The 1153433-nt window shown below is 44.0% G+C and overlaps 1 long non-coding RNA gene across 1 annotated transcript; it reads right to left on the bottom strand.

Moving 5' to 3' along the window:
* Nucleotides 1-708566: 708566 nt before the first annotated feature.
* On the bottom strand, nucleotides 708567-709077 carry LOC144824995 (uncharacterized). The gene is made up of 3 exons (XR_013609230.1): nucleotides 708990-709077; nucleotides 708760-708893; nucleotides 708567-708652 (listed from the first exon to the last, which is right to left on the bottom strand). It is a non-coding gene; the product is annotated as an uncharacterized LOC144824995 (long non-coding RNA).
* Nucleotides 709078-1153433: the final 444356 nt, after the last annotated feature.

Genomic DNA, 1153433 nt, shown 5'->3' with positions numbered 1-1153433 from the left:
TACAGCAAAACAATATTCTTAAGAATAATGCATATTAAAAGCCCAAAAAAACAATTCATGTATACGCAAAAAACTCTAAATCTCTGAAGGCATAATTATTCATCCTGTATACTCTGTATAGAAACACCAACGTTTAAAAAATGAACAACATTTGCAACAACAAATTTACCTGACAGCATCTGGAGAAATAAAATAGGGCTGGGCGAACTGGTTTAAAGCTGCTTCCTTTAAATCAAGGAATTATAAAAGATCTCCTGGGTTCCTTATAATTTTCACAGATCATCATTATGAGAAGGTGGCTTGGTATATGCTGTCCACTAATTAAAGTGGGCACCTTGTACCAATCCACAGAACCCTTTTGATGTATGAGGTCAAAGAAAACCTTTAGAAAGCTATCCTAGTGGTAGCTGTGAAGAGCAGCCTTCAGGCTTAATCTTGAAGGAATATAAAGCAGCTTGTTTTACCAGAATATCACCTCCTGAATGACTAAATGAAGGAGAACCACACAGTAGTTATATAAAAATATGTATTTATTAATAAAACACTCTCTACAATCCTCTACACGAGGATAGAACACAAAGCACACAATACCAGATCAATAGAACAGTTGTAAGTAGCACAATACATAGCACGCTCCGGGGGGGGAGGAGAAAGAACTATATACTTAAATAGTGGTATAACAATCACGACTTGCCTAGACAGAGTACCTAGTGCACGTAGAGTTGCTGGGACCCCAAGGAACCACCCAAGGCGATGACACAGGGGACCCACAGAGGAAGGGCGCAGTGAGGAAACATAACCATGTGCTCTGTACAACTCTGTGGGAAAGGTGCAGTTGCAAAGTTAAAGTTTAAGGACCCTTCTAGGAGGACTTTGAGCAAACCCTTTGGAACTTAAGAGGTGGGAGAGTCACCCCACCCATGGAAACCATAGTACTAGAGTTACCTATCCCAGGGAAGCCGGGTGCATAGGTCCGAAGTGGTATCGGAAACCTCTGTCGTGCTCTATAGAAGCTGGTGAAGAAGTACTGCTGCCTTGAAGGTGAAAAGGGTCCGGTGGAAACCAAGCCTAGATTCTGGAAGGAAGGAACCTGAAAGCAGTGGGGATAGAGTCTGGGTCACTTCACAGTGACCAGGGACTCGGTAGACGAATGCCCACCGATGCTTCAGGTGCGAAGAAGGGAGGCTTGACTCTGCAGCCACGAAGACCAGGAGAAATTGAGGATGACCAGAAGCCAGAGGTGAGCTATCCCACAAAGGATGTTGAGTGCTGAGGGGTTGTGTACGACGGGAGTCCAACAAGCCTTGGCAACAGCAACCCATGCAGGATGGTCAAACAAGTAACAGCGTGGACCAGCAAGGTCCAGGGGTCTCACCAAGCAACTGGGAGTCTAGCAAGTTTTCAGAGTACCAGCACACTGAGCAATCAGTGTGAGGAGGCCGGAATTCTTTGGTGCAAATACTGCTCAGGGACAGGACCACAGAGAGTCCAATGCACAAGCTCAGGAATTGCCAACAAGCATATGCACTTGCAAATAGATGCGGTGCACAGGGGCTTGGGTTATGCAGCCCCCACAAGGGATACTGGTCTCAAACTCGGTGAGAAGTCAGATTTTCCAGCAAAGTCCAAGGTATCCAGATGGTCGAAGGTAAGTTGTTTCTTCTTGTATAATCTTGTCCACGTAAAATCTAAAGTCTTTCAGCCAAGTAAGCCCTTTTGTAACCACAGGAGAGGATTGGACAGATTCAGGGGACCCTCTTAGGGGAGGGGCAGGACAGAGAGGTTGCTACACCATTGTCCTTTGTCCGGTATCGCACCAGAGCAGGAGCCCAAGGCTCCCAGAACTGGTTTGAGCTGGACTATGTGGAGGGACACCAAATTGGTAAATTACTGAATTCTTAAATACCGATTTGGTAAATTACCGAATCCTTAATGTAGGAAGCACTCAAGCGAGTGCTTTTCACTTGTAAGGATTTGTTATTTACCACCAACTACAAGTTGGTGGTAAATAACGAAAACCGTTAAAAAAACAATTTTGTGCTTTTCTAACAGTGCCATGTGGCAGACATACATGCCCTTAGGGCATGTATGTGTGCCACATGTGCACCCATGCACTATTCAGGGGTGCAACAGGGTGTCAATGTGACACCCTGCCACCCTTGTAGGTCTTCCCCCTCTTACCGATTCGGTAATTCCCATTCATTCCTATGGGCCTCCAGGCCCATAGGAATGAATGGGGAATATCGAATCGGTAAATACCAAATCAGTATTTACCGATTCTGTAAAAATAACCAAATGAATACCTACATACCATTTGGCCTTCTAAAATACCGAATCGGAAAAAATTCGGTATTTTAGAATCGGTAAATAGTATTTACCTACATCTGGCCCTTAGTCCCTAACTTCTCATGCCCACAGTAAGTTGCACACAGTAAGTTGATGTGCTTGGTGAAACACAGAGTACACGCCTTAGGAATTTGTTTTCCTCTACCTGGAGCTCATTAACTGGAAGATACCTCGAAATGTCACACTCATACATTACTTTGGATATACACTTAGCCTCATAGATTTTAACTAAGGTTTTAAAGGGTCTACTGCCAAGCCTGGAAGCGCAGCTGAAAATAGCGCCTATAGAGTTCCTAAGCTCCTGCTTCATGGCCTAAACTAGGGGTTTCCAATTTGATTTAGAATAAAGCAATACCCCCAAATAGGGAACAATTCCAAACTTTTGCTAAAGAAATGCTGGTCTAAAGTAAAGGTGTTAGTTCCTGTTGACTTAGACCACACCACCATAAAGTAAAATTTAGAGAGGTTGACAGAAAGATCTAAGTCTCTCATAAACTTATCAAAGTTGTTGGACAAGGTTTGCAGGCCATTGGCCATTCTCACTATCAAAACAGTATCATAAGAGCATAGCAGGACTGGTAAAGAATGAGAGCCAATAGAAGAACAATCTGCGCTGGAGGCAACTAAGGCCTCTTCCAGCCCAATAATGTAAAGATAAAACAAAAACAGCGAGGATACACCTCTTTCGTACCCCATGGCCCGCTTTAAAACTATCCGTGCATGCTGTATTGTTTGAACATCTAACTGTAGCTGTTGTGGAGTGGAGTTGTAGTGGAGAAGTGTGGCTCAGGGGTTAGAGGCAGCAGACCCGGAAGCTGAGATCGGTCCTGGACCAGGGTTCAATTCCCCGCCTCGGCGGGTCTTGGGCTAAAAATTCCACGGACTTGATAATTCTCGCCCCGGTGCCTCCTCGACTCTCGGGTGCACACTCTGCGACTCTGGGCAATAGCTTGCTTAATCTCCACAACGGCCCCTCGCGGTGGGATGCCTGACTTTCACCTTGTGGATACCCTGATATCTCACAGGGGAATACCAGGACGGGTTCCCTAAGCAAGCGCCGGGACACCCACTGCGGGTAGCTGTGCGCTATATAAGCTCAACTACATTTACATTTACATTTACATTTGTTTCAGCATGGCGATCACATAAAAAATAAACTATATTGAAATCCAATCCTATAATCAAAAGGATCTTCCACAACTTGACATGATTAACCAGATCCGAAAGCAGCCGTGTGGTCTAAGAAGGCATGATGTAATGTTTCAGGAAAGGGCAATAGCGTGTTTATTAATCACCATATAAAGTGTCAAACACTGATCTGTATTAGATTTACCAAACTGAAAGACATATTAGGAATCAGAAATAACATTATTATTGTCAGGCCAACTTCTCTTTCTATTGAATAACACCCACCCCAGGACCTTAACAACCCTTTTTAAAAATGTGCACTATGACTGATGACGATCAGGATGGAGGAGGAACTTCCCTTACAGCTGCATTCAAAATCAGAGTAAACAGTGGTACCCACATTTCCAGGTATAGAACAAATACATTAGGCTTTATGCCATCAGGGCCTGGGGCTTATGCCTAGTGAGACTCTTAATTCCCTCTGTGGTTTCTTCCAGTGCAAAAACAAGGCTTGATTTCTCCTGCTCTGCCGGACCCACCTCTTCCATTACCACCTGGCCTATACTGTTTTGAATACCTTCAAAGTCAGTCATCCAGCCCTGGGGGAGGATGTGGTGACATAAAATTAGAGCATTCTTGAAGGCATAACAGGGCTGGTTAATGATAAGTAGGGCTCCCGGTTTTATGGTATTTATTTTTTTGCCATTTCCATCTGTATTTATCCATATTTATTTTCTGGGCATTTTATCTGTATTTATCCTAATTTATTTTTCCACAAGTAAAAGACTACACTGCAGTTAGTATTTTTCCACATATACGTAAATTGACAATGCACACATGCACTTGTTTGTTATTGGTCAACACAATACATTCAGCTGATAACTTTGCCATTCGCAGAATGTCCCAAATACGCCTAAAAGTGCTATCAAAAGCCATTTGTCTCAGAGCCTTGCAGTTTCTGAATCAGCACAGAGTTCTACAACCTCTCCCACACTGAACACCATACTGCCCCACTGAGAGAAACTAACACTGCCTTCATCTACAACCCAATTGTGCTGCGCTATAAACACCTGGAAGCAACTCAATTCAAATTATGCAATAGACAAGAGTAATATGCTGCCGGAAAAAGCATGTCTGTATGTGCCCAGCACTACTTTCTAAACTGCATGTTATCATTTTTGAATTGGGAAAAACTAATATAATTTCAAGGCCCACAATGCAGATATTGGAGCAGGAGGGTAGCAGGCTGAGTTCACGCGGTGACAGCTCTGCACTACGTTCCAGAGCTGGGGCATTGGGGGTGCACCAAAAACGTAAGCAAAAAACCTCCCCCCTTGGATAGAGGGAAGCTAGCCGGTCACGAAAGGCAATAAGTCAATGAGAGGTGCGAACAGGGCTGATTTTACTTTCTCTCCGATTTAAGTCTGTACAGACGTGTCAAGTTGAATTGTTAAAAGTGTGATTGATGCTGTATCACACAAGAATGGAGACGGGAGGGGGGGATCTAGCACCAGGCCTGACTGGAGCAAGCCCTAATTCATTGTTCACATTCAAACATTCTTAAATATACAGCGAATGGAAAGGCCTGTTATCATTAAAATATATAATCCTGCTGTGATTTAAAATAAGGCGATACAAAAGGGGATGATGGATGGAGCGTTTGAACAAATCAAACACTCACCCCCAGTCAACTGATCTGGGTTTAATCCATCACCATTCTTTAGTTCACTCAGCCACCCCAGTTCAGACATGGCTATATGCAATTCAGTCTGACCCTGTGCCTTATGGGAACAGTCCAGCCCGAACTGCCAAGCCATGTCTTCCCTGGACCGGAAACAAGCATCCTGGGACCGGTTTCGGATTCATAATCCTCATCAGCCAGGCTATCTTGAATCCAGTGGCCAAGTGAACAAGGGACTCACGTCTGAGTATACCCTGCCACACTTAGGGCGAACAAAGCGATACAAAAGGGGATGATGGATGGAGCGTTTGAACAAATCAAACACTCACCCCCAGTCAACTGATCTGGGTTTAATCCATCACCATTCTTTAGTTCACTCAGCCACCCCAGTTCAGACATGGCTATATGCAAATCAGTCTGACCCTGTGCCTTATGGGAACAGTCCAGCCCGAACTGCCAAGCCATGTCTTCCCTGGACCGGAAACAAGCATCCTGGGACCGGTTTCGGATTCATAATCCTCATCAGCCAGGCTATCTTGAATCCAGTGGCCAAGTGAACAAGGGACTCACGTCTGAGTATACCCTGCCACACTTAGGGCGAACAAAGCGATACAAAAGGGGATGATGGATGGAGCGTTTGAACAAATCAAACACTCACCCCCAGTCAACTGATCTGGGTTTAATCCATCACCATTCTTTAGTTCACTCAGCCACCCCAGTTCAGACATGGCTATATGCAAATCAGTCTGACCCTGTGCCTTATGGGAACAGTCCAGCCCGAACTGCCAAGCCATGTCTTCCCTGGACCGGAAACAAGCATCCTGGGACCGGTTTCGGATTCATAATCCTCATCAGCCAGGCTATCTTGAATCCAGTGGCCAAGTGAACAAGGGACTCACGTCTGAGTATACCCTGCCACACTTAGGGCGAACAAAGCGATACAAAAGGGGATGATGGATGGAGCGTTTGAACAAATCAAACACTCACCCCCAGTCAACTGATCTGGGTTTAATCCATCACCATTCTTTAGTTCACTCAGCCACCCCAGTTCAGACATGGCTATATGCAAATCAGTCTGACCCTGTGCCTTATGGGAACAGTCCAGCCCGAACTGCCAAGCCATGTCTTCCCTGGACCGGAAACAAGCATCCTGGGACCGGTTTCGGATTCATAATCCTCATCAGCCAGGCTATCTTGAATCCAGTGGCCAAGTGAACAAGGGACTCACGTCTGAGTATACCCTGCCACACTTAGGGCGAACAAAGCGATACAAAAGGGGATGATGGATGGAGCGTTTGAACAAATCAAACACTCACCCCCAGTCAACTGATCTGGGTTTAATCCATCACCATTCTTTAGTTCACTCAGCCACCCCAGTTCAGACATGGCTATATGCAAATCAGTCTGACCCTGTGCCTTATGGGAACAGTCCAGCCCGAACTGCCAAGCCATGTCTTCCCTGGACCGGATTTAAAATAAGTCACGCTATTGGGCATCATAGTTTAGGACTGAGCCTTTTCTAACATTGAAATCTATACTATTTCACTACTCTCCCCTTACATACATTGTATTGAAGGCATTGACAAAAATACAGTTAGTGGGTGTTTGTTAATGCTTTATTTATTTGGACTGCACAAAAGTTGTTATAGTAAAATGCACATGATGTGCCCTAGTTCATGCTGATAATTTTACAAACAGCCCGCGCCCCGATGCACTCAGCAATTTTCCGAAGGCTTTTGGCCTTTGGGGGTTTGGGGGGGGTGCGGCTCTGAATCTGCTCCGCTCCTCACTGACTCTTCCCACACAGAAACTGGATGCGACTTTCTTTGTTAAAAACACCTGAGTACTTCACTGGTCTTTAAAAGACCATTCACTTTTAACGAGGCCTTGTTGTTTCTTGAATGGCTTTTTCTCACCCCATAAATAGCGATAACACCAATCCAGAAGCGATACCTACTCTTTGAGCAATCACCATACCTGTTTTTCAACTCTCTGCTGGAGCAGGAGCAGCGCCACAAAATGTGCTAGTATTTTCCCGTTTTTACATATAAATTCAGACAAAGGAAAACTTGTTTTCCATCTGTATTTACATGTAAAAATCTATTTAAACGGAAAACCGGGAGCCCTAATGATAAGCCAGAAGGCTTAGCAATTCTTTACAGAACAAGCTTGTACGAACTCCTCCCATGCCTTTTCCCTTATGCTCCCTTTACTTTTCTTTAACTCCTCCTCATAAATACGCTGGCAAATGGCAACTTGTACCCTATGTGTAGGGGTTGCAATAAGCACGCTTTTTCTATTACGCAAGGCCCATGGGCAAATTGAGTCAAACCATTTTGGGGCGATAAAGGAGGGTTTTGTACTTGGCATGTAGAGAAGTCCAGCAAAGTGGTTTGCAATAGTGCTAAAGGCTGATAAAATCATATGGTCAGAGGTAGAAGGATAAAGGCAAGTTTCTAATTTTTTATCACAGCAAAAGAATAGGGAATTAATTCCTTCCCTGCTAGGCTCCCCCCATGGTAAGCCTTTTTTTGGCTATTTCGGTTAGTTTATGCTTCTGCCCAATAGCTTTTCGTCTACATAAGTTATCCACACCAAATTTGCATCGTTCGTTTCCAACATCCTGGGGATTCTAAAGCTATAGGTTTGTGGATTCCGTTGAAGGGAACCAAGAAAATAGCCAAAATTCAGTGAAAAAGGGGTTTTCGGAAAAATGGAAAATAAAGTGCTGCAGAAGAATGCATCTGTTTTATTTAGCAAGGGGTCACGTGTGGATCCTTCAAGGATTTTCTATAGAAAGTGACAGTTGAAATTAACAAAATATTGACATTGAGTTGGAAAAAATACCAGCCATCTGTGTCTACTTTTCATCTGGAACTTCTTTAACAATGGCATATTTTCAAAAGCAAAAAGTCAGAGTTCCTTCTCCTGGATTCACTATTTATCAAATCTTTAATTAGTCATGGGGTCTTCCCTAGAGAAGCAAGGGGGTTTGTAGTGTTACAGTAGTTACCAAATTTACACTTCAATGAAAATGGTGCCCACAAGTATCAGCAAAAACATGAAACAATAATGTTGTTGTATAAAAATATTGATCAATTATTTATTTAAAAAACATAATGCAAACAATTTATAATAAATCACAACATGTACAAAATTACAAATTTATTCTAGGTTTTTACAAACGCAAAAAACATTCATCATTTTAAAACAATTATTATTAAAACATCATACTGTCAATTATGCAATGGTTTTTGTTAAAAATTACTGGGACATAGGAACGAAAAAGTGTCGACGCAGCGTTTCGGTGCCTCTTTATTTTGCACCTTCTTCAAGGACTCGTTCACGATTCAGTTATTCTACTCTGAAAACATACAGTAATACATAATGTTAGGCCCATATTTTCGTACATTTGCACATAGATATTTAATAACATTTCTAGACTTAGCTGATATTTGGTAACTATGAACATCAATACAAGTACCCTGCGGTTTCTTAGCATTCATTTTGTTAACAGAATGCCAAGGATGGAATACATCCCTTGTGTTATGGGGGGTCTAATTGTTATTATTTAGACACCTAGTGTTCTACTCCTTACAGGTTCTCACTTTCAGGGTAGATATATCGCCTTGTTGGGTTCTTTGATTTTTTTAAATTTCAAACTGAACCCTTTAACTTACCCAGGTGCGAACATCCTGGTGATCTTTCTTGTATTTCAGATTGAACACGTTTCTTCTTGTGCTCGCTGTCTTTCCTTATCACTTATTTCTAAGGAAAATTGTATCGTAGGACATGATCGATAACTGTGCTTGATTTTTACTTTAACTGTTGTTTTTGCACTATAATGAACTTATTCCAAAAAATGTTTACCTTGTGCAAGTGTCTTTGGTTGAGCGTCACTTGTTTTGGTAAAGATTGGGGACACGCTTCAGTCCTGTTAAGAGGTTATGTTCTGGTTATACCACTGGTTATCTAGTGTATTAGCTCTAACATTCAACATATTTTTGCAACTAAAACAGCATGTTACTGGCTGTCTAGAGTCTCTATTTAGTCTAAATTTAACGTGACATTTCTTACCGGTCCGCTTTACTCTTGGTCTTTTGAGAGTGATGGAGGACGCCTCTGGGAGCTACCTTCTGATAATTTCATCCACCATTAACTCTGTGAAATACATTTTATTATATTTATTACTCTAATGTCCTAACTTCTGTCACTCAATTCTACTTTACAAGGGAAATTTATTACCTGTATGGTTAGAATGAATACATCTTAAGTTTATTTCTTTCTCCTTATAGCTTTTTCTTTGTGGGGCTTTTTTATCACATTAGCGGTCCACTCTATCAGAGAGAATCAGAAAATACTCACATTTAGTCAAGCATTATCTTGCTATACTTTACTCTTAAGTTAACTTTAACTGTTATAAATTATTTTAGCTTAGTTCAACTCTTAGGGAGTACCTAAGTATAGCCATGTTGTTGGTAGTCAGAGGGGTCCTTTCTCATTTGCTCACCTGTCAAGGATAGCTGAACTGCACGGCGTCCTCCACCTTCCTGTGCTCGTTTGGAATGAATGATTGCTGTTCTAAACCCTCATTTTTATACTACATCTTGTTGGGTAATTACTTGCACCTGTGGTTAATCATTCCATCTGTTGCATTCGATGGATGTTTTTGGTTGGGCACAACGGTCGCCATCTTTTAGTGCCTTTTTTACTTAATATATTTGTTACTGTTCCATGTGATTATGGGTTTCTCTATTCTTTTAGGTATCTATGAATGGGTTTCTTGTTGTCTTATATCAATTCCGTGTATTTACGGCATTAGACCATTTAAAACGGAGCGTTCTTACGGACTTTTTTGAATTGTCTCTATTCGGTGTTAATTTTTGTATAATACTCGCGTATTTTTGCTTTTTATAGTACCCGCGTATTTTTGTTTTTTTGTTGTACCAGTGCTCACTTTTTTACTCAAAACACCTCTAATGCGCTCACGTTATTCGCCGGTGCCAGGATGTACAACCGAGCTCGGTTCTTAGTATGGTGATCTCGGTCACATAACGTAGCCGCCATCTTGTAATGTGCAATCTATTACCCTCATCACATCTCTTATTACCTATGCTTTGAAGGAAAAAGTTGTTCTGGGTGTTTTTATTTTAGTCTTTTTGTTGGCATACTATTATCCCAGTTTCAAAAGCAAAATTCCATCACCTCTGCTGGACGCTTCTTGTTTTGGGGATATCTAGGACTAGTAGGTTTAACAAGAACCCGAGGAACTCAGAGCCAATACCTGTTGTGCACCTCGCAGTGTTTTTTCATTGTAGAAGGTACACAACATTCATTTGGTAAAATGTAAAGAGGAAAAAATAGGTATAAAGGAAATCCTATGTATTTCCAAAATGGGCACAAGATATGATATTTAGAAAGAATGGTTATTTGATAATCTCTGAATTTGTGGGTACCCGGACTAGCATGCGAATTAGAGGGCATTTCTCAAAATGACTTTTTTTTACACATTTTCCTTCATTTGGTAGGAGCAAATCTAGAAAACAAATTGGTGATAACACTTGTTCTAATATTCTGCATTTCCCTAACTTTCTCTATAAAAATGGTATCTCACTTGTGTGGGTAGGCCTAGTGTCTGTGACAGGAAAAGGCCCAAACCCCAAGGTGGACACATCACATTTTTCCACTGAAAACTGACCCTTTTTCAGCAATGTGCTTAGTTGTGGATGTTAGGCCCTAACTCAGCCAGCACCTAAGGAAACTTAGCAAACCTGCAAATTCTTGAAAACTAGACACAAAGTGGAATCCAGGATGGGGTGACTTGTATGTCTCTCGCCAGGTTCTGTTACCAAGAATCCTTGCAAACCCCAAAATTTGTCTAAAAAACGCATTTTCCTCATATTTCTGTGATGGAATGTTCTGAAATCTCTGGGGAGCCACAAACATCTACCCACCTGGCATTTCCCCATGGCTCCTTATAAAAATGGTACCTCGCATCACATTTTTCTACAGAAAGCTGATCCTTTTTAGCAATCTGCTTAGTTGTGTATTTTTGGGCCCCAGCTCAATTGGAACCTAGGAAAGCCTAGCAACCTGTGCCTCTCACCAGGTTCTGTTAACCAGATTCCTTTGTAAACTACAAAATATGTTTTAAAAAAGCACATTTCCTTACAATTGTGTGATGAAAAGTTTTGGAATCACAAACTTTCTTCCACCCAGCATTTCCCCAAGTCTTCCGATAACAATAGTACCTCACTTGTGTGGTTAGGCCTAGTGCCCGTAGAAGGAAATGGCCCAAAACATGACATAGACACATCACATTTTTCCACTGAAAACTGACCTTCTTTTGCAATATGCCTAGCTGTGGAATATGGGTCCTGGCTCAGCGGGCATCTAGGAAAACCTAGCAAACATGTACATTTTTTAAGACTAGACACATAGTGGCATCTAGCATGGGCTGAGCCTGGATCCCACAAAGGTGTTTTACCCAGAATCCCTTGCAAACCTCAAACTTTGAGTTAAAAAAACACATTTTCCTCACAGTTCTTCTCAGGAAAGTTCTGGAATCTGCGAGGAGCCACAAACTTCCATCTACCCTGCATTCCTCCGTGTGTGGGCAGGCCTAGTGCGGGCGAGAGGGAACATCCTAAAACCTATTGTGGAGACCTCAAAGTGATCTATCACAAAACAACCTAGTTTTGCAAGGGGGTAACCTGAGTTTTTTGTCTGAGCTTGGCAGTGGTCTAGGAAACCTACCTGACCTAGACATTTCTGAAAACTGGACATCCTGGGAAGTCCAGGGAGGTATCACTTGCAGGGATCCCTCAACATTTTCCTACCCAGAATCCCCTGCAAATCTCACATTTAGCTAAAAAGGCACATTTTCCTCACATTTCTGTTTGGGATCACCGACCAGCTCAATTTTTTTACCAACCAGCAACTTCCTCTGTATACCGATACAACTGCTCATTCACTTCTGCTTCAGCTAAGTTATTGTTATTTTCCTCACATTTCTGTGTGGGAGAACCATGCTGGCACAAATGTCCTTCACCCAGAGTTCCCCTCGGTGTCCTGATAAAAATTATACCTCGCTTGTGTGGGTGGGCCAAGTGCCTGCGGAAGGGAAGGGACAAAAATGTGTAGAGATATAGGAGGCACTAAAGCATGCTCATAAGTGCAGTTGTTTTAGACGTCTTTAGGCTGACTCTGCTTTGGGCACCCACACAAGTGAGTTGTTCCACAAGAGGCACACACATACTGGTGTGATTTGGCACGAGGGTGAGTGAAACTTTCAAAATATATATTTTATTAACAAGAAATTTCACAATAATGAAATACACTGTTAATAATTAAAAGGTCAAAAAATGGAACCAATGACACATAGCTTGTGAGTCGTAAAGCCGCAACAAGGCACCAACAGTTTTAAAGGCCCTTGACATACCTTTTATATGTAGCACATTCACACACACCATCAGCCACGCGCCCAACACATTTTAACACTCACATCAGCAGACAATGTAAGGACAATGTTCACCATGGCAGAAAAAAACTGAAAAGACAGATATTACTTTACAACTGTCTATTCCACAAGAACACACATACTGGTTGGATTTGGCACAAGGGTAAGTGAAGGTTCACAACATAAAATGTTATTAACAAGAGATTTCACAGATATTAAATGCACAGTTATTGTTTGAAAGGTCAAAAAACTGAAACAATGACTCACAGCTCATGATCTTTAATGTTGCGACAAGCACCAACTGCTATACGGGCCATTCACACACCTTTCATATAAGACACACACAAGACCATTCACACTGCCAGCCATGGACCCAGCACATTACAATACATCACATCCACAGAAATTGCAATTCAAGGACTCATCACTTTCATATGCCCACATGACTCACACAGCAATCACACTGTCTGGTGGCTGATGGAGTGTGTGTACTGGCGTTCGGCTAGCAGTGCATGTAGGGACCGGCAACAAGTCACTACTCATACACTGCTGGCTAAATTCCCACTAACACACAGAGCCAACTTTGTACACAACACATTAAGCCTTAAGAACAGCAGTGTAAGGTTCCAACTTTTGATCTACTCTGTCTACACCACCCATGTGTTTATTACAGTCTAAAGTGCACCAAACAGTCACAGGTGAAGTACTTTCATCATGGATGGTAGTCAACATGTAGACATCTTGCCTTTCAGAAGATTTCACAGCTAGAAGTTAATCACTATGCAAGGCACTGCACTGTCCCTTCTCAATTTTTTTTTAACAACAAGCTCTTTTGGGTAACCTTTACTGTTAGAGTGGATTGTACCACAAGCAACAGTGTCCACTTTGAACAATTCCCTGAACAAATGAAAACCAGTATAGAAGCTATCTATGTATAGATGGTGACCTTTGTTAAGACGTTCTCTACCAAGTTCCCATACAATGTTCTCCCTAATGCGGAAAGTGGAAGGATAACCAGGCAGTGATCAATACTGGAATCCCTACCAGTATACACCCTGAAATTATAGACATATCCAGTACTACTCTCAGACAGCATAAACACCCTAATTCCATAACATGCCCTCTTGCTAGGAATGTACTGCCTAAAATCCAAACGGCCATTGAACAGGACCAAATACTCATACACATCTATTTCTATCCATGGAACATAGATCTCTGAAAACCAACATGCAACGTGATCAAAGACAGGCCGAATCTTAAAGCGACAGTCACAATCAGGGTGACTCCGAAACATTATCAACAAAATGCAGCATCCAAAGATGAAGCAAATACTGATCGCCTTTGTGGAGAAGTGTGGCTCACTGGTTAGAAGCGGCAGACCCTGAAGCAGAGGTCGGCCCGGGACCAGGGTTCAATTCCCGACGCAGCAGGGTCTTGGGTCAATGTCCGCGGACTCGATAATTCTCGCCTAGGTGCCTACGCTAACCATGGGTCCCACTCTGCAACTCTGGGCAATAGCTTGCTTAATCTCCACAACGGCCCTAGCAGCGCCGGGGATGCCTGGCTTCACCTTGGGGGTGCCCTCTCACAGGGAAAGCCAGGACGGGTTCCCCAGCGGTATACAGTGCCAGGACGCCACGTAACGAGGTAACAGTGCGCTTTACAAGTATACATACATTACATTACATTACACTACATTACATTACATCGCAGAACATATATTTGTTGCAATTAAGGACTTGTAGACCAATACATAGACAACTACAGCTTGCTTATTAAGCCCATCAGAAAAGTTTAACCAAAGAACTTTTTCATCTAATCAAGATTTGTGAGAGTCCACAGGTAGCTCTAGAGTCGGGCTTAAGTCTGGCATTGTTGTCCCTCAAATACTGTTCAGCATACAAATTTGTCTGGTCAACAATCTCACAATAAAAATACATTGACCATAAATAACTGAAAGAAATTTATTGGCACAATATTTTCATTATTCACTCTACACCCTGGAACACCAATAAAGGCAGGTAATACTGGCTGCATCATGTTTGGGATAACCCAGAGTTCAACGATTCCAGTGGGAAGTCTTTTAGCCCCAGGCTGCAATTCAGATGCCTCTTTCTACACTATCGGCACATCAGTGTCCTCCTCTAAAAGAGACCCTTCCTCCACGCTGAGAGTGGCTTCATCATCAAATAAAACTACTGGTAATCTAAAAGGAAAATTCAATCAATAAAAAGCACACAAAGACCTATTTATTGAAAAACAATATCACTCACTTGCTAGAGACAGTTAGACTCACCAGCACCTACTCTGCACTAACATAGCAAGCACCTAAAATGTCCCCCCTAGAAAGGAAGAACAAGACCGCAACAGAGTGAGGAAACCTCCACACAGCCCATGGTCCATCAACGCATGCTGCACTTTACCCCTGGTCCCTGGAGGGGCTTTGAAAATCTCGGTGGCGGTCCTGCAGCATGGGAGACCGCAACAAAGTGAGGAAACCTCCACACTGCCCCTGGTCCATCAACGCACGCTGCACTTTAGCCCTGGTCCCTGGAGAGGCTTTGAAAATCTCAGCGGCGGTCCCACAGCACGGGAGACTGCAACAGAGTGAGGAAACCTCCACACTGCCCCTGCTCCATCAACGCACATTGCACTTTAGCCCTGGTCCCTGGAGGGGCTTTGAAAATCTCAGCGGCGGTCCCGCATCGTGGGAGACCGCAACAGAGTGAGGAAACCTCCACACTGCCCCTGGTCCAACAACGCACTCTGCACTTTAGCCCTGGTCCCTGGAGGGGTTTTGAAAATATCTGCAGCGATCCCGCAGCATGAACGGCGCGCGTGGAGTGTGCCTGGGCTCGGCCCGGGCAAAGACCGACACAGAGGCCAGGCTGGGCCACAGCTCTTTCATCCACGCACTAAGGTACTGTGACCCGGAGATAACCTTGACAGGGAAGAAATTTGAAAAGGATTTTGTAGATATTGGGTATTGACTCTGATTTGAGTTTGACTTTGATCTGACGTCACTTATCTGTAAGGAATTTCACGTGGGGTATAAAGCGCTCTGAGAAGTATTGATAACAGATATTTCTATCCCTCGTTTTAGCTAAAGTTTTGGCTCCATATCTTATCCTTGGTATATGTGATTTTGTTGTGATATATGCAGTATGGGGAAGAGAAAAATGACTAGCATTCAGAACAAACAGCTAGCTAAATCAGGGGAGCATTGTCGTCAGTCCCCACTTAATTATTTAACAGGAGCTCTAGGTACAATAGAATGGCAGATTACGACAGTCGTAGAGGCTTTAAAACCCGGAGCGGATAAGGGTGTTTTAGTGGAAGTTCGCTCTAATCAACTTGAGGCTCAGAGAAGTATATCAAGCATAAATGGCTGCGTGGTGAACATTTCATTTGTCAGGTAGCGAGCAGGAGGACGATATACAACAAGAACCACTGTATAAGCGCGCTAGGAAGCCTGATAACTGCCCTAGTACTTCTGAGAAACCAGGCCCTTTAATTGAGAGGTCATCCCCCAAAGGCCGCACAAGAGCCCCTAAAAGGGTAAAGTGCACACCAGCAAATAAAACTGAAAACTGGGAAAAATCTTTAATTAGCTCTAACATGCGCACACATTGTGAGGTTGGAAAGTTAAAAGTAAAACTGGATGCTCTGGATACGCTGATCAGAGAGAGCCTAAGCAGCATGGAGGCAACTTTAGCTAAATGTCTGTACAAACTCCAGCCCCTAGTGCTTGAGGGTATGCATTTGCCTGCCCAAAAGAGCAATTACGACCACCAAAATAATAGCATCAAGTCAAACAACACAGGTTCTGCCATAGTTACCCATAACATGTTAAGACATGTGCCCTCTAATATAACTCTACAAACTTCTCTTGCTAACATTGAGGTTCACCCACCCACTATCTTACAAGCTGTGACCATGCCCACATCCATTCCATACTCAATAAATCCTAATCGTGCACATGTGAATCAGAGGACACAACACACAACTTACTTAAACTCACCGCCAACTGCTACACTCTATGTAGTGGTGTTAGTCAATGTTCCCACACTCGCAGGCGAGATGGTAGAATCCTGTGAGAATTGAAGGAACAAGTCCTTACAGTGGCTCAGCTCCAGGACGGGTCTAACTGAGAAACTATTTGATGAGTTTAAGATGGCAAAGAGAGTGGGATGGTTAGTCAGAGGGACAAAAAGACTTCCAGGGGACTGTGTAGTGCTGTCATTTAAAACCCATACTTAGTGAGATTGATACTGAGCAGAATTGGAGATAATCCCATGGGTGGTTCATACATTAGTGTTGTTCCTTTAGGCTATTTTTATCAACCCATCAACCTATACATAGCAAGAATGCCAGGACTAACTGGGAAAATCATACTCTGTTTAGAGGAGACAGTTTAATATTCCCACTCAAAACTGCTTCGATAGACTTAACAATCTCGAAGCGGTGGGTTGACGGAGTTTAGAGGACCCCACCCAAGCTGTAAAAGTCAGTGGCTTGGATGTTTCTTGTAATATGGGCCCATCAATAACCAGACCCAGTGTCACAACAGTTAAACTACTAGCCAAAGTAATACAGGAAATTACTGAGGCACTTAACACTGCAACCCAGATAAGGAGGCTGTCCTGACACAAACATCCATGTCCCACACTGGACTTATAACCTCACAGGCAGAGGGAGACGGGGTGGGACTGATTGTAAAGCCAGGAATGTTAATTGCCAGATTATATTTTAGAATGTGGCTGGTTTAAAATCAAAAGTGATCAACAAAGTATGGATGGGTTATGTGTATAATTATGAGATATTTAGTCTGCAAGAAACGTGGGTGGAGGAGCCAATGCCGTATGAGTGGATTTAAAACATTTCATACCCCAGCAGTAAGATCGATCCATGGCAGAGAAAAAGGGGGTCTTTGCACCTATATTTCCAACCATCTAAAAATGAGGAAAGTTGATCTAGTTGCTAGCAATCAATACTATCAAATCATTAGCATACATATAGATCAGGTATCCTGTGTGACAATATTGAATTTTTATAACAATGCCTCTTCGGAAATGCTGGAGGAAATATTGAGAAACTTAAACAGAGATGTGAATAATTTGCAAACTTACCCAACTAAAGATGTTTTTGTTATATAGGGTGGGGATTTAAATTGTTCTCTATGTCAAAATGGTGATAAGGAGGTTTGTGGAATAACTTATGAAGAAGACACCAGTTTCCCACACTTCTCGCGCACTATGTATGGAGATCTCCTGAATGACATCATGTTTTCATGTGATATGGGGTTTGCTACCAACTTATGCTCACCCATGGTCCCATTTAGCCCGAATTTTAATGGACGAGGTATCTTCTCAACAATAGATTTAATTCTGATATCTAGCAGATATTCCCCCTGTGTTAAGAATTCTATTACCCACGACATTGCCTTAAGCGATCATTTCCCATTAAGCATCGATGTCATGGTGTATAATCAAGATTTTAATACAAAGGGTAAATCTACGCAGTTCCCGAAGAATACTACTTTGAGTAGGCAAAATGGGTACGCGCTGAAGTGGGCGAAACTGGATCCGGAGGAATTTGTTACTAAACTATTGACGAGGTGTAAAAATATGTTTTATGCTTGCCTTGACGAAAATTCTTCTCATTCAGTAATCATGGAGAACTTCTTAGCAATTTCAAATCTAATTAAAGAAACTGTGGGTAAATGCAAAAAGGAATGATAATCATAGTGAAGAGTGGTTTGAAATCAAATGCACTAAGGCTTACACTAAACTTAAATATGCATTAAAGCCCAGAGTGAAGGATCAGGACCGTATCAGGGAAGCCAGAAGAAATTACAAGAGGACATCAAATGCAAGGAGGAATAAGCTAAAAGAGGAAGCCTGGAATACCCTAAATGAGGCATCAATTGACCAAGACTCTGCTACATATTGAAAGGCGGTTAATGCTCCTTTTTTTGTATTACTTAAAGCTTTACACTAAGCAAATACTAGATGATCAGGGAACCTTGGAGTCTGAGGTTTACTTTGAGTCTTCCCCCACTTTCCCAAAAATTATACTGGATTTTACTCTGAGAGAGGTAAACGTGGCCATAATTGCTAGCTTGTGTGGTAAGGACCCAGGACCGGATGGTATCCCGGTTGACCTGTTTAAAAACTAATATGGCACTCTGGGGACCACTTTTAAAGCAACTTTTTAATGCATGCTGCTCCAGGGGGGTTTTATCGTCTTGGTATGAATCTACAATTGTCCCCATTTTTAAAAAGGTCGATAGGGCGAATCCAGTAGGTTATCGCCCATTTTCATTACTAGATTCCACAGATTAGATCATAGGGTGTGTGATTTTAGATAGATTACAGACGTGTGCGGAGGAACATTCATTTCTAAGTAATTTACAATACGGCTTTCATATGGGCCTGGGCACAACTGACCAGGGTCTAAACCTACATATCCTTTTAGACAAATACACTAAAGCGGAAAGGGAAAGGCTGTTTTTAACTTTTGTTGACTTAACGTCAGCATTTGACTGTGCCGTCCACAAAAAGCTCTGGGTAATTTTAGAGGGGCTGGTGGTAGACTATTCTATAATTTCCTTTCTAAGGCAGCTCTTTTCAGGGGCAAGGGCCCGTTTCGGACAGGGTGGAGATTGTGCCAAGTATTTCAGAGTATCAAGAGGAGTGAGGCAAGGCTGCGTCCTTGCCCTATTCCTATTCGCGCTATAAATAAATGACCTTGAATGCATCTTGATCAAGGAGTGCAGGGACTTACCACTAGCAGCAGCTCGCCCTATCCCTGCACTCCTTTACGCAGATGATGCGGTCCTGATGGCCCGTACGCCCCTCGGTCTCCAAAGGGTAGTAACTTTCTTTACAAATTTTATGACTAATTTGGGTCTCACAATTAACTGCTCAAAAACGTTCTCTATGAACTGTGGGATTGTGTCAAATAAAAAGAAAAATACAATTTTTATTAACACTAAGGCATTGGAGAATACTAACACTTTTTCCTATTTATGGAGTTTATTCGACCAATCAGGTTCTTGGAGCAGGGCAATCAAAGCCAGAAGGTTTGATTGGGGGCAATCATCTAGAAAACAAATGATCCACTGGGATGGATATCGATCGGAGGAATATACACTTCCTGGTGGAGTTTTTCAAGGCTCGGCCTTATCACCTTCACTCTTTAACATTTTTGTAGCCCCTCTGGCTAGATTAATAAAGAGTTGTGGCTTCACGCTGGTGTTATACGCTGATGACACTCAGCTTATAGTCTCTGTAACCTAGTCAGCGGATGCTATGGCAGCTGATTTTTGTAATTGCACCTCGACTTTGATGACCTGGATGAGTTCTAACCTTTTTAAGTTGACACTGAGAAAACTGAGGTCTTGGAGTTTGGTCAGAAAGCTTCAATTTGGAATCAGCTTTGGTGGCCTATTACAGCCGGCACCTCTCCCGTGCCGGTTACCAAGACTAGGAATCTCGGATTTATGTTCGATAAAAATCTCACATGGGACTTGCAGATTAATCAAGTCTCCTCTGCATGCTTTTTTATGTTAAGGAGCTAGAGAACGATTCTTTCTTACATCCCCTTCTCTTTAAGAAAAACAGAGGTCGTAGCCACCATCTTGTCTAGAATCAATTATTGTAACACCTTCTATTTGGGAGCAGGTGCTGCCCAATTTTCTAAACTTCAATCCATTCAGAATGAGGCAGCTAGAATTCTGCTTGGGTTACCTAAACATCATCCTACATCGAAAGCTATAAAACAGCTTCACTGACTTCCAGTACGATGACGTATAGATTTTAAGACGCTTTGTCTGGTGCACAAAGCCTTGTTTGGTGGTGGGGCTGAGGATGTGCAATCCTTGTTCTCACATTACCTCCCCCTGCGGCCTCTAAGGTCAGCCACTCTTGGCCTAGTACAACTGCCCAAGATAAAAAGAGTAAGATGTGGAGGAAAACGGTTTTCCTTCCTAGCATCCAAACTCTGGAACACACTACCTGTGCATTTGAGAAGGTTACCTAATAGATCGGCTTTTAGGAACGAAATGAAAACATGGCTTTTTCCCCAACCCTAATACGTCAGTTGTTATGTCTCAGTCATCTCATCCCAGCGCCAAGATCCCTCGGCAGTAGTGCGCTTTACAAATACCGTCAGTCTGTTATTCAATAAATCACTGATGGCATTAACAAATGTTAGCAGGAAACTAGGTAGACGTTCTCCTGGGGAATTGTTACGAATATACAGGGCAAAATGTGTAGCGATTGCCACTTATGGAGCAGGTTTCTGGGGATACGCTAATGTTAAATCACTTCAGATAGCAGAAAATATCTTTCTCAGGTATCTTTTGGCAGTAGCGGACAGTACGTCAAAATTTATCTGTCATACAGAACTGGGCCTCCGATACCTTGAGGATGTGATTAAGATACATCCTGTTCTCCTGTGGCACAGGGTTTGGACCACTGATGAGTCCGCCTTTATCCACCACATTTTAAACGATGCACTGGGAACTGATGGGGTCAAACATATAAGTTGGCTGGAATATGTTAAACCATTCCTAATTCAAATTGGCCATGCAGAATATTACAATAACCCCTTCACTATGTGGGAGGTACCCAGGAAGGATCTTAAAAATAGATGCATGCTATTTCTGAGTGAATCGAGAATCATGAGCGAAATGGGCAAGACCACGGTCATAGCAACCATCTTACTTTGACTTCTGTAAACATACAACCATGTATCTTGTTAATTACTAGAGTCTCCAACAGATTTCTGCTAACGAGTTTTAGATTGAACATAGTACATATATCTTTACGTTTCCCTGAAGTAAACGATTGGTCGAGAATACTTTGTAACGGCTAGGCCTGGGCGGTAAATTCCGTTCCGTTCGTGGAATTTGGGTAATTTCGCATTTTCAGAGAATGCAAAATTTCCCAAAATTCTGCGTTTCGCGACTTTGCAAAAGTTTTTGCTTGTTCGTGTTCCCAAATGCGTGTTTGCAAGATATTTCCCCTTGAGCACGCAAGCAGCGATTACGAACAGTAAAAAAGCATTGCGAACATGCAATTCCGCGTGGCGTTGCAATATATGGATAATGTGCTCACTATTGCCCCTGTTATTGCTTTTAAAAAAAAATTTAAATCCTGTACATCAATTGTGATATGATTTTTATATGTTTTTAGCCTTTACGTATTACTTCTATTATATTTGTGGATCCTTTGTGTGATTCATAAACTGTGCTTTTATGGTTATCTTTTTCATAGTAACCGAATAAAGTTCTTTGATGATGATGAAAGAAGAACAAAAGAAAATTACACACAAAACAACACAATACACATTGGGCACAAATCCAAGGAGAATTCCACACAAAATAAAACAGAAGCAAAATATGCTGCTATTATTACAGCATTTACAAAATTGACATTCATGCAGGGAAATGACACTCATTTACCATAAACAGGACAAAACGGTGTTCTTACCAAATACATGCAGCTACGCAAACTGCAAATCTGCCAGTACCAAAATTGCAAGCAGGAGTCACAGCACAGGAAATAAAATACTTTGCACTAGAATAAAAAGGAGAAATAAACATCACAATCACAAATGAAGACAAGAAATAAAGTAGTTAACATTTTAAAACCCAATGTCTGCCAATTGTCACCTAAATGCCAGCCACACATATCACCAGCCAGAAAAATCCCCATTTCAAACACACCATTAGCCAAATGGCAGTGCACACACACCATCTGCCCAGTGCTAGTCCACTCAAAGTGCCAGCCACACACACCACCAGCCAAATGTCAGTCCACACATACCGCCATCTGGGCACCAACCCAAGCACACCATCAGGCAAGCACCAGTCCACACACACTGTCAACCAAGCACCAGTCTACACACACTGACAAACAAGCACCAGTCCATGCACAACACCAGCCAAACACCAGTCCGTGCACACCGCCAGCCAAGCACCAGTCCGAGCACACTGCCAGCCAAGCGCCATTCCACACACACTGCCAGCAAAGCACCAGTCTACACACACCACCAGCCAAGCGCTGGTGTCTAGTGACTGTCTGCTTCTCGTGGGGGCAGATGGGCCTAAAAAGAAGGCTGACCTACCCCCAGGGGGAGCAGAAAATGTCTGAAATAGTGTCCTAATAAGGGGAGGGATCCTTGCACAAGGGGCCACTCCCTGACATATAAATGTAAACATGCCTAGAGTCTAGTGACTGTGTGCCCCTCGTTGGGTCAGATGAGCCTAAAAAGATTGACAATCTGCCCCCAGGGGGAGCAGAAAATGTCCAAAACAGTATCCCAATGAAGGGGAGTGTCCCTCGCCCAAGGGTCCGCTATACAAAATATAACTGTACAAATTCCTGGTGTTTAGTGGCTGTCTGCCCCCATAGGGGCAGATGGGCCAAAAAATATGGATGATCTGCCCTCAGGTGGAAGGGGGGGCAGAAAATGGGCAAAACATTTTCACAGTAAAGGGGAGTGACCCTTGACCAATGGGGCACTCCCCAACATATAAAACATGCAATTCCTCATATCTATTGGGCTTTCGCCCCCCCCCCCTGATTCGAGATCGGCAAAAAACAGTTGATTTCTCCTCTGGGGGTTCGAAATTACTAACAAAAAGTATCCCCCAAAGGGAAGCTCCTTTGCCCAAGGAGGAATCATAAAGATAAAATATGTCCTGTATTCTAGTGGATTTCTGCCCCCCTGGGGTGCAACCAGTCCACACACACTGCCAACCAAGCACCAGTCTACACACACTGACAAACAAGCACCAGTCCATGCACAGCACACTGCCAGCCAAGCGCCATTCCACACACACTGCCAGCAAAGCACCAGTCTACACACACCACCAGCCAAGCGCTGGTGTCTAGTGACTGTCTGCTTCTCGTGGGGGCAGATGGGTCTAGAAAGAAGGCTGACCTACCCCCAGGGGGAGCAGAAAATGTCTGAAATAGTGTCCTAATAAGGGGAGGGATCCTTGCACAAGGGGCCACTCCCTGACATATAAATGTAAAAATCCCTAGAGTCTAGTGACTGTGTGCCCCTCGTTGGGTCAGAAGAGCCTAAAAAGATTGACAATCTGCCCCCAGGGGGAGCAGAAAATGTCCAAAACAGTATCCCAATGAAGGGGAGTGTCCCTCGCCCAAGGGTCCGCTATACAAAATATAACTGTACAAATTCCTGGTGTTTAGTGGCTGTCTGCCCCCGTAGGGGCAGATGGGCCAAAAAATATGGATGATCTGCCCCCAGGGGGAAGGGGGGGGGGCAGAAAATGGGCAAAACATTTTCACAGTAAAGGGGAGTGACCCTTGACCAATGGGGCACTCCCCAACATATAAAACATGCAATTCCTCATATCTATTGGGCTTTCGCCCCCCCCCCTGATTCGAGATCGGCAAAAAACAGTTGATTTCTCCTCTGGGGGTTCGAAATTACTAACAAAAAGTATCCCCCAAAGGGAAGCTCCTTTGCCCAAGGAGGAATCATAAAGATAAAATATGTCCTGTATTCTAGTGGATTTCTGCCCCCTGGGGTGCAATCAGTCTACAAACTGGATGTATCAACTCCTGGAGGGCCAAAAAAAACATGCCCCTAATGGAGCGACCTTTGCCTAAGGGGTCGTTCCCCCTACAACAGAAAACCCTGGTGGTCTAGTGTTGTGGATTCCTGCTCCACGATCATGGCTCCATGTGCAATTGTGGAGCAGGAATCCACACTATACCAGCACAAGGTGAAAGGAAAAACTCTTTCCTTTCCCCTGTGCCTGCTTTTCCAACCACCAAACCCCCCCTGTCGCCCAGGAGAAAGACTCACCCAAAATGCATCCTACTTCTGGACGCGCTGGAAGCAAATGGCTTCCTGCTCATCCCTGCTGCACTTGAGGACTTCAGCGTGCCAAGCGTGCGCCAACATCATCAGATCACCGAGGAGGGTTTGGGGGTGGCAGCAGAAGCCCTTCCTCTGCCTGTAGTTGGGGGCCCATGGGGGAGCACCAGAGTTCCCCCTTTGGGGGTTATAAGATGTATTGGTTCCATCCTCAGCACACAAGCATTGTGCCAGAAGATGAAACCGTTCCGTCGTTAGCACCCAAGCGGTTAACAAAATGTTCTGGGTCCAACATTGCTTATCTTCGTTTTCTGCACCGACTATGTGTCTGAGCAGCAAGATGGCACCTTAAAGAGCTCCTTGCAGAGGAAATTAACGTATTGTGGTCACTAAAAGGTTGACAGGAGATACTAAAATGAAAAATCTTAGGATATAACAAAGCGGAAACAAAAATATAATCAAACAGCCCCTCCCTATATACGTTAGAACAGAACTCTCGGCATGCGATTCTGTCAGCTGATCCATTGTAAATACAAGATTACAATCAAATAACATCGTCATAAAATTGGTCCCCTCCTTGGTATGTTCCAGGTATAACCCTAATGCCAACAAATACATTTGAGAGGCGCTCGAAATCTGAGATGAAATTTCACATAAATGTGTATCTCCAACATCACATAGATGTGTATTAAAATCCCCAGCAACAATAAAATTAATCTGCCCCTCCAGGGATTGACTAATGAATGCATGGGAAGAATGGTGAGCTCACTGACCCCATTTCCATAGAAAGAGGAGTACAACAAGGGTGCGTGTTGGCTCCGACCCTCTTCTCCCTATTTATTAACGACTTAGTGGAAACCCTGACCGCTGGGAGGGATATAGATGCTCCTAGGTTAACGAACCTCAAGGTCCCAGCTTTGATGTTCGCTGATGATACACTCTTACTATCTAAGTCCCCTATGGGAATGCAGAGTGCACTAGATAGTAAGAACAGGGGTTTAGAGATAAACACACAACAAAAAAAGATATGTCTTTTAACGTAAGAAATACCACACAACCAAACCCCCAGCTAGATGGGAAATTACTAGAGAAATTCACAATTTTTGAATACCTGGGGTTAACACTCACTGAGAAGATGGAGTGGAACTCACAAATAGAGAAGGCCAGCCTTAAGCTAGCATAGATAACGGGGGGTTGGCCAAAATGCTCAGGAAGTATACCCATAAAACGGTTGGGCCGGTGATGGAAATCTACAAAGCACAAATAAGGGGGGCAACCCTGTATGGGGCAGAAATCTGTGGCCATTGGCCAATCGACCCCCTATATAAGAATGAAAATTCATCTGTTAGGCAACTCTTAGGCCTCCCGACAAGTACTCCGCTTACGCCACTTCATATGGACTTGGGGTTTGGTCCAATTGCAGAGGAAACTGACCGTAGACCCTTACTCCATTGGCAATGCCAATGGAGTACCCCAGAATTAGAAGCTTTTAGAGCCAAGTGCTGAGCCTACAAGGAGCTAGCAAAATCCCATGGTTGGCGTATGTTAAAATTCCTTAGAAGCTATGGGGATGGGTGGTCTATGGGCTAATGATGAAGGAAGCAGTATGTTAATATCCAGGAAGATCCTGTTACAGATCTTTAGGGATTATAAAATTAATCAGTAAAAGAGGAATCCCGCAACTGGTACAATGACTGCATCCTTCCTAGAGAATAAATATCAATATAGCCTAGAACCTGTTCTCAATGTCATCCAGCCCCCCTTGCGAAGAAGCTGTACCTACAATTCAGGCACAGAGCACTGCTGATTCGCTCCTTTACAAATAACTGGGGGAGGGGGGCACTGCAACTCAGGGTTGTCCAGCTTGAAACCACATCTCGGAGACATTTCAACATGTACTGTATTTTTTGCCTGGCATACAAGAAGGCTAGATGCCGATGGCTGGAACAGATATGTAGAAACTTTGGAACAAACCATTGTGCGGAAGCCTATAGAATTTTAAAATATGATACTAGTATGCCCATTGTGTATTCTGTCTCCTGATACGTATGCTCTATGTGGTGTGCGTGCCGAGCTATTTTAAAATCAGGCTCTGCCTAATTGGATCTCTCCTCTATCTTTCTGTGACCTTATATTGGTATCAAACCCACCTTTTTTAAACCTCAAATGTTGCTAATCTTGATTTTAATGCATTTATTGCATTTTACAATGTTAAAATGGAATTCTTTGATATTGCAAATGGATTTTACCCTTGGAATCTATATGTGAGAATTGTGGCGTATTTTTTTTTACCTATGCTTTTATGGTCATATTGGCCGAAATAAAGAATTCTTGATTGATTGATTGATGCTAGATGTAACATGTGACCATGTTTTCATGTTGTAAAAGTTAACAAGTAGACTAAAAAAGAACCACCAAGTGTAATCTTATGGGCTTGTTTGGTAGGAACCCCAGGATGTAAATAAACAATCTGCTCATTAATCTCAAGTGACATAAAAATGATAATTCCAACTTGGTTGCAAAGAATGAATAGTTGGGTTAAAAAATGTTTTTATAGCTCTCTAAATGATAGGTGTTCGTGGTCTCCTGTGTCATTTGTACACCAGTCAAATGAAAGCCTTTAACATACCTAATCCTATTTTGCACCCGTAGATTTGAAGGAGAGCCCTGCCATATTTCAGCTTATCAACAAAATATCATTACTAGTAACGTTAGAAGATTCACTATAAGGATAGACACAATGACTAGCTGGGCTCAGGTAGGCTATGACTAAGGTGAGTACTGCTGCTGGAAATTCCAGTCAATCAAAGAAATCCAACTGGCTCAAAGGGGCAAACCTATTTTGGGTCACCAATTGGATAAGAAGAGGTTGCATGCGCAACAACCCGACTTCTGGGGTTCAACCAAGGACAAGGGTGTGGGGCACTGAGTCAGGTCAGTAGAAAAAGACCAAGGGTGGTACCTGAATGTTAGGAGATGATGCACTGCTATAGGAACTTGTAACCGCAAGTTCTAGCTCTACCAGTTGAAATTAATGACTATACAATAACCCCTCATTGACTTTATATCCTTACCTCGACATCTAATCCTCCTGACCATACTAATACAATTTAAAAATAGCTGGAAAGGAATTCAGATTTAACCCCAACCAATGGGTCACTTTGTTTACAATTGATTATATGGTTCTGGAATATTACCAGTTAAAGGGGGACATTGCCAGAATTACGACATAAGGGGTTGCTTCTGGGGAGATGTCAAATATGGGGCCATTAGATGAACTATACTGTCGGACCAGCTTATTTGGGGCTTGATTAAACCTGGGGCCAGAGAGTCCTATCTCAGAAGGCTGTCTGCTACTAACTCCACTTATTGAAAATCCCAACTAGCCATCAAGGGCTCTCATGTGCGTAGGCAACCTTCATTGGTTTTTGGGATTAGCCTTACTGCTAAGCATGGATACACACAGCCTGTCCTGGGTGATTGCAACTATCGATGGACAGAATGCTAATGTTGTCAGGGGTAATTGCACATCAGGTTGTGAGGAGGCAACCCTTCAACCCAAGACAGTTTTCTCAATGTTTTTGCAGCGCGATTCAAGGGGACATAATAACACCCTAATACATATAAGTTCTTAGCTTTGAATCAAAAATGTCCATATGTATCTATATTTTATTGTCAATGAAGTCCTCAATAAACTTGCTAACAAAGTTGTCCTTTTGTTGAGAGGATGGTAATGGGCTCCAGCTAGGTCCATCCCTCCTTGTTACCTCCATTTCTTTAATGGAGGGAGATGATATTCCACTTGATTTGATCCATTAACAAACAAAAGTGATCTTTCTTCACCTGATGTTTCCGCTGCACTGTGAACCTGGACTTGGGTGCAAACTGCATTTATAGTGGGCCGGTCTCGACTTGACAAGGGCCCCTCTGGGGCCACAGCCTCAGAGTCTCCCCCCGCAGTGAGCCAACTCATCCTCCACATGGGTAATTTCCTTCTCCAAAGCACCCACAGATGATGATGAAAATAAGAGCACCCTTGATTTCTCCTGGAGGTGTTTGAAAGCAGCCAGTGCAAGAGTGTGGCCATTGGCCTTGCATTTCCACATATATATGGCTCTGTTGAGGGAGGGAAAAATAGCCCAACACTTTTTCACAAAGTTATCTTGGAGGAAACCCGGCTGCCAATGTACAGACACACTGGGTAACAGCACCCCAATTCCTCAGGCAGACTAGTAGTGCAAACAGCCATGGAAAGAAGAAAAAGGGTCATTAACACAGTGCCACTTCACCTTATTCCTTCGGGGATGCAGAATGCCACACAGAATGTAAAATGACCAAGATCCAAGAGGGGGCCCTGGCCCGGTCTCTTCCGGCTGCTGACAGACTCAGACAACCCAACCCTTAGCTCATGCCACAGGATGTCAGGAAGCACTTTCTAGTGCTAGCACTGGGAACCAGTTGCGTCCTTGTCCCTCTTCTAGGGCAGCACTGGTAGCTGGGACCTGTAGTCTCCTCATTCAGCAGCAGCCAGCAAAACAGTAAAGTATCCAGCACGGCAGGATGTCAGAAAGCGATTTATAGTGATAGCGGCGGGAACCAGTGGTGTATTTTCTCCTCTTCAAAGACCGCAGAGGTGGTTGGGACATGGAGCCCCCTCATGCAGCAGCAGCCAGGAAAACAGTATAGCATCCGGCACCACGGGATGTCAGGAAGCTCTTTGTAGCGCTAGCGGAGGGAACCAGTGGTATCCTTGCCCCTCTTCTATTGCAGCTGGGACCTGGAGTCTCCTTTCAGCAGTAGCCAGGCAAACAGTAAAGGATCCCTCACCGTGAGATGTCAGGAAGCTCTTTAAAGCAGTAGAAGCAGGAACCGGTGGTGTTCCCACCCCTCGTCTAGGGCAGCAATGGTGGCTAGGACCTTGAGTACCCTGGTGCAGCAGCAGACAGGCAAACAGTAATGTTTTGCTAAAGTTTATGGGAAAAACTAGCTCCTAAAAGATCTAACTTTTTCAACCTTTCAAGGCCCATCTTGGAGCTTCAAGACCCAAGAGGAGCTTCACCAGGCCCTGCATTCTGACTGACTGCCCCCTCTGCACTATCTGGAACCACAGCCCTGTGGATGTACCTTGCTTCAAAAGGATTAAAGAGTGGACTCCCTGTAAGCTACAAGTTAGCAGATCTTGAAAAGGAATTTTATCTTAGGGATTAAGGCAACGACGTTTGCACCACTATTTAAGTACCACAACTAAGTCCAACGTGAAGGTGCTAGAACCAGGAATGTAATCCCTATACAAACCCAACAAGGAAGATAGGGAAACCCTACTCCCTTGACAAACTAGACTTTAGAAAAATGGACAGCACCCTTCAAAATTAAATACACAGTTTTTTGATGAACGATGTCTCAGTATTTGTTAAGACACATATGACATTATCATGCTTGTTTTCCCAATGAATATATACACAAAAGACTTTAGATCTTCAATTTTCTTTCTTTTATTCAGTTTTTCATTTTCTTTTAAAATGATCGCTGATAGCCAAAAAGCCAACGCGTTTCGTCCGTCACCGGACTTCTTCAGGGCTGAATAAACGTATAGTATTCAAATTCATAAATGCTGCATAGTTTCGCGTCAAATAAAGGTCATAAAAATGTCAAAAGAGAGTCCTTTCTTATATATGGAGTTGTGATAGTTCAAAGTGACGTCATAATAAGATGTAGCAACGATTTTTGAATTGGCCAAGGTAAGCCAACAAACCGCAACGACGAACGTAGCAACAGGTTCTCTGGTTCAGAAGTTTAAAACTACATTCAGGCTGCAGCAGCTGGACTGGGACTACTTAAGTGGGTGGCACAATAGGTGATGCAGGGCCAGTAGTAGCATTTTAATTTACAGGCCTTGGGTACATGGTATGCCAATTAACTAGGGACTTATAGGTAAATTAAATATGCCAATTAGGTGTAAACCAATTTTACCATGCTTTAGGGAGTGAGCATAAGCACTTTAGCCTAGGTTAGGAGTGCTACATTTCACACACTTATCAGGCTAGGAAAAATAAATTCAGCAAAATAGGAGGGTCAAGGCAAAACATTCTGGGAAAGAGCACTTAAGGCTTACAGATCTAAGAGTAGTGCATTTCAGCAGTTTTTTCATCTAGCTCACTCTATAAGCAATTTCAGGTGTGAGTTTAATCTCTAGTAACAGTCTCTGGTATTGAGAATCCACTTTCTGGCTTTCTTTTCAACTACACTTAGCTGATTGATATTCTTTGAAGCATGCAAGTTGGCAAGGGGTAGTAAAGAAAGGATGTTTTAATTTGTTAACCATGGGAGGACTTCCCATTCTTAATTGTTTAAGGAATTGAATGTTGGCCAGCTCTGGGATTTGTCTAAATCTCTCCAAACATTTAAGGCCAAAGTCAAGGCTTGCATGAGTCAGCTCTCACAAACCTCTAGCTAGAGCGCCTTTAAGAGCCACCGAGGAGCTAAATTTAATAATCATTGAGCCCATATAGGCCTACTTCAAATGTATTTATTTTTCCCTCTTTCCCTTTGGGTTAGGGAGAGATTCTTGAGATTTCTCCTGTTACACGTAGTTGAGCTCTGGGACTCTTGGAATGTTAACAAGGGGTGTGCATTGGTGTGCCAATACCGCCATTGGGGTTTTGATTCACTAATGCGTGTGTACAGCAGCATTTTCCTCCTTGCATCTTCAAGGGTCTTGGCCTTATACCGAGCATGGGGTGGGACTACATTCCCCAGACTCTCTCGTGGCTAGGTGGGCCAGACTCACATTGCACTAGAAGTACTCCAGTGATCCCGCTGCACAGGTGTGTACAGCAGCGTTTCCCTGCTTACACATCTTTAAGGAACTTGGCCTCATACCGAGCCTGGAGTGGGACTACATCCTCCGGTCTCTCTGGCAGCAAGGTGGGCCAGACTTGCATCATGCTAAAAGCGCTCCAGTGATCCCATCTGCACTGGTGTTTACAGCAGTGTTTTCCTGCAAGCATCCTTAACGGACCTGGCCTCATACCTAGCCTGGTGTGGGACTACGTCTCCCAGACTCTCTTGTGGCAAGGCGGGCCGGTATCTGATTGCACTAAAAGTTCTTCAGTGATCCAGCTGCATGGGTGTTTACAACAGCGTTTACCTGCTCACACATCTTCAAGGGACTTGGCCTCATACAGAGCCTTGCGGCCTTGTTTCCAGTCCAGGGAGGACCTGGCTTGGAAATTCGGGCTGGACTGTTCCCATGAGGCACAGGGTCAAGACTGATTTGCAAATGGCTGAGTCTGAACTGGGGTGGCGAAGTGAGCTAAAGAACGATGATGGATTCGACACAGATCTGTGACTGGGGGTGAGTGTCTGAAAAGTTTCAGCACTCCGTCCATCATCTCTTTGTGTTTGCTTTGTTTGCCCTGAGTTGGCAGGGTATGCCCAGAAGTGAGTCCCTTGCTCACTTTGCCACTGGATTCAAGCTAGCTTGGCTGATGAGGGGTGTTACAAGGGAAGACCTGGCTTGGCAATTTGGGCTGGACTGTTCCAATGAGGCATAGGGTCAAGAATGATTGCATATAGCTGGGTATGAACTGGGGTGGCGAAGTGAGCTAAAGAACAATGACATATTCATCTGTGAGTGGGGGTGAGTATCTGCAAATAATTTCAGCACTCTGTCCATCATCTCCTTGTGTTTCTGTGGGACTACACCCTCCAGACTCTCAAGGTGGGCTGGACTCACATCATGCTAAAAGGGCTCCAGTGGTCCCACTGCACCGGTGTGTACAGCAGTGTTTCCCTGCAAGCCAATTTAATGGACTTGGGGTGGGACTACATCCCTCAGACTCTTTAAAGGCATGGCGGGCTGCACTCACGTTGTGGTAAAAGCACTCCAGTGGTCCCACTGCACAGGAAGCATACAGGACGGGACTGTGCATGCATGAGGGATGCACCCGGCTGTGTGCTCGGGTGAAGACCGGGCCAAGACTGACCCATCTTAGTCCATCTTACCCATTGCTGCATGCTAGAAGATTTGCCCAACCCCCCACAAGGTACTGTGTGTCCAATCATCCCTTCCTCCTACTGTTGCCATTTTGTGGAAAATAAAGGCTATTCCTATCACCATTACGGGTCCTAAATTACAAACACATGCAACAATTGACAGCTTTTTGGTGAGGACTGTGGACCTTGTTTCAAATTAGATAAAATTGGCTGAGGGATGGTTTTCTCTTATGACAGAGGACCTTAAAACGCCCCAATTGTCCATGACTATGCTGCCTAGACCCTACCTTTCGATAAACGATACCACCATTGTCCTCCCAGCCCACCCTGTTATCTGTAGGGGACAGTTATAGTGATAATGGCTCTGCTGGTGCTGACCTAGTAGATGGGGCAGACCTGGTCAATGGCACCACAATCTCTGCCTGTTCATCTGATCGGGCTGGCGACGAAACGTAGGAAAAGAATGCAGAAACCAGAATTGTCTAATTCTAAGCTGACCCCAAAGACGCAAAGGCAGACTGTATCAGCATGCCTGCCACTCCCGGTTGTTGATCTTTGGGATATCATAAGTGAGCTCATCAGTGAACGTCTGGATGATAAATTATGTCTGGTCTGAGACCGGCTTGCTGTCATTGAGACTAGCCTAGGAAAATTGGCAAAATCTGAAGAGGAAGAAGATTCAGCAACACACAGCTGCTGGTGTATACCCCTAGTCGAGCCATTTAATATCGGACTTACAATCACCAGCTATCAACAGGGAAATAGGGGAAAGTGGTGATGTCGCTTCGAGAGTAGCTCCTTATCCGATCAACCAGGGAGGCGAGTCTTGGGCTGCCTTGAAACACCCTAAAAACTGCTCTGATAGAAATAGTTCAAGATCGGATTTCCTTCCCGTGATTGACCCTCCCCCCACTTTCTGTCCCTAAGCAATCATTTTAGTCAATGTACCCTGTTTGCCTGCTGCCTCCTCCAAATCAACACGGGCTCTTAAAAATAAAGTGATTTATTGGTTGATCTATATGGTGAGCTGGCCGAGGGATCTTCTTAATTAGATTTTACTTGTGCGTCAAGCATGTGGTATTAGGCCCAGGAGAAACAATACCACTGTGACACTATAATCATAAATGTTCGCAACCCCATGGTCATTGGCAATCTCCTGGCAGAAGTAAGAGCTGGCATTGTAAAATCAAGCCCTATAGAGATCCTGCCATTGGGTTCCTTTCACAACCACCTAGTACTAGTCGCACCAAAGAGCAACTGGGTACATGCTCTTAATCAAACCCTTAATAAACCCAAACCCAATTTCTAGCATCTTCTCAAAAACAGGTGTATGGCCCTTTCTGGCCCAGAAGACAATGATTGACTTCAGGCACGGGAGAAGGATTGTGTTGCTGTCACAATAGACCTTGGGGTCAATATCCATCTGTCCCCTATCACCTCAGGTGGGCAAGGCATACATTTTTATCCTGGAACATTGGGGGGGATCTGCCAGAAACTACATAAAGAGGACCAGTTGACATTCGTTCTAAATTTTGATAGAATATGTTGATAGGACCTTAGGCCTTTCAATCTATTGCTATAAATGGGTATACGTCTTATTATTTTGATGCAACCCCGTCACCTGATGGAAGAAAATAGGGGGGTTTGGCTATCTTTGTGTCATGCACCAAAAAGAAACCGAAGGTTAAAGTTCTAACATCTAGCCTATGTTATCAAATTCTAAATCTCCAACTGACAACATTGTTTAATATGGTTCAAATACATTCTTACCATTTTTTTTTGGGGTCACTCCGTAGGTATCATTCAAGAGCTGAGAAAGTCACTCTCAAAATGTGTGCATTCACAGAAAAATCACACCTCATTTTCATGGACAGGCGATTTAGATATTAATAAATGTAACCAAAGTGGGAACCACATATGATGGTTTTCTAATGACCAAGGAGCTGACGCTACCCATTTTGTACATTCGACTTATGGGGTGTCTTTAAACCAATTAGTGTTAACATACAATTTTACCTTTTCCTTGGATGTTCAGGGTCAGGAAAATGTAAACCCTCCCACTTTTACAGGTGGGGTAAGGGAAGCACAATAGATTGTGTTCTCTCATCAACGGATTTAGCACAGGATTTTGTGTGTCACGAGGTGTCCACTTCCTCACAGTGATCACAACCCTATTATTTTACGTTTTTAATTTCCCTTCACATCAGCCCAGACTAATCCTGCTATCAGTAACTCCGCAAGCGAAGGGGTTCCATTAAAGTGAGGTTCCATTGACTCGAATAAGTTCTTTAGCAAGCTGGTTACTGAAGGTTCTAATGACATTTCCTGCTGTCTCTTTCTAGACGCTGACCCTAACAAAATCTTGGACAGCTTTATAGGAATTTGTGGATTTATTTCACATGTCCTTTATACAAATAAGCCACTACAATGGCGTTCCATACATTCATGGTTCAGCCCCAACTGCACTGCAGTCCTTGAAGTCCTAAAAAGGCCACTAATACGACACTGCGTAAGATAGCTGAAATTAGGAAATCAGGAAATACTTATAAATGAGCCATTCAGAAAAGAAAGCAAGAAATCAGATGTAAGGCATGAGAGGACCTGAAAAAAGTGTTTCTTTTTGAAGAGAGTAGACTTTTTGGGGAAATAAAAAATCAGCCCTTTTTTTCAGACAGACCAACCAGCAATATTGATAGCCATATCCCAGAGCAGGAATGGTTTGGTCACTTTTCCCTTAAGTTTTAATCCAAACAATGAGGGGAGGGCGCACCCTAAGGACAGTAGAGTAAATCCCCATCCCATTAATGAGTGCTGGTTATTTGAACTCATAGACTTAGCGTCTGTTATTGAAGCGATTCTGAGTGCCGCTAGTGGGAAGATGTCAGGCTTTGATGGGGTTCCAATAGATCTGTTTAAAAGATAAAATAGATTTTTGGGCCCCGTTAGTTACAAATGTTTTGAGAGTAGTAGGGGTGATATCATTGATTCTTGGAGAGAAGCTATCATAGTCCAAATTTACAAAAAAGGTGAGCAGAATCGATCCACATGTTACCGCCCAATGTCAATAATAGATTCCATAGCAAAGATGTTAGGGCAAGTCATCTTGGGTAAATTGGAGAACTGGGCAGGGGCCAATTCCTTTTTTTCATCAGTTCATTATCGCTTCTGACCTGATTTAGAGACTGTGGAGCAATTTCTCAGTCTATCCCTGATCTTGGGGCAATACATCAAAGCCAGGAGAGGTGCCTTGCATAGGCTTTAATGGACCTCTCCTGTCCTTTCGACTTAGTAGATCGGGTGAAGCTTTGGAAACTGAAGGAGCAGGTGGGTGTTTATTCCCTTTTGTTGGACCTTGTCAGGCACTTGCTTTGAGATACAACTACAAGGGTTCATTACACATGGTATGGGGATTGTGCACACCCAATAAAGGTGCCAAGAGAGGTTATATGTGATTAATCAAAGAGGACTAGCTTAAGTTGACCAAAGTGTTGCAGTACTCTAATTAGTTCTGTCACGGGCACCTTGTTGGTGTATTCATGAAGCCCTCACCCACCAACCTAGTTGGTGGCATGCTTCATCATCGGGCCCACCCAGTGACACCTAGTATGTCCCGGGTGTGCTACGACGCCTGATTACAGCGGAGCTGGTATATTGCTGAGAGTGCAGTGAATGAGGTTGAGTGAGTTGTGATTTAAAACGGCTTGGTGGTGGTCCCAGTACCCGAGGGTAAATTAAATTTTAATACCTGGGCCGTCACCAGCGGTTAAAAGTAAGGCTACAGGACGCGTGAGGGTGGCGAGTTACTGCCCCCTGCGTCCTTCAGATGGTCGACATGTTTCAGCCAGTGCCTTACAGTATTCTGGCTTTCCTCAGGACCGTTTTTTAAAAGGTGTGGTGAAATAAAACAGACTTAGTGTTGTGGTACAGACTATGTGATACACTCACTAAGGCGTTTTTCTATATGTGAGAGGGAGATTCACTTCTCATGCATACCTGTACAAACAAACATTAAGGACAAGGACAAAACATTTACAGAGAGAGTCAGTAGTCAATTTAGACATATGGTCAACAATGCTTTGGTGGCCGGATCTATAGTGCAAGGTGAGAGCACTATAGTCGGCTAGGTGTGATGGTACTGGTGGTGCCATCAGAGTGAAAATACGCGACTAATTAGGAGCGTGGTGTGGCTAAAACGCGAAAATCACACTGTAAGGAGTTGACTTAGTGTGGCAGGGCGCAAGAAAATTGTTCTTACGCTTTGGGTTATTAGCCAAGGCTTCCTGGAGGGAAGCGGTAAGGGGATGACCCTATGGGAGAAAAAAAGATAGGCTGCAGGGGTTAGAGACCTGTGAGGAAAGAAGCGCTTACCCAGTTTGTTGTTTGGAGGCTTGTCAGGTTTGTCATACTCACAGTCTATCTGGTCAGTGCCTGCCTTGTACCTGTTGTCTCACCGTCGTCCTCCGGTAGACTGAGCCTGTCGACGTGTGGGCTTTTTATACTATGGTTAACAAGGTAATGATGAGCACCTGTGGGAATAGTCAGGGTGGAAAGACTACCCCTTTGTGTTGTTGCTGCTCATGCTCGTGGTTTGCACACTAGTCTCTCGTGCATGCTCAGTATTATAGCGAGATTGCTATGTTACTGCTCATGCTCATGATTTGCACACTAGTCTCTTGCACATGCTCAGTATGATTGCGTGATTATAATGTTACTGCTCATGCTCATGATTTGCACACTAGTCTTTTGCGCATGCTTAGTATGATAGCGCGATTACAATCTGTGTGATAAAGTAATTAAGGTACATGTAGCAACAATTTAGCAGGTAATATATGCCGCCGTTGGTACGGGGAAAGGGGCAACACCCGTGTTAGGTGTGGCGTGGTCTATCTGCGCAGGCCCGAAGGGATCAGTGTTGGCCACGTATGCGCTAATGTTGGGGAGATATGCCTGTGGGACGCGCCGCTTCCCAGAGTGGTTCGGCCAGTTAATCACTGCATAATGCGCATGCGCTGCTGGGCGCTGCGCGCTAAAGTTGACATGGCAATATTAAGGGGGTTTAAGCATGTGCCCATGATTATGGCAGCCTAGTGGTGCACAAAAGGGGGAGCATGATCTATGTCTATGTACAGAGGGACTATGGCACGGGGGACTGACCACTGTACAAAGGCGAGGTAACTGTGACTAGTGTAGGTCTAGGGTGTGACTGAGTTCCACGGTATGGCGTCGTTGAGGCCATTGGTTTGGGTGGATAGGCGATATATCCAACGTTGTTCCTTGCTGAGTAATTTCTTCTCATAATCCACTGCCAGTTCCGGTAGTTGTTCGATGATGGTCCAGGTCAAGTCATTGGGGGTGTGTCCCTGGGTGATGAAATGACTGGTCAGTTTGCTAATGTTCTTCTTGCACCTGATTGTGCTCCTGTGTTCTGTGACTCTAGTCCTTATTTTGCGGGCGGTCATACCGATGTATCGGAGGCCGCAGCTGCAGGTAAGTAGGTAGATCACGTTACATGAATTACAGTTTGTGTGGCTGCGTTGAGTCCACACTTTGGGGCCGATTAGGATGGCGGACGGACTTGCGTCCGTCCGCCACCCCTGAGTAGGAGGGACCGTCCGCATGGGCAGTGGTGGTTCCTCCATGGCAATTAGGATGTGACCGCCACCCTGGCGGTCACATCCTGTATGTTTTACATTGCGGTGGGTGCAGCTTGAAGCAGCACCCGCCGCAATGTAAAAAACAAAAGCTGTGCATTTGCATGCACAAAGCGGCAGGCACCGCGCGGTGCCTGCCGCTTCGTGCACGCAAAGGCAGGGGGGTACCATAGGTACCCCCCATGTGCACCCCCCACGCAACCTTCACCCAGGGGGCCCGCAACGGGCCCCCAAAGTGATTGTCCGTATGCTTTTCCACGGCGGAAAAGCCGCCGCGGAAAAGCATTACTTTCCCTACATCCTAATATGGCTGGCGGTGTCTGATAGGCACCGCCAGCCATGTTAGTGCTTTTCCGCCGTGGTCGCCTTCCGACCGCGGCGGAAAAGCGGCGGACACATTGTGAGACCCACCAGCCATCCTGATTTGGCGGTGGGTCTTTCAGGCCTCCTCGGCGGATTTCCCGCATACTCCGGGCCGGCGGTGGCTCCCGCCGGCCCGGAGTATGCGGAAAATCCGCCATCATAATGACCCCCTTTGTCTGGTTCTAGTATCAATGTTTTCGTATGGCTGGTAAGGTGGCACACGCTACAGTCATTGCATGGATAATTTCCATAAATTTTAGGTAGGCCCCACGCATTCAGGATAGTGTTGGGTTCTCTATTGGTCAGGGGTCTGGGGCGGGTGCTCACGAGTTGGTCTTTCAGGTTGTTGCACATTTTGTAGTCAAACCTAGGGGTTTCCCATTGTCGTTGTCCAGAGTTTAGGATTTTCCAGTTTCTGCGTATGAGCTTCGCCACCTCATTGGAGGCTGTGTTGAATGTGGTGACAAGCCAAGAGAGGTTAGGCAGGGCTCTATATTAGCACACTTTTTGTTTTTATTTTACATTAACTCCCTAGACATCTTTCTAGTGTCCTGTAGTAAAGATGTTCCCAGAATTGGACCCCATGCAGTCTCAGTCCTGCTTTATGTGGATGATGCCGCTCTTTTAGCATTAACAGCAAATTGCCTTCAGAAGCTTTTAAATGGTTTTAATGATTTTATGTCAGAAACAAATCTTAAGGTAAACCAGCAAAAATCATTTATAATGACTGGTGGCCCCAAATGTACAAAGTCCAAATATTTTTATATTGCGGGGACACTGATTGAAAAACTTCCTTCTTTTAATTACATGGGTATCCTGTTGGACACTAATGGGACATGGGACAGTTTAATTAACCAAATAATGCAAAAGATGGAGGCATTTAGTAAAAAGATTTATTGATTTTCTAAAAGACTAGGCCAAAAGCCAATTGAGGAGATGGTCCAGCTCTACAAGAACAAGTGCCTTTCAGTTGGCACATATATAGCAGGAGTGTAGGCCCACACTGCCCCAGGCAAACTACGGGTAGCTGAAATCAATTTTTGCAGGCTTTTAGCCATTCCCAAAATTACTTTGAGCTTCACCTCATACCTGGAATTGGGTATGGGTTTTTTGGAGCTTCAAGTTGGTATGGCCCCTCTATTATTGTGGCTGAAGTTATGGAGCAGTCCAAAGGCAGGGTTTCAGGGCTGGTGCTGGAGGAGTGACTAAACCCAGATAACATGTTCACCAATTCATGGCTGATATATGTTAAAAATACTTTTTATAGCCTGTGAAATAGTCACCTCTATGATTTGCCTGAAAGTATTGGTACACAAACTAAAGAATTGGTTAAACAAAGCTTTGAATCACATAGAGTAGAAATTAGAATCAAGATATACCTTAATATAGGTTCAATTATTAATTACATGCAAATTCTTACATCTTCAGGCATTGAACCTTATTTAACCTGGATTACTAACACGGAGCACAGATTTTATCTGACCAAGTTGAGTTTGAACGAGCCCATTTTTTAGTGGACTTTCCTGTAGGAGATACCTAGTTTGCCTCTTTTCACGCTGCCCTTGTGAGGTTGATTCTGCCCAACCCGCTGTTCACTGTATACTTTTTTACACCTTGTATTGCACCAAGAGCATTTTTTACGCCCAATTCTTTTGAATAAGCACTTTACCTCTCATAAAGAAGAGCTGATTCATCTGCAAACTATAGCTTGAGCTGAAATTTGCTCTGCCGTACTTAGTTATCTTATTGCTGCTATGAAATGCATCCTAATTGTATTATACGAAGATTTTTGTTTTAATTATCATTATTTATTTACATTTTTATTGTATCATGGCTACGACTGTCGTGAAATGTAGTGTATATTTTAAACTTTTATGGCCATTTCAACTTGGCCGAATAAAGAAACTTTCGGTTTTTGTAGTCACTAATGCACTTGATCTGCAAATGCCCGGTATTTTTTGCTCCTACGAGAAGATGGGCATGTCTTTATTTCTGGAGTATGATATTTGCAACCGTTGTGACACCTGTCTTGGGAATTAATCCTTCTTGACATGTTGAGGATTTATGAGGTGCAAAACAGCTATGGAAATTATATTGTGACATTAATGTACTATTTGATGGGTTTATTGATGGCAAAGTCATACAATCGACTTTTATTTTCTTCTTTGCCAGGAAGACTCCCCGGACTGGTTTTGATGAAGATATTTTGGGATACATTGTTCTTTATGAATTTTAAATTAATATGCTCCTTTTGCAAAATTTGAAGTGTTTAGATTAATTTCTTCAGCCCTTTTATTTTACAAGACAAAGATTTTTGGACATAGTTTGTTATAAATCTGCATACATTCATATATTTCGTAATTTTGTGTTTCATTTCTCAATACACTAAAGGTTCATTTCATATTGTCAAGGGTTTAATTAACTGACAATAAATGATTGCTTAACTTAGAAAGAGATCAATATTATTTGTCAGTGTAATTAGAACCAATATCTAACAGTTCATTAATTACTGCTCCGCTTCTAAAGTACTCCTTAAGCTGCCCCATCTATTATCAAATCTCTTCTTTTGCCTATTTACATTGTGAAGTAATTCTTCTAGTGCTGTAGTGTTTTTAAATTAAAAAAATACTCTTCCTTTGTAGGGCAATATTTGGATCTCTGTTTTATCCTAGCCGCTAGTGAACCAAAATTAAAAATCAAAACCATATTATCCCCTTTGAAAACTCCCAATTGCTTGCAAACATCGCAATACAAGGGTCTGGATTTAATATATGACCTTCCTTTCTTCTAGTTCAGCTGTTTAAATACGGCATCCCAGAATCCACCAATTGTGTTAAAATCTCAGAGCATGTTTTTAATGGCCTGTTCCACTGAGGCATCTTGTACATACTGGAGAGTTTGTTAGAGAGTATGTATTTATTCGGTCTGAGGTTAAGCGTATTTCGTCGAATGTCATGGACTCTTCTTGACCTCAAAGTGGATCAATTTCCCTAATACCTTTTTCTTCTTCTAGTATTCGTTTTGAAAATTCCTCTATGACTAGAATGTTCGCATTACTACATAGAAAGGGTTCATCTTTCTGATTATATGTCTTGGCACTTCTTAGCCACAGTGAAGAGCTCCTGTGTAATTCTCCATCTTTGCGAAATGTGTTCTTTTATAGCTTTTGTGAATATGGACTTTTCATGCAAAACCAAGAACCACATATTTGCCTGTCCCTGCCATTGAAAGAGCAACATTATACAGTATTTTCCCCTGAAACGTTTGTACAAATGCTAGAAAACGCTGCCAAAGGAGCATAATTATTTGTTAGCAGCTCTTCATGATTTGTAACCCCCATACAAGTGATGAGATCATCCCATTATTGTTTTGTTTCCCTTTTTTTAAAGTGGCATTTATATAGCCTTGACAGGTAAGATGTCATCAGGTGTTGAACTCCTTCCTTAACTCGGACAACAAATCATAAATATATTCAACTGATGAAGACATTTGTATCTCTGGGTATTTTAAGACATGTGTGGTTACCAGATTGCAGAATTCTATCAGCAAGTGTACAGGGCTATAATTTACCAGCAATGCTTCTGGCTTAGTAAAGTTAATCGTCAACCATGATAATTTATGGTGTCAAAAATGACTTAATATTCTTCTCTTATGGTGGTAAGAAGAGGGCAATATCATCAGCGTATAGTCTTATTTTCATAGTTTTGGGAATTATGGGTTATTTTGTCTGAATCTTTTGCACTGATATAGCAAAATAATGGCTCTATAAAAAGGGCAAATAGCAAAGAAAACAATGGTAATCCCTCTCAAGTGCCCCTTTCTAAGGGAATTTGTCCTACCAGTTCCCCATTTAGTGTGAGTTCCGCCACAGACATATGATGCAAGGATCACATCATCCTTGTCAACTGGGAAGGAAAATTAAGAGACAGAAGAACCTGTTCCCGGGAATCTCCGTGCACCAGGTCGAATGCCTTTTCAGCATCTAACCACCAACCTACAAGAAAGGCTGGGAGGCCAATCGCTAAGTCAATTATCTCACAAAAAAGACGAGTATTTGAAGAAAATAGTCTCCCTGGGATGAATCCCAGTTGGTTGGAGATGCAATGGCTAATACCATACTGGCCAATATAATCAGCATTTAATAAAGTTATGGGTCTATAAGATCCAAACATATCTGGGTTCTTCCTTGGTTTTTAAAAAGGTAACCAAGTTTCTATTCATGAACAGCTGCTCATGCAAATGATTGCCTGGTTTCCTACTCCCAAGAATGTCTGTTTCGCACCTGATGGTATTTCTTTGCAATATGTGCCTCTTGCATGAAATGATTCTACCTTTAACTGCTCCAGGAAGCTCATTATCATATTTTTGTTTTCTACGTTGCATTTATAGTCAATATTTTCCGCTTGATCCCCTTAAAGACTCAGGGGTATATTACCAACAACTAGCGATAATTTTTGTCTCTAACTTGTTTAGAGACAAAAATTATCGCCGCACATCGGCGATTTTTATCGCAGATAAACGGCCGCAATGCATGAATATCGCTGAAAAGTCAGCGATATTCATGCATTATCGAGCAAATGCTCTTAGCCATGTTATCCACCTCCCATTGGATAACATGGTGAAGAACTGCTCAGGGCAGGTGTTAGCTTTTGGAGATATTCGCGCTTAGCGCGAATATCTCCAAAAGTTGGTAATAGGAGATAGCGATGTTAGCGACTGTTTCCAGTCGCTAACATCTTGGCACGCCCACTTTGCATGTCATTAGTGATAAATATCACTGACATGCAAAGCGGGGCCCAAGATGGTCGCTATCTCCTATTAGCTGTCACTAACTGGTGTTAGCGACAGCTTGGTAATAGGGAGATAATTTTATCTCCGCTTTCTTGGCTTTTAAAGCCAAAAAAGCGGAGATAAACCCCTTGATAATATACCCCTCAGTCTTTTTCTTCAACTTTATTTCCCTTCTTCTAGTTCCCACTGTAGCTCTCCCCAACTCACCCATTCATCCACTCCATCATCACCAACCTTCCCTTTCTCTTCCTTCTACCCCTCCATCCACCTCACTCCTATGCTCTTGTGCTAATCACAGCTTCTGGGGTTGCTTGACATTGTATCTTTCCCTTCAGCCCTTGGAATGCAAATATGCTTTCGTTAATGAATGCTCAAGGTGTGGGTTAGCTGGACCTCCTTCAGAACAAATCCTTTTTGTATTACTACTTGCATCTGACCGCCTTGCTGATCAAAGAGTAGGAGTAGCATCATCCTTGCACCAAATGCCAGTGGAGATTATGGAATAACTGCGATTCACCATACACTCTCCATTGGTTCCAACTAATCCCTTATAGTCATTCTAAAGTTCACCTGTGCCTGGAATCTTGATCTGGCCATCTTATTTTATTCAAATTGTCTGACTTTGCTGTATCCCATGCATTTAAGATCATTCTCCACCTTTATTGAAGTCTCTATTTGCAATGTTGTACCACTTGGCCTGTGTCCTAGCCACTTTGAGCTCTAGGACTAAGCTTCTTATTTTTTACCCCTTTGGGCAGTTTTAAAGAATAATTTAGGATGGATGTATGTCATTGCCACGCATGCTTTTACAACGCATGCCTTTACCACGCAACTTTCACAATGCAAGTCGTTACAACGACTTGCGTTGGGGGGTGCTGGATAGTGAATAGTTTAATTTACTATTCCAACTCCAGTCCCCGTGCATAGGTGGGAAGGTTTTGGATAGTAAATTAACTATTCCCTATTTTAGAGCGCCCCCCAGCGCAAGTCGTTGTAACGACTTGCGTTGTAAAAGTTGCGTGGTAAAGGTACTGCGTTGTAAAAGTTGCGTTGTAAACGCTGTTCCCCATTTAGGATAGCTCCTGCAGGGGGCCCATGCAGGGACATTGAAGAATCTTTCTTCCCTACCACTTCCCAAGATCATTTGTTTTGAAAGTATATGATTATCATTTTAGGAATGCCCTTTGTTTAGGTTCAATAAATATAACTCTGTGTACTCTTGCCCTTAAGAAGTCTGGAATATGCATGCCACCATCTACAATTTGTGTTTCTTTAATTAATTTCGGAAGAACTCTTCTATGGAGAATGTTTCCATCTACTCATTCAAAAGACCCTCGAAACGTCAGGTTTAACCTCAAGCCGTTTTTTCAAGTCTTCCATTCTGTGCTGCCGTTTTCTCAAAGCCACTTCTGTTGCCCTTTTTCTTAATGAACAAGCTCTTCCTCCTTCTACAACTCTTTCCTCTACTTCTGCTTTTTACTAAAAGAATTGTATTAACAGCAATTAGACGTGCCTTAATCTCAGTCAGCTCTCTTTGAAAATGGTCCTACGATACTTTTTCTTACTTATTAAAGTATATAATGTGTTATTTTCTAGTCAACTAATAGAGCTCTTGTTTTCACCAGCTTCTCTATCTTCTTTGTCCAGCTTGCATTTTCATCTATTTCATTCTCTTCTAGTAAATGTTCTGAGCTCTCGAATTCAACGCTCACAATGTTGCTTAAATCATAATTGAGAGAAGATAATTCACTTCCTTCATTTCTAGTTGTACTTCTTACTTCATTGTCTACCTCTCCCCTCATCTTAGATGTTGATTCCTCTTTGCTAGACTAAAATATACAAAAAGGGATGGATGGAATGCTTAACTTAATCTCAACCACTGGTAATTTCTTGGAGCCATATCCCAGTCCATTGATATTCTGCAGACCTTGCCACCTCATTTTGGACCCAGCAATGTACAAATCAATATTGACCAGTCCAGCCCAAACTGCTGGGCCAGGTCCTCCCTAAACCAGAATACAAGCATCCCAGGATAGTTTTTGCCCTAGTTAGGGCTCATTAGCCAGGTATTTCAGTTCCTTTGACACAGTATGCACATGACCTACTTCTTGGCATACCCATCACACATAAGTATACAAAAAGTGATGCATGTGCTGCTTGAATTAATCTTACCCACTGATAATTAGTCAGGCCACATCACAGTCTATCGTTATTTTGCACACCATGACACCATAGTTTGGACACAGCCATATGCAAATGAGCCCTTGCTAAAGGCTGATATCCTCAAGTTTTTTGTTAGTGGAGCAAACTGATTCAGTAAGGGCAGGACAAAGATTATTTGTGGGCTTCTCAAATTTTGTCTTTTAGGATCAAGCACAATTGTGACATAATCATGTGCCCCCTGAACTTTTTTTCAGTCTATTCCCTGCTTCTATTTTTTACCATGTTTTTGACCTTGGCCACTATCATACTGGGATAAAAAGTGAGCTATTCCAATTTGTATTATTGTCTTTAATCTCTTCTGGTCTTCTCATCTCGAAGATTAGAGGAACCAGGCTGCCAGGTTTTTGCTTCCTTCTTGCCTAGATGTTTGCCTTCCCATCTTGTAGGTTTCCTGTTCTCTCTACATCTCTGCAGTGTCATTTATTCCGAATCCTGAATTTTCAAATCTAGGCCTGATTATCCAAACCTTAATTTCAAGTGATACTGTATCTGCCAGTTTCAGGGGTATAACATTCTGGTTTCTGTTTTCCTCCTGATTTATTCTTGAAAATATTTCTTCTGGCGGTAAGTTCTCTACCAATCTAGATGGAGGCGCTAAGCCAGCTATTAGACACTAGGGGTGGGAAATTTGCACAATTTGTTTCATGTTGTTACATGAGATTTTGGGGAAATTACTCAAAAAATATACTCACCATTTAGTGCTATATTGTAGTGAGAAGTGCATCCGTGCATTAATTTTTGACACAAGGAAGCACTTTGTGTTAAAAAAATAGCATTAAATACATAATTGCCATGAACAACAGACACCTGCATTCTGGTTCTTTGCTTTGTTCCTGCACTCCTGCATTATATTTATGTGGTAAATGGTGGTGTAATTACTTGACTGGTGTTATGGAGTAAATTTGGGAAATTCACATACCAAGCGCAACATGAACTTCCCAAATTTTACACAAAATACTCTGGAGTAATTACAATTTTATCTAGACTGTTAGATTTGGGGGTCCCTAGTTGGCACAGGTAGGTGCTTGTGACAAATAGGGACCCTCTCCTCTAGTTAGGATAAGGGGATTACACTCCTAAAATAACCCCTGCTCACCCCCTTGGTAGCTTGGCACGAGCAGCAGGGCTTTACTTCAGAGGCGTTGTAAGTTAAGCAGTTGTGACCACACACAGTAACCCAGTGACAACACTACAAATGGACACCACACAGGTTTTATATAAAAAATAAGTAGACTTTATATAGAGTTACCACAAGACCATAAACAACAAAAATACACACTATGATTACTTTAAGATGGTAGATTTAAGCTTAGTTCAGTTCAGTTCTTAGATGCGACACTGCGTCAATGTACCTTAGGTTGCGTTGCGCTTTCACGACAAGCAATGTCGCAGCGATGGGAAATGCGGCAAAGTTCAGATACAAAGAAATAAAGACGTGAAGATCTTCCAGATGAGGCACGCTTCTGGAGGATGCGAGAAGTCCTCGGTTCGATGCGTGGACTGCAGCGGCGACACCCCTACGATGCGATGAAAACAGCTCCAGTGGCGACGCTCTTCTCTCACGATGTGTGAAGCTTCCGCTCGCTGCGACAACTACAGCGGCGACATCCAAGATGCGACGGCAGCAGCTCCGACGGCGACGCGCTTCTCCTAGATGCGAGGTGCTCTTGGTCAATGCAGTGCAATGCGACAGTTGCAGCGGCAACACCCTCCTTCGGAGTTGGCACAGAGGCGGAAACATGCTCCGACCTCGTTGCGAGATTCTTCTCCTGATGGGGTGCAGTGCGACTACCACATCGGCCACAACCTCCTTCGGAGTTGTGATGGCAGCAGCAGCAACGGCGATACGCTTCCGCTTCGTTGCGGAACGCATCTCTCCGATGCGGTGCAGTGCAACAGTTCCAGCGGCGACACCCTCCTTCGGAGTTGTGACGGCAGACCCAGCGAATGCGACACGCTTCTTCACGTTGAGTCGCGCTTCCAGCTCCTTGCGTCATGCAGTCCCTCAGAAGGCCCAAAACAGCAGCAGGCACTTCCAAAAGAACTCTGGGAGCTGGGGGGTGAAGTCTGTTGTCCCTGGGACTTCAGCAGGACGCAAGCTCTTTTCCAAACCCTTGGAGTTCCTTCACAAGTTGAAAGCAAAGTATACAAAGTTCCTTTCTCCTTCCTTTGGCAGTAGGGCAACCACTGCAGGCCACTCCCCCAAGCAGCACTTCAGCTTGGGAATAGTCTCTCCTCAGTTTCTTCAGGTTCCTCTCCTCAATAAAGATTTCTTCTTGTAGTCCAAAAGTGATCTAATTTCATGGGATCAGGTCCAAATATTTATACCCCAAAATCCTTTGTTGTCTGAGGGGAGAGGGGCCTTTGCCCAGTCCAATACCAGTTAAGTACTCTGTTTACCAGACTTCTCCTTTCCTTTCACAGTGCAGGGCATGCACATCAGACGCCCCACAGGAGGTGGAGCCAGCATTGTGGAAGGCAAGTACAGCCCTGGAGCACTTTGTTGACAGGATCCTTCTCTTCTTTCAATGTGCAGGGCAGAGACATCAGCAGCTCCCCAGGGGGTGGAACCAGCATTGTGGAAGGTAGGCACAGCCCTATTCAAGTTTCAAGTGCAACTCCTCCCTCCCATCTCAATGCAGATCTCTCTATTCACCACTGGGTGGCTCAGCCTGTCTCCTGGAATTCCCCAGCCCTGTCACTCAAAAAAACACTCATAGGAATACACAACCTAGCACTGGCAGGTTTGAATGGTTAGACAAGCAAAAACCTACTTTCTAAAAGTGGTATTTGTAAACACAGAATAATAAAATAAGCTTGACTAAAAGATGTATTTTATTACGCTGATTTCAGGCATACTAAGCTCTAATCTCTATCATGTTCTCTGGGACAGTTAAGATTATAAACATGTAATAAGCTAACAGCCCATTCTGGCCTATGGAGAACAGTTAGCCTTGCAATAGTGAAAAACGAAAATGGCTGTAATTCATTATTAGGACATGTGACACACATCAGGGCTTGCCCTACCTTATACTTACAATGCACCCTGCCCTTGGGCCTACCATAGGGGTGACTGATATGAAGAAAAGGGAAGGTTTAGGGACTGGCAAGTGGGTGCACTTGCCCAGCCAGCATGACAGTACAAGCGTGCACGCAGGCTCTGTAATGGCAGACCTTAGACACATTTTACAAGGCTGCTTCTGTGGGTGGCACAACCAGTGCTGCAGGTTCACCAGCAGCATTTGGATTTACACTCCCTGGGCATACTCGGTGCACTAGACTAGGGTCTGACAAGTAAACCAAATAGCCAAACATGGAACCACTGATTAATACATCAATTTACAGTAGGGAGCACTTGCACTGTGGCACTGAATAGCAGTGGCACAGTGCCCAAAGCATACAACACCAGCAAAAATACATGAGGCAACAGCAAAAAATGGAAGAGAGATCCACACCAATGGTGCCAGGTCTAACACAGACCTATTAGACACTATCTAAAAAGGGATTACATTGCACCATTCCCCTGGTTTACAGTAGTCAGAGAGGGCCCTTCCTGTGAGGGTGGTGCTTCATGCCCATTCTTGAACGGAATCTTTTATTGTAAAAGTAAACAATTTAGCCAAGTATTTCCTACACATCACCTCACCAGGAATTCCTGTTGAGATCTTGCCGACAAACAGATTCTAGGCGTTTGGCAAGAGCTCATGCCATCGCACAAATTCACACACACATATCACCTAACACAACCTATATACCACATAATACAACATAATCATACATGCATTTATGAATAGTGGCTCCCAATGGCTACTGTAGTATATCTGCCATGGAGGCAGTGATTTAACAGAGCTGTCCACCAGCGTTGGTGTCAGCCCATTGCAATTTGTGTATTTGAACATGCTAAAAATAGCGCCCTTTCTCTCTCACACACACACACCCACACACAAACACACCCACACACAGGGCCCATACATTGTCCTTTCATCAACAGAGTAATTTACTAATATAAGATGTTGTTCTTGTTATACACACCTTGCTTACCTTGCACACAGTAAGACCTGCCTTCATGTCCTTGCACACAGTGTAAACTAGAAAATGTTGTCAGAAGCGTTCAGCTTGACAGAGCTTCCATTTAAGTGTCTTTTTACGCAGCCCAGCTTTTTTTTGGGGAGTTTTATATAGCGTGAACTCGACCCAAAGGTATTGGAGCGCTTTACATTAGCACCAGTTACGTTACACAAGGACACATTAATTTTTTGGTTAGGCACGGGGAGATTAGGTGATTTGCCCAGAATCCCAGGATGTGGAGTCGACCCGAGGCTCGAACCTTGATTTCTCAGCTACAAGGTCAGCAGTCTAGCCGTCAGACCATATCCTCTCCCCTCTCCCCTTAAGCCCATGCCCCAGCTTCTCCCCACTGACTCCAGATTGGAGCACAATGGTGAGGTAGGGACAAGAAGGGAGACACACCGTTGTGCTGCTGCAGCAGAGGAAAGGTACTGTATTGCCGCGATGCAACTCCAACATCAGCTTACAGTGCAACAGCATGAAAAGTATTTTTTTCTCTCACTTTTGGTAGCCATTCATTTGTGGTACAGCCACCATTTTAGCAGCTCTCTGGCTGTAAACTTCAGACTCTCCCATAGCTTTCACTTGTCTGGTTCCTACCCCACTCACAATGGCATGGACGAAAAGATGCTTTCTATCCCACTATATGGCAGGCTAGTAAATGCCAGGTGAGAGGCCAGATTTACTCATCAGCAACTCACTGCTCTGCCATGCTTTGCAGTAATGCTTAATATACTGGACAAGCATTAGAGCAGATTGTCAATCTAAAGAAAAAAGCTTGACCACCCATGTCCCATCTGCTTCCCCAGAGCCCTGGAGTCTTCTACTCTTACCCAGGCTTTTTTAAAATAGAAAACACATGGTCCACTCTGTAATCTCAGAAGCAGCTGAAGAAGTTCAGCAAGTCCATTCGAACAACAAATCCTCTTTGCACTCCACTGTACATTCCTGGTCCTGCTCTTTAAACTGCTGCCTAACAATAGATGTCCACTCCCCGCTAATTTAGCAGGGGCTTCCTACCTATTGAGTATCTGCTCTTCTCCTTGTGGAATTATTATTGTTGTGTCAAAATCTCTTTAATCGGTCTTGGGCTAAAAGCTGTGTTCCTCCTGCCTGGAGCTCTGTCACATAGCAACAGCACACAATCACTCGCACCTGGAAAAATGTTGATTCAATAAACAGGTCATTTCTTCCAGCCTGCACAGGAAAGTTAGATAGCTCAGCGGTATTGTCTAACGTTACCATGAACCACAGGCAACTCAATAGCAGGGGAAGAAATCTACACTGCAGAGCTCTCTTGGCAGGTATGTCAGATCTAAACGCTGTCAGGACGACCGATGAAAGAGATTCTGATACAAAAGTAAGTGGGAATCAAGGTTTGCATGGCCAATGGGGGTAATAAGAAGAACCAGGACCTCCTCTTAAATCACCTTCCTGAGAACCCTGGAGAGGATTAGAGGAAATATGCATATCAAATCTTTTGGGCAACAAAATGAGACGGCATCCTGCATCCACATCTTCTGAGAAGAACCCAGAGAGCAAGATTCTGGGAAGCAAAACCTCTGGATGATCTTCTGGAAGATTACAGGAGTTATACTTATTAAGAAAGATAAAGGAAACAATCTGCTTAGCTGGTCTGCAAGCCTACTATCTCTTCCTGGAAGATGAATCACTTCCAGGGAAAGGAGATTGGACTACATCCAGTTCCACATCTCCTGATACAGAACCAACAAGGGCTGAATCCTTGTACCACCCTGGTGATTTATATATACCTTGGCTACTTGGTCGTCCCTTTATCCTCTGCCCATTTCTGAATGAAAGCAACAAAGGCTTGGAGAGCCCTAAAAATGGTTACTGGTTCTCTCAAATTTGAGGGATTCTTCCTTTCCTCTTGAGTCCATAGAACTTGGACTTAGTGGCTGAGGTTGATTGGAATTAGCCACCAACTCAAGTCCATTCTTATAGACTGAATCACTGGTATGATCTTTTTGTAGTTCTGTGACCAAGAGTTCCAGTGGTCTAGAAGGTACTAAACCAGGAGAAACAAGATGGGACATGGGGTTGGTAGCAGGACAGGAGGTCATCATTCCCTGAACTCTGAGCCATTACCATGGCATTGCAGATTTCTTCATCAAAAGATTGCTCATTCGCTGAGCCGACTTCTATTTCATCTGATTAGGAATGTTCACCTCGGCTTCTTGAGTCTGAAAGACTTCTCGAAATTATTAGAGAGTTTGAGGTGGCACCAGCAGGGATGTCTTGAAGTTCCGAAGAACCGGTGATCTTGGCGAACACTACATACTCTCTATTCATAAAGTTGTGTTTTTGAAGGGAAAATGCTTTAATTAGTATGTCATCAAGGTATTGAAAAATATATATATCCTGATTATGTAAAGGCCAATTAAAGGGACCAAATATTTTGTAAATTCCTATTGTGCTTTGGAAAGTACAAAAGGTAGCACTCTTAATTTGTAGTGTCTTCCCAATACACATACGTGCAAATATGTTTGAAGATGTTCTTGAATTGGGACATGACAATATGCATCTAGTAAATCTAATGAAACCTGAGAAATTAGGGGAAAAAATCAATTACAAAATTACCATCTTGAAAGGCCTACATTGAACAGTCCATTTAGTTTCTTGAAAATAAGGAAGGGCCTGTAGTGTCCTGAAGGTATCTTTACAACAAAGATTATTGAGTAGCACAGTTTGCCTCAATCCATGTTATGAATGGGTGCTATAACTTTCTATCAGACAGCTCCTAGATCCCTTGGAGGTAAGCCTTTCTTTTCCGAAGATTATTAGGGAGGGAAGTTTCTATGAAAAACAATCTTTTGGATTTTCTAGATATACTATTTCCCATCCTTCTTTGACAATGTCTAACACTCAAGCATCTGAGTTTGATACTCTCGGTCTTTTGAAAAACAGAAGAAGCATGCTATCCACTGTTCTGGGGTAGTCATGATTTTTGAGCATTTGATTGTGATGTTCCTGCTGGATGAGACCAGGATTTTTCAGAGGTAGGGGCATGCCTGCCACACCACCTCTCTGGAAGCAAAACCATGTTTGTTTGGAAATCAGCAACCTCTACCTGAACGCCAAGCAGGATACATCAATTTTCTATCTTCGGCTGACTTTTTGGTTAAAAGACTCTAGCTGTGTGCCAAATAATTTAACTCCAGTTAAAGGAATATGGCTCAGTATAACCTTCTGAGCCACATCAACCCCCCAGGATCACATACAGATGTACCTCCTCACAGAGATAGCGAAAGATGAAGCACTAAGGAAATCAAAGGAAATGTCAAGTCAAGAACCTAACTAGCTGCTCTGTAGATGAAAAGTGCAATCAGAATTCTCCCGGCTTTTGTCCGCCAATGCCTGAAAATTCCTTAACAAAGACTGAAATGTATATTATACATAGAACAAAGTTCTCATGGCAAAATAAGATGCTGTAAAAACAATCTTTAAATTGCTGCATCCACATTTTTATCAACAACATTGGGCGCTCCCTGAAAATCTGGAACCATGAGAAGAAAGTCATGTCATCAGATAGTCCACTTTTACTGAATAAGGATATACTTCCTGAAAGTCGTCTAAAGTATTTCTTTTGCAAAGAAAACGGTTTTTCTGTCTTTCCACTCAGTAGTTAATATATTTTCGATAAAAAGATGGAGAGGTAAAGATTCTGTTTCTTTTGGATTATATTGTACAAACAAAACCTCCTCAGCTGCAGACGGTGGCTAAGGAAAACACAAAGTCTGTCTGATATGTGTAAGGAACTTCACAAAGTCAGACCTCTGCATATAATAAACTATTGTTTTAGACTCATCCCACAAGATATGGACACTTTAACAGCCTCCCTCACTTTTATTTCTTGAAAGAGCAAGCACCAAACATTAAATATGGAACAATACACTAAACTGAAAACAGCCTGGCTTAGCATAGCTGCTCCACTTATTACAATGGTTGGGATGGATGTGCTGATATTGTTTCAAGCACACCTTCTCATCATGTAGATAACTTATCATGCAGTTCAAACCAATAAATATAAGGAGAATTTTCTAGCTTAAACTTCAGCCGCATTCTCCCACCAGTAAACCTGCATCAAAGCAGAGGATGTGCTTGCTCTGCACACCTGCATCCTCCCACTATCAAGAACCAGAAACAAGAAGGAAAATGCGCTGGCCCAGCTCAGTCGCATTCTCCTGCTACCAACACATGCATTAAAAAACAAGCATTGGCATCGCCAATAGGTCTCGTCTGTGGGACCTTATAAGTGTTTAGCATGCAGCACATTATCTATTACATTACATTAGTTTTTAAAGACATCAAAGTTTGTGGTAAATTATCAATGATATACTGTGGAACAGTTGGGTACAAACTTGCAGTTATTGAGTGCATTTAAAGGAAATGGATTAGGGAAGCCAAAATGAAAATTCAATGCAATGCCCTAATATGATGCCCTTCAAGGGTTTCCTTTATGTTGGGCCATATGAGCAAAAGTATGACAATTAACAAAACAGACCAAAATAGCTCGCGCATTTTTAAAGGCACCTCTCCAACTGTAGTGCACAGTTGTGTAACGTCATCAACAGCATTTTATTACTTGCAGTTCATAAGTTACAACCCTAATATAGCATCAAAAGGTTGTATGCCAACTGTATGGTATAGGTTGGCATGTTTTGTTTTGCCCCAGTCTTTCATTTTCCTAATTTTGTTAAACGGGGTTAATTTTTGGGTAGAAATGCATTCTTATTAGTTAAGCTAACCACTGCTGTAAGTTTGGAATTCTGACGTTGTGCTTCTGAAGAACAAATACTCTTCAAATATACTGTCTACCAGTAGTGGTGACATGTGACTCATACTCCTTGTAATCCTCATAAACTTATGTAACATTTTCTATGGACTTATTTACACATGTGTCAATCATTGGCTCTGTATACTGTGTATGTGATGTAGAGTGCTCTAACACTCTACACTGGCATGAACAGCTCTAAAAAACAAATTGAATGCATGCGAGAGAGACTATGGAGAGATGAGGGCACTGGTGGAGCATGAAAGTGAGGGAATTAATGGTGAAGGAAGGGGGCAACAAAGATTATTTCACTAAGTGCCACCATTTCTAAAGACAGCCCTGCCTCCTTCGCACACACAACCCGATCTCATCTTCAATCAGGGAAGCTTGCAACTATTTTAATGAGCTAAATTAGGGTATCGATGTGTTACAGGCTTCATAGCTAATGGTTATTTATAGTACGGTTGGCTAACAAGGCGCAAGAAAACTGAACACGCACATTCATTCTCTGTCTATTTATCCATATATATATATATTCACTGAAAAAAACATAAGTTTCACACATGTTATAGTTAGCTGGACATTTCACTCATACAAAACCATTGAAATTCCCCCGTTATAGTTAGTTCAGCTAACTATAACTCGTGCGCCCCCAATGCACTGCTGATGACGTCACATATTACATTACTCATGACATGGTCAGTGACCACCCCCTGACCAAGACTATAGGCTCAGAATGTTTCTACCCTGCCCCCTTTCCTTATTTCTCAACTTTCTTTTACTGTTTTCTTGTGACTCTGCTCTCCTGAAAAACAACATGACTGCCAACACTTCCTGGTTTGGAGTATTGCCAGCCAATCAGCATGCAGTTGCTGTTCGTAATTGTAGGTATTTACATACGCGTACGCCGTGATTTTTCTTTAAAAAAAAATAAAATAAAAAATAGAGCCTAAACATCCATGTACAACCCCCTGAGCAAGCCTAGAGGGTCAACATTTCTCTACCCTACCTTCTTCCCTTAGTTCTCAACTTTGTTTTACTGTTTTCTTGTGACTCGGTTCTAGCGACGCACAAGATGGCCGCCAACACTTCCTGGTTTCGAGTGTTGACAGACAGTTCACAACCAATCAGCATGCAGCTCGCGCTCGTAATTGAACAGATTTCAGTACGCGTGCTGAACTCCGACTCTAGATATCGCTATGATTTTACTTGCAATTTTCTCAGAAACTACTGAACGGATTTACACCATGTAACAAAAAGCACAATCTGCGAACTGAACTCTACCTCTCTGCCAAATTTTGTGTAATTCCGTTCAGCCGTTCGGGTTGTAGCCATGGCAAAAGGTCCCTATGGAAAACTGCATGGGAAAAACACGTTTTGGAATCGAGCAGGCCATTTTCTTGGAGAAATTCACGAAGATTCTTCCACCGGCCCCAAAGTTATTCCAAATAGAATGTTGTGGATTTCCTATGGAAACTAGGTCCTAACTAAAACTACCTACTTGCGCCAGTAGGATATATATATATATATATATATTCACTGAAAAAACCATAGGTTATAAACCATATATAGTTAGGAATTAGCATTTACAAAACCTTGAAAATTCACTGCAAAAACCATAGGTTATACACCATATATAGTTAGGAATTAGCATTTTTAAAACCTTATTTTACTCACACAAAACCATTGAAATTCCATATATAGTTAGTTGCACTAACTATATATCGCGCACCCGCAATCCACTGCTGATGATGTCACATATTACATCATTCATGACATGGTCAGTGACATCACTGATGACATCACTGATGACATCTCAAATGACATCACTGATGACTCCACTGATGACATCTCATTTGACATCAATGACCACATCACTGATGATATCATTCATGTGACAATACAATGCATCTCCTCACATTTTAATATAACCTCTGTTTCACCCAGTGTTAAATACAGAGTATAATTTTTGAAACCATTGACACACCAATACTAGTTACTACATACGCCCTCACTGATTCCTACGTCTACACACACATTCACTCATTCACCCATACAATCATTCATACATACAATCACTCATCTTTACAACACTATCATATGCACTCATACACCTATACAGACACTCACACTCTGCCACTCATCCATGGAGTTACTCACACACCTAGTCAGTCCTGTAAAGAATCAATCACACTTCCATTTTCTTGTCTATACAGTTAAACATAGAGCACCTTACATTTTCAAACATATACTAACACATACTTACCTTGTTATACAATCATTGATATAAGTACACATTGATCTGCACAGAGTCACACACCTCCCAGCCAGCCACACACACACTCAGTCTCCCATACAAATACTTGGACAATCAATCAATAACCCATATAGTTACTCATATAGCTACTGATCAACACATGCAGCAGTTTACAGAACAACAGACATAATGATGCACAAATTAAGACAGTTTAGTCACTAACCCATGCACTCAGTGAGATACATTTAATCACTCACTCATACAGTCAGTCATGCACCTACTAAATCCTTCGTCCAGACACTTATACATCCACTCATTCTTCAATATGTAAGACATATTTAAACTTTACAGAAACATAAAATCACTGGATGTTGTTATCAGTGATGTCATCAGTGATGTCATTTGAGATGTCATCAGTGATGTCATCAGTGATGTCACTGACCATGTCATGAATGATGTAATATGTGACATCATCAGCAGTGGATTGCGGGTGCGCGATATATAGTTAGTGCAACTAACTATATATGGAATTTCAATGGTTTTGTGTGAGTAAAATAAGGTTTTAAAAATGCTAATTCCTAACTATATATGGTGTATAACCTATGGTTTTTTTCAGTGAATTTTCAAGGTTTTGTAAATGCTAATTCCTAACTATATATGGTTTATATCCTATGGTTTTTTCAGTGAATTTCAATGGTTTTTTAATAGCAAATATCTATAGCTGTAAAATGTATTCTTATTTAAATCCAAAAATATATTTTATATGTTTATTAATAATTTTTTTTAAATTTTTTTTTTGTTTCGCTCCCGGTCCGCGGACCGGGAAGCTTCCCGTTAGCTCAATTTGATGCCGCGACCCGGTCCGTGAACCGGTAAAAAATCAACATAGTGACGGTATCGCGTTGCCGCGTAATGCGTCTTATGACGTACTGCGTTAGCGCACCCGGAAGTGCCCCGGGGCGCGGACCGAGGCGCGAAACGCAGCTCACCGGAAGCGATCCGCGGCGCGTCGCGAAAACGCGACGTATCGTGTTGCCGCGTAATGCGTCTTGTGACGTACCGCGTTAGCGCACCCGGAAGTGTCCCGGGGCGCGGACCGGGGCGCGAAGCTTAGCGACCCGGAAGCTAACCGGGGCGCGTTCCGCAGCGCGTAACATGAGCGTGAGAGGTCATGTGACTTGTTAATAAAACTTTTCATTGGTTCATTTCACTTTTGGTTTCATAATGATGTAAGGCTAGGTCAGGTGACCTAAAAATAACACTTTTCATTGGTTGAGAAGTATTGTTTTTCCCAAATGATGAAAACCCCTCCTTCTTTCCTCACTCTGACTTTCATCATTGTGAGAGGAAGACCTATTTTGCTTGTTGGAAAATGGCTTCATTGGTAGCTTCAGCTGGTGGACCCCCACCACCACCTCCACCTCCTCATGGGAAGAGAGGACCACCTCCCCAGGTCATTACCAACACTGAGGAGGAAGATGAAGAAATGGATGAGGAGGGAGAAGAACCACAGTTCTTAGAAGAGGTGCCCCGGGTTTCCAGAAAGAAAGCCAGTTTCATCTGGCAGTTTTATTCGATCCCTCGTGGCCAAAAAAAAGTCAATGCGAGGTATGTCACCTGCCGCATATGCAAAGAACAATTGTCCAGAGGGACGGACAAAAAATATAGCTATGGAAATCACACAATGCACAGGCACATGACAAGGAAGCATCCACTAAATTACAGCCGGGCGGAAATAAGGGATATGCAGGACAATCCAAGACCAACTCCTGTGGCCAGACCAACAATACCGATTTCTCTAACACCAGAAGAGGCACGGGAAACTGTGCCAAATATTCAAGAAAATTTTGGGCACATGATTCACTTATGTATGCACTGTCGTGCATTATTAGCTTGTGGCAACATGAGCATCAATGCACTCAACCTGGCGTATGAACACCATGATTGCCCTAACCGCCCCCAGTAATTTTTATTTGCTCCTGTTGAGCCCTTTCAACGCCTGTTTTTTGTTGTTTCCCCCCCCCCAAAAAACCCAAAAAAATATAAAATCGTTCAAAAAATACAAAAAAAACAAAAAATGTTCAAAAAATAAAAAAAAAATATAAAACAACAAAAATATTAAAAAAAAGTTCTTTTCAGAACTACCTTCCCTTTCAAAAAAAATTGCTAGAATGTTTAGCACTCTGACAAGCTCTATTTCTTTTGGTTCGCTCCCGGGTTAGCTTCCCGGTACGCGGACCGGGAGCTAACCAAAAAAAAAAAAAAAAAAAAAAAGTGTAAGTATAAGGAAAGTAAACAGAGAGTGATGTTAAAAGAAAGACAGCTATAGGGAGTAAAGAAGAGATACTGTTTAATAGATCTATTTACCGAAGAAAAGACAGAAGAGGGTATAATTGTGAAAAACAAAATAGATAACGAAGTGAAAGAAAAAAAAAGAGAGTATAACATTAACAAAGAAGAGTTTCTTGGAGAATGTGAGTGAATGTTCAAAATAAGATTAAAACATGAGGAATAACAGACAGAAAAAATAGAAAACAGAAAACAAAAATAACAGAAAAAGATTAATTGAAACAGCAAAGAAATGTAAGTAACATAGAGCCATATCATCAACATAGGCAATAAAAGTTTTGCAGCTTTTATTGGCAGAAATGTGTCGCTAAAGCTGCTTTTGTGGCAGAAAACTGCCGCTAAAACCACTTTTGCACCAGTTTTCTGCCAATAAAAAGAGCAATAATTTTATTGGCTGTGTTCATAATATTCCCCTTAGTGTGCTTCAACTACACAGAGAAAGCATTATGAACAAGTAGTGATAGAGTGATCAGTCAAAGACACTAAGAGTAATAGAGACGGAGTGAGTGAACAAGAGTGAGGAACTATGAGAAGAGAGGGACTGAGAAAAAGAGTGGAAGGAGTTGAGTAAGTAGGTAATAGAGAAAGGAATGAGGGAAGTAGCAAAGGCAGGAAACTGAGGGTTAAAGAAATGAACCAGTGGAACTAATAGTAGTTAAATGTGATAGAAATGTAACGAAAAGAGTACAAAATATTTACCTTATAATTGTCGTTAAATTACTCACTTTTTGTTTTTATACTTTCAATCTGTGAAAGAGAGAACAAACATTTGAAAAATATTAAAACATGTATTTAAAAATTAGAAAAGACAAGGGAAAAGATTGAAGGACAAACAGTTTTTCAACAACTTTGACACTTACAGAAGCTTCTGCTTCTCCAGGCCCCCTACACAGTCCTAAAGATATACATTTTAAACTAACAGTATCTTGATGCAGATGAAGTGAGGCCTATCTTAAAACATGGTGCATCTTTTGCATTGCTGTTGTTTCAGAAAAGTGTCGCAAGACACTAAAATTTTAAATAATTGCTTCAGGATGCCAATAAGATGTCTACTATCCAGAGGTTTGTTTGAGGTGAGGCCTACTCAGGGTTGCAGATGAGATTTACACTTGTTGAAGAGTACAGAGGAGATAATACATGTGAAGGTCTACCAATGAAGTGAGTCATGTCCACTGCACTCTTCAACAAAGTCCAAACCTCCTATGTTTCCCTGGACAGACCTAAACTTGATCTGCACAATGTGATTCGTAATGATAGGAAACACAGGTGATGTAATTGAAATACGTGCAATTTATTTTGCTCATTTCACAATCACATCACTTGTGTTTCCTTTGCTTAGGTATCTCATTGTGCAGATGTAGTCTAGCATATGAAAGAATACGCAGAAGTGCAGCACTGCATGCAACAACTTTGACACTTACAGAAGCCTCACCTTCTCCATGCCTCCTACACAGTTCTACATATACATCATAAATGCAAACAGTACAGAATTAATTATAAATGTTAAATGGTTTATTTTTGCTGTTCTCAGAATGTATCAAAATTCACTAAAAACAGTGACTTGAAGGTATTCATCATATAACAGCGGGGAAAAAAAAACACAATCAAAATGATTGTGTTTAAAAAACCCATACAACATAAGAAATCAAAATTCAGAACTCCTTAAAGTTAACTTACTTTCCATGACGTCCAAGGATGTCCTATGAACAGCTTACACTCTTTTGTGCTGTTATTACTTTCAGCCCGCCACTTTCTGAAAGAAAATCTCCATCGTTTTTAAAAACACGTTACATGCAATAAATGACTTCTTGCTCTCTACCACAAGTTTCCACAAGGCCAAATCTGGTCAGAGCCATTTATAACTCTTGGATTTCTTGTAAGCCAATCCCGTCATTTGGCATTTCCGCAACTTTCAGAATTAAAATGTTGAAGATCATTTTCACAATCCTGGAATAGTAATATCTTCCCCTTCTTGCTCAGTCATGTTCTACATTTCCTATGACACTGATACTGCTTACTATGAAGCAGACTTACACTACCTCTATGACTACTACAATTATTTAATTCTCTACATCACTTTTAATCACAAAGCAATGTAAAACAGTAGACAGCATTGCAGACTTACATTCCCTCTACTCCATGTTTTGATTGGCTGCTTCAATTAGCTTATAAAAAGAAACAGTTTTTCTGAACTCATTCAAAGTGCACGTATTTCTCCATGACGTCCAGTCCTATGGTTAGAAGTTATGTCTCTGAACTACACTTATCCTCAAGGCCAAATTGTGTAGGAGCCATTAGAACTTCTTGAAATTCCACAGAGCACATCCCGAGATTATTTCCCTAAAATTTTGGTTTTAAAAACACCAGGTAAGAGTTTTTAAGGTCATACGGCAATTTTTTTTTGAAAATTAAAACAGAATCATTGCAGAATGACCAGCCATTTCTAGACTTTAAATAAGCTGTGTAATGTCCTGATGTTATTGAAGGGCCGTCATGATATATAATTGCTGCAGTTACAAAAGTCCTTCCTGATATTGACAACTGGGAAGCTACAAAATTTTTAATTAAAGTTGTCAATTTTGTTCCATCAGGCCTACATCGTTGGAACATTAAAATGACATACTGGCCATATGTTCGTATAAATAATGTGGACATCATTTCAGATTTACATTGGCTACACTCCATGTTGTGATCAGCTGCTTTTACTAGCTTATTAAAGGAGACTGATTTACTGTCTGGCAAAGTTAAATATATAAATCTTTCTGAGTCTACACTAGTAGTACTTGATACCATACAGTTCTCGCAGTCATGCTGCCATTGATAAGAAAGCCCAAACAGCTGATCTACATCTACACCTTCAGCATGTAATACATCAAGCATATACATTAAAAACTCCTGACAATCTTGCTGAATATTTTGAGAGAATTGTGTTTGGCCTGAACATCTGTCTAACAGATTTCGAATTTCAGACACACTTTCTATGTTTCTTCTATCAGTGCTACATTTCTCTAACACAGAATTTAACAAACTGCAAAATCTTTGATCAGAATTGACCACAATCTCTTCTTTTACATTTTCTAGAGAAAACAAAACATTAACCACTACATTAGCATAGCAGTTGACACCAGAACTGTTTTCAAATTGAAAACCAACAACATCTTCAACAGAATCCTTTTTGTTTCTGCTTGTAATTTTAGGTTCATCGACTTTTCGTCTTTTTGCTACAACCGCCCCAGTATTGGTCACATTTCTTCGTTTCCGGCCTACCACACGTTTCTCAAACAAAGGATACTGAGGCAAATGTGGCGCATACTCTCTTCTTAACCTATTGTATTCCTTAACACAATCTAGATCAGCACAAATGTTTGTGACATCACACTCAATCAAGTACAATCCCGATAAAGTTCTAACTCGTGACAATGCCACATATGCCATACCCTCCTTGAACACAGAACTGCCAATATTCACCAATGCACTGTCTACACTTAAACCTTGCGATTTATGGATTGTCACCGCATATGCCAAGCAAACAGGAAACTGCTTACGGCGAACATATAAGTCTTTTACAAGCAAAAATCTAGCAGAGCAACGACCAATTAGCTGTACTTCCTCAATGCCATCAAATTTAATTTTTAAAAATTCAATTCCATCTCTATTTCTGTATTTTACAAAATCAACAACATTACCCATTGATCCATTTACCAGACCTCTTTCAACATGTAAATTCCTTCTTAAAATTATACGGCAGTTCAAGCACACATTCAGAGTCTTTTCAAAACCTGCAGTTTTAGATATACTCTTCTCTAATGAATCCAATTTTGTTTTCAGATTCTCAGACAAAATAATTGTTGATCCCATATGCTCTACTCTGTCAATAGCTTCCAGTTTCACAATCTCTTGCTTTTCTAAATGCAACATTTTGTTGTTGAATTTGGCACATTCTGCAAGAGTTGGCATCAAACATATTCCAGATTTCTTATCAGTAATTTTCTGAAAAATATTCTCAGGCACAACATCTTGTTCTGGATATAAATTTGACAGTAATCGTGCATGTAAAGCTTCTTTCCCATGCTCGGTCACTTTTCCAATTCTAACATCTTGTAGAATAGTCTTGTAAACTTCATCCTTCGCCTGACGCATATTTTCATGCAGTTCAGCATAATTGAAGTTTAACCATATATTGACGTTGCCAATGCTGCCTAGGCACTTCCTGGTATCTTCATGCGTGAGCATTTTGAACACAGGTTGCCCTTTCACTGGTGTCAGCTGCAGAAGATCTCCGAAAACAATGATGTGTTTGCCACCAAATAACACATCATACTCTGTTTTGAGAACTTCTTGCATTCTCAAATGCACAAAGGCAAGCATGACATTGGAAACCATGCTTACTTCGTCAATGATAAGAAGTTTCATTTTCCTCAAGATTCTTGAAACTTCAAAACAAGCATCTCCAGATAGCTTGTGATATTGTAATTTGTTGTCATGCTCCACTGGCAGCATCAGTAAACGATGTAAAGTAATCCCTTTAATGTTATGTGCTGCCAGTCCAGTTGGAGCGGTGACAACACAAGACAGCGATGACTCTGTCCTTTCCTGCAAATAGCATGAAATTGCTTTAATGAGGAAACTTTTTCCAGTTCCCGCTTCTCCACTCACGTACAGTCGGACAGGCTTCAACGACGTACATGAGCACTCTTTCTTGTCATGACTTAATCCATGATCAATTTGCATGGTAACTTCGTCATATATTTTCCTCTGCTCAACGTTGAGTTGTCTTTCCAACTCTTCTAAGTTAACCGCATCCTCCTGAGCATGTGCCATGGCTCTTTCCACTTCATTCATGGCAGTGGCAGCTTCATTTTCGATAACAGGTCCTCCTAGTGGATCCTGACTCAATGAAGCAGAACTCTGACTGTCCTGAGAACTGTCTCTGGCAATCTCGGCTGCAATCGTTGCTTCCTGCTCAATTTCCGCATTCAACATTTCTACATATTTGGGAAAAGCAGGACATTCTATGGTCTCCTTGGCGGCATTGAAAGAGTCTTCGTAACAGAGGAAATCTCCAAGCAGTTCCTCTTCTGCACGCCAAGGCTTGAAAAGTTGCAAAAGTGCTAAATAGAAAAACTCCTTTTTTTCAGGAGATTCGCCACTCAATTTTCGATGGTTTACCAAGTGGCATTTTCTTTGCTTGACCAGACGTCCCTCACTTCCTATTACAGCATACACTCCTTTCTCAGTATCTTCTTTGATGTTCCTCTTGAATATGTAATTTTGAAGAACCTCATACAGACAAACATTGTCGAGGTGACTGCTTCTATTTGGATAATATGTATCCAACATGTTGGTCTTCAAAATGTCGGTACTGTTTGGCTCCTTTTCCGCCAAATACTCAATTTCCCGCACAGGTTTCAGAACTCGATTACGCGTTGCAGCAAGACCAAGACTCGCCCAAACGATACTCCTGGACTTGGCATAGAGACTTGCTGAAGACAACCGGTCAGAGCATTCTTAAGCTCCAATTTCTCGATGCGACAACATCTTCAGACTGAAACTGTACAACTTCTTGCTGAGGCTCTTTTCATGGGAAATGTCCTCCCACATATCCTTCAATTCTGTCTTCTCTTTTTTGGTGATGTAAGACATCACATACCGAGCCACAGCCATACAGTTATCAGCCACAAACTGTATATCAATGTTAGCATTCCACATGGACAAAATCACCGGGTTGTAGTCGTTGATGTACTTGGACTCTTCGTTCCTCTTCAAATTGTATGTGTTTTTAGGTGATTTCTTCATGACATTATGTCGCAGCGAAGACATCAAACTGTTTACTCTTCCTTTAGAAATCACCGGTCGTGGAAAACCGAAACGACATTTGGTGTAGAACTTGTCCTTGTTTCGGAATTTACGACGGCAGTACTTTCCACATCGATGGCTTTGGAAACGCAGAACTTTTTCTCTTAGGCTTTTCTTCTCCTTTGCGTTTGGAACAGCACACGTAGAATACTGTTGGATGAAACTCATCACTGAGTCTTCTGGATCCGTTCCAAATTTAGGTGCATCCTTGATACACAGCAACATATGTATATGAGGAGCACCTCTTGCTTGGTACTCCTTTCTCCAGAAGAAATCCAACACCTCTCCAAGAGGTGGATTCTTCTTATTCATGATGAAAGACATCATAGCTTCAAATCTATGATTGAAGTACCTACATACATTGACTGGATCCAAAGAGCACAGTTCTCCGGGTGTCTTGAATTCGATGTTATCTACGTTAGCATTTGCCTCTCGTAGAAATTCAAGTAAGTCTTCCCAGCCATACTCGGCACAGCTCAGAGTGAGGAACCATGTGGGAGTACCTAAGTTCCTCAGCATACATTTTAAATCACCATGACGACGGTACCAGTACTCATTAGTACCACGCTGACACGCCATGAGATTAATCAGGTGAGAATCCAAAATACTGTCTTGGACATTGACTTTATCCATAAAGTCACTTGCCGAGATGTTTTGCATGTGTATACCACTTTTCAAGATGTGGTTCACTGCATATGACAGTCCAGACAGATCGCTTTCAAACAGGAGATGAAACAAATAGGGAATGCATTGTCGAAACCTAGCATCTCCTGCATACAATCGCAAAGTCCGGTATTCAGAAGCAGGAATTTGATGAGGTCGCTCATCATATCTTCCTCCCTGACCTGTTGGAAAAAGCTGTGGGAAACACCGAGCTTCCAAACTTTCCTCCCAAACACTAATGGGACTCCCTTTGGCTTGTTTCATTTGAAACAACTCAATAGCATTCCCCATGACTTCCTTGGAATGCAAAGGATGAACACTATAATGTTCATATATTTCTTCACTAGTAGAGGGTTCTACTTTCTCAATTTGACCAGCACACAAATCGCTATCCTCTTCCTCACTTACTTCCTCTTCTGCAACATATACATTCTTATAGTATTTATTATTTTTTTTCAAATACAATGTTGCCTTTTTAACTTTCCTAACATCTACTAAATCTTGCCATATTTTCTTATTCTTTGTCGGAACCCCATTAACTAAGATAACCAGAGGTTCCTCTTCCACTTTTTCTACTCCAAGTGTGTTAATGTTTTTCTTCAAATCTAGAGGCAAATAAACAACTCTTCCCTTTAATCCTCTCTGTAAATCTGATGGAGGCAATTTCCCTGTCTTTGGCTCCATTCTTACAATAGCCTGAAAGGGATGGATACTTTGAATCAAAATAGATTCATAAGTATTTAAATCCTTCAATTCAGAAGGAATCTCAACCAATTCCAGATTATTATGAACTGCTCTAGCAGGCATCTGGTTTTGATTTAATTTGCAACAACAATAAGTACACACACGTTGATCAAATCCCAAATCAAAACAATTTTCTACCATCAAGTATGTTGCAAAATCCTTCCATTCACTATTATTTTCCCTTTCACTTTTTGCATATAAATCCACTAACTTAGTCTGATTCTTATAATAAGTGCGTCGACAACACACACAAGTGAAATTAGGCCTCTCACTTGATTTCACCTGAAACATCGCAATTTCCCTCTGGAAATTATCTGTACTGGAAACCTGTACACTATCTTCCACATTACCCTCTTCTTCTGGGTCAATTTCAACATTCTCCTCTTTACTTCCAAAGTAACAAAACTCAATTTCTTCACATATGTTCTTCACATCTATTTCAGAACCATGCAAAAGAGCAGCGCATAATTGTTTAAGCATAATTGCTGGACTCTTAGCATAATACAACATTCTAACTAATTTCCTCACTTTATTATGATGCACTGCTAGCATCCTGAAATGATGAAAAACACTCTGGCATACTCTCCTGGAAAGACAAGCCAGTGAATGACCATGCAAACCTGTCACTTCTCTCACTCTGCAAGGATCTAATTCTTGCAACAACTTCATTTTCTGCTTCAAACTTTTCTTATTAAATGACCGTACAAAATCACAAAGCAAATTGATGGAATCCTGTCGCACACTGCAAATACTACTACACTTCCAGGTGTACACAGGACCCTTAGCACGTCTTCCTAAAACCTCATTACCTAACACCTCTTCTGCCTCTGTTGTCACAAGTTTTTCTTTTTCAACTGGACAACCATCTTTCACTTCATAAGCACGACCACTGGTGTCAACTGCATGCACCAAATCATTATCCTGGAAATAACTCTCCTCATTAAAAAATGCCTCACAGCTTGAACTATGCATCCATTCTCCAGAAAAAACTTCACAAAAATTACTACGATTAACTATTCTCTTCCATCTACTATTTCTTTTGAAATCATAAATTGCCTTGTTTAGCTTCCTAATTCTATTGATTATCAAAATAAATAACTTACGTTTAATTTCAAATGCCTGATCAATAACTTTCTCAACTTTTTTTTTTCTCTTATAAAAAACCAGTTTCTGTTGACCTTTCTTAATATTTTTTAACAAATTGCCAATTATCCTGTTGCGGAACATTCGTTTACGAATGTCCCTAAACTGTTCTTTCCTTCTACTATCATGCACAGAGTTATCTCTTGCTCTAGCAGTAACATTTTTGATTGGCCTTTCCTTTCCATTTGATTTGCTTATCTTTTTATGGACTGAAACATTTTCTGTAGTAATATTTTTTTTACTACACATATTTCTTATGAAATATTTTGTGCTCTTACCCGGTGCTTTCTTCGTGACTTGACAAATCTTTTTGTTAGAGGACTGCTGCTTATTTTGTTTCACCTGCTGTCTTTGACGTTTTGCAGCCTTTCTCTGTCTTTCTATTGTTGGCATGGTGAAATCTTGAAATGATCTGCAGTTGAATCTGTGGTAAAATATAATAAAAAATGTTATTAACCACTATTACCAAACAGTAAATCAATAACAATGATCAAAAACTTAACACACTACTTGACATTTTAAATAGAAGATTTTTTAGTCCTTGGCAAATTTACAATACAGAAATAGCAGAAAAGAAATGACATTTATATTTATGTTACCTGTGCTATTTTATATGTGAATCTGATCTAATTTTATGAGCATATTTTAATATTTTATTGAAGACACTACACATAACCTGTTTTTGAAGGTGTCTTTATTTTTAAATTAAACGGTTTACATTTTTACTTTTTATTAATTATACATTTTAAAAATAAATGTTTATATTTCCATAGGCTCAAGCAGGTCAGCTTCCCACCCTATGTCATATAATTCGGACACATCTGCATCCTCATCACGCTCTTCTTCATCCTCAGGATTTAAATCATCCAATGGATCAACATCCACTGATGTTTCAATTACAAGTTCAATGATGAGGTCAAAATCAACTGATTGCAGATTGTCACTCATGTTGATGTTGTCTTTATCTTTAAAGAAAGATAACAACAATGAGATGTTGCAGAGTAAGAGACAAATCTCAGAGATTATAATAGTAAAATTGTTTAACAAGAGTAATATTTTGCAGCTATTATTTAGCCATGTCCAGCAATGCTGATCAGGTGAAGACTATGTCTAATTTTTCAGTGAACAGGACTCATCTCTTCTTAACCTTGGATAAGCCTCACCGACTCTGTGTGTCCTGCACATACTTAAATGTAAAGGGGCAGATTTATGTTAAATGGCACATCCCCAGGCATGCACCAGTTAACGTGCACCGCTGCTCTGCCACCCATGGTGTGCCGTATTTACAATCAGATAGGAGAAAACTGCGTCAAAACCCTGCGCCTGCTTTAAGCAGGCATAGGTCTTGATGCAACATTGTGGAGATGGGGCACCCCTGAGCCTTGCTTGAGCTGCATCGCACTTGCGATACAACTCCAGCAATCACTACCTTTACATCACAGATACATCACGCATCTGTGCCATTTTTGCCCCATGATGCCCCGCATTGTAAATGCAGCACACCATGGGTGGCGGAACAGCGGCACAGGATGACTGACACATCCCTGGTGATGCACCAGTCATCATAAATCTATCCCTAATCTTCTTATCTTGTTACAGATGAACCGCCATATGTACCATCAAACTATTTTGCATTTCCTAAATAGCGAATTTTAAGGAATAAATAGCAATTCTTTACCATTCCTAATTTGCAATGAGCAAATTGCTAATTGCAAGTTACCCATTCATTTCCATGGGCTAGGAGCCTCATAGGAATGAAGGTTTAATTTGCGATTAGCAATTTGCTCATCACAAATTAGGAATTTTTCCAAGGGTGCAGGGGTGTCTCAAGAACACCCTGCTGCACCCCTTGGAAAAGAAATTTGGGGGCATATGGCGCACATACATGCCCTAAGGGCATGTATGGGCGTCATATGGCACCTTTTGTTTTTTGGAAAAAAAGCTTTTTGAAAAGAATTCACAAATTACCACCAACTAGAAGTTGGTGGTAGTTTCCAAATCCTTAATGTCATTTTTTTACATATTTTTTGTTTGATACATTGCATTTAAGTAATCGCAAAATTTGCAAATCCTTCAGTGCAATCGCAAAATAAGGAATAGCAAATTTTGCTATTCCTTATTTTGCATCAAACTTGTTTGATATATACCATTTGTCTAATTAGCATTCGCAAAGGCCGAAATTCGCAGAATTTTGATCTTTGTGAATGCTAATTAGCTTGATACATATGGCCCCAAGTGAGGCCTGTCTTGCAACATGGTGCATCTTTTGCATCACTGCTGCATCGGTTTCATGTGGTACGTTTTTTTTACACCATGACATATCTGCCTAAAAGCATCAATTTGTAATTTTGTCGCCTCATAGCAAATCTTTTGCACCGCCGCTGCATCATAAAAGTGACGCACAGTGGCGCAAAAGAGGCATACACCTATCATAAATCTGTCCCTAGCATTTTAAATGATTAATTCATGATGACGATAAGGTGTGGCCTATCCAGAGGTTTGTTTAAGGTGAGGCCTACTCAGGATTGCAGATTAAAGTTACGCTTGATGAAGAATACAGAAGAGATAATACATGTAAAGGCCTACCAATGAAGTAACTGATTTGCACTTTATTTCGCCAGTCATCATAAATGTATCCCTAAGCTTCTTATCTTGTTACAGATGAACCACCATATGTACCATCAAACTATTTTGCATTTCCTAAATAGCGAATTTTAAGGAATAAATAGCAATTCTTTACCATTCCTAATTTGCAATGAGCAATTTGCTAATTGCAAATTACCCATTCATTTCCATGGGCTAGGAGGCTCATAGGAATGAAGGTGCAATTTGCGATTAGCAATTAGCTCATCACAAAATAGGAATTTTTCCAAGGGTGCAGGGGTGTCTCAAGAACACCCTGCTGCACCCCCTGAAAAAGAAATTTGGGGGCATATGGCGCACATACATGCCCTAAGGGCATGTATGGGCGTCATATGGCACCTTTTGTTTTTTGGAAAAAAACCTTTTTGAAAAGAATTCACAAATTACCACCAACTAGAAGTTGGTGGTAGTTTCCAAATCCTTAATGTCATTTTTTTACATATTTTTTGTTTGATACATTGCATTTAAGAAATCGCAAAATTTGCAAATCCTTCAGTGCAATCGCAAAATAAGGAATAGCAAATTTTGAATTAAGGACATTTTAAGTCATTTCCACATGTGCAGTGTTTTCAAATTATGATTTGAAAATCGTTTTTGGGGAAAAGTAATGGTTTGCAAATTTATGACAAGGACATAATGGTGTATGCTTCTCTATAAGGCATTTCAGTGTCTCTGATGTCATTTTTCCCATATTACATTATAAGACCTTTCCCCATGGAGCACATTCCTTGTAAATATGCTCCCACCTGTGCATGGTGAATTTAGATTTTGACTGTTTGAGTCACATAGCCATGTTAAAAGTGACCCAAAAAAATTGCAAACGCTTTAAAAAAACACATTCATGTGTCTTAAGGACATTTTAAGTCATTTCCCCATGGACAGTGTTTTGTAAGTGGCGCAAAAGAGGCATACACCTATCATAAATATGTCCCTAGCATTTTAAATGATTAATTCAGGATGACGATAAGATGTGGCCTATCCAGAGGTTTGTTTAAGGTGAGGCCTACTCAGGATTGCAGATTAAAGTTACGCTTGATGAAGAATACAGAGGACATAATACATGTAAAGCTCTACCAATGAAGTAAGTGATGTCCACTTCATTGCGCCAGTCATCATAAATCTATCCCTAAGCTTCTTATCTTGTTAGACATCAACCGCCATATGTATCATATAACTATTTTGCATTTCCAAAATAGCGAATTTTAAGGAATAAATAGCGATTCTTTACCATTCCAAATTTGCGATGAGCAAATTGCTAATTGCAAATTACCCATTCATTTCCATGCGCCAGGATGCCCATATGAAAGAAGGTGCAATTTGCAATTAGCAATTAGCTCATCGCAAATTAGGAATTTTTCCAAAGGTGTAGGGGTGTCTCAATAACACCCTGCCGCACCCCTGAAAAAGAAATTTGGGGGCATATGGCGCACATAAATTTTAACAACATTCCTTTACCTCAAAAACGATTTTCAATTCATAATTTGAAAACACTGCCCACAGGGAAATTACTTAAAATGTCCTTAAGACACATGAAAGTGTTTTTTTATTGCCTTTCCAGCATGGTTGGGTCACTTTTAACATGGCTATGTAACACAGACATTTAAAATCTAAATTTGCCATGCACAGGTGGGAGCATATTTACAAGCAATTTGCGCCACAGAGAAAGGTCTTACATTAAAATGGGAAAAATAACATCAGGGACAGTCAATTGCCTTATAAAGAAGCATACACCATTATGTCCTTGTCATAAATTTAAAAACAATTCCTTTTCCCCAAAAACGATTTTCAAATCATAATTTCAAAACACTGCACATGGGAAAATTACTTAAAATGTCCTTAAGACACATAAAAGCGTTTTTTAATTGCCTTTGCAGCATGTTTGTATCACTTTTAACATGGCTATGTAACACAAACATTAAAAATCTAAATTTTCCTTGCACAGGTGGGAGCATATTTACAAGCAATTTGCGCCACATAATTCATAATTTTCTCCTTAAAGCACACTATTCTCTATCTAAATTAAAGAAATATTTTCTCACCTTAGCAAATACTTTGAGTTTGAAAACAGTCTCAGAAACACACCAATTTGTCTTCAGCAGAGCAAAAGGTATGCACTCCAGAGTCTGCAGCTATCAAAAGCACAGAAATGCTGTAATTCTTCACACATATCTCTCATGTCACCCAATCAAAACTCTTCCCTCACTTTTTTTCAAATGAAAACCCTTCCCCCCTCTGCCATTTCATGCCTTTTCTGCATAGCAACCACCTCTTGGAAGACTTCTGGTGTTTGCAAGTTCACACAACAATGTTGCAATTGAACTCTGAACTCTCAGTGCACCTGCATATCCAGTGCATTCTTTCATTTAATGATTTTTTATTGACCATTCAAAATACATCTTTCAAATAACTCATCCGTGCACCCTAACTTTCTGTTTTCAGCAATCAAAATCCACCAATCACTGTTACTGCTTCATGAACACAGAAACTCCACAGTTTTTTTCATTTTAAACTCTCATTTTTTCAACTGCCATTTCATTGCCACACTTCATCTGACTGCAGGAGAACCTTCTCTCACCATGTTTTCTGTCTGGATTGTTGGACATAGTTATATTCACTGGGCTCAAAGGTACACTGAAAACAGGAATTTACCTAACCTCAATTTACAAGATGTGGAAATTAAGTGGTTTGGCCACAGAGGATTAAAATGTCACCAATTGATACTATTGGTGAAAACCTTTATGCATTTGCCCAAACCTGACCTGTTAATTGTGCACTGTGGAGGTAATGACTTGGGCACTTTGACTGGTGTAGGTCTGGAAATGCTTTTAAAGGACACCTTTGAGCAATTAATGGCACTTTTTCCTCAGACTGCCTTGGTATATTCAAATATATGCCAAAGACAGAAATGGAGGTGGTCAAACCAATTTTGTCCACAAATTGAGAAGTCGAGGAAGCATGTAAACAAATCTGTTTCAGCTTACATGAGAGACCATGGAATGGGCTCCCTGTACAACAATAACTTGCGTTACTACATGCAAGATATCTACAGAGGAGATGGAGTTCACTTCTCAGATGAGGGCAACAGAATTTTCACTCTGAATTTAAGAATGTGCATTGGTACCTACTTATAAGTACCTAAATGTACCATAAACCCAAAAGCTCTTCTCAGAGCTACCCTACATCTGATCACTCACAATTATTATTTTTCTCTAACATTTTTCACTAATTTTCAACAAAGTACGCTCCCTGGGGCGCTACCCGGTACGCGAACCGGGAGATAACCTCGCGAATTTTTTTTTAAAAAGGTTTTTTTTTCGCACATATGGGCCTCCTCAGCCACCCTCACAAAACCTAGGGGGTCAAGATAAATCTACCGTGCCCCCTTCTACCCATTCTGAACATTATTTGCCCTCCATCTTGTATCTTAATTCGACCGAAACACAAAATGGTGGACTCCCGTTACGCTTAAGGTTCGCGAACCGGGGCGCTCAACGGTTTGCGTACCGGGTCGCTCCCTGGGAAGCGCACCATCAAAAAAGGTGGGAAAGTAGTTCACAGAAAAGCCACTGGAGACAATTTCACCAAATATAGACTAGCTCATACTACATACCAATCCCTACCATTTTCACAAATTTGATTGGAATTCCATTTAGCCATTTAGCCTGTAGACCTCTCTAAATACGGTGAGGTAAATTACTTCACAAAACACATCTGAAGTGTTGGAATTGACAACCAATTAAAATGTTACTTTCATTTTCTACTTTTTTTACCTGACATTTGATTGGTTATATACCTGAATATATATAAAGGAAGAGAAGAAAACACAGCCATTTTGACTACTACTTCTTGGTGTACATTTCAATAGGATTTTCACTAATTCCTTCAACTTCTATCTAAAGGTAAGTTTTTATTTTTAAAACTGAAGTATATTGTGCACTATAAGTTAATATGGTAAACTTTTTCTGATAGTTATATACTATCCCTCTGTAGTAGTTATAGATTTAGATAGACTTCTCTGTTATAGTTATGGATGGAGTTAGGCTTCTCTTGTATAATTATGAATTTACTTACGTTAAATCACATACACTTTTTTATATTCCTACTTCCACTCTGATACTATACACTGCCCAAAATTAATCCCAACAGTGCCCTATCTCTACTAATATATATTTTTTTAATCTAAATTTCAGGCAAAATGGAAGGCGAACAGAAAGTTGAATTTCAAATTGTCCTGCAAGAGAGCAGCCAAGAAATGATGAAAATGATATTGAATTTTTCGATGAAACTTTAGACAAAGAACTACTGCAATGTGTACAAGCAGTAGATAACCTCCTTGAAAATGAGGACATTTTACACCCTCAGAGACTACAATGTATATTCAATGATAATTATGAAATTTCTGACAATGAAATGTTAGAAAGTTTAATAAATTATGAAACACAATCACAATAAAAAAAAATGCTTAAAAAATAAAGAAAATAAAAAATAATCAACAAAAACAACAATCAATTAACATACAGCATTTGAAAAGTCTATCATTCATTTTTCATTGCAGTACGCTGCCCAGAACGCTTCCCGGTTCGCGGGGGGGTTTCGTCAAGCGGGGGCCGAGAAAAAAGGGGGGTCCCAAAACGTGTTTTTAACATTGAGTTTTCCATAGGGCGGTTGGACTCACTTTTAGCTTGAACGGCTAAATGGATTTCTATGAAACTTGGCAAAATTGTAGAGACTGTTTGCCCGATGTGCCTTTGCTAGGTCTCAAGATATGTGCTCCAGTGGATTTTGAGAAATTAACGTTCAAAAAAATATATATATCTGTGACAGCGTCCCGGTTAGCGTCCCGGTTCGCGTACCAGACGCGTAACAGAACTTCGCGAGGAGAAGCGGATTGGCTCTCCGGTGACTCTCAACATTCTAAACAGTCCAGAGCGGCCGCCATCTTGTCTCTCTGTAGGATCGAGAGACAAGAGGTGGAAATAAACGAAGGGGGAAATGAATGAAAGGGGCAAGGTAGACCCCTCCTGACCCCCTAGGATTGATGTGGGGGCTATTAAAGGGCCCCGCGGGGGAAAAAATTAAATACATTTTTTTTCGATTTTTCGCGGTGGAAGCGCTACCCAGTACGCGAACCGGGTAGCTCACCGGTAGCATAACGGGAGTCCGCCATCTTGTGTTTCAGACGAATTTAGTCACAAGATGGAGGATAAACAATGTTGGGAATGGGTATAAGGGGGCACGGGAGACATATCCTGACCCCCTAGGTTTTCTGAGGGTGGCTGAGGAGGCCCATATATGTAAAAAAAAAACATGTTTTTTTTCAAATTTTCGCACGGTTAGCGCCCGGTCCGCGCACCGGGTAGCGTTCCGGAAAGCGTAACAAGGGGAAAACCAAGGGAAATAGTAAAATAATATTTTAGAGTGCTTTGAGGTAGGGTAGCTCTGAATAGAGCTGTTGTGTTGTGTGGGTGATGTAAGTACCAACATGTAGGTACCAATGAAGAGTCTAAAATTCAATGTACACCGTCTCCTCTGTAGATATTTTGTATGTTCTAATATGGGTTATTTAAATGTAAATGTGTGGAAAAGCACTTCATGCTTTAAAGCAATTGTATTTTTGAACTGATTGTTCTTTCCTCTTAGTCCTCCTCTTTGGGTTTTTTTTCCCCACACTCTTCTTCAGCATGATAGTTGATAAATTCGTTCCCTCAAAAAATTTATATACATAAAAAAATTATATTAAATACATATAAAATATATTTTTCCTTTAAAAGAAGAATACATTTTACAGCTTTTGATATTTGCTATTAAAAAAACATTGAAATTCACTGAAAAAACCATAGGTTATAGACCAAATATAGTTAGGAATTAGCATTTACAAAACCTTTAAAATTCACTGAAAAAACCATAGGTTATAGACCATATATAGTTAGGAATTAGCATTTACAAAACCTTATTTTACTCACACAAAACCATTGAAATTCGCATATATAGTTAGTTGCACTAACTATATATCGCGCACCCGCAATCCACTGCTGATAATGTCACATATTACATCATTCATGACATGGTCAGTGACATCACTGATGACATCACTGATGACATCTCAAATGACATCACTGATGACATCACTGATGACAACATCCAGTGACTGTATGTTTCTGTAAAGTTAAAATATGTCTTACATATTGAAGAATGAGTGGATGTATAAGTGTCTGGATGAAGGATTTAGTAGGTGCATGACTGACTGTATGAGTGAGTGATTAAATGTGTCTCACTGAGTGCATGGGTTAGTGACTAAACTGTCTTAATTTGTGCATCATTATGTCTGTTGTTCTGTAAACTGCTGCATGTGTTGATCAGTAGCTATATGAGTAACTATATGGGTTATTGATTGGTTGCCCAAGTATTTGTATGGGAGACTGAGTGTGTGTGTGGGTGGCTGGGAGGTGTATGACTCTGTGCATAGATGTGTGAGCAGTTGATTCACTAGATGTATTGGTTCAAAAGTGCATGTGGAAACAGCTGTATGGGCGGTTGACTGTGTGCATGAGTGTATTGGTGAGTGAATGGATATCTCAGTGCTACATGTCAAAGTAAGTACATATGTACAACACAGTACATGTGAGAGTTGACATATATAAATAACTGTGCATAAGAGCCAGTGAATGTGTGAGTGGCTGTATGGATCATTGTGAACTTGTTTCAGGGATTGTATAAGAGAGTAAATATGTGTTAGTATATGTTTGAATAAGTAAGGTGTGTATAACTGTATAGTTGAGGAAATGGAGGTGTGATTGATTCTTTGCATGACTGACTAGGTGTGTGAGTAACTCCATGGATGAGTGACAGTCTGTGAGTGTCTGTTTACACTGAGTGTATCTAAGGTTATATTAGAGTCTGAAGAGGTTCATCGTATTATCACATGAATGATGTCATCAGTGATGTGATCAGTAATGTCAAATGAGATGTCATCAGTGATGTCATCAGTGATGTCATTTGAGATGTCATCACTGATGTCATCAGTGATGTCATTTGAGATGTCATCAGTGATGTCATCAGTGATGTCATTTGAGATGTCTGTATATATATAGTAGTATATATATATATATTACCTACTGGCGGTCGCCAGTAGGTATATATAGTTAGGATTTTTTCCCTATGGGATTTTTGAAAATTCTATGTCTAATAACTTTGGCGTTTGTGGACGGAATTGGCTGAAATTTTCTGGAAAATGGAACATTTTGTTTCTGAGCAGCCCCTGGAAATTTGGGGGGGGTTCGTCCAGGGGGGGTCGAGAAAAAAGGGGGGTCCCAAAACGTGTTTTTAACATTGAGTTTTCCATAGGGCGGTTGGCCTCACTTTTAGCCTGAACGGCTGAATGGATTTGCACGAAACTTGGCAAAATTGTAGGGACTGGTAGCCCGATGTGCCTTTTGTAGGTCTCAATATATGTGCTCCAGTGGATTTTGAGAAATTAACGTTTAAAAAAAGATATATATCTGTAACAGCGGACCGGGCAGCGCCCCGGTTCGCGGACCTTACGCGTACCGGAACTTCGCGTAGCGAAGCTGATTGGTTCTCCGGTGTCTGTCAACATTCTAAACAGTCCGGAGCGGCCGCCATCTTGTCTCTCGGTAGGATTGAGAGACAAGAGGAGGCCAAAACAAAGGGGGAAATAACCTTAAGGGGGCATACTAGATCCTCCCTGACCCCCTAGGTTTAATGTGGAGGTTTTTTTTTGTTTTTTTGCGTGGGTAGCGCCCGGTCCGCGAACCGGGAAGCGTTCTGGGCAGCGTACTGCAATGAAAAATGAATGATAGACTTTTCAAATACTGTATGTTAATTGATTGTTGGTTTTGTTGATTTTTTTTTTTTGTTTTTTTTTCAAGCAATTATTTATTATTGTGATTGTGTTTCAAAATTTAATAACATTTCTAACATTTCACTGTCTGAAATGTCGTCATTTTCATTGAACATAGCTTGTAATCTATGAGGGTGTAAAATGTCCTCATTTTGAAGGAGGTCATCCACTGCTTGCACACATTGCAGTAGTTCTTGGTCCCAAGTTTCATCCATAAATTCTATATAATTTGGATCAATTAATTCTTGGCTGCTCTGTTGCAGGACAATTTGAAATGAAACTTTCTGTTCGCCTTCCATGTTGCCTGAAATTTGGATACAAAAAAAATATATATTAGTAGAGATAGGGCACTGTTGGGATTAATTTTAGATAGGCATTTTTTAACAGAGAATTTATCTTTGGGCAGTGTATAGTATCAGAGTGGAAGTAGGAATATAAAAAAGTGTATGTGATTTAATGTAAGTAAATTCATAATTATAAAAGAGAAGCCTAACTCCATCCATAACTATAACAGAGAAGTCTATCTAAATCTATAACTACTACAGAGGGATAGTATATAACTATCAGAAAAAGTTTACCATATTAACTGATAGTGCACAATATAGTTCAGTTTTTAAAATAACAACTTACCTTTAGAAAGAAGTTGAAGTGATTAGTGAAAATCCAATTGAAATGTACACCAGGAAGTAGTAGTCAAAATGGCTGTGTTTCATTCTCTTCTTTTATATATATTCAGGTACATAACCAATCAAATGTCAGGTAAAAAAAGTAGAAAATGAAAGTAACATTTTAATTGGTTGTCAATTCCAACACTTCAGATGTGTTTTGAGAAGTAATTTACCTCAGGGTATTTAGAGAGGTCTACAGGCTAAATGGCTAAATGGAATTCCAATCAAATTTGTGAAAATGGTAGGGATTGGTATGTAGTATGAGCTAATCTATATTTGGTGAAATTGTCTCCAGTGGCTTTTCTGTAAACTACTTTCCCACCTTTTTTAATGGTGCGCTTCCCAGGGAGCGACCCGGTACGCGAACCGTTGAGCGCCCCGGTTCGCGAACCTTAAGCGTTACGGGAGTCCACCATTTTGTGTTTCGGTCGAATTAAGATACAAAATGGAGGGCAAATAATGTTCAGAATGGGTAGAAGGGGGCACGGTAGATTTATCTTGACCCCCTAGGTTTTGTGAGGGTGGCTGAGGAGGCTTATATGTGCGAAAAAAGAAACATTTTTTTAAAAAATTTCGCGAGGTTAGCTCCCGGTTCGCGTACCGGGTAGCGCCCCGGGGAGCGTACTTTGTTGAAAATTAGTGAAAAAAGTTAGAGTAAAATAATAATTGTGAGTGATCAGATGTAGGGTAGCTCTGAGAAGAGCTTTTCGGTTTATGGTACATTTAGGTACTTATAAGTAGGTACCAATGCACAGTCTTAAATTCAGAGTGAAAATTCTGTTGCCCTCATCTGAGAAGTGAACTCCATCTCCTCTGTAGATATCTTGCATGTAGTAACGCAAGTTATTGTTGTACATGGAGCCCATTCCATGGTCTCTCATGTAAGCTGAAACAGATTTGTTTACATGCTTCCTCGACTTCTCAATTTGTGGACAAAATTGGTTTGACCACCTCCATTTCTGTCTTTGGCATATATTTGAATATACCAAGGCAGTCTGAGGAAAAAGTGCCATTAATTGCTCAAAGGTGTCCTTTAAAAGCATTTCCAGACCTACCCCAGTCAAAGTGCCCAAATCATTACCTCCACAGTGCACAATTAACAGGTCAGGTTTGGGCAAATGCATAAAGGTTTTCACCAATGGTATCAATTGGTGACATTTTAATCCTCTGTGGCCAAACCACTTAATTTCCACATCTTGTAAATTGAGGTTAGGTAATTTCCTGTTTTCAACGTACCTTTGAGCCCAGTGAATATAACTATGTCCAACAATCTAGACAGAAAACATGGTGAGAGAAGGTTCTCCTGCAGTCAGATGAAGTGTGGCAATGAAATGGCAGTTGAAAAAATGAGAGTTTAAAATGAAAAAAACTGTGGAGTTTCTGTGTTCATGAAGCAGTAACAGTGATTGGTGGATTTTGATTGCTGAAAACAGAAAGTTAGGGTGCATGGATGAGTTATTTGAAAGATGTATTTTGAATGGTCAATAAAAAATCATTAAATGAAAGAATGCACTGGATATGCAGGTGCACTGAGAGTTCAGAGTTCAATTGCAACATTGTTGTGTGAACTTGCAAACACCAGACGTCTTCCAAGAGGTGGTTGCCATGCAGAAAAGGCATGAAATGGCAGAGGGGGGAAGGGTTTTCATTTGAAAAAAAGTGAGGGAAGAGTTTTGATTGGGTGACATGAGAGATATGTGTGAAGAATTACAGCATTTCTGTGCTTTTGATAGCTGCAGACTCTGGAGTGCATACCTTTTGCTCTGCTGAAGACAAATTGGTGTGTTTCTGAGACTGTTTTCAAACTCAAAGTATTTGCTAAGGTGAGAAAATATTTCTTTAATTTAGATAGAGAATAGTGTGCTTTAAGGAGAAAATTATGAATTATGTGGCGCAAATTGCTTGTAAATATGCTCCCACCTGTGCATGGAAAATTTAGATTTTGAATGTTTGTGTTACATAGCCATGTTAAAAGTGATACAAACATGCTGCAAAGGCAATCAAAAAACGCTTTTATGTGTCTTAAGGACATTTTAAGTAATTTTCCCATGTGCAGTGTTTTGAAATTATGATTTGAAAATCGTTTTTGGGGAAAAGGAATTGTTTTTAAATTTATGACAAGGACATAATGGTGTATGCTTCTTTATAAGGCAATTGACTGTCCCTGATGTTATTTTTCCCATTTTAATGTAAGACCTTTCTCTGTGGCGCAAATTGCTTGTAAATATGCTCCCACCTGTGCATGGCAAATTTAGATTTTAAATGTTTGTGTTACATAGCCATGTTAAAAGTAACCCAACCATGCTGGAAAGGCAATCAAAAAACACTTTCATGTGTCTTAAGGACATTTTAAGTAATTTCCCTGTGGGCAGTGTTTTCAAATTATGAATTGAAAATCGTTTTTGAGGTAAAGGAATGTTGTTAAAATTTATGTGCGCCATATGCCCCCAAATTTCTTTTTCAGGGGTGCAGCAGGGTGTTCTTGAGACACCCCTGCACCTTTGGAAAAATTCCTAATTTGCGATGAGCTAATTGCTAATCGCAAATTGCACCTTCATTCATATGGGTATCCTGGCCCATGGAAATGAATGGGTAATTTGCAATTAGCAATTTGCTCATCGCAAATTTGGAATGGTAAAGAATCGCTATTTATTCCTTAAAATTCGCTATTTAGGAAATGCAAAATAGTTTGATGGTACATATGGCGGTTGATGTCTAACAAGATAAGAAGCTTAGGGATACATTTATGATGACTGGCGCAATGAAGTTGACATTACTTACTTCATTGGTAGAGCTTTACATGTATTATGTCCTCTGTATTCTTCATCAAGCGTAACTTTAATCTGCAATCCTGAGTAGGCCTCACCTTAAACAAACCTCTGGATAGGCCACACCTTATCGTCATCATGAATTAATCATTTAAAATGCTAGGGACAGATTTATGATAGGTGTATGCCTCTTTTGCGCCACTTACAAAACACTGTCCACGGGGAAATGACTTAAAATGTCCTTAAGACACATGAATGTGTTTTTTTAAAGCGTTTGCAATTTTTTTGGGTCACTTTTAACATGGCTATGTGACTCAAACAGTCAAAATCTAAATTCACCATGCACAGGTGGGAGCATATTTACAAGGAATGTGCTCCATGGGGAAAGGTCTTATAATGTAATATGGGAAAAATGACATCAGAGACAGTGAAATGCCTTATAGAGAAGCATACACCATTATGTCCTTGTCATAATTTTGCAAACCATTCCTTTTCCCCAAAAACGATTTTCAAATCATAATTTGAAAACACTGCACATGTGAAAATGACTTAAAATGTCCTTAATTCAAAATTTGCTATTCTTTATTTTGCGATTGCACTGAAGGATTTGCAAATTTTGCGATTCCTTAAATGCAATGTATCAAACAAAAAATATGTAAAAAATAACATTAAGGATTTGGAAACTACCACCAACTTCTAGTTTGTGGTAATTTCCGAATTCTTTTCAAAAAGCATTTTTTTCCAAAAAACAAAAGGTGCCATATGACGCCAATACATGTCCTTAGGGCATGTATGTGCGCCATATGCCCCCAAATTTCTTTTTCAGGGGTGCAGCAGGGTGTTCTTGAGATACCCCTGCACCCTTGAAAAAATTCCTAATTTGCGATGAGCTAATTGCTAATCGCAAATTGCACCTTCATTCCTATGAGCCTCCTAGCCCATGGAAATGAATGGGTAATTTGCAATTAGCAATTTGCTCATTGCAAATTAGGAATGGTAAAGAATTGCTATTTATTCCTTAAAATTCGCTATTTAGGAAATGTAAAATAGTTTGATGGTACATATGGTGGTTCATCTGTAACAAGATAAGAAGCTTAGGGATACATTTATGATGACTGGCGAAATAAAGTGCACATCACTTACTTCATTGGTAGGCCTTTACATGTATTATCTCCTCTGTATTCTTCATCAAGCGTAACTTTAATCTGCAATCCTGAGTAGGCCTCACCTTAAACAAACCTCTGGATAGGCCACACCTTATCGTCATCATGAATTAATCATTTAAAATGCTAGGGACAGATTTATGATAGGTGTATGCCTCTTTTGCGCCACTTACAAAACACTGTCCACGGGGAAATGACTTAAAATGTCCTTAAGACACATGAATGTGTTTTTTTAAAGCGTTTGCAATTTTTTTGGGTCACTTTTAACATGGCTATGTGACTCAAACAGTCAAAATCTAAATTCACCATGCACAGGTGGGAGCATATTTACAAGGAATGTGCTCCATGGGGAAAGGTCTTATAATGTAATATGGGAAAAATGACATCAGAGACAGTGAAATGCCTTATAGAGAAGCATACACCATTATGTCCTTGTCATAATTTTGCAAACCATTCCTTTTCCCCAAAAACGATTTTCAAATCATAATTTGAAAACACTGCACATGTGGAAATGACTTAAAATGTCCTTAATTCAAAATTTGCTATTCTTTATTTTGCGATTGCACTGAAGGATTTGCAAATTTTGCGATTCCTTAAATGCAATGTATCAAACAAAAAATATGTAAAAAATAACATTAAGGATTTGGAAACTACCACCAACTTCTAGTTTGTGGTAATTTCCGAATTCTTTTCAAAAAGCATTTTTTTCCAAAAAACAAAAGGTGCCATATGACGCCAATACATGTCCTTAGGGCATGTATGTGCGCCATATGCCCCCAAATTTCTTTTTCAGGGGTGCAGCAGGGTGTTCTTGAGATACCCCTGCACCCTTGAAAAAATTCCTAATTTGTGATGAGCTAATTGCTAATCGCAAATTGCACCTTCATTCCTATGAGCCTCCTACCCCATGGAAATGAATGGGTAATTTGCAATTAGCAATTTGATCATTGCAAATTAGGAATGGTAAAGAATTGCTATTTATTCCTTAAAATTCGCTATTTAGGAAATGCAAAATAGTTTGATGGTACATATGGTGGTTCATCTGTAACAAGATAAGAAGCTTAGGGATACATTTATGATGACTGGCGAAATAAAGTGGACATAACTTACTTCATTGGTAGGCCTTTACATGTATTATCTCCTCTGTATTCTTCATCAAGCGTAACTTTAATCTGCAATCCTGAGTAGGCCTCACCTTAAACAAACCTCTGGATAGGCTACACCTTATCGTCATCCTGGATTAATCATTTAAAATGCTAGGGACAGATTTATGATAGGTGTATGCCTCTTTTGCGCCACTGTGCGTCACTTTTATGATGCAGCGGCGGTGCAAAAGATTTGCTATGAGGCGACAAAATTACAAATTGATGCATTTAGGCAGATATGTCATGGTGTAAAAAAAACGTACCACATGAAACCGATGCAGCAGTGATGCAAAAGATGCACCATGTTGCAAGACAGGCCTCACTTGGGGCCATATGTATCAAGCTAATTAGCATTCGCAAAGATCAAAATTCTGCGAATTTCGGCCTTTGCGAATGCTAATTAGACAAATGGTATGTATCAAACAAGTTTGATGCAAAATAAGGAATAGCAAAATTTGCTATTCCTTATTTTGCGATTGCACTGAAGGATTTGCAAATTTTGCGATTACTTAAATGCAATGTATCAAACAAAAAATATGTAAAAAATGACATTAAGGATTTGGAAACTACCACCAACTTCTAGTTGGTGGTAATTTGCAAATTCTTTTCAAAAAGCATTTTTTTTTTTAAAACAAAAGGTGCCATATGACGCCAATACATGCCCTTAGGGCATGTATGTGCGCCATATGCCCCCAAATTTCTTTTTCAGGGGTGCAGCAGGGTGTTCTTGAGACACCCCTGCACCCTTGGAAAAATTCCTAATTTGCGATGAGCTAATTGCTAATCGCAAATTGTACCTTCATTCCTATGAGCCTCCTAGCCCATGGAAATGAATGGGTAATTTGCAATTAGCAATTTGCTCATTGCAAATTAGGATTGGTAAAGAATTGCTATTTATTCCTTAAAATTCGCTATTTAGGAAATGCAAAATAGTTTGATGGTACATATGGCGGTTCATCTGTAACAAGATAAGAAGCTTAGGGATAGATTTATGATGACTGGCGCATCACCAGGGATGTGCCAGTCATCCTGCGCTGCTGTTCCGCCACCCATGGTGTGCTGCATTTACAATGCGGGGCATCATGGGGCAAAAATGGCACAGATGCGTGACGTATCTGTGCTGTAAAGGTAGTGATTGCTGGAGTTGTATCGCAAGTGCGATGCAGCTCAAGCAAGGCTCAGGGGTGCCCCATCTCCACAATGTTGCGTCAAGACCTATGCCTGCTTAAAGCAGGTGCAGGGTTTTGACGCAGCTTTCTCCTATCTGATTGTAAATACGGCACACCATGGGTGGCAGAGCAGCGGTGCACGTTAACTGGTGCATGCCTGGGGATGTGCCATTTAACATAAATCTGCCCCTTTACATTTAAGTATGTGCAGGGGACACAGAGTTGGTGAGGCTTATCCAAGGTTAAGAAGAGATGAGTCCTGTTCACTGAAAAATTAGACATAGGCTTCACCTGCTCAGCATCGCTGGACATGGCTAAATAATAGCTGCAAAATGTTACTCTTGTTAAACAATTTTACTATTATAATCTCTGAGATTTGTCTCTTACTCTGCAACATCTCATTGTTGTTATCTTTCTTTAAAGATAAAGACAACATCAACATGAGCGACAATCTGCAATCAGTTGATTTTGACCTCATCATTGAACTTGTAATTGAAACATCAGTGGATGTTGATCCCTTGGATGATTTAAATCCTGAGGATGAAGAAGAGCGTGATGAGGATGCAGATTTGTCCGAATTATATGACATAGGGTGGGAAGCTGATCTGCTTGAGCCTATGGAACTATAAACATTTATTTTTAAAATTTATAATAAATAAAAAGTAAAAGTGTAAACCGTTTAATTTAAAAATAAAGACACCTTCAAAAACAGGTTATGTGTAGTGTCTTCAATAAAATATTAAAATATGCTCATAAAATTAGATCAGATTCACATATAAAATAGCACAGGTAACATGAATATAAATTCCATTTCTTTTCTGCTATTTCTGTATTGTAAATTTGCCAAGGACTAGAAAATCTTCTATTTAAAATGTCAAGTAGTGTGTTAAGTTTTTGATCACTGTTATTGATTTACTGTTTGGTAATAGTGGTTAATAACATTTTTTAATATATTTTACCACAGATTCAACTGCAGATCATTTCAACATTTCACCATGCCAACGAAAGAAAGAGAGAGAAAGGCTGCAAAACGTCAAAGACAGCAGGTGAATCAAAAGAAGCAGCAGTCCTCTAACAAAAAGATTTGTCAAGTCACGAAGAAAGCACCGGGTAAGAGTACAAAAACATTCATAAGAAATAGGTGTAGTAAAAAAAATATTACTACAGAAAATGTTTCAGTCCATAAAAAGAGAAGCAATTCAAATGGAAAGGAAAGGCCAATCAAAAATGTTACTGCTAGAGCAAGAGATAACTCTGTGCATGATAGTAGAAGGAAACAACAGTTTAGGGACATTCGTAAACGAATGTTCCGCAACAGGATAATTGGCAATTTGTTAAAAAATATTAAGAAAGGTCAACAGAAAGTGGTTTTTTATAAGAGAAAAAAAAAAGTTGAGAAAGTTATTGATCAGGCATTTGAAATTAAACGTAAGTTATTTATTTTGATAATCAATAGAATTAGGAAGCTAAACAAGGCAATTTATGATTTCAAAAGAAATAGTAGATGGAAGAGAATAGTTAATCGTAGTAATTTTTGTGAAGTTTTTTCTGGAGAATGGATTCATAGTTCAAGCTGTGAGGCATTTTTTAATGAGGAGAGTTATTTCCAGGATAATTATTTGGTGCATGCAGTTGACACCAGTGGTCGTGCTTATGAAGTGAAAGATGGTTGTCCAGTTGAAAAAGAAAAACTTGTGACAACAGAGGCAGAAGAGGTGTTAGGTAATGAGGTTTTAGGAAGACGTGCTAAGGGTCCTGTGTACACCTGGAAGTGTAGTAGTATTTGTAGTGTGCGACAGGATTCCATCAATTTGCTTTGTGATTTTGTACGGTCATTTAATAAGAAAAGTTTGAAGCAGAAAATAAGGTTGTTGCAAGAATTAGATCCTTGCAGAGTGAGAGAAGTGACAGGTTTGCATGGTCATTCACTGGCTTGTCTTTCCAGGAGAGTATGCCAGAGTGTTTTTCATCATTTCAGGATGCTAGCAGTGCATCATAATAAAGTGAGGAAATTAGTTAGAATGTTGTATTATGCTAAGAGTCCAGCAATTATGCTTAAACAATTATGCGCTGCTCTTTTGCATGGTTCTGAAATAGATGTGAAGAATATATGTGAAGAAATTGAGTTTTGTTACTTTGGAAGTAAAGAGGAGAATGTTGAAATTGACCAAGAAGAAGCGGGTAATGTGGAAGATAGTGTACAGGTTTCCAGTACAGATAATTTCCAGAGGGAAATTGTCACATTTCAGGTCAAATCAAGTGAGAGGCCAAATTTCACTTGTGTGTGTTGTCGACGCACTTATTATAAGAATCAGACTAAGTTAGTGGATTTATATGCAAAAAGTGAAAGGGAAAATAATAGTGAATGGAAGGATTTTGCAACATACTTGATGGTAGAAAATTGTTTTGATTTGGGATTGGATCAACGTGTGTGTACTTATTGTTGTTGCAAATTAAATCAAAAACAGATGCCTGCTAGAGCAGTTCATAATAATCTGGAATTGGTTGAGATTCCTTCTGAATTGAAGGATTTAAATACTTATGAATCTATTTTGATTCAAAGTATCCATCCCTTTCAGGCTATTGTAAGAATGGAGCCAAAGACAGGGAAATTGCCTCCATCAGATTTACAGAGAGGATTAAAGGGAAGAGTTGTTTATTTGCCTCTAGATTTGAAGAAAAACATTAACACAATTGGAGTAGAAAAAGTGGAAGAGGAACCTCTGGTTATCTTAGTTAATGGGGTTCCGACAAAGAATAAGAAAATATGGCAAGATTTAGTAGATGTTAGGAAAGTTAAAAAGGCAACATTGTATTTGAAAAAAAATAATAAATACTATAAGAATGTATATGTTGCAGAAGAGGAAGTAAGTGAGGAAGAGGATAGCGATTTGTGTGCTGGTCAAATTGAGAAAGTAGAACCCTCTACTAGTGAAGAAATATATGAACATTATAGTGTTCATCCTTTGCATTCCAAGGAAGTCATGGGGAATGCTATTGAGTTGTTTCAAATGAAACAAGCCAAAGGGAGTCCCATTAGTGTTTGGGAGGAAAGTTTGGAAGCTCGGTGTTTCCCACAGCTTTTTCCAACAGGTCAGGGAGGAAGATATGATGAGCGACCTCATCAAATTCCTGCTTCTGAATACCGGACTTTGCGATTGTATGCAGGAGATGCTAGGTTTCGACAATGCATTCCTTATTTGTTTCATCTCCTGTTTGAAAGCGATCTGTCTGGACTGTCATATGCAGTGAACCACATCTTGAAAAGTGGTATACACATGCAAAACATCTCGGCAAGTGACTTTATGGATAAAGTCAATGTCCAAGACAGTATTTTGGATTCTCACCTGATTAATCTCATGGCGTGTCAGCGTGGTACTAATGAGTACTGGTACCGTCGTCATGGTGATTTAAAATGTATGCTGAGGAACTTAGGTACTCCCACATGGTTCCTCACTCTGAGCTGTGCCGAGTATGGCTGGGAAGACTTACTTGAATTTCTACGAGAGGCAAATGCTAACGTAGATAACATCGAATTCAAGACACCCGGAGAACTGTGCTCTTTGGATCCAGTCAATGTATGTAGGTACTTCAATCATAGATTTGAAGCTATGATGTCTTTCATCATGAATAAGAAGAATCCACCTCTTGGAGAGGTGTTGGATTTCTTCTGGAGAAAGGAGTACCAAGCAAGAGGTGCTCCTCATATACATATGTTGCTGTGGATCAAGGATGCACCTAAATTTGGAAAGGATCCAGAAGACTCAGTGATGAGTTTCATCCAACAGTATTCTACGTGTGCTGTTCCAAACGCAAAGGAGAAGAAAAGCCTAAGAGAAAAAGTTCTGCGTTTCCAAAGCCATCGATGTGGAAAGTACTGCCGTCGTAAATTCCGAAACAAGGACAAGTTCTACACCAAATGTCGTTTCGGCTTTCCACGACCGGTGATTTCTAAAGGAAGAGTAAACAGTTTGATGTCTTCGCTGCGACATAATGTCATGAAGAAATCACCTAAAAACACATACAATTTGAAGAGGAACGAAGAGTCCAAGTACATCAACGACTACAACCCGGTGATTTTGTCCATGTGGAATGCTAACATGGATATACAGTTTGTGGCTGATAACTGTATGGCTGTGGCTCGGTATGTGACGTCTTACATCACCAAAAAAGAGAAGACAGAATTGAAGGATATGTGGGAGGACATTTCCCATGAAAAGAGCCTCAGCAAGAAGTTGTACAGTTTCAGTCTGAAGATGTTGTCGCATCGAGAAATTGGAGCTAACGAATGCTCTGACCGGTTGTCTTCAGCAAGTCTCTATGCCAAGTCCAGGAGTATCATTTGGGCGAGTCTTGGTCTTGCTGCAACGCGTAATCGAGTTCTGAAACCTGTGCGGGAAATTGAGTATTTGGCGGAAAAGGAGCCAAACAGTACCGACATTTTGAAGACCAACATGTTGGATACATATTATCCAAATAGAAGCAGTCACCTCGACGATGTTTGTCTGTATGAGGTTCTTCAAAATTACATATTCAAGAGGAACATCAAAGAAGATACTGAGAAAGGAGTGTATGCTGTAATAGGAAGTGAGGGATGTCTGGTCAAGCAAAGAAAATGCCACTTGGTAAACCATCGAAAATTGAGTGGCGAATCTCCTGAAAAAAAGGAGTTTTTCTATTTAGCACTTTTGTAACTTTTCAAGCCTTGGCGTGCAGAAGAGGAACTGCTTGGAGATTTCCTCTGTTACGAAGACTCTTTCAATGCCGCCAAGGAGACCATAGAATGTCCTGCTTTTCCCAAATATGTAGAAATGTTGAATGCGGAAATTGAGCAGGAAGCAACGATTGCAGCCGAGATTGCCAGAGACAGTTCTCAGGACAGTCAGAGTTCTGCTTCATTGAGTCAGGATCCACTAGGAGGACCTGTTATCGAAAATGAAGCTGCCACTGCCATGAATGAAGTGGAAAGAGCCATGGCACATGCTCAGGAGGATGCGGTTAACTTAGAAGAGTTGGAAAGACAACTCAACGTTGAGCAGAGGAAAATATATGACGAATTTACCATGCAAATTGATCATGGATTAAGTCATGACAAGAAAGAGTGCTCATGTACGTCGATGAAGCCTGTCCGACTGTACGTGAGTGGAGAAGCGGGAACTGGAAAAAGTTTCCTCATTAAAGCAATTTCATGCTATTTGCAGGAAAGGACAGAGTCATCGCTGTCTTGTGTTGTCACCGCTCCAACTGGACTGGCAGCACATAACATTAAAGGGATTACTTTACATCGTTTACTGATGCTGCCAGTGGAGCATGACAACAAATTACAATATCACAAGCTATCTGGAGATGCTTGTTTTGAAGTTTCAAGAATCTTGAGGAAAATGAAACTTCTTATCATTGACGAAGTAAGCATGGTTTCCAATGTCATGCTTGCCTTTGTGCATTTGAGAATGCAAGAAGTTCTCAAAACAGAGTATGATGTGTTATTTGGTGGCAAACACATCATTGTTTTCGGAGATCTTTTGCAGCTGACACCAGTGAAAGGGCAACCTGTGTTCAAAATGCTCACGCATGAAGATACCAGGAAGTGCCTAGGCAGCATTGGCAACGTCAATATATGGTTAAACTTCAATTATGCTGAACTGCATGAAAATATGCGTCAGGCGAAGGATGAAGTTTACAAGACTATTCTACAAGATGTTAGAATTGGAAAAGTGACCGAGCATGGGAAAGAAGCTTTACATGCACGATTACTGTCAAATTTATATCCAGAACAAGATGTTGTGCCTGAGAATATTTTTCAGAAAATTACTGATAAGAAATCTGGAATATGTTTGATGCCAACTCTTGCAGAATGTGCCAAATTCAACAACAAAATGTTGCATTTAGAAAAGCAAGAGATTGTGAAACTGGAAGCTATTGACAGAGTAGAGCATATGGGATCAACAATTATTTTGTCTGAGAATCTGAAAACAAAATTGGATTCATTAGAGAAGAGTATATCTAAAACTGCAGGTTTTGAAAAGACTCTGAATGTGTGCTTGAACTGCCGTATAATTTTAAGAAGGAATTTACATGTTGAAAGAGGTCTGGTAAATGGATCAATGGGTAATGTTGTTGATTTTGTAAAATACAGAAATAGAGATGGAATTGAATTTTTAAAAATTAAATTTGATGGCATTGAGGAAGTACAGCTAATTGGTCGTTGCTCTGCTAGATTTTTGCTTGTAAAAGACTTATATGTTCGCCGTAAGCAGTTTCCTGTTTGCTTGGCATATGCGGTGACAATCCATAAATCGCAAGGTTTAAGTGTAGACTGTGCATTGGTGAATATTGGCAGTTCTGTGTTCAAGGAGGGTATGGCATATGTGGCATTGTCACGAGTTAGAACTTTATCGGTTTTGTACTTGATTGAGTGTGATGTCACAAACATTTGTGCGGATCTAGATTGTGTTAAGGAATACAATAGGTTAAGAAGAGAGTATGCACCACATTTGCCTCAGTATCCTTTGTTTGAGAAACGTGTGGTAGGCCGGAAACGAAGAAATGTGACCAATACTGGGGAGGTTGTAGCAAAAAGACGAAAAGTCGATGAACCTAAAATTACAAGCAGAAACAAAAAGGATTCTGTTGAAGATGTTGTTGGTTTTCAATTTGAAAACAGTTCTGGTGTCAACTGCTATGCTAATGTAGTGGTTAATGTTTTGTTTTCTCTAGAAAATGTAAAAGAAGAGATTGTGGTCAATTCTGATCAAAGATTTTGCAGTTTGTTAAATTCTGTGTTAGAGAAATGTAGCACTGATAGAACAAACATAGAAAGTGTGTCTGAAATTCGAAATCTGTTAGACAGATGTTCAGGCCAAACACAATTCTCTCAAAATATTCAGCAAGATTGTCAGGAGTTTTTAATGTATATGCTTGATGTATTGCATGCTGAAGGTGTAGATGTAGATCAGCTGTTTGGGCTTTCTTATCAATGGCAGCATGACTGCGAGAACTGTATGGTATCAAGTACTACTAGTGTAGACTCAGAAAGATTTATATATTTAACTTTGCCAGACAGTAAATCAGTCTCCTTTAATAAGCTAGTAAAAGCAGCTGATCACAACATGGAGTGTAGCCAATGTAAATCTGAAATGATGTCCACATTATTTATACGAACATATGGCCAGTATGTCATTTTAATGTTCCAACGATGTAGGCCTGATGGAACAAAATTGACAACTTTAATTAAAAATTTTGTAGCTTTGCAGTTGTCAATATCAGGAAGGACTTTTGTAACTGCAGCAATTATATATCATGACGGCCCTTCAATAACATCAGGACATTACACAGCTTATTTAAAGTCTAGAAATGGCTGGTCATTCTGCAACGATTCTGTTTTAATTTTCAAAAAAAAATTGCCGTATGACCTTAAAAACTCTTACCTGGTGTTTTTAAAACCAAAATTTTAGGGAAATAATCTCGGGCTGTGCTCTGTGGAATTTCAAGAAGTTCTAATGGCTCCTACACAATTTGGCCTTGAGGATAAGTGTAGTTCAGAGACATAACTTCTAACCATAAGACTGGATGTCATGGAGAAATAAGTGCACTTTGAATGAGTTCAGAAAAACTATTTCTTTTTATAAGCTAATTGAAACAGCCAATCAAAACATAGAGTAGAGGGAATGTAAGTCTGCAATGCTGTCTACTGTTTTACATTGCTTTGTGATTGAAAGTGATGTAGAGAATTGAATAATTGTAGTAGTCATAGAGTTAGTGTAAGTCTGCTTCATAGTAAGCAGTATCAGTGTCATAGGAAATGTAGAACATGACTGAGCAAGAAGGGGAAGATATTACTATTCCTGGATTGTGAAAATGATCTTCAACATTTTAATTCTGAAAGTTGCAGAAATGCCAAATGACGGGATTGGCTTACAAGAAATCCAAGAGTTATAAATGGCTCTGACAAGATTTGGCCTTGTGGAAACTTGTGGTAGAGAGCAAGAAGTCATTTATTGCATGTAACATGTTTTTAAAAACGATTGAGATTTTCTTTCAGAAAGTGGCGGGCTGAAAGTAATAACAGCACAACAGAGTGTAAGCTGTTCATAGGACATCCTTTGACGTCATGGAAAGTAAGTTAACTTTAAGGAGTTCTGAATTCTGATTTGTTATGTTGTATGGGTTTTTTAAACACAATCATTTTGATTGTGTTTTTTTTTCCCCGCTGTTATATGATGAATACCTTCAAGTCACTGTTTTTAGTGAATTTTGATACATTCTGAGAACAGCAAAAATAAACCATTTAACATGTATAATTAATTCTGTACTGTTTGCATTTATGATGTATATGTAGAACTGTGTAGGAGGCATGGAGAAGGTGAGGCTTCTGTAAGTGTCAAAGTTGTTGCATGCAGTGCTGCGCTTCTGCGTATTCTTTTATATGCTAGACTACATCTGCACAATGAGATACCTAAGCAAAGGAAACACAAGTGATGTGATTGTGAAATGAGCAAAATAAATTGCACGTATTTCATTTACATCACCTGTGTTTCCTATCATTACGAATCACATTGTGCAGATCAAGTTTAGGTCTGTCCAGGGAAACATAGAAGGTTTGGACTTTGTTCAAGAGTGCAGTGGACATGACTCACTTCATTGGTAGACCTTCACATATATTATGTCCTCTATTCTCTTCAACAACTCGAAATTTCATCTGCAACCCTGAGTAGGCCTCACCTCAAACAAACCTCTGGATAGGAGACATCTTATTGGCATCCTGAAGCAATTATTTAAAATTTTAGTGTCTTGCGACACTTTTCTGAGACAACAGCTATGCAAAAGATGCACCATGTTTTAAGATAGGCCTCACTTCATCTGCATCAAGATACTGTTAGTTTAAAATGTATATCTTTAGGACTGTGTAGGGGGCCTGGAGAAGCAGAAGCTTCTGTAAGTGTCAAAGTTGTTGAAAAACTGTTTGTCCTTCAATCTTTTCCCTTGTCTTTTGTAATTTTTAAATACATGTTTTAATATTTTTCAAATGTTTGTTCTCTCTTTCACAGATTGAAAGTATAAAAACAAAAAGTGAGTAATTTAACGACAATTATAAGGTACATGTTTTGTACTCTTTTCGTTACATTTCTATCACATTCACCTACTATTAGTTCCACAGCTTCATTTCTTTAACCCTCAGTTTCCTGCCTTTGCTACTTCCCTCATTCCTTTCTCTATTACCTACTTACTCAACTCCTTCCACTCTTTTTGTCAGTCCCTCTCTTCTCATAGTTCCTCACTCTTGTTCACTCACTCCGTCTCTATTACTCTTAGTGTCTTTGACTGATCACTGTATCACTATTTGTTCATAATGCTTTCTCTGTGTAGTTGAAGCACACTAAGGGGCATATTATGAACACAGCCAATAAAATTATTGCTCTTTTTATTGGCAGAAAACTGGTGCAAAAGTGGTTTTAGCGGCAGTTTTCTGCCGCAAAAGCAGCTTTAGCGACACATTTCTGCCAATAAAAGCTGCAAAACTTTTATTGCCTATGTTGATGATATGGCTCTATGTTACTTACATTTCTTTGCTGTTTCAATTAATCTTTTTCTGTTATTTTTTGTTTTTTGTTTTCTATTTTTTCTCTCTGTTATTCCTCATGTTTTAATCTTATTTTGAACATTCACTCACATTCTCCAAGAAACTCTTCTTTGTTAATGTTATACTCTCTTTTTTTTTCTTTCACTTCGTTATCTATTTTGTTTTTCACAATTATACCCTCTTCTGTCTTTTCTTCGGTAAATAGATCTATTAAACAGTATCTCTTCTTTACTCCCTATAGCTGTCTTTCTTTTAACATCACTCTCTGTTTACTTTCCTTATACTTACTCTTTTTTAAAAAAAAAAAAATTTTTGGTTAGCTCCCGGTCCGCGTACCGGGAAGCTAACCGGGAAGCGAACCAAAAGAAATAGAGCTTGCCAGAGTGCTAAACATTCTAGCAATTTTTTTTGAAAGGGAAGGTAGTTCTGAAAAGAACTTTTTTTTAAATATTTTTGTTGTTTTATATTTTTTTTTTATTTTTTGAACATTTTTTGTTTTTTTTGTATTTTTTGAACGATTTAATATTTTTTTTGGTTTTTTTTGGGGGTGGGAAACAACAAAAAACAGGCATTGAAAAGGGCTCAACAGGAGCAAAATAAAAATTACTGGGGGCGGTTAGGGCAATTATGATGTTTATAAGCCAGGTTGATAGCATTTATGCTCATATTGCCACATGCTAACAACGCACGACAGTGCATACAAGTGTGTATCATGTGGCCAAAATTTTCTTGTATGTTTGGCACAGTTTCCCGTGCCTCTGCTGGTGTCAATGAAATTGATATTCTTGATCTGGCCACAGGAGTTGATCTTGGATTTTCCTGCAAATCCCGTATTTCCGCCCGGCTATAATTGAGTGGATGCTTCCTGGTCATGTGCCTGTGCATAGTATGGTTCCCATAACTATATTTCTTATCCGTCCCTCTGGATAATTGTTCTTTGCAGATGAGGCAGGTGACATACCTCGCATTCACTTTTTTTTGGCCAGGAGGGATCGAATAAAACTGCCAGATGAAACTGGCTTTCTTATGGGAAACCCGGGGCACCTCTTCTAAGAACTGTGGTTCTTCTCCCTCCTCTTCCTCCATTTCTTCCTCTTCCTCCTCAGTGTTGGTCATGACCTGGGGAGGTGGTCCTCTCTTCCCATGAGGAGGTGGAGGTGGTGGTGGTGGTGCACCAGCTGAAGCAACTACTGAAGCCATTTCTGATATAGTAATAAAGGTCTTCCTCTCACAATGATGAAAGTCAGAGTGAGGAAAGAAGGAGGGGTTTTCATCATTTGGGAAAAACAATACTTCTCAACCAATGAAAAGTGTTATTTTTAGGTCACCTGACCTAGCCTTACATCATTATGAAACCAAAAGTGAAATGAACCAATGAAAAGTTTTATTAACAAGTCACATGACCTCTCACGCTCATGTTACGCGCTGCGGAACGCGCCCCGGTTAGCTTCCGGGTCGCTGCGCTTCGCGCCTCGGTCCGCGCCCCGGGGCACTTCCGGGTGTGCTAACGCGGTACGTCACAAGACGCATTACGCGGCAACGCGATACATCGCGCTTTCGCGACGCGCCGCGGATCGCTTTCGGGGAGCTGCGTTTCGCGCCTCGGTCCGCGCCCCGGGGCACTTCCGGGTGCGCTAACGCAGTACGTCATAAGACGCATTACGCGGCAACGCGATACCGTCACTATGTTGATTTCTTACCGGTTCGCGGACCGGGTCGCGGCATCAATTTGAGCTAACGGAAAGCTTTCCGGTTCGCGGACCGGGAGCGAAACAAAAAAAATATTTTAAAAAAATTATTAATAAACATATAAAATATGTTTTTGGATTTAAAGAAGAATACATTTTACAGCTATAGATATTAGCTTTTAAAAAACCAATGAAATTCACTGAAAAAACCATAGGTTATAGACCATATATAGTTAGGAATTAGCATTTACAAAACCTTGAAAATTCACTGAAAAAACCATAGGTTATACACCATATATAGTTAGGAATTAGCATTTAAAAAACCTTATTTTACTCACACAAAACCAATGAAATTCCATATATAGTTAGTTGCACTAACTATATATCGCGCACCCGCAATCCACTGCTGATCATGTCACATATTACATCATTCATGACATGGTCAGTGACATCACTGATGACATCACTGATGACATCTCAAATGACATCACTGATGACATCACTGATGACATCTCAAATGACATCACTGATGACATCACTGATGACATCTCATTTGACATTACTGATCACATCACTGATGACATCATTCATGTGATAATACGATGAACCTCTTCAGACTCTAATATAACCTTAGATACACTCAGTGTAAACAGACACTCACAGACTGTCACTCATCCATGGAGTTACTTACACACCTAGTCAGTCATGCAAAGAATCAATCACACCTCCATTTTCATAACTATACAGTTATACACACCTTACTTATTCAAACATATACTAAAACATATTTACTCACTTATACAATCCTGGATACAAGTGCACAATGATCCATACAGCCACTCACACATTCACTGGCTCTTATGCACAGTTATTTATATATGTCAACTCTCACATGTACTGTATTTTACATATGTACTTACTTTGACATGTAGCACTGAGATATCTATTCACTCACCAATACAGTCATGCACACAGTCAACCGTCCATACAGCTGTTTCCACATGCACTTTTGAACCCATACATCTATGCACAGAGTCATACACCTCCCAGCCACCCACACACACACTCAGTCTCCCATACAAATGCTTGGGCAACCAATCAATAACCCATATAGTTACTCATATAGCTACTGATCAACACATGCAGCAGTTTACAGAACAACAGACATAATGATGCACAAATTAAGACAGTTTAGTCACTAAACCATGCACTCAGTGAGACACATTTAACCACTCACTCATACAGTCAGTCATGCACCTACTAAATCCTTCATCCAGACACTTATACATCTACTCATTCTTAAATATGTAAGACATATTTTAACTTTACAGAAAAATACAGTCACTGGATGTTGTCATCAGTGATGTCATCAGTGATGTCATTTGAGATGTCATCAGTGATGTCATCAGTGATTTCATTTGAGATGTCATCAGTGATGTCATCAGTGATGTCACTGACCATGTCATGAATGATGTAATATGTGACATGATCAGCAGTGGATTGCGGGTGCGCGATATATAGTTAGTACAACTAACTATATATGGAATTTCATTGGTTTTGTGTGAGTAAAATAAGGTTTTTTCAATGCTAATTCCTAACTATATATGGTGTATAACCTATGGTTTTTTCAGTGAATTTTCAAGGTTTTGTAAATGCTAATTCTTAACTATATATGGTCTATAACCTATGGTTTTTTCAGTGAATATATATATATATATATATATATATATATATATATATATATATATATATATGGCTGGGAGGTGTATGACTCTGTGCATAGATGTGTGAGCAGTTGATTCACTATTATATATATATATATATATATATATAATACCTCCCAGCCATATATATATATATATATATAAATATATATATATATATATATACTACCTACTGGCAGTCGCCAGTAGGTAGTTATAGTTAGGATCGTTTTTATTGGAAATCCGCAACATTCTATTGGGAATAACTCTGGCGCCGAATGAGGGATCTGCCTGTAATTTTCCTTAATTTTGCCTCGCTGCGCTCCGCTCCTTCCCAGAAAGTTTCGAGGGGGATCCGTCAAGCGGAACCGAGATAAAAGGGGAGTCCCAAAACGTGTTTTCCCCATGTTAATTTCCATAGGGCGGTTGGACTCACTTTTAGCCCAAACGGCTGAATGGATTTCCACCAAACTTGTCAAAATTGTAGGGACTGGTACCCCGATGTGCCTTTGCTATGTCTCAAGATATATGCTCCAGTGGTTTTTACGAAAATTAACTTTGAAAAAATATATATTGGGCTACATTGGGCTATATATATGTCAGAGCCCAAATGTAGCCCAATGTAGCCCAAAGATGGCCACCAGAGACCAAAAAAACCAAATGTAGCCCAAATATCAGCCAGATGTATCCCAACTATAGCCCAATGACAGAATGTCCCAGAGTGTTCTAAAGAACAACTAGAACGCTAACAGTCTTACTTATGACAAAAGTATGGCACACCTGAAGTCACCTTGATTGGAATAAAGTGGTAACACTTAATACATTTAATTTGAAAAGGAACAAAATGAGGGGTTTCATTTTGCCATAGAAATTTTATATATATATATATGATGACATATGTTTTTAATATGGTTTTAACTGTTTTTGTCATTCTGTTTAATTTACAGGAGGAAAAGGAAGGGGCCTTTTACAACTCACTTTTATAAAGATGCACGGCTTCCTACCCTTTTTCTTCATAAGAATAGACCTGCGGAAAATCACAGGACATGAAGTTAAGGGATATAATTTTGTACACTTTAAAATCCTTTTTTTCTCCTTTTTTTCACACAATTATGGTTATTGTGAAAGAATATATTGTACAAGATATGTTAAAATCACAAAATCATCACAATTTTGGTAAAGCGGTAAATTCTATGGGTGTATTTCTACATTGGTAACATAGTATAAGAGGCAGATGGTATTACCTATCACGTAAGGATATACAGTATTACTCTTACCAGCGAGCCTAAATTTATTAATGTATCATAGGGCACTAGTTCGAATAAAAGGAATATTGGTTTCTTTCAACAGAACAGAAGGTGGAGTTGTAGCGCTAGGAAGCAGACTATGCCACAACTGCGCGAACTTAATGGATCAAATGTGGTCAAAATAAGTAATTGGAGCATTTTTGGTTATTACATTGCATGATTAAAATGTATGAAATATGGACACTTGTCGATTTAGGAACTATTATGTATATAGTTTTCAAAACAAATAATGCTATACTCGCGCAAACCAGAGACAATGATTGTAACAATAATTACAAGTATCAATTTGTTACTGCACTATGCGGCCGACAAGTAATAAATACGGACACTGGTCGATATGGGCATGAAGTTCCAGATATGGTACATAATATTTGGAACATAATAAGTCATTCAGTTAAATGTATGAAATGGTATAACATTAGAACTGGCAAATTGCGCAAGGAATACTCCACTACAAGATGGCTGCCACGGTTTTGAGTTTACATCAAATGATTGTTAATGCCTCGTTTATGTCTATGTTTACTCACTCACTTTGAAACTTTATTTATGCATGTAGTGGTAGACACAAAAAAGTATCGTGTGATCAAAAGACCGGTGGGTCTCGAAACGCGTAGCGACTACTGAAAATAAAACTTGGTGTTTTTCTACCCTCTATCTGAGTGCGCATCAAATCCTTTCGCAAAGGAATCTGGTAATAATATATATATATATTCACTGAAAAAACCATAGGTTTCACACCAGTTATAGTTAGGAATTAGCATTTAAAAAACCTATTAAATTCACTGAAAAAAACCATAGGTTTCACACCAGTTATAGTTCGGTGGAAATTTTACTCGCATAAAACCATTGAAATTCCCACGTTATAGTTAGTTGGACTCACTATGACTTGCGCGTGCAATGCACTGCTGATGATGTCACATATTACATCACTCATGACATGGTCAGTGACATCACTCATGACATCACTGATGACATCACTGATGACATCATCCAGTGAATGTGTATCTTTCTGAAAAATAAATATTTTTTATATATGTATATCTAAAGGTTGATGGAAGAATAAATGGGTAAATAAATGTCTAAATGGATGTTTTTTTTTAGTAAAATTGATTGGTTAACTGACTTATTAAATGTATCTTAGTGAATACATACATTAGCGAGTAATGTTTAAATATTTAAATATCTGTATCTGTGTCTCACTTTGTGTATAAGTGGCTGCATGGGTTGGTGAGTAGCTACATGAGTGTGTATATGGGTTATTAGTTGGTTTTTTGAGTATCGGTATCAGTGTCTGTATGGTTCGGTGGGGGATATTACTTAGAGCACAGATGCATGAATGAGTGACTCACTATTTGTATGTATTTTGAAGACAACATGTGTGCAAGACTGTATGGGTGGATGATTGTGTGTATGGGTGGGTTAGTGAGTATGTGTTTTTATATTTGATTGTTTAAGAAAGTAAATATGTTTCCGTTTCTGTAGAAGTATGTGTAGTGGTGTGTATATAGCAGTATAATCAAGTAAATGTTTTTTTGATAGTTTATTTGCATGTGTGAATTTGTGTGTGAGTAACTATATGGATGAGTATTAGTGTGTAACAGGATGTATAGGTGTATGAGTACATATGATGAGTAAGTACATGCATGAGTGACTATATAGAACTGTTGGTGAATGAGTGGATGTGTATGTAGATGTTGGAATTACCTAATAAGTTGTTGTAATTGGTATTGGTTTCTCCTTTTTTAAGAAAATGTTAGTTTCTATTTTTGAATGTGTGTGTCAAAGGTTATTTTATGCTGATAGGAGGTCTGCCACTTTGTCACAAGGATGTTGTCATCAGTGATGTCATTTGAGATGTCATCAGTGAGGTCATGAGTGATGTCACTGACCATGTCATGAGTGATGTAATATATGACGTCATCAGCAGTGCATTGCACGCGCAAGTTATAGTGAGTCCAACTAATTATAACGTGGGAATTTCAATGGTTTTATGCGAGTAAAATTTCCACCTAACTATAACTGTTGTGAAACCTATGGTTTTTTCAGTGAATTTAATTATATATATGTATATATATATATATATATATATATATATTCACTGAAAAAACCATAGGTTATAGACCATATATAGTTAGGAATTAGCATTTACAAAACCTTGAAAATTCACTGAAAAAACCATAGGTTATAGACCATATATAGTTAGGAATTAGCATTTACAAAACCTTATTTTACTCACACAAAACCATTGAAATTCGCATATATAGTTAGTTGTACTAACTATATATCGCGCACCCGCAATCCACTGCTGATCATGTCACATATTACATCATTCATGACATGGTCAGTGACATCACTGATGACATCACTGATGACGTCTCAAATGACATCACTGATGACATCACTGATGACATCTCAAATGACATCACTGATGACATCACTGATAACATTACTGAGCACATCACTGATGACATTATTCATGTGATAATACGATGAACCTCTTCAGACTCTAATATAACCTTAGATACACTCAGTGTAAACAGACACTCACAGACTGTCACTCATCCATGGAGTTACTCATACACCTACTCAGTCATGCAAAGAATCAATCACACCTCCATTTTCTCAACTATACAGTTATACACACCTTACTTATTCAAACAGATACTAACACATATTTACTCTCTTATACAATCCCTCATACAATTTCAGAATGATCCATACAGCCAGTCACACATTCACTGGTTCTTATGCACATTTATTTATATATGTCAACTCTCACATGTACTGTGTTTTACATATGTACTTACTTTGACATGTAGCACTGAGATATCCATTCACTCACCAATACACTCATGCACACAGTCAACCGCCCATACAGCTGTTTCCACATGCACTTTTGAACCCATACATCTAGTGAATCAACTGCTCACACATCTATGCACAGAGTCATACACCTCCCAGCCACCCACACACACACTCAGTCTCCCATACAAATACTTGGGCAACCAATCAATAACCCATATAGTTACTCATATAGCTACTGATCAACACATGCAGCAGTTTACAGAACAACAGACATAATGATGCACAAATTAAGACAGTTTAGCCACTAACCCATGCACTCAGTGAGACACATTTAATCACTCACTCATACAGTCAGTCATGCACCTACTAAATCCTTCATCCAGACACTTATACATCCACTCATTCTTCAATATGTAAGACATATTTTAACTTTACAGAAACATACAGTCACTGGATGTTGTCATCAGTGATGTCATCAGTTATGTCATTTGAGATGTCATCAGTGATGTCATCAGTGATGTCACTGACCATGTCATGAATGATGTAATATGTGACATGATCAGCATTGGATTGCGGGTGCGCGATATATAGTTAGTACAACTAACTATATATGCGAATTTCAATGGTTTTGTGTGAGTAAAATAAGGTTTTGTAAATGCTAATTCCTAACTATATATGGTCTATAACCTATGGTTTTTTCAGTGAATTTTCAAGGTTTTGTAAATGCTAATTCCTAACTATATATGGTCTATTACCTATGGTTTTTTCAGTGAATTTCAATGGTTTTTAAATAGCAAATATCAAAAGCTTTAAAATGTATTCTTCTTTAAATCGAAAAATATATTTTATATGTTTTAATATAATTTTTTTATGTATATATATTTTTTTGTTTTTTTTTTGTTTCGCTACCGGTCCGCGCACCGGGTAGCTTCCCGTTAGCTTAATTTGGTGCCACGACCCGGTCCGCGAACCGGTAAACGTTCTGTTTGCGCAACTGCCGCGTTAGAAAACAACATCGTGACGCGTCGCGTAAGCGCGACGTATCGCGTTGCCGCGTAATGAGTCTTATGACGCGCCGCGTTTGCGCACCCGGAAGTGCTCTGGAGCGCGAACCGAGGCGCGAAGCGCAGCTCCCCGGAAGCGATCCGGGATGCGGCGCGGAGCGCGTAACGTAAGCGTAACAGGTCATGTGACTTGTTAATAAAACTTTCTATTGGTTCATTTCACTTTTGGTTTCCTAATGATGTAAGGGTAGGTCATGTGACCTAAAAATAACACTTTTCATTGGTTTAGAAAACATTTTTTTCCCAAATGATGAAAGCCCCCACCTTCTTTCCTCACTCTGACTTTCATCTTTGTGAGAGGAAGACCTGTTTTTGCTTATTAAAATAATGGCATCTGTAGTAGCTGCAGCTGGTGGACCCCCACCACCACCACAACCACCTAGGAAGGAAGGACCACCTCCACAGTTCCTTCCCAACCCAGAGGAGGAAGAGGAAGAAGAAGAGGAAGTAGAGAGGAGGCAGTTCTTACGTGAAGAGCCCCGGAAATCCCACCACAAAGACAGTTTTATTTGGCAGTTTTATTCTTTTCCTCGAGGCCAAAAAAAAGTGAATGCCCGACATGTGACATGCCTCATTTGTAAAGATGTTTTATCTAGAGGTACAGACAAAAAGTATAGTTATGGTAACTATACTATGCACCGTCATATGCAGAGGTGGCATCCACTGAATTACAGCGTTGCAGAGATGCGTCACCTCCAAGACAACCCACCAACTCCTGTGGCCAGTACATCGGCACAGGTAACTCTGTCGCGACCAGAGGCGAGGGAAACGGTCCCAAACATCCAACGGAATTTTGTGCACATGAAGATAGTGTGCCTTTATTGTGGTGACCTACTCTCATGTGCAAATATGAGTATCAATTTGATAAACAGAGCATTTGAAAACCACAAGTGCTCAAAACGCCTCAACAAATAAAAAATGTTTTTGCTCCTGTTGAGCCCTTTCTAATGCCTGTTTTTCGTTGTTCCCCCTGAAAAAAAACAAAAAAAATTTTAAATCGTTCAAAAAATACAAAAAAAGTAAAAAAATGTTCAGAAAAATAATAAACAAAATATAAAACAACAAAAATAATTTTAAAAAAAGTTCTTTTCAGAACTACCTCCCCTTTATAAAAAATTGCTAGAATGTTTAGCACTCTGGCAACCTCTATTTCTTTTGATTCGCTTCCCGGTTCGCGCGCCGGTACGCAAACCGAAAGCAAACCAGAAAAAAAAATAAATAAATAAGAAGAGTAAGTATAAGGGAAGGAAACAGAGAGTAATTTTAAAAGAAAGACAGCTAGAGGGAGTAACACAGAGATACTGTTTAATAGATCTATTTACCGAAGAAAAGATGGAAGAGGGTATAATTGTGAAAAACAAAATAGATAAGAAAGTGAAAGAAAAAAAAGAGAGTAGAAGAATAATAAACAAGAGTTTCTTAGAGAATGTGAGTGAATGTTCAAAATAAGAAGAAAAATAGTAAAGGATGTGGAATAAGAGGTAGGGATAGAACCGGACTAAAAGAACAATCCTGAGGGAAAGTGTTAAGAAAACAGTGAGCAAAAGTAAATAGGAATAAAACAAGATGTATGATAGTGACTAAGGTTAAAACATGTGGAATAACAGAGAGAAAAAACTGAAAGCAGAAAAGAAGAAGTGACAGAAAAGGAATGATTGAAACAGCAAAGAAATGTAAATACCATAGGGGTATATTATCAACACAGGCGATAAAATTATCGCTGCTTTTATCGGCAGAAAACTGCAGCTAAAGCCGCTTTTGCGGCAGAAAACTGCCGGTAAAGCTGCTTTTGCGGCAGTTTTCTGCCGATAAAAGCAGCGATAATTTTATCGCCTGTGTTGATAATATGCCCCTTAGTGTGCTTGAACTACAGGGAGAAAGCATAATGAACAAGTAGTGAAAGAGTGATCAGTCAGAGACAGTGAGAGTAATAGAGACGGAGTGAGTGAACAGGAGTGAGGAACTATGAGAACAGAGGAACTGAGAAAAGGAGTGGAAGGAGTAGAGTAAGTAAGTAATAGAGAAAGGAATGAGGGAAGTAGCAAAGGCAGGAAAATGAGGGTTAAAGAAATGAAGCAGTGGAACTAATAGAAGTTAAATGTGATAGAAATGTAACGAAAAGAGTACAAAACATTTACCTTATAATTGTCGTTAACTTAGTCACTTGTTATTTTTATACTTTCAATCTGTGAAAGAAAGAACAAACATTTGAAAAATATTAAAACATGTATTTAAAAATTAGAAAAGACAAGGGAAAAGATTGACAATCATCCAATTTTACAAAGAAATAAAGTTAGAGATAAACATGCAGAAAAAAAGAGAAAGAAACGGTGATAGACAGTCAGATACAAAAAGAAATTGAAATAGAGTAAATTACTAAGAGAAAAAAAAAGAAGATACTTTCAGTGACAGAAAAGAAGGATAGAAGAGAAAACTAAATTGAAGTTGTGTAAGCTACTAAAAGAAATTGAGTAAGGTAAACTATATAAGGAAAGGGTGAATAAGGAAAATAGAGTGAGGGAGAGAGGAGACAGAGGAAGTGAAGGAAAGAGTGTAAGATACAGACTGAGTGAGGCATCTACACAATGTGATTCATAATGTTAGGAAACACAGGTAATGTAATTGAAAAACGTTCAATTTTTTTTGCTCATTCCACAATCACATCACCTGTGTTTCCTTTGCTTAGCTATCTCATTGTGCAGATGTAGTCTAGCATATGAAAGACTACACAGAAGGTGAGCACTGTATGCAACAACTTTGACACTTACAGAAGCCTCTGCTTCTCCATGCCCCCTACACAGTCCTAAATATATACATTTTAAACTGACGGTATCTTGTTGCAGATGAAGTGAGGCCTATCTTGCAACATGGTGCATCTTTTGTACTGCTGCTGTGTCACAAAAGTGACGCAACGGCGGCGCAAAAGAGGCGCACGGCCATCATAAAACTGCCCCTAACATTTTAAATGATTGTTTCAGGATGCCGATAAGGTGTGGCCTATCCAGAGATTTGTTTGAGGTGAGGCCTACTCAGAGTTACAGATTAAATTTAGGCTTGTTGAAGAGTACAGAGGAGATAATACATGTGCAGGCCTACCAACAAAGTGAGTCATGTCCACTGCACTCTTGAACAAAGGCCAGACCTCCTCTGTCTCCCTGGACAGGCCTAAACCTCATCTGCACAATGTGATTCGTAATGTTAGGAAACACAGGTGATATAATTGAAAAACGTGCAAATATTTTTGCTCATTTAACAATCACATCACCTGTATTTCCTCAGCTTAGGTATCTCATTGTACAGATGTAGTCTAGCATATCCAAGAGTACGCAGAAGGTGAGGACTGTATGCAACAGAGCAATGTAAATGTAAATGTAGTTGAGCTTATATAGCGCACAGCTACCCGCAGTGGGTTTCCCGGCGCTTGCTTAGGGAACCCTTCCTGGTATTCCCCTGTGAGATAACAGGGTATCCACAAGGTGAAAGTCAGGCATCCCGCCGCGAGGGGCCATTGTGGAGATTAAGCAAGCTATTGCCCAGAGTCGCAGAGTGTGAACCCGTGAGTCGAGGAGGCACCGGGGCGAGAATTATCGAGTCCGTGGAATTTTTTTAGCCCAAGACCCCGCCGAGGCGGGGAATTGAACCCTGGTCCAGGACCGATCTCAGCTTCCGGGTGTGCTGCCTCTAACCCCTGAGCCACACTTCTACGTACATTACTCACCTCCCTTGACACTTACAGAAGCCTCAGTTTCTCCATGCCTCCTACACAGTTCTAAATGTATATCATAAATACAAAAAGTACAGAATTAATTATACATGTTAAATGGTTTATTTTTGCTGTTCTCAGAATATATCAAATTTCACTAAAAACAGTGACTTGAAGGTATTCATCATATAACAGTGGGGAAAAAAAAACACAATCAAAATGATTGTGTTTAAAAAACCCATATAACATAACCAATCAGAAATCAGAACTCCTCAAAAGTAACTTACTTTCCATGACGTCGAAGGATGTCCTATGAACAGCTTATACTCTGTTGTGCTGTTATTATTTTCAGCCCGCCACTTTCTGAAAGAAAAACTCAAGCTTTTTGACAAATATGTTACATACAATAAATGACTTCTCGCTCTCTACCGCACTTCTCCTCAAGGCCAAATCATGTAAGAGCCATTTATAACTCTTGGAATTCTTTTAAGCAAATCCCGTCATTTTCTTTTTCCGCAACTTTCAGAAAGAAAACGTTCAAGATCACTTTCACAATCCTGTACTAGTAATATCTCACCCTTCTTGCTCACTCATGTTCCACATTTCCTATGACACTGATACTGCTTACTATGAAGCAGACTTACACTACCTCTATGACTACTCCAATTATTTAATTCTCTACATCACTTTTAATCACAAAGCAATTTAAAACAGTACATAAAATTATATCAACTCCTAAAATCATTATAGGCCAGTTACCTACCCTAAATTCTTTCTTCTGAAAACAGAAAGTAAGAATATTTTTAAGTCAAAAGGCAACATTGTTTAATAGACAAATGTGAATCATTTCCGAAACATCAGCTTTTTTTTACATTTTCAATAAGCTGTGTAATAAGCAGATGTTGTCAAAGGACCATCATGTCATATAATAGCTGCAGTTAGAAATGTTCTTCCTAAAATCAACAACTGTGTAGCCACAACATTTGTAATTAAAGTTGAAAACTTATTTTCATCAGGTTTATATAGTTGGAATTTTAAAATGACATTATAACCAAAAGTTTGTTCAAAAAATGTGTACACCATTGCAGACTTACATTACCTCTACTCCATGTTTTGATTGGCTGCTGAATTAGCTTATTAAAAAAAACAGTTTTTCTGAACTCATTCAAAGTGCAGTTATTTTTCTATGACGTCAAGTGTTATGGTATGAACACCGTTTGCTTTGGGGAATACTCTGTTGTCCTTTAACTAATCCGTGCCCACCACTTTCTGTAAGAAAACCTTCTTTTTTTTCAGGAACTACTTAAAACTCAAAAATAACTGTTTACTCTGTACTACACTTATCCTCAAGGCCAAATAGTGTAGGAGCCATTAGAACCTCTTTAAATTCCTCACAGCAAATCCCGAGATTCTTTCCCTAAAATTTTGGTTGTAAAAACACCAGGTAAGAATTTTTAAGGTCAAAAGGCAATTTTTTTTTTAAAGTTAAAACAGAATCATTGCAGAATGACCAGCCGTTTCTAGACTTCAAATAAGCTGTGAAATGTCCTGATGTTGTTGAAGGACCGTCATGATATATAATTGCTGCAGTTACAAAAGTCCTTCCTGATATTGACAACTGCGAAGTCACAAAACTTTTAATTAAAGTTGTCAATTTTGTTCCATCAGGCCTACATCGTTGGAACATTAAAATGACATACTGGCCATATGTTCGTATAAATAATGTTGACAACATTGCAGACTTAGATTGGCTACACTCCATGTTGTGATCAGCTGCTTTTACTAGCTTATTAAAGGACACTGATTTACTGTCTGGCAAAGTTAAATATATAAATCTTTCTGAGTCTACACTAGTAGTACTTGATAATCTACAGTTCTCGCAGTCATGCTGCCATTGATAAGAAAGGCCAAACAGATGATCTACATCTACACCTTCATCTTGCAATACATCAAGCATATACATTAAAAACTCCTGACAATCTTGCTGAATATTTTGAGAGAATTGCGTTTGACCTGAACATTTGTCTAACAGATTTCGAATTTCAGACACACTTTCTATTTTTATTCTATCAGTGGCACATTTCTCTAACACCGAATTCAACAAACTGCAAAATCTTTGATCCGAATTGACCACAATCTCTTCTTTTAAAGTTTCTAGAGAAAAGACAACATTAACCACTACATTAGCATAGCAGTTGACACCAGAACTATTTTCAAATTGAAAACCAACAACATCTTCAACAGAATCCATTTTTTTTCTGCTTATAATTTTGGGTTCATCGACTTTTTGTCTTTTTGCTACAACCTCCCTACTATTGGTCAAATTTCTTCGTTTCCGGCCTACCACACGTTTCTCAAACAAAGGATATTGAGGCAAATGTGGCGCATACTCTCTTCTTAACCTATTGTATTCCTTAATACAATCTAGATACGCACAAATGTTTGTGACATCACACTCAATCAAGTACAATCCCGATAAAGTTCTGACTCGTGACAATGCCACATATGCCATACCTTCCTTGAACACAGAACTGCCAATATTCACCAATGCACTGTCTACACTTAAACCTTGCGATTTATGGATTGCCACCGCATATGCTAAGCAAACAGGAAACTGCTTACGGCGAACATATAAGTCTTTTACAAGCAAAAACCTAGCAGAGCAACGACCAATTAGCTGTACTTCCTCAATGCCATCAAATTTAATTTTTAAAAATTTAATTCCATCTCTATTTCTGTATTTCACAAAATCAACAACATTACCCATTGATCCATTTACCAGACCTCTTTCAACATGTAAATTCCTTCTTAAAATTATACGGCAATTTAAGCACACATTCAGAGTCTTTTCAAAACCAGCAGTTTTAGATATAGTCTTCTCTAATGAATCCAATTTTGATTTCAAATTCTCAGACAAAATAATTGTTGCTCCCATATGCTCTATTCTGTCAATAGCTTCCAGTTTCACAATCTCTTGGTTTTCTAAATTCAACATTTTATTGTTGAAGATGGCACATTCTGCAAGAGTTGGCATCAAACATATTCCAGATTTCTTCTCAGTAATTTTCCGAAAAATATTCTCAGGCACATCGTCTTCTTCTGGATACAAATTTGACAGTAATCGTGCATGTAAAGCTTCTTTCCCATGCTCGGTCACTTTTCCGATTCTAACATCTTGTAGAATATTCTTATAATCTTCATCCTTCGCTTGACGCATATTTTCACGCAGTTCAGCATAATTGAAGTTTAACCATATATTGACGTTGCCAATGCTCCCTAGGCACTTCCTGGTATCTTCATGCATGAGCATTTTGAACACAGGTTGTCCTTTCACTGGTGTCAGCTGCAGAAGATCACCAAAAACAATGATGTGTTTGCCACCAAATAACACATCATACTCTGTTTTGAGAACTTCTTGCATTCTCAAATGCACAAAGGCAAGCATGACATTGGAAACCATGCTTACTTCGTCAATGATAAGAAGTTTCATTTTCCTCAAGACTCTTGAAACTTCACAACAAGCATCTCCAGATAACTTGTGGTATTGTAATTTGTTATCATGCTCCACTGGCAGCATCAGTAGACGATGCAAAGTAATACCTTTAATGGTATGTGCTGCCAGTCCAGTTGGAGCGGTGACAACACAAGACAGCGATGACTCAGTATTTTTCTGCAAATAATATGAAATTGCTTTAATGAAGAAACTTTTTCCAGTTCCCGCTTCTCCACTCACGTACAGTCGGACAGGCTTCAACAACGTACATGAGCACTCTTTCTTCTCATGACTTAATCCATGATCAATTTGGTGTGTAACTTCGTCATATATTTTCCTCTGCTCAACGTTGAGTTGTCTTTCCAAGTCTTCTAAGTTAACTGCATCCTCCTGAGCATGTGCCATGGCTCTTTCCACTTCAATCATGGCAGTGGCAGCTTCATTTTCGATAACTGGTCCTCCTAGTGGATCCTGACTCAATGAAACAGAACTCTGACTGTCCTGAGAACTGTCTTTAGCAATCTCGGCTGCAATCGTTGCTTCCTGCTCGATTTCCGCATTCAACATTTCTAGATATTTGGGAAAAACAGGACATTCTATGGTCTCCTTGGCGGCATTGAAAGAGTCTTCGTAACAGAGGAAATCTCCAAGCAGTTCCTCTTCTGCACGCCAAGGCTTGAAAAGTTGCAAAAGTGCTAAATAGAAAAACTCTTTTTTTTCCAGGAGATTCGCCACTCAATTTTCGATGGTTTACCAAGTGGCATTTTCTTTGCTTGACCAGACATCCCTCACTTCCAATTACAGCATACACTCCTTTATCGATATCTTCTTTGATGTTCCTCTTGAATATGTAATTTTGTAGAACCTCATACAGACAAACATTCTCGAGGTGACTGCTTCTATTTGGATAATATGTATCCAACATGTTGGTCTTCAAAATATCTGTACTGTTTGGCTTCTTTTCCGCCAAATACTCAATTTCCCGTACAGGTTTCAGAACTCGATTGCGTGTTGCAGCAAGACCAAGACTCGCCCAAATGATACTCCTAGATTTGGCATAGAAACTTGCTGAAGACAACCGGTCAGAACATTCGTAAGCTCCGATTTCTCGATGCGACAACATCTTCAGACTGAAACTGTACAACTTCATACTGAGGCTCTTTTCATGGGAAATGTCCTCCCACATATCCTTCAATTCTGTCTTTTCTTTTTTGGTGATGTAAGATGTCACATACCGAGCCACAGCCATACAGTTATCAGCCACAAACTGTATATCCATGTTAGCATTCCACATGGACAAAATCACTGGGTTGTAGTCGTTGATGTACTTGGACTCTTCGTTCCTTTTCAAATTGTATGTATTTTTGGGTGATTTCCTCGTCACATTATGTCGCAGCGAAGACATCAAACTGTTCACTCTTCCTTTACAAATCACCGGTCGTGGAAAGGCGAAACGACATTTTGTGTAGAACTTGTCCTTGTTTCTGAATTTACGACGACAGTACTTTCCACAACGATGGCTTTGGAAGCGTAAAACTTGTTCTCTTAGGCTTTTGTCTTCCTTTGTGTTTGGAACAGCACATGTAGAATACTGTTCTATGAAACTCGTCACTAAGTCATCCGGATCTGTTCCAAATTTGGGTGCATCTTTGATCCATAGCAGCATATGTATATGAGGAGAAACTCTTGCTTGGTACTCCTTTCTCCAGAAGAAATCCAACACCTCTCCAAGAGGTGGATTCTTCTTGTTCATGATGAAAGACATCATAGCTTCAAATCTATGATTGAAGTATCTGCATACATTCACTGTATCCAAAGAGCACAGTTCTCCAGGTGTCTTGAATTCGATATTTTCAATGTTTCCATTTGCCTCTCGTAGAAATTCAAGTAAGTCTTCCCAGCCATACTCAGCACAGCTGAGAGTGAGGAACCATGTGGGAGTTCCTAAGTTCCTCAGCATACATTTTAAATCACCATGACGACGGTACCAGTACTCATTAGTACCACGCTGACACGCCATGAGATTAATCAGGTGAGAATCCAAAATACTGTCTTGCACATCGACTTTATCTATAAAGTCCCTTGCCGAGATATTTTGCATCTGTACACCACTTTTCAAAATGTGGTTCACTGCATATGACAGTCCAGACAGATCACTTTCAAACAGTAGATGAAACAAATAGGGAATGCATTGACGAAACCTAGGATCTTCTGCATACAATCGTAAAGTCCGGTATTCAGAAGCAGGAATTTGATGAGGTCGCTCATCATATCTTCCTCCTTGACCTGTTGGAAATAGCTGTGGGAAACACCCAGCTTCCAAACTTTCCTCCCAAACACTAATGGGACTCCCTTTGGCTTGTTTCATTTGAAACAACTCAATAGCATTCCCCATGACTTCCTTGGAATGCAAAGGATGAACACTATAATGTTCATATATTTCTTCATTTTTAGAGGCTTCTACTTTCTCAATTTGTCCAGCACACAAATCGCTGTCCTCTTCTTCACTTACTTCCTCTTCTGCAACCCATACATTCTTGTAGTACTCATTGTTTTTCTTCAAATACAATGTTGCCTTTTTGACTTTCCTAACATCCACTAAATCTTGCCAGATTTTCTTACTCTTTGTCGGAAGCCCATTAACTAGGATAACCAGAGGTTCCTCTTCCACTTTCTCTACTCCAATTGTATTAATGTTTTTCTTGAAATCTAGAGGCAAATAAACAACTCTTCCCTTTAATCCTCTCTGTAAATCTGATGGAGGCAATTTCCCTGTCTTTGGCTCCATTCGTACAATAGCCTGAAAGGGATGGACACTTTGAATCAAAATAGATTCATAAGTATTTAAATCCTTCAATTCAGAAGGAATCTCAACCAATTCCAGATTATTATGAACCGCTCTAGCAGGCATCTGGTTTTGATTTAATTTGTTACAACAATAAGTACACACACGTTGATCCGATCCCAAATCAAAACAATTTTCTACCATCAAGTATGTTGCGAAATCCTTCCATTCACTATTATTTTCCCTTTCACTTTTTGCATTTAAATCCACTAACTTAGTCTGATTCTTATAATAAGTGCGTCGACAACACACACAAGTGAAATTAGGCCTCTCACTTGATTTCACCTGAAACGTGGCAATTTCCTTCTGAAAATTGTCTGTACTGGAAACCTGTACACTCTCTTCCACATTACCTTCTTCTTCTGGGTCAATTTCAACATTCTTCTCTTTACTTGCAAAGTAACAAAACTCAATTTCTTCACAAATATTCTTCACATCTACTTCAGAACCATGCAAAAGAGCAGTGCATAATTGTTTAAGCATAATTGCTGGACTCTTAGCATAATACGACATTCTAACTAATTTCCTCACTTTATTATGATGCACTGCTAGCATCCTGAAATGATGAAAAACACTCTGGCATACTCTCCTGGAAAGACAAGTCAGTGAATGACCATGCAAACCTGTCACTTCTCTCACTCTGCAAGGATCTAATTCTTGCAACAACTTCATTTTCTGTTTTAAAGTTTTCTTATTAAATGTCCGTACAAAATCACAAAGCAAATTGATGGAATCCTGTCGCACACTGCAAATACTACTACACTTCCAGGTGTACACTGGTCCCTTAGGACGTCTTCCTAAAACCTCATTACCTAAAACCTCTTCTGCCAATGTTGACACAAGTTTTTCTATTTCAACCGGACAACCATCTTTCACTTCATATGCTCGACCACTGGTGTGAACTGCATGCACCAAATCATTATCCTGGAAATAACTCTCCTCATTAAAAAATGCCTCACAACTTGAACTATGCATCCATTCTCCTGAAAAAAACTTCACAAAAATTACTACGACTAACTGTTCTCTTCCATCTACTATTTGTTTTGAAATCATAAATTACCTTGTTTAGTTTCCTAATTCTATTGATTATCAAAATAAATAACTTTCGCTTAATTTCGAATGCCTGATCAATAATTTTCTCAATGTTTCTCTTTCTCTTATAAAAAGCCACTTTCTGTTGACGTTTCTTAAATTTTTTTAACAAATTTCCAATTATCCTGTTGCGAAACATTCGTCTACGAATGTCCCTAAACTGATTTTTCCTTCTACTACCATGCACAGAGTTATCTCCTGCTCTAGCAGTAACATTTTTGATTGGCCTTTCCTTTCCGTTTAAATTGGCTCTCTTTTTCTGGACTAAAACATGTTCTGTACTGATATTTTTTTTTCTGCAAATGTTTCTTATGAATGATTTCGTTGTCTTACCCGGAGGTTTCTTGGTGACTTGACGACTTTTTATTGTAGAGGACTGCTGCAAGCATGTAGTAAGCTGCTGTCTTTGACGTTTTGTAGCCTTTCGGCTTCTTTGCTTCGATGGCATACTGTAGTTTTGAAATGATCTGCAGTTGAATCTGTGGTAAAATATAATAAAAAATGTTATTAACCACTATTACCAAACAGTAAATCAATAACAGTGGTCAAAAAATTAACACACTACTTGTCAATTCTACATACAATAATTTTTAGTGCATTGGCAAATTTAGTACTCACAAATAGTAGCAAAGAAATAGAATGCTTCTACATTTGACCTTTGCTCTTTTATATGTGAATCTGAACTAATTTTATCAGCATGTTTCACTATTTTATTAAAGACACTTCACACAAGCTGTTTTTGAAGTTGTGTTTAATTTTAAATGAAACGGTTAACATGGTTACTTTTCATTTCCAGTAACTTTTAAAAATAAATGTTTATAGTTCCATAGGCTCGAGCAGGTCAGCTTCCCACCCTATGTCATACAATTCTGACAAATCGGCATCCTCATCATGTTCTTCATCATCCTCAGGATTTAAATCATCCAAGGGATCTACTTCCACTGATGTTTCAATGACAATTTCAATGATAATATCGAGATCAACAGTTTGCTCATTATCACTCATGCTTGATGTTGTCGTTATCTTTAAAAAAAGAGAACAACAATGAGATGTTGCAGAGTAAGAGACAAATCTCAGAGACTATAATAGTAAAATTGTTTAACAAGAGTAACATTTTGCAGATATTATTTAACCATGTCCAGCGATGCTGAGGAGGTGAGGCCTATGTCCAAGTTTTCAGTGAACAGGACTCATCTCTTCTTAACCTTGGATAAGCCTCAACAAATCTGTGTCCCCTGCTCATACTTAAATGTAAAGGGGCAGATTTATGTTAACTGGCACATCCCCAGGGATGCAAAAGTTAACGTGCGCCGCTGCTCTGCCACCCATGATGTGCCGCATTTACAATGCGGTGCACCATTGAGAAAAACAGCACAGATGCGTCACGCATCTGTGCCACAAAAGCGGCGCATTGCAGGAATCACGTCATAAGCGCGACATGTCTACTGCAATGCACAGGGGCAAGCCACACATTGCATGGTGCGTCACTCCTTATGCCTGTTTCAAACAGGTGTAAGGATTTGATTCAGCAATGCCATAAAGCTGACTCAGTGAAATCTTGTAAATTTCACTGTGTTAGTTTTACAGGGCTTTCATGCAAGTGAATGCCCACCCTGCTACAAAACGCCCACATGAAACCTGACGCAGGTTTCATGTGGCACAGGACTTTACAGCGTGACACATCTGCCTAGATGCATCAAGTTGTAAATATGTCACAACATAGCACATCTTTTGCGCCGCTGTGCATCACAAAAGTGATGCACAGCGGCGCAAAAGAGGCGCACGGCCATCATAAATCTGCCCCTAACATTTTAAATGATTGATTCAGGATGCCAATAAGGTGTGGCCTATCCAGAGGTTTGTTTGAGGTGGGGCCTACTCAGCGTTACAGATGAAATTTAGGCTTGTTGAAGAGTACAGAGGAGATAGTACATGTGCAGGCCTACCAATTAAGTGAGTCATGTCCACTGCACTCTTGAACAAAGGCCAGACCTCCTCTGTGTCCCTGGACAGGCCTAAACCTCATCTGCACAATGTGATTCGTAATGTTAGGAAACACAGGTGATGTAATTGAAAAACGTGCAAATATTTACGCTCAATTCACAATCACATCACCTGTGTTTCCTCAGCTTAGGTATCTCATTGTGCAGATGTAGTCTAGCATATCCAAGAGTACGCAGAAGATGAGGACTGTATGCAATAGAGCAATGTACATCACTCACAATAAAGCATTTATTTTTTTTAAAAAACGATTTTCTGGTCATAATTTGAAAACACAACACAGCTCCTATGTAGAAGCACACCCTGTCAGTACTTAAATTTGCCAAGCACACATGGCGGAGTATTTACAAAGACTTTGCAGCACGGGGAAATGTCTTAAATTAAAATGGGGAAAATAACATCAAAGTGACTCAAAGGCCTTGTAAATATGCCTCAAGCAGCCTATGAAACTCTAGCAGTACATATCAAGAAACTTAATTGATTTCAAAAAACGTTTTTAAACACTTCAAGTAAATCACTTATTTACCCACATTCATGGGGAATTGACTTAAAATGCCCTAACACACATGAAAGCGTATTTTTAAAGCCCTTCCACCACTTTTGCGTCACTTTTAACATGGCTATGTAACTCAACGAAACAAAGTCTAAATTTGCCAAGCACACATGGCGGCGTATTTACAAAGACTTTGCAGCACGGGGAAATGTCTTAAATTAAAATGGGGAAAATAACATCAAAGTGAATCAAAGGCCTTGTAAATATGCCTCAAGCAGCCTATGAAACTCTAGCAGTACATATCAAGAAACCTAATTGATTTTAAAAAACTTTTTAAACACATCAAAAAAACAAATTATTTTCCCACATTCATGAGGAAGTGACTTAAAATGCCCTAACACACATGAATATTTACAACAAGGAGTGGTGAGGGACAGAGTCTCTGAATTAAGCAGAATACTCTCACCCAGTCAAAAGATCAGGGCTAGATCCAACACCGTTTTTTAGCTCATTGCACCATCCCAGTTTCAGAACCTGGCTGTATGAAAATTAGTCTGTTCCCGTCCCAGTGCATGATGGGAACAGGGCAAACCAAACTACAAAAGCCAATTCTTACACTGGGAAGGAAACAAGCTTCCGGGGACCGTTTTCTGGCATTACAGCCGTCTTCGGCCCGGCTTGCTTGAATCCTGATGGTGCAATGAGCAAGGGACTCATGTCTGAGTATACCCTTCCACGCTTAGGGTGGACAAAAATATTTACAACAAGGGGTGGTGAGGGACAGAGTCTCTGAATTAAGCAGAATACTCTCACCCAGTAAAAAGATCAGGGCTAGATCCAACACCGTTTTTTAGCTCATTGCACCATCCCAGTTTCAGAACCTGGCTGTATGCAAATTAGTCTGTTCCCGTCCCAGTGCATTATGGGAACAGGGCAAACCAAACTACAAAATGCCAATTCTTACACTGGGAAGGAAACAAGCTTCCGGGGACCGGTTTCTGGCATTACAGCCGTCTTCGGCCCGGCTTGCTTGAATCCTGATGGTGCAATGAGCAAGGGACTCATGTCTGAGTATACCCTTCCACGCTTAGGGTGGACAAAAATATTTACAACAAGGGGTGGTGAGGGACAGAGTCTCTGAATTAAGCAGAATACTCTCACCCAGTCAAAAGATCAGGACTAGATCCAACACCGTTTTTTAGCTCATTGCACCATCCCAGTTTCAGAACCTGGCTGTATGCAAATTAGTCTGTTCCCGTCCCAGTGCATGATGGGAACAGGGCAAACCAAACTACAAAAGCCAATTCTTACACTGGGAAGGAAACAAGCTTCCGGGGACCGGTTTCTGGCATTACAGCCGTCTTCGGCCCGGCTTGCTTGAATCCTGATGGTGCAATGAGCAAGGGACTCATGTCTGAGTATACCCTTCCACGCTTAGGGTGGACAAAAATATTTACAACAAGGGGTGGTGAGGGACAGAGTCTCTGAATTAAGCAGAATACTCTCACCCAGTCAAAAGATCAGGGCTAGATCCAACACCGTTTTTTAGCTCATTGCACCATCCCAGTTTCAGAACCTGGCTGTATGCAAATTAGTCTGTTCCCGTCCCAGTGCATGATGGGAACAGGGCAAACCAAACTACAAAAGCCAATTCTTACACTGGGAAGGAAACAAGCTTCCGGGGACCGGTTTCTGGCATTACAGCCTTGCTCATTGCACCATCAGGATTCAAGCAAGCCGGGCCGAAGACGCCTGAAATGGCAGAAACCGGTCCCCGGAAGCTTGTTTCCTTCCCAGTGTAAGAATTGGCTTTTGTAGTCTGGTCTGCCCTGTTCCCATGATGCACTGGGCCAGGGACAGACTAATTTGCATACAGCCAGGTTCTGAAACTGGGATGGTGCAATGAGCTAAAAACGGTGTTGGATCTAACCCTGATCTCTTGACTGGGTGAGAGTACTCTGCTTAATTCAGAGACTCTGTCCATCACCACCCCTTGTTGTAAATAATTTTGTCCACCCTAAGCGTGGAAGGGTATACTCAGATGTGAGTCCCTTGCTCATTGCACCATCAGGATTCAAGCAAGCCGGGCCGAAGACGCCTGAAATGGCAGAAACCGGTCCCCGGAAGCTTGTTTCCTTCCCAGTGTAAGAATTGGCTTTTGTAGTCTGGTCTGCCCTGTTCCCATGATGCACTGGGCCAGGGACAGACTAATTTGCATACAGCCAGGTTCTGAAACTGGGATGGTGCAATGAGCTAAAAAACGGTGTTGGATCTAACCCTGATCTCTTGACTGGGTGAGAGTACTCTGCTTAATTCAGAGACTCTGTCCATCACCACCCCTTGTTGTAAATAATTTTGTCCACCCTAAGCGTGGAAGGGTATACTCAGATGTGAGTCCCTTGCTCATTGCACCATCAGGATTCAAGCAAGCCGGGCCGAAGACGCCTGAAATGGCAGAAACCGGTCCCCGGAAGCTTGTTTCCTTCCCAGTGTAAGAATTGGCTTTTGTAGTCTGGTCTGCCCTATTCCCATGATGCACTGGGCCAGGGACAGGGACAGACTAATTTGCATACAGCCAGGTTCTGAAACTGGGATGGTGCAATGAGCTAAAAAACGGTGTTGGATCTAACCCTGATCTCTTGACTGGGTGAGAGTACTCTGCTTAATTCAGAGACTCTGTCCATCACCACCCCTTGTTGTAAATAATTTTGTCTACCCTAAGCGTGGAAGGGTATACTCAGATGTGAGTCCCTTGCTCATTGCACCATCAGGATTCAAGCAAGCCGGGCCGAAGATGCCTGAAATGGCAGAAACCGGTCCCCGGAAGCTTGTTTCCTTCCCAGTGTAAGAATTGGCTTTTGTAGTCTGGTCTGCCCTGTTCCCATGATGCACTGGGCCAGGGACAGACTAATTTGCATACAGCCAGGTTCTGAAACTGGGATGGTGCAATGAGCTAAAAAACGGTGTTGGATCTAACCCTGATCTCTTGACTGGGTGAGAGTACTCTGCTTAATTCAGAGACTCTGTCCATCACCACCCCTTGTTGTAAATAATTTTGTCCACCCTAAGCGTGGAAGGGTATACTCAGATGTGAGTCCCTTGCTCATTGCACCATCAGGATTCAAGCAAGCCGGGCCGAAGACGCCTGAAATGGCAGAAACCGGTCCCCGGAAGCTTGTTTCCTTCCCAGTGTAAGAATTGGCTTTTGTAGTCTGGTCTGCCCTGTTCCCATGATGCACTGGGCCAGGGACAGACTAATTTGCATACAGCCAGGTTCTGAAACTGGGATGGTGCAATGAGCTAAAAAATGGTGTTGGATCTAACCCTGATCTCTTGACTGGGTGAGAGTACTCTGCTTAATTCAGAGACTCTGTCCATCACCACCCCTTGTTGTAAATAATTTTGTCCACCCTAAGCGTGGAAGGGTATACTCAGATGTGAGTCCCTTGCTCATTGCACCATCAGGATTCAAGCAAGCCGGGCCGAAGACGCCTGAAATGGCAGAAACCGGTCCCCGGAAGCTTGTTTCCTTCCCAGTGTAAGAATTGGCTTTTGTAGTCTGGTCTGCCCTGTTCCCATGATGCACTGGGCCAGGGACAGACTAATTTGCATACAGCCAGGTTCTGAAACTGGGATGGTGCAATGAGCTAAAAAACGGTGTTGGATCTAACCCTGATCTCTTGACTGGGTGAGAGTACTCTGCTTAATTCAGAGACTCTGTCCATCACCACCCCTTGTTGTAAATAATTTTGTCCACCCTGAGCGTGGAAGGGTATACTCAGATGTGAGTCCCTTGCTCATTGCACCATCAGGATTCAAGCAAGCCGGCCCGAAGACGCCTGAAATGGCAGGAACCGGTCCCCGGAAGCTTGTTTCCTTCCCAGTGTAAGATTTGGCTTTTGTAGTCTGGTCTGCCCTGTTCCCATGATGCACTGGGCCAGGGACAGACTAATTTGCATACAGCCAGGTTCTGAAACTGGGATGGTGCAATGAGCTAAAAAACGGTGTTGGATCTAACCCTGATCTCTTGACTGGGTGAGAGTACTCTGCTTAATTCAGAGACTCTGTCCATCACCACCCCTTGTTGTAAATAATTTTGTCCACCCTAAGCGTGGAAGGGTATACTCAGATGTGAGTCCCTTGCTCATTGCACCATCAGGATTCAAGCAAGCCGGGCCGAAGACGCCTGAAATGGCAGAAACCGGTCCCCGGAAGCTTGTTTCCTTCCCAGTGTAAGAATTGGCTTTTGTAGTCTGGTCTGCCCTGTTCCCATGATGCACTGGGCCAGGGACAGACTAATTTGCATACAGCCAGGTTCTGAAACTGGGATGGTGCAATGAGCTAAAAAACGGTGTTGGATCTAACCCTGATCTCTTGACTGGGTGAGAGTACTCTGCTTAATTCAGAGACTCTGTCCATCACCACCCCTTGTTGTAAATAATTTTGTCCACCCTAAGCACGGAAGGGTATACTCAGATGTGAGTCCCTTGCTCATTGCACCATCAGGATTCAAGCAAGCCGGGCCGAAGACGCCTGAAATGGCAGAAACCGGTCCCCGGAAGCTTGTTTCCTTCCCAGTGTAAGAATTGGCTTTCGTAGTCTGGTCTGCCCTGTTCCCATGATGCACTGGGCCAGGGACAGACTAATTTGCATACAGCCAGGTTCTGAAACTGGGATGGTGCAATGAGCTAAAAAACGGGGTTGGATCTAACCCTGATCTCTTGACTGGGTGAGAGTACTCTGCTTAATTCAGAGACTCTGTCCATCACCACCCCTTGTTGTAAATAATTTTGTCCACCCTAAGCGTGGAAGGGTATACTCAGATGTGAGTCCCTTGCTCATTGCACCATCAGGATTCAAGCAAGCCGGGCCGAAGACGCCTGAAATGGCAGAAACCGGTCCCCGGAAGCTTGTTTCCTTCCCAGTGTAAGAATTGGCTTTTGTAGTCTGGTCTGCCCTGTTCCCATGATGCACTGGGCCAGGGACAGTCTAATTTGCATACAGCCAGGTTCTGAAACTGGGATGGTGCAATGAGCTAAAAAACGGTGTTGGATCTAACCCTGATCTCTTGACTGGGTGAGAGTACTCTGCTTAATTCAGAGACTCTGTCCATCACCACCCCTTGTTGTAAATAATTTTGTCCACCCTAAGCGTGGAAGGGTATACTCAGATGTGAGTCCCTTGCTCATTGCACCATCAGGATTCAAGCAAGCCGGGCCGAAGACGCCTGAAATGGCAGAAACCGGTCCCCGGAAGCTTGTTTCCTTCCCAGTGTAAGAATTGGCTTTTGTAGTCTGGTCTGCCCTGTTCCCATGATGCACTGGGCCAGGGACAGACTAATTTGCATACAGCCAGGTTCTGAAACTGGGTTGGTGCAATGAGCTAAAAAACGGTGTTGGATCTAACCCTGATCTCTTGACTGGGTGAGAGTACTCTGCTTAATTCAGAGACTCTGTCCATCACCACCCCTTGTTGTAAATAATTTTGTCCACCCTAAGCGTGGAAGGGTATACTCAGATGTGAGTCCCTTGCTCATTGCACCATCAGGATTCAAGCAAGCCGGGCCGAAGATGCCTGAAATGGCAGAAACCGGTCCCCGGAAGCTTGTTTCCTTCCCAGTGTAAGAATTGGCTTTTGTAGTCTGGTCTGCCCTGTTCCCATGATGCACTGGGCCGGGGACAGACTAATTTGCATACAGCCAGGTTCTGAAACTGGGATGGTGCAATGAGCTAAAAAACGGTGTTGGATCTAACCCTGATCTCTTGACTGGGTGAGAGTACTCTGCTTAATTCAGAGACTCTGTCCATCACCACCCCTTGTTGTAAATAATTTTGTCCACCCTAAGCGTGGAAGGGTATACTCAGATGTGAGTCCCTTGCTCATTGCACCATCAGGATTCAAGCAAGCCGGGCCGAAGACGCCTGAAATGGCAGAAACCGGTCCCCGGAAGCTTGTTTCCTTCCCAGTGTAAGAATTGGCTTTTGTAGTCTGGTCTGCCCTGTTCCCATGATGCACTGGGCCGGGAACAGACTAATTTGCATACAGCCAGGTTCTGAAACTGGGATGGTGCAATGAGCTAAAAAACGGTGTTGGATCTAACCCTGATCTCTTGACTGGGTGAGAGTACTCTGCTTAATTCAGAGACTCTGTCCATCACCACCCCTTGTTGTAAATAATTGTGTCCACCCTAAGCACGGAAGGGTATACTCAGATGTGAGTCCCTTGCTCATTGCACCATCAGGATTCAAGCAAGCCGGGCCGAAGACGCCTGAAATGGCAGAAACCGGTCCCCGGAAGCTTGTTTCCTTCCCAGTGTAAGAATTGGCTTTCGTACTCTGGTCTGCCCTGTTCCCATGATGCACTGGGCCAGGGACAGACTAATTTGCATACAGCCAGGTTCTGAAACTGGGATGGTGCAATGAGCTAAAAAACGGTGTTGGATCTAACCCTGATCTCTTGACTGGGTGAGAGTACTCTGCTTAATTCAGAGACTCTGTCCATCACCACCCCTTGTTGTAAATAATTTTGTCCACCCTAAGCGTGGAAGGGTATACTCAGATGTGAGTCCCTTGCTCATTGCACCATCAGGATTCAAGCAAGCCGGGCCGAAGACGCCTGAAATGGCAGAAACCGGTCCCCGGAAGCTTGTTTCCTTCCCAGTGTAAGAATTGGCTTTTGTAGTCTGGTCTGCCCTGTTCCCATGATGCACTGGGCCAGGGACAGTCTAATTTGCATACAGCCAGGTTCTGAAACTGGGATGGTGCAATGAGCTAAAAAACGGTTTTGGATCTAACCCTGATCTCTTGACTGGGTGAGAGTACTCTGCTTAATTCAGAGACTCTGTCCATCACCACCCCTTGTTGTAAATAATTTTGTCCACCCTAAGCGTGGAAGGGTATACTCAGATGTGAGTCCCTTGCTCATTGCACCATCAGGATTCAAGCAAGCCGGGCCGAAGACGCCTGAAATGGCAGAAACCGGTCCCCGGAAGCTTGTTTCCTTCCCAGTGTAAGAATTGGCTTTTGTAGTCTGGTCTGCCCTGTTCCCATGATGCACTGGGCCAGGGACAGACTAATTTGCATACAGCCAGGTTCTGAAACTGGGTTGGTGCAATGAGCTAAAAAACGGTGTTGGATCTAACCCTGATCTCTTGACTGGGTGAGAGTACTCTGCTTAATTCAGAGACTCTGTCCATCACCACCCCTTGCTGTAAATAATTTTGTCCACCCTAAGCGTGGAAGGGTATACTCAGATGTGAGTCCCTTGCTCATTGCACCATCAGGATTCAAGCAAGCCGGGCCGAAGACGCCTGAAATGGCAGAAACCGGTCCCCGGAAGCTTGTTTCCTTCCCAGTGTAAGAATTGGCTTTTGTAGTCTGGTCTGCCCTGTTCCCATGATGCACTGGGCCAGGGACAGACTAATTTGCATACAGCCAGGTTCTGAAACTGGGATGGTGCAATGAGCTAAAAAACGGTGTTGGATCTAACCCTGATCTCTTGACTGGGTGAGAGTACTCTGCTTAATTCAGAGACTCTGTCCATCACCACCCCTTGTTGTAAATAATTTTGTCCACCCTAAGCGTGGAAGGGTATACTCAGATGTGAGTCCCTTGCTCATTGCACCATCAGGATTCAAGCAAGCCGGGCCGAAGACGCCTGAAATGGCAGAAACCGGTCCCCGGAAGCTTGTTTCCTTCCCAGTGTAAGAATTGGCTTTTGTAGTCTGGTCTGCCCTGTTCCCATGATGCACTGGGCCAGGGACAGACTAATTTGCATACAGCCAGGTTCTGAAACTGGGATGGTGCAATGAGCTAAAAAACGGTGTTGGATCTAACCCTGATCTCTTGACTGGGTGAGAGTACTCTGCTTAATTCAGAGACTCTGTCCATCACCACCCCTTGTTGTAAATAATTTTGTCCACCCTAAGCACGGAAGGGTATACTCAGATGTGAGTCCCTTGCTCATTGCACCATCAGGATTCAAGCAAGCCGGGCCGAAGACGCCTGAAATGGCAGAAACCGGTCCCCGGAAGCTTGTTTCCTTCCCAGTGTAAGAATTGGCTTTTGTAGTCTGGTCTGCCCTGTTCCCATGATGCACTGGGCCAGGGACAGACTAATTTGCATACAGCCAGGTTCTGAAACTGGGATGGTGCAATGAGCTAAAAAACGGTGTTGGATCTAACCCTGATCTCTTGACTGGGTGAGAGTACTCTGCTTAATTCAGAGACTCTGTCCATCACCACCCCTTGTTGTAAATAATTTTGTCCACCCTAAGCGTGGAAGGGTATACTCAGATGTGAGTCCCTTGCTCATTGCACCATCAGGATTCAAGCAAGCCGGGCCGAAGACGCCTGAAAGGGCAGAAACCGGTCCCCGGAAGCTTGTTTCCTTCCCAGTGTAAGAATTGGCTTTTGTAGTCTGGTCTGCCCTGTTCCCATGATGCACTGGGCCAGGGACAGACTAATTTGCATACAGCCAGGTTCTGAAACTGGGATGGTGCAATGAGCTAAAAAACGGTGTTGGATCTAACCCTGATCTCTTGACTGGGTGAGAGTACTCTGCTTAATTCAGAGACTCTGTCCATCACCACCCCTTGTTGTAAATAATTTTGTCCACCCTAAGCGTGGAAGGGTATACTCAGATGTGAGTCCCTTGCTCATTGCACCATCAGGATTCAAGCAAGCCGGGCCGAAGACGCCTGAAATGGCAGAAACCGGTCCCCGGAAGCTTGTTTCCTTCCCAGTGTAAGAATTGGCTTTTGTAGTCTGGTCTGCCCTGTTCCCATGATGCACTGGGCCAGGGACAGACTAATTTGCATACAGCCAGGTTCTGAAACTGGGATGGTGCAATGAGCTAAAAAACGGTGTTGGATCTAACCCTGATCTCTTGACTGGGTGAGAGTACTCTGCTTAATTCAGAGACTCTGTCCATCACCACCCCTTGTTGTAAATAATTTTGTCCACCCTAAGCGTGGAAGGGTATACTCAGATGTGAGTCCCTTGCTCATTGCACCATCAGGATTCAAGCAAGCCGGGCCGAAGACGCCTGAAATGGCAGAAACCGGTCCCCGGAAGCTTGTTTCCTTCCCAGTGTAAGAATTGGCTTTCGTAGTCTGGTCTGCCCTGTTCCCATGATGCACTGGGCCAGGGACAGACTAATTTGCATACAGCCAGGTTCTGAAACTGGGATGGTGCAATGAGCTAAAAAACGGTGTTGGATCTAACCCTGATCTCTTGACTGGGTGAGAGTACTCTGCTTAATTCAGAGACTCTGTCCATCACCACCCCTTGTTGTAAATAATTTTGTCCACCCTAAGCGTGGAAGGGTATACTCAGATGTGAGTCCCTTGCTCATTGCACCATCAGGATTCAAGCAAGCCGGGCCGAAGACGCCTGAAATGGCAGAAACCGGTCCCCGGAAGCTTGTTTCCTTCCCAGTGTAAGAATTGGCTTTTGTAGTCTGGTCTGCCCTGTTCCCATGATGCACTGGGCCAGGGACAGACTAATTTGCATACAGCCAGGTTCTGAAACTGGGATGGTGCAATGAGCTAAAAAACGGTGTTGGATCTAACCCTGATCTCTTGACTGGGTGAGAGTACTCTGCTTAATTCAGAGACTCTGTCCATCACCACCCCTTGTTGTAAATAATTTTGTCCACCCTAAGCGTGGAAGGGTATACTCAGATGTGAGTCCCTTGCTCATTGCACCATCAGGATTCAAGCAAGCCGGGCCGAAGACGCCTGAAATGGCAGAAACCGGTCCCCGGAAGCTTGTTTCCTTCCCAGTGTAAGAATTGGCTTTTGTAGTCTGGTCTGCCCTGTTCCCATAATGCACTGGGCCAGGGACAGACTAATTTGCATACAGCCAGGTTCTGAAACTGGGATGGTGCAATGGGCTAAAAAACGGTGTTGGATCTAACCCTGATCTCTTGACTGGGTGAGAGTACTCTGCTTAATTCAGAGACTCTGTCCATCACCACCCCTTGTTGTAAATAATTTTGTCCACCCTAAGCGTGGAAGGGTATACTCAGATGTGAGTCCCTTGCTCATTGCACCATCAGGATTCAAGCAAGCCGGGCCGAAGACGCCTGAAATGGCAGAAACCGGTCCCCGGAAGCTTGTTTCCTTCCCAGTGTAAGAATTGGCTTTTGTAGTCTGGTCTGCCCTGTTCCCATGATGCACTGGGCCAGGGACAGACTAATTTGCATACAGCCAGGTTCTGAAACTGGGATGGTGCAATGAGCTAAAAAACGGTGTTGGATCTAACCCTGATCTCTTGACTGGGTGAGAGTACTCTGCTTAATTCAGAGACTCTGTCCATCAACACCCCTTGTTCTAAATAATTTTGTCCACCCTAAGCGTGGAAGGGTATACTCAGATGTGAGTCCCTTGCTCATTGCACCATCAGGATTCAAGCAAGCCGGGCCGAAGACGCCTGAAATGGCAGAAACCGGTCCCCGGAAGCTTGTTTCCTTCCCAGTGTAAGAATTGGCTTTTGTAGTCTGGTCTGCCCTGTTCCCATGATGCACTGGGCCAGGGACAGACTAATTTGCATACAGCCAGGTTCTGAAACTGGGATGGTGCAATGAGCTAAAAAACGGTGTTGGATCTAACCCTGATCTCTTGACTGGGTGAGAGTACTCTGCTTAATTCAGAGACTCTGTCCATCACCACCCCTTGTTGTAAATAATTTTGTCCACCCTAAGCGTGGAAGGGTATACTCAGATGTGAGTCCCTTGCTCATTGCACCATCAGGATTCAAGCAAGCCGGGCCGAAGACGCCTGAAATGGCAGAAACCGGTCCCCGGAAGCTTGTTTCCTTCCCAGTGTAAGAATTGGCTTTTGTAGTCTGGTCTGCCCTGTTCCCATGATGCACTGGGCCAGGGACAGACTAATTTGCATACAGCCAGGTTCTGAAACTGGGATGGTGCAATGAGCTAAAAAACGGTGTTGGATCTAACCCTGATCTCTTGACTGGGTGAGAGTACTCTGCTTAATTCAGAGACTCTGTCCATCACCACCCCTTGTTGTAAATAATTTTGTCCACCCTAAGCGTGGAAGGGTATACTCAGATGTGAGTCCCTTGCTCATTGCACCATCAGGATTCAAGCAAGCCGGGCCAAAGACGCCTGAAATGGCAGAAACCGGTCCCCGGAAGCTTGTTTCCTTCCCAGTGTAAGAATTGGCTTTTGTAGTCTGGTCTGCCCTGTTCCCATGATGCACTGGGCCAGGGACAGACTAATTTGCATACAGCCAGGTTCTGAAACTGGGATGGTGCAATGAGCTAAAAAACGGTGTTGGATCTAACCCTGATCTCTTGACTGGGTGAGAGTACTCTGCTTAATTCAGAGACTCTGTCCATCACCACCCCTTGTTGTAAATAATTTTGTCCACCCTAAGCGTGGAAGGGTATACTCAGATGTGAGTCCCTTGCTCATTGCACCATCAGGATTCAAGCAAGCCGTGCCGAAGACGCCTGAAATGGCAGAAACCGGTCCCCGGAAGCTTGTTTCCTTCCCAGTGTAAGAATTGGCTTTTGTAGTCTGGTCTGCCCTGTTCCCATGATGCACTGGGCCAGGGACAGACTAATTTGCATACAGCCAGGTTCTGAAACTGGGATGGTGCAATGAGCTAAAAAACGGTGTTGGATCTAACCCTGATCTCTTGACTGGGTGAGAGTACTCTGCTTAATTCAGAGACTCTGTCCATCACCACCCCTTGTTGTAAATAATTTTGTCCACCCTAAGCGTGGAAGGGTATACTCAGATGTGAGTCCCTTGCTCATTGCACCATCAGGATTCAAGCAAGCCGGGCCGAAGACGCCTGAAATGGCAGAAACCGGTCCCCGGAAGCTTGTTTCCTTCCCAGTGTAAGAATTGGCTTTTGTAGTCTGGTCTGCCCTGTTCCCATGATGCACTGGGCCAGGGACAGACTAATTTGCATACAGCCAGGTTCTGAAACTGGGATGGTGCAATGAGCTAAAAAACGGTGTTGGATCTAACCCTGATCTCTTGACTGGGTGAGAGTACTCTGCTTAATTCAGAGACTCTGTCCATCACCACCCCTTGTTGTAAATAATTTTGTCCACCCTAAGCGTGGAAGGGTATACTCAGATGTGAGTCCCTTGCTCATTGCACCATCAGGATTCAAGCAAGCCGGGCCGAAGACGCCTGAAATGGCAGAAACCGGTCCCCGGAAGCTTGTTTCCTTCCCAGTGTAAGAATTGGCTTTTGTAGTCTGGTCTGCCCTGTTCCCATGATGCACTGGGCCAGGGACAGACTAATTTGCATACAGCCAGGTTCTGAAACTGGGATGGTGCAATGAGCTAAAAAACGGTGTTGGATCTAACCCTGATCTCTTGACTGGGTGAGAGTACTCTGCTTAATTCAGAGACTCTGTCCATCACCACCCCTTGTTGTAAATAATTTTGTCCACCCTAAGCGTGGAAGGGTATACTCAGATGTGAGTCCCTTGCTCATTGCACCATCAGGATTCAAGCAAGCCGGGCCGAAGACGCCTGAAATGGCAGAAACCGGTCCCCGGAAGCTTGTTTCCTTCCCAGTGTAAGAATTGGCTTTTGTAGTCTGGTCTGCCCTGTTCCCATGATGCACTGGGCCAGGGACAGACTAATTTGCATACAGCCAGGTTCTGAAACTGGGATGGTGCAATGAGCTAAAAAACGGTGTTGGATCTAACCCTGATCTCTTGACTGGGTGAGAGTACTCTGCTTAATTCAGAGACTCTGTCCATCACCACCCCTTGTTGTAAATAATTTTGTCCACCCTAAGCGTGGAAGGGTATACTCAGATGTGAGTCCCTTGCTCATTGCACCATCAGGATTCAAGCAAGCCGGGCCAAAGACGCCTGAAATGGCAGAAACCGGTCCCCGGAAGCTTGTTTCCTTCCCAGTGTAAGAATTGGCTTTTGTAGTCTGGTCTGCCCTGTTCCCATGATGCACTGGGCCAGGGACAGACTAATTTGCATACAGCCAGGTTCTGAAACTGGGATGGTGCAATGAGCTAAAAAACGGTGTTGGATCTAACCCTGATCTCTTGACTGGGTGAGAGTACTCTGCTTAATTCAGAGACTCTGTCCATCACCACCCCTTGTTGTAAATAATTTTGTCCACCCTAAGCGTGGAAGGGTATACTCAGATGTGAGTCCCTTGCTCATTGCACCATCAGGATTCAAGCAAGCCGGGCCGAAGACGCCTGAAATGGCAGAAACCGGTCCCCGGAAGCTTGTTTCCTTCCCAGTGTAAGAATTGGCTTTTGTAGTCTGGTCTGCCCTGTTCCCATGATGCACTGGGCCAGGGACAGACTAATTTGCATACAGCCAGGTTCTGAAACTGGGATGGTGCAATGAGCTAAAAAACGGTGTTGGATCTAACCCTGATCTCTTGACTGGGTGAGAGTACTCTGCTTAATTCAGAGACTCTGTCCATCACCACCCCTTGTTGTAAATAATTTTGTCCACCCTAAGCGTGGAAGGGTATACTCAGATGTGAGTCCCTTGCTCATTGCACCATCAGGATTCAAGCAAGCCGGGCCGAAGACGCCTGAAATGGCAGAAACCGGTCCCCGGAAGCTTGTTTCCTTCCCAGTGTAAGAATTGGCTTTTGTAGTCTGGTCTGCCCTGTTCCCATGATGCACTGGGCCAGGGACAGACTAATTTGCATACAGCCAGGTTCTGAAACTGGGATGGTGCAATGAGCTAAAAAACGGTGTTGGATCTAACCCTGATCTCTTGACTGGGTGAGAGTACTCTGCTTAATTCAGAGACTCTGTCCATCAACACCCCTTGTTGTAAATAATTTTGTCCACCCTAAGCGTGGAAGGGTATACTCAGATGTGAGTCCCTTGCTCATTGCACCATCAGGATTCAAGCAAGCCGGGCCGAAGACGCCTGAAATGGCAGAAACCGGTCCCCGGAAGCTTGTTTCCTTCCCAGTGTAAGAATTGGCTTTTGTAGTCTGGTCTGCCCTGTTCCCATGATGCACTGGGCCAGGGACAGACTAATTTGCATACAGCCAGGTTCTGAAACTGGGATGGTGCAATGAGCTAAAAAACGGTGTTGGATCTAACCCTGATCTCTTGACTGGGTGAGAGTACTCTGCTTAATTCAGAGACTCTGTCCATCACCACCCCTTGTTGTAAATAATTTTGTCCACCCTAAGCGTGGAAGGGTATACTCAGATGTGAGTCCCTTGCTCATTGCACCATCAGGATTCAAGCAAGCCGGGCCGAAGACGCCTGAAATGGCAGAAACCGGTCCCCGGAAGCTTGTTTCCTTCCCAGTGTAAGAATTGGCTTTTGTAGTCTGGTCTGCCCTGTTCCCATGATGCACTGGGCCAGGGACAGACTAATTTGCATACAGCCAGGTTCTGAAACTGGGATGGTGCAATGAGCTAAAAAACGGTGTTGGATCTAACCCTGATCTCTTGACTGGGTGAGAGTACTCTGCTTAATTCAGAGACTCTGTCCATCACCACCCCTTGTTGTAAATAATTTTGTCCACCCTAAGCGTGGAAGGGTATACTCAGATGTGAGTCCCTTGCTCATTGCACCATCAGGATTCAAGCAAGCCGGGCCGAAGACGCCTGAAATGGCAGAAACCAGTCCCCGGAAGCTTGTTTCCTTCCCAGTGTAAGAATTGGCTTTTGTAGTCTGGTCTGCCCTGTTCCCATGATGCACTGGGCCAGGGACAGACTAATTTGCATACAGCCAGGTTCTGAAACTGGGATGGTGCAATGAGCTAAAAAACGGTGTTGGATCTAACCCTGATCTCTTGACTGGGTGAGAGTACTCTGCTTAATTCAGAGACTCTGTCCATCACCACCCCTTGTTGTAAATAATTTTGTCCACCCTAAGCGTGGAAGGGTATACTCAGATGTGAGTCCCTTGCTCATTGCACCATCAGGATTCAAGCAAGCCGGGCCGAAGACGCCTGAAATGGCAGAAACCGGTCCCCGGAAGCTTGTTTCCTTCCCAGTGTAAGAATTGGCTTTTGTAGTCTGGCCTGCCCTGTTCCCATGATGCACTGGGCCAGGGACAGACTAATTTGCATACAGCCAGGTTCTGAAACTGGGATGGTGCAATGAGCTAAAAAACGGTGTTGGATCTAACCCTGATCTCTTGACTGGGTGAGAGTACTCTGCTTAATTCAGAGACTCTGTCCATCACCACCCCTTGTTGTAAATAATTTTGTCCACCCTAAGCGTGGAAGGGTATACTCAGATGTGAGTCCCTTGCTCATTGCACCATCAGGATTCAAGCAAGCCGTGCCGAAGACGCCTGAAATGGCAGAAACCGGTCCCCGGAAGCTTGTTTCCTTCCCAGTGTAAGAATTGGCTTTTGTAGTCTGGTCTGCCCTGTTCCCATGATGCACTGGGCCAGGGACAGACTAATTTGCATACAGCCAGATTCTGAAACTGGGATGGTGCAATGAGCTAAAAAACGGTGTTGGATCTAACCCTGATCTCTTGACTGGGTGAGAGTACTCTGCTTAATTCAGAGACTCTGTCCATCACCACCCCTTGTTGTAAATAATTTTGTCCACCCTAAGCGTGGAAGGGTATACTCAGATGTGAGTCCCTTGCTCATTGCACCATCAGGATTCAAGCAAGCCGGGCCGAAGACGCCTGAAATGGCAGAAACCGGTCCCCGGAAGCTTGTTTCCTTCCCAGTGTAAGAATTGGCTTTTGTAGTCTGGTCTGCCCTGTTCCCATGATGCACTGGGCCAGGGACAGACTAATTTGCATACAGCCAGGTTCTGAAACTGGGATGGTGCAATGAGCTAAAAAACGGTGTTGGATCTAACCCTGATCTCTTGACTGGGTGAGAGTACTCTGCTTAATTCAGAGACTCTGTCCATCAACACCCCTTGTTCTAAATAATTTTGTCCACCCTAAGCGTGGAAGGGTATACTCAGATGTGAGTCCCTTGCTCATTGCACCATCGGGATTCAAGCAAGCTGGGCCGAAGACGCCTGAAATGGCAGAAACCGGTCCCCGGAAGCTTGTTTCCTTCCCAGTGTAAGAATTGGCTTTTGTAGTCTGGTCTGCCCTGTTCCCATGATGCACTGGGCCAGGGACAGACTAATTTGCATACAGCCAGGTTCTGAAACTGGGATGGTGCAATGAGCTAAAAAACGGTGTTGGATCTAACCCTGATCTCTTGACTGGGTGAGAGTACTCTGCTTAATTCAGAGACTCTGTCCATCACCACCCCTTGTTGTAAATAATTTTGTCCACCCTAAGCGTGGAAGGGTATACTCAGATGTGAGTCCCTTGCTCATTGCACCATCAGGATTCAAGCAAGCCGGGCCGAAGACGCCTGAAATGGCAGAAACCGGTCCCCGGAAGCTTGTTTCCTTCCCAGTGTAAGAATTGGCTTTTGTAGTCTGGTCTGCCCTGTTCCCATGATGCACTGGGCCAGGGACAGACTAATTTGCATACAGCCAGGTTCTGAAACTGGGATGGTGCAATGAGCTAAAAAACGGTGTTGGATCTAACCCTGATCTCTTGACTGGGTGAGAGTACTCTGCTTAATTCAGAGACTCTGTCCATCACCACCCCTTGTTGTAAATAATTTTGTCCACCCTAAGCGTGGAAGGGTATACTCAGATGTGAGTCCCTTGCTCATTGCACCATCAGGATTCAAGCAAGCCGGGCCGAAGACGCCTGAAATGGCAGAAACCGGTCCCCGGAAGCTTGTTTCCTTCCCAGTGTAAGAATTGGCTTTTGTAGTCTGGTCTGCCCTGTTCCCATGATGCACTGGGCCAGGGACAGACTAATTTGCATACAGCCAGGTTCTGAAACTGGGATGGTGCAATGAGCTAAAAAACGGTGTTGGATCTAACCCTGATCTCTTGACTGGGTGAGAGTACTCTGCTTAATTCAGAGACTCTGTCCATCACCACCCCTTGTTGTAAATAATTTTGTCCACCCTAAGCGTGGAAGGGTATACTCAGATGTGAGTCCCTTGCTCATTGCACCATCAGGATTCAAGCAAGCCGGGCCAAAGACGCCTGAAATGGCAGAAACCGGTCCCCGGAAGCTTGTTTCCTTCCCAGTGTAAGAATTGGCTTTTGTAGTCTGGTCTGCCCTGTTCCCATGATGCACTGGGCCAGGGACAGACTAATTTGCATACAGCCAGGTTCTGAAACTGGGATGGTGCAATGAGCTAAAAAACGGTGTTGGATCTAACCCTGATCTCTTGACTGGGTGAGAGTACTCTGCTTAATTCAGAGACTCTGTCCATCACCACCCCTTGTTGTAAATAATTTTGTCCACCCTAAGCGTGGAAGGGTATACTCAGATGTGAGTCCCTTGCTCATTGCACCATCAGGATTCAAGCAAGCCGGGCCGAAGACGCCTGAAATGGCAGAAACCGGTCCCCGGAAGCTTGTTTCCTTCCCAGTGTAAGAATTGGCTTTTGTAGTCTGGTCTGCCCTGTTCCCATGATGCACTGGGCCAGGGACAGATTAATTTGCATACAGCCAGGTTCTGAAACTGGGATGGTGCAATGAGCTAAAAAACGGTGTTGGATCTAACCCTGATCTCTTGACTGGGTGAGAGTACTCTGCTTAATTCAGAGACTCTGTCCATCACCACCCCTTGTTGTAAATAATTTTGTCCACCCTAAGCGTGGAAGGGTATACTCAGATGTGAGTCCCTTGCTCATTGCACCATCAGGATTCAAGCAAGCCGGGCCGAAGACGCCTGAAATGGCAGAAACCGGTCCCCGGAAGCTTGTTTCCTTCCCAGTGTAAGAATTGGCTTTTGTAGTCTGGTCTGCCCTGTTCCCATGATGCACTGGGCCAGGGACAGACTAATTTGCATACAGCCAGGTTCTGAAACTGGGATGGTGCAATGAGCTAAAAAACGGTGTTGGATCTAACCCTGATCTCTTGACTGGGTGAGAGTACTCTGCTTAATTCAGAGACTCTGTCCATCAACACCCCTTGTTGTAAATAATTTTGTCCACCCTAAGCGTGGAAGGGTATACTCAGATGTGAGTCCCTTGCTCATTGCACCATCAGGATTCAAGCAAGCCGGGCCGAAGACGCCTGAAATGGCAGAAACCGGTCCCCGGAAGCTTGTTTCCTTCCCAGTGTAAGAATTGGCTTTTGTAGTCTGGTCTGCCCTGTTCCCATGATGCACTGGGCCAGGGACAGACTAATTTGCATACAGCCAGGTTCTGAAACTGGGATGGTGCAATGAGCTAAAAAACGGTGTTGGATCTAACCCTGATCTCTTGACTGGGTGAGAGTACTCTGCTTAATTCAGAGACTCTGTCCATCACCACCCCTTGTTGTAAATAATTTTGTCCACCCTAAGCGTGGAAGGGTATACTCAGATGTGAGTCCCTTGCTCATTGCACCATCAGGATTCAAGCAAGCCGGGCCGAAGACGCCTGAAATGGCAGAAACCGGTCCCCGGAAGCTTGTTTCCTTCCCAGTGTAAGAATTGGCTTTTGTAGTCTGGTCTGCCCTGTTCCCATGATGCACTGGGCCAGGGACAGACTAATTTGCATACAGCCAGGTTCTGAAACTGGGATGGTGCAATGAGCTAAAAAACGGTGTTGGATCTAACCCTGATCTCTTGACTGGGTGAGAGTACTCTGCTTAATTCAGAGACTCTGTCCATCACCACCCCTTGTTGTAAATAATTTTGTCCACCCTAAGCGTGGAAGGGTATACTCAGATGTGAGTCCCTTGCTCATTGCACCATCAGGATTCAAGCAAGCCGGGCCGAAGACGCCTGAAATGGCAGAAACCGGTCCCCGGAAGCTTGTTTCCTTCCCAGTGTAAGAATTGGCTTTTGTAGTCTGGTCTGCCCTGTTCCCATGATGCACTGGGCCAGGGACAGACTAATTTGCATACAGCCAGGTTCTGAAACTGGGATGGTGCAATGAGCTAAAAAACGGTGTTGGATCTAACCCTGATCTCTTGACTGGGTGAGAGTACTCTGCTTAATTCAGAGACTCTGTCCATCACCACCCCTTGTTGTAAATAATTTTGTCCACCCTAAGCGTGGAAGGGTATACTCAGATGTGAGTCCCTTGCTCATTGCACCATCAGGATTCAAGCAAGCCGGGCCAAAGACGCCTGAAATGGCAGAAACCGGTCCCTGGAAGCTTGTTTCCTTCCCAGTGTAAGAATTGGCTTTTGTAGTCTGGTCTGCCCTGTTCCCATGATGCACTGGGCCAGGGACAGACTAATTTGCATACAGCCAGGTTCTGAAACTGGGATGGTGCAATGAGCTAAAAAACGGTGTTGGATCTAACCCTGATCTCTTGACTGGGTGAGAGTACTCTGCTTAATTCAGAGACTCTGTCCATCACCACCCCTTGTTGTAAATAATTTTGTCCACCCTAAGCGTGGAAGGGTATACTCAGATGTGAGTCCCTTGCTCATTGCACCATCAGGATTCAAGCAAGCCGGGCCGAAGACGCCTGAAATGGCAGAAACCGGTCCCCGGAAGCTTGTTTCCTTCCCAGTGTAAGAATTGGCTTTTGTAGTCTGGTCTGCCCTGTTCCCATGATGCACTGGGCCAGGGACAGACTAATTTGCATACAGCCAGGTTCTGAAACTGGGATGGTGCAATGAGCTAAAAAACGGTGTTGGATCTAACCCTGATCTCTTGACTGGGTGAGAGTACTCTGCTTAATTCAGAGACTCTGTCCATCACCACCCCTTCTTGTAAATAATTTTGTCCACCCTAAGCGTGGAAGGGTATACTCAGATGTGAGTCCCTTGCTCATTGCACCATCAGGATTCAAGCAAGCCGGGCCGAAGACGCCTGAAATGGCAGAAACCGGTCCCCGGAAGCTTGTTTCCTTCCCAGTGTAAGAATTGGCTTTTGTAGTCTGGTCTGCCCTGTTCCCATGATGCACTGGGCCAGGGACAGACTAATTTGCATACAGCCAGGTTCTGAAACTGGGATGGTGCAATGAGCTAAAAAACGGTGTTGGATCTAACCCTGATCTCTTGACTGGGTGAGAGTACTCTGCTTAATTCAGAGACTCTGTCCATCACCACCCCTTGTTGTAAATAATTTTGTCCACCCTAAGCGTGGAAGGGTATACTCAGATGTGAGTCCCTTGCTCATTGCACCATCAGGATTCAAGCAAGCCGGGCCGAAGACGCCTGAAATGGCAGAAACCGGTCCCCGGAAGCTTGTTTCCTTCCCAGTGTAAGAATTGGCTTTTGTAGTCTGGCCTGCCCTGTTCCCATGATGCACTGGGCCAGGGACAGACTAATTTGCATACAGCAAGGTTCTGAAACTGGGATGGTGCAATGAGCTAAAAAACGGTGTTGGATCTAACCCTGATCTCTTGACTGGGTGAGAGTACTCTGCTTAATTCAGAGACTCTGTCCATCACCACCCCTTGTTGTAAATAATTTGTCCACCCTAAGCGTGGAAGGGTATACTCAGATGTGAGTCCCTTGCTCATTGCACCATCAGGATTCAAGCAAGCAGGGCCGAAGACGCCTGAAATGGCAGAAACCGGTCCCCGGAAGCTTGTTTCCTTCCCAGTGTAAGAATTGGCTTTTGTAGTCTGGCCTGCCCTGTTCCCATGATGCACTGGGCCAGGGACAGACTAATTTGCATACAGCCAGGTTCTGAAACTGGGATGGTGCAATGAGCTAAAAAACGGTGTTGGATCTAACCCTGATCTCTTGACTGGGTGAGAGTACTCTGCTTAATTCAGAGACTCTGTCCATCACCACCCCTTGTTGTAAATAATTTTGTCCACCCTAAGCGTGGAAGGGTATACTCAGATGTGAGTCCCTTGCTCATTGCACCATCAGGATTCAAGCAAGCCGGGCCGAAGACGCCTGAAATGGCAGAAACCGGTCCCCGGAAGCTTGTTTCCTTCCCAGTGTAAGAATTGGCTTTTGTAGTCTGGTCTGCCCTGTTCCCATGATGCACTGGGCCAGGGACAGACTAATTTGCATACAGCCAGGTTCTGAAACTGGGATGGTGCAATGAGCTAAAAAACGGTGTTGGATCTAACCCTGATCTCTTGACTGGGTGAGAGTACTCTGCTTAATTCAGAGACTCTGTCCATCACCACCCCTTGTTGTAAATAATTTTGTCCACCCTAAGCGTGGAAGGGTATACTCAGATGTGAGTCCCTTGCTCATTGCACCATCAGGATTCAAGCAAGCCGGGCCGAAGACGCCTGAAATGGCAGAAACCGGTCCCCGGAAGCTTGCTTCCTTCCCAGTGTAAGAATTGGCTTTTGTAGTCTGGTCTGCCCTGTTCCCATGATGCACTGGGCCAGGGACAGACTAATTTGCATACAGCCAGGTTCTGACACTGGGATGGTGCAATGAGCTAAAAAACGGTGTTGGATCTAACCCTGATCTCTTGACTGGGTGAGAGTACTCTGCTTAATTCAGAGACTCTGTCCATCACCACCCCTTGTTGTAACTAACACACATGAAAGCGTATTTTTAAGGCCCTTCCACCACTTTTGCGTCACTTTTAACATGGCTATGTAACTCAAAGAAACAAAGTCTAAATTTGCTAAGCACACATGGCGGCGTATTTACAAAGACTTTGCAGCACGGGGAAATATCTTAAATTAAAATGGGGAAAATAACATCAAAGTGACTCAAAGGCCTTGTAAATATGCCTCAAGCAGCCTATGAAACTCTAGCAGTACATATCAAGAAACCTAATTGATTTCAAAAAACGTTTTTAGACACTTCAAGTAAATCACTTATTTACCCACATTCATGGGGAAGTGACTTAAAATGCCCTAACACACATGAAAGCGTATTTTTAAAGCCCTTCCACCACTTTTGCGTCACTTTTAACATGGCTATGTAACTCAAAGAAACTAAATCTATTTGTAAAACACTTGACACAAAGCAACATTTTAAATACAAAACTTTCTTCATAAATTTATCCCTAATGCATAATATTCTCTATCTAAATTAAACTAATCTTTTCTTACCTTAGCAAATACTTTTTGAGTTTCAAAACAGTCTCAGACACACACCAATTTTTCTTTAGCAGAGCAAAGGGTATGCACTCCAGAGGCTGCAACCATCAATGGCACAGAAATGCTGTAATTCATAACACATATCTCTCATGTCACCCAATCAAAACTCTTCCCTCACTTTTTTCAAATCAACACCCTTCCCCCCTCTGCCCTTTCTGCCTTTTTTCCATAACAACCACCTCCTGAAAGACCTATCATGTTTACAAGTTCACACAACAATGTTTCAATTGAACTCTGAACTCTCAGTACACCCGCGTATCCAGTGCAATCTTTCATAAAATGATTTTTTCTTGACCATTCAAATTACATCTTTCAAAGAACTCATCCATGCACCCTAACTTTCTGTTTTCAGCAATCAAAATCCACCAATCACTGCTACTGAATCATTAGCACAGAAACTCCACACTTTTTTTCATTACATACTCCTACTATTTCAACTGCCATTTCATTCCCACACTTCATCTGACTGCAGCAGAACCTCCTCTCACCATGTTTTCTGTCTGGATTGTTGGACATAGTTACATCCACTGGGCTCAAAGATATGCTGATAACAGAAATGTACACAACCTCAATTTACAAAATGTGGAAATCAACTGGATTAGTCACAGAGGATTAAGATGTCACCAATTGATACCATTGGTGAAAACCTTTTTGCATTTGCCAAACCCTGACCAGTTAATTGTGCACTGTGGAGGAAATGACTTGGGTACTTTGACTGGGGTAGGTCTGGAAATGCTTTTAAAGGACACCTTTGAGCAATTGATGGCACTTTTTCCTCAAACTGCCTTGGTATATTCAAATATATGCCAAAGACAGAAATGGAAGTGGTCCAACCAATTTTGTCCACAAATTGAAAAATCGAGGAAGCATGTAAATAGGTCTGTTTCAGCTTACATGAGAGACCATGGAATGGGCTCCATCTACAACAATAACTTGCGTTACTACATGCAAGATATCTACAGAGGAGATGGAGTTCACTTCTCAGATGAGGGGAACAGAGTTTTCATCCTGAATTTAAGACTATGTATTGGTACCTACTTATAAGTACCTAAATCTACCACATACCCAAAAGATCTTCTCAGAGCTAGCCGAACTATGATCACTGTAAACAAATTTTAAATGTAACTTTTTTTTTACTAATTTTCACGATTTACGCTTTCCGGAGCGCTACCCGGTACGCGCACCGGACGCGAACTGCGCAAAAATTTAAAAAAAATATGTTTTTTTTCACACATATGGGCCTCCTCAGCCCCCCTCAGAAAACCTAGGGGGTCAGGACACGTCTACTGTGCCCCCTTCTACCTATTCTGAACATTATTTGCCCTCCATCTTGTATCTCAATTCTACCGAAACACAAAATGGAGGACTCCCGTAACGCTGCCGGTTCGCGTACCGGGGCGCGCACCGGGAAGCGCTCCCTTAAAAAAGGTGGGACAGTAATTCACAGAAAAACCACTGGAGACACTTTCACCAAATATAGATTAGCTCATACTACATACCAATCCCTACCATTTTCACAAATTTGATTGGAAATCCATTTAGCCATTTAGCCCTGAGGTAAATTACTTCACAAAACACATCTGAAGTGTTGGAATTGACAACCAATTAAAATGTTACTTTCATTTTCCACTTTTTTTACCTGACATTTGATTGGTTATGTACCTGAATATATATAAAGAAAGAGAGAGAAACACAGCCATTTTGACTACTACTTCCTGAAGTACATTGCAAGAGCATTTTCACTGACAACTTAAACTTGTTTTTAAAAGTTAAGATGTTATTTTGAAAACTGAAGTATATTGTGCACTTTAAGTTAATATGGAAAAAAAATTCTGATAGTTATATACTATCCCTCTGTAATAGTTATAGATTTAGATAGACTTCTCTGTTATAGTTATGGATGGATTTAGGCTTGTCTTGTATAATTATGAATTTACTAAGGTTTCATCAGATACACATTTTTATATTTCTACTACCAGTCTGATACCATACACTGCCCAAAGATAAATTCACTGTTAAATTTATCACAACAGTGCCCTATCTCTACTGATATATATATATTTTTTATGCAAATTTCAGGCAAAATGGAAGGAGAACAAAAAGTGTCATTTGAAATTGTCCTTGAAGAGACCAATCAAGAAAACATTGAACCAAATGACATTGAATTCATGGATGAATCACAGGACCATGAACTACTACAATGTGTACAATCTGTAGATTTCCTCCTTCAAAATGAGGACATTTCAGACACTCAAATGTTGCAAGTTATGTTCGCTGAAAATGACGACATTTCGGACAGTCAAATGTTAGACGTTCTATTAAATTTTGAAAAACAATCACAAAAATAAAAAAAATAAAAAAAAACAACAAAACGAACAATCAATAAACATACAATATTTGAAAAGTCTATCATTCTTTTTTCCTCATAGTACGCTCCCCGGACCGCTTCCCGGTGCGCGTACCGGGCGCGCCCCACGCAAAAAAAAAACGAAAAAAATGTATTATTTTTTTGCCCCGCAGGGCCCTTTTAAAGCCTCCACATCAAACCTAGGGGGTCAGGGAGGATCTACTATGCCCCCTTATGGTCATTTCCCCCTTTGTTTTGGCCTCCTCTTGTCTCTCGATCCTACCGAGAGACAAGATGGCGGCCGCTCCGGACTGTTTAGAATGTTGACAGACACCGGAGAGCCAATCAGCTTCGCTTCGCGAAGTTCCGTTACGCGTCAGGTACGCAGACCGGGGCGCTAACCGGGGCGCGCTTACAGATATATATATTTTTTGAACGTTAATTTCTCAAAATCCACTGGAGCACATATATTGAGACCTAGCAAAGGCACATCGGGCAAACCATATCTACAATTTTGCCAAGTTTTGTGGAAATCCATTCAGCCGTTCGAGCTAAAAGTGAGTCCAAACGCCCTATGGAAAAATGAATGGGAAAAATGCATTTTGGGACCCCCCTTTTTTCCCGGCCCCCCCTTGACGAAACCCCCCCACATTTTCAGGGGCTGCTCGGAAACAAAATGTGCCATTTTCCTGAAAATTTCAGCCAATTCCGTCATCAAACGCCAAAGTTATTCGACATAGAATTTTCAAAAATCCCATAGAGAAAAAATCCTAACTATATATACCTACTGGCGACCGCCAGTAGGTTATATATATATATATATATATGTGTGTGTGTGTATGTATTTACTTAGACGTACATACTGTCTGGCCATTGTGTTTTTTTTGCTTTTGTCTAGCAGTGATCTTACACTGACACTTACAAACCACACACTCTGGGTTAGTATATTATCCACATCACCGGATATCCTTAATGATATTATAGGAATCTGCCTTTCGAGATAAGTTATACTTGGATGGGAGAATGTAAACCATGTCAAAAGGGAATCCGAGCAGGCGTGAAAGTGCAGCTTCATTTTTCCCCATTTGAAAGTAACAGGATTATTAAGTGGTGTTTCTAAGCCGCATCGTCTGCCAATCTCTTGGCGCCGTAGAGGAGTAAACATATTCAGAAGCAACCACGGGCCCACGTATTCATGAGAGGGTTCTGTACACCCGTGTAGCTAGGGGGGGCAAGGGGGGCAGTCCGCCCATGGTGCAGTATTTTTGGGGCGGCGGCGTTGCGAGTGCGTTTATAATTTATGTGGGACACTTTCACTGACACTACTGTAAATTACAGTAGTGTAAGTGTCCAAGAATAAATTATAAACGCCACCGCAGCAAAGGGCCACCAGTGTCGCACCCGCGGCCCATTTCAAATGCGCGGGACATTTAATCCTTTAATCCCGGAGCAGTGAGCACCAAAGAAGACGTCATCACTAACCAGCCCGGTTTCGGTTTCTTTTGCAGCTCATCGTCGTCATCGCTGTTTTCATCAGGGCCCGCGCGCTTCCTGATTACTCACTGCGTGCAGGGTAATTGACCTCCTAGGCTGCAAGGCAGGACATTCAGGAGGTAGGCGGCAGGTTTGATTTTCCTCGCTGGCAGACTTGCGTTGGACAACACTTTGAGGTAGGAGGCAGGTTGTAGTTCTAAAATCGGAGTCGGCTCGTGTATATCGGCCCACACATGCTCGCATTCACCTGCCCAGAATTTCGCATCATGTTGGCCCCAGCGGGGCACACTCAACCGCCCCTCGTTTGTTAATTTATTTATTTACTATTTTGTTTATGCGTTTTTATATAGCGCGGACTTTACCCGAAGGCATCAGTGCGCTTCACAATAGGAACAGTAATGATACATGAGGATATACAAGTGAACAAATTACAAAAGCAAACGTTAAGTTACATGAGGTAAACGTGACAATTGTGAGCAAACAAAATACATGAGGTAGCAAACAGTGCATTACAGGAGGAAAAAGTGATATGTGTGCAGGTTACAAAAGTGTACAAATTACAAGTAGAGGTATAATACTGCAATAAATGGCAGACACTCCAGCACAAGAACAAACGTTACATGAGGCAATGGTGGCATTTGTGCAAGTATCTAACGCAAACAATATGTAAGAGGTAGCAAACAGTGTGTTACAAGAGAAAAGTGGCGTGTGCATGTTACAAAAGAGTACAAACACAGGTAAAAGGGTAATATTGCAATAAAAGGCAAACACTCCAACCACAAGAACACACTAGGAAGGCACCTCCATAGTCATGGAGAATAGAATTTTCAGTAATGGAAGGTCTTCCTTCAGATAATAGAGAAGGCGTGAATTAATTTTTGAGGTGTCTTTGGATGATTCATTGACTCACTTTGTTGGAGGCTCGCGGATTACGCCGGGCGGTCATTCTGGGGTCTTGTTCCTGAAATACGTGCCTTCGTGCATCTAAGAAAAGGTGTTGAGAAAAAATGTATTGCTTTCGGACCATCATTCATTCTCATTCTGTCCCGCCTGGTTATGTTGCACCCTGAGCGTTTGAATTAGCACTTGCATATTACGAAAACTCAGAAGCCTCTTGGAAAAATCGAGTTGTATTCCGTGCTTAAGCAGGAGTCATCTTTATACAACACCAAACGGTGAATAATTATGCATGGGGCATTTGTTGTCAATGAAAGGGTGCATGTACTACCAAAGTATTTTCATCATTTATATTTTGAATTGAGATTGTGAGGGTTCTGCATCATCATGTTTAAGGTAATAATTTATTGTTTATTTAGGCAGCAATCACTGCGTTTTGGACTGTTTACAGTTTTTATTATCTCTTTCCCTTTGCATTGTGCACGGTAATATAATGTATTTCCATGTGGTGTAGAACTTTAAAATAAATACACTTATTTTATTAGTTTAAATATTTATGTTTTTATTGTTTTACTGATATCCGCACCAAGAAAATTGCTTCTTGCAAAGCCGCTCAAAAATAGTCAATTGCTTGGACTTCCTGTGATGACATTTCCTGTGATTTGACGTGGATGCAAATTAGAAGGGGCCTTCTGCCCGGGGTCCCTAAATACCTAGAGCTGGCTTTCCTCAAACACATCGCAGACAGCCAGAAGTGAAACATGTACTGCACAATTTGTAGCATTACCATCTTGCTTTATTGACAGAGAAAAAAAGAACTAGACAGCAGTAGTACTGGCTTTTCACCCAAATACAGTTGCAGAAGCACAAATGTACAAAGAAAAGCCCACTTTTGGGATCTCCACTGTATAAAATGTAGGTCTGATGTAACCTTCCAGGTGAGTAATACTTATTGTTGGCGTTCCTGGCGCTATTATGTTGAGCCAACCTCTAGAGTATGAAAGGCCTGGAGGCAGCTGTCCTAGTCGTGCTGGAATAGGCTTTTACCATGTCCTATTCTTGGTTTCTTTGAGGTGTAATTCCTTTCAGGATAGTAGGTGGCGTTTGTTGTTTGGAGACAGAGGTTCAGTTAGTACTGCAGTCATAGCCTTTTGCCATGTCATATTCTTTGTTTCTTTCAGGTGTGACTCCCATCTAGTTGGCAGGCGGTGTATGTGTCCTGTTGTTTTGTCCACAAAAGGCTGATGAGGGCATAGTGTGAAGTCTTTAGTTCCTTGTGTCTTAGTGTTTCATCTCTGGGCAGGAGAATCCCAGGATTTAAATAAGGGAGTGAAACCACAAATCAGTGTTGCAGGACTTTTCACTGAACCTAGGCAACAGAAATAACGCAGGGTGTAGCCTTGGACCGTGTCATGTATGTGCATGTAACTTGCATTATCGAGGTAACTATTAGCGGCGATACTACATGTCTCTTGGACCTCTTTCAAGTGCTCGTCATCCTTTCTCCCCCCTCCCCCCAGGGCGGCAATCTGAGGGATAGCCCCGGGCGCCACAAGCTCTAGCTACGCCCCTGGTTCTGTACTTCGGCACAGGGCAGCCACACAAAACGAATATGAGCAGACAGACATGAGAGGGATACAGAGACCCTACACATTGTACATACTATTTACACTGGAGACTCAGGAGGGATAGGGCTAGTGACTGCATGCCTTCCAGCGCCAGCCCTCCATTGGAGGCACAAGGTCACGAACGGCATCAATGTGCCAGACTTGGGGAGGTATTTCTTGTGTACAGCAGCATTTCGAAGCTGTGGAAGGCACTTCACACATGAGATGCCTTCCAATATTTACACCTGGAGGCGGGAGAGAACGGACCTCTGCACATTGCCTAGGGGTAAAATGCACAGCATACCAACACTTCTGTTGAGCCAGCGCAATTTTTATGCACTCTCAGGCCAGGTGCACGTAGAGGCTGCATGCAGCACTAAGTTTTTGCTTTACGCTGCAAACGGATGTGCCATCTGCACTGCAGTGAACATGCTAACTGTTTGCTGCGCAGAGCGCCTACTTCACCCATTGAGGCGCGTGCTACACTAATATTCATGATGCCAGGAATAGTCTGTGCGCCTCAGTGCACACAGCAGTGTCCACCTCTGCAATCACTTTCGCAGTGTCCCATTCTTAAAAGGAAGAGGGTGGCAATGCCATGGAATGTGGCACAGTCTGAAGGGGCGTCAAACAGACAGTACATGCATCGGCTCGTTTGGCTGCTATCTCCTATGGTACCTCCTGCCCTCTTCCATTAGTAATTGAAGTGACCCACGTGTACTTTGCGACTGCTGGGGTGGCCAATAGCTTGGGTTCCTTCTCTCCTGAAGTACCTAGCAAACAGTGTCCCTCTTTTGCATTCCAAAGGAGAGACAAAGGTGCAACTAGTGCTTCCATGCTGTACTGAAAGCCACTGCGGCAGCGTGTGCACACTCTGCTCAGGGCCTCTTCCACCCTCAGGTCATTAGTCTGAGACTGGCACAGACAACATGAAATCACTTTCCATAGCATACAAGCTCCAGAATTGTTGGAGAGCCCGTGACTTACGGTTTTAATACGGACTGCCCGTCTCCCATCATTTGCAAAAGGTGTGATCCTGGGCAAATCATTTATTTGCACATTTCGAAGTTCTTTTTAGGTCTGGCGTAATCCAAGATCATTTGCTTTTAATGAATTTATTTGCATAATATACTTCCTCGTAGGGGCTTTCAGCTAGCCCTCGTTTTCCAGTGACCTGTTGTTGGATTATTCAAAATTTCCATCCACCCACTACAGCAGACAGCATGAAACAGTAGTTCATCCCAATTCAGCCATTGGCGTTTGCAAAATTTTGAAAAAAGATGGACAAATGGTGCATTTTCAAGCAAATTAGAGAAAGCAGGAAGGTTAATAAAGCAATTGTGAAAGTGCAGTTATTACATTAATAAAGAGATGTCAATGTCATATATTAACATAGGTAGTTGCTTATTCAGTATAATCACAGAACTTCATAACAGACTTCGAGATAACAATGCTGAGTACCATTCATACATTGCACATTTACCATCAAAATGCTCTTTTTTTTTAGTTAGCCCCAAGTGAGCCCAACCGATATAAGTCAATATCAGGGGGAGAGGGTTCTTCCTCTGAGAAGTTTTTGAAAGAAAAAAAAAGGGCAAATAGTGCATTTTAAGCTAATTTAGACCAAAAAAAATGAAAAAGCAATAAGAATCTGTACCACACGTAGGGTGCATAACAACTGAGTTGCCTCTGTGTTAATGGCATTATGTTAAGGGCGGAGGCTGAACACTTCTAATAAAGTACACCTGAACCCCAGTAAGCAGTCTAGGGACATAGCGGTGACTAAACCTAACTTGTATTTTTATTTGTCACCAATCTAACATAAAATAAAAACATACGTGGGCAGTGTAAGGCACAATACCCGCCATTAAAGCTTTAATGTGAAAACACACTTCCTTCTGTAATAGCTAAGACATACACAGGGACAGTCCTATCCTGCCTCGGCATTGTAGCTTTTATTGACAAAAGGACACTAGATGGAATGCATAATCTCCCAAATACATTCCATAACTATTTCTCACAACGAAACATCGATCACATGCATCAGTGTACAATGTTGTTGCTCTATAAAATAGAAAGCCAACTGTTGAAAAACTGCTGAAACAAATATTTAAAAATCATAACAAAGCCCAACAGTGCATCACTGCTGCATAATCAGTAGAATTTCCTGTAAATTGGACAATCACCCGAGGTCAGCTCTGTACCCCCAGAAACGTCAAAGTTCAAGATCATATAGCTGTATTGCAAGGTATGGGAGATTGCATGCACTTTACCTGCTGCAGACAATGTTTGTGGTGGTACCAGAGAAATAAACAGTAAAAGCAGCCTTCCAGACCATAAAACAGGAGCACAAACATAAAAAAACCTGCCTACTCTTTCCATTATTAAACGTTTCCTCACTGTGTTAGTGATGAGGTCACTCGGCCTCAAGAGTCTGCTGAGAGAAGGGTACCCACTTCACCTCTACTCTCGCCTTCTGTCAGCAGAATCTGTTGCGCAAATTGCACTGCATTTTACGCTACTAAATTAAAGGCATCAAATGGCGTGCCAGCCACCTAGCTTAGGCGGCAAGGAGCCTTTGATGCGATTTCTAACACTTGCAATAATGTGACACTAAGTAGGTATTCTGGGTTTGCAGACCTTTTTACAGCACTAAAAAGTGAAATAACGTGCTCTCTCTGACGTACTTTGGGTGCTCTTGGACACCAATCTATAAATAGGAGCAGATCGGCTTAGTTTAGCACACATGTATCCATGTCAGAAAGTTGTGGCGGAACCTGCCATTGAGCAGCACTGATGCTTGGTCCTGAATCCGAAAGTGGACACAGCTTTAATTTGAAGAACCCGGGGTGCTTTCTGCCCTCTTGCTTTCCCTGCTCTGCCAGTGGTTCTCTAATTACCCATCTGCCTCCTTCTACCCCTCTCTGAATCTGCCTTCTGACTCTCCCCTCTCTGCCCTTCTGCCGTCTTACTCTGCCCTCTCAGCCTGCGGTTCTCTTACTGCCTCTCCTTCTCTGCTCTCCTACTCCCCCGCTCCGCCTGTACTCTGACTGCCCCTCTGTCTATGCCCTGCTCCTCTGTTTCTGCCCTGCTCCACGCTCTTTCTCTCACAGCTCTGACTGCCCCTCTGTCTTTGCCCTTCTCTGCCTTCTTACACTCAGAGCTCTGTCTCTGGCCTGACTGCCCCTCTCCCTCCTCCTGCTACTCTGCCCCACTGTTCTCGCTGCCTCCCAGGCTTGCCCCCCTCTTACTCTACCCTCTCTACCTGCGGTTCTGTTTCTGCCTCTTTCTCAGCCTGCTGTTCTTTCACTGCCCCTCTTTCTCTGCCCTTCTCTGCCCTCCTACTCTGCCTGTCCTCTGACTGCCCCTGTCACTGCCATTCTCAGCGCTCTTTCTCTCGCCACTCTGACTGCCCCTCTGTCTCTGCCCTCTTACAGTCAGAGCTCTGTATCTGACCCAACTGCCCCTCTCCTACCTCCTGCCACTCTCTGCCCCACTGTTCTCCCTGCCTCCCAGGCTCTCCCTCCTCTTACTCTCCCCTCTCTGCCTGCGGTTCTTTTACTGACTCTCTTTCTCTGCCCTCCTACTCTCCCCGCTCTGACTGTCCTCTTTCTGCCCCTCTGTCTCTGCCCTGCTCCTCTGTCCCTGCCCTACACTCTTTCTCTCGCCGCTCTAACTGCCTCAGTCACTGCCCTGCTCTACGCTCTCTCTCGCCGCTCTGACTGCCCCTCAAAAACCCCAAACACAAAGATGCAACCAACAAAAACCGAGCCTGGCGAGAAAAACACACAGGCAGTCGGTAAAGCACCAAGAAACAAAATGTGGCAAACTAAGTCACTTTACAATTAAAGGGTGTCAAGTTTTAAATTAAAATGTACACATCGGCAGATAGCAGTACAACAACTACATCAGTTGTGCAACTATGGGTAAAATGACGCACGCAGTTGCTAATTAAAACTTTTTAGTAAAATACAAAAGCACACACACTTTCCACTTACTGATCTAATCGGTTTCAGGGACAGTCAGATGGAGCCATAAAATATAAATCTGTCACCTCGTGAGACAGGGTGCACCATCTGGACTCTGCAAGCAGTGAGGCAGCCACAAGTCCCAGACAACTGCAGTGGACACCTACACACAACCTTGCCTCCAGGCCTCCACCGTGACCAGGGGTCTGCTGCTGGCTGCCAAACAATCCATCACTTTGTAGTGCACACGTGTGATGCACCTACAATTTATCACCGGAAACAGAAAACTCGAGTCTGCGCAGTGTGTCTTCAGGAATCCTGTGGACACACTGCGCAAAATCAGATCTACACTTCCCGCCTGCCTGGAGCCTCTAACCCACCCCTTGCCAACTCATCACAGGGTGGGACCAACCCCCCTGTGACGAGTTGGAAATGGGTGGGGTAGCCATGCACTTCACTCCTGATTGACGTGAAGCCCTGGGCACTACAGGGTTTAAGCCTGAAGCGCCCGGGGCTATCTTTACCCCCACGTCATCAGGGGGTGGAGACTGAGGCTTTGGGCTATGTGTTTGCCGAGCTGATGACCTCACAGACCTCAGGTCGGTGAGCTCTTCAGCCCGGCAAACAGTTTGCCCAACGTCACTCAGCATTACTTATAGCCAGTGGCGGTTTCTTGTACAGTGCGTCGGGACTCCGCCCCCTTTACTTTTATCTCGATTACATTCTCTACAATAAAAACAGCGTTTGCTGGTTCACATTCTCCCCAAAAATCACCGTTTGCTGTTTGGTATTGGAAAATGCAGGCTGCTGCACTCACCTAAATTCGCTCGTATGCAAATGCATCTTTGTTTTCTCTGTTGGGGGCGGCTGTAAGTAATGCTGAGTGAAGTTGGGCAAACTGTTTGCCGGGCTGAAGAGCTCACCGACCTGAGGTCTGTGAGGTCATCAGCTCGGCAAACACATAGCCCAAAGCCTCAGTCTCCACCCCCTGATGACGTGGGGGTAAAGATAGCCCCGGGCCCTTCAGGCTTAAGCCCTGTAGTGCCCAGGGCTTCACGTCAATCAGGAGTGAAGTGCATGGCTACCCCACCCATTTCCAACTCATCACAGGGGGGTTGGTCCCACCCTGTGACGAGTTGGCAAGGGGTGGGGTAGAGGCTCCAGGCAGGCGGGAAGTGTAGATTTGATTTTGCGCAGTGTGTCCACAGGATTCCTGAAGACACACTGCGCAGACTCGAGTTTTCTGTTTCCGGTGCTAAATTGTAGGTGCGTCACACGTGTGCACTACAAAGTAATGGATTGTTTGGCAGCCAGCAGCAGACCCCTGGTCACAGTGGCGGCCTGGATGCAAGGTTGTGTGCAGGTGTCCACTGCAGTTGTCTGGGACTCGGGGCTGCCTCACTGCTTGCAGAGTCCAGATGGTGCACCCTGTCTCACGAGGTGACGGATTTATATTTTATTACTCCATCTGACTGTCCCTGAAACCGATTAGATCAGTAAGTGGCAAGTGTGTGTGCTTTTGTATTTTACTAAAAAGTTTTAATTAGCAACTGCGTGCGTCATTTTACCCATAGTTGCACTACTGATGTAGTTGTTGTACTGCTATCTGCCGATGTGTACATTTTAATTTAAAACTTGACACCCTTTAATTGTAAAGTGACTTAGTTTGCCATATTTTATTTCTTGGTGCTTTACCGACTGCCTGTGTGTTTTTCTCGCCAGGCTCGGTTTTTGTTGGTTGCATCTTTGTGTTTGGGGTTTTTGAGGGGCAGTCAGAGCGGCGAGAGAGAGCGTAGAGCAGGGCAGGGACAGAGGAGCAGGGCAGACACAGAGGGGCAGTCAGAGGACAGGAAGAGCAGGGAGAGTAGAAGGGCTGAGAAAGAGGCAGAAACAGAACCGCAGGTAGAGAGGGTAGAGTAAGAGGGGGGCGTGCCTGGGAGGCAGAGAGAGCAGTGGGGCAGAGTAGCAGGAGGAGGGAGAGGGGCAGTCAGGCCAGAGACAGAGCTCTGAGTGTAGGAGGGCAGAGACAGAGGGGCAGTCAGAGCGGCAAGAGAAAGAGCGCTGAGCATGGCAGTGACTGAGGCAGTTAGAGTGGCGAGAGAAAGAGTGTAGGGCAGGGACAGAGGAGCAGGGCAGAGACAGAGGGGCAGAAAGAGGACAGGCAGAGCGGGGAGAGTAGGAGGGCAGAGAAAGAGAAGCAGTAAAAGAACCGCAGGCAGAGAGGGGAGAGTAAGAGGAGGGAGAGCCTGGGAGGCTGGGAGAACAGTGGGGCAGAGAGTGGCAGGAGGTAGGAGAGGGGCAGTTGGGTCAGATACAGAGCTCTGACTGTAAGAGGGCAGAGACAGAGGGGCAGTCAGAGTGGCGAGAGAAAGAGCGCTGAGCATGGCAGTGACAGAGGGGCAGTCAGAGGACAGGCAGAGTAGGAGGGCAGAGAAGGGCAGAGAAAGAGGGGCAGCGAAAGAACAGCAGGCAGTGAGATGAGAGTAAGAGGGGGGAGAGCTGAGAAAGAGGCAGAAACAGAACTGCAGGTAGAGAGGGTAGAGTAAGAGGGGGGCAAGCCTGGGAGGCAGAGAGAGCAGTGGGGCAGAGTAGTAGGAGGAGGGAGAGTGGCAGTCAGGCCAGAGACAGAGCTCTGAGTGTAAGAAGGCAGAGAAGGGCAAAGACAGAGGGGCAGTCAGAGCTGCAAGAGAAAGAGCGTGGAGCAGGGCAGGGACAGAGGAGCAGGGCATAGACAGAGGGGCAGTCAGAGTACAGGCGGAGCGGGGGAGTAGGAGAGCAGAGAAGGAGAGGCAGTAAGAGAACCGCAGGCTGAGAGGGCAGAGTAAGATGGCAGAAGGGCAGAGAGGGGAGAGTCAGAAGGCAGAGTCAGAGAGGGGTAGAAGGAGGCAGATGGGTAATTACAGAACCACTGGCAGAGCAGGGAAAGTAAGAGGGCAGAAAGCACCCCGGGTTCTTCAAATTAAAGCTGTGTCCACTTTCGGATTCAGGACCAAGCATCAGTGCTGCTCAATGGCAGGTTCCGCCACAACTTTCTGACATGGATATATGTGTGCCAAACTAAGCCGATCTGCTCCTATTTATAGATTGGTGTCCAAGAGCACCCAAAGTACGTCAGAGAGAGCACGTTATTTCACATTTTAGTGCTGTAAAGAGGTCTGCAAACCCAGAATACCTACTTAGTGTCACATTATTGCAAGTGTTAGAAACCACATCAAAGGCTCCTTGCCGCCTAAGCTAGGTGGCTGGCACGCCATTTGATGCCTTTAATTTAGTAGCGTAAAATGCAGTGCAATTTGCGCAACAGATTCTGCTGACAGAAGGCGAGAGTAGAGGTGAAGTGGGAACCCTTCTCTCAGCAGACTCTTGAGGCTGAGTGACCTCATCACTAACACAGTGAGGAAACGTTTAATAATGGAAAGAGTAGGCAGGTTTTTTTATGTTTGTGCTCCTGTTTTATGGTCTGGAAGGCTGCTTTTACTGTTTATTTCTCTGGTACTACAACAAACATTGTCTGCAGCAGGTAAAGTGCATGCAATCTCCCATACCTTGCAATACACCTATATGATCTTGAACTTTGACGTTTCTGGGGGTACAGAGCTGACCTCGGGTGATTGTCCAATTTACAGGATATTCTACTGATTATGCAGCAGTGATGCACTGTTGTGCTTTGTTATGATTTTTAAATATTTGTTTCAGCAGTTTTTCAACAGTTGGCTTTCTATTTTATAGAGCAACAACATTGTACACTGATGCATGTGATTGATGTTTCGTTGTGAGAAATAGTTATGGAATGTATTTGGGAGATTATGTATTCCATCTAGTGTCCTTTTGTCAATAAAAGCTACAATGCCGAGGCAGGATAGGACTGTCCCTGTGTATGTCTTAGCTATTACAGAAGGAAGTGTGTTCTCACATTAAAGCTTTCTTGGTGGGTATTGTGCCTTACACTGCCCACATATGTTTTTATTTTATGTTAGATTGGTGACAAATAAAAATACAAGTCAGGTTTAGTCACCGCTATGTCCCTAGACTGCTTACTGGGGTTCAGGTGTACTTTATTAGAAGTGTTCAGCCTCCGCCCTTAACATAATGCCATTAACACAGAGGCAACTCAGTTGTTGTGCACCCTACGTGTGGTCTAGATTCTTATTGCTTTTTCATTTTTTTGGGTCTAAATTAGCTTAAAATGCACTATTTGCCCTTTTTTTTTCTTTCAAAAACTTCTCAGAGGAAGAACCCTCTCCCCCTGATATTGACTTATATCGGTTGGGCTCACTTGGGGCTAACTAAAAAAAAAAGAGCATTTTGATGGCAAATATGCAATGTATGAATGGTACTCAGCATTGTTATCTCGAAGTCTGTTATGAAGTTCTGTGATTATACTGAATAAGCAACTACCTATGTTATTATATGACATTGACATCTCTTTATTAATGTAATAACTGCACTTTCACAATTGCTTTATTAACCTTCCTGCTTTCTCAAATTTGCTTGAAAATGCACCATTTGTCCATCTTTTTTCAAAATTTTCTCGGGGGGTTTACCCCCCCGAACCCTCTTTAGGGGGTTCAGGCTTGCTCGCTACGCTCGCTCGCTACGGTGCCATATGATTATCATTGTAAGCCCACCACTTTCAAATGTCACCAGCCACCACTGCTTATAGCCGCCCCCAACAGAGAAAACAAAGATGCATTGGCATACGAGCGAATTTAGGTGAGTGCAGCAGCCTGCATTTTCTAATACCAAACAGCAAACGGTGTTTTTTGGGGAGAATGTGAACCAGCAAACGCTGTTTTTATTGAGGAGAATGTGATCGAGATAAAAGTAAAGGGGGCGGAGCCCCGACGCCCTGTACAAGAAACCGCCACTGCTACTGTGTCATGTGAGTAACAGCATTCTTCCCTTTAATAAGGTGCACATTTTCACACAAAGGGGCCCATCTTACCATACCTATCATGCCATACATATCACACATGACATGCCATACCTAAAACACCGCTATCTCTGCAGTGCATAAATCGTGAACCTGTTCTGAATTGGCAGTTTTGTGAAAACCCTAGATGTCCCAATGGGACATCCAATTAAAAAAAGCACCTGGGTACCAATTGCCAGTTTGGAAGGGCACGAACATGGTAATGCGATTGATTCTTTAAGCGAGCATTGGCAAAGCCAAACAGTCTGGTTTGGCAAGCTGGTGTGATGGTTTAATCATTTCTTTTTTTTATCGTAAACATATGCCACCAATATAAAAAGCCAAAAGAGTATATGCCGTCATGTAAATGTGGCCACTTGATACTTGTATTAAAAATTGTATAAAAAAATAAAAAACTGACTGGGTGTGAGTGTTTGATTGGTTCAGATGCTCAGTCCATCACCACCCCTTTTGTACCGCTTTGGCTGCCATAAGTGTGGCAGGGTATGCTCAGACGTGAGTCCCTTGTTCACTTTGCCACTGGATTCAAGCAAGCCGGGCTAAAGACGGCTGTAATGCCAGAAATCGGTCCTCGGAAGCTTGTTTCCGGTCCAGGGAAGGCATGGCTTGGCAGTTCGGGCTGGACTGTTCCCATGAGGCACAGGGTCAGACTGATTTGCATATAGCCATGTCTGAACTGGGGTGGCAGAGTGGGCTAAAGAACGGTGATGGATCAAACCCAGATCTTTTGACTGGGTGTGAGTGTTTGATTGGTTCAGATGCTCCGTCCATCACCACCCCCTTTTGTACCGCTTTGGCCGCCATAAGTGTGGCAGGGTATGCTCAGACGTGAGTCCCTTGCTCACTTTGCCACTGGATTCAAGCAAGCTGGGCTGAAGACGGCTGTAATGCCAGAAACTGGTCCTCAGAAGCTTGTTTCCGGTCCAGGGAAGGCATGGCTTGGCAGTTCGGGCTGGACTGTTCCCATGAGGCACAGGGTCAGACTGATTTGCATATAGCCATGTCTCAACTGGGGTGGCAGAGTGGGCTAAAGAATGGTGATGGATCAAACCCAGATCTTTTGACTGGGTGTGAGTGTTTGATTCGTTCAGATGCTCCGTCCATCAACACCCCCTTTTGTACCGTTTGGCTGCTATCTGCTGTGGTACCTCCTGCCCTCTTCCATCAGTAATTGAAGGGACCCATGTGTTGCTTTGCGACTGCTGGGGTGGCCAAGCCCTCTTCCATCAGTAATTGAAGTGACCCATGTGTTGCTTTGCGACTGCTGGGGTGGCCAATAGCTTGGGTTCCTTCTCTCGTGAAGTACCTAGCACACAGTATCCCTCTTTTGCATACCAAAGGAGAGGCAAAGGTGCAACTAGTGCTTCCATGCTGTACTGAAAGCCACCGCGGCAGCGTGTGCACACGCTGCTCAGGGCCTCTTCCACCCTCAGGTCATTAGTCTGAGACTGGCACAGACAACATGAAATCACTTTCCATAGCATACAAGGTCCAGAATTGTTGGAGAGCCCGTGACTCACGGTTTTAATACGGACTGCCCGTCTCCCATCATTTGCAAAAGGTATGATCCTGGGCAAATCATTTATTTGCACATTTCGAAACTCTTTTTAGTTTAGGCGTAATCCAAGATAATTTGCTTTTACTGAATGTATTTGCATAATATACTTCCTCGTAGGGGCTTTCAGCTAGCCCTCGTTTTCCATGACCTGTTATTGTATTATTCAAAATGTCCATCCACCCACTACAGCAGACAGCATGAAACAGTAGTTCATCCCAATTCAGCCATTGGCGTTTGCAAATGGCTGAATAGGGATGAACTACTGTGTCATGTGAGCAACAGCATTCTTCCCTTTCATAAGGTGCACATTTTCACACAAAGGGGCCCATCTTACCACACCTATCATGCCATACATATCACACATAACATGCCATACCTAAAATACCGCTATCTCTGCAGTGCATAAATCGTGAGCCTGTTCTGAATTAGCAGTGTTGTGAAAACCCTAGATGTCCCAATGGGACATCCAATTAAAAAAAGCACCTGGGTACCAATTGCCACTTCGTAAAGGCATGAACATGGTAATGCGATTGATTCTTTAAGCGAGCATTGGCAAAGCCAAACAGTCTGGTTTGGCAAGCTGGTGTGATGGTTAATCATTTCTTTTTTTATCGTAAACATATGCCACCAATATAAAAAGCCAAAAGAGTATATGCCGCCATGTAAATGTGGCCACTTGATACTTGTATTAAAAATTGTATAAAAAAATTAAAAAACATTTTCAGATGCTGCTGTTTTACTAGTGATAATAATTTTTCAGTTGCATCATGCATTTTATTTAAAAAACATTCTGAAGGAAACAGGATAAATTATGACCTAACCAAACTCTCAAGTCGCAGCCAACTTCAATGCCACAATGTCACTTAAATACTTTATACCAGGCACCTTATAATGGAGTGCGGGACAATTAATGAACTGGTATCTAAAGTAGTATTTAAAGTTAACATAGATAATAAATACAATAAAAAAGCACCATTCGAACCAGCTTTACTCCTGAAAAGAAAGCATCTATGTTTAGGCAGATATGACTGATGTGCAAATGTGTTATGCAGGGACTCAAAGTAAAGGGAGCCATTCTGAAGAGTGGACTGATCACTTGCACTATGCAATGCTGCAGAAGGTGTTACCAAAACCTGAATGACAATTTCATGGACCAATGGGTGAAGCCCACCGACCAAGAGCCACCCTTCGTTTCAATATTGTATATGATCATTTTGGAAAAACAATAGTCTAGCAAGACAGCTAAAACCGTCTCAAAGGCCAGATCTAAAACGCAAGAACTATAGGCTTTGCCAATGCTTGTTTTCTCAGTGACTTTGGGCCAGAAACTATTGATTTTATTAAGAATGCTTATAATGGTTGGTCTTCCTCATTCTCATTTGCTGTCATAATAATCCGTCAGGATTTTTCGAAGCTCACTACCTGTTCGTTTGCTGCCCCTTCAGCTCTTAGCAACTGTTGTCTCTCACAGCTCAAAGAATGAGGTTTTTGGGGTAAAAGCACACTCAGAAACTTCCAAGAAAGCCTGGTTAAAATGGTAAGTTATACTGGGCAGAGAAGAAATTCCCAACAGGAGATGTAAGCTATGCAGATAAAGGCCAGGTGGTTCTTACTACTGGATCACGCTGACAGCTGCTAGTGGACAGAGTCAAGTCATGCTAAGCTCGCCTTGAAGTAGAGTTTACTCATCAGACTTACCGGTGTGTGAAATCCGCCAAATTTTCTTTTGCCTAATTACGTGAAATTTTTGAAACATTATACAAAAAAACAATTTGGCATTTAGCACTATATTGTAGTTTTAAATGTTTCTTTGTCTCCTAAACAAGAAAACATGTTGCTCAATTTTTTTTTTTAAACGTCACAAACAGCCACTCACATTTTGTTTGCTCACACCATTCCTTTGCTCCTGAATAGGATGTTTACCCAAACGGACTTGAAATTACACAATTATGCCTTTTCAAGAATTTCACTTAACAAGGATAACATGAAATGCTGGAAATTATACAAGAATATACTGGCATAACAAAAATTCAACCCGTGTCTTAGGAGTCACCAGGAACACCCGGCTGCCTTAAGAGTGGCATCAGCTCACGGACACAGATAGGCTGAATCAGGCAGCTGGTAACGAATGAGCATCTCTGTGTTTGCATCACTGTAACCCACTCGCTGACCAATAGTCAGCTAACAAAGGCTGAAAACATATGAGTAAGATGTACCCGGAAGTTGGGACGTGCAGCAAAGTACTGTTGCCAGAGTATTTGCACTGTTTGAAGTCCCATAGCCAATGAACAACTGACAAGGACTTCTCTCGCTGTTCCGAGGTCATCAAAGTATGTCAGCTCTAATTGAGTATGTTTCCACCTACCTGACTAGTTGTGAGCATCTGGGCGCCGAAAGCGCTGGCTCTGCTGCTCATAATTACAAGGCAACAGACGTTCATTAAGAAGTTACTTTCATCCTACGCATGAGTCAACTTCTTTCCAGAGTTTTACAAATTGATCAGCAAAATTTGATTCTGCACAAAGTGCTAACTAACTAAAGTAAATTTCATAACAAATGATACAAGAAGCATTAGCGCTTGTTATTAACGCCCCGTACAAATACAACATGTTTACACTCTTATTAACTTTGTCATCCTTCGATACAATTTCTTCTAAGTATGGAAAAGATCAGTACAAGATTCAGGGTGAGAAAGGTTTTAAACTAAGTTAGGTTCGACAACAAGATTTTTCCAATTCATCATGGAAATCCCAACGGGCAATTTCAGTTGTACAATTCATTGAGGCAGATTTACAAGCCCCTTGCGCCACTTTTTAGCGTCAATTTCCCATGTTAGAAATGACGCAAAAGGTTCGCATTGCGTTTTTGTTCAGCTGTTGTTAATGTGCACCAAAATAAAATAGGTGACTATTGCGCTTGCATCTGCACGGGAATATTACCGTAACGTAACTGTCTGAAATAAAACTTGCTACTTTGAATATGCAGTGCTTCCACTCATGAACAAGTAGAATATTGTTCCAGTATTGTTCTCGAGAAACATAATAATAAACAAAAATAAAATAGTAAGCATTGCGAATAAAACCATCTACAAACTCCATACGGCATGAGCGGTGCCTACTGTAGTGTCCTGCCAGGACACAGTCTAGTTGTTCTCCAGTGTAACCCTACACTGAACACCCACCCACCACAGACGTCACTGGGTCAGGTGACGCTGTTAATAAAAGACCTCGAGCGCACGTGCTCGTGGCCAGAGTTACTATCCCTAAGCTGGTGTCCGTGTCACACTCATTTCATCATGCGGGCCTAGGGCCCCAACCCCTACACTGGTGACTAGGCGGTAACGCTAGCCACGCATGCCGCGGCTGAATACCATCAAGGAAAAAGGAAAGGGGAGCTACCAGCAGTGAAGGAACACCCCCCTAAAGAAAGAGCCGGCCGCCGAGAGGCCCACGGGGGGTGTGACGAGCCCCGGGGCCAGAGAAGGAAAAGAGGTGATCGGGAGCCGACCCCGCACCTAGTGAGACAATCGTGAGCTGCCCCCCTTCGCTAGGGGATGAGAGAGACAAGTGGACCGGCCAGAGCCCACCTGTACCGGCCACAATTGAGTCTGTGCCCACGTGGATCGACCGGAGCCCACCCGCGTCGACCGTGACTGCCCCGACAGTGAGGCGACCTCCGCGGAGTCCACCCGCGTGCAGGAGGTGATCATCAGCCGAGCCGGAGGTGACCCCGGGCAATGTGAAATGCCTGGGAGGGGGCCACGCTAGCCTGAAGCGACCCCCTGTGACTGTATGATAAGCGGTGCCCACCCGCATGAACGTGGCGCCCCGTCGAGCGGCCCACAATTAACTATACATGGAAGCAGCACCAGCGGAGCCCACCCGGGGCCTGCATGCAGCGTCCCCCGCTGCGGGTGTGAAGTGCGGCGGCGGGGTGAGTGAATTTGATAGGGGAGCTCCCCCAGCATGTGAATAGCTGCCGGGCGCCGAATAAGTGAAGCGGAGCCCACCCGCGATTGCCCCGCAGCGAAGCGCTAGAGGTCCCGACAGTGAAGGGACGTGTAAGGAGCACCGGGGAAGTGGAAAACAAAAGCGGAGCCTACCCACTACAAGCAGTAATGTTGCCTCACCCGCTGTAGAGCACCAACACCCCACCCCCGCGAAGCGTGTGGCCGCCGCGGTGGGTGAAAAAGAGTGAAAACCCAGCGCCCGGCTCGCTGCCGGTAAAAGCAGCGTCAAGCCCTGCGCAGCATAACCGTAAATTCACGGGAAGGGAAACCAACAAGCCGTGACCGTTTTGTGAGGCCCGCAGCGTGTGGTGAGCTGCCGGGCCCTGAACAAAAGAAAGCAGAGCCCTAACACAAGTGCCTAAAGTGGAGCCCACAATCCAGGAGAGTAATTACCCTTCTGACATGATCAGCGGTAACAAGCAAAGGGAGGAGAAAGAGAGTACTTGGGGCTAAAAGTTGGGCTCCTATACGAGAATGGATGTTGGGTGGGATAGACGGGCTAGACAGTGGTTAAAAAAAAAAAGACGAGCTTGTCCTAATTTGTCTGTTTGTGCTTATTTATTGATCTCTGTCCTGTATTTTGATTGTTCCTAATTTTTCTCTTTGGATGCTCCATTTCATTTTTTTCATTCTTTGTCACAACAACTAGTATGTATCCATCAGAATTCTGTGATCTTCTTCTCTGTTTCAAATTTTTTCTTTTTTCTTTGTTTTCTCTTGCACAAATATTGTGTCATGGTCATTCCGATTTGATTGATATGTACAGTGCTCAATGTGCTTGGGGAAAAAAACTATAAATATATATATAAAAAAAAGTTATTCATCGATGTCACCCCACAAACATTTCCACATGTTGTTTTTCTTCCTTCCATTTAACAAACACTTTACCAATTTCAATTAGAGTTGTGTTTATTTAAATTCCTCTTCTCAATGTATTTCACACAATATACAAGTGTACAGCCCTTCTTGTTCCCTGTTAGCCAGGTGATCCACTGCCTTCAATTTGAAAGTTCTTGGATAGTTGCGCAGGACTAATCCACAGGCTTCAGAATATCCCTGAACCTTGTACCATCTCAAGAGGTTTTGTGCACATAAGTGTTCACATAGAGTAGGCCACAAAGAAGAAGACATATACTCCTGCTGTGGCAACATCTCTTGAACCTAGCAAGACATTTTGGCACAAGAAACTCTCTGTGAGGCCCCCATAGGAGAACAAGAACTGATCAGAGCATGGGGCCTAACAAGGTAAGTCTTAGCACAAAAAGGAGAGGAAAGGAAATCGGAATAGAGGACTAAACATGCACCTGTTTTGTTTTGGGTTGAGTTGCAAAATATACCTTCATGCTGAGGATAATGCAGCTCAAAAAAGAAGAAAACCATCACATCTAAGTCTCTCCTGCAGGAGATGAAACAATGGCAGGACAAGAGCTTTAGAGAGAGGTACCTACAGGAATGAACGGAAATGGGGAACACTACAAGAAAAAAGACAGAACCAGAGGAACCTCCCATGTCAAAGATTAGCACACAAGAAAAGTACCCTTCAAGAGGCTACAGACCAGATGTTGCCTACCAATGAAAATGGATTAGTTGAGAGGTAAAGGTGCGAAAGTACAGAGAAGTAAAATTAGATTGTACACTATGACAGGCATCTAGCAAAAAGCTATGATAGAATGTTTACAAAGGAGGTTGAAGAAGTATTAAGAGGCTCCAAATCTCAACTCATGTACCAGTGACCTTGACACCTATCAAGTAGCAAGTTCCAAAAATATCTAATATCTGTCTATCATGCGGATATCTAAAGAATATTCATGGAAATAGATTTAAATGACATGGTAGTAACAGATTTTGAGAAACACCTTCTGAACTCCAAGAGAATCCATTGAATAGAGGAAGAAGGCAAAGACAATCCTTTACTAGTTCTAGGATTTTTGGAAAACATGCCTGGGAAGGCCGGGCTGAAAAACTACAGTTTGCTCTTGCAGGAAAACCTTCTTGTTAAGAGGACAACCCCTGGGAGGAGTTAGAAGGGATAAAGGTATGATAATTAAACTGAGACAACTAATGAAATAAGGAGTCCATAGCCCTTGGCAATGCACAAACTGTGGGAACTATTAGTTCACAATGGACACAAAGGGATCTGGATCAAGGAGACCCTGGAGGTAAACAATGATCTGAAATATCTTAGGGTTGAGCATCCAGTTGCTCCAGTACTTGAAATGTTGGGAATTCCAATCTTCATTTGTAATGGATAAACCTAAGAGTTACTCTGTAATGATCACCAAGTTGTTGTGGAGACATACTCCTGGAGATGCAGGAAGAGATCCAGAAATTTCAAGGTTGTTCACCCAAGCTCGTTGACATACCTGACTATGCATATATTTTCCAGTTGAAGCAGGATGTAGCAGTGCATTTTCTATATAGTCAAAACCTTGTTGGCAAGTGAGCCAATAAAAAGCTCCAGACCATTAATGTAGAGACAGAGCTTCGCCAAAAACCACCGACGTCTCATGGGTATTGTGAGAAGTTGGCCTGATGTATGATGTCTCCAATTCTGGGGGCACCTTATATCAGTCCAAACAATCCCTTATGGTGGTGGTTGTAAGTCAACCTTAACGACAAGCTATCCTAGAGGTAGCATAGACTAAGCAGCCTAAAGGCTTAACTCAACAGGACATGTGAAGCCAGCTGTTTTACCATATGCAATCCTGTAATATCAAATGAAAGGACACCACACAAGTTATATATTATAAAAATATGTGTATTTATTCTCAGAATAATCCCCTGTACTCTTTATGAGTATAGAATCACAAGCGTTTAAACAAAAGCACAGTATAACATATGAAAGTTGCACAGTTATGGATGAGGCCGGTGGCCACTCAAACCATATATCAAAAAAGTGGTATAAGTATCACTAATCGATCAGGGGTAAGGCCTGGGGCCTTTGGAATCGCTGGGACTACACTGGACTAACAGCAGTTAGGACGGGAGTAGCCCGCGGGATTCGGGCGCAGTGCCATAAGCACACGCATGCACCAATGCAAAGTCAATGGTGCGTAAAAGTTATCGAGTTACAGTTTTAAGAGTCTTCTGACTGGACTAGAAGGACAAAACTTTAGACTTAGACACTAGAGGTGTAAAACACTACAGGAGCACCGGCGTTGAAGAGTTACCTCACCCACAGGAAGCGGGTGCACAGGTGCAAAGATGTGTCGGGTTTCGTCACGAAGATCTATGGTGCCTGGAGATGAAGATGCTGCAGGCGTCCAGAAGAGAAGTGTACGGTGTGATCCAAGGGTGGATCGAAGATGTAGAGTACCTGAAAGCAGAGGGGATAGAGTCTGGGTCACTAGCCAGTGACCAGGAAGGAACCAGGAAGAAACCAGGCAATGTCGGGCGCAATCAGGTAGTTGTCGTGAAGCTTGTCTCCGCTGCCACGTGGTCTCTGGGGCACCGAGGATGTCCTGGAGTGAATCACGAGCTGTCCCACAAAGGCTCCCGCTGTCAGCGGTGTCGGCTTCCGGATCAGAGTCAACATGCCTTGGCAAAGGCAACCCACGCAGGATTCAAAGATTGCTTCTTACTCGGACCAGCAATGTCTGAGCGGGTGCTCCTTTTCAGGGGAGCGAGGGCCAGTCTGAAGCAACCAGACTAGCAGAGCAAATTTAAAGGTTCGTCGGTACTGGGGCCACTAGCCAACGGGCAAGCGACCGGACCAACGCGTCAAGCAGGAAAATGCAAAAGAGCCCCACGCAGCACTCGATGAGTGTGGAGGGGTGAGCTTCAATGCAAAAGCTGCTCGGGCTGGAGCTTCTCAAACTCCAATGCACAGCTTTGAGGGAGCCTCGGATGCTGCACGGTCAGCGCTTTGTAGTTTTTCCAAGATGGCCGGCCCCACGCTTCAGGTCACCTCCACGGGTCTCAGCTCTGCAGGGACTGTGGATCGGGCTGTTAGAAGGCAGGCACACTGGGTCTTGTTGATCTCTGTCGCTCGAGTTCTGGCGGGAACTGCAACAAAGCAAACGTCGAGGTGCTGGATGGTGCCTGTTTGCACAGGGTGGTCACTCCTTGACCACAAGGGAGATTCTTCAGACTTCCACGTCGAGTGGGATGTCAAAGGGTCCAGAGTTTTGTTTCATAAGTTTCAGTGAGGATAATCTGATGTGCATCTGCACAGCTCCTACTTTTATTCCAAATCAAGGGGCTGGATTACCTGCTAGGTCCCTCCTATGGGTGGGACCCAGGAAGGGGGTGGTTACACCCCTTTCCCTTTGTCCAGTTTCGCACCAGAGCTGGGGCTGGAGTGCCCCAGAACCGGTTTGACTGGATTTAGCATGGGACACCTTGTGTTCCCCAGGCAGTGTCTAGTTTCTTTCAACCCTCCCTGCTCCAATCCACTATCTCCTGTCTGGGGTGGTGTAACACCCCCCTGTGAATGGAAACCCTTTGTCCAGGCCTCCCCAGCCAAGTTTCGGTCAGCAGCAGGAGGTCAGACTTGTGTCGGGGCAGCAGCATCCATTTTGTGATGCTGAGGCTCTGGTTAGGATTTACCGCGTTTAAAGTGAAGTAACATGTCTTCTCCCTCTAGAAGGGTGGAATGCTACCCCCGTCGCCAGAACTGGCGAGGGGGTAGTATTCCAAAGTGTATGACACCAAACACGACATGTTTTTATAAAGCCAAACCAAAGTTAGTATTAACCGCGAGGATTATAATGCACTTAAGAGTATATGGTATGGCAGTATCACTGGAACAGCAGTAAGGAAATGGTTCCGAACACTGCAGACAGGCTCAGCTCATGCTAGAGCACCATCTCACATAAACCCAAGCACTCTGACTCCAGGATTGTAAAGGCCTGCCTTAGGAGTGACTTATAGGTGCATATGTGTCCAGATATAGGTTTAGACATAGGTATACTATATCTAAGCAAGGGGTGAGTACACCACCTTGCCCCAGCTGTGTGAACAGCCAGTTGTGTCGATTTAAGTACCAGCCAGGGGTGGCAAAAGATATGCTGCAGCCCCTGGTGGCCTTGGATGCACCTATGCCCTGGGCACCTATAGTGCACTGTACAGGGGCTGATAAGGTGTCCAGTACCAAATTGGTGATGTACCTATAGTACATGGAGTCCATTTAAAGAGAGAGCAGATAGCCTGAGGCCCTGATTAGCAGGATCCCAGGCCAACTAAGTCAAAAACCAGCTAAACACAAGGATAAAATATGGGGTAACCATAGTCAGGTATCCACCTTCCTACAGGTATGTCATTCAGGTTAACACAACCGCGTGATCTGTTGCATCTTTTTCATTGACCATTTGTAGAGTTGTGACAAAATGCCCTAGCCTTATGGGCCCCATATTCAACAACCATCAAAGAAAAGGAACTCTTTGTTCATGAAGATGAAATCTTAGTAAAAGAAACCCTCCTTCAGTTATGTGGATTTCCAACTGAGGATTACTGGAGTGGGCTGCAAAAATAGTCTCAATGGGGAAGACCAAAAGACTGGTACAATGAGTTAGTCTTGTCAGTGCGAAGGAATAAGGAGAGAGGCTGACCTCATTTTATCTGATCATAACTAGCTTTTCAAGAAGAAGCTTCAGAGTACACTACCCCAAGCAGTGTTTTATAGCTGGAGGGTTACAAGCCGATGTCTCTAAAGTGACCAAGTCCATAAAGAAATGACACAACCAGATCCCAGTGGGACGAAAAAGAGACAGGAGAGTGACACAGTAGGAGGATGTCATCTTTGGTATATGAGGAAGTGGATTCTACTGGATCAAAGAAGAGCCAACAGAGCTCAGATTTGTATTTGAGTTGCATTCACAGTTTGCATTTGCCCATCTCCACTTACTCTGTTAGGGTTTTCTCAACATTCCCTCTTCCAGTGCCTGAGCTTGTTGCATTAATGACAAGCAGGTGATGTCTACAACGTCCCAATTTCTACCCCTGAATTTGGATCATACGGAACACCTCAAGCTCTTCCTTGTGGAATACCAACTCCACCTTGCACCATTCAAACTCAATTCTGGCAACAAACAGCTTGCATCCCACCAACATTTCCTACATTTGTCTAATTTTGAAACCCTTTCAGAGTCATCTTCGTCTGTGCAAACACATATTGCTCTTTGAGCCTTTTCTCTTATTCATCACTACAGAACCTAGCACATCTTATAATCTGATCTAAAGTTTTAGTCTGGGCACTAACCAAGATTGAATTGTGACACAAAACTTTCCATATCCCTCTTTTGGGATTTTCTTGTCAACAGTGCTGTTGAAACACCTGTAATAATTGTTTATAATAAGCTTAAACTGACTTTTTAGCTTCCTGGGTTGTTCTATTGGTTTTGAACCAATCAATGTCCCTTGCTGGAGCCTTTTACTTCAAGAAATAAATCACCTCATTATACTTTGTCATCATCGTAGGTGAGGGTGCATATATACATGGATCCTATGGGGGATTTGCACGCAACCGTTACATAGCAATCTTAAATTCACCCCATAGATCACTCAATACCACAATGTCAAAGAAAGTATTCATCTTTCCAAAAAACCTTCACAATTTTCACAAAACTGTCAACATATACGAACTATTAAGCAGGTTTCTCTATCAGTTTAGGGAAGTTGTTTGTGTATGTCGCAAGACCACCTCAACTCCATGGCATATGAACATACCTTCCACCCGGTATCTCCCTCTCAGGGAAAGTTAAAGCCTCATTCCCATCATGGTTGAGGTTTACCATTACATCAGTTTACCATTTACCTGGAGTGTCGGGTTGTTTCTTTTTCTTTCCCTGCTTTTTCTACCATTTCCTCTCTAATCTGTCAGTCACTCCACTTTCGAATGCATTTAACCTGTTCAACAATGTGTAGCTTCAATCCTGAAGATCGCATAGTGACAATTGCCCCATCATGTAAGTGTCCTCTGAAACTTGTTTGTAAAGGAATACTCTGAGAGAGGTCTATGTTGTCTTTTTCTGCCAATTCTGTTAATTTCTCATGTGTAGTAGCTGCACGCCTCGTCATTTCTTAATGTTGGTATATAGGTTAATTTTCCTGATACTGATTCAAATGTGCAATGCAATCAGGCTTTAGATCTGCCTACAGTACAGAGACCGCTCTGGTGGAGATGTCGGAGGCTATCAGAGAGTGTCTGGATGGGAGCGGCAGGGCTGCCCTCATCCTGCTTGACCTCTCTGCCGCCTTCGACACGGTACTCCCCCAGAGACTCCTGGACAGACTGTCGGCAGTAGGCATCTCGGGCCCGGCTTGGCAATGGATAGCATCCTTTCTGAACTCTCGCTCACAGCAGGTGTGCATGGCCTCGTGCTCCTCGTCGGTCAGGGATTTGGGGACGGGGGTTCCTCAGGGCTCGACCCTTAGCCCCCTCCTCTTTAATATCTACCTGACGCCGCTTGTCCAGCTGGCGGAGGAGCTGGGAGCCAAGGTGATTGCGTATGCTGACGACACTCAGCTTCTGTTCACCTGGAAGGATGATGTCCTGGACACTGACAGGGCCCAACTGTGCCTTGCTGAGGTGTTCCATTGGCTGGCCAAGGCTTCCCTCAAATGTAATGAGGATAAGTCAGAGATCCTTCTCTATGGCCACTTCCCAGTGGACTTCAGGAGCCGTGTGTGGCCTCCAGGATTCCCCTGCCCAGCGCCCACATTGGATCCTGCAAAAAATCTGGGCATCTGGTTTAGTGAGGATCTCAGTTTTTCGGACCACATTAAAAAGCTTACGGGCACCTGTTTTGGGACCCTCAAAATGCTTAGAAAATGTCTCCCTCTGCTCCCTAGGGCAGCAAAAGAAATGGTTACCAGAGCCATGATTGTGTCAAGATTAGATTACGCGAATGCATTGTTTGTTGGGCTTTCAGCCTTTCTTTTGCAGAAGCTTCAAATTATTCAAAACGCTGCAGCTAGGCTCCTTTTTAACGCCCCTACGCGTTCCAGTGCACGTTCGTATCTGCGGGAATTGCATTGGCTTCCGGTGGCCCAGAGGGTGCAGTTCAAGGCGCTGACGCTAGCACACAGAGCACTGCATGGATTGGGCCATGTCTATCTTCGCAAACGCTTTGCATTCTATGTGCCTTATCGGCATCTGCGCTCAGCGGTGCTACGCAGAATGCTTCCCCAAGGCTCGACCGGGAGGAAAATCCATCTCGGTCAAAGCAGCGGAAGCCTTGAACCTACTGCCTGTGGGTCTTCAACATGTTTCGGTGTTCCAGACCTTCAAGATGCAGCTCAAAACACACCTGTTCAGCTCAGAGCTCTAAGCTCCTGTTCTCTCATCTGCTCTCTCATCTCCGTCGTGCCAGGACACTCTAGAGTAACAGTGCGCGTTACAAAAACCCTTATAACATAACATAACAATGTCGAAACACCCCTCATAATTTCTTCCAATTCCACCTTCAGTTTCAGTATATCTAGGGTCTGGCCCTTCCTTTTCTTGTGGATGGTGTGTCTCTGCTTCTCCCGTTCCCCTATTCTCAGGAGTTTCCTCAGACCATGTGAGCAATATGTCATTATCGAATGGTCCCATTTCCCCTTGAGCAAGTCAAGTCATAAGAACTATTTTCCTCCCTTCTCTTAAAGTCTGAACATTTTGTGGTGGAGTCCAGGTAACCATCATCATATATAACTTTATTTCAACCACAAGGACCGTAAAAAGTATAAGTCCCTGTAAAAGATAAAAGACCAACATTAAAAGAGCACAGGGCTGCCATATAATACAGTTTGGGAAAATGCAAAATTCATACAATGCATTTTAACCGTTTGATCCATAGTGCAAGCCAGTATTTGGCCAGCCAAAAACTATTACCCTATATGTATCGATAGATAAAGTTCTCAGTACCTCAAGATAACGCCCCGGGCCAATTAGTTTACACAAAGGGATAATCTGCTTGGCCCTCAGAGTTTTATAGTGGGGACAAAAAAATGACAAGTGAACTATAGATTCCGAGCTGGCTTCACAAGATGGACAAAGATCGTCAGAGGAAACATTTTGCCGCCACTTGCTACAGAACATTTGGTGGGTAAAGTCTTGTATTGAAATTGTAAAAACAATTGGCATCCCAAAGCGGGGACAATTTCATCAATAGTTTCCTCACGACTAGGAGCAGATTTAAATTTTATAAGATCCTGAGTCAAAGTACCCACCACATTGGCCATCTGCTTCTCCATTATTGTTTCCCAATAAATCGCTTTTACCCTGATCTTTGATAATAGAGACAGCCTTTCAGGATTAGACCAATACGCCTCCATCCCTAGCCTCCTAAGTAAATCTCTCAAGGAGCTAAATATTTCAAAATGTCAATAGTCACTGCTCGGTAAGGGGCTAGCTCTTCAACAGACCACAAGCTGTGCCAACACATTCATATTTGTAATCTAACTTATGGGCCAGTTGTCTTTGGGTGAAGTCCAGATAAAATGGGGTCAGCGGGGTACTGGGAGGTAAGTTTAAAATAGATCTTAAAAAACTATTTTTCATAATGGTGAGACAATTTGTTCCCACTACCCCAAAGTTCAGCCCCATAGAGTGCCCCCCTCCCCCAGAGCTCTAGTGTTGTAAATCTCTAGTGCTGGGGCCACTTTCCTGGACATCATACTTTTATGAATTTTGCTTATGTGAGCAGTCTGCTGGATTAGCAACAGTTTTACTTTGTCAATATGGGTGCCCAGTTTTAGTTGGATGTTAGGTGGATTCCCAGATAGTCAAAAACAGATACTTGCTATAGGATACTTCTTCCTACATACTGTGAGAAGGTGGGTTGGTATATGCTGTCCGCTAATTCAAGTGGCCACCTTGTACCAGGCCACAGGACCCTTATGATGTATGAGGTCAAAGATAACCTTTAGAAAGCTATCCTAGGGGTAGCTGTGGAGAGCAGCCTTCAGGCTTAATCTTGAAGGAATGTAAAGCAGCTTATTTTTCCAGAATATCACCTCCTGAATGACTAAATGAAAGGAGAACAACAAAGTAGTTATATAAGAATATGTATTTATTAATATAACTATTTCTACTAACCTCTACATGAGATTAGAACAAAGAGCACACAATACTGTAACGATAGAACATTCGTAAGTAGCAAAATACACCACGTGCTCAAGGGGAAGGCCGAACCATATACTAAAAAAATGGTATAACAATCATGACTTCAATAGACACAGTACCTAGAGCACGTAGAATCGCTGGCACCCCAAGGAACCACCCAGAGGAGTGACACAGGGAGCCCACGGTTGCAGTGAGGAAACACAAATGTGTGCTCAGTACAACTCTCTGGGAAAGTTGTGGTTGGAAAGTTAGAGTTTAAAGACACTTCTACGAGGACTTCAACCAAACCCTTTGGAACATAGGAGGTTCTAAAGCCAACCCACCAGTGAGTACCGAAGTACCCTTGTTACCTATTCCAGAAGAGCCGGGTGCATAGGGGTCAATTGGTGTCGGAAACCTTAGTCGTTTTTAATGGAGAGCTGCAAAGAAGTACTGCTGCCAGGAGGGCGAAGAGTGTCCAGTCGAATCCAAGCCTAGATTTGAGGTGAGAGGAACCTGAAAGCAGAGGAGACAGAGTCCGGGTCAGGGCAAGTGATGAGGGACTTGGCAGTCGAATACCCACCGACGTCGGGTGCTTCAGGTACGAAGAATGGATTTTTGACTCTGCAGCCACAGGGACCAGGAGATGTCCAGGATGACCAGGATCCGGACGGAAACTGTCCCACAAAGGATGTTGAGTGCTGAGGGCTTGATGTCTGGCTGGAGTACCAACAAGCCTTGGCAAATGCAACCCACGTGGTCAGAAGAAATAGGTTACGGTGTGGACCAGCAAGGTCCAGGGGACTTTCAAGCAATGGAAAGTCATGGCACATCTGGCACAACCAGGTAAGATCAAGAACAAACAAGGTGGCCCTCAGCAGGACCCACAGGTCAACGGACCAGGGATCGCATGGAGACCGCAAACAAGTTTACAAAGCACCAGCCCTTAGAGCACTTGGTGAGTGGAGGCAAGATATCTTCAGTGCAAACACTGCTCCGGGTCAGGACTACATGGAGTCCAATGCACAGGCTCAGGGATCACCAAAAAGCATATGCACTTACAAATGTATGCATTGCTCAGGGGTTCGGGTTGCACGGCCCCCACGAAGGATACTGGTCTCAGAATCACTGAGAGCTCAGATCTACCTCACGGACCTTCGGGAATCTCCCTCCTATGTTGCTGAAATCTTTGGAGTCCTCATGAGTTCTGGAGAAGCAAATCGGTCAGATGCATTTAGGTGCTTGCTGCCGCAGGGGAGTAAGTCCTTTACTCCAAGGGAGATTATTCAGTCATGCGAATCGATGTGCAGTCAGTGGAAGTATTTGGTTTCTTCATAGCAGAATCTTTTCCAGGTAAAATCTAAAGTCTTGAAGTCAGGTAACCCACGTTATACCCATGGGAAGGGGTTGAATGGATTCTGTGGACCCTCCTAGGGGAGGGTCAGGACAGAGGGGTGGCAACACCCATGTCCATTGTCCAGTTTTGCACCAGAGCAGGAGCCAATGGCTTCCAGAACTGGTTTGAGCTGTACTATGCACGGGGACACCAAATGTGCCGCCAGTGCAGACTTTCTGCCACTCACTGAGTGCACCCACCCAGCCTCAATTCACTAAATCTTGTCTGGGAGGTGGTTGCACCTCCCTGTGAAAGCATGCCTATTGTCATGCTTTCCTCTGCTCGAGCTTGGCTCAGCACCAGGAGAGCAGAAATGTGTCTGTGGCTGCCAGCATCCTTTTTGTGCTGCTCAGGTCGAGAAAGCTGGTACGGGATAGGCAGGTGACCCACAGTAGTGGTTCTAGAATGGTGGAATCATACCTCCCACACCAGTTACTGGTGATTCCAAGGTGTTTGACACCAAACACGACATGTTTGTAAGCAGCCATTTTAAAGTTAGCATTTACTGCAAGGTTATAATGCACTTAAACATATATGTCTGGCTGCAACAGAGACAACCCCGGAGAATGGACTCCGAAGGCTGCAGAGGGGCTCTGCTCATGCAGGGGCACCTTCTCACATAAAACCCAGCACCCTGCCTTAAGGATTGATAAGGCCTACCATAGGGGTGACTGACTTTTAGTGTTTTTAAGTGTAGAGATTTAGATAGACATAGTGAACCTATATTTCAGTAAGTGGTAAAAGCACCATCTTACACAGTCTGAGGTTGTAGGCCTGTAGTGTCATTTTGAATGGCCTCTCCTGGCTGCAGCCCATGGGAGTCCTCTGGGGTACCTATGCCCTGGGTACATGGTGTACCATATACTAGGGATTGATAAGGATACTTCAGTATCAAGTCTGAGGTGTACCTAAAGTACATATATAACCAATTTGGGGAGAAAGCAGATAAACTGGGGTCCTGATTATCAGGATCCCAGTCAGACTAGTCAAAAAACGGGCCATGTAGTCAGATCCTACCTTCCTACACATACATACACCTTTTGGATGGTTTACAGTCCCTTTACAAAAAATCATGTATTTTGTTTTGGCCTCGTTTAATACCAGGCCCTGGTCATTTCAGAACAATGTAAAATCACTCAATAGTTGTTGAAGGGCTTGAGGGGATTTGGAGATTAGTAGGGTATCGTCAGCAAAGAGGAGTGCAGGTACTCTTCCCTCACATACTTTTGGGGCATCACACCCATCCTTATCTAGAAAGTCTACCATCCCGTTGATGAAGAGTTAAAAGAGGATGGGTGCTAGAAAACATCCCTGTCTTACTCCTTGTTGATTTGAAAATTTCTCTGTAAGTTGGTTATTCTCCCCCCACCTGACTTGGGCTGTATTTGATGAGTGCAGATGAATAAAAATTTCTAAAGATTACCGGGTAGGCCCATCTCGTTCACTACTCTCCATAGTTTGGCTCAGGGTGCCAAGTCAAAAGCAGTCCGTAAGTCAACAAAGGCCACATATAACTTCCCCTCTTTAATGGCAACTGCCTTCCAGTAGATACACAGGATACGAAAAACCTGTTCCAATGTGCTAACATTAGCATGGAAACCTACCTGGTAGTCGCTCAAGATGAAAGACTCTAAGATCCAATCCTGGATCTTGGCCAATATCTGCTTCCAGTAAATTTTCTACAGGGAGTTAATGAGACTAATGGGTCTGTAGCTGGCCGGGTTAGCTCTATCACCCTTCTTATAGATGGGAATCATTTTTACTATCTTCCACGAAGGAGGAATGTTCATGTCTGATGTAATGGTGTTGGTTAGAAATTGAAATAGAGGTCCTGAACAGTTGGATCCTCTCTGTGCCGGATGTTCGGGATTCGATCAGGGCCAGGGGCTCTACCTGGAATACAGGAGCGGATCACTACTTGGGTTTCTTCCAAAGTGAACACCAAGTCTTCGACTGCTCCAGATGGGGTTTCCCCCCTCCTTTTATTGGGGTCCTCTACCTCCATGTTACCTATTGCATAAAGACGCCCAAAATGGGAGACCCATTCCGCCCTCTGTACTGTATACTCCAATACAATCTTTCTACTGTTAAGCCAGTCACTGCTTTTTTCCAGAAGGTCTTAGAATCTGCCTGTCAGTACCCTATGTAGGGAGGACCATAGGGAGCTTTCCCATTCCTTCTTAGCTGACTCTACTGCTTGCCTGTACCTTACCATGCATGCCAAAATATCGGGGTGCAATTTAGATTTTACTGCCTGTACAAGCTCCCCTTTTGTTTTCCTACCGTCCTGTTTTTACCAAGCTACCTGTGGATCACACCTTAGTTAATTCTTTTCTTCTTCCAATTTCGACTCCTTACGCGGTTTACCCAACAAGTCCTTAATCTAATTAAAGAGGAATTTGTGGTGAATGCCTAGTTTCATGGCTACTTCACCTTTAGGATTTTTGGCCAGCTCTTCCACTTCCATGCAAACTTTGCCTTTGACTACTTACAGAACCCCTGGGTGTTCCTCCACCCAGTCCCATCTGATTATTCTCTGGTTGTTCATGACGGATAAATTGCCCACATCAGACCTGCCCCTAAGATCTGGTTTATATTCACCCTGATTTATAAAGTAAAGGGTTAGGACATTAGGGTTACTGTCTGATCTTTTGGCCACTGACATGTCATGAACTAGTGGCCAAAGTCTATGGGCTACTCAGCAATAATCGATTATGCTGGGATAACCGGGTCTGTTAAATGTTAAATGACCATTTGGGTTGGATTTCTTTCTCCCATTGGTGGCTCTCAGATCATGTTGCAGTGTAAGGGCCAATACCTGACCTCCTCTCTTTGACCATCTAACTGGGGGGAGATTTAGCTGTGGTATTTTCCAGATACTATACCACTCCTCAGTCAAATCTAAAGGAGTGAGGGTGAATGGTTCGAAAGTGCAATTAAATTCCCCGTCTACCAGTACTGGAACATTGTCTGAGAAGTCAGACAGGGCGTAGTCTAAAGTGTGAATTGTGTTAGTTTCCTCGACACCCCGTTAAACTCTGTTATAAACATTAAAGATCCTAATTTTCCAGCCACTAAAGAGTGTCATATCTACTGCTAAATTATCTTGGGAATCTACGTGGGATGGCTTAACTTTAGGTCCAAGAGTGGTTTTAACCCAAATTGCTAAACCTCCTGAGGGTCTTCCCGTTTCTTTCCTTGTTCAATTAATACCATATGCAGAGAACCCCCATCTATGTGGAGTGAGCAAGCTCCAGGTTTCTTGGAATAGGATTACATCATGTAGGTCCACAAAGTTACACCAATCAGGTTCTGCTAGCAGTTTAGAAATCCCTGCCACATTCTAGACCAGACCCTTAAGAGTCAGGGCAAGCTTTGGTATCGCTATAATCAGTGCTATGAGCAATAATGTCCCCCCTTCCTCAGTTTCAAATGGATTGACAGTCCCTTCCCCCTTAAGCCTATGATAGGTGGCTCACAATTAACCTCGGTATTGGTGGCCAGCCCAGGTCGGGAGGAAACCTCCGGCGGTACTTGGTCACATTTGGCCCAAGGGAAGATACATTTTCGTCTTGGGCCAATAATCCTCCTAACTGTAGTCATCCCTGTCTCTCTGCACCACCTGAATTAGTTGGGGTGCCCCATTGCGAGGCAGGCCTGTGTAGCTCTGTCTGCCCATACCGGTAGTCTGTATCTGGTGATAATGGAGGTATTAGTGATGGGGATGGTACGAGAGTCAATTGACATTAAACCATCCACCTGGGCCATGTAAAAGAAGCTAACTTTGACAGTCCAGGTAATATTCTGTGAGCTTTGCAACATCTGGATAAGCCCTGTCATGGCTACTCCACCTACAGCTCCTGGAATAGCTGGATCCTGGGTAATGATAACTGGTGTGGATACAGCAGGGATTGCTAATGTCTGTACTTAAATACCTACTTACATTGGTGCAGAAACTGTCACAATAAAAGCTGAAACACCTTGAGCAATTACAGAAGTAGCTTCTTCAAAAGGTACAGTTGCAGTCGAATGAATGTAAGTGGTCCCCAAATCTGAACTACATTTGAGATAACAGGGGCTGTGACTACCGTAAAACTAGATATTAAAAAAACGATCTGAATCTGATGATAAAGCAACATAAAGCATGGACGTGGGGACAACAGAGCATCCAAAGTATCATCCCCAGAATCATATTGATATCAGTTTTCCTGGCAGTAAAATCTTCATTTCCCTGCTTTCGATTCTTTTTTGGCTTGTCCGACGTCAATGCAGGATACATTTTAGCTCCCTCAACTACATATTTCCTCCACCTATGCTGTTCTTCATCCTATTTAGTATCAGCATAACTATGTAATGCTCACTTTACTCTATTCTGATATCTTTCCTTCTCTTTAGTATGAGCTGCATGTTGCCCAGCATTTAATGCTTCATATTGTGCAGGTCTAGGGGGTGGTTTCATATCATATAATATTCTCCTTAAACTTTCAACAACCTTTAAATCAAATGTGCCATACTGTGGAAATGTCATGTTAAATAATTTTTTTAAGTGTTTGAATACCGAAGGGTGTCTTGGCAAGGGCCGTATTAGCAGTGCAGAGGAACCTTAGAATTAATAAAGACCCTAGAGAGAGTTAAACAGCCACTTTTTCAAGGCTTTCCTAAAGGCTAAGAGATTGGGTGAAGTTTTGATATGCATTGGAATTCAATGATTTTATTTCTCCCAACAAAAAGCTTCTATTTCCCAAGGCAAAACGTTTGAACCTAGGGACTACTACAAATTTGACTGATGCAGACTGTAAGTTCCTACTTGGAGAGTACAATTTAAAACAGTTTTTTAAAATGTCTGGGCCTAAGTCATCAAGTGCTTTATAAGCGATACAGAGTGCTTTAAAAATAATTCTCTGTCTAATGGGCAGCCAGTGAAGTTTTTCTGATTGAATTAGACACAGAGTGGTATTTTGGAACCTTCAGCAGGAGTCGAGCTATCGAATTTTACAAAGTTTGAAGTTCAACAGGTATTGATTTGCGTTGAGATAAAGACCATTACAGTAGTCAATCTTTGATAGTACAAGTGATGTAACTAGCATTTTTCTGAAGATTAGGTGGAATGTAGGTAGTATCTTCATTATTGTTCTGAGGGTGAAGAAGGCAGAAGAGGTAACAGAATTAACTTGGTCAGTGTAGGTCAGATTGTCATTGATTAAAACACGCAGGATATGTGTTTTCCTAACTTGTGTAGGGAGTGAGCCCTGTTTTGCGGCCACCACATAGGGGTCCAGAAGGAAGGCTGGACACCGAAAAGCAGAACTTCAGTCTTTCCAGAGTTTACCTTTAGACAGTTTTTATTGATCCATATTATGAATACATGCATGCATGCATGGCCCCTATGCCAGTGTCTTCGCTGGCCAGGGAGACTACATTTTGTGTATCATCTGCGTAGGATGTAAGGGAAAAGTCTGAAGGATTTTTTCAGATCAGCTATGTATGTAACTAGGTAGGTGGCATACACATTGAAAAGGGTAGGGCTGAGAGAGTACCCCTGAGGGACCACGTCAGGTAGGGAGAAAGGCTGTGAAACAAATTTGCCAGTGGAACAGACTGCTCTCTGCCAAGAAAGAAGATGTTCAACAGATCCAAGCTGATCCCTGATTTTAATGCTCCCTCCTTTTCAGTGATCTTGAGCTATTGACAAAGACATACATGTACGAAGCCCATCGCTTGTTGCCATAAAATGACCTGGCATACCTTCAAGTAGAGCTTCCTCACCATCATAGACAGACTCGCACATCTTCCCTCATTAAATCTCCAAGGGCGCTGAATTATTTAATGACTACAACAATTCAACAATGAAATTAGCAAATTTATTCAATTATTTTTCAATGTTTTTTTTTCAAATCACAATTCAATACAGATCAATATTTGCACCCAGCCTGAGCACAATCGTTTCTTTCATAGACCTATCACAACGCAACACCTGATGACTCACCAGCCAATCCCAGCACAACACTTCGCACCAGTTCACCTATCCCAGTGTGGTGCTCTCTGACGCAAATCTCACTCCTTGCAGCAGTTCACCCTCTATTACAATTCTTTTGTAGCCTAAAGTCCACAACTTTAATCAAACACAATAAACAAATATTCCTTGTCTGCTTCACTAAATAATTTGATGAGGTTCATTTACACAAGTGTTGGCCAGAAATTAAATCTAGACTAACGGAAATCATCCTGACTGATCTAGGTTCGTCCTTGTGCAATAGATTCTACGAACACTAATTTCTATTAGTACAATCATAATTGGCAATGGTCTCTATCTTAGTTGTGCGGTCGATGGTACTTCATGAAATGACACCACAAAACCTCGGCAGACAAGTAATGCCAAAATATATATTATTTGTCCTGGAATCATAGACTACACCAAGTCTAATAACAATTGCTCAGATTCAAACAATTAAATCATAGATATTACCAGGACGTAAGACATATAACTTCAACCCAATAAGGTAAGTTCAACTTAGACAATTGCAAATCACAACCCCATTGATACTCACACTTCCACCCCTGCAAACGTTTTCGAAACTGCCAAACTCCTTCAGTCTTCAAGGTTGGGCTATGCACTTTAGAGACATGGGCAATTCAAAATGTGGGCAGTTTAATTCATTTGTCTCCTTTTCGCTTGTGACATCAACTATCACTCTGATACCATTTGCAGGAGCTGAGATTCTTGTATCTCATTAGAATATAATCATTAAATAACCCCATCCATTGGTCATATTGACCTTTGTTAGTGGACAAGGAGAGATCATAGGAAGCAATTATTTACATCAACACCATGAACAGTGAAGTCAAATTGAGGTTTTACAAGAACTGATAAAGAGATGATTTTGCGTGTGTTTAAAGGATTTTATTAATAAATTAATTCAAGTCAAATTATTAATTTAGTAAATATTACATTTGGTCACCAGTGATACAAATTTAAATAATCAATGAGTTGATATTTCAAGACAAGATAAAATACCACTTTATAAAAAAAACGACTAATAAAATAGAGAAATAGTATCAAGTGTGTTCTGTAAAGGAAACTCCCTAATCTAAATTAATGAGGTTTTTTTTAGAAATAAAGAGTAATTATCTTCAAAAAGCAAGGTAAGATGTCCGTTTCAGAAACTCAAATGAAGGGCACTGATGGGAGAATAAGAATGCATAGGCATGAAGTCTTAGCATGAAGCAATGGTAATCTCAGCACAAAGACAGAAGACATCCCTAAGTGCTACTTCCTAAGTTCCACAGCAAGCTCTTGCACCTAATGTCTGGATGAGAAAGGGAAGCGCTCTGAAAGAAGGAGACTCTTTAATTCAAGGAACACACACTAATATATGTGTACAAAACATCAATAGCAACAAATCTTAGGTTCCCTGTACCCGTCAACCAATCAGTCTACAGCAATCATTGGGAGCAGGTAAACTCCCTAGTTTCTCACATCTTCACAATGACCTATGGGATCATGCCCTTGGTTTGTTATTTTGAAAAAATTTTTTGGCTCAGACAGTTCTTACCACGATTCCTGCCATCTCCTCTCCTCCTGGTGAGAACCTCACTGTCAGGTGTCTAACAAAGGGCTGTTCACTAGCTAACAGAAGTCTTCTGGAAAACTATGGCATCTGCAATAGAAAGAGAAAAAATGTCTCATGCAAAACAGCAGTTTAAATGTTAAAACAGGTCTCTTATTCCTAACATGCAAAGTGGGCCTTTCATATACATCAGTAGATAGACTAACTTAAGTCAGTACATTGTGGTAATTCATATGTGTTGTTTATGCCTAAGAGTGATCCATTACTACAACTTTTGCATTATTTGTGCTTTTGTTATTCCACATTGAATTCAACACTTTTTAGTTAAATGCTTTGAGTTTGCAAAATGAGTATATTGGCTCCACCAATGGAAAAGAAGCACAGAAGATATCCTGCACCACATATCTTTAGGAACAACTTCATGCTTAAAGACGTCCTGAAAAGGCAAGTTAGTTGTCATGTGCACCCTCTACGTGACCGAGCGTGTTGTTATACATGACAACAATATAGCCTATTAAATCAAACACAAGGGACATTTTTGTACAACACACACTCTGAAGCCCTGTATTACAAAGTGCTCTCATATGTGACAATGAAGAATAAAGAGACAAGGTGACATGAAAAATTTCCTACGATCACACTTTTTTTTCAAGCAGGGAAGCCATGATTGATTCCAGGTTTCACATTGTGTAATTCAGTCACTAGATGGATAATCATTTCCCTGTTCTCATTTTACACCTCAAGTTAATTCTTTGTCGTTAATTCATGGTTAGTGCATGAGGTGAGATCATGGGTGGTAGACAGAAGCAAAGCCATATCGAGACTTGGCTCCTTTAGGTCTCAAAGATCCAAGAAAATGTTGGGTTGAACCAGACATCTGTGTCAAGGTTGGATTGAGCCTTCAGTGGCTTGGGTACCTCTGTCACATATTGAAAATGTATGGGACGAAGGCACAGAAAGGACATTTTATGACCATAACCGAAGAATTTGGTGAAGCAGGACTATCAACACCACCGTAGAGGTCCATAACTTTCTCACTACACTACATTTTAGTGAGTGGTGTATGGGACTGGGTGTCCTCTCTCCATAGCTAAAAACACATCATTGTTCAGTTAAAGTCTTATGTTTTTATGACAAATTTGTTGTCAGTGTGTCATTAGACTTAGGTTCTTCCAATCGCTATTAGAAAAAAGGAACATGAAAATATGTTAAAAAAAGTGATGCCCAATGCAACCAATTACATAAAGTTAGGCCAGGATTATTAAAGATCAAATCTTTGACTTCTATAATTTCCATCTTTTTCATTAAACAGGCAGTGAGTGGTTCTAATGGTGAGACTAAGTGAGTGCCCCCATCTAAGAAATGGCTAGATTTTTAATATAGTTCACATCTAACATATTTTGGCCAAGTGGTAAAGACAGGAATACATGTCAAATCTGCTGGAGTCATGATTAAAACATTGAAATGGTACCCTGTTTATCAGTGGATGCTGGGTGTTTGTGCTTGCCCTACTCAGTGAATTGCACACCTGGCTGAGGAGCCATTGTCAAGGATTTGTTTATAGCACACAGTACTTAAACTGAGGCCATTTCTAAGCATTCCTAATGTTTACAGATAATATGCAAAAGGTATAAGGAAATTGTGAGGTATAAGATTCCAATTCATTAATTAATTTACTTCCTTGTATATGTGACTTACAAAAGTTAGAAATAGCAATTAGAGAAGGCTAAATACAGGGTGAGTTAGAGGGAAAGCAACTCAAATACAATTTAAAAGAGTATTGGTAAATCTATGTCTCTGCTATAGCAAGATCCTTCATTGAAAAGGCAGCTTGGAATTAAACCCTCAAAATAACAAAAAAATTGTCAGTCCACACCATGTGCAGACGTTGCTCTCTCTAGACCCAACTTACACACGCCTCCTCAACTCTTAAGGCACACAGTTTCACTACAGATCATACATTTTGGCTCCTGGGAAGATGTTTGTCAGTACCCATATTCTATGGGGGATCCGGTAAAAGGTGTGGTAAAAACGTAAACAGTTAAGGATCTATATAGGGGTCAGGGAGCAGACAATTCTGACTATAGAGCAGTGACAGAACATCAATCAATGAGTATTGTGGCTCAGTTTCTCAAGGGAATGCCAAAACAACAATGAGAGAAAGATACACAGTCAGGAATGTTGAAATTATTCAGTTCTAAAGGATTTAACATTGGTAAACCTAGTAGGCATGCAATGTGACTCTCAAGGTTTTAGGCAGGAGCAACAGATTGAGGGACCACCAATAAAGGAAGACAATGAGGAGTCTGATCACTTTCAATAGCAAAAGGATGTCACCATTAGCATCATCTCTCATTAGCGGGGTCTCAGTGCATAGGTGATTATCATCAGTTCTACCAACATCAGCATCATTAGCTCTACAATATTGACCTTGGCAGGTGTATTCTAAGGTATCCTTTCAGATTTAATGCAATGACCTCTGAAGAAGAACTGTGGCAGGAATGAGGTCTCTCCAGACCCTCAGGAAAGTGCCATGTAGGTGCTTCTTTTAGCAGGTATACTCAGTAAAGTAAAATTCGGGGACACATACCTCTACATGGGAGGCAAAGAGGCCAGCCATGGCATCTGTGTGGGAGTGCCACCAGACAGGGATTCATTTGTAAAAGTTAGTGCAAATGCAGACTATGGAGGAATTAGCATTGGCAAACTCTTAACAGAGGCAAGTGAGGGTAGGGTCACACATTGTGCCCTAAACCTAGGATTCAACCCTGCTAGCAAGCTCAACATGTGCAATGCATAAATTAGCCAATTGATGGAGCTAAGAACAATGGGACAATATTACTCCCTTAACACAGGAAACAACAGTGTTGTTAAGTAGCTGGAGTGGAGTTTAAGACTCTAGCACACCAGTCTATTGTAAATAACAAGCTTGTTAAACAGCTTCAATTTGTTTTTATATCCCTCTTTTCCCCTTTTGTTTTTGAAGTGAAAAGGTGAAGAGTTGAGATTAGTGAAGAGGAACTAAATGATATTTCCAGTAAGAGCCAGAGATAGAAAGAAATCCTTAGGATAAGAGCAGGGAAAAGTATCATCTGTTTGGAAAAACTGAAGCAAGGTGCAAAGGCATTGGGCAACATAGTATAGGATAGCGGAGGAAAATAGAATGAGGGAGTGGAAAAGACCAAATAAGGAAGAGGTCAGCTAAATAGAAGAAGAGTATCAAAGAGGCAGTTACTGAGGTATGGATCCTCTAGTAAGTTTGCTCTCTCACTTTTGAGCAACATTAGTACTGTGGGCTATCCACAAAATCAGAATGTAAAGTTACCAAGTGCAGACATACATGTCTACGCCCCTTGAAAAAGGGGCTGGAGCCAAATTTAGGAGTGTAAAGTACAGTCGTAAGTTCAGCACCACAGATGTCTCACCACCTCCTGCAAAACCTACCCCTCCACCGAACACCTGCACTTCCAGATCCAGACAACCCCCAAAGCCACACTCCGAGGAGAACTCATCTACAGACCCCCTGGCCCCCAAACACCCTTCACCACCACAATCACCGACTTAATCGCACCCCATGCCATCCCCTCAAAATACTGCATACTCATTGGAGACCTGAACTTCCACTTCGACAACCCAAGCGGTCCCAACTCCACTATCCTTTGTGATAACCTTGCCAGCATTGGACTTAGACAACTTGTCAACACACCGACCCACAGAGCAGGACACACCCTCGACCCCATTCTCGTGACAGGAAAAAGAGTCCAATTTAGCCACACAACGCCGCTGCCATGGACTGAGTACCACTGCGTACACTTCGCATCAACAAACCCAAGGCACCCAAACCAGCCCCACGCCCACCACGAAGGAACTAGAGCAAGGTTATTGACGAGCAACTTAACTCCACCCTCACCCGAGACAACCCCACCTGGGCACCCGATGCAAATGATGCAAACGACGCAGCCAGAGAACTCCACACATGGATCTCCAGCTGAGCAGACAAGCTCGCCTCGCTATGCAACCAAGACAGACAACGCCTCAGGAAAGCCACCTGGTTCACCACTGCTCTCCAAGAAGCCAGACGCACCTGCAGACACCTGGAGGAGAACTGAAAAAACACCAAGACAACCGAAAATCACACCACCTTTAAGGACGCCATGATGGACTACCACAACCAGATCAGAGCCACCAAGAGGAACTTCAAAATCCTGGCCAACTTCACCAATTCCAAGGAACTTTTCAGTATCATTCAAGAATTCACCAACCCATGCAGCGAAGCCACAGACATCACCCCATCCCAAGACCTCTGCGACAAGCTAGTAACCTATTTCCACCTCAAGATCAAAAACCTCTACGACAAATTCATCGACCATCCACCAGGTGCCAGAGACGGCCCCCTGCCCCCCAAAAACACCAGCCAGCCAACCATCTCCAACTGGACACCGATCACGGCCGAAGACATCACCTTGACGATAAAAAGCATACACGTGGGGTCCCCCATGGACACCTGCCCCTCTCATATCTACCACAGAGCCGCGGCTACCATCGTACCTGAACTACAACGCACCATCAACACCACCTACAAAAGAGGCACCTTCCTAGATTACTGGACACTCAAGTCAGACCCCTGCTCAAGAAGCCCAGAGCTAAACCCACTGACCTCAAGAACTATCGGCCCATCTCACTCCTCCCCATCACAGCCAAAATTGCAGAGAAAACAGTCAACAGGAAACTGACACAATTCATTGAAGAGAACACCGTTCTCCACCAGTCCTAATCCGGATTCCGAAGCACAGAGACTGCCCTACTCATCACCACAGACGACATCCACACCCTCCTGGACCAAGGCCACTCCGCAGCTCTCATCCTACTCGACCTGTCAGCGGACTTCAACACCATCTCCCACCGCACACTAGTCGCCAGACTACACGACTCAGGCATACAAGTAACAACCCTGGACTGGATCCGATCATTCCACCCCAGAAGAAGCCAAAGGATCAGATTTCCACCCTTCCTCTCCGACTCCACAAAAAAATCACCTGTGGAGTCCCACAGGGTTCATCACCGAGCCCCACCCTCTTCAACATCTACATGGCCCACCTCACAGCCATCACCCAAAAACATGGCCTCAACATCGCATCCTATGCCAACGACATCCAGCTCATCCTCTCCCTCACCAAAGACGCCACCACTGGCAAACTCAAATTCCAGAAAGGAATGCAAGAATTCGCCATCTGGATGACCAACAGCTGCCTGAAGCTCAACGCTGAGAAGACAGAAGTCCTCTTCCTTGGTACCACCCCTTCTGCATGGAACGGCACCTGGTGGATGACCGCCCTCGGAAGCCCACCTACCCCCTCAGACCACACCCAGAATCTCAGCATCATACTCGACTCATCACTCACCATGAACCGACAGATCAACGCCGTCACCTCCAGCTGCTTCAACACCCTCTGCATCCTCCGCAAGACCTTCAAGTGGATCCCCCCTGAGTCAAGGAAGACAGTCACCCACGCACTCATTACCAGCAGACTGGACTATGGAAACACACTCTGCGCCGGCATCAGTCCCTACTCTGCAAACTCCACACAATACAGAACTCCACCGCCAGACTTGTCCTTGGCATCCCCCAACACGAACACAGCAGACAGCAACTACGAAGTCCCCCCTGGCTCCCTGTGGAGCAAAGAGCTGGTTTCAAAATCCTCACTCATGCCTACAAATGCCTACACAACAATGGACCCAAATACCTCAACCACAGAATCAACTTCCACATACCCAAAAGAAACCTCTGATCTTCCAACCTCACACTTGCCAAAACCCCACACATCCACTGAGCCAGAGGAGGCGGAAGATCCTTGCAGCCAAGACCTGGAATGAGCTACCGGCAGATATCAGATGCGCCCCTTCCCTGAACACCTTCAGGAAGACCCTCAAGACCTGGCTCTTCGGCTAAACAGATCCGCGGACCCCCCTCAGCGCCTTGAGACCCTCATGGCTGAGTAGCGTGCTTAAAATTCCCTGATTGATTGATTGATTGACATGGCCAACCACTCGTACGGCAACACCCTATAGAAAAAACACAGAGGTAAGGACTTAAAAACCCATAGGAAATAATGTTAAATTAAATTATGCAAAATAGTTAAAAATAAAAAAATTAATTTAATGCTAAAAAAATATAAAAAGAATAAATATTTTAAATGTTATATAAATATATTTTAATAACTTTTTTAATTTAAACATTAATGTTACTTTATTATTATAACATACTTACTTTATTTTAATTAATTCTATGCTTCACGTTTGATTTTTTTTACTCTAAGTGACAATTTTTTACTTAAACTTCAAAATATTATTTCAATAGAATTAAAATGTAGTTATTGGCGTTATAGTATTTTATTTTTGTGTTCTGCTTTTAAAATAAATGTATAAAATTACTTTAAATTAATATTTACCATAAGATTGTTTTAATCGGTTAATTTTTCAAATATAATTTTAAACATTCCCTATACTTTATGGAAACTTTAAAGAACTTAAAAGTTAACAGGTAGTTTGCAGTCTTTTTGCTTTTTTGATTAGATATTTGTGTCATATTAGAGTGCGTTTGGCTATTGCTTCACTTCTATGTTTAGGAAGATTGTATTTCCAAGGTAAATTGTGTTTATTAAATCTTTACATTAAGGGAAGGAAGATTGAGAGACTGCTTGATGAAAGGATTACTGAAAGAAAAAATGGATGGAGAGTGGATGGATTGATGCAGAGATGGATGCAAAGATGGTTGGATTGAGAGAAGATAAGGTATGGATGGAAAGAAGATAAGGGATATAGATTGGATAGAAAGAATGAATTTAGAGACTGGAGAGAAAGGTGAATGGATGGAGATATGGATGAACTGAGGATAAGGTTGATAGATGCAGGGATTTAAAGAAATAAGAAACAGGAGACAGCTAATTACAAGACAGAAAGATGGGTGGGAGAGGGATAGATGAATGAAAGAAGTATAGCAAGAATGAAGGATGAATAGATGGGGAAATGGATGCCGAGAAGAATGAATGGATGGAGAGACTGAACTCATTTGAAGAAAGAAGGCTGGAAAGCTGGCTGCATGGCTGCATGGCTGAGGAGAAGGAGGGGCAGAATAATGATGGGAACGATGGACAAAGATAGTGAACAAAGACAGAAAGAAGGATGGGGAGAAGAACAAAAGGAAGTATAGATGGATGAAAGGAGGGTAGCGAGAATGAAGGATGAACAGAAGAATGGATAGCAAAAAGGACTGAGCTAAAGGTGGAGAAAAAATCCGTAAAGAAAGATAGAAATAAGCATCAAAAGAAGAAGGGAAGGAAAGAAGAAAAAAACTTAAAGAAGAATGGGGGCAAGAAGGAATTTTTTCAATTTGGGACCCCATGTCTTTAAAAAAACGGGAGGGGGCACAGCCCTCCTCCCTCAGCCTTTAATGGCCCTGGGAACCCCATCCCCTGGAGCTGGCTCACTTATTTTTGTCCCAGGGAGCCCACACTAGGCACACAGTGGACTACCTGACTTCACATGCGCAAGTAGGGAAACATGGTTTTGCTCCCGTGTGGCGGGAACATTAATAAATCTCCCGCCAAACGATTGCAACCATTAAGGGGCCGAGTCCGATTCGGTAAACTAATCTGTACGACCGAATCGAATCCGTAGCCCTTTCCGTATGACTCGTCCAATTACTGTCCGAATCCCGTAGTACGATTCATAGGAAAAATATACGACCGAACTGTACAAATAGCAAGGGAAAATTCGTACGACACGTACCCTCAAAGTGAACCGTATGAATCGTAAACATGCTGTACGTCCCAACAAGTACGATCCAGACTGGGGAATCAGAATGCGATTCGTACGGAAAACGTCGCATAAGAGTGAGCCACACAATCAAATACGAGACAAACCCACACTGAACGACGCGCACACGAACCCCGTAAATCAGCACAATGAGGGTGAAAACGAATCGTACCGCGGAGAACATCGCATATGACCGAGTCGGACACACAAATCAACAGAAGCAAATACAACTAAACGAGCCGTACTGAACCACGTGGACACTGTAAAACAGCACAAGGAGGGTGAAAACGACTCGCACAACACCACAAAGCACGTCTCCAGTGTGCAAACCATGGAAATGAATGTCCTGGGCAGATACAAACAGGCAAACAGAGGGGCTAACTCAGAACCACCCCTTATAACACACCCACCAAAAATTCAAACTAAGCCCCACCCACAAATGGACCAATAAAACCATGATCCTTTGCAACAGACTCAATTTGCAACAGACACTGCCAACACACCACCAACTGCACACATCCACCTTCACACATACCCCATTCACATTCAGACACCCACACCAACATCCATACACACCATCACCCCACACCATGTCCACGCAGAAGAATCCAAAGTTTACAAAGGAGGAGATGGAGACCCTTGTCAACGAAGTCATCAGAGTCGAGCCACAGCTGTTTGGCACATTGGTCAGACAGACCAGCATAGCTGAGAAAACCCACCTGTCGGGGAGGATAGTCAATAGGGTGAATGCTGTTGCACCCATCAGACACACAAGGAAGGAGTGCCAGGCCAGGTGGTACGATCTGCGGAGGATGATCAAGCGCAAAATGGATGAAGACTACGCACAAAGCCAGCACACTGGAGGTGGCGGTCCCCGCAGACCAATACAGTGGGAGGAGAAGGTGATGGCCTTGCTTCCACCGGTGGGAGTACATGGAACTGAAGGAGTAGTAGAGCCTGGTGAATACACAAACAACTCATGTAACATGGGGGTAATGGCATCCTCACCCACACCCCAAGTACACTCCCAAGTACAAAAAATGCCCGCACCAACCCCCAAGCGCCCACCAAGAACTACAGCCAAAAACAACGCTAATGCCACTGACATGTGTATGCCCCATTGAGAAAGCAAGGCCATGCTATGTCCCATGCTACAGGAAGCACAGACCCAAGAATGGACGTCCGGTATGCTGGGAGGGTGGGTGTCACAACATCCATAGTGGGACTCCAAATCAGACCCAATTGCCCTCATCCCATATGGCCCAGTTACACACCCATGCACCCTGCTCAATGCACAGGGAGTGGGAAAGTACTGACAAGATAGCTGACACTGGGCCCTGGCGTAGGCAGGACAAGGCCCTCCTGTGACCAGTGCAAATACAAACACAAGGACAACAAGGTCTGATATCTTGGACAGGAACTTACACCCGCTGTCATGGCAGCATGCTCCATGGGGAGACAGCTACATCACGAGGGAGGCCCAGTGCCAACACAGACTCCAACTACCAGCACGGCCTGTTACACACACCCCTTACACAAACATACCCTCCTGGGACAGGTAATGGAGTGCCCCACTCTCACAATGGCCATGTAACACAACAAGACCAATACAGATCTGCTGAAGCATCTATGCCAAAAATCCACGGCGCTGATTTACAAGCCCCTTGTGCCCCTTTTACGTCACCGTTGCATCACTTTTGTGACGCAGCGGCGGCACAAAAGTGGCACCATGGTGCAGGGTATTTACAAGGTGACACATCTGGGAGATGCATCACATTGTGCAGATAGGGCCCAACAGAGCATTTCTGGAGCTGCGTTGCACTTGCGGCGCAACTCCAGCAATGTGCCACTTTTACGGCACAGATGCGTGACGCATCTGTGCCGTTTTTTCCCCATGGTGCACCGCATTGTAAATGAGGCGCATCCATGCTGGCGGAGCTGTGGTGCACAATAACTGGCGCATCCCTGCTGATATGCAGGGATGTGCCAGTTATTGTAAATATGCCCCCACATCTCAATGACTCAGGAGCACATATCAATCTGACCCGACAACATACCCATCTACAAGCGAACATTGAGGACAATGCAAAGCACAGACAACTACCTGGTGGAACAGTGCCAACTACAATGTGTATGAAACATGGATGTTGCATCAAATGGCATTAACATTGTCTATCTCTCACACCCACAGGGCAATGTGCACAATCTACCCCCAACAATGGGGGAGATGATTCACAGTCCCAGGCTCCGCAGGACCCTGCTCCCACCATCAGCGACCCCTCTCACCACTCCACGGATGACCCTGACCACCCTGGATCCTCTGCTGGCCAAACCCCTGCAGCACCTGGATCCGGAACATTTGTGCAAACCACCACCACCTTTCCTACCACATCCCAGCAGACATCTAGGAGCCATGCCCACAGGGAACAATTGAGCCAATCTGACAATGAGGGACAAGGTCCGCCGGGCAACCAGGAGGTGGCAGACAACACCACCACTGCCATCCCTCAGGGTTCCCGTCGTCCCGATGTTCCCACAACAGCAGGTCTGGCTCGTGTGGGCAGGGGTGGTGGGAGTAGTGGCAGGTGGAGGCAAGAACCTGACCAGCCAGCTGCAGGGCCCGGTATGTCTGAACTACGCAACATCCTAGAGGCATACCGGTGGGACACCAGGCAGAACAGCCAGCTAGTAGTGACCCTCACAAACATCCAAAAGCAGCAGGTCCAGCAACACGCCAGTCAACAACAACGCCAAGGACAGATGGAGGCAATACTGGCTAAGCTCCTGGCGGTACAAAGGGACATGAGCAATTCACTCCGTTGGATCGCAGACAACATGGAGCACCCTACCTGTGTCACCAGGCAACACACTTCTAGGCGAAGACCGCCACCAGGCACAGGGAGGGAGGAGGAGGAATGGTCCAACGGAGCATCCCATGCATCGTCAAGTCCTGCATATGAGGGTCCACTAAGGAAGGTGGGTCTTCCACGGAAAAAACCATGAGAGGCAGCGGGCCATGCACATCTCCCAGGTCACCTGGTCTGGCACCTGGACTTTGTGTGCAACAGCATCACCTCATTGACTGTCATACTCTGCCACATGGACTTGCTGGTTGCAGTCTGAACAATGATGCCAAGCACTGTGGTCTGGACTCTGGTGACTCCAACTTCAAAGCATCACATCTCCCTCTGTGAACTTTGGATTCTCTGGATTATTGTAAAGCAACTATCACCTACTCACAAATCACGCACCTGAAAGAGAAATAAAGAAAATAATCACAAGGTAAATTGATGTTGCAGTCATTTAGCATGAGCCAACAACATACGTGTGGGGATATGTCAAAGTATGCCTGAGTGTGGAACAAACTCAAGCCATCCATACACTGGGATCTGAGTCTGTTCGAGGACACACATAGGTCACAATGTATCTTCATACATGGAGCACAATACTCACCCGTGATGGTCTCAAGCTGCTGAGGGAAGGTGAAATACTGCTCGGACAGACAGGTTTGGAAGAGTACCATGAAGGCGTAGAGGTCATGGGTCATGTGGAAGTGCCCGGGGAGGGAGTCCCATGTCTGTTTGTTGAGGTGGGAGAACTATCTCCTGCATGCAGTTGTTCTGTTGATGTTGTGAATGGTGGCCAGGGCAAGGTTGGCTGGATGGAGTTGGGGCAACGGGGTATTGGATGATAGACGTCCAAGGTCTTTTTTGGGTCAGGGGTTGTGGACTGCCTCCTGAGTGTGGGTGAGGAGTCTGAAGGTGATCCTGCAGTTGACAGTGAGCCATTGTAGGTATCCCAGGTGGATTGTGATGTGGCTGTGGCAGGGGATGTTGATGATGAGGTGTGCAGATGCACCCTGGATGTGTGCAAGTCCTCCTGGAGTTTGGCTGTTGTTCCTGCATAGAGGACGTTGCTGTAGTTGACCCGGCTGGTGTCGTGGACCTGGGTGACTGTCTTCTATATGTAAAAACAGGATTTTTCCCTTAGGGTTATTTGTATACCATTAAACACAACCTACATTCAGATCATTCACCCATTTAGTCTTTGAAATCACACCTCAATTAGTTGTGAAACACTTGCAAAGGAAAATTATATACCACATTAATTATATCAAAAACAGACTGTTTATTACAAAGCTAAAAAACATTCTACTGAATGTAAAATAAATACAAATATATATAAAAAAAACTTTTGTTTAAAAAACATAAGAATTCATACAATTACATAGGAGAAAGAGCAAACAAAGACAATCAACTCTGTCTTATAGTAGTTAATCTAGAATCCTTTGGTACAACGTTGGGTAGAGTTTTATTCCCTATACCCTCACTGATGTTGACCACTCCATATTTAACTTGTATCAGAGCATCGACGCGTTTCGGTGGTATTAAATGATGACAACCACCTTCTTCAGGACAATACAAATTAACTTCTCCTCATTGTCAGCATCACCTAATGCAAAGATAAAACATTCTTTTATCCAATGAAAAGGCACAACTTGTCAAAAAACACTCTCATTTACATTCTAGGAAATTCCTAGTAGCATATTAAACAGAAGTTATGATATTCTAGCAGTATTGGCCCAGCTTGGCCTCAATAAGTACATGTCCTATGCAGAGAAAATATTCATTTATCTAATGGATATGTCTGTTCTATTGAAAAGCTCCCACTCGTACTCTATGGCATTCTAGTTAATATTAAGAGGAAAATGCTAAGTGTATTTTGACAGATCAACCCTCATTGACATATCCTTTTCAAAGCTCAACAAAGTTCCTTCTTTTATCCATCTGCAACATGAGTTTCAATCAACCCTCATTGATATATATTCTTATAAAAATGAACCTTAATTGCACCCAATATCATTGTGTTTTCTACATTCCTTCACAAAACTCAACAGAGTTCCTTCTTTTATCCCTCTACAGCATGTGTTAAAACAATCCCTTGAAACCCTTCTTTTTACATTTGCAATTGTTTCACATCCATGTCGTAGCATTCGACTACACTCATATCCACATTCTCACCACTCATATTTAAATAAACCGTTCTTATTATATATTATTTAAATACTCGTTTTAATTTTTCGAAGACAAGGTTAACCTGTAAGTTGTAAAACATTCTATGTATTAATTATGAATGGGCTTCTTAATATACACACAGCCATTCAGTCATATATCAAATCTCATTAATGACTCTTTAATACCTACTTGACTTCTGATTCGTGTAGGGAACTATTTGTCGCCTTAATATAGTTCACTGGATTATGACAATTAAAATCTGGATATCCCCTATTGATACAAAGTGGTCACCATTAGCATCCGATGTCTATAATTCTATGCAATTTTTATATTTATTGCAGTATATAGGTTCTGAGTACCTGATAGTACGATGTCTATATGCATCTATGTATGCCGCCCAGTCGACCTTATCGCGTGTCTGTTGTTGTGCGCACCCCTTGTTCTAGGAAAGTGGCTGACACAAAAAACATTATTATTATATTATTTAAAGTTAATCATTCTACGTTCCATATGCGAGAACTGTTGCGTTGTTAAAGCACTGACTACAACAACTATACCATGACATCTAAAACTCTGAATAACTGCAGAAGCAGCAATGTAGTGTATCTACTCCGCTGTCCATACGGACTGACATATGTGGGAGAGACGAGTCGAGAATTAAGAGTACGCCTCCTTGAACATAGGTCGGCTTTGAAAACTGCCAAAATAAATGCACCTTTGGTAGACCATTTTGTTAAATTTAATCACAAACATACGGAATTTACATGGTTCATCATTGAAAAGATTACATGTTCCAAAGGAGGAGGAAATGTAGAAATGAAGAGAAAAAATAAAGAGCAGTGGTATATTTCCACTCTTGATACAGTTAATAAGGGGCTAAACAGCATGGAGGATTGGATGAGAATTGTAGTATGAGGAAACACTGTACACGGTACAGGGATCTCTGCAGTCTGGTTCTTGACAGAAAAAATACTAGGCGCCCTAAATCACCCACTGCCCGTAGGATTATGGAATTATTTGGTCTAGAAGGTTTTTTTCATGAAGCGTGAAGGATGACAGTTTAAAATCGAAATCTTCACGTGATCGGGCCTTAATTAAATTAATATAAACACCTTCTAAAGAGGCTAGCAAGATCTAATGGTGTAATATTTTGTTGAGTCAAAATATTATTGAGATCTTGGTGACGATTATTCCTTGATAGAGAAGGTTATTTTGAATATTCAATGTAGGAAGAGTGTAGGAAAAGCGCATTAGAATCAGTTGAAACTTTTAATATAGGGATTTACATATTCTACTGATATACACACACTCCTATTGGTGCGAGTACATAATAACATTAAAGATTTGTATGGTAATCACCAAACCGTTTTTTTTAAATAAAGTTTTGTTGATACTTCCTCGCAAATAGAGGCGGTCACCGAAACAGTGCGTCATGAAATGACGAGTTTAAAAATGGCCACAGAAGCGGGTTTGGTCCTTTTACCATTTTGCAGCTGCGACAAAACAGACGAGTTGTAGAGAAAACCCAGCGGGGAAGCGTGTCGTCGGAATTAAAAGGTAGGCATAGAAATCGCAGTTCAAACTAGAAAGGGTTACCGTGACAATATTAGGACTGTTTTGAGTGAAGGTTGAGTTAATAATACGCACGCTTAGATTGTGAAAGGGATATGACTGTAAACATGCCATAGTGGCAATAACAATGTAATACAGGTATGCTGAGGAAGTTAGTAAAACTAGGGGCCGGTAAATACCGCCACGCTTATGATGTGGTATAATTAGGATTAGACACAAAATGGAGAGAGAGGATGTATAGAGAAAACTTCTTTTGCAGCGCGAAGAAGAGGCTGAAACCTATTGAAAGTGAATTTAAAAATCTTTCACTTTATCTCTCTTCATTGCGGTTTTGCAGCCACGAGCAGCCAATAGCCGGGGTTGAGAATTGAATATCCACATATCGGCCTTTAAATTCAGGTGAGAATGCCTATGCATACATGTAGTATATAGAAAGTAGAATGATTAACTTTAAATAATATAATAATAATGTTTTTATGTCATCCACTTTCCTAGAACAAGGGGTGCGCACAACAACAGACACACGATAAGGTCGACTGGGCGGCATACATAGATGCATATAGACATCGTACTATCAGGTATTCAGAACCTATATACTGCAATGAATATAAAAATTGCATAGAATTATAGATATCAGATGCTAATGGTGACCACTTTCTATCAATAGGGGATATCCAGATTTTAATTTTCATAATCGAGTGAACTATATTAAGGCGACAAATAGTTCCCTACACGAATAAGAAGTCAAGTAGGTATTAAAGAGTCATTAATGAGATTTGATAAATGACTGAATGACTGAGTGTATGTTAAGAAGCCTATTCATAATTAATACATAGAATGTTTTACAACTACAGTGTAACATTGGCCTCGAAAAATTAAAACGAGTGAACACTTGAAAAAGGATCCTCACCCATGTGCAAGTGCACAGGTGAGTTGCCATTATTTAAATAATGTATAATAAGAACGGTTTGTTTAAATAAGTGTGGTGAGAATGTGGAAATGAGTGTAGTCGAATGCTATGACACGGATGTGAAACTATTGCAAATGTAAAATGAAGGGGTTCCAGGGATTGTTTTAACTCATGCTGTAGAGGGATAAAAGAATGAACTCGGTTGAGTTTTGTGAAGGAATGTAGAAAACACAATGATATTGGGTGCAATTAAGCTTCATTTTTATAAGAATATATATCAATGAGGGTTGATTTAAACTCATGTTGCAGATGTATAAAAGAAGAAACTTTGTTGAGCTTTGAAAAGGATATGTCAATGAGGGTTGATTGAGGCCGGATCTGTCAAAATACACTTTGCATTTTCCTTTTAATATTAACTAAAATGCCATAGAGTACAAGTGGGAGCTTTTCAATAGAACAGACATATCCATTAGATAAATGAATGATTTCTCTGCTAAGGACATGTACTTATGGAGGCCAAGATGGGCCAATACTGCTAGAATATCATAACTTCCATTTAATATGCTACTAGGAATTTCCTAGAATGTAAATGAGAGTGTTTTTTGACAAGTTGTGCCTTTTCATTGGATAAAAGAATGTTTTATCTCTGCAGTAGGTGATGCTGACAAGGAGAAGTTAATTTGTATTGTCCTGAAGAAGGTGGTTGTAATCATTTAATACCACCGAAACGCGTCGACGCTCTGATCCAAGCTAAATTTGGAGTGGTCAGCATCAGTTAGCACCAACTTAATTTTCCATGTACATTAATGACGTGGCTAAAATATTGATTGATTCCAATGTCGCCGCCCCTATTCTTGAAGGAGCCAAAGTCCCTATTTTAATGTTTGCTGACGATTGTCTGATAATATCAAAAACCCAGAGCGGGCTGCAAAGGGCCTTGTTGATCGTTGAAAACTTTTGCACTGCTCGTGGTTTGGAAGTGAATGTTTTAAAATCAAAGTTTATGTCTTTTAATGAACCTAAATCTTTTAAGGGTACTGTAAGCATGAATGAGCTACCTCTTGAGAAGGTTCAAGCTTTTAGCTACCTGGGAGTCTGCATGCAACATGACCTATCTTGGAAAAAGCAGGTTGAACTGGCCACACTTAAACATCGACAGCTCGCAGGAGCATTGAGTACAGAACACTCAAGGTCCCTTACTAAGCCTATAGCCCCGGTATTAACAGTATATAATGGTAAAGTAGTTAGTATATGGAGTTGAAATATGGGGGTTTGAGAACTTAAGGGGATTGTCAGTTTCTGAAAACCGTTTTCTCAGGAACCTAATTAAACTACCCCAGAGCACCCCCATGAGCCCGTTATTTTATGACTTGGGATTGTGCCCAATAGCACTCATTGCGTCCTTGCGCCCAGTTTTATACTGGAGGCGGATATGGACTAAGCCCGAACTGGAAATATATACCAGGGGGTTGTTGGACGTAATTAGGTGTGATACTTTCCACAAGATTAAATGGCTAGTTAGCATTCGGGGTGTATTAAGGGATCTAGGCCTTGGGGAATTGTGGGAAGACCCAGTAAATGCTGGGTTTCCTCCCAAGAAGGCCCTAAAAGATCTGTACTGGAAGTTTGTAGCCTCTAAAACTTCTAGGAACATTGCCTCTCTTTCCTTGACCGGCATGTTTCTGGACTTTAAAGATGGGCCCCACCTTGAAGTATTTTGGGATGTTATCACAAACCTTTAGATCGCAAACTTTACTTCCAAATGAGAATGGGGAACTTGCCAGTAAGAGCGTTTTCCAACAGATGGACTAGTGGGGAAAGGTTGCTTGTCCGGCGTGCCCGGCCCCAATTGAAACTATTAACCACTTACTGTTTGAATGCCCTGTGTACGCAGCTCCTCGTCGAATCTGTCTACGCCCTATGTGCAGATAACTGGGTACTAGGAGCGGGTTGGTTGCTGTTAGAATTATTCGTACTTGTATCAACCAGCCAGTGTACATAGCTGTGGCCAAATTTTTAGGTTGGGCATGGACAATTAGAAGTAGACTGATGGCAGAATAATCCTCTCATTGGGGTGTTAAAAGTTTCTGGCTATCCAACATGTGTAACAGTCCCCTCAATGGTTGTATTATCAATTAATTTTATTAATCTGTATTTTTAATAATATTTATTACTTTTTATTGATGTATTCTATATGTATTATATGCTTTTATGACAATCGTCGAATAAAGCTTGTTTGACCACCCTACCCAACGTTGTACCAAAGGATTCTAGACTAACTACTATAAGACAGAGTTGATCTATCTGAGGATCATTTGCTGCATGCGGAGGGTGTTGCAGCATGAGTTAGAGATGGTGTTGAGTAGCATGGTTATTTTAATCGAGGAGTGTACGATGAACACCAGCTTGCGTGCATGGTCACTGGGTGCTGGTGCGGTGCTCAGGCCGGTGGGACATAAGGAGTTGTCCCAGTCTTAAGGGGACAATCCTCAGATGATGACCTCAGTCTTGTCCAAGTCCAGCCTCAGGTGGCTGATGTTCATCCATTCGTCAACGGACCTCATGCCTTCTTCAAGGTTGGATCTGGCAGTGGATGGGTCTGTGGCGAGGGTGAGGAGCAGCTGGGTGTCAATGGCATAGTAGATGACGATGAGGTTTTGTGTGCATGTGAGGGTAGAGAGGGGTGTCATGGAGACATTGAATATCATCACGCTGAGAGATGAGCCCTGGAGCATGGGCCAGGTGACCCCCGTGTAGTACGTGCTGAAGGGGGAGGCGGACTCCCTGGCCCTTGCTGGTGAGGTACTTGGTGATTTAATCCTGGGCCCTCCTCTGGATCCCAGTGTTGGAGATGTGTGATCTGACAGTGTGGTAGCACATGGTGTAGAATGCCATTGAGACGTCGAGGGGGGGTGAGGGTGGTAGTCTCACCATTGTTGAGCAGGGTCCAAGATGTTGGTGGTGGTGGCCATGAGGGCAGTTGCAGTGGTGTGAATACTGTGGAAGATGGACTGGGGCGTGCTGCCTGGAGGTGTTTGCTTGGATGAAGTTGGTCAGTTGTTCATTGACTGTCTTCTTGATGACATTTTCCGGGTAGGGAAGCAGGGTGATGTTCCAGGAGATCCTGCTGTACTGCCTTCGTTATTTAAGAAGGGCCTAAGTCTCTACATGCCTCCAGCTCACATGAAATGTGGCGTACCCAAAGGAGACATTCATGACATGCCGGAGGTGGGTTTCAAGGATGGGGTATGCTGTGATTGAGATGTTGTGTGGGAAGGGTCCTGCCGAAGTGGATGGTGTACATGTTCTGGGTGGTGACTTTGCTGCTGACGGGAGTCCAGAACCTGAGGGGGGTATGTCCCGAGGATAATAGCGCTGTCTGCTTCTGAGTGCCTAGGCTGTCGTGTATCTCCACGAGCTTGCAGTGGTATAATGTTGCGAGGGATTCGCTTGGCCTTGCAAGGGTGGGATGTCTTTTGGATGGAGAGCTGGGGTTAGATAGTTCACTCACGATGCAGATTAGCTCCTTGATGTCGTGTGTGTTGGTGCCTAGGCCCTATCTGAAGCATGTCCTCTTGTCCGTGCTGATGATATGGGGATGTCTGTGTGTGGCGGTTTCCAGGGCTGAAAGGTAACTGATGGTTGTTTGTGTCACAAGGTTTGCACACGAGTCCGGCTAGATTTGTATGAGTCCAGTAGGTCTGCCTTGTCCCAGGTGGCTTAACTGTTGTTGTGCTTCACATGAAAGTCCGTAAATGTGGCAAGATTGTTGGATCAGTCGCTGATCCAGTGTGTGAGGTTGCAGGGTGTGGCGGTGGTGTTGGTGGGAGTGTCCTGGGCGAGGGTGCCACACAGCTCGTCTGTGGTGACTTAGATCAAGCATCTTTGGAGGATCTGTAGCGGGGTAAGGGGCAGTGTGTTGCTTGTCGGAGAAGTAGATGCAAATGTTGATGTACCAATGAGGAAGGTGGTGTGGTTGTCCTCCAGCCAGAAGTTGCTGTCCCCCAGCCACATGTAGTCTGTGGAGGTGAGGGCGTGCGTGCTGATGTAGTTGTTGATGGCTTAGCGGAATTGTGGATGTAGGCCTGGAGATCAGTAGATGAGTGTTAGTCTGAGGGTGTTCAGGGGGTTGGTGTGAAACCTGAAGTGCAGGTGCTTGACAATGCTGAGTGTGTCCTTGGTGTTGTTTGTGACTCTGAGGGTGAACTTGTGAATGAATTGCAATTCATCCGCCTGGATTGTTGGTGCGGTCCCTGCGGATGATATTATATCGGTCTGTGATGGCAATGTTGAAGTTGTGTGCTGAGGATGCGCTCAACCAGGTTACTGTAATGAAGGCGATGTGTGGGGCTGTTGTGTTGAGGAGGTAACAGAGCCCAATGGCGTGCTGGTGGACGGAGCGGGTGTGGAGAAGAAGGCACATGACCTGGATGTTCTGACATGGTATGGTAGGCGGGGCAGCGCGGTGTAGGCAGTTGGAGTTTCACACCCAGCATGCGAAGCTGTCGTGTGTGCGCTTAGGGGTTGCCTGATAGCAGGTGATTGATTGTCCGGTGTTTATTGCTTGGAGGGTGGCTGTAGCATGAGTCTGTTATGTTACGTGGGTCATGCAAGGACCAGAGGGTCTTGCACTGTGCACGTTGCAGGCGCTGACGGGCGCTAACGTTCCTGCCTTTGCCACGGCGTTGGTGCAACAGTGGCACAGACAAGCTGCTGCCTGCATGAAGAATAGGTGGAGGGAGGGAGGAGCATCTGGGAGGCATGTTGGTTACAGAATCAGGGCACTCAGTGGGGCGGTGCTGCAGGGGAGGCAGCAGCAGGAATGCGTGAACAACTGACGGCCGAAGGGGTGAGAAACTAGGCAAAAACTAGCACACAAAGACAAGGAGGTTAGAAAGGCACAGTGTAACAGAAGTATGGAAAGGAAGGAGTGTCGGGTTACTCATGGATCACTCAAAGAAAATGGATGAACAATCACCAAAAATGACGGGCACAGGATCAGGCTCCAAAAGGCCAAGCTGCGCCCAGGACAGACAGCGTCATCAGGCGTTGCCTGCCTGTTGCGGGTAGCAACCTGCACAAATATATACACAACCAAGTACTTCATGCACAATAGGGATCATTAGCCATGAAGAACTGCATGCATGTTGCCAAAGTACACATACACTCATATGCACAATCTTTGACAATTATGCCATAGATGACGCATGCAAAGTGGCAAGAGACCTGCGGTGACAAAGATGAGGCACATTGTATTGTGGTGAACACATTTACTACACAAACGGATCAAGTATGTGTTGAGGCCATGCTGCATGAGCCAATGTCCATGGCCAGTGCCATTGCTCTGCGAAAAATAACGGTCATGTAATGAGTCTACCTGTACTGCTGGTGATCCAATGTGCACATGACTGCCTGTGACTGTTAGGGCCTTGAATCCTCGGAAACGTGCGATGCTCAAAGGGGTTCATCTCCCGATAGCCCCTTGGTCTGAGTAGAAATAACAGACTCAAAAGGGTGATCAGGCGAGGGAAGGAAAGGAAGGGAACAGCAGGGAGGGAGATCTGAAACAAAGGTAAACAATCATAAGCATTCAACACTTCTTGTCACTGAATTACAGAATACCTCAGGACCTATACTGTAACAGTAATACCTGTAAAGGAAAACAACAGCCACTGTATCCTAGTTGGGATCACAGTAATGAAAGTGCTACTGGATCTAAGGATAGAACAAGGACATAAGTACACACTTAGAAAGAAGGCTGTTCTATACGTTTCCATGTATTTATCCAGCAGTTAGCAACATGCCCAAAAAAGTTATTAGAGCCACGTAACAGGGGAATTGGAGCTTAATTCAGGACGAGCTCTACAAGCCCCTAATGTGAAAACAAACATGAACAATCCACATGAATTCATAGCACATGGAAAGGTGATTAAACACCATAACACCAAAGATAATGTAGTACGAGTTGCAAAAGAAATGGCCAATGTTACGATCCTGTTCCAAGGAATGTGCAACTAGCACAGGGATCACAGAAGAAACATAAAAGGTAGCAGAGTATTGCAGCAATATGAAGGGGGTATAAAGCTCTGCAGGTTGCTTTAACGCAATTAAATCCTTGCGGTAATCCAGAAATTCACAGTGTATAAATAAAGTCCAATAAACAGTAATTCAAATGCGCTGCTGCGCGTCTCACACAAAGCGGACAATCCGTAGTTCCCCCAGGGAATCAGTGAGGGTCAAGAAGCTAAAATTACCCAGCCCCTGCAAGAGCCTTAAGAAGCTTGTCCAACGAGGGAGGGAATTAGGTAAACACAAGGAAGCCCCGCAAGAGCCAGTCATAGGCTCGTCCAACTGGGCTGCGAAATGCCCAACAGAACAAGCTGCTGGGCCGGAATTCAAAAGAGAGTAATGAGGAGCGATGGTGCAAAAGCACCCCTACCGTGACCAGGATATGCAGAACGCCACAAGAGAATCCTGGACTTAATGGCACCCGACTGGTGCCACGGAAGCGTTTACATTCGCTTCTGCGCAACGTCGTGACGTCATCAGCGTCACGCTCTTGGCTTCTTGGGAAATGTAATTTCTCGTCCACTTACCGAGAAGGCTTGCACCGCAGTGTTTTCCACAGGCCCTGAGGAGGCCACGTGACTGTGACATGACATAGTGGCACAAAGGAAAATGCATCCATATGAACAGACTCACAGGACAGTTGACAGAATATGTGGGACATACGCTGGCCCCCACCTTCACAACATGGATGTTGTAAATCCAAATGACGTTGCACACAAGATTAAGGGGATGAGCCAAATACATCCTGCTGCACACAGAGAGGCTGCAACTCCCCATAGAGCCTGTTGTTGTGATGTCCCACACAATGTCAACCCATGGCATCCGCAATGTGTCAGGGGCAAGGTTTACACACATTGATGTCTTCACCAGACTCCACACTCCACTACAGATGACTGTCAAGAAGGGTGACTGTCATGTCATGGGAGTGATGCTACATGTTATTTTATCCATGGTGGGGAGACATGTATGCATGGTACTACAGCAGAAACAGTTCCCACACATTCCCAAACCATACCAACACCAAAAAGCCTGTTTGGATTCGCATGGAACGCTGATTCTGCCCACGTTGCAATCATCATGAGGAATAGCAGGAGGACAAAGATGACACGAGCAGACAACAGGCACAGCAACCTAAGAATGACAGACACACAAGTGGTCACCGGAAAAATGTTTTGCAGCAGACATGGGCAGTTACGAAACATGAACAATGTAGACACATGCAAATTTCAAAGAAAGTAATTGCGCATTACTGTGTGGCATGACATCAGCACTCGAGTGACACATCAGAACACACATCAAAGTCACTTTGCATTCAGTCAGCTGGACACACACATTGCAACACATGCCACTCAATGCTACAAGCTTGCTCACTCATACCCAGTGAATCACAATTATGAGAAGAAGTTGCGTATGAGCTGACTCAGGATATCATCCTCCTCCTCCTCATCACTTGCATCATGACCAAGCCCTTGATCCTCAACGGGTGGATGTTCCTGCTCCTCAGGATCAAGGATGAGTGGCATTGCCTTCTCAACTGCCATGTTGTGCAGCATGCAGCACACGATGAAGATCTTACAGACCTTGTCTGGTGCATATGGGAGGGATGGCGGATCCCTTATCGAGACACTAGAATTGGCTAAGCGTCCTCTCAATCACTCGCCTGGTCTGCGCGTGTGCATTATTGTACCGGTGATCTGCAGCTGTTCTTGGGTTGCGGAGAGGTGTCATTAGCCATGGCATGTTGGGATATCCCGAGTCCCCTACATGGAAACATCATGTAAATAAGGGGGTCAGGAGATGCCGTACGAGCAAAAGATACTGAAACACACAGGACAAACAGAGTTTACCTACCAACAAGACATACCCGCTCGTTGCGCAGCCGCAGCATCATTTGTGGCACCCTGCTATGCCTCATGATGAATGCATCGTGTGCCGATCCTGGAAAACGTGCATAAATGTGGGAAATCAGCATGTTAGTAAGATACACTACAACTGCATTTATTGAACGGTAATGTTTACGGTTGCCGTAAGCCTGCTCCTGTGCCTGTGCCTGTGGTGGCACCATAGCCACATGTCTCCCATCAATGGATCCAATGACATGTGGCATCCCTCCCAAGCCATAGAAATCACCCTTGACATCTGTCAACTCTTCAGGAGTAAGAAATTTGATTAATTCATCAAGGTGCTCCAACATGGCTGCCAAAACATCACGCAGGACACGACTGAACATCGTCTGTGACATCCCACCAACATCAGCTATGGTTAATTGAAACATACCTGTAGCAAAAAAATGTAGGGCTGCTATCACCTTAATCTTGGGGGTCAGTGCAGTAGGATATCTGTGTTGCGATTGGAGATGTGGTGCCAGCTTGTTCGTCAAGTCCGCAATCAACTTTTGAGTGAATCTGTAACGTCGGATGCAGGCACCTTCCCTCTTGTTAGCCAAGTTCGAGAATGGCCTTGGTAAAAGCGGTGCCCTGCAGGACATTTTTGGGTATAAAGAAGATTTACAGTCAGCCAACATCAATGGCAATGAACATAGAACATACAAAACTGCTACTAGACATCAGGTCACTATGGAGTCTGGCGTGTGCAATACATCCAGGACACATATGCCAGCTTGCTGGCACTCCTACGAAAAGCCAGATAACCTGTTGATAGACAAATCAACATGACATACCCTGAAATGAGCTGGTGGGCTGGTCTGAGTGGACAGCCAGAGATATCACCAGAGTGACACATGTCACTATACCTGCAGTGGAAGGATGTCAACCCATCCAGACAGCTGACTGCAAGGCACACGCATAGGTCATATGGAATGTCAAATGTACATATCAAACACATTGCGATTAAGGGGTACACGTGACAACAAAACAACACAGCCATTGACACGACGCAGACATGTATGCCTGAGGAAATATGATGTCTGATGCACACAGACCCACCAGCCGTTGGAATCCACTTGTGGCATGTTGTGCGTAGATGTGACAGCATTCCCATCTCAACACAGACCCATGTTAGATGCACCAACAGCAGATGCAGTTTACAGAACACAAACAGCAAGCTCAGTAGAACACATGACACACACCTGACATAGTCACATAGGGTCATGCTGAGCGTGACATGTCAGTTGACAAAGTGCCCCTCTCCCTGGCATCAGGAGACAGGTGCCGGTAGTGATGACTGTGCCATCCCAGTGTTGCTGTGCATGACAAAATCAGACTACTGATACACATATGACAAGTGTCAAGGTGATGTGTGCCACATAGTGCCCCATCACACATGACATGTGTCCACAGGTCATCACACATCGATTGTGCAACAAGATTAGATGACCTGTGCTATATCACTGGCTGCCACACCTAGGGCGTGCACATGAAAGTGTGCAATGACAAGTACTTGATAGAGATCCTTGGGTGACTCGTACACCTGCATTCATGGCGTGTGTGCACCTCGTATCATTATTGTAATGGTGCCATATGCAAACATGTGAAACGTACCGTACCCCTCATTCATGGTGTGTGTGTGCCTCGTATCATTATAGTAATGGTGCCATACGTGAGAGTGTGAAACGCACGGTACCCAACATTCACGGCATGTGTGCGCCTCATATCACTATTGTGATGGAGCCATACGCGAGCCTGTGTAACGCACAGTGCCCCGGAAATCATGGTGTGTGTGCACCTCGTATTACTATTTCAATGGTGCTATACGCGAGCGTGTGAAGCGCACCGTACAAGTACACTTCCGTTGTTGCGGTACGCAGGGGTTGCTGGACACGCCCCCCAAGTAACCGGACATTGGTGGTGATGAATGTCATACAGATTATGGGTTTGGACTTTGGTATGGGTGATGTTTACCGCCCCTCATGCCCCCAATTGCCCCTGGTTGTTGTTCTCACTGTATACGCCATCAGCGGTTTCTGTGCACCAGGTCGTAGGCGTACAGGACTGGGATGACACGGGTGGTGGGGTTCATGGTGTGTACGTCACGTACCGGGGATGCGGTTCGGGTAGGACTCTGCATTTCCGGTCGTTTTGAGCTCCCATAGAAAACGAGTCATACGGAGTGTCGCAGAGACAAATCGTACTTGCCGGGTTGGAAACTGCTGCTTAATTACATACGGACATAGCCTACTGCGTGTTCCAGATACAAATCGCACGTATTTTTTAGTCGTACGGTTTTTACTATGATTCGTACGGAGTTCTGCTTTGGATCCGAATCGTACTTCATCGTACATACGGGGACGTTGACGGGTACGATTCGTAAGGGAAATATGCCTCATATGGCTATTTGTAAAGGGGTTTTACCAAATCGGAATCGGCCCCTAAGTCTGTTCCCAGCAGGTGGGAGCTTTAAAAATGCTCCCATTAGCTGGGAGCAGACTTGTGGTCTATTTTCCTGCACACACTGATGTGGGCAGGGAAACAGAACAAATATTGAGGCCGCACGCCCGGAGGGAGCATACACAAATCAGCTCCTCTTTCTGGGTGGCAGCAATCTCTGTCCCTGCATTATGCGTGGAGCTGGATGGGCCACGGGCCTTGGGGCTCCCCTGCATCCCCTAATAAATGGGAATTGGGTGTCCTGGCGTGGCACTAGGGCACCCACCCCTGGCCCGGGGCCCAAGAAGGCCCTGGGATGGGGACTGCAATGGTCACCTCCCCTTTTAAAATAAGTGCAGCATCGGGATGGAATTGGGGAGTGGCACCATGTGCCCCCCTCCCATTTGTACATCAATTGTGCCCTGGGGGATGGGATCCCCTGGGTTTGAGATGGCTCAGGGAGGGGGCTGCATTTCCCCCTTCACTTTTTCATTATATTTGGCCCTGAGGCATTAAGTCCCCCGGGACTAATAAGCCTAGGGAAGGGGGCCACACAGACTCCTCCCTTTTTTGATGGGTTTGGCCTCGGGGATGGAGTCCTCGGGGACTAGAAGGTTCAGGTTATATTTCACCACAGGGGTGGGGTCCTAATAAGGGTGGGGGATGGGTGCTACATGGCCAGCTTGCCCTTGTTTATTGTATTTGGCCAAAAAAATCAGGTCCCCAGGCCTATTAAGGCTTGTCGTAGGGCTGCATACCCCTCCCCTTAGATTTGGGCCCCTGCGAAGGGACTCCCGAGACAGAGAAGGCTCAGGGAAAGGATTATGTGCCCCCTCCATTTTCTTAATTATATTTGCCTCATGGTGAGTTGCCGGGGACCAATAAGGCTCAGGGATTGGGAGACCACACTGCCTCACTCCCCTTTTTTATTGTATTTGGCCCTGGGGGATTGGGTTTCCAGGGCCCATCAAGGCATGGGAAGAGTGCTACATGCCCTCCTTCCCTGCTTAATTGTATTTGACCCTTGAGTATGTGGTTACGGTGTATTTCAAAGCATGGGGGGAGGGGCCATGTGGCCTTTTTATTGGAATTGGCCCTGGGGAAGGGGTCCCCTGGGCAAATTAAGTGTTGAGGATGGGGGCTGCCTGCCTCTCCCATTAATTTATATGTTTTGGCCCATGGGGATAAGGCAACACTATTCTCTGCAAACCAAAGGCTGCACAGAGCCTGGCCTGTCACCAGGCCCTGCGGCCAACCCCCGGCCGCACATGGCTGAAGGTCGTGAGCGGTGGGGGTAGGTTTTACGAATGGTAATAAAATATCACCTTACGTAAAAAAAAAATTAAAAAATCACTAAAAGTAACAAAGATTAATGTAACATTATAGTTAGATAAATATGTCAGTGACAACATGAATGTTTTGGATTTAAAAAATTCACAGAAATTCACCAGTTATAGTTATCATAGCTAACTAGAACTAGTGTCCCCACCATGCACTGCTTATGACCTCACCATTTACACTACTCATGCCATGTTCTATGACATCATTTATATTGTACTGAGAAAATGATGCACATAACACAAACTTGCTACACCTAAGGGATGTGTATGGGTGATGGCATTACTGATGCTTCATAATATTCTGAGTTATTTTGAATTTACTTTCAGACCTCTGATGCAATACTCTTTTATAGAGTAATGTGTACAAAAGAAGCTTTGAGTATGGCATCAGTGATGTCATCAATTATGTTTTTGAGATGTCCTCAGTGATGTCATGAATGATGTCATAGAACATGTCATAAGTAATGTCATATGTGAGGTCATAATCAGTGCATGGAGGGGCACAAGTTACAGTTAGCTCTGCTAATTATAACTAGTGCATTTCTGTGTTTTTTTAGTTCAAAGTAATAATATTGCTTTTTGTCACTAACATACTCACATTTGGGGCAGTTATGATTAGAAATTAAATTGCAAAATCGCTGACATTTCCAAGTAATGGTTAGTACCACAATCTCTAAATTGCATAGCGGAAACAGAAGTTACACCTCAAATGCAGTGGTCAATGAGTGTTGGCTACCAGTGGTGAGCTAACTGTGGGGTCTAGCTGCAAGACATAGCCTGCAGTCAACCCATGGTGCACACGACTGAAAACTGTGTGTGAGGGGTTTATGTACCTGCCATAGGTGTTGTGTACGACTTGCTCAAAACCCCATTTGACATGGTGGACAATGAAAATCATGACCCGTGTTTTGAGTGTTAGTAACTATAACTGTTGAATGTCAATGTTTTTTCACATTTTTTTTTACCTAAACCCATAATTCAGTTTTGACTGTAGTTTTTCAAATGACTATCTATCTATGTTTCTACTTATCTATCTATCTATCTCTCTATCTATCTATCCATCTATCTATCTATTTATCTATCTATCTATCTATCTATCTATCTATCTATCTTTCTATCTATCTTTCTATCTATTTATCTATCTGACTAATTTTCAACATTTGTAAAGAACGTTCTCATTAACATTGAGGTATTTTGGAACAAATAGTTCTTGTCTTGTGATGATGGGATGCCCCAGGTGAAGGCAGCACTACGTCAGTACTTTGAACTTCGTTGGTAAACATATACATTAAATTTGGTCTCGGAGACATGAGATTAACAACGACTGAAAACTAAGGGCCTGATTTAGAGTTTGGCGAATGAGTTTCTCCATCACAAACTTGATGGATATCCTGTCTGCCTTAATGCAACTGCATTATGTCCTATGGCACTTGTAATAAAGCGGACGTCATATCTGCCACATTTCTGATGGAATACGCCTCCACCAAACTCTAAATCCTGCTCCAATTAACATCTTGTTTGAGTTTTTGATCTATTTTTATCAGATATTTAGGTAATATACTCAGTTTCAGATTAATTGGAATTCTAATTTATATTGCAGTCTGATTCTTAAGTATTATTTCAGCTATCGCTTCCTGTCACTAACTTTGACAATCAAGCAGCTTCATCTGTAGCTTTCCAATCATTAGGGTGGATGTAATGGCACCATCTTATTGTCAGACATGCGACTCTGGTACATATACAACGAACACACCAGATCTCCATGTGTGAAATATTTTGTATCTGTTCTTTAGGCTACTGTAACAATGGTAACAGTTATAAACAAATTGTTTTAGTTAGCATTAGCACTTAATGCAATGAGCCATTCATATGCACACTCCCTTTCTGCATACAGATCGTATTCTCAGCCTCTGCTGACTTTTACCACTGACAGCAATGAATCGAGTCTTCCTGGACTCCTTGGTTATGAGGGTCTCAATCTTGGGTGGGAGTCAAGGGGAGCACAGAAGACAAGGTTAGTTCTGCCACGGGTTCCTGGCTGAAGATCTTTTGAAACTATCAAGGTGGGAAGGACGCATAAACTGTGCGGTGTCACTCACAAGAAAATGAACTTTTTGGAAAACATTGTTAATACCGTATAATACAAATTAGCAACAAGTCTTTAGCAAACTTGTATTTCGAAGTTATGCTTTTAATGTTAATGTAACTAAATGCGTTATGAGGAAGCAGGTAATCTAGAACCATATTTCACAGCACTAATTCTCTGACAGATAAAGAGTGAGGGTAATGGAGGAAATTGATAGTATTGTAAGATTACAGTAACTATTATTTATGCGGAAAGTAATTGAAGTGTGAAAACACAAATTGAAAATATAGAAAAGTGATCCTGGGGGGGGTAAAGAAGTTAAAACTGATAAGATAACCTAAAGATGATAGACAAAATGGATATAAAATGCAAAAATATAAAGAAATATAAAGAAATAGCCACTTTTTCTTTTAAAATAAGCACAACCATGACATCTGTTAACCCAATGTTTTCCAAAAATACAGCATGACTGATAACATTAGGATAAGAGAATAACAAGCTTGCAAATTTGTAACAAGCGAATCTAATTTTTAGGAAAGACAAGAAGGCTACCAATATCTCTTTAATGATTGAACTCTTTAATGATTCCTCACAGACCAATTTTGAAAGATCATAGAGAACAATAAAGAGTGAACAAAGTCTACATCATCATAAACGGTGTGTTACGGTTACTTCGCAAGCTGTACACTGGGAGCCATTATATTATGGATGTTTCATCAGGAGTCAGGAGTTCGAGTGAATGTATGTATATATATATATATAGCGACCAAACCACAATAAAGAAATTTAAGGAAGATTTAAAAACCAGACTACTCGAGCACGAAGAGGACATTAAACTCAGGAAGCAAAGAAAGCTGCACCGTGATTGCATAGACTACGGAACTGGCCGCATACTGACCTACAGCAAAAAATATGATCACATTTGTGAACATTCAAATGCCAGAATCTAAACTACAACACAAAAAGAACACACAGGTGACTGTTGCACCACCTACAGTTGCAAGTGACTCGGGCACAGATACCTCTGTGAAGACTACAAGCACATCTTCAGAAGTGGAGGTTATCACGAAGCGTGCCATTTTTTTAGACGAGTTCCGGGTGCTGAAGAGGGGGCGGCAATCAGGAAGAGTATCACCCCCACCGGCACCTCCCCAGAGGGGAAGAGGGAATTGAGGAAGAGTAAGAGGCCGAGGAAGAGGAGGGCGCAGCGAACAGCGAAGAAATAGACAGAAACAAAGACACAAGAAGAGAAAAAGAAACAGAGCCAATGGTAACCAGACGATGGGGCTACAGGAAACGAAAACAACAATGAATGAAACAGAAATGGAAAATAAAACTATTGTTAATTCACCTAGCCGCCAACTCTCATTCCTAGAAAAGAAAACCCTGTGCCCAGGCTTATCCTTTTGCCCTATGGAAATTTTCAACTACTCTGAAACTCGTATTGACATGTTTAAATTTGTCAGGGAACTTAAATTAACAAAATGGCGCACATTGAAAAACAGCAAATAAGGTCAGGATACCACAATGAGCGAAACCCTCAGCCAGCCCACCATTACAGTAGGAGATGCAAACATTTTGAAAACCATGCAGGATCTAGCATCAAACACTGGAACTACCGAGAATGTAGGCACAAATGATAACATGGAAATTTGGGATATGACTACGGACAGAGCTGCCAACACCAGGTTCAGACCTAAATCAGTATTTTACCCCATCCATCCACATGACAATTTAAATACATTCCAAGAGGTGGTCACAAACTCATTGCTAGAATGCAAACACCAACAGCCCAAAAGAAGGTCTAAGGGATTAAATCTTACCTTGAAGCAAAAAAAAATCATATCGTCCCTTGCAGTTGATAAAAACATAATAATCCACCCTGCTGACAAAGGGGGGAATGTTGTGTTACAGGACAAAGAAATGTACATCAAAGAAGCTATGAGACATCTCAACAATGAGTCATTCTATTGTAAATGCAACACTAAGACATATAATGATAGCATTGTAAATACTTGGAGTACACTATCTGAGTGGAAACAACAGGAATAATCTCATGGGAGGAATATCTTTTTCTCAAAAGAGATCATCCCAAACTCCCCATAATATACTTCCTCCCCAAAGTACATACAAACCCACAGGCACCGCCTTGGAGGCCTATTGTATCGTCCATTGGGAGTGTTTTTGAAAACATTTCTAAATATGTCGATCATTTTTTGCAGGAATATGTATTGCGACTCCTGTCCTATGTTAAAGACAACAAAGACTTTCTATGCAAAATTGAAAATATTGTATGGGGAGAAGAGAACATGTTCTTAACACTAGATGTGTGTTCACTTTAAGCCATTAATAAACAAGGAATAAAAACTTGCACCAACTACCTAGAAGGGAAAGACATAATGTACCTTGAACTCACGAAAATGTTAACTGTTATGATTGACCTGTATAAACAAACAACAGGTACTTCTATGGGGACAAGCTTCGCGCCGAGCTTCGCGAACGTTTTCCTGTGTCTGTGGGAGGAAGAAATACAAGAAGATGCTAAGTATGATGCCTTCTTCAGAAGGGTGGTCAGATGGTTATGTTACATAGACAACCTCTTTATAGTATGGCAGGGCAGCAAACAAGAAGCTGAAGAGTATGTCAAATTGTTGAATGATAACAACTACAACATAGTGTTAACTCAAAACATGAGTATGGATAAAATAGAATTTCTGGATGTTAAGGTAAGAGCTACTTACATACCAAACTTTTCAAGAAGGAAACAGCAGGTAATAGCATCCTTCATGCTCTCAGCAGCCACCCGGATACGCTTAAATGGAGTATTCCTTATGGCGAGCTGCTGAGAGCAAGAAGGAATTGCAGTGATACCAGTGGATATCAAAAAGAAGAAAGGACCCTAATACAAAGATTCAGGGAAAGGGGCTTTCCATAATGGGTCCTCAATGGAGCAGTATCTAAAATGGAGGCAATAACAAAAGAGAACATTTTGGAAGTCAAACCCAGGGAGAACACCAATGAATCCTCCTACACAAGAGTAGTGCTACCTTATAACAGGGACTCTCAAAAAATACAGAAGATACTTAATGACAATTGGAAGATTCTCAAAAGTGATTCAGTCATAGGTCCCCAAATTAGTGATAGACCTAAAATCACATATCGAAAGAGTAGAAGCCTCAGAGATATAGGGGCAGATTTTTTGAGGCCCTTGCGCCTCCTTGCGCCGCAATTGCGTCACTTAATGTGACGCAACGGCGGCGCAAACAATGCGCCCTATTTACAACGTGACGCATCTAGGAGATGCGTCACGTTGGAAAGCCCTGCGTCATAAGGAGGCGTTCCTGCGCAGGGGGGGGCGTTCCTGCGCAGGAACGCCTCCTAAAAGTGGCTGAGTGAAATCTATGAGATTTCACTCAGTCACTTTCTACGTCAATTCCTTACGCCTGCTTGAAGCAGGCATAAGGGTGACGCACAATGCATTGAAAAGGTGGCCCCTGTGCCTTGCAGGAGTCATGTCGCACTTGCGACATGACTCCTGCAATGCGCCGCCCGTACGCCGAGAGATGCGTCACGCATCTTCACTGCCTTGCACCATGGTGCGCCGCATTGTAAATGTGGCGCACCATGGGTGGCGGAGCAGTGGCGCACAGTGGCGCACATTAACTGGCGCATCCCTGGGGATGCGCCAGTTGACATAAATCTGCCCCTAAGTCATGAAGAGTGACATAGCTGAACGCATTGACCGTAGCCGACACAACCTGAAAGGGTTCTATCCGTGTGGCCACTGCAAAGCATGCCGAAATAGAAGGATGGTCCAAGAATTCAGCATTCCCTACACGAGGCAGAAGAAAGAAATAACTCAGGGCCAGATGTAGGAAGGCAAATACCGGTCGGTAACGGACGATTTCGGCCGTTACTGACCGGTATTTGGTTTGTGAGATGTAGGGGGCCCAAATTTTAACGATTCTGTAAATTTACCAATTCGGTAAATTTACAGATTCGGTAAAATACTGAATCGGTAAATTTACCGAATCGGTAAATCTAGATGTAGGTGGCACTTAAAATAGTGCCACAGGCCCTTAAAAGTTCGTTATTTACCATAAAATACTATTTCATGGTAACTAACGAATTCCTGTGTACATGCACATCTGTGCATGTACACCTGTGTCATGTGGCACACATACATGGCACACAAGCCAGAATCAGGGGTGCAACAGGGTGTCAAAGTGACACCCTGTCCCCCTTGTCAATTCAGTAATTTTACCGAATCGGTATTTACCGATTCAGTAATTGACATTGATTCCTATGGGCCTTAGGGCCCATAGGAATCAATGGTAATTATCGAATCGGTAAATACCAATTCGGTAAATACCGAATCCTACAGATTCTGTATTTTTTACCGATTTTTTACCTACATTGGATTTACCGAATCATAAATACCGAATCGGTAAAATTCGGTATTTATGAATCGGTAAATCCAATTTACCTACATCTAGCCCTCAGTTTCTTACTTGTAGTACACCATACGTCATTTACATCTTGGACTGCCCCTGCAATAAGAGATGTGTGGGGAGCACAACCCTGATGGCAAAAAAGAGGGTTATGGAACACCTTAGAGCCATTACCAATAAAGATCATCAATACACCGTGGCACATCATTTTGCTGAATTTCACCTCTCCAACAGCAGTTTGCTGGGATATTGTACCATAGAACAGGTGTGAGTGGGCCATAGTGGAGGCAATAGAGATCTGGCCCTCAGGAAGAAGAAATCAGAATGGATCCTAGACCTCGAAACTAAGCAGCCTAAGGGACATAACCAGGATGAGGAGTTGGCAATTGATAGAAGTATGACTAAACACAAGTGTCCCTTAACTGTGCTGTATTCCATGGTGTTTGTGTAATGTACTGTAACTGCAAAATGTATGTTTTTAATCCTGAAACAGGGTACATGTGTGCTCTAATTTTAAACTAACTCTCTTTTCTCTTTTCTCTGTTCTTTCAAATGAGGGAAGGAAGGGGCCCACTATAGAATCACGAGAACATCACGGGCCACCTACCCTTTTCTTTAACACCAAATGGAGAGCACCCAGGAAGAAATAGATAAGAGATTCTCAATTCTTCTTTCACAATATTTCACTTTATTTACACTTGTTTTGTAGTTTTGCCAAATACCCAGCTTAGGGGCATGATTCAAGTACGCTGTTACTACAAGAGACTCTCGTACTGCTTAGTATTCTATGCCACTTGGCGCAAGTATTGGAAGGACAAGTAAGTACGCAATCGTGACACTTCTAGGTTTGTGTCAGAAACTGGCCAACTGTGTACCAAATAGTATAATATGCCACTTGGCGGTTAGCCTGTGAAAAGTAGCCATATGTTCAGTGTGTCTGATAATTAGCATGCTTTATATTGGTTGTGGCATTTGGCCTGTGATATGACTTTGAGAGAGCATTATGCTATTATACACATAGCCCAGCGCAATGGTGATTGCATCACTAATCGCACACTGCTAGATTTACATTGTACTCGGGCATATAAGTTGAGCAATCTTGCATTTTAATTTCAGTTCGGCACTAAGGGACACATGATCGCACTATTATTTTCCTTGTGGTCCTTTCTCGTGTTCGGTAATTTCTGTATGAATAATTCATACGTATGAACTATACAAGTGTATACAACTTTTGCAACCTTTGTATGCTCAAATAATTTGCTGTAGGATAATAATGCAACAATAGACATTTAAATATGGCGACCAAATGCAACTCTGGTAACAGCTTGAATAGAAGTCCTCTTTCTATGCTGAGTAATGGCGAATATGTAATGCACCTTGTCACAAGCGCCCAATGTGTGAGCAAGAGAGTTTTGTCTCCTTCGAAATACGTAACGTTGGAATAAAGACCTGCTGACTGGAAACTTAAAACTGAGACCGCGCGGTCATTTGTAATCATTGCTGATAGATATATATATATATATATATATATATATATATACACTGAAAAAACCATAGGTTTCACACACGTTATAGTTAAAAATTGGCATTTAAAAAACCTTAGAAATTGACTGAAAAACCATAGATTTCACACATGTTATAGTTAGCTGGACATTTCACTCATACAAAACCATTGAAATTCCCCTGTTATAGTTAACTATAACTCCCGCGCCCGCAATGCACTGCTAATGACGTCACATATTACATGACTCATGACATGGTCAGTGACATCACTCATGACATCACTGATGACATCTCAAATGACATCACTGATGACATCACTGATGACATCATCCAGTGAATGTGTGCCTTTCTGAAAAATAAATATGTTTTATATATGTATATCTAAAGGTCGATGGAAGAATAAATGTGTAAATAAGTGTCTAAATGGATGTTTTTTTGTAAAAAATTCATGTATAACTGACTTATTAAGTGTATCTTAGTGAATACATGTATTAGCGAGTAATGTTTACATTTGTAAATATCTGTATCAGTGTCTCACTTTGTGTATAAGTGGCTGCATGGGTTGGTGACTAGCTATATGAGTGTCGATATGGGTTATTAGTTGGTTTTTAGAGTATCAGTATGAGTGTCAGTAAGGTTTGGTGGTGGGTATTACTTACCGCATAGATGCATGAATGGGCGACTCACTGTTTGCATGTGTTTTGAAGACAGAATGTGTGCAGGACTGTATGGGTGAATGAGTGTGTGTATGGGTGTGTTAGTGAGTGAATCACTGTCTCAATAGTATCTTTATGAGTAACTACATATGTTTTAAACTAGTATATGTGAGTATTGATGCATATAAGTGATGTATATAAGTGAGTGTATGTGAGAGTGAGAGATTGTAAGAGTTCCTGTATAAATAAGTATGTGTTTCTATAAGTGATTGTTTAAGAGAGTAAGTATGTGTACGATTCTGAAGTGTAGTAGTGGGTGTGTAGCTGTATATGCAAGTAAATGGATGTTTGATAGTTTATTTGCATATGGTAGTTTGTGTGTGAGTAACTCTATAGATGAGTGTCGGTGTGTAACAGGATGTATAGGTGTAGGAGTACATATGATGAGTGAGTACATGTATGAGTACCTATATAGAACTGTTAGTGAATGACTGGATGTGTATGTAGATTTTAGAATTACTGAATAGGTTGTTCTAACTGGAATTGGTATTTCCATTTTTTTTAAACATTTTTATTTTCTATTTTTGAATGTGTGCATCAAGGGTTATATTACGCTATTACGCTGAGAGGAGGTCTGTCAATCTTTCACAAGGATGATGTCATCAGTGATGTCATTTGAGATGTTATCAGTGATGTCATGAGTGATGTCACTGACCATGTCATGAGTGATGTAATATGTGATGTCATCAGCAGTGAATTGTGGGCACGCAAGTTATAGTTAACTATAGCGGGGGAATTTCAATGGTTTTGTATGAGTGAAATGTCCAGCTAATTATAACATGTGTGAAACCTAGGGTTTTTCAGTGAAATTCTAAGGTTTTTTAAATGCTAATTTTTAACTATAACGTGTGTGAAACCTATGGTTTTTTCAGTGAATTTCTAAGGTTTTTTAAATGCTAATTTTTAACTATAACGCTGGTGAAACCTATGGTTTTTTAAGTGAATTTCTAAGGGTTTTTAAATGCTAATTTTTAACTATAACGTGGCTGAAACCTATGGTTTTTTCAGTGAATTTCAAAGGTTTTGTAAATGATAATTTTTAAATGTATTAATTGTTATATTTTTTCATACTGGTTTACTACATTACTTTAAATATTTATTTTTAGATATTTTATTTTTTTATTTACATTATATATTGAAAATTGAAAAATAAATGTTTCTAAAAATATTGAAATTGTAATATATATATCTTTTTAATATTTTTTTAATTTATATATATTTTATATAGCAGGCAATGATATCCTATGGAAGAAGATTCAAGTTACTGGTAAGTACAGTTAAATTTACTTTTCAGGAACAGTAGTGAGCTGAAAGATGCAGCATTGAGGTCTCTCCTGAAAACAGGTGGGTAAATCGGAATTCGTAGTTCGGCTGATTTTTGAGGAATTCTTTCAAGTTCCAAAACTCCACACTTAGAAAATTTTTCAAGTGAAACATGTCAATGTTACCCTATGGAAGGAAATTCAAGTTACTGTAACTACGATTATAATTACTTTTCAGGATCAGTAGTGGGCTAAAAGATGCAGCACTGAGGTCTCTCCTGATAAGAGGTAAGTAAATCGCAATTCGTAGTTCGACTGATTTTAGAAGGATTTTTTGAAGTTCCAAAATTTCACACTTAGAAGAATTTCCATGTGAAACCAGTCAATGTTTGCCTATGGAAGGAAATTCAAGTTACTGTAAGTGTGGGTAAATTTATTTTTCAGGGTTGGTCCTGGGCTCAAAGATGCAGCACTGACGTCTCTCGTGATAACAGGTGAGTAAATTGGAAATCGTACTTCGGTTGATTTTAGAGGAATATTTTGCTCAATAGTGAAGGAAGGGGACAGGGCCTGAGGACACTTGTGTGCAAACACGCCTGGTGGCGCGTTTTAGGTTGGGGAATATATTCCTCTTTAATCCTGAGGTCATCTGTGAGCCAACTAGCCCATCAGGTACCTCCAGTTTGCGCCAGGGAGCTGCGTTGCAGAGAGGTGTTCAGAGGCCACGCCCCTTTTTACATCTCTCTGCAACTCAGAACCCTGGTGCTTTTTCAGAGGGGGAACTAATTCCCCTTGCATACTGGGGGTCCCTGGGGGCCAACTAGCCCACTAGCAACCTCCAGTATGCGCCAGGGGGCTCCATTGCAGAGAGGTGTAAAAAGGGGCGTGGCCTCATTACATGTCTCTGCAAGGGAGCCCCCTGGCCCATACTGGAAGCTCCTGGTGGGCTAGTTGGCCCCCAGGGACCCCCAGTATGTGAGGGGAATTACTTCCCCCTCTGCAAACGCACCAGGGGGCGCGTTAGCAGAGAGGTGCAGGGAGGGGGCATGGCCTCCTCCCGATCCCGTTTTAAAAACTAAAAAAAAACTTTTAAGAAGTGGGGCTGTGTAGCCCCCCTTCATTTTCTTTTTTTTTGGCCCTGGGGACCCCATCCCCCAGGGCCTGCTTCCAATTTTTTTTATTTATTTTTTTTAATCGGGAAGGGGCCGCGTGGCCCCCCTCCCGTGGCCTATTTCAGCCCCAGGGACCCCATCCCCGGGGCATGGCCAACTTTATTTTTTGTGGAGGGGGCTGCATAGCCCCCCTCCTATGCCCCTCTTAAGGCCCCGGGGACCCCATCCCCTGGGACCGGCCTTTTTAAAAAAAAAAATTGGGAGGAGGGGGGCCACTTCTGGCCCCGGGGACCCATCCCCTGGGGCCTGGCCTTCCTCGGTGGGGGCCGTGGGGGTGTCCCCAAGCCCCCACGGTCCCTGCCGGCTCCCCGCATCCTTTTCTGTATGGAGAACAGCTAACATGCTGCTCCCCATACAGAAAAGCAATCGGCTTTGATTTTTGAAAGAGAGAGCAGGTTTCCTGCTCTCTCTTTCAAAAATCAAAGCAGTTTGCTGTGGTAGGGTGGGAGCCGCGAAGTTCCCGCCCTACCACAACAAACAGCAGTTTCCCGAGGGTGGGAACCCCGGGACACTGCAGCAGCCAGCCCTGGGGGGTGGTGGTCCCCAGGGCCATCAAGGGCTCCAGGAGGGGGGCAACGCGGCCCTCCTCCCAACATCTACGAAGCACCGGGGGTGGTGGTCCCCGGGGCTGCGGGGTCCATCACGAACCCCCCTATTTTGCATATTAGTGCCCCGGGGAGGTGGCGGTCCCCGGGGCATGTGGGGGCCCCTCACACAGGTTTAATAAAATTTTAAAAGCGAAGCCCCGGGGAGCCGTGAGCCCCTCCGCATACTTAAAAAGAAAGCCCCAGGGTTGGCGGTCCCCGGGGCTCGGAGGGCCTCACAGGCCCCCCATCACTAATATTAAAGCCCCGGGGGGTGGCGGTCCCTGGGGCTGCGGGTGGCCATGAGCCCCCCCCCCCCCCGCATACTTAGAAAAAAAAGCCCCGGGGGTGGCGGTCCCCGGGGCTGTGGGGGGGCTTTATGCCCCCCCCGCTATCACAATTACTTTTTTAATCATTTTGTCCCCGGAATTTGGTCCCCCCGGGGGCTAATTTTTTAAAAAGCAGACCATTTTTTTTGCGCGGAGTTCGCGTACGTACGCGGACCCCGCGTTTTTAAATTATTATTTTGGGGGGGGCCTTGGGGTTCCTTGTGGGACTCCCTGAGCAGGCCTAGGGGGTCAGGGTGGTTCTACCCTGCCCCCTTTTTGCATTTTCCACGATTGTTTCTCTGCTTTCTTGTGCCTCGGTTCTACCGAGGCACAAGATGGCTGCCAACACTTCCTGGTTTGGAGAGTTGACAGCCAATTAGCATTCAGCTCGTGCTCAGGAAGGTACAGAGTACAGTAAGCTTACAATAAGCTTACAGTAAGCTCCTATAGATATACTTATGATTTTACTTATGATTTTCTCAGGAACTACTGAACGGATTTACACCATTTAACAAAAAGCGTGATCTGCGAACAGAACTCTACCATTTTGCCAAATTTGGTGTAATTCCGTTCAGCCGTTCGGGCTGTAGCCCTGGCTAAAGGTCCTATGGAACATTGCATGGGGAAAACATGTTTTGGGACCCCCTTTTTTCTCAGCCCCCGCTTCACGAATCACCCCCAAACTTTCAGGGAAGGAGCAGAGCGGAGCAGGGCATTTTCTAGGAGAAATCCGTGAAGATTCGTCCACCGGCGTCAAAGTTATTCCAAATAGAATGTTGCGGATTTCCTATGGAAACTAGATTTTAACTATAACTACCTACTGGCGACCGCCAGTAGGTAACATACAATATAGTTAAGGACCTTTATATATAGCTGCAAACACCTATATACATATATTATTACAGATAAGTGTCCAATTTTCAGTAGTGGGCTAAATTAATTTAATTTTTTGTGATTAAATGTATGAAAACTAATGTTTAAAGTAGATTGCAATATGATATTGGAATAGTAATTATGATTACATTTTAATATTTAAAGTATTTAATATAATATAGTGGAATATGGTTTTAAGTTTTTCTTAAGTATTTTTATGGTTTAGAGGTGAGCTGTTTTAAGAAAATACTTTGTGATTTTTGGGGGGTTGCATAGTTGAGTTTTTTGGGGTAGTAAGGAGCCTTAAGAGCTCAGTAATAGGTGGTATTTAGGGGCTGTACTGGATTTTAGAGTTCATGGATAGGTAGTATTTAGGGGTAGCAAGGGGGTTTAGGGGTTCAGAGTTGGGTGGAGAAGTGTGGCTCACTGGTTAGAGGAGGCAGACCTGGAAGCAGAGGTCAGCCCGGGACCAGGGTTCAATACCCAGCTCGGCGGGGTCTTGAGTCCTAAAATGTCCATGGACTCGACAATTCTCGCTCAGGTGCCTACTCGATTCACGGGTTCACACTCTGCGACTCAGGGCAATAGCTTGCTTAATCTCCACAACAGCCCCTCGCAGTGGGATGCCTGGCTTTCACCTTGCGGATACCCTGCCGGGGTTATCTCACAGGGGAATACCAGGACGGGTTCCCTAAGCAAGCGCTTAGAAACCGCTTGGTGATTTGCGCTATATAAATTCCTGTACATTTACATTTGGGTAGGCTTAAGGGGAAGTAATGAGTTTTTAGGGTTCTGGGATGGGTAGTGGTTACGAAGAGAAAGGTGTTTTTTTATATTTCAGGGATAGGTAGTGTTAAGGGAGAGTACATTTTTTTTAGGTTTCAGAGATGAGAAGTATCATAGGCACAATGTAGCTTGGCTCTCATGCAGAAATATTCGAGATAAAATTGCAAACAAGTCTGGCTTCTTCTAAGTGAATGAAAGGTTTCTCCATGCAGATACCTAAAGAGAACGGTTCTTCCTGGGCAAGTCAAAGTGTGTTTCATTTTAACTTTTTTTTTAAATAGGCTCATTTAAAATAGCATTACCTTTATTCAGGGAACTAAAAAAAGTCGGCAAGGGCAGTTCAGATAGCAATTGCACTATCAACAATACTACATTTTAGTATGCCTTTAAATACATTTATGGAATAAAGACTGAGAAACAATATTGCGAGATAATAAATATCATTTTTTAATATCACTAAACATCAAAAATACTTTTTTGATGTATCCTCTACCTCAAGGGTAATTGAATGATAGATTGCAATGAATAACTAGCTTTGCAAAGGCAATACGTCTTGCCTGTTTAATAAAAAGTGTACTTATGTCCATGTGGTAACTGGATCGGGATGAACACAGCTTGCATTATATGGGCATCACACTCCATTTTAGAAACTGTCAATTCAAGTGCACCAGCCGCATCACTTAGGTGCAGTTAATAAGTACAAGGGCCACGTGTGCAAACTAGTGAGACTGGCCAGATCTAGGCCTTGTAGCTGTTACAAGTTGGATGTGCCATTTTCATATACTGAAGTACAGTTTATTACTCTTAACTACACATCTGCTTAGGTGAATGATATAGTAGCAGTCTGGACTCGATATTGTTACAGGTCAATATTCCCACAACGGTATTATGACCTCCACCCTTAAATGAAGTATAAAAACAGCTGAATGCATCTTTTTGGATGAGCCTTTTAATCAATTTCTGGCATCCTGCCTCTGGCTAATGAACCATATGATATATATGCAACAGAACGAGCAGTTGAACTATGTAGACATTAACTTACTTCTTCTGGGAATTTTGTTGTAAATAATACTGCTTGCTCCAAAAGTTCAAAGGTTGTGCTCGGCGACGCATTTTCCTTTTTGTTTTATTTTGGAGCCTATTGACCTTTTCTCCTCTTTATCTTCCTTTTCTAAAACCTGATAGCAGCAAGTTACTGGATTCACACGAGTCTGCCAGTCTGGGGAGCATTCAGAGCTCTTGCTGTACATTAGCCTCTCGCTTTCCAATCCATTAACCCAGCATTGGCTGCCTGCTGGGAGCGTTTTGTTTTCTGTTGTATAAATACCGGATCACTGGCGAGGCTCTTAGGAGGTGTGCCGTGGACTAGCTGACGCGCAGACGCTGCGTCTCTGCTATATCTGTGCGCTCAAACCTTTTTAAATCAGATCCATTTCATCAATATATTGTATATAACGAAATAGGCTGGATCACTTTTGCATTAATGAACACTACTTTCATTATTCTTAAAAGTGCAGTTAAAACCCTGTCAGATAAGTTAATGCAATAATTTTATAACTGTTTCCTTTCCCTTCCCTTTTTATTTTTCATTGAGTAATTGTAATGTTGTTACCTACTGCAATCCATTTTATACTTTTGTATCTCAATATTATGTTTAGGTATTTTCGCTCAATAGTATTTTTCTGTATTGTCTTTATGTTTTGCTTAATATGAAAACTCAAAATCTTTCAACACAAAAAAAACCCTGTCAGATGAAATTTAAAAATCGAACTCTGTGCTCAGGTATGACTGTATTCACACCAGAGAAATCCTGCCTCAGCCTATGTCACTCTCCTTACACAAGTTCAAGACATTTTGTCCTGTCTCTCAAGCTTAATGGCCCGACTGGACATTGGAAGCATTCACAAAGTCTTTTCTATGCTTAGATGTGGCTTACTCTTGTAGTATTCCACAGTAGCGGCTGGTGACATTTGTAAGTGGTAGGGCGTAAAAGTAGCGGGCGGCGCACTATGGCGACTGAGCGTAACGTATCAAGGGGGGTTTGAGAAAATTTTGATAAAAGAGCGGGCAAATGGTGCATTTTCAAGGATATTTCAGACAGCAAGAATGTTAATAAAGTAATTGGGAAAGTGTAGCAATTACATTAATAAAGTTTTTTTTACATATATATATATATATGAAGCTCCACTGTCACAAAAAACAGAAGGATCAGCACTCTTGTTAGGTCAAACCCAGTCTAGGATTTTATTGCGCAATTCAATATAAACAGACGCGTTTCAGCCGTAGCTTTTATTCACTGATCCTATGATTACACCTTAACTCCAGTGTAAGGAGTCGGTCAGGAGACCTAAGCAAGTGCAGTTGGCCGGAGGGAGCCTAGGGTCACAACAACGGATGTAACACTCTGCAATATGATTATAGGTGAGATGAGGACAAAAAAAAAAAACTAAATCCTCCATCCAGATATTTATATATCCACTGATTCTTCAATGCAGATTGGTGTATACATATATATAATACATATTTAAATAACGAGAAAAACCACGTTCACTGGATGATGTCATCAGTGATGTCATCAGTGATGTCATTTGAGATGTCAGCAGTGATGTCATCAGTGATGTCCCTGACCATGTCATGAATGATGTAATATGTGACATCATCACCAGTGGATTGCGGGCGCAAGAGTTACAGTTACTACAACTAACTATAACGGAGGATTTTTAATGGTTTAATATGAGCGAAATGTCCAGCTAACTATAACACCCCTGAAACCTATGGTTTTTTCAGTGAATTTCTAAGGTTTTTTAAATGATAATTCCTAACTATAACCTGCCTAAAACCTATGATTTTTTCAGTGAATTTCAAAGGTTTTTTTTAAATGACAATTCCTAATTATAACATTGACCACTTCCCAATATCTTCAACAATAAACCAAATCTGCAATACTACTTAAAAAACAGGCAATAGTTCCACTTACCACTAACAAATCAACATCAACATTTAACTAGTGTAAGGACGTCGACTATGTACTGTGTGAATTACATCCAAATCACAACCATATTTAAAGTACCATATGTGATAGAGGTACTAATTAAACACTTCTGACACCCAACAAAATCACAATACCCAGAGCCACCACCACTACAACTACCCCTCCTGACCCCTCCCCCTCTACTACCTCAGAGACAGCGCAAAATAGGACAATGGACCTTCCCAAAATAATATATGTCCTCAACAGCACACTAGCTCAATGTTCAGAGATGTGGCAACCAAGTAAAGAACTCGCACATCAACAATGATGTACAGAATGCCAAGACTACCGGTGAAATGCTATGCACAACTCACTACACAAACCCAAAACTTTTCCGTGTATAGATATACCATTGATACGTGTAGTGTACTGCATAGTGGACGCAACCATATTATCTCAGACACTGGGGAATATTTTGGTTATGTAGCTGTGTACCCCCACCCTTTGGAGCAGAAGCAGAGTGGGCTGGTCCAACCTATGCAACGTCAGCGTAAGACTATAAATAATTAGGCTACGCCTTGGGCATGGTTCACTTCTGCAAGTGAAGAGACTCCACCACAGCGAATGTCCTCACGCTGCCACGTGACTGCCGCCATGCGCACGTGCCTCCTCGATACAGGCCGATTGCGAACTCAGTGCCACAGGACCGCAGACTTATGTCTGTATCGACTACTGCTTTCGATCTCCACTGCAGACAGCATTGTTCACAACCTAAATTCAGATTTGGATCTACACTTCGGACAGCATTGAAGTTAGCCTTGATTTATGTAAGGCAGAGACAATTGTACTCTATGTCCTTAGACTTTGTTAAAATAAGTGACAAAAATTCTTCGTCGATATCTGTGCTGATTAGTGCCTTCGAGCTACAGTGCAGGCAGCAGGGTTCGGAAATTGAATTCAGCTTTGGATCTACACTACGGACAGCATTGAAGTGAGTCTTGATTTATGTAAGGCAAAGACAATTATACTCTATGTTCTCTGACTTTGTTAAAATAAGTGACAAAAATTCTTCGTCAATATCTGTGCTGACTACTGCCTTCGATCTAAAGTGCAGTCAGTAGAGTTCACAACTTGATACCAGTTGCGGATATGCACAACAGACAACATTGACTTCAGTCTTGATTTATTTAAGGCAGAGATAATTGTACTATGTCGTCAGATTTTGTTAAAGTGTGTGACAAAAAAAGCATTCTTTGATGTCTGAATCAACTACTGCCTTCCATCTACGCTGTGACCAGCAGGGTTCACAACTTGAATTCAGCTTTACATCTACACTACGGACAGCATTGAAGTTAGCCTTGATTTCTGTAAGGCAGAGGCAATTTTGTTAAATGATGCAACAAAAAACATTCCTCAATGTCTGTACTGAGTACTGCTTTCAAATGTACACAGCGATCAACAGAGTTCACCACTTGATACCAGGAGCGCATCAGCACTACAGACAATATTAAATTCATTCTCAATTTATTTAAGGCAGAGACAATTGCACTGTGTCCTCAGATTTTGTTAAAGTATGTGACAAAAAAAGCATTCCTTGATGTCTGTGTCAACTACTGCCTTCGATCTACACTGCGACCAGCAGGGTTCACAACTTGGTACCAGTGGCGCATCAGCTCTACAGACAATATTAAATTTATTCTCGATTTATTTAAGGCAGAAACACTTGTACTGTGTCCTCACATTTTGTTAACTGTGACAAAAAAGCATTCATCGATGTTTGTGTCGAGTAGTGCCTTCGCTCTACACTGCGGACAGCACGGTTCACAAATTGAATTCAACTTTGCATCTATACTACGGACAGTAGGGAATTCACCCTTGATTTATTTAATGCAGAGACAATTGTACTGTATGTGTTCAGCTTTTGTTAAAATAAGAAACCAAAATCATTTGTCCATATCTGTGTTCAGGACTGCCTTCGATCTATAGTTTTTGACTGCAGGGTTCACAACTTCAATTCAGCTTTGAATCTTTACTAAGGACAGCATGAAATTGAGTCTTTATTTATTTAAGGTAGAGATAATTGTACTTTATGTCCTCAGATTTTGTTAAAGGATACGAAAAAAAGAATTTCTCGATGTCAGTGATGACTACTGCCTTCAATCTACATTGTGAGGGTTCACGATTCAGGTAGAATAGCGATTGTACATGACACATTCCAGTAGACAACAGACATTAAACTACTGCAACCCCCCAAACCACGAACCATCGCAGTGTGCGCACACCCTGAGTTATTTCGGTACCACTGACTTACAGCACCACAAGTCATCTCCCCGTAGCCTTATTAAGACAGAATTCCCTAGGAAAAAAACATTGCTCCCAGTGCAGCCTCCCTGAACTACGCATTATCACAGGATACGTACAAGCTCAGCGCCAAAGATAGTACTAACTCAGTGCACCTTAAATCATCGCAAAGAAGAGTGAACAGTTTTATGTTACGGTGGGACATACTGTCCCTTTTAAATGCCCCTGAAACATACATATTTTAATAATGTATTCTATAAATGTTCTATCTTTCACTTCAATCATGATTACAGATGATACACTCCACCCTAAGATCTACACAGCGGCAACAGGGTTTACAACTTCAATACAGCTATACAAATACACTATTGACAGTAGGGTGATCAGCCTTGATTTACTTATTGCAGAGACAATTATACTGTATGTATTTAAATTTTGTTTAAATAAGTGAAAAAAGCATCCTTCTATAAATGTGCTGAGTAGTGGCTTTGCTGTACACTGCGGACAGTAGTATTCACAACTTGAATTCAGCATTCTATCTACACTACAGACAGTAGGGAATTTAACCTTCATTTATTTAAGGCACAGACAAAAAATGCTCCTGTGGCACTGCTAGTATGCGCAAACACCTTTAATCCCAGCATCCTGTGAACTATGTTTACAAAGAATGTAGAACACAGCGCCAAAATGTACCTACACCACCGGCAACACCAAGTACCTCTGGGGCATCCCCTTAAACATCGCCACCAGACATACGTCCCCATTTTGAGAACGTTAGAAAGTTAGAATGCACTGCGTGAAATGCAATTGTTTAATTTGTTATGGGGAGCAATCAGTAGACCTCGTTTGCAGAACAACTGATAACCATCGATGGTAGTTTTTTTTTTACCACCTCAAAGTACCTGCAATCCAGCATGCAACATTCAATGCTTTGAGTGCAGCCCGTTCAGACCACGTATCATCGCAGGGTGAGCACACGCTAAACACCAGATGTACCACTAACTCAGTACACCATAAACAATTGCCTGATGCTTTATTAAGGCAAAATTCAGTAGTCAAAAACATTACCCCCAGTGCGGCCTGTCCGGACCATGCATCATCGCAGGTGACGTACACGCTCAGTCCCAAAGGTCCTACTAACTCAGTGCACCATAATTCATCACCACATGGCCATATTCAGGCAGAATTCAACTGACTCTTCATTCATTATTTGCAGAGTGCAGTACCAAACTAAATAAAATGTCTATGAAACCCTATACAATATCCCTTAGTAGCCTTCCTTCAAAAACTTTTTTTATATCAGTTCTAGGTTTAGTTGAAAAACAAAATTCACGCTGCAAGTGCAAAGGCACACTCAATGTCAGTCTACACTGCGGACAGCACAAGTCACTATAATGTCCCTGAAACATACACATTTTGACAATGTATTCCACACGTCTCATCTTTTATTTCAATCATGATTACAGATTATGCAGTCCAGTAGACAACACACTGACTACCAGACGTACCACTAACTCAGTGCACCATAAATAATCGCCACATGGCCTTATTAAGGTAAAATTCAGTAGCCAAAACAAATTGTTAGCAGTGCGGTCTGCCTGAACCACACATCATCCAGGTTCCACACAAACCTTAGTGCACCACAACTCATGAACCCTTTCTGATAGAATCTTCTGTGTATTATTTTACATGTACTGCTCCTACCTTTTTACAGCAGAAGTCTTAAACCATTTACGTTTGAATATCTACGTATGATATCATGATTATTATTCTACTTATTACCCACAGCAACATAATAAAATGGAGTTGAGCAAACGTGCCCATATACACTTCAACTATCTATTTGTGCCTTCGATCTACATTGTGAGGGCTCATGATTCAGGTAGAATGGCGATTGTACATGACGCATTCCAGTAGACAAGAGACATTATACCACTGCAACCCCCTCAAACCACAAATCATTGGAGGGTGCGCACACGCTGAGCTTTTTCAGTACCACTAACTCGCTGCATCACAAGTCATCTCCCCGTAGCCTTATTAAGGCAGAATTCACTAGGCAAAAACATTGCTCCCAGTGCATCCCACTGCACTACGCATTATCGCAGGATATGTAGAAGCTCAGCGCCAAAGATACTACTAACTCAGTGCTCCATAAATCATCGCAAAGAAGAGTGAACAGGTTTATGTCACAGTGAGACATACTGTCCCTTTTAAATGGAATTCATGCAGAATGCAATCTTCAAAACACATTACTCCAATTACTGTGCCCCCGACCATGCATCATCGAAGGATACTTACACGCTAAGCGCCAAAGTTACTAGTAACTCAGTGCACAAAAAATCATTGTCACATTGCGTTACTGAGACTGAATTCACAAGACAAAAAACATTACTATAAGTACAGCCTACTCAGATCACGCATCATTGCAGGCTCCACAGAACCTTGTTGTTTCAGGTACCACTAACTCAGTGCAGACCAAACTAAGTATAACACCTATCAAATCTATAAAATATCCCTTTAGTATGCTTCCTTCAAAAATTTCTTTTATATCACTTATAGAATTAGTTGAATAATAAAGTTCACGCTGCAAGTGCAAAAACACACTTAGGGGCCGATTCCAATTCAGTAAAATCCCTAACAAAAAGCTGTAAAGAGCATATTCGTATGAATCGCATGTGGAACACACAGTGCGCGACGTCCGTACCGATGGAAGCAGAATTTTCCAACTCAGCAAATACGATTTGTCTCGTCAACACTCCGTATGAATCTTTTTCTACGGGAGCTCAAAACGTCTGGAAAAGCAGATTTCGACTCGAACCACGTATGAAACGGACCCCCCCCGGGTATGGTGCGTACACCCCATGATTGCAGGGGTACGGTGCGTACACCCCATGATTTCAGGGGCAGAGTGCGTACACCCTATGATTGCAGGGGTACGTGATTGTGTGGCTCTCCGTACGAATCGTTCATACGCGATGTTTTCCGTACGAATCACGTTTTCATTCCCCGTTCCGGATTATACTTGTCAAGTCGTACAGCATGTTTACAATACATACGGTTCACTGTGAGGGTCTGTGTCATACGGATTTTCCCTTGCTTTGCGAACCTCGTACGGTTCGCAACGATTCAGTAAATATTTTTCAAATTAATCGTACTACGTGATTCGGACGGATTGTACGAGTCGTACGGAAAGGGCCTACGGATTCGATTCGGTCGTACGATTGGTTTACTGAATTGGAATCGGCCCCTTAATGTCAGTCTACACTGCGGACAGCACAGGTCACAATTTGAACTTTAATGTCCCTGAAACGTACATATTTCAACAATGTATTCTATACATGTTCTATCTTTCATTCAAATCATGATTACAGATGATGCAGTCCACCCTAAGATCTACACTGCGGCCAGCAGGGTTTACAACTTAAATTCAGCTTTGCATCCACACTATAGACAGTAGGGAATTCAGCCTTGATTTACTTCATGCAGAGACAATTATACTGTACGTATTCAGATTTTGTTAAAATAAGTGAAAAAAAGCATTCTCCTATAACTGTGCTGACTAGTGGCTTTGATGTACACTGCGGACAGTAGGGTTCACAACTTGAATTCAGCTTTGTATCTACACTACAGACAGTAGGGAATTTAGCCTTGATTTATTTAAGGCACAGACAAAAAATACACTTGTGGCACTGCTAGTATGCACAAGCATCTTTAATCCCTGCATCCTGTGAACTATGTTCATAAAGAATGTAGAACCCAGCGCCAAAATGTACCTCCACCACCGGCAATACCAAGTACCTCTGGGGCATCACCTTCAACATTGTCACCAGACATACGTCGCCATTTTGAGAAAGTTAGAATGCAGTGCGTGAAATGCAATCGTTTAATTTGTTATGGTAAGCAATTAGTAGACTTACTTTGCAGAGCAATTGATAACCGTCGATGGTAATTTTTTTTTTCCCCCTCAAAGTTCATGCTGTCCAGTATGCAACAGTCAATGTATGGAGTACAGACCGCTCGAACCACGCATCATCGCAGAGTGAGCACACGCTGAGCACCAGACGTACTACTAACTCAGTGCACCATAAATAATCACCACATGGCCTTATTAAGACAAAATTAAGTTGCCAAAAGACATTTTTACCAGTGCGGTCTGCATGAACCACGCATCGTCACAGGCTCCACATAAACCAATCCTACCTTAGTGCACCACAACTCATGAACCCTTTACGATAGAATCTTCTGTGTATTATTTCACATATAGTGCTCCTACCTTTGTACAGCAGAAGTCATAAATGGTTTTTGATTGAATATCTGTGTATGATATCATGATTCCTATTCTACTTGTTACCAACAGCAAAGTAATAAAATGGAGCCGAGCAAACGTGCCCGTACCCACTTCAACTATCCATCTGTGTCTGTGTAATTATTATGTTTGTAAAAAAAGGGCGAAAGTTCCTTTCTAAGTGTTAGAATTCTAGATTGACACTAGAGTATATTTAGGCTTATACAAACAACAGTTACCACCAAGTAGTATTACTAACCAAAACTAACAATGGATGTATCAAAATATAGTTTTTATTTTGATTTCTTAAAAAGCAGATACTTTCATATAGTTGCATTCACAATACATTAAAATCCATACAACAAAAGTATAATCACATAAAATCATGAAAGACTATTTTAAGAAAAAAACATTTTATACGAATACATTCAAATTCTTGTAAAAACCACAATTTTCAAGGTACACAAAAACAATAAAATACTACAGTTTAAAAAAAAGCTTGTCGACGCGTTTCGGTGATTTGTCCTTTGGAACACCTTCTTCAGGACTATTTTAAAACATCTTCTTATCTAGAATAGATACATAACAGTTGTTAGTTTTCAAACTATCAGGGGGATTATACTTATAACTGTTGCGAAAGCCCTTGAATTTCTTACATTGAAGTGTGGTCTATTTATGCATAGTCTCATCAAATCCGGGAGTTGTGATGGTTTTTAGTTACTCCTTCTCCCATATATTACATCAGGGAATCTATATATAAAGGAGACATGTTTTTAGAAATTCATGCGTGATTGTAGAGACTACACCTGTTTATCCCATGTACCTGGTGTAAGGATTAAATTATCCACCTACTTTTATTTCATCAGGAAGCCATTTAACACATTGGCCTTACTCAATCCAGTCTCTAGCAGGATTTTCTTCGTTTATTGGTTCTCATGCGGCGTGGGTCTACGCACTTCGTGGATCAATCTGAGTGCAAACAACCCCTTTTTTCAAATTTGAGGCGATCCCCTCCGCCTAGACAAATAACATATGTATTATTTAGTTCATCCCGTTCCTTTATATGTACTTTTAAAGCGGGTTGTAACCAGGATTAGCATCTTATTCCTGTGCTAACTAAAATTATATATATACACTTCGCTCAGTATTTTATAGTTAGAGCGGAGTTTGATTCTATGCATTTTTAAGACGACTTGCATCCAAGTTTGCATCTATTTTCATGCTTTCTACAGACAGTTTGTATATGTGTTTAGCTCGATATTCTATCATTTGAGCGAAATTTGAGAATGAGGCAACCCTCCGTTTAAGAGACTCTTTTCTCTTTTAAACTACGTATGTGGCTTTAAACTAGTACCCATGACATTAAACTGGCTTTTAACGTGGACCCCTATCTTACACAACAGGTGCTAAGTGCAGTTCTACCCCTCTTATGTTTGTAAAATGCTGCTCCTGCGCCCTACCACATTATATTGTGATATTAATACAACCATCTTACCTCTGACAGTAAGTGTTGGCTATTCCTCCTTTTTTTTGTTTGTTTTTTTAGCATATTTATATAGCGCAAAATCTACCCAAAACTTTATCAGCTGTTTACATGAGCACCGTATTTACAAAACATTTTCAGGCAGATGTAGATTACATCATTACTCTACAATAACAGGATGTGGACACAACTCAGAGCCTCGTACACTGATTTCCAGCACCACGTTCAACAGTATACCTAAATGACCACATATTATATATATTATCTGCCTTTCATGTGTCGAAAACTGCAACTTAAACCTTTAACAGCCCTGTATTACTACAGCTACAACACTCCACTGAATGTACAACAAACATTCATAATCGCAGAAATGCGTCATGTCCACCATCTTTTATGTATGCAACTATGGATGAATATAAAGTCAGTGATACCCTGTACCTTCCATGTTGGCCATGTTTGCGTTTAAGACCCGGGTGACGTCTGCACTACAAGACGGACACCCGAATCACTTGATTTTTCATATAGATCACGATGGAACCACGCCCATAGCTCCGGAATCATGGTTCAGAGCCTCACGCAGCACTGGCATTCGTCAGACCAGCCCACTCCGCTTACGCTTCTAGTAAAAAACAAAAATGCAACATTGCCCAGATTTCCATTTTACTGATTTCTTAGTTCCAGGTCTAGTTGCCAAAACGGCACACACATACACTCCCTCATAGCTGGTATACACCCACACCTCACCCATCCAGCACATGCGTCACTACTCACGTGACCCTACCAATAAAAAAGACGGGGCGCACATGCTCTACTCCATTTTAGAGTTGCTCCCATCGCAAGTGCTGTAATGGTCCACCCTAGTGCTTTGTACCGAGTACAAGGGGATACCACTACGTGCGTGGCCTCTTTGGTCACTGAGTTAGTGGTACCGGAAGGACTGAGTGGGTGAGGAACCTGCGATGATGATAGGAGCATGAGTATGTCGTTACCCATACCGATATCAAGACTCAGCACCATATGTCAGATGTCTTAGAGGCAGAGCGGGACTGCATGTTGTAGAAGTTGTCCTGTCTACAAAAAGGTGAGCAATAAGGCCTAGGTGCGCATCGGAGGGAGTCGATGGGGTGCAGCAGACTGGATACAAAAAAGCGACGTAGCGATTTAGGCTTATACAGTCCTATATACCGTATCTTATTGCATGTATATATATATTTTTTACCAATAGCAGAATGTTTTTATAATCGGTTAAACGTCCAGGATATAAACTATACAAATAGTTGTTTTTAAATGCGAGAGGTAAGGTGTGTGAAAGGGCGATGTTATTCAACTCCACATTAAGAAAGTAACAAATACCAATCATAACATCTTTCTTTTACTATCTTTTATATGTAGAGCTTCAGGGTGCATTATGTCCCGGCATGTGTGAAAGACACACCAGTGACAGAAAGGGGAGCTCCATATATTCTTTTCAGTCACTCTCTCACTTCTTCTCTCCTTTGATAAAGAAATTACACACAACATTTGTGTTTCACAAATTGGCGTCATCCCCCCAAAAACACCTACAAAGCTCTATGTTCGTGGATTCTGTGATGATGCGTGGCCATCGTAACAACGTCTGAGAAGGCTGCTTCGTCACGTGGTGCACCCTCTTTGAATCACGCCAATGGCACAAGGTGAGCAAATAAGCTTGTTTCCAAAACAACGACAAGTCATCCGTGGACTGAGCGAGTGGGTAGTGTGCAGCAGATTCACTGCGTAGGAATGTACAATTACCTCCGAAAAGTGAGGATAGGTTACAACAGTCTGAGGGGCAGATCTACAAGCCCCTTGTGCTACTTTTGTGTCACTTTTAACATGGGAAAAGTGGCACATTGAGCTTGTAAATCTGCATCTGCCTTCCCTTAAAAAACACTCACCTCCGAACTTCGCGAGTCAATAGGGTGCAACAGTCTAAGTACGTAATATTTAGAACTCACTGCTATGCAGTGGAAGTGCATGGGATATACTACTTTGAAAGAAAAACAGCGCACAGACGCCTCCTTACAGTAGAAGTTGATGAAATACATTATCCTGAGTGTACAAATAAAGAAAGCAAAAATATACTTGTGCAGTTGCACGTACTATGCTATTACTAACTATATATATTATCTTTCAGATCACTAAACTGGAGGGTGCACTATGAACCAGCACGTGCTTGGATACACAACGAAGGCCAAAGGTGAGCTACGAAGATTTTCTCCAGTATTAATTGCTTCATCTATAACTTTCTCTCTCTCACAGTTTTAATGTCGTTTTTTCTCTCTTTCTCTCTCTTACTCTCTCTCACATCGTTTCTCTTTCTCTTTTAAAGTTATGGACACTGCTGTCCACTCTGCCGTGTAGAACCAAAGGTGAGTTCAAGTAGTGATCTCTGTTGGTCAAAGTGTTTACACAAGGTAAGCAGAGCTGCCTAAATATACAATGCCCCCGATTAAATGCGTTAGAAATAAAAGGGCTTATTTAGAAGCCCCTTGCAAAACTTTTGCGTCACTTTTAACATCGGAAAAGTAACGCAAAAGTGGTGCAAGGGACTTGTAAATGAGTCCCAAAGAATATTGTCCTGCATAATGATTTGATCTCTCACCTAATTCTGTCTCATCTCTGAATTATTTTAAAGACCTGTTGATCCATACTGTAAATCTGACGCAGTAGTCACTTCCGTACAGACACCTCTTGAACGCAAGCCTATAAGAGAAGTGGAATGTATCAGGCACACTGCAGACGTGCAAATCAAAAAATATCGCCAAAAATTACCTTACCTTGTAATGTTTGACCTCATTTAGTCACATGAATCTAATTTTGAACACTTATTTTTATTTTTGTTTTGCAGATTACCTACCCTTCTTCTATTGGAGTTCATATCACATTTTGTTTACTATATTGTTATGTTAAAGTTATGTTTCTAGTTATTTATTATATTGTTATCTTAAACTTACGTTTCTAGTTTTTTATTGTTGTTGTAATAAAAGTTAATGAAAAAAAGTATATATGTCTTCTTTTTCTGACAACGTTTACTATTATTTAGTGTGATAATCATATAGTTATAAAACATTTAAAAATAGAAATGATATTTATAACTAGTAGTATAATATTGAGGCTAACTCTTTACCAGCTCTTTACCAGAGTCTACAGCTACAACTAACAGAAAACATTTAAAACCCCAGCACAGTAACTGTTTCGATTAGCAACATTGTGTGGTGAACTTCTAACCTCTGTGCTCACTTAAGTGTTCTATGAACTGTTACTATGGTAACAGGCAGTAAGCAGTTGGGGGTAGGGTTGAAAGGTACTGGCCCTCCGCTTGGAGCCCTCAAGGACCCTGAACCGCCACGCTCCAGGGCCGGTTCATACAGTGTCCTGGGGTGCCTACCCCAGGGACACTGCTGTTTGCTATGAAAGGGCGGGAGTCTCGTGGCTCCCGCCCCTCCTATAGCCAACTTGGTTTGGATTTTGAAAGACAAAGCAGTGAAATCTGTTCTCATTTTCAAAATCCAAACCAGATTGCTTTTCCACATGCAAGTTAACATCTCCCCATGTGGAAAAAATAATGCCGGCTCCCAAAGGACGCGGGGAGCTGGTGGGACCATGGGGGCATTGTGGCTCCCCCACGGTCCCCAACATTTTTTATAAGACCCAGGGGATAGGGTCTCTGGGGATATTAGAAATTACTGATAGGGGCTACTTTTTTTACTGTAAAATTAGAAGTCGCGCACCCAGCGAGGCACTCGGTGCAGACCCCAGGTGTGCACGCGCTGAATGCACAACTCATAATCTGTAGGGTGCGCGACTCCAGCTCCTTTGGTGCACAACTTCTACGCGTTTGGGAGCCGGCATTGCTTTTCCACATGGGGAGCTACTAACATGCAGCTCCCCATGTGAAAAAGCAATCTGATTTAGATTTTGAAAGAGAGAACAGATTTCCTTGCTATAGGAGGACGGGATGGACAACCGAGGACACTGCAGGAACTGGCCCTCCCACAATGCATAAAGCCCCGGGGAATGGTGGTCCCTGGGGCTTTGGAGACCTTGCAGCCCCCTCCAGTACTCCAGGAGGGGTGCCACACAGTCCCCCTCCCATAATACATAAAGCCCCAGGGTGTGTTGGTCCCTGCAGCTTTGGGCACCTTCGACCCTTCCCCCCACCATTATTTGTTAGCCCCGGGGGTGACGATCCCCAGGGCTGGAGGGCCCAGTGCCCCCCATAACATTTATTATTCTTGCCCCAGTATTTAGCCCCCCCCAGAGGCTAATTATAAAAAAAGCTCTGTTTTATTTTATTTCTTTTTTTTTACCGCTGAGTCCATGCCCCCTACATGCACCTGCTGGGTCTGTTTTAAAAAAAAAATTGTGGGCCCCCTAAGCAGGTCTAGAGGATCAGGATATTTCTACCCCGCCCCCATTATAGGTTTTGCACACTTGTTCCACTGACTTCTTCAGCCTTGCTTCTACCGAGGCACAAAATGGCTGCCAATAGTTCCTTGTTTCGAATGTTGACAACCACTTGACAGCCAATTAGCAATCAGCGTGTGATCAGAAGGGTGCACTTATGGTGTGCTCAGGGTGGGCGGATCCACCGCTGCCATAGATATATAAATGCTTATAACTGTAATTTTCTCAGGAACTACTGAACAGATTTAAGCACCATTTAAGCAAAAGGCACAAGTCTGAACTGAGGACTACATCTTTGCCAAATTTGGGGTAATTCCGTTCAGCAGTTCGGGCTGTAGTTGTGGCTAAAGGTCCAACGGGAAATTGCATTGGGAAAACGCGTTTTGGGACCCCCCTTTTTTCTCGGCCACCGCTTGACGAATCATCCCGAAACTTTCAGGATAGGAGCAGACCAGAGCTGGCCAAAAGTTTGGAAAATTTCCCAAAGACTCATCAATCGGCGCCAAAGTTATTTGGAATAGAATGTTGCGGATTTCCTATGGATAATAGGCCCTAACTATAACTACCTACTGGCGATCGCTGGTAGGTAATATATATATATATATATTTCCTGATGATGCTCCCTTTCTCGGACCAAAATATGAGGCGCACACAGGGTGTAACTTCATAGACTCCCGACAGACGCGTTTCGGCTACACGCCTTCGTCAATGAAGTTCGGGGAGGAAAATAATTAGTGCCATTTTATAACTTTAAACAATAAAGTTCTTTGCCATGAAAAAAAAAGGGGTTTGTGAGTAAAGCAATTCGATAGTGCAATGAAAAGAAAAGAGGGGCAAACATGTCAGTTCATTCACAGTTTCCACGGGGGCCATTTTGTAGTGTATATACAATCCCCCAAAAAAAGAAATATAAATATATACATATATATATATATTTTTCGCTCCACTTCCTTCACTTTTGTAAAAGAATCGACCGCACTCTGTGGTTCAGGCAATACGGATTTATTCCCGTATTAAGACAGAAACAGAATGCGTTTCGGCATCGCGCCTTTTTCCAACTGTTAATGCACAACATGTTTTTTGAATTTTTAACGTGGTGTGGTAAGGAGGCCGATCTTTTAAATGAATTACAGACGAAAATTTATAAAATGGTCTTCAATCTGCCAAAATCCACCTCAGCTTCACAAGTCAGGCTTGAATTTGGACTGCAAAACCAGAAGTTCCGGAGCATGAGCGGCTTCGTGAAACTCTGTTATAAACTTCGATCTGCAGACCCAGACACATTGGACTGGCTGAGCTGGGAGGAAATCAAAAAACGGGCAAACACCGCACACCCGAACACTTGGGGAAAGTACCTGAAACTATGTGTGGAAAAGCTGGAGTTGGAATCAGTCTGGAAATTAGGGACAGACAAAGCAAGCCTAAGCAAATTAGCCAATGCGGCAGCAAAAAGGAAATCCTTTCTGGAGGATAAAGAGACATTGGCAAAACGTCGGCATGGCTGGACCATCATGAACTCTTATACAAACTCAAAACCACTCGCTTACCTATCATCTCACTTCAGTGGCTATTTAAAAAAGGCTTTCATCGATTATCGGATGGGGATGCACTTTTCAAAAGACTTATTGCCGTCCTGGAAACCCTCCGACCAGAAGGAGCAATGTCGCCTCTGTGGGTATAAAACTGAAACCCTTGCCCACTTTCTTTGTGTTTGTCCTGCGCTGATAGGACAAAGACGACTGTTATTGAAACCTATTTTAACGCGCTAAACATACGCTCTTGTAGACATGTCGTTACAAGCTGGCTTGGAGGTTCCTCCATAATCTTGGCATGCCGCGGAGTTAAATTTTTGGCAGAAGTAATAAATCGCCTTGGCCAAATTGAAAGGGGGGATCACAAGGTTGGTGGGCTATCAGGAACTTTTTAACTCGATGAACTTTCATGTTTTGACCCTAATTTTAACAGCCGCAGAGAGTTTATAACTCTAGTATTTTTAATCAATTCTGTATTGTTATTTTATTATGCGAATTTTGTAATAATTGTAACCAATTATGCAAATAAAATTTTTGACTTTGCTCTACCACTTTCTAAATTTTATATACATAGCCATGATTGCAATCTATCAAAAATCATACTTGCAGCACAAGCAGTTTGGGCTGGAAGCAGGGTTATAACTGTGGTGAAAATTGCACTCCACAGAAATGTTGCCTACATGATTTTTTCCCAAGTGATAACTTCGTGGGCAAATAGCGCACACAAGAATGAGCCCTTCTGCGATCAGTGGAAGATATGCATGATGATGTGTGTTAGCCCCCAGTCTGAGGTCGGAATGACGGAATCGGGTGAAAATACGAGGCAGTGCACTTTACACAAAAAGCATTTTCTTTTAGCATAGCTTACGACAGACATTGCTGCCATATTCTAATTGGGCCTATAATACCCCATTAGTGTCAGTGCATACATTTCCACTATCTGTGAAGCACGCGACAACGTCCTCTCCATCTCTGAAAAAGTTAAGTGAGCATTTAAGCATGAACATGTCTTTGCAGCGGTATTAAGTTTTTACGTAAAACCTCTATTTGCGCGTCTATTTTGTTGTTTGGAGCAGAATCCCCTTTATAAGCATGTTATCTTTTATAGTCACTTTTAATTGGCCACTGAGCTTCAGCCGTAAAGCTGACCGTGCATATTGACAGCTATCTATAATTGCTATAATTATGTTTGAAGCTAGGAATAGAACATCACTATCTCTTTTGCCTTTGAAAACACCTTGGCAAGTGGCATCGAAAGACATTATGCAATCTCTGGGTCATACACCTAGGGCATTGCTTCTTTGGAGTTGATATTGTAATTGCAAAAATAACTGAATGGCTCATGCACACCCGCTGTAGGTAGCACTTCGAGACAAGATAACATCTATACACAATCAACTTTATTGCTTTTAGGAACTCAATCTGCCCGTTGTTAAAATAAGGTCACTTGTCCCTGTAAGGCTAAGTTAGAAAGCATATGCTGTGTGTCACTGATAATAAATAGGCTGCATATCGTTTACCATTTATTTTACTTTTTCCAATTTTATCCAAACTGCTAGACCCTCATTTACAAGAGGTCTGCGCCGCTGGAGCTTCACTTTTGAAGACCATCCGGTTGTACAGGCATCTCAATCATATCTAAGAGGCGACGCAAAGATACCCTGCATGGCTTTACATGGCCTTGTAAATATGGAGTAGGGCAAGACAACACAAAGCGCTACTTTACTCTACTTCAAGGAAGCATTCCATGGGAGTTGCTGTGGCTGTTCCCACGCACCACCAATAGGTTTTGACGCTGCCCCAGATTTACGAAATTGCATAAACCTGGGGCAGATTCAAAAACGTACACCTCCCAGAACAGGCGTAAGGAGTAATTCTCCTAATTTTTTCCTCTTTCTATGTGTGCCGCATTCTGCAGCATGCTAGAACAAGGGAAACGCCTCTTGTGATTGTTTTTGTGCAGCAAGGTGCCACTTCCTGCAGAAAATGAATCATGCCAACAACACAGACATCCTTGCACCATTATGCAAGGGTGCCTGCGTGGGTGCTCGGCTGCAAATTGTGCACAGGCGCTGGCTGAAAGACCATGAATGAACAGTATCTTGTAAATACGGAGCATTCCTGGCCTTGTGAATTGACATAGGGCGGCACAGCCAAATGACTCATGACCCTGCCCTACAACAATTATTTGTAAATGAGTCCCCTAGCTTTTTGTTTTGTTGCTTCTTCTCCTTGTCCACTTATTTTGCCTTTCTGCTTCATCCTATATCTTTATTATTGCTTAAATTAATGTTAAATCAAACAGGGAACAAGGAGGTCAATAGCACTTACACAAAATGGATGCCAGTGACCATAGAAATCAGTTCAAACCAACATATCTCATGCAGTTAAATCTACTTCCAGACCCTTGTCGTAAATCTTTGAATTGTGTACAACACAGTTGTTGGAAATTGGGTTTTTGGTTGTCAAAGTATGGACCCTGTACAAGCAGGAACCACCACTCTAGCCAGGGTAAGCTAGATATACACTAAAAGATTACTTGTGCTCACCCCCTAGTAGCATGGCACAGAGCAGAAGTCTTTTCTAGAGCGGCAATGTATAAAGGTTTGTGCAACACACACACACACAGTAATACAATGAACAACCCAAAAAAATACTCCACAGAGAGTTGAAAAAATGGATTATATTTTTATGAGTAAAACAAGACCACAACAACAAAAATCCAATAAGCAGAACCAGGCTTACACTTTTGATTAAATCAAATTATGGTGCTTAGAGTCAAAGTTGCGCTAGACCGGGGTAAATCCAAAGTTCAGGCCGACCTGAATGGAGGGCAGGCCGACTATGATGCTCAGGCAGGTCCCTCTGAAAAAGTACCTTGGATGGAGGAAGCATCTAAGTTGAAGGCTTGATGCAAGGAGCAGAGGAGGTGATGTAGGGCCTCAATCCTGAGGATGAAGGTGAGACATTGGTTCCGATTTGTGTAGTCGATGAAAGCTTTATCAACAAACCTGTTTACATTTCAAGCGATGCATCATCGATGAGCCATGCAGTCCATCAACATTGCACCACACAGCTCAGTCCCTGAAGGCAATATTGTCAAGATGCACAGTCCCTCGAAGCGGTGTTATTGAGTGGCAGCCATGTCACCATCGAAGGGTGATAAGTCAGTTAACGGATCAGCTCAAAGTCGTCGCCGTGCCACTTTTAATGTAACAGCACAGCAGAAATCACATTTCAATGGCCCAGGACTGGATGGTACCACATGGCAGGACAGGACGCACGGATGGCAGAGTCCAGGTGCTGTTGTAGGGTTGTAGGGTTGAAGGAAACCTTTGATGGCCCTGAGACTTCAGGACAGGAGGCAAACCTTTGGAGTCACTCTGGGTTCAAGTGAGATGGGTCCAGTCTTTGTTCTCAACAGGGCAGATATCAGAAAAGAGCAGGGAAACAAAAAAAGCATAATAGCGGTTCTTCCGGAGCAGCTGTCAAGTAGAGTGGCAATTCTCGTAGTACAGCAGTCTTTACTCCTGGCAGAGTTCTTCACAGGTCCAGTAGTGTTCTGTCATGGTAGGGTCACAGCCCCAGTTCTTGTACCCAGTTATGCCTTTGAAGTGGGGGTGACTTTAAAGCAGGAACTTTGAAGTGCACACAGCCCCTATCTTCCCAGTTCAGGCTCCAGGCTATCAGTAGGGGACAATCAGCCTTCTGTGTGAGAAACAGGACACTGCCTATTCAGGTGAGTCAGCTCCCTTCCTCTCTTCCTCCTCAGAAAGAGGTATCAGAATGCAGATGAATGCAGATGAGTTCTCTGTCACACCTACCATTCCTGTGTTTGTGACTGTCTGAAGGGAAGGCAGAAAGTGTAGCTGTCACCCACCCCAGACATGTATTGGAGACAGGCTGCAAGGTACACAAAGCAGTAAGAGCAGAGAAATGTCCACTTTCTAAAAGTCATAAAGAAACAATGGGGGAACTCTGTGTCCCTCAGAACCTGGGTAAGTATAAGTAAAGCTACAGTGGCTCTGTCGAAGAGAAAAACAATTACATTGCAAATGACGATGAATCTTGTTACCAATATTTTATACAACTCTGCTTAACTAATATGCCGGAGAGTATGAGTGGGCTGAATCTCAGCGCGCAACAAAGTGAATATTGGAACACAACAATACAACAAAAGAAGCTCCAAATTGCTTGCAGAAATTATTCTTTTTCTTTATTTTTCAAAACATATTAAAAATACATTTTTCAAGGGCTGGCAAGGTGAGGCATAACTATAAAGTGACAAGTGTTTCAAAGTGACAATAGGTGCCCAGTGCTGATGGTGCAGTGCAAATATACAATTTGGAGTTTTTTTGTTGTATTGTTGTGTTCCAATATTCACTTTGTTGCACGCTGTGATTCAGCCCACTTTTACTCTCGGGCATATTAGTTAAGCGGAGTGTTGTATAAAATATTGGTAATAAGATGCATCGTCATTTGCAATGTAAAAGTGGCATTTCTAAAATAGTAATGTTAAATCCAACTTTACCAGTAAAGAGGATTTATCATTACCATTTCAATGATATTAAAAATGATGCAGCTACTCCTTTCTAATCAGAAATCACAGCTTAAAAGTGTATTAAGGAATTTCCAATGCTAGCCTATGAGAGGAGCAGGCCCCACAGTACCAGTACCAGAACATGTGGAACTTAAAAGTACATGTCCTACCTTTTACTTAAACAGCATCTCGCCCTTAAGGCTACTTTGGGCCTACCATAGGGGTGACTTAGGTGTAATAAAATTGTCATTTAAGGCTTGGCAAGTGGTTTTAAATGCCAAGCCGAAAGGCCAGTAGCTGTACACACAGGCCTTGTAATGGCAGGCCTGAAGCAGGTTTGAAAGGCTACTTGCGTGGGTGGCAGAATAAGGGCTGCAGTCCCACTAGAGCAAAAAGAACAATTGATTGCCGAAATGCTGAAACAATGTCAAACATTCACCCCCAGTGCAGAGATCTGGGCCTAATTACCTTGTAATTTTTGCAAACCATGCCATTCCAGTTAAGACTCAACCATATCCAAATCAATCTTTACCCTGCTCCATATGGGAACAGTCCAGCCTGAACTGCCAGACCAGGTTCTCCCGGGACTGGAAACATGAATCCTGGGACTGGTTTCAGGATAAACCTTTCCTCAGCCAGGCTCGCTTGACTCCAGTGGCATGGTGACTACAGGATATACCATTCTCACTTAGAGCGACAAATGCAAAAAGAACAATTGATGGGTGGAATGCTTCAACAATGTCAAACATTCACCCCCCCGTACCGAGATCTTGTCCCATTTACATAATTTTTTTACACACCATGCCATTCCAATTTAGACCCATCCATAAAGAAACCAGTCTTGACCCTGCTCCTCATGGGAACAGTCCAGCCCGAACTGCCAGGCCAAGTCTTCCCAGGACCAGAAACAAGCATCCTGTGACCGATTTTAAGCATCACGGTACCTGTTTCAGGTTATCATCCCTCATCAGCCAGACTAGCTTGACACCAGTGGCTTGGTGAGCACAGGACCCATGTCTGGGCATACCCTTCCCACTTAGGGTGACAAATGCAAAAAGAACAATGCTGAAACAATAGCACACATTCACCCCCAGTATAGAGATATGGGCCAATTTCCATAGTTGTTTTGCACATCATTCTGTTCCAGTTTACACCCCGCAATATGCAAATCAGTCTTGACCCTGCTCCCCATGGGAACAGTCCAACCCACACAGCCAGGCCAAGTCTTCCCAGGGCCAGAAACAAGCATCCTGTGACCGGTTTTAAGGTATCACCCCTCATCAGACAAGGTAGCTTGACTCCAGTGGCATGGTGAGCAAGGGACCCACTTCTGGGAATACTCTTCCCACTTAGGGCAACAAATGCAACTGCAAATTCACCAGTAGCATTTATGTTACAGGCCCTCTGTATATGACATACCGCTTTAGAAGGGACTTACAAGTAAACTAAATAAGTCAATTGGGTATACACCAATCTCAATTGGGTATACACCAATGTCACCATGTTTACAGCACTTTACCTCTGTTAATCAGTGATAACGTGCTCCGAGTCCTAAAGCCAACAAAAACAAGGTCAGACAAATCGGAGGAGGAAAGCAAAACGTTTGGGATGCCCCTTCAGTGAGGGCCATTATCCAACACGAGGACAGAGAGGGTGCCAACTACATATATTAGCAAAGGATACATGAACTATGATCACTCAAAATTGTAGGCTTAGAAGCACAAGTGATGCACTGGTGAACAAAATCATTTGTTGAATTAAACCCATTGTACTGGATATGAGCCAATGGGCAGTTTGGCTGAATCATTCACATTCTCCTGTATATAGTCCTAATTGAAAGTGAAAGAGAGCCCAGAACCAAATTTATGAGAATATAAATGGTTTTGTATATTTGTTTTTATTGTATATGCTCCCTTTCACATAACACATTGCACCTTAACCTACATTGGTAGCGATATATTGTGTGCACAGAAGCCACCGTGGTCCTGAAGGAAGCCAGAGTTCCTCTTGGAGGCTTTCGAAACCGTTGGATCATGTTCACCCCAATATAAACATTTCTTCTCACCCCCAGTGTCCCATATTTCCTTTAATCTTACTACAGTGAGACTTATCTCATTCATTATAGTTACACATTTGTAATTTTAAACTTATGTAGGTCCCCACCGCTTCACACAATTACTGAGACCTTAGATATAGTGATTAATCAATTTCATTAAAGGAGCTTCGATCTAGGTGCCCACCAGGACCAGAAACATCAGTTTAAAGAGGATGCATACTACCTAGGCAGGTGATGGTCTCTTGTACTGTAAAAGTAAATCCACCTAGCCTTGACTTTTACAATGACTTTACCATTATTACTAAAATAGTGAAATTCAAGGGGTCTGAATTTCAATAATGAAGGTTTATCATAGTCTTTCATTGTTGCCTCTTGGGAGGGATACTGTGTGATATATCACAAAATGAGTAAGCCTCTCACTCCTTTAATGCTTGGGGGCAGGTAATGAAACTCCTGAGTGCAGCACTTTCTGAATATGAAATGTGCATCAGTTTGCATTACACTCATCATTAGCAGTGGCGGCTGCCTCGGAACGGAAGTGGTGAGTAGGTGGAAATGGATGCAAAAAAATAATAATAATAAACTTACCTTCGTAATCACAGCATGCCTCTCCTCCATCCTCCTCTCTCTACATTGGCAGCACAGGAAGAACCCAGGCTCCCAGACTCTCCCACCCAGGAATTCGAAGTCCAACACTTTCCCTACTGTTGTGTAGACTGGAGTTGGAATCACGGCCGGACTGGGAACCGCAACCGGCCCTGGCAAAGTGCTCGGGGGGTTGCAGGTGCCGCCGAGCTCTTTGCCGGGGCCGGTTTTCGACCGTTTTTGGTACAGGGCCGATTTTGCAAATATGCTGCAAAAACGGCCCTGTAACAAAAATGCCCCCCAGGGGCCCAAAACCGGCGCCCACCTGTGCAGCGCACCGGGGGATTTTCCGGTGCCGCTATTGCCAGTCCGGCCCTGGTTGGAATAGTAATTTATACCCAGTGCTTAATTTGTGCCGGAGCTTTCCGGTGCTTAGCACCGGCACTTAATTTACAGGGCCGGGTCCACACTCAAATTGGCGTCACAGCAAGGGTGACTGCGAAGATCACACTCTGCTATGCCTCAGACGGTGCATCGAAGTGCAAGGCAATAAGCAGGTAGCTAGATCACTTTTCCCTGGTCTGTGTTTCTCGGTGGTGTCCCCTCTGTGTAACTCTGTCCTATTTCTCAGAGGCTGCCGGAGCCCCCAGACTCGTGGTACCCAAATTTCGAGATAATTGCCCACTGAGAGGGGACGGGGCCCAGAAGGGCCCTAGGAACAGTGTTGTTGTGGCACGAGAATAAAGGAGGCCTGTCTCGTGGTCATGGGTAATCCTCCGTGCTCATTTGAATATCCTGCACTGAGTGCTAACGAGCTAATGCGCGATCAATGGGCCGAGGGGACACACCCACAAGACCCCTCTGCCCAGGACCCCAGAGCCCCGGCCCCAGCCCTTCAGAGTCACGTTTACAGGGCGGGGGCAGGGCACCCCTCTGCTCAGGACACACAAGCCCCCAGGCCACCAACCCTTCTCCTTCAGAGTCAAGTTTACAGTGCGGGGCTGCTCTCTGGCATCAGATCCTCTCCCCTCAGCTCCACTTACTTAAAATAATAAATACACGGGGCCAGGGGGGCATCCTGACATCTCAGCGGCGATTGATTGTAATGAAAGTTTCCATTGAGGAGGGATTGCCCGATTTACAGCCTGATCCGCAGGGGCTGATGAGCCCAGGAGGGGGGTGGGGGGGGCTGCGTTTGGTTGGTATTGCTTTCATTTATAGAATTGTTGTCAGGGGCAAGCAAGGGCGGAGGATTCACACTTCCAGTAGTACTTTCTCCTTGCGGGAGGGTCGGTGTCCGGACAATACTATTGAGGAGAATGCTGCTCTCTGTATGTGCCTAACGAAATGCATCAAATACGACGCTCTTTAAACTTGTGCAGTCTAACCTGCTTTCTGCTACTGTTCCCCGGATAGTGTCAGGTCCCAAATGGACACACTGTTGCAGAGGAGCCATGTCCGGTCCGCGCGCATTCTGTGGCAGGATGTTGTATTTCCTGTCTGAAAACCGGGCCCCCATGGCACCCAGGAAACCTCCTGCTGCATGGCCCAGAGTTAAAGGAGGAAGCCGGTCTTCACTTCTTCCTGACCTCGACATGTTCTTTTGCTGTGCCCTGTCCAGGCAGAGCCCAACTTGTGCTGAGTCTGGGTCATAGTGAGAGCAGGTGGCACAGATTGAGGCAAGATAGCACAGCTCGCCCTCAAACTCTGAAGAGGCAAGATAGTTCCACGGTGCCATGCCAGCAGCAGCTCCTCTCCGTGGATCATTCCAACAGCTATAAAGAGATTCGGGTAAGTCATATATATTAATTTATTAATCTGCTACTGATGACATTTGGTATGTTTGTTACTAGAATGGGGAGGGGGCTCCAGCACGGCATAACGCCTTGGAAAATGGGCACACTAACGTTTTCTCTCTGTGCTGTAAATGCAGTGCCATCGAAGGTGGAAATTTTCTCTAAACTAGCAGCTTTTATGATTTATTAGTGAAAAGTGTTAAATATCCGTGATTGACAGTGGCACAATGAAGCAGCAGCCTTTATTTTCCCAGTGCAAAGAGACTTGTTATGTCAGAGATGAGGCAGGCGATTAATGTTCCCGCTGGAGAGAGGTCAGAGTTTTATCTAGTGGCAGTTTCAGTTTTTACTTTAACCATGGAGTAGCCCAGGGGGTTAATATGCCTACTGGTACCGGCATATTGTATTGTATTTAACTGTATTGTATGTGGATAGCTCAGTGGGTTTCAGCTTTTGTCACAGAGATACCTTTGTTACATGTGGTTCATCCACAACTGAAGCTGAGTTTGTGGTGGAGGGTGCTGATTTTTTAGAAATTAAATAATCGCTTTAAAAGCACCTGCTGCAGAGTTCGAATTTCTTGTTGCTCAAATGAGTGTGATTTCTGATATTTGTCTATTTCCATTGAATTCATTGCATGATGGTCGCAAGAAAGTGCCACACATTTAGTCATTGAATGACTCATAAATCCACTGAATGTATGAAAATGTCACACATAAGCAATCTGAAACATTAGCAGCTAGACTCAAATGGGTGCAATTTCTGATATCTATATCATTCCCTTGTCTTCATTGCTTGATTTAGCTCACAAGAAAGGGTCACTCATAGTGGGACACACTGGTGCCTCAGACAGTGCTAGCCTCAAGGGGCAGAGTCACAGCGACATCACAGAGGCCACAGAGTACCACACTTGGGGCAGAGGGACAGAACTGGTGCCTCGCAGCCTCAGACAGTACCACCAGACCCAGGAGGCAGACGGCAGGCAGAGAGACATCACTGGGGGGTCGCAGAGAGTGCTAGACTCAGGGGTCAGAGAGGCATCATCGGCGAAGCCACAGTGTGTGCGAGGGCGGCTAAGGTGGCACAGAGGGGTCTTTGGTCACAGTCACAGACTGTAAGAGACTCCGGGGTCAGAGAGAGGTGGCGTAATTCGAGAGAACGCACCCCCTGCAGCGGTGTCTGTTCCCACTTCCCAGGCTCCTGTTGAAATAGTCATGGCGGCTGAGGCCAGCCCTTACCAGGCTGAGCCCAGTGGCCCAGCCGGTGGTACCTCAGGCAGCAGGCTAAAGGAAGAAGTGCTGGTACCGGCCCTGGGCAAAGAGGTTCATCTCAAACTTCCGGCAGCGAGCAGGAGGGTCCTCGAAGGGGTGCAGCAGGCTCCAGAGGGTCTGAAGGAGAAGAGAGGCAGAGAGAGGCTCTTAGTTGACAATGCTTCAACAAAAGAGGCAGCATAGGACTGTGGAGAGAGGTTCCTAGAACAGGGACAGCTCCCAGAGGGAGCTATACCCGGGTGTGTGGAAAGGTCACAGGTGTTCTGATAACAGCAGTGCTGTGGGAGGCGATAGGCTGGGACTATGGAAAGATGCTCCTATGCCAGGAATATTCAGGGCCGGGAGGGAAAGCCTGGGCTTGTGGAGAGAGCAGTACTGGGAAAGAGGTTCTTATTTTAGGAATCTTCAGCTCAGGGAGGTAGAGGCACAGGCTGGGGCTGTGGATGACTTGTGCAAATACTTCATTAGGTATGTTTAACTGCAGCTTCTCATGACATACAGTTAATTATTTGAGCCCAATGCATTCAGTGCAATTTACACCGCCTGGGTGCTGCTTCAGGACTTAGGAGTATTTCTGTGATATCTCTTTTAGTGAGTTTCTTGTGGCTGTAAAATCCCATTTAGAGCGCTGTATTATCAGAATGTCGTGCTTTCCTAACCCGCCTCCAGCTAGGTAATAATGTTTTTTTAAGACAGACTGCATGTGTGATTTGAGGCTGATGAAATATTGAGCGTCGGACACTAGCCTGGATGTTCCTAGAAGTAGAAGTAGTAGGGGAACCTGCTATCAAACCTTACTATGAGGAAGGCTCGTTTGCTGAAATTCATCTGTCTTTTTGCAGTGCCAGTTGAGGAAGTGGGTGGAGCTCATATAGAAAGTGGGTGGGGCCAATGAAGGAAGTGGGTGGAGCCGAAGAAAAGTAGGTGTGGCCTACGACAAAGATTTGAGCACCTGCACTTCATATTTTACAAATCAAGCACTGTTTATACCTCTCCAAAGTTCATCCCTTTTACCTGAGGCAAAGTGGTTCTACATAGTAAAAACTTGCATGGTACAGGAATGCAGTAATAAAGACGGGTCGCTGCTAAAACCACATTGTAAAGCCATGTGTCGTAAAACATCAGCTCCTCTGGTTTTCACGTGAAGCAAAATCGCAGCGAAAAAGGTTTAAAAAACCTCCTAAAAGCATCGAGTCAGTAATATACCAAATTCGGCCATTTGTGGATCAGGAACGGAAATTAACCTTTGTTCTTCGTTGCCTTTTAACTGACTGTTTGCAAAGAATTTCAAATAAGACAAATACATCCGAGAGAAACGATTCGTAAAGAGTTATACCTTTATGCAGGCAAGATAGTGCACTGGGTTTTGCGCTCACTGTTCAGATCTGTGTGTAACCTGGATTGTACCAGCCCTCATTCCTAATAAACCTCACTCAAACGTCTATCCTTGTGATGTCGAGGCAATGAGTGCCATAACATTTTAAATATTTTATACAGCCATCAAATGATAAAACTAGGTTATAAGATACCGAAAAATAAACATTATTTATTGTGAAGTGTCAAAACATATTGCTTTTCAATAACATTTTAAAGAGTACTCCGATGGAGCACCATCTAAAAAAAAATCCAAGCATCATCTACTGAAATTCCAAGTTGTTAAGTATTATATATATATATGTACATTTCTTGATATTTTTTGCACGGTAAAGAGAATAAATATATATTTTTATTGTAAGCATTAAAATCATCACAGAAGAGGAGGCTTGCTGGGGAAGTCAAAAGCAGCCCTGGGTGAGGGGCTTTCGGAAGCACGAGTGTAAGCCATGCAGTAACAGAAGCCTGGTCCAAGGGTACGTTGTAGGTTGCACACCCTGTATCATCAATTACACCAGCGGGTGACACATTTTATTTTCTGATGTCAAGCGAATAAAACTCATGACCACAAGGGCCCTATTTTTATAGCACGCTGCCTGTTATAGTCTAGTAAATGTGCAGTGATTTACATCCAGCTCTCTAATAATGGTGACAGTCAGTGCGCAGGATGAACCCGTGTGTTTTATGGCATTGATTTGTTTTTTGTTTATATTGAGGATTTATTTATGATGTAGCACTGCATGGTCGAATCAATATAAAAATGCAGGATGCAGTTCGCCTGGGTCATTCGCATGTCTTCGGCAGAAGGCGTGGATGAGAAAATAATAAGCAGAAGGAAAGAGACTGTGCGATTGCCAGACATTCGAGGTGCATGGAGAATCGTGTTCTTTGGAGCCACTAATGGAACCCTCGGTCGCCTTTACCAGGCAGGTCTCGAAGCGACCAAGGGTAGAAACTCTGGGTCTCACAGAATTTGACCTAAAAGGCACAACTCAGCCATATGAGCTTCCGTGCTGGCCTTTGCGGTCAATGCAAATGTCCTGACAGAGATGTGAACTACCAGGGAAAACCGCAAAAGATCTGCAACAATCTACTGGATATAACTCATTGAGACTCCTGCTGTGAGGTGTTAACCTCGTTTCACGCGGTAACACCGTCATGCACAATACATTTTTACCGTTCTCAGCATCAAATTCGGAATTCCTGGGCGCAGACTTGGGCCGGCTTTAGCACTGGTGCCCTCTGCGACAATGTTTGTTGGCGCCCCCCAGTGACCACCGCTGCCACAGATTCCCTCACTACCACCATTTAACAGTGCCCCTCAAGTCACCTTAACCAGTCTCAGATTAATTTAGTTTTATAGCCCCACTCATACGAGTGTGAGATGTCAGAGCACTTTACATCATACACACATTTAACAGAGACAATCACACGTGTAAATTAGTGTATAGGAAATATTACATAAGACAGAGGAGTACAAGATGTGGGAGTCACATGTCGTCCATACTGCTAGGCAGTATAGTCCTTGGTCTGGAAAAACACAAATTCAGATTTAAAAACATAACACCAATTGTTAGGGCTTTTCTTTAATAGCAATAATTATTTCTACCCAAATGAACCCTTCTTGCAAGATTAGGTTAGGGAAAGACTGGCAAAAAAACACGTAGGTCTAATATACAACTTGCAGTTTGCATGCAGCTCTTTGATGACAGTTGATACCTAATTTATCTACATTATGATTTTATCGTATAAACCTGCAAGTAACAAAAATATCTTTCTGACAAAAGCAGTAACCAATTGACCAAATAACATTATATGCACTTTGTGATCTGCATGGCACAGGTTCTTAACGGCAGCCAAATTAACCCTCTGGGCTACATTAGGAGAAGTCAAACTTTCACTAGACAATACTCCGTCTCTCGATACAAAAGGGGATGATGGACGGAGCGTTTGAGCAAATCAAACACTCCCCCCCAGTCAACTGATCTGGGTTTAATCCATCACCATTCTTTAGCTCACTCAGCCACCCCAGTTCAGACATGGCTATATGCAAATCAGTCTGACCCTGTGCCTCATGGGAATAGTCCAGCCCGAACTGCCAAGCCATGTCTTCCCTGGACCGGAAACAAGCATCCTGGGACCGGTTTCGGATTCATAATCCTCATCAGCCAAGCTATCTTGAATCCAGTGGCCAAGTGAGCAAGGGACTCACGTCTGAGCATACCCTGCCACACTTAGGGCGAACAAAGCGATACAAAAGGGGATGATGGACGGAGCGTTTGAGCAAATCAAACACTCACCCCCAGTCAACTGATCTGGGTTTAATCCATCACCATTCTTTAGCTCACTCAGCCACCCCAGTTCAGACATGGCTATATGCAAATCAGTCTGACCCTGTGCCTCATGGGAACAGTCCAGCCCGAACTGCCAAGCCATGTCTTCCCTGGACCGGAAACAAGCATCCTGGGACCGGTTTCGGATTCATAATCCTCATCAGCCAGGCTATCTTGAATCCAGTGGCCAAGTGAGCAAGGGAGTCACGTCTGAGCATACCCTGCCACACTTAGGGCGAACAAAGCGATACAAAAGGGGATGATGGACGGAGCGTTTGAGCAAATCAAACACTCACCCCCAGTCAACTGATCTGGGTTTAATCCATCACCATTCTTTAGGTCACTCAGCCACCCCAGTTCAGACATGGCTATATGCAAATCAGTCTGACCCTGTGCCTCATGGGAACAGTCCAGCCCGAACTGCCAAGCCATGTCTTCCCTGGACCGGAAACAAGCATCCTCGGACCGGTTTCGGATTCATAATCCTCATCAGCCAGGCTATCTTGAATCCAGTGGCCAAGTGAGCAAGGGACTCACGTCTGAGCATACCCTGCCACACTTAGGGCGAACAAAGCGATACAAAAGGGGATGATGGACGGAGCGTTTGAGCAAATCAAACACTCACCCCCAGTCAACTGATCTGGGTTTAATCCATCACCATTCTTTAGCTCACTCAGCCACCCCAGTTCAGACATGGCTATATGCAAATCAGTCTGACCCTGTGCCTCATGGGAACAGTCCAGCCCGAACTGCCAAGCCATGTCTTCCCTAGACCGGAAACAAGCATCCTGGGACCGGTTTCGGATTCATAATCTTCATCAGCCAGGCTATCTTGAATCCAGTGGCCAAGTGAGCAAGGGACTCACGTCTGAGCATACCCTGCCACACTTAGGGCGAACAAAGCGATACAAAAGGGGATGATGGACGGAGCGTTTGAGCAAATCAAACACTCACTAAAGTTCGGGCTGGACTGTTCCCATGAGGCACAGGGTCAGACTGATTTGCATATGGCCATGTCTGAACTGGGGTGGCGGAGTGAGCTAAAGAACGGTGATGGAATAAACCCAGATCAGTTGACTGGGGATTAGTGTTTGTATTGTCAACGCTCCGTCCATCACCACCTTTGGTTTTACTTTGTTCGCCCTAAGTTGGCAGGGTATGCTCAGACGTGAGTCCCTTGCTCACTTTGCCACTGGAGTCAAGCAAGCCCAGCTGAAGACGGCTGTACTGCCAGAAACCGGTCCTGGGAAGCTTGATTCCGGTCCAGGGAAGACATGGCTTGGTAGTTCGGGCTGGACTGTTCCCATGAGGCACAGGGTCAGACTGATTTGCATATGGCCATGTCTGAACTGGGGTGGCGGAGTGAGCTAAAGAACGGTGATGGAATAAACCCAGATCAGTTGACTGGGGATGAGTGTTTGTATTGTCAACGCTCCGTCCATCACCACCTTTGGTTTTTCAATACTCCGTCTCTCTCCAGGAAGAACACCAATCACCAGAGTTATTATGACATTTTTAAGGAAGTCTGAAAATTGCTGGAAGCAAGGAATGTGGCAGCAGGCGGTTTTCAAGCCATAATATATTTGCGCCCCCCCCACCCCATGTCAACGCCGGGTGCGGTGTCACCGATCGCACAGCCTAAGAGCCGGCCCTGGCGCAGACTCATACTCCCTCACACACACCTGGTAAATCAATGATTTAGTCTGAACCGTTTGTGGATCTGTCCTTTATATACAAATATTGCAAGCTCCAGAAACGGCACTTAATGTGCTGTCTCAGACTTGAACTTCTATGAGCATTTTTTTATTACTGTGAGGGGTATTACTGTAGCCAGTATTATGCCAACTTTTAATGAGCAAATTACTGTCCTCTAATTTTTTTAGATGACACAGTGGACCACATCACAAAACTCCCCAAAAGATTAATAATTAGATACTTAAATAGAGTAGAGATAAGACAGACATGGAAGCCTAAAAGGGCAAGACTCAGTGGAGGGCAAAGAAATGTGAATATGGTCACTGTTAGACCTGGCATTCTTGGCATTTTTTCCCTCCTAACCTTTTGCCTTCAACCCTCTTGTTTTGCTGACTTCTTTTTTTGATGGCTTTAGGACTGTGCTTGCTTAACCAATGCTAACCAGTACTAGAGTGCTTTTGCTCTCTCCTTCAAACAAGGTAGAATTGGCTTATACCTATATGACATATTCAATGTACTTGTAAGTCCCAAGGACAGTGGTAATACCTGCACATAGGGCTGTAAATTAAATGCTAGTAGTGGGCATGCATCACTAATTGTGCCAGGCAGTTAAGTAGCCCTTAAACATTTCTTAGGTCTTCCACTGCAACCTGTGTTTGCAGTCTTAAACTGCCATATCGACTTGGCAAAATAAAGCTTTTGCCAGGCCTGACCCTTCCTTTTTAACCACTTGGATGCTAAGGCCTATTCCATCGTTGCCATGTAATTTCCATTGAAATGAATGGCATTTCCATGACGAGCTGAGCTCGTCATGAGCGTCCAAGGGGTTAATACATATAAGTAACCTTGGGTTAGGCCCTGGACAGCTCAGAGGGCAGGGTGCTTTGTATTTAAAATGTTGGTCATGTACGTTTAAGCGTTACATGTCCTGATAGTAATGCTTCTCCAATAGAATAACATGGGGTTACTGTATTATATTTAATATGCTATGACTTCCAAATGGGAACATGTAACCAGTCCATGTTTGGTTTCTTTGGAATTATAATGAAAACTCGGCTCTTAGGGTAAAGACAAACTCTGGATTACAATTTTGAAAATGCCACTTTTAGAAAGTTGTCATTTACCTGCCTTAGCCATTTTGTGCCTACAACCCGTCTTTGGGTCACATAACTGAGTGTAGCTGACTGTTGGGCTTTTTGTATTCTTCTTAGACAGCCACACACAATAGAGAGCTTAGGCATGCATGGATGGGCCATCACTGGTAAGATGGGATGGCGGACCTAGGCGCAACCCCTACATACACTTGAATAGGCTGTGTCCGGCATCCACACAAAGGGCTGCATATCCACTGCAGTTAGTCTGGAGCCATGGCAGGGGATGCAGGAAACCGTAGCACTTCAAAGGGAAACCTGTAGAAGCTTCTTCCAGTTCAAAGGAGGCAGCTGGTATAAATGGTAGACCTCAGACACCAACTCTTCAGTACCCTTATGGGCCTTTAGAAGACTCTGCCAGTAAGAAGGACTGCTGCTGAAAGAACTGCTACATGCTGTGCTAACCTGCAGCCTCTTGTCTGGGTGAGAAGGACTGGACCTGCAACCTATATCCGTTTCACAAACTTTATTCGACAATTAAGTCATAAAAGTGTACATACATATATTTACACAAATGTTAATTAAAAAGTCATAAAAGATCCATACAATACATATTTAAAAAAGTATTAAACTAGAATAGACTATGCCGAATTACAGTTTAAAAAGAATAAAAACAAGTTCATCAACATACATTTATCCAGAGGAGTATTGCACAGAGGGTTAGCCCCAGTATACATGGGCAAATACAGCATAATCTTCACATAGTTACCGCTGTATATTTTGTGCGAATTACCCAAGCCCATTTCAAGAATTTAGCCACAGCGACAGCAATTCTAGGCGTTGGGTCTGTAGTTAAAATTCTCAAAGCCTCAGCATGTCTGTATAACCCAAGCAGTTTACATAATGGCTTAATCCACATCGTTCTGGGGGCCGTCTACAGGGGACAAAAAAAATAAAAGGTGACTTATTGACTCTTGGTCCTCCCCACAATTGGGACATCTGTCGTTTCCACTTTTATCTGCCCATTTAACCGTAAAGGATCTTACTGGGAGTGATCCTACCCTTAGCTGGAAATAGAGCTTGCGATCCTGTTGTTTGCCAATGATATCCCAGTATTGTTCCAGTTTAGGTTGGGCTTTAATGTCCATGAAACGACCAGTTAAATGAGCGGAGAGGCCCTCTGACCTTACTTCTGTGACCACCATCTCCCAATATTTTTCTTTAAGCAATTTTTTTGAAGGAAACTGAGCGTTTTCCGGGTCCTCCCATAAGTCACTCATTCCCAATTTGAGGAGTATCGACCTGATGTTCTTAAGCCAATGTATTCTTTGGCCCGTGTCTTTAGCCATTATTTCCCTTAAACCCTGGACATAATGCTGTAGTTCTTCTGTTGTCCATAGGCGGCGCCAGTAAAGGACTGGACGCAAAAGGGCAAGATCCTGGACCGCCTTTTTTCCGAGATCCCACATTAGCGGTATTAACGGGGTACTTATGGGAACGCTAGTAGCTTTTCAGAGGAATTCGTTTTCAGCTAGCGTTAGCTTTCTAAGGTCTTCGAAACCCCAGAGTTCGGCTCCATATAGAGCAGAACCTAAGACCTTCATCCCGTATACTTCCAATAAGGGGCTAATGGGCTTAGTTGTTGATGAGGCAAATTTTTTCAACAGGATGCCTGCCTGCTGGCGGAGTTTTAGGACCGCAATATCCAATTGGCTAGACCACCCCAGGTTTTTCTGAAGGGTAACCCCCAGGTAGGTGAAAGCATCTACCCGCTCCAGCGGGGAGCCATTCATATTGATCAGCCCTCTGAATGGTCTGTTTGACCCGCACGTTTTGCGGCCAGTCAGACCATATACTTAGTTTTTGTCGTGTTTATTTTTAGTCCCCTATTCAAACAGAAATCTTCAAACCGCTTCAGGGCTTGCTGGAGTCCACTCGGGGTCTTTGAGATGATGAGAGTGTCGTTCGCGAACATGAGGATCGGGACCCGCTCACCGGACATCGCAGGGGCGTCGGTCGGGACCAGGGAGGGGAAATCCGCAACCCCATTCACGAAGAGCGAGAATAAGGTGGGCGCCATAATGCAACCCTGCCTCACTCCACGCTCCACCCGAAAAGGCACAGTGACCTCCCCCTGGGAACCCCACCGTACCCAAGCGAAGGTATCCTCATGCAAGCGGACAATCAAACTCAACAATTCAGGTGCCATCCCCAGATCCGCTAAAACTTTCCATAGAGTATGACGAGGGACCAGGTCAAAGGCCGCTTTTAAGTCAACAAAGACGGCATACAAAGTGCCCTTTTCCAGGACCACGGTATGCCAATATAACATGATGAATCGGAAGACCTGGTCTATGGTACTTGTTTTTGGGCGGAAACCAGCCTGGAGGTGACTTAAAATATTGTCATTATCCATCCATGTCTGAATTCTGCCCAAAACCAGCCGTCCCATGATTTTTTGTAAGCAGTCAATTAGACTTATTGGTCTATAATTGGCCGCAAGTGACTTATCACCCTTTTTATACACCGGCACAATTTCTTCCCCTTTCCATGAGATGGGCACCTCCATCCCTTGGGCTATGGCGTTTGCCACATACAGGATGTAAAATCGCCAGCGCCCTCTGTTGTTTAGAAATAAATCTGCGGGGACACAATCCATGCCGGTAGCACGACCCTCAGTGACTTGGTCCAATACCCTATCGACATCCTTCAAGGAAAAAATAGGTTCCTTGTACACAATATGGAGATAGGCTCCATCGCTGTTACCAGTGGCACTGGCAGCATACTGGGGCTTGAAATAATCGACCCAAGAATTGCAATCAACATTATTATGAGGGCTCTCTTTATGTCCTCCCCTGTCCCATTTAAAGATTTCCCAAAATAGTTTGGGATTCTTTGCAGAGCACGCCACTCTCAGATCCTGCCTCAGGCCCTCTTCCCAGTCCCTTTTAGCAACAAGTTGCTTGAACCTGTAGTTCGCACGAGCCAGTCTAACTGCACCCATGTCTTTAGACTTTAAGGCTAGACCCAAATCCCTCCTAACTTGGCGACAGGAGCCATTATACCAGCTCTCTGGTTTTTTAGCTGCAGTTCTTCTTTTTCCTAAACCAGATTTACAGAAGTATGTCTTCAGTTTGTTAAAGAGCCTATTGTGTATCTCTAGTAAAAGGTAAGGAGGAGAACCGTTCATTATAACATCCTCCATATCCTTTAGGGCCCCTTCCAGGTCTCCCTCGATGGAACTAATTATTTCGTGATGCTCAGCGACTTGGCACCATTTAAGGTGTCGCTCATCATTTGCCATAGCTAAATCTGCGTAGCAATGCCCCTGATGGGCTTCCTCCCCTATGTGAATACCCAGGTTAAACTTTGCACTCAGAGGGTTGTGGTCGCTTTCAATACGTGACACAACTTCCATATCGAGGAGAGTTGACCACATCTTGAGAGGGACAAGTAAGTAGTCAATGTTGCTTGCCCTAGCGCCATTGTCAAAAGTTTCCTTCCCCATTTTATCTGAGAGTGTGCGCCCGTTGGCAGCTCTCAATTCATTTTCTAAGCAAAAGCCCTTATACTGAATAGCAGCCTCAGTCCATTTTTTATAGGTTTGGTACTGAGTTGGGGAACTCCCCATCTAGCGTCCTCCTCCTCTGTCAAATGGATATTGTCCAAGCCAAGGGGTTCAAAAGTGGTATTGAAGTCCCCAGCAATAAATGACATAATGTTGTTTGGGGAAGCCTGTAGTAATGTATAAAGTTTAGCTACAACTTCCGATTTCTTGCCACCTTGAAGCCCCCTAGCATAAACATTAAAAATGTTAATTTCTAAATCTGTGTGAAAACTAAATCTGACACCAATAATGTCATCACATACAGTGGGGAGCAACTGGGTTTTACATTTTAGGGACTGCTTGACCCATATAACTAAACCCCCCATAGGTCGCCCTTTAGTTTTTTTTACAGCAGGGACAAAAAAGTTCAGATAGCCAACTCTGAACATTGGTTCGACTGCCCAGACTTCTTGAAACAAACAAATGTCATAGTGGTCAATGAAGTCTGCCCAGTCCTGCGAATTACGTTTTGACACTAAACCTGCCACATTCAAGGAAACCAGAGATGTCTGGCTTAGTGGACCATCTGATAATATTGCCAAATTGTCCCGTACGGGTTGTCCCCCTAAGCCAGAATGCATTTTATGCTGTCTATTCAAGGACTGGTCTACCTCTAAAGCCTGAGGGATAATGTCAAATGTGGGGCGTTGGCCAGCCTCATCCCGCCCTTCATCTTTACTACACTGGATCGGGACAATCCCTTTCCCAGTCACCATCCCCTCTCTTCCAGCCCCTCCCCTACTACTCTGAATGGACTTTTGTTGTTCGTACTGTCAATCACAGTCCCCTGGCCCCGACAGGGTCTGAAATCTGTTGAACAGCAATTAGATACAGGCCCCTGAGAAAACATATCCCTCTCGAAGGAAACTGTAGTTGGGGGGCCATAGAAATAGGCTAAGGTTAGAGCTTGTATCCCATTGGACATATCATTATGGGGCCAATTGCAGATGAAGTTGACACACATCTGGTCTCTAAAATTAATTACAATACAGTCTCCTGCAACAGTCTTACATCCATTCCCTATCCAGTTAACTCTCCTAACACCCATAATATCAGCACGCATGTACACTGGCAATGGGCGGTGTTTATTTAGCCAGAAAATACATTTATGCTTTAGATCTTGGTATGATTCTCGTTTCCCACGAGCTAATGGGGGGACCCCAACCAAAACTACCACAAAAGGGGCTGATTGGGGAGGAAGGTCAATATAAGGTAGGGGAGGCTCGCTATGGGCTCTGGATGGGGCAGATGAAGGTGGCTGTTTATCCTCCCACTTAGCTCCATCGCCCAAAGATCTATCTTTGTTCAATGGGTTTGCTCCCACCCCTGTGTAATTAGGTACCGGGGGAGTATCTGCCCGTGACAGGGTGGTTTGTGGTATCTTACTAGCTTGATGTATTTTTCCCACTCCCGTCTGAGTGACTGGTTGTGAATTAACAGTTTGCTCTTTATCAACAGCCAACCCAGGCCTTGCAGTCTGGCTTGACCCGGTAACACTGTTAGAATTAGATGGACCATTGGCAACAGTAGATTTTGGCCTTAGAGTATGGGTGCCACGACTTGGTCCTGCCTGTTTCTGGGCCAATGTCAAGGAAAGTTCCAGGAACACAAGTCTATTTTCAATGGCGTCCAGCCGTTCATGCAATGGATGACACATTTTCTTAAAGGTAACTTCCAGTCTTTTCCAAAAAGAAGGACCCAACTCCATATGTGGATCCTCCCCCCTATGCTCCAAACAACTTCCCTGCCCACTTCTATCAACCCTGTCCAGTTGTACGGGGGTGGTTGGTGACATCACTACTGTGTCATCAGGTGGGGCATTACTTTTGCGAGATCTTGCTTTTTTCCCACCAGCATTGATTTGAGGACCAGGGCGTTTCCTTTTTGTTTGCTCCCTACCCTTTGGTTGAACCATGATGGCTTTCACTTGGCCAGCAGATCGAGTCTTGATTTTAGGAGATGGAGCTCTAACTATGTCGCTACTGGGCACTACTTCTTTTGGGGAATTGTCACTTATAATCATAATCTCTGCTGATTGAAGTGGAGAAGCAGTTACCACTCCTGAAGGGGGAAGTGAGCCCTGCGAGTTACTTTGTAAGTTGGTCGGTGATTTGGCATGTGCCAGGGAGCCCAATGAAGACCTTTTATCAAAGGGTGTGTCCAAGGATAGTCTTTGTTCAGTAAGTTCTATATCCTTGGCAAGTGCAGTTGATACCCTTATAAGGAAATTGTCAAGAGTTCCTAATAGTGAGCCACGAGTTGATTTCCTACAGTTAGGATCACCATCGTGTACAGTAGCCATCCTTTCTGTACCTTGTGTACTACTTGAAACGGTGTCAAATGATTTCCAATATGTCACTGACCTTGATTATGCCGTGGCAGGTGTCAGAGTGGTGACCCGTCCCGTCCTTGGCCGGTCTTGAACGGGCTTCGCCCGGCGCCGCCCGCGCGCGTCCCGCGACGCGGGGGAGGCGGCGGGTTTTAACAGCGCTTCCGGGCGTGGAAGTGGGCGTGTGCCGGTCCCCCAAGGTGTTCTGGGAACTGTAGTTCCCCTCCTGACAATGGCCGCTTGGAGTTGTAAGTTGCGGCGGCAGGAGGGAACAAGAGCGCCCGTGAAAACGCACTGGGTAGCGCGATGGCAGCAGCAGCAAAGGTAGGGTCCGCCAAGGGTCAGCCAAGCTCCAAATGCCAGAGAAATGATGTCCCCCACTCCACGGAGGCGGCGGGTTTTAACAGCACCTCCGGGCTTGGAAGTGGGCGTGTGCCGGTCCCCCATGGTGTTCTGGGAACTGTAATTCCCCTCCTGACAACGGCCGCTTGGAGTTGTAAGTTGCGGTGGCGGGAGGGAACAAGAGCGCCCGTGAAAATGCGCTGGGTAGCGCGATGGCAGCAGCAGCAAAGGTAGGGTCAGCCAAGCTCCAAATGCCCGTGAAATGATGTCCCCCGCTCCACCGAGGAGGCGGCTGGTTTTAACAGCGCCTCCGGGCGTGGAAGTGGGCGTGTGCCGGTCCCCCAAGGTGGTCTGGGAACTGTAGTTCCCCTCCTGACAATGGACGCTTGGAGGTTTAAGTTGCGGCGGCAGGAGGGAACAAGAGCGCCCGTGAAAACGCGCTGGGTAGCGCGATGGTAGCCGCAGCAAAGGTAGGGTCAGCCAAGGGTCAACCAAGCTCCAAATGCCCGTGAAATGATGTCCTACCTATATCCAGAACCACCAGAGTGACTCCCATGGATAGTCTCTTGTAACCATCACCTGAACTCTGCAACTGTGAGTTCTTCCCTGACTAGTGGTGCTTCACTAGTCTTGGACCCTTGGAAGTTCACCTGAAGGTGCTCTGCCAGCCCTTCTGTGTACCGAGCAGATCTGACCCATTACCATTACTGCCAAGATTCTCCCAGCGCAAGGACTTCGCATCGAACTTGCAGTCCATCTTGAAACAGCTGCTACGCAAAGAAGACCCTCACACCACAAATCTGTTAATACCACATATGGAAAGGTGCACTTGGGAAATCATTCTGATCCATAAAAGTTAAATGTGATGTTTTAAAAAATCTTTTCTATTATTCCTTCTTCACTTTAAATCCATAAAATCCATAAATGTAAAAAGAACTTCCAGCAATCGTATTTTGTTCAAAACATCTGTGGTCAGGCTTCATATACATCAAATTCAAAACAGTCACATCTACTATTGAAGTAATTGGGTAATGTGCCAATCCTTTGTGTGTGGAATTATAAAGAGTTCTTATCCCTCTTATGTACAGGTCATTTCATATCCAAACGTGTTTTCAAAATGTTGTCCATTAGTGTGGTCATAAGGGTAGATAGCCCAAAGCAGATACTTTGATCTCTTTAATTTCTTTCTTCTTTTAGCCAGCCACACATGTTTCTTTGTGTCGGGTGTACCCCACGACTTTTTCAGGGCTGTCTTCTCGTGAGAAGCTTGTCAGTTCAGTCCTTGATACCGGTTCCACTTTCATCCCGGATATCAACTGTACATCTTCTTTGTTCCCCGTTTCAGTAACAAAGATGGGGGAAGGATGTGAATGAATGAATGAAATTGTACTTGTATAGCGCATGGATACCCTGAGGCCTCCCAGTGCTGTTTGATAGAAAAGTAGAGGAAAGCAGAAGCCATGATGTTAAAGGAATGTCTTACAGAGGTGGGTTTTTAAGAGCTTCGGGAAGGCCAAGAGGTTGTTGTCTTTTCGTAAAGTGAGAGGAAGAGTGTTCCAGATCTTTGCAGCATTAAAAGAAAAGGAGCGTCCACCCATCTGGATCTTCACATTTTCCAGGCATAAGGAGCTGGATCGCAGGGTTCTGTGAGGAAAATAGGGGTTGACCAAGGAGTGGCTAATAGCCGGGCCAGTCTTCCGGATGGCTCTATGAACTAGGCACATAGCTTTAAACTGTATCCTAGCCGGAATAAGGAGCCAGTGGAGACTCCTCAATGCTGGTTTAGCAGATTGACACCCCGGAATCTGGAGAAGGAGGCGTCCTGCACAGTTCTGAGTTACTTGCAGTTTGTGAATGGTGAATTGAGGAGCACCGAGATATAGGGCGTTCCCATAATCAAGGCGAGAGAGAATAAGGACATGTACCATAATTCTTCTCGCCTGGAAGGGGAGAAGGGGAATGATTTTCTGCAACATTCTCATCAGTCCATAACACATGGCAGAAAGCTTGGTGGCCTGGTGGTTAAAATCAAGAGAACTGTCCATCCACATGCCAAGGCTTTTAATTTGTGCCTTTGGAAGTGGAGCAGGGCCGAGGCATACCGGACACGGGATGGAGGACAGAGGGTTGCCCAGGAACATAATCTCCATTTTGTCCACATTGAGCTTGAGGCAGGAGAGTTCCATCCACTCAGCCACCGCCTCTAGGCAACGACCTAGGCTGCTAGACGACCCCTCAGAGTGATTCAATGCTACCACTAACTGAGTGTTGTCTGCATGGGTGATGATCCTAATGCCGAATGGATGGACAATCTCCATCAGGGCACTCATGTAGATGTTAAAAAGCGTGGGGCTCAGGGCAGAGCCCTGAGGAACCCCACAGCTGAGAGGCAACCGGGAGGACACCACATCTGTTTCAAAGACTTGGAAGAAGCGGTAGGACTGGAACCAAGTCAGTGTCCTGCCTTACACTCCCATGCTTTTAAGTCGATGGGCTAAGATGTTATGGTTAACAGTGTCAAACGCGGCACTGAGATCCAGGAGGATGATGCCGCTGTTCCTCCTTGGTCAAGTAACCTTCTTGCCTCCTCCTCCTCGGTTACTACTAATATGGCCGTTTCCATCCCATGCTGAGGACGAAAGCCTGTTTGAGAGTCATGCAACAGCCCTTTGGATTCCAAATAGTCAACCAATATGGTGTTGATGTGCTTCTCAACCAGCTTACTCAGCCAAGGGAGGAAGGAAATTGGGCGATAGTTGGCCAGATTGGATTGGTCCAACTGGGTTTCCTCAGAAGGGCCCTAACCATCTCGCATTTCCAAGCTGTGGGTACCATATCGGAGGTGATGGAGGAATTCAGAGTATCAAGGATAACAGGGCGAATGGCATTAATGACTGAAGTGAGGTGTTGTGGGGGAGCAGGGTCCAATGGAGAGCCTGAGGTTATTCTTGTGATGATCGAATCCAGTAAAACCCCATCTAGAGGGGGAAATTGCTCTAACGAGCATTTGGAAATTACGTTAGAGCTACTTGTAGCGGTCACCATGGGCTCAGGTGTTGTGTTAGGAAAGGACATATAGATATTTTGGATCTTTTGGTGAAAAAAAGATTGCCAAAATATTACACCATGTAAGTGCTCCTTCCGTTACTAAAGGTTATTTGTGGTAGGGTGATAAGTGATTTAGCAATGCAAAAGATCTACTTGGGTGAGTTTGCAGCAGTACTTATTTTTTCTTCATAAAATGTGGTTTGGGCTATTTTGATTTCTCATTTATATAGCCTGATTGCTTTCCTGTATTCCATTTTTCTAGTCTCTGAGAAATGCTTTCTTCAACTTCTTTCCAGTCTCCGACATGATTGCTTTAAGTCCCTTATTTGGGGGAAAACCATGGGGGTTTTTTTCTGTCTGTTTTTCTTGTAAATCGGCTCCTTCGGGAGTACTAGGTCAAGGGAGATTTGGATCCAAGCATTGAAGTTACTACTGGCCAGATTAGGATTAGGATCTCTCAGCGGTTGTGTGTTATCAAGAACTATGGTCCAACAATTGGGGGAGAGCCTCGGCCACTTTCTTTCCAGAGTCGGTGCTGCCCTCTTGGGGGGGGGCAATAGCACAACAGTCTCCCAACTTAGGGGGATCAAAAAATGATCCTTCCAGGGTAGTGGGGTAGGAGTGCCTACAACAAGGTTGTGCAAATTGCTAAATACGTGGTCAAGAAGGTGACCCTTAACATGTGTGGAGGCAAATCCTTTTTGTTTGAGTTGGATCGCCAGGAGGCTAGATAATAGTTCACTGGCTACATGGTTGGAGGGGTCATCTAGATGAATATTAAAGTCACTGAGTACCATAAAATTGGCTGGAGCTAGTGCCATTTTGGCAACTAGGGTGGAGAGATTAGGGAGAAATTGCCCTAAGGCTCCCGGGGGGCGGTAGATCAGCAGACCGGAGAAGGTGCTCGTAGGCGAGAACTCTAGGGAGAAGGCCATGCTCTCGCAGTCTGATAGCGAGGTCAGTGTGATATGACAATTAAAACTGTCTTTGAATATATTAGCAAGGCCTCCGCCTCTTCCGGACATGTGGTCGACTCTAAGTATTGAGTAACCTTGGGGGAGGGTTTGAGTAATAGCAGGGTACGTTTCAATCTGGAGCCAGGTTTCTGGGGGTTAAAAACAAATTAGGACAAATTTTAAAAACAGTTGGCAAAGCGCTAGCATAGCAACACGGGCCGAGCAAGCGCTACCTTCTATCAGCTGCTCGTCAGCGCCCTCCGCCCTAAATAGTCAGGATCAAAGAAAAACTGGAGCGTCACCCTGCCAAGATGGCCGCCCAATAATGTCCCAACCAGGAAGTGATGAGCTCGATATCTCCCTCCACTCAACCAGCATAGGGATAGCTGTAGTGGACCGGGAAGTCGGCGAGCATAGAGCGACATGAAAAGGTGAGAGTCAATTTCAATGTGGCTTTAAAAACAAATTAGTGCACATTTTAAAAACAGTTGGCAAAGCGCTAGCGTAGCATCCCAGACCGAGCAAGCTCTACCTTCTATCAGCTGCTCGTCTGCACCCTCCCGCCTAAATAGTCAGGATCAAAGAAAAACTGGAGCGTCACCCTGCCAAGATGGCCACCCAATAATGTCCCAACCAGGAAGTGATGAGCTAGGTACCTCCTTCCACTCAACCAGCATAGGAGTAGCATTAATTGACCGGGGAGTCGGCGAGCATAGAGCAACACGAAAAGGTGAGAGTCAATTTAGTGCAAATTTGAAAAACAGTTGGCAAAGCACTAGCGTAGCAACACGGGCCGAGTCCAGCGGTAGTGGGCATCCATAAACTGCCTGCAGCAATTTATTGTTCTGTCAACATAAGCAGTCGAATGCTAGTTGAAAACCCTCTCTTTCCACAGTTGAGAAAATCACTTACCGCATGACAAAGGTAATAGACGAGGCACCTGGACTCTGTAACTGTGAGTTCTTCCCTGCTGAGTGGTGCCACACTAGTCGTGGACCCTTGGAAGTTGGCCTAAAGGTGCTCTGCCAGCCCTTGTGTGTATCAAGCAGATTCAACCCATTACCTTTACACCCAATATTCTCCCAGTGCAAGGACTTCGCATCGACTTTGCAGCAGATCTTGGAACAGTCGCTGCACGATGCACCCACAACGCAGACCCTCACATCACAAAACTGTTGTTCATGGTAGCTTCGATGACGACGCCCGTTCTCGCATCACAGCTCCTTGGAATCGATGCATCGACTTGGCTGCACAGTACAACCTCAACGCCAGACTTAACATTGCAAGCCCTCACTGATGACAGCCTCAATGATGACACAGAGCCTTGCATTGCAGCCTCCCAGCTTCTCTGAAGCAACGCCTCGCCGGCACAACGCATCCTCAACATGGGACCTATCAACTCTCTGCAACTAGAACTTAAGGTACACTTGTTCAGTGGGCCTAACTGAGACCCTGTAGTCGGCCCGCGCTCCATGGCAGTTAGCCTGAACTTGCGACTTTTTCCTGGTCTGGCGCAACCAGATATCCAATTTTGGAGCTTTCTGCCTTTTTTTGGCTATATTTTAACTTAAATATTTCAAATGCCGATATCCGCTTCTAGTGAGTGATTGATTGTGGTTTTGGTATTGTTTTATTTACTAAATTGTGCTCTGTTTTTTCAAATCGGTGTGGGATTCTCCTTCATTGGTTTTTACTCTATTACTTTTTGAAATGAGTGAATACTTTACTCATTGCTTCTAAGTTAAGCCTCACTGCTCTGTGCTACACTACCAGAGAGTTGAGCATAGGTTAATTTGGGGTATGTTTGTACCTCACACTGGCACAGTTTATGATAGCTGCTTGAGTAAGGTTTCCCCACTCTCAAACAGTAACCCAATATCTTACAGACGGTTTTAGAAGAGCAACAGAAAATATTCAATGCATTATCATAGGTTGCACATCATGGGTTGTAAAATTGAGATGCAGAGTCAAACAAAATGCACGGTAAAAAAAAGAATGAGTAACAATAATTTGCAGGCCCATATATTTATAGTTGACAGAATATCATTACAATAGGCAATTAGGGCCTGATGTATGAAATACTGGTCATAAAAAACTTGTAATCTGTAAATATTTATACAATTTGACCTATGTACATAAAGGTTGGTTGGTTATAAAATTCTGATTTGGAGTGGATCATTATGAATAATAATGAAGTAGGTTCCAATTTGCAACTCACACAGATTGGTGGCCATGACAGGGCTAGTGCCCTTCTAGGGTCAGCAGACCACCATGTCTGTGATCGCCTTTAAATGTAGTAAACATTTTTTTTTTAAATGCAACCCATGATCATCAAAGGAAATGGGGCAACGTATAAAATTAAATTCTTTTATTCCAGAATATGTTTAAGAGTTGAAAGTGCCACAAAAACGTTTTTTTTACATCCACAAAAAGGGAAGGCTCTCTAGGAGGCCCCTTCCTTTTGCAAATGACTTAACACCCCGATTCAGAAGCTAGTAATTTCTCAATGTTTTGCAAAGTAATTCCACTTTCAAAACATTGATATATCTGATACTGATTTGGTATTTGAAAAGGGATGACTACAACATGTCCCTTTCAAATAGTGAACCGGTATGGGGTTGCAATCCTTTTTTAGGAGTGGTTCAAACTCAGCATCAGAGTGTTTGTGAATGTATAATAGGTTCATGCATCTTCCATATGTTTTTGATTCTTCTTCCACAATGCGGCACAAAACTGTAAATATTGTAGGACCTTATTACCGGTGGGAGGGCAGAATTTTATCAAAGACCAAATTCCTGTCTTCACACTCATCAGAATTCCAAGACTGACTGTACATGTTTCCCTGATAAATTTAATCTCCTGGAATTTGCCATTGGATTAGATTGTTTTATCGTGGCAATGCCTCTCTTCTTGTGATGGCTGTCTCTCTCATAGATCTACTTAATTAGTGTCTTGTTACTTACCGGTAATCTTCATTACCCCGATTAGGGTCCTCTACATCCCAGTCCTTACTATGTGAGGCAGTTCATGCCTCCACCCAGCCAATCACGCTGCCAGTATTTCCATACTACATAAGCCCCGCCCACCTACCGCCATGTCTGTTATCAACAAGACTCCGACACAAACACAGCGGGAGGGAGGGAAGAGGACTGGGACTGGGAGGACCCTAATCGGGGTAATGAAGATTAACGGTAAGTAACAAGACATTACCCCCTCATGGGTCCTCCCCATCCCAGTCCTTACTATGTGAGGAACTCACAAGCAGAAAACCAATAAAAAAACACATGACACAAGGGATCCATGCAGAGTACAAACGTTTAATCAATAAAAGATCAATGAACAACAGCGTTCAAGACGTCGACAGTAAAACTGTCACCAGAGGCACGTAAAACATCAAGCCGATAATGTCGCACAAATGTGTGATGAGACTGCCAAGTGGTCGCCCTACACATTTCCTGGATAGAGACCCCCGCCGCCTCAGCCCAGGAAGCAGACACAGAACGCGTCGACCGACCCTGCACATGAGATGGAGCAGGCAAATCCAAAGACTTGTAAGATTGGCAGACTGCCAAATGCACCCACCGACTAATCGTGGAAGTGAAAACTTTCTTCCCTTTAACCTCATCCCCATAGGAGACAAACAGGGCAGGAGAACTCCGGAACCCTAGGGAACGTTGGAGGTAAATTTGGAGAGCCCTGGGAACATCCAAGGACGGGGGAACAAGGGAATCCCACTCAGCAGGCAAATCAGGAAGAATCACCTCCTGCTGCAAATGAAAACTCGAAGTAACCTTAGGCAGGAAAGCCGGATCAAGCCACAAAATGACCCGATCCGGTAGGAACCGCAAATAAGGAAACAAAATGAGCAAGGCACCCAACTCACCCAACCGGCGAACGGAGGTAATGGCCAACAAGAAAGCCACCTGGGCGGACAGCCGCAACAAATTCGCCTCCATCAGAGGTTCAAAAGGGGTCAACTGCAGACCACGCAAAACAGTAGGTAAATCCCAAGAAGGAACGAGAACAGGAGAAACCAGCTGACGAAGCCGAAAGCTCCAAATAAGCTGACCAACGAACGGGGAAACACCCTCCAAGGAGGCCCCAGTGCCCCAAAAAGCACGAACTGCCGCCCACTGAGCAGACAACGTGGAAGGGGCAAAGCCTTTCAAAAGACTATCTCGGAGAAATTCCAACACAGAAGTAGGAACCCCCAGTACAGGATCCACCCCATGAGAAGAACACCAAGAAACAAAAGAACCCCTATGACGACAATAGCACTTAAGAGTCGAAGGGCGGTGAGACAACTGGATGTCACGAGCCACCACAGACGAACAGCCCAAAGACTCCAACGTCAACCGCTCAAGAGCCAAGCCGTCAGCTGCAAACGACAAAGACAAGGCAGAGACAGGAGAGGAAACTGAAGAGGAGATGGATACAATGGAAGCCGGACAAACTGACCCTCCGCCAGCTGCAACAGGAGAGGAAACCAAAGGCGGCGAGGCCAGAAAGGAGCAATCAACAGGACTGACACCTTCTCCCCCTGAATCTTCTGCAGCACCCTCGGGAGGAGAGGAATGGGAGGGAATGCATTCAGAAGACCTGAAGGCCAGGGAATCGAAAGAGCCTCCACCGCCCAAGCCTGAGGACACAGTACCAACGAACAAAACCGAGGAAGGAGAGAGTTCAGAGTAGATGCAAAAAGATCGAACCATGGAGTCCCGAACCGAAGAGAAAGGGAGTGGAACAGAGGAAGAGAGAGATGGTACAGAACATAAGATGGAAGGTTGCGGCTCAGAGCGTCTGCATGAAAATTCAACTGTCCCGGAATGTACACCGTCCTCAAGGCCAACAGATGAGATTCCACTCAAGCACAAATCATGGAGGCCAACATGTTCAGAGACGTGCACCTGGTCCCCCCTGATGGTTCAGGTAACAACGAGCCACCTGATTGTCGGTACGAACCAAAAGATTTGTCCCAAAGAGATGAACCTGAAAGAACTGCATAGCCTCCCAGATGGCTGCCAACTCCCACCAGTTAAAGGAATGGGCGCCGTCCCCCCGAGATAACCGACCCTTGGCTTCCAAGGACCCCAAAATGGCCCCCCAACCCCAAAGACTGGCATCCATTGTCAACAAAAGGGGAGGAGGAAGACAAAACCGCACCCCTTCTCCAGATTGGGAGTGCAAAGCCACCAGTCCAAGTCCCGAACCAGAACAGGAGAGAGAGGAACCAGAGCCTTGTTATCTGCCCAGGAAGGGTCCCACCGAGTCAACAGATAAGTCACCAAGGGCTTAAGATGGAGGCGAGCCCAAGGAACCACAGCAGTGGTCGCAGCCCTCAAACCTTGGACCCGCAACCAAACAGGAGCCGGTGCAGAGGGATGACTCAACAGATCCTGCAACAGAGTCTGCAGGGAAAGGATCCGAACAGGCGGGAGAAACACCGCCCCCAGAGAGGTGTCGAACAGACCCCTGATGAAGTGAAGTCGCTGAACAGGATCCAGATGAGACTTGGCCAGATTCACCTAGAACCCCAGCTCCTTGAACGGGGACAACGTAGCCTCCACTGCCAGAAGAGCCTGAGGAAAATAGGAAGAAGAGACCCAAACAATCATCAATATAGGGAACCACGGAGAAACCCTGATGTTGCACACCCCCCACAGCAGGAGCAAATACCTTGGTAAAAGTACTGGGAGCAGTGAAGAGGCCGAACGGCAGAACCTGAAACTGGAAATGCCTCCCCTGGACAGCAAACCTCAGAAACCGCTGACTGGCAGGATGGACCGGAACGTGAAAATAAGCGTCCTCTAAGTCCAGGGCATCCAAAAAATCACCCTCCTGGATGAGGGGAATCACGAACTGTAACGTGACCATCCGAAAATGATCCAACTGCACCAATTTGTTCAGGGAATGGAGATTCAATATGAGGCGGAAGGAACCATCCTGCTTTGGATCTAGAAACAGATGGGAATAGAACTCCAGACCCACTTCCTCCACTGGAACCGGCACCACAGCCCCTTTCTGTAACAACATGGCGACGTCGGACAACATGGCAGATCGCCGCATGGGGTCTCTTGACAACGGGGTGACCACAAAACAATCCAGATGGGGAGGCTCCCGGAAGGGAATCGGTAACCCCACCTGATGACAGACAAGCCCCACTGGTCCGAAATCAGAGCTGACCAACGGTCCAGAAACAAACGGAGATGAGCCTCCACAGCGACATAGTCACTTCTGTCCTGCACCAGAGGGAGGCTGTTGCTGCTGCTGCTGTTGCTGAGGTCGGGATTTATATTGGAACGCAGCCCCCTGACCACGGGCCTGACCACGAAAAGGCTGAGATGACAAAACCCCTTGAAACCCCTGCTTCTGGAAGAAAAACCTTTTCTTAGGAGCAGGCTGAAAAGGCTTTAACAATGTATTTTCCTCCACAGAGAGCTGCACCATCATATTCAAAGCATCCCCAAAAAGACAGAGACCCTCAAAAGGCAGTTTATGGACCAAGGCCTTCTGTGCAGCCTCAAGATGCGAAGGTTTTGTCAACGGAGACCTCCTTCCAGCAACCGCCACCCCAGCAGCCGAGAAAAAAAGCCCACAAGGGATCAAAAGGGACATCCGAGAGGAATTGTGCCAAGACCTCCCTTTGTGCTAACAGAGGAGTAGGGTCCCCCTTATCCTGAAGACAGTCAAACAGTTTCTCGAAATCCTTAAGAAAGACCTGCGAAGCATAGGCAGCATAAGTGCTAGCACGCACTCCAAAGTGAGAAGTGGCGTAAGAACGCTTGAGAGCAGACGCCACCTTACGCTCCACCGGATCAGACAGGGAAGCCTCCTTCGAGGACAAAGAGGAAGAAGAGGCGAAAGCCATAGATGACCAAAGAGAATTAACTTTCGGAATCGCAGGAAACTGGAAATCAAAGTCCGCCAAACGATACTGCTTCCCCAGGAATCGCGGAAAACCCTGCTTATCCACTTCAAGCCACTCTTTTGTGAGGATATCCTTCATGACATCAAGGAAGGGGAGGTCATACACCAGAGAGGAACGATACTGTGCGTAAAATCCCTCCTCAGTCAGGGATTTAGGGTCAAACCCAAGCACCTCTCGAATCTGGACCAGCATGTCAGAAAAAACTTTGCCCTGGACGTACTTTCCCTTAGGGGAATTGTCCAAGTCTTCCTCATCATCCTTAGCCCGCTTTGCCGCAAGCTCCAGCAGCGCAGACTAGAACGCAGAATTAATTTAGTCCTGCAAATCAGCCCTAGAAGTCTGCAAGACGTCGTCCTCCTGCAGATCCTGAACATTATGCTGCTTGGAAACAGCCTTAGCCGGTCCAGGTGAAGAAGCTCCTTCAATCATGGTGAGAAAACCCAGAAGCAACCAAAAAGAAAATCACCACAAAGAAGGAAGTGCCCAGCAGCCTCCAATAAATACTGCCCTCAATCCCTGAGACTGGATTTACAAAGAAAAGGAGGACAGCCCTGAAGTCTCCACCCACAGCCACAGATCAAAAGAGAATGGCCGCGGGGCTGGACGCTGCGATAGTACAGCAGGGCCAGAACGACCCGAGGCCAGGACACCACCAACACTCCCCGCCCCAGCCCAGCACATGAGTGGGGAGAATACCTTACCCCAGAACAGGAGCGTGGCCAACCGGAAAACCGTAGCGACCGCGCTGTGCATCAAGAAAGAAACAGCACAATGCACATCAAAGAAATACAAGAAAAACTTGTGGAACCACCACCAAAGGAAACTGGATCCAGGGACCGGGAGCACCAGTGTCCAGACCGCCATTGGAACAGGAAAAAAACAGGCATAGCGGTAAGTGGGCGGGGCTTATGTAATATGGAAATACGGCGTTGTGATTGGCTGGGTGGGTCACATAGTAAGGACTGGGACAGGGAGGACTCATGAGGGGGTAATGGCTTTCCTCGCCCACTAAATAGTATTGCACATTGTTCTGCCCAAGGGAGATGACAAATATTTTAAAAATTATTACAAACTGATGTGACGTCCAAATCTAGTGTATGCCCCTAGATTTGGTCATCCCATCACTTTTTTTAGTTTGATAATAATTTAACTCTCTCATGGACAGAACAATCTGCAATGTTTATCTGGGGAATAAATAGTGGTTGTTTAAAAACTACCTTCCTTTCCACCCATAGGAGTCACCCTTGCTAGAAAATTACTATCAGATCAGAAACAAGAGTAATTAGTTAGCCTTTTCTAACTTACAGATGCAGCACATATGTAATCAGAATTTGATCCCTGAACTTTTATTTGCTAGCACCAGCAAAAATAGTTCAACTAAGCACCCCAGACCTTCCACACCCTGGAATAATGCTGAGGTATAATCCTGACGTAGATGTAGCCTAATATCACTACACTGCATCAGCACTGAAAAATATTAGAGTAAATCTGGAGAAAAGATTTTTATGCCACAGCAATCTGATACTTGCTGAGTTCACATGCTACAACGCCACAACGCTACAAGCAACAAGCACCGATGAGGGGCTGTGAAGTGCTTTCGGCTCCCGCCAGGCACAACCTTTTAACTGCCTCTGACCACTGCCTCTGATCACCTCTGTTATGAAAGAGTCGGATACATCTGGATAGAGCCAGGCATATTCACAGTTCACAGTTCTTGCTGGAAACAAGCATCAATTTTGCCTCTATTAAAAAAAACAAATCTGGATATTATGGACCCCAACAACTACCGCCCAATAGCGAGACGCCCCCTCCCAGCTAAAATCATAGAAAAGGTGATGAATGTCCAACTTAGCGTGTTCTTAATGGCCACCCAGGCGTTAGACCAATCTCAACACGGCTTCAGAGCCAGCCATAGCACTGAATCAGCGCTAATTAAAGCTATCGAGGAAATCAGAGCAGTAACCGATGCTGGTGGCAGAGCAGCGTTGGTCCTCTTGGACCTTTCTGCGGCCTTCGATACGGTCCACCATGTGGTATTGGTGGACCGTTTGAAGGCATGTGGGGTACAAGGGAAAGCACTTAACATCTTAAAAGCTTTCCTTACCAACAGAGTTCAGAGTGTGGCACTCAGTGAACACGATTCTAAACTTTTCGTTTTACCTTGTGGGGTGCCCCAGGGTTCGTCCCTGAGCCCCACTCTGTTCAATATATACGTTACCTCACTAGCCCCATTAATTCGAGCATTTGGCTTTGAACTTACCTCATATGTCGATGACACCCAGATAGTGGTGTCACTGTTACCGGGCAAAGAGGAAGGAGTAGCCAAAAAATGTCAGGATTGTATGTTGGCAGTGGGAAACTGGATGGCTGGTAACTGCCTTAAATTGAACTCAGCAAAAACGGAAGTTATAGTGTTTGTTTCAAACATTAACTTCTGGAGTCCTAACTGGTGGCCTGAAGGCATGGGCAATGTCTCTACCCCTGTGCCCAAGGTTAAGAACCTTGGGGTACTGATTGATGACCAGCTTACCTTTGGACCCCAGGTCAATGCGTTGTCTTCCTCCATCTTTTTTCTGCTCAAGACAAACAGTAAGATCCTCCCCTTCCTTCCAGAAAGTTGTAAGAAAACAGTTGTCACTATGCTGGTTCTATCGCGTCTGGACTACTGTAACAGCTTGTTTCTTAATGCACAACAGGGCATTTTGAACAAAATGCAGGTTCTGCAAAATGCCGCAGCACACCTTATTACTGGCATTCCTAAGTACGCCTCTGTTACCCAGGAGCTAGTTAAACTTCACTGGCTCCCGGTGCGAAAGCGGATCTCGGTTAAAGCTCATTGTTTGGTATTTAAGGCCTTGCGAGGTCTAGGTCCGCCTTTTCTCCAACAGTATTTTTGTTGGTATCATCCTGCAAGACACCTTAGATCCTCTGATGCAGGGCTGATTGCGGTATCTCGAATTAGGAAAGCACGGTGGGGGGGCAGAAGTTTTGTGGTGGGAGTAGCCAAGGCATGGAACGCCTTGCCCCTGGCCCTGAGAAAGGTCACGGATTTGTTGGCCTTTAGGAGAGGCCTTAAGACCTGGCTATTTACTCTCTGATCTCTACATGGCCTTGCTTTGGAGCATTACTTAGCGCCAGGACACCTACGGGTAACAGTGCGCAGTATACATTTAAAAAATAAATACATTTGGAGGCATCAGTGTGTGACAAGCTGCAGGTGATGTCCTACTCCTGGAGTCCTCTCCAAGTAGGTGCAGATGCAGATGGAGTTAGGCCAGCACAGCGTCCATCTAAGGGGGGCCCACACACCGTGCACCGCACACCATATTATTTCCCATCATATGAACCCGCGGCCACTCTCTGGGCCTCATTCGTTATCTCCGACTCTTTTCCAGAGGCCCCGGCTGAGCCTAGCTGCCTGGATGGGAACACTGGGGATAGAAGCAGAGTCAGTGCGACACATCCGAGTGAGGTGCTGCGAGGTGGAGCGGAGGAGGAGGAGGAAGCAGGACTGTTTTGACTGCCTTGACTGCTTGGACGCCAGATGCAAATTTTCCCAAGCACCCATTTGATCGGAGGACAGGAGGGGCAGAAACTATGCCCTGGTACCGGGTAACATCCGGGTCACTTCCAGAGGGGAGAGGAGCGGTAACCACAGGTGCTCGGGTGAGGTCAGCAGCTCTGATACTTAGTGTACTCTGGGGAATTGCAGTGTGCATATGAGCCTGCTACTAATTATTAGCAGCCATTCCACTACCTAGATTAAGGACTCAAAGGGCAAGCTAATGGATCTTTAAACCTTCTCTCTCTAATGCCACCAGGCACAAGACGATATGGCACAGGATTAAAAAAAAGTAAAAACATTGGTGCGTGCTCTTGCCCCCCCCCCACCTTGGGACTGGACTGCATCTTATATCAAAGGGAGGTGTGGCCAAGTGCTGCGACTAGAAAGGTAACTCCAGCACCAAATTAACTGCACTAGCCTCAAGAACATCGCAACTTTAATTTAAGCTCTAAAAGCACCTACCTGAGCCAGCGTTGCGTGACTAATCCCAAAGCCTGCTGCTTGTGCCCTCCTTCTTCCTATCCTCCTGGGGCTTCTTGGATGTGGGGAGGGCAGTGGCAGTGCTGGCACAGAGCTGTTGAATCGCTAACATTTACGTACAAGGGAGACCCAGGGAATACTGGCAACGAAAGACCCCTCAGAGCAAATGTTAAAAGGTGATTTATTCCACAGAATAGCTGGAACAGGGGAACTGGGGAAAGCACGGACTAGAATAGGAAGTGCCGCCATTATGGCGCCCGGATAATAGGAAGCAGGGGAGGCCGCCTCACCAATGACGAGGCACTCCCCCACGTCACATCCAATGAGGTCGGGAGGTTCCCCCCACTTGAACTGGAAGCACTTCAGTGCTTCCGGCTCAACGTCCATCTTACACCCAGGGAGTCTGGTCTGGTCCGGCTTGCCTTGGCGCTCCCCCTTATAAGGGGGAGGTGGGGAGCAGAACAGTCTTTTGTTCCTGCTCCCCGCACTAAGCGCGTCACCGGGCCGCCTGCTGGCCCCGTAACCTCTTTCTTGTGTGTTGCAGGTTGCCGTGGGGCGGCGTTGCCGTGGAGATTTTCGTGGGAGGACTTGAAGAGCAGCAAGAGTGAAGTGAGAGTGTCGGCAGGGGACCGAGGAGCATTGTGTTTCCTGCCTGTTTTTTGCCCCCCTCCGGACAGTGAGACCAGTCGGAGCGCGGTGGTTCCACGTGCAGCCCAGCGGGACCCAGCAGCGGACTGCGGTGCGACGGCGGTGCACCAGAGAGGTACCGTGGGTTGCGTGGCCCAGATTTAAGGTACCGGTGGCAATCGAGGGCAGTTAGTGCGGGCCCCAGGGGGGTGAGTGGCGTGTAGCCCAGTCTTAGAGCACGTGATTTGCGAGGCCCCAGGCTGTATCGCTCAATGTGTAATGTAAATACGAAGCTCTGGTAAAGCGCGCCAATACCTTCGGGTCCAGTTTGCGCTATATAGGGGGGGCGAATCAGGGTATTTTAGTGGCCAAAGCGCTAGTTGAAGAACTTCACACCCCATAATTCAGTGTGCTGCTGATTAGAACAAACAGATTTGTCAGGAGCCACAAGCCACACCGGGTCACAAGGTCTGATCCCAGGCACCTCCATGACCTTGTATGAACCAGCATAACGGCAGGGGCAGTTTTTAGCTATAGTTGTGTTCCACGCTCGCTGGCCCATTGAAAAGGGGGTTTGTTAGTCAAGTGTGGGGGCATTCCCCAGGGCATGTAAGGGCATTTCACCCTTAACAGTACCATTAGCATTCGCAGGTAGGCAGGGCAGGTACTACGCATGGAGTAGTCATTGTGACTTATATAAAGACTAGTGGGTTATACTGATGGTGCACTGGTACAAGCTAGCCAGCTAAAGCTGAAGCCATATTTTTTGTCCAAACAGTAGGGCACCGCGCAGCGAAACCATTGTTGTGTTTTTCCCCACAGTGTCAGTGCAAATACTTTGATGGATGTCACTCTGTATTGCCCAGAAAGGTGGCTGGCGGTCATTGGAAGGACTTACTCGGCAGCCCCGGCTAGCCAGCAGTTCATCGCTTCTGGGAGCCATAGAGTGTTTGAGCGGGCGGCTCACCTGAGCCTACTGGGTTAGCCAGTAGGTCGTGGCTCTGGTTGCGTGGCTGCGGAGGTTGACTGGAGGCTCCTACTGCTTGGAGATAAGAGGTGAGGCGGTCGTATGTTGGTGGTACACACGTGGTTTAGGTTGCGCACAGCCAGGCATATAAACAGGACACTCATTCGCCATGGCCCCTAAGGCGCGGCGGAATGAGAAGCGCTCACACATGGAGGTGATGCTGGAGACCTTAATGCAGCAAGTCCAGGCCATGGGGCAGACCCTAAACAAGCTGCAAGATAAGGTGGAGGGACCGGAGGTGCCAGAGGGAAGGCACCCATCGGCCTATTGTGCCACCAAGAAATTATTCACCGCCCCCACCAAAGTGGAACAGGCGCAGACCCAATGGTAAAGGGACTGGGGGGACTCCACAAGCACCTCCTGCACCAGCATTTACTCCAAGCAACGTGGTAGCCGCGAGCCCAGCAGAAGACCAATCTATCCCACCCATGCCCCCTCAGGGGGAAAGGCCCGTGGGGCTTCTAGAGGGCCAAGCTGTAGTTCCTGTGCCCCCACAAGGGGAGGGGGTGGGTGAAAACACACCAGCCCAGCCTGACATAGCAGCCAGCTTTGCGACAGTACTGCCATGGCTGGAGATGGTGGGGAACTGTTCCCATGCCGCGGGGGCAGCCTCGGGGGCGGGTGGGGCGATGCAATTGAGAGGGCAAGGAAATTGTTGGCTGAATTGAGTGCAGGAAGGCCAAAGGAGGCACCGGCAGTACCGGCAGGGAACGCGATGCCCGCGCCCACAATCCCGGTTCCTAGTGGCATAGTCGTCCTGATGGGGGCAACAACCCCAGACACAATACCAGGCTCCAGTGGCGAAGGTAATCCGGTACCAAGCAGCAACGTGAAGGACCCGGAGGCACACAAGAAGGCTGATGCGACAGCACCAGCAGGTACAAATGTGACTTTAGCGCCGCTGGGTTTGGGCGAGATGCGCTCGGGGAGGGAACGTTTAGGGCGGCATCTGTCTAAAGAGATTAAGGAGAAAATATGGAAGGGGGAATATGTCAACATGTTTTCCCTCCTGATTGCTGAGACAGTGAGGGAGGAGGCCAGGAAGAAAAAAGAATGGACACATCACAGGGAATGGGCTAACATTCTACTAAAATATAGGGTGGTAGAGAGCCTAGCGAATTGGATTCAGGGTTTTTCCACCTACATGGCTGACATGCTGGAACGTTTTCCAGAAGTGGGGTCCGAAATGGCATGCTATCAAAATAGGATCACCATCGCACACGCAACTAAGGGTAGCAACGGGTGGAAGGATTACGACAAAGATTTTAGGAGGGCGAAAGCTCAGGACCCAAAGTTGAGATGGGACCAGACTGACATGTTTATTCATTTGAAACATCTGGTGCAGGGCCCAACGGATAATGGGCGTAGACCGGTATCTGACAGTGGGCGGTTGCAGCCCTTTAAGGCAAGCCCCGCCTGTAACGCGGGAGGAGTACAGCCAAAACAGGGAACGGAAAAAAAGGAGTCTGTTTTGATTTTAACAAGCGATCTTGCAGTAGGGCACCCGGCACGTGTAAGTTCAAGCATGCCTGTGGTTACTGTGGAAATGCATCCCACCCCGAGTCCAAGTGCAACAAGAAATCCAGGGACAAAGGGGGCAAGAAACAAGATTAGAGAGGTTGGTAAGGCTAGATCCCCAGTTAATGTTAGCGCCATGATACCTTGGTTAGAACTTTACAATTGTTCCGAAACAGCCTTGACGATCAGGGATGGTTTTGTGGAGGGTTTCAGGATACCAGCCCAGGGTCACAGTGGGGTGAATTACTGTAGGAACCAGCTGTCCGTTAGGTCCAATATGAACATAGCAATGACAAAAATACAGAAGGAATTAAGCCTGGGGAGGGACCATTTGAGGACATCCCAATGGAGGATTTTGTATGCTCACCCCTAGGGGTGGTGCCTAAAAAGACGCCAGGCGAATTCAGATTGATTCACAACCTGTCTTCCCTGAACGATGCCATTGCATTCACACTGTGTAGTGTGAAATACACATCTTTTGACCAGGCAGTGGACATGCTCAGAACACTAGGTCATGGGGCTCTACTAGCAAAGTCCGACATTGAGTCTGCTTTCCTGCTACTGCCGGTTCATCCCTCCGATTTCCATCTGCTGGGTTTTCAGCTTCTGGGCAAGTACTACGTAGACAAGTGTATGCCAATGGGTTGCTCAATCTCTTGTGCATATTTTGAAAAATTCAGCTCCTTTCTGGAGTGGGCATTCAGGAGAGACTCGGGGCATCAGTGGGTGCTTCATTACCTGGATGACTTTCTTTTTCTGCGGGCACCAGGCACTGGGGAATGTGAGTCAGCCTTGGCAAAGTTTTGCACCCTCATGCAGAAGTTTGGGGTGCCCTTGGCCCCAGGTAAGACAGTGGGTCCAAGCACCACGATCGAATTCCTGGGTACTGAGCTGGATTCTGCAGGGGGTGTCTAGATTACCAAATGACAAGGTTAGGGACTTTGGGGCGTTGCTTTGAAACTCTGCCTTAACAAATAGAAGGTTACGCTACACCAGTTAGAGCAGTTGGTAGGGCAATTGAACTTTGCATTACGCATTATCCCAATGGCGCACCCTTTCTCCCGCATCATCGCGTATGCCATGTCGAGCCTCAGGGAAAAACATCATCACACCAGGCTGTCCAGCGAAGTCAGGCAGGATATGTGGATTTGGAAGGCATTCCTGCGTGATTTTATTGGCTGAGTGGTTTGGCCCGGCGCACCCGTGTCCAGCCTGGAACTGGGCCCGATGACCGATGCTGCAGGCAGTGAAGGCTTCAGGGCTATTTTGGGGTGCGACTGGGTGACGCAGCGTTGACCAGACTGGTGGAGAAGCTCTGGGCTCACCGGCAACATAAGCTTCCTCGAGCTTTTCCCAATTCTGGTGGCACTGTCTGTCTGGGCGGATGCACTGAGGAACCAATCAGTGATATTCTGGTCTGACAACAGGGTGGTAGTGGAATGCATAAACAACCAAACTGCGAAATGTGGTATGTTGCTGGGTCTTCTAAAGTAGATTGTGGTACAATGCATGAAGTTGAATGGCCTTTTCAGAGCCAAATATGTCCTGGGGATTCTGAAACATGCTGCTGACGCAGTGTCTCGTTTTAAAATGCAGGCATTCAGGTCGCACATTCCAGAGGCGGCGGTCCACCCGACACCTTTCCCAGAACAGCTTTGGCAACTTGGTGCCCCAGAGTATCGCACCTCGTGGCAGCAAGTCTAGCGCCAAGAACCAGGAGTGCCTACGATGGGGCGTTTGGTTCTTTTTGTCTTTTCTTAGGGAAACAGTGGTAGCGCAAGTGGCATGACCATGAATCAGTGGTGGCATATCTTGCTTTCATGTGGGAACAGGGGCGCACAGCTGCAGGGGCAAGGAGACATATCGCAGCCATATCATGTTTTGCTAAAATAAATGGAAAAGGAGATCCCACAAAGAACTTTGTGCTACGTCAGGCGTTAAAGGGATGGCAACGTTTGCAGGGAGGGCAGCCGGATGTCAGGAGACCCATAGGGTTGGAGACATTACGGATGCTAGTGGGGGCACTACCACAGGTTTGTGTTTCTCCAGGCAAGACAGTCCTGTTTCAAGCTGCATTCTGCCTGGAATTTTACGGCGCATTCAGGGTAAGCAAGCTGGTTGCAAAGAAGAAGAGGGATTGGTTAGGTGGCTTGCAGGCAGGCCACGTAACAGTAGGGAAGGATTCGGTGCTAATCTCCATCTTTAAGTCCAAAACGGATCAGGAAGGTGGGGGGACAGCGTAGTTTTACACAGGGCAGGGACCATGACATTGCTGCCTGGTCTACAGGTTGGAGGCCTTCATGGCCCTAAGGGCATAGGTCTCGGGAGGGCCTCTCTTGGTACATGGGGACGGGTTACCACTTACAGTATTCCAGTTCAAGAGAGTCATGCTTCTGGCATTGGAGAAGGCCGGGTTAGACACCGCGGATATCGGGACTCATTCCTTCAAGTAAAGAGGATCGGTAGGTGGTCCTCCAATTATTACAAGAGATATGTGCGGCTGCACATGCTCTGGCTCAGGTTGACTGTCATTGTTCTGAGCGCGATTTGCTGTGCCCCTTCTTCCTGTGACTCAGAAACATGGGGGGGGGGGGTCTTGCACAAAAAAATTGTAATTTTGTGCAGTTGTAGTAGTTCATGTGTTGCATGCCGCCGTGGCAATGCATTTACCTTGGTTCTCTTTGTTCTACGTTACTTGCAGATTCTTCATCCTGTGACTCAAGAGAGAGGCCTGCATCCATTGACACCCACAAACCAAAGGAGCGACCAGGAGAACGTGGGACAGCGCACTCCGGATGAACAGCGGAAGTGGTGACGCAAGTTCACTCTTCGCACCAAGAAAATCAAGAGATTTGGGTGGTAGGACATTCATATGTTTGCCGTTTGAAGAATTTCTTTACAGGATCTGTCAGGAATAGGGCCATTCAAAAGGGGCCATGGTTATCATTTTTTAGACAGGGCGGTTTGTGCATAGGTCAATTCAGGGAACTGGTGAACCACGCTTTGAAGTCAAGCAAGGGACCACTGGCAATCTGGATCCTGCACCTAGGGGGCAATGGCGGCAGGACTAGGTAGGAGGGTACTAGTGAAAGACCTGCTCACAGAGGAGGGTGGCTAGGGAAACAGTGTTCTCATTCGATAATAGCATGGTCCCACATGATCCCCAGGTTTCAGTGGAGGGGGGGTGAATCAATCAGAGCGTTGAATCACGTGGTAAAGTGGATCAACAACAAATTTGATAAGTTATTGAGGACCCACAGATTAAGGTTCATCGGACACCGGTACATCAGGGGGGAGCAGTTCTTCCTACAGGACGGGATGCACCTCCCGCATAAAGGGAATCAGGCATTTATGGAGGACATCCTAGCTTGGGTGGAGAGTATGAGGCGCGGTACGGGGTCTTTCTAGTGAGTGAGGGGGAGTCCAGATAGTCGGTCAACTATGCTGGCCGGTGGCGGTAAGGTCAACATTGGTAAGCCTAGTCTGCGGGCCTTAGCGGTCAGTACCATGTAACTCCAGGGGTAGTGACAGCTGATAGGTAGGCTGTCGGGGTGCGGGGGCTGGAGGACTCATCCTTCATGGTGGGCCTGGGGCCATCCCTGCACACACATGCGCATCAAGGTGCAGATATGCAGAAGTCGGCAGCCCACCTAAGGGAGTTCACGGCACAGGGCTTAGGGGGGCCCCGGGGGACAGTATCCATCCATCCGATAAGCTGTACCCCTGCCCAACCTTGCCCCGGGAGTAGTATTGGTAGTACCCTGGGACTGGGGGGGGAAGCTGCCAGACGTTGACTTTGCCGTAGGCTCTAGAGGGGACACGCAGAAAGTAAAGTCATGCATTGTTAGTTTTACAGTAGGAGTTCCTTCAGTATTAGACTGTGTTAAGGTTAGCCCTTGGAACAACATGTGACTATCAATGAAACTGTACTTTCTGCGTACATTTCTGTAATGAAAGTTTTTTAAATGTGTTTTTGTTAATTGTTAATAAATACGGCCCGGGGGCGGTTACAACCCCCCTAATCTAACAAACTTTACAACAATCTTGGTGGGGTTTCCAATCCTGTGTGAATGGGGGGAGGGAGGAGACATCCAGAACCCCAGAGTCTGTTGTTGGTAGAGGGGACCTAGGTAAGTACCAGACCATAATGAAATAACACACTGGTGCAGTTGCACACACCAAAGCCCATACAAGACAACAAACAGACAAAAGCAATGCTTTATCCTTGTAAAAAGGGACGGGGAAAACCCCAAGCATGCTAAAGCAATCAATTAAATAATTAACATATTTTGGCATCAGGCATCTCCTCTCAGGTCCACGTCACCACACCAGTCAATTGTAAGAACGGCATTAGAGGCTACCTGATATCGGTGATCAAGAGGGGTGAACCTCCACTTCTCAGGAACTCTTAAACTTAGATCAACCCCATGGTGACAAAAGAAACGTAGAGCCACACAAGTCCAATTATAATACTACATAGAAATATAGGGTCTTACTTAGCTAAGAGATAATATTAGCAGAGAAAGGGTCAACAAATACATCAGACATACTGCTCCCCACCACAATAAGGGGAAGAAGAAATCCAAAGGGGAACCTGCAGCAATGTCACCCTTAACTCAGGCTAAAGAGTGCCCAAAAACATAGGGTATACACTAGTGGGGTCAACATTAACAGAGATACAGGCCACCCTATCGTAACCTATACCTTCTGGCCAAATCAGACTGGCTGACAGCATAACAAAAAATCAAGCTAAAAGCATATCATGAGGGTCAGGGGCCCAAGACAGCCCAGATAGGCAATCAGTGCATAATTCAGGCATGCCTACCTTTGCACCATGGACCAGAAAGCTACAGGAGAGTTCAAGCCAGGGGAGGGATCAGGCCAACTTAGGGGCAGATTCAGAGGCCGATCAAGGCCCAACTCCCTTAAGAGATACTACAATTGAACATATTTCCCCTAACATGCCCCAAAACAGCAAGGTAAAAGATGTTCATTGGCCGGCTGGTGTTCAAGCTCATCTATGTCATGTTTTATAGATCAACAAAATTTTGGGTTAACAGTTGATGGGAAACATCAAATTGAGACCCGGAAATGCTATTTAAATAAGAACAGAGGGGGGCAAATAAATAACTATGGACCTGGTTTGTTAAAATACCCTGAGAGTTAAGAAAAGCCCTATATATCCAAAATAGGGAAAAGGTAGCACAGAGGCAGACCGATGCACACTAAGGGTGGGCATAGTTCGCGAAGTAGCGCTACGCGAAGCTATGCGAAGTGCACTTCGCACTACGCGAACTTCACGTAGCACTACGCGAGCTGCGTAGTAGCATGTTCGCACTGTGCAAGATGCGTTTTCAATGATTGCACAGTGCGGACAAGCATCCGGCACTGTGCAAGCATTGAAAACGGCATCTTGCACAGTGCGAGCTGTAGTTTTCTGCTGCTTGAGTAGATTATTACTCGAGCGGCAGCTTTCTCAACGCGAACAGGTAGTTTCTCATTGAGAGCGGTTGCGAGCATGCGCAACCACTCACAATGAGAAACCTGACCTCCTCGCGTTGAGAATATCGCTGGGATGTCATTTTGCTTGCTCGCGGTCGCGAACATGACGTTCAGGACCGCGAACAAGCAAAAAGTGACCGCTGCACTACACTACGCTGCACTACGCTAAAGCAGCAAAGTGATTTTGAAAACTGTCATTTTTCTCTGTGCTTGATCTAAAAAGCATTGAGTATACCTGCACTGAAGCGCTGACTTCTCACGCGCTAAAGCAGCAAATTGATTTTAAAAACTGTCATTTTCTCTGTGTTTGATCTAAAAAGCATTGAGCTTACCTGCACTGAAGCGCCGACTTGCACGCGCTAAAGCAACCCTCCCAAACCCCCCCTGACACAGCGACTTCCAGCGCTGACACAGGGGAAAACGCCCACACCGCCAGCGCGGGCCCAAGGCGGAGCCACGCCCACTGCGAGGCCACGCCCATAACACTCACTACAAATGTGCCGGCCATACCAGCGCAGCGGACGAGCGCAGCGGGAGCGCCGTTTGCGCACCGAAGGCGCGCCTAAGGCAAGCCCGTCTGCGCCCGTCTGCGCACGGCCGGGCCTAGGGCCAGAACCCCTGTCGAAGAAAACTGCCCCTAAGGTAACCTACTCACGTCGGGACCTCCTAAGTCTCAGACCCACCATCGCCTCCTCTTGTGAGTATGTTCACGATCTAGAGGGACCATTTATCAGCTGCACTGACTGCCACCCAGTCCTACTCAAACTCCCTATTCAACCCTACAAACCCTCAGCCCTCAAACTTGCTTCTCTGAACTGTCGTTCCCTCCCTAAACATGCGACGCTTATTAACCATCTTATAGAAGACCATGAGATCGACGTTCTATTTTTGACGGAAACGTGGCTTTCCCCACACTCGGCGTCAGACATGGTTCTAGCTACCCCTCCGGGCTTCCTCATTCAGTCCCTACCTCGCCCTTTAGGCAGAGGTGGTGGGGTCGCCATTATTCACCGGGACTATCTCCCCTGCAAATACAACGACGCGCAGGTTCCCGACTCTGAAAGCCTACAGTTCACAATTAAGTTAGACCCGACTAACTCTCTCACAGGCATCCTACTGTACCGCCCCCCGGTCACCCTGGTTCTTTTTCTAGTGCTCTCCTGGACACGGTAGCAACACAGGCCCACTCCATCACCAACTTCATGATACTAGGAGACCTGAACATTCATTTCGATGACCCTTTAGATACTGGGGCAGCCGACTTGATCACCGATCTGGCGGCTCCCGACCTCCACCTCCTAAACTCCGGAGCTACACACAACAAAGGTCACTTGCTGGACCCGGTGTTTACAAGCACCCCCACCATGCAATTCAGCGAGTCCCTCCCCCTCCCCTGGACGGACCACTTTTTAGTCTCTTTCCAACTATTAGGACCTTTCAGGAAATCTCAAAAACCTCCCACTTACACCAGGGACAGGGCCTGGTCCAAGCTCCCCACCGAAGACTGGGCCAGGACCCTAGAGTCAACTACCCCTGCCCATGCAGAAGACCCGGCTATCGCCGACAGTAAATTCAGAGAGTGGATTACTACCTCCCTGGATTCCGTACTCCCATTTAGAACCCGGGAGGACAAAAACGGGAAACCAGGTTCCGCCCCGTGGTATACCCCGGAACTTCGATTACTACGTAAAAAATGCAAGAAAGCCGAACGGCTATGGAGGAAAGACTGGCAGCACGCCAGCAAGGAAGCCTACCAGAACTCAGTTAGATTATACAAAGCCTCCATTAAGCGCTCTAAAGCCTCCCATTACGACACTCGGATAAGAGAATCTACCAACTTAGCTAGGGAATCCTTCCTAATCGTAAAAGAGCTACTGAAAGTACCAACCACTCCTTCCTCCAACGCCCCCCCTGTTGACCGAAGCAACGAATTAGCCACCTATTTTAATGACAAAATTGCCCGAATCTTAACATCCCTTCCCCCCCCTGTCCCTCTAGTCACACGGACAATGAATCACCCTCCAGCCAAGCAGGAAGCAGCATGCGCCCCCAACTAGCTACATTCAGGGCAGTAACCTGCAGCGAGGTAGATGCAACCTTGGCCAAAATGAAAAGCGGATCACCTCTGGATCCCGCACCAATTAGACTCCTCAAAACCGTAGCCCCTGTCATAGTTCCCACGATCACAGAGCTTATTAACAGCTCGCTTGCCCAAGGATCTGTCCCCGATAGCTGGAAGAGCGCAGTCGTGAAAGCACTCCTTAAAAAACCCCAGCTAGACCCAGCAGACATGGCAAACTACCGGCCAATCTCACTCCTCCCTGGCATCAGCAAGGTAGCCGAGAAATTGGTCAACGGACAATTGTCTCAGTTTCTCGAGGCAAATAACATCTTACGGCAATCCCAAACTGGGTTTCGCCCGGGTCATGGCACTGATACCGCCCTTCTGGCCGTTATCGAGGAGGCAAGGCGCATTTTGGATTCAGGAGGGTCAGTGGCAGTGATCCTCCTGGATCTTAGTGCAGCCTTCGACACAGTCAACCATCGTGTCCTCCTCCAACGGCTGGCGGCAGCAGGGCTCACCGGGATGGCGCTCAGGTGGATAGAGTCCTTCCTTGCCGGGCGCACATTCCAGGTATGGGACAGCAATCACCACTCGTCCACCCTCCCCCTCACGAGCGGGGTCCCCCAGGGATCATCTCTAAGCCCTACGCTTTTTAATGCTTATATGGCCCCCCTTGAAGACGTGGTGACACCCTTCGGCATCAAAATAGTGAGTTACGCGGATGACACACAGCTGGTCGTCTCCCTATCCCAACTAGACGACCACCCAGACAATTTGGCAAATTGCCTTACGAAAATCTATGGCTGGATGTGTGAATCATCACTCAAATTAAACGGGTCGAAGACCGAAGTGATGCTCATGGGAAAGCAATGGGTGACCATCCCCCCATCAGCCTGGCCAGACGTGTTCGGGGAAATTCCCACCCCGAAAAAAGAAATTAAGACCCTAGGAGTCTGGCTAGAACCCGAGCTCACAATGAAAACACAAGCGGCCAAAACTACAGGAACCTGTTTTGGGCTTATGCGCATCACCCGCAAGATTCTTCCCCTACTCCCGCCCACCTCCAGAAAACTCCTAGTCCAAGGGCTAATACTGTCACGGTTGGACTACAGTAACATGGTTTACCTGGGTGCCCCAGAGGCCACCTTGGCTAAAATACAACGAACACAGAACGCTGCAGCCCGACTACTCATGAACCTTCCCTCCAGAGTGTCAGCTAAACCTGCCATCAAAGCCCTGCACTGGCTCCCGGTGCGTCAAAGGGTGGAATTCAAAGCCATGTGCACGGCTTACAAACTGATTAATGGAGCTGGCCCTCCGATTCTCAGCGACCTGGTAACTCCTTATATAGCTCCCAGATCCCTGCGGTCCGAGAATGAACATCTAGCCAACATCCCCAAATTTAAAAAGATACGCACTGGAGGCCGACGCTTCTCTGTGAAAACTTCCACCGGATGGAACTCACTCCCCCGTACCCTCAAACTGGAACCCAGCTATCTTATTTTAAAAAAAATTGAAAACACTTCTATTTCCGAAATAACGTCCCCCCCTTTCTTTTTTTCTCCTCCATCTCATCTGGATATCAAAATCATTACAGCGCGGGGATGCCTTCGGGTCACCAGGCGCTCTACAAGTCGTTAAAATAAAATAAATAAATAAATAAATAAATACGCATGTTCGCACTGTGCTACGTGCAGCTCGCGTAGTGCGAAGTTGCGAAAACTTCGCAAACTCCGCGAGCGTAGCGTAGTGCTTTGCCCAGGGTTAATGCACACAAGGTGAGGAAATCCAGGGATCAGATTAAGTTTTGGCTATGGATGAATAAATGCTTCAAACCAAACTATCAGGTGACTGTTACAAACATTGCCCCTGTAGATTAGAACATTTACATTAAAAATCTTTATGTAGACTCCACAATGTCCCATAGTCAGCTTAGATCGGCAAAAAATAGCAATGATGGCCAAATAAAGAAACCAGCTCCTAATGGAATCAAACTTTTAACAACATCATCTCAAGTAGCATTAGCTAGTAAATCAGTGCGAACAGGTAACGCACCGGGCCCAAGTGGCATCCCTGTTGTGGTATGCAAGTGGGCGCCATCTTGATGGACCACAGTGATGGTGCCTCTAATCCAAGAATGCTAGGTGGGGGAACTATTCCTGAGACACGGAGGGGCTCACTCCCGGTGCCGATCCATAAAAAAGTTTACAATCGTGCTCATGGAATTGATTACATTACTAGACGTTGAAGGGGAGTGCTAAGCCAATATATCAAATCAAGATCCCAATTTGCAAGCTTGGACAGGAGAAAGAAAGTTGATCCCTCTGTCTAAAACTTGCTTCTAGAAGGGCTGTTATTTCTAGGGCAACCTTATCTGCATCTCCTATCTACTTGAAGCCACATTAGCGGACAAGGGAAGGACCCTGTATGCGGTGTACATTGACTTCCAGACCACTTTTGACAGTGTGTTACGGGCAAGACTTTGGGTGAAATTAAGTAACTTGGACATCCCATCAAAAAGCCTCTACTGGGACACCGGGGCTAAACTAAGAGTCATCACTGAATGGGGCAAAATTCTAATAACAAAGGCTTAAAACAATGTTGTACATTGGCACCGTTGCTATTTAATTTGTATTTGGCTGACCGCCCTGACCACATAGCACCGGAGAGGGCATCTCCACCTAAAGTGGCTGGGGTTAAAATTCAATCACCCCAATATGCAGATGACACAGTTGTTTTAGACCAAACACCAATTGGCCTCCAGAGACTTTTTGCAGTGCTAACAGATTAATGTAAGGACAACCCCCTGAAAGTAAACCCAAAACAAACAAAGGTGAAGATAATCTCCCATCAGCCAGCAAAAAGGGGTCATGGTTCATCGAGGGATAGTTCATAGAGGTGTAAACAACTTACAAATACCTTGGAATTTGGTTAGATCGCAGGGGCCATTTAGCAACACATGTCATGGTCCAACAGGGGGTAGCCAACTTGCTTGACGGGGCCTTTTGTAAAGTAAAGAAATCAATAAAAATTCCAGACCTATCTGCCCTCTTGAAGGTAATAGGATGTACATTTCTCTCCACCATGGCCTACGGAGCACTGATATTCAGATGGAGAATGGCCACCTGGATGAATAGAACACTGTCATCTTGCTATCGAATAGTATTTATACTTTCGTACTGTAACTCACATGCTCAAATTGCCAAGAGTTCAGGCTAACCTCTCAGCAATGGTTATTAAAAGCCAGGTTTGTAGCATACTGCCTGAAAGCCAAGCAGGCACAGGAGTGAACACAAAAAAATTTAAATCTGGAAAGTAATAAGTAACCCAGCAACAAACAGGCTCAAGTTTTTAACGCACGCCTTGGAGTCTTTAAAAGCATGCTCAATATGGACAAGCAGACTGCCTGTTCCTGTTGTGACCAAGCTGCTGATGGAGCAAATTAGGATAATACCAGCAGACCTAGATGCAGAAGGGGCGGAAAAATTGGAGCATGGTAGCTTGGCCTCAATGCTCTATAAGCCAGGCTTTCTGATATCCTACTTTTACCTGTCCCTTAACCTCACCATAAAAATCAATTAATGGGTCTGCACGTTGGTTTAGTCCAGCTGAAATCCTATTGGTATGGGCGGAGGAAATTGGAGGAGAAGGACAGGGGATGCTGACTCTTTGCCAATGGAGAGGAATCATTAACCCATGTGCTAACTATCTATGAGGAGCTGATTCTGTTAAGAAAGTATTGGCTTCTACCAATTTGGTGCATTTTGAATATCCATAGAGGTGTGTTTGAGAGGGAAACTGTACAATTTTCTGCTAGCTTTGTGAAGTTAATGGAGGCTGCCGTAGCACTGCTATCTGCTTGACAATCATAAGAGAATATGGGCCCCATTAGGATGTCTGGCGGATCGCCACCGCCCGCATGGCGGTGGCGATCCGCCCGACATCCTTCCCCGCCACCACCCATTTCCCCCCTGCCATATTACTATGGCAAGGGGGACTGCGGCGGACGGAAGGACATGTCGACCGGGCGGAAAAGGGTTCTATATGGTGGCGGTGTCTGTTAGACACCGCCATCCATAATAGGAAGGCAGCGGGAACATGCTTTTCCGTGGTGGCAAGGCATGCGGGAATCTCCTGCGCGGGGCCGTTGCTGGCAACAAGGGATTCTGTTAGGTGGGTGGGGGGAGCACATGGGGGTACCTATGGTACCCCCCTGCACTTCAATGTACAACGTGGTAGGTACCGCACGGTGCCTGCCATGTTGTGCATTGAAGTGCGTGACGTGCATTTTTAGCATTGAGGCGGGTGGTGCTTTCAGCACCATCCGCTGCAATGTTAAAAATGCGGGATGTGCCTGCCAGTGTGCCAGGTGCATCCTAATGTCCCCCACGGGACCGCCGCCCTTATGGCGGGCGGTCCCGTTTTATGTCGGGATGGCGGGCGACAAAGTCCGCCCGCCATCCTAATGGGCCCCTATGTTCGGTGCAGAACCCCTCATAGCTCATAATGCTCAATCAGTCACAGAAGAGATATCTGATTTATTGACTCCCCTCTGCTCTACATGCTTTCCAAAGCAGTGGGAGGGTGGGGGGGGACAGCACACCTATTAGCGTCTTCTCCTTAAAAAGGCTGATCTTAATATACCATCGTTTAAAAAAATAATTTTTAGTAATGAATTACTCATGTGTACTGCTATATTTTTACTGCAGATGTTTTTAACGTGAAGGACTTTTTGTAACAATTTTAATTGTGCAATGAATAAATACATTAATTAATCTGGATATAACAAAAAAACTGATCACTGAGATGTGTGCAGATTTGTTTAGAAATATTATTCAGGATGCTTCTAATTTCTCTTAGGCTATTTCTAAGAGAGTTGATTCCCTCACTAATCCTGTGTGCAAAGGGTATCAACTTCTCCAGTCACAGTCATTTTGTAATTCCATGTTGGAATTCTACCATGATAAAATTTACATAATGTAAGCCCATTTTGCTTTGGAGTTAACTTTTCTGTTCTTCCTAAATACATTGAACCGAATAGAAGCAGAACTTCTTTACTACAAACAATAAAGTTAGACTCTCCATTGCAAGCATCACCCTCATGAGTTTTTCTTTTAGCTCCAGATTCTCTGCCATTGTTAAAGTTTTTCTTTTGTGCAAATTTTGGGAGACAAATTACATGTGTGAATTTATGATTTTAACGATGGGGCTTGGAGACCCATAGGAATGAATGTGAAGACATTCACTATTAGCGATTCGGTCCTATAGCGGGAGCATTTTCAAGGGTGCGAGGGTGTCAAAAGGACACCCTGTTGCATCTCTGAAATGTGCATGTGTGCACATGTGGCGCACATACATGTCCTAAGGGCATGAATGTGTGCCACATGGGACTTAACAAAAAACAAAACAGTGATTTATTAAAGGAAATCGGTAATTACCACCAACTTGAAGTCACTAATAATTACTGATTTCTTAAGGCTCAAAAGCACTCTTTAATGTGCTTCCTACATTGCATTTAAGGAATCGCTATTACCGATTCCTTAAATGTAAGAGCAATAAGGAATCGGTATTTACTGATTCCTTATTTACCGATTCCTTACCTACATTAGGAATGGCTAAATACCGGTAGGTAACCCTGAAATTTACCGAATTTCGGCGTTACCGACCAGTATTTAGCCACCTACATCTGGCCCTTAATTTGGTGGGTTAGAATTGTGATTAATAATGTAATATAGTTATGTCACATTTTCATGCAAGACTCCATTTTAATAGAATGGATTACGTTCCTGGTGTTTTGCTCTTCTTACTCCTGCTCATTTCGCCCTCCCATTCAAAGACCTGCTGCAAGTTTTCTCTTCCCAATGATTCTGCGGAGCACAGGCTGCTATGACGTAAATGCTGATTGGCCTTATAAAGCATGTATTGTATTTAGCTTGGAGAAGAACACTATTCTATGAGCTGTTGTTTGAGAAATGTTTAGTATTGTATTGTACATCTCTGGATTGCAGTTGCTGAGGAGGCAAGCAAAAGATATATATATTTTTTTACCTTAAGTAATAGATTAGTGCTAAGAGTTTTAATGATTATGAAGTTGCTTTTGTTTTGCCAATGCAACCTAACCATGATCATGTCATGCTGACACTGGAGTTTTGCTGACTGTTTTTGCATAAAATGTGTATAAAAACCTCTAGTTCTGATGGCTTTTGGGAGACTTCTCATTTTCCTCCTGAGAATCTGTCAATTGTTTTTAGACTTTCTCCTCCTTCCTTAGAATGCTGTCAGTACTCTATGAGTTTGACTTAGAATCTGGAGATATTTAACTGCTTAAATCCGGATGTTTGCTGTAAGTTCATGATTCTGTGATCTGTATTTGAGCATTCATGGCAAACAATGTATTTTTCCTGATTGTTTATATTACCAAATCAGTAAAGAATCTTTAAACACTTATTTTCAATATCAAAACCCAGTTATTGAGTGGTTCTCCATTCCTATTTGAATTTTACTCTGCTAATTAGTGGGCTTAATGTTGGGTACAGTTTGGTCTCTGGCTGCTAGAACAACAAGAAAAATTGAACCAAATTGTCCGAGGTAAAATCAGGGTACATGAAATATTGGTTAATTATTGGGGTTCAGCTCCAACACAAATTTCTGATTCCCTTTACAAGCACAATTCCAGAACCTCAGCTTAAATTGCTCTGACTTAAAATCAGGCTATCATTGCTGCATTACTTAAAAAAATATCTGCTGATCCTTACATACTGAACAACTAACATCCTATCTCCCAATTGCTTGCAGCAATAAAAGTTTTACAGAAACACTAATGGTCAAATTTGCATTTTCTTGATAAATAGGAAAGCCCTGTATCCATCACAAACAGGTTAGATAACCTTAGTGTCCATGATAGACAGCGTTGGTTTGACGCTGGATGAGGTTGGCAAAGCAGTGCTTATTTTATTGGACCTTTCTTCTGCCTTTGATACCATCAGGCATTACATTTTAAAAATGAGTGTACATTTGTGTGGCATTCAAGATCACGCTTTGGACTGAATTCTATCATTTATTAAGAACAGGATCGAAGAGGAAAAAATATCACCCTTATGGTGTGATTTTAAACAAATAAGTCAAGTGATACCTCATGGGCTTAATGAGGATCTATGCTGTATCTTTTGTCTTAGTTACCGATTCCGATCACAGTTGGAAGGGCTCCAAATTGGATTTGGTGCCCTTGTTTCCGACTGACTCGTTCCTAATTCCGAACTACCAAGTACAATGCCTGGAAACCCTTAGCGCTGACTAAATTGTTTCTGGAAGGCATACAGAAAGATAGAGCCCTCCGGAGCTGAATCGCACTGCTCTAAGGAGTAGGTTTTTCAAGCAAGCAATTACAATGAACGATTTGGACAGCATTTACAATTCCTTTTGCCCGGATCAAAAAGGCTGCCGGAATTGGCCTTTGGGGCCCATAGCATGCCCCTCTTCACCCAGGCCCCTCTGATTCGTGCCCGTGTGGGTACCCATGGATCCCCCCTTTCAGACCATACACAGTGTGGCAGGCACCAAGGGGTGCCCGCCACAGGGTGCATAATGATCCCTAACCTCCTCTTTTGTCAATGGGAGCCTGTGTACTTGTTCATTACACAGGCTGCCATTGAGGAGCACAACTGAATCGTATCCGGATGCATTTAAATGAATGGTACTTGTTCAGTTGGACTCCCCTGACCCAAGTTGTTCGGAAAGCATTCTGGACATGAGTCGTTCAGTTTGCTTTCCTCACAAGATCAGAATCAGGACCTTAGTGTTTTGAAATCATCTTGATACAACTTGGTGGCCTAATAATAGACAATCCTTTTTCAGTGAGAACCCAGAATAATAAATTGACCTCTTCTTGTTTCTTTGTACAAATGTAGTGTAGTAAGTTGGTTTTTAGGATGTACTTCTGTTATGTTTGGATTATTGTAACACACTGTGCCAAAGCCTTCCCCAGGGGTTCAGCCACAAAACCACATCTATTGCAAAATTCAGCAGCTAGTTCCCTGCTAGGACTATATAGGTTTATGCTTATGCCTCTCATTTTTGAGGACCTGCATTGGCTTCTGCTCAGTAAAAATAGTACTTTCAAGGATCTATTCATTATCCTCTGGGAACTTTACTAATAAAGGCCCTTGAAATATACAAAAGAAATGTATCTCTTATCATCAAACACTATCTATTTTCCCTGAAGGGTAATGCTCCTTTTTTAAAGATCTACCGTATGTGGTTGCTCATTCTTTGTTGTCACTTCCAAACAATTGAAATCTACATTCCATTTAGCAAGAGGACTTTCAAAATCATCTGGTTTTTAGAAAAAGACATATAATTGACAGACTCATTATAGTTGATTACATACCTTCTTGATACCTAGTGGCAGGACACTTTTGTGGTAACTGTTGTTCTGTAAAAAAAAACCTTATATAACATAGCATAATTTACTGATGTATTAAATTCAATAAAAGTCAGTGAGGTAAAACACATGTAATTCCTAATTTTTCAGAGATACAGCATATATAAATCACTCTGCTGTGTTGGTGTTTATCAGGAGCAATACATTACTAATGCCCTTCCACCTCGTTTTTAGGCAAGACCGTAGTGAGGTGTTGACATGATCTGGAATGGTAAAGCTGGACAGCTAGAAGAATGTATTTTTCTCATAGACGGAATTGTTTGGTGGAATATGGCCAACAGGAAGTAAGACTATGTGGGATGCTTTTTTACAGAGTCATATATAAATAAGGGATTATGTAAGTAAGTATGCCAGAAATTGATCAGAAGAAAACTAAAGCACTGAGGGTATTACTGTGTTTAACGGAAGGGAATCAGAAAATTGGGTGAATGTGTATAAAATGATAGAGATTAACCTCAAAGCTTATGTTGAAAAAAATTATAAGTACATTAAGAGGATAAAATCATCCTCAATGCCCAGATAATAGGTTCCAATTGAAGGCATTTGGCCACATTGTGGTTTCTTAGCTAATTCTGTGAGTCTGAGGCACCATTGAGATTATGAGATATGCAGTAAGTCTGCATATCTGATGTCTACTGCAGGTCCTGAAAGAAGCCGAAATGTCAAGAAAAAACTCTGGGTATAAGTAGGGAATTACTGGGCTATCTGGTGTGATATTTCTGATTCACACTGTAATTCCTCCTTTGTAATGAAATTCAGTGTCACTCCTAATGAGGCCCTTCATTGAGACTGGCATGAGGAAATACTTAGAAGAGGAACAATTGGTAAGAAATTGTCTTAGAGTTTCAGGGGTTAAACCAGAGAAAGTCCTAATGTATTAAAGACAGGGAAAAGTTATAGTCTAGTAAAGAGAGGAAGACAGAGAGGGAGCAATGGGCTAGGGAATGAAAATCGATCAATCTGACTATTGATTAGTTTTATATTGTGCTTTATATCACACATAATTTTTTTATGTGCATTTTAAAACAAGATGACAAGCAGTAACATTTCTTAAGCAAAGATGCATTACACACAGATCTAGCAGAAAGCATTTGGGAAGTTACAGCGTATTCACCATATCAATGGTGCACCTCTTTCGGCGTCGTAGAGCATTGTACAATTCTAAAATGGAGTTCGTCATCAGCTCATTTATTCATCTAGTCATAACAAAACATATAATAGTCTACAGGCATGGTCATCCCGTGTACATTGTGATCAAAAGGTGCCCCATGCAGCCCAGTTCAGTACAGAGCGTTCAGCGCTGTTATGTGTTTGTGCTAGGTGTCATCTATTTCTGCAGAGCTCAACCAGCTCCCAAATGGATCCCATATGTCTCTAGGGCGCGAACGCACTGGCATTAGCTCCCAGTATTCTGCCAGCTTGGCCCTACAAGAGGCCACATCCCAAACCCATTTTGTTGCCCTCGGGGATGAGCAGCTCCCCAGTGAAGGGCCACCTGTCTCTTAGCCATCCTTAACAGTATGGCCGGCAGTTTCCTCAACTTCGGTGGTATGTCGGGGATGATTCCCAGTAACTCCACTAGTGGCATACAGGTCAAGGTTTGGCTCATTATATTTCCAACATAATGTAGGTCTTTGGACCAGAAATTGGCTTATGGCCTGCACTGCCATGCTATATGTAGAAATGATGCTGGGGACGCCCCACACCTCCAACAGCTATCATCCGAGCGCAGTCTCATGCGCCGCAATTGCGTGGGAGTTCTATATTGTCAGTAACGTACTTAAAATGTATGAGTCTGAGCCGGTAGTTGGGAGTCATCTGTTCCAATTGTCTACAGCTAAAGTTCCATTGCTCATCAGTTATGTGCTCACCCAGATCCACCGCCCACGCCGCGCAAGCTGTCAGAAGGGGAATTTGGTGATCTTTTTGGGTGGTAGCGTACAGTTATGTAATCAATTTGTGTCCAGATTCTACGGTTAGTACATTTTTAAGGACAGACAGCTGCGGGGAGGGGGGCGCTTCAGAAATGTTTCAAATTTTCCTTTACAAGCCGCACGCAGTTGATAATAGAGCAGCATACCTAGCGCTGATGGGGGTGTAGGTCTGCACATCTGTTGCAGTGTGAGAAAGGGATCCCCAGGGTGTAAGTCCTGTCCAGTCAGTATGTGGTGAGCCTGGGCAAGCGCCTGCGCCTTACTGCCCATTAATGGTGAGACTAGCATATTATCTGTCAAGGGCATTGAGGGAGCGTAGGGCACGTCTATGTTGGCGTGTTTGCAGAGGCCTCCCCAGGCTCATCGCAGCGCCTCCACGTATCCACTTCATTACGTGGGGACTTGAAGGGTTTATAGATGGCGGTGCGAAGCAGGAGAAGAGCAGCCCTGTCAAGTTTGTCAGCAACATAGGGGTTGAAATGGGGTGGGGTGTACCCAATAGTGCAAGAACTGAGCTTGCGTGCGGCATGTATAAAGGGTGAAGTCTGGGGCCGCTAGCCCACCCTGTGCCTGAGGCAGAATGAGTATCTCCCATGAAATGCTTGGTTATTTCCCCGCCCAGATCAGCTCAATCATTAAGGACTGGAGTTTTAAAAAAAATGTAATTGTGAGGGGGATAGGGATGTTTACAAATAAATATAGCAGTTTTGGCAGAACAATCATTTTGGCCTCCGCTATACGGCCTATGAGAGAAAAGGGGAGAGTCTTCCATCTACACACTCTGTCTTCCGCCCAATTCATCACCCGTCCATAATTTGTCGTCCACAGCACTTGCAAGTCATTGTTTTTCCAGATTCTCAGATATATTGTCGGCCCAGTCGCCCAGACTATGGGGTAATCCGTGTCAAAGGGCTGTGTCTCAGATGTCGGAGGGAGTATGACAGATTTGCTCCAGTTCACCTCTACCCCGATAGTCCCCCGTAGCGCACCACCTCACGTGTCATGGGTGAGAGGTTGTCTTTTGGATTCTCCATATACAGGGGATATCATCTGCATACATTGACACCGTGAGTGCCTACGTGGTGAACCCAATTCCTCTGTGAGTGTGGTGCTGCCTAATTCTGGCCGCAAAGGGCTCCGTGGCTATTGCGAATAATAATGGCGTCAAGGGGCATCCTTGCCTGGTGCCCCTTGTGATTGATATTGAACTAGAGAACAGACCATTCACCCGCAGGTGCGCTGTAGGCATGGTATAGAGCAACTGTATTTGTATAATAAACAACGGACTCATGCCCAGTCTGAGTAGAAGTGGGAAGAGAAACCCTATTCCAAGAAATAAACGCCTTAGTGGCGTCTAAACCGTGGCGATTGCAGGTACATGGGGAGTGAGGTAGTGGAGAAGCGCGAACAGTGTTCTCAGATGGTGAGATGTCGATCTATCCGGTATGAAACCGGACTGATCCGGTGTGACTAGCAGGGGCAGCAGTGGCTGGAGACAGACAGCCAGCAATTTCGCAAAAATCTTTGCATCTAGATTTATCTATGAAAATGGGCAATAAGAGTCGCACTCCGTGGGGTTTTTATCAGGTTTTAATATGGTGATAATTATAGCCTCACGCATTGAGCCAGGCAAAATGCCCAATTCCGTGGCTTCTTGGTAAGCCGCCAAGAGTTGAGGCGCCAGGAGGTCGGAGTACTCTTTGTAGAATTTTGCTGTTAGGCTGTCTGCCCCAGGTGCTTTGTCTGCTGGTAAGCCACCTATAACTTGGGGCACGTCTTCTACAGTAAAAGGGACATCCATGTATTCCCGGGGTACTCTGCTAAACCAAAGTAGTTCCACTGAGTTGAAATAGTCCTGCAGGACCTCGTTCGATGGATTGGATCGGGAAGTTTACAACTTTCCATAGAAGTCTTCCATTGTGGCAAGAATGTCAGGCGGGGAGTGCACTGTGGTGTCTTCCGGGGTTATCAGTTCAGTGATAAATGTGGACCCACTGGAGTTTCGGAGCATCTTTGCGAGGGTCTTCTCCAGTCTGTCTCCCTCCCATATTGACATGCCTGTGCATGTTTGTGCAGAAATTTGGTCTCTCGGTCCGCTTCCTCCTGAAACTTAGTCAGCATGGCGCAGATGTCAGCAAGAGTTGTGGTAGTGGGCAAATGAAAGTACTGTGCCTCCAGTGTCCATATCTCTGCTGCCAATCCACCCAAGCGTCCCCGAATGTCACGGGTTAATCCAGACTGTCGGGCTATGCAAAACCCCTCTACCACTACTTTGTATGCTTCTCTCAATGTTCCCCTTGTGTCTATCAAGCCAGTGTTGTGCCCGAAATTGTCATTTATTTGTGTTCTGAGGTTCTCCCTAAATGCTGTGTCTGAGAGTGCATTTGGAAGGAGCTGCCACACGAATGGCTGTATATAGTGTTGCGGTATCAAGAGAGTCAGCGTCACCGGGGAGTTATCTGATAGTGTGCTGGCTTGATGTGTTAAATCGGTACCCCATGCATGCAATTCTTAAGCCGCTAACCAGAAATCTAATCTGGACCACGCTTGGTGCTGCTGTGTTATGCATTGAGCCATTGGGTGGAGCGTGCGCTACGATTCAACCAAGTAATGGTCTTGTAGTATTCCCTGCAACACCGCAGCAGCCCGTGGATGATGTGTACGAGATACACCCTCTCTGTCTCTTGAGAGCGACAGAGCAATATTAAAGTAACCCCCCACAGTAGTGCCGCATTTCCCAATGATTTTACACCACCTACAAGGACACCATGATGGACTACCACAACCAGATCAGAGCCACCAAGAGGAACTTCATCCACAAAAAAATCCTGGCCAACTCCAAGGAACTTTTTAGTGTCATTCAAGATTTCACCAACCCACGCACCAAAGCCACAGACATCACCCCATCCCAAGACCTCTGCGACAAGCTTGGAATTTCCACCTCAAGATCAAAAACCTCTAAGACAACTTCATAGACCATCCACGAGGCGTCACAGATGGCCTCCTGCCACTCAGAAACAACAGTCAGCCCACCATCTCCAACTGGACACCAATCATAGCCGAAGACACCGCCTCGACCATGAAAAGCATCCACTCGGGGGCCCCTACGACCCCTGCCCCCTCACATCTACCACAGAGCCGCAGCCGCCATCGCACCCAAACTATAATTCACCATCAACACCACCTTCAAAACAGGTACCTTCCCAGATAACTGGAAGTGCGTAGAAGTCACAATGATGGTGGGTGCCCAAGGTCGGATATGTCCACCACTATACTCAGCTCCGCCACTGGTCTTCTCAACGTGGGTGGGGTTTAAGGCCCTCACCACTGTGCCACAGTTTCCAGTAAACTGCGATAGCACAGATTCTGCCCCCAGCCCCCCATCTTTGGGGGTGTATGATTTATAAAATTAAGCACATACGTGGTGTGCAAGTGCTGTGTCCAGGGGGTGCTGTTGCTGCAATAGCAGAAGGCCTTCTCTGCACAGCGTTACGCTTTCTAATGTGCCCGGACCATGTTGTCAGTAAGTCTCTCTCATTCGGTGACCCTTCAATCAGTGCTTAGTGTGGTGCCAGGTTGAAAATCCTTCCAAACGGGGCTCCGCTACTGCCAGATCTTTGATAACATCCTCTTTCCAACTATGGTGTATTTGCTGTGGCGCATACAGGTAATTCCTCACATTGTCCGCTGTTATGCTATCTCATGGGCATCAGTCGTTACCTCTGCCCGCTACTGCACTCGCACGTCGGCACTGCCTGGTCTCACACTGCCCCTCTTGTTCATAGTGGTGCCCTGTTAACGTTCCCCTCACACCTGCTTAGCTCACCTTCTCAGGAGGTCCGCTTCCCGGGCTCCTACTGTTCGTTCTTCGTTGTGGGCGTTTTCACTATTTAAGCCGTATCTTCCTCACTGCTGCCTCGCGGGGATTACAGGCCGTTGTTTAGTGCTGCCGCCACCTTCCTAGGCTCCTAAGCTTGTGTGGGTGGTTGAGGAGGGGTCACCCACCTTTCTGCTGCCGGCGCTTGTGCTCGTGCTTCACGCCGTGCCGCTACAGCTGACCCAATTATCGTCCGGGCGGTACCCCCAGCAGACCCGCACTCACTCAAATCCAATCTACAGGTGTCGTGCTCCGCCCCGGTACCCGTTTGATCTGCCGGGTGTTTTGCCAGATACGTCGGTGTGTGGAGTTCGCCCTGTGTTCAGCGGTGGATGTCAGCCCCGCCAGTCGCGGTGAGTGCAGTTGTATTACGCCTTTATGTAGCCTGTGCCATTTTGACTGTACCAGGCGGGGGCTCGCGTATCAGCTCCATCCCAGTGTTCTCTGGGAGACTTGGTTCCCCACAGCTTAAAGTTCAGCTGCCTCCTCCGTATCTAGCTCTGCATTGTTCAGGGTGCTTTTGGGCTTTGGATGGGTGGATGAGCCCCAGAGAATTTGCGGATATTATGCTCAGCCGGCAGAGCCACACTATCGAGTGGCCACCTTGTAGCTCGGCTCAGCCACGCCCCCCTCATATCACACATGTGTTGTTTGTAGCTTGTTATCTAGCTCCGAAAGATGGAAGGCTGAGTCTAACTGAGATTGTAACTCATCATCTTCAACTCAGTCAAAGGCAAAAGTTACTTCTATTAGCCATTTTGTCAGTTTTAGTTAATTTACGGGTCTCCTTGAAGTTTACTTCAGCAGCACATTATATATGCATCCAAGAGATATTTCTGGTTTACTGTGTAGTACAGTAATGTCCTACAACCCCTAGACTGCCAGCACTGAGATTGTTGCTGCCTTACATTCAGCTGTTTTGCTAAACATGTTTTCTAAAGCCTTAGGCATGGAGAAAAATACAAAGGAAATAGCATCAGGACTCAAAATGGATGCTAGCTGAGGTGCCACTTGATTCTTTGCAACATTCTAGTATGAATAGAAATCTTCCTGTCTGTGGCACGAGTAAATATGCAAAGATATAAATTAAAGGGACGCTTTAAAGGCAAGAGTGGGAAAATATAAAATAATGTAAGCTGGCTTAACAAACGTCGTTGATAGAGTGAGGATGTAATACATTAAGGTCATTTGAAATTTGCGTTCACATTTTTTTGCATATTTTGTTAAGCTTTCAAACATTTTGTTTACCTTGCAGTGGTAGTCACCTACTAAGTAATGCTGCTGTCAAAAAACAGAAGCCCTAGATACGTTTACTGTGGATATAGACACTTCTTACTTCAGCAGGTCATGGTTGAGCTGAGTGAGAGATGATTAGATAAAATATTTGTTGTAAACAATGGGTGGCTGTAATTTCGCAGTTTGATAGAGATAGCCCTAATAAAGGGTCTAAAAATGATTTTAAATAATATTATAGTTCAGATGTAAAATGTTCTGTAACAATTCTAAAACTGTAAAGCACTTTATATGCAATTTCAAACGTGATCTTATTTAATTATTTCTGGAAATAAAGGTTGAGCTTTACAAAGTGAGTGGAAGCCTTTCCTTTCTTCATATGATCAAAAATAATAAAATGATTAAAAAACAGGTAGACATGAAGATATTTCTAAAAATAAAAATTGTTATTGAACATTTACTAAATAAAACGATGGGCTTAATTAAGCAACTGTATAATTATGTAAAAACGCAATAATGAGCTTGCTAATTAGAACATACATCAAAGAATGTGAGTATTTGCAAAACTTAGAGAGGAAAACATAGTTTTTTTTTAACTTCCCGATCCCTCTAGGCAAATACTGTAATCAAGTAAACAAAGCCTGATAGCAGTAGCAACTGAATCAAAATTAGAGGGAACAAAAACATAAGGAACTAATTCATTCCCCTAATTGAGCAGCAAGTATCAGCCAGTCTGTGATAAACAACATGTGTGCCAAACACAGGAAATGCCCAATGGTGTAAGGCGTGAAGACATTTATTAACATTAACTGCAATAGTACAAAAGCACAACAAAGCAAACATATACAATAAAGTGGTCATCACATGAGGGCAAAATATGTCTCAAAACCCCAGCTGACATCATCAAACAAATGCATATTCTACAATGCCTACTATTGGTGATTGTTTGAGATGTGCAACTGGGAAAAGAGGACTCTTTTTTTCTCTGCACTGGATGGCCCCTCAAAACCAGTGCAAAACCAGTGCATAAGATGGGCATCTGGAAATATGCAGAAGTGAAGTACAATTTACGTGATAGGTTTGATTTAATTTAGCTGCAAATCATGCAGCAATTATGCCCTATCGTGTTCTATTAAAATCAGGTTTATGAACAGTACCCTACATTACATATTTGTTAGAAATATGTGCCCCTATACTAGGCATAAGGCATTAAGAAATTATATTGAGATACTGTCAACTTCTGCAAGAAAGAAGTACTAGTTTAGGGACTTGTTCATGCAGAACAAAATATGTTGCACAGGGGTTGCACCAAACATGGCACAGGATGTGTTATTTCACTAGAGCTGGTGCAGCAGTGGTTGCACTGAAGACAGTCAGTAGGTGTTTCTGCACCAGGAAAACAAATCTATAGGCTTTGCTGACTTGGTGGACTGACTACTATACTTTAAATGATACAGTGACTAAGAAGATGGATTTTCCAGGCAGAGCAGAGTGATAAAAGCCTCTGTATCTTGGCTGCAGAGAGTGTTCTACACATTCAGAAGTAGATGAAGAGAGTTGCACTGTGTTCTGCCCCAGCATTACACCAGGATGTATTTACTTTTTTTTCTAATGTCCTCTGTGGAACTGAAATCTAATCTACCTAAATATGTGAACAGACCAGCAATACTTTTTTTTAAATTATTTTTTATTAAACACGCTCATTGTAAATCTTAAGGCTGAAAGTGTTTACACTTACATCACCAATGTGCATTCACATATTCTATTACATCATGGTAGGATTAAACAATAGCAATATTTTGTGAATTATACAAAACTATTTCTTTCTTTGCTTCTCCTTGCAGGGGGTGTCTGGTATCCAGCGTATTCTTTCCCATTACCTGGAGAGTGAAACAGCATGCTGGGGAATTCGCAGCCCCGACATGCCTCTGTACATCCGCCATGGGGACCATATATTTTCCCACTTGTTATTGAGAAAACACTGTGGTATCTTGAACTGTGATGAACCTGTTTCACTGCAGTACAAAGTTTTGTTTATACCCAACTACACCTTGCGAGACGTGGCAGGGAAGGATTATGGGAGTTGCCTAAAAATGCTTTCACCTTCCAAGTAGATGAAAACAACCAAGAGTATGCAATATTAACTTTTAATGAACAAACAAAAAAAACACATAGAAGTACATGAGAAATTAAGATATCAAAACAGAGGTCGCATCTATGCCCAGCCAGGCAATGATATGTCCCTGTGAAATCTTCGAAATGTTATATTTCCAAATTGCCCAGAGATTGCACGTGCTTCTATGTTCAACCAATGAAACTGACTGTGGAGGATGCTGAAAGCGCCTTTGTTTGGTATTTCAAGAAGCCTCTTGGGGAAAACACATTTGGAGGACTAATGAAAAAATTCAGGAGAAAAGCAGGATTAAGTCAGATTTACACACACCATTGTCTGCGCACTACAGCTGTGCAATTGCTTGCAGATAATGGTCTTGAAGCTCGACAGATTATGGCAGTCACTCACTACAAAAGCGAAACCAGTGTACAGAGTTACAGGAAAGCTACATCTGAAGATCGAAATATATGGTCCACTCTACTAGCAAAGGCAGGTGACAATACCAAGAAAATATCTAAAAAATACATAAATGGGCCAGAAACTTGTGCAGAAATAGAAGCCAATCCTTATTTGAAGATACCAGGGAGCAAAGCAGATCACAATAAGAAAACAAATATTTCTCACACTATAACATCACATTTAATGGCAATGTACAATTTTTAATGAAATGAAAGCTTATCAATGAAAGCTTACTGTAACAAATTATTTTTGATGGTTGTCATGCTTTGCAAAGTTCCTTCTTTCCCAAAAGTATTAGTGTGCATGTTTAACTTCTAAATTTGAAACTTATTATTCCATGATTTAGTACTGTAATTGTAGCACAAAGTGATGTTAATGGTGTAAAAAATAATATTTTTTCACAAGGTTGCTTTTTATTCTCCCTATCTGTATTCAGTTTCAAACCAATGTACAAAGGCAAACCTCTTATGGGGATGCTGCCAACTGCTTTAAAAAACGGGGATATTATGGATAAAACAAACCAAGTCCTGTTTATCACATGAGAAATACTGTTTATAACATATGAGTGCGGCACCTGTGGCAGAAACTGTGTAACCAGAACTTTACATAACCTAGAGCAGCAGTGACAGTGACACGCTAAAGATGCAGAGGAAAAAAGAAAGACCCACGCCGCGCAGTCCTCAGTTCATACACAATATCATTCTATATTAAGATACATGCTCTGGCTTGACCGGTACAGATAGATGGAGTCATTGCTTTAGTAAATGCAGGGCCATAATCTTACTTGATAAAGTCAATATATATGAGGGTGTGTTGCAGGTCAAGCAGCTTTATAGCCAATGAAAACACTTTCTCATTTCAAAAATCTCACAACAATGCCTTCCACTGCACTCTCCTAAGGAGGGACAGTACAAGATGCAGAGGAAAAAAGAAAGACCCAGACCGCCCAGTCCACAGTTCATGCACAATATCATCCTAGTTGTCGTAAAAGGACAGCAAGGCCAAGCTTACCTCTCTTGCAGGGGTACCCCGTCTGTAAAGGAAGGAGCGTTGCAGCTGTTCTGTTGAGGGGATGAGGGAGCTGTTCTCCGGTCCAGGCCCCTCTCGCAAGAGAACGGGGAGTGCATGAGAGGCAAAGAAACCTGGGGGCCTCAGCAGCGCCCCTGAGCTCCAATCACAACTTCTCCTTCGACTAGCTCAGGGGAAAATGGTTCTCAGCCAATGACCACCTACGAACTGTGGAACCTTCCCGGCTTTCCTCCCGTAGGGAGGGTGATCACCCTGACGCAGGACCTGACACCGAAGCATGTCTACAGGGTAAGAATAGAAGGCAGGTCAGGTGCTCGTTCTGTCCGGGGTCCGTGTTTCTAGCTAGCCCCAGAGCACGGCAGCTCCCTAAACACATCCTGTATCAACCTGCCAGGTGCCAAGGATCATCTCAGTGTGCTAATATCACCTTCCCTTCTGCAGCTCAAGTGTACTGCACTTCACAAATGGGAAAGCCCCTCCTGCCTAAAACGTGTGTAAAACCGGTGCGCTTTCTAGCTTCCAAAGTGGAACAACATTGGGTGAGCTCTTCCTTTATTTACAAAATGTCCATGTTAGACCTGGCATCTTTGGCGTGGTTTCCCCCTATCTTTTTGCCTCTACCTCCTGTATTTTTGATGCTGGGCTGGATTTCGTTCTTGCTGGTTTAGATGCTTTGGGCACTTTGCCACTGCTGTTCAGTGTCAAAGTGCAAGTACTCCCAATGTAAATTGTTATTGTGATTGGTTATCCATGATTGGCATATTTGTGTCACCAAGAAGTACCTAGTAAAGTGCACTGAGTGTGCCAAGGCTGGTGATAACAAATGCTACTAGTGGGCATGCAGCACTGATTGTGCCACCTACATGAGTAGCCCTAAAATGGTGTCTCAGGTCTACCACCGCGGTGCCTGTGTGCAGTCTGTGAACTGCCATGTCCTCCTGGCCAGTGTCCCCACTGACCAGGCCTAACCCTTCCCTTTCCGTACACATTGGTCACCCCTATGGAAGGCCCAAGGTACTCCCTTGGGCAGGGTGCAGTGTATGTGAGAGGTAGAGCATGCACTTGTGCAGGTGACATGCTCTGGTAGTGAATTACAGCCATGTTCGTTTTTCACTATTGTAAGGCTATCTTGCCCCATAGGCTATCATGGGGAATGCTGGCTACAGTGGCTACCAGCATATATTCCCATAGGAGCAAGATAGGACATAAAAGTCTGGTATCCCTGAACTCAGAATTTAATACCACATCTTTTAGGAAAGGTTGTTTTTAAATCCTGTGTTTGAGAATAGCACTTTAAGAAAGTTGCTATTCTCTTGTCTGACCTTTCTGTGTGCCTTGGCCTGTTTGTGAATTGACTGTCTGGTTTGAGAGTGACAGAGGCTGGGAGCCCCCAGGAGGCTGGCTGAGTCCGCCCTAGGCTGAATGACTGCATCTGCATCTTGAGTGGTGGGAGGGCTTAGCACCTGGGCCTGAATAGGGCTGTGCCTGCCTTCCACAATGCTGGCTCCACCTCCTTCGGCTGACGACCCTGCCCCTCTCCCTGAAAGGAAAGGAGAGGCCAGGAAAACAAAGTGTTCAAGGAACATGCAGAACTGGTTCAGACCGGGTCAGAGCCCTCCTGCACAAAGGGATCAAAGGGATCAAAGACTTTTAGGGGTATAAGTACAGGACCCCTAACTACAGAAAATTAGATCATCCTTGAATCAAGAAGGAACCTCTGCCAAGGAGAAAGCTGAAACTGAAGAAGGAAGACTGTCCTGCTGTTGCTTTGATGGACTGACCTGCTGTTGCTTTGCTGCCAAGGAGAGGGGAAAGACTTTTCTTTTTGTGCTGTGTCCCCTTGCTTAAAGGAATCTCCAAGGGACTGAGAAGAGCTGGCTCCCTGTTAAGAAGTCCCAGGAACAAAAGGACTTCACCCCCAGCTTCTCTGAACTCTGCTGAGAGAGTTATGTCCTTCCTAGAGTGCTTGAGCCAGTTGTACCTGTGTTGGGGAGCTGGAAACCAAGCTTTTAAAGACTTTCTGCAAGTTTTGTCGCATCGCTTGCTTGCGGAGCGCATCCCCGTCAGTGCGAGGAAATTCCCACCGCTACGAAGGCCGAGATCGTCGCAGCGCCTGTTGCTGCTGCCAGAGTCGTCGCATCCTTCGTTTGCCGGACGCACCAGACCGGTGCGGGAAGATTACCATCGCTAATATCACTTTTTAGTGTTCAATAGTGACACGGATAATTATATCTGCACAAAACTAGGGTTGCTTTTGTCTCTCAAATTTTTTATTCTGATTAAAAACATTTGAATTCATTTATTCCATAACATTTTCATAAAAACATATCCTCAAAAAATGATTCTCTAATACATATAGTAATCCCTATAGTGGTTCCAACTCAAATTAATTAATACAGAATAATATTCACACATTAAAAAATTATAACATCATAACATCAAATATAAAAGGATGTATGACGTTACAACACATACTTTTACAACGCCTACCTTTACATCACAAGTTTTACAACGCATACCATTACAACGCATAGTGCTTTGGGGCGCTGGATAGTGAATAGTTTAATTTACTATTCCAACTCCAGTCCCCGTGGATAGTAGGGAAGGTGTTGGATAGTACATTAAACCTATTCCCTATCCTAGAGCGCCCCCCAGCGCAATGCGTTGTAATGGTTTGCGTTGTAAAAGTTGCGTCGTAAAGGCACTGCTTGGTAAAAGTTGCGTTGTAAAGGATGTTTCCCAATATAAAATGATGGAAGAAAAGTCCTTTGTCGAGGCGTTTCGGTGCTTTATGCTGTTTTAACACCTTCTTCAGGACACACTTTTACTTAAAAACAATGGTTCTTCAGTCTAAAAACAAATACATACAATTAATGTCATGTATTTGGATGAGAGCAAAGTGCATTTTATCCACTAATGTGCATGGTTACCCCCGTGTCACTATATCGTAATAGGGAGACAATCTTACTTTGAGTGTATTTTAAAATAAAATAAATGTTGTTTAAAATAGATGCATTTTGAAATAAATGTACTTTAAATGATTGTGGAAATAGAAAATTGTTACGTATAGGGTGTTCCATGCCTCTCGGAACACATTACACATGACAAATCTTGCCCACCCGGCGATTTTGTAGTTACTAAATGTAAACAAACTACTAAAATGGCGTCAAACAGTAGGGGAGGAGAAGCCCAAGTGACGAGCATGTGAATGCAATCGCGGTGAAAACAATCTTTCGTGGTCGGTCTCACGCTCGTGTAGTGGATTAACCATCATCAAACCATCAAATTATTAGATATGTCGAATTAGAGTAAATTTACTGTACTCTGGGGGCGGAGCTAGCCGCGAAGAGGAATGGCCGCTTGTTGAGCGAACTCCTCCGTGAGCCCGCTATTATTCATCCTGATCCTGCACTGCGGTGAAGCCACTGCGCCCAAAATAGCACACTGAAGGCATTCCGACACCCTGGCACCCCTCGACCGCAGTTTCCAGGGAGTTTTGTGATCTGCCCAGCTACATCGGAGATTTTGCGGCCCAGCGCGAATCGGCAGGGTGACGCACCGGACCACAGTGAGTTCCCGTGCCGGCACGCACAGCACGCAGCCCGGGCTTTCATAGCCCCGCCCACCGGAGTGCCTCGGAGAAAGCGGATCGGTCCGGGCATAGACACAAAGTACGTTCCCCACACGGCTGCCCGGGCTCCGAAGCTCATTGTACGTGATCATCTGCCAGGTACGAGATCTACGACCTCTGCCCCCGCGGTGCGGGAGCGCGGAGCTCAGGAGTAACCGGGCCGCGCAGCCGGCGGGACTCCCTCACGGCCCCACGGCGAACAGCATCGACCTGGACCGATCGCCTTGCTAGACCTGCACGTGCCCAGTGCTCCCTACAAGTTGACACGTAAACGTGTCGTGTTTACAGGTTGGGGTACAATAAAGCAGCTACATCCCCCTACCGCACTGCCAGCTTCCACCGGAGGCAGGGGGAGGGAAACTGCCGAGAGACGCAAGTGGCCTCGGTGGGCGTATAACGAAGTGTGAAAAGCCGATCGGGGCATCGACGGGGAGCTCATTGAACCTACCTCGTGATGGGCAAGCCAGAAAGGAACCAACCGAAGTTGACCTTCGAACATGCGAAGAAGCCTCCTGACCAAAATGGCGACGGTCCGCCACCATCCTCAACTGCCCGCCAACGCCGGGAGAGATGGCGCCCGACACCATACATTCAATGTTCCACACCATCCAAACGGCCCTGACGAATATTGATGGCAAAATCGACAACCTTGCACACAGAGTTGACCGCATGTCCGAGAGACTGGACAGCCACAAGGAACGACTTGACACAGCGGAGCGCAGGATATCAGACGTGGAAGATACAACAGCTCAATTCTCCACGAAGCAAGCCGGAGTGGAAAAACAGTTAGCTGCATTATCCGCCAAGGCTGAGGATTTGGAAGCCAGGTCCAGGAGGAGTAATATTCGCATAATGGGTGTTGCGGAAACGACCAACACAGGGCCGATGGAAAAGTACGTGGAAAAACTTTTGGTGACCCTGTTAGGCAGAGACACGTTTTCAGATGTATTCCTGATAGAACGGGCCCATAGATCGTTAGCCCAGAAGCCGCCGACGGGAGCCAGGCCGCGCCCCATCATCGCGAAAATATTAAACTATAGGGACCGCGACGCGGCCTTGCGAAAGGCGCGCGAACTGGGCCAGCTCCAACACGAAGGTATGGATATAGCGCTCTATCTTGATTTCACCCAAGCGGTTCAAGAAGAGAGGAAAAAATATGTGCAAATAAAGAAAAAACTTCGAGAGCTGCAAATCCCGTATGCGATGCTGTATCCGGCGAGACTGAAGATCACAGACGTAGGATCCGCAAAGATCTTCAATGACCCCAAGGCAGTGTCCAAATATCTGCAACAACGACGACCAAAGGGGGAGCGCAGGAGGTCCCCCAGAGACAGGCAACAGGAACCGGACTCTATGTCAGATGTTGAGTAATGGATTTACACACGGTGGCCACATCTGCCGCGTACAGCCATCACCCAACGAATAGGTTGTTACCCGGATGACACCATGAGAGCCAGGTACATGCACTTTCCCAAATCAATCATCGGACAATGCGCGCCAAGAAGCAGACGGCGCTTATGGTGACTCTGGGACGCTGCTCCTACTTCCGAATACACGAGATAAGTGGCATGCGGCGCACCTAGTACTAGCTGAACCAAGGAACTGTTGACACTTTTCTGCTATAGCCTGGGGTTATAAGCGCGAGACTATCTTCTATAATAATACATTAGGTTGAGGAGGGCATGGGGAACAGTGGCAAAGGCCGCAGTGTATTTACATTTCTATCAGTTGGGTCTCCCTACCTGGCGTTACTAGGGAAGGGGAACCACGGCCAGGCAGTTACCGCCCACCCGTGTGAACCACGATTGTTGTAGTTTTTCTGATTTCGAATGTTTATGGGGGGAGGGAGAACTTGTCTTTGTCCAGGGGGTTGCGACAAAGTGGGTGGGGAGGGGTTGGGGAGACAGCGTTAAAAATTCACCTAGCAAACTGTGACACCACTACTGTTAGCTTACATGCTCACACGGCATTGAATCCTGCCTTAGGCGCGCACTTCACCAGTCTTGTAAGGACTAGAATCGATGGCTGAGGCAAGTCAGACTAGGCCGCTATCGCTATTAACATGGAACGTTAGAGGCCTACAAAACCCACGCAAAATTCGCAACGTGATCGCCTACTTAGACAGACACCGGATAGACATTGCATGCCTACAGGAGACGCACATAGCACCCCGTAAAGACATTGGAGTGGGGAACAGATGGGCACAATATCGAATAGCGTCCTCCTATTCCAACTATGCCAGGGGGGTACTGATACTGGTGAAACGCAATATCCCGTTTACACTACATCACACGGACTCAGATGAACAGGGGCGGTACGCACTACTTAGAGGGGACTTTGGTGGCACCGACCTCACGATTGTCATGACTTATGGGCCTAATACTGATGATCCCGCTTTCTATGACAACATATGGATTAAAATCCGTGAAACTAACCCAAATGAGATTGTGTGGGGCGGAGATTTTAATACCTGCCTAGACCCACGGGTAGATAGATCCACTGGATCTGGCGCCCACGGTCGACGGGCTGCGCGCTCCCTCCTTGAGGGAATGGAAGACTGGTCCATGGTAGATGTATGGCGCATGCGACACCCGGGGAGGCGGGAGGGTACCTGCACCTCGGTTGCTCACTCCACTTGGTCCAGGCTTGATTACTGGCTGGTCACCCAGGCTGCCAGCACTTGGGTAAACCGAGTGGATCACTTACCTAAGACCCTGTCCGATCACTCTCCGGTACAGTTGCTACTAGACATTCCTACTCATACCCCACGACAATTCACCTGGCGGCTTAACCCCTCCGCTCTGACAGACCTCCCGTACCGTGAGGAACTGAGACAGGCCATAGACACATTCTTCCAAACCAATGAAGGCACTGTTGAGAGCTACAGGAACCTATGGGAGGCATTTAAGGTGACCATAAGAGGACACTGCATAGGTAAACATGCTGGGATACTAAAAGACATTAGACAACAGTTGCATATGATTGAGAGGGATATACAGGCCCTGGAGGCAGAATACGCTTCTACATTACACACTCCCCTATTAGCAGAAATTCGAACCAAACTGGACATATACAAAGAATACGCTGACACGGAGACAAAATACCTCTCTTCACGACACAGGGCCAGGGCATATGGTGAGGGAGGGCGCCCGGGCAGAACCCTGTCGCAAAAAATTAAACCGGCCATAAACAACTCGTTGATAACCCATATCAACACAGAACTAGGCACCCCAGTGTACGACACCCCCAACATCTTGGAACAATTCCGCAGGTTCTATTCTGAGCTCTACACCACTAAAACAACGCATTCCACCCCAGACGTACATGCATACCTGGATGACATTGGTCTGGCATGGTTATCAAATGCACATAGGGAATACCTGGGACACCACATCACCAAAGACGAATTCAAAGACGCCATAGACTCATTGCCTAACAACAAGGCGCCGGGGCTGGATGGGTTACCTGGAGAATTTTATAAGGAGTATAAAGACCTGCTGATCCCATATCTGGCTCAGATGATGAAGAATTGGCTTTTGTAGTCTGGTCTGCCCTGTTCCCATGATGCACTGGGCCAGGGACAGACTAATTTGCATACAGCCAGGTTCTGAAACTGGGATGGTGCAATGAGCTAAAAAACGGTGTTGGATCTAGCCCTGATCTCTTGACTGGGTGAGAGTACTCTGCTTAATTCAGAGACTCTGTCCATCACCACCCCTTGTTGTAAATAATTTTGTCCACCCTAAGCGTGGAAGGGTATACTCAGATGTGAGTCCCTTGCTCATTGCACCATCAGGATTCAAGCAAGCCGGGCCGAAGACGGCTGGAATGCCAGAAACCGGTCCCCGGAAGCTTGTTTCCTTCCCAGTGTAAGAATTGGCTTTTGTAGTCTGGTCTGCCCTGTTCCCATGATGCACTGGGCCAGGGACAGACTAATTTGCATACAGCCAGGTTCTGAAACTGGGATGGTGCAATGAGCTAAAAAACGGTGTTGGATCTAGCCCTGATCTCTTGACTGGGTGAGAGTACTCTGCTTAATTCAGAGACTCTGTCCATCACCACCCCTTGTTGTAAATAATTTTGTCCACCCTAAGCGTGGAAGGGTATACTCAGATGTGAGTCCCTTGCTCATTGCACCATCAGGATTCAAGCAAGCCGGGCCGAAGACGGCTGGAATGCCAGAAACCGGTCCCCGGAAGCTTGTTTCTTTCCCAGTGTAAGAATTGGCTTTTGTAGTCTGGTCTGCCCTGTTCCCATGATGCACTGGGCCAGGGACAGACTAATTTGCATACAGCCAGGTTCTGAAACTGGGATGGTGCAATGAGCTAAAAAACGGTGTTGGATCTAGCCCTGATCTCTTGACTGGGTGAGAGTACTCTGCTTAATTCAGAGACTCTGTCCATCACCACCCCTTGTTGTAAATAATTTTGTCCACCCTAAGCGTGGAAGGGTATACTCAGATGTGAGTCCCTTGCTCATTGCACCATCAGGATTCAAGCAAGCCGGGCCGAAGACGGCTGGAATGCCAGAAACCGGTCCCCGGAAGCTTGTTTCCTTCCCAGTGTAAGAATTGGCTTTTGTAGTCTGGTCTGCCCTGTTCCCATGATGCACTGGGCCAGGGACAGACTAATTTGCATACAGCCAGGTTCTGAAACTGGGATGGTGCAATGAGCTAAAAAACGGTGTTGGATCTAGCCCTGATCTCTTGACTGGGTGAGAGTACTCTGCTTAATTCAGAGACTCTGTCCATCACCACCCCTTGTTGTAAATAATTTTGTCCACCCTAAGCGTGGAAGGGTATACTCAGATGTGAGTCCCTTGCTCATTGCACCATCAGGATTCAAGCAAGCCGGGCCGAAGACGGCTGGAATGCCAGAAACCGGTCCCTGGAAGCTTGTTTCCTTCCCAGTGTAAGAATTGGCTTTTGTAGTCTGGTCTGCCCTGTTCCCATGATGCACTGGGCCAGGGACAGACTAATTTGCATACAGCCAGGTTCTGAAACTGGGATGGTGCAATGAGCTAAAAAACGGTGTTGGATCTAGCCCTGATCTCTTGACTGGGTGAGAGTACTCTGCTTAATTCAGAGACTCTGTCCATCACCACCCCTTGTTGTAAATAATTTTGTCCACCCTAAGCGTGGAAGGGTATACTCAGATGTGAGTCCCTTGCTCATTGCACCATCAGGATTCAAGCAAGCCGGGCCGAAGACGGCTGGAATGCCAGAAACCGGTCCCCGGAAGCTTGTTTCCTTCCCAGTGTAAGAATTGGCTTTTGTAGTCTGGTCTGCCCTGTTCCCATGATGCACTGGGCCAGGGACAGACTAATTTGCATACAGCCAGGTTCTGAAACTGGGATGGTGCAATGAGCTAAAAAACGGTGTTGGATCTAGCCCTGATCTCTTGACTGGGTGAGAGTACTCTGCTTAATTCAGAGACTCTGTCCATCACCACCCCTTGTTGTAAATAATTTTGTCCACCCTAAGCGTGGAAGGGTATACTCAGATGTGAGTCCCTTGCTCATTGCACCATCAGGATTCAAGCAAGCCGGGCCGAAGACGGCTGGAATGCCAGAAACCGGTCCCCGGAAGCTTGTTTCCTTCCCAGTGTAAGAATTGGCTTTTGTAGTCTGGTCTGCCCTGTTCCCATGATGCACTGGGCCAGGGACAGACTAATTTGCATACAGCCAGGTTCTGAAACTGGGATGGTGCAATGAGCTAAAAAACGGTGTTGGATCTAGCCCTGATCTCTTGACTGGGTGAGAGTACTCTGCTTAATTCAGAGACTCTGTCCATCACCACCCCTTGTTGTAAATAATTTTGTCCACCCTAAGCGTGGAAGGGTATACTCAGATGTGAGTCCCTTGCTCATTGCACCATCAGGATTCAAGCAAGCCGGGCCGAAGACGGCTGGAATGCCAGAAACCGGTCCCCGGAAGCTTGTTTCCTTCCCAGTGTAAGAATTGGCTTTTGTAGTCTGGTCTGCCCTGTTCCCATGATGCACTGGGCCAGGGACAGACTAATTTGCATACAGCCAGGTTCTGAAACTGGGATGGTGCAATGAGCTAAAAAACGGTGTTGGATCTAGCCCTGATCTCTTGACTGGGTGAGAGTACTCTGCTTAATTCAGAGACTCTGTCCATCACCACCCCTTGTTGTAAATAATTTTGTCCACCCTAAGCGTGGAAGGGTATACTCAGATGTGAGTCCCTTGCTCATTGCACCATCAGGATTCAAGCAAGCCGGGCCGAAGACGGCTGGAATGCCAGAAACCGGTCCCCGGAAGCTTGTTTCCTTCCCAGTGTAAGAATTGGCTTTTGTAGTCTGGTCTGCCCTGTTCCCATGATGCACTGGGCCAGGGACAGACTAATTTGCATACAGCCAGGTTCTGAAACTGGGATGGTGCAATGAGCTAAAAAACGGTGTTGGATCTAGCCCTGATCTCTTGACTGGGTGAGAGTACTCTGCTTAATTCAGAGACTCTGTCCATCACCACCCCTTGTTGTAAATAATTTTGTCCACCCTAAGCGTGGAAGGGTATACTCAGATGTGAGTCCCTTGCTCATTGCACCATCAGGATTCAAGCAATCCGGGCCGAAGACGGCTGGAATGCCAGAAACCGGTCCCCGGAAGCTTGTTTCCTTCCCAGTGTAAGAATTGGCTTTTGTAGTCTGGTCTGCCCTGTTCCCATGATGCACTGGGCCAGGGACAGACTAATTTGCATACAGCCAGGTTCTGAAACTGGGATGGTGCAATGAGCTAAAAAACGGTGTTGGATCTAGCCCTGATCTCTTGACTGGGTGAGAGTACTCTGCTTAATTCAGAGACTCTGTCCATCACCACCCCTTGTTGTAAATAACAGATGCTGGAAGAGGCGTATGAGGAGGGGACACTACCGCCGTCCCTACGTGAGGCACTCATAATAGCATTACCGAAGCCAGGCAAAGATCCCGCACATTGTGATTCGTACCGGCCCCTATCCCTCATAAACACAGATGTCAAAATACTGGCTAAGATCCTTGCCACCAGATTGCAGCCATTACTAAAAATGCTAATCCTACCGGACCAGGCGGGATTCATACCCACGCGCTCCACATCACAAAATATACGCACTATTTTTGCCATGTATCACAGCCTGAACCCCGAACTGCCAGCGGTGGCCGCGCTGCTAGACGCTGCGAAGGCTTTCGATTCAGTCGAATGGGACTTCATGATGACGGTCCTGACTAGAATGGGATTCCCGAGGGCGTTCCTGACATGGGTGGCCCTACTTTATGTTGAACCCAGAGCCAGAGTGCGGATTAATGGGCATACCTCGCAGACATTTGAAGTCAGCAGAGGAACGAGGCAGGGGTGCCCTTTGTCACCCGTCCTATTTGCGATGGTCCTAGAGCCACTCGCCTGTAAGATTAGACAGAACCACCCAGAAACGGCGCTCCAATTTAGCCTGCGACCTGTGAGCATATCGCTGTACGCTGACGATATGGTCCTGTACGTTCGACACCCCGACTCTAACCTCAATCCGCTGATCAGAGAATATGTCAAATTTGAACGTTACTCAGGCCTGTGCATCAACTGGAGCAAATCGATAGTGATCCCCCTGACCCCGGCGACCTTGGAACCCCATATGGATTATCCCTTACAGTGGAGCACTGACCCGGTAAAATACTTGGGGATCTGGATCCATCGTGACCCAGAGACAGTCATTAAAGAAAACTACGGGGTGGTGGTGAGCAAGTTGGAGGATCAGATTGAACGCTGGATCAAGCTGCCGCTGTCTATGGCGGACCGAATAGCCCTACAGAAAATGGTACTCTTGCCCCGCCTACTCTATCTTTTCTGGAACATACCGATATGGCTCACGGGGGCGTTTTTCCATAGATTGCGAGCTGCACAGCAGAGGCTTACATGGGCTGGTAAGCAGCCTAGAGTGAGCTGGCAAATTCTAACCCAGCCCTATCACCGGGGAGGCTTTGCTGCACCTGACCTACAGCTGTATTATTACTGTGCACAAGCACAGCATGCACACTACTGGACTCAGCCGCACTCACACATCCCACACATTGCAGTGGAAACGGATAGCGTCCTTCCACACACTCTGACTCAATACATAGCCGATCCCATAAGCTATTACTCACCTGACACCATACAACCTGTTAAGTGCACCTCCAGGGCACTGCATGCACTGGCCTCTAGGGCACAGCGACTGCCGGTATACGCGCCAGCGCTCCCCCTCGCACACCATCCTAGACTGTCAGTCACCATGGAACGAAAAATGAGGGAAACCCTGGGCGAGATGGGACTGACGAAAATGGGCAGCCTCTTCCCACACAACACGTTTATATCGAGTGGCGACCCCGCCCTATGTGCTCATCAGACACCGCTCAAACTTTTTGCTTACCACAGATTGCGGGCAGCGGTGAGAGACCTTTATAGCGAATTCCCGGCAGAACCCACTACACTACAGTCCCTTCAAAAATTGCTCAGCGCACCGACACGTGTGGCACTGGTCACTGCACTTTACACTGCATCCCAGAGCGAGCAACACATCGACTGCGATAAGGCCAGGGTTAGATGGGAGGAGGCCACGGGCTCAGAGCTTTCAGAAGGCGACTGGGACTACAGCTGCGCACAATTGCATCTGCTTACTCCCAACTGTAACCTCTGTCTCATACACTTCAGATACTTGCACCAAACTTACTATACCCCCGCGAAACTGTACAGGTTTGGCCTTAGGACTGATGATAAGTGTGGAAGATGCTCTGCCCTGGGGGCCGACTTCCTGCATACTGCATGGGCTTGTCCTGCGCTGGAGGGGTATTGGCGAGAAATGATGAATGCATTATCTCAAATGTTATCCGAACCGATTCCCAATTCGCCACTGAACTGTTTACTGGGAGTTTATAAGCTTAGACAATGTGGTAAGCGCAAGTTGCTGGCGGTGGCACTACTGTTAGCTAAACGACGAATATCCATCAAGTGGGGGAGTCGACGGCCACCCAGATTCAAAGACTGGTTAGCAGACATGGCACACTGTAAAGAGACACTTCATACTTATGAAGAAAATCTGCCCGTCGCTTTGAGACCCAAGGACTTTTGGCAGCCATTTGTGAACTACCTACTGACCCGGCCGACTGACCCCTCGGATGAGCAGGTGGGAGTAGCGTCTCCTTAATTCTGTTGGCGGCGAGCACACCTGTATTGGCGAAATGTGGCAACTGGTTGCACTACCCGAACATACTATACTCTGAGGGGTGGGATATCACCTGTGCGGGTCCTACGCAATAAGCCGAATGTGAGATGTGAACTGTACTTATATATCATTATCGTATAACATGTTGTGGTTGTAACTGATGCTTGGTGAACAAAAATAATTTACTGTACTCTTCGACAAAATTGCTGTACCCCCATATATAGATAATATAAAACTACCAAAATGGCAGAGAGGACCGGCGAGTTCAGCGCCAATAATGAAATGATTGAAGCTAATTATTTAATTAGGACAAAGTGATATTGCTATATAAACCCCAAGCAGGCGTCCTCTCTCATTCCATTGACGGGAGAGAGGACTTGTCGATCGCTCCGGGTTTACGGCTATGAGGTGAGCATCATGGGCAACGTGGAGGGGTCCGGGAGCTTCTGGCACACGCAAACGGAGGGGCATGTAGTTGCACGCAATTGATTAAGAGTATTGCTCTGCCGAATGCTATTAGTTTTTTGAGCAGCCTTAGTGTAGACGTGCGCCCCGCCAAATGTGGAATGTTGTTTTAGCCACAATTTCGGGCATACGCAAATGGAGGGGTATGCAGCTGCACGAGACTAACTCGGAGTTGTTCTACGTTGAACGCTATAAGTTTACCATGCGTTCTTACTAAACACGTGCACTTGATAAATGTTGAGTGCTGCTCAGGGGAATGCCACAAGCTGATTTTACGGTCTTAGTAATGACATGCGCCTAAAAATCGCTTGAGACATTATAAAGCTATGAAATAGAGGCTTTGCTATATATAAATATTGCCGGATATCTTTAAAGCGCACGTCCATAGTAAGCATGGTTCCACGATACTTATGTAGACATAGGGATAAATGTTAACCCTCCAAGTACACAATAACATAGAAACTTTAACAAAGTCTAATCATAATTTCAAAAATATGATGAGCACTGTTGGATAATAAGCGTTTAAAGTTAAAATGTAGACTGATTCCATTTCCTAAAATCAGGTAACCTTGCAAGAAGTAATATCCCTACAATTTTCATGGGTACAAAGTGAAGAAACCCTAAAGACGAGAAGAAAACCCGTCTTCGAGTATCATACAGGGACCCCATAAATGATTTTAAAGGTATGTTTGGAACCCGTTTGAGCCAACAACAGGGACGTATTAAGATTATAGGATACAGAGACAAATGAATATAATGTTCTCTTTTAGGTTAAATCCAAGCAAATAACTACAAGTAATCTGGCGCAGATTTAAAGTCGCAAGAATTGAATTAGACACAGGAGACATTATTCTCCCCATTTTAAGTAAGTGCAAAGTAAAATAGCTCACTTTTGGGGCCTGGAACTTTAACTTGGGCCATACAAATAACTAGTGTACCCTCTTTATTTAGAGAACTGAGGCTTGCTATCAACTGCATAGAGGATCCACTGTTAATCAATACTCAAGGGTGCGGAATCTTAAAGATATAAGATCAATGACAATACACTCAAAGTAAGATTGTCTCCCTATTACGATATAGTGACACGGGGGTAACCATGCACATTAGTGGATAAAATGCACTTTGCTCTCATCCAAATACATGATACTAATTGTATGTATTTGTTTTTAGAATGAAGAACCATTGTTTTTAAGTAAAAGTGTGTCCTGAAGAATGTGTTAAAACAGCATAAAGCACCGAAACGCGTCGACAAAGGACTTTTATTCCATCATTTTATATTTGATGTTATGATGTTATCATTTTTGAATGTGTGAATATTATTCTGTAATTTGAGTTGGAACCACTATAGGGATTACTATATGTATTAGAGAATCATTTTTTGAGGATATGTTTTTATGAAAATGTTATGGAATAAATGAATTCAATGTTTTTAATCAGAATAAAAAATTTGAGAGACAAAAGCAACCCTAGTTTCGCGCAGATATAATTATCCGTGTCACTATTGAACTCTAAAAAGTGATATTAGTGTGCAGGCCTTCTGGTCACAAATAGAAAGTGAGTAACACAGAAAGGAATTCTTTTTGATACTGTTTTGATACCCAGTCCTTTCTGGTATTCTGGGAAATTCTCTTTTTTGAAAGTAGATTACCATCGCTGCCAGTGTCATCACACAGCCTATCATCGCTGGGTGAGATCATCGCACCACTTGCTTGCGGACCGCATCACGTCGCTGCGAGTGTCGTCGCAGAGCCATCGCATCGAGGAGCTGCAAGAGGAAGATCACCGCTGGTCCACGCATCGTCACCCCGGAGATCGTCGCAGCTCCAAAGATCATCGCATTGTGCCTTTGCAAGCTTTTTCACTACCGAACCTCCGCACCGGAATCTATACAAGGTATTGCATCCCTCCCCATACAGACCGGATTTGTCACAACAGGCACGCTGCATCCAGCGGGGTTGTCGCATCGCCTCCCCAAGGTCTCAGGAGTGACGCATCGCTTGTTTTTAATGCACCAGCTTCTGTTTTGGAACTTTGTCACATTTAAAGGTACTGTTGGCTAAACGTGACGCAGCTGTGAACTTTTCACGCAACTGTGGATTATTTTATCACAACCTTAAAAACTCTTTTGCAACCATAATCTTGAACTGTGTATGTTGGATTTTTGTTGTTTTGGTCTGGTGTAGTTTAGATTAAATGCCTTTATTTTTCTAAACTGTTGTGGAGTCAGTCTGTGGCGTTTTCACTGTGTTACTGTGAGTGTTGGTACAAATACTTTACACATTGCCTTTGATAAGCCTTGACTGCTCGTGCCAAGCTACCAAGGGGGTTGCCAGGGGTTATCTAAAGAGTGTATCCTTCTTACCCTGACTAGAAGCAAGGGTCCCTATTTGGACAGTGGTACCTACCTCTGCCAACTAGAGACCCCCAGTTCTAACAGTCCACTTCATAATAATGGGCATGCGCAGAAAAAACACCAGTTCCCGTAACTGAAAACGGAAAACATCTTTCCTTTGCTTGGCATTCTTGACTTTGTTTATATGACTGCCCTGTCATCGTCACCCTAATTAGGTTGAGAGACAATCAGAAAGCAAGTGCAGACATTTTTAAATGTGTTCTTCAGGCAGTGGAGTCGGAGTGCGGTATTTAACATTGCCCGCCAGAAACAAAAGTAGGTTTATTTATTTTCCTGCACGCCAATGCTCTAATAGATCAGATCAGATAAGTCTTTATTTCCACATCATGTCATAAAAGACAAACATATTATTAAAAAATAGAAAAGAAACACATCAGCAATGCCTTAAAAATAGAATAAACACAACTAGTTCATTGACAATTATACATAGATGAAGGGGCCTTTCACAAAACCTACTGACTGGATCTGTCCTCTGGTTATTCCTTGTCTATAGTTCAAGTCAAAGGTAGCTTTATTCGACTTTACAAGGCAAGTCATATAAGCGTATTTAAGCATTTCAATTACAGACAAATATAAAATCAATTCATTACATAAAGGGCAATAAAAACAGAATGATTTAGCATAAAAACCGCACTGTAGTAAATACTAGAGGGTGAGAACTGTACAAAATAAACAGATGTTATAAAAAGCCAACACAGGCCTAAAATGCAAAACAATGCGATCAATAAGTTAAAAATACATCATGTACAGTTAGATACGGTATGCAGCTGCCGGTCCCTATTGCATCGACAATCTGAATCTAATTAAATATTTTAAAAACGTTGCTGCTACTAAAATAGTCAGATCATCTTGTAGCATATACAACTTAATCAGAGCAGGTCTACACTGCCTCAGGCCCCATGATTTTAAAAGGGGTAATAAATGTATTTTTCTTCCCCAGGTAAAGTATTTACAAAAGAAGATAAAATGCATATTGGACTGTACTGAAACGTCATTACATGGGCAATTAATTAAATTGCGAGTCCAATCATTTATATTCAGAAAAGTTGTCAATCTGAAAAAGCTGTCTGTTCTCATCCTAGATAACAGTGATCTAGTATAGCTCGAGTGATCTGGAGATAAATATTGGTGTAGGCCCTGTCCATGAAGCACCAGATGATGTTGTGTAATACTAGGTTTGCCTCTCTCGGACAGGTCACGTCTGTCTTCCAGTAGGGCCAGGCAGCTTCTCTTAAGAGACTTCTTAGATATTGATTCGCATAAAATAGGGGAATCAAATAATTCTGGATGACCTAGAGTGGTTAGAAAGTTTCTAACGTAGGACAACCATGTAATATTATTGGCCCCTTCTAATTTCATGCAGTCACCAATAATAAGTCTGTTAAAAACTGTGTCTTCTGAGGTCCATATCTTGTGCCACAACATAATTGGGCTAATTTTAATTAAATCAGATATATGGACCCTATCAAGCTCCCTATGACAGATGGTGCTAGAGGTTGACCTCGGAACAGCCAGGAGATATCGTAAAAAAGCATTTTCCTTTATCTGTATCTCTTGGGAGTTCGCCATCCCCCATATGCCAGCGCCATAGGTTGCTGTAGATACACATTTTGCAGCATAAATATCAAGTAGGGTTTGGACCGGTTTGCCACCCAGTTTGTTTGTAAATTGCTTCAATGCACGGAAGTCTCGGGAAAAAGCCAGGTTGCGGGTAGATATGGCAGACGTCCATGTACCCCTACAGTTAAACATAATGCCTAAATATGAAAATGATTTTGTTTGGCTAACCTTTGATTGATTTAAAAAAGTTTTGCATTGGATACTAGATTTCGACGAGCAGCACATGGTGAAGGTCTTTCCCACATTTATCTTTAGGCCTCTTAACCTCATAAAATTATAAAAACTGGACAGTGCTTTCTGTAGGCCTAACTGTGTTCTCACCATGATGACTGTATCGTCTGCATAAAGTAAAATTGGAACAGCACTACCATCTATTTGGGGGTAATCTACGTCAAGTTTCATTAGATGGTCAGCCACACCATTAATATATAAGTTAAAAAGGAGTGGCGCCAATATACAGCCTTGGCGCACCCCTTTTTTAATGGGGAATTTTGGCGTGCATTCCCCATTTCTCCCATATCGCACCCTCGCGCCTGCCCCCTATAAAGCTCCTTTAAAAAATCAAGAATGGTTTTGTCAATCCCCAGTTCAGTCAAAGTATTCCACAAGACATTGTGACTAAGGCAGTCGAAGGCTGAGCTTAGGTCGACAAATGTCATAAAAAGATCACCTTTCTCAGCTGCCATATATTTCCCTGTGATTAGTGCCAAATTGAGGCCTTGCTCAATGGTCCCCAACCCTTCTCTGAATCCATACTGAAACCTGGAAAGGATACCCGCATCCTTAGCCCAAGATTGCAGTCTATTCAGGATGATTCGGCCGGCTACTTTCATTATTGAATCTAACAGGGAAATCGGCCTGTAACATTTGGGGTCCTGACGGTTTCCCTTTTTGAAGATGGGCACTACGACTGCCTCCTGCCATGTGGTTGGGAAACCAATGGTGTTATAGCTATTGAAAACGTTGGTCAGTAGCGGTGCCCAAAGATCTATGTAAATGTAAATGTATTGCGACTTATATAGCGCACGTATCCCCCGAAGGCATCAAGGCGCTTGCCTTGGGAACCCGTCCTGGCTTTTCCCTGTGAGATAACCCCTATTGGGTATCCCCAGGGTGAAAGCCAGGCATCCCGCAGCGGTGGGCCGCCGTAGGGGAGATTAAGCAACTATTGCCCAGAGTTGCAGTGTGGGACCCCATGATTAGAATAGGCACCGAGGCGAGAATTATCGAGTCCGTGGACATTTTGGGCTCAGGACCCTGCCGCGTCGGGAATTGAACCCTGGTCCAGGGCCAGACATCTGCATCAGAGTCTGCCGCTCTAATCAGTGAGCCACACTCCTCCTATGTTATCTTTATATATATCAATAGGGTCCCCGTCTGGACCTGGGGCTTTAGATTTAGAGCTTTCCTGTAGTGCCAGCTCAACCTCTGCTAATGTAAAAACTATCTCTAGTGGGAAGGTATTTACAGGAGCGTCAACTAGTGGAGAGTCCTAATTGGATGAGTCCGCTGGAATAAAACATTTTCTAAACTGCCCAGGTCATCTTTCTTAAACAGATCTGTAAAATAATTGACCCAGACAGATTCTTCGATAGCGATCTCAATCGAGTCTGTTTCTCTATCATTAAAAAAAGGGGCGTTAACCTCTCTCAAGAACATAGTGTTATCTCTTAGTTCACAAGCCTTTCGCAAGGCCTCCCAAGCAGTTTCCTTAAGTTCCAATTTCCGTTTGTATAACCCAAGTTTATAGGCTGCCCTTGCCCCCCTGACCTCAATTTTGTCTCTTGGTACCCTCTTCAATACTTCCTTTAGATGTTGGTGTGCTTTGGTGCAACCAGAACTGAACCAGCCCGCTGTTCTATCCCTGTCACATTTCTTCCTCTTTCTAACTAGATTACTACTTATTTTAGATGTGATTTCCCCAAAAGCTGTTACAACCATTGAAGGATTGGGATTATCATCAAGGCATATCATAAAGGGATTGGGGTTGTCAGACACTAGATCATGCATAAACTTCTCAGGGTTGACTTTACACCACTTAATTACATAACCGTTAAACCTTGCCAGAGAAACGCCATGGCAGTATAGCACCTCTGCAAGGTCCATAGCTTGACTATCTCTGGGGCCCATATTAAAAGTAGCACTGATTGGATAGTGATCACTCGGTGCGATTTTTTCGGTGTTAAAAGACCGAATGCTGTGATGGTAATTGGTAGAGACCAGCATATAATCGATGAGGGAAACTAGGCCCCGGCCAATAAATGTAGGTTCAAAGTTTACCTGTGGATCATTTAGCTCGTTTGCAAATCCGAGGTTCAGGTCGTGCATCATAGTGTTTAGTAAATGACCAAAGGTAGAGTGTTCAAAATGCGTGCTAGGGTCACCCTTTAGATCAACTATGCCACATAACTCTGTCCCATTTTGGGTGCACAAATGACAATTGAAGTTGCCTGTTATAATGCAACATATGTCCGTTTGCTCTGTTTCCAGCCTCTTGTTAATAACTCCATTAAGTTCTTCTAAAACCAGCTTTTGCTCCTCTCTTGGGATGTTGTTGTATAAATTTATTAGGAGCAAACTATAAGACCCTATCCCCTTGATGTAAAAGGTTTGAAAAAATTGCCTATATTTGACTGGGCAACTTATAGTGTCCAAGTTTGTTACTGTCAAATTAGCCAGATTAGAGAAATGGGTGGAAAGGCCGCCAGAGCATCTTCCTCTGCCCGTCTTACGCGCCGGTATGGCGTATGTGCTAAAGCCCTCCAGGTGAGTCTCACCCTCATCCCAGGTCTCCTGTAGACAGATCACATCAAACTGGGCCACAAAGCTTAGGAATTCCTTCTGAACAATGGTCTATCAGGCCCCCCAGGAACTTCCCTGTCGTTCTGAAACTCCACTGGTTGAATAGGTTCAGTTTCTCCCTCGGCGGTGGTGGGGCCATCCGCCTTGGTCACTGGAGACCCTAGGCTAACTGGGGTTTTAATAATGGGCGGTTTATTAGGTGGGATTGAAGTTGCAGTTAGTCTATTCGTGGTCTCAGAAGATCGGTCGTTAGTAGATCTTATGTCTGATTGCGCAAATTTAACATCTAATTTTAATGGACCTGCGCTGACCTGCTCTATACATGATGATGGTCAATCGACCATTTCTAGGCAATTGTATCTGTTAGAGGTTGGTATACCCCCCCATCCTTCTCTAGGCACAGTGTCTCTCCTATTGTTGCCCAGCCAATCCGCCCAATCTCTTCTCCCCTGCCTGTTGCCTACTTGGTTCCAACCCCTGTCCCAGCTGCCCGCTTGGTTCCAGGACCAATCCGGGCCTTCGATATTGCGGGCTACTGGTGGATAGAAGAACGATAAACGTTTGGTGCATATTCCGTCCTCCTTGGCCAAGGAGCCCCATGAGCAGATATGATTAACAGCACGGGGATCCTCAAAATTGACTATGATACAGTCACCCATAATTTTTTTTAATTTGTGGCCAATCCAAGGAACCCTGCGCACCATGTTGATCCTGCTGACACAGTTTTGTGGCAATGGTCTGTTGATGTTCAGCCAATGCTGTACTTTATTTTTTAAAGACCAAGTGGGCTCCTCAGTGTTGTGACTCAACTCAGGAACCCCCGTCATAATGACCACAAATGGACTTGCTTCGGGAGGGAGGTTTATTGGGGGAGTTATGAACTGACTTCCCCACCCTTGACCCGTTCTCCTATATAAAGGGATCTCGAGGGTTGATTGCTTGGGGCAACAGTTTTAGGGACAGCTTTAGTAGGAATATTTTTAGGGGCCGGGGTTTTTTGCGGGTCAGGGACCTTATTGGTCGTATCTTGGGAGGGCTTCGGTTTTGGGTCTGTCAACCCGACAGATGTGTTTTAAATATCTTGCCCAGTCGTGGTAGTGGCAGTCTTATTTTTTGTGCCCCCTACAGTGGCAGCCCCTCGTCCCTTTGGGTTGTTTAAAGTTTTCAGGGTTGAAGTCACAGCTGCTAATTGTTTCTCAATAATAGCAAGGCTCATTTGAATTGGCTGCAATTGGATCGTAAAAAATTCTTCAATCCTGGCCAGTAATTGGTTACTGCCTTCGCCCATGATTTCAAAATCTGTGGTATTAACAATATCCTTGGGGTCCTCGATACTTGAGGGGGAGTTAGTTGTGTTATTTTCAGAGATCTGTTAATTCGGCAGTGTGTTAAATCCTGTTGACTTTGATATAAAGCTTCCCACCCCCTGTGTGTTGGACAGTGGTTTAGCTACTTTATTATGTTTTCTTTTCTTTAAATTACTCCGCTTAGGAATAGCACCCTCTCTTAATCCCCTTAGATGAGCCTGTACAGGATCCACCTGGGCCGGGCTCACAAAAATAACAGGCGTTGCATCAAGAGACTGACTTATCTGTGAGTCCAGCAACGATGGGGATGCCGACAAATTAACCAAGTTGGGCAAGCCGTGGATTTCTGCTCGTGTTTCTATTGCAGGGGCCCTCTCCTGTTGACGAATAGGAGTTTGTGCTTGAGCCTAAGGGCCTAGGGAGGACCGTATTGCATGGGCCAAGTCGAGTGAAACTCGATGTCTTGCTTGGTCCAAGTCGTGAGAAACACGTCGGTCCAGGAGCAATATGCCTTGGTCGATAGCTTCATTTGCCCTGGAAATGAACTGATCAATCGGGCCAGTAACCTGTGCCAGAATTAGTGCGGTTTTACTCCTGGTACCTCTGGGTGACATGATTCACAATATACAGTAGCCCTGTTAGTACAAACTGCACATAAATAAAATTGGTCCTGGAGAAGTAGTGTAGTGGTGACAGATAAAAGCACAGGTATGCAAAATGAAGAGGTAGACAAAGTACGTAGATATAAATGTAAATGTTAGGGAGGTGGCCCAGTCCAGTCTTACCCGGTCTTTAACGGGCTTAAACGGGCCCGCCCTTGGCCCAGGCTTCGCCCGGCGAGCCTGCGCGCGTAGACCCTCGACGCGGGTGCAAACGCAAGTTTATAGCGCCTCCAGGCGCCAAGTGTGACGTATTCGGCTCCGCATCAATGCCCCCTGGGAAGGCTAGTCCTTTGCTCGGCGGCCGCTAAGATCAACTGTGCGGCGGCGGGAGGACTAGCGCTGGTGCAGGAGTAAGGGGCCAACGAAGTTTGCAGGGCAGGAGCAGCCTCAGGTAGGGTCAGGAATCAGAATGCAGAACACCCCGCTCTGCGGGTGCAAACGCAAGTTTATAGCGCCTCCGGGCGCCAAGGGTGACGTATTCGGCTCCACAGCAATACCCCCTGGGAAGGCTAGTCCTCCGCTCGGCGGCCGCTAAGATCAACTGTGCGGCGGCGGGTGGACTCGCGCTGGTGCAGGATTAAGGGGCCAACGAAGTTTGCAGGGCAGGAGTAGCCTCAGGTAGGGTCAGGAATCAGAATGCAGAACACCCCGCTCTGCCAGTGCAAACGCACGTTTATAGCGCCTCGGGCCCAAGGGTGACGTATTCGGCTCCGCAGCAATGCCCCCTGGGAAGGCTAGTCCTCCGCTCGGCGGCCGCTAAGATCAACTGTGCGGCGGCGGGAGGACTAGCGCTGGTGCAGGAGTAAGGGGCCAACGAAGTTTGCAGGGCAGGAGCAGCCTCAGGTAGGGTCAGGAATCAGAATGCAGAACCTTTGCTTGGCATTCTTGACTTTGATTTTATGACTGCCCTGTCATCGTCACCCTAATTAGGTTGAGAGACAATCAGAAAGCAAGTGCAGACATTTTTAAATGTGTTCTTCAGGCAGTGGAGTCGGAGTGCGGTATTTAACATTGTCCGCCAGAAACAAAAGTAGGTTTATTTATTTTCCTGCACGCCAATGCTCTAATAGATCAGATCAGATAAGTCTTTATTTCGACATCATGTCATAAAAGACAAACATATTATTAAAAAATAGAAAAGAAACACATCAGCAATGCCTTAAAAATAGAATAAACACAACTAGTTCATTGACAATTATACATAGATGAAGGGGCCTTTCACAAAACCTACTGACTGGATCTGTTCTCTGGTTATTCCTTGTCTATAGTTAAAAAAAAGGGATTTGATGATTAAAATAATAAATATAACAAATTTTATCTAAAAGCCTTAAAAAAACAATTCATTTTTCATAATAAAAAGAAGACATTTAGACATTTGGGGCAACTCATGATTTTAGTTTGGTCCTTCGAATTGCCCACATTCAGTTAAGAAATTTAGACACAGCAATAATAAACTTTCAGAGCAGTCCGTTTTAAAAATCCTTAGGGCCTCTGTACTGGCCTAAGCCATCTATGTCGCGGCAGTTTATACACAGGGTATATAAACAGGATGTGAGCTAAACTTTCCGGTTGTGTGATGCAAAAGGGACACATAACACCCCTACCAGTGGTCCATTTACTTGTGAAGGTATTAATTGGCAGGGTACCCACCCTATACTGGTGGAACTGTTTCCGGTCCTCAGGGATTGCAATAAAATCCCAGTATGGTTCGTAAGCTGGTAAATGTTTGAGCTCAAGAAACTCCCTTTGTAGTGAAGGAGCAGTGCATTTTTGGAAATCTTGTGTTGTGATCATCGACCAGTATAGTTCCTTAAGAGTCTTGCGTGAGAGAAAATTGTTTTGTGCTGGATTATCCCATAACTCAGCCAAGCCCATGGCATTATAAATTGCCTTGGATTCACTGAACCATTTTATTCTATTAGCTGTGTCCATGTTCCTGACTTCGAGGAGTGCCTGAGCGTAGTGGGAGAGTTCTGGGGTAACCCAGATCCTCCGGCAGTATGCTATGGATTTGAAGCGCGCTACGTCATCTATTCTCTGACAGCCCAAGTCAAGATAGAGGGCAGGAGCGGGGTAGATGGAGGAAGCCTCACTATTCCTCTTACAAATTTATTTTGAGCATTTTCCAGATCAGAGATGTTACATGACCCCCATAGTTCGGCCCCATACAATATGGATGCTCGTATTTTTGTGTCATAGATTTTTAATGCCGGAGCTATGGGTTGGGTGGCCGAAGAGCGCAGTACTCTTAGAAGTAGTCCCGCCAACTGGACATGTCTGGTAGCTAGTTGGTTAATGTAGGGTTTCCATTCAAGCCTTGAGCCCAGTGTGATACCCAAGTATGGGTTTGCTCTAGCAACTCCCCATTCATTATTGCTCTTCCTTTCACATGCTTGTGCCTATGCATTATCATGAATTTGGTTTTAGACACATTGATGGTAAGGCCGTAATCACTACAGAAGGTCTCGAAACGCCCGACTGCTCTCTGAAGCCCTTGTTGGGTCTTGGATATTAAAAGGGTGTCATCTGCGAACATCAACAGGGGTATCGACACACCACAGAGCTTTGGAGCATCCGTTGGAAAATCCCCGTAGTAGTCGATAACCCTGTTGATGTACAGAGAAAACAATGTTGGGGCCAAGACACATCCTTGTCTTACACCTTTCAGGATTGGAAACCTGTCTGTTACCTGGCTTTGTTGACCCCACCGGACCTGGGCAAAGTTGTTTTCATGAAGTTTGATTAAAAACGCAAGCAATTCAGGTGGCATACCTTGTTCCTGATAGACTCGCCACATCTTAATTTGAGAAACCAAGTCAAAGGCCGATTTTAGATCGACAAATGCAGCGTATAGTGTGCCACCTCCAAGGACCACCCACCTCCAATAAATAGCGACAAATCTAAAAACCTGGTCCACCGTACTCGTATGTGAACGAAACCCAGCTTGTAGGGGTGATAAGGCATCAGCATCGTCTATCCAGTTCTGGATCCTAGGCAAGACTAGCCTGACAACCACCTTCTGAATGCAATCTATTAGGCTGATGGGCCTTTAGTTAGCGGGATCCGAGCGGTCACCTTTCTTAAAAATAGGAATTATTTCGGCTCCCTTCCAGGTATCTGGGATTGGGGAGCCTTTAGCAATTGCATTGGCAAGGGACATTATGTACTTTGCCCATACATCTTTTCCGTGAATAAAAAGATCCGCTGGTATGGTATCCAGTCCTGGCGCTCTGCCTTTCGGGACTGATTTTAAGACACACTCTACTTCTTTTAGACTAAATTGTAATGGGATGAGAGAAACATTAGCGAGGGAGATATTGGTAGTTATCCCCATGTCCGAGACCGGGCATGCAAATTGCTTCTTAAAATGCATCACCCATGTTTCAGAAGAAACATTGTTTTCTGGTTGGGCTCTGGGACAGCCCTTACCCCATTTTACCAAATCCCAAAAACCTACCATGTTTCTAGATTTACTGGCATCGTATAGTTCTTGCCAGTATTTTTCGTCCCAGGATTTTTCGCTTCCCGCTGGGCATATTTATACTTGGACCTTGCTTCTTGGATTGCATCCCTACTTTTCAATTTTACCGCTACAGCAAGTGATTTATAGGAATCCCTGCAGCTCTTATCATACCAGGAAGCTGCCTGCTTCTTTGCAGTGCTATGTCTAGGTCCCGTCACCTTCTTAGTAAAACAGTTTTTAAGATTATTAAAAAGTGTTAAATGAATTGGAACAACTTTGGACAGAAAATCAGGTTTAGATATACACTCCTGGAGCTCCATGGATGCCCTTCCGGCCAATTCCCCCATCACTAGGATGTGTTTGTGCTTCAATAGGCATTCGGACCATTTCACCCTCTGTGTGTCATTAGTCTGAAATATATCAATAGTTATTGGGCTGGAGTTTGCCTGCAATACTCCATACAGGTCCAGGGTTAAGCTTAAGGGGTTATGATCGCTCTCTCCTGTTTTTACAATAGACATGTCGTGGATTGATTTTCAGAACTCTAGGTTAACGAGTATGTAATCTATTCTGCTATTGCGCACCCCGTTATCAAAGGTTGGTTCTCCCTCTTTATCTGCCCTGGTCCTGCCATTTACTGCACGTAGCCCCTGCTCTAGGCATAGGGCTTTAAGCTGGAGTGCAGCCTCTGTCCAGCGCTTTATCGGGGGTATGATCAATTGCGGGATATCCCAAGTGCGATCTTCCTCCTTTGCTAAATTAATGTCATTATGATCCAAGGGCTCGAAACAACCATTAAAATCTCCCGCAATAAGCAGGTTTGCTTTGCCCTTATAATAATCCAGGTGTGATGCCAACTTGGAAACTACCTCTGACTGTTTACCTCCAGGTTTGCCCCTTGCATACACGTTAAAAACGTACAGGTCTCTAACGTTTGGGCACTGTAACCTTATAATAAGTATGTCATTACAACCAGAATCTATTTGGACGACCCTGAACCTGTCGTTCTGTTTGACCCATGTTGTCAAGCCTCCCATTGGTCTACCTCTTGTGGTCTGGATTGCGGGAATCGAAAAGTTTAAATATCACTGCCTAAACTGGGAGTCCACCTGCCAGGTTTACTGGAATAATATAACTGTATATAAGTCTATAAACGCTAGCCAGTCTAGGGACATTAATTTACTCTTTAGTCCTGCAATATTCCAGGAAACTATCGAGTGTGCTGACATATTGTTACGTGTACACCTGGTAGCCTGCAGGAATTTACCAGGGGGGGTATTGCCTAGCAACACTTTATTCCTTGTTGGAGCAACGAGTGCAGTGGGCTGATCATTGTAGCGTGAATCGGGCCTATAATCCCCACCCAGCTCTGGATCCTGCATATGGATAGATTGATCCTGCATGGGGAGAGAACTGTTATTGTCTCCCTTATCCCCTACACCTGCCCCCTGGGTAGCCAGTGGGGATTTTACCTGGGTTAGGGCATAGGGATTACTGGTCGGCCCTTTAACAAGTCAATCAACCCCTTCTAGGCCGGACAGCATGGAAAAGCCATTATATGTTGGTATATTAAAGCCACAGCCTGCTAAGTTTCTTGTGAATGTATTCCTGGGTCTTTGTGGGTTTGCCACCACAGATGGGGGGTAAAAATAGCTAAGATCGTACGTGGATATTTCCCTACCACCGCTTTCCAGGTACCAATCCCTCATGTGTGCAATGACCCTGCAATCCCTAACATTTATTATGATAACATCCCCTCCTTTGTCCTTGGGTCTTTGCCCCACCCAGCCCAGGCGTCTAACATGCAGGATCTCTCCATCTAGGTTGGGTGGTAGGGGTCGATTATTCCGGAGCCAGTAGACCACCTTATTTTTAAGTTCTCGATAGCCTTCCTTCGTCCCTGCTGCCAGTTCTGGGACCCCAGTGAGGACTATAACATATGGAACTGCTTCAGGTGGAAGATCTATACGTTGCGAGGCGCCATAAGCAGTCTTGGTTGAAAGGTAGTCCCTAGCCCCCTGTACAGGTTTAGGAACCGGTACGCTTGCAGAACCTCCCTCTTTTCCTTCTTTGACTCTTTTGCTTGTTTCCAGAGGAGCCGGATTAGTCGTTTGTGAGCTGCTAATGGTACTATCCTTGTGGGTTTATAATTTGGTAGTTTGACCCTCTCTCTGTGGCACTAGTAAGGTCGGATTTAGATTAGGAGCTGGGAAGTCATCGTGGAGTCGGTTAGTCTTTGTTATAATTGCCTCCTTTATGGACCCCAGTTGGTCACTCAGCCATTTTACTCTCTCCACTAGAGGTAGTAAGAGAGATTTCAGTAGGTTTTCCATGGCTCTAATTATATCTGGATGGGAGTTAGGGGGTATGGGTGGGCAATGAGGTGTTTTTTTCTTATCCTCTTTATTTGGATTTGAAGCCTTCTTAGGGCTCGGAGAGGTTTTAATAGCTTTAGCACGCCTACCCACTTGACAATTCCCCCTGTGCTTTCTTTTATTTGCCTGCCCTGGTCTTAATGAGTTATCCACCTTCTTAGTGGAGACGAATTTGGGATGGTTTATCCCCACAATGCTAATTAATATTGGGGATTCTGTATTGGAATAATCATTTTCAGACTCCCCGCTTGAGTCAGTCGGGGTGTACTTGTCTTGTAATTACAAAGGGATACCAATTTTTCCATTAAGAACCCTTTCTGTGCCTAATGATTATGGGGTGGTTACATATTGGATAGGACCCAGAGACGAATGCTTATTTTGCAGTAATTCAGAAGATAAGCATTTCTCAGTGATGGCAATTTCCCGTTCCAGTACATGAGCTGCCCTTGTTATGAACTGATTTAAGGTCCCTTGTACAGACCCTCCCACCAAGGATTTTCTACGTGCACTTGGGCGATGATTCATTTCCCTTGTAAGTGTTTTTACCACAATTTAATTAGAATCTAATGTGACATCAAAGACTGGATAAGATGTTAATTTTTATATAAGTCCACAAAATAGTTCAATAACCAAAAGTCAATGTCATTAGGTTAGGGTCTTACGTTTAGAACGCCACTATGTCAGGATCCGATGTCAGGGGGGTGGCCCAGCCCTGCCACCTCCTGCCCCGGACGGCCACAGATGGCCCGCCCTTTGCCCAGGCTTAGCCCGGCATCGCCCGCGCGCGTCCCGCGACACGGAGGGAGCACCGTTGTTTTAGCGCCTCCGGTCGCGGAAGTTGTCATAGGTGGGCGGGGACTACGCGCTAGGGATTATGGGGGCTGTAGTCCCCCCGCTCGGCGGCCGCAAAGATGACCATGTATGCAGCAGCGGGGGGGAGCAACAGCACAGTGTATCCAAGCGTTCAGGGCACAAAGCAAGTTCTGGGCAAGTGAGTCCGTGTAGCAGTCTCCAGGAGGATTCGGTAAGTGGCACCCGCTCTACCGAGGGAGCATCGTTGTTTTAGCGCCTCCGGGCGCGGAAGTTGTCATAGGTGAGCGGGGATGACCCGCTAGGGATTATGGGGGCAATAGTCCTCACTCGGCGGCCGCAAAGATGACCAGGTATGCGGCAGCGGGGGGGGAGCAACAGCACAGTGTATCCACGCGTTCAGGGCACAAAGCAAGTTCTAGGCAAGTGAGTCCGTGTAGCAGTCTCCAGGAGGATTCGGTAAGTGGCACCCGCTCCACCGAGGGAGCACCGTTGTTTTAGCGCCTCCAGGCACGGGAGTTGTCGTAGGTGGGCGGGGACGACCCGCTAGGGATTATGGGGGCTGTAGTCCCCCCGCTCGGCGGCCGCAAAGATGACCAGGTATGCCGCGGCGGGGGGGAGCAACAGCACAGTGTATCCACACGTTCAGGGCACAAAGCAAGTTCGGGGCAAGTGAGTCGGTGTAGCAGTCTCCAGGAGGATTCGGTAAGTGGCACCTGCTCTAATAGCCTTATGAGCGTAAGAGACCAAAACGTCGACTTTAAAACTTTTTTCTGAAAATAATTTATAAGAGGAAAAGTGTATACAATTGTGATATTGTAGGACCAACCAAGTGTTTGTGATATTCTCTTGTTACATTGTGTGTTTGAATTTGAAGTACCCTTTATGAACTTTGAAAGATAAAAGTCTCCTTTATATACACCCGTGTTTATATATCTTTTTTTGGATATCTGTTTGTTATGATTTAGTCGTTGTTCTTACCTCGTACAGAACTGAATATCATAGAGTTATATGCTGCATGAAATTTACATAAGAAAATAATTTAATTAGCAAGTTAATGGAAAACTCCTGCACTGAATAATAGACTGAAATTATATAACTAAGTATTGCAAACAAACCCCTTGAAGGCATCTTTACTCGTTCATCTGATTTTGCCCAGGTCCTCAAGGGTATATTGAGTTTCCCATTATTTTTTATTCTAATAGCCTTATAGCCCTCCATAGCAGGGATAAACCAGCTATTAAAGGCCCGCCCCCTTGTTAAAGGCCCTCACCTTCGGCTCAAGCCTTTAACGCTGGAGCAAGCCTTTAATAGCCGGTATAGCCCGCTATAAGCCTATATTAATAAATTGCTTGCTAGTGGGAGGTATAGATAAACATCAGTGCAGTCCCATGATACTGAGATGTAGCACATCAACCGGACTGGCGCTGAATGCAATTCGGCACTTCCATACTGAAGGAAAGGAAGAGCCACATTAAGGCTTCAACTAAGCATTATATGGCCGTCCCAGAATTGCCAGTTGATTTGCGTGCTACTTCAAGCTTTGTTCGCAGAGGGAAACTCTCTCTTGTGTGGTTCTTTTAGGGAACTATGAAGCACGCAGTGTTTGACAGAATGCATGGGAGTTCATTGAAATGGAAATTCTTTTATTTGGGTCCCATCAAATCAACTGGTAGGAGTTAGGGTGGCATACATCATTTTCTTCCCCGCCTTCGCCTACACCTATATCTGTGACCAAAACTCTTTTGGGGGGGGGGGGTCAAGATTCCACAATACCCACAGAAATATGGGCCTTTGAGGGGGCAGTGATCAAATAATTAGAAGAACTGAATCCTAGAAAAGACACCCAGCAGAATCTTACTGGAAGGAAAGAAATTGCCTTAGAATGCCCCAGTAAAAAGAATTATCTTGTCATCTATCCCGTGGAGAAAGAGGGAGCTATCATCTTCCAGTGGAAAGAAGAGTACAAGAAGACATGCTTCACCCTTTTACAAGATGTGAGGAACTATGAAATACACTAAACAGACCCCACCAGCCATCTACACGAAACTATTTTAACTTTAATGGAGGAAGCCAAGGAAAATGAAGGGAGAAGGAAAAGGAATTCCTAACAATTATTGTACCGCAGATGCCTCAATTCTAAACCACCCCCTATTCGCAAAGGAAGAGCCCACCCAGCTCCCCCAGGTAAGACCCATAGTTTCAGACAAAGGCTCCATTCTGGAGCCATTATCACAATACATGGATTGGTTCTTACAGACCCAGGTCATGAAAACAAGGTCCTACATTAAGAATATCAAGCACCTGCTAAACGTGCTTTAAGATGTGTAATATGACCCGACTACAGAAAGGATGCTGTACCTCAAAGTTGAGGCCCTCTATAAAAGTATCCCACAGAAATAGAGCTTGGGGTCATCTCTTGCTATCACAAGATTGGGAGTGGGCAGCTGCTGTCCAGTGAATCATGTGTTTGGCTTTATTAGAAATAACAGAGAATGTTTTCTCATATGAAGACCAGATCTACCTACAGTCCCATGGGACAACCGTGGGGAGTAATTTTGCGCCAAGCGTAGCCTGCCTCTATGTAGGGTGGTTCGAGGAGGAAAACATTTGAGTCATTAACCCATTCATCAACCAGATCCACTTTGGGCTCAATCCACTGATGATATTCAGGTCATTTGTCATAGAGATGGAACAACAATGGAACCGTTAATCACATGGCTCAACGGTAGGAATCTCTACTTAAGATTCTTTATAATGACCAACAGGTATACTTTGTCCTTTGCCGACATCACCATCACAGCCAAGAGTGGCAGATTTACCACCTTTCCTTGCACAAGGCCCACAGACCTAAACAGCCTCCTTCATTTCAATAGTGCTCAGCCCCAAGCACTCAGAGAAAACCTGCCAGTGGTGCAGTTTCTATGAATCAGGAGGAACTATTCTGATATACAAGACTTCAGGAAAGAAGGTGTGACCCTCACCAAAAAAGTCAAGGACAAAGACTACCCTTAGAAAATTATCAAAAGAGCACAGAAAAAGGCATGCAACAGCCCATGAGATTCCCTAATAGAAACTCACTCCAAACAGGACAGTGAAGTCATTCAAAAGAAACAAAAGTATCAAAGACAGACTTGTAGTAGTAACATATGGCAAAGAGCAACTGAACAACGGACAACACTTTGTGACCTCCGTCTAATGACAGGTCACTGCCCCTGCAGAATTTGTTTCATATGCCCCCTTACCAAATAGTAAACAACATTAGCCCTTGGCATCCCAGCACTATGGGAGTAGTGAACATACACTAATTGTAACATCAGTAATGTTTTGTACTTCATCACGTGTCCATGTGGCCTCTGTTATATCGGAATGACCACCAGAAGAAAAAAAAAATCTGAATTAAAGAACACAGGCGCATGATACTGTACAGAAGGGGATCTACCAAACTTACTACACATCTCTTGGGGAAAAAAGTCACCATCAAATATATAAGGTGGTCAATTATTGAGAAACTCACCTCACATACAGGGGTTAACAACAAACTCCTGGAAAAAGACCAAAGGTGGGTCAACAACCTGCAGACCAGTAAAGGAGGGCTAGATGATGAAACACATTGGAACCAACTGAGCCTCCGATAAGCCTTGGATGAACACTAAGAATAACCACATGGTATTACTCCTCGAAGTAGTATTTGTTTTTTTTTCAACGTGAGGTAATTGTCATAATTTTGGTACAATATTAGTTTGGTGTAATGCGCTCCTCCACATATAGTAGGGCTGAAATACCATTTGTAGATATTCTCCTCATCTCCTATGAGAGCATGCTCCTGATCTAAAAATAGCACATCCTAAAAAGATTATTGCTAGCACGATACCCATGCAAATTGACAAGGGGCCTCCTAGGCCCAATTTAACATAAATTGAAAATTGTATGTCATAGCTCCTGCATATACAACACCCCGTTTTTTTACAATGAGAGTTCATGATCACAAAGAAACCTTTTATCGAAGTATGAGTTTGTGGTACCAAAAGCTAAAATCTTTTTTAGCCATTAAAAAAATGCCAGGTGTAGACATTCTTTATATATCTTTAAAGAGCATTTTCTCCACTCTAATTTGGTATGCCTCTTGTGAGAAAACTTTTTTTGCCAGCATGATATCTGCAGAAATAGACACAGGGCCATTGGAGGACTACATTTCCCATAATCCTTAGGCTGGGCTACTGGTGCATATGCAATGGTGCATGCAATGGCCTTCTTGGACTACTACAACCACATGCCCTCTACGATAGTGTATACAATCTGTTCCACCATCACGGGCACACACATGGATGTCCAGGTCCATTAACCAAAAAACTTGCAGCACCAGCAGCAAATAAAGTCATTCACGAGCAACACCTGCGCTAACCCCGAGTGATAGATAGTCCTGTGGCCCCATTGGCCTATTCTCTGGCCCCAGGGGATATAATCCCTCTTCCTCTGAATTTCATGATCACAAGCCAGGCACAGCGCAAGCACAGTAGGTGTTGCGGACGGGTGGGACCTTTAACTAGGCCTGGGTGGAGTTTGCAGAGATCCGCAATGTGGAACTCCTGGAAGGGAAAATAAACTCAGCAGAGTTCGGCAATGTGGTGCACTGCAACGTAAACTTCCATTTGCAAGTGAGGAAACCTCTGCTGCAATACACGGAGCTCAGATTCCTGCACTCCTCAAACTCCATGAGCGGAGCGGAGCTCACTGCCAGGCCTACCATATAAATAAACTCAGGGTTTGGTGTCCACGCCTAGGCTCTTTAAGCATGTGGCCTTACATTTACCTCTTGATTTTGACTTTGTTACAAGAGTAACCATCATAGTATTGCTATGGATTGGAATTTGGATAAGCTTACACTTCAGCAACTTTTTTCTCCACCAATTTGTCCTCTATGGGGAACCCAGTATTTGACTACAGGGCCAATCCAGAGGGGTAGCATTTACATGATATTAGGGTAAGTGTGAAAAATGCACAGCATGCCACTATCTATGTACACATCCCAAGACCCTCAGTGTCCACAAATGTTTGTTTGTATGTACTCTTCAACACAGCTGCAAACCATGAGTATGTTTTGGTCAAGTCTAGTCGCAACACTGAAGAATATATGTTTGAGACAGTGAATCCACCATACTGAGGACGCAACGCTGATGTGAAGCATTGCATGTGCAAGATGATATGCTATACTCCAATGAGTGCGTCACCAGAATGTCTTGAGCAATAATCACAGCTTGTAGTATGAGAGTAGACACACACATGAGGGCGTTGAACGCATCACCTGTATAAATACAGACTTTTGCACTAATGCTTTATGCCATATATTTCCTGTTTTGCAGGTATCTTTGGGTAGGCATGCATTAACTGCCTTTGCATGCCCAAACTTAATATGCATGCCACATGAAATTTCTGAGGACATAATATACGCCACTGAGGGAGTACTTGAAAAACAAACCCACTGTGACGAATAATTGAGGTTAGAAATATGTTGGCGCTATAAGGGTTATATGGCCATAGTATCCTCAGTGCCCCTTGCATAGTTATTTTTAATATTTCCCTCTGTTAATAAAGGGATATCTTTGGAGTGGATAAGGATTTTTATTTAGTACCTGTATCCCTTTAGGTAGTAATCAGCAAAGACTCCCTGGAACACGGTCAAGCCCACCCTGACTTTTACGGGTCAGGGAGAACCCGATGATGAAGCTTGCAACTAATGAAGCGGGTGAGAGTTACTCATAAAATAAGATTAAAAAGATGAATTTCCCTTTTTCCAGCCTCCTAATGAGGTGTTGTATAGGCGTGGCAAGTAACAACTACCCTCTTGAAAACTGTCTCTTTTACACAAGAAAGGATCTCCCCACCTTCCTTGCCAAAGTTTTGAGAAGGTCAAGTTTGATAACGAAGTTTTTCTATAACCGCAGGTTTCTGCAGTTTTAGGCCCACATGCAACAAAGCAAACACCGGTCGCAAACTGGCAGATTCTCAGAATCTGCTCCTTTGCGACCGGTATTTTTGCATTTGGGATGCATCATCCCAAATGCAAAAATCGCATTTTAAGGAATCTCTAAATTGTGATTACTTAAATTGCAATTGCATTTAAGGAATCCCAAATTGAGATTCCTTAAATGCAATGCTTTAAAGAAAAAAAAATAGCGATTTCGCTAATAGCAAATTACCATGAAGTTGAACTTCATGGTGAAGTTGAACTTCATAGTAATTTGCACAAACTTTGAAAAATGCACTTTTGTGCATTTTTTAAAGATTCATGTTGCGCACACACATGCCCTTAGGGTATGTGTGTGTGCAACATATGAGCACAGATCAATTTCAGGGGTGCAACAGGGTGTCATTTTGACACCCATGCACCCTTGAAATTGCGTGAGCAATTTGTGAGTACCTACTGGTACTTGCAAATTGCTCATGCAATCTCCAATTCATTCTTATGGGCCTGGAGGCCCATAGAAATGAATGGGATGGCATTCCTTAATTGCGACTCACAATTTGCGAGTCGCAAGTAAGGAATGTGTAAGAATCGCTATTTTTATAGCGATTCCTACATGCATTGGCTTTTGCGATTCCTTAATTGCGATTCCATAATAATCGCAATTAAGGAATTGCAAAAGCCTACGTTGATGCATGTGCCAGTTTGTCTTCTTTTTTTGGCTGCTCCACACCCTTAGGAAATTATTTTTCTGCTGCTACTCTATTCTCGAAAGATGGCACGTGAATTTCCAGATTGGACCATGCTCATGTCCTTCAACTTGGATTGTCATAAGGTCTAATTAGACAGCTTCAGGTAGGTCAGAATGTCACTGCTCACAATTCTGAGGCTATCCCAGCATGTTTGAATTTCCTCCCATTTAGGATTCCTTCATTGGCTGGCAATTCAGAAGAGGATCCTTTTCAAATCTTTCGGGCCCCTTTATCTCTTTGAAGGATTTTTACCTTTTTGTCCATGCTGTGCTCTGCCAAGGATGGCCTGCCAGTAGTGCCTTGGATCAGGGATGGGGCAAAAAGTATATCAATGATATGTCCGTCAATTCAATTCAATTCAATTAAAAAAGTCTTAATTGCGATTATTCATCTTAAAAGACAGACAGTCAAGCAAGGAATAAAATTAACTACTGCCAGATATATACCTTAACAAGGCATGAGGCAAGCTTACAAATTTCTCAGTTGGGTTAAAAAAAGAAAAATAAATACCTATATATACATATTAAAAAAACAGATCCTAAAACTTGATTAAATATATCCTACGCACAAGACTTTATACACATCGTAAAAACACCTAAAAATACATAATTCCACATAATTCATTTGATAACCCAGGGGGAAATATCTAGGTTGTTAGGGCTCCCCATTTTTCATCCGTAGAACCCATGCCCACCTCAGGAACTTTGCTACTCCTATTATAGCGATCTCATTGGAGCCAGATTTCAACAGCCTCTTAGCAACCATCGCAGAGCCAGTTCCTAAGGACCGACATACGGGTTTTAGCCACAAGCTATGGGGTTTATTATACACCGGACAGACAAATAAAAGGTGATCAATGTCTTCAATGTGATCTGGGCAAAATCGGCACTTATCATCAAGTCCTGGTTGCCAGTGTCCCAACTCTGAATTGGTGATAAAGCTTGTGGTCTAATGGCTTTGGTATGAGGTCCCAATAACTTTCCAGACAAGGTTTGTCTTTTAGCTCTAGAAAGTCTCTGGACAGGGTTGGGCTAATAGCAGAGGAGAACTTCCTTATTTTAACTAACTCCCAATACGCTGCTCGTTAGGAGTCTTTGGAGGGAAATTCCGCCGATTCTGGGCTCTCCAAGAGTTCCCTCATCCCCATATCAATTAACAATAACTTTATACCAATCAGCCACGGGATTCTATGCATACGATTCAATCATCTAACTTCAGACAACGCCCTGGCAATGAGGTGGGGCTCTGGAGTAATCCAGAGACGCCTCCAGAAGGCCAATGGCCTATAACGGGCGATGTCCTCAATACTGTGGCAGCCTAGGTCAAACAGCAGTGGGATACGGGGGGAAGATTGGGGCAAGCCCACAACTGATCTCATGAATTTATTTTGGGCTGTGGACAGTTGGGTCAGGTTACAAAAACCCCAAATTTCAGCACCATATAGAATGGCGGGAATAATGTTAGTCGAGTAAATTTTGACCACTGGAGCTATGGGCTTAGTTTGTGATAGCCTGTGTTCCTTGATCAATGCTCCCGCTAATTGGATATGCTTCAGTGCGAGAATCTTAACTTGGGGATCCCAACTCAGCTTATCGCCAAAAGTGACACCTGGAAATGTAAAGACGTTAGTCTGCTCCAAAGGTTTCCCACCCATAAAAACACATGCTTTGACGGGCTTTGAACCATGGAGCACCATAAACTTAGTTTTTCCTACGTTAACCACAACCTCATGTTCGCGGCAAAACTCCTCAAAACGAGACAATGCTAACTGCAACCCCTGTCTCGTCTTGGATAATATCAGTGTGTCATCCACGAACATGAGCTGGGGCACCTTTTGGCCGGCGAGCATAGGCGCGTCCGTTGATTGGCCAACAAAGTACTGCACCACCCTGTTGATAAATAGGGAAAATAGGGTTGGTGCCAGTGCACACCCTTGCCGGACGCCCTTTCCTACCTCACATTTCTCTGTAACCTCGCCCGGTTTCCCCCAACGAACCTGAGCATACGTTGATTCGTGGAGTCTAACCAGGAGAGAGACTAACTCTTTGGGCATCCCCAGACACAAAAGGACCTCCCATAATTTTAGTCTTGGCACTAGGTGAAAGGCGGATTTTAAATCCACGAAGGCAGCAAAGAGCATTCCCCTGCCTAATAAGACCTCCTTCCAATATATTAAGACAAATTTAAAGGCCTGGTCCAATGTCCCCATGTGGCACCGAAACCCTGCCTGTAAAGGGGATAGAATGTCATTTTCAAGCATCCAGCCCTGGATCCTACCCAATATTACACGTGCAGTTATCTTTTGAATTGTGTCAATTTATCTGATGGGCCTTTAATTGGCCCGTGCGGAACGATTTGTCCTTCTAAATGTGTAAGTCCTCTTACCTCCAGTAATAGTTCAAATTTACTCGTTTTGACAATCAGTTACTTGGTTGTTTTTTCCTGATTCATGTCTGCATGCGCATTATTAAAATGCCCTTAAATTGCCTCTTGGTCTCCCATTGCCACCAATTGATCTACTAATTCTATTAAACCCTTCCAAAAACTCACCGTTTGCCGATGTAGGCCCATGGACAATTGTACAGTTCAAAATGAAGTTCTGAATGACCTAACCTTGTGTAAACAAAATGTCATCACCAGAGGGGCATAAATCCTACAATGGGCTGCTTGACCTTTTGCATAAATGAGGCCGCAACTCCTCCCCTAATTCCCCTTTCTTTGTTAGCATATAAAACCTCATAACTGTGTGCTATGGCAAGCTCAGAGACTAATACCTCTTTTAGCCAGGTTTCTGTGAAAACCCATCCCACTGATTCTCTTTCAATAATTAATTTGCTTCCAATTTACGTTTATCTAATGATTATACATATATAAGGGCACCAGTAAGAGTTTCTTATTTGTTGGTTAAAGTTGAGGGTGGATCTAGTGAGCAATGGGGGTACCACAGAAGAGGTTTGCTTCGGTTTGGGAGCGAGAAGACAGCAAGTGTTGTTCAAATGCTGATCAGATAGGATGTATCGCGTGCCTCAGGAAAAGGGATTTAGCCTGTTTTATTGTGTAGTGTAATCACATCTAGGAAGAACAGTGCTGGAGAGCAAGAAATTGGAGCTCTAGACCTGCAGAGACTCCATTGTCATGTGAGCAAAGGGGCAGGCTGTTGTCAATGGCTGGGCCTGGACTTGGTGAAGGTGGTGGTTGGATGATCTAGGCAATGGGGAGTGAGCTGGGGCAGCTGTTGCCTGCACTATGTGCATTTAGGGACATGTGGCTGAAGAAGAACCGCTTTAGTATCCATTCCAGTCAGATCGTCCCAGTCCAGCAGACAGCGTTGGAACTCAATAAAATATTAAAGAGGACGTTGAATGCACTCATAATGGATGTAGGAGGCCGGATATGATGTGGATGTAGTTGAGGCCTAGGAGAGTTTGGAGAGGGCAGGGAAGCTCGAGGTTAAAAACAGCCAGCAAATAGATGAATAGGGAAATATTCGGGTTTCACAATGCACTGGGTATGAGAGTGATCCCTCAAGTGACATTGTTTATAGATGATCAGACTTGTTTTGGTAGGATGGAATCACATGTCCCTTTTGGGGAAGAATTGACATCATCAGACATAGGATATGCATTGTAACACGTAAACATTTAGCCATTGAACCATGTGGTGATGGCACCATGCAAGCTCATGAAGGAGTTAATTATTCCCTCCTACCTAGCAAAGTCAACCATCCCCCATGACGGAAAGGTGCATAATTTGGACACTTTACGTCTGCTGGCTGGTTTATTAGATCGATGGTTATATAAAAATATTAATGTTGTCCCATGAAGCGAACAGAGAAAGAGCTCAGAGAGATTTGCATTGTATGTCAGTGTAATGTAGTGTCTGGCTAAAGCAATGAAGGAGTGATGGACACATGTTAATACAATATATGGGGAGACCGTGGGTCTCCAGTAAACAGTTTAGCCAAGACTTGCAGAATGTTAGGACCAGTTGTCAATGAAATTAAACGGGAAGTGGACCGAACGAGAATAAATAAGCCTATAGAGTTAGGGATGTTGACGGTACAATTGAGGGGTTATAAGAAAAAGGGTAGTGGGAGCTTTTGTGAGAAACTGGGGGGCATATTACCAAGCAATAGCGATAATTATCGCTATTGCTTGGTTAGAGACAAAAATTTACCGCTGAGCTGCGGCGATTTTTATCGCAAATAAACCTTGGTATTACCAAGGTTTATCGCAAATTCGATAAAAATCGGCCGCAATGCATGAATATCGCTGAAAAGTCAGCGATATTCATGCATTATCGAGCTAATGCTCTTAGCCATGTTATCCACCTCCCATTGGATAACATGGCTAAGAACTGCTCAGGGCAGGTGTTAGCTTTTGGAGATATTCGCGCTTAGCGCGAATATCTCCATAAGTTGGTAAAAGGAGATAGCAATGTTAGCGACTGTTTCCAGTCGCTAACATCTTGGCACGCCCACTTTGCATGACATTAGTGATAAATATCACTGACATGCAAAGCGGGGCCCAAGATGGTCGCTATCTCCTACTAGCTGTCGCTAACTGGTGTTAGTGACAGCTAGGTAATAGGGAGATAATTTTATCTCCGCTTTCTTGGCTTTTAAAGCCAAAAAAGCGGAGATAAACCCCCTTGATAATATGCCCCTGGGTATGTTAAATTATTCAAGGGTGGGGAGGTGGTTAGTGTTAGTTTATTTACAGGTTAGTTTCACGTAAGGGCATTTTATTTGTGAAGTTTGGCTGAACGTTAGAGTGTGTGAGCGCTCCTTAATTCAGAAATAAAACACATTTTTAAGCTCCAAACAACTCTGTGGTTTTTGGTCCATTCCTCATTATCCAGTATGTGGTGGTTGCAAACTGCGTTAAATAAGTTGAAATAGAAAACAATTTTCCGTCTAGCTGAGACGATCAGCGTTACTTCACATATTTGGGACGATACCTGTCAGGTTAGTTACATGAAAATCCAAACACCAGGGAATATTTCACTTGATCTGTTCACATAGTTAAACAAATTGCACCGATGCTAAAGATAGTACATTGTTATGCGTCAAATGCAGTGCTGCCAGAAACCGTTAGGATTCACAGAAAATCAGCATGTTCACAATACTGTGTGTATATGATTCATCTTTGTTTACAAAGGCATCAAATGACGATCCTTTGTGAAAACGTCTTTCAAAATTCCAAGACACCTCTACGTACCACGGGTCTAGTGTTAGAGAAAATGAACACTGCAGAGAGACTGCTTCTGGAATTACATTTTGACAGATCTGCTAGGTCTCACAGTGCATGGCTTTGACAATTATAGCAGACTTATTGTTAATGAGACAGAGACTTAATCTTCGTAAAATAAAATCAAAGTCGATGGATTAGGATCAAAAAATCCCAGACATTATTTGAATAAGACTGGGTTATAAACACAGTCACAATGTGAGACTGTTACACATCCATAAAAGAAAATGATTGTTACTATCATTTGGCGTTTTAGAGGCTCGTCGTTCCATACAGTAAATGAAAGTAATGGACCGGAATAAAAACTACGAGTAATAATCAGTGGATAAGATTAAATCAAGGCTTTCATTCATAAATTGATTTCTCCTACGAAAGACACCTTGTGAAAAATTGGGTTGTTGGCCGAATTTTGGGGGGGCGGGAGGAGGGGTGACCCCAATTCTTTCAACAGCCACAATCGTTGTCCAGGTGAACCAAAAAAATCACTAATGCGTAAAGCAGGAGCCCAGGGAGTGTCTCCAACCATATCTAGTGCCCTTCTGTCTGCATCTGCCTGGCTGAAGCTTTCGGAACACTCCCGCGTGCACAGAGTCACGGGCCAGTCATCAAATAATAACATGTTTCTCACATGCACAACTGTGAGAATGAGGGCATAACAAATCCAGAACACTTGAAACGCTAAGCAATAAAGTAAGGACTAATGCAATAATGTAGCACCATTACTTCCTCTCCCTCTTTTCAAATACAAAAAATGTAATAAAGATAAAAATCGCTGTATTTATAGGTACACAAATATTACGTGATGCCCTGCAAGCAGTAACAGTTTTATCAAGAGTAGTGTTTACATCCAATGCATCCTGTGTATTGAGTAGAATTCAGACAACTTTCTTGTTCAGCTACCACACCAGAAGACCCAACATGAGAGTGCAAGCCAGCAAACAGAGAGTCACTGTTTTTATCCTTAGATAACAAATGATTACCCAATAAATGGGAAAAGTCATCAAAATCATTACCAAGCAAATTTTTTGTAGTCAGAATCCTATTTGCCTGATCAGGAATAAGTTTAACTACACACTTCCTACTCCACCACCACTTTTACCCCCAAAGCAATTAACCTTTAGATGTTGTCAAGACCTGAACAGGTGGAAAAAGCAAGGAAGCTCCTTGTTGACCTTAATTGGGCTTTTGACCGTGACCCAATCACCAACTACAACATCTTGATCTTTCACTCTGTGTTTAGGATGGTTAGAAATGGGATGTCTGGTTGGCTAGGGCTTGCACCTAAGCCAAGCAGAAACCACCACTCTAGTCAGGGCAAGGGAGTTACACACTGATGATAACCCCTGCTCACCTCTTGGTAGCTTGGCACAAGCAGTCATGCTTATCCCAAAGGCAATGTGTAAAGCATTTGAGTCAACACACACACAGCAACAACATACTAGGCACACCACAAAAGGAACTCCATACAAGGTTATATCAAAAATAGCCTTTGTATTATCATAAAACACATTAGAACAGTAATCATACAATATACACTCTGCTACCTGGCACTAGGCAATATTTACATGGGATTATATACACATGACAGGGCCAACTGGACCACTGTCAGAACCATCAAAAAGTGAACATAGTAAATGTAGGACATATCATAAACTAGAACACAACCAGTAATTACTGGCAAACACTCTACTCAGCGTTATCCTGTAACACAAACCATATTATGCGCAGTATCACATTAGGCAAAAAATATATTCTGTGCCAGCCTCCTAAGCCTAAACATATTAGACCATAACCTCCTAAGCGTAACTCGCATTAGGGGCATAAACCACAGTAGAGAATAACCTCACAAGCATAAACCACAGTATGCTAATAACCTCATAACATAAACCACAGTAGAGGCATAAATTACGGTGCATAAAACACAGTACATGAATCACATTTCCTGTGCACCACATGAATCACATTAGGGCCTGCCGCCCTACAAACCCAACAGCCCCCCTGGCCAACTGGCCTTCTCAAAGGGGCTGAAATGCCGAAGGCAGCTGCCAATGCAGCAACATCAAAAGTGTGCAACTGCGCTGGGGCAGAGGAGTGCATCTCACTCCTGTCTCATTCAAAAATGCCCCCAAAGATATGTCATATATATATGGAAACAATTGGTCCTTGACACAGTTTATGAAGACAGAGACAATTAATGTAAGTGTTAATTATTCACACTAGGCAGTCAGATTTAATCTGAACAACAAAAGGAGATGTATTATTAATTAGTACTGCTATTCAATGCAAAAAACCCAACACAACAGTACCATAACAAATTATACTGCAGTTTATTTACATAGTAATAAAATTGGCAATAAGAAATTAGGAAAGGATTGGTGCTCAAGTGATGAAAAGGAAAGTTTTGAGTACAGAATTCAAATTAACTCAATGCAAAGAAGAAGAAAATCAATTTACATTGCACATATATTAAGCCTACCCATACAAAGTATATACACACTATTATACAAGGGGACTGGGAAGATGGTATAGGCTTAAAATTAAAAAGGGGGCATAATCGTCGACGTTTCGACCCTGGCGCAATACGGGAAATTCGCGACCTCTGCTACGGGTCTTCTTCAGGACAGGTGGGGGACTGGGGAAAGGGGAGCACCACGGAAGGAACGTGGCGGTGTCGCAAGGCCAGATCAGTTGGGCGGTACACCTATGCCAGATAAATTCAATTCAAGGTAAATGATGGTGAGTATATCAGTGGACAGACAGGCGATATGATTCGTACCTGGTGAGGTCAACCAGCAGAGAGGTGACCAATTATTGAGAGCGGTGAGGTCAACCAGCAGAGAGGTGACCAATTATTGAGAGCGGGGAAGTTTGGCTCTGAAGTAAGGAAACCTAGTATTCCTTAATAGGTCCCCGTATCTGTAATTCCAATCAAATTAGAGTTCTCAAGGGTTGTGGCTCGTAAACGCCGTATGAATCCGACAGGACCCGCGTCTCACATCCGGGTAGGACCACGATATGTCAGCCTAAACGGTGCAGCTGCCGCTAATTGCCATGCAGCTGGGATAAATTGTAGGCCTGGGCACTCTCTGTGCCTTCTGAGCAAATACGCCAAACGTTGCAGCTGCCCGCGCTGGGGCGGCGCAGCTGAAAATGAATGAAGGGGCCCTGCTCTACCGATCTGCCCCCATCGTTGCAGCTGCTCTCTAGCGAGCGGGGCAACTGTGAATCAGGTAAGGGGGCCCTGGCGCATCTGTGTCGCTTCAGCCCCACTGGGCCTCTTTAAATAAAAATGTCCCCACATCGTTGCAGTTGCCCACTGTCAAACGGGGCAACTGAAAAACCATGGGCACGGGCCCCTCTCGGCCTCCTAACAACCAATATGCTCATCGTTGGGGTGGCCCGCTCTTTTGCGGGACCGCCCTGACCACGCACCAACACAGTGCCTTGAAAGACACGGCAACACTGACGAACCCTCTTCTCACTGAGGCTTGGATCGGCCTCCTTCGGTCTAGGCGGCAGGCAACAGGGGAGCCCCCACTCCACTGGGTACTCCTCTAACCTTCTCTCTTCGCCCGGTCTCTGCGGCGCAGCAACACGCGAGGCTCCGTCTTTATCACAGGAACCCGGCCTGGATTCCTGCTCTGGCCACACTACGTAGCATTAATGAAGGCAGGTGAGCTCCCGCTGGACTTTACTCTTCGGTTCGCCAGTGTGGGATGGGCTCCCGCCTGGCTTTTCCTACACGCGAGGCTCCCACAGCTCACGGAAGCCCCAGTCAATTCCGGCGGCACGCACCAGGCCCCGCCCACAGTCAGGCGACTCTTGCCTGGCTTCCGGGCCGCACGATCACGGTGGCTGCGATTTCTTTTCTTCTTGGCGGCAATGAGGGGTAGGCTCCCTCATAATTTAAAATATAAAGCGCGGTGGGCTCCCGCTAAAGGTGATGAAAATGTGGGGTGGGCACCTGCAAATTATATAGCAAAAATGCGGGGTGAGCACCTGCCGATGTTTCAAAATGCGGGGTGGCCATCCGCTCCTTGTCATCACGCGCGAATCCCTAAGATGGGGATTCCCTCCTGAAGGGGCTGCAGCACAGTGCTGTGCAGCCCACGCTCTCCTCTCCTCTTGAAACTCAAAATAAAAGCGCTCCCAGGTGCTGGGTGCAAGAGTCCTGTATTTTTCAAGTCCCTAAGGCCCTGGTATGTAAAACTAAAAGCGCTGACAGGGCGCAAGAGTCTTCCAGGGGCCAGGGGCATAGCTGGGCCCAAGGAGGCCACCACACAGGGCGCTCCAGCAGGGACGCAAGCCCCATGGTGGTTCCTCCTAGGCCCCAGTAACAGCAATCCCCCAGCACATCAGGAACAGCACACCAGCACAGGACATTTTCATGGGGTCACTGCCCTTATACTTGTACTACACCATCTCTTTGTCTGCATTACAGGGCTTGGGGAACCAGGTGCAACTGGTTCAGGGGGGAATTGAAGCACTTTGTTTTCCAAGCTCCTTTTCCCCTTTGTCAGGTGGGGGCCATGTGTTCAGACACACCACAGGGGGCGGAGCCAGCATTTTACAGGCTGGGCACAGTCCTATTCAGGGTCAGGGGATTACTCCTCCCACTACTCCCAGCACAGATGTCCCATTCAGCCTAGTGCTGACTCATCCTGCCCCTCTTGGAGTCACACACACCTCCCAGCCCCTGTCACTCACAAGACAGACATGCAATTCACATCAGGCAGGCAGACACATAGCACACAGAAATGCCATCTTCTAAAAGTGGCATTTCCCAAATAGTCACAATAAATCTGCGCACACCATTGCGCAGCATTTATTATTCCAATTTCATACATAGCAGACTTGACCAGACTGCTCCTCCCATACCATGAATTACCACTTACACACACTGATCAGGGAATCTCCAGTGCATTATTATTGGAGGGCAGGCCAATCTCACCAATGTAACAAAGAGAGCGCACACACTTTACCCTGGACCACAGTGCTAAAGTGACCAAAGGCCTAAAACCACCAACACCAGGTCACAGAAAAGGCATAAAGTTTTAGGGTGAACTTGCAAAAAAGGGCCAAGTCCAACACAACCCCCTTCCAGCCAAAATGCAGGGTAGACCAATCACTCCCTTGATGGGCTTCCCTGCTTGGGGCGATAGAACCCGAACGTGCGCTCACAACTGCAGGGGCACCCTCCTGTTCTACGCCACTCTGAACCCATGTGGTTCCCTCTGAAAAAAATCTCTCAGGCTCAACTAGGCTACCCCACTGATACTCCCTAGTTGTCCAGGGCCAGGACCAGGCCCTAGGCCACCCAGATGTCACTGGTCCTTGCCAATCTACAAAGTGAGGGGCACTAACCCCTGGCACCTAATAGTCATTCTCCACCCTTCCTCTCAGTGTAATTTCAAACTGCCACTGATCCTCCAACCTAGGTTCCGCACCCTCAGGCTGACCACAGGTCACTGGTGAAGCTCTCTTCCCCCTACCTCTCCTTCTAGGGTTCCGCACTCTCCTTCTTGGAGAGGCACCCCCAAAACACAACTCTCCAACCAGCTGAAACTCCCTAACAGAAGGCCTGCTCACTAAGACCCTCGGAGACTCTTGTCTTCAGAAAAACAAAGCACACAGCACAGTTCCTCTTCAAGCAGGGAAAACAGAGCACACAGCAAAGTCCCTTAGTCCCCTTCCTCAGCAGAAACAGCAAACTGTAGGTCAGCCCCCAGACACACAGCAATGGCGGCACTTTTCCTAAGTCTATTCAGCTGTTCTCTTTGGCAGGGATTCCCCCTCGATCACAAAGTTTCCAAGTCTCCCAACCTGGGGTCTAAACCCTCAGGTTGCACCAGGGTCAGAGGCAAGGACGCCCTCCTTCTACACCCCCTTCCAGAGTTCTGCACCATCCCACCTTGGAGCGGTACCCCTGGAAGCCAAACCGGTCAAGACACTGATTACAGATGCCCTTCCCTCCAGGTCATGCTGCACCTGGCCTCCCAATCTTGGGGTTGAACCCTGCAGCTGAGCACTTTCCTGGAACGCCAGGACTTCAGGAGACTTACAGAGTATCCCCCTGAGGGTCACACCTAATTAATGTGTTGTTTGACAGTCTGCCTTGGGCAGATCTCTCGACACATGCCCATCTGGCAGTACTCGAAGATCCCCCAGGACAGAAGTGGTGTCGCCATGGTCACTTTTAGCAAACTCAGCTCTTCTGGCTTGTCCCTGACCCCCTGGTTCTCCCACAGGGGAACACATTCCCCTCTCACCCCTCACTCTCGACTTCTGCATGCTCCCAACAGGAGCAGCACCACCAGACACCAGAACCTCCGGAGCTCTGTTTACAGACACTCCACATTCTCTAGACACTAGGAGATCCTCCTCAAATGGCCTACAAGTACAGCCTAGGCCCCCAACCTGGTGCTCCCTTAGGGAGCCCTCCAGTCTCCGAGACTGGGTTTCGGGCACCTTGGGGCACACAGTCCCACACTCACTCCTTCTCCACTGATACCATACGTGAGCCCCTACATCCCTCCCACTAAACTGGGATGTAGTTGAGCTACACTGAACCTCTTCCGTCACACAGGACCGGAAGATACCCAAGCCACTACTTTTGGAATCACTCCCCAATGCCTCTTCAGACCCTCTAGCACACAGTCAGAGGTCTGCCTCCCGTGCAACTTCCCTGGGATCAGAGAACTCACACTCCAACAGGTGTTGGCGCAACCCCGGAAAACAATTACTGAACATGTGCTCTCTGACAAACAAATTGAACAGCCATTCAAAATAATTTGCCGTGCTAACCATCACCCATTCTTCCAGTGCATCACAACATTCAGTCACAAACCCCCCCAAGACTGATGAGACAGTTCCTTACTGCCCCTAAATCTCAACCAGTACCTCTCTTACTGGGAACCAGGTACCATACTCTGGGAACTGGGAATGGACTACCTGCACTGGACTCCATATTGCTGCCACCACTGGATACAACCCTACTGGTGAATCCAGACAACTCAAACTACACTCAGGGGATAACCTACCCTCCAGAGCTAGCTTTTTCTCCTTCGCACTTCCTTTCTTCCCTCCTATCCACCCACACCTCTGGGGACAGGGAAAGGAAAAGGCACTGGACCCAGCAAAGGACTACCTATCTATGGGATCCTCTTCACCTACTGGAATCCCCGCCCTGTCATTTTCTCTCTTCTTTGAAGTCAAAAAGAGGGGGCTCTGTAAACCAAGGGGATAGAGCTCCCAGTAACCATAACGTTAAAAAAGAGGTTCCCTTTGGTCAAGATCTATATAAAATAATTCATGCCTCAAATACAGCCACACTCATGTCCTCCAACAGGCGCTACTTTACAATCCACTCAAATAATTGTTTTATGTCAAAATATATATTTTAATCATTAAAACACTGTCCACATGTTTTGTTTACACAATAATAATTAATAAAAAAAAGCTGGAAAACACATAAGTCCCAAACACAATTCTTTGCAGAACACAATATCAAAATAGGGAGAATAGACACAGACAATCTACTTTGTCATGTAGGTGTTAATTTGCATCCACTATAGGCAGCAAAAGACAGGGGTCTAGATTCTCTGTCTCTAATTAACTGCTGAGTTATCCAAATTTAACAAAAAGCTGGGCATCAACGCGTTTCAGTGGCACATTCACAATAGGACCACCTTCTTCAGGACAAGACATTTTTTTCTCCTTGAAATAGCGTCTATAGCAGTCTTTAATCTGACCTAGTATGAGATAGAAACAAAAACAATAATTATCTTTTTAGTATGTTTCATAAGTGAAACTAATTCACATACACATGTTTCAACATTTTCAGTGTTCATGCATTATTATAAGTGAGAGGTACATAAAACGAACTCTATGTATAAGTGGTCCAATCATTCCATGTTTAAAGTCATAAACACTTCACACATCACATTTTGTACTCTCTTATACCACTCATAACCATGATCTTTTTACTCACCAGTGCCTCAGCACTCCAGTGGGAAGTTCTCCCAGTTTATGAGGACTATATAATACTGGTGAAAGGTTCTTCTGAAATTATCAAGAAACCTCATTAGAAAAATACGCTTTTTGATATTATATTCTTAATCTGGCAAGATGGCCAGGTGGGGTATCTTCTAGGGGTTATTACCTAGTTCTTGAAAGACAGTCCGGATCACAACATCCTCTTGGATTCACTGGTAGTCTAACTTTCTTACTCCCTGTATGGTAAAGGTAAACAATAACATGTATTAACTTTACTCCAACCTTTTTATGTACTAGAAGGACAATGTATTTTATTAAAACCTCACCTTCAAGTCTGACTCAATTATCAGCAGTTGAATGATAAGATTTAAAGCCGGAACATGTCTTGGTCTCAATCCCCCGAAAGTATTTTCTTAAAAAAAACGGAAACGTCCTGGTTTCTAAAATAGGCAAAACCATTTCCTATGGTCAATGCTCTGGTTGAAATAGTCTTATTGGAATTAAAATTGCAAGATTATAAGCAATTTGTCTCACCTTTTCGTTGTCAGCAGTGTGTGTGATATACAACAAAATTAGTAAACCTCTCACTACTTTCATGCTTGGGGGCAGGTAATGCAACTCCTGAGTGCATCACTTTCTGAATATGAAATGTGCATGATTTTGCATTAGACTCATCGTTAGCAGTGGCGGATGCCTCAGAACGTAAGTGGTGGGCGGGGGGTAATGGATACAAAATACTAAAAAAAATATAATAATATACTTACCTTCGCAACCACAGCACGCCTCTCCTCCATACTCCTCTCTCTACAATGGCAGCACAGGAAGCACCGCGGCTCCCAGACTCTCCCACCCAGGAATTTGAAGTCCAACACTTTCCTTACTGTTGTGTAGACTGCAGTTGGAATAGTATTTATACCTCTCCAAAGTCCATCGCTTTTCCCTGAGGCAGAGTGGTTCTGCATTGTAAAAACTGATCAATAATACCTCCCATTTACCATCACGCTACCTTTTAAAACCTATTGAGCGTTGGGAGAGGAGTTTGCTTTTTCTATTAAGGGCGGGTACAATGACATTTTGGCTCTGCTTTCTTCTGGGGTACAACTCTAATGTGGATCACTTGCCATGCCCCTGCAACAATCAATGTAATCAATCAATGTTGCATTTTTTATTTTTTTGCAATTATTATGAAAACTACACTAAATGGTTCTTGATCCCATTTTTAAGCCTATACCTTCGATTGATTACAAGGCAGCCTACATAAAACTTATTATTTTGGAGTAGGAATAATTAATCTTCCATGTAGGTTCTTTTTTTAAAGCTGCAGTGTGTGCTGGTAATTCCATGTGCAACCCTTAAGTTTATCTTGCTGACTTTAGAATTGTATTTTTTAACTTGGTAAAGATACAGTTGGCTGATTACTGTTTTTTACATAATATTTTTTAATGTGCATAGTAACTTTTGTTGGAAACAACTTTTTTATGGTGTGCGTCACTTCTAAACTTTCCCCTCTTTTAATTGAGCTATGTATTACTGTTAAATGCTGCTAATTATATTGTGCTTTTGTGGATACATGTTATTCAAATAAAGATCTTGATTGATTGATTGATTTGCCTCCTATTATGAAGGTCTTTATGCCCCAGTTAGCTCTAGATCCGCTCGAGACTGCTAAGGACTTACGATCCGACTTCTCACTCTAGACACTCACCGCAGAGGCGAGGGACATCCTAGAGGCAGACCTCACAGAAGAGGAATTATCGAATGCCCTTGGATCAATAAAGTTAGGGAAAGAGGTAGGCCCAAACGGACTACCAGTTGTGTTGTTTAAGGGCTTAACCACTAAAATTGTACAACCAATTCTCAAAATGTTTGTGGAAGCGAGGGACACTGGCTCACTGCCCAAAGTCCAGCCACGATTGTGGTAATACACAAGACGGGCAACCCTCCAGAAAGCTGCAGTTCATATAGGCCGGTCTCTCTACTGAATGTAGAGGCAGAGGCAGAGGTGTTGGCCAAGGCCCTAGCAAATAGATTAGTGGCTGTACCCGGCACAACCTACGGAGGTTATCTGGAGTCCTACACGTGACAAATGTCCTCCCACCCCAGCAGCCAGCCTTGATGGCACAAGATGCCTCAATGGCCTTTGATGGTATATAGTGGCCCTATCTGTTCACTGTGTTCTCCAGACTGGGCTTCGGTCCAAAATTCTGTGGCTGGGTGAAAATTGATTTACCAAGCTCCACTGGCCAGGGTGAGAGTCAATGGGACGGTGTCAAGACGTTTAGTATTGCATAGGGGAACAAAACAGGGTTGCCCCTTGTCACCTCTGCTATTTGCCCTGGCACTGGAGCCCTTGGCACACAGGATAAGAGCAGATCCAATGGTCTGGGGCATCTTGGCGCCGAGTGGTTGGGAGGAACGAATCTCCCTATACACTCACAAAATGATCTTATACATCTAAATGGCATATGTCTCCATAGCGAGGATACTAGACATTTTGGAACTTTTCGGGAGCTATTCCTCCTGTACCATAAATTGGAGCAAATCAGTCATGTTCACCATGTCGAGCCCTCCCCCGAGGCTTCGGGGGAAATACGCAGCCCAATATTTGAGTAAGGCTTTAAATATCTGGGCATCTTTGTAATGCAAACCGCCAGGTTATCCTGCAGCAAAACCTCTTCCCCAGTTGAACAAACTCCAAACCGACATAATACATTGGAAATCCCTGCCACTGTCCTTAATAGGCAGAACAGCCTTATGGAAGATGATGATGTGGTAACATATTCTGTATGTTTTGCAAAACTCTCCTTACACAATCTCAGAGACCTTTTTTAAACAGATAGCCCAGGAACTCTGAACTCTGCTGTGGTATGGAGGTGCATCCCATATCACCCTCAATAAACTACAGAGAGGGGTCTACGAGGGTGGACTGGCAATCCCGGATATTAAATTCTACTACTGGGCCTCACAACATTTAGTAATAAATGACTGGGTCTATGCAGATAGGGAGGAACCGGTCTATAGAATGGACAGAGAGGCGATGCCAAACTGGAGTTATAAACTTCTCTTATATACTTGTAGACTGCAATAAGACTGGCCATCACATACGGCAGTGATGGCAAAGTGCTAGAAAGAAGCAAAGAGGCTGGCATGCCCGGCTGACAGGCCTGACGACCCTATGACTCGGGAACCACTTGAAAGAGGTGACCACTGTGGAGGGCTTCTCGAGATGTCAGACCATAGGCATCGAACATCTGAGAAAAGTGTTGAGGGATGGAGTGCCCCTCCCTTTGGACGACTTGAGACAGGAGTATGGCCTGGCACTCACCCAAAATAGTCCACTATATGCAACTTATACATGCCCTAAAAGTATACATACAACAAGGTACCGTCCTCCCCAACTCCTCTCCTCTAGAAGATAGACAACTATTAGTTGACCCCATTCCTGACAGTATATCGAAAACTAATGAACAACACACCAGACCCACTAACCTCTCTTAGGGGTGCTTGGACTGACGAACTAGGAATATTGATTAGGAAGAATGGACCGAAACAATACAAAGTCCAAGGGACATAGCAATCCGTGCAAGATTCAGACTGATCCAGCTCGGAATCCTACACCCCTTCATACTACCCCTGCACATTGCTACACAAATGGGGAAAGATACAGACGCCTCAATGTGCAAGTGGCTGTCATCAAGAGGGATCCTTCTTTCATATCTTGTGGGAATGCCCAGTGATTGGCACATTTTGGAGAGGGGTGACGGCAGTGATGTCGAGAGGATTCGGTAAGGGGGTACCATGGACGCCAAGTGGCACCTGTTGATGATCATGGGAGACGAGAATGAGGAGAATATGAGACTGTTAATTAAATATTACTATGATCATTGGAAGGGGTAGTAATCTTTGGAATGTCTCAATCCTCCCGTTTTTCCCTTCACCACACTTTGCTCTACAGTCTTTTTATTAGACATGTGTGACCTTTTTCTCACATCTCTTAGCAATCTTGCATCTGTATACTTTATACCTCTTTGATTTCCTCCTGAAAGCTCTCTTTTCCTTCTCTATTAGCAATTGTTGTCTTTTTTCTCACATCTCCCTGACATCCTGCATTTGCATACTTCACGCCTCATCTGTTGCTGCTTGAGAGCTCTTTTTTTCACTGTCCAGCAGGCACCTCCTTCCATCTCCTTTAGTTTACCATCGCCACCACACACACAAAGCATCTACTCACCTGTAAGCACTGTGTTTTCTTTTACGTTCACCTTGTCAATATTCTGACATCTTTGTACCTCCTTCACACACTTTCCGATACAGTTTCACTAACAATTGAAACATGATCATTGCTCCGTGCTCTTCAGAGAGGCCAAGTATTTGAGAAGCCTGTATTCTCGACATATTTATGACTCTGACAGGTGCTGTGAGAAATTCGCACTGCCTTGAGCTTCAGAGCTCCGAATTGTGATCCACACCCACCTACAACCTGAAGTCACACAAACAATGAGAAGTAATACATTTCACAGTACACATTACACACGTTTAATTTGCCACAAGAAAAAAACTACAGAAACACAACATCCTGGAAAAAGCAAATTCTTTTACGGGTTGTAAGAAGAAGTAAAATACAAATAGGAGCTACATTGCTGACATTGATTACTTTAAATATTTAAACAGTCATTGATCAGGAGTCAATCAGTGTTTTCTGTTTATCAAGCTAAATAAGTGAATTTAGGATCCGATAGGGCCACGTTTCAATGTCAGCTTTTAGTATTGCTGTGTCTAAGACCCAGATAGACCAACCTTTCTAAATGTCATTCATCACTTTTTATATGGGGGAAGATGTTCCATATTGTTACTTTCAATAGGTAGAGTGGACAACTATAAAGAAAGATACAGTGTGTGGACTTTCAATCAGCTAAAAATGGATAAGGATATATGAAAATACTTCAATAAACCATTTTACCAAAAAGTACTTGGGTGATATCAACTCAAGATGTGGTTGGACTATACCGAGCACCTGTTGGTAGTTTGGAGTCCCAAGTGAGAATTATATCTCTAGTCTGTGACTGCACTGAACTCGTTGAATGCCGTCAGTTGACACCCTAAGCAAACTATGCAAACAGCACCTTGGATTTTTTTTAATGCCATTTTAATTTTTTTTTTATGTGATTGTTTTGCCCTAGAGTTTTGCGCTCCTCCTAGCCTGGAGCAATAGACGGCTTCCTTGATCACCTCTAAGGCTTGAGAGTCAAAGAAAATGAAGACAGCCTTCTGAATGAATTTAAATATGTCTCCACAGATTATTTGACTAGTCCACCCTGAATCATCTAATCAATTAGTTTGAATCTGAAGGCCTGATATATAGACTTTGTTGGTTATGCGAAAGTCTGAATTTTCTTCACCACAGGAATAGTACACTAAAGGAAATTCTAGTGTAGGGGTTCAATGAAGGAAGAAATTCTACTGGTGGATGACCAAAGGGAGGGAGGGAGGGAGGGGGGCAGGAAGGGAGGGAGTTAAAAAGAGAGAAAGCAGGAAAAGAAACAGCTAAGAAGGAATAAAATAAAGGTTTGCTCAATCTGAGATAGCATCTATGGTTTCCATAACAGGAGATTCTATCTGAAAGGAGTCTTCCATTACAAAGCATTCACTTGTTACTTTGCCCCGAGTCCGGCCTAGTGTTGCCTAGAAATGTGTAAAGAGAACAATTGATGGATTGAAAGATTGAAGGAACTTTCACCCCCAGTACAGAGATCTGGGCATGAATCCATTGTTGTTTTTCTGCTCACCATGCCATTCAAGTTTGGATCCAGCCGTATGCAAATTAGCCTTGACCCTGCTCCCCATGAGAACAATCCAGTCCGAACTGCCAGGCGAGGTCTTCTCTGGACTGGAAACAAGCATCCTAGGACCGGTTTTGTGGTTTCACCCCTCTTCAGCCAGGCTAGCTTGACTCTATGGCATGGTGAGTACGGGACCCACATCTGGGCATACCGTCCCACTCGGGGTCACAAATGATCCCAGGTTGCTTGTTTTCATTCCAGGGAAGACCTGGCCTGGCAGTTCGGGCTGGACTTTTATCATGAGGAGCAGGGTCAAGACTGATTTGCATATGGCTGGGTCCAAACTGGGGTGGCTTGGTGAGCAAAAAAACGATGGATTAACTTCAGATCTGTGACTGGAGGTGAATGTCTGCATTGTTCAGCATTCCGTCCATCATCAATTCTTTTTGCTTTTAGACAATGTCTGGCATTCTGTGGCAGCTAATGGTAAGCCTGGGTGTGATAAGTGCCTTGTATTTCATCATTTGCCCGTAAAACAGAATGCATTTCCAATTGTGATATTAATCATCCAACAAGGATTGTGTATTTTCCTTTGAACAATATTAATGCTGTTTGTTTAAATTGTAATTAAAAACCATCAAGCATTGCATTAAGCTGGATAACCTTGAAGTGTCCTAAAGCCAAGCAGCTGTTCAGCACTGATGAGATTTTAAAATCATGTGGTCAAGAGACGATCGCTACAGCACTACAGATATTAAGGTCGTGTAGCCTTTTCATTAAAGATCGGGCAAACCATTTACATAACATTCAAGCGAAAAAGGCTTATTGTCAATTCCATTTTTCCCAGAAGTATTACAGCAAAAGGTTTCATTTCCGTCATTAATGAATGAATTGTTCTCACTTGAACTAACCAAGCACATGAAGCTGGCATTGCACTCAGTCAGGTCTCAGCGAATCTAGCGATTAGATGGATGAGTGATTTTAGGAAGATTCTAATAACATTTTCAGTTTAGAATCTGTTTATGGCATTATCATTATTTGCATATCCAGTTATTGCAGCAGCTCTGCAAAGGTACTGCAAAATCACAGAAGATGTAAATATTCAACACTTTTAGCTGCCAAATCTTAGGCACAACTATTTGAAAACTTGACTGTGTAAATACAATGAAATAATCACATGCAAAAAAGTAGAAACATACATAAAGGATTATTATTTTTAAAAATAAGACAAAAAAAATAGATGACTGCGGTTCAGATTTGCAGCGAGAGAATCACAATTGACTTAAGGGACTCATTGCAAGAGAGTTGGGGTTGGGGGCTTTATAGCACTTTGTTGATACCATTATCCCAGTTGAGGTATTTGGTTGGAGAGGTAATTGCTTCCTATTCCATGTTTCTGTCCTGAGATTGGGGCATAAACATGCTGATTTTTTTTATCGTGCTTATAACTGTGGGACATATTTATCGTGGATTTGCGTCTCACCGCGCCACACAAGTGGGCACAAGGGCGATACAAAAACTAGAATGACATTTACCAAGCCGCTGTAAGGTCGCCTTGAATGGCCCTGCGTGGCTCGGTAAATATGGAGTAAAGCAAGGCAGCGCAAGTCACTGTCTTGTGTTACTCTCCCCAGGTAAGCCTTCCATGGGTGTTCTGATGCATCCACCCATAGGGCCTCATTTATGAGGCCTTGCGTGAGTTTTGCGCATCCGATGCGTCACTTTTTGTGACGCATCGGTGGTGCAAAACATGCCTCCTGATGCGCACTATTTACAAAGTGACGCATCTAAGCAGATGCGTCACTTTGTAAACCCCTCCGCTACAATATACCTGAATTGAATTTGAATTTAAAATATTTATAAAGCGCAGCGTTCACCTAGACGGTTTCTTGGCGCTGTGGAGGCAGAGTAAGCAGAAGAGGGACAGAGGATAGATTACTACAAAAATGCCTGATTGAACAAGAAGGTTTTTAGGCCTTTACGGAAAAGGGAGTAGTGTTTGGCCGACCGCAGATGATCGGGAAGGGAGTTCCAAAAGGTAGGTGCCAGGAATGAGAAGTTGGCCCCTCCCCATTTTTTCCGCTTGTAACGGGGTACCTGCAAAAGAGATTGAGAGGATGAGCGGAGCTCTCAGGCAGGGACGTATTCCTTTATCAGGCAGACAATAAAAGCAGGAGCTGAGCCCTGGCGGGCCTGGAAAACCATGCAACCAGTTTTAAAGAGGGAACGCTCCCTGACAGGCAGCCAGTGGAGCGCCTTCAATAACGGGGTGGAATGGTGGGATCGGTAGAGGCCGAACACAAGCCGGGCCGCCTGATTTTGCACCAGTTGGAGCTTTCTTAAACTGTAGGCTGGGATGCCGTTATATAGGGCATTTGCGTAGTCCAGCCGGGAGATCACTAAGGCAGACATGATCAGTTTAAGTGCCAGGGGGGAAAAAAATCGGGAAACAGTGCGAATAGTGCGAAGAGTGAGAAAACAAGAAGAAACAACAGAACTGATTTGTGAGTGTAGGGTAAGATGGTTATTCATTTTAATGCCTAAAGTCTTGACTGTAGGAGAGGGGGTGGGAGGGGGACCTAAAGAAGAGGGCCAGAAAAGAGAGTTCCAGGGACTGGAAGAGCCACCAGTGAGAACCAACTCGGTTTTATCGGGGTTCAGTTTCAAATGGTTGTGGCTCATCCAGTCCCTGATAAAAATCATAATAGACTGAAAATTAGAGAGAGAATGGGACGAAGGAGAAAGGTTAAAGATGAGCTGGAGGTCATCCGCATAATTATATACGGTGACCTCCATCTGCTGGAGAGCAAAGATTAGGGGATAGATGTAGAGGTTAAACAAGAGGGGAGAAAGAGAAGAACCTTGAGGGACACCACAAGTGATATTGAGTGGACTTGCCGTGAAATCCCCCAGCCGGACAGCCTGGGTGCGGTCCCTCAGGAAGGACGACAGCCAGACCAGGGCTGAGCCCCCGATTCCCGCCGCTCTGATACGTGAAAGAAAGATGGAATGGTCCACCGTATCAAAAGCGGCGGAGATATCAAGGAGCACAAGGGCCTGGTGTTTGTTTTGATCCATGCCCTCCCTGAGGTTGTCCAGGACCGACACCACAACAGACTCAGTGGAGTGCCTGGGTCGAAAACCCGCCTGACGAGACGCCAGGCCCCCAGTTGCTTCTACGTGGGCACCTAGTGCCGATGTAACATGGCGCTCAAGCACCTTGGCCAGAAAGGGCTGCAGGGAGATGGGGCGATAGGTGACTGGGGCAGACGAGTCTGCTCCAGGCTTCTTTAGAATGGGCACTATTGTGGCAGTTTTGAAAGCTGGGATCACAACCCCCTGCGCAAGGGAACTATTGAGAAGAGTGATCGGGGGCTGGGTGCAAACAGAGTAGATCTGTTGAAGAATGCGAGCTGGGCAAATATCTGCCGGAGAACCTGATTTTACCTTAGGAATTGTTTCCAAGAATGCTTCTTCAGTGAGAGTTGGGATTGAAAAAAGGCAGCACTGAACAATGGGCGGAAGTAGTGCAACATAAGTAGGAGGGGGGGTGGGATATTGGTCTTGATTTTAATAATTTTATACCTGCGTCAGGTATAATGTATGCAGAGGGGGCGTTCACCCGCAAAAAGCCTTGTAATAGTGACGCAGTGAAATCTATGAGATTTCACAGCGTCACTTTTAGGATGCTGTTGTGTCAAAATCTTGCGCCTGCCACACAGCAGGCGTAAGACTTACGCACGCCCTTTCACATGGGGCTTTCCCCATGTGAAAGGAAGCATTTCTGGAGTTGCGTCACTTTTGTGACACACTCCAGCAATGCGTCACTTTTGCGCCTACAGATACGTCAGAAATACTGAAGTATCTGTAACTGCTTGCGACATGATGCGTCATATTATAAATATGACGCATCAATCATGTCGCAGGGAGAGCGCAGTGAAAAGTGACGCATCGCTGTTTTCACGCAGCGATGCGTCACTTTTCATAAATGAGGCCCCATGGCTTTGGTCGCATTCCCATATTTATAATTAGTGGTAAACCTGGGAATATGTCAAACGGGGAGCGGCGTAACGGCAAGACATATGCTTATTTCTCCTCTTTTTTCCACTTTCTACTACACTTAGAAAGAGGAAAAAGCATCAGATTTATTGTGTTTGCAGGAAGGTGTCCCTTCCTGCACAAAAGCAATGCTGCCTGCATTGCATGCGGTGCAAGGGTTCCTGTAATGATGCTAGGCGACAGTTTATGCATTAGAGCAGGCAGAGAGCAGGAAAGCGCCCTATAATGTTAAATACAGAGCATTCCTTCACTCTTCCTTTCACGCAGCACAGTAAGGAGGCATGCTCGATTGTGTTGCATGAATATATCATAAATAAGCCCTTTCATGTTTTGTCTCTTTTTCTGGGATTATTATTGGTTATATTTCTAAAGGTTTTTCCTGGCGAAATACGTCTGAGGAAAACTAGTGTTAGAATTATTTGCACAGACTTATAATTCTGAACACTTTGAACATTCCTGTATGTGCAGGGATGAAAATTATCTTGTGACTGATAACCAGGCCCTTACATCATGATTAAGACCCTGCTTATAGGTTGTGCAGAATTTGGTGGGATAATTACCATACCCACCAAATCCCATTATCCTGGGGTGACGGATTTATTAGGAGGGGCAAATGATTCATTTTCGAGTTTTTAGCTTGGAAATGAGACCTAGCAAGACCCAATTAGTATTCAAGACTCTAAATACCATAGGGCTTATTTACAAGACCCTTGCGCCACTCGTACGTCACTTTTCCCGTTTTAAAAATGAAGCAAAAGTGGCGCAAGGGGCTTGTAAATAAGCCCCTACGTTTTGCTTTTTACAGGCGTTTTCCTCAATCAAAATGTGGCAAATACGACCTGGTCTCTTTCGAAATTCTTGTTTGCAGCATGATCGGAGTCTAACCCCCAACTAGTAATCAGGGCCCGTAGAAATGTAAAGAGCATGTCGAATTCGCCCCTTGGACCCAGATGACAAGTTCCATGCGATGGGATGGGTTTATTACTGCAGCCACCAGTTACCATTATTCCAGACTGAAATATGTGCTGGGCACAGTACAGAGTATTTCATAGAAATTTTTTAAAATATCAGTTGAATTGGTGTTTTCCACCAGTAAATTGAGGCAAGTTGGACCTGCTAAATTTTACTGGCATTACTGGATATGGGAATTCAGCCCCATTGGCATCAATGGGGCAAAAGATTAGTAAAGAAAGTCATTTCTGTCAACTTTTATGTTTCCATCAAAATGTGTGACAACCAGACCTCATTTATAGCATTAACTATTCACTTAGCAAATTGGCATCAAAAGTGCCATATATGTTTCTTATCTGAATTAATAAAAACCCAGGCCAACAAACGTTGGTTGTGCCTGTAGCCTACGGGCCTAATAAAGTGGATCACTACTATTAAAAATGCAAATTTCAAATTAAAGTTAAGATTTCTGAGCAGTGGTTCACTGACTCAAATGCCAGTCTGGCACCGTTCTCAATTTGAATGAAGATATGTTGAGGGAAATGAGACCAACAGGGTTCTGGGGAAGAAGATGACATGATAGGCCTATACATTCTAGAGCTCCAGAAGTCAGGTGTTTGTCATATTTTATAGTACTGTATTTGTATATAGCACATCATATTCCTGGCGGAACACTGTAGTTCTGCGTGGGCGAGAAGCTTGCTACTCCTCTGGATGTGTTTGCTTGAAAGAACGTGGACTTGTGTGTTAGTCTTTCTGAAGGCACTTTGGGGGAGATTTTCAAAACTTTTGCACTGGTTTAGCATCACAAAAGTGATGCAAACCAGCGCCATTTTTTTTCTGTGCTAGTATTGCGCTGGAAAACACCATCTAAGCAGCGCAAGGGGGCATTACGTGGGTGGTACATGTCCATTCCCATGCAACCACCCATGCCTTTTGGAGCAAAATCATGTTTACAAAGATTTGTAAACATGATTTTGCGCCAAAAGTTAACGCCCCTTCAAATGAGGCGCTAACAGGAGAAATGCTTTCATTTCTCTGTGCTTTTCTGACTTTCCATGCGTGCTGCACTGTGCAGCACGTATGCAAAGTAGGAAAAGCTTTGAATAATGCCTAGCATAGTATTTTGTACAGGAAGGGTATCCTTCCTGTACAAAACTTATGCTACACTCATGCACACATTCCTGCGCTGCGGCGCTAAGGTGTTTACATGGCACTCAGCAGCTGAAATCAGAGCTAGCACAAGGGAAAGGGGAGGAGAGAGCCATATCTCTAAAGATATGGCGCTCACCTGCTCCCGCCCTGTCGCGCAATGCAGAGCAGCCTCGTGGGAGGTTGCACTGCGTTGCATGACTTTTTTGTTTTAAATCTCACCCCTGGTGTTTAAACATTAAAGGTTTGGATATGTTTCTGGGGGCGATATACTAAGTGCAGCACAAACCTTTTGCTCGACATGTGTGTTTAGACTGTTAGCAGCTCCACATGAGGATGATTCAGGCTTTATGAAAGCATGACATCGGGGGGCGTGGCTTGGACGCCGGCCAAGATTGCAGCGTAGACCGGGAGCTCCGGCATCGTTCCTCGCCAACACCACTATTGGGACAGCTTACCTACGACTCCAGCTGAAATGAAACGTGTCCCGCGAACCGGAACGTGAGGAGAGCCTAGCGCCCTCATTATTTTCCGGTTTCGCGACCTTACTCGGCAGCTGTGAGAGAGTCCCGTTTTCGCGGTTGCGGCCGCCATTTTCTGCGCCGGCCGCGATTTATGGAGGCGGCCGGCTTATATGCCTATCAACTTACTTACCTCTTCCTCACTCTGCGGATGACTCTTGCTGCACGGAATACTACTGGTGAGCCCCTTTCAGCTGGGAATTAATCTCTGAGGCGCTGACTTTCTTGCGCATTTCTCACTGTGATTTTGGGCGCCATTTTGTGATTAACACAATTCACCTCATCGCCCTCCTGCTTCACTGCTTTGCTTTTCTACGTCACAGCTATGAATTGAACTAAGTTGAACTCTTGCAACGCTTTTTAACATCTGACTTCACCCTCTCGCTTGCCATGCATTGAGGTACTGTGTCAGGAAGTTCTCCTTCAAGGGTTGCTTCAGGGATTCAAGCGACGCTCATTCCGCTTTTTAATACGTTTTTTCTCATTCATGTTTCTTGCTTGGAGGACTGTCATTGTACTTTTTATGAGCTCTTGCGATGCTGGGTGTGGCTATGTTTATTCCAGCTGCTTTCCTTCCCCTACGCATGGTCATTATCAATTATTACATTTTATCTCATGGCACATTTGAGCTGCTCTCCCACTCTGACATGATCTTCTTCCTGGCCTAATACCTGCTATTGAGCTGCGTGTTTCTTCCTCCTCTGACCATGGCTTCGTGCTGAGACTTTTTATTACTGCTCTTCATGTGCTTTTCCTTATCAGGAGCTCTCCATACTTAATATTGACTTTTTGTCTTCACCTTCACTATTCTGGCTGCCTTACATGGGGAAGCTTTGCACTTTGAAACTCACCAATTTACCGAAGTTACCCGTTGGTTCTGACTCCGATTCACCTACCCAGGAAATGGAAGAGGGTAAATCTTCGAAGTCGGACTCTGCCCATGGGGCTATTCCTAAGGCTCAAAATGGAGGGAAGGTGCAATCTTCCTTGACCTCATCCAAACGTCTGAAGAAGGATCCGCCGTCTCCTGGGAGCAACGCTTCATCTTCCTCTATAGATCTTATCCTGGAAGAGTTGCGGGTCTTCAAGCCTTTTATGGAAGCAACCTCAAAAAATATGCAGGCCATGCAGGAAAAATGGTCATCTCTCGACTCACGTTTCACGCTCTTAGAGCAATCCTCGGATTCTTTCCATTCTGCTTCCTCCCGCATTCCTTCAATAGAAGCTGAGATTCTTCTACTCAGGCGTCAAACAGAGGATTTGGAAAATAGAAATCGAAGGAACAACCTACGCTTATATGGTCTTACGGAACTTACTGAGGGGTCCAACCCTACCATCTTCTTCCAATCTTTCCTTGCAAAGATCCTAGGCACTCCGGCCGTATCCCCCATTAACATCCAGCGAGCCTATCGTCTCGGTCCTAAGGTAGTTTCCAAACCTAGGGGTGTGATTATGCTGTTCTTGCAGTATACCGACCTCTTGCAGGTCCTTTCAGCCGCCAAGCTCAAAAAGCAGATTATTTGGGAAGGCCACCGCCTTTATCTCTCCCAGGATGTCTCCAAGGCCACCACAGATCGGAGGAAAACATTTTTAGACTTACGGCCGCAGTTAAGAGCCCTTGGTGCCAGGTATGGTCTCTTACATCCTTGTCTTTTCAAGGTCACCTATAAAGACAGAACAACCACGTACGAAGATCCTGCGGCCTTGCAAGCTTTCCTTCGTCAGCAGAGTCCAGATGTTATGGACACCTCCAAGCCTGGATGAGTGACTTTGCTGTTCATTGCCTTATTGATTTTACTACATTATAGTTCTGCTTTTCTTCTTTTACGTTGCTTGATCAGTTTTCCTTACCGTTTCTGTTAGAATGATTGTCTTATCACTCTATTGTTTTTTATACTTTATGCATTTTATCCCAGCTCGTGTTTTGTTGTAGACCCTTGTATTTTCCCTAATGTTTTCTCTCATTTCTTCAGATATGTCCCTTCTCATCTTCATCCTGATGTCTCCTACTGTTTTCTTATCTTACCCATTGGATTTATGGTAATAGAGGTTCGATGCCGGCTCTGGTTGTTGTCGTCGTCGTCTCCTGTTACCACCATCCCCATCCCTGTTCTGGATTTTCCGTTTCGTAAGTATGTCTTTCAGTTGTTCGTTTTGGACTTGTACTGTCTCTTTGTATATTTTTGTTTCTGTCCTCTTTCTCTCCCTCTCACTCTTGAACTCTCTCTTGCTTTTATCATGGTCTCTCCTTTTTTCTTCTTTTCTCCCTTCTTGGATTCAGTCTTGTCTTTGTAACAGTTTTTTCCTCTTTTTCCTTCCATCTTTCTCTCCTCTCCTCCTTTTCTCTCAGCTTTTTCTTTTTCTCAATATGTCTCCATCCTTCTTAATTTTTTCAATATATTTCTTATGTATCAATAAGCATGTTGCTGTTAGTTGTTTTTCTAAAATGTTTCGTTCCGTGTAACGACGTGGAACGTTAAGGGATTGAATAATCCCATTAAAAGACAAAGGGTACTTTCACATTTAGCACGACTTAAAACGGATGTTGCTCTCCTTCAGGAGACTCACCTCGCTGAAGCGGAGGCTCTAAAGCTCAAGCGTTGTTGGGTGGGTCATGTTATTTGCTCTCCTACGTCTACTGGAAAGAATGGTGTTGTAATTTTGTTGCATAAAAAGTTGAATGTTTCTTCCATTACTCATGAATGCGATATTAACGGTCGTTGGGTCATTGTTACATTACTCATAGACAATATTCCTCTCACCCTCTTTAATGTGTATGCCCCCACTGGGATTGACAGATCCTTTTGGCCCTCTATCTCCACCAAGCTATCCTCCCTTTCTGGAGATTATACACTTTTTGGTGGGGATTGTAATCAGGTTGTTGACCCCTTTCTTGACCGTCACTCAAAAGTTAGTTTTGTTCCCTCTAGAATGCATACCCAATTTGTAAACTCTTTTCAAAATAATGCTTTAGTAGATATTTGGAGATTGTGTAATCCAGATGTTAGAGAATACAGTTTTTTCTCCCCCCTCATCAATGCCAATCCCGCATTGATCATATTTTTCTTAGTAAATCCTTGTCACAACATGCTATCCGTTCTGAAATTGTCTGCATCCTTCTCTCCGACCATGCTCCTGTTTTTGTAGATCTTGACCTTCTCCCATTTTCTCTCCACTCTGGCAGATGGCGATTCAACAATGCACTGCTTTTAGAACCCACTTTTTGTACCGAATTTACTGCCTTTGCCAATGAATTTTTTCAATTAAATCACACTCATGACTCCCCTTTTGTTATGGTTTGGGATTCTTTTCAAGCAGCCTCTAGAGGTTTTATTATTAATTTTGTAGCTCGGCGGAAGAAGCTTCGTGAGGCCAACTCGGAGAAAATTCTGGCTAACATCAAAGCTTTAGAACTTACCTATTATGCCTCTAAATCTGAGTCCTCCCTTAAATCACTAATTGAAGCGAAAATCTCTTTTAACAAATTCACCACTGACGCTGCTTCTAATGTCTTGCTAAAATGCAACTCCAGATATTATGGAGGTAAGAACAAAATGGGGAAGCTTCTGGCCAACTATTTAAAGATTCGGAAGGAGCGTACAAAGATTCAATCCATTAAGACTTCTTCTGGAGAATCCACATTTAAGGATACGGACATTCTCACTGAGTTTGTCATGTTTTATGATACTCTTTATACTCCAGAACAGGTTCCGATGCCTGAAGATCTACTCTCTTACTTCCACTCTCTCACATCTCCTTCGGTTTCCCATGTTGATTTTCACTCTTTGGAACAGGACATTTCACTTTCTGAAATTTCTCACGCCGTTTCTAAACTTCGTCATGGTAAGTCTCCAGGTCCTGACGGATTTACTATAGAGTTTTACAGCCATTTTGCTTCTCTCCTTCTTCCTAAACTTTTACTCCTATTTCAGACTTTCCTAGGTGCAGGATCCTCTAGTGGTTCTTTTCAACAGGCTTTAATTTGTTTAATTCCCAAAGAGGACAAGGATCACTCCTTGTGCAAAAATTACAGGCCAATATCCTTGGTTAATACTGATTATAAAATCCTAGCAAAAATATTAGCATTGCGCATGGACCCTCTCTTACCGGATCTAATTGGCCCTGAACAGTCTGGTTTTGTCAAGGGACGTCTCTCCTCCGATAACTCAAGAGTCTTCCTTAATATACTTAGTAAGGCTTCTTCTTTGACTCTTCCTTTCGCAGCTATCTCTTTAGATGCTGAGAAAGCCTTCGATAGGATTGGGTGGGACTATATGTTTCAGGCTTTGCGGTGGATTGGCATCCCTTCTAAATTTATTTCTGTTATTTCTTTACTTTATTCCGATCCCCAAGCCTCTATTTTTGTTAATGGAATGTCCTCGGATTATTTCTCTTTACATAGGGGGGTTCGGCAGGGCTGCCCATTATCCCCTTTACTTTTTGTTTTAGCCTTAGAACCCTTCCTTACTAAAATCCGACTAGACAATAGTATCTCTGGTTTCCAATTCGGCTCCCAACAGGTCAAGCTCTCAGTTTATGCTGATGATATTTTATTTTATTGTTCTGATCCTATTACTTCTATTCCCTCCTTTCTTCAGCAAGTCTCTTCCTTCTCTGCAATTTCTGGTTACCGCTTGAACGCCGACAAATGTGAAATTTTGCCTCTGAACTCTCTTTTTCAGAAACATCTTTTTTCTCAAACAGGCTTCTCATGGCAACCATCTAAAATCAAGTACCTGGGGGTTTGGTTTGCTCCTCTTTTATCTGATACCCTTAAACTAAATTTCGATTATATTTACAAGAAAATGGACACAGCTATTACTCGTTGGCATCCACTCTTTTTATCTTGGTGGGGTCGACTCAACTCTATAAAGATGATGCTGTCCCCTCTTCTTCTTTATACTATCTCCATGCTTCCTTTACATATCCCTCTTTCTTTTTTCAAAAAAATTGATTCCTTACTACTGAAATTTCTATGGAACGGTAAACGTCCTCGCATAGCCCTTGCTTCCTTGCGAAAGGATAAAGCTCATTCTGGAGTACGTTTTCCTAATTTCAAAGAATATCACCGAGCCTTTTCTTTGAAACAATCAATTCGCTGGTTTTCATCCGACCTTCCTCATTATGCTCCTGTCTGGTTGAGTACGGAATCTTATTTTATCTTTCCATTTACCTTTCGCGAATTCCTATCCTTTACATCTTCCTTAGCTCGACTTCGCACACCGGTTATCTCGCACTCTCGTAATCTTCTTTTTCCATATTTGTCTTCTTCTGATCCCTCCCTCCTTTCCATTCACGAACAACCGATCTGGAACAATTCTCTTCTCAAAATCTGTAATCGTACTATTTTCTGGAAAGATTGACACTCTCGAGGAATATGTTGGATTTCTCATCTCATCTCTCAAGATACTTCTCTCTCCTTCCAGGAACTTCAATCCCTCTTCTCATTGCCTTCCTCGGCTAGGTCCCAATACAATGCCCTTTATCCAGTCTTGGTTTCCTATCTTCGTTCTTTGCCATCTTCCAAAGATGTTCCTCTAGACTGTAAACCTACTTCCCTATTATTAGATGCTTCCTCTTCTGCATCTGCTTTGTACAATTCTTTCCGTATTGTTAACGGCAGACTGAAGTCTCACATTGAAACTGCATGGGAATCGGATTTTTCTCAGAGTTGGCCTGTACTCTTTTGGGATAAGGTTTGGACTAAACTTCATAGGACCTCTAGAGCTGTGAATACCACCCAAACTTTATATTTCATTTATCACAGAACTTTATTCACCCCACTTGCTTTGTCCCGTTTTTCACCGGAAACTTCCTCCACCTGCTGGTCCTGCCCCTGCCCCTCTGCTGATCTCAAACATATGTTATTTGATTGCCCTCCTACTTCTCAGTTTTGGCAGTCAGTTTGGAAGCAAATACAAAACATTTTTAGATTCCAGGTTCCCTTCTCCCCTTCACAAGTTTTTCTTGGTTCCCTTTCACCGGAACTTCCTCTTTCTCCCAACTACTACCTTTTACTTGATCTCCTTATAGCTGTTGCTTTTCATATCATCACTTCCAATTGGAAACAAGCTGCAAATATTTCATACCAATCTTGGTGGAATGCGGTCTGTTTTCATCATCGTCTGGATACCAACTTTGTGTCTCCCATCTCCCTAGCCATCAAACGTGACCTGGTTTGGCTTCCATTGGTAACGTATCTTTCCCCCTCTGCTTCCGCACATCCCTCTCCAGATTCTACAACAGTTGAAGTATGTAAACCACCATGATTTCTTATTACTTGTTTTTTCTTAATATCTGATTGCTATAATTATTAAGTCTTATTACAATGTCTTTTACTCTAATTTACACTTATATGATATGTTCATTATTCCTCATGCTTGTTGTACCTACTTTTTATGAAATTGTTATTGTATTACTTATTTCACCCATCTACTTATTGTAATTCTTAACCCCCTTCTTTTTCCCCTCCCTCTTTATTTCCTTCAATAAATCAAACTTTAATAAAATGAAAGCAGGACATCAAGTGCAAAGACTGTAATTGCCTGGGCCCGTTATCAAGCACTGTCAATTGGGGAAGTAGAGGTTACACTGCAAAAGGCACATGAAGTGCAAATCAAGATTGTTGTAACTGCCATCTGTCACTCTGATCACCACGTCATTGAAGGTGTTATTGACAAGGTGACATTTCTTGTAATTTTGGGCCAAAAAATGATCAGATTTTTTTTTAAAGTGTTAGAGCAGTAGTATCTGAGGTTAAACAAGGCATTGCTACAAAGGAGGAAGACTGTTGTCAAGTCGGAATTAGGAGTAGTCCTGCCAAGTACCACACATCAGGCGTTAAACTAACGCAATTCAATGAGGTGGTCCGCATCATTGCCCTGATATAATGCCTGTGCCTGTGCACTGTGGCCCGAGTGGTGGCTGCTAGTGTTAGTGGCACAGGCAGGCAGCCTGTGCTGCTCAGCAGACCTCTTGGGGGGCTGGGCTCTGAGCTCCTCACTTGCTACAATGTAACCACTGGCATGATTCACAGCGCGGCATACTTTGGGCCTCATTTATGAGGTTTTGCCATAGGGAAGCGCAGCAGGCCTTCCTGCTGCGCTTCCATATGGCAAAAGAAAAGGTCAGGAATGTGCCGTATCTATAAGATACAGTGCATTCCTGTCCTTTTCCCCTGCGCCGGCGCACAATTAGCTGCCTGCGCCAACGCAGGCACCTTTGCACAATGGTGCAAGGGTGCCTGCGTTGCGGGGATGATTATTTTTGTACAGGAAGGGAAACCTTTCTGTCCCAAAAAATTTCACAAGAGGCTTTTCCTCTTTCTATGTATGCTGCTGAATGCAGCACACATAGAAAAAGGAAAAATGAGGAGAAATAAAGATATTTCTCCCTGTTGCGCCTCCCTTACACCTCCCTTGGGGAGGCGTAAGCTTTTGGCCCTGCTTCAGATTAACGATTTCTCGTAAATTTGGGGCAGTCTCAAAAGGCCATGGATGTTGCTGGGAACGCCCCCAGCAATACCCATTGCATGCCCCTTTAACGCAGAACACTGCGTTAAAAGGACTGATATACATCAGGCAGCATTAAGGCAAAAAAGTGGCTTAGTGCTGCATGATAAATATCACACAGGCTTCTGCGCCACGGAACGTCAAAAAAAGTGATGTTCCGATGGTGAAAGGGGCCTCATAAATGAAGCCCTTTCACTTTTGTTAGTCATGGTTTGAGGCTGCCACCAGTGACACGAGCAGGCAGCAGCTGAATCCAGAAATGGGCCCCTCCTGTAGATTAGCTCCGGTCTCTGCTGCCTTCGGTAATGAATCTCACGAACCTGCTGGCCCACCCAGTCCTACCACGGCCCAGGGCGACCGCATAGTCACCTAGGACACCCAGACAGACTTCGGAGGCCAGAGTGCTTCGTTCACCACCACCAGAGCACCGACCCCTGATTGTGCACTTAAGCTGGCTCGAGCAAGCCTGATGGGAACAGCTGGGCACCACAGAGAGAGGGAAGCCAGGCTCCGGAATAACATGAAATGCAGCTGCTCCCGAGCTGGCCGCCACTGAATTAATTTCAAGTAAGTGTGTTCATAACCCTGGATGTAGTGAGGGGCAAAAATAAGAGTTACTGGTAATCAGGTTGCAAATCTTTGGGTATATATTTGGACCGATGGTTCTCATTCGCTACGCATCATGAAGCAATTGAAAAGAAGGGAACTGCTTTACTGTTTGCTTTCTGCAGTATTCTAAATTGACTAAAAGGCCCATCGTTTGGCCCACTTCTTGCAGTTATCAAAGAAAACTACTACCCACTATTGCATATGGAAGTGTGGTTCATCACGGGGAAAGTGCGCCATTACTAGATAAAATACAAACACGGGTCTACAAAAGAGTATTCCATTTGCCATGTGATGCCTCGCCTGCCCAAGTATGCCTCGAGTCTGGATTACAACAAAAACAACTAGACAAAAGATATGAGACAATAAAATTCTGGTACAAAACATGACTGAATCGGGATCTAGATATCAACTCTGCACTCTGGGAAGCTCTGCAAAATGATCCAATGTCACACTACGCAAAGTATTTTAATTCTTCATTGAAAATAACTAAGATGGAGGATCTCTGACAACGGAAACTACCCTGGACATCTTTTCAGATGATTATGAAAAATGCGGTAAAAGCGCACACATTAATTGAAGATAAAGCAATTTTAAGCCGACGTGCGCATGCATGGATGGTCTTACAAGCATATACGAGGTCTGAGCCAGCCGCATTTCTGGCCCTCACCTCCCCGCCGCATCTGTAAACTAAGTATATGGAGCTGCGCATGGGAAAACTGCCGTCCAATGCTGATCAACCGATATGGAGAACCCCTGGCCGAAAAAATTGCGATCTATGTGGAGCAGCAGTACAGGACTTTATGCATTTGATATGCATCTGCCCGGAGTTAGGGCGCAGCCACCGGGATTTGCTCAAGAGGAAGTTTAATGAAAAAGGCATTCGTACCTGCGGATCGGCAATATTAACGAGTATGGATTCAAAGGACCCACAATTAATTTTTCAAATGATTACATTTTTAACCCATCTTAAGATATTGAAGGTTGCAAATATGTGCTTGGCTTGCCTTCCGATCTCCTCCAAGTTCCACGCACACACGAGTCATACCCTCACTTGATGCAACGCACAGATTTGCACATAGCAGCCAGTCACTGACACAACACCTTTCTCAGGCCGGATGATGTAACATGATTTATCTATGGTGGCCTAAACACTCACTTGACACTGTGTACCAATGCCAAAACACATGATCTATCTATCATCTTCCACATAATTGCCTACTCGTTCAAGGCTGAGGGCAGCGCGGGCTGTGAAGAGACTGGTAGCCTGACGTATATGTGTGGTACATGAATGCTAACTAAACTGAAGTTGAAGTGCATCAAAATACACTAACTATTGGAGCATGTGGATTGAAAACTGAGCAGAACATTTATTCTGTATATTAAATAATTCTTGCTGGGTAGTTGAATGGGCCATTCCTTTAAGAAACAGCTGTGTTAAAGTTGAGATAAAATTGTTTGTAAAATTATAAAACACTACAGTGCACTAGCTGCTGGCTATTCACGAGACATCTCTGCACCTTAGCCTGAGGCTTAATACATTTCTGTTGCTTTGCAGTAGTTTGAAGATTTTCTTGTTGCTCAAATTTAATTTGTTTCCCTCTCTTTATTGCTTGATTCTGCTCGCTAGAAAATGTCACTCATAGTTGTTGAATGTCACTCATAATAACACTGAAATTATGAAAATGTCACACATAGCAATCTGAAACCTTGGCAGCTATGTAATAGGTGGACTAAAAGGCCCATCATTCCTTCCTGGAGGTACCACTCCCACCCCCTTTCATCGCGCCATTTCTCCCGCTGTGCAGGCGGCACCAAAGCAAAGCCCTGGCCAAGGGCGGGCCCATCCGCAGCAGTCAGAGACAGGAAGAAACAGGATAGGCAGGGCCACTCCCCTTAACTCTACTAACCAAGATAGTTCTGCTACATCAAGACCAAAACATCTATATTTATTTGTGCTGCAGTGCAAAACAGGACCGCACTGAATTTTAATACGAAACTAAGGTATTCAATCAGCTTTCTTGTGAAAGCGCAGCAAATATTTACTGTGATTTTGGAGATTGTTAATACTCTCTTTTATTTTATTTTATTGAAACCTATATGTGGAGTCTTTTGGAACGAATGTCATGTAATTGCTTCCATTTTAGATTTGCTTGACTTTCTTAGAGGCCTCTTAATGTGTTGATTTTGACCTAAACAAAATGCAACAAATGATGGGTAAAAGGAAGGCAACGGAGAGTCTGCAGAGTGGCTTAAAAAATAAGAAAATTGTGAAACATGCTGAAGAAAACTGTACTTTTAGTTAAAATAAATGTCTTTGCTGATGAAATAGAGTCTATCTTACACGCGGTGAGAAATAATAAGCCCCTTACTGCCACACCTAACTTGATAAAAAAAGAATAATGGATATGGCAAACGAGCCATTATGGAAAATAGCACTAATACATCACAAGCTGTTAAAGTTATGCAGCCATCGAATGCTAGTTCAACTAGCTCCATCAAGAGAAACAAAGCATCTGTTGATACTAAGCATCTACATTGAACCCACAATAATTTGCCAAAATCGATATGCCCATTCTTGGCATCGTAGCCAAATGCAATTGACATTCTAAATGCAAGCATTGTTAATAGCAATAATTATAGTATGGCAACAACGTGACATTCACCCTTCACTATTTCCTACATTTTTCTACCCCGCCATGCCCAATAACTTTCAGAGTCGGAGCATGTTGTCCAGGGCGCAGCCTTTATTCACATCAAACCAAGTAATTCATCACAGACCAATAGGAGAAATTATCCTATTTTGGATATATACAATTATTCACAGCATCATGTTTTAACCACATCAACATGTCAAAGGCATTAAGTAAATCAGGCACAACATTACTTCAATTTCAGGTTCGGCCATACACTTTAGCGCCAACAACATGTCAACAGCAGTAAGAACATTAGGCACAACATTTCACCTGCACTTTAATTTAATTTAATTTAATTGTGGGTTTATATAGCGCTAGGAATCGACTCCCGGAGGAGTATCTCCACGCTTTGACCGCTGGGGAACCCGTCCTGGCTCACCCTGAGAGATGGTCCCTGATGGGTATCTCTAAGGTGCGACCAAGCATCCCCGGCGGTGAAGATGAGGCAAGCTGATGCCCAGAGTTGCCGAGTGTGGTTTCTGACTAGAGTAGGCACCGAGGCGAGAATTATCGAGTCCGCTGACCCTGGTCCACGACCCTGCCGCGTCGGGAATCGAACCCTGGTCCCGGGCCGTTCTCTGCTTACGGGTCTGCCGCCTCTAACCAGTGAGCCACACTTCTCCTTGGCCTTTCAATGGAGCTTGATCGACTCATCCCGCCAAGCTCTCCACTCAGCTGTGCACATTGCGCTGGCAGGCCCCAATGCGCGACAGCAAATAGTTGCATTACTTCAATTCCAGGGCACCGCATAACACACCGGTACAACGGGGTGCATGAACACAGGCAGCCTCCCCAAGGTTCTACTCAGTTCATACGTTGCGGGTTACGGCAGTAAAGTCCAGGACTACCGGCAGGTAGTCCTGCTTTTCTGCCTACCCTCTGCACACGTGGATCCTACCCCCTACTGGGGTCCATCCAGTTGCTGAACTTCCCTTGTTGTGCATACCCCTTTGTTGTTAACTGTCAGTGCTCCGCCACAGGGTGAGAAGCTACCCGGCGCACTCAGCTTCCCCCTTTGGCGCTGACAGTGCTCCCTAATAGCCACCAGTACAATGCGGTTACAGAGCTTATGTGCATTTCCTGAGAGATGCACCCCCCTCTGCAGAACTGGTCCCTTACATCTACCAGAGCAAGTGTGCCCATTTGTACCTGTTGCGGCACCCACCAGGATTTCATATTAATGAAATGGTTCAGCTCTACCGATGTTATTATTGCCTGAACAGGGACACCCTCAGCCCACACTGCTTGCGGTATTACTTCAGACCACATGTGTGCACCAGGCCTCCTGCAATAGATTCTTTCCCAATGAAATTAGCTCCTTCCTATCAGCATCAATGACTAAGGGACAGATGTGGAAATGGTGTTTGATTGTATAGCTTGTTTAAGCCAACCCAACGTAACCTGGAATGTTACAGACATTCATTTAATGGTCGTAAGGGAAATTAGGCAAGGCCAACCACTTGAACCTAGACTTGGCCATACCCTAGAACTTGGATTTTCTATTTTGCCTCCTACAGCCCAGCCTAGTTGCGTCCTTGTGCCAGCTGACCCTATGTACTACAAGAAATAGGTAAATTACATGACTAACCTGGGCCCCGTATAGCACTTTGGCCCCGGGGTACCTGCCCATAGGCACAATCCCGACCTTTGTACTCCACCCAAATTAATGGACGTGCTGCTTTGCTCTGCCACCAAATAATGCCTACCTTAACGTTTGCGTTCTGGGCTGGGCTCATTATTGGGGTGCTGTTGCCACCAGTGAAGTGCCAATGCGGGAGACAGAAACCCTAAATGCCAACTATTTGCCGTCAGTGTGGGCTTTATGTATGAAAGGAAGCCTGATCAGAAAACCACATCTTCCCCCTTGTCCAGGCTTTGGCACTCCAAAAGTGGGACTCTGGCCCTAAATCAAAGAATCACAGACCAATATAGAAACCATACTGTTGGGATATATAAAATTGTTCACAGCATTATGCTTTAGCCACATCAATCCGTGAAAGGCATTAAGTAAATCAGAAGCGAAATTACCCTTGAACTTCCGTTTTGGTCGTACACTTTAGTGGCAACAATGTGCCGAGGGCAGTAAGAAAATTAGGCACCACCTTATCCCTGCATTTGAGCTTGGCCTTACCATGGAAGTTGACCGACCCATCCCCCCAAGCTCTCCACTCAGCTGCGCACATTGTGCCGGCAGGCCCCAACGCGCTACAGAAAACAGTTGCATTACCTGAAATCCAGAACACCGCATACCGCACTGGCCCACCGGGGTGACTGAAATCGAGCTGCGCACATTGTGCCGGCAAGCCCCAATGCGTGACAGCAAACAGTTGCATTACTTCAAATCAGGGGCATCGCATAACGCACCGGCCCACTGGGGTGCCTGAACATAGGCAGTCTCCCCAAGGTTCTACTCAGTCCATATGTTGCGGGTTAGGGCTGTAAGGTCCAGGACCACCAGCTGGTCAGTCCTAGAATTGCACCTACCTTGGCCATAGAATAAAGCCATCATAACGTAAATGGATTCCCGGAATGCCACTCACCTGTGGATATGTCACTAGTACATTTCAACCCTTTATAGGGATTTGCTATTAAAAAGGAAAGAGAACGTTGCAGAAAAATGTTTGCCAATTTCAGCCCTATAAATCTGCACTGGTTTGTGGGATGGGTTTTTAAAAAGATGGCTCACCTTCCTAAGGCCCACTCCTTGTTAATTGTGTAGCCAGCATGAGTCCTCCAGAAGAACTGCTGCTGCGCAACCGAACACTGCATATTAATGCTTGACAATTTAGTAAAGCCACCCAATTATTGAAATATTACCCAGCAATCCCTATTGCCTGTGGAGTATGCCTGAAATAACTCATCACCCGTTGCTGGGATGTGGTCACCACCCGTTGCTGAGATGTGCTTTTCACACGCATTTGTTGCCAAGGGGCCGCATGTTAATTGTGTTGCACACCTTCAGTCCTCCCCCGGGAACTGCAGACACTAATGACCACTGACCCTTAAAAGAACAAAGATACACTGCATATAAATATTTGGCCATTAATCAACGCCCGAATAGGCAAATCCCAATAAATCTCTACACATTATTGAGATGACCATATAAAATGGGTTTCCTTTCCAAGGTCCACGATAAGTCCTTACTAAACTGCTGACAATTCCCCACATAACCTGTGTATTAATCTCCAAACAAAATGGCCCCTGTTATTGGGACGAGCTTTTAAAATTGCATCCCTTCCCCAAGGTCCCCCCCCTTGTTAATTGTATTGTACACCATAAGTCCTCACGAAAGACAAATGAGCTTTTAAAATGCATTTCGTTCACAAGGCCCCCTCCTTGTTAATTGTATTGTACACCATAAGTCCTCACAAAAGACTGCAAACAGTTAGAGGAAAAGAGAAACTATAAATATAAATATGTAGCAATCCAATAAAGCTACCTCAATATTGACTGAATTCTTAGCAATTCCCCACATGGCCTACGAATTATGTCACCAATAGATGTCTACACACTACTGGGATGAGCTTTCAAACTGAAGCACCTTCATGATAGTTGGAAAGGCAGGCTCCGTAGCGCCCCGCCAGGACATCATTTTTGGTGATAATGTGCTGAAACAGCTGTGCCAACCGTAAAACCATAGATTGCTAACTTTTTCAAAACCTCCCGCGATAAAGTACTGCACCGGGATTCCACCGTCCCCCCTGGAGTGATGATCTAGTCAGTGGCTACTCCTCCCACTAGAGGGTTGGACCCCTTGTCACCCTTTTGACGTGGCAGCACCTGGGTCAAACTGCACCGGTGCCGCTTGGGTGTGGCTTTGTGACATTTGGTGATACTTTGGTAAAACTGAGGTTCTGACTGTTTGCTTGCGACCAAAGTGCATTGTATCCTGTTAACTTATAACACCCATAGTGCTTTGGATACTGTTAACTTGTAACAAAAGAGGGCATCAGCAACTGGACTGACTCCCTGTAAAACTGGGATCTCCCAGTGCCCCTAACCCATTGCTAAACGCATTATAAGTAATTGTAACTAACGCAGGTCCTGAATTTTATCTTGGAATAAATGGCAGAAAGATACCTCAAAAATTGCTTACATGAATGGTCCAAACCAACTGCACCCCCTACCCGGTTTTGTTATTTGCAATAGCTAGGACTACTAACATTGGGCTGTCACTTGTATAGAGCTAAGAGTAGCCGTAGCGATGGGTGCAGATCCCGGCATTGACAATATCTGCTTTGATGAATGGAAATCATTGTATCACTCTCTCGAACATGAAGCTCACCACCCGGTCAACTCTTGGGTGAGAACAGCATCAACAAATCAGCATATCAACAAAGAATTTTTGTGCATTAGGGCTAAAAAAGAAAAGTTGGAAAAACATTTAAACTACCATCCCAACTGGCAAGGGGTCACTACCAGATCACCGCTGCCCATCTCTATTCCTGACACATAGCATGACTTGTATTTATGCCGTGCACTTCCTCCCATCAAGGGGGGCATCTAGGGGTTGATTAACTGATGTTAATTTCCCCCACTGAACGTAGCTTATTAGTGCTCCACCGCCCAGATGCAAAGCTAGAAATACCTACCAGGAATTAAACCCGTGACCATGAGGTTGAACACTGGCCTCTGCAATGGATGAGTTATTACCCCACATGGTCAACTGGCGGATGAGAACACCATAAAGATAACAACCAAAAAATGTTGTAGCTTATGGCTGTGACCGAAAAATTAGGAAAAGTTTTCAACCACCATCCCATCTGGCATGGGGATCACTACCAGGTCACCACCACCCCTCTATTACTCTGACACCTAGCATGACGTATTATCTGCACTGTGCACTTTCAACCCCAAATGGGCATATTGGCGCCGAATGACAGAAGCTTATTCCTCCAACTGAATGGTGTTTATTTGTGCACCTCCGCCAAGAGGAAAGGCTAAGTGTACCTCGCCGGGAGTTAAACCTGTGACCACGAGGAAGAACATCTAGAATCATTAAGCTCCTAACCGGATGCAGAAAGTCATACCTAGCATGAATTAGAGCCCACGTTCCCAGTTATATAATTTCCCAAAATATTAACGTGTACACCAACTGGGTGAACATGTTTGTTGCATGTATTTTAGGACATGTCAAATTGCATCTGTCCCAGACCATGAATACGTTTGTGGAGAATAAAGAACAAACCGTTGACATAACATGGTAAGCACACTGGAAACCACCCAAATCAGGAATGTTTAACTAATAAACAGCAAGTGACGCCCACACATCACCCAAATATTGTAAATAATTTTATTTTGATAGCGTTGTACATAGTGCGAACTAGACCTGAGACATCGGGTATCAGAGCACTTTACATGAGCACAGTTTGTTACCTGAAGACACATTCCTTTTTAGGTCTTGACTTCACAGCGCGCATGCGCTGAAAAGGCAAAAAGACCTTTTCCGATCGCTTAGGCTTTTCAACCAAGCACATGCACGCGTTCCATTGCCTTGAATGGTATCGCGTGCACGTCAGGAGATTCACTTGTGGGAGCGCGCGCCACCATCTGGCAGCAATTATCGCTCCGGCAAGTGAAGCGCACCCACCCCCCTCCTCTCCCCCCGCCTCGCGAGGCATGCGTCCATTGCTGACGATGATGATGAGGGAGATTTATAGAGCGCGACAAACCCCTAGGCCTGTCTAGGCGCTGCCTTTGGTAGGGGCCGAGCAGTGTGGACAGTGGGGTAGAATTACGCTGTAAACTACCACGTTTGCAGCAACAACATTGCAGCAACACACAGTTCATTCATTGTCATTTAAAGGCACATCATAAAACAGGCTTTTATTCATTGGTCAATGTATCTCGTATTAGATAGAAGTGCAGGTAGTTGGTCGAAGTGAGGTATCCGGGGCTTGCGATTTTGATGTTTCCCCCGCACTTATCTGAAAGGTGTTGAAAATTACGCTAAAGCAAACATTTTGAAGATGAATATTTGTATTATTTTCACACATTTCCTTTTGGGCTACGTAGTTCGGCGCCAAGTCAATGTCAAACATTCCTGGCTTTTCGGCTAAGTGTGTTTTGAATTATGGGATATGAAGGTTCCCCATTGTATGCGCACTTCGCCTACACATAAGCTGCAACATTTAAAGTTCTCATGGCTGAAATGCCAGGATTGTCTAACCATTGTTGGCACCACATTGGACGATTGGTAGCTATCAGCCCAAGTCAATTTGAATGGGTCCAAAAATGTTCATATTTATATATACATAAACGGCCACATGCATCATTGTAGGATTTTGCGATTCCTAAATTGCGAAAATTAAGGAATCGCAATTTAGGAATTGCAAAATCCTATGCATCAAGAAATCCTAAAAGTTTTTGGGATTTCTTAATTTTCGGTATTTGCGATTCCTTAATTGCGAATCGCAATTAAGGAATGGCATTACATTGATTCCTATGGGCCTAGAGGCCCATAGGAATCAATGCATTTTTGAATTTTTTTTTTTTTGCGAATCGCAATTTGTTGATGCATTTCAAGGGTGCTGAGGGGGGTCCAAAGGTCCCCCCCCCTGCACCCTTGAAATGTTTTTTTAAGGACAAGTTTCACACACACACATGTCCAGAGGACATGTGTGTGTTTAACATGACACTTTCAAAAATGCTTATTTGAGCATTTTTGAAAGTTTTCGCAAAATTAACACGAGGGTCAACCTCGTGTTAATTTGCACCTCCTATTTCAGAATTCGCAATTTTGAAAACAATCATGCATTGCATTTAAAGAATCGCACAAATGCGATTCCTTAAATGCAATCGCATTTTTAGGAAATGCAAAAAATTGCGTTTTAAAAAAAAAAGTTTCATGCATCCCAAAAAGTGATTTTGGAATCGCAAATGGCCGAATTTTCCGATTCGCACCGTTTGCGACTCCAAAATCGTTTGATGCATGTGGGGGACAGTCTTATAGATACGTTCATCAATCAAAACTGTATATTACTCCAAATCCCCCAAATAAAAGTTAACAGCAATGTACTGTAGGCACCCCATTATCACAATAATATACAGTACTTCCTTCTTTCTGCCAATGTCTGCCAAGGTGTGCCTGTTACCGCAACAGGCGAACGCGCTCCTCAAAATGCGACGTTCAACTCGCCCTGTTGCCTAACATCTAAGCGCACCTCAATATGCGGCAACCAAAATCAGTGGGTTGCCTAACGGTCCCCACTACATGCCTTGGGCTGGACGGCAAAACCTGCTCTACCAGCGGAGTTCACAAAGTTTTGTGCTTTGCGCTACGCCTTGAGTCCGGAGATCTGCAAAAACCCAGCCGACCGCCGTCGGAACAGAGTATTCCAGAACACTCATCTCACGCTGCATGGGCCGCAGTGTGGTACATCAGCGGCACAGGTCACCTCACTCCGCTTACCTCTCGTGCAGAACAGCCTTGTGTGTGCCTGCACTAAGCAGCTGACAATCACCTTAGGGGTGGCTTGGCTTTGTGTTTGGCAGTCTGCAGGCATTCATCTTCCACATGTCCCTCGTCAAGTAGATGTGGTTGGCGCCAGAGCAATCTTAACCCTTAAGAAGGAGGCCTGTAGGTGTTTGCTGTTCGGGGCGCTGGGGAAAGTTTGATCTCTGTTGCGCTGGTGAGGGAAAGGTTAAAGAGCCACTCACAACAGCCTTTTGATCCTTTATCATGTTAGAGCCAATGGGCCATACAGATTGTAACTGTGCAAAGCAGTGCTTTTAGAGGCCTGTCTTTGGGCAATGATTAAGTTGTGGTTAGAGATGTTACAAGGGAGTAAAACACTTGCAAGGGACCCGCCGGCTTGACCGTGATGGGTGATAATCGTGGAATGCAAATGGCCTTCTGCTGTGGATTCTACCTCGAGTGTGCAGGGCAGACAGGAGAACAGTACCTACGTCCTTTTATTTTCAGACTTATTAGACAGTATAGTAAATACATGCTCTCCCGTCGTATAGATCTGATTCAGTACAGATGGCAAAAAAGACTAAGTGGTGCATTGTGGGGGTGGTAGTTTTTCGTGGCAACAGCTATTTTGAAAGTTGAATTTAGCTTGCTAGTGTGTATTTTGGTTATCCCAGGGATGTTATAAACAAGGCAGGGGTAAGAGCAGCCTATCTGGACATTTGTTTATAGGAATTGAACGAACATTCAGAATTTAATAAGTTCAGATGGGCCAATGTGATTCCTGTAGTAGAAATAGCGACAGGAATTAACAAACTAGACATCTAGCATGTGGCAAAGAGACGTTTCGCAAGTTCTGCAATTCAGTCATTTTAATTAGCCCATTGCTGAACGTGTTGAAATGGAGTATTACATAAGATTCTATTGGAACCAGCCTTTGTTCGACGTCACATCACATCCCATTGGATCAGGTTGTATAGATGCCAGGGCTGTCCAATTAAAATCATCTTCTATGTGTAATATTTCAATGAAGTGATTAACGAGTGGTCCAGAAGTAGCCTTTTTTTAGCAGTCTTGACTTATTCTGTATGATCCTCTGCCTGATTTCCCGATGTCCACCACCACCACCACGTCCACTAACACATCCACCACATCCACCACCACAACATCCACCACAACCATGCCCACTGCCACCAAGTCCACCACCACGTCCACCGCATCCATGTCCACCACCACCACCATGTCCACCACCACCGCATCTACCACCACCACATCCACCACCACCACATCCACCACGTCCACCACCACCACATCCACCACCACCACATCCACCACCGCCACATCCACCACCATCACCATGTCCACCACCACATCCACCACCACCATGTCCACCACCACCACTTCCACCACCACATCCACCACCACGTCCACCACCATGTCCACCACCACCACCACATACACCATGTCCACCACCACCCCACCACCACCACCACATCCACCACGTCCACCACCATCACGTCCCCCACCACCACATCCACCACCACCACGTCTACCACCACCATGTCCACCACCACTTCCATCACCACCACGTCCACCACATCCCCCACCACATCCACCACCACCACCACATCCACCACCACCACCAAATCCACCACCATGTCCACCACCACATCAACCACCACCACATCCACCACCACGTCCACCACCATGTCCACCACCACCACATCCACCACCACCAAGTCCACAACCACCACATCCACCACCACCATGTCCACCACCACATCCACCACCACACCCACCACCATCACATCCTCCACCCCCACCACCACGTCCACCACCAACACATCCACCACCACGTCCACCACCACCACATCCACCACACCAACGGCCACCACCACCATGTCTACCACCACCACATCCATCACCACCACATCCACCACCACCATGTCCACCACCACGTCCACCACATCCACCACCACCACGTCCACCACCACCACCATATTCACCACCATCATGTCCACCACCACCATGACCACCATCACTTCCACCACCACATCCACCACCACCATGTCCACCACCACCTCCACCATGTCCACCTCCACCATGTCCACCACCACCATGTCCACCACCACCACATCCACCACCACCATGTCCACCACCACCACCACATCCACCACCACTGCATCCACCACCACGTCCACCACCACCACGTCCACCACCACCACCCATGACAGGTAAAGTGTCACTGGAGGGCAGGGGTAATAGGAGTGCCAACCCCACCTGTACATGCAACATTTAAGGATGCATTGGGTGCGGGAATAGGGGCTAGAAGTATTACACCAGACCCAAGATACATTTTAAAGATGCGCAATGTCACAGGGGCTCCTGTAAAAGCACTTGCAACATCTCTACCTCAGAGTAGCATACCTGCATGAGCCACTCACTCAAAACAATCATGGGCATAGCCAATAGGTTAATAGGTCTCGCCTTTGGGACCTTATAAGTGTTTAGCCATGCAACACTTGATGTTGTTGCACCAAGGATATTGTGCTGGATAACTAAACACTTATAAGGTTCCAAAGGCGAGACCTGTTGGCTATGCCAGTGCTTGGTTTTTTTTGTTAGGCACCGGAGATTAAGTGATTTGCCTAAATTCTCTGAATGTTGAGCATTGGTGCCTAGACTCGAACCCCGTTCCCCCGCTTCGAAGTAGACCACTCTAGCCGTAAGGCTACATCCTCTTCCCCACATTTGAAAGGAATATACAGATAACAGCTGATACATAAAGGCTTATTTTCCTGCAGTTATCGTGTAACTAAAGCCTACATATTTGAACCCTGCTAAGAAAATGTAGGTAAATAAAGTTCTTACTATCAAGAGCTCTAACACCTGGGGGCCTGTTGGTGCTTTAGAAATATACAAACACTAAAATCTGTGCCACAAGTGCAAACCACCGCTGTCAGTCATGGTTAGATCAGTGGGGTAGAGAGCATGTTTCAAAATACGAGAAATTTTCAAGTGATGCAAGCCATTCACAGGAGCCCACTGGACCCAGACTTGAACTCCGGGACTCGAGCGCAAGCCCACCTAGTCTGACAACGTTGAACCCAAAGCTCTAGTGAGCAATAATAACTACACACATTGGACCCGTACACACTGACCAAAAAATGTCAAACTCATTACCCTTAAAACTACGTTTTTGTTTATAGATAGCCCAAACTTGATCCGAAGGTATTGTAGCACTTTACAAGAGCACCAGTTCTCAAACTGGGAACATCTCAACAGAAATAGAAACTGTTTGCACTCGGAAGGCGAAAGATCTGGTCAGTGTTTTTAATGGAAATGCCCTTCCCCCACAAAACTTTTACCTTGCTATCTGTGAAAGGCCATGCACACTTGTGTGTGACAAGAGAAGCAGTGTATGCGTGCCGCACGGGCCCAGGGTGCCCAGCATGTGACAGTAAAGCAGGCAACAACAGCCTCTGGGTGCTGTGCAGCGCGTAAAATAAAAAGTGCTCAGTCGGTAAAGTGGGGCTCTGCCCTTGAGACCGTAGCAACCACCGTAGCGTCAGCGTTCTAGCTGATGCACGTCGCGTGATGACGCGACGCTCCCGGCGGCCATTTTGTAGTTGTGCGTGCATCCCGCGATAAAGGCGCGAGTGCCGGAGCCCGGACAGATCGGCTCGGCGCTCTCTGAGAGGGATATATATATTCAATAAAAACCCTTAATTGCATTGCTGTGTCATGTCGTTTGGGAACGTTAGCAGTAACATTACAATGGCGACGAGGGCGGAATAGAGAAAAAAAAAACCAGACCACACAAGAAACATCGAATACCGAACCCGGGAAAGTGCCACCACCAGACCAGCACGACGTGCCTGAAGGAGCCACAGCCACACAGCAAAAGGAGAAACCTCAGAGAGAGCGGCAGAGCCCACTACCCCACACAGGAGCCACCCTGGGCTAGAGAAGGACGAAAACGAAGGGCAGTGGGGTAAGACTATAAGGGGCACCCCGCAGCACAGCACACCCCAGAGACAGGAGCACTGGCGACCTCAGGGAAGAGTGTAGGGGTAGAGACGAAAAGTCCCCAACTGCAGCCCAAGAAGCAAGAGGAAGACGGCGCACCAGGCAGACCTAAGAGCCAAGGTGGGACCCCTCCCCCGGAAAAGCGCGGAACCATGTGCGCACAGGCATCGTCCGCAACGGCACCTGTACCATTCCTGCCCAAACCAGGTGAACCCCTCATGAGGTGGGAAGACTGGAGAGACTACATTGATAACTTTATTGAAGTACTAGAGGATGAAAATGAGGAGAAATTTACAAGTAAACGGAAGAAACGAATACTGTTACATAATCTAGGCCCGGAGGGGCTCAGAGTTTTCAAAAACCTAGTACCCAAACAACGAGCAAGTACTGATGATGACGTCTACGCCCACGCAATTGAAGAATTGAATGAACACTACAGGCCTGCAGTGTGTGTCTCAATCGACAGGTACAATTTTCAACAGAGAAAGCAGGAAGCCGGGGAATCGGTAGAAGAATATGTAGCGGCATTGAGGAAGCTGGCATCCACGTGTAGATATGACACGTTTCAAGACGAATTCATTAAGGATCAAATAGTGATGCACACCACGAGTAAGGCCGTGCAGGATAAGTTATGGGCGAGCGGGGATGCCACGATGAAAGAAGTCATGGTCATAGTTAAGAAAGCGGAATTAGCGCGGCGATGTGCGGAGGCGGCGAAGGAGACGTTGGCCAGGCCGATGGTGAACAGAATAGAAGAAGAGGAACCCCGTAGAGAAAGCAAGTACAAAGGGACCCCACAAAAAGGACCAAACAGGTGGCAGGGAAATTCAGGCCCACCTGGAAAAACATATGGGGAGCAGCAAGAAGGCCTGTTACCGATGCGGAAGTATGGCACACGAGGCATACGACAGAAAATGTCCGGCGTTTTGCGCCAAATGCTTGTTCTGCGGGATCGTAGGGCATTACGAGAAGGTGTGTCGCAGGAAGTCTACCAAGAGCATGGTAAGATATGTAGACCAGGGACAAGAGGACCCAGAGGAGAGCGTTCAAGAAGAGGAAGACACTGTACTGTGCATCTATGACCAAGTGATGTGTGTAGATACCAAGAGATCTACCAAGCCAGTGCTGGACATGACGATTGGCGGAGTGCCAATAAGCATAGTGGCAGATACAGGTTCGCCCTACACCATAGTCCAGAGGGCGGTGTGGAACGAGACATTTAAACCACATTTGGGCCCAGAGCTAGAGCGGTTGGACATAAGGCCCGTCACATGCAATGGAGGCCGCATACCCATGGTAGGGTTCAGGCCATTGAAGTTCGAATTCAGAGGACGCAGTGCCAACTGCAAGCTATACATATCAGAAAAAGGACCATCGGTTCTGGGTTGGTTGGACCAGGGAGACCTGGGCATCAAACTAGACCCGGGAGGAAAAGAGCAGATCCTGCTCACTGAACCCGAAGGATAGCCAGACCTGGACAGATGGAAGAGAGAGTACCACAAGGTGTTCGATGGCACAGTTGGGAAATTAGAGAAATTTGCGCACAGGATTGTACTCAAAGCAGGAGCGGAACCAGTATCCCACAAGGTGAGAAATGTACCCCTTGCCGTGAGAGAGGCGGTGCAGGAAGAACTGCAAGAGTTGGAGAAAAAGAGCATAATCGAACCGATCATGTGCGCCGAATGGTTGGCGCCACTAGTGGTAGTGATGAAACTCAATGGGAAGGTCAGACTATGTGTAGACCTACGCGAACTAAACAAAAACATCGTAGTGGAGAAGTTCCCCTTACCACGGATCGAAGAGATGTTAGCCAAAACAAGAGGAATAAAGTGGTACTCCACCATTGACTTAACATCTGCATACCATCAGATTGCGTTACACCCAGAGAGTAAGAGGTTGACGCCATTCATCACCCCCTTCGGATGTTACCAGTTCCATCGCATGCCGTTTGGACTGGCGGCAGCGGTGTTTCAAAAACTGATGCACCAACTATTCAAGAACATGGATGGCATCCAGTACTTTCAGGATGATATCCTGGTGATGGGGCGAGACAGGATAGATCACAACGCCAAACTAACCAAGGTGCTGAAGGTGCTGGAAGAAAAAGGCCTAACGGCAGAGTGGCAGAAGTGCCGCCTATGTATGGAATCAGTGACATACTTAGGACCTGAAATAGGAGTGCAAGGAATCACCCCTAAGACTGAAAATGTGAAAGCGAATTGTGACGCTCCACCCCCCACTAGCAAGGAAGATGTCAGGTCCTTTTTAGGCATGGCAGAATATTATAGTAAGTTTGTTCAGCATTTCGCAATGAAACACACCACATGAGACAATTGACGAGGGAAAAAACAACGTTCAGTTGGACGGAAGAAGCACAAAGGGAGTTCGAAAGCATAAAGATGGATGTAGTAGGAGCAGTGCCCATGCAAGGTTATGATCCCCAAGGGAGAACGGTACTCACAACGGATGCCAGTGACAAGGGGCTAGGCGCCGTGTTGATGCAGGACCGAGGACAAGGATTGGTGGAGACACTGAGCTTTGCATCTCGCACATTGAGTGACACGGAAAGAAAGTTCAGCGTCATAGAGAAAGAAATGTTAGCCGTGGTGTGGACGATGACAAGGTTCCGACAATTTCTATGGGGAACACGTTTCCAGTTGAAGACCGACCACAAACCATTGGTGAAAGTGCTCACCTCCAGTGGGCACGCCAGCGCCACCCCCAGGACGGCAAAAATGACTTTGAAACTGTTGGAATATAGATATGACGTGGAATATATTCCGGGCAGTCGGATTAAAGTGGCAAATTATTTGAGTAGGGCGGCAGCCATGGAAACGGAAGAAGAAGACAAAGACGGCGGAGAGGAAATGGTAGCCCTGATGGATGACCAGGAGAGGGTCATTAGCAACCAAGAGTGGAATGAGGCCTATAAGGAGGATCAGACTATACAGGAGGTGAAGGAGTACATAGTGAATGGCTGGCCGGAAAAGAAACACCTCAACGAGAATCTACGGAAATACTACGAGGTCAGAGAAGAGCTGTCCATGGACGATAAGGGCGTGTTTGTGTACAGGGGCAACAAGGTCATCCCCCCAGCAGGAGTAGTTCCAAGATTACTAGTGACACTCCATGAAGGACATTTGGGGATCGGGAAAACGAAATTGCTGACAAAACAAGGATACTGGTGGCCAAGCATGAATCTACAAGCTGAACGATATGTCAGGGAATGCATCCAGTGCCAAGCAGCTGACAAAACACTCAAGCCACTGAGACCGGCGCTGGGAAAATTTGATTCCCCAAAGAACCCGTGGGAAGAGTTGTCTATAGATATCCTGGGCCCGATTTTGGATGGACAAGGTACCAAGAAATATGTGTGCGTCCTCATAGACAGATACTCCAAGTGGCCAGAAGTAAAAGTAGCAGAAGTAATGGACACAGAGACAATTCTAAGATTTCTGGATGACACGTTCGTGAGAGAGGGCATTCCCAAGGTCATCCTAAGTGACAACGGCCCTCAGTTTACCTCGGAAAAGTGGACTAAATTCATGGAGAGAAATGGCATACTCTCCAAACACACATCTATATATCACCCGGCGGGTAACGGACTAGTGGAACGCTTTAATCGGGTGGTAATGGGATCTGTGCAAGCGGCGATAATGAGTGACAAGGACTGGGAGAAAGAAATATGGCAAATGATCTGGGCGTACAGAATCACCCCCACAGGAACAGGGTATAGCCCCTTCCACATTCTGAGGGGTCGCGACCCCTTCAGGAAGGACAACCGAGTGTGGAAGGAGAAAACCGTAACCAGTAAATGGTCTCTGGCAGTGGTGCAAGCGAACTTAGAGGGAGCACAAGCTGTCTATGCCAAATACTATAATTTGCGAAGGAATGTGAGAGACACTGGACTAGAAGAAGGTGAATGGGTGAGAGTCAAGTTGGCGGTAAAGCAAAGGAAGGGAGACAGCAAATACAGTAGACCCCTTCAGGTCAAGGAGGTATAGGACAGAGCTGCCCTGTTAAGTGATGGCAATGTGTGGTCCCAGGACCGCATGGCAAGATGCAACAAAGTGCTACAATGGAGTCAGGGTGAGCAGGAGATGAAAGGAGCAGCGGAGCCCCATGGAGGAAACAAAATATTCGAGTTGGAGATGGATACAGAGAATAGAGAGGGAACCGAGGAGCAAGGCCGCAGAGGTATCCCCCGTCTGGAGATGGAGTTGAATGTAGAAAGGTCGACGGGGAGCCAGACTGCACTGAACGATAGGGGATGTGATGAAGGGACTTGCGAGGGAGGAGCCACGACCACCCTGGTGAGACACACCCGCAGTGGGAGAACGGTGGTGAGACCGTGCAGGTTCCAGGACTATGATATGAGTGATGGATTGTAAGTTAATGTTGTTTTATTGGCAGGAAAAAGGGGAGATATGTAGCGTCAGCGTTCTAGCTGACGCACGTCGCGTGATGACGCGACGCTCCCGGCGGCCATTTTGTAGTTGTGCGTGCATCCCGCGATAAAGGCGCCAGTGCCGGAGCCCGGACAGATCGGCTCGGCGCTCTCTGAGAGGGATATATATATTCAATAAAAACCCTTAATTGCATTGCTGTGTCATGTCGTTTGGGAACGTTAGCAGTAACATTACAACCACCAATTCGCCATATCTGCAAATGTTTCAAACACGATGAGTGCCCTGTTTACAGGGCCACGCCCCATCAACCCTCCGGCGCTGCCTCACTCCCACACCCCTCCGGAGCTGCCCAATTTCCACGCGAAATCAAGGATCAAGGTGAGGCCGCCCCTCAAGCACAGGGCTCAACCAAATGCTTCTGACTTGTCTTCAACAACAGAATACCCCAGGGGCTCTGTCGCACACCCGTGTGGCCTCGCAGCAGCACCAAACGAAACGTATACACCTACCAGTAAGTGCCCTTAATTGTGCTCTGCCCAATTCTGCCCCGCAACTGCACCGATGCCCCCATCCGAACATGCATGCCCAGCCCAAGGTCCCGAGGCCCCCCATCTCACAATGGCCTCCGGATCCTGACATCACTGCCACGACCCCCCCAATACCCTCAATCGGGCAATTCGACCCTCACCATGGAACAAGAGCAAAGACGCGTCCCCAGGATGCCTCACACCACGAGCCGCATCCCTCTACCACAACACGCCCCCGGTCAATGCGTAAAAGTATGAATTCTAAACCAAACTCTAAAGCATAACCTGGAATTAACTAAACACTATGCCCAGGCCCCCTCCAACCTTCTGTGCCGTACTGCACATCACTGACCGGAATCCTCGTTTCCCGTTGACGACGCGCTTCAGCGCTTGCCCGAGGTCTTAGGCGACAAAGAGGCCGACTATTCTAGGCTGCAGCCTTATATAACTCTTCCTGTGCGCCCTGATGATGTCACGTCCCTCCTCACGTTACATCCCCTTCTTACCCAACCCGCAGGTGGGCTCAGTCACTTGGCGCAAATAAGGGCACCCCTCCCCAAGACACTGGGTGCCTGTTCAGGAAGAGAAGAAGAAGCAGTTAGGAGTACAGAATGACCAGGTGTATGTGCTACAGTCCCTCAGGGATGAGATAACACACTTGAAAAATATAGTTGTCTCCCTAAAAAAAAAAGTAGAAGAACCTGTATGTGGGGGCGTGAAGGATCAGTGGAGACACAATGGAAGAGGCAATAAGCATTATTAGAAGGACAGAAGGCAGAAGGTAGCCCCTTTACCAAAAAGTATGATTTATTAAGAGATGGCGATATTACAAGGGAGCCCTCGGTAGTATTCATTTTACAACAGACATAACTTGAAATCAAGCACCCACAGCTAAGTGTATTTTAGGTTCATCATCAGGCAAGATGAAGTGTAGGAATAGGCAGGTGTTCATGACTAAGGCACCAACATGACCTCTGTATGCAAGAGAAGATAAAGATTTCCATAAATAAATCAAGTAATTATTTGGAAAAGATATTTATTTCAATGTTGTTCAATAATAGAATAAATCAGATATTTGGCATGTAAACCATAATTCTTGCCCGAATGAGGCACGCAATTACAAAACACCTATCCATGCCAATGAGGAGCTAGAGGAGTTCTTGATATGCTTGGATCAGTGCTCTACCCCGACAAATGGCCATTGAAACTATAGGAGGGGGCAGACTGCAAGCCCCAGAGTCCTGAGTGGTTGCTGCAGGAAGCCCCCTGTGTTTTGCATACACCCAGAGGCAATCTACATAGCCCCGGGGTGGCTCCTGCAGTGCGGGAGCCATTGAAGCTGAAGGAGGGGGCGGACTGCAAGCCCCTGAGTCCTGAGCTGCTGTTGCTGGAAGCCGCTTGAGGCACCCAGAGGCGCTCTACATAACCTTCGTAGGTCTCCCGCAGCACGGGACATGCGCGACTCGCCCCAGGCGCATGCCCAGGCAAAGGCCGGGCCAAGAACGGGTCCACCTGCATTCGGCAGTGGCAGGAAAGAGGCGGGCGGGGCCACTCCCTTTACCTCACAACTCAATGAGCAGTTTGGAGGTTATTGGCCCTGTTGTGACACCCTATCCAGGATGAGGTCAAGATTGAGGTATTTTTTTTCTTGACTGCACCACAAGGGTGTCTTACTGACGTTCCTTCTTGGCTTTATTCTGTTGCCTCTTAGTCTTTGAAGTGGACCAAATGATGCTGAAGGGTGCTGCAATAAATGGCAGAAAGAAAGGCCCCCTCAATAAATCCCTGTACCACTAGGCTGCTCCCTGTGTGTCATCTGTGGAAGGTTTCCTCCATCGGGCTGTGGGGGCTGTGTCTCAAGAAATAGAACTTGTTGAGAGGAGGCTTTCGATGGACAGGGACACCCCATACACCGCCAACTTGGGCCTCCTGCCTGTAGCACTTTGGTGGGGCCTCCCCAGGCCAGGGATCCTATAGGGGGTTGTGAGGAATATTGCAGGGGGCCACCCCGGGGAACAGACAGACTCATAACTGTTACCATACCAGCTGTCAGTCTGAGGCGGAAGCACAAAAGGAAGGCCTGTGCATCTACCCAGCCACCTGCAGAGGCTCTGCCATTGGCCCCTTTCATTCCTAATTCATTTGGAGAGGAGATTGGCTCTTCAGGAATATTTTGATTAGGGACCTCGAGTTTCTGCTAAATAACAAGTTGGACCCCATTTTGTTGAGACTCTCCCACATTGAAGACAGGGTCTTGGAATTATTTTCTCTACTGTCTAAGGGAAGGGTTGGACATGTCAAGGAGCAGGATACACCATATGATCCATGGGGGTTAGGAAAACCAGTCCCTGGGAGGGGCCCTACGATAACGGATGAACCTGGCAGTGCTGCTTTAGGGTCTAAGTAGTACTAAAGCAGGGGGCTGGGAAGGCAATTGGCAGCTCTTGCAGTATTGATGTCCCCAACCTCCGGATGAACTAGGGGGAGATGGTACCCAGTGTTTCCCACTGTCCCTGGAGGTGTGCTAAATATCCCCCCAGAAGCAATAGCTTATGTCATGGTCTTGGGAAATGTTCCCCTGCTCTAGTCGCTATGGGGATTCGTATCAAGAATTCAAGAGCCAGGCAATGCACTGGAGTACCTCACACCTCTCTCGTAGAAGGGCACTTGCAGACTCTATTTTTAAGGTACGAAGAATAAGCTGGCTAGGCAAACACAGGAAACTGTGGCCGGGAGACTGCCTGGTGGTTAATTTCCATAATCCCTGGCTAGCTGGCAAATTACTTGCGCCTCCCCTGATTGACATTAGGTCCACTAGGAACAGTTACCCTGCTCCTGGGACTGGAGCCCTGTGATTGTCTGGACCAACCTGAATCTTCCCAGTCTCAAGGAATCCATGATATCGCCACATTGCTCCCTCTCAGCAACCAAAGGGTCTTATGTTACAGTCATGAAATATTGCAGGTCTTGCTTCTAAATTTGGTGACACTAGGTGGGTGTTTTATGTGAACCCCGTTCACATAATCTGTCTTCAAAAAACCTGGGCAATTGATAACAGTTTTTTTCTGGAGGGATACATAACCTATTTTGTACCTGAGGTACCATCAATGGCCGGGAGGGCCAAGGGAGGCTTAATTATGTTTGTTCAAATTTAGTTGAGTGGGCATATTTTAGACCTCAAATAGCAAGTCGTACATTGCAGGGTGTATGACTTTCACCGCACGGATATTCTCCAAGGTAATATAATTAATCTTTATATTGGAAAGGGAGGTCACTATGAGCCCTCCGGAGTCTTCCATCTGGATTGCGCCTTGAGCTCCACATCAGCGATGGGTGTTGGCCAACCGCAAATCGCCCTTGTTGGTGATTTTAATTGTCACTTGTGCATTCTTCCCCTAGAGGCTGGTGCCTCCAATGGTAGCTGTTGGCTGCATGAAGGTCCACATTTTGTTCACTCACAGGATGGGCGGGAGTTAAATGAGCTCTTAGATTCTTACAATCATGTTTTCACCATGGAACAATTGGTGAATTCCCTGAACCCAGTAATTTGTCCATCCTATAAAGGGAGGAGCAGTGGTTCACTTATTGATTTTATATTTGTTTCAGCACCAATATACTCTCTCATCTCTCATTTTAATATTATTTCCCACCCTTTCAGTGACCACAATTCATTATCCTTAACCCTGGATATTGCCATGGGGTTTAAAACCACAGTCAAGGGGTGCCCTCATGAGCTTGACCGCTGTTGACAAGGGTAGAAATATGAAATGGGCTCAGGTGGACCCTCAGTGTATACAAACTTCTCTTTTTTCTTTCTGTCTGCATGATTTTAACATCGGTTTGGATAGTGAGGGGGGTTATTGGAAGCTAAGGTATAGCCGGGGGGTTTGTAAACTTATGATGGTCACAACCACTAGTAGTTGGATGTCACAAACCCCAAAATGGTATGACAGGGAGTTTATGAGCACTCTGCGTCACTTGAAGGCAGCCTTCATGCAGCCCTTGAGGAATGGTCATTTGATTAGAGATGCAGGCAGGCTTAAAAGCTGTCTCAAAAGGTGTGCAGACATAACTCACTGGAGTCAGCCTTAGAGAAGCTTTGTCAAGCCTGTGAAACGAGGGATCGCTCCCTTTTCTGGAGCGTTGTAAAAAGGCCTTGTTTTTCTGAGGGCTCCGGACCAACTTTTAGGCCATCATATCCTGGACCATCAGTGGGTGGCTCCTTTTGAGGGCATTTATAACGAGGGGGCTGAAGGGGGAGATATAATGCTCTGGCACCTGTTAAAGCAGGCTGCTTAGTGGTTTTCACGTTAGACGAAAATCAACAAGGAATTCTTACCCTGTTCAGCAATAAGGCCCCGGGCCCAGACATTATACCGCCAGATCTGTTTAAAGTTAACATAGAGGTTTGGGCTCCTTTACTAATGCAGGTCCTGCATGAGGCTGCACACCGCCGTGATCGTCCCCTTATTTAGGAAGGGGGTTAAAGGGAATCCGCAATGCTATCGGCCAATTTCTCTACTGGATGCCACGGTCAAGGTCTTGGGGAGGGCAATTTTAAATAGGTTTTGTGACTGGGCAGAAGAAAATAACATTTTGAGAGATGTTCAGTATAGTTTTAAGGCAGAGAGGTCGACTACAGACCAATGCCTCAATCTCCATTTAATAATCAATAAATATACGGTGGCTTGGTTCGAATCTCTACATCTCGCATTTATGGATCTGGCGTCCGCTTTTGATCGAGTGAATCGAGCGAAATTGTGGGCTTTGCTCAACGAGATAGGGGTCGATGCCAGCATTGTGGCATTATTAGCTGATCTTCACTCATCGACCTCAGCCTCGGTGCAAGGATCAGTGTGCACCTGATCATTCTCAACCAGCTGTTGGGTTTACCAGGGGAGCATACTTGTATGTGAACTTGTTAGAGTCCCCGCTCTTTTCGGTGTCAACTTACTGCCCTAAGATCCGGAACAGATTTCTCCCATTCTTGCTCTATGTGGACGATGTAGACCTGATGGTCCGGTCCGCACAGGGGTTGGACTTATTGTTGGCCAAGTATGTGTCTTTTATTGGACTCCTGGACCACACTGTACATTTTTCGAAGTCCTATTTAATGATAATGGGCCCCAAATCTACAAGCAGTAAGACCTTCAAGGTATTCAATTTTACCTTGTGCAAAGTGAAGTCCTTCCCTTACCTAGGAGTTTTATTTGATGGTAATAACTGCTGAAATCCGCTGGCGGAGGCCAAAAGATCAGAGTCCATAAAAATCATGCGGGCGGTTTTTAGTTTCCCACATAGGCTTGGGTCCAGGGCACCAAGGGATCTTTAAAAAATGTATCAAGCAAAGTGTATCACTCAGCTGTGCTAGGTAGTGAGGTTTTGGGGTACGTTAAGATTGATTGGATTCATATTGCAGAGAAAAACTTTCTGTGCAAGTTGGTCCAGGTCCCCCAGTCCACCCTGGCATTTTCTGAGCATGCTGAGTTTGGGCTTGATTATTTTTAGGACCTAATCTCACTAAGCCCGCTCCTGTGTTGGATCAAGATCTAGAGTAGGGAGGAGCTGAAGCTAAGTCGATTGATTTTTTAGGACTATTTGTCATTGGACCCGTCAACGAGTGTACCTGGTTTGCTCAATTTAAGGCATCCTTTTTCTCCTTAGGGAGGTCTGACATTTTTACAAATCCAATTTCTCTCTCCGCCCATCAGTTGGGGTGTGTTAAAAGATTGGTCCTGGAACACTCCTGTTTTGCAAGAGAAAGCTTAGAGCTCCAAAAGCCAGAGGTTAGGGGCCATATGCTTCTCAAAAATGTACAGGGGATGGAGCCATATCTGAGCTTGGTTTGGTTACAGCATGACAGGTTTTTACTGGCCAGGTTCAGGTTTAATCAATTGCATCATTTTTTGGCTTCACCTTGTGGGTGGGAACGGTCTGTGGAAGGGGCGCCCTGTGACTGCGACAATGTGTCTCCACAGGATTTACTCCATTTTACATTGTATTGTTCCTACTTCAGTTGCAGAGGTAGCATTTTGTAATCCTATGCTGAAATCTTTGCACCTTCAGCAAGTCAGGCTCGCCTTATTGTACCTTCAGATGCTCCCCATGGAGCAGGTGACGTTTATTGTTTTAACTTTTTTTAAAGCTGTTTGGGTGTCTAGGAAAACAAGACACAAATAATTGTTTTATGCATTCCTTGATCTCAGGAGAAACATTATTGTCTGTTTTTATCATTATTTATTTGTGAATTGAATTCATTTTATTATTTTGAATCTGTATTCTTCTATTGTGATTTGATTTACTGCATAAAGATGTATTGAATTGAATGGCTCAGAGATTCAATTAAAATATTAATTCCCATACATGCAGCAATGTGTTCTGGGCATTACAGTGGATAGAAATGGGGGAAAGCCTAGCTGTACATCCATGCCAGAGGGTTGAAGATTAAATTACACAGGTTGACAAATAGAGACATATTTTTCATCCACAAGCAGGGTATCTTAATCATCTGCAGATATAATGGTTATTCCCCCTTGTACTACTCCCGTAAAGGTTGATCAAAGCGGGATATCTCAAAGACCTTTTGTAAACCAAATAGAACTGCTGAGAATTATTTGATTGTGTGTAACACTGTTTATTTGTCTAATTGTCAAAATTATACTGGACAACAACCTTAGATCAAGTTCCTATGTCGAAATGCGGCCAGATTATAAACCAAACTTAAAGATCCAGCTTGGGGGGGAATTTATAGATGGGTATCACCTGGGTTAACTGTACCAGTCCATAGGTCTGGGCATGTACATTTTAGTATTGTTAATTTCATCCCACTCCAACTTTTTTCTCCAATTATTTAACATATAGGATAGAAGTCTTTCAAAGAATGTTGAGTAACCCGCTATCTGTCTTCTTTACAGTTACTTGGGAAATAATTTAGACAACTGTCCACTAATGGTAGCTAGTGATTTTGATGGAACCTTTGAACCTCTCGGTATAATGAATATTATTAGGATGAAGAATGGGGCATCCCTCTATTAACTGCACCTCAAATTGTTTTAAAAACTCTGTTTTATATCTACAAATAGCAAAGTTCACATTGTCACATGGCCTGCGTGCTTATAATAGATGAACTCTTTCTGATAACGAAGCACAGCAGCACATACTTTCAAGAGGGAAAGGTCACTAGAAAAAGAGACTATATATACTGCTAGATCCACATTTGTAGTGCTATATCCATGACATGGAAGTTGTCCAAAGAGGGACAGTGGCCATAATGCTTTATCTTTGATACTCTAAGGATTCCCTCTCATCCTGTTGCCCTTAACTGAAAATGTACCTGAAATACCAATTCTTCACACTAACCATAGACTGAATTTTAAGTGGCCATATAATATGATGCGCCCTGACATACTTGCCAATATATATGCCATTTTATGACAAAACCGAAGGCTAAGATTATTGCAATCTACCTTTATTGCACCACCCACAGCAGCACATTTAAAGAACATAGAACAAAACTAAAGTTCTATGAATGTAACAAAGTGCCAGAATCTCCATCCATCTTCCTTCTTTTTTGCTGCTGGCCAAAGAGATAATTCTTGTGTGCAGTTATTCTGATGGTTAATTGATGGATTGTTTATAAAATTTAGAATTTAAGGTGTATGTTTGTGAATTTAAAAACATTTGGTATGAATGGGCTTTATTTAACTTTAAAGTTAATGTATGATCAGTTTTAAGTTAATAGTAGAGTGTTTGGATGTGCTAAATGATAGCATGTTTATATAAAAAAATATATATTTTAAATGTATATGTTATATAAGTAGTTGAGAATTCAGAAAAAAGCTCTAAGTAGGAGAGATTATGTGGATCAGCTCGAAATAAGTGGATAGCTGTATAACTTAAATGGATATTTACCGCGACGCACTGCTTGTGAACTAGTTTTAGGTGTGTAACTTTACAGTAGTATTATCTTTTGAAAATCAATGCCTTTGGGGGTATGGATTGTTTTAGTGATTGGTTCGGGGTTTAAAAAGTCGAATCGGGGGGTTAAGAAACAAGACAGACTTTTTTTATGTTTTAAAAAGAGTCTCACCGTTAGTCCAAGAACACAATGGGTATTCTCTCGTTACAATGCTTTGACAGCAGCCATGACGGGATCAGGCTGATTATACAGAGGTTCATTGGGCAGAGGTTCACGCCTACCTACCAACGTCATCGCTTTGACGCGTGCACAAGCGTAGTTGTCAGTTTCATGTCGGGAATGTGAAAGGAAAACATGCAGTTGTCATTTTTGGTGATAAATAGGTATTTAATGAGAACTGGAGTGAATTTAAAGGTTTATTGGAGTAAATTGGCCTAACGGCTAGGGTGGTCGATCCTTGGACCTGGGGAACTGGGTTTGAGTCTCGGTAATGACGCTAAACCTCCTTTGATTCTGGGCAAATCACTTAATCTCCCCGTGCCTAACAAAAATGAATGTGTGTCCTCATGTAACGTAACTGGTGCTATATAAAGCGCTCTGATACCCGGTTCGGTTTCAGGTCAAGTTCGTGCTATATAAAACTCTGCAAAAAAAAAATTAAGAAGATATTTTCAATTTGAAAATTTTAGGTTTCTTTTTAAGGCTTTGAATGGAAAATTTTAGGAAGAGTGTATTTGGATATACTTTGTTTTTTAAAAGATATTTAGTTTAGAATTTATATTTAATATTTGATATAATAGATAGCTAAGTAGTACTAATATCTTTAGGAGTGTCCTTTTGTGGAAAATAGTTAAGTAAAATGTCAGAAGAAAATGCAGATAGACAAGCTGAGATGGGTTTGGAGGAAAAAATTGGTAACTTATTAAATACATTTGCATCTGAATTGGATAAAAAGATGGAGAAGAAATTTGAGGATTGATTTAAAAATAAAGGAAATTCCTACCAAGTGGATTGTTTGGTCTGCTGGAGAGGTACCAGATCCTATGTTAAAAGAGGGAGGAAAAGTTAGTAGAAAAAGAAAGAATTTGGTACAGATGGTTCTAGGAACAAGAATTCAAGGTCAGCGTTTGCTGATGTGGGATTTCGTAAACAAAGGAAACATGGAAGTGTCGAGGACACACAAGGAGACCTTGGTAGAGGTCAGATGACTATTAGTAGAAGACATACTACTATTTTGTGCGAAGAGTCATCAGGTAGCGCAGAGATTGAGCTAAATTGATCTTTAGATTTTGATCCAGAGTTGGAGATTGTGGAAAATAAAAAGTCAGTTGAAGTCAAATCAGGTGATAAGGCAGATAGCCTTGGTGGGGTCATGGACCCTCTTGGTGAGTCAATGTTTGACCCAATGATGTCGAAACATCCTGAGTGGAGTGGAGTCCAGTTCCTCATGTTGCTAAAAATGTAGAGTTGTGATTGAGGAGGCAGATTCCTAAGGGTGTGAGAATGAGGCTTCGTTCTGAATGTCCTTGCCCTAATCTGGCAAAACAAATTGTCCTGACTCCTGATCTTGATGCAAAAATAATAGCATTTATTGCAAAAGGAGGAAGAAATCCAAAAAAGGGTTTTGACAAAGGTCTAAGAATGTGCCAAGATAGACTGTTGGACTTGACTGGCCCAATCACAAAGATTTTTGGCATGGGCGAGGAGGCTTATTTAGGAAAGAAAGATTTGGATGTAGAGGAATTAAGAGAATGGATTCAAAGAGCGGTCTGTTTGCTAGGAAATGCAAACACAGCAATTTCAGTAGAGAGGAGGAAGAGTATCCTTCTCAAGATAGATCTGAAATTAGCTGAACTAGCTAATAATGAAGGTGGCTTGGAAGCCAATGATATGTTGTTTGGAGAGGCATTCATAAAGGATATGTCTAAATATGTTGGGACATTTAGGTCTCTTCAAAAATCTCAAAGAGAGATTAAAAGGGTCTTTAACCGTCATGTTTTTGGTGGGGCCGGGCATAGTAGAGGTAGTTTCCCCGGCCGTGGACAACGCATTAAAAGGACCTCATTTTCAAGCGGATTCATTCCCTACCACTACCAGTCACAATCTGGTTATCCGGGAACTTCTATCCTGAAAAACAAAGAGGAAGCTCAAGAGGGAATAGAGGAACAAGAGGCTCAGGTAACACAAGGCCAAATTGTTACCCATGTATATCAGAATTGGTGTATGATAACTGGAGATCCGTGGGTTCTTCAGACAGTTTTGGGATATCACATAGATTTGGTAGAGGAACAAGTTCAGAAATGTTGTCCACCTATGATAAAATTCAATTTAAACAAACAAAATTAGTAGAAACAGAAGTCAGAGAATTGGAAAAGAATGGGGCAATTGTGGAAGAACTGGATGTTTGTGTGGGATTTGTAAGCAATATTTTCTGGTGGAAAAGAACAGGAAAGGTATGAGACTGGTAGAACTGGCATCATTGGCGTGAGTCTCCCCTCCATTTTGACGGATTGCCTCCTATGTTTTGATATGTTTTTGCTGGTTATCTGCTTTGGGCACTGTGCCACTGCTATTCAGTGCCACAGTGCAAGTGCTCCCTATGTTAAATCGATGTACTAATTGGAGATTCCATGATTCGCTTATTTGAATTATGTGTCAGCCCCAAGTACAGTGCACCATGTGTGCCCAGGGTTTGTAAATCAAATGCTGCTGGTGGGCTTGCAGCACTGGTTGTACCACCCACGGAAGCAGCTTGTAAAGTGTGTCTCAGGCCTACCATTGCAAGGCCTGTGTGCAGGCTAGTACTGCCATGTTGACTTAGCAAGTGCACCCACTTGCCAGTCCCTCAACCTTCCCTTTGCATCATATTACACGCCCCTATGTTAGGCCCTAGGGTAGTGTGCATTTTAAGTATAAGGTAGGATATGCTCTGATATGTGTATCATGTCCTAATAGCCCTTTTTGTTTTTCACTATAGTAAGGCTACCTGTTCTCCATAGGCTAGAATGGGCAGTTAGAGTATTACATTCTTATAATCCTAACTGACTCTGGGAACATGGTAGAAATTCGAATTTAATATGCGTGAAATCAGAATGATAAAATACATCAAGTTGGTTTTAATATTCTGTGTTTGAAAATACCAATTTTATAAAGTAGGTATTTTCTTGCCTAACTATCCAGGCCTGCTAGGTTGTGTATTCCTTGTCTGGGTTTGTGAGTGACAGGGCTGGGGGATTCCAGGAGACAGGCTGGGGCAGCCCAGTGGTGAATAGAGAGATCTGCATCTAGATGGGAGGGAGGAGGTGCACCTGGGACCTGAATAGGGCTTGGCCTTCCCTCTACAATGCTGGCTCCACTTCATGTGGCTTGTCTGATGTATCTGCCCTGCACTGTGAAAGGAGGGAAGGAATCTTGTCAACAAAGTGCTCCAGAGCTGTGCCTTCCCTCCACTGTGCTGGCTCCACCTCCTGTGGGACGCCTGATGTCTCTGCCCTGCACAGTGAAAGGAAGGAAGGAGTCATGTAAACAAAGTGCTCAGGAATTGGTTTGGACTAGGCAGAAGCCTCTCTGCATTTAGAGAACAAAGGATTTTGGGGTATAAATATTGGGAGCCAGTCCCAAGAACTTTAGAGCACTTCTGGAACAAGAAACCTTTTGCCAAGGAGAAGAACCAAGGAAGCTACAGGAGTTTGACTGCCCCTCTGCCAGTGTGCTGTTAGCTGGGCTGGACTGCAGTGGTTGCTTCATTGCCAAGGAAAGGAGAAGGAACTTTTTAAGGACTTTCATCATCTACGGAATATTCTACAAGGGCTTGAACTGTGCTTGCCTCCTGCTGAAGTCTCAGGGCCAAAAGACTTTATCTCCAGCTTGCCTCTGAACTTCCTTGCTGGGAAATCTCAACTCCAGACATTTGCGTGTCGCTGGGAGCTGGAAGCGTGACGCATCAAGAAGAAGCGTGTCGCCACCACAACTGAAATTGTCGCATCGCCAGAGAAGCGAGCCTTTGCCACATCTGCCTGGAAGCATGTGTTCATCGAAGCTGCCCGCTGTCGCATCATCTGAGAAGCGTGACGCCATCAAGAGAGTCGCCATCGCATCACGGAGAAGCGTGTTGCAGGGCCTGTCGCAGCTCCAAAGTACAGAGTCGTCGCAAGGCTGCCAGGGCTCCTACGCATCATCATTGCAGTGTCATCGTAACATCGCGTCAAGGGCGCCATCTTCTCGCATCGGAACTGAATCATTGCATCACATCAAGGCGCCATGTTGTGCACCGCAACGGGCCCGCAGGCCGAGAATCTATGCATCACCTCCGCACCGATAAGGATCACGATGCATCCTCTACTCTGCGCAAGCATTGAGGCACGACGCATCATTACCCCCGGAAATTCAAAGAGTTTTGTCTTTAGCTGTGATTTCCTTGAGAATGTTGGCAAAAGTGATAGGGACCTTTAAATTATCGTGCACTTCAAAGGTTGAAAAGCAGTCACTTAAGGCGTGGCTTGAGGCATTCAGAGGAGATTACACTTTCAGAGGATGCGAAGTTAGAACTTCATTGGTGGCTAAGAAATATGGAGGCTTGGAATGGGAGAACAATTTTCGGAGTAAATCTGGAATTGATTATGGAATCAGATGCAAGTTTAACTGGCTGGTTAGCACTTTGTGGTGCGACATCGATAGGTGGAATTTGGATTGTGGAAGAAAAGAAAATGCATATAAATTGCCTGGAATTGCTTGCAGGGTCTTTTGGAATGAAGAGCTTTACAAAGGAAAAGGCAAGGTGTTCAGTCCTATTGAGAATGGACAATGTCTCAGCAGTGAGATGTGTGAACAAATTAGGGGGCCCAAGATCAAAAGATCTGGCAGATGCAGCAAGAGTTTTTTGGGATTATTGTTTGAGTAAGAATATCTTGGTTCAGGCGGAACATGTTCCAGGTCTGAAGAATGTAGAAGCAGATTGATGCTCAATGAATTACAAGGATTCCAGCTACTGGAGTCTCCACAGGACAGTGTTTTTGAGGTTGATGGAAATTTGGGGTCCTTGTTATGTGGATCAGTTTGCGAACAGGGGGAATACTCTGTTGGTGAAATTTTTCAGTTGGTGTCCGGATTCGGATTCAGCTGGGATAGATGCTTTCAGGCAGGATTGAAGGGGACTTCATCCCTATGCTTTCCCTCTATTTGCTATGATCACAACGATAACCTTAATAGTCTGCAAGTGGAGGGAAACAGTGGTTTTGATAACACCCCTGTGGAAGTCTCAAGTCTGGTACCCAATCCTCTTAGAAATGCCAATAGACTTTCTCATTTTACTTCCAATGTTTCAACACATTTTGTTGGGCCCTTTGGGATAACATCACAAGTTGGTGTTGTCAGATCAGTTGAGACTGGTGGCATAGAGAATTTCAGGCAAGTCTGGGAAGTGTCTGGACTTTCGGATGAGGCTTCTAACCATATTAGAGAGTCCTGGGCTCCAGGAACCAGGAAAATCTATAGATTGCCATGGGAGAAATGGCTAAGTTGGTGTGTCGAGATAATTATCTAGCAACTTTGTTTGGTTCAGGTTTAGCTTATCGAACTATACATTTGCATAGATCAGCCATTGCTGGCGGTCTTGCACTGGTAAATGGAGTTTCTGTGGGTTAGAATGTTCTGAGGAAAAGAGAAGCGTGAGAGTTTCTAAACCTCCTGTGGACACATAATCTTCAGTTTGGTATGTATCAATAGTGTTATTGTATTTGGAAAATTTAGGAAACAACAGTAGGTTGGATTTGAGGATTTTAAGTGGAAAACTGACAATGTTGTTGTGTTTGTTGTCTTTTAGAAGGGTTTCAGATGTGAAAGCTTTAGGTTTCTGTGCTAGGATTTTTAATCCAGAAGGTGTTTGTTTTTATCTGTACAGAAGAACGAAAACAAATTCAGATACCATTTTCTATCCTTATTTTGATGAGCATGAATGTTTGTGTGTTGCGCGTTGTTTGAAGGAATATGAGAGGAGAACTTCTGGTATTCGCTCTTCTAATGAGAATCAGCTTTTAATATCCTATAGGAAAACACACAACGCTGTGTCTAGTTCAACTATAGCTAGATGGGTGAAATAAGTGATGAGGAATGCTGGAGTTGATGTGAGCAGGTTTGGTGCTCATTCAGTGAGAGGTGCCACTGCTTTGAAAGCTTTTTTGCTGGTTGGTGCTTTGCATGATATTTTGAGATGTGCTGATTGGCTTATGGCTTTGTTTTTTGGAATTTTTATTTTAAACCTGTGTGATTAATGCAGCTTCTTGTTTGTCAGAGAAGATTTGAACTTGCAATAATATTAGCCTCCGGTCTTGTCATAAAATGTAGATTTTCATAAGCTTTGATGGACAGAAAATTTGAATTTTATTAAAGACATGGAGGATAATATTATCCCACCCTTTTTTCCCTTCCTTTTTTTGGAAATTGGTGTTTGTTATTTCGCAGGTCCTGGTAAACAGTGAAACGGGAAGATGGATTCCTGTTAAGAGTGGATAATTTCGTCAGGATTATCATCTGTCGTTATTAAAATTTATGTTTTTTTTATGTTGCAGTGCACAAAAAAGAAGAAAGACAGATGAAGATTCTGGCACTTTGTTACATTCTTAGAACTTTAGTTATGCTCTATGTTCTTTAAAGGTGCTGCTGTGGGTGGCACAATAAAGGAAGATTGCAATAATATTAGCCTCCGTGTCTTTAATAAAATCCAGATGATTTTGTCCATCAAAGCTGATGAAAATCTGCATAATTGAAGATAGCTTGGAGCCTTATGCATATGTTGCAGATACTAAGGTCCGGAATATTGAAATTCACTCTATTCTACTCAAAACGCTGACAGAATTTTTTTATAAGGAGGTAAAGTTACAACCCTTTAGAAACACTTAAACACTGTGTTTCGAAGATTTTAGCAGGGAAGCTGGATCAAATCTCATACTTTCAGTTAAAAAATGATGACAGGTTAGCCATTCGGGAAAGCAGGAAGAAGTATACACTGATATAATCTGCTAGAAGAAGGATGTGGGAGGAAAATAGGCGGCATGACCTATTAAATGCTTTAAAGTGTAAAGGCAGTAGGCTGTTTTGGCACACACTTGCAATTGGTAGTTCCAAAACAATTAGGAGTGATGTATTCTTTATACAGCCACATGCATGGCATCAGTATTTTTCTGAAATATATAAATCTTATGAAGTTGAAGACAGGTGTTCAGCAATTTCCAGCACTGGTGATTTCACATGCTCTAAAGTACCAGTGCTTCCTATTAGCTTTTCTCCTGTTAAAACACAAAAAGCATTGAAATATTGAAGGCTAGAAAAACACCTGATTTGGACAAGATACCAGGACCTTTGTGTAAAGCAGAGCCAATTGTTTGGGGCTCCTGTGTGTATTTGTATTTTATGATGTAAATGCAGCTGGCACTGACATTCCTAAAGTGTGGAAGAGCAGAAATCATCCAGATCCAGGAAAAGTAATGAAGACAGCCTAGCAAGTTGTAGCCCAATAAGCCTGGTCGATAATCTACAAAAATGTTGCTAAACAAATATTAGATGAAGTGCAGGAGTGGATACAGGTGTGTTATATCTATCATACTCCCAAGTGGGGTTTACATATGAAACAGTACCATAGAGCAGGGTTGTTTCCTTTTTCCTGTTGCTTTTTAAAGTTGTATACCGAAACCATGGTCATCCCGATGTGGTATTTGTTGACTTAAGATCAGACTTTGACTTAGTTCCTTGAGATAAACTGTGGGAGATTCTTGGATCTATGGGTATGTCAACCAACGTCATCAGTATAATGATCAGACCACAGCTACGCTCTGGTAAGATGGGAGAGGAGAGTTGAACTAACAGACCCAATAAATATTGAAAGAAGTGTTTCAGGAATTCTGCACATACACAGAACTATGCGCATGAAAAAGGGACCTCGGTGTACAGCGGCTGAGCCTTCCTATCGCCTTTGTACCCAAAATCACAGAACTGACCAGCTATAGAGTCTAACTCGCTCTCCTACAACCACAAAGCTGCAAATGACTAGACAACCCAGAACACAACACTCCCGACTCTCTCAGGAATCGCAGGAGCAAGACGTACCCTTTTGCTCTCTCACTCGTACCTGTCCACAATAAGAATTGACAGAGTTACTGTTATAGTTTAAAATGTTTATTTTAACTATAGTGCACTATAATGCAGCATACAAGTTACTACCAGCAGCAAAATGCATAAACCTAAAACAGTTAGCATTGTAGGAAGTCCATAGATTATAAAGGGGGATGTCTTTGTATGCAGACAGTGGATAATGGACTATAAGGCCTAACCACCCTCCCCTTGGTAAGAAGACGTATTATTATATAAAAGAAGATCCCTGGGCTTTGTCAGCAGACCCCATACCTTAGTGCCTAGATGGTATTTCTACATCATAGGAACATCATAGCTCTTCTCCCTGGAAAGGTTCCTCTCCAAGTGTGTGTTAAAGCAACATGCACCCCCATAATATCAAAGCACGCAGTTCCAGCAGCTGCAGCTGTGTTGGCATGTATTATCTAGGTGCTAGGGACTGACCAGAACCGAATAACAAGGGGCACTGTTTATTGACCTTGCACACTGTGTTCAGACTAATCTCCAGGACCAGGCAGAGAATGCATAAAGCAGACGGTTCTCATGTGAAAGGCTCAAACAGTTTCTTGCAAAATAAAGTAATTTAGTAACGTGCGCAAAAGCAGCATCATGGCAGCAGAGTTCATGCTAACTTAGCAATGTCGACAATGACCAGCTATATGACACCCTCCCCTTGGCCAGGGCATAGCATATAGATAAAAGACCCAAACATAGTTCACAGGTAAGCAGAATCTAGAAGCGCTCAAAAAAATTGGATAATTTCCCCCCCAAATTTGTTATTAAAAAGGATGTTGTTTATTGTTTACGGAATTAATTTGGAGTTGGAAAATCCATCAAAGTACGTGAACCTAGGAATACAATTTCTTCCAAAAGGTCATCCCTATTGTTCGTAGCAAAAAGGCATGCCATCCAATCAAGTAGCTTGAAGGAACACAAGTGTTCCTCATAATCCGATGGCTCTAAGAGCAACTTGGGTGGTATTAAATGAAACTCCGTTGCAAGATGTTCTGTGCAGCCGCACAGATATTCCACTCAGCCAGCATTCCAAGTGCAGTTGAATCCGCCATACGGTCATCCTGAGAACAGGACTGGTCATGGGCGAGTAATGGACCCACTAACAGATCATAATCCAGGTCTGCATATGATGTATTGGAGAGGCATAAATCCAAGGCCTAATAGAAAGGGCACCGCTAGGAGTAGAATACAGGTTGTGCGCAAGTGAAGTAGGCAAAGCAAAAAGGTAGTCTATAATCCACACTGAGCATCACTAATGGCAAGCATCCAAAAAGTTGTTGCATTTGGTCACGGTACAGTTGCAATTAGCTGGGTCTGTGCATCACCAAATGATGGGCAGCCATTGCGTAACAGGAGCAGAAGAATCAGGAAGCCACCCGCCAGCACTATTATTAAGGGGACTCCTCCAAAGGTGCTGTGGATAAAGGCCGGTATTACTCCAAAGATAGTCTGAAAAGAAGTCACAATGCCGGATCCCACAAGTTAAAAAAATGAGCCAAGACTTCTGTGTCAGACGCATTATATATTTGATGTATTAGTTCCCCAAAATGAAGTGGGTGATTCGTGTTCAGCAGTGACTGAATCTCACTAGATGTTCTAGCCACCTGCAATTCAAAGATCTTTTGAGCCGAAGTGAGAGCCACTTCTTGTTAAAATATTAGCGCTTTGAGTCTTCTTAGTTTATTGAAATCTGGTTTCAAAGTTAGAATGGAAGACCAAATGGACAATCTACATTCCCATGCGGGGATGGAAAACACATTGCTACAACAAGTAACCTGTTGTGAAACTTTTACTATATACAGGATGCCTGCCTGTAAGCCACAACAGTTGTGGTTATTCAAAATAACATAACTGCCTGTGATCGGGTCGGGAAATGTCCAGAGAATTCCAAGATGGCACCCATGTTGGTCCCGACCAGAAGTGGAGATAGCGCTCCAGTACCAGCAAATGTGCATGGAAGAAAAGGCCCGGAAACAAGGCAAACTGGCGTGGAGGACGGGGCGAGTAAAAAGAAGAAAACGGAGGATGTAAGCGAGACAGAAGGCATACAAGAGTACAGAGAGGGAAAAGAAGAAGACCCCGGCGGGTCTGAGGAGGTCGAAACCCAGGCACCAGATGTGGCAGGAGATTGCAGCTCAAGGAGCAATGCTGATGAGTCCAGTCCTCTTCCAAGGGAAGCGGAGGCCACAGCTCCCCTCCCCATGGCCCAGGAGGGTCGTGGGTTCGTGTTACCCTGGAAAGAAGAGGATCCCGATAGTGTGACCATCAAGAGTCCCAGACATGACCACATTCTACGTCTAATTTACCTACTGGCCTGCACTGAAATCTTAGGCAACCGAGCCAACATTACTCTGCATTTGGACTGAGATTAATTTGACACTTAAGAAGTATTTTGTTGTATATTTGACTCTAACTCCTACCTCTCCACCATGAGAAAGACTGTGAACATTTATGAAAATAATAAATATCTAACCTTAAGTCCTGGATCATGTGTCATTAAGGAAGATAACCCCCCAGGATAACCCTTGAGTGAAGAAGGCTTGCAAGTGGTGTCAGAAGTGGGATCCGTGTCTGGTCAACATGACACAACCTATTACAATGGAGTCCATAATAACCCAACTGTAGGAGGGCCAACAACACTTACAGCTAATATTTGAGCAACACACTAAAATAACCCAGAAAGAACATGATGCCCTCCACTCAGCACTAAAAGACCAAGCCTCCCTCTTGACAACTAATCAACAAGTACAGGATACAACTATTCTACGATTAACTGATGCCATCTCAAGTCTTAATGTACCAGGAAGTGTGCTACAAAAGTTTCAAGAAGGTGATGACCCCTACTTCTTCTTTGTAAATTTTGAACAGTCCGCCACCACAGCTGCATGGCCACCAGAAAGGTGGGGGCAGTACATAGCCTCCTTTTTATCAGGTGAGCTTCAAGCCGCTTATCAGGCAGCTAATCCAGCAGGGACAACCGTTTATCTGGACATATAGTAAAGGCTATATCAGAGCTCTTAGGTTGTGACCAGGAATACTACCGCAGTCGCTTCTGAAAAGTGAAATGGTCTGCAGGGGACAATCCACAAGCTCTATATTACCGCATATGGGAACTGGGAAATTATTGGTTACAACCCGCCTCTTCTTCCATAGACGATATAACTGAGAAAATCTACTTGGAGCAATATCTGGAAGCTCTCCCCTCCAATACCAGAGTGTGGATCAAACAATATCCCAATCTCCCAGTCTCAGTGGCCGTCGATCTTGCTTGTGCCCATCATCGGTCTCCTGAATTCAAAGCCCAACCCCATTGTCCTCCTTTCCACCTCCCCAGACCTGGGAATAGGGCCCCTACTCCACTCACAGATCATACAATTCCACCATCATTAAAACAGCCTCCAGAGACACACCTTGGGAACAAGTTCACTACAGGGACCCCAGTGTTTCCACTACGCTGAGTGGGGACACATTGCCCGTCATTGTGCCAGACGTACGCCTCCCCAGGAACACATGGAAGTCAGGTACACTCATGGGCGAGTGTTCGTTGCAGGAGAGTCCCCAGAGAGATACATAAAGAGAATGAACTTCAATGGGAAGCCAGTCGTGGCCTGTCTAGATACTGGGTGTCACCACACGGTTGTTAGTAAGGAATTGGTACCTGATGCTCTACTCTTAGGGGGCAAGTTTGTACGGGTCACATGTGTACATGGTGAGGAGAAAATGTATCCACTAGCAGAAGTTTTGCTTGAGATTGACAGAGAACCACAATTGAGAAAAGTAGGGGTAGTACCTTCTCTTCCTTAAACTGTCCTGTTAGGCACCAACCTCTGTAGATTCCACGACTATCTTTCTTCTCTCACTTCCTCTTCCCCGACAATATGATGGTTAGAAAATGCCCCATTCACCAGAGAAAGCATTAGGGAATCCCCACCCAAAGCTCCGAAGTCTCAAAGGGAAAAAAGGGAGGCGAGAGCCCTATATGGTAGAGCTTATTATGTCTTGCCTACACCTGTCCTTCTCTCCCCAGACATACCGCAAACATGAAGCCGGAGTTTTCGAACAGCACAGAGAGACAATGGTACCCTACATCACGCTTAGAATCAAGTACGAATAGGACCACCCTAAAATTGTAGGACCCTTTTTTGCCTGTTATATAGAATTACTAGGGAGAATAATCACACTAAGGAACAGTTATTGGTCCCAAAAGCCTTCCCAGACCAAGTATTGGAAATAGCACACAGCCAGACAGGGGGTGGTCATTATGGAAAAGTACATACCCTGAAATACCTGTGAGACCATTTCTATTGGCCAGGGGTATATCAGGAGTAGCACTGTTTTGTGCTTCCTGGTTTAGATGTCAATTGGTCAATGCACTGGTCCTTCCCCGTGCCCCGTTGCAACCACTCCCCATTGTTGATGTTCTCTTTGGAGGGTGGGTATGGACCTTGTAGGCTTGTTACTTCCTTCAGGCCGAGGACACCAATATATTCTGGTATTGGTAGACTACGTTACACGCTATCCAGAAGCAATACCTTTAACCAGTATTACCACCACAACCGTAGCTCAAGCCATGGCTACTTTCATTTCTCGTGTTGGGTTTCCCCACGAAATATTAACTAATCAGGGCACCCCATTTGTGTCAAAACTTATGAAACAAGTATGTGACATCTTGGGGATCAAACAAATACGAACAGCAGTATATCACCCTCAGATGGATGGTCTAGTGGAACGGTATGATAAGACAGTAAAAACAATGCTCAGAAAGATCACAGACAAGGTAGGACAGTTGCCTTTAGTCTTATTTGCTATTCGTACACAAGAGCAGAAATCAACAGGATTCTCTCCATTTGAACTCTTGTTCGGAAGAAAACCCTAAACCCTCCTTGACATGGCAGTAGAACAGTGGGTAGAAGAGAATAAACCATTGTTACAGTATAGCTCCGGACTAAAAGAGAAACCTGCTACACTTTGGGAGGAGGTACATACTAATATGGAGAAGGCACAGGACTAACAGAAAAGGCATTGTGACCAAAAGACCAAACTAAGGGAATTCCAGATGGGAGATCATGTACTAATCCTTCTACTCACTACGGAAAAAAAATGATTGGCCATGTGGCAGGGTCCCTTTCGAGTACTGGAACAGGTCACTCCTGTCACATATCGTGTGGGCGTACCTCACAACCCCCAAACAGGTCAGGCTTGCCATGTGAATCTTTTGAAAGCTTGGGAGAGACCCTTACCTGTGTCCCTTTGCATAAAAACACCCATATATGAGGTAAACACAGATAAACCCCTGGAGATTTCCCTGACCACAGAATACCCCCCAGAAGTGAGGCTGTTCATTTCAGACAACAACTCACAATGAACAGAAACACCAACTACAAGGTTTCTGTGACTCTTTCCCTAGGGTAATCTCTGGGAATCCAGGATAACCCTTAAGTGAATAAGGCTTACACTGCCGTTAGAAAGCAATGTGAGAATGGGAATTATTACTGGGACAGGCGTCTCTCTACAAACAAGCCAGGTTAGGTGCAGACACATTACAAGCGCCATGCAACTTAACTTGTTGGAATCACAGTCCTCCCCTGTTAGGAAAACTTTCTAACCCTCCCGTTGACATCTGTAGGTGAAAGGTAGGGACCATAATTCATGAAGAAAGGCACTACCCAGAGGTTAAAAGCAGCCAATTGGGAAATGTTTCATGCAAGATTTAAATTGAAACAGCAAAAATGGCAGAAAGATAACGCCATGAATTAACCATTCAGCCGAATCGGTCTCCGCTACAGAAAATGGCAAGTATTCTAATTGTTCAATGTGTAAAAGCGTGTATGTAGCGTCTTTCATGGACATGAATCTATGTTTATCAGTTAGATTAAATGGTAAAAATAAAGCAGAAGCATTCAAACATTCTCATGGTACTTTTCCCATTTTGAGAGTCTGTAACGTCCATGCCAATTGAATCACAGATCGTAATTGATTTGGACCATGATATAACACAGATACATCACTTTGAACGATATCAATAACAGATGAAACAATATTATCTAAAGTATAAATGCGGGTAGACAGTGTATTTATGATATTGTCGACTATAGCAAGAACTTTCTCCAAATTTGCTTTGTCAATTTGGCGCAGACGGATTGCTGCCTCTATCTGCGCTAGTTTCCATAATTCAATATAAGCCTCATAAATGAATCTGTTTTACCTGGGAGTTTTAGAACCTAAGATAAAATCAGCCAAATTGATGTCACTCGACAAGAGAAACAGGTGTTGTTTCACTGACGACATGGTTAACACAATTTTCTCACCGAATATCTGGTGACTGAATGTGAATGTGGGTAACGGGGATCAGGTCTAGTTTGTGTGGAAACGGTCGCTGCATTATGAAAACCCAGTTGACAATCATTAGAATTGGTTTGCCACAACAACCATCCTGAGGGTTCAACATCATTTTGAAATAGTGCTTGTTTTATATCAATCGTATGATTGGTGCGTTTACGCCAATTATCATAATTAGCCAATAAAGGAATGGAGAGAATATTCAGATTTTTGCCAGTAGCCAAGCCAAAACAAGTAATTTGGTACACTATGTCATTTAAAAATATTATTTGAGTCGGAATTAAACATGCATGATGCAAAGTTTTTGTTTCCTGGACCTGCCAAGCTTTAGTCCCACAAATTGATTTCAAATCACTGCTATCTTTCCAGTGATCATAACCCTCTAATGCCAATTCAGTTCTAAATGAATTTGAATATATTAACTTTGTGTGTGTCAAAATAAATTTAGATTGAGACGGCAATTTTAATTTAAAGAAATAGGACTCTGGATTGGATGTGTTGTAACCAGTGAAATAGGGGAACTTTTTTCTAAGCGTTTTTTAACTTCCCTGTAAGGGAGTTGGACAAGGTTCTCACTGCGTGTAATTAAAAACAGGTCTTAACATTTTTGTTTTGTGCAAGATATGGTGGCCATAATGTTGATAACAGAATAAGTCAGCATAATTGGCAGAATTTAAATATAAATCTTCAGCATCAAATGCAGTGTAATACTTCAAATCAGAAAACAAAGAATGTACTGCTTGTACATCCCAATCATTGGAATGCATGTCCTTTGTTACCACATCTCCCAATGAAACACGAAAAACGTATGGTATCTTGAGGACTTCCGTCCGACGATGGTTCTTGAATGCAACTTTATCCTAAAAGATGCCATCAGCAACAGGTAATGTGGAAATTTTCACAAGGGCTTGATAACGTTCCATGATATGGGACGATGTATGGGGAGCCAGAATACCATCAACCATTTTCACAGCGGAGCATTCTGGCAAATAATGGCCATTGATGAGCAAGAAGAAAACTGCTGCAAACTCGATCGACATGAGGAAAATCAGTAAAAGCACCAAGAAATGAAAATACTGTTTTTTGTCAGTGGGGGTGTCACAGAGGAGGACGAAGAGGCAGAGTCATAAGAGAAGCTCGTGTGGTTCCCAAAATAAACGCTTGCTCCCATGTTCATTAACGGAGGCAGCGCAACATCAGCTTGAAGGAGTAAAGGACTATCTGGTACCTCAATGTGGGACTCCTCCACAGGACAAGCATACTCGACGTCTGCATTGGAAGAAGATGAAGGAACAACAGGAAAAAGGTCAATAGAAGTCTCCATCTCACCCTCAACAACACAGGCATTAATCGAAGAGGCTGAATGCATCAAATTCAGGGAAATAGTGTTACTTGAAACAATGGGAGTCACACTATTCAGAATCGGCCAGATGGTGTAGGTTGACATTGTCTATTGAAATATATCTGTTTCCCTTGCAACCAAGCGACGGTGGTAGTATCACTGTACGAGTACCCTTCAATTCAAGAGCCGCATCCAGTGCACGATAAGAGGGACCAAATTCTTTTTTGTTCTCCAGCTTTTCTCATACCATATCTCCAATCTTAAGAAGCCAGCCGGCGACCAGAATCAGCATTGCCGTGGTATTGGAAGAGGGTATATGTTCTATCGCATAGCTGTCTCTTGAAGGTCCTGTAACATACCAGAATGGTTATCTACGTCAAATGTTGCAGCTGCCGCCACACCGTCTAGACCATCAAGGTGTGGCACAAACATTTTAATGCCAAAGAGCATTTTGTATGGGGTCCACCCACCCAGAGATCTTCTTGGAAGAATATTAAGTGCTCGTTGAACTCCATATAAATGGGCCAGCCAGTTCCTGCCAGTTCATTCGCTCCACTATTGAATTGCCCTCGGGCCTGTATGGAGACAAAACCCCCCAAAGACTTCATTGCGTCCTTGTACGCCTTTGAGGCGAATGCTGGACCCTGGTCAGAATGGAAGGTGCCACAGGCAAATGTCTCGTCAAAGACACACAAACTTCTAATGACAGTTCGAGTGTCAGTGCTGCGTTGTGGCCAAACCCATAGGAATGTAGTGCATGAATTAACTGCAACAAAAATGTATTTATATGCAGTATCAGATGTCAAAGAACTGCAGTGATCCAGATAAATACATCCCAGTGGTTGATTTGAGATGTATAGCTCCGTGAGAGGTAGACTTGCAACTGTTAACGGTTTCATTTGTTGACAAATGTCACAAGAAGGCACATACTTATGTGTCCGTCTATATAGACCACGCCACCAATAGCGTTGCTGCAAAAGAGACACTGTCGCTGAAACTCCAGCATGTGCAGATGCCATGCCTTCGTGCGTGGCAATTATCAAAGGAAATCTACTGTCCTCGTTGGGAATTAGCCAATTCCCAATGGATGGAATGGAAGCAAAGGGAACTTGTTCCAGTGATAAATGATAAGAATATTTAGAAGGGAAACCTTCTAGGAGCGCCGACCCATCCCTTGTAGCTGCTATAGCTGCCAGAATGTCATTATCAATCACAGTCATGGACCTTGTAACTGTTGCAACTGAACACGTGGCAACTGCAGACTTGGCTGCTTCATCAGCTGAAGAATTACCAATAGCATGTGCTCCCACACGCTGATAGCCAAGTGCATGATAACATGTGTGAGCTGCAAGCTTTCTTTAAGAGCTGCCACTCAACCCCAAAGCGTCTTATGCATGATTGCGCTACCTTTAGAGTCTCAATAATCGTTTTGAGACCAAAAGAATTGATTGTCATTATAGGACTGTACACAATAGAAAGAATTGCACACTGTTAGAGAAGGTACATCTGGATCAGCAAATTCAAGAGCCAATACTAAAGCCCGCCGCTCAGCCAACTGAGCCGTGCAGTCACCAAGGGATTTTGTGTTGACTGAAGAAGACTTAAACACACTGTCAACCATAGAGCCCACCACAGTAGCACATGTGGCCGAGTAAGCATGCTTGGAACCAATGGCCGGCTGCGCAGATCCATCGGTATACACTACATATTTGTATTGGTCAATGGGAAGCAAAAATTGTGGCGCAGAATGAACTTGTTCATACTGTAAAATCTCCTGCGTCTGCAAGGATGGGTCAAAATTAAAATGACATCAGCAGATGTCAAAGAACTCGCCCACTGAGTGTGGGTGTAAGGCTTTAGAATTCGGTATGCTAACCTTTGCGACTGCCTCTAGAGTAGGCACAGGCGATATCATAAGAATGGGTTTTCCCCTGAGCCTAAGAGAGCTCCTTCAGGATCGCCATCTGTACTGCTCTAAGAATGTTCTCGATGGGGGAAAAACGCTTTTCTGCTGATGCGATTTGTAGGTAATGGGGCCATATCTCCCTAGTTGAATGTCAGGTAAGTGAAATCCACTGTACCAGGTACAATCGCATGAGTAAGTTAGGTGTATTGATTAAAGATATGAATCTTGTGAACACAAGATACATTCCAACCATGCACTCCTTTATAAATTTTCATCAATAATTCAAAAAATCTTTTTTCATAGTTCTGTATTTCATTTATTGGTAACGAAGATTTGTAATTGTAAGTATTTTCATGAATATTTTATTTCATATTCCATAATATTGTTTTGCCCAATGCATTTCAAGCATACAGCCCTTCTTCAGGGTGCTTCTTTTATATCTGTGAACAGTGTCATATGTCATTATTGGTACCATCATTTATAAGAAACAAAAAATATGTAACAACCATGTAAACATAATATCTATTGCGTATATATGACATTTCAATCACTGATGCGTGAATAGTGTATAAATGTACCTGGAAAAGTATATATAGTTCTGTTATATAGGCGGCTACACCTTATATCCCAAGTGAACCACAGGTTTGTGGAGCGGGTTTTAAGACCATTAGTATGAAAAAACGTACACTGACCTTGGATATTTTTACAGCGTTATCGATGTGCTGCAAAGTAAATATAAATAAAAATAAAAATAGATTCTAGAAGTCGGGTATGAACGGTAATACGCGGGTAAACATTCTGGGTCTGACCAAGTAAGTTGTGTTGGTAATTCTTTCCTCGCTACCGTTGGTGTTGGCGTGCAACGCTCTATGTTGCGGGACTCTATGGTTCCCAACTCTATAGTCCGGGTAGGCGATCACGTGGTTAGATGTGTGATAAACATAGAAAACGTCTCTCGGTGCTATACTAATGTATTCGCGCTAGTTTGAGGAAAAATAATGCGGACTGTGTGGTTTCACAGTGCGTGTCAAAAAAAGGCTATATGGATAAGGGTCAGGCAAAAAGTGCCGTGTGTGATTTGTTATGAACTCATTTGAGATATGTAACATGAATCATCGGGGCTCAAATTAATGGAAGTTAAACAACTTCTAATGATCAATGGTTACACAAAAAATTAATTAAATTGAAAGAATTGAGTAGATATTTCACGCAAATCAAGTATGTATATACATGCCAAAACTATATCGTAAACCTTCACAGGACAGTCTAATGAATCACCCTCCGGTGATGTATATGTCCTTGGAATGTATGTAAACTTGTACATAAATTTTCACAACGTATGATCAGAAATAAACGATTAGAAGTATAACTGATATCTGATTTATATCAATCATGATTCAAAAAGTACCAGAATTGATGTTTCTCTATGTATCATAAGTAGCAATGCAGATCCATCCTTTCGTTAAGTCCTTTCGGATAAATGGTGCATAGGTAGTTGATCCAAAAAACTTCTCTTCTTAGTAGGTGACTGTTGTTATCTCTACCTGGAAGTATCGCCACTTTTTCCAGAATGCAAAATTTCAGTTGACTTACATTGTGTTTTGCTTCATTGAAATGTACAGCTATCGGCGATTTTACATTTTTTTAAGCGGATATTGCTTTTATGTTCAATTATTCTTGTAAGCGCTGATTGAGAGCGCGATACATTGGAATCGTCAGACCTCTGAGGCGGAAGCCGGAGGTGTAATTTCGTTTGTTTTTAAACATTGTGTGAAACTGTGTTTAACTTTGCTTTTAAATCATTGCACCTACCCTGAGCTACTTGCAGATATCTCCCGCCAAGCAGGCACCCACAAACAGCGGATCCTAGCGCTGTTGATAGGGAAAACATCACACGGACGCCATCGCAGCTAACGCGAGGCCACGCCCACCCGCTAGGCCACGCCCACCTTCAAGCCTATGTAAACGCTGATTGAGAGCGCGATACATTGGAATCGTCAGACCTCTGAGGCGGAAGCCGGAGGTGTAATTTCGTTCGTTTTTAAAAATTGTGTGAAACTGTGTTTAACTTTGCTTTTAAATCATTGCACCTACCCTGAGCTACTTGCAGATATCTCCCGCCAAGCAGGCACCCACAAACAGCGGATCCTAGCGCTGTTGATAGGGAAAACATCACACGGACGCCATCACAGCTAACGCGAGGCTACGCCCACCCGCTAGGCCACGCCCACTTTCTCTTTCCATAAATGTGCGTCCCACGCAAGCGCAGCGGACGAGCGCAGCGGAAGCGCCGTTTGCACGCCGAAGGCGCGCCTAAGGCAAGCCCGTCTGCGCCCGTCCGCGGCCGGACGGGGCGCGGGGCCACGGACTCTGTCACCTTCAAGTCCCACGAGAGGCGGTATGATAGACAGGAATTGTTGGATCTCTGCCCTATTACTGCACTCCCCTGTAAACACTCTATGGAGGCTACATTGCTACACAGCTGCAATGTATGTCCCTTCACTCCTGATAATTGCCTCACTACTTCTAACACGAAAGGGCTGCTAAAAGCGGCATTATTGAATTGCAGATCCCTTAGGAAACATTGTACTCAAATCTATTATCTCCTTGAGGATGAGGAACTCAATATCTTGTTTCTCACTGAGACCTGGTTAGATGAGCATTCTGACCCTGTCATAATTGAGGCCCTGCCACCTGGATATTCCCTCTCCAGACTCGATAGGAAGGATGGTAGAGGTGGGGGTATCGCTATAGCAACTAGGGCACCTTTAGAATGCTCCCTATCTCCTCTCTCGATAGATCACAGTGAAGCAGGCTCCTTCACTATCTTAATAGGGCCGAAATACTCCCTCTCGGGTATCCTTGTATATCGACCCCCAGGAAGGCTTTATGACTTTACATCTAGCCTTATGGAGGCTACAACTCACTTTGCACTAAGAAAAACCAGATTGCTAGTGTTGGGAGACATGAATGTCCACTTTGACAACCCCCTTGATAATGAGGCCTCTGACATAAAGTCTGATTTGCTCTCCTTACAGCTAGAGCTAAAAAATCAGGACCCTACTCACCAACTAGGACATTTGCTGGACCCCATTTTTGGGAACTGGACTGGAGTACTCCCTCTGGCCCCTCTACCGATACCCTGGTCTGACCATTTCGTCATTCCGATGCAAATACAGATCGCTACTACCGAACTTAGCTCCGATACTGCTTATCGCTATCAATGTGAAAAATGGAAAAATTTCTCCCTTGACTCCTTTATTAAGAAACTTGATAACGCTGGACCTCCAGGAGGGTATGATTGTGAGACAGCCTATAATCAGCTACAAAAATGTATCACAACAGCTTTAGATAGCACTGCCCCGACTCGTACGCTGACAAACACCAAGAGGGCCAGTAAAGCTAATCCGTGGTTTACTCAAGAACTACGTCTAGCCAAATCCGCATGTAAAAAACTTGAGCGGACATGGCGTATCAATTTCTGTCCAAAAATTAAAACCCTTTACAAAAAAGCTCAAAAAAACTATTATAAAATGATCAGAGCCTCCAAAGCATCCCACTATAACAATCGCATTATGGAAGCAGAGAATTCCTCGAAAGAGCTTTTTAAGATCTTTAAAGATATCTCTGTAATTACTTCCAACAATACTTCCCATAATGATTCGGTGGACACTTGCAACAAGATCGCTAAGTATTTTGCTGGCAAAATCACTGACATTTAGGCCAACTTCTCGGGCAACATAAAACCAGGACACGACTTTGTTGAGAGTAAGGATTCCGCTCCCACAGATTTATGCCTACATAATTTCACGGTCCCTTCTCCGGAAACCTTTGTAAAAACCTGCCAAAGCATTAAATCTGGCTCCCCTCGGGATCCGGCTCCTCCCAAAATAATAGCTGCTAGTCTGGCTGTTTTGAAGCCCCACCTTAGATACGTGCTACAAATTTCCTTTTCTACAGCTTGTCTGCCTGAAGACTGGAAAAAAGCTATCGTACTCCCTATAAAGAAAAAGCCCAATGTGAGTCAGGACACCCTAGAGAATTTAAGACCTATATCTCTGCTACCTTACCTAGCCAAAGTCGCAGAGAAGACAGCCAATACTCAACTCATGGCCCATCTCGAATCTCAAAATGCTTTACATAGCTCTCAGTCTGGTTTTAGATCAGGCTACTCAACAGAGACTGCGCTCCTGAGAGCGACCGAAACTTTACGGGAAGGAGCAGATGAGGGTAAGACCATGGCACTCATTATGCTGGACCTCAGTGCCGCGTTTGACACTGTAGCACACTCCATCTTGCTACAGTGTCTTAACAAAGCTGGGGTCACCGGGAAAGCATTGGGTTGGCTGAAAGCTTTTCTAACCAACCGGAGCTTTCAGGTTCAGAGAGGCAACTTTCTCTCGGACAGCATAGCTTTAGAACAGGGGGTCCCTCAGGGCTCTGCCCTGAGTCCCACCCTGTTCAACCTGTATATGGCCCCGCTGGCAGGGGTAGTCCAATCGTACGGCGTAGAGCTAGTCTCTTACGCCGACGATACCCAACTGCTGATCTCCCTGTCCCAAGCCCCCTCCTTGGCTGCTGAAAATATTAAAACCTGTATGAGCGACCTTGCAGATTGGATGACCCAACATTGCCTCAAACTTAACGGCTCTAAAACTGAGGTGTTAATAATTGGAGGCAAGGATACTAGCTGGACCAAAGAATGGTGGCCATCCTGTCTGGGGTCTTTACCCACCCCTGGCAGAGAAGCTAAGAACCTAAGTGTCTGGGTGGATACCAAACTCTCTTTTGACAGCCATGTAAATAAAATTGTAGGGAAGTGCTTTGGGGTCATGAAAACTCTCAACCGTACCCTGGACCTCCTCCCCTTGGAGGCCAGGCGTACCATGACTCAGGCCCTAGTAACCTCTCGCATGGACTATGGCAATTTACTTCTTCTTGGTACTTCGGAAAAGAACGTCAGGTGATTGCAGGTGCTACAAAACTCAGCAGCACGGCTAGTATTGAGACTACCCAGAAGAGTTGCTTCTAAGCCGACCTTGGCAACCCTTCACTGGCTGCCTATTAGAAAGAGAATTCTTTTTAAAGCACTTCTTTTCTGCTATAGAATTATCTCTCATAAAGCACCGTCCTACTTGTCTGACCTAGCTGTTCCGTACGAGCCTAACAGAGCACTTCGCTCGATGGGAAAGGGCCTCCTCATGATCCCCCGTATAAAAAAATCTAGAATGGGAGGTCGGTCTTTCCGCTCCCTGGCAGCAATTAAATGGAACACCCTTCCCATCAATATTAGGCTAGCAAATAATGAAGCCACTTTCAGATAACTACTAAAAACGTATCTATTTGCCCTTTAGGCTCTTCCCCTCCTTTGATCTCTGACCTTTTTTTCCCTCAGCGCGGGCATACGCCGGGAGGCATCACCAGGCGCTTTATAAACCACTTTATTATTATTATTATTATTATTTTGATCTTTCTTTGCGTTTTTCTCACATATGAAAGGCCGCACGGGCACCTTAACATGTAAATTACATTGCTTGTGTCACATGTTCCTGTCACTCTTAGTTTGACCGGTGTGCCTTTCGTGGGGTGGTTGATTACGTTGTTTTTGATGATTGCTGAACAATTCCCGCAATTGTGACATGGTAGAGTTCCTCTGTATGAATTTTGTTCTTGATTTTTCGATTCTTTAACCAATTCTTTGAGGTTTTTGGTTCGTTCATATGCAAAAATTGGTTGTCGTTCAAATATACCTTTGAAATCTTCCTCCAAAGCTAGCATTGGCCAATGCATTTTGATTGATTTTTTAATTCTCGTGCTGCTTGTAGGAAATTTAGATACAAAAACTGATCTTTGATCTTCCTGTTTTTCTTTGGTTTTTAACAGATGTTCTCTTTGTAATTTATCAGCTCTTTCTGATGCAGAATCCAAGATGGATTGGGGATATTCTCTTTAATTGAATTTTTCCAAAGTTTCTTTTTTGTGTTTTTGGTATAGTTCATTGGTGGATGCGATACGTTTTATTCTCAAAAGTTGAGAAAAAGGCAGGTGTTGTTTCAATGGAGCTTCATGGAAACTTTTATAATGGAGTAGGTTGTTTCGATCCGTTGTTTTTGTAAAGACACTTGTTGTAATGATTCTGTCTTTATTAGTAAGTAGAACATCCAGAAATGATCCCTTTTCCTTATTGATGGTGAATGTAAATTGTATTCTTTCATTCACTTGATTTAATTGGTTTAGAGCGTTTGTGAGACTTTCTTGACTTCCATTCTATAATACAAAAATGTCATCAATGTATCTTTTATACAGTATTAAGTTCCTGGTCCATTCTTCATTGTTTAATATGTGATCCAGCTCATATTTATGCATGAATGTGTTCGCATAGGTCGGCGCAGCGCAATTGCCCATAGATGTTCCCGATGTTTGCACGAAATAGTCATTTCTCCATTTGAAATAGCTATGATATAGCGTGAAGTGCAGTAATTCCATAAGAAATACTTTTTGTTCTTCTGATTTATCTTCATACATTAGGAAACTACCCGCGTATTACCGTTCGTACCCGACTTCTAGAATCTATTTTTTATTTTTATTAATATTTACTTTGCAGCACATCGATAACGCTGTAAAAATATCCAAGGTCAGTGTATGTTTTTTCATACTAATGGTCTTAAAACCCGCTCCACAAACCTGTGGTTCACTTGGGATATAAGGTGATATAACCTATATACCAGAACTATATATACTTTTTCAGGTACATTTATACACTATTCACGCATCAGTGATTGAAATGTCATATATTCGCAATAGATATTATGTTTACATGGTTGTTACATATTTTTTGTTTCCTATAAATGATGGTACCAATAATGACATATAACACTGTTCATAGATATAAAAGAAGACCCCTGAAGAAGGGCTGTATGCTTGAAATGCATTGGACAAAACAATATTATGGAATATGAAATAAAATATTCATGAAAATACTTACAATTACAAATCTTCGTTACCAATAAATGAAATACAGAACTATGAAAAAAGATTTTTTGAATTATTGATGAAAATTTATAAAGGAGTGCATGGTTGGAATGTATCTTGTGTTCACAAGATTCATATCTTTAATCAATTGACGCATTAATCCTGACAGCCCAGCAGGATTACCACCTTATGCACCAACGAAACATATGAAGTCACAAAAACTATTAACCAAACATATAACTTGAGTGCGGAACCCAAACCAATTAATTTGTATCATAATTATTTTCTGAGCTGAGAGGTTCACGCACCCCCAGAAATGCAATTTGCTGAAATAGCTCATACAACTGATCAAAGAGCAGAAACATTAGTATTTACGGAAGATGATACCAGCCGCATATATTCTCTTATAGAAGAAGCAGAAGAAATATGTCCAGGTACAGGTACTAAAGAAACCAATATCAAACAACTTTTATACATATCAAAACGAATCGTAAATCAAAAACTTCACGCAAGTACCTTGATAAAATACCACAAGGCGCAAAGAATTCCTCGAGGACTAAGGATATCCCTTAAATCAACCTTATGTAAAAATAACGCAAGATTTACAGAACGCTGGCATGCCATACTGAACAAATGTTCACTAGATTTAATATTATTGATAATAGAGGAATTAGCTAAATTAATTGAGGATCTAGTAAAAGAAGTCAACCAAACCAAAGATGATCTGAACAAACTGGTAACTAAAGAGGAATGGGAACAAATATTGGCTGACACAAACAAAAAACTGGATGAATATTCAAAAGAAATCAATGATAGAAAACTCAGAAAATTTAAAAGGGATACCACGGATTACCGTTTAGGAGAAGTATATTCATGGGCAGAGATATATGCTAAAAGACGACAACAGAGGTCAAATACCCACAAATCTACAGATGAGACATCTTTGGACGACTCACAACAAAGACGTCCAACATGGGATAACAGGAGACCCAAACTAGGGAAATCTACAGAACAACCTAGTCAACAAACCAATAAAACAGTTGCAAGTACATCAGCAACCATCACACAAAAAAACACCGTCGCCTTTTTTAGTGACAGGCACTGAACCACAAGCAGAACCAGGAGGAGCAAACACACAACAAAACATCGAACCAGTCTCCAAAAATACGAGGAGTCAGAAAACCTCGTAATAAACATATCGAAATATCAAACCAGCAACTTAGAATTACGCACATTACAAAAAGGATCATCTTACGTTCCAACTTATCATTCAAACATCTTGGAAACCAAAGTATGTGTGTACAAATTTCTCAGATCATTAAGACTTCGACTTTTTTTAGTAGTGTTATTGAACCACCGGCAACAGTGAAAGACAGTAACGAGAACACCTTAATGGGACTAAGAACCAAGAGTAAATTCATAGCTCCAGTGAGCCATAAAGTTTTAGAAGCTTTTGAAAAGGTGGTCATGTCAGAAATTGAGGAAACATTCAAACTCCCAAGATCAAAACACTCTAATATGTCACAGAAAGAAAAACAAACCCTACAAAATTTGGCAAACAATCAATCCATTACTATAACACAAGCCGATAAGGGTGGAGCCCTAGTTATAATGGACACCAGCTTTTACAAACAAAATGTGGAATCACACGTTCAAGATAAAAACATGTATACACGCATGATATCAGATCCCACAAAAGAATTCACGAAAATTCTAACAGTTATCGTTCAAAAAGCAGTGGATCAAGGCACCATAGGACAAAAAGAAAAAGAGTACCTCATTAAAGACGATCCTACCATTCCCTACATATATATGACACCAAAAATGCACAAACATGCCACGTCACCTCCACTAAGACCTATTGTATCAACAATTGGATCAATACATGAACCGGTGGGAAAATATATAGACAAACATCTACAAAACATGGTACAAAGCAGCTCAACATATATCAAAGACACAACTCACTTTTTAAACATCTTGGAAGCTGAAAAAGTGAATTTTACGAGAAATATGACTATGGAAAGTATAGATGTAAAATCTCTTTATACTTCCATACCTCATGATTTAGGTATGGCAGCCGGGGAAAGTTTCCTAATGTATGAAGATAAATCAGAAGAACAAAAAGTATTTCTTATGGAATTACTGCACTTCACGCTATATCATAGCTATTTCAAATGGAAAGATGACTATTTCGTGCAAACATCGGGAACATCTATGGGCAATTGCGCTGCGCCGACCTACGCGAACACATTCATGCATAGATATGAGCTGGATCACATATTAAACAAGGAAGAATGGACCAGGAACTTAATACTGTATAAAAGATACATTGATGACATTTTTGTATTATGGAATGGAAGTCAAGAAAGTCTCATAAACGCTCTAAACCAATTAAATCAAGTGAATGTAAGAATACAATTTACATTCACCATCAATAAGGAAAAGTTATCATTTCTGGATGTTCTACTTACTAATAAAGACAGAATCATTAAAACAAGTGTATTTACAAAAGCAACGGATCGAAACAACCTACTCCATTATAAAAGTTTCCATCAAGCTCCATTGAAACAACACCTGCCTTTTTCTCAACTTTTGAGAATAAAACGAATCGCATCCACCAATGAACTATACCAAAAACACAAAAAAGACACTTTGAAAAAATTCAAAAAAAGAGGATATCCCCAATCCATCTTGGATTCTGCATCAGAAAGAGCTGATAAATTACAAAGAGAACATCTGTTAAAAACCAAAGAAAAACAGGAAGATCAAAGATCAGTTTTTGTATCTAAATTTTCTACAAGCAGCACGAGAATTAATCATATGCAATCATATGCAAAAATTGGTTGTCGTTCAAATATACCTTTGAAATCTTCCTCCAAAGCTAGCATTGGCCAATGCATTTTGATTGATTTTTTAATTCTCGTGCTGCTTGTAGAAAATTTAGATACAAAAACTGATCTTTGATCTTCCTGTTTTTCTTTGGTTTTTAACAGATGTTCTCTTTATAATTTATCATCTCTTTCTGATGCAGAATCCAAGATGGATTGGGGATATTCTCTTTAATTGAATTTTTCCAAAGTTTCTTTTTTGTGTTTTTGGTATAGTTCATTGGTGGATGCGATACGTTTTATTCTCAAAAGTTGAGAAAAAGGCAGGTGTTGTTTCAATGGAGCTTCATGGAAACTTTTATAATGGAGTAGGTTGTTTCGATCCGTTGTTTTTGTAAATACACTTGTTGTAATGATTCTGTCTTTATTAGTAAGTAGAACATCCAGAAATGATCCCTTTTCCTTATTGATGGTGAATGTAAATTGTATTCTTTCATTCACTTGATTTAATTGGTTTAGAGCGTTTGTGAGACTTTCTTGACTTCCATTCCATAATACAAAAATGTCATCAATGTATCTTTTATACAGTATTAAGTTCCTGGTCCATTCTTCATTGTTTAATATGTGATCCAGCTCATATTTATGCATGAATGTGTTCGCATAGGTCGGCGCAGCGCAATTGCCCATAGATGTTCCCGATGTTTGCACGAAATAGTCATTTCTCCATTTGAAATAGCTATGATATAGCGTGAAGTGCAGTAATTCCATAAGAAATACTTTTTGTTCTTCTGATTTATCTTCATACATTAGGAAACTACCCGCGTATTACCGTTCGTACCCGACTTCTAGAATCTATTTTTTATTTTTATTAATATTTACTTTGCAGCACATCGATAACGCTGTAAAAATATCCAAGGTCAGTGTATGTTTTTTCATACTAATGGTCTTAAAACCCGCTCCACAAACCTGTGGTTCACTTGGGATATAAGGTGATATAACCTATATACCAGAACTATATATACTTTTTCAGGTACATTTATACACTATTCACGCATCAGTGATTGAAATGTCATATATACGCAATAGATATTATGTTTACATGGTTGTTACATATTTTTTGTTTCCTATAAATGATGGTACCAATAATGACATATAACACTGTTCATAGATATAAAAGAAGACCCCTGAAGAAGGGCTGTATGCTTGAAATGCATTGGACAAAACAATATTATGGAATATGAAATAAAATATTCATGAAAATACTTACAATTACAAATCTTCGTTACCAATAAATGAAATACAGAACTATGAAAAAAGATTTTTTGAATTATTGATGAAAATTTATAAAGGAGTGCATGGTTGGAATGTATCTTGTGTTCACAAGATTCATATCTTTAATCAATTGACGCATTAATCCTGACAGCCCAGCAGGATTACCACCTTATGCACCAACGAAACATATGAAGTCACAAAAACTATTAACCAAACATATAACTTGAGTGCGGAACCCAAACCAATTAATTTGTATCATAATTATTTTCTGAGCTGAGAGGTTCACGCACCCCCAGAAATGCAATTTGCTGAAATAGCTCATACAACTGATCAAAGAGCAGAAACATTAGTATTTACGGAAGATGATACCAGCCGCATATATTCTCTTATAGAAGAAGCAGAAGAAATATGTCCAGGTACAGGTACTAAAGAAACCAATATCAAACAACTTTTATACATATCAAAACGAATCGTAAATCAAAAACTTCACGCAAGTACCTTGATAAAATACCACAAGGCGCAAAGAATTCCTCGAGGACTAAGGATATCCCTTAAATCAACCTTATGTAAAAATAACGCAAGATTTACAGAACGCTGGCATGCCATATTGAACAAATGTTCACTAGATTTAATATTATTGATAATAGAGGAATTAGCTAAATTAATTGAGGATCTAGTAAAAGAAGTCAACCAAACCAAAGATGATCTGAACAAACTGGTAACTAAAGAGGAATGGGAACAAATATTGGCTGACACAAACAAAAAACTGGATGAATATACAAAAGAAATCAATGATAGAAAACTCAGAAAATTTAAAAGGGATACCACGGATTACCGTTTAGGAGAAGTATATTCATGGGCAGAGATATATGCTAAAAGACGACAACAGAGGTCAAATACCGACAAATCTACAGATGAGACATCTTTGGACGACTCACAACAAAGACGTCCAACATGGGATAACAGGAGACCCAAACTAGGGAAATCTACAGAACAACCTAGTCAACAAACCAATAAAACAGTTGCAAGTACATCAGCAACCATCACACAAAAAAACACCGTCGCCTTTTTTAGTGACAGGCACTGAACCACAAGCAGAACCAGGAGGAGCAAACACACAACAAAACATCGAACCAGTCTCCAAAAATACGAGGAGTCAGAAAACCTCATAATAAACATATCGAAATATCAAACCAGCAACTTAGAATTACGCACATTACAAAAAGGATCATCTTACGTTCCAACTTATCATTCAAACATCTTGGAAACCAAAGTATGTGTGTACAAATTTCTCAGATCATTAAGACTTCGACATTTTTTTAGTAGTGTTATTGAACCACCGGCAACAGTGAAAGACAGTAACGAGAACACCTTAATGGGACTAAGAACCAAGAGTAAATTCATAGCTCCAGTGAGCCATAAAGTTTTAGAAGCTTTTGAAAAGGTGGTCATGTCAGAAATTGAGGAAACATTCAAACTCCCAAGATCAAAACACTCTAATATGTCACAGAAAGAAAAACAAACCCTACAAAATTTGGCAAACAATCAATCCATTACTATAACACAAGCCGATAAGGGTGGAGCCCTAGTTATAATGGACACCAGCTTTTACAAACAAAATGTGGAATCACACGTTCAAGATAAAAACATGTATACACGCATGATATCAGATCCCACAAAAGAATTCACGAAAATTCTAACAGTTATCGTTCAAAAAGCAGTGGATCAAGGCACCATAGGACAAAAAGAAAAAGAGTACCTCATTAAAGACGATCCTACCATTCCCTACATATATATGACACCAAAAATGCACAAACATGCCACGTCACCTCCACTAAGACCTATTGTATCAACAATTGGATCAATACATGAACCGGTGGGAAAATATATAGACAAACATCTACAAAACATGGTACAAAGCAGCTCAACATATATCAAAGACACAACTCACTTTTTAAACATCTTGGAAGCTGAAAAAGTGAATTTTACGAGAAATATGACTATGGAAAGTATAGATGTAAAATCTCTTTATACTTCCATACCTCATGATTTAGGTATGGCAGCCGGGGAAAGTTTCCTAATGTATGAAGATAAATCAGAAGAACAAAAAGTATTTCTTATGGAATTACTGCACTTCACGCTATATCATAGCTATTTCAAATGGAAAGATGACTATTTCGTGCAAACATCGGGAACATCTATGGGCAATTGCGCTGCGCCGACCTACGCGAACACATTCATGCATAGATATGAGCTGGATCACATATTAAACAAGGAAGAATGGACCAGGAACTTAATACTGTATAAAAGATACATTGATGACATTTTTGTATTATGGAAAGGAAGTCAAGAAAGTCTCATAAACGCTCTAAACCAATTAAATCAAGTGAATGAAAGAATACAATTTACATTCACCATCAATAAGGAAAAGTTATAATTTCTGGATGTTCTACTTACTAATAAAGACAGAATCATTAAAACAAGTGTATTTACAAAAGCAACGGATCGAAACAACCTACTCCATTATAAAAGTTTCCATCAAGCTCCATTGAAACAACACCTGCCTTTTTCTCAACTTTTGAGAATAAAACGAATCGCATCCACCAATGAACTATACCAAAAACACAAAAAAGACACTTTGAAAAAATTCAAAAAAAGAGGATATCCCCAATCCATCTTGGATTCTGCATCAGAAAGAGCTGATAAATTACAAAGAGAACATCTGTTAAAAACCAAAGAAAAACAGGAAGATCAAAGATCAGTTTTTGTATCTAAATTTTCTACAAGCAGCACGAGAATTAAAAATCAATCAAAATGCATTGGCCAATGCTAGCTTTGGAAGAGGATTTCAAAGGTATATTTGAACGACAACCAATTTTTGCATATGAACGAACCAAAAACCTCAAAGAATTGGTTAAAGAATCGAAAAATCAAGAACAAAATTCATACAGAGGAACTCTGCCATGTCACAATTGCGGGAATTGTTCAGCAATCATCAAAAACAACGTAATCAACCACCCCACGAAAGGCACACCGGTGAAACTAAGAGTGACAGGAACATGTAACACAAGCAATGTAATTTACATGTTAAGGTGCCCGTGCGGCCTTTCATATGTGGAAAAAACGCAAAGAAAGATCAAAACAAGAATAATTGAACATAAAAGCAATATCCGCTTAAAAAATGTAAAATCGACGATAGCTGTACATTTCAATGAAGCAAAACACAATGTAAGTCAACTGAAATTTTGCATTCTGGAAAAAGTGGCGATACTTCCAGGTAGAGATAACAACAGTCACCTACTAAGAAGAGAAGTTTTTTGGATCAACTACCTATGCACCCTTTATCCGAAAGGACTTAACGAAAGGATGGATCTGCATTGCTACTTATGATACATAGAGAAACATTAATTCTGGTACTTTTTGAATCATGATCGATATAAATCAGATATCAGTTATACTTCTAATCGTTTATTTCTGATCATACGTTGTGAAAATTTATGTACAAGTTTACATACATTCCAAGGACATATACATCACCGGGGGGTGATTCATTAGACTGTCCTGTGAAGGTTTACGATTTAGTTTCGGCATGTATATACATACTTGATTTGCGTGACATATCTACTCAATTCTGTCCATTTAATTAATTTTTTGTGTAACCATTGATCATTAGAAGTTGTTTAACTTCCAGTAATTTTAGCCCCGATGATTCATGTTATATATCTCAAATGAGTTCATAACAAATCACACACGGCACTTTTTGCCTGACCCTTACCCTTATAGCCTTTTTTTGACACGCACTGTGAAACCACACAGTCCGCATTATTTTTCGTCACACTAGCGCGAATACATTAGTATATCACCGAGAGACGTTTTCTATGTTTATCACACATCTAACCACGTGATCGCCTACCCGGACTATAGAGTTGGGAACCATAGAGTCCCGCAACATAGAGCGTTGCACGCCAACGCCAACGGTAGCTAGGAAAGAATTACCATAACAACTTACTTGGTAAGACCCAGAATGTTTACCCGCGTATTACCGTTCGTACCCGACTTCTAGAATCTATTTTTATTTGTATTTATATTTACTTTGCAGCACATCGATAACGCTGTAAAAATATCCAAGGTCAGTGTACGTTTTTTCCTACTAATGGTCTTAAAACCCGCTCCACAAACCTGTGGTTCACTTGGGATATAAGGTGTAGCCGCCTATATAACAGAACTATATATACTTTTCCAGGTACATTTATACACTATTCACGCATCAGTGATCGAAATGTCATATATACGCAATAGATATTATGTTTACATGGTTGTTACATATGTTTCTTATAAATGATGGTACCAATAATGACATATGACACTGTTCACAGATATAAAAGAAGCACCCTGAAGAAGGGCTGTATGCTTGAAATGCATTGGGCAAAACAATATTATGGAATATGAAATAAAATATTCATAAAAATACTTACAATTACAAATCTTCGTTACCAATAAATGAAATACAGAACTATGAAAAAAGATTTTTTGAATTATTGATGAAAATGTATAAAGGAGTGCATGGTTGGAATGTATCTTGTGTTCACAAGATTCATATCTTTAATCAATTGACGCATTAATCCTGACAGCCCAGCAGGATTACCACCTTATGCACCAACGAAACATATGAAGTCACAAAAACTATTAACCAAACATATAACTTGAGCGCGAAACCCAAACCAATTGATTTGTATCATACGTTAGGTGTATTGTCACAACGTTAACAACGAAGTTAGTCGTAAGCAGATCAGACTTCAAGAACTGAACGATATCTGTATGTTCCGGAAGCCAGCTGGAAGACGAAAAAGAGGGTTGTATCAATTCATATGGTGGTTTGATATGCTGAGCATAATCATAAATATATGTCCTCCCGTAATTAAAAAAAAACAGCAGAGGTTGTAAATTCTTAAGAGTGGAAGGAGGGCACAGTTTTCCAGAAAGTAGGGGACTAGCCCACTACCTTCATTGTTGAGTTCGTAACCCTAAGAAGAGAACTGCGAAATAGGCGAAGTGCGACTTAGCAAAATTAAGTTTGTACCCTAAGTCTGCTAAGGATAACATGATGCAGTCAACACGCGCCAGATGCCATATCAATTTGTCATCAGTCAAAAAATGTCGTCGACGTAAGAGAAAGCATCAGGATCTATGTTGTGTAAATGTGACACAACACATGCAGCAAATGCCCCAAGGCTATTCTTATAGCCCATGGACAATCTTGTAAATCTTTTCTGATTACAGACCGCAGTAAATGCGGTCCAGTCACGGCTCTCTGGAGCCAAATTGTGACTGTAAAATCCATTGGAAATGTCCAAAGTGGTTTTATACTTTTTACAGACAATATTGTTTATTAGAGCTGTGAGTGTTCTGTATGGCAAACGTACTAACATGAATGTTCAAATTCCTATAATCCAAAACTATGCGAATTGAACCGTCCGGTTTTGATATCGGAAAGAGAGGATTATTCTTTGATGAAACAGGATTCAATCACACCCTGATATTCCAACTGGGCCAAAGTGTCACTAACGGACGCTTTTGCCTCCCTTTTGGTCAGATATTGTGCCTCAGGCAGTGGCATGAATGCAAAGGGATTTCATGTGCCGGTGAATCTCTATCCCAGCCCACCTGATGGCATTACACAGACGGTGACAGGGCTAAAGCCTATTCCGAGGCATAAGCCTGTTTAGTCTCTTCAGAGACGTAATGCAAAAAACTCAGAAGTATCACGTCCTCACCTCGGGAAGCAGCTAAAACGAATGGAGGAGGCCAATCCACCTCAGCCAACAAAATGTCATAATTTGAGGTAAGGTTATCCCAAAATATACCCTTAATTGTACGTTGTATATCACCTTCATTTTGGAACACTATCTCATAAAGTCTATCAGGGGGTGCAGCTCGTGTATCAGCTCTTTCCACTGTAATGAATGTGTCAGTTGCTCTCGCCTCCAGACAAGGATGGAGAACCTCTTGTACTATTGTAACTGTGCTGTCAAGAAGGGTCACATCCCATCTCCAATCGAGGAGCAGGATTCTCACCATGAGAGGCATATTTTGCTGTTAAAGCAGGAACTTTTCTCTTTTGAAACGGGCAACGATATGGCAGTTGTTCCTCCAGTTTGGCCTTTACATCACACTGGCATGGCATTGTTCCGTGGTCTTGCCTTTTTTACGATCTTAACGCTCCCCTCCACCGGACTGTTGATCCAACAAGTCATGTAAGGAATGAGGAGAATGAGGATCAGCAACATGAAACCTCTCTGGCGTCTTAAGCTGAGAGCGGTCATGCAAACCACGCCTACGCTCGGAAGCATCAAGTGTCGGTGAACCAGCACTCAAACCCGACTTCTGTTGATGTGGTTGTTGTTGTTGTTTATTCTTGTTCCAATTCTTTTTAGGAAATAATGGATGCCCCTACTTTGTGGGAGGGGGCTTATACTACGGCTGAGTAAAAGGTTTATTCCCCAAATTATTAAACCCTAATGCTTTATACACCTTAGCGATCATCTTAGGCAATTTTCGTTGTTTATCAATGCCTGCTACTGCCTCTAGGGGCTGACTTACTTGCAAGCTAACCGCACCTCCTTTTAAATAGACTAGAATCATATCAGAGACAATATGGAATACCCCAACCAGTCTCATACCCAACTCCAGGGCGGCTTCCGCCCTGTGGTCCTCTTGAACCTGCTTAAGAACTATCAGAAGCACTGTCATGGAGGTGTGCCAAAGCAGAGAGAATATAGCAATGCAAACACCTTCCCCCAGGTGGGGCAATCAGCCAAATTGGGAACAAGACCCTTTGGTAAACTCATTGTAAGGATTCTATGCTTATCCAAAGGAGAAGTGTTGGGAAATACAGCTTCGAGGTGCTCAAATTGCTCAGCTAACCATAACGGCAATTCATCTCTATTTTGAGGACGCTTTCACATCACTGAATTAATCATGATTGGGCGAATTACCATTCCCCCATGTCCAGGTTGCTGAGGAGGGGCCCCAGCAGGAGCCACCTGGACAATGCGAGACAGTTATTGTATCACACTTCTGTGTATATGAACTAATGATTCATGCAATTGACGCAGCTCTGCGTGTGAAGCACCACGATAATTTGGGTGTGGTGTAAAACCCGCCAAAATGGGCCATGTGGCTCTGTCGACCGATTAAGGGCCTAAATGGAACAATTCTAACAGGCTAAGGTAGGGCGCCATTAAACCAGATGGTGTGCTCCCAAGCTGACAACGGAACTTCAAGCAACCAATAGGGTCTATAATCCCCGGGGAACCGCTGCATGTTCATATTCATGAAATAATTATCATTCCCATCCACTGCCTGGCGCTTAACCCAAGAATGAAACACCTTGAAGCAAAAAGCAGTGTTTGCTTCAACCACCAAGATAATGCTGCCCCCGTAGCCGGGACTCCATGTTGAGTCAAATGAGCAGTCAGTGCTGCTCGAATATGATCAGTGACTGCAATAGCCATTATCTATCAGAGAGGAAAAGAAGGAAAATGGTAGCGTAAACACTGGGTATCAAAGGCTAAAAATAAAACCTTTTTAAAATCCAAGCTTGAAAAGCCAATAATATCCAATATAGGAGGTTATTCCCTCACACCACAGACGTCTCTGGTAATTGGTGAGAGGGGTTTGTGGAGAAGAAAAGCGCTACTCAGTAGTCTCATGAATAAGTAACAGATCAAACATTGGTGGTGCCATGTTGCACGTATTCCGCACATACACAGACCCATGAGCAGGAATATGGGACCTCGGTGTATGGGGGCTAAGCCTTCCCACCACCTTAGTGCCCACAAATCCAGGGCTGACTAGCTATAGTGTCTCACTTGCTCTCATACTCACAAATGGAGAACCCAATGATTAGACACCCCAGAACACAACACTCCTTGATCTCTCAGGAATCGCAGTAACAAGACAAACCTTTTTGCTCACATTCTTGTACTTGTCCACAATAAGACCTGACAGAGACACGAAAATGGTTTAAAATATTTATTTTAACTAACATGCTATTCACTTCAAAGTTAGCATTGCAGCAAGGCCATATATCATAAAGGGAGATGTCATTTTATAAAGACAGTGGTTAAAGGACTATAAGGCCTAACCACCCTTCCCTTGGTAAGCAGAAGTATTATTATTTAATAGAAGATCTCTGGGCTTTGTCAGCTGACCCCATTCCTCGGCCATAGATCGTATTTCTACATCACAGGTGTGGGTTTCTCTTCTTCCTGGAAAGGTCCCTCTCCAAGTGTGTGTTACCTAAACATGCATCCTCATAATATCAAAGTACGATCCTCCAGCATAAACAGCTGCATTGGTATGTTTTGTATGCCTAAGTGCTAGGTCCTGACCAGAACAGAATAACAAGAGTCAGTGTTTATTGATCTTGCGCACAATGTTCAGACTAAACTCCAGGAACAGGCAGAGCAGGAGCACATGAGAGAGTTCTCATGTGAAAGACATAAACAAAGTAGTGCAAAAATAAAGACATGCAGTGTTGTGCGCAAAAGCAGCATCATGGCTGCTGGGCTCATGCTAACTTAAAGATGTCGACAATGACTCTAGCAACCACTTGACAGTTTCTAAGTAGCGCCGTACGAGGTGAGGAGGTGTCTGGCTCTATCTATTTTATATGTTTCTATAAGTTTGATTTTGCCATTAAATCTGTGTTGCTATTTTAACTATTTTGCTTTCACCAGTATCGCCACTTAAAAAGGGTAGCTGTCTTGATTGGCACGGAGTTGCTGGGCTTCGGCCGGTTTTGATTTGTCCCACATACTTTTTCTCCTGATCGGGGAGTACCTTTCAATCACACCCTTTACAAGGCAGGTATTTAGGGATGGTTGATGCGCAGACACGCTCACGACTGTTGTGTGTGTTTGGCAAAATATTTAGTTTTCTTGTAGTGCTGAATAGTGCAGGAAGGTGCCTGGCTCCCTCCATGTTATATGTTTTTATAAGCTTGGTTTTGCCTTTTAATTTGTGTTGTTATTTTAACTACTTATCCTTCTGCAATATCGCCACTTAAGAAGTCAACCCTTCTTGATTGGTGCAGGGTTGCTGGGCTTTGGTTTGTTTTGATATGTCCAACCCACTTTTTCTGCTGACCCGGGAGAACCTTTCACAGTGCTCAATTTGTGTTGGTGCTTTCCGGTGCTTAGCACCGGCACCTAATTATCACGCATTGCTGCACGTAATTGATTTGATAGTAATTTACTTTGCTACGGACTTGGCAGTGGCACAGGGTGTTAATGTTGAACTTGTGTTCAACTACTTCTCCTCGACAGACTCCGCAGTACTGTCTTCTGTTGCTCATCGACTTCTCGATGATCTCTAAGTTGTTTTGCAGTGGCACTGGCAGCCCTTTGTTCAGTGCTTCCGGCCCTGTGGGCGGGACAGTGAGCTGGCCTGATTTTAGTTCTCTGCAGGGGTTGGGGCTTTGCATGACAGCAGGCAGCGTGCACCGATTTTTTCAGATTGTAGACTGCGCACGCATTCGCCTCATTGCCACAGCCCAGCACGGCCACATCCTACCACAGAGTCAACGTGGTTCAATGGCCGTTCACTGTCTTCAATTAAGTTTGAGCGCGACCCGGCAGTTATTGCCGTTAAGCCTTGAGTAGTACTAGCAGCCAGTACTGGTAACAGCTGCACCAGGTGAGACAGGGCCTGGTAGTCCTAATCAGTTGAATTAATAAAACTGCGCAAGTGCGCACCAGCCTAAGGCAGTGCATAGAGTCCCGACGGGAGTGAGTAACTCAGTCCCACGTCCCACTCAATGTACTGGTCCCACTCCCAGAAAAGTGTGTTGCGGGTACGCCTGTGAGCCTCAGCCTGGCCTGCCCTTGCTGAGCCAGGATGAGACAGAGATTCATTCTCATGAATGAATCTCAAAATCTGACTATTCTGACTGATATGTTGTGGCGGCCGTTAGTTCGGTGTTGCCGGCCGGGGCTCAGGCTGGATTTTGTTCTACAAATCTGTGAGGGAGGGGGGTCACTCGTAAGTCTGAACAGGAATCCAGAGGAGGGGGCTCGAATTGGTTGCAGATGCTTCTGGAAGCGCACCATTTGCACTTTCTTGGTGCATCTGGCAGCATTCTAGGACCCCAAGCCTTTGGTAAAGAATTTCAGTCTCCAATCTGTCCCGGGCCCACAAGCGGCGGCTGCCCCATAGTCATACGTTTGGCTCAGGGTAAGTGTTGCTGGTTCACTTCATGCTCTGCATTTTCTGATTTTTTTCATCATGCATTCTTTTCCTACCTTTCAAATAATGTTAATCATGAAGTGGATTAAGAAATAGTTTAGTTATTGTTGCAGGCTTGTCTCACTCTGTTTCGTCTGCCCTGACAAAGTCATTTAGTTTTTTAGCACCAACATATTCATTGTATTTCGTATATCATAAAGGCAGTGATACCCTTTGCAATGGTGACTGTGCAATCCAAGCACTTTTCATTTTGACTGGTACACGTACACCCAAACGTTTATTCAGGCACATAGATTGTATGCTAACCTGGCGTGATATTCTTCCATGGGCATTGAAGTGAAAGCCAAAAATTGCATAGCAGAAAAAGAGGGGAACACATAATCTGATTTTCAAAATGGTGTAATTCCGGTGGCGATAATCTTCCGAAACTCAGGGGTCAAATCGATGGACATCAGAAGTCTTCAATCAAGTGGGTGTGGCATAGCACCTTCTAGAGGTGAGACAGACTGGGTTGGTAAATCGGGTGAGAGAGAGAGAGCTGATGGATGATCTATTTTTGGAGCCACTGATGTGTATAGACGCGATGATGGGGCTTCGTCATTTTTTACACGTAGATTGATAACTTATGGACAAGCATTTGTTGTGGTTTGCTGTCCTACTCGTCCACTAAGCTCCTCTTTTCCATTACACTGTTATTCGGAAGGGGGTATAGGTTGTTGATAATTGGAGGGACAGACCCGGTGAGGGGGGGGTATTGAGTCAACTGACGCACGGCCTTGAAGAACTTCAGGTTAATTCAGCACATCCGGCCACTTGGATGTAAAGTTCACTCCACCAGCTAGTATGCGCCGCCACCTTTATGTTCGGCATCTTCCTCTGGCTTCTGTATTGAAGATTGTACTGTTAATGCTTGCTTTTCAGGAGGTCACTGGCACATCAACGGTGTCATGGGTTAGCAAAAGGCTAACTTCAGTGGGGTCGGTTGGGCCTGTTACACTCCTTGGCCTATTTACCACCAGACCTACTACACTAATGATGATGGCACCCCAAGCCTCCCTCCTTTGGGCACTTAATTCCTTAAAAATGTTGGGCCCTGTACCCTCCCTGTCTTAGAAATCTGGCCCACCTTGCGTTAGTGTTTTTAAGGATGCCATTGACCCTAATGGAAGCAAACAAAATGGCTCCTGTATCCCTTCTTTGGTAGTAAAACAGCGGCAAGTGGCGTGCATTGGTGCCATCACAATACTGGCGTCCGGCCCCTCTGAAGTGAGGAGGTAGCTCTAATGTGTTTACTAGGCTTATGGATGTGGCGTGAGCCAATAAAGGAAGTGGGTGGAGCCACTGGAGGTTGTGGGCAGAGCCGGAGAAGTGGGTGTGTCCTCCCAATTTTTTTTTAACACCTACACTTCATATTTTACAAATTAAGCACTGACTTTCAATCATGCCCTTTAGAAGGGATGGTCGATGCACAGGCGTGCTGGTGCACCGAAGGCAAGTATGTCTGAAGCCATCCACCATAGGGTGACCAACCGTCCGTAAATTTCACGGACCGTCCGTAATTCGGACCTGACGTCCGTTGTCCGTCAGGATTCCTTTTACGGACGCCTTTTGTCAGTAATTTTGGCCAGCACAGGGGAGCAGCGCTGCTCCCCTGTGAGAGGCCTCTTCTCCCTGATGGCCGCCTCGCACTCCCCCTGGAGCACAAGAGCGGCTGCAACCCGCCCATTGTCATTCTGTGTGCGGCTTATTGCCACATACAGAATGACAATGGAGCAGTCTGGGCTGGTAAAGCATGTGGTGGCCTCCTCCTGCCTCGGTGTACAGCAGGGCATTCAGGCAGAAGAAATGTGCAAACACGCCAGTGCTGCTATGTGAGAAACCAGCTTGTTCAAAGAAGCTGGTGAAAGAAGTTGATAATAAAAAGGGGCTGGAGTTCTTTCAGTCTCATTATTTTAGAAACGTGCACATTCGATATTATATTCAACGAAGCCATGGTTGCTGGATTTTCATTTTATGCAACTAGCAACCCTTGCCAAAGTCAATTGTCCTGGCTTGTTGTTGGTGTAATGATACTTGCTGTATTATATACCTGGATGCAATGACAGAACCAACATAATACCAGTCGGGCGGAACACTATGCTAAGCAGAGATTTTTATCTTAGGTGTTTTAAGCCATGTCCTTAATTACATCAAACGCCCCCTTTAGAGAGCACCCCCCCCTTTTTCATCCTGCTTAAAGCCCTGGAAAAACACCATGTCACAGTCACCTGATGGCATGACACTGTGCATCATGCATGACTCATGACTTCCACTTTTTCAGACTGCCTATGTACAGGGGCATAGTGAACCGTCCCCCACCCCACCCCTTGCTTTAGGAACTACAGAAGGGGTGAAATTCTTGATGGGCCTCTTCTGTATGCAACTCTGCAGACAGAGGCTCAGCTCATAATTAATATGAAACGGTGAGTGAGTGAGCAAGTGAAGGGATGGGTGGATGGCTGGATGGAATGAAAGGATGAATAGAAGGATAATGCACGAAAGAATGGATGGATGAGTGAAAGGGTGGATGATTGCTGATTGAATGGGTGGATGGATGAGTGATAGGGTCACTGGATGGATTCATGTGTGGATGAGTAGAAGGATGGGTGGATGGATGGAAGGAAGGATGGCTAAGTGAAAGGGTTGATGGAGAGAGAAAGGGAGAATGAATGGATGACTGAAAAGGTGAATGGGTGGAAGCATGAGTGACTGGGTGGATGGATGAGTAAGTGAAAGGATGGCTGGATGGGTGAAAGGGTAAATGGCTGGATGGATGAGTGGATGGATGGGTGGGAGAGTGAATGGAGGAGTGTACGGATGAATAGGGTGAAAGGATGGATGGATGAGTGAAAGTGTCGATGGAGGGATGGATGAGTGAAATGATGGATATAAGGATACATGATAGATAGGTTTGCAAATGGATGAATATATTTGGATATAGATGGGATTACTTATATACTATTGCACGACCTCCTCTGATCTGCCTGTAAAACGTGCTTTTGTCCCAAAGTTTTGTCCTGGATTTTGATCCCCTGTCCTGAATTTTTGTCCTGAATTTTGACCCTTTGTCCTGAATTTTTACACTCACCGTCCTGAATTTGCACCCATGCCAGTTGGTCACCCTACTCTAGACAGTACTCGAGCATTGAGCTCCTCCAATTTGCTCCTGTAATAACAGAGGAGTGCCGCCATTTGATGGATGTTTCCAAGGCTCTCGCTGATTGTGGTGAATACAGTTTAGTTTAAAGGGACATCCTATAGGGCTCTGAATAGAAGGAGTAAGCGGGTTGACAGAACAACTGCATTGTTTGGCAAATAATTGCCGCCCACTGCTTAAACACAAAATGGAGATTTTTGACCTCCTCCTCCTCTCTGATCAGATACCTGACGTGTTATTTTTAACAGAAACTTGACTCTCCGATTCTTTAGCTCCTGATATTCTAGATGCTATTCCCATTATGTATGGGATAGTTAGTCCCAACTGTGCCTTCCAAAGAGTGGGCATAATCACAATTATCTTTAAACACTCTTTTGCAGTATTCACATATGGATATGTCTCGGTATTAAGATTGACAATGAGTTGTCAATGGCCAGTCAGATTTCCTCAGTAGTAGGGATGTGTACTGGTTTGATTAGACAGCTGCGCAAGTTGGCCCCTCTTCTCTCATTTTCCGTACTCCGTATGGTTGTCTCTGCTACTATCGTCTCGAGGCTGGATTACGGGAACGCCCTTTACCTGGGTCTGCCTAAAATCCTGACCAATAGACTGCAGGTGGTCCTGAATGACGCGGCGTGTCTGGTCTTCAGGCTACCTAGAAGAACCCATGCCTCTCCTCTACTGCTTGAGCTACATTGGCTCCCTATTGTGCGGAGGGTGGAGTTTAAGAGCTTGTGCACGGCCCACAAGGCTATTTATGGGCAAGCCCCTGCCTATATCAAAGAACGTTTGGAGGTCTACACCCCCAAACGAGTCTTGAGGTCTGCTGATTCCCAGCTACTGGTCTGCCCTTGATATAAGCTAAAAACCAAAGGAGGGAGATCTTTCTCGGTTCTGATTCCACTGATATGGAATAAATTACCAGAATCACTTCGGAGAGAAGCGAATCTCCTGCGTTTCAGGAAGCTGTTAAAAACTCTTTTATTTAGGGAGGCCTTCGGCCCATCCAAATAAGTTGCACTATTGGCCTTTTTTCTTCTTTGCCTTGCATACGTTCTTAATCACTGCTGTTGTTATCGGTCTTGAGCGCCTAGAGACCTGTAGGTGAGTTGGCGCTATAGAAACCTAAGTTAACAATAACAATAACAATATGTACATAGCCGCCTGCGAAGCAGTTTTTTTCACTCACACCTGGTCCTGTAACCTTATACTAGCTGTTTTTTAGGATATAACCCTCCCAGACTAGCCTTGAATATTATTTCAGCACTGGTGGATTTGTTATCGTCTTTTTCACTATGGCATAAACACCTATTAGTGCTATGCCAACTTACACTTTGATGACAAAGCTTGTAGTATGGTTAATTATCTGATTGAGGATTTAGAGATACTGCAATTGACACAGTTCGTTGTTGGCCCTATACAGCATACTTTGGAGTTTGGACACAATTTTCTCAAACTCGGCCTTAATCACTTTGAAAGACCCCATCCCGGTCATCTGGTTCAATCATATTTTTCATACCTTTCGGGGGCTTCTATCAAAGCCTGCTACTTTTTTTCCGGCATTTTATCTTTTTTAGTTCAAGAAAAGCTTTATTAATCATAAAAGGAGGTATCAATACATAATAAGGCAAAGGGATTAAGGGAAAGAAAAAAAAAGGGGGGGGGGGGAATAGGGAAACAAGGAAAAATAATCAGGATGTGCTTACAAGAAAACAGAAAACACAATATGTATCATGGGCAGTAAGAATAAAAATGAGGGGTACAATGGATATGCATCATAAACAAGTGCAAATAAGGACAAAGCAGATAATAATGCAGGGAAGATGTAGGAATGAAAGGGTATCAGGGGGGTTTGGAAATCTCCTGCTGAGCAGGTCGTGGGCAAGAATAACGGGTTACACAATTATCCAAATACATTTTATCTTTTGAACCTTGTAAATGAGGTAAATTTAGCACCTGAGGGTGTGCTGAATGAACTTTTACAATACGAACCTGTGGCAGGAGTAGACATGGCGGAGGTGAACTCTGATTTTGAGACTTGGATCACTGCATCCCTGGATAGAGTGGCACCTATTGTCCTGATTCGGGTGGCACATCACTACCAACTGAGGAGAGGTTTAGCAACAAGTTGGCACTTCTGAAGAAGTCTTATAACGCTAGGAGTGGATATGGCGAAAAGAGTACAGTGACAAAAGTAAGGCTAAGCATAAAGCGGTGCTTAAACACTATCATAAGCAGATAAGCAGGGCATTTCATGCTCAGAAACTTGAGGCCTCAACAAACTCTACAAGAGATCAGGAGATATTCTACCTGTAGTTGATTCTCTGTCCTCTGTGGAGTGCGCAGTGGTCTGCAATACACCTTCAATCAAAAGTTGCAATTAGATTACGCACTACTTTGTGGATAAAGTGTTCCAAAATCTATGACTTCTTTTTTGGAATTCAGAGAATTTCACTATTCTGAAACTTGGTTTGATGCTCCTCCCCTAGCGAATTGTCTTTTTGGTTTTAATGTTCCTTCTCCTGAGGATCTTAGGGATTTTTTGGGTTGAGTTATTTCAGGGTCCCCATTAGAACCTGCACCCTCTAAAATTGTAGGGCAATGAATGTAAGTCATCCTGTCCTATTTGAGCAATCTGATCTCCATATCCTTTAGTTTGGACCAAGTGCCTTTAAAATGGAAACATGCTATTGTTGTGCCCCTGTTGAAAAAAATCTCTTTAAATCTTTTGGAGCCGGAAAATTTAAGACTAATCTCGCTGCTGTCCTTTTTTGCTAAAGTGGCGGAAAGACTTGTAAATAGTAACTGGTTCTGAAGCCAAGAACCTGTTACACTCGTCTCAGTCAGGCTTCCGGGCATATCGTTCCACAGAGTTGTAACCTGGGCCGGGGAAGGCGAAGCTGGACCCCCTGGGGGGCCGGGGCAAATGCTGGCCCAGGGCGGGAAGCCCCGCCCTGCCCAATGTGCATAGCCCGCTTGAGGGGGGGGGACCAGGATTGATCGCCCCAGGGCAAGCTCTGACCCCTACCCCCAATCCGGGGGCGAGCTGACAAAGCGAGGGGGGGATAAATAGGGGGCAACAGGCCCGATGAAGCACAAACCCCCCCTCACAGTAGAGAAAAGGAATCCCACCCACCCACATCAAAAGAAGTGGGTGTCGCAGCTGTGAGAGTAGAGGTGAGGCAGAAGGAACACAAGAAAGGTTAAAAAAAGAGAGAATTACTAAAAAGTAGATGGAAGGTTCACACAGTGTCCTTGGGATGCCACATGGTAGGCGACTTACCGCCATAGAAATAGTAGATGTGATGCTCCCGCAGGACCCTTGGGATGCCTGATGGCAGGGGTACAGGGGGAGCCAAGGGCGGCTTACCGCCATAGAAAGAGAAGATGTGATGCTCCCGCAGGACTCTTGGGATGCGTCACGGCAAGGGTACCGAGGGAACAAAATGGAAGGACTCAGCCTCAGGATGGTTAGAGTAGATGCTCAAGCATGGTCCTTGGAATGCCACACGGCAGGGACCTCAGGAGCAGGGATGGCACACGGAAGGGTCCAGGGCAAAATGGACCGCACTTGCAGCCCGGGCAGGTCCAGTCGGACACCCAAATTGGTAGCAAGTTGAAGCCTTGACCTGTGAATCAGAGGCCCAGACAGGTGACCCCTCTCTTCCCTGAAAATTGAGGAGGCTGGGTCCACAGAGCAACAAAATGATTGCAAAGACAATATAAGATGTTAGCATGGCTGTTAAGAGAGCAATTGGATAACCATGATTTTGCAAATGTATAAATATGTTATGTTTAATAAACTGCGACCTCTTAAGGCACCAAAGCATGTTGTCAGTGGTGTGATTTGAGGGTCATTTTGAACGCAGTTTTGAAGCAAGGGAGGGAGGGACAATTCGACTCCTGGAAGGGTTTTGCTTTACTGTGGTTTCTGAATCACGTAGACATTGTGCAGATGGAGGACGGATGGTAGCATTAATAATGTTGGACTAGAGTGCAGCATTAAACACTGTGCCTCATAACCTTCTTTTAGATCTAATCGGGTAGTGCGGTGTCAGGGGCCGGCCTCCGAGGAGGCTGGCATCTTTTCTACAAGACTGCACCTTCCAAGTTGTACAAAAGCCTTTCTCCTTGGATCTGTTACTTCTGTTACAGGGGGTGCCTCCGAACTCCACGTCAATTCATACATTCACACATTAGCAGAGATCATCGAGTGACACAAAGTGACCATTGTGTCTTATACCGATGCTCAACTGATTGTCACTCTATCCCAGGAGGTTGGTGGTGTGCCTGCCCATTTTAGCTGTGTCTGGCAGAGGTGGCTATCTGGATGGCTAATAGTTGCCTCTGATTGAATGCTAAAAAAAAACGAGGTTCTCATTGTTGGTAAGTCCCCCTCCATCTGAACATCGGCCTTGTGGCCTGATGTATTAGGCTTGTCCAGCGCCTAAGAAAAAGGTTAAGAACCTGAGAGTCTGGCTAGTCTCTAAATTGTCTTTTGAGCACCAGATAGCCTGTGTTGCAGGAAAATGTTTTATTATTCTCAAAATGTTAAGCAAGATCATGGACCTTCTCTCTCTAACTCTTACGAAAACCATTGTGCAGGCATTGGTGGCGACGCAGTTAGATTACTGTAATATCCTCTATTTGGGGGCATAGAAGTGGAGACTGTAGAAAATTCAGAGGATTCAAAATGCAGTGGCATGCCTTGTTTTAAATCTACCTAGATGTGCACCTGCAGGTCCAGCTCTTTCCATCTTGCATTGGCTGCCACTCAGTGAGAGAACCTTGTTCAAACTTTGGGTTTCCGCCATAGAATTTTTTATGGCAAGGGCCCACAATACTTGGCATCATTGATGAAATGCAATCTGTCCGGTAGCAGTCTCAGGTCATCGGGTACCAATAGGCCGGTTCTTCCTTGGGTGAAGAGGGCTGATATGGGCAGTTGCTCTTTTGATTTGTTAGCAGCAAAGCTGTGGAATTAACTGCCTTTACAGCTGAGGATGGAGGCTTCGGAAAAGGCCTTTCATAAGAAGCTCAAAACATGGCTGATTCAATATACTATGGAACAAGGTCATGTTGGGTAGGTAGGGTGGTGGTAGTTCGGTCGGCTCTGTATCTATTTATAGGTGAGGATTGATGGGCTGTAGGTTTCTGGGTTTCCCTCCAGCACGGGGACACGCCCTTGTTGGTAACCATGCACTTTCTAAATCAGAAACAAAATCTTCATGTACTAACTTCGAACATAATAGGTATTCTCCTCTGGAGCCAAGAGGATTGGATAGAGACTTCAAATGGCCATGATTTAGACATGTTAAATCCTTATTCTATTCAATAAGGTTCGCTGAAATCTGGGTCAACCAGAATTCCATACCGAACCATCTTTTACCTTTAGTGAAGAACGGATATTGAGAGGTTGTTTTTGAAAAATTGTTTGGGGAGACAAATTCGGGAAGTTTGGCTTGGAAGTTCCTGGGCATTAAAATTGTTCCAGGAGTTCGAGTCTATACTAGATAGAATAGGGACACCAGAAATAAGATCTTTGTTTGTGAAACGTAGGGCAGGAATTCTTCCAGCCACCAATCATTTCTGACAATTGTCCATCTTGCAAGATTCATGCTGAAATGGAGGCTCACTCATGAAAGCGAGACATATGAAATGCTTCATATGAACTGAAATATGGCACATTTTGACTGTCTCCTAGTGGTTGTGCACTGTGTGCTGCCTAAAGCCTTTGTAGGCACCCTTGCACTATGGTGCAAGGGTGCCTGCATTAGAGGTAGGATTGTTTTTGTGCACAAAGGAACACCTTTCAGCACAAAAACAATTCTTAAAGGCATTTTCTTCTTTATAGTTATGTTGCTTAATGCAGCATGCATATGAAGAGGAGGTAACGAGGAGAAATAAAGATATTTCTCCTCCTTATGTATGCTTCAGGGAGCAGTAGCTTTATGATGAATTACCAGGTGTACTAGTGTTAGTAAATCTGGAAATGTGCCACAAGCCGTGGGTGGATGCATCGAATGCCCATGCTCCACCCATGGAATGCCTACTTAAAGCAGATTAACCCAAGGCAGAGCTATGCACTGCTTTACGTTGATTTTTGGGTAAAATCCTATGCACAGCCACACAAATCTGATTTGTGTGGATTTGTAAATCCCAAATAACATTTTGCACCGTGGCTTCTCCAAAAAAGTGTATTAGACAATTAAATTGCTAATTCCAAAATGGCCACCATTATTTTGACAATTTACCACTGTTTTGAAGTCCTATGTTGATGTTTATTCTGTATTTGTGGCACATCTACCTGGTATATGACACAGACTGTTTGTGAGTCTTTATACATGTGAGCAAGGCGTAACAGCCGAAACGCATTGTGCTAGAGTGGAATAAACTTTCTGAACTTAACGTGGATTGTGTCCTAAGAGTGCACTTACTTTGCAGAGTAGACAACTTTGATACAGGGAATTACTGGGTACTCCCCTGGTGTGTGCACCACCTCCCTTGGGTCCTGGTCTTGTAAAGGACTGTTGGTTGTTCAAATATATATATATATATATATATATATATATTCAAACAAGGCTCTGCAATGAAGAAGCACTCCACAACAGGTAGGTTCCAACACCGTACTTTATTCTCGCATATGATGGTGAAGTTTCATCCGTAATTTCATCCTTTTACCAAACGCGTTTCAGAGCTGTTTCTTCAGGGGTATGAAAGCTTCTGCAGCCATTACCAAGTCTCATGTGTGTCCCATGGCATTTAGCTTGCCTGCTTAGTAGCATGCATTGTGGGACTTGTATTCTTTGAATGACCCACTGTGGGTTTTGAAGCAGAGCTTCCCAATTTTAACTCCTTCGGCGCTGATGACGAGCTCAACTCGTCATCAGTTGTGTCGCACGCACGCTGATGACGAGCTGAGCTCGTCATCTAACGCGGCTTTTTTAAAAAAGCCACGTAGCGCGAAAATCACCGTAGCGAGCATGCGGTTAAAAAAGGTCGCAAAAAAAGGTCCTCGTGATTTATCTTGACCTCACTGTGATGGCAGAGCCCCCAGTGGGCCCCAGCATGAAAACTCCACCTTCATTAGTTTTCCAAACTGCTGCACTACCTCGCACTCAAAAGTCAATGTGCAGACAGACCCACTCTCCAGCGACTCCTTCCTCATTGACTGGGCGGTGCTCCTTCTACGACAAAGATGTTGTGCAGGTTTGATTCAAACAAGGCTCTGCAATGAAGAAGCACGCCACAACAGATAGGTTCCAACACCTTACTTTATTCTGGATTATGATGGTGAAGTTTCGTCCCTAATTTCATCCTTTTACCCAACGTGTTTCAGAGCTGTGCGCTCTTTCTTGAGGGGTGTGGAAGCTTCTGCAGCCATTAACAAGTCTCACGTGTTTCCCATGGCATCTAGTTTGCCTGCTTAGTAGCATGCACTGTGGGACTTGTATTCTTTGAATGACCCAGAGCGGGTTTTGCAGCATAGCTTCCCTATTTTAAAAAAGGTCACAGTGGTTTATCTTGACCTCACTGTGATATCAGAGCCCCCAGTGGGCCCCGGCATGAAAACTCCACCTTCATTAGTTTTCTGAACTGATGCGCTATCTTGCACTCGAAAGGTCACGTGCAGACATCCCCACTCTCCAGCGGCTCCTTCCTCATAGACTGGGTGGTGCTCCTTCCACGACGAAGCTGTCATGCAAACAAGGCTCTGCAATGAAGAAGCGCTACACAACAGGTAGGCTTCAACACCTTACTCTATTCTCGCATATGATGGTGAAGTTTCGTCCATAATTTCATCCTTTTACCCAATGCGTTTCAGAGCTGTGCGCTCTTTCTTCAAGGGTATAAAAGCTTCTGCAGCCATTAAAAAGTCTCACGTGTTTCCCATAGCATCTATTTTGCCTTCTTACTAGCATGCATTGTGGGACTTGTATTCTTTGAATGACCCACAGTGGGTTTTGCAGCATAGCTTCCCAATTTTATAAAAGGTGACAGTGATTTATCTTGACCTCACTGTGACGGCAGAGCCCCCAATGGGCCCGGCATGAAAACTCCACCTTCATTAGTTTTCTAAACTGCTGCGCTTGCTCGCACTCGAAAGTTCATGTGCAGACAGCCCCACTCTCCAGCAGCTCCTACCTCATTGACTGGGTGGTGATTCTTCCACAACTAAGCTGTTGTGCAATTTTGATTCAAATAAAGCTCTGCAATGAAGAGGCACTCCACAACAGGTAGGTTCCAACACCATACTTTATTCTTGCGTATGATGGTGAAGTTTTGCCCGTAATTTCATCCTTTAACTCAACGCGTTTCAGAGCTGTGCGCTCTTTCTTCAGGGGTATGAAAGCATCTGCAGCCATTAAGAAGTCTCACGTGTTTCCCATGGCATCTAGTTTGCCTGCTTAGTAGCATGCATTGTGGGACTTGTATTCTTTGAATGACCCACAATGGGTTTTGCAGCGTAGCTTCCCAATTTTAAAAAAGGTCACAGTGATTTATCTTGACCTCATTGTGATGGCAGAGCCCCCAGTGGGCCCCGGCATGAAAACTGCACCTTGATTAGTTTTCCGAACGCTATCTCGCACTCGAAAGTTCATGTGCAGACAGCCCCACTCTCCAGCGGCTCCTTCCTCAATGATTCAAACAAGTCTCTGCAACACATTGGGTAAAAGGATGAAATTACAGACGAAACTGCACCATCATACGCGAGAATAAAGTAAGGTGTTGGAACCTACCTGATGTGGAGTGCTTCTTCATTGCAGAGCCTTGTTTGAATCATAATATATATTTATATATATATATATATATTACCTACTGGCGGTCGCCAGTAGGTATATATAGTTAGGATTTTTTCTCTATGGGATTTTTGAAAATTCTATGTCTAATAACTTTGGCGTTTGTGGACGGAATTGGCTGAAATTTTCAGGAAAATGGAACATTTTGTTTCTGAGTAGCCCCTGAAAATTTGGGGGGGTTTCGTCAAGGGGGGGCCGAGAAAAAAGGGGGGTCCCAAAACGTGTTTTTAACATTGAGTTTTCCATAGGGCGGTTGGCCTCACTTTTAGCCCGAACGGCTGAATGGATTTGCACGAAACTTGGCAAAATTGTAGGGACTGGTAGCCCGATGTGCCTTTGCTAGGTCTCAATATATGTGCTCCAGTGGATTTTGAGAAATTAACGTTCAAAAAAAGATATATATCTGTAACAGCGGACCGGGCAGCGCTCCAGTTCGCGTACTTTTCGCGTTATGGAGCTTTGTGAAGCGAAGCTGATTGGTTCTCCGGCTTCTGTAAACATTCCAAACAGTCCGTAGCGGCCGCCATCTTGTCTCTCGGTAGGATCGAGAGACAAGAGGAGGCCAAAGCGAAGGGGAAAATGACCATAAGGGGGCATAGTAGATCCTCCCTGACCCCCTAGGTTTGATGTGGAGGTTTTAAAAGGGCCCCGCGGGGCAAAAAAATAAATAAATAATAATATTCGAACGGCTGAATGGATTTGCACGAAACTTGGCAAAATTGTAGGGACTGGTAGCCCGATGTGCCTTTGCTAGGTCTCAATATATGTGCTCCAGTGGATTTTGAGAAATTAACGTTCAAAAAAAGATATATATCTGTAACAGCGGAACGGGCAGCGCTCCAGTTCGCGTACTTTTCGCGTTACGGAGCTTTGTGAAGCGAAGCTGATTGGTTCTCCGGCGTCTGTAAACATTCCAAACAGTCCGTAGCGGCCGCCATCTTGTCTCTCGGTAGGATCGAGAGACAAGAGGAGGCCAAAGCGAAGGGGCAAATGACCATAAGGGGGCATAGTAGATCCTCCCTGACCCCATAGGTTTGATGTGGAGGCTTTAAAAGGGTGGGGTGCGCCCGGTTAGCGTAACGGGAAGCGGACTGGGGAGCGTACTACAAGGAATGAAGAATGATTGACTTTTAACTTATTGTATGTTTATAGACTTTTTTTAACTTTTTTTTCTGCTGAGTGACGTCTCGGCCTATCTTCACGGGATGCAGTCCCTACCATCTCGGCGTTTAAGCCCAGGGGGACCGGTAGTGTGGGAGAGATAACGGGCATATTATCAAGGGGGTTTATCTCCGCTTTTTTGGCTTTAAAAGCCAAGAAAGCGGAGATAAAATTATCTCCGTATTACCTAGCTGTCGCTAACACCAGTTAGCGACCGCTAGTAGGAGATAGCGACTATCTTGGGCCCCACTTTGCATGTCAGTGATATTTATCACTAATGACATGCAAAGTGGGCATGCCAAGATGTTAGCGACTGGAAACAGTCGCTAACATCGCTATCTCCTATTACCAACTTTTGGAGATATTCGCGCTAAGCGCGAATATCTCCAAAAAGTAACACCTGCCCTGAGCAGTTCTTAGCCATGTTATCCAATGGGAGGTGGATAACATGGCTAAGAGCATTAGCTCGGTAATGCATGAATATCGCTGACTTTTCAGCGATATTAATGCATTGCGGCCGTTTTTTATCGCATTTGCGATAAACCTTGATAATAGCAAGGTTTATCTGCGATAATTTCTGACGATGCTTAGCGGTAAAAAATTCGTTGCTAAGCATCGTTAGGGTAAATATCGCTTAACTTTGGTAATATGCCCCAACGTCTGTTAACGTTCGATTCGAAGGAAATCAGGAAGTGTTGAAAAACATTGTCTGCGCCATCTTGCCTTTTTTCAAATGCCACACTTTTGTCGTGCACGGCAGCCATTTTAGATGACTTGACCAGACCGACTCTCTGCACGCTGTCGATCCTTAGCATGGCTCCCCACCCTCGCAAGCATCTCCCCCAGGCACTGGTCACCCCCGCTCTCTGTCTTATGCATGGGCAATAAACCTCCCCCCATCTGCGCTGCTCTTCCCTGAGAATCACACCCTGTGCCCGCCCGACACCTCCCTTTCGCCCTATTCACTACCGCACCCTCTGACACTCCTCTTCCTCTGTGTCCGATTGTCCAGGCCGGTCCCAGGCTATCAGCTAGCCCTGCAGATGTAGTTTATGGCCCCAGCTGTAAAGAATCACCCCTCTTCAAAGGAGTTATAGTAGATCAAGGCCCACACCCGATGAGATCCGTCACACCACACGCGTTCCTACTATCTGAAAACCATCCTGTATTGTGATTGGGGAGGTGATGTCCAGTAAGTTGCCGCCCTCCGAATAACGGCGTGGGGCGCCCGGGGGGGGGGGGAGGCGGCGTGAACGGGCCTCCCCAGGTGGAGCCTCGTGTGCTGTAGTGGGGCGCCCCTTTACCGTTTCAGTTGCCATTCCGTCCGCTTTTGGTCCACTGTGTCAAAATCCGCAATTCAGGTGAGTTGCCGCCCTCCGAATAACGGCGTGGGGCGCCCCGGGGGGGGGGGAGGCGGCGTGAACGGGCCTCCCCAGGTGGAGCCTCGTCTGCTGTAGTGGGGCGCCCCTTTACCGTTTCAGTTGCCATTCCGTCCGCTTTTGGTCCACTGTGTCAAAATCCGCCATTCAGCTGAGTTGCGCCCACTCTTGCGGTGCAGCGATAGGCGGCTGTCACAGGACTCTCAAAATGGCGGCCGGCTCTTTCCTTTTTGGGCCTGGTCCACTGAAATGGCCCTGGGACACCTTGGAAATCGGACGCTTGTCTGCTAGGTCTTGGACCCCATTCTCGAAAGCGTCCCCTCCGCCTTGAGGATTCTACAAAAGCCTTGGGGGCCCCCGACTCCTGTAGGCTTCCGGTGGGGAGCGGCTGCCATGATTGCTCGCGGAATGACCACGACGGAGCCACGAGATGGTGGTGCTTTCATGCTGACGCCAGCTTCAGTCTGAAACATCCAGAAACAAGGTGGGGCTTTCATCGTTTGGGAAAAAAAATAGTTTTCATCCAATGAAAAGTGTTATTTTTAGGTCATATGATCAAGCCTTCCATCATTAGGAAACCAAAAGTAAAATGAACCAATGAAAAGTTTTATAAACAAGTCACATGACCTGTTATGCGGCATAGGGTATAAAAAGCGTAGAAAATCCGTTGGCACGTGAGGCGGCGTCAGTAGCGGACCGATGTGCGAATAGGCCGAAGGCAGCACAACCCGCCAAGATCCGGATGGCACAGAGGTGGTGTCCAGCAAGTTGTCGCACTGGTGTGGCCATCCTACAATGCTGAAAGTCGGCGTGGGGCGCCCCGTGAGGCGGCATCAGTAGCGGACCGATGTGCGAATAGGCCGAAGGCAGCACAACGCGCCAAGATCCGGATGGCACCGAGGTGGTGTCCAGCAAGTTGTCGCACTGGTGTGGCCATCCTACAATGCTGAAAGTCGGCGTGGGGCGCCCCGTTGGCCTGTGAGATGGCGGCAGTAGCGGACCGATGTGCGAATGGGGCCGAAGGCAGCGCAACAATATTTTCTGAATAGAAGACACCACAAGGCGGTGAGATGCCAAGATCCGGATGGCACCGAGGTGGTGTCCAGCAAGTTGTCGCACTGGTGTGGCCATCCTACAATCTGAAAGTCGGCGTGGGACGCCCCGTTGGCCTGTGAGATGGCGGCAGTAGTGGACCGATGTGCGAATGGGGCCAAAGGCAGCGCAACAATATTTTCTGAATAGAAGACACCACAAGGCGCTGAGATGCCAAGATCCGGATGGCACCGAGGTGGTGTCTAGTAAGTTGCACTGGTGTGGCCATCCTACAATGCTGAAAGTCGGCGTGGGGCGCCCCGTTGGCCTGTGAGATGGCGTCAGTAGCGGACCAATGTGCGAATGGGGCCAAAGGCAGCGCAACAATATTTTCTGAATAGAAGACACCACAAGGCGCTGAGATGCCAAGATCGGGATGGCACCGAGGTGGTGTCTAGTAAGTTGTCGCACTGGTGTGGCCATCCTACAATGCTGAAAGTCGGCGTGGGGCGCCCCGTTGGCCTGTGAGATGGCGTCAGTAGCGGATCGATGTGCGAATGGGGCCAAAGGCAGCGCAACAATATTTTTGGAATAGAAGACACCACAAGGCGCTGAGATTCGGTTAGCACCGAGGTGGTGTCTAGCAAGCTATGCAGCTGAGTTGCGTGCGCACTTGCGGCGAATAGGTCGAAGGCAGCACAACAATGTTTTCTGAATAGAAGACACCACAAGGCGCTGAGATTCGGTAGGCACCGAGGTGGTGTCTAGCAAGTTGCCGTACTGGTGTGGCCATCCTACAATCCTGCTCCGAATAACGGCGTGGGGTGCCCGAAGGGGGGGGAGGGAGGCGGCGTGAACGGGCCTTCCTAGGTGGAGGCTCGTCTGCTGTAGTGGGGCGCCCCTTTACCGTTTCAGTTGCCATTCAGCTGAGTTTCGGCCGCTCTTGATGCTACAGCGACAGGCGGCTGCAAGAGGACTCTCAAAATAGCGGCCTGTTCTTTGGATTTGGGCCTGGTCCACTAAAATGGCCCTGGGACACCTTAGAACTCGGACGCTCGAATTTTTTTTCCTTTCCTCTACATGCAAAAAAAGGTAAATGCCCGGTACGTTACACGCTTCATCTGCCACGATGTACTCTCCAGAGGAACCGAAAAAAAGTATAGTTATGGTAACTATACCATGCATCGTCATATGGAGAGGTGGCACCGATTAATTATAGTGCTGCATAAAAGAGAGATTTGGAGGAGAACCCCCGACCTGCCAGTACATTCATCAAAGAAGTGGCACTGACAGCATCAGAGGCAAGGGAAACGGTCCCAAATATTTAGAAGAACTTTGGAAAGATTAAAATGACATGTTTAGATTGTGGCAAATTAATTTCATGTGGACAGATGAGTGTTACTCTAATAAATACAGCATATGAACATCATCATAGTCGATGGTTGGATTTTGACTATATCCTGGACCTGCCCGTCCTCGCCCAAAATGGCGCCGGAATAAATGGGACTCGTAACTCCTTGTTGTGTACTGGTTGCACAACCTTGATATCACGAGATACGTATGCAGTTTTGAAGCACATGGCGGGCGGGGACGAGAATAGATTGAATATTTCGATATCCCTTTTGATATTAAGTTCTGATGTGTTATTGATTACTGTACTATTGAAAGTTCGAATTAACGTCACCCATGGTACTTGCCCGCAAATGTATATCTAGATAATTTTATTGTAAGTGGGCCTGTCGTATTTTAATTATAAAATGTACGTCCACCGATTCCGCAACTGTTAGACACTTTAGTTCTTGCAACCTAATGGCCCGCCCGTTACGTTCCTCTACAGTGTAAATGTCTACTCATCATATACGATTACAGTTTGCTCCATGGCCGGCCCACGTGGTTATAGGCCCGTATTTGTATAATGACATTTTCATAATAAAGGTGTTTAAAAGAAAACATGGTAGTAGTATATACATTGGTAAAGTTTTTAATAATAGTCACTGTTTTCGAATCAGTAAAAGGCAAGTGAAATAAAGCAGTCCAATTACATGAAGGGTAAAAGGTATAATACGCAGGAACGCAGTAAAGATAAATGGTCAAGGGCTGTTGTGTTTTCTACTCCTGCAACATAAAGTGATCGATAGGAATCTGATATTCAGGCGTATCGGCGACTAAGACAGCAGGCCGACCCTCTTTTGCTCAACGGCTCCGTCATGGGACGAAGAAACAACCTTTTTCTCGAAAAAGGAATATATTTTACTTGCAGGACAGTTGTAAATTTTCCGGGAAAGTACATTAGCCTGGAACATTATAACATATATTTAAGAAAAAATAATGTTCGAAAGCATCATTAGAATAAGAAAAGTAAAATGAACCAATGAAAAGTTTTATTAACAAGTCATATGACCTGTTATGCTTACGTTACGCGCTGCGCGTCGCGCCCCGGATCACTTCCGGATGCGCTAACGCGGCGCGTCATATGACGCATTACGCGACAACGCAGGTCTAGAATATAGTCAAAATGTCTCCACCAACCAGCGGTTGGAACACAACCCCTTTCAGCAGGCTAAATAGTTCTGTTAAATGACAACAGAAGGGACAGGCAACAAGAACAATCAGTCAAAGAGGGGAGGGCTAGTTCTTCTCTACCGGGTCACGTTGGGGCGCTACCGGAACTGATCGAATTGGTAGTCTACAGTGTTTCTGGATGTTTCAGACTGAAGCTGGCGTTAGCATGAGAGCACCACCATTTCGTAGCTCCGTCGTGGCCATTCGACGAGCAATAATGCTAGCCGCTCTCCACCAGAAGCCTGCGGGAGTCGGGGGCCCCCAACACTTTTGTAGAATCTTCAAGGCTGAGGGGACGCTTTCGAGAATGGAGCCCAATCTCTAGCAGACAAGCGTCCGAGTTCCAAGGTGTCGCAGGGCAATTTTAGTGGACCACGCCCAAATCTGAAGAGCCGGCCGCCATTTTGAGAGTACTGTGGCAGCCGGCTATCGCTGCACCGCAAGAGCGGGAGCAACTCAACTACATTGTGAGCGAGACGCTGTAGTCGAAAGAGCGGGCGGTAAACAGCTGAATAGCGGAAGAGGCACAGTGTAGGAAAAGCGGGCGGAATGGCAACTGAAATGGTAAAGGGGCGCCCCACTACAGCGTGTCTTTAGGTGAAACGGATTGTGGGACAAGGTCAAGAATGGAAGAGTTACCAAAAGGCAAAAAGTTCCGCTTGATCCCGGGAGCCGGCCACCTATGTCGGGGGCGATCTCAGGCTACACCAGGAGAACACGACTTGGGGAGGGAGCCGGAGCCAAGCGCCCCCTCCGAGTCCGCGCCATCACACCGTCCCTCGGGGGCCTCCGTCAAGCGGTTCAGGGTGGCACCGCATTACATTGTTCACAAATGCAGTCACGTCCTCAAACAGTCCCCACTTTACTTTGACAATAGTGAAGCTGAAGCAAGTGCAAATAGGCTTCAGACAGTGTTACAAGCACTCCTCAAAACTTTGAACCATCAGAGTGCATGAGTTTCATGCTCGATCGATTGAGCTAGCCGGATCGGGCAACAAAAAGTATAAAATAGTTATGTAAATAGTTGTTTAATAAAATGTTTTACCCTGTTACTTTGCTGGTGTGTTGTATATATTTGTAATATTTGCATAGAGTTTATCTTTTTTTTGGGCGGGGTGGGTGGCGGAGCCGAGGTGTATTGCAGCCATCATGGTGTGGAGTTCAGTTCATCTCAATAGTTTCGTGTTTGTCATGAGGGGTTGTTCCTAATGTTTCTATTTTAGCGAGGTCAAAAAGAGATCCCATTAGTGGCCTACTGATTTTGCTTGATTCCATTTGTTTTTTTACACGATTTTTCGCTATCTGCAAAGACTAAACAGAGTATTGCGACTCTGTGCTTGTTTGTAAATAGAGAATGAACCAAAGAGAACCAATTCTAAAACAGTAAATGCTTGGATAACAATCAATCAAATGGAGAGAGAAGCAGGCACGACGGATTACAACGGGGGCAAAGGCCTGCGTTAACTACCCTTCACTATCTGCAAAGAGAGAGTACTCCTAATAGAAATGAGGGGGAGGGGGGGGGCAGCATTCAAAGCAGATCAGTGTGCATAAACACGAAAATGTTTTTACTTACCACGTACTTGACATTCGACAGCTTATGATATTTGCTATTAAAAAAACATTGAAATTCACTGAAAAAACCATAGGTTAGAGACCATATATAGTTAGGAATTAGCATTTAAAAACCTTGAAAATTCACTGAAAAAACCAAAGGTTATAGACCATATATAGTTAGGGCTTAGCATTTAAAAAACCTTATTTTACTCACACAAAACCATTGAAATTCCATATATAGTTAGTTGCACTATCGCGCACCCGCAATCCACTGCTGATGATGTCACATATTACATCATTCATGACATGGTCAGTGACATCACTGATGACATCACTGATGACATCTCAAATGACATCACTGATGACATCACTGATGACATCTCAAATGACATCACTGATGACATCATCTAGTGTCTGTGTGTTTTTGTAAAGTTTAAATATGTTTTACATATTGAAGAATGAGTGGATGTATGGAAGACTGAGTGTGTGTGTGGCTGGCTGGGAGGTGTGTGACTGTGCATATCAATGTGTACTTGTATCAGTGATTGTATAAGAGAGTAAGTATGTGTTAGTATATGTGTGAAAAGTATGGTGTTCTGTGTTTAACTGTATAGATGAGGAAATCGAAGTGTGATTGATTCTTCACAGGACTGACTAGGTGTGTGAGTGCATATGATAGTGTTGTAATAATGAGTGACTGTATGTATGAGTGATTGTATGGGTGAATAAGTGAATGTGTGTGTAGACGTAGGAATCAGTGAGTGCGTATGTAGTAACTGGTATTGGTGTGTCATGATGTCATCAGTGATGTCATTTGAGATGTCATCAGTGATGTCATTTGAGATGTCATCAGTGATGTCATCAATGATGTCACTGAAGTATGGTGTTCTGTGTTTAACTGCATAGATGAGGAAATGGAAGTGTGATTGATTCTTTACAGGACTGACTAGGTGTGTGAGTAACTCCATGGATGAGTGGCAGTGTGTGAGTGTCTGCATAGGTGTATGAGTGCATATGATAGTGTTGTAATAATGAGTGACTGTATGTATGAGTGATTGTATGGGTGAATGTGTGTGTAGACGTAGGAATCAGTGAGTGCGTATGTAGTAACTGGTATTGGTGTGTCATGATGTCATCAGTGATGTCATTTGAGATGTCATCAGTGATGTCATCAGTGATGTCACTGACCATGTCATGAATGATGTAATATGTGACATCATCAGCAGTGGATTGCGGGTGCGCGATATATAGTTAGTGCAACTAACTATATATGGAATTTCAATGGTTTTGTGTGAGTAAAATAAGGTTTTTTAAATGCTAAGCCCTAACTATATATGGTCTATAACCTATGGTTTTTTTCAGTGTATATATATTACCTACTGGCGGTCGCCAGTAGGTATATATAGTTAGGATTTTTTCTCTATGGGTTTTTTGAAAATTCTATGTCTAATAACTTTGGCGTTTGTGGACGGAATCGGCTGAAATTTTCAGGAAAATGGCACATTTTGTTTCTGAGCAGCCCTTGAAAATTTGGGGGGGGTTCGTCCAGTGGGGGCCGAGAAAAAAGGGGGGTCCCAAAACGTGTTTTTAACATTGAGTTTTCCATAGGGCGGTTGGCCTCACTTTTAGCCCGAACGGCTGAATGGATTTGCACGAAACTTGGCAAAATTGTAGGGACTGGTAGCCCGATGTGCCTTTTGTAGGTCTCAATATATGTGCTCCAGTGGATTTTGAGAAATTAACGTTTAAAAAAAGATATATATCTGTAACAGCGGACCGGTTAGCGCTCTGGTTCGCGGACTTTTCGCGCAACGGAGCTTTGTGAAGCGAAGCTGATTGGTTCTCCGGCGTCTGTCAACATTCCAAACAGTCCGTAGCGGCCGCCATCTTGTCTCTCGGTAGGATCGAGAGACAAGAGGAGGTCAAAACAAAGGGGGAAATAACTATAAGGGGGCATAGTAGATCCTCGCTGACCCCCTAGGTTTGATGTGGAGGTTTTAAAAGGGCCCCGCGGGGCAAAAAAAAAACAAAATAATAATAATCGAACGGCTGAATGGATTTGCACGAAACTTGGCAAAATATTAGGGACTGGTAGCCCGATGTGCCTTTGCTAGGTCTCAATATATGTGCTCCAGTGGATTTTGAGAAATTAACGTTGAAAAAAAGATATATATCTGTAACAGCGCTCCGCTTCGCGTACTTTTCGCGTTACGGAGCTTTGCGAAGCTGATTGGTTCTCCGGCATCTGTCAACATTCCAAACAGTCCGTAGCGGCCGCCATCTTGTCCCTCGGTAGGATTGAGAGACAAGAGGAGGCCAAAGCGAAGGGGGAAATGACCATAAGGGGGCATAGTAGATCCTTCCTGACCTCTTAGGTTTGATGTACCATTTTGCCAAGTTTGGTGTAATTCCGTTCAGCCATTCAGGCTGTAGACGTATGTAAATGTCCTATGGAAAATTGCATGGGGAAAACACATTTGAAAGTGTTGAAATTTAGAACCAATTAAAATGTTACTTTGGTTTTGTATTTGTGTGTGATGAAAGTTAATTGGTTATGTATATATGTCAAATGAGAGGAAACCACAGCCATTTTGTGATACTACTGTCTGAGGTACATTTGTGAGGAATTTTTGGTGGTGAATTTCTGGTGTTTTGATTTACACAGTACTAACACTTCTGCTACTTTTAAAAAGGTGAGTTGTTAATTTGTAAGGGGAACTATGTTGTACACTTGAAGATAATTTGAAAAATGTTTTCTGTTATTTATTTGCAGTCCTTCTGTTATACTAAATACTTGATGAAGTTAGTTTTATATTATGTATTACTAAAAACGATAAATGAAAGTGATTATTTTTTTCTGCAATTTACAGCAAGCAATTTCAAAATAAAATGGCTCACAATGAAGATACCGTGGCAATTTCTTTTGAATTGTCCACTACATTGATTGAAATTGAGAGCACCAATAATGAAATATTGTCACAAGGAGGACATGACTTGTATGATTCCATTAGATTGATTGAAATGGACAGCACCAAGAATGAAATATTGTCACAAGGAGATGACTTGAATGATTCCACTACATTGATTGAAATTGAGAGCACCAATAATGAAATATTGTCACAAGGAGGAGATGGCTTGTATGATTCCATTAGATTGATTGAAATGGACAGCACCAATAATGAAATATTGTCACAAGGAGGAGATGACTTGAATGATTCCACTACATTGATTGAAATTGAGAGCACCAATAATGAAATATTGTCACGAGGAGATGACTTGAATGATTCCACTACATTGATTGAAATGGACAGCACCAATAATGAAATATTGTCAGAAGGAGGAGATGACTTGAATGATTTTTTTGATCAATCTCTTGATGGCGAATTTATCGAGTGTTTGGAGACCATAGAGTTACAAGAATCATCATTGCAGACTTTTAATGAGGAGATTCCAGATGAGATGATTGAAGAGGAAATTACTGATGAGGACATGTTACTAGTTGTTTCAAATTTAGAAAATTCTGAAGAATAAATTTATATTTAGAAATCAAAAATTGTTTGAGACATTATTTATTTTTATTTTTAATTTATGAGGTTGTAGCGAAGTGATTGTAGTATAAAATGAGACTTATAGTATAGAGTGCAACATTTTTATGTTACATGGTAAGTTTACTCATATTTACTTCCCTTCTGCCACTATATTATCTCCAATGTGTATTTGACATGTCTTCTTCATCTCCGGCCTCCTTTCTCTCAGTGTGTGTCTCCGATGCATCTTATCGCTGGTATTTTGTGTAATTACAGAAGAGAGTAAAATAAAATAGTTCGGAACGTGAAAAGGGGGCAAAGTAGAGTACTCCTCACCCCCTAGGCCTTTTTAGGCGGTCCCAAAAGGATCAGTTTCTGCTTTCCTGAGAGATTATGGTATGAGTTCCATATACCACAATAACTTGCATTACAACATGCAAGATATCTATCTCCTATTACCAACTTTTGGAGATATTCGCGCTAAGCGCGAATATCTCCAAAAAGTAACACCTGCCCTGAGCAGTTCTTAGCCATGTTATCCAATGGGAGGTGGATAACATGGCTAAGAGTATTAGCTCGGTAATGCATGAATATCGCTGAGTTTTTAGCGATATTCATGCATTGCGGCCGTTTATTATCGCATTTGCGATAAACCTTGATAATAGTAAGGTTTATCTTCGATAATTTCTGACGATGCTTAGTGGTAAAAAATTGGTTGGTAAGCATCGTTAGCGATAAATATCGCTTAACTTTGGTAATATGCCCCAACGTCTGTTAACGTTCGATTCGAAGGAAATGAGGAAGTGTTGAAAAACATTGTCTGCGCCATCTTGCCTTTTTTGAAATGCCACACTTTTGTCGTGCACGGCAGCCATTTTAGATGTCTTGACCAGACCCACTCTCTGCACGCTGTCGATTCGTAGCATGGCTCCTCACCCTCGTAAGCATCTCCCCCAGGCACTGGTCACCACCGCTCTCTGTCTTATGCATGGGCAATAAACCTTCCCCCATCTGCGCTGCTCTTCCCTGAGAATCACACTCTGTGCCCGCCCGACACCTCCCTTTCGCCCTATTCACTACCGCACCCTCTGACACTCCTCTTCCTCTGTGTCCGAATGTCCAGGCTGGTCCTAGGCTATCAGCTAGCCCTGCAGATGTAGTTTATGGCCCCAGCTGTAAAGAATCACCCCTCTTCAAAGGAGTTATAGTAGATCAAGGCCCACACCCGATGTGATCCGTCACAGCACACGCGTTCCTACTATCTGAAAACCATCCTGTATTGTGATTGGGGAGGGGACCGAGCCTGAAGCGGAAGATTCCAGGAATGACTCTTTGTACATCAAAGTTTTTACAATTATGTGTCACATTAAAAATATATAGCACTCCAACAAAGTAGTAGGAATATAAAACTTTAATAACATATAAATATATACAACAAAACAAAAACAGTAAAAACATTTAAACAACGAAGAGACCGTGGCAATTTCTTTTTAATTATCCAATAGATTTATTGAAATTGACAGCACCAATAATGAAATATTCTTGTCAGTAGCGGTCTGTTGTGCGAATAGTTCCAAGGCAGCAGAACGCGCTGAAATCTAGATGGCACGAAAGTGATGTCTAGTAAGTTGCCGCCCAGCAAAAAACGGCGTGGGGCGCCGCGGGGGTGAGTGAGTCCAGTAGGCACCACAGCTATTCTTACCGGCATTGCAGAATTACTGCTGGGGACAATGCCTGTGCTGTAGCAGGGTCACAGCAGAAACAAAAAGGATTCTGTTGAAGATGTTGTTGGTTTTCAATTTGAAAACAGTTCTGGTGTCAACTGCTATGCTAATGTAGTGGTTAATGTTTTGTTTTCTCTAGAAAATGTAAAAGAGGGGGAGGCAGTCCAAAGTTCCGTTAACAGGGCAAAGGAAAGGATCGGTGGTTTGAACTATCAGTCAAAAAGGGGAGGGGGTGCAATAATTTTTCCTACCGGGTCACACTGTGCTTTCACCGGAAGTGAGGTCTGCAGGATTGTAGTAATTCAAAGTGAGGCTGGCGCCAGCATGGGAGCGCCGACGTCCCGCGGATACAGTTTCGTCACTCCACGGGCGATCATGGCAGTCATTCCCCATCGGGGGTCGGAGACTCCCGCGGCTCCTCTAGAATCTTCAAGGTCGTGGAGGACTACGGTGGTGGAGTCAACCAGTGACCGGGCCATTTCTTTATGTTGGGCCCGCTCTTGCCAGGTCGACCGCCATTTTGAGAGTTCGGCAGCTACCGGCGATCGCGGGGTCACATGAGCGGACGGGCTCCACCCTGCCGGGCGAGACGTTGCAGCATGGCCACAGTGGAAGAACCGTTATCTAGGTCGTTCCGAAACTGTGCAGCACTGTAGTTGTTAGGATGCCACCGCCTGGAGCGCTGAGGGTGCAGCTGGGAAGCCTCCACCTGGTGAGGCGGGAGAGGCCTGTTCGCACCGTCTCTCCCTCCCAGTGCACCCCACGGCGTCTCGCTTGAGATTTGTTATGGCCGGACCAGGCGATGAGGACGAGGGGGGGGTCGGAGGCATGTGCAAGACATCCCCCTCCAGTGTTGTCGCAGCCATTATAAAAGAAAGAAGTGTCCCGTCCGTCTTCGGGCCGGGCTTCCGGTGGATGTCGGCCGGACGCCCCTGGCTCTGGCCCCATGAACGGGTTTCTTGGTTTATCGGCTGCAGCCGGATCCCGTCGGCCTCGGCCCCCCGACCGTTGGTGGTCGGACCGGAAGAGCATGTGGCGGGACTACCTGCAACTCTCAAGGGCCACCGCGGCCGGACTGGGAGAGAGAGGGGAGGGTCGAGGAGACATTCCCCCCCCCTGCAACTGTTCAGCGTTGTAAAGGCAATCCCCTGGCCGGGTCCCGCTGGCCTCGGCCTCTCCTCCGGCTACACCCTACGTTAGGATCTCCTGGCCGAGGCGTGGCAGCAGGACCTGCCTTATATGGGCTGCTCCCGGCTGGGCGTAGCCGGAACCCTGCCCCACCTTGGAAGTTTCCAGAGTGGGGGTGGATGTTCTACTGACTTGCATTTTCCCTAGTCTATCGATTTTTTTGGCGTGGCAGGCGGTGGGACAGCGAGGGGTGATTTGGTTTCTCTTACTGTTTTTCTGGTCTCTCACCACTGGCATATTTTAACGTTTTCTTGTTTCTAGGACATTAATAGGTTTTATCATTACGTTATGTTATCGTTTCTTTGTTCGTTGTTTAATAAAAGTTCATGTTCATCAGTGGCCTACTGATTTTCGTTTTCCTATTTTTTTCTTTCCAGGTTGTTTCATGGTAAAGTTTCTGTTAACAGGATACAGTGATCACTTCGTTATTATTGCATATGTGCTTTTCACTAGGGGTGCTCTCTGGTCGGGCCAGATGACGTATCTCTAGTAAATGGTCCGGGTGAAAAAGGTGCATCAATCAGTGGGGAGTAGATAGGCATGACAGATTACAACGGGGGAGAACGGTCCGCATTACGTACCCTTTCACTACTTGCAAAGATTTTCCTACGTTTATTTGCAAACAGGGAATACCTCCAAAAAGAACTAATTCCCAAACAGTCAATGTTCGGACAATCAATCAATCAATGAGGAATGAAATAGGTACGACGTGTTAAAGGCTTGCGTTACCTACCCTTCACTATCTGCAAAGGGAGATAGAATATTCCTATTCTTCCTCGTTTGCAGGTAGAGAAGATCGTTAAGAGAATTAACTTCGAACAATTCAATGCTCGATTGAAACAATCAACAAGGGGTACTGTGAACACAAATGAACGCCGCTTATATACATACGCATTGCTATTTTCAACAGGTTGTTCCTAATGTTTCTATTTTAGCGAGGTCAAAAGAGATCCCATTAGTGGCCTACTGACTTTGCTCGATTCCTTTTGTTTTTTTACACAATTTTTCGCTATCTGCAAAGACTAAACAGAGTATTGCGACTCTGTGCTTGTTTGTAAATAGAGAATGAACCAAAGAGAACAATCAATCAAATGGAGAGAGAAGCAGGCACGACGGATTACAAAGGGGGAAAGGGCTGCGTTAACTACCCTTCACTATCTGCAAAGAGAGAGTACTCCTAATAGAAATGAGGGGTGGGGGGCAGCAATCAAAGCAGATCAGTGTGCATAAACACGAAAAAAAAAATTCTTACCACGTACTTGACATTCGACAGCTTATGATATTTGCTATTAAAAAACCATTGAAATTCACTGAAAAAACCATAGGTTATAGACCATATATAGTTAGGAATTAGCATTTACAAAACCTTGAAAATTCACTGAAAAAACCATAGGTTATAGACCATATATAGTTAGGAATTAGCATTTAAAAAACCTTATTTTACTCACACAAAACCATTGAAATTCCATATATAGTTAGTTGCACTAACTATATATTGCGCACCCGCAATCCACTGCTGATGATGTCACATATTACATCATTCATGACATGGTCAGTGACATCACTGATGACATCACTGATGACATCTCAAATGACATCACTGATGACATCACTGATGACATCTCATTTGACATCAATGACCACATCACTGATGATATCATTCATGTGACAATACAATGCATCTCCTCACATTTTAATATAACCTCTGTTTCACCCAGTGTTAAAAACAGAGTATAATTTTTGAAACCATTGACACACCAATACTAGTTACTACATACGTACTCACTGATTCCTACGTCTACACACACATTCACTCATTCACCCATACAATCATTCATACATACAATCACTCATGTGTACAACACAATCATATGCACTCATACACCTATACAGACACTCACACTCTGCCACTCATCCATGGAGTTACTCACACACCTAGTCAGTCCTGTAAAGAATCAATCACACTTCCATTTTCTACTCTATACAGTTAAACATAGAGCACCTTACGTTTTCAACCATATACTAACACATACTTACTCTCTTATACAATCATTGATACAAGTACACATTGATCTGTACAGAGTCACACAGCTCCCATCCAGCCACACACACACTCAGTCTCCCATGCAAATACTTGGGCAATCAATCAATAACCCATATAGTTACTCATATAGCTACTGATCAACACATGCAGCAGTTTACAGAACAACAGACATAATGATGCACAAATTAAGACAGTTTAGTCACTAACCCATGCACTCAGTGAGACACATTTAATCACTCACTCATACATTCAGTCATGCACCTACTAAATCCTTCGTCCAGACACTTATACATCCACTCATTCTTCAATATGTAAGACATATTTTAACTTTACAGAAACATAGTCACTGGATGTTGTCATCAGTGATGTCATCAGTGATGTCATTTGAGATGTCATCAGTGATGTCATCAGTGATGTCACTGACCATGTCATGAATGATGTAATATGTGACATCATCAGCAGTGGATTGCGGGTGCGCAATATATAGTTAGTGCAACTAACTATATATGGAATTTCAATGGTTTTGTGTGAGTAAAATAAGGTTTTTTAAATGCTAATTCCTAACTATATATGGTCTATAACCTATGGTTTTTTCAGTGAATTTTCAAGGTTTTGTAAATGCTAATTCCTAACTATATATGGTCTATAACCTATGGTTTTTTCAGTGAATATATATATATATGTATATATATATATATATAATATATAATAACATGAATGTTGACACACAGTTTACAGAGTCAAAATTATAACTTTAGTATAGAGTCGCAAATAGGCACTCTATTGGAAATTGGCCTATGTCGACAGCAATGTATGACCTTAAGATGGCGCCGATATTCAGTAGTGAAATTCTAGCCCGTTTTCACTTGCAATGCGCTGGGAGATTTAAACTTGGCGCCTTCCAGTGTGATGTGAAGGATATATATATATATATATATATATATATATATATATATATATATATATATTCACTGAAAAAACCATAGGTTATAGACCATATATAGTTAGGAATTAGCATTTAAAAAACCTTATTTTACTCACACAAAACCATTGAAATTCCATATATAGTTAGTTGCACTAACTATATATCGCGCACCCGCAATCCACTGCTGATCATGTCACATATTACATCATTCATGACATGGTCAGTGACATCACTGATGACATCACTGATGACATCTCAAATGACATCACTTGAATGAGTGGATGTATAAGTGTCTGGATGAAGGATTTAGTAGGTGCGTGACTGACTGTATGAGTGAGTGATTAAATGTGTCTCACTGAATGCATGGGTTAGTGACTAAACTGTCTTAATTTGTGCATCATTATGTCTGTTGTTCTGTAAACTGCTGCATGTGTTGATCATTAGCTATACGAGAGGATATATGTGTTATTAATTGGTTGCCCAAGTATTTATATGGGAGATTGAGTTTGTGTGGGGGTGGCTGGAAGGTGTGTGACTCTATGCATAGATGTGTGAGCAGTTTATTCACTAGGTGTATGAGTTCAAGAGTGCATGTGGAAACAGCTACATAGGCAGTTGACTGTGTGCATGAGTGAATGGATATCTCAATGCTACATGTCATAGTAAGTACATATGTAAAACACAGTACATGTGAGAGTTGGCATATATAAATAACTGTGCATGAGAGCCACTGAATGAGTGAGTGGTTGTATCGATCATTGTGAACTTGTATCAGGGATTGTATAAGAGAGTAAATATGTGTTAGTATATGTTTCAATAAGTAAGGTGTGTTTAACTGTATAGTTGAAGAAATGGAGGTGAGATTGTTTCTTTGCATGACTGACTGGGTGTGTGAGTAACTCCATGGATGAGTGGCAGTGTGTGAGTGTCTGTATACACTGAGTGTATCTAAGGTTATATTAGAGTCTGAAGAGGTTTATCGTATTAGCACAAGAATGATGTCATTTGAGATGTCATCAGTGATGTCACTGACCATGTCATGAATGATGTAATATGTGACATGATCAGCAGTGGATTGCGGGTGCGCGATATATAGTTAGTGCAACTAACTATATATGGAATTTCAATGGTTTTGTGTGAGTAAAATAAGGTTTTTTAAATGCTAATTCCTAACTATATATGGTCTATAACCTATGTTTTTTTCAGTGAATTTTCAAGGTTTTGTAAATGCTAATTCCTAACTATATATGCTCTATAACCTATGGTTTTTTCAGTGAATTTCAATGGTTTTTTAATAGCAAATATCATAAGCTGTCGAATGTCAAGTACGTGGTAAGTAAAAACATTTTCGTGTTTATGCACACTGATCTGCTTTGAATGGTGCCCCCCCCCCCTCATTTCTATTAGGAGTACTCTCTCTTTGCAGATAGTGAAAGGTAGTTAACGCAGGCCTTTGCCCCGGTTGTAATCCGTCGTGCCTGCTTCTCTCTCCATTTGATTGATTGTTATCCAAGTATTTACTGTTTTAGAATTAGTTCTCTTTGGTTCATTCTCTATTTACAAACAAACACAGAGTCGCAATACTCTGTTTAGTCTTTGCAGATAACGAAAAATCGTGTAAAAAAAAAGAAAAGGAATCGAGTAAAATCAGTAGGCCACTAATGGGATCTCTTTTTGACCTCGCTAAAATAGAAACATTAGGAACAACCCCTCATGACAAATACAAAACTAGTGAGATGAACTGAACTCCACACAATGATGGCTGCAAAACAGCTCGGCTCACCACCCACCCCGCCCAAAATAACGATAAAGAGCGGCTGCCGTGATTGGTTGCGGAATGGCCACAACGGAGCTACGAAATGGTGGTGCTCTCATGCTAACCCCAGCTTCAGTCTGAAACATCCAGAAACACTGTAGACTACCCATTCGATCAGTTCCGGTAGCGCCCCAATGTAACCCGGTAGAGAAGAACTAGCCCTCCCCTCTTTGACTGATGGTTCTTGTTGCCTGTCCCTTCTGTTGTCATTTAACAGAACTATTTAGCCTGCTGAAAGGGGTTGTGTTTCGACCGCTGGTTGGTGGAGACATTTTGACTATATTCTGGACCTGCGTTGTCGCGTAATGCGTCATATGACGCGCCGCGTTAGCGCATCCGGAAGTCATCCGGGGCGCGCAGCGCGTAACGTAAGCATAACAAGTCATGTGACTTGTTAATAAAACTTTTCATTGGTTCATTTTACTTTTCTTATTCTAATGATGAAAGCCTTGGTCATATCACCTAAAAATTACGCTTTTAATTACTTCCGAACATAATTTTTTCTTAAATATATGTTATAATGTTCCAGGCTAATGTACTTTCCCGGAAATTTTACAACTGTTCTGCAAGTAAAATATATTCTTTTTTCGAGAAAAAGAGCGTTTCTTCGTCCCATGACGGAGCCGTTGAGCAAAAGAGGGTCGACCTGCTGTCTTAGTCGCCGATACGCCTGAATATGAGATTCTTATCGATCACTTTATGTTGCAGGAATAGAAAACACAACAGCCCTTGACCATTTATCTTTACTGCGTTCCTTCGTATTATACCTTTTACCCTTCATGTAATTGGTCTGCTTTATTTCACTTGCCTTTTAATGATTCTAAAACAGTGACTATTATTAAAAACTTTACCAATGTATATACTACTACCATGTTTTCTTTTAAAAACCTTTATTGTGAAAATTTCATTATACAAATACGAGCCTAAAACCACGTGGGCCTGCCACGGAGCAAACTGTAATCGTATATGATGAATAGACATTTACACTGTAGAGGAACGTAACGGGCGGGCCATTAGGTTGCAAGAACTAAGGTGTCTAACAGTTACGGAATCGGTGGACGTACATTTTATAATTAAAATACGACAGGGCCAGTTACAATAAAATTATCTAGATATACATTTGCGGGCAAGTACCATGGGTGACGTTAATTCGAATTTTCAACAGTACAGTAATCAATAACACATCAGAACTTAATATCAATAGGGATGTCGAAATATTCAATCAATTCTCGTCCCCGCCCGCCATGTGCTTCAAAACTGCATACGTATCTCGTGATTTCAAGGTTCTGCAACCAGTACACAACAAGGAGTTACGAGTCCCATTTATTCCGGCGCCATTTTGGGCGAGGACGGGCAGGTCCAGGATATAGTCAAAATGTCTCTACCAACCATCGACTATGATGATGTTCATATGCTGTATTTATTAGAGTAACACTCATCTGTCCACATGAAATTAATTTACCACAATCTAAACATGTCATTTTAATCTTTCCAAAGTTCTTCTAAATATTTGGGACCGTTTCCCTTGCCTCTGAAGCTCTCAGTGCCACTTCTTTGATGAATGTACTAGCAGGTCAGGGGTTCTCCTCCAAATCTCTCTTTTATGCAGCACTATAATTAATTGGTGCCACCTCTCCATATGACGATGCATGGTATAGTTACCACAACTATATTTTTTTTCGGTTCCTCTGGAGAGTTCATCGTGGCAGATGAAGCGTGTAACGTACCGGGCATTTACCTTTTTTTGCATGTACAGGAAAGGAAAAAAAAATCGAGCGTCCGAGTTCTAAGGTGTCCCAGGGCCATTTTAGTGGACCAGGCCCAAATCCAAAGAACAGGCCGCCATTTTGAGAGTCCTCTTGCAGCCGCCTGTCGCTGTAGCATCAAGAGCAGCCGAAACTCAGCTGAATGGCAACTGAAACGGTAAATGGGCGCCCCACTACATTTCAGCATTGTAGGATGACCACACCAGTACAGCAACTTGCTAGACATCACCTCGGTGCCATCCGGATCTCGGCGCCCCACTGCAGATGAAGTGCCTCTCAACTATGAAACCACCACGGTGACATCCGGATCTTGGCGCGTTGTGCTGCCTTCAGCCTATTCGCACATCGGTCCGCTACTGACGCCATCTCACAGGCTAATGGGGTGACCCACGCCGAGTTTCAGCATTGTAGGATGACCACACCAACTTGCTAGACATCACCTCGGTGCCATCCGAATCTTGGCATCTCAACGCCTAGTGGTATCTTCCATACAGAAAATATTGTTACGCTGCCTTTGGCCCCATTCGCACATCAGTCCGCAACTTAGACATCACCTCGGTGCCATCCGGATCTTGGCATCTCAGCGCCTTGTGGTGTCAGTCAGAAAATATTGTTGCGCTGCCTTTGGCCCCATTCGCACATCAGTCCGCTACTGACACCATCTCACAGGCCAATAGGGCGCCCCACGCCGACTTTTACCACTGTACGATGGCCACACCAGTGGCACAACTTGCTAGACATCACCTCGGTGCCATCCGAATCTTGGCATCTCAACGCCTAGTGGTATCTTCCATACAGAAAATCTTGTTACGCTACCTTTGGCCCCATTCGCACATCGGTCCGCAACTTAGACATCACCTCGGTGCCATCCGGATCTTGGCATCTCAGCGCCTTGTGGTGTCTTCTACTCCGAAAATATTGTAGAAAATATTGTTGCGCTGCCTTTGGCCCCATTCACACATCAGTCCGCTACTGACACCATCTCACAGGCCAACAGGGCGCCCCACGCCGACTTTTACCATTGTACGATGGCCACACCAGTGCCACAACTTGCTAGACACCACCTCGGTGCCATCCGGATCTTGGCATCTCAGCGCCTTGTGGTGTCTTCAAATCAGAAAATATTGTTGCGCTGCCTTTGGCCCCATTCGCACATCGGTCCGCTACTGACGCCATCTCACAGGCCAACGGGGCGCCCCACGCCGACTTTCAACATTGTAGGATGGCCACAGAATTGCGACAACTTACTAGACACCACCTCGGTGCCATCCGGATCTTGGCGCGTTCTGCTGCCTTCGGCCTATTCGCACATCGGTCCGCTACTGACGCAAACTCACAGGCCAACGGGGCGCCCCACGCCGACTTTCAGCATTGTAGGATGGCCACACCAGTGCGGCAACTTGCTACACACCACCTCGGTGCCATCCGGATCTTGGCATCTCAGCGCCTAGTGGTGTCTTCTATTCCGAAAATATTGTTGCGCTGCCTTCGGCCCCATTCACACATCGGTCCGCTACTGACGCCATCTCACAGGCCAACGGGGCGCCCCACGCCGACTTTCAGCATTGTAGGATGGCCACACCAGTGCGGCAACTTACTAGACACCACCTCGGTGCCATCCGGATCTTGGCGCGTTGTGCTGCCTTCGGTCTATTCGCACATCGGTCCGCTACTGACGCAAACTCACAGGCCAACGGGGCGCCCCACGCCGACTTTCAGCATTGTTGGATGGCCACACCAGTGCGGCAACTTACTAGACACCACCTCGGTGCCATCCGGATCTTGGCGCGTTGTGCTGCCTTCGGCCTATTCGCACATCGGTCCGCTACTGACGCCATCTCACAGGCCAACGGGGCGCCCCACGCCGACTTTCAGCATTGTTGGATGGCCACACCAGTGCCACAACTTGCTAGACACCACCTCGGTGCCATCCGGATCTTGGCGCGTTGTGCTGCCTTCGGCCTATTCGCACATCGGTCCGCTACTGACGCAAACTCACAGGCCAACGGGGCGCCCCACGCCGACTTTCAGCATTGTAGGATGGCCACACCACTGCTGCAACTTGCTGGACACCACCTCGGTGCCATCCGGATCTTGGCGCGTTGTATTGCCTTCGGCCTATTCGCACATCGGTCCGCTAATGACGCCGCCTCACGTGCCAACGTATTTTCTCCGCATTTTACACCCTATGCCGCATAACAGGTCATGTGACTTGTTTATAAAACTTTTCATTGGTTCATTTTACTTTTGGTTTCCTACTGATGGAAGGCTTGATCATGTGACCTAAAAACAACACTTTTCATTGGATGAAAACTTTTTTTTTTTCCAAACGATGAAAGCCCCACCTTGTTTCTGGATGTTTCAGACTGAAGCTGGCGTCAGCATGAGAGCACCACCATCTCGTAGCTCAGTCGTGGTCATTCCGCGAGCAATCATGGCAGCCGCTCCCCACCAGAAGCCTGCAGGAGTCGGAGCCCCCAAAACTTTTGATGAATTCTCAAGGCGGAGGGGACGCTTTCGAGAATGGGGTCCAAGACCTAGCAGACAAGCGTCCGATTTCCAAGGTGTCCCAGGGCCATTTCAGTGGACCAGGCCCAAAAAGGAAACAGCCTGCCGCCATTTTGAGAGTCCTGTGACAGCCGCCTATCGCTGCACCGCAAGAGTGGGCGCAACTCAGCTGAATTGCGGCTTTTGACACAGTGGACCAAAAACGGACGGAATGGCAACTGAAACGGTAAAGGGGCGCCCCACTACAACAGATGACACTCCACCTGGAGAGGCCCGTTCACGCCGCCTCCCCCGGAGCGCCCCACGCCGTTATTCGGAGCAGCATTGTACGATACCAAAACCAGTGCGGCAACTTACTGGACATCACCTTGGTGCCATCGTTCTGCTGCCTTGGAACTATTCGCGCAACAGTTTGCTACTGATGACCCACCCCCCGCAACGCCCCATGCCGTTATTTGCTGGGTGGCAACTTACTAGACATCACTTTCGTGTCATCTAGATTTCAACGTTCTGCTGCCTTGGAACTATTCGCACAACAGTTTGCTACTGATGACCCACCCCCCCGCGACGCCCCACGCCGGAAATCTGGACTTTGTGCTGCGTTGGGACTATTCGCACAGCCGACCGCTACTTCGTTGTTTTTCCCTAAAAATGTTTATATGTTATTACTATTTTTGTTTCCTTGTATATATTTATAAATTATTAAAGTTTTATAATCTTACTACTTTGTCGGAGTGCTATATATTTTTAATGTGACACATAATTGTAAAAACTTTGATGTACAAAGAGTCATCCCTGGAATCTTCCGCTTCGGGCTCGGTCCCCTCCCCAATCACAATACAGGATGGTTTTCAGATAATAGCAACGCTTCTGCTGTGACGGATCTCATCGAGTGTGGGCCTTGATCTACTATAACTCCTTTGAAGAGGGGTGATTCTTTACAGCTGTGGCCATAAACTACATCTGCAGGGCTAGCTGATACCCTAGGACCAGCCTGGACAATCGGACACAGAGGAAAAGGAGTGTCAGAGGGTGCGGTAGTGAATAGGGCGAAAGGGAGGTGTCGGGCGGGCACAGGGTGTGATTCTCAGGAAAGAGCAGCGCAGATGGGGGGAGGTTTATTACCCATGCATAAGACAGAGAGCGGGGGTGACCACTGCCTGGGGGAGATGCTTGCGAGGGTGGGGAGCCATGCTAAGGATCGACAGCGTGCACAGAGTGGGTCTGGTCAAGGCATCTAAAATGGCTGCCGTGCACGACAAAAGTGTGGCATTTCAAAAAAGACAAGATGGCGCAGACAATGTTTTTCAACACTTCCTGATTTCCTTCGAATCGAACGTTAACAGACGTTGGGGCATATTACCAAAGTTAAGCGATATTTATCCATAACGATGCTTAGCAACGATTTTTTTACCGTCAGAAATTATCGCAGATAAACCTTGCTATTATCAAGGTTTATCGGAAATACGATAAAAAACGACCGCAATGCATTAATATCGCTGAAAACTCAGCGATATTCATGCATTACCGAGCTAACGCTCTTAGCCATGTTATCCACCTCCCATTGGATAACATGGCTAAGAACTGCTCAGGGCAGGTGGTAGCTTTTGGAGATATTCGCGCTTATCTCGAATATTTCCAAAACTTGATAATAGGAGATAGCGATGTTAGCGACTGTTTCCAGTCGCTAACATCTTGGCATGCCCACTTTGCATGTCATTAGTGATAAATATCACTCACATGCAAAGTGGGGCCCAAGATGGTCGCTATCTTCTACTAGCCGTCGCTAACTGGTGTTAGCAACAGCTAGGTAATACACATATAATTTTATCTCCGCGAAGATATATATCTTGTTTTTCAACGTTAATTTCTCAAAATGCACTGAAGCACATATATTGAGACCTAGCAAAGACACATCGGGCTACCAGTCCCTACAATTTTGCCAAGTTTCGTGCAAATCCATTCAGCTGTTCGATCCTACCGAGAGACAAGATGGCGGCCGCTACGGACTGTTAGGAATGTTTACAGACACCGGAGAGCCAATCAGCTTCGCTTCGCAAAGCTCCGTAACGCGAAAAGTACACGAAGCGGTGCGCTGTTACAGATATATATCTTTTTTTGAACGTTAATTTCTCAAAATCCACTGGAGCACATATATTGAGATCTAGCAAAGGCACATCGGGCTACCAGTCCCTACAATTTTGCCAAGTTTCGTGCAAATCCATTCAGCTGTTCGATTATTATTATTTTTTTTTTTTTTTGCCCCGCGGGGCCCTTTTAAAACCTCCACATCAAACCTAGGGGGTCAGCGACAATGTACTATGCCCCCTTATGGTCATTTGCCCCTTCGCTTTGGCCTCCTCTTGCCTCTCGATCCTACCGAGAGACAAGATGGCGGCCGCTACGGACTGTTTGGAATGTTGACAGACGCCGGAGAACCAATCAGCTTCGCTTCACAAAGCTCCGTTGCGCGAAAAGTACGCGTCCTGGGGCGCTGCCCAGTCCGCTGTTACAGATATATATCTTTTTTTAAACGTTAATTTCTCAAAATCCACTGGAGCACATATATTGAGACCTACAAAAGGCACATCGGGCTACCAGTCCCTACAATTTTGCCAAGTTTCGTGCAAATCCATTCAGCCGTTCGGGCTAAAAGTGAGGCCAACCGCCCTATGGAAATTAACATGGGAAAAACGCGTTTTGGGACCCCCCTTTTTTCTCGGCCCCCCCTTGACGAACCCCCCCCAAATTTTCAAGGGCTGCTCAGAAACAAAATGTGCCATTTTCCTGAAAATTTCAGCCAATTCCGTCCACAAACGCCAAAGTTATTAGACATAGAATTTTCAAAAATCCCATAGAGAAAAAATCCTAACTATATATACCTACTGGCGACCGCCAGTAGGTAATATATATATATATATATATATATATATATATATATATATATATATATATATATATATGTGTGTGTGTGTATATATATGTATATATATGTGTATATATATATATATATATATATGCAGAAACTCCACAAACGCCATTTCCTGATCAACCCAGGACCGGCGAGGCAAAGTAGGAGACGGACCGCGTAATTTACAGGTTCTTCACTTTATTGCAGCTGATAAAAACAGGAGGGCAATACGCGTTTCGGGCTTCAAGAGCCCTTGTTCACATGCAAAGAACTAGTGCAGCTTTTTGAATTTTATAATGCTCAAGTGACTAGCTTAAACACCGCCCTTCCCATAGTCACATGACCATAGACATAGACAACATCTTCTATGAAGCAAAGTTATTCTTTGTGCAAATACGCAAAAAAATGTCCTGCATAGTTATACATATGTCAGTTAATTATTAACATATATCATTTATCATTACATTGATTGAATTATTTTTATACACAATGTATTAAAATGCAATTTTATAAAAAAATATACATATAAAAGAATGTGTATATAACAGGATAAATCCAAAAAAAGCCAAAAGAACGTTTTAAGTCCATAGTAAAATTTCAAGTGTTGTCAGGGCAGGTTAAATATAAAGTGCTGAACTAGATCAGTGTCTAACTGTGCAAAAAGTGCAAACATACGTGCTAGAGGGAATAACAATATATAGATTATAACAAGTACATGATAAAGTGACCTGTGTGAAAAATGTATAAATGCTTGAATTGACAATTGGGAATCCTCATAATTTTGTCATTTATAAAAAGCATCATTATAAAACATTTGATACAGGTAAATATTGCCTGGAATGAGTCAGCCCGCACAAGTGAGTAAAGTAACCTTTTTATTTCAAGGAGGAACGGCATTCAATTCACAGCAATAGTGCATCACATAAAATATGAGCCATGTGAAGCCCGTCGCGTTTCATGCCAGGACGCATTTCTTCAGGGGCAGGAGGCGTGGAACAAGATCATTAGCATCGCATTTCTGCAAATCACTATTTAAAGTTATTAAGTCCCCGCCCATGTGGGCGTTGCCACCACCGTGGCATTCTGGATCTTGTAGTGCTAACCTTCTTCCTCATGTGAGTTGCTTGTGCCAGATTCTCAAATCAACAATTGTTTGAATCCTAATGGGTAGTGAAGATCCTCTCTCGTTGCTCGTGAAACACAAGGATATTCTTCCTTGTGGTGCACCCGTCCCTTGTGCAATGGCGTCGATTTGGCGTCACTGCGGGGCTACATCTCGATGCAGCGAGGCTTGAATTACGGCTCAGGCTGCACCGCTATAGACCTATATGTACATGTATATATATATCCACAAAAGAAGAACTGCCCATTTGAGGAGCCTCGGAGGAAGGTAATGCTTTTAATGCACGGTATTAGCAGCTGCTAACTCTTGGCAGATTCAGCGCTTTGAAGTGTCGAGCACTGTGAGGTAACTGGCTGCGTTGCAGGGTTTGGACTATTAAAGCAGCACAGATACAATCAAAGTCATCTTTGCCTACATAGGTTATGTGATGGATTACTACAGTGTCAAGTGACGATACCCACTGGGGTTTTACAAAGTGGAACTACAGGCTCCAGCATGCCAAGCAGCACTCATTAAGGAGGCGGAGCCAGGCGAACTTATCAGGGCGTTCCATTTCAACATTTGTCGATTGCACTTCCTGAGCCTGTGAGCAAGAACTATCCAGTTCGAAACGCGTTGGGTTTTTATTTGAAAAGAGACTCTGTTTGCTGTACTGCGCTGCTAATACCGTGCATTAAAAGCATTACCTTCCTCCGAGGCTCCTCAAATGGGCAGTTCTTCTTTTGTGGATGTATATATTATATATATATATATATAAATATATATAAATACGTTTTTTATATCATTAACGTTGCCCACAATTCTGAGCAAAATTTGTGTGATTTTCTTTGGATCACTGACACAATATCGTGGTAAATAGTATATTTTTGACATGATATTTTTATCAGCGATACTATTTACCACAATATTGTGTCAGTGATCCAAAGAAAATCAGACACACTGCTCAGAATTGTGTGCAAATTTAATGATATTAAAAATGCCTTTTTATTGTCACAATTTGAGAAATCTTAAGAGATTCTTATTTAAAAGAATGCTTATTTGTTGTTGTAAGCCAAGGTTCAGCACTGCAACTGAAATATTTGTTTTAACATGAAACCAACAGACCCAGCAGTGTTACTCCAAATTATTTTGGCCTGCGCTTCTGTTCAATAATTAGCCTTGCGCCAATTCCCATGAGTGCGCATAGCTGTAATTAAAGGTTTCTAGTTGCGGGGCCCAGGAGTCCTTTTGGGTTGCTGCTTTGGCAATGGTTTCAAAACCTAGAGGATGTTTAATTGCCCATCTGCCGGCCTTCATTACCCTCGCTCTCATCAGGAGCTCTGTTAAAACGAACGACAGAAAGAAATAGCAAAATCGTGAGGGGCCATTGGCAGATTGCTCAACATAAACAATGTATCCCATCCTAAGGCACTTTAAATTACAGGTTGTTTTGCTCACACTATACCATATTTCTTTTGATATCTGCCCTCAGGTATATTGCTCGTATCAGTGCACACACTGACATTAAAAACCAAGTGTATCTTTAGAAATGCTACAATTACAGTGCATTCCAGACCACCTTTGCTGTCAGCTGTTCCAAAGCCACCTTTCCATCAAGCAATGTCATACTTTATCTCAACAAAACACTAAGCACTTCTACTTCACACGATTTGGCTTTCAACCAGCCGAGGCAGGCACATTTTAGCATTCTGTGTTAATGAGCTCTGGAACCTGATCCATGCCAAGGACAAATGAGCTCGGTGAATTATAGCAGTCTTTTGAAGCAATATAAATAAGCAAAATGAAGAAATGGGCAGAGGGTGGATGATGGAAATTTTCTTGAATGTCTAATTTCTGCCTGTCTGTGCTCTCTCTGGTCCTGTGTGCCGCTAGAAAAGCCTGTCTCGCCAGCTCATATTGGAGACCGTCCCTACAGCCTGTGCTTAATTTCAGAAATAGAACGTGCAGGCCCCAATATTTTTCTTAACTGCTCTTCGCAGGTCGTGCCGAATACCAAGGCGTCTTGATTCCATCTCATACCTCTTTCTTTCACCGCCCTACGGTGTATTTCTCTTTCTCTCCCACCCTTGAGAGTTCTTGTTCATCCTTGCTTTCTCCCTTTCTCGTTGCAGTACTAACATTCTCCTCCTCGTGTCTATATATCTCTTGCTCTGAATCAAGCAACAATATATAAACCCAAGTCCACACACAAAAAATGAGTGGCTGTGCTCACCACCCCGCCAAAAATAACTGTGGTAAAACGATCTGCATTTCCTTCCATAGTCATTTGTCAATTTCTATCAATGTGCATAATTTTTAAATCCCCATCACAGCATCATGGAAGGAGAGAGTCTCTTGCTATTGCCCAAACAGGATGGTCTCCAAGGTAACATAGGAATGTGTGAAGGATCATTAGGAATCATTGACATGCTGCAAGAGTCTGTTGTACAAGGCTGACTCTTTTCAATAAGTTAGAATGAGAACTTTTAACAATGTGGGCCTTATTTTTTATATTTGAAGTGGGAAATCTGTACCCCTAGGAAGACAACGTGGCGGCGTTTTTCCAGCTATTTAGAATCCACTAGTTTTTTTATATTCCAGAATAGTGAAAAAGGTTTTCTGTTCGAAAGCTTATGTGAGTTCCTATTTCTCATTTGAAAACGACTACGTGTATATTTTGGCATGAGAAAGTGTCAAATTAAGTGCCAATGCACTTGCCAATTTATTCTCTATAGGAAAAAATACTTTTTTGCCATGGATACAAAATCCACAACACCCCACGAATTTTCGACATTTTAATTTCTCATCCTAAACAGGATTTACTCCTTACCTTTCTTCACAGGAATAAATCTCTGACTTTCCCGGGTGGTAATGGATTTTGGCCCGGATTGTTAATCTTTACAAATGTGCAAGTTAGCTGGTGTTTGCAAACTCGCAGGGCATTCCTGCCTTCAGAACCACTCCTCAGCCTTGCTCGAATATATTGACCCACGAGCACATCTGTTTACAAATACAGGATTTTCACTCATACATAAGGATATTTGTATCTGTATATCTGACTTTGCTAAAATGAGGAAGTGCCTGAGTTGTCTTTAGGATATCATTTCTTTATTATGAGTACAGACATTTAGCAAACAAAGCGATACAGGAGATCCGTGTCAGGTAGGTCACCCAACTCGACTAAACACCCTTTCCCTCATCTCACAATTCCAACTTCCATTACATCACATATTCCAGTCTCACCATTCCATAAAATGACATCTACATTCTGCAGGCACTCTGAACTGACAGCCTCTGCATTCACATACTACCACATGCCTTTCCCCTTCACAAATAATAGTTTAAAAATACAAGTTAGAGACCTAATCTAACATCACCTTAACGATATATCCATCCGGGAACCGTAAATTCCCTCCGTATCTGTTTAATCGTAGGTATGCTACAGTTCTGTACCACATAGTTGGTACAATATTTTCATTTTTATATGAACTCCTTTTTTAAAATCTAATTTCCTAAATATTCTACCTCGGACTTTCCAAAATGACACTCGTCATGCTTTATAGTCAGCTGCCAGCAGCACCTTTCATAGGGCTGCTGCTACCGTCATTACATTAGTTGTGCTCAGTTTTATCCGTACCAAAGATGAATACGTTGGAAGACCTTCACTCCATTCCGCCACCCCCAGATCTCACGCACAATCTTTTGGAAAACAGCCTGTAGCACAGGCAAGCCCAGAAGGCGCGCTCTTGCACTGATGTGATACTGAGTATGGCGCAATGAATGTAATCTAGTGTTCGGACTCATCACAAAAACAATTTAATGATATGTGCTTTCGGTCACAGAAATAGTGGCCCAGGAGACAGTGGCAAGCTTCACTTCGTTGTGAGGCAAGGGTAAACTGTCAACCCAAATTGCTTCATTCAAGAAGCACAAATCAATACAGAGCCTAAACACTATAATCGAATCCAAACCAATTCGTCTCATCCCAACCCAATCCAATCTTGCTTATCAAATCAAATATGAAGAAGATTCTGTAGTCACAAGTCATAGATTCGCCTAACGATAGAGAGTTCTGTTGGATACACATTATGGCTACGGACAAGAGGTTAGCTTGATTGACCAGTTTGTCTAATTGTATTTGATAGTATCTCAGTATGTGAAGATCGAGAAGGGCTCAATTCACTTAGCCTTTTAAAGACTTAAACTCTGCGTTTGACTTTGTCGATCAGGAGAAACTTTGGTCCATGATGGCTTCAATGTGCCTAGACTGAGCCATTACTGCTTTCTTGTTAAAGTGTTGTATGGTCTCACTGGCGAGTGCACGGTGCCTTTTCTTCAAGGAGAGATGGTTGACAGATCTACGTTATAGGCTATTTTCTTTTAATACTATATGCAAACAATTTGTTAGGCATTCTGAGAACTGGTAAACATTTAATTACTGTCACAATATTGCGCAAAATCCACATCATTGTGCATTCCATACACACTCTACTCTGCCATCCTCTATGTTTCCACATTGCCACAAACACATATGCAAAAATAGCGTTCAGAATTTATCCCACTGCGTGTGTTTGTCATTCAAGCATTTTCTTCCTATTGATAGGCAGTACGTGACTATGAGACAAAGCAAACATCATCAGAGCACAACTATAACTTAAACCAATGTAATCTCTTAAGTATGGGCGCCGGCCACCAGCCAACACCTGCACTGCATCTCCAGTGCACCTGTCAGCCATTGACCAATGCTGGAGAGGGCTTTAAAGGTACCTCTGGTGCTCACACAATAGAGGTTACAGTGAAAAGCATTGTTTGGCAATTTTTGATCTTTGAGGATGAGACCCCACCCCAAAAAATTTCAAAACTTTCTTTCTATCCCCTGAGGGAGAACATGGGGGGTGGGGTTACCTCACATTCTGCCCCTGGGGGAGAAAGCCCACGACATACTAGGAAAAGGAATGTGCTAAAATAAGGGTGGACAGTCCCCATAGTAATAGACTAGCCCCCCCCCTTCCTCGCAGGCACTCAATTGTTCGTCCCCATGGGGGCAGATAGGAGGTCTCTACCCCACTATACCTATGGAGGTTTTTAAGTACAAAAAATGGACCCTCTGGGGAATTTGTGGGTTTTACACACCTATCTCCACCCCCGGGGAAGTGGGCAAAAAGGCCACTGGACACCAAGGAAAACATATCTTTCACATAAAAAGGAGTTGGGAAGGCTCTTACAGGCATCAGGCTAAGCCCATATGCCAAAAGTAACAAAACAGTCTTTCTGTCTCCTCAATGATGAATTTTAGGTGATTGCTGACAAATCTGTTCTCCAGGAGGGACAAAGAGCCGAATAGACAAGATTTTTTCATATGGCACATAAAAAAGGGGTATGGGCACTCCTGTCAGGCATTGAAGGAATTCCTCATACTGAAACAGCTGCAACAGTCCTTCTGCACCCCACTTGGCATCCCCTGTGGACAGAAAGTCCACTAGCGCTACGGAATCTAGGCCCAAAAAAGTGGGTTTGGGACAGCTCACCCAGATATCATGATGTGAATGGATGGATTCGTTTTTTTGCCCATGTAGGAGTAAGTTGGGAGTATTTTCCCACAATCTGCCCGCAGGTCACAGAAAGGCCACTGGAGACAAGGGAAAAGTGTGCCCAAAATAAAAAGGTGGATAAGGGCAGCTAACCAAGGTGTCACACAATACCCCTCACCACTAAGTGTACATTAGACTTTCTGTCCCCCCCTGGTGGGGACTGGGGTTGTTTACCCAAAATCTGCCACCAAGGGACAGAACAGCCACTAGAAACCAAGGATAGCAATATTGTACAAAACAAGCAAAGGACGGGTGAGGCCTAGACTGGCATCAAAACATACCCCGCCCCATAAGGGGCAGAACAGTCATTCTGCCTCCCGGGGCAGATTGAATGTTTTTCCCGATTGGGAAGGTTGCCCTAATCTATCCTCAAGGAAGGCTCAAAGCCATTGTACATAAGAGATTTTACATTTGGACAAAGTAGAGGGAGCATGGGCATTCCTTACTGTCATTGGGCTATACCCCCTCTCCATGCAGGGCATAGCAGTATTTTATGCCCGTCAGAAAAAAGAGAGGGGCTTTGGCCCACTTTGCCTCATAGGGAGGTCGAAGGCTTGCTGAATGGCAGGAATATTTTTGTATAAACTAATGAGGTGAAATATGGCTCATGCTGACATCAGGCCCCACCTGCATCCCCACAGGACTCATTCTTTCTGATCCCCTTGGGCTACTGCTTCCCCATCTGTATGGCCAAAGAGTGGAAATTTCAATTCTTTTGGGCATTGTTTTTACCTATGGGCCAAAAGAGTGGGGCTAAATTCCAATATCGTCTCACCTTCCATGCTGAATGGTTGCAATTTTTGGGCTCATATAATCCACCACTGGAGGAAATACACAAAATCCAGAAATTTCTGAAAACTAGACACCAAGTGAAAGTCCAGGGTGGTGTTTCACTCATGGGTCCATTAACGTTTTCTGATGCACATTGTGCTGCACACCTCAAACTTTGCCTAAAATCTTGCATTTTCATTGTATTTCTACGATTCGTTTTATTTCATATTCAACCTCACCATCTACAATCAGAGGCATTGGAGGGGTCTTGTGCATTAAAACAGGTTGGACCTTCTTTTGTAAGGAAATGTGAAAAACTGGATGGCTCTTGGTAGTTCCAGGGAGCGTTAAGTTTTCGACTTAGTTGGCCTGGGATCCTGCTAACCAGGGCCCCAGGCTATCTGCTCTCTCTTAAAATGGACTCCATGTACTATAGGTACATCACCAATTTGGTACTGGACACCTTATCATCCCCTATACAGTGCACTATAGGTGCCAAGGGCATAGGTGCATCCAAGGCCTACCAGGGGCTGCAGCATATCTTTTGCCACCCCTGGCTGGTACTTAAATCGACACAACTGGCTGTTCACACAGCTGGGGCAAGGTGGTGTAATCACCCCTTGCTTAGATATAGTATACCTGTATCTAAACCTATATCTAGGACACATATATACCTATCAGTCACTCCTATGGCAGGCCTTTACAATCCTGGAGGCAGAGTGCTTAGTTTTATGTGAGATGGTGCTCTAGCATGAGCTGAGCCTGTCTGCAGTGTTCGGAACCATTTCCTTACTGCTGTTCCAGTGATACTGCCATACCATATACTCTTAAGTGCATTATAATCCTCGCGGTTATTGCTAACTTTGGTTTGGCTTTATCAAAACATGTCGTGTTTGGTGTCATACACTTTGGAATACTACCCCCTCGCCAGTTCTGGCGACGGGGGTAGCATTCCACCCTTCTAGAGGGAGAAGAAGACATGTTACTTTACTGAAAACGCGGTTAATCCTAACCAGAGCCCCAGCTTCACAAAATGGATGCTGCTGCCACAGACACATGTCTGACCTCCTGCTGCTGACCGAAACTTGGCAGAGGACGCCTGGACAAAGAGTTTCCTGTCACAGGGAGGTGTAACACCACCCCAGGCAGGAGATAGTGGATTGTAGCAGGGAGGGTTGAATGAAACTAGACACTGCCTGGGGCACACAAGGTGTCACTGGGCAGATTCCAGACAAACCGGTTCTGGGGCACTCCAGCCCCAGTCTTGGCGGCAAACTGGACAAAGGAAAGGGGTGTAACCACCCCCTTCCTGGGTCCCACCCATAGGAGGGACCTAGCAGGTAATCCAGCCCCCAGATTTGGAATATAGGTGGGAGCAGTGCCAATGCACATCAGATTATCCTGACTGAAATTTATGAAACGAAACTCTGGACCCTTCGACATCCCACTCAACGTGGAAGGCTGAAGAATCTCCCTTGTGGTCAAGGAGTGACCACCCTGTGCAAACAGGCACCATCCAGCACCTCGACATTTGCTTTGTTGCAGTTCCTGCCGGAACTCGAGCAACAGAGACCAACAAGAACCAGCTTTCCTGCCTTCTAACAGCCCGATCCACAGTCCATGCAGAGCTGGGACCCGTGGAGGCGACCTGAAGCGTGGGAGCGGCCATCTTGAATAAACCACAAAGTGCTGACCGTGCAGCACCCGAGGATCCCTCGAAGCTGTGCATTAGAGTCTAAAAAGGTCCAGCCCCGAGCAGCTTGTGCACCGAAGCTCACCCCTCCAGACTCGACCAGTGCTGCGTGGGGCCCTTTTGAATTTTCCTGCTTGATGCGTTGGTCCGGTCGCTTGCCCCTTGGCTAGTGGCCCCACAACCGACGAACCTACAAATTTACAGAGCTTATCTGGTTGCTCTAGATTGGCACTAGGTCCCCTGAAAAGGAGCACCCGCTCAGACCTTGCTGGTCTGAGTGTTAAGCCTTCTTTGAATCCTGCATGGGTTGCCTTTGCCAAGGCTTGTTGACTCCAATTCGGAAGCCGACACCGTTGACAGCGAGAGCCTTTGTAGGACAGCTTGTGATCCACTCCAAGAAATCCTCGGTGACCCAGAATCCACGTGGCAGCGGAGACAAGGCACCTGACATCAACCTGACTGTGCCCGACATTGCCTGGTTCCTTCCTGGTTCCTTCCTGGTCACTGGCTAGTGACCTATACTCTGTCCCCTCTGCTTTCAGGTACCCTTCAACTTCGATCCACCCTTGGATCGCACCGGACACTTCTCTTCTGGACGCCTGCAGCATCTTCATCCTCAGGCACCATCGAACTGCGTGACGAAACCCGACACAGGTTGGCACCTGTGCACCCGCGTCCTGTGGGTGAGGTAACTTACTAGCGCCGGTGTTCCCACACTGGTACACACCTCTAGTGCCCAAGTCTAAAGTTTGGTAGTCCTAGTCCAGTCGGAAGACTCCTTTTGCAATAACATTGTAACTTTTACGCACCCTTGACTTTACATTGGTGCAAGCCTGTGCTTCCCGCACTGCACCCGAATCCTGCGGGCTACTCCCGTCCTAACTGCTGTTAGTCCAGTGTAGTCCCAGCGATTCACAAGGCCCTAGGCCTTACCCCAGATCGATTAGTGATTGTTATACCACTTTTTTGATATATGGTTTGAGTGGCCACCGGCCTCATCCAAAAACGTGCAACTTGTCTATGTTTAACTGTGCTTTTATTTAAACGCCTGTGCTTCATTGCTCATAAAGAGTAGTGGGGATTATTCTAAGAATAAATACATATATTTTGATAATATATAACTTGTGTGGTGTCCTTTCATTTGATATTACAGGATTGTATATGGTAAAACAGCTGGCTTCACATGTCCTTTGGAGTTAAGCCTTTAAGGCTGCTTAGTCCATGCTACCCCTAGGATAGCTTGTCTATAAGGTTGTCTTACAACCACCACCATAAGGGATTGTTTGGACTGATACAAGGTGCCCACAGAACTGTGGACATCATATACCAGGCCAACTTCTCACATTGGTGAGCAGCGGTATGGATTTGAGCTTGCTGTTGTTTTACCTTTGCAATCTTTTTATCAAATTGAAAGATCACATTAAGTACCATAGGTACATATAAATAAAAGCTTAGCATATTTAAGTTCTACTGAACTTAGTGATTGTAGGTAGAAGGGCTTAGCACACCCTGACTACAAATCACTAGTCAGAGACAGTAGATAAACACTAAGTGTAGGTAGGTGCATCACTTACACCACACTAGAGTCATGTCTGGCACAGGTGAACCTACAGGGTCTCTACCTGTGAAGGTTGACCTTCCACAGACAACCTCCAGCTATGAAAAATTCAGCTACAAAGACTTGAGTGCCTTGTGCACTGCAAGGAAGCTGAGAAAGGGTCACAACCCTACTATTCCCATCATGATAGCCATTCTAGAAAAGGATAACTTAGAGAGAGCTAAGGTAGTTCCCTCAGGATCAGGTGAAGGAGTAGATCCCCCAGAGACTGAGAACACCTCCCCAGAAGTAGAGAATGTGGAGGCAGACCCAGAATCTAATGGTGAAGATTCAGATGTGGATCATGGGGATAACCAGGTACCAGTGGGGAGGCTCAGCCAAGCCAACCTGGACCTACATGGAAATGGAGAGGGCCAGCACCTCCCCAGAGTACATAACAGGATTCTCCCAGGCAATAGGAGGGAGAGAAGCCCTTCCAGGGATTCTCAGATTTCTAGTGCCTCAAGGGAATCACAGAGAGGAATGACTTACCCTCAAAGAAGAGAGCATAAAGCCAGGATGAGAGCAGTGCATCTCCAGATAGAGAGAGAGGAATTAGCCCTGGCCAAAGCTAGACTTGCTCTTGCAAGAGAGCAAAGATTGAGTGGGGAGACTCCCACTGGTGGCAGCATTATCCCCAGGAATAAAGACAGGTCCTATGATCATAGAAACCTGAGTAAGATTGTGCCCCCCTACAAAGATGGGGATGATATCCACAAATGGATAACTGCTCTTGAGAGGGCCTGCATGGTACAGCATCAGTGGGCAGCAATCTTGTGGCTCTCCTTTTCTGAGAAAGGGAGAGATAAGCTCCTCACTGTTAGAGCTGAGGATGCTAAAAATTACACTGTTCTGAAGAGTGCTATTATTGATGGGTTTGGATTAAGCATGGGCGTAAAATCCGCTCCGATCGCGGATTTTTCGGATTTTTGGCAAATTCGCAATCCGCGAACTCTCGCGAATTTGTCGAAAATCCGTGAATCCGCTCGCGGCGGATTTTTTGCGCGGTTGCGGCGCGCGGCGTGGTGCACGGCGTTCACTTTCCGTCATTTAGCGTTTGCCGAGTTGTTTTTCTTTGCGAGTGACGCGCCATTTTGGATCTTGCTGCGTGATCCCGCGGGAGTTTGGCGCCCGCGAATACGTAATCGCGGCTTGCCACCTTGCACAGCACACCTCGCGAGAGTTCGCAATTGCGAACACGTAGTTGCGGCGGAAAGGAACAATCTCGCACTCGCGAAATAGAGCTTTTGCAATTCTGCACAAGAAAATCACCAGCAAACAGGATAAACCTTCAGAAAATTATGATTTTTATCAGAATCACTCCTCAGATTGACATTTGCATTCCCATCATGATAGCCATTCTTGAAAAGGATAACTTAGAGAGAGCTAAGGTAGTTCCCTCAGGATCAGGTGAAGGAGTAGATCCCCCAGAGACTGAGAACACCTCCCCAGAAGTAGAGAATGTGGAGGCAGACCCAGAATCTAATGGTGAAGATTCAGATGTGGATCATGGGGATAACCAGGTACCAGTGGGGAGGCTCAGCCAAGCCAACCTGGACCTACATGGAAATGGAGAGGGCCAGCACCTCCCCAGAGTACATAACAGGATTCTCCCAGGCAATAGGAGGGAGAGAAGCCCTTCCAGGGATTCTCAGATTTCTAGTGCCTCAAGGGAATCACAGAGAGGAATGACTTACCCTGAAAGAAGAGAGCATAACGCCAGGATGAGAGCAGTGCATCTCCAGATAGAGAGAGAGGAATTAGCCCTGGCCAAAGCTAGACTTGCTCTTGCAAGAGAGCAAAGATTGAGTGGGGAGACTCCCACTGGTGGCAGCATTATCCCCAGGAATAAAGACAGGTCCTATGATCATAGAAACCTGAGTAAGATTGTGCCCCCCTACAAAGATGGGGATGATATCCACAAATGGATAACTGCTCTTGAGAGGGCCTGCATGGTACAGCATCAGTGGGCAGCAATCTTGTGGCTCTCCTTTTCTGAGAAAGGGAGAGATAAGCTCCTCACTGTTAGAGCTGAGGATGCTAAAAATTACACTGTTCTGAAGAGTGCTCTTATTGATGGGTTTGGATTAAGCATGGGCGTAAAATCCGCTCCGATCGCGGATTTTTCGGATTTTTGGCAAATTCGCAATCCGCGAACTCTCGCGAATTTGTCGAAAATCCGTGAATCCGCTCGCGGCGGATTTTTTGCTTGGTTGCGGCGCGCGGCGTGGTGCACGGCGTTCACTTTCCGTCATTTAGCGTTTGCCGAGTTGTTTTTCTTTGCGAGTGACGCGCCATTTTGGATCTTGCTGCGTGATCCCGCGGGAGTTTGGCGCCCGCGAATACGTAATCGCGGCTTGCCACCTTGCACAGCACACCTCGCGAGAGTTCGCAATTGCGAACACGTAGTTGCGGCGGAAAGGAACAATCTCGCACTCGCGAAATAGAGCTTTTGCAATTCTGCACAAGAAAATCACCAGCAAACAGGATAAACCTTCAGAAAATTATGATTTTTATCAGAATCACTCCTCAGATTGACATTTGCATGGCCTTTTTTTTTGCAAGGAGTCCATTTTTGGGGGGGGGGGAGGAAGGAAGTGCCCCACAGTCTCCAACTTCCTGTTCCTGTCCAGCAGGCTCCTCCCAGTGCTTTGTCCATCTCCTGGTCACTTTCATTTGGATCTGGAGCTGGAAGGATTACTTTTTGTGGGTGCTGCTGGATATTTGGATTTGAGGCCTTTTTGACTGTCTTTGGATCACTTTTGGATTAGAAATCAACTTTCACAAGTAAGTTTGTTTGGGGCATTACAGTTGCTGCAAGTAAAATTTTGGAACTTTTTCAGAACATTAAATAAATTATATTGTGGGTAGCCACAGTATCCAGTAGGACCAGGGTTGGTTAGGGGTGCATGATACAACTGTTTTGTTGAATTTAAACACCATTGAGGCCATGGATGGGCTGGGATTGTGCTGATTTTTGTCGTTTTTTTGGGCCTGCTGGTGGGGCCCTTTGCCCAGGGGTGGTGAGTGTTGCATGGGCCTAGTCTTTCTGTGGGGTGTCTTCTTGAATTTAAACATAATTGAGGCCATGGATGGGCTGGGATTGTGCTTATTTTATTGTTTTTTGTCGTTTTTTGGGGGCTGCTGGTGTGGCCTTTTGCCCAGGGGTGGTGGTGCATGGACTGAGTGTGCCTGTGGTGTGGTCTCACTCTCTTTAATGTAAACATCATGGATGGCATTGGATTGTGGTGATTTCTGGCTGTTTTTCTGTTTTTTGGGGGTGTACTGTTGATGTGGACTGGCCATGTGGGTGGTGGTGGTGGCCATCTTGAGTGCTGGCTGGTACAGGCAACATGTGCTTGGGGTGTAAGGGGCCATTTTGAGGAGAGGCAGTGTCTGAGGCCTGCCCTTATTTTGCCTACTTTTCATCCTTTATGCCCAGGGGTAGTGAGTGTTGCATGGGCCTAGTGTTTCTGAGGGGTGTCTTCTTGAATTTAAACACCGTTGAGGCCATGGATGGGCTGGGATTGTGCTGATTTGATTGTTTTTTGTCGTTTTTTTGGGCCTGCTGGTGGGGCCCTTTGCCCAGGGGTGGTGAGTGTTGCATGGGCCTAGTCTTTCTGTGGGGTGTCTTCTTGAATTTAAACATAATTGAGGCCATGGATGGGCTGGGATTGTGCTTATTTTATTGTTTTTTGTCGTTTTCTGGGGGCTGCTGGTGTGGCCTTTTGCCCAGCGTGGTGGTGCATGGACTGAGTGTGCCTGTGGTGTGGTCTCACTCTCTTTAATGTAAACATCATGGATGGCATTGGATTGTGGTGATTTCTGGCTGTTTTTCTGTTTTTTGGGGGTGTACTGTTGATGTGGACTGGCCATGTGGGTGGTGGTGGTGGGCTGGCCATCTTGAGTGCTGGCTGGTACAGGCAACATGTGCTTGGGGTGTAAGGGGCCATTTTGAGGAGAGGCAGTGTCTGAGGCCTGCACTTATTTTGCCTACTTTTCATCCATTATGCCCAGGGGTAGTGAGTGTTGCATGGGCCTAGTGTTTCTGAGGGGTGTCTTCTTGAATGTAAACATAATTGAGGCCATGGATGGGCTGGGATTGTGCTTATTTTATTGTTTTTTGTCGTTTTTTGGGGGCTGCTGGTGTGGCCTTTTGCCCAGGGGTGGTGGTGCATGGACTGAGTGTGCCTGTGGTGTGGTCTGGTCTCACTCTCTTTAATGTAAACATCATGGATGGCATTGGATTGTGGTGATTTCTGGCTGTTTTTCTGTTTTTTGGGGGTGTACTGTTGATGTGGACTGGCCATGTGGGTGGTGGTGGTGGGCTGGCCATCTTGAGTGCTGGCTGGTACAGGCAACATGTGCTTGGGGTGTAAGGGGCCATTTTGAGGAGAGACAGTGTCTGAGGCCTGCCCTTATTTTGCCTACTTTTCATCCTTTATGCCCAGGGGTAGTGAGTGTTGCATGGGCCTAGTGTTTCTGAGGGGTGTCTTCTTGAATTTAAACACCATTGAGGCCATGGATGGGCTGGGATTGTGCTGATTTGATTGTTTTTTGTCGTTTTTTTGGGCCTGCTGGTGGGGCCCTTTGCCCAGGGGTGGTGAGTGTTGCATGGGCCTAGTCTTTCTGTGGGGTGTCTTCTTGAATTTAAACATAATTGAGGCCATGGATGGGCTGGGATTGTGCTTATTTTATTGTTTTTTGTCGTTTTTTGGGGGCTGCTGGTGTGGCCTTTTGCCCAGGGGTGGTGGTGCATGGACTGAGTGTGCCTGTGGTGTGGTCTCACTCTCTTTAATGTAAACATCATGGATGGCATTGGATTGTGGTGATTTCTGGCTGTTTTTCTGTTTTTTGGGGGTGTACTGTTGATGTGGACTGGCCATGTGGGTGGTGGTGGTGGGCTGGCCATCTTGAGTGCTGGCTGGTACAGGCAACATGTGCTTGGGGTGTAAGGGGCCATTTTGAGGAGAGGCAGTGTCTGAGGCCTGCACTTATTTTGCCTACTTTTCATCCATTATGCCCAGGGGTAGTGAGTGTTGCATGGGCCTAGTGTTTCTGAGGGGTGTCTTCTTGAATGTAAACATAATTGAGGCCATGGATGGGCTGGGATTGTGCTTATTTTATTGTTTTTTGTCGTTTTTTGGGGGCTGCTGGTGTGGCCTTTTGCCCAGGGGTGGTGGTGCATGGACTGAGTGTGCCTGTGGTGTGGTCTGGTCTCACTCTCTTTAATGTAAACATCATGGATGGCATTGGATTGTGGTGATTTCTGGCTGTTTTTCTGTTTTTTGGGGGTGTACTGTTGATGTGGACTGGCCATGTGGGTGGTGGTGGTGGCCATCTTGAGTGCTGGCTGGTACAGGCAACATGTGCTTGGGGTGTAAGGGGCCATTTTGAAGAGAGGCAGTGTCTGAGGCATTCACTTATTTTGCCTACTTTTCATCCATTATGCACAGGGGTAGTGAGTGTTGCATACTTGCATGTCCCTAGTCTTTCTGTGGGGTGTCTTCAATGTAAACATCATGGATGGCATGGGATTGTGCTCATTTTTCTGTGTTTTGTCCATTTTTTGGGGTGTATAACTGAACTGATGTTCCTCTGTCTTCCATTGCTTTTAGGTGCACAAGAAGACTCAAGAGAACCACCAGTGCCAGGAAGAAGTCCTGCAGCGGTGTGTGTGTGCAGCATAACGTCACGCGACGTCACGTCTGGACACAGAACCCTCTGCAACTCGTGAAACTGCTGCCTGCTGACCTGCTCTGAAGAAGATGGCCCCAAAAAAAGTAACCCGTAGCTCCTCTAGCAAGAAAGGTGCCAGTAAGGAGCAGAAGAAGCAAGTTACCAAGGACACTGGTGTGCCGCCCGCCCCTTTTTTTGGGAGTAAAAAAAAAAGTATGCCTGCAGCGGGATCTGCTGGGGACCAAGCTGGCAGCAGCACCCCCGCTCCATTGGGCTCAGTGCCACCACCACCACCACTCCAACTTAAGTCCAAGCCCTTGAGTGCTGCAGAGGCAGCCAGTATAGTTCTTCAATCACCATCGACCAGTGATGTTGGCTCATCGCAAGAAAGCAGCAGCAATGTCCCTCAATCAACACAGGTTGTTGTAGCTCATCTGACGAGTGTTGAACAACCACAGCCGCAACAACAATCACATGTGCAAGTACAAGCCCAAGTACATGTGGAAGGAGAGGCAGCGCAAGGAGATGCGCAAGCAGAGGTGCATGGAGGGTCACAAGTGGCCACAATAGTTGTTCCTCCCGAAGTAGGGGCACATCAGGAAATCGACAATCAAGGCGAGGTATCATTTGAGGAAGCCACTCCTCCTGATGATCCTTCATTGTCTTCCACACCCCTAGCAAGGAAGAGATCAAGGGTGGTGTCTACATCTTCTTCAAGCACACCTCCTTCTGATGATACGGATCAAACTTGGGAACCAGCACCACAGCCGTCTGAGAGTGAGGCACACCATGATCCGACAAAGGTAGTTAAGCGTAAAAGGAAGCTCGTCCAAAGTCTCAGAGTTATGGAGTGTGATGAGGCTCAACAAGAAGTGGCGGATACTGCTGCTGATGAAGACTCTGCCAACGACGACCCAGTCATCATAAAGGTCACTGCAACCCCAGCGGGCATGCAGCAAACAGACATTTTGACCCTAGCCCGAAGAGCTGCTGAGCGTGATGATGATGATGATGTTGTCGATGAGGAGGCAGTGGAAACACCACAATCATTGGAGTTAAGTAGTACACCAACTCGTTCCGCTTCCATATTTCTTTCTGGCAAGAAGAGACCTCCGTCAACCTCGACCTTAACTAGTGGCGGTGAAAGTGCAAAACGTACAAAAGTTGGGCAATCCAGATCCTCCAATTCATCTGGCATTAGCTTCATGACCACCACCACCAGTATCGCCGGCGCTGCCTCCTCCATGTCCTACAGACACTTCAAGTCCCCAGTTTGGGACTTCTTTACTGTTTGTCCAAAAAATCCAAAGTTTGCCATTTGTACCATTTGTAAGCAAGCAGTTAGTCGTGGTAAGCCAGGTACCAACTATGGTACCGGAGGCCAGAGAGGTCATCTTAGGAGACAGCACACTGTCAAATGGTTTGCGCACCTAGATGCGATCAAGAAAGGCCGAATTCAAGGAAACGTTGATGTTTCATCTGATGATGACGAGGAGGAAGAAGACGTGTCAAACACTTCCCTTACACCCAGTACCCCTGTCAGCAGCACACCCAATGTGAGGCACACTAAGAGTGTTGGAGCGACTGAGACACCAACGCACAAAAGTTCACCAGCGAGCAAAATTGGGTCAACGAAGTCATTATCAGCCCGTAAATGCTTGGTCCAGGGCAACATTAGAACAATGCTTACTTCAGACGTGCCATATGAACGCAACCACCCACTGACGCGTCTGTATAACACTAAGCTGGCTAAAATGCTAGCTGTGGACCTTCTCCCTTTTTCTTTTGTAGAAGCGGTAGGTTTTCTAGAATTAGTGGCAACGCTCTGCCCTAAAATGAAGGTTCCTAGCCGGTTCTATTTTGCCAGAGTTGCGGTTCCAGCACTACATGAAGATGTGCTGGAGGCGATTGGGGCAGCTTTGCAGAAGAGTGCTGTTCACACAATACATCTGACAACAGACATGTGGACCAGTGGCGCAGGCGCTGATTACATGTGCATCACTTCACACTGGGTCTCTTTTTCAGGTGTTAAAGCAAAGCTAAACGCAGGTGTTGACCCGGACCAAGTTTTTAAAGCTGCTCGGAAACATGCAACACTAGCCATGTTTGGCTTGGAGAAAAGTCACACAGCAGAAAACCTTTTGGAAGAGTTTAAAAAAAAGGTCTTGAAAATGCTATCCCCCCAAAAACGCATGATTGGTTATGTTTCCACGGATAATGGCGCCAATGTAGTTAAGGCCATGTTTCAGGGTGACTATTTTAGAGTGCCGTGTTTGGCGCACTGTATCAACCTGGTAGTTCAAAAATTCTTGAGTGATAAACACAGTCCAGCGTTCGAGGTAATGGCCACCTGCCGCAAAATGTGCAACCATTTCAGCCATTCTTTTAAGGCCCGGAAGCATCTGAGGAGACTGCTACTTGAACGTCAAATGCCAGTGAAAGCACTCATCCAGGAGGTGGCAACACGTTGGAACTCAACCTTCTACATGCTTGAGCGTCTGTATGAGCAGTATACGGTACTCAATCACTATTTCTTCACAGAGGGTACATCTCAGAAGGAGGACATGCAGTTGGGTGCGGCGCAATGGGACATAGTTAAAAGCCTGACAGACATGCTTCGTCCTTTTGAGTTCTTCACGCGTGCAGTCAGCCAGGAGGACTGTAATTTGGGAAAAGCTATCCCATTGTTGTGCATGCTGGAGCACCAACTGATGGCGGTGTCTTCTGAGTTTGAAAAAGATGGAAAAAAAAGACCATTTTATTTTGTCTGAGAAATTATTAGAGCGCCTACGTGGTGATGAACGTCTTAAAAACATCAAGTCAGAACAGCATTACATTTGTGCTACTATTCTGGATCCACGCTACAAAAAGGCACTGGCAGGCGAAGCATTCTTTCCTTTTGCTGATGCAGATGTTCAAAAGTACAAAAATTGGTTAGCCTTGTCAGCCAAGAGGTTTGAAAAAGAACGGCAGGTTATTGAAGGAGAAGACAGTACATCAGCATCAGCATCAGCAGGCCATCCCCAGTCACAAGAATCCACTTCTGCACCTGTGGCTGGGGCACAAGTGACCTCTCAGCCGTTAAAGGCAACTGGATCATCTGCACCACACACAACAGTATCAGTGGCTGTTGTAGAGGATTGGCTAAGTTTGCTTGGGTATGGTTCTCGAAAAAATGTCAAAGGCACAGCAAAAAGTAAGCAAAGTGGAGGAACCGTTGATGACCTTGAGTCGATGGTGCAGGACTATATGAATGACTCAACAGAGGTCTTTCTTAATGATGAGCCATTGCAGTATTGGCATGGCAAAAAACAATTGTGGCCACAGCTCTCCAACCTGGCTATAAACTATTTGTCTTGCCCACTCGCAAGTGTGTCTTCTGAACGTGTTTTCAGTGCTGCTGGTGGCATTGTAACTCCCAAACGGAGCCGCCTCTCGCCCAAAAATGTGGAGCGGCTGACAATGATCAAGATGAATCAGCACCTCATACCACCAGATTACAAAGTACGAGAAAGCACGCCGCATGAAGACGAGGAGGACGGCAACGTAGATGAGGGGATTTGTTCTCTGTTCGGTGGCACTGACCTCATCCTGCCTGAATTCGCAGAGTATGATGACGAAATCTTCTTCTTATTCCCTGACACCGAGCCCTGAAAATGAGACAATGAATCAAGAACTTTCTTTTTCGTCCTTATTCACTTTTATTCCTGTTTGTCTCTCTTTCTTTGGTTTGCACAGTTAATTTAATTCAAACTTTAATCACCTAATCCCAAAAACAAGACCATCAGCAGAACTGTCTTCACTTGTTTGCTTATTGATTTGAAGGTGCCGCAGTCTACATTCCTCAGGTTCACAAGTTCTGAAGAACATGCTCCTCTATCCTCCTCCTCCAGACTGCGATTTCCCTCAAAGCAGAGTGCTGGATTACGCCCAATGAAGAAAGACTCAGCACTTGTGGGGGTGTTGTACTTCTTTGCGGGTGAGTTGACGGATTTGGGCCCATTGCTGTGAAGCTCTAATAATGGACAAAAGTGTTTTGGACCAAATATGAGGTGGAAATTTCTTGCCGTTTTTGCTGACTTGCTTGCCTTTGGGGTGCTCTTTGGTGGGGTTCCGGGTGTTTGTGGGTGATTTTTGGTGTCTGGGAGCACTGCTGCAACAGTCTAATCTTGATTGCATTTGCTTTTCAGGAAATCCGTGGTGGAAAACAGGAGTTATGATGATTGATAATGATGACCTAGCTGCACAGCGCCGCGATTGGACCGAAGGCCGAGAGATATTGTAAGTATGAGATTTAGCTTTTTCGCTGTTTGGGGGTGTTGTCGGGTGGTTTTTTCCGGGTGGGTTGGCGGGTCTTGCCTGGGGCATTCCTGGGAAGGTCTAATACCGGATAGAAGTGTTTTGGACAAAATCCTTAAGGAACAGCCTTTTTTTTGCTATTTCTTCTGTCATCTTGCTCAATGTAGCGTTTTGGGGGGCTTCCTGCTGTTCGTGGGTGGGTTGCGGCCGGGGTCTCTGTCGAAGCACTGCTGCGACAATCTAATCTTGATTGCATTTGCTTTTCAGGAAATCCGTGGTGGAAAACAGGAGTTACGATGATTGATGATGATGACCTAGCTGCACAGCGCCGCGATTGGACCGAAGGCCAAGAGATATTGTAAGTATGAGATTTAGCTTTTTCGCTGTTTGGGGGTGTTGTCGGGTGGTTTTTTCCAGGTGGGTTGGCGGGTCTTGCCTGGGGCATTCCTGGGAAGGTCTAATACCGGATAGAAGTGTTTTGGACAAAATCCTTAAGGAACAGCCTTTTTTTTGCTATTTCTTCTGTCATCTTGCTCAATGTAGCGTTTTGGGGGGCTTCCTGCTGTTCGTGGGTGGGTTGCGGCCGGGGTCTCTGTCGAAGCACTGCTGCGACAATCTAATCTTGATTGCATTTGCTTTTCAGGAAATCCGTGGTGGAAAACAGGAGTTATGATGATTGATGATGATGACCTAGCTGCACAGCGCCGCGATTGGACCGAAGGCCGAGAGATATTGTAAGTATGAGATTTAGCTTTTTCGCTGTTTGGGGGTGTTGTCGGGTGTTTTTTTCCGCGTGGGTTGGCGGGTCTTGCCTGGGCATTCCTGGGAAGGTCTAATACCGGATAAAAGTGTTTTGGACAAAATCCTTAAGGAACAGCCTTTTTTTTTGCTATTTCTTCTGTCATCTTGCTCAATGTAGCGTTTTGGGGGGCTTCCTGCTGTTCGTGGGTGGGTTGCGGACGGGGTCTCTGTCGAAGCACTGCTGCGACAATCTAATCTTGATTGCATTTGCTTTTCAGGAAATCCGTGGTGGAAAACAGGAGTTATGATGATTGATGATGATGATGACCTAGCTGCACAGCGCCGCGTTTGGACCGAAGGCCGAGAGATATTGTAAGTATGAGATTTAGCTTTTTCGCTGTTTGGGGGTGTTGTCGGGTGTTTTTTTCCGGGTGGGTTGGCGGGTCTTGCCTGGGGCATTCCTGGGAAGGTCTAATACCGGATAGAAGTGTTTTGGACAAAATCCATAAGGAAACACCAGTTTTGGCACTTTTTGTAAGTTAGGGTTCGTTAGGGTTAGCCCTAGCAGCAGGATTGCATGTGTTTCGGGGGGTTCTATTGCAACGCAGTTCTGGTGTTGTAGAGCACTGTTGGAGCGATGCTGGCTATGGATACTTTTGCTTGCTTGCAAGTGGTTTGAATACAATGCACGGTCTGTATTTGGGCCTACTGTTACTTTCAAAGTACGTTTTGTAACCATTTTTCTGCTAGGCATCGTTTTTGGAGATCTGATTGGGGTTCTTCTACATTTTTGCGACTGGCTTTAGTAAGGGTCTTGGTGGGAGCATTGCTGGGAAGGTCAAATTTTGTTCTAAAACACAGTTTACAGTACACCTACCTTGAGGGGAAAGATCCGCTATAATATTTTGGCCATACTTATTTATCCTTAAAAAGGTGACTCAGACAGAGCACGCAATTTCAAAAATATTGTACTGTCTATTAGGGAAATCAAAGTGTCACTTTTTGAACCACACAGCGTACATACCTTTTATTTATTTATCAGTGGTATTGTAATAGCACTTCCTGTTTTCCGTTCAATAATTACAGGCCGGGTTTCAGTCAACATCCGCCAGGCAGGCAGTGGACAGGGTGTCTTCTGTCAGTGGTCACCAACATTGATGGACGAAGCGTCAGCTGGAATGGAGGAGTGCCGCCAATAAGAGGAATTGTTTGCTGCATGCAACTTACTTACCAAATTCAACAGGACAACTCCAACAACATACGCAATACAGATCCAGTATCCATTGTTTTATTCTATGAGTGTGACTGCATGTGCTTAGCTTTAGTTTGTAACCAAAGATTGTCTTTATCTTCAATTATTGTTTGTCCATGCTCTGCTTTTTTTTTCTTCTCTCAACAAAACCTACCCAAAAAGAAACCCCCATTCCCATCCATTTTACAAACCCTAACCCTCTTCCCCCGGGCTGTGTTGTTTTGCTTGATGTCTGACTAAAATGACATCAATAATTCCACACACTTGCTGGGGAGGATAAGGTCATAGCAAAAGGCTGGTGAAGGAATACGAGGATATCTTCTAGACTTACTCAGCTTCAGTACTATATCTTCTAGTAGTAGTAGCCAATGTCAAATAAATTCAACGCAAGTACTAGTTACTTATACTTGCAAGCAAATACTTTACCATTTGTTAGGCTACATTATGGCACTGTTCTAGTGTACTGTCACCTGCTATATTCTCGATCGTACCGTAACCGTTGTAATGCTACAGTAAGGACAAACAAGGTTTCGTTTTCTTTTTTTCCATAGGCATGCAACTGCCACTGTGTCACACCACTAGTACCACCGCAATGAGGAAATGTCACCCGCCCAGGATTGACAACGTTAATCCCCATTTCACGTGGAGCCAGCCCTGGGCCTAGCCCTAATTTCTAACACTAATTACAGGTAAGATAAGCGTTTGGTGGGAGGTAGTATAATGGAGTATTATTTCGGAGTAGACAAGAGATTGACGGTTGTACTACTAAAGTCCTACGACTGTTCAGGAAAACAAAGTTACTGTTACACCCCCGTCCCCCACCCACCAGACTGAAAAGCAGTAAAAAACAGGTATGGTCAGATAAAGTTTAAAAATGTATATTTATGTAGCCCTAACAAAATAATCTCCCTCAAGACCCACCCTAACCCCAACGATTGTCTTTGAAACGTCCCAAAACGATCCCAACTCCCAAATCCCACCCCCCAAAAGTCTATAAAAAAAGGGCAAGGGACACTCCACTACTGGAGGGTGCTGGTGCTGGTGCATTTTGCCGCATGGGCATCATACTCCTTGCGGAGGGTGGCAAGCTCGGAGCGGAGGCCCTTCACCAAGTTCTTATACTTCTGGACCTCCTGCTCCAGGTTGGACATTCGGACTCGTAGTTGGCGTTGGCGTTCCCTGCAGCTCCTGTGGGGGGCAGCTGGTTATTCTGTTGCTTGGCGGTGGCGGTTGGCTTTGTTAGCCCGGCTCCGTCCCGCTGGAGCACTGCGGGACCTGGAGGAGGATGCAGCGGTCCCAGCCGAGGATGTTGTTGTTTCACCGCTCGACTGCGTGTCCTCCTCCTCCTCCAGGGCCACCAGCCGCCGATATTCGGCGACAGTGGCCTCCAGCCTCCGTTGCCGGGCCATTCTAGCCTGCTCCCTCCGTGTTGTTGATTTGGAAGGAGCAACTATATGAAGAAAGAAAGACATAGTCTGTAACCAATGCTCCTTAGCATTAATAACACAAAGTGATTGAGCCGAAAGTTGGGTCACAGTACAAGTAGCAAATTGAAAGCACAGTACATAACTATTGAGGACAGTATCTATGTAACCTCCCACTCCTGCATCCTTGCTCTAACATTAGTGGTACTTTAATGAACAAATTCTACGACCACTATGGACTTCCATTACAGTCGACTATGACAGTACACCAGTCTTATTCTTCTTCTTCTCTCTTGTTTAGGAAAATTGGTACGTTATCTTAGGCAAGCCGGCAGAATGACATGGACAGCACAGTGAACTTGCACCCGAGAAAAAAAGTTGCACACCATGATGAGTGAGACAGACTTGCGTTACTGTACCGGTCCAGTACATGCAGGTGGTGAAGCTATTACTTTTCTATTACGGGTGGCACTGAGAATACTCTGTTACAAGGGCTACTGCTTAATTAATTTACCTTTCACCCTACAGTGCAAATGAGTACTAGAAAAGGACAATGAAGAAGCTAACTAATTTGATTATCTATCACTTCACATGGGACGTATTTGATGACATATGGGATGACTTTAGGTGCTTTGCTTAATATTGAGTGAACAGTGATACACCCACACATGAATGACGTACTACAAGCAAACTAAAGTTATTAAGAGAGGTACGGAGTGTCCACCGTAATAACCAGATATATGCTGTGATTGCAGACGCAATACAAAGTACTGCTACTATTCATGGTAGTATTGGACACATTTACAATTCCTTTTCCTTTCCTTCCCTGCACTGGAACGGACGTGCGGGTGCGGTGGTACATGCTCTTCAAGGTAACACTTAGTACATCTGGCGACCATCTACTCTCTCTAGATACACATGTGCTATCTAAGAGTCAGAGAATACCATGCTCCAGGCATCCATTCAGTCAAAGTATACGCACACATACAGTTTCTGTTTCACCCACCCAGGCTGCTGTCCTTCCACCCATCCTTGCTTCATCATTGACCCAGCCATGCACCATACCATATTCTTTCCTTCCAAGCCACCTCGGGGGCCAAGCAAACACATATCGTTCTTCTTTGCCAGCCATCATACAATTTCGTGTCCCACTTACTTACACCCTTCTTTCGCTTTTCGTTCATCCCATCCATCACGTTCGTCTAAGAACTTATTGGGATTCTTCTCACCAAAAACTTCACAGCTAAGTCGAAGTACATTTCGAGGAGGCTACTACCTGGTTGATTTGTAATACACCCGTGCAGAAAGCACACTATGCAGTCTTCAATCTCAATAAGTAAGGAATATATAGCTTACCTGTTTCCGCCACCACCGTTTGAACCCCCACAGGACCGTCCGCCGGCTCTTGCACCGCCTCCTCCCCAGAGTCCTCCGAGTCCTCGCCCAACACAGCCACCTCCGCGCTGGCCCCGTCACCAGATGTTACACCTACAAAGTACATTTAAGAATGTTAGAATACACCACTCACTACTATATAATATTTGGTCTAGGAGAAATGTTAAAAAAACTCAATACAATGTAATAATTTGTGACTGTCTACTCCAAAGTAAAAATGTCCCTTTTTCCAGGGAAGGCTGTTGTCTTGCTGCACTTTTATGCACAACTGATGAATGCTTGCTTTTTATTTTTAACACGCACCACTTTTTCCCCTAACAGACAGAAGCTTGACTCCTAAGAACACGACCAGGATCAAGTTCAAACCAGGTGAGAGCTCGGCTCGACCACAATAAATGTGTCAAATTAATCGTCAGCACTAACCACTTTTCCGTTTTCAGTTAAATAGTTTTATGACAAAGTAGATTTTAATAAATGTGTTTACTTTTAATAAAGCTTTTAAACTTAAATAGACTCTGTGGTTTTTGGTCCTCCAGACTAGAGTGGATGAGCTAAAGGTTTTGGAATTTTTGCAAGCATGAGTGCCTCTGACACTTCTTGACTGTGCTGTGACTCCGTACTCTCTTGTCCTGCGTACGATAATCTAGAGATCATTGGGGATCAATAATCGGTGACTACAGAGCTGAATGACTCTGCCACACTATCTAGTCAGTAAGGAGACAGTGCATAGAGCTATTGCTGAATAGAATGGGAGTCCAATGGAATTGCCAAATGTCCAATCTTAGTTAGCTACACAGACAGACTAATAAGAATAATCTAGTAATACCACAGGGAGTCATATTAGAGCCAGGATAAGAATTTATATCCAGTGTACAAGAAGATCAAAGACGATTTAGAAAAAATCGAATGAGGAACGCTAGGAAAAAATAGGTACTCTTTATTACAATTAAAACTTACTGGGGCCAGCAAAGGAGCCCTCGCCTGCCCGATCCTGGCCTGCATCCTGAGCACCCTCCTCCTCCTGTGTCCTCTTGCCCTTGGGGGGAGCTGGTGTACAACATGAAAGAAAGAAAGACCACAAAACATGGATGAGATTTGTCAACCAAATCAACCATTTCAAAAGAACAATAACAACATTTTTTGGAGAAATAGCAAATAGATAGACAACTATTCCACGGGATCTATCTCATGTGGTATACTACGTTATTCGTATTGCCTGATTTGCGGAACGTTGACTTAGAAAGTTCCTATGTAACTCAATAAACAGACTACTAAAGAGGTTTGCCTAGGCCTGGCACTGCAGGCAGCAGTCCGCAGCACGCGAAGTGACAGACAAAGTCCATCCTGCTTGCAGATCAGTGAATACTCAAACTATCAATCCACCCACCACCACCACTATTTCTTCTTATAGCCATGTGTCTAAAGGAAGGAGTGGACTTCAGTCTGTTGGGGCTGATTTAGAAGTCCCTTGCGGCTCATTTTCCTCCATTGTTGCGTGACTTTTGTGACGCTGCGGCAGAACAAAAGACTCGCCATGGTGTTGGTGCGGCGTATATATTAAAAAAAAAGAAATTATGGGCGATGCATCACGTTGTAAAGCCCTGCGCCATCAGGGGGCGTTCCGGCGCAAGGGAGGGCGTACCTGCGCTGGGACGAATCCTAAAAGTGGCTGAGGGAAATCTACAAGATGTCAATCAGTCACTTTTAAGACAATGATGCATGAGTCAAACCCTGCGCGCTTGAAGCCGACGTACGGCTTGATGCAGCATTGGGGAGATAGGGTACCCCAGAGCATTGCTGGAGCTGCGCCATCGTTGGCACGCAACTCCAGCAATGCGCCGCCTTTACGGCACAGATGCATAAGGCTTCTGTGACATTTTGGGCCAATGGGTGGTGATGGTGGCATGGCACACAATTACTGCCGCATCCCTGCTACTTTGCAGGGATGCGCCGTTAATTGAAAATATGACCCTTAGTGTCTAGCATTACGCAGTTCTTATCTTTACACTACACTCATACATAATTTCTCAGGCCAATGAAATGAACACAATGTACAAAACAAATAAGCATAGTAGCAAGCAAGGCTACTGAGAAGGAGAGCAGTGCACCTGAAATGCATAGAAGATTTTGAAATATAATTTACCTACAATGTAATCGGCAGCATTATTGCTCTTGGTAAAGAACAAAGATTTGCAAATAACAGAGCCGGATAAAACAGAGTAGTGATGAATAGCTACTACTACTCACCAAGCCCGGGGACCTCTACGCCGAGCGCGTCCAGCAAGTCCCGTTCCCGGTCCATGACATCGGTCCAGCGGTGGGTGGCCTGGTTATATGTGCGCCGGACCCCAGAGAGCTGAAACATGGCCCGGCACACCTTCTCCCACCGCTTCCGGCGCTCCCGGATGCCATAGCCAGTCGCGATCTTGCCGCCTCCCAGGATCGTCTTGGGGAGGCGGCGCTGGACGTGGAAGATGAGTGCCGCCACTTCCTCCGCGCTGAAGATCTCCCGCGGCACCACTTGCTCCCCCCTCAAACGCCCGCACGGGAGCCGGGCACGGGGTGCGGGACCCTTCCCCTTCTCAGGGTGCTTCCCGGCTCCCTTTACCATGGTCTGGGCAGAAATAAACTTAAATGATAAAGAAGAAATAGAATAGTGAAGAAGAAAAGAAAAGAGTTTAAAAAAGTAGTTTAAAAGTAACTAAAAGTAGCAGAAAACACAAAAATATACAGCTAGAAAAATAGAGGGATAGATAATAAGTAAAATAGATTAAATAAAATTCAAACAAGCAAAGGATGGCAGAGATTCAGAGAGGATACAGAAAGCATGCCCAGAACCATAGCAATGAATGAGAAACAAGATGGCCGCGCCCGTTCACAACCGCGTGGGTAACTTCGCGCGAGATTTTCCTCGCGAGCACGCGCGAAATTGTACTAGCGAGCAGCACAGTTTGCGAGATTACACATAGCGGCCGGAAACGGAATTACGTCACGCAAACAAGATGGCCGCGCCCGTGTACGACCGCTAGGGTAACTTGGCAAACGTATAGCTACAAGCGCCTCGCGAACACGCGCAAAAGCCCGCGAACATACACGTCGCAAAAAAAAAAAAGTGTATTCGCAAGCATTCGCGGCTCCCGAAATCGATCTCGCACGGATTCGCGCCCCAAAAAACGCGCGAAATTGCAGAAAAAACGGTTTTTGCTAAACTGAAAGCAATGAGCAGGTGCAAAAGTTCAAACTTAACATTTGTAACATTCACTGTAGTGCTTCCTGAGGGGCCCCTCCAGAGTTTGCAACTATTCTATGACCCTGCTATGACCCAAACAGCAGGCTCATAGAATAGCTACAAGTAGACCATAAAGGTCCTGTGAAATTTTTTTTCACTGCAACAGAAAGCAAATTACAGATAAGGAAGGAAGCAGGTGCCAGCCAGACTGGAACTTTCTAAATAACTGACACATTAATCAACCCCCAATTAATTCATGGCAGTTGAAGTAGGGGAGGTGTGCTTGCTTTTTTCACCCCCCATAAACTACAGTGATAAACAAACCTAATGGGTGGCAGTGAGGATGTACCAGAGGGTGGCATGGGTGTCCCAGAGGGTGGCAGTGGTGAAGCAGAGGGTGCTGTGAACCTGTGATGATAAACCAGACGTAGAAACAACATAGTCGCGGCCGTTGCGTGCCGAAAAGTAAGTTCGCAATTGCGAAATTGTCCCAAAATCGTCGCGAACGCGCGCCAACACAAAAAACGGGAAAATCCGCAAATCCGCTAGAGTTCGCGTATCTTCGCGGATTGCGAATCCGTAGATCCGCAATTTCGCGTACGCGAGATCCGCTAGATCCGCCCATGCTTAGTTTGGATTAACCAGTGAACAATACAGGTTGTTGTTCAGAGACACCCAAAAAGCTCAGATCAGGACTGGACTGATTTTGTAGATTGTGCTACTAAGGCTCTGGAAGGTTGGCTACATGGCAGCAAAGTACATGACTATACAGGATTGTATAATTTGATTATGAGGGAGCAGATCCTAAGTAATTGTCAGAACCATCTTTTACACCAGCACCTGGTGGACTCAGATCTGACCTCTCCACAAGAATTGGGTAAGAGGGCAGACAAATGGATCAGAACCAGGATTAGGCCTAAGAATCAGGGTAATGACCAAAAGAAGGATACTTCCAAGGCTCAAGAGAAGGGTGGGGATAAATCTAAAGACAAGTCTCCCACAGGGCCCCAAAACTCCAAGGGTGGGGGCGGGTCCCAGAACACTTCCTCTGACCAGAAGAAACCTTATTGCCATGTCTGTAAACAGCCTGGTCACTGAAAAACTGATAGCTGTTGTCCCAGGAATAACAATAAGGAAAACATACCTCCAAGTAAAGCTCCAACACCTCCTGTTACTGTCAGCAGTAATCCCCCAGGTGGTGGGAGCACCCCCAAAAATTTGGGTGGGTTTACTTTTGGAGCTCAGGTAGATTCTGGCCTAACCAGGTCCCCTAGTCCAGATACCCTTGTCTATGAGAATAGCATGGGGTTTGTCAACTTCACTGATTGCCCAAACACTTTGAGCAAGTATAGACAGGAGCCCATCATCTATGGTCAAAAAGTTGAGGCCTACAGAGACACAGGGGCTAGTATCACCATAATGACTGAGAATCTAGTCCCCTCAAGGCAACTTTTACCTGGTGCCACATATCAGGTGACAAACATTGATGGAGTTCAGAAAAATCATCCCATGGCAGTAGTACATCTCAGCTGGGGAGGTGTCACTGGCCCAAAGAGAGTGGCAGTGTCACCAAACTTGCCTGTAGATTGTCTACTTGGGAATGATTTAGAAATCTCAGCCTGGGCTTAGGTGGAACAAGAAACCCATTCTAAAATGGTAAATCTCCATGGAAAGGTTAGTGGGGCTGTAATGGCTACAGCCCCAATCCAAGATGTCCTTCCTGAAAAGGTTGGTAGGGCTGTGCAAGACTCAGCCCCATCTTCAGCAGAATCCCTTCCTGAAAAGGTTAGCAAAGCTGTTATGATAACAGCCCATACCCAAACTGAGTCCCTTCCTGAAAAGGTTGGTGGGGCTGTGATGGCCACAGCCCAAACTCAAACTGATGCATGTGTTGTGAAGCCTGAAACTATAGATCACTCCACACAAACAGAGAGCATGGAGGAGGAGGAGAAATCTCCCTCCCACTAGACATTAGGTAAGGATCAGCCTTCTCAGGGAACTGATCTTACCCCTTGTGAAGGAACTGCCCCAGAGGTAGTCAGGCCTAGCCTGACAGAGCCCCTGATGTCAGTGGACCCTTCCAAGGTGGGACCCAGTCTGGAGCAGGTAACCTGCCCCTCTCTACCCTGCCTCAGTCAGCCCAGGGCTACAGAGGTCAAGGAGGTCAGGGAGCCCCAAAGGGCCCCCTGTCAAATAAAGCACCCCATCAGCAGATTAGGGGCACCAAAGCTAGCAGCCCTAGCAAGGTGAACAAGTAAAAAACTCCTGAGGGATCCCCCTTACCACTAGTTGGACCTAAGGGCCCCAAACCTGACCTGTCCCTCCAGTAAGCCAACAGAAGGGACCCAGCCTCCAGCTGTAGGCAGCCAGAGGTTGACCCTGAGAGCACAGTGCAACTCAGTCAAGGAAAGAAAGGCACACATGGTGGAAGAGGATTGGAGGAAGCTGAGCCCTAATTTAGTGGAGCCTCACTTCAGTACTCCATCTCAACACCAGCCTTTAACTTTGCCAAAACACACCAAAGGTAGTGATTCCCTATGGTGGAGACCCTCTGATACCCCTAGGGTGAGGGATTGCTTAGTGGACCATGAGACAGGGGGTAACCATGCTAGTGCAGGTACTTCCTAATATGGCCACTTAGGCAATATAGGCTTACCTGGTCAAGGATAGCCTTATCTCCTTTCGTTTGGGGGGGGCTATGTAGGAAGGTGGATACCTGACTATGGTTACCCTAGATTTTTTGCCTTGTGTTTAGCTGGTTTTCGACTTAGTTGGCCTGGGATCCTGCTAACCAGGGCCCCAGGCTATCTGCTCTCTCTTAAAATGGACTCCATGTACTATAGGTACATCACCAATTTGGTACTGGACACCTTATCAGCCCCTATACAGTGCACTATAGGTGCCAAGGGCATAGGTGCATCCAAGGCCTACCAGGGGCTGCAGCATATCTTTTGCCACCCCTGGCTGGTACTTAAATCGACACAACTGGCTGTTCACACAGCTGGGGCAAGGTGGTGTAATCACCCCTTGCTTAGATATAGTATACCTGTATCTAAACCTATATCTAGGACACATATATACCTATCAGTCACTCCTATGGCAGGCCTTTACAATCCTGGAGGCAGAGTGCTTGGTTTTATGTGAGATGGTGCTCTAGCATGAGCTGAGCCTGTCTGCAGTGTTCGGAACCATTTCCTTACTGCTGTTCCAGTGATACTGCCATACCATATACTCTTAAGTGCATTATAATCCTCGCGGTTATTGCTAACTTTGGTTTGGCTTTATCAAAACATGTCGTGTTTGGTGTCATACACTTTGGAATACTACCCCCTCGCCAGTTCTGGCGACCGGGGTAGCATTCCACCCTTCTAGAGGGAGAAGACATGTTACTTTACTGAAAACGCGGTTAATCCTAACCAGAGCCCCAGCATCACAAAATGGATGCTGCTGCCACAGACACATGTCTGACCTCCTGCTGCTGACCGAAACTTGGCAGAGGACACCTGGACAAAGAGTTTCCTGTCACAGGGAGGTGTCACACCACCCCAGACAGGAGATAGTGGATTGTAGCAGGGAGGGTTGAATGAAACTAGACACTGCCTGGGGCACACAAGGTGTCACTGGGCAGATTCCAGACAAACCGGTTCTGGGGCACTCCAGCCCCAGTCTTGGCGGCAAACTGGACAAAGGAAAGGGGTGTAACCACCCCCTTCCTGGGTCCCACCCATAGGAGGGACCTAGCAGGTAATCCAGCCCCCAGATTTGGAATATAGGTGGGAGCAGTGCCAATGCACATCAGATTATCCTGACTGAAACTTATGAAATGAAACTCTGGACCCTTCGACATCCCACTCGACGTGGAAGACTGAAGAATCTCCCTTGTGGTCAAGGAGTGACCACCCTGTGCAAACAGGCACCATCCAGCACCTCAACATTTGCTTTGTTGCAGTTCCTGCCAGAACTTGAGCGACAGAGACCAACAAGAGCCAGCTTTCCTGCCTTCCAACAGCCCGATCCACAGTCCATGCAGAGCTGGGACCCGTGGAGGTGACCTGAAGCGTGGGAGCGGCCATCTTGAATAAACCACAAAGCGCTGACCGTGCAGCACCCAAGGATCCCTCGAAGCTGTGCATTGGAGTCTGAGAAGCTCCAGCTCCGAGCAGCTTGTGCACCGAAGCTCACCCCTCCACACTCGACCAGTGCTGCGTGGGGCCCTTTTGAATTTTCCTGCTTGACGCATTTGTCAGGTCGCTTGCCCCTTGGCTAGTGGCCCCAGAACCAACGAACCTATGAATTTACACAGCTGATCTGGTTGCTCCAGATTGGCACCAGCTCCCCTGAAAAGGAGCACCCGCTCAGACCTCGCTGGTCTGAGTGTTAAGCCTTCTTCGAATCCTGCTTGAGTTGCCTTTGCCAAGGCTTCTTGACTCCGATCTAGAAGCCGACACCACCGACAGAGAAAGTCTTTAGAGGATAGCTCGTGACCCACTCCAGGACATCCTCGGTGACCCAGAGTCAACGTGGCAGCGGAGACAAGGCACCTGACATCAACCTGACTGCGCCCGACATTGCCTGGTTCCTTCCTGGTTCCTTCTTTGTCACTGGCTAGTGACCCAGACTCTGTCCCCTCTGCTTTCAGGTACCCTTCAACTTCGATCCACCCTTGGATCGCACCGGACACTTCTCTTCTGGACTCCTGCAGCATCTTCATCCTCAGGCACCATCGAACTGCGTGACGAAACCCGACACAGGTTGGCACCTGTGCACCCAGCGTCCTGTGGGTGAGGTAACTTACTAGCGCTGGTGTTCCCACACTGGTACACACCTCTAGTGCCCAAGTCTAAAGTTTGGTAGTCCTAGTCCAGTCGGAAGACTCCTTTTGCAATAACATTGTAACTTTTACGCACCATTGACTTTACATTGGTGCAAGCCTGTGCTTCCCGCACTGCACCCGAATCCCGCGGGCTACTCCCGTCCTAACTGCTGTTAGTCCAGTATAGTCCCAGCGATTCACAAGGCCCTAGGCCTTACCCCAGATCGATTAGTGATTGTTATACCACTTTTTTGATATATGGTTTGAGTGGCCACCGGCCTCATCCAAAAACTTGCAACTTGTCTATGTTTAACTGTGCTTTTATTTAAACGCTTGTCCTTCATTGCTCATAAAGAGTAGTGGGGATTATTCTAAGAATAAATACATATATTTTGATAATATATAACTTGTGTGGTGTCCTTTCATTTGATATTACAGGATTGTATATGGTAAAACAGCTGGTTTCACGTGTCCTTTGGAGTTAAGCCTTTAAGGCTGCTTAGTCCATGCTACCCCTAGGATAGCTTGTCTATAAGGTTGACTTACAACCACCACCATAAGGGATTGTTTGGACTGATACAAGGTGCCCACAGAACTGTGGACATCATATACCAGGCCAACTTCTCACACTGGTGTATATACTGGTTCATGCGTGGCCACCAGAACGTTTGTTTAATGAGATCCACTGTCTTCTGTATTCCTTTATGACCAGCCATCGGGTCATCAAGGCACTCATACATAGCTCAGGTTTGAAGCTCTTTCATGTGCAAGTATAGTGTTTGCTCTAGATAGGGCAGTACATCTCAAATCTCTCTCTTGGGGTCTTCCTTTTCTTTTGTTCTGTCGGAAATTGATTTCCAACACGAAATCCACCAGTGCTGAGATTTCGGTTGAGCGGTTTGAAATTTGAGCTAGGGGGTCCTCTCTTCCCTTAGTCCTCGATAAAAGACTGCTGCCCTCTTGTTTTCCGGCCAATCCATCTCCACAACCAGCTTGTTGAATTGGGCTAAGTACGCCATCAACTCTCGATTCCCTTGTTTTTACTCCAGCAACTTGTTGTCTGTGGCTTGCAACGCCCTTCTTCTATCAAAAATGTGAAGAGTTCTTTTTTAAAGTACTCAAAGTGGTACAAAATGAGATAATCTTGGGTCACTAAAGGCATAGACCAGGAAGTGGCATCCCCGCTGAGGTAAGACAAGACAAATGCTACACAAGACTAAGCATCGGGGAAAATCATTGGGCGGCACATGAAATGGAGGGAACATTGTGTCAAAAAGATTTGGGCCTTTTGAGGGTCTCTGTTCAAATGTTCTGGAGAGGCTAAGGGTATCACAGGTGCTAGAGAGTGGATAACTTGGGCGGGAGCAAAGGATGAGGAACTTGTGTTTGATCTCAGAGTTTCAAAGGTTTGAGTTTTCGGACTAGCCCCAGAAGTGGACTCTCTCACCCAGCTATTTCTGTGGTTTCCCTTCTTGTACAGATTATTTCTTGTCTTAAAATTTTGTTCTCTTCTAGGACTGTGTCCAAATCTCTCTGAATTCTTCCCAATATTTCACCTAAGTTTTTTTTAATCAAATCCCTCAGCCATTCTGCTCAGGTGTAAGTACCAAGGTGGACACTTCACTCTGTCAGGAACGTTATCTCTCTGTGTTACGACCAGCATGGGAGCAGAAGGCATCTAGTTCCCAATGCCCCTCTCTGTATGTCCCTGATAGGCCTTCAATACCCTTCACAGGTAAGTACCAAGAGGGGAAAGGGGATTGGGATAAGAAGAAACTGCCAAAAAGGAGTTTTGTGTTCTGCCTTTTCTTCTGTTTTCGTTTTCTTCTTTAGTGGCTGTAACAAAAACAATTACTTAACATGTACTACTACTAGATTTTACAACTCTATATGCATTTATAATCATTACTTGTCTGTCTTAATGGAAACTCCTTTGTCTATTGCCTCTCTTCTATGACTTCTCTGATGTGTACTTCTATTATTTCATTTGATAACTTTTTTCGGTTGAAGACCATAAAAGTGCACATAAGATACATACAAGCACGAAATATTAAAACAATAAATTATCATCAGATCGTTAAAAAATAATTAAACTATAAGTTATCAAGAACAAGAGAATAGAAAATATCATAGTTGCCACATTTAGGTTAAAAAAGTTTGTCTTCTGCGCCACATACTAATTAAATAACGGGATACAGCAAACACAATAGGGGGATGAGTATCATAAGTCAGGATCCAACAAGCCTGAGTGAAATACAGAAGTTTGAGGTTCCTGCAAATTGGGACCAGCCAACGATTTCTAATTGCTGAATAAGCAGGGCAAAAAAACAGTACATGTGCTACATTTTCATTTTTATAATCACATGCAGTACAAGCTTCATTGTTAGACTTTAACCATTTACATGTAAATGACCTAATAGGTAGAGTGCCATGCCTTAACTGGAGATACAGCTTTCTAGCAAGCGGAGGTTCAATTACATCCATGAATTCCTCAAATTTAGATTCCCATTTGACTAAGAGGAACTCTGTCGTTAGCCTGCCCATAATTGCAGAGCTCTGTAATATTAGAGAGTTCTGCCTACGTATCTGAGTATGGAGTTCCCTTTTTGATATCTCAGGGCAATGAATCTCAGGTGTCTCCCACAGTTCCGGGAGACCTATCCGGATACTAACAGCTCTAATGTGCTGCAGCCAAGGGCTCTTTTTACATTTAAGGGAAGTCCAGACATCAGATAATTCTGCTCTGTAGGCGGCCAGTTCTGGGACTGACCAGAACCTCTTCCAGTACATAATTGGTCTTGCACTTGTGATCTCCTCTATTGGCTCAATCCCAAGGTCTAATCTAAGAGGAATAAATGGTGTGCTGACTGGTAATCCAACTAGATTCCTCATGAAGCCTTGTTCCACCCTTTTGAGGTTCAGTATCTGTTTATGTCCCCAAAGTTCAGCACCATATATTGCCGCAGTTCTAGCCTGTCGACAGTATATTTCCAAGGCCGGAGACACCGGCTTATAGACTGACCCCCTGAGAACTTTACTTATACCGCCCACTAACTGTGATAATTTGAGTGCCGACTTGGCAATCTGCGTGTTCCACTCAAAGCTCTCTGTCAGGGTAACACCCAAGTATACAAAGGTCTTAACCCTCTCGAGGGAAATACCGTTTAAGACCGGGTTTGGGCGTGTCCGCTTCGGGGGGTTGAAAATCATAAACTTCGTTTTTTCCAGATTGATTTCCAATCCCCTCGTCGCGCAGAACCCTACAAATCCGTCAAGTGTTCTTTGAATGCCCGATGATGTTTTAGACAACAACAGGGTGTCGTCTGCAGACATCAGAGCGGGCACTCTCCCTGTGGCCAATTTTGGGGCATCATTGTCCGCCACACCATTCAGATGATCCACAAGTCCATTAATGTAGAGACTGAATAGCGTGGGCGCCAGGAAGCACCCTTGGTGCACTCCTTTCTGGACAAAGAACTGATCCGTAAGGTCACCGTACCTTCCGCACCTGACCTGTGCATAGTTAATTGTATGGAGCCTAGATAGAATGGCCAATAAATAGGGCGGGAGTCCCAGGTCAGCCAACACCTTCCACAGTTTCGCACGGGGGACTAAGTCAAATGCTGCCCGCAGGTCCACAAAGACAAGGTAGAGGCTGCCACCCTCCACACTTGATGTTTTTCAGTACAGGACCTGCAGGCGAAATATTTGATCTAAGGTAGAGGTGCCAGACCTAAAGCCTGCCTGGAGTGTGGTTAGAATCCCGTTCTCATCTATCCACCCAAGGATCTTATCAAGAACGATCCTCCCCATTAGCTTTTGTGATGTATCTATTAAGCTAATGGGTCTATAATTTGATGGGGTAAGTGGGCAGCCCTTTTTAAAAATTGGCACAATCTCCGCTCCCAACCAGGTTGGGGGCAAATCAGCTCCCCGCAGGATCCCATTAAATAAAACGGCCAAATAAGGTGCCCAGATTTTGGGTTGTGTACGAAACAAATCCCCAGGCAATTTATTCAGACCGGGGGCCTTATTAGGGAGCAATTTTCCTATCGCTACCTCAACCTCTCTCAGTGAGATAATTTCAACCTGGGGGATACAGGACTCTCTTCCTACTGTCAATTGGTCCCGCCAACCGGAATTAGCCAGCGTCCCCACATATCGATGCTTAGTTTGGGGACCTTTAATAGGAACTGCGGTCGTCTTTTCACAATCTACCACCCCTGGGACACTATGGGTTTGTTGGAGTCCAGTGGTTTCATGGGTAAAGATGTCAATCTCAGGAATACCATAGAGTGCACCAAAGTGCTTTTCCCATATTGCCGAAGCAATGTTAGGGGCAGCACAGGGGTAAGCCCACTCAAGCCAGTTGCAACAATGGACCAAAATAATTTGGGATCCCTATCCCTTAATGCAGATCCAAGCTCCTCCCACATATTGGCCTCACACTCCTTCTTAGCGTCATTAATAGCCTTTTTGTACAGATAGCGTTGGACCCTAATAGCTCTAGTATCCTTAGTTTTTATAACTGACAGCAAGGCTTTTTTTCGGCAGGAGGCATGAAACCATGGATGCGTCTTAGTCCGGGGGAGATTTACCCTTTTCACAGGACATAGGGCGTCCCTTAGAATGGCAACCAACTGGTTATGTATATCAGTGGCCCTTCCCCTGGAACCAAGATTCCCCATTACTACAATAAATGGAATGACGATCTCATATAATTCAGCAAGTTTTGTTGGGGGGTTTTGGAGGTCTGGCCATTTTACCCTACGCCTACAGTTAGCTATTATTAGGGGTTGCGAATCACTTTTTTGGGAGGGCGGTGGATTTGTCAACCCGAAGCTCCCCGGTTTAAGGGACAACACTAAGGCATTGTGGTCGCTATCATGCCTTTCAAAGACCCTGCATTCCAGCAACCTATCCCAGTGCCTAGCTTCAATGAATATATAATCAATCACTGAAGTTTGATTCAATCTATTAAACGTCTCTCTCCCCGGCCTGTCTGGCTCCACCCTCCCATTACATGCTCTCAATGATGTAATTAACGCAAATGACTGTAATTGTAAGACGAGAGGGGTCCATGCCTTAACCTGAGAAATCAACGGGTCCGGGATGTGCCAAAACTGGTCAACTTCATCCTGGTCCCCCAAGTTCGAATCTACAAGAGGCTCAAAATGGCAATTGAAGTCTCCACCCAGAATTAGGACGGTGGAGGAATCTAACGACTGAATACAATTTAATAAAGTTTCAATTGCCTCGGACTCCAGACCCCGCCTAACTGGCCTTGAGTATACATTTATTAATGCTATGTTTTGCCTATTTTGCCGGGTAAGTAGTACGCACTGGGGTGCCGCTCACCAGTCGCTTCTATCTGCCACAAATCAAATATCACTTGAGTGGGATTATCAGCCTGGGAGCCCATGAGCTCGGCTGCTTGTACTTTTGGGAGACGCTGAGGGGAGAACCTGTGTGCCGACGCCGGGAGCGGGACTGCGAGGACCAGAGGTGCTTGAGCCTGGAGACCGCGCGCACCTGGTGCCTCTTCCCGCCCCCTCCTTCCCGAGTGCTTATCTCGACTCGCGGCCCCCGCTTCGCGGGTGCCGCTCACCAGTCGCTTCTATCTGCCACAAATCAAATATCACTTGAGTGGGATTATCAGCCTGGGAGCCCGTGAGCTCGGCTGCTTGAACTTTTGGGAGACGCTGAGGGGAGAACCTGTGTGCCGACGCCGGGAGCGGGACTGCGAGGACCAGAGGTGCTTGCGCCTGGAGACCGCGCGCACCTGGTGCCTCTTCCCGCCCCCTTCTCCTATTTCGGCCAGCCCCCTGACGCGAACGCGGGACGCGCGTGAAGACCGGGCAAAGAGCGGGCCCTCTGAGGCCCTCAGAGACCGAGTGAGGCCGGGCAGGGCCGCCTCCATTTCACTTGTGATTAGTGCTCCTTTTGGATCCACTCATGGCTGAGTCTTTGGCGCACCCTTCTGTTGATAAGGTAGGGAGTACTATTAATGGACCCCTTGATAACTATTTTACTAAACACGTAACTGATAGTGATAGGGAAAAAAGTCTAGCAGAACGTAGGGCTGAGCGTCGCCGTTCTGTTGAAAGCGTGAAGAACAAAGCCTCTGTCGACCTTCTCATGGAGACTTCCATCCTTACTATCAGTTGTACCCCATCTACTGACGACCCCCCTATTCTGGAAAGCTTTCCACTTCTCCTGAGAGACTGCACGCCAACACCCTTGAGTCAGGTATCCGAGTCAGTAAATCCTAGTAATCCTCCTATTCCCCTGTCCCCTGACGCAGTGTTATCTACTAGAACTACAGTTCAGGCCAAACATGTTCTAACCAAATCAAGGAAACATGTGGAGGTAACCATCCATCGCCCACCACCTGCTAAGAGAAGACGGAAGGGGGTGGATATGACAAAACCAAAGATCGACCACGCGGACTTTGGAAAACATTCCAAGCGAACAATCAGGACTGACCTGGCCCCAATGGCAATTGATGTCGACTCTCCTAAACCGGTTACTCCAAAATCTGGGGAGCAAGTACAACAACCAATTAGTGCAAATGGCACAAATGACATTCCTCCCGATCCCCCTCAAATCTCTGACCTAAAGCCTGCCTCTTTGGACAGCATGGAACATCTTATCAGGTCATTTATTCTACCGATTATAGAGAGGTTGAGGAGGGTTGAGAAAAAGCTTGAGGTGCTTGAAGCCCGGACCACAGGGGGTCTGTCAGGAGGTGCTCCTACACCATCACGTGGGGCAACCTCTTGTGAGCCGAGTACTTCTAAGGGCGCCCCCCAAGTTATACAAACTAAGAACCCTATACAACATAAAGTACCCACTACCAACGAGGCTCCTACTCCAGCTCCAAAGGTATCCAGCTCAACTCAGGCTGCTCTCACTAAAGCCCCCGTTGGGAATCCCCATCAGAATACAAGGGTTCCCTTCAGATCTACAAGACCGCCCCAGAGAGCCCAACAAACAGAACTGCCTCCGGAAGCGGCCCCATACGTGGTTGTCCTGACGGGAGTGCCCACCCTACCCAACAACAAGAGGGAGGGGTACTTCCAGCTCAAAAATAAAATCATGCACTGGCTAGCCCAGCACCGACCACTCACACACAACATCAATGGGGAGATTGTGTACGTAAGACGTCTGTCATGGTTGGATAGCAGGGTTAAGGACATCAATGGTGATCTTGTTGTCATTAACTTTAGGGACCCCTGTGCAGTTAATTACATTCTAAACTGGTCTCAGGGTGGGGGTAGTAATACTGTCACTCCTCGTCCCCTGACCTACTTTTATCCAAGATCTCCGCTGTTCCCTCAAACATACACTGGTGGACAGTTACCTATTCACAGTGTACTCCAACCGCCCTATAACCCTGCTTACCTGCCTCAATTTCCACAACTTTACCATGTTACTGACCCATTGGGGTGGAATACAATACCGGCTCGGCCAAGGAGTGACCCCAATAGTAGAATGGACTATTTGAGACCATTTACACCTCTAGAGATTACCAACAGGTTTGACGTCTTTTCGGGATTGGACACCTGTGATTGAAGCTTACAGCATGATCAGTACACAGGTGCCCAAATAAAACCACTGTCTACTGATGTCCAAGGTGGGAGAATTAATCCCAAGGATCCACCCAATGATCTGTCACCCTCTACTGTGCCCCCTCCTTCTATTCTCCCTCCGGTTTTGACTAGGAGTATCCCAAGTCTGTCTATTCTCTCCTGGAACGTAGCTGGACTTCAAAACAAGCTAGATAACCAGGATTGGGTGTCCTTTATTGACAGCCAAGAGGTTTGCATGTTCCAGGAGACATGGGCTCGGGAGGATAAAAGGCGTCTGGGTTACGCAAGCTTTACCATTCCAGCTAAATGGGAGGGGAGAGGACGACCGTCTGGGGGGCTCTGTATTTGGGTGGCATCGCATCTGGGCTGCATGGCTAGAGCCCTCAATACCAATTCATTGGATGTTCAGTGTGTATTATTAGAATGGCCAAACCACTCAAAACTTGCACTCATTAATGTCTATTCTAGACCGGTAGGACCTACAAAAACATCTCCCACATTTGAGGAACTTTCTGCATTCCTCCCACACCTCCCAAAGGGTGTTATGTCGTGGTAGGGGGTGACTTCAACTGCCAGTTTGAGTCGCTTACTCTGACAATGGAGGGAGCCCTTGGGGAAGAGGATGATCAGTGGGGTATTCCCCAACTGGTGGGCCCCCCAGCCAAATCATGGTCGCCGTTAGCGACTCAAATTTTGGCTTTTACCCTTAGCAATTCCTTGAGGGCCTGTAATGGTAGGAGTGGGAATGATATTCCCTCCAAACCGACCTTTAATAAGGTTGGTCATGAGTCACATCTGGATTACGTCTTAGTCCAGACCATGGACTGGAGCAGGGTCTTGACCTTTGACGTAGTGCCTAGAAGCGAGAGTGACCATAATGCTCTGATTCTATCTCTGGCTTTGCCATCCGAACTAAAGATTGATCAGTTGGATCAATCGATATTAAAGGATAACTTAATCCTAACAACTGATAGGCGCAGAGTCCGATGGTCTAAACTCTTAGACAATCCTGACCATATTCCGGAGCTCTACGAGGGACTACTCCCCACGCTAGAATCCGTGGAGACAATTATAAATCTTTTCCACTCTGAAGACCTTTTCAGGAAGCTGGGCAAACTCCATAAGGATTTGGTGGGAACCCTTGCGGATCTCCTGAATCCAGTGGTGAGGAAAGGGCCCAATAGGGTGCAAAGCCAGTCTTGGTACAATCCAGCTTGTAGGGAGGCAAAGGGCAAATTGATTGAGGCGCTGAAGCACCCAAGGGATCCTGGGATAATTAGGTCAAGGAGGGCCGGTCTAAAGCAAGCCATTCATAATGCAAAGGTGGCTTGGGACCACACAAATTGGGAATGTATGCTGTCCTCTCTTAAGACAAAAGACACCCGTAAATTTTGGCAAACTGTGAAAACAGGCTCATCAGTGCCGACCCAAGCAGTTGAGGCCAACATTGCGGCTGTGGTCTGGGAGGATCACTTTCGTTGCCTCTATGAAGAGGCGGTCCCGGGTCCGCCGGAGCACCATTTGTGCGTTCCGATGGAACATTCTATGCTGTTAGGTTTCCCAAATGTTTGTCACCCAAGTGTGGAAGAAGTTGACCCCTTGCAGTTCTCCTTGGGTGAGATTATTGCGGCAATAGCAAAACAACCATCCGGGAAAGCCCCGGGATTAGATAAAATTCCAGGTGACTTATTCAAACATCAACCCTCGATCTGGGCTCCATACTTGCTAATTATTTTTAATGCAATTCTTGCAGGCATGGCGGTCCCTAGTACTTGGCTGGGAGCAGAGATTGTCCCAATCTTCAAGAAGGGCTCTCCTCTGCTCCCAGCCAACTATAGGCCAATCAGCCTGATTGATGTCTCGCAAAAGCTTTTTGCGAGGCTGATTCTTGACCGCCTTCAGGACTGGATGACTGATCATTCAGTGTTGAGTACATTCCAGGCGGGTTTTAGGAGTAAGGTCTCGACCACGGATCAACTTTTTAGGCTAGCCCTTATTTTTTGGAAGACGGTGAGGCTGGAGGGGGGCACGCTATATACCGTCTTTGTTGACCTTAGAGCGGCATTCGATCTTGTTCCACGGCGCAAATTGTGGACGGTATTGGCCAAACTTGGGCTCCCCCAACCTCTTTTAGATATTATTATCCGTCTACATACTGAAAACTTTGCACAGGTAAGGTGTGGGAGAGCCGGCCGTCTCTCTAACAGATTCCCCGTTGACAGAGGGGTAAGGCAGGGCTGTGTCCTAGCGCCGACTCTGTTTTGCCTCTTTGTCAATGGGGTAATCAATTTTTTAAATAACATTAACAACACAGATGCTCCGCGGCTGGGTGGTACTAGGGTGCCCGCGATTATGTTTGCGGATGACACCTTATTGCTCTCAAAATCCCCTATGGGGATTCAACGAGTTTTGGTAGGGTTTGAGGCATTTTGTCAAGAACATGGACTTGAAATAAATGTCTCAAAAACTAAGTATATGATTTTTAACCCACCCAAAAAGACACGCCCTAATCCACTCATAGGTGCCAACCAACTAGAAAGAGTCTACACTTTTGAATATTTGGGTGTGACTATTAATGATAAATTCGATTGGGGTGACTATCAGGCCAAGTCACATCTTAGACTGGCTCAATTATCCGGGGGTATCATTAGGCTGGCAAATTCCAACTTATCAACCATTAGGCCGTTAGCCCCTCCACTGGAGATCTATAGACTCCAGGCTAGAGGAGCGATTCTCCATGGTAGCGAAATATGGGGATATGCTTGCAAAAAAGATCTAGTCACCCTAGAAAATAAATTTCTTAGGCAGCTATTAAAACTACCGACAAGCACTCCACTCCTGCCACTTAGGCTGGATCTGGGCCTAAAACCCCTGGACCAAGTGGTGGGTGTGAAACCTCTAACATTCTGGAGAAGGCTATGGACAACCCCGGAGCTAGCCAACTATAGGCAGGAACTCCAGGGAATTCTTGCACTACCGGACGCAGAAAACATCCTGTGGTTCAAATACATTAAAAGTGAATTTGATCGGTTGGGCCTTTCGTCCCTGTGGAACGATCCTTTAATTGCCTGCCAGAGCATGCCCCGCAAACATCTTGTGGCTACGTTCTATGCATGCAACCTGGCATCCCACATCCAGGGTACTCGACCAGACTCACTGTCAGATAAATTTCTTGTGGTAAAGGATTCTTACAAGTTCGAGCCAGTTTTGGATGATATTTTCCCAAATCTGGCCCGGAAGCTGTTCCTCCAATGGCGTTGTAGTACTCTGCCGTTAAGAGCATTTACCAGTAAATGGAAACAATCGAACCCAGAGAATTGCCCGGGCTGCAATTGTAGGCTCGAAGACGAACTCCATCTAGTCTTCTTTTGTCCCGCCTACTCTGCTGCTAGAAGATTCTGGGTAGTCCCCCTATGTAAGAATCTAGGGTTTCGAAGATGCTCCGAGGCTTTTCGAATCCTTAAAACCGATTTGTCTAAGGTAACTGTGTTTGTAATGGCGAAGTTTTTAGAGGCAGCCTGGCATACGAGACTACGCCTAATCGCTAGGACACCCTGATTCCTTGCCTGCTTGTGTCCCATTTGTTCTGTAAATCATGCAATTGTATGCAAGAGCTATTTTTACCATGTTGCCAACATTTTTTAGCTTAATTTCGCATTGACTGGTTGTATATTGTTAACATTTAGTATGAGTATGATTATGTACTGCTTCTTTCATGTATTGGATCTTGTATTTTATCGTTCCCAGGGGGCTGGAGGTATGATGGGTTTTTGTATCAATTTTATTGTATCTTTTATGGCAGAATTGCCGAAATAAAGATTATTGAAACGAGTACGCACTGAACGTCTGGTGAATTGATCGGATTTGTGTAGCTTGAGCTCCCAAGTGAGTGCCCACCCAGATTGACAGCCCTCCCGAGGGCCTTCCCCTGCCTCCCGTTGTTGCCAAAATATCAAAAGTAGCAAAGCCCGATACCGTACTTTCTTGTAATGCCCATGTTTTCTGTATCATGCAAATATCATGTAATGCCATAAAGTTGCCCCATTCGGGAATGGGCAATTTACTCTTCAATCCCGCCACATTCCAAGACAGAATCTTAATTTGTGCATCAGCTAAACCTAGCTTGATTGATGCACGGTCCAAAGGGCTGATAGACCCAGCAGTGAGATTGGAACTCACGTGCACCCTTTCCTCTATCTCACTATTTGGTGTATGTCTATTAGCCAATAGGGTGGTGACTAAAGGATGAGGTGCCTGGTCCAATACCAGGGTTTTTGCAGGGGAGCAGGGATTTACATATACGTTAATCTGTTCAGTTGAAGGCAAAAGACTAATAGAATCCTCCCTCTGTCAATCGCAATCATCGATGCCTGAGAGGGCATTGAATCTGTTCGTGACCTCCACCGATGTAAGCTGTCCAAATGTGTCCACCATCCTAGCTCTGTGGTGCCTAAGTGGTACAGTATCCCATCCAGAAAATCTTTCAAGGACCAAAGGGTTGGATGTGTCAATCGTGTTTCTATGAGCACGTATGTCATAAATGCCTGGCCTATAAAAGAACCCGAGAGACAGTATGCCAATGCCCTGTCTGCCCTGTAGTGAGCCACCCTGCGCTTCCCTCAATAACCTATCCACTGGCACCGGGCTATTGAAATTAATCACTATACAGTCACCTTCTCTACATTCACGTGTTTTACCAACCCACGCTACTCTTCGAGCCATAATTATGTGGTCTCCTGCTCCAAATCCTTCCCTAGTGTTTCGGCTCAACAAATGTGTAACCTTGTTTTTTAATTGATGAAACTCCTCTCTCTCCTCCAGTCGTAATGTGGGGACATTTCCCAGGACTATTACTAACGGAGAGTATTCAGGTGGTAAGTTTAGAATTGTTTGGATGCCTACTCCAATAGTTTGTTGGGCAGTGTGTTTTGGGCTTTGCAATTTTTCCCCTTCTGTAGATTTCTCCGGTAGCCTTGTTTTTCTGTCGCTGCCCTCTGTACCCTGTAGTTTCTCCCTAGGACTTCCTCTGCTATGCTCTCCCATCCCACGCTCCGATGGCAATGCATAGTAGCCTGTGTTTACAATATTAGGGTGTTTTAGGTTAACCGTGTTCTTTGCATTCTCATCCTGTCCCTCTGGCCTTTTGCTATTTAGTCTTTGCCCCCCGGCTTCATGCTGCTTAGGGCTGAATTTAGTAGTTGGGTGTTATCTACTGTAGCCTTTTGGAGGTTACTTAGGGTTTTATCAATTATCTTTAGCCTTTCAATAATAGGAAGAATTAGGGATTTTACTAGGTGCTCCACTTGCCCGATCAGCCCACCCTCTCCGGACTCCACTATGTGCATTCTTTTCGATGACTGATGTGGATTATTGTTACTAGTGAGGTGGGCACCCTTATTTTGTAGAGTGGCTATATCAAGTGTGGGATCAAGGCAATTAGGACCCTTTGATGTAGCTAATTTATCTCCTATTTTAGGGATCTTGGCCTGTTTGCCTTTATGCCCTCCACCACCCCGCTTTCTTTTCCCGGTTTGGTTCACACTCATCGGTGTTATATTAACAGTTGGGAGCTCATAGCTATCAAGGGGGTTCATATCACAATGTCCAATATCCTCCAAAATGGTGACACTGTCTCTTGTGCTATTCCCAGCTGTAACACCACTTAGTGTATCTGACCCGATACTAATGTCAGGCAAACCTAAATCACTAAGCCGCTGGCTCAGCCGGTTTTCGGGTGTAATGCTGTTCTGAATTGGGCCCAGAGACGACCGTTTGGAGTTGAAGAGTTCAGCAGAAAGCCGTTTTTCAGTAGATAGAATCTCTTGATCAAGAGCGTCAACAACCCTGGTGATATATTTGTCCATGGTTCCCACTAAACTTCCACAGTCTGCGGTAGGAATTGCTTTTGCCCCTTTTGCTTGTCGTGTTGACATGGTAATATCAGCCTACACCCCGAAGTCACAACAAGATATACAAAAAGTAACTTAATCCATCTGCTTACGCCTGTAGTGTATTATTATGACGCCGTGTGTGGGATACCTTGTAGTAGATGTTAGGGATATATCCCAGCCCAGCCTCTTCAGGCCTCTGAGGGCCACAGAGAGCCTGCACTTTGCCCGGGCTTAGCCCGGCGTCCCGTGAGGCGGGGCTGACGCTGTTTTTATGCGCCTCCTGGTGCGGTTTCCTGGAGAGCGGGCCGCATGGGGTGATGGTAACTGTAGTCACCTATCCTGCTCTCCACTCGGCGGCCGCACTCGTGTGATGTCAGAAACGAGTGAGGCAGCGGGAGGCAGGCAGGTAACTCCGGCGGCTTCCTAGCAGATGCAAAAGGATGCACGGCAAGCAGGAAATGGGCTGCTGGTCCAAATTCTATGGGCACAAGGATCGGCAAAGGTCCCCCGCTCAGCAGGGGCTGACGCTGTTTTTATGCGCCTCCTGGTGCGGTTTCCTGGAGCGCGGGCCGCATGGGGTGATGGTAACTGTAGTCACCTGTCCCGCTCTCCACTCGGCGGCCGCACTCGTGTGATGTCAGAAACGAGTGAGGCAGCGGGAGGCAGGCAGGTAACTCCGGCGGCTTCCGAGCAGACGCACAAGGCTGCACGGCAAGCAGGAAATGGGCTGCTGGTCCAAATTCTATGGGCACAAGGATCGGCAAAGGTCCCCCCACTTCTATTATGTTTGAAGTCTGATGTTGAGAAATATTTGCCAACGTAATGTCTTCTTATCTTACATAGGGAGAAGACCGAGCAAGCTCAGAAATGGAAACTCTTCACTCGAGAATACTGGTAAATGCCATGAATAACATTATTCTGCTATTTGAGACTAACTGTATCACTAGAGGGGCTGGGAAAAGTGAGTGAATAGATACATATTTATTTATAGAGGCTTTTATTTGAAAAGCTAAGCCATTGAATTTCTACTAGTAAGTATGTGGGAAAAACCAAGTTCTGAGGAAACTCTGGAAAGGAACTGTCCACAGGAATCCAAGAACTCGCAATGAGTGAGAAACTGAAATGCGGAAGTTTTCCTGCTAAACTGTTGTTAGTTATGAGCAGGGAACACTGTTCCTTGCTGAGCATGCGCCTACGATACTAAGAATTCCTCCCTGACATGCGCCTAAGGAAAACTGCTAATTCTATCGACATGCGCAATAACACTGTCCCTAGAGGAAAGAGGATTCAAGAACCGGAACCGGCGAAGCTAAAACGATGCCTGTCGCTTCTATCCTCGCTATTCTAACACGACGGAGGATGGCAGGTAAGCTTCCTTACTCAGAATATTTTCCTGTGACGAGCGCAGTGGAACGTTGGCGCACGCTTCACCTAACGGAAGAATCTCGAGGGAAAAAAGACTAGAACGCTAATTAGTGTGTAAGTTGGAGGCCATCTTGGAGTTCCAGCACCGCCAACTCACTCTCCAGTTGATTGTATTACCAGGCACAGAATTCAGGCTAGAGCTTCTTGTAAATAAGGTACAGGCCACTAAGGGTTCGTAAGGAGGAAACCTCCTGTGAACCCTGACAGTATGGTAGAGTTGACTGGGTGGCAGCTGAGATATGGCCCAAAATCCATTGCAAACCACCTACAACATGGATTCTGCTAGGTAAGGTATGATGCCTCTAGATCATGATTTGAAGGTGTATTGTGTTCCAGGCGCTAGGCTCAGATGCACAAGTGAGTTATTATTTTTATTAGCAGATATGAGGGACCAAGAATAGGAGAACATTTGTTATTAACAATTGGATTTCGCTGCATTTGTTTTCCAAATGTAAGCCAGTGTGCAAGAAAGAAGAAATTTTGCTAAATGGCCTTTGAGTCACATACTCGCCTGAGTGCCCATAAATTCAAAGATGTAAAAATAAGTACTGCTCCTACATCAGTATCTGGGGTACATTTCAGGTATACATAGGTTTGCTTCATACCTATTTTTCACTCTTTATATTTCACTATATGAATTGCTCTATTCTTGGTACACAAAGGAAAAAACATTTTAGGGTGCTGCTCTGTTGGCAATGGGAACCTTAGGTTCTTGGAGTACCTACTAACTCAATACATCTCCAGGACCAGAAGGGTCTAGTGGACGTATTGGTATAGTGCTTTTCTGAATCAGTCACCAGGAAGTAACAAGAAGTTACAGATGAAAACATTGCCACAAATGGCTGTTTTTTCCTACTCATTTTCAATATTGTTTTATTTCAACTGTTATTTTGTATGGGAAAACCTTGAGGGATTCACACATTGACCCCATGCCTAATTCAGAATTCAGAATTGGGTCTACTTTTCAGAAACACGCAGCTTTCTGAAACCACCCATTTCTTTCACACCTGTTTACATCACAAACTGATAGTAGATTGAAGGCACAATATTAGGAAAAATGTGCTGCATCTTTGAAAAATGCAAAAACTTTGGTTAACATTCTTTTCTGTTAATTAGGCTTTGCTTGTTACTGAACGCTGAGAAGAAGGTGATTTTAGCAAAGCACATCTTTTGTTTGTGCCATTATTAAGAAAAAACAGACGCTTGTGCAGCCTTTTCCCATTTTTCAAAACAAAATAAAATATAGCTATATTTTGGCTATTTTCAGGATCCCTTACAGGGGAATCCATGAACCCTGAGTACCGTTAGAATTCCATGATGCTTGGAAAACTTTTCACAAATTTGGATTGGATACCTTATGTGGAGAAAAGATATGGAGGTATAAGCCTTGAAGTACTCCGATTAGCCAAAAAAGGGCTCTGCACTTCAGTTGGGAAGCCTCTGTAGTTAAGTGGTTAAGAATGTGAGTTTGATTACTAGAAAGAGTCATTCTGAGTTAGCCCAGGACAATATCAGTGAGGCACATTTGACCTATCAAATTGTGCTACTTTTAACTACATGTCGCAGCACTTCATGTACAACAGGACACTCATCCCAAATAGGATTTTAAAAGTTCTTTTCAGCTCTAAACATGTTAAAAAGCTGATTACAATTTAATAAAGTGTATGGTCAAAATTATATAAAAGTCTGCACTAAAACGAAAAACATTGGAAAAACATATTTTTTATGATTGTCACAACTAGGTCTAATTGAGCCTTGACTCCATCTTGTTTCCTGTTGCAGCCATCATGCTTGCTTTCATTCTTCTGACACCGCGCATAGTCATTTCATTTCATTTGACAATCTTTATTGATCAATGTGTACGTCATGAAAGAATCATAAAACCAATAAAATCATCTAAAAGCATTCAGTATTAAAAACATATATATAAAAAAGATCATCACAATAAGACTGTTGTCATCAGCTGTATAGCGCGTTCACTATAAGTTAAAGTTAAAAAACAGGTCCTTGCTATTGTCAGTGACTGCAGAAATGCTAAAGTGGACTGACAGATTTTAATGTTGGCTTGTTTAAAAAAATGTTAAATGTACAAATTTCTCAGTGATACATAGGGGCCCATTAGGATGGCGGGTGGATTGCCCCTGCCAGGCTGGCGGTAGCCATCGCCAACCTGGCGGGGGCAATCCGCCCGCCATTTGTACCTGAATTTCCCCTGCCATATTAGTATGGCGGGGGGGAACTCGGCAGACGGAAATTCCGTCCCCCGCTTTTCTCCCTCGGTCGCCTTGCGGCCGGGGCGGAAAAGGATTAATATGATGGCGGTGTCTATTAGACACCGCCAGCCATATTATGATGGGCTTGGTGAGATGCCTTTCCGTGGCAGCGATGCCGCCATGGAATGGCATGCGGTCTTCACTCTGAGGTGGGGGGTGCACACGGGGGGTACCTGTGGTACCCCCCAGCATTTGCATACATGAAGCAGCAGGCACCGCACGGTGCCTGCCGCTTCGTGTATGCAAACGCATGCATGCATTTTTAACATTGTGGCGGGCGGTGCAGAGAGCACCACCATCGGGACCCCCGCCCTTAAAGCTGGCGGTTTCCCTTTCCCGATGGGATGGCGGGCGGACATAGTCCGCCCGTCATCCTAATGGGGGCCATAGTATTTACACAAAAACATAAAATGCAACATGCATTGTATTGAGCATCCATCACAAGGACACAAGGGTAACTTTGCAAATAGGTACCCTGCATAGGATAGGCCGCTAACGAATGAACATTATTCAATCTTAACCTCACTAACAGGAACCTATGATGCAAGTTGCTGACCTAGGTTAAATACGGCTCCATATCATTACTAGTGCAGATTTCAGCATATGCATATGGTTTTCTTCCTGGCCCTTTAAGCCGTCTTATAGAGAGTCCTGCAACTGCAGACCAGCTCCAGATTCCTTTGGCCTTCTTTGAGAGCTGCCAACAGCTGATTGTGAGCCTTAGTAAAGATGGCATCAAAGCATTGTCTTGCTTACCATTATTGTGTGTGTTTAGGAGCATTAGCATCTTATGTGTTCTTTTACTGCACAATATTGAGATCTGTTCAATAACTCAAACCCTCCTCTAGAATTGATATTTACACCTAAACATTTCAAGAAGTCAGGAAGTGTTGAGCCCAACAGAGCAGACAAAAATAAATAATTTTCCACCTTCATCCAGCTCATAATCACCCCTTTGTTCGTGGAGTACATCAGAGATAAGCAATTGGCCTTTAGCCACCTCTTGTCACAGAGTCACAGATTGATAAAGCTAAAAGCCTGCGATTACTGAGTGGAGATGCTGCTAAAGTATTGTCCACTACCCAACATCTCAAATTTACTGAGAATAAAATGAAGTCAACTATGCTGTTGGTACACCTCCCAATAAAAGTGGGAGAGATAACTAGGTCCACACTCACAGAATCAGAAGCAAATACTAAATTATATTTCATGAGCACCAAATTGAGTTCATCACCCAACGGGCTACGGGCAAAATGAGCAGAAGAATCTTCGGTATCTTCCACCAGCCCACAAGAGTTGGTTGAGGATAGTTGGCAATGCTTCATATTGAAATCCTCCCAAAACACAACCACATAGCTGTAATATCAGATTGATGGCAGTAGCAACTAAGGGAACAATCAGCACCTCTGTTAACATATTGCACAAGTATATACTAATATGTCATATGGCGTGCTCAATGTTAACATTGTGCCATCCACAGTGTCCCCCTGTGCAGAAAGGAAAATTCCTCCATGCACTTACACTAGAAAACCAAAAACAGACCACAGCACCAATAAAAGTACCAACTGACCAAAAAAAGTCAGTAATGTGTTTTAATTGCCCAAGTACATCATGACTCAAAATAATCCAAATGGCAAGAACATAAACGGCATATATTTATTTAAACAGGTTGACACATAGTTGTAGAACATGCCCAGCCGACACGTATTTCATCGATAAATGACTTTCTCAATTCTTAAAATTGAAGTGTTGTAGAGTCCAACAACACAAGCTATTTAATTAACAGTCTTAAATTTGGCAACGGTCTTAGGCTGTCTCTCCTGATCCGTATGAGTAAAGATCTTTAGAAATATCGGGAAATTGGGAAATCCACATAGGCACCGCCCCTTTTTTTTCTCTCTGCTTGCGCCTTCCCTGAAGTAATGGAAGTAACTGTAACAGTTTGATTACTGAAAGTAAGTTCAGAATTCCCCGTTGCTCTAATCAGTTCACAAGACGTCAACAAAAGCTCCTTGATAGATTGTCGGTACATTCCCCAATATTTTGGCTAGTAAAAAATGGAGTGCAAGGTTCCCGCTACGATGGACGTTTGAAAAGCCAGCGTCAAAAGTTCCTCGATAGATCTTTCTTGCTCTGACATCCGTGCTGTATGCCAAACTGGTTCCTGACGTATACAGAGAAAGTACAGCACCAAATTGAGTTTATTACCCAACGGGCAAAAGAGTACGTAAAAACTTGTTTTTAACTATCTGTATCCTCCATCATCTTGTGGCCCCAGATGACAGATCTATCCGTTGCGATGGCAAAGCACTTAGGCCTATAGATGTTAAGCATGGCTGAGATTGGTCTAGCCCCCAATCATTGTGCAAAACCACGAACAGCCGCCATAGACCTTGCCATCACGTTTTTCTTTGCTTGCTTTCTCTTGAGGGACCCACGAGCCCCTTTGTCAAAAACTACCCCCAAATAGGTAAAAGAAGCCATTCTGGATAACTCTTCACCTTCACAATAAAAAGTTTCTGACTTTTTTGACCCCTGATCCATAATCATTGGTTTAGCTATCTTAACTAGTAGGTCCAGTGATTTCATGAAGGCTCCAAAGGAATCCAAAAGCCTCTGAAGCCCTAGGAGAGAAGGAGAAGTGTGGCTCACTGGTTAGAGGAGGCAGACCTGGAAGCAGAGGTCAGCCCGGGACCAGGGTTCAATTCCCGGCTCGGCGGGGTCTTGAGTCCTAAAATGTCCATGGACTCGACAATTCTCGCTCCGGTGCCTACTCGATTCACGGGTTCACACTCTGCGACTCTGGGCAATAGCTTGCTTAATCTCCACAACGGCCCCTCGCGGCGGGATGCCTGGCTTTCACCTTGCTGATACCCTGCTCGGGTTATTTCACAGGGGAATACCAGGACGGGTTCCCTAAGCAAGCGCTTAGAAACCGCTTGGTGATTTGCGCTATATACATTCCTGTACATTTACATTTACCCCTGTGCAGGCCAGTATTACAGTGTCATCCTCATATAAAAGCACTGGACTTACCCTGTCCCCTACTCCCGGGATATCTAGAGAATCTAAAAACGTACCTAAATTATTTATTTATAAAGTAAAAGGCAGTGGCGCTAATATACAGCCCTGACGGACTCATCTTCCAGACCTAAAGTGCTTTGTGCAGTTCTCTTCTTGGTTGACTCTCACCCTAGCGATGAGATCCCTAAATAGGTCAGCCAAGAAGTGAAACAAGAGTTGATCTAATCCCATCTCCATCAAAATGGACCATAGCTTTGGTCTATTTACTAGATCAAAAGCAGAGGAGAGGTCCATAAAGGCCATATGTAGTGTCCCAGCTGTAGGTAATGTATACTTACCTACTAGTAAGTGTAAATTTAAACACTGATCCAGTGTACCCCTTCCTTGTCTAAAACCATATTGGAGGTTTGATAAAACACCATTCTCACCAGCCAGTCCATTAGTTTAGTTAAAATCACTCTCCCTAGTATTTTTACAGCAGTGTCAATTAAAGAAATCGACCTTTATCACTTTGGGTCACCTCTCTGTCCTATTTTGAAAACTGGGATGATAATAGAAGAAGACCACAATGAAGGGAAACCACGTTAACTTGACGCATTATAAATGGTTGCCAAAATCAGTCAGCCGGTACTCCGTCCGGGCCAGGGGCCTTATTACTGGTCATTTGCCTAATAGCCTGTTCTACTTCCTCCTCATTAAAAACCAGTTTCTGGGGGTTCCTAATGTATTCTGGGCTAGCAGATAGATCCAAAGTAACAGGGACCTCAAAAATAGATTCAAAGTGGGAGAGCTATTGTTCTTCTGTAATGTTAGATTCTAGGGGGATGTTCTCAATTCCAGAGAAGAAAGGTTTATTTACAATAGCCCAAAATCTAGAACCATCTCTTACAACTTCCACTGAGATTAGTTCATTCCATGCCTTCTCTTTAATTTAATTTTTCCGGGTCTTTCAAGAAGACTTATACAGATTTCTCAATGAGGCTATATGGACCTTATCTCAGGGGCTCTGTTTCAATGCAGTTACAACTTACGTGTGCTTTAGAGCAATTACTGTTGAACCTGCCCTCACTATGATTTGACTGACTCTCAATGGGCAAGGAGAGGTCCAAAACCACTTGTACATAGATGCCCTCAATGGCTATGAGTACCTCTGTCCCATCTTTAGATTTATCAAGACAGATGGTGAGCTGTTCGTCAACCTTCTCGCAAAAGTCCAGAAAAAAGAGATCTGGGATAACTTTAGCCCATTTTAGCTTCACTCCCTGCTCCAATGTTTTTAAACAGATATTAGCACTTTGCAAAGCCTGCTTATCCTTTATACCACAGCCCCTACCTAATACCAGAAGGACTGGTATGATCACTAAAATGGGACCATCTAGCATTATAAAATATTATATAAGGTTGTACAATGGGGGACATAAATATATAATCTATTATGGTGTCCCACCCATGAGCTTTAAAAGCAGGAATGCTCCACTCTATTACATTGGAACTAGGTTTTATGAGGTCCGCCAGCATATCCTTGTCTTTTTATCTCTGTCTACGGCCACATTGCTTCATAAATATTTGAGGTATAACACCAACCCTCTCCTGTGTAGGCTATTTATAGATAGTGTCAATAGTTCGGTGGAAAATGTGGGAATCTTAAAAATAGGCTGCACCCGAAAAACAAGCACCCCGAAATGTAGGCAGGCCATAATTCCAAAATCTGTATTTCATATGTTCTTGATAAATTGATTATTTGCAGTTTTCCAGTGTTTCTGAGCTGTTCCTGTGCCAAGCACTGTAAGTATCAATAAGGCTGAATGTATTATGGTGGATTTTGGTTTTGTTCAAGTGCATTGGGGGACTAGTTTGAGAGTGTTCAATAAGAATCAAACTGAGGGTGAGCTCTTTGGTTTTGAAATATTGGTTTGTATTTGCCGGTTATTAGACTTGGCATCTTTTGGCATATTTTCCCAGACCTTTTGCTTTCTGACCTCCCAGTTTTGACTCTTAAAGTGCAAATGCTCCAGTTGTAAATTGTTATTATGGATTGGTGTTTCCATGATTGGCTGATTTGATTTACTAGTCAGTCCCTAGTACAGTGCACAGTGTGTGCCAAGGGCCTGTATATCAAATGCTGATAGTGGCTTGGCAGTTCAGTCTGGACTGTTCCCATGAGGCACAGGGTCAAGACTGATTTGCATATGGCCATGGATGAACTGGGGTGGCTTGGTGAGCAAAATAACGATGGATTAAACCCAGGTCTGAGACCGGGGGTGAATGTTTTGCCATTGTGCAACATTCCGTCCATTATCTTGTGTGTTTTGCTAGTGGGCTTGCAGCACTGGTTGTACCACCCACACAAGCAGCCTGTAAATGAAACTCTGGTATGCCATTGCAGAGCCTGTGTGCAGTCTGGTACTGCCATGTCGACTTGGCAAGTGTACCCACTTGCCAGGCCCAAACGTATCTTTTCTCACTTACAAGTCACCCCTAAGGTAGGCCCAAGGTACCCCTGTGGGCAGGGTGAAGTGTATGTAAAAAGGTAGGACATGCCCTTGTGTGTGTGGCATGTCCTAATAGTGAATTACTGTCAATTTCGTTTTAAACTATTGCAAGGCTACCTGTTCCCATAGGACAGAATGGGGAGTTTGTTTATAACATCTTTTAAATATAACTGAACTCAGAATCTAAAGATGCATCTTTTATTAAAGGTGATTTAATTAAAGGTGATTTTTACATTCTGCGCTTGAAAATACCACTTTTAGAAAGTAGGTACTTTCTTGTTTAGCCATCCAGTGTGCCTCTGCTGGGTTTGTGGATTGACGGTCTGGCTTTGGGATGACAGGGGCTGGTAAGAAGAAGTGGCTACCAAGAGTCTAGAAGGGTCTGGGATAGGCTGAATAGACCTGGACTGCATTTAGAGAAGGGGAGGAGATTTCCTTTCACCTAAATGGGCCTGGTCTGCCTCTGACAATGCTGTCTCCACCTCCTGCGAGGAAGCTGCACCAGAAAGGACAGAACTGGCTGGGCACAGACAGTCTCTTCCCCCAGAGAACAAAGGATTTTGAGCTATAAAAAGTGGGGCCCAAACCCCTAAACTTTAGATCTCTTTTGGAACCAAGAAGACTGCCAAGAAAAAGAGCTGGGGAAGTTGTGAGGAGAGACTACGACTTTGCTGTGTGCTTTGCTCTGTTGGGCTACACTGGCAGCTTCTGCAACTTCCATTTTGTGATGTTCTCCAAGGGCTTGAGGTAGAGCTTGCCTCCTGTTCAAGAAGTCTCATTAACACCAAAGACTTCAAGTTCTTCAGCCATCAGCACTGGGGTGTGTGGGGCATATTATCAAGCAAGGCGTTAAAATTATCGCTGTTTTAGCGGCAGGAACTACAGCTAAAGTGGTGATAATGGGCTTGATAATATGCCGTGGAGAATTTCAATAGAAGCCCATGTTCACACTAGAACATGGGTTTCTATTGGAATTCACAAGGCCATATTATCAAGCCCATTATCGCCACTTTAGCGGCAGTTTTCTGCTGCTAAAACAGCGATAATTTTTAACACCCTGCTAGATAATATGCCCCTGTGTGTTTTGTGCTGCAACGGATGAAAAGCAAACCGACACCGCCAACGACGCCTCTACCGACTCCATGTCCTGAAGGCACCGCAGGGGGCACTGCCGCAATGCTGCACCGCAATCCTAGTCTCACCGATGATGCCACCTGACGCCGCCACCGAGCTGCTGCTTGCACCGTGACCTGTTGGCACCACACTCTGCACCTCCTTGCTTCATGGTGTTGCCTTTGTATCTCCAACACCGCCGCTCCACGCTGACATCGACACTGCTGTTTGCACCATGGTTTGAGGCACCGCTCGTAAGTTACATGACACACCGTTCTCATCGTACACCGCAGCCTTGGCCTACCGACACCAGTCCCATCATCTCCAGTTCGTCAGCCAACAACAGCACTTCAGCAACAATGAGGCCGCTGCTTACACTGTGACCTGCCAGCACCCTGCAAGCACTGCATCTCTTAGCACCTCAGCCCTGGTCTCACCGACGAAGCTGGATAACCCTCACCAAGTCGCTGCCTCCACCGTAACCTGAGGGCACTGCATGCCACATCACTGCACTTCGCACCGCAGCACCGATGCCTGCCGACGCCGGCGCTCCCGACTTCAAACGTGAGAAGTTTGATCTTCAACGCATGTGACTTCAAGGGCCCAAAGACTCCTGCACCGACCTCAGGAACTGACGCCTGTGGATGTCGTGCTTTCGGGGCTTATCGAGAGGTCACCCACACCCTACATTTCTAAACGTACTGTTTTGCGGGTCTTCCCAACACTGTAGCTGGCCCGCGACGCTGCAGTCAGCCAGAACTGTTTGGATTTGTTGTTCACGATGGTGTGATAGCCCAGATGGGGCTATTGACTTCAAGGAACTTTATTTTAAGTCTATTTTGATGACTGAAGATTTATAAGTACTGTACTGTGGATTTTTATCATTTCTGGTCTTGTCTTAAGTATATAAAAATATTGGATATTTTTCTAAACTGATGTGGTGTTCTTTTGTAGTGTCTTCACTGTATTACTGCTGGTTATGCGCAAATGCTTTACACACTGCCTCTAAGATAAGCCTTACTGCTTGTGCCAAAATACCAATGGGGTGTGCAGGGGCTATTTTAGGAGTGTAACTCCCTTATCATGACTAGAAGGAAGGGTCCCTACTTGGACAAAGGTGCAAACCCTTGCCAACTAGAGACCCCCATTTCTAACACTGGTCTTTAGATGGTTTTATTACTGTGTTTTTATTGATGTGACATCTTTGAGTTAGATTGTTAGTCCTTATTGTTGTAGTGTTATATTCAAATGTGTTGAAAATATTCAATTGTTAAGATAGGAGTAATGTTATTTTAGAAAACAGACTACTCTTAATCCAAGATCTCAAGATAATAATTTTGTTGAACTTGTCGGCGTAAAGGGTTTGTGCATTGTGAGGTATCGCACATGCAACAATTGAGGAATTTCTTCCTGATTACTAATTTTCAGTTGAATACATTTCAATTGAAATTAGTGATTGCTTATTTCTTTGTGCTTGGCAATAGATGGACCGATCAGGGTCAGGTGATGCGATCCAGACCTTGCCTTAGTGTAGTTGATAGGACCGAAAGGTACTAATTCGAATATGCCATCTTATCACACATGCAATTACAACATGGTTGTTGCAACGACTGAGTTGGAACAATGCATATAATTATTCCGCAAGTCAGAATAGCAACTTGTTCTAGATGGGGTGCTGGATGTTGGAGTAGTATAATTTACTATTCCAACTCCAGTCTGTGCAACAGTAGGGAAGGGGTTGGATTTTAAATCCAACACCCACCCCTCCACAAGTTGTTGTTCCGACTTGCGGAACACTGTCATTCTAACAAACGCGTTATAATTGTATGCGGTGTTCTGGATTAGTGGTAAATGATGTTTACCTATCAATTCTTTCCTGAATGAAATTGATTTACTCACTTTTCTTTATCATTAATGTAAAGCAGACAAGTATTGTTTATTTGTGAATATGCATTGCATTATTCAGGTGAATTGCACTGTGATTGGCTTGTTGCCACAGTCACGAATTGGTTGGTTGTCACTTCAAAGGCACATTAGGATTGGTGAAACATCACAGAGAGTCTTGCTTTCATTGGTCAGTTACTGTTGTATTCATGCTATGATTGATTGATCTTTGCCATAGCAGTGCAGTAATTGGTTAGCTGTTGATTGTTTATTTTTGGATGTGCGTTTTGGATCAGTTCAAGCAAAAACGCCTGCTACACTCAAGAAGTTAAAAGTTCCTAAGATTGAGGGAGAAAAGATTCCTCCGGAAGATTTTCTCACATATGAGATAATGTAGAACTTGGGTTTGCATATGTGCCTTTGGTCAGAAAATAGACATGAGTTTACATCTGTTGAGAACAACATGCAATTTCCTTTAGAGGGTACTTTCAATATGGGAAAGCATGAATAATCAAGACCAATTTTGTTTGCGAGGGACTCGCAGCCCAGAACTGTAAAGCTTGAGGCACTGAATGAATGAGATAGTGTTGCAAAGGAAAAGGAGCATTAAAGTATGAAGGATTAGTTGAAAAATGAAATGAGCCGTTGGCTGGAACCAAGACAGGGTAGGCAGAAAACAGCATGAAGAGAGGACACAATGCTGAGTGTGGATGTGTTTCTTGCAATTGTTAATGACACAGAAAGGAAAGCTAATGACAAACATGATGAAAACAAAAATAACAGAGAGAAGAGAACTAAGGAAAATAATGTAGATAAGGAGAATAATTTCGCAGATGATTTACTAAACTCCACACCTCCTCCATAAAAAATACCTAGACCACTCCATGATATGGGATCAGGAGAACACATTTCAAGTACATTTCCAGCATCTACTGCTCTACCTGAAAATGAAGCTGGTCTTGGTAGAATTATTATAGCTGATGCTGCTACAGCTGCTGATATAATTGTTCCTGGTAAAGTTACTACTGTGACGGTATTTAAACCAGTAAAACCACAAAGGAGAGACATTTATGTTCTCAGGTTGAAGACTGAATTTGGAGACATTTTGTAAGGTGCAATCCATGTAGGAAAACTGATATATTACATAGATTAATTGGGATTTCTGAGTGAAGAAGCATCTGAATGTGCTTGTTATGAATATGCAAGGTTTGAGGAATTGGCAAAAGAGCATGGAGTCAATTTATATAATTTTAAAAAACGGTATATAGGCTATATGATGGATCTGGATGATGACGTTGTGAATAAAATGGATGTTATTGCTATACACGCACACATTAGAGAATTAATAAATAGTATTAAGCTTTGGTCAAATTTGAAACGATTTAGAGAAAAATGGAACAAGAAAGGAGGTGCTAAACCAAAAAAGAAACAAGATGAGACAGAAAAAGAAGTAAAAGAGAGAACTGGTGAACCTATAATGGAATTGGTTGTAGTTGGATACCTATTCCAAGCAGCATTTGAAGGTGAATATGTGCATGTCCCTTGGCTTAAATTTGATCTCCTTGCATTTACAACCAATTTTCCAAAGCTTAGTGAGGAACCAGAAAACTGCTATAGGGATGTGAACAGATTAGTGACAATGACGAAGGTGCCTTGGTTTTATTTGAATATATTACATGAAACTGTGACCCTGAAAGATTCGTGGGCAGAATGTAAAGCGCTTTAGATTTGGCAATGAAAGAATCTTCAAGGGTGCTTCCACATAATATTCCAGCTGCTTTGGTCATGGATAAGTACAAGTGATTACTTATTTAAAGCAAAAAGTTCCAAAGAAAGGAAGGAATTTCTCAAATGGTTATGAGAGGTACTTAAGAGCCAAAAGAGTTACTTCACTGATTTTATGAGTGACTTATGCAGATATAAGTTGAGTGGAATCGAATATACCCCACATAAAAAACCAGGGGTATTGTGCCAGCTTTTATTTGGTGTTAGCAACAGGAGCATAGATCTCATCTTCAAAAAAAATCTTCTAGTTCAATTTGTGGTACACATCTCAGTGTGAATTCTGATATGCAAGGTGTTAATGCACATGGAAATAGTGTTCAGAATATGGAGATTACTCCTCGGGGTAGAGGTAGAGGTTTTTGTGAATGATTTCAATGGTAATATGAACTCTATTATGCTGAAGAATAATACCCCTTATTACATTGTCAGTGTCTTGTCCACTGAAAATAGGAATGCAGATCAAATCCAGATCGAACTCACAATTATTTTGTTCCCCAGATACAGCAGAGTACAAACCAGTTAGCACAGAGCGGACAACAACAGTCAATGGTCCTAACCCAATTCATTCATGTGCAGAACATGCAGAATCAAGGGTAATTCAATATGAAGGTGCCTTTAGATACAGTAAAGCAGCTGAATATGCAAAACAAAATATTATTATTTTAATTGATTATAGTTTTCCACAATTATCAAAACATTTGACTAATTCACAACGATGGAGCCTAAGGAGGAAGGAGAATGACATGATTGCTGCAGTCTTAGAGGTACACTAGAGAGGCCCAGATGTAGACAGTTAGCTGAATGAACACCTAGTATATTCTTTGATCAATACAGGTACTACCAACTCTACAGTTCATTCTATAAAAGTTCGAAACCTTCCACTCTCATAAAAATAAATCCAAGCTGCAGGAATAAGTAACAAACAGATGACTAGTCCGGTTTCAGCAAATCGCCCTGTAAAAGTTGAATCTTTAAATCAATCATGAGTTCATAATATGTGACATCATAGCTGCCAACTGGCCCGTTTTTGCTGTGACAATCCCGGCAAGTTAGAGACGGTCCTGGGTAATTCACTATCTGATGACAGTTCCGCCAATTGCACTTCAAGCCCTGCAAAGTGTCATGCAGGGAATTGCGATGGTAATTTCAAACCTTAGGCCAAAGTAACCGAGTTGGAAAAATTCTCCAATGCAGCTTAATGGGAGAATTTTTCGAACTCAGCTTTGCCCTTAAGTTTAAAATCCCTGTCTCAATTCCCTGTAATTCGCTCTTTATTGAGTAGACCCTTAATCTGCACTATGATAAGTAGGCTGAGTTAAATTATGCTAATTGTGTGGGTTGGGCAGAGTGGGTGGAGCTTTGGGGCAGTGAATGTATTACATTTTCAAGTAAGCATTCGATAGTAGTACTGCAAAGTGTCCCTGGATTTCTTTTCAAATGTTGGCAGCTATGTGACTCAAGTCTTGTAAACATGAGAGCCTCCATTGCAAGATTAACTATGTGATTTATTGCAGATGTTGTTGACTTTTATAAGATTTCCCCATTAAAATTAAATCAGAAAAAGTCTGAAGTTCATTTTTTCCTAGTTCTCACAATGGATGATTTGCCTCTTAATTTAATACGTACAGTGAAAGGTGAGTTATGGAATTTTACAGATAAAGAGTTTGGGCTGATTAGAAGTGCAGATACAGTGGAACTCCTAGTTAAACCAAATGCATGAAAAATTCTCCCTGAGCACTCAAACCAAATATATAAACCAATTGTCCTCAAAATCTATAATTATTCCAAAGAATTGTCCAATCGCAGGAAGTTAGAGACAATCAATGTATTGATCCAATCGTCAATTCCTTATAATCCAGATACTTTTATTTCATCCAATGTTCACTCCAAAGCGGCAGCCAACACGTGTTTCGTCATGCCATATGAGGTACAATGACTTTGTCAGGGCTGCAACCCAAACAAACAATAAATCAACATGCTGCTATTTGCATGAGAGTGATTCTATCATAAGTACACTTCACAATGGAACATATCTCATACATAGAAATAAAGAGTACAAGAATCCCATGCGAGAAATAGAAAAAGTATAGATCCAAATCCCAATTCACCGAGTACGTGAAAAGCATCAGTAACATAGAGCCTCCACCACTCATAGTTTCAAGATGCCTATTAAGATCAAAGGAAGTAAGAGATTAGAGTACTGTATACAAAAATTCACCTTTCTTATACCGTCTCAAAACATAAGTCTTCCTCAGCTTCTTCACAAAAAACGGTAAGTCCAAAAATCTAAAGATAGAGTCAAATTTCGTTCTATGCATATTACTAACCCCACATTCCCCTATTCTCTATCCCATATGCCAGAACTCCTTATAAACATCCAATGCCAGAAGTATATATGTACAATATAGTTGTAGTCCATTGCCGTGTAATCACAATCTTAATATCTTCTGTTAGTAAATCCTTTCAATATATATCTCTTTCCTATAATTGTAATTAAAAATAACATTTAAACTCCTGTCCCATATGAATTCATGCCACTATTCCACGTAAGCAGCCAATACCAAAAAAGCACATATCTACCATATAGTTGTAGTCCATCGCCGTGTAATCACAATCAAAAAATCTTCTGTTTATAAATCCTTTCAGTATGTATCCTCCCTATGATTATAATTAGAAATGACGTTTAAACTCCTGTCCCAAAAGAAGTCATATATAGACCTATAGCACATTCATCTCCTGACACTCACCCCCTGTTATCCAAAATTCACGAACTCTGTTATCTCCAGCTCCTCGTCCCCCGTTAGCAATGCACCCGAGTACAGGTACCTAAATGTAATGGGGCCAAATTAGCATTGTGTACATAAACACTGTCAACATAGCAGTGACATGTCCCCGTATATGGTGAAACATGCTATTCAAGTGAAGCTAGCCCAAACACTGCACTGAAATACCCCCGTATATACTATATCATGCATTAATATTTCGTTCCAGTAAAAGTAGTCCAAACGATTGAGGGTCAACTCGTACTTTCATAATAATTATAAGCAGACCTCCCCGTTACATAATTGGCAGTATCCTGTGTCTGAAAAACGCACACTTTTTATCTAGTGATTACCACATTTCTAATATCAAACATACATCTGAGTACATATTTCCGAATTGCCCCGGCGGAGTACACGATATACAACTCACCCAGGGTTAATACAGGAGCTCCTCAAAAACATATCCCAATCTTCGGTAGCCGGCGTCCTACGTCGGTGCCATATTGGAATTCCTATTTATATTATGGGCACATGTTAGCGTGTACTACTCTTCGGTAGCCGGCGTACTACGTCGGCGCCATGTTGTAATTCCTATTATTAACTTGCGCATATGAGCGCCATCTTTGAACGTTTAAGATTTAACAGTACGTCTACTGTTAAATCTCACATAGTACTGCTATTGAAAAAGTCATAATATTCACCTATTCTGCTAATATATATTGTGGTTACTGGAGATATAATGCCATAACCTCCTAATCTTCAGACGCCATCCAATTGCAGTCACGCTGTCTTAATAGTCCCATCATATCGGACAATAAATTCTCAACTGTGACATATAAGCAGCGATAAATAGTAAAGTACTAGCCATCACTGTATTTCCTATATCATCAGCACTCTATTTATATAAATTTTGTGTTCATGTTCATTAGTAACAATAAATGTACTAAGCAGTTACAACTACTCCAAAATTCGTTTACTATTATTCAAATTCACCAATCCCAATAATAAATCATCCACCGGCATTAATTCCTTTGCGCAAGCTCCTAGTATAATCTCCACGTCCATACCTCGTATAATACTCTTCGTACTGGTTGTACCCCCACCGTTCCATGAACCAAATATCAAAGTCTGAAAGTCTCATACGTCCGTATAAGACACTATTCTATTCTCATGGGAAGAGAGTAATATATCAGGATCACACATAGGGTGAGAAAGTTACCACTAAAATATCCACATAATGGCTTATTGGATGAGCACATTATCTAACTATAAATACACCGTTATTACACATTATGATTAGTAGTGAAGTGAGAAAATAGGAAAATATATAGAAAATAGAATAGAATAATGAATAATAAGCAGAGGTACTAAAGCATGTATTACAACAACTATTATCATACAATTGATTTCTCATTACCAATTCATCCTAAATAGATTACAAAAATTGCCATATGTTCTATCATCCTAGAGCCTAAAGCGATTTATATCACACAATTACTGTCATTATTGAGCAATAGTACAAAGGATCAAACCTGTCTCTAGTGTTGAAAATTCATACACAAAATAGACAAATCAAAATCAACTGAAACCACACAATTATCATATTATCATTCACTAAACTGTACGAGAGCACAAACTGTTATTATCTTCATAACCTTTCAGTCTTGTCCCAGAAAATATTGAAATTCATTATCAATATTCATACCACATTCTACTGCTTTCAATTTCATTAACTAAATGACCTCTTTCCTCCTGAGCTTCAATTGTCTGTTACCCCCTCTCGGGTCCTGCCTCATATGGTCTATACCATGAAATTGAAAAGTGTGCTTCTTACGGTCATCATGATTCTGGAACGCCTGAGCTGCAATAGGATATCTAGTATCCCCTTTTTTCCATGCTCTAAAGTGTTCCATTATTCTGTCCCATAATCTTTTGAACGTGCTACCCATGTATATCTGACCACAATAACATAATATTACAATTACTACATAAGTGGTATCGCAGTTAATAAATACATCAATTTCATATGTTCCTGTGTTATTGTAGCTAAATTTCTTAGTCCTATTCATAGCCCACCTACAGGAGCTGCATCGACCACATTTGTAAAAGCCCTTAATTCTATCATCTAGCCAAGTACCCTCTGCTCTATACGAGTAGCTAGGGCTGACAATATTGGCCAATGTTCTACCTTTCCTAAATGTCAGACTTGGTCTTATTCCTATAAAGGGTGATAAATATTTGTCAGCAGTCAGTAGGTGCCAGTGTTTATTCAAAATAGAATATAACTTAGACCTTTCATTGATGTAATGAGTAATAATCTGATCTTACTCCCATCCTGATTTTTTGTATCTGACACCTTTGGTGCCAATGTCTGTGCCCTCTTCAATCCTCGTGCTCTCTTCCTCGCTTTGTCTATACCCATCCGGTCATAACCCCTAACTTGGAATCTCCTTGTGATATCCTCCACATTCCAATCAAAGTCATTTTCATTCGAACAGTTCCGACTCACGCTCACCATCTCCCCAAAAGGTATCGTATTAATTTGAGTCTTCGGGTGACAGCTTTTTGCATGAAGAAATGCATTACAGCTCGTCTCTTTTCTGTACATTCTACTACACAACTTGTTACCACATACAAATAGCTCAATGTCCAGGAATGCTATTCTCTCTTGATCGTACTGCGTGGTAAACTTCAAATCCACATCATTATCATTCAAATAAATAAAAAACTCCCTACGTTTCTCCACTGGACCAGTACAGATCATCAGGCAGTCGTCTATGAAGCGACCCGAATAGTGGATGTATTCTATCCATCTTTATCCACGACGGCCCCAGATCCACTCCGCCTCAAACCACCCCATGAATAGGTTAGCAAAAGACGGAGCGACTCTGGAACCGATCGCTGTACCAAGGCATTGTTTATACCATTTATTATTGAACAGAAATACATTATTTTTCCAAACCAACTCTGTTATCTGTAAAATCATCATAGTGTGGTCAAATAGTTCTGCTGGTCTTTTGCTGCGAAATGTCTCAATCGCTTTTATGCCTAAATGGTGTTGTATATTCAAGTATAATGAGACAACATCCAAGGTTACTAAGTACATCCCAGGTTCCCATAATAAGTTGTTCATAATATTCAATACATGTTTAGTGTCTTGAATAAATGCTGGTAGGTTCTGCACATATGGTGTTAAGAAAGTATCTATATATTGTGAAAGCTTCTCAGTCGGTCCTCCAATGCCCAGAATTATGGGTCTTCCCGGAGGGTTCTCTCTATCCTTATGCACCTTTGGTAAGATGTACATACATGGGGCTCTAGGACATGTTATCAGTAAGTAATTATACTCATCCAAATCCAGAAGTGTCTGATCATACCACAATTTAAGTTGTGTATTAATTCTGTCTGTCAATTCGATAAGAGGGTTACATTGCAAGGTCTCCTAATCCATAGCGTTGTTAAGTTGTGACAGAACTTCAGCATTATATCCATAACATCAATGTGTCCCCCTTTGTCAGCCATACGTATTGTAACATCCTTATTACCAATTAATTCTCTCAGGGCTAGTCTTTCGCCCACCACAAGGTTATCTTTGCTCTTAAAAGATTTTGAGGCCCTGCTTCTATCAGTAAGTTTGTCCAAATCATAGTTGACAGATTTAAAGAAAGCATCAATTGTACTCCCTGTTGATAATTGTGGTGTCCACCTAGACTTTAATTTTAGGCCACAACTTTCACTCGCATACCTATTCACTTCAAGCTCTTCTAAAAGCCTAGATACTGTTACTGTGTCCTCCTCACTCTCTGTTAGAGACATAAGGATCTTAGTCGCATAAATTCCTTCAATCGTCAATTCACTGACATCCTTTATTTCTCCCATATGTTTAGCTTTCTCAGGTACATGTGCAAAATATTTTTTCAATTTCAAAAGTCTCACAAACTTATACACATCAATTTTTGTCATGTACCAATCTGGTGTCATAGTAGGGCAGAAACCTAACCCCTTCTTTAACAAAGAAATCATAGTTTCAGATAGATCTAGATGTGATAAGTTGATGATATCAATCTCATTATCTGGTACTTCATCAGTATTAATTAATTTGTCCATGACCTGGTCCTCTTTCCCTGTCTTCCTCCTTGCTGCACCCTTTCCTCTTGTCCCTCTCCTTGTCTTTTGATACCTCCTTCTCGGTTCCTGGTGCCCGTGTCCCGATTTCCAATTCTCAATCTTCGTACCTCCTCTAAAAAATTGTTCTCACTAGTAACTACAACCTGAATACCCTCCACATCCTCATTCTCACTACTTGAGAGGTTGTTTGAAGAAGCATCTGCATCGTTGGTAGAGGGGGCAATCACCTTGTTCCTTGTACCGCGATCCTGTCTGACCAGATGGTCGAAGCGCTTAGCAAAAGTAAAAACTCTACCTGATCTATAATCGTCCTCATCGCCCATCAGCTTTTGGCCTTTCTGCGCTTGATATCTGCCTGTAAGTGATTAAGAAATTCATCCAAAATCATATAATTCTTTACTGTCGCCTCTGGGAGATTCATTTCTTCAATCTCATCTTCCAATTCCTGTATTTCCACTAAGAGTTTGGTGATCTTCCTTTCCGCATTCTCTATTAGAATATTAATTAGGTTCCTTGAACTGCTAGTCAGTTCCTTCTCCTAGGTATCTAAAAGATCGGGTTTGAGGTCTTCATAGGTGGGCATAATCTTAGTCCACGCGGTATTCTATTAAGAGCTAGGTACTGTTTTAGTGTCACTGCCTCCCACCATTTATTTAATTCCATTCTCTTCAGGGATTCAAAATTTCTTAGACTTCATAAAATTAACGAGAACATTAATGGTATCCGTTCATCATTGAGTAGGTTGTAATTTGTTTTGCCATGAAAAATGTAACTTGATGGCTAACGCACCGTAATCGATGTTACATATGTTTCAATATTTGAATGATGATCTTGTTTAAAGCTTATTTGGGTACTACAATTGGTTTCTATTAATCCTAATCTTCAACTTTTCGCTTTCCTTCTTATGATTTTTTTTAAGCACTTTAAAAGGCGGTAGCTTAGATGTTGTGCTGTGACTGCATCACCCAGACTCTGATTGAGTCTGATTGCCTCCTTAATGGGGGGGGCCCTAATGGGGGGTTCAAGGGAAGAGGGGGGTTGTTACGGGTGGGCACGGGGGGTTACCAAGGGGGGTGAAAACTCAAAAGGAAAAAAAAGAACCAGAATTTTCAGTTAAAGACTTATCTAAGGGGATATCAAACACAACAGCAATCAAATTAGATATTTGTTTTATAATAAAGTTTTATATGCTTAAGGGAATCTTACAACCCTTTCCTATAAACAATGGGTAGACTAAGTGTTCAAACTTGGAATGTTGGAGGGCTTTTAACAGGGGATAAACGAAGACGCTTGGCTGAGCTGCTCAAATTAAACCCAGTAGATATACTTTGCCTTCAAGAAACCCATGTACCATGGATTAAGAAATCTTGGCTAAATCTGAATGGGTATAATCTACTGGTGGCCGCTACACAATCTTCAAATATAAGGGGGGTTGCAATACTAGCCAAAACGAATCTTGGGTTAGGGCTACGTCATCTTTCAGACCCTCATGGCAGGTGGGCTATTGTGAAACTTGCCTGTGGAATAACTATCTGTACCAGATATGGTTCAATCCAAGATGATCCCACAATCTTCGAGACATTAGAGATCGAATTAGCCACCTGGCAGGGCCTGTTAGTTTTCTGTGGTGATTTTAATATCTCACTAATACCATCATTGTCCAATATCTCCTCCAAAACAAAATATAAGGGCCGTAAACCCAGAGTATATTAAGCCGTTAGGAGGCTTATAGTTAATTTTGGACTAATTGATATTTGGCTACAAAACAACATATATGATCTAGGATTCACGTACTTTTCTCATCCTCATCAAAAACAAGTTCGAATCGACTATATGTTTGTTACTCGAGAGCTCGCATCACAAGCAATCATTAAAAAAATTCCAGGAATAATTTCAGACCACAATGCATTAATTCTTGAAATTACAGCCAACCCTCAATTTACTCAACAGCGGTCTTGGTCGTCTGATAGGAAACTACTGTCTAATAATGAATTTATATCCTACATTAAAAATTGGACTGAAGAGTTTTTTAATATAAATCGCTTCAGTGCTTCCAGAAATGTAGTATGGGACACATATCAATCCGCTTTAAGAGGAGAGATTTCTAGCTTTCAATATGCCGCACGGACCAAAATAAGAAATCATCATGAAGCAAAAGTATCCGAACTGGCCAAAGCTGAGTTAGAGCATACCTCCCTGATTGTACAGGGCAGAGATGCCAGCAATCAATGGCTTCAGGTAGCAGTTTTAAAAGCTGAACTTAACACTAATCTTAGCCAGAAAGCCGCTCAAACTTACAGAGCTCACAGAAAGAAAGCATATGAAAGCGGGGAAAAAATAGGTAAACAGTTGGCACTTCGAACCCGTCAAAAAAATGCATCAAATAATATTACTATAATTATAGATGGTGGACAGACTTATGTGCAATCTCCCGATATTATCCTTCAATTCCAGCGATATATTATCAAAAATTATACTCTGAAGAAATAATCAATTCTGAAGAAGATATTGATAATTTTCTGGCGGGTTTCCTTAATAATCCAACAGCCGCTAGTCTACTTGATGATATGACAAGAGAAGAACTTGAAGCCGAGATTACATTGGCTGAAGTAGAGTCTGCTCTTTCGCTGTTATCATCGGGTAAAGCAGCAGGCCCAGACAAACTGCCGATCGAAATTCATAAAATTCTTAGCAATCAATTAAGCACCCTGCTACTTGATTTATTTTTGAGGGATCAATACAACGGCATTCCCCCATGCTCTTGGTATGAGGCTAGTATTATAGTATTTCCTAAGAAGGGAACATCACCCGAGCAATTGACCTCTTATCGCCCAATATCTTTGATAAATTCGGGCTCCAAATTATATGCAAAAGTGATGGCTCTCAGACTCAGCGGGATCATTGGACAACTGGTTTCTCCGTGGCAGCATGGTTTCTTTCCGGGAAAAGGGACTACCGATCACACCCGTCGGACTATTGCCCTTTTTGACGCCATGTCTGTCACGGGGGGCCAGATGTCTATGATCCTGCTTGACGCTGAGAAAGCTTTTGATAGTGTTTCATGGAACTGTTTGTGGGTAGCTATGGCACGTCTTAATTTCGGCCCTAAATTTATTAAATCTATAAAATCCATGTATCAACATCCCAAAGCAAAACTTTTATTGCTAGGTTCAGAGTCTGGCTATATTAATATTGCAAGATGTACAAGACAGGGCTGTCCCTGCTAGCCCCTCCTCTTCGCTCTATACATTAATCCCTTAATTCTCACATTTTTAGAAAGTAACAATATTAAGCCAGTCCTCTGTAACCAATATGAAACAAAAGTATTAGCATACGCTGATGACATCGCGGTGTTAACATCTCACCCGACAGAGGCGATGCACGAAATTGAACGGCTGTCCTTGCAATTTGGCACCTTTTCGGGTTATTCTCTCAATAGAGGAAAGACCATTATATTATTCACCGACAACACCTTCTGTTTAGACCTAAGAAGAGCCAAAACTGCTACTTATCTTGGAGTGATTATTTCTACTAATACCAAGACCCTAGTTAAAAATAATTTTGATCCACTCATAGATAAGATTAAGACAGATTTGGATAGAGTAAATGGCTTATATCTCTCTATTATAGGCAGGGTGAATTATTTGAAAATGAATATATTGCCGAGATATCTATATCTTTTTCGAACTATTCCTTTATCTGTAGATCCTAAAATACTGATGTCGATTAACAAACTTATGTCTAAATTTGTCTGGCAACATGGGAAAATCAGACATTCACTTTCCTACTTATCCATGCCATTCAATTAGGGGTGGGCTTATGGCACCAAATATTACACTGTATCATTGGGCAGCTTTCCTGAAACATTTAAAACCCATGGTTTTAGAGCCATCTCTTGCTACTGGAATAGATACCACCCCAATCCCTTCAATATACGAGCTTGTACTTGGCCAAGAAGCCATTGGCCTCTTACTAAGAAAGACTGAAGCTAGCTAATATAAGCAAAATAAGGGTGAAATTTTAAAAAGTGCTTGGATAATCTGGAATAAGGTACTTAAGCATATGCAGATAGGCAAAATCACCCGGTATACACCTTTGCTCCAATCCACTATTACTTCTGGTCTTGACTTTGATTATACGGCAAAGAAATGGCAAAGATTCGGTATTAAAACAGTTAAAGATATCTGGTTAAATGGTTCACACACTGTTTTTCAAGATCTAAAAACCAAATTCGGTCTTTCTGAAGGGGACATTCTTAAATTTGCTCAGCTTCACGCTAAACTAAAAGCTAAAAATGATTCAATCAGTCTCCTAAAGATTGACTTAATAGAAGCATTTACTACTATAAAACCCAGGATAGGAACGTTCTATGATATACTTCTAACTAATATAAAGGATGATATTGAGCAAACAGAAACTAAATGGGCGCTGAAACTCAATAGCTCCCGATAAGACACAAGCTCATCCTCAGACCACAACCTGTGTGAGAACATTACAAGTTTATAGTTTAATTTATGTACCAGCTGTCTGTGTGAAAGATCTAGGTATAAGGGTACCAACGGGGTACTGGAAGGTAAGTCTACCAAAGATCTAAGGTAACAATTCTCAATTGTAGACAAGCAATTGGTGATACAAGTGCCCCACAGCTCAGCTCCGTAAAGTGCCACTCCTAGTACCTTGGTATTATAAATTTCCAGGGCCGGCGCAAGCTGTCTAGACAGTGTTTTCCTGTGTATTTTAGTGATGTTGGCAGTCTGATATATCAAATAAAAATAAAAAATATAACACACATGCTGCCTAAGATTCCCTACTAGAACATATACTAAAGCCCAACTGACTTTAAAAAACATGTACTTCCATATTTTTAAAGACATCAACTAAGCATATTATTCACCCAGATCCATCTAAAATCAAGCTTGACTCACAGTTTGATCTTCGGCACATGACCAGGATGTTACATGTAATCTACCATGTCTCTATCTGCATGCAATATGTGTGTTTCTGCTAATACTATCTCACTGACTCTACTGGCAAAAAACAGACCACATATATATATATAAGCAACACAGAACATTTCTTTTTCATTTCAAAGGCACACCCAGGACCTTGATTGCACAGCTTAGAGCCTATTTCTGAAGTAAGAGGCCTAACAGACATGCTGCCTAAGATTCCCTACTGGTACATATGGGAAAGCCTAAATTATTTTAAAAATATATGTATTTCCATATTTTAAAACACATCAACTAACCAAATTATTCACCCAGATCCATTTAAAATTAACCTTGACTGGCAGTATGATCTTAGGCACATGAGACACATGTCATGACACACACACAAAGAGAGAAATGATACACATAAAAAGAGAGATTATGCACGTGCAAATTGACATGAGACACAGACACAGAGTACCTTTTAAGCTAAGAGAGACAAACTGTTAGAAGGCACAGGTGACATTATTGAGAAATGTGAAAATGTAATTCCTTATTTCAAACAGACACTCAGTGTGAACCTTGACCAAAATTTAAAAGCCAGACATTTTTTCAGAAAACATTTTCCATAGTAAATCGTTTTTTACACAAAGCACAGTACATGTAATATAAATCAGGCTTATGTTGTAAACTAGTGTTTATATCGTTTTCTTATTGTAATTGCTTTGTAATATGTTTGTAGTGGTCTATAATATGTTATTTTTTCTTTACCATAGATTATAATCATCTATACATTGATCAAACAATATGCCATCAAAGGAAATACGTCAGAAAAAATATAAAAAAGATTTAAGGTCCAAGAAAAGAGAAATAGAAGACTCATCCAAAAAAAAATCTTCTGTGAAAAAAAATAATGCACCTGGTAAGCAAACTAAGAATTTTCTCAGGAAGTTATTGAAATGTAAAAAAAAAGATGATGTTTCAAACAAGAATAAGACACCTTTAATTAGAAAGAAGAAATTGTGCTCCTCAAAAAATGTTAGACCTGTAGAAGGAGATTATATTGTCTATAGCAATAGAAGGAGAAATCAATTTATTGAAATTCATAGACGAATGTTTTATAACAGAATAGTATTCAATTTATTAAAAAAAGGAAAGAGGTATCAAAAAAAGACCGCTTTTTTTCAAGAAAAAAAACATAGTAAAGATTGTGGATGAAGCATTTAAAGTCAAAAATAAGTTATATGGATTAGTAATGAATAGAATACGTACATTAGATAAGGTAATCAATGTGTTCAAATCAAAATGTAAGTGGAAAAGAATAATTAATCGGACTAATTTTTGTGATGTTTTTTCTGGAGAATGGAAGCATAGTTCAAGTTGTGAGCCATTTTTTAATGAAGAAAGTTACTTTCAGGATAATGATTTGGTGCATGCAGTTGACACCAGTGGTCGAGCATATGAGGTGAAGGACGGTTGTCCGGTTGAAAAAGAAAAGATTGTGCCTAGAAATACAGAAGAGGTGTTAGCTGGTGAAGTTTTAGGGAGATGTCCTAAGGCTCCAGTGTATACTTGGAATTGTAGAAGTATTTGTAGTGTGCGACAGGATTCAATTGATTTGTTTCGCAGTTTCTTACGGACATATACTAAGAAAAGTCTAAAACAAAAAAGGAAAATTTTGCAAGAGATAGATCCTTGTAGAATGAGAGAAAAAACAGGTTTGCAAGGGCATTCACTGGCTTGTCTTTCAAGAAAAGGATGTCAGAGTGTTTTTCACCATTTTAGGATGTTAGCAGTGCATCATAATAAAGTGAGGAAATTAGTGAGAAGGTTGTATTATGCAAAAAGTCCAGCACTTAAACTAAAACAGTTAAACAGTGCTCTTTTGCATGGGACTGAATTAGATGTGAAAAACATTTGTGAAGAAATTGAGTTTTGTTACTTTGGTGAAAAAGAGGACAGTGCACAAATTGATACAGTAATACAAGGTAATGTAGAAGAGAATGTAGAGATTTCAAGTACAGAAACATTTGAAAATGAAATTACAAAGTTTAAGGTGAATTCAAGTGAAAGGCCTAATTTTACTTGTGTATGTTGTCGATGAACTCATTATAAGCATCAGACTAGATTAGTTGATTTATATGTAAAAAGCGAAAAGGTAAATAATAATGAGTGGAAGGATTTTGCAACTTATTTGTTGGTAAAAAATTGTTTTGATTTGGGTTCTGATCAACGTATTTGTAAATATTGTTATAATAAATTGAATGAAAACAGAATGCCTGCTCGAGCTGTTCATAATAATCTGGAAGTGGTAGAAATTCCTTCTGAATTGATGGATTTAAATACCTATGAGTCTATTCTGATTCAATGTGTGTATCCTTTTCAGGCTATTGTTCGCATGGAGCCTAAGACAGGGAAATTGCCTCCTTCAGATTTACAGAGAGGATTAAAGGGAAGAGTTGTTTATTTGCCTCTAGATTTTAAGAAAAATATTGATACAATTGGTGTAGAAAAAGTAAAGGAGGAACCTCTGGTTATTCTAGTTAACCACATGCGTATGGGCGGAATTCCGCTCGCACGCTGAGATATGCGAAAGCGCATGTTACGTGACGAGCTGGGCTCGTCATCAGCGTAGCAGGAGGCTACCTCATGACGAGCCCAGCTCGTCATCAGCGTCGAAGGGGTTAATGGTGTTCTGACAAAGAATAAGAAAATGTGGCAAGAATTAGTGGATGTTAGGAAAGTCAAAAAGGCAACGTTGTTTCTGGTAAAAAATAATCAGTACTATAAAAATGTGTATGTGGGAGAAGAGGAAACAACTGTAGAAGAGGACAGTGATTTCTCAGCTGGGCAAATAGAAAAAGTTGATGTCTCTAGAAGTGAAGAAATTTATGAACATTATAGTGTTCATCCATTACATTCCAAAGAAGTAATGGGGAATGCTATTGACTTGTTTCAAATGAAAGAAGCAAAAGGAAGTCCCATTAGTGTATGGGAAGAAAGTTTGGAAGCTCGTTGTTTTCCACAGTTATTTCCAACAGGTGAAGGTGGACGATATGACGACCGACCTGTTCAAATTCCTGCATCTGAATACCGGACTTCAAGATTATATGCAGAAGATCCAAGGTTTCATCAATGCATTCCATATTTGTTCCATTTACTGTTTGAGAGTGACTTGTCTGGACTTTCTTATGCAGTGAACCATATACTGAAAAGTGGAGCACATCTACAAAATGTTTCGGCAAAGGACTTTATGGATAAAGTGAAACTGCAAGACAGTGTTTTGTAATCTCAGCTAATTAATTTCATGGCATGTCAGCGTGGTACTAACGAGTATTGGTACCGTCGTCATGGGGAATTGAAATGTATGCTAAGAAACTTAGGAACTCCTACATGGTTCCTCACTCTTAGCTGTGCTGAGTATGCTTGGGAAGACTTACTTGAATTTCTACGAGAGGCAAATAAAAACATTGAAAATATTGAATACAAGACACCTGGAGAACTGTGCTCTTTGGATCCAGTTAATGTATGCAGGTATTTCAATCATAGGTTTGAAGCTATGATGTCTTTTATTACAAACAAAAAAAATCCTCCGCTTGGAGAGGTGTTGGATTTCTTTTGGAGAAAGGAGTATCAAGCAAGAGGTGCTCCTCACATACATATGCTGCTATGGATTAAAGATGCACCAAAATTTGGAACAGATTCAGATGAGAAAGTGATGAGTTTCATTGAGCAGTATTCTACATGTGCTGTTCCGAAAAGTACAGAAGAAAACAATTTAAGACATCAAGTTTTACGCTTTCAAACCCATCGTTGTGGAAAATACTGTCGTTGAAAATACAAATCCAACGACAAGTTCTACACGAAATGTCATTTTGCATTTCCACGTCCAGTAACATCGAAAGGAAGAGTGAACAATTTTATGTCTTCTCTGCGACATACTGTGACAAGAAAATCACCTAAAAATACATACAACCTAAGAAGAAATGTGGAGTCCAAATACATAAATGACTACAAGTCAGTCATTTTGTCCATGTGGAATGCTAACATGGATATTCAATATGTGGCTGACAACTCTATTGCTGTGGCTCGATATGTGACGTCTTACATCACAAAATCTGAAAAGATGGAACTGAAGGAAATGTGGGAGGAAATTTCACATGAAAAGAGTCTAAGCAAGAAATTATACAGTTACAGTCTGAAGATGTTGTCACATCGAGAAATTGGAGCATATGAATGTTCTGATCGGTTATCATCAGCAAGTCTATATGCCAAATCTAGAACTATCATTTGGGTGAGTCTAGGTCTTGCTGCAACATGAAACCGAGTTTTGAAATCTGTACAAGAAATAGAGTATTTGGCGGAGAAAGAACCAGACAGTACAGATATTTTGAAGACAAACATGTTGGATACATACTATCCAAATAGAAGTACTCATCTTGAGAACCTTTGTCTCTATGAAGTTCTGCAAACCTATACTTTTAAAAGGAACGTCACAGAAGACATCAATAAAGGTTTATATGCTGTAATTGGATGTGAAGGCTGTCTGGTGAAACAAAGAAAAGGCCATTTGATTAATCATCGAAAATTGAGTTGTGAATCTCCAGACAAAAGGGAATTTTATTACTTAGCTCTTTTTCATCTCTTTAAGCCTTGGCGTACAGAAGAGGAACTACTTGGAGATTTTCTTACTTATAAAGATTCGTTCAATGCAACCAAGGATACCATAAAATGTCCTGTTTTTTCAAACTATCTGCAAATGTTGAACGAGGAAATACAACAAGAAGCTACAATTGCAGCAGAGATTGCTAGAGACAGTTCTCAAGATAGTCAGAGTTCTGCTTCATGGAGTCAGGATCCACTAGGAGGACCAATTATACAAAATGAAGCTGCCACTGCCATGGATGAAGTTGAAATAGCCATGGAACAATCTCAGGAGGATGGAGTTAACTTAGAAGATTTGGAAAAAGAACTAAACGTTGAGCAGAGACAAATATATGACCAAGTCACAGAACACATTGAGCATGGTTTATCTCATGAGAAAAAAAAAGTGCTCATGTATATCATTTATACATGTCCGACTGTACGTGAGTGGAGAAGCAGGAACTGAAAAAAGTTTCCTGAATAAGCAATTGCAGCATATTTGCAGAAAATGACGGAGTCATCGCTCTCTTGTGTTGTTACTGCTCCAACTGGGTTGGCAGCACACAACATTAAAGGGATTGCTTTACATCGCTTATTGATGCTGCTAGTAGAGCATGATAATAAATTACAATACCACAAACTATCTGGAGAAGCTTGTTGTGAGGTTTCAAGAGTCCTAAAGAAAATGAAACTTCTTATCATTGATGAAGTAAGCATGGTATCAAATGTAATGCTTGCTTTTGTGCATTTAAGAATGCAAGAAATTGTTAAAACAGACTATGATGTGTTATTTGGAGGCAAACACATCATTGTTTTTGGAGATCTACTGCAACTAACTCCAGTGAAAGGACAGTCAGTGTTTAAAATGCTTACGCATGAAGATACCAGGTAGTGCTTAGGAAGCATTGGGAATGTTAACATATGGTTAAATTTCAAATATGCAGAGCTGCTTCAAAATATGCGACAGGCAAAGGATGAAGATTATAAAAATATTCTACAAGATGTAAGAATTGGAAAACTAACTGAGCATGGCAAAGAAGCTTCACATGGACGATTAATTTCAAATTTGTTTCCAAATGAAAATATTCTCCCAGAGAATATTTTTATGAAAATTCCTGAAAACAAATCTGTCATATGCTTGATGCCAACTCTGCAAGAATGTTCAATCTTCAACAACAAAATGTTAAAGTTGGAAAATCAAGAGATTGTGAAACCGGAAGCTATTGATAAAATAGAACATGAAGGAGCAACTATTATTTTGTCAGAAAAGTTGAAATCAAAATTGGATTCTTTAGAGAAGACAATATCTAAAACTGCTTGTTTGGAAAAGACTATGTATGCATCTTTAAATTGTTGGGTAATTTTACGACGTAATTTACATGTGGAAAGAGGTTTAGTAAATGGAGCAATGGGTCATGTTGTGGATTATGTGAATTAGCGAAATATAGATGGAATTGAATTTATAAAAATTAAATTTGATTTTATTGAAGAAGTACAACAAATCAGTCGTTGTTCTGCCCGATTTTTGCTTGTGAAAGATTTATATGTCCACAGAAAACAGTTTCCTGTTTCTTTGGCATATGCAGTAACTATTCATAAATCTCAAGGTTTAAGTGTAGATAGTGCTTTGGTGAATATTGGAAGTTCTGTGTTCACGGAGGGTATGGCATATGTTGCTTTATCTCGAGTTAGAACTTTATCAGGATTGTACTTGATTGATTTTGATGACACAAAGATTAGTGCAGATCTAAATTGTGTAAAAGAATATAATTGGTGAGGAAGAGAGTATGCGCCAAATTTACCTCAATATCCTCTATTTGAAAAGCGTGTAGTAGGCCGAAAAAGAAGAAATTAGAAAAATTATAGTGAAGTTGTAGCAAAAAGAAAAAATGTAGATGAACCACTAATTGTAAGCAGAAAGGAAAATGATTCAGTTAAAGATGTTGTTGGATTTCAGTTTGAAAACAGTTCTGGTGTCAACTGCTATGCTAATGTAGTGGTTAATGTTGTTTTTTTTCTCCAAACTGTACAAGAGCAGATTGCTGAAAATCGAGATCAAAGATTTTGTTGTTTGTTGAATTCTGTGTTTGAGAAATGTAGCAGAGATAGAACAAAAATACAAAGTGTTTCTGAAATTCGAAATGTTTTAGACATATGTTCTGGTCTAAATCAATTTTCACAGAATATTCAGCAAGATTGTCAGGAATTTCTAATGTATATGCTTGTTGTATTGCAAGATGAAGGTGTAGATGTAGAAAATCTTTTTGGCCTTTCTTATAAATGGCAAACATGCCTGGGACAATTGCTCCTTTTCAAGTAGTACTACAATAGACACTGAAAGATTTATATATTTGACTTTACCAGACTGCAAATCAGTGTCTTTTAATAATCTAGTTAGAGAAGCAAATCAAAACATGGTCTGTACTCGATGTAAATCTGCGATGCTATCAACATTATTTATACAAAGTTATGGACAGTATGTAATTTTAATGTTCTAACGATGCAGACCTGATGGAACTAAATTGACAACTTGAATTAAAAATGTTGTGGCTTCTCAATTGTCAATTTCAGGAAGAACCTTTGCAACTGCAGCAATTATTTACCATGATGGTCCTTCTACAACATCAGGACATTACACAGCTTATTTAAAATGTCAAAAATGCTGGAGTAACTGTGATGACTGGAGTAACTGTGATGACACTTAATTGATTTTCAAACAACGTTTGCCTTCTGACTTACAAAATTCTTACCTAGTGTTCTTGCAACCGAAATTTTAGGGAAGGTAATTGGCCTATGAAGATTGGAGCAGTTAATAAAATTTAGTTTGATGTTCAAAATTACTTTCCGAGTGAGAGTGCTGAAGATAATAAAAAAATGTAGTTGTCATAAAGGTAGTATAAGTGTATCACGTAGTGTGTGATGTGAGTATTGTAGGAAATATTAATGAAAAGTAAGCGAGGAGTTGGAAATAAAACTATTGTTTCATAATGTAATAGATGTTAGAGCTTTTCTTTCAGAAACTCGGGTAAATGGGAGATTAAGAACACTCTTGAGTAATTTCCAAAGAAAAGGACTTTCCATATACGATTTGGCCTCGTGGAAAAGTACGTGGATCAAAAGTGACTTAAGATAAGTTTTTTCTAAATTTTACATTATTTATTGAAACGTTGTATGGGTTTTTTAAACACAATCATTTTTTTGCCCGCTGTCATATGATGAGTAGTATTGAAGTCACTGTTTTAAGTAAAATTCAATATATTCTGAGAACAGCAAAAATAAACCATATAACATGTTGTACAAATTATTTTGTATTTTGTATTATCAAATACATATTATGCTCCCCTTGTCTTATGCTCACTCACCTTTTTCCATTCTTTATCACTCCTCTTAAGTCACCCTCACTAGCCTTCTCTCACTCTCCCTGACCTCCCTTTCCTTATTCCACTTCCCTCACTTATCCTCATTCTCCATTTCTTCACTGCCCTTTCCCTCTCTCCCATCTGCCACTTTCCAGCTCTCAGTCACTCTACTTCACTCCCCTTCCCCTTCTTTTCTTTCTTTGCTTCCTGAATAATTCCCGTTGTCTCCCTAACCTTACTCCACGTCACTCACTCCTTCTTTCACTCCCTCTGTCGTCTCACATCCTCACTCCCCTTACCTCACTCCCTCTCTCTTAGCCTCACTCTCTCAGTCCCCTCACTCTCTCACTCCTCTTCTATGACGGTCACTCACTATAACTCACCCACACTCCCTTACTTACCTTTCTTTGCTCCCTTACTCAGTTCTTTTCTCTCACTCTTTCCTTCACTACCTCTATGTCCTCACTCCCTCAGTCCCCTTGTCTTATAATCACTCGTCTTTATCCACTCTCTATCACTCCTCTTTCCTCAACCTCACAGCCCTTCTTTCAGTCTACTTCACCCCCGTTCCCTTACTCCACTTCCCTCAGTTATTTTCATTCCTCATGTTTACTGCCCTTTCCCTAACTCCCCTCCCACACTCAACTTCTTTCAGTCTTCCTTCTTCACTTCCCTTCCCCTCTCTTTCTTTCATTTGCTCCCTCACTCATTCTTCTTCCTTTACTCACCTTACTCAAATTCTCTCACTCGTTAAGTCACTCCCTCTGTCCTCTCACTTCCTCAGTCCCCTTCCCTCAGTCCCTCTCTTTTAGCCTTACTTTCTCTGTCCCTTGAGTCTCTCCCTTCTCTTTTGTCTCGCTCACTCCCTATAACTCACCCACACTCTCTCACTTACCTTTCTTTGCTCTCTCACTCAGTCTCTTTCTGTCTCTCTTTCTTTCACTACCTCTATGTCCTCACTCCTTCACTCCCCTTGTCTCATGCTCACTTGCCTTTATCCTCCCTCTGTCTTCCCTCTTTCCTCAACCTCACTGCTCTTCACTCACCCTCCTTCACCCTTGTTCCCTTACTCTGGTTCCCTCAGTTCTCCTCATTCATCATCCTTAACTCCCCTTCCTCTTTCTCTCCTCAAGCACTCATCTTTTCCCAGTCCCTTTGCTTCACTTCTCTTCCCCTTCTTGCCTTCCTTTGCTCCCTCAGTCATTTCCCTTCCCTCACTCACCTAACTCCCCTTTATTCACTCTTTTTCTCACTCCCTCTATTCTCTCATATTCTCACTTGTCTTCCCTCACTCCCTCTCTGTTACCCTCATTTCCATTGTCCCCTCACTGTCTTACGACCCTACATTCACCCTCACTCACATTCCATCCCTCAATGTCATGAATCCGCCATCAATCACTCCTGCTTCCCTGTCACTCACTCCCCTTTCTTTACTCTCCTTTATTTCTTTAGTTTTCCCAATGCACATTCCTTTACAATCTTATTCACTTTCACTTCATTTCTCTCGCTTTCTCTTGTTCTCTGTCACTGAATGTATCCATGACATTTTCCTCTTAATAATTTGCTTTCCCTCTATTTCTTTTTCACTCTCTCTAGCTTTCACCATTCCTTTATTTTCCTTTCTGAGTCCTTCACTCCTACTTTATCTCTTACTACCCTTTTATGACTTTTAATCTCCTGCTTTCTCTCTTGTATTGTAAAATATATATTATAAATATTATAACTTACTTTTTTTTCTCTTCCACAGATATTAAATTTACTGAAAATATGTAAGTAAGTTTACATTACTTATAAGGTAAGTTTGACGTACAAAATTTAATTTTTAACACTCTTTTCCTTAACCTCACTACTGTTCTCTCACCCACCCACACCCCCGTTCCCTTACTGCGCTTACCTCACTTATTCTCAATCCCCATGTTTACTCCCCTTTATATCACTCCCCTCCCACACTCACCTTCTTTCAGACCTTCTCCTTCATTTCTCTTCCTTTCTCTTCCCTTCCTTCGCTCCTTCACTCTTTTCCCTTCCCTTATTCTCCTTACTCCACTTCACTAACTCCTTCTCTCACTCCCTCTGTCCTTTTACTTCTACACTCTCCTTCCCTCATTCTCTCTCTGTTAGCGTCATTCTCTCCATCCTCTTAGTTTCTCACTCCTCTTCTGTCACGCTCATTCCCTATAACTCAGCCACACTCCCACACTCACTTTCTTTCAGCTCTCCTGTTTTACTTCCCTTCCTCTCTCTTCCCTTCCTTTGCTCCTTCACTCTTTTCCCTTCCATTACTCTTCTTAGTCCACTTCACTAACTCCTTCTCTCACTCCCTCTGTTGTCTTACTTCCTCACTCCCCTTCCCTCACTCTCTCTCTTACCCCCATTCTCTCTGTCCTCTCAGTCCCTCACTCCTCTTCTGTCACGCTCACTCCCTATAACTCAGCCACACTCCCTCACTTATCTTTCTTTGCTCCCTCACTCAGTCCTTTACTGTCACTGTTTCCTTCAGTACCTCTATCCCCTCACTTCCTCACCCCCTTTGTCTTACCCTCACTAACTTTTATCCACCTTCTTACATCCCTCTTTACTCATGCTCTCTGCCGTTCTTTCACTCCCATTCTTTTAGTCTGGTTCCCTCACTACCCCTCATTCCCTATCTTTTTCTCCCTTTCCCTTTACTTTCATCCCCCACTCACCTTCTTTCAGTACCTTTGCTTCAGTCCTCTTCCCCTCTATTCCCTTCATTCGGTTACTCACTCATTCCACTTGCTTAACTCACCTTACTCTACTTCACTCACTCTTTCTCTCACTACCTCTGTCCTGTCACATCCTCATTCTCCTTCCTTCAATCCCTCTCTCTTAGCTTCACTACCTCCATCTGCTCACTCTCTCACTCCTCTTCCGTCACGCTTACTCCCTATAACTCACCCACACTTCCTCACTTACCTTTCTTTGTTATCTCAATCAGTTCCCTTTCCGTCTCTCTTTCTTTCACTACCTCTGTGTCCTCACTCCTTCACTCCCCTTGTCTCATGCTCACTTGCCTTTATCCTCCCCCTATCATCTTCCCTCTTTCCTCAACCTCACTGCTCTTCATTCACCCTCTCTCATCCTTGTTCCCTAACTCCGGTTCCCTCAGTTATTCTCATTCATCATCCTTAATTCCCCTTCCTCTTTCTCTCCTCAAGCACTCACCTTTTCCTAGTCTCTTTGCTTCACCTCTCTTCTCTTTCTTTCCTTCCTTTGCTCCCTCAGTCATTACCCTTCATTCACTCACCTAACTCCCCTTTACTCACTCATTTTCTCACTCCCTCTATTCTCTCATATTCTCACTTGTCTTCCCTCACTCCCTCTCTGTTACCCTCATTCCCATTGTCCCCTCACTGTCTTACGACCCTACATTCACCCTCACTCACATTCCATCCCTCAATGTCATGAATCCACCATCACTCACTCCTGTTTCCCTGTCACTCACTCTCCTTTCTTTACTTCCCTTTCTTTCTTTAGTTTTCCTAATGCACATTCCTTTAGTATCTTACTCACTTTCACTTTATTTCTCTGTCCTTCTCTTGTTCTCTGTCATTGAATGTATCCATCTCATTATCCTCTTAGTAATTTGCTCTCCCTCTATTTCTTTTTCACTCTCTCTGACCTTCACCATTTCTTTGTTTTCCTTTCTGAGTTCTTCTCTCCTACTTTATCTCTTACTACCCTTTTATGACTTTTAATCTTCTGCTTTCTCTCTTGTATTGTAAAATATATATTATAAATATTATAACTTACTTTTTTTCTCTTCCACAGATATTAAATTTACTAAAAATATGTAAGTAAGTTTACATTACTTATAAGGTAAGTTTGACGTACAAAATTTAGTTTCTCAACATTCTTTTCCTTAACCTCACTACTCTTCTCTCACCCACCCACCTACACCCCCGCTCCCTTACTGCGCTTCCCTCACTTATTCTCAATCACCATGTTTACTCCCATTTTCCTCAGTCCCCTCCCACACTCATCTTCTTTTAGACCTTTTCCTTCATTTCTCTTCCTTTCTCTTCCTTTCCTTCGCTCCTTCACTCTTTTCCCTTCCCTTACTCTCCTTACTCCACTTCACTAACTCCTTCTCTTACTCCCTTTGTCCTCTTACTTCTACACTCCCCTTCCCTAATTCTCTCTCTGTTAGCATCATTCTCTCCGTCCTCTTAGTCTCTCACTCCTCTTCTGTCACGCTCGCTCCCTATAACTCAGACACACTCCCTTATTCACTTTCTTTCAGCTCTCCTGTTTTACTTCCCTTCCTCTCTCTTCCCTTCCTTCGCTCCTTCACTGTTTTCCCTTCCCTTACTCTCCTTAATCCACTTCACTAACTCCTTCTCTTACTCCCTTTGTCCTCTTACTTCTACACTCCCCTTCCCTAATTCTCTCTCTGTTAGCATCATTCTCTCCGTCCTCTTAGTCTCTCACTCCTCTTCTGTCACGCTCACTCCCTATAACTCTGACACACTCCCTTATTCACTTTCTTTCAGCTCTCCTGTTTTACTTCCCTTCCTCTCTTCCCTTCCTTCGCTCCTTCACTGTTTTCCCTTCCCTTACTCTCCTTAATCCACTTCACTAACTCCTTCTCTTACTCCCTCTGTCCTCTTACTTCTATACTCCCCTTCTCCCATTCTCTCTCTGTTAGCCTTATTCTCTGCGTACTCTTAGTCTCTCACTCCTCTTCTGTCACGCTCACTCCCTAAAACTCAGCCACACTCCCACACTCACTTTCTTTCACCTCTCCTGTTTTACTTCCCTTCCTGTCTCTTCCCTTCCTTCGCTCCTTCACTCTTTTCCCTTCCCTTACTCTCCTTAATCCACTTCAATAACTCCTTCTCTTACTCCCTCTGTCCTCTTACTTCTACACTCCCCTTCTCTCATTCTCTCTCTGTTACCCTCATTCTCTGCGTCCTCTTAGTCTCTCACTCCGCTTCTGTCACGCTCATTCCCTAAAACTCAGCCACACTCCCACACTCACTTTCGTTCAGCTCTCCTGTTTTACTTCCCTTCCTGTCTCTTCCCTTCCTTCACTTCTTCAGTCTTTCACCCTCTGTTACTCTCCTTACTCACACTTCAAAAACTCCTTCTCTCAATCACTCTGTCCTTTTACTTACTCACTCAACTTCCGTCACTCTCTCTCTGTTACTCGCATTCTCTCCGTCCTCTTACACTCTCACTCCTCTTCTGTTACACTCACTCCCTATAACTCAGCCACACTCCCACACATATCTTTCTTTGCTCCCTCACTCAGTCCTCTTTTCTCACTCTTTCCTTCACTTCCTCTGTCTCCTCACTCCCTCACTCCCCTTGTCTCACGCTCACTTGCCTTTATCCACTCTCTATCATCCCTCTTTCCTCAACCTCACTGCTCTTCTCTTACCCTTCCTCACCCCGTTCCCTTACTCCGCTTTCTTCACTTATCCTCATTCCCCATGTTCACTCCCCTTCCACTCATTCACCTCCCACACTCACCTTCTTTCAATCCCCCTACTTCACTTCCCTTCCCCTCTTGTCCCTTTCTTAGCTCCCTCACTCATTTTCCTTTCCTCACTCACTGCACTCCACTTCACTCAGTCCTTTTGAATTTGTAAAGAATACAGCTCTTTTTGGAGAATTGGAGGTAGTTCTAAAAAGAACTGTTTTTTTTTCTTCTTTTTTAGGTTTTAGTTTTATTTTTTACTTTTTCCGAACGTTTTTAAATTTTTGGGGTTTTTTTTTTCTCAAGAAAAACAAAAAGAGGGAATGCCAAACTGCTCAACAGGAGCAAATAAAAGGGGCAAAATTAGGGCTGGGGAGGGCATCGATGGTCTTCTCTTTTGCGTACAATTAGCTTGATACTCTGCTCTCCGTATATAAGCAGTTCATCACACTGCTTACATTTGATGGTGATGTCAGAAAATACTGGTTGAATGTTCAGTATCAGCTCCAATTCCACTGTTCTTCCTCTCACCGAAGATGTTGGTCCTCCAGTGGATGTTGAGGCGCCATCTCTTGGGGGATTACGTGCCAGGTCTCTGACACTCTCCCGGGCATAGTTCTGGGGGTGCCTCCTTTGAACATGCCTGATCATTGTTGAGATGCCAAAACTATATTTCCTTCTAGGGTCACCCCGTGATAGAACTGTTTGGCAAATTTTGCACTCCACCTTTGGAGCATTAACCTTTTTCTCCCCTGGTGGAATAGAAAATAAAATTCCAGATAAAGTGCTCCTTCACCTTTGGCTGAGGAGTGTCCTCCTGGATGAACTCATCAGAGTCCTCACTGCTGCTAGGTGGTCTTGCAGCCATTCTTTCGAAAGTAATGAAGAGAAACAGGGAACAGTTCTTGCTCTCTCCACAGTGAAAGAGGTAGTGAAGGAAATGGGTGGGGTTTTCATTAATTGTAAAAAAAACTGTAAAGAACCAATTAAAAATGGTATTTTAAGGTCGCATGACTTGACGCGCTTACGCTGCGCGCACCGGAGCGCTTCCGGGGGCGCTTATGCGTCACAAACGTAGGCTCTTCCGGGGGCGCTTACGCGGCGCGCCTAAATGACATTTTGCTACCTTTTCGGAAATACGTTTAAAGTTAAAATACGGGTATTTAAAATCAAAAATATTACTTTTATAAGTATGCCACTAAATGTCTTGCATTATTTTTTACTTTAAATACAATTTTTTTTTCCCGCACGCGGGAATAGCGCTCTCGCTGCGCTCTCGGGTGAGCTTACGGGTGTGCGCACCCTGAGCGCTCCGAGACAAAATGATAAAAAAAACTACATGAAAAATACATTGAAAAATTTATTTTAGATAAAAAAACAAATAAATAATTAATAGTTATAAAAAACAGCTGCTAAAAAAAATTAATAATTCACTTTAAAAATCGGAGGTTACAAACTTGATATAGCAAGGAATTTGCTTTTAAAAAACCTTTGAAATTCACTAAAAAAAACATAGGTTTCACAATCATTATAGTTAAGAATTAGCATTTTAAAAACCTTTGAAATTCACTGTAATAACCATAGGTTTCACACCAGTTATAGTTAGCTGGACATTTAACTCATACAAAACCATTGATATTCCCACGTTATAGTTAGTTGGACTCACTATAACTCGCGCGCCCGCAATCCACTGCTGATGATGTCACATATTACATCATTCATGATATGGTCAGTGACATCACTGATGACATCACTGATGACATCTCAAATAACATCACTGATGACATCATTCATGTGATAATACGATGCACCTCCTCACACTCTAATCTAACCTTTGATACATCCAGTGTTAAATACAGACTACCATTCCAGAAACCATTGACACACCAATACCAGTTACTACATACGCACTCACTGATTCCTAAGTCTACACACACATCCACTCATTCACCCATACAATCACTCATACATACAGTCACTCATCAATACAACACTATCATATGCACTCATACACCTATACAAACACTCACACACTGCCACTCATCCATGGAGTTACTCACAAACCTTGTCAGTCATGCAAATAATCAATCACACTCCCATTTCCTCATCTATACAGTTATACACACATAACCTTACTTATTCAAACATATACTAACACATACTTACTCTCTTTTACAATCACTGATACAAGTACACATTGATCCATACAGTCACTTACGCAATCACAGGCTCTCATGTATAGTCATTGATATATGCCAACTCTCACATGCACCGTGTTTTAAATATGTACTTACTTGGACATGTAGCACTGAGATATCCATTCACTCACCAACACACCCATGCACACAGTCAACCGCCCATACAGCTGTTTCCACATGCACTCTTGAACCCATACACCAAGTGAATCAACTGCTCACACATCTATGCACAGAGTCACACACCTCCCAGCCACCCCCACACACACTCACCCTCACATACAAATACTTGGACAACCAATCAATAACCCATATAGCCACTCATATAGCTACTAATCAACACATGCAGCAGCTTACACAACAACAGACATAATGATGCACACATTCAGACAGTTTAGTCACTAACCCATGCATTCAGTAAGACACATTTAATCACTCACTCATACAGTTAGTCACGCACCTACTAAATCCTTCATCCAGACACTCATACATACACTCATTCTTCAATATGTAAAACATATTTAAACTTTACAGAAACATACAGACACTGGATGATGTCATCAGTGATGTCATCAGTGATGTCATTTGAGATGTCATCAGTGATGTCATTGGATATGTCATCAGTGATGTCATCAGTGATGTCACTGACCATGTCATGAATGATGTAATATGTGACATCATCAGCAGTGGATTGCGGGCGCGCGATTTATAGTGAGTCCAACTAACTATAAAGTGGGAATTTCAATGGTTTTGTATAAGTAAAATGTCCAGCTAACTATAACTGGTGTGAAACCTATGGTTTTTTTCAGTGAATTTCAAAGGTTTTTTAAATGCTCATTCCTAACTATAACGATTGTGAAACCTATGTTTTTTTTAGTGAATATATATATATATATATATATATATATATATTACCTACTGGCGGTCGCCAGTAGGTATATATAGTTAGGATTTTTTCTCTATGGGATTTTTGAAAACTCTATGTCTAATAACTTTGGCGTTTGTGGACGGAATTGGCTGAAATTTTCAGGAAAATGGCACATTTTGTTTCTGAGCAGCCCTTGAAAATTTGGGGGGGGTTCGTCAAGGGGGGGCCGAGAAAAAAGGGGGGTCCCAAAACGTGTTTTTAACATTGAGTTTTCCATAGGGCGGTTGGCCTCACTTTTAGCCCGAACGGCTGAATGGATTTGCACGAAACTTGGCAAAATTGTAGGGACTGGTAGCCCGATGTGCCTTTGCTAGGTCTCAATATATGTGCTCCAGTGGATTTTGAGAAATTAACGTTCAAAAAAAGATATATATCTGTAACAGCGGACCGGGCAGCGCTCCGGTTCGCGGACTTTTCGCGGTACGGAGCTTTGTGAAGCGAAGCTGATTGGTTCTCCGGCGTCTGTGAACATTCCAAACAGTCCGTAGCGGCCGCCATCTTGTCTCTCGGTAGGATCGAGAGACAAGAGGAGGCCAAAGCGAAGGGGCAAATGACCATAAGGGGGCATAGTAGATCCTCGCTGACCCCCTAGGTTTGATGTGGAGGTTTTAAAAGGGCCCCGCGGGGCAAAAAAAAAAAAAAATAATAATAATCGAACGGCTGAATGGATTTGCACGAAACTTGGTAAAATATTAGGGACTGGTAGCCCGATGTGCCTTTGCTAGGTCTCAATATATGTGCTCCAGTGGATTTTGAGAAATTAACGTTCAAAAAAAGATATATATCTGTAACAGCGCTCCGCTTCGCGTAACGGAGGTTTGCGAAGCTGATTGGTTCTCCGGCGTCTGTAAACATTGCAAACAGTCCGTAGCGGCCGCCATCTTGTCTCTCGGTAGGATCGAGAGACAAGAGGAGGCCAAAGCGAAGGGGCAAATGACCATAAGGGGGCATAGTAGATCCTCCTTGACCTCTTAGGTTTGATGTGGAGGTTTTAAAAGGGCCCCGCGGGGCAAAAAAAAAATAATAATAATAATCGAACGGCTGAAGGGATTTGCACGAAACTTGGCAAAATTGTAGGGACTGGTAGCTCGATGTGCCTTTGCTAGGTCTCAATATATGTGCTTCAGTGGATTTTGAGAAATTAACGTTCAAAAACAAGATATATATCTGTAACAGCGCTCCGCTTCGCGGAGATAAAATTATATCTGTATTACCTAGCTGTTGCTAACACCAGTTAGCGACGGCTAGTAGGAGATAGCGACCATCTTGGGCCCCACTTTGCATGTGAGTGATATTTATCACTAATGACATGCAAAGTGGGCATGCCAAGATGTTAGCGACTGGAAACAGTCGCTAACATCGCTATCTCCTATTATCAACTTTTGGAAATATTCGCGATAAGCGCGAATATCTCCAAAAGCTAGCACCTGCCCTGAGCAGTTCTTAGCCATGTTATCCAATGGGAGGTGGATAACATGGCTAAGAGCATTAGCTCGGTAATGCATGAATATCGCTGAGTTTTCAGCGATATTAATGCATTGCGGTCGTTTTTTATCGTATTTGCGATAAACCTTGATAATAGCAAGGTTTATCTGCGATAATTTCTGACGATGCTTAGCGGTAAAAAAATCGTTGCTAAGCATCGTTAGGGATAAATATCGCTTAACTTTGGTAATATGCCCCAACGTCTGTTAACATTCGATTCGAAGGAAATCAGGAAGTGTTGAAAAACATTGTCTGCGCCATCTTGTCTTTTTTCAAATGCCACACTTTTGTCGTGCACGGCAGTCATTTTAGATGCCTTGACCAGACCCACTCTGTGCACGCTGTCGATCCTTAGCATGGCTCCCCACCCTCGCAAGCATCTCCCCCAGGCAGTGGTCACCCCCGCTCTCTGTCTTATGCATGGGTAATAAATCTCCCCCCATCTGCGCTGCTCTTCCCTGAGAATCACACCCTGTGCCCGCCCGACACCTCCCTTTCGCCCTATTCACTACCGCACCCTCTGACACTCCTTTTCCTCTGTGTCCGATTGTCCAGGCCGGTCCTAGGGTATCAGCTAGCCCTGCAGATGTAGTTTATGGCCCCAGCTGTAAAGAATCACCCCTCTTCAAAGGAGTTATAGTAGATCAAGGCCCACACTCGATGAGATCCGTCACAGCAGACGCGTTCCTATTATCTGAAAACCATCCTGTATTGTGATTGGGGAGGGGACCGAGCCTGAAGCGGAAGATTCCAGGGATGACTCTTTGTACATCAAAGTTTTTACAATTATGTGTCACATTAAAAATATATAGCACTCCGACAAAGTAGTAAGATTATAAAACTTTAATAACTTATAAATATATACAAGAAAACAAAAACAGTAATAACATATAAACATGTTTAGGGAAAAACAACGAAGTAGCGGTCGGCTGTGCGAATAGTCCCAACGCAGCACAACGTCCAGATTTCTGGCGTGGGGCGTCGCGGGGGGTGGGTCATCAGTAGCAAACTGTTGTGCGAATAGTTCCAAGGCAGCAGAACGATGGCACCAAGGTGATGTCCAGTAAGTTGCCGCACTGGTTTTGGTATCCTACAATGCTGCTCCGAATAACGGCGTGGGGCGCCCCGGGGGAGGCGGCGTGAACGGGCCTCTCCAGGTGGAGTCTCATCTGTTGTAGTGGGGCGCCCCTTTACCGTTTCAGTTGCCATTCCGTCCGTTTTTGGTCCACTGTGTCAAAAGCCGCAATTCAGCTGAGTTGCGCCCACTCTTGCGGTGCAGCGATAGGCGGCTGTCACAGGACTCTCAAAATGGCGACAGGCTGTTTCCTTTTTGGGCCTGGTCCACTGAAATGGCCCTGGGACACCTTGGAAATCGGACGCTTGTCTGCTAGGTCTTGGACCCCATTCTCGAAAGCGTCCCCTCTGCCTTGAGGATTCATCAAAAGTTTTGGGGGCCCCCGACTCCTGTAGGCTTCTGGTGGGGAGCGGCTGCCATGATTGCTCGCGGAATGACCACGACGGAGCTACGAGATGGTGGTGCTCTCATGCTGACGCCAGCTTCAGTCTGAAACATCCAGAAACAAGGTGGGGCTTTCATCGTTTGGGAAAAAAAAAAGTTTTCATCCAATGAAAAGTGTTGTTTTTAGGTCATATGATCAAGCCTTCCATCATTAGGAAACCAAAAGTAAAATGAACCAATGAAAAGTTTTATAAACAAGTCACATGACCTGTTATGCGGCATAGGGTATAAAATGCGGAGAAAATACGTTGGCACGTGAGGCGGCGTCAGTAGCGGACCGATGTGCGAATAGGCCGAAGGCAACACAACGCGCCAAGATCCGGATGGCACCGAGGTGGTGTCCAGCAAGTTGCAGCACTGGTGTGGCCATCCTACAATGCTGAAAGTCGGCGTGGGGCGCCCCGTTGGCCTGTGAGTTTGCGTCAGTAGCGGACCGATGTGCGAATAGGCCGAAGGCAGCACAACGCGCCAAGATCCGGATGGCACCGAGGTGGTGTCTAGTAAGTTGCCGCACTGGTGTGGCCATCCTACAATGTTGAAAGTCGGCGTGGGGCGCCCCGTTGGCCTGTGAGATGGCGTCAGTAGCGGACCGATGTGCGAATGGGGCCAAAGGCAGCGCAACAATATTTTTGGAATAGAAGACACCACAAGGCGCTGAGATGCCAAGATCCGGATGGCACCGAGGTGGTGTCTAGCAAGTTGTGGCACTGGTGTGGCCATCCTACAATGGTAAAAGTCGGCGTGGGGCGCCCTGTTGGCCTGTGAGATGGTGTCAGTAGCGGACTGATGTGCGAATGGGGCCAAAGGCAGCGCAACAATATTTTCTGACTGACACCACAAGGCGCTGAGATGCCAAGATCCGGATGGCACCGAGGTGATGTCTAGCAAGTTGCTGTACTGGTGTGGCCATCCTACAATGGTAAAAGTCGGCGTGGGGCGCCCTGTTGGCCTGTGAGATGGTGTCAGTTGCGGACCGATGTGCGAATGGGGCCAAAGGCAGCGCAACAATATTTTCTGTATGGAAGATACCACTAGGCGTTGAGATGCCAAGATCCGGATGGCACCGAGGTGATGTCTAGCAAGTTGCTGTACTGGTGTGGTCATCCTACAATGCTGAAACTCGGCGTGGGGCGCCCCATTAGCCTGTGAGATGGCGTCAGTAGCGGACCGATGTGTGAATAGGCCGGAACCAGCACAAGGCGCCAAGATCCGGATGTCACCGTGGTGGTTTCATAGTTGAGAGGCACTTCATCTGCAGTGGGGCGCCGAGATCCGGATGGCACCGAGGTGATGTCTAGCAAGTTGCTGTACTGGTGTGGTCATCCTACAATGCTGAAACTCGGCGTGGGGCGCCCCATTAGCCTGTGAGATGGCGTCAGTAGCGGACCGATGTGCGAATAGGCCAAAGGCAGCACAACGCGCCAAGATCCGGATGTCACCGTGGTGGTTTCATAGTTGAGAGGCACTTCATCTGCAGTGGGGCGCCGAGATCCGGATGGCACCGAGGTGATGTCTAGCAAGTTGCTGTACTGGTGTGGTCATCCTACAATGCTGAAACTCGGCGTGGGGCGCCCCATTAGCCTGTGAGATGGCGTCAGTAGCGGACCGATGTGCGAATAGGCCGAAGGCAGCACAACGCGCCAAGATCCGGATGGCACCGAGGTGGTGTCTAGTAAGGTGCACTGGTGTGGCCATCCTACAATGTTGAAAGTCGGCGTGGGGCGCCCCGTTGGCCTGTGAGATGGCGTCAGTAGCGGACCGATGTGCGAATGGGGCCAAAGGCAGCGCAACAATGTTTTCTGAATAAAAGACACTACAAGGCGCTGAGATGCCAAGATCCGGATGGCACCGAGGTGGTGTCTAGCAAGTTGTGGCACTGGTGTGGCCATCCTACAATGGTAAAAGTCGGCGTGGGCCGCCCTGTTGGCCTGTGAGATGGTGTCAGTAGCGGACCGATGTGCGAATGGGGCCAAAGGCAGCGCAACAATATTTTCCGAATAGAAGACACCACTAGGCGTTGAGATGCCAAAATCCGGATGGCACCGAGGTGGTGTCTAGCAAGTTGCTGTACTGGTGTGGTCATCCTACAATGCTGAAACTCGGCGTGGGGCGCCCCATTAGCCTGTGAGATGGCGTCAGTAGCGGACCGATGTGCGAATGGGGCCAAAGGCAGCGCAACAATATTTTCTGAAGAGAAGACACCAAAAGGCGCTGAGATTCGGTTACCACCGAGGTGATGTCTAGCAAGTTGCCGCACTGGTGTGGCCATCCTACAATACTGCTCCGAATAACGGCGTGGGGTGCCCGAAGGGGGGGGGGGGGCGGCGTGAACGGGCCTTCCTAGGTGGAGGCTCGTCTGCTGTAGTGGGGCGCCCCTTTACCGTTTCAGTTGCCATTCAGCTGAGTTTTGGCCGCTCTTGATGCTACAGCGACAGGCGGCTGCAACAGGACTCTCAAAATGGCGGCCTGTTCTTTGGATTTGGGCCTGGTCCACTAAAATGGCCCTGGGACACCTTAGAACTCGGACGCTCGTTTTTTTTTTCCTTTCCTGTACATGCAAAAAAAGGTAAATGCCCGGTACGTTACACGCTTCATCTGCCACGATGAACTCTCCAGAGGAACCGAAAAAAAATATAGTTATGGTAACTATACCATGCATCGTCATATGGAGAGGTGGCACCAATTAATTATAGTGCTGCATAAAAGAGAGATTTGGAGGAGAACCCCTGACCTGCTAGTACATTCATCAAAGAAGTGGCACTGACAGCATCAGAGGCAAGGGAAACGGTCCCAAATATTTAGAAGAACTTTGGAAAGATTAAAATGACATTTTTAGATTGTGGCAAATTAATTTCATGTGGACAGATGAGTGTTACTCTAATAAATACAGCATATGAACATCATCATAGTCGATGGTTGGTAGAGACATTTTGACTATATCCTGGACCTGCCCGTCCTCGCCCAAAATGGCGCCGGAATAAATGGGACTCGTAACTCCTTGTTGTGTACTGGTTGCAGAACCTTGAAATCACGAGATACGTATGCAGTTTTGAAGCACATGGCGGGCGGGGACGAGAATTGATTGAATTTTTCGACATCCCTATTGATATTAAGTTCTGATGTGTTTTTGATTGCTGTACTATTGAAAGTTCGAATTAACGTCACCCATGGTACTTGCCCGCAAATGTATATCTAGATAATTTTATTGTAACTGGCCCTGTCGTATTTTAATTATAAAATGTACGTCCACCGATTCCGTAACTGTTAGACACCTTAGTTCTTGCAACCTAATGGCCCGCCCGTTACGTTCCTCTATAGTGTAAATGTCTACTCATCATATACGATTACAGTTTGCTCCGTGGCCGGCCCACGTGGTTATAGGCTCGTATTTGTATAATGAAATTTTCACAATAAAGGTTTTTAAAAGAAAACATGGTAGTAGTATATACATTGGTAAAGTTTTTAATAATAGTCACTGTTTTAGAATCATTAAAAGGCAAGTGAAATAAAGCAGACCAATTACATGAAGGGTAAAAGGTATAATACGAAGGAAGGCAGTAAAGATAAATGGTCAAGGGCTGTTGTGTTTTCTATTCCTGCAACATAAAGTGATCGATAAGAATCTCATATTCAGGCGTATCGGCGACTAAGACAGCAGGTCGACCCTCTTTTGCTCAACGGCTCCGTCATGGGACGAAGAAACGCTCTTTTTCTCGAAAAAAGAATATATTTTACTTGCAGGACAGTTGTAAATTTTCCGGGAAAGTACATTAGCCTGGAACATTATAACATATATTTAAGAAAAAATAATGTTCGGAAGTAATAAAAAGCGTAATTTTTAGGTCATATGACCAAGCCTTTCATCATTAGAATAAGAAAAGTAAAATGAACCAATGAAAAGTTTTATTAACAAGTCACATGACTTGTTATGCTTACGTTACGCGCTGCGCGCCCCGGATGACTTCCGGATGCGCTAACGCGGCGCGTCATATGACGCATTACGCGACAACGCAGGTCCAGAATATAGTCAAAATGTCTCCACCAACCAGCGGTCGGAACACAACCCCTTTCAGCAGGCTAAATAGTTCTGTTAAATGACAACAGAAGGGACAGGCAACAAGAACCATTAGTCAAAGAGGGGAGGGCTAGTTCTTCTCTACCGGGTTACATTGGGGCGCTACCGGAACTGATCGAATTGGTAGTCTACAGTGTTTCTGGATGTTTCAGACTGAAGCTGGGGTTAGCATGAGAGCAGCACCATTTCGTAGCTCCGTCGTGGCCATTCCGCAACCAATCATGGCAGCTGCTCTTTATCGTTATTTTGGGCGGGGTGGGTGGCGGAGTCGAGCTGTTTTGCAGCCATCATTGTGTGGAGTTCAGTTCATTTCACTAGTTTTGTATTTGTCATGAGGGGTTGTTCCTAATGTTTCTATTTTAGCGAGGTCAAAAAGAGATCCCATTAGTGGCCTACTGATTTTGCTCGATTCCTTTTCTTTTTTTTTTACACGATTTTTCATTATCTGCAAAGACTAAACAGAGTATTGCGACTCTGTGTTTGTTTGTAAATAGAGAATGAACCAAAGAGAACAAATTCTAAAACAGTAAATACTTGGATAACAATCAATCAAATGGAGAGAGAAGCAGGCACGACGTATTACAACGGGGGCAAAGGCCTGCGTTAACTACCCTTCACTATGTGCAAAGAGAGAGTACTCCTAATAGAAATGAGGGGGGGGCACCATTCAAAGCAGATCAGTGTGCATAAACACGAAAATGTTTTCACTTACCACGTACTTGACATTCGACAGCTTATGATATTTGCTATTAAAAAACCATTGAAATTCACTGAAAAAACCATAGGTTATAGACCATATATAGTTAGGAATTTGCATTTACAAAACCTTGAAAATTCATTGAAAAAACCATAGGTTATAGACCATATATAGTTAGGAATTAGCATTTAAAAAACCTTATTTTACTCACACAAAACCATTGAAATTCCATATATAGTTAGTTGCACTAACTATATATCGCGCACCCGCAATCCACTGCTGATGATGTCACATATTACATCATTCATGACATGGCCAGTGACATCACTGATGACATCACTGATGACATCTCAAATGACATCACTGATGATATCACTGATGACATCTCATTTGACATCAATGACCACATCACTGATGATATCATTCATGTGACAATACAATGCATCTCCTCACATTTTAATATAACCTCTGTTTCACCCAGTGTTAAATACAGAGTATAATTTTTGAAACCATTGACACACCAATACTAGTTACTACATACGTACTCACTGATTCCTACGTCTACACACACATTCACTCATTCACCCATACAATCATTCATACATACAATCACTCATCTTTACAACACTATCATATGCACTCATACACCTATACAGACACTCACACTCTGCCACTCATCCATGGAGTTACTCACACACCTAGTCAGTCCTGTAAAGAATCAATCACACTTCCATTTTCTTGTCTATACAGTTAAACATAGAGCACCTTACATTTTCAAACATATACTAACACATACTTACTTTCTTATACAATCATTGATACAAGTACACATTGATCTGCACAGAGTCACACACCTCCCAGCCAGCCACACACACACTCAGTCTCCCATACAAATACTTGGACAATCAATCAATAACCCATATAGTTAATCATATAGCTACTGATCAACACATGCAGCAGTTTACAGAACAACAGACATAATGATGCACAAATTAAGACAGTTTAGTCACTAACCCATGCACTCAGTGAGACATATTTAATCACTCACTCATACATTCAGTCATGCACCTACTAAATCCTTTGTCCAGACACTTATACTTCCACTCATTCTTCAATATGTAAGACACATTTTAACTTTACAGAAACATACAGTCACTGGATGTTGTCATCAGTGATGTCATCAGTGATGTCATTTGAGATGTCATCAGTGATGTCATCAGTGATGTCACTGACCATGTCATGAATGATGTAATATGTGACATCATCAGCAGTGGATTGCGGGTGCGCGATATATAGTTAGTGCAACTAACTATATATGGAATTTCAATGGTTTTGTGTGAGTAAAATAAGGTTTTTTAAATGCTAATTCCTAACTATATATGGTCTATAACCTATGGTTTTTTCAGTGAATATATATATATATGTATATATTACCTACTGGCGGTCGCCAGTAGGTATATATAGTTAGGATCGATTTCCATAGGGAAATCACAACATTCTATTGGGAATAACTTTGGCGCCGGTTGAGGAATCTGCCTCAATTTTTCAGCAACCTTGCCTCGCGGCTCTCCGCTCCTTCCCTGAAAGTTTGGGGGGCATTCGTCAAGCAGGGGCCGAGATAAAAGGGGGGTCCCAAAACGTGTTTTCCCCATGTTAATTACCATAGGGCGGTCTGTCGCACTTTTAGCTCGAACGGCTGAATGGATTTTCACCAAACTTAGCAAAATTGTAGGGATTGGTAGCCCGATGTGCCTTTGCTATGTCTCAAGATATGTGCTCCAGTGGATTTTGAGTAATTTAGGTGTAAAAAAATGTATATATCTGTAAGCGCTCCCCGGTACGCGTACCGGGGAGCGCTCCGGGCGCGCCACGCGACTTGCGCACGGGAAGCTGATTGGTTCTCGGGTGTCTGTAAACATTCGAAACAGTCAGCAGCGGCCGCCATCTTGTGTCTCGGTAGGATTGAGATACAAGAGGTGGCAAAAATCAAAGGGGGAAATGAGCAAAAGGGGGCAGGGTACACCCCCCTGACCCCCTAGGTTTGATGTGGGGGCCATAAAAGGGTCCCGTGGGACAAAAATTCTTTTTTTTTTTTTCCGATTTTCACGGGTGGAGCGCCCGGTACGCGCACCGGGGAGCGTACCAGGGAGCGTACTTAGGTGAAAAATAGTGAAAATAATAGTGTAAAATAATCATTTTGAGTGATTACATGTAGGGTAGCTCTGAAAAGAGCTTTTGGGATCTGTGGCTGTTTTAGGTACCTACAAGTGTGTCCCACACACACCCACATGCACACAACCCCACACTCACACACCCACACACTCCCCACACACACTTCACACATACACACTTCCACCCACAGTCAAACACCACACACCCCCACATCAACACCTTACACATCCACAGCTACACCCACATCCCACACACCCACACTCAAACACACACCTCACCCCCCTTCCACCACACACACACACACATGCACATACACACAAATATCTCACAGACACACCACACACATCGCACACACACATCTCCCCCAACACACACAGAGAGAACTCACAGACACATCCACACATCTCATACATACATACATATCCTAAACACATACCTCCCACACCCTCACACACCCCACACACCTCACACACCCACACTCCCACCTACACTCAAACACCCCACACACCCACACCCACACACACACCTTACATACCAATATCCCCACCCACATCCATATACCCCACACACCTATACACCTCCTCCCCCCTAGACACACATACACACCTCACAGACACCCCCCGCACATCCCCTACACACACCTCCCCCACCCCCACACATGGGGAAAACTCAGTGAAACACTAAAATATTAATTTAAAGTGCTTAGAGGTAGGGTATCTCTGAATAGAGTTGTTGTGTTGTGTGGGTGATTTAAGTACCAACATGTAGGTACCAATGCAGAGTCTTAAATTCAATGTACACCGTTTCCTCTGTAGATAATTTGCATGTTGTTCTAGAAGTTAGTGTGGTATGTATATGGAATCTATACCATAGTCTGTCAGGGAAGCAGAAACAACATGGAGGCAGGAGATGAAAAAGGGATGTCAAATACATATTGGAGATAATATAGTGGGAGAAAGGAAGTAACTATGAGCAAAATTACTATGTAACACAAATACGTTGCACAGTATACTATAAGTCTGACTTTATATTATAATCAATTTGGTAATAGTTTATGAATTACATATAATAATGAATAAAGTCTCGAACAATTTTTGATTATTAAATATACATTTATTTTTCTGATTCTTTTTCAAAATTTAATAAAACTTCTAACAATATATTGTCTGGAATGTCCTTATTTTCATTCTGTGATTCTATTGCTTCCACAAACTGAACTAATTCATGGTCCAGTGACTCATCCATAAAATCAAAGTCATCATTCTCATCAATAATTTCTTCAGGGTTGTTCTCCAGAACAATTTCGAAAGAAATATTCTGTTGTCCTTCCATTTTCTTGCTGTAAATTGCATAACAAATAAATATATCAGTAGAGATAGGGCACTGTTGGGTTTAAGTTCAGACAGGTAGTTTTGATTTTTTAACAGTGAAGTTATGTTTGGGCAGTGTATGGTATCAGGTTGGAAGTAGATATATAAAAAAGTGTATGTGATAAAGCCTAAGTAAATTCATGATTATACAAGACAAGCCTAACTCCATCCATAACTATAACAGAGAAGCCTATCTCAATCTATAACTATTACAGAGGGATAGTATATAACTATCAGAAAAGGTTTTCCAAATTACCTTAAAGTGCACAACATACTTCACTTTCCAAAATAACAACTTACCTTTGAGAAAGCAGTTGATGTTTTCAGTGAAAATCCTTTTCAAATGCACTTCAGGAAGTAGTAGTCAAAATGGCTGTGTTTCCCTCTCATTTTTCATTTATATTCATGTACATACCCAATCAAATGTCAGGAAAAAAAATAGAAAATGAAAGTAACATTTTAATTGGTTGTCAATTCTAACACTTCAGATGTGTTTTTGTTATGTAATTTACCTCCGGATATTTAGACAGGGCTACAGGTCAAATGGCTGAATGGAATTCCACCAAAATTGGGAAAATGGTAGGGACTGGTATGTAGTATTGCCTATTCTATATTTGGTGAAAGTGTCTCCAGTGGTTTTTATGTAAATTAACTTTTATTATTTTTTTGGGAGCGATTCCCGGTGCGCGCCCGGTACGCGTACCGGCAGCGGTACAGGAGTCCTCCATTTTGTGTTTCGGTAGATTTGAGTCAGAAAATGGCGGACAAACAACGTTGGGAATGGGTATAAGGGGGTCTTAGGAGGCCCATATAGGACAAAAAAAATTATATTTTTAAATTTTCGCGGGGGGAGCGCCCGGTACGCGCACCGGGAAACGTACCGGGGAGCGTACTATGGTGAAAAATAGTGAAAAAAGTTAGAAAAAGATAATCATTTGGAGTGATCAGAGATAGGGTAGCCCTGAAAAGGGCTTTTGGGTTTTGTGGCTGATTTAGGTACCTACAAGTAGGTACCAATGCACAGTCTTAAATTCAGGAGGAATATTCGATTCCCTTCATCTGAGAAGTGCACACCATCTTCTCTGTAAATATCTTGCATGTTGTAACGCAAGTTGTTGTTGTATATTGAACCCATTCCATAGTCTCTCATGTAAGCAGAAACAGATTAATTCACATGTTTCCGTGCTTTTTTATTTATTTATTTATTTATTTATTTATGGGATTTTTAGTGCGCAACTAATACCCTAAGGTGTCTAGGCGCAGCGAGATACTCTGGATTACAGAACAAATCAGAGCACGTTCTCATTGATTGAAAAGCCAAGTCTTCAGTAATTTGCGGAAGTTAATAAGAGTGGGAGCGGTTTTAATGTGCCAAGGAAGTGAGTTCCAGAGCACAGGAGTTGTTACCAAGAATCGTCTGTCACCCCAAGTAGCCGTTCTTGTGCGGGGGACAGTCAAAAGATAGCTAGCTGCTGATCTTAGGTTCTTTTTGGGGATGTACACCTGAAAAGCCTCTTTTAAAAACTTTGGTCCTGTCTGGTGAATGGCCTTATAGGCTATGCAAAGAGCTTTAAATTTGATCCTGCTCTCGACCCTTAACCAATGGAGATGGCGTATGGCTGCAGAAGTGGAATGTCGCCTAGGGATGTTAAGCAGGATCCGTGCTGCCATGTTTTGGACGGACTGAAGCTTGTTTAAGATATATTTGTGTGTACCAAGAAAGAGAGCATTTCCATAACATAATTTTGAAAATACTAAGGTGGTAACTAGCGTTTTTCTTGCAGATACTGGTAAATACGGCAAGAGTTTTTTTATTTTCTTCAGTACAAAGAAAGTAGCCGAAACCACCTTATTAACATGGCATCCAAAAGATAACCTATTATCAAAAATCACCCCCAGATTTCTGACTTTGGTGGCTGGCACCGGGCGGGGGCCCATCTGACTGGGCCACCATGTGTGAGACCATTCTGGGGAAATTGTGCCGAAGGTCATAACCTCAGTCTTCTCAGCATTAAGTTTCAGGCAGTTACCGTGCATACATGATTGTACATCCAGTAATCCCTCCTGAAACTTAGCTGCTACCACGGGACCATTCTTGTGCACCGCCAACACGAGCTGGGTATCATCGGCGTAGGTGGTTAAACGCAGCCCATGGGATTTAATGACCCTCGCTAAGGCCGAAACATAAATGTTGAAAAGTGTAGGACTTAACGAGGATCCTTGAGGGACCCCACAAGGCAATTCAGTAGTGGGCGAGTAATAATTGCCCAGCTTTACTGCCTGTCTACGGTTGGCTAAAAAGGAGGCTATAAGGTCTTTGGCCAGATGATTGATCCCAATGGTTGCGACACGGTCGACCAAGATGGTGTGGTCGACCGTGTCAAAGGCCGCCGACAGGTCCAATAGAATAAGAACTGCAGCTCCTCCTGAATCCATAATCTCTCTAATTTCGTCCGAGGCTTTTATTAGTGCTGTCTCAGTTCCGTGTTCCCTCCGGAACCCGAACTGAGTGTCATCTAAGAGTTTATGATGTTCAATAAACTCTGAGAGCTGTTTATTCATAATTGCCTCTATGATTTTGGACGTGAAGGGAAGGCAGGCAATAGGACAAAATTGTTTGCACCACTTCCATTTCTGCCTTTGGCATATATTGGAATATACCAAGGCAGTTTGTGGAAAAAGTGCCATCAATTGCTCAAAGGTGTCCTTTAAAAGCATTTCCAGACCTACACCAGTCAAAGTGCCCAAGTCATTTCCTTCACAGTGCAGAATTAACAGGTCAGGGTGTGGCAAATGCAAAAAGGTTTTCACCAATGGAATCAATTGGTGACATTTTAATCCTCTGTGGCTAATCCATTTTATGTTCACGTTTGATAAATCAAGGTTGTGTAAATTTCTGTTACTAGCATACCTTTGAGCCCAGTGGATATAACTATGTTCAATAATCCAGACAGAATACATGGTCAGAGGAGATTCTGGTGCAGTTAGATGAAGTGTGGAAAAGAAATGGCAGTTGGACTAATAGGAGTTTGCAAAAAAAACCTGTGGAGTTTCAGTGCTCTTGAATCACAAGCAATGATTGGTAGAATGAGATAGGTGAAAACTGAAAGTTAGGGTGCATGGTTGTGTTCTGTGTAAGAAGTAATTTGAATGGTTAAAAAAAAGTTATTTAAAGAAACCTTACACCAGATAAGCTGGTGTATTTGCAGGTCAAACATCCTTGCAGAGGTGATTTGCAACATTGTAGAATAAACTTTTAACCCTGGCAGCTCAGTGAGGAGGGAGTTGCTATGGTAACAGGTAGAAAGAGCTGATGGGGGGAAGGGTGTTGGTTTGAATATAGAGAGGGAAGAGTTTTAATTGGTTAACAAAAAGGGATATCTGTGTAGAATTAGAGGTTTTCTGTGCCTTTATGGTTTGCAGTGGTTGGAGAACATACCTTTTGCTCTGCTAAAGAAATATTGGTGTGTGTATCTGACACTGTTGTGAATGTCCTAAAGCATTTGTAAAGGTGAGTTATGATTCATTTAATATACATAGAGACTTGTATATTCTATGGAGAAGATTTGGAAGAAAATTGTGGTCTTTACATGTTGCTTTGTGTCATACTTTTTGATAATGCTTGGTAAAAAGTTTTTACTGCATAGAGTAATTGTATTTTGTAAAATTGTGAATTTTTAGTCGTGACATGGAATGCTTCTACGTAGGACTTGTGCTGTGTTTTGTAAATGTGATGTAAAAAACGATTTTGGGGGGAAAAATAGTTTTTAAAAGAAATAAAAAATGTGTGCATGTTTAATAGAAATACATTTGACTCTTTACAATGATGTTACCTGTGTTAACTCAGTGTAGGAAACATATTGAGTTTGTTTGCATAGAGGAATTGTAATTTGTAAAATTGTGAAGCTTCATGTGAAAGCTTTTGCCTTAGTCTTATCCCTGCTGTGAGGCAGATGGTTGTACATAGGATCTGTGCTGTGTTTCCTAAATGTGATGTCAAAAACGATTTTGGGGAAATGATTTTTTTTTACATATTTGAGTATATTGTGGCGCCGAGGTTTAAGACGTGACGCATCTAATTACATGTCTCACTTTTTAAATATGGTGCAAAAAGGTACATGTTTGGGCTTTCCTGGGGTGCGTAGTTAGTGAGGATTGTGTCTAAAAATGCAGTGGACTAGGCTTCATGAAGCATAAAAATAGTTTTTACATTTTTTAAAAGTAATAAAGAATGTGTGCATGTTTAATAGAAATACATTTGACTCTTTAGAATGATGTTAGCTGTGTTAACTCAGTGCAGGAAGCATATTGAGTTTGTTTGCATAGAGGAATTGTATTTTGTAAAATTGTGAAGCTTCATGTGTAAGATTTTGCCTCAGTCTTATCCCTGCTGTGAGGCAGATGGTTGTAAATATGATCTGTGCTGTGTTTCCTAAATGTGATGTCAAAAACGATTTTGGGGAAAATAAATGGATTTTACATTTTTGAGTATAATGTGGCGCAAAGGTTTAAAAAATGACGCATACATGCGTCACTTTTTAAATATGGGGAAAAAGGTACATGTTTGGGCTTTCCTGGGGAGCCTAGGTGGTGAGGATTGTATCTAAGTGTGCAGTGGACTAGGCTTCATGAAGCATATCCCTGTCTGCATTCTTAGACACAGTTGTCAATTTGACTCTTTACAATGATGTTAGCTGTGTTTTAAAACAGTGTAGGAAGCTTATTGAGTTTGTTTGCTTAGAGGAACTGTATTTTGTAAAATTGTGAAGCTCCATGAGAAACTGTTTGCCTCACTCTTATTCCTGTTGTGAGGCAGGTGCAAGATTTTGCCTCAGTCTTATCCCTGCTGTGAGGCAGATGATTGTAAATAGGATCTGTGCTGTGTTTCCTAAATGTAATGTCAAAAACGATTTTGGGGAAAATAAATGGTTTTAAAATTTTTGAATATAATGTGGCACAGAGGTTTAAAAAGTGACGCATCTACCTACATGTGTCATTTTTTAAATATGGGGCAAAAAAGGTACTTGTTTGGGCTTTCCTGTGGAGCATAGGTGTTGAGGCTTGTGTCTAAGAGTACAGTGGATTAGGCTTTATGAAGCCTATCTCTGCTGCATTCTTAGACAAAGGTGTTTTGAGACAAAATCTTGCACTTGTCTCGCAACAGGAATAAGAGTGAGGCAAACGCTTTCTCATGGAGCTTCACAATTTTACAAAATACAATTCCTCTATGTAAACAAACTCAATATGCTTCCTACACTGATTTAAAACACAGGTAACATCATTGTAAAGAGTCAAATTGACACCTGTCTCTAAGAATGCAGACAGGGATATGCTTCATGAAGCCTAGTCCACTGCACACTTAGATACAATCCTCATCACCTAGGCTCACCAGGAAAACCCAAACATGTACCTTTTTTCCCCATATTTAAAAAGTGACGCATGTATGCGTAATTTTTTAAACCTTTGTGCCACATTATACTCAAAAATGTAAAATACATTTATTTTCCCCAAAATCGTTTTTGATATCAAATTTAGGAAACACAGCACAGATCATATTTACAATCATCTGCCTCACAACAGGGATAAGACTGAGGCAAAATCTTGCACCTGCCTCACAACAGGAATAAGACTGAGGCAAACGCTTTCACATGGAGCTTCACAATTTTACAAAATACAATTCCTCTATGCAAACAAACTCAATATGATTCCTACACTGATTTAAAACACAGCTAACATCACTGTAAAGAGTCAAATTGACACCTCCGTCTAAGAATGCAGACAGGTATATGCTTCATGTAGCCTAGTCCACTGCACTCTTAGACACAAGCTTCACCAACTACGCTCCCCAGGAAAACCCAAACAAGTACCTTTTTGCTGCATATTTAAAAATTGATGCATGTAGGTAGATGCGTCACTTTTTAAACCTCTGCGCACATTATAATCAAAAATGTAAAAACCAATCATTTTCTCCAAAATCGTTTTTGACATCACATTTAGGAAACACAGCACAGATCCTATTTACAATCATCTGCCTCACAGTAGGGATAAGACTGAGGCAAAATCTTGCACCTGCCTCACAACAAGAATAAGACTGAGGCAAACGCTTTCTCATGGAGCTTCACAATTTTATAAAATACAATTTTATATAACTATATAACTCAATATTTTCTTAGGAAGCATGGGTGGTGAAGCCTGTGTATAAGAGTGCAGTGGATTAGGCTTTATGAAGCCTATCTCTGCTGCATTCTTAGACACAGGTGTTATGAGGCAAAATCTTGCACTTGTCTCACAACAGGAATAAGAGTGAGGCAAACGCTTTCTCATGGAGCTTCACAATTTTACAAAATACAATTCCTCTATGTAAACAAACTCAATATGCTTCCTACACTGATTTAAAACACAGGTAACATCATTGTAAAGAGTCAAATTGACACCTGTCTCTAAGAATGCAGACAGGGATATGCTTCATGAAGCCTAGTCCACTGCACACTTAGATACAATCCTCACCACCTAGGCTCACCAGGAAAACCCAAACATGTACCTTTTTTCCCCATATTTAAAAAGTGACGCATGTATGCGTCATTTTTTAAACCTTTGTGCCACATTATACTCAAAAATGTAAAATACATTTATTTTCCCCAAAATTGTTTTTGATATCAAATTTAGGAAACACAGCACAGATCATATTTACAATCATCTGCCTCATAACAGGGATAAGACTGAGGCAAAATCTTGCACCTGCCTCACAACAGGAATAAGACTGAGGCAAACGCTTTCACATGGAGCTTCACAATTTTACAAAATACAATTCCTCTATGCAAACAAACTCAATATGATTCCTACACTGATTTAAAACACAGCTAACATCACTGTAAAGAGTCAAATTGACACCTGTGTCTAAGAATGCAGACAGGTATATGCTTCATGAAGCCTAGTCCACTGCACTCTTAGACACAAGCTTCACCAACTACGCTCCCCAGGAAAACCCAAACAAGTACCTTTTTGCTGCATATTTAAAAATTGATGCATGTAGGTAGATGCGTCACTTTTTAAACCTCTGCGCCACATTATAATCAAAAATGTAAAAACCAATCATTTTCTCCAAAATCGTTTTTGACATCACATTTAGGAAACACAGCACAGATCCTATTTACAATCATCTGCCTCACAGCAGGGATAAGACTGAGGCAAAATCTTGCACCTGTCTCACAACAGGAATAAGACTGAGGCAAACGCTTTCTCATGGAGCTTCACAATTTTATAAAATACAATTTTATATAACTATATAACTCAATATTTTCTTGGGAAGCATAGGTGGTGAAGCCTGTGTATAAGAGTGCAGTGGAGTTAGACATAGGTCTGATCTTCTTTGTAGTTGTGGACAGAGCTGTCTTCCACTATATTTTTCAATACACTCCTCACCTTTTGTGCACCACTGGAGAATCCTCACCTGATCTGAAACCCTGTATTGATCGTTTGCTTTTTGTCATTGCTTTGTTGTTTGGTAATAGTGGTCTATAATGTGGTACTGTTTTTCTTTAACACAGATTTAAATCGTTATTTGAAGAAAAAGCTAAGATGCCCACAAAAGAAAGGACTAAGAAAGAACGCAACCGGGAAAAATAAAAAATAGCAACGGAATTACAGCATTCTTCCACAACAGATACTTCAAAAAACAGGAACAAAGCTCCTGGTAAGACAACTAAGTCTTTTTTACGCAACATATGTACATCCAGAAAAAATAATGGACACCATGTACAAAAAAAAAATGAGAGAGTAAAATTGAAAAGGAAGGAGAGAAATTCAAAGAATCCTAAAACTGGAGCAGGAGAGAATAATATGTATAGGAATAGAAGGCAGAATCAGTTTAGAGACATTCGTAGACGAATGTTTCGCAATAGGGTGGTTTTAAATTTGTTAAAAAACATTAGGAAAGGTAAACAGAGAGCTGCTTTTTATAAGAAAAAGAAAAGTGTAGAGAAGATTGTTGATCATGCTTTTGAAGTTAAGAAAAAATTATTTATTTTAATAATCAATAGAATTAGGACACTTAACAAGACAATTGATGTTTTCAAATCAAACAGTAGATGGAAAAGAGTAATTAATCGGACTAATTTTTGTAAAGTTTTTTCTGGAGAATGGATGCACAGTTCAAGTTGTGAGCCATTTTTTAATGAGGAGAGTTACTTCCAGGAGAATGATTTAGTGCATGCAGTTCACACCAGTGGTCAAGCGTATGAAGTGAAAGACGGATGTCCGATTGAAAAAGAGAAACTTGTGCCTAGAGAACCAGAAGAGGTGTTATCTGATGGAGTTTTAGGGAGACGTACTAAGGGTCCAGTGTACACTTGGAAGTGTAGTAGTATTTGTAGTGTGCGACAGGAATCAATTGATTTGTTTTGTAATTTCGTACGTACATATAGTAAGAAAAGTCTAAAGCAGAAAATGAAGTTGTTCCAAGACTTAGATCCTTGCAGAGTGAGAGGAATCACAGGTTTGCAAGGCCATTCACTGGCTTGTCTTTCTAGAAAAGTCTGTCAGAGTGTTTTTCATCATTTTAGGATGTTAGCAGTGCATCATACCAAAATGAGGAAATTAGTGAGAATGTTGTATTATGCAAAAAGTCCAGCACTTAAGCTTAAACAATTAAACAGTGCTCTTTTGCATGGAACAGAATTAGATGTGAAGAAGATTTGTGAAGAAATTGAGATTTGTTATTTTCGTGAGCAAGAGGACAGTGTAGAAATTGAGACAGCAATTCAAGGTAATGTGGAAGACAATGTACAGATTTTAAACACAGAAAAGTTTGAGAAGGAAATTACCAGGTTTAAGGTGAACTCAAGTGAAAGGCAGAATTTTACTTGTGTGTGTTGTCGACGGACTCATTATAAGATTCAGACTAGGTTAGTTGATTTATATGCAAAAAGTGAAAAGATGGATAATTATGAGTGGAAAGATTTAGCAACTTATTTGTGGGTGGAGAATTCTTTTGATTTGAGTTCTGATCAGCGTATTTGTAAATATTTTTATGACAAATTAAATCAAAATAGAATGCCTGCTAGAGCTGTTCATAATAATCTGGAGTTGATAGACATTCCCCGTGAATTGATAGATTTAAATACATATGAGTCTATTTTGATTCAATGTGTCCATCCTTTTCAGGCAATTGTTCACATGGAGCCTAAGATAGGGAAATTGCCTCCTACAGATTTGCAGAGAGGATTAAAGGGAAGAGTTGTTTATTTGCCCCTAGATTTGAAAAAAAATATTGATACAATTGGTATAGAAAAAGTAGAAGAGGAACCTTTAGTTATTCTAGTTAATGGGGTTCCAACAAAGAGTAAAAAAATCTGGCAAGGTTTAGTGGATGTTAGGAAAGTCAAAAAGGCAACGTTGTATTTAGTCAAAAACAATGAGTACTACAAAGATGTATGTGTTGCAGCAGAGGAAACAGCTGCAGATGAAGACACTGATTGTTCAGCTGGCCAAATTGAAAAAGTTGATGTGTCTAGAAGTGAAGAAATATATGAACATTATACTGCTCATCCTTTACTGTAAGATTATATGCTGACGATGCAAGGTTTCGTCAATGCATTCCCTATTTGTTTCATCTACTGTATGAAAGTGACTTGTCTGGGCTTTCCTATGCAGTAAACCATATTCTGAAAAGTGGAGCACATCTACAAAATGTTTCGGCGAGGGACTTTATGCAGAAAGTGAATCTTCAAGATAATATTTTAGAATCTCATCTAATCAATCTCATGGCATGTCAGCGTGGTACAAATGAGTATTGGTACCGTCGCCATGGGGAATTGAAATGTATGCTAAGAAACTTAGGAACTCCTACATGGTTCCTCACTCTTAGCTGTGCCGAGTATGCATGGGAGGACTTACTTCAATTTCTACGAGAGGCCAATGCTAATATACAAAATATAGAATTCAAAACACCTGGAGAACTGTGCTCTTTGGATCCAGTGAATGTATGCAGATATTTTAATCATAGATTTGAAGCTATGATGTCTTTTATTACCAACAAAAAAAATCCTTCCCTTGGAGAGGTTTTGGATTTCTTTTGGAGAAAGGAGTATCAAGCTAGAGGTGCTCCTCACATACATATGTTGTTGTGGATTAAAGATGCACCCAAATTTGGAACAGATTCGGATGACACAGTGATGAGTTTCATTGAAGAGTATTCAACACGTGCTGTTCCGAAAACTACAGAAGAAAACAGTTTAAGGCAACAAGTTTTACGCTTTCAATCCCATCATTTTGGAAAGTACTGTCGTCGAAAATTCAGAAACAAGGACAAGTTCTACACAAAATGTCGTTTCAGCTTTCCACGACCAGTGATTTCTAAAGGAAGAGTAAATAATTTGATGTCTTCTCTGCGACATACTGTGACGAGGAAATCACCAAAAAATACATACAATTTAAAAAGAGACGAAGAGTCTAAGTACATCAACGACTACAACCCAGTGATTTTGTCCATGTGGAATGCTAACATGGATATTCAATTCGTTGCTGACAACTCTATTGCTGTGGCTCGATATGTGACGTCTTACATCACAAAAAAAGAAAAGACAGAACTAAAGGAAATGTGGGAGGACATTTCACATGAAAAGAGTCTAAGCAAGAAATTATACAGTTACAGTCTGAAGATGTTGTCGCATCGAGAAATTGGAGCGTATGAATGTTCTGATCGATTGTCGTCAGCAAGTCTCTATGCCAAATCTAGAATCATCATTTGGGTGAGTCTAGGTCTTGCTGCAACACGAAATCGAGTTTTGAAATCTGTACAAGAGATAGAGTATTTGGCGGAGAAAGAACCAGAGAGTACAGATATTTTGAAGACAAACATGTTGGATACATACTATCCAAATAGAAGTCATCACCTTGAGAACGCTTGTCTCTATGAAGTTCTGCAGAGATATATTTATAAGAGGAACATCAGAGAAGATATCAATAATGGAATATATGGAGTCATTGGATGTGAAGGATGTCTAGTGAAACAGAAAAAAGGTCATTTGATAAATCATCGCAAATTGAGTTGTGATAATCCAGATAAAAGAGAATTTTATTACTTGCCTCTTTTGCAACTGTTTAAACCATGGCGTGAAGAAGAGGAACTTCTTGGAGATTTTCTCTGTTATGAAGACTCCTTTAATGCAACGAAGGATACCATAGAATGTCCTGTTTTTCCAAATTATCTGCAAATGTTGAATGAAGAAATAGAGCATGAAGCCACAATTGCTGCAGAGATTGCGAGAGACAGTTCTCAAGGCAGTCAGAGTTCTGCTTCATTGAGTCAGGATCCACTAGGAGGACCAATTATCCAAAATGAAGCTGCTACTGCCATGGATGAGGTGGAAAGAGTTATGGAACAAGGTCAAGATGATGAAGTTAACTTAGAAGATTTGATGAAATAACTAAACCTTGAGCAGAAACAGATATATGACGAAGTCACAGAACAGATTGATCATGGATTCAGTCATGAGAAAAAAGAATGCTCATGTACATCATTTAAGCCTGTCCAACTGTACGTGAGTGGAGAAGCGGGAACTGGAAAAAGTTTTCTGATTAAAGCCATTGCAACTTATCTGCAGAAAAGGACTGAATCACCGCTGTCTTGTGTTGTTACTGCTCCAACTGGGCTGGCAGCACATAACATTAAAGGGATTACTTTACATCATTTACTGATGCTGCCAGTGGAGCATGATAACAAATTGGAGTACCACAAGCTATCAGGAGATGCGTGTTACGAAGTATCGAGAGTCCTGAAGAAAATGAAACTTCTTATCATTGATGAAGTAAGCATGGTGTCAAATATCATGCTTGCTTTTGTGCATTTGAGAATGCAAGAAATTCTTAGAACAGACTATGATGTCTTATTTGGTGGAAAACATATTGTTTTTGGAGATCTTCTGCAGTTGACTCCAGTGAAAGGACAACCTGTGTTCAAAATGCTCACACATGAAGATACCAGGAAGTGCTTAGGGAGCATCGGAAACGTTAATATATGGTTAAACTTTAAATATGCAGAACTGCTTCAAAATATGCGGCAGGCAAATGATGAAGATTATAAAAATATTCTACAAGATGTAAGGATCGGAAAAATAAGTCAGCAAGGGAAAGAAGCTTTACATGCACGATTAATTTCAAATTTGTACCCAAATGAAAACATTCTTCCAGAGAACATATTTAAGAAAATTAACGAGAAGAAATCTGGCATATGTTTGTTGCCAACTCTGAAAGAATGTTCCATGTTCAACAACAAAATGTTACAGTTAGAAAATGAAGAGATAGTGAAACTGGAAGCTATTGATAAAATAGAGCATATGGGAGCAACAATTATTTTGTCTGAAAATTTGAAATCAAAATTGGATTCATTAGAAAAGACTATATCTAAAACTGCTGGTTTTGAAAAGACTCTGAATGTGTGTTTGAATTGTCGTGTCATTTTATGAAGGAATTTAAATGTTGAAAGAGGTCTAGTAAATGGAGCAATGGGTTATGTTGTTGGTTTTCTGAATTACAAAAATAGAGATGGAATTGAAATTTTAAAAATTAAATTTGATGACATTGATGAAATAAAACAAATTTGTCATTGTTCAGCTAGATTTTTGCTCGTGAAAGACTTATATGTTCGCCGAAAACAGTTTCCAATTTGTTTGGCATATGCGGTGACAATTCATAAGTCTCAAGGTTTAAGTGTAGATAGCGCTTTGGTGAACATTGGAAGTTCTGTGTTTAAAGAGGGTATGGCATATGTGGCATTATCACGAGTCAGAACTTTAGCAGGATTGTACTTGATTGAGTGTGATGAAACAAAGATTTGTGCAGATTTAGATTGTGTAAAAGAATACAATAGGTTAAGAAGAGAGTATGTTCCACATTTGCCTCAATATCCTCTGATTGAAAAACGTGTGGTAGGCCGAAAAAGAAGAAATGAGAGTAATTGCAGTGAGGTATCAGCAAAAAGACATAAAGTAGATAAAAGTGTAATTGTAAAGAGAAACAAAAAGGATTCTGTTGAAGATGTTGTTGGATGTCAATTTAAAAACAGTTCTGGTGTCAACTGCTATGCTAATGTAGTAGTTAATGTTGTTTTTTTTCTTCAAAATTTACAAAGACAGATTGTTGAAAATCGGGAACAAACATTGTGCTGTTTATTGAATTCTGTGTTAGAGAAATGTAGTAGTGATAGAGCTAAAATAGAAAGTGTTTCAGAAATTAGAAATCTTCTAGATATATGTTCAGGTCAAAATCAATTTTCACACAATATTCAGCAGGATTGTCAGGAATTTTTAATGTATATGTTTGATGTATTACAAGATGAAGGAGTAGATATAAAAAATCTATTTGGCCTTTCTTATCAATGGCAACATGACTGTGATAACTGTGCTTCATCAAGTACTACTAGAATAGACTCTGAAAGATTTATATATTTAACTTTACCAGACTGCAAATCAGTGTCTTTCAATAATCTAGTTAAAGCAGCGGATCACAATATGGTGTGTACTCAATGTAAGTCTGCAATGCTGTCCACATTATTTCTACAAAATTATGGTCACTGTGTTATTTTAATGTTCCAACGATGTAGACCTGATGGAACTAAATTGACAACTTCTATTAAAAATTTTGTGGCTTCTCAGTTATCGATATCAGGAAGAACCTTTGCAACTGTAGCTATTATTTTTCATGACGGTCCTTCTACAACATCAGGGCATTAGACATGCTATTTAAAAACTTCTAAAGGTTGGACCCAATGTAACGACAATAATTTGACTTTCAAACAACGTTTGCCTTTTGGCTTTATAAATTCATACCTAGTGTTTTTACAGCCAAAATTTAGGTAAAGGTAATTGGCCTATGAAGACGGGAGGAGTACTCATATATACTCATACATGTGACACTATTTGGCCAAATGGAAAGGTGCAAGAATGAGTAAAGAGTCATGACTGAAAAAAAGGAGTATATTAACATTTTGAAAATATTTCAGATGTTCTTGGAGCTTTTCTTGTAGAAAGTCGATGAAATGGATTTCTAAGTGAACAGCAAAATACTATGTAACGAGAAAAGGACCTCCATGATATACTATTTGGCCTCAAGGAAAAGTAAGTCAATCAAAGATTAGCGTACATTTGTCGTTTGTCAGTATGTAAGGTTTTTTTTAAAACACAATCTTTTAGATTGTGTTTTTTTTTCCCGCTGTCATATGATGAGTAATTTGAACTCACTGCTTTAAGTGAAATTCAATATATTCTGAGAACAGCAAAAATAAACTATGTAACATGTTGTAGAAATTATTCTATACTTTGGATTTTGTAAATTAAATTGTATTCCCATTCTCTGACATCCACTCTCCCTCGCTTATCTTTGTTTGCTTCTTACTTTTGACCTCTTCTCTCTATTTTTCGTTCACTACTTCTCTGTGCTTAGAGCCTCACTCTACTTGTGTTATTTTCACTTGTGTTTATCTACCTTCTATCATTTCTTTTACAACAACTTCACTGCTCCTCTCTCATCGTTCTTCATCTGATTTCTTTTACTCTGGTTCCGTTACTATCCATCATTTCCTTTCTTTCAATGTCCTTCTCTTTACTTTCATCACCAAATTATTTTCTCTCAGTACCACTGTTTTAGTCGTCTTCTCCTCTCTTTCCTTTTTTTTGCAGACTTACTTTTTTTCTTTTCTCACTCATTGTACTCCACCTCACTCAGTTTTTCTCTTAGTGTGTCTACGTTATAACTTCCTCAGTCCATTTCCTTCAATTGTTGTATATTATTCTGTCTCCCTTCATCCTTTCACTCTACGACTGTTCTTCTCCTACTCTCAGTTATCTTCTATTCCTCATTCTTCTGAATGCATCCTTAATTAGACTGTTTCTGTCTCAGTCATTATCTTTTTACTTACTTCTGTTTCCTGATTTAGTTTTGCTAACTCACATTGTTTTAGTATCTTTCTTACCCTCAGTTCTTTTCTCTGTACTTCTCTCTCTTTTTCTTAGTGAATCTATATGCCTTACTCTTTGTAATTTGCTCTCCTTCTATTTCTTTTTCCCTCTTTTTGTCCTTCTACCTTAGTTTATTTCCCTTTCTGTGTTCTTCACTCTCACTTTATTTCTAAATAGAGTGTTATGATGTTTTTAGCTCTTCATTTGTATCTTTTAATTTAAAATACATATTTTACTAATTATAACTTATTTTTTCTTCTCTCTTTCACAGATACCAACTGTAGTAAAAAAAATTAAAGTTGCATTTATTATATGGTAAGTATGACTAAAAAAATGTAGTTTGATATCACCCTTTGCTTTAAGATCACTACCATTTTCTCAATCTACCTCACTCCTGTGTTTTTACTCTGCTTCTTTCACTTATTCTTATTCTCCATGTTTACTCCCCTTTCCCTATTTACCCTCTCATATTCAACTTCTTTTGATCCCTATTCTTTACTTCACTTACCCTCTGTACACTTCCTTTGCTTCTTCACTCATTCTCTTTTTTTAATTATTTACCTTACTCCTACACATATAGCTCATCCCCCTCCCAACACATGCACACACCTGTAACATACACCCACATACACACCACACACACACCTCATACACACAAAAAAATCGCCCACAAACACTCTTCAAAAACACACACACATTCCATACACACACATACATCGAACACATATACACCCCACACTCATACACTTTTCATACATATTTCACACACCCTCATTTCTACCCACACCAAACCAGTCCACACAACCACACCCACAGACACACCTTACACACCCAAACTCCTACCTACACCCACTGACTCCCTGTAAGTCACACACATTGCATTACTTAACTTATTTTGCTGTTTTACTCAAGCCCATTCAGGTACTGTTTCCTTTACTCTCTATGTCCACTCTCTATGTCACTCACCATGTGTTATCCTAATTCAATATTTCTCCCTCTTTCACCCCTCTTTACTTATACTATGGGTAGCGCATTTCTCTGTCAATCCACATGTTTTAACTCTATTCGATGTTATCCATCTTATTTCAGACCTCTTTATTTATGCACACTACTTTTTTCTCTCTCTCCTTTACCAGTGTTATTTAAATCTGGTTCCGTTATTACCTTTTATTTGTACATCATTTTTTCTCTTTCCTTTTAGTCTTTACAGACACTCACATTCTTCATGTGCCTCTGCTTTAGTATTCTTCTTCTCTCTTTCTTTGTTTCACAGCCTTATATTTTTTACATTTTCTCTCTTACACTTTGTTATATCTTTTACACTGTTTTACTATGTATTACACAGTACATCTGTGTTGCTCTCTCTTGCTGTCTGTTTCTTAACATTACTCTCTCTTTCTCTTTCTCTTATGCTCTCCTTCTCTTGTTTTTTTTTCTTTTTCTTTGTGTTGCGCTAACGGGGCGCTCACCGGTGCGCGTACCGGGAAGCGCACCCATGAGAAAAATGAAGTGAAGAGTGCTAAAAATTTTAGTAATTTTTTTAAAATGGGAGGTACTTCTGAAAAGAACTTTTTTTAATATGTTTTTGTTGTTTTATATTTTTTTGTATTTTTCAGAAAATTTTTTTTTTGTATTTTTTGAACAATTTTATGTTTTTTTTTTTTTTTTTGGGGGGGAACAACGAAAAACAGGCATTAGAAAGGGTTCAACAGGAGCAAAAAAAAAATTATTTTTTGGGGCGTTTTGAGCACTTGTGGTTTTCAAATGCTCTGTTTATCAAATTGATACTCATATTTGCACATGAGAGTAGGTCACCACAATAAAGGCACACTATCTTCATGTGCACAAAATTCTGTTGGATGTTTGGGACCGTTTCCCTCGCCTCTGGTCCCGACAGAGTTACCTGTGCCGATGTACTGGCCACAGGAGTTGGTGGGTTGTCTTGGAGGTGACGCATCTCTGCAACGCTGTAATTCAGTGGATGCCACCTCTGCATATGACGGTGCATAGTATAGTTACCATAACTATACTTTTTGTCTGTACCTCTAGATAAAACATCTTTACAAATGAGGCATGTCACATGTCCGGCATTCACTTTTTTTTGGCCTCGAGGAAAAGAATAAAACTGCCAAATAAAACTGTCTTTGTGGTGGGATTTCCGGGGCTCTTCACGTAAGAACTGCCTCCGCTCTACTTCCTCCTCCTCTTCTTCTTCCTCTTCCTCCTCTGGGTTGGGAAGGAACTGTGGAGGTGGTCCTTCCTTCCTAGGTGGTTGTGGTGGTGGTGGGGGTCCACCAGCTGCAGCTACTACAGATGCCATTATTTTAATAAGCAAAAACAGGTCTTCCTCTCACAAAAATGAAAGTCAGAGTGAGGAAAGAAGGTGGGGGCTTTCATCATTTGGGAAAAAAAAAATTCTAAACCAATGAAAAGTGTTATTTTTAGGTCACATGACCTAGCCTTACATCATTCGGAAACCAAAAGTGAAATGAACCAATAGAAAGTTTTATTAACAAGTCACATGACCTTTTACGCTTACGTTACGCGCTCCGCGCCGCGCCCCGGATCGCTTCCGGGGAGCTGCGCTTCGCGCCTCGGTTCGCGCTCCGGAGCACCTCCGGGTGCGCTAACGCGGCGCGTCATAAGATGCATTACGTGGCAACGCGATACGTCGCGCTTAAGCGACGAGCCCCTGATCGCTTCCGGGGAGCTGCGCTTCGCGCCTCGGTTCGCGCTCCGGAGCACTTCCGGGTGCGCTAACGCAGCGCATCATAAGACGCATTATGCGGCAACGCGATACGTCGCGCTTACGCAACGCGTCTGTTGCGCTAACGGAACGTTTACCGGTTCGCGGACCGGGTCGCGGCACCAAATTGAGCTAACGGGAAGCTACCCGGTGCGCGGACCGGTAGCGAAACAAAAAAATATATATATATACATAAAAAAATTATATTAAATACATATAAAATATATTTTTCCTTTAAAAAAAGAATACATTTAACAGCTTTTAATATTTGCTATTAAAAAACCATTGAAATTCACTGAAAAAAACAGTCATTTGAGATGTCATCAGTGATGTCATCAGTGATGTCACTGACCATGTCATGAATGATGTAATATGTGACATCATCAGCAGTGGATTGCGGGTGCGCGAAATATATAGTTAGTGCAACTAACTATATATGCGAATTTCAATGGTTTTGTGTCAGTAAAATAAGGTTTTATAAATGCTAATTCCTAACTATATATGGTCTATAACCTATGGTTTTTTCAGTGAATTTTCAAGGTTTTGTAAATGCTAATTCCTAACTATATATGGTCTATAACCTATGTTTTTTTCAGTGAATATATATATATATATATATTTATATACTTTGCAAAATAATCTGCATATCAAAATTAAACCCTGTGATAAAGCAGGAGGCATAGTAGTAATGGACACAGCACAATATACAGAAAAGATTGACACCATGCTGCAAAAACCTGAAAACTATAGGAAGGCGAACATGAGAGCCCTAACTAGACTTAAAACAACAATAGAGACTACGGTACAAAAAGCATTTGTAGACGGTTTCTTGTGTCAGAAAGAAATGGATTTCCTTGTGAAAACAAACAATGTAACACCAGCACTTTATGGTGTTCCAAAAACACATAAAAACGCCTTTGACCCTCCTCTTAGACCCATAGTATCTTCGATAAATTCTTGCACTGAACCATTGTCACAATACATTGATATATTTCTTTGCCCTCTTACCACACAATATGCATCCTATATCAAAGATACAGGCCACTTGATAGCCACCCTAGAACATGCACCTTTTAATCATGAAACACAGATCCTAGTCACCCTTGATATTGAATCACTTCATACTAATATCCCCCAGGACCTAGCCATATAGGCGGTGGCAGCGCTCCTGGCTAGGACACCGGGGGACAGAGCAGGCACTTTTATTTTAGAGTGTCTGACCATAGTATTACTAAACAATTTCTTCGAATTCAATCATGAGTTATACCAACAAATCAAGGGTACCAGCATGGGGGCTCCCTGTGCCCCCAGCATAGCAGGCATCTTCATGGGGAGTTCGAACGTAAACATGTCTTTAATGAGGCATCCCCTTTGTCTGAAAATGTGGAAAAATGGCATCGATTTATAGATGACATATTTTTTATTTGAACCTGCTCAGAACCTGATCTTCAGGAATTTGTGACCTGGCTCAACTCAGCAGACACAAATTTGAATTTCACTTGCAATTTTTCATCTATCCAAGTGGAATTTCTAGATATATGGATCAAACGCATGGAAGGTCAGTTGGAAGTCAGTCTTTTCAGAAAGCCAACTGCTAAAAACACCATACTGGAACACAGTAGCTTTCATCCCCCCCTGTCAAAAAGACTTGATCCCCTTTGGGGAATTCCTACGAATTCGAAGGAACTGCACCCGCATGAAGGATTTCATGCAACACGCAGAACAGCTACAAAATCGGCTTGTCTTACGAGGATATCCCAAAAGACTCATAAGACAATCCCTCAAACGAGCAAAATATTACAACAGGGATGCTCTGATTAGCAACACCCCTAAGTGATCCAAGGATAAATTGGTCTGTGTAGTAGACCATTCCAGTATAAATTATAAGATCAGACAAGTACTGGACAAAAATTGGAAGATTCTTAACACCCATGAAGGAGAGGACCTCTTACAGAAACCTATGGTAGCCTTCATGAAAAACTCTAATCTCAGAGACACAGTGGTACATAGCAGATCTAAACCAACTGTACAGTCTAGACAAACAACTATAGACAGGCTACCACCGCCAAAGGGAAACCACAGATGTGGCAATTGCCATGCCTGTGAATTTGCCATTGTTACGCAGACATGGACATGTGGAGATAAATCAGGGGAAATCAAACATATGTCTAATTGCAGAAGCTCTAACGTTATCTATCTGATACTTTGCCCATGTGGGCTTGGATACATTGGGGAAACGTCAAGAGAGTTCCGTATTAGATTTTCGGAACACAAATCTGCAATTAAAACTTTTAAATCACAAGCACCCATGGTTAACCATTTCCAGGATCAGCAACACACGGAAAATGACATGAGGTGGGTCATCTTAGAACGTGTAAGAAACATACCAGGAAAAGATCCGCCGAAAGTCAGAAAACAAAGAGAAACATACTGGATCTGTTCCCTGGAAACTGTTCGCAGGGGACTTAATGAGGAAATAACATGGGTAGTGACCATCTAACTGTTTCCCTAGTGTTATGTACCCAGATGGAATGGGCACGGTAGTCTAAGTCTTTTCTGCACTTACTGCTATTGGATTGTCGACCCAGGTAAAACCCAGTGAGGGAGCCATTACTTAGTTTTCTGCTATGTACCCCCCATACTTACCCAGTATATGACAGCTGCTCTAGGGTATACTCTATCAAGTTGCTTGTATTACACATTAAGGATGATGATATGGTTCAGGCCACATATCCGATTTGACCACTTTACAAAAGGCTCAGTCCTTCATCTAACTTCTTCTGCTCCACGAATGTCTAGACTATTTTTAACTATGTTTATTCCTCTTAAATTTAGTCTACCTGGTCCAAAATTAGCTGTTTTCATTGTGCCTTTAAAATATAAAAATAAAACAAGTGGCTTTGTTTCCCTTTTCTAAAACCACTCTTGGCTTGGTTCTAGTCTTCATACTTTGGATCTTAAGGCTCAGGTCTTTTCACAAATTGCCCCGTTTTCATAGATAACATCACAGTTCTATTATGGCGCCCATTTGCCATATGTACTCGAGACGACTGCTGATTTTATATAGACATGCTGGTAATGCAAGTCTTTTTGATGTGCCCGTAGTAGCCTGTTCCAATATGGCTCCCAGTTGCCTGTGGCTCCTGCAAGACTAGCCTGACTCACACGTTGCTTGGGTATCGCTCCCGCGATATCTGTATTCGTAAACTTAGCCCACAATCACCAGCTACCCCGTCTGCATCCATTACACTACAGCTTTATTATGGCGCCTTTCTGCCAGATGTACTTGAGACGATTGCTTATCTCACATACACATGCTACTATTGCAAAGTCTGATCAGTGGACCCGAAGTAGCCTGTTACAATATGGCGCTCACTTGCCTGCAGCTCCCGCGAGACCAGCTTGACTCTCCCATTGTTTGGATATTGCTCTCGCGATATCTGCACATGTAAATTCAGCCAGCAATCACCAGTTACATTCTAGCCGCTCCAACTTCGTGGGAGATGACGATACTATGGCGATACATTAGAGCTTTTGTCAGGTAAGACCCCACACGCTCCGCTGCTGACTCAAGCAATTTTAGTTTAAGGAGGAGTTTTTGCTGGACGTTATCGTTTGAAGATTTATAGATACATTTAGCGGGAGGGAGCGCCGGGGAAACAGTTTTTGAAAGCTTTGCTAAAGGACCATTGAAACACCATCACCCTTTACAAGCGTCAACCACTTTTTCTCGGGGTTGAGAACCAGTTTCCTTACCTGTTTTGTCCCTCTATCTTAGTAGCCTCTAGACATTGTGTTCATCATGCACCTATAACATCTTATGAGTTTAGACACGAGGCAACGTGTGGTCATACTATAGATACCGACCGTAGCAGCGCGGTGTATGGTCTATATTTCCCATGTGGCTAGTATTGGAGATTATCTATTTTAAGGCACATCAGTATTTCTTCTGAAGAGTGTATTTTAGAGTTCATTTCTATCTGTTAGTGAGCACAGATATCTCACTTGCCTTTGCAGACTTATGCATCAAATTGAGCTGACCAAAATCGAGCTAAAAGAGAACCTTTGGACATACGCATAGGAGCACAATCAGTTTATCTACCTGAAACTGTATATAGGTAAGACCTCTATAAAATACCCATAGGTGGTTTTCCCCAGACTCTCTTCTATATCCTTGTAACATATTAAGCTATGACCTTCTTTACAGGCAATACTTGGAAGTCTACTGATGTATCTCTTTTCGGATTGTTAGTTTCAATTTTTGACGCCTATATCGACCTCAGAATAATTTGTCTACTCACCACCAGTAGTTTGATTTGTAAGTAGGCGCCCTAAGGAACATTATAATTCCATCACAGCACTCTCAATGATGTGGCTTTCTAACTGTTAACTTTGTTCCTTTTATTATAGATAGTGTCAATAAGGACGCCCTTTTTCTGACCTTAGAGCTACAAATTTCGTTTTCTGACATACCTCTTGGTACTAAAGACGTAGGTTCATTTTTGACTTTATATTCCTCCATTGGTGATGGTCTGACCACTTTTTGACAGTATCACTTATCTTGTTCTTTCACTTGGTGATGAACTTTTTTGCTGAGACCTTCGGCACTTTCTCACTTTCAGTATTGGACACTCCTCTCTTTTTTTTTAATTTTGCCTTCTTCATTTTTTGGAGTTATCCTTGGTCACATGGTCACTACTCTACTCTTAACAGACCCCCCAGGATATTGCGGCATGGATTAGCAAATTTAGCGGCACAAATATGGAAATTTAGCGGCACAAATATGGAAATTTAGCGGCATTTTTGCGGCACTTTATTTTCCTCATAATCATTCATTTTCAGCCTTAAATCGATGGAGACCGTTTTAGCAGCGTAATCCACTTTGAAATAGGCATGTTTAAAGTGTCTTCAGCTCATTGGAAGCACAGCTACAATCCTAACCTCATGAGAGGGGATCCTATTTCTCCCTGGGATGTTCTAGCACCCATGTAAGCACCCGTGCCATGTTAAATATTGCTCTACGCAGCACTGGCGTAATGAAAGCAGAGGGGGCCACCCTGCAAGGTACGTGGAAGGACCCCCTCTGAACTCAATCGGTAGCCCTCCAGCCAGAGTATTGTGCTGAGGGGGCCCCATAGAGATAACGGGGGCCCCACCGAACTGCGGGGCTGCTGGGCCCTGTGTTGCACCACTGCTACGCCGATCAGTGGTATGAGGTAGGTGTAAGCCCTTTCACAATACAGCCCACCTCAATGTGACTTACAGGTGCTGTGTGTGCAGTCTACATCCCAAACATGAGACTATTCCCACCACAACTCCTCTGCGAGAAACCCCCCCTCCCCAGGCTTATGGCACAGAGATCTTTTTGCTACCTGTAGTTCTTACCTTGTAATCTTTCTAATACAGCCTAATGCCTTGTAGTATGGGTGATAGGGGACTCTTACACCTTGTAACCCTTTTTTATAAGCAACGTCATACACATTTAATTCACAAGTGTATGATTTATTGTCTCTGTTTAATACGTGGGTGTGATGCAAAGCACTCTAACATTCTGCATTAGAAAGAACAGCGCAATAATAGAATTGCATAAAAAAATTATAAGTGCTTTTTAAATTGTTGTGTAATTAGTCATACAGATCCCCCTCATTTTGTGTACAGAGGTAACTAGTCCAGTACTACATATGACTTTACCCAAGAGCATAGGTTAGAAACCGGCAGCCTTACCTACCGAAACATAGTGGGCAGAAGCCACAAGAAAGTTTGGCTTGTTTCGGGCTTGATGGTCCAGGAGTACCGCAAACCGAGTCAAAGCCGGGCATAACCTTGGGTTTTCATTGGCTGTCACACTTCTAATACCCAGACAGAGTATTGTTTACTTCAGGGATGAAGAAAATAGGGCCCAGTATAATTATCAGAGAATGGGAAACGTGTTTTATATTACGATCACAGGCAGCCCAGAGACTCCTGGGTAAAGCTGAAGTATTTCAGTGTGTCTCCTTTAAAATTCCTAAATTGTCATCCAAGCCCCGGACCATAATGCAGGCAGATTCTGAATGGAGTGTGGGGCTGTGCCCGGGCACAAGTGCTGAACATCAGGAGTTGTGCCAGTTAGTCCCAGGGTGCCAGTGTGGGAGCGTAGCTCCAACGCTGCCCCTTCCTTCTCCATGAGACGAAGCTGTGGTGTTCTTAGCTCTGCTTTCTGTAACAATAAACCCTCTGAGAGGTGTCAATGGCAGACGTACTCACTCCACCTAGCAGGGGACCAGTGCTTTTCCATTGCATACATTGCAGTTTTAGGTACGGCAAAATACAATTGTTTGCACATGATCAGATGATTTGTGGTTTAGCACTGAAGGTGAAATTCGAGTGAAGGTTCAATGCCCAGCTACAATCCCACTTCGTCATCCGGCTGTAAATAAATCTTCATTATTATTTTGTTGTATTTCACGAATTCTCTCGGGGCAAGATAAACATATTGGCAGCCTTGTTTGCATTTTTAAAATCTCTTCATGAGCCAGTTGAAAAATGTTATACCACAAGAACGCCTGCACCCAAAGTAACCCGCTTTTCTCCTGTCCCCTTGGACATGGGTTTCCTTTATTTACTGCAGCACGAACCATGTAGCGTCTCCTGGAGCAAGAAACAGCCACAGCTCCTTCAAACTGAACCGGGACAGCGCCCTGGGAAAAATAAACATATTGGCGGCACCACAACAAAGGCTAAATATGTGAGGCCCTCACTTTCCTATCTTTGAGAGAGGCAGTGAAGCAGGGACAGAATATCTGAATGTTTGCAATGCTGGGGTGCAGTGAAGGTGGGGGCTCGGCAGAGGCAGCACCCACTCGGTGTGCGCAGTCATTTTCAAGACAAAATACGATGCAAATGCAGTTTTGCCAGCATTTCATGAAACAGAAGATGCGAAGTGTCTTTTGGTGAGAGGAATTAAAGGCGGAGTGTTAGGTACACATGGAATGTTGTGGCAGTACAGGGATACTAGGTGAGAATGTTGGTGACTTGCTTCACGAAGAAGAAAGAACCCTCTCTGTTCTTGAGGGAATCTTGATGTGTGCGTAGTCAAAAGAAGAAATGGCTATTGCTCAGCTTTCTCGGAGACATGCCTTTCCCTCTAAAGCACACGCAGCCACTCGCATAGATGCCGGAGGAGTAAGCTGGCAGCTATTACGGCTGTACGGGCCCACGTGATGACGTAGGCGCTTACAGCCAATAAGATGTCACCATCTTATTTGCTGCCTGCCGAAGACCTTTTTCGCGGCCAAAAAGGTCAAAATCGCCGTCATCGCGCCCTTCAGCTGATTTCGCGATTATTTTGCTAATCGCGAAATAGCGAAAAACTGGAGGGTCTGTCTTAAGCACATTAAATGCTTACAAAATTATTAAACATGCGTAATTGATATGTACAGCGCAGACCTTTTAACTTTGTATTATGTTATTTCAGATATCTAGAACCCCCACTTGTTTCTTTGGATTTTGTTGTCTTTTTCGGCCCTGAAGAAGGTGATAATACCATCTTTTCACCGAAACATACGTGGGCCAGCTACGCAAATCCTAATACAAGGAAACTTGTCAAAGAAAGGAATTTTTGGAAATTTAAAGGATGGACTGATGCCCCTTTCTTGTATATACCTTCAATAGGCCAAGCCATTATCAGTTCAGATGTGCTCTTTCTATGCTTTTTTCTTATGAAATTTCTGCACAGTATGTTTGAGAAGTTTGACTGGTGAGAAAGGTTGTATGAGAGTATGAATTTTATTTAACTTGTGTTATGACTCTTTTTTGTGTGGGGTTTATTAACTTATTGTTAATTTCTTGGCTAAAGAAACAATACAATGTGATTTCTCACTTGATTTTTGGAAAAAAATATTTTGTCTGTTGTACGATGATGTTAATAATTGATTGTTTTGTCTTCTGTCTGAAAACAATTTTTCATATACAAAAATAGTAATATAAAACCAAAAAAAATAAAAAGAATGTATTTGCATAAATAAAACAGAATACATATGAAAGGCACTGTATTCTCTTCCTTTGTATCTGTGCTGTACACTAAATGATTATCAGCAGAGCAGTTGCCTCACCCAAATCAAATAGGTTAGACAAGAGGTTGTTTCTATTTGCGGTTACGAGGAAGTCCCTTCATGGCGAGTCTGATCTCAGACTGGGTAATGGGCCCCGTGAGGCCTTTCTGGGCTGTCGTGAGTCTCAGGAATGTTAAGCTGGATAGAAACGACTCCATCTGTGTTTCTGTGCTGTGGTCTGGTGCACCATACAGTGTGGCGTAATATTGTCAAAAGGCAGTGTTGATATCTGCCTGGGTAGCGACATTAACACCGTTCACTGTTTTAACCTTGTGTATAATCACCACAGGTGGGGTATCGCGGATCAATCTGGTGAGCAAAGTCCCAGACTTATCTGCTTCATTCTGGGTTAGTCCTGAATATGCCTGGTAGTCATTGACCCGTAATGACTTTAAGAGCTCTGCATGCTTAATCCTTGCCTCCTGGAGCGGGCCCTTTTTGTCTTCGTTAGTTCCTGCATCTTGTTCCAGCCTGCCCATATTACTTTCCACATCTACTAGGGACTTTTGGATTTCCTGTCTGGCACATACAGTCGTACTAATTGCTTTCCCATGGATCATAGCTTTAAAAGCATACCATTCTATCAGTCTGTTTGTCGCCGTATTACTATTTTCTGCAAAATAATGCTCTATGGTGTCTAGGAGATCCCTGTGAAAAACCAAGTCTTCTAATAACTGCGGCCACAGACTCCACGTGGGAACCGGGGAGGGTACTCTTCCCCATGTAATAACTATTTCTAATGGGTTATGATCTGAAAAGGTTTTTGGCAGATATGTGGTTTGAGGCACTTGCATTGCTATCCTATTGCAGCAATATATCCTATCTATTCTTGTGTGCAGTACATGTACTGGGGAATAGAAAGAGTATTCTCTGTGTGTTGGGTGTCTCATTCTCCAAACATCACATAATTCCCATCACTCGCCCATCTGCCCAGCGCCTTGGTTTGTCTGAACACTCCTGCACCATGCAGAGGCGGATTTGACCTATCCAAAGACACATCCATCACTGCGTTACAATCTCCTCCTATAATCCATGGTAGTGAGTCCCACACTGCCAATGCACCGCTGTCAGGCGAAGTCTTCCTCAGGGTCTGTCGTGAAGTAATAAGGACCCACCTCTCGATACCTCCAATTCCGAATGTAATTATTACACAGAATCTTGGAGTGATCAAGCGGGGGGAAAAGGGAATTAGGAAGGGAACAGCTGGGAAGGAGATCTGAAAAGGAAAAGTTAAAAACAATACTTCTAAACTAAAGTTTGTCTATTGACCTTTAAACCCAGAACTGGGAATTCACTAAAACACAAGCCTCTATACTCACTCTCTAAGATACCCAAAGGCTTTTGTAATTCACAAACAAAACCCACATTCTTATTCACTTATCTTTTGTTGTGAATAGCGACAGATACTTCTCTAAAAGAAATAGCAGCACACCGTAGCAAATTAACTCCTTTACCAAAGGTTGAAGAGAACACTCAAAACATCACATAATTGTGTTTACATAAGCTTTAGAACATCATCTTTGCATAAAAGCTTCAATAATGAATTGCGTCAAAATATTCAATGATGAATAAAGTATCACACGCCGTTTTTAGCTCTGCGCGCTTCATTAAACATAACCTTAGCATTGCCAGCAATGAGGAGCATTTCTAGGAACAAAAGTAAAACATGAAAGGATTCGGTACTTCTGTTTATTCTAATAAACAAAGACTAATTAGCTTATAGTCTCTTTCTAAAATCGGGAATTTCTGCCTTAAGTAATTTGCGCCAAGGATAGAGAATTCTTATCCCCTACCTGTAGAGTACGACCTACTCTACTTTCTCCTAGGTCTCCTCGTCCACTCTGGACACTCAAAACGATCCTTCTGCACTGGAATCCTCAAAACGAAGGAAGCTGGAAGTAGACACGCCCCCAGGGATCCTCACCGAAAGCCTCCGGTGAATTCGTCTTCCAAAACCAAGATCTGTAAAGAAATGAATTGCGGAGCAAAGGAACCCACAGCTGCTTCCTGGAAAACGTCTAGAATAGTGAGCACAGAAGACAGGGCGCGGTCGCGTAAGTGAACGTGACCACGCCGCTCACGCATGCGACCAGGCAATGAAAGCTCACGCATTAGGCGGACGCTTTTCAAGTGCCAAACCTCACGCATTAGGCGGAACAGCATAAAACAGCATATTAAAGGAAGTAAAGGAAGGCAAACCTCACAGACAGCCTAGCGCGGGTGCACAACAGAAGCACAAGCAGGTTTAGAGCACATCAGCCACCAACGCCCTCCCAAGGGCGACTGATGCACTTTGCCACACAGACGCCCCCGTCTGCCGAGTGGGGCGGGCCCTAGACCGCAAGCCACCCGAGTCCTGACAGTATTCCCCCCTCCCAAGAGCGGTCTAGGGCCCGGCTTCAGAGGGTGAAGGAGGTGGAAACGGCGCAACAAACGAGGGGCATGTATGTTGTCAGCCGGCTCCCAGGAGTCATTCTCAGCACCGTACCCCTTCCAGGAGACAAGATACCACAACTTGGAGCCTCGACGTTTAGAATCCAAAATGCTCTGCACCTCATATTCCCAACTGCCATGAACTAAAATCGGTGCTGGCCGGGGAGCCAGGTTTTGATTAGCAGGCTTTAGAAGGGAAGTATGAAACACCGGATGAATACGCAGGGACCTGGGCAACAACAATTTGAATGTCACAGGATTCACCTGACGTAGGACTGGATAAGGACCAATGAACTTAGGTTGGAACATACTCTTGTGTTTAAAGTTCAAGTTCTTTGTTGACAGCCAAACCTTGTCTCCAGGGGCATACTTCGGACCTGAACGATGTCATTTATCATACTGTTCCTTATATTTTCCTTTGCTTTGTAATAAGCGATCCTGAACCTGGCGATGAATCGTCTGCATAAGCTGTACAGAGTCTCTAACTGCCGGGACACCACTCATATCATTGGGCAGAGTCAACGGAATGGTGTTGGGTACATAACCGTAAAGAGCCTCAAACGGAGAGAATCCCGTTGAAGAATGAGGCGAAGTATTGTATGCAAATTCAGCAATCCAGAGTAAATCCAACCAAGATCTCTTAGAGTCCGTAACATAACATCTCAAGTATTGCTTCAAAGTTTGGTTCAATCTTTCAGTCCGCCCATCAGTTTGAGGATGATAACTGGTGGACATATTGGAAGCAATTTGTAGATTTTTACACCATTGTTGCCAGAACTTGGAAGAGAATTGAGAACCACGGTCTGAAAGCAAGACTGAAGGCAAGCCATGCAAGCGCACCACATGTTGCAAAAACAGTTGAGCTAATTGTCCAGCAGAAGGTAATTGTTTACAAGCAATGAAATGTGCATATTTAGTTAAACTGTCCACAACTACTAAAATCACTGTATGCTGATTGATTGGTGGCAAATCAGTAATGAAATCCAATGAAATATGTTTCCATGGTTCTGTTGGTGTTGGTAGAACCTGCAAAAAACCTTTTGGTTTTGTGTGATCAGATTTAAATCTTGCGCAGACTTCACAATCATTAGCCATTTTAATTACATCCTTTTGCAGCGTTGGCCACCAAAACATCTTTTGAATTTTCTCCACAGTCTTTCTGGGGCCTGGATGTCCAGCCATAGGATGTGAATGTAACCAGTTGAACACAGTTTCTTGTAATTCCAAAGAGGACAGATATACTTGTTTTCCATGGAAAGGTATTCCTTCTTTGATAGTTTGATCAACTTTGGGATTCAACCATAGTTTCCACTGAGAAGGAGGAAAACTTTCATGAATATTCTCCAGGAATTGATCTGCTGAGAGTACACTGATTACCTTGCCTGGATCGATTATAGGTTGTGGTGTTCCTTCAAAGCGATGCAAAGAAGAGTCTTTTCTGGACAAGGCATCAGCTTTCTTATTGTCTTGACCTGGACGAAAAGTTACTATGAAATCATACTCGGCAAAGAACATCATCCACCTGAGTTGTCGCGGGGTTAACATCCTAGCTGAACTCATGAACTGTAGATTTCTATGATCAGTATAAACTGTCACAGTAAATTTCGCTCCCATTATGTAATGTCTCCATTCTTTGAAGGCTTCAAGTATAGCAAGTAGTTCTTTTTCAGCTATAACATAGTTTTGCTCTGCTGGATTTAATTTTCGAGACATGTAAGCAACTGGATGCATTTGACCAGTAGCGTGATGCCTTTGAGAGAGAATGGCTGCAATGGCTACATCAGACGCATCAGCTTCAACGATGAAAGGTTCTTCTACGTTGGGATGCATGAGAACAGGTGCTTCAGTAAAGGCCTTTTTTAACTTCTGGAACGCATTTTCAGCTTCTGAGGTCCATTCAAATTTCACCTTCTTCCTCAACAAACGTGTGATGGGGGCTACCACAGCAGAAAAGTGATCAATGAAGCGACGATAAAAATTCGCAAAGCCCAAGAAGCATTGTATGTCTCGAACTGATGTTGGAGTTGGCCATTCAGCAACTGCTTTAATCTTTCTATCAGTCATTTTCATTCCAGTTGGTGTGAGGAGAACTCCCAAAAATTCAACTTCTCTAACATGAAAATCACATTTAGATAGTTTGCAATACAAGTTGTGAGTCTGAAGAGTGCTCAAAACTTTTTTGACATGACCTTCATGTTCAGCTTCAGAATCGGAATAGATCAAAATATCGTCTATATAGACGATAACAAAAAGATCCAAAAATTCTTTTAAGGCATCATTCAGGAAAAACTGGAAAGCCGCTGGTGCATTGCACAGGCCGAAAGGCATTACCAAGTATTCAAACAATCCGTATCGAGTCTTGAAAGCAGTCTTCCATTCATCACCTTGTCTAATACGAACCAAATGATAGGCCCCTCTAAGGTCCAATTTAGTGTAAATTTCGGCCTTTTTAACTTGGTCCAACAAAACAGGGATGAGTGGTAATGGATATTTATTTTTGACAGTGATTTTATTCAATGCCCTATAGTCGATGCAGGTTCTTAATTCCCCATTTGCTTTTGGAATGAAGAACAACGGAGATGCTGCCGGGGACTTGGAAGGGCGGATGAAACCATTCTCTAAGTATTGATCAAGATACTGTCTTAAATGTTGGTTCTCTTTTTCTGACAAAGCGTAGATGCGACAATTTGGGACACTGGAACCTGGTACGAGATCAATTTGACAGTCATAGCTACGATGAGGAGGAAGGAGGGCTGCCTTAACTTCACTGAAAACCTCTGCGTATTCCTTGTACATCTTAGGTAAAAGTGTCTCTTTTTCTTCTGCTGTGGCCAATTGACTTAGAGTTGGTTTTGAAGTGTTTAAACAAGAAGAATGACAAAAATCAGATAGGAAGACCAGTTCTCTCTTCCGCCAATCTATAATTGGATTATGTAAACAAAGCCAAGGCATTCCAAGAATAAAACCATATTGAGGTGCTTGGATAACGTCAAATTGAAGCTCTTCCTTATGTAATTGTTGCTTAGCATCTTCACAGAACATAACGACTTTAGAAGTTTGCATGGTTACTGGCCCTCCAGCCAATATTTTCCCATCCACTGCTTGGACAATTTCTGGAGTCTCTTTTTGTTCACAGATGATTCCTAGGCGTTGGGCTGTTTCTAAATCCACAAAATTACCAGTAGCTCCAGAATCAACTAAAACTTCCATTTGGCATGTTTCACGAATTAACCTGATTTGCACTGCTAATCTAAAATGTGCTTTGTAGTTAGAGACACATGAGTTCACAGAAGGGAAGGCAATGGTTCCCAAGAGATCTCCCTTCAAACATCTTGGGCAAGCTAGTTTTCCGACTTTTGATCTGTTTTTTCCAGAGCTGCTGACTTACTAGGGTTAGGAAATTTTCCTTTAGGCTTAGTTAGACAGTCCTTCACGAAATGACCTTTTCGTCCACAATAAAGGCATTGTCCATTTTTACGTCGATTGTCCTTTTCTTCTTTTGACAAAGGTTGTCTTAAAGTCCCAATTTCCATTGGCTCAGAACTAGCTTCAGAGTTTGCGAAGTGAGGTCTGGATTTAGTTTCTGATCTCCAAGTAGGTTTGTCTATTCTTTTTTTATCAGATCTTCGTTCAGAGAGTCTGTGATCTAAACGCAGAGTTAGATTAATCAATTCAGAACACACAGTTGGTTGAGGGTCTATTTGCGCCAAAACATCTTTTAGATCATCTTTTAAACCCTGATAAAAAAGAGCAGCTCTTTTTTCCTCGGGCCAAGAAGTTTCGGCGATCAGTCTGTTGAAGTGTGACAAATAAGAAACAAGGTCCCTGTTTCCTTGTTTCAACTGAAGTAGTTCTCGATCTGCTGATAAAGTTACAGTTCGTCGATCGAAAACCTTTTCAAATTCTTCCACAAAGCGTTTCCAATTATACAACAAAGTGTCATCTTGTCTGACCAAAGGAACCGCCCAGTTTGCGGCATCCCCGGTCAAATAAGAAATTAAAAATGCAATTTTAGACTGAGGGGTTGGAAACGCAGCTGGTCTACAAGCAAAATGTAATTCAATCTGAGTCAAAAAGATTTGCACCTTAGAGGAATCCCCAGAAAAACGTTCAGGAGCTGCTAAAGGAATCTGAGGGGGCACAGTAACAGCTATGTTCGTAGTTGCCCTACTAGCACCCGTTTCCTGAACGTCATCAGGAAGAGGAGTACCCTGTAATTGGATATTGTCTACCTTTGCTGCTAACAAAGCAGTTGCATTCATGGTTTCTTTTAAGTCTGCCCGCATACGCATGATTGCTGACATAAGGTCATTGATGGTAGTCATTATGACCTCACGTACAGACCGGGAGGAAAATAATTCGTGGGCTCACTATTCTGTCAGGCGAAGTCTTCCTCAGGGTCTGTCGTGAAGTAATAAGGACTCACCTCTCGATACCTCCAATTCCGAATGTAATTATTACACAGAATCTTGGAGTGATCAAGCGGGGGGGAAAAGGGAATTAGGAAGAGAACAGCTGGGAAGGAGATCTGAAAAGGAAAAGTTAAAAACAATACTTCTAAACTAAAGTTTGTCTATTGACCTTTAAACCCAGAACTGGGAATTCACTAAAACACAAGCCTCTATACTCACTCTCTAAGATACCCAAAGGCTTTTGTAATTCACAAACAAAACCCACATTCTTATTCACTTATCTTTTGTTGTGAATAGCGACAGATACTTCTCTAAAAGAAATAGCAGCACACCTTAGCAAATTAACTCCTTTACCAAAGGTTGAAGAGAACACTCAAAACATCACATAATTGTGTTTACATAAGCTTTAGAACATCATCTTTGCATAAAAGCTTCAATAATGAATTGCGCCAAAATATTCAATGATGAATAAAGTATCACATGCCGTTTTTAGCTCTGCGCGCTTGATTAAACATAACCTTAGCATTGCCAGCAATGAGGAGCATTTCTAGGAACAAAAGTAAAACATGAAAGGATTCGGTACTTCTGTTTATTCTAATAAACAAAGACTAATTAGCTTATAGTCTCTTTCTAAAATCAGGAATTTCTGCCTTAAGTAATTTGCGCCAAGGATAGAGAATTCTTATCCCCTACCTGTAGAGTACGACCTACTCTACTTTCTCCTAGGTCTCCTCGTCCACTCTGGACACTCAAAACGATCCTTCTGCACTGGAATCCTCAAAACGAAGGAAGCTGGAAGTAGACACGCCCCCAGGGATCCTCACCGAAAGCCTCCGGTGAATTCGTCTTCCAAAACCAAGATCTGTAAAGAAATGAATTGCGGAGCAAAGGAACCCGCAGCTGCTTCCTGGAAAACGTCTAGAATAGTGAGCACAGAAGACAGGGCGCGGTCGCGTAAGTGAACGTGACCACGCCGCTCACGCATGCGACCAGGCAATGAAAGCTCACGCATTAGGCGGACGCTTTTCAAGTGCCAAACCTCACGCATTAGGCGGAACAGCATAAAACAGCATATTAAAGGAAGTAAAGGAAGGCAAACCTCACAGACAGCCTAGCGCGGGTGCACAACAGAAGCACAAGCAGGTTTAGAGCACATCAGCCACCAACGCCCTCCCAAGGGCGACTGATGCACTTTGCAACACAGACGCCCCCGTCTGCCGAGTGGGGCGGGCCCTAGACCGCAAGCCACCCGAGTCCTGACACCGCTCACCGTATCCCTGTACTTTTCGTGGTCAAAATCGGGAGTGTATATGTTGCCTAAGACTATCGGTTGGCCGTCCAGCGTACCTTTCACCAATATGTAACTCCCCAATTTGTCCGCTCTCTGTTCCAGAGCTATAAACGGTACTTCGTGCCTCACTCAAATTGTGGCTCCCCTCGCAAAACTGGAATAAGAAGTGGAGAAAATTTGAGGGCGTGGCTTGGCCGTGCTGGGAATGGACGCTTGAGCTCCGAGCTCCGTCACGGCCTTCCCGTTTATCCTGAAATACATCCCCTTGCTGGCCCTGCTGGCTGGGGCTTGACCACATCCCTGCCCACGAACTGTCAGGCTCCCCTTGGGGCAGCGGAGCTGTCCCAGCGGCAGCACAGGGACGCGCTGGACCCGAGCTCTCTGGCGCAGCGCAGGCCATTTTGTGCGGCCTGGGCGCTCGGCTGCACCCCCGGCCTCGGCTGAGTGGGTGGCCGACCTGAGGTGCGAGCTGCCCGGCCGCCGACCACCACGAGGGTCGGGTCGGGAACATCGCGACCGGAGCCCCAGCGGCGGAAGACGGGCTGCCCAGCGGGAGCGCTAGGGCATGGACAGCTAGCGGAGCCCATGTAAAGAGAGGCCAGGCCGACACAGGCGACAGCGGGGGCTTCTTGGACCCGAGCACGGGAGAAACCCAGTTCAACTCCGGGAGACGACGACCGGCGGAAGGTGCCTTGCTGACCCGGCCGCTTCCCCTGACTGACCTACGCGGACCTTTGGCGGCGAGAGCCCAGAGGGGGCGGCGCGGGGGGCCCCCCGAGGTGCTTGGAGCCTGGGGGACTCTGCTGGGCGCTATCGATGTGGGCGCTACTGCCCTGATGAGACCTCTGGCTGGGCAGTGTGGTCCAACCCCCCAGGAATGGTGCTGGCCTGGCGCGCAGTGGCGCTGACCCCCTCTGGCTGCGACTGGGACCCACCGCGTCAGGAGGGTACACGTATCACCAGCTAGCGGACTCCCCGCTGTGGGGTGTTGGACCCGGACCCCCTGCGCTGTAGCGAGCCCACCACGGAGGGTGACCCTAGGGCTGGGGGCCCACCGATGCATCTTGCACCCTCGGCGAAATAGTTTGAGGGGACGCCCTACGCCTGCGGCCGGCTACCGCCATGGGGAGACGCCTAAAGCCCTCGACGGATGTTGAGGAGGGAACGGCATGCAGCCAAGGATCTACAGTGGACGAAAGCTCGAAGCCGGGCCTACCACAGGATCAATTGGAACAGATTTTGCAGGCCATCGCCGACACCAGGGAAACATTGGGACAGGACATCGGACAGGTGTTCACGAGCCTGGGGCTCCTGCGGGCGGACCACGGCAAACTGGAGGACCGGGTCAAGCAAGCGGAGATTAGAGTGGACGCACTGGAACCAACGACCAGGGCGACTGAGGCTGCGCTGGGGGAGCTGCAGCACAGGGTGCACCTACTGGAGCAGAGGGCGGAGGATGCGGAGGGGCGCAACCGCCGCAACAATATACGCGTGGTTGGCTTGCCCGAAAAAATTGAAGGGGCGGACATGCTGGGCTATCTGGAGTCCTGGCTGCGCGACATGGTGGCTCCGGAGGGTCTGACCCTGTTCTACACTTTGGAGCGCGCTCACCGGGTACCGGCTCGGCCTCCGGCTGAGGGCCGGCCTCCACGACCAGTGGTGGCGCGCTTGCTGCACTACAAAGACCGTGACTTTATTCTACAGAGGGCGAGAGCGCTGGGGCCCTACCGGGTGGACAACGCTCAGGTCTCCATCTACCCGGATTACTCTTTTGAGGTACAGAGGCAGCGCTCCACCTTTCTAGCAGTCAAGAGAGCGCTACGAGAGGAGGGGGTCCGCTACTCTCTCTTATTTCCAGCCCGCCTGCGGATCATGATGGATGGTAAATCCTCCTTCTACAATTCCCCGGACGAAGTTTGGGACTGGCTGGAGCTATACAAGGCTGGTACGGATGGTCGTCCTGCATCTGGGGAGCAGCGGAGGATGGCGCAGAGGCCCAAGCGGACCAGGAGACCCAGGAGGCGACCACCGAAGGCTGGGACGCCTTCTGTCTCGCAGACCAAGCTGGAGCGCAAGGAGGCCCTTCGGGCGGTCTCTACTATTTCCAAGGCAGTGGCATCGACATCCGCAGTGGAGACGGGCTCCCAGGGGGGCTCTGAGGAAGCGGTGTCGGAGGAGTCAGGTGCTGGTGGTTCTGGGCCACCTCATGTCACGCCTGGGACTGCTGATGGCTTATTGGATGAATGATCCTCTGGACCCGCCGTGCTGGTATTGTATTTGCAGCCAGACCCCTGTTTGGGCTTGGGGCGGAGACATGTGGCTTGGGTGAGCGGAGAGATGTGTTGTTGCGGAGGGACTGCCTTCCGCCATTAGTGATCTCTACCTTTGCAGGGGTGGGGATGTGGGGCAACTGGGGCGCATTGGGGAGGGCCGGCCAGGTGGCATGAGTAGCTCGCGGCCTGCTGAGCGTAGCGACAGGCCCCCCCCCCTATCTCACACCTATTGTGGGACTCTGGTAGTTACCGGAGACAGTTATACTTGGGCTATTGACTGTTGGATGGGTCTCTGCTGTTTGGGGCCTATTCTGGGGATGGGTGGGACGCGGGATTGTTGGGTGGTTTTCCAGAGCTGGTTTTAGGGTGTTGTCAGTGTGCCTAGACTTTTACCTTTCGTCAGGACTGTACTTGTTGCTGTGAATGGGGACCCTACCTGAACTAAAGTGTGTGACTTGGAATGTGCGGGGACTGAACTCTATGCTGAAACGCCACAAGGTGCATGCTTATCTTGTTCGTAGGGGGATTCAAATAGCCTTTTTGCAGGAAACGCATATTGACCAGACAGAGGGACGGGCTTTACAGCGCAGATGGCGGGGACAGCTGTTCTACACGGTCTACTCAGCTTTTGCGAGGGGGGTTTTGATCTGGGTGCGGGCGGGGGTCCCCTTCCAACCATTGCAGACAATGCTCGACCCCGAAGGGAGGTTTGTAGCTGTACAGGGCCGCCTGGATGGGAGGGTCGTGACACTTTGCAGCATCTACACCCCAAATGTGAACCAACCTGCCTTTTTTGCACGACTTTCGGGGAAACTGGCGACAGTGCTAGCCAACACGGTCTTAATGGGGGGGGACTTTAATTCTGTACTTGATGTGGAGTTAGATAGGTCTCACCCACCTCTGGCGCAGGTGGCAGCGCACAGGCTAGCGAAGAGTAGGGGAGAATGGCAGAGTGGCTGGGGCCTGGTTGATGCATGGCGAACCCAACACCCGACAGAGAAGGATTTTTCATTCTATTCCCCCCCACACGCGCTTCATGTTCGCCTTGACAGCATTCTGTGCTCGCCGGATGTTCAAAGCTTGGTCCGCCACAGTGAATACTTGGCTAAAACAATTTCTGACCATAACCCTTGCCTGTTAGTGGTCCAATGGATGCGGCAACGCCAAGCTATACCGATGTGGCGGTTGAACCCGCTGGCATTGGAGGATGCGGCGTTTAAGGCCGAGGTAGGCAATGGGGTGGAAGGCTACTTTGATGCTAACGAGGGCACAGCTTCCAGTAGAGCATTGGAATGGGACGCCTTTAAGGCAGTGGTTTGGGGAGTCTGTATATCGGCTACCGCTGGAGTCCGCAGGACTCTCCTGCAGGACATTACGCAGAGCGAGGATCGTTTACGCGAGGAAGAGCGGCGTCACGACGTGACTCCTGAAGCTCGTGAAGCGGTTTCGGCGGCGCGGGAGGAAGTGGCGACGGCGACGGAGAAGCTGCGTTGCTTCGATTATAAAGAGTTCCTAGTTCGGGCTCATGCCGAACGCGACAAGGTGGGCTCACTTCTGGCCTGGCTGGCCGCTCCGGGGACCCGCGGCACCCCGATTGTGGCTCTGACCACTCCGGAGGGGAACGAGGTTTACACTCAGTCGGAGATCAATGGCCAATTTTTGACATACTACGCGCGCCTATATAGGAGCGATATGCCATGTGTGCCGGAGGAGCTGGATGGGTTTCTCCGGGCGGCGCGGCTTCCCCGGCTTAACCCTGAACACGTGGATCGCTTGGGCGGGGACATCTCTGAGGGAGAAATTCGAGTGGCCATTAAACAAATGGCTCGTCGCAAGACCCCTGGCACAGATGGGCTACCGATCGAATTTTATGCAGCCTACGTGGATATATTGATACCGCGATTGCTGACGGTTTACCGGGAGGCCTGGGAAACCAGGGTCCTGCCTGCAACTACTCGAGAGGCCTTGGTAATCCCCTTACTGAAGCGGGGCGACGATGCTACTTCACGCTCGGCCTACCGTCCACTGTCCATGCTTACGACGGACTATAAGATCCTGAGCAAGGTTCTTGCGACGCGGCTTCTGACCCACATGCGCGCTTTGGTGCATTCAGACCAAGCTGGCTTTATTCCCCAGCGCACCACCGCCACCTGTGTGCGTCGGCTGCTTCGGGTTATGGGGGGCAACGCTGCTGGTTTCCCGGGTGCCGCTGTCCTGTCAACCGACATTGAGAAAGCGTTTGACAGTGTTGAGTGGCCGTACCTACTTCGAGTGCTGGAGACCTTCGGATTGGGCGAGCGGTTTGTGAAGTGGACCGCCTTGCTTTATGCTGCGGCCACAGCCCGAGTCAAGACCGGGGCTACCATCTCAACCCCGTACAGAGTGGGGCGGGGGACCCGGCAGGGATGTTCCCTGTCCCCCCTACTATTTGCGCTGGCCATAGAGCCCCTAGCTGCTCACGCCCGTATGGGCCAAGCGTATGAGGGCCTTCAGCTGAGAGGCGACACCCACTACATATTCCTCTATGCCGACGATTGCCTACTGTTTTTGGCTGACACGGACGTTGCCTTGCGCGGAGCTAGGCGCCTGCTGTCGGATTTTGGCCGATTATCAGGACTGAGGGTCAATTGGGGGAAGTCCTGCCTCTTCCCGTTGGTGTCGGGGGCGGACGACTCCCAGCCGGAGGGTGAGCTGCGGTGGGAATATCATTGCCTCCCTTATCTAGGCACGCACATATACCGATCACCGTTGGACCTCCTGGAGGGTAACATTGAAAGAGCGATACGGAGCCTGCGTGGCTGCATGGGATTCTGGCGGACGCCCCGTTGTCGGTCGCGGGGCGAGTGGCGTTACTAAAGATGGTGGCGCTACCCCGTCTATTATATCTGTTTCGCACGCTGCCGGTCTGGATCCTGACATCGGTTTTCACCAGACTTCGCTCCTTAATTACCGGGTTCATTTGGGGAACGGGCAGGAGGCGAGTGGCGCTGGCCACGTTGATGCGCCCCAGATCGGACGGGGGACTGGCAGCCCCTGATTTTGAATGGTACTATTTGGCGGCACAGCTGCAGTGGCTTACCCAAGCAGTGGCTTTAGAGTTCGGAGGTCCAGAGGGGGCCACAGGCGGAATCCTTCCGAGATACCTCATCTCATTTATAATTCTGGGCCAGAAATTGGACCTTTCCCAGCTTACAGGGGAGGAGCGGACGATTCGAAACTGCTGGCTACGATGCCATAGGCGGTCCGGCGTCACTCGCCCATATGCCCCCGAGATCCCACTAGGGATGTGCACCGCCTTTCCGCATGGGGGAGATTGGTCTGCGCTGGCGACCTGGGAGGAACTTGGCCTGCAAATGCTCGGTGATTTGTACAAGGAGGGATCGCTGCTCTCGTTTCAAGAGCTGCACGACGCTTACAGCCTCCCGAGGGGGGACTATCTGTTGCACGCCTCGCTGGTGACCGGTATCCGGAGCCATTGGAAGAAGGGCCTTTCTGAGCCACTGACGTCTGAGTGCTGCCAATATGTGGTCATGGCGGCTGGCAATTACAAGGCCATCACCTGCCTCTATCGGAGACTGTCGACTGAAACATTGCAACCCCTGGACGGGCTGAGAGCCAAATGGGAAGGGGATATCGGGCGATCGATCCCTGAGTCGACGTGGCCGCAGCTTTTTCGGCGGGCATGGAAGGGCACTAGGAATGCCAGGTTCCAGCTGGTCCAGTTTTTCTCCCTTCACCGAGCTTACTTGACGCCAGCTACGATCTCGCAATATTTCGAGGGTGCATCTTCACTCTGCCCTAGATGTGGAGTGGAGGACGCGGATTTTGCCCACATGTTATGGTCTTGTGTGAAGCTCACTGATTACTGGGAGGCGGTGGTGGCCTGCCTGAATGCTGTCACGGATCGGCAACTTGAAGCGGATATGGGCGTTTGCTTACTGTTGTGGTTCCCTCACACCCCCTGCAATCGCATTACCAGCAAATTTTATGACTTGGGCCTGATACTGGCCAAACGGGAGATCACCATGCATTGGAAATCTAGCCGGGCCCCAGTTACTCGCGATGGAGGTCCACACTGGAGCGGTGGGCGAAGGCAGAGAGTGCATTGCGGCTACAACAGGCCAGGCGACTAGATAGTGACAGGGCATTAGAGACGGCCAGAGCATGGGAGGCCCTAGTGACCGTGCTACAATTGCCTGAGAGTGACCACAGTGAGGATGGCGAAATAGCGACACCATAGGATGGCTCTGCTGAGAGGTTCCCCATTCCCGGTGCAGTGCCCCACTGTAACAAGTAATGACGGAGATCCAGAGAGTTCAGGTTCCCCATTGATATGCACTGCCAACCTCCTCCCCACGACTGGTTCGGGGAGGTGACTGGCTGTTGATTATTAGCTAATGAGAGAGGAGACGCCGGCGCACTGACTAGGGGGGTGGGATCCAGGGAGGGAACGGTTTATGGGATTGTTATCATAAAAGGCATCTGGTCAAGAAAGGTACTGTTATCCTGTACTATCGGATATTACTGCATAAATTAATCATTGTATTGAAATGTTTTGACCTGATATGCCAATAAAAATTGTTTCTACAAAAGAAGTGGAGAAAATTTGACCCCTTCATTTCTTGTGGAGTTTCCCCTCCTCTCTGTCTACCATATGAGATTCTTGCAGATATACTATCTGCGCCTTGCGGTGCTGCAGCTGTGCGTGCACTCTGTGCCATTTCAGCAGTCCCTCCCCCTAAAAACCCCAATACTTAGTCTGGTCAACAAACTATACCGGACCATGTAACTTAACTGAACCAACAAGAACGTAATGGTCATAGAGAGCGCTTTTGCCATGTGGGGGGCATTGCTAACGCTCCGCATGGGATGTATCCTTCGTCACAGCAACACAGAGAAGCTACTACGGAATTCTGGGGCTAATCAGTATATTACCTCTCAAATCAAAATATACCAGTACTGCGAGTATCATGTTACAAAAAACACACTGTAGTTACAAAAGTAATACTTGCAAGGGTACAGTCAGCCATATAGGTCATTGATTAGTTGCGGGGTCACATAGGGAAAGAGGGCGACACTTCCTTCAGAGTCCGAATCGTGCGTTTCTTCGTTTTCTGAGGAGGACTTGGCTTCCGTTCTTGTGGCATGCGTGAAGGTGGCTGCTGCGATAATCGCCTGCGATTTGTTCTGTTGTATCTGCTGGGAGAAGATATATGCCTGTGCAGGAGTCCGGCACGATCTTCTGTTGTCATGCCTAGTGGATGTGTCAAAGCTGGTTCGACTCTTGGCAGTGAGTTGAGACGTAGATGTTGCGGCGTTTGTCAGTTCCATTACCTCCAGCCAGTCTTCCACATACCCCGGACTTTAAAAAAAATAGGATTTCTGGTCATGCAATATTTTCAACCGGGCCAGGAAGAGAAGCGCATATTTCAGATTTAGATCTCTAAGTTTCTTCTTAACCACCAAAAAGGAAGAACGCTGCCTCTATACCAGAACTGTATAGTCAGGATATAATGACATTTTTGCATTTTCGAAATTTATCGGAGGTGACTCCTGGACTTTTTTCAGGAGAATGTCTCTGTCATGAAAGTTCAGCAGTTTCACTATCAAGGGACATGGGGTAGCCCCCGGTTTAGGTCGTCCAGTAGGTATTCTATGCGCTCTCTCTAGACAGTATTGCGTGGAAAGTCCCTCATGCATTGTTTCCCTCGCTCCTTTATGGTAGGCCAATGATGTGTATGTTTCGCCTCGCTCTGCCCTCTGTATTCTCCACACGGTCTAGTAGGTTGGCAACCTGGTCCTGTAGCTGCTTTACATTGGTTTCACTCCGTGCCTGCCGTGGGGCTTTATCTTTCAGTGACGCAGCATTTTCCTTTACCTTATCCGCGAGCTTCGCGTGATCCGCCCAAAGTAAAGTAAGGCCAGTAGTGAGGGTCCCAATCTGCAGTTCTATCACCTTTCTGGAGTCCTGTACCTCCTGCAGTATAAGATCCAACTTGTCCACAGGTGCGGGTACAGCAGTAGGTGGTACACACCTAGACATGATTGTGATAGCCGTTTGTTTGGCAGTGTCGAGGACGGAGTCAGGGCCTCCCTGGTCCTGTTGTTTTGCCCTGTTATGCCCATCTTACAGGTCAGGCCAGTGAAATGCAGCATGTGCAAAGCCCACAATAGTCACCCAGTGCCTCGCCAGCGCTTCACCAGTGCAAGGACTTGGCAGTTACCTCTCCCCGCCTCTGTCAGCGTTGCAGCACGCTCTCCATATACAGTGTAGGGCTGACTGTCTTACTCCCTTGCACACCACAGCACTCCTACTGTCTCTCTAGGTAAGGCCTCCAGTGCAGCAGGGAAAGATAGCAGTGGAGCTGGAGCCCACCGTCTGTCCACCTCGGCAGCGCTTTGGTTGCAAATCCAGCAGTTTCTGCGTGAAGACGCTTGCAGCTGCACCTCCCCGCTCACCTTCTCAGTGTACAGTAATACTTGGTGTAAATGTACCTGGTGGCATTAGTCAGTAGTCCGCTTGCTGGGCGGCCTCTCCAAGAGTCACTGTGTCCCAGCTTCTCCCATCTCAGCGGCGCACGTGTAGGCTCCATGTCCACCACCACCTCCCGTCTCCTACTCCGCTGAGAGACAGGCCTCCGCTACTCAATTACATCGCTTCTTCGCCCGCTCTAGCCATCCCCGATTGCGCGTGTTCCCATCTGTGTTACCTTGGCAGCGCCTGTTGCCGCTCCTCACCTCTTTCACTCTGACGGTCCCAGCGGCAATCGGTGCAAGTGTATCAGGCAATCGTGGTCGGGAGGTCTGCTGGTCCTGCTGCCGCACTCAATCTTACAGCCTCCGCGTCTGTCTCACCTTCTCAGTGTTAGTCGTGGAGTATCAATAGCCTAATACCTCCCCTCGATGTCAGTGCTGTCCAGGATGTGCCACCACTGCTCGATCATAGCGCCTACTCAGCATTTACGTCCTTGGAAAGTAGGCCTCTGTGCATCCCTGGGTTCGCATGATCCCGGTTCTGGCTCCGCAAGCTCTTCCCCTCCTTGGCATGTCACTCACAGTTCCCACCGTGGCTCTCTCTCCCAGTGCATATCCTGACCTCAGGGTTATTCCTCTGCCACCGTAGCACGTATCGATTCCGGCCTGGATCTCGTATCCGCAAAGTTTCCCGGTGTCCTCATTCGGGGCCCACATGGGCTCCTCGCTCTCAGCTGCGCCGGCGGGTCCCAGGGGTGATATCTCCGCTGTCAATCTTCTCCCAGCAAGCGGCACCAAATCTTCATGCCCTCTTTATCTGAGCTCCCCCACACCAAAGCCTCCATCTTACAGTGGGAGACGGATACATTTCAGGATGCTTTGGCCCAGGTCCGGAGCTCGTCTAGAAGACGACTGCCATGTTGGGATACACTTCATCTAAGAAATGTTCATAACAAGCACTACTTTTAAACATGAGGAATTCGCTTGTTAATGATCCCATCACTTTTTCATTTAGCAAGCTATGTGCCATAAATGCCCAGTATGATGTTTTTAATACCTTTCTTGAAGTTTTAATTAATATTATCGGATCGTCCCAGAAATGTGCCAGACCAATCTTAATTAACCAGGTTCTGACATGTTTAAGCCAAGCAATACATTTACAACTATCCAAGTCCATTATTTTCTTTAGACCATTTTTATAATCTAACAACTCAGGGGTTGACCAGAGTCTGACCCAGAGCACTAGTGGTCTCAGGATCGCAAGGTGGTCAGTTTGTTTCATGTTTAGGTCTAAGATGAGCGGTATTAGTGGTGTCGTAAGGGGAACCCTTACCAAAGCTCTGTCAAATTTATTTTCACTAACGTTAAAAACTTTATCGCACATGGATCCCCATAGCTCAACTATATATATTGCTGCAGATTGTTTGACGGTGCTCTTTTACTTACTTATCTGCTCCCTCTTGCGGTCTATGCCCCGTTCCACCATGGCTGGTGCCGCTTGCGTGGAGGGCATTGATAGACCTGGCTCAGCCCCTTGAGGGTGACGCATTTCCGGCAGGGGCGGGTCCTGACCCCTTATTGCCGCCCTGCCTGCACCCCCGCGTAGTGGACGCGCCAGCTCTGTACGGCGCCAGCAAGCGGTGTGTAAATACTGTTCGTTGCTCTGAAATTTGATTTAAGACATTTGGAGTGTTCTTTTTTAAATACCTGTGTATATTTTAAACGGTGATCTTTTACTTACTTATCTGCTCCCTCTTGCGGTCTATGCCCCGTTCCACCACGGCTCGTGCCGCTTGTGTGGAGGGCGTTGATAGACTTGGCTCAGCCCCTTGAGGGTGACGCATTTCCGGCAGGGGCGGGTCCTGAGCCCTTATAGCCGCAATGCCTACACTACCGCGCAGCGGACGCGTGCGGCGGGTGAGCCGCGGGCGCGCCAAGGGCGCGCCCAAGGCAAGCCCGTCTGCGCCCGTCCGCGCCAGTCCGACGCCAGACGCCGGACTCCCTGAGTGTCGGACGGCCTGTTTGCTCCAGCACTCCCGCGAGGAGCTACTTGCCTTCCGATCTCTGGCCCCCTGCGCGGACCATTGCTGGCATGTTGACACTCCAGGTACTAGGTGCAAAAAATGCGGGTTCAAGGCTTCTGGGGCTGACCCTTTAACCCCAGAGTCACTTAACCCCGTGAACTTTAATGTACTTAGTCTGAACTGTAGGTCCCTGGTGAGGCACCAGGAGGATGTTTTTGAGTTGCTTCAGGAGAGGTCACCTGATTTACTCTTCCTCACGGAGACATGGCTTACTGATGACGCGACTGCTATCCCGGCCTTAGCCCTCCCATTGGGCTGCTCTATGTATACCCAGAATAGGCCCTACGATAGGGGAGGTGGGCTTGCGGTGATAGCAAAGTCTACTTTTCCTTGCACCCTTTCCCCAGTGACATTACCTGACTCTGAATGCACGCAGTTTAAAATTAGGATTTCAGACAATTTTACTTTTTCAGGGGTCCTTATTTACCGCCCCCCTGGTTCGTCTCGAGCCTTCCAGGAAGTTTTGCCCCAGATTATCTCCCCCTTGGCCCTGCAGGCTTCTAACTTTAGTATACTGGGTGACCTTAATCTTCATCTAGAGCGACTTGACTCCCAGGGCATCATCAACTTTCTTGGAGATCCGGAGGCCTGTCAACTCTCCCAATTGGTCGAAGGCCCTTCTCACTTAGCAGGCCACTTACTAGACCTGGTATTCTCTAATCTTGAGGGAATCAGAGTGCTTGCCCCCCTCCCTCTCGTCTGGACTGACCATTTTCTTATCCATATTTGCATTCGGGCCACGGCTGTGGCTCGCCAGCGCCCCTCCCCCCCCTCCGGAGATGCCCGTGGTACCAACTGGACGTCCCCAGCTTAGAGGTCCATCTTAAAACCTCCCGTCCGGCCTGGCCACATAATTTGGAGGTCGCAGATAGTGCCTTCAGGGACTGGGTCAACAGTTCCCTGGACCTCCAGATACCCAATAAAATGTGCCGGCCTAAACGTGTGCAATCTCACCCCTGGTATACCGAGACCCTAGCATCTGAAAAAAAGCATTGTAAGGTTCTTGAACGCATCTGGAGGCGCTCCTATGATTCCGCTGCAAAAAATAGCTATAGGTCAGCTACCAAAGCATACCACAAACTTATCAGGAAAACCAAGACAGCGTTCTACACTGACCTGATTCACTCCAGTCAAAATCCCTCTAAAACCACGTTTGCACTAATAAAATACATGACTAAAGCCCCTGTGGGCACTAGTAATCTTATTTCATCCAACTCACAATGCGAAGATCTGGCCCTCTTCTTTACTAATAAAATACAGGTGATTTACTCCTCGTTGGAAGCCAGGAAGTCTCCCCCCACCCCTAGCCCTGCGCTATACCGACCCGATGTTCCAGCCCCTCTCCAAAATCTTCCCCTTATTTCACATAAAGATTTGGGTCTCCTTGCCATAAAGGTTAAGTCCGGATCTCCTGACGATCCAGTCAAACCTGATATTTTTAGGCTCTGCAAGGACTCCATCCTTCACGAAGGACGTGAACTGATTAACAGATCATTGGGATCCTCCATTATCCCTAGGTCCTGGAAACACGCCAAAGTCGTCCCCCTGCTGAAGAAGCCCTCCCTTGATCCCTCCCGGCCTGAAAATTTTAGACCCATCTCCCTTTTACCGTATTTGGCAAAGGTGATAAAAGCGCATGTGAATGCTACCCTGACTAACTACCTGGAAAGTAATGGTATTTTGGATGAGTCACAAAATGGCTTCCGGGCTAGACATAGCATGGAGCCAGCTCTTGTGGCCGTCTCAGAACAACTGAGGGCCTCTCAGGATCTTGGTAACACCTCTGCCCTGATACTGCTGGATCTGAGTGCCGCGTTCGACACGGTCTCCCATGAGATACTGCTTAGGCGCCTCCGGGAGATCGGGGTCGAAGAGGGGACCCTGGTTTGGTTCATGTCATTTCTATCTGACCGTTCCTTCCAGATCCATGCCCCCCGTACTCTTACAGCAGGTTCCCTCTTGAGTGCGGCGTCCCTCAGGGCTCGGCGCTCAGCCCTACGTTGTTTAACGTGTACGTCCGCCCATTGGCCATACTGGCAAGGGAGCGTAGGATCAATATGATTTCCTACGCAGATGATACGCAACTTATCTTTACTTTCCCTAAGGGCACCATTCCTGACCATGCTAAATTCCAAGAATATGTCCTGGCCATCTCCAACTGGATGTCGAATAATTATCTTCAGCTTAACTTCTCCAAAACGGAGGTGCTCTGGCTGGGAGGCAACATACAGAAGTGGGACCATCGCTGGTGGCCCCCTGCGATGAGCCTCCCCCCTACTACGAAAGAGACTGTCAAAAACCTAGGAGTCTTAATGGATAACTCTTTGTCCTTTGAATCTCACGCCCAAAAAGTTGCAAGAACCTGCTTTGGACGCTTACGCAGTATTAAGCCCATCTTAGGCTTTTTTGAGCCGCCCACCCACCAAGTTATTGTTCAGTCCCTGGTTCTCTCTCACCTAGACTACTGCAACGGTCTTTTATTGGGTGCTAAGAAGGCAGTAATCAAGAGACTCCAGCGGGCCCTACCCAAGCACTGCCCTACCTCTCACCTGCTTCGTCGACTCCCCTGGCTGCCTGTGAAGTAAAGGATTGATTTCAAGATCCTTTGTCTCACCCACAAAATTCTTCACGGCCTTGGCCCTTGTATACTGCAGGATCTCTGTACCTCCTACGTCCCTACCTGGGCCTTATGCTCTGCTGATCTTCATCTTGCTCGCACTATCAGAGTACGTAAGAGCAGGATGGGGGGCCGATCTTTCAGGTCCCTTGCCTGTGGAATTCCATCCCTTTGGAGGCGCGCGCCATTTAAAATCATTGGCACTTCCGGAAATATATCAAAACCTGGTTGTTTGCCTCCATTCAGGAGGTCGATACTTAGGCTGCGTCCAGTAGCCACCCCCTTGCCTGCCCTCTGACTGCCGGTCCATCAGCGCTGGGACGCCCCGTTGCTGGGGCAGCCATGTGCTCTACAAGCATACTTAACTTAACTTAACTTAACTATTGTGCATTAAACTTAAAAACTTCTAGAGCTGGTAAAACCACTTTACTGTGACTATTACCATGTCTTTTCATAATTGGTAACATGTTTTGAGTTAAAGTTATTTTACTTTTTTCTATCTATGTTTTCCACGTCCCTGGTACCAACAATTATGTTATTACTACGGCCTCCTGGTTAACTTGACCAAGCCAACAGTTGTCCCACTATCTGACTTTTCTCATAGACACGATGCTGGGACATACATGTACTATTTATCCCCTCAAGAATTAATCTCTTAGCTCCTGCTAAGCTTTGGTTAAATGTTCCTCAGCTACCAAGCGCTGTCCCAAACCACTATTTCTCTGCATTAAAGCAGTATCAACTGCCTGTTGTGGTTCAGCTATACGTGCCCCGAGCTTTAAACTGTGAGGCCGTGAAAGCAACCATCTGCCCTCACATTGTGGCTTTAAAGGCCCCCAGACAGAGAAAAGTGCTGCGATGCCCTTATTCTCCTGAAAGAATACTTTACAATTATTTTTGTATTCTCCACCCATTGGGGATTTGAGAAGAGGAGCCAATCCATGTGCCACCTGGACTTCTTACTCCTTCTTGGCTCTATTACGATTTCAATTCTGAACAATGAATGATCTGAGTATGAATTAGCTTAAATTTCTGAGTTTAAACAATTAATATAACGAGAAATAAGAAAGAAATCCATACGAGAAGCTGACTGAAATCAATGTGAGTAGCAAGTAGACTGTGAAGTTTCTTGATGGACCCTACACCCTGGATCAATTAATTGATAATCCTGCTTCATAAAATCCAATACTTTTTTAGTATTAGGCTTCAATTGTTTTTTGTTCTATTGGAAGTATTTCTTTTCAAATCATGAATAAAGTTGAAATTCTCGCCTAAAATTATATTGCCCATTGCCCCTCTAACCAACTTGTTAATCTTCATAAAGGCTTTGGCATCATCTTGAATCGGGCGTAGTAGTTTACAAAGTTAAAAAAAGTCCCATTCACCCTAGCAATAACCCAGATCCACCTTCCTTGGGGGTCTCTCGAGACTTGAGAGATCTCACAAACAATCCCTTGCCCAAAATAAATGACTACCCCTTTATTGCCAGCCCAGCAGATGCAAAGTGAGGCCTTAGAATAATATGTGGGATACAAAGTTTTGGTGTTTTTGCTTTTCAATGGGTTTCCTAAAGAAAAGAAAAATTGAGGAGAAAGGGAAGTTAACCATTTTTTCCTTTTTTCATATTTTTATTTAATCTTAAAAAAGCATAAGATCATAAAAGAACATCAAATTTAATTTGTTAGAAATGGTTCAATAAAAGAAATGATCCCAAACAATATATCGCACCGAGTATTACATCCATACACACATCATCTTTGGCACCAAGTTAAAACAATTTATAAAAATAAAATTAAGTAGGCAATCCCGTCAGCTAGTTACAGGTCCAATTGTCTCCTTTCTTTCATGCATGCCATAAGGGGGACGCCAAAGAGAAGCAGACCAAAGAGTTTGGAAGTAATTTTAAAAAGTACAATGCTACAAGACAGGACCTAAAATGATGAGCTTTACAAATCGGAACAATAACATTCTGCCTTTCCTGACGATAGAACATGAAGATCACTTTGGGGTGAATGGCTATCACAAGGACACGCAGAAAGTTCTGAGTGTTTAAATTTCTTGCCAGGGTGACCTAACATCAATGGGATCAAGTTAAGACGGAATCTCAATAAAATAAATTTATAGTGTGGGATAGTAACCTCTGCCAGATAGAGATAACCTCCCTCGTGCACAAATGTAATTAAATTATACACGAGGGCTGACCTTGTTTGATAATTCCTTTGCCTCCTTTTATAGCGAGCCTGTGACATATAGGTGTTGATCAGTCTATGTCTCGTTATGGTCATACAGGTAGGTGGGTCCTTAAAACTTTGGTTCAAGCCAAAATCCTTCAATTCCTTCTCTATATATTGCAACCATCTAAGCCTGGTATAGTTCTCTGAATTTAAGATGTTACTTATAATATTCTGGATAAGTGTGACTGTGTCCCTCTACCAGATAGAGAACCAGAGGAGTAGTGGCGCTAGTTTCATAGCATCCAATATGTAGGGTTAGGCTAGTTCTTAGTGTAGGACGTAGTTGGAGTAGGACTGAGGGCTAGAGGTGAAAGATTTAAAAAATGTATTTTCTATGGCCTGGAGGGAGTCACTAGGTGCCATCCCCCATACCCCCACCCCATATAGGGTTGCAGCCTTAGTTTTGGCATGGTAAATCTTTTTCATAGAAATTAGTGGTTTTGCTCCCAATCTTTTTGAAAAAAGATTTTAATGCCATTAGGCTTCTACCCATGCCCATTGCTCTTCTTTCCACCAAACTAGGCTTCGATAGTTTTTTTGTTCTTTTGGAAGTATCCCTTTTCAAATCATGAATAAAGTTGAAATCCCCACCTAAAATTATAGGACCCACTGATCCTCTAACCAACTCATTAATCTTCATAAAGGCTTTGACAACATCTACTATTGGGGCGTATTGGCTTACAAAGTTATAAAAAAAAGTCCCATTCACCCCAGCAATTACCCAGATTCACCTTCCTTGGGGGTCTCTAGAGACTTGAGAGATCTCCCAATCAATCCCTTACCTAAAATAAATGGCTACCCCCTTATTGCCAGCCCAGCAGAGGCAAAATATGCCTTAGAATAATATTTGGGGATACAAAGATTTGGTGTGTTTGTTTTTAATGGGTTTCCTGAATAAATAAAATTTGAGGAGAAAGGAAAATTAACCATCAAATCAATCCCCATATTTGTGCTTGTTGGACACTTCATTTACATTTACCGAGACTATATGTGCTTTAAGAGCCATCTCACATCAAAGGTAAAAACAGTAAGCAGCATTTTGAACTTGAAGCTTCTACATGAAAACATTATTTTTTTAAATATATATATATTTTACTTTTTGTTCTTTTCGTCTCACGATTGCTTTTTCCTCTATAATCCTGCTCTTTTTTTATTATTGCTCCTAAGTGTACCCCCAGCCCCTATGCTCTCCCTCACTCTCCCTGCCCCTCACCAAACCCTCATGTTCCTCCTAAACCCTCACAATTGGGAAATTGCCCACCATAACCCTTGCCTCCCTCCCCTGGTTTACACCTGTCAACCAGTTGGTGGAGGCACTGGTGTTCTGTAGGATGGCCCAAACTATTTTTTGTTCACAACTTTTTTCCTGACCAGATCCCCGATCTTTGGGATCCAGCCAGTACTTGTCAGAACATGAGTTGAAGATGAGGTAGGAGTGTCTTCCCTTTCAATAACACACCATAGTCTCATTTGCTTTTATGTGACATTCTCTTTTTATTTGAAGGTAGGCATATTTGATGTGTAATGACAGTTTTGAAAACAGCCAACATGTGTTTTGCTCCCTCAGGCTGATATGCCTGAGGCTTTCTTAAGGCTGCATAAATCAAAACACAAAAGGACAATAAAATAGTTAAGAATTTGTATCCGTTGTTCCAGAATGACCATCACCAAAAGTGAAAGTGAAAGGGCACCCGATTCTCCTCGTGCAGTGAAGAGAGTAGAAATCTCCATCCATGATTCCAGAGATAACAGTGAGTGCAATCGATAATTTTCCATTTCCATTTTAACAGATGTATTCGACAAATTAGGTCATAAAAGCATTTACAAAAGTACAGATAAAATTGATTAGACAAAACAGTTGCCAAGGGAAAAACATATAAATTTGATAATTGGGTATAAAAAGAAAACTTTTAAAACATTTTTTACCTATATGTTTCTAAATATGATGCAGGCACTTGTTATGGCCATCTTTAAAGACTCGTAATCATATAACTAAATGATAGGGCATGCAAACCTAACCTTTAAAAATTTAGGTGGGGACACATATCATAAATCTTAATAGAAAGCACATACAAAAAGACATAATAAAAGCATTTAAAATATGTACAGTTCGCATCACCGTATTTTAGTTACATTTAACACGTTAGGATCCAACTTCTACGTTAAAAAAACAAATTTAGATCTGGACATTCAATTCTTACTGTTGGATACTGGACTGCTCAAAGGAAAATGACTGTTTTAGATCACACGATTATTTATCCTCACTTAGGCGTATTGAGTGGGCCCTTAGTACCCATGACCACCCTAGGAATTTTGCCGTGGCTATAGCAAGATTATTTCGACTTCGCAGGCCCATCTTGTGCTCAGGAACTTACACATTGGAAGCAGCCAAACACGACGCGGAGCAACATACCCAGCACAAACAAAAAGAAGATGAGCCAAAGATTTGTGCTAGATTTACACACCGGCAAGTTTCATCAGGCTGAGATGCCTGAGGCTTTCTCAAGGCTGCATAAATCAAAACACAAAAGAACAATAAAATAGTTAAGAATTTGTATCCGTTGTTCTAGAATGACCATCACCAAAAGTGAAAGTGAAAGGGTACCCAATTCTCCTTGTGCAGAGAAGAAAGTAGAAATCTCCATCCATGATTCCAATGGTAAAACATTAGTGCAATCGATAATTTTGTTTTTGAGTGACTCCCACTGGTGAAAAAGCATGGAAACCTCGAAAATCAGACTTAATTAATAAATAAATTGTAGTTGATAGAAAAAAATATGTTTATTGGACGTTTCCCACATAGTTATTTGGAGTAAACGGAATACTCACTGATCTGACAACTAATGCACACCATTTCTATTAATTTCAGTGAAGTATGAGACCAATTAATTTCTTTTTCTTAACTTCGGTAAATCTAAACGCTGTCTTCACCTTCAGTTCTAACTAATGATGCCCACTTTCTTCTTTCTGCCCGTTTCTGATCTCTATGTTGCCTCTTTCTGCTTGTTGCTCACCTTTGTTTTGCCTCTTTCTGCTTGTTGCTGACCTTTATTTTGCCTCTTTCTTCTTGTTGCTGACCTTTATTCTACCTCTTTCTGCCATGTGGACCCTCTCTCAATTTTATTTATTTAATAGGCTGTGGGGAGGTGATGGTTCATGGGGCCCAGAGGCTCCTCTCAGCCCCCCTCGGCCCACCTCAAATACTAGTTTATTGCCCTGGGTCCGAGCAGCCCCACTCCTTTTTAAAACTAAAGCCTTTGGCTGTTTGTGGTCATCAGGGCTCTAAGAGCCTTAGGAGAGTGGCCCTCTGCATCCCCTGTCTCGTCTTTTTTTTTAAACGTACGCAGGACCAGTTCACCCAGGGGCTCATTTTAAAAAACGAGCATGGGAGGATTTTTTTTCTCCAATTTTGCCACAAATCTGCAGATCCATTCCCAATTGTATTGCAAAATAGAAAACAATGTTTAAATCCCTGACAGGGTCCCTTTGGTACCCCACCACCACATCAAGGGACTCCAGGTATTCCTACCATGACCCCTTTCCCATATGTTTAAGTTTTTTTGTAGTTCTAGGCTGAAGCATTTGAAGCTTCCTGGTTTAAGTGCTGGCAGCCAATCAGATTACAGCATGAGGACTATAGGATCCATGGACAGGGTCCTTAGATTCACGAATTTGGAGTTTGGATTTTGGTTAATATCTCTACCACATTCGCAGGCCAAAGCTGCCACTCTTCCAGTGTCATTAATTGCGTTCCTGAGTACAAAAAAGACTGCACGGATCGTTGTGCTCCCTTGACGTACTACAGATACCCAGCTCTAGATTCACTACTCAGTGCTATCATTGTCTGTTGTTAGCTTCCCTCCCCTCATATTGGGTGCCAGGCTGGGTCCCATGTGAGTAATCCATTTTTCCTTCTCACTTCCTTGTGATTCACGCTTATCATGCTGCTGCACACTATTTGCTCAGGTCCTGATGAGACCTTTAATTGCCCAAAGGGTTGAAACGCTGTCCACAAAAATTAAAGTGAACCATTACCCAGTGCTTATTATTATATAAAGACCCTGTTTTCATTTTCTTATTGTTTAAAATGATCGACTTTACAACATTTTGGAAAACAAGTGTACATGTTACGAATATGTCACCAATATTTTAGGTTCCATGTTCACTGGGGACACTATGCACTATTTTTTTTGTTTTTTTTGTTTTGTATATTGTTTTATACATAAATAACAACCAGAAATATAGGCGTATATGATTTCTTCTCCTTTTGACATCAACCTAACCTATTTTATTGCAATTGTGCACTCAAACACTATCACAGATTGTTATATTATTCCTCAGGAACCATTGTTTCTGTTCATATACTTATTAAAGAGAGTGCCATGTACCTGTCCAAACAACATTAATGGTGATTTACGAGGTCAAAGATAATCTTAGAAAGCAATCGAAGTAGTAGTTGTAGACTGCAGCCATCAGACTTAGTCTTGAAGAAATGTTAAGCAGTTTGTTTTACCAGAATGCAACCTTATTGTATCTGTTAAAGGAAAGGAGAACCACACAGCAGTTATAAAAATATGTATTTATTATTATAACACACTATAAATACTTCACGATCAGATCAGATAAGCTTTATTCGATTTTTGTTTAAAAATCATAAAAGCATCAGCAATACATAAATAAAAACCGTAACATTTCATAGGCACAGTAAAAGATCATTACAGGATCATTAAAACAAGATTAAATAAATATAACAAATCAGCTAATCAATATGTAAAGATTTCGTTATCAATGAAACAACTATAAAACAATATACTTATCAGTTACATCCTACCCTGTCAGTTTAGCTCAAACTTTTGAGTGGCATCTTAATAGTGGAGTCTTAATAATACAATTTTTTGGACAAAAGTTCAGAAACCATTAAAGGCTAAAAAGTTGGTTCTATGTAACATGTGTGGAGCTCGGGTAGAAATCGTACAGATCCCAAATGCGAATGGTGCCATGTCTTACTTTGGGGGGGCAAAATCGTAAAAAGGGGACAACATTCCTGTTTTTGAATTTAATTAGTACCAGGTCCCCAGCGATATCTTTGGGCAGCGTGCCTAGCCATCCCACCCTCCTGACACTCAAAATACCACCATCTAACTCAGGTGGCAAAGGTCTATTATTTCGTAGCCAGAAAATGGCCTTATTTAGCAGGTCCTGCTGGGATTCGCGTGTTCCCTGGGTGAGGGCAGGGACCCCAGAGAGGACAGACACATATGGGGCAGCTTCAGGGGGCAGGTTGATACGTGGCATTCTTACCAGAGCGGGTCTAGCCACTGTATGAGTTTTTAATGCAGGTTCTAAGATTACTTTGGGGCCTGTTGGAGTAGGTGTACAGGGAGGCTGTATTTGAGTGACACCGTTCTTACAAGTACCAGACTTATACTTTTCGGGGGCGATGGGAGGGTTAGGGCAGACGGATGTGGCCATTGTATTATTTGGAGGAGGATACTTTCTGATAACTGTCTCAATGTTAATCAGCCTTTCCCCTAAATCATTGATTTTTTTGACCAAGGGAGAGATGACAGCTAACAACAGTTGCTCAATTTGAGCCAATAAAGTCAATTGGGGAGACAAGAGAGGGTCCTCTAATTTGTCCGTGGCCGGGTCCTCCATAAATGCTGTTGAGTTAGCGGGAAATAATATTGCGTTGGTGCACAGATTTTGTGTACTTGCATGGTTCCCATTGTCAATTTCGCTGTCGTGCTTCCCTCTAATGTTGAAACCCAGGGGCGCAGCATGTACTTGGTTGTAGTCTTTATTTACGGGAGGAGCAAGGACCCGTGGGGAGCCATTAGAATTTACACAAAATGTGCCCACAGTAGGGGAGGTTATAGCATCAGGGACGTACTTTGTGCCACACAGGGCGTTGAGCTCTTCCCAAATGGACATAATGTTTATGATAGTAATGAATACGCCAGAACGGTCAATACAAATGATGCAGCACAATACCTCCTCCTGTGATGAGATCAAGTGGGGTGGCCCGTCCCATCCTCCTCGTGCCTCTGAGGGCCTCAGAGGGCCCGCCCTTTGCCCGGGCTTAGCCCCGGGCGCCGACCCGCGCGCGATCCCGCGACGCGGGGCTCGCGCTGACCTTAAGCGCACCTCCGGGGCGGGACAGGATGCACGCCTTCCTAGGCGAAAGCGGTGCTGGGGGATGTAGTCCCCAGTCTGCTGTCTCGCCGCGGTGGTTAAGAAGCGGTAGGCAGCAGGGAAGTAGAGAGCCTGGTGAGTGTTGCAGCAATGCAGCGCTGGGGCTGCAGTGGTCGAAGAGCCCAAATGACGACCTCCCAGGTCAGTGTCAGCCCAAGTCCCCCGCTCCCCTGGGGCTCGCGCTGACCTTAAGCGCACCTCCGGGGGCGGGACAGGATGCACGCCTTCCTAGGCGCAAGCGGTGCTGGGGGATGTAGTCCCCGGTCTGCTGCCTCGCCGCGGTGGTTAAGAAGCGGTAGGCAGCAGGGAAGTAGAGAGCCTGGTGAGTGTTGCAGCAATGCAGCGCTGGGGCTGCAGTGGTCGAAGAGCCCAAATGACGACCTCCCAGGTCAGTGTCAGCCCAAGTCCCCCGCTTCCCCGGGGCTCGCGCTGACCTTAAGCGCACCTCCGGGGGCGGGACAGGATGCACACCTTCCTAGGCGCAAGCGGTGCTGGGGGATGTAGTCCCCGGTCTGCTGCCTCGCCGCGGTGGTTAGGAAGCGGTAGGCAGCAGGGAAGTAGAGAGCCTGGTGAGTGTTGCAGCAATGCAGCGCTGGGGCTGCAGTGGTCGAAGAGCCCAAATGACGACCTCCCAGGTCAGTGTCAGCCCAAGTCCCCCGCTCCCCCGGGGCTCGCGCTGACCTTAAGCGCACCTCCGGGGGCGGGACAGGATGCACGCCTTCCTAGGCGCAAGCGGTGCTGGGGGATGTAGTCCCCGGTCTGCTGCCTCGCTGCGGTGGTTAAGAAGCGGTAGGCAGCAGGGAAGTAGAGAGCCTGGTGAGTGTTGCAGCAATGCAGCGCTGGGGCTGCAGTGGTCGAAGAGCCCAAATGACGACCTCCCAGGTCAGTGTCAGCCCAAGTCCCTAACAGTCCTTCACAGTATCTGCTACATGTAGATAAACACAAAGCACACAATAGTGTAGTACACAAACAATTGTAAGTAGTACTAATACACAGTGGGCTCCAGGCGGAGACCAAACCATACACTAAAATAGTGGTATGGGAACCATGACTCGAGTCAAGACAGTGTCTAGAGGATATAGAATCGCTGGGACCTCAAGGAACCATCAAAGTTGAGTAAGTAGGGTACCCACGGAGGATGGGTGCAGTGTGGGAGCACGACCGCGTGTTCCGTACAATTCTATGGGAGAGTCGCAGTTGCAGTTTTAACGTTTAGGGACCCTTTTATTTTTTATTTTTTTGCAGAGTTTTATATAGCGCGAACTAGAACCGAACCAAATCAGTTATCAGAGCACTTTACATAGCACCAGTTACGTTACATGAGGACACACTTTCATTTTAGGCACGGGGAGATTAAGTGATTTGCCCAGAATCACAGGGGGTTTTTGGCGTCGTTACCGAGACTCGAACCCAGATCCCCAGGTCCGAGGTCGAGCGCCTTAGCCGTTAGGCCAACCCCTCTCCCCTACCGTTCTGAGTGGACTTTGAAGAAACCCTGTTGAACTTAGGAGGTTGGATAGCCACCCCACCCATGGATACTGTAGTACCAGAGTTACCTATCCCAGAGAAGCCAAGTGCATAAGTCTGAAGTGGCGTCGGAAACCACAGTCGAACTCTATGGGGGACTTCGAAGAAGAGCAACTGCTGGGAAGAAGAAAAGTGTCCTTTGGAATCCAAAGGTGAATTCTTAATGAAGAGTACCTGAAAGAAGAGGGGACAGAGTTTGGAACACTCAAGAGTGACCAGGGGCTCAGTAGATGAACGCCACCGATGTCCGGTGCTTCAGGTGCGAAGAGGGGATTCTTGACTTTGCAGCCACAGGGACCAAGAGTTGTTGTGGATGACCAGTAGCTGGATACAAGCTGTCCCACAAAGGATGTTGAGTGCTGATGGGTCGGTGTCTGGCTGGACCACCAACAAGCCTTGTTAGCAGCAGCCCACAAAGAAGGTCAAGAAAGGTTACGGTTCAAACCAGCAAGGTCCAGGAAACTCACCAATCACAGAGGCATCAAGGCAGGCATGGAGCAATCAGGGGAGCTCAAGAAAAACTGTGTTTACCCTCAAATGGACCCATAGGCTGGAGGCACAGGAGTCACAAGGGGACCTTGAGCAGTTTCACAAAGCAGCAGTCTCCAGTGCACTCGTTGTGAGGAGGATGGAGTTCTTTGGTGGAAATAGTGGCAGAGGTTGGGCCTACTCGGAGTCCAGTGTACTTGTTTCGAAAAACCAACAAGAATATGCTCTTTCAAAAGTGCACGGTAAACAAGGGGGACAGGTATTGCAGCCTCCACGAGGCAATGTGACCTCAAACTTGGTGGGAGGGCAGCTCCGGTTTCAAGAGACTTGGAAAACCACCTCCTGTGTTGCTGGAGCCTTTGGAGTCCGTAAGGAGCTCAGGAGCAGCAGACCAGTCAATTGCAATGAGATGCCTGCGGTTGCAGTGGAGTGACTCCTTCACTCCAAGGGAGATACCTTTAGTTGTCCTTAATGCTCCACAAGTCCTGCACAGAGTCTGTATAGTGCATGGGCACAGATGGTGCTTCAGACTGAGAGAGAGATGAAGTCAGGCCCAAACAAATTCCAGAGTGTCCAGACGGTCGCGGTTCAGTGGTTTCTTGTTCAGAATCTTGTCCACGTCAAATCTAGGGTGCTACAACCAGGTAAGCCCTTTTGTACCCACAGGAGAGGGTTGGACAGATTCAGGGGACCCTCCCAGGGGAGGGTGAGGACAGTGGAGAGGTTACTCCCATATTCTTTGTCCAGTTTCACACCAGAGCAGGAGCCAACGTCTCCTAGGACTGGTTTGTACTGGCCTATGCACAGCAACACCAAATGTGGCCCTCAGGCAGACGTTCGGTTGCTGGCAAGCACACCCACCCAGTGGCCACACCTCCCTGTGACAGGATGCCTATTGCTCTGCTTTCCCCTGCTCAAGCCTGGCTCAGCAGCAGGAGGGCAGAAATGTGTCTCTGGTTGGCAGTGTACAATTTTGGGCTGCCTGGGACTAGAAGGCTGGTACCGGGAACACCAGGGACCTCACAAAGCTTGTTTCTGAGGGGCGGAATCATACCTCCCACACTGTTTACCGGTGTGGGGGTATGATTCGATTACACAATGTTTGATACCAAACATGATAGGGTTACTTTAAACCGTTTTAGAGTTGGTGATCATGCGGTCGCATAATGCCACTCTAGATGTTGTAAATGGCTGATACACTGACAACCCAGAAGAATGGACTCTGTAGGCTTCAGGGGTGTCCTGCTCATACAGGGGCACCCTCTCACTTAGAACCAAGCACCCTGCCTTCAGGATTGTTAAGGCCTCCTATAGGGATGGTTTATAGGTTTTAAGTGCAGTGACCCTTAGATATAGGAAACCTATATCTAACGTAAGAGGTGCATGCACCATCTTACACAGGCTGCAATGGCTAGCTTGTAGTTCCATGTTGCTGACCTCTCATGGGTGGCTGAATATATGCTTCAGCCCATGGGAGAACTCTGGGTTACCTATGCCCTGGGTAGATAGGTACCATATACTAGGGATTGACAAGGATACCCCAGTATCCGATCTGGAGTATACTTAAGTACATGGCATAACAGTTTAAGGAGAAAGCAGATAGACTGAGGTCCGGATTAGCAGAATCCCAGTCAGGCTAGTCAAAAACCAGCTTAGCACCAGGCAAAAAGTGGGGGTACACATGCAGAAGGTACCTACCTTCCTACAACAAGCCTTAAGAATACATTGCAAAAATACAAGATCACTACTGGGTAGACAAATTGTGTTGCAAAAATTAACCTCAATATCATGAAACATGAAAATGCAGTGATAGCAATGCAGAATATAAGAAATAAAATCTGGTGATGATTATAAACTATGCAGTCTTCTTGTCTATTATCAAAGATAAAATCTAAATCCCCTAATCTAAGTCTGAACTAAAGCACTGATTGGGGAATATCAGATCCAGTAAGGTAGGAAAGTGTCAGCATAGTAGAACTTATGTAGAAGTCCTCCAAATTAAGGAGTATTGTATAGCATAAAGCCACACAACAGTGATATCACAAAGTGATACCCCACTGAGACTAAAAGGAATCTCACTAAAGCTGAAGTTTGATCATCACTTAAACCCCACAAAAGAATATTTGAGAATCCCATATCACATGTCTCAATATCTCCCCCTTCACATAATAAAACTTGGCAACTACTCTTGTAAGGTAAAGTGGGTAAGGTAATACGTTATTGTCCAGTTAATTAAAATCATTAAAAACCATCATCTATAAAAACAGTTTCCTATTTCGAAACAGACATGATAAATTACAATGATACTATGGTAAACAGTAATTAAAAACTGCTATTAAAATAATACAGTAAAAAAGTGTTAAAATGTGGGTAGAGAATAAGATTGGCCTAAGAACTGACTCAATTCTATTCTGCCGATAAAAACTTTGTGGAGGTGGCCCTCTATATAGGTTAGGCTAACTTGCATTCCCATTCTGTCTGGTTAATTATTAAAGCCTGTGATGCACCTAGGCCACATGAGATGATCCACCGCATAAATTTATGCTTGCTTAATCCAGCTCAAGAGAGAGTTACCATATGTACTACAAAGAGAGCGAATCAGTAGAGTAGGAAGAGAAGAAGAAAGAAATCCCAATAATGCCCTTGAAACAGCACAGACAATTGATTACATGAGGAAAGTTTCAGAGAGGCATCTAAGGCATAATAATTTGGATCTGAAACTCTGATCATTAACTGTTCAAAGTTTTTAAAGTTTATAGCAGTAAAGCTCAATGAACACCAAGATACCGACTAGTCCCTTGTTGTCATCCAGTTATTTTGTCATTGTCCCTCCTGCTTTTCCGCTACGGCGAGGCGGGACCTTCTTCATGAAGATTTTAGTGCTAGATTCAGGTCTAAAACCAGACCAATTTGACCTTTTTGTTAATGTATTTATTGTATTTATTTATTTATTTTAAAGGTTTTATATAGTGCTGGCTAGACCCGGAGGTATCATAGTGCTTTACATGAGCATTAGATCATAGTTACAGGTTACACAGTTATTAGAGCATGGCAACATAGTTACTTGTAAGGTCAAGATAAACAATAAGCACAAATACGTAAGGGGAAAAGCAAGCAAGGGGAAAGATTCAGGCGAGGGGGGAAGGAGCTGGGGAAGTAGACAGGTAATGAAGGTGTGAAAGAGGAAGGGAGGGTGAAGGACATCGCATGGAAAGAGGAGGGGAAGAGCGACCGGGACACAACACGGTAGACGAGTCAAAGCAAAACCCAAAGTCCAGTAAGCTGTGATCCCAGGGGAAGTGGTATCACTTCCCTATGTCTGTTGTGGGAGGCTCCCTTTACGCAGTGGACTCTCTCTCAGAGGGGTCTCTGAGACTCCAAGGCCTACATACTGGATCCTTCTCCAAAAAGGGGAGAGGGAGTGCTTTGGCAAGGGGTGCCATACTATACCTCAGCTGTGACTGGCTCCATTGGTGCAGCTGACTCTCTCCGCGGGTACGCTGAGACTCCAGAGTATAAATATTGGATCTTTCCCCAACAAGGGGATAAGGAGTGCTAGGCAGACTAGCAGGCAAGGTGAGAGATACAGGGGAGAGTGGATAGGCGCTAGGAGCTAGGGAGGTAGACAAAGGGAGAAAGAGTACTAAATGGGAAAGCATTTAAAGAACATAGGGGCAGGGGAGAATGGAGTAAGAAGGGTAAGGGGATAGGGTAAAGGGGTAGGAGGAAGACAGGACATAGAGACAAGGGGAGAATCTGCCCAAGGTCCGGCTGGGTAGGTGATGGGAGGGAGGGGGAGTCCACAACCCATCTTCGCTTTAGCAGTATGGTAGCTCCACAATGCATCAGCCAAATCGCTAGGTCTCCACAGTCTGGGGTAAGATCTGCAGGTTCCAAGTCCTGATGTGTATGCAGGTTAGGGGATAGGTTCATGGTCCGGCCAATGTCCAACTGTTGTCCCAGGGAAGTAAACCAACATGTAGGGGACCACTATGGAAGCCAGCTTGGGGTCAGGCAGGGGACTGTACTGTACACTGGTACACTGGTGGCCATCCTAAGGTTAGGCATCAGGCAATTAAAGTCAATATCCAGGACAGCGGCCACCAGAAAATAACAAATCCAGCGTGCACACACCATCACACGCACAGACATGCGCAAGCACACACCAATGTGAGCACACACTCTCATATGCGCACTGACTCACACAGACAAGCATATAGCCAGAAACATCCAAGAACACAAGCACACATTAAATCCCATGCTCTAATACAAAAACACCCAAATACATGCACACGCAAACACCATAACATGCACAGACATGCACAAGCACACACAAATGATAAAATGATTACATTAAGTAAAAACAAACTTAAGCTTAAAGTCTATAGACCTGATTTTAAGTCAGTGGTAATGAAAAGTCCTCAAATCTCTAGGGGAAGGGCAAACTTCAAAGGAGAACGTATGAGCAGGATTTCCGTAACAATATTGTTCGTATGATGAAGACAATGCAAAGGTTTTTAAATTACTATGCTGCCAGAGTAGACCCTGTGTTAAGACATTCCTGGGCTGTGAATTAACTGAGTTCCTTGCTTCAATGACTGATTGTCCAGCTGCTTCCTGCTGAGACGTTTGTTCCATCAGATTTTCACTTTAGGACGCCAGGGTTTGTCTTGTGATTTCTCAACCAACTGTTGCCGTGGGGGGAGGAGGCGACGTGTTCCCGCGTGGACTTTGTGCCTATTCCTCTGGTGGTTGCTGTTGGGCAAATCTTCAAATGGTGCCTTGTGCTTAGTCCCGCGCCGCCTCGAACGAAGAACGTTTCTTTTAAAAAGCCCCACCTCCTGATGCTTGCGGTGACCTCCATTCAACCTCGCCATGCAGAGATACATTGCTGCAACCACAGCTGACCAGTACCGGCCGGTTTGCCGTCGGACAACAAGCTTCCTCCTCCTTCTCCACTGCATGGGGGGGTGTGGGTCATCAAAGCACCTCTTGTCCACTTGCCTTCTGATACCGCTCTGCCGCAGCCTGCCCCTTTCAGGATTGTTCTGTGTTCTGGTCCTGCTCTGCCGCACTCTGCCCCTTTAAGAATTGTTCTGTGTCGGGGATGCTGGCTGAAGGTCTGCTGTGGGTCTTGGTTAACCAGGCATTCTTACACTTTATTCAAGTGAACTTCAACAGCTTCAAGTTATTTTACCAACCAGCAACTCAGTTGGACTACATCGCGGGAGAAGCATGCCAGGACTGCTTGCCTGCATGACCTTATCCGGTTTTTATTAAATAGTGGTCTCAAAAGGGTTCGGCGTCCTACTAATTGATCCTTGCAGATGGTAATAAGGTCTACAATATTTTCTTTGCCGTTACCACAGAGGGGGCACTTTGCTGGTGTTAGGGAGTACGGCCAGGGGGCTGAATGGTTTGCAGAGGGCAACAGTCCTAGGCGTGATTTTAAAAACTTCTCTTTTATCTTTTTAGTGAAGCTGGTCTGGAGATATGTTTGGGGTCCAAGTTTGGTGTAAGATTGAATGGTAAACCATCAGTGTGCACGCTCCGTCAGAGAGGCTTTGTCCTGCAAGAGCGATTCTTTCCTGACAATGTTATTTACTGCTATTTTAAAGCCCGCCATAGGCCCTTGGAGATCCCATAATTGAGACAGCCCCAACCGTTTAATTGCGTCCTCCAGGTAGAGTCTTGCAAGGGAGCTTTCTTTAGCTTGCAGTTCCTTCCACAGGAGAGTGTTTTTCCCTGCTTATTTTATACCAACTTTTTAAATGTACTCCTCCAGCTCTTCCTTTGCGAGCCCAAATTCTAGCCTATTCTGCGCAGCTGATGTGTACCCTTGCACGCCAAAAATCATGTGCAGTGCACTTGCTACTGTACATCTACCCTTTCAGCGTCCCTTCCTCTCATCACTACACTTCTGTAAGTGATAGATGAATCAATTTTGCCTGAATCACCTTCATTAGGGGGAGGAGGCTTGAGCCAGTGATCTTGTTTTTGAGATTTCTGAGAGATACCGCAGTCATTAATCATCTCTTTTTTATGGCCTGACATTGTGGCTTGAAGCTGCCCTTAGAATCTAAAACGAGCCCCAAGTATCTATATTCACTCACAACATCCAGCTTCCTTGAGTCCAGGAACCACATATTCAGTTCAGTTCATTTTGTCTTTATTTTGAATAAAATTCATAAAAGACAGCATGCATAATATAACATTAAAAACATCTTCAAATAAGCCCCCAAAATATAAAAAGAATGTGTCTCAATCGAAATACAGTCATTTCCTAATAATTAATTTAAAAGGGTTTTCAATTTCTTTGTACGAATCAGTCACACCCACCCCAAAAATTTGGCTACACAGATCACAGATATTTCAATGCGTTTATCACGTAGTTTCAACAGGGCTTCACGATTCCCCCCACAATTCAAGGTTTTGCAAATAGGTTTCAACCATTTCAGTCGAGGCGATCGATATGCTGGGCATGCGAAAAACAGGTGGCCGATACTTTCTACCTGGTCAGGACAAAAAAAACATTTATTACTTGCCTTCTTCGCCCACTTTGCAGTGAAGGAGTTGGTCGGCAAAGTTCCCACCCGAAACTGATGATACAGCTTACGGTCTAGGGTTTTGCAGATCAAGTCCCAATAAGGCTCAAGGGACGGTATTACCTTATGTATTAAAAAAAGTCCCGTTAAGCTATTGCCTGACGAAAGAGAGACCAATGCAGATTTCTTTGCAGCCCAGAACTGATCTTTAAATTCTTGTTTGGATGGGAACCTAGAGCATTCAGGATGTAACCATAATTCGCGGAGGCCCATTGAATACAAGATATGTTTAACTTCCCGGAGCCAAGGGATTTTATGGGCACCCCACAACAATTTAACCTCGCCCAGTTCATGAGCGAAAAGACTAAGCTCTGGGGTCGTCCAAAGGCGACGCCAGAGAGCTGCGAGACGATACTGCGCCATCTCATTCAGGGGTCTACAGCCTAGATCTAAAAGCAATAGTTTTATTGGTGATGATTGTGGAAGCCCCACCAGGTTCCGCAAAAACCTATTCTGTGCTGTGGTTAGTGCTGACAAGTCTTTATAACCCCATATGTCCGCTCCATACAGGGTAGCAGCATTGACCTTGGCCTCATAAATTTTAACCGCTGGTATAATGCGTTTGGTCAAGGTTTTTTTGTTGTTCCTGCAATAGACATCCTGTAAGGCGAACAAATTTAAGTTTTAAAACCTCAAACTGGGGGCTCCAAGTAAATTGATGATCAAGAGTCACGCCCAAATAAGTCATGACCTTGACCTGTTCATTTGGGGCACCATTTAATGTAACCAAACTTTTAATTGGTTTGTTTTTGTTAAAAACCATAAATTTGGTTTTGTCGACATTGATCTGTAGGTCATTGTTTATACAAAACTCAGCAAATCTATTCAGGGCTACCTGTAACCCGCTCCGAGTTTTAGAAAGGAGCAGGGTGTCGTCGGCGAATATTAACATGGGATATTTTGAACCCCCCAGGGTAGGTGCCTCTGTTTGCATATCACTAAAGAATGCAACCACCTGGTTGATAAACAGGAGAAACAGGGTAGGGGCCAACACGCAGCCCTGCCGGACCCCTCGTTGAACTGGGAAGCTGTTGGTCACCTGGCCCTGTTTCCCCCATCTTATCTGGGCGAAATTATCCTCATGTAGGCGTCTGACTAGCTCTAAAAGTTCAGGTGGAAGACCCATAAGTCTAAGGGCTTCCCATAATTTTGCCCTAGGGACCAGGTCGAAAGCCGACCTAAGATCAACGAAGGCGGCATAGATGACCCCACCGCCCAAGAAAACCACCTTCCAATACAGCATGGTGAGTCGGAACACCTGATCTAGGGTGCTGGTGCCTGATCTAAACCCTGCCTGCATGGGGGAGAGTATGTTATTCTGCTCAATCCACCCCTGTATTCTTGCCAGGGCCATTCTTGATACAACTTTTTGAATAGTGTTGATCAGGCTAATGGGGCGGTAATTTTTCGGTGATGACCGATCCCCTTTCTTATAAACTGGAAGTATCTCAGCACCTTTCCAGGATTGTGGTACCCTTGCCCCTGCTGCGATAGAGTTTGCTAGAGTTGTAATATATGGAACCCACAGATCAAGGTTCAATTTAAAAAGGTCCGCTGGTATGGCGTCCAAACCTGGGGCTTTACCAGACTGAATAGAGCCAAGGGCGTGTACAGTGTCTGAGGTGCTGAAAGTAAGCCTATCCCCAGACGATATTGGTGTTATCCCCACTATGGGCTCGATTCCCAGCTCCTGTTCAATATTTGTATCTTTAAATTGGGTGGAAAAAAATTCCACCCAATCCGTAACTGAGACATGGTTTACATGGGTTTGGGAATCCGAATCCCTGCCCCATCTAACTATCTCCCAGAATTTAACTTGGTTAGACGACTCAGGCTTTGAGAAGATCTAGCCAGTACGAATCGTCCCAGTCCCTCTTAGCATCCCAAAGGGTGTGTTTATAAAACTGCCTAGCTTTCCTAATGTCAGGGGTTATTCTGGTTTTAACAGCAGCTATTAATTTGCTGTGGGCTTCTCTGCAGATTTTATTATACCATCTTTTGTGTGGATTGGCTTTCTGATTTTTAGATGGCCTAGTGAGAAGTTTTTTGAGAGCCGTAAAACATTGCTCGTGGAGGTCAACAGTAATGGACTCTACCCCGCTATTGGAAGATAATGCGGTCATCCTATTTCTTGTATCTAGGACCAACTCCTCTATTTGACAGATAAGCCCAGAGTCAGATATGACCCTTGACCATTTGACCCGTCTTCTATTGTCACACAGGACTAGGTCTGAAGTTATACAAGCTGTTTCTGCTTGGGGGACACCTAATCCAGGAACCCTGAGCCCCAGGGAGAGAGGGTTATGATCACTCTCTGGCCTGGTCTCTATTGACATATCAATAACGTGTATCCAGGATTCTATATTGACCAATATATAGTCAATGCGACTTGCACTAATCCCATTGTCAAAGGTTGGTTTCCCTACCTTATCAGACGGACAACGGCCATTCACTGCCCGTAGCCCCCATTCCAGGCAGAGCCCCAGCCAGTGGAGGGCAGCCTCCGTTCCCCTAACACCCTTAGTTATAGCTAACGGGGGGATATTCCAGGCGGTGTCTTCATCAATCCCCACATCCTCAGCCAAACTCAGGATGGGTTCGAATGAGCAGTTCAGATCACCGGCTACTAAGACAAGATGATCAGTTTTGTACTCATTCAGGAGATGTTCCAGGTCATTAAGAATGGGTTGCTTCCTCCCACCCTGACAACCTCGGGCATAGATGTTAATTAAAACAATATCCTTACAATTGTCCTTACTCAGGGAAATACAAAGGAGGTCAGCATTCTCCACCAGAATTTCCTTAACGTTGAAGCCCAGGGAGCTTCTAATCCATATTGTGAGACCTCCCGAAGCCCTACCCCTGGGGCCCTGTGTGGCTGGTTTGTAATAATTTAGGAAGCCTACCCTAAATAGGGGATCGATTGACCAAGTTTCCTGGAAGACGACGATGTCATGTGTAGTAATGAAATCTACCCAATCGTCGTTATCCAGGCGACCCCTCAATCCTGCTATATTCCATGAGGCCATCTTGATTGCATTAACCGGGCTACTGATGATAATGGGCTCTAATTGTCCCTGAACCCATGACTCAGTCGAAGTGGGAGTAAAAACATGGTCCAGTGTTATTTTTGGGCCTAATTGTGGTATAGAACAATCCACACAGGATACTGGCAAGGTGTTCGGAGCAGTCGAAATTGGTTCCACTGACTGTATAGAGGCATTAATCCCCCCAAGTCAGTCAACCTCATCCAGACAACCAAACATATTAGTAGTAGAAACCCCTTGCCACCAGGTATTTTGATTTTGCCAGCCATTCCTACGTCCCCTCTGTCTAGATTTTTGGACTGTTGACCAAGGCCCCTCCATATCAAACTGTTGTCGAGGAGGATAGAAAAAGGTGAGGGGTCTAACAACAACAGAGGGGTCTTCTTCACAAGGGGCCCATGAACAAAGATGCTGTGCTGTATGGGGGTCAGCGAATGACACCACTATACAATCGCCAATAATGGATTTGCGCGTGGGCCCAACCCATGGTACTCTGCGCACCATTAGTACCCGACTTCTTTGGTGATTGGGGAGCTGTCTATTTATGTTAAGCCAATGTATGACCTTATTTTTTAGGGACCAATGATTCTCTTTAGTTTGGGGGTCGAGAGTAGGTACACCAGCTAGAACTATGACATAAGAACTAACCTCGGGTGGTAGGTCAATATACCCACCACGAAAGTTTGAACGGTTAGATTCATAAGTTGGTAATTTCTTATTTGCCAATTGATTAGACTGGTGTACGACAGCTTGTGACCTGGGTTTAGATGGAGCTACATTCTGGGGGGGGACAAGCTTGTGGCCTGGATTGAGATGGTGCTATATTCTGGGGGGGACAAGCGCTGGGGATAATAGGTTTTGAGGTGGTAGCAGCGATATCACCGACTTTGGTACGGGGTTTTGGTATAGGTTTAAGTCTTGGGGGTGTAGGGACCGGGGGTTCTGACTCCTGTACCTGAGGGGTAGGACCCTCACCCTGGGAAAACCTAGCTTCCATTTGTTTAAGGCTAAAGCTAGCCAATGTAACTATGGTCCTATCCATTTCTAGCAGGTGATTTTCCATTCGAGAAAGTCTAAGTTCCAGGGGGGTGAGTAACTGTTTTAGTGTGTCCCAGACAGTTTTAAGGAATTCCTCATCCCCCCTCTTATCTCCCTCCACCACACTCAACCCACTCTCTAATGACCCTTCCTTGCTCATATCTGGGAGAGTTACCACCGGGGGATCAAACGCGACACAGCTTAAATCATAGGCAGTCTCATTACCCAATGAAGCAGTGTTGGTTATGGCTATTTCTTCCCCTGCCCCGAATGTGCCCAAAGGTCGTCTACTATTAAAAAACTGAGATCTCGCAATTTTTGCCTTTTTGCGAGCATAAGTAGATCTAGCGTGGCATTTCTTCTTTTGTAAGGCAACTTTTTTATCATTTGCCGCAGTTTTGGACAGAGCAATTTTAAAGGGGGAGCTTATACCGGCCATAGAGGTCGGCGGTACCAGCTCCTCCATGGGCTTAAAAGGTGGTAATGTTGATTTTAAAGTAGACTCGGGTAACGATGTGGATGGGGGATGATGGATGTCTGCCGATGTTAGCAAGGGGCGAGGACCTGATGTACGCTCCGGGGTTAAAGCTAGGGCAAAGCTACCTAAAGATGATTTCTTGGAGGAAACTAAGTTAAGGGAGAGTTTTCGCGCAGCTTCTAATTCTAGGGAAACCCTATGTTGCATTTTACTGATTTCCACATCAATGGCCAAATTGGTCTTTGTGAGGAAGTCATCTAGGGTCCCATTGGATTTATTAAGGCCCTTAGCAGTTTTGCTGCGGCTACCCCGTGTACACATAATGGATATTTAACAAGATAATGTGACACAAGTAAAATTTATCACATTAGTCAACAACAATCAAGGAGAATGGCCCAGCCCAGACCTCTTAGTCCTCGAACGGCCTCAAACGGCCCGCTCTTTGCCCGGTCTTCGCCCCGGTCGCTCCCGCGCGCTTCCGCGCAGCGGATACTACGCCCAGTAATGTAGGGCCTGGACAGAGCAGGGGGCGTGGCCGGCAGGGAGAGCAGCCACAGGTGTAGAACGCAGGGACTCCTGGGCAATGGAGTCCCTGCTAGGCTGCTCACAGCCCTGCCGATACACAAGGGTGCCCCAAAATACACAGCACCCCTCCCAGCGCCTCACGGGGTCCTCAGGCGCAGCGGGTCCGGCAAGCTGTGGGATTGTTCCTCCAAAATCCTTCTGTGTCAGGCAGCAAAGAGAGCTTCCCAGCAGTGTTCAGTCAAATCCGGTAACAAGGTGTCCCACAGGATGGAGACAGCGAAGCACTTTTCTACGATAGTCAGGGGGCGTGGCCGGCAGGGAGAGCAGCCACAGGTGTAGAACGCAGGGACTCCTGGGCAATGGAGTCCCTGCTAGGCTGCTTGCAGCCCTGCCGATACACAAGGGTGCCCCAAGATACACAGCACCCCTCCCAGCGCCTCACAGGGTTCTCAGGCGCAGCGGGTCCGGCAAGCTGTGGGATTGTTCCTCCAAAATCCTTCTGTGTCAGGCAGCAAAGAGAGCTTCCCAGCAGTGTTCAGTCAAATCCGGTAACATATTCATTATTCTCATTTTATGAGAGCTGATACACATAACTTTAGATTGTTCTTGATTGATTCTGAGCTTATTTGTTATAGAGTATCGCAATGTGATGTCCAGCAGCCGCTGCCGGCCTCTTGGGGTCCGACTGATGAGCACCAGATCATTCGTATAGAATAAGTTGGACAGCTGGATGCTCCCTAACTTGGGTGCATGCGAATTACTCTTGTAACTCCTTTCCTTTGGTCTGCACATCAGAAGGTACATGGATTCCTCTCACCTCCCAGTTTCATACAAACAGTAGTCATCCCTTTGTTTGTTAAGGATCATTGTACTTGCCAAAAGTACTCCTCCCGAACCTCACACACAATGTGCCTTTCTCCATTCCAGAGCTCATACAACTGCACCTGCAGAGGAGAGAAAGACATTGCATCTAAAGAAAACATTCATGTTGAAGGTTAAACTGTAATAAATCTAAATGCTTAGGGCCTTCCCTTAAGTTAACATGGCAAACATCTCAATACATATTTAAATGCATGATTACAAATACATATATGGTTGCAATATAGTTGCAGAGTACTATTTAAACATATACATGAATATATAAGGGCTAACAATATTAATCAAACCACACAAATGCAGATACAATATGAGAACTACAGTTGATATCACTATAAAGAAAACATTAGTCCATACAATCAAATAAAAGTCAAGCTTACAAAGTAATTGCACTTTCTGTTTCTGTTCAAGTGCAGTACATTACATAATGGTATTAAGTCACACAAATACAAGAGGCCATGTCTAAATATTTGTGGCTTAGTTATACATAACACAGTGGAGCCAATATCACTCTGCTCCTCTATTACAACACTAATAATAGTAGCTCGGCCGATTAACGCGAACATAAGTCGCTCCTACTGCAGAAAACAGTGGCGCCCCTGCTCTAGGTCCACATTTTTTGGATACAACTTACATGTTTCAACAATCAAAGAATCCCATCTAAAAGCAAACTGCAAATTTCTTATGTAGGAGTGTGTTTATTTTCTTGTAACTCACAGGTTTACTATCGATCTTAGAGAAAATCTATCGCTTGTATATACCAAGTATTAAACTTACAAACACATGGCTTATAGAGATGAACGGACAGCAAAAATGTATGTGCCTTTCGTAGTCAGACCCGTTCGAGAAAGTCCGTATATTGCACTGACCCGGCATCCCATGGTAGCCAGGTTTCAGGAGAGGGGAGCTCTTGTGCTTTGAAAAGGCAGGGCACACATTTATCATGGACGAGAATAAACTTTCCCATTACAAAATAACGAAGGCTGACCTTTTTATCATAAGGTCACTGGATATTTGCTCCAAAGTTTTTTTTTTTTTTAAATGTGAGCAACACTTTGCGAAAAGCAATAAACGGTGGGACCAAAGAAAGATTCGAGAGAAAACAGCTTCGTTTTATATTGAACCTATAAAACCAAATGCACGTAATTGGGTTTGAAATAAGCCTTTCATTCGAAAGTAGTCCTTGGCCTTCAATAAAAAACTGTCGAATCCCTTTTAGCTGTACAGCAGGCAATCATTTAAACATGGATAACAGTTCTTGGAGTTTATATGTGAATCAATAGTCGGTATGCTGTGATTTAAACTAACACCTTCTGTGGCCTGCCATTTGATTTTCATATTCTCAAATGTCACGTTACAGTTTCTGCTTCAAAGAACTCTAAAAAGAAATATTTATTTGGGATTTTAATATATTGGCGAATAGCTGAGAGCATTGCAGTTTTTTCAAGACTTGTTGACATAAGGTACTTCATAATTTTCCTCAGTACAGTCCGCAGACACTGGCCACAGAACTGTGCGCCTTTATCAGGTGGCTGCAGTGCCTGCGGTCGACCTGTTATTAACCCTTTCCCGATACACGAATGATATTCTTAGAGGGTTTCCATCTCCCAGCAACAGATGTATGTATTTCTTAAAGATCCAACTGCTCAGCTTTCAAAGGTCAATTGTACCAATGGACCCCTATCTGTGCACCCTTTTATAGTTATCGATGGGTAGGTGTAAATACAGCTTTTTCTGTGTTTCTTTTCTAAATGACATCTGAGATTACTGGAGCAAATCATATATTTTCTATGATGCTACTACCATGCAGTGGAAAACTCCTTGTTATTGACAGCTACTCTTCTACTATGTTATGCTAATGACGCTTCTTACATGCCACAACATTAGTGGATGCAATCAGAGAGCGATGCAGGGGTAGAGGAGTAAAGAGGGAGTCACACACATGGAGGCAAATTACGACTACGCATAATGCAGTGCAGCACCCAAACCGGCTGCACGGGTTTCTTCAAAGGGAGAGTGCAGGACTGCACCATATGTACAAGGATTTGGAGCTGCTGCTCTCTTCACAAGTGCGCATAATCAGGCTTTCTAGATCCGCGCACTCATCTTTGCACCCTAGAGCAAAAGTGTCAGTGTGAGTCTAGCTTAAATATCGTACCAGAAGGATACCCTTCAAATACAAAAAACTATGCTTGGTCATACTTTTAACGTTTCCCTTTTTCTATGTGAGCCTACACTACAGCTTACATGCAAAGTTAGATAAGTTCGGAAAAAGAAAATAATTGTCCTTCTTTGAACATGCCATAAGGAGGTGTAATTGTTTTTAGCAAAGCTCCGTCTTCAAATGCTAGTAAAGGAAGCGTTGCATCAAAAACACATTGTTTGTTGCCTAGGAACGCCATGTACCATCCATGGGATGGCCAATTGATTCAAAGTAATGCAAAGCATTATCTTCAGTTAAGTTTCAAGTGCACTGGAATGTAAATAATACATCAACACTGCGCTGGTTTGCATCACTTTTGGTGCCTTTGCACCTGTCAAAGTGTTGATAAATGTGACTGCTAATATCCTTCCTCACCCACCCCTACTTGACACATACTCTCTCCCTATTTCCATTTATTTAAAAATACATATAACTGTTGTCCTACCACCCTTACGTTCTTCGGTTTCTCATCTCTCCTTCGTGTAATACATTTAAAAGTACATTACCAAGAGGCATGCCAAAGTTTCCTATCTGACCCTTTTGCAAACGCCGAGTGTGCTCACCGGCTGTTTGTCGGACCTTGGGCGTTCGCACATCACTCCCTGGATTAACAGCTAGCCGCACCCGCTCCGCGGGTGCCGCGTCGCCGCTAAAGACCTTGGGGTTGTTGGGAGCACTTCCTGCTCGCAGCCTAGGAGGATTTGTTCACCTCTGCCATTGCGGTCACCGGAGGATCTGGGGCAGAGCGCTAGTGGCGGCGCAGTATCAGGGACTCGCTCTACCAGGAGTCCCTGCTCTCCCAGCACACCTGACGCGTGATGTCCTGCTGCCCCGCCCACAAGCCGCTCTGAGTTCCTGATAAGCGGCAGTGTTCTGCGAAGAAGGTGGGACCCTTTTGCAAACGCCGAGTGTGCTCACCGGCTGTTTGTCGGACCTTGGGCGTTCGCACATCACTCCCTGGATTAACAGCTAGCCGCACCCGCTCCGCGGGTGCCGCGTCGCCGCTAAGGACCTTGGGGTTGTTGGGAGCACTTCCTGCTCGCAGCCTAGGAGGATTTCTTCACCTTTGCCATTGCGGTCACCGGAGGATCTGGGGCGGAGCGCTAGTGGCGGCGCAGTATCAGGGACTCGCTCTACCAGGAGTCCCTGCTCTCCCAGCACATCTGACGCGTGCTGTCCTGCTGCCCCACCCACAAGCCGCTTCACGGCGTTTAAAACGACGCCTCCTTCCGCTGTGCGGGAGCACGCGGGAGCACGCCGGGAGAAGCCCGGGACAAGGGCGGGGCCATCTGTGGCCATCAGGGGCCATAAGAGGCCGGGACGGGCCACCCCTCTTGGTCGCAGGGACAAGGTTCCTTCTGCTGTATTGACTATGGCTTCAGGTACGCGATCGACCAAATCACGTAAAGCTAAAGGGGATTCAGTGACAGGAACTATGGAACAATATATCACTCGGGCGTTATCTATTGTGGAAAAGGAGATTGCCATTACAGACCACAGACTATCTAGAAATTCATTAGGCTTACCAGAAAAACGCTCCTCTATGGGCAGCCTGGCTCTGGCCCCTTCTCCTGCCCACTCATCAATTCCTGTGCTCGTAGAAGAAGTACCACTTGATGACGAGATTGATGAGCGGGTTTCGAGGATCAGGGCTAGTCTTGATAGATTGTCACCCACTGCTGCTGTTAATGACATAACTCCACCACCTTTTCCTGCCCCCCTGGTTTTTTGTAGCATAGCGCCCTCAACCCCTAGCAATATTAATGGGGTTGGTGTAGACTCCGTGGCAAATATAGGGATTGCGGCCAGGGTTGGTTCTAATCTTGATACTAATCCTGACACCACTTCCCAGGACGTGGCAGTTTTTGGGAGATCCCCCTTCACAAATCCGTATAAAAGGAAACGTCCTCCTAGTCCTCGAAAGGGCAACACTTCCAAACCCTGTTGTAAATTCAGAAGGAAAGCTGTAGCCAAGGGGGGCTCTTGTAACACTGCTAATAAACTAGGGAAAGATCTTTTTAAATCTCAGGTGGCAAGGGGGAAGAGTTTTTGTGCCCAGGATTTCACCTTTGGTTCCTTACAGAACACAGTGTCTCAGACTCCTCTGGGTGATCCCTTACCTTTGAACAGTATTGAGTGTTTACTCAAATCACTGGTTTCACCTATTATGGATAAGATGGAGGGGCTCTCTAGACGGGTAGATTCCATAGAGCAAAATATGTTGGATGGCTTCTTTTCCATAAAATCACCGATTAAGCTCCATTCGAAACTCAGTGTAGAAGATAGGGCAGGAATGGAAGGAAGTGGCGCCACCCACAAGCCAGCAACCCCCACCCAAGCGCCCGTTGTAATCTTGGGCCGTCAAGATCATTCCCCTGGCTCCTTGCCTTTAATTCCTCCAGGTACTGGGAATCATGTGATTACAGCAGCTTTAATCCACTCGCACCCTCAGACTGCGAGCCCTCTTGTCCGATCTCCCGGGAAGGCTGTATCGGGCAATAATCTCTCAACTCCTCTCCCTCCGATTGTATCTAATAACCAGTCTATGTTACCCAGTCCTCTAGCAGTTCCCCTAGTAGTAGCTCCCTCTGTAGTTGCGCCTACGGCGATTCCTGCAGTCAGGCCCCTAGCCCAGACACAAGTACGGAAAAACAAGCAGGTTCCCCCAGCAAGCCTCCCTCCGGGGTGTCAGCCATTTGTTGTTGTCTTAACAGGGGTCCCAGTTCTCAAAACAGGGGAAAATGAGTCTTTTGAGAATCTAAAAAATAAAACTTCCTTCTGGCTCAGGCAAAATAGACCCCTCCCAGATTATATTGATGGGAGGATCATTAACGTCAGACGGGTGGGGTGGGTTGGAAATAGGCACAAAAATCTCAAGGATGACTGTGTATTGGTGAATTTTAGGGACCCCAGAGCTGCAGGGCTGATTAACAGGCAAGCTAACCATTATGATTCCAATGGCATACAGACAAGGGACTTGGGATATTTTTATCGTCCCTTGACAACTATGTGGCCAAATCAGCTACCTATAGAAGGGGGAAGAGGGGTGTGGCACCCACGACACGCAACTCTAGGCACTGACAGAATGGTAGGGAACCACCCTCAAACCTTTAGTCCATATGGGTCAGGATATTGACTTACCAATCCAGTCTCTTTGGATTCCTTCCCCCATTCTCCTGTTCTAGCACATAATTGTTGCGATCCTGTGGGACCAGCTACTGCTGCAGGGGCCAACGTGGGAGCCCCTAATAGCCCCTCGAGGCTTGGCTTGGATGAACAAAGTAATGAAGTACCCTTGAGCAGAGGCACAGGTATCCATGATCCACAAACCCCTGTCCTGAAAATAGTAAGCTGGAATATTGCGGGACTGAGCCGCAATCTTGATCTTCCCGACTGGATTTCTTTCATGGAAGCCTTTTCTATCTGTGCATTCCAAGAAACGTGGTCATTAACCCCTCAGTATAGAGTAGGCTCTACCTCTCACTTTATACCTGCAAGTATATCTGAATCAGGCAGAGGCCGGCCATCGGGCGGGCTACTGATCTGGGTAGATATTGCGCTGGGTCTCCAAATTAAGGTCCATTGTCCAAAATCCCCCGATCTACAGAGGCTTTCACTTAAGAGTTTAGGGAGTGGCATTAGCTTAGAACTCTTTAATATCTATACCAGAGGGGCCTCAGGTAGCGCCATTTCCCCTACATTGCTTGTCCTAGAGTCAGAGCTAAGGGATTGCCCTGCCAACTCTCCCATTCTTTTAAAGGGGGATTTCAACTGCACCTATGAGCCTCTGTCACGTGAGGATATCTTAGACCTCAGTGAGGAAGACTCTAGGAAAGGTATTCCCTCTCTTAACCTATCCCCCGTAAAAAGGTGGACACCAAGAGTAGTACAACTAAACGCCCTGACACTTGAATTTGGGTTGAGAGCCAGCAATGGGAGAACAACCTCAGATCCCAATGGGGCTCACACTTTCAACAGGGTGGGATCCACCTCAAGAATTGACTACATACTTCTCAGTCTAAATTTATGGGCCCATCTTGTTGACATGAAGGTTGCTGCAACAATTGACAGCGACCATAATCCCCTGTGCCTGTCCCTTACCCCCGTATGGAAATCTAGGGGATGTCCTGCGAGAGTGTTTACTTCTTCAGCCGTGAGGGAAACCAATGAGGTAATCCCTGCTAATTGCCTGAGGCGCCTAAAGTGGGATAGGGTAGCGCTTGATCCCCTTAAGATTATTAACATTGGAGAGATTATGTCAAATGCCATCTTAGAGCTTGGACATGGCACACTAAACCCAGGGGAAATTTCAACCCTATTCTGCAAAACCACTAGTCTAATAGGGGATTTGTTTACTGTAACTGGGAAAGTGAGACAGGCGAATGGGCAATCCCGTACAGCAAACAAAGAGGGCTGGTTTACACCGGCCTGTCGGGCGGCCAAAAAAGCTGTTATTATTGCGGTCAAACTTGGGGAAGGGGTTACTATAACCTTGAAGCGGAAACTATATAAAGCAGCGTTAATTAAGGCGCGTAGGGATTGGGAGGATGCTTTCTGGGCCAAGCTAAAAATAGCTAGCGGGGAAAAGAATGCCAGAGGCTTTTGGACCCTCATAAGGGAGAAATCGAGACCCACTGATTCCCTTATTACCTGTAATATTCCTGAAGAAGCCTGGTTTAGCCACTTCTCCAAGTTGTATAATGCAGAGGAAGGGCTTGAACCAGACACTGCAGGTAATGACTCCTCCCCTGACACAACCCTATGTGGCGAGACCCCTTTCACGCCCAGGGAAGTAGAAAGGGCTGTGACCAGTTTAGTCCCCTTTAAAGCCGCAGGCCTTGATGGCATACCGGGAGATTTGCTCCGGAAGAATCCTGCCGAATGGGGAATCCTAATCGCATCCCTGCTTAATGCCTCCGCTGAAGGTGCCCCCTTACCTGACTCCTGGATGGGCGCCGAGGTTGTCCCGATTTATAAAAAAGGTAGTCGAGAAGACCCTGCGAACTACCGGCCCATTAGTCTTATTGATTGCTCTCAAAAAGTGGCTGGAAAAGTCGTATTGGGCCGACTCCTGGACTGGATTGACGACAATAATATCTTGTCTGTCTACCAAGCTGGGTTTAGGGCAGGCACAGGAACAATCGAACAGTCACTGCGCCTATTGATGTTGTATTGGAAGGTGGTAGTGCTAGGGAAGGGAAGCTTGTACCTAGCCTTCATTGATCTGCGCACTGCGTTCGATTTAGTTCCACGCCAGCAACTCTGGAGGGTACTACAAGAGCTGGGTATGCCTCATTACCTTCTGTCCCTTATAGTCAGGCTTTCAAACAAATGGAGGATCCCCTAGTAACAAATGTCAGGGAGGGGGAGCTAAAGTTAACACAAGGAAGTCCCTATATTTAGAAGCAGCCTTAGATTGCTGAAGGAAATAATCCCAAGGGGTTTTCTTACAGAGAGTTAGACACGGGGCAAAAATAGCAGTGAGCCAATAGCAGTAAGCACTAAACAATAAACTGTAATGGAATGATAAGTATAAACAAAGAGATAAAAAATCAATTCAAGATTTATTTGGACCTCCCAAATGGGTTACAATCTTAAAAATAATTAAAAACAACTAAAACAGCCTTTACGTAAAAGGATTGCAATTACAAATTAAAATGAACAAACAATACAATAAGCAAAACAAGTCGACGCGGCGTTTCGGTGGCTTTCAATCTTTGCACCTTCATCAGGACAAACATATAATTTTCATAGAATCTATAAGTCAAACAACAAGAATTTAGTACCATGTCATCTCTTCCAATTTTAGCAATACAGTAGGCTTACTCTCTTTTACTTATTAAACAATATTACATCCCCTTAAAGCTATTTTTTCATTTATTAAGGTATCTATACGTTGCCTAAAATATTTTCTCCAACCCCACTCTTTCTTTTGATGAAAAAAGTTACATTATGTAACTATTGGTTATCAACAATCTGGTACCTGCATTGTGATTCCAGATTCAAGTCTGATAGGTATATTCAGTTTTTTTCAGTTTTTTTCTCTCTCAGCATGGACTGATTATTGATGATTTAGTCACGCTGGGAAGCTATAAAAAGTATAGATAAGTTGTTATAGCTCGAGGTCCCTCAGTAATTGGGAATTAATGATACTGGTGTCTGAATGGCTTTTAATACTCTGAGACAACCATTTACCTTTGAATACTGCCTCCACGTTTTCTCTTTGCACGGAGGAACAACCGTATATTACTAAAGTCTTAGAACGCTCGGTTTTTGTCGGGTGTCCTATTGAAAAAATACATGCCCGCCCTTAGTCATTGTTAGAGAATATGGGTCAGAAGTACAAGGAAAAAAGCGGTTCGTGGGGGCAGTTATCCACAATGTACTCACCAACTACAAGTATTTAACGTTGCCGCTGTGCTCTTTAAATTATGCACTTCCACTTTGTGGTGTTTTTGTCAAGTCAGCAGTGTCTGGGAAAACAAGATTTAATTCGACCAGATCAAAAAAAGGGGAATAATTTCGATTTTTACACATGTTGTTCTTCTCTGAATTCGTCATTGAGAACATTTCTTGGTTTTTTAGACCTTAGGTATTATCAACTAATTTATATATAATTTAATCCCTGATGTCGTCAAGGAGGGGATAGCCTACGACATACCCCATCTATCATTCATTCAATTATGAAATTGTATCCACATACTTTTTCCAAAGATTATTTCCCCACTTATCATTTTGCAAATATTTGTAGGTATTTGTTAGTCAAAGACAAGTGAGACAACGTGTTGATTACATTCAATTAGAAAAAAGCCCTCTGGGGGCTTAGCGTGTCACTATATTAACGCCTCTTTAAGACTATTGTGAGCGAGATCGTGGGGGCCCCGTTTAAGCACAGCTCTCTTACAGTCCATACCTCTTGTAACCTGGTCGGCCTCCCCGTTCCTCCGTGCGTCCGCCTTCGTCTTCATTCAAAGGGTAAACTAGACTCTCGGGCGCCTTGTTTTTATGCTGGCTCTCCTCAGTTTACCCCGGAAGTTCAAGCCGGCTTATTATTCTATGGTGTTTTTATCTTAATTAATGACTCTCAGACGGGCGGATAATATTGGATATCCGTTCCTATGTCTTTTCTTGTTCCCAGTATTATTCGAAAATGTATTTAGGAATCTTATTCACTTATCGTGTTTAATCCCTCCACCCGGAAGTGATTCACGGGGACTCTCGTCTTTGGAATAGTAATTACGATGTTGATGTCGAAATTAATTCACCCCGCACTATTATTAATTATTTGTTAGGATGTTCTATTCTTTCATTTCCTCTCCACTTTATTTAGAAAGTTGGCATTTCGATCAAACAAAATTAAAAAATATAGCGCGGCCATTTTGGATTGGGCGATTCAAAGCCGAAAAGCGAACTAACTTATCGCTTGGCTAGATTCAAGCATCGACGTTAGAGTAATAAATTCAATTTTGATGTCAGAAATACCCCATCTCGCTCTTTTATTAGTTATTTATTAGGATGCTCTATTTTACCACTTCCTCGCAACTTCATTGAAAATATCGGTGATACAATCAAAAAGTAGCGCGGCCATTTTAGATTGGTCTTCCCACGAAAGAAGGACTAGAGTATTGCATGGTTATAATAGAAGCGACCACCTAGGTTACACAATCATCTAAAAAATTGGAAAAATAATCATATTGTCAATATAATTCAAATTATTTATATTCCTTAACATTACCACAATAAAATCCGACTTTGATATATAAGAAACGGTACAAGGATGTGTTGTATCAGACATATACTTTCACAGTGGAGAAGGGAATATATATAAACCGAAAAAAGATTTTTATACATTGGTCATTGTTATAAGGCCATAGGAAGTATACATGACAACATTATGTTACAACTTATTATTATAGATTGAATGAATAATTACAATTCCGATGGAATTTCCCTTAGGGTTTTTTTCAATGCTTTCCCCTTAGTACTCGCTATCCATATATCATATTACATTGTTTTTCACATGAGTCACTTGATCCGTTCATAAACATTTTTACACAGCCATTTGCGTTCATCAGTAAGCGTTGGTGGAAAACAGTTTTCTGATTTGTGTCACATATCTATCACTTCTGGACTGAAATATGGGTCTCTAAGGTATTATAGAATGAGTCTCTCCCATTCTTCTCTATTATTTAGACCGGTTCTGAAAGAATTAAATAAGGACATGTAGAATTGTTCCCTTTTCTTTCTTTTGGTCGTGGTGTCACCACCTCTTATGTTTTGGGTGATTGCTTCCACTCCGCACCATTTTAAATCATTAATACTGTGATTATGTGCAAGCCAATGTTCCACTAAGGGAGCGGTTTGTTTCTTCGTGTGAGTTGCGGATTTGTGTTCCGTAATTCGTGTTCTAATCTCCCTGGCAGTCTCTCCAATATATACTTTGTCACACGGACATTTGACCATATAAATCATATTTTTGGTCCTGCAGTTCATAAAACTTTTCAATTTGTGATTTAAACCATTATGCGAGATAATGTTCCCTTTTATTTGTGATTCGCAATTGGAGCACATATTGCAAGCAAAATTGCCTGTTGGGAGAGGGGTTTTTTGGATTGTTAGAAAGGGTTCTGGTTTGATCTCTTTAAAGGTATGTACCAGACAATTCTTAATGGTCTTATTCCTGCGGAAACTAAACATTGGTTTAGCAATTTTTATACCTTGTTTGTCATTTAGAAGGGACCAATTGCGGTTGATGATGTTTTTTATTTTATTACTGGCCACACTGTAGTTCGTCACAAAAATTAGTTGGTCATTTTTTTCTGATGTCTGTCTATTTTTATCAAACAGCGCATCTCTGTTGTAATATCTTGCGCGTTTGTACGCTTTTTTGATTAAGCCCCTGGGGTATCCACGGTTCTTGAGTTTCTCTGATAGAGTATTAGCATGTTTTTCGCAATCTTTAATATTGCTGCAATTATGTCTTATTCTTAAAAATTGTCCAAAGGGAATATTATCTTTCTGACTCCTCGGATGATTGCTTTTGTAATGCAGTAGGGTATTTCTATCGGAAGGTTTCGTGTAAAGATCAACCCCTAGGACTTCGTTTTCTACTCTGATCTTAATATCGAGGAATTCAATAGTCTCTTTGTTGTAGTTTGAGGTGAATCTCAAGTTATGGTCACCTAGGTTTAGCCATGTAATAAATTGAATCAGCATCTCCTCCGTACCACTCCAAATGAAAAAAATGTCGTCGATATATCTCGACCAACATGTTATATTTTCACTGAAGGGTGCCATGTCATTGTATATGTGTTTCTCTTCGAATGCTGCCACGTAGAGGCATGCCAGGCTCGGCGCACATGTTACGCCCATGCTGGTCCCTTTGATTTGCTTGAATAGTTCATTCTTAAATATAAAAATTATTGTTTTTTAAAATAATTTCTGCACACTCTATAATGAATGTAGAATGGTCATTCAGGTCCTCATCACCTATTTTGAGTAGGCCCTCTAACATTTTGATGGTATCGTCTTGTGGAATATTTGTATATAGGGCCTCTATATCCAAAGTGACCAACCATTGGGTTGTGGGATTGTATGCTATGCCCTCTATTTTCTCGATCATATGGGTGGTATCTTTAATGTAGGCTTTCTGATTCTGGACAATGGGTTGAAGGAATCTATCTATATACTTACTTAGAGGTTCGGTTATAGAATTTATGCTGGATACTATGGGCCGCATTGGTGGATCTTTTATATTCTTATGTATCTTTGGGAGCCCATATAGGGCAGGAATAACCGGATTCTCATTTTTAAGGAATTTATATTCATCTATACAGATAACTTCATCTTCATCAAAGATACATAAGAATATAAAAGATCCACCAATGCGGCCCATAGTATCCAGCATAAATTCTATAACCGAACCTCTAAGTAAGTATATAGATAGATTCCTTCAACCCATTGTCCAGAATCAGAAAGCCTCCATTAAAGATACCACCCATATGATCGAGAAAATAGAGGGCATAGCATACAATCCCACAACCCAATGGTTGGTCACTTTGGATATAGAGGCCCTATATACAAATATTCCACAAGACGATACCATCAAAATGTTAGAGGGCCTACTCAAAATAGGTGATGAGGACCTGAATGACCATTCTACATTCATTATAGAGTGTGCAGAAATTATTTAAAAAAACAATATTTTTATATTTAAGAATGAACTATTCAAGCAAATCAAAGGGACCAGCATGGGCGCAACATGTGCGCCGAGCCTGGCATGCCTCTACGTGGCAGCATTCGAAGAGAAACACATATACAATGACATGGCACCCTTCAGTGAAAATATAACATGTTGGTCGAGATATATCGACGACGTTTTTTTCATTTGGAGTGGTACGGAGGAGATGCTGATTGAATTTATTACATGGCTAAACCTAGGTGACCATAACTTGAGATTCACCTCAAACTACAACAAAGAGACTATTGAATTCCTCGATATTAAGATCAGAGTAGAAAACGAAGTCCTAGGGGTTGATCTTTACACGAAACCTTCCGATAGAAATACCCTACTGCATTACAAAAGCAATCATCCGAGGAGTCAGAAAGATAATATTCCCTTTGGACAATTTTTAAGAATAAGACGTAATTGCAGCAATATTAAAGATTTCGAAAAACATGCTAATACTCTATCAGAGAAACTCAAGAACCGTGGATACCCCAGGGGCTTAATCAAAAAAGCGTACAAACGTGCAAGATATTACAACAGAGATGCGCTGTTTGATAAAAATAGACAGACATCAGAAAAAAATGACCAACTAATTTTTGTGACGAACTACAGTGTGGCCAGTAATAAAATAAAAAACATCATCAACCGCAATTGGTCCCTTCTAAATGACAAACAAGGTATAAAAATTGCTAAACCAATGTTTAGTTTCCGCAGGAATAAGACCATTAAGAATTGTCTGGTACATACCTTTAAAGAGATCAAACCAGAACCCTTTCTAACAATCCAAAAAACCCCTCTCCCAACAGGCAATTTTGCTTGCAATATGTGCTCCAATTGCGAATCACAAATAAAAGGGAACATTATCTCGCATAATGGTTTAAATCACAAATTGAAAAGTTTTATGAACTGCAGGACCAAAAATATGATTTATATGGTCAAATGTCCGTGTGACAAAGTATATATTGGAGAGACTGCCAAAGGAGATTAGAACACGAATTACGGAACACAAATCCGCAATTCGCACGAAGAAACAAACCGCTCCCTTAGTGGAACATTGGCTTGCACATAATCACAGTATTAATGATTTAAAATGGTGCGGAGTGGAAGCAATCACCCAAAACATAAGAGGTGGTGACACCACGACCAAAAGAAAGAAAAGGGAACAATTCTACATGTCCTTATTTAATTCTTTCAGAACCGGTCTAAATAATAGAGAAGAATGGGAGAGACTCATTCTATAATACCTTAGAGACCCATATTTCAGTCCAGAAGTGATAGATATGTGACACAAATCAGAAAACTGTTTTCCACCAACGCTTACTGATGAACGCAAATGGCTGTGTAAAAATGTTTATGAACGGATCAAGTGACTCATGTGAAAAACAATGTAATATGATATATGGATAGCGAGTACTAAGTGGAAAGCATTGAAAAAAACCCTAAGGGAAATTCCATCGGAATTGTAATTATTCATTCAATCTATAATAATAAGTTGTAACATAATGTTGTCATGTATACTTCCTATGGCCTTATAACAATGACCAATGTATAAAAATCTTTTTTCGGTTTATATATATTCCCTTCTCCACTGTGAAAGTATATGTCTGATACAACACATCCTTGTACCGTTTCTTATATATCAAAGTCGGATTTTATTGTGGTAATGTTAAGGAATATAAATAATTTGAATTATATTGACAATATGATTATGTTTCCAATTTTTTAGATGATTGTGTAACCTAGGTGGTCGCTTCTATTATAACCATGCAATACTCTAGTCCTTCTTTCGTGGGAAGACCAATCTAAAATGGCCGCGCTACTTTTTAAATGTATCACCGATATTTTCAATGAAGTTGCGAGGAAGTGGTAAAATAGAGCATCCTAATAAATAACTAATAAAAGAGCGAGATGGGGTATTTCTGACATCAAAATTGAATTTATTACTCTAACGTCGATGCTTGAATCTAGCCAAGCGATAAGTTAGTTCGCTTTTCGGCTTTGAATCGCCCAATCCAAAATGGCCGCGCTATATTTTTTAATTTTGTTTGATCGAAATGCCAACTTTCTAAATAAAGTGGAGAGGAAATGAAAGAATAGAACATCCTAACAAATAATTAATAATAGTGCGGGGTGAATTAATTTCGACATCAACATCGTATTTACTATTCCAAAGACGAGAGTCCCCGTGAATCACTTCCGGGTGGAGGGATTAAACACGATAAGTGAATAAGATTCCTAAATACATTTTCGAATAATACTGGGAACAAGAAAAGACATAGGAACGGATATCCAATATTATCCGCCCGTCTGAGAGTCATTAATTAAGATAAAAACACCATAGAATAATAAGCCGGCTTGAACTTCCGGGGTAAACTGAGGAGAGCCAGCATAAAAACAAGGCGCCCGAGAGTCTAGTTTACCCTTTGAATGAAGACGAAGGCGGACGCACGGAGGAACGGGGAGGCCGACCAGGATACAAGAGGTATGGACTGTAAGAGAGCTGTGCTTAAACGGGGCCCCCACGATCTCGCTCACAATAGTCTTAAAGAGGCGTTAATATAGTGACACGCTAAGCCCCCAGAGGGCTTTTTTCTAATTGAATGTAATCAACACGTTGTCTCTCTTGTCTTTGACTAACAAATACCTGCAAATATTTGCAAAATGATAAGTGGGGAAATAATCTTTGGAAAAAGTATGTGGATACAATTTCATAATTGAATGAATGATAGATGGGGTATGTCGTAGGCTATCCCCTCCTTGACGACATCAGGGATTAAATTATATATAAATTAGTTGATAATACCTAAGGTCTAAAAAACCAAGAAATGTTCTCAATGACGAATTCAGAGAAGAACAACATGTGTAAAAATCAAAATTATTCCCCTTTTTTTGATCTGGTCGAATTAAATCTTGTTTTCCCAGACACTGCTGACTTGACAAAAACACCACAAAGTGGAAGTGCATAATTTAAAGAGCACAGCGGCAACGTTAAATACTTGTAGTTGGTGAGTACATTGTGGATAACTGCCCCCACGAACCGCTTTTTTCCTTGTACTTCTGACCCATATTCTCTAACAATGACTAAGGGCGGGCATGTATTTTTTCAATAGGACACCCGACAAAAACCGAGCGTTCTAAGACTTTAGTAATATACGGTTGTTCCTCCGTGCAAAGAGAAAACGTGGAGGCAGTATTCAAAGGTAAATGGTTGTCTCAGAGTATTAAAAGCCATTCAGACACCAGTATCATTAATTCCCAATTACTGAGGGACCTCGAGCTATAACAACTTATCTATACTTTTTATAGCTTCCCAGCGTGACTAAATCATCAATAATCAGTCCATGCTGAGAGAGAAAAAAACTGAAAAAAACTGAATATACCTATCAGACTTGAATCTGGAATCACAATGCAGGTACCAGATTGTTGATAACCAATAGTTACATAATGTAACTTTTTTCATCAAAAGAAAGAGTGGGGTTGGAGAAAATATTTTAGGCAACGTATAGATACCTTAATAAATGAAAAAATAGCTTTAAGGGGATGTAATATTGTTTAATAAGTAAAAGAGAGTAAGCCTACTGTATTGCTAAAATTGGAAGAGATGACATGGTACTAAATTCTTGTTGTTTGACTTATAGATTCTATGAAAATTATATGTTTGTCCTGATGAAGGTGCAAAGATTGAAAGCCACCGAAACGCCGCGTCGACTTGTTTTGCTTATTGTATTGTTTGTTCATTTTAATTTGTAATTGCAATCCTTTTACGTAAAGGCTGTTTCAGTTGTTTTTAATTATTTTTAAGATTGTAACCCATTTGGGAGGTCCAAATAAATCTTGAATTGATTTTTTATCTCTTTGTTTATACTTATCATTCCATTACAGTTTATTGTTTAGTGCTTACTGCTATTGGCTCACTGCTATTTTTGCCCCGTGTCTAACTCTCTGTAAGAAAACCCCTTGGGATTATTTCCTTCAGCAATCTAAGGCTGCTTCTAAATATAGGGACTTCCTTGTGTTAACTTTAGCTCCCCCTCCCTGACATTTGTTACTAGGGGATCCTCCATTTGTTTGAAAACTTTCTACGCACAGCTTGTTAGCTGGGAGGGTTATCTACTCTACCATTATTGATATGGTCTAAAAGCGTTCCTAATTGATAATGGACGCATTTAAAACCTATGGTTTTTCAGAAGAGGAGTTTAACAAAATTGTAAACGGTACCTCAAAAAACTTTACATCAGTCACTAGTACTAATAACGATGATGACAAATGGCGGTAGCTCTGGAACAACAAAAAGAAACTGGTCCGTACCGAGCTGCACGCAGACTTTCTCATTGATTATCTAAAGAAAGGCATAATACCAAATGGCCTTCAAATTAAAAACGAACCAGGAGTTTTTATACGCCATCCTAAATTCATAGAGAACTGGACCCTGATTGCCAATAGGTGCAGCAGGGATTGGATGTTGCTTATAATTGAAACCGCCAATACCATCCTGATAGTAGAAAGAAAAGAAATAGATGATTTAGAAGCTAAATTAGATAGCAACGCATATGAGGATGCAAAGAAAAAACTAGAGGAAATCCAAAGGGATGTAACAGGGTATAGGGATTTTCTCTATGGGAAAAAATTGACTAAATTAAATAAAGACATTGCTAACTATAACACAGAGGTAGTTTACCCGTATACACAAAAAGATTTTTTCGATCGCCCTAGAGAGAATTTTCATAATAGGAACAACTGGCAACAACCACGCAGAACATATCCCAAAAAGAGAGTAGGATTCAGTGACTCCTCATATACGAGTACAGACTCGGATAATGACTCTAGAATGGAAAAGAATAAGGAGGGAGAAGCCAGCTCTACCCCAGCCCGGGAATCCTTGCCTTTTTTAGGACAACGGGGCCGGGGAAATTACCAACACCAACAGAGAGGGAATGGAAGAGGGAAATTCTACCCTCAACCTCAACAGCAGAGGAGATACTACACAAGGAGTCAACCCAAGTGGGACTAAACCAGAAAGCCGCTATTATAAATCTCTCAGACATCACTCTAACTACAGTTGAAAATACAGTTTTAGAAAAAGGATTAGGATTTGCCATCAATACCAATGTTGATAAGTATAATTTGGAAAGAGACCTGCAAGGGTTTTTTAGGAAAGTAAGACTGCACGAGTTTTTTAAAGATAAACCTCCAAGACAGGGCCCCAACAACAAATCTGGACTAAAACCAAAGTCAGATTGGACTCCTAATATAAGCATGGTAAACAAACAAGTAGATCTGTTCGAAAGAGCAGTGGAGAGCAATATCGCTGATCTACTAACTCACCCACTAAAAGGACCCAGTAACATGAACAGGGATGAAAGATTAGCCTTAAAAAACTTGGAAAATAATCAAGACCTGACCATCAAACCAGGTGATAAAGGAGGCAGCATAGTACTCATGCAAACTGAGAAATATAACAACAAAATGCTTCTCCTTTTAAACAATCCTGAACACTATTGCAAATCTAATAGGTCAGAGTGGAATGCATTGATCAATAGGGTAAATATCCTTCTTGACTATGCGAAGGAAGATGAAGTTATCTGTATAGATGAATATAAATTCCTTAAAAATGAGAATCCGGTTATTCCTGCCCTATATGGGCTCCCAAAGATACATAAGAATATAAAAGATCCACCAATGCGGCCCATAGTATCCAGCATAAATTCTATAACCGAACCTCTAAGTAAGTATATAGATAGATTCCTTCAACCCATTGTCCAGAATCAGAAAGCCTACATTAAAGATACCACCCATATGATCGAGAAAATAGAGGGCATAGCATACAATCCCACAACCCAATGGTTGGTCACTTTGGATATAGAGGCCCTATATACAAATATTCCACAAGACGATACCATCAAAATGTTAGAGGGCCTACTCAAAATAGGTGATGAGGACCTGAATGACCATTCTACATTCATTATAGAGTGTGCAGAAATTATTTTAAAAAACAATATTTTTATATTTAAGAATGAACTATTCAAGCAAATCAAAGGGACCAGCATGGGCGCAACATGTGCGCCGAGCCTGGCATGCCTCTACGTGGCAGCATTCGAAGAGAAACACATATACAATGACATGGCACCCTTCAGTGAAAATATAACATGTTGGTCGAGATATATCGACGAAGTTTTTTTCATTTGGAGTGGTACGGAGGAGATGCTGATTGAATTTATTACATGGCTAAACCTAGGTGACCATAACTTGAGATTCACCTCAAACTACAACAAAGAGACTATTGAATTCCTCGATATTAAGATCAGAGTAGAAAACGAAGTCCTAGGGGTTGATCTTTACACGAAACCTTCCGATAGAAATACCCTACTGCATTACAAAAGCAATCATCCGAGGAGTCAGAAAGATAATATTCCCTTTGGACAATTTTTAAGAAAAAGACGTAATTGCAGCAATATTAAAGATTTCGAAAAACATGCTAATACTCTATCAGAGAAACTCAAGAACCGTGGATACCCCAGGGGCTTAATCAAAAAAGCGTACAAACGCGCAAGATATTACAACAGAGATGCGCTGTTTGATAAAAATAGACAGACATCAGAAAAAAATGACCAACTAATTTTTGTGACGAACTACAGTGTGGCCAGTAATAAAATAAAAAACATCATCAACCGCAATTGGTCCCTTCTAAATGACAAACAAGGTATGAAAATTGCTAAACCAATGTTTAGTTTCCGCAGGAATAAGACCATTAAGAATTGTCTGGTACATACCTTTAAAGAGATCAAACCAGAACCCTTTCTAACAATCCAAAAAACCCCTCTCCCAACAGGCAATTTCGCTTGCAATATGTGCTCCAATTGCGAATCACAAATAAAAGGGAACATTATCTCGCATAATGGTTTAAATCACAAATTGAAAAGTTTTATGAACTGCAGGACCAAAAATATGATTTATATGGTCAAATGTCCGTGTGACAAAGTATAAATTGGAGAGACTGCCAGGGAGATTAGAACACGAATTACGGAACACAAATCCGCAATTCGCACGAAGAAACAAACCGCTCCCTTAGTGGAACATTGGCTTGCACATAATCACAGTATTAATGATTTAAAATGGTGCGGAGTGGAAGCAATCACCCAAAACATAAGAGGTGGTGACACCACGACCAAAAGAAAGAAAAGGGAACAATTCTACATGTCCTTATTTAATTCTTTCAGAACCGGTCTAAATAATAGAGAAGAATGGGAGAGACTCATTCTATAATACCTTAGAGACCCATATTTCAGTCCAGAAGTGATAGATATGTGACACAAATCAGAAAACTGTTTTCCACCAACGCTTACTGATGAACGCAAATGGCTGTGTAAAAATGTTTATGAACGGATCAAGTGACTCATGTGAAAAACAATGTAATATGATATATGGATAGCGAGTACTAAGTGGAAAGCATTGAAAAAAACCCTAAGGGAAATTCCATCGGAATTGTAATTATTCATTCAATCTATAATAATAAGTTGTAACATAATGTTGTCATGTATACTTCCTATGGCCTTATAACAATGACCAATGTATAAAAATCTTTTTTCGGTTTATATATATTCCCTTCTCCACTGTGAAAGTATATGTCTGATACAACACATCCTTGTACCGTTTCTTATATATCAAAGTCGGATTTTATTGTGGTAATGTTAAGGAATATAAATAATACGAATTATATTGACAATATGATTATGTTTCCAATTTTTTAGATGATTATGTAACCTAGGTGGTCGCTTCTATTATAACCATGCAATACTCTAGTCCTTCTTTCGTGGGAAGACCAATCTAAAATGGCCGCGCTACTTTTTGATTGTATCACCGATATTTTCAATGAAGTTGCGAGGAAGTGGTAAAATAGAGCATCCTAATAAATAACTAATAAAAGAGCGAGATGGGGTATTTCTGACATCAAAATTGAATTTATTACTCGAACGTCGATGCTTGAATCTAGCCAAGCGATAAGTTAGTTCGCTTTTCGGCTTTGAATCGCCCAATCCAAAATGGCCGCGCTATATTTTTTAATTTTGTTTGATCAAAATGCCAACTTTCTAAATAAAGTGGAGAGGAAATGAAAGATTAGAACATCCTAACAAATAATTAATAATAGTGCGGGGTGAATTAATTTCGACATCAACATCGTAATTACTATTCCAAAGACGAGAGTCCCCGTGAATCACTTCCCGGTGGAGGGATTAAACACGATAAGTGAATAAGATTCCTAAATACATTTTCGAATAATACTGGGAACAAGAAAAGACATAGGAACGGATATCCAATATTATCCGCCCGTCTGAGAGTCATTAATTAAGATAAAAACACCATAGAATAATAAGCCGGCTTGAACTTCCGGGGTAAACTGAGGAGAGCCAGCATAAAAACAAGGCGCCCGAGAGTCTAGTTTACCCTTTGAATGAAGACGAAGACGGACGCACGGAGGAACGGGGAGGCCGACCAGGATACAAGAGGTATGGACTGTAAGAGAGCTGTGCTTAAACGGGGCCCCCACGATCTCGCTCACAATAGTCTTAAAGAGGCGTTAATATAGTGACACGCTAAGCCCCCAGAGGGCTTTTTTCTAATTGAATGTAATCAACACGTTGTCTCACTTGTCTTTGACTAACAAATACCTGCAAATATTTGCAAAATGATAAGTGGGGAAATAATCTTTGGAAAAAGTATGTGGATACAATTTCATAATTGAATGAATGATAGATGGGGTATGTCGTAGGCTATCCCCTCCTTGACGACATCAGGGATTAAATTATATATAAATTAGTTGATAATACCTAAGGTCTAAAAAACCAAGAAATGTTCTCAATGACGAATTCAGAGAAGAACAACATGTGTAAAAATCGAAATTATTCCCCTTTTTTTGATCTGGTCGAATTAAATCTTGTTTTCCCAGACACTGCTGACTTGACAAAAACACCACAAAGTGGAAGTGCATAATTTAAAGAGCACAGCGGCAACGTTAAATACTTGTAGTTGGTGAGTACATTGTGGATAACTGCCCCCACGAACCGCTTTTTTCCTTGTACTTCTGACCCATATTCTCTAACAATGACTAAGGGCGGGCATGTATTTTTTCAATAGGACACCCGACAAAAACCGAGCGTTCTAAGACTTTAGTAATATACGGTGGTTCCTCCGTGCAAAGAGAAAACGTGGAGGCAGTATTCAAAGGTAAATGGTTGTCTCAGAGTATTAAAAGCCATTCAGACACCAGTATCATTAATTCCCAATTACTGAGGGACCTCGAGCTATAACAACTTATCTATACTTTTTATAGCTTCCCAGCGTGACTAAATCATCAATAATCAGTCCATGCTGAGAGAGAAAAAAACTGAAAAAAACTGAATATACCTATCAGACTTGAATCTGGAATCACAATGCAGGTACCAGATTGTTGATAACCAATAGTTACATAATGTAACTTTTTTCATCAAAAGAAAGAGTGGGGTTGGAGAAAATATTTTAGGCAACGTATAGATACCTTAATAAATGAAAAAATAGCTTTAAGGGGATGTAATATTGTTTAATAAGTAAAAGAGAGTAAGCCTACTGTATCGCTAAAATTGGAAGAGATGACATGGTACTAAATTCTTGTTGTTTGACTTATAGATTCTATGAAAATTATATGTTTGTCCTGATGAAGGTGCAAAGATTGAAAGCCACGAAACGCCGCGTCGACTTGTTTTGCCTATTGTATTGTTTGTTCATTTTAATTTGTAATTGCAATCCTTTTACGTAAAGGCTGTTTTAGTTGTTTTTAATTATTTTTAAGATTGTAACCCATTTGGGAGGTCCAAATAAATCTTGAATTGATTTTTTATCTCTTTGTTTATACTTATCATTCCATTACAGTTTATTGTTTAGTGCTTACTGCTATTGGCTCACTGCTATTTTTGCCCCATGTCTAACTCTCTGTAAGAAAACCCCTTGGGATTATTTCCTTCAGCAATCTAAGGCTGCTTCTAAATATAGGGACTTCCTTGTGTTAACTTTAGCTCCCCCTCCCTGACATTTGTTACTAGGGGATCCTCCATTTGTTTGAAAACTTTCTACGCACAGCTTGTTAGCTGGGAGGGTTATCTACTCTACCATTATTGATATGGTCTAAAAGCGTTCCTAATTGATAATGGACGCATTTAAAACCTATGGTTTTTCAGAAGAGGAGTTTAACAAAATTGTAAACGGTACCTCAAAAAACTTTACATCAGTCACTAGTACTAATAACGATGATGACAAATGGCGGGAGCTCTGGAACAACAAAAAGAAACTGGTCCGTACCGAGCTGCACGCAGACTTTCTCATTGATTATCTAAAGAAAGGCATAATACCAAATGGCCTTCAAATTAAAAACGAACCAGGAGTTTTTATTCGCCATCCTAAATTCATAGAGAACTGGACCCTGATTGCCAATAGGTGCAGCAGGGATTGGATGTTGCTTATAATTGAAACCGCCAATACCATCCTGATAGTAGAAAGAAAAGAAATAGATGATTTAGAAGCTAAATTAGATAGCAACGCATATGAGGATGCAAAGAAAAAACTAGAGGAAATCCAAAGGGATGTAACAGGGTATAGGGATTTTCTCTATGGGAAAAAATTGACTAAATTAAATAAAGACATCGCTAACTATAACACAGAGGTAGTTTACCCGTATACACAAAAAGATTTTTTCGATCGCCCTAGAGAGAATTTTCATAATAGGAACAACTGGCAACAACCACGCAGAACATATCCCAAAAAGAGAGTAGGATTCAGTGACTCCTCATATACGAGTACAGACTCGGGTAATGACTCTAGAATGGAAAAGAATAAGGAGGGAGAAGCCAGCTCTACCCCAGCCCGGGAATCCTTGCCTTTTTTAGGACAACGGGGCCGGGGAAATTACCAACACCAACAGAGAGGGAATGGAAGAGGGAAATTCTACCCTCAACCTCAACAGCAGAGGAGATACTACACAAGGAGTCAACCCAAGTGGGACTAAACCAGAAAGCCGCTATTATAAATCTCTCAGACATCACTCTAACTACAGTTGAAAATACAGTTTTAGAAAAAGGATTAGGATTTGCCATCAATACCAATGTTGATAAGTATAATTTGGAAAGAGACCTGCAAGGGTTTTTTAGGAAAGTAAGACTGCACAAGTTTTTTAAAGATAAACCTCCAAGACAGGGCCCCAACAACAAATCTGGACTAAAACCAAAGTCAGATTGGACTCCTAATATAAGCATGGTAAACAAACAAGTAGATCTGTTCGAAAGAGCAGTGGAGAGCAATATCGCTGATCTACTAACTCACCCACTAAAAGGACCCAGTAACATGAACAGGGATGAAAGATTAGCCTTAAAAAACTTGGAAAATAATCAAGACCTGACCATCAAACCAGGTGATAAAGGAGGCAGCATAGTACTCATGCAAACTGAGAAATATAACAACAAAATGCTTCTCCTTTTAAACAATCCTGAACACTATTGCAAATCTAATAGGTCAGAGTGGAATGCATTGATCAATAGGGTAAATATCCTTCTTGACTATGCGAAGGAAGATGAAGTTATCTGTATAGATGAATATAAATTCCTTAAAAATGAGAATCCGGTTATTCCTGCCCTATATGGGCTCCCAAAGATACATAAGAATATAAAAGATCCACCAATGCGGCCCATAGTATCCAGCATAAATTCTATAACCGAACCTCTAAGTAAGTATATAGATAGATTCCTTCAACCCATTGTCCAGAATCAGAAAGCCTACATTAAAGATACCACCCATATGATCGAGAAAATAGAGGGCATAGCATACAATCCCACAACCCAATGGTTGGTCACTTTGGATATAGAGGCCCTATATACAAATATTCCACAAGACGATACCATCAAAATGTTAGAGGGCCTACTCAAAATAGGTGATGAGGACCTGAATGACCATTCTACATTCATTATAGAGTGTGCAGAAATTATTTTAAAAAACAATATTTTTATATTTAAGAATGAACTATTCAAGCAAATCAAAGGGACCAGCATGGGCGCAACATGTGCGCCGAGCCTGGCATGCCTCTACGTGGCAGCATTCGAAGAGAAACACATATACAATGACATGGCACCCTTCAGTGAAAATATAACATGTTGGTCGAGATATATCGACGAAGTTTTTTTCATTTGGAGTGGTACGGAGGAGATGCTGATTGAATTTATTACATGGCTAAACCTAGGTGACCATAACTTGAGATTCACCTCAAACTACAACAAAGAGACTATTGAATTCCTCGATATTAAGATCAGAGTAGAAAACGAAGTCCTAGGGGTTGATCTTTACACGAAACCTTCCGATAGAAATACCCTACTGCATTACAAAAGCAATCATCCGAGGAGTCAGAAAGATAATATTCCCTTTGGACAATTTTTAAGAAAAAGACGTAATTGCAGCAATATTAAAGATTTCGAAAAACATGCTAATACTCTATCAGAGAAACTCAAGAACCGTGGATACCCCAGGGGCTTAATCAAAAAAGCGTACAAACGCGCAAGATATTACAACAGAGATGCGCTGTTTGATAAAAATAGACAGACATCAGAAAAAAATGACCAACTAATTTTTGTGACGAACTACAGTGTGGCCAGTAATAAAATAAAAAACATCATCAACCGCAATTGGTCCCTTCTAAATGACAAACAAGGTATGAAAATTGCTAAACCAATGTTTAGTTTCCGCAGGAATAAGACCATTAAGAATTGTCTGGTACATACCTTTAAAGAGATCAAACCAGAACCCTTTCTAACAATCCAAAAAACCCCTCTCCCAACAGGCAATTTCGCTTGCAATATGTGCTCCAATTGCGAATCACAAATAAAAGGGAACATTATCTCGCATAATGGTTTAAATCACAAATTGAAAAGTTTTATGAACTGCAGGACCAAAAATATGATTTATATGGTCAAATGTCCGTGTGACAAAGTATAAATTGGAGAGACTGCCAGGGAGATTAGAACACGAATTACGGAACACAAATCCGCAATTCGCACGAAGAAACAAACCGCTCCCTTAGTGGAACATTGGCTTGCACATAATCACAGTATTAATGATTTAAAATGGTGCGGAGTGGAAGCAATCACCCAAAACATAAGAGGTGGTGACACCACGACCAAAAGAAAGAAAAGGGAACAATTCTACATGTCCTTATTTAATTCTTTCAGAACCGGTCTAAATAATAGAGAAGAATGGGAGAGACTCATTCTATAATACCTTAGAGACCCATATTTCAGTCCAGAAGTGATAGATATGTGACACAAATCAGAAAACTGTTTTCCACCAACGCTTACTGATGAACGCAAATGGCTGTGTAAAAATGTTTATGAACGGATCAAGTGACTCATGTGAAAAACAATGTAATATGATATATGGATAGCGAGTACTAAGTGGAAAGCATTGAAAAAAACCCTAAGGGAAATTCCATCGGAATTGTAATTATTCATTCAATCTATAATAATAAGTTGTAACATAATGTTGTCATGTATACTTCCTATGGCCTTATAACAATGACCAATGTATAAAAATCTTTTTTCGGTTTATATATATTCCCTTCTCCACTGTGAAAGTATATGTCTGATACAACACATCCTTGTACCGTTTCTTATATATCAAAGTCGGATTTTATTGTGGTAATGTTAAGGAATATAAATAATACGAATTATATTGACAATATGATTATGTTTCCAATTTTTTAGATGATTATGTAACCTAGGTGGTCGCTTCTATTATAACCATGCAATACTCTAGTCCTTCTTTCGTGGGAAGACCAATCTAAAATGGCCGCGCTACTTTTTGATTGTATCACCGATATTTTCAATGAAGTTGCGAGGAAGTGGTAAAATAGAGCATCCTAATAAATAACTAATAAAAGAGCGAGATGGGGTATTTCTGACATCAAAATTGAATTTATTACTCGAACGTCGATGCTTGAATCTAGCCAAGCGATAAGTTAGTTCGCTTTTCGGCTTTGAATCGCCCAATCCAAAATGGCCGCGCTATATTTTTTAATTTTGTTTGATCAAAATGCCAACTTTCTAAATAAAGTGGAGAGGAAATGAAAGAATAGAACATCCTAACAAATAATTAATAATAGTGCGGGGTGAATTAATTTCGACATCAACATCGTAATTACTATTCCAAAGACGAGAGTCCCCGTGAATCACTTCCCGGTGGAGGGATTAAACACGATAAGTGAATAAGATTCCTAAATACATTTTCGAATAATACTGGGAACAAGAAAAGACATAGGAACGGATATCCAATATTATCCGCCCGTCTGAGAGTCATTAATTAAGATAAAAACACCATAGAATAATAAGCCGGCTTGAACTTCCGGGGTAAACTGAGGAGAGCCAGCATAAAAACAAGGCGCCCGAGAGTCTAGTTTACCCTTTGAATGAAGACGAAGACGGACGCACGGAGGAACGGGGAGGCCGACCAGGATACAAGAGGTATGGACTGTAAGAGAGCTGTGCTTAAACGGGGCCCCCACGATCTCGCTCACAATAGTCTTAAAGAGGCGTTAATATAGTGACACGCTAAGCCCCCAGAGGGCTTTTTTCTAATTGAATGTAATCAACACGTTGTCTCACTTGTCTTTGACTAACAAATACCTGCAAATATTTGCAAAATGATAAGTGGGGAAATAATCTTTGGAAAAAGTATGTGGATACAATTTCATAATTGAATGAATGATAGATGGGGTATGTCGTAGGCTATCCCCTCCTTGACGACATCAGGGATTAAATTATATATAAATTAGTTGATAATACCTAAGGTCTAAAAAACCAAGAAATGTTCTCAATGACGAATTCAGAGAAGAACAACATGTGTAAAAATCGAAATTATTCCCCTTTTTTTGATCTGGTCGAATTAAATCTTGTTTTCCCAGACACTGCTGACTTGACAAAAACACCACAAAGTGGAAGTGCATAATTTAAAGAGCACAGCGGCAACGTTAAATACTTGTAGTTGGTGAGTACATTGTGGATAACTGCCCCCACGAACCGCTTTTTTCCTTGTACTTCTGACCCATATTCTCTAACAATGACTAAGGGCGGGCATGTATTTTTTCAATAGGACACCCGACAAAAACCGAGCGTTCTAAGACTTTAGTAATATACGGTGGTTCCTCCGTGCAAAGAGAAAACGTGGAGGCAGTATTCAAAGGTAAATGGTTGTCTCAGAGTATTAAAAGCCATTCAGACACCAGTATCATTAATTCCCAATTACTGAGGGACCTCGAGCTATAACAACTTATCTATACTTTTTATAGCTTCCCAGCGTGACTAAATCATCAATAATCAGTCCATGCTGAGAGAGAAAAAAACTGAAAAAAACTGAATATACCTATCAGACTTGAATCTGGAATCACAATGCAGGTACCAGATTGTTGATAACCAATAGTTACATAATGTAACTTTTTTCATCAAAAGAAAGAGTGGGGTTGGAGAAAATATTTTAGGCAACGTATAGATACCTTAATAAATGAAAAAATAGCTTTAAGGGGATGTAATATTGTTTAATAAGTAAAAGAGAGTAAGCCTACTGTATCGCTAAAATTGGAAGAGATGACATGGTACTAAATTCTTGTTGTTTGACTTATAGATTCTATGAAAATTATATGTTTGTCCTGATGAAGGTGCAAAGATTGAAAGCCACCGAAACGCCGCGTCGACTTGTTTTGCCTATTGTATTGTTTGTTCATTTTAATTTGTAATTGCAATCCTTTTACGTAAAGGCTGTTTTAGTTGTTTTTAATTATTTTTAAGATTGTAACCCATTTGGGAGGTCCAAATAAATCTTGAATTGATTTTTTATCTCTTTGTTTATACTTATCATTCCATTACAGTTTATTGTTTAGTGCTTACTGCTATTGGCTCACTGCTATTTTTGCCCCATGTCTAACTCTCTGTAAGAAAACCCCTTGGGATTATTTCCTTCAGCAATCTAAGGCTGCTTCTAAATATAGGGACTTCCTTGTGTTAACTTTAGCTCCCCCTCCCTGACATTTGTTACTAGGGGATCCTCCATTTGTTTGAAAACTTTCTACGCACAGCTTGTTAGCTGGGAGGGTTATCTACTCTACCATTATTGATATGGTCTAAAAGCGTTCCTAATTGATAATGGACGCATTTAAAACCTATGGTTTTTCAGAAGAGGAGTTTAACAAAATTGTAAACGGTACCTCAAAAAACTTTACATCAGTCACTAGTACTAATAACGATGATGACAAATGGCGGGAGCTCTGGAACAACAAAAAGAAACTGGTCCGTACCGAGCTGCACGCAGACTTTCTCATTGATTATCTAAAGAAAGGCATAATACCAAATGGCCTTCAAATTAAAAACGAACCAGGAGTTTTTATTCGCCATCCTAAATTCATAGAGAACTGGACCCTGATTGCCAATAGGTGCAGCAGGGATTGGATGTTGCTTATAATTGAAACCGCCAATACCATCCTGATAGTAGAAAGAAAAGAAATAGATGATTTAGAAGCTAAATTAGATAGCAACGCATATGAGGATGCAAAGAAAAAACTAGAGGAAATCCAAAGGGATGTAACAGGGTATAGGGATTTTCTCTATGGGAAAAAATTGACTAAATTAAATAAAGACATCGCTAACTATAACACAGAGGTAGTTTACCCGTATACACAAAAAGATTTTTTCGATCGCCCTAGAGAGAATTTTCATAATAGGAACAACTGGCAACAACCACGCAGAACATATCCCAAAAAGAGAGTAGGATTCAGTGACTCCTCATATACGAGTACAGACTCGGATAATGACTCTAGAATGGAAAAGAATAAGGAGGGAGAAGCCAGCTCTACCCCAGCCCGGGAATCCTTGCCTTTTTTAGGACAACGGGGCCGGGGAAATTACCAACACCAACAGAGAGGGAATGGAAGAGGGAAATTCTACCCTCAACCTCAACAGCAGAGGAGATACTACACAAGGAGTCAACCCAAGTGGGACTAAACCAGAAAGCCGCTATTATAAATCTCTCAGACATCACTCTAACTACAGTTGAAAATACAGTTTTAGAAAAAGGATTAGGATTTGCCATCAATACCAATGTTGATAAGTATAATTTGGAAAGAGACCTGCAAGGGTTTTTTAGGAAAGTAAGACTGCACAAGTTTTTTAAAGATAAACCTCCAAGACAGGGCCCCAACAACAAATCTGGACTAAAACCAAAGTCAGATTGGACTCCTAATATAAGCATGGTAAACAAACAAGTAGATCTGTTCGAAAGAGCAGTGGAGAGCAATATCGCTGATCTACTAACTCACCCACTAAAAGGACCCAGTAACATGAACAGGGATGAAAGATTAGCCTTAAAAAACTTGGAAAATAATCAAGACCTGACCATCAAACCAGGTGATAAAGGAGGCAGCATAGTACTCATGCAAACTGAGAAATATAACAACAAAATGCTTCTCCTTTTAAACAATCCTGAACACTATTGCAAATCTAATAGGTCAGAGTGGAATGCATTGATCAATAGGGTAAATATCCTTCTTGACTATGCGAAGGAAGATGAAGTTATCTGTATAGATGAATATAAATTCCTTAAAAATGAGAATCCGGTTATTCCTGCCCTATATGGGCTCCCAAAGATACATAAGAATATAAAAGATCCACCAATGCGGCCCATAGTATCCAGCATAAATTCTATAACCGAACCTCTAAGTAAGTATATAGATAGATTCCTTCAACCCATTGTCCAGAATCAGAAAGCCTACATTAAAGATACCACCCATATGATCGAGAAAATAGAGGGCATAGCATACAATCCCACAACCCAATGGTTGGTCACTTTGGATATAGAGGCCCTATATACAAATATTCCACAAGACGATACCATCAAAATGTTAGAGGGCCTACTCAAAATAGGTGATGAGGACCTGAATGACCATTCTACATTCATTATAGAGTGTGCAGAAATTATTTTAAAAAACAATATTTTTATATTTAAGAATGAACTATTCAAGCAAATCAAAGGGACCAGCATGGGCGCAACATGTGCGCCGAGCCTGGCATGCCTCTAAGTGGCAGCATTCGAAGAGAAACACATATACAATGACATGGCACCCTTCAGTGAAAATATAACATGTTGGTCGAGATATATCGACAACGTTTTTTTCATTTGGAGTGGTACGGAGGAGATGCTGATTGAATTTATTACATGGCTAAACCTAGGTGACCATAACTTGAGATTCACCTCAAACTACAACAAAGAGACTATTGAATTCCTCGATATTAAGATCAGAGTAGAAAACGAAGTCCTAGGGGTTGATCTTTACACGAAACCTTCCGATAGAAATACCCTACTGCATTACAAAAGCAATCATCCGAGGAGTCAGAAAGATAATATTCCCTTTGGACAATTTTTAAGAATAAGACGTAATTGCAGCAATATTAAAGATTTCGAAAAACATGCTAATACTCTATCAGAGAAACTCAAGAACCGTGGATACCCCAGGGGCTTAATCAAAAAAGCGTACAAACGCGCAAGATATTACAACAGAGATGCGCTGTTTGATAAAAATAGACAGACATCAGAAAAAAATGACCAACTAATTTTTGTGACGAACTACAGTGTGGCCAGTAATAAAATAAAAAACATCATCAACCGCAATTGGTCCCTTCTAAATGACAAACAAGGTATAAAAATTGCTAAACCAATGTTTAGTTTCCGCAGGAATAAGACCATTAAGAATTGTCTGGTACATACCTTTAAAGAGATCAAACCAGAACCCTTTCTAACAATCCAAAAAACCCCTCTCCCAACAGGCAATTTTGCTTGCAATATGTGCTCCAATTGCGAATCACAAATAAAAGGGAACATTATCTCGCATAATGGTTTAAATCACAAATTGAAAAGTTTTATGAACTGCAGGACCAAAAATATGATTTATATGGTCCAATGTCCGTGTGACAAAGTATATATTGGAGAGACTGCCAGGGAGATTAGAACACGAATTACGGAACACAAATCCGCAATTCGCACGAAGAAACAAACCGCTCCCTTAGTGGAACATTGGCTTGCACATAATCACAGTATTAATGATTTAAAATGGTGCGGAGTGGAAGCAATCACCCAAAACATAAGAGGTGGTGACACCACGACCAAAAGAAAGAAAAGGGAACAATTCTACATGTCCTTATTTAATTCTTTCAGAACCGGTCTAAATAATAGAGAAGAATGGGAGAGACTCATTCTATAATACCTTAGAGACCCATATTTCAGTCCAGAAGTGATAGATATGTGACACAAATCAGAAAACTGTTTTCCACCAACGCTTACTGATGAACGCAAATGGCTGTGTAAAAATGTTTATGAACGGATCAAGTGACTCATGTGAAAAACAATGTAATATGATATATGGATAGCGAGTACTAAGTGGAAAGCATTGAAAAAAACCCTAAGGGAAATTCCATCGGAATTGTAATTATTCATTCAATCTATAATAATAAGTTGTAACATAATGTTGTCATGTATACTTCCTATGGCCTTATAACAATGACCAATGTATAAAAATCTTTTTTCGGTTTATATATATTCCCTTCTCCACTGTGAAAGTATATGTCTGATACAACACATCCTTGTACCGTTTCTTATATATCAAAGTCGGATTTTATTGTGGTAATGTTAAGGAATAGAAATAATTTGAATTATATTGACAATATGATTATGTTTCCAATTTTTTAGATGATTGTGTAACCTAGGTGGTCGCTTCTATTATAACCATGCAATACTCTAGTCCTTCTTTCGTGGGAAGACCAATCTAAAATGGCCGCGCTACTTTTTGATTGTATCACCGATATTTTCAATGAAGTTGCGAGGAAGTGGTAAAATAGAGCATCCTAATAAATAACTAATAAAAGAGCGAGATGGGGTATTTCTGACATCAAAATTGAATGTATTACTCTAACGTCGATGCTTGAATCTAGCCAAGCGATAAGTTAGTTCGCTTTTCGGCTTTGAATCGCCCAATCCAAAATGGCCGCGCTATATTTTTTAATTTTGTTTGATCGAAATGCCAACTTTCTAAATAAAGTGGAGAGGAAATGAAAGAATAGAACATCCTAACAAATAATTAATAATAGTGCGGGGTGAATTAATTTCGACATCAACATCGTAATTACTATTCCAAAGACGAGAGTCCCCGTGAATCACTTCCGGGTGGAGGGATTAAACACGATAAGTGAATAAGATTCCTAAATACATTTTCGAATAATACTGGGAACAAGAAAAGACATAGGAACGGATATCCAATATTATCCGCCCGTCTGAGAGTCATTAATTAAGATAAAAACACCATAGAATAATAAGCCGGCTTGAACTTCCGGGGTAAACTGAGGAGAGCCAGCATAAAAACAAGGCGCCCGAGAGTCTAGTTTACCCTTTGAATGAAGACGAAGGCGGACGCACGGAGGAACGGGGAGGCCGACCAGGATACAAGAGGTATGGACTGTAAGAGAGCTGTGCTTAAACGGGGCCCCCACGATCTCGCTCACAATAGTCTTAAAGAGGCGTTAATATAGTGACACGCTAAGCCCCCAAAGGGCTTTTTTCTAATTGAATGTAATCAACACGTTGTCTCACTTGTCTTTGACTAACAAATACCTGTAAATATTTGCAAAATGATAAGTGGGGAAATAATCTTTGGAAAAAGTATGTGGATACAATTTCATAATTGAATGAATGATAGATGGGGTATGTCGTAGGCTATCCCCTCCTTGACGACATCAGGGATTAAATTATATATAAATTAGTTGATAATACCTAAGGTCTAAAAAACCAAGAAATGTTCTCAATGACGAATTCAGAGAAGAACAACATGTGTAAAAATCGAAATTATTCCCCTTTTTTTGATCTGGTCGAATTAAATCTTGTTTTCCCAGACACTGCTGACTTGACAAAAACACCACAAAGTGGAAGTGCATAATTTAAAGAGCACAGCGGCAACGTTAAATACTTGTAGTTGGTGAGTACATTGTGGATAACTGCCCCCACGAACCGCTTTTTTCCTTGTACTTCTGACCCATATTCTCTAACAATGACTAAGGGCGGGCATGTATTTTTTCAATAGGACACCCGACAAAAACCGAGCGTTCTAAGACTTTAGTAATATACGGTGGTTCCTCCGTGCAAAGAGAAAACGTGGAGGCAGTATTCAAAGGTAAATGGTTGTCTCAGAGTATTAAAAGCCATTCAGACACCAGTATCATTAATTCCCAATTACTGAGGGACCTCGAGCTATAACAACTTATCTATACTTTTTATAGCTTCCCAGCGTGAATAAATCATCAATAATCAGTCCATGCTGAGAGAGAAAAAAACTGAAAAAAACTGAATATACCTATCAGACTTGAATCTGGAATCACAATGCAGGTACCAGATTGTTGATAACCAATAGTTACATAATGTAACTTTTTTCATCAAAAGAAAGAGTGGGGTTGGAGAAAATATTTTAGGCAACGTATAGATACCTTAATAAATGAAAAAATAGCTTTAAGGGGATGTAATATTGTTTAATAAGTAAAAGAGAGTAAGCCTACTGTATTGCTAAAATTGGAAGAGATGACATGGTACTAAATTCTTGTTGTTTGACTTATAGATTCTATGAAAATTATATGTTTGTCCTGATGAAGGTGCAAAGATTGAAAGCCACCGAAACGCCGCGTCGACTTGTTTTGCTTATTGTATTGTTTGTTCATTTTAATTTGTAATTGCAATCCTTTTACGTAAAGGCTGTTTCAGTTGTTTTTAATTATTTTTAAGATTGTAACCCATTTGGGAGGTCCAAATAAATCTTGAATTGATTTTTTATCTCTTTGTTTATACTTATCATTCCATTACAGTTTATTGTTTAGTGCTTACTGCTATTGGCTCACTGCTATTTTTGCCCCGTGTCTAACTCTCTGTAAGAAAACCCCTTGGGATTATTTCCTTCAGCAATCTAAGGCTGCTTCTAAATATAGGGACTTCCTTGTGTTAACTTTAGCTCCCCCTCCCTGACATTTGTTACTAGGGGATCCTCCATTTGTTTGAAAACTTTCTACGCACAGCTTGTTAGCTGGGAGGGTTATCTACTCTACCATTATTGATATGGTCTAAAAGCGTTCCTAATTGATAATGGACGCATTTAAAACCTATGGTTTTTCAGAAGAGGAGTTTAACAAAATTGTAAACGGTACCTCAAAAAACTTTACATCAGTCACTAGTACTAATAACGATGATGACAAATGGCGGGAGCTCTGGAACAACAAAAAGAAACTGGTCCGTACCGAGCTGCACGCAGACTTTCTCATTGATTATCTAAAGAAAGGCATAATACCAAATGGCCTTCAAATTAAAAACGAACCAGGAGTTTTTATACGCCATCCTAAATTCATAGAGAACTGGACCCTGATTGCCAATAGGTGCAGCAGGGATTGGATGTTGCTTATAATTGAAACCGCCAATACCATCCTGATAGTAGAAAGAAAAGAAATAGATGATTTAGAAGCTAAATTAGATAGCAACGCATATGAGGATGCAAAGAAAAAACTAGAGGAAATCCAAAGGGATGTAACAGGGTATAGGGATTTTCTCTATGGGAAAAAATTGACTAAATTAAATAAAGACATCGCTAACTATAACACAGAGGTAGTTTACCCGTATACACAAAAAGATTTTTTCGATCGCCCTAGAGAGAATTTTCATAATAGGAACAACTGGCAACAACCACGCAGAACATATCCCAAAAAGAGAGTAGGATTCAGTGACTCCTCATATACGAGTACAGACTCGGATAATGACTCTAGAATGGAAAAAAATAAGGAGGGAGAAGCCAGCTCTACCCCAGCCCGGGAATCCTTGCCTTTTTTAGGACAACGGGGCCGGGGAAATTACCAACACCAACAGAGAGGGAATGGAAGAGGGAAATTCTACCCTCAACCTCAACAGCAGAGGAGATACTACACAAGGAGTCAACCCAAGTGGGACTAAACCAGAAAGCCGCTATTATAAATCTCTCAGACATCACTCTAACTACAGTTGAAAATACAGTTTTAGAAAAAGGATTAGGATTTGCCATCAATACCAATGTTGATAAGTATAATTTGGAAAGAGACCTGCAAGGGTTTTTTAAGAAAGTAAGACTGCACAAGTTTTTTAAAGATAAACCTCCAAGACAGGGCCCCAACAACAAATCTGGACTAAAACCAAAGTCAGATTGGACTCCTAATATAAGCATGGTAAACAAACAAGTAGATCTGTTCGAAAGAGCAGTGGAGAGCAATATCGCTGATCTACTAACTCACCCACTAAAAGGACCCAGTAACATGAACAGGGATGAAAGATTAGCCTTAAAAAACTTGGAAAATAATCAAGACCTGACCATCAAACCAGGTGATAAAGGAGGCAGCATAGTACTCATGCAAACTGAGAAATATAACAACAAAATGCTTCTCCTTTTAAACAATCCTGAACACTATTGCAAATCTAATAGGTCAGAGTGGAATGCATTGATCAATAGGGTAAATATCCTTCTTGACTATGCGAAGGAAGATGAAGTTATCTGTATAGATGAATATAAATTCCTTAAAAATGAGAATCCGGTTATTCCTGCCCTATATGGGCTCCCAAAGATACATAAGAATATAAAAGATCCACCAATGCGGCCCATAGTATCCAGCATAAATTCTATAACCGAACCTCTAAGTAAGTATATAGATAGATTCCTTCAACCCATTGTCCAGAATCAGAAAGCCTACATTAAAGATACCACCCATATGATCGAGAAAATAGAGGGCATAGCATACAATCCCACAACCCAATGGTTGGTCACTTTGGATATAGAGGCCCTATATACAAATATTCCACAAGACGATACCATCAAAATGTTAGAGGGCCTACTCAAAATAGGTGATGAGGACCTGAATGACCATTCTACATTCATTATAGAGTGTGCAGAAATTATTTTAAAAAACAATATTTTTATATTTAAGAATGAACTATTCAAGCAAATCAAAGGGACCAGCATGGGCGCAACATGTGCGCCGAGCCTGGCATGCCTCTAAGTGGCAGCATTCGAAGAGAAACACATATACAATGACATGGCACCCTTCAGTGAAAATATAACATGTTGGTCGAGATATATCGACAACGTTTTTTTCATTTGGAGTGGTACGGAGGAGATGCTGATTGAATTTATTACATGGCTAAACCTAGGTGACCATAACTTGAGATTCACCTCAAACTACAACAAAGAGACTATTGAATTCCTCGATATTAAGATCAGAGTAGAAAACGAAGTCCTAGGGGTTGATCTTTACACGAAACCTTCCGATAGAAATACCCTACTGCATTACAAAAGCAATCATCCGAGGAGTCAGAAAGATAATATTCCCTTTGGACAATTTTTAAGAATAAGACGTAATTGCAGCAATATTAAAGATTTCGAAAAACATGCTAATACTCTATCAGAGAAACTCAAGAACCGTGGATACCCCAGGGGCTTAATCAAAAAAGCGTACAAACGCGCAAGATATTACAACAGAGATGCGCTGTTTGATAAAAATAGACAGACATCAGAAAAAAATGACCAACTAATTTTTGTGACGAACTACAGTGTGGCCAGTAATAAAATAAAAAACATCATCAACCGCAATTGGTCCCTTCTAAATGACAAACAAGGTATAAAAATTGCTAAACCAATGTTTAGTTTCCGCAGGAATAAGACCATTAAGAATTGTCTGGTACATACCTTTAAAGAGATCAAACCAGAACCCTTTCTAACAATCCAAAAAACCCCTCTCCCAACAGGCAATTTTGCTTGCAATATGTGCTCCAATTGCGAATCACAAATAAAAGGGAACATTATCTCGCATAATGGTTTAAATCACAAATTGAAAAGTTTTATGAACTGCAGGACCAAAAATATGATTTATATGGTCAAATGTCTGTGTGACAAAGTATATATTGGAGAGACTGCCAGGGAGATTAGAACACGAATTACGGAACACAAATCCGCAATTCGCACGAAGAAACAAACCGCTCCCTTAGTGGAACATTGGCTTGCACATAATCACAGTATTAATGATTTAAAATGGTGCGGAGTGGAAGCAATCACCCAAAACATAAGAGGTGGTGACACCACGACCAAAAGAAAGAAAAGGGAACAATTCTACATGTCCTTATTTAATTCTTTCAGAACCGGTCTAAATAATAGAGAAGAATGGGAGAGACTCATTCTATAATACCTTAGAGACCCATATTTCAGTCCAGAAGTGATAGATATGTGACACAAATCAGAAAACTGTTTTCCACCAACGCTTACTGATGAACGCAAATGGCTGTGTAAAAATGTTTATGAACGGATCAAGTGACTCATGTGAAAAACAATGTAATATGATATATGGATAGCGAGTACTAAGTGGAAAGCATTGAAAAAAACCCTAAGGGAAATTCCATCGGAATTGTAATTATTCATTCAATCTATAATAATAAGTTGTAACATAATGTTGTCATGTATACTTCCTATGGCCTTATAACAATGACCAATGTATAAAAATCTTTTTTCGGTTTATATATATTCCCTTCTCCACTGTGAAAGTATATGTCTGATACAACACATCCTTGTACCGTTTCTTATATATCAAAGTCGGATTTTATTGTGGTAATGTTAAGGAATATAAATAATTTGAATTATATTGACAATATGATTATGTTTCCAATTTTTTAGATGATTGTGTAACCTAGGTGGTCGCTTCTATTATAACCATGCAATACTCTAGTCCTTCTTTCGTGGGAAGACCAATCTAAAATGGCCGCGCTACTTTTTGATTGTATCACCGATATTTTCAATGAAGTTGCGAGGAAGTGGTAAAATAGAGCATCCTAATAAATAACTAATAAAAGAGCGAGATGGGGTATTTCTGACATCAAAATTGAATGTATTACTCTAACGTCGATGCTTGAATCTAGCCAAGCGATAAGTTAGTTCGCTTTTCGGCTTTGAATCGCCCAATCCAAAATGGCTGCGCTATATTTTTTAATTTTGTTTGATCGAAATGCCAACTTTCTAAATAAAGTGGAGAGGAAATGAAAGAATAGAACATTCTAACAAATATTTATTAATAGTGCGGGGTGAATTAATTTCGACATCAACATCGTAATTACTATTCCAAAGACGAGAGTCCCCGTGAATCACTTCCGGGTGGAGGGATTAAACACGATAAGTGAATAAGATTCCTAAATACATTTTCGAATAATACTGGGAACAAGAAAAGACATAGGAACGGATATCCAATATTATCCGCCCGTCTGAGAGTCATTAATTAAGATAAAAACACCATAGAATAATAAGCCGGCTTGAACTTCCGGGGTAAACTGAGGAGAGCCAGCATAAAAACAAGGCGCCCGAGAGTCTAGTTTACCCTTTGAATGAAGACGAAGGCAGACGCACGGAGGAACGGGGAGGCCGACCAGGATACAAGAGGTATGGACTGTAAGAGAGCTGTGCTTAAACGGGGCCCCCACGATCTCGCTCACAATAGTCTTAAAGAGGCGTTAATATAGTGACACGCTAAGCCCCCAGAGGGCTTTTTTCTAATTGAATGTAATCAACACGTTGTCTCACTTGTCTTTGACTAACAAATACCTGCAAATATTTGCAAAATGATAAGTGGGGAAATAATCTTTGGAAAAAGTATGTGGATACAATTTCATAATTGAATGAATGATAGATGGGGTATGTCGTAGGCTATCCCCTCCTTGACGACATCAGGGATTAAATTATATAGAAATTAGTTGATAATACCTAAGGTCTAAAAAACCAAGAAATGTTCTCAATGACGAATTCAGAGAAGAACAACATGTGTAAAAATCGAAATTATTCCCCTTTTTTTGATCTGGTCGAATTAAATCTTGTTTTCCCAGACACTGCTGACTTGACAAAAACACCACAAAGTGGAAGTGCATAATTTAAAGAGCACAGCGGCAACGTTAAATACTTGTAGTTGGTGAGTACATTGTGGATAACTGCCCCCACGAACCGCTTTTTTCCTTGTACTTCTGACCCATATTCTCTAACAATGACTAAGGGCGGGCATGTATTTTTTCAATAGGACACCCGACAAAAACCGAGCGTTCTAAGACTTTAGTAATATACGGTGGTTCCTCCGTGCAAAGAGAAAACGTGGAGGCAGTATTCAAAGGTAAATGGTTGTCTCAGAGTATTAAAAGCCATTCAGACACCAGTATCATTAATTCCCAATTACTGAGGGACCTCGAGCTATAACAACTTATCTATACTTTTTATAGCTTCCCAGCGTGACTAAATCATCAATAATCAGTCCATGCTGAGAGAGAAAAAAACTGAAAAAAACTGAATATACCTATCAGACTTGAATCTGGAATCACAATGCAGGTACCAGATTGTTGATAACCAATAGTTACATAATGTAACTTTTTTCATCAAAAGAAAGAGTGGGGTTGGAGAAAATATTTTAGGCAACGTATAGATACCTTAATAAATGAAAAAATAGCTTTAAGGGGATGTAATATTGTTTAATAAGTAAAAGAGAGTAAGCCTACTGTATCGCTAAAATTGGAAGAGATGACATGGTACTAAATTCTTGTTGTTTGACTTATAGATTCTATGAAAATTATATGTTTGTCCTGATGAAGGTGCAAAGATTGAAAGCCACCGAAACGCCGCGTCGACTTGTTTTGCTTATTGTATTGTTTGTTCATTTTAATTTGTAATTGCAATCCTTTTACGTAAAGGCTGTTTTAGTTGTTTTTAATTATTTTTAAGATTGTAACCCATTTGGGAGGTCCAAATAAATCTTGAATTGATTTTTTATCTCTTTGTTTATACTTATCATTCCATTACAGTTTATTGTTTAGTGCTTACTGCTATTGGCTCACTGCTATTTTTGCCCCGTGTCTAACTCTCTGTAAGAAAACCCCTTGGGATTATTTCCTTCAGCAATCTAAGGCTGCTTCTAAATATAGGGACGTCCTTGTGTTAACCTTATAGTCAGGCTCCATACGTCCAATTTTGCACAGGTGCGTTGGGGGACACAGGGCCAGAGGACCGGGCGTATTGAGGTTGGCAGAGGAGTCCGCCAGGACTGCGTACTTGCTCCCACTCTTTTCTCCCTCTATGTAAACGGGGTAGTTGACCATCTGCTGTCAGCTTATGCTGACGCTCCCCGTTTAGCTGGGCAGCTTGTACCCACCCTTCTATTCGCGGACGACACTCTGCTGATCTCAAAGTCACCCGCTGGTCTTCAGCGCTTGTTGTCCAGCTTCGAGCTTTTCTGTAATTTGAGGGGACTCAAAATAAACACTGATAAGACCAAATATCTTATCTTAAATCCCCCCAAAAAACTGGGTACACCACCATTGCTGGATAACGTCCCTCTGGAACGTACTAGGGAGTTTGACTACTTGGGGATCGTCTGGTCGACTCCATGAAGTGGGATAGCCATTTAAACAAAATGCTCCTTAATCATAAGAGAATCGCGGGAACATTGCTGAAAGAACAGAGGGCATCCTCAATGAAGCCTATAGGTACGGTCCTTGAGATTTATGCTGCAAGAGGGGTTAGCTCGGCGCTTTATGGTGCTGAACTTTGGGGAGCATTGAACATGAGTCAGCTCACCCTGTCGGAAAACAACTTCTTCAGAAATCTCATGAGCCTCCAGGCATCTGCCCCTACTATTCCGCTTCAATTGGACTTGGGTTGTCGTTCCATCGAGGATCAGGCAAAGCTTCGCCCCCTTCTTTTGTGGGCCCGCATCTGGAGGGTGAAGGCTCTCACCAGTTATGCAGAGGGACTACGGGAAATTCTGGACTCACCGAGTTGGGCCAAAGTCAGGTGGCTCAGAGACATTAAAGCTCTCCTTTTGAACCTAGGATTGGGCGAGGCATGGGAACAGAGCTCCGCCCCACCTAAGTCAACACTTAAGAAAATGTACTGGTCCTGGATCACTGAGAAAAGGAACAGCAAAACAAACTTGTGTAGAGCAACCAGATCCTTCTTGTTAATCAAGGATGCCCCACTACGCGAGATTTACCTGGACATTATTCTAATTCCCTGGGACAGAGCGTTATTTTTCAAATTTAGAACTGGTTCTTTGCCAACCAGGGAATTGACCTCCCGCTGGAAGCCGCCATACCAAACTGTTTCGTCTTGTCCTTTTTGCTCCACCAGGCCAGAATCCATTGGACATATGTTTTTCGAATGCCCCGCCTATAAATTGCCTCGTCGTAAATGGATCAAGCCAGTATGCTCGATACTGGGGACTAGGCGGTGTGCTGATGCACTAAGGATTCTTCAGACTGATACCTGTGTTTTAAATGTTAGTGCTGTAGCCAAGTTCCTAGGGTGGACTTGGCGCATAAGGTCAAAGTGGCTTAAGCAAATTGTTTAATTGGGTCTCGTTCCAGAGACTGTCTTAGTTAACTTATTACCCAACCGTTATGTAGCGTTTCTTTTAGATAAACATGCTCACGGGGGGGGTTTCTTAACTTCTTAACTTCTTAAATTTTAGCTTCCTATTACTCTAAACTGCGAGCTGTTTTAGATAAATGTTATTGCTTTTTTTTACTTTGTCTGCTTTTAAAGATATAACTATATCGAAATAAAGCTCCTTTGACTTGACTATCTGTCCCAGCAACTCTCCTTACCCAAAATATTTCAAACAAGCACTGGAAACATCAATAGGTCTGGTCTTTTAAAAAAAAATGCTTCTTGATTGGTGAGTTTGTGTCAGTCATGGATTATGAATAGGTGAATGTGAGAGCTAGTGAATGTCCAATAGATGGGAAAATACATGGATGGGTGCAAGAATGAACACCTCCATCGACTGGTTGTACCGCAGTAAAAAATGTGATCGATCAAGCACACTAGAATCAGATTAGGAACCGTGGTACCTACTTGGGGTTTCGAAGTCTTTACAATATTCAGTTCTTGGCTTTTCGTTAATGACAGATTCTGTACATGACTGGACGAGTGTGTATAGGAACCGATAGGCCCAGAAGCAAGCTCATTATAAAGGTGTTTAGAGGACAGAGGTAAAAAGTTAACAGCTAAAAGCTTCCAAATTATAAAACCATGAAAGCAAATTTGTGCAAACGCCACGACCTCCTCACCTCCGGGGTCCATGTAGCATGCAGGGAAGGGAAACCGTTGCCTACTCAAGCTGCAAAAGACACTGCCCACCTCCCACAGGCTCCTACCAAACCAAATAGTTTCTGTCTATGTTTGGTATCAATTTTAAAATTACACATCAAAAATACTGATGCAAAATAAATTATATGAATTATTAGCAGGCACCGGAAGCTGTCACGAAAATCCATCGGCAAATCGTTAGTATCCAGGCAATCCCAGCACTTCACAGAGGTGAATTAGTGAGGGACAGCCTCCTGGCAGCAATTATAGAGACATCCCCTGCACACCCCACCGGTTGTTACAGCAGGCAGCCCAACCCCTACCAACTATATATGGCATGTCCAGGCTAGGCTCCAGTGGGTGAGTGAGTGAGTGTGTGAGTGAGTGAGTAGTACTGTCTGCCTGTGAGGGCTTTTGGAAGAGGAACAACATACAGAAGGGATCATAAGAGAGGAAGTTAAAGGGACTCATATTGTACAGATCTCAAAAGTATGATCCTGCCAGATGGTTCTAAAGTGAGACCATGACCTGTGGGTCCTCGAAACGTCAGTTGCGACTGACAGGGTAAGACTACCTGGATGTGGCTCACCGTCACTTCTAACCCTATGTTGCTCAGTTATTTAAAAACCTTTGCACTCCTTTGAAATCAGTAACAGGTACCACGTTTGGAGTTCTGCTTTCTCAAGTTTATGAAACTCCATGACAGATTACTCCCTATCTTTGGGCATCAGGTTTCAGTCCCTGACTTTCAGACAACGAAGCAGTGCATTTTCACTATCGTAGCCTGTATTTGCTGCTGTGGACCAACAGGACTCTCCCACCTTAACCATTGTCACTTGAGAGCACAGGGCTGCGTTAGCTTAAATTTAACATAGCTTGCTAAGGCCCTTATTTTAAGTGGACCAGCGTTGAATGATATAGATATCACATACCACAGAAACCGATATCGAGTTATTGTAATTTTTTGAGCAAGATAATACTCACCTACTCTAACATTCGTCCAGTAAAATGTGGTTATAGCACGCAGATTATAGTGCTCATTGTACCAAAATAGGCAAGCCCCAGTTTTACCTAGACTTTTTGTCCCTAATACATTTCGACAGGGTTGACCTGTTGAAATTTACTTGGGGAACATTTCTGGGTGCGATGTTTGCCACCAAACTTGGAATTCTGGTATATGTAGTAGGAGGAGTCACTGCTGATTCTGGAAGGTAACTGCCCACTCATAATGAAAGCATCAGTTTCCTAGATATGTGAGTTAGAAACATGTGCACAAATGCAGGAAAGTCGTGTAGACTTTAGACCCTATTATCAATAATGTGTAATGCATTTGGCACAACATTAAGCAACTTTGCTGTTTCAACGAACTGCAATTAGGATTTGGCATTAAGAGTTACCCAATTTATGAGGAAAGCTTCCACAAACAAACTCCCCCAAAATGACCTCCTTGGTAGCTCACTAAGCTGATGCACTTCACACCTGGCAGCACAAAGGGCTGAGGCAGATCCAGAAATATTAAGATTAGACAGTTGAGAAAGAAGAGGGGGTGAAAATAAAGGCAATGAGTTAAAGATCTTCCCCAAGTCTTACAGAAAACGAAATACATACGCCACAAAGAGAATAGGCAGGATCATGCAAAATGGAAGCTTTTCTGATATTATCTTTTTCCTTCAAGCAGTCATAAGCCACAGCAGTTGGCCTAGCAGGCAGCAACATGTCATACAACACCATACAGTCTGCCCATGCCCAGCTCTTTGACACATGGGAAAGACAGGGCATTGCAGAGGAACAGTGAACAGAGTCAACAGAGGAAGTGTGGCAAGACTTGTCTTGGGTCAGCACTGGCCACCAAGAAGTCGAAAAACAACTTAAAGTCGTGCCTACGCCAAGATGACTACCACTAACTGGAACGTTATCCTTAAGAGATTGTTTCTGATGAGCGATGCTAGGATTTGATAAAGGGTCAGTTGGAGATCATGTGGATAGGGTGAAGAAATATATGGGACTGTCACTTCGTTTAACTGGAGACACGGATGAAATGTCATAGCATCCCAGTGCAGGAAGAAAATGCATCTAGTTCAAATAATTGGATGTTCTTAGATCCCGTCTGTGATGAAGAGAAAAAATCTCAGAGACTTAATATTGCAAGTGTAGAAGGAACTTCAAATAGAATCTGCTGAGGAAAGCCTGCAGCCCACGCTTTCTAATAGACTCACTGAGGGAATTTTAAACAGTTGTCTTGTTCTTCTGTCCTGCTAGGGGAGTCAGAACCAGCCAAGGGATTGGACAGGCTATTACAGGACGATTGCTCCAGAAGTATACTGTATTTTTGTCAATTCAACTTATTTTTATTATGATTTGGAATTCCATGGAATTCCACATAAAATACAGAATAAAAACAGCTTTTTCATACAAAGCAAAGAGATAAAAAACAATTTCACAATTACACCTATCGATACAATATAATTAGCCTCGTAAATCTGGTTTACTAAAAACATCAGTTGTTAAAATACAAAAATTAATACCTCATTTTCACTAAATTTCAACTGCGAGGGTAAGTAATCTAATACGTCACATTGAAGGGCAAAAGTATCATATCAATCGGTTTTTAGTCTAAAAATCATCGGTTATCAGCATTTTTGTCACTGTATGGGTGTTAAAAATTTGGCAGGGCTCGTTTCATGAGTGTGTCAGTTGCGTCACTCAGCGGTGCAACGCAGGCGTCAGCACGTATGTTTTATCGACAGTGATTTTGAATTTCCTGGCATGTTTCCACTGCTTCAAAGACGTCCAGCGGAGAATAAAGCATCAAGGTGGCTGCACACAAGTTATATATAGCAGCTATATAGGATGAATGCAATTGGCTTCTTTCAGTAAAGGAAGTATGACGAGAAAGTGAAGCAAGTTTACAGGGAGAAACAATATAACGGAGTAAAGAACAAGTGCACGGATCACTCAGTGTTAAGCACACATTGGGTGGAGAAAGACATTTTAAGGAAAAGTTCCCGTACCACTGAGTGTTAGGCACATCTAGAGAGCAGGGGAGAAATACATTTATTAACTGGAGAAGTTAGGTAACATTGAAGAAAAAATTGTTTGCCTAGACCTTTAGGACAGCCTCACCTGCTGGTCAACGTAACCTGGAAGAAACCTGTTGTATACAAGTTACATAACACTGCATTACTTGTGGAAGTTGGTTACCAAATTGGTGACAGGCATACTAGCACTGAGGGTAAACTAGTGAATATTCCTTTGGAAAATATAACTAATACTGGTTGATTAATCAGTCACATTGTAGTCAGAGTGAAAACGTAATTGTTTAGCTTTTTCTCTATTTAACTGTCATAAGGCGATTTGGTGTTGACATTACATTAATGTAAAGTGTAGAACAAAAAAAAGTTAAATACAATATAAAGCATAGGAGAAGTTGAAAGAAACCCATTGTAACAAGAGCGTATTTGCAAGCCAATACTGCAAAATGTCACATCAGCTCAATTTTTTCAAACTCCACCAGGAGAACCAGTGGTGAGACTGAGTCAATGAAAAAAGCGTTTTGCTAAGTAAGCAAGTGTGTGGACTGAATCTTAGTGTTGAACATAAACATGCATTGTTATTACATTGTTGGAGTTACGAGGGCAGGAGGGTTTTTCAACTGTACCAAATTTAAGTGATGAGGATGTAGGGTTTTTCAATGAAAGTGAAATAGCGATAAGGAAATTAGATTAACATTACTTGCCTTCTCGTAACTACGGTTTTAGAAAGATATTGTTTGGGTTTTTAGAGTACAAGTAAATGATGAGGCAGTGTAAGACGTTGTAACTCGCCACTGTAGAAGAGTGGCCTATAGGCGCGGCCGGTATAGGTAACACCCGTGGGCAAGTGTGGCGATATAGAGGCGTTGTGGAGTGGGGGGAAGTCGACACACGACGAGATAGGGAACATAAATAAATAAATAAATAAAACCACCTACCTTGCACTCACCGCATCGCAAAGTCAGTGAGGCTGCGAGCGCAAGGTAAGTGGTTTTATTTATTTTCATTTCCTATCCCGTGTATGTCGACTTAACCCATCCTCGCCCCACCCCACTGCCCACAGCTGTTATCAGTGTTGGCCGTGCCTTTGGGCTTTACATAATTTTTTGTTAAAATGAACCAGGGATAAGATCAGGGAAGAGTAATGGATGACAGGCGAACCACTTGTTCATGAGTTAACTATGGTGGCAAAATGTTGGAGAGCATGGTCAAGGGGTTTCAGATAATTAAGTACAACCAAAGAAGTGCAAACTATGTCAGAACTGAGTTGTGAGGAAAAGTTGTGTGTGATAAAAAAAAATTAACTGGGTAATAAAGGAAGTGGATTTAGATATGAATGATTTCATTGCGGAAATATAGGATGTAGAGCCAATGCTAAAGTGTGTTCTACAGTGAGTGCACTATAAAGTACTGCTCCTGGAACCATTGCGCTGATTGCAAGCACCAGCACTGCTTATTGCTGAGTGCTTTTATATTTGGACAGGCTGTGTCTTCCGCCTTTCTGACCCTTATTCCCACTTGTACCTTTTCTTTTTCGGCACCTGAGGCGGAAAGCCGGGTGCTTTCTCCTCGCTGTCTCTGTGCACTTTGTTTCCGGTCTTCCCCCGCCTGTGTTGGGTGGCAACAGCACTGTGGGAGGGGACCTGTCTTTTTCTTTCTTCCCCACCCCTGTCCGGCATACGAGGTGCCGCTGGGTACTGTGGGATTGGAGCAGCGGCCATCTTGGGAGGAGATCTTACACGCCGGTCGGCGGACCAGCGGTGCGGCTCTCCTTTCACTCCCCCTGAGCGACTATAAGTTCAGGGGCTCTTCACTCCGCGCAGCGGACGCGCTTTGCGGACGCGCCTATCCCGCGCCAAAGGAGCACCTAAGGTAAGCCCGTCAGCGTCCCGGATGCGGATGGGTGCGGACGTGGGTCTTCCTATTGTCGGTCTCTCCTCTTTCTTTACCACTATGCGCTCCTATACTTCTGTGGAGCTCCTTTCCCTTCGGGCGAGGTGGCTACGTGCCGCTGCATTTTTCCTGGTTGGCGGGCTTTGAGGAAAGGCTGCCCTGGTTGCGGATGGCGTTTGGTCGGCTCTCTTGTCGCATCCCCTGCGACCCTGCCAACTTACAATCCTTGCTCTCTTCTTAATACCAGATCTCTCAGCAGGCATTCTTTGGACATCCACAATCTGTTGACGGAGTCCAAGCCGCCCTGTCTTTTTTTAACTGAGACCTGGCTGGGAGAAAGTACTGGCCCTGACCTAGCGAATGCCATTCCTACTGACTATGTTATTATCAGAAAGGACAGGGCCTTAGGAAGAGGCGGCGGGATCGCTTTGGTAGTTGACAAGCGCTTCCCCTGCGCCACTCTCCCCACTGATAATATTTCGGGCTGTGAGTCTCTTGGCTTTACCCTCTCTCTATCCCCACGCCAAGCCTGTGCTGGGCTTTTAATTTATAGACCTCCGGGTCCCATAGGCCTTTTTTTCGAGGAACTGCAGGCTGTCCTCTCTGTACTTTGTTTAAAATTCAAACATTGCATTTTATTGGGTGATTTTAATTTACATATGGATGATGATAGTGATTTGGATGTTGTTAAGTTGTGGGACATTACAGCTCCTCTAGGGCTGTTACCGTATGTTTCTGTCACCACACACAACAAAGGCCACACTTTAGACCAAATTTTTTCTACAGCTGTGATCTGCGCATCCCCCCCCGATCCCTGTCCTACGGTCTGACCACTTTTAAATAAATTTTACTATTTCTCCTGTCATTACTACCTCCCCCAGACCGTTGGAAGACCCTAGAGGGACTGCTATGGCTTTTCACCGGGTCTCCCCTGAAATGCTGGCATCTGCACTCTCCATGCACCCTTGTCAACTGTCTGGTAGTTTAGAGGAAGATCTGGATCTGCTACATAGGTGGCTAGTGGATAGATTTGAGGAGTTAGCTCCCATGTCTATTCCTAGAAAATCCTGTAACCGCGCCTCTGCACCGTGGTTCACTCCTTTTCTTGGTGAGCTGCACCGAGAGTGTAAAAAAGCTGAAAGGGCCTGGCACGGCATGTATGATCCCAGTGACAAAAAGAAATATAGGGAACTCACGAAGCTCTATCACCGCCATATTATGGCTGGGAAAAAAGCTTATTATGACAAAAGAATTGAGGACGCGGCAAATAAGAGTAAAGAAATTTTCCGCATAGTAAAAGATTTTATCTCCCCTACCTAGATATTGCCATCCCACTCCCACACGGAAGCATGGGTCCATCAACTTGCAAACTTTTTCACCTCTAAAATTAAAGCTATTCAAGATACTTTTTCCCCTCTGAGTTCAGTATCTGTATCTGAGCACAGGCTCTCTCGGTTTCCATCCTTGGTAGTGGAAGGCCCCTCTCTTTCTGAGTTTCCCCCTCTGTCCCTCCCTGCCTCTCTTGAGCTTCTCACCCAGCTCAAGTCTGGCTCCCCGCAGGATCCCTGTCCCGCTAAATGCCTTGGAAAAGTAGCACCAGCCTTAAACTCCTTGTTTAACCCGGTGCTCACATGTCTTTAAGCACAGGGGTGGTTCCCCAGGCCTGGAAGCATGCCTTGATCCTGCCGTTTGTCAAGAAGCCCAATTTGGACCATCTAATCCATGCTAACTATAGGCTGATCTCCCTTCTCCCGGCTCTGGCAAAGGTGGTTGAGAAGCATGTTCACATCTCCCTCTCTGACTACATTGAGAGTAACGACATCCTTCACGATACTCAGTCGGGTTTTCGCACCAACATGAGTACGGAGACCGCTCTCCTTGAAGTTACTGATGCCATCCGGGAAGTTCTGGATTTAGGTGGAAAGGCCATATTAGTTATGCTGGATTTGTCGGCGGCCTTCGACACCGTTCCCCATGACGATCTCCTTTTAAGACTCTGGCAGATCGGATTGCGTGGAGTGGTGTTGAAGTGGTTCGAGTCATTCTTGGCCGGCCGCCGGCAAACGGTCTGGGCGCCACCTTTCACCGCCGACATGCCACCATTGGAGGTGGGGGTGCCTCAGGGCTCTATCTTGAGCCCCACCCTTTTTAATATCTACGTGGCCCCTCTGGCGGCAGTGGCGGAGTCGTTCGGTGCCCAGATCGTATCCTACGCTGATGACACCCAGCTCCTTTTCACCTGCACTAAGGGCTCTGACTTTGATGGTATGCGGATCAGGGACTGTCTGGCAGCGGGCTTTGACTGGTTTAAACAGCACAGTCTGAAATGTAATTCCGATAAATCGGAATTGCTTTTCTTTGGCTGCTCTCCTGATCCGAGATGGAAAGCCTGGTGGCCTCCTGACATGTACCCTCCGGCAGATGCCTCTTCCAAGGCGAAGAATCTTGGCTTCCAGATTGATGATGGCCTTTCCTTTGGGCCTCAGATTCGCGAGCTCACAGGGAAATGCTTTGGCATTTTAAAAATGCTAAGGAAATTCCTTCCGATCTTGTCCCTGGAGCACAGAAAGACCACAGTACAGGCTTTGATAGGCTCCCGCCTAGATTATGCGAATGTGCTCTATCTGGGATTGCCAAAATTTCTTCTTGCGCGCCTTCAGCTAGTGCAGCACTCCGCTGCAAGGGCCATTTTCGGCCTTCATCGAAGAGCGAGTGCATCGGAGCTGCTTAAAAGGCTTCACTGGCTCCCTGTCGCGAGACGGATTACTTTTAAGGCGCTGACTCTCGCCTTTAAGGCACTTCATCTTGCAGGGGCTAGATACATCAGAAGGCGTCTTGCCTTTTATCGGCCCTCCAGAACTCTGAGATCGGCTTCTTTGGCCATGGCTTCTGTTCCTCCCATCACACGGGCTAGAATTGGAGGCCGCTCTTTTCGATACTTGGCACCACGTTGCTGGAACTCCTTGCCCGTCTCCCTTAGGAAAATCAGCAATCTACTGGTTTTTAGAAAGGAACTGAAGACATGGCTTTTTACCCAGTAATTTTTTTTGCTGCTCTGCATCTGCCCTGGATTGTCTCTCCTTGGGGTCTTTGTCTAAGCGCCAGGACACTCTATGGAGTAGCCATGCGCTATAAAAGAGCCAAAATAACATAACATAACATAACATAAAGTGGGTTTGGTAATAAATTCATAATCTCAGATGATGTATAGGTAAAGACAAAAGAGGACTCATAAAGAGGTGAAGGAATTTCTTAATGAAGGTGGGTTACAACAAGTAAATACCAGAACATCTGATCCTCCTACAGAAGAGGTGCAAATTGATGGGTAACAATTAAAATTACATTTGATCCTTGCTCCCAATTAGCAGTGTTGTCTATGCAAACATATTAGAAGTGTTTTGGAAAAGACAATAAGCTCAGAAATGTGACATAAAACCAGGAGAACGTAATGGGCTAAAATATCAGGGTGTTTCAAAACGTGTTTGAGATTAAAGGAAGGTATGTTCTTGGAACTGTATATTTAGCACACAGAGGAGCTAACATGATTAGTTGGCCTCATCATGGTTTGCTGAGAGTACGTCTAAATCTAAATGCAGTTCTGCAGATGCAGATCCAGAAGCTTGCCATTTTTAATCTCAGGTCATATTTCCCCTCTGACCGCTTCTCTTCTTCTGTTCAAGCAAAGGGAGTGGATGATATCAATCCGGTGTGGCTCTCCCTACTAAACAAGTCTCTGTCTTTTAGACTGGTCCCTTCTAGTTGGAAACAGGCCAAGATCCAGCCTCTTCTCAACAAGAAAACAGCACAGTCTCCCATGTCTCAATAATCACAGACCTATCTACCTGCAGCCAGCAGGGTCTAAATTTATGGAAAAGTTTGCGAATCTGCCACTTTCTGACTACAATTCAACAGGCTCCTTCACCCCAATCAGTCAGACTTTAGACCAACATTTATTACAGAAACTGCACTTCTGGAAGTTTTCGAAGTGATTAAATGCACTTTAGTTGCAGGTAGAAAAGCAGTCCCGGTACTTCTTGACCTAGCTGCTGCTTTCGACATGGCCCGAACTCCACGCTGTTTCCCCATGACATTGGCATCAGAGGCATTTGAATGAAGTCACTGAAATCCTTTCTTTAAGACATATACCAAGATGTTTGGATGCCACCTATTTCATCGGGAAAGAGCAATGTCTCAGTGGGTGTGCCCGAAGGCTCGGCCCTTAGCCCAATCTTATTTAACATCTATATGACCCCTAACAGCATTGGACGACTCTTTTGGGAAAAGATAATCTCCTACACTGTTGACACTGAGCTTCGGTTTTCTTTTAAGAAAGGTTAGCCTATTGCACAAGAGCCATTAAACCCTGCCTGTCAGATGTATTCCAATGGATGAGTACCAATCAGCTAAAAATGCAATACTGAAAAGACAGAGGTTCTCAGCATTAGGCATACATTTACTTTCACCTTGCAAGTTCACTGACTGGATGGGGCCCCCTCCAAAACATCCAAGTGGAAGCAGTAAAAACTTGGGAGTCAAAATCAACAAGCAGCTGACTCTACAAAATCAAATTAAAGCAGTAGTGGGCACTTGCTTCGTTCTGATGCGTATGGCTTAAAGATTCCTGGAGATCCTCGCTTTTCTTGTATCTAAACTGGACTATGCAAATGCTCTTTATGCCCGTCTTCCATAATACCTGTTAAGGAAACATTAAAACTGTCCAGAACGCAGCGGCCTACCTGGTCATCAAGTTACCTAGACGAGCATGCATCTCTTCTCATTTGAAGAATCTACGCTGGCTCCCTATTAAAAAGAGGATGCGGTTCATTATCCTTGTGCTGATGCACAGAGCTCTGAACCACTCTGGACCTGAATACTTATCCTCCTGGATCCAGCACTATACTCCCCTCAGAAGTCAGTGCTCTTCCCGTGGCCATCTAGCTAAAGTTCCAATGGTAAGGTGAGCAAAACCTGGAGCCAGATCCTTCTTCCTCCTGGGCACCCAAGCCTGGAACAGCTTACCTGCCAAACTACATCAAATCGTAAGTGAGCAGTCTTTTACAAAAGAACTCAAGTATTGGGGCTCACTCTCTAATTCGACATCCAGTGCTTACATTCCACTCAGCGCCGGAACACTCTTCAGAGTAGCCGCATGCTCTAGAAATCCCAGCATTCATTCATTCAAGTAACAACATCTAAAAAAAGAGTTTGAGGAGTTAGTTGTTCAAACAGTACCTTGGCTGCTTAAGGCGTTACAAACAAAAAATCAGGTTAAATATGCATGCGGTGGCAGATTGTTCAAAAGTAAGATGCTTACCAATGAGTATTTAGGAAGTTGATAGGAGAGAGCTTAACAAGTTGTGTGAGATGGGAATAATAGAATATGTTGAAATGAGAGAATGTCTTGCTCCCATAGTAACAGCTATTAAATCTAATGGCTCATTTTTTACAGCCATTTTATATATAAATCGATAGGGGCAAACGGTTAAGGAGTGGCATATTCTTCTCTTGACTGCTCTACTTTGTCAATATTGATTTTCTCCCACGGGTAAGTGGGTACCTCACGGCACACCAGAGGCATTTCTCTTGCTTTCTATAAGAACAGAGTATTAGTTGTGTGTCTTGTGGGTTAAGTAAAAGAATGCTCAGAGGAAGTAATTCGAGAGGATAGCAGGTGTACTGAAGTGAATGATGATCGTTTGTATAAGGAAAATGTCTGAGAGAGAAGGAGCTCTAAAAGGGTTAAAGAACTCACGCCCCCTTTTATTGTTAAAGAGATAGAGTATATACCATCAGGATGAGGGAGTACTTTACAACTTGCATGATAAAAATGTTTCACTGTTAGTTTATCATTCTTTTTTATACTTGTATTACAGTCATTATGGATGTAGGTATTAAACTGTTGTATCATTTACAAGGAAAGTGTGGTATCTACCTTTCCCCACATATGTAAAGTGGAATATAAATGAAAAGGGATTATAGACTTTGGAAAAGGATCATTTGAAGATCATGTGGTCAAGTGGCAAAAATAAACTGGACTGTTTCTGACTTTCATTTGAAGGTATCATTTCATTACAAGCTGCCATGCAGACCCATGACATTGCGCAGTCAGCGGCTCCCCAACCAGTAGGGCACTAAAAGAGCAGTTGAGACAGGAAGCAGGAGTGATAGTGCAAACATGGATAGTCACACCGCGCCAGGACCTTCATGCTTGACCAACCATTTCTCAAACTTTTCTGATATTCTCCCCTCATTACCCACCCAGTAAGCGCTCCTCTGGAGGTTTCAGCGCACACAAGCATTTGTCGGTGTGTGACTCCATCATTTTATGGGGAGGGGTCATCCCTTCTTTATTTATTTTTGCTATTTATTTTTGTAATTATCTGGGCCATTATACACAGATATTAGATATGTGGGGGCAGATTTACTAGAAAGTGACGCACCTGTGGAGATGCGTCCCTTTCCCTGCACCACCAGGCAAAACCCTTGTGTCACCATGGATGCGCCGAATTTACAATACAGAGCACCATGGCGCAAGGATTGACATATGCGTCAGAAATTCTGACGCATCTGTTGACACAAAAGTAATGCACAGTTGGAGTTGCACATAGAAGTGACGCAACTCCAGCAATGCGTCACAACAGAGAGGTGTGCCATTTAATAAGCCTTGCGTCATTCCTGACACCTGGTCTGAGCAGGCGTAGGGATTTTGATGCAGCGAAGGCATTAAGTGATGCAGTAAAATGTTGTAAGTCTCACTGCGTCAGTTCTACATGGCTTTTTGCATGGGAACGCCCACCCTGCATACATGATTTATACCTGTTAGAAATGGGATTTCTGGTTGGCTAAGACGTGCGCCAAAGCCAGACAGAAACCACCACTCTAGTCAGGGCAAGGGAGTTACATGCTGAAGATAACCCCTGCTCACCCCCTTGGTAGCTTGGCACGAGCAGTCAGGCTTATCCCAGAAGCAATGTGTAAAGCATTTGCGCAATACACACACAGCAGCAACACACTAGGCACACCACAAAAGAAACTCTACACAAGGTTATATAAAAATTGCCTTTGTATTATCATAAACACATTAGAAACCTAATCACACATATACACCGTGCCATCTGACACTAGGCAATATTCACAGGGGTCTATATACAAGATAGGGCCAATCGGGCCACTGTCAGAACCAGCACAATGCAAGTAGTAAACATAAAACACAACCAGTAACTACTGGTAGAATAATGACCCCAGCATTATCACATTACGCATAAAACACATTAGGCCCCAAAACTCATTAGCATAAACACATTACGCAATAGGACCTCATAGCCTAAATACATTATGCAATAACATCCTAAGCATAAACATACTACGCAATAGGCCTTACTAGCATAAACACATTAGGCATAAATCAGGGTGCATAAATCACATTTGGCAACCATCAGCATATCCCCTTAGGCATAAAATACCTTATGCAGTAAGCATCACATCACAGTAGGCCCCACCTTAGAAACTGACCCCAGGCCAACTGGCCTTTTGCTGGGGCTTAAATGCCCTATGTCCAGATAGTCAGGGTTTGTATTGGGGCCTTCCACTGGCCCTTTTGCCACTTATTCGCTCCACACAAAGTGCGTACTGTGCTAGGGTTTGGGGTGCTTCTCACCCCCTCCTTGTCATCAACAAAAACAAAATGCCACTCAAAGTAAAAAGGCACCGGCACCACTGTGTCTCGTGAGCCCCCGTTACCTGGACTCTCCCGGTGCCACTCCGGGCACCGCAACTCTTTAGAAAAAACATTCAGCACTCACGGTGTTTTGGGGGGGGGCACTCAGGGGCTCTCATAGGGGAAGCAGCTGCCCACTGCCCCCCGGGGCAGCTGCTCATCATGTAGAAAAATGTGGACAAGCGGGCCCTGCCTCAGGGCTTTTTGAGCCCCTACTCACCGGGCCTCTCTCTCCTTTGTTAGCTGGCTCCTTGCACCCACGTGGTACCAGCGGGGGAAAGACTTGCTGCTGGCCACCCACATAGCGAGGTCTCTGGCGTCTCAGGCTCACTCCCTGGCATGGAGTTTTCCAGCGGTGGGCCTAGCCCACACAAACAGCTTAGGGGAAGTGCAGGGCTCTCCCTCGTCAGCACGGGAGCCCCATCCACCCTCTGGCAGTCTTTGCCTGTCTTCCTGGTGCTGGCTTCCCCCCCGCGACTCCCTCGTTGCTACGGCAACTTGCTGGGGGAGACGCACTCGACCTCAGAAACTGAGGCAACTTCTTCCGGCCTGTTTTCAGGCCCTGCCCGCAACCAGGCTTTCACTGCCTAACTTCTGCTGGCTCCCTGATAGCGATCAGCGTTTGAGCCCTTTTCTTGGGCTCGAGACAAAGCTTCCTGAACACCTGCCACACGCAGCACTTGGGGAAAAAGGAGGGGGGATGCCGACACACACACACACACAGGCTACTCCCCCTCCTCAAAAGACCACAATGCCTCTCCTGCACTCCGTGGGCCTCCCTCCAGCAGCGGGGTAGATTTCCCCAGTTTTGCAACATGAGCCCCTTCCAGGGGCTCCCATAGGCCAGCCGAGGGATCCTGTAGAGCATCCAGCCCGGGCCCAGGGCAAATAGCCCAATCCGAAGTGCCCCGCCTGTCTACCTCCTGCAGACTGGCCCGGGAGCAGGCAGCGGTCCTCTTTGTCTCTGGCAGACAAGCGCTTCGCCTGCACTGAGTTTTCTAAAGGGCAGGGGCACCAGCAAGATGCCAGCAGCACGCAGGGCAGATCTGGGACCAGGCAGGCCAGGTCACAGGGCCCTCCGGTAGGAGGAAAATCCCAAGTGGTGGTTCCTCCTGGTGCCCAGCAGCCCCCAAGTCAGCACCAAGCACAGCTAAACATTTTTCATGGGGTCACAGCCCCTACCTTTATACCACTTTTCCCCTTTGTCTGCAAAGTACAGGGCTTGGGGAAACCAGTTCCAACTGCTTCTGGAGCACTCTGTTTACCAGGCTCCTCTTCTCTATTGTTAGGTGGGGGCTCATCAACAGACACGCCACAGGGGGACAGAGCCAGCATTCACTAAGGCAGGCACCATTCTATCCAGGGACAGGGACTTCTCCTCCCATCACTCCAAATGCAGATGTCCCAATCAGCCTAACGCAGACTCACCCTGCCCCTCCTGGAGCCACACACCTCACCAACCCCTGTCACTTAAAAGCCATACATGCAATTCATATCAGGCAGGCAGACACAGAGCACCCAGATATTCCAACTTCTACCAGTGACATTTCTAAAATCATCATCATCATCATCAATAAACTTTATTTCGGTCAATATGACCTCAAAAGTACAGTCAAAATACATACAAGTAAATTTTAAAAATGAGGATTAAATGGATATCGATATATACATTAATATCATACAATAAAAATGCAGAAATTCACATGCCTATTTTAGTGTTCTATACCCTAGAATGGAGGACAACTAATCATATCTCATAGGGTTGTACTGAGCTGTAAACAAGAATTCATCTATGGAAGGTGCATAGCGCAGGTAATAAATAAATAAATAGATCTATTCTAAAAAATGTTCATAAGAAGATGACCACAATCTTATATTACAAATGTCGGCACGGTCCTCATGTTAAATTTTGTCCCTCAAAACAGATAAACGAAACCAGGAATTTAAGGGTACCAATGGATAACCATGGAAAGATGAACTACCCAACTTATTGAAAAATAGAGTAGTTAAGTTTCTATTGTGGGAGTTTCTATCACCTGTTGAGAAGATTTAAGAAAAAGCCTACGGATGCACCACATGGAAAATAAAAAGCCTGCAACTGAAAAGACAATAGGGGTGCTTGTATCATGCTGGAGAATTCTGAACGCCTCCATACAATGTCTAGTTCCAAGGTTCCTACAAATCTGCGCCAGCCAACGTTTCCTTGCTTTGTAGTAGCAAGGGCAGCTGTAGAACATGTTGAGTTCTGTCTCATCAGGGTTATCACAAGCCGGACAATTCGAGGCTTGGGAGCCCTTCCATTTATGAGTGAAACAGCGTAGTGGCAACACCCCATACCTATACTGAAGGTAATGTTTTCCAGCGGCAGCTGGTTTAATAACATCTAGGCCGGCTCAAATGAGAACCTGTCTTTAATCTCTAGGAGTGCTGAGGTTAACTTGCCTATTTGTGGACAGCTGTGAAGCTGGGCCAGTTTGTGCTCCTCAAAGTGGATCTTCAGTTGCTTTCTAGATACTGAGGAGCAGGCAAGCTCAGGGTCAACCCAGAATTCCCTTAGCCCCATGCTAATAAATGTACATTTGATGTAGGGTAGCCACGGCAAATTAACAGCTCCCTGGAGATTTATTACCTCTAAAAGTTCTTCTCTATAAGATGAACATTCTGGGGTTACCCACAAACGGCGCCAATACATTAAAGGTTTAAGATTCAGTACTTCTGATATTGCCATAAGCCCCAAGTCTAATCGAAGAGGAGTTAACGGAGTACTCTGTGGGAGATTCAACAAATGCCTTAAGAAGTTGTTCTCTACCTGTGGTAAGTTCTCGGGACCAGAATGGCCCCATAGTTCAGCCCCGTATAATACCCCTCCCCGGGCTTGCACCTTGTGGATTTCTATAACTGGGCTAATTGGTTTCAGAGTGGACTTATAGAAGACCTTCAGGATCCCACCTGATGATTGAGCCAGTTTTAGGGATGATTTTTTAATGTGTGTCTCCCAATCCATTTTGTCTGTAATGGTAATCCCCAGGTAAATAAAGGAAGAAACTCTTTCAAGGGGTTTGCCATATAGTAGAGGATTGGGACGTGTGCTCTTAGAACTATTAAATGCCATGAATTTGGTTTTCTGCAGGTTAATTTCTAACCCTCTTTCTCTGCAGAAAACTTCAAACTTATTAAGAATCCTCTGAAGCCCCATGGGTGTTTTGGATACTAGTAACGTATCATCGCCAAACATCATTGCCGGAATCACACGGGAGGCTAACTTGGGTGCATCTAGGTCTTTTTCAGCCAGGAGAGAATCTACTAGGCCATTGATATATAAATAAAAAGAGTGGTGGCAAGGAAACATCCCTGGCGAACACCGCGCTTAATCAGGATGGGAGCAGTAAGCTCTCCATCCTTGCCTAATTTCCTCATGAAGCCGTTTGATGAGATGGGTTAAATATTCGGGAACCCCAGCTCATGGAGGACTTTCCACAGTTTTTCTCCTGGGACCAGATCGAAAGCTGACCTCAGGTCCACGAATACTAGGAAGAGACTGCCGCCCTCCAGGCACACAGTTTTCCAGTGAACTAGAAATATTCCCCTGAGTGAGAATGATTAAAAGAGGCCAACAAGGGGTCAAGGAAAAACAATACCACAATACAAATATATATGAAGAATTCTTACAATTTATTGAAACATACAAATGTTAAAAGGAGAGTGGTCCCAAAGATTGGAGTCCACGCAGCAAAATTAAAACAATATTAAAACAATAAAAAGGGGTTTCAATTTCGGCCAGCAAGATTGAATCACAAAGACAGAAAAAACAGTAAGACATAAAATTTGTGCAATACTTATTGTATATTCGGACTCTATTGTATACACCTAAGCTATATGTACTGTGATACAATATATCAGCGAAGATGTCGAGATCCTGAATTATACTGTGTGTAGCGTCGACGCGTTTCGGTGGTTTTCCAAATTATTGTCCAGCTTTATCAAGACACCTTTTGGTTTCTGTCGTGGTGTAGGGGTCTATATAATTGCCCTAAAGGAGTGAACGTACAGTAAGGTTTGGTGAGTGCATAATCATAAACATTTATCATGCATAATACAATTAAATGCTTTACATTTAACTACTGTTGCAGAGCTATACATATGGATGATAAACTGTTGTAGTAGCTTCTATATGACCAGGTTTGCTACTCTCGATGGAACATTCTGAGCTGAAACATTTTAAGCTAAGAGAACAGGGTGCATACAATTTGAAAACTTTAAAAAAAATGCTCTTGCCGTATTTTGATCCGTAGATCTACCATCCTAATACATGCATGCATACATTTGCAAAGATCTACTTGGTTCACAATTCCTTACAGAGTGGCTATTCACACTTTTTGACCATCTGCTTTATTCTCAGATTCTTCTAGGGAATGGCCTGGTATTTAATTGTTTGTAGTTTCTTTAGACAGTTGTCTATAAGGGGGGGCTGTTTTACCTAAGCTAAAGAAATCTCTACCTCGATCTAGTTTGTTAGAAAGGTGGGAAGGAAGGTTTGTCACGGTTTTTGACAGATGAAGGTATATACCAGATTGACGAGTCTGAAATACTCAGGTCTATTATCTCAATTATATATAACCAAAAAGGGGCAAATACCTTGCAGTCTGTGTGTTCACGTAGTATTTCTATATTATTTAATTTTTGAAAGCCAATTCTATTGAGTTGTTTCTTTGGCTCATATGTCCAATTTCATACTCCTGTAAATCACAAATATGTGATAAGTTTTACACTGATATAAGTAGTGATTTTTAATCTCGTTTTTGTAAAAAGTTTTGTAGGTATTGTAGACAAAGGCTGGACATACCTGTAGGTAAAATGCCTAGGCATATGATAAGTTCAGAGTTGTTATGCCAAAAAACTGTATTGCTGGTCGTCTTTACATAGTTAAAATCCAGAGGCGCCTAAGTCTTGTCCTTTGCAGGATTAGATTCCGTTTCTCTAGACAAAGTGTATAAAGATCAAATGTGGGTAAGTTGGAGACAATGTTATTAGGGAATTGCTAGTCCGAGTGGCCATCAAATTGCATGCGCTTACCTAATGTTCCGCTAAGAACTGCTCGCTTCTCTGGGTATATTCAATGTTAAAATTATGGAACCAGAGGCATTAACATCATGTCCTCGTGTTATAGGGTTCTAAGAATCAGAGAGGGAGAGAAAAAGGGTCTGACGGTTAAAAAGTACCCTGTTTGGTTCAATCCCCGTTATAATCTATCATCCTATCCTAATGCTGGCGCTTACCTGTTGTTTTGCGATGGACTGCCTGCTTCTCTGGTTCTGCGGGAAATGCCCGGTGACAGAGAGCGCCGTCTTTTAATACTCCATCTCGCGTTTGATTCGTCCAAAAATTACCCAATCGGGTTGATCCTAGTCTAAGCCTCTAGATTAGCATACTAGGGCTTGAGTTGATGTGTCCCTATTGGTGAGTTTCTTTATGGTGTTATCCCATTGGCTTAGGACAAACTGTCAAGGAACTGGGTCATGTGACAGAGGGGTGGGTCATGTCTCGGAAAGAGAATGTGTATGTGGAGGTCCTAAAGGCCACCTGTTTCCTTCTCTGGTTGTTTTGTTCTTGCAGATGTTTCTGCATTCGCCGCGGATATGTTGACAGACTATGTGAGACTTACTTTATCTGTGTATGTTTGTGAAGTTATGGCCATACCGTTATATGTTTCTAGTTTGGAACCTATATAAGGGAGCTGGGGTCTAGAGATGGCGTAAGCCCGTACGTAATCTAGCTATGGAAATTCTACAGGGCGAGTGTCATAGTCTTAATCAGCTATCTTATAAAACTTTTAGATGGAATGAAATGAGTTTAGAATTTGATAATTCGTAAGAGGAAAGTAGCTTAGGTGATAGTATGGTGACTTGTGTTCTTATGGTATATTTCATGTTTACTTGGGGATGGACGCTGATACGTAGCATATTGGTATTTGATGGATGCTGAGAGCAGGTGACCAGGAATAAGATTCATGTAGGTGCTATTTTAGAGAGGGAATATCTCTAGATATATATATATATAAGGTGATTAACATGTAGAGTTATAGGGGCAGGGTGGCAATTATGGGCTTATTAACTCAGGCGATCTAGATACATTTTGTCCAATCCTCCCTGGTGTTTAAACCTTTGAGGATGGTATTCAAGAAACAGAAATACCACTGTTCCCTGGTTTTTCTCAATTTATCAGTGTCTCCGCCTCGTCTGGTAGTTCTTATCTTCTCTAGAACGAACCAGCGTAGATCATCACAAGTGTGATTCTCCTGTTTGAAGTGTTCTGTTAAGGGCGCACTGCTTTTGTTTGTGCGAATGGCAGATTTATGCTCTAGGACTCTGAGTCTAAGTTCCCTACTGGTTTCCCCCACGTAACCAAGGTTGCAGGGGCAGATCAGTAGGTACACCAAATTTTGGCTCCTGCAGTTGTTGAATGTCCTAGGGGTTAGGGTTTTGCCATTAAATTCCAGACTGCTGCCTGTAATGCAGTGCTGGCATATCGAACAGGTCCCACATTTGTGGTTGCCTGAGGCTATTGGCCCTGTCAAAGTTCGTTGGGTTTCAATTGGTGGTTTGTATGTGTGAACAAGGCTATTGCGTAGGGTTTTATTTCTGCGGTAAGAAAACAGAGGTTTGTTAAGTTGGGTTTCATGGTTGAAGTTAATGATGCGCCAGTTCCTGTTGACAATGTTCTTAATTTGATTACTCAGGTGTGAGAACTGGGTTACAAAGACTATCTTGTCTGGATCATTTTTCTTGTGTATTTTATTTTGATCGAGGAGACTGTCTCGGTCGTAAAATCTTGCCCGTTTGAGAGAGTTTTTTATTAATTTATGGGGATAGCCTCTTTCCTTGAGTTTTTTTGTTGTGTTCTCGGAGTGTCTATAGAAATCTTCGAGGTTCGAGCAGTTGCGTCTCAATCTAAGTTCTCGGGACCAGAATGGCCCCATAGTTCAGCCCCGTATAATACCCCTCCCCGGGCTTGCACCTTGTGGATTTCTATAACTGGGCTAATTGGTTTCAGAGTAGACTTATAGAAGACCTTCAGGATCCCACCTGATGATTGAGCCAGTTTTAGGGATGATTTTTTAATGTGTGTCTCCCAATCCATTTTGTCTGTAATGGTAATCCCCAGGTAAATAAAGGAAGAAACTCTTTCAAGGGGTTTGCCATATAGTAGAGGATTGGGACGTGTGCTCTTAGAACTATTAAATGCCATGAATTTGGTTTTCTGCAGGTTAATTTCTAACCCTCTTTCTCTGCAGAAAACTTCAAACTTATTAAGAATCCTCTGAAGCCCCATGGGTGTTTTGGATACTAGTAACGTATCATCGCCAAACATCATTGCCGGAATCACACGGGAGGCTAACTTGGGTGCATCTAGGTCTTTTTCAGCCAAGAGAGAATCTACTAGGCCATTGATATATAAATAAAAAGAGTGGTGGCAAGGACACATCCCTGGCGAACACCGCGCTTAATCAGGATGGGAGCAGTAAGCTCCCCATCCTTGCCTAATTTCCTCATGAAGCCGTTTGATGAGAAGGGTTAAATATTCGGGAACCCCAGCTCATGGAGGACTTTCCACAGTTTTTCTCCTGGGACCAGATCGAAAGCTGACCTCAGGTCCACGAATACTAGGAAGAGACTGCCGCCCTCCAGGCACACAGTTTTCCAGAACAGCAGCTGTAATCTGAGTACTTGATCCAAGGTGGATAGTTTTTCCCTGAATCCGGCCTGTAAGGGGGACAGGATCTTCTGTTCTTCCATCCAATTTTGTAGACTGAGCAGCAGGATGCGCGCAAAGATTTTTTGGGAAATATCAATCAGGCTGATTGGCCTGTAATTGGTTGACAAGAGTGGTGAGCCTTTTTTAAAGATTAGAATTATTTCTGCACCCAGCCAACTGGGGGGAATCCTCATACCCTGCAAAATAGCATTGAATAGAACCCAGAAGTACGGGCCCAGACAGCTGGCTCGCTGCGGAAAAGGTCCCCAGGGATCTTATCCAGGCCTAGAGCTTTGCCTGGGGCTATTTTCGCTAGGGCTCCCTTTATTTCATTTAGGCTTATATTAATACTGAAGCTACTGTCATACGGATAATCAATGGGGTCAGGGTGAAGGGGAGATTCACCCCCCGAATTACATCCTGCTGGTGGCGCACCAGGCAGCATGGCTTCCTTGGAGTAGAGGGATTCAAAGTGTTCCCGCCAAACCTCTTCATCCAAGTTCGGGTCTATCGATGTCCTGGGTCCAGAACTATCAGAATTGCCAATACCTCAGAAGGACCTCATATCCCGGTCCCCAAGACCAATTTTCAATGCATCCCACCTCTTCATTTCCCACTCCTTTTTTTGCTCCATAAAGAGCCACCTTGTATGCCTTCCTTGCTGTTATAATTTTCAGGCGATCCCTGTCCTTGATTGAAGCTACTAGCGTTCTTTTAGCCGTGCGACACCAGTCATTAAACCATGAGTGGGGCTTCCTGCCTAGGTGTTTTCTTTTTTTCTTTTTTGGGTAGAAGAAGGTCAGTGCAACTTCTCCTAATTGGTGTGTTTTTTTTCCACCTTTTCCATGTCAGGACCATCCCCATTCACGGCTATTGAATTTGCTGCCGCCAAAAGAACAGGGAATAACTCTTCATACAGGGTGCTTATTTTGTCTTGGGAGTGGCTGAAATGAGGCCATCTCACTCTTCTCCTACAACTGGAGAGAGCTAGTTTTGGATCGCTAGGTTCAACCACGGGGGAGCTTTCCCAAGATTAAATGGTTTGAGTTCCAGTACAAGTGTGTGGTGGTTGCTATCCAACCGTGGAGCAATTTTAAAATCAATCAGCCTGTCCCAGGATTTTGAGTCAATTATAATGTAAACTAGTAGAGAACCATGGTCTTTTTTATGGAAAGTATAACTATTGGAAGTATCGGACAGTGTTCTACCATTGCAGGCTCTTAACGAGTGCTTAAGAACAAGACAATTCATCTGGATCGCCAGGGGGGACCATTTTTTAACTGGAGGGCATCTTGTCTCCGGAATTGCCCAAAATTTGTCCTCATCAGTGAGGCTATCCGGTAGAATTCCCTCCAGAGGCTCAAAATGACAATTAAAGTCCCCTCCTAGTATCACCATGTGTTTAACAGCAATGGTGCCTAAAAATACAGTTAGTGCTTCCAGTGTGGCTGATTCTCTACCCAATACCATGGGTCTAGAATATATATTAATAAGGGCTACAGAAGTCTTAGATGGAAATTGGAGTGTTACACACAGAATGTCATTAAAACCTGTGTCGATCTGGTTAGCCTTACAGCCTAAATGGACTACTACCCAAGTGCTTAAACGACCAGACGGTCTCCCTTTGCCACTAGTTGATGCAAGTATGTTAAAAATAGCAAAGCCCTGCCTAGGAACCTCCGCTCTTGCCCATGTTTCTTGAAACATGCAGATCTCGAAGTGGCTGGTAAATGAGTCCCACTCCGGGTCATCTATCTTGTTCATCAGTCGAGCAATGTTCCATACTAGGACCCTTATTTTGTGGCAGGTAGGGGAATTCTGTTTCTGGGGGGCCAAAATGGGAAGGTGGAGAGGAGTTTTTAGTAATCCACTAGCAACCCCAGAGTTAGAGCCTCCTTGTGGGTAGTCCCTGGGATTGTCGATCGGCGGCGAGTCACCACATGGGTGGGTACAGCCAGGGGAGCTGCTCATGCTCCCGCCGAAGGAACCCCCCCATCAGGAGACCAGTCACCTTGACGACAACCTGTAGCTGACTTTCTGTTTGTGGGATAGAGGTTTGTGCCTTAGTTTTGGAGAAATTATATTTTAGTCAATCTACTCCATCAAGGCAGCTAAACCTATTGCCAGTAGGAATGTTAAAACTCGATTGCTTTTGCCAGTGTTGAAATGGGCGAGGAAACGCACCTTTAGAATGAACAGGTCTCCATTGCATCTCTTGGTGCCGTACAACATGAGGGGGCCAAGTGGGGGGATAAAAATAACCTAAGGGGAGTAGTAAGATTCCACCCTTTTCCCCCCATCCTCTCTAACTAAAACCCTTCGTGTCACCTGTGGATTTCTAAAATTGAATACTATGCAGTCGCCATGTATGTCCTTGTGCCGTCTTACAATCCAGCCCACCCTACGTTTTGATAAAATCTCGTCCACTTGCTCATAACTGAAAGCGGTATGATTTACAAGCCAAAGGACACATTTGTTTTTTTAACTCTTGGTGTGATTCAAAATGGCCCCTTTTGAGTTCAGGAGTGCCTGCAAGGATAAGGACATATGGGATTGATGCAGGGGGTAAGTTTATAACTGGGGGGGGGCAAGGTAAGTGGTATACTCCATGTTTTCTGGCACATCGCCGCCACCTGCTTGTTATTTGATTTTAATCCACCTGTTTTTTTCTCATTGTTGGCATGGGTGTTACTAGATTAGCGATGCCCCTAGTTGAGCTTACCCCACTACCTCCATTTGCCTCCAATACCAAACTATCCCCATTGGGCTTTGGGGGCAGGGCTTGCTCTATAGTGACTATATGCTGGGTAGCCCGTAAATTGCTAGTGGAGGGCTGAGAGTTAATCCCGGGTTCCAGGCCAGGTGCACTATCAATAGCCCCCCTTGTTCTGACCCAATCGTCAAAGATGGTAGCCAACCCCTCAATTCTGTCTTGAAGGGGTCTTAGTTCATCCTTAACAATTTCCCTCAGTTGAATCTGAAGGTCGACCACCAACTTTGTAACCCACGATGGCTGATCACCTGTGGGTTCTACACTTACATCAAGGGTTCTTCCCCCAGTGGTTCCATTGTCAGGGGTTCTAAGTATTGTTTTTTTCCTTCTTGTTATAGCTTTCGCCTTGGGATTAGATTTACATTTTCTTCCCTGCTGTTTTGGCGTAGTAGCCCTGGGTTGTTCTGGGCTAGTTGGTTCAATGAGCTGGGGCTGATCACTAGAAAGCTCGATCACTGAAACCTCTGAGTGTTGGAGGGGGCTGGGATCAGGGGATGCAATGTCTAGGTTTGGAGTCAGGGACAAGCGTCTCTCAGTCCTCTCTATTTCCGTTGCTACTACTCCCAAAGCTTTTTCCAGCATTCTGTCTATGGAGGTAGGTTTGCTGGACATTAGTTTGAGTGGTGCTAGCATCTGGTTCTTTACTACGCATGCCCGTTTCCCCATTATACAAAATTAGCCTCTCCTTGACAATATTAATTGGGATAAAACAGGGGAAGAATTTAAAAGCAATAACCTACTATTAAAAACAATAGGCTATACAAATAGCATGAATATCAGTAGAGCAAAACAAGTCATGCAAACAATATCCGAATTAAAACTATCCTGTGCACATTCAGTTCCTTCAAGTACTCTGTGCAAGATCAGTGAAAAAAAAAACTTAGAACTTCCGTCTAGGAAAAGGAGATAATGAAACCAGCTGATTATTAGACTGGACGCATAGACAACAGTACCTTCATTTCAGGGCCCAAGAAATAGATATTAGATTTCTGGCCCAGCCCAGCCTCTTCCAGGCTCTGATGGGCGCGGACGGGCCTGCCCTTGGCCAGGGCTTTGCCCGGGCAGCTCCTGGGCACGCCCGCGCGCGTCCCGAATTTGAGGGCCTCTGGCGTCCTCCAAGACCGTCACTGTCTCTGCGCCACGCAGAGCCCTCTGGGATATGGAGTACTTAAGCCTCGCTGTTGGCTTGTCAGCTCCGCTCGCCTTGGCGGTAATGGAACGATGGTCACAGGGATAGCAGGCTACCACTGGTCCCCCGACGGTAAGTACTGATGACCGTTCCCCTCACGGCTGGATTCAGCTGAGCAGCGTCCCTATTTCTAAAATAGTTATAATACATCTGCACACACAATTGCATAGCATTTATTATCACTATTCCAAACATACCAAACTTGACCATGCTGCGCCTCTCATATCAGGAGTTACCACTGAAACACTTATCAGGGAATCCACAATGCATTCCTATGGGAGAGCAGCCCCACAGTAGTGAGAAACCAAAATATCTGTTTGTCACTACCAGGACATGTCACACACTTAAGATACATGTCCTATATTTTACCTACAATGCACCCTGCCCATAGGGCTAGCTAGGGCCTACCTTAGGGGTGACTGACATGGAGTAAAAGGGGGGATCACAGACATGGTACACACTTAAAGTGCCACATCACAGCGCAGTAACCCTGTGCGCACAGGGTCTGCAATGGCAGAGGCCTTAGATAAATTTGAAAGGCTATTTTGGTGGGTGGTGCAATCAGCGCTGCACGCCCACCAGTAGCATTTAATTTACCAGTCCTGGGTATATGGGATTCCATTTTACAAGGGACTGACAGGTAAATTAAATAGGCCAAACAGGTGTAGACCAGTCTTACCATAGTTAACACAGAGAGCACACGCACTTTACACTGGACAGCAGTGCTAAAGTGCCCAGAGTCCTAAAACCGCCAACACCATGTCAGAAAAAAGGCTAAGAGAAAGGCAAAATGTTTAGGGATGACCCTGCAAAAAGGGCCAAATACAACAATACCTGAAGTAGGTATAATGTGACCCAGGGCCCTACAACGTGACGAATCCCCCTAAATGCGTCATGTTGTAAATGAGCCGCAAATTTTAAACCACCGCTGCATCACAAAAGTGACGCAATGGCAGAGCAAAAGTGACGCAAGGGGCTTGTAAATCGGCCCAGTGGTTTTTTCTCCTCTCTGGAATGGTGGTGTCTTCTGGTTCCATTGTAGTTCGTTCCAGTGTAAGAACTGCGATGACGAATGATACAGCACTTGGTAAGTTCCATTGGCTTCACAAGCTTGGAGCTCTTTCACCACAAGATTGCAGTCTGCCACCATTGAAGCCCATTTCATTTGGTGACAGTTCCATTTATATATTAAATTTTTTCTTGAACACACGATTCTTGACGGTGTCCGCAGGCATCAGGGTAAGCTCTGTACCCTTGATGTTTTTCACATTGCTGCTCAATGCGATGGGGGGGCAATGATTATCTTCACCTTTCGTTGTTCACATTCGGGGACAAGTACGACAAAGCTTCTCCCCTCACACTGATCTCAGACAGTGTTACATTTTTACAGGGTTGCATATTAACCCCTCACATGCCATTTTTAGCAGGAGTTTGTTATTCATGCCTCATTTTTCATATATTAATTCCTGCCCATTCATTACAGAGCCACTTTTATGAACCTTGCCTAGATGTCACCAGCAATCATGAAATCCTTGAAAAGTACACTTGTTTGTGAAGGTTCTTGCAATGAGTAGGTGAATCAACAGAAAGGCCTCATACTTAGTCAGCATTTTATCCATATATAATTGATAATTGTCTCTTTTAAGTGCATCCGACCTCTGTGGCGGATCCCTTCCACATTTTACTTACATACATCCACTTTAGGAGTACCGTACTTTAGGTAGCCTACAGTATCCACCAACCCCACTATTAAATAAATTCAATGTCATGTAATCCAAGTGATTTGTGGTTTCTCCTTCCCAGGTGCTTCCCAACTCTTTTTCTTCGTCCTGATGATGACCCACCTATGAATACATGCATGGGGTTGAAACGTTGACAAAATAATAGTGTACTGATTTTAATGTGATTTGGAGCCCGTCCCTCTGTCCCAGAGTGTGTATCAAACACCATTGTATCCATATCAGTCGCTATTCATGTATGTATACTTTGTAGCACTTTGACACCTTTCCACTCACCAATTTCACTTACTCTCTGCTGCTGTGTCATTGGGAGAACTACTTTATCTTCAAAAGCCTTTAATTGAAAAGGTTTATTATTTGTTCTTTTGACTATAATTAACTGAATAAAATTGTTCCTTCTTTCATAAAGAACCTTCACTGAATGGTGATATCATTACTGAGAAAGTTGAGGTTTACACTACTCCCTTAAGGGATCATTGTTTCCTTGCATTACTGTATTACCTTTGTCTCAGGGTTACTGGATTGCCCCTTGCTCTTTCAAACACCTAGTCCTACTTGCCCCATTATTTTCTGCCCTGAGCTTCAGTGAACGGCTGGGCAGGAATGTTCCTACTTTCCTCAAAAAGGCAGTGTAGTGTTCCCCACACAGATGGTGAATTTACTCCACCCTCCTGGAGGGTGGCTGTGGTACTACAAAAACTATGACACTACAATAGGTTTCAGTGATACCAGCTTGTAGAAAATGGGACTCTAGTTGGCAGAGGTATGCCCCCGGTCCAAATAGGGACCACGGGCCAGATGTAGGTCGGTCGGTAGCGGCCGAAAATCAGTATTTTCGGCCGTTACCGACCGGTAAGTAAGAATAGGTATGTAGGGGCATATTTTTACAGAATCGGTAAATTTACCGATTCGGTAAATTTACCGATTCTGTAAAATACCGAATCGGTATTTTTTACCGATTCGGTATATCCAAATGTAGGTGGCACTCCTGAGAGTGCCACAGGCCCTACAGATTCGGTATTTTACCACACAATCCAATTGTGTGGTAAAATACCGAATCCAGGTGTGCATGCACATGTGTGCATGCACACCCTAGCCATGTGACAGACAGACATGCCCTTAGGGCATGTCTGTGTGCCACATGGCTCACATGCCCGTCTTTGGGGTGCTAGAGGGTGTCAAAGTGACACCCCCTGCACCCTTGCAAAAATCGGTATTTACCGATTCTGTAATTACAGAATCGGTATTGCCCATTGATTCCTATAGGCTTCAAGGCCCTTAGGAATCAATGGGCAATACCGATTCGGTATTTACAGAATCGGTAAATACCGAATCTTAAAGATTCGGTATTTACAGATTCTGTAATACCTACATCTCCCCCTTCATATTTACCGACTCTTAAATACCGAATCGGTAAAATTCGGTATTTAAGAGTCTGTAAATATGAATTACCTACATCTGGCCCTAGAATCCTAGGTAAGCCAGATACAGACTAAAAGATAACCTGTGCTCACATTCTGGTAGCTTGGCTGATAGCAGTTAGGTTTATCTAAAGACGCAATGTACAAGGTATTTGTGCAACAGACACACTCACAGTAACCCAATGAAAACACCACAAAAAGACTCCACACAAGTTTGTAAAAATAGAGAATATTTACCTAAGTTAAGCAAGATCAAAACAACAAAAATCCAATACGGAGTCCGGAGTTATGAATTTTTAAAGAGTAAACCAAAAATAGTGCTTAGAAGTCAACAGCGATAAAAGGTTACTTGAGGTCGCACTAGACCGGGGTGAATCTATAGTACAGGCCAACCGCTATGGAAGGCAGGCTGGCTACAGGACTCAAACAGATTCTGCTGACAAAGACTTGGAAGGAGCAAAGCGAGTCCGATGCGTATATTCCGCTTCACGCAGTAGGGATCATACATCAAAATCGAGCCTTGCAGTCAGGACTTCAGATTGGCACAGGGTTGTTGCCCAGCAGGAATGTCTTTGGATCGGCACTGCATCAGTGTCAACAAGTACTTTGTCGGTTTCCATGGGCGCAATGAGTATGATGCGTCGGTTTTGAATAAACAGCTGCAGAGCCCACGTCTGAGGCCCTGGACTGGAGGGGCACCTCAGACAAAGACAGGACTCACAGGTGGCAGAGACCAGCAGCACCAGTAGAGTTGCAAGAAGTATTTTATGAACCTGAGACTTCAGTAAACAGAAGGCAAGCCAGCAAGCCCTTGGAGTCACACTGGGTTCAAGTGAGATGGGTTCAGTCCTTGTCCCTAGCAAGGCATAGTTCAGCATGCAGTAGGGACAGTTCAGCACAGCAGTGAAGCAGTTCTTTGAAACATTGAGTCAAGCAGAGTGGCAATTCCTGTAGCACAGCAGACCTTATTCCTGGCAGAGTTCTTCACAGGTTCAGTAGTGTACTGTTTTATTCTCTCCCATGTCTGATTCAGACTCAGGTGTAATGAGGTAAAATGTCATCACTCACAATGTCTGACCCTCCAAACACTGAATGACTGTCATGTGAGCTCACTGAAAGTGTGAAAGACATCAACTAAGAAAAGGCTGAAAGAGGGTGACCCATTGTCACATTCAGCATGTGAAGTGCTGTAAACAGCATTAAATTGTGAATTATAGTCCAATAAAGAAAAGGCTGAATGTGGCTGACCAAAACCTCTCCTCTTTACCTATTATGTTTGTAAATTCTTATTGCAAAGGCTCTGGCAGAGAGCTAAAGCTGTCTCTAGATTGGACCTCAAAAGTTCCTGGCATCCTATCATTCTGTATTCCTCCCTCTGCACTTCCCCATCCCCCGTTAGGGCTTTGATGACCAATGTTTATGAGAGAGCAGACACTACTGGTCACAGCTTTGGTAAAGATGTTGCAAAGGCATAGCATACACTGACCTTGGAGAGACAGTGAAATGATGATTGTCACTGGCATAACATCAACCTCAAATTCTCTGCCTCCCAGTCCAAATGAGGTTTGTGAGCGATAGAAAATGATGAGTGGGTAATGGAATGAAAGAAGGTTCACAACACATTTGCGCCAAATGTTAAATTGTCCATATCAATCAATCAAGGATTTGTGAAGCACCGTACTCATCCGTGAGGGTAGCAAGGCGCTTGGGGGTTGAGGAGGCGTGCAGCTCTGAATCAGCCGAAAAGACAGGTCTTGAGGTTCTTCCTGAAGGTGTGCAGATTTGGGATGTTGATGCAGCGATGTAGAAGAAGGTCTCTGCCACCTGCTCTGGCTCTGTGGATGTGCGGGGTTTGGACGTGGGTGAGGTCGGCGGAGCGGAGGTCTCTCTTGGGTTCATTGAAGGAGACTCTTTCGTTGAGGTATTGGGGTCTGGTGTTGTAGAGGGATTTGTAGGCATGAGTGAGTAGCTTGAAGGTTACTCTTTTCTCGACGGGGAGCCAGTGGGGGTCTCTAAGGTGCTGGGAGATGTGTTGATGTTTTGGGATGCCGAGGACGAGTCTGGCTGCGGTGTTCTGGATGGTCTGGAGTTTGTGGAGCAGGGATTTGTTGATTCTGGTGTAGAGGGCATTTCTGTAGTCCAGTCTACTTGTTATGAGTGTGTGGGTGACGGTCATTCTGGATTTGGGGGATCCACTTGAAGGTCTTGTGAAGAATGCGGAGGGTGTTGAAGCACATGGAGGAGACGGCATTGAACTGTCAGGTCTTTGTTCAAGTTCAAGTTCAAGTTCAAGCATTTGTTTAGCGCACTACTCACCCAGAGGGTCTCAAGGCGCTTGGGGAGGGGATCGTTATTTGTCGAATAGCCATGTTTTAAGTTCTTTTCTGAAGGCGATGTGGTTTTGAGTGAGGCGGAGGTGAGAGGGGAGTGAGTTCTAGGTCTTGGCAGCAAGGAATGAGAATGATCTGCCACCTAGGGTGGATCTTCGGATGCGCGGGACTGCGGCGAGGGCTTGATTGGACGATCTTAGTGTGCGGGTGGGTTTGTAGAATGACAGTCGAGTGTTGAGGCATTCGGGTCCTAGATTGTAGAGGGCTTTGTGTGCGTGGGTGAGAAGGCGGAAAGTAATTCTTTTGTTGACGGGAAGCCAGTGGAGGTCTTTTAAGTGTCCGGAGATGTGATCTTGGTGAGGGACGTCTAATATGAGTCTCGCTGATGCGTTTTGGATGCGTTGGAGTTTTTTCTGTAATTTTGTTGTGATTCCGGCATAGAGGGTGTTTCCATAATCCAGTCGACTCATGACCAGTGCGTGGGTGACAGTCTTTCTTGTCTCGAGGGGGATCCAGCGGAAAATCTTTTTGAGAATGCGAAGTACGTTGAAGCAGGAGGATGAGACTGCGTTGACTTGTCTGGACATCGAGAGAGAGGAGTCTAGGATGAAGCCAAGGTTACGTGCATGGTCTGTGGGTGTGGGTGCTGTGCCCAGAGCGGAAGGCCACCAAGAGTCGTCCCAGGCAGTGGGGGAAGATCCCAGGATGAGCACCTCCGTTTTGTCTGAGTTGAGCTTTAGGCGGCTATGATTCATCCATTCGGCTACATCTTTCATGCCTTCAAGAAGATTGGTTTTGGCGGTGTTGGGGTCTTTGGTGAGGGAAAGGATAAGCTGGGTGTCGTCGGCGTAAGAGATGATGTTGAGGTTGTGTTGACGCGCGATGGAAGCGAGTGGACTCATGTAAACGTTGAAAAGGGTGGGACTGAGTGAAGATCCTTGTGGTACGCCACAGATGACTTCGGTGGCTTCAGAGTTGAAAGGGGGAAGTCGGACTCTTTGTGTTCTCCCAGCGAGGAATGAGGTGATCCAGTTCAAGGCTTTTCCTTGTATTCCAATGTTGCTGAGGCGTTGTATAAGGGTACTGTGGCAGACTGTGTCGAAAGCGGCGGAGAGGTCGAGTAGAATGAGGGCCACTGTTTCACCGTTGTCCAGTAGAGTTCGGATGTCGTCAGTAGCTGCAATTAGGGCAGTTTCGGTGCTGTGTTTGGCTCGAAATCCGGATTGGGATAGGTCTAGGGAGTGTTGGATTCAAGGAAGGCGGCGAGCTGGCTGTTGACGGCTTTCTCGATGACTTTGGCCGGGAATGGGAGGAGGGAGATGGGCCGGTAGTTTTTAAGTTCAGAGGGGTCTGCTGTGGGTTTCTTCAGGAGGGCGCTGAGTTTGGCGTGTTTCCAGCTTTCTGGAAAGGTGGCAGAGTTGAATGAGCAGTTGATGACATCACGGAGATGGGGTGCGATGATGGAGTCTGCTTTGTTGAAGATGTGGTGGGGGCAGGGGTCAGTTGGCGAGCCAGAGTGGATTGAGTTCATTAGGCGGATGGTTTCTTCAGTGGTGATTGGGTTCCAGGCCATAGGATGTTAGTTGGCGGGGTTGGATCTGAGGGGGGTGGGGAGGGATGAACGCTGGGAGTGTTCTTAAAGCTGTTGTGGATGTCGGCAATTTTGTTGTAGAAGAAGGAGGATAACGCGTTGCAGAGGTCTTGGGAAGGAGTAATGTCATTGGATGCTGCGGTGGGGTTGGTGAATTCTTTAACGATGTTGAAGAGTTCCTTGCTGTTGTGAGAGTTGTTGTCGAGACGATCCTTGAATGCTGATTTCTTGGCGGATCGGATCAGTTGGTGGTGTATTCGGGTGGCTGCCTTAAGGGTGGCCATGTTGTCTCTGGTCGGGATTTTTCTCCATGTTTTCTCCAGGGTGCGGCATAGCTTCTTGGATTTTTTAAGGTCATCGTTGAACCAGGGAGCCTTTTTGTTGGTTGATTTGATCTGGTGTTTTTTCAAGGGTGCTAATTCGTCAACACTATGGGTGATCCATTGCTTGAGATTGGTGGCTGCTTGGTTTGGGTCCAATGAGAGGGTGGGAGGGTTTTGATTGAGTGATGTGAGGAGTTGGTCGGAGGTAATTTTATTCCAGTTTCTCCGAGGAATGGGTTGTGGGCGGTTGTGGTTTAGGGTGGTTTTGTAGCTGAAGTTAACACAGCTGTGGTCCGTCCAGTGGAGGGCTGTGGTGTGATTGAAGGAGATGTGCTTGCTGGAGGTGAAGATAGGGTCGAGCGTGTGTCCGGCTGCGTGGGTGGGGGCGTCAACGAGTTGTTTGAGTCCGAGATTGGCCAAGTTGTCCAAAAGGGAGGTGGTGTTGCTGTCGTGTTTGTTTTCAAAGGGGTTAGTTAAAGTCGCCTAAAAGAATGTAGTTATCGGAGGCGAGGGCATGTGGGCTGACGAAGTCCGTGATGTCATCGCTGAATTGAGTGCGGGTGCCTGGGGGACTCTAGATGAGGGTGCCTCTAAGTGTGGTCCTAGGGTCTGTGTGGATTTGAAAGTGGAGATGTTCTGCGGATGTAAGATTATCATCTGTGCTGGTCGTGACTTTGATGGTGTTCTTGTGGACGATGGCGATGCCTCCTCCTGTTTGGTTGGTGCGGTCTTTACGGATAATCTTGTAGCCGTCAGGTATGGCTATGGCGATGTCGGGTGCTGATGATGTGTTCATCCATGTTTCTGTAAGGAAGGCGATGTCAAGTGAAGCAGTGTCGAGTAGGTCCCAGAGTTCCGTAGCGTGTCTGTGGACCGAGGGGGTGTTGATCAGGATGCCCTTCAGGGGGTTAGCGTCGGGGCGGCGTGTGGCGGAGGAGGGTTTGGTGAGGGTCCTGGAGCAATTGAACTTGCAGGAGAGGCAGGTGAATGAACCATGGGTACGTCCTGGGGTGGCTAAGCAGCATTGTGGTGTGCGTCCGGGGTTGAGGGCGAGGAGAGACGCGGCATCATATGTGATTGTAATGGACTGGGTACGGCGGGGGCCAGGGGGTCTAGCGCTGGGCGCGGTCCAGGCGCGGATGGGCGTAGACGGGCTTACCTTTGGTGCACCTTCGGCGTGCGTCCGCTTCGCGTGACTGCTGCGCGACAGTTGCTTTGCCATATTTAGATAGTGGAGGGGGGGCGGGGCGAGGGAGGGTCAGCTGGGAGGCGGTAGCGGGGTGGAGCTGCGGGCTGGGACGTCACAACAACAACAAGATGGCTCGCAGAAATGAAACCTAACAGGACGAGGTTGGGGTGGGCAGAGGCGCAGGCACAGTCAGGCAGACAACAAGAATAAATCAGAGCGCCCAGCAAGTTATGTAAACAGCGCAGCGCTAAGGTCTGGCCAAGCTAATGTTCAAGTCACGCAAGCGAATTTCAAAGCACAATAATAATTTAAAAGCACAAGTGATGCAGAGCACAGGCTACGATACCAAGCAGGAAGCCCTGGGGATACCAAGCAGGAAGCCCTGGGAGTGTGGGGGAGCGACCGCTGCAGATGGAGGCAGGGCGGTCACAGCGCCGAGCCTGGAGATGGGAGCCTATACTCTATCGTGGGAGGGAGGGTCAGCTGGGAGGCGGTAGCGGGGTGGAGCTGCGGGCTGGGACGTCACAACAACAACAAGATGGCTCGCAGAAACGAAACCTAACAGGACGAGGTTGGGGTGGGCAGAGGCGCAGGCACAGTCAGGCAGACAACAAGAATAAATCAGAGCGCCCAGCAAGTTATGTAAACAGCGCAGCGCTAAGGTCTGGCCAAGCTAATGTTCAAGTCACGCAAGCAAATTTCAAAGCACAATAATAATATAAAAGCACAAGTGATGCAGAGCACAGGCTACGATACCAAGCAAGAAGCCCTGGGGATACCAAGCAGGAAGCCCTGGGAGCGTGGGGGAGCGACCGCTGCAGATGGAGGCAGGACGGAGGAGTCGAGTATGATGCCAAGGTTCTGGGTGTGGTACGTGGGAGTTGGGGGTTGCTCAAGGTGGTTGGCCACTAGGGTTTGTCCTATGCTGAGGGGATGGGTCCGTGGATGAGGACTTCTGTCTTCTCTGAGTTGAGCTTCAGACAGTTGCTGCTCATCCAGGATGCTTTTCTTTCATTCCTTCCTGATAACTGAGTCTGGTGGTGTGGGGATCCTTCGTGAGGGAGAGGATGAGCTGGGTGTCGTCAGTGTAGGAAACTATGCTGAGTCCATGCTGTCTGACAATGGTGGCGAGGGAGTTTATGTAGATGTTGAAGAGTGTGGGGCTGAGCGATGATCCTTGGGATATTCCACAGTTGATCTCTGTGGGTTTGGAGAGGAAAGGCAGGTGTCTGATTCTTTGGGTTCAGCCGTTGAGGAAAGAGCGGATCCAGTCTAGGGCGGTTCCCTCGACGTCGTCGAGTCTGGCGGTGAGAGTGCAGTCGGAGATGGTGTTGAAGGCTGCAGAGAGGTCTATTAGGATGAGGGCCACGGTGTGGCCCTGGTCAAGGAGATTTCAGATGTCATCTGTGGCGGTGAGGAGGGTGGCCTTGGTGATGTGGTTACTACGTACTCCAGATTGGGATGGATCAAGGATGCAGTTGTCTTCAATGAAGTTCGTTAGCTGGCTGTTCACGGTGTTCTCAGTGACTTTAGCTGTGAAGGGAAGGAGAGAGATGGGACTGTAGTTTCTGAGGTCCGTCAGGTCTGCAGAGGTCATCTTGAGGAGGGGCTTGACTTCTGCACATTTCCAGTCGTTGGGGTATAAGCCGGATTCAAAGATGGCGTTCATGGTGTGTCGTAGCTTGGGTGCTATGGCGGCGGTGGCTCTGTGGAAAATGTGCAGCGGGCAGGGGTCTGTGGAAGCTCCTGAGTGAATGCTCTTCAGGATCGTGGTGGTGTCTTCAGTACTGACCGGGGTTCAGGCAGAGATGGTAGGCTGGCGTTGCTGGAGGTAGGTGTAATTTTGGTGCCTGTTCATTAAATTTGTCATAGAGGGACTTGATTTTGAGATGGAAGCAGGAGCCAAGTTTTTTGCAGAGAGGTACTGGGAGGGAGTGACTTCTAAGGCTTCGCTGGGGGGTTTGGTGAATTCCTGAATGATGCTGAAGAGTTCCTTCGAATTGTTGACGTTGGTGAAGATTTTGTTCTGGATGAAGGTCCTTTTAGTGGATCTGATGCGTTGGTGGTATTCTGTCTTGGCGTTCTTTTAGGTGGTCTGATTTTCCAAGATTTTGCTATTTTCTATAATTTCTTGAGACATCTGCAGGTGCGTCTAGATTCTCGAAGGACAGTGTTGAAACAGGTGGCTTTCATGGGGAGCTGTCTGTCAGAGTTGCAGAGAGGGGAGAGCTTGTCTGACCAGTTGGTGATCCATTTGTGTAGTTTGTTGACTGCAGAGTTACGTTGGTTGTGGTGGGAGGGGGATCGTGGATGAGGGTGGAGTTGAGGTGCTCCTCTGTGACCTTGCTCCAGTTCCTTCGTGGAGGGCGTGGTGTAGGTTTGTGGGCAGTGGTTTATCAAAATAGAAGTGTACGCAGTGGTGGTCCATCCAGGGGGGTTCCTTGGTGAGGCTGAAGTGAATGTTGTGCCCTCCTGCAAAGATGGTGTCGAAGGTGTGTTCTGCTTTGTGGCTAGAGGTAGTGACCAGCTGTTTTAGTCTGAAGTTGGTGAGGTTGTCCAGGAGGGTGCTGGAGTTGGGGTCGCTGAGTTTGTCTAGGGGAACGTTGAGGTCTCCAGGCAGTATGTAGTCAATGGAGGCAATGGCGTGGGGTACAATGAGGTTGGTAATGGATGTGGTAAACATGGTTTGTGGTCCGGGAAGTCTCTGGGCAAGGGTGCCATGCAAGGTTGTTCTGGGGCTGGTCTGATTCTGGAAATGGAAGTGTTCTGTGGGGGACAAGGAGTATTTTGTTCTGGAGGTGGTGAGAAGGAGTGAGTTCTTGTGCACAATGGCGAGTCCTCCTGGGTGGTTGGGGCGGTCCATCCTCCAAATCTTGTATCTGTCAGGGATGGCAGTAAAGATGTCTGGGGCGGAGGTGGAGTTGGTCCAGGTTTCTGTGAAGAAGGCAACGTCTGGCGATAGGATGTTGAGGAGGTCCCAGATCTCTAATGCATGTCTGTGCAGGGAGCGTACATTCAGGAGGATGCACCTCAAGGGATCCGGTGCACTGGTGTCCGGTGGGAGGTCGGTGGCCGTGGGGGTGCGGAGGTTAGTGAAGGTTTATTGGCAGAGTTGGCAGGAGAACTGGCCATGGGTGGTGTTCGGCGTTGACAGCTGGCAGTTATTGTTCCTTCTAGGGTTGCGTGCTTGGAGGGCAGCTGAGTCGTAGCATTGGGTGATCAGAGAACCAGCGTCCCTGGTGCTGGTCAGGTCATGGACGGGTGCAGATGGGCTTGCCTTAGGCGCAGCGGCTGCTATTAATTAGGGAGCAGCGAAGGTAAACACAGCTGGGAGGCGGGAGCGGGAACCAGCAGGGGGGAGGGGCCATGGGGGAAGCAGCGTTGGGAAAAAATGGCACGACATAAGGGCAAAAAAAGCTACATGAAGGTACAGAAATAGAAAGAATATAGGGAGGAAAAGAATAAAAGGAAAAGAAAAATGAATAAGAAAAAACCCAGAAGAAAAACACATAACAGGCACAGTTAACAGAAAACCAGACATACAAACAAAGGCAGAAGACAGAGAAAGGCTGGCCGAACGGACCAGTTGAAGAGCAAGGCTCCCCCACTGGACCACCAGGGATGAGGTGCTGGCAGGAGCCTGTGGGTGGAGGAGGGCCTCGAACACCTACCTGGACAGAGAGGTCATGGGGGAGCGGCAGAGGTGCAACAAAGGAGCTGCGTGAGCGGAATGCAGAGTTCCCTGACCAGGAGGTCAGAGGTCTTGCTCAACTGCTCGCACAGTGGCCACCATTAAATAGAGAACAGGGGAGGGAAACGCAGCAAGGAGGTGGGATCGGGAACTGGCAGGGGGGCAGGTGCCATGGGGGAAGCAGCAGTGGGAAAAAACGGCATGGAGGACACAAGGGCAAAAAAGGACACAACAAGGTACAGAAATAGAAAGAATATAGGGAGGAAAAGAATAAAAGGAGAATAAAAACGAATAAGAAAAACAACAGATAACAGACACAGTTAACACAAAACCAGACATACAAACAAAGGCAGAAGACAGAGAAAGACTGGTCGAGTGGACAAGCAGAAGAGCAAGGCTCTCCCATTGGACCACCAGGGATGAGGTGCAGGCAGGAGCCTGAGGGTGGAGGAGGGGCTCGAACACCTACCTGGACAGAGAGGTGCTAGGGGCAGTAGCACAATGACAGAGCTGCGCAAGGGGAGTGCAGAATTTCCTGACCAGGAGGTCCGAGGTCTTGCTCAACTGCTCATGCAGCAGCTGCTATTAAATAGGAAACAGGGAGGGAAACGCAGCTGAGCAGCGAGAGCGAGAACCAGCAAGTCGGGGAGGGCTTGCGGGGGCAGCAGCAGCGGGTAAAAACGGCACGAAGGACACAAGGGCAAAAAAGGTCACAACCAGGCACATAAATTGAAAGAATATAGGGAGGAAAACAATAAAAGGAAAACAAAAACAAATAAGAAAAACAACAGATAATGGGTACAGTTGACACAAAACCAGGCAGAAAAACAAAGGCAGAAGACTGGCTGAGCGGACCAGAAGAAGAGCAAGGCTGTCCCACTGGACCACCAGGGATGAGGCGCAGGCAGGAGCCTACGGGTGGAGGAGGGCCTCGAGCACCTACCTGGACAGAGAGGTCGGAGGTCTTGCACCTTCTTTCCATGTCATTTAATGCAAATGTAAATAACCACAACATAAAAGTACATGACGATTATACGAAGTGTTTCAGTAAGGCTTGCATCTGCTATTTAGAGGAATTTATTAAATGGGTCATTAGAGCCTTTTGCTATAAACAAGATTCAATGAGGAAATCAAAAAATTGATAGACAGATTTATTTATTTAATTAAAGCCACTGGTTATTACTCTGGGCTGCAGTTCAGTCCAATACTTGTTTGCTCACCATAGACTTGGTCTGGCAATTTGGGTAAAAATGTTTTTATTGGATTAAGAACAAGGCCGTTTAGCAAATGCCTGGTGCCTGTCTGAGTTGTTATGGTGGGCAAACTAACTGGCTTGACTTGTGGGCCAGAATATTTATCAGTGGCTGAAATTAATTCTAGTGATCCAACCATCACTTTTTTGTGCTGTCATTAGATTGGACCATTTCCTGATGTGCCATAGGTGTGCAGACTGTGTATGGAAAAAGCCTTGCTTCATCTGTATTATTTATGAAACAATGGTAGATGTCAGAAAGTGTTTCTAGTTTCATCTCAGACATGTCACTGTGATTATTGCTTACTAGAGTGACCTGGTGCCATTTGTGTTGCAACGTTAATTTCTATGCTCATCAAGACATGAACAATTTCTCCGCATAACATTTAATGGGACCTTTTTTGGAAATATTCTCCATGAAGCCGTGGAAAATTAAATTCCTGTGCACATAACCTTCACTGGTGATGGGAAGGAAGCTTTCCCCACCCACACTGAATCCTAAAAACTGCCAGGCAATAATGTGTCATCTTCCAGCGCTTATTAAAAGGGATGCAGTGGATTCAGTGCTGTTAGAACACCAGGGGCCCTATAATGTAAAGTGTGCACTTTCCCTGTTTGTGCCCGGCACACATTAAAACAGGCTTGCCGGGCGCAAACACGGAAAGTGCGCCCTATTGCATGCAATGGGCTGCCCTAGGGGCAGCGCATTCAGGTGAAAAACGGAGCGGCTGCTTTAAAGCCACTCCGTGTTTGCACAGTGCAGGCGGCAACCAGCCTGCACTTTAAAGGGGATTGCAAGTCCCCTTCCAGGCCGCCTGCTGGGGGATGTCTGGGGGTTCCATAGGACACTTCTTCCCCCTCCAGAAGGCTGCTCTCAGCGGTCACACTGACAGTGTGCCATCTTTTAGGGGTCTCCTGAGAGCTTTTTTGCCTCAGCGCCTGCATCTGTAATACGGCACAGAGGCAAATCGATTCTTTTATTTGCATGGGGCATGCCACCATGCAAATGAGGGAATGCCCCCTGAAGATAGCATTGGCGCTTTATGTGCGTCAGCGCTATCAGTATTACAGAAGGGGCCCCTTCAGTAATACCAAAGTGCACCGGGGGTGTGCGAAGTGGGTGCAAATGCCTGTTGCGCCCCCGGGGCACCTTCTGTAATAGGGTCCCACAAATTCAGTTGGTGAAGATATGGTAATAACACACACAGTACTCCCTTACATTAACAGTACCCCATGATCCAATCACAGACTGTAGAGTCCTCAATGGCTGGCCGCTCAGTACTCTGGGGCTAGGAGTTCATGAACACTTGTCATTTTGAAATACTTACAAGTGTGGTATGAAGCATTTTAGAAAGGTATGCTGGCATCACATCCCAGTTGTTATATCACAGGTAAATCCATATACATATATATAATGTAATTGGACACTTGTAGAGTGCAACTGTCACTCCGAAAAAAGTCATGGCGCTACATGCAGGCAGGGAAAAGATTAAACTATTGATCTTGCACACATTGAGCGGCGTTTCCAGCATCTCCCTGTGTACAATAGCAAAACTGGCTCCAGTAGGAGGCAGGGAGCTGGCTGGGTTTGCGAGGCCTTGAGGCTCCCCCTGTGGTCCCATAGCACACTGGGTGTCCTAAATAGACTCCCGGGCGCCCAGGGAGACATGGCCAGGCCCCAGGGGGTAGGATACCCAGGGCTGAAATAGGCCCCTTCCCCATAAAGTTATGTCTGGGCCCTGTGAGATGGGGAGGGGGCCTGGATCCCCCTTCCCCTTTCAAATGTGGCCGTCCCTGGGAATGGGGTCCCTGGGGCCAGAATCAGCCTCGGAAGTGGGGCCATGTAGGCCCCCTCCCCATTGAAATTATGACGGTGCCCCTCACCCATTATAGAGGGAGAAAATAAACAAAATGAATTGAGAAAAGAGGCAGGAAGAAGAGCAGAAAAGGCAAACAGAGGGCAGAAAAATGAAGGGCAAAGGCAAAATAGAGAAAAGAAAAACGAGTATGAAAGGCAAAATAGAGCAGAAGAGGGCCAAACAGAAGGCTGAAATACTACCAGAAAAGGCAGAACAGGTGGCAGAAAAAGAAGCAGAAAAGGCAAAACAGAGCAGACGAGGGTGAAAAAGAGACCACTCAGACACTCACACATCCACTCACAGATGCACTCAGAGACTCACACACCCATTCACAGACCCAATGAGACACTCATACACTCACTTACAAACCCACTAAGAAACTTATGTACCCAATGACAGACCCACTCAAACACTCACTGCCAGACCCACTTAGAGAATCACACACCTTACTCACAGACCTACTCAGAGACTCACGCACCCACTCACGGACCAATCCAGAGGCTGCACCACTTCAAACACTTGCCTGACTGCGCATTCAGTCTGACTAACTTTTACTTACATGAGTGCTCGCTTCCACCCTAGCCATGCTATCTGCTGCCAAAGGAGTTGCCAACGGGCTGTCTGAGCTGCCTACCTGAGCTGTTCGAGCCCTTGTGAATGCCGCAGCTGCTATCGTGGCCATCAACCCAGCTGAGTTGCATGAGCCCCGCCTCTGCCTTGTCTCCCACTTCTGCGCTGTTCAGAGCATGAGCTCTTCAAGTCAGTTCAGCCCACGCCCAGGCCCCCAGATAGCCCGAAATGGTCACAGAAGCCTAGGATGCTCTAAGCAGCAGCAAGAGGTTAGAATGACATGCTGCAGGCACACAGTGGGTGACCAACAGAGGTCTGAGCTGGGGCTTGTGTTGTGCATTCTCAGAGTGATTAGAGAATGGCCAGTGTGTTGCCCAGCAAGCTCACTCTCCATCAGTGGCATCCACCAGGCACCCAAGACAACTTTTCAGTCCCAAGTTACAAGCACAAAGTCCCCAGCTGGATCGCTGGATTACATTAGCAGGGGCGAGTGAAGATCCCCATCGCCCCACCGACCCCTGCCGCTTTGCTGCTTGTTATTGTGCAGTGACTGCAGTGGTTGAGGACAGACAGGCTAGGGCATAAACTTAACCATTGCAGTGTGGAGGCAGCCAACATTAGGCTGGTGCGACATGCACGCAGGGGAGCGGCCAGCCTCAACCATTTCCCTTTGCAGAGTTATAACTTATAAACCCACAATCCACAAATAAATACATTTATGGACTTGGCCACTTGGCAAGTTACTGAAACCTATGAAAGATAGCGTACGTGTGCCCCTCCCCTAGTGTCCATCGGAAAACTCTTGCCAGGGGAGGTGAGGCAGTGCTACAGTGGCAGGTAATTACTCCTGAGCCATGAGCTCAAGGAAAGAGCCACCAAGAGCCCAAAGGTGCAGGAAGAACAAGAAGGGGGTGCAACATCCCTCTGTGGGCCTGAGAAGCCCTCGCCATCAGTCCTGGGGTTTAATTAACAATACTCTTTATCAACTACCCCATCACTAACACCTGTACTGGACCTTGGATCTATAAAAATCTAAAAATACAGAACAAGTCATTACTCCCCATTGTTTGTTGACTGCCCCTCAGGAAAATAGTGGAACAGTTGGCACAGCAGGACCTCATGTGGCAACTCTCTGGGACTTTTTTTTAAAAACCCACCAGTGCCGACAGGGCAGCTGATAGTACAATTGCACACAAAAAAGGGGAGAGGGTCAATAGTACATCTCCCACCCCGAACCCCCTAGATAATAGTTATACACACGTAGAGGGGTGGGGAGAAGTGAACACAAACAACCCCAACGAGTCCCACAAAACAAAAAATTAATTGTTTTGAAAAAACTGCCCTCACTCACACACCGAAGTGTGTGACATACTTCATCATCGGGTCTGCTTACAATACGTCCAGGTGTAGCCACACTCTGGACGGAGCATAGGGGGGGGTTTAAACGAAAAAGACCACAGAACGACAGTATGCGACCAAACAACATATATGTAACAAAAACACAAAAAACACAAATAGTGATCAGTGAATGTAACCAAGTGACTTGAGTGGGTGCGCAACACGTGCAGTTAAAGAGAATAGTGTTTAAAACTGGTTTTGGGATAACAAACAACAAATTTATTAATAGGTTCCACAACCAGGATTAAAAAGAAAGAAAGGATGGAAGCTGTTTCCAAGAGATAAGTTAAAGTTCTCAAAACAGCCCTCCTAATACCGCCTTTGCCAACATGTTTCGACCGACTTACTGTGCCAAGAAGGTCACCCCGGTCTTCTTCAAGGCATGTGTCGCCACCCGCCCCGCTGTCGGTCACACTGTAATTCGGTTGAAGTACCGATATGCTGATTACATATGATTCCAATTGAACCGATATGTTTGGAGGGGCTCCCAACAATCCAGGAAACATATACGAGTTTATTGCGTGTGTAAACTCGACATGGCGTCTCGCAGGTCGGTGTCCCAAGAACACAACTGTTCCGAAGAACCCTCCTCGTGTGTTAGCCTGCTATTTAATTCAATTCAATTCAAATATCTTTATTCGGAAATAAGTCATCCATAAAAGTGCATAACAAATACAATGGCAATGAATACAAAAGTAAGCAACCAAAATTCAGTATATCCAGCTCTACAACAATGCAAGTACATATTAAAAAAGACAAATATGTATAATTTAAAAATACAATCATTTAAAAATAGCGATAACTATGGGATGTGGGACAAAGACAAAAGATAAAATCAAGACAGATATATGTGCAAATAGCAAACGTGCAAGTTATTAAGCACTCGCTAATTGACTGCCTGGTGATTGTTCCCCTGTCCGAGGATTCAGCGCGACTGGAGTCGCTGACCACCTTGCCCTGCACAGCGGAACCGGCTGGGAGTTAGCCAAGACCTCGTGGCCGCAGAGGAGGGTGAGGCGCCGGCCCCGGGACTGCGAGGACCAGCATTCACCAACCCCAGCTGGTCCTCTTCCCGTGTGTAGCCGCGCCCCCTCCCAGTGCCGCGCCTCCAGCCGAGCCCCTTAACTTCTCGCGGCACCCGCTTCGCGGGTGCCACTCGCTAATTGACTGCCTGGTGATTGTTCCCCTGTCCGAGGATTCAGCGCGACTGGAGTCGCTGACCACCTTGCCCTGCACAGCGGAACCGGCTGGGAGTTAGCCAAGACCTCGTGGCCGCAGAGGAGGGTGAGGCGCCGGCCCCGGGACTGCGAGGACCAGCATTCACCAACCCCAGCTGGTCCTCTTCCCGTGTGTAGCCGCGCCCCCTCCCAGTGCCGCGCCTCCAGCCGAGCCCCTTAACTTCTCGCGGCACCCGCTTCGCGGGTGCCACTCGCAAATTGACTGCCTGGTGATTGTTCCCCTGTCCGAGGATTCAGCGCGACTGGAGTCGCTGACCACCTTGCCCTGCACAGCGGAACCGGCTGGGAGTTAGCCAAGACCTCGTGGCCGCAGAGGAGGGTGAGGCGCCGGCCCCGGGACTGCGAGGACCAGCATTCACCAACCCCAGCTGGTCCTCTTCCCGTGTGTAGCCGCGCCCCCTCCCAGTGCCGCGCCTCCAGCCGAGCCCCTTAACTTCTCGCGGCACCCGCTTCGCGGGTGCCACTCGCAAATTGACTGCCTGGTGATTGTTCCCCTGTCCGAGGATTCAGCGCGACTGGAGTCGCTGACCACCTTGCCCTGCACAGCGGAACCGGCTGGGAGTTAGCCAAGACCTCGTGGCCGCAGAGGAGGGTGAGGCGCCGGCCCCGGGACTGCGAGGACCAGCATTCACCAACCCCAGCTGGTCCTCTTCCCGTGTGTAGCCGCGCCCCCTCCCAGTGCCACGCCTCCAATCACAGCCGCACCTCATAAACAGACCCAGGACACGCGCCTCGCGGGACGCGCGCGGGTCGGAGTCCGGGGCGAAGACCGGGCAAAGAGCGGGCCGTTTGAGGCCGTTCGAGAACGTGAGAGCCCGGTCCGGGCCACCCCCCTAACTTCAACTCTTTGGTCGTCTCAATACAGGTACTACCTACTTTCTGTTGACTTTCCTGCTATTGATAGCTAACACAAAAGAGCTGCCAACGTTTACCTATTGGATAATGACCACAAAAATGAATACAAGATCTACTAAGCTGAAAAAACCCAACAAGAAAGATATAGGAGAAACATTACTGGGCCCTATGGATGACTTCTTAGCCAAAGCGAACACATTTATCGACCAAAGCATAAGCTTAATCGAGAGGAGGGTCTCAACGGAACTTGAAATCGCACGTCGATCCTCACTGGGATTATTGGCAACTGCAAAAACCCCAGAAATTCAGCCAGCATCTAGTCAAATTGTGGCAAATGCAAATAGACTTAGCCTTCCAAATAATGTTGATCTTTCAGCAACACAAATTTCAGTGATTTTTTCAGAAAGTGATCTGGAAAAAACTCCTGATATTTTTCCAGACCCCACGCCGGAAGAAACAGAACAAATGAAAGGGAGGCGGGAGGGAGCTATAAGGAAAAGGAACGTAAGAAAATCCCCTGAGCACATCGTAAATACCAAAGTAGTTATTCACCCAATTTTGGTCGATGACACAAACTTTCCAACACTATCACAGCACTCTGCTCCCCCAACAATTAATCCTGTCATAGTACATCATCTACCACACGATCTACAAGATTCACTAATTTCAGAATCCGGAACCCCACAGAAACCAGGTAGGGAGCGGGAACTAGCGAGACTAATGAAGGAGATAGCTTCTCTCCTAAATTCTTACATTCGCCCGCTAGAATCCAGACTCATTAACATTGAGAGTCAAGTAACGAAAATCTTAGGCTCTCTAAAATTTACTCCCCCACAATCTCACCCAAAACCACCCCAATGTGCCCCGATTACTCTTCCCGTAACAAAAAAATCAGTCACCCTACCTGCCGCACAGACTAAAACGCAATCTATAACAACCTCTTTAAAAGTAGTTACCCTCCCGGATGTACAAAAACCAACTCCCAAGTCATTGATTAGTTCTCTACAAACTAATTCCCAATTAACCCCAACAGTAACTACCCCAACCACAATTCTACCTGTCCCTAGTACCCCTGCTGTAACAAACACAAACACAAACCCCCCAAATAGTGCCCCAGGAAGGCCGATAGATCAAAGACCTACCTTAAATATGCCACCTGAGGCATCTCCATACGTGGTAGTCATGACAGGGGTACCAGAACTTACAGGTGAGGGAATAGAGCCCAACTGGTCTCTACAGAATAAGGTTCAGCATTGGTTGAATACAAATCGCCCTGCGCCGCCCCACTGGAACAGCAAAATAGCCTCAGTTTGTCGGACCCCGTGGGTAGGCTATAGGAAAAAAACCCTTCGAGGTGATTGCGTTGTAGTTACGTTTGAGGATCCCAGTATGGTGGAATACCCCTGCTCCCGGGAATTTAATATCACCCCGGGAGGGATTGCAACTAGATCACTGTCCTACTTCTACCCAAAAAGGTACAACAATCATAACCATACCCGCCACACTGATAACTTTTGGCGTAACCCGATCCCGCAACCGTGGGAGCTAGAGGCTGTAGGACCAAGGATATCATCGCATCACGGATATAACGATGATTCTTGGTGGTTAGCAAACCGAAATCCCCACCAGAGAGAAGCCCCTTGGCAGGTTGTGGGCCCACATAACAGATCCAGAATCTGGGAGCAGTGGGAGAGGCCACACTTTCAACCATTTGGGTCTACCCATAGAGATAACATCAACGGACAAAATTGGCGAGGTATCTCGACCACAAACAGGTTCAGTGGATTAGAAATGGTCGATTGACAAAAAATTGAAAGTCCGGAGGCCCCTCGAATAACCCCGGATTTGTGTACTTCCCCTCCCGCCCCCCCACAAATGGAAAAAATTGCCCCAGATAATACATCTACTCAGATTTCGATAGTTTTCTGGAATGTGGCGGGGCTTAGAAAGAAAATTGAGGATGGGTCTGTTGCCGGCTTCCTGAGGTACACACAAATTATATGCCTTCAGGAGACTTGGGCAAGGACCCCCCTCCATCTCGTAGGGTATAGGACATTTACATCTCCTGCCCTCCCTAGTACTTCAGGTAGACCCAAAGGGGGATTGGTAATCTACCTGGCAAATACAATTGCTGACTTAAAGATCTACAAGGCTGAGCTATTACCGAATTTTCAGATCATCACTATCACAATTGGCAAAAATTCTCCCATTACGCTAATTAATATATATAACAATCTAGAGGAAGATGCATTTTTAGCTGTTCTCTCACGAATTAAAGAAAAAATAGTCGAACACCGTTATCCCAAACAGAATAAAGTAAATTCCCATTTAATCTGGGGAGGAGATTATAACCTGCACCCTTGCGAAAACAATGCCAACTGTGGATTGGTAGACGAACACAATAATCCTTTGGTCCACTTCACACACTCAGTAGTGGGGCTCGCCATGAATAGAACACTCTCTGACCTGGACCTGCAAATTATAAACCCCACAGAAGAGCTTAACAACAGGCTGGAACCCACCTACAGAGGAAGGGGCCACGAAACCACTGTGGACTATGTAATTGTGTCAGAAGGATTGAAAGATCAAATCAATAGCATGTTAATCCTGGAAAACAATCTCAGCGATCATTCCGCACTAAGTTTAAAAATCCAAATAATTCGACAAAGGTCACCGATGGCAACTATAGCAAATATGCTAAACCAGAACAGGCTCCAACTGAGTAAAACAAACGGACTTACGATAAAATGGGAAAAAGTGGACCCTAACATTCTTACAAAGCGGCTAGTAACAACTACTTATAGCAATATCTTGATCTGTCTTGATCCAACCACAGAGCCTAAGCAAATCTTGGAAAACTTCAACCAAATAATAGAACAAGTTAATAAACTGCTAACCAACACACCCATACAAAATAAGAATACCTCTACAGGCTGGTTCAATCGAGATTGCACCAAAGCACAGACCAATTTGAGGAAAGCACTCAGAAATCCAACCAGAGATAAAATCACTATCCAAGCTCTTCGACGTGAGTACAACTCAGCTAGAAGCTTAAGGAAAAAAGATCTAAAACAATCCTTATGGAAAGCTCTGCATTTGAGTGCAGTCCAGAAAGACAGTCAGGCTTTCTGGAAAATAGTCAAAACTCCTCTGCTAGCAGATTCTAACGCGCCAAAAATTGATGTAGCTATTGATGAGGATACGTGGGTGAACCATTTCTCTAAAATCTTCAAACAACATTCTAACACCGAAGATCTTGAGCCCACTTTTAACCCAGTTATCTATCCCATTCAATTGGAGGTAGACCTGCAGGACTTTGAAATGGCGCTTTCCTCAAGCAAATCCGGAAAAGCACCCGGCCCCGATGGGGTTCCAGTTGATTTATTTAAGTATCTTCCTGAACTCTGGACACCGATAATTACAAGAGTTTGTATAGCAACATCGAAACTCGGCCTGCTAGATTCGTGGACCTCTTCCATCATGGTCCCAATCTATAAGAAGGGAGATCGACAAGACCCGAAGTGCTATCGCCCAATCTCCCTTCTCGACTCTTTGGGCAAACTAGTCGGCAGAGTTCTTCTCGGAAAGCTACAACAGTGGGTAGAAGACAAAAACATCCTTTCGCACTTACAGTTTGGCTTTAGGGAGGGCTTTGGAACCATCGAGCAGGCCCTAAACCTAAGCCTGCTAACGTCTAAGTACACCCATGCTAAATCTGGCGCCATTTACATGGTATATGTGGACTTGTCTTCCGCCTTCGATTGCGTCTCACACGCAAAGCTTTGGTCACTGCTGAGCACCATGGGGGTTGATCCCCCCCTTTTGGATTTTTTAAGGGAGCTCTACAGCAAAGCTACCGCGAGAGTGAGGTACGGGACAAGAGGAGAACTGACGGCACAATTCAGCGTAGAGCGAGGAGTGAGGCAAGGTTGTGTCCTTGCCCCCTTCCTCTTCTCACTTTATACCAACGGATTAGAAGAGGCTATGATGAGAGGGGGGAAGGACCTTCCAAGAGCAAAAGATCGCTTGATCCCAGCGCTACTCTACGCTGACGATGCAGTCATCTTAGCACGAACACCCATCGAACTGCAGAAATCTCTGTCTAAATATGCAGATTTCATGGGTGCCTTGGATTTGCACGTTAACATCAAAAAAACTTTTGTTATGGTAGTTGGTGGACCAAAAAAAGTATCCAAGTCCATCTTTCTGAATAAACAAAAAATCGGAAAAACCTCACAATACCCCTACCTAGGTGTAATGATAGATGACGCCCTGAATTGGAAAGCCGCAGTTGAGGCCAGGAGACACCTATTCAAACGTGCAATTATGGCACTGATTAAATTCTCTAACAAGCTTGGAAAAAGACCGCCAGCAGAACTATTACAGATATATGCTGCCAAATGTCAATCCATAGCATTATATGGTGCAGGGATCTGGGGTCACACTTCCATCGGCTCCATACAAAAAGAAGAAAATATTTTCTTAAGATTCCTTTTATCAACACCACGGGGCACTTCCATCTATGCCTCACATATGGAACTGGGAATCTCATATATCGAAGATCTAATTAAAATTCAACCATTAATGTTGTGGAGGCGAGTATGGCTGTCGGAAAAAAATAGTTTGACCAAAAGCATCTTACAGGACACCATGGGTTTGGACCATGCCAATAAAATAGTTTGGCTGTCTTATGTAAGACATTTTTTTACCGACTTAGGGTTACCACAATACTACCATGAACCAGAAAACCTAAAAAACATCTCCAAAAAAGATCTGAAGCAAACTGCGTTGAGCCACCTGGAATCCCTGAGACTGTCTGCATCAATTGCAAAAAAATCTGTGATGCACGCAATTATGACACAGCAGGCCCCAAAAATGCAGCTATATTTGACTCTAGAGATCACAACATACGAAAAGATGCTCCTCACCAGGTTCAGAATGAACCTTTTTTTCAGGCTAGTGACATTTCCGGAAAAAAAACAACTGGAATGCACAGATGGACTTGTGCCCATGTGATGGTCTTTCCTCACAGTCCACCATTCATACAATACTGTTCTGTAAGTTTTTCCATCCCCATCGAAAAATATGGCTTATCCCCCTATTAAAAAAATGGGGTTATAGACAATGCCGCCCAGCAATGTTGGCATTACAACATTTGGACTCTGAATCCACTGTGTATCACGTACTAAATTTTCTTAAATGTATTATAAGACACAGAAATAACCTTTAAAAACGTAGTGTCTATTCAAATTTTAGGTAAATCACTGATATTTTTTATCTTACATTTTTTTAAGAAACTGTATAAATATATTGTGTTCTTTCTTCTTCATGATTGTTTGTATTGCTATGTCATCTTTTATGGTTTTTGCAATGCTAAAAAAACCGAATAAAGATTATATTATTATTATAAGTTATTAAGCAATACAGAATGCAATGTGCAAATTTTATCAGTCAATGTGCAAAGTAGCTCACGAGCGAACGGCGGCTTTAAGGAAACAACTCACTCTAAATATTATTTCATCTGATCCTAACATTAATAGATTCCTCAACGCTATCTTAAAGTCCAACAGGTCATGTTTCCGACAGTTTGGCATTAAATAATGGACAAAACCACAGAAGAACATAAAGTGCATGAGACTTTGTTTCTTAATCGAGTTACACGGACAACTTAAGGTTTCCAAATGTTTGTTATAACCCAAAGGAAAGTTTAACAGATTTACGATGATCCCGTCCCGAAAACGGAACAGTAAACTCCTGTTCCATCTACCTAGATTTAAACATAGGTATTTCTGGGGCGGGCAGGGTAACGAGCAGGAGGCTCCAAATGGCCCATATACTTTGCAACTGTACACTTTTTAAAATCATTCATTTCTCGCTCTTCTCTGTAAATGTTATACAGAGCCCTTTGAATCAGAATCTTATGTGAGCGGTCTATAAGATTGGGAAAAGTAAACAAGTGTCCCTGCCCTACGCTTGTTAAACATTCATTCACGGCTTTCAACCATGGTATACAGTGTGCCCTGTCACATTTTAAACAATCTGAAATTATGTCACGTGTCAATGAGGCTGCAGGGTTCTGCCATATCTTTAGCCAAACAAGGGCCGGTCTTGATCTAACAAAGTCCTCTATAAAAGGGATATTTAATTCACTGTGGCATATATAATTTGAAGCACAAATGACTCCACCTAGCACCTTCCGGCAGAATCTATTTTCTTCTGTCTGGATATGGAGACAATTTGTATGTCCCCATACCTCTGTGCCATAGGTACCTGTTGGAATGCATTGGGTTTGATAGATCTTTAGTAAAGACGGGATCACATCAGCGTGATTAGGTTGGCGCAGAGAAATTATTGAGTTGATCGCTTTACCTAATTTATTCCTCGCGTAAGAGACATGTGGTTGCCAGGAACCAGTGTTAGAGAACAACAGCCCCAAGTATGGGAAAGTGCATGTGCTTTTTAAAACATTTTCCCCTGACATCATCTCAATAATTTTATACTTTTTTGGACCACAGGTCATAATAAGTGATTTTTTAAAATTTGTGGTTAAACCTAAATCAGCCATAAAATGAACAAAACCTGAAATTAAGATACGCAATGCCTTTGGAGTGCGGCCCATTAGGACTGCATCGTCCACGTAAAGAAGAGTAGGTATGGGAATGCCATTTACATGCGGAACATCTTTTGTTAGGGTACTCAGGGAACTGCTCAACTCATTAATGTATAGGAAAAAAAGCAGAGGGGCCAGAACACAACCCTGTCTGACCCCCCTGCCAATTAAAATATCATTAGAGACTTCGCCCGTGTGGTTAATACGCACACGGGCTCTTGGATCGCTATGAAGGTAAGATAAAAAGTAAACTAAATAATCATCTAAACCATAATTAAGTAAAATGGACCATAAACGGGAGCGATTTACAAAATCAAAAGCAGAACTTAAATCCATAAAACCAAAATATAGGGGGGACTTTTTAGCAATGGTATATTTAGCCATTATTAAATTCAAATTCAAACATTGTTCTACTGTACCCACGTTGCTTCGGAAACCTAACTGGCTTGGGTGTAAGATAGTACTTTCATCTGCCCAGGTTCTAATTCTTTTAAAAATAAGTCTACTTAAAACTTTCAGAGTATTATCAATTAATGATATTGGGCGGTAGCACCCAGGGTCCAGCCTATCACCTTTTTTAAAAATGGGTACGATGGTACTACTGGACCATGTTTCAGGGATAGATTCATGGGTTAAGTTGTTAAAAACATTACACAGCAACGGGGCCCAAAAGTCAATTTCACTTTTTAGTTGGTCGATAGAAAGGCCGTCAGGGCCAGGGGCTTTATTACCGGCACTAGCCTGCTATTAAGATCGCCGCGTGGATGATAGTACAGCCATTACCACAGGAAGAGAGAGGGTCTCTCTCACACATCCCAGCCCGGTGCACCCACATGAAAGGTCTCTTATGTCTACATTTCATGCTACAATACATCCATTTCTGCCAGTACGACCCTCTTAGGAAACCAAGGGTTTTAATGGCAGCCCAGAGGTCAAGGGTGTGACAGCTCAACTTACAACTTCCAAGAAAGAAGCAGAAATATAGGCAATATCTGTATCAATCCAACCAGCCTGCCAACAGTCCCCCATTTAAATGGATTTACCTGGACACAACCTTTCGCCAATAGTTATGTCAAGTGATAACTCACTTATCCTCTGGGATGCTGTTCCTTCACCTAAGGAACCCCCCAACAGGATGCGCTATGTTCCTACCATAGTGCCCTTCTGAACTCAGTTGTTATATTTTGACCTGATTCACCACAGGAAAAACGCACAGACTGAATTATTAGCCTACCTGTGGCTCAATGGATCCAGGCTTCTACAGGAAATATATTGCCACTTTCTCCTATGAAATCGTTTTGGTACAGAGCAGGAATATCGATGTATAAATATCGATATACATAAATATTGCTGCAAAAATATTGGGGGGAAGAAAAATAGACAACAAAAATATCTTTGACATGAATATCGATTGTCAGGTAAGTAATATCGATTACAAAAATATTGACGTGTTAAATATCGTTTACAAAAATATAGTTGTAAAAAATATCAAATTATTAATAATGTCATGTATTTTAGTGTTTTTATTGAGAATTGTTTGTTATTTTATTATATGTGTTAAAATGTTACTAGTTAATATTTTTTTTAATTTAATTTTGCTTTTTTAGTTCTGCAGCGGGTTGTGAGTTTATAGGGGAATACGGAGGGAAGTAATTTAATTATATAGATTTAATTTATTATTTAGAGTACTTTATATTTTTTTTAATTGCATTTTGCGGTTTTTGTTCCGTCGCGGGTTTTGGGTTTATAGGGGAATTTGGTGGGAAGTAGTTTAATTATATAAAATGTATTGAATAATTAATATGTATAATTGAGATGTTATAGTGTTGCATGTGCTAATTAATTATTTAATAAGTGTTTGATAATTAGTTGTCAACTAATTTCAATTAATCTATTAATAATTAGTTATGTTAATTGTTTAATTAATTTTAGGTGTGTGTTCTGGTGTTTTTAGTTGTAAATAGTGGGAAGGGTGGTAAGTAATTTATTTTTTATAGATTAATTATTAATTATTTGTTAATTATTTCGTAATTAGTAATTTTAATTGTGTAATTAATTTTAGGTGTGTGTTGTGGATATTAAAGTGTTAAATAATGTGTAATTAATGAATTTGTATTATCTTTGTTAATAATATATTTAAATTTAAATATTAATTATGTTAATATTGGAAATAAAATGTAATAACAATGTTGATGTTTTCGTTTTTATTGTTGTGGGATTCAGCACTTTCCCTATTGTTGCACTCACTGGAGTGGGAACAGTAACGTTTACCCCTCCTCTATCCGACACTTTAACCTACTGTTGCACTCACTGGAGTGGGAATAGTAATTTTTACCCCCTCTGCTATCCAGCGCTTTCCTTACTGTTGCACTCACCGGAGTGGGAATAGTAATTGTTACCCCTCCGCTATCCAACGCTTTCCCTACTGTTGCCCTCACTGCAGTGGGAATAGTAATATTTACCCCTTTGCTATCCAAAGTTTTTCCTACTGTTGCACTCACTGGAGTGGGAATAGTAATTTTTAACCCTCCGCTATCCAGCGCTGTCCCTACTGTTGCAATCACTGCAGTGGGAATAGTAATGTTTACCCCATTGCTATCCAATGCTTTCCCTACTGTTGCAGTTACTGGAGTCGGAATATTAATTTTTACCCCTTCGCTATCCAACGCTTTCACTGCTATTGTGTTTATTTTGTTATTAAATGCATGTTTTATTCTATTTTAAAATAGTATAATGAGTTAATTAAATATAGAATATTTTATTTTATTCCAAATATTTTTATGTGTATATTTTATTTTCATACAATGTAAAAAGTTTATAAATTAAATAAAGATAATAGGTAATAAAATGTATTTAAGTAAATATATGTATATGTACACATTTTTTGTGTGTTTATATTCATTAAATTAAGTTTATTTGTTATAATTGGTTAAAATATATATTACATTTAACTTATTTTGTTAATAATATTAATATTATTTAAGTAATTTCATTTAGGTTATGTCATTTTTTAAAGTCAATATTTTTTACTTCTATATTTTTCACATCAATATTTTTGTGTCGATATTAGTGTACCCACCTGTTAAAGTATAGGGAGTCGATCTTTTTGTAATCAATATTTTTACATCAATATTTGTGTCAACGATATTTTTTACATCAATATTTTAACATTGATCCATCATTTCATTTGGATGGCACAGAAAATCCCATACATGAACCTGGCAGCAAGGAACCACATGATCAATCTCTTCTTGAACTGTCCTTTCTTCACACAGAGCCCACCAGGAGCCCAGGCTTCTCATGACAAAATTGTTCTTGATATAACAAGAGAACTATTGTAGTGTAGTTCCTATCATCCCAATAGGCTCTGCGCATTGGAATAATATCTTCAATAGTATAGACGTAGGACAGAGGTTAACTAGGTCTTCTACTGTCGATATTAGACTTAAAGTTATGTGTGTGCCAACTAGCTCAGAGTTCACTAGAAACTTTCTCGAATAGACAAGGAGGAGCTTAACCTCCCTCGATAGACAAGAAGGGATTTAGTTTCTGACAACCATAGAACATGACAACTTTGCTCTCCCCTAATCAAGAGTGTATCTCTAGAGTCATGTGAAAACAAAAGACAACTTATTTTACTCAGTCAGTTCAGTGCATTCTTAGTTTCACCAGTTTGTAGAGAAAAGGAAGAGACGGGCGTGTTCAATAAAAAGATGTTATTTATTGATCAGTCTCTTTTCTCATACAAGAGAAATGAATCGCTATTATTGCAATACTTATTGTTAAGTAAAGTGCATACAGTAATAACAGAATTATAAAATAATACTGTAAAAGCATTGATATGGTTTCTTAGCCATATGATACTTAAAATGGATAAAATAGATACATACATATATACATTGACTAATCGTACTCAACTGGTGCTTCTAACTACGCCTACCCCAATGTACCTGACCTAAGCCTAATACGTGGCGGGAGTAGATAAGTAGCAGTTTAAGTTAAGTTTGTTTTGCCAAGGGTCTGCTTCAAGAATTCTCTACAAAGGATGATTCAGTTCAGTACCTGGGATTTAGAAGGCTGGAGGGCTGGTATCTCTATCTCAGGTCTTGATATTCCAGCTGCCTGCGAGGGCTGCTTGGAAGCGCCGGAGCTGGATTTCTCGGCAGGAGAAAAGGCAGCGTCTCTGTCTCAGCACGTCAGAAAGGAGGGGCAGCTTCTGTGGGCTTCGCTGTCAGCTGGGCTCCTCGGCAAGTCTCGCTGCTCCAATCTTGTCACCACCTCGTGTGTTTGCTTAAGGCAATGTCGGTATTATTTATACCTGAAAGGTGCCGGGATTGACGTAAGGATGGACATAAATACGTCAATAAGGATGTCATACGAACTGGTCGTTCGCACATTCTTTACTGAAGTTCTCGGCTAAATCAAAACAATGGCTGTGGGGATTTCCCAGGTCGTGGTAGGTTTGATTTGTTTTGAGAACACCGTATGCCTATTAGGGGGCTGGAGAAATAGTGCTTGCCTAATGAGATGGCATGCGCTATGGCCTAATCAGATAACGGGCTTCTGTGCCGTTGTGTGGCTAATCAGATAACAGGTTTCTGTGCAGTTGAATGGCTGCTAGTTAATTATTAACCAGACAAGGGTCAGAAATAGGGGGATCGATACAGTACCCATAGTAAATACACCACACCCACTCCACGTAATCTATGTCCATATTTACAAGTCTAGGCATAGTAAACAAAACTAGTAGTGCATGTGTATACCGAACCACCCCAAAATACAATCATTTGCATATTGAAATTTGGAAATGCGAAATACACGAAAAGATGAGTATAGTTACTATATGCACTTCAAGCAGTATAATAATGCTAAATCTAAACGCATATGTTGAAACCAGCATGAACGAAATGCGGAAATTACACATGAAATGGCTCTTAATACAGAAGAAAAGGTCGAGACCATCTCATCACAAAAATCATAAATACTTGTGAACATGCTAGAGGGTAGCTAATGTCTCTAGAGTAGCTAAATATAGAAATTTTGTTCTCTAAGAATAGTCTTACTTTAAGCAGAAGATAAGTGTCCCAAAAAAATCATAAATATTTTTGGAATGGAAGGGGAAAAAAATGTTGTCTCGCTCTCCGTAAAAACTGGTGAGAAAATTTCTTATTGCTTTATTATCAAAGTTGAAGGCCAAATTCAGGGTGTAGGGAACGCCGTGTGCTAGTTTGCTCAAAGTCATTCTTTCTGCTCTGGTGAAAACATCATATTGTTGAGACTTTCGAAAAAACTGGCAACTGCTTCTTGCGAGAGTTCCACTAACTCGGGAAAATTTTGTAACATGCATTCATGAGCATGATTACCTTCATTGATGTTTCGATCAGCATAGCTGACAGAAGGTCGTACCTGATCGATGCTGCTTTCATCTTGTACTTCACAACTCTTCAATCGTAGTGGTGAAGTCTCCACGAATGCCGTCATCAGGATTGGTAGCCGCTGGGGACAGCACAATGCATGAGCCGTTACCGGACCCAACAAAGTCTCTGCGTCCATTGGCATATCCGATTGTAGTGTCAGACAGGTGTCCAACACGCATTCTTCGCCGCATAGCAAGCACCTTAATACAGGCATAACACAACTTTGCCACATCGGTCTGAATGAAAGAAACCAAGTCATGTTCAAATCTCATAGCCGTGCTAGTCCAAGGACTTTAGTTATGCGGTCCCGGTAGCCAATAGCTCGGATTGTTTCTTCCATTATCGCTGGTGTCTTGTCTGTGACGTGGTTTGCCATAGCGAAGTAACAGGATCAAAAATAGGATGCCTGCCACGAGTGCCAAAAGGAGAGGAAGTCCGCCAAAGATGGAATGGACAAAATCAGGAAAAATACCCAGGATGGCTTTGAATGGGGTTAAAGCTCCCGAAAACACTGTCTTAAATACACTCGCGATTCCGCTTGTATCAGAAATATTTAAGATTTCGCTCAGTATTTCTGCGAAATGTATGGGGGAATTGGTTGATAACAGTGAATGAATCTCAGCAGTTGTCCTTGCAACTTGGAGATCATACGTTTCTTTTGATGACGTTAACATGGTTGGCGTCTGTAGGAGCACTGTCTTCATTCTGCTTAAAGTATCAATTTGAATAGAAGAAATCTTCAAACTGGGCCACAACCTTGCCTCCCTGTCTCGGGCATCGTTTGGGAACAATACTCGTTCACAGCACATGACCTTCGTAGTCACGGTTATGAGATAAGGTTTTCCGGGCAGCAGACTGCAACATCTGCGATCTACAATTAGAATGTAACTCCCGTTCGAGAGTCTCTTAAAGAATGGTTCTATTTGTGTTGCAGGTGTGCCTAGCTGGTGACATGAAAGGTTATTTGAGTTCCCTTCAAATGCTCCATGCAAACTAATACCCTGACACAGAAGTGTACCGCCTAGTGACCTTTCACAATTATTGCCACTAAGGAATACACTTTGTCCTTTATTACTAACACATGCGTGTGTATAGGGAAAGTTCCATGTTGACTTAATGTATCCTTTACCCAACTTTTCATACTGGCCTGCCTGTATATATTTTTGGCAGTATTGAAACTGGAAAGTTGTTATCAGAATATTTATTATCCCATGCATTATCCATTCAATGACAGGTCGTTCTGACATTGTCAATGGTAATCTCTCAAGTTTTTCAATGCTCAGAATTGTATAGGCAGCACCCTTCTGTGCCAAACTGATTTGTTTATCAGTAAGGTTAAAGATATTAAATAGTGACGTTGTGTTGATTAAACGCCAAGGCACATAGCCTGAACGCAGATTTTGTAACGTCCAGCCAAGTTGTACAATAGAACGCAATTGGGACTGACCGTGTTGTAACATCAGTAAGTCTTGCGATATTATATCGATTGCTGAAGATACAATACTGTCCAGTGAATATATTCTGGAGGACAGAGTCATTAACCCATTGTCCACAACAGAAAGTGATTTTTCCAAATTAATACGGTCAAATTCCCGTATTTTTTCTGCTGTCTCAATTTGAGTTACTTTCCAAACTTCATTGTAAGCTGCATATATAGAGGCCACTATGAAACGTTTTTGACGCTGTTTGCGTGGTCCCATAATAAAATCAAGCAAGTCAGCACCCTCTTGAAGTAAAGTTAGGTGTTGCTTAATTTCTGCCAGTGTGGATGTTTGTAGCCATTGAAGGCAGAGCTTGCCCACATTGTAAGTAGTTACTATCCCTGGATGTTGTCTTTGGGAATATCTAGGGTCTGGCCTGGTCAATTTGAACCCCTGTATTTTGTTCAGGAATCTGTCTTGACAGTTATTTGTGTCTGTGGGCCAGATCAACCATTGTTTCTAATCAGGATGTGTTCTGTTTTGGTTTAAAATATGGTTCACGTCTATCTCAACATCTATAGAGCTATTACTGTTCGTTGTTGGCTTTGGAATAGACGGTTTGTTTAAGTCTTTGATTTTGGCTAAGCCAAGACAGGTAGTTTGTTGAATGGTGTCATTCAAAAATATAATTTGTTCTGGGATCATGCAGGCTCTGAACAATGATTCTATACCTTGTACTTGCCAATCTTTTGTACCCGAAACAGTTTTTGTTTCAATGTTACTGTTCCAGAAATCAAAACCAAATGTATTCATTTGCTCAAAAAACGAATCTGAATATATCAATTTTGTGTTTGTAAGCATGGTCTTCATACCTGTCTTATTTGACAATTTGAAATAAAATGTTTCTGCTTTACTTGTGTTAAACCCTGAAAAGTATAAATATTTATCAAAAAAAGTTTTGGAACTACCCTTTGGTGGAGTAGCACAATGTTCCCATTGGTTATAATTTAAAACATTTCTAGGTTGTGCAGATTTATGGAGATAATGGTTACCATAGTGGTTATAGCAGAACATTTGATCATAATTAGAGGAACCCTGCAAATAATCATGTTCTGTAAATTTAGCAGACATTACTAGGTCAGACATCATATCATTAATACTTTCAAAGTCCCAATCATCAGCAAATGTGCTTGGTTTTACAAAGTCACTTAACGAGATCTTAAATTGGTGTGGATACTTCAGGATTTCAACTGGGCCATAGATTTCATAATCAGTATTTTCCCATGCTACACCGCCTGGTATAGGGTTGGCTGTGAAGTTCACTGAAGAAAGTTCTCTTTTCTTGACGTGTGAAGATGTGTGTGGTTTAAGGACCAAGTTGATTTTCTGGCTTGCTGTGTCCATTTTAGCATATTTTCCCTAAATGAAATGTCCCAAGCATAGTACCATGATGAGCCAAAGTATGAGGATAAATGCACCTAATGTCACCCAAATTTCAATCCATGGAGAAGTCAGATAGGTTCTCTTTAGTTGATGAAAAAGTTCCTTTGCTTTGTCTTTAAAAGTTTTTGTTGATGGCTGTACTTCTGGTTCGCTTTGTCCTTCTGAAGAATCATCGAAGTTGATGAAGTAGCCGGATGCTGTTCTGTCAATTGTTCCAATTGCTTCTGGATTACTTTTTGCTTTTGGCTTTTGCTTTGTTTCATTAGAAAACTCTGTAGTTACATCATCGTAGGTTGTTGTTTCTTGATGAAAAGCTTTGATTTGGGTTTTAAGAGGTTCAAGTTCCATTGCTCTGTTGCATAGTCCTTGTTGTTTCACTGTAGATTTTCCAAATGTGATCAGTCTTTCAGTTTGAACCTCTGTGGATGTAGCAAACTTTGGTGTTCTGCTACTTCTTGGGAGTCCACTTGGCCTACTATTTGTTATCGGCCACATGATTGTGGTTTAACCAGGTCGATGGATATGACTCGGTTCTCCTTTTTACCAGCAAGGGGCGGTAGCACTACTGATCTTGTCCCGTTGATAGACAAGACAGGAACTGCTATTCTGTAAGAAGGCCCAAATTCCTTCTTTACCGCGATCTTTTCTCTGACCAGATCCCCGACTTTTGGAATCCAGACAGGCCTTGCTGGGACAGGTGGTTTTTCTTCAGTGGTTGTTGGCTGCTGTTTCAACTTTATGTTGCTCAGGTCTTTTCTTGTTTCATTTAAGTCCTGTAAAATAGCCAAGCGATCTTTGATATCAAAGCATTTTTCTTTAACCACTGAAGTCTGACTATCTAAGTCCTGGATTAACATTCTAGTCCCAAACAATAGTTCATACGGACTGAGTCCTTTCAGAGAATTTCTTGGCAGGTTATTTAGACTACGTTGGACACTTATTAGATGTTTGACCCACCCAACTCCTGAACCTAATATCTTTGCTGTTATAGATTGCTTTATGCCTTGGTTTTTTCTTTACACCATCCCGTTTCCCTCAGGAAGGAAGTGAGAAGAGTCCCGCAATGCAATGTTCATTCTGGCCAGGCACCCCCCATAAGCTGTTTTAGAGCTAAAGTGAAGATTTTGGTCAGAACGTAACATGCTTCTAGCGTATATGCCATTATAGACTCGCAAATCTTTGTATAACAGTTCCGACGTCAGCCGAAAGTTGGGGTCTAAATTATAAGTGAAAATAGTCTTTATATGTTAATGTGACGCATTATTCATACTGGTTTTTATTTTGTAGATTTGATACATTCTGGAGTGAAACGCCATTGTATTAAACCGTTTCTCTCGCCACTGCGATCTCTATTGCAGTCTGGGCAGTTTTTTACAAAAATGTGATGATTCAGGCTCATGCCTGGCCACCAGTACACTGATTGTAATTCTTCCAGAGAATCTTTTAGCTTAAGGTGTCTGAGACCCTCACCCATATGTGGGTCTGCTATTAACAAGCCTCTCCTGTCCGTGTTTGGAATTACTCTATCCCCCACTCCAGGGATTCGAGCAAAAGGGACTGAGTTTGCATCGATTATGTATGTATAATTGAGTGGATAGTTGATCGGTAATGCTGAGCAGTCACCTTTTGATGACGTTTTTACTGCCAGCACAGTTTCACCGTCAATGTATTTTACTGCACGCTTTTTTGTAGCTACGGAAGCCGATTTAGTTGCTACCGCTGTGGCTGTCTCAGCCAATGAATTCCCTGCAACGTGAACACCATCACGCTGATGACTCAGTGAATGTATCACGTGAGTTTTTGGTAGTTCTTTCTGTAAAAGAACTACTTGTTCCCAAAGCACTTTTTGCTTTATTGTTGCACCTGTGTCATCTTTGTAACCGTTTTGAATCCATTTCTGTAAGTCGTTATTGTATGATCTGACGCAGTAATACGAATCGCACACAATAAGTGTCGGGAATTCGCGATCGGCATTATCTAGCGCCATTTTTAACGCTATTATTTCAGTTTGTTGTTCTGAATTATTTTCCACTGAGTGTGTTTTTGTAAGTAGAGGTCTTAATTTACCTCCGCGCCACACTTCTTTTACAATTTCGCATGTGGCGTTGTAAGCCCGCTCTCCTCAAACTGAGGGTTGAGCATGACCGTCTGTATATATTACACAGGCGTATTGTCGTAAAGGCAGAATGTCAATTGGCAGAGGGTATTCTCTCTCATATTCTAGATATTTTAATTCTTTCATTTCCGGGTCAAAATAGTATTTTACTTTGTCTGTAGCAACAGAATTTACCCATTGTATCCATTCTGGATTCAGTGCCGTTGTCGGTAAATTACATGGTGTTGTTAATGCCTCAAAAGCTGATTCTGCTGTTCTGACTGTAACCTGTCTACCGTCGGCTTGGTATTTTTCCTTTGCTACAGCTGTTTGAACCGCATGAACGATGTTTTCCTTAATGCTGAACCTTTTTTCAGCTTCTGTGTACAAATGTGATTTGTATGCAATTGGTACCTTCTCTCCCTCATTAGAGGTCAGGTATGTGAATCCGCATCTTCCTGGGATGACTCGAATCACAAGGTTGCGTGTGTTGTCACGTGTTTGTAATTTTGTTTTAACTAACATATCTGTTTGTAAAGATCTCAAAATTTCTGTGTGTTTTTGAGTCCAATTGATTCTTTTAAAATCTGGTTTTATAAGATCATAGAGAGGTTTAACTCTCTCTGCATAATTTATAATGTAAGTTCTTCCGAAATTTAGGAAACCTAGAATTCATTGTAAGTTTTTTAGTGTTCTAGGTGCTTGGATTACAGCACATTTCTCTAGGAAATTGTCAGCCAGGCTCTTGCCTTCACTTGATAGTTCATATCCTAAAAACAAGACAGTTAGATGGGCAATTCTTGATTTTTTAAAGTTGAATTTGTAACCCTCTGCTGCGAACCCAAGTATTATGGTGTTCACTCTCTTCAAGTGAGTATCCAAGTCATCATCTGTTAGATAGATGTCATCGACATAAGATAATGCCTCATCATCATATATTTGTAGTAACTCTGTTACTCTTGCTGAGAATAATCCTGGGCTATTCTTGAACCCCTGGGGCAAACGACAGAACATTTTTTGCGTGCCATTTATTGAGAACGCGGTCAAATATCTGCTTTCTGGTGCTATATTTTGACAGAAGAATCCATTAGAGATGTCTAATGTTGTTTTGTATTTTTTGCGCACTATGTTATTCATTAGTGCAGCACTATGCGAGTTTTGTACTGCAAAGGTTTTGCAACATGAGTTAAGGTGTCTGTAGTCCAAAACAAGACGATATGAATTGTCTGGTTTGGAGACAGGAAACAAAGGATTATTCATTTGTGAGGTGCAGGTTTCAATCACCCCCTGGTATTCAAGTTGATCTAGGATCTCTTTTACCCGTTTTTTAGCTTCTTGCTTAATTGGGTACTGCCTCTGAGCAGTAGGTTGTGATTTTAACTGGATTTTGTGAGGAGGAGAGTCCTCATCCCATCCCACATGGTTTTTATATAATGCAGGAGCTTGGGCTACTGCCCACTTTCTTGCAAGTGTATATTTTTTATGTATTGGAATATGATTTGAGAAGGCAGGCATAATTATTTCTTCGCCATGAGGGCACTCCCTGACAAACTCTGGTGGCCAGTCTCTTTCAGCTAGAAGGATATCATAGCCCTTGGAGAGATTATCCCAAAAGAGACCCCTTATTTTCCTAGTCTTATCCCCCTCTATACGCAATGTTATTTCATATATTTTATGAGGTTTGCTAACTCTGGTATCTGCAGTTTCCACCTGAATGTATTCATTCGTGTCCACTGTCTCCAGATGATTCATAAGGATCTTGCGAGCTATGCTCACTTCTGCTGCGCTGTCTAGCATTGTCTGAGCCCATTCTCCGTTTTTCAGCTGTGTCCTCAGTATTCTCGGCATGGTTGATTACTTTAATACTGGCTACCTTCTTTTTTGGAAACTGTAATTTTTTATTTTGATGAGCAGGTTCCTTGTCTTTGGACTTGACGTGCTCTTCCCTGTGTTCTGATCGTCCTCTTCTTTCCGATTTCTGCGAGGAATTCTGAAAAGATTGAGACGGACGTGTATCAATATCTTGATATCTATCAGGTTTCTTCAGATTATCCCTATTTCTAAGGTTGTATTTTTTCTCAGAGGGCTCCCTTTGGGGAGACTTGTGTCCTTGGTCCGGAGATCTTTCTCTCCGCCGAGGAGACCTTCCTCTGGACTGGAATCTTTTTTCTTCAGGAGTGGATTGTTTATTTCCATCCCAGCTCTTTTTTTGAGTGTTTAGATTATTCTTAATAAATATTTTTTCAGGTTTTTCAATAAGTTGGGGTTTCACCAGTTTTCCACCCAAACTATCTCTTCCTAGTTCTTCATAGGATTTTTCTATGATTCTGGCAATTTCAAATGGTTGGTCTGCTATATCTGTCTCTTTCAACCTCTGGCGGATCGCCACATTTGCTGCTTCTCCCTTTATATTGGCTAATAATATTGCCGAGACCTGCTTGAAGTCTTTTAGTAATTTCATACCAAGAGTTAAAGCAGGTTCTGGACCGTATTCATCTTGAATTTGTTTTAGCACATCTGGTATTACTGTTTTTGTGTAAATGGAAGCAAAGACTGTACCCCAAGTGTCACAGTCCTCCACATGTGGTGCGATTCCCATTGGAAGACAGATAGTCAGAATCCTGTGTTTCTCAACCGGGGTGGTATCTGGTAATACCGCCTCTATTTGAGTGATTTTTTGTGCTAACCAGAATGGAATTTGTTCCCGTTTTGCGGGTACTTTACCTAGACAGGGCTGTATGTTCTGTGGTGTAATTTTATTTGTGTTCCCCTGGTGAGGGATCAGCTGTGGAATTTTAATAGCTGGTTGGACTGTTGAAGTCCGCATTACATATTGGACTAATTGTCTGTGTATTTTAATTAGTTGTTTTAGCTGTGCTAAAAGATCTGGTGCAGACATTTCTTCAATGTCTGGATGTGGTGTGTATCCGGATAGGACCGGCCACGTTGCTCCTGGTCTACCTAGTGGACCGAGCCTGGTGATGTGATTGTTATGTTTTAGGGCGCCATTAAACCAGAGCAGGTGCTCTTGGTATTTGAGTGGTATTTCCACCTCCTCGAAAGGAGTGTACTCATTAGGAGGTTCCTCTATTTTGTAATAGTGGAAGTCCTTTGTTACAGCTTTTGCTGCTGGAAAGTTTATCCATGAATAGAATACCTCTGTCTGCCGATATTCGTGTGCCTCAATTACGAATATGACTGTACCACCTCTCGGTGTCAGCCCATTTTCTATAAGTTTTAAAGTTATAGATTTCCTTATGTTGACCGGGATGAGTATTGCATCCGGGTCAGTTTGCAGCAGAGTATTGTCAGCTGCTATGAGTTCAGCTGCTATTCTAGCTGTCTCCCTTTCTTCTTCATTTTCTGACATTCTACTGTCAAGAAGATTTTGTTTATTTGCAGATCAGGTTTCTATGGAATCAAAGATTAGATGCACAATATTTTGGAACAGTGTATCCATCAACGTTGAATAAACCAAGAACCATACATAGGAGTCTCCTCCTACTAAGTTTGGCGGATTTAACCTTTCACCCACTCCAGACGTCTTTGGAGTATTATGGGGAAAAAGGGGTCTGTGTGAAAAAGCACGACTGAGTTACTCTAATGTCTTACGTTAGATTTATCGCCTATCCAAACAGTTGGGCGCCATGTAGTGTAGTTCCTATCATCCCAATAAGCTCTGCGCATTGGAATAATATCTTCAATAGTATAGACGTAGGACAGAGGTTAACTAGGTCTTCTACTGTCGATATTAGACTTAAAGTTATGTGTGTGCCAGCTAGCTCAGAGTTCACTAGAAACTTTCTCGAATAGACAAGGAGGAGTTTAACCTCCCTGGATAGACAAGAAGGGATTTAGTTTCTGACAACCATAGAACATGACAACTTTGCTCTCCCCTAATCAAGAGTGTATCTCTAGAGTCGTGTGAAAACAAAAGACAACTTATTTTACTCAGTCAGTTCAGTGCATTCTTAGTTTCACCAGTTTGTAGAGAAAAGGAAGAAACGGGCGTGTTCAATAAAAAGATGTTATTTATTGATCAGTCTCTTGTCTCATACAAGAGAAATGAATCGCTATTATTGTAATACTTATTGTTAAGTAAAGTGCATACAGTAATAACAGAATTATAAAATAATACTGTAAAAGCATTGATATGGTTTCTTAGCCATATGATACTTAAAATGGATAAAATAGATACATACATATATACATTGACTAATCGTACTCAACTGGTGCTTCTAACTACGCCTACCCCAATGTACATGACCTAAGCCTAATACGTGGCGTGAGTAGATAAGTAGCAGTTTAAGTTACGTTTGCTTTGCCACGGGTCTGCTTCCAGAATTCTCTACAAAGGATGATTCAGTTCAGTACCTGGGAGTTTAGATGGCTGGAGGAGGGCTGGTATCTCTATCTCAGGTCTTGATATTCCAGCTGCCTGCGAGGGCTGCTTGGAAGCGCCGGAGCTGGATTTCTCGGCAGGAGAAAAGGCAGCGTCTCTCTCTCAGCGCGTCAGAAAGGAGGGGCAGCGTCTGTGGGCTTCGCTGTCAGCTGGGCTCCTCGGCAAGTCTCGCTGCTCCAATCTTGTCTCCACCTCGTGTGTTTGCTTAAGGCAATGTCGGTATTATTTATACCTGAAAGGTGCCGGGATTGACGTAAGGATGGACATAAATACGTCAATAAGGATGTCATACGAACTGGTCGTTCGCACATTCTTTACTGAAGTTCTCGGCTAAATCAAAACAATGGCTGTGGGGATTTCCCAGGTCGTGGTAGGTTTGATTTGTTTTGAGAACACCGTATGCCTATTAGGGGGCTGGAGAAATAGTGCTTGCCTAATGAGATGGCATGCGCTATGACCTAATCAGATAACGGGCTTCTGTGCAGTTGAATGGCTGCTAGTTAATTATTAACCAGACAAGGGTCAGAAATAGGGGGATCAATACAGTACCCATAGTAAATACACCACACTATTTAGAACAGTTTGGCCACCGCTCATAAAAACACTACAATTTACTGTTTCCATCTTAAACTATCATTAAGATAATTTGATGTGGGAGTTGATCTCCTGAACTCCCTACCTGTTTTTATCAAGGAACAGAGTAGAAAGGGGCAGAATCAATTACTCAAGTACCCCAGCACTAGCAAATAAGAAGCCACTGCTAGGACATCATGAGGCTGGGTGAAAAGAGTCAATCAATCAGTGTTTTTTTAGAGCATGGCTTGTGACCCTGGGGTGTCTCCAGGCGCTTCTCAGAGTCAGCTGAGCTCTTGTGATTTTGCCATCAAACAAATTAATTCCCTCAAAGCAGTCAATAGCAACCCAGTACAGACCCAGATGGAATCCCTCCAAGTAATGATAACAAGCAACAAGGGCCCCTTGATCGCCCAAATGGAGACCACACATACATTTGAGTACCCTGATCATGAACCACAGAAGGAGCGCCAGCAGGGAACTATACTGGAGTCGCCTTAGACGGACCATAACTCAGACCGGTCCTGTGGTCCCCACCAAGAAACAGCCATGCAAGGTTCAAACAACAGATTACTGTTTAGCCCGGAGTACCACTCGCAAGGCCAACCATGACATTTGAAATAGGGGGAACACCTTAAGGCTGCTGAAGACCATTACTGATCTGAGCAGCTTGGAATCAAGTGACATTACATCATTTGAGTTTCTCCCCCAAATGTTCTCACACCTCAGAACCCACATTATCAACATTCATTTTTATCAACCCTTGAGCAGTTAATATTACCCAGATCCGAGTTATTTAGTACATGGGGCCTCAAGATCAGCCCATTCAAAGAGATTGGTTATCCCACCGTATTGTCAAAATTAACAATTCCATTGAAGTAAGAAACGATATTTAATTTTAAAAAAGGTCCAGGGCTGTGTCACCACAAAGCACACCAAACAATGGGTGTCAACTACTGACCACACATAGATAGATTGGGACTGGCTGCCTGCAACTCTATTTAACAGAAGTGTCAATTGAATTAGTCCTCAAAATGACTATCTTCCAGCACCAAAATGCTTCCACTATCATTGGTGTTCTTGAAATATCAATTGTCTTACCCTGAAATATATATATACATGAAATGACCACTCCAGTCCCAGGAAGACCTATCATTAGCGCAAGAGGGGGACTTTTTGAAATAATATCTGAATATGTGGACTTTTATCTTCAAGATCTAGTTACCACTTTTCCTTCTTATATAAAAGACACTAATCATTTCTTAGAAATAATCAGTGGTATTACTTGGGCTGAAGATTACATGTTGGTCACTTTGAATATGTGTGCACTGTACACCAGTATAAAGCATGATGATGGTATTAATGCAGTTAAGTTTTTCTTGGAAGATAGACCCATAGAATTATACCAACATGAGAAAATGATTGTAGATATGATATCCTTTTGCCTCCACAATAACTATTTCTTATTCAATAAAGATATTTACCATTAAATCAGAGGAGTCGCTATGGGAGCCTGCTTCTCCCCCAGATACGCATGCTGGCATGGGATGTTTGGGATGAATGCATCATTTGTTGGATGCGTTTCAAAACAACATCTTTTTTGTTTGGAAAGGTACCAAAGAAATTCCCAATGCTTTTATTAAAACCTTAAATGCGAATGACCTAAACCTCCAGTTTACTGCCTCAGTTGACAAGATATCCATCGATTTTTTGGGATGTATGTGTTTTCATAGATAACAACCTTATAGAGACAAAATTATACTGGAAAGGTATGGCTGGGAACTCGACACTTCATGCGTCAAGTTTCCACCCGACACATTGGGGAATTCTTGCGATTACATAGAATTTGCAGCACTGAAGTAGCTTTCAAGAAATATATCAAGGAAAGCAGTCTCAGATTCCAAGCCAGGGGTTATAATGAGAAAACCATTAACCCAGCACTGAACAAAGCTAGAACCAAATCCCGAGAGGAATTACTTAGAGCCAAAGGGACTACATTCAACTATGATAGTGTGGCCAATTTGAGTTTAGAAGAGGCTGACACTGGAATGAGAGTTATAACCACCTTTAGCAGCCAACACAAAAAGCTCAGGGCCATAATTAACAAACATTGGCCGATTATACAAACTGACACAGTCTTAACTCAACTATTTCCTGCCCCTCCAACATTGACTTTTAGAAAATCTAAATCTATGCACAATGGTCTTGTAAAGTCCAGTCCTGAGTTGATTACTAGTACAGCTCAATTTAGTACTATGTGGTTAGCACCTCACAATGGATTTATTATATGTAATACATGCAGAGCGTGCAAGTTTGGAGTCAATACATCTCAATACACCACTGTCTATGACCTCAGCTCCAATAAACTACAGGCTAGATATAGCTGTTGCACTGAATATTCTGTCTACGTGTTGAGCTGCACTTGGGGGCTACAATACATGAGCAGCACAAAGCTACACGTTCATGTGCATATCTTGCAGTATCTCAGAGCCATCGTCAACTAAGACATGACTTATCCAGTGGCCAGACATTTTAAGGCTCTACATTAAAATAAATTAGATGATTTAAGATATATTGTCATAGCTGCAGTGCCGCCAATGAGAAGGGAAGGCAAAGGAGAAAAGGTTTTGAGACATTTGGAGACCAAATTTATACTTGAGCTGGATACTCGAACTCCAAATGGATTGAATAATGGGGACGAATGATATAACTTTTTAATGATTATTTATGAATATTTACAGCTATTTATGGATATTTATGGATTAATTATATGAATGTTTTTACTTTTATGGTCCTATCCAGTACATCCAATTCCAGTGTTTATCCATTTCGGTTTGGTCCCACACACAGATTTTTGAAAACTATGATATTGGTATTATGGCCATAAAGATATCCCTTGACTTGTTTTAATGTAATCTTAATGAATATATATATTTACCATCTGATTTTTGTCCACTATATAAGCTGAGATTCTAGTTCTGGTTGTGAGGGTTTTTAGTAACTCAGGAAAATCGGCGCTCTGCTGGTAAACGTGAGTATATATAATAACAAAGTGTTATAGTGACACCAGGAAAGGGGATAAGCCCTATAACCCCTCAGTTACATAGGGGAAAAATCATACACAGTTACAGAATTCAACAAGAACCTGGGCACACATGTAAGACAGTTGTACAATCGACATGTATTCATACGGGTCTAGTACGTTTGAAAACAATGGTCAACTATCCGTGTTGATAGAAAGTCATTCCGTCTTTATTCCATTTTCATTAAAGCAAAACCGAAACCAGCCAACACGTGCTTCATCGCATTTGGAAATCAATTCCGCGACTTCCTCAGGGCTTGGAAGGATACAAAAGGTGATGTAAAGGGTAGAAGGTATGTTGTACAATAAGAATGACATATTTTGGAAATAGTGACATCACACTTTTAAACGTGGAAACCCTAGTACCCATACTTTCTATGCCTGCTGATGAAAAGAAATCAGTGAAAGGTGAGCACAATATGTTCTTTGTGAAAGACTCCAAGTGAAGGATATGGTGCCCAACATTTTATATCCTATCCATGCAAATAGCATGTAGTGAACTGTCATAGATATAAGAATCCAATGTTGTCATTTTTATTTTTTTAGTACTGCTTACAGCTTAAGCAGCGACGTATTATGCCACGATATGCTGCATTGCTTTGTAGTAACTGACATTCGTTTACACGCTACTTATTATTATTGTTATTATCATTATTGTCATAATTATTATGAGACTCAGCATCAATTTATCACGTTGCGCCTATTACTGCTTACAGATCGAGCTTGTGGGGATCACACCTGGGCAGCACATTTCAAAGATACTTACCATCAGGGAAATTAAAATACAATTGAAATCATCACCAATGTTGCTACGAAAAATATCACTTCATAATTCAAGGTGGCAGAGGAGCACTTGGCTAAAGCAACAATTGTTAAGTTTGTCCTCTAGCGGCCTTTTCTCATTTTATATATTTTACGAAAACCCCGCCTGTAAGCCCTCCTATTTCTCTGAAGCAATTCAGGCTGCATCAATTTAATCATCAAATGCAAAGAAGATATGAGCGGTTTCTGTTTTGCTAGAGGCAGACCTACCACAATGCATTCTGAAATGAGGAGCATTCCTACTTTCCAGAGGCACAGCAACTTAAATGCATTTCACAAGCTCCGAGTGAGATTCTAAACACTCATTTTTGTAAAATGTACAATAACCTGAACTGAGTCCCGAAACGTGAAGGGATTGTGTGAGCCTTTCCAGCGATCAGAAGCCAATACTAAAGGAAAAGGAGACATGCGGGTCCTGCTTTTTATCAAAAAATGATTTGAGGTGAAGATGCCAGTGACATCGTTTCAAGGTGCCTTTTTACAAGATGTCCCTGTCCCTTTAGGCCTTCACAGGCCTGAGTGTGGTTGAGAAATGGAGGGTGATGATGTGGCAATGCCACGTCAGGAGGGCCGGGCAGGTCATTTATTCCACCTGCCATGTCCCCACTGAGCTGGGGCCCTTTGAGGGCAGATGGTGCCTCTGTCCTCTTTCACAAGCTTCTCGAAGTTGTTTGCAGCGGACACGGGGAGGAGGGAGGGAGCAGGAAGTGAGAGGAGTGGAAGAGAGCGAGAGAATGGACAGATGGAAAGAGAGAGATTGCACAAGGAGACAAAGGGTGTGATCATTTTTACCAGGACTGCTTTTGGTTCCCCAATCCCACTCTGGACATCATCTCCCCTCCTCTCTCAGTTCAACAATAGAATGTATTTGTGTGCCGCAATGGCTCTCAGAGCAAGGCATATGCTCATGGCACTCTCATTATGACAGGTCAGCTTGTTCTTGAATGGGGGGATGTGGAACCATAGAGGGAGGCGGCCTGGCTAACAGAATGTCTCATATTTTTATGTCTGGGTTAAAAAAAGCTTTAGCTGTATGCCAGAAATTCTGAAATAAGAAACAAATCTACATAGAGAAGGGGTTTGGGTCAGTCCCTTGAAGCCATGTCGTTATTGGAGTGTCATTCACATGCTGGATTAGCCTACAGCATACCTAGTATGGAGCATCAGCCCCGTTCAGCCATAAATAACTCTGTTGGCAGCCACATTGACATTTTGCATGAGCCGACAGGACAATAATTCTTAATGAGTTTCTCAAAGAGCAAGGATGTGCAAAAAGCTCATGCTTCTCAAATGCAAACATCTCTGAAAGTGATCCTCGAATGCAGAAAAATGTCGTCTCAAAGATAAAAAATAATTGTTTACCCCCTAATTTCAAAAAAATTTCAACCACCTTTTTACTTTCTAAATAGTGAAACCTTCCCGAATGTTCGAAGTATTTTAGTGTCGATTAAACATCTGAAGATAACAACGAAGAATTGTTTAATAACTATAGATGAGTAATAATAATAATAATAATAATAATAATAATAATAATAACGACTACTCTGGTCACCCATCAGCAATATTGTAAAAGTAATTTCTGCTCGGACTTGAACACGTGTCTTGCAAGTGTCACATATTTTCCTTCTGAAATGCACACTTCACAGACATAAATACATTCCGCTCTTTGATTCTCAGATACATGGGCAGAGTGTGAAAACTCTCCTATTTGCATGAGCTAAACAGGGATCAAAGGCCAGATGTACGAACAATTTTAGCGACCCGTATGCGCATGCCAAAATTGTCATGGCCATAGAACAACACAATTTTGCGAGTCGCAAATGTAGTGCGACTCGCAAAAATCGCTATTTGGAAGGGGCGTTCCCTTCCAAATAGCGAATCTCAAACCCATGTAGTAATGTTTTGCGACTGCTCATGCGGTCGCAGAACACTCGCAATTACCACCTAATTCACTACTTCAAGTAGGTTGTAATGCATTCGCAAATGGGAAGGAGTCCCCAGGGGACCCCTTCCGCTTTGCAAATGCATGCACAATTATTTTTTAAGGGTAGGCAGTGGTCCCAGGGACCACTGCCTCTCCTTAAAAAATTAAAAGAAAATGTTTTTTTAATTTTTTTATGCATCCCATTTTTCTTTAAGGAAAACAGGCTGCATTAAAAAATGCTTTATTTAAAAGCAGTCCCAGACATGGTGGTCTGCTGAGCCTAGCAGGCCACCATCCCTGGGACGGCCTGTTATTCCCAATGGGCTTGCAAATTACCAGAAGCTCATTAATATTAATAAGCCACACAATTTGCGACCCCATTGGGAATCGCAAACAGTGTTAAACACACTGTTGTACATTTGATTTTGCACCTCGCAACTTGCGACACGCAATTTGTCGCACATTGCGAGGCGCAAAATCAAATGGCCGTACATTTGGCCCCAATTGTGTTACCAATATTAAGAGAGTTTACAGGCCCTGCTCTATAACAGATAGCGACATCTCAGAATGTGTGCACTTCCGACAAATGAAGTTCATCACTTGTTCGTAAATGTTGTGGCTGTTTACTAAATGTACCTACAAAATGAGGGAGATAACTGCATTACTTGAGATGAAGTTTCAGTAAAAATTAATGCTTTGTCACATGGGCGCACCTCTCAAGGCTTTGTGTTAACATAAGCTGTAAACGTGCGTTCTTGGCTACTTGCAAGTCACAAGTGTAGTGTCCTGCGGGACATGTTCTAGTGTTCAGCCTTGTGCTCTACCCACAAATCACTCCCACCCATCACATGCGTCACCGGTCAAGCGACCTGGCTAACAAAAAGGGTCAGGCGCATGTGCCCGTGATCAGTTGCAGTACCATAGTCACTGTGCCTGTGTGCCTTATTTGCAAGTATGTGGGCCTAGCGCCAATTACATTACAATGGCAATGAGCAGGCCGATCCCCATGTGTGTTTTGGTAGGTACTTTGCTGTTCTTCAGGGGGGAAGTGTAACCCATTTGATGGCACCCCCTGCACCTGCTGCCAGCGCAACAGTGACTGATGCCTGTTATGGCGAGGTGAAGGCCATCAAGCATGTTCACTGGGTCCACCGGTAAGGCCCCTTATCTCTGCAGTCACTGTCTGCTGTAAACCAAAAGACCGACTGGCATGGAAAGAAGTGAATACCAAGAAAAGGGGTTTAAAGTGCCACCACCAACATAATGTGCCCGCATTGTTTGAAGCGTGCCGGTGCAGCTCCTGCACATCGGATCTTGTGTTGTGCCTGTCCATAGTGTGCTTGTCTGCTTCCCTGGCTCTACTAACATTTTGTCCTGGTGAAAAGAAGGAGGAGCGCCCCTCGAATAAGGAGAACTGAGCCCAGCATGCCACCCCGGCTTGGAGAACAAAGATATGAGAGACTGCTGCACCGCCACCTAAGCAACATAGTAAGCGCCATACATACGCCACCATACTACCAGTCAGGCGCGCAACACCCATTGGCCTCAAAGGGCTTCAGCCGACCCCCGTCGTGTGTGGCAGCCCAGGATGAGACACTTCCCGGACCCGCTCACAGCCGCACCCGAGCACTTCACAGGTCTTTAAAAGACCTTGTGCGTGTTAATGGGGCTTTGTTTTTGTTTCACCCCTTCTAAGAGCCCCTGCAGATCGACTCTGCCGATTGCCTAAGATTCAGCCCCCCCCCGAAATTTTTTCTTAGCCCCCCCAAAATGTGACTCTAGTTGCGCCTCTGCTACCAGTGCCCAGAACCTTTGCTGTACACAGCAGCTCCGATGGATGGTGTGACAGGGGCCCAGCTGGATCTGAACGTACTGTGCAGCAGCATGGAGCAGTTGCCATGGTCCCCGTAGTTGGAGAGAAAGCACCAACCTTTACCAGCGCAGCCCCTTAAAAAAAGGGTCCGGCCCGGGAGAGAACGAAGAGGCTTGCAGAGTAAACTTGCTGCTGTCTGCCCCATCACTAGTGCCAAACTGCCAGTGCCCAATGAACACGTGGCAAAAAGGAGACTGCCCAGTAATACTTAAGCTCACCTGGAAAGGAATCTCAGCAATGAGTCAGGAGGCTGCACCTGCCCTGCCCAGCCTGACCACCGAATCTACAGAGTATGGCTTGCACCACACCCACAGCACGAGAAAAACTGCTGTAGCCCCTTGGCTGATGTGGTCAACATTTAAAGCGGCAACACTCAATGACATCAACCAGGAGAAACGGCAGATGATAGACAAGCCACCCGGTCGCTCAGCATGATTAAGCAATAGCTTGCAGTGCCCCCACCTACCTCCACAGAATGCCCAAAGCAGCGAGGGTAGCCGCTTCTCTTTGCATGCAAGAGCTGCACAGCCCACAGTTCCAGGAGAGAGTGGCTGGACCTGAAAACAGAAGTGCTGCACTGTTGTCTAGTGTCCACTGGTGGTACTGCAGCTGAACCATGTAAGCACACTGCAAAGAAACAACCTGCAGTGTGAAACAGACTGCCAGGATTTTTAAAGTTACCGTGGTGGCACTACTTACAGGGGAAAGTTGTGGGAGGCAACCTTGACCCAAAATAGCTGCAAGGGAGACCGCGGCCGTGCTAGCACCATAAATGGCCTTGCATTTGCACCTCAATGCCAGTATGTCTCCAAGCTTCAGCAAAGCTGCCGTCTCATGAAAAGTAGCAGCAGCGCCCTTAGCAGTGGTGAGCAGTACCACTTACTGGCAGTTTGCGGAGCGCAAAACCCACAAAGCAAGCCCCATTTGAAGTGAAGTAGGCTGCAGATGACCCCCAGCCAAGAAAAGTAAAGACAAGATAGTGAACTTGGAGGCAGCCAAACCCACAGAATCAAAGCCTAAGAAAAGGCAGAGCGCCTGAATAAAAGTAAGAGCACTTCATAGGCCTAGTGGTTCAGCCCCAAACAGCAAGCTTTTTACCTCCTTGCTTTAGGTTTCGAAGTGACTCACGAGTGTCTCAAATGAAAGCTGCTGTAAATTACTCCCTTCCACCTACCTCAGACAAGTACCAATTTAAACTGTAAACTCTTAGATACTTGCCCTGTGCAATTCCTGTTTTCACACCTCCTCTGTTAACCAGCTCTGCCCAAAATGGCCTGGTTGTAACACTACCTCTGTAAACAGAATATCAATAAAATAATCCTTTACACTCTGCTATGTCAAATTATTATATCTATAATATACAAAGAGTGTCCACGGGTCAGTCAACAAAACAATTTCCTTAGAAAGACATAGACCAACCAAACAGGTGCAAAGGTCAGTCAGAAGGTCACCTTAAAGATAAGGATACCCATCAGTCACCATTAAATACCGCCCTAGTCATCGTCTGGGCTTCCTTTGTGACCTTTCCATCGTGAATCATAAAGGATGATATTTAGGACTAGATGGACACTTCTTACATCAAATTATGAGACACGGGTTCACTTCAAAAACGTTAGGTGATGGTGTCAAAAAGATGGGTAAAGAAAAAATTGCAGTGCGTGAAAAGAATGTGTAATAGTGAGTGATCTAAAATTGGGTAAGTGAGAGAAACATGAGTTTATTATTATTGCTCAATTGCCCAAGATTGAAACCAGTGCAAAGAATGGCAGTTTCAACAAATATCTGCCACTGTGGTACATGGTCAACATGTTTCAGCAGTACAACAGGACACTACTTATCCCCTACCTTTGTCAGGACCTATATAACTAGTTGTTACTGCAATAGAACAATTCAAATGTGAAATATATGTGAAAATAAAATCAATGAACCATTTCACTTGGACTCCTAGGTGTCTGGTCACTCCTCCTGTGTCAATTGTGTAGCCACTGTAGAATGCACAATGAATGTTGATTCCATGTCAAAAAAGGGAAAAGGACAAACATAAGAAAGAATTGGTGTCTCTTATGAAGACATCCTAATCTGGCATAATTACCATCTGCAGGTGTTGCATAAAAGTCAACAACAAGCAGTATCAGTATAATCGTACATATATGTAACATCTCCCGCTTACCTAATTCACAGGAGGGTACGGCCTCACCTCACCTGGCTGTGGCTCAGGGAGAAGAAGCACGCCTCTATAAAAGTAAAACGAAGGAAAAAGCATAACCATAGTCATGTAACCTACTTCTTACAATGAATCTGTGCATTTCAGAAAACTATATGCCATCCTTGGCAATGATTATGTACCTCGCAATTGAAACTCGGTGATCCTTATGTTGTAATAAAGGACCAGGTGCTCAGACGCACAGATATGTAGTTGATATATTTGTAAACAGTATATTGCACCAGTGGTAGATTAGAAGTACTATTGTGAGTCATAGTTCATTGTAATGGAGTATAGCCTCATCACACATGGTGCGCTACTACTTCGTAATGCCTTGATTACCAGTTTAACTGCAAATAGAGAGCAAACAAGTCTGGCAACTGACATCAACTTGCGAGACCTACACACCACAGGGTGTTCATACCCATGAGGCCAAAAACGGTGTAACGTATCTTTCCCCCATTCAAAGGTAGGTCGAAATGCGTCTGTGACCCTTTGTGTTTTAAGGACAAAGGCAATCTCAGCAATAATTCGGACCGTACCAAGCTCTTGGTAAACTATATGGCAATACCCCATCAATGCACACATGCACCATTACATTGAGTTACGCTTGAGCATATAAAGCAAACTACGCCAGCTCACCTTTCCGGCGGTACTCCCAGCAATATTCCGAACCGACTCGGGGAGGTGACTGGCGGCGTTGAAACGCCATCTTTATTTCCGTACGTTTCTGGGTGTAGCACGTGATGCAGCAATGCGATCACGTGATCACCAACGAATTACACGGGAGCCTAGGAAATTAAGTTTACAATATAGAATCCCGGCAGGGACTCATGATGGCTAGCGTCCTCTCTGGATATTTCAATATTGATCGATTTTATTAAAAACGATCTATTTTTAAGCTCTTCCTTTTATAATTGTAGCGGTCATGTTTATGGAGCTAGGGAAAATTTTGTGATTTCTTATGTCAATATAACTTTGTTAACAAGTGTTATAACGTATGAATAATGCTGGTACAATATCCTCTACAACCACCCTCATTATATGTGTTTGTCCACTATTAGAGCGCACAGCATACACTATTGATGTGCACAGCATTCCAAAATGATAATTTTTTCAGAGCCCGCATTAACGACAATGAAAGGAACTGGATACCTTATGCGAATTTGGTTATAGGCAATGGAGTATTGATCCACTGCTCACACAGTAACATTCATTCAGAGCAGTGCATCCACCTCTTTGATGCATAGTACTGACATACCTATAGCTGAACCCAAAAGCAGAAGGAGGTGATCATTATTAAAAGCCCGACTACGTCAAAACGAAGAACAACTTTATTGACAATGTGTATTCGCTGTGTGTAGGCCTGCTGTTATTACACTACGGCCCGATATATATTTGAAGGCACAGCATGTTAGCTCATCATGGTATCTCAACTAGAAATAACTGTCTTGCCTATATAGAAAGGGAACGATCAAGGAATTTATGAGTGGGGTCTTTAGAAACAAACATACCATTAAAAAATACCTCCCCTTGGTTGCAATACACATAGCAGAAGTAGTGTCTGTTAGAGTGTGAAACATAGATTTGTTTCTCTCTAAACTGTCTTATATTCTACCAACTGTAAACACAAAAGACCTCTACCTGTCTTTGTATAAATTCCTTGATCGTTCCCCTTCTATATCCACCGGGATACTATATTGTAAACTTCATTTCCCAGGCTCCCGTGTAATTTGTTGGCGATCACGTGATCGCTTTGCTGCATCACGTGCTACACCCAGAAACGTACGGAAATAAAGATGGCGTTTCAACGCCGCCAGTCACCTACCTGAGTCGGTTCGGAAGATTTCTGGGAGTACCGACAGAGCGGTGAGCTGGCGTAGTTTGCTTTATATGCTCGAGTGTAAATCAATGTAATGGTGCATGTGTGCATTGATGGCGGTATTGCCATATAGTTTACCAAGAGCTTGGTATGGTTCGAATTATTGCTGAGATTGCCTTTGTCCTTAAAACATCAGGGTCACAGATGCATTTCAACCTAGTTTTGAATGGAGGAAAGATACGTTACACCGTTTTTGGCCTATGGGTATGAACACCATGTGGTGTGTAGGTCTCGCAAGTTGGTGTCAATTGCCAGACTTAGTTTGCTCTCTATTTGCAGTTAAACTGGTAATCAAGGCATTACGAAGTAGTAGCGCGCCATGTATGATGAGGCTATACTCCATTACAATGAACTATGACTCACAATAGTACTTCTAATCTACCACTGGGGCAATATACTGTTTACAAATATATCAACTACATATCTGTGTGTCTGAGCACCTGGTCCTTTAATACAACATAAGGATCACTGAGTTTCAATTGCGAGGTACATAATTATTGCCAATGATGGCATATAGTTTTCTGAAATGCACAGATTCATTGTAAGAAGTAGGTTACATGACTATGGTTATGCTTTTTCCTTCTTTTTCCTTTTATAGAGCGTTGCTTTTTCTCCCTGAGCCGCAGCCAGGTGAGGTGGGGCCGTACCCTCCTGTGAATTAGGTAAGCGGGAGATGTTACATATATGTATGACTATACTGATACTGCTTGTTGTTGACTTTTATGCAACACCTGCAGATGGTAATTATGCCAGATTAGGATGTCTACATAAGAGACACCAATTCTTACTTATGTTTGTCCTTTTCCCTTTTTTTGACATGGAACCAACACTCATTGTGCATTCTACAGTAGCTACACAATCCACACACAGGAGGAGTGACCAGACACCTAGGAGTCCAGGTGGAATGATTCATTGATTTTATTTTCACATATATTTCACATTTGAATTGTTCTTTTGCAGTAGCAATTAGTTATATAGGTCCTGACGAAGGCAGAGGATAAGTAGTGTCCTTTTGTACTGCTGAAACTTGTTGACCACATAACTACAGTGGCAGATATTTGTTGAAACTGCCATTCTTTGCACTGTTTTAATCTTGGGCAATCGAGCGATAATAATAAACTCATGTTTCTCTCACTTACCCAACTTTAACTCACTCACTATTACACATTCTTTTCACGCACTGCAATTTGTTGTTTACCCATCCTTTTGACACCATCACACAACATCTTTGAAGTGATCCTCTGTCTCATAATTTGATGTAGGACGTGTCAATCTAGTCCTAAATATCATCCTTTATGATTCACGATGGAAATGTCACAAAGGAAACCCAGATGATGACTAGGGCGGTATCGAATGGTGACTGATGGGTATCCTTATCTTTAAGGTGACCTTCTGACTGATTTTTGCACCTGTTTGGTTCGTCTTTGTCTTTCTAATTTAATTGTTTTGTTGACAGACCCGTGGACACTCTTTGTATATTATTTTTACTATTGGAGGCCGTGTCCATGCTAGGTCTCTAAATATGCCCTTTGACCCTCCCTTATCAGTTTGTGTTTTTTAAATTATTTTATCTCCAATTGTAATTGTCTATTGTTTGCCGGGCTCTAGCTTTTAGGTGCACTATATTTTTTTTTTTAACTGAGAGCTAGAAAAAGCGGTTGTGTTTTTCTGCATTAGGGTGGGTGGCACCGGTGGTGTCTTTTCAGACTGTGTTAGCGCTTCAATGTCTGTTGAGAAAGACAAGTAACTTTACATTCTATGCCATTTTTTATAGGCCCGAAGTATATGCAGTAAGAAAATAACAGGGTGCAGAACAAAAACACAGGATAATCATAGTAGTTGCCCGATAGGTGCAACCATGAGTAGGGCTGCAAGAGAAAAAGAACATTGAGGTGTAGAGTGGCAGCAAGTGCAGTAGGAGTGTGGTGCAGATGGGGAGGAAAGGACGTGAGGAGAGAGAGCCTGCCACCAGTGCCAGCTGCTGCATGAGATGGCCTGATGCAGAGGGACGGGGGGCTGAGAGGAAAGCAAGCTAGAGTGGGAAGGGTAGTACTGAGAGAGAAGCTGGGAAGGCAAACCAGAAGGACAGCAGCCCCTGAAGTGAAGGACAAAATGATCAGAGGCACAGTGGTGTGGATGAGGGGCACAGAGAAATGTGGGGGCAGAAAGAAATGGAAAAATATAGGTAGGAAGGTATAAACAAGTGGAACCGCGCCCACAAAGAAATGTAGTGGGACCCAGGGTAGTTGGAGGATGAAAGTAGGTAGCTATCGTAAGTAGAAGCATATTGTGATGGTGGGTTACCATGACATTAATCTGAAATCTGTATCTTTTAACGATGAAAGGAAGTTTTGCACAGCTCTGGATGAAGTGCATGTGGAGCATCGCTATGTGCTTGATGTCTGTCCCCTCAAGGCCACAGTCGGCGCCTTTGCATGATGCCACCATCACATCACCTTTCCAGACGGTGCAAGTTCAAGTCCAGGTGAAGCAGACGGACAGCACAACGTGGAGTGTGAGCACTGCTGCCATGCCACTGCTGCTGCCAGTCAATACTTCTCTCTTCATGCCACTCGAGAGGTTGGTGAGAGAGACGGCCTTCAGCCATCTGTGCTGCCTCACGTGAACACCCAGGCATGACCACACTCCGAGTGTAAGCCAGTCCCGATGCTGATCCTGCTTTACAGCAGCGCCAGGATTGGCTGGGGCAGGTGGCCTCTCCGCTCATTTCTAAGACCAGGGGATGCAACTTTGAGTCACCCAAGCTCACAAATATCAAGGTGAATGCGCTTCTAGTGCACATGGTGGGCTTGCTGGAGAAAGGATGCGGTCCAACCTGACATGCGCACTTGGGCCCAATCTGCTAACTCTGATGATGATGAATGTGAAGCCCTACTCCCCTCATGCCCGGACTGACTTAGGACCAGCTTCAGCCGCTCCGTTCAGCTGAAGGCTAACTGCTGCAGGCAGATTAATATGATGCATATTTAGGGGGTGCAGGGGAGCAAAATATGAGTGGGGTAATGCCCCAGCACCCTAAGGGTGGTACTGCTGCTGCCCGCAAGTGTGGCTGCCATGTGCCTGAGTAGCAAGCAATAGATGCAAGAGAGGACCCACAGCACTCTTGAGACTGCAGCGAAAGAATGTTCGAAGTGAGCACCACACACTCCCTGTGGACTGCCTAGGGGGCTGAAGGGGAGATACTGTAAACCCCTTCTAAAAGGGTGCCGGAAGCCGAGAGCTGCCGCAGCTAAGAGAAACATCAAGTGGCCAAGTAACGTCCAGTGAAGACAATAAGACCGGAAGCAGGCAAGCCCCATAAAGGCACAAGGAGAATGTGTGCTGGGCACACAGCCGCCAGTGGCTGTTTGACGCAACCATAAGTGAGAAAAGGGCACCACCCACCCTCTGTGGTGAACGAACACGCCGAGCATCAGAAGAAGGTGCCTATGAAGAGGGCTGAGTGCGGAAGGCTGAACCAGAGAGTCTGACAGTACGGGCATGAACAAAAGCAATGCTGAATGCAGGAACAGAGTGACTACATCTCAACTGCAAAATCATAGCCCTGCAGTGGGCCAAAGACGGAAAAGAATGTCCTCCCCCACACTGGCTCAACACAGAGTCAACAATGGCCCAATACAGGCAAGAGGAGACTTACACACTCCAAGTGGCAGGCTGCAATCACAGCATGTGCACTGAAGACATGCACCATGTGGCCAGACGCCACATCACCCTGCAAGTAAGAGGAAGCATATCACATGAAGTGACCAACCCTGCCAAGCAAGCCTGAATGGAGACAGGAGCAAGCACCTCAATGGCTGGCAAATCTCACCATCCTTGCGAACACTGACAGGTTTAATTAGAGGTGGTGAATGGAGTGTTACATAACCCCTGTGTGTCAGGAACTACAATCACAAACAAGCCTGGCGCTGTTGAAGTCACACGCTAGCATGTGTCTGCCATCGGAACCACCAATAAAGCTGTTGGAGATTCCAACAGCGCTGCCGATTATTTTGGAAGTCATCAGCATCTGGGATCCTCGGCGGCTCAACTCGGTCGGGTACAGGTGCTCTTAGCACCAACGTTAAGTAGTGGGAGTTGTTCCAGATTGGAACCGCATTCCCGCATTTTCCTTTCATTGAGAGCCTCACTCCATCCTCCTCCCCGTTGGCGAACCTGCCGCGTGGCTGGCTCTTGTGGGGGAGAAGAAAACATGATTATTTGGCAGAAGCTGTAGATTCTGTATGCCGCTCTACGAAGAAAGAGTGTGAGAGCTTTATTCCCATCTCCTCCTTTGGTGAGTCCGAATCAGAGACACATGCGGAGGAGATAGTTTTGCATGACTGTTCCGACCTCCTCCATTGGCGAGACTGAAATAATCGGCTCATGCGGAGGGAGGTAGCTATTGTAACCTGGTGGCCATCCAGGAACTGAAGGGAGTGAAGGAAGTCCTGTGGCTCCTTTTTCTTTGTGATTCAATTGTTCTCAGTGTACAAATTGGGTTGTGTTCTCCACTGAAAATCGAGGAGGAATGTTTTCAAGTGGGTGACTGAAGTCACTGCTTCCTGGCTTCCTTTTTAAAATGTTTTGGATATACTATTGCGATATGACAATGAGAATATACACTGCAAAGAAGTAATGTGGTATTTGTTGATGTTCATTAACAGGGGGTCAGTAGAGTGTTACTGGATATATGGTTCACCTGTCCTCTGTGACTTCTCACCCATCTCACACGAGGGTGGGTGTGTTTATAGAACTGTTCTTTTCTTCAATACACGTTTTTTGCTACACCACTAAACTCTTAGATTACCTGTTATGCCTTTGTTCCCTTACAGTATATGCGTTGGAGACCTGATAACACTCCCTCATAGCCTCTGATACTGGATTGATTACTTTCCTTTACAGGTACCTTGATGTTTTCATAGTGTCTACCTCTCCAATTAATTACACAGTTGATGGTTTTGTCTGTTGCATCTCTGTACAGGGTATATTTACAGTTTTCTCTCTCACTCTCTCCTTCACCAGATCTCCTACCCTGCAGTCCCCTACCTTTCCTTCCCCCGCTTGATCACCTCAAGAGTCTGCGCTACAATAGCAATTCAGACCTGGGGTTGTCGAGAGGTGTACCCATCTGAGCATCGGCATGACCCTGAGGATAGGCCTAAACGGGACAATGGTTCAGCCTCGAGGCACGAGCACTATGCCCTCGAGTGAAGAAGACGGAAGATGGTGACCCTCTAACCAAGTAGTGGGGCACCAACAAGATCCCTTGAGGAGGGGATGGGAACTGCGAGAGGTCCACGATGAGGAGAAGCATGTCCTGTCAACTGGACAAACCTGCAACAGGTACGCAGCAACAAAAAACCCCACTACAAACGTGAAACTATATATGAGTAAGAACAATTGCCATAACGCTGTTGGGGCACTTACCTGCTGGTCGTCTTCCTGCTCCTGGGGCCCTGACGCTGTAGGTCTCGCCGCTGCCGCGTTTCTACACCTCGCGGCCGGTGGCGGCTGGAGACTACAGCTCCCAGAGGGCCGTGCGACCACTTCCGGCCACTTCCTGCTGCTGCGCGCCCGGAGGCGCTACTTAACCAGGACGCTCCCTCGGTGGAGCGGGGGAACAATTGCCATAACGCTGTTGGGGCACTTACCTGCTGGTCGTCTTCCTGCTCCTGGGGCCCTGACGCTGTAGGTCTCGCCGCTGCCGCGTTTCTACACCTCGCGGCCGGTGGCGGCTGGAGACTACAGCTCCCAGAGGGCCGTGCGACCACTTCCGGCCACTTCCTGCCGCTGCGCGCCCGGAGGCGCTACTTAACCAGGACGCTCCCTCCCCGTCGCGGGATGCGCGCGGGTGTCGCCGGGCTGAGCCCGGGCAGAGGGCGGGCCGTCTGTGGCCGTCCGGGGACGACCAGGGACGGGGCGGGCCACCCCCCTTATTTCTACTTGTGAGTACATCCAAGTAGTATATTGTGACTTACCATTCGAACATCTGATTTTATTCACTCATCGTGAACTGTCTTCGGATTTCCCACTCACTATGTCTATTCAATCCCCTTACCCGATAACTATCTGTTGAAGGTGGTTAACAGAATAAATACGGATAGGAGGAAATCGCTGGGGAAAAGCACTCCGGAAATCCCCCCTTTAATTGAGTCTTCGGACCTCAACGATGTGGATACTAATACTCCCAGTGAACATGCTACATTAATTGAGGTGGATGAGAACAGTACCATTGTAGATAGTACCGAGGTTTGTAGCAAATCTATTGAAGTGGGAGGTGATCTGTGTGATACTTGTGAGGGTACCCCTCTACATTCAATGAGGGCCACAAGATTAATGAGAGCTTGTAAGAAAACTGTACCTAAAAGGGGAAATTATCATTCAGGTAGAAAACATAAAAAGGATTTAACCCATAAGGATAACCCAGAGGATATAGGTTCACTAATTAAAGAAAGTTGTGTCACCATCGATCCTGACCAATTAGATTTACTGATGGGTTCTATCGATAAGAAATTTAAAATGATTATTGATCCACTGATTGCTAAAATAGAGGGCCTGTGCGGGGAAGTGCAAAGACTAAGGGATGTGGTTGATCATCAATCTGTCACCCTGGATAAAACGGTATCAACTTTTGAAGATATATCTACCCAGGATAAGGGGCAACCAGGAAATCTAATTAGCCCCCTGTTATAGTTAACAGTGGGAAACAACCATCTAAAGAACAACCTGTTCCAATTATCTCAGTGACAACTTCTGTTGCACAGGATAAGGGTAGACCGCCTCAGCAGCAGCAGAGAGCGGGGTCATCAAGTAAAGGACAGGTTAGTTCTAACCAGGTTGTTAGACCAACATTATCTTTAAATGGGGAGCAGTCTAGTCATGTGCCAGCTGCGTCAGCCATTAAAGCACAAGTGGCTGTCAATGGTGGAACAAGTAGGGTTCCAGCTAGAGCAAGTAAGCGCCCTGTGGACCTCCCACCTGAATGCGTACCATACGTTGTAGTTTTAACGAATGTCCCACCTATCACACAGGCCCCTTATACCCAAGAATCGGTAGATTCACTTAAAAATAAAGCTATCTCTTGGCTTAGTCGGCACTGTGGTTACCCAGTTGGCTACTCAGACCAGATCAGCTCCATTAGAAGAGTCAACTGGATAGGTAATACCAGGAAAACATGTGAGGGTGACTGCGTGATTATCAATTTTAAACATCCGCAACACGTTGCGACGGTCCTCTTGAGAGCGGCCTCGATCACGCAGTCAGAGACAGATGTTGTCGTAAGGCCACTGGGATATTTTTACAACCATTTAAACAGGTTGCATTCAGTAAACAGCTGGGAGGGATCTTCAAATAATAATAATTCTTACTCAACTGGAAATAGATTAGGGCAACATACCCCCTGTTTTGCCCCCCAGGATGGCCCATTTGTTACACCAATGCATATGACGAACGCAGTCCATGGCGGGAATAGATTTATAACACATGCGCCTAATTTTCCACCAGTAAGCGATAGTATAATGTCACCATTTAATGGGATGTTATACCAAGTCCCAACCCAGAACAGGTTTCAGTCACTGAGCTTCCTGGACCAAAACGATTGACATAAGGGTAAATTAGTCCAGGTGAGAGTGGATGCTGGAGAGTTAAAAATGCCCTCAACTGAAAACATTAATACTGTGAATAAGGATTGTATGTTTAATGGGGGGGAAGATGAACATGTAGAGCCTAACGTAGAGCATTTTATTGTAAATAATAACGTGTCCATATTTTCAGACGATATGCCCCTTGTCAGCCTAGAGAGGGGTAAGGCAAAGTGTCATATGGCTAGCTGGAACATTGCTGGTTTGACGGCCAAAGAAGATATGTTGGGTTGGAATGATTTTATTAGTTTATTTGACATTATCTGTCTACAGGAAACATGGTGTAGAGAATATAGAGGGAGTGATGGCTTTGTTTCCTATGAACTTCCCGCATTGGCCTCACCTCATGGAAGATCTAGAGGAGGTCTGCTAGTTCTGATTTCAGTGAAGTGGCCTGTACTAGTAAAAAAGTATGTAAAAGTGGGGGTTCATTCCCAAATCCTTTGGCTTGTACAAAATGACTGTAGAAATGTTCTGTTGATCAATTTCTACAATAATATATTTGACGGAACTAGGCACACGGTTGTTAATGACTTACACAAAGCAGTGTGTAATTTAGTAGAGAATTTTATTGGTGTTTATGAATATATTTTTGTGGGGGATTTTAATGTTTCAACTTGCCCCTTATCATCCCAGAATCTATGTGGCGCCTATAATCATTCAAGGGATGCAGAAGTTCATTTCCCCCATCATTTGTACGGGGAAACCCTGAATAACTTTTTGATAGATTATGACATGGTAATCATGGAAAACTTAAAAAATGATCTGGGAGAAAGCGTCCCAACTTTCAAAGGGAGGGGGGCTAATACAGTAATTGATTTTATATGCATGTCTACCTACCTAAACATATGTGCTCTGAAGTCAAGGTGGTTGATGTATTGTTGAGCGATCATAACTGCCTTACCATAGAAATTAAGATCTGGAATTCTACCACCACTCGCAATTCGGGTACAATTGTAAATATTGAACTGCATAGAACTAACGGAGTTAGGCTGAGGTGGAAGGGTGAGAAAGCCGAAGAAACATCTGATTCCATCATTAACAGCTGTATGATGGAAATTTCAGCTATTCTCGAACAAGGGGAGTCAGATGGTGCCAGTATCGACCACTTTGACAGAATTAATGTTACTATGAGTAAGAAGTTCACTAAAGAGGTGGGGCACGTAAACAGACAGAATATGGGATGGTTTGATCATGTTTGTTCTACTGTCCGGAGAGATCTTAAAGAAGCTTTAGCAGCTAAACCCAGAGACAAGTGTTTAGTGATCCAACTTAGGCAGGATTTTAAACAGGTCCTTAAACGCAGAAAGGCTGAGTTGCAGCAGGAAGCGTGGGACAATCTAAGCCAAGCAGCAGAACAAAGGAACTGCAACCTGTTCTGGTCTACTGTAAATAGTCCATTATTCAAAGACGAGAAGGTTCCAGTGCTCACATCTAATGTGAGCATAGACTCATGGATCCAACATTTCTCGACCATATTTGATTCTGGCAATAATATAAACCCCCTAGGAAATGGATGGCCTATAATTGCACTAGATATTACAGTAGAGGAAGTTATGGCCAGCATTACAGCTAGTAAAGGAGGGAAGGCCCAAGGACCCGATGGGGTTCCTATAGATGTATACAAGACAGCCCCGGAGATTTGGGGCCCCCTACTGGCAAAGATTTTTAATGCTGCAGTCTGCTCTAAAATACCACCTACTTGGGCAGAATCAATTATAATCCCTATCTATAAGAAGGGAGACCGGGGCGAAGCAAAAAATTATCGTCCAATATCCCTACTGGACTCATCAGTAAAAGTTATGAGTCGTGTTTTATTAGCCAGATTAGAAGAATGGGCGGAATCGAATGAGATTTTAACTAATAGCCAGTTTGGTTTCAGAAAGGGGCGTGGAACTATAGAGCAGTGCTTAAATTTAGAACTTCTGGTCGGGAAATATACACAGGCCAAGAGCGGGTCGTTGTATTTATGTTTCGCCGACTTAAGCAGTGCCTTTGATATGGTAGACCACGCCCTACTTTGGGCCAAATTGATCGACATGGGAGCCCCTAACAGTATAGTATATTTTCTAGCTCGCCTGTATGAAAAACTTAGCACTAGCGTCCGATATGGGCCCAATGGGGAATGCACAAGTAAATTTAGGATAGGGAGAGGAATCAGGCAGGGGTGTGTTTTAGAACCCCTACTGTTTACTCTCTTTATCAATGAGGTGGATGCTGTCCTACAAGCAGTTACGGCTGACGCCCCTAGAGTTAATAGCCTTAACATCCCTGTGCTACTCTATGCGGACGACGCCGTACTGTTGTCTAGGACACCCCTGGGTCTCCAACGATTGATGGACAGGTTTGTTCTGTTCATCAAAAATAGGAAATTGGTGATCAATAGATCTAAAACCTATGTGATGGAGTGCTCTGGCCGAGCTAAGTCAAAAACGAAAACAAACTCCCATTATTTTATAGAAGGTGAACAGGTTTTAAAAGTAGACAATTTCTGCTATTTGGGGATTAATTTCTCAAAAAATGGTAGCTGGGACATCGAACACAAAGCGGTTAAAACTAAGATGATTAGAAGTGCCAATGGGGTTTTCATATTCGCAAATAAATTGGGAAATAGACGCATAGCAGATATGCTAAAAATCTATCAATCTAAATGCCTATCTGCGGCCCTATATGGGGCAGGAGTTTGGGGTGTAACATCTGCCGGGTGCCTACAGATAGAGGAGAACAACTTCCTGAAAAGGCTCCTGTGTTTGCCCAAATCTACTTCTAACACCCTGGTTCACAAGGAAACGGGGTCCCATTTCTTAATTGATTTAATCATGCTAAGACCCTTATTATTGTGGCGATCTGTTTGGTTAAATGAAGGCACCTCACTAAACAGAGCTATCATTGAGGATTGCCTCACCTTGGACCAGTACATGAAGATCCCCTGGATCAAATATAATATTGAAAATTTTCAAATTGTCTTTGGATATGATGTGATCAATGATCGGTTTTGTGCATCTGATAACTCCAAGTCAAATATGAAGACTATGTTTTTGAATTCCTGTATAGAGAGGCGTGCCCAGGAGGATTCAAAACTTACTACCTGTAAATTGTATAATGGCTTGAATGAGTTTAGTGGATTTCATCCTTACTTGACACAGGTGACTAGAGTCTCACACCAGTTTGTACTCACTAGGTTGAGGATGGGAACTGCACACCATCTGGTTGCGTGCCCTAATATAAAAACGCGCCCTGTGGGACCCTGTCCATGTGATCACAAGACAGAACAGAGTACTGTGCACTTTCTTTTTTCTTGTACCATGTACAGTGAATTACGGAAAATTTATTTAAAGCCTATTCTGAATAGATTTGGAGTAAGAACTATCACAGAATCTATGAAATTGCTTTTTAATATGCATCACCCGGACATTTGTTTTTTTACGGCTATTTTCCTACAGAAGGCTATCAGCGCTAGGAAAAGCATGTGTTTTTAATGACTCTGTTTTAATATATTTATTCCATCCCGCACTGGATAATTATTGTTACAACTGTATTTTTCTTTATATTTTTTAATCTATGAAATGTTTGTATATGCAACTATATGTGCTTTTATGGACATGTTTTATGCTCTGAATAAAGCTCTATGAATAAAACGAGTAAGAATAATACAAGCCAAAGGCTTGTGTCCGTGCACTGTTCACTGGGTTGAAACAAACCCTAAAAGTATGGGCATGCTGTTAAATATTATGTGAACTACAAAAAAAAAGATTTTCTGTTATGATCTGATATTATGTGAATTTATATGAATGATGTAAGTTGAAGATATGGTTTCAGGTCTATTGTACTGAAAAAATACAGTTTATGTGACTTATTTCCAGATTATTTTGGTAATTAGAGTAAATACTTTTAGGGATTGTTTCAACCCAGTGAACAGTGCACGGTGACACAAGCCTTTGGCTTGTAATATGCTTACTTTGACCAAGTGCCTGAATAGACAGCAAGCGCATCACTGTAGCATCATTTATTTAAAAAAAGAAAATATTTTTTGAAAGTAGGGATAAAAAGATGTGCGCCTCCGAACCCAATACAACGATATATGAGTGCCATACTGGGTGATTTATCTGCTAAAAACCTTTGGAGGAGTTTAACTCTTGCCAACAACAAGTGGAAGTGTGAATCAACTTCTAAATTAGTGGATTCATAAGGGCTCTAGATGATAGAATAATACTCTTAAAGACAATGCTGAGAAATTCAAAGAATGTGGTGGATCTCAACAACAGGCTGAAGATGAACTTCTGATGTAAATACTTTGTCCTGAAGAAGGTGGTGTTTATCAAGTCTTATCTATCAAAACACTATGTCGACTTGAAACTTGAGAACTTGAAAACCTATGATTTTAATGTGTAATAGACTAGATAATCTAATGACATCTGTATTTTACTTATTTGATGATGTATATATTTAATTTTATTGATAGATGAAGTTTACTTGTAATATATATGGATTCATGTATTTGCTTCATAACAAGAACAACAGTGACATATTTTGCATAAGAAAATAATTTTTATAAATGAGAAATTGTTATATATAACTATGTTCAGTGCTTAAATAATAGAGAGACTGTGAGTAAGGATATATTGAGCCTGAATGAAATTCTATAAAATTACCTTTTAGACTGTATAACTAGAGTAAGTGACACAAAAGGGACCATTTTCTGTTTTTACCATATATTGACCCTGTCCCCTTTGGTCGGAAGGGCATCTCTCCCATTTTCTGAAGCCACTCTACTCTATGTCAGTGCACTCTACAACACCCTACTCTGCATTACTAAACTCTATGCCACTCTACTGTACTCTGAACCACTCCACTCTACATTGCACCACTCCACTCTATGCAGCTTTACTGTACATCACTCTGCTCTGCAACACTGCTCTCTCTGCTACTGAAATCTTTGCCACTCTATTCTGCATTGCATCAGTCTGCACCACTGTAAGATGTGCCCCTCCACTCTAAGCCCTTCTAATTTAGTCTGCACCACTGCACTCTATGACACTCTATTCTATACCAGTGCACTCTATGCCACTTCACTCTACTCTGAAACAATCTACTCTATGCCACTCTATTCCACTCTGTGCTGTTCCCCTCTATGCCATGCCACACTATATCACTCTATTCTACACCGCTGCAGTCTATGCCACTGCACTCTATAACAGTGCTTTCTACACCACTTTATTCAAAAGAAATACACTTTTCACCCTGGCAATTCATGCCAATCTACTCTGTACCACTGCACTGTGTGCCACTATGCTTTACTGTATGACACACCATTGCACTCTGTCACGTTACTCTGCACCACTCTATGCCGCCACTCCAATGCACTCTATGAAACTCTACTCTCCACCACTGCATTCTCTGGTACTGAACTCTATGCCACTCTACTCTATGTCACTCTACTATGTGTCACTTTACTCTATGCCACTGCACTCTACTCTGCACCAATCTATGACACTCTACTGCACTCAAAGCAAATACACTCTATGCGACTTCACTCTATGACTTTCTACTCTATTCAGCACCACTTCACTCTATGCCACTGCACTGTACCCCACTCTACTATGCACCACTGCAACCTACACCACTCCAGTCTATGGCACTCTGCTCTACACCAATCCACTCTGCACCACTCCACTCTGCACCACTCCACTCTGCACCACTGCACTGTATACCATTGCACTCTATGCCACTACTCTATATCACTCTTCTCTTCCCTGCACCTCTCCACTCTGCCCTGCACCACTCCACTCTATGCCACTTCACGCAACACTGAAACAATATACTCTAAGCAGCTATAATGTATGCCACTGCACTTTACTCAACTCTATGCCACTCCACTCTGCACCACTGCACTCTACATCAATGCACTCTACTCCACTACCCTATACCACCGTACTCTACCCTGCTCCACTCCACTTTACCTGAAACACTCCACTCGACACCACTTCACTCTACTCTGAAACACCATTGCATTCTATGTCACTGCACTCTGCGCTACTCTATTGTACTCTGCACCACTGAACTCTATGCCACTGCTCTCTACACCACTCTATTCTACACCACTCTATGCCCCTGCACTTTACACCCCTGCAATCTATGCCACTGCACCATCCTCTGCACCGCTCCACTCTATGCCACTCTATGGCCCTCTACCCCACTCCACTCTACACAATTGGGCTCTACACCACTCTACTCTACGCCCCTCTACTCTACACCTCTGCACTCTACCCTGCACTAATCCACGCTACCCTGCATAACTCCACTCTATCCATTCCTACTCTATTCTGTGACACTCTGCTCTACCCCATTGCACTCTACTCTGCACCGCTCTACTCTTTGCCATTGCACTGTATGCCACTGCACTTTATGCCAATACACTTTACACCAGTTTACTCAAAATCAATGCACTCTCTGCCAATCTACTCTTTACCACAGTACTTTATGCCACTTCACTCTAGACTACTCTACATCTTTTTACTATACTCCACTCTACGACACTCCATTATACTCTACTCTATGATTCTTGTTTCCATTAAACTCTGCTCCACTGACACTCTATAGCACTCTACTCCACTTTATGCCATTTTAAGACACTACTCTACAGTGCTCTACGCAACTCTTTCTATGCCACTCCATACCACTTTACTCCACTCTATGCTATGACACACGTCTCCAATCAACCCCACTTCACTCTATGCCACTCCACTTTGACACTCTATGCCACTCAACTCTACAACAGTCTACTCCACTCTGTGCCACTCCTCTCTATGACAATCTACTTGGCTATACTCCACTCTAATTCACAACACTCTTCTCCACTCTATGCATCACCCTCTACGCCACTCCACTCTGCTCTACACCACTCCATGACACTCAATGCCACTCCCCTCTATGACAATAAACTATGGCACTGTACCCCACTTTACGCCACTCAACTCTACACCATTCAACCCTAAGGCACGCTACTCACTTCATGACACATCAAAACACTGTACGCTACTCCAGGACATTCCACTTCACTTCTCTCCTTGCCACTCAACTCTACTGTACACCACTCCACACCACTCTACACCACTCTGCACCACTGAATAAAACTTCACTCTATTCCACTTTACAACACTCGACTACATGCCACTCTCCTTTATCCCACTAACCTTTAGCCATGCTGAACACCAGCCACTGTGGTGTACAACATTGTTAACATTGCTAAAACGTATTAGCAAAGTCAATAGCTCTTGCATAGGCGAGACCTATAATCTTTTCCAATGCTTGTTGTTAACATTCAAATTCTATGCTCTTTTTACCTGCTAACGAGTGGGAGAGTGCTGGTACTCTCTCCCCATAGCATGATACAAATGGAATCCACCAGATTGGTACACTTAATTCACGTGTAAGTCTCTAGTAAATGGTACTACATGTACAGACAGTAGGTGCAGGCAGAGAGCTCCGCTCTGCCTACTCCGCGTTCCGAAGAGAACGCGGAGTAGGCAAATCTCCGCACACTCCACAGCGGAGCAGAGCTGACCAGCCCCCTCCTCCTCCCCCTAATAAAAATGAATAAAAAATACATTTAAAAAGTAAAAGAAAAAAGACTTACCTTCACTGCGGCGTCCCCGGGCTGCCGTCCTCCTCTTCCTTGCATCTCAGGGTAATCTGCGCAAGAGCGCGTGCCCGCGCAAGCTCATTTCTCGCAAGGAAACCAGTTGAAGGCCTCCCATTTAATTAGGCCACTTGAGGCGGTCCCCTGGTTCATTGCAAAGTATGGCACTATCATGTCTCGCAGTGTGTCACGGTATGAGGTGTCCTCTAGGGCTGCAGAACGCAACTGACAGGTTGAAAAGCCTGGGCACTCATTCTGGGTTGGAATGTTAGTAAAATGGGACTGTGGTCTGATATAGGGTTACTAAGATATTCTGTGTGGGTCACATAATGCCACAGCCCCCCTGGAGAAGTCTTAGAGGTCAAATCTCGTGTGAACCTTGTATATGCTACAGTAAAATGAATAGTCCCCATCTGAATCATGATGTGTACGCCAGACATAGTCTAGCTTCCAATGTGACATCCAGTCCCTCATGCCCTCGGCTGTCCTGTGGGCAGGTATCCCAGGCATTTAAGGGGTAGAGCTGTCTCAACCAAAAGTTCAAATTCTAACAAATGCTCTCCAGTCAAGTGATGTACTTTTCCCTTCATGCTCTGAAAACCACTATCCACCTCCAATACTATTCTTAGTCATGAAAATCCCATTTCTACCTAACATGTTCTCCCACCACCTTATGGAGTCATTACTTCTAATAAAAGAGCACACTATCTGCACCACTCGAAACACTGTCCTTTCTAACTGTCTCTTAGACAGACCCTTTCTTTGGACTACTGACCATCACCTGACATCACCAAGTGAGATCATCCCATTCTCCAATCAACAAATAACTCCTGCATTTCTCTAGCCGATTTGCCCCCCTGCAATGATAAAACTCCTTGTTTGATCCACTGGCACAGACACTCATCTAACACTACTCTGCAATCAATTTCACCTCTCAAGTGCATAGCCAGACTTCTTCAGAACAGCTGTGATCAACCCTCTACTGTAAAAGGCCACCAATAACTAAATCACTCCGTATAAGTCCATTCCCTTTCACATCTGACATATTTGTACAGTTCTCAAAAATTACTTTTCACTCAATGGTGAACATTCAGATGGCTCACACTTCATCTCTTCCACCGAACAAAATCAACCCTTCCTGTTCAACAACATTCACTCTAGGAGACCGGTCTCACTGTGATCCAAACTTAACTGGCACATCAAATCACAAAAGCGTGCCCATCCTTCTCAATTTGATTTGCTAGTTTGCCGTCTGTGACTATGTTGGTCACCCAAAACTCCTGGCCACTCTATCCTCAATTGGAACCATTGTCACATCCCCCTGCCGTTTTCACCCCACATCCTTGCTCAACACTCAACTGTGCTCCACAAACCTCCCCTTCGCTCAGCTCCCAGATGGTGCCATTGTAGGGTGATGGTTGGCACCTGGTCTTATCCTTTTCCAAGTCACTCTGTTGCATAACATCGTTTGATTCCGTTATCATCTGTCTCGTATTGGCACTCACATCCTCTCTTGTCCTACCTTCACTGCCAAGGACCGAATTACTGTCATCCATCACAGAGTGACTATTCACACATTCAAACTGAACTTTGCTAAAACCACAACTGGCCCAACAGTCCAGCCCCTCAAGATCCACAGAATCCAGAGCCAGTGCTTCTTCCAGCCACTAATAAATTAAAACAGTTCTAAGCACTTAGGTACAAAATAAACTGGCTTATAATAAGCATTAATTAATCTCCAGCTTGCTCTGATAACCCCCAATACAAAGTCCTCAATTAGCCATGTGTAGGCTTTTTATTTAGCCCAAATCATCTCCTACTACTGAACACAACCGATCTCACACACATCCCTATACAGGGACGTACTTATTTATGATCCTTGATCGTTCTTGAAGGCCAAAAATGGCTTAGCATATTTCGGTCAGCCCACAAGACGCTGTACTGCACACTGCGACCCTCCACTTAGCTGCTCAGAGCATGCACCCTAGCCACCCACAAACACTGATGTGCAAGGACCCACTTTTTATTCCTGGCCACTTTGAGCGGGATTGCTCTTGCACTAAATGGGAATTTTTTTACTACCCTTCCAGCACTGACTAAAAAAAGGCGCTTTAGTCCCAATACTCTCCCCTCCACATAAACGTTCCTTCTGTTTTTGCATGCCAGTACTACTCATCGCGTAAGGTCTCCTTACACCAAGTACATTACATATTTAAATTTTAATGTTTGGTAAGTATTATGTGACTCCTCGGAAATTGTTATCATCTCTATTTTAAAGAGGTTGGAGTTTAAGCAGGTGTGACCATCTTTTATTTATTTACAATTGTTGTCTGATGACTCTATTCTATTTGTTCTTAACTTTTTTAAATCAGCAGTGAAACTAAGAGCCTGCTACAATTAATTGATAGTGGCTCTTAATGATGACACCATGTCCTGCATTAGGTATCGAGGTGATACACAATCATTAACTGTATATGCACTTTATAATCTTTTTTTAAGGCATTGCTTGAAAGTTTTAGGTGACATTTGTTACTTATGTGATTTTTGTACATATACATTGTATTCGTTTACTTTTTATACTATGTATGCTTTTCTTAGAATACTTTTTATGGTTTTATGCAGAAGCCTAATAAAGTGTCAATTCGCAGCTGGTCATTGAGCATTCCAGTATTACAATCGAAATAATTCTGTACCATGAATCTTTAAGTCATGGCATCTGACGTGTATCCTTCCGTGATTCAATTTAATACTGATGTGCGTAAAGGGAGAAGTTACCCTGGGTAGGTGATGTGAGCCATGAACAATCTGTAGCGAGTAAGCTGTATACTACACACACTGCAGGAAACGGATTCTGAACCGGAGGTGTTGAATGCCTTATCTATAACGTTACAGCTCTGAAGAAGTCGAGGGTTAATACCCTAATGACGAAACATGTGTTGGCTGGACTTTGTGTTGTTTTTCTTGAATAAAGACAAAGAGAATACATCAAGAGACATTACTTGCCTCCCTCTATTCACTTAAATTTGTTGAGCTTTCATTCTACTCGGAAGCGTGTGCCTAGGAATTGACATTATTCATTTCGGCCCCTCGGGTCCCAACTCTGAGGGTTACGTTTTTTTCCCCCTCACCTGTGGCACCGCAAGAATCACATTTGTTTATTTACATTGCGTTATTCCGGCAGGCGCCGTTATTCCTGTGTGAATGAACACCCCCATATTTTTAGTACCTAATAAAGTGTGTTGAACTGTTACATACACATTACGTTTATGTAACAGTTTCGATGCATATATTCAAAGCACTCTTGTGGGAAATATCCCACCGTTGGAAATAAATACACATATGTGAAATGTATTTAATTTAAGTAAAAATATCTCTTACGACCATTCCTCTTGTTAATGCAGTGTGGCAAGAGGATAATAAATACCCCGGGAGATTTGAAAGCTAGTTGTGCAAAGGGAAGGACAACTGGGAAAGGCTTGACGGACACCAGGGGCGCATTAAGCACGTGGTTACATTGACATCAGTCCCACTTTATTGTTGTACAGCTAAGACTCCGGACAATCTCTGCCATTTTGGAACTAGGTCACTGTTCTGCAGCGATGAGTCCAGTCCAGATGGAATCGGCGTCGACCTCGGGAGCTCTGGTGAAGTGTTTAGAACATTGGCAATTTTTCCAGATTGCGAGAACAGCCTCGTCTGGGGGAAGACATGCAGATGAACATTTGTTTGATGGGAAAGGAATAATCAGGGCAGAGAAAATGTTTCATTTATTGAAACAATTAACAACGTCCAGCTGTAGCTGTCATTAGCGAAATGTTCTGTGCTATAGTTAGAAATTGAAAGGGAAAAGTTGAGAAAGAGCACATATGTCTGTGCTTTCACAGAGATGGAGGCAACTGGGGACATATTGCAGCACAAACAATATTATTAAATGTTTTAATATCAGTTTGTGTGAATATTAGAAATGCTATTCTTCCGGGCTTCGTATCAAGATGTTTCTTAATCTCAGAGTAATGACAAAAGACCCTTTGACATAACCTTCCTGGCAAAAGACTAGTGTCTCTCAATGAAAACATCTCTCTATATATTTATTTTTGCAGTTTGGGAAAAATATAGGTAGAGAACAGAAAGTACTATGTAAAAGGTATATATACATCACTCAAAGCATTGAAACGTAGACATCTGCTGTATCCGCAGAAATTACTATAAAAAATATCATAAAACTCATCCCGTACCCACCCACCCCCTCACTATCTCTGTGAGTATAACACATAGAGTTTATAATATAGCCAATGGTGCAGCAGGCCTGGCACTGCCAATCGAGCCCTTATAGCATGCCCACCGATCACTTCATCACCAACAATTAAAAAAGGGGAAGCCTTACTCAGTGGCAAGTGAGATATGTTCTCAGGGGCTCCCAGAAGTCCTGGGGTAGCGCTGCCACGGGGAGGGGGGGGGGGGTGGATCTGCCTAATTCATAGCCCACTCCTCACAAAGCGTGATGTACTTCTGCCAGTCCTGAAAACAAGGGCCTTTGCACCCCCCACGCCATGGCCACTCGTCATTTCACTAGCAACACTGTTGTAGCAAGCAGTTTTTTTTTTAGTTATTTAATTCTGTTTATTGACATTTTCAAAGACTATTGCACTTTTACATAAAAATGAAATCATTCGAAAATGACACAATATTAAGCAGTGCAGTGGACTTTCACAGTGCTTCGGTGTGAAATAGAACATCATCACAAGATACGGTGAAAACAACTGAAAATGAATATCGTATGAGGGACATAGACGTCAGCCACTGCTCATAAGGTGCCCAGATGTCTTTAGGCCTGGACTTGGCCGGCATAAGTTCCCAATAATTGGAGAGCTGTGTCTTGCAATATGCCGCGCTCGTTACCCCTTCCAGTATCGTGGGGGATCTAGTTGCCCCCCAGTGTATAGCTATCTGTCATTTTGCAAGTACTAATAGTATTCCTGGCATCTTCGTGTCTTGGGCTGGACAGTGTCAAGCACTCCAAGGAGTGCCGCCAAAGGCGAGCAGGGCACCACCACCCCTGTGATGTCGTGCATGTGACTCAAGACCTTCAGCCAAAAATTCGCTCGCCAACAATGGTCATTCTCTCTGAGCCCCATTCTGTGGAGTTGAATAGGTGTACGGTGGAGGCGATGCAGGTACTTGAAATGTATCAATCTGAGCCGGTAATTTGATGTTAATCGCTTTAATTGTCCACAACCCAAGGACCTCTGCATGTCAGTGATGGGCTCCCCCAGGTCTGCCTCCCCTACCCCCGCGAGGCCGGGGCAGGGACTGGAGATGTCTGTTGTGTCATTTTGTATATGCGGGAAATGCACTTGCCCGAGGCCACGCAGTGGCCATCAGGAGGGCGGGCTCCTAGTCACGGAGGGCTGCCCCCGCCCACCTTGTGGCCAGCCACTCCTCGCCTGGGCAGGAATCGCCCAGTAGGAGGCAGGCGGGCCGCTGTCGCACATCCGGGGCGGCTAGGAGGAGCCTCAGGGGGTATATGACCCAAGTGCGATTGTTTCGGTTTTGATGATTTGTTCGCCGGGCAGGACCTTCACTGCCAGGCTGTGTTCAAAAGCGTCTTCTTCTGAGCTAAAAATCACTTTATGACCTTGGAGGCCCTGGGTGGAACAGGTTTGTTGTAGTGATGGGGCCGCGGGCTTGTGAGCACTTACCTCGTGGGGAGCACGGTCATATTGTGGTCAAGATCCGATCCGTTTGGATCTGTCGGAAAGGGGCTTGTGAGGTAGGCTCCCCCAAGCGGGCCTGTCGGCCAACCATCCTTGTGCTGCCTGGTTAGCGTAGTTGCTTTGAGCTGGGGCCATTAATACCAAAGTCGCAGGTTCGACCCCCGCCAATGTTGCGGGTTCGATCCTCGCACGGGTCACTTGTTAATTTCTTCACTTCTATACGATGTGGTGCTGTGTCCCAAAATTGGCTGGACATTTCGGCCGCGGTTCAGAACTTGTGCCCTTCGGGGCGTTTAGCTCCCACGTGCGCAAGCAATGGTATTCCTTAACCCCGCAGTCTATAGTTCTTTCCCAACTGTCTCGGAGCGTCGGGACACTCTTTCCCCGCCCTTCCTCGAAACCAGAGTGTCTGCTTGAGGGGGGCTCCAGGGGGAGCGTTAATGTGTTCCTTTTTCGTTGCAGGCGGAGTTACTGGGCGAAACGGAAGAAGAGAGGTGCAAACACTGTACTTCAGCGGGCACATAGGGGTGCCAGAGCCTAACCTGTCACCTCATGGGAGGTGCAGGAACTCGTGTCGGCGCCCCAGTAGTCCTTCGGGCGGTTGTGGGCCTGTGCAGCCGGGGGTTTGCCTAGTCACGCCCTGCAAGGGGCGTGTGTAGTATAATTATAATAATTGTGCAGCAGTTGGGTGGTTCGCCACTATGCTGATTGGCTCAACAGGCGGGCAGGTGGCGAGAATGCGGCCTGCCCTTGGATCGTCCGTAAGATAACCCACCATCATTACATATGTTGTATGTAATAAACCTGCAGCAAATTTTTCCCAAACTTAACACTTGTGTCTGTGTGTTATTTGCGGGTTTGGGCATCACGGGGGCGGGGGGTTCTGTGGCCCTGATGTGACTATGAGCTTGCAACCAGACTCCAACGAAAAGCAGGTTTTCTAGCGCCGGCAGCACCTGCGGCGGGCCCGGGAACGTATCAAATCTGCCCCTGCAGGAAGCCCGTTTCTGATAATAGAGAAGTGTATCCAGAGCGGAGGGGGGTCCGGGTCACAAAATTGTTGTAAGGTAATAAAAGTGTCTGCGGGGAAAAGATCTCCTCCCACCCTAATGTTATGTGCCATAGCGCGCTCTTGTCCCTTCCTTTCCATGAGAGGTGGACAGAGTGGATTCTGGGGTAGGGACATCGACGGTTTGTAAAATAGATCAAGCCGTGCTCTTTTGCGGAGTCCCTCCCACTCCCATCTCATAGCCTTCACTGGGTCTATTTTGTCCCGTTAACATTTGAATGCCTGGAACAGGGCAGTGGAAAGCGGGAGTGGCGCGACCCTGTCTACCTCAATGGCCACATGTGGTTGATAGGGAGTAGGGTGAACCCAAAAATGCAGGAATTGTGCCTGTGCACTTAGGGCATATAATACAAATCAAGAGCCGCCATGCCCCTCTGCTCCTGTGGCAAGGCCAGAATCTCCCAGGCAATACTTGGCTGTTTACCAGCACATACCAACTCGCTCATGAGAGAGCGAATGCGGCCAAGGAAATGCAACAAAAGAGGCATTGGGATGTTAACAAACAGATAAAGCCACTTTGGTAGGATAATCATCTTTGTCACTGCTATCTGTCCTGCCAAAGAGAGCGGGAGTGACTTCCATCTGTCCACCCTGTCCTCTATCCATTCAATGGTCTTGCCATAATTTTCGGTCCATATTTCCTGCATGTTGGTGCTAAACCAAATGCCCAGGTAATGAACCGGGCCAGACGCCCATATAAATTGATATTCCGTTTCACAAGCCTGGGTACCAGATGAGAGTGGAAGGAGTACATATTTACTCCAGTTGATGTTAACGCCAGATAGTTCACAGCATCACACCACCTCGCGCATCATTGGCGATAGATTTTCTTTAGGATCAACCATATATAGCATAATGTCATCTGCATATAGGGACTCGGTGAGTGCCCTTGTCGTAAAGCCAATGGCTCCGTTGGTATGGTGTTGGCGCAGGCGGGCCGCCAATGGCTCAGTTGTGATCGCGAACAGCAGGGGCGAGAGTGGACAGCCCTGCCGGGTGCCCCTAGTGATCCGTATCAGGTGCAATGTGAGCCCGTTTACTCTTATGCGTGCCGTGGGGCATGTATATAAAAGTTTTATTTGCTGTATGAAGAGCGGGCTCAGACCCATCCTCATAAGGAGTGGGAACAAAAAACCCCACTCAAGGGAGTCAAATGCCTTGGAGGCGTCTAATAGCGCTGCCAGTGAGGGTATATGAGGGGCAAGGTAGTGTATAAGACCGAAAAGTGTACTGAGATTGTGAGATGTAGATCTACCGGGTATAAAGCCAGATTGGTCAGGCACGGCAATGATTGGCAATAGGGGATGCAGTCTGTTGGTGAGTAACTTGACAAAAATCTTCGCGTCTAGGTTTATTAATGAAAGTGGTCTGTACAATTCACAAAGAGTAGAATGTTTGTCAGGTTTCAGGAGCGTGATGATAATGGCTGCACGCACGGAGGCAGGGAGTGCCCCTTCTGCACCGCTTCCTGGTATACAGCTTGGAGTCGTGGGGCAAGAATGTCCGAATACTCTTTATAGAATTGTGCAGTCAGGCCATCTGCCCCAGGCGCTTTGTCCACCTTCATACCACCTATAACTTGCCGTATGTCCTCAACTGTAAATGGGATGTCCAGATATTCCCTGTGAACCCTACCAAAAGAAGACAAGTGCGATAGATTCAAAGTAGTCATCTAGTGTTGAAGCAGATGGAGCAGTTTGTGATGTGTAAAGTTGCGCATAGAAGTCTTTCATGGTGTTGAGGATGTCAGGCGGTGAGTGGACTAGGCCAGAGTTGGGTGTCCGAAGCGTTGTTATGTAGGTTGAGCCCTAGGGGGTCGCAGGATGCAGGCACGTGTCTTCACGGGCCTGTCCCCCCCCATATCTCCTTGCTATTGCGTGTTTGTGTAGAAACTTAATCTCCCTGCCTGCCTCCTCTTGGTATTCATTCAGTGTCTTGCGGATAATTCCTAAAATTTCAATAGAGGCAGTTGCGCAATATTGTCGTTCTAGGTCATGAAGTTGGGTTTCAAGCCCATGTAAAATCTCTCTTATGTCCTGGAGTACCCTGGCCTGCCCAGCAACACAGTGTCCACGTATAACCGCCGTAAATGTGTACCATAGCATGCCCTCGGTCTCAACGAGCCAGTATTTTGTGTAAAATATTCTTCTATATGTGTGTGGATCTCCTCGCGAAAAGCTGGTCCAGCAGAACATTGTGTGGCAACCCCCAGGAGAATAGCTACTGGTAGGGGCGTGGTATCTGCAGGGACAGGGCAACCGGGGCATGATCCGATAATGTGCATGCACAGTGAGATATCGCAACAACCCAAGTGTGTAATATTGGGGACAGTAGCCAAAAATCTGATCGGGACCAGGCTCCATAATGGTGTGATATACAGCTACCCTCCCTGTCATCTGGATGTGTCAACCAGTTTGTAATCCGCCATCAGTCCCAGCAGAACTCCAGCCGCCTGTGGGTGATGTGTACGAGAGGCTCCCACCCTGTTCCTCTCCAGTGAGAGGACCGTGTTGTAATCTCCTCCCCATATTATCTTGGCATCGCCTAGAGACTTAACATGTTACCACACTGTCTGAAAGAAGGCAGCATTATCGGCATTTGAGCCATACACATTTATGAGTATGGTTGCACAACAGTATAATGTTACCAGTACCAATAAGAAGTGGCCTTCAGGGTCACTGACCACTTTTATGGTCTGCCATGGGACTCCTTTTTTTATGACAGTTGCCACCCCACGAGAATAGCTGGAATAGCAGGACGTGTGGGTCTCTCCCCAGCAACCTGACTTAAGTTTCTCACGAGCACTGTTTACAAGATGCGTTTCCTGCAGGAGACAGATCGCCACCGAGTGGCGGGCAAGGTATGATTGCAATAGCCTGATCTTTCTGTGGTCATTTAACCCACGTACATTCCAAGTAAGACATGTTATATGCGTCATGACCTGAGAAGTGACGTAGTAAGTATGTGGTGTTCTACTGGCCTGTGTCCGGGGCAGAGTTGCCTAGTCTTCTGCTCCGTCTGCCAACAGTTTAGCCCCGTAACATTTTCGAATAATGAAAACACCACTCTGCCGGAGCACTGCATTATATCGTCAACATGCATACCTAACAACAAAACCTAAACATGAACCCATCCTACCCACCCTCTGCCCATTCCAATCCCCCACACAGGTTGAGACAGCCTACCCGACCCACCCATGAAAAACAAAAAAACTCACAATAACATGATGTGGGGAATTATCCCAGTGTGGGGGTGAGTTCGCCTCCAAACTGCCCTTTCGCAACGCAACAGAGTGGCCAAGCAATGTGGGGTATCGCCTGAGATACAAGAGATTAAGTGAACGACCCATTACCACCAGAGAATTAATCTCATACCCAGTGAACTGAGGGCAACAGAAATTTTTCGTACAGTATCAGCAGCAGCCAGGAACAAGAACCACATTTAAAGGAAACAAAACATAAACTAATCATTGTCACTTAGCTGACTCTGAGGCGAGCCTGTTCTATCTTGTGTCTTCTCCCGTTGTTGTCTGGAATGTTGCTTGACAAATTTCATCGCAACACCTGCCTCCGTAAAGACCAGGGGCCTGCCTTGCACATGAACCCAGAGCTTGGCAGGGTATAGCATTGCGTATTAGGTGCCTGTTTTTTGTAGTATTTTCTTTGCCAGTAGAAACTCACGCCGTGCTGCTTGTACCGCCTGGGTAAAGTCAGGGAACAGTGATATCACGTTGTTTTGGTATTTCAACTCACCGCATTCCCGGGCCAGTCTCAGCACGGTGTCTCTGTCCCTATAGTTAGTAGTCGCGGCAGGATTGGGCGCGGTGGGGTCCCCGGCTGCATGCGAGGGCCCAGAGTGCAGTGGGTCCGCTCAACCAGGAAAATAGCAGATGGATCAGCCCCAAATAGTTCCTGCAGCAGTCCCTCCACATACTTCTCCATGTTTGGGATATTTGTTGACTCCGGTACACCAATAATTCGCAAGTTTTTCCTCCTAGAGCGAGCTTCTAAGTACTCGTTCTTGGCCTTGATGACTTGCAGAACTTTATCCAGCCAAAGAAGATGATCATGTGTTTCCACCTGCCTGTCATCAGCATTAGATACTCTGGTTTCCATGTGATCAGTCTGGATTCGTGCTTGTCGACCCTGCGCGACACCTGATCCGTGCGCCCTGCCAGGGCGTCAATTTTAGAGTCGATCTGCTTGAGGCAAGATTTCACGTCTTTGAGGATGGTCTTGATGTCCTCGTCTGGCTCTGACTCAAACTGCATCTCTGGGACCACCGCTTGCGACGTCATGTCTCCCTCCGTCTGACGGGTGGAGCGTTTATCAAATGTTAGTTTGGGCTGCCTGTTATCCGATTTGCCCATAGTGGATCTGCATTGGGGCAAAACAATTAGGTGTGTGTGTGTGGCGTAGTGGTGTCGCATTTATGCGATCCATAGGATGGGAAGGGAGGCACCAACGTAACCCCCCTCAGAGCCACTCAGTGAGGACGTGCTCCGACGATTGTCGCCTCACAGGCAGCACATACAGGGTGCTCTTCTCTCCACAGTATTACTCTGACCACTATCCATGCACCCAATCACCCAGCGGGGGTACCTCCAGAAGCCTGATCCAGACCCGCACAGTCACCAGCCACCACCCACGTAGTCAGGAGGGTCAGCACCGAGGGAGTGAAGCAAGGGAAGAGGTCTGGGGCATGTGTGAACCATGCAATTGCCCTCCGGCCCCAGGTCAACCATCAGGCAAGGCGCGGAGCCCAGGATTTGGACAACTTTGCAGCCCTGCCCGCTCCAGCTATGGCACAGTGTACCCCCACCGCCTCCTGGGGGGTTATTTCGCTCGGTCTCCGCATTGAATCCTGTCACCAGGCCCCCAGGTGGCAGCCTTGTTCCCGGCAGCGTGGGCCCAGCCTTATCCAGCGGCGGTCACCGCCCCAGTACTCCAGCTCACGGGACGTTCATCACATCAAATTGTGCCCCGTCTCATGGAGCACCGATTTTTCGCGGCTTGGCGGTATAATGTGACGATAAATGACGGATATATGCAGGATGATAGGCTTGGCCGGCAGAGCCTCTCTTCAGGGTGTCCATCTTGCTGCTCGGCTCGGCCCCGCCCCCCTGTTATAGCAAGCAGTTGACGATACCTTAGCCAGTAGCACCATATAGGGAGTAATACGAAACGTACATTACGTCATCTCATCCAGTGATGCAATAACAAACCAAAACAAGCATTTACAATGCAATGGTTTCGCCTTTGTTAAAGTTTGAGCTTTTGGTATTGCTTTTGACAAATGGTCTTTTCTAACTTCTTTGAATTATGTGTAAAACGTTGATGTGTTTTACTTTACACAGAAATATGGATTGCATTTATAATGCAATTAGTTGCAGATGCACAGTGAATTAGAATACACGTTATTTCATAAAGCATGTTAGCATGTTAGTGAAGCCAGGAGTGTGAGAGAAGACAGGAGAGAGAGGGCAAGAAGGAGAGAGTGTAAGATAAAGAGAGAGGGCAAGAGGGAGAGAGATGGAGACTGAGTGCAAGAGAAGAAGTGATAGATACAGAAGTTAAGGAGAGCAGGAGTAAGAAGGAAGAAGGAAGAGAGGTCAAAAGGAAGAGAGGGCAGGAAATAGAGGGAGGGCAGGAAGCAAAAGAGGCAAAAAGGAGAGGGCGGGCAAGAAGGAGGGAAGGTAGGAGTGTGGGAGAGAGGGCAGAAAGGAGAGGGCGGCAGGTAGGAGAGGGAGGGCAGGAAGGAGAAGGAGGGCTAGAGGAGGAGAGGACAGGAAGGAGAGAGAACAAGAGAGAGATGGACGAATTCAGCATGTTTTTCAGTGGGGCCCAACTTCTTGACAGGGAGGATGGCATTCACCCTGTGAAAATAGTGGGCTGACTCTGTCCACCCGCGTGTACCCCGACTCGTACCCTGCCCTGTACTACATTGTTTGTGTTACGAGACTTGCTTGGCACTACACACCCAATCCACTTAGAAATATGTTGTAGGAAAAAAGTGGCAGCCGAAATGTAATACGAAGTATGTGCTGATTTTAACATGTAATCATGAAATACAGACTCAATTGGGCTAGGCTTTCACCAGTCTGTGGTATTTACTTGATGCTCTGCAGAAAATTTCAAGATTCGTACAGTAAAAGAAACAGTACAATATCACACTACCAATCAGAAATACTCTGTATATTGTTCTTATTTATTGCGCTTTTATATAGGATAAACTTGACCTACATGAGCACCAGTTACTTTGCAGAAGTATACCATTCATTTTCTTGGGGGGGGTTGGTGATTTGCCCCGCATCACAGGATGTTGGACCGACCGCGAGACTCGAACCTGGCTTCTTAGTTCCAAAGTCTGCAGCTCTTACCGCTTCGCCAGTGTCAGGTTTAAAGGGGCGCGACAAACATTTTCAACCATCAACATCAGCATACATTGTGCTCCCTGCGTGCTCGGCGCGGTGCCAAAAGAGAGCATCCCACAGGACACGAGAGGGTTGTTTGGACATCCTGCTCATCCCAGCAGTTTTACCACCGTCCACATATGTAATAACGCAACTCTCCGGCCATGCCCGGTGCTGCACAGTCAGAGCAACGGAGCCTTAATCACGACGATAAAATCATTTTGTAAACTTCCTGCTAACTACTTAATAATGCCTCAAGTTGGCAGTGAAGCACTGGGAAACGGAGCACCAAAGAAGTGCTCAGAGCTGCGCAGGGAGCCCCACAGTGAATGCGATTCACAAAGCAGTGCTATCTGTCATGAAGAGTATCCTGTATTTTTAGGACACCGTGCACATGGTGCACAATTCATACGATTTAAGTTTGTCAAGCCATGCTGCTACTGTGTATACTTCCTGCTATGAAGAACACATAACTCATTCCTGCGAAGCGCGCCTTGAAGTCACAGTGCTCAGTGGTACGCTGCGCATAGAAGACCTGGCAGATATCGTATCCGGAAACAGCAAAATATTGTTTATTATTGAACCATTACAGAAAAAAATAAACATTCTCTATAATGCTAACCTTTTCGACAGCACTTTGAAAGTGCGGGCACTAAGCCCAAAGTTCTATGTAGTATATGCTTGGGGGGTAACGCAGGCCCTGGCAGTCCAGGGGGTTCAGGGGCGGGGCCTGCAAACAGTCAAGGGGTGCCCATTCAGACGCGGACCATTGAATTCCTGTGAGTTACGGGAGACTCTGGGGCCCTCTTCACATTGCACGGGCAGGCCCTTCATTTTCCGTTATGCCACACTTAGTAACGAAATTAGGGAGTGGCAGTGCAGCGCTGTAAACAGAGGTCGCCTGGCTGCAGAAATTATGCACACGTAACTAAATAACCCCTGTTGTGCGTCTGCCTAAGACAGCGCAACTAACAGCAGTCTCAGGAAACCTCAAGTTTGAGGGTGCTTGTGAGACATCTTCGCCGATGTTTGTAAAGAAAGCGCTCAGAGGACCCGTGGAAACACCTGGGGCACTAATCGATAGAATCGGCTGACGTCATCGAGCTTCTGTGCAGGTTGCCGTTCTCTCGCAGACGGACAGGGCAAAGCGCGTCTGTAATTGATAAACATTTTGGAGGGAGATCCGCCTTTGCTTGATAAACTTGTGTTTATAGTGGCACCGCCTGGGAAGCTATTGCGCGATTCTGCAGTTTCGTTGCGATCATTGGGTTTATAGGAGGCATTCCTTGGGACACGTGCACCCACCGCCTCTATTCTTACTTCGACTGTGGGTGAATCCTGCAATAGGTGCCTGGAGTACCTCTGTGGTGTGCATGTTTACCAGGGCTATTGAGCTTTTGTGGTGAATATGAATTGCAACGGGTTGTTTATATGGCTCTTAGGAAGCAGGCGCCCCTCTTACGAAGTGCAGGCACTCTCCCTCTCAAAATGTAACAAGCAGCAACTGGAAAGAAAAAACAAGTCAGGTCCCGGGCCGGCAGCCAATCACAGCGCGGCCCGGGGAATGACGTCACGGGGGTGTCCCGGGCCGGCAGCCAATCACAGCGCGGCCCGGGACACAAGGGCGGGACTTAAAAAAACAGTCAGAAACGCCCCCGATTCGCGTTCTGACCGGGAAAGAGTGACGGACAACAATGTCTTCCAATGGCTAGCCTCCATTTATGGAGCTAGCCAATGAAAGACAGAGGCGGGACCAAACCCCATATGTAGGATCATAAGATTTCGCCCTGGGCGGAGCAACTGCTACGCAGTTGCAACGGCCAGGGCGAAACCTAAAAAGCAGCCACTGCTTGGCGGCACCTCGCCACATGGAAATAACCCACATTCTGTGTACCACATCTCTGCCAACTGGGATCACCGGAGGAACAATACTGAGAGACAGACTTAGGTGAAAGAAGCAACCTGTTCAGAAATTTGTAGTGTATGAAACGATAACGACCTTTGGTTGCTGGCAGCAATATGTACAAATGTCGTCTGTAATGCTATCCCTAAACCCTCAGCCCATACCTCTCTAGCTTGAGTGGGCGGTACAACAATGATTGACATAACTGGAGTGTATAGAGTGGAAAGAGTATTTTTTAACTGTATTTATTTCAATTGTTTATTGTCTGATAATGAAGACACCAGCCTCCAGTGATCTTGAATGGGAAGATAAGATCATGTGTTGGGAAATCGGAACTCAAAGATTATTTTAAGGATTTCCTGAAAATAAGGAAGGTTGGGGAAGATGTGATGGGAAGGCAATTCGGGTTCCCCACTTTAAGGTTGTAACTGCGTCTGATGCTAGGTCCTCATATTCAGTGCCCAATGTACTAAAGGTTGCGTTTCAAAACAATAGCGCATTGCAGAATGCCTGTGTTGTAAACCATCTTTGATTTTTTACTATGATGATTCTACTACTTGGGGCCAGCGCAGAATGATCAGTTGCAGACTCTAGCCTCCTTTATCAAAAATAAGGTAGGATTCTGTTTGCAGACCCCTCTGAATTTTAAGTGATTGCAAATATGAGGGCTGCGTGGAGTAGCAGGACTGCATAGTTGCATGCCCAATTTCAGAATGCCTATTATCTTTTTATTCCTTTCTGTGCCCCTAAAGCGACAAGGGCTGCAATCAAAAAAGGGAAATGGGTATTATACATATCGCTTTAGGAGAGGCATGCAGTACCATGAATCGCTGTCTGCACCTCACAGTGCCATCCTTCCACATTCAGGAAGAGAAAGTTGTCCTTCATGGACAGTTTCGATTTCCCACTGTGAATGGATTTTCAACGATTTCCAGTGTGATGATCAAACAAAGTTTGTGCCCACAATTTCAACTACATACTGTTGATACATGACATCGCAACTTCGAAGAAGAAAAGGAAAAGCCTCTCCCAAAACTCACCCTTTTGAATCACGAGTAGCAAAGTGAGCTTTCTGACATAGGGCCGATGTACGACCATGTATTTATGCGAGTCTCTAATTGCAATTTTTTTTGTGACTCGCAACAAGAACTCAGAAAGTAAAATGTACTAATGTATCTCACCACATTAACGATTCCCAATGGGGTAACAATTGACCTGCCTCATCAAAATTCATGAGGTAGGTTACAATTTATGACCCATGGGAATGGGAAATAAAACAGGGATGGTGGCATGCTGGAGATTGACCATCATGTCTTTATATGCTTTTAAATAAAGCAACCATTTTTCAAAAAGAAAATGAGATGCGTTTTCGAAAAGTAAAAGGAAACTTTTCAGTTTAACCTCTACCGCGCTAGCGGGTTTTCCCGCTGTGCGCTGAAATGTGAAAATCGCGCGTAACGTGACAAAGCCAGCTCGTCATGCGCGTAGCGCAGGTAACGCCCATGACGAGCTTGCTTTGTCATCAGCGCTGAAGGGGTTAATTTTAAGGGTAGGCAGTGGTCCGTGGGACCACTGCCTGCTCCTGGACACCAATTTCTTTACCATTCACAGGGGACCCCTTTCCATTTGTGACTGGCTTACCACCTACTTGAAGTAGGTGGTAAACTGCGATTGTTTCGCGACCTCATTCTGGTCGCAAAACAATCGCTCACCTCCCTGCGACTGGATATTAGCAATTGACACCCATGGCACACCCCTCCCTAATAGTGACTCACAAACCCCATCTTACGAGTATGTAATAGGTTACCAGCTCACAAAATAAGGTTTGTTCATAGAAAAATTCATTTTACCAGTCACAAATGGCCCAATGGGCCATTTGTCACCGGTAAAATGATTTGTACATCTGGCCCATTGTGACTTGTTGTTTTGTAGTTGAAAAGCCTGTGATTTTGCAAATCACAGGTTTTGTGACTGCATAATTCCCTAGCACATCCAGCCCTTAGAGAAGTGAATGTTGAACAAATGGTAAATTCTGAGCCAGAAATCCCTATTGGGTGTTCAATACCTAATTATTTAAAAAAGGTTTGGGTTGACTGTAGTAAGGGATCCACAAATCTCTGAATGTTGACCTTGCTCTAAAGTGCAGCCTTTAAAACAATTTTTACAGAGGACATTCAAGGACTCATTAAGGTTAGCAATCAGGCACACTTCAGCACACTATACTTTCAGGATCCAGTCAAACAGAGATTTTAAAGAAAACCTATGACTATTCTTAGGAAGATCTAAATTTTCAGTTAATTTGCGGTTTGCCGAAATCTCTAAGGACCACATGTATGAACGTTTGAAGTTGCGAGCTCCTAATTGAGATTGCATGCAAATCGCAATTTGGAAATCACAATTTCAAATGTATGAAACCCTTTAGGGTTTCATTCGGGATTCCCAGTGAGTTGCAAATAGAGCTACCTCTTTAATATTCATGAGTTGGGTTGCAATTTGCGACCCATTGGGAACTGCTAAAAACACAGTTATGGTGGCCTGCTTGGGACCATGACTTTGTTTAATTTTAAATAAAGCAACATTTGTTTTTAAATGCAGCCTGTTTTCCTTAAAGGAAAAAGGGATGCGTTTCCAAAAGAAAAAATGAAATTTTTCAGTTTAATTTTTTAGGAGTAGCAGTAGTTCTACTGCCTGCCCTTAAAAAATGTTTTCGCAAAGCAAACCTTTGTGCAAAATATTCTTACATAGCTCTGTGAGTTGCTATTAGGAAGGGATGCCCTAAACACGGACCTTCCTAATCGTGAATCGCAAAACTATTTTTCGATTTAGTAAAAGGTTACTGAATCACAAAACAGAGTTTATACATAGAAAAAAACTTTTTTGCAAATGGGCCGATTCTGCAAATTGGGCGGTTTGCAAGCTCGAAAAAGCTGCCAAGATGGGCCACATGTACGACTGTCAGGTTTTGCGACTTGCAAATTGCTATTTTTAATGGTTTGCAATTTGCAAGTCCCAAAACCTGATGTACAACTGTGTCTCAGACACTATATATACAAATCCTCTGCACACGTTTAAAAGTAAATACAAAAAATGTCATTAACTATCACAATGATGCTTATCTTTGTATTTTCAGATGTCTTTAATTCAGGATCTTAAGCCTTCTTGGCCAACATGTGTTTCGTCACTATTACAGGGGATTACCCCGCGCCTTGTTCAGGGCTAAGGGAATATATAAACAAGTACTTGTTTGTGTATACAATGGTAGTAAGGGTTGCCCTTAGGTGACATGCTTCATCATTGGGGCGACACGAACACTGAACTACACATTTCTTCACAAAAAAGTGCTCCTACGTAGTTCCGCAAGTCGCAGCACACCCCAAGCAGCAGCTGTGTGGGATGGCCCCAATGATGAAGCATGTCACCTAGGGGCAAGCCTGGGTGAGTGAGGGGACTCAAGAAAATAATTTTCTTTTTCTTTGGACAGGGGTCTTTATTTCACACATTCAGCGGAATCCCCAATCCCTTGGTTAGGCTTTTTTTATTCTGAAATTTACAGATTTTTTGTTAACTAACTACACAACATAGTCAGTGTGTATTTACAATTGAGTGACAGCATGAAGGAACACTACTTTGCCACAAATATAATGAAATAGAAGTTATGAATAAACACAGGATTATAAAACCAAATCTTATCTTATCTTATCTTATGCTGTATTTATAAAGCGCGCTAACACCGGAGGTTTCCTGGCGCTGTGATTAAGATTGAGGGTGAAGGTCAGAGTTTAAATGAGGTTTGAGAAGAGCCAAGTTTTTAGGCTCTTTCGGAAACTTAGCAGGGAGCCAGAGGTTTTAATGTGGAGGGGGAGGGAATTCCACAGTTTGGGTGCCAGGAAGCCGAATCTACGGCCGCCCAGTTTTTTTAGTTTGACCGTCGGAGTAGTGAGAAGGTGGAGATGGGCAGAGCGAAGATTGCGAGCCGGGCAATGGGGGTTGAGGACGGATTCTAGGAACGCCGGGCCCTTAGACTGCCGAGCCTTATATACCAGGCAGCCGATTTTAAAAGCAGCTCGCTGTTCAATAGGTAACCAGTGCAGCTTAGCCAGGAGGGGCCTGGCAGATTGCCATTTGGGAGTTCGGCAAATGAGTCTGGCTGCCTGGTTCTGCACCAGCTGGAGGCGATGGAGCAGGAACTTGGGTAGCCCCCAGTAGATGGAGTTGGAGAAATCCAGACGGGAAAGAACGAGAGAGATGACGATTTGCACCAGGGATGCGTGGGAGAATAAATGGGATATCTTATGAATTTTTCGTAGCTGAAACATGCTGGCAGAGATGATGGAGCCGACATGAGTTTTTAGGGAGAGGTCAGTATCAATGGTAACGCCCAGGCTTTTTACCGAGTTTGAGGGGCTAGGTGGAGTGCCAAGCTCGTTTGGCCAAACGTGGGGGCCCCAGTGTGGTGGGCTAATACCAGGCAGGATGAGTTCGGTCTTCTCAGGATTCAGTTTAAGCTGGTTGGAAATCATCCATTGTTGGATGTGCAGCATTACTGCCTGGAAGTTGGAAACAGCATCCGGGGAATCTAAAGGAAAGATGATCTGCATGTCATCAGCATAGTTGAGGACAGTGCAGTTCCAGGTGCTTAGTGAATGGATCAGAGGGCGCAGGTATAAATTAAACAACAATGGGGAGAGGGAGGAGCCCTGGAGGACTCCGCAGGTAGTGGGGACCTGGGTGGCGGTGAAGGGGCCAAGATGGACTGTTTGAGCTCGGCCCGAGAGGAAGGACTTGATCCATTCCCGGCAGGTCCCTGGATGCCTGCCTGTCCGACACGGTGGAGAAGGATGTCATGATCCACCGTGTCGAACGCGGCCGACAAATCCAGAAGGACCAGAGCCTGAGGGGACCCTCTATCGGCATTCTCCCGAAGGGTGTCCAGGACTTTTAAGATGACTGCCTCGGTGGAGTGTGATGGTCTGAAGCCAGCTTGGTTGGGTGTCAGGAACCCGGAGCTTTCAATAAATGCCGAGAGGCAGGTGGTGACGTAGGCCTCCAGGAGTTTAGAGATGTAGGGCAAGAGGGAGATGGGCCTGTAGTTGGCAGGGTTGGCCGGGTCGGCACCTGATTTTTTTAAAAGGGGAACCAGTATGGCTTCCTTAAACGCCCTAGGTACCGTGCCAGAACTGAGGGAGGAATTCAAAAGGGGAAGAATACAATCAGGCAGGGCAGAAAAGATTGCCCTAAGGACTTGGGGGGGGGGGGGCAGCAGTCCCTTGGAGATCCAGATTTGACACGAGTGGTGAGCTCGGAGAGAGTGCTGAGGGTGATTGGTGGGAACTGGGTAAAAGAGCAGGGGTTGAGAGGGGGGGATCAGGAAGACTGACAGGAGTGGAGAAAGGAACAGCATTCTTAATATTTGCAATTTTTTTAACAAAATAAGAATTGAGCGAGTCATAGATTTCTTGGGTGGGGGCCTGGGTTGGAAGTACTCTGTGCTCGGAAGAGAAATCATTCAGAATTTTGAAAATTTCTTTCGATTTATCACTGGCTGTGTCAATTCTTTCCGAAATGTGTGAGACCTTTGCTTTAGTGATGGCGTTTTTATATTCATTACGGGCCCTCGCATACTCAGTGCGAGCCTCCTTGGTGTAGCCCCGTCTCCAGGTTCGTTCCAGGTGACGTAATTTGAGTTTTTGAGTTTTCAACTCCTCCGAGAACCACCGATGAGAGTTGCCATGTCTGGTATGAGCAAATTTAGTAATGGGGTGAATATATCACTGGCTGATGACAGCCAGGTGGTTATCCCGTCCAACATAGGATCGGTGTCTGATTCAAAATAAGTAATGGGACGGGTGTTGGTCAGGTGGTCGATGAATCCCTGATGGTCATAGGAATTCCATTTACGACACAGTCCCCCAGGAAGGGAGGGAGCCTTGAGTTTCCCTTTAATGGAGATAGTAACCTCAATCAGATGATGATCTGACCATAGACAGGGGGAGATGACTGGGCAAGACAAAACGAGATTGTGAGACCAGATGTGGTCCACAATATGACCCTTGATATGGGTGGGGGAGGAAATATGTTGAGACAGGTTGAGGTTTGTCAAGATTTCAAAGAGTTCAGTAGCGTGGGGCCCAGCTTGGTCGTCATTGAACCAATAATTGAAATCGCCGAATACGGCGAATCGGGAGTGATGGGTAAGCAGGTCAGCTACCTGCTCACTGAAAGACAGAGGGAACGATGGCATCGACTGGGGGGGGGGCAATAGAGGAGAACAATCGCCAAAGCTCCACCAGAGGTTTCCAGACTGATGACTATGTTGTCTACCCCCGATAAGGTAAGTGAGGCAGAGGTGAGGAATCTAAAGTTCTTATGTATGATGGCCGCCACTCCCCCTCCAGGGCGATTCAATGGGCGATTTACATTGAGGATGTAATAGTCCGGGGGGAGGGACGCCAGGATATCCGGGTGGGAGTCTGATGTAAGCCAGGTCTCTGTTAGGAGCAAAATATCGGGCTTATCCATATTAAGCAACAAGAATAAGTCAAGCTGGTGCTTCACCATGGAACGGGTGTTAAGGTAAAGCACCCGAAGGTGAGTGTCATTGTTAAGTGCCAATGGGGGGGGCATGGAACGAGGTTGGGAAAGACCATGGTCAAACTGGGTGCCAAGGTTAGATGACTTACTGGTAATCTCCAGACGGGCCGTGCGCTCCCGCACGCTGGGCGGTAGGGGAAAGTTGGAGTACTGCAGATCCCTAAGTACTTTCGCTGGGTATGTAATGAGCGGACCAGGGGTCTTGGCCCCTGGGCCCGGGCGGGCGCGGACGGGCGAAGACGGGCTTGCCTTTGGCGCGCCTTCGGCGCGCCGCCGGCACGCCCGCTGCGCCGACGGAATGGAGGCTCCATTTTATAGTGGCCAAGGGCGGGTGGGCGGGAGGGGCGAAGCACAGGAGTGCTGACCCTGATCCTGGTCCTCACCTAAGATGGCGGCCCCCCGAGCAGCGTCCAATCAGCTGCAAGAGGCAAGATCTGGCGTGGTTAGCAGCAGGGACATCCCCTATTCCAGATAGCGAGTCTGTGTTTAAGGGGTTTAACAAAAGCGCTAGAGTACAGCTGAATATCAGGTGAGTACAGTGCAAATCACAACTTTTTAAAAGATACTTTTGTATTAAAAAAACGGCGATTTTAAAAGGGTGAAAATTCAGCAAATGCGCAAACAGTCCCGGCTTTCCGCCTCAGGACGTAGTAATCTGACACACACACACAATCGTAATCATTAGTGGTGTGGGAAGAGAGGGCTTTTGTAGTGGCCGAGGGCGGGTGGGCGGGAGGGGCGAAGCACAGGAGTGCTGACCCTGATCCTGGTCCTCACCTAAGATGGCGGCCTCCCGAGCAGCGTCCAATCAGCTGCAAGAGGCAAGATCTGGCGTGGTTAGCAGCCAGGAGATCCCCTATTCCAGATAGCGAGTCTGTGTTTAAGGGGATTAACAAAAGCGCTAGAGTACAGCTGAATATCAGGTGAGTACAGTGCAAATCACAAGTTTTTAAAAGATACTTTTGTATTAAAAAAACGGCGATTTTAAAAGGGTGAATATTCAGCAAATGCGCAAACAGTCCCGGCTTTCCGCCTCAGGACGTAGTAATCTGAGTTGATTGCATGCCATCACCTGCGAACCACAGGATTACTCAAATAATGGAGTCTCGAATACCAACTGTACTTGCATGTCTTATAACGATAATATAAACGACAGGGGGGGGGGCTTTTTTGTTCTTTCTTTCCCCCATTGATAAATTGCTACACAAAGGATTTGTACAAAAAGCACATACAACACCAGTTTCACGTGGATTTCCACACAGTAATATTCACTATTTTATCATTCACACAAGTCACTGAAGTCACTTTGTCAATAATTTAAAAGATAAAGTGTCCTTACTACCATTGCATATGCAAACAAGTACTTGTTTATATATTCCCTTAGCCCTGAAGAAGTCACAGGGTAATCCCCTGTAACAGCGCCCGTAACACGTATTGGCTAAGAAGGCTTAAGATCTTGAATTAAAGACATCTAAAAATACAAAGACAAGCATCATTGTGATATTTTACGAAACATTGTGTATTTACTTTTAAACGTGTCCAGTGGGTTTGCATATATAGTAGAGTGGTCTGCTGGCCACACACATAGGGATTTGGAGGTTTTTGCCTACCTTATGCACCGTGCCAGATTACCGGCCATAACTGATTTGTACTTGTGATAGACCTTACAGCGCCATTTTGCCTATTGCTGACCACTGACTGCATACCTAGTGTCTCAGACACTGTTGGCGATTCCCAAATGGGTTGCAAGGGTCTAGCCTCATTACTATTCATGACGCACGTTGCAATTTGCGACCTATTTGTAATCGCTGGCACTCACTGGGATAGTGGTCTGCTGGGGTCTGTGACCGTTTTTTAAATAAAGCTGTTTAAGAAAAAATGCAGCCAATTTTCCTTAAAGGAAAATGGGATGCATTTCAAGAGTAAAAATGAAAAGTTTTAGTTTCATTTTTTCACAGTGGGCAGTGGTCCGTAGGAACACTGCCTGCTCTGAAAAAAAGGTGCCACCCCATTCACAAAGAGGAGGGGGTCCCTTGGGGACTCCTTACCATTTGCAAATGGCTTACCATCAATTTGAAATTGGTTTTAATCTGTGAATATTTTGTGAACGCATTCATGGTTGCAAAGCATTCATATATACCAGTGCAATTCGCTATTAGGAAGGGAAGCCCTTTACACGCTCCTTCCTAAAAGCACCTTGCAGACCTTATTTTGCGAGTCTATAATAAGTTACCAACTCGCAAAATAGGGTTGGCACATAGGAAAATGCATTTCGCAGGCCATGTGCGACTGGTAAAATGCGTCGCACATCCATCCCTAAGTGTTCTGACATTAGCCTTTCAAGATTCTGGGTTGGGCATTTATTTGCAGAGCTGTTCCTTTCTTACTTTTTTCTGTGTTGGTTTAGAACTAAGCTGTAGTTGCTTGTTAATCCCCTTTATTCTGTGCAGTTCAAGAAGCATGCTGAATGATTACCCAAGAAGGATCTGAGGTTTTTGCGAGACCAGGGTCAACAACTTCAGTGGGGCTTCCCATTGGACAAGCACCAGTTTCTAAGTTTAGCAACGCATGTACTATAGGGAAAGAGAACACACAGCAGATACACTGTCTGGGTGACATCTTGTAGTATTATCTGTACAGTATTTATTCAAAAGGGATGGCTTGAATTAAAATCTATAAATAAATATTGCAGCACAAAATCGCGGCCCTAGAAAAGCATGGAACCTGGGGAATAATGCCCCCTCCGCCCCTAACTCCTCCTGATTTCCTTGACAATAACTACAGCTCAGTTTGATGAGCTTCAGAGTCCAGTTTAGTTGAGAAGAAAGTGAGAATTTGTGGCCTGCCTGTTTGCACATATAAGTGGCTAAAACAACAGTGCTCAAAATTCAGCTTTGCTTTTTACGGACGGTGAAACGTATTCGTTGTACCCAGTATCTGCGGTGCAAATGTTTACATTTAGTACCAGGCTAGGGTCGTATTAATTTATTTGTGTTATATTGCTTTTATACAACACAGTAGGGCAGATTTACAAGCCCCTTACAACACTTTTACGCCACAGTTGCGTCACTTTTCTGACGAAGCGGCGGCGTAAACAATGCGCCACTATGCAACATATTTACAACGTGACGCATCTAGTGAGATGGGTTTTGTTGTAAAGCCCTGCGCTACATTATACCTGCGTCAGGTATAATGTATCCAGGATGGACGATCCATCGCAAGGAAGCCCCGTAAAAGTGACGCAGTGAAATCTACAAGATTTCATTGAGTCACTTATACATCCCCACTGCATCAAAACCTTACACCTGCTTGTAGCAGGCGTAAGGAGTGACGCAGCACAGCTAGTATAGGGCACCCCTGAGCAGTGCTGGAGTTGCATTGCGCTTGTTACACAACTCCAGCACCTTTACGCCGTCAGATGCGTCACACATCTCACTATCCTTGCGCCACGGTGCGCCGCATTGTAAATGCGCAGCATTCATGATGGCGCAAGGGGTTTCAGCCGTCACGCAAAATAACTGGCGCATCCCTGCTGATATGCAGGGATGCGCCAAGTATTGTAAATCTGCCCCAGTGTGTTTTTCTGTGCTATGGTGAGTTTTACAGGACCAAGCATTTTCCAATTTCAGATATGCATACCGAATGTTTTTCATCACGCTTTCTGTTACTTCTAGTCCTGGTCTTATCCTGTAAAAAAGGAAATTGCATGCAATAAATCAGGACTGGAAAAATATGTGTGACTTCCGCCGTCATTACTGGATTTTTAGCATCATCTTTCAGCGGGCTGGCAGTGTGACGTCTGTGCTCCAAATGCTGTTAGCGGAATACACTTGTTCTAGAATGGAAACTGCTTACACATGACATAAGCAGGTGTTATGCAGCTATTGCAATAATTTGTGGCATGGGGGTTCCGACAATGTGAGGGTATGCATCCGTCTGCATATGACGCAGGTTGCACATGTTTGCATTGACTTTGAGCTGAACTAAAGCACAAATTAAATGGGTTCCAGGCAAACTATCCACGATATCCGCATTCATCAGATTTATGGAGACAAAGACCACTAAGCAATCCACCAAAAACATATTTGTCGTCGTTCCCGGTGTGCTCCAATCAAATCATGATGCATATTGTATCCAGTCCTTAAGATAGTGCTTTGACTCAAGTTGATTCAAGGGAGTGACTATTCCTTTGGCATTTCGAGATACCCACGTTATCTTGTTGTATAAGATGATTCTTTTAAAAGGCATCACATAAAGCTTTCTTTTTTTCAAATAACAGATACAAAATAAAAACAAAAGTCCATTTGTGCCACTATTTATTAATAATTACTTATAGCTCATGCATCCAGAGTCTGCAGTTTATACCCGATCTCTTAAGGTATGATAACTCAAAGCACTTACAGGAACGGCTTTCTTATGTTCTTCCTCGTGCGTTCTTTTCTTTGTTCATTTTATTGTGAGTAAAAATAAAATTTTCTGCAAGGCTGTCACAGGTATTCGGTGGACCGAGAAAAGAACTGCCGAGACTGTTGTAACATGTAACCCATATCTCGCACCACACTCCACAGGGAACATTAGCTTGTTTGAGATTACTACTTTTTCATTTCATTCATACCCCTTTTCCAGTCACTGCCTCTCTTTATACTGGACCGAATTTCATTTTTCCTTGTCCACGAAACCGTGCTCTCCTTTTTGCCACCGCGCTCCCAACTGGACACAGGATAGGAGAGTCACATTCACCAGTCCTGCTTTTTACCAACAGAAATCCAAATTCAGATTTATTAAAGATTTGCACAAAAACGAAGACGTGCAAAGTCTTGCAATGAGTATTTACTTTACAGTGCAAACGTTATTTTGCACTGGAAATGAGCCCTTTTCTCAGCACTAAGGGCCAGATGTAGGTAATTTCCATTTACCGATTCTAAAATACCGACTCATACCGAATCGGTATTTCAGAATCGGAAAATGGTATGTAGGAAAAAATTCGGTAAAACTTACCGATTCGGAATGACTCGGTATCACAAATCGGTAAATACCGAGTCGGTAAAAACCGATTCGGTAAAATCCGAATCGGTAAAACCCATGCATTCCTATGGGCCTCCTGGCCCATAGGAATGAATGGGAGTTACCGAATCGGAAATTACCGAATCGGAATTTCCCGATTCGGTATTTACCGATTCGGTAAAACCCGATTCGGATGTTTGAAAAACGCCATGTGAGCCTGACAACCAATCAGGGACACCCTACACACCCCACCACCAAGGCCCTGAGATTCCAACCAATCGCATTGAAGCACCCCTCCCCAGTACCTGGGAGCGGCCACACCCATGCAGGTGAACACCAACAGAACAAACAATTGAGCTGAGGTGAGAGGAGCTGAGCATCCACAGGCAAGCAGTGCTACAGAATGGAGACTCATGAAGGGCAAAAGGATGCTGGGGAGAGAAAAAGGAAGATCAAGTTCAGCCCAGAAGAACTACAGGTGGCTGTAGAAGAAATAGTAAGCCACTACAGCCAAGTTTTCGGGAGGCAGTCTCTGCATGTTGCAGAGACTGTGAAGAGGAACATATGGCTTGGCATACAGGGCAAAGTGAATACCATTGGTGTGACCCACCGGGAGATTGAGGACATTAAAAAGCGGTGGTATGACCTGCGCATCGTAACAAAGAAAAAAATTGCTGCCCAAAAAAAAGGATGCTGGTGAGACCGGAGGTGGCAGGAGCAAAGCCCCAAAGCTGACTGCGATGGAGGAGCTTGTGGAAACCACCATGGAGCCAGAATGCATCCATGGGATAGGAGATCTGGACAGTACTGCTAAAGCTACAAAGAAACAAGGTAAGAGGCATGTACCCTAATCCACAACCATTAACCTGACCCCGTACCCACTGTGTAGAATCATCACACAGCATAACAGCTCATAATTGGTGCCAGCAATGCATCATGGTAGAGGTAGTCATGAGTACATTGATGCAAAACATACACCACACGACTCTGCAAGGCATGCCACACACATCACCAAACACACAATGTGCACTGTGCAAAGTTGTGTAAACAATTTATTTAAGAACTACACACAGATGAACAACAACATTGACCCTATCTCAATTTCATTCCACAGAAGATTCCTCACGCAGTTCTGCAGCAGCAAGGGAGGAGAGGGCACCCGCACCTAAGAGAAGGGAGAAAGAGAAGACAAAAACAGCTCACAGCGCTGTAGAAGGAGGCAACACCACCACCCAGGAAGCCGCATCCCCAGAGAGAGCCTCAACACCTGTGCCACTATCACCTTTGTTGTTCGGATCTCCTGATTTGTCTACCACACCGCGTACACCCATAGCAATGTCCAAGGTGTCCATGCAGGGAAGGGAAAGTAGGCATGAGGAGCCCCCTCAGAGGATCCTGCAAACCTCTTATTCAGAGGATGAGGATGTTGTACCTCAAACAAATGCAGCTGTGGCTGACAAGGCTAGACCACAGATTGCAGCAGGCGCTGCGCGCACCAGTGTCCTTGGCAGGAGGGCACGTGAGGGTGGCGAGGGGCAGGAAGGGGAGAGCGTCTTCTGTGACCTGGAAGGAACAATGGTCAAAGTACAGCGCTTGCAGGCCAAAGCACTCTTAGCCGTGCATAGGCAGGTTCGCTGTATGAACATTAAAATGACCAACATGGACAAGGGTATTGGCCACATAGCATCTAGTTTGGAGGCAATATCAAAGGGGATAACGGACATCTCCACATACATGGGTGTACTGTCGGATAAGATGGACAGGGATCATCAACAGCGTGGCAGGGATCGGCAGTATATGCGCCAGCAAACAAAGGCAATAACAGATTTGCTTCAAGTACGTCACTACTGTGCCGAAGATCTATATCCATGCAGGATGCAATTGTGCACTGCTGCACAGACTTGACACGGGGCATGGGAAGAGTGACCTCTGCGATGGAGCAGATGCTCAACACAAACACAGCCAATGCTGGTGACACGGGTGTGGAGGAGACAGAGGGGTCAACCAGCAGGTGTGGCTCCAGCACACCTGAACCGGAGGTGCGCAGGAGCGGCAGGCGCAGCCATGCCGAGTCAGGCCCCAGCAGAGAATCAGAAAGCCAGGCACATCAATCACACAATGTAGTGCGTGAACGTAAGTACTGACCTATGCTGCAGATCAATACAACTGCACACAGTGACAGCAACTGAGCAGGAGCAGCCAGGGACATAGACTTTGATGTATGATGCCTTTTCCCATGTGACAATGATGAAGTAGTGAATATTAAACTACACTATACCTGTCTATGTGTCATACATTACCTAGAAATATCGACGTGTAATTTCTGTCCGTCTCAATCTACCATCTATTGCTGCTGGTCCTGTTGCCTGGGGGTCTGCATGTTCTTGGTCATCATCAATGTCCTCGTGATGTGTCACCTCCACCTCTGTACCTTTCTTGGTGGCAAGATTGTGCAAAATGGCACAGGTCACTATTATCTTGCAACACAGGATGGGGGTGTACTGTCGAGCACCTCCGCTCTTGTGGAGGCAGCGGAACCTGCTCTTGAGGAGTCCAAATGTTCGCTCAACTACGTTGCAAGTTGACCTGTGTGCCACATTGTATCGCCTTTCTGCTCTGTTAGTTGGGTTGAGGTACGGTGTGAGCACAAAGGAACGCAGGGCATATGCACTATCGCCTGGGAGGGAATGAGAGGTACATGAGTTACAATCAAATTACACATTCATCTGCCATTCATTACAGGGTGTGTTACACTTATTTACCTAGCAGATATCCATCTCCAAAATCTCCAGCAAGAAGCCGTGTGTATATTCCGCTGTCCTGGAAAATGTAGGAGTTGTGCGTGCTCCCAGGAAATTTGGCCACTATGTCTGTGATGATGTTGCCAGCATTGCATATCACCTGCACATTGATGGAGTGCGTAGACTTACGATTTCTGTAGATGTGTTCTGTGGCTGCAGGTGGGCATAGTGGAATGTGGGTGCAATCTATGCAGCCTATCACATGTGGGAAGTGTGCCAGTCCATAGAAATCTGTTTTTGTTTTGGCAAGTTCCGCAGGTGTGTCAGGGAACCGGATGTAATGTTCCATTCTCTCCGTCATGGCATCCAGAAACTTCCTGAAAAAAACGGGACAGGCAGCTCTGGGATACACCACCTACTGCAGCTATGACACTCTGGTAGCTCCCAGAGACAAGCAGGTGTAAGCTACACAGCACCTGCACATGGTGTGGGATGACGTGGGCCCTGGGAGTTGGGTGATCCAGATATGGGTGGAGGTCCCCAATTAAGTCCAAGATGGTTCTGGGGTGTGGCCTGTACCTCTGAAGTATCTCAGGCTCAGTCAATTGGAACAGGGTGATCCTCTGCCTGTACACCTGCTCCTCCCTCATCCATACCCTAAGACCTGCAGCCTGTAGCCTTAGCCTCCTCGCAATCACATAGAATGCCGCCATTCTTGCAACACTGTTGCATTTTGGGGCTTTTTTTACAGTCTGCACCTGGTTACCACCTGCTTCCAGTCCATGGTAAATACCGACTCTTAAATACCGAATTTCATAGAATTCGGTATTTTCTTCCTTTCCTACATCTCGATTGACATATTTTGCAAATTCTTATTTACCGATTCGGAAAATAAGAAGTCGGTACATTAGAAATCGTTAAATACCGATTCGGAAAATATGTTCTCGGTAAATACAGAATCGGTATTTTACAGAGTCATATTTTCCGATTCGGTAACTTATTGGCTCCTACATCTCATTTTCAAAAGACCAGTCGGTAACAGCCGATTTTACCGAATTCGGGCCGTTACCGACCAGTATTCGCCTACCTACATCTGGCCCTTGGTGCCATATTTATGACCCGATGTGGGTCATACATGTTGAGAAACAAGCCTTAGTATTGTTTAGGTATTGATTGAGGGATGATGATTAATGGCGTATCATCATCATACGACAGTGGTTGAAAGCAATACTTTTTAAGGGTGGCAAAGGGGGGCCACATGGATGTTGAAGAGTGTAGGGCTCAAGCAAGAGCCCTTTAGCACCCCTTTATCAAGTTTCAAGATGCAGAATTTATAGGATTCTAAATTAAAGGTCTGTGTTTGCCTTGCTAAAGACATTAATCCGTGATAGTGCCATATCATGGACTCCTGCCTTCTGCAGTCTTTGCAGCAATCTAGGATGGGAAACAGTATTGAATGCTGCAGAGAGGCCCAACAGCACAAGTAATGAAGGAATATTTTTGTCTAAGGAACATCTTATTAGGTTGGTCAGCGAGACCATAGTAGTCTCTGTACTGTGCATGGTTCTAAAATCCTGTGAGAAGTTGGCCTGGTTTATGCTGTCCACTAACTAAAATGTTACAGCAAAAAAATGATGGACGGAATGCTGACAATGCAAAGGTTCTCCCCCAGTCAAAAGATCTGGGCTAAATCCATTGTTCTTTTGCCCACTACGCGACCCCAGATTGGACCCAGCCATATGCAAATCAGTCTGGGCCCTGTGCCCCATGGGAACAGTCCAGACCAAACTGCCAGGCCAGGTCCTCTCTGGACCAAAAATAAGAATCCTGGGACCGGTTCCAGGATATGTCACCCTTCCAGGCAAGCTTGAATCCAGTGGCACAGTGAGTAAGGGACCAAAAACAAATTGCACCTTGATGGGAAATGTGATCTCGTCGTCTAGAGGGAACAGCAAGGCAGGAGTTTAATTTTCCAGCTTCCCAGGCCCGGTGGCCCACTGGGTGCAATTTGTTTTTCAATGGTTGCTGATCAAACGAAACCCTCTAGGGAAATACTCTGCTCTTTTATCATGGACTACAGGTACCAGCATGCCAATATCCAGCCCAGGTGTGGGCAATTAAGTCAGTGCATGCATATTAAGTGCCTAAGAGCAGCGCTGCCGTTTACAGCAATCTTTCCTCTGAAGAAGGAGCATTCCTTGATCTGAAACGCATAAGGATATGGACATTAACTCTGAACCTGGCAAGTTGGTTTCCCTAATAAATGACTTTTCGTCATCCTGCTGTGTGCATCTTTTCGTCTCAGGGCACTTTTTTCGATGGATTTAATGCGGCAGCCTGGCCGCAGAGAGATGCCACCATAACAGTTCTACGTGGGGCCCTCGATGGGAAATGTGATCTCGTCGTCTAGAGGGCACAGCAAGGAAGGAGTTTTATTTTCCAGCATCCCAGGCCCGGATGCCCACTGGGGTTCCATTTGTTTTTAATAGTTGCTGATCAAATGGAACCCACTGGGGAAATACTCGGCTCTTTTATCATGGACTATAGGTACCAGCATGCCAATATCCAGCCCAGGTGTGGGCAATTAAGTCAGATCATGCATATTAAGTGCCTAAGAGCAGCGCTGCCGTTTACAGCAATCTTTCCTCTGAAGAAGGAGCATTCCTTCCTCTGAAATGCGTAAGGATATGGACATTAACTCTGAACCTGACAAGTTGGTTTCCCTAATAAATGACTTTTCGTCATCCTGCTGTGTGCATCTTTTCGTCTCAGGGCACTTTTTTGGACGGATTTATTGCGGCAGCTCGGCCGCAGAGAAGATGCCACCACAACAGTTCTACGTGGGGCCCTTGATGGGAAATATGATCACGTTGTCTAGAGGGCACAGCATTGCAGGAGTTTTATTTTTCTGCTTCCCAGGCCCGGAGGCCCACTGGGGTGCAATCTGTTTTTTAATGGTTGCTGATCAAACGGAACCCACTTGGGAAATACTCAGCTCTTTTATCATGGACTACAGGTACCAGCATGCCAATATCCAGCCCAGGTGTGGGCAATTACGTCAGTGCATGCATATTAAGTGACTAAGAGCAGCGCTGCCATTTACAGCAATCTTTCCTCTGAAGAAGGAGCATTCCATGCTCTGAAACGCCTAAGGATATGGACATTAACTCTGAACCTGGCAGGTTGGTTGCCCTAATAAATGACTTTTCATCATCCTACTGTGTGCGTCTTTTTGCCTCAGGGCACTTTTTTTGGATGGATTTATTGCAGCAGCCTGGCCACAGAGAAGATGCCACCACATCAGTTCTACGTGGGCCCCTCAATGAGAAATGTGATCTCATCGTCTAGAGGGCACAGCAAGGCAGGTGTTTTAGTTTCCAGCTTCCCTCACCCGGTGGCCCACTGGGGTGCAATTTGTCTTTTTAACGGTCGCTGATCAAATGCATCACACTGGGGAAATACTCGGCTCTTTTATCAAGGACTACAGGTACCAGCATGCCAATATGCAGCCCAGGTGTGGGCAATTAAGTTAGTGCATACATATTCAGTGCCTAAGAGCAGTGCTGCCATTTATAGCATCTTTCCTCTGAAAAAGGAGCATTCCTTGCTCTGAAACGCGTAAGGATATGGACATTAACTCTGAACCAGGCAAGTTAGTTTCCTTAATAAATGACTTTTCGTCATCCTACTGTGTTCGTCTTTTCTCCTCCAGGTTTTTTTTGGATGGATTTATTGCTGCAGCCTAGCCGCAGAGAAGATGCCACCACAACAGTTCTACGTGGGGCCCTCGATGGGAAATGTGATCTCGTTGTCTAGAGGGGACAGCAAGGCAGGAGTTTTACTTTCCAGTTTCCCAGGCCCGGAGGCCCACAGGGGTACCATTTTTTTTAATGGTTGCTGATCAAACGGAACCCACTGAGGAAATACTCGGCTCTTTTATCATGGACTACAGGTACCAGCATGCCAATATCCAGCCCAGGTGTGGGCAATTAAGTCAGTGCATGCACATTAAGTGCCTAAGAGCAGCCCTGCCGTTTACAGCAATCTTTCCTCTGAAGAAAGAGCATTCCTTGCTCTGTAACGCTTAAGGATATGGACATTAACTCTAAACCTGGCAAGTTGGTTTCCCTAGTAAATGACTTTTCATCATCATGTTGTGTGCGTCTTTTCACCTCAACGCATTTTTTTGGATGGATTTATTGCAGCAGCCTGGCCGCAGAGAATATACCACCACAACAGTTCTATGTGGGGCCCTCAATGGGAAATGTGATCTCGTTGTCGAAAGGGCACAGCAAGGCAGGAGTTTTATTTTCCAGCTTCCCAGAGGTCCACTGGGGTGCAATTTGATTTGTAATGGTTGCTGATCAAACTGAACACACTGGGGAAATACTCAGCTCTTTTATCATGGACTACAGGTACCAGCATTCCAATATCCAGCCCAGGTGTGGGCATTTAAGTCAGTGCATGCGTGTTAAGTGCCAAAGAGCAGCGCTGCCGTTTACAGCAATATTTCCATTGAAGAAGGAGCATTCCTTGCTCTGAAACGCGTAAGGATATGGACATTAACTCTGAACCTGGCAAGTAGGTTTCCCTTCTAATGACTTTTCGTCATCCTGCTGTGTGCGTCTTTTCTCCTCAGGGCACTTTTTTGGATGTTATATATATATATATATATATATATATATATATATATATATATATATATATATATATATATATATGTAGCCTTTCCAAATCCTCCATTCGCCAGGACACTTCAGCGTCGGTGCATCACAGGGGTCGAGGTCACCCTGTAAACATTCCACTTCTTCCGTACATCCAAGTACGGAATGCACTCCGAACAAGAATTCACGCAATTCCAGAAGCTTGAAAGGTTTTATTTATGCATCAAGCCAAGACAAAACCCAACGCGTTTTGGCGGATACTGCCTAGGTCTCGTGACCAAGGCGGTATCCGCCGAAACGTGTTGGGAAGTGGAAGTGGAATATATATATATATATATGTATATATATATATATATATATATATATATATATATATATATATATATATATATATATATATATATATATATATATATATATTATATTTAGATAGATAGATAGATAGATAATGTGGGTGTTTTTATAGCACAAAATGAAGTGGTATTAAAAATCCATTCATCACAGTGAACCATGAATTAGGAGACATATTTCACAGTTCACTGTGAAATGTGAATTTCATCATAAAGATGAGAGCCCTCAAACCATCAAACCACCCTTCAGAGCGTTTCCATTTTCTCGGCTACTAGGATTCTGATGCATAGAAGGCCAAATTATGAGACATGATTTTTTTATAATAGTGACAAATACCCATTTTAGGTCGAAACAATAATTTTGTGAAAACTGCACATTTTCCAAATTATTCATCATAATATGTAGTAAATGCAGTACATTCTTAATTGTGTGTCAAATGCTACAATCAGAGGCGTATCTAGGTCAGAAAACTTGGGGGGTGGGAGTTGTGACCTTCAGATTTTCCAACAATCATTCCGAAATGTCCAATTAAGACACAGTAGTATATGACAGTCAGGGCATGAAAGTAACTTATGGGGCAGTGAAGCAGGAGAGGAACTTGCATTGTTAAGGCTACTAGGTGGCAGGAAACAAAATATTTTGTAAAATAATAAACATTCTTAAAGATCTTCAAAATAGAAGTGAGGTAGAGACAGGAAGAGTGTGAGTTCGCGTGTGTGTGTGTGTGTGTGTGTGTGTGTCTTCCTCTGGGTGTATTTAAACATCCAGATGAACTGTGGCAGATACCTCACCGTCCCCGACTGAGAGCACCTCCACCCAAATATTTACAACACAATACATTTATTAGAGATTTCTAACACCCCAAACACCCTAATTGAAGCTCTGACCCTGTCACCACTGTTCATTGTTTTATCAGTAAATCTTTCATAAACAGTAAATCTATATGAGCATATATACGAACAATGATTTCGTGTAAAATAATTAATTTGGCTGTTGGCTAGTTTCATTTTTAAATGCTGTAATAGCAATCTCATGTATCGTGTTCAGTAAATAGCGACAATTTTGTAATAAAAAAGCACCAGATATAATGTATTGTAAAACTTATTAGAAAGGGTCATGCATTACTACTATCCTTTGTTCCCCTCGATGGTGTGTGTAATTTATTAACTGAATGGTTTTCTCTGCTCTCATTAAAAACACTTCGTATGTCTGCTCAATACTTCATTTAGTGATGGCTCTCATAAAACAAGGAGCAGGGTGAGAGGACGATAAGTAGTGCAGAGGGAAATTACCCTCCAGCACTTTCTTCACTTATCCTCATTATTCTATAGGAATTTCAATTGATCTCTTACTGTGCTAGTACATTTTGAAAGATAAATGTGTTTTATTGCTTTCATTTCTTTGAGTTTTCTTCCCATTCGTGGTCCATGAACAATAACCATTGATCAGCGATCGCATGTACCACTGGCAGCCTCGGAATCATCTCTATGATATAAAGAACCAACACAATAACCGAAGGTTCACATAATTTGGGGACTTTATCCAGGGTCTGACTGAACAGAAAATAGGCCCCGGGCACCACAATAAAAGCGATCCGGTTGTCGAAGCAAACTGCAAAACAATGGTCCACATTCTGAAGTCAGAAACGTATTACATTTATGATGGCATGCTGGCCCAGCAGACCACAAAACAGACCCACATCAGCCAAAAAAAAAACCCACACACTGACCTGTCAGACCAGCCTGTCGCCTGCTTGCCCTATAGGCCAGTCCTACCCTGACTATACCCATCGCGCTGTGGAGCGCAGTGGGGCGGGGAGTGAGAGCCGGGTGCTGAGAGGGAGCCGTAGCAAGCACGGTGAACTTGGCAATGAGACACGAAAAGATACACGAAAAGATGCAATGGGGCCAGAGCACCTAGATCACGACTGTGCCTGGGAACTGGTGCGGCCAAAAATATTTTAGAACATTTAAAGTGTATTTAATAAGTCATATATACTTGTTTTTCTCAGTGAGGCCAAACGTTTAAGTCAAAGCCCCCCACATTAGCAGAGGCGCCGCCCCATGCACGGGATTCGAGTCAGATGGTGCAAAAACAGCTCCATGTGCTCCATAAACAATGCGGCAGAACAACTAATTCCAGTCTACACAAATATTTAATTCCCACTGGTGGAAGGTAAGGGAGTATGGGCAACCACAGATAAACCCTCGACTAGGGCCAGTGTCAATACTTAGGCTTAATTAGGTCTCCATTTGATGGTTTATACGTCCCCCTTGATGAGATGCAACCTGAATTTGTACCTGTTTGTTTTGGTCACGAGGAGACACTGCTAACACAGACGATGACCCAATTTAATATTTTCATTACTTTTGTCAGGTTGAAGTTAGCAACAGTTCCAGATTTGAAAAAACTCTTCAAAATAGTGTTCTAATGTTAAGTAATTGTCTGCAATTCTTTAACAACTGTAGTAGATGTCATCACATTTAGGACCACTGTCACTTTGCATGAAGTTTTGTTGTCGATGCTACTGCCAGCTTCCTGTAAAAATTGGGGCCTATTCTCGAAAAAGTCTTGCAACAAGTCACTTTGTGGCGCTGCACTGCGTGACAGGGAAAGGGCAGAAATGCTTCATACTTAAGGCAATATGGTACATCCCTGCATTTTCCACTGTGCTGGCATCCTTTTGGCATCCTAGTGCCAGCGCAGGCCCCCTTGCACCATGGTGAACGGGTGCTTGTGTTGAATGCAGGATTGGTTTTGTGCAGGAAGGAACACCTTCCTGCACAAAAACAATCCTGAAAGGCATTTTCCTCATTCTATGTGTGCCGCAGAATATAGCACAAGTAGAAAGAGGAAGTAACAAAGAGAAATAAAGATATTTCTCCTCGTTATGCCTCTCCTGGGAAGGTGTATCTTGTTGGCATATTTCCAGATCTACCACTTCTGCTAAATCTGGGAATGCATCAAAAACCATGAAAGTTGTGCAGCAACACCCATGGAATGCCTTCCCAGGGAAGAGTAAGGCAATGCAGAGATATATTGCGTGGTTGCTTTACTCGAGATTTATAAAGCTACTCAGGGCCACACAAAGTTGTCTTGCGTGGCTTCATAAATCTCACTTAAGGTTTGCGTTGTGCATGTACCTCGTTGCGTGGTGCAAACATAATGCAAACCATCTTGTAAATTGTCCCCATGGTTTCTTAGCAATTACGTATTTTTATTATGGCTTATTTCCCAATCAATGATACAGAAATAACAGGTAGGTCGTTCCCCCTCCGCACAGCACCGCCTGTGTGTCCCTGCCCCAGCTGCTGCGGCTGAGGAAGTTCGAGGTCCTCCTCCACCCACGGGCTACCACCTGCGCCTCATCCTTGGTGGCCAGTGGTAGGCCGTAGGTTTGCTCATCCTCCATTGTATTGCCTGTATTTTCTTTCATTGCTCCCGGTGTAGTGACTGCATTTTCATTGTTGTGTCTGCTGTTGTCTTCTCCCCCGCTGCCTGTACGTGGTCTGTGCCCGTTCTCTCTCTCTGTTCCCCTCGCTGCCCCGTGTCTCTCTGCCCCGTTTCCCTTCTGCTCCCCTCGCTGCCCCTGTGTCTCTCTGCCGGGTTTTTCCTTCTGCTCCCCTCGCGGCCCCCGTGTCTCTCTGCCCATTTTTGCCTTCTGTTGCTTAGCTGCCCCTGCATTTCTGTGACCTTTCTGCCTTCTCTGCAACTCGTTTCCCCCTGTTTTTGTGACCTTTCTGCCCATTTCTAGTGATCTTTTGCCTTCTGTGCCACTCGTTTCCCACGTTTTCTGCGACATTTTGCCCTTTTGTGACCTTTCTGCCCTCTGTGCCACTCGTTTACCCCTCAATTGTTGTGCCCTTTGCCTTCTATTTCCTTTGTTGCCCCTCACCGCCCCCGCCGCTGCGTCCCATACGGCTCCGCCCCCTGACTGCTCATTCGCTACCCCCGCCCCACCTCCCAGCTGCTCCTCACTCCCACCTCCCCATACATGCCGGCCGCTGCACGGTCCTGCCGCTGGCGGCGGCAAGCCCATCTGCGCCCGTCCGTGCCTGGACCGCGGCCAGTGCTAGCACACCTGGCCCCCGCACCCACCATGATGACCGCCGCCACTATGACGCCAGCACTCCGCACGCACTCAACCCCGGACGGACCCACAACTGCTTCAAGGCCGCCCCTAAATGCACACACGGTCCCTTCACCTGCCGGAACTGCAGCTACACCATCCACAGAGCCGACGTACCACCCGCCAACAAAGACCTAAACCACCTCCAATGCATACTACTGAACACCCGCTCCGCACGCAAACACGCCATCGATCTCTGGGACCTGCGCAACACAACCTCCCCGGACGTCGCCTTCCTGACAGAGACATGGTTGAACAACTCCTCCGCACCCGACATCGCCATAGCCATCCCAGACGGCTACAAGATCACCCGCAGAGACCGCACCAACGGAGTCGGAGGAGGAATCGCCATCGTCCTCAAGAGCAGCATCAGGGTCTCGACTAGCACAGACTACGCGCTCAGCACCGCCGAACACATGCATTTCCAGATCCACACAGACCTCAACTCCACCCTTAGAGGCACCCTCGTCTACCGACCCCCCGGACCCCACCCCCAGTTCTGCGACTCCATCACCAACTTCATCAGCACGCACGACCTGACCCCCACCGACTACATCCTCCTCGGAGACCTGAACTTTCACCTTGAGAACAACAATGACAACAATTCCACAACCCTGATTGATAACATCGCCAACCTCGGACTGAGACAACTCGTCACAATGCCCACCCACTCCGCCAGCCACACGCTCGACCTCGTCTTCTCCTCAAACCCGCACGTCTCCGTCAGCCACACCACCGAACTCCTCTGGACCGACCACTTCTGCAACCACTTCACCTTCGAGAAACCCACAACACACAACCCCACCCAAGAGATCCCCCGCCGCTGCTGGAGCAAAATCACCGAAGACCATCTACATGCAAACCTCGCTCTCAGCCCACCCACCGAACCCTCCAACACCGTTGACGCTGCCCACAACTTTAGATGCTGGATCGAGGACTGCATTAGGTAAATGGGGTATGACCCAGAAAGAGTCCAAGGACCTGGGTAACGTATAATATAAACAACAAAGTGGTCCTAGACACAATTTATCTAGTGCATTTCAATGCAATATTCATTTCTGCATATAGGTAATCTTAAAAGGATTCAATCCTAGAAAATGGAAGAAACAACAGAAAGCCAAATGTGTAAGCAGTCACAGCGCAAAATTATACATATGTACCCTAAAGAATTATTACCACACTGAGTTTTCTGAAAAAATATATTCACATTTTATTTCATATTAGTATATACATATTTATAAATGACAGGAATAGGGAAGTTCTGCCAGTGCAGTCGAGAGTGCAAAGAGGTGTGCTCAAGAAAGACAGGAAAAATGAAGAAAAGAAATTCAAATGGTATTAGAACAAAAGGCAAGGTTCTATTCTCTTAGTTTTGAGACTGCCCCTCATGTACTGTTCATATGGTTCCGTTATAGTATTTCACATGGCGGGGGAAGAGAGAAGGGTGCAGGTCTCTTAAAGGGTGTGGATCGTCGACGTTTCGACCCTAGCGCTGTTAGGGGAGGATCAACGCCTCAGCTACGGGTCTTCATCAGGACGGACAGAGGGGGTGGGGCGAACCTAGACTGCAAAGACAGCGTCCCACAAGGAATGGGAGTAGCTACCAGGTGATGGTGTGCTCCATTAATCCAAAGTTCAAACATCTGATTTAACAACTCAACCTTGCATGGAGAGATTACTCGGAAAAAGTATCCAAATGGATTGTATCCAAATCACCAAGGGTGATGTTCAAAAACGCGGCAACCCAGAAGGGAGAGACTGTATTAACTGTTTTACACGAGCGTAGTTAAAATGTCAATCTTTTACTTCCAAAATAACGTCTTGTATTAAACCCAGATGATCTCCTAAAAGGGTGCCATCACCTCAGACCAACCGAGAGAAAGGTGGCGTTGGGAAAGGTACGCCAGACGCGTTGCATCCTTGCGTGGATCGAGGACTGCACCAACACCCTCACCCCGCTGAAGAACCCCCCCACAGAGACACCAACGAAAGGGCCAGCTGGTTCACAGCAGAACTCCTAGAATCCAAGCAAGCCTGCCAGAAACTAGAGAAGAAATGGCACAGTGAACAAACTCCGGACAGCCACGTAGCACACAAAGACGCCGTCCGCAACCACCACCACCTCATCAGGGCTGCCAAGAAGACCTCCTTCAAAGACCGCCTCGACAACAACGCACACAACAGCAAGAAGCTCTTCAACAATGTGAAGGAACTCTCTAACCCCAGCACCAACACCAACGACATCCTGCCGTCGCAAGCCCTGTGGGACTCCGTCGCCACCTTCCACCGCAAGGTAGCAGACATCCACGACAGCTTCAACACCCAGACAGCCCCAATAGACAGCAACACAACAGACCCTCCGCACACCATCGACCACGTCCCCTTACTTGACTGGACCAGCGTGAGTGTCGATGACACCATCAAGACCATGAGCACAATCCACTCCGGCTCTCCGTCAGACCCATTCCCGCACCACATCTTCAACAAAGCAAGCAGCTCCATCGCACCCCACCTATTCAACGTCATCAATCTCTCCCTTGAAACCACGAACTTCCCAGAGAGCTGGAAACATGCCGAGATCAACGCCCTACTCAAAAAACCCAAGGCAGTCCCAAGAGACCTCAAGAACTTCCGACCCATCTCTCTGCTCCCCTTCCTGGCCAAGGTCATCAAGAAAATCGTTAACAGACAGCTAACCCAATACCTCGAAGAGAACAGAATCCTGGACCCTTCCCATTCAGGGTTCCGCTGCAACCACAGCTCCGAGACCGCCCTCATCGCTGCCACTGAGTACATCAGCACCCTGCTAGACAACGGGGAGACTGCAGCACTCATCCTCCTAGACCTCTCCACTGCCTTCGACACCGTCTGCCACCGCACACTACGCGTACGCCTCCACGCTGCAGGGATCCGATACAAGGCTCTGGAATGGACCACCTCCTTCCTCTCCGGCAGAACCCAGAGCCTCCGCCTCGCCCATTCTGTTCCGATGCCTCCAAGATCATCTGCGGCGTACCCCAAGGATCTTCCCTCAGCCCGACACTGTTCAACATTTACATGGCCCCGCTTGCACACGTCGCCCGACAGCACGACCTCAACATAATCTCCTATGTCGACGACACTCAACTCATACTCTCCCTCTTCAAGGACCCCATCACCGCCAAAGCCAACCTCCATGAAGGAATGAAGGCCGTCGCTGACTGGATGAAGATCAGCCGTCTGAAGCTGAACTCGGACAAGACGGAGGTCCTCATCCTCGGCTCCAACCCGTAAGCCTGGGACGACTCCTGGTGGCCAACAGCATTGGGGGGAGCCCCGACCTCCACTGACCATCCACGCAAACTGGGAATCATCCTTGACTCAATGCTCTCAATGACCAAGCAAGTCAACGCCGTCTCCTGCTGCTTCAACACCCTCTGCATGCTCCACAAGATCTACAGATAGAACCCGACAGATACAAGAAATACAGTCACCCAGGCCCTCATCAGCAGCAGACTCGACTATGGAAATGCCCTCTATGTGGGAGCCCCGACCAAGCTCATCAATCGACTACAACGCATCCAAAATGCCTCGGCATGACTGAACCTCGATGTACCACGACACGGCCACATCACCCCCCACCTGAGAAACCTGCACTGGCTCCCCGTCAACAAGAGGATATCCTTCAAGCTCCTCATCCACGCACACAAGGCACTTCACAAGACCGGCCCAGCCTACCTCAACAGATGGCTCTCCTTCTACACCCCCAACCGCCAGCTACGCTCCGCCGACCTCTCACTCGCCACCGCCCCGCACATCCGAAGAACAACCACTGGCGGGAGATTCTTCTCCCACCTCGCCGCCAAGACATGGAACACCCTCCGATTGATCCTACAACAGACCCAAGACCTGTGACCTTCAGGAAGACACTAAAGACCTGGCTGTTCGATCAGTAGCAGCCCCCACCCCCACCCCCAGCGCCTTGAGACCCTCACGGGTATGTAGTGCGCTTAACAAATGACTGATTGATTGATTGATTGAACTGTACATCAACAGAGTATCCTGATAGGGGGCTAGACGTCTCCACTAGTATCACTAAATTGGTTTGTCTTAAGATATAACTTTCTATTACTAGTGCCCCCCATCAACCTCAAGATGCCAGATAAATGCCACTGTGAGACAGCGTCTAGGGCGTGTGTTCAGATAATGATAACTTCATCACATAATGCATATAATCGTTAGGGGTTTTCTCTCAGCAGTGTAAGCAGGAGCAGAACTAAGGTTGCACATGCAATAAATATAATCAAAACCTGATTGCTGTACTTAAAGATAATTTCAAAAGGGTTGCTAATTCTACATTGGATTATATAGATTAATTCTGTGAGCCATTATCATGACCAAATGGCTGGGGGTAACACAATGCTAAAATGTGGTGAACCATGCAATGGATGATGTAAAATGTGTTAATCCTCGATTTTCCTATGAATTATCAGTTTTCCATAAAAGTTTGAGGTTACATTAAGATGTCACCAGGAATGTATATTTAAGATTTAGGGCAAGCCTCTAAATAACCCAACCAGTCTGCAATTTATAGGTGGTTCAATGCAGACCAATGAAATGAAGGTAGTAGTTAGGTTAAGCAAGCTGTCAAGTTTTGTTTCTGTTCAACTATGAACAAGTGCCATGAGCTGCAAGTAATCACTTTGGTTTGCAGCACATCCTGTTTCCAGTCCTTGAATTTTCTTTAGGGTCACATTATTGTTAGCCTTATCATTCCAAATTGTTGGAATTAAGCAAATGATTCCTGGTCTCAGATTGCTTTGGTTTGTTAAAAGTCTTGTGCTGAAAAATGATGTCATACAAAAATGGATTGCAGTCTAGCAATGGGGGAGGGAGAGCAACTCGGCTCCAAGATGGCTGCATCATCTGAAACTCTAGACTGAGCCCCAGTTTGTTCTCTCCTGTGCACTCTGTCAGGCATTGGTGAGCCATTTCACATTGGAGGCCAATGGGCTTCTGCCACGAGAAGATTGTGACCCTTCCAAAGTAAAGTATTCAATTGTGGCCACTAATGGTCGTCTAGCCTATATCCTCTGTGTGTACCTGCATGAGTCCATTGTTTCAGTTGATGGGGCCTCTGGCTGGGCCATTCTCTGAGTGAGGGAATGGGGAAGTTATGTAAGCACCAATTGTTACTACGCCCTGGGCACTTGCCCAGTGGTGGGAGCAACAGATTGGTGATAATCTGCAGTTAATCTAAGACTGCAGACCTTTGATGGTGCCTGTGAATGACGGAGGAATGGCATATGAACCGGAAAGGCACAAAGTTAACCTTCGGCTGGTGTGGCTCTGTTGCTGAGATATCATATCAGGGCCCCCAAACAACCTCTAGGAACTTGCCTGGTATTCTGCTGAGAGTGTCACTCAAATGGCTCATGAGAGGGGGGAACTGAAGAGACATTGTGAATGTGTGGAAAAATGAATAGTACTCTGGCGGGGTGTATTCATCGGGCGGTGCAGTACAAAGTTGATTTTTTAGGAGCAGTGGAAGGCACATTATGGTCTCACCATTCCTGCCTAAAATAGGGTTACAGATTTGAGTCCATTTGATGTCATGAGGGGACGAGTGCCAACATGAAAGTTGTTTCGTGCGTGGATGAGGAAATTCCAATTTACATCTGACCAGGCTTGTGTGGTGGAGAAGATTATGTGATCTAAGGTAGAGCACCTCAAGTAAAATTGAAAAATGAGTATGATGTAGACATAAGGTGAAGAAAGTCACAAGTTAGATAAAGGTAGGGGATTGGATACTCATCAATGAGACTATTGATGTCATGAAAGGAAAGTCCAAATCTAGGTCTCCAGTGAAGGGGGATGTTGTTTCCAGGAATGCTCAAAATAACATGAATATTTAAATAAAGGCAGATTGGTGAGGCTTAATGAAGGTAATAAAAATGTGTGGAGGCGTTTTCTCGCCACGCTGCATGATGACCGCACTGTAGGCAGGCTCTTCTTGCTGAACTCAAAAATCCTGCACAATCTATGCATTATGGGACCCATCCAGCAGCGGTGCTAAGGGCACGGCACTCTATATGCACTGACGACATTGTGGACACAACAGCTGCCCCATCTCGGCTCTGAACCTGGCGTGTGCCCATAGATAACTGCGGGGCTGCAGTCGCAGCCTGCGTGGTGTTGTGTCAGTGGTGCAGCGAGCTACAGGAGACACTCAATTACATCCCTGATCTGGGGCAGGGGAGGGCCCTGCTGTGATTGGGCTGCTGCCCGGAGGGGCCCCTGCGGACGTGCTGACCTGCCTTGCCAAGTGCCTGCATTATAAGTGGGACGGCCTGCACTGTGGGAGAAGGAGTCACTGCAGACACAGCCTCGAGGTGTGCGCGGGAACCCTCCTCCCCTTGGCACCAGAGATGCTGCTTCATCTGCCCCACAGGGCCTCTGCTGAGAGGAGACTTTAAAATCGTTTAACCTGTGGGCCGTTGGGATGCCAGGTGGCAGTATTTGTGCAACGCTTGGCCCGGACAGCTCGCCACAGTCTGCTGCCTAGTCTCCCCTTCACCAGGAACCTACCACCAAACCTTCTTGGGGCACTTCAATCCTTGCACTCTGGTAGTTGGGTGCAGGTGGAGTTAGACAAGTCAGGTTGGTTGTCCCAAAGAATCTCTGTCATCAACGGCCTACACCAGGGGCTCTTACTATTTTAGTTTATTTTTGGCCGACCTCCCAACAGTTATTTCCCAATCTATGTCTTTTTCGCCTAAAATCGGGGACCAGCATATTGCTTTTCTGCTCTATCAGACGATTTGGTATTATTGGATTATACCCAACTCCATTCCCTGGCATTTTATAGCAGGCAGAACCAGCTCCACATTAATCTGGTAAAGACCAAGATTATGGTCTTCGGAAAAAAGTGCATAGCTTTTCTTGGTATTTGGGTACACAGGTGGTGGAGCAAGTGGATCAATATAAATACCTGGGTTTAAGGTCTAGGAGAAATTTGAATTGGGGTGTGCATTGGGATGCCATCAAGCAGAAAGCCCTATTGCAGACAAGCTGTCTGTCTGGATTCAATGGTAGATTTGGGGGGCTATCCCATATCCCATTATTAAAGGCCTATGAAGGGAAGATACCACCATTAGGCCTGTGTGGGGGAGAGGTCTTTTCTCTTGATCCAACCTATGACTGGGACAGACTGGAAGGGGTAGTGCTTAAAAGACTTCTATCACTCCCCCAAGGTACCATGGTTCAGGCTATAAGAAGACAGTGCAATCTGGTATCTTGGAACATGGCAGCCTCTACTCGGGCTCTAAGATACTTTAACACATTGTTGGAGGATGATGAGGTGGTTAAAGTCTCCAAATTGTGTTGGGAAGAGATCCAAAGTAGTGAATGGATGTGGGCAACGGCCTTTAGAACAGGTATAATTGCAATTAAGAATCTCCATTTAAATAGTGGCAGTTGCATCTTTGCTCGCCTTTTCAGGTAAACGAGAACTGAGAGAATCTGCTGCTATGGCGTCAGAATCAATAGATCTTTTGTATTTAAAGAAGAAATCATCCATCAGTTTCTTGTTTGCTACATTTGGCCAGGATAGTGTCTTCCCTTATTTATTATGGTTACCAGACCCCGGTTTGAAAAATGAAATATTAAGGGCTAGGGCGGGATGTAATCCAATCTATTCATCCCATCCACATTGGACATGGGTGCAGAATAATAGTGGTCTCTGACCCTGCCCTTTGAAAGTTAAATGTACCCGTACACATATTCTTATAGACTGCATCTTTTAACTCGCAAATCAAATCAATGTTTAAGACATCTGTTTTTTAAATATGATGCTCTTCATAGGAACAAAGAAGTGGAGTTATTGTCTGAGAGGCGCTATTTAGATGTGGCAGTTGGGATTGCTCGGTTTTCACGATCTGTCAAACAGAATTGTAAAGATGAAATGTAATGGGTTGGGGTGGGGTAGATAGGAGGGGGTACTTTTAAAGGTTTTAATTGTCAAGTGTGTTTTTAGAGTTTGTTATGGACAAATGTCTAAATAAACATCTTTCTGAACCTGAAACTTCACCATAGTCTACAATCTCTGTGCACACGCGTGAGGAGGACTCTGTCTCGGCGCAGGGCCTGGGACGTGACGAGCCGCGAATGCTGGGCACAAGCTATGGCCTACCTGGTGCTGCGAGGAGTTGAGCGGCCCAGCTGAAATTGCACCAGCGTTGAGGGTGCAGGAGGTGCCACGCTGTGGCCAGGCGTTTGCCTGGAGGAACCCCCCGGACATGATGAAATGCTCTGCCGAGGACCTGCAGTAAGAGGCAGGGGCTGTGCCAGGAGTAGGCATGTTACAGCAGTCGTGGCAATGCGGTGTGTGCTGGCCCCCCCGGCTGGCGGGACGTTTAGATAATGACGCAACGAAGCCATTTGGTCAACCCACTTTCACTCCTTCCATGCATGAGCGGCAGCTTTTAATTGTCAAGGCAGAGCACAGCGGAGTTTACCTCACCTCACTTCCTGACCAGCGCTTTTAAGCCCACTCTTCGCCGCACCCGCTTCGCGGGTGCCGCTTCACAGGCTGCGGACACCGGACCAGCTGAGCATCTTTGTGTGGCGGTAAGGCGGCTGTGGGCGCGAGGCGTCAGCGGGGCTGCGAGCGTGCAGGGACTTCATTTCCCAGAAGTCCCTGCTAGACCGACGGAGAGCTTCCGGTCCGCTCTCCCTGCTGGCCCGCCCCCCGCCCCCCCCACGAGGTGCTTAAGAGGAGTTCCCAACCGCCAACACTTGGGACATTATTTTTACAGCGGCAGCTTTTAATTGTCAAGGCAGAGCACAGCGGAGTTTACCTCACCTCACTTCCTGACCAGCGCTTTTAAGCCCACTCTTCGCCGCACCCGCTTCGCGGGTGCCGCTTCACAGGCTGCGGACACCGGACCAGCTGAGCATCTTTGTGTGGCGGTAAGGCGGCTGTGGGCGCGAGGCGTCAGCGGGGCTGCGAGCGTGCAGGGACTTCATTTCCCAGAAGTCCCTGCTAGACCGACGGAGAGCTTCCGGTCCGCTCTCCCTGCTGGCCCGCCCCCCGCCCCCCCCACGAGGTGCTTAAGAGGAGTTCCCAACCGCCAACACTTGGGACATTATTTTTACAGCGGCAGCTTTTAATTGTCAAGGCAGAGCACAGCGGAGTTTACCTCACCTCACTTCCTGACCAGCGCTTTTAAGCCCACTCTTCGCCGCACCCGCTTCGCGGGTGCCGCTTCACAGGCTGCGGACACCGGACCAGCTGAGCATCTTTGTGTGGCGGTAAGGCGGCTGTGGGCGCGAGGCGTCAGCGGGGCTGCGAGCGTGCAGGGACTTCATTTCCCAGAAGTCCCTGCTAGACCGACGGAGAGCTTCCGGTCCGCTCTCCCTGCTGGCCCGCCCCCCGCCCCCCCCACGAGGTGCTTAAGAGGAGTTCCCAACCGCCAACACTTGGGACATTATTTTTACAGCGGCAGCTTTTAATTGTCAAGGCAGAGCACAGCGGAGTTTACCTCACCTCACTTCCTGACCAGCGCTTTTAAGCCCACTCTTCGCCGCACCCGCTTCGCGGGTGCCGCTTCACAGGCTGCGGACACCGGACCAGCTGAGCATCTTTGTGTGGCGGTAAGGCGGCTGTGGGCGCGAGGCGTCAGCGGGGCTGCGAGCGTGCAGGGACTTCATTTCCCAGAAGTCCCTGCTAGACCGACGGAGAGCTTCCGGTCCGCTCTCCCTGCTGGCCCGCCCCCCGCCCCCCCCACGAGGTGCTTAAGAGGAGTTCCCAACCGCCAACACTTGGGACATTATTTTTACAGCGGCAGCTTTTAATTGTCAAGGCAGAGCACAGCGGAGTTTACCTCACCTCACTTCCTGACCAGCGCTTTTAAGCCCACTCTTCGCCGCACCCGCTTCGCGGGTGCCGCTTCACAGGCTGCGGACACCGGACCAGCTGAGCATCTTTGTGTGGCGGTAAGGCGGCTGTGGGCGCGAGGCGTCAGCGGGGCTGCGAGCGTGCAGGGACTTCATTTCCCAGAAGTCCCTGCTAGACCGAAGGAGAGCTTCCGGTCCGCTCTCCCTGCTGGCCCGCCCCCCGCCCCCCCCACGAGGTGCTTAAGAGGAGTTCCCAACCGCCAACACTTGGGACATTATTTTTACAGCGGCAGCTTTTAATTGTCAAGGCAGAGCACAGCGGAGTTTACCTCACCTCACTTCCTGACCAGCGCTTTTAAGCCCACTCTTCGCCGCACCCGCTTCGCGGGTGCCGCTTCACAGGCTGCGGACACCGGACCAGCTGAGCATCTTTGTGTGGCGGTAAGGCGGCTGTGGGCGCGAGGCGTCAGCGGGGCTGCGAGCGTGCAGGGACTTCATTTCCCAGAAGTCCCTGCTAGACCGACGGAGAGCTTCCGGTCCGCTCTCCCTGCTGGCCCGCCCCCCCGCCCCCCACACGAGGTGCTTAAGAGGAGTTCCCAACCGCCAACACTTGGGACATTATTTTTACAGCGGCAGCTTTTAATTGTCAAGGCAGAGCACAGCGGAGTTTACCTCACCTCACTTCCTGACCAGCGCTTTTAAGCCCACTCTTCGCCGCACCCGCTTCGCGGGTGCCGCTTCACAGGCTGCGGACACCGGACCAGCTGAGCATCTTTGTGTGGCGGTAAGGCGGCTGTGGGCGCGAGGCGTCAGCGGGGCTGCGAGCGTGCAGGGACTTCATTTCCCAGAAGTCCCTGCTAGACCGACGGAGAGCTTCCGGTCCGCTCTCCCTGCTGGCCCGCCCCCCGCCCCCCCCACGAGGTGCTTAAGAGGAGTTCCCAACCGCCAACACTTGGGACATTATTTTTACAGCGGCAGCTTTTAATTGTCAAGGCAGAGCACAGCGGAGTTTACCTCACCTCACTTCCTGACCAGCGCTTTTAAGCCCACTCTTCGCCGCACCCGCTTCGCGGGTGCCGCTTCACAGGCTGCGGACACCGGACCAGCTGAGCATCTTTGTGTGGCGGTAAGGCGGCTGTGGGCGCGAGGCGTCAGCGGGGCTGCGAGCGTGCAGGGACTTCATTTCCCAGAAGTCCCTGCTAGACCGACGGAGAGCTTCCGGTCCGCTCTCCCTGCTGGCCCGCCCCCCGCGCCCCCCACGAGGTGCTTAAGAGGAGTTCCCAACCGCCAACACTTGGGACATTATTTTTACAGCGGCAGCTTTTAATTGTCAAGGCAGAGCACAGCGGAGTTTACCTCACCTCACTTCCTGACCAGCGCTTTTAAGCCCACTCTTCGCCGCACCCGCTTCGCGGGTGCCGCTTCACAGGCTGCGGACACCGGACCAGCTGAGCATCTTTGTGTGGCGGTAAGGCGGCTGTGGGCGCGAGGCGTCAGCGGGGCTGCGAGCGTGCAGGGACTTCATTTCCCAGAAGTCCCTGCTAGACCGACGGAGAGCTTCCGGTCCGCTCTCCCTGCTGGCCCGCCCCCCACGCCCCCTATATTACATCATCCGCCTCCCGCAGCGCGGGACGCAGCCCGGGCGAAGACAGGGCAAAGACTGGGCCGTTTGAGGCCGTTCGAGGACGGCCGAGGACTGGACTGGCCTACTCTCTTTCGCCCATCTGGAAACGGCCAAACTGTGGGTGGAGCTGCTCGGAATTTCTAAAATTTATAGAAGGTTTTACTGGGTTAGGTTTTTAGGTTGTTATTGTTAATAAACATGTCAGTTAGGATAACCCGTAGTAAAACTGGCAAGGGAAACACTTCAATCAGTGGCCCTATGGATGACTTCATCACTCGTACTAACCTGGCCATTGATGAGGAAATTTCCAAATTACAGACTCGTGTTTCCCTTGAGTTGGCAGCTGCTAGAAGATTATCGGAGGTAATTACTACCTCAAAAAAATCTTCTCTGGGGTCTATCGCCACTGCTGTTACCCCGGAGCGACCTGCCACTTTTAAGTCACTAGTTTTGCAGGCAGAGGTCCACCAGGTTCCAACTCTACAGCTTGCTCCACAGGCTGTAGAGCTAACTGAAGATGCCGGTGATATTATTTCATCTGTATCGTCTCCTGTGAAAAATGTTTCTTTTAACTTTTCTATTCCAGCATCTGTAAAACCCCTTGCTGATACGCAGGTCATTAGCTCTAATTTCCCTGACCCCGTAATTTTTAACTCATCCAGAACTAATCTAAATTTGGGTACTTTCCCGCAGAGGAAAAAGATCCCCCGGTATACCTACTATGGGAAAAGGGCAAGAGCCGGACAGAAACCAAAATTGCCCCCTATACAAAGTCCAAAAACAATTGGAGGGACTATTCCTAATGAACAGATACAACTAGAAGGTGCTAAGGGGATGTCAGAACCCGTCCAAACCATTAATATACCCCAAGAGGGGGGTCTAATTGCTGAGGGCCAGGAAGACAAGGAAGGGAAGGACGGGGAATTCATAGGCATAGTTTGGGAAACACTTAAGAAACTACTCTCCCCTCTTGCTCATAGACTCTCATCCATCGAAAACAGTCTGTTGGAGATGGAGAAAAGTATTATAGCCTTGGCTACTCTTGGCTTGAGAAGCCTAGAAAATCAGGGCATTGGGGTCGAGGATTCGATCTCACAGGTGTCCTCTTCTATTCCTCTACCTGTAACACCACTGGAACGTCCAGTTCCGAAACCACGTACAGTGGGTGTGAATCAAACTGTTGCATCTAAACCTGCTGTTCCCCCCCGGTCTTCTTGTATTATACCCACTACAAATTCTAATGTAGTCCCTTCTTCAAAACCACGGCCCACAGACTCTCGTCAACAGCACTCCCGGGGTACCTCTGTAAAGAACAATTTTAGAGGGGGTTATATTGATCTCCCCCCAGAGGCTAATGACTATGTGGTTGTTTTGACGGGTGTTTCTGAGCTTGAAAATGATCACCACGAGAACCATTGGTCCCTGAGGAACAAGACAATGCACTGGCTCAATATGAACCGTGCAATTCCTAACGGAAGAAAAAGCAGGGTGCTGATGGTTCGACGTGTTCCTTGGGTGGGCCCTACAAAGAAATCTGTGGTTGGAGATTGTGTAGTGGTGACCTTTGAGGACCCACATACAGCACGCTATATATGTTCCTGTCCCAACGGGGAAGGTTCTTATGTTATCCCTAGACTCTTGTCCTTTTTCTACCCCCCACCCCCTAAAAAACCTTTGAATGATGGATGGTCACTGGTACAGCGTCATCCTTGGAGGACTTACTCCTCTAATTACCAAGATTCCTTTATGTGCTGGAATGGCCTACCCACCCAGAATAGGTTTGGTAGCCTCGAGGAGGTAGACTGACTTATAAGGCATCCAACGCCCAATGTAGAACTAATGGTCTCTGCAACTTTTATGGCAGGGCCTCTTGTAAGTCCTTCTATAATGACCGACTCCAATCATGGACATATGGAAAGCTATTCAACTCCGACACTAGCACAAACTGATAATGTTGAGGAATGTACAGTTGATAAGACTAGTTCTTTATCCAGGGTACTGATTTTGGACGCAGAATTAAGGTTAGACGATCCACAGCAAGATAGTGTAGCCCCCCCCTTGGTACCATCGGTTCCTAAAGTTGAATCTGATCCCCCCGGTACAGAGTCAACCCCACATTTGTTTTTCCTGTCATGGAATATCGCTGGAGTAGGCAAAAATCTGAGAGACCCAGAATGGGCAGATTATGTCGACACCAGCGACTTTTGCCTATTGCAAGAAACTTGGGCACTGGATATTCCACACAGGATGGGATACAAAACTTTTGGCATTAAGGCCACTCAGTCCGCTAGGGGAAGGCCATGCGGGGGATTGATCATATGGCTTAAAATTACTTTAGTCATAAGAGTTGATGTCATAGATACAGGAACCCCCGACATTCTGGCCTTAAAAATTAGATCAACTGAAGGGGGTGAATACTACATTATTAATGTCTATAATAGACCGATAGGGTATTCCAAAGTTTCGCCCACCTTGGAAATTTTGGATACCTTTTTAAAGAGGGTGGTGGGAGAAATCCCTGTAATATTAGGGGGCGATCTAAATTGCAACTTTGAACCGATCCTTGGGATTTCCGATGTTCTTCAAGAAGAAGACCAAGCATATAACATCCCCCACCTTGACACCGTGAATTATGTCCCGTGTAGCACTCTGGCGGTTCAATTATTGAGGCTAACAGTTGATCATGGCCTCAGAGCGTGCAATGGTCGCCTTTCGTCAGATCTTATAAAACAACCTACCTTTGGGAAATCGAACAGTAGATTAGATTTTATTCTTGTTTCTTTGACTATTTGGCATTTTATGATTGATTTTAAAGTATCATCGAGGGTAGAGAGTGATCACTTTCCCCTGGAACTTTTTATTGATCCGCACATAATTAGAGACACTTACGACCTGGCAACATGTAAGGTGGTTACTGATGTCCAATGTGAGCAGGCACACATAATTAATAACAACAGACGTGCTTTAAAATGGCCACATCTTTTAAGGGAGGGTAAGACCTTGGCTGCAGTTTATTCATTGTTTAACAGCACTTTTTCACCTCTAGTAGGTCAATCTTTATCTACTGATAACTGTGATCATTTTGTTGAGTTACACAAAGGTTTCTTTGATGAATTGAGAGTTCATATGTCCAAACTGCCCAAGATGAATCAGCAAAATGTACGCATGGGATGCCATGGGAAACTTTGGTATGACCATGCTTGTAAATTGGCTGAGGAACCTCCTTTATGCGATTAAAAACAAAACCCAAGATGATGTTAGACTCGCTAGGGAGGAGTACAAGCGAGTCCAAAGGGTAGCACAGAAAACATGGGAAGAGTCAATTTGGGCTGATATGTTGTCTGCTGCAAAACTTAATGATAACGTTGGCTTTTGGAGGTTGGTTGCAAATGGGGGCCATGCCGGTAGACCTGTGAGGGACTCGTTCATTGATGAAATGACATGGGTGACGCACTTTTCCAATTTGTATAAACCATATGATGACGGTAAGGAAGAGGAGCTCCCATGTCCACTACCACTACCTGTGTGTCTTGATTTTACTTTGGAAGAAACATATAGGGCCATCAATGAACTTAAACATAACAAAGCCCCTGGGCCAGACAAAATATCGGGTGACCTCTATAAACATGTACCTGAAGTTTGGGCACCCTATATTAATCGTTTGTTTAATGCTCTGTCCATTAATTGTAGTTTTCCTGATAGTTGGCGTGCAGCAGAAGTTGTTCCCATTTTTAAAAAGGGAATAAGGTCTGTTCCCTCTAATTACAGACCTATTAGTTTAATGGACACTCTGCAAAAACTTTATGCCAAGCATCTGCTTTTCAGGATAAATGACTGGTTGGAGGACTCGGCCATACTTTCCAAATTTCAGGCAGGCTTTAGGTCTAAGACCAGCACGATAGACCAGGTCTTTAGATTTTGTTGTCTGATTTGGAAGTATGTTTACATTCGGAAAGGACACCTGTATGTAGCCTTTATCGATTTGAGGGCGGCATTCGACCTTGTTCCTCGCAATCTGCTATGGAGATCATTAAACATAGCCGGTCTGCCAGACAGCCTTTTGGTCCACATTATTGAATTGCATGCTAGAAATCACGCAAATAGCAGATGGGGTCCGAAAGGTGAACTGACGCGTGATATCCCGATCAAGCGTGGTGTCCGACAGGGATGCGTCCTGGCCCCAACTCTATTTTCTATTTTTGTTAATGATGTGCCTGATTATCTCAACACTTGCAATAACGATTCACCACAACTGAATGGAGAGAGAGTGCCTGCGTTGCTCTTCGCGGATGATACCATCTTAATATCCCAAACCAAGAAGGGCCTCCAGGCACTCTTAAACTCCTTCAGCAGTTACTGTGAGACTAAAGGGCTAGAAATAAATATTGACAAAACAAAATGTATGGCTTTAAATCCTATTAGACCGGATAGAGGGAACCTGACCCTGAATGGGGAAACTTTAGGTACTGTAGAGAATTTTACTTATTTGGGGGTGGTACTTGACTCAAAGTTGACATGGAAAGCGCAAATCGAAAAAAGTAAGGTGTCATATGCCCATAATGCAAAACCTATAATCTGTAGATTGAATGCTAGTACAAGTAAAAGTGTAACTCCCGTACTTGAACTTTTTAAATTTAAAATTCAATCCGCAGCTTTATATGGGGCTGAGATATGGGGTCCTTGGGCCAGGGAGAGTTTCCAAGGGCTCGATAACAAATTTATGAGATTGATTGTAAAGGTCCCAACCAGCACACCTTTAATACCTCTTCATCTCGATTTGAACTTTAAACGAACCGACCACCTAGCTATTATAAGACCGTTAATGTTCTGGATTAGGATTTGGTCCACTCCGGAACTGGTAGATTACAGAAATGGTCTCCAAGAAGTATTGAATCTGGACTCCTTCAATTCCATTCGGTGGTTCGGGCATGTTAAAAAATGGTTTAACAATCTGGGGTTGAGTTCCTTCTGGGAAAACCCAGAGAATTTACCAGCTCTTGCCAAAAACACAGTAAAAAGAGCATACTGGTGTTTCATGAATGACAGATATATTCATGATAGTAGAACCGGCACCCTAACCAATCATTTTTTAACTTTTAAAACTGAACCATGTTTTGAATCGTTTTTGGACGAAATAGAGCCTCCCCTTGCTAAGACTCTCTTCCTGAAGTTCAGGTATGGGAACCTCATGCTGAAATCTAATACTGAGCGTTGGACAAATAAAAAACTGGATTGTCCTAATAATATAAGTGAGAGATGCCCTATGTGCTCAGATATATGTAAGGAGAATGAGGTGCATATGTTATTCATATGCAAAGCATACCAGAAAGCTCGAAAAAAATGGCTCAAACCAATGTGTGCTCTTTTAGGCACTAGATCTTGTTATATAGCATACAGGATCCTAAAAACTAATACTGCACAGTTTATCGTATTCAGTATCAGTAGGTTTCTTCATTCAGTTTTTATTGTCCGAAAGAAAATGGGACAGGTACTTTGAAGATGGATAGATTCTAAATAGTGAATTCTGCTGTTAAAACTGTATTTGCCTGCTGAATGAATTATGTCCTTGATTTAATTGGTGAGAATTAACTTTACACCTTATTACTGTAATTATCGTTTTAATTGATCTTACACATGTATTATGTTCTAAATGTATGAGTTAATGAATGTATTTATGTGTGTCTTTTATGGCCGTTGGCCGAAATAAAGAAATAAATAAATAAATAATGACGCGCTTTGTGCCTGCGGGCTATTGGGGGCACCTGGTTGTGATCTGAGTGTGGGGCCTGGACTGGGCATCTTGCCATGGCCTGTGGCCTTGCCTTGCCTCTGTCATCATCACCCTTCCTGAGCACCTGAGTGGGGAGAGCCGCTCCCCCACCCCACACCTCTGCAGCCCATTGCTCTTTGCCTCTCACGCCAATTTGGGTCCGGCGCCCCTCCTCTGGTGCTTTGGGCTACTGCCTACACAGCCTGGCAGCCAGTTCACGATGTGGTGGACCGGGTTGTGCATTGCTCCTACGGAGCTGGGGCCCTACTGAGCATTGCCACCATCAACTTTGAAGCCACACTTCATCCTTACGCTTCCTCACACAAACCTACACCAGAGCTCCCGGGTAACTTGCCTTCACTGCCAATCATGTGACCACCCGCTTCTTGGCATCCCCCAGATTCTGGCTGGAGTGCAGAGCCACAGAATCCTAACCATTGCAGCCATGGGAAAATCCGAGGGTTGCCAATCCAAGCTCTCCTTTGAGAGAAAGAGCAGTGCCAGACAGGCGGATGCCATGGCTGAAAAAAGCATCTCCTCTCAACCCTTAGAAGATGTCGACGACCAAAGAACTGGACCTAAAGGAAATCCTGCTGGAAGTAAAGTCAAGATTAAAGAACATTGACTCCAAATTGACATACTTACCTCTCGCCTTGACAAGGTGAAAAACAGAGTAGATGCCTACGACTATGTTTAACATGAAAGAGCAATCGGTGCACCACCGAATAAACAGTATAACAAATTACAAGGTCTGTGTCCAAAATTGTTCTTCAAATCGTCTTTTTTATTTATTCACAGTTTGATTTGAACGTAACATGCATATATGTAGAGTAGACCAGTCAACACATTTCGTCCAATACAGTGGACTTCTTCAGGGCTGTAGAGTAACAGATATACACATATATCAATACACTTAAAAATATTTAAAAACATAACTTACAATGTGACTGACAAAGAATTACATGACAAGAATTACACAACGATACTAACAGTAAAAATATTCATTATGTAAAAATGCACTTCCATTTAATCTTGTCCCATGTGATATTAACATAAACAACCCATCAAGACAACACAAAAAGAAAAGTACATAGAAACCAAAATCCAAATTCACGTACATCACATAAAATATAAGACGCTAACCAATCCCTGCTTTATACAGTGTTTTAGGAAGACTCCAACAGGGAGGGGAGCAACTCAACCACGTGAACATTACTCTGAAAGTGGGATATTTTAAAAGAAGTAAAAACAAGGTAAGCCTTTCCAATAGTGATGAAAAAATAAAAAGCTCTCCTTTGAGAGAAACTGCAGTGCCAGACAGGTAAATCCCATGGCTGAAAAAAGCATCTCCTCTCAAACCTCGAAAGATGGTGATGACCAAAAACTGGACCTAAAGAAAATACTGCGGGAAGTAAAGTCAAATTTAAAGAACATTGACGCCAGACTTGACATACTTACCTCTCGCCTTGACAAGGTGACAAACCGGGTAGATGGCATTGACTTGATCATATTGAGTCTCGAGTATCCGAAACCGAAGAAAACCAAACTGTCACCTTTGAACATCTTCTGCGTATGGACAAAGTACTTGACCTCATCAAACAGAAAAACGAGGATCTTGAGGCCCGATTGAGGCATAATATTCTCCGAGTCGTGGGAGTGCCAGAATCTCCGTCAATCTAAAAAATTGAGGAATTCATGGAATCTATGCTACGTGATCTTTTTGGTGCGGATCTATCTTCAGTATTTATTGTTAAGAGGGCACCTCCAGGAGCTCCGCTTCCACCAACAGTGGCCCGTCTGTGGAACTACAAAGACCGCAACATGATACTCAGGTTGGCTAGGGAGCGTGGCCAGATCCAATACAAAGGTGACAACATGTCCTTCTAGCCTTACTTCACCATGGTGGTGCAGACGGCCCACCGAGATTTCCAGCCAGCCAAATGCCTTTTGCAACAAGCCAACATTAAATACACCATGTGTACCCTGCAAAACTTAGAGTGTCGCATGATGGGAAAATGCATCACTTCACTGACCCAAAGCAAGCTCTCAAGTGTGCAAAACAACAGGCTAGGTCACGTCGCTTCCAGGAGGCCGCTGCTTGATGAAGCACCACTTAGTGACAATGATTAGCCCCAGTTAACTCTCCTTTCCTCCTCCTTTCCGTGCTCTAACAGTTGCCTGGCTATGTAGCCATGGACTCTACTAAGACTTTTGAACGCTACGCCTTTTCAATATGCTGTTCTTCTATCTTGTCACAGAGTGCCGCCATAGCACTATGTTAATGCTCCTGCCTGGGACTTGCACACCATGCCACTATCACTCCTCTGGGGCTGAAGGTCCATTTTTCCCTGCTAATGCTTGGCCACCCAGCCTTCCTGGCGGGTAGTGAGCCCGGGGTTTCCACTGCCCCAAGGGATAAATCCCAGTTGTTATGTTGTGGGTTATGGTGTCTCAACCTAATTGGGGGTTGGTGTGGGTGGATAGTGGGAATGGGAGGGGGCACTGTTGCCGGAAAGATAAATGCATACTGTTTATTGCACAAAAATGTTGTTGGCATATTGGCATATGCACATACCACTTTCCATACTACACGTGCAGGCGCACACCATTATATCTACTTGCGGACTTCCTCTCAGGGAACTGCCACTGCTCTCTCACAACGAGGATGAATAAGGCAGCTACAATTAAACTTGTCACATGGAACCTAAGGGGTCTAATGACAGTAGGAATGTGTGGTTAGTTCATGCAGACCTGAACACACTCAAAGTTGACATCTGCCTGCTACAAGAAACTCACCTTGTCAGCAGCACCTTGCCCACCTCACTTACTAGGGGCTGGGTATCCTCCTACTCATTCATATTTTCCAACTATGCAAGAGGGGGTTTCTCCTCATCTGCAAAGGCCTAGCCTAACCTTGACCACCACCCATTGCATTTGCGACATGGCAGGTTGATATATTATCTTGACAGGCACATTATACAACCACCCTATAACCCTTGCTATAGTGTACGGACCCAAAGCGGATGGCCCTTACTTCTTTGCAAGAGTTTGGCATGTGACCGCAAGTGCTGGCCTCCAGACTATATTCAGAGTTGGTGGTTTCAAACAACCCCACCCCCAAGCTGCCTCGACTCTTGCCACGATAATTACGGACAACCATCTCATGGCGTCTGGTGGGACACGCATTGTAACTCGCACAAGGGCACATGTTTTTTAACTGCAATACGGGGGGTGGTCCAGGATTGACTTTTGGCTGGCAAATAAGGACATATTGACCTGGCAGCCAATGGCTGCTCACTTGCCGCACACTCTCTCGTACCACGCCCCAGTGCAACTGGTTCTTCAGCCCGTCACGTGCTCCCTAATGTATTCTCATAGAGGTTGCTCTAGGGCACTTTCAGAGATTCGGTTTTTGGAAAGGAAATATGTGCAGCTATTCTTGAGTACTTTGAACATAACACTGGCTCTGGGATGCTTTTGAAGTGATCATAAGCGGATGGGCTATCAGCCGTTTTCTACAAAGAATATTCCTCATTTTTGATTCCCAAACACCTGGACGTCTACCAAGATGCCCTAGAGGTGGCATCTCTCCCTCCAACGATGTGGGAGGCTGTCATCTTCACCCTCCTTGAACCCTATAAACCAGCTAACCAATGTGACTCCTATCGCCCCTTGTCGTTAATTAACATGAACAATAAAGTTCACCAGTGGTGGGAGCAACAGATTGGTGATAATCTGCAGTTAATCTAAGACTGCAGACCTTTGATGGTGCCTGTGAATGACGGAGGAATGGCATATGAACCGGAAAGGCACAAAGTTAACCTTTGGCTGGTGTGGCTCTGTTGCTGAGATATCATATCAGGGCCCCCAAACAACCTCTAGGAACTTGCCTGGTATTCTGCTGAGAGTGTCACTCAAATGGCTCATGAGAGGGGGGAACTGAAGAGACATTGTGAATGTGTGGAAAAATGAATAGTACTCTGGCGGGGTGTATTCATCGGGCGGTGCAGTACAAAGTTGATTTTTTAGGAGCAGTGGAAGGCACATTATGGTCTCACCATTCCTGCCTAAAATAGGGTTACAGATTTGAGTCCATTTGATGTCATGAGGGGACGAGTGCCAACATGAAAGTTGTTTCGTGCGTGGATGAGGAAATTCCAATTTACATCTGACCAGGCTTGTGTGGTGGAGAAGATTATGTGATCTAAGGTAGAGCACCTCAAGTAAAATTGAAAAATGAGTATGATGTAGACATAAGGTGAAGAAAGTCACAAGTTAGATAAAGGTAGGGGATTGGATACTCATCAATGAGACTATTGATGTCATGAAAGGAAAGTCCAAATCTAGGTCTCCAGTGAAGGGGGATGTTGTTTCCAGGAATGCTCAAAATAACATGAATATTTAAATAAAGGCAGATTGGTGAGGCTTAATGAAGGTAATAAAAATGTGTGGAGGCGTTTTCTCGCCACGCTGCATGATGACCGCACTGTAGGCAGGCTCTTCTTGCTGAACTCAAAAATCCTGCACAATCTATGCATTATGGGACCCATCCAGCAGCGGTGCTAAGGGCACGGCACTCTATATGCACTGACGACATTGTGGACACAACAGCTGCCCCATCTCGGCTCTGAACCTGGCGTGTGCCCATAGATAACTGCGGGGCTGCAGTCGCAGCCTGCGTGGTGTTGTGTCAGTGGTGCAGCGAGCTACAGGAGACACTCAATTACATCCCTGATCTGGGGCAGGGGAGGGCCCTGCTGTGATTGGGCTGCTGCCCGGAGGGGCCCCTGCGGACGTGCTGACCTGCCTTGCCAAGTGCCTGCATTATAAGTGGGACGGCCTGCACTGTGGGAGAAGGAGTCACTGCAGACACAGCCTCGAGGTGTGCGCGGGAACCCTCCTCCCCTTGGCACCAGAGATGCTGCTTCATCTGCCCCACAGGGCCTCTGCTGAGAGGAGACTTTAAAATCGTTTAACCTGTGGGCCGTTGGGATGCCAGGTGGCAGTATTTGTGCAACGCTTGGCCCGGACAACTCGCCACAGTCTGCTGCCTAGTCTCCCCTTCACCAGGAACCTACCACCAAACCTTCTTGGGGCACTTCAATCCTTGCACTCTGGTAGTTGGGTGCAGGTGGAGTTAGACAAGTCAGGTTGGTTGTCCCAAAGAATCTCTGTCATCAACGGCCTACACCAGGGGTGTGTTATAGCACTCTTACTATTTTAGTTTATTTTTGGCCGACCTCCCAACAGTTATTTCCCAATCTAAGTCTTTTTCGCCTAAAATCGGGGACCAGCATATTGCTTTTCTGCTCTATCAGACGATTTGGTATTATTGGATTATACCCAACTCCATTCCCTGGCATTTTATAGCAGGCAGAACCAGCTCCACATTAATCTGGTAAAGACCAAGATTATGGTCTTCGGAAAAAAGTGCATAGCTTTTCTTGGTATTTGGGTACACAGGTGGTGGAGCAAGTGGATCAATATAAATACCTGGGTTTAAGGTCTAGGAGAAATTTGAATTGGGGTGTGCATTGGGATGCCATCAAGCAGAAAGCCCTATTGCAGACAAGCTGTCTGTCTGGATTCAATGGTAGATTTGGGGGGCTATCCCATATCCCATTATTAAAGGCCTATGAAGGGAAGATACCACCATTAGGCCTGTGTGGGGGAGAGGTCTTTTCTCTTGATCCAACCTATGACTGGGACAGACTGGAAGGGGTAGTGCTTAAAAGACTTCTATCACTCCCCCAAGGTACCATGGTTCAGGCTATAAGAAGACAGTGCAATCTGGTATCTTGGAACATGGCAGCCTCTACTCGGGCTCTAAGATACTTTAACACATTGTTGGAGGATGATGAGGTGGTTAAAGTCTCCAAATTGTGTTGGGAAGAGATCCAAAGTAGAGAATGGATGTGGGCAACGGCCTTTAGAACAGGTATAATTGCAATTAAGAATCTCCATTTAAATAGTGGCAGTTGCATCTTTGCTCGCCTTTTCAGGTAAACGAGAACTGAGAGAATCTGCTGCTATGGCGTCAGAATCAATAGATCTTTTGTATTTAAAGAAGAAATCATCCATCAGTTTCTTGTTTGCTACATTTGGCCAGGATAGTGTCTTCCCTTATTTATTATGGTTACCAGACCCCGGTTTGAAAAATGAAATATTAAGGGCTAGGGCGGGATGTAATCCAATCTATTCATCCCATCCACATTGGACATGGGTGCAGAATAATAGTGGTCTCTGACCCTGCCCTTTGAAAGTTAAATGTACCCGTACACATATTCTTATAGACTGCATCTTTTAACTCGCAAATCAAATCAATGTTTAAGACATCTGTTTTTTAAATATGATGCTCTTCATAGGAACAAAGAAGTGGAGTTATTGTCTGAGAGGCGCTATTTAGATGTGGCAGTTGGGATTGCTCGGTTTTCACGATCTGTCAAACAGAATTGTAAAGATGAAATGTAATGGGTTGGGGTGGGGTAGATAGGAGGGGGTACTTTTAAAGGTTTTAATTGTCAAGTGTGTTTTTAGAGTTTGTTATGGACAAATGTCTAAATAAACATCTTTCTGAACCTGAAACTTCACCATAGTCTACAATCTCTGTGCACACGCGTGAGGAGGACTCTGTCTCGGCGCAGGGCCTGGGACGTGACGAGCCGCGAATGCTGGGCACAAGCTATGGCCTACCTGGTGCTGCGAGGAGTTGAGCGGCCCAGCTGAAATTGCACCAGCGTTGAGGGTGCAGGAGGTGCCACGCTGTGGCCAGGCGTTTGCCTGGAGGAACCCCCCGGACATGATGAAATGCTCTGCCGAGGACCTGCAGTAAGAGGCAGGGGCTGTGCCAGGAGTAGGCATGTTACAGCAGTCGTGGCAATGCGGTGTGTGCTGGCCCCCCCGGCTGGCGGGACGTTTAGATAATGACGCGCTTTGTGCCTGCGGGCTATTGGGGGCACCTGGTTGTGATCTGAGTGTGGGGCCTGGACTGGGCATCTTGCCATGGCCTGTGGCCTTGCCTTGCCTCTGTCATCATCACCCTTCCTGAGCACCTGAGTGGGGAGAGCCGCTCCCCCACCCCACACCTCTGCAGCCCATTGCTCTTTGCCTCTCACGCCAATTTGGGTCCGGCGCCCCTCCTCTGGTGCTTTGGGCTACTGCCTACACAGCCTGGCAGCCAGTTCACGATGTGGTGGACCGGGTTGTGCATTGCTCCTACGGAGCTGTGGCCCTACTGAGCATTGCCACCATCAACTTTGAAGCCACACTTCATCCTTACGCTTCCTCACACAAACCTACACCAGAGCTCCCGGGTAACTTGCCTTCACTGCCAATCATGTGACCACCCGCTTCTTGGCATCCCCCAGATTCTGGCTGGAGTGCAGAGCCACAGAATCCTAACCATTGCAGCCATGGGAAAATCCGAGGGTTGCCAATCCAAGCTCTCCTTTGAGAGAAAGAGCAGTGCCAGACAGGCGGATGCCATGGCTGAAAAAAGCATCTCCTCTCAACCCTTAGAAGATGTCGACGACCAAAGAACTGGACCTAAAGGAAATCCTGCTGGAAGTAAAGTCAAGATTAAAGAACATTGACTCCAAATTGACATACTTACCTCTCGCCTTGACAAGGTGAAAAACAGAGTAGATGCCTACGACTATGTTTAACATGAAAGAGCAATCGGTGCACCACCGAATAAACAGTATAACAAATTACAAGGTCTGTGTCCAAAATTGTTCTTCAAATCGTCTTTTTTATTTATTCACAGTTTGATTTGAACGTAACATGCATATATGTAGAGTAGACCAGTCAACACATTTCGTCCAATACAGTGGACTTCTTCAGGGCTGTAGAGTAACAGATATACACATATATCAATACACTTAAAAATATTTAAAAACATAACTTACAATGTGACTGACAAAGAATTACATGACAAGAATTACACAACGATACTAACAGTAAAAATATTCATTATGTAAAAATGCACTTCCATTTAATCTTGTCCCATGTGATATTAACATAAACAACCCATCAAGACAACACAAAAAGAAAAGTACATAGAAACCAAAATCCAAATTCACGTACATCACATAAAATATAAGACGCTAACCAATCCCTGCTTTATACAGTGTTTTAGGAAGACTCCAACAGGGAGGGGAGCAACTCAACCATGTGAACATTACTCTGAAAGTGGGATATTTTAAAAGAAGTAAAAACAAGGTAAGCCTTTCCAATAGTGATGAAAAAATAAAAAGCTCTCCTTTGAGAGAAACTGCAGTGCCAGACAGGTAAATCCCATGGCTGAAAAAAGCATCTCCTCTCAAACCTCGAAAGATGGTGATGACCAAAAACTGGACCTAAAGAAAATACTGCGGGAAGTAAAGTCAAATTTAAAGAACATTGACGCCAGACTTGACATACTTACCTCTCGCCTTGACAAGGTGACAAACCGGGTAGATGGCATTGACTTGATCATATTGAGTCTCGAGTATCCGAAGCCGAAGAAAACCAAACTGTCACCTTTGAACATCTTCTGCGTATGGACAAAGTACTTGACCTCATCAAACAGAAAAACGAGGATCTTGAGGCCCGATTGAGGCATAATATTCTCCGAGTCGTGGGAGTGCCAGAATCTCCGTCAATCTAAAAAATTGAGGAATTCATGGAATCTATGCTACGTGATCTTTTTGGTGCGGATCTATCTTCAGTATTTATTGTTAAGAGGGCACCTCCAGGAGCTCCGCTTCCACCAACAGTGGCCCGTCTGTGGAACTACAAAGACCGCAACATGATACTCAGGTTGGCTAGGGAGCGTGGCCAGATCCAATACAAAGGTGACAACATGTCCTTCTAGCCTTACTTCACCATGGTGGTGCAGACGGCCCACCGAGATTTCCAGCCAGCCAAATGCCTTTTGCAACAAGCCAACATTAAATACACCATGTGTACCCTGCAAAACTTAGAGTGTCGCATGATGGGAAAATGCATCACTTCACTGACCCAAAGCAAGCTCTCAAGTGTGCAAAACAACAGGCTAGGTCACGTCGCTTCCAGGAGGCCGCTGCTTGATGAAGCACCACTTAGTGACAATGATTAGCCCCAGTTAACTCTCCTTTCCTCCTCCTTTCCGTGCTCTAACAGTTGCCTGGCTATGTAGCCATGGACTCTACTAAGACTTTTGAACGCTACGCCTTTTCAATATGCTGTTCTTCTATCTTGTCACAGAGTGCCGCCATAGCACTATGTTAATGCTCCTGCCTGGGACTTGCACACCATGCCACTATCACTCCTCTGGGGCTGAAGGTCCATTTTTCCCTGCTAATGCTTGGCCACCCAGCCTTCCTGGCGGGTAGTGAGCCCGGGGTTTCCACTGCCCCAAGGGATAAATCCCAGTTGTTATGTTGTGGGTTATGGTGTCTCAACCTAATTGGGGGTTGGTGTGGGTGGATAGTGGGAATGGGAGGGGGCACTGTTGCCGGAAAGATAAATGCATACTGTTTATTGCACAAAAATGTTGTTGGCATATTGGCATATGCACATACCACTTTCCATACTACACGTGCAGGCGCACACCATTATATCTACTTGCGGACTTCCTCTCAGGGAACTGCCACTGCTCTCTCACAACGAGGATGAATAAGGCAGCTACAATTAAACTTGTCACATGGAACCTAAGGGGTCTAATGACAGTAGGAATGTGTGGTTAGTTCATGCAGACCTGAACACACTCAAAGTTGACATCTGCCTACTAGAAGAAACTCACCTTGTCAGCAGCACCTTGCCCACCTCACTTACTAGGGGCTGGGTATCCTCCTACTCATTCATATTTTCCAACTATGCAAGAGGGGGTTTCTCCTCATCTGCAAAGGCCTAGCCTAACCTTGACCACCACCCATTGCATTTGCGACATGGCAGGTTGATATATTATCTTGACAGGCACATTATACAACCACCCTATAACCCTTGCTATAGTGTACGGACCCAATGCGGATGGCCCTTACTTCTTTGCAAGAGTTTGGCATGTGACCGCAAGTGCTGGCCTCCAGACTATATTCAGAGTTGGTGGTTCCAAACAACCCCACCCCCAAGCTGCCTCGACTCTTGCCACGATAATTACGGACAACCATCTCATGGCGTCTGGTGGGACACGCATTGTAACTCGCACAAGGGCACATGTTTTTTAACTGCAATACGGGGGGTGGTCCAGGATTGACTTTTGGCTGGCAAATAAGGACATATTGACCTGGCAGCCAATGGCTGCTCACTTGCCGCACACTCTCTCGTACCACGCCCCAGTGCAACTGGTTCTTCAGCCCGTCACGTGCTCCCTAATGTATTCTCATAGAGGTTGCTCTAGGGCACTTTCAGAGATTCGGTTTTTGGAAAGGAAATATGTGCAGCTATTCTTGAGTACTTTGAACATAACACTGGCTCTGGGATGCTTTTGAAGTGATCATAAGCGGATGGGCTATCAGCCGTTTTCTACAAAGAATATTCCTCATTTTTGATTCCCAAACACCTGGACGTCTACCAAGATGCCCTAGAGGTGGCATCTCTCCCTCCAACGATGTGGGAGGCTGTCATCTTCACCCTCCTTGAACCCTATAAACCAGCTAACCAATGTGACTCCTATCGCCCCTTGTCGTTAATTAACATGAACAATAAAATATTTGCCAAGGTTGGTGAACCAGTTGCAACTTTTGCTCCCAGTCATGGTCATGGGGGACCAATCTAGTTTTATACCAGGAAGATCTCCAGCTCACAACCTCAGAACTATGCTAGCAGTCATGCACTATTTACATCCTAGCTTTCCAGCGGTGGCCGCCCTACTTGATGCCACGAAAGCTTTTGACTCATCTTTGGAAGGAGAGTTGCCATCTCTAGGCGTCTTGGTAGTTTGGGAATCAAAAATGAGGAATATTCTCAATATTTTGAGAATATATATTTTTGAAGCACTCTTACACCAATGTATTCAGAAAGAATAAGAAAGGACACCTTTTCGGAATGTCTTCCAATGTCTTTTAAAAAATGTATTTATAAGATTTCTGTAACTGTAAATGCATGGAATAGGATTATTAAATGTTGCTTTTTACAATTCTAACATATATGGGTAAAACATATCTTTCTAAACCTATGGTATTCAGTTGTATATTATTTTTAGGACAATTTATATTCTAATATAACATTTTGACAATGATTGTTTAACGTATATTAAAATGTAGTAATATTTGTTGGATTACAACTATTAACCTTTTTGGAAGTGATTTCAGGGAAAATTGCAGAGAACAAGCAGGATGAGTAAGTACATTTAACTCGCCGTGCTAAAGTTGGCAAATGTTCTACTAGAAAAAAACCCTCACATGTAGTGGCAATCACCACTGTTGTGTAACCCACCTGTCCAACTACTAACACTACAGGTCCTACTACAAGCACTGAAGCTACAAAAACTTCAACTTCTCTGGTAACTGCTTTGTCCTTTTCTCAACCATTGTCTTTTTCAGATACAGAGACAGAATCTCAGGTTTCAATGGGTGCCTCCATAGACCCAGGGCAATTGGTACCTACATTTCAAGATCCCTCTCTATTTTCTGAAGCCATTCCAAGCATTAGGAATAAGACACAGAAATTGAGGACATTAAACCACAACAGCATCAGCAAAAGAAAAAGTAATAATTTACCACTTGATATGAGCAGATGGTACTTTTTTGGTGCTCATTCCTCGTCTCTGCCAGGCTTCAATGCAACATCATCTGATTTTTCCATGTGCAGTTTTAATGTTACCTTTCAATTTTAAACAGGTAGGTAGTTATAGTTAGGACCTATTTCCCATAGGAAATCCGTGACATTCTATTTGGAATAACTTTGGCGCCGGTTGACGAATCTTCGTGAACTTTTCAAAACTTACAGTCAGCTCCGGTCTGCTCCTTCCCTGAAAGTTTCAGGGTGATTTGTGAAACAGGGGTTGAGAAAAAAGGGGGGTCTCAAAACATGTTTTCCCCATGATATTTCCCATAGGACCTTTAGCCACAGCTACAGCCCGAACTGATGAATGGAATTATGCCAAATTTGGCAAAGATATAATCCTCGGTTCAGACTTGTGCCTTTTGCTTAAATGGTGTCAATCTGTTCAGTAGTTCCTGAGAAAATTACAGTTAAAAGCATTTATATATCTATGGGTGCAGTCGATCCGCGCACCCTGAGCACACCATGAGCGCACCATAAGCGGACCCTTCCGATCACGTGTTGAATGCTAATTGGCTGTCAAGTGGTTGTCAACATTCAAAACCAGGAACTGCTGGCAGCCATTTTTTGCCTCTGTAGAAGCGAGGCTGAAAAAGTCAGTGGATTATGTGTGCAAAACGTAGAAGGGGGGAAGGGTAGAAATGCTTTTACCCTCTAGACCTGCTTAGGGGGTCCCAGAAGCATCCCCAGGGCCCACAAAATGTTATTTTATTTTTAAAAAGGACCCGGCAGGTGCATGTAGGGTGCGCGGACTCTGGCGTAAAAAAAAAAAATTAAAAACAGAGATTTTTTTATAATTAGTCCCCTGGGGGCCTAATACCGGGGGCAAAATTATTAAATTTTATGGGGGGCCCAGAGGGGCCCCCAACCCCGGGGATCATCACCCCCAGGGCTGTGGGGGGAGGGGTCCAAGGTCCCTAAAGACGCAGGGACCACCACCCCGGGGCTTTCTGTATTGTGGGAGGGGGACGGCGTGGCCCCCCTCCTGGAGCACTCGAGGGCCCTGTCACCCCCTGGGGCTACAAAAAAATGGTTGGGGGGCTGTAAGGTCTCCAAAGGGCCGGGGACCATCACTCCCAGGGCTTTATGTTTAGTTGGAGGGCCGGTTCCTGCAGTTTCCCTGGGTGTCCATCCCGCCCTCTCATAGCAAGGAAATCTGTTCTCTCTTTCAAAATCAAAATCAGATTGCTTCACATGGGGAGCTGCATGTTAGTAGCTCCCCATGTGGAAAAGCAATGCCGACTCCCAAACGCATAGAAGTTGTGCACCAAAGGCGCTGGAGTCGTACACCCTACAGATTATGAGTCGTGCATTTAGCGCGTGCACACCAGGCGGTCGCACTGATCGCTGCGCTGGGAGTGCGACTCCTAATTTTACAGTAAAGAAAATTGCCCGAATCAGAAATTTCTAATATCCCCGGGGACCCCATCCCCAGGGGCTTACATAAAATGCTGGGGACCGTGGGGGGGGGGGCGAAATGCCCCCAAGGTCCCAGCCAGCTCCCCGCGTCCTTCGGGAGCCGGCATTGCTTTTCCACATGGGGAGATGCTAACTTGCATGTGGAAAAGCAATCTGGTTTGGATTTTTAAAGTGAGAACAGATTTCTCTGCTCTGTCTTTCAAAATGCAAACCAAGTTTGCATTTTGCAAACTTGCAGTTTGGGGAGCCGCAAGACTCCCGCCCTCTAATAGCAAACAGCAGTGTCCCAAGGGAAGGCACTCCGGGACACTGCAGGAGCCGGTCCTGGGGGTTTGAGGTCCCCAGGGCCCTCGAGGGCTTCAGGAAGAGGGCCACTTAGCCTCTCTCCCACAATACACAAAGCCCAGGGGAGTGGTGGTTTCCGGGGCTTGAGGGGGATCGTTGAGGCCTTTCCACTTGTAATTTTGCAGGGGGTGCCTTGGAGCCCACTCCAACCATTTATTTTATAGCTCTCTCACTGTTGCATAGCAAATAGCAATGTTGAGAAAATCTTCCGCTAAGATAACAAAGGATTTTGAAGTCCATTTTTGGCGTTTATGTAGTAGGTTGCAGCCGTTAAAGCGGCGACAATTTTAACTTCGTCTTTGTAAATATGCCCCTAAGTTTTGTAATGTTTACAATCTCGTCTACCATTTAAATAGGCCCAAAGTATTTATTAAAGTGCATTGTGAATCGTGAAGCAACACTGTCTAATTGTGATCGATAAAGAATTGAAAGAGTTGTGTACTTCTTTTGCTCGTAATCTGCATAGGGGCACATTGCGTTATTGTTGCATCATTTTTAAGATGGGAAAAGTGACGCGAAAGTGGCTCAAGGGGCTTGTAAATCTGCTACACAGTGTTCTGTCTTACTTTGCTTTCCTTTCTGTCATGTAGAGGATCCTGGGTAAGTATAACAGTTTCTGTACAGCCAGTACCTTCCAACCCTACCCTCAAACTGCTTACTGCCTGTTACAATAGTAACAGTTCATGGAACACTTAAGTGAGCACAGAGGTTAGAAGTTCACCACACTATGTTGCTAATCGAAACAGTTACTGTGTGGGAGTTTTAAAAGTTTTTCATAGGAACCAATAGTCATAGAAGAAGTTAGTGGAAAATATAATAAAAATAATAGTGGGGGTTCGCTGGGGACCCCACAGTCCCGGGGCTTCACTCATGTTGGGAGGGGGGTGCAGAAGACTGTGTAAATTATATCTGGAAAACAAGAATGCGGCTTATTGCGTCTTTTCTTTAATATAATGTGGAATAATGTTTATTTATTAGGCAGTGTTCACTTTTGTTACAGGTAGAGTCACTTTGTTACAGGAAATGTATTACTATGTAGGATGGTGTGTTCTGTATGTGTGCGTGGAACAAATGTAACGTTTTATTGGCTAAGGTGTTCCGACAACAAGCTTAATGTTCATTGGGTGCGTAATATTGAAAGTAGAAGTGTTTTCTGCAATTCACGTCTTCTCCAAAGAGTAGCAAGGACATCAGATTGGCTTACATGTTGTAAGGAGGACTTTCCTGAGCTTTTTGTTGGTTGGTTGCAAACTATTGAAAGTAGAAGTGTTGCCAGCTATTCACTTCTGCTCTGCGGAGTAGGAGGGACATCTGATTTGCTGACGTACTCCAAGGAGGACTTTCCCAAGCTTAATTTTGATTGGCTGTAAACTGTTGACAGTAGAAGTGTTGTCAGCGATTTCTTCCTTCTTCGCAGAGTATTAGGGACATTTCATTGGGTAACGTGTTCCAAGCGGGACCTTACGAAGCTTAATGTTCATTCGCTAGGAAGCATTAAAAGCAGAAGTTTTGGAGTCATTCCTTCCTCCTCTGCGGACCAACATGGACATTTTATTGGCTAAAGTGTTTCGAGCACAAGTTTGCTACTTATTGGGTGGGAATGGTTCACTGTGATGCACTTCCAAAGGAGTATGGGAAAAGAAAGTAGTAGAGGGGAGGTTAGGAACACTATGAACTCTGTACAGTGGTCACAAGGTGGTAGACAGGGATTATGAAGGTAAAAATAGTTTTGATATGTTTTAAGGCCCATTTATAAAATTGCCATGTGGTGTACAAATCACGGCGGAAAAATGACTGTGTCTTGTGGTGTTTTTTTATCAAGTTTGCGGGTGGGATACTTCCCAGGAGCACTATTTACTTATAATGTGGTGTTTACTTTTCTGATGGGGAGGTGTGGTTGCGCAGCAAAAATTTCAGTCTAGGTTTGAAACAGTTTTTATTCAGCAAATACAAATAAACTTTCTTCAGAAACTGATGCTGTATATTTGAAAGGGGTGACAATTAAAAATGCAATTTCATAAAATATCAGTTAAGCGTGGCCATACCCTCCTTTTTTCTGCTATAGTTTGTAAAAGTGTTGCCCCATATTCTTGATAATGTAAGAGGGCATCAGTTACTTTTAGATAAAGTAGAATAGAAGTGCTACAACAAACACTCCCGCACTACATTATCTGAGGTCAGGAGAACAAGTAAAAACAGTTAAATACAAGTGACTTCATATTACACAGAAATGTATGCATTATTATTTTTCAAATTTTTATTCTGTAGAATTCAGGAACGTTCTGTCGTAGTGCTTAGTGGTCACACACCGTTCCGCTAACAAATCACATGCTCTCTTAAGAATATATAGGATTGTACTATTATAATAGAACTGGTCCCATATATTCTTTAGGGAGAAGGTGAATAGGAACCGCAAATAAGAAGAATAGAAACTAGAAAATAACATTCAGAAATGTAGGGTTTATCAAATATTTAAAGTGACAATGTATGTATGAAAGCTATATTTTTTATTCTGCAATTTCGTAAAATATGCTCCCTGAAAAAAATATCTTATCAAGTACGTTCTAATGTTTCCTAAGCTGTATTACAGATGGCGCCGAAAAATCTCATATTCCTCTTCTGTAACAATAGGATAATCTATTACAATATAACGATTGATACCATTGTTACAGTAAAAAGAAAAGGAAAATAAAGTTATTTATTTAACAGAACATCCATAACGAAATACTTTCGAGCTGTAATTATTTTCTGAGCTTCTTTTCTCCGGGAGGTCAAAAGTTTGATGTTCGTGGTGACGGGTCATAAACTCTTCGGAGATCATGATTGTGAAAATTATAATATATATATTCACAGTATATGATCAAAAGGGGGGAACATACTAAAAACCAGAAGCTGGTGATGTTGCTTATATATCTTTACTCTTTGTGACGAAGGGTCATGAACTCCACTGAGATTACCATAACTGTTAATATTATAATATACATATTAACAGTATATAATCCCTAGGGGAAAACACACTAACTGGAAGGTGGTGACGTTGATTGTAAATGTTTAGGGTTTGCGCCAACGGGTCAGCAACACCTCAGAAGCAAAGTACAGTGTCATTATTATAATATAGAAAGTCACAATATATAAGCTGAAAGGAGCCAGAAAAGGAGCAATGTTTGTTGTAATCTATCTGTTTCTGAAAACAAGCTGCTGATGTTACAGAGAAAAAGGGAAAAACATGCAATAACACTTTTTCCTAGATATAAATGTTTAAATATTGACAAATAGCCACAAATTATAACTATCTACTATGCTATAATGAAACAACTTACAACTCTGGAATATGTTTGTTGATGCAAAATAAGAATCCGATGCTAGAAAAGGGAACCTGCAGATTGGCGACGCAGAAATAACTCGCGAAAACGAAACTAATCTCACAAAGTTGTGGTTTATATAGTTTTGAGTTGTTTAGTAGTCTATGGAAGGAAGATTCTGCTCCACCTAAGTAGTTGTCACATTTTACAGTTTACACATGCTCACGTTTTAACTGTTTTACTTGTGCACGTGTTGGGAAAAGTTACAAACTGTGAAGCTGTAAAGGTTTCGATTTCCATAGTAACACGTATAAGGTCCTTATTCTCTACATACCTTGGAGAGTTTAAAAAGTGTTACCCAGTAAACTGTGTTGTTTGCATTCTCAGGATTAAAAACATCCAAATAGAAGATATAAAAAAATATATTCTTTTCAATAGAAGAAAAAACAGCCTATTAATATTTGTTATCACTATGCTTTTTAATTAAAAAAATGCCAGCATTTGTAAAGCGTAAAGCTATTCCGGAAAGGTGTGCCGGCGCTTGGGGCATTGGGAAGATTAAGCAAGGTGTTACCTACAGTGAGATAGTGGTGGGCTAAGATGCTGATGTACTTTGGAATCGAACTGTGAATGCTGTTCTTGAAAGTCAGGTATTATAGGTGCTGCTTCATACTTTTGCCACACTTATATGTTAATTACTGCTAATTAAGTTGAAAATATTCTTAAATTATAAGTAGGGCTCCTTGATTTATGTTTTACTGATTTTTACAGATAAACACAGACAGAAAAGTATTTATTTTATTTTCTGTATTTATTTTAAAGTGTGGATAAATAAAAAAATTGGGTTATTTTTTGAGCGTTTGTAAATGCTGTCAATGATGAGAAGTAGGCCAACAGGTCTGTCGTTCTAAAAGTAAAAGGATAAAAACAATAAAAGACTTTTAGTAAAGAGCCTTAAAAAGCAATAAATATATCCTTGTATAAGAAAACTTGCACATTTTAATAAGTAGGTTGTGTATAGTTTATCATCTAAGGGTGTTTACATGAGTGAAAACGGTCAGTCTTTCAGCCATGAGTGCATAGTTATCAGTAAAATAAATGTGGAAATATACTAATTTCAGATTCATTTTTTAACAAAACCCAAAATATATATGGGTAAATACACTTACAAATATTAAAAAAAAATATGGATAAATCCAGAAGAAAATGTCCCAAAAATATATACCATAACACCAGGAGGTATAATTATAAGTTATAAAACACTACTGTTAAGTATGTTTTTACTATAAAAAAGTATACACATGATTTTAAATTTTACTTAACAAACACGATAGGTTATAGGGATATTGTAGTTAGGAATTATCATTTAAAAAAACCTTAGAAATTCACTGAAAAACCATAGGTTTCAGGGGTGTTATAGTTAGCTGGATATTTCACTCGTACAAAACCATTGAAATTCCTCAGTTATAGATAGTGGTATTAGGTATAACTTGCGCGCCCGCAATCCACTTCTGATGATGTCACATATTACATCATTCATAACATGGTCAGTGAAATCACTGATGATATCACTGATGAAATCTCAAATGACATCACTGATAACATCATGCACGTGACAATCACATACACCTCATCATACACTAGAATAACCTTTCATCACTCACTTTTTTCTTTTTATTTATTTTATTGTTCCACAGTAGCTCGACAAAACAATTGGTACATCCGTTTGTATTACTTTAAACATGCATATGCTCAGAAAACAATCCCCAGATACCTAAGCCAATTTTCCATTTCTTCACCCCTTTGACTGAATATAGAATAAACTCTAAACTAAATAGATTATACATCTATGCCCTCCATCGCTCAAAAGAGGGTGCAATAAGGGTGTGTGGCCTTCGGCCGCTATCCTGTTTTTAAAATATTTTGTGTAGCTCCCCTACTTTTTCAAATTTTTTGGCCCTGGGGACCCCATCCTCCAGGGCCTGCCCCCAATTTTTTTTTATAATAAAATATTGGAAAGTGGGCCCCGTGGCCCTCCCTCATGAGGCCATAATCTGTCCTGGGGACCACATCCCAGGGGTATGGGCCTTTTTAAAAATATTTTTTATTTGGAGGGGGCTGCCTTGCCCCCCTCCTGTGGCCACTTATGGCCCCGGGGATCCCATCCGCCGGGGCCGTTTTTTTTTTTTTAAATTTCTTTTTGGGGAGTGGGGCCGCATGGCCCCCCTCCCAGGCCACTAATAGCCCCAGGGACCCCATCCCCTGGGGCTGGCCTACTCCGTTGGAAACCGTGGGGTGTCGCCAATCCCCCCACAGTCCCAGCCGGCTCCCTGCATCCTGCGGGAGCCGGCATTGCTTTTCCAATTGGGGAGCAGCTAACATGCTGCTCCCCATGTGGAAAAGCAATCTGCTTTGATATTTGGAAGACAGAGCAGATTTCCTGCTCTCTCTTCCAAATAGCAAAGCAGTTTGTAATGACAGGGTGGGAGCTGCGAGGCATTGCAAACAGCAGGGTCCAGGGGGTGTGCACCCAGGGACACTGCAGGAGCCGGCACTGGGGGGTGGCGGTCCCCAGGGCAATCAAGGGCTCCAGGAGGGGGGGCCGCGCTGCCCCCCCCCATCATTTGAAAAGCCCCAGGGGTGGTGGTCCCCGGGGCTTGGGGGTCCATAACAGACCCCCAAATTAAAAACATAAGGCCCCGGAGAGGTGGCGGTCCCTGGGGCATGTGGGGGACTCAAGCCCCCCAAACAGGGTATTTTTTTAAAAAAGTCCCGGGGGTGGTTGTCCCCGGGGATGCGGGGTGGCCGTGAGCCTCCCCGCCATTCTGTTATAAAAGTTCCGAGGGTGGTGGTCCCCAGTGCTGGGGGTGCCTGAGAGCCCCCTGCACCAAATTTAAATACGCCCTGGGGGTCGTGGTGCCCGGGGTTGGGGGGGCCTAAGAGCCCCCCCACCCAATTTGAAGAAGCCCAGGGGGTGGTGGTCCCCAGGGCTGGGGGACCTGAGAGCCCCCCACTTAATTTCAATAAGCCCCGGGGGTGGCGGTCCGTAGGGCTGGGGGGTCCCCGGGGATGCGGGGGGCCGTGAGCCTCCCCGCCATTCTGTTATAAAAGCCCCGAGGGTGGTGATCCCCAGGGCTGGGGCTGCCAGGGTGCCCCCCACACAATTAAAAGAAGCCCTGGGGGTGGCGGTCCCCGGGGCTGGGGGGGCCTGAGAGCCCCCACACATAATTACAAAAATCCCCAGGGGTGGCGGTCCCTAGGGCTGGGGGGTCCCCCGGTACATACTATTGCCCCTGGGATTTGGCCCCCCGGGGGCCAATTTCCAAAGAAGTGCGGAATCTCACGCTTCGTTTTCTTTTTTAATCCTCAAGATCCGCGCATCCTGGCGGATTTTGCCGATTTAAAAAAGTCCTTCATTCCCTCGTGGAGGTTGGTTTTGGCAGTGCGTGGGTCCTTGGTGAGGGAGAGGATGAGCTGGGTGTCGTCAGCATAGGAGATGATGTTGAGGTCATGATGGCGGGCCACTTGTGCAAGGGGGGTAATGTAGATGTTGAACAACATCGGGCTGACGGATGAGCCCTGGGGTACACCGCAGATGTTGTTGATGGCTTCGGATCGGAAGGGTGGGAGGCGGGCGATCTGGGTTCTGCCAGAGAGGAAGGACGTTGTCCAGTCAAGAGCCTTCTCTTGGATTCCGGCTTCTAGGAGGCGTGTCTTTAGAGTGCGATGGCAGACCGTGTCCAAGGCAGCTGACAGGTCCAGGAGGATGTGGGCTGATGTTTCGCCGTTCTCTAGTTGGCGCCTGATGTCGTCTGTGGCGGCGATGAGGGCTGTCTCGGTGCTGTGGTTTCATCTGCATCCGGAATGGGCCGGTCCAAGATGTTGTTGTCTTTCAGGTTGTATGTTGACGATTTTCTCGATTACCTTTACTGGGAACGGGAGCAGGGAGATGAGCTGGCAGTTCTTGAGGTCCTTGGGGTCTGCTTTGGGATTTTTGAGGAGGGCATTGATTTCGGCATGCTTCCAGCTTTCCGGGAATGTCGTTGTTTCAAAGGAGATGTTGATGACCTTCCGTAGTTGGGGTGCGATGGCTGCGTCTGCTTTGTTGAATACATGGTGTTGGCATGGGTCAGACGGAGATCCAGAGTGGATGGAGTTCATGACCTTGCATGTCTCGTCGTTGACGTTGGACCAAGAGGTCAGGCGGTTAGCACTGGTGGTGTTCACAGGGGGGATGAAGTCTGGCGTAGTCGGGGCGGTTGCGGTGTTGAAGCTGTCATGGATGTCAGCGATCTTGCGTTGGAAGAAGATGGCTAGTGAGTTGCACAGTTCTTGTGAGGGCGGGATGTTGTTGGCGTTGGCGCTGGGGCTGGAGAGTTCCTTTACGATGCTGAAGAGCTCTTAGCTGTCGTGTGCATTGTTATCCAAGTGGTCTTTGAAGGAGGATAGTCTGATGAAGTGGTGGTGGCTGCGGGTGGTGTCCTTGTGGGCTGCGTGGTTGTCCGGTGTGCATTCGTGGAGCCATGTCTTCTCCAGTTTCCAGCATGTGCGTTTGGAGACCTGGAGCTCGTTGGTGAACCAGGTGGCTCTCTTGTTGGCGTGGCTGTTGGAGGGTTTCTTGAGCGGGGCGAGGGTGTTGACGCAGTCATCTATCCACTGTCTGAGGTTGCGGGATGTGGCGTCTGAGTTGGTGGGGTCGGTGGGTGGGTTCTTGGCGAGGGAGGTGATCAGCTGGTCTTCGTTGACTTTGCTCCAGCAGCAGCGAGGCAGCTGTTGGGTGCGGTGGTGCGTGGTTGGTTTCTTGAAGGTGAAATGGATGCAGCGGTAGTCGGTCCAGTGGAGTTCGGGGGTGTGGTCGAAGGCAATGTGGGAGCCTGTGGAGAAGATGGGGTCAAGCCTGTGGCAAGCGGGGTGGGTGGGTGCGGGGACGAGTTGTCTGAGGCAAGGTTGGCGAGGTTGTCGATCAGGGTGGCGGAGTTGGTGGAAGTTCAGGTCCCCGAGGAGGATGTAGTCCATGGAGGCGAGTGCGTGGGTGCTGGCGAGGTCGGGGATGGAGACGCTGAACTGAGCCCGGGGTCCGGGTGGTCTGTAGATGAGTGTTTCTCTTAGGGTGGTGTTGGGGTCGGTGTGGATCTGGAAGTGCAGGTGTTCGTCGGTGTTGAGGGTGTCATCAGCGTGGGTGGTGACCTTGAGGGTGGACTTGTGGACAATGGCTATTCCTACTCCGATTCCGTTGGCGTGGTCCCTGTGGGTGGTCTTGTAGCCGTCCGGGATGGCTATGGTGATGAAGGGGCGCCAAGGAGTGGTTCCACCAGGTCTCGGTCAGGAAGGCCACGTCTGGGGCGGAGGTGTCGATCAGATCCCAGAGCTCGACGGCGTGTTTGCTTGCGGAGAGGGTGTTGAGGAGTATGAATCGAAGGTGGTTGGGCCCAATCTTTGGAGGCTTGGTCGTTCTGTCGCAGGTGAAGCTGCAGGTATGGGAGGAGAAAGGGTCCGTGGGTCCGTTTCGGGGCGGCTTGGAAGCAGGTGTGGTTTCGGCCGGTGTTGAGTGCATGGAGGGTGCTAGCGTCTTAGTGGACTCTGGTATCATGGCGTTCACAGAGTCCAGGGGTTCTGGCGTTCGGCGCGGTCCAGGCGCGGACGGGCTTGCCTTAGGCCTGCATATGAGGTGGTTTGGGAGGAAGGAGCAGTTGAGAGGTGGGAGCGGGGAGCGGGGAGGTGAATGGGTGTGCAGGGGGGGCGGGCCGCAGGGAGGCAGCAGCAGGAAGGGCCGGATCAGGAGCGGTGTGGGGCGGGGGAACTGGCGCACAGGCAGGTGGAAGGAGAGAAAAAATAAACTCAGGAAACATGGAGGCAGCAAGGGCAATCAGGTGACGAGCAGCAGTGTGGGGGCGACCTGCCTGCAAGCAGTGTCAAAGGTCGCTACTACTACCGCTACTCGACCTGTATAAGAGGTGGCTTGGGAGGGAGGAGCAGCTGGGTGGCGGGAGCAGGGAGGCGAATGGGTGTGCAGCGGGGCGGGGCCCACAGGGAGGCAGAGGCAGGAAGGGCCAGATCGGGAGCGGTGGGGGCGGGGGGAACTGGCACACGGGCAGGGGGAAGGAGAGAAAAATAAACTCAGGAAACACGGAGGTAGCAAGGGCAAGCAGGGTCAAAGGTCGCTCCTGCTACCGCTACTTGGCCTGTATAAGAGGTGGCTTGGGAGGGAGGAGCAGCTGGGAGGCGGGAGCGGGGAGGCGAATGGGTGTGCAGGGGGGGGCCGCAGGGAGGCAGTGGCGGGAAGGGCCAGATCGAGAGCGGTGGGGGCGGGGGGAACTGGCACACTGGCAGCGGGAAGGAGAGAAAAATAAACTCAGGAAACACGGAGGCAGCAAGGGCAATCAGGTGACGAGCAGTGGTGTGGGGGCGACATGCCTGCAAGCAGGGTCAAAGGTCGCTATAACTCATATCCTAAGGTAACTATAACTTGCACCCCCTTCCCTGGGCCTTGTAAGGCCCTGGCGAGCCTATTCCCCTTGGCCGTTTAAAAAAATAAATGGGAGGGGGCAACAGCTCCCCCTCGCCGAGCCATGATAGGACCTGGGGACCCCATCCTCCAAGGCCTCAAAAAAAATTAAGGGAAGAGAGCATGTAGCCCCTCTACCCTTGCCGAGTTTTGCACCAGGGACCCCATCCACCGGGGCCCAGCACCGTATACAAGGCAGAGGAGGGCAGATGTCACCCTCCTGGGCCAAATTAGGCCCCAGGCACCCCCAATCCCAGGACTTAGCCAACAAGGAATGAGTGCCCTGGTTCCCACCCAGGCTGCCCACCACACTAGCAGCTAATAATGCTGCTCCCTGTTGGTGGGAGCAATCTTTTCATGTGTATCTCCACCCACTCTCAAACAGGAAAATATGAAAAGCCCGCTACAAAGAGCACAAAAACATTTCAAGCTCCCAGCCACTGGGAGCAGACTTGAAATTGCTCACACCAAGCAAGAGCAAATGCACCAGTGTGGGCAGGGAAACTGCAATGTCCAGGGGATGGGCACTCAGGGACATAGCCTATGAGCTGGACCTGAGTGATGGGGTCCTCAGGGACATAAATGGCTCAGGGAGGGGGACATGTGGTCCCCCTCTCCTTTGAAGATGCAGTCGGGCCCCGTGGATGTGGTCTAAGGGGGAAAAATCAGCCTGGGGAGGCGGTCCATACTCATTCCCCTCCCTCAAATAAAATATTTGCTCCTCCGGACCCAGACCCACCCAAGGCAGCAGAAAAAAACAAGCACAGGAGACCACAATTATTATTAAAAAAAAGAGAGTGCCAAAGAGAGTGCTCGAAAGAGTGGAATTGACATTTACCTAGGTTTACCTAATGTGGCCATTACTTTGGTTGGACACAGACTACTAAAGTGGCATCACTTGCTGCCTTTGGCTGAATACATAACTACCTACTGGTGGTAATAGTCACCAGTCAGTAAAGATAAGGCCTAGTATCCACAGAAATAGTTTTTTTTTGTTTAGCTAATACCTTTTGTGCCGTTTGAGGAATTTCACATTTTCAAAACTAGTACACCAATCACTTCAGCTATTATTTGAAAAGTGTCGGGGTGATTCATGAAGTGGTGGCTGAGAAGAAGGAGGGGTCCCAAAATGTGTTTCCCTTATGCAATTTCCCATAGGGATTATGAACACAACTGCAGCCCAACGGCTTAATGGAATTACACCAAATTTGGCAGACAGCTAGATCTTGGTCCAGATGAGCCCTTTTTTGGAGTTATTAAAGAAGAAAGATTTATATATATATATATTCACTGAAAAAACCATAGGTTATAGACCATATATAGTTAGGAATTAGCATTTAAAAAACCTTATTTTACTCACACAAAACCATTGAAATTCCATATATAGTTAGTTGCACTAACTATATATCGCGCACCCGCAATCCACTGCTGATCATGTCACATATTACATCATTCATGACATGGTCAGTGACATCACTGATGACATCACTGATGACATCTCAAATGACATCACTGATGACATCACTGATGACAACATCCAGTGACTGTATTTTTCTGTAAAGTTAAAATATGTCTTGAGTGGATGTATAAGTGTCTGGATGAAGGATTTAGTAGGTGCATGACTGACTGTATGAGTGAGTGATTAAATGTGTCTCACTGAATGCATGGGTTAGTGACTAAACTGTCTTAATTTGTGCATCATTATGTCTGTTGTTCTGTAAACTGCTGCATGTGTTGATCATTAGCTATACGAGAGGCTATATGTGTTATTAATTGGTTGCCCAAGTATTTCTATGGGAGATTGAGTTTGTGTGGGGGTGGCTGGAAGGTGTGTGACTCTATGCATAGATGTGTGAGCAGTTTATTCACTAGGTGTATGAGTTCAAGAGTGCATGTGGAAACAGCTACATGGGCAGTTGACTGTGTGCATGAGTGTATTGATGAGTGAATGGATATCTCAATGCTACATGTCATAGTAAGTACATATGTAAAACACAGTACATGTGAAAGTTGGCATATATAAATAACTGTGCATGAGAGCCACTGAATGAGTGAGTGGTTGTATCGATCATTGTGAACTTGTATCAGGGATTGTATAAGAGAGTAAATATGTGTTAGTATATGTTTCAATAAGTAAGGTGTGTTTAACTGTATAGTTGAAGAAATGGAGGTGAGATTGTTTCTTTGCATGACTGACTGGGTGTGTGAGTAACTCCATGGATGAGTGGCAGTGTGTGAGTGTCTGTTTACACTGAGTGTATCTAAGGTTATATTAGAGTCTGAAGAGGTTTATCGTATTAGCACAAGAATGATGTCAAATGAGATGTCATCAGTGATGTCATCAGTGATGTCATTTGAGATGTCATCAGTGATGTCATCAGTGATGTCACTGACCATGTCATGAATGATGTAATATGTGACATGATCAGCAGTGGATTGCGGGTGCGCGATATATAGTTAGTGCAACTAACTATATATGGAATTTCAATGGTTTTGTGTGAGTAAAATAAGGTTTTTTAAATGCTAATTCCTAACTATATATGGTCTATAACCTATGGTTTTTTCAGTGAATTTTCAAGGTTTTGTAAATGCTAATTCCTAACTATATATGGTCTATAACCTATGGTTTTTTCAGTGAATTTCAATGGTTTTTTTAATAGCAAATATCATAAGCTGTCGAATGTCAAGTACGTGGTAAGTAAAAACATTTTCGTGTTTATGCACACTGATCTGCTTTGAATACTGCCCCCCACCCCTCATTTCTATTAGGAGTACTCTCTCTTTGCAGATAGTGAAGGGTAGTTAACGCAGCCCTTTGCCCCCTTTGTAATACGTCGTGCCTGCTTCTCTCTCCATTTGATTGATTGTTCTCTTTGGTTCATTCTCTATTTACAAACAAGCACAGAGTCGCAATACTCTGTTTAGTCTTTGCAGATAGCGAAAAATCGTGTAAAAAAACAAAAGGAATCGAGCAAAATCAGTAGGCCACTAATGGGATCTCTTTTTGACCTCGCTAAAATAGAAACATTAGGAACAACCTGTTGAAAATAGCAATGCGTATGTACATAAGCGGCGTTCATTTGTGTTCACAGTACCCCTTGTTGATTGTTTCAATCGAGCATTGAATTGTTCGAAGTTAATTCTCTTAAGGATCTTCTCTACCTGCAAACGAGGAAGAATAGGAATATTCTCTCTCCCTTTGCAGATAGTGAAGGGTAGGTAACGCAAGCCTTTAACACGTCGTACCTATTTCATTCCTCATTGATTGATTGATTGTCCGAACATTGACTGTTTGGGAATTAGTTCTTTTTGGAGGTATTCCCTGTTTGCATATAAACGTAGGAAAATCTTTGCAAGTAGTGAAAGGGTACGTAATGCGGACCTTTCTCCCCCGTTGTAATCTGTCATGCCTATCTACTCCCCACTGATTGATGCACCTTTTTCACCCGGACCATTTACTAGAGATACGTCATCTGGCCCGACCAGAGAGCACCCCTAGTGAAAAGGACATATGCAATAATAACGAAGTGATCACTGTATCCTGTTAACAGAAACTTTACCATGAAACAACCTGGAAAGAAAAAAATAGGAAAACGAAAATCAGTAGGCCACTGATGAACATGAACATGAACTTTTATTAAACAACAAACAAAGAAACGATAACATAACGTAATGATAAAACCTATTAATGTCCTAGAAACAAGAAAACGTTAAAGTATGCCAGTGGTGAGAGACCAGAAAAACAGTCCGAGAAACCAAATCACCCCTCGCTGTCCCAACTCATGCACTCTGAAAGTTCAAAGTTTTGAGGAGTGCTTGTAACATTGTCTGAAGCCTATTTGCAATTGCTTCATCTTCACTATTCTTAAAGTAAGTGGGGGCTGTTGTGATGCGGTGCCACCCTGAACCGCTTGACGGAGGCCCCCGAGGGACGGTGTCATGTCGCGGACTCGGAGGGGGCGCTTGGCTCCGGCCCCCTCCCCAAGTCGTGTTGCCCTGGTGTGGCCTGAGATCGCCCCCGACATAGGTGGCCGGCTCCCGGGGTCAAGCGGAACTTTTTTCCTTTTGGTGACTCTTCCATTCTTCACCTTGTCCCACAATCCGTTTCACCTAAAGACACGCTGTAGTGGGGCACCCCTTTTCCATTTCATTTGCCATTCAGCCCGCTTTTGCTACACTGTGCCTCTTCCGCTATTCAGCTGTTTACCGCCCGCTCTTTCGACTACAGCGTCTCGCTCACCATGTACTTGAGTTGCTCCCGCTCTTGCGGTGCAGCGATAGGCGGCTGCCACAGGACTCTCAAAATGGCGGCCATCTCTTCAGATTTGGGCGTGGTCCACTAAAATGGGCCTGCGACACCTTGGAACTCGGACGCTTGTCTGCTAGAGCTTGGGCTCCATTCTCGAAAGCGTCCCCTCATCCTTGAAGATTCTACAAAAGTCTTGGGGGCCCCCGACTCCCGCAGGCTTCTGGTGGGGAGCGCCTAGCATGATTGCTCGTGGAATGGCCACGACGGAGCTACGAAATGGTGGTGCTCTCATGCTAACGCCAGCTTCAGTCTGAAACATCCAGAAACACTGTAGACTACCAATTCGATCAGTTCCGGTAGCGCTCCAACGTGACCCGGTAGAGAAGAACTTGCCCTCCCCTCTTTGACTGATGGTTCTTGTTGCCTGTCCCTTCTGTTGTCATTTAACAGAACTATTTAGCCTGCTGAAAGGGGTTGTGTGCCGTCCGCTGATTGGTGGAGACATTTTCACTATATTCTGGACCTGCGTTGTCGCGTAATGCGTCATATGACGCGCCGCGTTAGAAAGTTTAATAAATTATTAAACACAATAAACAATCCTTAAAAAATAAAAAAAAATAAAAAATAATCAACAAAACCAACAATCAATTAACAACAGTATTTGAAAAGTCTATCATTCATTTTTCATTGCAGTACGCTGCCCAGAAAGCTTCCCGGTTCCCGGACCGGGCGCTACCCACGCAAAAAAACAAAAAAAAAATTATTTTTTTTTGCCCCGCGGGGCCGTTTTAGAGCCTCCACATTAAACCTAGGGGGTCAGGGAGGATCTACTATGCCCCCTTATGGTTATTTGCCCCTTTGTTTTGGCCTCCTCTTGTCTCTCGATCCTACCGAGAGACAAGATGGCGGCAGCTACGGACTTTTTGGAATGTTGACAGACGCCAGAGAACCAATCAGCTTCGCTTCACAAAGCTCCGTTGCGCGAAAAGTACGCGTCCTGGAGCGCTGCCCGGTCCGCTGCTACAGATATATATCTTTTTTTAAACGTTAATTTCTCAAAATCCACTGGAGCACATATATTGAGACCTACAAAAGGCACATCGGGCTACCAGTCCCTACAATTTTGCCAAGTTTCGTGCAAATCTATTCAGCCGTTCGGGCTAAAAGTGAGGCTAACCGCCCTATGGAAAAATCAATGTTAAAAACACGTTTTGGGACCCCCCTTTTTTCTCGGCCCCCCCTTGACGAAACCCCCCCAAATTTTCAGGGGCTGCTCAGAAACAAAATGTGCCATTTTCCTGAAAATTTCAGCCAATTCCGTCCACAAACGCCAAAGTTATTAGACATAGAATTTTCAAAAAACCCATAGGGAAAAAATCCTAACTATATATACCTACTGGCGACCGCCAGTAGGTAATATATATATATATATATATATATATATATATATATATATATATATATATATATATCAAGAGATGCAGATCACCTCGGATCCATCGCTGAGGATTCACGGATCCGCGCTCCAACAGCAGCATGTTCCTATATATTTAACTTGCTGTCCCCCATTTTGCCTGCCTTTCATCTTCAAAACCACATAATTCTGCTGCAGCCTTTTCCTGTGTGCTATCTCTTCTTGTGGCCAAAATAGTCAGAGTCTGGATTATGAGCTATAGTTTGTATTTTGCGCCTGAGAGAGTACTAGAAAGAGTGGCATTGACAGGGACCTAGGTATACATAATGTAGACATTCGTTCATTACCACCAGTAGGTAGTTATGCATTCAAACAAAGGCAGCAATTGATATATATATAAATATTAGCAGAACTTCGTTTCTTCATCCAGACTCTAGGAAAAACGAAAACGGACCCAAGCAGGTAGTTTGCAGTCTTCTTTATTTCATGTGCATTCCAATGACCGCCATGACACGTTTCGGGCCCGATGAGCCCTTGATCACATAACGTTGTGTTGGCAAGCCACACCATTTAAAGTGCTAGTGCAAGTCATATGACCACAAGGCCTCAGGACATAGGAAACAGCCTACCGCTTAAACATGTTGTAGTTCAATAGAATGTTCTATACAATCAATATAATAATCAATATAAGAATGGCTCCACAATATATTTGTTAAAATCAATGAATTAGCAGCAGAAACAATAAAGTGCAAAGATATTTCAGACGTGTGCAACATTATGCAAATAAATACACAGCAATGTAAATCATTATTTAAAATGTGCAAAGTTGCTTATAGATGTGCAAAATACGCTGGATTAGTGCAAAATACTGCGATCAAAGTACCTCTAACAACTGAGTTAATGGTATAGGTCCGCAAAGCCTAGGCAAAGCTTAACTTGTCATACCTGCTATAGCATGGATATTAGTAGGGTGCCTCATCACCAATACTGGCTGACCCCCAGCAGTATGATTATATAATTCTGCTGCCACCCACAGGTTGAGTGTACACACCTGTAAATGTAGAGCCCTTTTACAGCAATGAAGCCCATGTGGGCAACTTATGATGCAGTGACTACCTTACGTCCAAACTGCCTTAGAAATGTGGTCTGAGATGATATGCATGAATATCTAGAAAGAGCAAACGAGAAACTCTTCATGTGTGTAGGTCATAAGGACCATCCCTTGTGTAAAAAAGTGAAAATGAATCAAAACATAAATGATAAAACTTCTCTTGCGTACAGCCGTACACAAATTGATTCATGATTAATTTTAGGCATGCAACTTGATAAACATAGTACTGATGTATCCATTTTGATCTCAACCCTTAAACCTGAAGCTATTTATAAACAAGTATACATATCCTCACTAGAGTTTAAACCGTTTGGTGTTTTGGAATCTAGCTCAAGGATCTATCGTGTTTCAAGTGTTCTTAGCTGGGCCTCTCGATCTCCCCCCTATGCAATTGTGGGACCATGTCTATTACAAAATAGCTTAGAAACTCCAGACTACTCTCATGGGTTAATTTAAAATGTCTTGCAACCGGGTATGCCTCATCCTGGTTGCTAATTGCCCGCATGTGCTGGAGTATACGCTTGTGAACCTGCAACTTGGTACTCCCAACATATTGCAGGCCACAAGCACACTCCAGCACATTCACCGCATATTCATATTTATAGTCAGTTTTCTAGTTATGGGTACTGGTACACCACTGAAGGGAGTGACGTAGGAAAGTTTGTTCTTACCCAGTTTACACGCTTTGCAAGATGTGCATTTGATGAATCCACTGGTGGTTTGCAACCAAGAACTATTGGTGCAGACCTCCGGGCTGCTTTTCACGAGCATATCGCTCATGGAGCGTGCCCTGCGGAATGTAATGGCTGGAGTTTTAGATAGTGTGCCACCAATAACAGGATCACCTTGAACAATTTGCCAGTTTTTACGTATCATGCTGCGCAATCGTTTATATTGTCTGCTGTAGGTGGAGATGAGCCGAGGTTGGTCCAGAATTGACCTATCAGAGGTTGATGGTATAACAGTGCAATCGCCCTCTGTTGGTAGGTGAGATGTCAAATTTGCTTTGGAAATAGCTCTGTCCAACACATTAGCAGAGTAGTCTCTAGCCAAAAATCTGAACTTTCTCCTCTGTTGAGCCTGCCTACACTCGTAGTCCGTACTACAGATGCGTCTAATTCGCAGCATCTCCCCGTAGGGGATGCTGCGGACTAGATGATCCGGGTGGTGGCTGTTGACATGCAAAACAGTATTCCCTGCTGTATCCTTGCGATGTAATCTAGTCTCCAGTTTATTATTCTCATTGTAGACTTCCACATCAAGGAAATTCACCGAGACCCTGCTCATCTGATCGTATCAGAGAAAACACATCAAGGAAGGGCCTCTTTCTCTCATGTAGTGTGAATTTCTTTGGTCAAAAAGTGGTTCATATGTTTGTTTTCACTTTGGTGCAACTAAAATCATAATGGCATCGTGTGAATACCAAATATGGTATAACAATGTTAAAATGTTAAAATGACAAACAGGATACGTTGTACACTATCATGTTCGATGTAATAACTGAAACGCCAGATGTCAGACAGTTGCCTGATTGCTGTTGGGAGTTTATTCCATAAGTGTGCTACCTAAACTTGAAAGGAGCGACCTCCTCTACGGGAGCGTGCGAATTTAGGCACGCTCATCAAATGTTGCTGAGATGATCTTAAGACTCTACCAGGTGTGTAAAAGCTCACTCTTCTCCTAATGTAGTTTTCCCCGGTGCCATGCAAGGCTTTACAAGCCAATGTCAGGGCCTTAAACTGAACTCTGCGCCGAATAGGAAGCCAATGTAAGTTCTTGATATGGAGAGAAATGTGGACTCTAGGGCCCAACATAAGAATGGCTCTACCGGCCGCATTCTGCACAACCTGGAGTTTACCCAGTAGGCATGCCGGGAGACCCAAATAAAGGACATTCGCGTAGTCCAGCCTTGAGGTGATAAGGGCCTGGACCACCGTCCTTCTATGGGAGTAGACAGAAGAGGTAAAAATTTCCGGAGCATTTTAAGAGTTCCATAGCAGGATCCTGCCACTGATTGAACTTGGGTCTTCATGTCCAGAGAGTCGTCCATTTTAACCCCTACATTTCTGGCTACTCCCACGGAGGCCTGTGGAGGAGACATATCAGATGGCCACCACTGCTTCCAGACATCCGGGTCCAAAGCTCCAAAAATAAACACTTCTGATTTAGCGGAATTGCATTGAAACTGGTTATAACTAAACCACGAAAAAACCTTTCTTAAACAGTTCTTGATTTTGTCCCCGTCAAAAACCTCTCCCTTTTTACAGGTGAAGAACAGCTGGGTATCATCAGCGTAGGATATAATTGTGGCTCCAGCCTCTTCTACCAGGGGGGCGAGGGGAGCCATGTATAGATTAAACAGTAGTGGACTCAAAATTGAACCCTGAGGTACACCAACCTTCATAGGCGGCATAAGGGAGGAAAATGGCGGGTTCCAGACTTCCTGCCCTCGATCCCCCAAAAAGGAGGAGAACGATTTCAACACCGTGCCCCCCACTTTGCAGTCTCTCAGTCTCTGTAGGAGTCTGTCATGGGGCACGGTGTCAAAAGCGGCTGATAGATCTAGCAGTATTAAAGCCGCTCTCCCACCTGAATCAAGAGTCACTTTGATGGATTCCAATATCTCAAGGAGGGCTGATTCCGTGCTAAAATTGGCATGGAATCCTGATTGACTCGAGTGAGGGAAGTTGTTCATTTCAATGAATTCAGTAGTGACAGAGTCACATGTTTTTCAATAACTTTAGCAAAGAAAGGCAGGAGCAAAATGGGTCTGTAGTTTGATACTAATAGAGGATCTGCCGCAGGCTTCTTTGTTAGTGGCGGGATTTTAGCCTGTTTCCAAATAACTGGAACCTGGCCACTGCTCAGAGATAAATTCAACAATCTGTTGACCTCAGCATTGATGACATCAGCCACCAACGCCAATATTTTGGCAGGTCAGGGATCCGAAGGGGAACCAGATTTTAAGTTCTTCATGATCATATGAGATTTCGCTAAAGTAATGAGGGGGAACTGGAGGAACGAGGCATTCAGTGACGGATTGACACAGGCGGGTTGAGGGTTGCACAGTGAGCTAGGAAAGGAGTCTAGAGATGTTTGTATATCGACTTTTTTCTTGTGAAAGAAATATGCTAACTGGTGTATCCAGACTTCCGAAGCATCGCATTTGGAGGCCACTGCTGTGGGTGATGTAAAATGCTTTACAATTTTGAAAATGTCCTTGCTCTTATTGGCCGATTCCTCAATCTTTGCTGCAAAGAACCGTTTCTTTTCCACCAACATTTTTTGGTGGTAACTTTTTAATTATTTTTTATATAGTGTTTTGCTATCACCGCTAAAGTTTTTTCTCCACACCCTTTCCAACTGTTTACAGGCACTTTTACACTTGCGCAGGGTTTCATTAAACCAAGGGGCAGATCGATGTGTCGTCCGTTGGGGGCGAACGGTCACAGGTGCCAAAGCCTCCACGCCTTGTTTTATCGAGCTTTTCAAATTGGCAGCATCCAACTCTAATTTGTTGCTACTATAGAGAGGATGCGCCAACAGCGCCGTTCTCAGGGCCTCCAGGGTTATTTTGTGAAGTGATCTCAATTTGAGAAGGGGGGCTTTTCAGCGATGTGTGCTGACTTCCTAATTTTAGCAATCTTAAATTTTAGCAGAAAATGATCAGTCCAGACAAGAGGAATGGGCTCCTCCGTTTGGGCTAGGGTGTTAGAAAAGACTTGATCCAGTGTGTGTCGCTTCTCGTGAGTGGGTTTAGTTATGAGGGGTAGCAGGTTCAAGGATTCTAGAGCCTCACGTAGTGCGATGCCCTCCGAGCTCTCCAAATTGTCCATATGGACATTAACATCTCCTAGGGCAAGTGGTGCCATTGTATTGATAAATCCCCTCAAAAATGGTCCTGTATGTCCCGGGGGTCTATAGATAAGAACACCCGCCAGTGATTGGTTGGCGGATACTGTGCAGTGAAAACCAAAACTCTCTGCACCAATAGGGATGAATTTAGCTGAAATTTTATTTTTAATAATCATTGCAATGCCCCCGCCCTTCCCGGTGGTGCGGTCCTTCCTCAAAATAGAGTAACCTAGAGGTATTGCGGTTGCCAAAGTGGTATTAGAGGTATCTGAGAGCCAGGTTTCAGTTAAAAATAAAATGTCTGGCCTTGACTCTAATATCAGGTCGGAGATATGCTGGGCATTTTTGTTTAGGGATCGTACATTGAGCAGGAAGATTCTGATGTCCTCCTGCTTCCTAACATCTCCTTCCTTCCCATTTATCGTGGGCCCGGGTTCCTTGACTAGGTGTGGAGCAGGTCCAATTGCACATGCTGCACTCAATGGTTCTATTATCCCCATATAGCTGTACACAATTATACGGAGGCATATATTTTTTAAGTTCAGCTCCATCATACCTGATCGGATTGGCATGGTTTGAGGGAAAACCTGCAGCGATTCCTGCCCTGACCACCTCCCGGACTCTGACGGGCGCAGACGGGCTTGCCTTTGGCGCACCTTCGGCACGCCGCTGGCGCGCCCGCTGCGCGGTCTGGTACAAATCCGGTTTTATGGAGGCCAGGCCGCTAAAACGCTAACCTCCCGAACCGGATGTGGGCGTATACTCCCTCCACACAAACGACTGTGTCGCGGTGGACCGGGGAGAAATGGCAGAGCAGGTAAGTTTTCAAATTATGAGCAAGGCAGAGCACCGTTTTAAAAATTGTTAAAAAGCCCCTCAATGACCATAAGTTTAAAAATTACACACGAGTCTCAATTGTAACAAAAATGGCATAGTGTCAACAAATTAATAAAAGCCGTATCAGCAGCAATTTGCGCTCACACCCTGTGCATATGATTCTAGTCTTTCGAAATGCGTGTCCGATGCACGATCTGGTACACATCCGGTTTTATGGAGGCCAGGCTGCTAAAACGCTAACCCCCCAAACCGGATGTGGGCGTAAACTCGCTCCACACAAACGACGGTGTCACAGTGGACCGGGGAGAATAGGCAGAGCAGGTATGTTTTCAAATTGTGAGCAAGGCAGAGCACTGTTTTAAAAAGTTGTTAAAAAGCCCCTCAATGACCATAAGTTTAAAAATTATACACGAGTCTCAATTGTAACAAAAATGGAACAGTGTCAACAAATTAATAAAAGCTGTATCGGCAGCAATTTGCGCTCACTCCCTGTGCATACGATTCTAGTCTTTCCAAACGCGTGTCCTGTGTAATCTTAAAAATTCACCATATGGAATACTTTTAAGAAGGTGGTGCGGATGGAAACTCGAGACATGCAGGGTTGAGTTTCCTGCAGTACTCTTACGATGTAGAGCTGATTCTTATTTATTACCTGCTACTTGGGTGTGCATGTCTAAAAAATCGATGGCTAACCTGTCCATCTGTTTACTGAACTGTAAATTCACATCATTAACGTTAATGTTATTAACAAACGTGGTAGCACTATCCAACGAACCTTTCTAAACAATACATATATCGTCGATATAACGCATCCAAATTATAACATTAGCTTCCCAATCAGCTTTATAGACCACCTGGAGAACCTGCTCCTTCCAGCGCCCAACGTGCAAACACGCATAGCTCGGGCGGAAGCAAGCCCCATAGCAACTTCTCTGAGTTGCTGGAACACTTCTTTATCAAACATGAAATAGTTGTTATGTAGACAAAAACTGACCATTTCCAATATCATAGTATTATGTTTGTAATGGTTGATGGCTCTTATGCTCAAATAGAACTCTACTGCTTTAAGACCACTGATCATTTCCATAATCATAGTATTATGTTTGCATTGGTTGATAGCTCTTTTGCTCAAATAGAACTCCACTGCTTTGAGTCCATCCGTGTTAATAATGCTATTATATAGGATGTGATATCTAGCTTGATCAAAATGCAGTTATCAGACCAGGAAAGATCATTTAGTTTACTTAAAAAATTATCTGTGTCTCTTATGTAAGTTGGCAATGTTATCACAAATTCTTCTAAATAATAATAAACATATTGTGACACTTTTATGGCTACCAGGAATGGGAGAAACATTTTTGTGCATCTTGGGGTTGAAATAAATGACAAGTGTCACTGGAAATTCATCACTCAAGAACAGAAATTCATAATTTGAGATGAGCCCATCTCTTTTCCATTTCATCAGATGTTGTTTGAACGCCTCTTTGACCTCTTACAGCAGTTTCTGGTTGGACTTTTTATAACATGCCGTGTCTTTCAAGTGTCTATATGCTTCCATTAGATACTCTTTCTTGGTCCATAGTACAATGTTCCCTCCCTTGTCGGATTTATTTATTATCACATCATTGTTCGTTTGTAGTTTTCTGATCAGTTCATGATATTTTTTGTTCTGATATTTCATTTTGCATACTTTCCTCTGGTGTTTGAACTGGAGTTTTTTAAGTTCTTCTACCACACAGTCGTGGAAAATATCAATGGCATCTCGAGGCATTATCAGAATAAATGTCATGACCAGTTTGAATGTACTCCGGCTGGCTATAGATTAAATAATGGCAGCATCTTGAAGTAGCTCCTCATCATTATTGTTGTGTGCTACGACTTCCAAAGTTTGTAAGGCTGGAATGTCTGATACTTGTAGAATGATTTTCTTACATATAGCAACCCCAGCTGTGGGTGGTATATTGTCATTAGGTTTTTTAATGGCAAAATACTTGGTTAGTTTCAACTTTCTGATGAAGTTGAAAAACTCCACTTGTGTTTGGACATAGTAGAAATTACTTTCTGGACAGAACGATAAGCCCAATGTGTCACTGCTATATCTAACTTGATATCGGACAAGTTTATAACAGTATTATTGCCTCTGATTACTTTTTCCTCCATCAATTGTTTTGAGGCTTTCTGCTTTTTACATTTGTTGAGCTTCCTCCTGGCATGCCTTCTTTGGTTGTGTCTTTTCCTTGAATTGGTTGAGGATTCCGCGGCCTTAGGGTCTGATGTCGGTCCCGCCTTATAAAATCTAGTGCCTCCGCTAGGGTAAGTTTACCCATGTCTTCACTACTGTTCCCCCTTGTTGTATTTGCATCTTCGGATTCAGTTTTGCTTAGTATAGAACTCGCATCTGATGCTGACTGAGATTCACTATCTTGGTTGTCAGTTTTTGCATTTTGTCCTGCTTGCTTGACATTGGTGAAATGCTTGCGTTTGATAAAGTCATACTTTTTAGAGAATGTGAAAATTTGGCCTGATTCATAATCACGTTTATCGCAGACCAACTTGAAGGCTTTCCTTGTTTTAATATTATCCTCTTCTTTTTAATTCTGCCCTTTGATATAATTTTTAGTTTTACCTATCAGGTCTTTTAGATCAGATTTTTCCAGTTCAATATTAATGCCTTCAATTTCCCTCAGTATGGCTTCTCGATCACTTTGTGCATAATTCACAAGTATCCGGACTAGCCTCATTGATGCTTCAAGATGGCTCTCAGCCCATTCTTTGAGCATGTTAGGATTCAGGTTCTCTAAACTGGGGGCTATCATAATTCGAAGACCACGTGATATGCCTCCAACTTCTTCATATTTCTCCACTGATTTCTGCTCCCACCATTTAGTCATCTCTGTTTTCATCAGTTTTTCCAATGATTTCAACATATTTTTAACATCATTGTCCGGTGATGTAGGCACTAGTTCTTTGTTGCGTCTAACATCCTGAGCTGTAGGTAAATCAGAAAAAGTTAATTTGCTGCTGCTTCCCTTTCTCCCAGCGCTCGTCTGCCATGTCTAAATAAAATCGTCAAAAGCTAAGTCCCGGGAGAGCGAATGCTCCACGATCATAGTTGAGGCTTGTTCTGCTTAGCTTTGATACGTACACGCCTCCACACCTGTGTTTAGCTGAAATACAACAGCTTACCCTCAGTTTTGCCTAGTTCCACAGGTCTTCCGACTCTTGTTACTCCGCTACTGCTGTCCAGTGGGGTTCAAAGAATGGCTGTTAACAGGGAGTAACTGCACGCCAAACAAGCTGAAAGCCGCTCAACTTGCTTGCGGGGAGGGGTTCCTTGTGGCGGAAGCAGCCGACTTTGAAGGATTAAATGAAAAGTGCAATCCCAGATAAAGCGTTCTATTAACACCATGGGTACATGGACCCCAATGGTATGTGCTTCACCAACTAATGTTTATTGTATTGACATGGCGGTAGGACATGTTTCGGCCACCGCAGGACGCCTTGATCACATAAAGTAACGCGCTGTAAAGACATTAATTGTATTCAACATCCATACCACGTGATAGATCACACTGGTGGCCATAGACAAAAGACTATCCTGATTTGAAAAAGGCAAATATTCTCAGTATTACTCCTATAAATACAATAAATATAGGCATATAATTTAAAGTAATACAATGATAAAAAAGATGTATACAAAGAGGATCTTGCTGTGAGGTAGACATAACTGGCTCCAATGCCAAATGTCAGTGCTGCTACCCAGTGCGCTAAGTGAACTCAATAGCATATAGTACTATCCAAAGCTTCAAAAATTAATATTAAAATGTTATATATCGTCATACTGATTTAAAAGCAATGATGTGTACATAAACATAGATGCCAGCACAAATGCAAACTTATTCGATTGTAAACAAAGTATATACTCAATGGTATTCATAGTAGGGTTAATACCCCGAAGTCATGTGCAAAAATTGCCTATAGTTATCCAGTAATATGTGATAAAACAACTGTGTACAATGTGCAAATACTATAAAGTTCCACCTCATAAAGTGCTCTCTGCTAAGTGATATGTATCCCTGTAAAAAACAGGGACCAACGGGACAGCAGACTGTAGTGGCATATACTCCACAGCTAAAGGGTAACTTATAGCTCCTACCTGATTCAATATATATCTCTATTATTGCTGGGCACCTCAGTTACCTCAAATAAAAACAGATGACATAATGGTAAAACAGGTGTTGGTGTGTGCTAAAGGAATCACAGAAATGGACATCAGGATGAAGGACGCTCATGTGGACGCTATAGATAAAATAGACAGGTAAAAGGCACAGTTAAACTCATTTTACGAACTGGGAGGATTTGACCAAGACCACGGACGTGGTGAAACGCGTACTCCCTATCTGCCAAGAAAATACATTTTATGTACAGAAATTGACCATGTGGGCTTGTTGAAATCTGTTTCGCCGGATCTCTATCCTGGAATATTTATATATATATATATGTATATATATCCTCACAGCTTGGTTCCCGGCTCCCGGCTCAATGCAGCGCTCAGTGTGGGTGCGATCTCCTGCGGTTGAACCACGCCGCTTTGTATTTGCACACAACTTCTTCCGAGGAAGGAATAACGGGCCGCACTCCGAAAATGGTGGTTTTACACTTTTTTTACTTAATGAATTTCTGTTTTCACTAAATAAAGGGCTTTATGAGCGTGTCAGATCGACACGTTTTGATGTTCCCAAACACCCTGTTCACGATCAACTGGCCCCTCAGCAAGTCTCCCTTGAAATATTCAAAATGCATTGATATAATTTCCTGTTTTCTTCTTAGGTGGCCCTTTGCATTTTGGTAATTGTTGTTTCCAAACCTAGTTTTCATTTCTTAGAGGTTTGTGTTAAGTCACTATAGGTTATTTAATACATTGATTTTTACCCTGAATCATTTAAATCTAGATACTTAGTTCATATTTCATTTTAAACCTTTTTCCCTTTTTTTGGTTTCTTTTTTCTTTTTCAATAGCAACTTTATTGATCACAATTTTTTGTGTGTATTTTTTTTTAGACATTCTCCACCCACACTACTCTCACCCCTACACTACCCTAAACCCTAAAACAGTAGAAACCAGGCGGGTGGCAGGTGCCTGTTTTGGAGTCCTGAGGGGCCTTCGCAAAGCCCTGGATATGCTGCCTACTGCAGCCAGGAAGACAATGGTCCATGCCCTGGTGACATCGTGCCTGGATTATCGAATATTCTCTATCTGGGTGCTACGAAAAAATGTGTATGCTCAGACACCAGGGGTTGCAGAACGCAGCGGCGTGTTTTGGTTTTTATGCACCCGAGGAGGGCCTCTGCGAAGGCAGCGTAGGCTGCACTCCACAGGCTGCCGATAAGGGAGAGAGTCCTGTTCAAGGCTATGTGTGTATGCCATCATATTATGCAAGGGACTGCTCCCTCCTATCTGTCAGAGCTACTCACCTCCTACGCCCCAACATGCCAGTTGAGATCAGGTGGGGTGGGTTTGGTGTGCGTTCCCGCTATCAAGAGAGCTAGGATGGGTGGGAGTTCCTTCCGCCTGCTGGCTGCCCAGCACTGGAACAGACTCCCCGTGTGTCTCCGGATGGAGGCCCGGGAGAGCATTTTTAGGAAAAATTTGAAAACTTATCTCTTCCCCCGGGATAGCTAGTGAGGGAGGTTCCGGGTGTGGAAATCTGTGCAGTTGCACCACAGCGCGGGGACACACTGGCCGAGTGTTACCATGCGCTTTACAAATGTGAATAAAAAGTGTGTGTAGATCTACAAAGCAGTAGGTGGGTTTTTAGAAAGTTGTGTTGGTGTGTCATTCTTTTAAAAATGGTATTGTATATTTTTTAGTGAGCGATGAAAAGTTTTACTAGTGTATGATCAGTTGTAGCAGATTGTCAAGTGGATGATGTCATCAGTGATGTCATCAGTGATGTCATCAGTGATGTCACTGACCATGTCATGAATGATGTAATATGTGACATCATCAGCAGTGGATTGTGGGCGCGCGAGTTACAGTTAGTACAACTAACTATAACAGAGGAATTTCAATGGCTTTGTACGAGTGAAATGTCCAGCTAACTATAACACCCCTGAAACCTATGTTTTTTTCAGTGAATTTGTAAGGAATTTTAAATGCTAATTCCTAACTATATCATACCTGAAACCTATGGTTTTTCAGTGCATTTCAAAGGTTTTTTAAATGATAATTCCTAACTATAACATACCTGAAACCTATGTTTTTTTCAGTGAATTTCAAAGGTTTTTTAAATGCTAAATTCAAAATTATAATGTTCATTAAGCATAACTGTTTTTTCTATCTTTATTAATTATCATCCCAATCTCAACCTGGTAAAAACTGCAAATATCACCACTCTTCAATTGATTTCTTCCACCTACAAAATCGCCACAAACCACTAAAAAGAGAGACGATAGCTCCACTTACCAGTAACAAATTAACATCAACATTTAACTGGTGTAAGGAGGTCGACCATCTACTGCGTTAATTACACCCAACTCACACCCATATTTAAAGACAAATATGTGATAGAGGTACTAATTATGCACCTCCGACACCCAACATAATCACAACACCCAGTGCCACCACCACAAAAACCACCCCCCGGACCCTTCCCTCCTACTATCTCAGAGGCAGCTCAAAACAGGGCAACGGACCTTCCCAAAATACCATATTCTCTCAACCGCACAATGGCTGAATGTTCAGAGATGTGGCAACCGACTATGTATAAGGGAGGGAATTCGCACATCAACAATAATTTGCAGAATCCCAAGTGTACCGGTGATATGCTATACACAACTCATTACAGAAACAAAAAACTGTTCCGTGTATAGATATAGTATTGATACGTGTAGTGTACTGCACAGTGGACGCAACCATATTATTTCAGACACTGGGGAATATCTCGGTCATGTAGCTGTGGTTCCCCACCCCTTGAAACAGAAGTGGTGTGGGCTGGTCCTACGTACGCAACTCCAGCATGAGTGTATAAATATTTAGGCTACGCCTTGGGCATGGTTCACTTGTGCAAAGACAAAACACTGGCACAGCAAAGGTCCTCACCCTGCCACATGGCTGCTGCCATGACCACGTGCCTCCTGGATACAGGCCCATTCCGAAATTAGCACCACAGCACCGTAGCCTTATGTCTGTATCGACTACAGCCTTCGATCTACACTGCGGACAGCAGGGTTCACAACTTGAATTCAGCTTTGGATCTACACTATGCACAACATTGAATCAAGCCTTGCTTTATTTAATGCAGAGACAATTGTACTATATGTCTTCAGATTTTGTTAAAGGATGTTACAAAAAGCATTCCTCGATGTCTGTTCTGACTACTGCCTTCGATCTACACTGCGGACAGCAGGGTTCACAACTTGAATTCAGCTTTGGATCTACACTACGGACAACATTGAATCAAGCCTTGCTTTATTTAATGCAGAGACAATTGTACTATATGTCTTCAGATTTTGTTAAAGGATGTGACAAAAAGCATTCCTCGATATCTGTGCTGAGTACTGCCTTCGATCTACACTGCGGACAGCAGGGTTCACAACTTGAATTCACCTTTGCATCTACACTACGGACAGTAGGAAATTTAGCCTTGATTTATTTAATGCAGAGTCAATTGTACTGTATGTCTTCCGATTTTGTTAAAATAAGTGACAAAAAACATTTGTCCATGTCTGTGCCGACTACTGCCTTCGATCTACACTGCGGACAGCAGGGTTCACAACTTGAATTTAGCTTTGGATCTACACTACGGACAGCATGAAATTCAGCCTTGGTTTATTTACTGCAGAGACAATTGTACTATATGTCTGCAGATTTTGTTAAAGGATGCGACAAAAAGCATTCCTCGATATCTGTGCTGAGTACTGCCTTCGATCTACACTGCGGACAGCAGGGTTCACAACGTGAATTCACCTTTGCATCTACACTACGGACAGTAGGGAATTTAGCCTTGATTTATTTAATGCAGAGTCAATTGTACTGTATGTCTTCAGATTTTGTTAAAATAAGTGACAAAAAACATTTGTCCATATCTGTGCCAGCTACTGCCTTCGATCTACACTGTGGACAGCAGAGTTCACAACTTGAATTTAGCTTTGGATCTACACTTCGGACAGCATGAAATTCAGCCTTGTTTTATTTACTGCAGAGACAATTGTACTATATGTCTTCAGATTTTGTTAAAGGATCTTGCAAAAAGCATTCCTCAATGTCTGTGCTGACTATTGCCTTCAAGTACACTGAGGACAGCAGGGTTCACAACTTGAATTCAGCTTTGGATCTACACTACGAACAGCATGAAATTCAGCCTTGCTTTATTTAAGGCAGAGACAATTGTATTTTATGTCCTCAGATTTTGTTAAAAGATGCAACAAAAAACAATCCTCAATGTTTGTGTCGACTACTGCCTTCGATCTACATTGTGAGGGCTCACGATTCAGGTGGAATGGCGATTGCACATGACGCATTCCAGTAAGCAAGAGACATTGTACCAGTGTGACCTGCCCGAACCACGACTCATCGCAGGGTACACACACGCTGAGTTCATCAGGTACCACAAACTCACTGCACCACAAGTCATCTTCGCGTGGCCTTCTTAAGGCAGAATTCACAAGGCAAAAAACATTGCTACCTGTGCGGCCTGAGTAGACCAAGCATCATCGCAGGCTCCACAGAACCTTGCTTCAAGTGCCACTAACTCAGTGTTATCATCGCTGGCTGCATACATGCTAAATTCCTAATACTGTGCACCTCTCCTCAACGCCACGTGGTCGTGGCCCCTTGCTATCCGCTGCCTTCTGCCTATACTGTGGTCATCAGAGCTCACACTTAAAGAGACTCTTCATTCATTATTTGCAGAGGGCAGTACCAAACAAAGTATAACGTCCCTCAAACCTACACAATATCCCTGTAGTAGCCTTCCTTCAGAAACTTCTTTTATATCAGTTCTAGGTTTAGTTGAATAACAATATTCACCCTGCAAGTGCAAAGGAACAGTGAATGGCAGTCTACACTGCAGATAGCACAGGTCATAATTCGACTTTTAATGTCCCTGAAACCTACATATTTTGACAACCTATTCCATATATGTTTCATCTTTTATTTGAATCATGATTACAGATGATGCAGTCCAGTAGGCAACAGACAATGCTTCCAGTGCAGCCCGTTCGGACCACACATCATTGCAGGGTGAGCACACACTGAGCACCAGACGTACCACTAACTCAGTACACCATAAATAATCGCCACGTGGCCTTATTAAGGCAAAATTCAGTAGTCAAAAGACATTGTTACCAGTGCAGTCTGCCTGGACCACACATCATCGCAGGCTCCACACAAACTGCCCCTACCTCAGTGCACCACAACTTATGAACCTTTTACGATAGAATCTTCTGTGTATTATTTCACATGTAGTGCTCCTACCTTTATACAGCAGAAATCATAAACCGTTTATAATGAAATATTTGTGTATGATATGATGATTACTATTGTACTTGTTACCAACAGCAACGTAATAAAATGGAGTCAAGCGCATATGCCCTACCCACTTCAAATATCTATCTGTATCTGTGTATTCATTATGTTTGTAAAATGCTGCCCCTGGGCCCTACCACATTATATTGTGCTGTAAACAGTATATGCAACCATCTTACCTCTCTCAGTATTAAAAAGTTCGGTTATGTAACTTTCTCTCACTCATTCTACAAATACTAATGTAGAAACTGGATCATTACAATACTGCAATCAAAGGGTATAGTAAATTTGCTCGAGGTTTTATTTTGTAGCATATTTATATAGCGCAAAGTCGACCCAAAACTATGTCAGCAATTTACATGAGCACCGTATTTACAGTACATTTTCAGGCAAGCGTAGATTACGTGATTTGTCTACAAAAACAGAATGTGTGGACGAAACTCCAAAGTTCGAACACAGATTTCCAGCACCAAGTTCTACAGTATACACGAATGACCACATACGTATATATATTAGCTGCCCTTCATGTGCCAAAAACTGCAACCTAAAGCTTTCATAACCCTGTATTACTACAGCTACAGCATTCCACTGAATGTACAACAAACATCCATATTCGCAGAAATGCCTCATGTCCACCATCTTTTATGTGTGGAACTATGGATAAATGTAGGATCAGTGATTCCCCGTACCTTCCATGTTGGCCATGTTGAGAGACTTCACAGACATAATGACACATTTGCGTTTAAGACCCGGGTGACGGCAGCACTACAACACAGACAACCGTTGATTTCTAATATAGCTCACGACGGAGCCACGCCCATAGCTCCGGAGTCATTGTTCACAGCCTCGCACAGCACTGGCATATGTCAGGCCAGCCCACTCCGCTTACGCTTCAAGGAAAACACAACACTGCTACATGGCCCAGATTTACATTGTAGTGATTTCTTAGTTCCAGGTCTAGTTGTGAGAATGGCACACACACACATACTCCCTCATGGCTGGTATACACCCACACTCCACACCCATACAGCACAAGCGTCACAACACATGTGACCCTACCAATAAAAAAAGACCGGGCGCACGTGCTCTACACCATTTTAGAGTTGCTCCCATTGCAAGCGCTGTGATGGCCTGACTTGGTGGTTTGGACGCCTCATGTAGGCCCGAACTACCAAACAGGGGGGCCCACTACCACGTGCGTGGCTTCTTTGGTCACTGAGTTAGTGGTACCGCAAGGACTGAGTGGGTGAGGAACCTGCAATGATGAGGGGTGCACAAGTATGTCCTTTGCCATAGTGATATCAAGACTCAGCAACAAAAGTGAGACTTCTTGGTAGCAGTGAGGCCTGGGTGAGCAGCGGAGGGAGTAGATGCGATACAGCAGACTGGATACAGAAAAGCGACACAGCATACGCAGTCCTACATAAACTATCTTATTGCATTTGTATTTTTTCTCCTATAGCAGGAAAGTTTTTATAGTCGGTCAAATGTCCGTCACTCCCACGTACGTAGCGAAGTAGATGAGTATTTATTTTTTTTATACTATGTACACTGAAATTTATCATCTTATTTTGACAACCTTTCCTTTCTTAATTCATTTAGCACTCGCGCCTCCGTTGTTGTGCGCAGTACAGCTCATGGCTAGTTGGAGTCCACAGCACTGCTCATGCAGCGCTAAACATTTTCTATATGAAAAACGGGGATTAGAACCTAACCTACGAATCGCACACGCTTGTGCATGTCTGTTTCCTTACGTGCTAAACCATTAGCATTTGCGTGTGACTTATTCTAAAAGACTGCACACAATTGGCCGAAGACGGGCGCATTGCTCCGTCCATGGCCTATTGGTATCTATTACGCACTTGCTGCGCGTAATTGACTCCAATAGCACATGAGGTTTCAATTATCGTGCTGAGACGCAGGCGTGTTGATTGAAGCCACATGTATGACTGCTCACCACTTGTTTTCTATAACCAGATGGAAAACATTACTACTCTACTAATTGTTCATAAATTGAAGCCCAATAAACAAGTTGGAACTATACAAATGGTTGTATTTTTAATGGGGGAGGGGAGGTGTGTGAAAGGGCGATGTTATTCTACTCCACATTAAGATAGTGGCAATTACCAATCATAACATCTTTCTTTTACTATCTTTTAGATGTAGGGCTTCAGGGTGCACGGCATGTGGTAGAAGACACACCGGTGACAGAAAGGTGAGTTGTGAATATTCTTTTCAGTCACTCTCTCACATCCTCTCTCCTTTGATGAACAAATGACGCACAATCTTATCTTCCTTTTTATCTAGCAGGTTGTGTTTCACCCCCAAAGCTCAACGTTTGAGGAATCTGCAATGATGTGTGGCCATCATAACAATGTGTAAGAAAGTTGCTTTGACACATGGTGGACCCTCTTTGAAACACGCCGGTGGCACAAGGTGAGCAAAGAAGGTTGTTTTGAAGCAACGAGAAGTCACCTGTGGGCGGGGAGAGTGGATACTGTGCAGCAACTTGGGTGCATAAGAATGTACAATCACCTCCTTGCAGTGGGAGTGGATAGGTTGCAACAGCCTGGGTGCACAGGCACTCACCTCCGGACACTGGGAGTGGATGGAGAGCAGCAGTCTGGGTACGCAGTAATTACAACTCACTCTTATGCAGTGGGAGTGCATGGGGTATAGCACCCTGAGAGGAAAAGAGCGCACACACACACCTCCTTGCAGTGGGAGTTGATGTAATACAGTAGCCTGGGTGTGCAAAGGTGTAACACAGAAATATACATGTGCAGTTGTTTGTACTCTGCAATTACTATCTGTATACTATCTTTCAGATCACTAAACTTGAGAGTCCACAATAACCCGGCACTTCTCTCTTTACAGAGATTAATTATTTGGCTGAGACGGGCTGAGCGGGAACTCTCACCTGCAATGATGCCCTGAGAATTCTAACACCTTCCATGGCAGTATCAAGACACCGTTCCATTGTGGAGACCTGCTCTTCCATACAAATATATCCAAGACTTGGAGCTTGCAGCAACACGTTGTGGGACACACCATTGGTAGCAGATGAGCTGTGAAGCCTCAGTGTGCAATACCTACAATTGAGCACATTGTGGGGTAGGGGCTGGGGTGCAGCACTCTGGGTGCACAGGTGCATACAAGCGATTTTCCAGTAAGTAATAATGTAGGAGCATATTATCAAACAACGGCGATCTCTGGCTTCATGTATTTAATTTTAAGGACTTCTTAAACCACACTCTATCTTGCAGATACCTGCGTCCTAGACAAAAGTATGACAAACAGTAAACACTAAAGACTGAGTGCAATAAGTCAATGCTCTATCTCCTCCGGCCTCTCTACTTTTAACTCTCCCTCCCCATCTCACTTCCACCCACTACCCTCCCTTCCATTTTCACTATGATCCTTTATTGAACTAGCTTTTTTTACCTCCTCGACATAGCACACATACTAAAATTTCATTTTTGTTTTGCAAGTTACCTACTCTGCTACCACTGGAGTCCGTCTCATATTTTGTTTATTATACTCTTATATTAAAGTTACATTTCTTTTTGTTTATTTCTGTTTTAATAAAAGTTAATTAAAAAAACGAGTCTTATTCTCACAACATTTGACTATTATTTAGTGTGATAATCATCTGCTTAGAGAAGATTTTAAAATAAAAACAATTTAACATTACAGTGCACCTACAAAAAATAATGTAAGTAACTCTTAGGCACATACATCCTCAGTAATTATACAACTACAAGAGTTCTATGAGTGTATCACTTTATAACACCATAAGTACTGTCCGTGTGATTACAAAACAAATAATTCACCACTGCCTAGCACCACCGGGGCTTCAGAGACTGCCGAGGCAAACCCTGCATATTAAAATAAAGATCCTGAGTATGACAATTCCCAGACTTAAGTACCCTTGAACTCCTCGAACAATTAGTAAATAATTCTCGGGAAGGTGGCAGTCTCCTAGACTACAAAACGTCTCTGTACACTTCCGCACCCAATTCACATGTGACTTTAACACAATACTTGGGGGCATATTTACAAGGAAGCTGTTAAAATGATACCCCTTAATTTGTAAAAGGATAACTGATGGGGCTCAAAGTTTCACTAAGAAAAGAATGATGTTAATAACTAGAAGTGTGATACCGTGGCTAACTCTTTACCAGCGGCTGTAGCTGCGATTAACGGTTCCTATGGAAAAAATGTAAAAGTCAAGCACACTTGCTGTTTGGATTAGCAACATTGTGTACTGTACTTGTGACCTGTGTGCTCAATTAAGTGTTCCATGAACTGTTACTATGGTAACAGGCAGTAAGCAGTTTGGGGTAAGGTTCAAAGGTGGTGGCTGTACAGAAACTGTCATATTTACCCAAAGTAATCTACATGACAGAGGAGAAAGCAAACAGAGACGACAGAACACTTTATACATTAGGAGTAAAAAAAGTACACAACTCTTCAAATTAACCTCAAGAGAGGGCGTGAGCAATAGCCACTGGCGTCACAAAACCCCATTTACAATTTGCCTACTCTGTACTCAACAATGCGCAATTCTTTATCGATCCCAATCACACACTGCTGCTTCATGCTTCACAGTGTGCACTTCACTAAATACTTTGTGGCTACTTAAATGGAAGATGGGATTGTCGACATTTCAACACTTAGGGGCATATTTACAAGGACGCGTTAAAATTATCGCCACTTTAGCGGCAGCAACCTGCAGCTAAAACTGCGATAAAGGGCTTGCTAATATGCGTTATAGAATTCCAATAGAAGCCCAGGTTAGATGTGCAGGACATCTAACCTGGGCCTGTTTTCGGCGCTGGCGAGTTTGGGAGCAGAAGGATGCATATCCTAAAATGCAGGCTGGGGCTGCTTTTAATCAAGTGAGTGAATTACTAACATTTCGAACTGTGCAATGAAGCTGACATTATTTTTGCGCATTGGAAAGGGCATTAAAACAAGGAAGTTGGAGCACTGAATGCTCTTTTTCATTCAAAGCCTTCAAGTTTTCCTTTGCGCACTCTGAAAGAGAATACGGCCCACGCTGTTTAAAAGCAGACCACGTGGGTGGAATTCAAAATACAGAGACTGCCTCCCGTGACCAAGGCTTTCACAAGCAGAAACGTTGGGATAAGGAAGCCTCTTGCCATTGTGTTGTTTCACTAAATAAATGAATTATTGCAACCCAGCCAGAGCCGGTGTGCCTCTTTGAAAGGAAAGGGGGATTGGACTTTATGTTTTCCTGGAAGCCTCGCACCAGCATCACTGGCCGCCCTGCTAAGGTCCAGGTCTATTTGCGTGGCAAATGGGGATTGATATATATAATTTTCTTGTCCGTGGCCGAATAAAAAACTGCTGCAACATAACCCCCGCGAGTGCGTTATCGTACATATTGTATATGTATATATATATATATATATATATGTATATATATTACCTACTGGCGGTCGCCAGTAGGTATATATAGTTAGGATTTTTTCTCTATGGGTTTTTTGAAAATTCTATGTCTAATAACTTTGGCGTTTGTGGACGGAATTGGCTGAAATTTTCAGGAAAATGGCACATTTTGTTTCTGAGCAGCCCCTGAAAATTTTGGGGGGGTTCGTCAAGGGGGGGCCGAGAAAAAAGGGGGGTCCCAAAACGCGTTTTTCCCATGTTAATTTCCATAGGGCGGTTGGCCTCACTTTTAGCCCGAACGGCTGAATGGATTTGCACGAAACTTGGCAAAATTGTAGGGACTGGTAGCCCGATGTGCCTTTTGTAGGTCTCAATATATGTGCTTCAGTGGATTTTGAGAAATTAATGTTCAAAAAAAGATATATATCTGTAGCAGCGGACTGGGCAGCGCTCCGCTACGCGTACTTTTCGCGCAACGGAGCTTTGTGAAGCGAAGCTGATTGGTTCTCCGGCGTCTGTCAACATTCCAAACAGTCCGTAGCGGCCGCCATCTTGTCTCTCGGTAGGATCGAGAGACAAGAGGAGGCCAAAGCGAAGGGGCAAATGACCATAAGGGGGCATAGTACATTGTCGCTCACCCCCTAGGTTTGATGTGGAGGTTTTAAAAGGGCCCCGCGGGGCAAAAAAAAATAAACATAATAATAATCGAACAGCTGAATGGATTTGCACGAAACTTGGCAAAATTGTAGGGACTGGTAGCCCGATGTGCCTTTGCTAGATCTCAATATATGTGCTTCAGTGGATTTTGAGAAATTAATGTTCAAAAAAAGGTATATATCTGTAACAGCGGACTGGGCAGCGCTCCGCTACGCGTACTTTTCGCGCAACGGAGCTTTGTGAAGCGAAGCTGATTGGTTCTCCGGCGTCTGTCAACATTCCAAACAGTCCGTAGCGGCCGCCATCTTGTCTCTCGGTAGGATCGAGAGACAAGAGGAGGCCAAAGCGAAGGGGCAAATGACCATAAGGGGGCATAGTACATTGTCGCTCACCCCCTAGGTTTGATGTGGAGGTTTTAAAAGGGCCCCGCGGGGCAAAAAAAAATAAACATAATAATAATCGAACAGCTGAATGGATTTGCACGAAACTTGGCAAAATTGTAGGGACTGGTAGCCCGATGTGCCTTTGCTAGATCTCAATATATGTGCTTCAGTGGATTTTGAGAAATTAATGTTCAAAAAAAGGTATATATCTGTAACAGCGGACTGGGCAGCGCTCCGCTACGCGTACTTTTCGCGCAACGGAGCTTTGTGAAGCGAAGCTGATTGGTTCTCCGGCGTCTGTCAACATTCCAAACAGTCCGTAGCGGCCGCCATCTTGTCTCTCGGTAGGATCGAGAGACAAGAGGAGGCCAAAGCGAAGGGGCAAATGACCATAAGGGGGCATAGTACATTGTCGCTCACCCCCTAGGTTTGATGTGGAGGTTTTAAAAGGGCCCCGCGGGGCAAAAAAAAATAAAAATAATAATAATCGAACAGCTGAATGGATTTGCACGAAACTTGGCAAAATTGTAGGGACTGGTAGCCCGATGTGCCTTTGCTAGATCTCAATATATGTGCTCCAGTGGATTTTGAGAAATTAACGTTCAAAAAAAGGTATATATCTGTAACAGCGCACCGCTTCGCGTACTTTTCGCGTTACGGAGCTTTGCGAAGCGAAGCTGATTGGCTCTCCGGTGTCTGTAAACATTCCAAACAGTCCGTAGCGGCCGCCATCTTGTCTCTCGGTAGGATCGAACAGCTGAATGGATTTGCACGAAACTTGGCAAAATTGTAGGGACTGGTAGCCCGATGTGCCTTTGCTAGGTCTCAATATATGTGCTTCAGTGCATTTTGAGAAATTAACGTTCAGAAACAAGATATATATCTGTAACAGCGCTCCGCTTCGCGGAGATAAAATTATATGTGTATTACCTAGCTGTTGCTAACACCAGTTAGCGACGGCTAGTAGAAGATAGCGACCATCTTGGGCCCCACTTTGCATGTGAGTGATATTTATCACTAATGACATGCAAAGTGGGCATGCCAAGATGTTAGCGACTGGAAACAGTCGCTAACATCGCTATCTCCTATTATCAACTTTTGGAAATATTCGAGATAAGGGCGAATATCTCCAAAAGCTACCACCTGCCCTGAGCAGTTCTTAGCCATGTTATCCAATGGGAGGTGGATAACATGGCTAAGAGCATTAGCTCGGTAATGCATGAATATCGCTGAGTTTTCAGCGATATTAATGCATTGCGGTCGTTTTTTATCGTATTTCCGATAAACCTTGATAATAGCAAGGTTTATCTGCGATAATTTCTGACGGTAAAAAAATCGTTGCTAAGCATCGTTAGGGATAAATATCGCTTAACTTTGGTAATATGCCCCAACGTCTGTTAACGTTCGATTCGAAGGAAATCAGGAAGTGTTGAAAAACATTGTCTGCGCCATCTTGTCTTTTTTCAAATGCCACACTTTTGTCGTGCACGGCAGCCATTTTAGATGCCTTGACCAGACCCACTCTGTGCACGCTGTCGATCCTTAGCATGGCTCCCCACCCTCGCAAGCATCTCCCCCAGGCAGTGGTCACCCCCGCTCTCTGTCTTATGCATGGGTAATAAACCTCCCCCATCTGCGCTGCTGTTCCCTGAGAATCACACCCTGTGCCCGCCCGACACCTCCCTTTCGCCCTATTCACTACCGCACCCTCTGACACTCCTTTTCCTCTGTGTCCGATTGTCCAGGCTGGTCCTAGGGTATCAGCTAGCCCTGCAGATGTAGTTTATGGCCACAGCTGTAAAGAATCACCCCTCTTCAAAGGAGTTATAGTAGATCAAGGCCCACACTCGATGAGATCCGTCACAGCAGAAGCGTTGCTATTATCTGAAAACCATCCTGTATTGTGATTGGGGAGGGGACCGAGCCTGAAGCGGAAGATTCCAGGGATGACTGTTTGTACATCAAAGTTTTTACAATTATGTGTCACATTAAAAATATATAGCACTCCGACAAAGTAGTAAGATTATAAAACTTTAATAATTTATAAATATATACAAGAAAACAAAAATAGTAATAACATATAAACATTTTTAGGGAAAAACAACGAAGTAGCGGTCGGCTGTGCGAATAGTCCCAACGCAGCACAACGTCCAGATTTCCGGCGTGGGGCGTCGCGGGGGGTGGGTCATCAGTAGCAAACTGTTGTGCGAATAGTTCCAAGGCAGCAGAACGCGCCGAAATCTAGATGACACGAAAGTGATGTCTAGTAAGTTGCCACCCAGCAAATAACGGCATGGGGCGTCGCGGGGGGTGGGTCATCAGTAGCAAACTGTTGCGCGAATAGTTCCAAGGCAGCAGAACGATGGCACCAAGGTGATGTCCAGTAAGTTGCCGCACTGGTTTTGGTATCCTACAATGCTGCTCCGAATAACGGCGTGGAGCGCCCCGGGGGAGGCGGCGTGAACGGGCCTCTCCAGGTGGAGTGTCATCTGTTGTAGTGGGGCGCCCCTTTACCGTTTCAGTTGCCATTCCGTCCGTTTTTGGTCCACTGTGTCAAAAGCCGCAATTCAGCTGAGTTGCGCCCACTCTTGCGGTGCAGCGATAGGCGGCTGTCACAGGACTCTCAAAATGGCGGCAGGCTGTTTCCTTTTTGGGCCTGGTCCACTGAAATGGCCCTGGGACACCTTGGAAATCGGACGCTTGTCTGCTAGGTCTTGGACCCCATTCTCGAAAGCGTCCCGTCCGCCTTGAGAATTCATCAAAAGTTTTGGGGGCTCCGACTCCTGCAGGCTTCTGGTGGGGAGCGGCTGCCATGATTGCTCGCGGAATGACCACGACGGAGCCACGAGATGGTGGTGCTTTCATGCTGACGCCAGCTTCAGTCTGAAACATCCAGAAACAAGGTGGGGCTTTCATCGTTTGGGAAAAAAAAAAGTTTTCATCCTATGAAAAGTGTTGTTTTTAGGTCACATGATCATGCCTTCCATCATTAGGAAACCAAAAGTAAAATGAACCAATGAAAAGTTTTATAAACAAGTCACATGACCTGTTATGCGGCATAGGGTGTAAAATGCGGAGAAAATACGTTGGCACGTGAGGCGGCGTCAGTAGCGGACCGATGTGCGAATAGGCCGAAGGCAACACAACGCGCCAAGATCCGGATGGCACCGAGGTGGTGTCCAGCAAGTTGCAGCACTGGTGTGGCCATCCTACAATGCTGAAAGTCGGCGTGGGGCGCCCCGTTGGCCTGTGAGTTTGCGTCAGTAGCGGACCGATGTGCGAATAGGCCGAAGGCAGCACAACGCGCCAAGATCCGGATGGCACCGAGGTGGTGTCTAGTAAGTTGCCGCACTGGTGTGGCTATCCAACAATGCTGAAAGTCGGCGTGGGGCGCCCCGTTGGCCTGTGAGTTTGCGTCAGTAGCGGACCGATGTGCGAATAGGCCGAAGGCAGCACAACGCGCCAAGATCCGGATGGCACCGAGGTGGTGTCTAGTAAGTTGCCGCACTGGTGTGGCCATCCAACAATGCTGAAAGTCGGCGTGGGGCGCCCCGTTGGCCTGTGAGTTTGCGTCAGTAGCGGACCGATGTGCGAATAGGCCGAAGGCAGCACAACGCGCCAAGATCCGGATGGCACCGAGGTGGTGTCTAGTAAGTTGCCGCACTGGTGTGGCCATCCTACAATGCTGAAAGTCGGCGTGGGGCGCCCCGTTGGCCTGTGAGTTTGCGTCAGTAGCGGACCGATGTGCGAATAGGCCGAAGGCAGCACAACGCGCCAAGATCCGGATGGCACCGAGGTGGTGTCTAGTAAGTTGCCGCACTGGTGTGGCCATCCTACAATGCTAAAAGTCGGCGTGGGGCGCCCCGTTGGCCTGTGAGATGGCGTCAGTAGCGGACCGATGTGCGAATGGGGCCAAAGGCAGCGCAACAATATTTTCTGATTTGAAGACACCACAAGGCGCTGAGATGCCAAGATCCGGATGGCACCGAGGTGGTGTCTAGCAAGTTGTGGCACTGGTGTGGCCATCGTACAATGGTAAAAGTCGGCGTGGGGCGCCCTGTTGGCCTGTGAGATGGTGTCAGTAGCGGACTGATGTGTGAATGGGGCCAAAGGCAGCGCAACACTATTTTCTACTATATTTTCGGAGTAGAAGACACCACAAGGCGCTGAGATGCCAAGATCCGGATGGCACCGAGGTGATGTGTAAGTTGCGGACCGATGTGCGAATGGGGCCAAAGGCAGCTCAACAATATTTTCTGAAGAGAATACACCACAAGGCGCTGAGATGCCAAGATCCGGATGGCACCGAGGTGATGTCTAAGTTGCGGACCGATGTGCGAATGGGGCCAAAGGTAGCGTAACAAGATTTTCTGTATGGAAGATACCACTAGGCGTTGAGATGCCAAGATTCGGATGGCACCGAGGTGATGTCTAGCAAGTTGTGCCACTGGTGTGGCCATCGTACAATGGTAAAAGTCGGCGTGGGGCGCCCTATTGGCCTGTGAGATGGTGTCAGTAGCGGACTGATGTGCGAATGGGGCCAAAGGCAGCGCAACAATATTTTCTGACTGACACCACAAGGCGCTGAGATGCCAAGATCCGGATGGCATCGAGGTGATGTCTAAGTTGCGGACTGATGTGCGAATGGGGCCAAAGGCAGCGTAACAATATTTTCTGTATGGAAGATACCACTAGGCGTTGAGATGCCAAGATTCGGATGGCACCGAGGTGATGTCTAGCAAGTTGGTGTGGTCATCCTACAATGCTGAAACTCGGCGTGGGTCACCCCATTAGCCTGTGAGATGGCGTCAGTAGCGGACCGATGTGCGAATAGGCCGAAGGCAGCACAACGCGCCAAGATCCGGATGTCACCGTGGTGGTTTCATAGTTGAGAGGCACTTCATCTGCAGTGGGGCGCCGAGATCCGGATGGCACCGAGGTGATGTCTAGCAAGTTGCTGTACTTGTGTGGTCATCCTACAATGCTGAAACTCGGCGTGGGTCGCCCCATTAGCCTGTGAGATGGCTGTTCTTTGGATTTGGGCCTGGTCCACTAAAATGGCACTGGGACACCTTAGAACTCGGACGCTCGATTTTTTTTTCCTTTCCTGTACATGCAAAAAAAGGTAAATGCCCGGTATGTTACACGCTTCATCTGCCACGATGAACTCTCCAGAGGAACCGAAAAAAAATATAGTTGTGGTAACTATACCATGCATCGTCATATGGAGAGGTGGCACCAATTAATTATAGTGCTGCATAAAAGAGAGATTTGGAGGAGAACCCCTGACCTGCTAGTACATTCATTAAAGAAGTGGCACTGAGAGCTTCAGAGGCAAGGGAAACGGTCCCAAATATTTAGAAGAACTTTGGAAAGATTAAAATGACATGTTTAGATTGTGGTAAATTAATTTCATGTGGGCAGATGAGTGTTACTCTAATAAATACAGCATATGAACATCATCATAGTCGATGGTTGGTAGAGACATTTTGACTATATCCTGGACCTGCCCGTCCTCGCCCAAAATGGCGCCGGAATAAATGGGACTCGTAACTCCTTGTTGTGTACTGGTTGCACAACCTTGATATCACGAGATACGTATGCAGTTTTGAAGCACATGGCGGGCGGGGACGAGAATTGATTGAATATTTCGACATCCCTATTGATATTAAGTTCTGATGTGTTATTGATTACTGTACTGTTGAAAATTCGAATTAACGTCACCCATGGTACTTGCCCGCAAATGTATATCTAGATAATTTTATTGTAACTGGCCCTGTCGTATTTTAATTATAAAATGTACGTCCACCGATTCCGTAACTGTTAGACACCTTAGTTTTTGCAACCTAATGGCCCGCCCGTTACGTTCCTCTACAGTGTAAATGTCTATTCATCATATACGATTACAGTTTGCTCCGTGGCAGGCCCACGTGGTTATAGGCTCGTATTTGTATAATGAAATTTTCACAATAAAGGTTTTTAAAAGAAAACATGGTAGTAGTGTATACATTGGTAAAGTTTTTAATAATAGTCACTGTTTTAGAATCATTAAAAGGCAAGTGAAATAAAGCAGACCAATTACATGAAGGGTAAAAGGTATAATACGAAGGAACGCAGTAAAGATAAATGGTCAAGGGCTGTTGTGTTTTCTATTCCTGCAACATAAAGTGATCGATAAGAATCTCATATTCAGGCGTATCGGCGACTAAGACAGCAGGTCGACCCTCTTTTGCTCAACGGCTCCATCATGGGACGAAGAAACGCTCTTTTTCTCGAAAAAAGAATATATTTTACTTGCAGGACAGTTGTAAAATTTCCGGGAAAGTACATTAGCCTGGAACATTATAACATATATTTAAGAGAAAATAATGTTCGGAAGTAATTAAAAGCGTAATTTTTAGGTGATATGACCAAGGCTTTCATCATTAGAATAAGAAAAGTAAAATGAACCAATGAAAAGTTTTATTAACAAGTCACATGACTTGTTATGCTTACGTTACGCGTTGCGCGCCCCGGATGACTTCCGGATGCGCTAACGCGGCGCGTCATATGACGCATTACGCGACAACGCAGGTCCAGAATATAGTCAAAATGTCTCCACCAACCAGCGGTCGAAACACAACCCCTTTCAGCAGGCTAAATAGTTCTGTTAAATGACAACAGAAGGGACAGGCAACAAGAACCATCAGTCAAAGAGGGGAGGGCTAGTTCTTCTCTACCGGGTTACATTGGGGCGCTACTGGAACTGATCGAATTGGTAGTCTACAGTGTTTCTGGATGTTTCAGACCGAAGCTGGGGTTAGCATGAGAGCAGCACCATTTCGTAGCTCCGTTGTGGCCATTCCGCAACCAATCATGGCAGCCGCTCTTTATCGTTATTTTGGGCGGGGTGGGTGGCGGAGCCGAGCTGTTTTGCAGCCATCATTGTGTGGAGTTCAGTTCATCTCACTAGTTTTGTATTTGTCATGAGGGGTTGTTCCTAATGTTTCTATTTTAGCGAGGTCAAAAAGAGATCCCATTAGTGGCCTACTGATTTTGCTCGATTCCTTTTCTTTTTTTTTACACGATTTTTCGTTATCTGCAAAGACTAAACAGAGTATTGCGACTCTGTGTTTGTTTGTAAATAGAGAATGAACCAAAGAGAACTAATTCTAAAACAGTAAATACTTGGATAACAATCAATCAAATGGAGAGAGAAGCAGGCACGACGGATTACAACGGGGGCAAAGGCCTGCGTTAACTACCTTTCACTATCTGCAAAGAGAGAGTACTCCTAATAGAAATGAGGGGGGGGGGCACCATTCAAAGCAGATCAGTGTGCATAAACACGAAAATGTTTTCACTTACCACGTACTTGACATTCGACAGCTTATGATATTTGCTATTAAAAAACCATTGAAATTCACTGAAAAAACCATAGGTTATAGACCATATATAGTTAGGAATTAGCATTTACAAAACCTTGAAAATTCACTGAAAAAACCATAGGTTATAGACCATATATAGTTAGGAATTAGCATTTAAAAAACCTTATTTTACTCACACAAAACCATTGAAATTCCATATATAGTTAGTTGCACTAACTATATATTGCGCACCCGCAATCCACTGCTGATCATGTCACATATTACATCATTCATGACATGGTCAGTGACATCACTGATGACATCACTGATGACATCTCAAATGACATCACTGATGACATCACTGATGACATCTCATTTGACATCAATGACCACATCACTGATGATATCATTCATGTGACAATACAATGCATCTCCTCACATTTTAATATAACCTCTGTTTCACCCAGTGTTAAATACAGAGTATAATTTTTGAAACCATTGACACACCAATACTAGTTACTACATACGTACTCACTGATTCCTACGTCTACACACACATTCACTCATTCACCCATACAATCATTCATACATACAATCACTCATCTTTACAACACTATCATATGCACTCATACACCTATACAGACACTCACACTCTGCCACTCATCCATGGAGTTACTCACACACCTAGTCAGTCCTGTAAAGAATCAATCACACTTCCATTTTCTTGTCTATACAGTTAAACATAGAGCACCTTACATTTTCAAACATATAGTAACACATACTTACTTTCTTATACAATCATTGATACAAGTACACATTGATCTGCACAGAGTCACACACCTCCCAGCCAGCCACACACACACTCAGTCTCCCATACAAATACTTGGACAATCAATCAATAACCCATATAGTTAATCATATAGCTACTGATCAACACATGCAGTAGTTTACAGAACAACAGACATAATGATGCACAAATTAAGACAGTTTAGTCACTAACCCATGCACTCAGTGAGACACATTTAATCACTCACTCATACATTCAGTCATGCACCTACTAAATCCTTCGTCCAGACAGTTATACATCTACTCATTCTTCAATATCTAAAACATATTTAAACTTTACAGAAACACACAGTCACTGGATGATGTCATCAGTGATGTCATCAGTGATGTCATTTGAGATGTCATCAGTGATGTCATCAGTGATGTCACTGACCATGTCATGAATGATGTAATATGTGACATGATCAGCAGTGGATTGCGGGTGCGCAATATATAGTTAGTGCAACTAACTATATATGGAATTTCAATGGTTTTGTCTGAGTAAAATAAGGTTTTTTAAATGCTAATTCCTAACTATATATGGTCTATAACCTATGGTTTTTTCAGTGAATTTTCAAGGTTTTGTAAATGCTAATTCCTAACTATATATGGTCTATAACCTATGGTTTTTTCAGTGAATATATATATATATATATAATTTACCAATCCAATCCAAACTGATATAAGGAAGGCACTGACAAAACAGGAACCACAACTTGAAGGAGACCACAGAAAATCGAAAATACGCTCTTTATTTTGCATTATGGCAGCTTGCTGGCAAAGTAATCTTCAGTCTAGCATAATCACCACATCAAAGCCGGACGCGTTTCAGGATGCAAAGTCCCTTCATCAGCGGCTTGTTTGTCAGCATGAGTGCAAGCGCTGAAACGTCACACTTAAGTGTCCTCATCCCTACTCTGGTAGGCGTGGCCTTCACTGCGGCCTTGTGGGATGTGTAGTGTGCGTTAGTATTACCTCAGTGGGTGCGCTTTAAGTCCATGCACATTCAATCCATATTCTTGGTTTGCCGTCCTGGTAGACATCTGTCCCGCTCTACAGATGCCATAGAGAGCTCCAGGCAAGCGCTTCCCTGTTATGCGCCAGCCATAGTCTTTCTCCCCAAATTCAGACACCAACGTGATGTCGAAGCGGGACCGCCTCCGGCGGCGGGTCTCCTCCACGACTTGGGCAAGCCATTACTAATCCAACAAAACAGGAACCACAACTTGAAGGAGACCACAGAAATTCGAAAATACGCTCTTCATTTTGCATTATGGCAGCTTGCTGGCAAAGTCATCTTCAGGCTAGCATAATCACCACATCAAAGCCGGACGCGTTTCAGGATGCAAAGTCCCTTCATCAGCGGGGTGATTGTCAGCATGAGTGCAAGCGCTGAAACGTCACACTTAAGTGTCCTCATCCCTACCCTGGTAGGCGTGGCCTTCACTGCGGCCTTGTGGGATGTGTAGTGTGCGTTAGTATTACCTCAGTGGGTGCGCTTTAAGTCCATACACATTCAATCCATATTCTTGGTTTGCCGTCCTGGTAGACATCTGCCCCGCTCTACAGATGCCATAGAGAGCTCCAGGCAAGCGCTTCCCTGTTATGCGACAGCCATAGTCTTTCTCCCCAAATTCAGACACCAACGTGATGTCGAAGCGGGACCGCCTCCGGCGGCGGGTCTCCTTCACGACTTGGGCAAGCCGTTATTAATCCAACAAAATAGGAACCACAACTTGAAGGAGACCACATAAATTCCAAAATACGCTCTTTATTTTGCATTATGGCAGCTTGCTGGCACTACAGCATCCAGGAGGCCATGCAGTTGGCCACGCCTTATCAGGCAGATGCCGGGAACATTTTTAAGTGCGCGATGAATGACGCTTTCATTTTCCTTGAACTGCAAGCCACCGAAGAAGGGATAGCAAGAGTCCCGAAACGCGTTTGGCTGAACATTTGTGATTTGGGATACTGTGAAGTCTCCTACATGCCTGCTGTTAAATAAACTTGCATAAGGTTTATTTTCTGTGTCCAGAGGCCTCCTTCAAATTGGGCTCCTGCTCTGTTGGATATATATATATATATATATATATATATATATATATATATATATATATATATATATATTTTTTTTTTTTTTTTACTGAAGAAACCAAAGGTTACAGGGACGTTAAAGTAGAAAAACTCAGCAGTTATACTTGCGCCCCCACAAAGCACTGCTTATGACCACACATATTGCATCACTTATGACATGGTAACTGATGACATCTCAAATGACATCACTGATAACATCATCCACAGAATCTCTGAAGCAGCAACTCACACCCCATATAACCTTTCATACACCCACTGTAACTTCCACACTACCATTTTCTAAACCATTGACACACCAATACCAGTACTTACATACCGACTCACTGGTTCATAGGTCTACACACACATCCACTCAGCCCACCCATACAGCCACTCGTACACCAACTCTATCACTAATACAGCCACTACTATATCCAATCATATAGCCACTCACACACTGTCAGTTAGTCATAGAGCTACTCACACACTGACTTAATCACCATTAGAGTCAACCAGACAGCCATTTACTCATTTATAAAGTTATACAAACAACCATTCACTCATTCCTACAGATACCAATATATAATCACTTACCCATACAGACCCTCACACATGCACTCACTAACACAAACAGCTACTATCACAATCTTTATCTCATACATACAGTCACTGATATACTCCATCAATCACCCATACTGCCTTTCACATATTCGCTTACTCACCCATATACCAAGGACACATCCATTCACTCACTGACACAGCCATAGACACACTCAGTCACTTATACAACCCTTCCCTTACACTCACTAACCCATACACCCGCTGACTCACACATTCACTCATACTTGCAGGCAGTCACACACCCTCTCACCCACCCACACAGACACACATACACTCACACAGGTGATCAGACAACCAATCAATCACCAATACACCCACACATGTACCCACTCACCAACCCACACAGCCACTTCAACACCAACTGAGAGACTGATACAGACATTCAGACAGCCTAGTGACCCATAGATTCACTGAGACATTTAATCACTCACTTATACAGTCAGTCAAACACCTACTGAATCATCGATACAGGCACTCATACACCCACTAATTCATCAATACATCTTGTATATATATTTAACACTCATAAACATTTTTTAAAAACTCACAGTCAATAGAGGATGTCATCAGTGATGTCATTTGACATGTCATCAGTGATGTCACTGACCATGTCATCAGTGATGTAATATGTGAGATCATAAGCAGTGCATTGCGGGAGCGTGAGCTATAGTTAGCTCAGCTAACTATAACTGCTGAATTTCACTGGTTTTGGATGAGTGAAATATCAGCCTAATTATAACCTCCCTGCTCCCTTTGTTTTTTTTCATCCTATTTTTTTTTTATCCTATTTTCGAAATATAACAGCCTTGTAACCTTTGTTTCTTTCAGTGAATTTTAAGGTTTTTTAAATGCTAATTCCTAATTATAACTTACCTGTAATCTTTGTTTTTTTCAGTGAATTTCCATGGTTTTTTAAGTAGCAATGCTCGTTGCAGAATAGTGCAGAAAGGGTGCTGGGCCTCTGACCAGTTCTCAGTATCCCACTGAGTAGTACTTTTAGAAAGTACGAGGAGGGCTTCTTGGTCCCCAAGGTCCTTTAGCATCCAAGGCAACTTTATTCTCCATCCAGTAGTGTGCCAGGATATGTGTTTGTTGAGTGGTGAAGAAAGGGAGTGCGGCCTCTGAAGACCTCTTTCCAAACTGTCTGCTTTGATCTTGCTGGTGGTAACAAGAGGCATACTTGGCACCCAAACACCCTCAATAGCCAAGGAGGCTTCATCCCCCAACTAGTACTATGCCAGGAGGTGAGTTTGCAGAGTGATGGGGAAAGGACGTTCTTGATGACTGCACAGGTTGTGCATGTATGATTATATGAGAGCCATTGCCAAGGACAGACTGTGAATACTGGGTGTATAACATATATATAGACATTTCTTACATAAGGTTTCAGTGTATCTATTTAGTAAAATATTGATTTAACTTCCCCCTTTGTATTCATTTGTCGAAATAACTAAATCAAAAATGCATTTTCCTTCTTCACAGCAACACCAGTGGTTGCAATAACAACAGTAGTCATGAATACACATGACAAAGTGAAATACAATACATAGACATATTTTACACGAAGTTTGAGTCTAGCTATTTAGTAACATATTGGTTTAACTTTACTTTAATAACACATTTATAAAAAAAAGAACAGTTTGAAAAAATAACTCAACATCTGAACATAACTACCAAACACCCATCAAACTAACCATGGTTACCCAAACTCATGGGGAATTAAAAACTGCTGCAAAACTAGTGCAATACACAATCTGGAAAGATCACATGACCAGGAAAGTAAGGAATATAATTGGATTCTATACTTTTCAGTAAAATTAATAGGAAGTATACTCCCACTTCTCCTTCTTGAATCTTCTTTTCCAGACGTTTATTGCGAGCAGGTGGTAGATTTTGGCTGTACACTTTTATGGACTCATGTGGGATGATGTTCATGTTATAGCATCTTTTAACATACCATATAAAATGTCTTCAACTGTTGATGCAGTAGAAGGAATCTGGAGGACCTTCCACATCAGTGGCAGCAGCAACAATTCTTGGCTAGAAAGTTCCTTCAGAGGTACAGATTACTACAACAGATATGGCTCCAGGGTTTTCAAGATGGCCACGCATTGTTGTGTTGTTGTAAGAGCTGATGAAAAATGTGTTACAGCTATTTACAGTGATGCCAAAAATCATACATGATAATGTTTTCCCCCTTTAACATTTTTTACACATTTCATAAGACACGTTAATAGTGAGCAGCAAGAAGGCAATGCAAAGGTGATGGACCCTCACCTTCAATAGCAGCACAACAACACTGAAGCAGAGAGTCCATTCAAAAGTCCATTCTAAACTTCAAGATTTGGCTCCACAGTTTTCCCCGATGGCATTATACTGCATGGATTGTGGAGTTGTGTTCAGTGCTGGGGAGCAGTCCATAACGGCCCTTCGCAATGCTGCAAAGAATAATAAATGTTGATATTTCTTTCATAGTTTTTCTACATTAGCAGGCATTTTATTATCCTACAAAATAGATATCTAATATCTATGTGTTGGTCTTTTTAATATCTTCTAATTTATTATAACACTACTTACATATAATTGCTGTATAGACAAGTTAAACACAGAGGTAACTTTTGATAACTTTCATTATTTACTTTTTCACTTTCTAAATGTAAGTCAACAGTCTGTGTTTAAATCTTGTAGTAAGGGCATCAACAACATTTACAAACCAATCAACTAGCCCTATTGTTTGCACTAGGGGAAAAGCAGACCTTCTGGGTGAAATTATAGATACACACCCAAATCTCATACATAGCGAACTGTCTGAGTCGAGTTCATTGATAGCTCAAATTCTGAATTTGAGTGAAGAAATCAAAGATCTCAAGGCACTAGTGGGTCGCCTTTCTTAATCCTTCAGTAGGGTGCACAATGATGTATAATCACTAAAAGATAACCTATGATCCAAGTCCTTCTCCCTGGTACATGACTTGGGTGGATTGGATAATTATCAACCATTGACAGTGGGTCCTCAGGCCACTAATAGAGAAGCTGGCGGTAGAGGTGCCAAAAGTACAAACCTAGTAAGGGCCAAGGGAGCCAATTATGTTTTATACAGAAAATGGGGAGACAAACCTAATAGGGTGCCGCATTATAATTTTCCTGCATCTAAACAGGCGATAGCCCCCGCAGCAAGCATCCCACCTCCTCGGGCCCATAGGTATTTCTCTTCGCATGGTAGTAGCACTATTCCAGCATGGAAGCGGACAATATACCTGAATAACGTACCTAAGCCCTCAACCAGACTACACATAGAGGATGAGGCGTCATCCTGATCAACACATTTATTCTCTGGATCAGGCGAGTGCGGGGATGCAATCCATAATAAGGGACAATATTGTCGGGGCTTGAAGGCACTCTACCTTCTCACTTCAATAGATCACAACCTGGTCAAGAATCTGGTAGCCTATGACCTATGGACACAACATCTCTTTAAAACGCCTATTCGTTTTAAATATGGTCCCCCTGGTGTGTCCAGTGAATATACCACTAATAGTCTTGCTGCCTCCCAAAAAACTGTGTCTACGCTTAGTGAGATAGATTGATGGTTTTCTCTGCCACCCGGGCATAGCACACTGCTGTACCGCCAGATTGCATTAGTACGCACTGCATCCCACTCTTAGCAGTTAATCCTTTAAATGAGACAGGATCTCCTGATGGCTTCTGGACCCAGCCCAATCATGAATCATGTCTCACACTTTCTAATTTGACGCGTAATACTAACATATGTCTATAGTCGCACACTATTTCTATATTATCTTGGAACATCACTGGGTTGAGGAATAGGGGCAAAATTCCTGAATGGAATAATTTTATAGAAAAATTTGATGGATGTGCCTTTTAGGAAACCTGGTCCATAGAGCCGCGTCATCATCCTGGTTACCTAAATTCTATATTCCAGCCACCGAGGGTGTTAAAGGCCACCCATTGGAGGGCCTCACAATCTGGGTTAGACAAGATATAGGTCTCAAGTTCCAGGTCATACCCTCAGAATGCCAAGCCTCCAAGCTGCTGAGCCCCCAACCAAAAGTCTATACCAAATTCTACTTCCTCAAGGACGCAGGTTCCTCCCTAATCTCCTCAAGCAGTGAAATTCAAGGCCTCCAGGACCTCTTCTCCCTACCCAATCTAAAACATGGCACTCCTGGTGAACTACACACAAACTCGCCATCTCCATCATATCACCTAAAGTATAGCCCAGACCAGCTCACACAGCTGCAAACAAACATGGCTGTAATGGAAATGAAAAAAATTAAATACCAGCATTTGTAAAACTCACAGCTACCGCCAGAGAGGTGTCCCGGTGCTGGGGTCCCTTGGGAAGATTAAGCAAGCTATTGCCCAGAGTCACAAGGTGCTGGGCTAACCTGCCTCTGGCGATCGAACCATGAGTCCCCGTGCTCCGGAGTCAGCTGCCCTGACTGTTGCCCTACACAATCCAACAGTAATGATAGAGGGGGATTATGAGGTCCTAGATAGCATAACCCTGAAATATTGGCAAACTACAGACCTATATCCTTGCTCCCTGTCTTTTCGAAATTACTGGAAAGACACATCCACTCGGTCCTAACCTACTTTTCCGAAGAAAACTCCCTCCTCCATCCGTCTCAATCAGGATTCCGCGCAGGTTTCTCCACAGAAACTACTCTGCTGGGAGTCACCGAAAACATCCGGAAACTCCTCGATGATGGTCTAACGGTTGCTCTCATTCTTTTAGACTTGAGCGCGGCCTTTGACACCATATCACATGAAAAACTCATATTCACGTTAAGACAAAACGGAATCTGTGGTATGGCTCTTGATTGGATTAGGTCCTTTCTGACACAACGGACTTTCCAAATTACATCCTCCTCAGCATGCTCCGAAACGTTTAATGCCCCACACAGAGTGCCCCAGGGATCCATTCTGAGCCCTCTGTTTTTTAATATTTACCTTAGACCTCTGGCCGACCTCGCGGACAAATCAGGACTCACCCTCATGACCTACGCCGATGACTCACAGATCATCTTCTCCCTGTCTGAATCTAGTCCTTCATGCCCGTCGCTCCTCAAACATGGTCTCCAAAACATCTTCAGCTGGATGACTAGAAACCAGCTGAAGCTCAATGGAGAAAAAACGGAGATTCTCCTCCTGGGGAAACATCATGAACTGTGGAACTCCTCCCACTGGCCTCCCCAGATGGGTAATTTCCCAACCCCAGCCACCCAGGTACGCAATCTGGGGGTCATCGTGGATAGCTCCCTCTCCATGAAACAACAGGCCAGCAAAGTTGTTGGCCTTTGTTTTACCATCATGAAGTGGTTGAGGAAAATCCTCTGGATGTTGCCCGTTCCCACCCAAAAAACCGTAGTCAATGCCCTCATTACATCCCGGCTTGACTAAGGTAACATTCTGTACCTAGGCTCTAATAAAGCCGTAGTACAGCGGCTGCAGCTTGTCCAGAACTCAGCTGTCACGCTGCTTTGTAGAATTCCAAAAAACACCAGGGTCTCGAACTACCATCGCGAACTGCATTGGCTCAGGGTAGAGAATCGAATTAGATTTAAAGCCCTGAACTATATGTTCAGAATAAAAGCGGGTACTGCACCCTAATACCTACTTGCATTAGCCCATCCCTACACTCCCAAACGCAACCTAAGGTCACAATCAGCCGCCAATTTTTGCGTGCCCAGGTTCAAACTTGCAAGAATGGGAGGCAGATCCTTTGCTCATCTAGGTCCAACCCTGTGGAACGCACTCCCTCCTTATATACGTAAGGAGGAAAACCACGCTAGGTTCAGAAAGTACATCAAAACCTGGTTGTTCGAGCAATAACATGAACGACCCTGCAAACCCTCACCATCTTTTTGTGCTGTGTCTCGGCGCCGGGAAACCCTTTGTGGGTAGCTGTTGTGCCTTACAAATTAAAAAAAAATAATAATAAATAGAAGGCCCGGGGAGGGAGCAAGAAGCTCTCATATTTAGGGTCCCAGTAGTGGGACTATTTAGTTGTCTCCTACACCTTGGACACCCCAAAAAACCTGGCCCACACATAGATAGTAAACGCGTAGAACAAGGCTAGGTTCGTAATGCTGCAAATAACACAACACCATCCAGCCACAGGACCACAACTCACACTACGGACTCGTCGAGCCAACCATTCAACACATGGGACACCTTATTAAACACCATGCAAAGAACTGTTGACGCCCTTCAACATCAGGCCGACAAAATGGACCTGCATTTGATACTACTCGAGACCTTAGCTCTCTTTGTAGGAGGGATTGACGAAAAACTGGGGCAACTAAACTCACTAATAAGTATAGCCCAACAGGAGACCAAATTGACCTGTCGCTGCGGACCCTTCATCGACAAATTATCCTCACTCCCTTCAATTTTGCCCACACTGGTTGGGGGCTTTCAAAAGGCAAGAAAAATACTGCTATACTAGAAAAAAGTATCTAAGAAGCCAATCGCAATGGTATCCACTGCTAAAGGCTTTACCCTTTCAAAAACCGGGAGGCGTCCGGGGGGAGACTACAAAACTGAGTCAACACAATCACGAAGGGAACCAAACAACGATGTCACCTTTGGAGGAAAGGTCGTAATAAAACAACCATCCTCAGTCACGCAGCGGTATACCCCATCTTTGACACTAAAAACCAGCCGCAGGTGACAACACAACTTTAAACAATCAATCAACCAACTGAATTTCCTAGTGCCTCAACACAGAATTCCAACCGATCAGAAATAGCTCCCAGTAGGGCCGCCATGGAGGTATCAGTCAGCCTAACTTATACACTAGTCACCAAAAACACAGACTCCATGCAGCCCCAGCAGCATAGCGACCACAGCCGCGACCCATCAATGCCAGATGAAAGAGAGACATCTGCTATACAGGAATACAAACAGGTGAGAGTACAAAACATTTTCCCAATGGCACACGGGCCCACACACAGGATAAGACAACATCCAACTTAGCCCCACCACCAGCACAGAGAATCTATCAGAACACAAATACAACGACAACTGAGACCTCAGTACCTAGCCTTGCGCTGACATCAATGCTAACAACAAAGGAAGAGAAAAGAGAAAATGCCGGGGACAACCTAGCTTTAGCTGCCCCACTGGGAAAGCACCACAGCACAACAATAAACTGTGCAAAATCTGGACTCTCTCTTGACGTAACATCAAAAATATTCAATGAATATAGAACCCGGAGCAGAAGGCTCCTCTGGCTACTGCCGGACCGAAATTCCAGGGCCCCATAGTCACAAAGGGATAATCCTGCAGTACTCCTGGCCCTCCGGTCAGCTAGACACAGGGGAGTACCCTCCCAGAGCAACCCCTGCCTGGCAGCCAACACATTAAGTACTGTTCTCTTTACTCCTGAGTTCAAATCGCAAGGAAAATGCAATACTCTACTGGCTACTATACCAACCCTAAGAGACATCAACATATATGATCTCCTCTCCATAGAATTTATAAAGGCTGAATGGGCACCGGGCAGGGAATCTACCAAGGACACCTGGGGATCAATCCAACTAGCAAACAAAGAACTGAATGAATGAGAAAACTTTAAAGCATGGAGCAAACTTATCTCACCGCACCACCACACTGGATACCCCCTCCCACTACTTGCCACCAAGCAGCTGGAAATGGTTGGCAATAGAGAAAAAACATAGTTTATGCTTAGGGGAGCACTAGACCGGTCTCCCAAGGTTGCAGGCATACTGCGTCCAAACAGGCCAAAAACCGTATCATCCCATGTATCCAACGACCCGTCAGATTCTTAGAACCATCAACATAAACAGAACCACAGAACCACAGCATGACAAACTGAACAGTAAGGCAGTCGATCCTGAATTTATAACTTACCTCAAATCTTTTGACATTGTACTACTGCAGGAAACGTAGTCAACAGATCCATTCCAACAAGAAAGGGTACATCTGCTTCAACAACCCAGCTCTGAGGAAATCACAACATGGTCATCTTTCAGGGGGGCTAGCAACCTGCTTGTCTATAACAAAATTTGAAACTGCAAGTGAAATTCCATCTCCCTAACCATCAGTAAACTCAGTCAAGTTATATCTAAACCTTAAAGAGTTCAAGGAGAAGGTGCTAATTGTCAACAAATATATAAATCCAAAACTGAAAAAACAACAATCAAGATACCTAGTAGACCACCTGCTCTCAATCATAAGCTCGCAGAACATCTCGAACCTCATCCTCTTGGGGGATCTCAATCAACAAATTCTAGGCTCATCAGAAAATGAGGACGTACAAGCTCAATCCCTTTACTGGAACATACCAGCCCAAACCAGAAGCAATCTTGGCAGACCAACCAAGACGGTGAGGAAATTACTGGAAGATCTGGAACACATCGACCTAAGGGCACTGAATGGAAAATTTCTCAACTACTCCCCTCCGGCTGCCTCATTTACCTCGTAAACCGCAAACTCTACTTTAAAGTTTTCTCTGGATTCCGCTTAGGCAATAAAGGGAATAGCGACCATCGACCCCTGGCAGTTTCACTCCAAACAATTCCACATAAATTTACACCCAATTCAGCTGGCAGGCATGTATGCCACACAATAAACTTAAAACAAATTAAGTTGTCACTAGCAAACTTCAGGGAGGTTTTCCAGGCAGCAAAAACACTGTTATTTGACCATATTAATTCCACCGACAACCAAACTAGCACATGGGACATTTTCATAGCCAAACTCTCAAGCTCCTTCTCAACTGCAGCTAGATATATGCCACCTAATGATCCTATGGACGAGGGGACATCCCAGAGCGGACAGCAGATCAAACTGAAACTACAAAAATCTCTTGAACCTTCTAACACATCTCCACATAAACACATGGGTGCAGGTAAAACTAGTCAATGGCAGACATCTTTCAAGGCGCATACCAACCTTTAAGGGCCTCAAACAAGGTTGTGTGCTTGCAGCATCCCTGTTTAACCTTTACATGGCAGATATGACATCAATTTTAAGTACCTGCAATGTGGGTGGCAACGCCATCTCCAGCATCTCATGTGGCAACGATGTGGTCCTGGTAAGCCATACCCGAGAGGGCATGCAACGCTTACTCAACAAAATGCATGAGCACACTGTGGAAAACCACCTAGAAGTGAACCTTAATAAAACAAAAACCCTGACAATTAAAAACGGCAAACAACGGTCCCATACTTGGTACCTGGACAAAACACCAATCGCAAACACCCCACCTACAAATAATTAGGGTTAATCATCAACAAGGGCAATCGATTTGCCAATCAACTCGAGACAATCGGAAGGCAGGGGATGGCAAAAACAACAACATTAAGGCAGTTAAAAACAAAACTCACAGGCCCTATCCTTTCCCCCTCCTCTGGGTAGCACAGGCCAAAATTCTACCCACCATTGTTTACTGGAGAGAAGCCCTGAGGGGCAGGGACTCAGAATTTCTGTCCAGGGCCTATAGAGTCATGTTTAACATTCCAACTTACGCTTCACCATCACAGATCTGGTTAAAGTTTGGCTTAACTAAACAACTTCTGGCAAGGCAAGGCAAGGCAAGGCTCCTACATAACTTCTGGCACAAAATTAGGAACTCTCCCCTGAAACATCGAACAACCAGCTTTGGATAGAACTTTGTAATACATCCAATTTGCCCGCCAGACAACTCTTGGAGGATTCCCTGACCAAGAGCCGGCTACCAGGTAATGTGAGCGCGCGCGGCGCATGGCATACACGGATCCAGGTCCCATCACAAATTTTGATTTAACAAGTCATTTTGTGTTGATACATTGACATTTTTAATGCTGGGCATAGCAATCTAAAAGTTTCAGTTTTCGCACTCATAAGATCTTAGAACGCGGTTAACCTATTGCAAGTAGGACGTATATAAATGGTATGGTATCCGTTAGAGCAGACCATTTAAAGAAACATGCATGGCATTGTAGCATCACTCGTTTGGCAAATCAATCATTTATTAATGTTTATCACTTTTTTTTCGTGTAATTTTGTTAGAAAGAAGATGAGCTGACGTGGTTCTTGTTTTATATCATTTTAGACCCCCAGATGAAGGGTCAACGTAGACCTGAAATGCATTGGGCTCTGTAAAAAATTGGCAGTTATTGATTTGGGATGAATTATTGCATGTATTCAACATAAAATGAACAAAAGAAGATCCAACAATAAATTGATGATTTAATCAAAGAAGAAATAAATTATTACATCAAACAAGTATTATTGTTTTTGAAACTTCAGATGAGAAACTCTTGAAGTTTTAGAGGGTAAGCAGCCCTTTATGTGAAGGCAGGATCCTTCAGAGCCCAGTGGCGTCTGTCCAGCCTAGTCAGTTTCCACTGATCAGAAGAATGTGACAACATATCCTACATTGGTTTTATGGTGTCAAAACTTCAAGCCTCGCACCCAATCAATTTCTTTCAATATACAGCACGGACCTCGCAATATGGCCTCTATTCCGTAGCATGACCTTTTTTGCTCTTACTTCTCCATTTTAGTCTAACTCGATTGCTCCTTATTTCCATGGCCAATCATTGTGCTAAAGGTGAAGTCGAGGATTGCATCGCACAGACCTGCCATTGGCCATGTGCATTCTTTATTTCTATTGTGAGGTGGTGGTGGGCTTCCGGGATACGACTCACCAGCAGCCGCTGTTCTAATCACATTCCCTTGCTCCCTTCTTGCTTTTGGGGGCCTACAAGAGACCCCACAGAGCCTCCTTCCTTCTGCATTGACACTTTGAAATCAGTCTTCGGCTCAGTATATGCTTTTGAAGTAGAACTCCAAAGATAGCCACATAGGGCTCAGGCCATGTGAGAATCGGTCGGTAAACTCACACTCTATTAGCATTTGGTGGAGTTCTTTTGGCAAACTCTGCACTCCAAGCAGAGCACAGAGTACTAAAACTCTGTGAACTCTGCCAGCGGAGCAGAGCTTACCGCCCACTCCTAGACAGTACTATGGGCACACACAAGCACTACTCAGGAGAGCAGTTACATTAGTACCAGACCATTGTTGGTGGTGCCATGTTGCAGGGATTCTCCTTGGAAACAGAAATGTGCCTTGGAAGAACAGGAAATTAGAGTGTAGGGACTGAGTCTCTCTACCACATCATTACCTCTAGGCCCAAATCTGACTGAACTCCTAACCTTCCAGAACAACAAGTGATCTAGGTAAACCTAGAACATGAACCTCTAGTCCTCAAGGGAACGGTGGAAACAGATCATCACCTTTCACTCTCACTCATGCATGTCCATAGTAAAAAGAAGAAAGACACAAAAGAACTTTGCAATATATTTATTGAAACTATGGTAGTCTGTTTGAAGCAGGTTTTCTGCGATTAATATAAAAAATACAACAACAAAATAATCAACATTACTAAAAAGCTGTAAACTATAAACAGCCTGACCATGGCAACTAACATATATATCTAATTTGAACCAAATGTTCAGACTAAATCCCAAGAAAAGTCACTGAATAACAAATAATACATGCAGCATATTTCTAAAATAATTTAATGTCAAAAAATCAAAACGTATTGTGTGTGGCTATGTGAAACGAATGCAGCGTAAAGCAACTAATATGTGTTTCCAAACTAGAACCAAAGTGGCCCAGAAGAGAAAATCCTACACCCTCAAGGAACCTGAGACCCCCCCCCAACTTGAAGGGAACCAGAGACACTGGATAGCGACTCTCATGGTTGTGGGCTGGAACAACTTGATGGAATCCATTAGGGACTACCAGCTCTAATGCCACTATATGCCATGTTGGCTCCTGTGTCTCTCAGAGCCTCCTCCCTCTGCCCATTGATGGTGACCCACTGCCTGTATTTCCTAGTGATATTAGGGGGTTGAGTTCTCTGCACCATCTCTCCATGACCAAGGGACACTAGAGTAACCTCTATGCTCTCCCTCACAATATCTGGGGCAACATTCTCCCCAAGCGCTACATTGACCAAACCTAGTGACTGCCCACCATAGGGAGTTGTGCCCGCTTAGGACACTTGATTTCCCCCTTGTACTGCCCAACCTGTTGACAATCATAGAACGTAGGGGGTGCCTACTCTGATGACTTAATGTCAGGGAAACATTTTGTCTTCTGCTGTTCAGGTGAGGATTGGGGGTTCTGACCCTTAAAGGTAGTTTGGAGACCTTTAGAGAGCTCCTTGTTTATATGTTTAACGTCTCCTCCTTCTTCTGGTGGGGACGCTTCCCACATTTGTGGTGATCCTACAGATACCTTCTTGTGGACCGTGATGCTGATCTAGCGGTCCACCTCCCTAGCAAGCTCCCGGGGGACAATAAGCATGCTGGTGTTAGCACAAATTTGCAAAAGAAAGACTTAACATATGCTCTCTTGCAATCAAATTGTACAGCCTCTGATAATTCTTTACTTTACTGCCCTTCGCCTTACCATCGAGACCTAAACTTTTGCCTGTACTTCTCTAGGGTGAGGCCATATTATCTCTACAAGAGTTTAATTCATGATGGACTACCTCATCCTGTCCCCATTCTCCAGGGCCAGTACAGCATCCCCTCACTTGCTAGGGATATGCTTCCAAATGCCAGGTCCCCAATCTTCCTTAAGAATCCTGTCTATTTGCAAAGTTACCTCAAAAGCTTTAAATCATTTGTGAATGGCATTCCTCACAACAAAGTCAGGCACCAGAGTTTTGAGGATGTGGTCCTTCATTTCTCCAGAGGACACTGCAGATGTGCTGCCACCATCACTGCTGGACTCTGTCTGTCTGGCCTTGAAGCCCAGCTCCTTAAGGCTCCTCTCATGAGCCAACTGCTCCAAAGTGATTTGCAAATATTGTCTTCTCTTCAATTCCCAACTGGGCCATCTGCAGTGTTAGAAATGGGGTTCTGTTTGTCTGAGTATGCACCATGTACAAGCAGGAAAAACCAATCTAGAGATGGTAAGTGTAGTAAATACTAAATTTACCTGTGCTCACTCTATGATAATTTGGCCCACAGCAGTCAGGCTAAACTAAAGAGACAATGTGAAAACACCATACAAGTCTCCATAACAGTTTAGAAAAATAGACAATAATTATCTAATTCAAAACAGACCAAAACACCAAAAATTCAACATACATAAGTAAAGATATGAATCCTGCATATTAAATGCAGTTGTAGCGCTTAAAAAACAATAGCTCATACTGGGGCTATCTGATCACACTTGAATGAGAAAAATCCACCACAAGTTCAGTTCAACTGTGATGAAGCGCGGGCCGGCTACAGGAGTTGCACGAATCCTGGAGCAGTACCTTGGATGAGTCACAAAGTCAAAGACAGTACAATGCGCAGAGGAGGTGAGGGGTCGCACACGGAGGTGATGTGTCAGTTCCTTACTGCTATGCAGGTCGTTGGTACATTGGCACTCAAAGACGATGTGTAGTGCAAAGGAACTCTAGCAAAGTGATGCGTTGGGTCCTCGAGGCAATGCAGGGCATTAGTGCTGCTGATGCCCAGGGACGATGCGGGGTGCAGGGGAGTATGATATGTTGATTTCACATGCACCTTGGGGCCTGAAGGCAATGTGGTGTTGGTGATGCATCGATGGCACATTGTGATGCACCAATTCCACAGTGTCAGTGTCAAACCACCAGGCCACATGTGCTGCATCAACGTCAGAGAGTGTGTCACAGACTTCAGTGAAACAGTGCTCCAGACTCATGCAGCGGCAGTAATTCGGAGGCACTGAACCACCACCAGGGCTTGTGTTGTAAGTCAAAGTCATAGTCATTGTATTGCACACTCAGCAAGCAGGGATCAAGCCTTCAGTGCAGGCAGCAGCGATGCATCGATTTTGCAGGGATGTGCCAGTTCTGAAGTGATGCTTGGAGCCGATGCATTGATTTCTTAGTTGCAGCACCATAATCACCTCCAAGGGTCCACGACTGGGTTTGGCACCTCTTGGCAGGGGCCCAGGTGCTGGTAGCAAGGTGAAGGTGAACTCTTTGATTGCCCTGAGACTTCCAAGAGAAGGCAATTTCAACTCAAGCCCTTGGAGAAACTTTATAAAGCAGGATGTAGAGAGTAAAGTCCAGTCTGCAAACTCCCAGGCAAAAAGCAACAGTTACTAACACAGCAAAGCAAGCAGCAACGTAGCAGTCCCTTCTGGCAGTGCAACAGCTCTTCTTCCTGGCAGAATGTCCTCAATCCAGATGTGTTCCGAGTTTACCGAGTCAGAGAGCCAGTACATATACTCATTTTAGCCTCTGAAATAGGGAGGCTTCAAAGCAAGGTCTTTGTAGTGCACAAGACCCTGCCCTTCCTTGCCCAGGCTCCAAACACACTATAGGGGGTATGCAGCTCTTTGTGAGGGGACAAGAACAACTCTATTCAGGTGCAAGACTCAACTCCTCCCACCACTCTAGTTCCCGAAGACCCATTGTCTCAGCTCCCTTTGTGTGTGACTGTCTAGAGTGAATTCACAAAGCCCACTGTCATCCAACCCAGTTGTGTGTTAAAGGGACAAGTAGAGGCACAGAATGGTCAAAGTAAGAAAATTAAGCAAACACAAGTTTTCTAAAAGTCCATCCAAAGGGCACTTTCCTCGCGCACCCATCTGTCGCACTGGAAAATGGGGAAGAAATTTCTCCCAATATGTACTTATTCCTGAACCATCCTTGTTTGTCATTATTTTTCAATCAATATACCAATCCGTATGTATTTAATCTACCTGCTGATTAGATCACTGCGGAGACAGTATGATTGCGTAATGGATCTTTATTCAACATTTTCAAATGCCTCCTGCTGCCAATCCAGGTTTTTAACAGTGGCACGTGAGGTCAAACATGTTTCAAATTAGGCTCATTTCATTCAATACACCCAATGCATTTCGGGCCTGCTGGCTCGTCGTCAGGGGTTCACTGAAAAAAAATGAAAAAACTGTTCAACTAACTGCTCATTACCAACTTACTGTGTTCACAAAAAAGAACAGAAAAGAAAAGAAAAGAAAATGTTACTGCTTACTAAGCTTCCACCCGCATTGCCCCTCTCTGCCTTCCCCTACTAAACAGAACATAACCTTCATGTGCTCAAGCTAAATGACAAACCACCCAGTCCCCACCCAAAATTCAACTGCAAAATAAATGATACTGAAAAAACCCGGAAACTTACCCCACCCTAATACTCTGCTTTAACCCTCCCTTAAACACTTTCCCTATTACACCTTTCATGAAACCCCATCTCCATACCAAACCCTCCTTTTCTCTTATTCAAAACAAAATGCAAACTCCACCAGTTTACCTTTTAAACACCACAACAGGCAGCCTAACTTCCTTCGTGAACTTCACTTCTTCTTCCAAAATCAATTACACTCTCCCTGCCACTTGGACCTTTATCTAAAGCTGCTCTCCCACATGTCTCCTGTCAAACTTCGTGATTCAGCTTTCTAAAAGTGTCATCTTCAGAATTGCAATTTAAAAGACAACATCACTCAAAAATATGTTTTTTTAAACTGTGAGTCGAGAGACACAAAATTCAATTTTCTATTAGCTTTCAATTGGAAGATATACTTGTAAAGTGTCACAATGCATCTCCAATGCTAATCTGTGAGAGACACAGGCCTTGATGTAGTGAAAAACAAATGTAGTGTTTTTTTCACTATCAAGACATGTAAAACTTAAAAGCACATGTCCTACCTTTTAAATACACTGCCCCCTGCATGGGGCTACCTAGGGGCTATCTTAGGGTGCCTCACATGTAATAAAAGGGAAGGCTTGGGCCTGGCAAGTAGGTGAACTTGCCAGGTCAACACCGCAGTTTAAAACTGTGTGCATAGGCAGTGCAGTGGCAGGCCTCAGAAACGTTTTCAGGGCTACTCATGTGGTTGGCACAATCAGTGCTGCAGGCCCACTAGTAGTATTCAATTTGCAGGCCCAGGGCACACACATTGCACTGTTCCAAGGGACTTATTAGTAAATCAAATATGCCAATCATGGAGAAATCAAATGCCAATACATTTTAGACACAGAGCAGGTGCATTTTAGCACTGGTCAGCGGTGGTAAAGTGCCCAAAGTTCTAAAAACAGCAAAAACGAAGTTCAGCACACAACCAAAAACAGGAGGTCAGAAGCAAAAAGAACAGGGAAACCACGCCAAAAGATACCAGGTCTAACATGCATCTTGATCTCTCTCTCCACCCTCCTTTAGGCCAACTCATCTAGTGACAGGCTGCAGGAAGACACACTGTTCCCTGCCCTGGCAGAGAGTTGTAATTCAGGGATCAAGTTATCCCTCTCCACTGCAGACTGTATCACAGGAAGGTTGTCTCCCCGTCCTTCCAACAGCACCTTCATGGTGTTGCTCTTTGCGGTAATTCCCCTCTCTTTCAAAAGTCCTTACGTGCCACAGTGTAGGTATCCATGTTGGCCAGTTTAAACTCCATTATTACAGGTGTGGTTTCAGACACCACAGTCAAGGAAAGTTTTTACAAAAAGCAAAGAGTTCAGTCACAGAGAATTTAAATTCAAATTGGTCTTACATATGAAATGGTAGTGTACACAAAATTATTGTATGGCACCGCACAAATACAAGTCCTAATCCTCATCCGCTAATCACTAATGTAGGAAATTAGGTTGTTGAATGAGTAGGGGCTCACAACCACCCACCACAACCAACCACAATTCTTTATGGGTGAGGCACAAGCCAACCCTAACTTAACCTTTGCTCAACCCTCTGGTAGTTTGGCACAAAGCAGTAAACCATAACTTAGTGTCAATGTGTAAAGTGTTTTTGCAATACTTCAAACAGTAATTAAGTGAAAACACCACACAGAAAGGATCCCACAGTAAGTTAGAAACATAGAACTTTCTTTAATACATAAAGCAAGACCAAAACGACAATAATCAGATCAGTAGAACTGCAGACATTCAAGTTTAAGGATTTTAGGGAAAACAGCGCCAAAAAGTACAAAGTGCCAATTGTAGATATCTGGTCATGCCGGTCCAGAACAAAGCCACCAGTTCAGTCTGACCTGGATGGTGAATGGGCCAGCTATGGGGACCCAGTTAGGCCAACTGAACAGAGTACCTTAAATACTGGTTTGCAAAGTGCTGTGACGATCCATGTTGAAGATGCACTGTGCAGATGAAGCCATGCTTCGGTTCCAAAATGTGGGGAGGCTGCACTAGAGGGCTTGTGTCGTCTTAGAGGATCCTGCCAACAAGTCTTGTGATGCAAAGTCTGACATCAAAGAGGCATCAGGAGATCATCCATTACAACGAAACTTTAACAACGTGGTACTGTTACCACGCTACTTTAATAACAAAAGTCGTTACGACGACTTGCGCAGGGGGGCGCTCCAGGATAGTAAATAGTTTAATTTACTCTCCAACTCCTTCCCTAGAGTCCACGGGGACTGGAGTTGGAATAGTAAATAAAACTATTTACTATCCAGCGCCCCTCAACGCAAGTCGTTGTAACGACTTGCGTTCTAAAACTAGCGTGGTAACGGTACGCGTTGTCAAAGTACGCGCCATATCGTCATACATCCAGGCATCACAGAGTTGGGGTTACAAATGGGGGTGGGGTCGCCCACTACGCACACACCGGCGGTGTCGCCCATAAGGACTCTGGTCAATGTAGTAAAGTGTTCGCGATGCATCATCTTTCGATCTTCTGCTATCTTTGCTGTCTTCGCCATCCCTGGACACGTGTTTCGGGGTATCACCCCTCGTCAGCAGGGATAGGCCGTGTACTGGGGTTGCCGATGGCTGCCAATATCTGCCAGGTATAGTACCACTCAGGCGCGCAGGTGCGGGATCCCAGGCTCATCAGCCCACTGCTCACGGGTGCTTTAAAGTTACAAATGGGGTGGGGTCGCACACTACTCACACACCGGCGGTGTCGCCCCTAAGGACTCTGGTCAATGTAGTAAAGTGTTCGCGATGCATCATCTTTCGATCTTCTGCTATCTTCGCTGTCTTCGCCATCCCTGGACACGTGTTTCTGGGTATCACCCCTCGTCAGCAGGGATAGGCCGTGTACTGGGGTTGCCGATGGCTGCCAATATCTGCCAGGTATAGTACCACTCAGGCGCGCAGGTGCGGGATCCCAGGCTCGTCAGCCCACTGCTCACGGGAGCTTTAAAGTTACAAATGGGGGTGGGGTCGCACACTACTCACACACCGGCGGTGTCGCCCCTAAGGACTCTGGTCAATGTAGTAAAGTGTTCGCGATGCATCATCTTTCGATCTTCTGCTTTCTTCGCTGTCTTCGCCATCCCTGGACACGTGTTTCGGGGTATCACCCCTCGTCAGCAGGGATAGGCCGTGTACTGGGGTTGCCGATGGCTGCCAATATCTGCCAGGTATAGTACCACTCAGGCGCGCAGGTGCGGGATCCCAGGCTCGTCAGCCCACTGCTCACGGGAGCTTTAAAGTTACAAATGGGGATGGGGTCGCACACTACTCACACACTGGCGGTGTCGCCCCTAAGGACTCTGGTCAATGTAGTAAAGTGTTCGCGATGCATCATCTTTCGATCTTCTGCTATCTTCGCTGTCTTCGCCATCCCTGGACACGTGTTTCGGGGTATCACCCCTCGTCAGCAGGGATAGGCCGTGTACTGGGTTTGCCGATGGCTGCCAATATCTGCCAGGTATATTACCACTCAGGCGCGCAGGTGCGGGATCCCAGGCTCGTCAGCCCACTGCTCACGGGAGCTTTAAAGTTACAAATGGGGGTGGGGTTGCACACTACTCACACACCGGCGGTGTCGCCCCTAAGGACTCTGGTCAATGTAGTAAAGTGTTCGCGATGCATCATCTTTCGATATTCTGCTATGTTCGCTGTCTTCGCCATCCCTGGACACGTGTTTCAGGGTATCACCCCTCATCAGCAGGGATAGGCCGTGTACTGGGGTTGCCGATGGCTGCCAATATCTGCCAGGAATAGTACCACTCAGGCGCGCAGGTACGGGATCCCAGGCTCGTCAGAAAACTGCTCACGGGAGCTTTAAAGTTACAAATGGGGGTGGGGTCGCACACTACTCACACACCGGCGGTGTCGCCCCTAAGGACTCTGGTCAATGTAGTAAAGTGTTCGCGATGCATCATCTTTCGATCTTCTGCTATCTTCGCTGTCTTCGCCATCCCTGGACACGTGTTTCGGGGTATCACCCCTCTTCAGCAGGGATAGGCCGTGTACTGGGGTTGCCGATGGCTGCCAATATCTGCAAGGTATAGTACCACTCAGGCGCGCAGGTGCGGGATCCCAGGCTCGTCAGCCCACTGCTCACGGGAGCTTTAAAGTTACAAATAGGGGTGGGGTCGCACACTACTCACACACCGGCGGTGTCGCCCCTAAGGACTCTGGTCAATGTAGTAAAGTGTTCGCGATGCATCATCTTTCGATCTTCTGCTATCTTCGCTGTCTTAGCCATCCCTGGACACGTGTTTCGGGGTATCACCCCTCATCAGCAGGGATAGGCCGTGTACTGGGGTTGCCGATGGCTGCCAATATCTGCCAGGTATAGTACCACTCAGGCGTGTAGGTGCGGGATCCCAGGCTCGTCAGCCCACTGCTCACGGGAGCTTTAAAGTTACAAATGGGGGTGGGGTCACACACTACTCACACACCGGCGGTGTCGCCCCTAAGGACTCTGGTCAATGTAGTAAAGTGTTCGCGATGCATCATCTTTCGATCTTCTGCTATCTTCGCTGTCTTCGCCATCCCTGGACACGTGTTTCTGGGTATCACCCCTCGTCAGCAGGGATAGGCCGTGTACTGGGTTTGCCGATGGCTGCCAATATCTGCCAGGTATAGTACCACTCAGGCTCGCAGGTGCGGGATCCCAGGCTCGTCAGCCCACTGCTCACAGGAGCTTTAAAGTTACAAATGGGGGTGGGGTCGCCCACTACTCACACACCGGCGGTGTCGCCCCTAAGGACTCTGGTCAATGTAGTAAAGTGTTCGTGATGCATCATCTTTCGATCTTCTGCTATCTTCGCTGTCTTCGCCATCCCTGGACACGTGTTTCGGGGTATCACCCCTCGTCAGCAGTGATAGGCCGTGTACTGGGGTTGCCGATGGCTGCCAATATCTGCCAGGTATAGTACCACTCAGGCGCGCAGGTGCGGGATCCCAGGCTCGTCAGCCCACTGCTCACGGGAGCTTTAAAGTTACAAATGGGGGAGGGGTCGCACACTGCTCACACACCGGCGGTGTCGCCCCTAAGGACTCTGGTCAATGTAGTAAAGTGTTCGCGATGCATCATCTTTCGATCTTCTGCTATCTTCGCTGTCTTCGCCATCCCAGGACACGTGTTTCTGGGTATCACCCCTCGTCAGCAGGGATAGGCCGTGTACTGGGGTTGCCGATGGCTGCCAATATCTGCCAGGTATAGTACCACTCAGGCGCGCAGGTGCGGGATCCCAGGCTCGTCAGCCCACTGCTCACGGGAGCTTTAAAGTTACAAATGGGGGTGGGGTCGCACACTACTCACACACCGTCGGTGTCGCCCCTAAGGACTCTGGTCAATGTAGTAAAGTGTTCGCGATGCATCATCTTTCGATCTTCTGCTATCTTCGCTGTCTTCGCCATCCCTGGACACGTGTTTCAGGGTATCACCTCTCGTCAGCAGGGATAGGCCGTGTACTGGGGTTGCCGAGTAGTGTGCGACCCCACCCCCATTTGTAACTTTAAAGCTCCCGTGAGCAGTGGGCTGACGAGCCTGGGATCCCGCACCTACGCGCCTGAGTGGTACTATACCTGGCAGATATTGGCAGCCATCGGCAACCCCAGTACACGGCCTATCCCTGCTGACGAGGGGTGATACCCCGAAACACGTGTCCAGGGATGGCGAAGACAGCAAACATAGCAGAAGATCGAAAGATGATGCATCGCGAACACTTTACTACATTGACCAGAGTCCTTAGGGGCGACACCGCCGGTGTGTGAGTAGTGTGCGACCCCACCCCCATTTGTAACTTTAAAGCTCCCGTGAGCAGTGGGCTGACGAGCCTGGGATCCCGCACCTATGCGCCTGAGTGGTACTATACCTGGCAGATATTGGCAGCCATCGGCAACCCCAGTACACGGCCTATCCCTGCTGACGAGGGGTGATACCCCGAAACACGTGTCCAGGGATGGCGAAGACAGCGAACATAGCAGAAGATCGAAAGATGATGCATCGCGAACACTTTACTACATTGACCAGAGTCCTTAGGGGCGACACCGCCGGTGTGTGAGTAGTGTGCGACCCCACCCCCATTTGTAACTTTAAAGCTCCCGTGAGCAGTGGGCTGACGAGCCTGGGATCCCGCACCTACGCGCCTGAGTGGTACTATACCTGGCAGATATTGGCAGCCATCGGCAACCCCAGTACACGGCCTATCCCTGCTGACGAGGGTTGATACCCCGAAACACGTGTCCAGGGATGGCGAAGACAGCGAAGATAGCAGAAGATCGAAAGATGATGCATCGCGAACACTTTACTACATTGACCAGAGTCCTTAGGGGCAACACCGCCGGTGTGTGAGTAGTGTGCGACCCCACCCCCATTTGTAACTTTAAAGCTCCCGTGAGCAGTGGGCTGACGAGCCTTGGTTCCCGCACCTACGTGCCTGAGTGGTACTATACCTGGCAGATATTGGCAGCCATCGGCAACCCCAGTACACGGCCTATCCCTGCTGACGAGGGGTGATACCCCGAAACACGTGTCCAGGGATGGCGAAGACAGCGAAGATAGCAGAAGATCGAAAGATGATGCATCGCGAACACTTTACTACATTGACCAGAGTCCTTAGGGGCGACAACGCCGGTGTGTGAGTAGTGTGCGACCCCACCTCCATTTGTAACTTTAAAGCTCCCGTGATCAGTGGGCTGACGAGCCTGGGATCCCGCACCTACGCCTGAGTGGTACTATACCTGGCAGATATTGGCAGCCATCGGCAATCCCAGTACACGGCCTATCCCTGCTGATGAGGGGTGATACCCCAAAACACGTGTCCAGGGATGGCGAAGACAGCGAAGATAGCAGAAGATCGAAAGATGATGCATCGCGAACACTTTACTACATTGACCAGAGTCCTTAGGGGCAACACCGCCGGTGTGTGAGTAGTGTGCGACCCGACCCCCATTTGTAAAATCACAGAGTTGGGGTGATGCATTGGATCCAAAGAGCTGTGAGGTTATGATGAGGAGTCCAGCGACAACATCGAGGCTGCAGTCAATGAGGGATGTGAGGGCATGTTCCGAGGATGTGTCACGCAGTGGCAGTTCTGATGCAGCAGCGATGCAGGTCTTTGCAATGGCATTAAATCCAGGTGGCAATGGTCTGGTTCTGCTTAGGTATATGCAGAGGGTTGTACGATGGTACATGCAGGTAAATACATCGTATGCCTCTGTCACACATTTTTTAGCATGCATGTTTTTACCGCGAATATGCATTTACAATGCATGCCAATACCACGCGTTGTTTTAAGATTTAAAAACAAAGTATTTGTTAGGGGAGACCCCCCACACTCCCAATTTACCTTGAATGCATGGTATTGCATGCATGCATTGTAAATGCATTTTCGCTGTAAAAATATGCATGCTATAAAATGTGTGGTTTCCCGCGTAGAGTAGAGGCGTCGGCTATGCTGGATCCACAGAGGTTGGCAGAGCACCTTAATCCCATTTCCAAGGTTTCAGTACTGAGGTTGTACCACTTGGCTGGTTAGAATCACAGATGGCAGAGTCCAAATGCAGGTGCAAGTTTGTTGGAAGCCTGTTGTGTTCCTGCAGCTTCACGATCGGAGGATAGCCTACAAGTGCTTGGAGTGACTCTGGTTTCTGGGTTCAAGAGATGCAGGTGCAGTCTTTCTCAACCTGTCAAGATGACTGCAGGCAGCAGGTTGGTACAGCAAAGCAGGATTCCAGCAGAGTAGCTCTCCAGGTTGACCAGCTCAAGCTCCATCTTTGTAGGTGAGGTCAAAGGAACAGTATGACGTTCAGGACACATGGCCTACACTGCAAAGTACAGAACAAGCGATATAACTGATGCTATTTTGATGCTGCTCAAGGGCAATGTGGTCTAGTTACCTCCTAGACAGGTGCACACCAGTGGTGATGCAGTAGCAGAACCAGTGAAAGCAGTGCTACTGGTAGGAGTGAGTTCACAAAGTGATGTAGTCTTCTTTTGAGAGGGGGGTCATGTGATTGATATATTTCCATTTTATGGTCCTGAGGGAGGAAGATAGACAGAGTTTCAGTGTTTTTGATGGGACAGCAACTGGGGGCCTTCATATAGTGCCTCAAAACATCTCATGAAAAAGGGAATCATGGGGTAATGCTGTAGCAGGTAGCTTCCTATTGTTGTGGTTGATAACTCACATTGGTAGCAGGGTGTAAGAGAGATGCCACAGCTTTTGTTATCCCACCTCACTATTTCCATGGCACAAGAGAATGTTAAGGGTCTGACTTGCAACTGGCTGTATGAGCAAGTGAAAGGAAGGCAGAGTGTAGTTTTCTCGATGGTTGGTGGACGTTTGGGCTGTGGTTAGTGTAGGTGGGTCCTTGGTTATTTAGAGCCTTGAGTGTGTGGATCAGCACCTTTAATTGGAATCCCTTTTGTACAGTGAGCCAGTGGAGTTGCCTGAGATGGGGTGGGATGTGGGTTCATCCGGAAGGCCAAAGATAAGTCTGGCTGTGGTATTCTGTATGGTCTGAAGTCTCTGTAGGAGGTGTGTAATGATTCCTATGTAGAGGGTGTTGCCGTAGTCCAGTTGGCTGGTGAAGAGGGCTTGTGTCAAGGTGCATCTTGTGTGCATGGGTAGCCACCTGAAGGTCCTTGGTAGAATGCACAGAGAGAAGGAACTAAGCGAAGGAGATGCTCTTGATCTGTAATTTCATGGTGAGCTTGCTGTCAATCATGATTCTGAGATTTCTGGCATGATTATAGAGAGGGGGTGCGAGTCCTTAGGTTTGAAGGCCACCAGAAGTCCTTTTATGTCTTGCTGCTATTGTCGAAGATCAGTACTTCTGTCTTATCTGTGTTCAGCTGCAGGCAGTTTTTCTTCATACAGTCGGAGACGTTTGTCATGAATCTGTGGAAGTTAATTCTGGTGGTGGTGGGGTCGTCTGGGAGTGAGATGATGAGTTGGGTGTTGTCTGCATAGGAAATTATGTTGACACTCTGGGATCTGATAATGTTTGCCAGCAGGGTCATATATGCATTGAAGAGCATGGGGCTGAGGGATGAGCCCTAGGTGACACTGCAGTTGATATCCTTGGGTTCCGATGTGAAAGTTGGGAGGTGGATCCTCTGGGTTCTTCCGGTGAGAAAGGAGGTGATCCATCTAAGGATGCCGATGTGGTGGAGTCTTTCGATCAGTGTATGGTGGGATACGGTGTCGAAGGTTGATGAGAGGTCAAGGAAGATCCAAGCTGCTGTTTCTCCTCAGTCGAGGAGGGTTCAGATGTAATTGGTGGCTACAATCAGGGAGGTTCTGGTGCTGAGATTGAGGTGGAAGGCAGATTTGGAGTAGCTGACTCTGCTCCAGGTGTGTCATGAGTTGATTGTTGTTGATCTTTTCCAGCACATTTGCTGGGAATGGAAGCATGGAGGTTGGCCGATTGTTTTTGGGTTTCCTGCGGTCGGATCGTTTTTTGATTAAGGGTCTTTCCAGGTGCTGGGAAATGTTGCGGTGGTGGTAGTGGTGTTGAGTAGGGTGGTGAGTTCCTGGCCGATCGCTTGGTTTCTGAGGTTGAAGATGTGGCACAGGCATGGGTGTGTGGTAGCCCCAAATTGGATGGATTTCATAGTCGAGGTGGTGTCCTGAGTGGAGAGAATGTTCATGATGGTCAATGTGTGGTTTGTGTTGATTACAGTGGTGGTGTATCTGTTAAGGAAGTCCATAGGTGTGGGTTGGTGTTCGATGTTTCTGTATATTATCACAGGGAGCACGACAGCTGCAATAGCGTGAGCAATAGTGCAACAAGAAAAAGGCATCATACCCAGTGCTGCAGGTGGGACCTATGAACCCTTGTTGCCATTGACTTTTCTGTGTGAGACACGCATAGTTACACTAAGGAATGATACAGACCCTTGGTTGACTGAAAATCTGGGGAGGAGACATGTGACCTCAAGTATCTTTTATTGATGGGATCACCTGACTCCTGATGTCTGTGAAGGCTGAAAAGTAGGCAATGTTTGAGGACAATCCTCTTGGACAAGGAGATGTACTGTGAGATCTCCTCATGGGCAGTACAAGGTGAGATTGTGACAATCTCTTGAATCTCTCTGCAAGGCCCGTAGCCAGGAATAAATGTTTGGGGGGGCATGGCCCCAAGCAACGACAGCAACATAAGAATGGTTCAATGGATGGGAAAATAATCTTTCCAGTTGAAATGTTTAGAAAATATTTACATTTTGATAAGATTGTAAAGACTGCCGAAAGGAGGGCATGCTGTGAGAGTGGGAGTATACATTTAGGGATAGTGTGTGAAGGGCTCACAGAAGGTTTTTGGTTTGGCAACACAAGGATCTTTTCTTTTTTTACCATCACAGAAACAATAGATTGCCAAGCACTCCCTTGACAAATCACACAATGGGTTTAGAAATGCATACTGAATCAAAAATTGGAAGTGGCGTGTACAGCATCCCTATTAAATAGCATTTCAAAATGCTATGTAACAATTGTTTGCAACCATCATTTGGGTTGTAAACCATTCTTAGGTTACCAACTCCTCAAAGGTGGTTGTAACCCATTCACAAAGGCAAAGTGGTCATCTTAAGAAACTTTCCCAATTGTGAATGTAAAAGTAAAGTTTGGAGTGGGAAGTGGTTCAGTGGAACTTTAAAATACAGCACTGTTTCTTTCAAGACAAAAAGGCTGCCTTTAAAACAAAATCATTTTAAAACAAGATCACAGACATGGTGATCTGCTGACATTCCTCTAATGGCCATCCATTGGTCACAGTTTGCCACCTAGTTTATGAAGTGTAATGGGTTAGGTTGTATTGTGCTTCACTCCAAATCCTTATTGTGTGAACCCAGCTATAAATACATAGGTCGGTTCACCAAATAATTTAGCTGCCACAAATAAATATGTTGCACATTTTGTATATCTGGACCTAAGTTTCTGCTATAAATTGCTAATAATAATTGCATAATAAATGTCCTTTACAGAGTGTTATACAAATAACAGATTGTTATTATTATCACTCCTCTTTTTGTTATTGGTTCAAAGATATAGGGAAACTGTTCGTTCCCCACCTTAGATCTTAACGCAACATAAGAAAGAACATGGGAAATATTTTACAATACTCACTGTTGCTCCTTGAAGGTCTCTCTCCTTTGGGGTAAAATTTGTATATTTCCAGCACTAGAAAACAAATAGGCCTGATGCAATGTCATAATGTCTGCAGTTCAGTGAGGAGGTGGTCAGGACTGCCAACTGGCCTCAAAAAAATGGGGCTGACTTCATTCAGTTGTGTCTTTTTAGCCAACACCTTTTTGGTATTTTGGGATTTGCAGACTCATTTTCCCAAAGAATGTATGAGCTGTATATTGTAAAGTGTTATTGGCTAATAGGTGGTCTGGCTGAACATGTCAATTGTGACAGTTAACTGGTGTTTGAGAGTAAGCATGAAATAGATAGGCTATCTTATTCCAATTAGACAACTTTTATCCATGTGATGAACTAATCTCATAGAGGCCTCAGGTTTTTACTTTTGTCTTATGCACTCTTGTGTTATGTGTGAGTGGTCTTAGGTATCCAACCTGTGTATGAGAATGTCAGAAAGTTTAAGGGCATCCATTTGTTGCGATTGTGCATCTACAGTATTTTAAGTCTAAAATGTTTCTCCCTCTGCTTTTCTGCTTTATATTGTTTTTCTTTCCATGCGTCTAGCATTGTGTTCAAATTATTGAGCTTTGTTCATACCCTGCAGCCCCTTGCTTCCTCCCTGCCTTACGCTAACCAACTCCACCTCCAGGGCTGGTCTCTTATGGTTAGATGCATCATTGTTGCCTTTTGCGATTCCTAAATTGCGAAAATTAAGGAATCGCAATTTAGAAATCACAAACGGCAATGCATGAACAATTCGCAATTATTTTTGCGAATCGGTATTTTTCCTTAATTGCGATTCTCAATTTGCGAATCGCAATAAAGGAAAAGCCTTCCCATTGATTCCTATGGGCCAAAAGGCCCATAGGAATGAATGGGAAGGTAATCACATTTTGCGAATTTCAAATTGCGATTCGCAAAATGTGAATGCAATTTCAAGGGTGCAGGGGGGGTCCAAAGAACCCCTCCCTGCACCCCTGAAATGTAACTTTTAATCCAATTTACACACACACACATGCCCCAAGGGCATGTGTGTGTGTAAATTTAGACTTCCAAAAATGCAATTTGTGCATATTTGATAGTTTTAATTAAATTAGCATGAAGTTCAATTTCATGCTATTTTACCCCTTCCAAACTGCGAATTCGCAATTTAAAAATAATCATGCATTGCATTTAAGAAATCTCTAATTGCGATTTCTTAAATGCAATCGCAATTTTAGAAATCGCAACATGGTTGCGATTCCTAAAATTGCGAAATGAATGATGCATTCCAAATTAGTCAATTACATTCGCAAATGGCCGAAAAAAGCGATTCGCACCGTTTGCGAATGCAATTCCGTTTGATGCATCTAGGCATTAATGTCTCTATTGACCTGCAGGGGCAGTAGTCGAGGCTTTTGCAGACCAGCCCGTCCTTCCTCCCCCTGATAAATGTTGCGCAGCTCACTTATTTTAGCTCTCCCATCAACGTGTCCACCTTGGGCATCCAACTAAAAGAAAAAAAGGATAAAAGTGTATGTCTGTGGTGTGTACCCTGCTTGTGCCTGATAGGCGTGAGGCATTGATCCAGAGTTTGGTTCCCTTCCATCTCTTTTCTCTTACTCTCCAAGCCCCTACCCACTCAACCATGGATGAATGCCACACACTACTGTTTTGGTGGTTAATTTTATGTCACACATTGATAGACTTCTTTGTAGTTTAACAATACCTTGAATGGATTACTCCTTTGTTTCCCTGAGTGAGCATTATACATCATTGTTTTGATGTTTCACCAGCACTTACAATTAGTTGCTCTTCTGTTTCTCCCTAATTCTTCTAGACAGACTTCAATTAATATGTTGAATCCTCCAATCCCTGTATAAAGGCCCTTGCCTAACTTCTTTATAACCGTTGAGATGGGAGTCATCTATAATAAAGAAGCAACATAGCTGTTCCACTATAATAAGTTACTACAGTTGAGTTCAGACATCAGAATGCCTGCTGCAAACAGCCAGGATGCAAGGCAGTTTACCAATGAAAATTGGAGCTGTCAATTCCTTTTGATTTATTTTTCTAAAAAGAAAAGGTGAACAGCAATGAAGAGATGTTCATACCAAGGTGTTATTTCCACACACTGTAGATTATTGCAAGAAAGTTAGAATCCCTACAGGTTTGTACACAATCTGATCCACAGCCTTTTTTGCCTGACTTGCATTAAATTGATTCCATTATATTTTTCAGAAAATTAATATGTGCCTTTGGTGTGTTTTATTTTGCACTACAGATTCTGCTTGTATTTGTCTTATCTCTAATGAACATGAAAGAGCAAGCCCCAGATAACTCAACATTCTTTGCTGCTTTTGTATCACAAAAGTGATGCAAACCTGTGCAAATTGTATTTACAATTTACTTTCCAGTGCAAAACTTGAGTTCTCTCAAAGAAACACAAAGAAGCCCTTAGCTTTGCATTAATCTGCAAAGGGGGGTGTTCCATGGGTTTCAGGTGTTAAAAAGGAGAATTACTTTTATTTCTCACAACTGTTCCCACTTCGTATCTGTGCTGCACTGCAAAGGGGGCATTGCATGGGTTGTATATGTGCGTCTCATGCAACCACCCTTGTTTCTTCATGTAAAACCCTATCTACAAACAATTGTAGGCAGGGTTTTGTGCAAAAGATAATGCCAATTTGAAACAGGCGTAAATAAGGAGAAATGCTTTTATTTCCCTAACGTTTCCCACTTTGCACATGTGCTGCAAGGTACAGCATACATCAGAAGTGGGGACATTTTTAAAGTTAGTCAAAGCATAGTATTTTCTACTGGAAAGTTGCCCTTCCAGTACAAAACATATGTAAGACTCATGCAGACACCTTTGCACAATGGTGCAAATTTGTGTGCATGGCCCTAATCAGCCTGATTGTACTTTGGAATGTTGGAGAGAGGAGGAGATTCCCATATCTCTGTAGATATTGCTCTTTTGTCCTCTGTCATGTCATGCAACACAGCGCAGCAACTTTTGTTGCTGTGCTGCATTTAGTACTTTTTTTAATTTTCCGGGCCAAGGGTTTTAAGATGTTTTCAGGAAGGGTCATGTTATTCTTGTCCTTCGTCTTTGCTCCTATATATGGTCTGGGAGCTCATTGGTGACTTACAGTATCCTTATAATCTATAGCAGAGGACATTTTATCCCATTTATAATACTACTTGGTGATTTAACAATGTCTCCAAAATATGTATGATCTCCAGTGGGTAGTTGGTGAGCGCCGCATAACATAATGGACCCTTCTGATGCACATCAACAGTGGATTCCATCTATACTGCATGCAAATGCGGCTGAGACTTTCTCACACCCTCTGCAACACTTATGTGAAGCTACAATCCATGTGATATGTGCCCACTAAATGTTAATTTATTTTTTATATTCTTTCATTTTTGCAGTTTTATATCTCACAAACTCAGCCCAAAGGTATTGGAGTGCTTTACATGAGCACCAGTTGCATTAAACAATGTCACATTTATTTATTTATTTTAGGCACAGATAGATTAAGTGATTTGTCCAGAATAAATCACAGGATGTTGAACCAATGCCAAGACTTGCGTTGGCAGCACATCCTCTCCTATCATACCCAATAAAGGCCAAAGCACACAACCATCATTTCAACAGTTGATTCAAATTGTGTGCCTCATATCCTTGGCAGTGGTATGAAGTTGTATAAGAATATTGAAACCAGACCACTCAGAAGCGTGATTTAGGCATTGCAAGGGACAGGCTACTTGCTAAGTAAAAAAAAAAGTACATTTCAATGCAATTGTTTTACAGAGTCCAATCTACATTTTATGAACTCTAGCGTTGTGTCCCAAATCCTGATTGTTTTATGTTTTCATTTATCTTGTTTTTGATCCATTTACATTTAATATAATCCTGCATTGAGTTTTTAATTCTAATCTACAGTTCATACATTCCTGAAAGTGATTCCCAGGCTCACCTGCATATTAATTTGCAGCTACAATACCAATATTGACTCCTTACTCTAGTCCAGACTGAACATATTATACTTGTGAGTTGTACAGTTCACAGCCATTTATTTAAACACAAATCATCAAAGTCAGAAACTGGAGTGTTTAAATGGAAGAGGAAAAGGGATTCATTAATTGTCTGGAGTTCATTTACTGACCGGAGGCAAGATGGAGGAGCACGCCTGCACCGCTCTACATGTGGTGAGCCCGTGAGTCGCACGGCGCTCATGAAGAAATCTGCTCCCACAGTCAGAAGCAGGGGACTCCTGCATCATGGCCCAATACCTGGAGTGAGTTTTTAAATTGCGACGCGGAGGAACCCAGCGGGGGAGAATGGTAACGTATTCGGCCATGGGCGGGGTCGGGCACTGGAGCTTCCCAAGAGAGATTGCCACAGTGCAGTGGGTGCGCATACTCCCGTATAACATTTGAAGGGGGGTGCTGACCTCTAGCCCTTAAGGCAGTCAAGACTGGCGGCGGACTGGGGCGCTTTCGGAGGCCTGACTGCTCTCCTGGTCCCATCTTGGGGCAAGATGTCCACAGCCTGCCTTGATTCCCCCATGCAGCGCGAGATCTACCTGCAGGCTACCGCGCCCCGTCTTCGCCCACCACTACCCTGCCTTCTATCCCTATGGCCAGCCCCAACTCTGGCATCCCTCCAGGCCCAAGAACACCACCTGTGAGTGCACCTGCACCCTGAAGGCCTGGCGGCCTGGCTGAACAATCACTGCAAAACCCCAGCAAAGGCGAGAAGATAGTGCTCTGTAAATATGTATATATATATTCACTGAAAAAACCATAGGTTATAGACCATATATAGTTAGGAATTAGCATTTAAAAAACCTTATTTTACTCACACAAAACCATTGAAATTCCATATATAGTTAGTTGCACTAACTATATATCACGCACCCGCAATCCACTGCTGATCATGTCACATATTACATCATTCATGACATGGTCAGTGACATCACTGATGACATCACTGATGACATCTCAAATGACATCACTGATGACATCACTGATGACAACATCCAGTGACTGTATGTTTCTGTAAAGTTAAAATGTGTCTTACATATTGAAGAATGAGTGGAAGTATAAGTGTCTGGACAAAGGATTTAGTAGGTGCATGACTGAATGTATGAGTGAGTGATTACATGTGTCTCACTGAGTGCATGGGTTAGTGACTAAACTGTCTTAATTTGTGCATCATTATGTCTGTTGTTCTGTAAACTGCTGCATGTGTTGATCAGTAGCTATATGAGTAACTATATGGGTTATTGATTGGTTGCCCAAGTATTTGTATGGGAGACTGAGTGTGTGTGTGGGTGGCTGGGAGGTGTATGACTCTGTGCATAGATGTGTGAGCAGTTGATTCACTAGATGTATGGGTTCAAAAGTGCATGTAGAAACAGCTGTATGGGCGGTTGACTGTGTGCATGAGTGTATTGGTGAGTGAATGGATATCTCAGTGCTGCATGTCAAAGTAAGTACATATGTAAAACACAGTACATGTGAGAGTTGACATATATAAATAACTGTGCATAAGAGCCAGTGAATGTGTGAGTGGCTGTATGGATCACTGTGAACTTGTATCAGGGATTGTATAATAGAGTAAATATGTGTTAGTATATGTTTGAATAAGTAAGGTGTGTATAACTGTATAGTTGAGGAAATGGAGGTGTGATTGATTCTTTGCATGACTGACTAGGTGTGTGAGTAACTCCATGGATGAGTGACAGTCTGTGAGTGTCTGTTTACACTGAGTGTATCTAAGGTTATATTAGAGTCTGAAGAGGTTCATCGTATTATCACATGAATGATGTCATCAGTGATGTGATCAGTAATGTCAAATGAGATGTCATCAGTGATGTCATCAGTGATGTCATTTGAGATGTCATCAGTGATGTCATCAGTGATGTCATTTGAGATGTCATCAGTGATGTCATCAGTGATGTCATTTGAGATGTCATCAGTGATGTCATCAGTGATGTCACTGACCATGTCATGAATGATGTAATATGTGACATGATCAGCAGTGGATTGCGGGTGCGCGATATATAGTTAGTGCAACTAACTATATATGGAATTTCAATGGTTTTGTGTGAGTAAAATAAGGTTTTTTAAATGCTAATTCCTAACTATATATGGTCTATAACCTATGTTTTTTTCAGTGAATTTTCAAGGTTTTGTAAATGCTAATTCCTAACTATATATGGTCTATAACCTATGTTTTTTTCAGTGAATTTCAATGGTTTTTTAATAGCAAATATCATAAGCTGTCGAATGTCAAGTACGTGGTAAGTGAAAACATTTTCGTGTTTATGCACACTGATCTGCTTTGAATGGTGCCCCCCCCCCCTCATTTCTATTAGGAGTACTCTCTCTTTGCAGATAGTGAAAGGTAGTTAACGCAGGCCTTTGCCCCCGTTGTAATCCGTCGTGCCTGCTTCTCTCTCCATTTGATTGATTGTTATCCAAGTATTTACTGTTTTAGAATTAGTTCTCTTTGGTTCATTCTCTATTTACAAACAAACAGAGTCGCAATACTCTGTTTAGTCTTTGCAGATAACGAAAAATCGTGTAAAAAAAAAGAAAAGGAATCGAGTAAAATCAGTAGGCCACTAATGGGATCTCTTTTTGACCTCGCTAAAATAGAAACATTAGGAACAACCCCTCATGACAAATACAAAACTAGTGAGATGAACTGAACTCCACACAATGATGGCTGCAAAACAGCTCGGCTCCGCCACCCACCCCGCCCAAAATAACGATAAAGAGCGGCTGCCATGATTGGTTGCGGAATGGCCACAACGGAGCTACGAAATGGTGCTGCTCTCATGCTAACCCCAGCTTCAGTCTGAAACATCCAGAAACACTGTAGACTACCAATTCGATCAGTTCCGGTAGCGCCCCAATGTAACCCGGTAGAGAAGAACTAGCCCTCCCCTCTTTGACTGATGGTTCTTGTTGCCTGTCCCTTCTGTTGTCATTTAACAGAACTATTTAGCCTGCTGAAAGGGGTTGTGTTCCGACCGCTGGTTGGTGGAGACATTTTGACTATATTCTGGACCTGCGTTGTCGCATAATGCGTCATATGACGTGCCGCGTTAGCGCATCCGGAAGTCATCCGGGGCGCGCAGCGCGTAACGTAAGCATAACAAGTCATGTGACTTGTTAATAAAACTTTTCATTGGTTCATTTTACTTTTCTTATTGTAATGATGAAAGGCTTGGTCATATCACCTAAAAATTACGCTTTTCATTACTTCCGAACATTATTTTTTCTTAAATATATGTTATAATGTTCCAGGCTAATGTACTTTCCCGGAAATTTTACAACTGTCCTGCAAGTAAAATATATTCTTTTTTCGAGAAAAAGAGCGTTTCTTCGTCCCATGACGGAGCCGTTGAGCAAAAGAGGGTCGACCTGCTGTCTTAGTCGCCGATACGCCTGAATATGAGATTCTTATCGATCACTTTATGTTGCAGGAATAGAAAACACAACAGCCCTTGACCATTTATCTTTACTGCGTTCCTTCGTATTATACCTTTTACCCTTCATGTAATTGGTCTGCTTTATTTCACTTGCCTTTTAATGATTCTAAAACAGTGACTATTATTAAAAACTTTACCAATGTATATACTACTACCATGTTTTCTTTTAAAAACCTTTATTGTGAAAATTTCATTATACAAATACGAGCCTATAACTACGTGGGCCTGCCACGGAGCAAACTGTAATCGTATATGATGAAAAGACATTTACACTGTAGAGGAACGTAACGGGCGGGCCATTAGGTTGCAAGAACTAAGGTGTCTAACAGTTACGGAATCGGTGGACGTACATTTTATAATTAAAATACGACAGGGCCAGTTACAATAAAATTATCTAGATATACATTTGCGGGCAAGTACCATGGGTGACGTTAATTCGAACTTTCAACAGTACAGTAATCAATAACACATCAGAACTTAATATCAATAGGGATGTCGAAATATTCAATCAATTCTCGTCCCCGCCCGCCATGTGCTTCAAAACTGCATACGTATCTCGTGATTTCAAGGTTCTGCAACCAGTACACAACAAGGAGTTACGAGTCCCATTTATTCCGGCGCCATTTTGGGCGAGGACGGGCAGGTCCAGGATATAGTCAAAATGTCTCTACCAACCATCGACTATGATGATGTTCATATGCTGTATTTATTAGAGTAACACTCATCTGTCCACATGAAATTAATTTACCACAATCTAAACATGTCATTTTAATCTTTCCAAAGTTCTTCTAAATATTTGGGACCGTTTCCCTTGCCTCTGAAGGTCTCAGTGCCACTTCTTTGATGAATGTACTAGCAGGTCAGGGGTTCTCCTCCAAATCTCTCTTTTATGCAGCACTATAATTAATTGGTGCCACCTCTCCATATGACGATGCATGGTATAGTTACCACAACTATATTTTTTTTCGGTTCCTCTGGAGAGTTCATCGTGGCAGATGAAGCGTGTAACGTACCGGGCATTTACCTTTTTTTGCATGTACAGGAAAGGAAAAAAAAAATCGAGCGTCCGAGTTCTAAGGTGTCCCAGGGCCATTTTAGTGGACCAGGCCCAAATCCAAAGAACAGGCCGCCATTTTGAGAGTCCTCTTGCAGCCGCCTGTCGCTGTAGCATCAACAGCAGCCGAAACTCAGCTGAATGGCAACTGAAACGGTAAAGGGGCGCCCCACTACAGCAGACGAGCCTCCACCTAGGAAGGCCCATTCACGCCTGCTCCCCCCCCCCCCTTCGGGCACCCCACGCCGTTATTCGGAGCAGTATTGTAGGATGGCCACACCAGTGCGGCAACTTGCTAGACATCACCCCGGTGGTAACCGAATCTCAACGCCTTGTGGTGTCTTCTATTCAGAAAACATTGTTATGCTGCCTTTGACCTATTCGCCGCAAGTGCGCACACAACTCAACTGCATAGCTTGCTAGACACCACCTCGGTGCCATCCGGATCTTGGAATGTCAGCGCCTTTTGGTGTCTTCTCTTCAGAAAATATTGTTGCGCTGCCTTTGGCCCCATTCGCACATCGGTCCGCAACTTAGACATCACCTCGGTGCCATCCGGATCTTGGCATCTCAGCGCCTTGTGGTGTCAGTCAGAAAATATTGTTGCGCTGCCTTTGGCCCCATTCGCACATCAGTCTGCTACTGACACCATCTCACAGGCCAACAAGGCGCCCCACGCCGACTTTTACCATTGTAGGATGGCCACACCAGTGCCACAACTTGCTAGACACCACCTCGGTGCCATCTGGAACTTGGCATCTCAGCGCCTTGTGGTGTCTTCAATTCAGAATATATTGTTGCGCTGCCTTTGGCCCCATTCGCACATCGGTCCGCTACTGACGCCATCTCACAGGCCAACGGGGCGCCCCACGCCGACTATCAGCATTGTAGGATAGCCACACCAGTACAGCAACTTGCTAGACATCACCTCGGTGCCATCCGGATCTCGGCGCCCCACTGCAGATGAAGTGCCTCTCAACTATGAAACCACCACGGTGACATCCGGATCTTGGCACGTTGTGCTGCCTTCGGCCTATTCGCACATCGGTCCGCTACTGACGCCATCTCACAGGCTAATGGGGCGACCCACGCCGAGTTTCAGCATTGTAGGATGACCACACCAGTACAGCAACTTGCTAGACATCACCTCGGTGTCATCCGAATCTTGGCATCTCAACGCCTACTGGTATCTTTCATACAGAAAATATTGTTACGCTGCCTTTGGCCCCATTCGCACATCGGTCCGCAACTTAGACATCACCTCGGTGCCATCCGGATCTTGGCATCTCAGCGCCTTGTGGTGTATTCTCTTCAGAAAATATTGTTGCGCTGCCTTTGGCCCCATTCGCACATCGGTCCGCAACTTAGACATCACCTCGGTGCCATCCGGATCTTGGCATCTCAGCACCTTGTGGTGTCTTCTACTCCGAAAATATTGTAGAAAATATTGTTGCGCTGCCTTTGGCCCCATTCGCACATCAGTCCGCTACTGACACCATCTCACAGGCCAACAGGGCGCCCCACGCCGACTTTTACCATTGTAGGATGGCCACACCAGTGCCACAACTTGCTAGACACCACCTCGGTGCCATCCGGATCTTGGCATCTCAGCGCCTTGTGGTGTCTTCAAATCAGAAAATATTGTTGCGCTGCCTTTGGCCCCATTCGCACATCGGTCCGCTACTGACGCCATCTCACAGGCCAACGGGGCGCCCCACGCCGACTTTCAACATTGTAGGATGGCCACAGAAGTGCGACAACTTACTAGACACCACCTCGGTGCCATCCGGATCTTGGCGCGTTGTGCTGCCTTCGGCCTATTCGCACATCGGTCCGCTACTGACGCAAACTCACAGGCCAACGGGGCGCCCCACGCCGACTTTCAGCATTGTAGGATGGCCACACCAGTGCGGCAACTTGCTACACACCACCTCGGTGCCATCCGGATCTTGGCATCTCAGCGCCTAGTGGTGTCTTCTATTCCGAAAATATTGTTGCGCTGCCTTCGGCCCCATTCACACATCGGTCCGCTACTGACGCTATCTCACAGGCCAACGGGGCGCCCCTCGCCGACTTTCAGCATTGTAGGATGGCCACACCAGTGCGGCAACTTACTAGACACCACCTCGGTGCCATCCGGATCTTGGCGCGTTGTGCTGCCTTCGGCCTATTCGCACATCGGTCCGCTACTGACGCAAACTCACAGGCCAACGGGGCGCCCCACGCCGACTTTCAGCATTGTTGGATGGCCACACCAGTGCGGCAACTTACTAGACACCACCTCGGTGCCATCCGGATCTTGGCGCGTTGTGCTGCCTTCGGCCTATTCGCACATCGGTCCGCTACTGACGCAAACTCACAGGCCAACGGGGCGCCCCACGCCGACTTTCAGCATTGTAGGATGGCCACACCAGTGCACCTTACTATGCACCACCTCGGTGGCATCCGGATCTTGGCGCGTAGTGAAGCTGCAGCAGCTGCAAATAAGCTTCAGACAGTGTTACAACCGCTGCTCAGAACTCTCAACTATGACACCACCTCTGTGCCATCCGGATCTTGGCGCGTTGTATTGCCTTCGGCCTATTCGCACATCGGTCCGCTACTGACGCATTTTATACCCTATGCCGCATAACAGGTCATGTGACTTGTTTATAAAACTTTTCATTGGTTCATTTTACTTTTGGTTTCCTAATGATGGAAGGCTTGATCATATGACCTAAAAACAACACTTTTCATTGGATGAAAACTTTTTTTTTTTCCCAAACGATGAAAGCCCCACCTTGTTTCTGGATGTTTCAGACTGAAGCTGGCGTCAGCATGAGAGCACCACCATCTCGTAGCTCAGTCGTGGTCATTCCGCGAGCAATCATGGCAGCCGCTCCCCACCAGAAGCCTGCAGGAGTCGGGGCCCCCAAAACTTTTGATGAATTCTCAAGGCGGAGGGGACGCTTTCGAGAATGGGGTCCAAGACCTAGCAGACAAGCGTCCGATTTCCAAGGTGTCTCAGGGCCATTTCAGTGGACCAGGCCCAAAAAGGAAACAGCCTGCCGCCATTTTGAGAGTCCTGTGACAGCCGCCTATCGCTGCACCGCAAGAGTGGGCGCAACTCAGCTGAATTGCGGCTTTTGACACAGTGGACCAAAAACGGACGGAATGGCAACTGAAACGGTAAAGGGGCACCCCACTACAACAGATGACACTCCACCTGGAGAGGCCTGTTCACGCCGCCTCCCCCGGGGCGCCCCACGCCGTTATTCGGAGCAGCATTGTAGGATACCAAAACCAGTGCGGCAACTTACTGGACATCACCTTGGTGCCATCGTTCTGCTGCCTTGGAACTATTCGCAAAACAGTTTGCTACTAATGACCCACCCCCCGCAACGCCCCACGCCGTTATTTGCTGGGTGGCAACTTACTAGACATCACTTTCGTGTCATCTAGATTTCAGCGCGTTCTGCTGCCTTGGAACTATTCGCACAACAGTTTGCTACTGATGACCCACCCCCCGCGACGCCCCACGCCGGAAATCTGGACGTTGTGCTGCGTTGGGACTATTCGCACAGCCGACCGCTACTTCGTTGTTTTTCCCTAAAAATGTTATATGTTATTACTATTTTTGTTTTCTTGTATATATTTATAAATTATTAAAGTTTATAATCTTACTACTTTGTCGGAGTGCTATATATTTTTAATGTGACACATAATTGTAAAAACTTTGATGTACAAAGAGTCATCCCTGGAATCTTCCGCTTCAGGCTCGGTCCCCTCCCCAATCACAATACAGGATGGTTTTCAGATAATAGCAACGCTTCTGCTGTGACGGATCTCATTGAGTGTGGGCCTTGATCTACTATAACTCCTTTGAAGAGGGGTGATTCTTTACAGCTGTGGCCATAAACTACATCTGCAGGGCTAGCTGATACCCTAGGACCAGCCTGGACAATCGGACACAGAGGAAAAGGAGTGTCAGAGGGTGCGGTAGTGAATAGGGCGAAAGGGAGGTGTCGGGCGGGCACAGGGTGTGATTCTCAGGGAAGAGCAGCGCAGATGGGGGGAGGTTTATTACCCATGCATAAGACAGAGAGCGGGGGTGACCACTGCCTGGGGGAGATGCTTGCGAGGGTGGGGAGCCATGCTAAGGATCGACAGCGTGCACAGAGTGGGTCTGGTCAAGGCATCTAAAATGGCTGCCGTGCACGACAAAAGTGTGGCATTTGAAAAAAGACAAGATGGCGCAGACAATGTTTTTCAACACTTCCTGATTTCCTTCGAATCGAACGTTAACAGACGTTTGGGCATATTACCAAAGTTAAGCGATATTTATCCCTAACGATGCTTAGCAACGATTTTTTTACCGTCAGAAATTATCGCAGATAAACCTTGCTATTATCAAGGTTTATCGCAAATACGATAAAAAACGACCGCAATGCATTAATATCGCTGAAAACTCAGCGATATTCATGCATTACCGAGCTAATGCTCTTAGCCATGTTATCCACCTCCCATTGGATAACATGGCTAAGAACTGCTCAGGGCAGGTGGTAGCTTTTGGAGATATTCGCGCTTATCTCGAATATTTCCAAAAGTTGATAATAGGAGATAGCGATGTTAGCGACTGTTTCCAGTCGCTAACATCTTGGCATGCCCACTTTGCATGTCATTAGTGATAAATATCACTCACATGCAAAGTGGGGCCCAAGATGGTCGCTATCTTCTACTAGCCGTCGCTAACTGGTGTTAGCAACAGCTAGGTAATACACATATAATTTTATCTCCGCGAAGCGGAGCGCTGTTACAGATATATAGCTTGTTTTTTAACGTTAATTTCTCAAAATGCACTGAAGCACATATATTGAGACCTAGCAAAGGCACATCGGGCTACCAGTCCCTACAATTTTGCCAAGTTTCGTGCAAATCCATTCAGCTGTTCGATCCTACCGAGAGACAAGATGGCGGCCGCTACGGACTGTTTGGAATGTTTACAGACACCGGAGAGCCAATCAGCTTCGCTTCGCAAAGCTCCGTAACGCGAAAAGTACGCGAAGCGGTGCGCTGTTACAGATATATATCTTTTTTTGAACGTTAATTTCTCAAAATCCACTGTAGCACATATATTGAGACCTACAAAAGGCACATCGGGCTACCAGTCCCTACAATTTTGCCAAGTTTCGTGCAAATCCATTCAGCCGTTCGGGCTAAAAGTGAGGCCAACCGCCCTATGGAAAACTCAATGTTAAAAACACGTTTTGGGACCCCCCTTTTTTCTCGGCCCCCCCTTGACGAACCCCCCCCAAATTTTCAAGGGCTACTCAGAAACAAAATGTGCCATTTTCCTGAAAATTTCAGCCAATTCCGTCCACAAACGCCAAAGTTATTAGACATAGAATTTTCAAAAATCCCATAGAGAAAAAATCCTAACTATATATACCTACTGGCGACCGCCAGTAGGTAATATATATATATATATATATATATATATATATATATATATATATATATATATATATATATGTATATTTATCCAACCCTAATCCCCCCAACTTTCCTTAAACTGTAATCTTGAGTGAATTTGCAACTTGTATATTTGTAACTCGAACAACTAGTGTATGTAGTAGACTTATGTACTTACTACCATTCTTATGTGAATTTAGAGTTTATCTGTTTGATTCTTTTATTTAATTCATGTACTCTGAAGTCCTTATGTAATGTAACTGGTTCTCTTGTAAAGCGTTCTGACACGTTTGGGTAAAGTTTGCGTTATATAAAAACGTATAAATAAATAAATAAATACATTGTAATAAAAATAATGCTAAGCTTTTTTCTTAAGAAATATATATTCTTTAGTAAAGCACACTTTAGCTTACATTCTGTGTTTCTCCTGAGGCGAAAAAGGCCTTGATGGTACTGAGCATTTCTTTAAAAATTCCCTTGTCATCTGCCCACTGCCAAGAATGCTTGGGGGGCCAGGCATCAGGATGGAGGTGCTGGGCCCCACTGGGCTCCCCCGTGGCTACGGCCCTGCTCCCTGCCATATAAAAGAGATGGATCCACTCACTCCATTACTACTCTAACCCGAATCTGTAGGTTTTTAGGTAAATCTCTCTGTAGGATAGCTCATTGTGTTTATGAAAAAGATAATTGAGTCATTGTATTCATGGAGGACCCGGAAGCAGCTATTTCACACCTGGTCTGAGCATAGTGAAGACTAGTGGGCTTCAGGCTTGTGATCCATTAGCATGATGTGCCAATTGGGCTGGAAACCTTATAGGATCTTAGCTGCATAGAAGGTGTATTCTCCCACCTGGGAATGTGAGTGATAGTATAGTACTCAAATAGTCCGTGAACTGCTAAAACATCCTTTTTCTGGGATTGGCCCTGGTAGTGTTAGTCAAATTCAAAAGTATGCTTTATTCGATTGTTGACAAGCAATCATAAAAACACATAAAGCATATAATTACTACAACATTACATGTGTGTTACAAAGTCAAATTCATTACATTAAGAAATGCTTATCATTCCATGGGAAATAAGTCATTATTAAATTGTCAGTTCATCTCAAGTTAAAAAGTAATAACGATAGTATACATGAAACAGGTTCATTAAATCATTAAATCATTAAAACACATTTTTATGCTCCCACTGTAAGTTGAAAGAACATTTAGATAAGGATTTGTTTCCTTAAGCTAAGAACCTTTTTCAGGAAAAAAGCCATCCTATAAACGCTGTGTACATTATCTAGATATTGCAATGTCAAAAGGGCGGGACGACACTGACGGGACCCAAGAATTTTCAGCCCAGGGAGCAGACACAATTTCCTCACGGAAGAATAAAATTTACAAAAAAGGATAACATGGAGCAAAGTTTGTTCAGAAATGTTATCACAAGGGCATGGCTGGAGGTTTTGAGACCAGTCATTTACGGTAGGAAAAGTGACTAGCCTATGTAAGACCCCTAACCGAAATCGGATTAGAAGGAACCTATTGTATGCCCCCAGGACATAAGTAAGATAGAGTTGAATAGTAAAAGTAATTAAAATCGTCTGATTGTGTAGGACAGTGGGCTTTACTATCTCAGATGTCAATCTGATAGTATCCAACATAGGTAAGAACATTTTTTTGAGATCCTTCCTAGTTATGTCCCCAATGGAGCTAGGATTAGTAAAATACTCTGGGTGGCCAAGATCTTGTAGAAAGTTACGAATGTAATTTAACCATGGGATCCTCAGGGCCCCGTCCATAACAGCACAGGCTCAGGTTTAATCAAATTGGAAATAAAGGTGAGGCCCAGCTCCGCATGGCAAATGTATGTTGAGGTACCAATTGGAACGGATAAAATGTATAAAAAAAAAAAAAAATTCTACTTTTTGAATTGGAAGCAGGTCAACTGGCGCCCATACCCCAGTCCCGTAAACAGCTGTAGAGACACATTTTGCTTTATAAATCTAAATAGGTTCCTCCGGAGTCCTCTTGCCTAGTTTTTTAGCAAAGGAACTTATAGCAGATGTACTACGTAATAGTACTAGTTTTTTTGCAGTCACAGCCTGTGTCCATAAATCATTGTTGGCGAAAAGGATGCCCAATAAGAAAATATTTTAGTAGGCCTTATCTTTTGTCCAGATACAACCATATCTTTGGATTTTATGTTGCCAGAACCACAATGCATTATAGAAGTTTTTGAGGAGTTAACTCTTAGCCCTAAATCGTTCATAAAATTGGTGAAATTATTTAGTACCTTCTGAAGTCCTACTTGAGTGCGGGACATAAGTACCGCATCGTCTGCATACAAGAGGGCTCGAATGGGGCATCTCAAAACTTGGGGAGGGTCATGATTATCATTTAAAAGGGCCTCCCCAAGTCCGTTTATGTACAAGTTAAAAAGAAACAGAGCAAGAATAAACCCTTGCCTAACACCACTTCTTATATGTATGGGCGCTGATCGTTCACCCTTTTAACCACAGCGCACTCGCGCATTAGTGTTGCAGTAAAAACGTTATAATAATCTGTTTGTCAACCGCATTGCTTCTAAAATTGACCAACGTCTGTTGTGGATCACGCAATCAAATGCAGCTGTAAGGTCAAAAAATGCTAAAAATAGGTGCCCCTTCTTTGGCCTTGTGAGAGACAGATTTAATCCCTGCTCTACAGTTCCTACACCAGCTCGGAAACCGTATTGCAGGTCTGACAGGACGGAATTTTCTTCCGCCCAGTCCTGGAGACGCTCCAGTATTATTCTACCTGCAATTTTCGTTATGGCGTCTAATAAGGAAATTGGCCTATAGCACGCCGGATCTTGTCTGTCCCCCTTTTTAAAAACGAGCACAACTGTTGATTCTACACAGGTAGGTGGAAAAGCTGCACTACAGCTAGCGTTTAAAACTTGCGTTAAAAGAGGGGCCCACAGAAGAATATTAGATTTGAACAGGTCTACAGGGACCCCCATCGGGGCCAGACACTTTACCAGCCTTACTTACAGTGAGAGCCCGCTCTACCTCCTGTAACCTGAATAACAGGGTGGGGTGTTGAATAAGAGAGCTAGTGTTGTGGTCATCCAGTAAACAGCTATTTGACCTGTCTGGATTACCCTCGCCCTGGTATACTTTTGCAAAGTGGGCTATTCATTGGTCTTCTGCTATTGCTATTTCAAGCGAAGGACCAGCTTCTGAAGACAAGAAAGAGGCCCTGATAATTTTCCAGAAAGCCACACTATCATTGGCCAGGGAGGCAGAGTGCAAAGCGTCCCATGCCTCCTGCTTTAGTGTGGCTTTTCTATCCCTGATTGCGAGTTTGTAGGCTTCTCTATCCGTCCTTACGTTGCTTATATTTCTCTGATTTTTATGTAACTCTGATTTTAAATAAGAGTAAGCTTTAGTGCATCTAGTGTCAAACCAGCCCTTCTGCCGTCCCTTACCGCTATTCTGTCTAGTGAGCAACTCATTAATCATGCTAGTTATTACCTTAAATGAGGCTAGAATTGTTTCTGGCATAGCGGACTCGCTTAGACATGTTTCAATAGCTGGGTTACATTTCCCCACCACAGTTTTAACCAGTTTAGCTTGATCCACTAAAGACCAGCATAAAGAGTAACCATTGATGTTTCCTATGGCTATTTTTTCTAGCTGTTGATTTTTCTTGTTATTTCTTAAAATTGTGGTGGACGGAAGAAAGAACGCTAGGCATCGAGGAAAATGATCGCTGTGGGGCTCATTGGAGACAAAGAAAGAGTGGAGCATGTGTGCATGACTGTTAGTTACTAAAACAAAGTCAATAATGGACCGAAGACCCCGGCCATTAAATGTCCAGGGCATAGGAGCAGGAGCAGCGCATACTTCATTTACAAAACCCAGATCAAGAGAAAAAATAATGTCGTTCAGTTGGGCTCCCAGGCCTGAGTGCTTAAAATGGGACATGTCTGCCCCAACATGGCATCACATAATTTGTCCCCGGCATTCACACATAGTGTACAATTAAAGTCTCCAACGAATACAAACAGAATATCTTCCCCCTTCCTGCGACCAACATTTCTCATCACCTTTAGTAAATTTTGTATCACAACTCGCACTTTATCCGGTGGAATATTATTATAAAAATTGGTAACAACTATGGAGTGCATCGAGTCAATGTCCATTTTAACAAGTGATATTAGTTGTCATTAGCAAGCATTAATATATTTTTTTAATTTATTTTTGCTATGTATGTACATAGGGGATGTATGACGTTACAACGCACACTTTTACAACGCATACCTTTACAACGCATTTTTTACAACGCAACATCCATTACAACGCACACTTTTACAACGCATACCATTACAACGAATTCTTAAAAAATACCTTTACAACGCATTCCACTACAACGCATACTACATTTACAACGCATACCATTACAATGCATTACATTACATTGCAAATAAGGTAAGTGTTGGATAGTGTAGGGGTTAAAATTACTATTCTAACTCCAGGGGGTGCAACAGTAGGGAAAACTAACACAGGCATTGGTGACCTCGCGGCTGGACTATGGAAACATACTGTTCCTAGGGGCAACCGAGGGTAGCCTAGGCCGCCTACAAGTTATACAGAACTCCGCCGCCAGGCTGGTGTTAAGAAGACCTAGGAGAGCCAACTCGCAAAAGGCACTGGATGCGCTTCATTGGCTGCCTGTGAAGAAACGTGTGCTGTTTAAGTGTCTCCTCTTCTGTCACCGAATTGTCTGGGACAGGGCGCCCGTTTACTTAAAGGATTTAGTAAACCGCTATGAACCGACTAGGACCCTCCGCTCGGAGGGTGCCGGACTGCTGACAGTCCCCAGGATAAGGAAGGCCAGATTAGGCGGCCGATCCTTTGCACTACAAGCAGCTCAACAATGGAACAAACTTCCCCTTGTTTTGAGACTGGAGAACAGTGAATCACGGTTTAGGGCCTTGCTTAAAACACATCTATACACGGCGTAGAGCATAGGACCTCATGCCATGCTGCTCACTGATAGCTTTAGCGCGGGGACACGCCGCGATGGCGTTACTGAGCGCTCTACAAGCTTTATTATTATTATTATTATTATTAAAATATTGGATAGTGTAGGGGTTAAAATTACTATTCTAACTCCAGGGGGTGCAACAGTAGGGTAAATATTGGATGGTAAGTTTTGCGTTGTAATGGTATGCGTTGTAATGACTGCGTTGTAATGGTATGCGTTGTAGTAGTGTGCGTTGTAGTGTCATGCGTTGTAATGACTGCGTTGTAAATGTATGCGTTGTAATGAATGTTGCGTTGTAAAAGTTTCGTTGTAATGGTAGTGCGTTGTAAAAGTTGTGTTGTAAATGTTGTATACCGTACATAGGCCCCCCTTTGCTCTACCACTCGAACTATCAACTGCAGGGGTATGGTACGTCCTATATCCATTCAAATGGACCACCTCCTTGGACCAGGTTTCCTGAAAGCATAGGATCTCACAGCAATTAATAAGTTCTCTCTACCGAAGATTATTTAACTTTGAAGAAATGCCAGCAATGTTCCAAGAAAGGACGTTGCATAAAGCTTGTTTACCACACTCAGCCCTGCTGGCTATAGCTGATTCTTTTGGGGCCACAATTTCTTTATATGGGGGGGGAGAAAGATATAAAGTATCTTGGGATTCAACCATGTTTATTACTTCCATATCTGTCAATTTATTACCCATATTGTTATCACATCTCCTGGTGATGGTGGGGCAGAATGGACAACACCCATCATAGAGTAACCGTAAGTTTCCTCAGTAGTAAGCGCGTTCACAGCAGAATCGAGGGGCACCAGATTCCCCATGAGGAGTCAATCGATTTCCTCCAGGTGATTTCAAGGCCTCAAAACGATTATTTACTGGAATCGAGAAAAAAGACTCCCCAAATAACCTGGAATGACCTCCCCCAGGTATGTACCCTTGGGACCTTGTACAGTTTGGTGGTTTATAAAAATAGCCCAGAGGTAGAAGATGTATATCGTCAGGATTACAAGACCCATTGTTACCCCTTTCCAAAATTGTATGCACAACGGGTGGAGAACTGAAAGTCAGCACGACACAGTCTTTACTAAATGACTTGACTGAGGGGCCAACCCACCCGATTCTGCAAGCCATTTTAAAGTTTGAAAAAAGAGAATTATGTAAACCAGTCCTAAGACTTAGGAGGTGAAGCGATTTGTTTCTTAATGCCACCCAGTGCTCAAAACCATTATGGGACAAGGGGGGAACATTTGCCAAAACCACTGTGTAGGGTGTAGCTGCTGGGAGGAGATGCAATGTAGACGGAGGACGCTGGGGAATTTCAGGTTGACCGTCAAAACTAGTACCGTTCGATTTCGCTTGCTCCCTGTTCTGGCTTAACGTGCCAGCGGTCAGTGCTCCCTGCTTAATACTGGGAGGGTTGCTAGTAGGTGCCGCTGGGATATCTTTTATAGCAAGAGGCATCCTATTATGAATTGGTGCTTTAGATGTACTTGAATCCTTATAGCTAGTGGAGCTTCCAACATGGGTTTGACCCGCGGAGATACGGCTCGATGGAGTGCCAGCCTCCACTTCTGCCTCCCTGGTGTTTATATCACGGGGCTTGGCTTGGGGCAACCCATTGTAGCTATTGGGGTGCTTATATAGTCCTCCATCCAGGCTAATTTAGCTTCAACAGAACATATTTTTAACATGATAGGTTCCAACAAGGTAGATAACATAGTCTCAAGTCCACCCCAGAAAGTCCCACCTTGTAAACTCCCTCCTCATAAACTGTCTTCAACTATATCTATATCTTTAGGGTCAATAGCATTTAATTTATCTTCATTCAGTACTCTTGCCCTAGTGGAGGGTTTGGCTGATTTTCCTTTTGGTCTCTGCACAGGTTTGGTCAATTTCCGAGTGTTCCTGGTTATCTTTTCATTCAGGGGAGGTTCTACAGTGAAGTTATCCTTTTGCCTTCTGGTAGTAACAGTGGGTCTGGCAGGGGTGGAATCTAATTCAAGAGGTGGAGAAGTGGGAATATCTATCGGTGTGGTCGGTATATCATGTGACATTCTACCAGATCGGGGAGAGGATGCCTCATTGTTAATCTCTGCACAGGGTTCGATAAGTACAGGAGTCAGAGAGAGTCTCGATTGTGTGGGTAAAGGTTCCATAGACAGCCTCCGCTCAGTAAGTTTTATTTCATTTATGAGCACTGATTCAGCCCTTTGCAGAAAGGCGTCTAAAGTCCCCGCAGCCCCCCTGCCTTTATTCAATCTGCACTTACTCATTTTCTCGGGAGCAAGACCTCAGAGAAGTGGTCCAGTCTCCACCGGTCTCAGTCCCTTGGTCCGGGCTACGTCCCGCGCTGCGGTGGGAGAGGCAGCGCTTTATGCGCGATAACCACGCCTCTCTCTCACTCGCAGCAGCTGAGAAAGGAAGGTTTCACCCTGGGACTTTAAGTCCTCTCCCAGGGTGGTAATGGCAGGAAGATGGAAAGAGAGCAACAGATGGTATGGCGGTGTAAACCTTGTCCCACCAGGGCTGCTGCGGGCGAAACAAGGGGGCGCCGGACGTCAAAGATCAGCAGTGACTGTGGGTAGAAGTAGGTGATTGGTAAACCTCACCTCCGCTCCTCGGCTCCTCCTAACCACGGTTTTCCTCCTGCACCTCTGATCTCCTTCTGTGGCTACTGCCCTTCGCTTCTGTTCTGGGGCTGAGACCCCAGCCCTCTTGTATGCAGTTGACTGCCCCGCGGCTCCCAACGAGCAGGTGGAGCTCTAGCGGATCCGCTCCTGCTCTCCCACTGCACTCACTGGGCTCTTGCGGTTCCTGCAGTCCTCACTGCTAGTGTTAGTCAATCCAGGGAGAAGAGAAAATATGAGACCTTTCTTTAGAGGAATTGTTTCCACACTCTGCTACACAGAGGGATAAGTCCAGAGGAGTCAATGCAGTTACCGTACATGACCACCACCCAATCCATGCCAATATTTGTGGCTGGCACGGATCGGGGATGGCGGGTGGGGCCAGGGTGTGGGAGGAGGAAGGGGAATGTACAAAAAAAATCACTTACCTTATCAGTGTTTCCTGAGTCTCTGCTCCGTCTCTCCTCTGTTGGGCTCGGTCTGAACAGCAACCAGGAAGGACACCGAGGCTCCCCTGACAAATCACAACACTACTTTAGAGACTGGGGGGTCTGAGCATGTTCTCCACGCAGGATGTAATGCAGCCTGCGTGGAGAACATGCAAAGTGCGCATGACTGTTTGGCCGGCCACAGACAGCTGGCCAAGCATTCATGCACACTTGGAGTGGGCAGACCTATCCTCTCCTGCCCGGCTCTAAGGACAAAGCAGTTCTGCCTGCCCACCCACTTGCGAAGCAATGAGAAACAATAAAATGATAATAGCAACGAATTATCATTTTCTTTTTCCTTTAATCACACCGCTTAAAAGCAGTGGGGCGATGATCCTCTGCCTTAGCGAAGGAGCCGTCACTCCATGTCAATGCAAATGTGCCTAGTTTTCTCAAGGAGTGACTTAGAAGGACATGACCAGTGGCGTAACAAAAGTCGAGGGGGGCCCCCTGCAAGGTACTTGGAGGGGCCACTGCTCCAGATTTATTCAGGCAATCTCGGTCCAGAGTACTGTGCTGAGGGGCCCCCCTACAGCTCGGAGGCCCCCTTGCACCACAGGGATTGAGGAGGCCTGTGCTACACCACTGGACATGACTTGGGCATGGTGAGATTCTTCACACATCCACGTACCACTTGATGATGCACCCCAGTGCACCAAGCCCCTGTTCGGTAGTAAGAAGTACAGAGAAACTTCACCTGTCCAAATTAAACCGTCCTTTCTTCTCTAATGCCAAGAAGAGCCCAGAGGGTAATCCCAGAAATAGTCTACTCTCCAGGGAAACTGCCACCAGCCTCGCATAAGTGTGACTCATATACCACCTGTCTTTCACAGTTTACAAACCAAAATCATTCACCTTAGGACCTTGATGGTGTTTAAGGGGTTTGCATCCTCCACCTTTGTTTATAGTTTATCGAGAAAGAGCCCCTTGTTTCTATTCCAATGGAACCCTTCTTGCGCGGCGCCTCACCAAAACCAATCCCAGCAACGGTTCTAGTCTACCGTACTACATCAGTGGCTCCAAGCTAAGACTGACTATATGTGGCATTTCAAACTCTCTGGCATGGGTTCCCATACTCTGTCCACACCTTTGGCCCCATCATTAGCGCCCAGTGGGCTATATCTACACCTTCTTTCTTTTACAGCTTCCTGCAAGGCAGCCAAACCTATAATGTCATCAACATATCATGACATTGGGGAATGGAGTGCACAGTCATTCACAGAGGGAGCCTGAGGTTGGTCTTGTGCATTGTTCTACTCTGTGTCAATGTTCTGCTTTATTTCGATGAAGACAATACAATTTGGTTGAGATATTCTTTTTGCTATTAGCGTATCCCTTAGTGGAATGCGGTTCCAATGTTTGGGCCAGAGCTAGATCATCTCTCTGTAGGAACAATTTTTTAAGTGGTCTGACACATACCTACTCTTATACTTCTAACACCAAGGTGGGAAACCCTGTAGAAATTCCCTTCGAAGAATTCTATGCTCTACTTTCCCCATTCATTACTCTACCAATTGCTGACCCAGAATCTATGCAGTGAGGTGGGCTAGCCGAGAGTCGTGTGTAGCCTTGAATATCCTAAAACCAGCAAACCCCTGCTAAATTACCATCTGATTACCTGGATAGCACATGATCACCTTAAACTCAGCAGAAGGCGTTTCTATTAACCAGCTATATGCTATTGTACTTACTTTTATTAATCTTAAAAGATGGAAGAATGAGTGGGCAAAACGGGAGTCTAAACTCAGGTTCTAAACAGATCTTTGCAGTGACAGAAGAGTCCACCGAATTATGTTCTAGACCACTGGATTTATGCGAAAACGGAGGACAAAATGATGCGACATGGTTCACTAAAATGTGCCAAAAGAGAAAAGCAAGTAATGCGGTATAACACATCATACTTCGTGCCAGTATTATTTCACTATTTTGACATTCTAAAGCATGATTGTACTGCGTGGGCAAAAGATCAACTCATTAGTGCAGGTTTAATACATCAATGCAAAGTACCGCCTGCTCACTGGCGCTCTGACCTCTGCGTTCGCAGAACTGATCCACAGGCTGTTCTGTATATGTGTCTGAGAAAGGCGCTGGAGCAGAAAGTTCAACTTTAGCTTCTATAAACCATTGTTCAGATGCTTGCGTGTATGAAATGAGAAAACTGAAGTTACTGAAATTCATTAAATCATGCAGGGCTATTTTTCTTGTTTATTTCACAAGCGATATAAATGTCCCCGAGGAAGCCAAGTCTTGACTCGAGGAACAATGCCTGTGTCAGCCTTGCTGAAATGTAGCATCTACAGAGAGCTACAACATATCAAAACAAGCAATCGCAAATGCAACAGGTTTCGCCTATGTGATTAATAAAAAGTTGTTTTTCAATATGTTTAAAAAAAATACGTGGAAATGGTATGACTTGTTTATTGAGAAAGGCAATATATTGTGCAGTAACTGGTGGTAATTTAAAGTGCTCCTGTACGTTCGGGTGAGGTTGGTGCTATATAAACTAACCCTAAAATTAAATTGTGAGAAGCAGGTTTAAATACGGAGGTGATTAGCTACCTGGGAGCTTGTGTGAAGTAACTGGCTGATGGTAATATAAAGCTCTACTGTAACTTCGGGTGATGTTGGTGCTATATAAAATCATCCCAAAAGTTAAATACATTAAAAAAAACATTACAAAGCAGTGCTGTAACATGTTTTTATTTAATTAAATAAAACATTCTATTTTTGTTTTTTCACTAACTAAAGAATCACAAAGGGTTCTGGTTTTGTTGTAGGTTGCACTACAGTTTGATACTTATATGTATAGTGTTAATTGCTTTTCCCAGTGTTTGTACTACTAATATATGTTTTGCCAGGAATGGTGGATATTCTTTTTGATTTGGAATACTGAATGTGATCTAGTGTGTGTGAAGGATAAATGCAATTAATGCACTGGTTAATGTTTTCTTGAGCTAAAAGAAAATATAACAAAAAGATTTAAAGAAAAAAAATGTATTCGTCTTGAATGCAGCTGTTTCTCTATGTATGAAGTAGCATTTCTCTTTTTGTGTGTATGCACATCTGTCTACATGTGTCAGTATAGCTATGTATGCATACATATGTCCCTCTACATGTAAATGGGCATGTTAATCTGTGTGTGTACGTATGTGATGTTATGCATATTTGTATAGCGCATTATTATGATTTGCCCAGTAACACAGGATGTTGATTCGACACCGAGATTAGAACATGGTCTCTCAACAACAAAAAGTCGGCAACTCTGGCTGTTAAGTTACATCTTCTTCCCTCCTCAAGTCAATGAATAATTCATTATATAAAGTTTTGCAAAATGTGAGAAGTTGGCCTGATGTATGATGTCTCCAATTCTGGGGGCACCTTGTATCAGTCCAAACAATCCCTTATGGTGGTGGTTGTAAGTCAACCTTAAAATGGCTGACTAATGGTAGCATGGACTAAGCAGCCTTCAGGCTAAACTCAAGAGGGCATGTGAAGCCAGCTGTTTTACCATATGCAATCCTGTAATATCAAATGAAAGGACACCACACAAGTTATATATTATAAAAATATATGTATTTATTACTAGAATAATCCCCTGTACTCTTTATGAGTATAGAAGCACAAGCGTTTAAACAAAAGCACAGTTTAACATTAAGCATGGGCGTAAAATCCGTTACGCTCGCGGATTTTTCGTATTTTCGGAGAATCCGCAATCCGCGAACTCTCGCGGATGCGGCGAGAATACGCAAAATCCGCGCGAAGCGGATTTTTTGTTTGTGTTCGCACTGCTCGCGGTCCGCGGCGCGGGCAGGAACAATCTCGCACTAGCGAAAGTACAAAAATGAGTAAAGGAAGTGGCCCAGTCTCCAACTTCCTGTTCCTGTCCAGCAAGCTCCTCCCATAGGGGTGGGGTGAAGGAAGTGCCCCAGTCTCCAACTTCCTGTTCCTGTCCAGTAAGCTCCTCCATTTCCTGGCCACTTTGATTTCGATCTTGACTGGGAAGGATTACTTTTTGTGGTTCCTGCTGGATATTTGGATTTGAGGCCTTTTGGATTACTTTTGGATTCGAAATTTGATTTCACAAAGAAGTAAGTTGATGTTGTTTGTTTGTGGTGATTTTTGTGTGTGTTGCTTTTTTTTCGACTTTTTGGGGGGAAAATCTGCAAGTTCGCGAGCTGAGGATGTTTTTGCTTGTGTTCGCACTGCTCGTGTCCCGCGCAGCAACAATCTCGCACTCGCGAAATTGTAAAAATTACAATTCTGCTGCACATGAATAGAAAACCACCAGGCTTATTTATGGGTGCATGCATGATACAACTGTTTTGTTGATTTTTTTTTTAACATGATTCTGGCCAGGGCATGGATGGCATTGGATTGTGCTGATTTTTGAGTGTTTTAGGACTTTTTGGGGTGGTGTTGGGGGCTTGCTATGTGGGTGGGGGCCATTTTATTGTCTGGTCCCGTGTGGGTGGGGGTCTAGGGGCCATTTGTAAGCCAGTTTGTGTGCTTTGTGCCATAGGCCTGCACCCACTGTGCTCTGATGTCATCAATTATGCCCAGGGGGGCCCAGAATCGGTCTGTTCGCGGTTTTTGCGGGTTTTTGCCACGTTCGCACCGTGAAGCAACAATCTCGCACTCGTGAAATTGTGAAAATTGCAATTTTGCACCGGAAAACCACCAGCAGGCAGCATAAGCCTTCTGAAAATGGATGGATGGCATTGGATTGTGGTGATTTGATTTGTGTTGTGTTTTTTGACTTTTTGGAGTAGGGGTTGGGTGCTGGCTATGTTGGTGGTGGCCATTTTGAGGCATGGTCCTGGCCATGTGGATGGGGGGGTCAAGCGGCCATTTTGAATGCAGGCAGTGAGCTTTGAGACATAGGCCTGCTCTTATTGTGCCTTGCTTTCACCCATTGTGCCCAGGCGGAGTCAGGGGTACATGAAAGTACAACCCTCTGTGTGTTTGCTCTCTTGGATCAATGTTAAATTCCTGTTTCCTAAAAATTTAGCAAATCCTAATTTTGAAATTTCCATATTGTGTGGTGGTGTGCATTGTGCACGTGTGTATTCATAAATGCCTACTTGCAAACTGTTTATTCAAGCGCTACATATGCAACATTTATATTTACTGATGTTCCTCTGTCTTCGTTTGCGTTTAGGTGCACAAAACTCCGCATCATCGTTGAGCATCAGTGCCAGGAAGAAGTGCTGCTGCGGCCTGTTGTTCCGACATCTGAAGAAGATGGCTCCAAAAAGAGGTGCCCGTAGGTCCTCTTGCAATAAAGATGTCTCTACTAAGGAGAAGAAGAAGCAAGTGGCACCACTTACCAAGGAGACTGGTGGCTCAACCAATACATTTTTTGGGCAACAACAACAAAAAAAACAAAGGCCCACCATGAGTGCTGCACAGGTAGCCTGTTTAGTTGTTGAATCACCAACGACCAGTGATGTTGGTTCCTCGCAAGAAAGTAGCAGCACACCATCAACACAGGTTGTAACTCATCTCACAAGTACTATTCAACAACCAAAGCCGCAACAACAACTGCATGGGCTACTAGTACAAGCAGAAGTACATGCGCAAGGAGCTGTCCAAGAAGGAGCTGTCCGAGAAGGAGCTGTCCGAGAAGGAGCTGTCCGAGAAGGAGCTGTCCGAGAAGGAGCTGTCCGAGAAGGAGAAGGCCGAGAAGGAGAAGGCCGAGAAGGAGAAGGCCGAGAAGGAGCTGGCCGAGAAGGAGAAGGCCGAGAAGGAGAAGGCCGAGAAGGAGAAGGCCGAGAAGGAGAAGGCCGAGAAGGAGAAGGCCGAGAAGGAGAAGGCCGAGAAGGAGAGGTCCATGGAGACTTGCAAGTAGAGGTCAGAGAAGATGCCCATGTAGCGGCGCATGGAGCGGTGCAAGTGCCCACAATGGTTGTTCTTCCAGAAGTAGGGGCACAGGAGGAAATTGACTTTGGAGCCGGGGTATCATGTCAGGAAGACGAAGCCACTCCTCCTGATGATTCATTTTCTCCCAGCTCCCCAGCAAGGAAAAGATCAAGGAGGGTGTGTAGAAGTTCCTCTTCAAGCCCCGCTCCATCAGATGATGATCTGGATCTAGATTGGCAACCATCTCTGACGTCTGAGAGGGAGGCACACCATGAGCTGCGAAAGGTATCACATGTTAAAAGGAAGGGCCCCGGAAAGCTCATACTTATGGATCCGAACGTCCGACTTGATGAAGTGGTGCATTCTGATGTTGTTGAAGAGGATGACAGCAATGATCTATTCATCACACATGTCAGTCCAGCCACACCGGCCATGCAGCAGACAGACATTTACACCCTATCCCGACGTCATGCTGAGCGTGACCCTGGCGACGTGCCACTGGTAGCACCACCAACGCAGTCAAGTAGTACCACAAGTTCAACAAAACCTACAGCTCCCATATTTTCTCCCCAGAGGGGGACTCCATGCAGCTCGACTCCCTCAAGTAAGGTTGCTGCAATAATTGCACAACCCAGTAGATGTCTGCAAGGCTCATCCACCACTGCTTCATCTGGCATTGGCAGCAGTATCACCTCGTGCGGCAAAACCAGAAGTTTCCAGTCCCCAGTTTGGAACTTTTTTAGTGTCCATGAAAAATATGATAACATAGCCGTTTGTTGCATTTGTAAGACTAGCGTTAGCCGTGGTAAGACTGGTACCAACTATGGAACCGGAGGCCAGATAGGTCATCTTGAAAGAAAGCACGCTGTCGAATGGTTTCCGCACCTAGCAAACATCAAGGGAAAGCGATCCCAAAGGGCAAGTGGCCAAAATATACCCATAGTAGGTGTTTCATCTGAAGATGATGGGGAGGTAGAAGAAGCGTCAGGCATGTGTCAAGTTGCACCCAGTACCCCTGGCAGCACCACACCCTCCGTAACACATAGCAGGCACACTGAGAGTCTGGGAGACACACCAATGCGGAAAATGTCAACACTGATCAGAAGTGGGTCGAAGAAGGCATCAGCATCATCCCGTAAATTTGTCCAGCGCACCATTTCAGCCATGTTCTCCTCAGATGCGCAATTTCAACGCAACCACCCAACTGTACGCCTCTATAACACTAAACTGGCAAAAATGCTAGCGGTGGACCTTCTCCCTTTTTCGTTTGTCGAAGGTGTGGGTTTCCTTGAACTCGTGGCAACATTGGCCCCTAAATGGAAGGTTCCTAGCCGGTACTATTTTGCCAGGGTTGCTGTTCCAGCACTACACAAAGAGGTGCTTGAGTTGGTGGGGGCAGCTTTGCAGAAGAGTGCTGTTCACACTATACACCTGACAACAGACATGTGGACCAGTTGCCAAGCCCTTGATTACATGTGCATCACTGCACACTGGGTCTCTTTTTCAGGGGTTATAAAACAGATAAATGCAGGTGGTGACTTGATCGAGATTTTTAAGGGTGCTCGTAAACATGCAACATTAGCCATGTTTGGCATGGAGAAAAGTCATACTGCAGTCAACATTTTGGCTGACTTTAACAAAAAGGTCTTGCAATGGCTGCGCCCAAGACATTGCAAGGTTGGTTATGTTTCTACAGATAATGGCAGCAATGTAGTTAGGGCCATGGCGGACGGTTTCTATTTCAGAGTGCCGTGTTTGGCGCACTGTATCAACCTTGTTGTGCAAAATTTTTTGAAAAAAGAACTTGCAGTCGACAAAACACTGACCATCTGCAGAAGAATATGCACACATTTCAACCATTCTTTTAAGGCCCGGAAGGAGCTGAGGCGCAAGCAAAATGAACGTAGAATGCCAGTGAAAGCACTTATCCAGGAGGTGGCAACACGTTGGAACTCAACCTTCTACATGCTTGAGCGTCTGCATGAGCTGTTTCCAGTAGTCAATGAGTATTTCTACAACCTGGGTGGTGATACGACAGAAATGATGCTAGCGGTGGAGCAATGGCAGCTAGTTAAAAGCCTGACAGACATGCTTCGGCCTTTTGAGGTCTTCACGCGTGACGTCAGCAGGGAGGACTGTTCTTTGAGCAAAGCTATCCCACTGTTGCTGAAGCTCGAGCACCAAGTCAAGGTGGTGTCTTCACAATTAGAGGACGTTGGAAAGAACGAAGCACATGAGTTGGCGCAGAGATTATTACAACGCCTAGTTAGCAATGAACGGCTTGTAAATATCAAGAAACAACAGCACTACATTTGTGCTACTATTCTGGATCCACGTTACAAAAAGCCATTGTTTGGCAAAGTAATAATTCCTTTTGAAACATCGGATGTTACAGAGTACAAAGGTTGGCTAGCTCAGTCAGCCATTCGTTTTGAAAGAGAGCGGAAGGAAACTGTAGGAGAAGACAGTACTACTAGTGAATCAGCAGGCCATCAGGCGTCCCAAAAAAGCCCGTCTGCATCTGTGCCTGTGGCAGAAGTGAGTGACTTTCCCTCTGAGCCGTTAACCACACCAGCAACCGTATCATCTACACCAGGCGCATGCGATATGTCTGAAGCGAGTTGGCTAACTCAGCTAGGGTTTCCTGGTCCTAGAAAGGACACAGAAGTGCAAAGTACAGGAATCCGAGAGGACATTCTTTCAATGGTGCAGGCCTATCTGGATGACTCAACAGAGGTCAATATTACTGAGGACCCATTGGCGTATTGGCATGGGAAAAGAAAAATATGGCGAGAGCTCACCAACTTGGCTATCAATTACTTGTCTTGCCCACTCGCAAGCGTGTCCTCAGAACGTGTTTTTAGTTCTGCTGGTGGCATTGTGACTTGCAAAAGGTCCCGCCTCTTGCCCGCAAATGTGGAGCGGCTCACCTTGATAAAGATGAACCAGCACTTCATACCACCAGATTACAGAGTACGAGAATGCACGCAGGAAGAAGAGGACACCGCCCTACCTGAGGAAAGTTCTCCTCAGTTACCAGAAGTAACCCCGACTGATGATTTAGCAGAGTATGAGGACGAGTTCTGCTTCCCTGACAGCGAGTTCTGAAAATGACTCAATCATTCATTAATTGTAAATAGTCCTCCTTATTCACTTTTATTCCTGTGTGTCTGTCTTTCTTTAGCAAGTGCTTCATCACATTCCCAACAAAACTGTAATCAACCAATAAAACAACAAGCCCATCAACAGAACTGTCTTGATTTTGATGCCGCAGCATTCCTCAGGTTCACAACAGTTAGTTGACAAGAACTCAGTCCTGGTCGTCTATCCTGAGTCCTCCTCCTCCAGACTCACCCTATCCATTACCCATAATGCTGATGCCTGGATTCTGCACAATGAAGAAACTTACGTTGACGAGTCCCCTAACGCCTTAGGACACTGTGAATTACAGGTGGAGCCAGCCCTGGCCTCAAACACAAATTACAGGTAAGATAAGCGTTTGGATGGGAGGTAGTATAATGGAGTGTTCGGAGAGGCGAGAGAGTGACAGTGGTACTGGTAGTAAAGTCCTAGGGCTCTTGAATTAACAAACTCTGTGACAGGCATTTACTTTGGAAAACATTTGGCCTATTGCACGTGAACGTTTAGGCGTTATCATTGCTCGCTTGCCTGTCTTAGGGGTACTGTCTGTGGGGCTTTTAGGTTTTTGTGGTGTGTGAGCACCGCTGCCACATTTCTAATGTTGATTGATTTTGTTTTGCAGAAAATCCACGCCGGGAAACTCTAGTTGTGGCCCTGCTGCAGAACGCTTTAGGACTCTGTGAATTCCAGGTGGAGCCAGCCCTCAAACACAAATTACAGGTAAGATAAGCGTTTGGATGGGAGGTAGTATAATGGAGTGTTCGGAGAGGCGAGAGAGTGACAGTGGTACTAGTCCTAGGGCTCTTGAATTAACAAACTCTGTGACAGGCATTTACTTTGGAAAACATTTGGCCTATTGCACGTGAACGTTTAGGCGTTATCATTGCTCGCTTGCCTGTCTTAGGGGTGCTGTCTGTGGGGCTTCTAGGTTTTTGTGGTGTGTGAGCACCGCTGCCACATTTCTAATGTTGATTGCTTTTGTTTTGCAGAAAATCCACGCCGGGAAACTCCAGTTGTGGCCCTGCTGCAGAACGCTTTAGGACTCTGTGAATTCCAGGTGGAGCCAGCCCTCAAACACAAATTACAGGTAAGATAAGCGTTTGGATGGGAGGTAGTATAATGGAGTATTCGGAGAGGCGAGAGAGTGACAGTGGTACTAGCAGCAAAGTCCTAGGGCTCAAGAATTATCAAACTCTGTGACAGGCATTTACTTAGGAAAACATTTGGCCTATTGCACGTGAACCAACACGATGACAGTGATAAGTTAAATGAAATTACTGCAAAACCACCACCCACCCAGCTCAAAAGTAGTAAAAAAACAGGTATGCTCAGATAAAGTTTGAAAAAGTATATTTATATCCCTAACAAAATAATCTCCCGCAAGACCCTCCCTAACCCCAACAAATAAATAGTCCTCAAAAGTCCCCAAAAAACCCAACTCCCAATTCCCACCCCCCAAAAGTCTCAAAAAAAGGGGCAAGGGACACTCTAGGGATGCAAGCTGTTAAGTTTGGCCTCCAGGGCATCATGCTTTTGGGCCAGGGCATCATATTTTTCTTGGAGGATGGCTTGATCTAGGCGGAGGCCCTCCACCACATTCTGATATTTGTGCCATTTCTGGACCTCCGCCTCTAGGTCTGACACTCTGCGGAGTGCACGGCGCAAGCGACCTTTAACAGTGCTGCGAGGTGCAGCTTTTGCTGCTCGGCGGTGGCGTCTTCCGGCACGGCTCCGGTTCGCTGGAGCACTGTGCTTACCGGCAGAACGTGGGGTAACAGAGGAGGATGTAGACGATGTTAAGTTTGATGCACTGGAGTGCGTGTCATCCCCCTCGAGTTCCACCAGTCGCCGATATTCGGCAACAGTTGCTTCCAGCCTCCGTTGCCGGGCCAGTACAGCCAGCATACTCCTCGTTGGTTTGGAGGTTTTAGTATTGCCAACTATATGAAGAAAGAAAGACATAATCTGTAAGCAATGCTCTTTAAGAATATGATTAACACAAAATGATTCAGCAGGAAGTTGTGTCACAGTACAACTAGCAACTAGCCAGGGCAGTACAAAACTATTCAGGCCAGTATCATGGGCGTCCGCAGGGAGGGGCGCTTGAATCACCATTTCCCTTCCCACAACTCACTTGTATCCTTGGTTTGGTGCTCTTTCATATGAAAGAGATCTGGCAGAAGTGAGTGATTTTTCCTCTGAGCCGTTAACCACACCAGCAACCGTATCATCTGCACCAGGCCCAGGCGATATGTCTGTTTCCCTCCCTCTCTCTCTCTCTCTCTCTCTCTCTCTGTCTCCCTCTTTCTGTCTCCCTTTGTCTCCCTCTACCTCGCTGTCTCTCTCTCTCTGTCTCCCTCCCTCACCCTCCCTCTGGCTCCCTCCCTCTCTCTCTCTCCTTCTGTCTTCCTCTCTCTCTGTCTCTGCCTCTATCTGTCTTTCGGTCCCAGCCTGCTGTAATTATCATATTGTAATTTGTCACTGGGCCACCACTGGATACACATCATATCCTATCTAAGAGTCAGATAGTACCATGATCCAGCTTACCTGTACTCGCCACCGCCACTGTCTCCTTCCTCACAGTCTGTACTTCTTCTTGGTCCGACTCCTCTAGCGCCGCCTCCTCCCCAGATTGACCCTCGGACTCCGAGTCAATGATGACCACCACATCCGAGCTGGCCCCGCCACCAGATGTTCCACCTACAAAGTAGATTTAAGAATGTTAGATTACACCACTCCACTAGTATTTGGTCTATGAATGAAAAAATGTGAAAACAACTGAAAAATTAATTGACTGTCTACTCTAGTCTAAAGTAAATGTCCCTCCTTCCAGGGAAAGCTGTTGTCTTGCTTAATTTTTTTGTCACAATTGTTGAATGCTTGCTTAATTTTAACACACACTATTTTTCTCTGAACAGACAGAAACTGGACTTCTAAGGACAAGAGGAACATCAACTTGAAACCAGGTGAAAGCTCGGCTCGACCACAAGAAATGTGTACCAATCCAGTACTCATCAACTCAGCACCAAGCACTTTTCCATTTCCAATTAACTTTATTTTAATATATGTGTTTACTTAAACTTTTAATAAAGCTTTTAAACTTGAATTGACTCTGTAGTTTTTCCTCCAGAGAGTCCAGACTAGAGTGACTGAGCGAAAAGTTTTGCAATTTTTGGAAGGAGGAATCTGTGCTGCTGACACTACCAGGTTTATTTATACAGTGTGCCAAACACGCCACTCTGAAATATTATTACTCTGGTCTTTGGTGTCCATAGTTCGGTTTGTGGAGAATTGTCCCTGCAACAGTAGGATTATTGATTTTGCTCCTATCTAAACACTATTTCGAAACAATTAAATTAGGAATGCTTGGACAACAATAGGTCCTCTATATTTAAATGAAAACTTACTGGGGCCAGCAAAGGAGCACTCGCCGCCCTGGCCTGCATCCTCCTCCTTTGGAGCCACTGCTGCATCAGATTTTTCGGTCCGCTTGCCCCTGGGCGGACCTGACGTACAACATGAAAGAAATAACAGAAAACATTGATGATTGCTGCTTGCCGATGTCCTTGTCAACCAAATCAAACATTTAGAAAGAACAAGAACCTACTATTTCATCCAAAAAGAGGGCTACAAAGGAAGGACTGCACCTGAGCCTCTACTTTAGGGGCAGATTTACAAGCCCCTTGCAGCTCTTTTGCTCCATTCTTGCGTCAATTTTGTGACGCAGCGCCACAACAAGAGAGGCGCCATGGTGTGGCGTATATTAACAACGTGACGCATATGGGAGATGCATCCCATTCTAAAACCCTGCGCCATTAGGGAGCATTCCATCGCAAGGGAGGGCGTTCCTGCGCAGGAAAGCATGCTAAAAGTGGTTATGGGGAATATATAAAATTTCAATCAGTCATTTAGGACAATGATGCGTCACTGAAACCCTGCGCCTGCATGAAGCAGACTAACGGCTTGACGCAGCATTGCTGGAGCAGCGCCATCGTTGCAACGCAACTCCATCAATGAGCCGCCTTTACGCCACCGATGCGTAACGCTTCGGTGACGTTTTGGGACCATGGTGTGCCGCATTGTAAATACGGCGCACCATGGGTGGTGCTGGCGTGCCGCACACTTTGCAGGGATGCGCAGGTAATTGCTAATCTGACACTTAGGGGCATACTTACGAGTTCTGAGCTGGACACCTCCAGATGTGCACCAGAACAAATGCGTAACGCAAAACTAACCTTGCGTCACGGCAGATGCGCCGCTATTACAATGCGGCAAACCCTGGCGCAAGGGTAGGCAGATGCGTGACGCATCTCGTGACGAAATAGGGGCGCATCTCTAGAGTCACGTCGCGGGCGCGATGCAACTATAGCAGTGCTCAGGGCTGCCCAATAATACTCAAATACCACATCAGTCCTTACGCCTGCTTCAAGCAAGCAGGCATAAAGAATTGACATAGCAGCGTCACGGAAGTGCCTGCGTTAAATCTTGTAGATTTCACGCAGGCACTTTTGCGAGGCACACATCTGCCTGACCGGCACCCCCCACCCCCCACCCCCCCCTGCGTGGGAACGCACCCATTGTGGCGCAGGCCCAGGCCTTCACGTGGCGCATCTCCTTAGATGCATCACGTTGTACATGACTCGCAGGGATGCGCCACGTTTACGTCGCAGTGCGTCAGGTAAGGCAGTGTAAACGTGGAACAAGGGGCTTGTAAATCTGCCCCTTTGTGTCTAGCATTACGCAGTTCTGTAAAATACACTCATACATTACTCAGCCCAATTAAATGAACACAAAATAGAAAACAAATAAGCAGTGGCACCGGCACAGAGAAGGAGAACAGTGCACCTGAAATGCACAGAAGATTTTGAAATAGTAATTTACCTCTCCTATCAATGTAATCACCAGCAGCATTATTGCTCTTTGTAAAAAAGTTAAAGCAAACATTTGCAATATAACACAGCCACATAGAGCAGGAGAAAAAACAGAGTAGTGAGTAATGAAAAAATTGCTACTACTACTCACCAAGCCCGGGGACCTCCACTCCCAGCACGTCTAGCAGGTCACGCTCTCGGTCCAGGATGTCGGTCCAGCGGTGGGTCACCTGATTGTAGGTGCGCTGGACCCCCGTGATCTTAAAAAGGGCCCGGCACACCTGCCCCCACCGCTTCCGTCGCTCCTGGCTGTTGGTGTAACCAGCAGCGATCCTGCCGCCTGCCGCGATGGTCCTGGGGAGACGGCGCTGCACATAAAAAACAAGTGCGCCCACCTCCTCAGGGCTGAAGATCTCCCGGGGCACCACCATTTCGGCCCTCAAGCGACCACACGGGAGCCGGGCACGGGCTGCGGTGCCCGTCTTGGGCAGCTTGACAGCTGTCTTGACCATGTTCTGGGCAGGTGTTAGCAGTAAAGAAGAGAAAAAATGAAAAAGAATAAGAGTAGGGAAGAAGGAAATAAAAGTTTAAAAAAGTAGTTCAAAAGTAAACAAAAGTAGCCTAAAACACAAAAATATAGATCTAGAAAAATAGAGGGATAGAAAATAAGTTAAATAGATCAACAAAATATTAAAACAAGCAAAGGATGGCAGAGATATAGAGAGGATAGAAACACCATACCCAGACACATAGGAATGAATGAAAAACAAGATGGCGGCCCGATCACGTGCGCGTAAGTAAGTTCGCACGCGATTTCTCTCGCGAACTCGTGCGAACTTGTATTCGCAAGGCGCGAGTCGCGCGAGATTACACTTAGCGGGAGGAAACGGAAATACGTCACGCAAACAAAATGGCGGCGCCCATACTCAACCTTGGGGTAACTCGCACGAGTTCGCGGCCTCCACGGGCCAGTTCGCACTACGACGCGCCCCGCGAATAGGGCGAAATTACCGAAAAACGAGTTTTGCAAAAGCAAAACGAACGAGCAGGTGCAAAAGTTCGAGCTCATCATTTGTAACCATTTACCTGTAGTGCTTCCTGAAGGGGCCCTCCAGAATCCGGTTGCCTACTTGCAACTATTGTGTGACCCTGCTCTGACAGTCACAGAATAGTTACAAGTATGCCATTGCATCCTGTTAAAAAAAATTATTTACATTGCATTTGCAACAAAAAGGAAAGGGAGCAGACAAGCAGGTGCCATCCTTCATTAATGTCAGTTGGGGCAGGGCAGGTGTTGTTGTTTGCAAAACTTAAAGCACTTAGCAGGTGTTTGTTCACTCAGTGGTCAATCAGAGGGTGTTGTGATGACACTGAGGGTGGCATGGGTGTGCCAGCCAGAGGGTGGCATGGGTGAACCAGAGTGCCAGTGTTGACAGAGGATGGCAGTGCTTTGCTTTGCCCCAATAATGTACACTGGTGAACTAGAGGGTGATATGATGACACAGAGGGTGACATGGGTGAGCCAGAGGGTGGCATGGGTGACCAAAGAGAGTGCCAGTGGTGACAGAGGGTGGCAGTGATGAAGAAAGCTTAGCAAACAGGCTGGGCACGTAGAAACAACAAGTTCGCAAAACTGGCGACCCGACAAGTAAGTTCGCAATTTGCGAAATTGTACAAAACCCTCGCGAACTTGCAGAAACCCGTGCGAACACACGCCCCCCCAAAAAATACGCAAATCCGCGAGAATTCGCGGATTTCGCTTATTTTCGCAATCCGCGAATACGCAAATCTGCAAATTCGCGGATTGCGAATCCGCAAAATCCGCCCATGCTTATTTAACATATGAAAGTTGCACAATTATGGATGAGGCCGGTGGCCACTCAAACCATATATAAAAAAAGTGGTATAAGTATCACTTTACGAACAGTGGTAAGGCCTGGGGCCTTGGGAATCACTGGGACTACACTGGACTAACAGCAGTTAGGACGGGAGTAGCCCGCGGGAATCGGGTGCAGCGCTATAAGCACACGCATGCACCAATGCAAAGTCAATGGTGCGTAAAAGTTATCGAGTTACAGTTTTAGGAGTCTTCCGACTGGAATAGAATTACCACACTTTAAACTTAGACACTAGAGGTGTAAACCACTACAGAAGCACCGGTGTTAGATCTTTACCTCACCCACAGGAAGCGGGTGCATAAGTGCCAAAGTGTGTCGGGTTTCGTCGTGTGGATGTTTGAAGCATGGAGATGAAGATGCTGCAGGTGGCCAGGAGAGAAGAGTCCGGTTGGATCCAAGGGTGGATCGAAGATGTAGAGTACCTGAAAGCAGAGGGGACAGAGTCTGGGTCACTAGCCAGTGACCAGGAAGGTACCAGGAAAGAACCAGGCAATGTTGGGCGCAATCAGGTGCTTGACAGGAAGATTGTCTCCGCTGCCACGTGGACTCTGGGGCATCGAGGGTGTCCAGGAGAGGATCACGAGCGGTCCCACAAAGGCTCTCGCTGTCGGCAGTGTCGGGTTCCGGATAAGAGTTAAAAAGCCTTGGCAAGTGCAACCCACGCAGGATTAGAAGATCGCTTCTTGTTCGAACCAGCAAGGTCAGATAGATTGCTCCTTTTTAGGGAAGCGAGGGCCAGTGTAGAGCAACCAGACCAGCATTGTAAATTCAAAGGATCATTGGTATTGGGGCCACTAGCCAACGGGCAAGTGACCGGACCAATGCATCAAGCAGAAAAATGCAAAAGAGCCCCATGCAGCACTCGGGGAGTGTGGAGAAGAGATCTTTGGTGCAAAAACTGCTCAAGGCAAGGGATTCTCAAACCCTAATGCACAGCTTCGAGGGAGCCTCGGGAGCTGCACGGTCAGCACTTTGTAGTTTTTCCAAGATGGCAGGCTCCACACTTAACGTCGCCTCCACGGGTCTCAGATTTGCTGGGACTGTGGATTAGGCTGTTAGAAGTTGAGGGGAGCTGGTCTTGTTGATCTCTGTTGCTTGAGTTCTGGTGGGAACTGCAACAAAGCAAACCGTTGGGCGCTGGATGATGCCTGTTTGCACAGGGTGGCACTCCTTGACCACAAGGGAGATTCTTCAGTCTTCCACGTCAAGTGGGATGTCGAAGGGTCCAGAGTTCTGTATCAAAGTTTCAGTCAGGATAATCTGATGTGCACTGGCATAGCTCCTACCTTTATTCCAAATCAAGGGGCTGGATTACCTGCTAGGTCCCTCCTATGGGTGGGACCCAGGAAGGGGGTGGTTATACCCCTTTCCCTTTGTCCAGTTTCGTGCCAGAGCTGGGGCTGGAGTGCCCCAGAACCGGTTTGGCTGTATTTTGCATGGGACACCTTGTGTGCCCCAGGCAGTGTCTTGTTTCTTTCAACCCTCCCTGCTCCAATCCACTAGCTCCTGTCTGGGGTGGTGTAGCACCTCCCCGTGACAGGAAACTCTTTGTCCAAGCCTCCCCTTCCAGGTTTCGGTCAGCAGCAGGAGGCCAGACTTGTGTCGGGGCAGCAGCATCCATTTTGTGATGCTGAGGCTCTGGTTAGGATTAACTGCGTTTAAGTAAAGTAACGTGTCTTCTCCCTCTAGAAGGGTAAAATGCTTCCCCCGTCGCAGAACTGGCGAGGGGGTAGTATTCCAAAGTGTATGATACCTTACACAACATGTTTTGATAAAGCCAAACCAAAGTAAGCAATAACCGCGAGGATTATAATGCACTTAAGAGTATATGGTATGGCAATACCCTGGAACAGCAGTAAGGAAATGATTCCGAACTCTGCAGACAGGCTCAGCTCATGCTAGAGCACCATCTCACATAAAACCAAGCACTCTGCCTCCAGGATTGTTAAGGCCTGCCATAGGAGTGACTTATAGATGCATATGTGTCCTGATATAGGTTTAGACATAGGTATACTATATCTAAGCAAGGGGTGAGTACACCACCTTGCCCCAGCTGAGTGATCAGCCAGTTGTTTCGATTTAAATGACCAGCCAGGGGTGGCAAAAGATATGCTGCAGCCCCTGGTAGGCCTTGGATGCACCTATGCCCTGGTCACCTATAGTGCACTGTACAAGGGCTGATAAGGTGTGTCCAGTACCAAATTGGTGATGTACCTAAATTACATGGATATTAATTTAGAGAGAGAACAGCAGGCTGTGGGTCTGATTAGCAGGCCCACAGCCACATTAAGTCGAAAACCAGTGAAGCAAAAAGCAAAAATTGGGGTGACCATAGGAAAGCAGACCCTACTCTCCTACACAAAACATTTTTTGAGCATAGTACAATGCCATTCACAATTTAAAATCACTAATTTTCATTCCAAATATCGCATTGGAACAGGAGAAAAAACTCCTGAAGTAAATAGGTGATGGTGGGGGGGGGAGTGATTAGGGAATGCTGTTGCACCCCACCTTCCCCCCAACAGTAATTTGAGAGCTGTTAGGGTTGTTTTAGATTTTGGGGGTTAAAGGTGTGTTGTTTATTAATCCCCATGCTGTTACATTGTAATTGGATTTATACATCACTTCCTACCAGGCTCGGATTGGGATCACAATTCGGCCCGGCACCCTCTAAAAAAGTAGCACACATTTGCAGATTTCACCCATTTATAAAACAGCATTTGGCTAGTCTCATTGGGCTCATTTTTAGGAAATGTTTGATAAATTACATATTTTAATGCTCATAGAGCCAGACACATTGGTGAAAGCTAGAAGCGCTACCTTTAGGCTGGTAGAGTGAGGTGAAATAAAGTGGTCGATACGCCACAACTCCGGATGCAGATTCTTAAAACATGGCAAACAGATTTTTTTTTTATTGTAGTTTTAGAGTAAACTCTGCCCAAGGGCAGTGGTTATATGAGCCCCAGACACATTAAAAAAGATCAAATTAATGTTTGTTTAAGCCTTAGGCATATAAGTTATTTGCCCAGAATCACAGCATGTTGCGCTGAGGCTGGGACTGGAATGTATTTCCAAAGTCAGCAGCGCTGACCCTAACATTACATCCTCTTAATTTTTCTGGCTGAAAGATTCCTCTTAGCGAGGCCTATCCATTCCAAAGATACACCCATCCATTTACCAAGGCCCGAAAGACTCTGGCACTAAGGTGCCAACAACAGGCCCCCAGCGGTGCCCCTTCCCTTCACTTACCCTTCAACCTCCCCAGCCAAGTGTAGCCTCAGTGCGATGACAGAGCAGGGGAGGGGTACAGTAAAGCACAGAGCTGTTGCTGCTCCAGGGTGCTGAGGTGATAATGGCCCAATGACCGCATTAACTGCTCCCAGCCAGGCGCCTCAGTTTAACAGCACAGCAGGGAAGTGAGCGTCTGTCCCGGGCTCACGGGGTCCAAGCTAAAGTCTGCAGGGGTGAGAATATTGACCGAGCGACATTGCTGCAAGTTACCCCCTCCGAGCCTCCCATGATGCTTGCTCCTCATGACAGTGGCTGGGCTGGGAAGAGGCAGTAAGGCACTGTGGGCTGGTTGATGGAGCTAACAAAAAAACAGCCCACAGGTGACAGTGTGAGTCAACTGATGTGGGTGGGGGCCGAAAGAGGGGACTGGATTAAGAATGCAGCTGTTTCAGTGAAGAGTGAAACTGGAAGTTAGTGGGATTGTCTTCTAAAGTTTGACAGGAGGAGCCCAAAAAACAAGACATCCTGTGAGGGAGAAGCAATCTGAAAGCAAAAATCCTTGCAGCAGGCCACTTTAGTTCTACAACTTTATGGCAGATGCTGCACTGACACCCACTAGAAATGTTATAGAAATAAAACAAGGACGCCATGGGAGGTAAGGCAGTGGTAGAGAGGGCCGTCAAAAAACATGCACTCTGACGGAGTGTCATACTAACAAGCATTTGCAATGCAACAGGTCTCGCATTTACGCGAGTTTCAGCTATTGGCATTGTAAATGACAATGCCTTTGATTTATCTTTTGGTTTTCGAAACATAAATAAAACGCATTGTAATTCACAATGACAATAGCTTAAACCCGTGCAAATGCGAGACCTAATGCATTGCAAATGCTTGTTTAATTACTGGTGCTGGTATTGGTGTAGGGTGGCCTGGGTCACTATTCCCAACGTATTTGCAATTCAAGAACAATGCATCTCAATACAGTCCTTTATTCTGACTAATTTCTGTTAAAACCAGAGCCAAGTGATGTTCTGTCCTGCCCATACTCGCCCAAGCCACCTTGAGTAAGTTAGCATAGATCCAGGTTGGATGAACGATCTGTCTACACTTTGTCTGCTGTTGGTTGCCCTTTCTGCTGCCTCCCTGACCATTTTGTCCTGATGCTGCTAGCCTGCGATGGCAAATATATGTGTGATATGTGCAGCCTCCGTCCCTCTCTCTTCTTTTTTCATAGCTCACACTTCATAATTATTTTGAGGCTACACTTGTGAAGAGAGCGGGTTTCTGTCATTTTTTCACCTAGTTACCAAGACCCGATGTATGTTGAAGGAAACGAACATTCAAGTGCTGGTTAATTGTGTTACACATGAAATGCGGCACTTGGACACCTATGATGTTGACCACATTTCCTCTACTACCTCACAAGACTCAAAAACCGTTCATGATTATCTTTTGAGAAGTTACTGTAGGTAGTTACAGAGTTGCCTGATGTCTCTGGATGGTGTCAGGGTGCCCACATGTGTGGTGGTGGGTATCAGGACTTCCTTGCCATCTCTGGTGGATGTCAAATGCTCACTGTCGTCTCTAGAGGGGACAGTGTGGTCATACTGTGTGTGGTGTGTATTAGGGCTTCTCTTGGGGGTGTCAGAGATTCCTGCATCCTCTGGAGGGTGTCAGACCAATCCATCCCATGATCGGACTATGAAATGCCAGTTCTCCCAATGGCATTTTATGGTCACCTGGTTTCTAAATCGCGTCCATGTGTGTCCTGAGCTAATGTTGTCATGAGCTTTCAGTGATGTGTGACTGATTCCTGCTGAAGGCTGTGGTATGTGGGATGGCGTCATTGTCCACCAACAATGAGGTGTGTGTGCCTTTTGCTATTCTCCTGAGGTCAACTGAGTTAATTAGTATGTTCGTTAATTTGAAGAATGTAATGTGCACAATATACATTTTATAAACTCAAATACTGCAAAAGATTGATTTGTATGTTTTTTCTATGGCACCACAAAGTTTTTCAGCCGTGTTGGTTGTAGAAAAAAGAAAGTAGGTCTGTGCCACTTATGGGGTGCTGCTGATAGAGCGCACAGGTCACCCGACTAGTCTTTTACCAATACTCACCTGGGCCCATAATCAATAAACTCACAAATTAAGCAGGTAACCTTCGCTCTACTATCAGTGTATTTTATTCATTTAGGACTTTTGACCTTTTTATGCCTTGACTTACCAATCCACGTCACCGGTACCTGAAGTCCTAAGGGATCAAGGGTGTTAGAATATTAGGAAAATAACATTTGCACTCATATAATAACCACAAACACGGGAAAGGTTTAAACTCTTTATCTAAAATCTTTTAAATGTCATGATCCAAAGATTAAACACCATGAGACATTCAATTATGAATATTAGAATCAACATGTAACTATGCAAAAGATGTATTACTCTGTTTACAAGCATTTAACAGTAGGGAAGGGTAAAGAGAAGGAAACATGATGTGAACACTCTATTTTCGAACAAATAGCGATAGGGAGGGTAACGAGAAGTAAATAAAACAATGACGAACCCACATGGACTTTATATTTACCTAGAATGGTGTGAAGAACTAACCCCGGCCACGGGTCAGTTTAAAGGACAGAACCCCCGAAAGTTGCAGTTGCCTGTAGGCTAGCAGGTGCAGATCAGAATCAGGATAGGTAAAGCCAAATTGGATACGGACAGGACCACCAAAGGTTAAGACCGGCACCCGCAGTTAAGTTGCAACGCCTGCGCTACTCCATCTCTGCAGCTAACAGTCAGAACCCCGATTGGGTTATTGATTTCCCCGACATTCCCCGACAAAGTGCTTCGCCAGCACTTCAGCTCCCAGAACCCCGATTGGGTTATCAAATCTTCTGACAGAGTGCTCTGCAGCCCTCTGCTCTTGGTCACCTATTGAGTGCGTTGGGTCAGTGACAGGTCAGCTATTCGGACAAGTCGAACAAATTAACTAACTAAGCCTACCCTAGTTATACTATTTTCCAGGTCAGTGTACCACCCCCCAATGTTGCAAATGTAAGGATCCCCAATTTTGATTGGACAAGGAATGAGGAGAGGTCATCACACCATACTAAAATGAAACTTTTCTTTTGAATATTCTATTAGCGTTCCCGCCCATCAATTTTATTTTCCCATGTGTATTTTATTCCACCCGGCAGTGAATGTATCAATAATGATTACAATGTAGTCTATATTTTAGTTTAGCTTCCTTCACAGGGGACAGAAGTTAACTTCCCCAAGAACATCTTCTAGCAAGTCATGACTTGGCCGGGTTTCAATGCCAGTGCTTCAGGGTTTGCGTTTCTTCTGCGCAGACGCAGTTTCTTTCAATATGGAGTTCAGCGACAGGCGTCAGGCCCAAATTGATTTACATGTAAGAATAGAAAAGAAACAGTTTGAGAACACAGAATAAATGAATGCACTGTATACCACTTATCTCTACTCTATTCCCATTATTTTATATATAACTATTGTGTCAAGCAGCACGAACAGCTTAGCAAAAGCAGCTGAGCAAGCTTCATGCATGCGGTAACACAGAACAGCCATTTTAGTTCTAGTGCGCAGAAGCGAAAGTTTCCCTCCAAGCGAAAGATAAGTCATGTCACATGAGTGTGACAGACGCATGCGCAGTAGAAAATCCCGCGTAGCAGCGGCCATATTAATGCAAGCGGATTATCGTTAGTCAAAGCACATATGCAAGCTTCACTTAGATGTCATGTAATGCAATATTAATAGGACAAACATGTTGATTAGTATATTAACGTTATGTCGAGAGGACTGATTACAAGCAAGTCGCATTACGTGCGAATCCTTGCTCCATCACTGCAGAGAGGTTATTAATGACAGGTATTCTTGAAATTGTCAGATAGTACACAGGAGAAGCAAGTGGAAAATATGTTTTCCCTTTTGCCCACCCAAACATTGCTATGTGCACGTAGCTGCGGGTCCCAAGGCCTTATAATCAACATTAAACACCACATCAGACGTGGGCCAGCATTCGAGATTTGCGCTCCTGCATCTAGAAGCCCCTGTACAAGAACATACTTAAAGATAACAGTGTCATTTGTATTTTTTTCACACATTTTATGTTGTCAAGAGAGGCTCACCACTCTAATGCTCTGCATTTGAATGTGTCAAAGTTTGTGTATGATTGTGGCAGCATGACATCAGTTGTGTACTTTCAAAGGCAAAGCTGCTTCTCCACATGATCATTGGGCTCCGTGCCTAATAAACGGAAGGAAGGATGCGATTCTATGCATATTACATCTTGGTGAGCTGTGTGAGTGCAAGGGTCCTCATTTGAGTAGGGCATCCATGTATTGGAGCCAGCATTCCTAGGTTAGCCCTTTTCCGCACCTCTTCATGTGTTTCATGTCCAGTCTAAGCCTCTTTGTGCTGTATCACTTAGGGAAAGTGACAGCACTAACGCCCAGTAGAGACATTAGAATGCAGGGTACAGGAGGTCCAATTACACAACTTTCAGCTCCGGGCTTTCCCTGATGTACTCTTATTTAGCTCCTTAAAGCCAGTAAAATCTATTCTGTTGCAGGAACTAGAAGCTCAACATGCAAGCCAAAAGAATGAAAAAACACACCCACACACACATCCCTCCCCCCACCCCACAGGTGAGCAACTTGCCAGACAAACAAGCTGTTGCCATTGCGCGAATGAAAAAACAAAGCCCTTACCGACTAATTGAAAGAGACAGTATAACGACACAAGTAAAAGATCCAGTCCTGATGGGCGGTCCCAAAAGGAGACAGGGTGGTAACAAGGAGGGTGTAAGAAGCCTCCTTATCAATCCGAAGCCACCGTTTACCATGTTCAATGACACATAGCCAATAAAAAATATGGGCAGGGCTTCCACACCACTTCTAAAACATACCCTACTATAGCATGCCCCTCAAAGCAAGCAGTGCATGTACTGCAACGCTAGTCTCGACCTAAAAATGAACAACAAACTGTGTTTTTCTGGTGTGCGCCTGTTGGAGATAACCCCCGAAGGGCAACTGACAGGGGGCTATTAGGGACAAAAACAACACAAGAGAGGGAGCACCACAATGGACAGTGGTTGGAGGGCGAGCAGGGACAAGCAAACGAGCAGAGAGAGACAGACAGTAGATCAGTGCGCTCTTCCAGAGTGCACTTAAAAGTGAAAGAGAGGGAGTGCAGGAAAGTAAAAACACGCAGCTGCATACCGAACAAGCATTTGAAATGCAATAGGTCTCTCAGTCACTCGAGTTTGAGCTATTGAAAGGCATTGTCATTTACAATACTAATAGCTTAAACTCTCACAAATGTGAGACCTATTGCATTGCAATAAAGGACCGGCTCAACCGCTTGTTAGAATGTAAATATCAAAGGAAGAGACTGGCCTGCGATATCTTCAAAGTAATGATAAATAGTTCAGTGAAGAAGATGTGTAAGTGTTGTAAATTACACTCGCACGAAGTGTGAAGTTACATATGATCAGAGGTATAAACACTAACAAAGTGCTCCAACACCTTTCGATCTGTGATTACACTGTCTCGGCTCAGAAGGAAGAGCGGGGGGGGGCTAATTCCGGCCCTCTCCATGATTTCAGTGTGCAGCGTGGCATTACATAATATCATTGCTATCTTTGGCCTAATAAAAACCACTCCAGCTGTAGTAGGGCTCTGGCTTCAACTCCTGGTGCAGGGCGGGCTTTTCTTTATGGCAGGCATGGAGGTAGGGAGGGATGGTCTTGGCTGCAGCTCCCGCCTCGTACAGTGCCCCTACTATTACTAGTGACCAAGAGGCGCTGAGGTGGTGGTATTGGTATTGGTGGTGGTGGTATTGGTATTGGTGATGACGGTATTGGTGGTGGTGGTATTTGTGTTAGTGGTATTGGTGGTGGTATTGGGGTGATGGCAGTATTTGAGGTGACGGTATTGGTGATGGTGGTATTGGCGGTGGTACTGGTGGTGGTGGTGGCAGTATTGGTATTGGTGGTGGTGGTATTGGTGGTGGTATGGGTATTGGTATTAGTGATGGTGGTGATATTGGTGGTATTGGTGGTGATGGTGGTATAGTTGGTGGTGGTAGTAGTGGTAGTGGCATTGGTGGTGCTATTGGTATTGGTGGTGGTGGTATTGGTGATGGTGGTGGTATTGGTGAGGTGGTGGTATTGGTGGCGGTGGTGGTGGTATTGGTGGTGGTAGTGGTGGTGGTGGTGGTATTGGTGGTGGTGGTGGTATCAGTTTTAGTGGTATTGATGATGGTGTTAGTGGTGGTATTGGTGGTGATGATATTAGTGGTGGTGATATTGGAAGTGGTGGCATTAGTGGTGGTATGTGGGGTGGTTGTGGTATAAGTAGTGGTGGGGGTATTAGTGGTGGTATTTTTGGTGGTATTGGTGGTGGTGGTATTTGTGGTGATGGTATTGGTGGTGGAATTGTCGGTGGTAGTGGTATTGGTGGTGGTGGTATTGTGGTGGTGGTATTGGTGGTGGTGGTATTGGTGATTGTTGTGGTGTTATTGGTGTTGGTGGTGGTGGTATTGGTGGTGGTGGTAATGGTGGTGGTGGTGGTATTGGTGGTGGCGGTAGTATTGCTGGTGGTGGTATTGCTGGTGGTGGTATTGGTGATGGTGGTGGTATTGGTGGTGGTATTGGTGGTGGTATTGGTGGTGGTATTGGTGGTGGTGGTATTTGTGATGATGGTATTGGTGGTAGTGGTGGTGGTGGTGGTATTGGTGGTGGTATTAGTGGTGGTATCGGTGGTAGTGGTATTGGTGGCGGAGGTGGTGGTGGTGGTATTGGTGGCGGTGGTGGTGGTGTTGATGGTGTTGGTGCTGGTGGTATTGGTGGTGGTGTTGGCGATGGTGGTGGTGTTGGTGGTGGTATTGGTGGTGCTATTGGTGGAGGTGGTGGTATTGATGGTGGGGGTGGTATTGGTGGTGGTGATTTTGTTAATAAAATAGGTTTTTGAAAACAACCTGTTAGGTGGCTTTAGTACAAATGACATGTAACACAGATGTGCTGTTGTCAGCTTCAGCCCATTAGCACATAATTATATGCTACCTGGAATTCACAAGACTAAATTTGCTAATCATTTCCAAATCCATTTAACTTGGGGGGTTGAAACAGACACGAGATAATGTCAGGTTAAAGTGAATGAAAGCATGCGCCCGTGTAACAGGTGCGGCTCCGCTGCTTAAAAAACCCAAGCTGTTTCAGCTGAAGCAGAGCATGTCTGGCCTACATTAAGAGAAACTCCAAAAAGTAAACAGTGCTTACAGAAATAATTGCAGGTCCTGTGTACAAACTGAAGTAAAAGGGTCAGTCACCATGGTAGGGTACAAATGAAGCCAAGGCCATACTAAGGAGGGACAAATAAGCCGATTAACGAATCCGAAAGCAGCATTTATGAAAGACAATGACACAAGCCAATAAAAATATGGGAGGAAAGTGGGCGCAGCTTCTCTCCCATACTCTACTACATCGCAGTGCATGAGCGCTGCCGCTAGGCTCGACCTAAGAAGCAGCAGAGCCATACGGACCCCTTCAAAATTCAGAAGCTCGCAAATCAAATTATTTTTGTTTACTAAGTTACTATTCCAAATTCTGACCTGGAGCTTTGATAGTGCTAAATAATCCTGGTCTTCATTCATTCAGGAACAGGGCTTGTGTCGTTGATTGGGACAAACATAATAGTACTTTCAACAAGTTTCTTTTATTGCCAGTTCTGTGCAGCTGGCAAATTAACACAGGGAACGAACTTTGCACAGCAGTCATATGTAATTAATGTGTAGCAACCATTTCTCTTGTTTTTTTTTCTTTCAATTGAGTTTTCATAACAAGTTATATTTCAATTCAAGACGCATTACAGTGTTCTTACATTTTCAGTCTCATATATAAGCATCAATTGCACAGTACACTTTATCTCTTGTTTTAAATAAAACAACAACATAACTAGTCACCTTCTGTCTCGGATACCATATTAGTTTATCGTACTTCCACCTTTATCTTAACATGTTTCTGGCACACCTATCTAGCATTCCTAACTAAACCTCACAAGTGAGAGCCTACATTATCATTCAACTGCTTCTCTGTTTGCGCTTGCCAAGTATGTTATGTAAGGGGCCCAAAAGTCGATTGGTCATGAGGCTTCAGGCAGTTCTTCTGCATAGGTTTCAAGTTGTGTCATGCAATAGGCCAAGTTCCGCAACCATTCTGTTTTATTTGGCACCTTCTTTCCACCCCAACAGATAGATATTCGACCCTTGGCCAACAGCAAAGGCACAGCAACAAATTTCCGTTGAGCGCTGGGTAAGGATTTATGGAGGCCCAGTAGACACACCTCCAGAGAGCATACAAGTCTAATACCCACCATCTCAATCATTTTACACATCTGTTTTCAGTATTCCGCTATGGGCCTACAGGTCCAAGCAAGGTGGAAAAAATCTGCCTCATCCACTCTGCACCATTTACATGTCGAATCGTGGCCTAACACATATTTGTATAACTGCTGGGGGGTATAGTATGCCTGTTGTAAGTATTTGAAATGTATGATTTTTAGATTGCAGTTGGAGGTGAGGTTGCCTAATAGTCCACAACATGCCTCTCAGTCCTCTGGCGTGATTTGTGTTCTCTCTGGCATTGTAAGTTTGGCATTTGTTTTCCTTCTGTGTAACTTTATATAGTTTAGTTATCAAGTTTCTCCTATCAGTGCTCACTAACATGGTTCGCAACGACAATAGTTTGGGCGGCTCCTGAGGGGAAATAGGGGTATAATGCTTTCATGGCCACTCTCAATCTGTGGTATACAAATTTCTGCATCAAAGTGCCACTACAGCCACCAATAAATTTGTCCAGCGAGATGAACTCGCCAGTCGGGACAACATCTCCCAAAGTGCGGACCCCTGCTTCTTGTATAGCTTCAGCGCTCCTGTTTCACCTAAGACGGATATTGAGGGGTGGTGGAGTAGGGGCAGCTTGTCAACATACATTGGGAGTTTGCCTGCACATGATGTGAGTGTGTGCTATGCTCTAATTGTACTCTCTAACAGGCTTGCAGTTTTAAGATTTGTGATTTTATCCTTGTGCAGTAAAATGGCATTAAGTGGTGTCGGGTGCGCATCGTCTGATTCAATTGCTACAAGTGCAATAAAGTTATGGGGTTGGTACCAATATTGAGCAAAGTGTGCATGGGCACATAAATGATATAAATATATATCTGGGGCATTAATCCACCTTGTGCAAACAGGCGTGTAAGAGTCTGCCAGCTTATTCTAGGTTGTTTGCCTGTCCAGGTAAGGGTTATCATGCAGGATTGTAGTATTTAAAAAAAAACTCCGACATGAGGGGGATAGGGATATTGACGAATAAGTATAAGAATTTAGAGAGGACGACCATCTTCATTATTGCCAGTCTGTTGGCCAGCGAGAGAGGGGGCCTGATCCAGCCCTCTACCTGATCTCACGGCTTTGCGATGGCCTTGCCATAATTCAACCTGATGACTTCCTCCAGATCTCTACTCACCCAGACTCCTAGGTATTTAAGAGATATATCACACCATTCCAACGGAAATTCTGTGGTGTATGGTGTGGTTGCCAGGGTTAGTGGAAACACCACTGATTTGTTCAAGTTTATAGTTAACCCTGAGTGCCACCCAAATTTAACATACTCTCTTAGGGTAGGTTCCAAATGTGTGCACAGGTCCCATATGTACAAAACTATATCTTCTGCATAAATTAAACAAATTAAAATTGCTAGAGGTCGGAGACGATATCCTGGGCAGCCGATAAGTGTTTTTGTCCAATGATGCAGGCTAGGGGTTTTAACGCAATAGCAAATAAAATCGGGGCTAGTAGGCAACACTGGTGCGTTCCTCTGTATATATTCATTGGCTCTGATTTGAGGCCGTTAACATTAACTTGGGCAACTGGTTTCATATATAACAATTGAATACAGTTGAAGAACGCCTGTGGCATCCCCATCTTGGGCAGCACCGTAAACACGTACAGCCATTGGATGCAGTCAAAAGCCTTAGCGGTGTCTAAAAAAATGGCTGCTTCGGGTAGCGAGGGGCCTAGCTGGTTCAAAACTGCAAATATTGTACGCAAATTATGTGTTGTGGACCGTGAGGGCACAAAGCCTGCCCGGTCTGGTAGTACCAGGGCTGGTAGCAACCATTGGAGTCTAGATGCGATGATCGTTGCCAGAATCTTTACGTCTGTGTTTATTAGAAATAGTGGGCGGTATGAATCTACTTGTTCAGGTCCATTACCTAGTTTTAGCAAAGTTATTAAGAGTGCCTTGCGCAAAGAGGGGGGCAGACATTTTTTATCATATGCTTCTTTGTACTTAGCTAATAGATGAGGGATCAGTAGGTCAGGGAAAGCTTTATAAAACTTGCATAGTGTCCCATCACGTCCCGGAGATTTACCACTAGGTAGGGATCAGATAGCATCCTCTACCTCCTCCTTCGTTAGCGGCTGAACCAAAAATTCCCTCTGTCCCTGCGATAGCCACGCCAGGGCTATGTCGCTTAAAAAATCGTTTGTATCATGTGTCGTGGCAGACCGCAACTCCCCATATAAATCTGCATAATAGTCTACAAAGGCTTTGAGTATATCTTGGGAATCGTGTAGACGTGTGCCTGAATGTGTGCTAAGGGTTTGGATGGAGGGGATATCTCTTGTACCTCTGATCTTGGTGGCTAGGCTACATCCCAGCCTCCTTCCTTCCCCATATGCTCTTTGTAGGAGAGTAGGGTCTGCAATCCTATGGTCACCCCAATTTTTGCTTTTTGCTTCACTGGTTTTCGGCTTAATGTGGCTGTGGGCCTGCTAAACAGACCCACAGCCTGCTGTTCTCTCTCTAAATTCACAGACATGTACTATAGGTACATAACCAATTTGGTACTGGACACCTTGTCAGCCCCTATACAGTGCACTATAGGTGCCATGGGCATAGGTGCATCCAAGGCCTACCAGGGGCTGCAGCATATCTTTTGCCACCCCTGGCTGGTACTTAAATCGACACAACTGGCTGTTCACGCAGCTGGGGCAAGGTGGTGTAATCACCCCTTGCTTAGATATAGTATACCTATATCTAAACCTATATCTGGACACATATATACCTATCAGTCACTCCTATGGGAGGCCTTTACAATCCTGGAGGCAGAGTGCTTGGTTTTATGTGAGATGGTGCTCTAGCATGAGCTGAGCCTGTCTGCAGTGTTCGGAACCATTTCCTTACTGCTGTTCCAGTGATACTGCCATACCATATACTCTTAAGTGCATTATAATCCTCGCGGTTGATGCTAACTTTGGTTTGGCTTTATCAAAACATGTCGTGTTTGGTGTCATACATTTTGGAATACTACCCCCTCGCCAATTCTAATCCTAACCAGAGCCCCAGCATCACAAAATGGATGCTGCTGCCACAGACACATGTCTGACCTCCTGATGCTGACTGAAACTTGGCAGAGGACGCCTGGACAAAGAGTTTTCTGTCACAGGGAGGTGTCACACCACCCCAGACAGGAGATAGTGGATTGTAGCAGGGAGGGTTGAATGAAACTAGACACTGCCTGGGGCGCACAAGGTGTCCCTGGGCAGGTTCCAGTCAAACCGGTTCTGGGGCCATCCTGCCCCAGTCCTGGCGTGAAACTGGACAAAGGGAAAGGGGTGTAACCACCCCCTTCCTGGGTCCCACCCATAGGAGGGACCTAGCAGGTAATCCAGCCCCCAGATTTGGAATATAGGTGGGAGCAGTGCCAATGCACATCAGTTTATCCTGACTGAAACTTATGAAACGAAACTCTGGACCCTTCGACATCCCACTCGACGTGGAATACTGAAGAATCTCCCTTGTGGTCAAGGAGTGACCACCCTGTGCAAACAGGCACCATCCAGCACCTCAACGTTTGCTTTGTTGCAGTTCCCGCTGGAACTCGAGCGACAGAGATCAACAAGAGCCAGCTTTCCTGCCTTACAACAGCCCAATCCACAGTCTATGCAGAGCTGAGACCCGTGGAGGCGACCTGAAGCGTGGGAGCAGCCATCTTGGAGGAACAACGAAGCGCTGACCGTGCGGCACCCAAGGCTCCCTCGAAGCTGTGCATTGGAGTCTGAGAAGCTCCAGCCGCGAGCAGCTTGTGCACTGAAGCTCACCCCTCCACACTTTACGAGTGCTGCGTGGGGCCCTTTTGCATTTTCCTGCTTGACGCGTTGGTCCGGTCGCTTGCCCCTTGGTTAGTGGCCCCAGAACTGACGAACCTACAAATCTACACAGCTGATCTGGTTGCTCCAGATTGGCACTCGCTCCCCTGAAAAGGAGCACCCGCTCAGACCTTGCTGGTCCGAGTGTTAAGCCTTCTTTGAATCCTGCGTGGGTTGCCTTTGCCAAGGCTTGTTGACTCCAATCCGGAAGCCGACACCGCCGACAGCGAAAGCCTTTCTGGGACAGCTTGTGTTCCACTCCAGGAGATCCTCAGTGCCCCAGAGTCTACGTGGCAGTGGAGACAAGGCACCAAACATCGACCTGATTGCGCCCGACCTTGCCTGGTTCCTTCCTGGTTACTTCCTGGTCACTGGCTAGTGACCCAGACTCTGTCCCCTCTGCTTTCAGGTACCCTTCAACTTCGATTCACCCTTGGATCGCACCTGGACACTTCTCTTCTGGACGCCTGCAGCATCTTCATCCTCAGGCACCATCGAACTGCGTGACGAAACCCGACACAGGTTGGCACCTGTGCACCCGCGTCCTGTGGGTGAGGTAACTTACTAGCGCCGGTGTTCCCACACTGGTACACACCTCTAGTGCCTAAGTCTAAAGTTTGGTAGTCCTAGTCCAGTCGGAAGACTCCTTTTGCAATAACTTTGTAACTTTTACGCACCATTGACTTTGCATTGGTGCAAGTCGTGCTTCCCGCACTGCACCCGAATCCCGCGGGCTACTCCCGTCCTAACTGCTGTTAGTCCAGTGTAGTCCCAGCGATTCCCAAGGCCCTAGGCCTTACCCCCCATCGATTAGTGATTGTTATACCACATTTTTGATATATGGTTTGAGTGGCCACCGGCCTCATCCAAAAACGTGCAGCTTGTCTATGTTATACTGTGCTTTTATTTAAACGCTTGTGCTTCATTGCTCATAAAGACTAGTGGGGATTATTCTAAGAATAAATACATATATTTTGATAATATATAACTTGTGGGGTGTCCTTTCATTTGATATTACAGGATTGTATATGGTAAAACAGCTGGCTTCACATGTCCTTTGGAGTTAAGCCTTTAAGGCTGCTTAGTCCATGCTACCCCTAGGATAGCTTGTCTATAAGGTTGACTTACAACGACCACCATAAGGGATTGTTTGGACTGATACAGGGTGCCCACAGAACTGTGGACATCATATACCAGGCCAACTTCTCACATTGGTGAGCAGCGGTACGGATTTGAGCTTGCTGTTGTTTTACCTTTGCAATCTTTTTATCAAATTGAAAGATCACATTAAGTACCATAGGTACATATAAATAAAAGCTTAGCATATTTAAGTTCTACTGAACTTAGTGATTGTACGTAGAAGGGCGTAGCACACCCTGACTACAACTCACTAGTAAGGGAAAGTAGGAAAACACTTAGTGTAGGTAGGTGCATCACTTACACCACACTAGAGTCATGTCTGGCACAGGTGAACCTACAGGTATCTACCTGTGAAGGTTGACCTTCCACAGGCAACCTCCAGCTATGAGAAATTCAGCTACAAAGACTTGAGTGCCTTGTGCACTGCAAGGAAGCTGAGAAAGGGTCACAACCCTACCATTCCTATCATGATAGCCATCCTAGAAAAGGATGACTTTGAGAAAGCTAGAGTAGTTCCCTCAGGATCAGGAGAAGGAGTAGATCCCCCCAGAGACTGAGAACACCTCCCCAGAAGTATAAAATGTGGAGGCAGGCCCAGAATCTAATGGTGAAGATTCAGATTTGGATCAAGGGGATAACCAGGTACCAGTTGGAAGGCTTAGCCAAGCCAACTTGGACCTACATGGAAATGGAGAGGGCCAGCACCTCCCCAGAGTACATAACAGGATTCTCCCAGGCAATAGGAGAGAGAGAAGCCCTTCCAGGGATTCTCACATTTCTAGTGCCTCAAGGGAATCACAGAGAGGAATGACTTCCCCTCAAAGAAGAGAGCATAAAGCCAGGATGAGAGCAGTGAATCTCCAGATAGAGAGAGAGGAATTAGCCCTACCCAAGCTAGACTTGCTCTTGCAAGAGAGCAGAGATTGAGTGGGGAGACTCCCACTGGTGGCAGCATTATCCCAAGAGATAAGGACAGGTCCTATGACAATAGAAACCTAAATAAGATTGTGCCCCCTACAAAGATTGGGATGATATCCACAAATGGATAACTGCTCTTGAGAGGGCCTGCATGGTACAGCAGGTCCCTGAGGATCAGTGGGCAGCAATCTTGTGGCTCTCCTTTTCTGAGAAAGGGAGAGATAAGCTCCTCACAGTTAGACCTGAGGATGCTAAAAACTACTCTGTCTTGAAGAGTGCTCTTATTGATGGGTTTGGCCTAACCACTGAGCAATACAGGTTGTTGTTCAGAGACACCCAAAAAGCACAGACTCAAGACTGGACTGATTTTGTTGATTGTGCCACTAAGGCTCTGGAGGGTTGGTTGCAGGGAAGTAAAGTCTCAGACTATACAGGATTGTACAATCTTATAATGAGAGAGCAGATCCTTAATAACTGTCAAAACCAGCTATTGCATCAACACCTTGTAGACTCTGATCTGACCTCTCCCCAAGAATTGGGAAAGAAGGCAGACAAATGGGTCAGAACAAGGGTTAAGCAGAAACCCCAGAACCAAGGAGGTGATCAGAAGAAAGCAGATCAGAAGGGTGGTAATCAGAAAGATAAAGACCAGAAGTCTTCTACAGGCCCCCAAACTAATAATAAGGAGGGTGGTTCCCAAAATGGAAAGAAGAAGAAGAATGATGGCCCAAAGAAACCTTGGTGCAACTTTTGCAAGTCCACTTCCCATTGGGGGAGTGAATGCACTAAGAGAAATCCAGTTGCTACTACTGCAGTCCCTAAGACACCTGCACCCCCTAGTACAGTTAGCAGTGGTAGTACACAACCCAAGGCTATGGTAGGGTTAACCCTGGGTACTGAGATGGAGACTGGCTTAGTCAGGATCCCTACTCAGGCAGTTCTGATCTGTGAGGGGGGCATAGCCATGTCCTCTACTATAAGTCCTAGTACCCTGGGCAAGTACAGGCAGACGCCTTTAATTAATGAGAAACTGGCCCAGGCCTACAGAGACACTTGTGCCAGTGTCACTATGGTGACACCTAACTTTCTGGACCCTGAACAGATGATACTAGGTGAGAATTACCTAGTGACCAATGCTAGCAACACCACTACTATACATAGTGTGGCTGTTGTTAATTTCTCCTGGGGAGGGGTAACTGGCCTCAAAAGAGTTGTTGTTAGTGCAGACCTCCCAGTTGACTGTTTGTTGGGCAATGATCTGGAGGAATCATTATGGTCAGAAGCGGAGTACAGGACTCATGCAGAAATGCTAGGGATTTCAGCACATGTACTGGCTGTAACCAGGTCCCAGGCCTAGAAGTGCCTACCTGAACCTGTGGTGGATCTTGAAACTATAGACCAACCACAACCCAAGAGAAGGAGCAAGAGGGTCAAGGCAGTGCCTTCCCCCTTGCCCCAGGTTGAGGATCAGACCTCACAGGAGGGTGATTCTGTGATCCAGGAGGAGACTGTCTCTTAAGAGCTTGAACCTGATCAGGTTGAGTTTCTGAGGACAGGGGGACCCTCAAGGGCAGACCTGGGGCAGGCTCAGTTGACTTGCCCTTCACTTGAACCCCTCAGACAGCAAGCTGCTGCTGAGGCTGCAGGGAATGCTCAAGGTACCCATTCAGCGTATTGGGATGATGGGCTCCTTTATTCAGAGGCTAGAGACCCCAAGCCTGGTGCAACCAGAAGGTTGGTCATACCTTTGCAATTTAGGGGCTTCCTTCCAACCTTGGCCCATGATATTCCCCTTGCAGGACACTTAGGCCAGAACAAGACTTGGGACAGGCTTGTCCCTCACTTTCACTGGCCTCATATGCCAGAGGATACCAAGGAGTTGTGTCGCTCCTGTGTCACCTGCCAAGCCAATGGCAAATCAGGTGGCACAACAAAGGCCCCCCTTATACCACTACCTGTGGTGGGGGTGCCTTTTGAGAGAGTTGGGATTGACATTGTGGGACCAATGGATCCCCAAACAGCATCTGGGCACAGATTTATACTGGTGGTAGTGGATCATGCCACCAGGTACCCAGAGGCAATTCCCCTGAGGACCACAACAGCTCCTGTTGTGGCAAGGGCCCTACTTGGAGTTTTCTCCAGAGTGGGCTTTCCAAAGGAGGTACTTTCAGACAGAGGTACAAACTTTATGTCTGGATACTTAAAGGCAATGTGGAAGGAGTGTGGAGTGAACTACAAGTTCACCACACCCTATCACCCACAGTGCAATGGGCATGTTGAAAGGTTCAACAAGACCCTCAAGGGAATGATAAAAGGATTACCTGAAAAGCTCAGGCGTAGATGGGACATCCTTTTACCCTGCTTACTCTTTGCTTACAGAGAGGTCCCACAGAAGGGGGTTGACTACAGCCCTTTTGAACTTTTGTTTGGCCACCCTGTGAGGGGTCCATTGTGTCTTGCGAGGGAAGGATGGGAGTTACGTCTCAAAAAGCCCAAACTTGACATTGTGGACTATGTACTTGGTCTCCGCTCCAGGATGGCTGAGCACATGGAGAAAGCATCCAAAAACCTGGAGGCCAGCCAAGAATTACAGAAAGCTTGGCATGACCAAAAGGCTGTTCTGACTGAGTACCAGCCAGGACAGAGGGTGTGGGTGTTGGAGCCAGTGGCCCCTGCAGCACTCCAGGACAAATGGTCTGGACCCTACACCATAATGGAAAAGAAGGGGGACGTCACCTACATGGTGGACTTTGAAACCCCCAGGAACCCCCACAGGGTGATCCATGTGAACAGACTGAAAGCATTTGTTGACAGGGAAAGCATGGGCTTGCTCATGGCTACAGATGGGGATCAGGAGGAAGAGAGTGACCCTCTCCCAGACCTGCTTTCCCAAAACCCTGATGATGGCTCAGTTGATGGAGTAGCCTTGGCAGGCAGCCTCACTGACCAGCAACAGATGGACTGCAGACAAGTTTTGCAAGCCCATAGACATATGTTTTCACTCACACCCAGTCAGACTACCTGGTGCACCCATGTGGTGGACACTGGTGATAGTCTACCTGTGAAGAACAACATTTACAGGCAACCTGACCATGTCAGAGATTGTATCAAGGCTGAGGTGCAGAAAATGTTAGAACTTGGAGTGATTGAGCCATCGGAGAGCCCCTGGGCCAGCCCAGTAGTCCTTGTCCCAAAACCTCATACCCACGATGGAAAGAGAGAAATGAGATTGTGTGTGGACTATAGAGGTCTCAATGCTGTCACTAGGACAGATGCTCATCCCATTCCAAGGGCAGATGAGCCCAAAGACAAATTGGCTTCTGCCAAGTTTTTGAGCACATTTGATCTGACAGCTGGCTATTGGCAAATCAGGTTAGCTGAGGAGTCAAAGGCCAAGACAGCATTCTCTACCCCCAGTGGGCATTATCAGTTTGTGGTGATGACCTTTGGTTTGAAGAATGCACCTGCCACCTTCCAAAGGTTGGTGAATCAAGTCCTTTCTGGGTTGGATGACTTTTGTGCAGCATATCTAGATAATATTGCTGTATTTAGCTCTACCTGGGAGGATCACCTGATCCACCTGAAGAAGGTTCTGGATGCCCTGCAAAAGGCAGGCCTGACTATCAAGGCTACCAAGTGCCAGATAGGGCAGAGCAAGGTTGTGTACTTGGGCCACCTAGTAGGTGGGGGTCAAGTTCAACCATTGGAGAGCAAGATCCAGGCCATACAGGACTGGGCTCCTCCAACTACCCTGACACAAGTCAGAGCCTTCTTGGGCCTGACTGGGTATTACAGAAAATTTGTAAAGAACTATGGGTCCATTGTGACACCATTAAATGACTTGACATCCAAGAAGATGTCCAAAAAGGTTCAGTGGACAGTTAGCTGTCAAAGGGCATTTGATGACCTGAAAAAGGCCATGTGCTCTGCACCAATCCTTAAGAGTCCTGACTACTCCAAACAGTTCATTGTTCAAACAGATGCTTCTGAGTTGGGGTGGGAGCTGTGCTTTCACAACTTAATGTAGATGGTCAAGACCAGCCCATTGCTTTCATTAGCAGAAGGCTGACCCCTAGAGAGAAACCTTGGTCAGCCATTGAGAGGGAGGACTTTGCTGTGGTTTGGGCCCTGAAGAAGCTGAGGCCATACTTGTTTGGTACTCACTTCCTAATTCAGACAGATCATAAGCCCCTCTTGTGGCTTAATCAGATGAAGGGTGAAAACCCCAAACTACTCAGGTGGTCCATTTCCCTGCAGGGGATGGACTTTACAGTGGAGCACCGCCCAGGGACTGACCATGGTAATGCAGATGGTCTCTCCAGGTACTTCCACTTAGAACATGAAGACTTATCTGGTCAAGGTTAAGTTTAATGTCCCTGCGTTTGGGGGGGGGGTTATGTAGGAGAGTAGGGTCTGCTATCCTATGGTCACCCCAATTTTAGCTTTTTGCTTCACTGGTTTTCGACTTAATGTGGCTGTGGGCCTGCTAATCAGACCCACAGCCTGCTGTTCTCTCTCTAAATTCACAGACATGTACTATAGGTACATAACCAATTTGGTACTGGACACCTTGTCAGCCCCTATACAGTGCACTATAGGTGCCATGGGCATAGGTGCCAAGGGCATAGGGGCATCCAAGGCCTACCAGGGGCTGCTGCATATCTTTTGCCACCCCTGGCTGGTACTTAAATCGACACAACTGGCTGTTCACACAGCTGGGGCAAGGTGGTGTAATCACCCCTTGCTTAGATATAGTATACCTATATCTAAACCTATATCTGGACACATATATACCTATCAGTCACTCCTATGGCAGGTCTTTACAATCCTGGAGGCAGAGTGCTTGGTTTTATGTGAGATGGTGCTCTAGCAGGAGCTGAGCCTGTCTGCAGTGTTCAGAACCATTTCCTTACTGATGTTCCAGTGATACTGCCATACCAATTTTCTCTTAAGTGCATTATAATCCTCGCGGTTAATGCTAACTTTGGTTTGGCTTTATCAAAACATGTCGTGTTTGGTGTCATACATTTTGGAATACTACTCCCTCGCCAATTCTGGCGACGGGGGTAGCATTCCACCCTTCTAGAGGGAGAAGACATTTTACTTTACTGAAAACGCGGTTAATCCTAAACAGAGCCCCAGCATCACAAAATGGATGCTGCTGCCACAGACACATGTCTGACCTCTTGCTGCTGACCGAAACTTGGCAGAGGACGCCTGGACAAAGAGTTTCCTGTCACAGGGAGGTGTCACACCACCCCAGACAGGAGATAGTGGATTGTAGCAGGGAGGGTTGAATGAAACTAGACACTGCCTGGGGCGCACAAGGAGTCCCTGGGCAGATTCCAGTCAAACCGGTTCTGGGGCCATCCTGCCCCAGTCCTGGCGTGAAGCTGGACAAAGGAAAAGGGGTGTAACCACCCCCTTCCTGGGTCCCACCCATAGGAGGGACCTAGCAGGTAATCCAGCCCCCAGATTTGGAATATAGGTGGGAGCAGTGCCAATGCACCTCAGATTATCCTGACTGAAACTTATGAAACAAAACTCTGGACCCTTCGACATCCCACTCGACGTGGAAGACTGAAGAATCTCCCTTGTGGTCAAGGAGTGACCACCCTGTGCAAACAGGCACCATGCAGCACCTCGACGTTTGCTTTGTTGCAGTTCCTGCCAGAACTCGAGCAACAGAGATCAACAAGAGCCAGCTTTCCTGCCTTCCAACAGCCCATTCCACAGTCTATGCAGAGCTGAGGCCCGTGGAGGCGACCTGAAGCGTGGGAGCGGCCATTTTGGAGGAACAACGAAGTGCTGACCATGCAGCACCCGAGGCTCCCTCGAAGCTGTGCATTGGAGTCTGAGAAGCGCCAGCCCCCAGCAGCTTGTGCACCAAAGCTCACCCCTCCACACTTGAAGAGTGCTGCGTGGGGCCCTTTTGCATTTTCCTGCTCGACGCATTGGTCTGGTCGCTTGCTCCTTGGCTAGTGGCCCCAGAACCGACGAACCTACAAATTTACACTGCTGATCTGGTTGCTCCAAATTGGCACTCGCTCCCCTGAAAAGGAGCACCCGCTCAGACCTTGCTGGTCCGAGTGTTAAGCCTTCTTCGAATCCTCCGTGGGTTGCCTTTGCCAAGGTTTGTTGACTTCGATCCGGAAGCCGACACCGACGACAGTGAGAGCCTTTGTGGGACAGCTCATGATCCACTCCAGGACATCCTCGGTGCCCCAGAGTCCACGTGGCAGCGGAGACAAGGCACCCAACATCGACCTGATTGCGCCAGACATTGCCTGGTTCCTTCCTGGTCACTGGCTAGTGACCCAGACTCTGTCCCCTCTGCTTTCAGGTACCCTTCAACTTCGATCCACCCTTGGATCGCACCGGACACTTCTCTTCTGGACGCCTGCAGCATCTTCATCCTCAGGCACCATCGAACTTCGTGACGAAACCCGACACAGGTTGGCACCTGTGCACCCACGTCCTGTGGGTGAGGTAACTTACTAGCGCCAGTGTTCCCACACTGGTACACACCTCTAGTGCCTAAGTCTAAAGTTTGGTAGTCCTAGTCCAGTCGGAAGACTCCTTTTGCAATAACTTTGTAACTTTTACGCACCATTGACTTTGCATTGGTGCAAGCCGTGCTTCCCGCACTGCACCCGAATCCCTCGGGCTACTCCCGTCCTAACTGCTGTTAGTCCAGTGTAGTCCCAGTGATTCCCAAGGCCCTAGGCCTTACCCCCCATCGATTAGTGATTGTTATACCACTTTTTTGATATATGGTTTGAGTGGCCACCGGCCTCATCCAAAAACATGCAACGTGTCTATGTTATACTGTGCTTTTATTTAAACGCTTGTGCTTCATTTCTCATAAAGAGTAGTGGGGATTATTCTAAGAATAAATACATATACTTTGATGATATATAACTTGTGTGGTGTCCTTTCATTTGATATTACAGGATTGTATATGGTAAAACAGCTGGCTTCACATGTCCTTTGGAGTTAAGCCTTTAAAGCTGCTTAGTCCATGCTACCACTAGGATAGCTTGTCTATAAGGTTGACTTACAACCACCACCATAAGGGATTGTTTGGACTGATTCAGGGTGCCCACAGAACTGTGGACATCATATACCAGGCCAACTTCTCACACTCTTGCCACCCATCTTTTGGATAAATATCGGATCTCCTGATCTGGCATTTCTGTGTACTCTTGAAGGTGCCGGCTAGTATTTGAGGTTTGGGGTCAGCTTCGTACAATGTCTCAAAAGCTTCCTTTTCTAGTTGTGACATTTGAGTATGCAATGACGACAAAACGCCAGCTCTGAGACCAATACATGCGCCCCTTATGGTGGCCTAAAGGATTCCCAAAGCACTTCCGCAGAGTCCACAGATCCTGCATTCTCTTCAAAGTATCTTATAATGGCTGTTCTTATCCCATCTCTAAAAACTGCATCTGTGAGGGTGGAGGCCCGCAGTCTCAATTGAAACAGACGGGGAGCATCAGTAGGTAATGTTAGGGACAATAATACAGGGGTGTGCTCAGATAATGTTTTGGGCAGATACTTCATCTTTCCTACCCAGTTACTCATTGTTTGAGTCACCAGCCAGTAATCCAGCCGAGACCACATATTATGCACAGTAGATATATATTTACTAACCCTGGGCGCAGTGCTTTGCTCTGTCCACGGAGTGCACGTAGTGTTGCCTACTTTGAGATTAGCAAAGTAGGCGTAGTAGGCAACACGACGCACTCTCCGTGGAAAGAGCGAAGTTGCCCGCCACCCGCCTCCCTCCCTCCCTCTCTCTTCTACATACCTAATTTGTTTTTAAAAATACTGTAAAAGTAAATTAAAGGCAGAGTCAGATAGCTATGTCTCCAGCAAACAAATAACAGCATAGCGGTCAATAGACTTATGCCAGTGAGGGCTCCTCCATTTGCTTGCCAAGCCTGCCATGTTCCATGAGGTTATCAATAATGGCAAAAAATCGCTGGTTTCCAAGCCCTGACTGGAAGTAGGACATTCACTGGCAACTGGAGTGGTTGTGGGACCCAAGTCAGATCTCAAAGGCACATCCCCCACGTGAGTGTCTAGAAAGGTTGGCTTCATGGCGTCAGGGAGTCAATCTATTTGGTCCAGCTGCGAGATAGGGGCAAACCTATTAAAGGTGGGAACGAAGAACCTAGATTGCAGTGAGTTTGACAGATTAGCCTGAGGTTGACAGAAGTAACCGAGCTAGAGTGCCTCAATGGATGATGAGGATGGCCCAGCGAGCATAGTCAAAGTAATTTTGGCCTCAACCCTATTCTTAAAGTTGACGACAATGAAATCAGTGTCAGCAGGCATAGAGGTATGACCTAACCACGGAACTCTGCGAACAAAATGAATCTGATTGTGTAGCAACAATGGCCCTCCCAATCTGTAAATTAGCCCAGTGCTCCACTTTGTTGACCAACTTATCATAGTCATCATGTGAGTTGCGCGCTAGTGGGGGTATGCTTTTCAAAATAACAACAAATGGGGTTGCCTGAGGTGGGAGATGCAGCAACGGTGCCTTGGATGGTGAAGGTGGCAGAATATGCACAGCTATGGCATCTCCAGGGCCATGAGGCTGTGACGCATGCCTTTTTACCTACTGAATGAAAAACCTGCAGGCCCATTCTAGTCATAGTACCCGACCTACCCTGACACTCACTAGGGCCCTGCACTCCACCCAGGAAGGTAGTTGGCAGAACTACTGAAGGGGGGGAGGCTGCAGTGTTGGAGTGAAGCTAGAGGTTCCATAAGTGGTGTGATGGGCTGTGGCCCTGCATGATGTAATGCCAAAGAGTCTACCCTCAGCTCAGTCAATGCACCTTTACAAGTCGAGCCAAGATAGGTTCCAATGCACATGTGAGTGAGGATACAACTTTCTTGCACAATACCTCACACTATTCAGGGGTGATATGTACTGGTTGGTGATGGCAGAGTTGAAAGCCTGGGTTGGGCTAGGCAGGGACCAGGGCAAAGACGTTTGTATTTGGTCCCCCTTCCCACTCTTTTCCTCTTCCCCATAGGCTTTTAGTCTTCCCAGTATTGGATGGATTAATAGAGGATTGACGCCTTAAAAGGTGGTTATCAGGTACAGCAGTCACAGAAGGATTCATGTTAGCGACACTGTTGGAAGTATCAGAAACAGTATAACACCGAGGAGGGTCAGCAAGAGGGATAGGTGTTTCAGGCTAAGGGGACTGCAAGATGGCTCAAGGTCAAAGTCCGGTGAAGACAACATAGATGGAAAGTTCAGTTTACCTATTGATGATCATCACAGCTTGCTGGAGGAACTTGTCTAAAGTGGTAGCCGGAGTGGGCTTTGGGTGGGTGACTCTGTTTCCCCACGATGTACAAGTAGCAAAGGACCAACAGATGGTAGCTCACACAAGCACTGGGCACGGTAAATTAAGGCAACTGAGTATAGAAAATGTCGAGCACAGTACCTTGTGTGGCAGGCAAAAAAGGGATGGCCCATTCCATCCTCCTCCAGGAGACGACTAGTGAAGGCGGACCCGGTTTGGGCCTGGGCAAACACCCGAGTGCGTCCTGTGCACGTCCCGTGCTGCAGGTTATACGGTGCTTAATTTGAGCCGTGGTTTCTGGTGCTCCGCACAGGCACTTCATTGTCGGCACTGGGTCTAGTGACAGTCCACCACATTGTGGCAATGTCTTTTTACTTTTGATATAAGCACAACCATGGTTATTAAGTCAATATACATTGAAAAAGAATAATACGAGCCTTTCATGCCATTATTGTAGCTTCATGACGACTCCTTCAACACCGCCACCTTCCTGGAGAGCTGGAAGCATGCCGAGCTCAGCGCCCTCCTGAAGAAACCGACAGCGGACCCCACCGACCTCAAGAACTTCCGCCCCATCTCACTCCTCCCTTTTCCTGCCAAAGTCATCGACAAGACCGTCAACAAACAGCTTGCCGCCTTCCTCAAGACGTACGGATCCCTCGACCCCTCACAGTCCGGTTTCCGTGCCAACCACAGCACTGAGACCGCCTTCATCGCAGCTACCGATGACATCAGATCCCTGCTCGACAGCGGGGAAACAGCTGCCCTCATCCTCCTGGACCTCTCTGCAGCGTTCGATACTGTCTGCCACCGCACCCTAATACAGCGCCTCAGCAACATCGGAATCCAAGAGAAGGCACTGGAGTGGGTCATCTCATTCCTCGCCGGAAGAACCCAAAGAGTCCACCTGCCCCGTTCAGATCCGAGGCCACCGAAGTCATCTGCGGCGTACCACAAGGATCCTCACTCAGCCCCACCCTCTTCAACGTCTACATGAGCCCCCTCTCAGCCATCGCACGCCAACACAACCTTAACATCATCTCCTACGCCGACAACACCCAGCTGATCCTCTCCCTCACCAACGACCCCGCCACCGCCAGAGCCAACCTACACGAAGGAATGAAAGACGTCGCCGAATGGATGAAGAACAGCCGCCTGAAACTGAACTCAGACAAGACGGAATTCCTCATCCTGGGATCTTCCCCCTCTGCCTGGGACGACTCCTGGTGGCCCCCTGCCCTGGGCACCACCCCCAAGCCAACGGACCACGCACGAAACCTGGGCTTCATCCTGGACTCCTCCCTCTCGATGACCAGACAAGTCAATGCCGTCTCGTCATCCTGCTTCAACACTCTGCACATGCTCCGTAAGATCTTCCAATGGATCCCCACCGAAACCAGGAAAACGGTCACCCAGGCACTTGTCACCAGCCGACTGGACTACAGGAACACCCTCTATGCGGGAACCACTGCCAAACTACAGAAAAGACTCCAGCGCATACAGAACGCCTCTGCACAACTCATCCTGGACATCCCCCGCCACAACCACATCTCCATCCACCTGAGAGACCTGCACTGGCTCCCCGTCAGCAAGAGGATCATGTTCAGACTCCTCACCCACCCACACAAGGCTCTCCACGACCTGGGTCCCAAGTACCTCAACAACCGCCTCACTTTCTACGCGCCCACCCGCCAGCTGCGATCGACCAGCCTCGCCCTCGCCACAGTACCACGCATTCGCAGTGCCACCGCTGGAGGAAGATCCTTCTCCTACCTGGCGGCCAAGACATGGAACTCCCTCCCCATCCACCTACGGATGACCCACGACCATCTCTCCTTCAGGAAGCAACTCAAGACCTGGCTTTTCAAGCAGTAACAGACCCCTCCCTCCCAGCACCTTGAGACCCTCCCGGGTGAGTAGCACGCTATATAAATTGTTTGTTTGATTGATTGATTGATTGATCATGTGGCCTTTAATAGTCTGCATTGTTACACTCGTAGGAGTGTGATAGTTAGGTGTGATGTTAGTACTGTCATTGGCAGCACTGGCAGGAGCAATGGGTGGTGCAGGATGGAGTGACCTTCCAAGAAGGGCCCTGGCAATTAATGTTTTTGCTAATCAAGCACTGAGTTTATGTATAGCCCTTTTATAGTGCGTCCTGCTTCTCCTTACTCCTGTATAGTGCAAAGCTTGCTGGGGGAAGGAGTCCCACCAAGCCAGCAGGTTAAGGCAACGCAGCAGAGTTGGTCAAGGCAAGTCCCCGCCGCATGTGTGTAAAGCGCTTTTATAGTGAGTAGCAACGCCCCCACCTCCTGGGTTAGGGCAAAGCCTGCTGGGGATGTAACCTCACCCTAGCATCGCCCCCCCCCTCCTCCTGGATAGGGCAAAGCCGGCTGGGGATGTATTCCAACCCCAGCAGGTTAAGGAAGGCAGCAGAGTCAGTAAAGGTGCGCCCCACGCCGTGGTTTGTGAAAAGAGCTTTTATAGTCCGTAGTGCCAGCCCCCTCCTCCTGGTTTGGGCAAAGCCTGCTGGAGGACGTGGTCCCACATCAGAAAGTTAGGGCAAAGCAGGAGAGTCAGGAAAGGCGGGTCCCCTGAACTTACTTAATTAATCTTCATCATGAAAGTGGTATTGACTTATTTCCCTGTATGGCGTATCTGAAGCCATAAACCTATGCTAGCTCCCAGGGCAGCAGAGCCATAAGCCAGAGAAGGCTGCACTCTGTTTCATAGTTATTATTTTCCATACCACGTACTAAGAAGAGTAAACTAGGGGTCGGACCTTTTCCCTACTTGGTCTGCATCTTTGGAATGATGTGCCAGTTGTGGTTAAACCCAATATATGTCACTTATTTAAAAAGGCCTTGAAGACCTTCCTCTTTAGTTAATTTACTGATTTGCTGCCTTGCTGAAAATAAATCTAAGACCATTTATGTTCAAAATTCTGTTTTAGAAATTCCACATTATATATCGTGCACAGTTCAATTAATTCTCAATTGTCACTGTAAAAAATCGATCCTTATTTCATCCTTTGTCAATACAACACAAACAGCCTTTTGTCAGTGTTCAATGAATGGTAATAAGAAAAAAAACAAAATGAAAGAAAAACAAATTGTTAGAAACATAACCCCTCATAGAACTGAGGCAGGAAGTAAGGCTAACCCTGAGTGCATATTGTAAAACTGAGGCTGGGGGTTTGTCTTAACTCAGAAATTTGTCATCAGAAAAATCAGTGCCTAGGCCCACAGCTAAAGACTTTGGATGATCTCAGATCAGATCAGAGTGATCCATCGTGAGCCACAGACACCACGGCACAGATGTATTACACTTGATGCAAAGAGGCCCTGCATGTAAAGTTGCAGAAAACAACATGATGATTATGGAATATTTGAATTAATCTCACCCACTGGCAATCACTTTGGCCGCATTCATTTTTCACCCACCATGCCACTCTAGATAATGGCATGCCTTATGCAGGTCAGCTCCGACCGACCATGCTCGTCCTGGGTACAGTCTGTTCAGAACTACCAAGTAAGGCCCTCACCAGAAAGGACCACAAGCAACCACAGGTCAGCTTTCCCTAGTTGGGGCTTGTCACTAGCGTGCAGCCCGAGTCCTAGGGCATGTGAGCGTGGGACTCATGTCTTGGCATTAAACAACAAAGTGATGGATGAATACCTGAATTAACCTCAGTCACTGGCTGCCACTATTGGCGGTGTTCCAGTTCATCGTTTTGCACCCACGATGATGTAGCATCTCCCTTAGGCTGGCTGTTCGATCAGTAGCCCCCCCGCCCCAATGCCTTAAGATCCTCACGGGTATATAGTGTGTTTTTACAAATGATTGATTGATTGATGGAAACCCACCAATGACTATGTCACACATGGAGCTTAGTATTACACATCTTTATTCTGCTGCATGTAACTGCGTACCAACATTCTAAACCAGCCTTCTTTGCATTCCGCTCTAACACTTACGTCACAAGTCTACGGAGTCCATAAGGAGTCAAACCAGTTCCATCATTTTTAACTTGCAGCACTACACATGCCCCTCCAGCCAAAGGCCACCTTACGCAAACCAGTACCGACCCTTCTCTTCATGAGGACCAACTGCACCCTTCTGAAGGTGCCCAAGTAGGCTAAAACTGGTCTTTCATTGCTTAAGTTCTGGATCAGAGAGGACCTGTCTTGGCAGTTTGAGTAAATGCTGTTCCTTCTGGAAAAGGATCAAGGTTGCTTTGCATATGGCTGGATCTAAGCTGAGGTGGCATGGTGGAAACAAAAAAGCTGAACTGAGATGCTGCTCGAGTTATCACAAGTGCTAATATTGATTCAAGCATTCCATCCATCATCTTTTTTGTATTCGCATGTAAATGCAGTGTGATGCATGAAGGGCAAAAATTGGAGCAGCACTAGATATAGCAGAAGTTGCCCACCAATTACATCAACAGCACTGCATGCACTAAAAAAATATTTTCTGTGTGTTGCTCAGCCTTGCACTTAGGCTCAAATGTGAACCAAAAGTATCTAGCATATAAATTGCACATGATGAACGACCTCCAGTACAAATGCCTATCTGTAGATCACCACACAGGGATCACATGTTTGAGATGTGTGCTTTGGTGTAATAGTGATACTGCTTGATCCCTTGCTTGTCCATGGTTACATCTGCTATTAGGATATGCTGCAAAGCCACATCATAACACTTTTGTAGATCTGGACTTGCCCCCAAAACCAATGATTGTGGCAACGTTATCCCCTGAACATGTCTGTTTTGCATAAATTAAAAAGCAGCAGGACAAAACCTTTTTGTGCTGAGCTAAGAATCAGTAAAACATTAGGGGTGGGTTTATCTTGTGTTATTTGCTGTAGTGAAATAACACAAAATTTTGCAAGATTACATGGAATTACATAAGGAGAGTAACCCTGTATTTAGTGCTATTCTTTAAACATGCAGAAGACTTGAGTGTAAAACTGAATATGAAACATATGGTGACTTTAAGAGTCCCTACTAACTCAGACCTTTACATAGGACACTAGAATCCAACCATGTACATTTTAATGAGCAAAAACTGTGGTGAAACAGGATTTTCATGCCCTAATTATTACCTCTTAGAAAGAACACCCACACTTGTTCTTTCTTTCACCCTCTTTAAAGAGGATCCCAGGTCTGCATTCCTGTTGTAAATGGCCCTTTCTGCAGGGTCACCCTCAAACGTTTGGCCTTCCTCCTCTCATTTTCGCTGAATTTGGTTTTGTTGGCCATAGGACTCTATTCAGTTTACCACTGCTAACCAGTGCTAAAGTGCTTTGCTCACTCTCCTAAACTTGATTTGACTGACTTACCCATAATTTCCATATTTTTTACTTATAAGTCTCCAGTAAAATACACTGAATGTGCCCAGGGCCTGTACATTTAATGCTTCTAGTGGGCCTGCAGCAGTGGTTTTGCCACCCGCTAAAGTAGCCATTTAACCATGTCTCAGCTCTGCCACTGCAGTGCCTGTCGGTGGTTCTACTGCCATGTTGACTTGGCATTTGAAACCCCTTCCCAAGCCTTAAACTACCCTTTTATTACACATACGGTACCTTTAAGGTTGGCCATAGGTAGCCCAACAGGCAGGGTGCGGTTTAAGTAAAAGTGAGGACATATACTTTTTAGTTTTATATGCACTGGTATTGAAAAACTCCCAAATTTGTTTTACACCACTGGGACGCCTACCCCCCAGATAGGCCAACATTGAACATTTCTTATTACAATTAATAAGTATAATGTCTGATTGAGAAGCAGCAGAACTGTCATTTTGGTACCCATGGTCATGTAATAATAAACTCTCCTTAATAGTAACGTTAGAAAAATACAAAAAAAATACTACACAACCATAAGACCGCCTACTTTTCATCCAAAATTTTAAATTCTACTAACAAGTCGAAAGAAATCTTCAGGATAGTGAACGACCTATGTAATGATGACAGAACCTCTCCTCCGGTTGTTCCTACACAAGCACTATGCAACTCCCTGAATGATTTCTTTAATGAAAAGATTTTATTGATCAAACAGCACATCTCCACACTTCCAACGTGTGCACCTGTGGACGATATCTTTTTTAACCCCCTAACCTTACATTCTTTTCCCCTTATTGATTTGAAAGTCTTTTCAGAGTTATTAGTCAGAGTCAAATCAGGCTCCCCTATGGATGTCTGTCCCCCTCAAATTATGAAGGAAATCGGTCGTGCCATTCCTAACAGCATGATGTCCCTGCTTAACAACTCTCTTACCTCAGGGACGGTCCCCAGTAGTTTTAAGCAGGCCCTACTGATACCCCTTACGAAGAAACCTGGTATTGATCCATCGGACCTTACGAATTATCGGCCCATATCCCTGCTGCCCTTTTTGTCTAAATTGTTGGAGGCTCATGTTACCAACTGCCTCTCAAACTTTGTGGAGGAATCGGGCTATTTGCAACCTAACCAAGCAGGATTTCGGCCTGGTCATTCTACCGAGGCAGTTATACTGGCCGTCCAGAACACCTTGAGGTCCAACGCTGACAAAAATTTTCACCAAGCCCTGGTGCTCCTTGATCTGTCTGCGGCATTCGACACGGTTGACTATTCCATTCTGGTCAACCGTGTCGAACAGGCAGGCCTTAGAGATTCTGCCTTGGCTTGGTTGAAATCGTTCTTATTTGAACGCACCCAGTCTGTCTGCTTAGGATCTTTCTCAGCTCCTAAAATCAATTCCTTCTGTGGGGTCCCTCAAGGCTCTTCCTTGTCCCCCTTATTATTCAATTTGTATATGCGGCCCCTCCTTTTTGCTTTAAGTAAACACAAAGTCACTGTATATAATTATGCAGATGACTTGCAGTTAGTCTTCACACTTAATTCCCCAAATGCTGTGGAGGATTTTCAAGCAACCATGACCCTAATCCAGAACTGGATGTCTCTAAATCATCTTAAATTAAACCCGGGGAAAACCGAGCTGATTCTGCCCGGCAAGAGTGAAATCGGTTGGAGTCCTAATTTCTGGCCTATGGACATGGGCCTCCCCCCTAAGAAATCACAAACAGTAAAGAGTTTGGGGGTAACCATTAATGAGGACCTCACCTTAAAATCCCAGATTGGTACTGTGGTCTCTTCTGGTTTTTTCCAACTGAGAAAGATCAGGAAAATCGCACACCTCCTCACCCACACTGCCCTAATCCAGGTGGTCATGGCCCTAATCCTCTCCCACATTGATTTCTCTAACAGTCTCTATCTAGGCTTACCCATAGGCCAACTTAGAAGACTGCAGTACCTACAGAACCAAGCCGCCAGACTGATCTGTAACGTTCCCAAATGGGTTTCGATCAAATCTGGTTTAGAGACCTTGCATTGGCTTCCTGTGGCTCAAAGAGCCGAATTTAAAGCTGGCTGTATTATTTTTAAGGCTTTGCAAGGTAAGGGCCCCTCCTTCATCAAACAGCTGATTGGCAGATACGTCCCTTCACGCAGCTTGAGATCAGCCCACAAAGACCTACTTGAGGTACCTCGCTTTAAGAAGAAACGACAGGGAGGCAGCAGCTTTCATTTTTTAGCCGCAACCCTATGGAATTCTTTGCCGCCAGCTCTTAGACAGTGCAAGGATCTTCTTGCCTTCAGAAAGGCATTTAAAACGCACTTATTCACACAGGCATATCTGAAATAGAGACTTTCGTTTGATCCACCCTTGTTATGTTTTTTTATCTCTTTCCAGCGCCAAGAAGCCTCTGGGCGTATGCGCGCTTAATAAATATTAAATAACATAACATAACATAGATCTAGTATTAGAATTTTAAAAATACCACTGCTCTTAAACTTTGTGTGCCTGATGACTGTCTCAAATATGTCAGGAATGGGTGACAGCTGTGCTCTGTGCATGTCCTGTAGACAGCCGTGCACGGAGCGGAGCGGAGAGCATTAGGAGCTGGCGGTGAGGCGAGGCAAGGGAGGGGCGCGAGGAGCCAAGGAGGGACGAGCTCCCAGCCTGAGCCTTAAGCGCGAGTCCCGAGCGCCGACCTGAATCTATGGAGCTTCAGAGGAGCAGAGGACGGCGACGGTGAGCACGGGCAGGCGGTTGTGTGCTAGTGCCTGTGGCCTGCGGATACCCCCCCGTGGCCGCAGCTTACAACACCCGGCATGACTGTCCCTGAGTGCCGGTGACCAACTCCTTTCTGACAGACCCCCACGGGCTACTGGGAAGTGCCGCAGGTGGGAGAGGGTGTCTGCTGGAATGCAGGTCGGGAGAATTCTATTTGTTGCTGCCTGCACACAGGCTGGACTTCATCGCCCAGAACCCTTTGTTTAAGGGGAGGAGCCGCCATAAACGTGTGCACCGCCACCCGACTGTTCACTGCTGCCTGCACACGGCCGCGGGAATTGCTATCCGCTGCCTGCACTCGCCGTGGGGGGGGACTTCATCGCTTGACAGGCGGTAGGCGGAGAGCTCGAGCTGGAGAGCTGCCCACGACCTCTGCCCGCTTTGGCCTCCCGCTGCCCTACCTTTCCTTACTTTACTGCAAGAGATCCGGCTGGTGAGCCAGAGTGCCGGGGAGCAACGGGGGAGAGTGTGCTCTCTGCACATCTGCACCTCTCCACTCCTTTCTTCCGTGGCTGCCTGCTAAAAAACCTCTCCCACCACCACCATCAACAATTAACATTAACAGCAAAACTGTAAAACCCTAGCCCCTCTCTCCCTCTCTCTCCCTTCTCTCCCTACGGAGTTAGGAGACAGGGACAGGGGCAGGTGAGCTAGGCTGGGTGGAGAGGGACGCACAAGGGCTGCTCAAAGGAAAAAAAAAAAGCCTAACCATTGGGAGCTCTATAAATCCCACAAGATATATTCAAGAGGCACAAGATATATATTTATAAGCGATAACAAGTGGACAACAAGTGGAAAATACATCCCCTACCAACACCAAAGACAACGGAGTGGGAGTGGGAGAAGACAAAGGACATAAAAAGACATGGAAAAGGGGGGGAAAGGAAAGAAAGGAAAGGGAAAGGGAAAGGGAAAGGGAAGCTGCAAAATGAGGTCCGGGAAGACAAGGAACTATACAGCACCGACAAACCTCCCAAAAAAATCAAGGAAAGCAAAGAACACCCCCAAAGGAGACCTAATGGACGTTAGTAACGGAGGAAACAGGAACGGGAAGGACAAGGGAAACAACGGAGATGACGAAGCCGAGCTCTCCCTGATCTCTCCTCTCCACATCAGCCACGGGGCCCCCAAAGCGCGTGAGTGCTCACATAGTCCATCAGGGAGCAAACCGTGCTTTCAACCAAAAATCTACACAAAATTTTCCTTCATCAAAGATCCCAGCACGGCCCTCTACTTAAACAAAGCTAACGCAAGCAATTTACCCACACCGCTCCAACCAACTAGAAACAACACGGCTCCACCCATAATGAAAGAACTATTGTGGAAAGAGGAGAAGACCGAAGAGAACCATAAAACAACGGAGCACAGTGCAGAGGAGGGCTCTTCGACAACCAGAGGAGAGGTGAGCAAGGGGCCGTCCGGCGTTCAACCAGCGCTGTCCCAGGCCCAGGCCCTCGTTCAGGGGGAAAGACAGGACAGACAGGACCAGGGAGACCGTAGTACAAAAACAAAAACAACCATAAATGGAATCGAGCAAACCGACAAAGAGGAAGACACAAGCGTGACTGCAATCTTCAACATCTCATTACGAGCCAGCAGGGAAAGGAGCCCCACAACCCCCATAACCCCCCCCAAATTTAAAAGGCATAATAAGACACAATAGTTACCACCATGACACTGAGGAGGAATACCCCGAAAGCTCAGCAACCAACAGGAGAAGGCAAGGCTCACCAGGAAGCCCACGGGGGAGTGCCAAGGGTCTGAGCGGCCTAGACATGGCTGAAATTTGTGGGGCTCTGGACTTATCCCTGCAGGATGATACGCAGAAGTGTGACCCTTCAAACTATGCTGGCCTAATAATACAAGGAGAAATACCTGCCTGCAACCACATAACGACAACACTAGCGGACAGGGGGATGAGAGAACCTACAACAAGGGCAGACACAGCAGGGCAACCAATTACTACAACTGCTCAGGTAGTAAGAGTGCAGGGTCTACGCTCACCCCAACTCAATGCCCCTCAATGCGGGAAACACGACAAATTCGAGAAGCAAGAGAGAGCTGCAGAGCAAGGGCCCGCCTCTAAATTGACCGAATCTGGACTGGTAACACAACCGTCTGCATCTAATACTCAACACAATAGGGAATTATCACCACCCAGGCTAACGGACCTGGAAACCACGTACCCCACCACGGAAGAGTGGGAAGAACTGGTAGCATCTTATCCCGCAGCCCCCAAGAGGGATGTGCTAAAAGAAACCACCAGCAATAACCTGACTAAGGAACCACCAAAGGAAAAGGAAGACATCTGGATCTCCCTTCTGCACACAATGCAACTATCGGTAAACGCTATTCCATACCAGTCGGATAAGATGGACTTACAACTCTCCGTCCTCAACTCCCTGTCAATATTCGTTACCAATATTGACGGCAAGCTAGCAGAGCTGAACGGCTTGGTAAAAAGGGCGCAAGCCGAGACCCAACTAATACAATCCAACTGCTCCTGCATCTCAATTGTGGATAAACTGGCAACACTACCAATAGCAATGGATAACTTACTCTCAGACATCAGGGACGAAGGAAAAATCAATCGGCCCAGCAACCCCCTCAACACGAGAGAAGAAATGGCACTGCCTTTGCAAGCTGGACTTCTGCCTCCAACCCAGGAGAACCAAAGGACAGCATTAGACCGGTCCTCGCCAAGGGGAAAAGCAAACGTAATAAACAAACCAGCCGACAATAAAAAAAATGCATAAAGGACTCCAAACCCCACTGACTGAAAGCACAGTGCAACCAGAAAAAATCTGCCAAAAAGATGGAGTGACTGAACATCATCAACAAGGAAAAATGGGAAGAAAACAGAAAAGGAAGGGAAGAAACCAAAAGAAAACACCAGCAGTAATAGTGTGGTGTAAGGGTTCTACTAGTGAGAAAGCGACAGCCAATATACCACAAGATATGCCAACTGAGACGAGTGATGTAACAGACTCTGAATACAACTCGCCAAAAAATAAAAACCATACAGGGGTAATAAAACCCGAAAGAAACCTGAAACCAGAAAGAAGACCCACACCCAGTCCATCCCCCAAAAGGGAGACAGCAGCACCAAAGTCACCACAAGTAAGGCAGAAGGCCAATAGAGACGACACTGTAAGGGGTCATAACATACAAGAAGTCATAATCCCAACTGATAGGGGGCACAACCCACAAGAAGCCTTAAAACTAACAGATAAGGAAAACACCGAAAGAACTCCATCTAAAGACCGAGGGTATTCTAATAATCCTCTCCAGCTAAAGGAAGATATACAACCTGGTGCAAGCACTGAACAGTGCGTAACAACTACACCAAGTGCCCCCAGACAAAAATTGTTGAATAGTAGTAAAACGATCGCCACACGATACACAGCAGGAACGGAGGAACATCATGGCCAAGAGAACGATCGATCCAGCAAGGACGATAACAGCCGGGCACAGGACAAGGGCCAAACTGGCACGACCTCAATAACGTTCCACCCAGAGTATCAATCAAGGGGCCCAATGGATACCCTAAACAGAGGGAACATCCTACGGCTACTGAAAACCATAGCTAGCCTCAAAAATATATCATCTAGCGACTTGGAGTTGGTAGAATTCATAGAACCGGAGGGAATACTTGGACTAGAATCAACAAAAACAACATGGGCCACAGCGGAATTCCTGGAGAGACTACTAAAAGAAAAAGCAACGTTCGACTCCTGGGGAATAAAGTTACAACTTTTTTCTAAACCAAGATACCCGGACCCTCCACTATATACCTGCCAACAAAGAATAAGAAAAAATGAACAATCACAACAAAATACAGTTCTAAGAGGGGCACGAAGCAAAACACCTGCGAGACAAAGCCAAAGTAAAAAGATACACAAAAAAGATGGAAATGGAAACAACACCATAGCCAACACAAATTCAGGAATGATACCCGGCTAAAAAGGCTGAAGACGCAGATTAATAACACTATGCGAAGAGCAAAAATAGATCCCACCGCTTGCCAGGCGTTGAGACTGCTAAAATGCAGGCGCAGGAAACTAATATGGGAACTCAAAAAAGATGCCGATGAGGCCTTTTGGGGAAAACTTTTACACGACGCCAAAAACAAACAACAGTGCACAATTCTGGCAAAAGATCAACAGCTTGATTAACGTGCAAAGCCAGGGGATCGAATCACACGTGACGGAAGAGGCCGGGACAACTTACCTCAGCACACATTTTAACGACCCTCAAGAGCCGTGGGCAGAATCATGCAATGCTAAAATCTGCTGCAAAGAACAGAATCCCTCAAACAAAGAAACCTCAGTAAGCGAAGAAGAACTGCTAATCACGAACATACAAATATGCAATAGGATCTCAAAAGGGAGAAGAGAGGGAGCACCTGGCCCAAATGGCAGACCGCCAATTGTATTCAAACAAGAACCAGCATACTGGGCCGCTGTCCTTAAACCAATGTTTGAAAAAATATGGTGGACTTCAACAATCCCATGCTCATAGAGGGGTGCAATCATCTCCCCATTATATGAAAAAGGAGACCTAAGCGACCCAAGAAGCTATCGCCTCATAGTCTTGCTTGATAACGAGGCAAAGTATTACGCCGGCCTCTTACTCCAAGAGCTAACATCATGGGCAGATGAAAAATCAGCAATCCCACTCAACCAAACCGGTTTTAGGAAAAATATGGGGACGACCACCAGTACATTAGCCCTATCACTTTTGATTAACACAGCGTTGGAGACAAGACAATCTTTATACCTGTGCTATATCGACTACAGCTCTGCCTTCGATCGCGTAAACAGAAAACTCCTGTGGCAAAAATTAAAGGGAATGAAAATCCCATCAACACTGCTGAACCAAATAATTCTTTTGCACAGCGATACCTGGGTCCAGGTCAAATTGGGAGCAGGAGATTTCCTAACCAAGAAAATCCCAACCAGCACAGGAGTAAAGCAAGGATGCGTGCTAGCGCCAACTCTATTCAATCTTTTTATGGCCGAACTATCAACCATTCTAAATGAAAATAACTCTCACGCTCCTAAGCTAGGGGGCTTGTAGCTGTCCCATCCGTTTTACGCGGACGACCTAGTACTAATTAGCCAAACCCCGATAGGCCTACAGCGGCTCCTTGATATCACCTCGCAATATTCCAAACTAAATAAACTCAACATCAATTATGACAAAACAACAGTCATGTGCCTTAACCACCGCAAAAAGAAAGAAATCAATCAATCAATCAAAACATTTATATAGCGCACTACTCACCCGGAGGGTCTCAAGGCGCTTGGGGGGGGGGTCCGCTACTGCTCAAACAGCCAGGTCTTGAGCTGCTTCCTGAAGGCGAGGTGGTCTTGGGTCCGGCGGAGGTGGGTCGGGAGGGAGTTCCAAATCTTGGCGGCCAGGAAGGAGAAGGACCTTCCTCCTGTGGTGGCTCTTCGGATGCGGGGGACGGCGGCGAGGGCGTGGCTGGTCGATCGAAGCTGGCGAGTGGGAGTGTAGAAGTTGAGGCGGCTGTTGAGGTATCCTGGGCCTTGGTTGTGTAGGGCTTTGTGTGCGTGGGCGAGGAGATGGAAGGTGATTCTCTTGTTGACCGGAAGCCAGTGCAGGTCTCTCAGGTGTCCGGAGATGTGGCAGTGTCGGGGGATGTCAAGGATGAGTCTTGCTGAGGCGTTCTGGATCTGCTGGAGTCTCTTCTGGAGCTTGGCGGTAGTTCCGGCGTAGAGGGCGTTGCCGTAGTCCAGTTGGTTGGTGACGAGGGCCTGGGTGACCGTCTTCCTGGTCTCGGTGGGGATCCACCGGAAGATCTTGCGTTGCATGCGTAGGATGTTGAAGCAAGACGAGGAGACGGCGTTGACTTGTCTGGTCATGGAGAGGGAGGAGTCCAGGATGAAGCCCAGGTTGCATGCGTGGTCTGTTGGTTTGGATGCGCTGCCCAGGGCGGGGGGCCACCAGGAGTCGTCCCAGGCGGAGAGCGAGGAGCCCAGGATGAGAACTTCCGTCTTGTCTGAGTTCAGTTTCAGGCGGCTGTTCATCATCCACTCGGCTACGTCTTTCATCCCTTCGTGTAGGTTGGTTCTGGCGGTGGCGGGGTCGTTGGTGAGGTAGAGGATCAGCTGGGTGTCGTCGGCGTAGGAGATGATGTTGAGGTTGTGTTGGCGTGCGATGGCCACCAGGGGGCTCATGTAGACATTGAAGAGGGTGGGGCTGAGCGAGGAGCCTTGAGGAACGACACGCAGCTGGTTTATGGACAAAAAGAAATTGGATGTTACAAACAAATATCGCTACATGGGTGTAACCATAGATCAAAGGGGCAGCTTCATATCACAACGAGAGGAAATAAAAAAGAGAGGCCTAATGACAGCTGTAACATTAAGAAACCTGAGAAACACAATTGCTGGGCCAAACCTCTCCCCGTTATTAAAGCTGATCCAAGCTAAGCTGATCCCTTCCATCACCTATGGAAGTGAAGTAATGAGAGGCAGGGATGCCGAAAAAGTAAATGGAGTAATAACAAGAGCGATGCGCATGATCTTCGGCCTTCCTCGGTACACTTCACCGGCGCAAATTCGACTTGAATTTGGGCTAGTAAAAGAAGAGCTGGCACCTAAGGGAGTCTACCTTAAAAGTTGGTACAAAATCAGCAGGGGAGAGGCGAATACTCTTAATGCATTACTCTGGAAAGAACTTCAATCCAAAAACAATAGTCCAGCAAGGCTTTTTCTGGAGGAGGCAATAAAGCAGCTGGGGGCGCAACAACTGTGGGATCTTCAAGGAAACCTGGCAGGCTTTAAAAAAGCAGTAAACAACGTTGTCAGGAAAGAATCTCTTTTACAGGACAAAGCTTCCGTAAACACCTACAAAACACTTGCACCGCAATCGTATCTCTTGACCAGTTTCACCCAAAAAACAAAAGAGCTATTCCTAAAATACCGGCTAGGAGTACTGCCCTCTGCAGACCACATGGCACCCTGGCTGCGTCCTTTAAAAGCAGCTAAATGTCGCCTCTGCAGGAATGACGAGGAAAATATCCTACACCTCATCACTACCTGCAAGAAGATGCAACCTGAACGCAGGAATTTGCTGAGACCAGTATTCAACAAAAAGGGGATCAGGTCCTGTAGGCAAGCAGTCCTGGCTTGCTTTTCAGGCGACGAAGTACAAATAGCTTGTCGACTAGTAAAATACATCAAAGCCTTAGAAGCTAGAATTGCCTTAATGAAAGAATAAATGGACAAAGAAAGCGTACACTCCACACCCCTAGAATCAACAAACACGTGTTCCACACATAATGCAGGAACCAGATGAGACCACTACTCAACAAAAAAGGGGATCAGGCCTTGTCGGCAAGCAGCCCTGGCTTGCCTCTAAGTTGACGAATCTCAAATGGCTTGTCGATTGGCATAATACATTAAAACTGTGGTAGCCAGAATCACCAAAAAAAAGAAAAAATGAATGGACAAAGAAAGCGTACTCTCCACACTCTTACACTTAAAACAACACTTGGTCCACACAGAGGCACAGCTGACTTATAGGTATAAAAAATGGACAGAGGAGCGAAATGCACGGACATCCGGGAAAAGGAATAGCTTGCCTCCGACAAGGATTTTTTTTATTTTTTATCCTCATATTGCGATATTGGTGTGATTTAGGAGTGTCAGGTATCTGCCTCTAATATCTATCCAACACTGCCCCTCGGTCTCTCTTGTCTGGGGAGTTTTATCATCCTCTTGATGATCTTTAGAGGAGTTTCCTTTGCCCGTTACATACCATTACCTCTGATTTTGGAGCGGGGGGAGATAGTCATTTTGACTACTCAACAAGTACCATACTTGTCTACCAGAGGGTGTATCGCTTTAATCATAGGACTGGTAATTTTGATCTTACTTAGGGTTTAAGAAATTTTCAAAACTTTCCCAAAACTTAAATCTCTTACATGTATTTCCCTTCCTATCGAGTTTGTTAATTCTTATGACCGAATTCAACCAGTCTGCATGCATTGGACTGGTAGACCCTATCCATTTAATGCAAATTTCCCTCCTTGCAAGTACTATCAAAACAAATAGAAGATTTTCTTGCCTTTTTGCCTCTGACAAGGATGCCTCCTATATGGAATGTGGTCTGCAACGCATCCGGAAAGGGAAGGGGGCAAGGTTAATCCCCTAGAAATAACCCGGAGGAATCGTAGACGTGATCTGGCGACGGACAAACACTTATTCTCTAAATCTTTTTTATCAATGTTTAATTTTTTTTACAAGAACTACCGACTAGGCTGCTACAAATATCTTTTTTAACTTATCTTTTCTTATTGTTTTTTTTTATTGATGTTGGTATTTTTGTAATGGTTTTTATTAACTGTACAATAAAGTATTACTTACTTACTGTAGACAGCCACTCATGATGGGAGCTTAGGTGTGATTTGACAGTTCTTAATGGGCCATTAACTGGCTTGATGGGGGCCCACTAACACCTGGATAGGCAGTGTCCTGTCCCCACACAAAGGGGTGCATACCCCCCTTAGTGAATTTGAAGCCAGAGCTGGGAGGGGGGACCCTTGTGCACTTTAAAGTCCCTCTGGTTCTATCACCCAATCAAAACAGACACTACTGGTCCAGTGAAGAACTCTGCCAGAAAGGACTGCTGTGCTGCTACAAGAACTGCTACTCTGCAGTACTGCTGCTCTGAAAAATCAGTGTTTTCTGTTGTGCTGCCCTGCTGCCTGCTACCTTCTGCCCTGCTGAGGAAGATCTGGACTCTTTCTTGACCCCAAAGAGATCTCCAAGGGTATGCTGGTTTGCCTACTGTTTTGAGGCTCAGGGATATCAAAGGCTCACCCCTGCACCTGTGCCTACTACACTGGAAAGGGATTCATATGCTTGCTCCTGTGGACCCGAAGTGTTCTCTGCTGCATGAGCAGTACTGATGAATCACCGCTGTTGCAGGAATAGAACAGGTACATCTCACTTGAAACCAGCGCATCGCCATTGGAACAGACTTATCGGGACCACTGCATCATCACTACTGCAGGTAGACGATCAACGCATCCCCTAAACTGCATGGACAAACCGGGCACAGCAGCTTCAGAACCAATACACCTCAGACCCAGTGCTTATTCTTCAGAACTGGAGAAAATCTATGCATCACCTCAACTGTAGGATCTGCACTCACGCATTGCCCGGCTGCATCCTGCTGTTGCGACCAAGGCCAACGTACTTTTGTTCAGCTGGCCTTGCATGGCTCCTTTCCCTGGCCCATGCTTTATCGCAGTCAGCCTGAACTCCAGACTTTGCCCCAGTCTATCATGAACAGATAACCCCCAAAGGTGCTCATTGCTTCTAGGAGCTATTTTCACTTTTATTCTTCCAAAAGTCATATTTGACTTCTGCTAAATGGATGTTTGTTGTGTTGGTCTTATTTTATTTATAAAATCATAATCTATTTCATTAAACTGGTGTGGAGTCTTTTTGTGGTGTTTTCACTGTGTTACTGTTTGAAGTGTTGCACAAATACTTTACATATTTCGTCTTAAGTTAAGTCTACCTGGCCTCAGCCAACAAACCAGAGGGTGAGCACAGGTTAAGTTATGGTGTGTATCTGCCTTACCCTGAGTAGGATAGTGGTTCCTGCTTGGACAGGATGCACACCTCTGGCAATCAGAAACCCAATTTCCAACAAATCCCTACTACCTCTCATAGTTTGCATCTAGAGGCTATAAAATATCAAGTGAAGAATAAGCTGGGCCCGACTTTCTTCTAAATACCTCATTACCAACCTCTGCCTCCTATTCGATCTAAGACCATTCACATTCCATGACATCAAGGACAGCTTATTACCCCCCATTACCATACTTTCCTATGGGTATCCTACCCAAACCTTTGCGCAACCATCTGAACTTACAGGGTATATACACATAGCAAGGAGATATTGAGGACTTATTTTTTCAATTTTTTTCCCACTTCTCCCCACCCAGTGCCACCATCTACCCTCCCCACCCACCCCGTGGAACCCTTCCATGGTTTTTAGGCATACAGCCTAATGAGCTACTCCCAGGAAGGACGTACCTACTTAAATACACAAAGAAAGAGAAAACTCTTTCCCTAACCCCCTCAACCCCCCCACACAAATCCCCCACCTAGTGAAACTTTTAAGACGTTGCTCCTTTTTTGATAAGGTTAATTAGGCCATCCACTTCATCCATCAACCTATATTTGTACATATGGTTGTTCCACATTGCCTGAAGCATTGCCTGCAATTTCAATTGTGCCTTAACCCCTAGCTTATTCAGCTCCTCCATCCTCTTTCCCAGCTCCCATTGCCTCTGGTCAGGTGCATGACAGACATCCGATCTTATGATGAAAGAATAATAGCTGACCGAGAAGGGACCCCTCTTTAAGACTGCTCTCAGGATCTCCTCTTTCACTGTGTACTACAAGCAGTTCACCAAGTTTTTTCTTGGCCTAGATCTTTGGGGGTTCCTTTTGAAAGGGTCCCTGTGCACCCTCTGATTCTCAGTGTCCCATCAACATCCGGCCTATCTTTCAAGCCTAAATCTCGTAGTAGGGAAATAACGAAAGCCCTAATTTTTGATCTCTCTACAGATTGTGAAACATTAAGAAGTCAAAGGTTATTTCTACGAGAATGGTTTTCCAACCTCTCAAGATCATCCCTCAAACTAAGGATTTGTTTCAACAGGTGACTTATATCAGAAGAGTTCTTTACTATTTCCTCCCTCATAGAAGCCACCTCTTCCTCTAACACCCCTGTCCGCAAAACCACTTCCTCAAGCTTTTGGGCTAAAACTGCAAATGAGGCATGAATATCTGCTTGATTATTCTCGGAAATCTTACATCTACTCGTCATTTCCTCTTTTAGGCTTAACAGGATAGAGGCCAAAGACTCCTCTGCTGGTACACTTAAAGTGATCTCCACATCCACCTCCTGCTTGGCAGGGCTAGTTTTACCTGCATCTGCAAGGACATCAAATCTGTTGGAAGTAGGCACCGGGGGTATATAATTTACTGCTGTTGTTAGGCCTTTGGTTACCTCAGGAAGCAGATCATTCCTTAATGTTGTTTCCGCTGCAGTTGCAGATTCGCTAACTATACAGTCCATGCTGGAGCAGTGCTGAGGACCCAGTGATGCAAGTACTTTGTAAAAGGATTTAAGAGACGGGTGACCTTGACTTTTGAGACAGGAGCTTTTTTCCGATGGCTTAGTAAATTTCCTCGCCTTCTCAGACTTGGCCTCCTCCTTTGTACCACATCTACTTGCAGTGCTTTGCCCCTTCATGGAAATCCAAATAGCTGGAATCACCACAGGAGGAAACTCCAGATGTGGGTTCACCCCGACACTGCCGCAATACCTCCAATGCGCAAAGAATACCTAAAGTATTTACCAACAGTCTTGAACACTTCCTTTTCAGCAATTTGACTACCCTTCTCCAGGGCAGTGGGGAGTGCATCCACTGAGCTTTTTTCCCCCAATAAGTGCCTCAGGACCCTGTATACCACTCAACCCCTGCTGTATAGCCTGGAACTCTCCTACCTCCCTGGTCCTGCCAGAGCTGCTGGTGAATACTTCTTCTGATTGTCTCTGGGCCACTCTACGGGCCACTCCAATCGGTGAGCTAGCGCTTGTGCTGATGCTACCACCATAACCTCTGACCAGGACACCGGCCTACCTGCAGCATTGTAGCTCCCTTTCCACGACCTGCTAGCGGGGGGTATTTCAGCAGAGCCACGCCAATACCGGCATTGAATGGCTTTGACTCCCGCAGTACAATCGGGGGGAGAGAGGAGGAGTGAGGTAAGTTTAAGGGGAGAGAGGCGTGGGGGGCACCTGAACAGCACGAGAACAGGTTAAGCTCTTCCTGGTGGACCGACGGCCAATGAACTAGCGGCCGCCATGTTCCCACCCAAAAACAGAATCTTGATAGCTCTGGGAGATGGGTCAATGCAACCTTGAGAAATGGAGATTTTGAGTTTCTGGGCACTGTTTTTTATGGCCCGAACATCGATGACCCGAGGCACCTACCCAATTTAGAATTGAATCTAGTAGAGGTTAGTTCTGCAAAATTATCGCAGGGAAATGTAATGTCCTCCTTGATCCCCATTAGGATAGATCTGTTCCAAAGAGCCACACCGAAGCCCCCCCGGGTAAGACAGGCCCTTAAGAATATGCTGCAGAATTTAGCACTGGTAGATATATGGAGATATACTAAGGGTGCAAGGCGGGGCTTTACGTTCTATAGTAAGAAGTATGGACACTTTTCGAGGTTAGAATATATCCTTGTGGATAGAGCTTTGGTAGAAAATGTTTTTTATTCTACCTGCTCACATTTCGGACTATGCAGGTGTTAGTTTGTCCCTAGATTGCTTGGGGGGCCAAACAACCTCAAGGTGGATGTTGAAAAGGGCTATTCTCTCAGACCCCACTGTAATTGAGGCTGTAAAACAAGCCATGGCGGGCTTCTTTATCGATAACATAGGTTCAGCCCCCTTAGAAGTTGTATGGGACACTTTTAAGGCATTCGTAACAGGGGTCTTACAAAAATCAGCGTATCTAAACAATAAGACTGAGAGACAAGATCTTACAAATTTGGAAGATAGGATGGGTGTCGTAGAGGCAGATCTCCATCAACCAGATCTTAAAATTAGTTCAGAAAAGGAGGGATTGTTAAGCCAATTGGAAAAGGCAAGATTAAATTATAAGATCAAATTGGATATGCAGTGCAGGGAACGCTGGCAATCCGAGCGCATGAGGGATTTTTAGTATAGAGAGAAAGCAGGTGCACTATTGGCATAAAAGGCAAGAGCAGATAGGTCGAGAAATCACATTATGAAACTTGTCATCAATCCCGTGGGTGAAATCTCAGATAAGGCAGTGGAAATGCAAGCCTGCCTTATGTCTCAATTTACAGAGCTATATACTGAAGAGGCCTACCCGGACTTAGAGCAGCTCCAAGCCTGGTTAGATAAAGAGTAAAGTCCAAAACTCACACTGGAAGGTAGTGAAGTTATGGATGCCCCTATAACAAAAGAAGAGATTAGGGAATGTCTGCTTCAGCATAAGAATGGTAAAGAAGCAGGCCCTGACGCTCTCCCACCTGAGGTGTATAAGCTTCTAATAGTAGAACTGATTCGAGTGTACCGGATGGGTGGACAGATTCCAATAATGTGGAAATAAACCACAATTGCCTTGATTTTAAAACCTACCAAGGACCACAGAAAAGTAGACTTCAAACAACCGATATCCCTGCTGAATGCAGATTATAAGGTTTTTATGAGTATTTTGGTGGGGAGGCTGCCTAAACTAGCCCCTCAGCTGATCCATGGGGATCAGAAAGGGTTCAATTCCAAGGAGACAAATCCATGAGCTTACGCAGAAACTGATAGGAGGAATTGACCTCGCCACGACTCGCTCGATTCTCTTGGCCGTGGTCGCGATAGACGCAGCAAAGGCATTTGATCGAGTGTGTCGGTTATATCTGTGGAAGATCCTGAGCAATCCTGGGCACTATGGGGTTTGGTTCCAGTTTTATACATAGTCTTCAGAAGCTATATCAAAATTCATCAGCTAAGATTCTTTTTAATGGCTCCCTGACAAGGAGTTTTAGTACACAAAGGGGTACACGACAGGGCATCCCCTTGTCGCCTTTGTTTTTTAAAATCTATATTGAATCTCTGGCACAACAATTAAGTGCAGATGGGCAGTTTGTCGCCTTCTATGCATCGGCATACAACAGTACAATAGCGTTATATGCTGACAATTTAATAATTTATACTCCAGACCCTGATACTACTGTGCTGAGAGTGGAATAGTTGGTAGGTGATTTGGGGGCTCTGTCAGGGTACCTGGTAAATAAGTCCAAAATGAAAATAATGTCATGGAATGTAGAAGGGTGGAGTGATATGGTCAGCTTAGAGATAAAATACTTAGGGATTATCTCTTTAATAGTATAGCCCTTACATTCCTGGGTTAATTATAGATAAAATCCAGAGGAAAATATTGAGTTTTATTTGGGCCTCTAGTGGAGCCAGATTGGCTTGGAAAAATGCTTAGACGTAAGCTGGTCAACGGCGGCGTAGCTCTCCCGGATCTATACCTGTACTCGATAGCATTCCACTTAAAAAAAATATGAAAGATGTTGGGAAAAGCTGATAAATCCACCTGGGGGAAGGTACTAGGAGAGATGATGGGGGAGGTGGATGTCGATTGGTTTCTATTTAAGTTTGGTGCACCCAAGTATTTTAAAAAGGTGCGATTGAATGTTCTAAATTCTGCACTTTTTCTCTAGTGTAGGGTCAGAAAACTGGTTGGTGTAGGTTACTATTCTGATTTTGCACCAATACGAGATACACCAGGTACTCCAGACTGTATGAAGGAGCAGGTGAGTCCCCCACTATGCTGTACTGGGAGTGTTACATGGGGGTATTTGGTGGTAATGCAAGGGATGTTATCCTCAGAAGCAATCAGAGTGAAAGTGGGGGACGGGTTACCTTGGTTTAAGTATGTTCAACTGTCCTCCTCCTGGAGATCGGGAGAAATTGAACATTTGAGTCTTGCCTCGAAGACATTAGATCTTGAAAGAAGGAGGTCACTCTTTGGTATTGGAGATTCCTGAAAGCAGAGAATAAAAAATCAGAATCATCACATACGGTGTGGGGGGACGCCTTCCAAGAGACGGACTTTCAGTCAATCTGGTGTGACTCTTGAAATTACTATATTCAGTTGCCAAACCTGCAAACCTGAGGCGAAACCATTTTTTCACTATTAATAGACTATATTGGACACCTTCAAAAATCACTAAATTTACCTCATCATCCACCCCAAGGTGTAGAAGGTGTGGCTTTCTAAATGTCAATGACGATCACATTTTCTTTCAGTGCCTCAGGATAAAAGCGTTTTAGTCCAGCATAGAGGCCACCCTGAAGGATATATTTGGGGCAGTAATAGTTATAAATTCACAGCTGGTTCTCTTGGGTACGGATGTGATACCATGTTGTTTTTTGAGTAGGGAGAACCAAGGCATTTTGTTCTATTTGATGCTTATTGCATGGAGGGAAATCTGCAAGAAGTGGGCAGAATCATCGCCCCCGGACGTTGTAGAGTTGATTAACATGGTTACCTGGGTGTGGCGTTCGGACCTGTAATGTACAACAGGAAGCGCAGATGGAGTATGGGACGCCTTCTCCAGGTGGAGTGGGCTTTAGAGAAAGGTCTGGCCTGAATGAAGGTTGCTCCTATGATTACACCAAGGTACCGCCCTAGGTAGAGGTCTCCTGGCCAGCCTGAGTGGAGGGGGCAAGAGTGAATGCATTTGACCGCGAGGTGCACAGATAGAGCGTCCAGAGAGTTGCAGACGCTTTGGTGATATGAGGACAAAAATAGGATCTATTTCCTGTTATCCCCCACACATAAAACCATTCTGTCTCCCATGTTGTGCCTCCAACCCCACTACTTCAATCATACTTTACCCTCTGTTGTCCAATAGGCACCTCTTTGCTCCACTCATCCCCCTTTTAACAAAGCCAATTCTTTCCCTCGTTCAGCCTCTCAATCAGTTTTACCTTCCACCTTCAGGCATCAGCAAAAAGTCATGCTTGTTTTATGGTCTAGGCCATCTCATTTTGCTCATCCTGTTCCCCACACCCCCCTTTACCAGCAACTGCTCTACACTTAGCGCTGACTGCCTCTATCCAGCCGTCTTGTTCTTATCTTGAAAATGTCTTTACTTCCTTGGCACAACATACTGTCCTTTATCCACTGCATCTGAGCAGGCAATAATTCACTGCATTGCCCTCTTTCTCAACCTTCATGAATGTCTTCAAAATATTTCTAAAAGTCCACCTCTCACTGGTAAAGGAGTCCCATAAGCACGTCATTTGACTTTGCTCTCAAATTTTGCTGCAGTATTACATTGAAGCCAAATGCTGTATTTTCAGAATGAGCACTTTTATCCCCTGTTATGGTATTTCTAAGTCTCTTTGCATGGGATTCATTTTTTTATTCAATGCATTTTTCTCCTCTTCATCTCTACAAAATGGCCAATCAGTGAATGCTTTTACTAATTCAGTATTCTAGTGCACATTGTATTGCTGCTGAATTTATAAAGTGCTTGTCCCCTGTCTTGTCCCTGAAGTGCATTTGCCGCCAGATAGTAGTAGGGTGAATACCCATCCGTAAACTCAAGGGACTATCTATTATTTCTGCCTCAAGTCCCTACCTGCAATCGTCCTGAATATGGATGCCTTTTGTCCATATTTCTGGGAATTGCAGTGGTGGTAGGCCTGGGACCAGACAGATTTTTCAACAGCCATGCAGTACCCGCTGATTAGAGAAGAAAAGGAACACTGCCAGTCCCATCAGCAGCTGTTCATCTATTGTGGTAGTATTCTCAGTGAAAGTGCTTGGATATGAAGAGCATGAGTATATCATGTGGTTTGTATCAGTAAGGTTAAATGTTGTACATAGGGATCAGAGTGGTGATCCTCCTCTGTTATGGTATTTCTAAGTCTCTTTGCATGGGATTCATTTTTTTATTCAATGCCCTTTTCTCCTCTTCATCTCTACTACAAAATGGCCAATCAGTGAACGCTTTTACTAATTCAGTATTCTAGTGCACATTGTATTGCTGCTGAATTTATAAAGTGCTTGTCCCTGAAGTGCATTTGCCGCCAGATAGTAGTAGGATGACTACCCATCCGTAAACTCAAGGTACTATCTATTATTTCTGTCTCAAGTCCCTACCTGCAATCATCCCGAATATGGATGCCTTTTGTCCATATTTCTGGGAACTGCAGTGGTGGTAGGCCTGGGACCAGACAGATTTTTCAACAGCCATGCAGTACCCGCTGATTAGAGAAGAAAAGGAACACTGCCAGTCCCATCAGCAGCTGTTCACCTATTGTGGAAGTATTCTCAGTGAAAGTGCTTGGATATGAAGAGCATGAGTATATCATGTGGTTTGTATCAGTAAGGTTAAATGTTGTACATAGGGATCAGAGTGGTGTTTATATCAAACTTTTATGTTGTTGGGCCTTAGTCTGAATTGAGGTGAAAAGATTGGAGCGATAGGACACATAAGCTTTATATCCATGTTCATGGATAAATCAAAGTGAATGAACACTAGCATATAGAGCTTCTGTGTGTATGATGTATACTTACTTATGTGGAGAAGTGTGGCTCAATGGTTAGAGCGGCAGACCCTGATGCAGAGGTCTGGCCCGGGACCAGGGTTCAATTCCTGCCTCGGCAGGTCTTGGGCTCAATTTCCTCGGACCTGATAATTCTCGCCTCGGTGCCTATTCTAATCATGGGTCCCACTCTGCAACTCTGGGCAATAGCTTGCTTAATCTCCACAACAGCGCTGGGATGCCTGGCTTCACCTTGGGGGTGCCCAGGAGTGGACATTGCACATGGAAAAGCCAGGAAGGGTTCCACAGCAGTATGAGTACAGCGCCAGGAAACCCCGGTTGGGGTATAAGTACGCTGTACACATTCATTTCATTTAATTACTTTTTCCCCATTATTCCTACTGACATGTAGGACAGCAACAAAGGACATGCACTTCTGCATGTTTCTGTACAGTGCCTCAGCTGTGGAGCAATGTCTTCATTTCTATTTCAACAGTTTGCCTCTGGGTGTTCTTTGGCTTACCTCTCTTCTGGGATTCAGTGGAATGCAGTTCTTGTGATGGAATCTTCTTCCCTTCCAATGGTGTGTCATTCCACCTCCATCTTTTTTTCATAACAATGGTGTCCATGCTCTCCTGTTTGTATTTGGTGAGCAATTCCTATTTGGAGATGGTTCAGGGCCAGAAAATGTGTAGAATCCTTCTCAGGTTACTGGTGTGAAAGGTTGACAGAATGGTGATGTTTTTTTTTCTCATCCACCAGTATTCTGAGCTAGACAGGAGTATGGACATAGCTCAGCTTTGGTAAAGCCTTAGCTTGGTGTTTGTGCTCTACTGAAAAAAAATCACACATTAGGCATTAGTCACCTTGTTCAGTCTGCTCTTGGTGTCACTGCATGCTCCTCCATCTTGTCTGATAGTATTGCCTAGGTAAGTAGGTGACCTCTACAGTCATGGCCAGGTCCTTTCCATTCACCTTGGTTGGTGAACGGTTTGGTCTGTTGAATAGCATGACTTCTGATTTCTTCATGCGGATCTTCAGGTCCACTTGCTGTACATAGATGTTGAGGTGAAAAGTCTTTTCTTGCACATGCTGGTGTGTATAAGAGAGCAAGGCTAGATCATCTGAATAGTCAAGGCCCTCCAATGTAGAGAATAAGGTCCATCTAATACCTCTGGCTTGGTCTATAGTTGTGCGTCACATCACCCAGTCGATGGCTAGGTTCAAGAGCAACGCTGACATCAAGTGTCTTAAGCAGGGCAGTATGGGGTTTCCACCATTCAAATTGCTATTGCAGATTGAAGTCGAGCTGCACTCAAGTGGATAGACTTATGTCTCAAATTGAGTCTTAATGTCAATTTATTAACAGTACATTAATAACATTGAAGTTCATTAGGCTCCATAATAATGAGAAGGAGGAGTACATTTACAACCTATGAAGGTTTATAAGCAACTTAGCAAAGTTACAAACTCATATTCATTGAGGTTAGTCATAAATCAGTAATCAGTTTAAAAATAGTGGATCAGTGTATTCCATAGCAGGTTACAATAGCAAATACTAAATCATGTTAGTAAATGATAGTCATGTGTAAATCGAATTAGGTTCAGTTCCCCTGGAGGGAAATTCCCTAACACTTAGCTAGTGGTCAAGATGGGGTTGGGGGAAATTCAACCAGAAAGTGTCAGCAAGTAAAGCAAAAAAGAATATGTTTGCTTGAGAGTTTAACGCTAAGAGAGTGTCAAGAATAAGTATGGAATCTCAAACAGAGGAAAAGGGCATCTGTATTTGAAAGATTAGATAGGACCATCTGAAGCTAACTAAATCAGCAATGCACAATGAAACATTTAATTTCTAAAGTGAAGTACAACTCCCTATAGGTACCAAGATGTGGGAACTAATCAAAAAATCTAGCATTTCATGATGAGGTGTCATCACCCTCCACCCCAGGCATTACACAGAGGAAGCTCACATGGCCTTCAGGATATTTCTTGCAAAGTTTGGTATATCATGGTCAGGCTGCCCCAAATAAAGGTGCAATAAACTATTCAGTTACAGTGAAACTCTCGAAGAAACTAAACCATTTTAAAACAATTAGCTTATTCCAACTACTGCGGTTTAGTTCCTGGGACAAGACAAATGGCAAGTGAAACACAACAGCTACGATGCACATTTTAAATGTTAGCATTAGTTGTTCAACTGAAGCCTACACTAACAATGGCTAACTTAATATGAGCACACTTTAATTATGGTTAACTATATCAGGAAGAAGCCTTTACATGGCAGTATTTACTATGCCTCCTTTACCACGCAATGCCTTTACAATGCACATTCCTTTCCCATGCATGCCTTCACAATGAAATTGTAAGTATATATCAGGTAAGTGAAACCCTCTTTTATATATACCTACAAGGTAGTTATAGTTAGGTCTGCCTTTCCATTGACCGGGAGATTTTTGGTTTGCTAATAACTTTAGTCCTGTGTGACAAATCTTCACAAAACGTTTCAAAAATAAAAATTATCCACCTCAGCTTCTTCCTGGAAAGATTTTGGGGTGATCCATCAAGCTGGGTTTGAGAAAAATTAGGGGTCTCAAAACCTATCTTATCCATGCATTTTCTATAGACTTCTTTAAGACAGATTTGAACAAAAACTACTAAAGTACTGAATTCAGCAGGAAGCTAGATCTTGTTTCACATTGTTGTTGTTTTTGTGAATCGTTGTAAATCTGTTCACTAGTTTTTGAGCTATTAAGGGTAAAAAATAATTGTATATTTTGCCAGTTGTGCTTGTGAGAGTCCCACGAGCGTCCCATGAAAGCGCAAAATAAAAAATAGAGCCCTGTCAGTGGTCCAGAGGCAATTATTTTGCCTGAGACTTCATGCTCTTGTGGGAGTGAGAGGTTCCCACAAGTCTTCTTCGAGCAAGTGTTCTGATTGGCTGGTTGTTGGAATGTTAGAAATGAAATGGCTGCCATTACTGCTTACTGTGAAAAATTAGTGCTTTTGTGGAAATTAAGTAAAAACAACTATATAAGGGGACAGCAGAAAGGCATGCTGTCCCCCTACAGTTAGCAAGGAGGTGTCTAAGGGATAAGTACTGTGAAGATAATAAATGTATATTGTTTTAAACTAATTTTTGCAATCTCCCTGGACCCGTGCGGGATTGTGAATAGTAAAAAGGAGCAGATGAGTTCAGCACACTCGATTAGGAGGAATGAATATTGTGGTCCTTGTTTTTGAGAAGAAGTGATTAACAGATTAGCACTATGATGATTAGAAGGTTAACTCTTTTTTCTTTAAATGTTACAACCTCACTAGACTCTCGAGGGATCTTGAAAAGTAGGAAGAAGTAGTTAATGTTTGAATACACTTTGCTATGCACAAGAGTTACTGTATGAAGGAGTCTTATTGAAGATGGTGTTTATCAGCCTCTACTATTTATGCTAATTGGTTTGTGAAGAGTTGTGAGTAAAGTAAAGTTAAGGCTCATGCAAATACCCTGCTACTCACACCAATCATTTGCTATAGAGGATTGAAAGGAGAGCAGTGTCCCTCCCCACACCCTCCCCATACACTATTATGCATACTTATTATTACAGAGAGAGGTCTTAGCAGAGAGACCCGTCCCTCCAAATAGCCTAATATGCATACCCGTAATCTGAGAGAGGTCTGAAAGAAGAGCCTTGGTCTCACCCTACTACGCACACCTATCATTACAGAGAGAGATGTCAGCAGAGAGGCCAATCCTACCACACACCCACCTACCCACACCTGTCATCTTATAGAGAGGTCTAGCAGGAGAGGGAAGTTCCTCCCCACACTCTACTATGCACACCCGTCATCTGAGAGAGAGGTCTGAAAGTATAGGCAAGTACCTCTCCACACCCTACTATGCACACCCATCATTACAGAGAGGTGTCTAGGCAGAGAGGCCAGTCCCTCCCCACACCGTACTACACTACCTGTCATCTAAGAGACAGGTCTGAAAGGAGAGCCCAAACCCTCCCCACATCCTACTATGTACAGCTATGAGCAGAAAGAACAGTCCCTCTAAACACCCTACAATGCACACCTGTCATCTGAGAGCGGTATAAAAGGAGAGGTCATTCCTTTCCCACAGCCTACAACACACAACTGTCATCTGAGAGAGAGGTCTGAAAAAAGAGGCCAGACCTTCACAGATCCTAATGTACACACCCTTCATCTCAGAGGGAAGTCTGATAGAAGAGGCCAAGCCCTCTTCACACCTACTATGCACACCTATCATTTCAGAGAGAGATCTCAGCACAGAAGCCAGTCCCTCTACAACCCTACTATGCACACCCATCATTGCAAGAGTAATGACACCTCCAAAAAAAGATTGCTGGAGACATGTCCCTCCGTTCACGGAGTTTGCAGAGTTTTCTGCACTCAGCACTCTGTGGAGCTCACGGAGTGCAGAAAACTCAGCTTTGCGATGTGCAGCAGAGTTTTTTCCCCGCTCGCGATCGTGAACAGTAATATCACGATTGCGAATGGTAAGTTCACGAACACGAGCTGCCGTTCGGGTAGAATTTCTAAACTGCAGTTCGCTCTGCACTCCGATACTTTGCGGATTTTGTTTTGCAACTTTGCGGAATTCCACGTAGCAAAACTCCACAAACTACGCCCAGGCCTGGTCGATAATCGAGTTACTATATCTGTGCAAATAGACAAGACGGGCTCCTGTTTTAACCGCTCCTACCAAGCCACAGCAAACTCTCCACTTTCAGCAAACAACAACAGAGAAATGCTCTTGCTTGCTGAAAGTAAAGCATTCATCTGTTTTCTTGCCCCTGTCAAGCGAGCAGACAAACCGACAAATTGCTTTTACCCACAGAGAGCTGCATGTTCAGCAGCTCCCTGTGTGTGAAACCAATGCAGGCTCCCGGAGTTGGTAGCGATTGAGGGGTACTTCAGGCTCCCCCTGTGATTACACTGCAAACTGGTTGCCCTGGCGGCACCCAGATAATCATGGCTGGGCCCCAGGGGATGGTGTCCCTGGGGCCATAATCAGCCTGGAGAGTGGTGGATGTGACCCACCTCCCCATTTATTAATGTTCAGGCTTTTGGGGGGATCTAGCGGTCAAATATTGTCCGTGAGGTGGGCCGCATGTCCACCCTCCCCTTCTAAGAAAATAAAAGACTGGGTCCCTGGGGCTGGGGTCCCCGGGCCCGAAATCAGCCCTGGGAGGGGGGTGCCCTGCCTCCCTCCCTATAGTATAACAAAGCAGTTGCCTGAGTTGAAGCTCCACTTCTGTAAAGTAATAATCATTCTAACTTCGTGGGCATAACCAAGACAAAGCAAGTGCATTTTGTCTGCATTTCCACAGTAAAAAGTTATCTGTAGTCTTTGATGGAGGTGCTTTCATCTTTGCTTTTCTCAAAGGCAAAATCTCCTATAGTGTCTGTGACAAAAGGGTTCTTCTTTCTAAACATCTGTTGCTGAGACCAGAGATTGTCCGTCAGTCAGTCAGAGAGCTTTATTTCGGTAAACATACCATAAAAAGGCCAAACACAGATACACACATAAAATGACAATAAAAACTGATAATACAAATTTTAAGAATAATCGGAGGAGATTTCATATAGTTTGTTCCTTCCAAGGTTAAAACATCAATTAAAACACATGAACAGCGATATGTAAGCATTTCCTATGATATAATAGATTGCAGTAGGTTACAACACTCCCCTAAAGATGGCCCTTAGCGCGGGGTGCAAGCTTCCAACTTTAATATTGCACATCTCGTGTATCACATAGACTGGAGGAATCTAGCTGTGGCAAACACTATCAGGGGGAAAGTGTCATATTTAAGAATCCTGAAAACCTCCCGGTAGTCCCTAAAGCCCCTAGCCCTACACAGCTGCAGAATCCATTTCTCCCTAGCCCAACGGCGGGCAGGAGCTCGCCGTTGGGAGGGCATTCCGCCATTTATATGTTACAGCGCTCAGTGGCAATGAGCCGTGTCTAAACTGGATGTACAGTTTCTTGGTCAAGGAAGGCTGGATATCGTCCAGGAAGGCTTCAAAGTGAGGGTGGGCCTTAATATTCAGAACCGTTTCAGTCAACCTACCCAAGGTGGAATTACATGTTAAGAACTCCAATCGGTGGCTCCTTAGCGCCGCATTCAATAATTTCTTAGAGAGCGATGGGCAAGTGTCTTGGGGGGACGACCACAGATCACCTCTGCCTATGGAATGGCAGAGATGTTTGATGTAATTCACCCAAGGTATTTTCCCCGAGGAACCCCTTTGTAAAATGTCTCTCAAGTCCTCCCTATAGGACGACAGCTCCGGGGTCTCCCACAGGCGTCTCCAGTACAGGAGAGGACGGTTGGCTACAATATCCTGTAAGGGTACCAAACCCAGATCCTGCCGCAGCGGGATCGGGGAGAGCTCATAGGCAAGCGAAGCAAGAAGGGCGGGCTGAGAAATTTCAGTGAGATATCATTGAAGATCTTTAGGATACCGCCCGATGATTGGGCCAGCTTTCAATTGGCCCGGTTCTTATGTGTCCCCCAAAACATTTTGTGGTTCAGTATGACCCCCAGGTACTCAAAAGTGGATACTTGTTCCAGCACCATTCCATCCATATGAGGGCGGGGGCAATTAGCCGATTTTTTTATTATAGACCATGAACTTTGTTTTGGAGATATTGATCTCCAAATCTCTAAGACGACAGAAAGAACAAAATGCATCCAATGTACGCTGTATACCCCCTGACGATTTTGACACCAGAAGGGTATCATCAGCGAACATAAGGGCAGGTATCTTTCGCCCTGCTAAGCTAGGAGAGTCCAGGTCTGTTGCCCCTGAGAGGTGATCTATTAACCCATTAAGGAAAAGGGAGATGAGGGTAGGGGCCAGAACGCACCCATGCCTTACTCCCCTTTCTACCGGGAAGGGAGCCGATAACTCCCCACTCCTCCCATACCTCACCCTAGCGTATGTGCCCTGGTGCAGACGTTTGAGTAGGTGACACAAATAGGGCGGAGCACCCATCTCCAGCAATAATGCCCAGAGTTTGTCCCTGTGTACCAGGTCAAAGGCTGACCTAAGGTCCACAAAGATCAGGAACAAACTACCTGCCCCAATGGTGGCCGTCTTCCAGTAGACCAACTGTAATCTAAACAGTTGGTCTATAGTGGAGACCTTTGTTCGAAAGCCCGCCTGGAGGGAGGTTAGGATGTGTTGTTCATCCATCCAACTCTGCAACCTTGATAACAAAAGGCGGGCAAAGATTTTCTGGAGGCTGTCGATTAGACTTATGGGGCGGTAGTTGGCCGGATCGAGGGGGGAAGCTTTCTTGTGAATTGGAATTATTTCAGCTCCCAACCAAGTATTCGGGATCTCCAAGCCCTGAAGGATGGCGTTGAAGTAGACACAGATGTTGGGAGCCCACACCTTTTGTTCGCTACGGAAAAGGTCGCCAGGAATCCTGTCAAGGCACGGAGCTTTCCCTGGCTTCAGGCTTCCAAGGGCCACCTGCACTTCATGGATAGAGCAAGGTGGGCACAGTGGGACCGAGGCCTCCAATGGGGCCAATTCTAGGGGGGAAGTTTGAATTAAGGCCTCTCCAAGATGTTCACTGGGTCCGAGAGAATAGAGGGGCTTAAAGTGCTCTAACCAGACAGCTTCACTAAGGTTAGTGATAATGGCAGACTTCCCCTCGGCCGACCCATCTCGCACAAGGTTCCAGAATAACCTGAAATCTCGAGCTCCCAAGGCCACCCCAATACTGACCCACCTTGCAGCGTCCCACTCAGACCTAGCCTCCTTGGTCAGGCGTTTGTAACTTTCCCTCGCCTTCCTGATGCCAGGGATTGAGCCCGACTTAACCTCCCTAATCAGACACCTCTTCGCATCACTACATGCTTTATTAAACCAGTGGTTTTGCTTTTTTGTCCTGTGGCGCTTAAGATCACTGGAATAGAAAAGACTTGCCAGAGAACCAAAGAGTTTGTTGTGAATAAACTGCAACCCCTGAGGTTGGGGGTGAAGGGGATCACTAGTAGTACCCAAGAGGTTAGAAACCTCTAAGAGGTAACTTACAACTAATGGATAAAGTTCTGCCAACCTGTCGGGAACCTGCGCAATCCTCTCCCATCTAACACGTCTCCCTCCCGCTGCTAGAACTAAATTGGGATCACCGCCAGTCTCCTGACGCCCCAATGCGGTGTGACGGCCCAGGAGTGCTAGAAGTTCTAATGATAATAAATTGTGATCGCTATCCACTCTTGGGATCACAGAAAAGGCTCTAAGGCAGGGCCAAAACTCTACATTCACCAATATGTAGTCTATTGTTGTGCTTCCCCCTGGTCTGTTAAAAGTTCTTTTACCCGGAGCGTCTGGGGCCAATCTGCCATTACAGGCCCTTAATGAATGCGAGAAAACCACCTTATTAATTGCGAGGGCCAGGAGAAGTAGGCGCTTTTCAGGATACATGCTGCAGTCCGGAATCTGCCAACTTTCATCCTCCTCTGAGGATATAGAAGGGATCCCCAGGAGAGTTCAAAGTGGCAGTTGAGATCTGCACCAATGATTTTATGAGCCGACGGGGGAAGGGATTGAAAGAGAACCTCCAATGCATCCAGAGTTAGTAGAGACCGCTGGAGCGGGAGGCGGCGCAAGTAGATGCTAAACACTGCACACAGTGTGCCACAAGTAAAATTCAGTAGCACACAAAGGATATCCGGGCAGTGGGAATCGATAACCTTTACTGTATATCCCAGATGGACCGCGACCCAGATGCATAACCCCCCCGATGGTCTGCCCCTCACACCCTGGACTGTCGGAACATGAAAGGACGCAAAGCCTTCCCTGGGAGGAGGGGTCAACTGCCAGGTCTCTTGAAAGAGACACAGATCATAGGAATTAATCAACTATCCCCACTAAGGGTTTAACAGCTTTGTTCCTAGCCCTGCTACATTCCAAGACCCAATCAAAGGAGTGTGGAGTGGCACAGACGCTGTCGAATGTACCAGTGTTTGGACCCAGCTAACGCACAGGGAATCTAAATATAAGGAACTGTCCACTTCCTCTATGGGACAGGGCAGGCCACAAATAGGGGAAGATAAAGATATATTTGAGTTTGCCCCAAGTTGACCAGCTATCTGCCCAGGAAGGCTTTCCTCTATACTAGAGATCCCCACACCCTTGCTTGGGGGTACATTTTTAGCTACTCCTGTTGGACATAGGGTTGGTGATGGTCAATCTGGATAGCTTAATGCGGAAAATCTATTACCCACTGGGACACTTGCTTCAAAATTAAGGTCTACAGAAAAGGGGTAAAGAGATACAGGCCCACCCATAACAGGGGGTTGAGAATAGAAATACCCCAGGTGAACAGTGTTAATTGTATTCCTATAAGAAGACCCTCCATTGCGTAAGATCTGTCCCACAACCCTTGGGTCCCGGACGTTTACTATTACATAATCCCCGCTAATGTCCTTTTCTCGCGTTCCTAGCCAGCTAACTCTGCGAGCAAACAGAATTTCCCCCTGGCCAGCACTCATTAAGGGTCTGTGCCTACTTAACCAGGAAGTAACTTTATTCTTCAATTCCGGAAAGGATTCCCCTGTTTCGCTTGAAAGAGGGGGAACACCTGTAAGCACCACCACGTATGGCTGGGCTTCCGGGGGAAGCTGGGGGTGGGGAGGAGATTTAGAAGAAAAACCCTGCACGTTGTTATTCCGTGGTGGACCCTGTGTAGACCTGCATGCCTTTGTGTGCCGCAGTGGTCCCCGGGTTTTTGGTCCAGACGCAACTGGCGATTTAATAAGGCAAACGTTAGGACCTGGGACTTTTGTAGATGGCAAGGGAGTCGACTTATTTGGAGGGGCTGGAGCAGGAGTGGGGGCGATGGGACAGAGGCTAGCACCCTTGGGTTGGCCTTGTGTGGCTGCCTGGGTAGATCCCGAAGCAACTACCAAACTAGTGTTCCCCACTGTAGTGGCTGGCTGAGCTTTCCCCAGGCCTTTACTATTTATCAATGAGACAAGTCTATCGATCTTGGAGCTTAAAGACTTAAAACTGGAATTAATTACCTGTTCCATGTGCTCCTGGAGATCGGTCAAAAGGTGACTAGCCCAGAGGGGAGGACCAGGGGTAGAAGCGCGAGAGCCTTGATCACAATCACCACAAACAGATTTAGGCACTGGTCTCTTAGTGGGATTGGCCGCCTTTTTAGCTTTCTTGGCTCTAGGGCGTCTTATATAATCCTTAGGGGGAATAAGGGAAGGGAAAGGGGAGGGTGGGGGTTGGGCAGTCTCCATCTCGATATTTAAGTCGGACTCAATCTGGGCACAGGGTAAGTCTACAAAAGAGGGCATAAGGGAAGACATAAAATCAGCCGGAAAAGCTGTGGCTGCAGAGCAGTCCTCCAAAAGAGTGGAGGAGGGCACGGCTGGGGAAATGGAGAAGCGCCTTTCAGTGTTTTCTATTGCATTAGCTACCACCCCTATTGTTTTCTGGAGCATCTTATCGATAGCGGTAAGACTAGGGAGTGGTTGGGTCGAGGCAGCTAGTTGCCTGGTCATGGGGCCCGGGGCAGGCGTCTTATCATCTTTACCCATACTAGTGCTATACGCCAATACGACCCAAGAAAAAAATATAAAATAAGGCGTTTAGCATACACTAAAACCAAATATAAATCAATAAAATGACCCAATGTAACGACAATTAGAACGTCTCACTCTGACTGGGAAATATAAAATAGCAATAAAACAAAGTCCCACACTACCAACAGCCCAGCAATATATAAAACCTTTGGTGAAGGATTTGGGGGGTTGGCCCAGCCCGGCCCTCTTAGACCCCTGACGGCCACAGACGATCCCGCCCTTGTCCCGGGCTTCTCCCGGGACGCTCTCGCGATGCGGGGTTGTGGGGCTGGTTAAAACACACCTGGGCAGGGTGTGGCGGGAGAGCGTCTCTCTGCCCCGGTGGCTGCTGGGCAGCGTAGTTCCCCCTCTGGTAGTGGCAAGGTCCCCAAGCTGCGAGCGTTTCCAGCAGCGCTGGAAATGTGAGAGGTATGCAGATGGTCAAACGAGGGGGGAGCGTGGTTCTCCTCCGGATCGTGGCCCCCTCTGCTGCTCCAACACAGACTGCACAGATTGCGAGTGTTTCTCGTGGAGCGGGAAACACAAAAGGTATTTCAAGTGCACCTGGGCATGGTGTGGCAGGAGGGCGTCTCTCTGCCCCGGTGGCTGCTGGGCAGCGTAGTTCCCCCTCTGGTAGTAGCAAGGTCCCCAAGCTGCAAGCGTTTCCAGCAGTGCTGGAAACACGAGAGGTATGCAGATGGTCAAAGGATGGGGGAGCGTGGTTCTCCTCCGGATCGTGGCCCCCTCTGCTGCTCCAACACAGACTGCACAGATTGCGAGTGTTTCCCCAGAGATTTTGTACTTAACGTTTACAAACTAGAAGTATGTAAACTTGCCTACAAGCCCGCCCATTTGGCCCAACCCCATATACATTAGTGGTATGCAACATCTTCCTGCCCTTTTCCCAGATGAACAACTTACTAAAAGAACCCCCCAGCACATTTCCAGCCCATTTTGGAGCAGCATTCCTCATGCCTAGGAATACGATTGGATCAACCCGAAACAAAGAAGCAGCAATCATCCAAGAGTGTTTTTGTCAAATACCAAATTGTCTGTTATTCCACAGGAGCAGAAGATGGTCCAAATGCCCCCTTAACCAATGGCAAAGCCGTTAATTGCTATGTCACATCTCAAGCATCAGTTCGGGGGAAAGGGGCCTTGGATAAGAAAAGAGAGACTGCCTCTTGGGTCCTTCTACCTCCACAATTTATCTTCCTACTCTTCTTGTTTGCTCTTATTACTGAATCTAGGAACCAGTCAGTACCTGCAGTGGAAACAAGAGAACAAAAAATCTTCCTTACTCTTCATCTACGTCAACTTTCTTTTTTTCTAATAATCTCTCTCTTCTACTATAGATATAATATTAAAATATTACCCACATTCTCTAGGCTTTTGCCTCTCTCTTGTAGATTAAAATATATTTCTCTTGAAAAAACTCTTTTTCTTGAATTGTCTTTCTTTATAGTTCAACTTTATCTTCTGTCTTTTCTTTTTCTTTAGTTTTTTGTCTTTTAAGAAAAAACAATATCTGAATTTTCTAGCTAATCTCTATTGTCAATCTGAATTGTTGCAGAGCTCTGATAAAAGGTTCTTTTTCCCTTTTATTCTGGTAAACACTTCTGACTTTAGTCAACAAAATAATGCTTAGGCACTTGAGTGTCTTACCATCTGCCAACGGTAAACTCTGACTGCTCTCGCTCCTTATGAGTTCCTCAAACAACTTCTCTGAAATAAAGCGACTTCAATTGGCTGCTCAAAACTCTTCTGAGACTCTCCTCTTGGTTAGAGAGCATGCGTGAGATTGTAACGCTGTTATCTCACGACTTCAATCGGACTCCAATTTCTCTCAGTAGAGCGATACAATGATTTACCAAATGTTTCTTTAAAAATATCAGAGCTAACATGAAACGCGGCTACTGCTCTGAAAATTTGGTTGAAGTGCACCGCTAAATTCGCAACACACGCGCATTGAGAAGTTTAACTACTATGCGTGAAAAAACAACTAGAGCGCTGCCCTAGATGTTTCCAAGATGGCGGCCACCACCTCGGACACTTTGAATCTCAGAGCCCTTACAAGCCTGCACGAAATGCCCCATTTGAGTTTCTGAGAAACTCCAATACCTCAACCACTGTGGGTATCTACCAGCCCTTGCTCAAATAAGGCTTCTCTTCTTGAAAGGAGCACTGGATACGACATTCCTGACAGTTTTATCTGTAGTTCCACCTTGTAAAGTTATGTGATGAAGATGCTCGAGGAACAATCACATTGGCAAAGTTACAGACACACATGGACACTGGAGACAATTTCTCTTCTACCTTTATGCAGTAACATTATAGGAGAAAGCACTTACTTATTAACCTGTAGAAAGTACTCCAGTTGGGCAGACGTGTTGCAAAAAACTCTGGCCTCTTCTTGGATAAATACACATGGCAGGATTCATTCTGGCATGATGCTCAATTACCGGAAATTAAACCTCAAAGGGAAACACATACAGAGATAAACAAAGTAGGTACCTTGAGTTGAAGCCCCACTTCTGTATAGCACTAAGCATCTGAACTTCGTGGGCATGGCCAAGGCAAAGCATATATGCTTTCTCTGCATTTCCACTATGAAAAGTTATTTGTAATCCTTGATGTAGGTGTATGCATTCTTGTTTTTCTTGAGTGCAAAATCTTATATAGTGTCTGCAGTGAGGGGGTTCTTTCTTGACATCCGCTGCTGAGACCAGAGATCGTGTTCTATACTTTTACAAACTTATACAAAATAGAAATATGTAAACTTGCAAGGTAGGAATTATTCTGGCATGATGCTCATTTCGGAGAAATTAAACCACAAGAGGTTACAATTAGAAATTAACATTGAAAACCCATTCAAATTCACTGAAAAAAACAAAGGATACAAGGAGGTTATAGTTAGGAAAAAGAATTTTTTTAAAACCTAAAAATTCACTGAAAAAACACAAAGGTTATAGGGGCATTCTTGTTAGGCTCACATTTCACTCATACAAAACCAGAGAAATTCAGCAGTTATAGTTAGCTGAGCTAAATAAAATGTATGCCCCCGCAAGGCACTGTAACATCCCTGTAACATTTTGCTTTCAGTGAAAGTATATATATTCACTGAAAAAAACATAGGTTGCAGGGGTGTTATAGTTAGCTATACATTTCACTCGTACAAAGCCATTGCAATTCCTCTGTTATAGTTAGTTGTACTAACTATAACTCGCGCACCCACAATCCATTGCTGATGATGTCACATATTACATCATTCATGACATGGTCAGTGACATCACTGATGACATCTCAAATGACATCACTGATGACATCATCCAGGGAATGTGGTTTGGTTGGTTATTTAAATATGTATTATATATATAGCAATCTACATTGAAGAAGGAGTGAATATATAAATATCTGGATGGAGGATTTAGTAGCAGTGTGATTGACTGTTTACTTGACTAATTTATATTGTCTCACTAAATATATTGTATAGTGACTAAACTGTGTGAATATTTGTATCACTTTGTCAGTTGTTGTGTAAACTGCTATACCAGTTGGTTACTAGCTATGTGAAAGTCTATATGAGTTATTATTGATTAGTTAACTTTGTATTTGTATGGGAGAGTGAATGTGTGTGTGGTTCGGTGGGGGGGGGTGTGTGACTGCCCAAAGATGTGTGAATAGTTGATTTAGTAGATATATGAGGTTAAGACTACATATTATAACAGTTGTTTGGGTGAGTGAATATCTTTATGGGTGTGGTGATGAGCAAATATATGTCTGAATGGTACATGTCCAACAAACTAGAAAAATAAAAGACATTGTATCTGACAGTTGTTATATATAAATAAGTATACATAAGAGTTAGTGATTGTATAAGTGACTGTATGGATAACTGTATACTTGTAATAGTGATTTTATAAGACACTAATAATGAGTTACTATCTATATGAATAAATGAAGTGATGTTTGTATAAGTGTGCAGCTGAGTAAATGTAAGTATGATCCATTGTTTGGATGACTGCATAAGTGAATAGGATGTGTGCTGGTGTGTAATGTCAATATAGGTGTATGAGTATATTTGATAGTGTTCTATTGATCATTGACACCATGTATGAGTGAATCTATAGGTAATTGATTAGACGTGTGTACAGATCTAGGAATCACTGAGTGGATTTTTAGACACTTATAATGCTGAGTCAATGGATTCAAATATGGTACTCTGTATTTTACTGGCGTATGATGAGGTGTATCTCATTGTCACGTGGATGATGTCATCAGTGATGTCATCAGTGATGTCACTGACCATGTCATGAATGTTGTAATATGTGACATCATCAGCAGTGGATTGCGGGCGCGTGAGTTAGAATTTCAATGGTTTTGTAAAAGTGAAATGTCTAGCTAACTATAACACCCCTGAAACCTATGTTTTTTTCAGTGAATTTCTAAGGTTTTTTAATGCTAATTCCTAACTATAACATGTCTGAAACATATGTTTCTTTCAGTGAATTTCAAAGGTTTTTTCAATGAAAATTTTTATTTAAAAAAAATAAAATAAAAATGTATTGGTTCAGTTCAAAGCCAGAAATACAAAAGCGTTAAATCATAGCAAAAGATCATATATACACAGCCTTATGGTGCAGATATATACGAAACGACAAAAATGAGAGAAGAAAGAGAAAAACAGTAATAAAACATTACCGGAAACAATACCATCATATACAATCGAATAAATGTCCTTCCATCGGGCCTAAATGGTCTATCATTGTCTGCCAGATTTTACAACCCCTTTGCATTTTTCTGGGTGATTTCATACGATAAAGGTTATATTCTAAATAAAAAACATTGTAAAACGTTGCTCGCCACATTTCATATACAGGTGTTTCTGGATTCAGCCACATTGAAGAAATACATAAGCAAGCTACGGCCATAGCCATAAATAAAAGATATTTATTTTCATGGTAGCCTAGCAAGAGATCGGTGTCATTAGATAAACCAAAGATAATCAGCTATCTGGGGATAACCACTTCACACTTTGTAACATGTGTCAAGAATTTTTCAATAGATCTAAAAAAAGGTTTTAAGACGAAACAATCGGAAAAAATGTGCACAATATCCGCCTGATCAGATTGACACCTATAACATTTCCCATTATAAGCATTACCCCATTTCAACACTTTCAGAGGTGTATGATAAAGATAAAATAAAGTTTTATAATGCTGTGAGTATAAATTGGCTGACAAAATAATTTTGGCAGCCATATAAATTGAATCTTGAAATGGTACTATAGAAGTACCTAATCTAATACACCATTTAGACTCCTGTGACCTCATGTCATCCTGCTGTGTATTCAACAAATAGTTATACAAAGTCCCTATTCGTGATGGCTTTTTAAGTATTTCAATAAAGTCGTTTGGGCATAGCGGTAGAATATTTGGATGTTTAAGAATAAAGTCTCGTACTTGTAGATACTTAAAAAAATCATGCTGAGAAACAATATATATATCTTTTAGCTCCTGAATTGAGGCAATTGTACCATCTTTAACCATAGAGCCAAGACATCCCATACCTTTTTCCCCCCTTGTACGCATCGTACGATCCCAAAATATTGGAGGAAACAATTCTGTAGAGTTACATGGAGTATAAAAATTAATACGTCTTAAAGGGATTAGCTTCCGAATTGAGCGCCATCCTTTAAAAGCAGACAATACTAATTTAAATCTAGTTCTTTTGTAGTAGCTAGGTTCTAGAAAATGAAGCAACATTTGTCGTGATTGTGGGCCAAGTAAAAGAGAAAAAATATCAGGTGTTTCAAATTTAGGTGGAGTCCCCCCAATCACAAAGTATTTAATATTCTGCAAAAGACAGGCCAAATAGTATAATGCAAAATTCGGAACCCCCCATCCTCCACGAAGAATTGGAAATGTCATATATTTGGAAGCCCTGCGTGCAGCTTTCCAACCCCATAAAAATCTATCAGCTATCGATTGTAATTTCCTCTGTTGTAGTACCGGTATCTCCAAAGGCACCGACCGAAAATAATACAACACTTTAGGCAATATAGACATTTTTAAAACATTGCGTCTCCCAACCAGCGATAGATGTAGGCATTCTAGTTTCTCCAGCTCACTTTTAACAGATTGTAAAATATCTGTCCAATTCACCATAACTAACTCTTGGAGCGATAGCCTAATTTTAATGCCAAGGTATCTAGCCTCCGGAGTAACCCGACAGTCATTAGGGCAAAGTCCTGTTGAGCAAATAACCTGTGTTTTCTGAATATTAAGCTTATACCCCGACACCTTATCAAATTCGCTAGTTACATTTTCAATTTCATGTAGTGCTGATTCTGGATCGGATGTTATGACAGCAACGTCATCAGCATAAGCTAGTACACGTATAGTGCCCCCAGGTAACACCATAGATTGTATGTTTTGAGATCGCATCAGCATCTGTAAGAATGGTTCGATGTACATGGCAAACAACAGCGGCGAGCATGGACACCCCTGTCGTGTGCCCCGTGTAATATTAACAGCCGCTGATTCCTGGAATGATAGGCAGATCTTTGCCCGGGGACGTCTATACATAACCTGTATAGCATATATAAATCGAGGCCCAAATCCCATTTTTTCCAAAATTGCCCATAAAAATGCCCATGCAACGTGATCAAATGCTTTTTCGGCGTCTAAAAACACCAAACCCACATTCATACGAGTTGCAGCAGCGTAATCCAGAACTGCAATGACACGATGTATATGATTAATCGTACCATGGCCTGGAAGGAAACCATGTTGTTGGTCAGAAACTAATGCCGGGACAACTTGCATCAGCCGATTCGCAAGGATTTTAGAATATATTTTCGCGTCAACATTATTAAGTAAGATAGGTCGGTAAGACCCAGGAAGATGCGAAGGCTTATCTTTTTTTTAAATACGATTATGCTTGCATCATCCCATGATGGAGGGGAGTATCCAGCTTGGGCATCAATAAAGGTCGCCAGCATATCAGTTTTGATATTGGGAAATAACACATGGTATATCTCTAAAGGAAGCTTATCGGGGCCAGTAGCTTTCCCCAAAGCCAATTCTTTAAGTGCAGTCTCAAGCTCTTGCATTGTAATTAATGCCTCTGACTCATCTTTCTGTATAGAATGTAACTGAGATGGATCAAATTTATCAACAAACTGACCAATTAAATCAAAAGAAAGATGTTCTTGGGTATGGAGGACTGTGTAATAGTCATGAAATACCTGAAGAATACCCTCCGATGATTCAACTAGAACACCTTGACTATTTTCTATAGATGTTATACGCTGTGCGGTCTGGCGCCCCCGCATTCTTTGGGCTAGACATCTTCCCGCAGTCTCACCATACTCATATCTCTCAGCACGATGAATTTTATATTGTCATGCTATATCTTGGCTCCACGCCCCATTAATCTTTGCCTTGCAACTTGCAACTTTATCTTGTGAGACACTACTGTCCTGCTGCTCACTAATATTGCGTGTCAATTCACGCTCTGCATTTATTAAATCAAGTAGAAGTTGTTGAGTTATGTCTTTTTGTTTACGTTGTAGAGCCCAGCCATAGCTACATGTCTCACCGCGTAGTCCTGCCTTAAAACAGTCCCATACCATTGCATATGAGGAAGAGCCCCTATTAATGTCAGAAAACTGTTGGGCCCAATCTAAAACATGTCGCACATATGTCTCATCCGAAAGAAGTTTCTTATTAAATGTGAAAGACCGTTGCACACTCTGGATTTTAATCAGGGGCATGTCTATTACGATCGGAGCATGAGCAGAAGTAATACGTGGCATTACAGACATTCGAGAACCTTCCGCCAAATGGCTAGGTAAGAAGATGTAGTCTAACCGCACAAATTTCTTATGACATGAAGAAAAAAAAGTAAAACCTGGATCCCTCGGATTTGCCACGGGCCACCCATCAATCAGCCCATGTTGAAGCAATAATTGTCGTAATTCTCTGAATACCTTTGGCTTCCTGCCTGTGTAGCCACTAGATTTCAGGTCCCAGGTATTAGGCTCACCATGAATATTAAAACCGCCAAGTAGAAATAGCAGTGTACCCCATAGAGCCAGCTCCACATTCAAAAACTCTAGCACTGCTGCATCGTCAATATTTGATCCATATACCGTGCATATCGTAACTGTAACATTCCCTAAAATACACTCAGCGACTGCCCAACGTCCTAGACTATCGACTTTAGTTTTTCCTGTTACAACTATGGACTGCCGCCCCAGTATAGCCACCCCCCGGTTCATGGTAGATTATTGTGAGGCTGCCAATACTGTATACCCAAAATCCCTCAAAACCTTCCTATTCGCCCATGGGATATGCATCTCCTGGAGACAAACAATATCCGATTGAATTAAGCGAATTTCATGCAGCACTCGTTTACGCTTAAGAGCATTGTTAAGGCCACATACATTAAATGAACAGATACGAAAATTATTACTAGCCATCACGTCCGGTGATTCATTAGCCAGTAGCACCGATAATTACATAAATAATTAGAAAAAACCAATATATATTGTCTTGAAACATTCTGGCTTTGACCAAACTTTTCCCCCTTTATTCCCCAGAGCCCCCCGTGACCCCCCTAACCCTCCACACACTCCATCACGCCCCCCACCCACCCCATGTGACCCTCCCCCAAAACTAAGGCAAAGGGGCCTATCGCCACGTTGATGTGTGTGTAAGCAACTCTCGAGTTTGGACATATCCGTTATCCTGAACGGATAGAGCATGAGGGAACAAACCAAATATAGAGAGACAAATATACAGAATTCATAACATCCCCTCTTGCTAGTGTACTCAAATACTCCTTTGCTGGGGCCTAGGATGTGAAAAATCGATTCTGGCCTTTATACACAGTTTTTAAAGTAGAGGGTTGGAGAAGAAAGACTTGCGTGCCCTTCAATTGAAATGGGGCAAAAAACTGGCGCAATCGCCAGCGATTTTCTACAGTAGTGTGACAGTAATCAGGGCGCACAAAAAATTCAATACCCTTCCCATTACGCTTTTTATCCGGCCTTGCAAGATCGTATACTGTCTGTCTTGCCAGAAAGTTGTTTAAAGATATCAAAATGACTGCTTTGCTTCCCCCTTGACGGTCGCTGCCAAAATGGAAAGCGGTGTGCCCGTTGAATCTCATGGGACCAGTGCCAGTCCTTAACCTCCGGAAAGGCCTCTTCAAAAAGTTCAACCACAAACTGTCGCATGTCCTGTCCCTCATGCCCTTCAGGGACTCCCAAGATCCGCAGGTTATTGCGACGCAGTCTATTCTCCAAATCGACCAGTTTAATATTGACATCTTCTTTCTGAGCCTTAATACCATTGATATCAGTTTTATTAAGTGCAACTTGATCTTCAAGTACATCAATACGACCTTCCGCCTCTACCATTCTATCTGTAAAGTCGTGACATGATTTCGCCAGCCGTCGCGCTGTATTCTGGAGTTTTTTAAAGGCAGTATGCGTTTTCAAATGCTCAGCTTTAGCCTCTAGGCGTTGATCTGCAATAGCTTTCAAGATTATATCTAGTGGGGCTTGGCTTGAGATCCCAAGGCTGTTAGCTTGATCAGAGGAGCCTTCCTGGCCACCATGGTCCGGCATAGCCTTTTGATCTACTTCAGTCACCCCCCCGTTAGGGATTTCTCTCCCCAGTTGCTGTCCGCTTGTTGGTTTGCCATAGATATGAATGTAGCTTCCTTACTAGTGTTTTCTAGTGTCGAAATCTTCACTTCGTCGTCCAGATCACCCTCCAGATCAGAGCCCCCGGAATGTTCTGACAATGAGTAAAATCCGCTGTCCTTACTGCTAATAGGATCACCTTCTATCCCTTCTTCCCTAGAAGGATTCCCAGAGATACCCAAAATTTGTGTAGGTTCAGCACTATTATCCACCTCGGTATCAGCGTCAACTATACCATCAGCACCATCAGCAGTAGAATCTTGAGCCAGAGCAGTTTGTGGTATGGAAAGCAGAGGGGAAACCGCTAGGGAAACAACTAGCTGCTCCGCCAGCGCTTCCACCAGAGTCTTATCTTGATCAATATCAGCCTCCATAGCATCAGCGGTTTTATTGCCACTGTCTTCGACGGTCAAAGTTTTTATCACTGGATTCCTGGGTTTAGTATTAAACATTTGCGGTATTTTCAGGGTACCCACTTGACCAAGATCCAAGTCATTGTTGCTACCATCTTGTTTTGTTTTTGCCGCAAGAGCAGCGCGGGTCCCAATCTGGCTCTCCCCACTAGGTCTAGTTTTCCCTCCACGAGCAGTTTTTGGACCCATAGTGAAGGAAGGAAAAAAATATATATATTTATATATTTTTATTTTTTTTAAGATTCTTTTTTATATGAGCAATGTGGAGAGGTAATATAATATAAAGTCACGAGAAAAAAAAAAACAGAGTCTATGGCAATAGTATCCGCAGAGTGAGCGAGAGACGTGTAGCAAAAGTTTTCAGCTTAGGAGAGTATCGATATTGTATCTAGCATCTTGTATTGCAAACTTTGTAGCAGTTTTCAAAAAAAGAAAGCCAGATGCCCTCTGCCTCCGTCCCACTGCACCTCACCGTAGCGTTCAGCTTTTCAACCTACAGCCTTGACAAACTGCCGGTCTCAGACTTGCCAGTAGTACCGCTCCACACAGCTCCACAGAAGTCCCCGGGCTCCAAGCGGCACCCAACGCAGAATTCACCTGAGCTCTCAACGTCTTGGTGCCAGACACGCCTCAACCTCTCCCACGAGAGGCTGTATGCGGTGTTTACAATACGTCTTGCGGGCTTGCCGTCTCCTTGCCTCCACGCCTCCACACCACGCCGCCCCACCTCTCGCCTACTCGCCGCTCGCCGATCAGAGGGTGTATGCCGCGAGTCGCCACCTGCCACAAGCCGTCACAGCCGCTGCTGCTTACGTCAACACCAGCAGCCTCAATCACACCGCCGCAGTCGCCATGTGTGTCCCGTCGGGTCGCACACCAGAAGACAGCCGGGAACAGCCACCGGGACCCCAAATAAAGTAAGTTTTGCCGGATTGCCCAAACGGAGCTCCTCACACGCGCGCCCGTCTCGCAGGCGCCATCTTGCCTTTAAGCCTCAATGAAAATTTTTAAATGTATTAATTGTTGTATTTATTTTTTTGATACTGATTTACTACATTTTTTAAACTATTTATTTTTAGATATTTTATTTTTTAAATTACATTATAATTACATTATACATTACATTACAAAATATACTTTCTCAGAATGAATTACTGTAGTTTAAACACTTTGCAACTAGGCAATAGACTTTTAACTACAGTAGTTACAGTTGTTGCAATGGGCAACACAATTTCAAACACAATGCAACATTGAGATCAATGTGAATTTTAAGTTAAATACAAATATTTACTTTATATAGTACTTTTCTAACCACAGAACTGTATCCTAGATTCAGTCTTTGGACATCTCATGTAAACTGTTGAGTAAAAGTGTTTTGTTTACAGTAGGGATTTTTAAGGAATATTATTATATTTTAAAAGTTGACACTTTGAATTTTTTTCACATAGAATCACCAATGTTATCCTCTGGGAGGAAATTCACTTAGCAGGTAAGTAGTGTTATCATTACTTTTTTTTACTCAGTGGTGGATCTTGGATCCAGCACTGGTGCATCTCCTGTAAACAGTTGAGAGAATGCATTTAAGTCATACAGGCGATTTTTTAAGAATATTTTTAGTTGGTGAAAATAGACACTTAGAAACTTTTCTGGTGAAAACCAGACACTGGATTCCTATGGAAGGGAATACAAGTTACTGGTAAGTACGGTTAGAATTACTTTTCAGGGTCAGTGCTGGTCTAAAAGATGCAGCACTGGGTTATCTCCTGATAACAGGTGGGTTATCTCCTGATAACAGGTGAGTGAATTGGAAATCATTGTTCGGATGGTTTTAGGTAAATATTTAAAGTTCCAAAATTCCACACTTAGAAGAATTTCCAAGTGAAACCAGTCAATGTTAGGCGATGGAAGGAAATTCAAGTTATTGGTAAGTATGGTTAGAATTACTTTTCAGGATCAGTACTGGGCTCAAAGATGCAGCACTGAGGTCTCTCCTGATAACAGGTGAGTACATCGGAATTTGTAGTTCTGCTCATTTTATAGGAATATTTTAAAATTCCAAAACTCCACACTTAGAAGAATTGCAAGTGAAACCAGTCAATGTTACCCTATAGAAGGAAATTCACTTAGCAGGTAAGTAGTGTTATTGTTGCTTTTTCTTACTCAGTGGTGGATCCTGGATCCAGCACTGGTGCATCTCCTGTAAACAGTTGCAAGAATGCGTTTAAGTCATACAGGTGATTTTTTAGGAATATTTTTAGTTTGTGAAAATAGACACTTAGAGACTTTTCTCTTGTAAACCAGACAATGGATTCCTATGAAAGAAAATACAAGTTACTGGTAAGTGCGGTTAGAATGACTTTTCAGGGTCAGTGCTGGGCTAAAAGATGCAGCACTGGGTTCTCTCCTGATAACAGGTGAGTAAATCGGAATTCGTTGTTTGGATGATTTTAGGTGAATATTTTAAAGTTTCAAAATTCCACAGAAGAATTTCCAAGTGAAACCAGTCAATGTTAGCCTATGGAAGGAAATTCAAGTTACTTGTAAGTATGGTTAGAATTACTTTTCAGGATTTGTACTGGGCTCAAAGATGCAGCACTGAGGTCTCTCCTGATAACGGGTGAGTAAATCAGAATTCGTAGTACATCCAGTAAGCGCCACAGAGCTGCGTAGCAGGGAGATGTAAAAAGGGGCAGAACCTGCACCACCTCTCTGCAACACAGCACAGTGGCGCTACCTGGAAGCACCTGGTGGGCTACTTGGCCCCCATGGTCCCTCAGGTTTGAAGTGGATTTTTTTCCCCAACTTAACAAGCGCCACAGGGCGTGTTTGCACACATCACCTCAGGCCCTGTCCCCTCCCTTCACCACTGTGTAAATGCACCCTATTGCCATTCTAAGTTGAGAGATTAAGTCCCCCTCAATCCTAAGGGTCCCTAGGGTCAAATTATCCCACTAGGTACCTCCAGTAAGCGCCACAGAGCTGCGTTGCAGATAGGTGTTCAGAGGCCACGCCCCTTTTTACAACACTCTGCAACGCACCACTGTAGTGCTTACAGGAGGTGCCTGGTGGGTTAGTTGGCCCCCAGGGTCCCTCAGGATTGACAAGGAATTAATTCCCCAACTTAAACCGTGCCACAGGACGTGTTTGCACACATGTCAACTCAGGCCCCGCCCCCTCCCTTCACCACTGTGCAAACGTGCCCTGTGGTGCGTTTTATGTTGGGGGATTAACTCCACTTAAATACTGAGGGTTTCTGGGGTGCAACTAGCCCACCAGCTACCTCCAATAAGCGCCACAGAGCTGCGTTGCACAGCGGTGTAAAAAGGGGCATGGCCTCAGTACACCTCTCTGCAATGCAGCTCCCTGGCGCATACTGGAGGTTCCTGGTGGTCCAGTTGGCCCCAGGGACCCTCAAGATTGAAGAGGAATCAACTTCTCAACTTAAAACGGACCACAGGGCACGTTTGCACAAAGGTAAAGGAAGGGGGCAGGGCATGAGGTGACATGTGTGCAAACACGCCCTGTGGCGCGTTTTGAAATGGAGAATTAATTCCTCTTCAATCCTGAGGTCCCCTGGGGGCCAACTAGCCCAGCAGGTACCTCCAGTATATGCCAGGGAGCTGCGTTGCAGAGAGGTGTTCAGAGGCCTCGCCCCTTTTTATACCTCTCTGCAACGCAGCTCCGTGGCACTTACTGGTTGTATCTGGTGGACTAGTTGGCCCCCAGGGCACCTCAGGATTGAAGAGGAATTAATTCCCCAACTTAAAACGCACCACAGGACGTGTTTGCACACATATCACCTCAGTCCCTGCTCCCTACCTTCACCATTCTGCAAACGTGCCCCGTGGCGCATTTTAAGTTGGGAGATTAAGTCTCCTCGAATCCTGAGGTTCCCTGGGGTCCAATTAGCCAACCAGGTACCTCCAGTAAGCGCCACAGAGCTGCGTTACAGAGAAGTGTAAAAAGGGGTGTTGCCTCAGAACAACTCTCTGCAACGCAGCCCCCTGGCGCATACTGGAGGTTCCTGGTGGGCTAGTTGGTCCCCAGGGTCCCCCAGTATTCAAGGGGAATTAGTTCCCCCTCTGCAAATCCGCCAGGGGGAGCATTTGCAGAGTGGTGCAATGAGGGGGCGTGGCCTCCGGCCGTGATCCAGTTAAAAAAAAAAAAAATTTAATTAAGAAGGTGGCTGTGTAGCCCCCCTTCTTTTTCTAATTTTTTGGCCCTGGGCATGGGCCTTTTTAAAAAATATTTTTAATTTGGAGGGGAGCTGCCTTGCCCCCCTCCCGGGCCACTAACAGCCCCAGGGATCCCACCCCCCGGGGCTTGCCCACTCCATTGTCCTGCTGGAGCCGACATTGCTTTTCCACATGGGGAGCAGTAGGTTAGCTGCTCCCCACCGTCTTCTGACTCTCCTCTATATTAAGGCCGTCCTTGATTCTGCATGTTAATTCCAGCTCTGCGAGCCTAAGCTCCTCAATGCGGTTCTTCACCTGCTCTTGCCCTGTCTTCCAGCAAAAAGAAGCAAAGCTCTTGGTCTCCCCACGCACTGCCGCCTTTAAAACAACCCAGGCCATAGAGTCAGATGCAGTTCCCTATGTTGATATCTAAGAATTTGATTAACCACTTTCGCATGTGGACCTTGATTGGAATAAACTGGTAACACTTAATTCATTTAATTCAAAAAGGAACACAATGAGGGAGTCCATTTTGCCATAGATATTGTGATTAGTGCTGAAGAAGGAAAAATTAGGGCACATTTTGAGTGACTTCTCATATGCTCTTCTATTTCATTAAATAACTCTAGCATGCAGACTGAGACATGCACTTATAATACCAGCAGCAGACTTCTGTGGTGAGCAGTAGCTTTACTACAGAAATCCCCTGTATCCTGTATATAAGACTGCAATGATTTTACGAAGTCCTGTAAAAAATAGTCTATATAGACAGATGTCTTTTCCAGGATCCCATCCCTGGCAGCTATGATTGGTCTGCCCGGTGGTTTGTGAATGTCTTTATAGATTTTGGGGATAAAGTATAATGAAGGAGTTACCGGGTCATCCTTTTTTAAAATTTGTATTCCTCATCGGTAATAAGTTGTTTGTTTTTCCATGTCAACAATTTCTTGTAATAATCACAATGAGCTTCTTTCATGGCCACGGGTGTATTGCGTTGAGTTGTGAGTATGCCTCCCTGTCATAGCCTCATGTGTCAAGAGAAAAATATTTCCACCTTTGTCACTGCTCCTTACAATTATGCGTTTCTCAGATTTGAATTATTGGATAAGGGCCTCATATTGTTGGTTCTATTTGTTATATTTACGCCGATTGTTTTGAGTTGTATTGTGCAATATTTTGATTTGGGCAGTGACATTCTCATGAAAGACATCCAGTGAATCACAAGGAATGATGGGGTTGAATGTGGACAGTGGTTTATATGGTGTCAATTGGATATTCTGTCGTGGGCATGTGGTATTCATGCTGAACATATTACGTTATCGATTGGATTCATCATAACCTGCCCCTACTGTCTCCCACAATTCCTGCATCTCCATTAGAATAGGGGAATCCGAATGCCTCAATCCCCCAGCTGCTCCCATGTCTCTCATTGCCGTATGTGTTTTATTGAGCTTATGGAATTTCCTCAATTTTAATTACCTGACAGCTTTGTATATGTCCAGTCTTGTGGAAGCATAATCAAAGTCTGTTTCCGGGGCAAACGATAAACCTAGGTTCAAAATATTTTCTTCATCACTTGTCAGTTTCATTTGTTTTAGGTTTACAATGGTTCTGTTGGTATCCAATTCTGTCGTTATTTCCTTGCCACTGTCCCCTTCCCCTCTTTTCGTTTTGTTTTTGAACGTCTCGTGCTGGCCTTGCCCATCTTCCTTTGCTTGTAGCTGGCAAACTTTTGTTGTAATTTCTTTGAGGTCTGGAGCGGAGGGTTTGCCTTCTTTGGAAGCATAAAAAATGGATCTCCCCGGGTGATGGTTTCAGTATTTGGCCGTTTTCACCCATCCTGAGTAGCTCAGAGTCTGAATCACTGCCCCCCCCCATTGAACTCATGTCAGACTGGGATGTTTCAATCATGTTCTTGTTTCTGTTAGGGACCCACGGTGTTTCAGTGGTTCTGTATTTGGAGACTCATAGAGCGTTGTACTTTTTGGCAAACGAAAACATGTGTCCCAGTTCGTAATCGTTATGATACCTCTGAAACTTAAATGCCTTCCTTTCCATGATTTTAGCCTTCTCCTTTTTGAGTGTCAGCGTCAAGTCATTTATAAGTTTGTTTTTTTCCTCTGTTTGTTCAATTGTGTCTAATTCCTCATTGATTTCAACGATTTCCTTGAGCAGTTGTGCCTGGTCAATATCAGCGTACTTCATGAGAATTAGTATCAATCTCCGCGATGACTCCAGATTGCTCTCAGCCCATTCTTTCATGAGGTCGGGGTTGGGGTTTTCATAGCTGGGGGCCGTCAATATTCTCAGTCCTCTTTTTTTATTCTTTTTTTTTGCAGAGTTTTGGGATGCGATTGATGTCTATGTATCTTTGGAGGGATCTTGATCCCACCACTTGCTCTGTTCACTGCGTAACTTTTTTTCTAACATTTTGTATTTTTCTTTTAAGGAACTGTCACTTCTGTTGCTGTCTGTAATATTGTTACCTCTTATACTTGATGGTATCGAGAGGCTCACAGAAAACATAGTCATAGCTGCGGCCTCCCTGTCTCATACAATGTCGGCCGACATATTCATAAGATTTTTATACATATTTTGGCGGGCTGAGCGGCTGTTAAACTGGTTTGTGACCGCTTCTCCCACTGCACAATTCTCTCCTCCCCTAAATACCTGTTATCTTCTGCCTGAACTCGTCCCTGTATCCTCCGCGTCCTCCGACCCGGATTCAGCAGTTCTTCCTCCGATCTCAGCGTGTTCTGTACAGGTTCGGGAGGGTCAAGCGCCATGTTTCCTTCCGGAAATATCCACTTCCGGGTAAACCTGGAACTAGTTTCACTATACGTGTTGTCACCAAAATGAAGAGGGTCCCGTGGTTAGCCGCGTGAAACCAACGGCCAAATATATAACTCCTTTCCGCGTCAAGTTGGTAGAAATCCTCCATAAACCACGAGCCACGGACACGGACCAAAAGGTAGTGCAAATCAATCCTTTATTCATTTGATGCCGCCATGACGTTTCGGCTCATCTGAGCTTTGTTCACATGCTGACCTTCCGTATTTAAAGTGACAGTGCAAATTATCTACAATCACGTGAGGGGAGTGATCATGGGCATAAAAAAGTTATTCAATTCATTATCTTTCCATATAAGAAGTACATGCAGTTAAAAATACATTAAAATCCATGTAAATAACAATTTTTAAATAAAAGGTTAAAATCCACTGTTAAAATTCATAAGTTTATAGCAGCTAGTAATATGTGTGTAAATACCATGCTGGCCTGCTGATCGGCTTATGTAACATGAATAACGGCCTAAATTCTTAATGTTTGGTTTGCTACCTTCTTAATTATGGAAATTGTCATAATTGCCCACCATGGATTCTAACTGTCTATTTCGTACCACATTGATAGAAACAAAAATTTGTTGTTGTATATATACATATGTTTCACTTATCTGATAGATACTTACAAATGTGTTGCAAAGACAAGCATGATAAAGACTTACATGGTAAAGGCAATGCATGGTAAAGGCATTGTGTCATAAAGGATGCATAGTAAAGGCATGCGTGGTAAAGGCATTTGTTCTAATGACAATCAACCACTAGACCATGAGAATCACTAACTACGATAAAAAGTAAAATAATTACAATCCTATATATTTATTTATATTTAAAATGCATTAGTCCATGTTTACAAATAATAGTAACATGGTATCACCACGAGCTTAGGGGTCTATTAGGATGGCGGGTGGATGTCCGCCACGTGGCCGGCGGTAGCAACTGCTGGACCTGCGGCGGACATTCGCCCGTGATCGAAACCTTGAAAACTGCCGGTCTGATTAGCATTGCAATCGTGACCGGAGCGGTGTGATTTTCTGCCCTCCACTTTTCCGCCGGTTGCAGGCCGCCCACTTCCACTTGCCTGGTGTGCGGAGCTGGACCGATACAATTGTGGCGGATCAGGGCCAAGCACCCCCGGCACGATTATGATGCCGGCGGTAGCCAGACTTCTGCGGCGGTGGGACTGCCATGGAAAGGCATGCAGAGAATGTCTCCGGGGGTCCACTGCGGACCCCCAGTGTTGGGGGGGGTTGTGGGTACACTGGGGGTGTAACCATGATACCCCCCTACATGTCCCTGTACCAGGTGGCAGGCACTGTGTAGTGCCTGCCACACAGTGCCGGGACATGCAGGACATGCTTTTTTGGACATCGCGGCGGTGCTGCTGGCAGCAGCTACCGCCACAATGTTAACTTCCAGAATCCGACCACCGCAGTCACACCGCAGTCGGATTTTGACTGCGGAGCATACTAATTGGAACAGCAGTTTTCCCGTGGTCCTAGCGGGCGGTGTTTTCCCACTACCATGGCGGTCGGAGTGATTTCATGACCACCTTCCTAATAGACCCTTCTGTGTGTAACATTCAAGTCACTTGTTCTTAGCCCTGCAGTATTTCTCAACTGAATAATGAACTGTCCATAAGGTCCCATTTTCATTAGGATTGCTCAGCATTTGCTGCTGTGATTTACCTGCAATCTAAAGTCACAAGTTTGAATCCCAGACTTTCAGATTTGAAAGACTGAGAGTATTTTTGGGTATGGGAATAATAACACCCAATTTCAAAACAAAGACCTATTTATAATGCGCGTATGGTAATTTGATAAGATTGTGTAATTACTTTAATGTCCTTTTACAGAGCGTGACTTGCAGCTGCTTTTTCTTAGCGCTGCTCGTGTTTCAAAGGTACTGGCCTTTCCTCGATTATGAGTTTTTAATCGAATCTACCTCAGCACCATTCACATCGGCTGAGTCCTGCATGCACTAATGATTTCCTAATAGCAGGAAAATGGCTGATAACATTGTCCTGTAAACCAAAGCACATGATGGTTATAGTCATAGTGTAGGGTTCACTGGCAGAATATCGATGGTAAAAACAGCGATCCTAAAAATATTGAAATAAATATATAGATAGTAAAAATATCGACTCCTTATTCTTAAACAGGTAAGCACAAAAATATTGAATCAAAAATATTGAAGTTAAAAATATAGATGTAAAAAATATTGATTTACAAATATAAATAAAATAAAATAAGATATATTAAAAATATTTAATATTAATACTAATCCAACTCCAGTGATTCCAACAGTAGGGAAAATGTTGGATAGCGGAGGGGTAACAATTACTATTCCCACTCCATTGAGTGCAACAGTAGGGAAAGTATTGGTTAGCACAGGGGTAAACATTACTATTCCCACTCCAGTTACTGCAACAGTAGGGAAAGTGCTGGACAGCGGAGGGGTAAAAATTACTATTCCCACTCCAGTGAGTGCAACAGTAGGGAAAGTATTAGATAGCAGATAAACAAAAATTACTAATAAAATTTAAAAAAATAAAAAATAAAAAACTTAAAAATGAATAAACAATATTTTAAAACTGTAAAATTAAATATATTAAACAAATAAAAAGAACACGTGTTATAATATTAATTACATATAACAAAAACCTACAAATATGATATGAGAAAATACATTTATAAAAAATATTTATTTAAAAGGAACAAATATTCACAATCAAACAAATGATTTAAAACATACATTTATTTATTTTATTTCGTACCCTATAACACCACATCAACAAAAAAAGACATCAACATATTTATTGAAATGTATTTCCATAATTAACATAATTTATAATGAATTTAAAATATATTAATAAGACAAAACGATAATAAACATTCATTGAGTGCACATTCTTTAACACTATCATATCCACAACACACACCTAAAATTAATTACACAATTACAATTATTAATTGATTAATTAATTAGTGATCAATTATGATTATTATTTACTAATTAATTATTTTAAATTAATTAGCAAATAATAATTCATCAATAAAAAATTACTTACTACCCACCCTTCCCACCATTTACACCTATAAACACCACAACACACACCTAAAATTAATTACACTATTACCATAATTAATTAATAATTAACTCATTTAAATTAATTAACAACAAATTGATAATTCATCAATAACAAATACATTACTTCCCATCCTTCACACCATTTACACCTATAAACACCACAAAACACTTAAAAATAATTACACAATTACCTTAAATAATTTCTAATTAATTAATTTAAATGAATTAACAGCTAATTATTAAACACTTATTAATAAATTACTTTACAGATTTACCACTATAACATCAGAATTAAACACATTTTAATACATATAAATTACTCAATACATTTTATGTAAATAAATTACTTCCCACTCTATTACCCTATAAACCCACAACCCGCTACGAAACTAAGATGCAAATTTGAAATAAAAAGAAATTAATAACTAGCATAAAAAAAACATTAAAATGTATATAATTAAATTACTTCCCACCCTATTCTCCTATAAACCCACAACCCGCTACGGAACTAAAAACGCAAAATTCAATAAAAAAAAAATAATAACTTCCTATACAAAAAAAAAACCCTCACACACATATAACATATATACTAAAATATATAACATTAATTAAAAATCAATATTTTCAATTAATAATCACTGTGGACAAAGAAGGCAGGACATGCAATGTACCAATTGAAAGAAATACAAATAAGGATAATGTCTGCCCAGACATAAGTCATAGAACAGCAGAGATTGAAACAGAACAAAGCGACGATGTAGCCTCAACACTAAAGCCTCCCCTAAAAGAAAGGCCCATCATAGAGTACATGAATCAAAATACAAACAACCTCCGGGAATCTGCAATGGACAAAACTGGACTAAATCAAAATCAGAACCAACAAATACATTCAGCAGAGCCAGGTTGTAAATTAATATTCAGGCCAGAATACTCAACTAAAGGTAAAGTGGATATTTTAAATATGGGAAATATAATGCGATTATTTAAAGAGATCCCTAAATTAAGGAAAATTACATCAGCAGAACTCTTGGCGGTAGAATTTATCCAAATGAATAAAGTGACAGATTTAGAAGTAAGTAGCACAACATGGGCGTCAAAAGAATTAACCGAGTTGATATTCTCCACAAGAGCGGTCTTTGCAGCCTGGGGCATAACACTATCATACCCAATGCGAATAAAATATCCATACCCGTTACTAAACAATGAGGTACACCAACTAGCAAACACAAACGGAAAAGCAATTTCTGTCTTAAAGGGAGCAAAAGGCACAACCACAATCCAACAAATAAGCCGGGATTCAGGTTTAAACAGCATAAATCCTAGATAGTCGAATCATCAATCTGAAGGAAATCAAAATTGGTCCTGGGTATCTCATACTTTGAACTCACATCAATCCTGATGAAAAAATCACAGACAGAAGGGAGCAATGCACAAAAACCCAAGATTTTATGCAAAAGGAGAAGAAAATAAGAATCTGCTTCTGGAATGTCCATGGTTTTAAGGAAATGGATCAGGACCAGGAGACTATCTCCTTTTTGGGAAAATTCAACATAATTCTCCTACAAGACACATGGAACGAAACATCAAGACACATAGCAGGATATGAAGAATTCCACGTTATGGCAGAAAAAGTTGCAAAGTACGGACACCCAAGAGGGGGCCTGTCCACATACAGAACAGTAGAATATGATTGGAAAATAGAGGAACTGGATCCCGGAGAAAACTGGATACAAGTCACAAAACTGGAATGTAAGCGTCCTTCAAACACGGCTTAGTGGAAGTTGCTGATTTTAAACATATATATCCATCCTGAAAAGAAAAAGAAAATAGAAAAATTGTCAAATTTGATAAATATAATAAAAACATTGCAAGTAACATATCAAAATTATGAGATGATTGTCTCAGGCGACTTCAATTGTATTTGAGTAGGGGGCAACCACAACAAGAGCGGAAGCCAAAAAACACCCCAAGTAAACAAATGGAAGCAAGACCTGGAATCTGTGGGTTTTACCATTCTAAACGGAAATACAAAGGGAGACCAACCAGCGGGAATTACCTTTTCAAGTGGAAACAAACAATCCACTATAGACTACACATTAATCAGCAAGGACCTTGTACACTTGGTCGATTTTCTGCATTAAAACGCGGCCACAGAGTGACCACCTTCCTCAAGAAACAGTATTATATCTGAACTTTACACAGCAGGTCAAGCGCACACAACAAATGTAATGTTCTGGGTGTTTGAGGTATAATGTTCAAGGATAAGATCACAAACGATGTTCTTTCTGTTGTGGTTTTAATGGGTATGTGAGTGGTCCTCCTTTCAGAAGGAGATGCCACCGAGAAAGCGAACCAGCTGGTTCGCTTTCTCGGTGGCATCTCCTGCTACTACCTAACCACTACATGTTGTGCGCCATCTAATTTCTGAAAACGAATAACCCCTCGCCGAACTTTAAAGTATTATATCTGAACTAGCTGCAAAAAGAGAGCCCAGCATCCTTAGCCGTAATGCCAGAAGTGTATAATCTAAGGAAACTTAAATGGAGAGGAATAATCATTAAAGAGATAATGGACACAGTAAATAATCATGTAGAGAATACTGGGCCACTGGAAGCCCACCTATTGGCACAAGATTCGGAGAATCTGCATACGTCATTGTTAGATAAATTTCCAGTAAAACCAGTAGGCAAATGGACGTATGGAGTCAAAAAGGAACCATGGTATAATATACAACTGAGAGAAACATCTCAAAGGAGGTAAGATTAAACGCTGTAGCAAACAGAATGGGAATAGAAAGAAATAAGAGTAAGATCCTAAAAATGATAAAAGAATACAAGGAAAAGTGCAGAGATGCAAAAAGGACATATATAGAAAACCTATGGGAGGAATTGTTGTGGGCAAGCAAATTACCGAACAGCAGCAAAATTTGGGGTCTAATAAACAAACTAACAAAGGGAACAGGAACACAACTGAATGTAGGAATAAGTGAATCAGCTTGGTTGCAATATGTTGATAAACTGTATAATATTCAAACAGGTATACACATGTGGGAAGAAATAAGAATAGATGAAGTAAAAGAAAAAGGACCGAAATTAGTAGCAATCACTCTCAAAAAAGAGGAACTAGAAGAAGATCAAAACTACTACGGAATCAGAAGATCTAATCCCACTGACAACAGTAAAACATAACATTTTTGATTAAAAAAAATTGAAATCTGAAGGTGCCGCAAGGCCAAATGGGCTTTTAAATGCCGCAAGGCCAAATGGGCTTTTAAATGCCCTTTTCAAAAAAGACCCTGAATTCTGGGCCAATTATCTCACACCGCTTTTTAACCAATTGTTTTGTGAAAATAAGATGCCACAGTCCTGGAGAGGAAAGCTTTTCCACCCAATTTACAAAAACGGTAGCCGAACAGAACCCGGGAACTACAGGCTCATTGCACTCATTGATGTATAGGCAAAACTTTTTGCTTCTTGTATTTTACGATACCTACAGGAGTGGACGAAGGAAAATAAAATAATTCCAAAATTTCAAACAGGCTTCAGACAAGGCATGGGTACCATCACAAACCTCTCAGCACTGACGATGTTGATTGAAAAAGCAGAAAGGAAAAAGGCAGGATTACAGGCATGTTATATCGATTTGAAATCTTCTTTTGATAGAGTGCCGCGCGATCGTCTTTGGCAGAAATTGGAAGCATGGGGATTACCCCAAATACTGACAGACACAATAACATCTTTATACAGCGAAACTTGGGCCACAGTTAAGCTTGGAGATGGAAAAAGAATATCCTCTAAGATAAACATAACAAATGGATTAAAACAAGGCTGCGTGCTCTCACCATGTTTATTTAATTTATACTTAGCAGACTGAAACAGCTACTTGCAAAAAACAAATGGTCATCCGCCAAAATTGGCAAACGAGCAAATCCAGTTCCTGCAATATGGGGACAACATTGTGGTGGTGAGCCAAACACCGACAGGGCTGCAAAGAGTCATAAACAAACTAATTGACTATTTCGATCTTTTAGGCCTGGAACTAAATAAAACAAAAACCAAGGTGGTGGTGAGATTAGCAGGCCCCAGTCCAGGAAAATATAAACGGTATGCAAAGAATACACACACTGAGGAAATAAGCTCATATGAATACCTGGGTATTAAAGTGGGCAGTAACATGTCCTTCATGGATCAAAAAAGGGATATAAAAGCAAAAGCTCAATCACTAACTTTTGCCTACAAACAGCTTTATAAGAAAATGGAATGCCCTTCACATGGACACCTTCTGAAAATAATAGCAGCACAATTGCTCCCAACTTTATCCTATGGTTTGGAAATATGGCATGGCCAAGAAATTAACATTTTAAATGAACTCCAGACTAAAGTATATAAAGCAGTCTTTAACTTCTTTAAAGGATCATCTCCAGCACAGATACGCTTGGAATTCGTTCTTCAGAACCAAGAATATCAAAGAAAAGCAATGTTTGCAAAACTCTGCTGGAAATTAAGAGCATCGGAACTCGGATCATTGAACAACTTATGTTGGATGGAAATAAAGACGCAATTTGACCAAAAAAAAGCAAATACTTTGGGTGACTTTTTGTGTACAGCCCTGGAGGTATTAGAGATCGAGGAAGCCTGGAACAGTAACCTGGAGAGAACAACATTTAACAGAGTGTGTAACACCAGGGCCAAGATTTTATCGTTCGTGGAAGATAAAAGAAGACTGACCAAACGTCGCCATGCCTGGGTGGTAATAAATTCATATATAAAGCCAAAACCGGAACCCTATTTAGCGGCCCACTTTCATCTATTATTAAAAAGGAGGTGCATGGCATACAGATTAGGTGATTACAACTCGAAGGACCTGGTCCCCACCTGGAAAAGTAAACAGCAAGCGAAGATATGCCGTCTATGTGGGTATCATACAGAAACCATATGCGACTTAATGTGCGTTTGTGAGACCGTAAAAGTTGAAAGAAGGAAGCTGCTGAAAATAGCCTTAAATGACTTAAATATTCGTGCTTGCAGACAGGCAGTTACAAGCTGGATGGGGGGCTCATCAAATATTTTAATATGCCATGGGGTAAAATTCATGACACTTGTGGACAACCTACTAGCAAAAGTGGGAAAAGACCAAATGCTTGGGGTTGGAACGGGTCTGGAAATGTTATAGAAACTGTAAATATTTTAAAAGTATTATTGAAAATATGTGATTTTTAAATTCTGACGGTTACACATTTTTACCATGTGCTTTATTATGGTTGTGACAAACCAAATAAAGTTATTTTTGATTGACTGCAAACAATATTAAACACTTTGATATTTTTTAAATCAATATTACTTACCTAAAATCGATATTCTTGACCACGAGGATTTTACTGTTGATATTCCTGACCCACTATATTTTTACCACGATATTTGTGCAATTCGATATTTTTACCTCAATATTCTTTCTCTGCACCATAGTGTAGCCTTGCCCTGTTCAGGGCATGAACCTCTGTTTTGGGAGCCTCTAACACGAGAAGATCAAATTATTTCTTGAAGGAATGGAGTAAAGCTAAATAGATTCAACAACCGAAAGAACATTAAGATTAAAAGATAGACTGTTGTCAAACTTTACACCTAGATTTATGACATTTCACAGTTTAAATGTTTGCTTCCTGAAGAGTAAAGAGCGATCCAGACTGATAACTCTGTCCTCAAGGAAAGAATGTATCCATCCTATTTCAGGGCCACTGACACCAATGTCTGCCAGCCGTTGAGGGAACATGGAGTGAGGAACAAGTGTGAAATACCGCCAGTTGCACCTGCAACGCAGTCAAGTTCATTGAAAGAATTCTTGCTGTAAGGAAGAAGCTGCCCTAATAGTGAAATAGCGCGCTTATTTATAGCGTTATCTTTTGACTGCCTTGTGTCTGTGCTCAGACACAGAAATGTTTCATTTTAGTATCTCAGACAGGTGCTCTTAGCTCATGGCGGTGGAGCAAATGCTCTGTCGAACTTCATGTTTAAATATCGCGTCTGATGTAGACAAATCCTTTAGTAACCCGTGAGGCAAAAAATTTGATGAGTGATCTTCCAATTAAGAAGTGTATGGACTTTCGGCCCGTTCACATTTCTTCAATATACTGGCGAATGGTGACATTTTCTGCAATTGCTTTCAAGAACTGTTGCCCCTTTTCTTTCATATGTGGACAGTCACCAGGGTATGCGCTCAGGAACTCAAATAGAGAGGTTTGTTGAATTAAAGTGGAAAACAAAGTAGAGGCATAATTTCTCAGTCCCTCCACCATGCCACAATCACTAAAAGGAGCGGGTTTCATTAAATTCAACATAGCGATGCACGCAGAAAGTGAAATGAGGTTTGAGATATAATGAGTCCCACCAGCTGTAGGAATGCAGTTGGAGTGGACTGTCAGTGGATGGAGCCTGTTCTCATTATTTTATGCACACAATAACGATGATGGAATTAGCACTCAGCTGCTTCTGCAGACATTATCAAAAGGATTGAATGTGAGTGAACCCAAAATGTCCACCCCTATCAGGAAATTTCGAGACTGTGCAGGTTTGTTGTTGGTCTCGCAATACTTCAATGGGTGACTATCTTGGGTTTGACTGTCTTTATATTCAACCTCAGAATATAGCCTACATATAAAAGCCAATAAGTCCTGGGGGAAACAAAAAGTTAAACATTGCTCAAGTGTAGTATATCCCCCATTTGGGATCATTGCACTTTCAACATAAAAATAATTGACCTGCTTCTTGCAGTGGCTTTTCAGCAGATTACCAAGGCTTGGAAGGATCTCACTAAACTCTCGTATCAGGCTTGGTGGTACGCTGTGTGTTACAACCATAGGCTAGACACAATCTATGTTTATCCACTTGCTTTGGCTCCAAACAGAAAGCAGTTGTGGGATCCAGTTACCTCATTTTTTGCTACATGTGCTCTCCGCTCTCTGCCTCAATCCCCCTTTCAACAGGAAGTCGCTAAACCTCCTTGAGTTCCCTTTACTGTTTTATCCACTTTTTATTAACAAATATCTTATCATCCATTTGTACATTCATACATTAATACTTGTTGCATATTTCATCATAGCTAGTTTTATATGCAGTTTATCTTCTTTGGATTGTTTCTTTTATTTACTTTATTGTATACTTTCTTTCTGTACTGATCTCTTTCATTTGTATAAGTGATTTTTATGACTGTTAATAAAATATATTTTGAACTGAAAAATAAAAACATTGCTCAAGTGGAAAAACAAAGCAAAACTGACTGGTTTCTTGATACAATGGTTATATGAGATACACATATGTATATGTGATCATTGAGTGTACTGATGTTAAACAGCTTCATGCGTTGCAAAACCATCATTGTGTTTCCTAGGGTGTAGGAGGTGGAATGATGAACCAGTCAAAAGCATGAAGTAAAATAGTATTCTCCTGTGGAGTGAAGCAAAAGCCCCCTCAATGTACACAATAAAGTATTGGTAGTAGTAGGTATGCAACATCTGTGCTGTCAAGCCAGACCTAAAAGGCTAAATTTGTGGCAACACAACATATACTAAGTGTGGTATAACCAAGGATTACGCTGCCACATCTATTGGCTTCATTATTGGCATAATTACAAGTGAGGAGGACTGTGAGAAATGTGGTTTTTGGTTGACTCGCGGTGTGAGCCCTGGTCAAGCTGTAACCACAATCCTTGTCAGGGGTGAGACACAAGCAAACCCAAAATTAACCTGTGCTCAACCCTCTGGTAGTTTGAAACTTAGCCGTCAGGTAGCAACTGGCGGACCTGCGGCAGACATCCTCCCACGATCGAAACCCTGAAAATTGCCGGTCCGATTAGCACTGCAATCGTGACCGTAGCGGTGTGATTTTCCGCCTGCCACTTTTCCGCCAGTTGCAGTCCGCCCGCTTGCCTGGTGTGTTGAGCTGGACCGATACAATTGTGGCGGATCAGGGCCAAGCACCCCAGGCACGATTATGATGCCGGCGGTAGCCAGCCTTCTGCGGCGGTGGGACTGCCATGGAAAGGCATGCAGAGAATGTCTCCGGGGGTCCACTGTAGACTCCCAATGTGGTGGGGGAGTTTGTGGGTGCGCTGGGGGTGTAACGATGGTACCCCCCTACATGTCCCTGTACCAGGTGGCAGGCATTGTGCAGTGCCTGCCACACAGTGCAGGGACATGCAGGACATGCTTTTTTGGACATGGCGGCGGTGCTGCTGGCAGCAGCAACCACCGCAATGTTAACTTCCAGAATCCAACCGTCGCGGTCAGATTTTGACTACGGAGCATACTATTTGGAACAGCGGTTTTCCCGTGGTCCTATTGGGCGGTGTTTTTCCACTACCATGGCGGTCGCAGTGATTTTATGACCTCCTTCCTAATAGACCCCTATGTGTGTAACATTCAAGTCACTTGTTCCTAGCCCTGCAGTGTTTCTCAATTTTGCTTGTTTGCACTGTGTTTGATGTTTTTTTAACAATTTTGCTCGTTTGCACTGTGTTTGATGTTTTTTAACTAAAGGGAAAAGTTTTCAAAATTTATATTCACTGTGTGTTGGCAAAACCTACCTTCACTCCACTACTCTAATCCCTGACTGCCCTCGGGATTGGGTGTGTAAACAGAACACTAGACCTTGACCCAGAAACGTGGAAATAAAGCACTCAAAATCCAAGGTATGTGGAAAAGGATTTATGAGTTAATTATATACTGCCTGGAATTGTTCCTATACAATCCAGCAAGAACAACAAGGGTTAACACCACCCTAGATGCCCTTTAGGCTTTTATACCATCCTCCGCATGAGTGCCAGTCCTGACACTCCCCAACGGAGGGCACTGTGCTAAGTAGTGGCCGACAATGCCACTCGAGCCTTCGCCTCTCCACAGACGGTCTAGCCAGCCGTCTTAACCGTCCCCCGCAAGAATGCCGGTCCCGACACTCACCAACGAGGGGTACAGTTAGCCTGGGTGAGCAACACTAGAGGCCACTTGAGATAAGGGTATCAAAGCCAATGGAGTCCCTCTCTCAACGTCAAAGTCGGTTAATAGTCAATATCCACAGGGTGAGTAGTATTCCTCACTTGCTCCCCTGAGTATTAGGAATCCACAGCTACACGTTATGTGCGCTGCTGAACGAGGTGACACACGGGAGCAGCAGCTCACTCACATCGAGTCGGCAAACATGGTACAGGTAGGGTGCACTCCCTCTCGTCGAGTCAGAAAACAAGGCAAGGGGAGGGTGTCCGTCCACAAGCAATTAGTCTCTGGCTAGCGTTCACGCTCGGGAAAGACAAGCAGAGCAGCCGCTCAACTAGCTAAGGATGCACACACACGGGGCTCCGATGCGTGCAATCGAGAAAGGGTCGAAATCCCTTACCTTGCGGTGATTCCGTTGCCCTCCGGTTCGTCACGACAATATCCGACGGGTTCCGTGGGTGCCGCCATTGTTTTATACTGCTGCATATGGTGCGCATGTGCCGCGCATTGCCTCACGGGATCTGTAGTCCCTTCCGGTTCCGTCAGCCCGAAACTGTAGTTCCTTGCCCTTTTCGATCGGGGTGTTGTTCTCCTTCCGGTTGCGGTTCCTCCGTATCGTGAACCATGACAACTACGCGCCCCTCTTCCTGTCTGAAGCCATTCCGGTTGGTTGCCGGTCTAGTGCAGAGAACAGACAGCCGTTGCACAGCAGGGCTGATTGGAGGGCTGATTGGCGGGTGGGTGGAGCCTCAGCCTACTTACTCCACGCTGGCGCAAGCGGGAAGATCAGAGAGCCCTGCCCAGGTTGTGGTGGGCCGATCGTAACTCTGCTGCGCTCGCTGCCTGATTTTTAAATTGTAATTTTGCTTGTTTGCACTGTGTTTGATGTTTTTTTAACTAAAGGGAAAAGTTTTAAAAATTCATATTCACCGTGTGTTGGCAAAACCTAGCTACAATCCACTACGTGCCCCTCTTCCTGTCAGAAGCACTTCCGATTGGTTGCCGGTCTAGTGCAGAGAACAGACAGCCGCTGCACAGCAGGGCTGATTGGCGGGTGGGTGGAGCCTCAGCCTACTTACTCCGCGCTGGAGCAAGTGCGCACATCAGAGAGCCCTGCCCAGGTTGTGGTGAGCCGATTGTAACGCTGCTGTGCTCGCTGCCTGATTTTTAAATTGTATTTTGGCTCGTTTGCACTGTGTTTGCTGTTTTTTAACTAAAGGGAAAAGTTTTAAAAATTCATATACACCATGTGTTGGCAAAACCTACCTTCACTCCACTACGCGCCCCTCTTCCTGTCAGAAGTACTTCCGGTTGGTTGCCGGTCTAGTGCAGAGAACAGACAGCCGCTGCACAGCAGGGCTGATTGGCGGGTGGGTGGAGCCTCAGCCTACTTACTCCGCGCTGGAGCAAGCGCGCAGATCAGAGAGCCCTGCCCAGGTTGTGGTGGGCCGATCGTAACGCTGCTGTGCTCGCTGCCTGAATTTTAAATTGTAATTTTGCTCGTTTGCACTGTGTTTGATGTTTTTTAACTAAAGGGAAAAGTTTTAAAAATTCATATTCACCCTGTGTTGGTAAAACCTACGTTCACTCCATTACGCGCCCCTCTTCCTGTCAGAAGCACGCTGGAGCAAGCGCGCAGCGCGTGCGTGCAGTGGACGTGCCGAAGGCGCGCCAAAGGCAAGCCCATCTGCGCCTGCCGGGACCAGGGGCCAGAGCCCCTGACCCGGGCCTTATATACCCTCTGGTAGAACTTAACCGACTAAAATGTGACTTAGCACCACTCGACAAGAAGGTAGCAGCCATACTCTAATCGGAAGGGCTGCTAAGGCCACATACCCATAGGGCCCTTGGCAACCGTCTAAATCCCCCTCCGAGACCTCCTGGGCCCCTTAACCCCCCCCCCCCCGGTTCTCACTTTCGACACCCTGAACACTCGTTCACTTCAAAAACACCACCATGAGGTCTTTTCACTACTACAAGATGAAACCATAGATATCCTAGACATCACCGAGACCTGGCTTGAGGAATCCTCAACACCGGATCTAGTAGCAGTCATGCCCCCCAACTATGCGGCCCTATACCACAACAGGCCGGGCAACACCCAAGGGGGAGGGGTTGCTCTCCTCTATAAAAACTCCCTGAAGGCTGAGACACTCCTCGCAGAGAGCATCAAAGGGGCGGAGGTACTAGGGGCGAAATTCCACTCCACTTCAGCCTGTGTCATCATTTTGATTGTGTACCACCCTCCGAGAACGCCGCCCAAGTTCATTGAATGGCTGACGGAACTGGCACATGATATGTGCTCACGATATCAATGCCTACTAATATTGGGAGACTTTAACTTTCACTGGGAGCTATACTCCAAAGAGAGCCAAGCCAATCAAATGGACGAAGCTCTGACTGCATTGGAACTACACCAAACCGTAACAGGCCCTACCCATGAAAAAGGACATACACTCGACCTAGTCTGGTCCTCCCAGTCACTTATAGACCCCCCAGTCACGAGACCTTGCCCATGGTCAGACCACTATATCATCAGTGGCCCCCTCCAACTTTTAGAGCAGGGAATCCTTCCACCCCCAAATTGGAAAACCATTAGGAGCTGGAATAAAATCAGGGCCGAGGACCTGGTCACGGCTCTACGAAAATCCAGCCCCCATGGTCACCCTCCTGGAGCGCCCTTACGCTAAGGCTGAATAACGCCATCAACACTCTAGCACCCGCATGCAGGGAAAAGATAAGAGACAAAGGAAGGGGGCACCATGGTTCAGTGATAACCTACGAAGCCTGAAATAACTGCTTCGCCAAAGCGAAAGAGCCTGGCGGAAAGCCTACGACCCGGATGCCCTCTTAAAATACCACGAAACATTTGCCACATACAAAAAAAGCAATCCAAACTAGGAAAGCAAAATTCTACAAAGCCAAAATTGCGTCCGCACATAACACACAGAAAGAGACCATCAAAATCTTAAAAGAATTAAGACAGGTAAAGGAACAGAAGCCCTCTTTCGGTATGGAAGATAGTGATAAATTTCAAACCTTCTTTTCCTCCAAAGTAGAGGATCTCCTGACCACAATTAAGGACACTCCTCTGCTTCCATGCCCTCTTGAACCTACACCCATATGCCTCTCCTTAGATCAAGCTCTTACCTCTTTCCCTACGCTCTTGCCCGAAGCCTTGGCCTTACTTATAGGACGTGTGAAATCAGGCTCACCGGCGGATCCCTGTCCCCCAAGGACTTTTAAGATGGCTCTCCCAGGGATTGAAGCTGAGATCATGTAACTCCTTAACTCCTCCCTTGAAACTGGACAAGTCCCCAGAGACTTCAAGGAGGCATGCGTGATCCCACTCTTGAAAAAACCTGGGGCGGACATCAAAAACCTGAAGAATTTCCAGCCAATTTCCCAGCTCCCTTTCCTCTCTAAAGTCCTAGAACAGCATGTGCTCTCCTCACTCTCACATCACCTGGAGGCCACCCACCTCCTACAATTCAACCAGGCAGGATTCCGAGCACACCATAGCACAAAACTAGTCATGCTATCAGTACTAGATGGTCTAAGACTGAGGACAGACTCCAAGAAACCCTGCGCCCTGATCCTATTAGATCTATCCGTGGCATTCGATACTGTAAACCAAGATCTACTCCTGTCGCGGATGTCTGATCTTGGGATGCAAAGCATGGCGCTCACATAGCTCTAATCCTTTTTGAAGGACCGCTCCCAGCGAGTGCAGCTAGCCAACGCGGTGTCCAGGCCAGGCACACTTTCATGCGGAGTCCCTCAGGGGTCTGCACTGTCACCCCTCTTGTTCAATGCCTATCTCCAACCTCTGATAGCTGCATTGAATCAGATGGAGTGCCAGATTTACAACTATGCAGACGATACCCAAATTATCATTCAGATTGATAACTTTCCAGTAGCCCAGAGTCCAGAACATCCTTAAATTTACCATCAACTGGATGTCGGCCAACTCCCTCAAAATCAACCCTGACAAGACAGAGGTGTTGGCCGTTACCACAGACACCAACCCGTGGAGCAGTCTCTTCTTGCCACAAGGGCTAGGCAAATACTCTGAGCCAGCCGTGGCAGTTAAAGGCCTTGGCATCAAGATTGACAACAAACTGTCCATGACCCAACAGGTGTCAGCAATAATGGGCGTCTGCTCAACCCTACTGAGACAGTTGCAGAAATTAGCCCCCCTTATCACCTTTGACACCCTTAAACGAGCGGTAGTAGCACAAATAATATCAAGATTAGATTATGGGAACTCGCTCTACTTAGGACTCCGAGGAAAACAACTGGCCAGACTTCAGATAATAATGAACAATGCGGCCAGACTGGTGTTCAAAGTACCCAGACACACGCACGCCACACCTCTCCTCCGCCAGCTCCACTGGCTCCCGATCAGGCAAAGGACGAAGTTCAAAAGTCTCTGCATTACACACTAATCCATTTTTGGCCAGGCCCCCAGTTACATCAAAAACAGCCTAGCTAACTACATCCCAAGCAGAACGCTCCGCTCCTCAGAGGCCAGCTTCCTGGTCTGCCCCCGCTCCCCACTGGCCTCCCTCGGAGGTAGAGCTTTCTCCACGATCATCTCACAGATCTGGAACAAGCTACCCGACAACATTCGAAAGGAACACTATCTGCTTCCATTCAGAAAAAAACTTAAGACCATACTCTTCAAGGAGGCATGGGGCACACAGTAGCGTACCTCTCTTCCATTCAGTGACCAAAAGCAGAACCCCTCTCACAGCGCTTAGAGACCGTTGGTAATAATGCGCTATACAAATAGAAATGACAAATTACAAATTACAAAAATTTCTCAACTGAATAATGAACTGTCCATAAGGTCCCATTTTAATTAGGATTGCTCAGCATTTGCTGCTGGGATCTACCTGCCATCTAGTCACAGGTTTGAATCCAAGACTTTCAGATTTGAAAGACTGAGAGTATTTTTGGGTATGGGAATAATAACACCAAATTTCAAGACAAAGGCCTATTTATAATGCGCGTATGTAATTTGATAAGATTGTGTAATTACTTTAATGTCCTTTTACAGAGCGTAACAACCAATAACCAAGGATTTTGATGCCACATCAATTGGCTTCATTATTGGTGTCATTACAAGGGAGGAGGACTGTGAGAAATGTTGTTGTTGGTTGACTCGGGGTGTGAGCCCTGGTCAAGCTGTAACCACAATCCTTGTCAGGGGTAAGACACAAGCAAACCCAAAATTAACCTGTGCTCAACCCTCTGGTAGTTTGGAACTTAGCCGTCAGGCTTAACTTAGAGGCGATGTGTAAAGCATTTGTGCAACACTTCAAAGAGCAATAAAATGAAAACACACCAGATTAGGAATATAGCGTAATTTTTTTGTAAATAAAACAAGACCAAAACTAAAAAATCCAATCAGTAGAACCGGAGTTATGTTATTGCCAATATTTCTGTGCAAATAGCGCCAAAAGCGCAAATCACCTACGTGGTTTCTGCTTGTGCTGCCACAAGGGAGCATGGGCCAGCTATAGGGACCCAGTTAAGTACGCTGAATGAAGTACCATAAACCCTTGTTTACAGAGCATTGCAAAGGTCTGGGTTGAAGAGATGTCACGTAGTTGAGGAGACACAGCATTTCTGAGATGTGGTGCGACTACAATGCGGAATGCAGCATCATCATCAATGTGGTTGTTGATGAGGGATGTGAGGACATGCGCTAAGGATGCATTGCGCAGTGGCAGTTCTGATGAGATGGCGGGCTGTGATGTGCGTCTTTCCGATGAAGAAGCGCCACACAGGGACGGCGAAGTGTCAGTTTCGCTGGATCCACAGAGGCTGGCAGAGTATCCTATGGCCACTTACAAGAAAGTAGTGCTTGGGGGGCACCACTTGGTAGGGTAGATTCACAGATGGCAAAGTCCAGGTGCTAAGATCAAGGTTGTGGGAGCCTTCTGTCCATGAGGTTCAAGTCAGGAGGCCTGCTAACTAGCCTTGGAGTCACTCTTGGGACCTGGGTATAACAGATGCAGGTCCAATCCTTCTCACCCAGGCAAGAGGGCAGCAAGCAACCGGTCAGCACAGCCGGGCAGCAGTCTTTCAGAGCAGCAGTTCGGCAGAGTGCCAGTCCTTTCAGCATCATAGCAGTCCTTTTTCTTGGCTAAGTATCCATGGGTCCAGAAGTATACTTAAAAGTTGGGGTCTGATGTCCAGTATTTATACACATTGCCCACTTTAAAGTTAGGGAACTTTCTAAAGGTTTCCACCCTGCTAGGGTTTCAGGCATTCCCTTCCACCCTGTCCTGGCCCCTGCTTGCCTGGAGTCCTAATAGCCTAGTGACAATCCCTTTTGTGAGAATGCTCAGGCAGAACCTTTGTGATGTGCAAGTGTGTCCTCCTTGTTAACTCAGAGTAGCCAATCATGCCAAAACCAATCTTCCCTTCGACTCACTGTCTGGGAACAATACACAAAGGCCAATTACCAGCTATATCTACTCAAGTGGCCCAGGAACAGCCTGCAGCCACCAAATGCTTAGGACAAGAACATACACACTTTCTAAAAGTGGCATATTTATAATTGTGATTAAAAATCCAACTTTACCATTAAAGAGGGCTTTTAATTACAATTAATTACAATTCTCTAGACACCAAACTCAACTTGTTTTCCTGGTCCCAATCGGAGTTACAGCGTATTAAATGTAATAAGGTAACTTCAACGATAACCTATGAGGGAGGTAAGCTTTGCAGTACTGAAAAACGAATGTAAGATATGTTTACTACCAGGGCATTTAAGCTTAAAGGTACATGCCTAAACACTGTTAATTCAGAAGGCCATCATTACAATTTGGGTGGCATAAGCTGGCGTGTTTAGTACTATTACCAGAGAGTGAAATATTTATCAAGTATGGTAAAAACTATTTCGAGTTTTCAACATGAAAATGAGGCATAACAGACACAATAGTTTTTTTAACACACTGAATTCCGTAGGTGTTGCTTTTTCCCACGCCTTTTTCCCAACTAAATTATAGTCAGTTTGACCTGTGGAAACTAACAGGTGAAAACGGCAAGCCAGAACATTTTCACACAACTCTTCAATTCCTGTGCAAGTTCCTTTTTGCCCTTGGATTGGAATTTTATTCTGAACTTATAACAAGGGCAGTAGTAGCGGATTCAAAACATCCTCATCAATAATTGGGTAATGTGTGGTAAAAAACATTTCTTACACTTTTGCCAACACATTATTCACATTACTGCTACAACTAACAATACCTAATCTCCTGTAGCTCATATATTAATGCTGCCAAACAATGCATAAATTCACATATCCCCCACTACCACTAAAGTTCACCCCTAAATCCTATTAATTTAGTCTAACACATTGAAACATGGAGTAAATGCATGGTATTGTTTCTTTAGGAGAGCAAGAGTGATCCCAATAACCAACAATAGACACAAAAAAAGAAAGAAAAAATGTACCAGCCCAGGGTTCTGGAGTAGCGGGCTGCTCAGCTTAAAGCTCTACAACATCTCATTTGGGGTAGGAAGTACTTTGCAAATGCAATTACATTACAATACAATATATAACTCACACTAATACTAATACCATACACTCAGCAGTAGGGCAGACAATTGTAGCTTCTACAGGCTGAATTAATATTCCATTTTGCCAATTACTCTGTTACACGCACATAAAACAAAACTGCTAAGGGCATTTGTCATCTCCCAGTACTGTACCAGTCCACAGCAATTAAATCAAATGTCCCAAACTGAACAGGCCCAGAATAATTGAAGATTTCTGCCACATGCCCGCTTCCTGTCATCTCATTGTGAAATTCAAATATGCTTTGATATTGAGGGGCGTAGCTTCATATTCAGGGGCATAGATAGCTTCAGGGGGGTGTTTGGGCTGTGATATCACGCCCCCCCCCCAAAAAAAAACAAATGCATTCTTGGCTTTACATTTGGGTCTGGAAGTCCTGGTATCTGACAAAACAGTAACCTTTACTGTAAACAGGGGAGAGAGAAAGAGAGAGCGAGAGAGAGAGATCCATCTGGTGGTTGAATTTCAAAATGTGAAACCAGATAGCCTTGCAACAATGCCAGCTTCCTTGCTTGTCCAAATTATGTGATCCATGGCATATTATATTTCTCAGAGCCTCTTTTTTCTTTATTATCACATATATGGCCCTTTCGGACTGTAAAAGCACATTTTATATTTGATTTACCAGACTATAATATTGCTCAATCTAAAATACGAATTTAGACCATATTTAGGGTTTGCATGACTACTGACTTGACTCTTCGTTTACTAATGGCATTGTTTTCGGGTAGCTACTCATGGATGTTTCTCAAAACTATCACTTTTAATAAATGTCCATCTATGCAGTGATATAATCTGATGTACTGAGGTGAAATGCATTTGCTTTTTTTTTTAAATACACTTTTTTTGAATTTTGAAGAGATAGTATACTATTTTTACATTATGTTTGTTGCATAATATATATGCCAAACATTTGTATGGCTCAACTTGTGCAAGAACTCTTAGAGTCAAACCAGACCCATGGCTTGGCTTTGGCCTGGCTCAACCTAATAATTAATTGCCTGTATTTGTGACTCAGTTTTAGTAAATGGGGCTGTCAGTTACTTGATAACATGATTTGTAAATGGGAAAGACTAAAAAATTGGATCTCTGCCTACTTGCATCGAGTTGACAACTCTATCATCAAGGCTCCTTCTAGAAAAGACAACGAGCATGCACAGTGAAAATGCATTCAAAATAAGTAATCATAGGGCTGGGACTCAAGGCTGTTGTGTTGTATGTGAACGTAGTCATAGGTTCCCAGGCAGAACTACCAGGCCTAGGTGGGACAGGCAGTGGTGTTGCTTCAGCAGGAGTGTTTGGGGTGTGACACCCCTCAAATGCATTTATGGTTTGGTAGTTGGGTATGCGGCCCTTAGTAGGTCTGCTCTGTCTATATCAAACTTTCTTGTCATTCTCATTTTACTAAGAATGTGTACATGTTTATTTTTGGCTCAGGATCTTTAATATATATAAACTCATTAGTTTTCCAAAAAAGTACTAAATCTGCATCCAAGCAGGGATTAAAGTGGGCTGGGTCCATCCGCGTCTCATACCTGGTAGTAAATATAAACAGACATTGAAACTGATCCCATTTGGACCTATAACACTATCTTTAACCTTACTGCTAAAAACACTGTTTGATTTCTGAAAAAATGAATGTAAAAAATGTTAAGGTAATTCACAGCAGCATTTTTTTTCCATTTTATAATTTACATGTTTCATTTAATGTTTCATGCACTATGAGCGTTAGGTATTTCCAGTGTGTTGTTTTTGTATTCTTTTCTGTGTAGCATATTACTCTTGTTTAGCGCTTTATCATAAACAATTGACAATCATTTACAAACACAATCCACCTGGTTGGTTTTTGGTATATTACAGTTGTTGTATTATATAGCTGGATACATAACCGAAAGCTCGTAGAGGTACAATAGTTTACATGTTTAAGCCATGCCTTTATTTACATATGTCATACCCCTTTTTGTCAAACCATCAACTTATTTAATCCCACCCTTCATAAAAGTGCTACTTGAATGGGTGCAAATGTACTATTTTTTTGGAATTCATTAACATTTTCAGTAGAAGGCTTGAGAAGGCTTGGCAAACTACACTAGTCTAAAGTTTCCAGGCATACTACTGGCAATAAAACACCCAAAAGATGGCAAGATGGATGATTGCAAACCGTGTAGGCCATTGATCTGTGTAGCATTCCAACCCACTGCATTTAGCTCACATTGCCACTCTAGACGAAGGCCCACCTGGCCCAGTTCCTCAATGAAACACTCCCTCCCAAAGGTTGGTCATCTCATCCTTCCACCCTGCAGTCCACTGCTCTTTTAGTTGGGAAATTTGAGATTCACACCCGTGTATCATACTAAGTTACACCTCTGATAACATTAACAAAGGATCATCCCAGCAGATCTCTCCACCATTTATGCCTTTAACTTCTGCCTGCGCAGGAGCATCATCTTTAAACATGATATCTCAGAATGGACAATCCAGTGCAGTAAGCAGCTAAGTAGACTCTAAACACAAGAAATACCATAAAGAGACTTGCAGAGCTGTTCAAAGCTGACAGTTTACTGAAAACCACAAACTCCACGCCTTTCTCTCACACTTCTTCATCCATCATAATGCTAAGTGCTCTGTCCCACAACCAGCCGCGGCCCGTGCGATGCAGGGTGCACTAAGAAATTCCTTTTATTAATGTAATTGTTTACTTACCTGCAATCATCCAGATTCTGTTGTTTATCACCCCCCACCCTGACGCTCCCCAGCCCCGCCTACCTGCCACACCGTAACTCCCTCCACGGGCCGAGGCAGCCCACAACCGGATACCCGCACCTCGGCGGTCATCATGCGCGACATGCGAACACACAGGATCAAAACAAAGAAAACACACTCCCAATCACACCCTACAAGGTATATCACACTAGCCATGTAGGCAGAGACTTCAGGACCCACAGAGGGATAGTAAGCGCTTTGTAAATGATGCAAAACAATACAATACAACTGTTGTGGCTGCAGAATTCCTCCAGGTGTTATTTGGAGGGAATTCATCGGACAAAAACTGAAGTTTAAGCAGAATTAGTGTGAGTTACATACGAACACAAAGCACAGTGTTACCGCATTTGGAACTTCCTGCGGCAGTCAGGGTGATGGTGCAAATGGCGGCCTCTGTGTACTACCCAACAATAGCATTGCTTTCCAGAAACACGATCTGTAATTATGAAACCTAAATCTAGGTCGATGCTCTTCATCGTCTTAAAATATGGTCCAGTAAATTACGTGGCTCCCAAACTCGTCACTCGCGTTTGCTGTCCCATGAATAGCCCTTGAGCGACTTCGAAGAAAATATATATGATACTTGCTTAGCTATTGCGTTTATCTTGGTCCCCAGGCCTGGAGTCTGCTGGTGCTATTGATTCATAAGAATGGAGGGAACCATGCCACTAGATCATAATTAGTCAAATAGCAGCAATTAAAAATGCAAATGACCATCGTGCATTGCAAAGCTTTCCCTTATTAGTTGAAAGTAATTTATGGTGGACGAAGGTTTATTTAAACATGTATTTAAGGAGCAAAACACAATTTCGAAAAGGATACAATGGCGAGTATCCTTGAGCTCCATATCCCATGAGGGACATATCCATCCATTTCTGGCTGCATTCCAGCCACAGTGCTAGATAGGATGGTTCGAATTAATATAATATTTATAATTTTAGATATCACAATAGTTTGCTTACGGCATTTGGTTGCACTTGCTGGAAGTCGAAGCCTTGGGGGATTCTATTGGCTGCATACATAGATTATTAATGAGATCACAACACTTGCCTTGGAAATAATTAAGAGAGCGTTAGATCCCGGAGTAAACATGTGTAAATATACAGCATTGCACAACGAAATTAATGTTTAATATAAATTGTCTTCATTTGAACTGAAACAGCCATCAGAACAATCTTGATTTCTGTGCATTTATGTCTCAGGGAAGAACTGTATGCAGTACTGAAATGACAATCGACTATTATCTCAGGTGTTCTTGCACACTCTTTTTTATGCAGAGCTTTAAAAAGCTTTCACGAAAATAATAAAAATTCAATACAATATTAAAACCAATTATATTAAAATGCAGCAAATTATAGCAGTTAATCTGCAGGCTCCCCATATATATATGAGGCTCCTGCTCTGTATATCGTTTAAAGACCCGATCTATAGCAGGAGGCTAAATCCATTTCATACTGGAACATGTTAAAATACCTAAAAAGCTGAAGAAAGCACCTTTTACGCCAAAACAAAGATTCAAGACAGAAAATATATAAAATTAGGTTAGGTATCTATATTGCCCATACCACCGTCACAGGTTGTAGTCTATTCAGATGGATAATATTTTGACAGAAATTGCTGTAAGGGAACGCTGCCTAGACAGCACTTTATGTGGAGGGTACGTCTGAATTCTGGACAATTATTGCTCAGAGAAAGTTTGCACTCTACTTGTGTTTTATAGATCAAATAGTTTGAAGTCAAGGGACCAAGGCTAGTGGACGTGAAACTTTGCTTGTGTTTTTGCTCCCAGTACAAATATTTCATTGTGCTGCTGCCACAGTCCTTAATTTGTAAAAGAATGAGTGCCAGTGCCGAAGCTCTCCTCGGAAGCCCGCAGTCGGTGCAATCACATGTTGGAGCACAAAATACTAAGGCTACAAAGTCTTAAATCCACATCATGCCTCTTTACTCCACCTGCAGACATTCTCTGTCCCTTTATCTCACTGTTGCTGGCTCTTGCTTCCTCCCTTTATCGTTTTTTTTGTTTTTCTCTTCCTCTTTCTTTACGCTTTTGTGCATTTCTCCCTCTGATGCTTTCGATAAATGTCTTGTGCAAAAAAGTATAAGTGCCTCTCCCCACAAATGAGTGCTGGACCGGTGGCCCCCGACAACCACAGGCTCAAATTAAGCAATGGCTGCGGAGTAGAAGTATGTCAATAAGGGGTCCTTCCAGAGGCCCTCCAAGCCCATCTCTTTAAGATGAGTTTTAACAGGATCGCACCAAGACAAGCTACTAGCTCCGAATAAAGATGACACTTCCATCATTGTCTTGCAGGAGGCCTTAACATGGATATTGTTTTGTATGCTTAGTCAACAGTGTATGACTCCTGAGGGCAGTAATACTGTCAAGCACCCAGAGGTGGGACCAAGGCCAAGACAGTCCAGCACCCCACCCCATTCTTTTTCTTCAGTTTTTCCATAGACGTCTGGTGGACGTCAAGCCCCACTGCGTTGGCAGGTTGTATCTACTCATCCCGGGCTGAGTTTGAAAGTCCATCAGACAACAAACGGAAAGAAATTGAAAAACAGAATTGGGTGCAGGTGTTGTACATCCTGGAAATGGATTGGAGCCCCTACCCTCAACATACCAGATAGTCTTTCTGGCCCCTATATAATAATAATAATAATCCACATTTGTAAAGCCCAAAAATCACACGTAAGGGTCTCTAGGCACTGGGGGCCGTCATGAAAGATTAAGCAAGCTATTGCCCAGAGTCACATGGAGCAAGGCTAATCTGCTGCCAGCGCCAGTGATCGAACCGTGATCCCCAGATTCCAGCGTCAGTCGCCCTGGCCGCAGCGCCACACCTCTCCCTAGGGCAAAGAGTCAATGGTTCACAACCAGTTTTCCAACCCAATGGGCAGAAAGCCCACTAGACACCAGGAATTTGTTTATAGAAAAGAATGTTGCATGCTGTTAGCCAGCGAAGGCAGAATGGGGGAATTTACCCCACCTCTAACAGCTCATAAGCCAAGCCTACACCCACACAATCAAGCAATTCAAATTTCCTCTGACTTGCCACAGGGATGGCTGCATAATTCGGGTTTAGGCTTCAAGAGCAGAAAGATTGTTTGAGCTCCATGAGTAGGAGGTGTAGCTCAACGCCTAAAGCCATATTACACATCAGGCACACTGTTCATGACTGCACTCTAGTACACCCTTATATAGATGCACCCAGCAGAGACCTAGACAGTGTACCCAATTACAAAAAAACACTGTCCTCAGTGCTGGAAGATACTCTGACAGTTTGTTCCAGCACTGAGGTGCTGAGCAGTGAAATACATGGCTGCCAGTTGAAACCAGCTTTTCTTTGAAGAGGGGAGTGCCAAAGAGGTCCAAGGGACCCCTGTGCCACCCGCCGAGAAGCATGCTTGGGGTGTTCCTATACACTCATTCTTTTGTGGTGCACAAAGCCAGTGCATCACAAGAATTTTTTCCCCTGTGCCCACATCTGTGATACCATGAGAGTGCAGATTTGTCCCTCGTTTGCATGGAACTAGGCCACCATGAAAAGATGGGGTGCCCATTCATGACTGGGTAAATGCAAGATATATGCTGGTAGCAAGTTTACTGTAGGAGCGGCTGCACAAACATTTGAGGCCTCTTCTACAATGCAAAGTGCCAGGGTGATGCATCTCTTATAATACAGCTCCTGGTGTCTAGTACTCATTTGCTCCAGCCAGAAGAGGAAATATTTGGGCAACTTCCTCAATCTGCCCAAAAGCAGGTGGAACGATAGTGGGTGCTTTAGGGGTGGGAGTATGGCTTATTTATTTTATTTATTTGTTGGGTTTGTAGAGCGCGACAGCTACCCGAATAGGGTTTCCCGGCGCTAAAAAATACTAAACCACAGAAGCAGGAGCGAGAGACTCAAAGGTGAGGCAGGAGCAAGTTACTGGTTGAAAAGCCAGGTCTTAATGGCTTTGCGGAAGTGGGTGTAGCGGGTTTCCAGGCGTAGGTGTTGAGGAAGGGAATTCCAGAGCTTAAGGCCCAGAAAAGAGAAAGATCTGCCCCCCATCCTCGCTAGGCGTATTCTGGGAACTGAAAAAAGGCCTTGGGATGAGGATCGCAGGCAGCGGGCTGGCGTGTAGGCTTGAACGAGGGTTTGCAGGTATTTGGGTGCATTGCCCCACTTGATTCTGTGCATTAGGCTAAGGGTTTTGAATTTAACCCTATTTTCAGTTCGTAGCCAGTGGAGCGTTTTAAGGTGACCAGACATGTGTTCCCTTCTGTGGCACCTGCAGAGCAGTCTGGCTGCGGCGTTTTGCACCAGTTGGAGGCGTCGCATGACTGCTTTAGAAGCCCCAAGGTATAGGACATTACCGTAGTCCAAGCGGGAGGTGATTAATGCGTTGACCACTGATTTTTGAGTATCGTCTGGTAACATCCATATGATTTTCCTGAGCCATCTCAGGATGGTGAAGCAGGTGGATGTCAGATTGATAACTTGTGGTTCCATAGTAAGGCCGTTGTCGATGATGATGCCTAGGTTACGTACTTTTTGTGACGGGATGGGTAGGGGGCCCATTTCAGTTGGCCAATGTCTTGGATTCCAGAGGTTTTGATTGGGGCTCAATATTAACACCTCCGTTTTGCTGCCGTTTAGCTTGAGCATGTTTTCACTCATCCAGGTGGCAATACTGCAGGAGGGAGGAGGAGTCATGATCTCCGTTGGAGAGGGAAAATACGATTTGAGAATCGTCGGCATAAGTGAACATGTTGAGGCCTGCTCTGCGATCTTGGCAAGCGGGGTCACATATAAGTTAAAAAGCAGGGGGCTCAGTACAGATCCCTGAGGGACACCATAAGGGGATTGGTGAACATTTGAGGCCGCGGTACAGGAGGTGACTTGAAACGTCCTGAGCGTCAGAAAGGATGATATCCAGTCTAAAGCTTTGTCCCTAATTCCCATGGCGGAGAGCAATTTTAACAAGATGTGGTGAGAGATGGTGTCGAACGCTGCGCTGAGGTCGAGTAAAATCAGCGCAGCGGAGTCACCTCTGTCGACTAGGAGGCGGAGATTTTCCATGACTCCAAGCAGCGTCGTCTCAGTGGAGAAACCAGGGCGAAAACCCGATTGGGAGGGGTGAAGTATGTTGTTTACCTCCGTGAAACTGGCAAGGTGTCCGTGGACGTGTTTCTCCAAAATGTTCGAGAATACAGGTAAAAGGGATATGGGACGGAAATTGGCCAGCACTTTCGGATCTGCCGATGGTTTCTTGAGAAGAGGTGACACCTTGGCATGCTTCCACATAGCTGGGACCTTTGCTGTGGAGAGGGACAAATTCAAGGTTTGACAGATAACAGAGAGTTGTGGGGTGTCCAAGAGTCTCAATACAGAGATTGGGAAGGGGTCGATAGGAGAGCCAGATTTTACTTTCCCAAAAATGACTCGAATAATTGAACATTTATCTCGGGCCATAGTGTTAATGGCACGTAGGGCGGGTTTAGCGCAGGGGAAATGGCCTCCCCCTTAGGCTGGGGATCCAGGACAGTTTCGGCTTGTATCTGATGCTGTTTTACAATGTCCTGGTAGATGGTCTCAATCTTTTTAGTAAAGAACTGCGCCAGTTATTCGCATTGTACATTATTCAATGGAGGAGGTTTGGTTGAAGTATTTGAGCCCGCTAATTCTTTTACGAGATTAAAAAGGGTTTGGGATTTGTTTGTGGCTTCTGAAATTGCTTTGATGGCTTGATGCTGTGAAGTGTTGAATGCTCTGCAAAAGGCAGGCCACACTATTAAGACCAGTAAGTGCCAGATAGGGCAGGGTTCTGTGGTGTACTTAGGGCACCAGGTAGTAAGCAGCCAGGTGGTACCCCTATAACCTAAGATCAACACCATTCTGCCTTGGTTGGGAGCCCCCAAGACCTAGATAGAAGTGAGAGCATTTTTTGGACTCACAAGGTACTACTGGCGGTTTGTCAAGGGATATGGCGCCATTGTTACCCCCTTGACAGCTTACTTCAAGGAAGCAGCCAAGGAAAGTGATCTGGACCGATGCCTGTCAGACTGCTTTTGATGCCCTGAAATCTGCCATGTGCGCAGCACCCGTGCACAAGGCACCGAACTTCTCCCAATAATTTGTTGTGCAGACAGATGCCTCAGAGCATGATGTGGGAGCAGTACTTTCACAACTGAATGACAAGGGCCTGGACCAACCGGTAGCTTTCATTAATTGGAGGCCACTTACTAGGGAACAGAGGTGGAGTGCAATTGAGAGAGAAGCGTTTGCTGTGGTCTTGGCGCTGAAGAAGCTAAGACCCTATTTGTTTGGGACTCACTTCCAGGTTCGGACAGACAACAAGCCCCTCAGATGGTTGATGTAAACGAGGGGTGAGAATCCAAAACTGTTAAGGTGGTACATCTCCCTACAGGGAATTAACTTTATGGTGGAACACCGCCCTGGTACAGAAAACGCCAATGCTGAGTTTCTGTCCAGAATCTTCTGCCTTAAATGTGTGTGTGTAGTATACTTGTAAAGCGCACAGCTGCCCCAGCAACGGGGCGTCCCGGCGCTGTATAACTCTGGGGAACCCGTCCTGGCTTTCCCTGTGGGATGGTCCCTTGCTGGGAGTCCCCAAGGTGGAGCCAGGCATCCCCGGAATTGGTGGGGCCGTTGTGGAGATTAGGCAAGCTAATGCCCAGAGTTGCCGAGTGGAACCCCTGATTAGAGTAAGCACCGAAGCGAGAATTATCGAGTCCGCTGACCAAGGTCCACGACCCTGCCGCGTCGGGAATTGAACCCTGGTCCCAGGCTGACTTCTGCTCTCAGGCCTGCTGCCTCTAACCAGTGAGCCACACTACTCCACTGCTTAGTGATGAGAATTCCCAAGAGGGTGGGTAGTTCTCCCCATCTTTCAGCTGGAGGGGACATGTGTTAGACTTAGCATCTTTGGTGTGGTTTCCCCTGACTTATTACCTCTACTTCCTGTATGTTTGATGCTGTGCTAAATTTCTATTTTGCTGGTTTAGATGCTTTGGCCACTTTGCTACTGCTGATCAGTGTCAAAGGGCAAGTGCTCCCAGTTTAAATTGTTGTTACAATTGGTTCTCCCTGATTCGCATATTTGATTTACTGGTAAGTCCCTAGTAACTTTCACTCAAGTGTGTCAGGGCCAGTATCTGAAATGCTACTAGTGGACCTGCAGCACTGATTGTGCCACCCACATGAGTAGCCCTGAAAAGGTAACTCAGACCTGCCACTGCAGTGTTTGTGCACAGTTTGCTAACTGTCATGTCAACTTGGCCAGTGGGTCATGTAAGGCACCCCTGGGGTAGGTGCAAGGTACCCCCCTGAGCAGGTTGCAGTGTATGTGAAAGGTAGGACATGTATGGGTATGTGTGACATGCCCTTACAGTGAAATACTGCCTATTTGGTTTTTCACTTTTGTAAGGCTATGGTGCCTATATGATAGAATAGGAAATGCTTTGTAACATCTTACAAGCATTAATTCCCATTGGGACAAGATAAAGAAATAACATTTAGGCTCTCTGAACTCAGAATTGATTAACACATCTTGTAGTAAAGATGTTTTTTAAATTGTGCGTTTAAAAATGCCACTTTTAGAAAGTAGGCTTTTTCTTGTTTAACCAATCAATCAATCAATGTCACCTTTATTCGGTTTCAGCATATAAAACCATAAAAGATATTGATACATCAAAATAAAATATAAACATAGTTCATCACAATTGAATTACAATACACGGTGGTCCATAGTAATCCACAACATAAGGTGCAAAGTTAAGCACAAATAACCTTAACCCTTGATTTAAAAAAACCTGACAGCAAAGTACATTTATCCCTGGGCTTGTACTAGGGTATATATATCTTAAAAATAAGCTTAAACCCTAACCCTAGTTAACATTTAATCAAGACAAACCATACATAGCCTTCAGCATGGATTTCAGGTGACTAAGGACAAAAAAGACACATTCATCCTGCAACAGTTGTAAATATAGGAGAGCTGGGTGAGCCTACCTAAAATTCATCCTCTTTTAAATTGGGGTGATAAAAGACTTCCGGGGGACCTCATAAAATTTACAAAATAATACAAAGTGTAGCAAATCCTGTGGAGACTCACCGTCACAGCCACAGGGTGCTAACATCTGGCCTCTACTACTCCCATCAGGTATGGCAAGCAGGAGGTGAAAAAGATCCAAGCAAAACCTGGTTAGTAAAAAATGTTATAAATACTTAAAAAACCCAGAATATAAGGCTCAGCTAGTGATGTTGTCTTTAACATTATTAATTTATGGTCACTGGGTTTCCACAATTCCATCTCTTCCCTCTCCAGTTTCCCTAAAATGCTTAAGAAGTCCCATATTAACTCCACATCCTTTTTGGTTATTTGTTCAGGGTTGGTGTACAATTTGACTCATCCTAACCTTTTGAGGCTACTCCTAATATATCTGAGCCAGGGTACACGGAGGGCATAGTCAAGGGTCATGCACTCTTTTAAACTCATCTGATTCAGCATTAATCTCTCAATCAACCAGACTTTCAACCAGAAGGTTAGAGGGTGGAGTGCCAGGATGTCACTTAAGTAAGGCACCCCCAGTTCTTCATGTGCCACCATGTAAGACAAGCTGCAAGGAACACCCAATAAGCACTTCAAAAATGTTTTCTCAGATAACAGTAAATCGTCTGTGGTAACATACCCCATATTTTGCTGCCATAAGAAGCTGTCGCTACACTAGCTTGATAAATCTTTAGCAGCACTGCAATGGGTCTGTTTCCCATTTTAGAGGTAAAATTAGAATTGCCCGCATTCACCCGCACAAGGTCCCCCCTCTTTCTTTGTTTGAGAGGACCCCATTTCATTTGGTCATCCATTACAACCTCCAAATACGGGCAAATGACAGTGCGAGGTACCTTAGCCAAACCTACCCTAAATTGAAAGGATTTTTTGGGGCAAATACCCGCCTGCATAACATAGGATTTAGAATCATTTATAGATCAATCCCAATCCGACATAAAGGCAGAAAAGGCATAAAGCAGGGGTTGTAGCCCTCTAGAGGTCCTGGATATAAGGACTGCATCATCCGTGTAGAGAAGTACTGGGAGGCCACGTCGGCCTACGTGCAGATAGTCTACCCCTGTTAGTAAAAGGGCTTTATCTAAATCATTGATGTAAAAATCAAACAAGAAAGGAGCCAAGATACACCCTTGGTGTACACCTCTTCTTATATCAACGTTTTGTGACACACATAATTCCAGCGAGAATCTAACATTGGCCTTGGTTGCACGGTGGAGATCTTCTAAAAAATAGACAATATTCCTGTCTACCCCAATATCTGTCATGAACTGCCACAGTTTAGCCCTATTCATGTGATCAAGCACGGAAGACAAGTCCATAAATGCTAAATAAATGGTGCCAGAATGTGCAACCATATATTTGTTAAGAATCATGGTGAGGTTAAGGCACTGGGCCACCGTGGACCAGCCTGGGCGGAACCCGTACTGTACATTTGATAATATATCATTACAATTGGGGGTGGGGTCGCACACTACTCACACACCAGCAGGATCACCCCTAAGGACTGTGGTACATGTAGTTCGTGTTCTGCGATGCATCTTCTTTCGATTCTCTGCTATCTTCGCTATCTTCGCCAACCCTGGACACGTGTTTCGGGGTATTTACCCCTCATCAGCAGGGATTAGGCCGTGTTTTGGGGTTGCCGGTGGCTGCCAAATATTGCCAGGTTTAGTACAATTTATATATATCATGTTCTTCTGCCCAGCTGGTCAACCTATATAAAAGCACTCGGCCCACCACCTTAACCACTGAACCTAAGGGCGAAATCGGTCTATAGTAATGTGTGCTATCGCGGTCACCCTTTTTAAAAACTGGCACTATAGTTGTAAGTAGCCCAGGACTCAGGGCATCCATTCCTTGCTGCATCGTTAAATACAGCAACAAGGACTGGGGTCCAAAAGGTAGGATCAGATTTAAAAAGGTCTGGAGGGATACCGTTGGGTCCCGGGGCTTTGTTGCTTGTCAACCTGATGATACCCTCCTTGACATCCCCCAAGCCAAAGATCAGATCAAGGGTGGCTTCCTCTCTACCTGACTGACAGTTTAACTCACGTGGGCTCTTAAACATGGTTTTGAAATGGAGCACCCATTCATCCTCTGTGATGTGTGTTCCTACTGCACTGCCTTCGCCGTGCTATAAAAAAGGGCTGTTAATAATGCTCCAGAATCTAGAGCTATTCCTCAGAGTGCTAGCCTCAATCAACGCCCTCCACAATTCCTCCCTCAGAACAGACTTGTGCTTGGCCAGTTTTAATTTATAATCTTTACGACACGCTCTGACCAAGGTCTGATTTCTTGGACCACTATTTAAGGCTTTCCACTGTTTTCTATGCTGCTAGCATAGAGGGGAGGTGGCGCTGCACAAAAAACTAGTGCTGTAACCTTCTCCTATCTAAAGATCACCCTGGGCTGCACACCTGGGTGGCTGTACCGCCCGCACGGAGGTCACCCCTCAGCCGTGGCTCTGGGTATGGAAATAATAACTAAGAAGGAAAAAGAAGGGAAAGTAAAAAAGAAAGAAAGAAGGAAATAAGGGGAAATAAACTAAGTCAAATAAGTCACAAAGGCACAAATAAAAGTACACAAAAACGTGAAATACAAAAACACAAAGACACACACTATAGAAAAATAATAAAGGAGGAGGATCACAAATATTAACAGAGAGCAGAAAAACAAGAGGGCCATGCTCATGCAGACCCCGTGGTGCTGTTTGAGTGTGATTTAGAAAACAATCACACTTCAGGATAGCGTAGTGCCGTTCCCACGTTATTTTGGAGCATGCAGACACACTCCACATTCACAACGTGAACGTGTGTGTTGGCAATCTCCGCCCGAATGCAGAATTCTGCATAGTGCGGCGGAGTTTTTTTGTGACTATGTGGAATTCTGTGCAGTAGGACTCTGCAAACTCCGCCCACCCCTAAAAAAAGGGATGATGCTATCCCTGGTGTGCCTATTGAAAAGGAGACGACTCAGGGTACGAGCGATTTGGAAGATTGGTGGTTTGGGCCTGAGTGTGCAATGGGTGATGCAGGCGAGGCGCAAGCAATCAGGTCGGAGTTACAGTGTCATGGAAGGGGGAACTTTGGTTTCTCCTAAGGTGCATGTGTTGATATCAATGGGCATGTCGTCACTTCCAGAGATTCCTCTTATGCTATTCGAGGCAGCAGTGATAATACTGGTTCTCACACTATCTTGTTGGAAGGTTCCACTGATGTTGGGGTGATGTTTGCTGTTTTTGAATTGTTTTCACATATCTGTTGTACATTGCTTATGTAATTATTCCCCTTTCTCTCATTTATGTATCCTTATCTCTAGCCGCATTTTTCTTCTTCAAATGTATTCTTATCTTTTAGTTTTGGGTGTTGATTCGCTTTGTTTGGGAGGAAGATGTGTGTTATGTTATTTGTTGGAATGTGAGCACCAGATCTTGTCAATTGAGCTGAGATTTGGAGCGAGCAACACAAATTATTGTGTGCTGTCCGTAATCAATTAGTGAATGAAGAATTACAGCAAGAAACAGCTTCCATCTTGTATTGTGCCCACCAACAGAGATTTAAGAGCCTCCCTACTAGACCATCACAACTTGAAGGATAGAACAAGGAACAAAGGTCACGGGAGGTCACAAATACAGCATACAAAAATAATTGTCTTCCCACAAAGATCTTAACAGATCACCATACATACACACAAATGTAACCCAACCACAATGACAACTGCAGCAGTTAAAAAATTGCATACATTATATTAAAAAACTACATGGGAGCAAACAACCACCCTGGTCCACAAAGAGCAGTTAATGATATTTCGGATGCTGAAAGTAAAAAAACAAAAGTCAGCTTCTGGGACAACAAACTAAAAAACAACAAATGCTCAGAGGGAGCCTGGATATGTTACGTTTAGGACTATACACAGATACAACCTCATCCCTCGGCCAATCAGACACATGGGGGCCGCAGGCACAAATCAAGTCCCTGATGCATGAAGGGGTGTTTCTCTTGTGCCCCATATTTAAGAAAGGGGACATCACCAAACCATCACACTACCACCTCATAGCACTCCTGGATTTAAAGGCAAAAGCCTTTGCTTGAGCCCTACTCAGACCACTGGAGACTTGGGCCATTGAATTGGAAGTTCAGTCTTTGTTTCCAGCCAGATGTTAGAGCTGCTGCATCCACAATTGATAACATCACAGCGCTTGGATATTTGAGCCACTGAGAAGCACTGAAAAACCAGCTGCCACTCTTCTGGTTCTTTATAGACTACAGTGCGATGTTCAGCAGAGTGGACCAGCCTACATTATGGAGAAAACTGCAAGTGTTGGGTGTGCCTTCAAAGCTATTAAAGGCAATAATCTCAATATACCCAGGATCCTGGGTCTGAGTAAAAAATGGACCTTAAAGTTTCACCTCGAAAACTCATATGTATCAGTGATTAGCGCAGGGACGTTTTCTTGTCCCTCTCTTGTTCAATCTATATACAGCTGACCAGGGAAAAGCCATGGAGGGCAGTAGTCTTGTCCCTTCCAAATTGAGCTCAACCAAACTTCACATTATTCAATATATTGATGATGTTGTGATAATGAATCATACTAAAGCACATATACCATCATCATCAAATATTTTATTTTCGATCAGAAAGATCTTATAAAGTGCGAAGTACTATACAATATAAAAATAGTACAAGCAATATACAAAATACAATATACTGCAATGTTTAAGATCATTACAAAGTTAAAATAACAATTAAAGGAAAAATAGACCCATTTGTTACATATAAAAATTTAGAAAACCTATGTGATACATTTAGTGTGTTTGATCGGAAATGCATGCCAAAATCTGGCCAAACCAAATACCACCGTCTTGCGTGTATCGGTAGCTAAAATTCTCAAAGCCTCCAAGTAGTGCCCTGGTCCTATCAATCTACATAATGGCACAATCCACTTAGCCCACAGATTTTTGTAATGAAGGCAGAAAAATAGCAAGTGGACTATTGACTCTGAGCAAACATTACATGCAGGACATTGATCATCTGCGGAGGCATTGGTACATCATTTATTTCAGAACACTCTAGTTGGCAAAGTTTTGAAACAGTATTGAATAAATAATTTCCATGCCAATGGTGGTACAATTTCATCAATAGTTACCTTTTAAAAAGGGGTAAATTTAAAATTAATTAAATCTTGGGTCAAGATACCCATCCGTTTGCCTGCCTCCTTCTCGCCAATAGTATCCCAGTACATGTTTTTGACCCTACATTTTAGGATGAGGCCCAGTTTTTCAGGGGTGGACCAGTATTTCTCCATCCCAAGACTCTTCAATAGATTATTCCAACAACTAAACCATGGGATAGAGTTAACCTGGGATCGCTTTAAGAGATCTATCGTGTCTGCTCTACATGGAGTGAGCTCATTTACCGACCACAGGCAGTGCCAAAATATTAACTCTTTGTAGCCCATTTTGTGCAATAATGTTTTTTTACCCAGGTCTAGAAACAAGGGGGCTAGAGGAGTGCTAATGGGGAGGTTTAACATTGATCAAATGAACCTGTTTTCTACCAGGGTAAGGGAGTTTCTATTTCCAATACCCCACAATTCGGCCCCATAAAGGGTCCACCCCCCAGTATTTCAGTATTGCAACTTTCTAACACTGGGGCTGCTATCTTTGACACTGTTTCTTTGCGTATTTTGCTTAAGTGGGCAGTTTGCTGGATTACTGATAATAGTTTTTTTTTTCAATTTATGATGCCCAATTTAGATTTGAAGTTAGGTGAATGCCCAAAAAATTAAATGCATAGACTTGCTCGAGGGGGCTATCTCCTACGTACATTTGTCTTTAGGGTGGCTTGGGGATTCCCTTTGAAAAGAGCATGTATTTCGTTTTTTCCTCATTTAGTACTAAGCCATGCTCCTTATAAAATCTTATAAAATTATTCAGCAATAGTTGCAAACCAAGATTTAGAGATTAGAGATATACAACAGGCCCTGAACACTTTAAACACTTAAAACGAGAGAAACCGCTTTAGGGTTAACCAGGACAAAACTAAGGTTATCATCTATGGAAGATATAGGAAAACTATATCTCAGAAAATTCCAAACATTCCGCCCTGCTAATTTCCCCGAAAAAGAAAGGCGCAGACATTATTTACTGCCTCAATCAATTGAACAAGACATTAATAGACTTCAGCCATGCCCATACTCTGGATCATGAACGCATCTCTTCTTCCCACCATGCAGTATGGACACCAGGCCTACCCAGGGGCTTTTGCCCCAGCCTTGAAGCTTATTCAATGTATAGGGCTCAGGAAAATATTCCAACAGCCATGCTGGATCTGTCGAACAAACCTTAGTCTGGAATTTGGCTTGATGAATCAGACATGAGCTTGTGAATCCACCATACTGAAATGCTACTTCAGGGTCCTGAAGGCAGCCAGCAACTCTTTGAAGGCTCATCAGAAAGTTATTCTTGAGACCCAGGGCCGCCCCCGGCACCAGTATCTACAGCACAGCTTTCCAAACTTTCCATGTCGGTGACACACCTTTTCGGCAATCTTCATCTTGTGACACGGTAATGCGAGCGAGCGCAGTGAACAAGGCAAACCTCCTACAGGGAGTACTGGGGGGTACTCCTGCGATCTCCCTCTCCCATCTCTCCCTCTCCCATCTCTCTCTCCTCTCCCTCCTCTCCCTCTCCCTCTCTCCCTCCTTTTCCTCTCCCTCCTCTCCCTCTCTCTTCTCTCCCTTCCTCTCCCTCTGTCTCCCACTCACTCCTCTTCCTCTCCCTCCTCTCCCTCTGTCTCCTCTCCCTTCTCTCCCTCTGTCTCCTCTCCCTCTCCCTCCTCTCCCTCTCTATTCTCTCCATCTCCCTCTCACTCCTCTTCCTCCTCTCCCTCTCTCGCTCCTCTCCATCTCTCCCTCCTCTTCCTCTTCCTCTCCGTCTCACTCCTCTCCCTCCTCTCCCCCTCCTCTCCATCTCTGTCTCCCTCCCACTCCTCTTCCTCTCCCTCCTCTTCCTCTCCCTCCTCTCCCTCTGTCTCCTCTCCCTTTCCCTCCTCTTCCTCTCTCCCTCCTTTCCCTCTCTCCCTCCTCTCCCTCCTCTCCCTCTTCTTCATCTCCCTCTCTCTCCCTCCTCTCTCTCCATCCTCTCCGTCTCACTCCTCTCCCTCCTCTCCCTCTCCCTCTCCCTCCTCGCCCTCCTCTCCCTTTCCCTCTTCTCCCTCCTCTTCTTCTCCCTCCTCTCTGTCTCCCTCTCACTCCTCTCCCTCTCCCTCCTCTCCCTCTCTCTCTTCTCCATCTCCATCTCACTCCTCTCCCTTTCCCTCCTCCCCCTCTCTCGCTCCTCTCCCTCTCTCGCTCGCTCCTCTTCCTCTCCCTCCTCTCCCTCTCTCTCCCTCCTCTCTGTCTCACTCCTCTCCCTCTCCCTCCTCTCCCTCTCCCTCCTCTCCCTCTCCCTCTCCCTCCCTCTCCATCCCTCTCCCTCCCTCTCCCTTTCTCTCCCTCCCTCTCCCTCCCCCTCCCTTCTCTCCTTCTCTCTCCTCTCCGTCTCCCTCTCACTCCTCTCCCTCTCCCCCTCTCTCTCCTCTCTGTCTCCCTCTCACTCCTCTCCCTCTCCCTCCTCTCCCTCTCTTGCTCCTCTCCCTCTCCCTCCTCTCCCTCCCTCCCCCTCCCTCCTCTCCGTCTCACTCCTCTCCCTCTTCCTCCTCTCCCTCTCCCTCTCCCTCTCCCTCCTCTCCCTCTCTCCCTCTCCCTCCTCTCCCTCCTCTCCCTCTCCCTCCTATCCCTCTCCGTCTCCCTCTCACTCTTCTACCTCTCCCTCCTCTCCCTCTGTCTCCTCTCCCTCTCCCTCCTCTCCCTCTGTCTCCTCTCCCTCCTCTCCCTCTGTCTCCTCTCCCTCTCCCTCCTCTCCCTCTCTCTCCCTCCTCTCCCTCCTCTTCCTCTCCCTCTCTCTCCCTCATCTTCCTCTCCCTCTCTCTCCCTCCTCTCCGTCTCACTCCTCTCCCTCTCCCTCCTCTCCCTCTCCCTCTCCGTCTCCCTCTCACTCTCACTCCTCTTCCTCGCCCTCCTCTCCCTCTGTCTCTTCCTCCTCTCCCTCTCTCCCTCTCTCCCTTCCTCTCTCCTCTCCCTCTCCCTCTCCCTCTCTCCCTCCTCTTCCTCTCCCTCTCTCTCCTCTCCCTCCCTCTCCGTCTCCCTCCCTCTCCGTCTCCCTCTCACTCCTCTCCCTTTCCCTCCCTCTCTCTCTTTCCCTCCATCTCTCCCCCTCCATCTCTCTCCCTCCATCTCTCTCCCTCCATCTCCCTCTCACTTCTCTTCCTCTCACTCCTCTCCCTCTCCCTCCTCTCCTTCCTCTCCCTCTCTCCCTTCCTCTCCCTCCTCTCCCTCCTCTACCTCTCTCCTCTCTCCCTCTCTCCCTCCTCTTCCTCCTCTCCGTCTCACTCTCACTCCTCTTCCTCTCTCTCCCTCTCTCTTTCTCTCTCTCTCTGGCTCTCCCTCAGTATCTCTCTCGCCCTCTCTCTCCATCCTTCAGTATCTCTCTCTCCTCTCTCTCTCTTCCTATCTCTCTGTCTCCATCCTTCAGTCTCTCTCCCCCTCTCTATCCCTCCTCTCTCTTTATCTCTCTCTCCATCCTTCAGTATCTCTCTCTCTCTTTCTCTCCCCTCTATCTCGCTCGCTCTCTCCCTCTCTATCACTCCCTCTATCTCTGCCCCCCCCCATATCTCTGCCACCCTTTCGCCGTTACCCTTCTCTCAGGAACTTCTCGCGTGAGCCGCCCCTGGAAAAGCATTGCCTCTGCTGTTTGTGCATTACAAGGAGCCGTTGGTTGTGATATAATTATTAAATGCAACTACTGAGAAATAAATTTAAAAAATAGACAAATACAATAATCTAATATTTATAAATAAATGCGGAGGTCATAAGATAAAAAGCCCATGGACCTGAGGCTGGACAGAGTCCCCACCTCTCTGCTAATGCCTGAGTTTTCTAAGTAATAAGATGCAGCGCCTTGAACCAGTGCGCCAAGCAGAGACTCCTTCCGAAACTGCTCGGAAGCTGCCACTGCCAGGTGTCCGACAAGGTCAAGGAGCAGGAATCATGTTCGCAGCAGCCGGTGCCCCTGGCTAAGGCTGGTGCTTGGCAGGCGAGACTGGTGACTGCTGGGCCCAGGGTGGTGGGAGGTGCTACAGAGCATATTAACAGCAGCAGACACTCCCCAGTGCAGAGGCGCAACTAGAGCCCCATTTCGGGGGGGGCTGAAACATTAAGCAGGAGGTAGAGTGGCGCTGCAGGGGCTCTTAGAAGGGGTGAAACATCAGCAAAGCCTCTTTAACATGCACACGGTCTTTTAATGACCTGTGAAGTGCTCGGATGCGGCTGTGTGTTGTAGTAATTACACAAATGCAGGAAAAACTTGTAAGAGGTTTATTCGCAGGAGACAGCTTACACAACCACCACAGATCAGTACACAAGCTCAACTGAAGCTTGCTAGAACACTACATGTCTAAGAATGTGACAAGTGAAAAGAATCATAACAATTCTAAATGGCACGTGAAAGATGGAATACCACACACCTTCCCCCTTTAAAAAAAACAAAAAAAAATTAAAAAAACTTATAGAAAATAATCACGTAGTTTAACAGGAGCATATTTAACTCGTACACTTTTCCTTTGAATGGAATTATCATTAGAAACATCAGGATATTGCATAGGAACATTTTCATTAATGACAATATTTCTAACTTGCGAAGCAATGGGTGATTCACTGTTCGAATTGTCATTTACAATTGGATTGTTCACATCTTGATTTTCATGATCAAAGGTGTCAAACAATGGAGAGTAAGATGCATCATTTTGTTCGACTAAGACATTGGGCTTAGAGATAGGATAATCACTGGTGGAGGATAAATGATTGAAACCCTTATATAGAGAAATCCTCCTGAAGTTCCACACTTTCCCATCAGCAACCCTCACAGCTTTGGAAAATACTTCAGTAACCTTGCAAGGGTCTGACCACTTGTTCCACTTGTTATCAAAGGCCCTGCCTAATTTGACGCATACAAAATCACCCACCTTGATCCTCTGGCCTGAATTTTTTTGAGATAAAAATTTAGCTTTCATTTTCTCTTGATATCTCAGCACTCTGTCCTTAACACTGTCAGGATTCACTGAAGACTCACCAGGAAACTTGATTTTCATCCACCAGGGAAGAAGTTTTGAACCGGGTTTCCTACCCCTAAGCAACTCAAATGATGATACACCTGTAACAGAGTTGGGTGAAGTCCGATATGACAACAAGGTAGAACGCAAAGCTTTCCTCCAATCTAAATTACTCTTAATAGCTAACTGGATGGATTCTTTGATGACTCTATTGAAGCGTTCTGTTTGACCATTGGCCTGAGGATTGTAGTTGGACACCCTTTTGTGTACTATGCCACATCTCTGAACAAAAGAGGAGAACTCTTTGCTAATGAACTGTGGGCCATTATCTGATACAATTTCAGCAGGTATGCCTTCTCTGCAGAAGACTTCATCTAAAAACTGGACCACTTGAGTAGAACCAACCTTGTCAATGATTTTTAATTCTGGCCATTTTGAAAAATAATCGATAAGGACCAAACCAAACACGTTTTGATGGGTGGATAAATTGAGGGGTCCAATCACATCAATGCCCAACTTCTTCCAGGGACAAGAAACAAATTCAATAGGTAAAGTGTCAACAGCGACAGGTTTGACTGTCTTGTTACTCTTACCACAGGGAGAACATGAGCTAACCCATTTATCGACCATTTTATCTACACCAGGCCACCAGTAAAATTCACGAATGCGTCTTTTTGTACTAGACATACCCATATGTCCTTCATGAGCCATGGAAATAATTCTACTCCTCAATGAAATAGGAGGGATAATCTTGTCACCTCGGAGGATAAAACCTTGGTCAAACATAAGTTCATCCTTCACCTTAAAGAAAGAAAGTATATCGTCAGACAAATTCCTTTCCTGAGGCCAGCCATGCTGTAAATACCTAGTCAATAAAGGTAAACTAGAGTCATTCGCCATAGCTTCTCTCCACTCAGCTTCAGTAATGCCACTGGAAGAATCTGCAGTACAACAGTTATTGACATCGTCAACATTGAAAACAACGTCAGAATCGTTATCCACAACACCAGAAAAAATAGAATTGATCAAAGGTAACCTGGACATGCAGTCAGCATGTACGTTTAAGCGACCAGGTACGTATTCAACAATACATTGGAACTCTTGTAATTTAGCGGCTAGACGTGCTAGGCGAGCAGTTAAAGTCCTACCACCACCAGCTGCCAGCATGTTAAATAGAGGTTTGTGGTTCGGTTCTTAAACGAAATCTAGTTCCCCAGAGAAATTGCCTAAAATGTTCAGAGGCCCAAGTGCATGCTAATAGCTCTTTTTCTATTGTGGAATAGTTGTACTCAGCTCCACGCAAGGTTCTGGAAGCATATGAAATTACGTACTCTTCACCTTTGTCTTTTTGCATTAGAACTGAACCTAGCCCCACATTGCTAGCATCTACACAGACTATACACTCTTTCTCAAGATCGAACGGTCTTAAAACAGGAGCACTGATAATTTCTTGCTTAAGCAACTCAAAAGCACGTTGTTGGTCGCAGTTCCAAGAGAATTTAACATCCTTTTTTAATAATGACCTAAGGGGATGTACTTTCGTGGCATAGTCCTGAACAAACTTACTATAAAACTCAGTAAGTCCTAAAAAGGAAACCAACTGATCCTTGTTCACAGGTGCGGGAGCCTTAGATATGCTGATAATATGGTTGAGTTTTGGTTTAATACCTTGAGCTGAAATCTCATGACCAAGATATTCAACTTTACTCTGTCTGAACTTGCATTTGGATAGTTTTAGAGTCAGCCCAAACTCTTTAACACTTTTTAAGACTTTTACCCAATTCTTATCATGTTCCTCATAATTTTTTCCATGAATTAAAATGTCGTCCTGAAAGGCGATTGCCCCCTCACAACCTTCTAACACTGTCTTCATAAGGCGTTGGAAAACTGACGCTGCACTAGCCAAACCAAAAGGCATTCTACGATATTGAAACATACCTTCAGGTGTGATAAAAGTGGTTAGAAACTTAGAATCCTCATGTAAAACCACCTGGTGGTATGCATTGGTTAAATCGAGTGTGGAGAAAACACAAGCACCTAAAAGGGTGGAAATAAGCTCATGTATGTGAGGTAGAGGATGTCTATTGATCCAGATTTCCTTGTTTAAACTGCGGAGATCTACACATAGACGAAGTTCGCCATTGCTTTTAAGGGACAAAACTACAGGCGAAACCCATGGGGATGATTCAACTGGCTCAATTATTTGCTTGGAAACAAGATCAGACAAGATTACCTTCAATTTGTCACGGTATGCTAAGGGTACATTTCTAACTCTATGTCTGACAGGGATGGCAGACTCCTTGAGTACAATACGGTGTTTGAAATTGGCAAAAACTCCTAAATTATCATTGAAGATACAAGGAAAATCCTTTTTTAATTGGAGAACAAAATCATTTTCAGGTGAGACTACATAAACAGGAGGAGAAGCGTTAGGGTCAAGTTTGATTCCCAAATCATACTGATGGGGCCAACACAGGATAGACGCGCCTTTAGCGGAAACATAGACTTTCCCTCTAGTGGTTCTATTTTTAAATTTGATGTCAGCCCACATGTAACCCTCAAGATCTATTTTTTTTCCAGTATACCCTCCTGGACGTACATCAGGTGGAAAAAGTTTAGTAGAACTCCAATGTTTGTCAAAATTGTTTTTGCCAATTATAGTGTACCATGCGCAAGAGTCAATGAGCATAGAAATTTCTACACCGTTAATATGAATTATATCACTGGGAAAACCTTTGCATTCAGTGTCACCTACACATAACATGGTATTAATTTCAGAGGGTTGTTCATCACAATCTTCATATGGTAAATAATTAACTTTTTGAGAAGATCTACACATTTTGCTATAATGTCCTGACTTTTTACATTTAATGCAGATCTTGTTCCAGGCAGGACAACCTCCATAGTTTCCTACATGTTCATTGGATCCACATCTGTAGCATGTTATTTGGGGTTTCTTTTGAAAAGATCTATTATCTCTGGCAAAATTATCCTTCCTGGAAGGAAAGAAAGTAGGTTTCCTGTAGTTAGTGGAAGAGTTCTTTACTAAAGAAACCTCAGGAACTATTACCTTACTCTTCGCTTCATGGCCTCTTATTTCATTAACGAATAATTCGGATTGCTCAATACCCTTAGCGATATTTAATACAGCACTGAGGGAAGATTCCGTACCCATCCATAGACGCTCTTGGATTTCTTTGCTCTTGGTACGCATCATTATTTGATCCCTCAATACTTGATCGAAATTAATGGTTTCAAAGGAACATGAGCCAGCTAAAGTGCGAAGAGCAGCTACATAGGTCTCTATAGATTCGTCTTCCTTTTGTATTCTAGAATAGAATTTAAATCTCTCCATAACTGTGTTTATTTTCCGTCCAAATCTAGTGTTGAGTTGTTTGATAACGACTTCAAATACATTAATGTCACCTCTACCTACATTTTCAATGGGAGGTAGACTCTCTAATTCTTTGAGAATTTTTCAATAATGCGAGTTTTCTTTTTGGAGAACAGCCATCTTCTTCCACAACATCCACGTAAGCTAAAAATGTTGGGTACCATAGATCCCATTCTACTTTAGGATCACCAGCAGTAGGTAAAAAATGTGCTGGTGAAGCGATATTGTTAGACATTTTATATAATTACAAATGAAGTAAATAGAAGTATATAAATAAAGAAGATAAAAAATTAAAAGTAGTCACCGTCGTCTAGTTGAGATAGTTGTCACAGGCATAGTTGTTTAATTGGTGTTCTTGTGATGCTGGAGAATCCAATGATAATACCAATGTTTTGGGATAAATAAAGTCGAATTAAGCAGGTTTAAAACCGGCTTCCGACTCGATTACAGTTACTATGGAGATTAAAATGGCTGCTGGAGCGCAGCGTTGCGTGATGAGGTAAGCGCGTCTGAGACGCTAGGTAATTGCGCTGTGGAATGTTATGAGGTGAGCGCGACTTGAATGCGCTGAGGATTGTGGAGCGCGCGGTATCCAGGCGCGTAATGGTGGACACTCAGCAGCATAGAATGTTCACGCGGAAAGAAAGGTACTGTTTCTTTTTCTTTTCAAAAAATGCTTCGCACAGATTAAGAGAAAACAGCGATTAGAGCCACAACAGGGATTAGTCAAGGACAGGGCGAAGCCTCGCGCAGTGACATGGGAATCAGGAGTGTAAAAAAAAAACGAACACAATTAGTTGAATAGTCAGAGTAGAGGAGTTTTGGCATTAATAAAAATTTGTAATTGGGGAACAGCCGCAGGTGCAATCAAAGCACGTAAGGTGGTGAAAGCTGCCGCTGGTGCTATCATAAACACTTAAAAGAAATATTTAAGATGTACCTTCACAGAGTCTTTGCTGGAAACGGTGAACGCTGTCTCCAAACCTCGTTATTTCAAAGAAAACGCGGGTCCTTTTCGAGCTTCATGCTTGAGTATCCCGATCGTCGCCAAATTGTGTAGTAATTACACAAATGCAGGAAAAACTTGTAAGAGGTTTATTCGCAGGAGACAGCTTACACAACCACCACAGATCAGTACACAAGCTCAACTGAAGCTTGATAGAACACTACATGTCTAAGAATGTGACAAGGGAAAAGAATCATAACAATTCTAAATGGCACGTGAAAGATGGAATACCACATGTGTGTGCCCGGGAGCTGTCTGAGTGGAGGCGACACAGTACGGTGTCGCGGCACACACTTTGGAAAGCTCTGATCTACAGGATGGCATCATGTCTCTTGAAATTGAACAAACTGCATTAAAAATGTAGAATTTCCTTACACAGCCTGGAAAAGGTAATAAACAAGAAGTTGAAGAAATCCTCGAGGGTCCAGGACTTAACCTCACTAAAGAACACGGCTCCCCTAATCCCCTTGAACAACTCCTACCTGGAGGGAAACCCTCAACCATATCTGTTGGCAACACTAAACAAAAATGACCATAAAAGTGATTTTGTATGTGCGATTATTAGGCTCAAACATAAAAGGGGGTTGCCAAAGCCAGAAACCCATACTTAGGGCCATATGTATCAAGCTAATTGGCATTCGCAAAGACCGAAATTCTGCGAATTTCAGCCTTTGCGAATGCTAATTAGCAAAATGGTATGTATGGCACATGTTTGATGCAAAATAAGGAATCGCAAAATTTGCTATTCCTTATTTTGCGATTGCACTTAAGGAATCGCACATTTTGCGATTCCTTAAATGCAATGTATCAAAGAAAAAATATTCAAAAAATGCCCATAAGGATTCGCAAATTACCATCAACTTCTAGTTGGTGGTAAGTTGCGAATTCTTTTAAAAAAGCTTTTTTTTTAAAAAACAAAGGTGCCATATGACGCTCATACATGCCCCTAGGGCATGTATGTGCTCCATATGCCCCCAAATGTCATTTTCAGGGGTGCAGCAGGGTGTTCTTGAGACACCCCTGCACCCTTGAAAAAATTCCTAATTTGCGATTAGCAATTTGCTAATCGCAAATTGCCCCTTCATTCCTATGGGCCTCCTGGCCCATAGAAATGAATGGGTAATTTGCGATTAGCAATTTGCTAATCGGAAATTAGGAATGGTAAGGAATCGCTATAAAAAAGCGATTTTGTACATTCATACCGTTTTGCGAATTCTAATTAGCGATTCCTTAAAAATCGCTATTTGGAATTTGCAAAACGGAACTATGATACATATGGCCTTTAGTCTCCTGGAGGGAAGGAAGAAGTTTCCCTGATAAACCGAGAGGGGTCAAAAGAGAACACTCACCCTCAACAACCTAAAACTCAAAATAAAAGTACTAAAATGCCCAGAAAAAGACAGCTCCAGGTTTACACCTCAAGGTCCCAACCAACGATGTTAAGCCAAGGAAAATAATTATTTTCTTTTATATGACCCTCACCTACTCTAATAGTGGCATGCTTCATCATCGGGTCTGCCTAAAAGTCAAGGTGGGCTCAACTGACATTCCGGGGGCACTTAAAAGATTCTACCAGGAGAATTAAAGATTAAAAATAACTCACTCTCATCAAGGTATCCTCATTGAAAGAATATATATCGGGGGACACTAGGATATTATGGTCCTAATACCCTTACACAAGCCCTCAACATGTTTCAGCCCCTATCACTGGCCTCCAAGGTCCCTGCCTTTCATCGGGAAGTGTGGGAAATCCTAACCCCAGAATCAATGTGAACCCACTACAGTGAGTGAACAGTCATGAAGAAGTACTAAATAAATGCATTTTGGGAGTAAAATCACTTGCCTTTATCAAGAAGGCAGCACAATTGTGGCATCCATTTTAGGGAACCACTGGGTTTCTCTAGAAGAAGCGGGGAGCGTGCCCCTGTAGTCACACAGTTTTTCTGCGCTTTGCACCTGTATTCTGCCGCTCACTTCCGGCTTGTGCTTTATTTAGGCTCACCAGTTACTGAATTTAACCCAGGACGGGACATTAGATGGGGGTGGGGCTTGCAAGTTTTGCAGCTACAACCATGAATCATGGCTGCACCTCCTGTGTTGCTGGCTAAGCTAGAGTTACCTAGGAGGAGACTGTTAAAGCCGATCTCTTGGGCCCAAGGTACCCCCGCACCTGTCTGGAATCATGTACGCTTTGCTTTTCCCAAACCAGTCCATCAGTCCAATCCAGGTTTGGGAAATTTGGTGGACGAACTCAGGGCCTTTGTTGCTCCCTCAAGTCACCAACACACATTAGTCCAAGACTGCTCATAAACTGATAACTGACTACTGTATCCAAATGGTCTGAACAGTACCATTAGAGTCGCTAATGTGTATTCAGCTTGGTAATGGATGTCGGAGGAAGGGCTCACATATAATTAGGACCTTAACTTTTTACTGGTGTGGCTGCTAGCGGGTGCATGGTTAGTAAGACCAACAGTACTGCTATGCCACCACAAAAAAATTGCCTTACAATGGCACCCTACAATCATATAACTGTTATCCCTTACTTTATTTTAGGAATATTTGCACAACACACTTTACGAATGTATCTTGCTAGATTTATCCAAAGTGTTAGAGATGTTGGGTCAATGTTTACTTTTGGAATATTTGAACAAATGTCTTTATATTGTGCGCTGTGCCTCATCCACCTTAAACTGAGAGGTTCCATGCTTAAAACGTGGCAACGGCAAAACGTAATTTGTCCTCCCCAGTAGCGCCGCGCACGCTGGGGGGTAAGAGCAGCAGGCATTTTTTACGAATTGTAACGTACCTGAGTTCACATAACATTAAGAAGAGTAGGCATTTTATTATTGCAATGTACTTGGGATTATTTGAAGTGAATATCGCTAAGTCAATGCATTTAACTCAATGTATGTCTCTGTCATTTATCTCTTTAGTTCGAGTGTCACTATGATTGCATTATTTTTCTTTAGCTTGGATATACATATATTGTTGTATTACTGCCGACTTGTTTCCATTGAGTGTGGTTTCTGAGCCTGTGTTATCCGTGATGGGAGACTTGAACCAGAACGTGGATTGCAACCTTGAGACTGATCAGAATTGTCTGCTGACACTGAACGGTCAAGGCAGGACTCACGGTAGGAAAACAAGAGCTAAAAAGGCTGTCACCGCCAAACAGTTGACAGGTTGGAATCCCGCCAAAAACATGAAGGTGAAAATGTTTGTATAAAAAAACAGAGCCTCTCACACCACAACTAAAGTATTGCCCTGTATGGTCTGCGAAGGTATTGATTAAGTATCTCAAGACAAAGATTGAGCTTTTCCTTAGAGGGATCTGTTTTCCCCTTCAGCAAACATAATAGCATTCCCAAGACAGATATTCAGTTTCACAAAGGCTCTGTCCTTCACTTAGCATGATAAGGATGGTTCTGTATTGCTGTGCATTGTAATTATCCATCTCTAAATAGGATTTAAAATACCCCATTCATCTTGTAATTTATTTCACTTTTCCAGCAGTAATGAGAGTTTGTAATGAATACTGCATAGAACGGTGCTGGAATTGCACGGCCTGAATAACGTTTCTATTTCTATTGCCAGATTAGAAACGTCAGTGCTCGGTTAAAAGTTAACTCCTAGCCAAGTATTCTGACCACACGTAACAATTCCTGAGGTTTTACTGCATGCATCTCCACGAAAACTGAATCTGTGTGGGAGTGTGCATGTATATTGTAATTGTAATTGCATTTATATAGCGCTTAGGAGCCTTGTCGAAACATCGAAGCACTTTTCGGCGAGTAGTACGATACTCCAGAACCCAAAAAGAATTAGTGATGAATTAGTATAGGGAAATATGAAATTGATTTGAGCGGTGGATATGCGAGTATGTTAGTTGGATTGAAAAGGATAGGAGAGGGATACACGAGAGAAGGGTTAGACAGTAATTAGCGATCATAGCAGTAGGTGGAGGTTTGGGATGAGTAAGGAGAGATGGAGGGGGGAGAGCTTCTAAGAGGGATACCTGAGGAAAGGGTTTAGACAGGATTGTTTGAAAGATCTGAATAGTAAAAGAGGTTGGAGATGATGCAAGGAGCTGTAGAGGAGGGAAGTATCTGTAAAGTCAAGGGAAAACATTTCCATGGTACAGGAAACAATGTATTGGAATATCATTTTTATGACATTCAACATATGCAACTCCATAGACAATGACTCTGAGTATTTCTGTTTATTCCATTTGCATGACGTCAATAAATACATCTCCAGGTTTCTTGAATCAAGGCATGAGAAAATATTTCCTTTGTATGACGTCCAATGTGAGCATCTGTAGAAAATGACTCCGGATATCGTGTATATGCCATTTCTATGACGTTGAATGAATAGATCACCAAGATGCATGAATCAAAGCATTCGAATGTATATTTATGAAGTACAATGCATCTCCATGGTACATTAATCAATAGATTTGCAAGTATACGGTACAATGTCTGAATAGACAACGATTCACTGTTTCTGAATATATTTCTTTGTATAACATCCGATGTAATCCTCTCCTCAGCTACTGACGTAGTGTATTAATGTATATTCCATTTCTATGGAGCCTCGTAGTGCATGAATCTGTGCATTTGCGCAAATGTCATTTCACTCATGTGTATTGGATCCATCACTGCACCCACCGGACCAGTGTGGTGGTGCATATTATGGGCCTCATTTATGAAAAGTGACGCATCACTGCGTGAAAACATCGATGCGTCACTTTTCACTGCGCCCTCCTTGCACCACCAATGATGCGTCATATTTACAGTATGACGCATCATTGCGCAAGGAGTTACAGATACGTCAGTATTTCTGACGTATCTGTATGGCGCAAAAGTGGCGCATTGCTGGAGTGTGCTGCTGTGAGGCAGGCGTAAGAAATTGACGCATTTGTGTCCTAGAAGTGGCGCAGTGAAATCACATAGATTTCACTGTGTCACTTCTACGACCCTTTCTTGCGTCAATACGCCCCCCTTGCATACATTATACCTGGCGCAGGTATAATGTGGCGCAGGGGTTTACAAAGTGACACATCTACCTAGATGCGTCACTTTGTAAATATGGCGCAACAAGGCGCATTTTTTACGCCACTGGTGCGTCACAAAAAGTGACGCACCAGCGGCGTAAAAGTGACGCATAGCCTCATAAATGAGGCCCCTATGTTTCTTTGAAGAAGAATATGTGCATCACCTCCGCCATTGAATGGGTGCATCCGTGTATACGTGCCTTCAATATCTTCTAATATGTACATCTCCACACTGTTTCAAATACGGAGATGCGTGAAGTGTTTATTTAATTTCTATAACATCCAATTTATGCATTTTGCCAACCCTGAAATTAGTGAATCAATATATATTGCATTTCCATTAGGTCGAGAGTATTCATGCCCAAAGCCACTGCATCAATGAGTTCATGCATGTCACTCCCTATGGCATGCAAAGTATGCATCTCTATAGCCGCTCAATCAAATTCATTATTTATGATCGCTTCCTTAGCTGTCTAGTGCGTCTCCTCATCCACTTAATCGGTGTAGGGGCGTTTTTTTTCATTTCTTTGACGTTGAATAGGTGAAAGATGTGCATTTTGTTTCTATGAGAAAATCAAGCTATTAATTCATGTTTGTTAAATCCAATAACAACCATTTAATCTGTGCCGTGAGTGAAGCGTTGTTTAGTGTGTAGTGCAAGATCAAGGTGTGATAACCCGATGCGAAAATAATGTAACAATACCTAATTAGCACTGTATGTAGCGCGTCAGTGCAAAAATAGAAACACCTTGGGCTAACTGCATGTTTTTCTGTTTTTCTATTTGCACATTTGGTTTGGAGTGCCTTTGTATGATTTTTAGATCAACATATAATATCAGGAATGGTTTGGGCGATACTGGCATGCATCATTTAACTACTTTAGCGGCAAGCACAACACAAAGGAAGACATATTAATAATAAAGGATAAATATAAATTATTTTGTACAGATAAAAATTTAAAACTTTCGGCATCAGAATGGGCACATCGTGATGAGTAGCCTGTGAAGAACATTATGGGTCTGTAGGTAACCTGCTGTCAAGTTCGTTGTTTAAACTAGGCTGCTGATTCTCAATTGACTCTTTCAGTGAAAGGAGGAGACATCTGCATGGACCATTTTATGCTGTTGCTCCAACCATTGCATAGCAATCTAGGCTTCCTATTAAAATGGGGAATAATGACGTGGTGTGCTTGTTTTCATGCATTGTCTGTTATTGGCAGCACCACTCCTTCAACTGCAAACTGGACGGATGCAGTTGTTTGCTGCTAAAAGAATACTTACTGGAAGTAAAGGGTCCTGTACACATATGTGGATATTACACTGATCTGTATTATTGTGACCGATCAAAAACTTAATGTACAGATCAATTGACTAACAGGCATGTTCCCTAAATTTCAATTAGGAGTGGGTCTCATTCTGACCTACCTCATGAAATTTAATGAGATAGGTTGCAAAATGTGACTCACTCTGACTGGTGCCTATGCCAAGCCTGACCTGCTAGGATCAGCAGACCACCGTGCCTTAGATCCCCTTTCAGTAAGATACCATTTTTAAAAAAATGCAACCCTTTTTCTTTAAAGGAAATGCTGATATGTTTTAAAAGAAATGTTTTCTTTTTTTTATTGAAAAGTTGGTGTGAGAATTGGCAGTGGGCCCCTGAAGCACTGCTTACTCCCTGTAGGAAATATGCCTCTTTGCATGGTCACTCCAGATTGTTCTCCTTTTTTTAGATCCTATTTTTGCTGGCTTTAGAACTTTACCCTTGCTAATAAGGAACATAGTGGCTGTGCCCCCATTTAATTATGGTTAAATTGGCTAATTCCTAATTGCCACATGTATCTTTCCTATATGTGCCTAGTATAGGAAATACTCTCATGACCTGGAATTGAAATGTCAACTGTGGACGGCAACACCTATTGTGCCATGCACAGAATGGGCTCTAGCATTGTAGCCAGACTGCTGCAGTGTAAATCCTGCAATGCGACCTGTCAAAATAACCCTTTTTGTCAGGAAAATATCTCCTTTCTAAATATTAATAAGTCACCTCAATGTAGGCCTTGTAGACCGTATGGTAGGGAGCATGGTACTTAAAAGTGGGTGATGTAGAACATTATTGTCACCACGTCCAAAAGTAATGAGCCCCAAAAGTTATTTTCACTGTTGCAGGCCTGTCTGTCCTCTACAGAAAACCAGAATATTGAGTAAACCATTAATAATATTATCTCAGATTTGGAACCAGCAAGGAAAATAGTAAAAATACTATTTTATTATCTATTGAAAATCCAATTCAATGGTAAAGTTGGATTTTTAATAAATATTAAGGAAAAGTTACTTTCAGCAAGTTACTTTTACCCTGATTGAATATCCTGGATTGTAATTTGTCTTCCTCTTCAGCAGGTGTGAATCTCTGTCTGAATGGACATGGTTGACTCCTTTGGGCTCAGCTGGACATTCAAGGCAGGGGCTGTTGAACATCCTGTTAACAAAGCAGTGCCAAACCATGCTGAAAGATCAATATGAGACATATGTAAAATGTTTGCATCCTTGCAAAAGATTAAACAGAAACAGAACAAAATTCTTGTGCATTCCATGTCTGGTTGCTGAAGGACCCTGTTTTATCTTACCAAACTTATGTTTCATAATTTTTTGTGGGAACAGGTCCTGCTTTAAACTGGATTTGAGTGTTATATGTGGGATGACACTGATAATTTCTATAGTACACTCCCCTATACACAGCCGGCTCCCATATCCCAAGTTTGGTGTCTCGAAGATATTGTCCCTCTTAGAGTTGCCCTGACACATTGCATTTTGGGCCTGTTGGTAGTAAGTCAAACTGAAAAAGTAGGTATGACAGGACCTCGTTTTATTGGCTGTTTTATTGGACTTTGCTCTACATCATAGGAGTCTGTAAGGGCCTAATTATGACTTTGGCAGTGCGACGCTGGCTCGGCCGCACCACCAAAGTTGTAGTCAGACTGACTGCGAGATTTAGGAGTTCCCTCCTGTGGCACCCCAAGGTACCCTCGGACAACACTTTCTGAACCTGCAGAAGCTCAAAAGAGGATTGAACCTACTGTATGTGGCCAGAGACGAGCCCTAAAGGGCTAGACTTCTCTCCCAGGTGAAAGAAGTAAACTTCAAGAGTCAAGTGGCTGACATTGTGTGCACTTAGAGGGATACAACTAGCTGCAAGATGCATTTTCCCTGAAGTGCCAAGTTGACCATCGGCAAGTGAACCTGGACCAGACTATGCTATTGGCCTCTGCTCAACCCCATAGGAGTCTCTAAGGGTCTAATTACGACTTTGGAGGTGAGGCGCTAGATTCGCACATTCGCCGCATCACCAAAGCCGCAGTCAGACAGCTTGCCGGATTAGGAGTTCCCTCAGGAAATTCATAAGAACACTTCACACATTACAATACCTTTGCGGGACTCTATTCCCTTCCAAACTTTGATTCTTAAAATCTGGATGTTGATGTTATTAAAGTTAGAATGTGTTTAGCAGAATCGTTCGTGTAGTACAAGACACTTTTTACAGAAACCAGCAATATTGTCGTCCTGCTAATGTAATTTTCCAGAATGATTCTGCAATAATTGCCACTTTTCAGCACCCAAAAATAATTATTAATGGCTCTAATTGCGAACCATATACATTTTTCCTTCCAGCTCAAAATGATGATGTGAAATGCATACTCCTGTGCATGCTGCCTTTGCTATTTTATTCTGTTTCTGTTCCTCATCTATTCATGTGCACATTGTTCCACAGTCCGAAAATCTAGCAGATGCTAGACAGTGTCTGATCTGTGATTAGGCTCAATGATGCATATCACTGGAATGCAGTTCAGTAGATTTTCCCCTGCCAGGAATCTAATGAGGGATTGGCATTGACAAGCCAGACGGTGTTTGGTAGAATTGCTGAGTCTCTGGATCAAGGACCAGTGAGCTTTTGCGAGGGTAACATATTTCTAAACGCATTTATATGTTCTTCTCTATCTAAATTATATTCTCTGATGAATCATGGAAGTATAATTATCGTGTCTAGCCTGTAAGTAAATCATGAGCTTTAACCCCACCAAAATCAAAGTGTTCTAGGCTGAAAAATCACACCTAAAATACAGAAGAAGTAAAAATGTGCACATTTCTCTTTGATTGTCTTTATTAGATCTATCAAATGTCGAGTGAGCATTACTTCAGTCCATAGAACATTCTACATAGAGGCATCAGAGCCATTTGTTTACCGAAGTCGAACGAAAAATCAGTCGTATAGTAAATTAAATAAATCGGAGAGGTTTAAAGCACAAGTTTATCTTCGAGAAATAGGGCTCATGCTTAAAGTCTGCATTTATAATAGCCTACTCTGAAAAAGTACTAATAATCTGTAATTTAAGGGCATACTCAATTGCACAAGCTACGAAACTAAAAATACAATAATTATAATAACTCAGACTAAGTGCCTGTTGTATTGCAATAGTTCATGTATGTTAATGATCATGCCACATTTTTTATCAAATCTATTCTTTTTCCATATTTTGTGGCAAGTGTATCATGGATATAAGGGAGAGGATGAGATTATTCTCACAGAAAAGAGCCCAAAATGTTGCTGAGAGATGTAGTTAGTCATTCATCTTGTAAATCGGTATTTCATGCATTCAAGATGGCCATGGAGGCTCTTGGAAATAACTATCTTCTGTGCGGTATGGCCCCAGATTTTAGCCTCCCGAACCTATTTTTGCTGAACCTGTTTTTTTGCAAACACAACAGTGATGGACAGAATGTGGATCAATGTCACACACTCACCCCAGTCCAAAGATCTGGGCCCAAATCCATCGTTTTTCCACTCCACACCACCCTGGGTTAGACAATGGCGATATGCAAATCAGCGCTGACCCTGTGCCCCATGGGAACAGTCCAGTCCGAACTACAAAAGCCATGTCCTTCCCAGAACGGAATCAAGCATCCGAGGACCGGCCCGGTTTCGAGGTAACACCTCTCATCAGCCCGGCTACCTTGACTCCAGTGGTGTGGAGTGTCTGGGACTCACGTCTGAGCATCCCCAGTACACTTAGAGTGGTAATTGCAAACACAACAGTGATGGACAGAATGTGGATCAATGTCACACACTCACCCCAGTCCAAAGATCTGGGCCCAAATCCATCGTTTTTCCACTCCACACCACCCTGGGTTAGACAATGGCGATATGCAAATCAGCGCTGACCCTGTGCCCCATGGGAACAGTCCAGTCCGAACTACAAAAGCCATGTCCTTCCCAGAACGGAATCAAGCATCCGAGGACCGGCCCGGTTTCGAGGTAACACCTCTCATCAGCCCGGCTACCTTGACTCCAGTGGTGTGGAGTGTCTGGGACTCACGTCTGAGCATCCCCAGTACACTTAGAGTGGTAATTGCAAACACAACAGTGATGGACAGAATGTGGATCAATGTCACACACTCACCCCAGTCCAAAGATCTGGGCCCAAATCCATCGTTTTTCCACTCCACACCACCCTGGGTTAGACAATGGCGATATGCAAATCAGCGCTGACCCTGTGCCCCATGGGAACAGTCCAGTCCGAACTACAAAAGCCATGTCCTTCCCAGAACGGAATCAAGCATCCGAGGACCGGCCCGGTTTCGAGGTAACACCTCTCATCAGCCCGGCTACCTTGACTCCAGTGGTGTGGAGTGTCTGGGACTCACGTCTGAGCATCCCCAGTACACTTAGAGTGGTAATTGCAAACACAACAGTGATGGACAGAATGTGGATCAATGTCACACACTCACCCCAGTCCAAAGATCTGGGCCCAAATCCATCGTTTTTCCACTCCACACCACCCTGGGTTAGACAATGGCGATATGCAAATCAGCGCTGACCCTGTGCCCCATGGGAACAGTCCAGTCCGAACTACAAAAGCCATGTCCTTCCCAGAACGGAATCAAGCATCCGAGGACCGGCCCGGTTTCGAGGTAACACCTCTCATCAGCCCGGCTACCTTGACTCCAGTGGTGTGGAGTGTCTGGGACTCACGTCTGAGCATCCCCAGTACACTTAGAGTGGTAATTGCAAACACAACAGTGATGGACAGAATGTGGATCAATGTCACACACTCACCCCAGTCCAAAGATCTGGGCCCAAATCCATCGTTTTTCCACTCCACACCACCCTGGGTTAGACAATGGCGATATGCAAATCAGCGCTGACCCTGTGCCCCATGGGAACAGTCCAGTCCGAACTACAAAAGCCATGTCCTTCCCAGAACGGAATCAAGCATCCGAGGACCGGCCCGGTTTCGAGGTAACACCTCTCATCAGCCCGGCTACCTTGACTCCAGTGGTGTGGAGTGTCTGGGACTCACGTCTGAGCATCCCCAGTACACTTAGAGTGGTAATTGCAAACACAACAGTGATGGACAGAATGTGGATCAATGTCACACACTCACCCCAGTCCAAAGATCTGGGCCCAAATCCATCGTTTTTCCACTCCACACCACCCTGGGTTAGACAATGGCGATATGCAAATCAGCGCTGACCCTGTGCCCCATGGGAACAGTCCAGTCCGAACTACAAAAGCCATGTCCTTCCCAGAACGGAATCAAGCATCCGAGGACCGGCCCGGTTTCGAGGTAACACCTCTCATCAGCCCGGCTACCTTGACTCCAGTGGTGTGGAGTGTCTGGGACTCACGTCTGAGCATCCCCAGTACACTTAGAGTGGTAATTGCAAACACAACAGTGATGGACAGAATGTGGATCAATGTCACACACTCACCCCAGTCCAAAGATCTGGGCCCAAATCCATCGTTTTTCCACTCCACACCACCCTGGGTTAGACAATGGCGATATGCAAATCAGCGCTGACCCTGTGCCCCATGGGAACAGTCCAGTCCGAACTACAAAAGCCATGTCCTTCCCAGAACGGAATCAAGCATCCGAGGACCGGCCCGGTTTCGAGGTAACACCTCTCATCAGCCCGGCTACCTTGACTCCAGTGGTGTGGAGTGTCTGGGACTCACGTCTGAGCATCCCCAGTACACTTAGAGTGGTAATTGCAAACACAACAGTGATGGACAGAATGTGGATCAATGTCACACACTCACCCCAGTCCAAAGATCTGGGCCCAAATCCATCGTTTTTCCACTCCACACCACCCTGGGTTAGACAATGGCGATATGCAAATCAGCGCTGACCCTGTGCCCCATGGGAACAGTCCAGTCCGAACTACAAAAGCCATGTCCTTCCCAGAACGGAATCAAGCATCCGAGGACCGGCCCGGTTTCGAGGTAACACCTCTCATCAGCCCGGCTACCTTGACTCCAGTGGTGTGGAGTGTCTGGGACTCACGTCTGAGCATCCCCAGTACACTTAGAGTGGTAATTGCAAACACAACAGTGATGGACAGAATGTGGATCAATGTCACACACTCACCCCAGTCCAAAGATCTGGGCCCAAATCCATCGTTTTTCCACTCCACACCACCCTGGGTTAGACAATGGCGATATGCAAATCAGCGCTGACCCTGTGCCCCATGGGAACAGTCCAGTCCGAACTACAAAAGCCATGTCCTTCCCAGAACGGAATCAAGCATCCGAGGACCGGCCCGGTTTCGAGGTAACACCTCTCATCAGCCCGGCTACCTTGACTCCAGTGGTGTGGAGTGTCTGGGACTCACGTCTGAGCATCCCCAGTACACTTAGAGTGGTAATTGCAAACACAACCTGTTTTTTTGGCATTAAGGCTCTGTGCAGTTTACCCCTGCTAATCAGTGGTAAAGTGCTTTTACTTTCCATTCTAAACATGGTAAAAGTGGTATACACCTGACTGGTCCTTTTAATTTGCTCATCCTTTTCTAGTACATGGTAGTACATGTGCTCAGGGCCTGTAATTCAGCTCCGCAAGTCGGCTGGAACACTCATTTTGCCACCCTCTAAAGTATAACTGTGAAATATCTCTCAAAACTGCCCCTGAAGGCTGTGGTGCAATTCTAAACTGCCCTTTTGACCTGGCAAAACAACCCTTTTGTTCCACTCAACTTAAGTTTAATGGTAGAGTCAGATTTTAAATTGCTGTTTGAAAATGCCTCTTTTAGAAAGTTGGAATTTTCTGCCTAAACCAAATGTGCCAACCTACCAGAGGGTTAAGCCCAGTTTTATGTGGTGACTTTTGCGGCTCTTCCTGACAAGGAATGGGATCTTTACTTGAGTGGGGCTCCCATCCCTCTCGACTCAGAACCTAATTTCTTACCGAGTCCATGTATTCTTCATGGTTCGCGGGAGTCTGCATTTTCATTTTCCTTAGAATGCACAGCATTACCCACCCCAAAGCTGATGCAATCTATCTCTTCTGATGTTCAAGTTCAAGAATTTATATAGCGCACTACTCACCCAGAGGGTCTCAAGGCGCTTGGGGATGGGGTTCATCATTTATCGAATAGCCAGGTTTTAAGTTCTTTTCTGAAGGAGATGTGGTTCTGTGTAAGGCGGAGGTGGGTGGGGAGTGAGTTCCAGGTCTTGGCCGCCAAGTAGGAGAAGGATCTACCTCCCATGGTGGATCTTTGGATACGCAGAACTGCAGCGAGGCCTTGATTGGAGGATCTTAGTTGGCGGGTGGGTGTGTAGAAGGATAGTCGAGTGTTGAGGCATTCGGGCCCTAGTTTGTAGAGGGCCTTGTGTGCGTGGGTGAGGAGACGGAATGTTATTCTCTTGTTGACGGGGAGCCAGTGGATGTCTTTCAGGTGGCCGGTAATGTGATTTTGGCGAGGGATGTCCAAAATGAGTCTCGCTGATGCGTTTTGGATGCGTTGGAGTTTTTTCTGTAATTTGGCTGTAATTCCGGCGTAGAGGGTGTCTCCGTAGTCCAGTCTATTCGTGACTAGTGCGTGGGTGACAGTCTTTCTTGTCTCGGAGGGGATCCAACGGAAGATTTTTTTGAGAATACGAAGTACGTTGAAGCAGGAGGATGAGATGGCGTTGACTTGTCTGGTCATCGAGAGTGAGGAATCTAGGATGAAGCCCAGGTTGCGTGCGTGATCTGTGGGTATGGGTGCTGTGCCCAGAGCCGAAGGCCACCATGAGTCGTCCCAGGCAGAGGGGGATGATCCTAGGATGAGCACCTCCGTTTTGTCTGAGTTAAGTTTTAGGCGGCTGTTTTTCATCCATTCGGCTACTTCTTTCCTGCCTTCGTGAAGATTGGTTTTGGCGGAGTTAGGGTCTTTGGTGAGGGAAAGGATCAGCTGGGTGTCGTCAGCGTAGGAGATGATGTTAAGGTTGTGTTGACGCGCGATGGATGCGAGTGGACTCATGTAAACGTTGAAGAGGGTGGGACTGAGTGATGATCCTTAAGGTACACCGCAAATGACTTCGGTAGCCTCTGATTTGAATGGGGGAAGTCGTACTCTCTGGGTTCTTCCGGCGAGGAACAAGACGATCCAGTCCAATGCTTTTCCTTGTATTCCGATGTTATTGAGGCGTTGTATGAGGGTGCTATGACAGACTGTGCCGAAGGCGGCGGAGAGGTCGAGTAGAATGAGGGCCACTGTTTCTCCGTTGTCCAGTAGTGTTCGGATGTCGTCTGTGGCTGCGATGAGGGTGGTTTCGGTGCTGTGTTTGGCTCGAAAGCCGTTCTGTGAGGGATCGAGGGAGTTGTTGGATTCGAGGAAGGTGGCGAGTTGTCTATTGATGGCTTTCTCGATGACTTTAGGCGGGAAAGGGAGGAGGGATATTGGGCGGTAGTTTTTGATTTCAGAGGGGTCTGCTGTGGGTTTCTTCAGGAGGGCGCTGACTTCGGCATGTTTCCAGCTTTCTGGGAAGGCAGCAGAGCTGAAGGAGCAGTTGATAACATCACGGAGATGGGGTGCGATGATGGAGTCTGCTTTGTTGAAGATGTGGTGGGGACATGGGTCGGTTGGCGAGCCAGAGTGGATGGAATACATTAGGCGGATGGTGTCTTCGGTGGTGATTGGGTTCCAGGCGTTGAGATTGTTAGAGGGCGGTATAGGTTCTGAGGGGGGTGGGGAGGATTGTTCGTTGAGACTGTTTTTGAAGCTGTTATGTATGTCGGCAATTTTGTTGTAGAAGAAGGAGGATAACGAATCGCAGAGGTCTTGGGAGGGAGTGATGTCGTTTGAGGCTGCGGTGGGGTTGGTAAATTCTTTGACGATGTTGAATAGTTCCTTGCTATTATGGGCATTGTTGTCGAGTCGATTCTTGAATGCTGATTTCTTGGTGGATCGAATCAGCTGGTGGTGTTTGCGGGTGGCTGCCTTGAAGGTGGTCATGTTGTCGGTGGTTGGGTTTTTTCTCCATGTTTTCTCGAGAGTACGGCATAGTTTCTTGGATTTCTTAAGGTCATCGTTGAACCAGGGGGCCTTTTTGCTGTCTTGTTTGGTGTGATGGTTTTTCAAGGGTGCTAATTCGTCAGCGCTGTGAGTGATCCATTGTTTGAATTTGATGGCCGCTTGGTTTGGGTCCGGTGAGAGGGCGGGTGGGTTTTGGTTGAGCGATGTGAGGAGTTGGTCGGTGGTGATTTTGTTCCATTTTCTTCGGGGAATAGGTTGTGGGGGGTTGTGGGTCGAGGTGCTTTTGTAGCTGAAGTGGACACAACTGTGGTCCGTCCAAAGGAGAGCTGTGGTGCGATCGAAGGAGATGTGTTTGCTGGAAGTGAAGATAGGGTCTAGCGTATGTCCGGCTACATGGGTGGGGGTGTCAACAAGTTGTTTGAGTCCGAGATTGGCCAGGTTGTCCAGAAGGGTGGTGGTGTTGCTGTCGTTTTTCTTTTCCAGGTGGAAGTTGAGGTCTCCTAGTAGGATGTAGTTCTCGGAGGCGAGGGCATGTGGACTGATGAAGTAAGTGATGTCCTCGCTGAATTGTTTACGTGTTCCTGGAGGCCTGTAGATGAGGGTGCCTCTGAGTGTGGTTCTGGGGTCAGTGTGGACCTGGAAGTGGAGGTGTTCGGCGGTGTTAAGGTTAACGTCGGAGCTGGTCGTGATTTTGATGGTGTTTTTATGGACGATGGCGATGCCTCCTCCTGTTTGGACGGTGCGGTCTTTACGGATGATCTTGTAATTGTCCGGGATGGCTATGGCGATGTCGGGTGTTGATGATGCATTCATCCATGTTTCGGTGAGGAAGGCGACGTCTGGTGATATAGCATTGAGAAGATCCCAGAGTTCGGTGGCGTGTCTGTGGACCGAGCGGGTGTTCAGCGGGATGCACTTCAGGTGGTTAGGGTCGGAGCTGTGTTTGGGGTTAGTGGTTGTGGTAAGGGTCTTGACGCTGGTAAATTTGCAGGAGTGTCAAAAGTAAATGGAGGCAGCACCAAATTTGAAGTGAATCAATCGAGCCAGAAGTTTATTCCAAAAATAATTTTTCTTTTTATTTTCTTATTTCTCAAGGTGCACAAGACAGCCAACGCGTTTCGCTCCCGAAAGGAGCTTCGTCAGGGCTGAAACAAACGTGATATATACATATATATTAAAAAACACGTACTGACACAAGGTACAAAAGACATTTAAAAACAAATACAACAACACTATACAAGAGACCCAAACATCAAACAACAGAGATGACACTATGTCTACAAAGACTTGATAAGTACAATAACCACTTTGTTTAACAGAGACTTTTTATATGTAAACAAGAAGTCATCTGAAGACGATAGGGTCATTATGGTAGTTTAACCCACATAAGGAAGCAGGCTAAAGGAAAGAAATAAAGGGGAGGATAAAAAGTAAAAGTAAAGTAGCACGGAGAGAGAGGGGGGGAAAAGGTGAAGGAAGAAAGAGGAAAAGCGATAAATTTAACAGTCATTTATAAAACAGAAATGTTAGACAAAAGCACGTTGATAAGAAAAATATTTTCTATATAGAGCAGTGTAGACTAAAATTCCTAATGTCAAAAAAGGCTAGTAACAATTAATCCCAAGAGTGTACCATAAGGTTTCTCACCAATTGTAATGAGCGATAAGTCTTTCAATGATATAATGAGGTTGAATGAAGAGGTTCTAGCCAGTATGATAGGCCACGGAACTAGGAAAAAAATAATTAATTTGTATATGTATAAGCAGTTTGTATAGATTTCCAAATTGCAGACTCCACGAAGGCATAAACAATAAAAAGAGCATAAATGGTGAAGAGAATCGCATAAAAAACAATACAGTTGAAACTAATAATCCAATGGGACTTAATCCATAATCTAAACCAAAATCGCAGTCTCTCACCTATTATAGTTAGTCCTAGTTTGAAGTAAGGTTATCACATGGGGCCGTCAAATATTGGGTATAGATGTAGTAGGCGGACTGTTCCAAAATTCTATCTACATAAAAGAAAAAAAGAAAAAAAATTAAAAAGAGTACGAGAAAAAGGGGGGGGGGAAAGAGACACGCAATTTACGAAACACTTTCATTTGGTTGCAATTGTAAAGTGAATGATTCCAAAAGCACACGAGCTATGTAGTTATAAGTCTACTAATAGCGTAGGGCCTACATAGCAGTATATGTTAAATTATTGTGTAGGGCATCTTTAGCTTAATCACACGAGCAAAATCAACAATTCTAAGTGAAAGGTTGCTCGCATTGGTATTCTAAGTGTGGTGCATGAAACAACGTTTGCGCAGACCTTGATAGGCTACCACACCACGAGCTGTAATCCACAAATAAATCAAGCACAAGCACACAACATATGTAAATATAAGTCTAATAATAACATCGGGCCTACATAACAGTATATGTTAAATGATTGTATAGGGCGTCTTTAGCTTAATCACACGAACAGAAATCAACAAATCTAAGTGAAAAGTTACTCACATAGGTATTCTAAGTATAGTACATAAGGCAACGTTTGCGCAGTCCTTGATAAGCTGCCACACCACCAGCTGTAATCCACGAGTAAAACAACAAAAAAGCAAGAGCAAAAAAACGAGGCATTATCAATCTGTAGTCAATCCCAAAGAATGCCCACGTGTATCAACTGTCAGGAGTCTATATCTATGGAAGTCCAGTTACTTATATAGCACATCTACTGTTTTAAACTCTATATATCCTCATTAATCTAAATTGCCCAAATACGTGATATAACAGTATGCCCATGGTGCATCCCCTTAGTTTTGAACAGATATACAGTTCTACTAAAAGCAAGTGCAACATATTATAGAAATCACGTGAAAACGAGAGATAATAAAAACCGTTCTAGCCACTGTGGTCAGTATCCATGTGGCACAAGTCAAGGAACCATGCATATATGAAAGAACCATTTACCCTAAACGTTACAAACAGACCAGCATTATCGTAATGGTCCAATGCTAAACAGCGCCACAATGGTATATTTGAAACAAGTCCATATTCGGAAAAGAAAGGCTTTCAGGTCGCTTAAAGTAGAGCAAGTCTAAACGAAAAAATGGCACACTTAATTTTATAAAGCAATCCGAAACGGAGCCCTACAAAGCGGCTTACCTGCAGGAAAATATTACATTACGAACAGTCCAACGCAGAAAAACCTCAAACAGTGGCCGCAAGGATGGGACAGCTTTTAAAGAAGCCCGCGCCTAGGTCATGTGATACCGGAAACCAATGTTAAAGAAAATAAAGGACGGATGTGTCACGTGAGCGAACCCACCAATACAATGGGCATATGTTTAAAGACAAAACACGTAAGCGAGGCGGCCATGATAGAGTAGATACGACGGTAGTGGAAACACAGTAAGTGTAGTTAGTGTAGGAACAGGAATGAAGTAAAGAATAAAGATATGAAGAAAAATAGACACATAAAATAATAATATGTACACAAAGAGGCAACAGAATAACAACAATTTAGTATAAACCAATAATATTAATAAACACCAATTGCTGAAAAAAAATATATATAATACAAATAAAGATTGAAACGAACAGAGTAAAAAAACTTCTAGTGTGTCTGTGTATGAAAATGAACACATTCAGGTCTAATGAAGACGGTTAATGGTCAGAAACAGATCAGAGGGCATCCACTGGTGAGACAAACAGCATATTGCAAGAGTTTGAGAGTGACAGGACTTGCTGGCGGTGTTCCCAAAGTGAACAACATTGAACTTGAATTGAAATTAATAACCAAAGAAAGATGAAAAACGTGGTATTTTCATTAGAATTTACAGTGGAAAATACATCATACAGGGATGATGTAGCTCTTTAACAGAATTATATCCTCAACTGCATATTCCATAATTTACCAATTCTTGCCAATCGTGAATTTCAAATTTAAAACAGAGGTACAAGACACTAACACTAGAACAAAAGGATAATGGAGCAAGGGGTACACTATAGAAAGTGATGAAGCTCATTATCTGAATTATGTCCCTGGTTAATTGCTCTCAATCGACAAATCCATTTGCCTTCCTCCCTCCTTAGGGTTAACTCCCTATTACCCCCCCTTTTATTGCAGGGGATGTGCTGGATCGCGTGGAACCAAAAGTTGTCGTTATCTAAATGTTCCATATTGTAGTGTTCCATGATTGGATGTCTAGTGTCCCCGTTAATAATTGCCCTTCGATGTTCTTGGATTCTTAGTTTCAGTGGCCGTATACTGCTACCCACATATATGCGGCCACAGGGGCAACCCAGGACGTAGACCGTATAGGGGGTGTTACAATTGCAAAAATGTTTGATTTCAAACCTTCGATCGCTATTGTATGAAAATGAGGTGATCTTATTCTTACCCATCTCGCAGACATTACATGACCCACATGTGAAGAAGCCTGGTGGTTTTGGAGGTAGCCAATTCCCCTCTCCCGGTGGTGTTACTACATAACTCATTCCGTAGGGAAACACCCCTCCTGTAGGTGATCAATGGTTTTTCACCTATGTTGTTCTTTATGCCCTCAATTCCAATTAACAAGTGCCAGTTTTTCCTGAAAATATTAAATATTTTGTCACTACAGGATGTGTACTGGGTGACAAACCTCACTCTGTTAGATTCTTTATCACTTTTAGTACTCTTGTTCTTATTCGCCAGGGTAGAGTCCCAGTCCACTGTCTCAATTCTGGATGTCGCTCTATCCAAAGTTTTGTGATCATAGCCACGTTTGAGAAATCTAAGTTTTGTATCATTTACATTTTCCCTAAATGTATCTGGTTCGCTGCAGGTTCTGCGTACTCTTGTGAGTTCACCAAAAGGGATATTTTTAATTACTGAGCTGGCATGTGCACTAGATGCAAGCAATACAGAGTTACAGGAGGTTTCCTTCCTATATAGTTTGCTGTGAACCCGACCATCTTGAACATAGAACGTGATGTCTAGAAAGTTAATGCTGTTCTTATTGCATGACATGGTGAACTTCACATTATAGGGATTGTCATTAAGATACAAGAAATAATCAGTGAGTTCCCTAGTCGTACCTGACCATAGGCATATCACATCATCGATGTACCTCCCCCAGAACACAATATGATTGGTCCAGGGGGAGGCACATCGGGCCCAGGCATGCTCCCTCTCGTACCACCCCATAAAGAGGCAGGCGTACGAGGGAGCAAACCTGGAACACATCGCGGTACCACTGATCTGTTGGTACCAGCGACCATCAAACAGAAAAAAGTTATTCAACAAAATGAGATCTATCATCTGCATGACCATCTCATTCTGTGAGTAGAGCTGGGCATCCTCTCTATCTAGGAATGACTGCACCGCCATTTTACCATGCACTCTATCTATACAAGTATAGAGGCTGGTGACATCCAATGTCACAAAATAAAGGTCATCCGACCACTCGAAACCATTAGGTTTCACCAATATGTCTTTGCTATCTCGAATATACGAGGGTAAGCCAAAGACATATTTTTGCAGTTTGAGATCAACATAGTGGGAGAGCCCTTCAGTGGGTGAGCCCACCCCTGAGATAATGGGTCTACCCGGTGGAAACCCCCCACCCTCCTTATGAATTTTCGGGAGAATGTATATACAAGGAAAAGACGGGTTTGACACATGTTGGAATTTGAATTCATCCTCTGTGAGGAGGTGTGAATCCTTCCACTCACACAATCTTTCATTAATAGAATTGGTTACATGTGATATTGGATTACTTTTGATTTCCCTGTAACTGTGATGATCATCCGGTTGACGTTTGATCTCATTGAAATAGTCAACCCGGTTCATTACAACCACACTCCCACCCTTATCAGCCTCCCGTATGACAAGATTGGGGTCATCCTTAAGACGTTTAAGAGCCTGTCTCTCAGAACGGGTTATGTTTTCTCTAGTTCTATATTTTGGCTGATTAGAGGTTTCGAGTTTATATAGATCTTCCGTGACCTTTTTATAGAAAATATCTATGTTAGAATGGTATCCAAACGTTGGAATAAATTTTGATTTGGGGTGCAAGCCGCTATCATCAGTTATTTCTTGGCTAATACCCAATTCTGTCATAAGAGCAGGTAATTCCGTATGGTCATCCTCATCAATAGTCATGAGGCAATGGACAGCTCGAATTGAGGCAACAGTATGCTCACTCTCACATATTACATTGGATGAAATTTCGTTACTGACAACTCTATTAGAAAAGAAATCCTTCAGTTTTAAAAGTCTGATAAACTTAAAAAGGTCAACATGTACATCAGCAAAATCTCCCAATTGGGTGGGGCAAAAATGCAATCCTTTACTCAAAACTTGTATTTCCACAGTATCAAGATTTTTATTGGACAAATTTACAATTTTCGACTCCTGTATGTCGTCAAGTAAATTGGATGAATCAGCAACATTGACTATTTCTTTACTTTTGCAGGCCTGTCGGTGTTTTCTACTACCCTTCCACCTCCTGCCACCCCTCCTGGTCTTGGCTGTTCCCTTTTTTGTTGGAGGCGGCTTGACATTCTTAATTTCGCCAATTTCTTTTGGAATGACGACGAACCCTCGGCTAAAGGGACCTCAGATGTGGTAATGGAAGAGGCGACACTACTGGTTGAGGAGATAGAGATGTTACTGCCTGACTGGTTGTCCTCACCATCGTCCCTGTCTTCCCTAGTTCTCTTCTTATCCTCAGCCATAGGGAGATTATCAAATTTGCTAGCAAAGGTGTAGATTCGACCGTCCTTGTAGTCGCGGTCATCTCTCTTGATCTTTCTCAGTTTTTTATCCCTAAGATAAACTTGATGATTATCCATTATTTGTTTCAAAATCGCAATTTTTTTTTCAATGAGATCCTTTTCCCCCATTTCTCCAATCTCTTTTTCTAACAACTCAATTTCCCCCTGTAATTTCTCTCCCTTCTCCAGGGAGTGTTTGACCAAAATCTTCATCATTACACTGGAAGCTCCCTCTAAGTTACTTTCCCATTCTTTGAGTAGAGTTTCACTCAAGTCCTCAAAAGTGGGAAATATGAGGATTCTAAGTCCTCTAGGAACTTTCCCGTTTTCGAGATATAGAGTTAGGGTAACCCCATCCCACCATCTTCCCAACTCTAGTTTACGCAGTCTCTCTAATTTCTGGAAAAGACTTTTGAGACTCTTTTTGCCAAGTTGTTCTGGAGTGGGGGGTACCCTGGAGTTGTTAAGTCCAAATAGATTAAGTGCCATCTCCTCACGTCCATCCTTATATCTGGACATGACTTTGCTATAAACAAGTGTCCCGGGTGGAAAGAGTGCTGTATGATCCAAATATAATCCAAAGTACAATGTCCCACAGCGGATCCACTAGCAAGCACCTCAAATTTCCAGAGTCCCATGAATTGTATATATAGTTGTGCTGTAAACCTCCAGGACCTGCTGTGGTTGAGTCCCACTGGAATCCCAGAAGAAGAATGTCAAAAGTAAATGGAGGCAGCACCAAATTTGAAGTGAATCAATCGAGCCAGAAGTTTATTCCAAAAATAATTTTTCTTTTTATTTTCTTATTTCTAAAGGTGCACAAGACAGCCAACGCGTTTCGCTCCCGAAAGGAGCTTCGTCAGGGTTGAAACAAACGTGATATATACATATATATTAAAGAACACAAACTGACACAAGGTACAAAAGACATTTAAAAACAAATACAGCAACACTATACAAGAGACCCAAACATCAAACAACAGAGATGACACTATGTCTACAAAGACTTGATAAGTACAATAACCACTTTGTTTAACAGAGACTTTTTATATGTAAACAAGAAGTCATCTGAAGATGATAGGGTCATTATGGTAGTTTAACCCACATAAGGAAGCAGGCTAAAGGAAAGAAATAAAGGGGAGGATAAAAAGTTAAAGTAAAGTAGCACGGAGAGAGAGGGGGGGAAAAGGTGAAGGAAGAAAGAGGAAAAGCGATAAATTTAACAGTCATTTATAAAACAGAAATGTTAGACAAAAGCACGTTGATAAGAAAAATATTTTCTATATAGAGCAGTGTAGACTAAAATTCCTAATGTCAAAAAAGGCTAGTAACAATTAATCCCAAGAGTGTACCATAAGGTTTTTCACCAATTGTAATGAGCGATAAGTCTTTCAATGATATAATGAGGTTGAATGAAGAGGTTCTAGCCAGTATGATAGGCCACGGAACTAGGAAAAAAATAATTAATTTGTATATGTATAAGCGGTTTGTATAGATTTCCAAATTGCAGACTCCACGAAGGCATAAACAATAAAAAGAGCATAAATGGTGAAGAGAATTGCATAAAAAACAATACAGTTGAAACTAATAATCCAATGGGACTTAATCCATAATCTAAACCAAAATCGCAGTCTCTCACCTATTATAGTTAGTCCTAGTTGGAAGTAAGGTTATCACATGGGGCCGTCAAATATTGGGTATAGATGTAGTAGGCGGACTGTTCCAAAATTCTATCTACATAAAAGAAAAAAATTAAAAAAATTAAAAAGAGTAAGAGAAAAAGGGGGGGAAAAGAGACACGCAATTTACGAAACGCTTTCATTTGGTTGCAATTGTAAAGTGAATGATTCCAAAAGCACACAAGCTATGTAGTTATAAGTCTACTAATAGCGTAGGGCCTACATAGCAGTATATGTTAAATTATTGTGTAGGGCATCTTTAGCTTAATCACACGAGCAAAATCAACAATTCTAAGTGAAAGGTTGCTCGCATTGGTATTCTAAGTGTGGTGCATGAAACAACGTTTGCGCAGACCTTGATAGGCTACCACACCACAAGCTGTAATCCACAAATAAATCAAGCACAAGCACACAACATATGTAAATATAAGTCTAATAATAACATCGGGCCTACATAACAGTATATGTTAAATGATTGTATAGGGCGTCTTTAGCTTAATCACACGAACAGAAATCAACAAATCTAAGTGAAAAGTTACTCACATAGGTATTCTAAGTATAGTACATAAGGCAACGTTTGCGGGAGTGGCAGGCAAAGGGCCCGTGGGTACGTCCCGGGGCAGCTTCGTAGCATTGGGGTGTGCGTTCGGGGTTGAGGGCTAGGAGGGTGGCTGCGTCATATTTAATGTGGCCAGAGTGCGGATTGCGGGGGCCAGGGTGTCTGGCGCTGGGCGTGGTCCAGGCGCGGACGGGCGCAGACGGGCTTACCTTTGGCGCACCTTCGGCGCGCATGGGGCGCGACCGCAGCGCGTGAACGCTGCGCACAGAAGCATCTGTCATATGTGGATAGTGGAGGGGGGGAGGGGCGAGGTAGGATCAGCTGGGAGGCGGGATCGTGGTGGAGGGGACGGGCTCCGAGGCACAAACAACAACAAAATGGCCGGTAAAAGTTAAACAGGCAGCAAGATGGGGCACACAGAAGAACACTCGGTAATGCTTCAAGCTCTGATACAGCGCTAGTACAGTCAGCCGCTCGCAATTAATTCTGCTAAATAAACACTCGAAATTGCCTAATAGTAATAATGAACACTCGAGGATGTTTCTAGCGGTATGAGCGCTAAGGCAGACAGCAGCTATCGCTTCTGAAAGTATTACAAAGCAGCCAACGATACCAGTGGAGCGGGGAGGCAGGGAGCGACCGCTTCTGAAAGAGCCAGGGCGGTCACAGCGCTACGGAGGGAGAGGGCCAGGCTAAGTAGTTAGTGGGAGGTAGGATCAGCTGGGAGACGGGATCGTGGTGGAGGGGACGGGCTCCGAGGCACAAACAACAACAAAATGGCCGGTGAAAGTTAAACAGGCAGCAAGATGGGGCACACAGAAGAACACTCGGTAATGCTGCAAGCTCTGATACAGCGCTAGTACAGTCAGCCGCTCGCAATTAATTCTGCTAAGTAAACACTCAAAATTGCCTAATAGTAATAATGAACACTCGAGGATATTTCTAGCGGTATGAGCACTAAGGCAGACAGCAGCTATCGCTTCTGAAAGTATTACAAAGCAGCCAACGATACCAGTGGAGCGGGGAGGCAGGGAGCGACCGCTTCTGAAAGCGCCAGGGCGGTCACAGCGCTACGGAGGGAGAGGGCCAGGCTAAGTAGTTAGTGGGAGGTAGGATCAGCTGGGCGGCGGGATCGTGGTGGAGGGGACGGGCTCCGAGGCGCAAACAACAACAAAATGGCCGGTAAAAGTTAAACAGGCAGCAAGATGGGGCACACAGAAGAACACTCGGTAATGCTTCAAGCTCTGATACAGCGCTAGTACAGTCAGCCGCTCGCAATTAATTCTGCTAAATAAACACTCGAAATTGCCTAATAGTAATAATGAACACTCGAGGATGTTTCTAGCGGTATGAGCGCTAAGGCAGACAGCAGCTATCGCTTCTGAAAGTATTACAAAGCAGCCAACGATACCAGTGGAGCGGGGAGGCAGGGAGCGACCGCTTCTGAAAGCGCCAGGGCGGTCACAGCGCTACGGAGGGAGAGGGCCAGGCTAAGTAGTTAGTGGGAGGTAGGATCAGCTGGGAGGCGGGATCGTGGTGGAGGGGACAGGCTCCGAGGCACAAACAACAACAAAATGGCCGGTAAAAGTTAAACAGGCAGCAAGATGGGGCACACAGAAGAACACTCGGTAATGCTTCAAGCTCTGATACAGCGCTAGTACAGTCAGCCGCTCGCAATTAATTCTGCTAAATAAACAATCGAAATTGCCTAATAGTAATAATGAACACTCGAGGATGTTTCTAGCGGTATGAGCGCTAAGGCAGACAGCAGCTATCGCTTCTGAAAGTATTACAAAGCAGCCAACGATACCAGTGGAGCGGGGAGGCAGGGAGTGACCGCTTCTGAAAGCGCCAGGGTGTGAGGTTATACTCAGGTTATACTGGGTATCATGTGAGATTGATAATCCCAGTGATGGGCTAAGGTTCAGATCTGGAGTATTCCTTATAGTCCTCCATATTCATTTCCAGTAGGAGTTTATTCTTACACATTGCCATAGGATATGCACGATGTCTCTGCTTCGATGTCTCTGCTTTCTAGTTGATATCTCCAGCACTGAGATGAGAGTGACATTTATCTTGGCTACCTATATGGTGCCCAGTGCACATTTAAAATACCATTGCAGAAGAGGAATTGATCAAAAACATACATACTTCAGGAAAAGTAGAAAATGTTGTGGAGCAGTTACTGCTACCACTACAAATGCCATGGACCAACAAAAGGAAGGGTCTGAATCCAAGGCATCCACCACACATGGGAAAACATGCTTGTTATTGTTAGCAGTGATTTTTTGGAGGTAATCCTTAATGGTGTTGACGATTCTGAGCATATTTGGAGGTAATTCATCAAAAACAAATGTCACTGAACTGCAAACCTCTCTAGCGACTCTGCACGAGATTCACAAGAAAATGTACTAATGTACTTGATCGTGCCTGCCTTTTACCTAACAACGGGCAGTAAAATGCTTTATTAGATACTAGCTTACCCGTCGCGCGGTGCTGCGATATCAGAAGAAAGCAAATTTAAGGAAACTTGTTATGATAACATTCAATTTACATTGTGTCATTTTTATTGAAACGTATTCATTTTAATATGGAAAACATTTCAAAGTGTTGTTTTAATTCAGTTTTTTTATTCGAGTGCTTATGGATACACGATATTTTTTGTTTTTAAGTCTGGTGCGTAGACGAATAAATCAGAAGGTTTTCCGACGCATGAGCTGGCCACATACAGTTGTCCATGTGAGAAGCACGGATTATCCAAATCTAGTCCACACACTTGCAGCGATTGTCCTTGTGCTTTGTTGATGGTCATTGCAAAAGCGAGTCGCACCGGAAAGTGTAAACGTTCAGTATTGGAAAGATTATGAGGGCCCTGGGTGGCCGGGGGGGCCAAAATTTAACACATTTTTTTTGCCTGACACCATCACGGGAGTGTACTCAACAACTCTTAACCATTTTTAAAAAAAAAATTATTTCACATTTTTTTCAATTTTCTTTTAATTTGTTTTTATCCATAAACCTTCGCGGGAGTGTACTCAACAACTTCCCAAAGTTTCATACCGATCAGATGAACAGTGTAGTAATGCATAAAGGACAAACGGACATACTTTGTTTTTTATATATATAGATTAGAACATTGGAATGGGGAGCACTCCATTGAAGACAACCGAGTGCTCAAGGCTTCTAATGGCGGGTAAAAGCCCGAAGAGCAACATTACAACGTTCTTTTATTTTCACAGCTGTTGCTGTGACCAAAGGCCTATTGGACACCAATGGGATTTAAACTCCTGTGGACTGCGAAAGGCCTTAGCCTCAGAGCCCTCCGTAGCAGGCTTTAAAAGGCCATTAAAGGCCCACACTCTTGTTAAAGGCAATCGCCTTTGACTCAGGCCTTCAACACTGGAGCGGACCTTTAATGGCCATGTCGGGCTGTAAAGCTATATTAGAATACTTAAGAACAATTTATACCAAGCCAATTACCATAATACATCCAGCATTTAAATGCATTGGCATGCAAACATGTTGAACTGAGAAATTACACACATCTGCAAACCAACTTGCTGATGGATCCTACACATGTTGAAAGGATAAGAAGAAGGACTTTGAAAATTCGTTTTTTGTTACATATATTGGAAGCAATAATAGGAATTCAGTGTTAGATTCAGGGGTGAGGCAAATTGTAATTTCTTTTGCATGAAATATTCATACTTTTAATGAGAATTCCATGAAGTTAGGCATATAATAAGAAATGTACTTTGCTTGTATCTCATGTCAACATTGACAAATGAGGCCATAAGAAAGTAATCTGGGATACTGGCAGGAGACTTCTTTACAAAGAAATAGAGTGAGATATTTTCTCCTTGAACCAATCTCGTACAGTGGAAAAAATCACAAAATTGCACGACCATGAAAATGGAAAAAATTGAAGTGCAAGTATTGCTATACGCATGAATTTGGAGATATTACATCCACCTAATAATAATTCTGCCCATTCCTATTAAAATTATAGCTAAGATTAAATGTCCTGTTTCACATCTTTGCAGACTACAATTGTGTGGAACGTCCTAGACGTTATCAACATAAAAATGATCTGTCAAACAAACCTCATGTGCATTTGAATTGAATTTTATCGCTCGGAAGCTGTTAAGAAAGCTACAATAATCTGATGGCTCCCCCCATCAATGTCTTATCCAGAAGGTTATAACTTGATGAATTTCATGATGAGACATCATTCAATGTCTGTTTTTACAATATACAGTCATGAATAACGTTCTGATAAAGTACAAAGGTGAGTCACGGTCATCTATGTTTTTTGACTAATCAACAATGAGGTATATAAGATTAATTAAGTAAGACTTGTTTAGACTGAAATTATTGTTTTAGAAATGTTGAGAGGGTGATAAGAGTGATGACGCCACATTTAGAAATGTTAGCCTTCTCGCTCATGTGCCGCATGGTTAGATACAAAGCACAGATAATGAGAAAAATTAAAAGTGAGGGATTGAATCCCAGATTTATTCTCAGCCACTGGCAACTGTTCTGGACTGCATTCTAATCTACATATTTAATTTTACTGTGCCACTCTAGAATATGGAAAGTGACCAATCAGTCTTGGCACAACCAGGAATAGACATTTCGACCCACGCTATATCCATTCTTTTTTATATAGAAGTAATCATAGGTATACCAGCCATGTTGGATATCATCAGTGAGACGCAGCTTGAGTCTTATGGTACAGCAAGATCTTGGGAAACATTCTAGCACAGACGTCCCATGTACCACAACTCATAGAGAAATATAGAATAAAATATGAATTGAATAATTTGATTCATCTGAGCCATTGGTTATCCTCTAGGTATCATTGCACTCATTGTTTTTTGTTGAGCTTGTCACTAGAGAAAGCAAATATTGTGCAAATCAGACTTTGTCTGCCCCAGAGGGAAAGTCCAACCCGAGGTTCTGAGCTATGTCCCCTCAATATTTCAAAAGAGTTCAGAGGCAGCAAGTATTTTGACACCCTGGCTCTGATCACCAGCATGTGCTGTACAACTGAACGGCAGAGTAAACACTACTATAGACACCACAGGAATGTATCTGGACACACTAGAGAGTTAGAAGATCTTTTTTCTATCATATTCAGAAGATGACAGGACAAGAAAGCGATAGATCCTTGACAGAATACAGAGATGGTGACACTTCCAATGCAAGAAAAAGTGATATTTAGTTTCCTCATAAAGGTGTTCCCGTAGCACTACCAGAGCCGCCCCCTCATTCCAAAAACAACATTTTCATAGGTCATCAAAGAGTAAAGTTCAATTTCTTGCTGCTCCTTGATTTCAGTGACAGCTGCGATCACATTGACCTTTCAATTGAATTTTTCTGCATAATTGGAAAATAACAATGATTGAATTTCAAGCATCATCCCATTTCAGTCCTGGGGCTCACTACGTTAACCCAGATATGAATCTGGAGTAGCGTGATTAAAAGCTCTACCCTTTTACTTACCATATGTTAATTAATATGCTAATATGTTCAACTGTGTGTTAATGTGTGGCAGCATGATGGTATAATTGGGCCACACTCATATAATCAAAGTGCAATCAATATATCACTTGAAAAATAACTGAAGCCATAACTGAGATTTCTAACCCCTAGCTTAATTGCATGTAGACTTTAAGCTTGACCAAACCCTTAGAAAATCTTTCTTGAATTTTGATTGTAACATTCTTCTAGACATTTTCTGGTGTTTTCTTCAAATTGCAGGTGAGGTGTCCTATCTACTTTGAAAGTTAGAATAACCTTTTGTTTGTGTTTAGAACTGTTAGATTAGGGGGCAGTAATTGGGGCTTGGCTGTGGACATGCAGTGCATGGGAACGAGAAAAAGCCTCCTGCACCAGGCAGGCAGGACAGTCAGTATTTTTCCAAGGACGTGCAGCTGTGTGCTTCTTCTTTCGGTGTTGGGAACTTGGGGAGTTTATCTGCTCCCAGGAGATGGTGTATCCTGATTGACCCATACAGGAGTTGGTCGGTGCAGTTTCCAGACCTTCTGTTTCATCTTAATTGTGTGTTCCTTAGTATAGTTTAGCAGATCTGACGAAGTCTCCAGTGGTATTTCCTCATGCACCTAACATATAGGATGAAACCCATTCCTTCTTTCTTGACATCAAAGGGTAGAGGGCAGTTATTGCCCTTTGATTGGCATGAGATTGGACAATTGCAATGTCTTATGTTTTTGTATAAAGAGATCACTACTTCAGCGGATTCAAAATCAAGAGACTTAGCTGAAAATGTCAGCCCCTAGCTTTGCCACAATTCAGCCTATGTTGGCACAATACCATTGGCTCGCCATTCAGGCCTGTATCCATTTGAAGATTATCAGTCTAGTCCACTAAATTATATGAGGACCTATCGTATATTTCCAATCTGAAAAACGATATCAGTGTCATCCCACTCAGTATTTACAATCATATAAACAGTTCTTCTTATAGTTTGATCCTTCTCCAGATCCTCAATCGGGCACCACACTTTTTCAGTTTTTTAAGTTTAATAAGCTTTAGCCAGATAAATTATATCATACAACATTGAGCACAAATCTGAGTATTATTCAAGGACAGTTAGAGTATATGAAATGAAATATGTCTTGAAACATAGTAAAACGCTGTTTACAACATTTTGGGGGTTTATAAGGAAAACAGAAATGGGGGAGGGAGGGAAAAAGAGGGGTAAAGGAAAAATATTCTACAACTGAGGATCAAATAACCATAAATATGTATCAGAGCGAATGGAATATAGGTTGATATGTCCAAATAGGATTACAATAATAAATATTATAGAAAAAGAAAAAAAGAGAAAAAAGAAAAGATGTAGAGTAGAAAAATCATGGAGGCTGGAAATGTTCAGGACAGTTACGGGATATCTGAACAGTGGAGATTTTATTTAAGTAAACAGTTAGTGGTAACTAAAATATATCTCTCTTTCTCTGTGGATAATGACAGGATGTGAAAGCAGTATCCAACCTATGGTAGTAGCATATGTTGTTCCACCAGTATTTGACTGAGAGTTTCTTGGAGCATTTCCAATTAAGTGTAATTTGCTGAAAAGCTAAAGCTAACATAAGGTCGAAGAGTCCCCCGCTCATGAGACAGCAATCCAAGTGACTCTGATAAACTGCTCATGAAGAGAATGGTATTTGATATGGGAGTATGGAGATTAAAAATAGTTGAGACCTTAGACCAAATTTGTCACCAAAGTGAGGTTACGTAAGGACAAGAAAAAAGGAGGAGATAGAAAGCAGCTAATGGATGGTCACAGGACCAGCAAGTTATTTTATCAGAGTGTGTAAAAGTAGCAAATGAGTAGAAAACAATATATGATACATAAAAAACATAGATTGAGTGGTGGATGCAGATCTGGAGATTTTTAACGATCTTATCCAGATCTTGTTCCAAAAATCAGTGCTCCATTCACAAACCAGATCCGTTTCCCATATAAGTTCCACCTTAGAATTGGCTTGTTCTGGATCGGTAGAGTCGAAGAATTTTTAGATAAGAGAGGCCTTAGGAAGTAACTATAACATTTCTATAAATGGATCCTGCATATGTACGGGTCTTCAGGGGGAAGAGAATAAAAAGTTTCTAAGATGGTTTCCATCAGTAATAGAAATGTATGTAAAAACGAACAAGGACATTGAAAAGTGGTTTGAATCTGGGAAAAAGAACAAGGAGGGATACCATCAAAGATATCATGAATCCGAATGATACCCTTAGATCTCCAAGCACTCACAAATAAAGGTCTTTTGTTGATGGTAAGAAAGCGGTTGTGCCAAAGAGGAGAACGTAAAGATGCATTCCTGGAAATTAACTTTGGATGTAAATGGGGTCTTAGTAATGAGCAAGTGTGTTTAAACAGTGGGAGATATGTGAGGTTTGTTTTGGTGGTGAAAACGAGGATCTCTGAATAAGAAAAAGGGGAGAAGAGGCAATGTACAATATTGACCCATAAAGGAGTGAGAGAGGAAATATTAGTATGGAGCCAATAAGAAGCCTATTTAAGACAAAAGGCCTTATGATATATTTTAAAATTTGGAGAATCCACACCTCCAATAGATTTCAACTTCCTGAGATAAGATAAAGAGATTCTAGACTTTTTACTATTCCATAGGAATTTAGAAAGCAGGGAATCCAGTTTTTTTTTTAATAAAGAGAGGGGATATGAACAAGGAGCATTGAAAGAACACATAATACTATAGGGGTAACCAACATTTTAATAGAGTCAAGACCCCCGACCAGGAAAGAAAAAGAGGGTTCCAGGAAGAAAGTAGTTTAAGAATCCGATCCAAGATTTCCTACATATTTATTGCGATCAAGTCCAGAATAGACTTAGTAAACCATAGACCAAGGTATTTAATTTTTATTTTTTTTTAATTTTTTTTTTAACCTTTATTGTACAGAAATCGCTCACAGATACGGGCCTACAACCCATCGGGCCGGCCACCACAATAAAAGAAATATATCAGGCAATACAGAAGCTCCCACAGGACATCACAGCGATCCATACGAGAAGGAAAGGCAAAAAGCCACCGAGCAACCATCACGTACAGGATGAGAGAAGGTTGATTTTATAAAGAAGAAAGGGTGTCTCAGAATAAGAGCAATCCGTAAAGTCCAGAGGGCCGTGGTGGGCCGCGAACAAGCAGAAGCATCGAACACAGGAAAATTCAAAAAGAACAGGTACATTTTGGCAAAGGCAGAACGTGAGTCCCACAGTAATAAGCAATTGCAACCGCTGCCCAGCGCCCTCCCACCACTACGAAAACACACAATAATACACAAAACTAAAAGTAGGCTTGCAAAACAAAGAGCCCTCTGCCACAACAACCCGGGGGAGGAAAGAAAAAGGGGGAGAGGGGAAAAAAAGGGGGGGAAAAGACATAGGAAAAAAAGGGGGGAAGTAAGAACGCAGCATCCCTGCACACGCCCCACGGCTAACGAAGCACTCAAGAATAGATCAGCACATGGAACCAGTGGTAACAGGAGGAATGAATGCGTAGTAAACCGTGACGGCAGGAATACCAGAAGGCCCATGCTAGCAGAAACACCCCAGGGGGCCACATGCCGACACCGCGTCTCGAAAAAAGGGGGAAACATAAGAGCCATAGAACCAAAAAAGAAAGAGGGGAAAACACAATATGACAGACCCCCCCCCCACCCCGCACATCCCACCCTGCACCCCTGCAGAAGGCTATGGCCTACCCCCCGGCAGCGTGCCTGTCGCCCTAATCAGAACCCGAAATATAGAGGAGATAAAAGTAAGAAAGAACCACAAAGACAAAAAGAAGAAGGGAAAACAGGGAAGTAGCAACGGGAGAGGAGCCATATAATCAAAACCCCATCAGCTCCCACCCTCCCGTCCGAAAATACTCAGAACCCACGGGAAGATAATAAGCACAAGGATAAGCTCCAGGAACATGAAGGAGAATCGAACACAGTCATACAGTTACAAACGGATCATCCGACCATACCGCAAGATAACAGTCCACCGAGGCAAGTTCATCTCAACCCTGTCCTTGTTTATCCCAAGCTGTAGTCGTCCAACGCACAAGGAACCAGATCATGCGGAACAGGAGGTGAATAACAGGGAGTCCGATCGGCAATCCACACAAGTCATATCGATTGCGACCCGGAGGAACAGGAAAGGACGGCAACCACCTCAGGCAATGCAGGCACAGTTCCGACGACAATATGAGGGAAGCCGATCCGGCGGAGCAATCACAGGATCTTCGTTCGGCCATTCGAGGCAAAAAAGGAAAGTGAGATCCAACAAGGCCGGTCCGGACGGGACCCGGCCGGCGGACCCCCTGCACAGGGGGGAGCACAGGATGAAGGAAGGCAGCGGACATCCGTGCATCCACACCAACGGCAGCTGCCGGGCCCACGACCTCCAGGAAAGTTCCAGCAGCACACAACAGAAATGGAGCCGCACACACCGGGGGGGGCTCAGCAGGCCCGGCAAAATGATCCTCCTCCAGGTCAATGATAGGTGCGGCCATGGGAGCACTCCAGGAGCGCAAGGCGGCGAGGATGTCGCCAAGCGTAGGCTCACCTTTACGGTATTCAGCAAACGTGCCATGCGGCGGACCAGCGTCGCCAGTCTCGGCCAGACCGAGAGACATGGGGTTGGCCGCCATCTTAGAAGCCCGGCGGGGCCGCGGCAAACTCCGACCCCCGTCCGGACACCAGTGGGGCTAACAGGATACAGCCGACCACCAGCAGAGGCACCAACAGAGCAGGAAGGGGGGCCACCAGAAGAAGGCAGGTCGCCGGCTCCCCACACGCTACCGGCTCCGTTCTCCGAGTCCGGGCGGAGGGACTCAAAATGGCCGGACCGGGGAACAAAGGGGAGACGAGCCACATACACGGTCAACCCCGTCCATGGAAGGCAGCGCCCCAACACCAGGCCGCAGGACCGCCGGATCAAGCCCGGATAGCCGCAATCAGTCTAATTGCACATCGGCCTCTCCGACCGAACCCACACCTCCACCAAGGGCCAGCCACAGTGCTCCGCCCCGCCCGGGTGCCGCCAAGGAGTGTCAGGCCTGCTCGCTCCGGAGGCCCCGAAGCAGACAAGGGTGCAGCCCAGGATCCGCGGCACCCAGGAATAAACGGATCAAACGGTAAGTGCCTGTGAAATGTCGTAGTTCCATAGTCTATCAAAGAATACTTCCCGGGGCAGGATAAAACACAGGATAGACGTTCCAAACAGGAAAGCGAACGGAGCCGAGCTAAAACGCGGCCATCTCGGACGCGAGCTTGGCTCCTCCCCCAGGTATTTAATTTTTAAAGTATTCCGGCGAAATCCTATTAGGTCAAAATGTTGTTTACAGAAATATTTAGTTATAGGAAGAATTTCTGTTTTATCAGAGTTAATTTTGTAACCTGATACTGCCAAGAAATTTGAAATTTCTTGTAATAAATGGGGAAGAGAAGATTCCGGATTGGATATAAAAAGTAAATTATCATCCGCATAAGCAGAGAGCTTCAAATGACTGTCACCATATAGAAATCCAGAACTGGAAGGGTTATGACGAATGCGAGACAAAAAGGATTCCAGAGATAAGATAAAAAGAAGAGGATATAAGGGGCAACCTTGTCGAACACCATGATGAAGAGAAAAACATTTTGAAATAAGACCATTGACAACAATAGAGGCAGTAAGTGTGGTATAAAGTAAGGAAACCAGAGAATTTAATTTAGGCCCAAAACCCTGCCAACAGAGTGACTTAAACAAAAAAGACCAATCAACTCTGTGAAAAGCATTTTCCGCGTCTTTATAGAAATTGCAGCAAAGTGATAGGGCAGAGTAGAAGCTTTGTTCAGAACATTATAGAATAATCGGGAATTATCAGATGTTAGTCTACCTTTGACAAAACCACATTGTTCTGGACCAATTAAATGAGGTAAGAGTGATTCGAAGCGTAATGCCAATATTTTTGAAAACTTTTATAATCTACATTTATCAAAGAAAAAGACTGTAATTTTTGCAGAATTTTGGATATTTACCCTCTTTAGGAATAAGACAAATAGAAGCCTCAAGGAAAGGACCACTTGCTGCACCAGTAGTGCAAAAGTACTGAAAAAGATTAAAGAGTTTTGGGAGTAAGTTATTAGAGAAATGTAGATAAAATTCGACGGAAAAACCTCTGGGCCAGGGGATTTGTTTTTCTTCAATGAGCCTAGGGAATTAGCAATCTCTTGGAGCAATATGTCTGAAGGGAGTCGAAATCAAGACTTAAAGATGAAGAGGGAAATTGTGAAATTGTTTGTTAGCTTTGTGAGGGACAAAACGTAGACTTGTGGTCAATAAAGGGGTTCATGATCTGATTGCAATCACCCTCTAGGATAAAAAATTCATCTTTGTGCTGCAAAAATTAGTTTGTCATAGTAGGCCAGAAAGAATAATCTGGCTGAGTTGGACCATAAATATTAAAAATGGTTAAAGGGATATTATTATTAATAAGTAATTTAACTAAAATCCATCTACCATCTGTGTCAATTTCTTGCAATATAACAGAACATTTCAACTTTTTATGGCATAAAATAATAACACAATTTTTCTTTGTAGTGGTGGAGGAAACAAGGACTGAACCCACCCAATTGCGTTTGAGTTTAAGAGCCTTAGCCTCTGACAAATGCATTTCTTGTAATAAAGCTAAATCAGGATTATAGGAAGCTAAATGAGAAATAATTTTCTGCCTTTTTATAGGGTTAATAAATCCCTTTACATTCCAAGTAACAACTCTAAATGCGAGAGGATAAGTAATATATATAGAACAAGAGAACCAACAACAATGTTACAGTGATAAGTATACTGAATAACACAATCAGCCATATAAACCATAGGTAAATGAAACAGTAGAGTAAAGGAGATAGTTGTAGAGAAGAAAAGGAGAAGGAAAAATAAGGGAAAAGGTGGAAAGTAATAGGAGAGATAGTGAGAGAAGACAGTACATGACATCCAATTGTACCAAATAAGAATGCAAAATAAAAGGATTGACGACTGTAATATGTACCTTCAAAGGGAAGACAAGAGAAAAATACGAGGAGTGGTGACACAAGGGAAAAGATGGCATGACCAACTGAGGAGGAAGCATCACAGTGGGAATCATGTGGAACAAATAGGAAACGATAAAGAGGTAAGTCAAAGAAGATAAAATACCTGCAGAAATATAGAGGGAGAGAAGAAACAAATGAGAAGTAAGAATGGCCTGTTACATAACACTTATTAACAAAAACCTGTAAAGAAAGAAAGCATTAGGTAATGCAAATCGAACCAAATCATGTAATGAAAGGTAAGAAAGTCATGGTATGGAGGACGTGGAAGGAGGTGGACCAGAGATTTCCATTGATGTCCTGGAGTGTGAATGAATGAATTTCCTCATTTCTGCCGGATCATCAAAAGTAGAAGTATTGTTCTGGAAAGTCACCTTGAATAAAAACGGGTGAAATAATCCATATCTCACTCCAAGTGTACGCAAACTGGCTGGAGAACAAGGAATTCTTTTAGCCATTTAGCTGTTGATGGAGAAACATTTTGGGAGATAAACAATTTGGAGCCTGACCAGATAAGCAGTTTTTTATGTTTAGCTGCATTTAAAACTAGTAGCAAGTCTGTAAATTTAAAAAATAGAAAAATCACCCCTCATGGCTTGGAAGGAGCAGATGACAAAGACAAGCGAGTTCCCAGCTCATTGGATATTCAGATTTGTACATGCAGGAAGATCACCCTCCAAACCATCAGGAAGACCGTACAAGCGAAGATTATTGCGCCTATTTTGATTTTCAAGGTCCTCTGCTGATTTCCTTAACAAAAGGACCTCCCTCTCTAAGGCAACCAATTTTATGGATACATTTTGTAGGTCATCAACTTGTTGCTCCATTATGGTAATGCGAGATTCCATAGATGACCATTTGGTATCCATAGCTTGCAAGCGGGAATTTGTTTCTTCAAAAAGACTCTAAGACAATGTCCAGAGACACCGGAGAAACCGACTTTGGCGGAGAGGGAGGATCCTGTTTGAGACATTTGTTAGCAGAGGCTGGAGTATGTGTTTTGGCTGAGGATGGTGGTGAGACCGTTGACCTTGAAGAGCCAGACTGCGCCATAATGTTATTTTCTTGAAGCACAGATTCAATAGGTGGAGAGACAAACACAGGAGTATGAACAGTAAATCTCTTATTGATAAGTAAGAGCTTCTCACGCCTGCCCATAAAGCAGAGGGAGGAGAGATCGCGTTGAGGTTAGAAAAAGCACCAGCAGAAATCAGCAAATTCCCCACAGCGTTTGAAGAGAAACTCCAGAAGACAACTGTGCAATTTACTTATGTAAAAATAATGAATTCTCATTTAAAGCCAGAAAAAGACTGGTCAAGCATGAAAAAGTAGGCATTGTAGAATATTTTGTCGAAAGTCAAGAGAAAAGCATTGTACCTGAGGAGTAGTAAACAAAAAAATAACCTCTCAGACAAAGTCAAAATGGCTGCCGTAGAGGAGCTGCAGCAGTTTTGTAATGTTTTCAGCTGTAAAATTGAAGGGAAGCCATAATATGCGAGGAATGCCGCTCAGGGACACTTCCGACGCAAGAATCAGTCTGTTTCGGTACTGAAAATGAAATGTGAAGCCACGAAATCACCGAGGCATTCCCGCTGCAATGCGGAGTTCGGGAGATAGGTGGCCATTTTGTTTGGCAGTGCTCTCGTTCCCACTTTTTCAGTTTTAATCTCAAAGTAATGAATAGTGCATAATGAATAAAACTTTATATTTAGTTAACTGCCTCGTTTTGCCACAAACAAAGTTTTCTGCATCATCGTGAGATTCTTAAAAAAGCAGTTTATAATTTCATTTAACCAGTATTTACCTTATCTCTCAAACTGACTATTGTTCTAACCATTCATTTCACACTATACGAAGATATACCAAGACACATGCCAATGTTCTAGCTATAGTGAAAGCCTCTGTGTTGGTGCCTCTTTCAACAATCCACACTGATACAAAAGTGCCACCCATGTGTAGTGTAGCTCCTATTTTCCCAATAGGCTCTGCGCATTGGAATAGTACCTACAGCAGTAAAGGCCTAGGCCAGACGTTAACTAGATCTACTACTGTCGAAACTAGACTTAATTTTTGGGTTTGCCAGCTAAGCTCAGAGTTCGCTAGAAACTTTCTCGAATGTTCAAGGAAGGATTAACTCCCCTGATTAGACAAGAAGGGATTTAGTTTCTGACAACCATAGAACATGACAACTTTGCTCTCCCCTAATCAAGAGTCAATCTCAAGAGTCGTGTGAGCACAAGGCAATTATTTTACTCAGTCAGTACGTGCATTCTTAGTCTCATCAGAATGTAGAGAAAAGGAAGAGACGGGCGTGTTCAATAAAAGATGTTATTTATTGATCAGTCTCTTTTCTCGTACAAGAGAAATGGATCGATATTATTGCAATACTTATAGTTAAGTAAAGTGCATACATTAGAAGCAATAGTATAAAATAATACTGTAAAAACATTGATATGGTTTCTGAGCCATATGATGTTTAAAATGATTAAAATATATTTACATACACATATACATTTGACTAAACGTACTCAACTGGTGTTTCTAAATACGCCTACCCCGTGTACCTGACCTAAGTCTAATGCGTGGGCGGGAATAGAAAGTTACAGTTTAAGTTAAGTTTGTTTTTGCCAAGTGAATAACTAAAGAATTCTCTAGGAGGGGTTATTCAGTTCTGTACCTGGAATTTAGGATGAATGAGGAATGGTATCTCTTTCTCTGCTCTCGATATTCCAGGCTGCCTGCGAGGGCTGCCCAGAAGCGCCGGTGCTGGGTCTCTCGGCTTGAGATAGCAGCGCGTCTCTCAGCGCGTCAGGAAGGCGGGGCTGCTGCCTGCGAGGTCTGCTTCTGCTCTCGGCTTCGGCAAGTATGGCTGCTCCGTCTTGTCACCACGCGTGTGTTTGCATAGGGCAAGGTCGGCAATATTTATACCTTAAAGGTGCCGAGATTGACGTAAGGATGGACATAGGTACGTCAATAAAGATGTCATACGACTTGCTCGTTAGCACATTCTTTTGCAAAAGTTCTCTGTGAAATCAAAACAATGGCCGCACGGATTTTCCAGGTTGTCATAGGTTTGATTTGTTATGAGAACGTCGTATGCCTTATCAGGGGCTGGAGGAATGTCGCTTGTCTAATTAGATCTCAAGCGTTATGACCTAATCAGATAACACGTTCCTGTGCCGTAGTGTGACTGCGTCAGATAACGGTATCTGCATCATGGGGGATTTCTTGCCTCATGGGCTGACTGTTAGTTAACTAGCTAGGTAGTTTAACCAGAATAGGGTCAGGAATACGGGGATCGATTCAGAACCTATAGAAATACACGACACCCACTCCACGCTAACTATGGTCATATCTACTAATCTATGCATAGTATAACATAGTACAACATACTATAGAGTATAGTGTATACCTTACCACCCCAAAATACATAAATGCATTTCGAAATTTTCAAATATACTGAAAAATTGCAGTCATATATATTGTATGCACTTAAGCTATGAATTAAATGCAAAAGTAAACACGCATTGTAATGCATTATTGCTTTTTGGTATATGAGAAATACACATGAAATGGCTCTTAATATAGCTATACAGAAAGGAAGGTCGAGACCATTTCATCACATAATAAAATATTTGTGAACATACCAGCGGGCAGCTAAAGTCTATATAAAGTATCTAAAATAGAAATCTTAGTTCTCTAGGAATAGTTTCTTACTTTAAGCAGAAGATCAGTGTCCCGGGGAAAAAATATATAGAAAAATATTTTAAGGGCTTGCTGAAAAAAGTTGCTGTCCGTGAACTGGATTGTAATTGTTCATGTGACTTTATTTTTAAAGTTGAAGGCCGAATTCAGGGAACGCCGTGTGCGAGTTTACTCAAAAGTCTCTATTTCTGTTCCGGAGAGAACATCATATCATTCAGGCTTTCGAAAAAACTGTCAACAGCTTCATGGGAAAGTTCCACTAAGTCGGAAATAGGGGTAACCATGCATTCGTGCGCATGATTGTCTCCATTGACATTCTGATTTGCATTGCTGACAGAAGGTCGTACCTGTTCGATGCTGCTTTCATCTTGAACTTCACTACTCTTCAATCGTAGTGGTGAAGATTCCAGGAATGCCGTCATCAGAATTGGCAGCCTTTGAGGGCAGCACAGTGCGTGAACCTTGGTAGGAACCAACAGTGTATCTGCATCCACCGGCGCATCCGATTGTAGCGTCAGACAGGTGTCTAACACGCATTCTTCTCCGCATAGCAGACACCTTAGTACAGGTAAAACACACCTTTGCCACATTGGTCGAAATGATAGAAACCAAGTCATGTTTAGGTCTCTAAGCCGGGAGAGTCCCAGGATTTTTGATATCCGGTCCCGGTATCCAATGGCTAGGATCGTATCTTCCATTGTCGCGAGAGTTTGATCTGTGACATGGGTTGCCATAACGAAAAATAAGGACTAGGAATAGGATTCCTGCAATTAGTCCCAGGATCAGGGGAAGTCCGCCAAAAATCGAATGGACGAAATCTGGAAAAATACCCAGTATGGCTTTGAATTGTGTTAATGCCATCGAAAATACTGTCTTAAATACCTTTGAGACCCCAGTGGTATCAGAAATATTTAAGATTTCGCTCAGGATTTCCGCGAAATGTACGGGGGAATTAGTTGATAATAATGTATGTATCTCTGCAGTCGTCCTTGCGACTTGTAGATCATACGTTTCTTTAGATGACGTGAGCCTTGTAGGCGTCTGAAGAAGCACTGTTTTCATTCTGCTTAAAGTGTCTATTCGAATAGAAGTAATTTTCAAACCGGGCCATGCCCTTGCCTCCCTGTCTGGTAAGGAGCTGGGGAACAAAGAACGTCCACAGCACTTGACCTTCGCCGTCGTGGTGACGAGATAAGGAGTCCCGGGCATAAGACTACAACATCTGCGGTCTACAATAAGAATGTAACTCCCATTATAGAGTCTTTGAAAGAATGGTTCTATTTCAGTTGCAGGTGCGCCTTGCTGGTGACATGAAAGGTTGTATGAATTCCCTTCACAGGCTCCATGCAAACTAATTCCGTTACACAGAAGCGTGCCGCTTAGTGACATAGCACAATTGTTGCCACTAAGAAACACTTTCTGTCCTTTATTACTGACACATGCATGTGAATAGGGCAGGTTCCAAGTTGTTTTAAGGTACCCCTTTCCCAATTTCTCGTACATGCCAGCCTGTATATATTTTTGGCAGTATTGAAACCTGAAGGTTGAGATTGGAATATTTATGATTCCGTGGATTATCCATTCACTGACAGGTCGTTCTGACATTGTCATTGGTAATCTTTCTAGTTTTTCAATGCTCAAGATTGTATAATCAGCACCCTTCTGCGCCATACCGATTTGTCTATCAGTAAGGTTAAAGATTTGGAATAGTGACGTTGTGTTGATTAAACGCCAAGGCATATAGCCTGAACGCAGATTTTGTAACGTCCAGCCAAGCTGTACAATAGAGCGCAATTGTGACTGACCATGTTGTAATAACAGTAAGTCTTGCGATAATATATCGATTGCTGAAGACACAATGCTGTCCAATGAAAATATTCTGGAGGACAGAGTCATTAACCCATTGTCCACTACAGAAAGTGATTTTTCCAAATGAATACGATCAATTTCACGTATTCTCTCTGCTGTTTCAATTTGAGTAACCTTCCAGGCCTCATTGTATGCTGCATATACAGAGGCTGCTATGAAACGCTTTTGACGCTGTTTGCGTGGTCCCAGTATGAAATCACGCAAGTCAGCACCATCAGTAAGTAAAGTTAGGTGTTGCTTAATTTCAGGCAGTGTGGAAGTTTGTAGCCATTGAAGGCATAATTTGCCCACACTGTAGGTTGTTATTATCCCTGGGTGATGTCTTTGAGGATATCTAGGGTCTGGCCTGGTCATTTTGAAACCCTGTGTTTTATTCAGGAATCTATCTTGACAGTTATTTGTATCTGTGGGCCAGATCAACCATTGTTTCCAATCAGGATGTGTTCTGTTTTGGTTAAGTATATGGTTTATGTCTATTTCTTCATCTGTATCAGAGCTATTGCTAAACATTGTTGGCTTTGGAATAGACAGGTTATTTAAATCTTTGATTTTGGCTAAGCCAAGACAGGTGGTTTGTTGAACAGTGTCATTTAAAAATATCATTTGTTCTGGGATCATGCAGGCTCTAAACAAAGCTTCTATACCCTGTACTTGCCATTCTTTTGTACCCCAAACACTTTTCAAATCAACATTTTTGTCCCAATAATCAAATCCAAAAGTATTCATTTTTTCAAAGAATGAATCTGAATATATCAATTTCGTGTTGGTTATCATGGTTTTCATCCCTGTCTTGTTTGACAATTTGTAATAAAATGTTTCAGCATTAGTTATGTTAAAACCTGAAAAATATGAATATTTGTCATAAACGGTTCTAGAGCTCCCTTTTGGAGGTGTAGCACAATGTTCCCATTGATTATAATTTAAAACATTTCTAGGTTGTGCAGATTTATGCAAGAAATGGTTACCATAATGGTTATAGCAATACATACTATCATAATTTGTAGAACCTTGCAAATAATCATGTTTTGTAAATTTAGCAGACATTACTAAGTCAGACATCATATTGTTTATACTTTCAAAGTCCCAATCATCAGCAAATGAGTTTGGTTTTGCAAAGTCACTCAAGGAGATCTTGATTTGGTGTGGATATTTCAGGATCTCGACCGGACCATAAATTTCATAGTCAGTGTTGTCCCAGGCTACCCCACCAGGTATTGGAATTGCTGTGAAGTTGGCTGAAGAAAGTTCTGAAGAAAGTTCTCGTTTCTCGACGTGTGAAGATGTGTGTGGTTTGAGGACCAAGTTGATGTTCTGACTTGCTGTGTCCATTTTAGCATATTTTCCCTCAATGAAGCGTCCCAAGGTAAATACCATGATGAGCCAAAGTATGAGGATAAATGCACCAAAACCCACCCAAAATTCAATCCATGGAGTAACCAGATATGTTTCTTTCAGTTGTTTCAAAAGTTCCTTAGCTTTGTCTTTAAAGGATTTTGATGATGGCTGTGTCTTTTGTTCGCTGAAACCTTCAGAGGAATCATCGAAGTTGATGAAGTAACCAGATGCAGTTCTGTCAATTGTTCCAATTGGTTCAGGATTTTTGTTTCTTGCATTTTCACTTGGAACTTCATTGTAGATTGGTGTGTCTCTGCTAAATGTCTTTATTTGGGTTTTCAGAGGTCTGAGTTCTATTGCATTGTTGCATAGTCCTTGTTGTTCTTCTTTAGGTGTTTCGAATGTGATGAGCCTCTTTGTTAGGACCTCTGTACTGGTAGCAAACCTTGGTGTTCTGCTACTTATTGGGAGTCCACTTGGCCTACTGTTTGTTATCGGCCACATGTTGTGGTTTTACCAGGTCGATGGATACAACTCGGTTCTCCTTTTTTCCAGCAAGTGGCGGTAGTACAACTGATCTTGTCCCGTTGACAGACAAGACAGGAACTGCTTTTCTGTAAGAAGGCCCAAATTCCTTCTTTACCGCGATCTTCTCCCTGACTAGATCCCCGACTTTTGGAATCCAGACAGGTCTTGCTGGGACAGGTGGTGATTCTTCAGTGGTTGTTGGCTGTTGTTTCAACTGTATGTTGCTCAGGTCTTTTCTTGTTTTGTTTAAGTCCTGCAAAATAGCCAAACGGTCTTTGACATCAAAGGTTTTTTCTATTACCACTGAAGTCTGACTATCAAGGTCAGAGATCAACATCCTAGTTCCGAATAATAATTCGTACGGACTGAATCCCTTCAGAGAATTTCTTGGCAAGTTATTTAGACTACGTTGGACACTTATTAGATGTTTGACCCACCCAGCTCCCGAACCTAATGTCCTTTCCATTATAGATTGCTTTCTGCCTTGGTTTTTTCTTTACACCATCCCATACCCTCAGGAAGGAAGTGAGAAGATTACCGCTGGGCTGTGCTCATTTGGCCATTCTTTCCCCCCCCAGGCTGGATTGCCTGAGTGAAAAAAAATGGTCGAACGTAGCATGCTCTTAGCGTATATGCCATTTAGACTCGCAAATCTTGTATAACAGTCCGGACGTCAGCCGAGTGCTGTGGATCTACATTATAAGTGGAACTAGCCTGTGTATGTTAATCGCAAGCCATTCTTTTTGTTGGTAATATTATCTGCCTTGATACGACGAGGTATTAAACTGCTTCTCTCCCCACTGCGATCTCTGTTGCAGTTTGGGCAGTTTTTTACAAACATGGTGTAGTGCAGGCTCATGCCTGGCCACCAGTACCGTGATTGTAATTCTTCCAGAGAATCTTTTAATTTAAGGTGTCTGAGACCCTCGCCCATGTGTGCGTCTGCGATTAACAAGTTTCTCCTGTCCATGTTTGGAATCACTCTATCCCCCACTCCAGGGATTCGAGCAAAAGGGACGGAGTTTGCATCGATTATGTATGTATAATTGAGTGGATAATTGATCGGTAACGCTGAGCAGTCGCCTTTTGATGATGTTTTCACCGCCAGCAATGTTTCGCCGTCAATGTATTTTAATGTACGCTTTTTTCGATCTACGGGAGCCGGTTTACTGGCTGCCGCTGCGGCTGTTTCAGCCAATGAATTCCCTACAACGAGAACGCCATCACGCTGGTGACTCAGTGAGTGTGTCACGTGAGTCTTTGGTAGTTCTTTTTTCAAAAGAGCTACTTGTTCCCAGAGCAGTCTCTGCTTTATTGGTGCATCTGTGTCATCTTTGTAACCGTTCTGAATCCATGTCTGCAAATCCTTGTTATATGCTTTGACGCAGAAATATGAATCTGACACTATAAGTGTCGGGAATTCGCGATCCGCATTATCTAGCGCCATTTTCAAAGCTATTATTTCAGTTTGTAGTTCTGAATTAGTTTCTACTGAGTGTGATTTTGTTAATAGAGGTCTTAGTTTACCTCCACGCCACACTTCTTTTGTAATCTCACATGTGGGATTGTATGCATGTTCTCCCCAAACGGAGGGTTGAGCATGTCCGTCTGTATAGATTACACAGGCGTAATGTCGTAGAGGCAGAATGTCGATTGGCAGAGGATACGTCTTTTCATATTTTAGATTTTTTAATTCTTCTAGTTCTGGATCAAAGTAGTAGTATACTTTGTCCGTTGTGATTGAATTCACCCATTGTATCCATTCTGGATCCAATGTTGTTGATGGTAAATTACACGGTGTTGTTAATGCCTCAAAGGCTGATTCAGCTGTTCTGACTGTGATATGTCTACCGTCAGCTATGTCTTTTTCTCTAGCTATTGTGGTTTGAACTGCTTGAACAATTTTTCCTTTGTTGCTGAATCTCTGTTCAGCTTTTGTGTACAAGTGTGATTTGAATGCAATTGGTACCTTTTCTCCCTCATTAGAAGTCAGGTATGTGAATCCGCATCTCCCTGGGATGACTCGGATCACAAGGTTGCATGTATTATCACGGGTTTCTAATTTTGTCTTAATTAGCATGTCTGTTTGTAAGGATCTCAAAATTTCTGTGTGTGTTTGAGTCCAACTGGATCTTTTAAAGTCTGGTTTAATTAGATCGTAAAGGGGTTTCACCCTTTCTGCGTAATTTGCAATGTATGTTCTTCCGAAATTTAGGAAGCCTAAAATTGACTGTAGGTTTTTTAGTGTTTTAGGAGCTTGGATAACGGCACATTTCTCTAGGAAATTGTCTGCCAGGCTTTTACCTTCACTTGATAGCTCATATCCTAAGAATAGGACCGTCAGATGGGCAATTCTGGACTTTTTGAAGTTGAATTTGTAACCCTCTGCAGCGAAACCAAGTATTATGGTGTTCACTCTTTTCAAGTGAGTCTCCAAGTCATCATCTGTTAAGTAAATGTCATCGACATAAGATAATGCTTCATCATCATATAGTTGTAGTAATTCTGTTACTCTCGCTGAGAATACCCCCGGGCTGTTCTTGTACCCCTGGGCTAACCGACAGAATTGTTTTTGAGTGCCATTTACTGAGAAAGCTGTTAAATATCTGCTCTCTGGTGCTATGTTTTGACAAAAGAATCCGTTGGAGATGTCCAAGGTTGTTTTGTATTTTTTGCGCACTATGTTATTCATTAGTGCAGCACTGTGTGAGTTTTGCACTGCAAAAGTTTTGCAACATGTGTTAAGGTGTCGGTAATCCAAAACTAGGCGATATGAATTGTCTGGTTTGGAGACCGGAAACAAAGGATTGTTCATTTGTGAGGTGCAAGTTTCAATCACCCCCTGGTATTCTAGCTGATCTAGTATTTCATTTACTTGTTTTTTAGTTTCTTGCTTAATTGGGTACTGCCTTTGTGCAGTTGGTTGTGATTTTAACTGGATTTTGTGAGGAGGAGAATCCTCATCCCATCCTACATGATTTTTATATAAAGCAGGTGCTAAGGCCACTGCCCACTTTCTAGCAAGTGTATATTTTTTATGAATCGGCATTTGATTCGAGAAGGCAGGCATAATTACTTCTTCGCCATGAGGGCACTCCCTGACAAACTCTGGTGGCCAGTCTTTTTCAGCTAGAAGGATGTCATAACCCTTGGAGAGGTTATCCCAAAATAGTCCCCTTATTTTCCTAGTCTTATCTCCCTCTATACGTAATGTTATCTCGTATATTTTGTGGGGCTTGCTAACTCTGGTATCTGCAGTTTCCACTTGAAGGTATTCATTCGTGTCCACTGTCTCCAGATGATTCATAAGGACTTTGCGAGCTATGCTCACCTCTGCTGCGCTGTCTAGCATTGTCTGAGCCCACTCTCCGTTTTTCAGTTGTGTCCTCAGTATTCTCGGCATTGTTAACTACCTTGATACTGGCTACCTTCTTTTTTGGAAATTGTAATTTCTTTTTCAGTTGAGCAGGTTCCTTGTCTTTGGACTTGGCGTGCTCTTCTGATCGTCCTCTTCTTTCCGATTTCTGCGAGGAATTCTGAAAAGATTGAGAGGGACGTGTATCAATGTCTTGATATCTATCAGGTTTTTTAATATTATCCCTATTTCTAAGGTTATATCTATTCCCAGAGGGGTCACTCTGGGGTGACCTTTGTCTCGGGTTTGGAGATTTCTCTCTTCGCCTAGGAGACCTTCCTCTGGACTGGAATTTCTTTTCTTTAGGATTGGATTGTTTGTTCCCATCCCAGTTCTTTTTTGGTGAATTATTATTATTATTAAAAAAAAAATTTCTGGACTTGTAGTCAGTTGCGGTTTTACTGGTATTCCACCTAGACTATCTCTGCCTAGTTCTTCATAGGATTTTTCTATGATTCTGGCAATTTCAGCTGGTTGGTCTGCTATATCTGTCTCTTTTAACCTCTGGCGGATCGCCACGTTTGCTGCTTCACCTTTTATGTTGGCTAATAATATAGCCGAGACCTGCTTGAAGTCTTTCAGTAATTTCATACCAAGAGTTAAAGCAGGTTCTGGACCGTATTCATCTTGAATTTGTTTTAGCACATCTGGTATCACCGAAATGGATGGAACACCGTGCGTTTTTGTGTAGATGGAAGCAAAGACTGTACCCCAAGTGTCACAGTCCTCAATGTGTGGTGCGATTCCCATTGGGAGACATATAGTCAGAATCCTGTGTTTTTCTAATGGGGTGGTGTCAGGAAACACCGCCTCTATTTGGGTAATTTTCTGTGCCAACCAGAATGGTATTTGTTCCCGTTTAGCTGGAACTTTACCTAGGCAGGATTGGATGTTCTGTGGTGTAATTTTATTTGTGTTCCCCTGGTGAGGGGTCAGCTGTGGTAGTTTAATCGCTGGCTGAATTGTTGAAGTCCGCATTACATACTGAACTAATTGTCTGTGAATTTTTAGTAGTTGTTTTAGCTGTATTAACAGCTCTGCTGCAGGCATTCTTTCGATGTCTGGATGTGGTGTGTATCCGGCTAGGACCGGCCACGTTGCTCCTGGTCTTCCTAAAGGACCGAGCCTTGTAATGTGATTGTTATGCTTTAGGGCGCCATCAAATAAGAGCAAATGCTCTTGGAATTTGAGTGGTACTTCCACCTCCTCGAAAGGAGTGTACGTTTCAGGAGGTTCCTCTACTTTGTAATAGTGGAAGTACTTTGTTACAGCATTTGCTGCTGGAAAATGTATCCATGTATAGTATACCTCTGTCTGCCGATATTCGTGTGCCTCAATTACGAATATGACTGTGCCACCTCTAGGTGTCAGTCCATTTTCTATAAGTTTTAAGGTTATAGATCTCCTTTTGGCGACCTGGATGAGTATTATATCCGGGTCTGCTGTTTGCATGGTAGCATCAGCATCTGCTATTTCAGTAGCTAATCTAATTGCCTCTCTTTCATCATCACTCTCTGCCATTTTACAGACAGGATGGTATTATGTTTGTTTGCAGATCAGGTTTCTTATGGAAACAGAGATTAGATGCACAATATTCTGGAACTGTTTTATCCTTCAACGTTGACTAGACCAAGAACCATACATAGGAGTTCCCTCCTGCGAGGTTTTGGAGGATATAATAACCTTTCACCCACTCCAGACGTCTTTGGAGTATTTGGGAAAAGGGGTCTGAGTGAGAAAGCACGACTGAGTTACTCTAAATGTCTTACGTTAGTTTTATCGCCCTTTCCAAACGCGTTGGGCGCCATGTAGTGTAGCTCCTATTTTCCCAATAGGCTCTGCGCATTGGAATAGTACCTACAGCAGTAAAGGCCTAGGCCAGACGTTAACTAGGTCTACTACTGTCGAAACTAGACTTAATTTTTGGGTTTGCCAGCTAAGCTCAGAGTTCGCTAGAAACTTTCTCGAATGTTCAAGGAAGGATTAACTCCCCTGATTAGACAAGAAGGGATTTAGTTTCTGACAACCATAGAACATGACAACTTTGCTCTCCCCTAATCAAGAGTCAATCTCAAGAGTCGTGTGAGCACAAGGCAATTATTTTACTCAGTCAGTACGTGCATTCTTAGTCTCATCAGAATGTAGAGAAAAGGAAGAGACGGGCGTGTTCAATAAAAGATGTTATTTATTGATCAGTCTCTTTTCTCGTACAAGAGAAATGGATCGATATTATTGCAATACTTATAGTTAAGTAAAGTGCATACATTAGAAGCAATAGTATAAAATAATACTGTAAAAACATTGATATGGTTTCTGAGCCATATGATGTTTAAAATGATTAAAATATATTTACATACACATATACATTTGACTAAACGTACTCAACTGGTGTTTCTAAATACGCCTACCCCGTGTACCTGACCTAAGTCTAATGCGTGGGCGGGAATAGAAAGTTACAGTTTAAGTTAAGTTTGTTTTTGCCAAGTGAATAACTAAAGAATTCTCTAGGAGGGGTTATTCAGTTCTGTACCTGGAATTTAGGATGAATGAGGAATGGTATCTCTTTCTCTGCTCTCGATATTCCAGGCTGCCTGCGAGGGCTGCCCAGAAGCGCCGGTGCTGGGTCTCTCGGCTTGAGATAGCAGCGCGTCTCTCAGCGCGTCAGGAAGGCGGGGCTGCTGCCTGCGGGGTCTGCTTCTGCTCTCGGCTTCGGCAAGTATGGCTGCTCCGTCTTGTCACCACGCGTGTGTTTGCATAGGGCAAGGTCGGCAATATTTATACCTTAAAGGTGCCGAGATTGACGTAAGGATGGACATAGGTACGTCAATAAAGATGTCATACGACTTGCTCGTTAGCACATTCTTTTGCAAAAGTTCTCTGTGAAATCAAAACAATGGCCGCACGGATTTTCCAGGTTGTCATAGGTTTGATTTGTTATGAGAACGTCGTATGCCTTATCAGGGGCTGGAGGAATGTCGCTTGTCTAATTAGATCTCAAGCGTTATGACCTAATCAGATAACACGTTCCTGTGCCGTAGTGTGACTGCGTCAGATAACGGTATCTGCATCATGGGGGATTTCTTGCCTCATGGGCTGACTGTTAGTTAACTAGCTAGGTAGTTTAACCAGAATAGGGTCAGGAATAGGGGGATCGATTCAGAACCTATAGAAATACACGACACATGCAAGCCTGATTAAAAAAGGTTTGTGGATGCATACCTAAAAAAACAACTTTTTATTTTTTCCGTGTGTGCCTCCGGAGTTTGTTACCATTACTTCAAACATTTCAGTCCAAATATTCAGATTTTTTGCATTATAGTGTCTTCTATGAGGCGACACGTGTTTTGCCATCTCTTACAATCATTTCAATCTTGGCATTATTTTACTTGTTGTCTTTGAACTTGCTTGACAAGTTTTGATTGTTCTAAATCTGATCAGAGTATATTATCATTACATTCATGTAACATGTCAAATGCTCTTTGTGTGAATGTTGGTTGAAAAACTTAAATGGCAAGCGTACACATCACGTCTCTGTTAGGAGTCGTGGTACTGAACCTCCACACACCTCCATACCCTGGAGGTCCAATACTCAAGGAAGAAAAGAAAGCAGTAGCCACTTCTTCTATGTTTCCACACAGTGAGGTGAGGTAGGGGTAGCCTTTAAAAACATTTTCCTCTCAGATGTGTCATATTTGTAGCTACATACCATTTCGTAGTTTTTTCAGTGTGGGTACCCCTCATTTGGGAGAGGCTGCTTTTTAGGTTTTGACTGCACAGTGCTTGGACTGTGCTTGAGAAATGGTTTGTTTTAAATATAAACTTATAAAGGACTTTGATCCTGCCTTGTCTCTTTCCTGGCTTTTATTTTTTCCTGTGCATGCTACTTACTTTTCCTCCATTTCTATTGCTGTAGCATATTTTCCTGCATTTACCAATGCTTGTTCTTCTTGTTCTCCCCCTATCAGTTTTCCTTTGCCGAAATACTGTTAACATTTGCTTTGGTGGAATTATTTTTTCATACACTTTTGCCTCGTTTCAGCATATTTATTCAGCACTTTATCAATAGGGAGATTAAGTGATTTGAAAAGAATCACAGGATGTTGCTGCCACAGAGGATCAACTGGGATCCCCAGCTCTCTAGTCAGCAGCTCTGGCCACTGCCCACATCCTCTACACTCCTGTGTTATTTGTCAAGGAGCTCTTTCCTTCTCCTGGAAAATAATTTATAAAAACAGTAATTTATTCATCACGAAGGCGAAACAGATGCATTACCAATGCTTGCTTGTTCTTTTAGTAGCTCAGAATTCTGGCTCGGATGTGGTGGTATCATGTGATTTGTTGTTTCAATTTTGTTAAATCTTGTCGGAGGAACTCAGCATTACAGTCATTTAGCATAGCACGTGCTGACGCTTTAATTCTTGAGTATAGAAACTGGCATTCTTAAGCTCTGCGCTACCTCACTAGTTTGTCAAATGTGATGATTACGATCTTCCGCTTGTAATCCCACGGGTACTTACACTAGAGGGATCCAATATTCTGGCACCCAACTCAGAATGCTGGGGAAAGAGCTTCCATTGCATCTGAAATTTATTTTGTATGTCTGTGTATTGCAGCAAACCATGCATGAAGATATTATTGAAAACTAAACTGAATGCAGTTTAACACTAAAGGCTCGTCCTAAGTATTAGTTTGATTAGAACACAGAGACGTAGCCTTGGGTCCCGCCAATGATCTAGATGAAAAGGTACAGTTGAAACAGATCTCTATCCAGATTGATCTTTGTCTTACATCAGCAAAGGCCATGACCACTGAGCAGGAATTGACTGCATGGAACTGCTGTTGTGCAAATCACAAGTAGTCCGCATCCGCATATATTCCTTTGTTGTATTAACGTGTGACATTAGAACGTGAACTGTAGTAACGTGAAGTGTGGGGTCTTATGGACATTTCAATGTAAACGTGAAGAAATTAATGTTGAATTCACATATGATTAGCTGTAAACATTAACGTGTAGAATTTGTCGATGCTGATGACAAATTATTCACGTATTTAATCTGCTTTTGTAACATGTTACTTTAAAAGTGCTTCATAAATAGTGCTCATTTATATATATTTTTTTCAGTAAATGCCTGTGTGCTATTTCTTATGTTGGCCGATTTCGGTAAGCTTGAAATGCATTTTCATTGGAAGCTCTCGCATTAGATTTAATGGTTGGTTTTCATGTGCATGTTGGATTTGTTGTTTCTCACGTTTCTGTTGCAGGTGGAAGAATCATCCTTGTTAGCCAGAAAAATATCTTTGTTTTAGGAGTCAGGCTTAGTGAGAAGAGGATACATTGAGCATTGATAATGATAATGGAGAACTGTTGTACTTACTCATCGGAGTAAGCCTGGGACTCAAGGTCATCTTGCCAAAGCTTGGGAGCACCGCGGCCTAATGGAAAGTTACCTATGATGAGGTGGTCTGACTGAATGGCCTGATTTGAAAAGTACCCTGGGATCCTACCTGTGGTATTGATGTATCGTAACTAGGGAAAGTGCTGGGGACTTCTGCCTTGCCTTGAGGGAGAGAGTGTCTTAGTACGAGCCCTGTAGCTTTATGCTACTTGACACCTTAACTGATCTTGTCTTGGGAAATGCTATGTAGGTATGTCACATTAGTTGTATTGTAAGGACAGATTAATGCTTTATACCCATGAACTTCCAATGAAGGGGAATCTGGATGTCTGCTTGACAATCTTTTGTATCCTGATTCTCAAACTAATTATCCTGTGCATATTGCACTGTCTTAACGTTTTCCGTAGATTTGGCTTTGTATTAGTTCCCATGTATTGCTACACCGTCATTTTGTGGTGCCTGTAGATCCAGTTATTTTTGGCTTTGTAATAAACGAACTAAACATAATGGGGAGTCTGTGCTTCTTAAGAATCATAGTAAATTGGAACTAAAATGATTAGCCTGCTAACGATTTCTCGCCCCTCGCACGCTTTCACAGTGATAAAGAGAGCCAGCAACCTGAGGTCCTAGAGCAGATCTAGAACATGACACCCAGATCCTTTAGAACCACCGAGGATGTGGTTGGTGATCATGGGGGGAGCCTCCCATTGGATATGGGTCTAGGCTCCCGCCCTTCCTAAGTCAAATTCTCCTTTTCTGTTGCTATATGGAAGGATGGGTTTGTTCAACCCCAGTTTACCCACCCAGCTGAGCAGGACACCTACTAGTCACAAGGGAAAGGATTTTATTGGAAAGCTAGGGACTGATCCATCATGGCACCAGATCACCCACCTCACCTCTTGAAACCAGTTTTTTTTTTAAACACATTGCTGTTATTGCATGGTACAGCCTGTGACATATACATATATATATATATATATATATATATATATATATATATATATATATATACATATATATATATAAATATATATATATATATATTTATATATATATATATATATATATATTACCTACTGGCCGTCGCCAGTAGGTATATATAGTTAGGATCGATTTCCATAGGGAAATCGCAACATTCTATTTGGAATAACTTTGGCGCCGGTTGAGCAATCAGGCTGAATTGTTCAGCAACTATGCCTCGTGGCTCTCCACTCCTTCCGTGAAAGTTTGGGGGGATTCGTCAAGCGGGGGCTGAGATAAAAGGGGGTCCCAAAACGTGTTTTCCCCATGTTAATTTCCATAGGGCGGTCTGTCGCAGTTTTAGCTCGAACGGCTGAATGGATTTTCACCAAACTTGGCAAAATTGTAGGGACTGGTAGCCCGATGTGCCTTTGCTATGTCTCAAGATATGTGCTCCAGTGGATTTTGAGTAATTTAGGTTTACAAAAATGTATATATCTGTAAGCGCGCCCCGGTACGCATACCGGGGTGCGCTCCGGGCGCGCCACGCGACTTGCGCACGGCAAGCTGATTGGTTCTCGGGTGTCTGTAAACATTCGAAACAGTCAGCAGCGGCCGCCATCTTGTGTCTCGGTAGGATTGAGATACAAGAGGTGGCAAACATCAAAGGGGGAAATGAGCAAAAGGGGGCAGGGTACACCCCCCCTGACCCTCTAGGTTTGATGTGGGGGCCATAAAAGGGTCCCGTGGGACAAAAAATTATTTTTTATTTATTTATTTTTTTCGCGGGGGGAGCGCCCGGTACGCGCACCGGGGAGCGTACGAGGGAGCGTACTTAGGTGAAAAATAGTGAAATAATAGTGTAAAATAATCATTTTGAGTGATTACATGTAGGGTAGCTCTGAAAAGAGCTTTTGCGTTCTGTGGCTGTTTTAGGTACCTACAAGTGTGTCCCACACACACCCACATGCACACAACCCCACACACACACACCCACACACTCCTCACACACACTTCACACATGCACACTTCCACCCACAGTCAAACACCCCACACCCCCACATCGACACCTTACACATCCACAGCTACACCCACATCCCACACACCCACACTCAAACACACACCTCACCCCCCTTCCACCACACACACACACACATGCACATGCACACAAATATCTCACAGACACACCACACACATCCCACACACACATCTCCCCCCAACACACACAGAGACAACTCACAGACACATCCACACATCTCATACATACATACATATCCTAAACACATACCTCCCACACCCACATACACCCCACACACACCTCACACACCCACACTCCCACCTACACTCAAACACCCCACACACCCACACACACACCTTACATACCAATATCCCCACCCACATCCATATACCCCACACACCTATACACCTCATCCCCCCTAGACACACAGACACACACATACACACCTCACAGACACCCCCCGCACATCCCCCACACACACCTCCCCCACCCCCACACATGGGGAAAACTCAGTGAAACACTAAAATAATAATTTAAAGTGCTTAGAGGTAGGGTATCTCTGAATAGAGTTGTTGTGTTGTGTGGGTGATTTACGTACCAACATGTAGGTTCCAATGCAGAGTCTTAAATTCAATGTACACCGTTTCCTCTGTAGATAATTTGCATGTTGTTATAGAAGTTATTGTGGTATGTATATGGAATCTATACCATAGTCTGTCAGGGAAGCAGAAACAACATGGAGGCAGGAGATGAAAAAGAGATGTCAAATACACATTGGAGATAATATAGTGGGCGAAAGGAAGTAACTATGAGCAAAATTACTATGTAACACAAATACGTTGCACAGTATACTATAAGTCTGACTTTATATTATAATCAATTTGGTACTAGTTTATGAATTACATATAATAATGAATAATGTCTCGAACAATTTTTGATTATTAAATATAAATTTATTTTTCTGATTCTTTTTCAAAATTTAATAGAACGTCTAACATTTGACAGTCCGAAATGTTCTCTTGTTGAGTGAACATAACTTCCAACATTTGACTGTCAGAAACGTCCTCATATTGAATTAACAAATCCACAGATTCTACACATTGTAGAAGTTCATGGTCCCGTGATTCATCCATGAATTCCAAGTCAATGGGTTCAATGATTTCCTCATTGTTCATCTCTAGGACAATTTCAAAGGAAATGTTCTGTTCTCCTTCCATTTTTGTGCTGAAATTTACATTAAAAAAAATCAGTAGAAATATGGCACTGTTGGGTTTAAGTTCAGACAGGTAGTTTTGATTTTTTAATAGTGAAGTTAACTTTGGGCAATGTATGGTAACAGGCAGGAAGTAGAAATATTAAAAAGTGCATGTGAAGAAGCGTAAGTAAATTCATAATTATAGCAGAGAAGCCTAAGTCAATTTATAAATATAACAGAGGAGCCTATCTCTATCTATAACTATAGCAGAGGGACAGTAAATAATTATCAGAAAACGTTTTTACAAATTAACTTAAAGTGCCCCTTACAAATTATCAACTTACTTTAGAGAGAGGTGGAGAAGAAAAAATGCGAAAATCCTTTCAAGATGTACCTCAGGTAGTTGTAGTCAAAATGGCCGTGTTTCCCTCTCATTTTTCATTTATATTCATGTACATAACCAATCAAATGTCAGGAAAAAAAAATAGAAAATGAAAGTAACATTTTAATTGGTTGTCAATTCTAACACTTCAGATGTGTTTTTGTTATGTAATTTACCTCAGGATATTTAGACAGGGCTACAGGCAAAATGGCTGAATGGAATTCCACCAAATTTGGGAAAATGGTAGGGACTGGTATGTAGTATTGCCTATTTTATATTTGGTGAAAGTGTCTCCAGTGGTTTTTATGTAAATTATCTTTTCTTATTTTTTTTGGAGCGCTTCCCGGTGCGCGCCCCGGTACGCGTACCGGCAGCGCTACGGGAGTCCTCCATTTTGTGTTTCGGTGGATTTGAGTCAGAAAATGGCAGACAAACAACGTTGGGAATGGGTATAAGGGGGCACGGTTGGCACTCCCTGACCCTCTAGGTTTTCTGAGGGGGTCTTAGGAGGCCCATATAGGACAAAAAAATATATATTTTTTTAAATTTTCGCGGGGGGAGCGCCCGGTACACGCACCGGGAAGCGTACCGGGGAGCGTACTTTGGTGAAAAATAGTGAAAAAAGTTAGAAAAAGATAATCATTTGGAGTGATCAGAGATAGGGTAGCCCTGAAAAGGGCTTTTGGGTTCTGTGGCTGATTTAGGTACCTACAAGTAGGTACCAATGCACAGTCTTAAATTCAGGAGGAATATTCTATTCCCTTCATCTGAGAAGTGCACACCATCTTCTCTGTAAATATCTTGCATGTTGTAACGAAAGTTGTTGTTGTATATTGAACCCATTCCATAGTCTCTCATGTAAGCAGAAACAGATTTATTCACATGTTTCCGTGCTTTTTCAAATTGTGGACAAAATTGGTTGGACCACTTCCATTTCTGCCTTTGGCATATATTGGAATATACCAAGGCAGTTTGTGGAAAAAGTGCCATCAATTGATCAAAGGTGTCCTTTAAAAGCATTTCCAGACCTATACCAGTCAAAGTGCCCAAGTCATGTCCTCCACAGTGCAGAATTAACAGGGCAGGGTGTGGCAAATGCAAAAAGGTTTTCACCAATGGAATCAATTGGTGACATTTTAATCCTCTGTGGCCAATCCATTTTATGTTCACGTTTGATAAATCAAGGTTGTGTAAATTTCTGGTACTAGCATACCTTTGAGCCCAGTGGATATAACTATGTCTAATAATCCAGACAGAATACATGGTCAGAGGAGATTCTGGTGCAGTTAGATGAAGTGTGGAAAAGAAATGGCAGTTGGAATAATAGGAGTTTGCAAAAAAAAACTGTGGAGTTTCAGTGCTCTTGAATCACAAGCAATGATTGGTAGAGTGAGATAGGTGAAAACTGAAAGTTAGGGTGCATGGTTGTGTTCTGTGTAAGAAGTAATTTGAATGGTTAAAAAAAAGTTATTTAAAGAAACCTTACACCAGATAAGCTGGTGTATTTGCAGGTCAAACATTCTTGCAGAGGTGATTTGCAACATTGTAGAATAAACTTTTAACCCTGGCAGCTCAGTGAGGAGGGAGTTGCTATGGTAACAGGTAGAAAGGGCTGATGGGGGGTAAGGGTGTTGGTTTGAATATAGAGAGGAAAGAGTTTTAATTGGTTAACAAAAAGGGATATCTGTGTAGAATTAGAGGTTTTCTGTGCCTTTATGGTTTGCAGTGCTTGGAGAACATACCTTTTGCTCTGCTAAAGAAATATTGGTGTGTGTATCTGACACTGTTGTGAATGTCCTAAAGCATTTGTAAAGGTGAGTTATGATTCATTTAATATACATAGAGACTTGTATACTCTATGGAGAAGATTTGGAAGAAAATTGTGGTCTTTACATGTTGCTTTGTGTCATGCTTTTTGATAATGCTTGGTAAAAAAAGTTTTTACTGCAGAGAGTAATTGTATTTTGTAAAATTGTGAATTTTTAGTCGTGACATGGAATGCTTCTACGTAGGACTTGTGCTGTGTTTTGTAAATGTGATGTAAAAAACGATTTGGGGGGGGGAAATAGTTTTTACATTTTTTAAAAGGAATAAAAAATGTGTGCATGTTTAATAGAAATACATTTGACTCTTTACAATGATGTTACCTGTGTTAACTCAGTGTAGGAAACATATTGAGTTTGTTTGCATAGAGGAATTGTAATTTGTAAAATTTTGAAGCTTCATGTGAAAGCTTTTGCTTTAGTCTTATCATTGCTGTGAGGCAGATGGTTGTACATAGGATCTGTGCTGTGTTTCCTAAATGTGATGTTAAAAACGATTTTGGGGAAATAAATGTTTTTTGCATATTTGAGTATATTGTGGCACAGAGGTTTAAAAAGTGATGCATCTAATTACATGTGTCTCTTTTTAAATATGGTGCAAAAAGGTACATGTTTGGGCTTTCTTGGGGAGCGTAGGTGGTGAGGCTTGTGTCTAAGAGTGCAGTGAACTAGGCTTCATGAAGCCTATCCCTGACTGCACTGTTAGACACAGGTGTGAATTTGACTCTTTACAATGATGTTACATGTGTTAACTCAGTGTAGGAAGCATATTGAGTTTGTTTGCATAGAGGAATTGTATTTTGTAAAATTGTGAAGCTTCATGTGAAAGCTTTTGCCTTAGTCTTATCCCTGCTGTGAGGCAGATGGTTGTACATAAGATCTGTGCTGTGTTTCCTAAATGTGATTTCAAAATCGATTTTGAGGAAATGAATGTTTTTTTACATATTTCAGTATATTGTGACGCAGAGGTTTAAAACGTGACGCATCTAATTACATGTGTCTCTTTTTAAATATGGTGCAAAAAAGTACATGTTTGGGCTTTCCTGGGGAGCGTAGGTGGTGAGGCTTGTGTCTAAGAGTGTAGCAGGGTTTCTGTTCTCCCACAGAACTGTGCACAGAGGATTGGAACCTCAGCGAATTAGGGTGACCCAAAACTCACCTCAGTACCCAACAAACCCCTTACCGAGCTAGCTACAGTGTCTCATTGGTCATAACCAACTCCCAATGTTTAGACAAACCAGAACATGAACTCACCAACCTCAGGTTACGTGGAACACATGAGCACTCTTTCGTTATACATTCATTTCAAACCAGAACATGGAGTAAAGAAGAACACGTGAGCATTTGAAATGTTTATTTACTAATGCCGTCTTCTCAGGCGCAGTATCTTAGATAATACAAGTAAACATATTTTCAACAACAAAGCTACAAGCATAGTTACTAGTCCATAGAAAGCGAACGGTGACAGCATGTTACCATGCTGTAAATTAATAAGGGTTAACAACACTTATTTCTCACCCTCCCTAACTCGCATATTATAATAATAGCTAAGAAGGTCTCTTTGGGTTGAATTAGGGCGGGCCCATACCTCAGTGTCCTAGAATGAAGGGATCACATCAGCATACACCAGCTCTCTCTGCATGCGCACCGCATCAAGTGTGTTTGTGCCTCAAGCAAAGCAATATAAAAACCCGCCTCAAGCCCAAAGTTGGCAGAAGCTGCACTTATGTTATGTCTATAAAGGCGCGAAGATCAGACCTCATAACAATTCTGTATCGTGTTGTTCCTGAGGCTTCAGCACTCTATGTGCAGACATAGTTTATTAAGCAAAGCTGATATCAGAGTAATAACATATTATTCTCAAGTAAACCACAATGAACTACTAGGTTGAAAGCTAAATCAACAATTAAGTGTCGTGTGCAGAAGCAGCAAAAGGAAAAAATGGCATTTAAACATTTAATGAGCCTATGCTAACTTAACACATTATAAAGATATACAGCAGCTATATGACACCCCCCATGATCCGAGGATGGATAAGATAAGATAAGGGCAACTTCATGAAAGCAGAGTTCAAGAACTGCGAGCCATGAAAATACTTTAAAAAATACTAATATTTTGCTCAAGTCAATAGGTCTGTGAAATTGATCAATGTACTAAAAATCGCAAAATATGCAAGCTGAAAGTCAAATGTCCGGAAATAAACCATGGAAAAGTTTTTAGGACAAGACCGTATAAGCAAAATATGCAGCAACAGCCTCCAGCATGAAATCACCGTCTTCATCAGAAAACAGTTCAGCCATCCAATTCAAAAGTGGAAAAGAACATACGTGTTCCCCAAGTATCGGAGCCTCTATTACCATCAGAGGACAACTTGGTGGGTTCTCCAGAAAGCTCAGTTCCAAGAAATCCTGCGCTGCCGAGAATATATCCCAGGGACCCATTAGTCCATGCACCGCTGCTATGGCCATAATCCTTTCGTCAGAACAAACCAACTCGTGAGTAGTGATAGGACTCATCAGCTGATTAAAATCGACGCCAGGAGAAACTGGTCCGCAGAGACACAAATCAATGGCCCAATCAAATTCACAGCTCAGGCAGTGAAACACAGGCTGGGCACAGGTGAAGTAGGAAAATCGAAACGATAATCCATATGCAGTGCTTAAAATCGCAAGCGGCAGTGTGCCAAAATATTCAAGCATTCGGTTGCGAAACAGCGGCAGCAGAGGATGGGCCGCTTCTTCCACATGTGGGGCATCCATATTTAAGGAAGCAGAGAACAACTAGGACGCCTGCCGCTAGTGCCAGTAAAACCGGGAATCCACCAAACAGACTCGAGAAAAGGGAATGAAAGAAACTAGGGATTACTCCAAATATTTTTTCAAATGAAGTCACAAGGCCGCTGCTAACTGCTTTAAAAAAATGCGCTAGCCCAGATGTCGAGGACGCGTTAAAGATAGAATGTATCATTTCGCCAAAATGCAACGGTAAATCAGTATTTAAAAGGACCTGAACCTCGGTCCGGGTGTTAGCTATGTGAAGCACGAAAGTTTCCCGAGCCGAACTCAAGGCCACTTCTTTCTGGGACAATAGAGCCCTCAGTCTAGTCATGCCGTTGAACTCTGCCTTCAAGGTTGGTATGCGTGGCCAAATGGAAACCTCCCTATTCTCATGTGTGGGTGGGTACAGGACATTTCTGCAGCAAACGACACGCTCACTTACTGTTACCACATAAGCTACACCCTTAATTAACCCGCAACAATCTTCATTATTCAAAAGTAAATAACTTCCGTTCCCTAACAAGGTAAAAGTCGGGGTAATTGATGGTACAGGAGTGCCTTTTAAAACACAGGCCAAGTTTGGTCAGTCCTGGTTGCAAGAACCGTGTAATTGTATGTGTCTACACATTAACGAATGATCTGGAGTTTCTGTACATTCCTCCCCATTTAGATAAACTTCTTGGCCGTCCCTCAAACATCTATAAGTGAAAGGAAGGGACCATACTTCATGGAGAAAACCACTACCCAAAGGCTCATAGCGACCTATGGCAACATATTTCATACAGTTAGTAAATTTATACAAAGCAAAAGGTAATGTTAACAGACCGTGGATAAGCCACGTTGCAGCTGAGGCTTCCGCCACAGAAAAAGGCAAGGATTCCAATTTCTCAATATGTAACATAGAAAAAGAAGCATCTCGCATAGAAAGCAAGCGTTGTTTGTCAGTCAAATTAAAGGGTGCAAAGAGAGAGGACACGTTCATGTAGCCCCATGGCACCTTGCCAGATTTAAGCGTTTGCAGGGTCCATGCAAATTGCATGATAGAACGTAATTGATTCTGACCATGGTACAAAACAGATACCTCATCATGCACAATATCCACTACAGAAGACACAATGTTATCTAAAGTGTAAATGCGTGAAGAAAGCATGTTAATACTATTGTCTACCACTGCAAGGACTTTCTCTAGATTTGCTTGATCTATAGCCCTAAGGCGTGTTGCTGCCTCAATCTGTGATGTTTTCCAGATTTCATTGTAGACAGCATATATCCATCTTTTTGACCTACCGCTAGCCGGGCCTTTTATGAAATCATTTAAATCTACATCATCATTTAGTTTTGCCAG

The sequence above is a fragment of the Lissotriton helveticus genome, chromosome 3_1, assembly GCF_964261635.1.
Source record: "Lissotriton helveticus chromosome 3_1, aLisHel1.1, whole genome shotgun sequence".
Lineage (NCBI taxonomy): Eukaryota > Metazoa > Chordata > Amphibia > Caudata > Salamandridae > Lissotriton > Lissotriton helveticus.
This window is presented reverse-complemented; position numbering and strand designations above follow the sequence as displayed.